Source organism: Bidens hawaiensis, unplaced genomic scaffold (genome assembly GCF_021521415.1).
Source record: "Bidens hawaiensis isolate Kalapana, Puna unplaced genomic scaffold, B.hawaiensis_p1.1 tig00001717_1, whole genome shotgun sequence".
Taxonomy (NCBI): Eukaryota; Viridiplantae; Streptophyta; class Magnoliopsida; order Asterales; family Asteraceae; genus Bidens; species Bidens hawaiensis.
In genome coordinates this window covers 2,728,417-3,881,849 of record NW_027491097.1, presented here as the reverse complement: position 1 = coordinate 3,881,849, position 1,153,433 = coordinate 2,728,417, and the positions used below count along the sequence as shown (strand labels likewise).

The 1,153,433-nt window shown below is 37.2% G+C and overlaps 2 protein-coding genes and 1 pseudogene across 3 annotated transcripts; 1 reads left to right on the top strand and 2 right to left on the bottom strand.

The window, feature by feature from the left end:
- Positions 1 to 51,791: 51,791 nt before the first annotated feature.
- Positions 51,792 to 61,491, bottom strand: LOC143594877 (peptidyl-prolyl cis-trans isomerase FKBP16-4, chloroplastic-like). Of its 2 annotated transcripts, none has more exons than XM_077074077.1 (10): positions 61,363 to 61,491; positions 61,167 to 61,272; positions 54,806 to 54,864; positions 54,646 to 54,701; positions 54,423 to 54,480; positions 53,500 to 53,574; positions 53,299 to 53,388; positions 53,151 to 53,228; positions 52,252 to 52,292; positions 51,792 to 52,178 (listed from the first exon to the last, which is right to left on the bottom strand). In XM_077074077.1, the coding sequence occupies exons 2-10, from the start codon at positions 61,189 to 61,191 to the stop codon at positions 52,151 to 52,153; spliced, it is 510 nt and encodes a 169-aa protein (XP_076930192.1). In that variant the 5' UTR covers positions 61,192 to 61,272; positions 61,363 to 61,491; the 3' UTR covers positions 51,792 to 52,150. The 2 variants fall into 2 exon arrangements, with proteins under 2 accessions (XP_076930192.1, XP_076930195.1); XM_077074080.1 differs by having other exon boundaries at positions 51,797 to 52,178; positions 54,806 to 54,861.
- Positions 61,492 to 417,356: 355,865 nt separating this feature from the next.
- Positions 417,357 to 417,953, bottom strand: LOC143595032 (secreted RxLR effector protein 161 pseudogene; annotated as a pseudogene).
- A 10,998-nt stretch (positions 417,954 to 428,951) lies between these two features.
- LOC143595011 (ABC transporter G family member 39-like) lies at positions 428,952 to 443,602 on the top strand. The gene is made up of 18 exons (XM_077074169.1): positions 428,952 to 429,113; positions 429,203 to 429,376; positions 429,454 to 429,744; positions 430,209 to 430,299; positions 430,373 to 431,273; positions 431,349 to 431,509; positions 432,209 to 432,312; positions 432,446 to 432,611; positions 432,726 to 432,797; positions 432,883 to 432,995; positions 433,101 to 433,433; positions 433,896 to 434,186; positions 434,283 to 434,366; positions 440,893 to 441,026; positions 441,130 to 441,357; positions 441,425 to 441,596; positions 442,349 to 442,603; positions 443,227 to 443,602. The coding sequence occupies exons 1-18, from the start codon at positions 428,952 to 428,954 to the stop codon at positions 443,494 to 443,496; spliced, it is 4,002 nt and encodes a 1,333-aa protein (XP_076930284.1). The 3' UTR covers positions 443,497 to 443,602.
- The last annotated feature ends 709,831 nt before the right edge of the window (positions 443,603 to 1,153,433 follow it).

The following is a 1,153,433-nucleotide window of genomic DNA, read 5'->3' as shown; positions in this document are numbered from 1 at the left end:
TCGGGCAAGCTTTGCATTTTATATGCTGATTGTTAGTTCAAGCAAACTTTGTGAACTTAAGTTAGTACACCGAGTAAGCTTTGTGATTTGTATGAATATGTTGTGGAAAGGTTTGTTAACCTTTCCGGGCACACTTAGATATTATTATTTAAGTTTGTCATTTTCGGGTAAGGGCATACCTGATGATTAAATATGTGTATCCTTGTAAGCTTACTGCTAACATAGGATTTTCGGGCAAGCTCTTTGAAATTTTAAACGATAGCACACGTAGATGTTTATGTGTTTTAATTTCATACCTAGCATGCTCTGTGATATTTGTGTTTATGATCTCTTTGAAATTAAAGTGTTTTTGGGCAAACTTTGTTTTCCGGACACACTTTGTATTTCGGGTACTTTTCTTCCCTTAATATACTTGGTAATTTCAAACCTTGACTTTCCGAGTACACTGTATGCTAGAAGTCCTTTCCGGGCACACTTTGTATTCTAGGAAGGTTATTCGGGTATACTTTGCATAAGAAGGTTGTTCGGGCACATTAAACATTGTAAAGGTTGCTCGGGCACACTATGCTTCCAAGTATGCTTGATTGAATATGTTGTTAAATATGATTGATTGATTATGATTAGGGTTTATGCTAGACTAAGTCATTTAATTTGAATTCAAAAAATTAATTTATATGGGGATCTTAATTGATTCCTAGTAAGGATGCTTATTTGATATTTCATACTTGATTATATGCCTTGTGATTAATTTCTCAAGAAATCTAGTGTTTCGGGTAAGCTTTCTTCATAGCATATTGACTTTAAATTACTTAGCTTAACCAAGCAAGGTTTGATGTTTATTTTAATCGGGTAAGCTTTGTGTAAGTGGATGTATACCGAGTAGACTTTGGATATATTAAAATTTTCTGAGTAAGGTTTGCTAAAAGTATAAAGAAATGCTTTAATATATCAAGTGGATAATGTTACTGAGTGACAGCTAATAACTCACTAAACGACAAAAAGCATTTAAAACCCACTTTCGAAAGGTATATAAGAGGGAGTTGGGCAAAATTTTCAACATTACTTTTCCCTCTCTCTCATTCCACTACAACTGCTTACTCGCAAAGTAACCTAAACCGACTTATCGCATTCAACTTTAATCCAAACCCTAACTTGTATCAGTGTCACACCCCGTTAAGCGTATTGCGGAAGCGTAAAACGGAAATGCAACAGATACAACTGGTATCAAATACATTGTTTATAAAGAAACATTACTAACTAGTTTACAATATATTATATCATTCTAACATCTTTTACAAACTAAGTGATATAATCAAACCGGTTCTTCAATTACTTTACTTCTAACTCAAATGCCCATGACAGCAATCACCAATCAGACACGTAACGCACAGAAAATTACTTCTCATATCTGATTACCTGAAAAGCATGTTAAAATAGGTCAACTACGAATAGTTGGTGAGTTTCATAAGTTTAACGAAATCAGTTCTGCGTATCACACAGTCATAGTTTGTATGTACGCGCATATGTAAAAATATGTATTTACGTTTGTATAAATATATACAGCCATATCCTTGTGTGTGCATATGCACACAGGTAAGTTTATAATATAAATTCGAAATTTCAGTAAAATCGTGATTATTTGTTCGTACTACCTGTTTCCAATTTTCGTGTTTAACCAGCCACTGTGGCCCCCTTTCCGCCCACAACGGTTCCGTGTTAACATCAACCACTGTGGTCCCCCCTTCCACCCACGATGATTCCACGTAAACTTAAACATTATATAGTGTACACGCAAATAATTAATATATTCTACACATAATATTTCCTACGGCTAATCACGTAGCATGTATATAGACACATATGCACATATAGTATTTATCACGTATCACCAATTACTGTGGCTCCCCATCCGCCCTCAATACGCATAATCACATTATTTTCTTGACATTCATGTCATAATCAAGTTAGTTCGTTTAATAAGTTGCAGCAGAACTTGGCTCGTATGCCATACTCAACTTTAGTTTATAAGTTGCAGCAGAACTTGGCTCATAAGCCATACTCAACTTTAGTTTATAAGTTGCAGCAGAACTTGGCTCATAAGCCATACTCAACTTTAGTTTATAAGTTGCAACAGAACTTGGCTCGTAAGCCATACTCAACTTTAGTTTATAAGTTGCAGCAGAACTTGGCTCGTAAGCCTTACTCAACTTTAGTTTATTACTATTGTGGCCCCCCTTCCGCCCACAATAGCCCCATAATCATCACAGACCACGTTATCTCCAAAATTAGTTATGTTTAACATTACATAACATGTTTGTATAAACCTGCTGTCACGTGTAATTTCATTATATTTTGCAAATTCGTATTATCTCCACTTAATATATCAATCAACGATAATAATCATCTTTCATCAACACGTAGTCAATCATTATGTTTGTAGGGACTTTTCATATATAATTGTTCAGATATTTTATGTCCCGAATCGTTTTCAGATCGATAACGTGTATAAACATGCTTTCCACCCCAAAAGTTCGTAAAACAGTTTAGAAAGTGGGGGTCGTGAAACTCACCTTATCGTAGTTCGCACAGAAATTACGTATCAATAAGTCAGATGCCTCGTTTATAGCCTGATTCCTATAAACGGCATTGTATCGTTAATACTAGTACAGTGTTCAAGCTAAGTCGGGCTGTATAGATAATCTGGGTATAGCTGTTAGGCCCAGAACATGACCATAGTCTTAGATTGTGACGTTGTATACTATGAAATGTTTAAAACTGGATTTGGCTCGGTTTCACCGTTTTCCGAGCCTAGCTCAGTTGATCGTTTATACGTTTCGGGATTAGGTAAGATCACATAAACTTAAGTAAATATATTGATTGATAAAATAATTTGATCTATGAAAGAATTTTAAGGTTTCGGTGTCTGGTTTGATCGCAGGGTTCGTTTCCGTTTTCACACGGGTTTGATTATCAAAACGCGCCCAATCCACCCGATTTGTCCGGAATTCTCGTAACAAGTTCGTTTTTATCAATATCATTCAAAAATATGATATTTGACCACTTTTGACATTTTGACATACCAGTCAGTCCGTTAAACACAAAACTGCCGGTTTCGTTAAAACAATTATAATTTAAATCTTTGATTAATTATAACTAAATATGTACTTATATATAAATTATGTAAATTTTTGTAAAAATACATTAAGACATGGAGAATTTTATAAAAATATTTCCAGAAATTTTATGATTAATTATTTATTTATAAAAATTCATTTAATAGGTTATAATCGTGTAATAAATGGCCCGTTTATATCAAACGACCTCCGAAAAATCCAATAATTTTTACCAATGGCCTTAATGTTATTACATAGCCCCTGCAAAATTTCCAGAACCTAACTCTTTTGACAAAATGCCTTTTTGTGCGTTTTTCGGCTGTTAAAATTCGGTTTAACCATGATTGCACAAACCATACTTAGGCATTTCCAATGATTCCCAAACTTTACTAGTGATCTTACCATCCCATATTAAACTCTAAAACCAAGTTTCAGAATTTTTCAATATGTTTAGCTATTTTTCCCAAATAAACGCCCATAAACAGAAATAAATTCACCAAATATTCTCCGTTTATCGAAAAATTACCAAATTTGAACAGGGACTCATTTATATGATCCCTGATGTCCCTGAAAGTTTTCACAAGCTAACAACAAGCACGTCACAACCTAATGCTAAACAGCCCCTAAACGAGTGTTACGGGTTTACCTAGTCGGTTTTCGATGAATTTTGCTAGTTTAAACGATTCTCCGGGTCTCGGGTTGCAAACTCAGTATATCTACATATCATATAACATCAAACCAAGCATAAATCATCCATGTAGCAGCCTTGATAATTAGGGTTTCGGTTTTGGGTTCAAACCGAACTTTCTAACCGTAAAAACGTTGTATTCATGTTCTAATCCGCGTTTTTGACCAAAAAAGTATATGTTCCTGGTTTGAAACTTTTATTAACATCAAAGTATATTTTTGGATGATTTTTGAGAGTTTTACACCGTTAACTTTCATTTTTACTAGCCAAGACATGTTTTTATGCTATTAAACGAGTATAAACGAATCAAAATCGAGATTTTATGAAATCATACCTAGGGTTTCTTTGAAGTTATGTATTGAAGAAGGAAGAATCCATATTTTTTTGTTGTAAATATCTCCTATCTTATTTATATAGAAAAAAATAAACATGGGGGCTTTTTTTCCATATTGGCGGCCGCAACTTCTAGGGGCCCATTGGGCCTCTTTTTGGCCCAATGGTGCCTCGGTTTTTGTGTCACACGTAAAATTCGGTCCAAAATTTAGTTCGGGTTCGGTTTTTCGCAAGAAAATTAATTCGGGTGTGAGAAATAGCGCAAAAACGAGTGTTTTTTAGCTTATTTTTGTAAAATAAGAAAAACGTACTGACTCGTTGTAAAATTCCAAAATATTTTCACGGATTGCTTAGAACATGTCATATAAGTGTTTTATAAGTCTTTTTCGGCTTAACGGATGCTACAATGCTTGTTTTGATATTAACGATTGCGCTTAAGCTTATAGCGTATCAATAAACGAAACCTTTTTCGTTTAAAGAGTTTTAAACGTACTAGGGCCTAAATACCAATATGTTAGCCTCTATAACATATATATAACTCGTATATGACCCCTCAGTATGTATACGGGTCATAATTAGTATCGGTCGGTTACTCGTTTAAGCACTACGAATTAACCGATTTATCTTTTACTTGTTACGTAATGAATATAGTGTACCTCGTTTTGTCATGAATGTCACATTCTCCCCCCGTTAAGAAATTTCGTCCCCGAAATTCAGTATGCCAAATATGCTCTTTTTATGGAAAATTTTATAATCATTTGTTTTGGAATTCGTTTTTCTGTTTCCGAACACGTTTGATTCCCCGTTGTGGATTCCACTGGATTTTATTCAATAAGATTTTATTGTGTCACAACTGTTTGATTTTTCCCCACTCAGTATTTCCATGAGTCTCTTTATAGAGTTTAGCTGTATAAAAGTTTTCAAATAGTACTAATTCCGCCATGTCAGTAAGGCACTCATTTTGATTCGATATATATATATACATATATATATATATATATATATATATAATGGGAATGAGATAATTTTGCTTAATACGTTACGGTTCGAGGCAATTTTGTACAGTTCCATGTATTTTAGAATCAACTCATCGTTTTCCTCAACTCAACTTAACAACTTTCAAAATTTGATAACTTCTCGTATTTCTCAGTATAGCCCTCTTGTTAGCCTTAGGCGGTCTTCGACTTGTTATTAATATTACGAGCTTTATTTATGGTTATCGAAATCGAATCGGGTTTTGTATTTTGGATGTCGCCAATTTTTCAATTTCAATAAAATGGCGAGTTACATTCTTGCTCGTATAATATAGTATATAGGCGTTTGCATAATATTACGATGATTGTTAATGTACGAGGATTGAAATTACCGGTCTTACTCTCCTCTAATGTTTGAATAGTTTATTTGATTTGATTGTTTTATAGAGAATTATAGATTGTGCTTAGGCCAATTAGGGATTTAAAATTTCATACCCAATTCACCAAGAGTAAGATTTTGTTAAGGCTTTTTCAGTTGGATAGTTGTTACCATTCGGAAGAAAGTATTCGGAGTGGATTAGTCGAGAAACTATCATTTAGCTGGCATTGCTTTCTCGGGATGTTTTAGGAATATGTGTTAAGTGTTTCCCACTTCCAATGGGGTATCTCGAATTGTTGTAGCATCTCCGAGGATCTTTTGTATTCCCCGTTAACTTATAATAGTGCACACTTTACAACATATGTGCCTATGATTCCTTCATGTATTTCGCTTGCATCTATATACTATTGCTCAGTTTATCCGCACATCTAGCCTGGCTTTTCCTTGTTCATCACTCAGTTTGCTATAAAAGTTTAAAGTTCAAGTTTCGGTTACGGATAGTGTAGATTTCCTCATCCGTGTTTCGTCATTGGGGTACTAGGTTTTGTTCCGTGTACCGGATCACTTCTTTATCTAGAAGAGGTAGTATAACAGTTTTATTTCTATATATAACCTTCATTTGAACTCAATTAACTAGTCCATACTGACTATTACACAATGACTCCTCACTTTCACCGGGAGTGCATTGATAGGGAATAGCTAGTTATTTAGGTTAAGAGGGTAGTTTTTCGAGTAATATGGTTAGTATTTATAGTCTTACTTTTGGTGGTTTCTATAGTATACAGAATTGTTATTTTACTAGACAGTATATTTTCCAAGGTAATAACTTGTAGGAACGAAACGTCTATCAGTGTCCTCAATAAACTAAAGTATATTAGGCATTACTAAGAACGTACCTGTTACTACATTTGTTCTATCCGGTTTATTCACAATACTTGACCCCTAGTCGAGTTGGACGTCGATGTCGGTCCTTGCCTTTGTCTTTCCATCGCAATTGGGTTCAATCTAGGGCAGTCTTTCTTGATGTGCTCCATACTACCACACTCATAACAGGCATTACGGTTTATTATGGGTTGGTTTTGGTAGACTGGTTGTTGTCGTGTTGGTTGCGGTTGGGGTAGTTGTGAGTCCTGGAGTTGGGTTGGTGGATTTATAGTATTCATAACGGTTCTACAATTTCGGGCATAGTGTCCCACCTTCCCACATTTGTGACACACATTGGTCCGACATTCACCAACATGATGATAACCACATTTTCCACATCTAGGCAAAAGCCCGTTATACTTATTTTGCTTCACATCGGAACTGATCATAGCGTAATTTTGTATTGCAAGGCGCGCGCATTTATTCCGTTGTCTTTCTTGTATTCCCGCTCCATAATTGGTTCGTTTTGTACCAGATGATTCCCCGGGCATTCTTAATGAACCACTTCTAATCAAATCAGAAGTTACAATGCCGGCTTGTAACACGGCATTTTCGAAAGTTACAAGGCCAGTTGAATTAACCAAACTCCTGACTTCTGGGGCTAAACCCCAAATGTAGCGTTCAGTACGTTTAGATTCTGGAGTAACTAACCATGGGACTAGACGAGCCAGTTCGTTAAAGCGATGGGTATACTCCAAGTGATCTGCACCCTTCATTTCCAGATTCCAAAGTTCTTGCTCTAATTTCTGAATTTCGTTTATCGGACAAAAGCGTGTTATCATAAGATTTTTAAGTTCTGTCCAAGACATACGATTGGTTGCCTCTTGTCCTTGAAATTGCACAACAGTATTCCACCAGATTAGCGCGTGGTCTACAAACGTAGAAGTAGCAAATTTGACAATACAAGCTGATGGACAGTTAGTGATATTAATGATAGATTCAGTCTTTTCGATCCACTTTACCAGTCCATTTGGTCCTTCAGTACCACTAAATTCCATAGGTTTACATAGCATGAAGTTCTTAAGTTGATATCCGTGTTGCGGGGGATTTTGATTGTTACAACTATTGTTCAAGTTCGGTAGGAGATTATCATTATTGAAAGTAATATTGGTATTCAACGGGGGAGTATTAGTTGCGATAGTATCAGTATTTTTCGGGGGAGCATTTGTGGTTGTATTAGTATTTGTCGAGGGATTAGTATTTACAACCGCGTTAGCGTTCGGCACTTGATTTGTATTCATAGTTGTATGGATGCCAGCAGCGAATTGTGCTGCTATTGTCGGAAGTACTGTTTGTAGTTGTCGAGCGATCATCTCGGCTATATCCGCCTCAGACAACATGTTTACTTTCTTCGGGGCCATTCTAATATAAAAACCAGTTATCTCACAATTAACACAATTCACATACGCTAATGATCACAAAAAGGAATTACAATAACAAGTAATCAGGTATTTCAATTAACACGTATGTATCACACGGGTTTGTTCTCGAGTCTGAATACTAAGGATAGTATATAAAATTAGCCTAACAAACACCAAAGTTTGTATATATATTAAAAGTTGTCATCTCATGACAAAAAATTTTAACCCAATAGGGGTCAATGTTTGTATTAAAAATGCCCAAATCGTCCTCCATATTAGCATAGCGCACCACCATATGCTTGTATGGAGTATCAGAAACTATACACGACAATACCGTACTATCCTTATCTATCAAAGTACGCGTTATAACAATTATAAATAATTCACAACTTGTACGACAATTGTTCCGATATGATCCCATTATTGGGAAGCTGTTTTTGTTCGGTCTCTCCCGTAGGTAGATATTTGCTCGCTACGAGTTTAATCAGTATGTTATAGTAGGAATGCACGTATATATTTCACCTGACTTCTAAATGTTGTTAACTAATATTGTAAAATATATTCTTTCGTCAGGTCATTCTGTATTCGTAGGCATGTCGGACTTAATAAAAGTAATAGTTTGCTGGTTGGAGGTAATTAGGTTTCATTCCAGTCGGGGCACGTCATCATTTCGTGAGCATGAGATTTCTCTCCTACAGTAACCAATTGGAATAGGAAAAATATAGGAGAGGTTGGATGTTCTTATTCATAGATGGTTCAAAGAGTTTGCTAGTTAAGGAGGTTCATCAGAGTTAGTTGTACTGGTAAATTGTAAAGGAAATTATTATTGTTAATATTTCTTTTTGAAATATCATTAGTATATTATCTGTACTGGTAGTCACGGTCTGTTTATAGAATTGGGGAATCAATAAAGTAGTTATTATATTTAAATTCAATAAGTTGAATTCATCACTAAGTATTTCCCCCGGGATGGTGTTTGTTTTTCAAACAACAGAAATCGAAGGATGACCAGAAAATAGTTTAGTTTAGTGTCAAAGAAACGAGTACATGAAATAAAGGTTAGACCCAAGCTGAGAGGTATTATATGTGTATATATATATATATTCTTGAAATCATTATCTGTAGGACACGCCTCTCGTGATTCATTCCCGGGCCTTGTATATTAGGTTCCTTAGTGGTTTCGTCATATCACCAGATTTAGTTTGAAGTCGGTTAAGCGTTCTCGTATTCTTGTTTACAGGAAACACCGGTTCCTCAGTTGTCATAAGGCTACCCGATCTCGACATCTTTCGATGCAATCGTTAATCAGAAGAAAACGTTTTTCGGTAGCTTAGATCATCGTAAAGGATATTATTAATTAATACCGAAGTTAAATATTTTATTTGTTACGAACAGGTATAATATAAATTTTGATACGATATAATTTTAATCATAATATGAATTAATATTAATTATAACCGAATATAATATTTGTTACAATAAGATTCAATATCATCGGTAGTACCGTACGCACACATATCCCTATACCTCATCTCAGATAAGCACGTATGCACATTTCATATATACTTCACGTCACCCTTATGCACGTATGTTGCCATTTTTACCTATCAATATGTTCCGCGACTTCACCCCGAATTCCCTCGTACAAGCAAGTCTGTTATTACGTTCCGGACCATAATAACTCACTTGCCCTACGAGTTCATCCCGGCATCCATCAGTATCTATCGTTACTCATTAATAAGTTTCCCAGTGATAATCGAGCCTACGGTTATATTATAGGTATCCTAAGGGATAACCTAATCCTTTATAACCAATGGCTCTCATACCAACTTCTGTCACACCCCGTTAAGTGTATTGCGGAAGCGTAAAACGGAAATGCAACAGATACAACTGGTATCAAATACATTGTTTATAAAGAAACATTACTAACTAGTTTACAATATATTATATCATTCTAACATCTTTTACAAACTAAGTGATATAATCAAACCGGTTCTTCAATTACTTTACTTCTAACTCAAATGCCCATGACAGCAATCACCAATCAGACACGTAACGCACAGAAAATTACTTCTCATATCTGATTACCTGAAAAGCATGTTAAAATAGGTCAACTACGAATAGTTGGTGAGTTTCATAAGTTTAACGAAATCAGTTCTGCGTATCACACAGTCATAGTTTGTATGTACGCGCGTATGTAAAAATATGTATTTACGTTTGTATAAATATATACAGCCATATCCTTGTGTGTGCATATGCACACAGGTAAGTTTATAATATAAATTCGAAATTTCAGTAAAATCGTGATTATTTGTTCGTACTACCTGTTTCCAATTTTCGTGTTTAACCAGCCACTGTGGCCCCCTTTCCGCCCACAACGGTTCCGTGTTAACATCAACCACTGTGGTCCCCCCTTCCACCCACGATGATTCCACGTAAACTTAAACATTATATAGTGTACACGCAAATAATTAATATATTCTTCACATAATATTTCCTACGGCTAATCACGTAGCATGTATATAGACACATATGCACATATAGTATTTATCACGTATCACCAATTACTGTGGCTCCCCATCCGCCCTCAATACGCATAATCACATTATTTTCTTGACATTCATGTCATAATCAAGTTAGTTCGTTTAATAAGTTGCAGCAGAACTTGGCTCATAGGCCATACTCAACTTTAGTTTATAAGTTGCAGCAGAACTTGGCTCATAAGCCATACTCAACTTTAGTTTATAAGTTGCAGCAGAACTTGGCTCATAAGCCATACTCAACTTTAGTTTATAAGTTGCAACAGAACTTGGCTCGTAAGCCATACTCAACTTTAGTTTATAAGTTGCAGCAGAACTTGGCTCGTAAGCCATACTCAACTTTAGTTTATTACTATTGTGGCCCCCCTTCCGCCCACAATAGCCCCATAATCATCACAGACCACGTTATCTCCAAAATTAGTTATGTTTAACATTACATAAACATGTTTGTATAAACCTGCTGTCACGTGTAATTTCATTATATTTTGCAAATTCGTATTATCTCCACTTAATATATCAATCAACGATAATAATCATCTTTCATCAACACGTAGTCAATCATTATGTTTGTAGGGACTTTTCATATATAATTGTTCAGATATTTTATGTCCCGAATCGTTTTCAGATCGATAACGTGTATAAACATGCTTTCCACCCCAAAAGTTCGTAAAACAGTTTAGAAAGTGGGGGTCGTGAAACTCACCTTATCGTAGTTCGCACAGAAATTACGTATCAATAAGTCAGATGCCTCGTTTATAGCCTGATTCCTATAAACGGCATTGTATCGTTAATACTAGTACAGTGTTCAAGCTAAGTCGGGCTGTATAGATAATCTGGGTATAGCTGTTAGGCCCAGAACATGACCATAGTCTTCGATTGTGACGTTGTATACTATGAAATGTTTAAAACTGGATTTGGCTCGGTTTCACCGTTTTCCGAGCCTAGCTCAGTTGATCGTTTATACGTTTCGGGATTAGGTAAGATCACATAAACTTAAGTAAATATATTGATTGATAAAATAATTTGATTTATGAAAGAATTTTAAGGTTTCGGTGTCTGGTTTGATCGCAGGGTTCGTTTCCGTTTTCACACGGGTTTGATTATACAAAACGCGCCCAATCCACCCGATTTGTCCGGAATTCTCGTAACAAGTTCTTTTTTATCAATATCATTCAAAAATATGATATTTGACCACTTTTGACATTTTGACATACCAGTCAGTCCGTTAAACACAAAACTGCCGGTTTCGTTAAAACAATTATAATTTAAATCTTTGATTAATTATAACTACATATGTACTTATATATAAATTATGTAAATTTTTGTAAAAATACATTAAGACATGAAGAATTTTATAAAAATATTTCCAGAAATTTTATGATTAATTATTTATTTATAAAAATTCATTTAATAGGTTATAATCGTGTAATAAATGGCCCGTTTATATCAAACGACCTCCGAAAAATCCAATAATTTTTACCAATGGCCTTAATGTTATTACATAGCCCCTGCAAAATTTCCAGAACCTAACTCTTTTGACAAAATGCCTTTTTGTGCGTTTTTCGGCTGTTAAAATTCGGTTTAACCATGATTGCACAAACCATACTTAGGCATTTCCAATGATTCCCAAAATTTACCAGTGATCTTACCATCCCATATTAAACTCCAAAACCAAGTTTCAGAATTTTTCAATATGTTTAGCTATTTTTCCCAAATAAACGCCCATAAACAGAAATAAATTCACCAAATATTCTCCGTTTATCGAAAAATTACCAAATTTGAACAGGGACTCATTTATATGATCCCTGATGTCGCTGCAAGTTTTCACAAGCTAACAACAAGCACGTCACAACCTAATACTAAACAGCCCCTAAACGAGTGTTACGGGTTTACCTAGTCGGTTTTCGATGAATTTTGCTAGTTTAAACGATTCTCCGGGTCTCGGGTTGCAAACTCAGTATATCTACATATCATATAACATCAAACCAAGCATAAATCATCCATGTAGCAGCCTTGTTAATTAGGGTTTCGGTTTTGGGTTCAAACCGAACTTTCTAACCGTAAAAACGTTGTATTCATGTTCTAATCCGCGTTTTTGACCAAAAAAGTATATGTTCCTGGTTTGAAACTTTTATTAACATCAAAGTATATTTTTGGATGATTTTTGAGAGTTTTACACCGTTAACTTTGATTTTTACTAGCCAAGACATGTTTTTATGCTATTAAACGAGTATAAACGAATCAAAATCGAGCTTTTATGAAATCATACCTAGGGTTTCTTTGAAGTTCTGTATTGAAGAAGGAAGAATCCAGATTTTTTTGTTGTAAATATCTCCTATCTTATTTATATAGAAAAAAATAAACATGGGGGCTTTTTTTCCATATTGGCGGCCGCAACTTCTAGGGGCCCATTGGGCCTCTTTTTGGCCCAATGGTGCCTCGGTTTTTGTGTCACACGTAAAAGTCGGTCCAAAATTTAGTTCGGGTTCGGTTTTTCGCAAGAAAATTAATTCGGGTGTGAGAAATAGCGCAAAAACGAGTGTTTTTCAGCTTATTTTTGTAAAATAAGAAAAACGTACTGACTAGTTGTAAAATTCCAAAATATTTTCACGGATTGCTTAGAACATGTCATATAAGTGTTTTATAAGTCTTTTTCGGCTTAACGGATGCTACAATGCTTGTTTTGATATTAACGATTGCGCTTAAGCTTATAGCGTATCAATAAACGAAACCTTTTTCGTTTAAAGAGTTTAAACGTACTAGGGCCTAAATACCAATATGTTAGCCTCTATAACATATATATAACTCGTATATGACCCCTCAGTATGTATACGGGTCATAATTAGTATCGGTCGGTTACTCGTTTAAGCACTACGAATTAACCGATTTATCTTTTACTTGTTACGTAATGAATATAGTGTACCTCGTTTTGTCATGAATGTCACAATCAGCCCTCTAATTCCGACTCGGTAAGCAACATTAATTTGTTTTCCGATCACGATTAGACTATAATGGGCTTTGATTATGTATCTGATTACTAATACTCTGTTTCTTTGTTTAGGTTATAAATTTTTCGAAGAACAGGTTCTTGACGATTTTTCTCTCGTTCCTCTTCATTTTTATACCTTGAAATTATTTAATGTACTGAACTTTATATGACTAATTTCACTTTGAATATGTTTGATTGTGATGTTCAGATATGGCAGAAGAAGAACAACCCAAATACTTCTTCGAGAAGAAGCATAATATGTGTGCACTCTTGCAAGTCACACCTGACAACGAGCCGATGGAAAGAATGATTACATGGATGGCTCGGTCAAATGTCAGTTTTGCCTTCACTGAAAATCCTGTCATCTACAGAAATCATTCACTGGATTTCTGGAGATCTGCGGAACTTGTTGAAGATATCAATGGGATAAGAATTGAAGCATCTATTGCTGGCCAAGAGATACATGTGACAGAAAGGATGATCAGAAGATGTTTACGGTTGAATGATGTTAATCATAATCATATTAATTTCAACACTGATCACCTGATAAGGATCTTTAAAGAGACGATGGGTTATTAAGGAACTGTACATGATGGGCAGTTTCAAAAGGGGATGTTTCCAATGCTGTATAGATTCCTCATTCACCATGTGATACAGGGGTTTGCTCCAAGGAAAGGATCATGGACCTGATGAGTCGTGATCTAGCAAATGCCACTGTTGGAATCATTTATGATTTACCATTTAATTTCTCAAAGATGATCTTTGAGGGATTAGTTTCAAACTTGAAGAAGGCAGAGAAGGATAGGTTCTTACAATATCCAAGGTTCTTGCAGATAATCTTTAACAGAGAATTACAAGATTTACCAACTATGGGAATTACACACCTACTGCAGAACCCTGACACATACAGGGGAATTAAGAATCCGGGTGTGGCCAATAGATTCAATTCTGAAGTTCCATTTGAGATCTTGCCATGGCTGTTAGATCATAACTTGGAGGTGATGCCAGTGCCTGAGTTAAGATCAGAGGAGGAAAAAGGAGATGATGTTGAGAGTGATGATGATGGAGATTCTGATGATGGAGATGATAATGTTGATGGAGATGAAGGAGGAGCTGGAGTAGCTATGAATATAGTTGCACCTGATCAGGGGGAGCAATTTGAGCAAATAGAACAACCTATTCCAACACCACCACAGTCACCACCACACATTGACCAACCAATTATACCATCATCAACACATGCATCTCCACCACCACAAACACCACCACCAACAAGTCCAATTCATACTGATCCATTCATTTCAAGCCCACCTCATACACAATCACCACCACCATCCATTTTCCAAACTCACACCACAGAACAACCTGAGTTTGAACCTTTTTCTACATCACCACCTACAACCTCACATACAGACACATTCCAAAGAAATCTGGACTTAATGATAGAAAATGCTGAGTTGAGAAGAAGAAATGAGGAGGTGACTAATGAAAATGTGATGCTGTTAGAGAAGTTGGTACAGGCAAACTTGAGAATTCAAGTCCTAGTGCAGGAGGTTGAGAAGACCTCAGCTGCCCCAAAACAGGGGGAGAATGAGTATAGGCCAACTGTCTCTGGTGTGAATGTTGAAGAAACTGTAACAGTTGTGGAGACTGGTGATAGTTTAAAATTGATTTTGAATATGTATGATAGTGAGGAGAGGATAATTTAAGAGATTGATTATGAAGAAGATATGTCTGATGTTGCGGAACAAGAGTATGATGTGAATGTTGAGATTGTGAGAATAGTATGGAGTGAAGAGAATGTTGAGACAGAGGATGTGATTGAAAAGATAAATGTTGAAGAAATGTAGCTGCTACTGATATAGCTACTGGTGTCTTAATTGACATTCAAACTGGAGTTGAGACTAAAGTATTGAATGAAGGGAATACTGCTGCTGAGGAGCCCATCACTCAAACTAAACAACCAGAAAGCTCCAAGAGGGCAAAGTATGATCCTGAGTAAGAGGCACTAGAAAAAGAGATTGATGACTATGTACAGTCTGAGGATGAGGAGAATGTGAGGAGGAGGATTGAGAAAAGAAAAGCAAAAATTAGTGTAGAAGAGCCTGTCAACGCATATCCTGAAAAGAATGTACTATTTAAAGATGATGCTATTGCTGCTGCTGATGCCCTAAGAGAACAACAGAATATCTTGAGAGAAACAAGGGATAGGGAGATACTGGCTCAATCCCTAACTCCTGAAGAAATGGAAGAACAGGAAATCTTGATTAAACAAGCCAAACTTGCAAAAGAAATTATTGATGATGTGGCTGATCAAGAAGCAATTGAAACATTGATTATGATGAACAGAGCTAAGGAAGCTGACAATTCCCTGGCTATGGTGGTTAGCATGTTTCAATCCTAAAATCAATAAGAAAGAAAGTCCTCAGAAACTGTTGAACCTGCCAACTTGAATACTGATGTAATGATTGAAGAAGAAATTGGTGAGTCCATTGCTTCAATGGCTACCAAGAAATGGACTGAACAGGTGAGAGAAGATTAGAAGAAGAACCCAACTAACAGCTGGTCAGAAAGGGTGAATGTGACTGAACCTCATGAAACACTTGAACAGAAAAGAGAAAGACTTTCAAAATTACATGAAGAATTTGCAGAGAAAGTCAATAGTTTTGCTAAGACCTACATGAGAAGAAAGAGGGCATCCGAGCAGATTGAGCATGAAAGATCTGCCAAGAAAGGAAAGTGGGATGACAAGAACAAGTACTTTGTTGAAACTTCGGAAGATGATGCTAGTCCTATAAGGGTTGTCACACTACAAACCTTGCAACCAGGTGAGAGGGTTCAGGGTGTTCCTGATGTGCCAACAAGAAGTGAACCAGATCATTCACCCTTTGATGAACCAAATATTGATGCTATGAATGATTTAACTGAAGGAGAGGATGAGTCTGAGGATTCTGATGATGATAATGATGATCCTGAGAATGATCAAGGGAAAAATGTCAAAGCTACTAATGTTATGTCCCCACAAGTTGTAATGACTGGTGAACAGAGGGCAAACATTGAGTTGAGTATGAGAGAAGCCAAAAAGAATAATCCGTTGGTTGTAAAGCTAAGAAGATATGGGATAAGTTTTGAATCTTTGGCTGATCTTGATGATGATCAGTTGCAAAAGAGACTAGATAAAGAAAGAGATGCCTTGAAGAAAAAGATGGAAGACAAAAACAGGGAAAGTCAAAAATTCAAGGAATATCTTAGAAGGCACAACTATTCAGAGAAAAATCTGTCTCACTTCAACTTTGACCAACTTCAAAATCTTTATAACAGTGAGATAGAGAAGGTGATTGAAAAATGTGTTAAAGAAAATGAGAAACTTGAAAAGATTGAATCTTTGAAGAAAAAGTTTGGAGGTATGTGTGGATATTTGCTGGAAAGAGGTTTGAAGCCTGAAATTGTTGAAAACTTGACAAGAGAATCAGTGGTAGACCAGTACGATAAGTTGAAAAGAAAAGAAAAGCTGAAAAGGGCTCAAACTGAAAAGTCTACCAAACAGTTTGAATCAACTGATGAACCTCAGGCAAAGAAGAGAAGAATTCAAACCATGAGGGAGAAATTAAAGGAACAAGTCAGATCTGTTGAAACTCCTACCCCACAAGAAGTAAAGCCTGAACCAGAAGATGAACCTATAGTCCCTTGGGAAAATGAAGAAATGATAAATATTTTGAAGAAAATTATGATAAATCAAAGGGGAATGAGTGAAGCAGACTTCAATGTCTTGGAAAAGGAAGATTTAAAAGAACTTTTCTACATTCAGAAGGCAGAGTGGATGAAGGCTCTAAGAGAAATGGAAAACCCCAGAAGCTTTATAGATGGAAGATTTATACTTGCAGGATTGTCTAACAATCCTGGTATAGAAAAGATGATGCTTCTTCTGAGAGACCTGGCAGGACAAGATATTGTTGAATTGGCCAACCTCCCACCTGAGATGGTAACTTCAATCTACATAAAAACTTTTAATTTGGGGCCTAGCAAACCAAAGAAGTCCATTCCATTCAGGCCACCAATTTCAAGAAGGTATCCACAAGGGGGAAAAGGTGAATCTAGTAGATCTATGCAAGAAAGGACAACAAGACCACAATCCAATGTGGATCTTCCAAGAGAACTCTACTTTGATTCTGTTACTGAGTCGCTGAAAGTAATTATGGAAAGCCGATCGTTGAGAGACATATTTATGAGAAGTGACTTCTATGAATACACTCAAGAACAACTAGAAAGATTGGCCAGACTCAACTTGTATGATTACCGAAACAGAAGTAGGATGGCTGGAAGACAGATGAATAATCTGTCAAAGTTCTTACTGGATGAAGCTGAGAAGGGATTCCCATTCCTAAGTCAAAAGAGAAGTTGGAAATTGATTCAGCTACAAAAGGTCAAAGAGGACAGAAAAATTGAAAAGAATGGATATGGCTGAGAGAAATTTTGTGATGAATGTCAGAGATAGGAATCCGCTGTCAAATATAAACACATGCATAAGTCTTGAAAGAAGAATGACACGGCCCAACTACACAGTGCAAAGGAATGGTATCATTGCTGAAATATAATACAAAGTAAATGCTGGTCACTATGTACTAAAGAATTCTGATGGAAAAGTTCTGGCTATAATCAAGAAAGATGCAGATTTGACCTACTTGCACAATGAAGACTTGATGGTTATAAGAGATTTGGTGATTCCAGAAGGGCACATTCACAACCAAATTCTCAATATCTTTTGGGAAAGAGCTGCATCTGCAATGGCAATGAGAAGACAAGCTGCCTACAATGAATGGAAAAGACAAAATTCCTAGATTAGGCTTTGTGATGTAATGTCTTCGGATAGCTTTTGAATATGTAATTTGTTTATGTTATTTGAATATGTAAATTTGACTTTGAATTTGATGTGTTTTTTTGACTAAGTGTAAGTAACATTAGAAATGTTTTGGGTCAGCTGAGGTGTTCCAATCTAGGGGGGAGATTGTTGAGTCAAACAATTGACCTAAGGGGGAGATTGTTGAGTCAAATATTTGACTAAGATGAAGTACATGGAAGATTGGAATCTTCTCAACCTCCTCAGAATTCGCTAAGTATGGATCCAGGCACACCTTAGACCTCCGAGCAAGCTTTTACTTAGCCAGGTACGATATTTTGTCTATCGGGCAAGGTTATCTTCAAGTAGTCTTCTTTAGTGGATATCCGAGCAGGGTTTGCAAATTAGTGCATTGCCGGGCAAGGTTCACTAGTTTATGTAAATCCGGGCAAGGTTCACTTTGTCAAGCAACTCTGTTCTTCAAAGCCAAGTAAAGTTCACTTCCGAGTAAGCTTTTGGCTAACCAAGCTCATGAAGCCAAGTGATTGGAAGACCGGACAAGGTATTCATTAATAATAGTGGTCTGAACAAGCTTGATGATTGAAATGGAATATCACTAAGTAACATCGGGCAAGGTTCAACTCAAGCAAAGAACAGTACTCCCGAGTACACTTTGCTAATAAGTTATTTTATAGCAAGGAGTTGAAATGGTCCATTGAAGATCAAGGTTGCTCATAAGGGTTTGTCGGGAAAAGTCTGGCAAAGTCAAGAAGATTGAAGTCTACCCGGTGAGTATTTTACTTGGTAAAATACTCTTCAAGTAAAGTCTACCCGGAAACTGATTCCGAGCACACTTCTATGTTACCAAGTCCTGAAGGATGGCAGAGTAAACAGCGTACTCGGAATGTGAAGTTTGATGCAAAGCCTACGACGGAGACTTGTTTTACACTTAGACTATTTTCTGATTATGTAATTTGAATATGTATGTACGTTTGGGGTTTCTAGAAGGAATGACAGCTGTCTTAGGGTGGCAGACCTATAAATAGAATGTTTTAGGGCACGCCGCCTACGAAAAAAAGGACAAGGCAGACAGACACATTTATTAAGAATAGAATATTGTGTGTGTGACGGCTGCCTTAGTACGGATAAACCTTCAAGAAACCCTAAATCGATTATCCACTTTGTATGATTGATATTATATAAATGGAAATCTTTTGAGTGAATCTTGTTCTTGTTGGTTACCTTTGAATACTGATTTTGCAACCGTATGTTTGTTATTGATTCCGCCTTTAACAAACGGTCGTCTTTCTAAATATAGCAACCCGCCATTAACTCTCTTGTCGACACATTTATTTGTGTGAGTTATGACATGATTAAGTAAGATCCAGCTAAAATCAAGGGACCAGACAAAGTATAAGGGTCTAGCAACGGAGGAACCTTACTTCCACTTGGAGGCATATGACCATTTACAACACAATTGGGGGTCAAGGTTTTACATAGGATGAGGTTAAGTTGGTTCTATTTCAGTTTTCATTGGAAGACAAGGCAAAGAGATGGTTTTACACTTTTCCTTCCGCGTCTATTTATACTTGGGCCGAAATGCAACAAAGATTTTTAGAAGAATTTTACACGGCCCAAAAGACCAATGATGCGAGAAGAAGTTTGAGAACCTTCCAACAACAATCGGGGGAAATGTTTCATGAAGCATTCGAGAGGTTTAACATGATGATTAAAAATTGTCCTCATCATGGTATCGCGCTTCGGGAATTAATTATTAAATGCTTTTCATGAGGGGTTGAGTATGGAGGATGAACGAGAATTGAGGTCAATCACGAATGGTACATTTGGTACCAATTATGAACAAGATGATTGGGCATATTTGGAACAAATGGCGGTTACTTCAAAGAGAAAGGCCCAAACCGGACGAAGAGCAAGACAGGAGATTGGTAGACCTCAAGTGCAAGCCGTGGAAGAAGGAAATGTACAAACCACTAATCAGGTAATTGATGTTTGTACCAATTGTAACGAGTTGGGTCATGCTTCAGAGGTGTGTGTGGTAGGTCAAGCACCGGTGGAAGAGGTGAATGCACTTCAAGGGGGAGGTGGTAGGGATTACAACATGAACTCAAACACCTACCACCCCGGGTTAAGAAATCACCCAAATTTTCGATATGGAAACCCGGCCACTCAATCTAACCCGGATTTTCAAGGAAATCATGGCAATTATGTTCCTCGCCAATAATATAATAACCAAGGTAATTTTCATGGCGGGAATAATCAAGGGTTTCATGGTCAAGGCGGTGGTGGTCAAAGTGGGTCAACGGGTCAAAGTTCATCAAGTGGAAATGAAGTTATGGAGATGCTCAAAGTGATGCAACAAGACATGTAATGAAGAAATCAACTCGATGAAATTCGCATGCAAAAAGATGAAGTTAGAGAAAAATCCATGCAATCGTTGACCACACAAATGGGTCAACTTGCAACGGAAGAGTTAGAGTTGAAGAAAAATAAAGGTCAATTGCCAAGCGATACAACGGTAAATCCTTCTCATAACACTTCTCGTAATGTTCCTATTAACCGCGTTAGTGTTTTACGAAGTGGTAAAGAATACAAAAAGGATTTATCATCGGGTGTGGTTGATGGGAAAGTTGAGGATATTACGGGTAATGAAAGTGATAATGAAATTGAATTAATAAACCCACCAAACATGTCACTTTTGAATAACCGTTAAAAAATTCGGGTCAAACTTCAAATTTAAATTTACCTTTACTTGAGGCAATTAAACAAGTGCCCGCATATGCTAAGTTTTTAAAAGAACTATGCACTCAAAAAAGGCAACAAAAAGTGCCTAAGCGAGTGGATTTAACTGAGCAGGTAAGTGCGGTTTTAATAGGAGATCTTCCTCCTAAGCTTCAAGATCCGGGGACGCCCTTAATTAACATTCAAGTAGGCGATTTTCAAATGTCTAAAGCGTTACTAGATCTTGGGGCCGGAGTAAGCATTCTTCCGGGGGGGGTTTATATGATCAATATGATTTTGGTCCTTTAAAACGAGTTGAGACAACGGTTGTGTTAGCCGATTTGTCTCATAAACTCCCCCGGGGAATTGTGCGGGATGTAATAGTAAAAGTTGAAGAATTTTACTATCCGGTTGACTTTTTGGTCTTAGATTACTCATCGGTTGATTCGACCCAACAACAAAATGTTATATTGGGTCGACCGTTTTTAAAAACCGCTCATGCTATTATTGACTGTCGATCGGGCACGGTTGATATGGCTTTTGGAAATCGGAAAATGAGATTAAATGTGTTCACTAACGGATCTAATTCTTTATGTGGTGATGAGTGTTTCATGGCAGATATTGTTGACATGTGTAAACTGCATGATTATGAGGAAGATGCTTTGGAAGCATGTGTTTTTGATTTTTCTGAACAAGTACATCTTTGAGCATTGAGGATGGAAGAGAAGAATCAATACGTGTTGGCGGTAAAAGAAGGACAACCACCATGGACTCATCAAATTGAAAGTCTACCAGCCGAGATTGATTCGGGTACAAAACCGTCCTAGGAATGTCCACCGAAGTTGGAATTGAAGGATTTGCCTAGCCACTTGAAGTATGCATTTTTGGGGATAATGACACACTACCGGTCATTATTGCATCTAATTTGGAGGAGTCTCGAGAGCAAGAATTGTTGAAGGTGTTGAAGACGAACAAGGCGGCCATAGGTTGGACAATTTTCGACTTAAAAGGCATTAGTCCATCTATAGTCATGCACAAAATCATCACCAACGAGGATGCGAAACCAACCCGAGAGGCTCAAAAAAGGTTAAATCCAAATTTGAGAGAAGTTGTGAAGAAAGAGGTAATAAAGTGGTTGGATGTGGGAATTATCTACCCCATTTCGGATAGTGCATGGGTAAGTCCTACACAGGTGGTACCGCAAAAAGCTGGTATATAGGTAATTAAAGATGAAAGCGGTGAACAAATCGCCAGCCGACCGGTCACCGGGTGGCGAGTTTGCATTGATTATCGTAAACTAAATTCCGCTACATCTAAAGACCATTTTTCATTACCTTTTATTAACCAAATTATTGAAAAATTATCGGGTCAAAAGTATTATTATTTTTTGGATGGGTACTCGGGTTATAACCAAATTGCTATTCACCCGGATGACCAACACAAGACAACTTTCACCTGTCCGTATGGCACTTTTGCTTTTCGGCGAATGCCATTCGGATTGTGTAATGCCCCGGCCACATTCCAACGTTGTATGATGAGTATTTTTTCGGATATGGTTAAGGATTCACTTGAGGTATTTATGGATGACTTTTCCATTTTTGGTCCAACGTATGAAACTTGTCTCAATGAATTAGAAAAAGTTTTAAAAATATGTGTTGAGACAAATTTAGTTTTAAGTTGGGAGAAAAGTCACTTCATGGTGCAAGAGGGTATCGTGTTAGGTCACGTGATTTCGGAAAGAGGAATGGAAGTGGATAAGGCAAAGGTTCGGGTAATATCGTATTTACCTCCACCTAAAAACATTAAAGGGGTAAGGTCATTTTTGGGGCATGCGGGTTTTTATGGAAGATTTATTAAAGGCTTTAGTGTGATCACAAAACCTTTATGTAATTTGTTGTTAAAAGATGTTCCTTTTGATTTTACTAATGAGTGTTTGCAAACATTTAATGTTTTGAAGGAACAGTTGGTGAAAGCTCCCATTTTACAACCACCGGATTGGTCAAAGCCGTTTGAGATCATGTGATGATAATGATACTACTATCGGAGCGGTTTTGAGTCAACGAGTTGATAAAAAGCCCATGGTATTTTATTATGCGACTAAAACATTATCCGAGACGCAACTTAATTATACAACCACCGAAAAAGAATTGCTTGCGGTGATGTATGCTTTGGATAAGTTGCGCTCGTATATTTGGGGGAGTAAGGTGATCGTTTATTCGGACCATAGTGCGGTTCGATATTTGATGGAGAAGAAGGATGCAAAAGAGCGGTTAATTCGATGAGTATTGCTTTTGTAATATTTTGATTTAGAGGTTCGGGATAAAAAGGGGTGTGAAAATGTCGTGGCGGATCACCTATCCCGGATTCCATTGGAGGGTGTCGATGACCCGATGGAGATAAACGAACGATTTCACGATGAACAATTGTTAGCCGTATCGACCATACCGTGGTATGCCCACTTTGTGAATTATTTAGCAACGGGGTCTATTCCAAGTCATTAGGTGAAGAAAAGAAGACAGCAGTTCATGGCCCAAGTGAAACAATACATTTGGGATGAACCGGATTTGTTCAAAATTGGTTCAGATCAAGTGATAAGGAGATGCATTCTCGATTCCGAGGTGTGAAAGGTTTTGACTCATGCACATGCATCGGCGTGCGGAGGTCATTATAGTGGTCGAAAGACGGGCTACCGGGTGCTTCAATGTGGGTTTTATTGGCCCACGATTTTTAAAGATGCAAGTGAGTATGCCCGACATTGTTTGAATTGCCAAAAGTTGGGTAGTATCTCGAAACGGGATGAAATGCCATTGCAACCGATTTTGGTGTTAGGGATTTTTGATGTATGGAAAATTGACTTTATGGGCCCGTTTCCAAACTCAAATGGATTTTTATATATCTTGGTTGCGGTCGATTATTTGTCCAAATGGGTAGAAGCGGTAGCAACAAGAACCAATGACCATTCGGTAGTTTGCAAATTTGTTCAATCAAACATCTTTGCTCGGTTTGGTATCCCGCGGGTTATTATTAGTGATGGTGGGTCGCATTTCAAGAATTTCAACTTTGGGAACTTTTAAAAAGGTACAATGTGAATCGCCGAATTGTTATTCCTTATCATCCACAAACAAGTGGACAAGTTGAAGTGTCCAATGGCCAAATTAAAGAAATCCTGATGAAGACGGTGCGGGTCGATAGGAAGGATTGGTCTTCTAAGTTAAATGATGCATTGTGGGCGTATCGGGCCGCCTACAAAACTCCTATTGGCACAACTCCTTATCGGTTAGTTTATGGGAAATGGTGCCATTTACCAATGGAGTTGGCACATAGGGCATTTTGGGCGATCAAGAATGTTAACGCGGATTATAAGGAAGCGGGTGAATTGAGAAAGTTGAAATTGAATGAGATTGAGGAAATCCGGGATGAAGCATATGAATGTGCTTCCGCATATAAAGACAAACTAAAAAGATTGAGGAAAAGGACTTCTGAAGTGGGTCAAAAGTTGTGGTTGTATAATTCAAGGTTAAAGTTGTTCCCGGGTAAGTTAAAGAGCAAGTGGATGGGCCCATATATCATCACAAAAGTGGGACAGTTTGGCGATGTGGAGATAGAAGATGTTCAAGAACAAACGAAACAAGTGGTGAACGGTCAAAGGCTTAAACCTTACTTGGAAGGAAAGGACATCAATATGCTTGATGTGGACCAGGTGAGTTACTTGTTACGCTCACCGGATGAGGAAACGAATTAAGAGGCCAAGGTATATCGTATATTTTAGTATAGGTTAATTTAGTTTTTATTCAAAATTGGTTTTAAAAAAAATTACCTTCCTCGTTTTGGAGTTTGTCCAAGTCAAGTGTGGGGAAGTCTTTATGATTTTCTTTACCGTGCTGGGGACAAGTCGGGCTTTTCATGGGGGATAGGGTAATTTTGAATTTTAATTTTTGGTAAATAAGTTTTTAATCATTTTTGGTTATTTTTGGTTCCTCTTATTATGTTAAAAAAAAATTCAAGTCCACTTTGACCCACGGTTCAGACTTTGGGCCACGGTCTAAGCACCGTAAGGAATGGTGGAGAGAATCCCCATGGTACGGTCTCTTCTGTCCAAATTAGCATATCTCCACCGTGACCCACGGTGTGGACCGTGGGCCACAGTCCGACTGAGACCAACGAACAGCAAGAAGTCCATCGTGACCCACGGTTCACACCGTGGGCCACGGTCCGATCGGGACTGAATATGGGAGCCGGGTTTTGGTGTAAATAAACATTAAAAATTCAATTTTAAACCAAGCTCACACCACACGATTCACCTACCTACATTATTTTCACTTATTATCATCTTCTTTATCCCAATTCACCTCTACAAACCCTAACCCTCACAACCCTAACTCCTTCATATCACCACCAATTCTAAAGATTTTTAAACCTAGTTTCATTGGATTTTCATAAGGATTAACAATAACATACCTAATCCCACTCATTGTTAAGTATTAACCCGATTGTTGAGCAAAGGGGTGATGAATTTCTTAAGAAATTTTGGGGGATTTTGTTATTGTGTGAAGAAATAATTAGTGTTCATCTTAGTCAACTCTCAAGGTATGCTTTTTGTCAATTTTCTTCTACATATTGAAAAATTTTTCAGGTTGAATTGATTTGAACAATATACCCACTTGCTTGTTTGGGTATTAGTAGAATGGTTGTTCATTATGGTTGTGATAGTGGATAAATGTTACACACATATGGTTGTTACATTGATTAGTTGGAAATTATGTGTTGAAGCAAATGTTGAAATTTTTGGTCAATTGATTAACAAGTGATTATACATAACCATAGTAACAAGCTAGTGTGGGAAAGTTTATGCTGACTTAACTTGGTTTGTTTGGGTTGTTTGTTGTGTGTAGATGGGTAGAACCTCGGATAAAGGAAAAGCAAATGCATCATCTTCTAGTGGTAGAGCAGCCCAAGCAAAGAGGCAAAGATTGTAGGAAGAGCAAGCGCGTGTGCAAGTAAAAACTGAAAAACCCATATGGAGAGGTGGGGGATTGTCAAAGTAAGCGTTGGAATGGCAAGCGGAGCTATTCACTGATAAGATGGCCACGATAAATAAAAGAATCGAGGGATACATGTGTGAGAAAGAGGTAACTGATCCGGGGTTTGAGGTTTTTGGGATAGTTGACAGATTCAAGGATTTAGGATGGGAAGCAGCTCTGAAATGTTACGATGAAGAGAGCAAAACTTTGTATGATCGGGAAATTGAGGAGTGGGTATCTACATTAAGATATCTCGCGTACAAAAAAGGTAATGACATGAAATTGATTGGGACAGTGGGAGGACAGGAAGTGGTGATGTCATTTGACACATTAATCAGATCGCGCTTTTTGACACCAAACCAAGCAACTCATACGTATACCCTTCTGCCAAAGATTTATTTGAATGCCCCGACAAGCATCCTCAATGGCACAATATGCTTGAAAAGGTTCTTAAAAGAGGTGGAGGTTCGGGTGATCAGATTAAGAGAAAGGATCTGAAGATTGAGGCAAAGTTATTGATGTCTATTTGCTTGTACAATGTGATGCCTCGAAGGGGAGATATTTCAATAGTGCGGAATTGCGATATTCCTGTATTGTACGCATTAATGTGCGGGACGCCCCTTATTTCTTACCGATATCTAGTCATGCATAACATTTGGATCAGCCGGGAAAGAAATAAGCAGAAGTTAATTCCGCACGGTCGACTGATCACAGCATTACTAAAGAACCATGGTGTGATAACAGAAGAGTCGGTGGGAATGACCAAGGTATTTAAAGAGTTTAGGTTGTCGGATTTACCGGGTTGGTAGTACACACAAACTGATAAGCACCACGTGCTTGTGTGTGATAATGTGAGATGGAGAATGATTAGGGAGGATGTAGAGCCAGAGGAAGGTGATGAGATTGAACAAGTGGAAGAGGTAGGTGAACCCGATTACATGGATGTGGGTGGTGGCAGCAGTTCCCAACATGGGGGTTGGGATTATTCGGTTGGGTATGACTCGTATGGTAATAATTGGGCCCATGTGGGGTCAATGAATGAGGTAGTGGAGAGGCATAGGCCTTCCACGTATGAAAAATGGTCGGATGACTCACGTGCATTATTTGACCACCAGACCTTCATGGGAACCTATGCTGAACGGGCCGAAAAAGAGAGGCACGACAGGTTAGAGATGTGGAACCGTGCCAATGCTTATGGGCGAGAGCATGAGATGAATATGAGATACTTGGATGATAGGAATTGGAGGATGCATGATCAATGGCATGCAGGTGAACCAGTTGTATCGGATCCACAAATTGTAGATTACACGACTCTACCTCCGTATGACGGTTCGGTACGCTATCCTGAACCACCTCTTCATCACTCCATGTGGATCAACCCAATGCAGTCAATGGCACCACCACCACCACAAGAAGAAGGAAGCAGCGGCGGCCAAGGGGCGTTTAACTTTGGCCAGTTCTCAGATTTCATGACATCTATCTTTGGGTCGGCCCACCCGCCTTACAACTGATTGAGCCTCGTGAGTCTAGGTGAACACCGTTTTGTATATTTCTGTATAGTTGTTATTATTTTTGTTTTTATTTATTTTTGGTGGATGGGTGGAGGATGGAATACTTATAATTAAGTATTATGGGTTGTGTTGAAAGGAAGGTTGTGTTTAACAAGTGGTTTGTTTCATTTTTCTTAAACCGTACACTGGGGACAATGTATTCCAAGTGTGGGGATGAGGAAAATTTCGTTTGTTTTGAAAAATTTCGTTTAAAAAAAATAAAAAATAAATAAAATAAACATAAAAAAATAAAAGTAAAAATAAAAATAAAATAAACATAAAAAATTAGAAAAAACATGTGTTTAAAATTATCGGAAAGTGGTAAGATGGCGGGGTAAAGTTTTGGTCCCTTTTCAAGGTCACAATTCCCTAAATAACATGTGCCTAGTTGTTTTTAAAAGGATATTATGTAGTTTTCTAACCAAGTTTAGCATGCTTTCGGTGTATTAACTTGCATAACATATTCGTTTACACTTGAGAATTGAGAAAGTATTGGTTGGTGAGAAGGTTGATAGAACTTGTACAATTAGTGCTTTTCGAGATCTTAGCGTGGCATGAGCGAGAGTGTGGGTTTTTGTGGGGTTGGGCCTCATACATTGCATATATGAGGGAGGATATGAGAGGGGCGGGGTGGGGGGGGGGTTGGTTCCTTTAGAAAACCTTATTGGGCCTATTCTTTTATTTAATCAACCCCGGTGTTATATTGCGAACCGATCCGACTTAATAGGATTCTATGTAATTGTTTTAGTATTTATCAGTTAGATATGTGAAGCATTATGTTTATCATGCTAGTAAAGAAAAAAGAAAAAGAAAAAAAAATGGTATTAGAGTTACAAAGTTTAAATATACAATGTTCAAGTATTATATTAGTTCAAAAAAATTTGATGCTAGTGATGCATATAGTTCATTTCATTGTTTACTTAGTTTGTTTATTTTATAGCTAGTGATGTTTATAGTTGTTTATAGTTAGTGATGTTTATAGTTGTTTATTTTATTGTTTACTTAGTTTGTTTGTAATAATTCGGATCAGATCGCTTGAGCTACTTTCAATATTCTCTTCCATACCCTTACACTTGGCCCCATTACAACCCGTTTTAAGCCCTCTTGATTTGTATTCATGTCAAAAGCATATATATAGGTGGATATTTGATGATTGTACAAGCGTATGCGAGGATAATTGATTAAATATGAAATGTATAGATGATCACCAAGAAAAGGTTAATGTGTAAATGTGTGTTATGTATAGGTAAAAACCGAAAGCATATTAGGTTTGGTTAGAAATCTATGGTTTAAATGGAAAGTCAAGTGAACTAGTGAAACCGATAAAAAAAATGAGGGAATAGGGTATGACTTGGGACCTTAACTGAACCGGAATTTTGGTAAGATTGGTGGTTACAAGTTGAATGTAATAGAAAGTTTGTGTTGAGATGTTTCTTGGTGGCAAGCAACGGTTAAGTGTGGGAATGTGACGGGTGGTCTATGGGACAACCCTTAAGTGAGTTAATACCGTAATAATTATGTATTGAATTGGTTTATCTTGTGGAATTAGATAACTACGGTGTGTTCGGTAAATTGTAGGTACAAAGGAGGTTCCGGGGCTATTATGGTGTATAACGAATAAACCAAAGGAACAGACAAGTTAAGAATCAAACAAGTGGAAAAATGATGTTTTGTGGCTGAAGTCCACCATGGCTCACGGTTTAGACCGTGAGCCACAGTCCAAATAAACAAAAGACCACAGAGGCCATCGTACCGTGGCCTCTGAGATCACCGTGAAGCCCACTGTGGCCCATTGTGGAGACCGTGGGCCGCGATCCAGTTTTTCCAGGAAGTACCGTGACCCACGGTTTTCTTATATATTTTTAGTCGTTTTTCAATGACTTTTGATCTATCTTTCATTCTAAACACCTCTAGGATGATTTTGGGAGTGCAAGTACTTTATTTTGGTGATTGTAATCGTTGAATTGGTATTTTAGATTCATCTACATGCTTTAATTTATGCGATGATGAATCGAATGATGAGTGGCTAGTACTCTTTATGTTCTCTCCCGAATTGTAAGGTTTCAACTGACTATTTGTGAATTGTTTATGTTATTTTTGGGATAGTAATTTGATCAATTGATTGTATTGCTATGGTGATTGTGAGTTTGCCTTGTAATTGTTAGTATAGTATAAATTCGTGTTCTTGACTATCCGTTTTTGGTGCCATAGGCAATCGAGATTTAGTAGAAGAGAATTAGGGTTAACTATATTATGTTGATTATTGAGTGATAACCTTGTGTTTTTTATAATCCAAGTACTTAGTCCTCTTTGATCACTTTCAAATTCACTTTCATGAAATATGTCTATGTAGTTCATCCCAAAAGTAAACATTAACATTATCAATATTGAAAACCTGAAATCGGAAGAGAGCATTGTTTCTTATATTGTTTAAAACTCGTTTAGTGCTTTAGTTTTTTTGTTAATCAAAACCAAACAACCAACTCTTTGATATTACTTTTGCACTTAGTTTAATATAGTTTAATTATAAAGCTACTTAGTAATACATTTTCCACAAACTCCTTGTGTTCGATACCCGCTTACTGCTATCTAACTAGGTGTATTCGGATTATTTTTGAGTGAGTCTTCGACTTCACGTCACCAATCTCTTTGGTTTTTCTGGTTTCTTCAAGTAATTGTTCAAACACCCTTTTTATGATGCCCTTGCCATATCATCTTGAATTATTTTGGCATCATTGTCAGTAACCCGCTTTTTATATATATTTTCAACATCGTGTTCAGCAGTTGGAACTGTTTCTTGAGAATCTTCCTTTTGAAATTTATGCACCACAATGGCTAGTGCATTCTCAGCATCAGCCTGTTGCAGTTTCAGGAGTCCTTCAATGACATCTTGTTCCACTTCTCCCTTTTCTTCACTCAATCTCTTCTTTATTTCAATATGTTCCATGATGAACATCTGGTCTTCTATTTCTTTTTCAGTTAGAATTTGATGCAGAATGTCCCTTTGAAATCATTCATTCAAAATTCTATCATGTAATTTCTTTCCCCTCTCAGAAGATTCATCAATAAACAAAAGATGATCATTTGACTCATCTGTTTTTCTTTTAAGTGGCTGAAGTTGATTCTCATCTTCTGCTACAACCTTACCTTTCTCTCTTCTTCTCTCCTCCTCTTCATCAAGAAGCCTAGATGGTCCAACCTCTCTGATTACAATAGGTGGCATCTCATGTAACGCCCTGGAATTTGACTGGTAAACTAAAATCAAGAAATCATCGGAAACTATACACTTTGGGTTCTGGACGATAAGTTCGGAATCCATATCATTGGAAAATCTGTTTATTTCAGCTAAAAATGTTATTTCATAAAAAGAACTTTTACGTTTGAAAAATATTAATTTTGTGTTTTCGAAAAATAAAAGGTTTTTATTTAAAAAGATTCCAAGCGATTACTTGAAAAATGATTTTTATAAAATTCTTACTGGAAAGTTCTAGCTCGTTAAAACTTATGAACTCAGCTAGCCTTGACCAGTAGGTAACCGAAACCCGAAACCCGATAGAACCAAGTATATAAGCATAGTGCAAGAACAAACTCCACCATTTTCCTTTCATCTCTTCCACACCCACACCCAAGCACCCCAATTCTAGAGAGAGAGTAGTGAGAGAAAGTTATTCAATCCAAAATCCGAGTCCACCAATCTGTTTATTGTTGTTTTTGGTAAGATCTTCTTGAAAATCATACGTTTTTATCATCAAATCCGGCCCCGAATCGAGCAAAAACCCCAACTTTTGTTTCAAGTGTGTTCTTGGTCAAAAATCGTCATTTTTGGTGTCAAAAAGCATACTTTTGTTGTTATAAACGTTAGGAATCAATAGCCCTATGGATTCCGAGCATTTCCAAGTATAAAACATTGATTTTGGGCGAAAAATCATGAAAATCGTCAAAATCCCGTAGGTTTCTCCGTCATCCGGCTTGAAGGAGTCGAATAGGTCTATTCGGTCGAATAGACCAATCGAACCTGACCATTCGGTCGAACCATCTCCTATTCGGTCGAACAAGAGACCATTCGGTCGAACCAGTGGGCAAACGAACAGACTAACCGGATCAGAATATACATTCGATCGAATACGATTGTATTCGACCGAATGTACATCCTACTCGACCGAACGAGTCCTCAATCGACTGAACGTGTTCTTCCCAGCCCTTTTGACCGAACCAGTACCATATTCGATCGAACAGGTAGCAGATTCGATCGAACCTGCCCTTATTCGACCGAATGTGCCAGAATCAGCTTGTTTTCAACTTTAAAACTTGGTTTTTGCTCGAGGTCGCGTAGGCTTATACTCTTAGACTTAAAGCGTGTTGTTAACCTATTATGTCCTGGTCTAGACTTAGAGGATCGACGTTTGGCAGCACTCGACCACCCTAGCAACCATTCTTAGCCAACAAGGTGAGTTCATAGCCCCCTTTTTCTTTTAAGCTTTTCAAATCATTGGGATGGAAACATGGTAACTGCACACGTTTTGACAAAACTCATTTATTTAAACATTCTTTATCATAGACATTCTTGGCAAATCTTTTGCAAACAATGAATATTGGGGAAAACAAGTAATCATGGCAGGTTACTCATACCTTAACTTTCTCGGAAGTTGTGTATGTCTAATCAATTATTCAGGAGTAAACATGGGAATCATTGATCGCTTAGGGAACATTGGACTTTGGAAAACAAAGTCATATGCCCGTTATACATTATCATGAAAACACATCATTCATTGGATAGTCTAGTGGTCGTGTGAACATAGGCAGTATAGGTCACACTAGTGCATATGTTTGGTCTCCAAGTGGTCGATTGGTAGACAGGCCGTCACTAGATGTGGGATCCTAAAGTGTTCGATTTAGAATACACGTGACCTATGGGGTTCTTAAAGTGTTCGATTAAGAATCCGAAGGATTTCCTAAGTGATCGATTAGGAATCCAACAGATAATAAAGTGGACGCTTTAGAATTCTCTTATGGTATCCAAAGTGATCGATTTGGGTTACCATCATGGAAATCAAGTAGCATCGGGTGGTCTTGTGTGGGTTGTTGTCAGGTCTCGTGTGATCATTATGCATATTCATCATTATCATCAAGACATGGTTACATATGATTCTTTGGTATCTTTATACATATAACCTTGATATCATTACACCTCTATGCATGGGAACAATACATGGGATCATTATACATAACTCTTGCAGTCTTGTGTAAGGCTTATCACTACATTATTAGTTGACCTATCTTTATACCTTGGATTTACAAATATAAACAAGCTTAGCAGAGTAGGTTGTAGGAATGGAGGGTTAGCCGATGGTACACCCTATGTAAAAACCCCTACAACCTAGTCTGGTACGCTTGTCTTGTCTTACAAACCTTTTCAAAACCGGGCTTTATACCCGAGCATGGTAGGATAAGTTGTAGGAGTGGTGGGTTAGCCGATGGTACACCCTATACATAAACCCCTACAACTTAGTCTAGTATGCTTGTGTATAATCCCTTTTTCCTTAAACCTATGAATTCACTCATCTACTTTATGTAGTTGACATTTTCGTTACATGTTTTCAGGAAATGAAGCAGGAAGTAGCAAATAGCTGATAGAGGCCTTAGATGGAAGACATTTAGGATTGATGTTAGCTTTATCCGTTGTAATGGAACGAATTTGCTACCTGTTGAATTGTTGTAATGTTGACATGTTTTAAGTTTATGCATTTAGACTTTTTAATCTATTGTGCTCAATCAATCACGACCCCGTCGCCACGCCTCGGTTTTTCCGCCAATTACGACCGGGGTGTGACATCTCATCTATTTCTTTAAACAACTCCTCATCTACCACATTCTTTCCTTTCACCAACTAACTAACTTCATCAAAATCATCATTATGTTCCTCAGTCTTTCCATATAAGACCACAGTTTCCCCATAGATTTTCTCAATTTCAGCTTCTTCTATATTTTCATCTAACACTTCTGTTACATCAGCATTATCCTCAACATCAGTCATTTTCTCATAATCCACAACCACATCATCAACAACCTCATCATCATCAACATTCTCCCTTTCTCTTACTACATCATCATCATTATCACTGATACCATATAACATTCCAAACAGTTTGAAAGAATCTTTGCTAATAGCTACAGGGATTATCTCCCCCTGTTTTGGTGCATCTGAGGTCTTCTCAACCTCATACACTAGTGTTTGAATTCTTTTCAAAGCAAGTTGTATAAGAGATTCCAACTCTTTGTTTCTTTCCTTCAGCTCAGAATTTTCAGTCCTTAAATCACAATTCTCAATAAGAAGGTCAAATTTCCTTTTCAAAATATCATGAGTTGAAATTGGTGATAGGGTGAAAGGATTAGTTTCAAAGGATTCGGAAGTTTGGGTTAGAGTAGTTTGGTGAACTAGGCTTTGGATAATTTGGGAACTTGTGTGGGGTAAAGGGTTTCTAGTTTGAATTAAAGGTATATGGCTTTGGGTGGGAGGTGATGAAGAATATCATTTTGGTCAATGTTTAGTCTATTAGTGACTGGTATAGTGTGTTTGGTTGGTCTATGAGGTGGGAAGGAGTAAGTTCTCATATGTAAGGTTCTGGGTCAGTTTGGTAGGTTTGTGTTTGGGTTTGGGTTTGGGATTGGGTTGAAGGTAGTGGTGATAGAATGGAAGGCTCAAAATTTTGTGGGAAGTGAGGTGGTGAGGGGATGTATGGCTCATGGATTTGGGAATAAGGTGGTAATTGTTGTGGTGGTGAAATAGGTGTCAGGGTTGAAACATGTTGTACATGTTGGAAACAACTTCATCATGAGATGTCTCCCCCTCAACTTGTGCTACATCATCATCCATCAGCATGATCATCTTCATCATACTCACCCTCATCTTCATCGTCCTCATTAGGGATGAGCAAATTTGGTACTGGTACCGAAATCAGTACCGATTTTGTACATCGGTACCGAAGCGGTACCAAAGTTGAGTTTCGGGATCAATACGGTATCAGTACCGGTATTTCCCGAATTTTTACATTCGGTACCGGTACTATCCCGGTACGGTACCGGTACCGAATCGAATATTTCGGTACCAGTACCGGCACCAAGAATTTGCAAATTTCGGGATCAGTATTTTCGGTACCGGTACGGTACCAAGCTCATCCCTATTCCTCATCACTCTCATCTTCACTTCTCACCATAGGTGAAGTAGGAACCTCTATAATCTCCACATCATTATTTACCAACCAAGGAAGTATATAAAATTCCACCTTCTGATTAAATTGACTAGTTGCCCCCAACCTGCAGATCCTCTTGTAAACATCTAGATCTTGTAATACATGTGTTGTCCCGGCAGTGGGTAAATCAGGATGCAGTATGTTAAAGATTATCTGCAAAAATCTTAGATACATCAAGAACCTTTAACTTCCCCTCTTTCGTACATTTGTGACCAAACCTTTAAAGATCATTCTTGAATAGTTAAATGGTTGGTCATATAAGACAACAACAGTTGCAGTAGCAAATGAAACATCCCCTTCTGAAAATTGTCCTTCGTTAATATTTTTATGATAGCCCAATGTTTCTTGGAAAATTCGTAACAACCTCTGCTGGGAGTAGGATTATTGTACTTCAAAATTGCCATTCAGTTGGAGGCTTGCCCGTATAAGTTGCTCTATGATTTCAACCTCCCTGCTAAGCATAGTGGCTTCTATTCTCCTCTCCATGTCATCAATATATTCTGCAGATCTCCAGAAATCCAAATGATGATTTATGTAAACGATCGGACTTTCAGTAAAAGAAAACCGTAGGTTGGAGCGTATTAACCAATCAATCATCAGCTCCAAGGGGTTATTCTCCTCAGTGATTTGTAGAAACGCGCACATGTTGTGCTTTTGCTCAAATTTGTATGCCATAACTGCACACACACAAACAAAAACACATATTCAAAGCATAAGTTAGTCAATCTGAACATCAATTAAACATGCATGTATATATAATTGAAGAAGAAAGTATAAAAGGATAGTCTTTATGTAGCTGTTATTCGACAATATAACAACCTACACATAAAACATAGATGCCAGTAAAAATGAGAATTAAAGACCTAAACCCATATAATGAGTGCCGGAAATCATTTAATTAAAGCTTACCAAGTCGGAATTATGTTAGATGATAATATTTAGAAAGAGTTAGTGAGAAACAGTTGGGTAACACTTAGGTCGCGAGCAAGTTTGGTATAATAGAAGTGTGTGTGTGTGTGAGAGAGAGAGAGAGAGGGAAAAGATAAACGAAAATTTTTCTAAGTCCCTCTTTTATAGTATACCATTGTATATTTGAAAGTGGGTTTTAAATGATTTTTTTTGTTTAGTACCTTAATACTGCCAAAACCAATTTTTCAAATTTTCAAGCACAAAGCTTTTTCGATAAAGTATTTAACCAAAGCTTGCTCGTATCTAGAGTTTACTCATTTTAAATTTATTAAAAATATACTAAGTGAGTAAAATGATAGAAGTTTACTCGAATATACTAGATTTCTCGAGAAATTAATCACAAGCCACATGAGTATTTGTTCAAATAGACAACTTTGCTCGAAATCAATAAAGATCTCAATATATTAACTTAGAAATATTTCTAAATGTCAAACCATGTCAAACCTTACTCGAAAAATCCTACCAAACCGAAGTGTACTCGAAATAACTTAATCAAGCAAAGAGTTAAATTTATCCAATAATATACTATCAAGTATGCTCGTGGAACAAAGTTTACTCGGAATACATCAAAAACATTAAGTATGCTTGAGTATACTTATAATGTTAAATCTTAACATAGAAGTATGTTCTAAGCATAAAGTGTACTCGAGAAACAAAGTTTTCTCTAAGACACTTGAAATTTGCAAGTATGCTTAAAGAACACTTGAGATATTAAATTATTAATATACAAGTGTGCTTGAAGCATAAAGGTTACTTGATAAACAAAGTTTACTTGAAAACACTTGCATTTCAGAAACAAAGTATTCAGACATGATCAAAACTTAGTTAAATCGATATTTTATCAAGTATGCTCGAAAACTTACCAAGTATACTGGAAAGAGTTAAACATCAAGTAAAAATTCAGGTTTACTCAAAAACACATATTTAGACATAATAATATAAAAGATTGATCAAATATGCTCGAATGAGTCAAATTCCAAATAAACAATTAAGTTTACTCGGAGTTACACAAATATTTAAGCTTCCTCGAAAGCACATATTCAAACAAAATCATAGTAATGATTGATCAAGTATGCTCGAATGAGTCAAATTCCAAATAAACAACTAAGTTTACTCGGAATTACATAAACATTTATGCTTGCTCGAAAGCACATATTCAGACATAATCATAGTAAAGATTGATCAAGTATGCTCGAATGAGTCAAATTCCAAATAAACAATTAAGTTTACTCGGAATTACATAAACATTTAAGCTTTCTCGAAAGCACATATTCAGACATAATCATAGTAAAGATGCAACTCTTTTTGACTTAAACCTAACTTTAAACAATATTTCCTTTTTGTTCAAAGTTTAAGAGTAAATGGTGCATTTTGAGATCAAAATTCAATTCATACAAATCTTTCTCTTTTGTGAAAAGATCTCAACATGGGATCATATTGATTAAGTTACCTTTCAATACTTCATTCTCAGCATTATGACACATTAGAACGGTTAAAAGCAGGTAATTACTTAGCATGAATTTCATTACTTTGGTGATATGCTTAAGATTCAATTAGTTACATAAACACAAGTAGGCTTACATGAAGTTCTAATCAAGATAATCATGGATAATCTAACTTGTTCTAAGCACATAATGCATTGTCGTTTCAAACAGTGATCATGATAAATATTCAGATAATTATGCAGATAAGACATTTCAAATTAGATTCAAACATACTCATCAAATTATCATGAAACATAATCAAATTCATACTTAAGCACCATATATACCTAGCTCACACATTTTCATTTAAGCACATATTGATCACAACAAATATCACAAAAGCAAGCTAAAAAACACAAATAAACCACTCAAGACCTTTATACAGATAATCAATTAGCTAATGTGAGTATATATCATCAATCAAACTTCATCAGAGTTGATCATGCCTAAATATTTTAATAGAAAGGTTAATCTAGTTTTATCTAGTGGCTTGGTGAACAAATCAGCCAAGTTGTCACTAGTTTCAACTCTTTTCATTTCTATTAGTCCTTTCTCATTGCAATCTCTGATAAAATGTTGTCTGATTTCAATATGCTTGGTCTTAGAGTGTTCAAGAAATTCATACCATAATCTAGCAGTTGATTCTGAATCCAGAGGACTTGAGCACAGCAAGCAGATGTAGCAATGTATTCAGCTTCAGCAATTGAAATTGACACAGTTGTTTGCTTCTTGCACTGCCATGAGACCAGCCTGTCTCCCAAGAATTGACGCCACTAGATGTTGACTTCCTGCTCATATTGCATTCCATCATAGTCACTGCCAGTGTAGGCAAGATGATCAAAGGCATTGTTCTTTGGATACCAAATTCCCAAGTCTGGCTTTCCTTTCAAGTATCTGAAGGTTCTCTTGACAACCATCATATGCGAGACTTTAAGATATGCTTGGAATCTTGCACATACACATACATCAAACATGATATCTTGTCTTGTAGCAATCAGATACATGAGTGATCCAATCTTAGCTCTGTATTCATGTTGATCCACAGGCTCCCTCTTTTCATTAGCTACCATTTTTTTCATGTGTGTCCATTGGAGTAGAAGCAGTCTTCAAATATTGGCATTCGAACTTGGTTAAGATGTCTTATACATACTTGGATTGGCTTATGAATATGCCATCCATTTTCTTTTGTACTTGCAATCCAACGAATAAATTCATCTCTCCCATAGAACTCATACTGTATTTTGACTTCATGACTTCTTCAAACTCTAACCACAGGTGTTTATTTGTAGATAAAAAGATGATATCATCAACATAGACTTGAAGCAAGAGTAAATCTTTTCCTCTTTTCTTGTAGAACAGGATCTTGTCAATGGCTCCCATTTGGAAACCATTAGCAAGCAGATGATCTGACAACTCATCATGCCAAGATCTTGGAGCTTGATGTAGTCCATATAGAGCCTTGTTGAGTCTATAAACTCTATTTGGATAATCAGGATCCTCAAAACCTGGAGGTTGAGTGACATACACTTCCTCTTCTATTTTGCCATTTAAGAAGACAGATTTAACATCCAACTAAAACACTCTTATGTTCTTAGATGCAGCATATGTCAAAAATATTCTAATTGCTTCCAATCTTGCTACAAGAGCAAAACTTCCTCAAAGTCAACTCCTTCTTCCTGTAGGCAACCAAGAGCAACTAATCTTGCCTTGTTTTTCATTACAGTTCCTCTTTCATCCTTCTTGATTATGAAACCCCACTTGGTACCTATTGCATACTTTCCTCTTGGCTTGTCAACTAGTTCCCAGACTTTTAGGTTTCTGAACTGAGCTAACTCTTCCTGCATTGCTTCTACCCAACTGTTGTCCTTTAGTGCTTGAATAATGTTCTTAGGTTCTGTTTGAAATAGAAAGCATGAATACAAACAAATATTTGCAGTTTCAGAGGCACTTCTGGTTACTCTTTCATGCAGGTCACCAATGATGTTTTCAACATGATGATCTCTTTGAACAGAAGAAGTTTGAATGATTTGAGTGGAAGTTAAATTTGAATCCAGATTTGATTCGTTTAGATCAGGTTCTTCAATGATCAAATCTTGTGATTCATTGTTCATTTGTCCTTCTTCAACATTTTGATTGGATGATGATGCAATATCATTTGACATATTCAACTGTTGAAACAAAGTTTCAAACCTTGACTGTCTGTCATGTTGATTTTGATCTCGTCGGCCACCAGTTTGATTATCAGGCATGCCAAGGTTTCCTTGATCGTGTGGGTGACCAAGTTGTTCATTTTGTGCATCTTCATTTTGTTCAGAAATCTTCCTGTCAAAAGAGAATTCATGGTTTTCATCAGCAACTTTAGACCATAATTTGTTCAAGTCGATTTTCTTTTCAAAAGTTGCTTCAGGAACATTTGTTCTCTAAGAATCTTCATCAATATCTTCAAGATATATTTTGAAGGATTTGATCAACTTTTCTAGATCAAACAGCCAACTAGCTCCATCAACAGTATTAAACTGATTCTCATTGAAAATGATATTAGGTGATTCAATCACACTCAAATGATCTTTCACATACACTCTATATGCCTTTGATTATGAAGAATATCCAACAAATAAATAGTCTAATGAATTTAATTGAAACTTGTTTAAGTAATCTTTGGTGTTTAACTAAGAGCATTTGCATCCAAAGGGCTTGAGAAACTCGATGTAGGGCTTTCTTTTGTACAAAATCAAATAAGGAGTTTTGTTTTGTCATTTGTTGATAAAGTTTATGTTTGAACATAACATGCAGTGTTGATTGCCTCTGCCCAAAATGTTACTAGCAAATAAGCATCTGCAAGCATGGTCCTTGCAGCTTCTATTAATGTTATGTTTCTTTTTTCTGCAACACCATTTTGTTCAGGAGTTCTAGGGCACTGAATTGTTGAAATATTCCATTATCTTGACAAAACTCAATCATTATCCCATTCTTGAACTCAGAACCATGTCACTTCTCATTACCTTAACCCTTTTGTCTAACTTATTCTCAATCCTGGTTACACAACTTTTTATAAGTTCTACAGCTTCATCTTTGGAACTTAGAAATTATACCCAAATGAATCTTGAGTAATCATCTATTATCACCAAACAATACCTCTTTTTGCAATACTTGGAACACTCACATGACAAAAGAGATCCATATGTAGCATTTCAAGCACTTGTTCAATGGAGTTTATGAGTTTTGTTCTGTGAGAAGATTTATGTTGCTTTCCTTTTTGGGATGAAACACATTTATCATCTAGTCTGAACCTCTTGTTGGTAAACCAATAACATGTTCACCTCTAACAAGTTTGTTCATGTTCTTGAGATTCACATGACATAACTTTCTATGCCACTATTTAATTTTGTTGGGTTTTAACAATATTATCAAAGTCATATAAACCCATTTATATGAAAAACGCAACGGATTTATTAGTTTTAAGTCTTGTTATTTAGATTAATATAAAACCGATTATATATAAAAAAGCCCAAGCTCCGGATCCATATAAGAAATTACATGCTTACCAATATAAACAATCATAGGGTGTGTATGTAATATACCTTCAAGACTCCAAGAAATGAAGGAGATGATGATTTGAAAGGCTAGTCTTCAAGGAGAGAAGAGCCTCAAGCTTGTATACGCACAAGCATCCAACAAACACCCTTTCTTGCTAGGATTTGATAACACTTGCACAAGGAAAATCTTCCTTGTGTTCTTCTTCTTTGGCTGATTTTCAAGGAGAGAAGAGAGAGAGGGGAGAGAGTTTTTAATATATTGCATGTAATGTTAGTGGTTGTGTTTATATTGTGTTTCAAGAAAATATAAAGAGAGAGAATTTTTAAACAAGTGGGTGAGAAGTTTCCCCCCAAAACTGGCTGGCCCTACCATCCCATTATATTTTCTCTTTCTTTTCTGACAACACACTAATACTCCATGTACTAGTCACATGACTAATACTCCATGTACTAGTCGGAGGTCTATTGAAACTATGTTACATGTAACACTTTTGACATGCCATAAGTTTCATGCAATACATCATAACCATTATCATATATATATATATATATATATATATATATATATATTATTTAACCCACTTAAATAATATCATAAGATAATCTCCCTAAATAAATTATCAACATAATTTATTGATTCCTCAAGTGCAAATATTTAGAAACCCATTTTCTAAATATCATAAGTGTTAATATTTATTTGTTAGATCATATCTACAATAATATCATGGTATATGTCTAGCTTGTTATTGGGTATAACCCGACTTGAATCATTACGTACTAGCCACATCAATTATAATATGTGTATTGGGCAGACCGATTCCAACATATTTCATTTTCAGATGCTTTGGAGATAAAGCATGTTCCACCTCTAGAAATGACATCTTTCATTCTTAGTTCATACAAGTTTCCATTTCTAGGTGTCATTATCATTATCATATCAGGTGGAATCACAAACTCAGGTTTCAAAATAAAACAGTGAGATTCATCAAATCCAACTTTATAACTTTTATCACAAATTTGTGAGATGTTCTAAAGATTATATTGGAGACCTTCAAAATGAAAAACATTATCAAAAGAGACATTCCCATTTGAGAGAATGCATTTGCCCACAATTTTCCCTCTATTTTCGTCACTGCCAAAAACAATTGGGCCTTCAAACTTTTCTTCATAGTAAAATATGTTATTAAATTATATGTATTTTATATCTTAATATGCTAACTTTTATGGTAAATTTTATTTCTCTACATAAACTTAACCGATTAATTCTTCAGCTAACTTTTATGGTAAATTTTGTTTCACTATATAAATTAACCGATTAATTCTTCAGTTAATTATATATCAAAACAACATTTCCTTAATTTATAAAATCGTGTGAGCTTAATATAATTTTTAATAATAAACAAATATATTTTGGCTGTCAATAAGGTTATGAAGCCAAAATAAGTTGTGAAGTCCTTTCACAATATTGATTATATTGACTAACATTAGTTACCCTTTTTTTTCCATTGGACAAATTAAACAAACACCAAAACGAGTCTCTCCCCATGTGATATATGTTTTAAGGTAAAAGATTTTCACATTTGAATATGAAATCCGTCGTTCCTTAATTTCTACCACTTTTACACATGGTTAATTGTTTGTCGCATTATCAAGAGTCACAATACAAGACAATCTCAAAGTTGTTATCCTACATGATGATGGTAATCTTTCAAATACAACATCAAATAGTATTAGAAATCTGCAATAAATTTATATATATTTTTTCATCTTTTATATCATATTTAAATTAATTGATTACATGTTTATTTGCTATTTAAAATTTCATTGATTATATTTATTAATTAATGTGTTTTAAATTTTTTTAAACCCGTGTGTCACACGGGCATATAGACTAGTATGGAATATACATTAATCATCACAAGCACACTACACCATCTAATTTCTTTTTCATTTTAGATTTAAACCACCCATATCTCAACTCAAAAACACTATTCATAAACAAACTACATCAACAAAGTTTGCATCTGAAGAGGTAGGTCCCAGCAGAGCCCAGTTGGACCCGCAAGACTCACCTTGAAGAGGGACGTCTGCGCAGAAACCAACTGGATCCGCAGGACTCACCATGCTCAGAGACGTGACGTCCTTACGCGCAGTACGCAAGCTGTTCCCGCAGGAAATGCCTCCCAATGGTGAAGTACTCTGCCTGTTCCCGCAGCTGCGGATACAAGCCATCAGGGAAGGCCACCTGCGCAGCAAGGCTACACGCACAAGGCACTTAGCTCTCAATCACTCAGTTGTCACCTGAAGGAATGAGCAAAGCCGGGAACAATCCCGCACAAAGGCGGGAGTGGGAATACTCCCGCCCAAATAAGCCAGTCCGTACGATACGGGAAGATCTTCTGTACTGTACCTGACGAGGTATGGGCAAAAGATCTGACCAAAGATACGACAGCTCATTGACAGCAGTATGGCGAGCAGCATGCTCTTGTACTGTATGTCACTATTAGCCGTTGCCTACTCACCAACTCCTGTCATACCACGTGCATAGCCGGCAGTTGGTGGAAAAGGAATAGTACACAGCAGGCCTGGTCAATGTCAGCCGCTGCCTACCCACCAACTACCAGCAGGGCACGTGCGTAGGCCACAGTTGGTAGAACAGGAATACTATTCAGCCGGCCACACCTCCTTGGAAACCTACCTTCGGCTATAAATACCCCAAATGGTATGATCATCTCATCTTATCATCTTATCATCATATACTATCTCGTATTACATATTATACCTGATATCTGCTCTAGCAATCTCTTAATATACATTTATATTCAAGAGCAATCTAGTCTGATTCTCACGCCGGAGGGTGGTCACAAGGAGGAACCCCCCCTTCTCAGTGACGAGCTCACGGTGTCTGTTTTGCAGGTTATCAGAAGAACCATCTTTGCCGGGTCTAACCCCTCGTGGGAAACATCTAACCCCCAGGTTACCCGTAATCTGCCCGGGGTCTGATTAGTGTTTCTTCATTGGCGCCATCCGTGCATAAAAGCTAGAACTTCATTTCTTTGCAGTTTTTTCAAACTTCTGGAAAGATGGTTAAAGAAACTCCGGTAACCACAACCCCAGCTACTGCGGGGAATACCGACGACTACACAGTTCTTACGAACACTACCCCGGTTACCCAAGCCGGGGCAAGTGCAGTAAATTTTACGAACACTACCCCAGTTACCCAAGCTGGGGCAAGTGCAGTAAATAATCGCTCACTGGGATTCACTGATACCCGGTTAGAAAGAGAACGAACGAGGCTCCCCCGCCAAACACTCGATGAAGTTAAAGCGTGGGCGGAGGCACGTCAAAAAGAATTCCAAGCCGAGTTGGATGAACGCTTACGTTCACTCCAACAGCCTGAGGAATTCGGAGAGTACTGGGACAATGATTCGGAGGAATCTGATACCGACGCGAACCCTCGCCATAGGGCAAAAGGAAAGCGTAAGGAAACGGACTCCCAACCGAGAAGGCATTTTGAAGAAACCTTCAAACCAAAAAACACAGGTGGAAATCCACGTGACTTCTCGAAAACATTTACACCAACTGCTGCAAAGGCGGAAACGTCCAAATTTGCAAGGGACATTGCGGAAGCAATCGTCCCGAAAAGTGCCAAACAGATGTCCAACATCGGCACTTACGATGGTATATCTGATCCAGACGATCATTTGAACAGGTTCATAGCGAGGGCAACCGTCAGTAGTTGGACGGAACCTACGTGGTGTTACATGTTCCAAATGACGCTTGTTGGGGCTGCTAGACCGTGGTTCGATCGTCTACCGGTCCACCACATCTACGGTTGGGAAGACTTCCAGCAAAAGTTTAGCCAACACTTCAGCCAGCAAAGAAAGTATACCGAGGAGCAATGGACAATCCTCAAATGCATTCGAGAGGAAGATGAGTCTTTGCTAGACTTCATCACTCGCTTCAACTCAAAGAAGCTAAGTCTGGGTAATATCATCGAAGATCTTGTTCGCGCTGCTTTCATCCAGGGCGCGAACGACCCAGAGCTCATCCGCACCTTAACGGGTAAAGATGGCATGCCATCCACATGGGATGCCATCATGACAGCCGCAAAATGCTTTGCGGAAACGGAGAAGCAACTGGGTAGAGATCTCCCCCAGAGCACAAACATCTACACCCAGAAGACAAGAGAAGACAACGTCCTTACCGCCCGACTAAACAAAAAGCGGAAGCTAGGTATTTGGCAGTCAAGGGTAAACTTTGACACCTCATCCGGCTTGCAACATCGGTTAGGCGGAAGGGATAACGTACAGTCGAACCAGAACTCCAGATGGACGCCACTCACCAAAAGCGTCACCGAGATATTCGCCACTGAGGAGCTCCCATGGCCAAAGGCTCCAATAATCCGACATCGTCACAACACTGATCGGAGCAAATACTGTGACTTTCACAGGACAAAAGGCCACAACACTGAAGAATGCACAGACGTTAAGGACATGGCCGAAGCATTTGTCAGAGATGGGACGCTCGCGCACCTCGTGGCGCAATGAACGCTGAGCAGGCTGATGCGTGTAGAACCCCAGCTGGGGAAAACACGAATAAAATTGCAGCTTCAATGTGGAGACTACATGCTGCGTAAAGAACGAGATCCCGAACCAGGTGCATATCGGCTCGATGGCACTCCCATCCCAACAACATGGAAGGGAGCTCAATTACACAGTTTGCATGTAGATCAATTCCAAATTTGTAAAGAAAAGGCCCAGAGCCACTTCTAATGGAAATGATTCTCCTTAGAACATCGACGCTAATGATTTTACATTTATACTTTATGAACTTCCAACATGGATATGCCGGTTTTCACCGCATAATTACGTGGAAGGTCGTTGCATGGGGAAGGCGGCAAAACCCGCATAAACCCAAAAAACGGCAAACCTTCACGCAGGTCAGTTGAAGGGTAAAGTTCAGTCATCCCACTAAATGAAAGTGCCGGTCTATCCGCATGAATCATGATAGAGAAAACTGAACACTAACCTATTAACAACCGCGCGTCGAACGGTTAATTTATTCAACACAGATATGCCGGTTTTCACCGCATAATTACGTGGAAAGTCGTTGCGTGTGGAAGGCGGCAAAACCCGCATAAACCCAAAAAACGGCAAACCTTCACGCAGGTCAGTTGAAGGGTAAAGTTCAGTCATCCCACTAAATGAAAGTGCCGGTCTATCCGCATGAATCATGATAGAGGAAACTGAACACTAACCTATTAACAACCGCGCGTCGAATGGTTAATTTAAACTAAGTATGCAAGTCGTATAACGTTTATAAAGCAAGGAATCCAATGAAAATAGCGGTCTTACCCGCACAAAGATTTATATTTCACAATGATTCATTACAAGAATGGCCGGGTAACTACCCGCCTACAAGAAAATAAATCTATACAAGCTAAATCTATCCTAGCAGTGGGAAGGGATCCTCAGGATCAAGCTTCAGGGCCACTTCCACTTGGACCAGCACCATCAGTAGAGCGTGGTGGTTCAAGGATAGCTTTAAGGATAGCCAGCCCATCATCAGCAGCAGCAGCTTCGTTCACCTTCTCCACCACCGGATGCGGGAAGGCGGCATACTGATTCACTGCTTGGTCGTATACAGCTTCAGTATCCACATCAAATAAAGGGAAGTTGGAAGGCGGGATGCCTTTCTCAACGAACCCTAGACCAAGCAGGAAGCCGGCCTTTTCCCCATCCTCATGAGAAGCGTTGAGGGCTGCGCTCATAGCATCGTCATAAGAAGTCTCCGTGAAGACTCGATGCACAACCTACAAAAAAGAAAACACAAGTATCAGAACCTTTTCTATTTACAAAGAAAAGCGTAAAGACATGAAAAGCTTACCTGAGACAACGCTTCTCGAAGAAGCCATTCCTTGGCAACCAGAGCTTCTTGGAGGGCGGCTTGAGCTTGGTTACAGGCGCGTTCGGCTTCACTTTTATTGAGGTTGGCAAGCAACACTTCCTTTGCAGCAGCCTCTTCAACGCCCTTTAGCTTCCGCTCAGTGTGGTCAAGCACGCCCCTCTGGTCTAGGATCTCTTGGAGCTTCTTCGCGTCTTCCATCGCCAAGGCATCATGAGCCTGCTGGAGAGCCTCTAATTTGGCTTTAAGCTCCTCATTCTCCACGCGTAGAGGCTCAGCAACAGCTTCAGCCTTGGTGGCCCTTTCAGTTGCGTTCCTAGCAGTTTCCTTAGCCAGCCGAAGCTGTTCGTTAACAGCTTGGGCAGCCTTGGAACGGGCCTCGAGACAGGCCTGAACTTCAACTTCAAGGGCCTTGAACGCCTTCTCCTTCTCCGCAGCAGCCGCGGAGAGCCTCCTATTCTCCTCCCGGACAGCCCGCGCCTGAGCTACTTCTTGAATGCGAGCTGCTTTTAACTTGTCGTTTTCACGACAAAGCAGCTCGACGCGCGGCTGCATCCGGGCCAGGAGAACCCGAAGCTCATTGGTTAGCCTACCCTCCTGGTAGCTAGCAATGGCTTCCCCCAACGCACCACTGGGAGCTGCGTGACGAGCCCACTCCACGCACTCCACAGGTGTGCGAAGGGTTGTTCCTCGGCGGATGTTCCATCGTGGAACATACACTTCATTGGAATCCGACACTCCAAAAAACATAAAGCAGTTAGGAAAAGATGATAAAAATATGAAAAGGGCCAAAAGAACCCTACGCACCTGTAGGGTCAACAACAGGCCGATAGCCGCCAAACCCATCACCTGAACCCAAGGGAAATCCATCCAAGAGGTCAGGCAGATGGGAAGGAGGCAGAGGTTGGCGATAAGCCCCATGCATACCTGAAGGATCGGCCGTCGTTGCCGATGACGGAGGAGGCATGGTAAAAGCCGCCGCGGTCGCCGCTGCGGAATCCGCAGCAAAAGTAACCGCCGGCTCAGTGAAAGATGCGGTAAAAATGGCACTGACAGCCGGCGGTGATGTCATCACAGCTGGAACAGTCGGCTCAACGGAGTGAGCAACTGAACCAGCGGAAGCAGGCGCAGGCGCAGCCGCCTGGGTCGTCGCCTCAGGTAGGCTGACCAAGCCTACCGTCATGGGCGGAGAGGTACTCCTCCCCGGTCCACCCTGGAATGCGTCAACATCCACGCCTGCACAAAGAAGATAAAGTGTTAATGATGGAAAGCTATGAAGTTAAAAATAAAGGAAGTTTGTACTTACGGGTTTTCTTGAGCCTAAAAGTGCGGACAGGTGGGGACGAACCCGATGGAGCCGGCCTCTTTGCGCCGCTCACCGTCGTCATCCGGGGCTCTCCGGAGGTGACAGTCGCAGCCTCCGGAGCAGTGGTCCTATCACAACCCGGGTTCCCCGCCACCTCCTCGCTCTCGGCCTCTGAATTAGACCGAGGCACCGGATCGGCAGTGGGGCCACCTTCTCCTTTCCCTTCCCGCCGGCAGCCTTCTTCTTCCGCACCAACGGAGGACCATCTGCGGATTCCTCATCAGAACATAAGATTAGAGGAATTCCAGCAGAGGTTTCAACATTGAGGGGTCGAGGGTTGAATAACGCCTTACCTGGCCGCCTGGCGCTCAGGATCTCGTGGCCTAGCGGGTAGACCTCCACGAACCGATCCACCGTTTGTGCTAGGACGGGCAACTCGTTCTCATCTAGAGCACGAGTACCCATCCGAGCGGGACTGTCAGCCTCCCGCGGATACAGGAGCGACTGCAAGTCGTTCCCCTCTGAAATAAAAGAAAAGCAGTTAGAAGAGATTCTAAATCAACAAAAAGAAACAGAGCATACCGTAAGGAACAGAGTTCAAACCGTATTCGAGGACGATCGGGATCTTTCGCGCATCCGCATCCTTCCACACCCGGCTCATCCCGAGCATCACCATCCCGGACTCTGCAAACCGGTAAACCGGAGATTGGACTCGGGATATCTTCGAGAACCATTCCGCCTCCTGGTAGTTGGAGGCGTGAAGGCTTGGGAGAGCTTGCCCATTCTTAAATTTCATGGCAAGGGGGATGGCGCGAGCAGAGATGTAGAAGAACTCCCGCTCGGTTGCGCAAATCTTCAAACCCTTGATTCGGGTTATCAGCGTATACCACCCCTGGATGCACCTCCAAGAGTAGAAGGTCATCAGGCGGTCGACGAATGGCTCAATGCCCAGAATCCGGCACACCCACTCGAAGTGGCGAATCTTCGCGATCGCCATCGGGTGCACCTCGGTCAGGTGCACACCGTGCCTCTCCAGGACACGGTACACAAACTTTGTCAATGGGAACCTAAGATTCCCATAGACAAAGAATGCGGCATAAACCCCGATCTTGCCTCTGGGGGCATCATACACCGTCTGATGGGGTTCAGGAAACTCAGGCTCGAGAGACTCGAGCATGAACTTCCTGACGATGTACTGATACAGATCGACAGGCAGAGCACACTGGTACTCGCCAGCAGTACTCTTGTCATCGGCGTACACCCCAGCCTCCTGGGCTGTAGCCTCAAGATCGTGAGACGACATCTTGCAGATGGAAGAAGAAAACGATTTCAAGAGAATGCTCGACTGAAAAGATGAGTATTCGCCGGAAATCGTTTTGAAGATGAAGAGAAAAGTGAAAGTGTGGATTACAAAGAACCCTCTCCCCCTTTATATACTAATCGCAATTAATGCGATGAATTTAATGCGAAGGAGAGAGAAATCGAAGGTGCAATGAAACTATGACACGTGGCAAAAAGCAAGCTGGCAACAGCTGTTGAAAGGACGTGTACCATTAATTTCGCGGCCACGCGCCCGAAAAATCGCGCCTACGCGCCTGAAAAAGCGTCTGGAATGACCAGGTACTGTCACGTCACCATAACTTCCTGCACGTCCTGACACAGTCAGAAGAAACCGTCGCACGACGTTTCAGAGGTTTGGACTGTTCTTATCCTTTCACCAACTCTTCGAATTTCAAAAATTCAAAAAGATTCAAAAGTAAGCGCGAAAATACCCCTTACCTTGGCAACCAAGTAACCATAAGACGGGTGCGGGTACAGTGTTAAGGCAAAACCCTTCACATACTTAGCACCTGCAGGGAATTGAAGCCAAGAATACCTCAGCAACCAAGTAACTATAAGACGGGTGCGGGTACAGTGTTAAGGCAAAACCCTTCACATACCTAGCACCCGCAGGGAATTGATGCCAAGAATACCTTGGCAACCAAGTAACCATAAGACGGGTGCGGGTACAGTGTTAAGGCAAAACCCTTCACATACCTAGCACCCGCAGGGAATTGACGCCAGGAATACCTTGGAAGTAAAGTAACCGTAAGACGAGCGCGAGTACAGTGTCAAGGCAAAACCCTTCACATACCTAGCGCTCCGCAGGGAATTGAAACCAAGAAGGATCTTCTGGGCAATGCTTGCGGAAACGGAAATAACATCCCCGCATAGCGGGAACGTCGAGAACTACATTGTTTGAAGCTCCAGGATGGAATTGGTGGTTTTAACATAATTGATCACTATGTCCAAAACTACCAAAACCTCATGGAGAATCCACACAAGTGGGACTCAACGCTCCTGACTTGCGAGGAGGTTACAGACCTACCCGCATCATACCCAAAGATCAAGCAGGAAAGTCGGGAATTTCTGCAAGTGACAAGGACTTCCGCGGGAAGAATCCCCATGGAAAACCTTAAAACTAAACCCTTTTCAAAAACCCTTTGCTTAAGTCCAAAAGTTCACCTCACTTTATTAAACATTCATGAGAAGAACATTGGACTGGGGGGACTTGAAGAGGTAGGTCCTAGCAGAGCCCAGTTGGACCCGCAAGACTCACCTTGAAGAGGGACGTCTGCGCAGAAACCAACTGGATCCGCAGGACCCACCATGCTCAGAGACGTGACGTCCTTACGCGCAGTACGCAAGCTGTTCCCGCAGGAAATGCCTCCCAATGGTGAAGTACTCTGCCTGTTCCCGCAGCTGCGGATACAAGCCATCAGGGAAGGCCACCCGCGCAGCAAGGCTACACGCACAAGGCACTTAGCTCTCAATCACTCAGTTGTCACCTGAAGGAATGAGCAAAACCGGGAACAATCCCGCACAAAGGCGGGAGGGGGAATACTCCCGCCCAAATAAGCCAGTCCGTACGATACGGGAAGATCTTCTGTACTGTACCTGACGAGGTATGGGCAAAAGATCTGACCAAAGATACGACAGCTCATTGACAGCAGTATGGCGAGCAGCATGCTCTTGTACTGTATGTCACTATTAGCCGTTGCCTACTCACCAACTCCTGTCATACCACGTGCATAGCCGGCAGTTGGTGGAAAAGGAATAGTACACAGCAGGCCTGGTCAATGTCAGCCGCTGCCTACCCACCAACTACCAGCAGGGCACGTGCGTAGGCCACAGTTGGTAGAACAGGAATACTATTCAGCCGGCCACACCTCTTTGGAAACCTACCTTCGGCTATAAATACCCCAAATGGTATGATCATCTCATCTTATCATCTTATCATCATATACTATCTCGTATTACATATTATACCTGATATCTGCTCTAGCAATCTCTTAATATACATTTATATTCAAGAGCAATCTAGTCTGATTCTCACGCCGGAGGGTGGTCACAAGGAGGAACCCCCCCCCCTTCTCAGTGACGAGCTCACGGTGTCTGTTTTGCAGGTTATCAGAAGAACCATCTTTGCCGGGTCTAACCCCTCGTGGGAAACATCTAACCCCCAGGTTACCCGTAATCTGCCCGGGGTCTGATTAGTGTTTCTTCAGCATCCATTCTGTCAAATGGGCACCGTTATGGATGTTCTCACATTGACACCGTTATCGATGTTCTGATATGAATAATGTTTTTAAAAATATATTTACTTGAAAAAAAAGGTACAACGTCTCTTTGTATATAGATGAATACAAGAACCTGGAAAGAAACAAAATGTAGTAATAAACTAATAATATAACTAAAAAATTAAATGTGAAATGAACAATAAAAATGTTCTAAGAACACTCAAGTCATCTCAAACAAGACGTTATGGCTTGGAGCAAAGAGTAAAATCGAACCTTTGACTAAGTATCACCAATCTGGACTATAGAGGACCATATCGAACAGTAAGGAGCTAGCATTGTATGAAATGCAGGTCAGCCTCAAGTTGTTTAGTGAACAGATAAAAAAGCGGCGGATCGGATGCTATGTATTTAGTAACAATATTGTCACACTATAGTGTGGGTGTAGGGGTAACACGACACGAGCAACAGTATGCTGTTTCTTAGAACTTCAATTAATAAGGTTGGCCCAAAAAACACACAAATATTATATACCCTGAGATAAAAAGGATGCACAGTTTAATACAAAAATAACGTGGCATCTAGTAAAGAAAAAGTTGTGGTAGTCTGAAAAGCAGCAGAATGGTCCTTGTGCTGATGATCATATTCCAACTTATGTGTAGAGCAAAAGGCCAGCAATAGGGGAGATTCATCTTATCCTTCAACTATTTTGACAGGAGTCCTACAAAATGTTTATAACTAATTGTAAGTATCTGAGCTTAAAACCCAAGGAAGGAAGACATTCATCTACTTACCCAAATGGACTTTGTTTGATCGACAGTAATTCAACATCTATCTACATTATTAAAAACAAACAACGTAAGATATTAATATTAATACAAAATCTATACCCTATGGGCATTCAAGCGTTTTTTTTTTCTTTAGCGATTTAAGTTGTACCCATCTATAAAAGAGAGAAAACATATACAAGTGAAATAAAATATATGGGTTGAAAACCTCCTAAATGGGGTTAGCACTTACTTTCTAAAAACAATTATATTGAGTATTCAATTATTTTCAACCCCTCTTTTTGACAACTATGTCAAAAGAGGCTCCACAACATTCAAGATGTGAGTAACGTCCCTAGTGAATCTAATACATAAAAAAAATGACCACAAATAAGCCTGACAATGAAATCCAGAAAGAAATATCCACTATGTGTGGCAATAATGACCACTTGTTCAAATAATGGGCTAATTTGGGCGAAGCTAAAACGAATATGGGTTTACTGGATCACCTTAGTTAGTCAACTACGATAAAATGAGTCATCTCAAATTAGTCAACAGGTCAAAACGGGTAACCAATAACTTTAATAAGGGGTCCAACTTGGTTAGCTACACCAATGACCAATGTTTGTCCTCACCTACTTGTCGAGACCACCGACACCCCACCGCCTCTGCTATTCCACTCCGTCACCACAGCCATCACTACCGGACTACAGCTGGCGTTTAGGTAGGGTGGGTATTTTTATTTTTTAAACAACTCATTTAAAATGATTCTATTTTGGCTAAACCCGTTATAAAGTTTGATATTTTTCAAATGGCCCGTATTAACCCGTTCTGATCCATTTCAGTTTGCTTAGAACCTGTTCTGGCCCATACCCCGAACCCATTCTGACCTATTTCAGTTATACACGCTAGAAAAAAGTAGCTACCTCAATGGTTGCATTTGGAGGAATTTCCTGGACACCCTTGCTTCCATAAGCAAGTTCAGGAGGAACAATCAGTAGCCGCTGCAACACAAATTAATTTACTAGTTAATGATGTTCCTTAAATTAAATAAAACATAGCATAAACGAGTACCTGGCCTCCTACACGCATGCCTTGTACCCCAACGTCTAATCCTTTAAGAACGTTTCCTCTCTCTGACTCACCAACGTCAAACCCATAAGGCTGGAACATCAAGAAATTTCATCAATATAAACCCAAAATTACGTGTAACCGGAACATGTTAAATTAAAAAAACGAGTTACATAACAAAGTTGAATGTTTATTTATCCTTACTGTTCCTCCACCGACACCGAGCCCTTGTCTGCTTGTCATAAAAGTGATGTTTCTCCATTTAGCAACATAGTGTACCTATAATGATATATAAGTTCACTGAGTTACATGGTACAAAGCAACCTGAAGCATAAACATATTGATCTACCACTTTCTCACAAATTGACAAGGATAATGTTAAGGAAAACATCAGACATGTAACTTATTGCATGTTAATATTACTGTGATGTATATAATCAAATTCAGATAACTATATGTGCGACAAATTTTGGAAATCATTTCATATATATGCTTACAAACTTAAAAATTTTCATATATACTCAACCGAAACTAAAAATATCATATATGTCCAATTGTAATTAATCTTTACTTAATGACTACATTTGTATAAACCCATTTTTTATTTGGATTTTGATCGACATCGACGATAGGCAAGCGAAACGAACTGCCCTCTCCCTCTTGTCTCTATCAATAGTAGATAACCCAACAATCAAATCTATACGTGCGAACCCATAAGTCGCATAATACAAAAAAAATGAAGTTTTAAGTGGGTAAATAAAAATATTGAAGTTGAAGATGGGCATATATGATACTTTAATGTTTTAGAAAGTAAATGGTAATTTAATAAATGTTTGTAACGAATTGGGTATATTTGATATTTTAACTACTTTGTAAGGGCGTATATGATTTTTTTAAAGTTTGTAGGGGGTATATGAAATTGGCCCAAAAACTTATTGTTGAAAATACACCCTCTTAATAGTATAACAAAAAGTTAACAGTCCTTCATAGGCTCTAAAACCAGTTAAGTATATAATAAGAGTTGTCTTCTCTTTCGATGTAATCACTACGTTGCTTATTTCAATAATCAATAACAATACCCAATAAAAACAAAAGAGCTAAAAATACAAATGTGCCACAAACCGTACTGCAACCCGAGATCCCTTCACCGCTTCAGCTCCATTTCCAACCTTCAAATCATAGTACCTGAGCACATTTGTCATAAAATAACCTAAAAATACTGGAAGCAAATGACTTCTTTTTAAAAAAGACACTAACAAGAAAGAAACTAGTTTGATTTAAATAATAAGATTAGTTTTTATTGCACACACAAAACAAAAGGAAAACGGTAGGTTTTTATAATTTACTAACTTTAGCCCATTGGGAAGGGTTGTGTATTCACTCTCAGGCACTTTTGCTCCCTTATTCTGCAATAAAAAAACTGAAGAGTCAAAACATTAAGTGACCACACATATATTAATACAAATATATACATATATATAGACACACACATAGAGAGAGAGACTCTCACAGCTCTTCTACTTGTACTAGCAGCAGAAGCAACATCAGAGACGCACAAACCAGGAGCTGCTCATTTAAAAAATTTATTTCCACATATTAGGTATAACAATACTAAATTACTGCATCCATTAATAGTATCCTTTTCTATCATTCCATATTGAATATTATAATTTGGATCAACAAATTACTCCTTCCAAATTACAACATTATAGGCCTAGGGGTGCAAAACTGCAAACGAGTAGAGATGCTTGCGAGCTACTCGAGATCGGCTAGTTAAAAAGCTCACCAAGATTAAGAGAGCCCGAGCATGAGCCTAAAAAGTTTGTTTAATAAACGAGCCCAAGCCCGTGCTTCACTTATTGATCTCGAGCCGGCTCGCGAGCCTATACAAGCCTGTCATTTATATAATTTATCTGATATATATATATATATACACATCTACCTATTCTAATAAAAGAAGATAATTGGGGACACATGTCATTTAGAGATTCATTCCTAGCATAAATTTCGCTAAAACTATTCTTCTATTTTTAATAAAAACATATTTATGTTAGTGTAATCAAAACATATCAATTCATCCTTTAACCAAATAATTTTATTCTCACATATTTTTTCAACAATCCATAGAGTTTCATCCATATCTTTCGATATTGTAATACAAAAACGTGATTCATTCATGCTAATTATATACATGATCTTTCTTATGTCATTCATAAAGAAATACCTTATCATCTTTTGTTAGAATTTGTTATTCCATTAAAAAATATAATTACAACTTATAAAATTACTAGATGCATCTTAATAGTGATTATGAAGAAATTGCGTGAAAACACACCACGTATTCATATGAATATCCCATTTAAAATATAATTCGAACTTATAATGATAAAATATAGTTTTTTTAATTTAATAATTAATTTCTATAGGTAAATTGTATTTCTTTTAAGCATTCCGTGCATTACACGAGTTCTAAAGCTAGTATATATATTATATAGGGGTGGGTTAAAGTAAAAAAGAGATAGTTTTCTAGGAAGAGCAAGAATAGACATGGAAACTTGGATATAGGATGTAGTGTTTGAGATTAGTAGTTTCTAAAATACCAAAAGAGTTACTAGGTAGGTTCAAATTTTATTAGATTCAAATTTTATATATATATAAGGATCCTAAGAGAACCCTTTGCAAATTGAGAACTCTGAAAACCATTTTAGACCACTAAAAACACCTTTAAAAAATATTTAAAAAAATCATAAAACAAAAAATAATAAAAATCTTTAAAATGTAAAAACCAATATTCTTATATTTCATTCCGGTTTCATTAAAAAAATACAAAAAAATAAAAAAAAACGTCATATTATACACATATGTATAATTTTATTTAATCTTTAGTTACGTAATATACACATGTGTACAGTATCATTTATCTTAAATTATACACATGTGTACAAAAAAACATGTAAATGTACATATATGTATATATTATACATATGTGTATATAATTTAGCTAAACCGAGTTTTTTTTATGAAACCGGGATGATAAAATAAGAATTTTTGTTTTTTTACTTTTTTGATTTTTGTGTTTTTTTTTATTTTTTGATTTTTTTAATTTTTGAGTTTTTTGTGGTCCAAAATGATTCTCATAGTTCTCAATTTCAAAAAGGTTCTCTCATGATCCTGATCCTATATATATATATATATATATATATATATATATATATATATATATATATATATATATATATATATATATATCCTTCATCTTTGATATAATTTTATCAGTATCTCATTCATATATCTCTCTCAAACCCTAGCAAGAGACTGAAGAGTTCAAAGGCCTGATTACCGCCTCTGATGATGGTGGCTAGGGTTTTGGTGAGCCTTCCGGCCTTCTGGTCAAGCTCTCATGAGTCGGATCTCGATTGCGTGTCTCGATTTCGTAGTTCAAGATCCTTGATTTTTTATGAATTTAACGTGGGGGTAGGATGATCAAGATCCTAATATTGGGTGTGTTTTGGTTTTTCCTACTTGCAGATGTGTGGATGTTGGAGATCCTAATATGGGTATTCATTTTTTTCCAAACTTCGAACTCAAGTACTTTTTATAGTTCGTATTGTAATCTGATTTTCATTTAATATTACTTTAACTAGCTTTAAAGCCCGTGTAACACACGAGATGATCAAAATAATTAAGTTACAAATAAAACAATACATAATTATTAGAGAATATTGTAGAAGAATATATTATTAGAGTTTTAGTATGATAGTGTTACCATAATTAGGAGATTGTATTTGATTATGTTTCCTTGTATTTATCTCAACTGTACTCCTATATATAGTTGATCAATAATATATCACACCTGACGGGGTTTTCATTATTCTACAATAATGTATATAAAAAAATATATTACATCTATTTTTGTATCATTATACATAAATTGATTTTATTTATATCACAAAATGATTTTTTTCAAAAAAAATAAACTTAATAAAAAAAATATTGCACCTGCAAAAATATACCCAAAAACACTTCATCTATTGAAAATTTATTCTCAATGACATATATGTATAATTGAAACAAATTTGGCTACAAACCAATTTCGGAGAATACTTCTCAGATAATAATATTTTTAAACTACACTATTATTAAAATTTTTTTGGTAAGTTTGAAGGGTTTCTCGACTTTTCCAATTGACAAAAAAATAACATGTTAACCTGTTCAATTTTATGAATATTTTGCTTTACTTGAGCATAATTTTGTACGGCATGTTTCACATACAACATTCTGATCATTATTTAAGGAAAATTCAATGTTGACATAAATGTTTATAATTTGATAAAAGTTAGAAGCATTGATAGGTATAGAGGTGGCATGTCAAGAGTGTTTGTCATTTTTTCTTAAATTTTAATAGTTATGGGAAAAATTCTCTATGTGCAAAATCCCGAATCTTTTGGCTATTTCCAACAATGTCCTTAAAAATAAATTTGAAACCCAATCACAATTAAAATTCTAACTTTCATTTATTTTACATTTTCAAGTCAAAACTTTGAACTCGTAACAAGTCTGTTAATAATTCTATTTGCACTCTTAAACTTTTAAAAAATATTCAGATTACCCCTATTTTACTCGTAACAAATTTGAGCAAAATGCAGTTAATTTGTATCAAATGAGTTAATTTGTATCAAATGATCTATTTACCCGTAACATCAAATTTAAGTTTCACAAAAAACTCTAAACAATCTTTGATAAAAAAAAATGTAAGAAACTAAATATGATAATCTTTATTATATTTGAAACTGATTGGTATATACTATCCTTACAATTTAATACATATTTTATTATATTTGAAAGTGATTGGTATATACTATATTTATAATTTAACAATATATTTATAGTTTACTAATTTAATCGAAAATATATATATATATTTAAATCATATATTTATAATTTATAAATTTATATGACAATGTACAAAAAAACCAATAGAAAAATGAATTTATTTTTAAAAAATGGATCAACTTTTAAGTATATATTTATAATTTAATGAATAAAAAATTACTTCGCAAATTGAAAGCATATTAGATTTTTTTTTATTTTTTATTTACAATCTTCAACAATAAACATAGTATAATATGTTAATGATAACATATAAATTTATATTCTTTTCAATATTTAACAAACACAGTTTGTTGTTGATTTTTGAATTTCACCAAGTATATTGTGAAATATATTTTATCAACGTATAGAAGTATAACATGTAAATGTTTTTTTTTATAAAAGAGTGTAGATATAATACAAATATAGTTTAAAGAAAAATCAATAATTTAATCATGTTATAAATATAATATAAATGGAGTGTAAAAGGAAAGTAAATAAATATTGATATATGACACATATTAGTTTTGGAGGGAAAAAAATTGTGATGATTAACCACAAACTGACACGTGTCGCAATTATTTTACTTTATTATAATAGGTAGATATGTTACAAACTAATGGGTAAACTAAAACTAATTACGTGATTCATTTCTAAAAAAAGGTATGGGTGTAGATCATTATAATATGTTGTGTAGATCTTTGATGTTTGTTAGATTTTTTATGTTCGGTAGATATTTACCTTTTTTTTAAATGTATTTTGGTAAGTTTTTTATTGTTTTTTCAAGATCTGATATTTTTTCTTTTTTCCTTTTCAAGATTTAAAGTATTGTATTTTTTTCATTATTTTATTTCTTATATATCAAGAAAAATCCATATGAGTGTACTTTGGCATTGATTTGTGTATAGGTAAACTAATTATTGGAATTGGACTTGCTAGCTTGTAGCTAGACCCAAGAGTCGGTAAACTAATTATTGGACTTGTTAGCTTGTAGCTGGACAGTAAGTTTATGATGCCGGGAGGATCCAAGAAACGAGTAAAAGGAGATCCAAGCGCATACAAAGAGCACGGGTGGGATTTATTTCAAGGATATTTAAATAGTTTTTTGTACCTGAAAAATAATTGTATGTAAAATATTCGAAAAAAATATGCTTAATTGGATACTATGCTTTTAACTTTTTCAGATATATCAAATGCTTTAGGTTATTGTAATTGTGTAAAGATTATCGATTTGCAAATGGAAAGCTGGTTTTAGATTATAGGCAACTGCTCAAGTTGATTGTGGATACAAATCCGTTTTGGTTTAAACTTTTATATATTTTTTATGTCGGTCATCCTCGTTGAAGTAGTTGCTGCTTCAAAGGTTACCATTTTTGACATGATCAAACAGATTTTTGATGTGGTGCAAGCTAGGGCAAAGCAAGGTGTGTTATTTCTCAAAACTGATAAATTAATAATAATAATAATAATAATAATAATAATAGTACTGGTAGCAACAGCAACAGCAATAATAATAATAATAATAATAATAAATATTATTATTATTATTATTATTATTATTATTATTATGATGATGATGATGATGATGATGATGATGATTATTGTAATAAAAACTTATATGTGAGTTAAAAAAGGTATATAACAGTATGAACTTTCAATTAACGGACATATTATGAATAATAGTTATATGTTAGTGTACACATCCATAAATGAAATACTTTGACATTAGCTCAAAAATACCGAACTTAAAATCGCAAAGCGGCAAAACACACCCTCATGATTCTTTTCCTATTAATTGGAAATTTGGAATATGTGAAATTGAAGATGGTTTGGCTGTATTGATTAAAAAGCTAAGGAGACATATTGTAAAAGGAACCAATACACACAACGGTGGTTTGCTTTTAAGTCAATGTTTAATACTTAACTTGAAGCTTCTTTGACCTTAATAAGTCAAGTCAGTCAAAGTGACAACCCTTTTACTGGCAGTTACCCTTTTCATTTTGGCAATTTGTCAAATGAATTTTTGGTAATGAGCCCTTCAGACTTTTGATGGTATGGTAGTTATCTTATTTACCTAAAAACTTTAAATTTCAAATTGATTTTTTTGTTCATGTTCGTATGTGTTTTTGTTTGTTAATTTCATAAACGGACATGAAGGAACATACTTGGTTGAGTTTAAAAATTCATATATATAAATACCAATTTTAATTTGACAATTGCATAAATACTTGTTACGCAAAGACTGAGAAAGAAAGTCGGTTATCTATACTTGATCTTCTCATATCAATAGAGGAAAAATGGACAACAAGAAATATGAACAAAGGGTCATAAGTGACAGCTAAATACGCGATCCTTACATGTGCGAGATCGGAGATGCCAGCGTTACGTACATTAAACTAAGCTTTATATGTTCAACAAAAAAACGTATCTCGCATCTCCTTAAATACTAACATTTTTATCAAGTAAAGCATTCACAATCTATTCATCGTCTTGGTAATTTCTACATATAAGCCTCATTTCTACATATAACGCCCTACTAGAAAGCATGTCAACGCATCAAGAAAGCGTTTATAAGAGTAAAATAGAAAGTGTGTAGTGAATTGTTACCCCACGCCGCATCGCGCAGGTACCCTACTAGTATATAAATATAATTATAATGTTACGAAAAAATAACTTAATAATATATATTATGTTATATATAAAATTATAATTGAAAACAATATGTAAAAATAATCATAAATATATACCAATTAATTAATTAATAGTAAACAAGCCGAGTTCAAGCATGAACTAGTTTGCACCCCACAAAAACCACAATTTTCAAATCCAGAAATTAAACTAGTTCAACAAATAAACGGATTTCAGGAAGAACATTATTCATGATATTGATGAGATGAAAACCTATGTTTCCTTTAATTCAATGTCAGTAAGCAAATCAAAGTGATGGTTCGAAATGAAATAGAAAAGCCACCCTAAATAAATAATAATGAGTAGTAATATACCTGCAGCAGCGAGAAACCAAGTCATAAAGGCTCGTCTAGTCCCCTGGATTTCAGAAAATTTGGCATTCGAACATGCGATTGAAAACTTAACTTTTGGGGGGGGGGCCTGCAGAAGAGAAGAGAAGAAAAGAAAAGAAATGAATTGTTGAGATGAAGAAGTAGAAGATGATATTAACAGAATTTTATAATTAATTACTGCAACTGGTAGCCCCCGGGGAAGGGAGGAAAGATGATGCTTTGTGAGGGTACAGAGAGAGCTCCATTGCACCTGTTGTTAAGCTAATAACATTCATTTCCTTCTTCTGTTGGCTTCTCCGTCTATGCTCTCAGCCTCGAATGAATGAATGAATGACAGATTTTTGGATAGTATTTTGAATATCATCCACATTTTTTTTTGGTGACTCACCAAAAACTTCTTTCCTTTTTATCTTTTAAAAGAAATCTATTTTAGTTATTAGGATGCTAAGAGAGTGCTTGCTTTTTCGTAAATTAGTATGCAGTTTGTTTGTTTTTTAAAAGACTTTTCATTAAAAAAATGTCTATTCGTCCTCTTCTTGTTACAGACCTGGACCAAGTGCGTCTAACATCTTTAGCATCTTCTTGATCCCATATCTGGTTTCTATTTCCTCAAGCCAAGCAACTCCTCCACCCCTCTCCTCACCGTTGAGGACTTCAACAATGGTGTAACAACTCAAACTTTTCAAATTTTATATTTTTAGTAAAACCCGACCCACTTCGATGTCCGAGAAATTTTACCGCATTTTTCGAGTAAATTAACTATTATTATATTATTATATAATTAATTACATAAAACATATTTATAACTTTCAAATTGTGGCAATTTTAACCCAAACATAAAGTATTATCTCATTGTGTTTCCACCTCCAATCTTCAGGGATCATACTGCAATTTCTACTATAATTATTATATTAAACCCCATCCCGGACCCGTTTACCTAAAATCCGACCCAGATCCTAACCCGTATTGAGAACCCGTTTATACTTGGTGTAGCTTGGACCTTAATTCTCGCGTTCAATATGGAAATTGAATCAAATTTTATGCTAATCATTCTATTTCGGCCTACCGACATCAACTATTATGAAACATCGATCAATTTGATTTGTATTTCTTTTACATCGAAGCCGTCTTTAACCGTTTATTGTTAAGCATGTAATCGAGCAATATAATTCAATTAAAGGTGCAGATAGGATCCTTAATCCATCGCCAGTAAACCACCCGATTAACATCAGTTGGAATATCGAGTTCCTGGTCCGTTTATGGCCGTCCCTGTTAATAACAATTACACCCTCATTGGATGTTCGTTTAAGGTAATCATTTGTATTATTATAATCGGCTTTCAATGTAGATCTTTAACTCTAACCTTAATTAACCAAACTTCCATCGGATATACAGATTGTTAATTCTAGGGTTTGGTGTATGATCTGGGTTAGGGTTTGAAGGTTTTAAAGTTTCTGTGCGGGATAACCAACTCGCACCCTAGCCGAGATGGCTAGCGTGGGTGTGTGTTGATGAGCATGCCGGCTGGGGACCCGGGTTCGAGTCCCAGCAGGCTGTTATTTGTAGTTTTTATTCTTTTTCAGCTTTATTCTAATTATATATAATATATTAATTCAATAAATTAAATTATAAATACTATAAGATAAATAATAAATTGATATTTTGTTTAAATCGAAACATTTACTAGTTGCTTTTCGAACCATGGTTAAAACCATATATATATTAAAAGGTTTTGAAGATAAATATGTATATATAGTTAATATAATCTTGTTAAATGATATATTAAGACATGTTCAAAGATATAAATTCAATTATTTTATAAAAGATTATAGTTATTCAAATATTATTACCTATTATTGATTATTTACAATACTTATTGAAATATATATATATATATATATATAAGGTAAGGATCCTAAGAGAACCCTTTGCAAATTGTGAACTTTGAGAACCATTTTAAACCACCTAAAACACCTTTGAAAAAAATATTTAAAAAATCATAAAACAAAAAATAATAAAAATTTTAAAAAAGTAAAAAAACCAAAATTCTTATATTTCATTCCGGATTCATTAAAAAAATAAAAAAAAACGTTGTATTATACACATATGTATAATTTTATTTAATCTCTAGTTACGTAATATACACATATGTACATCATCATTTATCTTAAATTATGCACATGTGTACAAAAAAACATGTAAATGTACATATATGTATATAGTATACATATGTGTATATAATTTAGCTAAACCGAGTTTTTTTTAATGAAACCGGGATGATAAAATAAGAATTTTGGTTTTTTTACTTTTTTGATTTTTGTGTTTTATTTTATTTTATGATTTTTATTATTTTTAGGTTTTTTGTGGTCCAAAATGGTTCTTATAGTTCTCAATTTCAAAAAGGTTCTCTCATGATCATGATCCTATATATATATATATATATATATATATATATTAAAGTTATTTTCGTTTAAAATCAATATTTTAAAACAATCTTTTATCCTAGTATATCCAACAATTTTATAAACTTTTAGCTAAGTATTTTTATGCAATTAAATCATTACGATAGAACTTTGATAATAAATTAATAATAAATCTACTTTTAACTTTCGCCAGAACCCATTAGGTCATCAAATCCCGAACGTCTATCTAGTTTAAGGTTCTTTGTTGAAATCATAAGTTATTTATCTTAACAATTATTCTTTATTAGGCTATCTCGTCAGAGCTTGATCTACACTTATCTTTCTTATTAAATTGTTATCTCTTGCTTAATTACCAAGGTGAGTAATCACTCCCCTATTTTACTTATTTTTAAACCTTTTTGGGGACATGTGCGTATCTTATATATTTAACTATTATCTAGTATTAAAAACCGCAACTGTTAATCCTTGTGTGTATATCTATTTATGACTAACTTGCTATTTGCTTACTTGCTTTATTTGAACGATATTTGCTTACTTCGGAAACCGATGTCCATTTTTATGGCAACAGTTTAGTCCTTGCTTGGTAGCCAATGTCCATTTATATGGGTTGGTTGAGCCCTTTCTTTATGGTTTGATGGATTGTTTATATGATATGGCTTAACTGTTTACTCTCACATGAACATTTTGCATCTTTCTTTATATTATATATTATAATTGTTGTGTCTTAAACTGGTGTTTTACTCACTCAACATGTGTTGTTGACAAATATTCTATTTTATACGCATATGCAGGCTATCGTAGAAATTCAATGCAGGTTGGTGAAGACTTAGTGAAGAATTTAGTTAGAAGAATATTTTAATCAAGAAATATAAATTTTGTATTATTGTATGAATTATGTACTTGTTTGTATCTGATTTATTTAATAATTGTGTTGAGTCAAAGATTTGACCAAAATGAAGTACATGAAAGATTGGAATCTTCTCAACCTCGTCAGAATTCGCTAAGTATGGATCCGGTCACACTTTAGACATCCGAGAAAACTTTTACTTAGCCGGGTACGATATTTTGTCTATCGGGCAAGGTTATCTTCAAGTAGTCTTCTTTAGTGGATATCCGAGCAGGTTTGCAAATTAGTGTATTACCGGGCAAAGTTCACTAGTTTATGTAAATCCGGGCAAGGTTCACTTTATCAAGCAAGTCTGTTCTTCATAGCCAAGTAAAGTTCACTCCCGAGTAAGCTTTTGGCTAACCAAGTCCATGAAGCCAAGTGATTGGAAGACCGGGCAAGGTATTCATTAATAATAGTGGTCCGAACATGCTTGATGATTGAAATGAATAATCACTAAGTAACATCGGGCAAGGTTCAACTCAAGCAAAGAACAGTACTCCCGAGTACACTTTGCTAATAAGTTATTTTATAGCAAAGAGTTGAAATGGATCATTGAAGAACAAGGTTGCTCGTAAGAGTTTGTCGGGCAAAGTCTGGCAAAGTCAAGAAGATTGAAGTCTACCCGAGTAAAATACTCTTCAAGTAAAGTCTACCCGGAAACTGATCCCGGGCACACTTCTATGTTACCAAGTCCTGAAGGATGGTAGAGTACACAGCGTACTCAGAAAATGAAGATTGATGCAAAGCCTACCCGGAAGACTTGTTTTACACTTAGATTATTTTGAATATGTAATTTGATTATGTACATTGTATTTATGGTTTCTAGAAGGAATGACAGCTGTCCAAGGGTGTCAGGCCTATAAAAGGAATAATTAGGGCACACCTGAGGACAGAGAGAGAAAGAGAGACACAACACGGAAAAATAGGCGGCTGAATATGATAATATTTATTGAGTTACTGCCGTTTTCCTAAAAGAAACCCTAAATCGATTATCCACTTTGTATGATGAAAATTATATAAATGGAAATCTTTTGAGTGAATCTTGTTTGTGTTATCTACCTCTGATTATTAATTGCAACTATCATGTTTGTTATTGATTCCGCCTTTAACAAACAGTAATCTTTCTAAATATAGCAACCCGTCATTAACTCCCTTGTCGACACATCAATCTGTGTGAGTTATGACATGATTAAGTAAGATCCAGCTAAATTCGGGGACCTGACAAGTGGTATCAAAGCTGATTTCTGCTATTTTAGAAAGATTGTTGCTGATTGAAGATTTGAAGAAGAATGACGTAAGCAGATCACTGTTACATTGAAAAGTGACGTCAGCAGCTATGTTCTTCATTTTTCTTCCAGATCTACAATCATTTGGTGTTTTCTCTTCCTTGTTCTATTTAAAGTTTTAATCTTTATATTTAAATCTTGTTCTTATCGAATTAGAAACCTCAGATCTGAACTATTGGTTTTCAGATCTGAATATTTTTGAAACTCTGTTTTTATAAAGAAATTACTTTTGTTTTTCATAAAATGTCTGGTTACGAGGAACAAGAAGTCTCTACTAACAAGATTCCTAGGTTGTATGGACAGGAAAATTTCACAAAATGGAAGGTCTTGTTTGAAGCAGCTGTTTGCTATAATGATGTTGATATGTGGAACTCCATCAAGAATGGTCCACAAGGAGAAGCTGTAGAAGGGGCAAATGCAGCTGCAACTGCTGCTATAAGAGAAAGAATGAGAAAGGTTGATGACAAGGCTTTAGCTATGTTGAAGCTAGGTCTGTCTTGGGAAATACTCACCAAGGTGGCACATCATCCCAATGCCAAGGCAATGTATGATGCAATACTTGAAATGTTTGAAGGAAACGTTGAGCTCAAAAACATCAAGAAGCAGAGCTGAAGCAGCAGCTAGAAAGATTTAAGTACAAAGATGAGAAAGGTTGAAGTCTATCCTTGAAATGTTTTTGGGAATAGTGAATGATCTCAGGACCACTGACTATGTTATGACAGACTTTGATCTGAATACAAAACTGCTCAACTCTATGCCAAAGGAGTGGTACACTGCTTGCAAGTTCATCCTTACAAAGCACAACTTTAATGAGCTGAAAGTGGATGATGTAGTGTGCTTTCTCCAAGCTGCTGAAATAGAGATGATAGAGAATGAAATGATTAAGGAGGAAAGACCCTGCTTCAATGTTTCAAATGCATTGATTGCACCTATGGATAATTTGACTACTATGACAAACTGAAAATTTTTCTTGCTTTTTCAGACACTCATCGCGACTTGACTCAAATTTTCGGGACAAAAATTCTTTAACATGGGAATGATGTGACACTCGTCAATTTCAGGTTAACTCCGTTAATCCAAACTCCGTCAATTCAAACTTAAGATCACTTGATCTATAACGCACACCTCATTACATTTAAACTAAGGTTTTAAATGACGCTTGACAATTACTACATGTGTAGTTTTTCGGGATTGCACCGAAACGCAAACGAGTTGACGCAAATCATTAGTGAATAAACGAAAAACAACCAAACAATAATTATATGATAATTATGTGTTAGGCTTATATGTTATTTGATAATATCATTTAAAACGTTAACTCAAGATGCAAACAAATTTACACTTAAATGTTTTCATGTTTTGAAAACTTTACTTATGGTTTGATTATAACTAATGATTCCAATCCTGTTAGTTCACACCCTCTGACGGTAAAACTCCGTTAGTGGATTTTTGAGGGTGTGACAGATTGGTATCAGAGCCATTGGTTATAGCGAACTAGAAATTGCATGCATACTAGACTATAACCGCAACGACCCATTAGTTATAATTTTACGCACTGCATATATAGTTTGTGTAGTCTTTCGTTATCATATCTCTTACCTCATTCACTCATACGCGCGCATACACGGCTTACCTGTAGGGATGTCGACGCTACCATCATCATCATCTGACCAGATGACTCATGCTCATGGAAAGGAACCGCAGTTACCTACCTCATCGCCACCCCGAGTAGTCCCGGAACTAGAAGCCCCTGCACCGAAGCGGTATCGCCTGTCTGGAGGCATGTACGACGACGACATTAGCTGGGATTGGTACCCGAGTCTGATCAGGCGTCTGGTCTATCGCGAACAAGTTCCCCCGCTACCCCACCCGAGTCGTCATGCTTACCCCAATACTCTACCACCCATAACTGAACCTGTAGAGCGAGTTCTCGCAGCTGTTGTCTCTTGTTTAGAACGTGACGTAGGTTTTATGCGCTCGGCGAGAGCGGACATTCCCGGACTGATAAGAGATGGAACTGAGGCTAGGGAGGAAATTTCCCGCCTGAAAACGACTATGAAGGGAATGCAAGATGCTAATGATCAGCAGATGAAGATTATGAGAAGAACGCAAGCAGAGATGATAGACTTGCAAGAGCAACTCCAAGTGGCGAGGACCCGGACAGAGATAGCTCTAGAGCGTTGCGATGTCTTACAGATGCAAATTGCTCAGGATGCAGCAGAACCTGAGGAAGAACCCAAGGAAGATACTAAGGAGGATGCACACTCGGACGTATTCTCAGGCGACGACATCTCAGGATGATAACACCTAGATGACCGGAAGAAACGCTGGACACGGTCGCGATAACATCAACTTAACCGCAGCAGAACTTCAGACCTTATTGAACGACTATGCGGCGGCAGCTCTAGCCGCACATGTTCAGAATCAAGCCGGAGGTCCAACTGGAACGTGTACTTTCAAGAACTACCTGGATTGCAAGCCCAATTCGTTTAAGGGCACTGAGGGAGCCATAGGGTTCCTGCGTTGGGCTGAGAAGGCCGAATTAGCTTTCGAGATGTGTAACTGTCCACCTGCCAGTAGGGTCAAATTTGCTGCTGGAACACTGGAAGATTCTGCTCTCACTTGGTGGAATTCAAAAGTGCAAATTCTTGGATTGGAATTAGCAAACGCTATGAACTGGGAAGAGTTCAAGAACATGATGCGGGAAGAGTATTGTCCTAGAGAGGAAATCGCGAAGCTGGAATATGAGTTTTGGTCGTTGAAAATGGTGGGTTCCGAGATTGAAGCCTACACCACTCGTTCTCCCGAGCTAGCAGTAATGTGTCCACGGATGGTAGACCCGCCGAGTAAGAGAATCGAGATGTACATCGATGGGTTGGTACCGCAAATTCAGGGTATGGTGACGTCTTCCAAACCGGCTACAATTCAACAAGCGATCCGGTTAGCTCACAAACTGACGGATCAGGCAGTGACCCAAGGTGCATTACCACCTAGAGGTTCGACCTCTAAAACCCGTGATAACCCGATCACTGACAACAACAGAAACAATAACCCGAGTAATGGAAAGAGGAAATTTGACAACACCAGGTCCTCATCATCGAACCCCCCACAGCAACAACACTACCGTAAGCCCGAACTCACTCGGAGCTTCAACAATTAGGGTCCCAACAATAACAACACCGGTGGTGGGCAGGGTTCGAGCGGCTATGCTGGGAAACATCCGAAATGCAACAGGTGCAACTATCACCATGCTGGCTCGTGTGACCGTGTCAAGTGTCTGAGATGCGGAAAAATGGGCCATCAGGCCAAAGAATGTAGGGGAGACCTAGCGGCAAAGGGTGCTCCTAAACCACCCATAGCGACTAAAGGATGTTTCGAGTGTGGTCAAGAGGTTCATTTCAGGAAGGATTGCCCCAAGCTAAAGCAGAATGAGAACAATAGAGGCAGCAGCAGTGGCGGAAGCAATGGTAAAGGTAGAGCTTTCCTCATTGGGTCGGGCCAAGCCCGCAGCGACCCGTATGTGGTGACCGGTAAGTTTCCTGTGAACGACTGTTTTGCTTCTGTTTTGTTTGACACTGGAGCTGATAGGAGTTTTGTGTCGAAAGCCTTTAGTAAACTCTTAGACTTAATTCCAACCCCGTTAGATGCTAAGTTTCCTGTTGAATTAGCTGACGGTAAGTCTATAGAAACAACTCATGTACTTGCGGGATGTAAGTTGAGACTGTCAGGTCATACTTTTGATATCGACCTCGTACCTTTTACACTTGGTAGTTTCGATGTCGTTGTCGGTATGGACTGGTTATCTGAGAACCGAGCGGAGATTATATGTCATGACAAGATAGTCCACATCACTACCCCTTCCGGCGAGATCATTTCAGTCCAGGGCGAGAAGAGCGGCATTACCACCAGCGTCATCACCCTCATGAAGGTGCAGAAGTATCTACGAAAGGGTTATCCGGAAATTCTAGCCCATATTGTTGAGAAACCCGCGGAGGAGAAGCAAATCGAAGACATACCGATTGTGCGAGATTTTCCGGAAGTTTTCCCGGAGGATTTGCCTGGACTCCCACCTATTCGGCAAGTCGAGTTCCAAATCGAATTGACACCCGGTGCAGCACCCATAGCACGAGCCCCGTATCGGCTCGCACCGGCAGAGCTTCAAGAGTTATCCACTCAACTGCAAGATTTGTTGGATAAAGGTTTTATCCGACCTAGCTCATCACCATGGGGAGCCCCTGTCTTATTTGTTCGAAAGAAGGACGGGACTTTTCGCATGTGCATCGACTACCGAGAGCTGAACAAGGTGACGATCAAGAACCGTTATCCCTTACCCCGAATTGATGATCTGTTTGACCAGCTGCAAGGATCGAGCTACTACTCGAAGATCGATCTGAGATCTGGTTACCATCAATTAAGAGTGCGCGAAGAAGATATTTCAAAGACGGCTTTCAGAACTTGGTATGGTCACTACGAGTTTTCAGTTATGCCTTTTAGCTTAACCAACGCACCACCCGTATTTATGGATCTCATGAATCGAGTATGCAAGGCGTACCTCGACAAGTTTGTGATCGTTTTTATTGATGATATCCTCGTCTACTCCAAGGACAAGACCGACCACGAAGAACACCTGAGGTTAATTCTAGAATTACTAAAGAAGGAAGTTGTATGCTAAACTCTCGAAATGCGAATTTTGGCTTCGCGAGGTTCACTTTTTAGGACATATGATCAGTGAGAATGGTATCCATGTCGATCCCGGCAAAGTAGAGGCCATCAAAAACTGGGAAGAACCTAAGACACCGACCGAGGTGCGACAATTACTAGGACTGGCCGGCTACTACCGACGTTTCATCGAGGGATTTTCAAAGATTGCTCAACCCCTCACCGCTTTGACTCACAAGGGAACTAAGTACAATTGGGGAGATGCGCAAGAATCCGCTTTCCAACTGTTGAAAACCAAACTCTGTAGCGCCCCTATTCTAGCCCTTCCCGAGGGAACGGAGAATTTTGAGGTGCATTGTGACGCATCGATACAAGGTCTCGGTTGTGTGCTGATGCAACTCGAGAAGGTTATAGCCTATGCCTCTCGACAACTACGGATTCACGAGAAGAACTACACGACCCATGACTTGGAACTCGGAGCTTTGGTGTTTGCTCTTAAGATATGGAGGCATTACTTGTACGGTACCAAGTTTACCATTTACACCGACCACAAGAGTCTCCAACATATCTACGATCAGAAGGAGCTGAACATGCGACAGCGTCGTTGGGTCGAGCTGCTTAAGGATTATGATTGTGCCATCAAGTACCACCCTGGCAAGGCCAATGTAGTGGCCGACGCTCTCAGCAGAAAAGAAACCGATAAACCCAGACGAGTTCGAGCATTACAACTTACGATTCACGCCAACTTACCCGGTCAGATTCGCGATGCACAACTCGAAGCCTTGAAAGATGATAATCTCCCATCAGAACTCATGCGGGGCATGAATAAGCAACTTGAAACCAAATCGGACGGGGTCCGATATTTCGAAAACCAGATTTGGGTTCCGCGATACGGAGAGTTGAGAACTCTAGTGATGGACGAAGCACACAAGTCCCGATATTCCATCCACCCCTGCTCAGATAAAATGTACCATGACTTAAAGGCACTTTACTGGTGGCCAAACATGAAAGCCGACATTGCCAGCTACGTGAGCAAATGCTTGGCTTGCGCGAGAGTCAAAATAGAATATCAGAAACCATCTGGTTTGCTACAGCAACCAGAACTTCCAACGTGGAAATGGGAACACATTTCAATAGATTTTATCACGGGATTACCAAAACACCGACGGGATGCGATACCATCTGGGTGATCGTTGACCGGTTGACTAAGTCTGCACACTTCTTAGCAATCAAAGAATCGGACAAAATGGAAAGACTGACTCGCATCTACATGAAGGAAATAGTATCTAGACACGGAGTGCCTGACTCAATCATTTCTGATCGAGATTCCCGTTTTACTTCGCACTTCTAGAAGTCATTACAGAGCGCACTAGGCACCCGCCTTGATATGAGCACAGCATACCATCCTCAGATGGATGGGCAAAGTGAGCGCACCATTCAGACCTTGGAGGATATGTTGCGCGCATGCGTGTTGGATTTCGGAAAAGGTTGGGAACCTCACTTACCTTTGGTAGAGTTTTCGTATAATAACAGCTACCACGCAAGCATTAAGGCAGCGCCGTTTGAAGCGTTGTACGGATGGAAGTGTCGATCACCTCTCTGCTGGGCAGAGGTGGGTGATAGCCAGACCACTGGTCCGGAACTAGTACTCGAAACCTCTGAAAAGATTGTTCAAATCCGCAACCGTATGGCAGCAGCACGAGATCGCCAAAGGAGTTACGCCGACAAGCGTCGAAAGCCTCTTGAATTTCAAGTGAACGACCAAGTATTACTCAAAGTCTCACCTTGGAAAGGTGTGGTTCGCTTCGGGAAGCGAAACAAACTCAACCCACGATACGTTGGTCCCTACCAGATAACTGAGCGCATTGGTCCGGTGGCGTACCGACTGGATTTACCAACAGAACTCAGTGGCGTACACAATGTATTCCATGCATCCAACTTGAAGAAATGCCTTTCCGATGAAACCCAAGCAGTCCCTTTGGATGAATTGCAAGTTGATGAACAACTACGCTTCATTGAAGAACCAGTCGAAGTTTTGGATTGGGAAACCAAAACACTCAAGCACAGCAAAATTCCAATCGTTAAGGTTCGTTGGAACTCGAGACGTGGACCGGAGTTCACGTGGGAACGCGAGGATTAAATGATGAAAAAGTATCCTCACCTTTTTGAAGGGTTGACCAAGTACCGAAAACCGCGAAGCCCGTCAAACCGTCAGAAATCATCGGAGGTATGAATTAAATTTCGGGACGAAATTTCTTTCTACTAAGGGATTATATGACAAACTGAAAATTTTTCTTGCTTTTTCAGACACTCATCGCGACTTGACTCAAATTTTGGGGACGAAAATTCTTTAACATGGGAATGATGTGACACTCGTCAATTTCAGGTTAACTCCGTTAATCCAAACTCCGTCAATTCAAACTTAAGATCACTTGATCTATAACGCACACCTCATTACATTTAAACTAGGGTTTTAAATGACGCTTGACAATTACTACATGTGTAGTCTTTCGGGATTTCACCGAAACGCAAACGAGTTGACGCAAATCAATGTTGAATAAACGAAAAACATCCAAATAATAATTATGTGATAATTATGTGTTAGGCTTATGTGTTATTCGATAATATCATTTAAAATACTAACTCAAGATGCAAACAAGTACTTTATACTAGAAAGTAATATTTAAAAGTTGAGGGACCATTGTGTAACATGTTATTATTTAATAATAACCAAAACCCTAACTCTCTTTCTCCCTCTCTAACCCGATCGCCCCCCCCCCCCCTGCTCTCTTGGCTGCTGTCAATCATACACACAAGATTTTTCAAGTTTGGTTGAAGATTAAGGTGCTAGGAAGGTATAAACAACTATCCTATGTATTATACATGTTTAATTTTGATCTTGAATGGGTTAATCTAAAACCCTAGGTCACGAAAATTATGAGTAGGATGAACTAGGGTTGATTATATGTTTGATTATGTTTTGGTTATTGATTTAGATGATCATATGTGATTTTGAACGGTGAAAGATTGTTAAATCATTGATTGTTTGTAAACCCTAGAGGGTTACTACTGATTTTGATGAATAATTATGTTTATTACATGTTTGGAGATATGTCGTATGCTTAGGATGCATGTTAGACAATTGTTTGTGCTTGCTGAGTTTTGACAGCAGAGATTGTTAAACTTGAACGACATGTAACTTGTTAAATTTAAAAGAAAACTGAGCTATTTATGAGTCTAAGAGGTAGTACTTTGAGTCTAGTTTCCAGAAAACCCAACCACGCCTAATTTTGAGGTGTTTTGGTTGCTCAAACGATTTAAATGTGATTAAAGGTCAAAACTGGTACTGGACAGATTGTAAGTTATGTTTAGACAACTGTAACTAAATGTTAATGTGGAAATTGGTCGAGGTTGTTAACACTACAGGGTACTATGTTGAGTCTAGTTTCCATAAAGTCCAGGTTTGTAATTTTTGGACGAGTAAAAGTTAACTTTTATTATTTTACAAAACTGAAGTGCAAATCTGAATTGTGAGACCTGCTGTTAGGTTGTTTTGTAATTATCATATCTCATGAACTACAAGACCAAATGGGTTGGTTTCACTTCTAGAAGTTAACATATTGAGTTAAGAACCTAACCCAATTGGTCTTGCATTAGTTGGAGTTTTCATTTAACGGTAATAACAAATAACATTCTGTTGCGCATGATTTTAACTGCTGTGAGTTTCTGTAATGTTTTGATGATTGTGAGAAATCTATGAGGAATAAAAATACAATAAAATATTTTCTGGAAACCTAACTCATGTATGCTTTTGTGACGATTTTTGGTGAATTAATTGAGATGCTATGATCTGTTGAATAGAGTAATCTTTCAAGTAGAATTCTGTCTTGATGAAACTAGCTGCTGAACTTTGTGAAAATACATGAAACGTGCTAAGTACTAGATAATTGTTATGTTTTGACCAAATTGCCCTTGCGGGGAATAATTGCTAGTAATGTACAATATTAATACATGATATGTAAGTAGTTGTTCACACATGTAACGTATCACGAATGTATTTGTTGAGACACACACAATTCACAAACGAAACACGAAACGAATTTTATGCATAGGTTTGTGCCGAGTCTAGAGACTCGATAATAGTTCCAACACTTAGAAAATCCCATTTGTTGTTTTAGAACGCTAGTGAGGATTTTTCTGTGACGCGCATCCTTTGGTTTACTCGTTTTTGGAATTCTTCGCAAACAGTGAGTTTCACGTTTCCCCTTTTAACTCTTTTAAACGCTTTTCACTTGGGGGAGAATACATACTCCGAAACGCTTTTATATTTTGTTATTAGATTATATATCACTTGTAAAGGCTAAGTGGCAAACGAAACAACTGAAGTCCTTCACATCGAACCGTTTAGTATTGGATAATAGCGAGTCACTGTTGAGTAGTACTACTGGGTTTGACAAACCCCACCCAACGCTAAGCTCGAATGGAGGTCGAGTGGGTGTAATTTTGGCTAACACATTACCATGGTCGGGATAGACCTGGTGGCAAGGCACATGATAAACAGTCAGCTTCGGTGTCGAACACTTAGTAATACTTGCTTTATAGGCTAGCTACCTATAGATATATAATTGATTTAACACTATCTGGTAACGCTAAACGCAAAACGCTAAACGCAAACGTAAACGCAAACTCTTTATTGTATATACACTTGTGAACTCACCAACCCCGTGTTGACACTTTTAGTATGTCATTCTCAGGTAGCCGAGGCGGGCGCGCGGTATAGGATTATGCATTACTTTAAACGCTATTGTTTATGCAAACTTGTTTTTAAACTGTTATTAATTGGGTTTTTAAGTCGTCCTGCGTGACGCAACACTTGGTTTATGGTTTTACGCTTCCACACTTATTTACACTTAAATGTTTTCATGTTTTGAAAACTTTACTTATGGTTTGATTATAACTAATGATTCCGATCCTGTTAGTTCACACCCTCTGACGGTAAAACTCCTTCAACTCTAATGGATACCAAAGAAAAGATGATTGTAGATGAAAAGGGGGAGCCTGTAGATGAACATGAATATAGAGCCAAAATTGGATCCCTGATGTATCTGACTGCATCAAGACCAGATATCATGTTTGCTGTATGTGTGTGTGCAAGATTCCAATCAAGTCCAAAAGTCTCCCACATGAATGCTGTTAAAAGAATATTCAGATACTTGAAGGGAAGACTAGACTTAGGAATTTGGTATCTAAAGAACCAAGCTTTTGATTTGATTGCATATACAGACAGTGACTATGATGGCTGTAACATGAGCAGAAAGTCAACCTCAGGAGGATGTCAGTTTTTGGGTGAAAGGCTAGTGTCAAGGCAATGCAAGAAGCGGACTACAGTATCAATCTCCACTGCAGAAGCTGAATATATTGCTGCATTTGCCTACTATGCACAAGTTCTATGGATTCAAAATCAGATGCTGGACTATGGTTTGAATTTTCTGAACACCCCTATTCTTATTGACAATACTGCCGCATACTTTACTGTTAAAAATCCTATTCAACATTCTAAAACTAAGCACATTGAAATCAGACATCACTTCATCAGAGATTGCAGTGAAAAAGGTTTGATTGAAATGCAAATAGTTGATACAAGTGACAATTTGGCTGACCTTTTCACCAAACCACTTGATATAACTAGGTTCAACTTTCTTTTGAAAGCCCTGGGAATGATCAACTCTGATGAAATCCGATTAAGGATGTGTGCTTGATTGTGTACCTCAATGTGCTAATTGATTACTTTATTTAGAGATTTCACAAATTGAATGCTATGTGAATATGCTTGAGTATGATTCTGATTATGCTACTGAATGTGTTAACTGTTATGTGCCTTAACAGATCAAGTGTGCAAAGTTTTAATATAACTGTTTGGTTGATATGTTTGCATGTTTATCAGTTGATTTGCATTTGTGATGTTAGGATAAGTGTTCTTTATATGATCTACTTGTTTGAACAAGCTTTTCTGACATCATTGTTTAATTGCTTGAATATGTGCTTTATCTGATCTTCTGATGTTATTAAGATAGGTTAGAATTTGATTGTTAGTACTGTCTACTTGTCTTGATGATATCATGTTTGATTAAGATTTGATTATGTGCTGCAACTGTTTATGTCAAAATATGTTTTATGTCAAAATTAAGTGATAAAAATGAAATTTTCTAATGAATTTTGCATAACTACTTCATTTTGATCAAAACATGAGCAAGTTGTTAATGGTGTATAGATATGATAAGATTATTTAGTTCAAGCTTTAAAGAAGCTTAAAAGGAAGGATTTTTTTTAAAGAAAACACTCAAGTAGTTATTTTTGCTGAAAATTATGTCATCTGCCCAGTTGGAAGGACATGTACTTGTGTATGTTTGGTCCTAGAATCTCTACAGATTCAAAGGATAGCCATTGACCTGAAAACTGAATGCATTTGGGGCAATTATGACTTGTTTCTTATTCCTTCACTTAACACTATATCAGTTGCTCTGATTTTGAAAGGACATATATTCACATGTATGTTTGGTCCTGCTAACCACTTCTGGTCAAACAGGATAGCCATTTACCTGCCAATAAAGAGATATTGGGGTGATTGAATATTAAACTGTTTTTATTTGGGAAATGATAGTACATTGACTGCTTAGCCAATCATATGGATTTATTAGGATAAAAAGACCTTAGTATAGTCATTAACATGTATGGTTGCTTTCCCATGATGATGTAAAATCTAAGGTGATATAAACATAATGAATATGCTAATCTTTATGTGGAGATACATAGTTGTCTTTGCATGTCTCAGTATAAATCTCTCCAAATGATAGGCAGAAAAGTGATTACCCAGTCATACACAAGCCTGTTGTTATTTGGTCAACCAAAAATGAAACATCTTTAAATATGACAAAGAACATGTGTTAAAATTTTTTAGAAAATATCAAAAACAAGGGGAAGAATGAATAAATCAACCAAAAGTTGATAAGTGTTTTAAATATTTTATCAAACAAGAGGGTTACAACTAAGAACTACAAAGATGTTAACATAATCTGTCTCATCTTGAATGAAAGGCTTGTTAACTAACAGTAAGTCCAACGTTCAACCTCTATATATGTTTGTTTGAAAATCAAAAATACAAAAAGATCCAATAAGTTCTGTCATACAAAAACAAGTTTTTGACCAAATACAGGAGGTTGGAGTTAAATTGGGGTGATCTGGGGAAAGCCAAATAAGCTTTGAGAAGAGATATGAGGCATCATAGCACAGTGTTGACCATTAATGCATTATGCTTAAATTGAACCTTAATCATATCACCAAAGAGATGAAATTCATGCTAAGTTTATACCTGCTGTTAACCTATCTATGTTGTCATAATAATGCTGAGAGTGAAGTATTGAGAAAGCTACTTAGTCAATATGATCCCTTTCTTGAGATCTTTTCAGTTAAAGAAAGCAACTATTTTGAAGAGAAACACAACTGGAATTTGATCTCTAAATGCACCATTTGCTCTTAAACTATGATCTTTAAAGAAAGATATAAATTTAACAAGTAGTTTAAGTCAAAAAGTGTTGCATTTTGCCTTTAATTGGCTGAATATGTAAGTTCGGGTAAGGTTTGATGTTTTATAACCTTTCCGGGCACAAAAAAGTTGAATACGTTTGAATATGTTATTTCGGGTAAGGTTTGATGATTTATGACCTTTCCGGGCAAGCTTAGTCATTTTTGACTAAGTCTATGATTTTCGGGCATGCTTTGAAATGTTTTACACTTTCCGGGTAGAGTACACTGTTGTACTATTTTCCCAAGCAAGCTTGAAGTCTTGAGATGATTATGTGATATAGCTAGCTTTTAAAAAGAAATTCTTGTTCCGGGCAAGCTTTGCATTTTTTATACTGATTGTTATTCCAAGCAAACTTTGTGAACTTAAGTTAGTACACCGAGTAAGCTTTGTGATTTGTGTGAATATGTTGTTAGGAAAGATTTGTTAACCTTTCCGGGCACACTTAGATATTGTTATTTAAGTTTGTCATTTTCGGGTATGGTTTGATCTGTTGAAATCCCTTGGGTAAGGGCATACCTGATGATTGAATATGTGTTTCCTAGTAAGTTTATTGCTAACTTTGGTGTTTCGGCAAGCTATTTTATGTGTTTTTAATCTCATTTATATAGCATGCTCTATAATATTTGTTTATGATTTCTTTGAAATTACAAGTGTTTTCGGGTAAACTTTGTTTTCCGGACACACTTTATATTCCAGGTACACTCTTGTTCCCTCAATATACTTGGTAATTCCAAAAACATGACTTTCCGAGTACACTGTTTGCATAAGAATGTTGTTCGGACACACTTTGTACTATAGGAAGGTTATTCGGGTATACTTTGCATAAGAAGGTTGTTCGGGCACATTATACATCCAAAAGGTTGCTCGGGCACACTATATTTCCAAGTATGCTTGATTGAATATGTTCTTTAGTATGATAAATTGATTATGATTCTTATTTCATTAGGGTTTATGCTAAACTAAGTCATTTAATTTGAATTCAAGAAATTTATATGGGGATCGTAATTGATTCCTAGTAAGAATGATTATTTGATACTTCATACTTGATTATTTGCCTTGTGATTAATTTCTCAAGAAATATAGTATTTCGGCTAAGCTTTCTTCATAGTGTCTTGATTTTAAATTACTTAGCTTGACCAAGCAAATTTGGATATGTTTTATTTTTCGGGTAAGCTTTGTAAGTGGAAGTATACCGAGTAGACTTTGGGCATTTTAAACTTTCCGAGTAAGGTTCTATGAACTTAAATGAAAATAAATGTTTTTAATAATTCAAGTGGATAATGTTACTGTTTGACAGCTAATAATTCACAAAATGACAAAAAACATTTAAAAGCCACTTTCAAAAGGTATAAAAGAGGGAGTTAGGCAAAATTTTCAACATTATTTTTCCCTCTCTCCTTCCACTGCTACTACTTACTCACAAAGAAACCTAAAACCGACTCATCGCATTCAAATTTTAATCCAAACCCTAACTTGAATCAGCCCTCTAATTCCGGTAAGCAACATTAATGTGTTTTCCGACCACGATTAGACTATAATGGGCTTTGATTATGTATCTGATTACTAATACCCTGTTTATGTGTTTAGGTTATAAACTTGTCTAAGAACAGGTTCTTGATGATTTTTCTTTCTCTTTCTTCTTCATCTTTATACCTTGAAATTACTTAAAGTATTGAACTTTATGACTAATTTCACTTTGAATATGTTTGATTGTGATGTTCAGATATGGCAGAAGAAGAACAGCCCAAGTACTTCTTTGAAAAGAAACATAATATGTGTGCACTTCTGCAAGTCACACCTGACAATGAGCCGGTGGCACCAATGATTACATGGATGGCTCGATCAAATGTCAGTTTTGCCTTTACTGAAAGTCCTGTCATCTACAGAAATCACTCACTTGATTTCTGGAGATCTGCAACACTTGTGGATGACATAAATGGCCGACGAATTGAAGCCTCTGTTGCTGGCCATGAGATACATGTGACTGAACGAATGATCAGAAGATGTTTGCAGTTGCGCGATGATGACCATAACCATATAGACTTCAATACAACACACCTGATGAGAATATTTGAAGAGACGATGGGTTATCAGGGAACTGTACATGATGGGCAGTTTCAAAAGGGGATGTTTCCTATGATGTATAGATTCCTCATTCATCATGTGATACAGGGGTTTGCACCAAGAAAAGGATCATGGACTTTGATGAGTCATGATTTGGAAAATGCTACTGTTGGGATTATGTTTAATCTACCCTTCAATTTTTCAAAAATGATATTTGAAGGATTAGTATCAAACTTGAAGAAGGCAGAGAAGGACAGATTCTTACAATATCCAAGGTTCCTGCAGATAATCTTTAACAGAGAATTACAAGATCTACCCACTATGGGAATTACACACCTACTGCAGAACCCTGACACTTACAAGAGAATTAAGAATCCAGGTGTTGCCAATAGATTCAATGTTGAAGCTCCTTTTGAGATCCTGCCATGGTTGTTAAACCATGACTTGGAGGTGATGCTAGTGCCTGAGTTAATCTCAGAGGAGGAAGGAGTTGATGATGTTGAGAGTGATGACGGAGACTCTGATGATGAAGATGATGATGTGAATGGAGATAATGGAGGAGCTGGAGTAGCTATGGACATTGTTGCACCTGATCAGGGGGAGAAATTTGAGCAAATTGAACAACTTATACCATCACCACCACAAACTCCACCACACCAAATCACTCACACACCACCACAAGCCTTAACCATAAGCCAACCTGAAACTTCAACACATACATCCCCAACACAACAAACACCACCAACATTTAGCCCAAGTCATTCCGATCCATTATTTTCAAGTCTACCTCATACACAATCACCACCACTATCCATTTTCCAATATCACACCACAGAACAACCTGAGTTTGAACCTTTCTCTACATCACCACCTACAACCCCACATACAGACACATTTCAATGAAATTTGGACTTAATGTTAGAAAATGCTGAGTTAAGAAGAAGAAATGAGGAGGTAACTAATGAAAATGTAATGCTGTTGGAGAAGTTGGTACAAGCTAACATGAGAATTCAAGCCCTGGTGCAGGAGGTTGAGAAGACCTCAGCTGCTCCAAAACAGGGGGAGAATGAATCTATGCCAACTGTCTCAGGTGTGAATGTTGAAGAAATTGTAACAATTGTTGAGACTGCAGACAGTTTAAAACTGATTATGAATGTTTATGATGATGGAGAGGAGAGTAGTGAAGAGAGGAGAGCTGAGGATGATGAATATGAGGGTGACAGATCAGATATTGGTGAACAAGACAATGATTACAATGAAGAAATAGTTAATGTGGAGAGGGTTGGAGAGTATGTTGAGACAGAGGAAAGGGTTGAAAAGATGAATGTTGAAGAAAATGTTGAGAAAGAGAAAGGAGTTGAAAAGACAATTACTGAAGAGAATGTAGCTATCACTGATGTAGCTACTGATATTCTTACTGATATAGCTACTGATGTCTTAACTGACATACAGACAGAAGTAGAGACTAAAGTGATAAATGAAGGAGATACTGCTACTGAGGAGATAGTATTTACTGAACCAGAAATTGAACAAGCAGAATGCTCCAAGACTGTAGAGTATGATGAAGAAATGGATGAGCTTGATAGAGATACTGATAATTTCCCTCCTGAAACTAAAGAAGAATTAAAGAAAAGATTAGACAAGAGAAAAACAAAAGTCACAGAAGAAGAGCTAAGGCATATCAAGAGAAAGACATCCTGTTTACAGATGATGCTGATGCTGCCAATGATGCTCTAAGGGAACAAGAAAATATCTTAAGAGAGACAAGGGACAGAGAAATACTGGCCCAAAATATGAACCCTGTAGAGTTAGCAGAGCAGGAGAACTTGATCACACAAGCCAAACTTGCAAAAGAAATAATTGATGATGTGGCTGATCAAGAGATGATTGAGGAGTTGATTAATCTGAGCAAAGTTGAGGAAGCAGACAACTCCTTGGCTATGGTGATTAGTATGTTTCAACCACAGAGCCAACCTGAACCTGAATCTAAAGAAATGCCTCAAAAGGAACCTAAAAGGCCAACTGGTGAATCTGTTGAAGAAATGATGGCTAATATCACCAGAATCAGGATGGAAAGAGCCAAAAAATTTGAACAAGTGTATACAAGAAAGATGAAATTTGATGAACAAACAAGGAATGATGAGAGGAAAACAAAGAGGGGGAAATGGGATGAAAAGAACAAATGCTATGTTGAGACTCCTGATGATGAAGGTGGTAATGAAGCTAGAGCTATCAGGGCAATTCCACTACAGACACTGCAACCAGGACAACAAATTCCAGGTGTTCCTGATGTGCCAATCAGAAGTGAACCAAATCATCCACCTTCTGATGAACCAAAGATTGATGCAATGAATGATTTAACTAAAGGAGAGGATGAGTCTGAGGATTCAGATGATAATGATGATAACCCTGAAAATGATCAAGAAAAAACTGTCAAAGCTGCTAATGTTGTGTCTCCTCAAGTCACAATGACTGAGGAACATAGGGCAAACATTGAGCTGAGTGTGTTGAAAGCTAAAAAGAAAAATCCATTGGTTATAAAGTCAAGAAGATTTGGTATAAGCTTCGAAACCCTGGCTGCTATGAATGAAGATGAATTGAAGCCTGGCTGTTAAGAAGAAAATAATACTCTCAAGAAGCTTATGCAACAAAAGAATAGAGATGCCCAGAAATACAGAGATTATCTCAGAAGGCATAACTATTCAGAAAAAGGTCTGTCTCATTTTAACTTTGACCAACTACAAGATTTGTATAACAGTGAAAGAGAAAAGGTCATTGAAAAGTGTGTAAAAGAAAATGAGAATCTTGAAAAGACAGAAGATTTAAAGAAAAAGTTTGGAGGTATGTGTGGATACCTGCTAGAAAGAGGTATGAAGCCTGAGATTGTTGAAAACCTATCCAGAGAATCAGTATTGGACCAGTACAACAAATTGAAAAGAAAAGAAAAACTGAAGAGGGTCCAAACTGAGATCTCTAAACAGTCTGAACCAACTGATGAACCTCAAGCAAAGAAGAGAAGAATTCAAACTTTGAGGGAGAAGACAAAAGAAAAAGTCAGATCAGTTGAAACCCCTACTCCTCAAGAAGTGAAGCCTGAATCTGAGGATGAACCATTTGTTCCTTGGGAGAATGAAGAGATGATCAACATTTTGAGGAACATAATGATCAATCAAAGGGGAATAAGTGAAGCAGACTTTAATGTCTTGGAAAAAGAGGATCTGAAAAACCTTTTCTATCTTCAAAAGAGTGAATGGGAAAAAGCTTTAAGAAAAGGTGAGAACCCAAGATACTATGCAGATGGAAGATTTGTACCTGCTGGGTTGGCAAACACTCCTGGAATGGCAAAATGTTACTAGAACTTAAAGAACATGGAGAAAATGTTTTTGAACTTGCCAATCTTCCAACTGAAATGGTAGAGGCCATCTACATAAAGTTTTTCAACTTAAGGCCTGGGAAACCAAAGAAGTCTATTCCTTTCAGGCCTCCAATTTCAAGAAGATTTCCACAAGGTGGAAGAGGTCAAGGAGGAAGAGGTGAATCAAGCAGTTCTGCACAACAAAGAACAATAAGACCACAGTCTGATGTGGATCTTCCTAGAGAACTATACTTTGATTCTGTCACCGAGTCCTTGAAGGTGATTATGGAAAGTAGACAATTGAGAGAGATTGTTGTTAGGAGTGACTTCCGTGAATATAATGAAGAACAACTGGAAAGGATGGTCACTCTTAGATTGTATGATTATCGAAACAGAAACAAAATGACTGGTAGACAGATGACTGATCGGTCAAAATTTTTGATGGAAGAAGCTGACAAAGGGTTCAAATTCTTAAAAGAAAAGAGAAATTGGAGAACAATCCAACTTCACAAGTCAAAAAGGACTAGGAAGCTGAGGAGAATGGACATAGCTGAGAGAGATTATCAAATGACTGTCAGAGATGAGAATCCATTGTCTAACATGAATACATGCATAAGTCTGGGAAGAAGAATGAGACGCCCCAACTACACAGTACAGAAGAATGGCATTATAGCTGAAATTGAATACAAAGAGAATGCTGATCATTTTGTACTAAGAAACTCTGATGGAAAAATACTGGGGATTATTAAAAAAGATGAAGACTTGACCTGCCTGCATAATGAAGATTTGATGGATATAAGGGATTTGCCTATACCAGAAAGTCACACTCACTACCAAGCCCTTAATATCTTCAAAATGAAAGCTGCTTCTGAGATAGTCAATCGAAGACAAGCCGTTCATAATGCAAGAAAGAGACAAGATCAATAGAATAGCCTTTGTTTTGTAATGTCTTCGGACAACTTTTTATTATGTAATCTGTTTATGTTATTTGGTCATGTAATTTGACTTTGAATTTGATGTGTATTTTTGACTAAGTGTAAGTAACCTTAGAAATGTTTTGGGTCAGCTGAGGTGTTCCAATCTAGGGGGAAAATGTTGAGTCAAAGATTTGACCAAAATGAAGTACATGGAAGACTGGAATCTTCTCAACCTCCTCAGAATTCACTAAGTATGGATCCGGGCACACCTTAGACATCCGAGCAAGCTTTTACTTAGCCGGGTACGATATTTTGTCTATCGGGCAAGGTTATCTTCAAGTAGTCTTCTTTAGTGGATATCCGAGCAGGGGTTTGCAAATTAGTGTATTACCTGGCAAAGTTCACTAGTTTATGTAAATCCGGGCAAGGTTCACTTTATCAAGCAAGTCTGTTCTTCATAGCCAAGTAAAGTTCACTCCCGAGTAAGCTTTTGGCTAACCAAGTCCATGAAGCCAAGTGATTGGAAGACCGGGCAAGGTATTCATTAATAATAGTGGTCCGAATATGCTTGATGATTGAAATGAAATATCACTAAGTAACATCGGGCAAGGTTCAACTCAAGCAAAGAACAGTATTCCCAAGTACACTTTGCTAATAAGTTATTTTATAGCAAAGAGTTGAAATGGATCATTGAAGAACAAGGTTGCTCGTAAGAGTTTGTCTGGCAAAGTCTGGCAAAGTCAAGAAGATTGAAGTCTACCCAGTGAGGATTTTACTTGGTAAAATACTCTTCAAGTAAAGTCTACCCGAAAACTAATCCCGGGGACACTTCTATGTTACCAAGTCCTGAAGGATGGCAGAGTACACAGCGTACTCGGAAAATGAAGATTGATGCAAAGCCTACCCGGAAGACTTGTTTTACACTTAGATTATTTTGAATATATAATTTGATTATGTACGTTGTATTTAGGGTTTCTAGAAGGAATGACAGCTGTCCAAGGGTGTCAGGCCTATAAAAGGAATAATTAGGGCAAACCTGAGGACAGAGAGAGAAAGAGAGACACAACACGGAAAAATAGGCGGCTGAATACGATAATATTTATTGAGTTACTGCCGTTTTCCTAAAAGAAACCCTAAATCGATTATCCACTTTGTATGATGAAAATTATATAAATGAAAATCTTTTGAGTGAATTTTGTTTGTGTTATCTACCTCTGATTATTAATTGCAACTATCATGTTTGTTATTGATTCCGCCTTTAACAAACAGTAATCTTTCTAAATATAACAACCCGTCATTAACTCCCTTGTCGACACATCAATATGTGTGAGTTATGACATGATTAAGTAAGATCCAGCTGAATTCGGGGACCTGAAAAATTGAATTTAATTAATAGATATTGTCATTTAAATATTGCATGATAGTACCTTGAGAGCTGTAGCAATCAGCTCACGCCCCGACATTTTCGCCTTAAGTTGGGGTGTGACAGATGGTGTAATTGACGTGGTTTTCAAGGCCGAGGAGAAAGTCAAGGTTTCCAAGACCGACATCGGCGTCAATGGCGACAACGTAGAAGCCTAGCCGAATTAAGGAATTGCTGATAGCTGGCGGCGGTGGTGGTTTTGCCAACGCCACCTTTGCCGGAGGTGATGACTACGACTCGAGGAGGGTGCCGGAGAGTATCGGCTTGTGGTTGTAGTGAAGGACATATCAGATTGGGGAGTGGGTTAAGAAGAGTTTTGGTGATGGTAACTGCGATGGTTTGGTTAGGGTTTTGAGTATGGGGTTTAGAGGGGTGAATGTGGAAGAGTATAGAGATGAGGGGGCTGTGAGTGATTGTGGAGATGTCATATCTGGTGGAGGAAAATGAAGTAGTTCAGGGATTATTATTATTATTATTATTATTATTATTATTATTTCCAAGTAAGTCTGTTAGGTCTAGTATAAGTAATGATATTATTTTTTGGGGAAAATTCCCAAAATAAGCGTTTATGTAAACGTTTTTTTGGGTTTTATGTGCCATTTGCAAGAAATTCCCAAAATATGTATAATAAACTAGTTGTGACGAGTAGTTTATGATTACACACGAGTAGTTTGTAGAACCAGTTAAAACTTGCCACGTGCCCTTAAACTAACCGTAACGAGTAAGTTCACTGATCATTTGCTCGTCACGACTAAATAAGTTTTCATGCCTCGTAATCAACGCCCATGAGTAATTCATAAGTCATTTAGTCGCAACGTGTTTGGACTTATGTTTTAGACCGACGCATCGAATTTATTTGTGGGTGAAAAATATATTATTTGGTCTCAACCAAGGGTGGACGGCTTGAAGACCAAGTCATGCTAGACTAGTATAAATAGATGTTTTTATTCATTTGTCTAGTATGAGTGACTGTATTGTGTATGTGTGAGATTTAGGGTTTTATCCCTTTGAGAGAGTCTCCGCCTCCAGGATGAGCTCTCCTGGTGGCGGCTGATATTTCTTAATCGATTGTATGTATGAATGTATGTATGAGTGTTTCATCTTAATGAGAATCATTCGGCTAATATTTCATACTACCATTTCTATCTTTTGTGTTTTGATTACAATTGTTCATCATACTTTATTGTTGATTGTTAATCAAATCAGGCTCTCTCCCAATACACCTCATCCGTCCAAACATCTTTCAAGGGTGAATATGAGTGAGATTTGATCCTAACCCTAGATCTGAGCTCCACACAGTTGTTTAATAACGATTATTCACGCTTCCGCACCGGGGCTCGGACTTGTCACGACGTTTAATTTACCTGGTTTACATTCCCCACACGAGTAGTTTATTAGTAGTTAACTCGCCGCGGATATGTTAACCTTACAATCTACTCATCGCGACTAAAGAACTTATGAATTACTCGTGGGCGTTGATTAGTAGGCATAAAACTTATTTAGTTGTGACGAGTAAATGGTTAGTAATCGTGTCGTTATGGTTAGTTTAAAGACACGTGTCAAATTTTAATTTGTTACTCAAACTACTCGTCACGACCTGATTATAATACATATTTTAGGAATTTCTTGCAAATGGCACCGAAAACCTGAAAAACGTTTTCATAAACGCTTATTTTGTAAATTTTCCCTTATTTTTTGGGTCTTTACCAAAGAAGCTTGATGTATTATTTGTATGTGGAGTTCAATTAATTAATAGTTTTTTGTTGAAGCAAGTTTGTAGAAAGTTTATGTATAATGAATGTTGTTGTTGCTTGTTTTTTGTTGCAATTGTTCAATTATCATTAGTTTTTTGTTGAAGAATGTTTGTAAAAACTTTAGGTATAATGACATCGGTTTATTTAAACTTCAATTATTTTAACAGTCTACTAAGGTTAAAAAAATAAACAATCTTCTTCTTGAGGACTACATAGGTTTGGTCCATCTCTTCTTCTAGAGATGTGTGCAGACGTGGTCCGTAGACTGCGAACATTTTAAGTTTTTAACACTGAAAAACAAACAGCATTTAACACAAAACTTTTGATTGTTTATCAGACTCAAAATTATTTTAGTAGTATATTATGTTGTTTCAAGTCTGAAAATTCTCAAAAAGAGGGATTTTTCATTGAACAATTGATCAAAGAAATGTTAAACATACTCCATACCAAAAGACTTACTAGTATCATAGTTGAAAAAAATCACAAAAGACCATTACAATACACTACTCCCTCCGTAACCCACTTTTTGCTCTTAAGAAGTGAAATCATGGAAATAAAAAAAACTCAACTTCATTTCATCTGGATACTCCCTAGTTGTCTCTTGAGCCGGTCAATCCTTCCAACGAACTAACATACGCACTGTTGCCTTAATAGCATTGTAACATTCGTTATTTTTCATTTTCTTGTACCTGGACCGTATTATAATTTGGATCTTTTGAAATTAATAAAAGTATGCACTATTCAGTTATGTTATGTATTATTTATTTAACTATGTTACAAGTTAATCACAACCCTATTTCATGTCACTTGGTACATTATTCCCATTTAATCAAAGAGCAGGATCATAATTGTCAAATTCTAAACATTTTGTGAAAATTAGTTTTTCACAAAACATAATTGCGGACTCATCTTTAGTCCATCGTGATATGCCAAAACTCTAGGGTTTCACCCAAATCTAATTTGGTCGCATTACGTGACTAACTCTCCTTAAGTCCACCGTGATACACGACCGAAACCAAGAATAGCAGTGCTATTACTGGGTCGCGTTACGCGATGACCAAGCCATTGGGCCGTTGCAATACATGACACATATGTTTGATCATGAAAATTGTGTTCTAAGCTAAATTAATTCGCCAAATGTAATACCCCGGCTTAAGCGATAACGCCCGATTGTGACGTACATATTGCTCAAAACACATGTGACACTATTAAGTGACAATATTATAATTAATTCAATTAAAGGCATCAAGTACACAAGTTCAAAGTAAAGAAAATACAAGAAAGTGAAACATTTCAAACATTTAATTAATATATCCTAAGTCTAATGTCTTCATCCTTGTCATCATCTAACAATTGTACTTGTAGCATAATATCATCAAACTTAATAGTTGGTGAGTTTACACAGTTTTATTACTACATAAAAAGAACTATACAATTCCATGAACTTGTAAAATCACAGATAAGGGTTCTTTACACTAGAATCAAGGTCCTGTGTGTAAAGAATAAATGAAGGCCCATTCCCATTAGTACCAACCAACGTACTCGGATCGGGGTACCTTTTCCACTCGAAACACGGTCATGAGTGGAAAGGGGAAAAACACGGTTATGAGTGGAAAGAGGGGCGTATGATCATACTTATCGAAGAAATCCATGCAAGTAATCATGAGCAAGTAACACACAAGTCATAATATGAGTGGTAGTTTGAAAATAAGCATTATTAAGCAATCAATCTGGTAGGATATGTATGTTAACCCCAAAATGTATAAAAATGTTAAAAAGGGGGTGTGAGAAACTCACCTTTGAATTACATGATAACTTGAAATAAAAATCCAAAAGCACGTTAAAAGAATCGAAGCGGCGAACCTCACACACTATATATAAAAAGAAGGTACAAATGTAAACGCTAACTGTAAGTCTCGTGAGAGGATCTTTCAATGTGATATCACGTGAACTCGTTGTTAGGAGGAATCTAACAATGAATGGATTCAATATAAAGCAAATAAACACAATATGTAACATCCTAAATTTTATAATAATAAAAAAAGGAATTATGTTCGTTTAATGTGTGTTAATATTTAATTAAGAATAAATATAACAAAGAGTATGGACTTGAGTGGGAAAGACGGAATAAGGGATGGGATGAGCCTTAGGTCCATAGGCTTTAGAGGGTATAAATACCCCTTAAACCTCCCTAAAACCCTAAAACCATCATTCTTATCTTCCTTATTCCCTACACACTCTAAAACACACACATACACCCTATATCACGGCCGTGAACCAAGAGAGAAGATCCGAGACAAAACCGAACCTAGATCTTGGTATATCCTAGAAATACAAGCAAGATACAAGATTGTTGTTCATAACCGAAGCTAGCTGTGACCTAACAAATGCTTAAAGGTATGTTCTTTATCTTTAACGTTGTGTTCCTGAGTTATATTAATGGAGAGAAAAGAAAGGGTTTGAAAGGAAAATGAGGAAAATGGGTGTTCCAGAGATTTTTAATAGAGAGAAAGGGTTTGGCAAGAAAGGAAAGGAATGGATTTTTAGTGTAAATCTATTTCCTTCCAAATCGGAAGGATTTGAAAAGAAAAGAAACATAAACATTATGTTCATATTTTAGTTCTAGTTTTACCCTCGATCGACCACATCTTCAACACAATTGTTTACCAGGTGTGTAGTGCTTTCTTATGTTCTCAAATGGCTTACCCAAAATTGTTAGGGTTTGATGGTTGAATAGGTCTAGCCGTATAGGGTTTCGTGGTGATGGGGTTGGGTTGGAAGTTGGGGGCAGTTGCTGGTGGTGTTGCTACTGCTGCTGATGATAGATTTGTTGTTGAGGTTTGTTGCCATTGGAATTGGGGTTTTGGTGATGGTTCTTGGTGAAACAACCTATTGTTTCAGATCACGAAAAGATTGAAAATGGTGTGTATGGAATTTGGGGGAAACGTTGGAGGTGAGTTGGGGTATAATTGTAAAAATGCAGTTTTCTTTTCTTTCCTTCCATCTCGGGAACAAATAAAATGTTTAATTTCCGTTCATTCTTTTAAGTCAGGAACACAAAACGAAATCACATTTTACCTTTCCTTTCCTTTCTTTTCCTCTCAAATTTCCTTTCCTTTCCTTTCTCTTGTTAAATGAATCTCGGGAACACAGCCTAACGGTTACATTTTTATGAACGGTTTGCCCTAAAACTAAGCCCTAGAGTAGATCGAGTCTAGGTGAACCATAAAAATGTAAACTTGATAGTTATTATGGACTTAACGAACTCATGTATGTATACAGCTCATGAATAAACCCTAGATCTAACCCAAGAACGTTTTAAACCCATAAAGGTCCAAGCTTTATGGATAAACATGTTAACTCTTGGCCGAAAATGGAAACGGGAATGTTTAAGGGTTTATATAATACCATACTAGAAGTTTAGATGTTAAAATACCCTTAGATAAAGAGGATAAAAATAGCGGATAATGCAGGTCATTCAAATACATGTGGATAAATCGATTACAATATGAAATTCAGTTACTAAGGGTTCTAATACAATGCCCGCAGTCGATTACATCCATAAACTCGAATACAATTGGGAACCCGCATACACACGTATATTCGATTACAATATATGGACTCGCTTACATGCATATGTTCGATTACATGGGGTACTCGAATACAACATGCACATTCGATTACAATGGAGGATTCGCTTACATGGACACACTCGAATACATATACACGTTCGAATACAATGGCATGACTCGCATACATGCTCACATTCGAATACATTCATGACTCGGATATACAAAGGGAAATGTGTTATGCATGTTAGAATACACTTAAGGACTCAAATACAATGGAACCTAACACCTGGTCATTCGAATGAATGGTGGTAACAAGCCCAATTTGATTACATATAGCATTCGAATACAAAGGGAAATGTGTTATGTTCGATAACCTAGAGAAAGGAATTAAAATCCAATGCAAGTCTCTTAGGTTACATTATGCATACTCGAATACCTGGCATAACTCAAATACAATACATATATGATGGTATACATTGAAATAACAATAAAGAAAATAAAGACAGGGGTTCACAAGTATGTTATAATCAAATATCAAGGGTATTCATATTGCACCCGAGTACATGCATAATGGCTACGTGTTATGATAATATACACATTCATGCCAGTGCATGTGTATTCTAACATCAAGCCAGTTGAATACCTTAATAATGAAATTATATTCTAAGTAGATTGTATTCTAATACAAGACCATGCTTATGAATACGATACCTTATAAGGCCATTAGAATATACCAGACTTAGCCATTTTGGCTGAAACTTGAATAATGTGAATACAAAAATTATTGATACATGTAATTAATGTACAGTTAGCCGAGCACAGTTAAAGAGAGGGATAACGATTAACAGAGAATGTAACAGGATCCATGTAAGTTTCTAGACCCATTTCCTTGTTATGTTTTCGGGGCTTTGTGCATACTCGATGTGATTAATTAATATGCTTACCTTGAGTGATAAGTATAGGATATGTTATTGTCTTATGTATGATGTGTGAATGATATATGAATGCTATAGAAATATTGAAAGTGCGTATACATATAAAGGAAGGTATGGTATGGTATGGTTGCACGGAATAAAGGGACCATACCCTAATAATATCTGTGAGTATAGGGACCAGACCCTAATAATATCTGTGAGGATAGGACTAGACCCTAATAATATCTGTGATTTTAGGGACCAGACCCTTACAATATCTGTGATGTTAGGGACCAGACCCTTACAATATCTGTGAGGTTATAAGGCGGAGGGCTCTTTAAGTTGTATGAATAGTTATGTATATACTATGAAGGTAAAGAAAGTATGAAGAATGAATGTATGAGCGTATAAAGAAAGTAATGTGAAACGGTTAAGTATGAATGGTGTACACACCTTCGGGCATGTGTGCAAGTATGTGAACTAATTATATGTTGCTTGATTAACTAGAACACTCAGCGTAGCTGACTTTTAGTATGCACGCGGGTGAGCAGAATGAGGCAGTCCGTTTGATGTGGACACATGGCATAGAATTGAAGACACTGGCATCTTAAGGAAATGTTATGATGTCTTAAATACTATGTTTTACTTTTAAAAGACTATGAATGTTTGTTAAAGACAAGATTTGGATGTTATGTAATATATTATGGTTGAAGTTTTTGTATTCCACGAAAGTTTAAATTAACTCTGATATTTAGAACTGTTTTTACGAGTAAATCCAACGTCCAATGTAGGGCACCGGTGACGGAGCCTTACACAATAAGAATGTAACAGCTCGGGTTATTTTTATAAATATGATATCGTTTATTGAGTTAGTTTAAATTATTTTATTAATATTAACTTTTTTTATAATTAAATCTTTATTGTTATTACACTTTTAGCCCAAATTATATATTTTGATCTCAATTATGTCCATGTTCAAACTCTAGGGTCTAGACTGTAAAATATAATTTAACCCATATTACAACATGGATATCCATGAACCAAACCCGGATCAATTTTCAGTTTCTTATACCTGAATTCAATTTACAATAACTTAGACCTTAATTGTCGTTTTATTGGTGTAATTGATTTTTTGCATATCATGTTTACATTATTATCGGCCTTGCCACACCCTCAAAATCCACTAACGGAATTCTACCGTTAGAGGGTGTGAACTAACATGATCGTAGTCATTAGTTATATCAAACATCATTACTAAAGTTTCAAAAACAAACAAAACATTCAAGTCTGAAATAAATGCGGAAGAGTAAACAGAAAAGTAAATTGTTGCGTCAACACAGGACGTCTTAAAGGCTAAAGCAACAGTTGATGTGACAAAGTTAAAAGCAATTTAAAACATATGAGAATAGTGCATGCATGTCCTAAACCGCGCTCCCGCCTCGGCTAACTGAGATAAACATACTAAAAGTGTCAACACAAGGTTGGTGAGTTCACAGGTTTAAATAAAATAATCGTTGCATTTTAGCATTACCAAATTTAGTTATTCAAATATATATCAATAGGTAGCTAACCTATCAAGCATGTATTACTAAGTGTTCGACACCAAAGCTGACTTATTATACGTTTTCCTTGCCACCATGTCAACCACGACCATGGTAACGTGTTAGCCAAAAATTACACCCACTCGACCTACAGTCGAGTTTAGAGTCGGGTGGGGTTTTTCAAACCTAGTAGTACTACTCAACACTGACTCGCTATCATTCAATATTAACCGGTTCGATTGTTTATGAAGGACTTAGTTGGTTTATTGCCGCTTAGTCTTACAAGTGAGAATACATAATAAACAAAAATCTACAGCGTTTGGAGTATGTTCTCTCCCCCCCTAATAAAACGTTAAGACAGTAAAAGGGGCCGTGAAACTCACTGTTTGCGAAGTTACTGAAGTCCGAGAAAAGCGTGCGTAAAGGAAATCCTCACTAGTGCTCTAAAACAAAAAGGAGATTTCTAAGTGAGTCTCTAGACTCGATACATAAAAGTTATGCATGAGATGTGTTCGTGTTACGTTTGTGAAACAAGTGCGACTTGACAACACGTTGATGATAAGTTACCGGTGTGATCAGGTATGGTATTAAATGTTACTATGATATATTTTCAGTAAAACATCAATTACAGGGCAAATATGTCAAACACAACTCAAGCATTGATCAAACGATCACTTTTCACCTTTTAATCAAGAATTTAGCATCTAAGTTTCCGAGACAGAATCTAGCACGCCAAGATTACTCTATTTCACTATTCATAACATGCAGATAAATCACCAAAATTTTACCATAGAAGCACATGTGAGTTAGGTTTCTAAAAATACTTTTATTATATTTTTTAGCATGTACGGTTTTATCACAAGAATTAGAACAAGACAGTAGGTACACAACAGTCATTATCATGCGCAACAAAAAGTTCATGACTTGTACCATTACATGGTTAATCCAATAAATGCAAGGACAAATGGGTTAGATTCTAAATTCAATTTATTAACTTCCAGAGGTGGAATCACTTCAATTGGTCTTGTCGTTTATGATAAATGCTAATAACAAAGCAGCCTATAAAAAGGCTTCCCGAATCAAAACTGCACAACTAATTTATAAATTCATAAAAAGTGACTTCCACATGTCCAAAAATTACAAACTTGGATACCATGGAAACTAGACTCGACATACTACATCAAGAAATTAATAATAACTTCAAAAAATATCATTAACAACAAGTTACAGCCGTATTAACACACATCTATGATTCTGTCCAGCATCAGCTTTCACCAAACTCCAACAAAGTAATAACCTATGAACAATTAATCATGCATACAATCCTCTAGACCCATATTCATCAACCATGCATCTCAATTTCACTTTCATGCACATTTAGGGTTTACACGAAGATTCAATCTCAAGTAACATGCAATTGACAATAACTAGTAATCAATTCACTTGTGTTTATCAACAGATGTACAAATAAACCCTAACTCATCCTTAATCATCAATTTTAAGATCTATATATTTGATTAACATGTTCAATGATGTAATTAAATCAATAGAAAAGGCTAAAGAGGATGTTAATTACCTAGTTAGCACCTTGGATTTTTCAAACAAGCTTGAAAAATATTTTGTATGTGTGGGTCTGTGTGTGTGTGTGGTGGTTTCGGCCGAACAAGAGAGAGGAGGGGGGGGGGGCTGCCATGAACAAGGGTGGGGGGGGGGAGTTAGGGTTGGGATAAATAAGTTGTTTAAGTATTTGACAAGTTACAAATCACCACTTAACCTTCTAGTTAATCCAATTCTTGCACAACCTAGTTTGTTTCATCAATAATATCATACATGCAAGCACGTAGTCACATAAAAACATAACACGTATTTATACCAAGTACTTGTTCATATTAATTATTTTTTTTCACCAACGGTTTTAGTCGACTCGTGTGCGGTTCGGTGAAACTCCGAAAGACTATTTGTGTAATAATTAACACATATAATTTAAACCCTAATTAACTGCAGCGACGAATGCGTGGAATGACATAGTTCATGTGATCTTGAGTTTGAATTAACGGAATACGAGTTAACAGAGTTAACCTGGAATTGACGAGTGTCACAGGCCTAATAAACGATCTAATCATGCTGATACAATCAAATCTGATTCGTTCTTTCTTATTAACTAACCGACAGATATAGAGGCTTATTATTCAAGGAATCTTTCGTGTTAATCCATTAAAATTTACAATCACCAAAACCTAACCCTCATTAGCCCCTTATACAATTGGATTTATTTCAACCTTTGATTGCTCATTCATACCTCATCATCGTCGGCCCTGTTTTGATCCAGTTCACCCATTTCCGATCATCTTTCACGGTAATTGAATACGTGGTTTAGGTCGCGATATAGTGCAGATCAAAAGCCCCAAAATTGATTTGGTTAAAATCAACGGGATTAACCAAGTGATTGTTAGGGTTCTTGATCAGAAACTGTTAAGGTTTATTTGTGTTTATAATATATGGAAACCAGATTCGTTTGCGCGTCACTGGTAGCCCAGTTGGTTAAACACCATGCATCGTGGGGGGCAGGTCGCAGATTCGACCCCCCACCACCCCGTTTTTGTTGAGAATTTCTTGTTTTATTTTGTTTTAACCATTTAACAATTATATTAATCATAGTAATAACTAATAAAGATTATTTTATTAAAAACCGGATATAATACTTGTGGTTCTCGTATCTCTCGTCCGTGTATGTGATATGTGTAATTAGTTATGCATATATGTATATATGCGTATATATATAATAAAATGAAAACTAATATTTATTATTTAATATATATAACAAGTAAATTTTACTTATAAATATACAAACTAACAATATTTTTAAAGATGTATTTTACTTTAATATTATGATTTAAAAACTAATGTTTTAATAAATATATATAAATCAAGTAAACTAATTTTATAAAACTACAAATATTATTTAAGTTATGTTTTCATAAATCAAAATAATCATTTTATATAATAAATCCTTATATAATATTATATTATTAAAATATTTACTTATTAATGATTATCGAGTTGTTGTAATCAATCTTATATCTTTACTTAAGCGTATTCGTTACTCTCGTTTCTTTTAGGCTTTAACTTTCGCGTGTGACTTGTCCCGCCTTCTGATTATCTTAATCATCTTTTGTTCGTCTTTGAGGTGAGTACCACATTCCCCTCTTTTTACTCGTTTTCTCACGTTTTGGGGACATATGCGTAAATTGTATTTCTCAAATATACTTATACACAAAACTGCAACTATTGTCTTATGTGTTAACAACTTATACTTTACTTGTTTATGTGCTTATATGCTTTCGCATTCGGAGAGGTCCAACATAATCGCAGAATAGTATGATCATACGCCATTCGTTATAGCCTTTGTGCTTCTCGACATCTCAGTTATACTTGCTCATTTGGTTAATTTGTTATTATCATATGACTTGTTGCAATTACTTATTTTTATATATACTACATGTATATTTAAACTGATGTGTTGCTCACTCAACCTTGTGTTGACAAAACTACTTTATTTTCAACGCATATGCAGATATTCGTGTGATGTGAAGTAATTAGAAGATCACTTAAGGATGTATGCTAGAAGAAAATATTAACGAGACAATATTATTTATGATTTATATTTGTTTGATACATTATTGTTTTGTTTGAATATTGTATGGATTTTTTTACATGTAATTTAAATTAATAGATATTGAAACTTATAATGTTGCTTGATATTAATATTTGAAAAGCTGTGAGCAATCAGTTCGCGCCCCGGCATTTCCAACGTAGGTTGGGGTTTGACAGATTGGTATCAGAACCGAAGGTTTAAGATTGGTCATTAGAAATTGCGTTAGACACATGTTTAGGAGCCCTATACGTGCCTATCTATTTACCTTTATGTGTTCATTTTTAAACTGTTTAAAGCTTTCTTAGATAATTATTTATTTATTATTTATTGTGTTGTTATGCACACACACACAAAATACGAGGCTATGTCTGAACATTCAAAGAAAACTTTTTAAAAATTAGATTGCTTTTATTTTCGGGAAATTACTTAAGAATTCCCCACCTGTTGTTTTCGCTCGTACACCTTAGGGCTAGGTTATATGGCATGTCCCTATGATAAATGAAGGGGGAAGAGAAACTGTGAGTTGGACCTTGGCAAAATGGTTTCAAGAACCAAAGGTAAGATGCTATTCCTTACCTGGAGGATAAACTGACCACAATACTCGACCCTATGGACCCGATCAAAACCCAAAAAATGCCATATGACCGACACCCTAGGCTGTCAACCATGAACACATTAGTGGTTGCATCCCTATAATATTGTTAAACCGAATTTACGGTGGTTCGTGGCTAAACTCGGTTTTCACGATTATTGTGTTCCGTTATTTAAATGGTTAGTTGGGTGAAAAATCCATGGAACCCATGGGCACTCCTACTGTCTATTTCTTAACTTGTTGTCATATTTTTGTTGGAGTGATCAACGTGGTGATACACAAGATACTCCGACTACCCAAATTTTATTTCGATAGTTCGTTATTTAGTGTAACAACTCCAATTATATAAATTAATATAATCCGACCCGATTTTATATTCGGGTAATTTTAAATGATAAAAATATCGCATCTAACAAGTAATTAATGTTTTGTTAATAATTGATTTTATTAAATATAAATTAACTTTGATCTATATTCAAATTTAACCCAAAACTAAACCTTAATCATTTTTGTTTCCATCTTCATAATAGAGGGACCAAATTGTAAAACCTGATTATTATTATTATATTAATATTCATAACCCACCTTCCAACCCAAACCTATAACCAGAAACCCATTTACCAAGCCCTAACCCGATTCCAATCTTGAGCAATACGTTTGTTAAATATGGAATTTATCTGGGCAAATCTTTGTAATACCTTAATCGACTCTTCCGACCTTGTGAATTAGGAAATTAAGATCCCGTTAATTCGTATTAAATAAAATACTATCCGTCCTAACCTAGATCGGGTTTATGCATATTAGTGTGTTATACTTCAATTGCTTTCATCTGCACATCTCTGGTTACTTCGCCAACCAAAGCCCCTTAACCAATTAAGTTATTATAACCTGTTGATACCTTCCCCCCATCGCGTTTCAGCCGACAAGTGATCACGCATATATTCCAGCAATCGTTTAATGTTATAGGTAGTCATTTATATGTTTGTACTCCTTCTTTGATCGTTGAAAAATAACCCCAACATTAATTTCTCAAACGTATAACGAATTAATGGATTGAGGAATCTAGGGTTTATGTTCATAAAGGGTGGTCGGGTCTGCTAATTATAAAGCTTCATGTCGGGTTCTTAAACAACTGATGCACCCAGCTCAGTTGGTTGGGTGCGTATGGCTAATTTCTGGAGACAGCTAATGGCGCGGGATCGAGTCTTGGCCATGGCGATTTTAGTTTATATATTTTTTTTCAAGTATCTTATGGATCTAAAAGGGTTTTATTAGATTAATATAGTTCATTTTGAATATTTAATAAACGTTATGCTATTAAAACCGACATTTAACCAATTATTTTTCCAAACTTTGGTTTAACCATATATATATATATATATATTTACAGACATAAGATATTTGAAATTGTTAAAGGTTTAAAAATGCTTTACTTAAAATACGTAATTAAAATATATATTATACCTCATTAGTTTACAAAATTATTTGGTCAAGTATTTTTATAAAAGTTCATCTTTTGTATGAATATTATTAGTTATTATTTATTTACAATAATTATTTATAAGAATTTGTTATTAATAGTAAAAATATTTATATATACATAAAATGCATTTTTAGTTTAAAGTAATTATTTGATACAAATCCCTTTATATAATTTATCAAAAATTATAAATGTTATTTATTCAAGTATTCTACTTATAATTATGATTTTTATATAATTAAAATATACTATTTAATAAAGTTAATAATAAACTAAAATAATATTTAACTTTTGTAAGATTACCCTCGATCATCAAATTTGCGAACCTCTATCTAGCTCTATATGAGCATTGTTCAATCTATATTTATTATCCCGCAATTATTCTTTACTAGGATATGTTGTTGGTATTTGTACCGAAGAGCTTGATCTACCTTTATAGCTTAACGAATCGTATCTCTTGCTTAATTACTAAGTTGAGTAATCACTCCCTTTTTTACTTATTTTTAAATCTTTTTAGGGACATGTGGGTATTTTATATATTTAACTATTATCTAGTATTCAAAACCGCAACTGTTAATCCTTGTGTGTACATCCGTTTATGCCTAGCTTGCTATTTGCTTACTTGTTTTATTTGAATGCTACTTGCTTTCTTCGGCAACCGATGTCCATTTTTATAGCACGGTTTAGTCCTTGCTTGGTAACCAATGTCCATTTATATAGATTGGTTGAGCCCTTTCTTTATGGTTGATTATTTGTTTATGTGTTATGGCTTAATTGTTTATTCTCACAGGAACAGTTTGCATCTTTCTTTATTTACTATATATTATTATTATTATTATTATTGTTGTGTCTTAAACTGGTGTTTTACTCACTCAACATGTGTTGTTACAAATATTCTATTTTATACGCATATCCAGGTTACCGTAAAATTTAATGCAGGTTGGTGAAGACTTAGTGAAGAATTTACTTAGAAGAATATTTTAATCAAGAAATATAAAATTTGTATTATTGTATGAAATATGTACTTGCTTGTATTTTATTTAATTGATAATTGAATTTATATTAATAGATATTGTCATTTAAATATTGCATAATAGTACCTTGAGAGCTGTAGCAATCAGTCCACGCCCCGACATTTCCGGCTTAGGTTGGGGTGTGACATTTAGTATGGTCGGTTAAAACGCCATGTAACGCTCATTGGGTCGAAAAACTTCATTACATTGTTAATTCGTTAATTAGTTGGGACAATCAAATTGCCATGTAACGCTCATGGGCTGTCCAACTCAGTTGTTTTTATTCGTTAGTTCGTTGGGCCATTCAAATTGCCATGGAAAGCTCATGGGAGGCCAACATCCACAATTTATATTTCGTTAGTTTATTGTAAAGTTAATCAAATCTAAATTTTAAACCGACTTAACTCCTCATGTAGTCATCACACATTAATCATATTGACTACATCATTCAACAACTATTTACGCTATGTACCCCCCTCATCTTATAATCTTTTACTTTTAACCCTTATGACGCAATCCATTTACTTCCTAAGGCAACGTTATTATAAGTTATCTACGTAATTAAACATTTTATTATTCTAATGTTTTCCTCAACTTACCCTTCAACTTATTAATCTTTATTTTTGGTCCTCGTAGAATGTCTCATCTAAGAAACCACCGTCATCCTCGACATCAATCGTCTGATTCTCATGATCACCATATGGCCGCCTGTATCGTCAAGAAGATAACTGCTGCGACCCCTAGGATAGTGACTCAAATTCAAAACATCAATGCAACCGATTCAAGTTTTCCCATTAATTCCTCTACTGGTGACTATAAACCATCTACTCTTCCTCACAACAAGAAACGTAAGAATCTTGCTGCAACAATCCTAACCACTCGCAAGTCTCCTCAAACAAGAAACCTTACCTAGGTCCTTTGTCTGTCATGCTCCATTCGTAACCATCATCATTCGGTTAACTGCATATGTCGTCGTTGCACCCAATGTAACCGTTATGGACTTTTTGCTAACACCTACCGTATCCCGCCTAATGCACAAGCCACCTCGCAACAATCTACCCCTCGTGCTCAACCTGGTGCTCCTAATAACTGTGCTTGCTATAATTGTGGAGACCCAAATCATCTTCGTAATAAATGTCCTCAACTTATCCATGCTCGTCAAGCCCAAACCATGTTTACACCCCACTACTTGACCCATGCTCACTAAATTCAAACCCAACCACCTCATATCCTTCAAACTCCTCCTATCAATCCAAGTCAACTTTACTTAACCCAACCACCTCATGTCCTTCAAAATCTTCCTATCAAACTTACATACCGAACATATTTCTACCAATCAACCTTCTTGCAAACTGTTCAAGCTCACGTTATCAAGCTACCCCAAATCAATTTACCTCGACCGCTCCAACACATATGAATGCAACTCCTTATGTGCTCCACGTCACGTCAATTAAGCTACTCAACGATCGTGAAGACTTTTTCCGTTTCCCTTTATCTTAATTTCTTTTGTATTTTCATAATTATGTATTGTAACGGCTCTTTATGACTTTGAATTATTTCCTCATTTGAACTATTTATCATCTATCTTATGAATAAAGTCCCTTTGTTTAAATAGATTGTTCATTAAATCCTACATATATCTTATTTTCCTTATCTTCAGTCATCATAACTCCTTTTATTAATTGTAAGGCCCCGTTGCCGGTGCCTCACATTTGGACGTTGGATTTACTCATTAACATAGTTCTAATTATCAGAGTTAATAATACATTCGTGGAATATAAAAACTTTCATAAAATATTACATAAATTTTCTTAAACAAACATCCTTGTCTTTTAAAATAAACAAAACATTAAACGTAAACTAATAAATGCCTCGAGTCTTCAGATGCCAGCCTCTTATCCAATGCCACGTGTTCCCCTCAAGCGAGCTGCCTCATCCTACTCACATGCGTGCATACTAAAAGTCAGCTACGCTGAGTGAGTTCTAGTTAATCACGTAACATACAATTTATTGTCATACATTCTTCCCGTATCCGAAGACACGTATTACTACCTTAACCTTGTATAAATATCCATAGGAGGATCGTCACGTAATATCTATTAAAAGAACCATTACTAATACCCATGCTATATATTTTCCATAGAAGGAACACTCTATATACTTTTCATAGAAGGAACACCCTATATACTTTCCATAGAAGGAACACTAAACTATCCATAAAAGGAACACTATACTGTCCATAGAAGAAACACTATACTATCCATAAAAGGAACACTATGCTATCTATAGTTGGAACATTATACATTATCCATAAAAGGATCTCTATATATTTATCCGTAGAAGGAACACTGTATATTATTTAATATCCATGTAAGGAACTAATCTCTTCCCTTGGCAATACGTGCAATATCCGAAGATCGTTCACATACCGACAAGAAATAAATCAATCGTATCTATCACATATATCATACATGGCATACACTTACCATTTAAGGTAAGTGTATTAACCGTCACATCGAGTATGCACACAGCCCCGAAAACATATCAAGGAAGTGGGGCTAGAAACTCACCTGGATCCTTTTTGTGTTCTGTATTCCCCTTCTTTAATGGAGCCCGACCAACTGTTAACATGTACATGTGTTAATTTATCATATTAATGACTAACATAGTTAACAAAGTTATTAAATTAAGTTAAATAAGTTAACGAGGTTAACTAAGCTTGCTCGATAAGCTTTCTCATTTCTTAAGTCTTAATGATCTGGCGGAGTCTCCTTATTTAACGAGGATTGTTAAATTAACTTAACCGAGCTAACGGGGTTAACTACTTTAAGTAGATATCGAATCATGTTAATCAGATCCATCCGACTTCCTATCCAAGTTAACCGTAGTTAACTAGATTTATCGAGATGATTATTAAACCTTTATTATTTATTTGTATTTTGTTTTATAAATTTTAACGGGTTTAACTATGTCTTTTTAATTTACAAAACTATAACGGGTTTAGGATATTCGGTGTTCGGGTCTTGGGTTCGGAAGTTCGCTAAGGGGCTGCTCCTGATCGCTATATTTGGGCTCATTTAGGTTTGTAGTTGGGCTTGGGCTAGTATTTAGGGTGAATATTAATAAATGGCCCAACCCATCCTTGTCTCAATCAAACCATCAGGTCTTTCCTTTTCCTTCTTCTTGTTTTCCCTTACAGCCGCTACACGCAAACGAGTCCCCCCAGAATCGATTACAAAGTAATCGATGATGATATTGACTGATTATAAAGACCACTTCATTGTAAAATCGATTTTAAGAAGGTAATCGGGTTCCTTGTGATCGGATGACCAAGTAACCGATGTGGGCAAGGTAAGCTATTACATAATTGTAATCGAGTCTGTTTGTGTGCGACATGGGTAATGTAATCGAGTCTCATGTGCAGCTTCACCTTGTAATCGATTGTCCCCGCAAGTAATTATGGCAGTGTATACGACATCATTGTATGCGAGTTTGAGGGTAATATGTGTAAGTGTTGTAAGCGAGATCTGGAAGAGTAAACAAAATCCGATTGTAATCATTTTCAGGTTGTAGTTGATTGTAATCGACCGGTAATTGTAATCGACGTATAACGTAATCGGTGTCAGATTGTAATCGAATTGGTGTAATCGAGTTTATTGTGAACGGGTATAAGTGTTCATTCAGTCAGTTGTCGAACTCGCATACAATTTATGCGAGTTTTATTGTAATCGATGCTGGTGTATGCGGATTACCTTGTATTCGGGTTTTGGCCATTGTGTGCGACTTGTCCTTGTGTTCTGGTTATTGTATGCGAACTGGGTATGTAAGTATTGTATGTGATTTTTTTGAAGCCATCATGAACTGCGTTTCCCCTGTTCTTGGTCTGATGGGTTTCGGACCACCCATGGTTATGGGTTTGGTCTCACCCACTAGTCACTAATTATTATTATTATTATTATTATTATTATTATTATTATTATTATTATTATTATTATTATTATTATTATTATTATCATTATCATTATCATTATCATTATCATTATCATTATCATTATCATTATCATTATCATTATCATTATCATTATCATTATCATTATCATTATCACTATATAAACCTTTAACATGATGCTATTGTAACTCTTAAGCACTCTCTTGTCCATTTCCGGGTAAGGCTTGACTCGGGAAATCGTAAAGTTTGAATCTTAAGGCTTTAAACGCTCAAACTAGATCTAGGGTTTCTTTTAACGAGCCGTTCATCTTTTGGGTTCGTTTCATTTGTTTTAAAAGTCAAGTTTGTTACTTTAAGGTTCGTTTATGGCCGATCTATTCTAGATTCAAGTTTCAAGACTAACTGTTTATAAAAACGTAAACTTTAATTTAAAGAATATACCTTTACGTGTTCGTTTGATGTTGTTTGACTTAGTTATGGACTTTAATCTTGGATCTATCTTGTATATGGGCGATCTAGTAATATTTAGCATTCAATCTTGCTTCTTCTTTCTTTCTCTTGGCCGTTTATTTCTAGGTGTATGTGTGTGTTCTTAAGTGTGTGTAGAGATTATGGAAGATGGAAATGAGAGTTAGGGTTTTAGGATGGTTTAAGGAGATATTTATACTCCTCAAAGCCCATGGACCTAAGGCCCATCCCACCATCTTGATCCATTTTAATTACCCAAGTCCATAATTCTTTCTATATTTAATATTAATTAGCTATTAACACTCGTTTATAGTTTCATGGACTTTCTTTTATCTTATTATTTTATTATTTCTCTATTAATACGAGTAACTATTATGCCATAAATAAATTATATATTTAAATATTATTCTTTGAAAATCCGGGATGTTACAAGTCTTCCCTCCTTAAAGAGGTTTTGTCCCCGAAACCTAGCCTATTCCTTGTAAAGGAACACTTCTAATATTCACACACTTTCCGAATCGTCTTTGTTTTCTAGATTATCTTTCTTTCTCCTGACTTTGCAGTCACCGAGTGGTGTTCACGGGTTTTAGCTATTCTTGGTAGCTTGTTCATGAGGCCCTTGATGTACCAAGTCTCATTTCGTCCCTCCAAGGGGCGTTGTTTCGTACTATCTAACACTACTAATTAAACGACATTCTATCATAACATAAGTAATCATGCATCTAAGACAATTCATATAATTAATAAACACCAGTCTAAACTTCAATGTAAAACAACACGCATTGAGTCATTAATACATCAAACATAAATTAAACTTATGGCTAGTAGCTAGCCTTCTTGAATGGTCTTCTCTAAGCAAACGGAGGAAACTATTCTCAAGCATTCTTCTCTGCTCTGCTCTCGTCCCTTGGCTTCCTGCAATCCCTCGCTAGGTGTCCATGCCCTTCACAGTTATGACACCTATGGTGATCCTTGCACTCCCAGGAGGAATGTCATACTTTTCCACACCTGTAGCAAACATCTAATCCCATTCTGCATTCTCCCGGGTGCTTCTTTCCACATTTTTCACAAACAGTGAACTCATCATGCCTTGCCTTCTTCTTACGTGAAGCCTCTTCGTCAGCTTCATTTTGTTTTGAGGTTGGGTTCTTCCTCTTCGGTTCAGTCTTCTCTTCTTCATTGATGGCAAGGTCCTCATAAACCATCTCGGCCAATTCCACAGCTGAGTTAAACGTTGCGGGTTTACTAGCCTTAACCAAAGTGCGAACATTCTATGGAAGTCCCCTGACGTAACACTTGACCCTCTTAGCTTCAGTGCTCACCATGTCAGGTACCAGTCTAGACATGCGGTTGAATTCAATTGTATACTCCTGGTGGGTCATCTTTCCCGCTTTCAAGTTCAGGAACTTCATCTCAGCTCTTTCAACTTCGTCATCGGCACAGAACCTCTTCAACACCAACTCTTTCAGATCATCCCATCTCATCGCCTTAATCTCATCCCGAGTCTTTCTCTACTCCACACTTTCCCACCAATACATGGCTTCATCTCCAAATGACTGAGTAGCATACCCCATTGCTTGGTTGGGACGGCACTCGCTAATGCGGATAATCTTGTCCATAGTGGTTATCCATTAAAGAATAGCGATTGCGTCTCCCAAACCGGTCAGCTTTGGCGGGTCACATCCTTTGAAGGACTTATAGTTGCACCCACCTCGGCCTCTATTCCTATCATCAGCTTTCACAGACTTAACCCCACTCGAGGCTTCCCTCTCTCCTTCCTCATCTCTCCTATCATCACCACCCGCCCCTTCAGCGGTTCCTTCACGGCTTCGAGCAGTTCCTTCAGGCGTTAGATTCTTCACAGCAGTGGCTACAGCTTGAACAGTAGCTGCCTGAATTGCGGGATCCAGTTGAACCCCTTTGTTGTTGATTGGGTTTCCCCCAGGTGTGCTTCCTTCATCTCCTGTGTTGGAAGTCGTTTCGACCGAAGGTCGTTGGACTCGACGAGGCCCGCCGTGACGTCCAGTGCGACCTCCAGCTCTCACAATGTCTTCGGTTCCCACATTTCCTCCCGTTCCATCCATCGTATTCTAAAAGGGAAAACACAAACGTCATCACTCAAGGAACTATTTAGTACAAGGATAGTAAGGCTAACAGGTAATAATAGTGGCCAGTTGTGATTAGCTGATCACGTTACTTTCCGTGTCCTATACACTTCCTTTTATGAGTCTATTTATGCTGATTCTAATCTTAAACAGTTAAACAGTCAAACAAGCAAGATATCCTATCCATATTAATCAAGATAGCATTAACATTTATTATTTAACCGTACACTTTACCTTTACTGAGCTTGCTTGAGTGACACATGGCATTCTTGGACTGGCATCTTCTTACTTAAATCCTATTCTTTGTTCGAGTCTAAGCATGTAGGATGCTTAAATCTCTCGAACTTTGCTCTGATACCAACTTGTAAGGCCCCATTACCGGTGTCTCACATTTGGACGTTGGATTTACTCATTAACATAGTTCTAATTATCAGAGTTAATAAAACATTCACGGAATATAAAAACTTTCATAAAATATTGCATAACTTGTCTTAAACAAACATCCATGTCTTTTAATATAAACAAAACATTAAACGTAAACGGATAAACGTCTCGAGTCTTCCGATGCCAGCCTCTTATCGAATGCCACGTGTTCCCCTCAAGCGAGCTGCCTCATCCTACTCACCTGCGTGCATACTAAAAGTCAGCTACGCTAAGTGAGTTCTAGTTAATCACGTAACATACAATTTATTGTCATACATTCTTCCCGTATCCGAAGACACGTATTACTACCTTAACCTTGTATAAATATCCATAGGAGGATCGTCACGTAATATCTATTAAAAGAACCATTACTAATACCCATGCTATATATTTTCCATAGAAGGAACACTCTATATACTTTCCATAGAAGGAACACCCTATATACTTTCCAAGGAAGGAACACTAAACTATCCATAAAAGGAACACTATACTGTCCATAGAAGGAACACTATACTATCCATAGAAGGAACACTATACTATCCATAAAAGGAACACTATGCTATCCATAGAAGGATTATTATACATTATCCATAAAAGGATCTCTATATATTTATCCATAGAAGGAACACAGTATATAAGCTATTATTTAATATCCATGTAAGGAACTAATCTCTTCCCCTGGCAATATGTGCAATATCCGAAGATCGTTCACGTACCGACAATAAATAAATCAATCGTATCTCTCACATATATCATACATGGCATACACTTACCATTTAAGGTAAGTGTATTAACTGTCACATCGAGTATGCACACAGTCCCGAAAACATAACAAGGAAATGGGGCTAGAAACTCACCTGGATCCTTTTTGCGTTCTGTATTAACTGTATTCCCCTTCTTTAATGGAGCCCGGCCTACTGTTAACATATATATGTGTTAATTTATCATATTACTGACTAACATAGTTAACAAGTTATTGAATTTAGTTAAATAAGTTAACGAGTTTAACTAAGCTTGCTCGATAAGCTAGCTCATTTCTTAAGTCTTAATGATCTGGCGGGGTCTCCTTATATAATGAGGATTGTTAAATTAACTTAACAGAGCTAACGGGGTTAACTACGTTAAGTAGATAACGAATCATGTTAATCAGATCCATCTGACTTCCTATCCAAGTTAACCGTAGTTAACTAGATTTAACGAGATGATTATTAAACCTTTATTATTTATTTGTATTTGGTTTTATAAATTTTAACGGGTTTAACTATGGGGGTGTTTGGGATTTCTTCCTAAAAGTGCTTATGGCTTTTTGGAGAGGCAAAATATCCAAAATGTCCCTCCAAAAGCACCTAAAAGCTCCAAAGCTCCAATTTGGAGCTTTTAGGTGCTTTTGAAGGGGCATTTTGGATATTTTGCCTCTCCAAAAAGCCATAAGCACTTTTAAGACACAATCCCAAACATGCTCTATGTCCTTTTAATTTACAAAACTATAACGGGTTTAGGATATCCGGTGTTTGGGTCTTGGGTTCGGAAGTTCGCTAAGGGGCTGCACCTGATCGCTATATTTGGGCTCATTTGGGTTTGTAGTTGGGCTTGGGCTAGTATTTAGGCTGAATATTAATAAATGGCCCAACCCATCCTTGTCTCAATCAAACCATCAGGTCTTTCCTTTTTGTTCATCTTCTTCTTGTTTTCCCTTACAGTCGCTACACGCAAACGAGTCCCCCCAGAATCGATTACAAAGTAATCAATGATGATATTGACTGATTATAAAGACCACTTCATTGTAAAATCGATTTTAAGAAGGTAATCGGGTTCCTTGTGATCGGATTACCAAGTAACCGATGTGGGTAAGGTAAGCTATTCCATAATTGTAATCGAGTCTGTTTGTGTGCGACATGGGTAATGTAATCGAGTCTCATGTGCAGCTTCACCTTGTAATCGATTGTCCCCGCAAGTGATTATGGCAGTGTATGAGACAACATTGTATGCGAGTTTGAGGGTAATATGTCTAAGTGTTGTAAGCGAGATCTGGAAGAGTAAACGAAATCCGATTGCAATCGATTTTCAGGTTGTAGTTGATTGGAATTGACCGGTAATTGTAATCGATGTATAACGTAATCGGTGTCTAATTGTAATCGAATTAGTGTAATCGAGTTTATTGGGAACGGGTATAAGTGTTCATTCAATCAGTTGCCGAACTCGCATACAATGTATGCGAGTTTTATTGTAATCGATGCTGGTGTACGCGGATTACCTTGTATTCGGGTTTTGGCCATTGTGTGCGACTTGTCCTTGTGTTCTGGTTATTGTATGCGAACTGGGTATGTAAGTATTGTATGCGATTTTTTGGAGCCATCATGACCTGCGTTTCCCCTGTTCTTGGTCTGATGGGTTTCGGACCACCCATGGTTATGGGTTTGGTCTCATCCACTAAACACTTATTATTATTATTATTATTATTATTATTATTATTATTATTATTATTATTATTATTATTATTATTATTATTATTATTATTATTATTATTATTTAACATATAAACCTTTAACATGATGCTATCGTAACTCTTAAGCGCTCTTGTGACTATTTCCGGGAAAGGCTGGACTCGGGAAATCGTAAAGTTTGAATCTTAAGGATTTAAACGCTCAAACTAGATCTAGTGTTTCTTTTTACGAGTCGTTCATCTTTCGGGTTCTTTTCATTCGTTTTAAACGTCAAGTTTGTTACTTAAAGGTTCGTTTATGGCCGATCTATTCTAGATTTAAGCTTCAAGACTAACTGTTTATAAAAACGTAAACTTTAATTTAAAGAACATACCTTTACGTGTTCGTTTGATGTTGTTTGACTTAGTTATAGACTTTAATCTTGGATCTATCTTGTATATGGGTGATCTATTAATATTTAGCGTTCGATCTTGCTTCTTCTTTCTTTCTTTCTTTCTTTCTCTTGGCCGTTTATTGCAAGGTGTATGTGTGTGTTCTTAAGTATGTGTAGAGATTATGGAAGATGGAAATGAGAGTTAGGGTTTTAGGATGGTTTAAGGAGATATTTATACTCCTCAAAGCCCATGGACCTAAGGCCCTTCCCACCATCTTGATCAATTTTAATTACACAAGTCCATAATTCTTTCTATATTTAATATTAATTAACTATTAACACTCGTTTATAATTTCATGGACTTTCTTTTATCTTATTATTTTATTCTTTTACTATTTCTCTATTAATACGAGTAACTATTATGCCATAAATAAATTATATATTCAAATATTATTCTTTGAAAATCCGGGATGTTACATTAATCTTAATTATTAATAAATTACCTCCTTTTCAACTTTAAATACTTATACTTATACGTTTAAAAGATGTTTTAGAAATTATTTGTTTTATTAAAATCCACTGCAACATTTGAAATGGTAATTTCCTTGTTTTATAAATAAAACTCCTTAGAAGTTTTGTTTCTCAAAATTAAGTTTTTCAAATGTTTTGTAACCCGCACGAAGGGACAAATCATGTGGACCATCCGACGATGAAAATAATTATGGTCGGGAACATAATTATCGAAGTCCTCGCATGGAAATCATGGTGTGTAAGATTGTGTGTCACAATAAAGAACCGGAAGTAGTCGAGATAACAGTACGAATGCAAAGATGATAAAGACATGGTGGATACGCTGCTTGTATATCCTATATATAAGTGCCCTTATCGGATTTTCATTTGGATCATTAATTCAACTATCTAATGTTTTGTATTATGTATTTTTATATAATGGTGTTGTTATGGTATTCCTTAATTTCGGGACGAAATTCCCTAAAGTAGGGGAGACAACAACTCGGGTTTTCAAACTTATACTTTTACCCGAATCGGTTCAATGCTCAGGTTATTTTTATAAATATATTATCGTTTATCGAGTTAGTTTGATTATTTTATTAATATTAATTTTTTTATAATTAGATCTTTATTGTTATTTCACTTTTAGCCCAATTTATATATTTTGATCTCAATTGTGTCCATGTTCAAACTCTAGGGTCCAGATTGTAAATAATAATTTAATCCATATTACAACATGGATATCCATGAACCAAACCCGGATCCATTTTCAGTTCTTGTACCCGAATTCAATTTACAATAACTTAGACCTTAATTATCGTTTTATTAATGTAATTGATTTTGTGCATATCATGTTTACATTATTATCGGCCTAATAAACGATCTAATCATGCTAATACAATCATATCTGATCCGTTCTTCCTTATTAACTAACCGAAAAATATAGAGGCTTATTATTCAAGAAATCTTTCGTGTTAATCCAATTAAATTGATAGATCTTATCACCAAAACCTAACCGTCATTAGCCCTTTATATAATTGGATTTGTTTTAACCTTTGATTGCTCGTTCATACCTCATCATCGCCGGTCCTGTTTTGATCCAGTTCACCCACTTCCGATCATCTTTCAAGGTAATTGAATACATGGTTTAGGTTGCGATATAGTGCAGATCAAAAGCCCCAAATTGATTTGGTTAAAATCAACGGGATTAACCAAGTGATTGTTAGGGTTCTTGATCTGAAACTGTTAAGGTTTATTTGTGTTTATAATAGATGGAAACCAGATTCGTTTGCGTCTCACTGGTAGCCCAGATGGTTAAACACCATGCATCGTGGGGGGCAGGTCGCGGGTTGACCCCCTGCCACCCCGTTTTTGTTGGAAATTTATTGTTTTATTTTGTTTTAACCATTTAACAATTATATTAATCGTAGTAATAACTAATAAAGATTATTTTATTAAAACCGGATATAATATTTGTGTTTCTCGTATCTCTCGTCCGTGTATGTGATATGTGTAATTAGTTATGCATATATGTATGTATGCGTATATATATATATATATATATATATATATATATATATATAATAACACGAAAACTAATATTTATTATTTCATATATATAACAAGTAAACTTTACTTATAAATATACAAACTAATAATATTTTTAAGGATTTAATTTACTTTAATATTATAATTTAAAAACTATTGTTTTAATAAATATATAAATCAAGTAAACCAATATTATAAAACTACAAATAATATTGAAGTTATGTTTTCATAAATCAAAATAATCATTTTATATAATAAATCCTTATATAATATTATATTATTATAATGTTTACTTATTAATGATTATCGAGTTGTTGCAATCAATATTAAATCTTTACTTAAGCGTATCCGTTACTCTCGTTTCTTTTAGGTTTTAACGTTCGCGTGTGACTTGTCCCGTCTTCTGATTATCTTAATCATCTTTTGTTCGTCTTTGAGGTGAGTACCACATTCCCCTCTTTTTACTCGTTTTCTCACGTTTTGGGGACATATGCGTAAATTGTATTTCTCATATATACTTATACACAAAACTGCAACTATTGTCTTATGTGTTAACAACTTATACTTTACTTGTTTATGTGCTTATATGCTTTCGCATTCGGAGAGGTCCAACATCATCGCAGAATAGTATGATCATACGCAAGTCGTTATAGCCTTTGTGCTTCTCGACATATCAGTTATACTTGCTCATTTGGTTAATTTGTTATTCTCATATGACTTGTTGCAATTACTTATTTTTATAAATACTAGATGTACATTTAAACTGGTGTGTTGCTCACTCAACCTTGTGTTGACAACACTACTTTATTTTCAATGCATATGCAGGTATTCATGTGATGTGAAGTAATTAGAAGATCACTTAAGGATGTATTCTAGAAGAAAATATTAACGAGACAATATTATTTATGATTTATATTTGTTTGATACATTATTGTTTTGTTTGAATATTGTATGGATTTTGTTTTATATTTTATTTAAATTAATAGATACAGAAACTTATAATATTGCTTGACAGTAACCTTTGAAAAGCTGTGAGCAATCAGTTCGCGCCCATCATTTCCGACGTAGGTTGGGTGTGACAAAGAACAGACTAATAATGCTTCGAAACACATGTTTATAACGTCGGGTGCTTAAGCCCTTTGTGAATGATTACAATACGATAACAGTTCTCTCTCTCTTTCTCTATCTCTCGTGAACGTTCAACCCAACCAGTTAACATTACATAGGGTAAAGATCCTAAGAGAACCCTTTACAAATTGAGAACTTTGAGAACCATTTTGGACCACTAAAAACACCTTTAAAAAAATATTTAAAAAAATCATAAAAAAAAATAATAAAAATTTTAAAAAAGTAAAAAAACCAAAATTCTTATATTTCATTCCGGTTTCATTAAAAAATAAAAAAAACGTCGTATTATACACATATGTATAATTTTATTTAATCTTTAGTTACGTAATATACACATATGTACAGTATCATTTATTTAAAATTATACAGATGTATACAATAAAACATGTAAATGTACCTATATGTATATATTATACATATGTGTATATAATTTAGCTAAACCGAGTTTTTTTTATGAAACCCTGATGATAAATTGGTTTTTTTACTTTCTTGATTTTTGTGTTTTTTTATTTTATGATTTTTTTTATTTTATGATTTTTTTTATTTTTGGTTTTTTTGTGGTCCAAAATGGTTCTCATAGTTCTCAATTTCAAAAGGTTCTCTCATGATCCTGATCCTATATATATATATATATATATATATATATATTATAAAGAGCATTTCGCCCTATAACCTTCGCATATATTATTATGGTTAGTTCCCAACATTAGCAAATATTATTAGGGTATGTCCCCTTTTTTAAACACAGATTCCATTTATCTGATAACCATACATACCTTTCCTTATATAAACATACTTCAATACATACTTATTTCATTACATACCTTCGTACATACTATATCATATTAGACATACTACACATTACTCCCTAACGATACGTGCAATATCCAAAGATCGTTCACGCACCGACAAGCATTCATTCATAACATTCATACCATATTATCACATCAATCATCATATGTAACATCCCATTTTCTCGTTTCAGTTAATAAAATAAATTATGAGTTATTATGAGTCGAGCTTGTGTTGGGTTAAATAGATATGAGTTATGGACTTGGGTTAAAAAGGAAAGAAGAAAAGACCATGGGCTTAAGCCCATGATCCATAATATATAAACCATAATTACCCTTTAATTCCTTCGTTTCACATATTCCAAACACCACCCAAAACACACACTTAAGCTCTCCCTCATATTTCTCTCTTTCTCTAACCGAAACCAAGAAGAAGAATCGTTCCCGACCCGAGGTAATGATAGTATGATATTATTTGGACCAAAACCTGCAACAATAGTCGCAAAACGACAAGCCGACACACTTAAACCGTTAAAGTCACAAGATCCGGGTGGAATCGGGTATAAACCGATCAAAATATGAGCTTAGGGGTCACCCTTGCTCAGATCTGGATTGAACTGGACGAAAAACAGTGAAAAACGGTGGAAAATAACGGAGATCTCGCTTTTCCGGCGAGATCCCGGTTTTCTGGCGATGACGGCGCCAGAAAAGCGTGTACGAGGATGTCAGAGAATGTTATGACATTCTGACCTAACCCTAATTCGTTAGTGTTTGAACTCAGATTAATCCTAACATACAGGTATGATCTATGTATAATTAACCTAATACGGATCTAGTTCATAATTGCCATTGATGAATAGTTATACGTTATATATATGTATATTAATTGTATGTATGTGTATTATAAGGTTAATATGAAGCTTGAGAGAGAACTGGACAGCAATTCGATAATTGTAAACTCAAAACTTAAATAACAGTGGACACAAGCCACTATAAATAGAAGATGGATCTAGTTTGTTACACATTCCGTAACGAACTAGCATCCACTTCATTACATACACTTAAATGAAATTACATTAACGAATCACCCCTTGATTCTTTAAACATCCTTAACGAATCAGGAAGGATATTAACTTAGATCTAGTTCGTTAAACATCCTTAACGAACTAGACTATACTTTAACGAACTAAAGTAATAACCCCTACGGTTGATAAATGGACGACATGCGAGGGTACGAACATCCCAACGCGTTAAAGATAGAACATCCATTATCTTCTCATAATATTGAACCCCCTTTTCCCATTTCACAATGCATACTTTAAGATCGGAATCATATAACCAAGAAATAATATTACCTTGAACCTTTGACACATTCTTGAATGAAGTCACTTGGTTAGATTTGGCACAAGCAGCAGCTTCGTCCTTCTGTTCTTGATCCATATACCGATACGCATCTATAATCTTACGAGCTTTCTTGCTTCGATACCCAAACCATCTTGCAATATCAGAATCAGTCGGGTTTTCAATCGAATCAAATCTGGTATCAACCTCCTTCTTACCCTTGGATACCTTCTCCAGATTATCCTCAGCTGCTTTAAACATTTGCTCATTAAATACTAGAGCACCTTGATCAACATTTGTATGTTGAAACAAGTCAGAATACTCCTCAACTGTGACATCTTCAACCTCGACCTCCCCATCTTCATAAATAAAATCCGTATTAATTTGAATAGTCAGATCATTTAGAATCTCCTCATCGTTCATCACTTCTATATCGGGCTCCGTCTCTAAAATGGTTAACTCATCGTTATTCAAACCAAGCAGTAGTGAAATCTGCTCTCGTGTTAGAGATTTTTGAACAAACTGCCCAACTTCAATCTCATTACGATTCACCATACTCCTAAACACCCCCGTTCCATCCACAAAGATAACTGTATCAGCTTCAATCATCTCAATCGGTTTAGCAGCGGTCGTATCATGATAAACAATGATATGCTTATCCGAATCACCAGCTCCACTAGTGCCTGCACCAGAGGAAGAACCGTGAGATTGTTTCGGCTCATTTCCCCCAGCACCTGAAGCATCAGGGTCCTCCTCATCATCATTCTTCAACTTTTTCAACACATCGTCTTTACACGTGAGTTGTAGAATGAGATCTTCTTGTTCTTTCAATTTCACCCCTGAGACGTAACAATCTCACGAAGGGCCATCGTTTCCTTCTGACAAAAGGAGACGTAGCTCATTAATTTCTTCTGATTTTCCATGAGGCGTTCTTGATTTAAACGGTCAGCAGACATTTGATTTTCATACAAATGAAGAAGATTTAACAACATATTTGTCTGCTGAGTTGGAGACATTGCATGAAAGGAAGCAGGAATAGGTTGCACAGGACGACTCAATCTCAAGAATGAGATGTCCGTTGGTGGTGGAGGCAGCATCATCGGTGTTGGAGAAACCACCGAAGTTGTAGTAGAAGGCATTGGCAATGTAGATAGTATAGAATGTGGAATCATGCCAAGAATTGGATCTGACGTGAGCGTAGTCGTCAAAGTAAGCTCCATAGTGCTAGTAGTAAGCGGCACCGCCGGGCGTAGAGGAGTGGACGACCTTGGAGGTTGAACTCCAAACGAGACACCAGCACCAGCTGACACTCGACGCTTAGCTGACCCCTCAGTGGCCAACTCCTTTCCTTTTCTCTTTCGTTGAGCAGCAATTGTAGTAGATAACGCAGCTTCAACCGCAGCTTGTTGTTCTAAGACAACTGCATCACCATCACCACCATTACCACCATCACCTCCATCATTACCATCATCACCACCATCGTTCCCACCTTCTCCTCCCTCACGCTCGGAGTCCGAATCATCATGGATCCAGCGATCTTCGGGAGCACATACATAATACAGTGTCAGCCATCATGTGATCTAGTTCCAGCACGTCATCTATCAATGTTTGATCGATGACCAAATTTGGAATCAAGTCTTGAATAATTAGCTGAAGAAACCTTGGATACATTAAAAAATTCTTCTGAACCATTTGCAGACATTGTTCTTTAAAGTGGTAGAAGGTCATCTCCAAGAAATTAAACGGTTTGTTAAGAACAAGTGCCACAAACGCCGACTGCAACATGATACGTCACTCATCAAATCCACCATTGCGACCTCCCAAACAATGAATCAACACATGTAGTAGATACTTGTAGGTCGGGCACAATCCATTCTTGTTGTACTGTGAATCTCCGTTGTCACCACCATAAAATACACGACGAAATAGACCCATGATCAACTTCTTGTCAAACTCACACGGATTGTCAATATTATCCGCAAAACGAAGAACACGTCTAATCACATCAGTATCTACAGTGATAAGAGTTTGATTGATTGTAGCTTCGATGTGGTTCTCAGCTTCAACGTATCTTGTCGTATTGCAAAATTGACGAATGATACTGAATCGGACTTCAGGGTTTGCAGTGATAGAATAGTGAATACGGGAACGTCGTAGAAATTCCAATAATCCTCCAAATACCGCTTCATCTGCCAAATTTGTACCGTCAAAGGCATACATATTATGCTTTTTATCGTACGGCAATAGCGGTATAACTTCTTGTTGTTGTTGTTGTTGTTGTTGATGCTGTTGTTGTTGTTGTTGCTGCTGCTGTTGTTGTTGTTGTTGTTGCTCTTGTTGCTCAGCAACTGGTGGATCTTGTTCCATATTATCAGCCGTATGTTTAAATAGATAAAAATTGAAAATCAGTAAAATTATATAAAAACATAAGGGTGTAACCTTGAACACTTATCAATTTACGATAATAATTAATTACACATTAAAAGTCATTTGTTAAAGAATCAGGCTGATTCGTTACACAAGTTATAACGAATCATCTTATTCGCTATCAAGTAAATTATTATCGAATAAGAAGTAGTGAATTACTATTGAATGATAATGAATAACAACTAGTTCATTATGATTTAACGAATGCCCATCTGATTCGTTAAGAAAATGATTCGCTGTTCAGTTCGTGTGAATTACTTAACGAATTGGACACAAATGAGTTCCAATTCGCTAAGTATAACGAATGGCCAAACAATGACTTAATCTTTGACTTTCTTGGTCAATGTCAAAATGTAACACCCCGCAACCGCAGCGGAAACGTACACGGGATGCAACAGACACATCTGATATCAACAGCATTGCTTATAAAGAAAATACCACTACATTAATTTATAACATATTACATTGTTGCGAGTTTCATTACTGTCTAGGTGTTACACACATATTTTACCGATAAGACATTAATAAATTCATTACAAAACATAGTGCAGCAAGCTTCCAACAGGTAGCACAGATAGTTAAGCACACATCAATCAATCCAACTTGGGCATACCTAGAAAACATGTAAAGAAAACGGGTCAACTACGAATAGTTGGTGAGTTTCACTAATTTAAATAAACACTGACAAATCATTTTAATAATCATTTATTAGCAATATAATCATGCTGGGAACTATGTTACCCCAGAACATTTCCATTAACTTTCTGGGAACTATGTTACCCCAGAACAATAATAACCCCTGGGAACTATGTTACCCCAGAACAATAAATACCCCTGGGAACTATGTTACCCCAGAACAATAATAACCCCTGGGAACTGTGTTACCCCAGAACAATAAATACCCCTGGGAACTATGTTACCCCAGAACAATAATAACCCCTGGGAACTATGTTACCCCAGAACAATAATAACCCCTGGGAACTATGTTACCCCAGAACAATAAATACCCCTGGGAACTATGTTACCCCAGAACAATAACACATGATAAACATTTTATATATTCTGTGCATCAGACCATATATATATAAATGTACAAGTATTTCCATACGATCGGTATGTACTTAAATACTTTAAATAAGACATGTTTTCCGCCCCGGGAAAATATAATTAAAACAATTCATTAAAAGGGGCTCGTGAAAACTCACCTTTTTGTGAGTCGGTGAGTAATATAAGGAACAGCTACGTGCCTGGATCTGTAATATAATATCTAATCGTTACTATATAATTCCCATAACTTAAATACGTATCAATCGGTACATCTGGGAACATTGTTAACCCAGTACTGTACTCGATTCGGGGACAATGTTAACCCCGTGACACTTATAAGGACTCAGATTGTGACATTGCTTAGAGTTTGACAGTCAATTTAGTTAAGGTGATGAAATTATAGCTCGGTTTGACACCCCGTTTGGCCGTGGGGCCCGTTTCCGGTATTTCGGTGCCGGAAACCGTAAAATCGGGCAAAATTACCCAAATCATCCGAATTATTTTCGGATGATTTATTTTTACTTAATTTACTTAGATTTATGAAAATAGTCCATTTTTAAAGTTTTCGTGTACCAGTCAGCTCGCTTATGCGAACTTTGCCGGTTTACACGTTTTAAGCTTTAAAAACTTGTTTTTATGTTCTTTTTAGCCCAAATAATTACCCGATTAGTCTCGGGTCTTGAAATTTTGCACAAAACTTATTTTGACAGAAAGAAAATTTTACAAAATTTTTCCAGATTTATTTTCTTATATTTACATTTATTTATCTATTTTTAAATCTTATTAAAACACTAAATATGTCAAAAATACCAAAACACTTTAGAAAAATCCCAAATTTTTCTGGGATGATCTCTGTCATCCTCATAACTTCCTGGAAGTTTTCCAGATTTATTTTCCTATTTTTACATTTATTTATCTATTTTTAAATCTTATTAAAACACTAAATATATCAAAAATACCAAAACACTTTAGAAAAATCCCAAATTTTTCTGGGATGATCTCTGTCATCCTCATAACTTCCTGGAATTTTTCCAGATTTATTTTCCTATCTTTACATTTATTTATCTATTTTTAAATCTTATTAAAACACTAAATATGTCAAAAATACCAAAACACTTTAGAAAAATACCAAATTTTTCTGGGATGATATCTATCATCCTAATAACTTCCTGGAATTTTTCCAGAATTTAAAACTTATTTTTCAAGCCATTTTCACCCAAAACCGAGCTAGAAAGCCCTAGAACTCGTTTCACCGAAAAGCCTACTTAGACTTTTCCAACTGAGCTCAAATTTTGTGGGTGACTTTTATATGTTATAAAAAGCTTATCTTAAATTTTCCGGAATTTTTCATCATGTTTTGCTATTTTTCACTATTTTTGGCCAAAACCGAGCATTAAATTCACCAAATATTCATCTTTTATCCAAAAATTACCAAAAATTCACAGATCTCATATTTTCATGTGTAGATCATCTCTGTGAAATTTCGTGACCCGACTCTAAGCACACGAAAATCTGTCCAAATTTCATAAACACACGAAAACCGAACTATTTTGTGTTTTCTAGCTTTAGATCGCAAGGATCTCGGTTTCTAGCCTTTGCTAGACGCTAGATACAACACTTACAAGCACAATAACACTATACAAAGCAAACTATACCAACAATCAAACCATTTCTTTCAAAGTGTCGGTTTTTATATAAAAACAAAGGTTTTAACCGTAAAAATCCGTTCTCGACTCTTTTTACTCATTTCTTGGACCAAGATCCCTTATATAACATGTATACATCTCTTGATCATGCAAGAGTCGATTTCATCTCGGGTTTTCACCCATCTTTCACATGGAAACTCATTTTTACAAGATTTCAACCGTAAAAATTCATTCTAAACACTTTTAACTAATTACTTGGATCAAGATCCTTTGTATAACTTGTATACATCCCTTGATCACACGAGAATCGGTTTCATCTCGGGTTTTCACCCTTTGTTCACATGAAAACCTCCTTTTCTCAATATTGTAGAATTAGAAACAAGAATCAAGCCTTAAAACATGTATTATACCTTCAATTCTTGGTTAAAAATGGTGGATTTTGGATGAACACTTTGAAGATTTGAGAGATTTGAGAGAGTTTTGGGAGTGAAGTGTGGTAAAAAAAAGAAAATGAAATGAATAATAAGGGATAGGGCCGATCGGCCTCCCTTAAGGGGTGGGGTGGGTCCCACACATCCATTCTAAGCCACATATTCGGATTACGCAATCCGGATAATGTTGTGGATAATCTGGCTCAGTTCGTTTCTCGTTTAAACTCGTAATTCGGCTTAAAACGAGCATAGAATGGTCGTTTTTTTCGGGTCAAAATAAAATTTACATAAAACCGACTTAAAAACTTTAAAAACTTAAACCATGACATTAAAACATCATATTATTAATAATTACGCATCTTTTTCGGCTTGATTGATCATCTCTTGCTTGGTTTGATGTTAAAGGTTTCGTTTATCGTACCGACGTACCAATATATCGAAATCCTTTTTCTGTGCTATAATTCACTTATCCCGAAGTATTAATACTTCGTAAACATCACTAAACATTATATACTTCGTCTATGATGAAATTCCCGATTCGTTCGGGTTTCAATAACCGATCATTGATTAATTGTAATTCCAATACGATTCACTATATAATTGAGTATGATTCATACTGTGAACCATATATATTCGTATCAACGTGCTATAACTCATATAATCAATATTAAATAACACGTAAATAGTATATTCCGGCTAGGGTATACCTGGATTTGCCGGAATCGTTACATTCTCCCCCCGTTATAAAAATTTCGTCCTCGAAATTTTACGCGTCAACTACTTCCTTTTGAGGAAATAGGTGGGGGTATTTCTTCCGAAATTCATCCTTTCGTTCCCAAGTAAATTCTGGGCCTCGTTGCGAATTCCATCTAACTTTGACCAACGAGATCTTATTGTGTCTAAGTTGCTTGATCTTACCGTCCACTATTTCAATGGGCTCCTCTACGAAGTTGAGCTTATCATTTATTTGAACACCCTCTAAGGGTAACACCGATGTCTCATCCGCCAGACATCTTTTCAAATTTGACACATGAAACACGTTATGAACTGCACTTAGTTCCTCAGGCAGTTCTAGTCGGTAAGCTACCGGACCGATCTTTGCAGTGATGTTGAATGGTCCAATGTATCTAGGGGCCAACTTCCCCGCCTTTCCAAATCTGACCACTCCTTTCCAGGGTGATACTTTCAAATATACCTTTTCACCCTTCTCAAATGACAATGGTTTTCGACGGGTATCGGCATAACTCTTCTGCCGATCCCGCGCGGCTTTCAAGTTGTTCTTAATTTCAAGAATCTTGCTGGTCGTCTCCTGGACCAGATCCGATCTAATGACCTGCGAGTCACCCACTTCAGACCAGCAAAGTGGTGATCGGCACTTCCGCCCATACAATGCTTCATAAGGTGCTGCCTTTATACTGCTATGGTAACTGTTATTATAGGAAAATTCAACGAGTGGGAGATGTTGATCCCAATTTCCCTTAAAGTCCAGTACGCAGGCACGAAGCAAATCCTCCAAAGTTTGAATGGTCCTCTCAGACTGACCATCGGTATGAGGGTGGTAAGCTGTGCTTAGGTCAATACGTGTTCCCAATGCTTCTTGGACAGCTTGCCAAAGTTTGGAGGTGAAATGGCTATCCCTATCGGAGATGATCGAGATGGGGATGCCATGACGAGACACTATTTCATTTATATAAATTTGCGCAAGTCTCTCGGTGTTATAATTGTTTCTAATTGGAATAAAATGTGCCGATTTGGTTAATCTATCCACGATTACCCAAATTGCATCATTTCCCCGGGATGTCTTAGGGAGGTGTGTCACGAAATCCATTGTGATTTGCTCCCATTTCCATTCGGGAATCTCCGGTTGTTGTAACATCCCCGAGGGTTTCTGGTGTTCCGCCTTAACCCTCGCACACGTCGTACACTTGCCGACGTAGGTGGCTATATCCTTTTTCATACCCGGCCACCAGTAGAACTCCTTCACATCCTTATACATCTTATCCGATCCCGGATGTATGGAATATTTCGATTTATGCGCTTCATCCATGATCAAATCACGAAGGTCATGGAGGGTCGGGATCCAAATCCGATTTTTGAAATAGAGAATTTCGTCCACACGCTGTTCGAAATTCTTCTCATTCCCGTAAAGTCCTTCTTTATCCAATTGGTCCTCTTTCAACGCCTCGCGTTGAGCGACTCGAATCAAATCCGAAAGGCTCAATTGGACTACCATTCCCAACGCTCGCACGCGTAGTGGCTTGACTCGATCCTTTCTACTCAAGGCATCGGCTACAACGTTAGCCTTGCCGGGGTGATACCGTATGTCACAGTCATAGTCACTTAATAATTCGACCCATCTTCGTTGCCTCATATTCAGTTCTTTTTGATCGAATATGTGTTGCAAACTTTTATGATCAGTGAATATGGTGCACTTTGTACCGTAGAGATAGTGTCTCCAGATTTTAAGTGCAAAGATGACTGCTCCCAGTTCCAAGTCATGAGTAGTGTAGTTTTTCTCATGGACTTTTAACTGTCGAGACGCATAGGCTATGACCTTTTTATTTTGCATCAACACGCATCCTAACCCTTTACGGGATGCGTCACAATATACAACAAATCCATCGTCTCCGTCGGGGAGACTTAAGATTGGCGCTTGGCACAATCTTTGCTTTAGCGTTTGAAACGCCGTTTCCTGCTCTTCACCCCATTCATATTTCCGATCCTTTTGAGTCAGGAGGGTTAAAGGTTGGGCGATGCTGGAAAAGTTCTCTATAAATCGACGATAGTATCCAGCTAAGCCTAAGAATTGGCGGATTTCCTTCGGAGATTTAGGCGCTTGCCAATCCTTAATTGCTTCAACTTTACTCGGATCAACGTGTATTCCTTGGTGGTTTATAACGTGACCGAGGAATTGCACCTCTTGTAACCAGAAGTTACACTTGGAGAATTTTGCATACAACTTCTCCTGATCCAAAAGCTCCAAAACTAACCTCAAATGTCGCTCATGCTCTTCTTTACTTTTTGAATATATCAAAATATCGTCAATAAATACAATGACGAATTTGTCGAGATAGGGTTTACAGACTCGGTTCATGAGATCCATGAACACCGCTGGCGCATTTGTTAGCCCAAAAGGCATAACTAGAAATTCGTAGTGGCCGTAGCGAGTCCGAAACGCGGTTTTCGGGATATCCTCCTCTTGAATTCTAACTTGGTGGTATCCCGATCTAAGATCAATTTTTGAGAAGTAGCTCGCACCTTGTAGTTGGTCGAACAAATCATCGATTCGGGGAAGAGGATACCTATTTTTGATGGTTAATTTATTCAATTCCCTGTAGTCAATGCACATTCGAAGGCTTCCGTCCTTCTTTTTCACAAATAGTACAGGTGCACCCCACGGGGAATAGCTGGGACGAATAAATCCCTTATCCAACAATTCCTGCAACTGGTTGGATAATTCTTGCATCTCGGACGGTGCAAGTCTGTAAGGGGCCTTAGCAACAGGGCCAGCTTGTGGTAACAGATCGATTCTGAATTCGACCTGTCGGGTTGGCGGTAATCCAGGAAGTTCCTCTGGAAAAACTTGTGGAAATTCGCGTACCACGGGAATATCGTCCACCCGTTTTTCCTCAGAATCAGCGGCCGTCAGGCTCGCTAGATACGCCACACATCCCTGACGTATATATTTCAACACCTTGAGGTGGGATATAAATGGTATCATGGTGCCGGATTTTTCTCCCTGCACTAATACCTCCTCGTCATCCGACACCCGGATCTTGACGGTTTTCTTTTCACAGTTTATTTCTACCCTATTACGTGCCAACCAATCCATTCCCACTATCACGTCAAAACTACCCAATTCTACCGGTAACAAGTCAATCAGGAAGGATTGTTCGCTCAGAATAAAAGGGCAATTCCGAACAATCCGATTAACTATCATGGTTTTACCGTTAGCGACCTCTACGGTGTAGGGTTCTATGGTTTCACCAATAGGAAGGTTTGCTATCGAAAGGAATCTAACGGAGACAAAACTTCTATCGGCGCCTGTATCAAATAATACAGAAGCGTAATGATCAGAGACGAGGAAGGTACCTATCACTACGCTGGGGTCCTGGCGCGCCTCGTTCGCTCCCATCACAAATGCTTGGCCTCGCGCCGGATTGGACGACGATGGCTGACCCGCGAGTTGTCTCCCGTTTCCTCCCTGATTCAGTTTCGGGCAGTTCCTTTTGAAGTGATCTGTGCTGCCGCATTCGTAGCAAGCACGGCTAGTGGTCACCATCTGGTTTCCTTGCGGGTTCTGCAGTCGGGCTGGTTGAGTTCTGAATGGTTGCGCCCGAATAGGTTGTGGTTGTCGGTTCAGGTTGTTCAGATTTGTCTTACAATTTGGTGCGTAGTGTCCAACCCTGCCACACCGGTGGCACACCACCTCCTTGCACACGCCACTATGGTGGTAACCACATTTCCCGCACCTAGGAAACGTTCCCTTCTGCGGTTCTTGCCTTCCGCCCGAACTAGTCATGGCATAGCTCTGGGCAGCGGGCCTAGCTTGTTTGCTTTGCTGCTTTTCTTGAACTCTATGATCATGCGCACCCCGTTTTCCCCCAGCGGATTCTCCTGTCACCTTTAGTGATCCGCTCCGCAAGAAATCATACGTGACTATGCCAGCCTGTGTCACTGCACTTTCATACGTCCGGTGTCCCCCCGCGTTGACTATACTCCTCACTACTGGAGTAAGTCCCCAAATATAACGTTCCACCCTCTTCGTCTCCGGGGTGACCAACCACGGTACTAATCGTGACAGTTCATTGAACCGATTGGTATAACCCAAGTGGTCCGCCCCCTTCATCTCCAGATTCCACAACTCATTTTCCAGTTTCTGCAATTCATTCTTTGGACAGAAATGTTCCAACACAAGAGCCTTAAGCTCCGTCCAGGTCATGTGGTTTGTCGCCACCTGACCTCGAGTCTGTACTATGGTGTTCCACCATGTCAAGGCATGGTCGGTGAATGTACAGGTGGCGTACTTAACGATACAATCCTCGGGACAGTTGCTAATATTCACCACTGATTCGATTTTCTCTATCCATTTAACTAACCCATTCGGTCCTTCAGACCCGCTAAACTCTAATGGCTTGCACAACATGAAATCCTTGATCGAACATCCCCTGGATGCACGAATTGGTTCCGTACGGTTTGTCTCTACCGTAGGTATAGGGCCATTGCTGTCAGTAACGACCACCCTAGGCGGTGCGTCATTACTCGGAATAGTGTTATCATTCCTTGGAGGATTAGCATTTTGTTCCCCGTCATTATTTATGGGCGTTTGATTGCTCGGAGGGGTTGGATTGGTCGAGTTATTAATACTGGCGGCGATGCGCGATACTATATCCGGTATCGCCGCCTCCAACTGTTGAGCAATCAAACGGCTCACATCTACTTCCGATATTTTCGTTGATCGTTTCGGTGCCATTCTACACAACATCAAGAAAACACATATAATTAATACCATTCCAAATTATGAAACACAAAACACATTCCATACATTAATAAACATTAGCACATATTACACAAACATCCGTTTACATACTTCCCAGTCATCATTACATAACTAAGTTTTAATACAAAGGGCCTATGTTGGTATCATCCTCGACATAACCCGCAATGGGTCAGTGCTTGAATGATACCCAAAAGTATCGATAATGATATGCCCTACAAGAGACCCCCTATGGGCCAGTGGTTGTACTATAACTAAACAAGATTCACTCCGTGTTAGTATCACCACTAACTACTTACACGGAGTATCAAAAAGCGGTTCAAGATTCTACCATCTAACACATCTACACATGGTGGTAAACCAACCCCACCAACACCGCCACCAGCACCACCAACACCGCCGCCATGACCCGGATTCGGGTTTCCATCTGGCCGATCAACCAGTGGGAGTATGAGCACTCCCTCTTTAACTGGTTAATAGCATACTGGTGGTCCAGTATGCTGTCCCCGAGGTACGCCCGCCTCTGTACCCCCACGACCAGGGCGGCAGAGTGCTCGTTCACCTGTTCGGTGAGAACACGTAGCCAAGCCGCCAAGTCCCGTTCCTGCCTCGGAAGACCCCACACAGGCAGGGTCGCAGGCTCGGGTTGGGGGCGGGAAGACTCGCCCCTGTAGTATGTGGATCTGGGTGGGGTAACAGTGGGCGGGACATACGGGGCACTGATCCGCGCCGTGAGGCGGGGACCGTGTCTGGGGGGAATCGGAGCGGTCTGTGGTGCGGGCGGGGTAGGAGACCTGGTAACCCTAGCAGGGGAGGGTAAACTAGCACTCCTAGCTGGGGTGGTCTGTCTAGAAGTACTATGACTAGCCTCCGAAGGCTCGGAGCTGGGTGCTACACTTGGGCTTCCATAGGCCCCGGAACTGACCTCTTCCGGGTCCTCTTCCGTCGACACACTAGGTGTTCTTGCCATTTTTACCTGCACACAAGTTAACAAACATATAGTCCCTTTCCATAGTGTAATTCAAAATCAAATTAACATGCACTTACTTATACAATTTTACCACATAATAATATTATCATATAATTACACATATGTTGCCAATTTTACCTATTTAAATTCCCCGTGACTTCCCCTGAATTCCCTCGTGCAGACAAGTCTGTTATTACGTTCTGGACCATAATAACCCACTTGTCCATCCAAGTTCATCCCGATCTCGTCACAATATATTATTAGTTGATATTCAGATCCTATAATACTTGAGCTACTGGTTATATTTTAGGTATCTCTTTCAGACATCCTAATTCTTTATAACCAATGGCTCTGATACCAAGTTCTGTAACACCCCGTAACCGCAGCGGAAACGTACACGGGATGCAACAGACACATCTGATATCAATAGCATTGCTTATAAAGAAAATACCACTACATTAATTTATAACATATTACATTGTTGCGAGTTTCATTACTATCTAGGTGTTACACACATATTTTACCGATAAGACATTAATAAATTCATTACAAAACATAGTGCAGCAAGCTTCCAACAGGTAGCACAGATAGTTAAGCACACATCAATCAATCCAACTTGGGCATACCTAGAAAACATGTAAAGAAAACGGGTCAACTACGAATAGTTGGTGAGTTTCACTAATTTAAATAAACACTGACAAATCATTTTAATAATCATTTATTAGCAATATAATCATGCTGGGAACTATGTTACCCCAGAACATTTCCATTAACTTTCTGGGAACTATGTTACCCCAGAACAATAATAACCCCTGGGAACTATGTTACCCCAGAACAATAAATACCCCTGGGAACTATGTTACCCCGGAACAATAATAACCCCTGGGAACTATGTTACCCCAGAACAATAAATACCCCTGGGAACTATGTTACCCCAGAACAATAATAACCCCTGGGAACTATGTTACCCCAGAACAATAATAACCCTTGGGAACTATGTTACCCCAGAACAATAAATACCCCTGGGAACTATGTTACCCCAGAACAATAACACATGATAAACATTTTATATATTCTGTGCATCAGACCATATATATATAAATGTACAAGTATTTCCATACGATCGGTATATACTTAAATACTTTAAATAAGACATGTTTTCCGCCCCGGGAAAATATAATTAAAACAATTCATTAAAAGGGGCTCGTGAAAACTCACCTTTTTGTGAGTCGGTGAGTAATATAAGGAACAGCTACGTGCCTGGATCTGTAATATAATATCTAATCGTTACTATATAATTCCCATAACTTAAATACGTATCAATCGGTACATCTGGGAACATTGTTAACCCAGTACTGTACTCGATTCGGGGACAATGTTAACCCCGTGACACTTCTAAGGACTCAGATTGTGACATTGCTTAGAGTTTGACAGTCAATTTAGTTAAGGTGATGAAATTATAGCTCGGTTTGACACCCCGTTTGGCCGTGGGGCCCGTTTCCGGTATTTCGGTGCCGGAAACCGTAAAATCGGGCAAAATTACCCAAATCATCCGAATTATTTTCGGATGATTTATTTTTACTTAATTTACTTAGATTTATGAAAATAGTCCATTTTTAAAGTTTTCGTGTACCAGTCAGCTCGCTTATGCGAACTTTGCCGGTTTACACGTTTTAAGCTTTAAAAACTTGTTTTTATGTTCTTTTTAGCCCAAATAATTACCCGATTAGTCTCGGGTCTTGAAATTTTGCACAAAACTTATTTTGACAGAAAGAAAATTTTACAAAATTTTTCCAGATTTATTTTCTTATATTTACATTTATTTATCTATTTTTAAATCTTATTAAAACACTAAATATGTCAAAAATACCAAAACACTTTAGAAAAATCCCAAATTTTTCTGGGATGATCTCTGTCATCCTCATAACTTCCTGGAAGTTTTCCAGATTTATTTTCCTATTTTTACATTTATTTATCTATTTTTAAATCTTATTAAAACACTAAATATATCAAAAATACCAAAACACTTTAGAAAAATCCCAAATTTTTCTGGGATGATCTCTGTCATCCTCATAACTTCCTGGAATTTTTCCAGATTTATTTTCCTATCTTTACATTTATTTATCTATTTTTAAATCTTATTAAAACACTAAATATGTCAAAAATACCAAAACACTTTAGAAAAATACCAAATTTTTCTGGGATGATATCTATCATCCTAATAACTTCCTGGAATTTTTCCAGAATTTAAAACTTATTTTTCAAGCCATTTTCACCCAAAACCGAGCTAGAAAGCCCTAGAACTCGTTTCACCGAAAAGCCTACTTAGACTTTTCCAACTGAGCTCAAATTTTGTGGGTGACTTTTATATGTTATAAAAAGCTTATCTTAAATTTTCCGGAATTTTTCATCATGTTTTGCTATTTTTCACTATTTTTGGCCAAAACCGAGCATTAAATTCACCAAATATTCATCTTTTATCCAAAAATTACCAAAAATTCACAGATCTCATATTTTCATGTGTAGATCATCTCTGTGAAATTTCGTGACCCGACTCTAAGCACACGAAAATCTGTCCAAATTTCATAAACACACGAAAACCGAACTATTTTGTGTTTTCTAGCTTTAGATCGCAAGGATCTCGGTTTCTAGCCTTTGCTAGACGCTAGATACAACACTTACAAGCACAATAACACTATACAAAGCAAACTATACCAACAATCAAACCATTTCTTTCAAAGTGTCGGTTTTTATATAAAAACAAAGGTTTTAACCGTAAAAATCCGTTCTCGACTCTTTTTACTCATTTCTTGGACCAAGATCCCTTATATAACATGTATACATCTCTTGATCATGCAAGAGTCGATTTCATCTCGGGTTTTCACCCATCTTTCACATGGAAACTCATTTTTACAAGATTTCAACCGTAAAAATTCATTCTAAACACTTTTAACTAATTACTTGGATCAAGATCCTTTGTATAACTTGTATACATCCCTTGATCACACGAGAATCGGTTTCATCTCGGGTTTTCACCCTTTGTTCACATGAAAACCTCCTTTTCTCAATATTGTAGAATTAGAAACAAGAATCAAGCCTTAAAACATGTATTATACCTTCAATTCTTGGTTAAAAATGGTGGATTTTGGATGAACACTTTGAAGATTTGAGAGATTTGAGAGAGTTTTGGGAGTGAAGTGTGGTAAAAAAAAGAAAATGAAATGAATAATAAGGGATAGGGCCGATCGGCCTCCCTTAAGGGGTGGGGTGGGTCCCACACATCCATTCTAAGCCACATATTCGGATTACGCAATCCGGATAATGTTGTGGATAATCTGGCTCAGTTCGTTTCTCGTTTAAACTCGTAATTCGGCTTAAAACGAGCATAGAATGGTCGTTTTTTTCGGGTCAAAATAAAATTTACATAAAACCGACTTAAAAACTTTAAAAACTTAAACCATGACATTAAAACATCATATTATTAATAATTACGCATCTTTTTCGGCTTGATTGATCATCTCTTGCTTGGTTTGATGTTAAAGGTTTCGTTTATCGTACCGACGTACCAATAAATCGAAATCCTTTTTCTGTGCTATAATTCACTTATCCCGAAGTATTAATACTTCGTAAACATCACTAAACATTATATACTTCGTCTATGATGAAATTCCCGATTCGTTCGGGTTTCAATAACCGATCATTGATTAATTGTAATTCCAATACGATTCACTATATAATTGAGTATGATTCATACTGTGAACCATATATATTCGTATCAACGTGCTATAACTCATATAATCAATATTAAATAACACGTAAATAGTATATTCCGGCTAGGGTATACCTGGATTTGCCGGAATCGTTACACAAAATTTCCAAGAACACTGAAAGTCAAAATTGCAAATCGTATATCAATTACCCCATAATCATCGACGAAACTCCAAACAAATGACCACAAGGATCTCAGAAAATCGTTTCGATTAGAGTAGTATTGATTTGGGGTCTCGAAACATGGTATAAGCCAATCAAGTTAGGGTTTAAACTATGCATAAAAACTCGATAATTAACAGGTAAGAATTAACCCATCAATCAGGAGTCAAAACACGATTAAATGTCATCATGCATCTCGGAAATACATTCCGATGATAATGGTAAAAGATTTATGGTCCATACAGCCTACAGAATAAAGTTCATAGAAACCTAAAAAACCCGATAACAGAATAGCATAATTAACCCATCAAAATACTATCATTTTTGATGAAAAGTATTACGGTTTAATCATCAATACCTTATGAACACGACTATATGATCAAAACACAGAAAACTGAAAATCAAAGATTCTGAAAAATTTGAACAGAGTAACTTTTTATATGGGGAAGATGAAATGTGAATAATGTGACGAACTACCTTCACATTTCTCTATATAGTCTGACACGACACGCTTTCCAATGTAACGAATCAGATGATTCGTTTGAATTTTGAACTAACGAATCAAGTGATTCGTTAAATTAACTTAACCCGTGTCATAACGAATTAGATTCAATTCGTGTCTAATTCATTAAATATGCTTAACGAATTGATTGTCATTCGTTGCAGAGTGCGGAAGCGAATTAGGATAACGAACTAGGATGTAGTTCGTTAGAATGACCTAATTCGTTATTCATAAATTAACGAATTACTTATAAAATAAAATTTAAATAAAAATTTAATTAATCAGTAAATCAATGAATATAAATAATTAAGTTAAATAATTACACCATTTAAAATTAAAAGGATTACCGAGATCCCATACCTCGATAATCAATTAACTTACCAGTTTCCCGCTTTGAAACACTTAAAATAAAATTAAATAATATGTAAAATGAAAAAGAAAAATATTTTTGGTATTTTGAAATAGTTAAAGAATGTATATACAAGAAAAAATATCTGAACCAAGAAATAGAAAATCTTTTTGTAATTTATATGATTTTTCAAAAGCAGTGCATTTTTTTACTGAATTTGAGCAGAGAATCATATTGATCAATATGCCCTTCCATCATAGTTTTATATTTCAGCGATATTATGACTGGCGTTAAGTCGGTCATTTATATTGTTGTCCACTTAAATCTTATAACAAGCCTTCAAGAATTTTGGTGATATGATTAATGGTTCAATTAGCGCACATAATATCACAAACTATCAGCCTCTAATCTCGATTCAAGCTTAATTTGATTTTTTCCAAATCACCCCAACTTGACTTAAACCATTATAGTGTTGATAAAAAATTTAGAGTATTTTATAACTTTTGAGAAATGCATTAAGTTTCCTTTACTGTGAGTGAGTATGCACGAGTTCATCTGTTGGCTTACATATATTGTATCCCCTGGGGTCCGTTTCTTATTGGTAATGAGACGCGCGCAAGGGAGGAACAGATGTATGACTAACAACGGATTTTGATCAAGTCAGTAATTTGGATTGTACGACGTACAACAGTGATCAAGTTTAATGACTTTGGGTTTGCTCTAAAAGCGAGTAAAATATTCATGCTTATGAATACCCAGATGATTAAGCCGCATAAAGACTCACAGTGTCCAGAATCATAACGCTTGTTATTTGCTTTATTATATTTTTGGGTGATCAACAACTATAAGGCTTGAGTATGACTAGTTATTACATTTCTACCATCCTCACCGAGATTTTTGCTAGAGACTAACACATCTTTCAATTTGGCTTTTCTTTATGTTTATATCACTTACTTTACCCTAACAACTTGTTTAAGACCTATCATTGCACCAATTATTAAGCACTCAGTCTTTTAAGCTTATTTCTTACTGGATTTGGGGTCAAATAATCAATGTACTATCATTTTCTCTTTTTGCTTCAAAAACTAAAAATTTTGAGGAGCATAAAAGAAATTAAAATTTAATCACCCCAGTTACTTTAAGTCTCTAAATTAATGGGTATCCTTATTCATATACAAGTAGATAACAGGACCAAAACATGCAAGCATGCTCCACAAACTTAAATAGCCAACATAGTTTTCAACGAGAAAATAAAATAGAAAGTCTAACGAACGCCCCAAATACTTTCCATTATCCGGTAAATGGTTATCCCGAATATTTACAAGAAATTATCAGGACCAAACATATACAAGTATATGTCCTTCAAATAGAAGTAATTGACATATTTTTCAGCGAATGTAAGCAAAAATCTTTTTGGATTTTCTCTTTACATACTTAAAACACAACCTTTTTGTCTTTTTCGGATTTTTCTGTATAAACAAGAGATTTACTATCTTTTTGATTTTTCAAAATTTCTTATAAATAAAATTAAAATTTCACAATCTTTTTGATTTTTCAAATTTTCTTATAAATAAAAACACAAAATTTTTGAAACATTTACGATGCTTTTCGATTTTTCAAATTTTGAAACTTAAAGACATGAAAAAACACTATTTTTGAAGTTTTTTAATTTTTAATGTTTTTGGATTTTATCTATACAAACGAAAAGCACAATCTTTTTGTATTTTCTATTTTCACTCCCTAAAAACCAAAACCAAAATAAAATTTAATTTAAAACCAAACTGAAAATAAAGATAATTATCCGAATTTTAGAATATCAGCAAGAGTCTTTAAGCCATTTAAACCAAGTAAAAATTGAAAACGTGTTTTATCAAATGCCTTGGTAAATAAGTCAGCTTTTTGAAAATCTGTATGAACTTTCACAAGGTCAATTAATTTCTTTTCAAAACAATCCCGTATGAAATGATATCGAATTTCGATATGTTTCATTTTAGAGTGTTGTACGGGATTTTTGGTGATGCTAATGGCAGCAGAATTATCAATTAAGATGGGAGTAGTAAGAAACTTCAAACCGTAGTCGCGAAGATGTTGTTGTATCCACAAACCCTGGGAACAAAAACTCGAGGCTGCAACATACTCAGCTTCAGCGGTTGAAGTGGAGACCGTTGTCTGCTTCTTACAAACAAGCCGGCTTCCTAAGAATTGACATCCCGCCGTGGTAGACTTGAAATTAATCTTGCATCCTCCATAGTCTGAGTAGGAATAAGCGGTAAGATCAAAAGTATCATCTTTAGGATACCATAACCCAGTATCAGGATTACCCCCTTAGATATTGAAGAATACGCTTGACTCGGCTCAAGACGTCGTTCACATATTTTGTCTGGTGAATGAAGATTCCTTTTGCAGACTGATGAACCTGCAACCCTAAAAATAAGTTCATATCTTCCATCAAACTCATTTCGAACTTGGTTTGCATTGATTTCTCGAACTCCTTACATAACGCATCGTTTGTTGACCCAAAGATTATGTCATTTACATAAATCTGAATGAGGAGAAGATCATCACCAATATTTTTATAAAACAAAGTGTAGTAAACAGTCCCACGTTTGAAACCATTATCCGTTAGATGATCGTCGAGCGTGCCATACCAAGCTCTCGGGGCTTGATGTAGACCATTAATCGGTAAACTCGGTCAGGATAATCGGGGTCTTCAAAACCCGGATGCTGTAAAACAAATACTTCCTCATGAAGTTCACCATTGAGAAAAGCACTTTTGACATCCATTTGGTAGACTTTTATGTTCTTATAAGCTGCATAGGCTAGAAAGATTCGTATTGATTTCAATCTTGCAACAGGAGCATATACTTCGGTGTAGTCAATATCCTCTTGCTGATGAAAACCTTGCACCACTAAACGTGCCTTATTTCTCACAATCACCCCACGATCATCTTTCTTACACTTATATACCCACTTAGTCGGAATCGCCTTCTTGACTCTAGCAGGTTTGTTGATAAGATCCCAAACACGTACACGTGCAAATTGCTGTAATTCTTCTTGCATGGCCTCTACCCAAGAAGAATCTTGAAGTGCCATACGAGGAGTCATTGGCTCAACTTGTGATAGAAAACAAGTGAATTTTGCAAGATTTACAATTCCAGATGAGTGTATATCTGCATAAGCACACAATACATTATTTTCATTTGACGTGTTTGAACTCCCATATCAAGTTCTCAAATAATGTTTTCTTTCGGGTGATAATTATGAATCCTAAGAGTGGGATTCTCAGGAACATTAATAGTTTCAAATAAATTAGTGTAGTGTTCACCCAGGTCGTGAGATGAAACATCACTATCAAGTTCAATAACTTGATCAACAACTGGAGTATCATCAGACGAAGTAGACGCATTATCAAAGAGAACTGGAGAATCATTATCAGGATCTTCAGTTGGAGCATCAGTTGGAACTTCAACATCATTAGAACTTGAAAATCTTGGAATTACTAGTTGTTCTTCAAAATAAGCACGGACTAAAACTTCATCTGGTTGATCAGTTGTTGGAGTAAATGAATTGAATAAACCATCATAGTCAAACATCCAGTCGGGACCTTTCCCTTGAGAAGGAGTAGTGTACTTTTGACAGTCCACATGGTACCATTCTTCAACACAACCAGACGTGAAGTTAAATACTCGTTTCTTAGGAGAAGCATATCCTAAGAAATACCCTTCAATGTCTTTTTCATCAAACTTTCCCACATCCTTTTTAAACATCGTACAAGGACACCAAGTGGTTCCAAGTACTTTAAATTAGGTTTACGATTATTCAACAGCTCATAGCTTGTCTTCTTGAGTCTCTTAACAGTTAGAACTCGATTGAGTGTATAAGAAGCCGTATTAACCACCTCATTCCAAAAATGGATAGGAAGCTTTGAATCAGCAAGCATCGTTCTAGCAGCTTTAATCAACGTTCTGTTCTTTCATTCAGAAACAACGTTTTGTTGTGGTACGTATGGAGCACTGTATTCTCGATGAATTCCCTTTTGTAAACAAAAGAAATCTAATACAGTATTTTTAAATTCAGTACCATTGTCACTTCTAATTCTCCTCACTTTCTGTTTTTATAGTGATTCGATCTTAGTGATTAAATGTTGAATGAGAACCGGTGTTTGATCTTTCGAACTCATAAACAAGACCCATGAGTATTGTGAATAATCATCAGTAACTACCAGGCAATACTAATCTCCAGAAATACTCGCACGATTCACTGGATCGAACATATCCATATGAAGTCGCTCAAGAGGAGTATCAATGGAATTTAATAACTTAGATGGATGTGCCTTTTTCTTCTGTTTGCCCTTTTTGCAAGCAACACAGTGATCAGATAACTTAAAAATTCTTCAAAGACACACCTTCAACTAGGTCATTTGCCATAAGATAGTTCATTTTACGAACATGAATGTGACCCATTCTACGATGTCATAGAATAGAATCTTTCTCGGTTGCTTTCGAGACAAAACATGTTTCGATCGATGTAGATACTTTAGAACTCATATTTAAGACATAAATATCATTTGATCGGGGTGATCTCATGATAACCATGTCCTCGGGAATCACATACCCCGGTTTTAAAATCAGACACTCTTTATCTGTAAATATTGTAGTGTATTGTTTGTCACAGATTTGCGACACACTCAGTAAGTTATGGTCTACCTTGTCAAAATAGTTAACCTTCTCAAAAGTAATATGCCCATTCGAAACATCACCTTCTTGTGTAATCAAACCCCCAGAATTCCCAGCAAACGCCACATAACCCCCTTGAATATTTCTTACATTTGTTAAGAGGTCGAGATTTCCAGTAATATGATGAGAACATCTACTATCCAGAATCCAGTTTTCACCAGAAATGGTCTTGGATGTACCCTACACACAAACGAAAATGATTAGTTCAAAAAGGCAGCCCATGCCTCACTCTTGGGTACCTTTCGGTTTTCTTGAGAAAAGTTAAACTTAGTTGAATTCAACTGTTGTTCAGCAACTTGAGAATAAGTTACAGGCTTCTGAGGCTTTTGTCTTAGATAAGCAGCTTGAACTACATTTGAGTTCACATTTTTGCATAACGGTTCAGTTGGAATGAACTTTGATTTAACAGAACCATGAGTTTCATTCACATGAACAACTTTTCGAGGATTCAAGTTGGAGAACATGATGTGAGTATCATCATCATACGACACAGGTCGTTTCAGAATCTCTTTTATCAAAGGAGCTGGTTTTGATTGATCTTTGATAAATGGGTGAAGATTCTGAGAACTCATCTGACCATAGTTTCTCACCACATGTTCTTGTTGTCCGCAAAGGAAACAGCTTCGCATGTCCATATGTTTGTGTTGAGAATTTGCAGTAACATAAGATACAGACGGTTGATGATGACTCACATTCTTTGAAAAACTCTTAGCTAAATCATCAGATAACTCAGATTTCTTTTTCAAATAAAAATCTAAGTTAGAACAATTTGAAAAACTTTTCAAAGTATCTGTTCCAGTTGACTTTACAAATTGGACTTTCTTAGCATGTTTTAAAAGTTGCTTAGCTTTAGTCAAAGGATCCAATGAAACTAATGTTATAGTTTGAGCATACCGACGTTCAAGATCTTGAATCTTGGAAGTTTCATTGCGAAACACACTCTCAATGAGTTCTGGTTTAATGATACTTATTGGAATATCTTTCTTAGTGAACATCGTGTCAATCCCCTTTAATTTAAGCACACAACCAGTAGATGGCTTGGAAACAGTTGGATTTATGAAACGCAACAAATCCTTATCAGAAATTTTGGGTTTTTCTGGTTTCTTAGCCCTCACTGGTTTGACTTTCACATGAGTATCTTGTTTCACCTGAGTTGTGTGCGAACCATACATAGACTCCTCAAATTCATGAGGTTCACACAGTATGTGATTAGAACTTGGAATGTTTTTGTTCTTGTGTATGATTTCAGGTTCGAACACATCCTCAATGATAACTTTGTCAACATTTTCAACAAAGACTTTGTTTCTTTGAACATGAGGTTTCTGAATTGAAGATTGGGCTTTAGCAGTTTCAGGTTTAACTGGTTTTGCTTTTTCAGAAATTACTGATTCTTTAACAATCACATCCTCTTCTTTTCTAGTAAAAGGATTTGGTTTGTAATTATTTTGAAAAGGTGGTGGAATCTCAACAAAACCTATTCCTTTCCTTGAATCTTTTTGCTTACCAGATACTTCAATTATATCATTTAGCAAAAAGGAAGAGTTTCTGAATTTGCCCAATTTGTTCTTTAAATCAAGAACCTCATTTTCAAGCTCGGTTATCTTTGATCTTTGATTCAAAATTTCTTGAAACTTTTGATCATTGATAGTCATTTTAACCGATAACTCAGCTTTAAGATCATGATTACTTATAGTTAAGGCCTCAATCTTTTCTCTTGAATGCATTTGAGAGGTTAAAGATTTCCTATAAGTATCCTTTAAAGAAGAAATCTCTTTAACTAAATTATCATTATGGGCTTTCAATTCATCTCACTTAGGTTTGATAGTTTCACAGTCAGCACATGAAGAACTAACACCTACGTTAGAAGAATAATTACTAACCTCATTTTGCTTAGCCATGTAAGCAGACGTGGTTGAATCACTGATTTTAGCCATACATGCAATGGTAGTTGGAAGCTTTTCACTTGAATCATCCGAATCTGACTCTGTATCAGCATCAGAAGATAGTTCACTCCCACTAAAATCTTGAAAATTTTCACTTGACCCAAACATCACCAAATTAGCTTGATTGTCATGACACAACAATCGTTGTGACCAGTCATCTCCACCAAAGTTAGACAACATTGCTTGAGATCCAGAAGATGACGGTTTAGTTACAGAAGACTTTCCAGCAACACTACCACTTTTACCAGATGTGGTCTGATCTTGCTTTCTTGGACCAATGTACTCTTTCTTCGGTTTATCACATTCTTTAGCAAAATACCCAAACTCTTGACAGTTATAGCATTTTACCTTTAATTTATCAAAACCCAACTTCTTGTTCAACGAAGGAAGATCTTTACCTGCTTTTTGCATATACTTTTTCACTTTTCTGACTATCGTAGTCATATTTCACTTTAAGTCCATAAGTTCTAGATCATCGGGATCAATTTGATCATAATATTCATCAGTCAAATCACTCGTTGCAATCTTGCTACTAACCAAATTCTCGTATGAAGACATAAAGGCAGATAGAAAAGCAAAGTTATGTTCAGCCTCTCTCATGTTAGCATTTGTTTGAGAAGAGAATTGGTTTGTAGGAGATGATGTTCCTGATCCTCCAGATGAACCAGAAACACCAGATAATCCAGTATTTCCATCTGTGTAGAAACAAGCACGTGGATCGCTATAAATAGCTGTTGCATTCTCACTTGCATTTTGTGTGGGAAATGCAGTGATAGGAGAAATGGTTGAACTCAATGGCATTCTTCCATCATAAAAGGCAGGATCTTGACTGTCCTTGGAAGATTTCTGACATTTAAGATCATATTCTCTTGCTTCGATCTTTTGCATAAATTCTGATGCCGTCAGATCTTCATTTTTGAAATAATTATTTTCTTTTAAAACCATCAAGAACGTCGAATAAGAACTCGGTAGTGCACTTTTAATGGTGTCAATCTTGTCAAGTTCAGAAGTTTCTAGCTTCTTCTTCTCCATCTCAGCTATCAAATGATTAAACCTTGTTGTCATCTCTTCTACAGTTTCACCCTTAAGTAGATTAAAGTTTCTAAGTTGAAACTTAAGCATAACCTTCTTACTATCAACAATATTACCCATACTTCTCATACGAATATGTTGGAATAGAGAAGCACAAATCTTTATGCTACCAACTTGGTGAAAGATGTTTTCAGGTAAAGCCATAGTAAGAGTAGAATACGCTTTTGTCTCAATTTCTAACGCTTTCTTCTCTTCAACCGAGTATTGTGAGATAGCTTTAGGTGTAAAACCAATAGTCTCATCCCCAATCATTGGAACGTTGTAAACCTCATCCAAGCAATACGAACAATCAGGGTGACCTGACCCTAGATGACCACGGAAACGGGGTTCCCATTTAGCAAAATCGCTAAATTTCATCAGACGTGGACACTTTAAATGTGAACTGATCTTGGTATCCAGTTGTAACATTTGTTGCATTAACATATTTTGGGAAGCTAGTGCATACATACTAGCCATATTTGCTAAATGACAAAGATTTCAAACTCTAAGGGTTAAAATTGAAATTTTAAATACCGAACTGTGAACAATGATATCGAACTGGGAACAGTAGTAACGAACTGTGAACAATAATCAACGAATCACACCTTAACGAAGTTAAGATTGTTCGTGTAACGAATTAGAACTGATGTTAACGAATCAAAAACAGTAACTTTGACGAACTGGTTCACGAATTAAGTCAAATAACGAATCAAGTTGTCAACGGATTAGGCTATTCCTTTTAACGAATCACTAAGTGTATACTTAGCGACTCAAGTAACGAATCAACTACATTTGATAACGAATCAAACTGATAGCGAAGCAGGTTGTTACAACGGTTGTAACAACCCTTTGAAAACAAATGCCACGTGGCAAAAGTTGTTATAAAACAATTAACGAGGTGAGACACGTGTCACACGAATCAGTGAACACGAATCAGAAAGTGTAACGAATTGATTCACGAATTAATCAATTCCATAACGAATTAGCTTAAGATATTAACGAATTAAGTTGAATGGTTAACGAATCAGACTTAAAGATTAATGAACTGATTTGAATCTTCAAATCTTCAAACATATTTCCAGAATTCTGGAAAAACATATGAACACCAAACCAGAAACCAAATTCGTAATACTTAACCAAAACACCACCAAATCGCACATATGACCTACCAAAATACTCTGGAAACAAATCACGAATCCAAATCGCAACATTCCGTATCACAAATAACCTTAACTCACAACCAATTCAATCACAATGTATTCTCTGTTTTCGGCCAAATCCAAAACCAATCCAAATCAACCAAACAACAGTCCAAATTCCAATTCCTCCATACCACATCTCACCAATACTTTACCGATCTCGAATCCAATCCAATCAGTCTATAACAAGTGTAAATCAAACTCAATTAGATCAATATTCAACCGATTATCGATCTATACCAAAATAACAATTAATAAACTCGTAATAACGAATTAACTATCAAAATCAAGAGCAATAGAGCACCGAAAGCTCTGATACCACTTGTTTGAACTCAAATTAATCCTAACACAAGATATGATCTATGTATAATTAACCTAATACGGATCTAGTTGATAATTGCCATTGATGAATAGTTATACGTTATATATATATATATATGTATATTAATTGTTGGTATGTGTATTACAATGTTAATATGAAGCTTGAGAGAGAATTGGACAGCAATTCGATAATTGTAAACTCAAAACTTAAATAACAGTGGACACAAGCCACTATAAATAGAAGATGGATCTAGTTCGTTACACATTCCTTAAGGAACTAGCATCCACTTCGTTACATACACTTAAATGAAATAACATTAACGAATCACCCCATGATTCATTAAACATCCTTAACGAATCAGGAGGTATATTAACTTAGATCCAGTTCGTTAAACATTCTTAGCGAACTAGACTATACTTTAACAAACTAAAGTAATAACTTAATACTTTATTACATAAATAAATCTACAAATACATAATCGATTAATACAAGGACTCGAGACGAAAAACCTTGCACTAACAGTTAGCGAGGAAATGACGAACTAGCAAGTAATTCGTTAAGGAAGAATAACGAAATAGCAAGTAATTCGTTAAGGAAAAATAACGAATTAGCTTCATTCGTTAAGCAATTCATTAAGCAGTTCGTTGTGGGGGAATGACGAATGGACCCTCATTCGTTAGAAGGTTCATTCGTTATAAAAGGTCATTCGTTATAAGGACCAATTCGTTATAAGGGTCAGTTCGTCTTAAAGGCCAATTCGTTATAAAGGCTAACTCGCCATGAAGGTCAATTCGTTATGAAGTAAAGAATTAGCTAATTCGTTATAAAAGACAGAAGTAACGAATGACCCCCATTCGTTAAGAACTGGGAATCGAACTAGAAATTTAATAAAATGACATAATGGTCCCTTGATTTGAAAAGAATGATTTAATTACAAACAAGCCCTCGAACTTTATGAATTAGCAAATGAAATAATAAATTAGAATTCTAATGAAAAATGTGTTAAGATAGTTAACGAACTGGCAGCTCGACCCCCGCCAGGGGCTCTGCCCCTTGGACCCTGGTAGGGGCTGCCGCCCCTTGAACCCCACTACCAGGGGCGCTGCCCCCGAACCCCCGTTCGTTGTGGGATTTCATTAAACTAGAAATACTATATGAATAGGGATAGTTTATTGATACGCGTAATCATTATACAATTAGTCGTGCCCAACTAAAGAAATGAATAACTATTAATGGGGAACGTAAAAGGACTCAGGTGAGTCTGTAGCCCCATTTCCTTGTTATGTTTTCGGGGCTGTGTGCATACTCGATGTGATAGTTAATACACTTACCTTTAATGGTAAGTGTATGCCATGTATGATTTATATGTTAATTATGTATATCTTGAATGTGAACGAAAGCTTGTCGGTACGTGAACGATCTTTGGATATTGCACGTATTGACAAGGCATGTATGTATATATTAGATGAATGTGTATGATAGATATACATACAACATATGAATATGTATGAATGAGTAAAGGATGTATATGTAAGTTATGGTTATGTAAAGACCGAATGTACGAAGGTGAAGAAGTAAGGGATCAGACCCTAATAATATCTGAGGTAGAGAAGTAAAGAGGGATCAGACCCAAATAATATCTGAGATAGAAAAAAAAAGGAATCAGACCCTAATAATATCTGAGATAGACAAAGGAAAGAGGGATCAGACTCTAATAATATCTAAGATAGAAAAGGAAGGGATCAGACCCTAACAATATCTGAGATAGAAAGAACAGTAATTACATATTATGAAAGTAATAAAGTTTGAGCATATGTATGAAGTTATGTAATGAAAGTAAACTAGTAAATTAATTATTATGTATCTTCGGATACATAATTGAAGGTAAGTGTACGTATTGTATGATGTGTGATTAACTAGAACTCACTCAGCGTAGCTGACTTTTAGTATGCACGCAGGTGAGTAGAATGAGACAGGTGGCTTGACCGGGGACACATGGCAGAAGAATAAGAGTCTGGCATCTGAAGACGCAAGTTGTTTTATGTTTAATGTTTTAATGTTGAAAGACAAGAATGTTTTAAGACAAGTTATGAATTATTATAGTAATGTTATGAAAGTTTTATATTCCGCGTAATGTTTTAATTGACTCTAATATTTAGAACCGTGTTTATGAGTATATCCAACGTCCAATGTAGGGCACCGGTAACGGTGCCTTACATCATAGCATTCACTTACCATTTAAGGAAAGTGTATTAATATTCACATTGAGTATGCACACAACCCCGAAAATATAACAATGAAGTGGGGCTATAAACTCACCTGGGTCCTATTTCTTTCTGAATTTATAGTAATTTTCTTTAACTGGGCTAGGCTAACTGTATAACAATTACAAGTATCAATTAACTAGCCCTATCCATATAATATCTCTAGTTTTATAAACCCTCAATGACGGGTATTTGAGGGCAGGGCCCCTGACAGCGGGGTCTAGGGGCGGCAACCCCTAGCATGGTCCAAGGGGCAGAGCCCTGGTTGGGGTCGAGCTAAAATTTCATCCAATAACCCAATTAGCAGATAAATATTTAAGTAATAATTCATTCTGGATAAGCACCATTCGCTATCCCATTCGTTATGACGAATGATTCCTCTCGTTATAACGAATGGCTTGATCTGAGTCTTAGCGAGACGAACGAGTGCATAACGAATGACTAAGGCCATTCGTGCTTTCTTTAAGACGAATGAAAGGATCATTCGTTACAGGATCACGCGAATGTATCTATAACGAATGGCTCCATTCGTTGTCTCCTTATGGCGAATCAATGGATGATGAATGAATAAGATCATTAGTGACTCCTATAGGACGAATGGGGGCTCATTCGTTAGAAGTGCATACGCATGTATCTCATTCGTTATTGTGACATTCGTCAATTTCGGGTCACTTTTGTATTTGTTTTATTATGTAAATCGACCCGTTTTGTAAACCGAAACCTTCGATATAATTAAAATGATGGATTTTATGTTACATTATTGTTTTATACTTGTCGGGTGGTCTCAAAAACACCTTTCGGTCCTTAAAATGGCCTTAAAACGCATAAAAACAACTCCGGGGGCCAAAAATGCCAATTTTGAAAGTTCAGATTTTTTTTTGTGACCTTAGCGCTGCGCTAAAGTCCTGTGGTAGAGACCTTAGCGCCGCGCTAAGGGAGGTCTGCACAGAATTCGTTTTTTGTTAGTTTCTAAGCAAACATGTGACTTAAACCATCCCATTTTCATGCAAAACACTTTATACTTGACCATTTCAACTTACCCTATATATACACCACCATTTCCACCCATTAATCCCAGCTACAACACCAAAAACTCTCTCAAACATCAAGATCTTAAGGTTGTTCTTCATTGTGTTCCTGAAGGTTTGACTTCCAATAGTCAAACTGAGTTTAATGTTTGATTTTAACTTTTTTATTTAACATTACTGACACTTGAATATGGTGGTACAACATATATATAATACACACCCCTCGTTACCTTTGGTAGTTACTTCTCCGACTCCGGTTGGTTAAGTTTCGGACCTCATAAGGCAAGGCTTCATGGAGGACTTCGTGTTCTTGATATATATACACACACATAACTTGTTTGCACATACTAACCATGACTAACTTCTACTCTTTTTTTTTTTTTAGTTTATTTGTCATATTTATGAAGTTCTATGGTGGGGGTTTGTAGAGACTAACCTTGGTTTAACCATAAATAGTCCAAACCGTGAACCGAACTAGTTACTAGTTTTGTTAAAATAGTTTTTTAAACATGTTTAATGTTAGATTTGAGTTTCAAAAATTATTTTTACAAGTCTTTGATATTAAGCATATGGAATACACCTATGAACTCGTTGGGAGATGGAAACCGAACCAAACCGAAACTTTTGCTTAAAAGACTTGTAGTTAAGTTTTTAGTCGTAAAACATAAATATTTCTCATTTATAAATTATTATACAAGATCTATGATAGTTGGGCATGTGGAGACCATCAAGGAACATATTGTGAGATAGAAACCGAACCAATCCGATTTTTACTCGCTTAAGACACACAAGTGTGTTTTTCGCTATCAAGACTTGTATATTTCTTTAATAATAGTTTACAAACTGATTTTAATAATTTTCATAAGTACTTGGAATTGTTGGATCCATATTGATCTCATAACATTGTTTGGACCGACAAAACTGAACACTCTCTTAACGTACGTTGTTAGTTCTAAAACAATAGATCTACACACTTGGTTAAGTCTCATAAAGTTTTATTGAGTTATCTCATAACATTCATTATTTTGGAAAGTTGACTTTTGGTTTGACCAATTATCAAGACCCGAACCAACAACCCGAACACTCGTTAAAAACCCGTTTTAGTATCTTTTTCCTAAAGGAACTTGCATTTAGCATTTTCTCACCTTACTACTTAACATAGGTTAAGTAAATATTAAGGTTAGACACTATAACCCGGTTTCGAGCAAACTTACATTTTTAAAGGGTTATTATTATAAATTCTTAAATAGTTACATTATAAACCTTGAACTTTAATTGTTTACTTTTTGCAACAATTATTTTATTTAAAGATCTTTAAGACAACCTTTCTAAATCCAAGACTTTCTTTTGTTTAGGCTTCATACATTAAACTCGTCGTTCCGGCAAATCTCCAAATAATCAATCTTTCAAGTTTATTACTTGAACGTGAGTAACTTCATACCTCGTTTTATATCTTTTGTTTTGGGGGTGACATTTCATCTTATCTAAACTAAATGTTTTATACTTGGGTCTTAAACCACAAACGTTGTTGTATACTTTACTTGAATAATTGTTCGATTTGGTGTTCTATGCTTATTTGTCTATGTGTTTATCGCTTTTGGATGGTGGAAATATAAATCCTAGACCACTTGGCAACCCCTCATGGCAAGGTGTCATTAATGTAATGCAGTTAACGATAACTATAAAATCCTAAACTATTTGGCATCCCCTTATAGTTGGTTGTCGCTAACTTGTTAGCGATAACTATTTTATCCAAGTTTATAGCTCTTATTTATTGTTTCGTATATAGTTTTGTGGTTTTTCTTACTATAAACTATTGTTTCTCAAACTTATGAATTGCTCACCAACATTTGTGTTGACAAACTTTATTTTATGAAATGTTACAGGTTTGCATTTAGATTGATGTTGGATGCTTGGAGAAAACGTCACAAATACCTTTGGGATATTAATAACAATGAATGATATTTGAATTGCTACATTTTGTGATATGTTATTGAATTCGACTTATGAATATTTTTATGTGACATTTTCGATGTTGTGAAATGAAATGAGTTTGTTAAATATTGTCGCTTTAAATAGTGTCATGCGCTTATGGGCAATCGTTACACCTCAGCATGTTCTGTCGCCTTTGGTCGGGGTGTGACAGATTGGTATCAAAGCCATGACAATTAGGATAGGTTGTAGACGTAACGACCTAGAATTGTTATGCTTAGGGTCCTATACGTGTGTTCATACGTGTTTTCTCTATTTTATTGTTCATATAGCATGTTTATTTATAAACTTGTTTAAAGTTCACCACTATCCTAAATGTTCACATACACACACTTTCATAGTATTTCCAAGGTATCCTTACCTTAAAACGCAAAAGTAGATTTTTATTGTGTTTTATGGATTACAAGATTAACTTGGATCCCGTTGTTTCAAATCTCTTAAAGGTTGCGTTTATATCGGGTTTGTAGTCATCATAGAAAACGAGACATTATAAAATGACCATTTGACAAAAAGATTCCAAGGATCGAAGGTAATTTACTTACTTGGGATGGTTGAGTTATAGTGCTCGTTTTGTAGGCCACAAATCATGTTATATATGTCAATTCTTTAAGTAGTCGAATGCGAGCGTTCCGTTCGCCATCCTAATTTTCGGTGTTAAAACAATAGGACTACGGTGGTTCGTGGACTAGTGTTTTGACGTGACGTATCTCGATTTATTGTGTTATTATTTTTATTTGAGTCTAAAACATGAAAAAGTCGCGGTGGTTACGTGCACATGTTTAGACTCCAACGTGGTGTTTTATAAAACTTTTTTTATTGTTGGAATATCGAGTCATGGTAATTCATGCACGATTTTTCCGACTCTATAAATCTCAAATTTTTCAAGCTTTAACCATCTCAAAATCATTTACGTTTTGTTTACGGTTTTCTTATTTATATACAAAGTTATATTTTACCTAACACTAAAATCTTCTCCATACTAACTCTAGGATTCACAATAAAAAAATGATATCTTATTTTATTTTATACACCCTTATATTCATTTTTTTTACCCAAATTATTCCATTTTCTTTATAAATTTTAGCATGCCTCTGCTAAGACGCCAACCGCGCAAAAACTCCGCTCGACGTATGGTCGCTCTTGTCGCCAAACAATTTGCTGCTGTGATTCCCGAACATATAACTCAAATCCAAGCCGTCCAACCCGCAGCCATTGTTGCACCCGTCGAACCCAAACCCGCATCCTACTTGTACAAGCAACTTACTAGTGCCAACCCATCCAAATTCCTTGGAACCAATTGTGCGACTACCTTGTTACAATGGTTCGAATTGACCGAGAGTCTGTTCCGACATTGCGAATGCCCCAACGCGAAAAAGACAAATTTTGCGTCAAGCATGTTTAGAGAAATTTCTCTAACATGGTGGGGTAGTGTTATGCACCTCCAAGGTTCGGATGTGGCTATGGCTCTTCCATGGGCCGATCTCAAGGCGCTTATGATGAAGAAATTATGTCCCAAACACGAGCTCCAAAAGCTTGAGGTAGAATTTTGGAACCTAAAACAAGAAAGTGGTGATAACGCCGCTTACTCACTCCGCTTCCATGAGTTTAGCATCCTTGTTCCTCATTTGGTTACCCCAACCGAATGTGAAATTGATAAATACATTGGGGGTTTACCGATGCAAATGAGTGACTCCATCATGAGTAGCAAGCACGCGAACCTTGAGGAAGCCATCACATTAGCCGGTGCGCTATCGGAAAATCATGTGAAGGCGGGTACCCTAACCCTCAAGAAAGAAAGTGAGAAAGCCAAGCCCTAGCCCGCACCGCAAGCCAAGGTTGAACCCGCACCACAATCCATTAACTACTCAAATTCTTCCCGACACAACAACAACAAAAAGAAACCCAAAATCAACTACCGAAACTATGCCGTCACCCAACCTCAACCACAACAAAAAACCCTAGCTCCACTACAAAACCAAAAACCTTATGTTGGAAACGCCCCGCTATGCAACACTTGCCAACTTCACCACCCACCAAACATGCCTTGTCGCAATTGTACCATTTGTAACCGACTTGGCCATCTCCACACCACATGCCGATCCACCCAACGAACCCAACCTAACCAACCAAACCAACCAAGAACCTTTCCTCAAAATACCCAAAACTGATATGCACCCTACCAACCAAACCAACCACAACAACCCCGAGCTTGTTATAATTGTGGTGATCCAAACCATTTCCGCAACAATTGCCCTCGCCTAACCTTTACCAACCAAGCCCAAACCGTAACCATAGCTTACTACCAAACCCAAGCCTACCAAGTCCAAACCTATCAACCCCTACTCCCCCAACTCAATGCACCAATCATCCAACCCATCCAAGCAATCCAAGCACCAACACCACCTCCCCAACAAGCACCACAAGTCAACCATGGCAACCAAGGGCGAGCTTTTATGATGAATGCAAATCAAGCTCAAGTGGCGAACGATGTCGTGAACGGTATGTTTTTGGTGAACTATCATTTGGATTCTATTTTATTTGAAACAGGTGCCGATAGAAGTTTTATTTCTTTGAAATTTGAGTCAAAACTTGCGATGCCTCGAACTAAGCTTTCCCGACCGTTCTCTGTTGAAGTCGCTAATGGCAATTCTATTACCATCAATTCCGTCATTCACGATTGTTCTCTCATTCTCTCCAAGCATAAATTCTCCATCGATCTCATCCCGATGCAAATGGGAAGTTTTGATGTCAAACAATAGCAACCACTCTAGCATTGATGTGGCTCCTTTTCAATCTCTTTACGGTCGTAAATGTCGATCTCCGAATAGTTGGAACGAAATCGGTGAAGCTCAAATCACGGGAGCCGAAATGGTCCAAGAAGCCACCGATGTCATTGATCAAATCCATAAAAATCTCTTAGCCGCTAGAAGTTGTCAAAAGAGTTACGCCGACAAACAACAAAAACCGATCGAATTTAATGTTGTCGACCTTGTCAAAGAAGGGTAAACTAGCTCCTCGTTTCGTTGGTCCTTTCAAAATTCTTGAGCTTGTTGGGAAAGTAGCTTATCGACTCGAATTACCGCAAGAACTTGCATGTGGAGACCATCAAGGAATATATTGTGAGATGGAAACCGAACCAATCCCATTTTTACTTGCTCAAGACACACAAGTGTGTTTTTAGCTATCAAGACTTGAATATTTCTTTAAAAATAGTTTACAAACTAATTTTAATTATTTTCTTATGTACTTGGAATTGTTGGATCCAACTTGATCTCATAACATTGTTTGGACCGACAAAACCGAACACTCGCTTAACGTACGTTGTTAGTTCTAAAACAATAGATCTACATACTTGGTTAAGTCTCATAAAGTTTTATTGAGTTATCTCATAACATTCATTATTTTGGAAAGTTGACTTTGGGTTTGACCAATTATCAAGACCCGAACCAACAACCCGAACACTCGTTAAAAACCCGTTTTAGTATCTTTTTCCTAAAGGAACTTGCATTTAGCATTTTCTCACCTTATCACTTAACATAGGTTAAGTAAATATTAAGGTTAGACACTATAACCCGGTTTCGAGCAAACTTACATTTTTAAAGGGTTATTATTATAAATTCTTAAATAGTTACATTATAAACCTTGAACTTTAATTGTTTACTTTTTGCAACAATTATTTTATTTAAAGATCTTTAAGACAACCTTTCTAAATCCAAGACTTTCTTTTGTTTAGGCTTCATACATAAAACTCGTCGTTTCGGCAAATCTCCAAATAATCAATCTTTCAAGTTTATTACTTGACCGTGAGTAACTTCATACCCCGTTTTATATCTTTTGTTTTGTAGGTGACATTTCATCTTATTTAAACTAAATGCTTTACACTTGGGTCTTAAACCACAAACGTTGTTGTATACTTTACTTGAATAATTGCTCGATTTGGTGATCTATGCTTATTTGTCTATGTGTTTATCACTTTTTATGGTGAAACTCTTGACCATTAGGCAACCCCTCATGGCAAGGTGTCATTAACATAATGCAATTAACGATAACTAAAAAATCCTAAACTATTTGGCATCCCCTTATAGTTGGGTGTCGCTAACTTGTTAGTGATAACTAATTTATACAAGTTTATAGCTCTTATTTATTGTTTCGTATACTAGTTTTGTGGCTTTTCTTACTATATACTATTGTTGCTCAAACTTATGAATTGCTCATCAACCTTTGTGTTGACAAACGTCATTTTATGAAATGTTACAACTTTGCATTTAGGTTGATGTTGGATGCTTGGAGAAAACGTCACAAATACCTTTAGGATATTAGTAACAATGAATAATATTTGAATTGCTACATTTTGTGATATGTTATTGTATTCGACTTATGAATATTGTTATGTGACATTTTCGATGTTGTGAAATGAAATGAGTTTGTTAAACATTGTCGCTTTAAATAGTGTCATGCGCTTATGGGCAATCGTTACACCTCGGCATGTTCCGTCGCCATTGGTTGGGGTGTGATCGTTATGATTGCTTAACTGATGATCAGCTATTCGTATCTCATAACAAACGGATAGCAGATGTTATCTAACCTTTGACTCCCGTTGTCAAATTCAAAACTGATATGAACAATAACAGTCAACAGACCCCATATTTCCAATTGATGGTGAAAAAACACGAATATGGCATCATTCTACTTGCATACCCAGCGCCTACAAACCCCAAATGTAAGGCCCCGATCCCGGTGCCCTACTTTAGCGTCAAATTTACTCATAAACACAGTTCTTACAAATCAGAGTTAGTTTAAAACTTTCGCGAAAAAGTTAACTTCAATAATTCGTTACAAAATATTTAATATTTTCTTTAAAACCATAACATAAAACATCATATTTAAAACATCATTTCTTCCATCTTCAGGTGACAGCCATTCAATCCATGCCATGTGCCATCCTCATGTTAGCTCTTTAGCCTGATCACCTGCGTGCATACTAAAAGCAGCTACGATGAGTGTGTTCTAGTTAATCAAGCAACTTACCATACAACCACTACATGCATTTATATACGTGTCCAAAGACACATAGCCATCTATCTAACCTGCTCACCTTACCGCTAACCTCTTCACTGCCCCTACGTCTTAGCAACTTGTTTACGGAAGCACATAGAGGCTTTCCCTCCCACGTACTTACGTTATGCCACTTATTACGAAGACACACAGAGGCTTTTCATCCCACGTACTATCGTCATGCCACTTAATAACGGAGGCACGTTGTAACAATTCGGGCTTTACAAATTAATATTTTATTTTAAATACCCGAACCGCTTCCACGTTCTGGTTAATTTTATCAATATAAAATATCGTGTCTAGCGAGTTAATAATTTATTTTAATATTATTATGTAATTATATGTGTAATATATATAAATAACATTCAAGATAATGCAATTTTATCCCAAACTAAAATTTTATCCCTTTATGTTTCCACACTTAAATCATAAGAACTAAACTGAAATTTACAAATTATAACCCATCAAATATGGATATCCAGAACCCAACCCTTAGATCCATACCCGTTTAATGAACCCGATTTCATTTTGGCATGTCTTCGCCGTCAATTTTCGTCGTGTTTATGGAAATTGAATCAAATATCGTTCTATACCTACCTAGTGCGACTTAACCGACAATCTAATTATGTTAAGTCAATCAAAGATGATCCGTTCTTTTTTTTTATTAGCCGACAATAACAAGGATTTGTAATACATATAATCGTTCATAAAAACTTAATTAAACTTGCAGATCCATATCCTAACCTTAATTGGCATGACCCCCCTAATTAATTAAGTTATCATTAGCATTTGATAGTCCGTTCATCATTGTTTCACGCCATCCTCTGTTCGTCATCTTTAATCGTTCATACGATAGTATTCCAGGATTGTATTTGCTACGTCTCAGCAAGCGTGACGTCTCTTATATCTTCATTCTTATCGCGTACTCTATCTCTTGCTTAATCGCTAAGGTGAGTAATCACTCCCCTCTTTTACTTATTTTAACTGTTTTGGGGACATATGCGTTCGTAGATATTTTTATATTATACAGTACTCAAACGCAACTGTTTATCCTTTTGTGTTTATCAGTTTGCCTAACTTGCTATTTGCTTACTTGCTTTATTTGAATGTTATTGCTTACTTCGGCAACCGATGTCCATTTTTGTGGCAACGGTTTAGTCCTTGCTTGGTAACCAATGTCCATTTATATGGATTGGTTGAGATCTTTCTTTATGGATTGCTTTCTATATAGTTGTTTGATTGTTATGTGTTATGGCTTATCTGTATATCTCACAGGAACAGTTTGCACTTTTACTTATTATTATATAGTGTCTCAAATCTGGTGATTTACTCACTCAATATTGTGTTGACAAAACTATTGTATTTTTAACGCATATACAAGAATTAGAAAATTTGAATTTTTTTATTTGATTTAATTTAATTTATGTACTTTGGTTAATTTGATGTAAATGATTATTTAATTAAATCTACTAGATATTGTCACCTTTAATATTGCATGATAGTACCTTGAGATCTGTAGTAATCAGCTCACGCCCCGACATTTCTGCCTTAGGTTGGGGTGTGACAGATTGGTATCAGAGCCGAAGGTTTAAGATAAGTCGTTAGAAATTGCCATAGGCACATGTTTAGGAGCCCCATACGTGCCTATCTGTTTACCTTTATGTGTTCAAATTAAATTGTTTACAGCTTTCTTAGATAATTATTTATTTATTGTCTATAGTATTGTTATGCACACACACACAAACTCGGAGGCTATGCCTCAACATTCAAAGAAAACTTTAAAAAAAAATATTGCTTTTATTTTGGGAAATTCCTTAAGAAATCCCACCTGTTGTTTTTGGTAGTTCACCTTAGGGCTAGGTTATGTGGCATGTCCCTATCACAAATGAAAATGGGAGAGAAACTGTGAGTTGGGCACTGGCAAAACGGTTCCAAGAACCAAAGGTAAGACATTATTCCTTACCTGGATGATAACCTGACCATAGTACTCGACCCTATGGTTCCGAGCGAGACCCCCAAATGCCATAGACTGACGCCCTAAGTCGTCAACCGTAACCACGTTAGTGGTTGCATTCGTTATAATTTTTTTTTAAACCAAATTCACGGTAGTTCATGGCTTTAATTCGGTAACCTTCCGATTATGGTTTTACGATATTTTAAGTGGTTAGTCGGTAATCCCGACTATCTATTTCTTGACTTTTTTTTCGTACTTTTGTTGGAGTAATTAACGTGGTGATTCACAAGATACTCCGACTACCCATATTTATTCCGATAGTTCGTTATTTAGTTTGGCCGGTTAAAATGCCATGTAACGCTTATGGGCTGTCCAACTCAGTTGTTTTTCGTTAGTTCGTTGGGCCATTCAATTTGCCATGGAAAGCTCATGGGAGGCCAATACACAAACTTTGTTTCTTTAATTGTTTGTTAAGTTAACTCAATAAAATAAATTTTAACTTTTAAACTGACATCCTCTAATTATCACGCATTAAACTTTTACTACATCAACTCATAAATATCTACGCAATGTACCCCATTACTTTACAATCTTTTACTTTTATTCCATATAATATCACATATTCTTAAAAGAAAAGTTATCATAAAACAACTAATCTTCTATTAATGATTTCTTCAACTTACCCTTCGCCTTATAAATTCTTTACTTTTGGTCCTTATAGAATGTCTTCTCTAAGAAACCATCGTCATCCTCGACATCAATCGACTGATTCTCATCACCACCGTATACCTGCTTGTATAGCCAAAGAGTTAGCTGCTGCGATCCCTAGACTGGTAACCCAAATTCAAAACATCAACGCAACCGATCTGACTTTTACCACTAACATCTCTGCTGGTAATGGAAAATCATCTACCACCACTCATCATCACAACAAAAAATGCAAGAACATGATTGCAACCAATCCAACTCAACCGCGAGCCTCTCCATTTTATCCGAAAAAGAGACCTTACAAAGGAGCGCACTCCATCTGCAAGACTTGCCACCGTCATCATCTGATCAATCTCAATTGTCGTCTTTGCACCAATTGTAACCGCTATGGCCATCTTGCTAATGCCTGTCATCTAGTCCGTAGTGCACCATCCTCTCCACAACGATTTGTGACGCCTATTTATCAAAACAGTATTATGCCAACTTCTCAACCCGGTGTTCCTAATATACCCGTGCCTGCTGCCATTGTGGAGACCTAAACCATCTCCGTAATTCGTGTCCTCATCGTATCCATGCTCTACCAACTCAAACAATGACTGCACCCTACTACTTGACCCATGCATACCAAGCTCAAACCCATCAACCTCATGTCCCTAAAGGTCCTCCAATTAATCAAGGTCACCCAGACTTAACCCAACCCAACAGTATCAAACCCCACAACCGCAAGTTCAAGTTTACCAAACATATTTCCACCAAACAACCTTTTCGCAAACTGTTCAAGCTCAAGTTATTCAAGCTATTCCAAGTCAGTCTACCTCGACTACTCCAATCCCAATGAATGCAACTCCTCATGGTGCTCCAAGTTACATCAGTTAAGCTACTCGAAGACCATGAAGACTTTTACCGTTCCTTTTATCTATCCTAAGTTATTTTGTCTTTTCTTAATTAGGTATTGTAACGCCACTTTATGGCCTTAGGTTATTTCCCATTTGAACTATTTATCTTTTACATCGTTTACCCATGAATAAAGTTTCTTTATTTATATAGATTGTTTATTTAAGCATGCCTCTATCCTATTTTCTTGCCCTCTTTCATCAAAACTCCTTTTATTAATCTCAACTATTAATAAGTTATCTTTGTCAACTTTAAATTCTTATATTATTACGATTGAAAGATATATTAGAAATTTCTTTGCTTTATAACAATCCACTGCAACCCTTGAAATTGTTTTATATATTGATGATTTTCTAGTGTTATAATTTAAAAATCCTTAAATTTTGTTTCCTTAAAATCATGTTTTATCCAAAAGTTTTGTAACCCACACAATGGGACGATTTATGTGGACCATCCGACGATCTATGTAATTACGGGTCGACACGTAATTACCAAAGTCCTCGCATGGAAGGCATAATCCGAATAATTGTGTGTCATAATATAGGATAATCTGTTCTTCTTTTTTTTATTAGCCGACAATAACAAGGATTTGTTATACATATAATCGTTCATAAAAACTCAATTAAACTTGCAGATACATTACCCTAACCTTAATCGGCATAACCCCCCTAATTAATTAAGTTATCATTAGCATTTAATAGGCCGTTCATCATTTTTTCACGCCATCATCTGTTCGTCAGCTTTAATTGTTCATACGATAGTATTCCAGGATTGTCTTTGCTACGTCTCGGCAAGCGTGACGTCTCTTATATATTCATTCTTATCGCGTACTTTATCTCTTGCTTAATCGCTAAAGTGAGTAATCACTCCCCTCTTTTAATTATTTTAACCGTTTTGGGGACATATGCGTTCGTATATATTTTTATATTATATAGTACTCAAACGCAACTATTTATCCTTGTGTGTTTATCAGTTTTCCTTACTTGCTATTTGCATACTTTCTTTATTTGAATGTTATTGCTTACTTCGGCAACCGATGTCTATTTTTATGGCAACGGTTTCGTCCTTGCTTGGTAACCAATGTCCATTTTTATGGATTGGTTGAGCCCTTTCTATATGGTTTGCTTTCTTTATAGTTGTTTGATTGTTATGTGCTATGGCTTATCTGTATATCTCACAGGAACAGTTTGCACTTTTACTTATTATTATATAGTGTCTCAAATATGGTGATTTACTCACTCAACATTGTGTTGACGAAACCTATTGTATTTTTAACACATATGCAGGTTATCGTGTAATGTGATTCTCAAGCTTGTATTTAAAGAAAAACTTAGGTTGCATGCTAGAGAAGAAGACACAAGAATTAGAATATTTGATTTAGTTTTATTTGATTTAATTTAATTTATGTACTTTGGTTAATTTGATGTAAATGATTATTTAATTAAATCTACTAGATATTGTCACCTTTAATATTGCATGATAGTACCTTGAGAGCTGTAGCAATCAGCTCACGCACCGACATTTCCGCCTTAGGTTGGGATGTGACACACGTATAAGCTTGGCCTACCACGCCCTCACGTTATGATACTTTAATAACGATGGCATGTATAAGCTTACCCTACCACGTACTTACGTCATGCCACTTACACCCTTACTAGACCCCTCTCCACTTCTATCACACTCAGCTTCTACTTGTCTATAACATACTTCCTATCAGTTCATCATCCACATATTAAGCAAGTCACATCATAGCATTCATGCACACTAACAACCACTTGGCAATCCTTCTCCTTGGCAATACGTGCAATATCCAAAGATCGTTGACGCACCGATAAGCATTCCTAAATAACTCGTTTATCATCTATAGCATACACTTACCACTTAAGGTAAGTGTATTCATACTTCACATCGAGTATGCACACAACACCGAAAACATAACAAGGAAATGGGGCTAGAAACTCACCTGATTGCGGTTACGTTCGCCGTTAATGGTTATCCCTTTCTTTAGCTGTGCGCGACAAACTGTTTAAAAAATATAGTGTTAGATACAACTCTAGCCATTCTCATTGTTTACTTAATTAATCTTAAGTGTCCAAGCCGGTTTTACTTCATTTGTTCGTTAATCGGTTAGTTAATCGTTGCACGTGAACCTTTAAAGTTATCTTTCGTAAATTAAGAAAGATCAAGGGTTATTATGTAATTAAATCAATCTTTCTAAGTCCAGGGACCTTTCCGTCCTTCTTTCAAGGGTTAGTTCGTTATCCAGTTCGTCATCCAGTTCTTTAACGAATTAGCTCCTTCGTTATTTCTTAACTCTCATAACGAATGGGCTCTTTCGTTATTCTTAACGAATGGACCTTAAAACGAACTAGCTCTCTATAACGAATTGGATTTTCATAATGAACTGCCTTTCTATAACGAACTGGGGGTTCATTCGTTAGTTCTCTGTTAACGAATTACTTAACGAAAGGCTTAACGAACTGTTTCTATTTCGTTATTTCCTCTTAACGAATGACATAACGAATTGCCTCCTAATTCGTTAAGTGTCCACTAACGAACTAGGGTTAGGTCAGAGAATGCCAGAAACATTCTCTGACATTCCCTTACCTCGTACATCTTTTCCGGCGCCGTCCTCGCCGGAAAATCGGGATCTTGCCGGAAAAGCGAGATCTCAGTTATTTCCACCGTTTTTCACCGTTTTTCGTCCAGTTCGATGCATATCTGAGCTAGGGGGACCCCTAAGCTTATCTTTTGATCGGTTTATACCTGATTCTATTCGGATCTCGTGACTTTAAAGGTTTAAGGGTGTCGGATGGTCATTTCGCGACTAAATCTAACAGGTTTGGATCCATACAATATCATACTAATATTACCTCGGGTCGATGCTTGGTTTTCCCCCTTGGTTTTGGTTACAGAAAGAGAGAAATATGAGAGAGAGCTTAAGTGTGTGTTTTGGGTGGTGTATGGAATATGTGAAAATGAATGGATTAATGGGTGATTTTGGTTTATATACTATGGGTCATGGGCTTGAGCCCATGGTATATCTTCCTTCATTTCTAATCCAAGTCCATTACCCATATCCCTTTAATTATTTATCTACTAATCCAAGTAAACTTTTCTACCTTAAATAAATAATATATTTACTATTATTTTTATAATAGTAAATATATTACTCCTGGAATCCTTAAAGAGGTTTTGGGGCTTATTCCCAATAAAAGAAACACTTCTTATATTCACACACTTTATGGAATCACCTTTGCTTTCTGGTTATCCCTCTTACTCCTGACTTTGTAGTCATCGAGTGGTATTCATGTGATTTAGCTATTCGAGGTAGCTTGTCCTTGAAGCCCTCGTTGTTTCAAGTCTCATCTCGTCCTTCCAAGGGACTTTGTCTAGTACTATTTAGCACTATTGTATAAAACGAAATTTATCGCAACACAAATAATCATTTATAACCAAACTCAATATAATATACGTCATAAATAAGCTTACGTTTTAAACCTTAACACAAAACAAGTTCTTAGGCAATCACACTTAAAACAAAATAAAACTATAACGTAAGTAATTATTCTTTCATCAAGCGCTTCCTTCTGCAGTTTTCCCTTGGCCTATGCTCCTATCCCTTTCGCGCCTCCCGCCTCCGTTCCCTTGCACTTCCTTTCCATGTGATCTATTTTACTGCATTTGAAGCATTTTGGGCGATCAGGGCATTCTCGAGAGTAATGTCCACTCTTTCTGCACCAATAGCACCTGTCCGACCCTGTCCTGCATTCTCCCAGGTGCATTTTCCTGCACACTTTGCATGTTTCCTTGTCCGCAATCTTTGGTGTCTTCTTTCCCGCATACTCCACGACATCTGCAAACCGTTTGGTTCCTTTTGCTCCTCTCTTATTATCTTCACCTTTCTTACCGTCTTCCCCTGCCTTCTCAGTAGTCCTTGCATGGATTTCAGCAGACTTTCCAGGACGTAATTTCTTCATTGTAGCAGCTACAACTTGAGTAATGGCGACTTGAACAACAGGATCCAGTTGATGCCTTTCATCGTTGCTTGGTCCTCGCAGAGTTTCACTTCTCTCCTATCTTTTGTTAGTAACTGGTTCTACAGAAGGTTCCCGGGTAATGTGTGGCCTACCTTGATGTCCCGTGTGACCTCCCTGACCAGCAACCCTTCTTGCTCCAACCATACGTATTCTATAAGGAAACATAAACGTTATCACGCTAGGAATTATTTAGCACATGATTCGTAAGGTAAGTAGTTAATGACATTGGCCAAGTGTAATTAACTATTTGCATTCCTCCTCATGTTCTACATACTTCCCTTTATGATTTCACTTGTGCTAGTTTCTACTTTTAAATACATAATCAATCAAACAATCAATTACTTCTATCCATAACATACACATATCCTTCCTTTAGCAATTAAGCTAACATCTTTACACATTATTTAATCATATAATTTACCGTTACTGAGCTCGCTTGAGTGACACATTGCTATCTTGAACTGGCATCTTCTTTCTTTTCTTACTTATATCACATTCTCTGTTCGAGTCTAAGCATGTAGGATGCTTTCCTCTCTCGAACTTTGCCTAATACAAACTTGTAAGGCCCCGATCCCGGTGCCCTACTTTAGCGTCGGATTTACTCACAAACACAGTTCTTACAAATCAGAGTTAATTTAAAACTTTCGCGGAAACCTTAACTTCAATAATTCTTTACAAAACATTTAAACTTTTCTTTAAAGCCGTTCAATCCACGCCATGTTTCATCATCATATTAGCTCTTTAGCTTGATCACCTGCGTGCATACAAAAAGTCAGCTAAGTTAAGTGAGTTCTAGTTAATCAAGCAACTTACCATACAACCACTACACGCATTTATATACGTGTCCGAAGACATATAGCCATCTATCTAATCTGCTCAACTTACCGCTAACCCCTTCACTGCCCCTACGTCTTAGCCACTTATTTACGAAAGCACATAGAGGCTTGCCCTCCCACGTACTTACGTTATGCCACTTATTTATCGAAGACACGTAGAGGTTTTTTCTCCCACGTACTATCGTCATGCCACTTAATAACAGAGGCACGTATAGGCTTGCCCTACCACGCACTCACGTTATGCCACTTTAATAACGAAGGCACGTATAGGCTTACCCTACAACGTAGTTACGTCATGCTACTTACACCCTTACTAGACTCCTCTCCACTTCTATCACACTCTGTTTCTACTTGTCTATAACACACTTCCTACCAGTTCATCATCCACATAATAAGCCAGTCACATCATAGCATTCATACACACTAACAACCACTTGCCAATCCCTCTCCATGGCGATACGTGCAATATCCAAAGATCACTCACGCACCAACAAGCATTCCTAAATAACTCGTATATCATCAATAGCATACACTTAACACTTAAGGTAAGTGTATTCACACTTCACATCGAGTATGCACACAGCCCCGAAAACATAACAAGGAAATGGGGCTAGAAACTCACCTGATTGCGATTACGTTCGCCGTTAAAGGTTATCCCTTTCTTTAGTTGTGCGTGATTAACTATTTAATACATACAGTATTAAATACAACTCTAGCCATTCTCATTTTTCACTTAATTAATCTTAATTGTCCAAGCCGGTTTTACTTCATTGATTCGTTAACCGGTTAGTTAATCATTACACGTTAACCTTTAAAGGTATCTTTCATAAATTAATAAAGTTCAAGGGCTATTATGTAATTAAATTATTCTTTCTAAGTCCAGGGACCTTTTCGTCCTTCTTTCAAGCGTTAGTTTATTTTCTAGTTCGTCATTCAGTTCTTTAACGAATTAGCTCCTTCGTTATTTCTTAACTCTCATAACGAATGGGCTCCTTCGTTATTCTTAACAAATGGACCTTAAAACGAACTAGCTCTCTATAACGAATTGGATTTCCATACCGAACTGCCTTTTTATAACGAACTGGGGGTTCATTCGTTAGTTCTCTGTTAACGAATTACTTAACGAATGGCTTAGCGAACGTTTCTATTTCATTATCTCCTCTTAACGAATGTCATAACGAATTGCCTCCTAATTTGTTAAGTCTCCGCAAAAGAACTAGGGTTAGGTCAGAGACTCGTACACCTTTTCCGGCGCCGTCCTCGCAAGAAAATCGGGATCTCACTGGAAAAGCGAGACCTCAGTTGTTTTCCACCGTTTTTTACCGTTTTTCGTCTCGTTTAATCCAGATCTGAGCTACGGTGATCCCTATGCTCATCTTTTTACCAGTTTATACCCGATTCCTCCCGGATCTTGTGAGTTTAACGGTTTAAGGGCGTCGTCTTGTCATTTCGCGACTAAATCTAGCGGGTTTGGATCTATACAATATCATTCTATCATTACCTCGGGTCGATGCTCGGTTTTCCCTCTTGGTTTCGGTTAGAGAAATAGAGAAATATGAGAGAGAGCTTAAGTGTGTGTCTTGGGTGGTGTATGGAATATGTGAAAATGAATGGATTAATGGGTGATTTTGGTTTATATACTATGGGTCATGGGCTTGAGCCCATGGTCTATCTTCCTTCCTTTCTAATCCAACTCCATTACCCATATCTCTTTAATTATTTATCTACTAATCCAAGTAAACTTTCATACCGTAAATAAATAATATATTTACTATTATTTTTAGAAATTTTTGGGATGTTATACTAATCATCCAAACATTCAAATATCGCGTTTAAATGGATTATATGATAGATAAATACCTACGGCCTAACATGTGATTATCTATCCCACCAGATGTTAACGAATTTCGACGAGATTCGTTGTGTTTGATTATTTATCCCACCGAACAAGTTTTTCGTTATAGAACGTACATTAAACGAATCGGCTTCGCGAACAAGATCTAATCTTGATGTGTCTAGCTCGTCACGACGCTCTAACACTCACAAGCTCGGGTCGTTTCCTCCGGATCTTGGTTCGAGATAAAGGAGGGTGTTTGTGTGTGTTTTTGAAGGTGTAGGCTATGGTGTAGAGATGGATAAAAATGGAAAGGATTAGGGTTTAAGGGGTATTTATACTCCTTTAAGCCTATGGACCTAAGGTCTATTCCATCCCTTATTCCATCTTTTAATGTCCAAGCCCACCCTCTAATATTTTATTTATCTACTTTCAGGTTGTTCCATAGATAATAACGCATTATCAAATAACGAAATCTCTTTTATTGTTATCATCGAAAGTAGGATGTTACATTATTTATATTTTGGTTTTACTTCTTTGCTCTTTCGGGTATCTTCTCTTACTTTCAAGTTGTTCCATGGTTGCTTATGAGATGTTTAATGAGATATGGTTTTAAACAAGTATGAAAATGCCACTTGCTTCAGTAGTGCCGCTTTTGTTCATAAGAGATTACATTATTTGAACATAGTTCATTTATGGCTTTGGAATTGAAGGGCACGTGACACAACTCAAGAGGCATATCGTCTATTTACCAGGGGAGTCTGTTCAAGTTCATTAGTTTATTTTTATATTCTGCTTAATTTTATTTGTAATTTCTTTTTTCTCACATTGAAGAAAATGTAAAATGTAAGTGTGGGGGATGTGAAATTGATATTTTTGGCAAAAATAAAAATAAATTTTTTTTATGAAAAAATAAATTGATTGAAAAATGAAAAAAAATTAAAATCTCCCTTGAATTCAAAATGTTGTACTTATTACAATTAACGAAAGATGGTAAAATAATCGGGAATCGGTTTTTCAAACTATTAATATATAAGAGATAATATAAAGTAATGTGCACTATGTTTGGGATGTGTCGATATGCCCAACTAGTTTTGAAAGGTTTCCTATTGTATATTTTTAATAAACCTAATTAATGTTAGATTTTGTGGGTTTTCATTCTAAAGGGGGGTAGCGAAGTTGAAATTTGATAAGGCATAGGGAGTATTACGATAAGCTGACTACCCTGAGGCGGTGAGATATAAATGCACTTTAATTTAGCACGCCACTCCGTTTTATGAAAGTAAATAAAGAGTGGTGACGCCCCACAATGTCCAATTTTATACGAGCTTTGGTCTTTAGATATATATCTATTGGTTGAAGATGCCTAAGCAAACAATGGAAAAAAAGAAAAAAAAATATATGTTTTGAAAGTTATAAGTATTCCCAGAAATTGGTCTAAAAATAAAAAGTAGAGAAAAATTATGTAATGTAAAATGCCAAAGAAGCATATATAACTTCTTTAAACATATATATTTATATATTTTTATTATTATCATTTAAAAAGAAACTATTTCTACAAAAAAGGATGTAACTCAAGGAAGGGTCTTATAATAATAATAATAATAATAATGATAATAATAATAATAATAATAATAATAATCAGGGCCGACCCGGAGGGTATGCGAGCCGTACCTTCGACTGGGGCACGTAAATTTACGTGCCCAAACTTTTTTATACATATAAATGTTTGACGATTTTGAAAGGTTTCCTATTGTATATTTTTAATAAACCTAATTAATGTTAGATTTTATGGGTTCTCATTCTAAAGGGGGATAGCGAAGTTGAAATTTGATAAGGCATCAGGAGTATTACGATAACCTGACTACCCTAAGGTGGTGAGATATAAATGCACTTTAATTTAGCACGCCACTCCATTGTATGAAAGTAAACAAAGAGTGTTGACGCCCCAAAATGTCCAATTTTATACGAGCTTTGGTCTTTAGATATATATTTATTGGTTGAAGATGCCAAAGCAGACAATGAAAAAAAGAAAAAAAAATATGTTTTGAAAGTTATAAGTATTCCCAGAAGTTGGTTAAAAATAAAAAGAAAAGAAAAATTATGTATTGTAAAATGCCAAAGAAGCATATATAACTCCTTTGAACATATATATTTATATATTTTATTATTATCATTTAAAAAGAAACTATTTCGACAAAAATGGATGTAACTCAAGGGTCTTATAATAATAATAATATGATAATAATAATAATCATCATCATCATGGCCGACCCGGAGGGTGTGCGAGCCGCACCTTCGACTGGGACACGTAAATTTCGGGGGCCAAACGTTGTTATACATATAAATGTTTAACGATCTTGAGACAAGCAACATCGTCAACTGGTCGAACCCTCCAGTGGCCGGATTTTATATTAACCGAAAAATATCATGTAGATGCTTCCTTGATGTTTGACCATCTAAATAGACTCTCCTTAAGTATTCGAAGTGCGGAGAGAAGATGAAAAATAACGCCGTCCAAAGATTTTTTCCGGGCAAGTTTTCTGACCGTGTGATGAAGGAGGAAGAAGATGATAACTTTGTTATTTTTGTAAAACTTTCAATACAAAATATTAAAAAGCTATATTTAAATATATTTCATCGTATTATTATTTCCAAGAACAATAGTAAATGAATTTAACTGACATGTCTACTTAGTTGTTTACTTTTATTGATTGTATATAAATTTTTTTTATTGTTTATATTTTGCTTCGGTACTTATATTATGACTAAGAAAAAGGTTTAGAAGTTTTAAAATCATTGAACTGAAAACATTTTTCATTACTCAAACGAATATGTTTTTTTTTTCAAATTTTAAAGGGAAATAATTTGTACGGGTTTAAGACATAAGGATTCAAAGATCAACTCCTCTACGCTATTGAAGGTAAATTTTGGACCCTCTCGTTTAGATTGTCTGGTTTTATCGCTGGTCGAATCGATCGTTAATTATGGTGTTTAACAGTCACTGGGAAAATAGGTTCACTGGAGTGTTTTAGGAAGGCAGCTTTTATTCAAGAAACAAAAAGAAGCCTACGCGAAAAGATCGACATGGGTTCAACCATAAGCAAGGAAGAGAAGAGAAGCACGCGTTGTTTCAAATAGAGAGCGTCTGGGTTTAAACCTACTCATCCCGACAATATTATAATTCGGTTTGAATTTATTATTTTCATCATGAATTTATTGTTTTGAACCTATTTATTTTTGTTCTTGAGTATGTTTGTTGGCTAAGTCCTTAAATTTCTTAGGCTTAACTTTTGTTGATTTAAGATTTTGGTTTGGATTTTGTTTTTGTTTATGGATCTATGATTAATTATTATTATTATTATTATTATTATTATTATAGTAAGACCCTTCCGTGAGATACATCCATATTTGTAGAATTAGTTTCCTTTTAAATGATAATAATAAAATATATTTGTCTATCTCAAGTTGAAGATAAATACTATATATTAGCTCGTTCTGTCATGTAGCCTTTAAACTTTAAATATGAATCAAATTATGAGTTATATTCAATAAAAACCTATTTCAAATGTTTTCAAAAGGATGGGACATATTTCTGTAATAATATGTATATTTTAGACTACATATATAAAAGTGAAGGGATGACATAATTTTAGAAGACACTATGATGTTGAGACATGATAGTTCGATTTCACCTCTCGAGTAAGATGGAGTTAAGAACATGCCTAGTATCAGGTACAACCATCATGCTGACGTGATTTTTAGGTTGCCCATGTGGACATGATTGCCATGCTCCCAGAAACGAAGGGTCGATGAAATAGGTTGAACCAGGATTTGTGCTGAGATAATTAGTTAGAGGCGAAATTTCTTAATTTATTTGATTACGGGTGTTGGAATCACCACTGAGAATTTACTCAAGATGATCGTAGTGTAAGTTGCAAAAACAAGTATTCAGTATATTTGTTGATACGAGGTACCTCTACCGGGGATTAGAATTGGTGTACCCACCACCACCGAAGAACATTGATGATGCCCTGATATGTAAGATTTTGCAAAGTGATTAAATTTTAACTGGAACTTACAAGTCGGGTATATTAATCAGAAGATTGGATGAAGACCCAAATCGGGCTTTGCGTCGTTTATTTCGGTATGCCAATGACTTGACGTATCCAAAGCTGCAAGAAGAGAGATAAAATGTGCTGAAGTGTTTGGCCTGTTTTCTCCTTCTTATTTGTAACATCCCGTTTTATCGTTCCGGTTAATAAAATAAAATGTGAGTTATTCTGAGTCAGGCTAGTGTAGGGTTAAATAGATAGGGGTTATGGACTTGGATTAAAAAGGAAGGAAGAAAAGACCATGGGCTTAAGCCCATGACCCATGATATAAATACCTTAATTATCCAATAATTCTCTCATTCTCATCCATTCCATACACCATCCAAAACACACACTTAAACTCTCTCTCTCTCTATTTCTTTCTCTAACTGAAACCAAAAAGGAAAACTGAGCATCGATCCGAGGTAATGATGTTATGATATCTTATGAATCCAAGCCCGCTAAATTTAGTCGCGAAACGACGAGCCGACACCCTCAATGATTTAAGTCACGAAGTCCGGATGGAATCAGGTATAAACCGGTCAAAATACGAGCTTAGTGGTCACCCTAGCTCGGATCTAGATCATGCGGGACGAAAAATGGTGAAAAACGGTGCGAAAATACATTATTCCTGCCACCGCCCATTTTTCCAGCACGGCGGCGCCTGAAAGGTGGCGTACGAGGATAAGGGATGTCAGAGAATGATTCTGACATTTTCTGACCTAACCCTAATTTGTTACGGAAAAATAACGAATGAGAAGCCATTCGTTATGCCCATTCGTTAAGGGAGAATGACGAACTAACCCTATTCGTTATGCCATTCGTTAATCCAATTCGTTAAGGCAGAATAACGAAATTGGCTACATTCTTTAAGTCATTCGTTATACCATTTATTAAGCAGACCTAACAAATGAGTCCATTCGTTATAAAGCCAGTTTGTTATAAAGGCCAGTTCGTTATGAAGGTCAATTCGTTATGTGGCCATTCGCTAAGAAGCAACGAACGAGCCCCATTCGTTAAGAAATTGGATAAGGAATTAGAGTTGATATAATGACTGAAAGGTCCATGGACTTAGAAAGAATGATTTAATTACATAGAAGCCCTTGGGTTTTGTTAATTGATGAAAGATACCTTAAAGGATTAATGAGTTAACAGTATAATGTTATTATGAAATCCTAATGGAAATTGTGTTAAGTCTGCTTAACCCCTGCCAGAGGCTCTGCTCCTTGGACCTCACTAGGGGTTGCCTCCCCTAGAACCCCGCTTCCGGGGGCGCTGCCCCCGGACCTCCGTTCATTGAGGTGTATAATTAGACTAGAAACACGATATGGGTAGTGATAGTAAATTGATACGTGTAATTGTCATACAGTTAGTCGCGCACAGCAAAAGAAAGGAATAACCATTAACGGTGAATCTAACAGAACGCAGGTGAGTTTCTAGCCCCATTTCCTTGTTATGTTTTTGGGGCTATGTGCATACTCTATGAGATTGTTAATACACTTACCTTAAATGGTAAGTGTATGCTATGATGATTGATGTGATAATATGTATGAATATTATGAATGTATTCTTGTCAGTACGTGAACGATCTTCGGATATTGCACGTCTCGCCAAGAAGGGTGTGTCTTATATAAGATGCATGAATGAGTAAAAATATAAATGAATGTATATAATAGAATGTATGTATGAAGAAGCGTAGGAATGGTTGATTAGATAGAGAAGGAAGAGACCAGACCCTAATAATATCTGAGATAAACAAGGAAGGGACCAGACCCTAATAATATCTGAGATAGAGAAGGAAGGGACCATGCCCTAGTAATATCTGATATAGAGAAGGAAGGGACCAGAACCTAAAAATATCCGAGATGGTAAAAGATAGTTATGCATGTATTATGAATGTATGAAAGTATGTATGCACGAATGAAAGAAAGATACCATGCTAAGTATGTAATATGTATCTCCGGATACGTATATATAAATATGTGAATGTATTATATGTTGGCTGGTTAACTAGAACTTAATTAGCGTAGCTGACTTTTAGTATGCACGCAGGTGAGTAGGATGAGACAGCTGGCTTGAAGGGGGGAAACATGCTAGATGAATGAGAAGCTGGCATCTGAAGACTCAGTTTGCTAATGTTTGAACTAAAAGCCATGTTTTAAGTTGTGTTTTAAAGATAAGTTATGAATGTTTTGTAATGAATGTTGAAGTTCAATTTATTACACGAAAGTTTTAATTAACTCTAATATTTAGAACTTTGTTTATGAGTAAATCCAATGCTAAAGTAGGACACCGGGAGTGGGGCCTTACATTATTAGTCTCCTTGATCGCAAGGAAGTGTGCAAGTTTTATAAAACAATCTACGGATTATACAAATGGTGTTGTGTTCACTAAGAGTTAAGGGTAGTTCGATGATAAATACCATGGAGGTCTGCTCCCATTCTCAACGTTTTTTTCGGTCACTGAAACAAACCAACCTCTTTTGATATTTGACTTCGCCTTGCCCCACCTGACAAGACACATATTTTGTCTGGGAATTAATCACTACTACTGAGAATAAGAGACGCGGTTCAATGTTGCGACATTTAGCAAAAGGGAATTACACATCGAAACGATGATTTAATAATTGGATTGACCTTATCAAGGCCCGAATACCAAAGCAGAGGATGGTATAAATTAACTTGTTCTAGAAATTTAGTCATTAGGTCGGATGGGCATCCATAGAAAGGCATTGAATCATCTAACGTAAATAAGATCATTCTGGGCCACCCCCTAGTGGGCATTAGGGTTTTTTCCTAAAATCGGATAAGGTCGTTAAAAATATTTCTTGTTTAATTCAAGAGGGTCGATTTAGTTTCCTAAGGTAGCTCTCGCCGCCACTTCTTCGGTGCGAATACCGGTTTTGCAAGGTCAAAGTGGGAATGAAGATACCTCGGATGCTAAGGTTGGTTAATGATCTGCCTTAAGTCCCCACCTTCAACGTACCGTTAATGTTTATATATAGGGTGTACCGTAACTAACTCACCACACTAATAGCATATAAAAAGTGGTTCCTGTCACCAACCATAATTAACCATTATATTTCCACTCAAATGTAACGGGGAGAGAAAAGAGTATCTATGTTCTTTCCACAACGTTAACCCTAAAGGACTGAGTTTAGGTATTCTATCTAAAGCAAGCAATAAATTTATCAATAGGAATAACCGTCCTAATGGCTAAATCATCGTACCTCGAGAGTTTCAGGTTTAATAGTTTCGGTTCGTTTGGTAAAGAAGAGTCTTTGAAAAAGGAAAGTCATACACAGACTGGCACGGGATGTTCACATTATAGAATTAGCCCTCTAATGCACAATATTGAATGCTATGATTTTAGGAGTAAATCCTTGCATGAAAGAGTTTCAAGTCAAGATTCTGTACTAAAAACATATGAACGAAAGGATGAGAATGTGCAGATGTGTTCTTTATGTGTATCGTCATTACAGGAGTTTGATCATCTATTCAGGAGTACGCCCACCACTTTACTTGTTGTTTAATAGAAAGAAAAGGTCTTATTATTCGTCTCGTTTGGGTAAGACTCAGAGTTCCATCGGTGTTTGGGCATTAGATTTACCGGTTATTTATGCACGAGCAACCGAATGGGAATAGCGACTTTGAGCTTATACTAGCGATAATTTAGAAAGATCAGATCGTTTTCCACAAAAGGGTGGCACTCAATAGGTGCATATGCTATTATAGGTTGAAAACAAACTGGGGGGAGGGGTGGGGTGAATATGTGGTGGGTTTCCATGTCAACCTAGGCGTTATTTTTTAAGTTCACAATTATCGATGCAACACCAACAATTTTCTTAGAAAAAGGAGCCTAACCAGATTAGCAGGGTTACGTTGGGACGAGTGATGAAAACTACGTCCATAAGGTAATCGTTGGTTGATGCGAGGTCAAATATTTACCAAGGAAATATTCTTATGAAAGAATGACTTCGTCCATGTTAAAAGTAGAATAATTTATTAAGTCATCTGTTCAACAAAGGGGTTAGCAGGTTTGAATGACCTTTCTCCAATGCTCTTAGACATGAATTTCATCTTGTGGCAAAATCCGGTTATACAGTTCGTTAAGATAGAGCAAAAATCAAGCTAGATTGAGGGTCAGCCACCGGTCAGAATAGTAGTTACAAAAGTAATTTTTAGTTGGAGCATAAGGAACGTGGTATCAGTTTATAGGGTATTATTCAAATTCCACGTATATACTAATGTTGAAGGTATGACTAAGAGATTCTAAAGGAATTTTTATTCTAGATGAGTTGGTTTTGTTTAATAAAGTTTGGATGAGGGTTTTAAGTACACTGAAACACTTATAGGAGCGAAGTTAAATGATGAATCCCATCGATGATAGCTTATGGTGCTCGTAGTCATCTTCAATAGGATAGTAGCATCTATCAGCTGCTGAACAAGTTTATAGATACTAACTTGTCATTGAATGGGTTACGAGCACTTCTACTAAATGGTAACTTGGTTTTGAAGTTCACATATTTTAACCATTTCTCCACACACTAGGTTTTACCCGGATTCACATGCACCTCAATTTAATATTACGTGTGCACTAGTAATCATATTTTGGTTTGCATGTTCACACTGATTCATCCTACCATGTTCAAGTTATCCCTTATATTGGATTGCCGAGTATGAAGTGTTATGAAAATGAAAAAATCATCAAAAGGCTTGGTTGTCAACCATAAGCCAAGCAAGTAGGAGTTACTTCAGAAAGAGTAGTCGAGAACCTTTGATTTCTATGCTCACTTGAGTTGAAACACACTATGACAATCTAATCCAATATATTATAGATGAATACATTCTCATGAAACAAGCATACAAAGAGATTAGTTTACTATTTTTTCATCAATATAAGTAAAAAAAAAAGTAAACTAATCTCTTTGTCGCTCAAGTCAGAATAGGGTTCAAGTATGCAATAAGCAAAGCTTTCTAAAATGCAGGGTCAATCTATCTTCCAAAGAGTATCGGCCAAGGAGGTGAGCATATGGCTCGGGGCAGGATTAGTATCTTCGTGCTACTGAGTTGTTGTAAGAGTGCCTTCAAGGTCTACCTCAACACGGTGTGCCTCACACAAAGCCCAAGGGTTCTAACCTGATGTAAAGCTAGTGAGTACGAGGTACTATCGCTGGTAGGTGGATAGGACTCACCGCCGACGAACCGAACTCCTGAAGAGATTATGCCACTACTGAATGACACTCTGGGTCCTATGAAGGCTCATCACGTCTGACAGTGCCATCGCTAGATTCAAGTCGATATCTTCCTCTGCTCAAATGGTGTGAGAAGGGGTGTAGATATTGATGTGAAAATGAGATTGACATGTTTCTCGCCCGAGGAAAATATTGTGGATTATATCGACATGCTCACAATGCATTGTAGTGTTCAAATGCTATAAGCTTATGTACCTCATGTACAAAGGATTGTGTATATCATGAGTGAGTGTCTATGTATATCATATACGTATGTCTATGTAAATGTGAAACTAATGTTGTGTGAATACTATGTGTGTACATATGTAGTGCTTTCATGAATGAAATGTTTAGTTATTTAAGTAAAGCTATGTGACCATCACGCATCCTAACTCCTGATGTGTACCTTAGTGACCTGATAAATAATGATAAAAGCGTCAAGACAAAGGTTGGTAAGGTCAAAGGTTTGTAAATAAGCAGTGTTCAAGTGATAAAAATATTGTAATCATAATAGCTTTGTAGATCTATGTGCATGCTACTAATAACATTCGAGACCGAAGCTGACTATAATGCATGCCACTGCCATGTCTCGCCAAATAAATGGCAATGTTGGTAAGTGCAACTCACACCTGTTGTATGACTTCTATTCGTGCTAGCTCGACTAGCCCGAGTGGAGTTTATTAAACCCAGTAGTACTTCTCAAATTTCCTAGCTATATCCCATATACTAACAGACTGAGAATGTAGGACTTACAGGTTTGGTAATGAATGCACTATAGTGCGCACACGATTTACAGTATTACAATACCCTAAAGAAAACTGTTTCTATGCATGCGATGTAACACAAAGTGTACATATATTAGCATCGATTTATTCTAGTATTTTGGTAAAACCCCATGCAAATTCATTGTATTTGATACTTATTTGAGTTATTTGTAAATTAGCAGGTTCGGGTGCCCACTTGACGAAGAAATGACAAAAAGAAGGCGCTTTTAGGAAAAAAAATCAAGAATCTACCAAAGCAGCATGACCGTGCACTTCCGAGAAGATTAGCTAGTGCATGCCGGTGCACTAGCTGGTGCTGAGACAAGATGATCAACACGGTCGTGCACATTAAGTGCATGACCATGCACTTCCGAAAAGACATGCCCGTGAACTAGCTGATGCCGAGAACAAGACATATCAACATTGAAAATGCACCAGGCAGTACTGGTCATGCACGACCATGCACTTTTTTGGAACCTGCAAATCTGGTAGGCAGAAAGTGAAAATTTGACTTACTACATCGGGGCACGACCATGCACTTTGCCCAAACTTATATAAACAATCAATACTCTTCATTTTGAGTGTCTGGATCCTTGGTCATTCTCTCTTAACTCTTAACAAATATATTGTGTGTTTCCTTAAGAGTTTGAAGGCTCCACCATCCTCAAGATCCTCCATTCCATTCTTCAATCCTTATTTGATCTTAGTTTACTTTCCATTGTTCTTGAACATGATTTGTAATCTTATTTCTACTTTGATTGTAGTTGTATTAAGCCTTATGGGCTAATTATTTTTGCTATCTAAACAATGTTGAAACTTTTGCTAATGTGATATATTATCTATTCGTGATTTTGGTAAATTGGTGTTCTTTCAAGAATATGGTTGAATTTATAAGTTTATATTGATGGTGTTCATACTTGTTTGAATTTCATAATCTTGTAGTTTTACAAATGTTTAGGCATTCATGTTGGAAGATTATGTTCTAGATGTTTGTTTGTAAACTTTGAATGTTAATATTTTTCTTTGTTTACATTACTAAGTTAGGAATGACTAGTAAAGATTAACTAGGTTATAATATTATTGATGAGTATGGAACCCTACACTTGCTATTTTCTCATATTAGTAGAGTGGATTCATGTCTAGGTTGTTTGTTGGATTGATTGTGTCCTTGTGTTTGTACTTGCTTATTTTCATTGTTTGCTAGTTTAGTTAATCAAAACTCAAAGTGAGATTTACTTGTTCGGATGATCTTCTACAAATATTTAGTACTAGAATGTTTCCGTTCCCATGTATTGTTACTCGGTTCTTACCGACACTTTATTACAAATGATAGGTACACTTGCATTTCGTGTGTGGTTTATGTGTGTGTGTGCATCCACTCACGTCAAGTTTTTGTCACCCTTGCAGAGGACATAGTGCTTTTTAAAGAACGATCCGAGTCTTTGATTAGCCTTGTTGATTCAATGATAGGAATCTGCTATTGATTCTTCATAGTCAAATTACCCATAGGTGCAATCAATGCATTTGAAACATTGAAGCAGGGTCTTTCCTTCTTAATCATTTCATTCTCTATCATCTCTATTTCTGCAGCTTGAAGAAAGCACACTACATCATCCACTTTTAGCTCATTGAAGTTGTGCTTTGTAAGGAAGAACTTGCATGCAGTATACCATTCCTTTGGCATAGAGTTGAGTAGCTTGGTATTGAGGTCAAAGTCAGTCATTACATAATCTGTGGTTCTGAGATCATTCACAATTCCCAGAAACCTCTCCATAATTGATTTCAACCTTTCTCCTTCTTTATACTTGAATCTTTCTAGTTGCTGCTTCAATCTCTGCTTCTTGTTGTTTTTGAGTTCAACATTTCCCTCAAACATTTCAAGTATTGAATCATATATTGCCTTGGCATTGGGATGATGTGCAACCTTCGTAAGTATTTCCCAAGACAGACCTAGCTTCAACATAGCTAAAGCCTTGTCATCTACCTTTCTCATCCTTTCTCTTACAGCAGCAGTTGCTGCCTGATTTGCACCTTCTGCAACTTCCCCTTGTGGACCATTCTTGATGGAGTTCCACATATCAACATCATTATAGCAAACAGCTGCTTCAAACAAAACCTTACATTTAGTGAAATTCTCCTGTCCAGACAGTCTAGGAATCTTGTTAGTAGAGACTTCTTGTTCCTCGTAACCAGACATTTTGATAAATCAAAAGTAGTTTCTTTGTAAAAACAGAGATCAAAATAATCAGATCTGAAAACCGATTGTTCAGATCTGAGGTGTCTGATACGATAAGAACAAGATTTATATATAAAGATTAAAAATTTGATTAAAATATGGAAGAGAAAACACCAAATGATTGTAAATCTGGAAGAAAAATGAAGAACAGAGCTGCTGACGTCACGTTTCAATGTGTGGTCTGTTGACGTCATTCTTCTTCAAATCTTCAATCAGCAACAATCTTTCCGAAATAGCAGCAACAAGCCCTGATACCACTTGTCTGGTCCCTTGATTTCAGCTGGATCTTACTTAATCATGTCATAACTCACACAAATAGATGTGTCGACAAGAGAGTTAATGACGGGTTGCTATGTTTAGAAAGACGACCGTTTGTTAAAGGCTGAATCAATAAAAAACATACGGTTGCAAAATCAGTAATCAAAGGTAACCAACAAGAACAAGATTCACTCAAAAGATTTCCATTTATATCATATCAATCATACAAAGTGGATAATCGATTTAGGGTTTCTTGAAGGTTTATCCGTACTAAGACAGCCGTCACACACACAATATTCTATTCTTAATAAATGTGTCTGTCTGCCTTGTCTGTCTTGTCCTCTGGCGGCGTGCCCAAAAATATTCTATTTATAGTTCTGCCACCCTAGGATAGCTGTCACTCCTTCTTTAAACCCCAAACGTACATACATATTCAAATTACATAATCAGAAAACATTCTAAGTGTAAAACAAGTCTTCCGGGTAGGCTTTGCATCAATCTTCACATTCCAAGTACGCTGTGTACTCTGCCATCCTTCAGGACTTGGTAACATAGAATTGTTCTCGGATTAGTTTCCAGGTAGACTTTACTTAAAGAGTATTTTACCATGTAAAATACTCACCGGGTAGACTTCAACCTTCTTGACTTTGCCAGACTTTGCCCGACAAACCCTTACGAGCAACCTTGTTCTTCAATGGTTCATTTCAACTCCTTGCTATAACATAACTTATTAGCAAAGTGTACTCGGGAGTACTGTTCCTTTGCTTGAGTTGAACCTTTCTCGATATTACCTAAAGATATTCATTTCAATCATCAAGCATATTCGGACCACTATTATTAATGAATACATTGCTCGGTCTTCCAATCACTTGGCTTCATGGACTTGGTTAGCCAAAAGCTTACTCGGGAGTGAACTTTACTTGGCTATGAAGAACAGACTTGCTTGATAAAGTGAACCTTGCCCGGATTTACATAAACTAGTGAACCTTTCCTGGTAATACACTAATTTGCAAACCCTGCTCAGATATCCACTAAAGAAGACTTCTTGAAGATAACCTTGCCCGATAGACAAAATATCGTACCCGACTAAGTCAAAGCTTGCTCGAAGGTCTAAGGTGTACCCGGATTCATACTTAGCGAATTCTGAGGAGGTTGAGAAGATTCCAATCTTCCATGTACTTCATTTTGATCAAATCTTTGACTCAACAATCTCCCCCTTTGGTCAATTGTTTGACTCAACATCAGATTTGGTTGTACCACCTCTTAATTCCAAACCGGTTGGAAGTAAGTGTGTTTTCAAAAGGAAAACCGATATGCATGGAAACTTGGATAATTATAAAGCAAGACTTGTAGCAAAAGGTTTTTCTCAAACTCAAGGGGTTGATCATGATGAGACCTTTTCGCCCGTGGCAATGCTAAAGTCTATTAGGATATTATTTGCCATAGCAACATATTATGACTATGAGATTTGGCAAATGGATGTCAAAACCGCTTTTCTAAGTGGACATCTTTAAGAAGATGTCTATATGGTTCAGCCCAAAGGTTTTGTCGATCCACAACATCCGAATAAAGTATGCAAGTTAAAGAAATCAATCTATGGATTGAAACAAGCATCTAGAAGTTGGAATCACCATTTTGATGAAGAGGTCAAGAAATTTGGATTCGTCAAAAAGGCTGATGAGGCTTGTGTGTATAAGAAAGCTAAGGGTAGCATCATTACTTTCCAAGTATTGTATGTTGATGACATACTATTGTTTGGAAATGACATTCCAACCATGGAAGGTGTAAAAGCCTGGTTAGGGAATTGTTTTTCGATCAAAGATCTTGGTGAAGCTGCCTATATTTTGGGAATAAAGATCAATAGGGATAGATCAAGGCGGTTGATAGGTTTAAACCAAAGTTCGTACATTGATAAAATCTTGAAAAGGTTTAAGATGGAGAAATCAAAGAATGGTTTGGTACCTATTCAAAGAGAAACGATATTGAGTGCGACTCAATGTCCAATCTCAAAGGATGAGCAAGAGAAAATGAAAGGAATCGCATACGCTTCGGCTATATGATCCATCATGTATGCCATGATATGCACTAGACCGGATATTTCATGCGCTTTGAGCATGATAAGTCGATACCAACAAAGTCCGAGAAGTAGCCATTGGATGGCGGTTAAGAGCATATTAAAATATCTTAGAAAGACTAAGGATATGTTTCTAATATATGGCTCTAGTGAGGAGGAAATCGTTGTAAAGGGTTACATGGATATGAGTTTCCAAACGAATCGAGATGATTCTCGATCACAATCGGGATATCTTTCGTTATGAATGGTGGGGCTGTCTCTTGGAAGAGCACAAAACAAGATGTGGTAGCATTGTCCACCACGATATCGGAATACATCGCCGCCTCATTGGCAGCTCAAGAAGCTGCGTGGATAAGAAAGTTCATTGCCGATCTAGGGGTGGTCCATACCATTTGGGACCCTTTAGAGATCTTTTGTGACAACGAGGGTGAGATTGTTTAAATCAAGGAATCTTGCGCACATCAAAAGACAAGGCACATTGAGTGGAGATTCATCTACAAAAGGGATGGAGTTGAAAAGGGAAAGATATGTATTCAAAAAGTTCACACCGATCAAAACATCGCGATTCCACTCACGAAGCTCCTTGAAAGGCCGAAGCATGAGGGTGATACTTGCGCCTTAGGACTTCGATATTCTAGTCATTGGATTTGATCTATTTGTATTTGGATATCGTAACAATTGTTATTTTTACTCATTCATACGTTATGGTTTATGATTATGACTTTAGAGTTATGTTCCATTTTAGCATGTTTAAATCCATGAATAAGTTAATTATTCTATGTTGAGTCAAGATAAAATGATCATAAGGAAGATTGGAATCTTCTCAACCTCCTCAGAAATCGCTAAGTATGGAACCGGGCACACCAAGACATCCGAGCAGGGTTTTACTTAGCCGGGCATGATATTTTGCCTATCCGGCAGGGTTACCTTCTTGAAGTCTTCTTTAGTGATAATCCGAGTAGGGTTCACTACATCTAGCAAAGTTGTTCTTACCGTGCAAGGTTTAATTAATAATGTGGAATCCGGGCAAGCTTGTTGAATGTTCACTCACTTTCCGAGCAAGGTTCAACACAGAGCAAGCTATAGTGTACCGAGCACACTATGGTTTCTTATTAAGTTATCTAACAAATGAGTTGGAGGGATTCTTGAAGAACATTATGGTAGTAGGATCTTGTCGGATAAAGTCTGATAAGGTTAAGAAGATTGAAGTCTACCCGGTGAGTATACTTGTAAAATACTTAAGTAAAGTCTACCCGGAGAACTGGACCCGAGCATACTTCATGGTTACCAAGTCAGTAAAGGAAGGCAGAGCAAAAGGTCTACTCGGAAAAGAATACTGCTACAAGGCCTACCCGGAAGACTTGTTTTACACTTAGTATGGTTTTGAATATGTAATTTGAATATGTTTTAATCATTAAGGTTTCTAGAAGGAATGGCAGCTGTCAGCAGGTGGCTGGCCTATAAATAGAATATTTTAGGGCACGCCTCCTACGGATTTTAGCCTTTACACTTTTCATATAGGATCGAATATTCCTTTCTGAGTGTGACGGTTGTCCTAGGTTTTCATTGATTATACATTCCGACAAGAAACCCTAATAGATTATCATTTGTATGAATTGTTTTATATAAATGGAAATCTTTTGAGTTATTTTTCGTGTCTGTTACCATTATTAACCTATTAGCAACAAAACTTGTTTGGGACCGATAAGTGGTATTAGAGCCTTTGATTGCTAATTTGTAAGATTTGTTTTCTAATTGAAGATCTGAAGAAGAACAATGACGTAAGTAAAGCACTGTTCCATTGGAGAGTGACGTCAGCTGCTCTGTTTCTTCTTTTCCGTCCAGATCTACAAACATCTGGTGTTTTCTTTTCCTTATTTTAGTTAAAGTTTACATCTTTATTATCATTTCTTGTTCCATCGGACCAGAGTCATCAGATCTGAGAATTTGATAGTCAGATCTGATTATTTTCAATTGAAACTTGATTTTTACTCTGTTTCTGTTTCTCAAACCTTTAAAATGGCTGGTCTTGAAGAACAAGAAGTGTCTATTAACAAAATACCTAGACTTTATGGACAAGAAAACTTCACCAAATGAAAAGTTCTATTTGAAGCGGCTGTTTGCTACAACGATGTAGACATGTGGGCATCAATCAAAAATGGAACACGAGCCGATGATGGTGCAGTTACTGGTGTTGTAAGAGATAGGTTGAGGAAGGTGGATGACATGGACTTAGCAATGATAAAGCTAGGACTGTCTTGGGAAATACTTACCAAGGTTGCACATCATGCCACCGCAAAGGGAATGTATGATGCAATGCTTGAAATGTTTGAGGGTAACACTGAGCTCAAGAACATAAAGAAGCAAAGGCTCAAGCAACAGCTTGAGAGGTTCAAGTATAAAGATGGAGAAAGGTTGAAGTCCATCCTTGAGAGATTCTTGGCAATTGTGAATGACCTTCGAACAACTGACTATGTCATGACTTATTTTGATCTGAATACCAAGCTGCTCAACTCAATGCCTAAGGAATGGTACACTTCTTGCAAATTCATCCTCCAAAAGCCCAATTTCAATGATTTGAAAGTGGATGATGTAGTGTGCTTCCTTCAGGGAGCAGAAATTGAAATGATTGAAAATGAGATAATCATAGAAGAAAAGCTCTGTTTCAGTGTTTCTAATGCATTAATTGCACCAATGGGAAACTTGTCTTCCAAGAACCAACAGCAAATTCCCATCATTAAGGAACCAACAGAACATGTTAATGACACACCTAGGTCATTTGTTGGAGGTAGCTCAAGTCATGGAAATCAGACAAGATTCAATGTCCAACTCATTGAAGAAACTGACACAGCCTCAATGGCAGGTGGACATGTTCCATACCATGGTGGAAACATTGGTCAAGCTAATGACACTCAAGCACTATTCTCAATGTTCAGTGAGTCATATAATGCATTTGTGGCTAAAAACTTAATCAACACAAGTGTCATCCAAGATGACTTGGAGCAAATAGATGCTGATAACCTTGAGGATATGGATTTAAAGTGGCTAGCTGCTATGCTAGCACAAAGAAGCAAGAGGCTATTCAATAGGACTGGTAGATCCTTGGTCTCTGGGCCAAATGAAAGGATTGGATTTGAAAAGTCAAAGGCTATTTGTTACTACTGCCAACAGCCTGGACACTTTGCTAGGGAATGTAACCAGCCCAGAAACTTTCAAGCCAATCGGTTTCAAAATCAACAGCCTAGAAACCAAATGCAATATCAACAGAATTATAAGCATAATCAAATTAGAAACAACAACTTCAACAACAACAACAATCCCAACTTCAATAACTTTCAACAGTCTCAAATGTATAATCAACAAGTTTTTCCTCAAAATCAAAACCAAAACTACCAAAGAAACCAATTCCCTCAAGCTTCTCAAAACAGAAACCTCAACAGACCCAATCAAACTCAACCAAGAAATCAAGGGAATGTAGCTGTTGCTGCACAAGAAGATGGTGATTTTGACTGGAGTAATCATGAAGATGACATCAAAGCTGCAAATGTTGCATTCATGGCAAAGATTGGGAATGAGGCTGGAACATCATCTTCTCAGGTACAATCATCTATCACTGATTTAAATGAAACAATTACTGCTTAGAATATGAAAATAGGCAAGCTAGAGAGTGAGTCTTTCAGAAACAAAGCATCATAAATGGGTATGAAACAAGTGATGCTGTTAGTGAAGAGAAGATCAGAAGTTTAGAAGATGATCGTGTGAGTAGCTACAGAGCTCAACAAAGGTATTGCATTGAAATTGAAGGGTTAAAGAAAATGTTGATTGAAGAAAAGGTGAAGAACACAAAGCTGGAAACTCATAATGAGTTTTTAAAGAATTTGGTCTCCACAGGAAACATATGTGGGAAACCAAATTAGTGAGAAAGACAAGTATAAAGCAGTTCCACCTTCATTCAATAACAACTTTTTACCTAAAGTTGACAAAGAAAAGAGGGATAGTTATCCCAAGCAGTTTTGAGAAGTGTTTGAAAACAAAGAGGAGTTTGTTGATCAAAATAAGAAGGTTGAAGTTAATGAAGAGGGAGAATATGTTGTGAAGGAAGAAGTGAAAGAAGACGAGTCAATTGAAATTCAAGTATCTAAAGATGACTTTGACTCTGAAGATCTAAATTGCTGATGATTTAAGTGATTTGAGTGATCAAGTCACTGATGAAGATATTAAAGCTACTGAAAGAGGTAGAAAGTACAAGAAACCAGATTCAATTGAAAAGCTGCCACAACTGCCACCAGTGACACCAAAGATGAAGAAAATTAATGAAAGACTTAGAAAAGAACATGTGTCTTTTGACATATGTGAAAGATCTAAAGTCAGCTATAATTTAGTAAGACCTCCAAGCAAGGCAATGCTGCAAAGAATCAAAGACAACAGCAAGAAGAAAGTGGCTGAAGCAGTTGTATGTAAAAACTTCATTCCAATTTACCCAATATTTTCAAGTCATGAAGTATTTAAAAATTGGGGAAGTGGAAACCATGGATGAATATGAAAAGAGACAATCAAGGCACAAAGAAAGCCTAGATGAAGAACCATGAATATGAAGAAATTTGTTTTTGTCAAAGGAAAGGTTGAAAGAAAGGATATTAAGATTGATGAATTTGTTCCTTTCTCAATTGACTTTGATATATTGAAGACTAAGAAGACAATTGGGGTTGATCCTCCAAGACCAAGTGAAAGGTTTAAGAAAGGGGCTGATCATGAAAAATTCAAAGGAAAAGTGTGGTCTAAAAGATGTGATGAGTATGATCATCACATTGACACATGTAATGATAGACTCAACTTTAAATCTTTCCATGTTCCCAATGAGACAAAGTTTGGACAAGATTTTGTTCTCTATAAACTGAAATATGAAGAATACTTGGGAAAAAGGAAGGTGAGTAAACAAGGGAAAAAGAATGAGTCTGATCAGCCAGATGCAAAGGAGATGAAAGCTGAAGTGAGATTGAGGAAACTAATTGCTAAGCAAAGTAGAAAAAGTCAATCTCCTAAGAAATCTGAGTGTGAAAAGAAGATGAATTTCTAACCATTGAGAATCATTCCCAACAATGACACAAAATCTATTAAGTCTAATGATTCTTAAGGATCTTCAAACAGTTAAAAGAAGAGAAACAAAGGTATTCCTTCTAGAAAGAAATCTACTGAACTAACTTGAGATGAGAAATTCTTGCTGGACCATGGTTATGCACCTCAAGGTTTCCTATGGAAACCTAAAGTTGAAAACAAAGAAGAGACATGTATGGATGTGAGAGACTTTTCAAGCAAGAAAGACTATGTTGTTCAAGAAAGTAACACTGAAGATTCTGAGTATGAAAGCACAACTTCATTTGTGAAAACTCTAAGAGAGTGTGGATATGAAACTGATGATTCAGATCACATAGAAATTACTAATGAAGACCCTGATCCCATCACACTCACTCCTAGTGCTGCCATTGAAATTGAATCTGATGACTTGCAAGTTGAAGTAGCTTGCACTTCATCATCAAACTAATCACTTTCTTTATATTGTGCAAGAATAGTCCACTACACTAAATGAAGTATGGTACTTGGACAGTGGATGTTCTAGGCACATGACTTGTGACAAGAGGTCACTTGTCAACTATGAAGAGAATTTTGAGGGACCAATGGCATTTGGAAGTGATGAGAATAGATGAAAAATTGTTGGAAGGAATTTTGACAAATGGCAAAGTTACTTTTGACAATGTTTTCTATGTTGAAGGGCTTCAATACAATCTTTTAAGCATATCCCAGATGTGTGATAAAGGTTATAAAGTTGGCTTTGATGATTCTCATTGTTTCATCTTAAGGCCTGAGTATGTTATTACAAAGAAATGGAAACTTGTATGAACTGAACATGAAGGATGTTGTTTATAGGGGTGGCACTTGCTTTGTTTCTAAAGCCACTGAAATTGAATCAAAGTTGTGGCATAGGAAACTCTGCCATGTCAATCTGAAGAATATGAATAAGCTAGTCAAGGGTGAGCATGTGATTGGCTTACCTACAAGAGAGTTTAAATTGGATGACAACTGTGTCTCATGCCAGAAAGGAAAGCAACACAAGTCTTCTCACAAGACTAAACTCATCAACTCAATTGATCAAGTGCTTGAAATGCTTCACATGGATCTCTTTGGTCCTGTGAGTGTACCAAGCATTGGAAAGAAAAGATATTGTCTTGTGATCATAGATGATTATTCAAGATATACTTGGGCTTATTTCCTATGTACCAAGGATGAGGCTGCTGAATTCATTATGAACTGTGTTACAGAGTGGAGAATCAATTGAATAAAAGGGTTAAGGTGATGAGAAGTGACAATGGTATCGAGTTCAAGAATAGAGTGATTAAAGAATTCTGCAACAACAAAGGAATACTTCAACAATTCTCAGCTCATAGAACTCCTGAACAAAATGGTGTTGCTGAGAGAAGAAATAGAACACTTATTGAAGTAGAAAGAACCATGCATGCTGATGCTAATCTACCTGTCACATTTTGGGCAGAAGCAATTAACACAACATGCTATGTTTAGAACAGGGTATTGATAAACAAAAGTCACAACAAGACACCATATGAAATATTCTATAACAGAAAACCCTACATCAAGTTTTCAAAGCATTTGGATGCAAATGTTCTCTGTTGAACACAAATGATTACTTGAAAAATTTCATGCTAAGTCCTTAGACTGCTTCTTTGTAGGCTATTCTACATAATCAAAGGCCTACAGAGTGTATGTGAATGATTATTTGGTTGTAACTAAATCCTTAGATGTAGTTTTCAATGAAAACCAATTCACACAGTTGATGGTGCATCATGGTTATTTAATCTGGAGAAATTGATACACCAGCAGTTGATGAGTCTTCACCTGATTTGAGAATTGAAGATCCAGAACTCAATGAGTCAAATCTTGACACAACCGTGTCTACAGATGTGATTATTCAAACCCCCTATGTTGAAAAGAATCATCTAGCTGAACACATCATTGGCAATATACATGAAACTGCAAACATTTGCTTATATTCATGCTTTCTATCCCAAATAGAACCAAAGAATATTGTTCGAGCTCTTAGGGACAACAATTGGGTACAAGCAATGTAGGAAGAGTTGGCTCAATTTAGAGACCTACAAGTTTGGGAGCTTGTAGACAGGCCAAGAAATAGACATGCAATTGGCACAAAATGGGTGTTCAGAAACAAAAGGGATGAAAAGGGTATTGTTATAAAGAAGAAGGCTAGACTTGTAGCATTGGGATGCCTTTAGGAGGAAGGAATTTACTTTGAGGATTTCTTTGCACCTGGGGCAAGACTAGAAGCAATAAGGATATTTTTAGCCTATGCTGCCTCAAAGAACATCAGGGTATTCCATCTTGATGTCAAATCTGCCTTCCTAAATGGAAAGATTGAAGAGGAGGTATATGTTTCTCAACCACAAGGTTTTGAGGATCCTATCTATCCTAAAGGGTGTATAAACTTAAAAAAGCCCTGTATGGATTGCATCAGGCTCCTAGAGCATGGTATGATGAACTGTCAAATCACCTACTTGAAAATGGTTTCCAAAGGGGAGCTATTGACAAGACCCTGTTTACAAGAAGAAAGGAAGAGATTTGCTCTTATTACAAGTCTATGTGGATGACATTATACTTGGGTCAACCGATTAAAAGATGTGTATGGAGATTGAAGAGGTGATGAAATCCAAGTATAGCATGAGTTTAATGGGAGAAATGAACTTCTTCCTAGGCTTACAAGTTCAGCAAAAGGCTGATGGGATTTTCATTTACCAGTCTAAGTATGTACAGGACATACTTGAAAATTTCAAGTGCAATGATTTGAAGACTGTTTCAACTCCAATGGATTCAAAAGAAAAGATGGTAGCTGATGAAAAGGGGGAGCCAGTGGATGAGCATGAATACAGAGCAAGAATTGGATCACTGATGTATCTAACTGCTTCAAGACCAGATATCATGTTTGCAGTTTGTGTTTGTGCTAGATTTCAGTCAAGCCCCAAGGTCTCCCACATGAATGTTGTGAAGAGGATCTTCAAATATTTGAAGGGAAGACCTAATTTGGGAATTTGGTATCCAAAGAACCAGTCTTTTGATCTGACAGCCTACATAGACAGTGATTATGATGGCCGCAACATAAGCAGGAAGTCAACTTCAGGAGGATGTCAATTTTTGGGTGACAGATTGGTGTCATGGCAATGCAAGAAGCCGACAACTGTCTCAATCTCAACTGCATAAGCTGAATACATTGTTGCATCTGCCTGCTATGCACAAGTCCTCTGGATCCAAATTCAGATGCTGGACTATGGTTTGAACTTTCTATAAACCCCTATTTTCATTGATAACACTGCTGCATCTTTTATTTTTAAGAATCTTGTGCAACATTCCAAAACTAAGCACATTGAAATCAGACATCACTTCATAAGAGATTGTAGTGAAAATGATTAATTGAAGTAACCAGAGTTGATACGAGTGATAATGTGGCTGACATATTTACAAAATCACTTGATAGACCAGGTTCAACTTTCTTCTGAAAGCCCTGGGAATGATCAACTCTAATGAAGTCAGATTTATGATGTGTGCTTGGCTGTGCTAACTGACTATCTTTTCAAAGTTATGATTGAATGTTGTTTGTGTGCATATGATTGAATATGATACTTTCATGTTAACTGATATGTGCTTTGGTTGACTATGTGTGCAAAGTTTGGTATCATTGTTTCTTATGCATGCTTATCAGTTGATCACGTATGTGATGTCATGATGAGTACTCTTGATTTGAATTACCTGATAGTGTAAGCTTATCTAACATCACTGATAAATTGCTTGATTAGGTGTATTATCTGATCATTTGATGTTATTAGGATAGGTTAAGCCTTGAATATTAGTAATTTCTGCTTGTCTTGATGATGTTATGTATGATTAAGATTTGAATATGTTACAACTGTTTGTGTCAAAATGAGTTTTATGTCAAAATTAAATAATAAAATGAATTTTCCAATGAATTTTACATTATCAAATTATTTTGGTCAAAACATGAGCAAGTTGTTAATGGTGTTGAGATATGATAAGATTATTCAGTTCATGCTTTTTAGAAGCTTAAAAGTAGGTTTTTAATGAAAAGTCTCAAGTAGTTATTCTTGCTGAAAAATTATGTCATTTGCCTAGTTGGAAGGACATACACTTGTGAAAGTTTGGTCCTATAATCTGTATAGATTTAAAGGATAGCCATTAACCAGAAAACTGAAAGCATTTGGGGCAATTATAACTTGTTTTTTATTCCTTCACTTAATACTATGTCAATAGCTCTGACTTTGAAAGGACATATATTCACATGTATGTTTGGTCCTGTTGACCACTTGTGGTCAAACAGGATAGCCATTTACCTGCCAAATAAGAGAAATTGGGGTGACTAAATATTTAACTGAATTATAATTTGGGAGATGATAGTACATTGACTACTTAGCCAATCATATGGATTTAATAGGCTAAAAGGACAGTTAGTATAGTCATTAACATGTATAGTTGCTTTCCCATGATGTGTAAAATCTAAGGTGATATAAACATAAAGAAACTGCTAAGATTTATGTGGAGTTACATTGTTGTCTATGCATGTTCCAATATAAATCTTTCCAAATGATAGGCAGAATAGTGAATATCCAGTCATACACGAGCCTGTTGGTATTTGGTCCCCAAAATGAAATATCTTATTGAGAATGACAAAGAACAAAAGTAAACAAGTTATTTTAAATTTTCAATCAACCAAAACTTGATTAATGTTCACAATCTTTTGAGAAAAACACAAACATGAGGGTTAATAACAGAACTACAAGGGTGGAGGCAATAAAATAAGTCCTTTAACATCCTGAATGAAAGACCTGTTAATTAAACTGTAAGTCCAACGTTCAACCTCAAAAATGTTTGCAAATTTGAAAAGAAATATCAAATAAATAAGTTCTATCATTAAAAAGTTTTTAAACCAAAACCAGGGGGTCAAAGTCAAATCGGGGTGATTTGGAGAAAGCCAAATAAGCCTTGAGAATACATATGGAGCATCAGAACACAATATGTGTTATCCATTAAATATTATGCATATTAATTGAACATTAATCATATCACCAAGGAAATGATATTCATGCTAAGTTTAGACCTGCTGTTAACCTATCTATGTTGTCATAATAATGCTGAGAATGAAATATTTAAAAAACTATTTAGTCAATATGATCCCATTCTTGAGATCTTTTCAGTTAAAGAAAGAAATTGTTTAGAAAAGGAAACATGACTGAAATTTGATCTCTAAATGCACCATTTGCTCTTAAACAATAATCTTTAATGAAAAATATAGTTGATAAATGGTTTAAGTCAAACAGAGTTGCATTTTGCCTCAAAAAGGTTGAATAAGTATTTTCGGGCATGGTTTGATCTTTTATAACGTTTCCGAGCAAGCTTAGTCACTTTGGTCTAAGTTTATGATTTCAGGGCATGCTTTGAAGTGTTTACACTTCCCGGGTAGAGTATCCTTAACACTTCAATTTCCCGAGCATGCTTGAAGTCCTAACATGAATATGTGATCTAGCAAGCTTTTAACAAGATATTTCTTGTTCCAAGCAAGCTTTGCATCTTATATGCTGCATATGATCTATCGAGCAAGCTTTGTGAACTTAGCTTTAGTCTACCGAGCATGCTTTATGATTAGTGTGAATATGTTTTCTTTCTTTGAAATTACAAGTGTTTTCGGGCAAACCTTGTTTTCAGGGCACACTTTATGTTTCGGGCACACTTTGGATACCCAAATGTTCCCCTAATAACTTAATAAACGACAAAAAGTATTTAAAACCCACTTTCAAAAGGTATATAAGAGGGAGTGAGAGACGTGTTTCTACATTATTTTCCCCCTCTCTCTCTCTCCTTCCACTGATTACTCTAAGAAAACCTAACCGACTTATCGCATTCACTTTAATCCAAACCCTAACTTTACAAGCCCTCTAATTCCGACTCGGTAAGCAATAATAACATGTTTTCCGACCATGATTAGATGATTATGGGCTTTGATTAAATATTTTTTCTAACGCTCTGTTTTGTGTGTAGGTTATAAATTTGTAGAAGAACAAGTTCTTAATGATATTTCTCTATTTCTTCTTCTATTTTATAACTTGAAATTGCTTAAAGTAATGAACTTTTGGGCTAATTTCACTTTGAATATGTTTGATTGTGTTATTTCATATATGGCGGGCGAAAATGTTCCACGATACTTCTTTGAGCAGAAGCACAACATGTGCGCTCTTCTACAAGTCACGCCAGATAATCAAGAAGTTTCCTCAATTATACGATGGTTGCAAAGAACAAATATTCAGTTTGCACTGACAGCAAATCCTACAATTTACCGAAACCATTCGTTAGATTTCTAGAACTCGGCAACGTTGATCGAAGATGTGAATGGCCGACGTATAGAAGCCACTGTTGCTAATCAAGAAATACGGGTGGATGAGGCCGTGATTCAAATGTGTCTACAGTTGAATGACGACAACCCTAATCCAATCCATCTCACAACTGCTTAATTATACAAGATATTTATCAAATGTATGGTAGCAGAGAATACAAAAGATGGACAATTTCAGAAGGGCATGTTCCCCACCGTGTATAGATTTTAGATTCATCATATAATACAGGGGTTTGCCCCGAGGAAAGGGTCATGGACCCTCATGAGCAGAGATTTGGCAAACGCCACTGTTGCAGTATTATTTGACTATCCTTTCAACTTTTCACGAATGATATCTGAAGGATTAGTGCAAAATTTGGAAAAGCCAACCAAGCAGACGTTTTTGGCATATCCAAGGTTCCTACATATCATTTTTAATCAAGAGTTGTAGGACTTACCAACTACAGGAATCACACACATCCTGTAAAATCCGGACACATTTAAAAGAATAGAGAATCTGCCTAGCACTGGCAGATTTGATCCAAAGGAATTGTACGAAGATTTGCCCTGGTTGATGCTTGATGATATTATAATACCACAATTGCATGTGTTGTTGTCTGAAGAGGAGAATGTCGCTGGAGGTGATGGTGAGATTGATGGAGGTGATGACAGTTCTGATGATGATGGAAATAATGATGATGATGCTGGAAATATGGAGGGATGAAATGTCAACTTTGAGGTCATTGCACAACCTTAGGGGGAGCATTATATTATACCAGAACAACCTATACCAACACCACCTTTGTCACCACAACCACAAGACCAAACCACCCAATCCCCAACCCAAACCATAACCCAAAGCCAACCTGAAACATCAACACAAACATCCCAACCACCACAAACATCACCAACCAACAGCCTAATCCAAATAGATACATTCATTCCTAGCCCACCTCAAACATCACCACCCCAACCAATTACAACAACCCAGCCTACCCCTATCCATACCCAAACCATACCTCAAACCAGATCCCAATAACCACCTCAAACACAACTCAAACCCCACCTGAATCACATACACCACCTACATTTACAATCACCCACTCTAGAACCCTTCTAATACCAAACATCAACCCACTACCATCCACCAGTGAAAACATTCTTGAAGATGCCAACCCAGTTATCCCTTAATCTACCAATCAAGACCAATCAGAACCTGAACCTTTCTCTACCCTACAACCAATAACCCCTCCTGCTGGAACCTATCTATTTGAAAGAAACTTGGATCTAATGTTGGAAAATGCAAGGTTAAAGGAGAGAAATGAGGAGGTAACTAAGGAGAATGTGGTACTACTAGATAAGTTGGCTCTAGCACTGATGAAAATTCAAACCCTGGAGCAGGAGGTTGAGAAAACCTCAGCTGCCCCAAAACAGGGGGAGAATGTTATAGAGCCAACTGATGCTATTGTGAATATTGATGAACCGATATTAGAAGGTGCAAGTGTTAAAATAGCTGATGTTGATGGGTTAACTTGTATATTAAATGCCTATGATGAAGATGATGATAGTGAAGAAAGGAGGATTGAGGATGTTGAGTATGAGGCTGACAAATCTGATGTTGAAGAGCAAAATTATGATGTTAATGATGAAGTAATGAATGTTGTATGGAGAGATGAGGATGATGAGGTGAGAGGAGAAGAGGATACATGGGATGGAATTGAAAAAATGAATATTGAAGAGAATGTGGCTACCACTGATGTGGCCACTGATGTATTGACTGACATACTGTCTGAAGCTCAAACTGATGAGATTATTGATGACAATGCTGCTACTGAGGAGCTTACCTTCACTGAACCATAAGTTGAACAACCTCAAAGTTCCAAGAGGGTAGAATATGATGCAAAGTTGGAAGCACTTGAAAAGGAAAAATGATTATCAGCAGTGTGAAACTGAAGAAGATCTGAAAAGAAAGTTGGAAAAGGGAAAAGCTAAAGTTTATGAAGAGGAATCTGTTAAGGCGGATATTGTGAAAGAGAGATTGTTGGATTAAGAGGAAGAAGCTTCTTCTGCTGCCAGGAGAGAATTTGAGAATGTTGTAAGAGAAACAAGGGAGAGGGAAATACTAGCCCAAACCTTGACTCCTGAAGAGTTAGTAGAGCAGGAAGCATTGATTGATCAAGATAATGTTGCCAAAATGATTAATGATGAAGAGGCTGATGAACAAGTGGTTGTTGAAGCATTGATTAATCTAAAAAGAGTTGAGGAAGTGGACAACTCTTTGGCCATGGTGGTAAGCATGTTTCAACCTCAGTGTCAACCAGAAAAAGAATCAACTGAAACTGCTGAGCCAACAAATGTGAATACAAAGATTATGGTTGAAGAAGAAATTGGTGAATCTATAGCCTCAATGGCTGCTTAGAGATGGGTCGAACAAGTCAAAGATGATATCAGACAAAAACCAACTGATAGTTGGCCAAAAAGGGAACATGTGACTCAATCTCATGAAACAATTCATCAAAAGAAGGAAAGACTTTCCAATCTATATGAACAATTTGGAGAAAAAGTCAGCAGGTTTGCAAAGACCTACATGAGAAGAAAAAGGCCACATGAAAAATCAGAGCAAGAAAAATCTGCCAAAAAGGGGAAATGTTATGATCATAACAAATACTTTGTGGAAACTCCTAATGATGAGGCAAGTCCAATAAGGGCAATTCCTTTGCAAACTTTAAGGCCAGATGAAATTGTGCAAGGAGTGCCTAATGTAGCAATCCTGAGAATCCAACTCCTGATGAGCCATAGATTGATGTTGTAGATGATACTACTAAGGAGGAGGATGATTCTGATGAATCTGATCCTGATTATGATGATGAAAATGATCAAGGCAAAGGTTTTGAAAGTGCTAATGTTTTGTCTCCACAAGTTACAATGACTAAAGAACAAAGAGCAAACATTGAGCAAAGTCTGTTGGATGCCAAAAGGAAAAATCCTTTGGTTGTGAAATTGAGAAGCCTTGGGATAAGCTTTGAGACATTATCTACTTTGAATGATGATCAGTCGGAGAAAAGGTTGGATAAAGAGAGAGATGAAATTAAGAAGAAATTTGAACAAAAGAATAGAGATGCCCAGAAAATACAGAGAATATTTGAGGAAACATGGGTATTCTGAAAAAGACCTAATTCACTTCAAATTTGAACAGCTGAGAGAAGCCTATAACAAAACCAAGGAAGAAATAAAATAAAAAATTTGTGAAGGAGAATGAGGAGGCTGAGAAGCTTGAGGAATGTGTGGATACTTGTTGGAGAAAGGGTTAAAACCTGAGATAGTTGAAAACTTATCAAGGGAATCAGTGTTTGCTCAGTATAACAAGTTTAAAAGAAAGGAAAAATTGAAAAGAGTGCAGCCTGAGCCCTCCACTGAGCAATCTGAAAGAAATCAAGATGACCCCCCTGCAAAGAAGAGAAGAATCAAAACATTAAGGGAAAAATTGAAGGACCAACCTGAAAAGAAAGGAGATGATACCCCAATCCTAGTGGAAGTCAAATCAGAGCCAATAGATGAACCTATTATTCCATGGGAAAATGAAGAAATGATTGAGATTCTGAGAGGGGTTATGGTCAATCAAAAGGGGATGGATATAAATGCCTTCAATGCACTAAACAAAGATGAACTCAAAGAACTGTTCTATCTGCAAAAGGCTGAGTGGGAAAAAGTGTTGCTACAAGGAGACAATCCAAGGAGTTTTGTGGATGGAAGATTTGTCCCTGTAGGTCTTACTGAAAATCCAAAGATTTTGAATATGATTATAAAACTTGTCAAGGACAAAGGTGAAATCTTTGGAGATCTCATCAACTATGCTGAAGAATTAGTTGAATCAATGTATATGAAAGCTTTTGATATCACAAGGCCCAGCAAACCAATGAAGTCTATACCAACCAGGCCATCTGCATCAAAGCAACAACCAACAACACACAGATGTGAGTCAAGCATAGTGGGAACACAAAGAACAACAAGACCACAATCACTTTTGGATCTTCCAAGAACTCTGAAAGTGATAATGGAAAGCAAAAAATTTAGAGACAATATTATGAAAGATGATTTTGCTGATTATACACAAGAACAATTGGAGAAAATGACCACACTTGATCTTTATGACTATCATGACACAAGCAGGTTGGCAGGAAGACAGCAGAATGACCTCTCCAAGTTCTTGAAGGATGAAGCTGACAAGGGATTCCCATTTTTAAAAGTGAAGAAAAGCTGGAGGCTAACAAAGCAGGAGAAAACAAGAAGGGATGCCAAGTTGAAAAAGATAGCCAGTGCTGAATTGAACTAGCAACTGAAAGTCAAAGATAAGAATCCATTGTCAAACATGAATACGTGCATAAGACTGGAAAGAAGAATGACTCGCCCTAACTACATTGTGCAGAAGAATGGCATTAATGCATAAATTGAATACAAAGAAACTACAGGGCGTTATATTCTTTGCATTTCAGATGGAATTATATTGGGCATAATTATAAGAGATGAAGACCTGACCTAATTCCACAGTGAAGATCTAAGAGATATAAGGGATTTGGGCATTCCTGAAAGTCACATTCATTACCAAATCCTTTCTATCTTTTGGCAAAGGGCAGGAACTGTGATTGTGAATCGAAAACAAGCCTACTATAATGCAAGAAGAAGATAAAGATCTTTAGAATAGGCTTTGTTTTGTAATGTCTTCGGACAGATTTTTGAATATGTAATATTTTTTTAACTTTTGATATGTAAAAAGTTTGATTTCGATTTGAATATGTATTTTGACTAAGTGTATGTAACCTTATAATGTTTTGGGATAGATGAGGTGTTCCAATCTAGGTGGAGATTGTTGAGTCAAGATTTGACCTAAAATGATCATAAGGAAGATTGGAATCTTCTCAACCTCCTCATAATTTGCTAAGTATGGAACCGGGCACACCGAAGACATCCGAGTAGGTTTTTACTTAGCCGGGCATGATATTTTGCCTATCGGGCATGGATACCTTCTTGAAGTCTTATTTAGTGATAATCCGAGTAGGGTTCACTACATCTAACAAAGTTGTTCTTACCGTGCAAGGTTTAATTAATAATGTGGAATCCGGGCAAGCTTGTTGAATGTTCACTCACTTTCCGAGCAAGGTTCAACACAGAGCAAGCTATAGTGTACCGAGCACACTATGGTTTCTTATTAAGTTATCTAACAAATGAGTTGGAGGGATTCTTGAAGAACATTATGGTAGTAGGATCTTGTCGGATAAAGTCTGATAAGGTTAAGAAGATTGAAGTCTACCCGGTGAGTATACTTGTAAAATACTTAAGTAAAGTCTACCCGGAGAACTGGACCCGAGCATACTTCATGGTTACCAAGTCAGTAAAGGAAGGCAGAGCAAAAGGTCTACTCGGAAAAGAATACTGCTACAAGGCCTACCCGGAAGACTTGTTTTACACTTAGTATGGTTTTGAATATGTAATTTGAATATGTTTTAATCATTAAGGTTTCTAGAAGAAATGGCAGCTGTCAGCAGGTGGCTGGCCTATAAATAGAATATTTTAGGGCATGCCACCTACGGATTTTAGCCTTTACACTTTTCAGATAAGATCGAATATTTCTTTCTGAGTGTGACGGCTGTCCTAGGTTTTCATTGATTATACATTCCGACAAGAAACCCTAATAGATTATCATTTGTATGAATTGTTTTATATAAATGGAAATCTTTTGAGTTATTGTTCGTTTCTGTTACCATTATTAACCTATTAGCAACAAAACTTGTTTGTTCCTGATTCCGCCGTTAACAAACAAGAAACTTTCCCTATTTAGCAATCCGTCATTAACCTTCTTATCGACACAATATGTGTGGGTTATGACATTGTTATTAAGTATTGAGTGATTATTCGGGACCGACATTCTAAATGTCCGTAGTTGATCATATTTGTGGGAAAAAATATTGTAAGAATATTACGAACTTGGATTGGTGGATATTCATAAGGTATGAATATAGGGCAAGGGTTTGCTGCCAAGGTTCATAGATATTTATGGGATATAAATATTGGACTGACGCGGCCTCAAATGTTACTACATGAAATCCTTGTGATTGGTGATCCTAAATAAATTTGAGTAAAGACGAATATCATAGTATCCTCCGACCTAAGATACTTATTGGGTCTTAATATTCACCAAATATTATGCTTTGACTTAGTTCTTCGCTGCTCTGAAACATGACGGTACATAAGCCTAAGATTAGGTATGGTACGAGGTGATTGTGACAGACGTATGTATTCAATAGGGTATTTGTCCCTCTTATTCGTTGAGAGTGTGATATCAAAGGCCTGCTAAGTTAAATCAACAAAGAATGATCAATCTGTGTCTTTGGATTTGACATTACATCTGTGGCAAAAGGATAAGTGATAGATTCACCTAAATCATTTCAAGTAAGGGACTTGAAGGGGATGATGTTATTGAATGGCACTTCATCATACATATTAGGGGTAATTGATGTGCTAAAATTAGTCTAATAATTATTAACTAAATTACGCTAATCTAGACATTAAATAATACTCTAGACTCTCTAAATCGACTAAACTACTAACCGGCAAGTGAACCGATCGACTCTAGTAAAGCTAAGTAAGTCCGGATATCGAACCCACGAAACTCTATAAATTACGAAACTGACTAGTTAGACTCAACTAAACGATACGACTATTTATTAATAATTTATGAAGGGGGTTTTTAAACTAATTATTATTAAACTAAAAGTAACCCTAATTAATTAAGTAATAATAAGACATAATCATTACTTAAAACCTAATTAATTAATTAATTAATATAAAATCTAATGATTAATTAAACCTATATATTTAAAATATAATAAACTATTAAAATCTTTAGATTAAATCAGATGATAAAGTTAACAAGCTAGGCTAGAATCCCCAATGTTGCGGCAATCAAATAACTGGCAAACTTAAGTTATGGAACTGGGATCGTAAAATAGACCGTTGATAGAAAACCTGGACAGGACCCTTGACCTTCAAGAAGACGCCTATGGATTTCTAACAAGTTTTAAGACTCACCAGTTTATGAATTAAATTTCCTTAAGGTTATTTAATAATTTATGTCTAAGTATCTTTATGACGAAATCCTACCTTACAGCGCAGAAATCAAAGATAGTTAAGTACACTCAATTGACTTAATAGACTAAGCTGACAATCGAACCTAGACAGACTCCTTACGAAGAACTAAATCTTGCAATCCTAACCAACAAAGATTTATCAATAACCTATCACCTTACAGCTTTCTAGGCTAGCAGCTCACTTTTATTTATTTAATTGATTTTATTGTTTCTATGATCTTAATGCATATCAATCATAAACTAGTCAAAAACACACAGTAAATGACCTAACAAAACCCTATCCTATGAAACAATCAACAAGGGCAATGTGAAACAATAAATCCAAGTAAATAAAACCAAGCAATCATATGCATCAATTAATTCAAACTCAACACTTTACCTAAAACATAAAATCCATAATGAAACGAATCCCAATCGAAATCAAACCGAACAAAGGTTCATCACGACCTAGGTAGTTTATGAAGTTTTAGCCTAGCATCGTAAGGTTTAAATCAAGCAAAACAAATAAAACTGAAAACATTGTGAAATAATGAGAAACGAAATATTAAAGGCGATAAAACCCGTAGTCTTCGATCTTGAACGTAAAGCTCTTCACAGGATGTTCTCGTGCCATCCAAACATCCACAAAACTTGAATGATAGCTCTCAAAAACTCCAAATTCGTCTGGTGGTAGTAGGGTATGTTCAGGTTTAAGTTAAAGATGTTTTTATACCGAAAACAAGGCCGAACAAGTAAAAAAAACGAAATAAAACTCCATCAGCTATAGGTAGGCGCCACGCGACCAGGATATAGGTGCCTGACCGCGCGGCGCGACATGTCACTATAAGGGGGCCTGTCAGACCAGCCCGGTCTGATCGGTTCTCTGTCTGGTTCCTTCCTGACGCGTTCTGGATCTCCGTTTTAACTCTTTTTAACTCGTTTTTCGCCCTTTTCAATCACGATCAACTTCCATTGCCTACGAAACATAAAAGTGTTTGTAGTATACAAATCTCGACTAAAAACGAATAGAAACTATTAAAATATTAAATAAAATATACATGGGAAACATAAACATTTAGCATTATATCAGTTGTAAACCGTTGTTAGACGGTATTTGCTACTTGCATCAATCTTCTATGTATCTTGCGTAAATGGGAGATTGTACGTTATGATTTGGAGCACTTATTAGAACTGATGTGGCTAGTACGTTATGATCCAATTCGGGTCATACCCAATAACAAGCTAGAGAAACACCATGATGTTTATTTAAGATATGATCTAATAAATAAATATCAACACTTAAAATATTTAGAAATGGGTTTCTAGTAGAGGTGCACAAAAAAAAAAACGAACATAGAACCGAATCCGAAAAAAATACCCGGAACCGGTATTTTGTATACCCGGGTTTTTAATACCCGAACTCATACCCGACCCTACCCGTAGGGTACGAATAAGGTATGCATTTCAATACCAAAACCCGGAATAGGACCCAATTTATACCCGGCAATACCCGAAATCCAGATGCGGTTCCATACCCGGATCCGGTTTTTCCAATACCCGAACGGGTTTCTTTAATACCATACCCGAAATTACTAAAAAATACCCCTAAAAAGTGCAACTCCTTAAATGTCCAATATATACCTAAAAAATACACGAAAAAACCAGAAAATAGGGTTTTTCAATATTCGAAAATAGGATATTAAAATACCCGGCTTTAAAATACTCGGTTCCATACCCGACGCAAACCCGATCCGGTTATCTCCATACCCGGAACCGGGTATCTAAAAAACCCGATTTTGTGCACCTCTAGTTTATAAATTGTATGGATAATTAATATTTTGAGAGAAAACATTTCATGTTTTTTTTAAGTTGGTTAAATAACAAGTATGAAAGACATGTTACATAATACATGTTACCTTGCCATGTTATGTTGAATTTAACATACATAACAATAAGTAACAAATAAATAAAAGATTGAATTTTTTGAGTTGGAACCCAAAGGAGGTCGGCGCCCCCCCCCCCCCCCTTTCCCTCCTCTCTCTCATCTCTTTATTAACTTGTTATTTTCAAGGACATGCAAGGGATTTTATTGGTTCAAGAGTTATTATTCACTCTCACTTTCTCTCTCACACACACAAGAAGCAAAACTCTTTCTTTTCTCTTCCATTTTTGGCCAAGGAAGAACAAAAACAAGAAGGAGGTTTACTAAAAACAAATCCTAGCAATTCAAGGTGTTTGTTGAAGGCTTGGAAGGGTATACAAGCTTGAGGCTCTTCTCCATTTAAGGCTAGCCGTTCAAACCGTCATCTCCTTCATCTTCCTTGCATCATGAAAGGTTGTATTACATAAACCCCCTATGGTGTTTGCATTGCTAAGCATGTAATTTCGTATATGGATCCGGGGCTTGGGTTTTTACATATAAATTCGGTTTTATATTAATCTAAATAATAAGATTTAAAAAGAATTAGTCCGCTGCGTTTTTCATATTAATGGGTTTATATGACTTTGATAATCTTGTTAATACCCAAAAACTAGAACTCATTTCATACCACCTAATAAACCATCCAAAGACACCATACCAGTCACCAACTCACTCAATAAATATTGACCAAACAAATATTCCTTTATCACCCTGATGTGCTAAAAGTAGCCAAATAATTATTAGCTAAAATTATACTAATCTAGACACTAAGTAATACTCTAGACCCTTAAACTTAACTTAAACTACTAAGAGGCAAGTGAACCAATCGACTCTAATACAGCTAAGTAAGTCCGAATATCGAACCCACGAGACTCTTTAAATTACGAAATAAGAAAAACAAGACTCAACTACAAGACATGACTATTTATTAATAATATTTGAGGGAAAATTTAATACTAATAATTAAAACTCTAAATAATAATTAACTAATAATAATTAACTTACTTATAATTAACTAATAATCACTTAACTATTAAACTAATAATAAATTATTAAAACCCTAAACCTTATTAATTTAATAATAATAAAACATAATCATTACTAATTAATTTAATAATAAAACCTTAACCTAATTACTTTAACTAATTAAACAATTAAAAACTTAGATTAACTCAGATGATGAAGATAACTACTTAGGCCAGAATCCCCATAGTTACGGTTATTAATTAAATGGAAAACTCAAGTTATGGAACTATGATAATAAAATAGAACCTTGACTATAAAAACCCGAACAGAACCTTTGAACTTCAAGAAGACGTCTATGGATTTCTAACAAGTTTTAAGATGCGCCAGTTTTATGAATTAAGTATCTTTTATGACGAAAACCTACCTTACAGCGCGGAATTCAAAGATAGCAAAGTAGACTCAATTAGCTTAATAGACTAAGCTAACAATCAAACCTAGACGGACTCCTTACGAAGAACTAAATCTAGCAATCCCGACAAGCAAAGATCTATCAATAGCTCCTAGACGGACTCCTTATTAAAGGCAATAAAACCCTTAATATCCAAACGTGAACGTGTAACTCTTCACCGGTTGTCCTCTTGCCTTCAAAATCACCAAGAAACTCGAAAGATAGCTCCAAGAAGTCTCAAATACAGCTAGGGGCTTCAGGTTATGTTTAGGTTTAAGTTAAAGGTGTTTAAATGTCTAGTCCCTAATTTCAGTTGGATCTTACTTAATCATGTCATAACTCACACAAATAGATGTGTCAACAAGCGAGTTAATGACGGGTTGCTATATTTAGAAAGATGACCGTTTGTTAAAGGCGGAATCAATAACAAACATACGGTTTCTTAATTAGTATTCAAAGGTAACCAACACAAACAAGATTCACTCAAAAGATTTCCATTCATATAATATTCATCATTCAAATTGGATAATCAATTTAGGGTTTCTTGAAGGAGGGTTTTTCCGTACGTATCCTAGGACAGCCGTCACTTTCAAGAAAAATATTTTTTTTTATCCAAAAGTGTAAAGGCTTAATCCATAGCTGATCCATAGACGGCGTGCCCTAAAACATCCTATTTATAGGCCTGCCAACCTAGGACAATTGTCATTCCTTCTAAAAACCCCAAACATTAATACATATTCAAATTACATAATCACAAAATAATCTAAGTGTAAAACAAGTCTTCCGGGTAGGCTTTACATTAATCTTCATTCTCCGAGTATGCTGTGTACTCTGCCATCCTTCAGGACTTGGTAACATAGAAGTGTGCTCGGATCAGTTTCCAGGTAGACTTTACTTGAAGAGTATTTTACCAAGTAAAATAATCACCGGGTAGACTTCAGTCTTCTTGACTTTGCCATACTTTGCCCGACAAACCCTTACGATCAACCTTGTTCTTCAAAATAACTTATTAGCAAAGTGTACTCGGAAGTACTGTTCCTTGCTTGAGTTGAACCTTGCCCAATATTACTTAATGATATTCCATTCAATCATCAGGCTTGCTTGGACCACTATTATTAATGAATACCTTGCCCGGTCTTCCAATCACTTGGCTTCATGGACTTGGTTAGCCGAAAGCTTACTCGGAAGTGAACCTTACTTGGCTATATAGAACAGACTTGTTGATAAAGTGAACCTTGCTCGGATTTGCATAAACTAGTGAACCTTGCCCGACAATGCACTAATTTTCAAACCTTGCTCGGATATCCACTAAAGAAGACTACTTGAAGATAACCTTTCCCGATAGACAAAGTATCGTACGCGGCTAAGTAAAAGCTTGCTCGGAGGTCTAAGATGTGCCCGGATCCATACTTAGCGAATTCTGAGGAGGTTGAGAAGATTCCAATCTTCCATATACTTCATTTTGGTCAAATCTTTGACTCAACAATCACCCCCTAGATTGGAACACCACAGCTGACCCAAAACATTTCTAAGGTTACTTACATTTAGTCAAAAATACACATCAAATAAAAGTCAAATTACATAATCAAATAACATAAACAGATTACATAATCAAAAGCTGTCCGAAGACATTACATCACAAAGCCTATTCTATTAATCTTGTCTCTTTCTTGCATTATGATCGGCTTGTCTTCTATTGATTATCTCTGATGCAGCTTTCATTTTGAAGATATTAAGGATTTGGTAATGAGTATGACTTTCTTGTATGACCAAATCTCTTATATCCATTAGATCCTCATCATGCAGGTAGGTCAAGTCTTCATCTTTCTTAATGATCCCCAGTATTTTTCCGTCAGATTTTCTCAGCAAGTAATGGTCATCTTTTTCTTTATACTCAATTTCAGCTATAATGCCATTCTTTTGTACTGTGTAGTTAGAGCCTATCATTCTTCTTTTAAGACTTATGCTTGTGTTCATTTTTGACAATGGATTCCTGTCTCTGACATTCATCATAAAGTCTCTTTCAGCAATGCCCATTCTCTTGAATTTTTCTGTCCTTTTTGACCTGTGAAGTTGAATCATTCTCCAACATCTCTTTTCTTTTAAGAACTTGAATCCTTTGTCAGCTTCATCTTTCAGATACTTTGACAGATCATTCATGTGCCTTCCTGCCATTCTGTTTCTATTTCTGTAATCATACAAGTTAAGAGTGACCATCCTTTCCAATTGTTCTTCAGTATATTCACGGAAGTCACTTCTAACAACAATTTCTCTCTATTGTCTACTTTCCATAATCACCTTAAAAGATTCAGTGACAGAATCATAGTAGAGTTCTCTTGGAAGATCCACATTAGATTGTGGTCTTATTGTTCTTTGTTTTGCAGCTCTACTAGATTCACCTCTTCCTCCTTGTGGTTGTCTTCTTGGAATTGGAGGTCTAAATGGGATAGACTTCTTTGGTTTTCCTGGCCTTAAGTTGAAAACTTTAATGTAGATGGCCTCTACCGTTTCTGTTGGAAGGTTAGCCAAATCAACAATATTCTGTCCTGCTAGTTCTTTAAGATCCAACAGCATTCTTGGCATACCAGGAGTGTTTGCCAATCCAACAGGCACAAAACTTCCATCCACAAATGTTCTAGGGTTATCACTTTCCCTCAAAGCTTTCTCCCATTCAGCCCTTTGTATATAAAAAAGTTCTTTCAAATCTTGTTTCTCCAAGGCATTAAAATCTGCTTCACTCATTCCTCTTTGATCAATCATAACCCTTCTTAGAATATTTATCATCTCTTCATTTTCCTAAGGGACAATGGGTTCATCTTCAGGTTCAGGCTTCACTTCTTATGGGGTAGGAGTTTCAACCGATCTGACCTATTCTTTTAATTTCTCCCTCATGGTCTGAATTCTTTTTTTCTTTGCTTGGGGTTCATCAATTGGTTCAGATTGTTTGGTGGATCTCTCAGTTTGGACTCTCTTCAGTTTTTCTTTTCTTTTTAGTTTATTGTACTGGTCCAACACTGATTCTTTTGACAAGTTTTCAACAATTTCAGGCTTTAATCCTCTCTCCAGCAAATATCCACACATACCTCCATATTTTTTCTTCAAATTTTCCATCTTCTCAAGTTTCTCATTTTCTCTTACACACTTCTCAATCACTTTTTCTCTTTCACTGTTATACAGATCTTGAAGTTGATCAAAATTGAAGTCAGTTAGATCTTTTCTGAATAATTGTGCCTTCTGAGATATTCTCTGAATTTCTGGCTTTCCCTGTTCTTTTCTTCCATCATTTTCTTGAGGTCATCTCTTTCCTTATCAAGTCTCTTTTGCAACTGATCATCATCAAGATCAGCCAAAGTTTCAAAACTTATGCCATATCTTCTCAACTTCATAACAAATGGATTACTTCTTTTTACTTCTCTCATGCTTAACTCAATGTTGGCTCTTTGCTCATCTGTCATTTTAACTTGTGAAGATTCAACATTTACAGCTTCTCCTCCTTTCCCTTGATCATCATTGTTTTCATCAGAATCATCAGTTTCATCATCCTCTTCAGTTGATACATTGACTGCATCTATCTTTGGTTCATCTGAGGGTGGATGATCTGGATCTTGTTCAGTTCTAACTGGTACAACAGGAACACCTTGAACCCTTTCACCTGGTTTCAAGGTTTGTAGTGGGACAACCCTTATAGGACTAGGATCATCATCTGGAGTTTCAACAAAGTATTTATTCTTGTCATCCCACTTTCCTCTCTTAGCAGATCTTTCATGCTCAGTCTGCTCAAATGATCTTTTTCTCCTCATGTAGGTCTTTCTTGTAGATTTTGTGATTGAAACATGTTGACCACCATAGCTAAGGAATTTTCAGCTTCCTCAGCTCTGTTCATCATAATCAATGTTTCAATTGCTTCTTGATCAGCCACATCATCAATGATTTCTCTTGCAATATTGGCTTGTTTGATCAAGATTTCCTGCTCTGCCAGTTCTTCTTGAGTCAAGGATTGGGCCAGTTTCTCCCTCTCCGTTGTCTCTCTAATAATATTTTCTTGTTCTCTTAAGGCAGCAGCAGCAGCAGCAATAGCATCATCTCTAAACAATACATCCTTTTCTTTGCCTTTATCCATCCTTTTAGGCCTTTCTTCCTCATCTTCATCAGATTGTCTATAGTCATCAATCTCCTTCTCAAGTGCTTCTAACTCAGGGTTATACTCTGCCCTCTTGGAGCTTTCTGGTTGTTCATTTTGAGTGATGGGCTCCTCAGCAACAGTATTCCCTTCATTCAACAATTCAGTCTCAACTCCAGTTTGAATGTCAGTTAAGACATCAGTAGCTATATCAGTAGCAGCTACATTCTCCTCAACATTTAACTTTTCAACCCTTCCTCTGTCTCTATATTCTCATCATCCCTCTCCACATTCACTATTTCATCAATATAATCATAATCTTGTTCTCCAACATCTGATCTATCACCATCATACTCATCGTCCTCAGCTCTCCTCTCCTCACTACTCTCCTCTCCATCATCATAAACATTCATAATCAATTTTAAACTGTCTGCAGTCTCCACAACTGTTACAGTTTCAGCAATGTTTACACCAGAGACAGTTGGCATATTCTCATTCTCCCCCTGTTTTAGGGCAGCTGAGGTCTTCTCAACCTCCTGCTCCAGGGCTTGAATTTTCAAAGTTGATTGTACCGACTTCTCTAACAACATCACATTCTCCTCTGTCACCTCCTCATTCCTTCTCCTCAGTTCAACATTTTCTATTAACTAGGTCAACCGGCCAGTGTCATTGGGTGGTGTTGTAGGTGGTGATGCAGTGAATTGTTCATATTCAGGCTGCTCTTGGTTTGTGGTGTGGGTTTGAAATATGGATAGTGGTGGTGATTGTGTATGAGGTGGGCTTGGAATGAATTGATCTGTGTGAGTTGGGCTATATGTTGGTGGTGTTTGTGGTGTTGGGGATGTATGTGTTGATGATTTTGGTTGGCTTATGGTTAGGGTTTGAGGTGGGGATTGAGTGGTTTGATGTGGTGGAGTTTGTGGTGGTGATTGTGGTGGTGTTGGAATAGGTTGTTCTGGTTGCTCAAGTTGCTCCCCCTGATCAGGTGCACCAGCAATCATGGCTCCTCCAGCCCCTCCTTCATCTCCATCAATATCATCATTAGAGCCATCATCATTATCTTCAACATCATCTCCTCCTTCCTCCTCTGAGCTTAACTCAGGCACTGGCATCACATTCAAGTCATGGTCCAACAACAATGGCAAGATCTCAAATGGGACATTTGAGTTATACATATTAGAAACACCTGGATTTTTGATTCTTCTGTATGTGTCAGCATTTTGCAGTAGGTGTGTAATGCCATCAGTAGGCAAATCTTGTAATTCACTATTGAAGATTATCTGTAGGAACCTTGGATATTGTAAGAATTTGTTCTTCTCGGCCTTCTTCAAGTTTCCTACCAATCCTTCAAATATCATCTTTGAAAAGTTGAAGGGTAGATCATACATAATTCCAATCGTGGCATTTGCCAAATCATGACTCATCAAGGTCCAGGATCCCTTCCTTAGGGCAAATCCATGTATCACATGATGGATAAGAAACCTATACAACATAGGGAACATTCCCTTTTGAAACTGTCCATCATGTATGGTTCCTTGATACCCCATCGTTTCTTCAAAAATCTTCATCAAGTCAGGTGTGCTGAAGTTTATAGAATTAGGATCATCATCATTTAACCGTAAACATCTTCTTATCAACCTCTCTGTAATGTGTATTTCTTGTCTTGCAACAGTTGCTTCGATACTCTTTCCATTGAAGTCCTCAACGAATTCTGCAGATCTCCAGAAATCCAGAGAATGATTTTTGTAGATGACAAGGCATTCAGTGAACGCAAAGCTGACATTTGACCGAGCCATCCATGTTATCATCCTCGCCATCGGCTCATGTCAGGTGTGACCTGTAACAGTGCACACATATTATGTTTTGGTTCGAAGACATATTTGGGTTGATCTTCTGCCATATCTGAATCACATAAATAAACATATTCAAAGTGAAATTAGTCATAAAGTTCTCAACTTTATGTAATTTCAAGTTATAAAAATGAAGAAGAAAGAGAGAAAAATCATCAAGAACCTGTTCTTCGACAAGTTTATTACCTAAACACATAAACAGAGTATTAGTAGTCAAATACATAATCAAAGCCCATTATAGTCTAATTGTGATCGGAAAACACATTATTATTGCTTACCGAGTTGGAAGTAAAGGGCTAATTCAAGTTAGGGTTTGGATTAAAGTTGAATGCGATAAGTCGGTTTAGGTTTCTTTGCGAGTAAGCAGATGGAGTGGAAGGAGAGAGAGGGAAAAGTAATGCTGAAAATTTTGCCTAACTCCCTCTTATATACCTTTTGAAAGTGGGTTTTAAATGCTTTTTGTCATTTAGTGAGTTAGTAGCTGTCACACAGTAACATTATCCACTTGATATATTAAAACATTTCTTTACCCTTTTAGCAAACCTTACTCGGAAAATTTTAATATATCCAAAGTCTATTCGGTATACTTCCACTTACACAAAGCTTACCCGATTAAAATAAAAACATCAAACCTTGCTTGGTCAAGCTAAGTAATTTAAAGTCAAGACACTATAAAGAAAGCTTACCCGAAACACTAGATTTCTTGAGAAATTAATCACAAGGCATATAATCAAGTATGAAATATCAAATAATCATTCTTACTAGGAATCAATTAAGATCCTCATATAAATTTCTTGAATTCAAATTAAAAAACTTGGTCTAGCATAAACCCTAATGAAATAAGAATCATAATCGATCAATCATATTGAAAGCATATTCAATCATGCATACTTGGAAGCATAGTGTGCTCGAGCAACCTTTCTTAAGCAAAGTATACCCGAATAACCTTCCTATAGTACAAAGTGTGCCCGGAAAAGGACTTCTGGCATACAGTGTACTCGGAAAGTTCAGTTTTGAAATTACCAAGTATATTGAGGTAACAGGAGTGTACCTGAAATATAAAGTGTGCCCGGAAAACAAAGTTTGCCCGAAAAACACTTGTAATCTCAAACGAAATCACAAACACAAATATCACAGAGCATGTTAGGAATGAAATTAAAAACACATAAACATTTAAGTGTGCTATAGTCTAAAATTTCAAAGAGCTTTCCCGAATATCCTATGTTAGCACTAAGCTTGCTAGGATGCACATATTCAATCATCAGGTATGCCCGAGAACTAAACTAAACAGTTTAGCATACTCAAGAAACATCAACATATCAAACCATACCCGAAAATGACAAACATAAATAATAATATCTAAGTGTGCCCGGAAAGGTTAACAAACCTTTCTTAACACATATTCACACAAATCACAAAGCTTACTCGGTGTACTAACCTAAGTTCACAGAGTTTGCTTGGAATAACAATCAGCATATAAAATGCAAAGCTTGCCCGGAACAATAGTTTCTTGTTAAAAGCTAGCTATAACACATAATCATCTCAAGACTTCAAGCTTGCTCGGGAAATGAGTACACCAGTGTACTCTACCCGGAAAGTGTAAACACTTCAAAGCATGCCCGAAAATCATAAACTTTGTCAATAATGACTAAGCTTGCCCGGAAAGGTTAAAAAGTATCAAACCTTACCCGAAAATACATACTCAAACATATTCAACTGTTTTGTGCCCGGAAAGGTTATAAAACATCAAACCTTACCCGAAAATACATACTCAAACATATTCAACTGTTTTGTGCCCGGAAAGGTTATAAAACATTTACCCGAACTTACATATTCAACCTATTAAAGGCAAAATGCAACAATTTTTTACTTAAACCACTTTATCAAAACATATTTTTCATTACAGCTCATAGTTTAGGAGCATTTAGAGATCAAATTTCAGTTGTATTTCTCTTCAATACAGGTTGTTCCATTTTCTGAAAAGATCTCAAGAATGGGATCATATTGACTAAGTAGCTTTCTCAATACTTCATTCTCAGCATTATTATGACAACATAGATAGGTTAACAGAAGGTATAAACTTAGCATGAATTTCATCTCTTTGGGGATATGAATAAGGTTCAATTAGAAGAATAATACATTAATGGTCAACACTGTGCTATGATGCCTCATATCTCTTCTCAAAGCTTATTTGGCTTTCCCAGATCACCCCAATTTGACTCCAACCTCCTGTATTTGGTCAAAAATTGTGTTTGTATGACAGAACTTATTGGATCTTTTAGTATTTTTGATTTTCAAACATGTATAGAGGTTGAACGTTGGACTTACAGTTAGATAACAGGCCTTTCATTCAAGATGAGACAGATTTTGTCAACATCTTTGTAGTTCTTAGTTGTAACCCTCTTGTTTGATAACATATTTAAAACACTTATCAACTTTTGGTTGATTTATTCATTCTTCCCCTTGTTTTTGATATTTTCTCAAATTTTCTAACACATGTTCTTTGTCATATTTAAACATGTTTCATTTTTGGTTGACCAAATAACAACAGGCTTGTGTATGACTGGGTAATCACTTTTATGCCTATCATGTGGAGAGATTTATCTTGAGACATGCAAAGACAACTATGTATCTCCATATAAAGATTAGCATATTCATTATGTTTATATCACCTTAGATTTTACATCATCATGGGAAAGCAACCATGCATGTTAATGACTATACTATGGTCTTTTTAGCCTATTAATTCCATATGATTGGCTAAGTAGTTAATGTACTATCATTTCCCACATAAACAGTTCAATATTCAATCACCCTAATATCTCTTCATTGTCAGGTAAATGGCTATCCTGTTTGACCACAAGTGATCAACAGGACCAAACATACATGTGAATATAAGTCCTTTCAAAGTTAGAGCTATTGACATAGTTTTAAGTGAAGGATTAAGAAACAAGTCATAATTGCCCCAAATGCATTCAGTTTTCAGGTCAATGGCTATCCTTTGAATCTGTAAAGAATTAAGGACCAAACATACACAGGTGCATGTCCTTCCAACTGGGCAAATGACATAATTTTCAGCAAAAACAACTACTTGAGACTTTTCTTTAAAAATCCTTCTTTTGAGCTTCTTTAAAGCTTGAACTGAATAATCTTATCATATCTCTACAGCATTAATCAACTTGCTCATGTTTTGACCAAAATAAAGAGTTTATGAAAAATTCACTTGTAGATTCATTTTATCATTTAATTTTGACATAAAACTTATTTTGACACAAATAGTTGTAACAAAATCAAATCTTAATCAAACATAACATCATCAAAACAAGCAGACAATACTAGCATTCAAGGTCTAGCCTATCTTAATAACATCAAATGATCAGATAATACACATAATCAAGTAATTTAGCAGTCCATAACAGTAACACTCATCCTAACAACACAAATGCACATTCACTGATAAACATGCAAACATATCAATCAAATCAATCATGTTAAAACTTTGCACACAAAATCAGTTAAGGCACATAACAGTTAACATATTCAGTAGCATAATCAGTTGTAACATAATCAAATCTTAATCAAGCATATTCACTGAACATTCATTATGACCTCTAACAAAAATAATCAATTATCACATAGAGGCACATAACTAGGAACACATCCTTAATCAGATTTCATCAGAGTTGATCATTCCAAGAGCTTTCAGAAGAAAGTTGAACCTGGTTCTATCAAGTGTTTTGGTGAATAGGTCAGCCAAATTGTCACTTGTATCAACTCTTTGCATTTCAATTAAACCTTTTTCACTGCAATCTCTGATGAAGTGATGTCTGATTTCAATATGCTTAGTTTTAGAATGTTAAACTGGATTTTTAATAGTAAAATATGCAGCAGTATTGTCAATAAGAATAGGGTTGTTCAGAAAATTCAAACCATAGTCCAGCATCTGATTTTGAATCCATAGAACTTGTGCATAGCAGGCAGATGCAGCAACATATTTAGCTTCTGCAGTAGAAATTGAGACAGTAGTCTGCTTTTTGTATTGCCATGACACTAGCTTTTCACCCAAAAATTGACATCCTCCTAAGGTTGACTTTCTGCTCATGTTACAGCCGTCATAATCACTGTCTGTATATGCAATCAGATCAAAAGATTGGTTCTTTTGATACCAAATTCCGAAGTCTGGTCTTCCCTTCAAATATCTGAATATTCTTTTAACAGCATTCATGTGGGAGATTTTAGGACTAGACTGGAATCTTGCACACACATACAACAAACATGATATCTGGTCTTGTTGCAGTCAGATACATCAGAGATCCAATTTTGGGTCTATATTCATGTTCATCCACAGGCTCCCCCTTTTCATCTGCTGTCATCTTTTCTTTGGTATCCATTGGAGTTGAAGCAGTTTTGTACTCATGACAGTTGAACTTGGTTAAAATGTCCTGCACATACTTATTTTGGTAAATGAAGATCCCTTCAGCTTTCTGTTGAACTTGCAATCCAAGAAAGAAGTTCATTTCTCCCATAGAACTCATGTTGTACTTGGACTTCATTTCCCCTTCAAACTCCATGCATATTTGTTCATTTGCAGATCCAAAGATTATGTCATCCATATAAACTTGTAACAGAAGCAAGTCTGATCTCTTTCTTTTGTAGAAGAGTGTCTTGTCAATGGCTCCTCTTTTAAAACCATTCTCAAGAAGATGATTTGAAAGCTCATCATACCAAGCTCTTGGAGCCTGATGCAATCCATAAAGGGCTTTGTTTAGCTTATACACCCTGTTTGGATACTATGGATCCTCAAAACCTGGAGGTTGAGCTACATACACCTCTTCATCAATCTTTCCATTTAGAAATGCAGACTTAACATCAAGCTGGAACACTTTAATGTTCTTTGAGGCAGCATATGCAAGAAAAATCCTAATAGCTTCAAGTCTTGCAACAGGAGCAAAGACTTCCTCAAAGTCTATTCCTTCTTCTTGAAGACATCCTAGTGCTACAAGTCTAGCTTTATTCTTAATCACCAAACCCCTCTCATCCTTTTTGTTTCTAAAAACCCATTTGGTCCCTATTGCATATCTGTCTATTGGCATATCAACAAGATCCCACACATGTAGGTCTCTGAACTGTGCTAGTTCCTCCTGCATTGCTTCCACACAACTATTTTCTTTTAGTGCTTGAGCAATGTTCTTTCGCTCTATTTGGGATAGAAAGCAAGAGTAAAGATAGATGTTTGCAATTTCTGAATGACTTCTGGTGACTCTTTCATGCAATCTCCAATGATGTTTTCAGAAGGATGGTTCTTTTCCATATAAGGAGTTTGTACAATCATATCTGTAGACAAATTTGTGTCAAGATTTGTTTCATTGAGATCTGGTTCTTCAATGATTAAATCAGTTTCTGCATCATGAAATTCTGGTGCTTCATCATTATGTTGTCCTAAAGTAGATGCGCCATTGTTTTCTAAATTCAATCTTTGAAATAGATCTTGAAATCTTGCAGTAGATGCAGCTTCTTCTCCACTTGCTTGGTTGCTTGTGTCACCCTCATTCTGAATTTGATCATTCTGTACATCTTGATTGTCTTGATTGTTCTCAGTATGATCATGTTCAGGATTGTGATTATTTTCGTGATCTTGTTCACCATTGTCATATGAGGAATTCTTCACAAAAGTATACTCCTTTTCTTTTCTAGCAACCTTCTTTCATAATTCTTCCAAGTCCAATGATTTCTTCTTTTGCTCTTCAATTTCACTGGTCTTGTAGAAAGATTCATCAAAGTCTTCAGGATAAATCTTGAAGGACCTTATCAACTTTTCATGATCAAACAGCCATGCTTCACCATTAACTATATTGAATTGATTCTCATTAAAAATGATGTCAGATGATTCTATAACACTCAAATGGTCTTTCACATATACACTGTAAGCTTTTGTGTGTGTAGAATATCCAACAAAGAAACAGTGTAGGGATTTTGTGTAACACCCCGTAACCGCAGCGGAAACGTAAACGGGATGCAACAGACACGTCTGATATCAACAGCATTGCTTATAAAGAAAACACCACTACATTAAGTTACATCATATTACATTGTTCCGAGTTTAGTTACCGTCTTGGCGTTAGCACATAAGTTATACCAACAATACATTAACATATTTAATACAAAAAGATCATTAAGCTTCCACAAAAAAAAACACGCATCGTCAAGCATGTAGCAATTATTCCAGTTTGGGGGTACCTAGAAAGCATGTAAAGAAAACGGGTCAACTACGAATAGTTGGTGAGTTTCACTAATTTAAACAAACAGTGACAAATCATTATAATAATCATATATTAGCGATGTAATTATGCTGAGCCCACAAGTGAAACCTCTGACTATCCACACACAACCCCGTGGCATACTCCGCCCACGAACCTGCCCCAAACCGCTATGCCTAACATTACATAGCAAAATATATAACAACAAAATAGACATGTGCAACTGGCTGGGAAACATCAGCAAATCCATGCCGAACCAGTTGGGTTTGTCAGACCAATAGTACTATTCACACTCTACCGGCTTTTAGCTAATCACTCGTGTTGCGGGGCCTTTCAATGTTAGCAACTCAGACAATTACCATCTTAGTACATTTCCGTACGATTCCCGTACAATAAAACATATATAAATACACGCAAATCCATGCGTTCCGTATGTACTTAATCATTTTAATAACAACATGCTTTCCGCCCCGGGAAAATATTTAAAAACAATTCAGAAAAAGGGGCTCGTGAAACTCACCTTATCGTAAACAAGCAGGTAACACAGTACGCAGCTACTAATCCGGATCTGTAATATGATCCCTAAGTTCGTTACTATACAATCACTATTAATATAACTTTACCCGTGCTAACCGGTACCTCTGGGGACACTGTTAACCCAGTACTGTACCCGTTCCGGGGGCAATGTTAACCCAGAAACACTTCTCCGGACTCAGATTGTGATATCGTTTAGAGTTCAATAGTTAAAATTACTATTAGTTCGTTTTCCCCGTTTTGCGTGCCTCGCACGGTTATCCGTTTTTACGTTTCAAAAATGAGTTTGGTCACACACGACCCGAAAAAAGTTGTTGACTGATAATTTAATTAAAGTTGTGAAATTAGAGCTCGGTTTAGACGCCCCGATTGGCCGCGTGACCGGTTCCGTCTTTAGTGTACTGGAAACTGTTAAATCGGATAAAATTACTCAAATCATCCGAATTATTTTCGGATGATTTATTTTTACTTGTTTAACTCAGTTATATGAAAATAGTTCATTTTTAGTGTTTTTATACACCAGTCAGCTCGTTTATGCGAACTTTACCGGTTTACGCGTTTTAAGCTTTAAAAGTTTGTTTTTATTTTCTTTTTAGCACAAATAATTATCCGTTTAATCTCGAATCTTGAAATTTTGCACAAATCACTTTTCACCAGTGGGAAATTTTATAAAAATATTTTCAGAATTAATTTTTATATTTAAAGTTTATTTATCTATTTTTAAACACCATTTAAACACTAAATATGTCGTAAATACCAAACGACCTTAGAAAAATCCCAAATTTTTCCTGGATGACCCCTGCTATCCCCATAGTCCCCTGTAATTTTTTTCCAGAACCAAAATCTCTTTTTACATGCCATTTTCACTAAAACCGAGCTAGAAAACCCTAGAACTCGTTTAACCGAAAAGTCTACTTAGACTTCTCCAACGGACCTAAAATTTTGTGTGTGACTTTTACATGTTATAAAAAGCTTATCTGGAATTTTCCAGAATTTTTCATGATATTTAACTATTTTTCACTTTTTTTAGCCAAAACCGAGCATTAAATTCACCAAATATTCATCCTTTGTCCAAAAATTACCAAATTTTCACAGATCTCATATTTTCATGTGTAGATCATCTCTGTGAAATTTCGTAGCCTAACTCTAAAGGTACCACAAACTGTCTAAAACACTCATAACCGAACATAAACCGAATATACCTTTTGTTTTCCGCCACTACAAGCTACACACTCGTCTTTCCGCTTTATCTACCGCTAAATACAGAACCTACAACCAACATACCACAATACCAAGCAAGTTACACTCACAATCAAGCCTCTTACACTATAGTTTCAGTTATTGTTTCAAAACTAAAGTTTAAACAGTAAAAATTCGTTTTTGGTTCGTTTAACTCCTTTCTTGGACCAAGATCCCTTGTATAACCCGTATACATCACTTGATCATGCAAAAATCGGTTTTCATCTCGGGTTTTCACCCTTTTTAACTTGAAACCTCATTTTCTTGCAAATAAACTCAAGAAACGAAGATGGAAACGTAAATAACTCGATTTTCACCTTACTTTTCTTGCTAAAATTCTGGATTTTTGGATCATAAAATGGAGAGAATTGATGAATATGGAAGTGTTTGTTTTAAAAAAAGAAATAACAAGGAAGGGGTTATACCCCCCCCCCTTGTCCGATCGGTGTGAAGGGGAGGTGGGGTGGGACCCACCTTTCCATTCTTAGCCTCCCATTTAGATTTCGGCAATCTGGATAATGTTTTGGACAATCTGGTTCATTTCGTTTTTTCGGTTAAATGTTTAATTCGGCTTAAAACAAGGCTAAAACGGTCGTTTTCGGCTTAAAAATGAAATTTATATAAAACCGATTTAAAAACTTTAAAAACTTAAACCATGGCATTTATTATCTTAGAACATCACATTATTAATAATCGCGCATCTTTTTCGGCTTGATCGATCGTCTCTTGCTCGGTTTGGTATTAAAGGTTTCGTTTAACGTACCGACGTACCATTAAATCGAAAATTCTTTTCTGTGCTTTAATTCACTTATCCCGAAGCTTTAATACTTCGTAAACATCACTAAATATCATATATCTCGTCTATAATGTAATCCTCGATTCGTTCGGGTTTCAACAACCGTTAATCGGTTGATCGTATTTCCAATACGATTAACTGTATAATCGAGTATAATCCGTACTGTGAATCATACATACTCGTATCAACGCATTATAATTCATATATTCCTTATTAAATAACACATAAATAGTATATACCAGCTAGCGTATACCTGATTTTGCCAGAATCGTTACATTATCCCCCCGTAACAGAAATTTCGTCCTCGAAATTTTACGCGTCGACTACTTCCTTTTGAGGAAATAGATAGGGGTATTTCTTCCGGAATTCGTCCTTTCGTTCCCATGTATATTCTGGGCCTCGTTGCGAATTCCATCTAACTTTGACCAACGAAATCTTATTGTGTCTAAGTTGCTTGATTTTCCCGTCTACTATTTCTATGGGTTCCTCTACGAAATTGAGCTTATCACTTATTTGGACACCCTCTAAAGGTAACACCAATGTCTCATCCGCCAGACATCTTTTCAAGTTCGATACGTGAAACACGTTGTGAACTGCACTCAGTTCATCGGGTAGTTCTAATCGGTATGCTACGAGACTGATTTTTGCAGTAATATTGAATGGTCCAATATATCTCGGGGCTAACTTCCCCACCTTTCCAAATCTGACTACACCCTTCCAATGTGATACCTTCAAATACACTTTATCACCTTTCTCAAACGACAACGGTTTCCTACGGGTATCAGCATAACTCTTCTGCCGATCCCGCGCGGCCTTCAGATTGTTCCTAATTTCAAGGATTTTGCTGGTCGTTTCCTGAACCAGGTCTGATCTAATAAGCTGAGTGTCGCCCACTTCAGTCCAACAGAGTGGTGATCGGCACTTCCGACCATACAAATTGCATCATGTCCTCGGGACGTTTTAGGAATATGTGTCACAAAATCCATCGTGATTTGCTCCCACTTCCATTCGGGAATTTCTGGTTATTGTAACATCCCCGAGAGTTTCTGGTGCTCCGCCTTAACTCTCGCACAAGTCGTGCACTTACCGACATACGTTGCTATGTCCTTTTTCATACCCGGCCACCAGTAGAACTCCTTCACATCCTTGTACATCTTATCCGATCCCGGATGTATGGAATATTTCGATCTATGCGCTTCGTCCATAATTAATTCACGAAGGTCATGGAGGGTCGGGATCCAAATCCGATTTTTGAAATAGAGAATTTCGTCCACGCGCTGTTCGAAATTCTTCTCATTGCCGTAAAGTCCCTCCTTTTTCAATTGTTCCTCTTTCAACGCCTCACGTTGAGCGACTCGAATCTGGTTCGAAAGGTTCGACTGGACTATCATCCCCAGTGCTCGCACTCGCAATGGCTTAACCCGATCTTTCCTACTCAAGGCATCGGCTACGACGTTAGCCTTGCCGGGGTGATAACGGATGTCACAGTCATAATCGCTTAACAACTTGACCCATCTTCGTTGCCTCATATTCAGTTCTTTCTGATCGAATATGTGCTGCAAACTTTTATGATCGGTGAAGATGGTGCACTTCGTACCGTAGAGATAATGTCTCCAGATTTTAAGTGCGAAGATAACCGCTCCCAGTTCCAAGTCGTGAGTAGTGTAATTTTTCTCGTGTACTTTTAACTGTCGGGAAGCATAGGCTATACCCTTATTATTCTGCATCAACACGCATCCTAACCCCCTAGGCGATGCGTCACAATACGCGACAAAACCATCGTCTCCATCAGGGAGACTTAAAATCGGCGCTTGGCACAATTTTTGCTTTAACGTTTGAAACGCCGTTTCTGGCTCTTCTCCCCATTCATACTTTCGATCCTTTTGAGTCAGGAGAGTTAAAGGTTGGGCGATGCTGGAAAAGTTCTCTATAAATCGACGATAATATCCAGCTAAGCCTAAGAATTGGCGGATTTCCTTTGGCGATTTAGGCGCTTGCCAATTCTTAATTGCTTCAACCTTACTCGGATCAACGTGTATTCCTTGATGGTTTACGACGTGACCGAGGAATTGCACTTCTTGTAACCAGAAGTTACACTTGGAGAATTTTGCATACAACTTCTCCTGATTCAGAAGCTCTAAAATTAATCTTAAGTGTTGCTCGTGCTCTTCTTTACTTTTCGAGTAGATCAAAATATCGTCAATAAACACGATGACGAATTTGTCGAGGTAGGGTTTGCAGACTCGATTCATGAGGTCCATGAACACTGTCGGCGAATTTGTTAGTCCGAAAGGCATAACTAAGAACTCGTAGTGGCCGTAGCGAGTCCGGAATGCGGTTTTTGGGATATCTTCTTCCTGAATTCTAACCTGATGGTATCCCGATCTAAGATCGATTTTTGAGAAATAGCTCCCACCTTGCAGCTGGTCAAACAGATCATCAATTCGGGGAAGAGGGTACCTATTTTTGATTGTTAACTTGTTCAGCTCCCTGTAATCAATGCACATTCTAAGGCTCCCGTCCTTCTTTTCCACGAATAATACAGGTGCACCCCACGGGGAATGACTAGGACGTATAAATCCTTTATCCAACAATTCTTGCAACTGATTAGATAACTCTTGCATCTCGGACGGTGCATGTCGATAGGGTGCTTTAGCAACCGGGCCAGCTTGAGGTATTAAATCGATTCTGAATTCGACCTGTCGGGTTGGCGGTAATCCAGGAAGTTCTTCTGGGAAAACTTGTGGAAATTCGCGTACCACCGGGATATCATCCACCCGTTTCTCCTCAGAATCTGTGGCCGTCAAGCTCGCTAGATACGCCACGCAACCCTGGCGTATATATTTTAACACCTTGAGGTGGGATATAAATGGTATCATTGTGCCCGACTTCTCTCCTTGCACTAACACCTCTTCGTCATCCGACACCCGGATCTTGACGATTTTCTTTTCACAGTTTATTTCCACTTTGTTACGTGCTAACCAATCCATTCCCACTATTACGTCAAAACTACCTAATTCTACCGGTAATAAGTCAATCAGGAAGGATTGATCGTTCAGAATAAAAGGGCAATTCCGAACTATGTGATTAACTATCATGGTTTTACCGTTAGCGACTTCTACGGTATAAGGTTCTATGGTTTCACTAATCGGAAGGTTTGCTATCGATAGGAATTTAACGGAGACAAAACTTCTATCAGCGCCCGTATCAAATAATACAGAAGCGTAATGATCAGAGACGAGGAATGTACCTGTCACTACACTGGGGTCCTGGCGTGCTTCGTTCGCCCCCATCACAAATGCTCGGCCTCTCGCCGGATTGGACGACGATGCCTGACCCACGGTTTGCCTCCCATTTTCTCCCTGGTTCAGTTTCGGGCAGTATCTCTTGAAAGTGATATGTGCTGCCGCATTCAAAGCAAGCACGGCTGGTGGTCATCATTTGGTTTCCTTGTGGGTTTTGTTGTCGGGCTGGTTGGGTCCTAAATGGCTGCGCATGGATAGGTTGCGGTTGTCGGTTCAGATTGTTCAGGTTTGTCCTACATCTCGGTGCGTAGTGCCCATCCCTGCCAAACCGGTGGCACACTACCCCCCTGCACTCGCCACCATGCTGGTAACCGCATTTCCCACACTTAGGGAACGTCCCTTTCTGCGATTCCTGCCTTCCGCCTGAACTAGTCATGGCGTAGTTCTGGGAAGCGGGCCTAGCACGTTTATTTTGCTGCTTCTCCTGGATCCTATGGTCATACGTACCCCGCTTTCCCCCAGCAGACTCTCCTGCCACCTTCAGTGACCCACTCCTCACGAAATCGTATGTGACGATACCAGCTTGCGTCACCGCACCCTCAAACGTCTTGTGTCCCCCAGAGTTGACTATACTCCTTACTATTGGAGTTAGTCCCCATATATAACGCTCAACTCTCTTTGACTCTGGGGTGACCAACCATGGCACCAATCGCGACAGTTCATTAAATCGGTTCGTATAACCCAAGTGGTATGCCCCCTGCATCTCCAGGTTCCACAATTCGTTCTCTAATTTCTGCAGTTCGTTTTTCGGGCAGAAATGTTCCAGTACAAGGGCCTTGAGCTCTGCCCAGGTCATGCGGTTTGTCGCTGCCTGACCGCGAGTTTGCACTATTGTGTTCCACCATGTCAAGGCATGGTCCGTGAACATGCAGGTAGCATACTTAACAACGTAATCCTCAGGGCAGTTGCTGATGTTCACAACAGACTCTATTTTCTCAATCCACTTAACCAACCCATTTGGTCCCTCGGACCCACTAAATTCTAGGGGCTTGCACAACATAAAATCTTTGATTGAACATCCCTTTGTTGCAGGAGTCGGTTCAGTGCGGTTCGTTTCTACACTAGGTATAGGGCCATTACTGTCTGTAACGACCACCCTAGGCGGTGCGTCATTACTCGGAACCGGGTTACCGCTCGGTGGAGGATTAACATTTTGTTCCCCATCATTATTGGTGGTTGTTTGATTGCTCGCAGGGTCTGGATTGGTCGTATTGTTAATACTAGCGGCGATGCGCGATACTATATCCGGTATCGCCGCCTGTAACTGTCGAGCAATCAGACGATCCACATCCACTTCTGACATTCGAGCTGACCGTTTTGGTGCCATTCTACACAACATTAAGAAAATACATATAATTAATACAAATTCCAATCTCGATACACAACACATATTCCATTCATTAATAAACATCAGTACATATTACATAAACATCAGCCCATAGATTAAGTTTTCATACATCGGTCCTACATTGGCATCATTTCGACATAACCCGCTATGGGTCAGTGCTTGAATGATACACCAAAAGTATCTACAATGATATCCCCAAAAGAGACCCCCTATGGGCTAGTGGCTGTACTATAACTACCCAAGATTCACTCTATGTTAGCATCGCCACTAACTGCTTACACAGAGTATCAAAAAGCGGACCCTGACTACTACCACCCTAACACAACTAAGCATGGTGGTATACCAACCACACCAACACTGCCACCATCACCACTAACACCGCCAGCAAACCCCGGATCCGTGTCTCCATCCGGTCAATCATCCACTGAGAGTATGCGCCCTCCCTCCTCAACTGGCCAATCGCGTACTGGCTGTCCAGTACGCAGTCCGCCAAGTGTCTCCTCCTCTGGATCCCCACCGTCAAGGCGATGGTGTGCTCAACCACCTGCTCGTGGAGAACTCGGAGCCATGCAGCCTCGGAGGAGGGACGCTCATCCCTCTCCAGCCTAGGGGTACCCCACACGGGTGGAGGCACAGGCTCGGGCTGGGGGCGGGAGGACTCGCCCCTGTGGAAAGTAGGTCTGGGTGGGGTAGAGGTAGGTGGGACATAGGGGACACTGATCCGCGCCGTGAGGCGGGGTCCAGGTCTGGGAGGGGTAGGGGTGACCTGTGGTGCGGGTGGGATGGGGGATCTGGCAACCCTAGTAGGGGAGGACAAGCTAGTACTCCTACGACTAGTCTCACTAGGCTCAGTGCTGGATGCTAGGCGTAAGCTCCTAGAGTTCCCGGAACTGGCCTCCTCCGGGTCCTCTTCCACTGACAGACTTCGTGATCTCGACATCCTTACCTGTACACAAGTTAGCAAACATATAGTTCCTTCCATAATGTAAATCATAATTAGTATACACATACTTATACAACTTTGTCACATAAAAATATTATCATATACTTACACATATGTTGCCGATTTTACCTATTAATGTTCCCCGTGACTTCCCCTGAATTTCCTCGTGCGGACAAGTCTGTTATTATGTTCCGGACCATAGTAACTCACTTGTCCATCCAAGTTCATCCAGATCTCGTCACTATAAATTATTAGTTGATATTCAGATCCTATAATACTTGAGCTACTGGTTATATTTTAGGTATCTTTTAAAGACATCCTAATTCTTTATAACCAATGGCTCTGATACCAAGTTCTGTAACACCCCGTAACCGCAGCGGAAACGTAAACGGGATGCAACAGACACGTCTGATATCAACAGCATTACTTATAAAGAAAACACCACTACATTAAGTTACATCATATTACATTGTTCCGAGTTTAGTTACCGTCTAGGCGTTAGCACATAAGTTATACCAACAATACATTAACATATTTAATACAAAAATATCATTAAGCTTCCACAAAAAAAAACACGCATCGTCAAGCATGTAGCAATTATTCCAGTTTGGGGGTACCTAGAAAGCATATAAAGAAAACGGGTCAACTACGAATAGTTGGTGAGTTTCACTAATTTAAACAAACAGTGACAAATCATTATAATAATCATATATTAGCGATGTAATTATGCTGAGCCCACAAGTGAAACCTCTGACTATCCACACACAACCCCGTGGCATACTCCGCCCACGAACCTGCCCCAAACCGCTATGCCTAACATTACATAGCAAAATATATAACAACAAAATAGACATGTGCAACTGGCTGGGAAACATCAGGAAATCCATGCCGGACCAGTTGGGTTTGTCAGACCAATAGTACTATTCACACTCTACCGGCTTTTAGCTAATCACTCGTGTTGCGGGGCCTTTCAATGTTAGCAACTCAGACAATTACCATCTTAGTACATTTCCGTACGATTCCCGTACAATAAAACATATATAAATACACGCAAATCCATGCGTTCCATATGTACTTAATCATTTTAATAACAACATGCTTTCCGCCCCGGGAAAATATTTAAAAACAATTCAAAAAAAAGGACTCGTGAAACTCACCTTATCGTAAACAAGCAGGTAACACAGTACGCAGCTACTAATCCGGATCTCTAATACGATCCCTAAGTTCGTTACTATACAATCACTATTAATATAACTTTACCCGTGCTAACCGGTACCTCTGGGGACACTGTTAACCCAGTACTGTACCCGTTCCGGGAGCAATGTTAACCCAGAAACACTTCTCCGGACTCAGATTGTGATATCGTTTAGAGTTCAATAGTTAAAATTACTATTAGTTCGTTTTCCCCGTTTTGCGTGCCTAGCACGGTTATCCGTTTTTACGTTTCAAAAATGAGTTTGGTCACACACGACCCGAAAATAGTTGTTGACTGATAATTTAATTAAAGTTGTGAAATTAGAGCTCGGTTTAGACGCCCCGATTGGCCGCGTGACCCGTTTCCGTCTTTAGTGTACCGGAAACTGTTAAATCGGATAAAATTACTCAAATCATCCGAATTATTTTTGGATGATTTATTTTTACTTGTTTAACTCAGTTATATGAAAATAGTTCATTTTTAGTGTTTTTATACACCAGTCAGCTCGTTTAGGCGAACTTTACCGGTTTACGCGTTTTAAGCTTTAAAAGTTTGTTTTTATTTTCTTTTTAGGACAAATAATTATCCGTTTAATCTCGGATCTTGAAATTTTGGACAAATCACTTTTTGACAGTGAGGAATTTTATAAAAATATTTCCAGAATTAATTTTTATATTTAAAGTTTATTTATCTATTTTTAAACACCATTTAAACACTAAATATGTCGTAAATACCAAACGACCTTAGAAAAATCCTAAATTTTTCCTGGATGACCCCTGCCATCCCCATAGTCCCCTGTAAATTTTTTCCAGAACCAAAATCTCTTTTTACATGCCATTTTCACTAAAACCGAGCTAGAAAACCCTAGAACTCGTTTAACCGAAAAGCCTACTTAGACTTCTCCAACGGACCTAAAATTTTGTGTGTGACTTTTATATGTTATAAAAAGCTTATCTGGAATTTTCCAGAATTTTTCATGATATTTAACTATTTTTCACTTTTTTTAGCCAAAACCGAGCATTAAATTCACCAAATATTCATCCTTTGTCCAAAAATTACCAAATTTTCACAGATCTCATATTTTCATGTGTAGATCATCTCTGTGAAATTTCGTACCCTAACTCTAAAGGTACCACAATCTGTCCAAAACACTCATAACCGAACATAAACCGAATATACCTTTTGTTTTCCGCCACTACAAGCTACACACTCGTCTTTCCGCTTTATCTACCGCTAAATACAGAACCTACAACCAACATACCACAATACCAAGCAAGTTACACTCACAATCAAGCCTCTTACACTATAGTTTTGGTTATTGTTTCAAAACTAAAGTTTAAACCGTAAAAATTCGTTTTTGGTTCGTTTAACTCCTTTCTTGGACCAAGATCCCTTGTATAACCCGTATACATCACTTGATCATGCAAGAATTGGTTTTCATCTCGGGTTTTCACCCTTTTTAACTTGAAACCTCATTTTCTTGCAAATAAACTCAAGAAACGAAGATGGAAACGTAAATAACTCGATTTTTACCTTACTTTTCTTGCTAAAATTCTGGATTTTTGGATCATAAAATGGAGAGAATTGATGAATATGGAAGTGTTTGTTTTAAAAAAAGAAATAACAAGCAAGGGGTTATACCCCCCCTTGTCCGATCGGTGTGAAGGGGAGGTGGGGTGGGACCCACCTTTCCATTCTTAGCCACCCATTTAGATTTCGGCAATCTGGATAATGTTTTGGATAATCTGGTTCATTTCGTTTTTCGGTTAAATGTTTAATTCGGCTTAAAACGAGGCTAAAACGGTCGTTTTCGGCTTAAAAATGAAATTTATATAAAACCGATTTAAAAACTTTAAAAACTTAAACCATGGCATTTATTATCTTAGAACATCGTATTATTAATAATCGCGCATCTTTTTCGGCTTGATCGATCGTCTCTTTCTCGGTTTGGTATTAAAGGTTTCGTTTAACGTACCGACGTACCATTAAATCGAAAATTCTTTTCTGCGCTTTAATTCACTTATCCCGAAGCTTTAATACTTCGTAAACATCACTAAATATCATATATCTCGTCTATAATGTAATCCTCGATTCGTTTGGGTTTCAACAACCGTTAATCGGTTGATCGTATTTCCAATACGATTAGCTGTATAATCGAGTATAATCCGTACTGTGAATCATACATACTCGTATTAACGCATTATAATTCATATATTCCTTATTAAATAACACATAAATAGTATATACCGGCTAGGGTATACCTGATTTTGCCAGAATCGTTACATTTTGTTTGAAACTTGTTCAAATAGTCTCTTGTGTCCAGAAGAAAACATTTGCATCCAAAGGGCTTGAAAAACTTGATATAAGGCTTTCTGTTGTGAAATATTTCATATCGAGTTTTATTATGCCTTTTGTTGACAAGTACCTTGTTCTGAACATAGCATGCTGTATTTATGGCTTCAGCCCAAAAAGTGACAGGTAAATTAGCATCAGCTAACATGGTTCTTGCAGCTTCAATCAAAGTTCTATTCCTTCTTTCTGCAACACCATTTTGTTCAGGAGTTATAGGAGCTGAGAATTGTTGTAGTATTCCCTTTTCTGCACAAAATTCTTTCATAACTCCATTCTTGAACTCAGTACCATTGTCACTTCTCATCATTTTAACTTTCTTATTCAACTTGTTCTCAATCATTGTTACACAACCTTTAATCAACTCTGCGGTCTCATCCTTGGTACTTAGGAAATAAACCCAAGTATATCTTGAGTAGTCATCAATGATCACTAGACAATATCTTTTCTTCCCTATACTTGGCACACTCACAGGACCAAAGAGATCCATGTGATGTAATTCAAGTACTAGATCAATTGAGTTGATAAGCTTTGGCTTATGAGTAGATTTGTGTTGTTTTCCTTTTTGGCATGAATCACAATGATCTTCCAATTTGAACTCTCTTGTAGGCAAGCCTATGACATGCTCACCTTTGACAAGTCTATTCATGTTCTTTAAGTTCACATGACACAGTTTCTTATGCCACAATTTTGATTCATTTTCAGTGGCTTTAGAAACAAAACATGCACATCCTCTTGAAACAGCTTCTTTCATGTTCAATTCATACAAGTTGCCATTTCTTGGTGCCATCATCATAATCATTTCAGTTGGAATCACAAACTCAGGTTTTAAGATGAAACAGTGTGAATCATTAAAACTGACTTTGTATCCCTTATCACACATTTGTGATATACTTAGTAGATTGTACTGAAGACCTTCAACATGAAACACATTATCAAATGAAACTTTTCCATTTGTTAAGATTCCTTTTCCAACAATCTTTCCACCATTTTCATCACTCCCAAAAGCTACAGGACCTTCATACTTTTCTTCATAATTGACAAGAGACCTCTTGTCACAAGTCATGTGCCTAGAACAACCACTATCCATGTACCATACGTCATTCAGAGGAGTGGACTGTTCCTGCACATAAGAGAAAGTTTGATTAGTTGAGTGACGAAGTGCAAGCCTTATCAACTTGCAGCTCATCAGATTCAGTTTCAAACAAAGCTTGGGAAGTGAGTGTTGTTGGTTCAGGATCTTCATGAGTGAGTTCTATATTGTCTGAATTGTCTGTTTCATAACCACACTCTCTTGGAGTTTTAACAAATGAGGTTGAGCTTGGACAATCTTCTGATGCAGTGTCACACTCCTTCACCGCATAGTCTTTCTTCTCAGAGTAGTCTCTCACATCAGGAACTGTCTCAACCTTAGTTTCAGCTTTAGGTTTCCAGAGAAAACCTTGTGGTTCATATCTATGCTTTAACAGAAACTTTTCAACACCAGTGAGTTCTGTTGGTTTCTTTCTAGGATATGCATCTTTTCTTCTTGTCTTCTCACTGCTTGATGATCCTTGAGACCTATCAGATTTGACAGATTGAGTATCACTTTTTGGGATTATTCTCAAGGGTTGAGAGCTCATTTTAACATTTTTTACATGCTTCACTGGAGATTTACCCCTTTTGACAGGTTTGTCCACATGTTTCTTGGCTTTCATTGAATGCTTTTGGCTCTCATTTTCCAGAACTTCCTCTTCACAAACCTTTCCCATACCCAAGTATTTTTAATACTTCATTTTGTAGGCCACAAAGTCTTGTCCATACTTTGTTTCTTTTGGGACATGAAAAGGCTTGAATTTGATTCTTTCATTACAGGAGTCTGTATGATGACCATACTCATCACACTTCTTGCACCAAACCTTTCCTTTGAATATTTCATGTCCTTTTGGTTTCTTGAACCTTTCACTTGGTCTTGGTGAATCAACTCCAATTGTCTTTTTAGATTTTAAACTGTCAAAATCAATTGAGAAGGGAACAAATTTAGCTATCCTTATCTCACTTCTTTCTACTTTCCCTTTAACAAAGACAATTTCCCTTAAACTCAAAGGTCCCTCCTCTATGTTTTCCCTTTGTCTTGATTTCCTCTTTTCATATTCCTCCATTGTTTCTACTTCTCCAATGTCAAAGTCTTCAATGCTTGAGAAAATATGGTAAACTGTAATAAAGTTTTCAACATTCACATCTTCTTTTACCCTTTTCTTGCTATTTTGCTTTAACTTTTCCAATAATTCTTTGCTTGGAGGTTTCACTGCATTGTAATTTAACTTTTTCTTCTCACATATATCAAAGGACACAGTTCTCTCTTTGTTCTTTCATTATGTTTCTTCATTCTTGATGTGACAGGTGGATACTTTGGAAGTTTGTCAATGGATTCTGGCTTCTTGAATCTTCTTCCTCTTTCAGCAGTTTTAATTTCCTCTTCAGTAATTTGATCACTCAAATCACTCAAGTCATCTTGATTCAAACCAATTGACCCAAGGTCATCTTAAGAGACTTGAACTCCAATTGACTTTTCTTCTTTCAACTCTTTCTTCACAACAAACTCTCCTTCTTCACTCACCTCAACATTCTTGTACAAATCCACAAGTTCTTCTTTGTCTTGAAAGACATATTTGAATTGTTGTAGAAATGCATTTCTTTTCTCTTTATCCACTTTTGGCATAAAGTGTTGTTGAAAGGTGGTGGTACTGCTTTGTACTTGTCTTCTTCCTTAACTTGGTTTTGAATTCCACAGATGTTTTTAGTGAAGACTAAGTTCTTCAAGAATTCATTGTCAGCTTGTAGTTTTGTGTTCAGCACCTTCTCTTCTATAATCATTTTCTTCAATCCATCAATTTCAGTGGTGAATCTTTTCTGGGCTCTGTAACTGTTTACACAGTCTTCTTCCAAACTTTTCATTCTTTCTTCACTAACTAGTTCACTTGCCTCATATGCATTGATGATACTTTGTTTCTTAAAACACTCACTTTCCAGCTTGCCTGCTTTCATTTTCAGTTCTTTGATAACTTCAGTTAAATCAATAGTAGGAGCAGAATGTACCTGAGATGATGATCCAGTTTCTTTCTCAATTATGGCCATGAATGCCACATTTGCCTTCTTGATATCATCTGCAATGTCTTCTTCATGATTTCTCCAATCAAAGTTACCTTCATGCTGTGTTGTTACAGCAACATTTCCTTGATTTCTGATCTGGGTCTGGTTGGCTGGAACAGTGTTGTTTGAAACCATTTGAAGGGTTTGATTGTTGTTTCTCTGAAAACCTTGATTCTGAGGCACTCCTTGATCATGATTGTTCATTTGAGGTTGGAAGTTGTTGAAGTTGGGATTGTTGTTGAAGTTGTTGGTGAAGGGTCTCTGGTGATATTGAGTCTGCTGTTGATACTGAGGCTACTGATTTCTTGGTTGATTTTGAAATGAGTTTACTTGGAAATTTCTTGGCATGTTACATTCTCTTGCAAAATGACCAGGCTGTTGCCAAATGTAGCAAATGGCTTTTGACTTGTCAAAACCAATTCTTTTATTTGGTCCTATTAGGAGTGATCTACCAGTCCTGTTGTAAAGCCTCTTGCTTCTAAGAGCCAACATGGCTGCTTGCCTCTTCAAATCCATGTCCTCCAAATCATCAACATCTATCTGCTCAAGATCATCTTGTACTACACTTTTATGAATTGAATTCTTTGCAACAAATGCATTATATGATTCAGTGAACATTGAAAGCAATGCCTATGTATCACTGCTTTGACCCTTTCCACCATTTGTGTGTGGAACATTCCCACTTGCCATAGAGCATAATCAGAGTCAACAATCAAATGCACATTGAATCTTTGCTGGTTTCCATGATTACTTGTGCTACCACCAACAAATGATTTTGGAGTTTCAGAATTAAGTTCAACAGGTTCTTCAATGATAGGAATCTGCTGCTGATTCTTGGTAGTCAGATTACCCATAGGTGCAATCAATGCAATTGAAACATTGAAGCAGGGTCTTTCCTCCTTTATCATCTTATTCTCTATCATCTCTATCTCTGCAGCTTGAAGAAAACACACTACATCATCCACTTTAAGTTCATTGAAGTTGTGCTTTGTAAGATTGAACTTGCAGGCAGTATCCCATTCCTTTGGCATAGAGTTGAGCAGCTTGGTATTGAGGTCAAAGTCAGTCATGAGATGGTCTGTGGTTCTGAGATCATTCACAATTGCTAAGAACCTCTCCATAATAGATTTCAACCTTTCTCCTTCTTTATACTTAAATCTTTCTAGCTGCTGCTTCAATCTCTGCTTCTTAATGTTTTTGAGCTCAACATTTCCCTCAAACATTTCAAGTATTGCATCATACATTGCCTTGCCATTGGGATGATGTGCAACCTTGGTAAGTATTTCCCAACATAGACCTAGCTTCAACATAGCTAAAGCCTTGTCATCAACCTTTCTCATCCTTTCTCTCACAGCAGGAGTTGCTGCTGGATTTGCACCTTCTTCAACTTCCCCTTGTGGACCATTCTTGATGGAGTTCCACATATCAACATCATTGTAACAAACGAATGCTTCAAACAAGACCTTCCATTTAGTGAAATTTTCTTGTCCATACAATCTAGGAATCTTGTTAGTAGACACCTCTTGTTCCTCGTAACCAGACATTTTGAAAAATCAAGAGTGGTTTCTTTCTAAAAACAGAGTTTAAAAATAATCAGATCTGAAAACCGATTGTTCAGATCTGAGGTGTCTGATGCGATAAGAACAAGATTTATATATAAAGATTAAAACTTTAATCAGAATAAGGAATAAAAAACACCAAATGATTGTAGATATGGAACAAAAATGAAGAACATAGCTGCTGACGTCACTTTTCAATGTAACAGTGGTATGCTTACGTCATTCTTCTTCAAATCTTCAATCAGCAGTGATCTTTCCAAAATAGCAGCAAATAGCTTTGATACCACTTGTCTAGTCTCTGATTTCAGCTGGATCTTACTTAATCATGTCATACCTCACACAAATAGATGTGTCAACAAGCGAGTTAATGACGGGTTGCAATATTTAGAAAGATGATCGTTTGTTAAAGGCGGAATCAATAACAAACATACGGTTTCTTAATTAGTATTCAAAGGTAACCAACACAAACAAGATTTACCAAAAGATTTCCATTCATATAATATTCATCATACAAATTGGATAATCAATTTAGGGTTTCTTGAAGGAAGGTTTTTCCGTACGTATCCTAGGACAGCCGTCACTTTCAAGAAAAATATTTTTTCTTATCCAAAAGTGTAAAGGCTTAATCCGTAGCTGATCCGTAGGCGGCGTGCCCTAAAACATCCTATTTAAAAGCCTGCCAACCTAAGACAGCTGTCATTCCTTCTAGAAACCCCAAACATTAATACATATTCAAATTACATAATCACAAAATAATCAAAGTGTAAAACAAGTCTTTCGGGTAGGCTTTACATTAATCTTCATTCTCCGAGTACGCTGTGTACTCTACCATCCTTCAGGACTTGGTAACATAGAAGTGTGCTCGGATCAGTTTCCAGGTAGACTTTACTTGAAGAGTATTTTACCAAGTAAAATACTCACCAGGTAGACTTCAGTCTTCTTGACTTTGCCAAACTTTGCCCGACAAACCCTTACGAGCAACCTTGTTCTTCAATGGTCCAATTCAACTCTTTGCTATAAAATAACTTATTAGCAAAGTGTACTCGGAAGTACTGTTCCTTGCTTGTTGAACCTTGTCCGATATTACTTAATGATATTCCAGTCAATCATCAGGCTTTCTTGGACCACTATTATTAATGAATACCTTGCCCGGTCTTCCAATCACTTAGCTTCATGGACTTGGTTAGCCGAAAGCTTTCTCGGAAATGAACCTTACTTGGCTATGAAAAACAGACTTGCTTGATATAGTGAACCTTGCTCGGATTTACATAAACTAGTGAACCTTGCCCGGAAATGCACTAATTTGCAAACCTTCGAATATCCACTAAAGAAGACTACTTGAAGATAACCTTGCCCGATAGACAAAGTATCGTACCCGGCTAAGTAAAAGCTTGCTCGGAGGTCTAAGATGTGCCCGGATCCATACTTAGCGAATTCTGAGGAGGTTGAGAAGATTCCAATCTTCCATATACTTCATTTCGGTCAAATCTTTGACTCAACATTAAATACCCAAAACAAGGCCCAACTTGAAGCAAAGACGAAATAAATCATGCCCAGCATCCTCTAGGCGCGGCGCGGCGTGCTCCACCAAGGGGACCGGTCAGACCGGCCCGGTCTGACCGGTTCTCTGTTTTGGCTCCTTCCTGACGCGTTCCGGATCTCCGTTTCGGCTCTTTTTAGCTCGTTTTTCATCCTTTTTGATCACGATCAACTCCCGGAACCTACAAAACATAAAAAGATTATTAGTATACAAATCTTGACTAAAACGAACAAAAACAATTAAAATATTAAATAAAATATAGACGGAAAACATAAACATTTAGCATTATATCAAATTACAATCTAACAAACATATAGGTTAATTTTTAAAGCTCAGAGTAACGCAAAAACCGCGATCACCGATATTGTTGTCCACTTAAAACCATGCCTTAATCTTTACCAGGACAAATAATATTACTCAGTATTTTACACAATTAAGACCCGCTTATTTTTCAGCTTTTGCCAGACCAGACCACCCCAACTTAACTTAAACCTCAAAACTAGCAGATTTAAAACTTTTTGTTGCTCTATTTTTTTCATGAATAGTTAAGACGATCAATGGTATTGTTTATCCACCTAAGCTTAAGCATCAAAGTCTACCAAGCAGCCATTAGATATAATTAAGGTTCAATTGATTTATAGCTAGTGTTCCCCACAACATGACATACCCATGTTATCAAGCAATAACCGAACCCTTACCATAGGTGAGTATGCAAAATTTCATCTGTAGGGCTTACATGTGTCGTGTCCCTTGTGGTCCGTTTCTTAATAGTAATGAGACGCGAGCAAGGGGACCCCACATGGTTAACAGCGTGGATGATAAAGTCTGTAATGTATTTGTACTTATGTGGCAGCAATCTGCGGGTTTGCTCTTTTTTAGCTTTATTTTAAATATTCACAACCCCATTTGAATAGTCGGCATACAGACCCATGGTCTCCGGACCCAGGGCATCCCATCAATACAAGATTTGAGGTTTTAAAACCATACGCAAATGATGTGTAAAGCACTAAAGATAGCAGTTTATGATTTATATCACAGGCTACACGACATACTTCAACGTTAAACCTACCCAAGCATCATATGATAACGTATTCAATTTTTTTTTAACTTTTCAACCTCTATGATATTTTCACTTTTCAAATTAAGAATTTGAGGCTTGAGTATGGTTGACTTTTCATTACTTATTTTCTACGGACAAAACGCTTTACCCACAAGAGATTTCCGACCCATTTTATCAAATTGCCCTTTCATTTTCAGGGCTGAGCCTACCGACACATCCAAGTTAAGTGCACTTTCTTTTATTTATCTCATATTATTAGTAGTTTGAAAAACCAATTTCCAACGAATATCATTATCTCTCACTTTTATGCAACAAAAACTAGACTCAAGTGACATTTTTAAAACATTTTTAAAATTTGTTTTTTATATTTTTTTTTATTTTTTTAAACATAAGTACGAAAACGAAAAACAAAACTAAAATTAGTTGAAACACTTGTGTCCCATCCCCACACTTAAATTTTGCATTATCCTCAATGCGAGCACGGGAAACACGACTCGAAAAAAAATTAAAACCAAAAGCTAAAAATTATAAAAATAAAAGGCAAAAACCTAAAAAGATAAAAACAAAGAAATAAAAAAATAAAAACAAAATACAATGGAAAAGACTTAGCTGGTAATATGCGAGACTGTCAATGTACCAGTCTATTTTCATGGGTAACTCATTCTCTCTTTCTGAACGGACACGGCCACTCCTCTCGACAAACCTAAGTAACATCAAACATAAAATCTAAAAAATAAAGGTTACTTATAAGTTTCAATGTCCGCCTACTTCCAACCCCCTAACCCAACCAAATTGTCTAAAATAATATTCGTACATTCCAAATTAAAACAAAAACATCATTAAAAAATTAAAAACATCATAAAAACATAAACTCCCATGCCAGCTCGTCAACTCAAACTCAATCCTCGTCCTCTTCTTCCTCCGACTCCTGCTTAAGAATTTGGTATGGTTTAGCATTATAAAATTCTAGATGACCCGGCCCATAAAAAGTACTCCATGACCATACCCTGAACCACCCGGGGCAATCGACCCGCTCGGACCCGCAACGTCCAGCTGTCGAAGAGAAGCAGGCAACCCAATCCTCAGTGCAGTCATCATATATCTCATGTGCTCATCTTGCCTTCTCGGGTTCGTCTCTATCATCTGTCTCAACTCGTACCGCTGCTCCGTCACATACCCCCTGATCTGATCAAAACCGGACTCCATCCGGTCATATAATGAATCCAAAGTAATATCCTCGGGGCGAGGCTCTCTGATCGGGTACTGAGCACCCTGTCTCTCGGATCTGTGAATCGGCCTCTGGTGACGTGTCGGTAAACCGGCTCTCATAGCCGCAGCGGCCGCGGTCCTCGACGGTGGATGAATCTGTGGGCCATCTTAACATCCTCCCACGCTAACGAGTCAGTCCCCTTCAAAATTCCCGCATTTCTCAAATCCTTAACTTCCATAAACTCTCTTTCGGGTCCCAGTCTCATATATTCCGGTTTAAACCTATCAAACACACCTATATTTCTAGCAATACGTGTAATGTATGGGCCCATATCCAACTTTGACCTATTTTTGGTTCCACCACGTCTAAAAGACTCGCGTAATTAATCGGAACCTGATCCACCATCGCCAACAAGCAAAAGATATCCAACCAGTTTACTTTATAATCGCCCGAACCGCAAAGAAGAAATGGGAACTAACCAAGCATGAGAGGACCAGAAGATTGACACGTATGAAGAAGATAAGGGATGCAGAATATGATTATATTTCAAAAGTCAGAAACAACAATCCCTTGTCCAACATAAACACCTGTAACAGCATGAGAAGGCGCATGATTAGGCCCAATTATGAGGTGCAGAAGAATGGTAGAATCACTCAAGTGGACTAAAACAGCAGAGATGACCACTACATTCTTCGCAACTCAGATGGACTGATATTGGGGATCATCAAGAATGACGAAGACCTGACCTTCTTGCATAGGGAAGATCTGAGGGATATTGTAGAATTAACAGTTCTAGAGAATCACCCTCACTATTAGATTCATTCTATTTTTCAGCAAAGGGCAAGATCGATACTAGTTGGAAGAAGACAAGCAGCCCACAATGCACGAAGAAGATAATTCTTAGAATAGGGTTGGCTTTGTAATGCCTATAGACAGAATTTTAATATGTAATATTTTGACTTTTGATATGTAAATTTGATTTTAATTTGATGTGTATTTTGACTAAGTGTAAGTAACCTTAGAGGTATTTTGGGACAGCTGAGGTGTTCCAATCTAGGGGGAGATTGTTGAGTCAAAGATTTGACTTGAAATGACTTAAGGAAGTCTAAGGAAGATTGGAATCTTCTCAACCTCCTCAGAAATTGCTAAGTATAGAAACGGAGCACACTTGGACACCCGGGCAGGGTTTTACTTGTCCAAGCAAGGTATTTTGCCTATCAGGAAAGGTTATCTTCTTGAGTCTTCTTAAGTGTTAATCCGAGCAGGGTTCACTTCATCTAGCAAAGGTGTTCTTCAAGCCGAGCATAGTTTGCTAACTAGCAAACTCTTGGCTAAACCAAGCTTCTGAAGCAAAGTATTTGGAAGATCTAGCAAGGTGTGCTTAATAAACAGTAGTCCGAGCATGCTTGTTGAAAGTAATCACGAAATATCCTAAGTACTTTTTCTAGCAAGGTTCAACCCCGAGCAGGCTACAGTGCCACCAGCAGAGTTCAAACAGTGTTACCAACACACTATGGTTTGCTTAATAAGTTATCTTCTAACAAAGGGTTGAAGGGACTCATGAATAACAGTTTGCTTGTAGGATCATATCGAGCAAAGTTTGTTACGGTTAAGAAGATTGATGTCTGCTAGGTGAGTATTTTCTTAGGAAAATACTCTAAGTTAAGTCTACCCGGAGAACTGTTCACCAGCACACTTCAAGGTTACCAGGTCTACTCATAAAGGACAAAAGGCACGAAGCCTAATCGGAGAAGACAAATGTCATAAAGTCTACCCGGAAGACCTGTTTTTACACTTAGTATAGTTTTGAATATGTAATTTGATTATGTACCAATCATTAGGGTTTCTAGAAGGAATGACAGCTGTCAGGTGGTGGCAGGCCTATAAATAGAATAATTTAGGGCACGCCTCCACAGAAGACAAGAGGACAGACGGAATTTTGATAGCAGACAATACACTTTTCAGACCAAAAAGAATATTCCTGATTAAGTGTGACGGTTGTCATAGGATTGTACGGATAAACTTTCCAAACAAGAAACCCTAATCGATTAACATTTATATGAATCATTTATATAAATGGAAATCTTTTGAGTTATTGTTTGTGCTTGTTACATTTATTAATCCTTAAGCAACAACCCTGCTTGTTTCTGATTCTTCCGTTAACAAACATGTTTCTTACCCAAATTAGAAACCGTCATTAACCTTCTTGTCGACACATTTACTGTGTGGGTTATGACTTTATTGTGAGTGTGAGCGATCAATATCTGGGACAGAAAAATCTTGATTTATCTAGTGGCTTGGTGAATATATCCCAGTGTCAACTCTTTCCATTTCTATAATATCCTTCCCATTACAGTCTGTGATAAAATGGTGTCTGATTTCAATATGCTTGGTCTTTGAGTGTTGGACTGGGTTCTTAACTATGAACAGAGTAGTAGTATTATCAACATAAATAGGAGTGTTCAAGTAATTCAAACCATAGTCTAGCAGTTGATTCTGAATCCAAAGAACTTGTGCATAGCAAGCAGATGCAGCAATATACTCAGCTTCAGCAGTAGAGATTGACACGGTTGTTTCCTTCTTGCCTTGCCATGACACTAGCCAGTCTCCCAAAAATTGACAACCACCTGAAGTAGACTTCCTGCTCATGTTGCATCCATATAGTCAATGTCAATTTCTTAGGATACCATATCCCTAAGTCAGGTTTTTCTTTCAGATATCTAAAGATTCTCTTGACAGCAGTCATGTGAGAAGATTTTGGATTTGATTGGAATCTTGCACAAACACACATACAACAAACATAATATCAGGTTTTGAAGCAGTTAGATACATTAGCGATCCAATCTTAGCTCTATAATCATGTTCATCAACATGTTCCCCCTTTTCATCAGCTACCATCTTCTCAGGTATGTCCATTAGAGTAGAAGCAGTCTTCAGGTCTTGAAATTTGAACTTGTTCAATATGTCTTGCACATATTTAGATTGACAAATTAATATACCATCTTTCTTCTGTTGAACTTGCAAACCAAGAAAGAAATTCATTTCTCCCATTAAGCTCATGCAATACATAGACTTCATAACCTCCTCAAACTCCAAACACATTTGTTCATCTTTAGATCCGAAGATGATATCATCAACATATACTTGAACTAGAAGAAAATACCTTCTTTTATTGTAGAAGATGGTCTTATTAATGGCTCCCCTGTGAAAACCATTCACAAGTACGTGATTTGACAGCTCATCATACCAAGCTCTTAGAGCTTAAAGTAGTTCATAAAGAGCCTTATTCAATGTAATCTTTGTTTAAATTTTTATCTTTAATATGAGTACCAATTCAAAAACACAATAACCAAAATATATAACAAAATGCATAAAATAACTCAATTAAAAACACAATGGACAACCAAATAACACAATATATAAAAACCCATTAACTTTTTTTTATTTTTATGTAACAATATGATATTCATATTAAATATAAAAAAACGCTTATTATTATGGTAAAAAAATATTCTAAAAAAATGTTGTATGAAAAAGTTATAGACGTTTTAAAATGATTGAGGAATTGAAATGTGTCTTGCATGTGGATAGAAAAAATAATCATAAGTGGGTTATTATCTTCATGTCCTTCTTATCAATTTTTATTCTTAAATTAATCTTTATCATCCAAATTTAAAATCAACGGATTATATTTCTTCTCACTCTTCTCATTTTTATTGTACTTTGTATTTTAACTTTACCATTCAATATAACAAAATGTAAATTACATTTTACCTGTTTTTATCTACCACATACGACAACCAAATATTTAAATCAACTTTCTTATATAGTCAACTAAAGGAGAGAAAAGTGGTTCCAGTTCGAACAAAGGAGAAAAGGAATAACTGAACAAACAAAAACAATTATCAAACGATTAGGCTAAATGTACCCCCTGGTTGCTTGTCATACCTTCCTGGAAAAACCAACTTTCATATTACCCCTTAAAATTATATAATTACAAAATTAGCACAAAAATAAAGATTTCATATTATTATTTTTTACAAGTTGCGTTTTTTTTTTATGATTTCGAGTTTAGGGTTCGAGTTTAAGGTTTCGGGTTTCGGATTTAGGGGTTTCGGGTTTAGGGTTTAGGGTTTCAGGTTTAGGGTTTATGGTTCGGGTTTAGGGTTTTAGGTTTTCGAGTTTTGGGTTTATTTTGTAAAAAATAAAGAGGTAAAATAAGGATATTATAAATATATATACTATTAAAATTAAAAAATAGATATTATAAATATTTACAATATTAATACTAAAAAAATAAATTAATAGTAAATACTTGATAATTTTTAATTTGATATATTTAGTGAAGACTATTAAATGAAAAAAATGTTGTAGGGACTAATATGTATATAAATAATGTTAAGAGGTAATAGTAATTTATCTAATAAGTTAAGGAGGGTGTATATTTAGTAAAAATGGTGTAAGGAGGTATGTTTAGCAGCACCCTTATCAAATTAAAGGAGAAAAGATCAAATAAGAAGTTTGATTTTCCTAAGAAAGTTAGGAATGAAGGTATTTTAGTCTACTACCTTAATATTGAAAACACAATTAATTTAATTTCGAAAACCCACTTAATTAAAACTCACTTAAATTTTCACTTAACTCCTACAACCATCACCGCCCACCGCCACCACCTTGCCGGAAAAGTCTTCGGAAATTTCGCCGAAAAATAAAACGCTATGAAAAACACAATGAAAAAGACACTATGAAAATAAAAACACAATGAAAAACACAATTAAATAACACAATGTAAAAAACACAATGCAAAAAACACTATGAAAAATGAAACACAATTGTATAACACAATTTGTAAAAAAACCCCCGAAATTTTTTTTTATTTTTATATAGCAATATGGTATTCATATAAAAGATAAAAAAACACTCGTTATTAAGGTGAAATTGTTTTTAAAAAAAATGTCGTATATAAACGTTATGGACGTTTTAAAATGATTGGGGAATTTGACATGTGTCTTGCATGTGAAGAGAGAAAGTCAACAAATGTGTTATCTCTGTTATGCCTTTACCCTTATTTTACACTTGATTTTCTTTCTAATTTAATCTCAACCATTCAAATCTAAAATGAATGACCAAGATTATTTCATATCCTTCTTACAAAAACTAATCTTCTTATTATAACTCAACCCCAAATTAAAGTTCGCTTTATGCAACCATGACCACACTAGAATGTGATAAATAACACAATTGAGTTTTGACGCAAGTGCATAACTAGTAACGGACTTAAGAATTTTTGCTAATGGAATTCCATTTTTTCGGAGTCGGTCGTTGTTCAGGTCGAGTCAAGACGAGAAGCATAATAAAAAACAATTTCATAATTAGAATTTTTCTTACACTCATTACTCATTACCACCTGAAACGGAAAATGGGCCGGGTTAACACGTAAACCCTTTTCCCCCATTTTTTAAAATTATCAATTCCTTGGAAATGGATTATGTGAGCTAAAAGTATCTTTCTGAGAGAGAGAGATTTTAGTAATAGTAATAGTGGTAGAGAATGAAATAACAGTTAGAATATAAAAAACTCAAAACCATTAAATGAAACCAGTAAAAGATAAAATTGGTAAATATAGTCAAAAACAATTAATCTTTTTTCGAACAAAGAAATTCAATCTCAAAAAGCCAAACAGCTCACTAACAAGTTGCTAGTGAACTAGGCAAATTAATAAGAACATAAGAAATTACAAATCAAACTTTCTCCACTTATTCCAGCCTAAAACCAAGCTCTTTGACCTATGTTTGATCCAAAGTAACGCCATAGACTTGATCTCACCGATTATGTTTTCAATCCTTACGGGAATATTCGAGAATAATAAGTTATTAAGAGCTCGCTATAGACTCCCGCAAGTGACCAAAACTATTTATTGAACCGCCCTTTTCTTTATCGAGTGGTCCAAAACATGCTTGTATTAGTCGAAAACAATTAATGATATGTATTTTAAAGCTGTTCGAATAATTAGATGCTTTGCTTAGTTATATGTATTAGATGAATGAATGAATGATAGGATACAGGTGAAGAACACACAAGCTGGTGATTGACACTAAAAAAACAAAACAAGAAAATAAAGTCTTGAAGGTTCATTGACACTAAGGTGTTGTTTGTTTTTTAAGACAAAAACTATTTGCAATCTGATTTTATGTCTGCAACTGAAGATGTGGTCTGAAGGTCTGCAATCTGAAAATATATTGTTGTTTGTTTTATAAACTGGATATCGTCTGCATAAGCTGAAAATTAGTTATCTATCATATATATCAGAATATATAGAAGTCATTAACGTTTGTAGACTTCTAAACTAATTGTTGGTGGTGTACGGACTATGGAAGTGGGTGGTGGTGTACGAACTATGGAAGTGGGTGGTGGTTGACGATTGGTGGTAGACGATTATGGTAGGCGGTGAACGGTGGTGATGGACGGTGGTAGTGGACGATGATGGTGGCCGATGGTGGGTAGTGGTGGTGATGGACGGTGGTGGTGGGTGGTGGTGGTGGACAAAGGTTGTGGCCGACGGTGGGTGGCGGTGGTGATGACCGGTGGTGGTGGTGGGTGGGTGATGGTAGTGGTGGTTGCAGACAGTGGGTGGTGGTGGTGGTGGGTGGTTAATGGTGGTAGTGGTGGTTGCAGACAGTGGTTGGTGGTAGTGGGTTGTGGTTGACGGTGGGTGGTGGTGGGTGATGGGTGGTGGGTGGTTGACGGTGGTGGTGGTGGAAGGTGGGTGGTTGACGGTGGTGGTGGTGGACGGTGGGTGGTGGTGGCGGTGGACAGCAGGTGGTGGTGGGGTGGTGGACGGTGGGTGGTGGTGGTGGTGGGTGGTGGCGCACGGTGGGTGGTGGGGGGGTGGTGGACTTGGATGTTGGTAGGATGATAAGAAGTATGAAGGGGTGTGAAGAAGTGTGAAGATTGTGGATATTAGCTTATTATTTAAAACCATATAAGCAGTTTTAAGATCTTTTTCTTTTTTTTAAACAAACTGTCTTCAGGAGCTTATGTCTGCGCACCCGCACTGCAGACCTTTTAAGCAAAAACAAACACAACCTAAAAAAACAAAACAAGAAAACATTGTTAATTATTATGGGAACCTTAAAAAATTTAATAACATAGCACCCAAAGAAAAAACAACAAACTTTCCAACAATAGGGTTCCAAGTATTAATTATTATGGGAACCTTAAAAAATTTAATATAATTCCTCTAAGAAATTCGTGAAAAACATTGGTGTCCTGGGACCTCGATCCATACTATGTGGGTCAGCCCCAATGCCTAATAATAATAATAATAATAATAATAATAATAATAATATATGCGTTGTAATCTATTGATAACATAGCAACAAAGTCACTTTAGTCTTGAAGGCTTCTCTCCTCTTTTTTTTGGGCTAAAATAAAACGTTAAGTTTGATGTCAATTTATTTATGTTTGTGTTGTGCATCTTGGGCTACAAACCGGTAGGCAACTTTCACCTCACATGAATTAACACGTTCCTTACGAAACCCTACATCATGATGTTTTCTTTGGTGTGAGCTTGAACGTGTCTTTATTGTTTTTATTTTTTTCTTCTTAAATTGTTTAACTTCTCAAACATACCTTACATCCTTTATGTTTTCGTGTATCCTTTTGAAATTTCCTTTTCTTGTTGAAAGATTTAACTACATCTGATCCTTCTGTGAATGTTTATACTTAAATACGTATTTTTTTTCCATATTTTCATAATTATTCTTATTTTCTGTGCAATGTTATAATGTAAAGCTATGGCAATACTTGTGAATTTCTTTGGAAAGAAAATGCTTGTTTTCTCACTAAGTAAATGTAGTGACAAACACATGTTGGTCGGGTTAGGCATCAACTTAGATTCGATTTGGGTTAAAAACTAGTTTGGATATATGATTAGCTTTAAAAACAGGTTAAATGGGTTGGACAATAACGGGCTCATCTGTTTTATTGATTTCTTTTACAGTTTTATTGATAATATATTAGACTATTTGTTATTTAGAACCGTGACTTTTTATAAACTTTCTTTATTAAACTTGTGTCATTTTTCATCAACGGATATCACTTGTTGACTCATTCATTGACTTATCAAGTGATATAGACATGAACAAATTACAATCAAATGAACTGCTAACTCACATTCGAAGCAATGGGTAGTAACGACCAAATTCGGGTTTGTACTGAGGACATGTCTTCACTATAGGCCATTTCTCACCTTTAGCAAGGGCATTTCGTCACTACCAAAGTTGTCACGATATGCTCGTCGCAATAGGACCAAAGAGTCCTCACTATAATGGTTCTCGTTATAGATATACATATAATGAGAAATGTCACAAAACATACGTATTAAAAATATAATCAATAAATAAATAAAATCATTTTTAAATATATTTAAATTAATCTAAAAAAAATACTTATGATTAACCTATAGCAAGGACATGTCGTCACTAGCGACTTCAAAATACTGCTGCAAAAAGCAAAAATTAGAAAACATATAAAAGTCATAAAATTGAAATTCAGAAAAAGCATTACATTGTATACTTACATATAAAGTGGTATGTATGTGGTCTTTAAACTCATCATAAACATCTTGCCAACTAGAAAAATATAAAAGAGTTTTCCATTCGATCTCATTCGAGATCAATCGTAAAAATATATCTGAGACATTATCTCCAACAAATTTGTACCGGCCCCCGCGTCATCAACTTCAATGGATAGGGGCTATTTTTTGTTTTTTTTTTAATTTGGTAAATAAATTTTTGTTTTTGTCACGTGAACGTGTTATATTAGATATGGCTACATTAAGACATGTGAAATTGGAAGTTAGTAAACTGAAAATATATACAGTATGAAAAGATAGGGTTGAGTTATAATAAGAAGATTAGTTTTTCTAGAAATAATAAGAAATAATCTTGTCCATTCATTTGAGAATTGAATGGTTAAGATTAGATTAAAGAGATCATCAAGTGTAAAACAAGGGTAATGACATAATATGGATAACACTGTTGAATTTTTTTCTCCACATGCATTGCACATGTCAAATTCTCTCATAATTTTAAAACGTCCATAATTTTTTTATACGACATTTTTTTTCAAAACAATTTCACCATAAAAACGAGTGTCTTTTTTTCTCTTTTATGAGTATCATATTGCTTTATTAAAATAAAAAAAAAATTCGTGGGCTTTTAGAAAGTGTGTTTTACCATAATTGTGTTTTACAAAATTGTGTTATACAATTGTGCTTTATTTTTTCATAGTGTTTTTTGCATTGTGTTTTTTACATTGTGTTATTTAATTGTGTTTCTGTCATTGTGTTTTTATTTTCATGGTATTTTTTCCATTGTGTTTTTTTCATTGTGTTTTTCATAGTGTTTTATTTTCCGGTGAAATTTCCGAAGACTTTTCCGGCAAGGTGGTGGCGGTGGGCGGCGGTGGTTGTAGGAGATAAGTGAAAATTTAAGTGGGTTTTAATTAAGTGGGTTTTTAAAATTAAATTAAGTGTGTTTTTCAATATTAAGGTATTAGACAAAAATACTCTCCATCTTAGCCTTTTAAGAAAATCAAACTTCTTTTTTGATCTTTTATCTGAAAAGATGTATATAATTGTAACAACTAACTTACAAGACATATTTTACAATAGTAAACTAAACTGGTTAGTATCTTATATAAATATAAAGCTTTAATCTTACGAAAAAAAATCAGAGTCAAACACGTCTTGCAAACATGTGTGTCGGGTTCTGGTCAACCCGCGAAACACATGTATCGTGTTCAGTTACACGTGTTGAATCCTATTATGTTTAACTCGTTTAACTAACTTACAAGACTTGTAGCCCACTGAATCCTATTCTGATTGCTATTGGGAGGCTTGTTCCCACCATCTCCCCCATGTGATCGTGCAACATCGGCCATTCCTTCAACAAAAATAAATAGCAATTATAAGCAAATATACAATAAGCATGACTAATAACTGATAGTTTTAACAAATCGTTTTAAAATCATCTCGATACGCATTGAAGAAACGTCTATGTGGGCAATATGCTTTGCCATGTTTGTCGACATGGTCCTTGGCAATCTCTATAAAGTTGCAAAGACCGTCTATGAATTCCGGAGAATTTCGATTTCCCAATTTAATCCAACTCTTAACAGTTGTCATAACTGTTTCATTATAAAGTAACACTATTTAGTCATCCTAAATGAATATACATGCATATATATGTCTTAAACAGCATGATACAAATTGCTACTCTTAAGTCAGAACATATTAAATCAGCACATTTGTCAAAACAATCATCTAGGGCTAAACTAGATTCTTTAAAAACAATATGAAATAAAATACACCCATTTGTTGAAAATAAGAATCACACAAACCATTACATTAGATATAACTCAATTACCGACAGCCACACTTTAAAAAAAAAAAAAAACAACTCAAAACATCGCATCTTATCTAAAGAACGAAACCAAAAAAGTATTCAAATACATGGCCTAGTTCCATCATTTAAGGAATTGAACAAAATACTAAACAACAAATGAGTTTAATTTAAGTCTTGAAAAAATACGGATCTAATCCCTAAGGAGTTAGATCAATGAGAGCATAGGATACGGGTCAAACAATTACCAAATCAATGACACAAGCCCAATCTCACAAGTCCGATGACGAAAACCTGTAAAACAACCACCGTGAGCTCGTTACGGGAAGGATGAGAGGGAGGTCTTCCCGTAACCACCATCCGGCGTGAGTATAAGTACCGTTCTTAAAGAGAGAAAAGGACTTGAAGTATTTAGAATAATTCGTGGGGAGTGAATGAATACCTTGTGAAGTTGACGAAGGTATTTATACCCGAAGGGATTGGGGAATATTATTGGTCCAACTGTCATTTTCCAGAAGATGCTTTTGTAACAACCTAAACACGTGTCCGCATATGATAGGACGGACTTATTATCTGCAAGGTTATAACAAACTCACCACATGTCCTTTTCTAATTGGTTGTAGCGTCGCGTACCTCCAAATGAAAGATCCTGGTAAATCTTCTAGGAAGAAGTTAGTTAAAGATGTCCCTCTGACGTCACCCTCTAGTCACCTTCGCGCGTGGAGATAACCTTTGCGGATGACTTCTGAGGATGTCATGGTCAACCCGCAGATACTCTCTAGAGTTATTCTTGACTTTCCTTGGACTTGATTTATGCGGGTGATGGAGAAGTTCCGCGGGTGGCTTTTGAGGAAGTTCTTATTAATTCGCGGATAATAATTATGGGTATTTGGGTCTTTTTATTACCCTACCATTATAAGTCTTTAACCATATCAACAACAAAAATCCAAGATACCCAAAGCAACTTAGTTCGTTATAGTGGTCAAAAACAAAGAAAAAAAATCCTAAGCCAAATGAATTCACAACAACACAAGTTTGCATAAATTATGGTCTAGTGGTTTGTAATCATCCAAGGAAACGATTAAAAGTGAATACCGTGAAGGGGGGGGGGGTTGAAGCTGAGAGGCGGTTTACAGCGGTGGTGCTCGTGAAAGAGGGAGTAGCCGTAACTCACTGGTGAAGCAACACGACGACAAGGCGGTTGACACCAGTGGTGCTTAGGGCTGTAAACGAGCCGAGTCGAGTCGAGCCAGAGTGTGCTCGAGCTCGAGCTCGAACTTAACTGAGTTGGCTCGAGATCGGCTCGTTTTCTTTATCGAGCTGAAAATCGAGCTCGAGCTCAGCTCGTTTAAAGATCGAGCCGAGCTCAAGCTCGACGAGTCGGGCTTCTTAATTTTTGTTAAATTTTTTTTTATTGTATATTTTACAAATTCTGATATATAAAAGACAAAAATTATAAATTTTAACATACATGTTATAGAAAATTTATAAACTAGAGAAATTATAACTTTATATGTTTTATTTTAGTAATTCTTTTATAAAGTTTTAGGTATCGAGTGACATAATATATGTATAATTTTTATTTATTTGTTTATTGGTATGCTATTATTATAAAAAGATATTAAAATTTAGGGTTTAATCTAAAAGAGCCAACTAGTCGAGCTAACGAGTCGAGCCGAGCTAAACCTGACTCGAACTCGGCTCGTTAAGAAATCGATTCGAGTCAAGCCGAGCTCATTTAGAATCGAACTTTTTCGAGCCGATCTTTTTTCAAGCTATTTTTAAGCGAGCTGTGAGCTTTTAGAACAGCCCTTGTCACACCCCATCCTAGCGGCAGAACATGCCAGGGCGCGACAATATTTGTATCATAGCTCCAAGACACTAAAATAATAGTAAGTGTCCATACGTAATTTATTTCATTCTTATCAAAGTACAAAAAGTATTTAAAACAAAGGAATTTACAACATTTAAACTTTGAAATTTTTAGCCTAAGTTATAATCTAAGTTCTTCATTTCAAATCATCTGAAATAACAACCTGCAATATGCGTAAAAATAATTTGTTAACAACACATGTTGAGCGAGTAATTCACAGTTTAGTGTACATATAATAATAATATTGAGAAATAAATAATTCCTTGCGTATGTGAATAGCATCAATTAATATAAACAAATAGATGTGCCTTTTCGATCATGCCACTAGAATACGAACATGTCTACTCGGGCGAATTCGCAACCAACAAGTAAAGTAAACAATTGTGTCTTTTCGAACATGCCACTAGTTTCGGACATGTCTACTCGGACGACGTTTGATCATAATATGAGGATGAGAATGAAGATGAGGATAAGGATGAGATACCAACCAACCATTAAAACAGTATACACATAATTCATATAACAATCAACAATTAATCAAGCAATATCACTATCACGCAAATAATGGAATTGGTTTAAATATAATAATAATAATAATATAATAGTAATTTCTAATACGCATAATGCCCCCAAAACAAAAAAAATAGGAAAAAGTAGATGTGATTACTCACTTTGAATAAGGTGGACGTTAACGTGAAGATGATAACGGTCAAGGCTAACAAGTTAGTTCCACAAGGAGTTCGATGATAAATCCTAATTATAACGGTACAACAAAATAAATAACTAATCATAAACAAACAAAACATGATTTGATGGATTTATACGGAGTTGAGAATCGATAGCGCGTTAAAAATGCTTTATATTAACTTCATAAATTTAGGTTGAGAAGAAAAAAAAATGTAAACAATTTAAATATATATTAGTACAAGTTACTTTTCGAATGTTTAAACAATAAATTGTCAATTTAATATTATAATTATTTATAGATAGCAACCAGAAAACTTAATAAGACGGTTCATGTACATGTAACATATAAGATTTCCCGTAGGTTTCTGATTTGAAAGAAAGAAAACAAATATAAATATATGTAATATATATAGTTTGCCATTAACATTAAACAAACAAGATCGTAAACTTTTATTTCCATGAACTTTAAATATGCCCATAGTTTTACGACATCACAAATCAATATTTTAAAAAATAAAGTATATGTTTCATATAACTAGTTATTGTATTTAAAAAGAGGTTTAAATAAAAGATTTGGTGAAACGCAGAAAACAATTGAGCAAACAAAAAAGTTTTGATCCAGACAACTACAATCAGTGTCCGAAACATTAGGGTTATTGCTCAGAATGCAAAATAAAAAAAAAAACAGTTTAAATGATATACTTAATACCTACCTTGAATCGGCGTTGAATAGACGTTTGGCAGAGTAACAATAACGGTGACTGTAATGGAGTCTGGTTTAGATGGGGTGGTGACGGGTGGTACATGGGACAACCCTTAAGTGAGTTAATACCGTAATAATCATATATTGAATTGGTTTATCTTGTGGAATTAGATAACTACGGTGTTTTTGGTGAATTGTAGGATCAAAGGAGGTTCCGGGGCCTATTAAGATGAATAACGAAGAAACCTAAGGAACCGCAGACGCGAGAGAGGTCAAAGAAGTGAAAATGGAGTCGCGTGGCTGAAGTCCACCGTGGCCCATGGTATGGACTGTGGGCCACGGTCCAAAGTAACAAAAAATTACAGAAGGCACCGTACCGTGGCGGGTACGGTGATCGTGGGGTGAACCGTGGCCCACGGTTCACCGTGGGCCACGGTCCAGAGTTTTCAGGAAGACTCCGTGACCCACGGTGGAGACCGTGGGCCACGGTACACGATTTGTAACTGCCGTTTTGGCATATTTTATTCCATTTTCTCTTGTCTTTTCATCTATCTTTCATTCCAAACACCTTAGGGACGAATTTTGGAGAGCAAATATTTTATTTTGGTGATTTTAATCGTTGAATTGGATTTTGGATTCATCTACATACTTAAATTGATGCTTTGATGAACCGAATAATGAGTGGCTAGTACCCTTTGTGTTCTCTCCCAAATTGTAAGGTTTTCAATTAGATATTTGTTAATCGTTTATGTTATTTGTGGGATAGTATTTTGATCTTATGATTATGTTGCTATGATGATTGTGAGTTTGTTTGTAATTGTTTGTATGGTATAAATTCGTGTTCTTGACTACCCGTTCTTGGTGCCATAGGCAATCGAGATTTAGTAGAAGAGAATTAGGGTTAACAATACTAAATTGATTATTGAGAGACAACCTTGCGTTTTTATAATCCAAGTACTTAGTTATCTTTTATCACATCCAAACGCATTTTCATGAACGATATTTGTGTAGTTCATCCCACAAGTAAACATTAACTTTATCAACATTGGGAACCTGAAATTGGGAGAGAGCATTGTTTCTTATATTGTTTAAAAATCCTTTATTGCTTTAGTTCTTTTTGTTATTCAAAACAAACAACCAATTCTTTGAATTTACTTTTGCACTTAGTTTAATATAGTTTAATTATAAAGCCACTTAGTAATACATTTTTCACCAACTCCCTGTATTCGATACCCGCTTACTGCTATCTAACTAGTTGTATTCGGTTTATTTTTGAGTGAGTCTTCGACCTCACATCAAATTTTGACGTCGTTGCCGGGGAGTAGTGCGCAACGTGTGTTAGCTTTAGTAGTTTTTGTTTGTTATTTTCGAGTTTACGTTGGTTGTGTTAGTGTGCAGGTACCTACAGGTGTATGCATACTAGAGGCTCTAATAGGTCATCACCGCTAGTTAGTGATCCCGAGATTGACCGAACGCTTCGAAGAAACCGGGTTTTATTTAGAGAGAACAGGCTTCTTGGTTCTCCAAATGCATCAAACAGCTCATTGGATTCACCAGTTCCCACTTCGGGCCAAACAATTCCATCCACACCTCCACCAAATCCACCTCAACCGATCACCACTAATATATCTATAGCATCAAGTGAATTGCCACCTCACACAACCGAACCCATTACTGCTCAATACACCTACTCAACATCATCAACATTACCACCTATTACCAACCTTTTTCCTAACTTTGGTGCATCATCATCTCAACAACATCAGAAACCAACCTTTCAACATGCACAATCAAGCTACCAATATCAACCCCAACCTTTCATGCAACATTCAAGATCACAAGGTGACGGATACGGATATGGGTTTGACAGTGAATTTGATGGGTATGAAATGGAAGGTTACTACATGGGAGGTGATGGAAGCAAAAGGGTAAATCAGGGAAATTTTGGTTATGGGCAATGGCATCAACCGGAACAGTTGCAAGAGCTTAATCGACAACAACCACCGGTCGTTGTTAATCAAGTTCAGCCGCCACCGATTATTCAACAACCGCAAGGGCAACCTCAAGATCAACAGTTCCAACCATAAATGCCCCAACCACAGTTTCAATAACAATTTGCGCAGCCAAGGCCCGTTTGTAGGCCAATGTGTCAACCAAGAGTACCAATGGGGGTACCAAGAAGGCACACAAGAGAGATGGTTAGGGGGATTGAAGCACATTTCCGACCCATAATTATTAATAAGCCGTCTCCGGTGGTTATTCCTCACAATCAACAAGGGTGGACATTCGAGGTGAGAACAAATTCACTTCTAAGTCTTCTGAAGTATAAGGGTCTAGCAACGGTGGAACCTTACTTCCACTTAGAGTCATATGACTCCATTTGCAACAAATTTGGGGGTCAAGGTTTTACATGGGTTGAGGTTAAGTTGATTCTATTTCAGTTTTCATTGGAAGACAAAGCAAAGAGATGGTTTTACACTTTGCCTTCCGCGTCTATTTATACTTGGGCAGAAATACAACAAAGATTTTTGGAAGAATTTTACACGGCCCAAAAGACTAACGATGCGAGAAGAAGTTTGAGAACCTTCCGACAACAATCGGGGGAAATGTTTCATGAAACATTCGAGAAGTTTAACATGATGATTAAAACTTGTCCTCATCATGGTATCACGCTTTGGGAATTATTAAATGCTTTTCATGAGGGGTTGAGTATGGAGGATGAACGAGATTTAAGGTCGATAAAGAATGGTACATTTGGTACCAATTATGAACAAGATGATTGGGCATATTTGGAACAAATGGCGGTTACTTCAAAGAGAAAGGCCCAAACCGGACGAAGAGCAAGACCGAAGATTGGTAGACCTCAAGTGCAAGCCGTGGAAGAAGGAAATGTACAAACCACTAATCAGGTAATTGATGTTTGTACAAATTGTAACGAGTTGGGTCATGCTTTGGAGGTGTGTGTGGTAGGTCAAGCACCGGTGGAAGAGGTGAATGCACTTCAAGGGGGAGGTGGTAGGAATTACAACATGAACTCCAACACCTACCACCCCGGGTTGAGAAATCACCCGAATTTTAGATATGGAAAGCCGGCCACTCAATCTAACCCGAATTTTCAAGGAAATCAAGGCAATTATGTTCCTCGCCAACAATATAATAATCAAGGTAATTTTCATGGAGGGAATATTCAAGGGTTTCAAGGTCAAGGGGTTCGCAGTCAAAGCGGGTCAACGGGTCAAAGTTCATCGAGTGGAAATGAGGTTATGGACATGTTGAAGTTGATGCAACAAGACATGCAACGAAGAAATCAACTTGATGAGGTTAGAATGCAAAAGGATGAAGTTATAGATAAGGCAATCCAATCTTTGACCACACAAATGGGTCAGCTCGCAACCGAAGTGTCCGAGTTGAAGTAGAATAAAGGTCAACTACCAAGCGACTCTAAGGTAAACCCTTCTCATAATTCTTCTCGTAATGTTCCTATTAACCACGTTAGTGTTTTAAGAAGTAGTAAAGAATACAAAAAGGATTTATCACCGGGTGTGGTTGATGGGGAAGTTGAGGATATTACGGGTAATGAAAGTGTTGATGAAATTGTAACAAATAAACCCACTAAACATGTCACTTTTGAAAAACCGTTACAAAATCCGGGTCAAACTTCAAATTTAAAAGATAAAAATATGGAAGTGGAACCAAATGCGGTTCCATTTCCCTCGGCTTTACTTGACCCGGATAAGAAAAATATCATTTCAAGAAGGGGTCCTCAAAATGAAGAGATGTGGGAAGTTTTTAAGCAAGTAAAGGTAAATCAACCTTTACTTGAGGCAATTAAACAAGTGCCCGCGTATGCTAAGTTTTTAAAGGAGCTATGCACTCAAAAGAGGCAACAAAAAGTGCCTCTACGAGTGGATTTAACTGAGCGGGTAAGTGCTGTTTTAAAGGGATATCTTCCTCCTAAGCTTCAAGATCCGTGAACACCCTTAATTAACATTCAAGTAGGCGATTTTCAAATGTCTAAGGCGTTACTAGATCTTAGGGCCAGGGTAAGTATTCTCCCGGGGGGTTTATATGACCAATATGATTTTGGTCCTTTAAAACGAGTTGAGACAACGGTTGTGTTAGATTTGTCTCATAAACTCCCCCGAGGAATTGTGCGTGATGTGATAGTAAAAGTTGAAGAATTTACTATCTAGTTGACGTTTTGGTTTTAGACTACTCATCGGTTGATTCGACCCAACAAAAAAATGTTATATTGGGTCGACCGTTTTTAAGCACCGCTCATGCTATTATTGACTGTCGATCGGGCACGGTTGATATGACTTTTGGAAATAGGAAAATGAGATTAAATGTGTTCACTAACGAATCTAATTCTTTATGTGGTGATGAGTGTTTCATGGCAGATATTGTTGACATGTGTGAACCGCATGATTATGAGGAAGATGCTTTGGAAGCATGTGTTTGTGATTTTTCTGAACAGGTATATCTTTGTGCATTGAGGATGGAAGAGAAGAATCAATACGTGTTGGCGGTAAAAGAAGGACGACCACCATGGACGCATCAAATTTAAAGTCTACCAGCTGTGATCGATTTGGGTACAAAACCGTCATTGGAATGCCCACCGAAATTGGAATTGAATGATTTGCCTAGCCACTTGAAGTATGCGTTTTTGGGGGATAATGATACATTACCGGTCATTATTGCATCTAATTTAGAAGAGGCCCAAGAACAAGAATTGTTGAAGGTGTTGAAGACGAACAAGGCGGCCATAGGTTGGACAATTGCCGACTTAAAAGGAATTAGACCATCTATAGCCATGCACAAAATCATCACCAGCGAGGATGCGAAACCAACCCGAGAGGCTCAAGAAGGTTAAATCCAAATTTGAGAGAAGTTGTAAAGAAAGAGGTAATTAAGTGGTTAGATGCGGGGATTATCTATCCCATCTCGGATAGCGCATGGGTAAGTCCTACACAGGTGGTACCGAAAAAAGCATGTATACAGGTAATTAAAGATGAAAGCGGTGAACAAATCGCCACCAGACCGGTCACGGGTGGCGAGTTTGCATTGATTATCGTAAATTAAATGTCGCTACATCTAAAGACCATTTTCCATTACCTTTTATTGACCAAATTATTGAAAAATTATCGGGTCAAAAGTATTACTGTTTTTTGGATGAGTACTCGGGTTATAACCAAATTGCTATCCACCTGGATGACGAACACAAGACCACCTTCACCTGTCCGTATGGCACTTTTGCTTTTCAGCGAATGCCTTTCGGATTGTGTAATGCCCCGGCCACATTCCAACGTTGTATGATGAGTATTTTTTTGAATATGGTTGGGGATTCACTTGAGGTGTTTATGGATGACTTTTCCATTTTTGGTCCAACTTATGCAACTTGTCTCAATGAATTAGAAAAAGTTTTAAAAGGGTGTGTTGAGACAAATTTAGTTTTAAGTTAGGAGAAAAGTCAATTCATGGTGCAAGAGGGTATCGTGTTGGGTCACGTTATTTCAGAAAGGGGAATGGAAATGAATAAGGCAAAGGTTCGGGTAATATCATCCTTACCTCCACCTAAAGACATTAAAGGGGTAAGGTCATTTTTAGGGCATGTGGGTTTTTATAGAAGATTTATTAAAGGCTTTAGTGTGATCACAAAGCCTTTATGTAATTTATTGTTAAAAGATGTTCCTTTTGATTTTATTAATGAGTGTTTGCAAGCGTTTAATATTTTTAAGGAACAGTTGGTGAAACCTCCCATTCTACAACCACTGGATTGGTCAAATCCGTTGGAGATTGGAGGGTGTCGATGACCCGATGGAGATAAACGAACGGTTTCCCGATTAACAATTGTTAGCTGTGTCAACCGCACCGTAGTATGCCCACTTTGTAAATTATTTAGCAATGGGGTCTATTCCAAGTCATTGGGTGAACAAAAGAAGCCAACGGTTCATGGCCCAAGTGAAACAATATATTTGGGATGAACCGGACGTGTTCAAGATTGGTTCGGATCAAATGATAAGGAGGTGTATTCCCCATTCAGAGGTATGGGATATTTTGACTCATGCATATGCATCGACATGCGGAGGTCATTTTAGTGGTCAAAAGACGGGTTAACGGATGCTCCAAAGTGGGTTTTATTGGCCCACGATTTTTAAAGATGCAAGTGAGTATGCCCGACATTGTTTGAATTGCCAAAAGTTGGGTAGTATCTCAAAATGGGATGAAAGCCATTGCAACCGATTTCGGTGTTAGAGATTTTTGATGTATGGGGAATTGACTTTATGGGCCCGTTTCAAACTCAAATGGATTTTTATATATCTTGGTTGCGGTTGATTATGTGTCCAAGTGGGTAGAAGCGGTAGCAACAAGAAGCAATGACCATTCGGTAGTTTGCAAATTCGTTCAATCAAACATCTTCGCTCTGTTTGGTATCTCGTGGGTTATTATAAATGATGGTGGGTCGCATTTCAAGAATTTCAACTTTGTGAAACTTTTAAAAAGGTACAATGTGAATCACCGAATTGCTACTCCTTATCATCCACAAACAAGTGGACAAGTTGAAGTGTCCAATCGCCAAATTAAAGAAATCTTGATAAAGACGGTGCGGGTCGATAGGAAGGATTGGTCTTCTAAGTTAAATGATGCATTGTGGGTGTATCGGACCGCCTACAAAACTCCTATTGGCACAACTCCTTAACGGTTAGTTTATGGGAAAGGGTGTCATTTACCAATGGAGTTGGCACATAGGCGTTTTGGGTGATCATGAATGTTAACGCGTATTATAAGGAAGCGGGTGAATTGAGAAAGTTGAAGTTGAATGAGATTGAGGAAATCCGGGATGAAGCGTATGAATGTGCTTCCGCATATAAAGATAAACTAAAAAAGGTCCATGATGCAAGGTTGAGAAAAAAGACTTTTGAAGTGGGTCAAAGGTGTGGTTGTATAATTCAAGGTTAAAGTTATTTCCGGGTAAGTTCAAGAGCAAGTGGATAGGCCCATATATCATCACAGAAGTGGGACAGTTTGGTGATGTGGAGATAGAAGATGTTCAAGAGCAAACAAAGCAAGTGGTGAACGGTCAAAGACTTAAACCTTACTTGGAAGGAAAGGACATCAATATGCTCGATGTGGACTGGGTGAGTTACTTGTTACGCTCACCGGATGAGGAAATGAATTAAGAGGCCAAGATATGTTGTATATTTTAGTAAAGGTTAATTTAGTTTTTATTCAAAATTGGTTTTAAAAATTACCTTCCTCGTTTTGCAGTTTATCCAAATCAAGTGTGGGGAAGTCTTTATGATTTTCTTTAACGTGTTGGGGACAACTCGGGTTTTTCATGGGGGGTAGGGTATTTTGAATTTTAATTTTTGGTAAATAAGTTTTTAATCATTTTTGGCTATTTTTTGTTCCTCTTAGTATTTTGAAAAAATAAAATAAAATTTAAGCATGAACCGTGGACCACGGTTGAAACCGTGACCCACGGTGGGGTAACCGTGTTGTGCGGTGGTAGCTCGGGTCACGGTACGGTGCTTTCTGTTTAGATTGACACATCTTGACCGTGACCCACGGTGTGGACCGTGGGCCATGTAACGGCTGATATGGACGAGCAGACCTGAGTCAACCATGACCCACGGTTTGAACCGTGGGCCACGGTTCGGTTGTGACAGACATAAAGGAACCGGGTTTTGGGTTTAGTGGACAATAAAAATTCAATTTTACATCAATTATACACCACACAAATCACCAACCTTCATTATTTACTATCAATTTCACCTATTCTAATAATCTTTTTCTTCACTCATCTCTACAAACCCTAACTCACCAATTCAAACCCTCATAACGTTTTCATATCTAAGCCAATTCAACCGATTTTTGAGTCTATTTTGACTAGAATTTCACAAGGGTTTCGATTATATCATTGCATTTGAAAGAATATCTTGTTTTGTTGGTCGATTTTGAACAATTGAATCCGAAAATTGTGGGTTTTGGTTTACTTTGAAGCTTTCTTCATCTTCATCTTCTACAACATAAAGGTATAGAATTTATTTTCATTACTGATGTATATTGCAATGAAGTTGTAAGTTGTTCATAATTGTTTCTATATACCCACTTGCTTGTTTAAGTAATTAATATTTTGATTATACATTATGGTTGTAGATAGTGGATAAATGTTACAAGCATATGATGGTTATATTGATTAATTGGAAATCATGTGTTGAAGCAAATGTTGAATTTTTTGTTCAATTGATTATCAAGTGATTATCCACAACCATAATAACAAGCAAGTGTGGGAAAGTTTTTGTTGAATTAACTTGGCTTGTTTTGGTTGTTTGTTGTGTATAGATGGGTAGAACCTCGGATAAGGGAAAGTCAAAGGCATCAACTTCTAGTGGTAGAGCAGCCCAAGCAAAGAGGCAAAGATTGCATGAAAAGCAAGCGTGTGTGCAAGTACAAACTGAAAACCCCATGTGTAGAGGTGGGGGATTGTCAAAGTACGCGTTGGAATGGTAAGCGGAGCTGTTCACTGATAAAATGGCCACGTTGAATAAAAGAATCGAGGGATACATGTGTGAGAAAGAGGTAACTGATCTGGGGTTTGAGGTTTTTAGGATAGTTGACAGATTTAAGGATTTAGGATGGGAAGTAGCTCTGAAATGTTACGATGAAGAGAGCAAAACTTTGTATGATCGGAAAATTGAGGAGTGGGTGTTCTACGTTAAGATGTCCCACATACAAAAAAGGTAATGACATGAGATTGATTGGGACGGTGGGAGGACAGGAAGTGGTTATGTCATTTGACACATTTAATCAGATCGCGCTTTTTGACACCAAACCAAGCAACTCATACGTATACCCTTCTGCCAAAGACTTATTTGAATGCCCCGACAAGCATCCTCAATGGCACACCATGTTTGAAAAGGTTCTTAAAAGAGGTGGAGGTTCGGGTGATCAGATTAAGAGAAAGGATTTGAAGATTGAGGCAAAGTTATTGATGTCTGTTTGCTTGTATAATGTGATGCCTCGAAGGGGAGATATTTCGATAGTGCAGAACTGTGATATTCCCGTATTGTGCGCATTAATGTGCGGGACACCCCTTATTTCTTACCGATATCTAGTCATGCATAACATTTGGATCAGCCGGGAAAGCAATAAGTGGAAGTTAATTCTGCATTGTCGACTGATCATAGCATTACTAAAGAACCATGGTGTGATAACAGAAGAGTCGGTGGGAATGACCAAGGTATTTAAAGAGTTTAAGTTGTCGGATTTACCGAGTTGGCAGTAGACACAAACTGATAAGCACCATGTGCTTGTGCGTGATAATGTGAGATGGAGAATGATTAGAGAGGATGTAGAGCCAGAGGAAGATGATGAGATTGAACATGTGGAAGAGGTAGGTGAACCCGATTGGATGTGGGTGGTGGCAGCAGTTCCAAACACGGTGGTTAGGATTATTCAGATGGTTATAACTCCTATGGTAATAATTGGGCCCATGTGGTGTCAATGAGTGAGGTGGTGGAAAGGCATAGGCCTTCCACGTACGAAAATTGGTCGGATGAGTCGCATGCATTATTTGACCATCAGACCTTTATGGGGGCCTATGCTGAACGGGCTGAAAAAGAGAGGCACGACAGGTTAGAGATGTGGAACCGTGCCAATGCTTATGGGCGATAGCATGAGATGAATATGAGATACTTGGATGATAGGAATCGGAGGATGCATGATCAATGGCATGCAGGTGAACCGGTTGTACCAGATCCACAAATTGTAGATTACACGACTCTACCTCCGTATGATGGTTCGGTACGCTATCCTAAACCACCTCTTCATCACTCCATGTGGATCAACCCGATGCAATCAATGGCACCACCACCACCACAAGAAGAAGGAAGCAGCGGCGACGATGGGGCGTTTAATTTCGGACAGTTTTCAGACTTCATGACATCTATTTTCGGGCCGGCCTACCCGCCTTACAACTGATTGAGCCTTGTGATGCCAGGTGAACACTGTTCTGTATATTACTATACAGTTGTTATCTTTTGTCTTTTTATGTGTTTTTGGGTAGATGAGTGGTGGACAAATACGTTTGATTAAGTATTATGAGTTGTGTTGAAAAGAAGGTTGTGTTTAACAAGTGGTTTGTTTCATTTTTCTTAAAACCGTACATTGGGGAGAATGTATCCCAAGTGTGGGGATGAGGAAAATTTCGTTTGTTTTGAAAAATTTCGTATAAAATAAAAATAAAAATTCAGAAAAATTAAAATAAACATAAAAAATCAGAAAAAAATGAAAAAAAAAATCAGAAAAAATGTGTTTAAAAGAATCGGAAAGTGGTAAGATGGCGGGGTAAAGTTTTGGTCCCTTTTAATGGTCACAATTCCGTAAATAACAAAAACAATTATCAAACAATTAGGCTAAATGTACCCCCTGGTTGCTTGTCATACCTTCCTGGAAAAACCAACTTTCATATTACCCCTTAAAATTATATAATTACCAACTTAGCACAAAAATAAAGATTTTATATTATTATTTTTTACAAGTTGCGTTTTTTTTTTTTATGATTTCGAGTTTAGGGTTCGGGTTTAGGGTTTCGGGTTTCGGATTTAGGGGTTTCGGGTTTAGGGTTTAGGGTTTCAGGTTTAGGGTTTATGGTTCGGGTTTAGGGTTTTAGGTTTTCGAGTTTTGGGTTTATTTTGTAAAAAATAAAGAGGTAAAATAAGGATATTATAAATATATATACTATTAAAATTAAAAAATAGATATTATAAATATTTACAATATTAATACTAAAAAAATAAATTAATAGTAAATACTTGATAATTTTTAATTTGATATATTTAGTGAAGACTATTAAATGAAAAAAATGTTGTAGGGACTAATATGTATATAAATAATGTTAAGAGGTAATAGTAATTTATATAATAAGTTAAGGAGGGTGTATATTTAGTAAAAATGGTGTAAGGAGGTATGTTTAGCAGCACCCTATCAAATTAAAGGAGAAAATATCAAATAAGAAGTTTGATTTTCCTAAGAAAGTTAGGAATGAAGGTATTTTAGTCTACTACCTTAATATTGAAAACACAATTAATTTAATTTCGAAAACCCACTTAATTAAACTCACTTAAATTTTCACTTAACTCCTACAACCACCACCGCCCACCGCCACCACCTTGCCGGAAAAGTCTTCGGAAATTTCGCCGAAAAATAAAACGCTATGAAAAACACAATGAAAAAGACACAATGGAAAAAACACTATGAAAATAAAAACACAATGAAAAACACAATTAAATAACACAATGTAAAAAACACAATGCAAAAAACACTATGAAAAATGAAACACAATTGTATAACACAATTTGTAAAAAAACCCACGAAATTTTTTTTTATTTTTATATAGCAATATCGTATTCATATAAAAGATAAAAAAAACACTCGTTATTAAGGTGAAATTGTTTTTAAAAAAAATGTCGTATATAAAAGTTATAGACGTTTTAAAATGATGGGGGAATTTGACATGAGTCTTGCATGTGAAGAGAGAAAGTCAACAAATGTGTTATCTCTGTTATGCCTTTACCCTTATTTTACACTTGATTTTCTTTCTAATTTAATCTCAACCATTCAAATCTAAAATGAATGACCAAGATTATTTCATATCCTTCTTACAAAAACTAATCTTCTTATTATAACTCAACCCCAAATTAAAGTTCGCTTTATGCAACCATGACCACACTAGAATGTTATAAATAACACAATTGAGTTTTGACGCAAGTGCATAACTAGTAACGGACTTAAGAATTTTTGCTAATGGAATTCCATTATTTCGGAGTCGGTCGTTGTTCAGGTCGAGTCAAGATGAGAAGCATAATAAAAAACAATTTCATAATTAGAATTTTTCTTACACTCATTACTCATTACCACCTGAAACGGAAAAATGGGCCGGGTTAACACGTAAACCCTTTTCCCCCATTTTTTAAAATTATCAATTCCTTGGAAATGGATTATGTGAACTAAAAGTATATTTCTGAGAGAGAGAAAGATTTTAGTAATAGTAATAGTGGTAGAGAATGAAATAACAGTTAGAATATAAAAAACTCAAAACCATTAAATGAAACCAGTAAAAGATAAAATTGGTAAATATAGTCAAAAACAATTAATCTTTTTTTCGAACAAAGAAATTCAATTACTCAAAAGCCAAACAGCTCACTAACAAGTTGCTAGTGAACTAGGCAAATTAATAAGAACATAAGAAATTAAAAATCAAACTTTCTCCACTTATTCCAGCCTAAAACCAAGCTCTTTGACCTATGTTTGATCCAAAGTAACGCCATAGACTTGATCTCACCGATTATGTTTTCAATCCTTACGGGAATATTCGAGAATAATAAGTTATTAAGAGCTCGCTATAGACTCTCGCAAGTGACCAAAACTATTTATTGAACCGCCCTTTTCTTTATCGAGTGGTCCAAAACATGCTTGTATTAGTCGAAAACAATTAATGATATGTATTTTAAAGCTGTTCGAATAATTAGATGCTTTGCTTAGTTATATGTATTAGATGAATGAATGAATGATAGGATACAGGTGAAGAACACACAAGCTGGTGATTGACACTAAAAAAACAAAACAAGAAAATAAAGTCTTGAAGGTTCATTGACACTAAGGTGTTGTTTGTTTTTGAAGACAAAAACTATTTGCAATCTGATTTTATGTCTGCAACTGAAGATGTGGTCTGAAGGTCTGCAATCTGAAAATATATTGCTGTTTGTTTTATAAACTGGATATCGTCTGCATAAGCTGAAAATTAGTTATCTATCATATATATCAGAATATATAGAAGTCATTAACGTTTGTAGACTTCTAAACTAATTGTTGGTGGTGTACGGACTATGGAAGTGGGTGGTGGTGTACGAACTATGGAAGTGGGTGGTGGTTGACGATTGGTGGTAGACGATTATGGTAGGCGGTGAACGGTGGTGATGGACGGTGGTAGTGGACGATGATGGTGGCCGATGGTGGGTAGTGGTGGTGATGGACGGTGGTGGTGGGTGGTGGTGGTGGACAAAGGTTGTGGCCGACGGTGGGTGGCGGTGGTGATGACCGGTGGTGGTGGTGGGTGGGTGATGGTAGTGGTGGTTGCAGACAGTGGGTGGTGGTGGTGGTGGGTGGTTAATGGTGGTAGTGGTGGTTGCAGACAGTGGTTGGTGGTAGTGGGTTGTGGTTGACGGTGGGTGGTGGTGGGTGATGGGTGGTGGGTGGTTGACGGTGGTGGTGGTGGAAGGTGGGTGGTTGACGGTGGTGGTGGTGGACGGTGGGTGGTGGTGGCGGTGGACAGCAGGTGGTGGTGGGGTGGTGGACGGTGGGTGGTGGTGGTGGTGGGTGGTGGCGCACGGTGGGTGGTGGGGGGGTGGTGGACATTGGATGTTGGTAGGATGATAAGAAGTATGAAGGGGTGTGAAGAAGTGTGAAGATTGTGGATATTAGCTTATTATTTAAAACCATATAAGCAGTTTTAAGATCTTTTTCTTTTTTTTAAACAAACTGTCTTCAGGAGCTTATGTCTGCGCACCCGCACTGCAGACCTTTTAAGCAAAAACAAACACAACCTAAAAAAACAAAACAAGAAAACATTGTTAATTATTATGGGAACCTTAAAAAATTTAATAACATAGCACCCAAAGAAAAAACAACAAACTTTCCAACAATAGGGTTCCAAGTATTAATTATTATGGGAACCTTAAAAAATTTAATATAATTCCTCTAAGAAATTCGTGAAAAACATTGGTGTCCTGGGACCTCGATCCATACTATGTGGGTCAGCCCCAATGCCTAATAATAATAATAATAATAATAATAATAATAATAATAATAATATATGCGTTGTAATCTATTGATAACATAGCAACAAAGTCACTTTAGTCTTGAAGGCTTCTCTCCTCTTTTTTTTGGGCTAAAATAAAACGTTAAGTTTGATGTCAATTTATTTATGTTTGTGTTGTGCATCTTGGGCTACAAACCGGTAGGCAACTTTCACCTCACATGAATTAACACGTTCCTTACGAAACCCTACATCATGATGTTTTCTTTGGTGTGAGCTTGAACGTGTCTTTATTGTTTTTATTTTTTTCTTCTTAAATTGTTTAACTTCTCAAACATACCTTACATCCTTTATGTTTTCGTGTATCCTTTTGAAATTTCCTTTTCTTGTTGAAAGATTTAACTACATCTGATCCTTCTGTGAATGTTTATACTTAAATACGTATTTTTTTTCCATATTTTCATAATTATTCTTATTTTCTGTGCAATGTTATAATGTAAAGCTATGGCAATACTTGTGAATTTCTTTGGAAAGAAAATGCTTGTTTTCTCACTAAGTAAATGTAGTGACAAACACATGTTGGTCGGGTTAGGCATCAACTTAGATTCGATTTGGGTTAAAAACTAGTTTGGATATATGATTAGCTTTAAAAACAGGTTAAATGGGTTGGACAATAACCGGCTCATCTGTTTTATTGATTTCTTTTACAGTTTTATTGATAATATATTAGACTATTTGTTATTTAGAACCGTGACTTTTTATAAACTTTCTTTATTAAACTTCTGTCATTTTTCATCTTCAAAATCTAACATTCTTTATATTAATTCATTTTCAAGAAAATTTTTGTCCCACTCCGCGGAATGTCACCAACGCAACGTGTTAGTATATTGTTTTTATATTTTTTTTTTCTTAGAGTTATCGATGTTTTAGATTAGGTGTGCTGGTTCGGTTCGGTTATTAGATGAAACTTAAACTGAAACCAAAGTAATTGGTTATTTAAAATTACAAACTGTTTGGTTTTCGGTTTTCGGTTTTTCGGTAATTTTTTGTTTCAATTCGGTTATTTTCGTTTTTTTTTCAATTCTGTGTAGACATTGCAAAAATAGTTAAAAAATGAAATGCATATTTTAAGCTTATATAAGAACGTATTAGAGTATCACATACATATTGAATTCAAGAAACAAAATTAGGCATGTGCTACGTAAAACTTTACGAATACAAAATTGCTATGTAGAGTTTAAAATTCAACAAAGTTCTTAATTAAAAAGCATTATAAGTTTAGTCTTAATATACATTGATCATGTTATTTATCTTCTAACTTTAATCCATTCATCATCATCTTGATAATCTTTATCCCCATCAATCTGTTCGGTTCGATTTTTTCGCTTTTTTAAAAATGGATAACCGAATAGAAACCGAAAATTCTATTTTTCAGAAAAACAAAAAAATTAATCGTCGGTTAATGCTTCGGTTCGGTTTTTTCGGTGCGGTTAATTCGGTTTTGGTTCAGTTACTTTGGTTTTCTGTTCACCCCTAACGATAAGCACATAGTGGTGCCAACTACGGCAACATGGTGACAACAATATGAACGCCATGGTTGTGGTTAGGCAATCCTCTTTAAATTTCATTCAACGGATATCACTTCTTGACTCATTCATTGACTTATCAAGTGATATAGACATGAACAAATTACAATCAAATGAACTGCTAACTCACATTCGAAGCAATGGGTAGTAACGACCAAATTCGGGTTTGTACTGAGGACATGTCTTCACTATAGGCCATTTCTCACCTTTAGCAAGGGCATTTTGTCACTACCAAAGTTGTCACGATATGCTCGTCGCAATAGGACCAAAGAGTCCTCACTATAATGGTTCTCGTTATAGATATACATATAATGAGAAATGTCACAAAACATACGTATTAAAAATATAATCAATAAATAAATAAAATCATTTTTAAATATATTTAAATTAATCTAAAAAAAATACTTATGATTAACCTATAGCAAGGACATGTCGTCACTAGCGACTTCAAAATACTGCTGCAAAAAGCAAAAATTAGAAAACATATAAAAGTCATAAAATTGAAATTCAGAAAAAGCATTACATTGTATACTTACATATAAAGTGGTATATATGTGGTCTTTAAACTCATCATAAACATCTTGCCAACTAGAAAAATATAAAAGAGTTTTCCATTCGATCTCATTCGTAAAAAAATATCTGAGACATTATCTCCAACAAATTTGTACCGGCCCCCGCGTCATCAACTTCAATGGATAGGGGCTGTTTTTTGTTTTTTTTTTAATTTGGTAAATAAATTTTTGTTTTTGTCACGTGAACGTGTTATATTAGATATGGCTACATTAAGACATGAAATTGGAAGTTAGTAAACTGAAAATATATACAGTATGAAAAGATAGGGTTGAGTTATAATAAGAAGATTAGTTTTTCTAGAAATAATAAGAAATAATCTTGTCCATTCATTTGAGAATTGAATGGTTAAGATTAAATTAAAGATATCATCAAGTGTAAAACAAGGGTAATGACATAATATGGATAACACATTTGTTGAATTTCTTTCTCCACATGCATTGCACATGTCAAATTCCCTCATAATTTTAAAACGTCCATAATTTTTTTATACGACATTTTTTTTCAAAACAATTTCACCATAAAAACGAGTGTCTTTTTTTCTCTTTTATGAGTATCATATTGCTTTATAAAAATAAAAAAAAATTCGTGGGTTTTTAGAAAGTGTGTTTTACCATAATTGTGTTTTACAAAATTGTGTTATACAATTGTGCTTTATTTTTTCATAGTGTTTTTTGCATTGTGTTTTTTACATTGTGTTATTTAATTGTGTTTTTGTCATTGTGTTTTTATTTTCATAGTATTTTTTCCTTTGTGTTTTTTTCATTGTATTTTTCATAGTGTTTTATTTTCCGGTGAAATTTCCGAAGACTTTTCCGGCAAGGTGGTGGCGGTGGGCGGCGGTGGTTTTAGGAGATAAGTGAAAATTTAAGTAGGTTTTAATTAAGTGGGTTTTTAAAATTAAATTAAGTGTGTTTTTCAATATTAAGGTATTAGACAAAAATACTCTCCTTCTTAGCCTTTTAAGAAAATCAAACTTCTTTGTTGATCTTTTATCTGAAAAGATATATATAATTGTAACAACTAACTTACAAGACATATTTTACAATAGTAAACTAAACTGGTTAGTATCTTATATAAATATAAAGCTTTAATCTTAGGAAAAAAAATCAGAGTCAAACACGTCTTGCAAACATGTGTGTCGGGTTCTGGTCAACCCGCGAAACACATCTATCGTGTTCAGTTACACGTGTTGAATCCTATTATGTTTAACTCGTTTAACTAACTTACAAGACTTGTAGCCCACTGAATCCTATTCTGGTTGCTATTGGGAGGCTTGTTCCCACCATCTCCCCCATGTGATCGTGCAACATCGGCCATTCCTTCAACAAAAATAAATAGCAATTATAAGCAAATATACAATAAGCATGACTAATACCTGATAGTTTTAACAAATCGTTTTAAAATCATCTCGATACGCATTGAAGAAACGTCTATGTGGGCAATATGCTTTGCCATGTTTGTCGACATGGTCCTTGGCAATCTCTATAAAGTTGCAAAGACCGTCTATGAATTCCGGAGAATTTCGATTTCCCAATTTAATCCAACTCTTAACAGTTGTCATAACTGTTTCATTATAAAGTAACACTATTTAGTCATCCTAAATGAATATACATGCATATATATGTCTTAAACAGCATGATACAAATTGCTACTCTTAAGTCAGAACATATTAAATCAGCACATTTGTCAAAACAATCATCTAGGGCTAACTAGATTCTTTAAAAACAATATGAAATAAAATACACCCATTTGTTGAAAATAAGAATCACACAAACCATTACATTAGATATAACTCAATTACCGACAGCCACACTTTAAAAAAAAAACAACTCAAAACATCGCATCTTATCTAAAGAACGAAACCAAAAAAGTATTCAAATACATGGCCTAGTTCCATCATTTAAGGAATTGAACAAAATACTAAACAACAAATGAGTTTAATTTAAGTCTTGAAAAAATACGGATCTAATCCCTAAGGAGTTAGATCAATGAGAGCATAGGATACGGGTCAAACAATTACCAAATCAATGACACAAGCCCAATCTCACAAGTCCGATGACGAAAACCTGTAAAACAACCACCGTGAGCTCGTTACGGGAAGGAGGAGAGGGGGGTCTTCCCGTAACCACCATCCGGCGTGAGTATAAGTACCGTTCTTAAAGAGAGAAAAGGACTTGAAGTATTTAGAATAATTCGTGGGGAGTGAATGAATACCTTGTGAAGTTGACGAAGGTATTTATACCCGAAGGGATTGGGGAATATTATTGGTCCAACTGTCAATTTTCAGAAGATGCTTTTGTAACAACCTGAACACGTGTCCGCATATGATAGGACGGACTTATTATCTGCAAGGTTATAACAAACTCACCACATGTCCTTTTCTAATTGGTTGTAGCGTCGCGTACCTCCAAATGAAAGATCCTTGTAAATCTTCTAGGAAGAAGTTAGTTAAAGATGTCCCTCTGACGTCACCCTCTAGTCACCTTCGCGCGTGGAGATAACCTTTGCGGATGACTTCTGAGGATGTCATGGTCAACCCGCAGATACTCTCTAGAGTTATTCTTGACTTTCCTTGGACTTGATTTATGCGGGTGATGGAGAAGTTCCGCGGGTGGCTTTTGAGGAAGTTCTTATTAATTCGCGGATAATAATTATGGGTATTTGGGTCTTTTTATTACCCTACCATTATAAGTATTTAACCATATCAACAACAAAAATCCAAGATACCCAAAGCAACTTAGTTCGTTATAGTGGTCAAAAACAAAGAAAAAAAATCCTAAGCCAAATGAATTCACAACAACACAAGTTTGCATAAATTATGGTCTAGTGGTTTGTAATCATCCAAGGAAACGATTAAAAGTGATTACCGTGAAGGGGGGGGGGGGTTGAAGCTGAGAGGCGGTTTACAGCGGTGGTGCCCGTGAAAGAGGGAGTAGTCGTAACTCACTGGTGAAGCAACACGACGACAAGGCGGTTGACACCAGTGGTGCTTAGGGCTGTAAACGAGCCGAGTCGAGTCGAGCCAGAGTGTGCTCGAGCTCGAGCTCGAACTTAACTGAGTTGGCTCGAGATCGGCTCGTTTTCTTTATCGAGCTGAAAATCGAGCTCGAGCTCAGCTCGTTTAAAGATCGAGCCGAGCTCAAGCTCGACGAGTTGGGCTTCTTAATTTTTGTTAAAAAATTTTTTATTGTATATTTTACAAATTCTGATATATAAAAGACAAAAATTATAAATTTTAACATACATGTTATATAAAATTTATAAACTAGAGAAATTATAACTTTATATGTTTTATTTTAGTAATTCTTTTATAAAGTTTTAGGTATCGAGTGACATAATATATGTATAATTTTTATTTATTTGTTTATTGGTATGCTATTATTATAAAAAGATATTAAAATTTAGGGTTTAATCTAAAAGAGCCAACTAGCCGAGCTAACGAGTCGAGCCGAGCTGAACCTGACTCGAACTCGGCTCGTTAAGAAATCGATTCGAGTCAAGCCGAGCTCATTTAGAATCGAACTTTTTCGAGCCGATCTTTTTTCAAGCTATTTTCAAGCGAGCTTCGAGCGAGCTGTGAGCTTTTAGAACAGCCCTTGTCACACCCCATCCTAGCGGCAGAACATGCCAGGGCGCGACAATATTTGTATCATAGCTCCAAGACACTAAAATAATTGTAAGTGTCCATACGTAATTTATTTCATTCTTATCAAAGTACAAAAAGTATTTAAAACAAAGGAATTTACAACATTTAAACTTTGATAATTTTTAGCCTAAGTTATAATCTAAGTTCTTCATTTCAAATCATCTGAAATAACAACCTGCAATATGCGTAAAAATAATTTGTTAACAACACATGTTGAGCGAGTAATTCACAGTTTAGTGTACATATAATAATAATATTGAGAAATAAATAATTCCTTGCGTATGTGAATAGCATCAATTAATATAAACAAATAGATGTGCCTTTTCGATCATGCCACTAGAATACGAACATGTCTACTCGGGCGAATTCGCAACCAACAAGTAAAGTAAACAATTGTGTCTTTTCGAACATGCCACTAGTTTCGGACATGTCTACTCGGACGACGTTTGATCATAATATGAGGATGAGAATGAAGATGAGGATAAGGATGAGATACCAACCAACCATAAAAACAGTATACACATAATTCATATAACAATCAACAATTAATCAAGCAATATCACTATCACGCAAATAATGGAATTGGTTTAAATATAATAATAATAATAATAATAATATAATAGTAATTTCTAATACGCATAATGCCCCCATAACAAAAAAGAATAGGAAAAAGTAGATGTGATTACTCACTTTGAATAAAGTGGACGATAACGTGAAGATGATAACGGTCAAGGCTAACAAGTTAGTTCCACAAGGAGTTCGATGATAAATCCTAATTATAACGGTACAACAAAATAAATAACTAATCATAAACGAACAAAACATGATTTGATGGATTTATACGGAGTTGAGAATCGATAGCGCGTTAAAAATGCTTTATATTAACTTCATAAATTTAGGTTGAGAAGAAAAAAAAAAAAAATGTAAACAATTTAAATATATATTAGTACAAGTTACTTTTCGAATGTTTAAACAATAAATTGTCAATTTAATATTATAATTATTTATAGATAGCAACCAGAAAACTTAATAAGACGGTTCATGTACATGTAACAAATAAGATTTCCCGTAGGTTTCTAATTTGAAAGAAAGAAAACAAATATAAATATATGTAATATATATAGTTTGCCATTAACATTAAACAAACAAGATCGTAAACTTTTATTTCCATGAACTTTAAATATGCCCATAGTTTTACGACATCACAAATCAATATTTTAAAAAATAAAGTATATGTTTCATATAACTAGTTATTGTATTTAAAAAGAGGTTTAAATAAAAGATTTGGTGAAACGCAGAAAACAATTGAGCAAACAAAAAAGTTTTGATCCAGACAACTACAATCAGTGTCCGAAACATTAGGGTTATTGCACAGAATGCAAAATAAAAAAAAAAGTTTAAATGATATACTTAATACCTACCTTGAATTGGCGTTGAATAGACGTTTGGCAGAGTAACAATAAACGGTGACTGTAATGGAGTCTGGTTTAGATGGCGTGGTGACGGGTGGTACATGGGACAACCCTTAAGTGAGTTAATACCGTAATAATCATATATTGAATTGGTTTATCTTGTGGAATTAGATAACTACGGTGTTTTTGGTGAATTGTAGGATCAAAGGAGGTTCCGGGGCCTATTAAGATGAATAACGAAGAAACCTAAGGAACCGCAGACGCGAGAGAGGTCAAAAGAAGTGAAAATGGAGTCGCGTGGCTGAAGTCCACCGTGGCCCATGGTATGGACTGTGGGCCACGGTCCAAAGTAACAAAAAATTACAGAAGGCACCGTACCGTGACGGGTACGGTGATCATGGGGTTCACCGTGGGCCACGGTCCAGAGTTTTCAGGAAGACTCCGTGACCCACGATGGAGACCGTGGGCCACGGTACACGATTTGTAACTGCCGTTTTGGCATATTTTATTCCATTTTCTCTTGTCTTTTCATCTATCTTTCATTCCAAACACCTTAGGGACGAATTTTGGAGAGCAAGTATTTTATTTTGGTGATTTTAATCGTTGAATTGGATTTTGGATTCATCTACATACTTAAATTGATGCTTTGATGAACCGAATAATGAGTGGCTAGTACCCTTTGTGTTCTCTCCCAAATTGTAAGGTTTTCAATTAGATATTTGTTAATCGTTTATGTTATTTGTGGGATAGTATTTTGATCTTATGATTATGTTGCTATGATGATTGTGAGTTTGTTTGTAATTGTTTGTATGGTATAAATTCGTGTTCTTGACTACCCGTTCTTGGTGCCATAGGCAATCGAGATTTAGTAGAAGAGAATTAGGGTTAACAATACTAAATTGATTATTGAGAGACAACCTTGCGTTTTTATAATCCAAGTACTTAGTTATCTTTTATCACATCCAAACGCATTTTCATGAACGATATTTGTGTAGTTCATCCCACAAGTAAACATTAACTTTATCAACATTGGGAACCTGAAATTGGGAGAGAGCATTGTTTCTTATATTGTTTAAAAATCGTTTATTGCTTTAGTTCTTTTTGTTATTCAAAACAAACAACCAATTCTTTGAATTTACTTTTGCACTTAGTTTAATATAGTTTAATTATAAAGCCACTTAGTAATACATTTTCACCAACTCCCTGTATTCGATACCCGCTTACTGCTATCTAACTAGTTGTATTCGGTTTATTTTTGAGTGAGTCTTCGACCTCACATCAAATTTTGACGTCGTTGCCGGGGAGTAGCGCGCAACGTGTGTTAGCTTTAGTAGTTTTTGTTTGTTATTTTCGAGTTTACGTTGGTTGTGTTAGTGTGCAGGTACCTACAGGTGTATGCATACTAGAGGCTCTAATAGGTCATCACCGCTAGTTATTGATCCCGAGATTGACCGAACGCTTCGAAGAAACCGGGTTTTATTTAGAAAGAACAGGCTTCTTGGTTCTCCAAATGCATCAAACAGCTCATTGGATTCACCAATTCCCACTTCGGGCCAAACAATTCCATCCACACCTCCACCAAATCCACCTCAACCGATCACCACTAATATATCTATAGCATCAAGTGAATTGCCACCTCACACAACCGAACCCATTACTGCTCAATACACCTACTCAACATCATCAACATTACCACCTATTACCAACCTTTTTCCTAACTTTGGTGCATCATCATCTCAACAACATCAGAAACCAACCTTTCAACATGCACAATCAAGCTACCAATATCAACCCCAACCTTTCATGCAACATTCAAGATCACAAGGTGACGGATACGGATATGGGTTTGACAGTGAATTTGATGGGTATGAAGTGGAAGGTTACTACATGGGAGGTGATGGAAGCAAAAGGGTAAATCAGGGAAATTTTGGTTATGGGCAATGGCATCAACCGGAACAGTTGCAAGAGCTTAATCGACAACAACCACCGGTCGTTGTTAATCAAGTTCAGCCGCCACCAATTATTCAACAACCGCAAGGGCAACCTCAAGATCAACAGTTCCAACCATAAATGCCCCAACCACAGTTTCAATAACAATTTGGGCAGCCAAGGCCCGTTTGTAGGCCAATGTGTCAACCAAGAGCACCAATGGGGGTACCAAGAAGGCACACAAGAGAGATGGTTAGGGGGATTGAAGCACATTTCCGACCCATAATTATTAATAAGCCGTCTCCGGTGGTTATTCCTCACAATCAACAAGGGTGGACATTCGAGGTGAGAACAAATTCACTTCTAAGTCTTCTGAAGTATAAGGGTCTAGCAACGGTGGAACCTTACTTCCACTTAGAGTCATATGACTCCATTTGCAACAAATTTGGGGGTCAAGGTTTTACATGGGTTGAGGTTAAGTTGATTCTATTTCAGTTTTCATTGGAAGACAAAGCAAAGAGATGGTTTTACACTTTGCCTTCCGCGTCTATTTATACTTGGGCAGAAATACAACAAAGATTTTTGGAAGAATTTTACACGGCCCAAAAGACTAACGATGCGAGAAGAAGTTTGAGAACCTTCCGACAACAATCGGGGGAAATGTTTCATGAAACATTCGAGAAGTTTAACATGATGATTAAAACTTGTCCTCATCATGGTATCACGCTTTGGGAATTATTAAATGCTTTTCATGAGGGGTTGAGTATGGAGGATGAACGAGATTTAAGGTCGATAAAGAATGGTACATTTGGTACCAATTATGAACAAGATGATTGGGCATATTTGGAACAAATGGCGGTTACTTCAAAGAGAAAGGCCCAAACCGGACGAAGAGCAAGACCGAAGATTGGTAGACCTCAAGTGCAAGCCGTGGAAAAAGGAAATGTACAAACCACTAATCAGGTAATTGATGTTTGTACAAATTGTAACGAGTTGGGTCATGCTTTGGAGGTGTGTGTGGTAGGTCAAGCACCGGTGGAAGAGGTGAATGCACTTTAAGGGGGAGGTGGTAGGAATTACAACATGAACTCCAACACCTACCACCCCGGGTTGAGAAATCACCCGAATTTTAGATATGGAAAGCCGGCCACTCAATCTAACCCGAATTTTCAAGGAAATCAAGGCAATTATGTTCCTCGCCAACAATATAATAACCAAGGTAATTTTCATGGAGGGAATATTCAAGGGTTTCAAGGTCAAGGGGGTCGCAGTCAAAGCGAGTCAACGGGTCAAAGTTCATCGAGTGGAAATGAGGTTATGGACATGTTGAAGTTGATGCAACAAGACATGCAACGAAGAAATCAACTTGATGAGGTTATAATGCAAAAGGATGAAGTTATAAATAAGGCAATCCAATCTTTGACCACACAAATGGGTCAGCTCGCAACCGAAGTGTCCGAGTTGAAGTAGAATAAAGGTCAACTACCAAGCGACTCTAAGGTAAACCCTTCTCATAATTCTTCTCGTAATGTTCCTATTAACCACGTTAGTGTTTTAAGAAGTAGTAAAGAATACAAAAAGGATTTATCACCGGGTGTGGTTGATGGGGAAGTTGAGGATATTACGGGTAATGAAAGTGTTGATGAAATTGTAACAAATAAACCCACTAAACATGTCACTTTTGAAAAACCGTTACAAAATCCGGGTCAAACTTCAAATTTAAAAGATAAAAATATGGAAGTGGAACCAAATGCGGTTCCATTTCCCTCGGCTTTACTTGACCCGGATAAGAAAAATATCATTTCAAGAAGGGGTCCTCAAAATGAAGAGATGTGGGAAGTTTTTAAGCAAGTAAAGGTAAATCAACCTTTACTTGAGGCAATTAAACAAGTGCCCGCGTATGCTAAGTTTTTAAAGGAGCTATGCACTCAAAAGAGGCAACAAAAAGTGCCTCTACGAGTGGATTTAACTGAGCGGGTAAGTGCTGTTTTAAAGGGATATCTTCCTCCTAAGCTTCAAGATCCGTGAACGCCCTTAATTAACATTCAAGTAGGCGATTTTCAAATGTCTAAGGCGTTACTAGATCTTAGGGCCAGGGTAAGTATTCTCGGGGGGGGGGGGGTTTATATGACCAATATGATTTTGGTCCTTTAAAACGAGTTGAGACAACGGTTGTGTTAGATTTGTCTCATAAACTCCCCCGAGGAATTGTGCGTGATGTGATAGTAAAAGTTGAAGAATTTACTATCTAGTTGACGTTTTGGTTTTAGACTACTCATCGGTTGATTCGACCCAACAAAAAAATGTTATATTGGGTCGACCGTTTTTAAGCACCGCTCATGCTATTATTGACTGTCGATCGGGCACGGTTGATATGACTTTTGGAAATAGGAAAATGAGATTAAATGTGTTCACTAACGGATCTAATTCTTTATGTGGTGATGAGTGTTTCATGGCAGATATTGTTGACATGTGTGAACCGCATGATTATGAGGAAGATGCTTTGGAAGCATGTGTTTGTGATTTTTCTGAACAGGTATATCTTTGTGCATTGAGGATGGAAGAGAAGAATCAATACGTGTTGGCGGTAAAAGAAGGACGACCACCATGGACGCATCAAATTTAAAGTCTACCAGCTGTGATCGATTTGGGTACAAAACCGTCATTGGAAAGCCCACCGAAATTGGAATTGAATGATTTGCCTAGCCACTTGAAGTATGCGTTTTTGGGGGATAATGATACATTACCGGTCATTATTGCATCTAATTTAGAAGAGGCCCAAGAACAAGAATTGTTGAAGGTGTTGAAGACGAACAAGGCGGCCATAGGTTGGACAATTGCCGACTTAAAAGGAATTAGTCCATCTATAGCCATGCACAAAATCATCACCAACGAGGATGCGAAACCAACCCGAGAGGCTCAAGAAGGTTAAATCCAAATTTGAGAGAAGTTGTAAAGAAAGAGGTAATTAAGTGGTTAGATGCGGGGATTATCTATCCCATCTCGGATAGCGCATGGGTAAGTCCTACACAGGTGGTACCGAAAAAAGCATGTATACAGGTAATTAAAGATGAAAGCGGTGAACAAATCGCCACCGGACCGGTCACGGGTGGCGAGTTTGCATTGATTATCGTAAATTAAATGTCGCTACATCTAAAGACCATTTTCCATTACTTTTTATTGACCAAATTATTGAAAAATTATCGGGTCAAAAGTATTACTGTTTTTTGGATGAGTACTCGGGTTATAACCAAATTGCTATCCACCTGGATGACGAACACAAGACCACCTTCACCTGTCCGTATGGCACTTTTGCTTTTCAGCGAATGCCTTTCGGATTGTGTAATGCCCCGGCCACATTCCAACGTTGTATGATGAGTATTTTTTTGAATATGGTTGGGGATTCACTTGAGGTGTTTATGGATGACTTTTCCATTTTTGGTCCAACTTATGCAACTTGTCTCAATGAATTAGAAAAAGTTTTAAAAGGGTGTGTTGAGACAAATTTAGTTTTAAGTTGGGAGAAAAGTCACTTCATGGTGCAAGAGGGTATCTGTTGGGTCACGTTATTTCAGAAAGGGGAATGGAAATGAATAAGGCAAAGGTTCAGGTAATATCATCCTTACCACCACCTAAAGACATTAAAGGGGTAAGGTCATTTTTAGGGCATGTGGGTTTTTATAGAAGATTTATTAAAGGCTTTAGTGTGATCACAAAGCCTTTATGTAATTTATTGTTAAAAGATGTTCCTTTTGATTTTATTAATGAGTGTTTGCAAGCGTTTAGTATTTTTAAGGAACAGTTAGTGAAACCTCCCATTCTACAACCACTGGATTGGTCAAAGCCGTTGGAGATTGGAGGGTGTCGATGACCCGATGGAGATAAACGAACGGTTTCCCGATTAACAATTGTTAGCTGTGTCAACCGCACCGTAGTATGCCCACTTTGTAAATTATTTAGCAATGGGTCTATTCCAAGTCATTGGGTGAACAAAAGAAGCCAACGGTTCATGGCCCAAGTGAAACAATATATTTGGGATGAACCGGACGTGTTCAAGATTGGTTCGGATCAAATGATAAGGAGGTGTATTCCCCATTCAGAGGTATAGGATATTTTGACTCATGCACATGCATCGACACACGGAGGTCATTTCAGCGGTCAAAAGACGGGTTAACGGATGTTCCAAAGTGGGTTTTATTGGCCCACGATTTTTAAAGATGCAAGTGAGTATGCCCGACATTGTTTGAATTGCCAAAAGTTTGGTAGTATCTGCATCGACATGCGGAGGTCATTTTAGCGGTCAAAAGACGGGTTAACGGATGCTCCAAAGTGGGTTTTATTGGCCCACGATTTTTAAAGATACAAGTGAGTATGCCCGACATTGTTTGAATTGCCAAAAGTTGGGTAGTATCTCAAAATGGGATGAAAGCCATTGCAACCGATTTCGGTGTTAGAGATTTTTGATGTATGGGGAATTGACTTTATGGGCCCGTTTCAAACTCAAATGGATTTTTATATATCTTGGTTGCGGTTGATTATGTGTCCAAGTGGGTAGAAGCGGTAGCAACAAGAAGCAATGACCATTCGGTAGTTTGCAAATTCATTCAATCAAACATCTTCGCTCTGTTTGGTATCCCGCGGGTTATTATAAGTGATGGTGGGTCGCATTTCAAGAATTTCAACTTTGTGAAACTTTTAAAAAGGTACAATGTGAATCACCGAATTGCTACTCCTTATCATCCACAAACAAGTGGACAAGTTGAAGTGTCCAATCGCCAAATTAAAGAAATCTTGATAAAGACGGTGCGGGTCGATAGGAAGGATTGGTCTTCTAAGTTAAATGATGCATTGTGGGTGTATCGGACCGCCTACAAAACTCCTATTGGCACAACTCCTTAACGGTTAGTTTATGGGAAAGGGTGTCATTTACCAATGGAGTTGGCACATAGGCGTTTTGGGTGATCATGAATGTTAACGCGTATTATAAGGAAGCGGGTGAATTGAGAAAGTTGAAGTTGAATGAGATTGAGGAAATCCGGGATGAAGCGTATGAATGTGCTTCCGCATATAAAGATAAACTAAAAAAGGTCCATGATGCAAGGTTGAAAAAAAAGACTTTTGAAGTGGGTCAAAGGTGTGGTTGTATAATTCAAGGTTAAAGTTATTTCCGGGTAAGTTCAAGAGCAAGTGGATGGGCCCATATATCATCACAGAAGTGGGACAGTTTGGTGATGTGGAGATAGAAGATGTTCAAGAGCAAACAAAGCAAGTTGTGAACGGTCAAAGACTTAAACCGTACTTGGAAGGAAAGGACATCAATATGCTCGATGTGGACTGGGTGAGTTACTTGTTACGCTCACCGGATGAGGAAATGAATTAAGAAGCCAAGGTATGTTGTATATTTTAGTAAAGGTTAATTTAGTTTTTATTCAAAATTGGTTTTAAAAATTACCTTCCTCGTTTTGCAGTTTGTCCAAATCAAGTGTGGGGAAGTCTTTATGATTTTCTTTAACGTGTTGGAGACAACTCGGGGTTTTCAAGAGGGGTAGGGTATTTTGAATTTTAATTTTTGTTAAATAAGTTTTTAATCATTTTTGGTTATTTTTGTTCCTCTTAGTATTTTGAAAAAATAAAATAAAATTTAAGCATGAACCGTGGACCACGGTTGAAACCGTGACCCACGGTGGGGTAACCGTGTTGTGTGGTGGTAGCTCGGGTCACGGTACGGTGCTTTCTGTTTAGATTGACACATCTTGACCGTGACCCACGGTGTGGACCGTGGGCCATGTAACGGCTGATATGGACGAGCAGACCTGAGTCAACCATGACCCACGGTTTGAACCGTGGGCCACGGTTCGGTTGTGACAGACATAAAGGAACCGGGTTTTGGGTTTAGTGGACAATAAAAATTCAATTTTACATCAATTATACACCACACAAATCACCAACCTTCATTATTTACTATCAATTTCACCTATTCTAATAATCTTTTTCTTCACTCATCTCTACAAACCCTAACTCACCATTTCAAACCCTCATAACGTTTTCATATCTAAGCCAATTCAACCGATTTTTGAGTCTATTTTGACTAGAATTTCACAAGGGTTTCGATTATATCATTGCATTTGAAAGAGTATCTTGTTTTGTTGGTCGATTTTGGACAATTGAGTCCGAAAATTGTGGGTTTTGGTTTACTTTGAAGCTTTCTTCATCTTCATCTTCATCTTCTACAACATAAAGGTATAGAATTTATTTTCATTATTGATGTATATTGTAATGAAGTTGTAAGTTGTTCATAATTGTTTCTATATACCCACTTGCTTGTTTAAGTAATTAATATTTTGATTATACATTATGGTTGTGGATAGTGGATAAATGTTACAAGCATATGATGGTTATATTGATTAATTGAAAATCATGTGTTGAAGCAAATGTTGAATTTTTTGTTCAATTGATTATCAAGTGATTATCCACAACCATAGTAACAAGCAAGTGTGGGAAAGTTTATGTTGAATTAACTTGGCTTGTTTTGGTTGTTTGTTGTGTATAGATGGGTAGAACCTCAGATAAGGGAAAGTCAAAGGCATCAACTTCTAGTGGTAGAGCAGCCCAAGCAAAGAGGCAAAGATTGCATGAAAAGCAAGCGTGTGTGCAAGTACAAACTGAAAAACCCATGTGGAGAGGTGGGGGATTGTCAAAGTACGCGTTGGAATGGCAAGCGGAGCTGTTCACTGATAAAATGGCCACGTTGAATAAAAGAATCGAGGGATACATGTGTGAGAAAGAGGTAACTGATCTGGGATTTGAGGTTTTTAGGATAGTTGACAGATTTAAGGATTTAGGATGGGAAGTAGCTCTGAAATGTTACGATGAAGAGAGCAAAACTTTGTATGATCGGAAAATTGAGGAGTGGGTGTTCTACGTTAAGATGTCCCACATACAAAAAAGGTAATGACATGAGATTGATTGGGACGGTGGGAGGACAGGAAGTGGTTATGTCATTTGACACATTTAATCAGATCGCGCTTTTTGACACCAAACCAAGCAACTCATACGTATACCCTTCTGCCAAAGACTTATTTGAATGCCCCGACAAGCATCCTCAATGGCACACCATGTTTGAAAAGGTTCTTAAAAGAGGTGGAGGTTCGGGTGATCAGATTAAGAGAAAGGATTTGAAGATTGAGGCAAAGTTATTGATGTCTGTTTGCTTGCATAATGTGATGCCTCGAAGGGGAGATATTTCGATAGTGCAGAACTGTGATATTCCCGTATTGTGCGCATTAATGTGCGGGACACCCCTTATTTCTTACCGATATCTAGTCATGCATAACATTTGGATCAGCCGGGAAAGCAATAAGTGGAAGTTAATTCCGCATTGTCGACTGATCATAGCATTACTAAAGAACCATGGTGTGATAACAGAAGAGTCGGTGGGAATGACCAAGGTATTTAAAGAGTTTAAGTTGTCGGATTTACCGAGTTGGCAGTAGACACAAACTGATAAGCACCACGTGCTTGTGCGTGATAATGTGAGATGGAGAACGATTAGAGAGGATGTAGAGCCAGAGGAAGATGATGAGATTGAACATGTGGAAGAGGTAGGTGAACCCGATTACATGGATGTGGGTGGTGGCAGCAGTTCCCAACACGGTGGTTAGGATTATTCAGATGGTTATAACTCCTATGGTAATAATTGGGCCCATGTGGTGTCAATGAGTGAGGTGGTGGAAAGGCATAGACCTTCCACGTACGAAAATTGGTCGGATGAGTCGCATGCATTATTTGACCATCAGACCTTTATGGGGGCCTATGCTGAACGGGCCGAAAAAGAGAGGCACGACAGGTTAGAGATGTGGAACCGTGCCAATGCTTATGGGCGATAGCATGAGATGAATATGAGATACTTGGATGATAGGAATTGGAGGATGCATGATCAATGGCATGCAGGTGAACCGGTTGTACCAGATCCACAAATTGTAGATTACACGACTCTACCTCCGTATGATGGTTCGGTACGCTATCCTAAACCACCTCTTCATCACTCCATGTGGATCAACCCGATGCAATCAATGGCACCACCACCACCACAAGAAGAAGGAAGCAGCGGCGATGATGGGGCGTTTAATTTCGGCCAGTTTTCAGACTTCATGACATCTATTTTCGGGCCGGCCTACCCGCCTTACAACTAATTGAGCCTTGTGATGCCAGGTGAACACTGTTCTGTATATTACTATACAGTTGTTATCTTTTGTCTTTTTATGTGTTTTTGGGTAGATGAGTGGTGGACAAAATACGTTTGATTAAGTATTATGAGTTGTGTTGAAAAGAAGGTTGTGTTTAACAAGTGGTTTGTTTCATTTTTCTTAAAACCGTACATTGGGGAGAATGTATCCCAAGTGTGGGGATGAGGAAAATTTTGTTTGTTTTGAAAAATTTCGTAAAAAATAAAAATAAAAATTCAGAAAAATTAAAATAAACATAAAAAATCAGAAAAAAATGAAAAAAAATCAGAAAAAATGTGTTTAAATGAATCGGAAAGTGGTAAGATGGCGGGGTAAAGTTTTGGTCCCTTTTCATGGTTACAATTCCGTAAATAACATGTGCCTAGTTGTTTTTAAAAGGAGATTATGTAGTTTTCTAATCAAGGTTAGCATGCTTTCAGTGTAATAAGTTACATAACATATTTGTTTACACTTGAGAATTGAGAAAGTATTGGTTGGTGGAAAAGTTGATATTCTCCGATAGAAATTGTACAATTAGTGCATTTCAAGATTTTAGCGTGGCATGAGTGCAAAAGTGATAGAGGCACTTAGGTTGCCTCGTCTGGATGAGCGAGAGTGTGGGTTTTAGGGGGTTGGGCCTCATACATTACATGTATGAGGGAGGATATGAGAGGGGCGGGGCGTTGGTTCCTTTAGAAAACCTTATGGGGCCTATTCTTTTATTTAATCAACCCCGGTGTTATATTGCGAAACAATCCGACTTAATAGGTTTCTATGTAATTGTTTTAATATTTATCAGTTAGATATGTTAAGCATTATGTTTATCATGCTAGTAAAAAAAATAAAAGAAAAAATTGGTATTAGAGTTACAAAGTTTAAGTATGCAATGTTCAAGTATTATATTAGTTCAAAAAAAAAGTTTGTATTAGATTTGCAATGTTTAAGTATGCAATATTCAAATATTATATTAGTTCAAAAAAAAGAATGATGTTAGTGATTCATATAGTTGTTTATTTCATTGTTTACTTAGTTTGTTTGTAATAAGTCGGATCGGATCACTTGAGCTACTTTCAATATTCCCTTCCATAACCTTACACTTGGCCCCATTACAACCCGTTTTAAGCCCTCTTGATTTGTATTCATGTCAAAAGCATTTACATAGGTGGATATTTGATGATTGTACAAGCGTATACGAGGAGAATTGATTAAATATGAAATGTATGGATGATCACCAAGAAAAGGTTAATATGTAAATGTGTGTTATATATAGGTAAAAACCGAAAGCATGTTAGGTTTGGTTAGAAATCTATGGTTTAAATGGAACGGAAAGTGAACTAGTGCACCGATAAAAATAAGGGAATAGGGTATGACTTGAGACCATAACTGAACCGGAATAGCGGTAAGATTGATGGCTACAAGTTGAAAATAAAAAAAAGTTTGTGTTGAGATGTTGCTTGAGGGCAAACAACGAGTAAGTGTGGGAATGTGACGGGTGGTCCATGGGACGACCCTTAAGTGAGTTAATACCGTAACAATCATGTATTGAATTGGTTTATCTTGTGGAATTAGATAACTACGGTGTTTTTGGTGAATTGTAGGTTCAAAGGAGGTTCGAGGCCTATTATGATGAATAATGAAGAAACCTAAGGAACCGGAAAAGCAAGAGAGGTCAAAAGAAGTGGAAATGGAGTCGCGTGGCTGAAGTCCACCGTGGCCCACGGTATGGACCGTGGGCCACGGTCCAAAGGAACAAAAAGTAACAGAAGGCACTGTACCGTGGCGGGTACGGTGACCGTGGGGTGAACCGTGACCCACGGTGGAGACATGGGCCACGGTACGCAATTTCTAACTGCCGTTTGGCATATTTTATTCAGTTTTCTCTTGTCTTTTCATCTATCTTTCATTCCAAACACCTTAGGGACGAATTTTGGAGAGCAAGTATTTTATTTTGGTGATAGTAATCGTTGAATTGGATTTTGGATTCATCTACATACTTTAATTGATTCTATGATGAACGGAATGATGAGTGGCTAGTACCCTTTGTGTTCTCTCCCGAATTGTAAGGTTTTCAATTAGATATTTGTTAATCGTTTATGTTATTTATGAGATAGTATTTTGATCTTATGATTATGTTGCTATGATGATTGTGAGTTTGTTTGTAATTTTTTGTGTGGTATAAATTCGTGTTCTTGACTATCCGTTCTTGGTGCCATAGGTAATCGAGATTTAGTAGAAGAGAATTACGGTTAACAATACTAAATTGATTTTTAAGAGACAACCTTGCGTTTTTATAATCCAAGTACTTAGTCCTCTTTTATCACATCCAAACGCATTTTCATGAACGATATTTGTGTAGTTCATCCCACAAGTAAACATTAACTTTATCAACATTGGGAACCTGAAATCGGGAGAGAGTATTGTTTCTTATATTGTTTAAAATTCGTTTATTGCTTTAGTTCTTTTTGTTATTCAAAACAAACAACCAAATCTTTGAATTTACTTTTGCACTTAGTTTAATATAGTTTAATTATAAAGCTACTTAGTAATACATTTTCCAGAAACTCCCTGTGTTCGTTACCCGCTTACTGCTATCTAACTAGTTGTATTCGGTTTATTTTTGAGTGAGTCTTCAACCTCACGTCAGGTGGTTAAGTCTTTATACTAACTAGAGGGACCTTGGACATAATGGTCATTCAAAGCTAGTTAACTAGTGTACGTAACCGTCGACAAATAACGCAGAGCCTTCATTTTGTTAACATAGAAAATATAGAATGGAAGGAGGTGGTCAAACTATTTTAATAGAAATCATTAGAATAAATCCTAAAATTGGTTCAATCATCATTAAATATTTCATTTACTTTATGTTTTGAAATGTTGACTTACTTCAAAGTAATAAAATAATTGTTAAAGGTTTTTTTTCTTTTTCTTTTTTTTAAGTAGAAGTTTACTTGAACAAAAATCAATCGAACCTACTATTTATTTTAGTCTCATTCAAATTTTAAATCGCCAAATTTCGTTGCACATTCTCTTTTCTTTTCTTTTTATTTTTAATATATATATATATATATATGTAGGGTGAGGTTAAAATAAAAAGTGAAGTTTGTCTAAGAAGTGTAGGAAGTGATCTAGTGTGTTGGATTTGTAATCTAATGGCTCATATTCGTTGTAGTATTTTTTTCGGGGCGTGTTTTATTTTTATACTTGTTTTATAAGACTTTAGGGACATAATCGTCCGGTATGTTATATTATATATGGAAACATTATCAATCTTTATTATAGTGTGTTTCAAATCAAAATAATCAGAATTAAAAAAGAACACCAAATTTAAAACACAACATCAAGAATACCAAGAAAATACACTGGCTTGAACATCATAACCAACATTAATAAACAAAAACAATTCGTACTTGATTTAAACCAGTTACAAGTAACCAATATTCATAAACAAAAACACATTTACAAATAACCAAAATCCATAACACCAAAAACTTCCATGAACAACATCATGCACCAAAAGACAACTGGTTGAATATGAGAAACTAAAACACACTAAAACTCAATTTTTACAATCCCATCTCAAAGGTTAACCTTTTCAATGGAATGAAAAGAAATATCCATCAAACCAAAGAAATATCCACCAAACCACGAACTCAGATTTATATTATACTTTCAATTTTTAATTGGAAAAATCCATGACAGACCCCACAAATCCTTAAATCTTTCAAAGCTTTTCTAGGATCTTCAACAAACAAACTCGAAACACACTACTAAGTTCCGATTAAACTTGACTTTGTCTGTCATCGACCATTCGACGAAGGTACGAAGGGGGGTTTCAAAAAAGAGGTGGAGGAAGGTTGTTGCATTATTTGCAAAACACATCGCTGACGAAACCTCTGTATTAGGTTATTGTTCAGCGCCGCCATTTGGATGTCATTTCAGATTGGATCTCGTGATGTTTGACTCTAGATATTAATCAACCTTTGAAGGATAAAAATCAACTGGATAACATACCTAAAATTATTGATTGCCTGATGAAGAACACTATGCCAATGAACTCTTTGGATACGTATGATTGTGGTTTGATGAATGGAATGAGTGGTTGCTGATATCAAGCAAAAATATAGGCTGCATTTAGGGATAATTTATCATTTAGTTGTCAAATTAAAAAAATACGTAATAGATGAAAAAACAATAAATAGGAATGATAATTAATTTCATAATTAAAATATTTCATTGTTTACGATCCTGTCCCTATGTGTTGAATTGCATCTAACGGTATATATTACTTCTTACACTTTTTAGGAAAAAAAGACTTCTTATTCTAATCTTGCTATATATATATATATATATATATATATATATATATATATATATATATATATATATATATAAAGATGTTTTATTATTGTTTTTTTGCATACAAAGTAATCATTTTTGTAAAGGAAATTTTTAATATTATTGTGTCATTAGTCTGAAAAACATTATAGTTTAGAAATATTATTTTATCAAAACGTTTTACAATTACACATCTAGTCTGAAAAACATTATAGTTTAGAAATATTATTTTATCAAAATGTTTTACAATTACAAATCTCTTTTATGACGTATTAACTAGTCTAACTTAGTCAGCAAATTACTAAATTGACGAATGTTACAGTATTCATAACTTTTTTGAAATTTCTCCCGAAATTAGAAAACAAGAAAATTACAATAAAATAGTACCAAAATACAAAAATCGTTTCCATTATAAAACAAGACAACACAGATGTTCGGGTGACCCGAAAATGTTACAAATGGGTAATATGACAAGTCCACTTATATATAGGATGTATAAGCGGCGTATCCACCATGATCTTGTCATAATAAATATCATTTGTACCGTTCTCCTATAGTCCCTCGTTTTGAGTTGTTCGCAAACCAACGTACCCACCATGACCTTCAATGCGAGGCTTTCGGTAATTACGCGTGCACTTATAATTACTTATTTCGTAGCATGGTCCGCATGGTTCGTTCCGTTGGGTGGGATAAAATCATACATACATGTATAAGAAATTTATTTGAACATAAAGATAAAATTTCAAAATAAAGACGAACAAAATCTTTAACAGCCATTGGAAAATAAAGGAAAACTCTTGGAGTTGATTATTCAATATGAAAAAAATGTGACACCAATAATAACCAACGAAATAGTTTAATAAACATAAAATAATGAAATCATTAATATCATGAACATCAAGATAAAATGATAAAGATGCAAGAAGTTGCCGGTATTAAAATAAAGGGAAAATCCATAGTGACCGAAAGTAATTATCAAAATACTTAAGTCAAATATGAAACATTGACGTCGTGAATGACGAAAGTTTGTGTAAACCATGGTAACCATAAGTAGGTGTCAAAAATCAAGAGAAGTGAAGTAATGACGCAAAGATGTTAGCGATGATATTCTCGAGGAAGTTTAATCATTATAGGGAAGGTTTAAGACGTTTGCATTGAGATATTTGATGTACATAAAATTATACATCCTTTTAGCATCAAATAATCTCTAAAAACTGCAATTTCTATCAAATAACATAGCACAAAAGACTACTTATCATAATAAAATACAATTTCTGGTGAAACCAACCTCCAAACGAAAAAACAAGCGAAAAGACGAAAAAAACGGAAGAAAATACAAGAAAAGCAAGAAACACGCCCCCATGCTTCAGAACACCAGAAAAGACAAAAATCTACAAGAAAAGAGAAAAACTTGGAACAAAAGCACGGGGCCGTGGTCATACATAAGAAAATGACCAAACGAATTTAGCACATGTCATAAAAATGTAACGATTCCGACGAAACCAGGTATACCCTAACTGGTAGACGTTAGTTACGTCATATGTAATGTCGGGTACATGAGTTACCATGGTAATTATACGAGAATACATGGTTCATTGTATTGATTGTACGTGAATATATAATTCACCGTATTGAATATTCGATCAAACGATCGATAGTTATTGAAACTCGAATGAATCGAGGGTTCAATTATAGACGAGATATATGATATTTAGTGATGTTACGAAGTATTAAAGCTTCGGGATAAGTGGATTAAGGCACAGAAAAAGGATTTCGATTTAATAGTACGCCGGTACGTTAAACGAAACCTTTAATACCAAACCGAGCAAGAGACGATCGATCAAGCCGAAAAAGATGCGTAATAACTAATAATATGACGTTTCAAGTTAATAAATGCCATGGTTTAAGTTTTTAAATCGGTTTTATATAAATTCCATTTTTAGCCGAAAAACAACCATTTTGGCCTCGTTGTAAGCCGAATTAAACGTTTAACCGAGAAACGAACTGAACCAGATTATCCAAAACATTATCCGGATTACGGATATCCAAATGAGTGGCCAAAAATGAACTTGTGGGACCCACCCCATCCACCCCATAAGACCGATCGGACCACACCACCCCCAAACACACTTCATTTTCTTTTTTTCACAACACAATCCATCAAACCTTTAATTCTCTCAAGATCTTGAATCAAAAACCGACAATTCTAGCAAGAAAAACCGAGGTAAAATCGTGTTATTTACGTGTTCATATTCGTTTCTTGAGTGTTCTTGCAAGAAAAGGAGGTTTCCAAGTGAAAAAGGGTGAAAACCCGAGATGGAACCGATTCTTGCATGATCAAGTGATGTATACGGGTTATACAAGGGATCTTGGTCCAAGGAATGAGTTAAACGAATCAAAAACAAATTCTTACGGTTAAATCTTTGTTTTTAGTATCATAACCGTAATCATGAAAGAAATGGCTTGATCGTGAGTGTAACTTGCTTGGTATTGTGGTATGTTGTTTGTAGGCTCTGTATTTAGTGGTAGATAAGGCGGAAAGATGAGTTTGTAGCTTGTAGTGGCGGAAAACGAAAGGTATATTCGGTTATGTTCGGTTTTGGGAAATTTGGACAGATTGTGGATGCTTTAGAGTTAGGTCATGAAATTTAACAAAGGTGTTAAACACATGAAAATATAAGTTCTGTGAATGTTTGGTAATTTTTGGATAAAGGATGAATATTTGGTGAATTTAATGCTCGGTTTTGGCCAAAAATGGTGAAAAATAGTTAAATATCATGAAAAATTCTGTAAAATTTCAGATAAGCTTTTCATATCATGTATAAGTCACAAACAAAATTTGAGGTCCGTTGGAGAAGTCTAAGTAGGCTTTTCGGTTAAACGAATTCTAGGGATTTCTAGCTCGGTTTTGGAAAAGGGCATGTAAAAGAAGATTTTGGTTCTGGAAAAATTACAGGGGACTATGTGGATGGCAGGGGACATCCAGGAAAAATTTGGGATTTTTCTAAGGTCGTTTGGTATTTACGACATATTTAGTGTTTAAATGGTGTATAAAAATAGATAAATAAATTTTAAATATAAGAATTAATTCTGAAAATATTTTTATAAAATTCCCCACTATTAAAATGTGATTTGTGCAAAATTTCAAGATCCGAGAGTAAACGGATAATTAATCGTGCTAATTATCAAACTTTTAAAGTTAAAACGCGTAAACCGGTGAGGTTCGCTTAAGCGAGCTGACTGGTGTATAAAAACCTTAAAAATGGACTATTTTCTTATAATTGAGTTAAACAAGTAAAAATGAATCATCCGAAAATAATTCGGATGATTTGGGTATTTTTAACCGATTTAACAGTTTCCGGTACGCCAAAGATGGAAACGGGTCCCGCGGCCAAATTGGGACGTCTAAACCGAGCTACAATTTCACATTTTAAATTAAATTATCAGACAACCACTATTTTCGGGTCGTGTGTGACCAAACTCATTTTTGAAACATAAAACGGATAATCGTGCTAGGCACGCAAAACGAGAAAACGACTAATAGCAATTGTGACCATGGAACTCTAAACGACATCACAATCTGAGTCCAGAGAAGTGTTTCTGGGTTAACATTGCCCCCGGAACAGGTACAGTACTGGGTTAACAGTGCCCCCAGATGTACCGATTGATAAGGTTAAAGGTTATATAAACAATAATTGTATAATAACGATCGTAGGGATCATATTACAGATTGGACGTGTTAATTGATAATGATTGTTGTTACCTGCTTGCATGTGCTAAGGTGAGTTTCACGAGCCCCTTTTTACTGAAATGTTTTAAATATTTTCCTGGGGCGGAAAGCATGTTTCTATCAAAATGATTAAGTACATGCTGAACGCATGGAAATGAATGTATTTATATAATGTTTATTGTACGGGGTACGGTAATGTATTAAAATGGTAATTGTTTGAGTTGTTAATATTGTAAGGTCCCGCAACAGTGTTCTGGGTTAACAGTGTCCCCAGAGGTTATTGGAAGTTTCTGGGTTAACAGTGTCCCCAGAGGTTAGTGGAAGTGTTCTGGGTTAACAGTGTCCCCAGAGGTTATTGGAAGTTTCTGGGTTAACAGTGTCCCCAGAGGTTATTAAATGTATTTATGGGTTAACAGTGTCCCTAGATAATATTATATTATGATATGGATTTATCATGGTTTACTAAAATTGTGAAACTTACCAACTATTCGTAGTTGACCCGTTTTCTCACATGCTTTTCAGGTACAACTAAGATAAAGTGATTGATTACGTGCTAAGTGCTTGATGTGTGTAAGGTTTGCGTGCTGGACGTTAGGATACATTATAACAGATAGAATTATGAATCGTATTGTATGATGTGTGTATCACCTAGACGGTAATGAAAGATGAGATAATGTAATTTTGAAGTATATTAATGCATTCGGTTTTCTTTATAAACAATGTGGTTGATATCAGAAGTGTCTGTCGCATCCCGTTTACGTTTCCGCTGCGGTCACGGGGTGTTACAGAACTTGGTATCAGAGCCATTGGTTATAAAAGAATTAGGATGTCTTTAAAAGATACGTAAAATATAACCAGTAGCTCAAGTATTATAGGATCTGAATATCAACTAATAATTTATAGTGACGAGAGCTGGATGAACTTGGATGGACAAGTGGGTTATTATGGTCCGGAACATAATAACAGACTTGTCCGCACGAGGGAATTCAGGGGAAGTCATGGGGTACATTAATAGGTAAAAATGGCAACATATGTGTAAAGTATATAGTATTATTTATACGTGCTAATGTGTATATATATATATGTACATATCTTGTGGGTACATGTATTGAGAAATGGGACCCGGATAAGGAACCGGGGAAGGAAATGATAAAAAGTACCGAGGATACCGAAATTTCTAGAGCATCGGTTGATGATAAGTCTGACTTATCGGGCCATAGTTATGATAGTACCAAGTTAGATCTCTCGTTTGACATTAACCAGAAATATCTAGTAACCATCACTCCCAACCAAAATTGATGAATCCCTTACCCTACCAACACCGGCACCGTATATTCTAATAACCCCAGATGTTCACCCGAACCGTCGACCCTCACGTACGGACGGATCCGTACCTGAACCCATTCTTATTCCATTAAGGTAAAATAAATAAATAAAATAATGATAATAATAAATTTGATAATAAATGAGCAAATAAAAAAAAATAAAAAAAATAATAATAATAATTTGAAATATATATATATATGTATTGCTCACTCACAAACATATGAGACAGACCAACTTCAGATCGAGAATTACCGATTTTAGCAAACCTAGTACGCCTGAGGACATTGACTGAGCGAGTGTAGAGTTTCCCATAGTAGTAATTAATAATATTTTAAGGCAACCCATGTTGCGCAATTACCTTGAACCTTGCAACTCCCTATGTTATCCTTACGTCCGTTAGATGTTTACTCCCATGTATGCTCGAATAGAATGATTACCTATACACAAAGAAGTGTTGGAATCATTATAGCATAGTTGGTTGTTCGCTCGTAGGAGGTATACTGTGTATGCCGGATATACGAATAAACACGAATATTATAACTCCGTGGTATGTAATCGTTTGGTGCTCACGGTGAGCATGTATCGGTTATGCTGACATGCAGAAGGATATTGAAATCAAGCATATTAAACAATGATCTTTGTTGAGAAGATCTCTATGTCAGTTGGTGACAAGGGTTATGAAGCGTATTTAAAAGTTAACCGACGTCAGGTTAAGTCCATATATTATTATACTTGTGGGACATATATACTAGATACTGTTATGTGTAATATGTATGATAATATTTGGTGTGTATGTGTACCTGCTGTTATGATTGAACTGGTTACGAGTTATACGGTGAGATTAGTATTGATTACTGCGTACGGGATGAGTACGGCAGAATGACATAAAAAGAGTAACTCCAATGATGGAGATTGATATGATTCAGTTGATTGCTCAAAGATAGCAGATGGTGATACCGAATGTAGTATCACCGATCACTGCTAGTGTTGATGCAAATGTGAACGCAGAATTATAGATCGAACAATCACATGATTTTGAATATTTCAATTCTTAGTGGTATTACTAAGAGTGATAATGTCCCACCGAATGCTATTATGACTACAAGTATTAGTTATATACTAAACATGAATAGTAGTCGTAATGAATTAGATCCGGTATGAATAATATGTCTATCGGTTGTGTTAAAGGGATTATTAATAGTACTGATGGTAAAGGGAGGAATATATTGACGAGTGGATAGAAAGGATCAAAATGGTTACGGATATTGGTAAGAATCTAGAACATTGTGTAGTGAAATATGCTACAGATATGTTGGTAGATTATGTTGTATCGTGATGGAACACGATGGTACAAAATTATAGTTAGAAAATAGTTGCTCCGATGATATGGTCAGGATTTAAAAATTCTTGTGCTAGAGCACTTTTATCCGAGTAATTAAGTTCAGAGATTGGAAACTGAGCTATGGAAGATAGAAATGTTGTGCGCTTATCACTTAGAACACGCTAATCGTTTGAAGGAATCGTCATGTCTGGTAACATGACTAATTACTCCTGAAACTAAGCGAAGTGAACGCTATATCGGGGACTAACTCCATCGATAAGGAGTATAGTCAATCCTGTAAAATATACAACCTTCGGAAGGGTTGTGTCACAAGCCAGCATTGATATATTTGACTCTAGGGGAAGCGGACTGGAAGGACGTTAGGTGAGACGTCGAGTGTTGAAGAAGAGAAATGATAAAGGTATAGTGCAAGATGGGCTTCTGAATAAGTAGGTATATCCTACAACCCAGAATTATACTGAGACTAGTTCTGGTGTGAAACATGAACCGCATGAAGGGTCCTTCCCTAAATGTGGAAAATAGGATTATCGGCAGGAAGAAGAATGTCGAGTGATAATAGGCCACAGGTGTGGTAAAGATGGACGTAATGCCCCATTTGTAGAACCAATTAAAGCCATGTGAACCGGCAACCCCAACTCATTCATGTACAACCACTCCGAACCCAACAACTTCAATAACAATCCATCCGAAGAAATCAAATTATGACAAACAGTTGTACTTGCTATGAATGTGGCAGTGAAGATGAACCTCATGACAAGCATCAACCTCTGATCAAGCAAGGAGCCGTGCTTTTGTGAGTAATTCAAATAAAGCACGTCATGATCCAAAAGTGGTATTAAGTACGTTGTAGTTTTAAATCAATAGGCTTCAGTGATATTTTTACGGTCGTCGATAGAAGTTAGTTCCTGCTAACCTCCTACCCTTTGGAAAGATACCGATTAGCGAAACTATAGAACCCTATACTGTAGAATCGCTAACGGTAAATCCCTAATGGTTAACTAAATTGTACGGAATTGTCCTATTATTCTGAACGATTAACCTTTCCTTATTGACCTACGACCAGTAAAGCAAAGAAGTTTTGACGTAATAGTTAGCATGGATTGGCTAACTCAACATGAGGCAGAAATCAAATATGAAAAGAAGATGATTAGAAGCTCTCTTTCGGACGATGAAGCGATTAAATACAGAGAAAAGTGTACGGTATTATGTTGCCACTCAAATCTCATCTTGAGATGTTATAATATTTACGACAAGAAGACATGGTGTATTTAACAAACGTGATTGTCAAAGTACTTAAAAGAAAACATATAGAAGATATCCCGGTGGTGCGCAAATTTCCACAAGTTTTCCCAGAAGAACTCCCTGGATTACCGCCAACCCGACAGGTCGAATTCAGAATCGATTTAATGTCTCAAGCTGGCCCTGTTGCTAAAGCATCCTGCCGACTTGCACCGTCCGAGATGCAAGAATTATCCAATCAGTTACAAGAATTCTTGGATAAGATTTTATACGACCTAGTTAGTCACCATGGGGTGCACCAGTTTTAATTGGGAAATGAAGGACGGAAGTGTTAGGATATGTGTTGATTAGGGAGAATTGAATAAAGTGACGATCAAGAGTAGGTGCTCACTTCTTCGAAGTGAATGATCTGTTTAACCAACTGCAAGGGACGATTTATCTTTAGAAAAATTGATCTTAGATATAGTTATCACCAAATGAGAGATCCAAGAGGAAGACGTTGCAACAACAGTGTTTCGGACTCGCTACGGCCATTATGAATTCTTAGTTATGCCTTTCGGGCTAACAAATGCGCCGGCAGCATTCATGGAACTCATGAACCGAGTCTGTAACTTTATTTTGACAAATTTGTCATAACATTCATTGATGATATTTTAATATATTCGCAACGTAAAGAAGAACACGAACGACGGATAAGGAAAATTGTGGAAGTGTTAAAGCAAGAGGAGTTGTACGCGAAATTTTTGAAATGTGATTTTGAATAAAGAATGCATAACCCCTTGGTCATGTTGTAAAGCAACAAGGATTTCACGAAGATCCAAATAAGATAGAAACCATTAAAAATTGTGCCAAGCGCCGAATTTAAGTCTCCCCGATGGAGACGATGGTTTTGTCGCGTATTGGGACGAATCGCGTAAAGGGTTAGGATGTGTGTTGACGCAGTATATTAAGGTTATAGCCTACGCTTCCCGACAGTTAAAAGTACACGAGTAAAATTACACTACTCACGACTTAGAACTGGGAGCGGTTATCTTCGCACTTAAAATGTGGAGACATTATCTCTACGATATGAAGTGCACCATCTTCACCGATCATAAAAGTTTGTAGCACATATTCAATCAGAAAGAACTGAATATGAGGCAACGAAGATGGGTCGAGATGTTAAGCGATTACGGCTGTAACATCCGTTATCACCCCGGCAAGGCTAACGTCGTAGCCGACGCTTTGAGTAGGAAAGGTCGGGTTAAGCCATTGCGAGGGGAGCGCTAGGGATGATAGTCCAGTCGAACTTTTCGGACCTGATTCGAGTCGCTCAACGTGAGACGTTGAAGGAGGAACAATTGGAAAAGGAGGGACTTTACGGCAATGAGAAGAATTTCGAACAGCGCGTGGACTAAATTCTCTACTTCAAAAATCGGGTTTGGATCCCGACCCTCCCTGACCTTCGGGAATTAATCATGGACGAAGCGCATAGATCGAAATAATCCATACATCCGGGATCGGATTTGACTATTGATGATACGGATATCTGAAAGGATTTTTATTAATGGTCGAGTTTGGAGAAAGATATGGATTACGTGTGTTGGTGAATATTGAGTTATGCAAGAGATAAGGCTGTACACCGAAAACCCTAGGGAACGCCACAACGACAGAAAATTCGCCAATAATAGTGGGAATAAAGTACAATGAATTCTTGCCCAAATTCCTGATGGTGAAATGGTATCTCGTCGTGGAGTGCCATTTTCAATTATCTCAGATCAAAATAATCATCCTACTTCCATTATTGGAAGGCGGGGAAGGAGGCATCGAGAGCTTGAAGCTTTCTATGGGTGAAGTAGTTATCACCAAGTTGTTAAATTGATATTGGGCGTCACTCAGGCCATAAGATTTGAATTGATTCGAGAAACAACCAATCGGATTTATAATATTTAAGACAAGTTGAAAGCAGTGCGTGATTGGCAAAGGGTTTATGCCAACGTTCAAAGGAAACCATTGTCACTGAATAGAGGTGACAAGGCATTTAAGGCATCACCTTAGAGAGAGGTGATATGAGGTTTTGGAAAAACCGAAAATAGCTTCTTAATATATTGGACCCATGAGAACTATCTCCATGGTTGGTTATTTAGTTTATCGATTAAAGTACTCCAGGGGATAAGTACTATACATGATGTTTTGCCATGTATACGGATTGAAAAGTGCCTAAGCGATGAGGCAACGAAAGTACTAGTAATAGAGGTACTCATAGAAGACATGTTTGATATCATAACTATTTCCGTAGATATAGTAGGCGAGAAAAACTAATCAGTTTGGACATACCAAGCGTTATTAATTAAGATTAAGTAGGAATTCACAGCGAGGACCAGATTATACTTGGTAACGCGAGGGTGAATTCTGAAGGAAAAACCCCCCACCTTTCTCTCGAAAGGAGATAGTGGGCGTGTAAAATTTCGATGACGAAATTTCTTAACGGGGGGAGAATGTAACGATTCCGACGAAACCAGGTATACCCTAACCGGTAGACGTTAGTTACGTCATATGTAATGTCGGGTACATGAGTTACCATGGTAATTATACGAGAATACATGGTTCATTGTATTGATTGTACGTGAATATATAATTCACCGTATTGAATATTCGATCAAACGATCGATAGTTATTGAAACTCGAATGAATCGAGGGTTCAATTATAGACGAGATATATGATATTTAGTGATGTTACGAAGTATTAAAGCTTCGGGATAAGTGGATTAAGGCACAGAAAAAGGATTTCGATTTAATAGTACACCGGTACGTTAAACGAAACCTTTAATACCAAACCGAGCAAGAGACGATCGATCAAGCCGAAAAAGATGCGTAATAACTAATAATATGACGTTTCAAGTTAATAAATGCCATGGTTTAAGTTTTTAAATCGGTTTTATATAAATTCCATTTTTAGCAGAAAAACAACCATTTTGGCCTCGTTGTAAGCCGAATTAAACGTTTAACCGAGAAACGAACTGAACCAGATTATCCAAAACATTATCCGGATTACGGATATCCAAATGAGTGACCAAAAATGAACTTGTGGGACCCACCCCATCCACCCCATAAGACCGATCGGACCACACCACCCCCAAACACACTTCATTTTCTTTTTTTCACAACACAATCCATCAAACCTTTAATTCTCTCAAGATCTTGAATCAAAAACCGACAATTCTAGCAAGAAAAACCGAGGTAAAATCGTGTTATTTACGTGTTCATATTCGTTTCTTGAGTGTTCTTGCAAGAAAAGGAGGTTTCCAAGTGAAAAAGGGTGAAAACCCGAGATGGAACCGATTCTTGCATGATCAAGTGATGTATACGGGTTATACAAGGGATCTTGGTCCAAGGAATGAGTTAAACGAATCAAAAACAAATTCTTACGGTTAAATCTTTGTTTTTAGTATCATAACCGTAATCATGAAAGAAATGGCTTGATCGTGAGTGTAACTTGCTTGGTATTGTGGTATGTTGTTTGTAGGCTCTGTATTTAGTGGTAGATAAGGCGGAAAGATGAGTTTGTAGCTTGTAGTGGCGGAAAACGAAAGGTATATTCGGTTATGTTCGGTTTTGGGAAATTTGGACAGATTGTGGATGCTTTAGAGTTAGGTCATGAAATTTAACAAAGGTGTTAAACACATGAAAATATAAGTTCTGTGAATGTTTGGTAATTTTTGGATAAAGGATGAATATTTGGTGAATTTAATGCTCGGTTTTGGCCAAAAATGGTGAAAAATAGTTAAATATCATGAAAAATTCTGTAAAATTTCAGATAAGCTTTTCATATCGTGCATAAGTCACAAACAAAATTTGAGGTCCGTTGGAGAAGTCTAAGTAGGCTTTTCGGTTAAACGAATTCTAGGGATTTCTAGCTCGGTTTTGGAAAAAGGGCATGTAAAAGAAGATTTTGGTTCTAGAAAAATTACAGGGGACTATGTGGATGGCAGGGGACATCCAAGAAAAATTTGGGATTTTTCTAAGGTCGTTTGGTATTTACGACATATTTAGTGTTTAAATGGTGTATAAAAATAGATAAATAAATTTTAAATATAAGAATTAATTCTGGAAATATTTTTATAAAATTCCCCACTATTAAAATGTGATTTGTGCAAAATTTCAAGATCCGAGAGTAAACGGATAATTAATCGTGCTAATTATCAAACTTTTAAAGTTAAAACGCGTAAACCGGTGAGGTTCGCTTAAGCGAGCTGACTGGTGTATAAAAACCTTAAAAATGGACTATTTTCTTATAATTGAGTTAAACAAGTAAAAATGAATCATCCGAAAATAATTCGGATGATTTGGGTATTTTTAACCGATTTAACAGTTTCCGGTACGCCAAAGACGGAAACGGGTCCCGCGGCCTATCGGGACGTCTAAACCGAGCTACAATTTCACATTTTAAATTAAATTATCAGACAACCACTATTTTCGGGTCGTGTGTGACCAAACTCATTTTTGAAACATAAAACGGATAATCGTGCTAGGCACGCAAAACGAGAAAACGACTAATAGCAATTGTGACCATGGAACTCTAAACGACATCACAATCTGAGTCCAGAGAAGTGTTTCTGGGTTAACATTGCCCCCGGAACAGGTACAGTACTGGATTAACAGTGCCCCCAGATGTACCGATTGATAAGGTTAAAGGTTATATAAACAATAATTGTATAATAACGATCGTAGGGATCATATTACAGATTGGACGTGTTAATTGATAATGATTGTTGTTACCTGCTTGCATGTGCTAAGGTGAGTTTCACGAGCCCCTTTTTACTGAAATGTTTTAAATATTTTCCCGGGGCGGAAAGCATGTTTCTATCAAAATGATTAAGTACATGCTGAACGCATGGAAATGAATGTATTTATATAATGTTTATTGTACGGGGTACGGTAATGTATTAAAATGGTAATTGGTTGAGTTGTTAATATTGTAAGGTCCCGCAACAGTGTTCTGGGTTAACAGTGTCCCCAGAGGTTATTGGAAGTTTCTGGGTTAACAGTATCCCCAGAGGTTAGTGGAAGTGTTCTGGGTTAACAGTGTCCCCAGAGGTTATTGGAAGTTTCTGGGTTAACAGTGTCCCCAGAGGTTATTAAATGTATTTATGGGTTAACAGTGTCCCTAGATAATATTATATTATGATATGGATTTATCATGGTTTACTAAAATTGTGAAACTCACAAACTATTCGTAGTTGACCCGTTTTCTCACATGCTTTTCAGGTACAACTAAGATAAAGTGATTGATTACGTGCTAAGTGCTTGATGTGTGTAAGGTTTTGCGTGCTGGACGTTAGGATACATTATAACAGATAGAATTATGAATCGTATTGTATGATGTGTGTATCACCTAGACGGTAATGAAAGATGAGATAATGTAATTTTGAAGTATATTAATGCATTCGGTTTTCTTTATAAACAATGTGGTTGATATCAGAAGTGTCTGTCGCATCCCGTTTACGTTTCGGCTGCGGTCACGGGGTGTTACAAAAAGCACGGGGGCGTTCCCACCAAGGCACGGGGTCGTGCTTCTCACTCAAGATTGCCTATAAATAGTGGCTCATGTTGCACTCATTTGTTGTGCCTTGAAAAGAGTTCTATCCGGTTTTCACTTATAAAAACACCCACTAACACTCATATTGAAGATCTAGTGAAGAGTTTGAAGGCTTGGAGGTCATCATCATCAACCATTAACATCACCCATCATTATCATTAAGAAGGAAGATTAATCCACATTTGGTTAGATTGTTCTAGTTTAATCATGTGTTTGTTATTATCATCCATCTTAATGTTAATCACTATGCTCATTATGAGCTAAACTCCATTTACCATCTACTATCTATGAAGAAGCTTTGTTTTACTTGATAATTATATAAAACATGTGGTTTAGTCTAGTAAGGTACATGGTTATCTTACAATTATCTTTTGATGAGAAATGATTCACCATCATAATTCAACAATTCAAAGTTGGTGATTGTCAATTTTATTGGCAATCATTCATGATCGATTCATGTTCTTGAAAGATAGAAATACTTTGATAACTTTTCAAAACATGGATCCTTATATTGTATTTAGAAATGATGAGGTATAAGTTATGATCTATTTCTCTAAGTTTTTGGTAATCCGAAAATGGCATCGCTAACGCAATTGCTTAGGATATCATGCTAGTTAAAGAAATCATATGTTAACGGAATGTGTAATTATAACCTACTTAAATTAACCTAGGGGAGGTTATGTGATGATCTATAACCACCCGAAGTTGTTAAAATTGGTATTTGAGAAATCGAAGTCAATCCTAATCTTCCTACTTTACGAAACTACTTGCCAACTTAAATTAACATTCTCGAGGTAACATGACATTAGGAAAGGTTCGACTTTACAATGCGCATGATACTCTCTTTTCTGTCATAGATGCTCACTTAGAAATGAGGAGCTATCTAACATATATTATTATGGCAAGTTTACCACATGTTTACTTATTAATTATCAAGGATAAAATGGAGTGGATTCTTAATCTTAGATGGTAACCTTCATATAATTGAACTACTTGTTTAGAATTTTTCGTCTTGGTCACCTATATATTATATATAAGTATTTATACTTTATAAAAAGTTCAAAAATTAACCCCAAAATGATTAAAACCTCCGATTAAAGTAAAACAACGATTTATTATTAGAAACATTTGTTTCCACAGATCGATACTGGTTCTTACCAATACTATCCTACATATACGATAGGTGCACTTGCCTATTTGTGTGTGTTTAATTTTCGTAGAAATCACTTTTATAAATTTAGAACACGATCTTGTGCAAAAAGAAAATCATCCCATCCATTATATTTTACAAGCTACGCGCACACGACATCAACTTTTTGGCACCGTTGCCGGGGACACGGTACGTTTCTAAGAACGATCCAAGTTTTAATTTAATCATTGTCTATAGTTGTACAAATTTTTAAATTTCATTTTAGTTTTTTTTACTAACTATTAAACTATATAATTTTACGGCTAGCCTAAATTTTAACCTTTATTTACCTAACCTTTATTTTAGCTTAATTAATTTAGACCTTAGTTTAGTTTAAAATAGCTTATCCTAACTCATAGTTTAACTTAGACTAACCTTTAGTTTAACTTTAACTAACTTTCACTTTAATTTTAACTTTGATTTAGTCCCATGTATGTCCTCTACTTTTGAGTCTGAGCTTGTTTCTTCAATTTCTGAACCGGAATGACTCTTTCGTCGATGAGCATGTAAACGGACTATAGAAACCACCGAAGCAATCAAAGACGAGTCAGTAGACGCCACCACATCAGGAGAAAGTTAAACTAAAGAAATGATGGCGGCCCAGAACAATGAGAAGAACATGAGCCAGTATGCCAAGTTAACTCTCGAAGGCTATGGCAATGGAGTGGCTCCTCCCGAAATCAACGAAAACTTCGAAATCAAATCAAGCACCATTCATATGGTGGAAAATTCAGTTCAATTTCATGGTCTCCTCGATGAAGACCCTCTTTCTCATTTATCTCGATTCTTACGAATCTGCGGAACCTCTAAAATACAAAACTGTTCAGAAGATCAAATCAAACTCAAACTTTTTTCCTTTCTCTCTAAGGGGTCAAGCCCTAGAATGGATAGAATCTCTTTCCTCTGGTTACGTCACCACTTGGGACCAGATGGTTGAACAGTTTCTCCTCAAATACTTTCCACCTGATAAAATTGCCAAATACCGAGCCAACATTACCGGATTCCGGACCGATGATGATGAATCGTTACACGCAGCATGAGAGAGAAAAAAAAAGTCTTCTAAGAAGATGCCCACATCATCGACTGAACGTATGGTTACAAGTACAAACTTTCTTTGATGCACAATCCAGTTAAAACAAACAGGCCATCGACCAAATCGCCGGTGGAGACCTGAGATCCAAATCACCTAACGAAACATTTCAAGTCCTGGAGAAAGCTGCAAAGAAGAGTTTCTCTTACAACCCACCAGGATCTACACCAACCCATAAAATAATACACCATGTTGATTCCAACACTCTTGTCACAGCACAGCTTGAAGCCCTTTCTAAAAAACTCGAACAACTTCAAGCCGAGCTATCAAAAACCAGACTCACCTATGACACTTGTGGGGGAAGTCATAAGACAAGTGACTGTAAACAAGTCATCATGGCTATGGAAGAAGTCAATTTCATCGCTCGACAGAACAACGCTTTCAGCAATAACTACAATCCAGGATGGAGAAACCACCTGAATTTCAGCTGGAAAGACGGAGGTAACACTCAACCCCTACCCGGATTCGAGAAAAGACCGATGAATCAATCCTTCCAGCCTAAACCTCAATTCCAAGATTAAAGCTCTAGTAGCCATCAAAACCCAAGCTACTCAAAAATAGAAGATATGTTACACTAACTCTGTTACACTCAGAAGCTAACTCTGTTACACTCAGAAGCGGTACAACCACAGTTGCCTCACAAACTTCAAAACCAGTTACAAAAAAGGAATCCACCGATCAAACGCAGGAAAGACTGATCCCAACGGGCACCGTACAACCCAAGGAGCCAGTCCGAACTTATATTCCACCTATTCCGTACCCAGGAAGACTGAAGCAGGAATGACTGGAAGCTCAGTATGGGAAGTTTTAATAACTCTTCAAACAACTCCATATCAACATCCCTTTTATCGAAGCCATCGCTTAAATGCCAAAATATACTAAGTTTCTCAAAGAACTACTGACAAACAAGAGGAAGCTGGAGGAACTCTCGCATGTCACTCTGAGTGAAGAATGTTCAGCAGTCCTCCAAAGCAAGCTGCCAACAAAAATGACCGATCCAGGGAGCTATACTATCCCTTGTCTTGTAGGAAATTTGTCTGTTAGCAATGCCTTGGCTGACCTAGGAGCTAGTATTAATTTAATGCCTTATGCGGTATTTGCAAAACTAGGGATAGGAGAACCAAAGCCCACCCGCATGAGCATTCAGTTAGCTGACCGATCTGTCAAATATCCTCGGGGCATTGTTGAAAACATGCTTGCTAAAATTGACAAGCTTGTTTTCCTAGTAGATTTTGTAATTCTAGACATGGAGGAAGACAAAAGTGTACCTCTGATTTTAGGAAGACCTTTCTTAGCCACTGCAAAGGCTATTATTGATGTTTGCACCGGCAAACTCACTCTCAGGGTCAATGATGAGGCAACCATTTTGACATAGGAAAATCTATGCAATATCTGCAACAACACGATGACACATTATATTGTGTTGACATCATAGATTCCATCGTGAGTTGCTATATGCGAGATTCCTCCATCAACAATCCACTAGAAACACAAGTCTTAGACAAAACAATCACCATACCCATTTTAGAAAATGAAAATCTCAATGATGACTACCAAGAAGCATCAGAAATAGTATATGAAACCATCGAATGTAATGAAAAATCAAAACCATCAATCGAAGAACCACCAGCCTTAGAGTTAAAAGAACTACCAAGCCATCTTGAATACGCCTGTCTAGAAAAAGACTCTCAACTTCCAGTAATTATTTCATCTCACCTTTCTAAAGAAGAGAAAAACAAACTTCTTCGGGTTCTTAAAAACCATAAGAAGGCCATCGCATGGAAGATCATGGATATCAAGGGCATCAGTCCTTCCTTTTGTTCTCACAAAATTCTCATGGAAGAAGAATACAAACCCGTGGTCCAACATCAAAGACGTCTTAATCCCAACATGCAAGATGTGGTGAAGAAATAAGTAATCAAACTCCTTGATGCCGGATTAATCTACCCAATCTCATATTCATCTTGGGTTATTCCCGTTCAAGTAGTACCCAAGAAGGGAGGAATGACGGTCGTAATGAACAAAAAGGATGAGCTAATACCAGTGAGAACCATCATAGGCTGGCGCATTTGCATTGACTACCGGAAATTTAATGACGCCAAAAGAAAAGATCATTTTTCACTTCCGTTCATCGATCAAATGCTTGAACGATTATCTGGAAAAATGTTCTACTGTTTTCTTGAGGGATTTTCCGTATATTTCCAAATTCCCATTGCTCCTGAAGATCAGGAGAAAACCACTTTTACATGTCCGTACGAAACCTTCGCCTCCGAAGAATGCCATTTGGACTATGTAATGCTCCAGCCACCTTCCAGCGATGCATGGTGGCCATCTTTCACGAAATGATCGAACATTTATGGAAGTATTCATGGACGACTTCTTAGTCTTTGGAAACTCTTTCGATCACTATTTAAAAAACCTCGACAAAATGTTAGCCAGGTGTGAGGAAGTAAATCTAGTGCTCAAATGGGAGAAATGTCACTTATGGTTAAAGAAGGCATCGTTCTCGGCCACAATATATTTCAAAAGGGATTAGGTCGATAAAGCAAAAATAGAAACTATCTCTAAACTTCCGCACCCAACCTCAGTAAAAGCTATTAGAAGTTTTCTAGGCTACTCAGGATTCTACCGACGTTTCATAAAAGACTTCTCCAAAATTGCTAGGCCTATGACCAAACTTCTGGAGAAAGACGCATTCTTCGTCTCCTCTGAAGAATGTGTTGAATCATTCAACATATTGAAAGACAAACTTGTCAACGCATCAATCATGACTACGCACGATTGGACCCTTCCATTCGAGATCATGTGCGATGCAAGTGACTTTGCAGTTGGAGCCATACTCAGAAAACACAAAGAAAAACACTTTCACCCAATTTACTATGCCAGTAAAACTCTTAACGATGCACAAGAAAATTACACCACAACAGAAAAAGAGTTATTAGCAGTAGTTTTTGCCTTTGAAAAATTTAGATCTTACCTAGTTCTTTCCAAAACTATAGTTTACACCAACCATGCCGCCATACGATATCTCTTCAACAAGCAAGATGCCAAACCCAGACTAATCCGATGGATCCTACTACTCCAAGAATTTGACATTGAAGTTAAAGACAAGAAAGGAGTAGAGAATGTAGCCGCAAACCACCTCTCACGCTTAGAATGCCCAGCTTAATAAGAGCATCACAAGGAAATTATCAATGATAATTTTCCACATGAAGTTCTCATGCATATCCAAGCAGTCATATAGGTGAAAGACGAAATTCCTTGGTTCGACGACTTCGCAAACTTTCTAGCTTGTAGAATCCTAAGAAAAGGGCTTACTCTTCAATAACAGAAGAAATTCTTTTCTGAACTTAAGTTCTACTTCTGGGAAGATCCCTACTTATTTAGGATAGATGCGGATCAGGTTGTTCGTGGGTGTGTAGCAGGAAAGGAAGCCGTAGATATTCTCAAACACTGCCATGAAGGACCAACTGGTGGACACCATAGTAACGCCACCACTGTTAGAAAAGTGTTTGATGTATGATTCTTATGACCCACCATATACAAAGACACACATGGTTTGATCCAAGCATGCGATGCTTGTCAAATAGTTGGAAACATATCAACCAAAAATGAGATGGCTCAGAAAGGCATTCAAATTTGTGAATTGTTTGATGTTTGGGGAATAGATTTCATGGGCCCATTTCCTAACTCGTTCGGAAATAAATACATCCTTGTAGCAGTCGACTATGTGTCTAAATGGGTAGAAGCACAAGCTCTTCCCACTAACGATGCTCGAGTAGTTGTACGATTTCTGAAAAAAGTTATTTTCATGATTCGGTACTCCAAAAGCCCTAATCAGTGACAGATGTACTCACTTCTGTATTGCTTTAATGGACAAAGTCTTAGTGCGATATGGAGTTCACCACCGACTGGCAACACCATACCACCTTCACATTAGTGGATAAGTAGAGGTCTCGAATCGAGGAATTAAAAGGATCTTAGAAAGAACCATAGGGATGAATCGCAAAAATTGGGCAGAAAAGTTAGATGACGCTTTGTGGGCCCTTCGGACAGCCTACAAAACCCCATAGGAACAACACCCTTCAAACTAGTTTATGGGAAAGCATGTCATCTACCAGTAGAATTGAAACACAAAACCTACTGGACTCTCAGAGCAGTGAACTTCGATCTAATGTCCGACGTCATAAACCGGGAAGATCAAATTCACGAACTCGAAGAACTAAGAACATTGGCCTATGAAAATTCCTGGTCTTACAAAGAAAAGACTAAACGTCTGCACGACGCCCATTTAAAAGGAAACAAGAAACTCCAAGTTGGCTATCGTGTACTGTTATACAACACACGTTTAAGTCTTTTTCCCAGGAAATTTGAAATCACGATGGACAGGCCCATACATAGTTGAATCAGTCTTTGACTATAGGACAGTCGAGATTTCAAATTCTAACGGCCAAAAGTTTAAAGTCAATGGACATCGATTAATACCATATATCGATGGACCATTTGAAGAAGTCTCAAAGGTAGTAACCCTCCAACTCCCTAAATAGAAAATTAAGGAAACAAGGTTTGGCCAAGACCTTCATAAACTAGGCCTTGTAAATATTTACTCCAAAAAAAAATAATAAAATAAATTTCAAAACCCAAAAACACGGGGGCGTGCATAGGAAAGCACGGTGTCGTGCCAAAAATTGCGGACCGGAATCTTCGTTGCAAAAATCTCAGTCAGACTGGCTTGTAACATAATTGTCAGAACAAAGACACGGGCCGTGCTTCCAACAGCACGGGGCCTTGCTTAGGTATCTGGTTGGCTATAAAAGGCACTTCTTGCCAATGCATTCCTTGCACCAACCAAAACCAATTCACTCCTCATTGAAAATTCACCCTACACACTGAAATGAGCGAAGCAATTCCCGTTCCTCGAAAACCGAGAAACAATGTGATGAAGGCCAAGTATTGACTAACAAGCCATGTTATATTTGGAGGCCCATGATCATGTCTCCAAAGGTGGCCCATGAAAACGGGCATAACTTGGCTCACGAAACTCCGTTTCAGGCCTATTACTAGTCAAATCGAAGCTTGAGACGAGGAGCCCATTGTGGTAAACAGCCTACGATAGTTTGGCCCCTGTCCGAAGCCCAAAAACGCCTTCTAAATAAATTTATGGGCCTTTTATTATTTTTCAACACTTTTTATGTTTTTATTGTTGGGTTTGTGTTTGGCCCATGACCCGTTTTAGGCCCATTTCGTATTTGAGACTCTATTTATATTATGTTGATGTAAGATGAAAGATTAGACTTGACTTATAATAATTATCAATTTTCTCTTCATTTTCCCTAGAACCTTTGGGTGGGATTTGGGAGTTTCGAAGTTCGTCACGGGTATTCACCGAATCAACTTGTTTCGATCTTCATTTTGTTTATACCGCTGCATCACGATGCCCGTCATGTTTTCAAAACCGAGCTTCTCTTGAAACTTCAAGAACTCGTCTAGGAACTCACCGAAATGAATCTCCTTGCTGAGATGCGTCTCGTTCAACTCACCGAATCAGTGGAAAACATGAAAATGGAACTTCGAGAAATTAACGAACAACTCCAGTTTCTAGTTCTCGGTTTCACGTACTTTCCACCACCAGGGCCATTCGGAGGAGGGGAACCTTTCAGGGAAATCTAGGAAACTTAATTTTCTATTTTCATGTGTAAAAAAGTGCATTACGATGTTCTAGGAATTTCGGGCTTAACCCAAATTTTTTCATATTTTTAGGAAAACCGGGCTTATCTCGTATTTGTTTTAGGACCTTTAATTTTAATGAAAAGTAATTTTTTGGATGACCAAACTCTTAAAATAACATATTAAACATCATTCTAAAAATTCCGGCTCTCATGTTTTCCTGAAAAATAAAAGAAAATCTCAATAATAAAAAGCACGGGCCATGCTAGCACGTGGTTGTGGTCACCCTAGAATCTTCAGCATGATACGCGCTGACTTCGTATAATTCTCTGACTCAGAAACAATTATTCCCCTAACAGCACTGGGTCGTGTTCGTCTTACCAATCTCTATATAATGCATGCAAAAACTCACTATTCCATTCACACCAAACACAAAATTACTGAAATGGAAAGCAAGAAAGTTGAATGGAGACCAGTGAGGAAAGGCAAGCAACATGATTCTTCCTCAAACCTTGAGGAGGAAATCATGAGGCTACAATGCATTGTGAGAGACCAAGTCGAAAGCAACATCCAAACTGAAGCTCGCTTAATCGAGCTGATCAACAAAGTCGAACTACTACGGTTTGAAAACTTCCATGTTGTGGATGGCCACCATAAGGATGTGGCTTCCAAGCTCAACTTTCTCAACCGGGAGATCGCAAATCTTGAAAAAAAGCTTTCCGAGCTCTTGGAAGTTAAGCGAGCCCCACCACACATTCGAGACCTGTTAAGGTCTAGGATTGTTGTTGTACTTTTCATTTTACTATGTTTAATTATATTTTTTGTTTTAATGAAATTTAGGACTTTTATTACTGTCTTAATCCTAACCTACAAAGGAAATATTTAAAAAACGAACCATCTCATCAAATAAACACTAAAACAAGAAGAAGTTGTCTGCATTATGCAGCACGGTATCGTGCTTCTAAAAGCACGGCGCCATGTTTTTTGTTCCAATACAGTTACGAGTTTTTAAATAATAAAATAACTTTACCAACCAACCAACCCTAAAACAAACTTTGTCCTTCAACGAAAACCACCGACCACTTCCGTATTTCACTAATTTGTACAACAAATCTTCGATTTCAAACCAAAGGTATGTTAAATTATCAAATATATTGTTCAAATTCATCTTTCTAAGCCTAATTGAACAGTAAAATCTCACCAATTGATTAAATCGGGTCTAAACCCGAAAATTAGTTGGGTTATTCGATTAGGGTTAGGATAATGAGTTGTTTGATAGTTTGATTGTTGGAAGAAACCATTCGGGTTTGGATCTTGGGTTGAATACCCAACAAACTAATAAACCCAAATGGTATAACCGGTTAGAAACGAAGGTTCGAATCTGGATAAAGTCGAAAATAGGATTTAAAAAACGAACCGTGCTTCGAACAACATGACTTGTGGTCACCTTTTGGTCATAAAAAGTCAAAATTGGTATAAACTGGCGAACAGTAACAACACAAGCCGTGCTTTTTAGGTACCGTGCCCTGCTCTCTGTTCCATCAACTATATAATTTTTGCCAAATTTTGACTAACTTGGATACAAACTGCAGATGGCCGAGTATGATGATGATGTTCATGCATTTTTGGTCATTCCCGGACGTGATGCGAGGAATAGACGGGCCAACTCAAGATTAACATACCTCAACCGTCGATTTCTAGAATCAAACTTCTATGCATGCAAAGACACATTGAAACAAGTCAACCAATGGAACCGATACAAGTCCATTGTGAAAGGACCATGGAGATGGGTTCTTGGTCAAACAGAAGAGGCTATAACTGAACTTAAAAAAGAAATCTTAGCTTCTTTCCAAATAAAGACCAAGAACCCGGATATGTGGGATGAGGACGCCATTGAATTCAGATGTGGGGGTATATGGCACACAACCTCTTTCACCCAACTTGGGATTGATCTGGGAATATACACGGAAGAGGAAATAGACCAAAAAATCTGGTTCAGGGCAGGAGCAACATTTGCAGACGAAGACGGTGATGATGATGCTGAAGCTGGAAACACACGATTAAAGGCATGGGAACAACTGAGCTACGGAACCGGGAACTATAATGCAAGCGTTTCAAAGAGCACGGCACTACGTGACCCCCTCATGAGATATATTCACCGCTTGCTCAGTCACAGTGTCATTGCTAGAGGTCAAAGCGAGGGGGTTGTTAATTTAAAGGATCTTTGGGCACTTTATTTCATAAAGAATGACGTCCCGTGCAATATCACGTATTTATTCTGCAAGCTATTCAAGACAAATGCAAATGCAAAAGGAAACACACCGATCTTTGGCGGGCCGTGGATCTATAACCTATATGAAGTTTATGGTGTAGACAGGGAAGGTACCAAAAGCCCAGATTTGATTGCTCTAACCATTGATTATTGTATTAGCATGCAGATGGTTCAGCGAATCGGTCAAAACCCGGATGTGTTGAGATTCTGTGATATAAATAACCAGGTGTGTTGCCCAGAAGACCCGGCAGAGATGTTGATCCAGGATGTGCCCGAGAGGAGAGGATCACCGCCCAGACAGTACCGTCGTTGCACCAACCATTAGAGAGGAGGCACATCTTCATCAGGGGCCGGCCCCAATTTGTCACATGATAGCCGATACTCATTCGAGGGCCTTTACGGCCTAATTGATCAGTTATCAGAAATAACTACCGCCTCGTTTGACAGAATCACAGAACATATGGCTGCCTCAGATGCACAACGAGCAGCCGAATATGCAGAGACGGGGCGAGAGATTGATTAGTTGCCCTATCGCATGGACAAGCAGTGGGGGCCATTTGACCTGGACACGGGTAACTGATGAGCAGCGGCACTGGTAGTTTGGGAGCAGTGCCTACCTGGTGTATGTTGTCAAAGCTACGGGCGAGACGAGTGTGTGACTATCTAGAAGTGTTCCCAGCGGACCTTCCAGGGCTACCACTGGAAGGAGGAGTAGAATTCCTGATAGAAGTAATACCAGGAGCATAACCCGTTGCGAGAGCACATTACCACTTGGTGCCGTCCAACATGAAAGAGTAAATGTCAAAATTGCAAGAACTTCTCGACAAAGGTGTTTTAATGCCGAGTGTTTCCCTGCCAGGAGTACCAGTGATTTTCATGAAAAAGAAAGTCGGAAGTATGAGACTATGTATAGATTACCACGAGTTGAACGAGCTTACGGTGAAGGATAGATATATGTTTCCACGGATTGATGATTTGTTTGATCTATTGCAAGGTGCTAATTGGTTCTCGCGAATAGACCTCGGAGCAGGCTATCATCAGTGGAAGGTGAAGGAGGCAAACAATCCCTAAGACGACGTTTTCAACACGCTATGGACACTAAGAGTTTCTTGTGATATCGTTTGGATTGAAGAATGCTCCAACAACATATATGGTTATGATGAATAGTGTATGTCATCCGATGTTGGACAAATCTGACATTGCTTTTGTTGATGATAATATTAAAATAATCAAGGAATAAGTCCGACCATGTTGAACACTTGAGAGAAGTGTTGGAAACACTGAAGAAAGAGTAACCGTATGTTAGGTTTATAAGGTGTACCATTAATACATGTCATAAAAGTTTGGATATCTCTTCAACAGTGGCGGATCCAGAAAATTTTCTCACAGGGGTCGAGAAATTTTATGGTCGGCACTAATACAACTGTCGGGTCGAATCGGGTCGGGTCGAGTCGGTTCATATATATAAAGAAAAAGATTACCAAACAAAATATTAGAAAACAAATATATTAAAGTTGTTCTCTACGAGTTTTCATTTTTTGAAATCTAACCATTACATCATCTACTTTAACATAGACAATCAAGTCTTTCTCAATGTAATAAATACAGTTGTCGCTTAAATTTTCATAACCCATTCGATTACGCAAATCGGACTTCATATACTTCATCGCCGAAAATGATCTTTCAACGGTTGCGGTTGCGACGGGTAATACGAGAGCCAACTCTAATAAACGATACACCAATGCAAAGGAATGATGTTTCTTTGTTTGAACCATCAATTGAACAAGACTTGCTAAACCATTCAAGTTTTTAAATCGTTTATCTCCTTTCAAATTATCGATGTATGTCGCGAGTTCAACCGGGAGTCTTCTTTTATCACTTTCATCAAAATCATATGGGTACAACTCGACTAATCGTAATATTTTTGGAATAGAAAATGCCCGAAAATTATCACAAGGAGTCAAACAACTCAACGAAACAAGTAAGTCGGATGTTACCTCGTTAAAACGATTCTCAAACTCTTGGATTTGCAAATCTAGAACCGCATTGAAGCAATCATACTCATAATATTGGCGATTTTTCATGTTTGTTTTCTTTCTTGGCGTTAGTATGTTAATGTAGTCATCATCAATCAAAAGGACTAAGTGAGACAATAGAGGTGGTCAAAAAATAAATTTTAGAAGTTAGAATGGGATTTTGGGTTTTGGACTAAAAAATGAGTAGGGTTTGAATTGGCTTTTGGGCTTAAAAATTGTATTGGATAGTGTACTAATGGACTTGTTAATATTAAATTCAAATTTAATAGAAAAAAATGTTTATAACGTTTATATAATTATATTTTTAAAATTGTCATTGTATTTTTTGTTAGGGTTAGTCTCAAAATCTCATGGGGTCGTCTCGAAATTATATAGGGTACGGCTTCAAAGTTTCACAGGGATCGGTGTCAAAATTTAACAGGGGTCGATCGGGAATTTTTCGGCATATTAACACTAAAAAACAAATTTTCACAAGGGACGGGGGACACCCCTGGGTTGTTAGTGGCTACGCCCCTGCTCTTCAAGCAGAAAGAATGGAATACGAGGCAAGAAGATGGGTATTATCCTGGTGAGGTTAATGAGGCCACTGACTCACTAAGTCATAAAGGTGGAGAGGTTATCACGACGATTAAGTTGTATAAATTAGTTAGCACTTCGGAATTAATTAGCAAGATCTGCGAGACACAATAGAAGTTATAAAGAATGAGAGCAAGATAAAAAAAAGTGGAATGAATTATTAGGTTACATAGAGATTTGAAAGATAATACTTACGATGTGAGAATCAGATTTGGTCACATGTGGATTCGTTAGACATGCGAGGTCCACCAAGATGTATCAAGACTTGTAGATAGACTACTAGTGGCCAAGTATGGAAAATGCAGTGATATGATATGTCAGTAAGTGTTTAACTTGCTTGCAAGTCAAGGCAGAACATCAGAAGCTGCATGGAAAGGAATAACCATTAGAAACACCAGGAGGGAGATGGGAACGCATCACCACAGATTACATAACTAAGCTACCGTGTACAGCTAGAAACCCTTATACTATCTGGGTGATTGTGGACCGTTTGAAGAAAGGTTCTCACTTTATACCAATACGATAAGCTATCTCATCGAAAATGTTAGTTAAGGAGTTTATTAGCAAAATTGTGACAAGGCATGGAGTGTCATTGTCAATTTTGTCAGACTAGATGGTCGGTTTACATCGAGGTTTCGAAAGGAAGGAGTTTGATTACAATGAAGGCAGTTACTGATGAAAGTGAAACCCTTGAGTATAAGTCAAGATAGTTGTGGAAGAACATGATACTTTGCCTACACGGACAAGAACAAGTATTACGAAGGTGAAACCGACAGTAATGCAGCAAGAGGATGCAAGAAACCAAAGACAAAAGATGGAAAGACATGCAAGGAAAGCGTGAATATCGTTTAGACTTATGTCTACTCGAATTGAGTCTTGACACAAATGATTAATGGGTAACTAATAATCATGTGATCATGAAAGGAAAGTCCTCTAGAACGGAAAGGATGGAATGGTACTATAAATGTTCATACGAAGGTCAAGGCATGCCTGGAAAAGAAGTCAATTAAGATAAATAATTATAAATATCAGGCAACCTGATATGCATCAGCAAACAACAATGGATTCATAGGACAACGTGAGACTTAATTAGTCAAGAAAAGGAAGATGTATCATCATGGACTTCATGATTAAGCTACCATAGACATCTATAATTCATGAACCCTACGTGTTGATGTAGAGCTGAGAATGAAAAAAGGTTTAAGTGGTAACTTAAGGAGTTTTCCGACAAGTTATGAAATGGGTGTGATCAAGAATTGCAAGAAGTGTTCTATCTCAAGGAATAGACAAAGGAGAAAATGGAAAGGTTTCCTTTTGGAATTAATATGTTTTGAACGCATTGCAAAGCAGTATATTTGCTAAAGATTGTAATTGGACGGGATGGTCATTCAGAGCTAAGTGTAATGATAGTAAGTGCAATGTTTCTATATAAAGGACAAGAAAGAAGAGCATGCTTGTGGAAGTGATATGCACTTGCAAAGTCTGGATAAGGAAGCGTATCATCGAGGACTTCATGGACAACCTACTTAAGAAAGCTAAAACAAATTGACATCACTCGATGATTGTAAGACAAAGGATAAACCGGTAAGTCTGGATGCTAAAGAAAGGTTGTGAATACAAGAAGTATTCCTTTTACAAGGACTAAGCAGGTTTCGAGGACTAAACCTCGTATAAGGTGGGTAGACTTGTAACATCCCAAAATTTCTAAGAATAATATTTAATATATTATTTATTTATGGTGGAAAAGTTTACTTAAGTTAATGGAGAAATAATAAAATAATAAAGATGGAAGGATAAGTAGGCTATTTAGATGGAATTAATTATGGACCAAAAAAGGAAAGATGGGTCTAAGGTCCATGGGCTTAATGGAGTATAAGTACCCCTTAAATCCTAATCCTTTCCATTTTAATCTATCTCTACACCATATCCTACACCTTCAAAAACACACACTTCTCCAATTCCCGTTTTTGAGAAAACAGCCCTCAAAGAAACGACGATTCCCAGGGATCTAACCGTCGGATCGGTCTCAAATTTTAAATATGTGTTCATGGCATATAAATAAAGATTTCCACAGATCAGATCTTCAATCAAAGATTGGGAAGTCTGGTTTTTATCAGCAAATTCGTAGCAGCTCAAAAATGATGATTATGGCCACTGTTAAGCTTTTCCGGCAAATGTAGCGGTGTTTTCCAGCAAAGACGAGCTGATGGGTTTGTAGATCGAGGCGAGACGGTTCCGTGGCTGATTGAATCACTTGATTCCAAGGTAGTTTGATATGGTTTTGGTCTATTCGAGTGATTTCGATCGAAAACCTCAAAGGTACGTTCTTGTTAAAAAGGTAACTTTTCGTGTACGAATTTGCATGAAAATTGGTAGGATGATAGAACGGGCCATGATTATTGATAAAGTAATGAACTTGGTAGTAAACAGGTTAGTTGGTTCATTTCGGGTAAAACGAGTAGTATCGGTTTATGAAAAGGACGGGTAAACGAAGTCGGTTTGACATAAAACTTGGTGGGATAGAAAATCGGACATTATTATGTGAAAAAAAATGTAAACTTGAAAATAAAAAAGTTGTCTGGAACGAAACCGGTTATACGGGCCCATATGTTTGGACGTATATGATGTTAGCGTATAAGTGTGTGTGTTTGTATAAGTATGCGTATAAGTATATCAGCCGTATAAGTCTAAGCAGCGCATAAGTAGAAGAGACCGTGTAAGTATGTATATAACATATATGTATGTAATGTGTATGTATGTAGCGTGTATGTATATAAACGTATATGTATGCATGAACCGTGTATGTATATAAACGTATATGTATGCATGTAGCATGTATATATATAAAAATGTATATGTATGTATGGACGTATATGTATGTATTCCCGCATATGTATATATAAAACGTATATGTAAGACTTACGCGCTAGACGACTTATATGCTGGATGACTTAAACGCCAATAAGGACTTACACGTTAAAATGATTTTTCAAATAAACGAAATATAAACAACGTATACGTACGTAAACGATAGATATGGACTTATATGATATATGAAGATAAGTAATTAATTAATAAGGAAAGGTAACGTTTATAAACGGGATGTATAATATAATTAGGAGTAGTTAAGTGATGCTTGTTAATTGATACACAGTTAGCCATGCCCAACTGAAGATATGTGTTACAATCAATTCCAAAAGAAGCAGGACCCAGGTGAGTTTCTAATCCCATTTCCTTGTTATTTTTCCGTGGTTGTGTGCATACTCTATCTGAATAGTTAATACACTTACCTTAACTGCTAAGTGTGTGCATATATGATATGTGTGATAGTTACGAATGAATGTTGTCGGCATGTGAACGATCTTCGGATATTGCACGTGTTGCCAGGGAAGGTAATCTTTAGAGTATGTAATTGATTATAAAGTGAGTATAAATGATAAAGTAGGGTATGAATGAAATCATATGAATAATAGTATGAAGGTATGGTTGTATGAATGTATAGAACAGACCCTAATAATACCTGCGAATGTAGGGAGCATACCCTAATAATATATGCGACTGTAGGGAACAGACCCTAATAATTTCTGCGAATGTACGAAACAGACCCTAATAATATCTGCGAATGAAGGGAACATACCCTAATAATATCTGCGAATGTAGAGAACAGACCCTAATAATATCTGCGAATGTAGGGAACATACCCTAATAATATATGCGAATGTTATAGGGCGAAAGGCTCTTTATAACGTAAAGATAATTATGTATGTATGAATATATGAAAGAAAGAAAGTATAAAGTATGAATGTATGTGTGTGTATGTATGAATGAAGTATAGGCAGGTTAAGAAATTAATATGTATCTTCGGATATGTATAAGTATGTATGTGAATGTAATGTATGTTGCATGATTACTAGAACTCACTCAGCGTAGCTGACTTTTAGTATGCATGCAGGAAAATAGGATGAAGGAACTGGCTTGAGGGGGACACATGGCATGGACTGAGCTGTCTGGCATCTAGTGAAGAAAAGTTATGATTTTAGTATTTTGTAACGAATGTTTGATGTTTTTATATTCTTCAAAAAATTTTAATTGACTCTGATATTTAGAACTGTGTTTATGAGTAAATCTAACGCCAATGTAGGGCACCGGGACCGGAGCCTTACACACATTCCCCGTATTTTACTCGTTTCCCACGTTTTGGGGACATATGTGTAAATTATATTTCTCATATATACTTATACATAAAACTGCAACTATTGTCTTTTGTGTTAACAATTTATACCTTACATGTTTATGTGCTTACATGCTTTACGTGAACCGCATTCGGAGAGGTCCAACATAATCTTAGTATATTATGATCATGCGCTAGTTGTTATAGCTTTGTGCTTCTCAACATCTCATTTATGCTTGTTCATTTGGTTAATTTGTTATTCTCATGACTTTTTGCACTACTTATTTTTATATATACTATATGTACATTTAAACTGGTGTGTTGCTCACTCAACCTTGTGTTGACAAACCTATTTTTTTCAACGCATATGCAGGTCATCGTATGATGTGAATTAATTGAAGTTAGAAGATCACTTAAGGATTTATGCTAGAATAAATTAAATGAGACAACATTAATTATGATTTTATATTTGTTGATGTTTTATTTGTTTTGGGGATATTGTAATGAATATTTGTTTTATTTGAAATTATTAAATAGATATTGAAACTTATAATGTTTCATGATAGTAACCTTGAGAGCTATGACAATCAGTTCACGTCCCGACATTTCCGTCATAGGTTGGGGTGTGACAGAGGATGAGATACCAACCAACCATAAAAGCAATAAACACATAATTCATATAACAATCAACAATTAATTGAGCAATATCACTATCATGCAAATAATGGAATTGGTTTGAATATAATAGTATAATAATAGTAATAATAATAATAATTTCTAACATGCATAATGTCCTCAAAACAAAAAAAAAGGAAAAAGGGGATGTGATAACACACTTTGAATAAGGTGGGTGGTAAAGTGAAGATGGTAACAATCAAGGCTAACAAGTTAGTTCCGCAAGAAGTTCGATGATTAATCATAATTATAACGGTACAACAAAATAAATAACAAATCATAAACGAACAAAACATGATTTGATGGGTTTATACGAAGTAGAGAATCGATAGCGCATTAAATATGCTTTAATAATTTAGGTTAAGAAGAAATTTTTTTTTAATAATTTAAATATTAGTACAAGTTACTTTTCGAATGTTTAAACAATAAATTGTAAATTTATCATTATAATTATTTATAGATAACAACCAGAAAACTTATTAAGACAGTTCATGTACATGTAACAAATAACAACAAATAAGATTTCCCGTAGGTTTCTAATTTGAAAGAAAGAAAACAAATATATGTAATATATTATATGTAGTTTGTCAATAATATTAAACAAACAAGATCATAAACTTTTATTTCCATGAAAAGTAAATATGCCCACAGTTTTACGACATCAAAAATTAATATTTTCAAAAATAGAATATATGATTCATATAACTAGTTATTGTATTTAAAAAGAGGTTTAAATAAAAGATTTGGTGAAACGCAGAAAGCAATTAAGCAAACTAAAAAGTTTTGATCCAGACAATTACAATCAGTGTCCGAAACATTAGGGTTATTGCTCAGAATGTAAAATAAAAAAAGCGATTTAAACGACATACTTAATACCTTGAATCGGCATTGAATAGACATTTGGCGGAGCTTTGCCGGAGTAACAATCAACGGTGACGGTAATGGAGTCTGGTTTTGAGGGGGGGGGGGGGGGGGGTTAAGTCTTTAAACTAACTAGAGGGACCTTGGACATAATGGCTATTCAAAGCCAACTAACTAGTGTACGAAACCGTTGACAAATCACGCGGAGCCTTCATTTTGTTAACATAGAAAATATAGAATGGAAGGAGGTGGTCAAACCCATTTTAATAGAAATCATTAGACTAAATCATTGGTTCAATCATCATTAAGTATTTCATTTACTTTCTATTTTGAAATGTTGACTTACTTCATAGCAATAAAATAAGAGTTTTCTACCAAAATAGTGTAATTAGTAAAAATATTTATCAATTTAGTGTAGTTTTAAAACTATTTACTAAATTGGGTATTTTCTAAAACTTGTTTTTCTCTATCGTATTTTAATTGGATAATCCAAATTATTAAATTAACATCTTTTTAAACATATCATTTTACAACTAAAATATAATTTTAACACCAATTTCCTCTTTCATAATTAAGAATAATTCTATTATTCTATTAATAGTTGAATTTTTTACCAAAATGATGTACTTAGAAAAAATATTTACTAATTTAGTGTAGTTTTAAAACTATTTACCAAATTAGGTATTTTCTTGAAACTTGTTTTTCTCTCTCATATATTAATTGGATAATCCAAATTCTTAAATTAACATCTTCTTAATCATATAATTTTATCCACTAAAATATTATTTTAACACCAATTCCCCCATTTGTAGTTCACAATCTTTTTTTATCTTGAATAATTCTATTAGCATTTTTTTTATTAATTGATTGACGTTACAGTGTACGCAAAATAAATAAATAAATAAATATTCTTTCAAAACACAAATTTCTCTCACACAACCGTTGTAATAAAATTAATAATCGTAAGTTATTTACTATTTATTTTCCTACACAGTCATAGTTTTTCAACAGTATTGGATTTTGAAAAAAATATATTTAAAAGTAAGTTATATAACTTGCATCGTTTATATATATAAAAAAATCGGAATATATAGCTGTGTGTATATTTCTTGATGTTCCAATATCAATTGTCATTGAAAATATTATATTTTTCGTATCACAAGTTATAATGAATGTCGCACTTGTACCAACACTATGACGAATTAAAGCGATACAGTCCGAACAACATCTTAACCCCAAGAAACTTATATTGTGAGTAGAACTTCATTTTCAATGAAATTTATAATGCAACATCAAGAAATTTTTCAAACACTTGCGTCGTATTCAGTTTTTTAAAGGTTAAAAAACTTATTATAAATGGGATTTTTTTTCCTAGAACCAATACTGTTGAATATTGTGACGGTGTGTCTGAAATAAATTAATAGTTAATACAATATTATTTTATTACAATACTATGTATGGCAAATATTTACAGTGGACAATAAAAAGAAAACTATTAAAAGAATAATAGAATTATTCTTAATTATGAAAGAGGAAATTGGTGTTAAAATAAAATTTTAGTTGTAAAATGATATGTCTAAAAAGATTTTAATTTAATAATTTGGATTATCCAATTAAAATATGATAGAGAAAAACGAGTTTTCTACCAAAATAGTGTAATTAAAAAAATATTTACCAATTTAGTGTAGTTTTAAAACTATTTACTAAATTGGGTATTATCTTAAAACTTGTTTTTCTCTAACATATTTTAATTGGATAATCCAAATTATTAAATTAACATCTTTTTAAACATATCATTTTACAACTAAAATATTATTTTAACACTAATTTCCTGTATAATTCTATTATTCTGAGTTTTCTACCAAAATAGTGTAATTAGAAAAAAGATTTACCAATTTAGTGTAGTTTTAAAACTATTTACTAAATTGGGTATTTTCTTAAAACTTGTTTTTCTCTATCATATTTTAATTGGATAATCCAAATTATTAAATTAACATCTTTTTAAACATATCATTTTACAACTAAATTATTATTTTAACACCAATTTCCTCTTTCATAAATAAGAATAATTCAATTATTCTATTAATAGTTTTTTTTTATTGTTCACTGTAAATATTTGCCATACGTAGTATTGTAATAAAATAATATTATATTAACTATTAATTTATTTCAGACACACCGTCACAATATTCAATACTATTGGTTCTAAGAAAAAAAATCCCATTTAAAATAAGTTTTTTAACCTTTAAAAAACTGGAATTTTTTACCAAAATGATGTACTTAGAAAAATTATTTACTAATTTAGTGTAGTTCGAAAACTATTTACCAAATTAGGTATTTTCTTGAAACTTGTTTTTCTCTCTCATATTTTAATTGGATAATCCAAATTCTTAAATTAACATCTTCTTAAACATATAATTTTATCCACTAAAATATTATTTTAACACCAATTCCCCCATTTGTAGTTCACAATCTTTTTTTATCTTGAATAATTCTATTAGCATTTTTTTTATTTATTGATTGACGTTACAGTGTACGCAAAATAAATAAATAAATAAATTTTTTTTCAAAACACAAATTTCTTTCACACAACCGTTGTAATAAAATTAATAATCGTAAATTAATTACTATTTATTTTCCTACACAGTCATAGTTTTTCAACAGTATTGGATTTAGAAAAAAACATATTTAAAAGTAAGTTATATAACTTTCATCGTTTATATATATAAAAAAATCGGAATATATAGCTGTGTGTATTTTTCTTGATGTTCCAATATTAATTGTCATTGAAAATATTATATTTTTCGTATCACAAGTTATAATGAATGTCGCACTTGTACCAACACTATGACGAATTAAAGCGATACAGTCCGAACATCTTAACCCCAAGAAACTTATATTGTGAGTAGAACTTCATTTTCAATGAAATTTATAATGCAACATCAAGAAATTTTTCAAACACTTGCGTCGTATTCAGTTTTTTAAAGGTTAAAAAACTTATTATAAATGGGATTTTTTTTCCTAGAACCAATACTATTGAATATTGTGACGGTGTGTCTGAAATAAATTAATAGTTAATATAATATTATTTTATTACAATACTATGTATGGCAAATATTTACAGTGGACAATAAAAAGAAAACTATTAATAGAATAATAGAATTATTCTTAATTATGAAAGAGGAAATTGGTGTTAAAATAAAATTTTAGTTGTAAAATGATATGTTTAAAAAGATGTTAATTTAATAATTTGGATTATCCAATTAAAATATGATAGAGAAAAACGAGTTTTCTACCAAAATAGTGTAATTAGAAAAAATATTTACCAATTTAGTGTAGTTTTAAACCTATTTGCTAAATTGGGTATTTTCTTAAAACTTGTTTTTCTCTATCATATTTTAATTGGATAATCCAAATTATTAAATTAACATCTTTTTAAACATATCATTTAACAACTAAAATATTATTTTAACACGAATTTCCTCTTTCATAATTAAGAATAATTCTATTATTCTGAGTTTTCTACCAAAATAGTGTAATTAGAAAAAAACATTTACCAATTTAGTGTAGTTTTAAAACTGTTTACTAAATTGAGTTTTATACCAAAATAGTGTAATTAGAAAAAATATTTACCAATTTAGTGTAGTTTTAAAACTATTTACTAAATTGGGTATTTTCTTAAAACTTGTTTTTCTCTATCATATTTTAATTGTATAATCCAAATTATTAAATTATCATCTTTTTAAACATATCATTTTACAACTAAATTATTATTTTAACACCAATTTCCTATTTCATAAATAAGAATAATTCTATTATTCTATTAATAGTTTTCTTTTTATTGTTCACTGTAAATATTTCCCATACATAGCATTGTAATAAAATAATATCATATTATCTATTAATTTATTTCAGACACACCGTCACAATATTCAATAGTATTGGTTCTAAGAAAAAAAATCCCATTTAAAATAAGTTTTTTAACCTTTAAAAAACTGGAATTTTTTACCAAAATGATGTACTTAGAAAAAATATTTACTAATTTTATGTAGTTTGAAAACTATTTACCAAATTAGGTATTTCTTGAAACTTGTTTTTCTATCTCATATTTTAATTGGATAATCCAAATTCTTAAATTAACATCTTTTTAAACATATAATTTTATCCACTAAAATATTATTTTAACACCAATTCCCCTGTTTGTAGTTCACAATCTTTTTTTATCTTGAATAATTCTATTAGCATTTTTTTTATTTATTGATTGACGTTACAGTGTACGCAAAATAAATAAATAAATATTCTTTCAAAACACAAATTTCTTTCACACAACCGTTGTAATAAAATTAATAATCGTAAATTAATTACTATTTATTTTCCTACACAGTCATAGTTTTTCAACAGTATTGGATTTAGAAAAAAATATATTTAAAAGTAAGTTATATAACTTGCATCGTTTAAATATATAAAAAAATCGGAATATATAGCTGTGTGTATTTTTCTTGATGTTCCAATATCAATTGCCATTGAAAATATTATATTTTTCGTATCACAAGTTATAATGAATGTCGCACTTGTACCAACACCATGACGAATTCAAGCGATACAGTTCAAACAACATCTTAACCCCAAGAAACTTATATTGTGAATAGAACTTCATTTTCAATGAAATTTATAACGCAAATCAAGCAATTTTTCAAACACTTGCGTCGCATTCAGTTTTTTAAAGGTTAAAAAACTTATTTTAAATAGGATTTTTTTTCTTAGAACCAATACTATTGAATATTGTGACGGTGTGTCTGAAATAAATTAATAGTTAATATAATATTATTTTATTACAATACTATGTACGGCAAATATTTATAGTGAACAATAAAAAGAAAACTATTAATAGAATAATAGAATTATTCTTAATTATGAAAAAGGAAATTGGTGTTAAAATAATATTTTAGTTGTAAAATGATATGTTTAAAAAGATGTTAATTTAATAATTTGAATTATCCAATTAAAATATGATAGAGAAAAACGAGTTTTCTACCAAAATAGTGTAATTAGAAAAAATATTTACCAATTTAGTGTAGTTTTAAAACTATTTACTAAATTGGGTATTTTCTTAAAACTTTTTTTTCTCTATCATATTTTAATTGGATAATCCAAATTATTAAATTAACATCTTTTTAAACTTACAGCTGGGCCATCCTGGACTTGAACCAGAGACCTCGCCCTTGAAGTAAATCATCGCACCTATGGTCCAACCAATTGGGAGGCCGTTACTCTTCAGTTTTCTGTTGAGGTCTATCCTGTAGAGGTACTCAAATTGGATCAGTGAAATATCATATTCCGCATCAGCCAACTCAGAATCGAATTCTTTTATGAGTATATCTGAAATATGAAAATTGAAAACATACTTACCACAATCAATTTGATCTTTGATTTTATGATATTCTTTCTCAGTGATTAAGATTCATGTGTTATTACAGTCCTTAATTTTACAACTAAAATATTATTTTAACACCAATTTCCTCTTTCATAATTAAGTATAATTCTATTATTCTGAGTTTTCTACCAAAATAGTGTAACTAGAAAAAATATTTACCAATTTAGTGTAGTTTTAAAACTATTTACTAAATTGAGTTTTCTACCAAAATAGTGTAATTAGAAAAAACATTTACCAATTTAGTGTAGTTTTAAAACTTTTACTAAATTGAGTTTTATACCAAAATAGTGTAATTTGTAAAAAATATTTACCAATTTAGTATAGTTTTAAAACTATTTACTAAATTGGGTATTTTCTTAAAACTTGTTTTTCTCTATCATATTTTAATTGGATAATCCATATTATTAAATTAACATCTTTTTAAACATATCATTTTACAACTAAATTATTATTTTAACACCAATTTCCTATTTCATAAATAAGAATAATTCTATTATTCTATTAATAGTTTTCTTTTTATTGTACACTGTAAATATTTGCCATAAATAGTATTGTAATAAAATAACATTATATTAACTATTAATTTATTTCAGACACACCGTCACAATATTCAATAGTATTGGTTCTAAGAAAAAAAATCTCATTTAAAATAAGTTTTTTAACCGAAAATAAACTGGAATTTTTTACCAAAATGATGTACTTAGAAAAAATATTTACTAATTTTATGTAGTTTGAAAACTATTTACCAAATTAGGTATTTTCTTAAAACTTGTTTTTCTCTCTCATATTTTAATTGGATAATCCAAATTCTTAAATTAACATCTTTTTAAACATATAATTTTATCCACAAAAATATTATTTTAACAACAATTCCCCCGTTGTAACATCCCGAAATTTCCAAGTAATATTAATTATATTACTTAATATTAGAGAGAAAGTTTACCCGGGTTATTAGGAAATAAATAATAGAATATGAGTTGGTAGGGGTCGGGCTAGTGTCGGGTAATGGACGTTGGTTATGGATTTGGATTAATTGAGATGGGTTAAATGAGAATGGGATTTCAGGGATATAAATACCCCCAAAATCCCAAAAATATCTCATTTTACATCTATTTCTTCACACACTCAAAACACACACATTCTAACCGATCAAGATTCGAAGCCGAGACCCGAGATTTTGTTGATAGATCTGAGTTGGTAAGGTAAGAACAAATCCAACAAAGCTAATATTACTGAAAATGGTTAGGATTGGATGGGTTAACCGGACCCGAAACCCAAACTGCCCAAATCGGACCCCTAAAACGTCGATTTTAGGCCGATTTGATGGTTGGGTTTTGTAGGCGCCGATCATACGATTCCGTGGGTACCAAAATCGAGTTATTTGGCTAAGAAACGAAGGAGTTATGGGCAAACAGATCTGCAGCGCGATAACTTCGCCTGCAAGATTAAGTTCGCCTGATGAACTTCGCCTTCAAGCGTAACTTCGCCTTCAAGCGTAACTTCGCCTAAGGATAACTTCGCCTACGGCCAAGTTCGCCTAAGGATAACTTCGCCTGAAGCCAAGTTCGCCTAAGGATAACTTCGCCTGAAGCCAAGTTCGCCTAAGGTTTAACTTCGCCTGAAGCCAAGTTCGCCTAAGGTTTAACTTCGTCTGAAGCCAAGTTCGCCTAAGGTTTAACTTCGCCTGAAGCCAAGTTCGCCTAGGTTTAACTTCGCCTGAAGCTAAGTTCGCCCGAGGGTTAACTTCGCCTAAAGCCAAGTTTGATTAGAAAATAAATTATAAAGCGATAAGTTAAAGTAAGCTAATACTAGGCCACCAGATTAGGTCAGGCGAGTATTGATACGTGTAACTTGTACAGTTAGCCGAGCTCAGTTAAAGAAGGGATTTACAGCTACTAGAGAAAGAAGCAGAGTTCAGGTGAGTTTCTAGCCCCATTTCCTTGTTATGTTTTCGGGGCTGTGTGCATACTCGATGTGAAGTGTGAATACACTTACCTTAAGTGTTAAGTGTATGCTATAGATGTTATACGAGGTATATATTTTATAATGCTTGTCGGTACGTGAACGATCTTCGGATATTGCACGTATCGCCAAGGATAGTAAATTCCAAGTGGTTGATAGTGTGTATGAATGTTATGATGTAACATGTTTATTACGTAAATACCGAACTGATATAAAGTGTGATATAGGCAGGTAGAGGTAGAGTGTGTTAAAAAGTGGCAAGAGTCTAGCAAGGGTGTTAGTGGCATAACGTGAGCGCGTGATAGGGAAAGCCTGTACGTGCCATCGTTATTATGTGTGTATGATTGTTGATGTGACATGTTTATTGTGTAAATGGTATGAAGTGTGTTGTAGACAAGTAGAGGTAGAGTGTAATAGAAGTGGCAGAGTCTAGTAAGAGTGTTAGTGGCATAATGATAGTACGTGGTAGGGTAAGCCTATACGTGCCTTCGTTATTAAAGTGGCAAAGTGGCATAACGATAGTACGTGGTAGAGTAAGCCTATACGTGCCTTCGTTATTAAAGTGGCAAAGTGGCATAACGATAGTACGTGGTAGGGTAAGCCTATACGTGCCTTCGTTATTAAAGTGGCAAAGTGGCATAACGATAGTACGTGGTAGGGTAAGCCTATACGTGCCTTCGTTATTAAAGTGGCAAGGTGGCATAACGATAGTACGTGGTAGGGTAAGCCTATACGTGCCTTCGTTATTAAAGTGGCAAAGTGGCATAACGTTATACGTTATTAAAGTGGCAAAGCGGCAATGTGGAAGGTGTAAATAAGAGGCTAAGTGGTAAGTTAAGCAGGTTAGATGCGGAAGTGTGAATACACTTACCTTAAGTGGTAAGTGTATAAATGTTATACAAGTAGCTATTATGTAATGCTTGTCGGTACGTGAACGATCTTCGGATATTGCACGTATCGTCAAGGAGAGTAATTGTCAAGTGGTTGTTAGTGTGTATGTATTCTATTATGCGACTTGCTTATTATGTAAATACTGTATTGGTATAAAGAGTGCTGTAGACAAGTAGAGGTAGAGTGTAATAGAAGTGGCAGAGTCTAGTAAGAGTGTTAGTGGCATGACGATAGTACGTGGTAGGGTAAGCCTATACGTGACTTCGTTATTAAAGTGGCATAAAGTGGCATAAGTGGCTAAGCTGTAGGGGTAATGAAGAGGTTAAGCTATAAGGGTAATTAAGTGGTTAAACAGTGGCATGTTAGACAGTGGACTATGTGTCTTCGGGTACGTATATATATATTGTATGAAGTGGTTGTATGATAAGTTGCTTGATTAACTAGAACTCACTCAGCGTAGCTGACTTTTAGTATGCACGCAGGTGAGCTGGTTATAGAGTTAGCATGAGGATGGCACACGGCATGGATTGAACGGCTGGCATCTGAAGAAAGAAGTAAAGATGTTTTAAATATAAAGTTTTGTGTTATGGTATCAAAGAAAAGATTTAATGTTTTGTAACAAATGATTGATGTTTTATATTCCGCGAAAAGTTTTAATAAACTCTGATTTGAAGAACTGTGTTTATGAGTAAATCCGACGCTAAAGTAGGGTCACCGGGTTCGGGGCCTTACAAGTTGGTATCAGAGCATAAGTTCGAGAGATTTAAGCATCCTACATGCTTTGACTCGAACAGAGAATGGGATTTAAGTAAGAAAGGAAAGAAGATGCCAGTTCAAGAATGCCATGTGTCGCTCAAGCAAGATCAGTAAAGGTAAAGTGTAAAATTAAATGATATATGTTAATGAGAAAGAAAAGGTACGTGAACGATAGGGATAGGAATAATTGATTGCTTGATTTGACTAACTGCTTAAGTAGAACCAGCACAAATAGACTCATAAAGGGAAGCGAATAGGACACGGAAAGCAACGTGATCAGCTAGTCACAGCTGGCCACTGTTATTACCTGTTAGCCTTGCTATCCTTGTACTAGATAGTTCCTTGAGTGATGATGTTTGTGTTGTCCCTTTAAGAATACTGATGGCTGGAGCTGGAGAAGATGTGGGAACTGGGGGTCGCACTGGACGTCGTGGCAGGCCTCGTCTTGTCCGGCAACCCTCGGTAGAAGAAGCTTCCCACGCCGAAGGTGAAGGGAGCGCCGCTGGAGGAGACCAGAACAACAACGAAGAAGTTCAACTTAGCCTACAGTTCAAGCAGCCATTGTTCAAACTGTAGTTGCTGCTGTGAAGAACCTGAATCCCGAAGGATCTGCTGGAAGCCGTGAACGAACCGTTGAAGGGGCAGGTGGTAATAATAGAAAGGATGACGAGAGGGAAAGGGATGACTCGAGTGAGGTAAAGTCTGTGAAAGACGATGATAGGAAGAGGGGCCGAGGCGGTTGCAACTATAAGTCCTTCAAAGGTTGTGACCTGCCTAAGTTGACTGGTTTAGGAGACGCAATCGCTACTCTTCAGTGGAAAACCGCCATGGATAAGGTTATCCGCATTAGCGAGTGCCGTCCTGACCAAGCTGTCGGTTATGCCACTCAATCTTTTGAAGATGAGGCTATGTACTGGTGGGAAACGGTCGAGCAAAGGAAGACCCGAGAGGAGATTAAGGCCATGAGGTGGGATGACCTTAAGGAATTAGTGATGAAAAGGTTCTGTGCTGATGCTGAGGTTGAGAGGGCCGAGATGAAATTTCTGAATCTAAAGGCGGACAAGATGACACATCGTGAGTACACTACTGAATTCAACCGCATGTCTAGGTTGGTACCTGACATGGTGAACACCGAGGCGAAACGGATCAAGTGCTACGTTAGAGGACTTCCCCAGAAGGTCCGCATGTTAGTCAGGGCCAACAAACCTGTTACCTTTGAGTCTGCGGTCGAGTTGGCGGAGATGGTCTATGATGATCTGGCGGCGGATGATGTGGAAGTGGAAGATGAGGAAAAAGGGAAGGGAACTAAAAGAGCTGGGGATGTCGTGGAGCGTGCAGGGAGAAAGACACAGAAGATAGCAGGAAGGGAAGCATGTAAGGTGTGCGAGAAGATGCACTTGGGGGAATGCAAGGCTGGTCCAAATCAGTGCTACCGATGTGGGAGGAAGGGGCACATCTCCCGTGAATGCACCGAGGACCAGAAGTGTTACAAGTGTGGTAAGTCAGGTCACATAGCTAGGGAGTGTGGAGAAGCCGTGGCAGTGGGGGAAGGAAGAGGAAACGCGTGAAAGGATGGTCTATTAGCTGCTGAGGAGGTTGCAGGAGAATAAGTGGCATGTCACAGTTGTTTTATGTTTAGTAGTTAAAGAGTGTTTTATGTTACAATTGAACCTATGTTTGTTTAGCAAGCTTGAATGATTTCCTTTTTATGTTATGAAGTACTTGTGACTTCTTGTGCTTTTGTATGAACGATCTATGAATTTAACTTGAATGCATGTGGGATTATAATAAATAGTTGTGTGATGGTAAAGCGTCGCCTTAGGAGTTAGCGTTATTGTATAAAACAAGGTTCCTCGGGAAGGCGATACGAGACTTGGTACATCGAGGGCTTCATGGACAAGCTACCGTAATAGCTAGAACACATGATCACCGCTCGACGACTACAAGTCAGGAGTAAGAGGGATAACTCAGAAAGCGAAGGCGATTCAATAAAGCGTGTAAATATAAGAAGTCTTCCTTTTATGGGGAATAAGTTAGGTTTCGGGGACGAAACCTCTTTAAGGAGGGAAGACTTGTAACATCCCGAAATTTCCAAGTAATATTAATTATATTACTTAATATTAGAGAGAAAGTTTACCCGGGTTATTAGGAAATAAATAATAGAATATGAGTTGGTATGGGTCGGGCTAGTGTCGGGTAATGGACGTTGGTTATGGATTTGGATTAATTGAGATGGGTTAAATGAGAATGGGATTTCAGGGATATAAATACCCCCAAAATCCCAAAAATATCTCATTTTACATCTATTTCTTCACACACTCAAAACACACACATTCTAACCGATCAAGATTCGAAGCCGAGACCCGAGATTTTGTTGATAGATCTGAGTTGGTAAGGTAAGAACAAATCCAACAAAGCTAATATTACTAAAAATGGTTAGGATTGGATGGGTTAACCGGACCCGAAACCCAAACTGCCCAAATCGGACCCCTAAAACATCGATTTTAGGCCGATTTGATGGTTGGGTTTTGTAGGCGCCGATCATACGATTCCGTGGGTACCAAAATCGAGTTATTTGGCTAAGAAACGAAGGAGTTATGGGCAAACAGATCTGCAGCGCGATAACTTCGCCTGCAAGATTAAGTTCGCCTGATGAACTTCGCCTTCAAGCGTAACTTCGCCTTCAAGCGTAACTTCGCCTAAGGATAACTTCGCCTACGGCCAAGTTCGCCTAAGGATAACTTCGCCTGAAGCCAAGTTCGCCTAAGGATAACTTCGCCTGAAGCCAAATTCGCCTAAGGTTTAACTTCGCCTGAAGCCAAGTTCGCCTAAGGTTTAACTTCGCCTGAAGCTAAGTTCGCCCGAGGGTTAACTTCGCCTAAAGCCAAGTTTGATTAGAAAATAAATTATAAAGCGATAAGTTAAAGTAAGCTAATACTAGGCCACCAGATTAGGTCAGGCGAGTATTGATACGTGTAACTTGTACAGTTAGCCGAGCTCAGTTAAAGAAGGGATTTACAGCTACCAGAGAAAGAAGCAGAGTTCAGGTGAGTTTCTAGCCCCATTTCCTTGTTATGTTTTCGGGGCTGTGTGCATACTCGATGTGAAGTGTGAATACACTTACCTTAAGTGGTAAGTGTATGCTATAGATGTTATACGAGGTATATATTTTATAATGCTTGTCGGTACGTGAACGATCTTCGGATATTGCACGTATCGCCAAGGATAGTAAATTCCAAGTGGTTGATAGTGTGTATGAATGTTATGATGTAACATGTTTATTACGTAAATACCGAACTGATATAAAGTGTGATATAGGCAGGTAGAGGTAGAGTGTGTTAAAAAGTGGCAAGAGTCTAGCAAGGGTGTTAGTGGCATAACGTGAGCGCGTGATAGGGAAAGCCTGTACGTGCCATCGTTATTATGTGTGTATGATTGTTGATGTGACATGTTTATTGTGTAAATGGTATGAAGTGTGTTGTAGACAAGTAGAGGTAGAGTGTAATAGAAGTGGCAGAGTCTAGTAAGAGTGTTAGTGGCATAATGATAGTACGTGGTAGGGTAAGCCTATACGTGCCTTCGTTATTAAAGTGGCAAAGTGGCATAACGATAGTACGTGGTAGGGTAAGCCTATACGTGCCTTCGTTATTAAAGTGGCAAAGTGGCATAACGATAGTACGTGGTAGGGTAAGCCTATACGTGCCTTCGTTATTAAAGTGGCAAAGTGGCATAACGATAGTACGTGGTAGGGTAAGCCTATACGTGCCTTCGTTATTAAAGTGGCAAGGTGGCATAACGATAGTACGTGGTAGGGTAAGCCTATACGTGCCTTCGTTATTAAAGTGGCAAAGTGGCATAACGTTATACGTTATTAAAGTGGCAAAGCGGCAAGGTGGAAGGTGTAAATAAGAGGCTAAGTGGTAAGTTAAGCAGGTTAGATGCGGAAGTGTGAATACACTTACCTTAAGTGGTAAGTGTATAAATGTTATACAAGTAGCTATTATGTAATGCTTGTCGGTACGTGAACGATCTTCGGATATTGCACGTATCGTCAAGGAGAGTAATTGTCAAGTGGTTGTTAGTGTGTATGTATTCTATGATGCGACTTGCTTATTATGTAAATACTGTATTGGTATAAAGAGTGCTGTAGACAAGTAGAGGTAGAGTGTAATAGAAGTGGCAGAGTCTAGTAAGAGTGTTAGTGGCATGACGATAGTACGTGGTAGGGTAAGCCTATACGTGACTTCGTTATTAAAGTGGCATAAAGTGGCATAAGTGGCTAAGCTGTAGGGGTAATGAAGAGGTTAAGCTATAAGGGTAATTAAGTGGTTAAACAGTGGCATGTTAGACAGTGGACTATGTGTCTTCGGGTACGTATATATATATATTGTATGAAGTGGTTGTATGATAAGTTGCTTGATTAACTAGAACTCACTCAGCGTAGCTGACTTTTAGTATGCACGCATGTGAGCTGGTTATAGAGTTAGCATGAGGATGGCACACGGCATGGATTGAACGGCTGGCATTTGAAGAAAGAAGTAAAGATGTTTTAAATATAAAGTTTTGTGTTATGGTATCAAAGAAAAGATTTAATGTTTTGTAACAAATGATTGATGTTTTATATTCCGCGAAAAGTTTTAATAAACTCTGATTTGAAGAACTGTGTTTATGAGTAAATCCGACGCTAAAGTAGGGTCACCGGGTTCGGGGCCTTACACCCGTTTGTAGTTCACAATCTTTTTTTATCTTGAATAATTCTATTAGCATTTTTTTTATTTATAGATTGACGTTACAGTGTACGCAAAATAAATAAATAAATAAATATTCTTTCAAAACACAAATTTCTTTCACACAACCGTTGTAATAAAATTAATAATCGTAAATTAATTACTATTTATTTTCCTACACAGTCATAGTTTTTCAACAGTATTGGATTTAGAAAAAAATATATTTAAAAGTAAGTTATATAACTTGCATCGTTTATATATATAAAAAAATCGGAATATATAGCTGTGTGTATTTTTCTTGAATTTCCAATATTAATTGTCATTGAAAATATTATATTTTTCGTATCACAAGTTATAATGAATGTCGCACTTGTACCAACACTATGACGAATTAAAGCGATACAGTCCGAACAACATCTTAACCCTAAGAAACTTATATTGTGAGTAGAACTTCATTTTCAATGAAATTTATAATGCAACATCAAGAAATTTTTCTAACACTTGCGTCGTATTCAGTTTTTTAAAGGTTAAAAATCTTATTATAAATGGGATTTTTTTTCCTAGAACCAATACTATTGAATATTGTGACGGTGTGTCTGAAATAAATTAATAGTTAATATAATATTATTTTATTACAATACTATGTATGGCAAATACTTACAGTGGACAATAAAAAGAAAACTATTAATAGAATAATAGAATTATTCTTAATTATGAAAGAGGAAATTGGTGTTAAAATAATATTTTAGTTGTAAAATGATACGTTTAAAAAGATGTTAATTTAATAATTTGGATTATCCAATTAAAATATGATAGAGAAAAACGAGTTTTCTACCAAAATAGTGTAATTAGAAAAAATATTTACCAATTTAGTGTAGTTTTAAAACTATTTACTAAATTGGGTATTTTCTTAAAACTTGTTTTTCTCTATCATATTTTAATTGGATAATCCAAATTATTAAATTAACATCTTTTTAAACATATCATTTTACAACTAAAATATTATTTTAACACCAATTTCCTCTTTCATAATTAAGAATAATTCTATTATTCTGAGTTTTCTACCAAAATAGTGTAATTAGAAAAAACATTTACCAATTTAGTGTAGTTTTAAAACTATTTACTAAATTGAGTTTTATAACAAACTAGTGTAATTTGTAAAAAATATTTAGCAATTTAGTGTAGTTTTAAAACTATTTACTAAATTGGGTATTTTCTTAAAACTTGTTTTTCTCTATCATATTTTAATTGGATAATCCAAATTATTAAATTAACATCTTTTTAAACATATCATTTTACAACTAAATTATTATTTTAACACCAATTTCCTATTTCATAAATAAGAATAATTCTATTATTCTATTAATAGTTTTCTTTTTATTGTACACTGTAAATATTTGCCATAAATAGTATTGTAATAAAATAATATTATATTAACTCTTAATTTATTTCAGACACACCGTCACAATATTCAATAGTATTGGTTCTAAGAAAAAAAATCTCATTTAAAATAAGTTTTTTAACCGAAAAAAAACTGGAATTTTTTACCAAAATGATGTACTTAGAAAAAATATTTACTAATTTTATGTTGTTTCAAAACTATTTACCAAATTAGGTATTTTCTTGAAACTTGTTTTTCTCTCTCATATTTTAATTGGATAATCCAATTCTTAAATTAACATCTTCTTAAACATATAATTTTATCCACAAAAATATTATTTTAACACCAATTCCCCCATTTGTAGTTCACAATCTTTTTTTATCTTGAATAATTCTATTAGCATTTTTTTTATTTATTGATTGACGTTACAGTGTACGCAAAATAAATAAATAAATAAATATTTTTTTCAAAACACAAATTTCTTTCACACAACCGTTGTAATAAAATTAATAATCGTAAATTAATTACTATTTATTTTCCTACACAGTCATAGTTTTTCAACAGTATTGGATTTAGAAAAAAATATATTTAAAAGTAAGTTATATAACTTTCATCGTTTATATATATAAAAAAATCGGAATATATAGATGTGTGTATTTTTCTTGATGTTCCAATATTAATTGTCATTGAAAATATTATATTTTTCGTATCACAAGTTATAATGAATGTCGCACTTGTACCAACACTATGACGAATTAAAGCGATACAGTCCGAACATCTTAACCCCAAGAAACTTATATTGTGAGTAGAACTTCATTTTCAATGAAATTTATAATGCAACATCAAGAAATTTTTCAAACACTTGCGTCGTATTCAGTTTTTTAAAGGTTAAAAAACTTATTATAAATGGGATATTTTTTTCCTAGAACCAATACTATTGAATATTGTGACGGTGTGTCTGAAATGAATTAATAGTTAATATAATATTATTTTATTACAATACTATGTATGGCAAATATTTACAGTGGACAATAAAAAGAAAACTATTAATAGAATAATAGAATTATTCTTAATTATGAAAGAGGAAATTGGTGTTAAAATAATATTTTAGTTGTAAAATGATATATTTAAAAAAATGATAATTTAATAATTTGGATTATCCAATTAAAATATGATAGAGAAAAACGAGTTTTCTACCAAAATAGTGTAATTAAAAAACTATTTACCAATTTAGTGTAGTTTTAAAACTATTTACTAAATTGGGTATTTTCTTAAAACTTGTTTTTCTCTATCATATTTTAATTGGATAATCCAAATTATTAAATTAACATCTTTTTAAACATATCATTTTACAACTAAAATATTATTTTAACACCAATTTCCTCTTTCATAATTAAGAATAATTCTATTATTCTGAGTTTTCTACCAAAATAGTGTAATTAGAAAAAACATTTACCAATTTAGTGTAGTTTTAAAACTATTTACTAAATTGAGTTTTATACCAAAATAGTGTAATTAGAAAAAATATTTACCAATTTAGTGTAGTTTTAAAACTATTTACTAAATTGGGTATTTTCTTAAAACTTGTTTTTCTCTATCATATTTTAATTGGATAATCCAAATTATTAAATTATCATCTTTTTAAACATATCATGTTACAACTAAATTATTATTTTAACCCCAATTTCCTATTTCATAAATAAGAATAATTCTATTATTCTATTAATAGTTTTCTTTTTATTGTTCACTGTAAATATTTGCCATACATACTATTGTAATAAAATATATTATATTAACTATTAATTTATTTCAGACACACCGTCACAATATTCAATAGTTTTGGTTCAAAGAAAAAAAATCCCATTTAAAATAAGTTTTTTAACCTTTAAAAAACTGGAATTCTTTACCAAAATGATGTACTTAGAAAAAATATTTACTAATTTTATGTTGTTTCAAAACTATTTACCAAATTAGGTATTTTCTTGAAACTTGTTTTTCTCTCTCATATTTTAATTGGATAATCCAAATTTTTAAATTAACATCTTTTTAAACATATAATTTTATCCACTAAAATATTATTTTAACCCCAATTCCCCCGTTTGTAGTTCACAATCTTTTTTTATCTTGAATAATTCTATTAGCATTTTTTTTATTTATTGATTGACGTTACAGTGTACGCAAAATAAATAAATAAATAAATATTCTTTCAAAACACAAATTTCTTTCACACAACCGTTGTAATAAAATTAATAATCGTAAATTAATTACTATTTATTTTCCTACACAGTCATAGTTTTTCAACAGTATTGGATTTAGAAAAAAAATATATTTAAAAGTAAGTTATATAACTTGCATCGTTTATATATATAAAAAAATCGGAATATATAGCTGTGTGTATTTTTCTTGATGTTCCATTATTAATTGTCATTGAAAATATTATATTTTTTGTATCACAAGTTATAATGAATGTCGCACTTGTACCAACACTATGACGAATTAAAGCGATACAGTCCGAACAACATCTTAACCCCAAGAAACTTATATTGTGAATAGAACTTCATTTTCAATGAAATTTATAATGCAACATCAAGAAATTTTCAAACACTTGCGTCGTATTCAGTTTTTTAAAGGTTAAAAAACTTATTTTAAATGGGATTTTTTTCTTAGAACCAATACTATTGAATATTGTGACGGTGTGTCTGAAATAAATTAATAATTAATATAATATTATTTTATTACAATACTATGTATGGCAAATATTTATAGTGAACAATAAAAAGAAAACTATTAATAGAATAATAGAATTATTCTTAATTATGAAAAACGAAATTGGTGTTAAAATAATATTTTAGTTGTAAAATAATAAGTTTAAAAAGATGTTAATTTAATAATTTGGATTATCCAATTAAAATATGATAGAGAAAAACGAGTTTTCTACCAAAATAGTGTAATTAGAAAAAATATTTACCAATTTAGTGTAGTTTTAAAACTATTTACTAAATTGGGTATTTTCTTAAAACTTGTTTTTCTCTATCATATTTTAATTGGATAATCCAAATTATTAAATTAACATCTTTTTAAACATATCATTTTACAACTAAAATATTATTTTAACACCAATTTCCTCTTTCATAATTAAGTATAATTCTATTATTCTGAGTTTTCTACCAAAATAGTGTAATTAGAAAAAATATTTACCAATTTAGTGTAGTTTTAAAACTATTTACTAAATTGAGTTTTCTACCAAAATAGTGTAATTAGAAAAAATATTTACCAATTTATTGTAATTTTAAAACTATTTACTAAATTGGGTATTTTCTTAAAACCTGTTTTTCTCTATCATATTTTAATTGGATAATCCAAATTATTAAATTATCATCTTTTTAAATATATCATTTTACAACTAAATTTTTATTTTAACACCAATTTCCTATTTCATAAATAAGAATAATTCTATTATTCTATTAATAGTTTTCTTTTTATTGTTTACTGTAAATATTTGCCATACATAGTATTGTAATAAAATAATATTATATTAACTATTAATTTATTTCAGACACACCGTCACAATATTCAATAGTATTGGTTCTATGAAAAAAAATCCCATTTAAAATAAGTTTTTTAACCTTTAAAAAACTGGAATTTTTTACCAAAATGATGTACTTAGAAAAAATATTTACTAATTTTATGTAGTTTGAAAACTATTTACCAAATTAGGTATTTTCTTGAAACTTGTTTTTCTCTCTCATATTTTAATTGGATAATCCAAATTCTTAAATTAACATCTTTTTAAACATATAATTTTATCCACTAAAATATTATTTTAACACCAATTCCCCCGTTTGTAGTTCACAATCTTTTTTTATCTTGAATAATTCTATTAATATTTTTTTATTTATTGATTGACGTTACAGTGTACGCAAAATAAATAAATAAATAAATATTCTTTCAAAACACAAATTTCTTTCACACAACCGTTGTAATAAAATTAATAATCGTAAATTAATTACTATTTATTTTCCTACACAGTCATAGTTTTTCAACAGTATTGGATTTAGAAAAAAATATATTTAAAAGTAAGTTATATAACTTGCATCGTTTATATATATAAAAAAATCGGAATATATAGCTGTGTGTATTTTTCTTGATGTTCCAATATTGTAAGGCCCCGAACCCGGTGACCCTACTTTAGCGTCGGATTTACTCATTAACACAGTTCTTCAAATCAGAGTTTTTTAAAACTTTTCGCGGAATATAAAACATCAATCATTTGTTACAAAACATTAAATATTTTCTTTGATACCATAACACAAAACTTTATATTTAAAACATCTTTACTTCTTTCTTCAGATGCCAGCCGTTCAATCCATGCCGTGTGTCATCCTCATGCTAACTCTATAATCAGCTCACCTGCGTGCATACTAAAAGTCAGCTACGCTGAGTGAGTTCTAGTTAATCGAACGCCATACAATACATACACATACATACATATCTGTAGATACATATCCATACTTCACTAGTTACCCTTCTGTTCTACATACATACTCGCTACCATACATACATATCTACAATCACTAACCTCAGTCTACCGAGAGTACGTTCATAGTTCACCGTCTATACCTGTACTCAAGGTCGTGAACACGTACAAGGTTCGCAGTCCTTACCTATGTTCACCATTTATGGTACGTACAAGGATCGCTGTCCTTCCCTATACCATAATACATCCAAAACACGTACAAGGTTCACAGTCCTTCCCTATGTTGCAACCTAATTCATAGCACGTACGAGGTTCGCAGTCCTCCCCTATGCTACAAAATCAGCACGTATAAGGTTCACAGTCCTTTCCTATGCTGAAATACATCCACAACACGTACAAGGTTCGCAGTCCTTCCCTATGTTGCAACCTAATTCATGGCACGTACGAGGTTCGCAGTCCTCCCCTATGCTACAAAATCAGCACGTATAAGGTTCACAGTCCTTTCCTATGCTGACGCCTATCTACATTACGTATAAGGTTCGCAGTCCTTATCTACGTTTACATATATCATCTACTTCACGTATAAGGCTCGCAGTCCTTAACTACGCCATTACCAGTCGAGTCTATGTCCGACAGAAGCTAGAGGGATTTGCCACCCTAACTTACTATGTCGAACGTAGAACTCACATGCCATTCGTGTACCTATATACACATACTTACATTATAACATAAGAACACTCTAGGCATTCTTTACCTCATCATTTAACAACCATACCCCTTGTCGTTACGTGCAATATCCGAAGATCGTTCACGCCCCGACAAGTATTCCTTTGAAATATTCATACATCTTTGATATATAATATTCGTACCTTTACTTTTAACCTGACAGTACGCGCAATATCCGAAGATCGTTCGCGTACCGACAAACAATCATTCATATCTATCACACATATCACATATGACATACACTTATCACTTAGGATAAATGTATTAACAACACATCAAGTATGCACACAGCCCCGAAAACATAACCAGGAATGGGGCTAGAAACTCACCTGACACGGTTACGTTCACCGTTAATCGTAATCCCATTCTTCAGCTGTGCACGGCTGACTGTATAACAAGTACACGTATCAAACAACTATCACTACTCATATCATCTTTCCAGTCTTAACTACTACCCACAACGAACGGGGGTCCGGGGGCAGCGCCCCTGGCAGCGGGGTCTAGGGGCGGCAGCCCCTAGTAGGGTCCAAGGGGCAGAGCCCCTGGCTGGGGTCGAGCTGCCAGGTTAAACCTCAGGCGAACTTAGCTTCAGGCGAAGTTAAACCTCAGGCGAACTTGGCTTCAGGCGAAGTTAAACCTTAGGCGAACTTAGCTTTTAATTTTATTTACATTAACTGTCTTAACAAATTTTTCATTAGGTTTTTAATTTATTTTCTAATCGAACTTGACTTTAGGCGAAGTTAACCTTAGGCGAACTTAGCTTTAGGCGAAGTTACTGTAACATCCTAAAATTTTAATGATGAATAAAGGAAGTTATGTTTAGTGATTTCGCGTAATTGATTAATGTCGGGGAAGGGGCGGGTCTTGGACGTGGATTAATTGAGATGGGTTAAATAAGAATGGGATTTCAGGGATATAAATACCCCCAAAATCCCAAAAATATCTTCATTTACATCTATCTCTTCACACACTCAAAACACACACATTCTAACCGATCAAGATTCGAAGCCGAGACCCGAGATTTTGTTGATAGATCTGAGTTGGTAAGGTAAGAACAAATCCAACAAAGCTAATATTACTGAAAATGGTTAGGATTGGATGGGGTAACCTGACAAGAAACCCAAACTGCCCAAATCGGACCCCTAAAACGTCGATTTTAGGCCGATTTGATGGTTGGGATTTGTAGGCGCCGATCATACGATTCCGTGGGTACCAAAATCGAGTTATTTGGCTAAGAAACGAAGGATTTATGGGCAAACAGATCTGCAGCGCGATAACTTCGCCTGCAAGATTAAGTTCGCCTGATGAACTTCGCCTTCAAGCGTAACTTCGCCTTCAAGCGTAACTTCGCCTAAGGATAACTTCGCCTACGGCCAAGTTCGCCTAAGGATAACTTCGCCTGAAGCCAAGTTCGCCTAAGGTTTAACTTCGCCTGAAGCCAAGTTCGCCTAAGGTTTAACTTCGCCTGAAGCCAAGTTCGCCTAAGGTTTAACTTCGCCTGAAGCCAAGTTCGCCCGAGGTTTAACTTCGCCTAAAGTGAAGTTCGTTTAGAAAATAAATTAAAAACCTAATGGAAAATGTGTTAAGACAGCTCGACCCCAGCCAGGGGCTCTGCCCCTTGGACCCTGCTAGGGGCTGCCGTCCCTAGACCCCGCTGCCAGGGGCGCTGCCCCCGGACCCCCGTTCGTTGTGGGTAGTAATTAAGACTAGAAAGATGTTATAAGTAGTGATAGTTAAATTGATATGTATACTAGTTATACAGTCAGCCGTGCACAACTGAAGAAAGGGATTACGATCAACGGAGAACGTAACCGTGTTCAGGTGAGTTTCTAGCCCCATTTATGTGTTACGTTTTCGGGGCTGTGTGCATACTCGATATGTTTGTTAATACACTTATCCTAAGAGATAAGTGTATGCCTTATGTGGATAATGTGAAATGTATGAATGATTGCTTGATGGTACGTGAACGATCTTCGGATATTGCACGTACTGTCAGGTTGTAACGCTATGTATAAGGTAAGTATGTTGTGTATGTTTATGTGTATGAACATGATAGAGATAATAGAAGAAAGAAATGATAATGTATGGTTGTATGGTTACGAAAAGGGTACCGAGCCCTAATAATACTCGAGGTATGATGTATGGTTGTATGGTAACGAAGAGGGAATCGAACCCTACTAATATTCGAGAACTAGGGAACCGAACCCTACTAATATTCGAGGAAGAAGGGTACCGAGCCCTAATAATACTCGAGGAAAGAGGGTACCGAGCCCTAATAATACTCGAGGAAAGAGGGTACCGAGCCCTAATAATACTCGAGGAAAGAGGGTACCGAGCCCTAATAATACTCGAGGAATGTAGGGCGTAATGCTCTTTATAACATAAGATATGAAAGTAAGTTAATACAAAAGAAAGTAAGAAAGTATGAATGTAAGAAAGTATGAAAGTATGAAAGTATAAAAGTATGAATGAAAGAATATAATGTTATGTGAATGGTATGATTATGTGATTATCTAGAACTCACTCAGCGTAGCTGACTTTTAGTATGCACGCAGGTGAGTAGGATGAGGCAGCTCGCTTGAGAAGACACATGGCACTGAACAAGAGTCTGGCATCTGAAGACTTATGTTGTTTTAATTTTAATGTTTAAATGTGAAAGACAAAGGATGTTTTGAGACAAGTTATGAAATATTGTAATGTTTTATGAAAGTTTTATTTTCCGCGTAAATGTTTTAATTAACTCTGATATTTAGAACTGTGTTTATGAGTAAATCCAACACGAAAGTAGGGTTACCGGTAACGGGGCCTTACAAGTTGGTATCAGAGCAAAGTTCGAGAGATTTAAGCATCCTACATGCTTAGACTCGAACAGAGTATGGGATATAAGTAAGAAAGGAAAGAAGATGCCAGTTCAAGAATGCCATGTGTCGCTCAAGCAAGATCAGTAAAGGTAAGGTGTATGATTAAATGATATATGTTAATGAGAAAGGAAAGATATGTGAACGGCAGGGATAGGAATAATTGATTGTTTACTTTGACAAACTGCTTAAGTAGAACCTGCACAAATAGACTCATAAAGGGAAGTGTATAGGACACGGAAAGTAACGTGATCAGCTAGTCACAACTGGCCACTGTTATTACCTGTTAGCCTTACTATCCTTGTACTAAATAGTTCCTTGAGTGATGATGTTTGTGTTTTCCCCTTTAGAATACAAATGGCTGGAGCTGGAGAATTTGTTGAAACTGGGGGTCGCACTGGGCGTCGTGGCAGGCCTCGTCTTGTCCGGCAACCCTCGGTAGAAGAAGTTTCCCACACCGAAGATGAAGGAAGCGCAGCTGGTGGAGACCAGAACAACAACGAGGAAGTTCAACTTAGCCCTGCAGTTCAGGCAGCCATTGTTCAGGCTGTAGTTGCTGCTGTGAAGAACCTGAATCCCGAAGGATCTGCTGGAAGCCGTGAACGAACTGCTGAAGGGGCGGGTGGTGATGGTAGGAAGGATGGGGAAGGTGAAAGAGGGGCCTCGAGTGGGGATAAGTCTGTGAAAGTCGATGATAGGAGAAGAGGACAAGGTGGGTGCAGCTATAAGTCCTTCAAAGGATGCGACCCGCCAAAGCTGACCGGGTTGGGAGACGCAATCGCTACTCTCCAATGGATAACCGCTATGGACAAGGTTATCCGCATTAGCGAATGCCGTCCCGACCAAGCTGTGGGTTATGCTACTCAGTCATTCGTAGATGAGGCTATGTATTGGTGGGAGAGTGTGGAGCAGAGGAAGACCCGTGAAGAGATCAAAGAGATGAAGTGGGATGATCTGAAGGAGTTAGTGATGATGAAGTTCTGTGCTGACGCCGAGGTTGAAAGGGCGGAGATGAAATTCTTAAACTTGAAAGCTGGGACAATGACACACCGTGAGTACACCACCGAGTTCAATCGAATGTCCAGGTTGGTGCCCGATATGGTCAACACTGAGGCAAAAAGGATCAAGTGTTATGTGAGGGGATTACCACAGAGAGTTCGCATGTTAGTCAGAACAAGTAAACCTACTACTTTCGATTCTGCTGTCGAACTCGCAGAAATGGTTTATGCAGACTTGGTTGCGGATGATGTGGTGGTGGGAGATGAGAAGAAAGAGAAGAAATGGGTCGCTCCTGCTAAACGACCCGGTACCCAGATATGGAACCCTAAGAACAAACAGCCGAGAGTTTGGGAGAACAGGTCGTGCAAGACTTGTGGCAAGGCGCACAGTGGTGCGTGTAGGTGGGGAAAGGGTTCGGATACATGTCAAAAGTGTGGAAAGATACATGCCGGGGAATGTAAATTTGGGTCGAATGTTTGCTACAAGTGTGGGAAGGTAGGTCATTATGCTCATGAGTGCAGTTCTAAGCCTGCATGCTACAAGTGTGGTAAGACAGGTCACTTTGCTAGGGAGTGTACCGAGAGTGAAGCTGGAGGTAGTGGAAGGAAAGATGCTGATCAAGCCAGGCCAAGAACTAGAGCCAACATGCTGACTCAAGAACAAGCCAAGCAGATTCCGGATGTTGTCACAGGTACGTTTCTAGTGAACGGTGTTTCCGCTACTGTATTATTTGATTCGGGCGCAAACAAAAGTTTCGTAGCCACACCATTTAGTAAACTAGCTAAAATGAAATGTTGCCGAGTGTCTGAGACCCTTATAGTAGAAACCGCTAGTGACACTTCGGTTAAAATAACAAAGATGGTTAAGAACTGTAAGATAGAATTGGAAGGACATGAGTTCCCGGTTACCTTGTACGTTATGACCTTGGGAGGGTTCGATGTAGTTTTGGGTATGGATTGGTTGTCTGGGTTTGAGGCTCAGATAGTATGTAAGAGTAGGATTATAAGGTTAAAGTCATTGGATGGTAGCGCGGTAACGGTCTATGGTGATAAGGAAAGTTCCGGGCTTAATGTCATTTCGATGATAAAAGCTGAGGGTTTACTAAGGCGAGGGTGTGGTGCCTACCTGGCGTATGTTGTCAACGCTACGGCCGAGACGAAAGAAATGAAAGATGTTCCTATTGTGCGCGACTACCCAGAAGTATTCCCTGAGGATCTTCCGGGGTTGCCACCGGAGCGAGAAATAGAATTTCAGATAGATTTAATACCAGGAGCCCAACCTGTAACGAAAGCGCCTTACCGTCTAGCACCGTCTGAGATGAGAGAATTGATGTCCCAACTGCAAGAACTCCTAGACAAGGGTTTTATCAGACCGAGTGTTTCTCCGTGGGGCGCACCGGTTTTGTTTGTGAAAAAGAAGGATGGAAGTATGAGAATGTGCATAGACTATCGTGAGTTGAATAAGCTTACGGTAAAGAATAGATATCCTTTGCCAAGGATTGATGATCTGTTTGACCAACTGCAAGGTTCAAGTTGGTTCTCACGAATAGATCTCAGATCAGGCTACCGTCAGCTGAAGGTGAAGGAGGCAGACATCCCTAAAACAACGTTTCGAACGCGGTATGGACACTACGAGTTCCTCATAATGTCATTCGGTCTGACAAATGCTCCTGCAGCATTTATGGACATGATGAATAGGGTGTGTCGGCCGATGTTGGATAAGTCGGTTATCGTCTTCATTGACGATATATTGATTTATTCAAAGAACGAATCTGAACATACTGAGCATCTGAGGGAGGTATTGGAAATTCTGAAGAATGAAAGGTTGTACGCCAAGTTTTCGAAGTGCGCGTTCTGGTTAAGAGAAGTGAAATTTTTAGGTCATGTGGTTAATCCGGAGGGGATTACCGTGGACCCAGCTAAGATTGAAGCGATAACGAATTGGAAGACTCCGCAGAATCCGACTGATATACGAAGCTTCCTAGGGTTAGCTGGCTACTATAGGAGATTCATTGAAGGTTTCTCCAAGATAGCCGCACCGCTGACCGGTATGACCCGAAAGTCGATAGTATTCAGTTGGGGAAAGTTTCAGGAAGAAGCCTTTGAAGAATTGAAGAAGAGACTCACGCAAGCTCCAATCCTTACTCTACCCGATGGTGACGAGGATTTCGTCGTTTGTGCTGATGCTTCGCATCAAGGATTAGGTTGCGTGTTGATGCAACGAGGGAAGGTGATAGCTTACGCGTCTAGACAGTTGAAGGTCCATGAAAGTACTTATCCGACGCACGATTTGGAGTTAGCAGCTGTGGTGCATGCTCTTAAGATATGGAGGCATTATCTGTACGGTACTAAGTGCACTATCTATACAGATCATAAGAGTTTAAAGTACTTCTTCGAGCAGAAAGAACTGAACATGAGGCAGAGAAGATGGTTAGAATTGATAAAAGATTACGACTGTGAGATTAAGTATTACCCGGGTAAAGCTAACGTGGTCGCTGATGCGCTAAGTCGTAAGAATGAGGAAGTCCTTGCAACAGTGAAGTCATATAAGTTGATCATGAACTCAAGTCTTTTTGAAGAAATCATCAAAGTGCAATCAGAAGTGTTAGTAGACGAAGGGTTAGTAAAGAAAGAAAGGATTTATGGCCAGCAAGATGAGTTGATGGAAAACACTCATGGAGTTAAAACTAGATTTGACCGTATGTGGATTCCACGCCATGGTGATCTTAGAAGTCGAATCTTAGATGAAGCTCATAAGTCAAGGTACTCAATCCATCCTGGAGCTACAAAGATGTACCAAGACTTGAAAAGAGATTACTGGTGGCCAGGAATGAAGAATGATGTAGTGGATTATGTTAGTAAGTGCTTAACTTGCTTACAAGTCAAGGCCGAGCACCAAAAGCCTTATGGGAAGATGCAACCGCTAGAGATACCTGAGTGGAAATGGGAACACATCACCATGGATTTCATAACTAAGCTACCTCGTACAGCTAAGCAACATGATACCATCTGGGTGATTGTGGACCGTTTGACCAAGAGTGCTCACTTTCTGCCCATACGAGAGGCCATCTCGTCAGAAACATTAGCAAGCTTGTTCATCAAGGAAGTTGTAACCAAGCATGGAGTACCGTTATCAATCGTGTCTGATAGGGATACACGGTTTACTTCGAGGTTCTGGAAGAAATTCCATGAAGCTATGGGGACGATGTTGAACATCGGTACGCGTATCATCCTCAAACTGATGGACAGTCTGAAAGGACGATCCAAACCCTTGAGGATATGCTACGTGCTTGTGTTTTAGATTTTGGTGGAAGTTGGGATGATCATCTGCATCTGGCAGAGTTCTCCTATAACAACAGTTACCATTCAAGTATTGGTATGCCACCGTTTGAGATGCTGTACGGTAGACGATGTAGAACCCCGGTGTGTTGGGGTGAGATTGGTCAGAAGGAAATGGGAAGCATAGAAGTGGTTCAAGAAACGTCTTCAAAGTTCGATCAGATCAAAGCAAGAATGAAAGCCGCTCAAGACAGACAAAAGTCTTATGCAGATAAGCGGCGACGACCAATTGAGTTTAACGTGGGTGACTATGTGATGCTCAAAGTCTCGCCTTGGAAGGGGATTATTCGTTTTAGGAAAAGAGGAAAGTTGAGTCCGAGGTACATTGGACCGTTCAAGATTGTGAAACGTGTGGGTGAAGTAGCTTATAAACTGGAATTACCCGATGAGTTAGAAGGAATTCATTCAACCTTCCATGTTTCTCATCTGAGGAAGTGTCTAGCTGATGACACGTCTCACGTGCCATTAATGGACATTGAGGTTGATGAACAATTGAACTACATCGAGCAACCGATAGAGATCGTTGATCGCAAGGAGAAGCAGCTTCGTCACAAGATTATACCCTTGGTAAAAGTGATATGGAAACACCGCAAGGGATCAGATGCTACTTGGGAAGCCGAGGATGAGATGCGCAAGTTTTACCCTAGTTTATTTATGTAATCGTTAGGTTTCGGGGACGAAACCTCTTTAAGGGGGGAAGACTTGTAACATCCTAAAATTTTAATGATGAATAAAGGAAGTTATGTTTAGTGATTTCGCGTAATTGATTAATGTCGGGGAAGGGGCGGGTCTTGGACGTGGATTAATTGAGATGGGTTAAATAAGAATGGGATTTCAGGGATATAAATACCCCCAAAATCCCAAAAATATCTTCATTTACATCTATCTCTTCACACACTCAAAACACACACATTCTAACCGATCAAGATTCGAAGCCGAGACCCGAGATTTTGTTGATAGATCTGAGTTGGTAAGGTAAGAACAAATCCAACAAAGCTAATATTACTGAAAATGGTTAGGATTGGATGGGTTAACCTGACCCGAAACCCAAACTGCCCAAATCGGACCCCTAAAACGTCGATTTTAGGCCGATTTGATGGTTGGGATTTGTAGGCGCCGATCATACGATTCCGTGGGTACCAAAATCGAGTTATTTAGCTAAGAAACGAAGGATTTATGGGCAAACAGATCTGCAGCGCGATAACTTCGCCTGCAAGATTAAGTTCGCCTGATGAACTTCGCCTTCAAGCGTAACTTCGCCTTCAAGCGTAACTTCGCCTAAGGATAACTTCGCCTACGGCCAAGTTCGCCTAAGGATAACTTCGCCTGAAGCCAAGTTCGCCTAAGGTTTAACTTCGCCTGAAGCCAAGTTCGCCTAAGGTTTAACTTCGCCTGAAGCCAAGTTCGCCTAAGGTTTAACTTCGCCTGAAGCCAAGTTTGCCCGAGGTTTAACTTCGCCTAAAGTGAAGTTCGTTTAGAAAATAAATTAAAAACCTAATGGAAAATGTGTTAAGACAGCTCGACCCCAGCCAGGGGCTCTGCCCCTTGGACCCTGCTAGGGGCTGCCGCCCCTAGACCCCGCTGCCAGGGGCGCTGCCCCCGGACCCCCGTTCGTTGTGGGTAGTAATTAAGACTAGAAAGATGTTATAAGTAGTGATAGTTAAATTGATATGTATACTTGTTATACAGTCAGCCGTGCACAACTGAAGAAAGGGATTACGATCAACGGAGAACGTAACCGTGTTCAGGTGAGTTTCTAGCCCCATTTATGTGTTACGTTTTCGGGGCTGTGTGCATACTCGATATGTTTGTTAATACACTTATCCTAAGAGATAAGTGTATGCCTTATGTGGATAATGTGAAATGTATGAATGATTGCTTGATGGTACGTGAACGATCTTCGGATATTGCACGTACTGTCAGGTTGTAACGCTATGTATAAGGTAAGTATGTTGTGTATGTTTATGTGTATGAACATGATAGAGATAATAGAAGAAAGAAATGATAATGTATGGTTGTATGGTTACGAAAAGGGTACCGAGCCCTAATAATACTCGAGGTATGATGTATGGTTGTATGGTAACGAAGAGGGAATCGAACCCTACTAATATTCGAGAACTAGGGAACCGAACCCTACTAATATTCGAGGAAGAAGGGTACCGAGCCCTAATAATACTCGAGGAAAGAGGGTACCGAGCCCTAATAATACTCGAGGAAAGAGGGTACCGAGCCCTAATAATACTCGAGGAAAGAGGGTACCGAGCCCTAATAATACTCGAGGAAAGAGGGTACCGAGCCCTAATAATACTCGAGGAATGTAGGGCGTAATGCTCTTTATAACATAAGATATGAAAGTAAGTTAATACAAAAGAAAGTAAGAAAGTATGAAAGTAAGAAAGTATGAATGTAAGAAAGTATGAAAGTATGAAAGTATAAAAGTATGAATGAAAGAATATAATGTTATGTGAATGGTATGATTATGTGATTATCTAGAACTCACTCAGCGTAGCTGACTTTTAGTATGCACGCAGGTGAGTAGGATGAGGCAGCTCGCTTGAGAAGACACATGGCACTGAACAAGAGTCTGGCATCTTAAGACTTATGTTGTTTTAATTTTAATGTTTAAATGTGAAAGACAAAGGATGTTTTGAGACAAGTTATGAAATATTGTAATGTTTTATGAAAGTTTTATTTTCCGCGTAAATGTTTTAATTAACTCTGATATTTAGAACTGTGTTTATGAGTAAATCCAACACGAAAGTAGGGTTACCGGTAACGGGGCCTTACAGTTACCAGCTAGGCGAACTTAGCTTTACAGCGAAGTTGCCATCAGGCGAACTTGGCTTCAGGCGAAGTTGTCATCAGGCGAACTTGGCCTCAGGCGAAGTTACCAGTTAGGCGAACTTAACTTTACAGCGAAGTTGCCATCAGGCGAACTTAGCTTGCAGGCGAAGTTCATCAGGCGAACTTAGCTTGCAGGCGAAGTTCGTCACTTTGAAGGCGAAGTTGCCCAGGCAGCCGCTGTTTTAGTTTCTGATCGGCATTTCGAGCGATTTTAACACCCTTGCTATGGTTCAATATCACCCACTACGCTTCCCGACCATTCTCGGTCACTTAAACACTAAAAAGCTTCGATCTTTAAACTTCAAAGATCAAGAATCATACCTTTTTGGGCTTGTTTGGATCTCCTTTAACTTGTTAACGCAACTAGTCGCCCTCTCTCACTCTCGGATCAGTCCGATTCTTCCTTTGGCTCGGCCCGGTTCCGGCGAAGTTAGTGTATGTGTGTGTGGAGTGTGCTTGGAAAAAGATAGAATGAAGATATTTTGGGGTGTTAGGGTATTTATATCCCTGAGATCCCATGGACCTAAGGCCCATTCTCATTTAACCCATCCTAATTAATCCAAGTCCACAACCCACATCCATTACCCAACACTAGCCCGACCCATACCAACTCCTATTCTATTATTTATTTCCTGATAACCTGGGTAAACTTTCTCTCAATTATTAAGTAATATAATTAATATTACTTGGAAATTTCGGGATGTTACAAATATTAATTGTCATTCAAAATATTATATTTTTCGTATCACAAGTTATAATGAATGTCCCACTTGTACCAACACTATGACGAATTAAAGCGATACAGTCCGAACAACATCTTAACCCCAAGAAACTTATATTGTGAATAGAACTTCATTTTCAATGAAATTTATAATGCAACATCAAGAAATTTTTCACACTTGCGTCGTATTCAGTTTTTTAAAGGTTAAAAAACTTATTTTAAATGAGATTTTTTTTCTAAGAACAAATACTATTGAATATTGTGACGGTGTGTCTGAAATAAATTAATAGTTAATATAATATTATTTTATTACAATACTATGTATGGCAAATATTTACAGTGGACGATAAAAAGAAAACTATTAATAGAATAATAGAATTATTCTTAACTATGAAAGAGGAAATTGGTGTTAAAATAATATTTTAGTTGTAAAATGATATGTTTAAAAAGATGTTAATTTAATAATTTGGATTATCCAATTAAAATATGATAGAGAAAAACGAGTTTTCTACCAAAATAGTGTAATTAGAAAAAATATTTACCAATTTAGTGTAGTTTTAAAACTATTTACTAAATTGGGTATTTTCTTAAAACTTGTTTTTCTCTATCATATTTTAATTGGATAATCCAAATTATTAAATTAACATCTTTTTAAACATATCATTTTACAACTAAAATATTATTTTAACACCAATTTCCTCTTTCATAATTAAGTATAATTCTATTATTCTGAGTTTTCTACCAAAATAGTGTAATTAGAAAAAATATTTACCAATTTAGTGTAGTTTTAAAACTATTTACTAAATTGAGTTTTCTACCAAAATAGTGTAATTAGAAAAAATATTTACCAATTTAGTGTTGTTTTAAAACTAATTACTAAATTGGGTATTTTCTTAAAACTTGTTTTTCTCTATCATATTTTAATTGGATAATCCAAATTATTAAATTATCATCTTTTCAACATATCATTTTACAACTAAATTATTATTTTAACACCAATTTCCTATTTCATAAATAAGAATAATTCTATTATTCTATTAATAATTTTCTTTTTATTGTTCACTGTAAATATTTGCCATACATAGTATTGTAATAAAATAATATTATATTAACTATTAATTTATTTCAGACACACCGTCACAATATTCAATAGTATTGGTTCTAAGAAAAAAAATCCCATTTAAAATAAGTTTTTTAACCTTTAAAAAACTGGAATTTTTTACCAAAATGATGTACTTAGAAAAAATATTTGCTAATTTTATTTAGTTTGAAAACTATTTACCAAATTAGGTATTTTCTTGAAACTTGTTTTTCTCTATCATATTTTAATTGGATAAACCAAATTCTTAAATTAACATCTTTTTAAACATATAATTTTATCCACTAAAATATTATTTTAACACCAATTCCCCCGTTTGTAGTTCACAATCTTTTTTTATCTGGAATAATTCTATTAGCATTTTTTTTATTTATTGATTGACGTTACAGTGTATGCAAAATAAATAAATAAATAAATATTCTTTCAAAACACAAATTTCTTTCACACAACCGTTGTAATAAAATTAATAATCGTAAATTAATTACTATTTATTTTCCTACACAGTCATAGTTTTTCAACAGTATTGGATTTAGAAAAAAATATTTTTAAAAGTAAGTTATATAACTTGCATCGTTTATATATATAAAAAAATCGGAATATATAGCTGTGTGTATTTTTCTTGATGTTCCAATATTAATTGTCATTGAAAATATTATATTTTTCGTATCACAAGTTATAATGAATGTCGCACTTTTACCAACACTATGACGAATTAAAGCGATACAGTCCGAACAACATCTTAACCCCAAGAAACTTATATTGTGAGTAGAACTTCATTTTCAATGAAATTTATAATGCAACATCAAGAAATTTTTCAAACACTTGCGTCATATTCAGTTTTTTAAAGGTTAAAAAACTTATTATAAATGGGATTTTTTTTCCTAAAACCAATACTATTGAATATTGTGACGGTGTGTCTGAAATAAATTAATAGTTAATATAATATTATTTTATTACAATACTATGTATGGCAAATATTTACAGTGGACAATAAAAAGAAAACTATTAACAGAATAATAGAATTATTCTTAATTATGAAAGAGGAAATTGGTGTTAAAATAATATTTTAGTTGTAAAATGATATGTTTAAAAAGATGTTAATTTAATAATTTGGATTATCCAATTAAAATATGATAGAGAAAAACGAGTTTTCTAGCAAAATAGTGTAATTAGAAAAAATATCTACCAATTTAGTGTTGTTTTAAAACTATTTACTAAATTGGGTATTTTCTTAAAACTTGTTTTTCTCTATCATATTTTAATTGGATAATCCAAATTATTAAATTAACATCTTTTTAAACATATCATTTTACAACTAAAATATTATTTTAATACCAATTTCCTCTTTCATAATTAAGTATAATTCTATTATTCTGAGTTTTCTACCAAAATAGTGTAATTAGAAAAAATATTTACCAATTTAGTGTAGTTTTAAAACTATTTACTAAATTGAGTTTTCTATCAAAATAGTGTAATTAGAAAAAATATTTACCAATTTAGTGTAGTTTTAAAACTATTTACTAAATTGGGTATTTTCTTAAAACTTGTTTTTCTCTATCATATTTTAATTGGATAATCCAAATTATTAAATTATCATCTTTTTAAACATATCATTTTACAACTAAATTATTATTTTAACACCAATTTCCTATTTCATAAATAAGAATAATTCTATTATTCTATTAATAGTTTTCTTTTTATTGTTCACTGTAAATATTTTCCATACATAGTATTGTAATAAAATAATATTATATTAACTATTAATTTATTTCAGACACACCGTCACAATATTCAATAGTATTGGTTCTAAGAAAAAAAATCTCATTTAAAATAAGTTTTTTGACCTTTAAAAAACTGGAATTTGTTACCAAAATGATGTACTTAGAAAAAATATTTACTAATTTTATGTAGTTTGAAAACTATTTACCAAATTAGGTATTTTCTTGAAACTTGTTTTTCTCTCTCATATTTTAATTGGATAATCCAAATTCTTAAATTAACATCTTTTTAAACATATAATTTTATCCACTAAAATATTATTTTAACACCAATTCCCCCGTTTGTAGTTCACAATCTTTTTTTATCTTGAATAATTCTATTAGCATTTTTTTTATTTATTGATTGACGTTACAGTGTACGCAAAATAAATAAATAAATATTCTTTCAAAACACAAATTTCTTTCACACAACCGTTGTAATAAATTTAATAATCGTAAATTAATTACTATTTATTTTCCTACACAGTCATAGTTTTTCAACAGTATTGGATTTAGAAAAAAATATATTTAAAAGTAAGTTATATAACTTGAATCGTTTATATATATAAAAAATTGGAATATATAGCTGTGTGTATTTTTCTTGATGTTCCAATTTAATTGTCATTGAAAATATTATATTTTTCGTATCACAAGTTATAATGAATGTCGCACTTGTACTGTAACGATTCCGACTAAACCAGGTATACCCTAGCCGGTAGACTATAGTTAAGTTATATGTAATGTCGGGTACATGAATTACCATAGTAATTATACGAGAATACATGGTTCACTGTATTGATTGTACGTGAATATATAATTCATCGTATTGAATATGCGATTAAACGATCGATAGTTATTGAAACCCGAACGAATCGAGGGTTCAATTATAGGCAATATCTATAATATTTAGTGATGTTACGAAGTATTAAAGCTTCGGGATAAGTGAATTAAAGCACAGAAAAAGAATTTTCGATTTAATGGTACGTCGGTACGTTAAACGAAACCTTTAATACCAAACCGAGCAAGAGACGATCGATCAAGCCGAAAAAGATGCGCAATTGTTAATAATATGATTTTTTAAGATAATAAATGTCATGGTTTAAGTTTTTAAAGTTTATAAATATGTTTTAAATAAATTTCTTTTTTTTAAGCCGAAAACGACCGTTTTAGCCTCGTTTTAAGTTAGATTAAACATTTAACCGAAAATCGAACTGAACCAGATTATCCAAAACGTTATCCAGATTTCAGAAATCCAAACATGTGGCTAGAAATGGAGAGGTGGGTCCCACCCCACCCCCCCCCCCCCATTGAATTCCGATCGGCATAAGGGGATCACCACATTGCCTTGTTATTTTTTTTAAACACAAACATTCAACAATCTTCATTTTCTCTCAACTCCATGAACTAAAAACCGAGATTTGTAGCAAGAACAACGAGGTAAAGATCGAGTTATGTACGTGTTCATCTTCGTTTCTTGAGTTTATTTACAAGAAAATGAGGTTTCAAAGATGAAAACCGATTCTTGCATGATCAAGTGATGTATACGGGTTATACAAGGGTTCTTGGTCCAAGAAAGGAGTTAAACGAACCAAAAACGAATTTTTACGGTTTAAACTTTAGTTTTGAAACAATAACCGAAACTATAGTGTAAAAGGCATGATTGTGAGTGTAACTTTCTTGGTATTGTGGTATGTTGGTTGTAGGTTCTGTATTTAGTGATAGATAAGGCGGAAAGACGAGTTTGTAGCTTGTAGTGGCGGAAAACGAAAGGTATATTCGGTTTATGTTCGGTTATGGATTTTTGGACAGATTGTGGATGGTTTATAGTTAGGTCATGAAATTTTACTGAGGTGTTAAACACATTAAAATATGAGATCTGTGAAATTTTGGTAATTTTTGGACAAAGGATGAATATTTGGTGAATTTAATGCTCGGTTTTGGCTAAAAATGGTGAAAAATAGTTAAATATCATGAAAAATTCTGGAAAATTCCAGATAAGCTTTTTACAACATGTAAAAGTCACACACAAAATTTTAGGTCCGTTGGAGAAGTCTAAGTAGGCTTTTCGGTCAAACGAGTTCTAGGGTTTTCTAGCTCGGTTTTAGTGAAAATGGCATGTAAAAGGAGATTTTGGTTCTGGAAAAATTACAGGGGACTATGGGGATGGAAGGGGTCATCCAGGAAAAATTTGGGATTTTTCTAAGGTCGTTTGGTATTTACGACATATTTAGTGTTTAAATGGTGTTTAAAAATAGATAAATAAATTTTAAATATAAAAATTTATTTTGGAAACATTTTTATAAAATTCCCCACTATCAAAAAGTGATTTGTGCAAAATTTCAAGATCCGAGATTAAACGGATAATTATTTGTGCAAAAACAAACTTTTAAAGTTTAAAACGCGTAAACCGGTAAAGTTCGCCTAAACGAGCTGACCGGTGTATAAAAACCCTAAAAACGAACTATTTTCATATAACTGTGATAAACAAGTAAAAATAAATCATCCGAAAATAATTCAGATGATTTGAGTAATTTTAATCGATTTAACAGTTTCCGGTACACTAACGACGGAAACGGGTCTCGCGGCCAATCGAGGCGTCTAAACCGAGCTCTAATTTCACAACTTTAATTAAATTATCAGTCAACCCCTATTTTCGGGTCGTGTGTGACCAAACTCATTTTTGAAACGTAAAAACGGATAACCGTGCTAGGCACGCAAAACTGGGAAAACAAACGAATACTAACTTTGACTATTGAACTCTAAACGATATCACAATCTGAGTCCGGAGAAGTGTTTCTGGGTTAACATTGCCCCGGAACGGGTACAGTACTGGGTTAACAGTGTCCCCAGATGTACCGGTTAACACGGTTAAAGATTATATAAACAATAATTGTATAATAACGATCGTAGGGATCATATTACAGATTGGACGTGTTAACTAATAATGACTGTTGTGAGTAGAACTTCATTTTCAATGAAATTTATAATGCAACATCAAGAAATTTTTCAAACACTTGCGTCGTATTCAGTTTTTTAAAGGTTAAAAAACTTATTATAAATGGGATTTTTTTTCCTAGAACCAATACTATTGAATATTGTGACGGTGTGTCTGAAATAAATTAATAGTTAATATAATATTATTTTATTACAATACTATGTATGGCTAATATTTACAGTGGACAATAAAAAGAAAACTATTAATAGAATAATAGAATTATTCTATATTATGTAAGAGGAAATTGGTGTTAAAATAATATCTTAGTTGTAAAATGATATGTTTAAAAAGATGTTAATTTAATAATTTGGATTATCCAATTAAAATATGATAGAGAAAAACGAGTTTTCTACCAAAATAGTGTAATTAGAAAAAATATTTACCAATTTAGTGTAGTTTTAAAACTATTTACTAAATTGGGTATTTTCTTAAAACTTGTTTTTCTCTATCATATTTTAATTGGATAATCCAAATTATTAAATTAAAATCTTTTTAAACATATCATTTTACATCTAATATATTATTTTAACACCAATTTCCTCTTTCATAATTAAGAAAAATTCTATTATTCTGAGTTTTCAACCAAAATAGTGTAATTAGAAAAAATATTTACCAATTTAGTGTAGTTTTAAAACTATTTACTAAATTGAGTTTTCTACCAAAATAGTGTAATTAGAAAAAATATTTACCAATTTAGTGTAGTTTTAAAACTATTTACTAAATTGGGTATTTTCTTAAGACTTGTTTATCTCTATCATATTTTAATTGGATAATCCAAATTATTAAATTAACATCTTTTTAAACATATCATTTTACAACTAAATTATTATTTTAACACCAATTTCCTCTTTCATAAATTAGAACAATTCTATTATTCTATTAATAGTTTTCTTTTTATTGTTCACTGTAAATATTTGCCATACATAGTATTGTAATAAAATAATATTAGATTAACTATTAATTTATTTCAGACACACCGTCACAATATTCAATAGTATTGGTTCTAAGAAAAAAATCCAATTTAAAATAAGTTTTTTAACCTTTAAAAAACTGGAATTTTATACCAAAATGATGTACTTAGAAAAAATATTTACTAATTTAGTGTAGTTTGAAAACTATGTACCAAATTAGGTATTTTCTTAAAACTTGTTTTTCTCTCTCATATTTTAATTGGATAATCCAAATTCTAAAATTAACATCTTCTTAAACATATAATTTTATCCACTAAAATATTATTTTAACAACAATTCCCCCATTTGTAGTTCACAATCTTTTTTTATCTTGAATAAATGTATTAGCATTTTTTTTTATTTATTGATTGACGTTACAGTGTACGCAAAATTTATAAATAAATAAATAATCTTTCAAAACACAAATTTCTTTCACACAACCGTTGTAATAAAATTAATAATCGTAAATTAATTACTATTTATTTTCCTACACAGTCATAGTTTTTCAACAGTATTGGATTTAGAAAAAAATATATTTAAAAGTAAGTTATATAACTTGCATCGTCTATATATATAAAAAAATCGGAATATATAGCTGTGTGTATTTTTCTTGATGTTCCAATATTAATTGTAATTGAAAATATTATATTTTTCGTATCACAAGTTATAATGAATGTCGCACTTGTACCAACACTATGACGAATTAAAGCGATACAGTCCGAACAACATCTTAACCCCAAGAAACTTACATTGTGAGTAAACTTCATTTTCAATGAAATTTATAATGCAACATCAAGAAATTTTTCAAACACTTGCGTCGTATTCAGTTTTTTAAAGGTTAAAAAACATATTATAAATGGGATTTTTTTTCCTAGAACCAATACTATTGAATATTGTGACGGTGTGTCTAAAATAAATTAATAGTTAATGTAATATTATTTTATTACAATACTATGTATGGCTAATATTTACAGTGGACAATAAAAAGAAAACTATTAATAGAATAATAGAATTATTCTTAATTATGAAAGAGGAAATTGGTGTTAAAATAATATTTTAGTTGTAAAATGATATGTTTAAAAAGAAGTTAATTTAATAATTTGGATTATCCAATTAAAATATAATAGAGAAAAACGAGTTTTCTACCAAAATAGTGTAATTAGAAAAAATATTTACCAATTTAGTGTAGTTTTAAAACTATTTACTAAATTGGGTATTTTCTTAAAACTTGTTTTTCTCTATCATATTTTAATTGGATAATCCAAATTATTAAATTAACATCTTTTTAAACATATCATTTTACATCTAATATATTATTTTAACACCAATTTCCTCTTTCATAATTAAGAAAAATTCTATTATTCTGAGTTTTCAACCAAAATAGTGTAATTAGAAAAAATATTTACCAATTTAGTGAAGTTTTAAAACTATTTACTAAATTGAGTTTTCTACCAAAATAGTGTAATTAGAAAAAATATTTAGCAATTTAGTGTAGTTTTAAAACTATTTACTAAATTGGGTATTTTCTTAAAACTTGTTTTTCTCTATCATATTTTAATTGGATAATCCAAATTATTAAATTAACATCTTTTTAAACATATCATTTTACAACTAAATTATTATTTTAACACCAATTTCCTCTTTCATAAATTAGAACAATTCTATTATTCTATTAATAGTTTTCTTTTTATTGTTCACTGTAAATATTTGCCATACATAGTATTGTAATAAAATAATATTAGATTAACTATTAATTTATTTCAGACACACCGTCACAATATTCAATAGTATTGGTTCTAAGAAAAAAATCCAATTTAAAATAAGTTTTTTAACCTTTAAAAAACTGGAATTTTATACCAAAATGATGTACTTAGAAAAAATATTTACTAATTTAGTGTAGTTTGAAAACTATGTACCAAATTAGGTATTTTCTTAAAACTTAGAAAAAATATTTACTAATTTAGTGTAGTTTGAAAACTATGTACCAAATTAGGTATTTTCTTAAAACTTGTTTTTCTCTCTCATATTTTAATTGGATAATCCAAATTCTTAAATTAACAACTTCTTAAACATATAATTTTATCCACTAAAATATTATTTTAACAACAATTCCCCCATTTGTAGTTCACAATCTTTTTTTATCTTGAATAAATGTATTAGCATTTTTTTTATTTATTGATTGACGTTACAGTGTACGCAAAATTTATAAATAAATAAATAATCTTTCAAAACACAAATTTCTTTCACACAACCGTTGTAATAAAATTAATAATCGTAAATTAATTACTATTTATTTTCCTACACAGTCATAGTTTTTCAACAGTATTGGATTTAGAAAAAAATATATTTAAAAGTAAGTTATATAACTTGCATCGTCTATATATATAAAAAAATCGGAATATATAGCTGTGTGTATTTTTCTTGATGTTCCAATATTAATTGTAATTGAAAATATTATATTTTTCGTATCACAAGTTATAATGAATGTCGCACTTGTACCAACACTATGACGAATTAAAGCGATACAGTCCGAACAACATCTTAACCCCAAGAAACTTACATTGTGAGTAAACTTCATTTTCAATGAAATTTATAATGCAACATCAAGAAATTTTTCAAACACTTGCGTCGTATTCAGTTTTTTAAAGGTTAAAAAACATATTATAAATGGGATTTTTTTTCCTAGAACCAATACTATTGAATATTGTGACGGTGTGTCTGAAATAAATTAATAGTTAATGTAATATTATTTTATTACAATACTATGTATGGCTAATATTTACAGTGGACAATAAAAAGAAAACTATTAATAGAATAATAGAATTATTCTTAATTATGAAAGTGGAAATTGGTGTTAAAATAATATTTTAGTTGTAAAATGATATGTTTAAAAAGAAGTTAATTTAATAATTTGGATTATCCAATTAAAATATGATAGAGGAAAACGAGTTTTCTACCAAAATAGTGTAATTAGAAAAAATATTTACCAATTTAGTGTAGTTTTAAAACTATTTACTAAATTGGGTATTTTCTTAAAACTTGTTTTTCTCTATCATATTTTAATTGGATAATCCAAATTATTAAATTAACATCTTTTTAAACATATCATTTTACATCTAATATATTATTTTAACACCAATTTCCTCTTTCATAATTAAGAAAAATTCTATTATTCTGAGTTTTCAACCAAAATAGTGTAATTAGAAAAAATATTTACCAATTTAGTGAAGTTTTAAAACTATTTACTAAATTGAGTTTTCTACCAAAATAGTGTAATTAGAAAAAATATTTAGCAATTTAGTGTAGTTTTAAAACTATTTACTAAATTGGGTATTTTCTTAAAACTTGTTTTTCTCTATCATATTTTAATTGGATAATCCAAATTATTAAATTAACATCTTTTTAAACATATCATTTTACAACTAAATTATTATTTTAACACCAATTTCCTCTTTCATAAATTAGAACAATTCTATTATTCTATTAATAGTTTTCTTTTTATTGTTCACTGTAAATATTTGCCATACATAGTATTGTAATAAAATAATATTATATTAACTTTTAATTTATTTCAGACACACCGTCACAATAATCAATAGTATTGGTTCTAAGAAAAGAAATCCCATTTAAAATAAGTTTTTTAACTTTTAAAAAACTGGAATTTTTTACCAAAATGATGTACTTAGAAAAAATATTTACTAATTTAGTGTAGTTTGAAAACCATGTACCAAATTAGGTATTTTCTTAAAACTTGTTTTTCTCTCTCATATTTTAATTGGATAATTCAAATTCTTAAATTAACAACTTCTTAAACATATAATTTTATCCACTAAAATATTATTTTAACACCAATTCCCCCATTTGTAGTTCACATCTTTTTTTATCTTGAATAAATCTATTAGCATTTTTTTTTTATTTATTGATTGACGTTACAGTGTACGCAAAAAATAAATAAATAAATAAATATTCTTTCAAAACACAAATTTCTTTCACACAACCGTTGTAATAAAATTAATAATCGTAAATTAATTACTATTTATTTTCCTACACAGTCATAGTTTTTCAACAGTATTGGATTTAGAAAAAAATATATTTAAAAGTAAGTTATATAACTTGCATCGTCTATATATATAAAAAAATCAGAATATATAGCTGTGTGTATTTTTCTTGATGTTCCAATATTAATTGTAATTGAAAATATTATATTTTTCGTATCACAAGTTATAATGAATGTCGCACGTGTACCAACACTATGACGAATTAAAGCGATACAGTCCGAACAACATCTTAACCCCAAGAAACTTATATTGTGAGTAGAACTTCATTTTCAATGAAATTTATAATGCAACATCAAGAAATTTTTCAAACACTTGCGTCGTATTCAGTTTTTTAAAGGTTAAAAAACTTATTGTAACATCCCGAAATTTCAAAGGTAATATTAATCATATTACTTATTAATAGATGGGACGTTTACTCGGGTTATCAGGAAATAAATAAAAGAATAGGAGTTGGTATGGGTCGGGCTAGTGTCGGGTAATGGAAGTGGGTTATGGACTTGGGTTAATTGAGATAGGTTAAATGAGAATGGGATTTCAGGGATATAAATACCCCCAAAATCCCAAAATATCTCATTTCTCACCAAACTCCCTAACACACACTCCTTACACCCTCAAAACACACACATTCTAACCGATCTAGATTCGAAGCCGAGACCCGAGATTTGTTGATAGATCTGAGTTGGTAAGGTAAGAACTAATCTAACAAAGCTATTATTACTGAAAATGGTTAGGATTGGATGGGTTAACCGGACCCGAAACCCAACTGCCCAAATCGGACCCCTAAAACGTCGATTTTAGGCCGATTTGATGGTTGGGGTTTGTAGGCGCCGATCATACGGTTCCGTGGGTACCAAAATCGAGTTATTTGGCTAAGAAACGAAGGAGTAATGGGCAAACAGATCTGCAGCGCGACAACTTCGCCTGCAAGATTAAGTTCGCCTGATGAACTTCGCCTTCAAGCGTAACTTCACCTTCAAGCGTAACTTCGCCTTTAAGCGTAACTTCGCCTAAGGATAACTTCGCCTACGGCCAAGTTCGCCTAAGGATAACTTCGCCTGAAGCCAAGTTCGCCTAAGGATAACTTCGCCTGAAGCCAAGTTCGCCTAAGGTTTAACTTCGCCTGAAGCCAAGTTCGCCTAAGGTTTAACTTCGCCTAAAGCCAAGTTCGCCTAAGGTTTAACTTCGCCTGAAGCCAAGTTCGCCCGAGGTTTAACTTCGCCTGAAGCCAAGTTCGCCTAAGGTTTAACTTCGCCTGAAGCCAAGTTCGCCCGAGGTTTAACTTCGCCTGAAGCCAAGTTCGCCCGAGGTTTAACTTCGCCTGAAGCCAAGTTCGCCCGAGGTTTAACTTCGCCTGAAGCCAAGTTCGCCCGAGGTTTAACTTCGCCTGAAGCCAAGTTCGCCCGAGGTTTAACTTCGCCTGAAGTGAGGTTCGTTTAGAAAATAAATTAAAAACCTAATGGAAAATGTGTTAAGGCAGTTATCGAAAATAAAATTTTTCGATAATAGACGACAACGTAGTTAAGGACTGCGGACCTTATACGTATTATAGATAGGCATCAGCATAGGAAAGGACTGTGGACCTTATACGTTCTGTAGTTGTATTGTGGTAGCATAGGGGAGGACTGCGGACCTCGTACGTGCTATGGTTTAGGTTGCAACATAGGGGAGGACTGTGGACCTTGTACGTGTTGTGGATGTAGGATGGTATAGGGAAGGACTGCGGACCTTGCACGTACCACAAAGGGTGAACATAGGTAAGGACTGCGGAACTTTGTACGTGTTCACGACCTTGAGTACAGGTATAGACGGTGAACTATGAACGTACTCTCGGTAGACTGAGGTTAGTGATTGTAGATATGTATGTATGTATGGTAGCAAGTATGTAAGTAGAACAGAAGGGTAACTAGTGAAGTATGGATATGTATCTACGGATATGTATGTATGTGTATGTATTGTATGGCGTTCGATTAACTAGAACTCACTCAGCGTAGCTGACTTTTAGTATGCACGCAGGTGAGCTGATTACAGAGTTAGCATGAGGATGACACACGGCATGGATTGAACGGCTGGCATCTTAAGAAAGAAGTAAAGATGTTTTAAATATAAAGTTTTGTGTTATGGTATCAAAGAAAAGGTTTAACGTTTTGTAACAAATGATTGATGTTTTATATTCCGCGAAAAGTTTTAATAAACTCTGATTTGAAGAACTGTGTTTATGAGTAAATCCGACGCTAAAGTAGGGCTACCGGGTTCGGGGCCTTACACTTATTATAAATGGGATTTTTTTTTCCTAGAACCAATACTATTGAATATTGTGACGGTGTGTCTGAAATAAATTAATAGTTAATATAATATTATTTTATTACAATACTATGTATGGCTAATATTTACAGTGGACAATAAAAAGAAAACCATTAATGGAATAATAGAATTATTCTTAATTATGTAAGAGGAAATTGGTGTTAAAATAATATTTTAGTTGTAAAATGATATGTTTAAAAAGATGTTAATTTAATAATTTGGATTATCCAATTAAAATATGATAGAGAAAAACAAGTTTTCTACCAAAATAGTGTAATTAGAAAAAATATTTACCAATTTAGCGTAGTTTTAAAACTATTTACTAAATTGGGTATTTTCTTAAAACTTGTTTTTTTCTATCATATTTTAATTGGATAATCCAAATTCTTAAACTAACATCTTTTTAAACATATTATTTTACAACTAAAATATTATTTTAACACCAATTTCCTCTTTCATAATTAAGTATAATTCTATTATTCTGAGTTTTCTACCAAAATAGTGTAATTAGAAAAAAAATTTACCAATTTAGTGTAGTTTTAAAACTATTTACTAAATTGAGTTTTCTACCAAAATAGTGTAATTAAAAAAAATATTTACCAATTTAGTGTAGTTTTAAAACTATTTACTAAATTGGGTATTCTTAAAACTTGTTTTTCTCTATCATATTTTAATTGGATAATCCAAATTATTAAATTAACATACTTTTAAACATATCATTTTACAACTAAATTATTATTTTAACACCAATTTCCTCTTTCATAAATAAGAATAATTCTATTATTTTATTAATAGTTTTCTTTTTATTGTTCACTGTAAATATATGCCATACATAGTATTGCAATAAAATAATATTATATTAACTATTAATTTATTTCAGACACACCGTCACAATATCCAATAGTATTGATTCTAAGAAAAAACATCTCATTTAAAATAAGTTTTTTAACCTTTAAAAAACTGGAATTTTTAACCAAAATGATGTACTTAGAAAAAATATTTACTAATTTAGTGTAGTTTGAAAACTATATACCAAATTAGGTATTTTCTTGAAACTTGTTTTTCTCTCTCATATTTTAATTGGATAATCCAAATTCTTAAATTAAGATCTTTTTAAACATATAATTTTATCCACTAAAATATTATTTTAACACCAATTCCCCCATTTGTAGTTCACAATCTTTTTTTATCTTGAATAATTCTATTAGCATTTTTTTTATTTATTGATTGACGTTACAGTGTACGCAAAATAAATAAATAAATAAATATTCTTTCAAAACACAAATTTCTTTCACACAACCGTTGTAATAAAATTAATAATCGTAAATTAATTACTATTTATTTTCCTACACAGTCATAGTTTTTCAACATGTAACATCCTAAAATTTTATTGATGAATAAAGGAAGTTATGTTTAGTGATTTCGCGTAATTGATTAATGTCGGGGAAGGAGCGGGTCTTGGACTTGGATTAATTGAGATGGGTTAAATGAGAATGGGATTTCAGGGATATAAATACCCCCAAAATCCCAAAATATCTTCATTTTCCCCCACTCTCCTAAACACACATACACACACACCAAGCAGACCCAAAACCGCCGCCGGCCGGGCCGAGAAAGAAGGAAGGATCGAGCGAGGTCCGGGTAAGAGAGAAAGATTAGTGGTGATACCAAGATAAACGAGATCCAAACAAGCTCAAAAGGTATGATTCTTGATCTTGGAAGTTTTAAGATCCGAGCTTTTAGTGTATAAACGACCGAAAATGGTCGGGAAGTATAGTGGGTGGTATTGAATCTTAACAAGGGTGTTAAAATCGCCCGAAATGTTGATCAGAAACCGAAACAGCGGACATCTGGGCAACTTCGCCTTCATCTGGGCAACATCGCCTTCAAGCGATGAACTTCGCCTGCAAGCTAAGTTCGCCTGATGAACTTCGCCTGCAAGCCAAGTTCGCCTGAGGTTTAACTTCGCCTAAAGCCAAGTTCGCCTGAGGTTTAACTTCGCCTAAAGCTAAGTTCGCCTGAGGTTTAACTTCGCCTAAAGCTAAGCTCGCCTGAGGTGCACAGCTCGACCCCAGCCAGGGGCTCTGCCCCTTGGACCCTGCTAGGGGCTGCCGCCCCTAGACCCCGCTGCCAGGGGCGCTGCCCCCGGACCCCCGTTCGTAGTGGGTCATATAAAGATAGAAATACATTATGAGAAGTGATAGTTAATTGATACGTATACTTGTTATACAGTCAGCCGTGCACAACTGAAGAAAGGGATTACGATTAACGGTGAACGTAACCGTGTTCAGGTGAGTTTCTAGCCCCATTTATGTGTTATGTTTTCGGGGCTGTGTGCATACTCAATATGTTTGTTAATACGCTTATCCTAAGAGATAAGTGTATGCTTATGTGGATAATGTGAAATGTATGAATGATTGCTTGATGGTACGTGAACGATCTTCGGATATTGCACGTATGTAAGGCCCAGTTACCGGTAACCCTACTTTAGCGTCGGATTTACTCATAAACACAGTTCTTCAAATCAGAGTTTATTAAAACTTTTCGCGGAATATAAAACATCAATCATTTGTTACAAAACGTTAAACCTTTTCTTTGATACCATAACACAAAACTTTATATTTAAAACATCTTTACTTCTTTCTTCAGATGCCAGCCGTTCAATCCATGCCGTGTGTCATCCTCATGCTAACTCTGTAATCAGCTCACCTGCGTGCATACTAAAAGTCAGCTACGCTGAGTGAGTTCTAGTTAATCGAACTCCATACAATACATACACATACATACATATCCGTAGATACATATCCATACTTCACTAGTTACCCTTCTGTTCTACTTACATACTTACTACCATACATACATGCATATTTATAACCACTAACCTCAGTCTACCGAGAGTACGTTCATAGTCCGCCGTCTATACCTGTACTCAAGGTCGTGAACACGTAAAAAGGTCCGCAGTCCTTACCTATGTTCACCCTTTATGGTACGTGCAAGGTCCGCAGTCCTTCCCTATACCATCCTACATCCACAACACGTACAAGGTCCACAGTCCTCCCCTATGTTGCAACCTAAACCATAGCACGTACGAGGTCCGCAGTCCTCCCCTATGTTACCACAATACAACTACAGCACGTATAAGGTCCACAGTCCTTTCCTATGCTGATGCCTATCTATAATACGTATAAGGTCCGCAGTCCTTAACTACGTTGTCGTCTATTATCTGTAACACGTATAAGGCCCACCGTCCCTATCTACGTTTACATCTATCATCTACTTTACGTATAAGGCCCGCAGTCCTTAACTACGTTTACATCTATCATCTACTTTACGTATAAGGCCCGCAGTCCTTAACTACGTCATCACCAGCCGAGTCTATGTCCGACAAAAGCTAGAGGGATTTGCCATCCTAACTTACTATGTCGAACGTAGAACTCACATACCATTCGTGTACCTGTATACACCTACTTCACATATACAATAATTACATCATAGCATAAGAACACCCTAGGCGTTCTTTACATCATTCATTTAACAACCATACCTCTTGTCGATACGTGCAATATCCGAAGATCGTTCACGCCCCGACAAGTATTCATTTGTAATGTTCATACATCTTCGATGTATAATATTCGTACCTTTATTTTTGACCTGACAGTACGCGCAATATCCGAAGATCGTTCGCGTACCGACAAGCAACCATTCATATCCATCACATATATCACATATGGCATACACTTATCACTTAGGATAAATGTATTAACAACACATCGAGTATGCACACAGCCCCGAAAACATAACACATAAATGGGGCTAGAAACTCACCTGAATACTGTTACGCTCTCCGTTAATAGTTATTCCCCTCTTGAGCTGTGCACGGCTAACTGTATAATATTTACACGTATCAATTAGCTACTACTACTTATGTTGCGTTTCTATCTTTATATGACCCACAATGAACGGGGGTCCGGGGGGCAGCGCCCCTGGTAGCGGGGTTCTAGGGGCGGCAGCCCCTAGCGGGGTCCAAGGGGCAGAGCCCCTGGCTGGGGTTAAGCTGCCAGGTCAGCTTGGAAAAATTTTATTTTCGATAACTGCCTTAACACATTTTCCATTAGGTTTTTAATTTATTTTCTAAACGAACCTCACTTCAGGCGAAGTTAAACCTTAGGCGAACTTGGCTTCAGGCGAAGTTAAACCTTAGGCGAACTTGGCTTCAGGCGAAGTTAAACCTTAGGCGAACTTGGCTTCAGGCGAAGTTAAACCTTAGGCGAACTTGGCTTCAGGCGAAGTTAAACCTTAGGCGAACTTGGCTTCAGGCGAAGTTAAACCTTAGGCGAACTTGGCTTCAGGCGAACTTATCCTTAGGCGAACTTGGCTTCAGGCGAAGTTATCCTTAGGCGAACTTGGCCGTAGGCGAAGTTATCCTTAGGCGAAGTTACGCTTGAAGGCGAAGTTACGCTTGAAGGCGAAGTTCATCAGGCGAACTTAATCTTGCAGGCGAAGTTGTCGCGCTGCAGATCTGTTTGCCCATAACTCCTTCGTTTCTTAGCCAAATAACTCGATTTTGGTACCCACGGAACCGTATGATCGGCGCCTACAAACCCCAACCATCAAATCGGCCTAAAATCGACGTTTTAGGGGTCCGATTTGGGCAGTTGGGTTTCGGGTCCGGTTAACCCATCCAATCCTAACCATTTTCAGTAATAATAGCTTTGTTAGATTAGTTCTTACCTTACCAACTCAGATCTATCAACAAATCTCGGGTCTCGGCTTCGAATCTAGATCGGTTAGAATGTGTGTGTTTTGAGGGTGTAAGGAGTGTGTGTTAGGGAGTTTGGTGAGAAATGAGATATTTTGGGATTTTGGGGGTATTTATATCCCTGAAATCCCATTCTCATTTAACCTATCTCAATTAACCCAAGTCCATAACCCACTTCCATTACCCGACACTAGCCCGACCCATACCAACTCCTATTCTTTTATTTATTTCCTGATAACCCGAGTAAACTTCCCATCTATTAATAAGTAATATAATTAATATTACCTTTGAAATTTCGGGATGTTACAACGTACTGTCAGGTTGTAACGCTATGTATAAGGTAAGTATGTTATGTATGTTTATGTGTATAAACGTGATGAAGATAAGAAAAGAAAGAAATGATAATGTATGGTTGTATGGTTACGGAAAGGGTACCGAGCCCTAATAATACTCGAGGTATGAGGTATGGTTGTATGGTAACGAAGAGGGAATCGAACCCTACTAATATTTGAGAACTAGGGAACCGAACCCTACTAATATTCGAGGAAAGAGGGTACCGAGCCCTAATAATACTCGAGGAAAGAGGGTACCGAGCCCTAATAATACTCGAGGAAAGAGGGTACCGAGCCCTAATAATGCTCGAGGAAAGAGGGTACCGAGCCCTAATAATACTCATGGAATGTAGGGCGTAATGCTCTTTATAACGTAAGATATGAAGGTAAGTTAATACAAAAGAAAGTAAGAAAGTAGAAAAGTATGAAAGTAAGAAAGTAAGAAAGTATTAAAAGTATGAAAGTATGAATGAAAGAATATAATGTTATGTGAATGGTATGATTATGTGATTATCTAGAACTCACTCAGCGTAGCTGACTTTTAGTATGCACGCAGGTGAGTAGGATGAGGCAGCTCGCTTGAGGAGACACATGGCACTGATCAAGAGTCTGGCATCTGAAGACTTATGATGTTTTAATTTTAATTTTAAATGTGAAAGACAAAGGATGTTTTGAGACAAGTTATGAAATATTGTAATGTTTTATGAAAGTTTTATATTCCGCATAAATGTTTTAAGTAACTCTGATATTTAGAACTGTGTTTATGAGTAAATCCAACACGAAAATAGGGTTACCGGTAACGGGGCCTTACAAGTTGGTATCAGAGCAAAGTTCGAGAGATTTAAGCATCCTACATGCTTAGACTCGAACAGAGTATGGGATATAAGTAAGAAATGAAAGAAGATGCCAGTTCAAGAATGCCATGTGTTGCTCAAGCAAGATCAGTAAGGGTAAGGTGTATGATTAAATGATATATGTTAATGAGAAAGGAAAGATATGTGAGCGGCAGGGATAGAAATAATTGATTGTTTAATTTGACAAACTGCTTAAGTAGAACCAGCACAAATAGACTCATAAAGGGAAGTGTATAGGACACGGAAAGTAACGTGATCAGCTAATCACAACTGGCTACTGTTATTACCTGTTAGCCTTACTATCCTTGTACTAAATAGTTCCTTGAGTGATGATGTTTGTGTTTTCCCCTTTAGAATACTGATGGCTGGAGCTGGAGAATTTGTTGAAACTGGGGGTCGCACTGGACTTCATGGCAGGCCTCGTCTTGTCCGGCAACCTTCGGTAGAAGAAGCTTCCCACACCGAAGTTGAAGGAAGCACAGCCGGAGGAGACCAGAACAACAACGAAGAAGTTCAACTTAGCCCCGCAGTTCAAGCAGCCATCGTTCGGGCTGTAGTTGCTGCTGTGAAGAACCTGAATTCCGAAGGATCTGCTGGAAGCCGTGAGCGAACTGCTGAAGGGGCGGGTGGTGATGGTAGAAAGGATGGGGAAGGTGAAAGAGAGGCCTCGAGTGGGGATAGGTCTGTGAAAGATGATGATAGGAAGAGGGGCCGAGGCGGTTGCAACTATAAGTCCTTCAAAGGTTGTGACCCGCCAAAGCTGACCGGGTTGGGAGACGCAATCGCTACTCTCCAATGGATAACCGCTATGGACAAGGTTATCCGCATTAGCGAATGCCGTCCCGACCAAGCTGTGGGTTATGCTACTCAGTCATTTGTAGATGAGGCTATGTATTGGTGGGAGAGTGTGGAGCAGAGGAAGACCAGTGAAGAGATCAAAGAGATGAAGTGGGATGATCTGAAGGAGTTAGTGATGATGAAGTTCTGTGCTGACGCCGAGGTTGAAAGGGCGGAGATGAAATTCTTAAACTTGAAAGCTGGGACAATGACACATCGTGAGTACACCACCGAGTTCAATCGAATGTCTAGGTTGGTGCCCGATATGGTCAACACTGAGGCTAAAAGGATCAAGTGTTATGTGAGGGGATTACCACAGAGAGTTCGCATGTTAGTCAGAACAAGTAAACCTACTACTTTCGATTCTGCTGTCGAACTCGCAGAAATGGTTTATGCAGACTTGGTTGCGGATGATGTGGTGGTGGGAGATGAGAAGAAAGAGAAGAAATGGGTCGCTCCTGCTAAACGACCCGGTACCCAGATGTGGAACCCTAAGAACAAACAGCCGAGAGTTTGGGAGAACAGGTCGTGCAAGACTTGTGGCAAGGCGCACAGTGGTGAGTGTAGGTGGGGAAAGGGTTCGGATACATGTCACAAGTGTGGAAAGATACATGCCGGAGGATGTAGACTTGGGTCGAATGTTTGCTACAAGTGTGGGAAGGCAGGTCATTATGCTCATGAGTGCAGTTCTAAGCCTGCATGCTACAAGTGTGGTAAGATGGGTCATTTTGATAGGGAGTGTACAGAGAGTGAAGCTGGAGGTAGTAGAAGGAAGGATGCCGATCAAGCTGGGCCAAGAACTAAAGCCTACATGCTGACCCAAGAGCAAGCCAAGCAGATTCCTGATGTTGTGACCGGTACGTTCCTAGTAAACGGCATTTCTGCTTTAGTATTATTTGATTCTGGTGCGAATAGAAGTTTTGTAGCTACGACATTTAGTAAACTCGTTAAAATGAAAGGCTGCCGAGTGTCTGAAACTTTTGTAGTAGAAACCGCTAGTGACACTTCGGTTAAAATAACAAGGATGGTTAAGAACTGTAAGATAGAATTGGAAGGACATGAGTTCCCGGTTACCTTGTACGTTATGACCTTGGGAGGGTTCGATGTGGTTTTGGGTATGGATTGGTTGTCTGAGTTTGAGGCTCAGATAGTGTGTAAGAGTAGGATGATAAGGTTAAAGTCATTGGATGGTAGTGCGATAACAGTTTATGGTGATAAGGAAAGTTCTGGGCTTAATGTCATTTCGATGATGAAAGCCGAGGGTTTGCTGAGGCGAGGGTGTTGTGCCTACCTGGCGTATGTCGTCAACGCTACGGCCGAGACGAAAGAGATGAAAGATGTTCCTATTGTGCGCGACTACCCAGAAGTATTCCCTGAGGATCTTCCGGGGTTGCCACCGGAGCGAGAGATAGAATTTCAGATGGATTTAATACCAGGAGCCCAACCTATCGTTAAAGCGCCTTACCGTCTAGCACCGTCCGAGATGAAGGAATTGATGTTCCAACTGCAAGAACTCCTCGACAAAGGTTTCATAAGACCGAGTGTTTCCCCGTGGGGCGCACCGGTATTGTTCGTGAAAAAAAAGGATGGAAGTATGAGAATGTGCATAGACTATCGTGAGTTGATTAAGCTGACAGTAAAGAATAGATATCCGTTGCCAAGGATTGATGATCTGTTTGACCAACTGCAAGGTTCAAGTTGGTTCTCTCGAATAGACCTCAGATCAGGCTACCATCAGCTGAAGGTGAAGGAGGCAGACATCCCTAAGACAGCGTTCCGAACGCGGTATGGACACTACGAGTTCCTCGTAATGTCATTCGGTCTAACCAATGCTCCTGCAGCATTTATGGACATGATGAATAGGGTGTGTCGACCGATGTTGGATAAGTCGGTTATCGTCTTCATCGATGATATATTGATTTATTCAAAGAGTGAGTCTGACCATGCCAAGCATCTGAGAGAGGTATTGGAAGTTCTGAAGAAAGAGAAGTTGTACGCCAAGTTTTCGAAGTGCGCGTTCTGGTTAAGAGAAGTGCAATTTTTAGGTCACGTGATTAATCCGGAAGGAATTACCGTGGACCCAGCTAAGATTGAAGCGATAACGAATTGGAAGACTCCGCAGAATCCGACTTATATACGAAGCTTCCTAGGGTTAGCTGGCTACTATAGAAGATTCATCGAAGGTTTCTCCAAGATAGCCGCACCGCTGACCGGTATGACCCGAAAGTCGATAGTATTCAGTTGGGGAAAGTTTCAGGAAGAAGCCTTTGAAGAATTGAAGAAGAGACTCACGCAAGCTCCAATCCTTACTCTACCCGATGGTGACGAGGATTTCGTTGTTTGTGCTGATGCTTCGCATCAAGGATTAGGTTGCGTGTTGATGCAACGAGGGAAGGTGATAGCTTACGCGTCTAGACAGTTGAAGGTCCATGAAAGTACTTATCCGACGCACGATTTGGAGTTAGCAGCTGTAGTGCATGCTCTTAAGATATGGAGGCATTATCTGTACGGTACTAAGTGCACTATCTATACAAATCATAAGAGTTTAAAGTACTTCTTCGAGCAGAAAGAATTGAACATGAGGCAGAGAAGATGGTTAGAATTGATAAAGGATTACGACTGTGAGATTAAGTATTACCCCGGTAAAGCTAACGTGGTCGCTGATGCGCTAAGTCGTAAGAATGAGGAAGTCCTTGCAACAGTGAAGTCATACAAGTTGATCATGAACTCAAGTCTTTTTGAAGAAATCATCAAAGTGCAGTCAGAAGTGTTAGTAGACGAAGGGTTAGTAAAGAAAGAAAGGATTTATGGCCAGCAAGACGAGTTGATGGAAAACACTCATGGAGTTAAAACTAGGTTCGACCGTATGTGGATCCCACGCCATGGTGATCTTAGAAGTCGAATCTTAGATGAATGTCATAAGTCAAGGTACTCAATCCATCCTGGAGCTACAAAGATGTACCAAGACTTGAAAAGAGATTACTGGTGGCCAGGAATGAAGAACGATGTAGTGGATTATGTTGGTAAGTGCTTAACTTGCTTACAAGTCAAAGCCGAACACCAAAAGCCTTATGGGAAGATGCAACCGCTAGAGATACCTGAGTGGAAATGGGAACACATCACCATGGATTTCATAACTAAGCTACCTCGTACAGCTAAGCAACATGATACCATTTGGGTGATTGTGGACCGTTTGACCAAGAGTGCTCACTTTCTGCCCATACGAGAGGCCATCTCGTCAGAAACGTTAGCAAGCTTGTTCATCAAGGAAGTTGTAACCAAGCATGGAGTACCGTTATCGATCGTGTCCGATAGAGATACACGGTTTACTTCGAGGTTTTGGAAGAAATTCCATGAAGCTATGGGGACGAGGTTGAACATCGGCACGGCGTATCATCCTCAGACTGATGGACAGTCTGAAAGGACGATCCAAACCCTTGAGGATATGCTACGTGCTTGTGTTTTAGATTTTGGTGGAAGTTGGGATGATCATCTGCACCTGGCAGAGTTCTCCTATAACAACAGTTACCATTCAAGTATTGGTATGCCACCGTTTGAGATGCTTTACGGTAGACGATGTAGAACCCCGGTGTGTTGGGGTGAGATTGGTCAGAAAGAAATGGGAAGCCTAGAAGTGGTTCAAGAAACGTCTTCAAAGTTCGATCAGATCAAAGCAAGAATGAAAGCCGCTCAAGACAGACAAAAGTCTTATGCAGATAAGCGGCGACGACCAATTGAGTTTAACGTTGGTGACAATGTGATGCTTAAGGTCTCGCCTTGGAAGGGGATTATCCGTTTTAGGAAAAGAGGAAAGTTGAGTCCGAGGTACATTGGACCGTTCAAGATTGTAGGTCGTGTGGGTGAAATAGCTTATAAACTGGATTTACCCGATGAGTTAGAAGGAATTCATTCAACCTTCCATGTTTCTCATCTGAGGAAGTGTCTAGCTGATGACACGTCTCACGTGCCATTAATGGACATTGAGGTTGATGAACAATTGAACTACATCGAGCAACCGATAGAGATCGTTGATCGCAAGGAGAAGCAGCTTCGTCACAAGATTATACCCTTGGTAAAAGTGATATGGAAACACCGCAAGGGATCAGATGCTACTTGGGAAGCCGAGGATGAGATGCGCAAGTTTTACCCTAGTTTGTTTATGTAATTGTCACACCCCGACTAGGTAGTTGCGGAAGCGTAATACGGGAATGTAACAGATAACACTGGTATCAACAACATTGTTTATAAAGAAAATTCAACAGCTAATTTACATCATATTACATGGGTAGGTACTATGTTTACAAACTAGATGAAAAACACATAACCGGTTTGCGAGCTTCTTAAACAGTATTATATCAGCGTCTATTCACAGCTATTCAACTTGTCTTTCTAACACCAAGCATGTAAGCAAATCATTCCACTTTTACTTTACCTGAAAAGCATGTTAAAACGTGTCAACTACGTCTAGTTGGTGAGTTTCAAGTTTCACGAGTATCAATGAAATCAGTTCACGAGTTTGTAAAGTTTACAGTGTGTATGTATAAATGTCTGTGTATGATGCATTATACTAAGCCACAAGTGAAACCGAAACGAGCTATACTGCATGGCCTCTCCTGCCCATGCACTCCTGTTGGCATTTAACAGCCAATTTTGCCCCATGTATGTACTATGTCTAACACCACATAGCAGTATGTAAATATATAATGACAATGTGCAACTGGTTTTACATATGTTCCGGCTTACCCCACCGGCTCTGTCACAGTTGGGTTTGTCAAACCGATAGTACTATCCACACGCCACCGGCACGAAGTTAATCACTTGTGTTTGTGGGGACTTGTCAAGTGTTAGTACTTAGATAATCCACATCATCACACGTTTTCAAGTATAACAGTTTATGTAAACATGCTTTTCACCCCAAAAGTTCGTAACACAGTTTAGAAAGTGGGGGTCGTGAAACTCACCTTATCATAGTTCGCACAGAAATCACGTATCAAATAGTCAGATGTCTCGTTTATAGCCTGATTCCTATAAACGGTATCGTATTGTTATTACTAGTACAGTGTTTAAGCTAAGTCGGGCTGTATAGATAATCTGGGTATAGCTGTTAGGCCCAGAACATGACCATAGTCTTAGATTGTGACGTTGTGTACTATGAAATGTTTAAAATTGGATTTGGCTCAGTTTCACCGTTTTCCGAGCCTAGCTCAGTTGATCGTTTATACGTTTCGGGATTAGGTAAGATCACATAAAACTTAAGTAAATATATTGATTGATAAAATGATTTGATTTATGAAAGAATTTTAAAGTTTCGGTGTCTGGTTTGATTGCAGGGTTCGTTTCCGATTTTACACGGTTTTGATTATACAAAACGCGCACAATTCACCCGAATTGTCCGGAATTCTCGTAAAAAGTTCGTTTTTATTAATATCATTCAAAAATATGATATTTGACCACTTTTGATATTTTGACATACCAGTCAGTCCATTAAACACAAAACTGCCGGTTTCGTTAAAACAATTATAATTTAAATCTTTGATAAATCATAACTAAATATGTAATTATATATAAATTATGTAAATTTTTGTAAAAATACATTAAGACATGGAGAATTTTATAAAAATATTTCCAGAAATTTTATGATTAATTATTTATTTATAAAAATTCATTTAATAGGTTATAATCGTGTAATAAATAGCCCGTTTATATCAAACGAATTCCGAAAAATCTGATAATTTTTACCAATGACCTCAATGTCATTACATAGTCCCTGCAAAATTTCCAGAACCTAACTCTTTTGACAAAATACCTTTTTGTGCGTTTTTCGGCTATTAAAATTCGGTTAAGCCATGATCGCACAAACCATACTTAGACATTTCAAATGATTCCCAAACTTTACCAGTGATCTTACCATCCCATATCAAACTCCAAAACCAAGTTTCATAATTTTTCAATAAGTTTAGCTATTTTTCCCAAATAAACGCTCATAAACGGGAATAAATTCACCAAATATTCTCCGTTTATCGAAACATTGCCTAATTTGAACAGGGACTCATTTATATGATCCCTAATGTCCCTGCAAATTTTCACAAGCTAACAACAAGCACGTCACAACCTAATACTAAACAGCCCCTAAACGAGTATTACGGGTTTACCTTGTCGGTTTTCGATGAATTTTGCTAGCTTAAACGACTTTCCGGGTCTCGGGTTGCAAACTCAGTATATCTACATATCATATAACATCAAACCAAGCATAAATCATCCATGTAACAGCCTTGATAATTAGGGTTTCGGTTTTGGGTTCAAACCGAACTTTCTAACCGTAAAAACGTTGTATTCATGTTCTAATCCGTGTTTTTGACCAAAAATCAATATGTTTCTGCTTTGTAGACATGTTTAACATGAAAACATAATTTTAGTTGATTTTTAGGGTTTTTGGATGGTTAAACATGTTTAACACTAATCAAAACATGTTTATATGTTAATCATATACATCAAACTTTGTTAAAATTTCACAAAACATGATCTTACCTTAGGGTTTTGAAAGGAGTTGATAGAGCAGAGGTTGGGAGCTGCTATGGACTTCAAATGGTTTGTATGTTAAAATGAATAAACAAGCTTGTGGTGTAAGCTTTATAAAAAAAAACATGTGGGGTGATTTAAGGGCTGCCGATCGGAACTTCATGGAGGCCCATAATGGGCTGTTTTGGCCCATTAAACTATACACACAAGCCCAAACATGAAAAGCCCACTTTAAATTTAGTTCGGGTCCGGTTTTTCGCAAGAAAATTAATTCGGGTGTGAGAAATAACGTAAAAACGTGTGTTTTTCAGCTTATTTTTGTAAAATAAGAAAAACGTACTGACTCGTAGTAAAATTCCAAAATATTTTCACGGATTGCTTAGAACATGTCATATAAGTGTTTTATAAATCTTTTTCGGCTTAACGGATGCTACAATGCTTGTTTTGATATTAACGATTGCGTTTAAGCTTATAGCGTATCGATAAACGAAACCTTTTTCGTTTAAAGAGTTTTAAACGTACCGAGGCCTAAATATCAATATGTTAGCCTCTATAATATATATATAACTCGTATATGACCCCTCAGTATGTATACGGGTCATATTTAGTATCGGTCGGTTACTCGTTTAAGCACTACGAATTAACCGATTTATCGTTTACTTGTTACGTAATGAATATAGTGTACCTCGTTTTGTCATGAATGTCACATTCTCCCCCCGTTAAGAAATTTCGTCCCCGAAATTTAATGTGTCATCGGTTTTCTAGGGAACAGGTGTGGGTATTTCTTTCGGAATTCGTCCTTTCGTTCCCAAGTATATTCGGGTCCTTGTTTTGAATTCCACCGAACTTTTACTAATGAAATTTTGTTGTGTCGTAACTGTTTGGTTTTCCCGTCTACAATTTCTACCGGTTCCTCTACGAAGTTGAGTTTTTCGTTGATCTGAACATCTTCCAGTGGTACTATTGTCGTTTCATCAGTCAAACACTTTTTCAGATTCGATACATGGAACACGTCGTGAATAGTGTTCAGTTCTAAAGGTAGTTTTAATCGGTAAGCTACGGGACCAATTTTTGCGACAATCTCAAAAGGTCCGATGTATCTCGGGGCTAGTTTCCCAGTCTTTCCAAATCTTATAACACCTTTCCATGGCGATACTTTTAAAAATACCTTATCACCTATTTCAAAAGATAACGGTTTCCTGCGAACATCGGCATAACTCTTTTGTCGGTCACGGGCAGCTTTCAATTTTTGCTTAATCTGGTGAATTTTATCGGTGGTTTCCTGAATTAAATCGGATCTTGAAATTTGAGTATCACCCACTTCTGTCCAACATAGTGGTGATCTACATTTTCGCCCGTATAGAGCTTCATAAGGTGCTGCTTGTATACTACTGTGATAACTGTTATTGTAAGAGAATTCAATGAGCGGGAGGTGTTGATCCCAATTCCCTTTGAAGTCCAGTACACAAGCACGAAGTAAATCTTCTAAGGTTTGGATGGTTCGTTCAGATTGACCATCGGTTTGGGGATGGTAAGCCGTACTTAAGTCGATTCGGGTTCCTAAGGCTTCTTGTACTGCTTGCCAGAAATGTGAAGTAAAGTGACTGTCTCGATCGGAAATAATCGAAAGAGGTACTCCGTGTCGAGATACTATTTCATCAATGTAAATTTGAGCGAGTTTTTCGGTGGTGTAGTTGTTACGGATGGGAATAAAGTGTGAGGATTTGGTTAATCGGTCCACAATTACCCAAATTGCATTGTGTCCTCGAGAGGTTTTAGGAAGGTGTGTCACAAAGTCCATGGCAATTTGTTCCCATTTCCATTGTGGGATTTCGGGTTGTTGTAACATTCCCGAAGGTTTTTGATATTCCGCCTTTACCCTTGCACATGTTGCACATTTACTTACATACACGGCTATATCCTTTTTCATACCAGGCCACCAGTAAAATTCTTTAACATCCTTATACATCTTATCAGTACCTGGATGAATAGAATATTTGGATTTGTGTGCTTCATCAAGTATCAGCTTTCGGAGTTTATGAAGTGTTGGAATCCAGACCCGGTTTTTGTAATAATATACTTCATCAGTTCTCTTCTCAAAATTCCTTTCATTTCCATGTAGTTCTTCTTTTTCTAGCTGGTCTGCCTTCAAGGCCTCATCTTGTGCAACGCGAACTTGTTCGGTTAGGCTACTTTGAACAATCAATCCGAGTGCTCGTACCCTTAATGGTTTGATTCTGTCTTTTCGGCTTAAAGCATCAGCTACTACGTTGGCTTTACCCGGATGGTATTTAATCTCACAATCATAATCATTTAACAGTTCTACCCATCTCCTTTGTCTCATGTTTAGCTCTTTCTGATCGAATATGTGTTGTAAGCTTTTGTGATCAGTATAGATGGTACATTTAGTGCCATACAAGTAATGTCTCCAAATCTTCAATGCAAAGATAACTGCTCCCAATTCCAAATCATGGGTCGTATAATTCTTTTCATGCACTTTTAATTGTCGGGAAGCATATGCTATTACTTTCTTTCTTTGCATCAGTACGCATCCTAAACCTTTACGAGATGCGTCACAATATACCACCAATTCATCAGTTCCATCTGGAATGCTTAATATTGGAGCCTCACATAACTTCTGTTTTAACGTTTGGAAGGCCATTTCTTGTTCTTCTCCCCATTCATATGCTCGATCTTTTTGAGTTAGGAGGGTTAAAGGTTGTGCAATACTTGAAAAGTTTTCAATGAATCTTCTATAATACCCGGCTAGTCCTAAGAATTGACGAATTTCTCTTGGTGACTTAGGCACTTGCCAATTCTTAATGGCCTCAATTTTACTTGGGTCTACTTGGATCCCTTGATGGTTCACAATGTGTCCCAAAAACTGTACTTCTTGCAGCCAAAACTCACATTTGGACAATTTTGCGTATAACTTCTTTTGCCTCAATAATTTTAAAATTTCCCGCAAATGTTGTTCGTGTCCCTCCTTACTTCTCGAATATATCAAAATGTCATCGATAAACACTATAACGAACTTGTCAAGGTAAGGTTTGCAAATTCGGTTCATGAGGTCCATAAACACTGCAGGTGCATTTGTCAACCCAAACGGCATAACCAAAAATTCATAGTGACCATACCGAGTTCGGAAGGCTGTTTTTGGTACGTCTTCTTCCTGAATTCTCACTTGATGATAACCAGATCTAAGATCAAATTTTGAAAAATATTTCGCACCTTGGAGCTGATCAAACAAGTCATCAATTCGAGGTAAGGGGTATCTATTCTTTATAGTCACTTTATTCAATTCCCGATAATCAATACACATTCGAAAACTCCCGTCTTTCTTCTTTACAAACAACACTGGTGCTCCCCACGGTGAGTAACTAGGGCGAATAAAACCCCTGTCCAGTAATTCTTGTAACTGGTTGGACAGTTCTTGCATTTCAGAAGGCGCAAGTCTATAAGGTGCCTTAGCAATGGGTGCTGCTCCCGGTATCAAGTCAATATGGAATTCAACTTGTCGGGTCGGTGGTAAACCAGGCAACTCATCGGGGAATACATCTGAATACTCGTGTACCACTGGGATGTCTTCCATTCGTTTTCCATTCGTTTTTCCTCGGGTTCCTTAACTGTTACACTCGCCAAGTATAAAGTACAACCTTGGCGTAAGTATCTCAATGCCTTAAGTTGAGATATGAGAGGCAGTACCGTACCAGATTTCTCACATTGAACAATTATAGCCTCATCATTCGAAAGAGGTATTCTAACGGTCTTATCCTTACAGACAATTTCAGTTTTATACTTAGATAGCCAGTCCATACCGACTATAACATCGAAACTTCCCAATTCTACTGGAAGTAAATCAATAAGGAATGGGTGGTCGTTTAGGATAAGGGAACAGTCTCGGGCTATTCGGTTAACAAGTATAGACTTACCGTTAGCGAGTTCTATAGTATATGGTTTTGTTAGTTCACTAACCGGCATATTTTCTAAAGGTAAGAAATTAACAGATACGAAACTTCTATCGGCGCCCGTATCAAACAAAACTGAAGCATACTGACCCGAAACTAAGAATGTACCTGTCACCACATTCGGATCATGACGCGCTTCACCCGGTCCTAATACAAACGCGCGTCCCTTAGCTGTGTTTGAGGTTGATGCTTGTGCTTGGTTCTGCCTTCTCACTGTACTCGGGTTCAAATTGGGGCAGTATCTCCGAAAATGTCCCGTACTGCCACATTTATAACATGTATGAGGGTTCATTGTAGATGGAGTTTGCTGATTAGATTGTTGTCGGATTGGTTGGTGACTAGGTGTTTGTGAACGACGGGGTTGGGTTGTTTGAAACTGTCGGTTTGAAGTATTCATTATTGTTCTACCACTTGGGGTATTATGCCCAATATTTCCGCTTCTCTGACATATGATCGTTTGACAATTTCCAGTATGATGAAAATTACACTTTCCACACTTCGGAAATGACCCCTTGTATGTATCATGTTTCATGTCGAAACTGGTCATAGCATAGTCCTGAGTTGTAGGGCATAATCGTTTATTCTGAGATTTCACTTGTGTTCTAGAGGTATAACTAGTTCGTTTCAAACTGGATGATTCTCCTGGACCTCTTAATCCACCATTTCTTGTAAGGTCAAAAGTAACGATGCTGGCTTGTAACACGGCACTCTCTAAAGTTGGGTGGGCTGCGGAACAGACTATACTTCTCACAGCTTGGGTTAGTCCCCAAATATAACGCTCAATGCGCTTGGATTCCGGAATAATTGACCATGGTACCAAACGAGTCAATTCAACGAAACGATTTATGTAACTTCGATGATCAGTGCCTCTCATTTCCAAATTCCAAAGTTCGTGTTCTAATTTCAGGATCTCATCTCTTGGGCTAAATTGTTCTAACATGAGGGTTTTTAATTCAGCCCATGACATACGATTAATTGCATCTTGTCCCCTTATTTGGACTACCGTGTTCCACCACATCAGCGCTTGGTCTAGGAACATACTGGTAACAAATTTGACCACGCGGTTCGGTGGACACTTACTGATATTAATTTCTAATTCGATGTCTTCTATCCATTCGACCAGTCCACCAGGTCCTTCAATACCCTTAAACTCAATCGATTTATATGATGGAAATTGTTTGTATGAGTACTCCTGACGCGGGGGTCCTTGGTTATTATTATTATTATTAGTTGTATTAACAACCGGTACAGGGTTCGGGATATTATCAGGGTGCACAACAGGTTCTGGGTTCCCAGTGACATTCATAGTTGGGAGAGTGTTATTATTATTTATGACATTATCAGTATTCACCGGGGTAGTAACACCCGGGGCTACATTAGTGTCCGGCGGAGGTGTATTAACAGTGGCCGTGGTGGTGCTCGTAGGTTGATTAACAGTATTGTTAGCACGTATGCCTGCAGTGACTTGGGCTACAATTGTTGGTATCACTGCTTGTAGTTGACGAGCAATCATTGCGGCCACTTCCGCCTCAGACGAAGTGTTTGTTTTCTTCGGGGCCATTCTATAGAATAATCAATATCGTTTCACTATGATCAACACAACTTTACGATATTACACTTTCACAACACATAACTATGCCAAAGAAAACACGTTTGTATTAATTATAATCATTACTGTACATATGCATCCAAAATTAGCGCATAGGCTTAACCTGGTATAGGCCAGCGCTTGTATATGCGTATCAAAATTTGTCACTAAGTGACATGTAGACTTAACCCGATAAGGGCCAGTGCTTGAGATAGTACTAAACCACAAACAACTCCCAAGTCAGCCCAACATGTTGTAACGAAATGCTGCTTGGGATATCAAAAGACTATATACATAAGATCAGACTACGATGTCCTATCCATTCTTTGCGACATGGAACCACAACCAAACAACAGCAGCCACTAGGGCCGCATTAACCGCTAAACACGCCCCCAGTAGTATCATCGCTCGATCCTGACGCCCGTGGCTGTGAGCACTGGATCTTTGTACAATTCTGATTTCCTGCTGCATATACCTCATGTGATCATACATATCGTGTCTATGCTGGTTTAGGCTATTTATCGTATGTGAGTGTTCTAAAAGCTGATCAGTCGCTAAACCAAACCATGCTGAATCAGAATGACGAGGTGGCTCGGGTACCGGGGCGGGTAAACCCCAAGTAGGAATAGGTATCTCTGTTACCCGGACACGCGATGTTTCTCCCCTATGGTACGTAGATCGAGGTGGGGAAAAGGTGTGCTCAGGTGGACGCACTGAAATGCGAGCAGTCTGACGGTTTCTAATGGTAGGTGGGGGTACTGGTGCTTGCTGTACAGGTGGAGTAGGGGATCTGGGTGCTCTAACAGGTGAACGATAAGCACTAGTAGCTCCCTGTCCTGTAACATTCCTAGGGGATTCCCTAGGGGGATAGGTGTCACAACGATAACCCGATAAGTCGGGTTGATCTGGGGGTACCTCGCGAGGAATTACCGCGTTTGCACCTTCTCCTATCTCCTCTGGTTCCTCCTCCGTTTCTTCTTCCGGATCCTCCTCCTCCTCCTCAGGCCTTGCTGGTAGGGCATTAGGTACACGATCAGTAGATCTTGACATCTTCCTGCACAATGGTTAGTGATAAGAATAATATCCTTCTATATTAATCATAGTAAAATACGTGCAGGTATTTATACACATAAGCACAAATAATCGTTTATATACACAAATATTTATTTATTATTATATTTTATACACATATGTTGCTGTTTTTACCTATTCGATTGTTTATCGACTTCTTCTCGAATTTCCTCGTACAAACAAGTCTGTTATTACGTTCCGGACCATAATAACCCACTTGTCCATTCGCGTTCATCACGAGAATCATTCGTGTATATTATTTAATATTATTTTATTCCCAGAGTTAATCGAGCCTACGGTTATCTTAGGGTATCCTAAGGGACATCCTAATTCTTTATAACCAATGGCTCTGATACCAACTTCTGTCACACCCCGACTAGGTAGTTGCGGAAGCGTAATACGGGAATGTAACAGATAACACTGGTATCAACAACATTGTTTATAAAGAAAATTCAACAGCTAATTTACATCATATTACATGGGTAGGTACTATGTTTACAAACTAGATGAAAAACACATAACCGGTTTGCGAGCTTCTTAAACAGTATTATATCAGCGTCTATTCACAGCTATTCAACTTGTCTTTCTAACACCAAGCATGTAAGCAAATCATTCCACTTTTACTTTACCTGAAAAGCATGTTAAAACGTGTCAACTACGTCTAGTTGGTGAGTTTCAAGTTTCACGAGTATCAATGAAATCAGTTCACGAGTTTGTAAAGTTACAGTGTGTATGTATAAATGTCTGTGTATGATGCATTATACTAAGCCACAAGTGAAACCGAAACGAGCTATACTGCATGGCCTCTCCTGCCCATGCACTCCTGTTGGCATTTAACAGCCAATTTTGCCCCATGTATGTACTATGTCTAACACCACATAGCAGTATGTAAATATATAATGACAATGTGCAACTGGTTTTACATATGTTCCGGCTTACCCCACCGGCTCTGTCACAGTTGGGTTTGTCAAACCGATAGTACTATCCACACGCCACCGGCACGAAGTTAATCACTTGTGTTTGTGGGGACTTGTCAAGTGTTAGTACTTAGATAATCCACATCATCACACGTTTTCAAGTATAACAGTTTATGTAAACATGATTTTCACCCCAAAAGTTCGTAACACAGTTTAGAAAGTGGGGGTCGTGAAACTCACCTTATCGTAGTTCGCACAGAAATCACGTATCAAATAGTCAGATGTCTCGTTTATAGCCTGATTCCTATAAACGGTATCGTATTGTTATTACTAGTACAGTGTTTAAGCTAAGTCGGGCTGTATAGATAATCTGGGTATAGCTGTTAGGCCCAGAACATGACCATAGTCTTAGATTGTGACGTTGTGTACTATGAAATGTTTAAAATTGGATTTGGCTCAGTTTCACCGTTTTCCGAGCCTAGCTCAGTTGATCGTTTATACGTTTCGGGATTAGGTAAGATCACATAAAACTTAAGTAAATATATTGATTGATAAAATGATTTGATTTATGAAAGAATTTTAAAGTTTCGGTGTCTGGTTTGATTGCAGGGTTCGTTTCCGATTTTACACGGTTTTGATTATACAAAACGCGCACAATTCACCCGAATTGTCCGGAATTCTCGTAAAAAGTTCGTTTTTATTAATATCATTCAAAAATATGATATTTGACCACTTTTGATATTTTGACATACCAGTCAGTCCATTAAACACAAAACTGCCGGTTTCGTTAAAACAATTATAATTTAAATCTTTGATAAATCATAACTAAATATGTAATTATATATAAATTATGTAAATTTTTGTAAAAATACATTAAGACATGGAGAATTTTATAAAAATATTTCCAGAAATTTTATGATTAATTATTTATTTATAAAAATTCATTTAATAGGTTATAATCGTGTAATAAATAGCCCGTTTATATCAAACGACTTCCGAAAAATCTGATAATTTTTACCAATGACCTCAATGTCATTACATAGTCCCTGCAAAATTTCCAGAACCTAACTCTTTTGACAAAATACCTTTTTGTGCGTTTTTCGGCTATTAAAATTCGGTTAAGCCATGATCGCACAAACCATACTTAGACATTTCCAATGATTCCCAAACTTTACCAGTGATCTTACCATCCCATATCAAACTCCAAAACCAAGTTTCATAATTTTTCAATAAGTTTAGCTATTTTTCCCAAATAAACGCTCATAAACGGGAATAAATTCACCAAATATTCTCCGTTTATCGAAAAATTACCAAATTTGAACAGGGACTCATTTATATGATCCCTAATGTCCCTGCAAATTTTCACAAGCTAACAACAAGCACGTCACAACCTAATACAAAACAACCCCTAAACGAGTATTACGGGTTTACCTTGTCGGTTTTCGATGAATTTTGCTAGCTTAAACGACTTTCCGGGTCTCGGGTTGCAAACTCAGTATATCTACATATCATATAACATCAAACCAAGCATAAATCATCCATGTAACAGCCTTGATAATTAGGGTTTCGGTTTTGGGTTCAAACCGAACTTTCTAACCGTAAAAACGTTGTATTCATGTTCTAATCCGTGTTTTTGACCAAAAATCAATATGTTTCTGCTTTGTAGACATGTTTAACATGAAAACATAATTTTAGTTGATTTTTAGGGTTTTTGGATGGTTAAACATGTTTAACACTAATCAAAACATGTTTATATGTTAATCATATACATCAAACTTTGTTAAAATTTCACAAAACATGATCTTACCTTAGGGTTTTGAAAGGAGTTGATAGAGCAGAGGTTGGGAGCTGCTATGGACTTCAAATGGTTTGTATGTTAAAATGAATAAACAAGCTTGTGGTGTAAGCTTTATAAAAAAAAAACATGTGGGGTGATTTAAGGGCTGCCGATCGGAACTTCATGGAGGCCCATAATGGGCTGTTTTGGCCCATTAAACTATACACACAAGCCCAAACATGAAAAGCCCACTTTAAATTTAGTTCGGGTCCGGTTTTTCGCAAGAAAATTAATTCGGGTGTGAGAAATAACGTAAAAACGTGTGTTTTTCAGCTTATTTTTGTAAAATAAGAAAAACGTACTGACTCGTAGTAAAATTCCAAAATATTTTCACGGATTGCTTAGAACATGTCATATAAGTGTTTTATAAATCTTTTTCGGCTTAACGGATGCTACAATGCTTGTTTTGATATTAACGATTGCGTTTAAGCTTATAGCGTATCGATAAACGAAACCTTTTTCGTTTAAAGAGTTTTAAACGTACCGAGGCCTAAATATCAATATGTTAGCCTCTATAATATATATATAACTCGTATATGACCCCTCAGTATGTATACGGGTCATATTTAGTATCGGTCGGTTACTCGTTTAAGCACTACGAATTAACCGATTTATCGTTTACTTGTTACGTAATGAATATAGTGTACCTCGTTTTGTCATGAATGTCACAGTAATAGTTAGGTTTCGGGGACGAAACCTCTTTAAGGGGGGAAGACTTGTAACATCCTAAAATTTTAATGATGAATAAAGGAAGTTATGTTTAGTGATTTCGCATAATTGATTAATGTCGGGGAAGGAGCGGGTCTTGGACTTGGATTAATTGAGATGGGTTAAATGAGAATGGGATTTCAGGGATATAAATACCCCCAAAATCCCAAAATATCTTCATTTTCCCCCACTCTCCTAAACACACATACACACACACCAAGCACACCTAAAACCGCCGCCGGCCGGGCCGAGAAAGAAGGAAGGATCGAGCGAGGTCCGGGTAAGAGAGAAAGATTAGTGGTGATACCAAGATAAACGAGATCCAAACAAGCTCAAAAGGTATGATTCTTGATCTTGGAAGTTTTAAGATCCGAGCTTTTAGTGTATAAACGACCGAAAATGGTCGGGAAGTATAGTGGGTGGTATTGAACCTTAACAAGGGTGTTAAAATCGCCCGAAATGTTGATCAGAAACCGAAACAGCGGACATCTGGGCAACTTCGCCTTCATCTGGGCAACTTCGCCTTCAAGCGATGAACTTCGCCTGCAAGCTAAGTTCGCCTGATGAACTTCGCCTGCAAGCTAAGTTCGCCTGAGGTTTAACTTCGCCTGAAGCCAAGTTCGCCTGAGGTTTAACTTCGCCTGAAGCTAAGTTCGCCTGAGGTTTAACCTGGCAGCTCGACCCCGGCCAGGGGCTCTGCCCCTTGGACCCTGCTAGGGGCTGCCGCCCCTAGACCCCGCTGCCAGGGGCGCTACCCCCGGACCCCCGTTCGTAGTGGGTCATATAAAGATAGAAATACATTATGAGAAGTGATAGTTAATTGATACGTATACTTGTTATACAGTCAGCCGTGCACAACTGAAGAAAGGGATTACGATTAACGGTGAACGTAACCGTGTTCAGGTGAGTTTCTAGCCCCATTTATGTGTTATGTTTTCGGGGCTGTGTGCATACTCAATATGTTTGTTAATACGCTTATCCTAAGAGATAAGTGTATGCTTATGTGGATAATGTGAAATGTATGAATGATTGCTTGATGATACGTGAACGATCTTCGGATATTGCACGTACTGTCAGGTTGTAACGTTTTGTATAAGGTAAGTATGTTATGTATGTTTATGTGTATAAACGTGATGAAGATAAGAAAAGAAAGAAATGATAATGTATGGTTGTATGGTTACGGAAAGGGTACCGAGCCCTAATAATACTCGAGGTATGAGGTATGGTTGTATGGTAACGAAGAGGGAATCGAACCCTACTAATATTCGAGAACTAGGGAACCGAACCCTACTAATATTCGAGGAAAGAGGGTACCGAGCCCTAATAATACTCGAGGAAAGAGGGTACCGAGCCCTAATAATACTCGAGGAAAGAGGGTAACGAGCCCTAATAATGCTCGAGGAAAGAGGGTACCGAGCCCTAATAATACTCGAGGAATGTAGGGCGTAATGCTCTTTATAACGTAAGATATGAAGGTAAGTTAATACAAAATAAAGTAAGAAAGTAAGAAAGTATGAAAGTAAGAAAGTAAGAAAGTATTAAAAGTATGAAAGTATGAATGAAAGAATATAATGTTATGTGAATGGTATGATTATGTGATTATCTAGAACTCACTCAGCGTAGCTGACTTTTAGTATGCACGCAGGTGAGTAGGATGAGGCAGCTCGCTTGAGGAGACACATGGCACTGATCAAGAGTCTGGCATCTGAAGACTTATGATGTTTTAATTTTAATGTTTAAATGTGAAAGACAAAGGATGTTTTGAGACAAGTTATGAAATATTGTAATGTTTTATGAAAGTTTTATATTCCGCGTAAATGTTTTAAGTAACTCTGATATTTAGAACTGTGTTTATGAGTAAATCCAACACGAAAATAGGGTTACCGGTAACGGGGCCTTACACAACAGTATTGGATTTAGAAAAAAATATATTTAAAAGTAAGTTATATAACTTGCATCGTTTATACATATAAAAAAATCGGAATATATAGCTGTGTGTATTTTTTCTTGATGTTCCAATATTAATTGTCATTGAAAATATTATATTTTTCGTATCACAAGTTATAATAAATGTCGCACTTGTACCAACACTATGACGAATTAAAGCGATACAGTCCGAACAACATCTTAACCCCTAGAAACTTATATTGTGAGTAGAACTTCATTTTCAATGAAATTTATAATGCAATATCAAGAAATTTTTCAAACACTTGCGTCGTATTCAGTTTTTTAAAGGTTAAAAAACTTATTTTAAATGGGATTTTTTTTAGAACCAATACCATTGTATATTGTGACGGTGTGTCAGAAATAAATTAATAGTTAATATAATATTATTTTATTACAATGCTATGTATGGCAAATATTTACAGTGAACAATAAAAAGAAAACTATTAATAGAATAATAGAATTATTCTTAATTATGAAAGAGGAAATTGGTGTTAAAATAATATTTTTGTTGTAAAATGATATGTTTAAAAAGATGTTAATTTAATAATTTGGATTATCCAATTAAAATATGATAGAGAAAAACAAGTTTTTTGAAAATACCCAATTTAGTAAATAGTTTTAAAACTACACTAAATTGCTAAATATTTTTTCTAATTACACTATTTTGGTAGAAAACTCGATAAAATTATATGTTTAAAAAGATGTTAATTTAAGAATTTGGATTATCCAATTAAAATATGAGAGAGAAAAACAAGTTTCAAGAAAATACCTAATTTGGTAAATAGTTTTCAAACTACACTAAATTAGTAAATATTTTTTCTAAGTACATCATTGTGGTAAAAAATTCATAAAATAATACCTAAAGGTTTTTTTTTTTACCTTTTCTTTTCTAGTAGAAGTTTACTTGAAAAAAATCTATCGAACCTACTATGTCTCATTCAAATTTCAAATCACCAAATTTCGTTTCACATTCTCTTTTCTTTGCTTTGTATTTATAATATATATATATATATAAAAAGATTTTTTATTCTTTTTTTTGCATACAAAATAATCAGTTTTGTAAAGAAAATTTTTAATATTATAGTGTCATTAGTCTGACAAACAATATAGTTTAGAAATATTATTCTATCAAAACGTTTTACAATTACAAATCTATTTTACGACGTATTAACTCGCCAAACTCAGTCGACAAATTACTAAATTGACTAATGTTACAGCCTTAGCGGTGCTCGTGAAAGAGGGAGGGTAAATCTGAGATGCTGCAAACTTGGAGATAAAGTATAAGGTTTACAGATTGAAAGAAGAAAGAAAAGGGGAAGGATGTGTTTATTGGTAAAGCCTTGCTGTGAGGACATTTGGTCGCTACATAGATGAAATTTGACCGGACAATCTATTCTCAATATTAAAAATTCATAATACAAACATGAAAATTTAATATGTGCACCTAAATTTCCCTCCATCATGCCACCATTTGTAGTGACCACTTAATTCAAGTTATACCGAATATCAGTCCTCACTAAAGGGGAACTTTTTTTTCATTACAAAGGAACTTAAAAGACATAATAAATAGTGAGGCAAGCTCGAATATTTAACCTTTACACAGCTTGACCTTGACTCATTTACTATTTCTTAATTGTTTTTTATAAATTTATATATATTCTTTAAAGGTTATTAATTATAATTTTATATATGACATAATATATATTATTTAGTTAATATCTATTAACATCATCTTTATCGTACAATAATCCTTAACGTACAAAAACGTACGTGAATTATGTTCAAAGCCAAAAACAAAAACGGGCAAAGCCAGAACACAAAAAACGCTCAATTGAAATTCAAACCCTAATACGCTCAAGGTTAAACTAGTTACACTCCGGTAAAAGTTGATTCAGTTTAAGATACATATGTGTTTGTTTGGATGAATTGATGATTTATTTGATTGGTCTGCTTGTGGTGGTGGAGATAGATTGGCGGAGTAGTGGAACGTTGGCTGTGAAGGTGGAGATCGATGGCCGTATTTGTGATTTAGGGTTTTGTTTATATCAGAGATTGTGGGAGCTGTGTACGTTAATGTACGATAACGATTATTGTATTCTCTCTTTTATCTCTCTCTCTCTCTCTTTATATATATATAGATAGATATAGATAAGGGTTCAAATAAAAAATAATTGTTTTATGAAAAGTGTGAGAAGACTTTAAAATAAAGTGCACCACTCAGATAAGACACTATAACATGTAAATAGTAACTATACAATTTTTAGAAACTATCAGTCTCAACCACTATATCTTAGATCCAAGGGTGTAAATCTATTCTTATGCTTCTCACAAAACTATTGTTTTTTACATTAACCCTACCATATATATATATATATATATATATATATATATATATATATATATATATCACACCCCGACTTAGGGCCTAGGTGTGTGATCAATAGATAGTAACTGTTTTGTAAATATATCAGAATTGCGGGTTATTTAGCGAAAGACTTTCGTTATAATAAACTTAATTTATTTTGAAAACTTCTAGGATAATAAATACCCAAGTGTTTGATTACAAACCTTGTTTGATCTTATTTGTAATATTTTAATAATCAAAACTGGGCCATCTCATTATAGCGAGCATCTAACTCCATAAGTGACTCTAATTCCTTCCTATCTGTGCTAATTTTGTTTCCCTGAAATGTTGGGGGGGGGATACGTCAGCTATGTGCGGGTGAATCGTTGACTCTAAAAACACATAATAAATCTTTATTTGACAAGAAAATTTTCTGTACAAGCTCAGCAGAAACGTTTTCTAAGATTTGTACCACATACCATACACACATAATTGAGGTTCTCCGGGAACTGATTCCCATTGGAGAACTTGGTTATAACTACTAGTATGTGGCCACGTAGCCTTGCATGATAGACTAGACAGATATGTTTGGATCCAGACACATGTGCACTATTTGAGTTGCTTTTATTTTCTATCTTGTACGATAGGGATCGCGTAATCCCATATAAATATTTGAATGACTTTTTAATATAAACAACCCGTTCATCTTAATGGCTGATTGTGAAAGACTTATCGTATTCGCCTGTGAGTATATCTGAATGATGTGGTGATCTCTTTTGAAAACCTTTGTTAAGGAATGATGCTTAACCTATAATAAAATAGGTTTATATAAATAATTGAATCTTCTCTTGATCCGTCTACAGACCTTTAGTATGGTCTTGATAGCTTTAAACCTTGATTGATCATTTGTTTGAATAAAATGTTTAGACGTAAGGTCTTTCTGTTTATTTGCCAATCATGTGTTATGTTTCTTCTTCATGAAGAAACATCTATGAAAGTTTTTCTTCTTCAAGAACAAATGTATATTAACAATAATTTTTGTATTTAAAATTTTATGTTTCTTAATCCTGAAGAAACAATATTTTAACTATACCCCTTGCATATAAAACTTTATGCTTCTTAATTGTGAAGAAACTATATTTTGACTATACCCTCGTGTATATAAATTTCTATGTTTCTTAATTGTAAAGAAACATTATTTTGACTATAAACTTTGCATGCAAAACTTTATGGTTTTTTTAATAATAAAGAAACGCCTATTTTTGTAAATATACGTATATAAAACGTCTATTTTTGTAAATATACGATCAAAAAGCTTAATATATTTATAAACATTCCAAGGTTTAGGTTATACTCTCGACTAGGATCTAAGCCATGAGTTAAAGTATCTTAAACATAATTGTTACCTTAAATATGGTATAACGTTTAAGGACTAACGAGTAGTACTTCGACTATACGTAGGGTTTCAGGGTATTAAACGTCGAAACTCTGGAGTTGTAACAAATCAGCTTTTTCGAATTTATTAATACCCGACCCGTTTCGATGTTCGGGTTATTTTATTATATAAAATATCACGTTTACTGAGATGATTAATTATTAATATATTATTTCTTAATTATTTATATAACATATTATTAACTTTTGCATCTTGGAAAGTTTAACCCAAACAAAAACTATTAACCCATTTTGTATCCCTGACGTGAGGTCGAAGTCTCACTCAAAAATAAAGCGATTACAACTATTAGATAGCAGGAAGCGGGTATCGAACACAGGGAGTTTGTGGTAATTGTGTTACCAAGTAGTTATGTAATTTATCTAAATTAAACTAAATGCAAAAGTAAATTCAAGGAGTTGGTTGTTTGGATTTGATTAACGACAATAGCTAAAATAAATAAACGAGTTTTAAACAATATAAGAAAGAATGCTCTCTCCCGATTTCAGGTTTCCAATGTTGATAAAGTTAATGTTTACTTGTGAGATGAACTACACAATTATAGTTCATGAAAATGCGTTTTAATGTGATAAGAGATGACTAAGTAATTGGATTACAAAAACACAAGGTTGTCACTCAATAATCAGTTTAGTATTGTTAACCCTAATTCTCTTCAACTAAATCTCGATTACCTATGGCACCAAGAACAGATAGTCAAGAACACGAATTTATACCACACTAACAATTACAAAACAAAAACACAATCACCATAGCACAATAATCATATGATCAAAATACTATCTCACCAATAACATAAACGATTAACAAATATCCAATTAGAAAACCTTACAATTCGGGAGAGAACATAAAGAGTACTAGCCACACATTGTTTGATTAATCATCACCAACATTAAGATAATCGAACGAATCATAAACCCAAACAAATGATTATAATCACCAAAGTCTTGTTCTTGCTCTAAAAAATTCGTCTCTAAGGTGTTTTGGATAAAAGATATCTCAAAAGACATCAAAAACCGTCTAAAAATAAGAAGAAAATCGGGCAGTTACGACCCACGCCGTAGCCCACGGTTCACACCGTGGGTCAAGGTGCCTTTCAGCATCAACTAGACCGTGGCCCACGGTGGAACGGTGGGTCACGGTGGTCCTTACGGTAACCTCAGAGGCCACGGTACGGTGGCCTCTGTTCCTTTTTGCACACTTGGACCGTGGCTCACGGTGGAGACCGTGGGCCACGGTGGACTTCAGCCTTGCCTTCCCGTTTTCACTTCTTTTGACCTCTCTCGCGTGCCCGGTTCCTTAGGTTTCTTCGTTGTTCCTCATAATAGCCCCAAAACCTCCTTTGTACCTACAATTTAACGAGCACACCGTAGTCATCTAATTCCACTAGATAAACCAATTCAATACATGATTATTACGGTATTAACTCACTTAAGGGTTGTCCCATGGGCCACCCGTCTCATTCCCACACTTAAACGTTGCTTGCCCCCAAGCAACATCTCAACACTAACTTTCTATTGCATTCAACTTGTATCCACCAATCTTGCCAAAAAACCGTTTCAGTTAAGGTCCCAAGTCATACCCTATTTCCTTGGTTTTATTGGTTGCACTAGTTCACTTGACTTTCCATTTAAACCATAGATTTCTAACCAAACCTAACATGCTTTCGGTTTTTACCTATACATAACACATTTACACATTAACCTTTTTATTGGTGATCATCCATACATTTCATAATTAATCAATTCTCCTCGCATACGCTTGTACAACCATCAAATCTCCACCTATGTAAATGCTTATTGATATGAATACAAATCAAGATGTCTTAAAACGGGTTGTAATGGGGCCAAGTGTAAGGGTATGGAAGGGAATATTGAAAATAGCTCAAGAGATCCGATCCGACTTATTACAAACAAACTAAGTAAACAATAAAATAAACAACTATAAACATCACTAACTTCTCTTTCCTTTTTTTTTCTTTTTTTAATCATACAATACATAATACTTTGAACCTTGCATACATAAACATTGCAATTATAATACAAACTTTTTTTTGAACTAATATAATACTTGAACATTACATACTAGCAAGACAAATAAAATGTTTCACATCTCTAACTGGTAAATACTAAAACAATTACATAGAAACCAATTAAGTCGGATCGTTTCGCAATATAACACTAGGGTTGATTAAATGAAAGAATATGCCCAATAAAGTTTTCTAAAGGAACCAACCCCCCGCCCCTCACATAACCATCCTCATATGTATAATGTATGAGGCCCCAACCCCCCAAAACCCACACTCTCGCTCATCCAGACGAGGCTTAACCTAAGTCCTCTATCACTTTTGCACTCATGCCACGCTAAGATCTCGAAATGCACTAATTGTACAAGTTCTATCGGAGAATATCAACTTTTCCACCAACCAATACTTTCTCAATTCTCAAGTGTAAACGAATATGTTATGCATGTTATTACACCGAAAGCATGCTAACCTTGATTAAAAAACTACATAATCTCCTTTTTTTAAAAACAACAAGGCACCTTTAATTTAGGGAATTGTGACCATGAAAAGGGACCAAAACTTTACCCCGCCATCTTACCACTTTCCGATTCTTTTAAACACATTTTTTTTAAAATTTTTCTATTTTTCTGATATTTTTAATTTTTTCTGATTTTTTAATTTTTTTTCTGATTTTTTTTTTTTTTTTTTAATTTTCAACACAACCAAAAACAAACGAAAGTTTTCCTCATCCCCACACTTGGGATACATTGTCCCCAATGTACGGTTTTAAGAAAAATAAAACAAACCACTTGTTAAACACAACCTTCATTTCAACACATTCCCATAATACTTAATCAAAAGCATTTTGTTCACCACCCATCCACCAAAAACACATAAAGACACAAAAAATAACAAATATACAGTAATATACAGAACAATGTTCACCTGGCATCACAAGGCTCGATCAGTTGTAAGGCGGGTGGGCTGGACAGAAGATAGATGTCATGAATTCTGAAAACTGTCCGAAGTTAAACGCCCCATAGTCGCCGCTGCTTCCTTCTCCTTGTGGTGGTAGTGGTGGTGCCATTGACTGCATTGGGCTGACCCACATTGAATGATGAAGTGGTGGTTCGGGATATCGTACCGAACCGTCATACGGAGGAAGAGTCGTGTAATCTACCATTTGTGGGTCTGACACGACCGGTTCACTTGCATGCCATTGATCATGCATCCTCCGATTCCTATCATCCAAGTATCTCATATTCATCTCATGTTCTCGCCCATAAGCATTGGCACGGTTCCACATCTCTAACCTGTCGTGCCTCTCTTTTTCGGCTCGTTCAGCATAGGCCCCCATAAAGGTCTGATGGTCAAATAGTGCACGTGACTCGTCTGACCAATTTCCTTACGTGGAAGGCCTATGCCTCTCCACCACCTCATTCATTGACCCCACATGAGCCCAATTGCTACCATAGGAATTATAACCATCCGAATAGTCCCAACCCCCGTGTTGAGAACTGCTGCCACCACCCACATCCATGTAATCGGGCTCACCTACCTCTTCCACCTGTTCAATCTCATCATCTTCCTCTGGCTCTACATCTTCTCTAATCACACTCCATCTCACCTTACCACACACAAGCACATGATGCCTAGCAGTTTATGTGTACTCCCAACCTGGCAAATCTGACAACTTAAACTCTTTAAATACCTTGGTCATTCCCACCGACTCGTCAATTATCACACCATGATTCTTTAGCAATGCTGTGATCAGTCGACAATGTGGAATTAACTTCCGCTTATTGCTTTCCCGGCTGATCCAAATATTATGCACGACTAGATATCGGTAAGAAATAAGGGGCGTCCCGCACACCAATGCATACAATACGGGAACATCACAGTTCCGCACTATCGAAATATCTCCCCTTCGAGTCATCACGTTGTACAAGCAAATTAACATCAATAACTTTGCATCAATCTTCAAATCCTTTCTCTTTATCTGATCACCCGAACCTCCACCTCTTTTAAGAATCTTTTCAAGCATGTGGTGCCATTGAGGGTGCTTGTCGGGGCAGTCAAATAAGTCTTTGGCAGAAGGGTAGATGTATGAGTTTCTTGGTTTGGTGTCAAAAAGTGCGATCTGATTAAATGAGTCAAATGACATCACCACTTCTTGACCTCCCACCGTCCCAATCAATTTCATGTCAATACCTTTTTGTACGCGGGACATCTTAATGTGGACACCCATTCCTCAATCTCTAGATAGTACAAAGTGTTAGTTTCTTCATCATAACACTTTAGAGCTGCTTCCCAACCCAAAGCTTCAAATTTGTCAACTATCCCAAAAGCCTCAAAACCGGGATCGGTTACTTCCTTCTCACACATGTATCCTTCAATTCGTTTATTCAACGTGGCCATTTTATCAATGAACAGCTCCGCTTGCCATTTTGATGCATACTTTGATAATCCTCCACCTTTCCAAGTGGGTTTTACCGTTGGTACTTGCACACGTGCTTGCTCTTCATGCAACCTCAGTCTCTTTGCTTGGGCTGCCCGCCCACTTGAAGATGATGCCTTTGACTTTCCTTTATCCGAGGTTCTACCCATCTACACACAACAAACATCCCAAACAAACAAAGTTAAGTAAACATAAACTTCCCCACACTTGCTTGTTACTATGGTTGTGGATAATTACTCGTTAATCAATTGACCAAAAATTCCAACATTTGCTTCAACACATAATTTCCACATTATCAATTAACAACCATAAGTTATAACATTTATTCACTAGCCACAACCATAATGCATAATCATTAGACTAATTACTTCCAACAAGCAAGTGGGTATATAGAAAAATTATGAACACTTACAACTTCATTGCAATATACCATCAATAATGACAATAAATTCCATACCTTGGTGTTATAGGAGATGTAGATGAAGAAAGCTTTAAAGTCAACCAAAACCCACAAAATTTTCGGACTTGTTTGCCAAAATCGACCAACAAAACAGAGGATTCTTTCAAATGCAATGATATAATCGAAATCCTTGTGAAATTTTAGTCAAAATAGACTAAAAAATCGGTTGAATTGATGGAGATATGAGGAAGTTATGGATATATGAAATTAGGAGTTAGGGTTTTGTAAAGAGGGATTGTGAGGGAGATGAAGATGATAATAGGTGAAAATAATAATGGTAGGTGGTTTGTGTGGTATAAGATTGGTTTAAAATTAAAATTTTATTGTTTATAAGACCGGTAATGTGTCATTATCCCCCAAAAACGCATACTTCAAGTGGCTTGGCAAATCCTTCAATTCCAATTTCGGTGGGCTTTCCAATGATGATTTTGTACTCGAATCGATCACAGCTGGCAGACTTTCAATTTGATGAGTCCATGGTGGTCGTCCTTCTTTTACCGCCAATACGTCTTGATTTTTCTCTTCCATCCTCAATGCACAAAGATGTACCTGTTCAGAAAAATCACAAACACATGCTTTCAAAGCATCGTCCTCATAATCGTGCGGTTTACACATGTCAACAATATCTGCCATGAAGCACTCATCACCACATAAAGCATTAGATCCGTTAGTGAACACATTTAATCTCATTTTCCGATTCCCAAAAGCCATATCAACCATGCCCGATCGACAATCAATAATAGCATGAGCGGTGTTTAAAAACGGTCGACCCAATATAGCATTTTGTTGTTGGGTCGAATCAACCGATGAGTAGTCTAAGACCAAAAAGTCAACCGGATAGTAAAATTCTTCAACTTTTACTATCACATCCCACACAATTCCTCGGGGGAGTTTATGAGACAAATCGGCTAACACAACCGTTGTCTCAACTCGTTTTAAAGGACCAAAATCATATTGGTCGTATAAACCCCCCGGAAGAATACTTACTCCGGCCCCAAGATCTAGTAACGCCTTATACATTTGAAAATCTCCTAATTGAATGTTAATTAAGGGTGTTCCCGGATCTTGAAGCTTAGGAGGAAGATCTCCTTTTAAAACCGCACTTACCCGCTCAGTTAAATCCACTCGTAGAGGCACTTTTTGTTGCCTCTTTTGAGTGCACAATTCTTTCAAAAATTTTGCATATGCGGGTACTTGCATAATTGTCTCAAGTAGAGGTAAATTTACCTTTACTTGTTTAAAAACTTTCCACATCTCTTATTTTTGAGGACCCCTTCTTGAAATGATACTTTTCTTACCCGGGTCAAGTAAAACCGAGGGAAATGGAACCGCATTTGGTTCCACTTCCTTATTTTTTTCGTTTAAATTTGAAGTTTGACCCGGATTTTGTAATGGTTTTTCAAAAGTGACATGTTTAGTGGGTTTATTTGTTACTATTTCATCATTACTTTCATTACCCGTAATATCCTCAACTTCCCCATCAACCACACCCGGTGATAAATCTTTTTTGTATTCTTTACCAATTCTTAAAACACTAATGTGGTTAATAGGAACATTACGTGAAGAGTTATGAGAAGGATTTACCTTTGTGTCGCTTGGCAATTGACCTTTATTCTTCTTCAACTCGGATACTTCAGTTGCGAGTTGACCCATTTGTGTGGTCAAAGATTGGATGACCTTATCTCTAACTTCATCCTTTTGCATTCTAACCTCATCAAGTTAATTTCTTCGTTGCATGTCTTGTTGCATCAACTTCAACATGTCCATAACCTCATTTCCACTCGATGAACTTTGACCCGTTGACCCACTTTGACCGCCACTTCCTTGACCTTGAAACCCTTGACTATTCCCGCCATGAAAATTACCTTGATTATTGTATTGTTGGCGAGGAACATAATTGCCTTGATTTCCTTGAAAATTCGGGTTATATTGAGTGGTCGGATTTCCATAACGAAAATTCGGGTGATTTCTTAACCCGGGGTGGTAGGTGTTGGATTTCATGTTGTAATTTCTACCACCTCCCCCTTGAAGTGCATTCACCTCTTCCACCGGTGCTTGACCTACCGTACATACTTCCGTTGCATGACCCAACTCGTTACAATTTGTACAAACATTGATTACTTTATTAGTGGTTTGTACATTTCCTTCTTCCACGGCTTGCACTTGCGGTCTACCAATCGCCGGTCTTGCTCTTCTTTAGGTTTGGGCCTATCTCTTTGAGGTAACCGCCATTTGTTCCAAATACGCCAAATAATCTTGTTCATAATTGGTACCAAATGTACCATTAGTGATCGACCGCAAATCCCGTTCATCCACCATACTCAAACCCTCACGAAACGCATTTAACAATTCCCAAAGCGCAATACCATGATGAGGACAATTTCTTATCATCATATTGAACCCCTCGAATGCTTCATGAAACATTTCCTCCAATTGTTGTTGGAAGTTTCTCAAACTTCTTCTCGCATCATTGGTCTTTTAGGCCGTGTAAAATTTTTCTAAAAATCTTTGTTGCATTTCGGCCCAAGTATATAAATAGACGCGGAAGGCAAAGTGTAAAATCATCTCTTTGCCTTGTCTTCCAATGAAAACTGAAATAAAACCAACTTAACATCATCCGATGTAAAACCTTGACCCCCAATTGTGTTGCAAATGGAGTCATATGCCTCCAAGTGGAAGTAAGGTTCCTCCGTTGCTAGACCTTTATACTTCGGAAGACTTTGAAGGGAATTGGTTCTTACTTCAAATGTCCTCCCTTGATGGTTGAGAGGGATAACCACCGGAGACGGATTATTAGTAATTATGGGTCGGAAATGGGCTTCAAACCGCCTTACCATCTCTCTTGCATGCCTTCTTGGTACCCCCATTGGTACTCTTGGTTGACCCATTTGCCTATAAACGGGCCTTGGCTGCCCAAATTGTTGTTGAAATTGTGGTTGGGGCATTTGTGGCTGGAATTGTTGTTCTTAAGGTTGCCCTTGGGGTTGTTGAACAATCGGTGGTAGTTGAACTTGTTGATTCACAACAACCGGTGGTTGTTGTTGAGCTTGTTGTATAACTGGTGGTGGTTGTTGAACTTGTGGTTGAGCTTGTTGAACTGGTGGTGGTTGTTGTTGAATAACCGGCAGTGGTTGTTGCCATTGACCATAACCAAAAGTTCCCGAATTTTCCATTTTTCCTCCATCACCTCCCATGTAGTGACCTTCCACTTCATACCCCTCAAATTCACTATCAAACCCATATCCGTATCTGTCACCTTGTGTTCTTGAATGTTGCATAAAAGGTTAGGGTTGGTAATGGTAGCTTGATTGTGATTGTTGAAAGGGTGGTGATTGATATTTTTGAGATGATAACGGCGCACAAAATTAAGGAAAAAGGTTGGTTATAGGTGGTAATGTTGATGATGTTGCATAGGTGAATTGAGCATTGATGAGTTCGGTTGTGAGTGGTGGTTAGAGTTCAATTGATGTTGTAGGTATATTAGTAGTGATCGGTGGAGGTGGATTTGGTGGAGGTGTGGTCGGGATTGTATGACCTGAAGTGGGAACTGGTGAATCCATGTTGTTTGATGCAGTTGGAGAACCAAGAAGCTTGTTCTCCCTAAGTAATACTCGATTTCTTCGAAGTGTTCTGTCAATCTCGGGATCAATAACCAGCGGTGATGACCTGTTAGAGCTTCTAGTATGCATACACCTGTAGGTACCTGCACACTAACACAACCAGCGTAAACCCAAAAATAACTGTCACACCCGGCCCTGAGCGGCGGAAACAGCCGGGCGCGCGCGAGTGGGGATTGATAATTAAGCACGGGCCATTGCAAACATTCAAAGATTTTCATTGCGCATGAAAAGTTTAATACAAATACATTACATTGTTTAAAAATTACATAAAAACATCCAAGTATAAAAACTTTTGAAGATTTCCACGCTGTATCCCCTTGCGCGGCGGGAACAACCACGCGCATCGAAGGGATAGAACTAAAATCTTCCAAAAAGCTAGTTTTTGATGTTCAGCGTGAGGTGCTCTAAGTGTGACTCCATGCGCTACTTAGTTATCTCCTGAAAGACACGTAAAAACATTTGAATCAGTATAAACTGAGTGAGTTCACAAGTTTTAGTAGCTTGATAAATCGTATTGCATCATAATCTTGATACAAATCATTCTGAAACATAATTCTGATATCATCATTAAAACACATGCTTGGTAAAACAGTTCTATCAACATATTCTGATAAAATCGTTCCGCGGTTTACGCGCGAACATCTCTGGGAACCGTGCTCGTATATGCAAAGTGGCGCTGCCACTACGAGCTAAAATAAGTAATACCGTCCCGCGGATTACGCGCGAACGTTTCAGGAAAAATGTGCTCGTCCATGCAAAGTGGCGCTGCCACTACGAGCTAAAATAATATAATGCCGTCCCGCGGTTTACGCGCGAACGTTGTGCCGGAAAACAAGGCGCTCGTCCATGCAAAGAGGTGCGACCCCTACGAGCGGGCTCAAACCCATAGTACTGCCCCATGACCATACTAGGCACTCGTCCATGCAAAGAGGTGCGACCCCTACGAGTGGGTGGATCAAACCAGCAGTCCCTACCCTTAGAGTTCCAATGGTAAAGTGATCACTTACTCGAATCTGGTGCACTAACATCGAAAAACCATAGATAACCGTTCGCATTACTCATCATGAAACATAAACACATAATCGCTTGCATAGCTTGTAAGTATACCATGATAAAACATTATTTAAGTACGTGTCCCTCGCCCCGAAAGCAGTTTAAAAATAGTGAAAACAGTGAAAATAGGGGCTGTGAGACTCACCTGTGGTTCTTGTTAAGGGATTAAATCGAGATTCGGGTTTTCTTGGTGTTGGCCTCGGAATTGAAGGTCTAGAATACGATTAAATAACAAGTATATATATTAAGATCAAGAAATAGGAGAATATAAGGGTTGGAAAGTAGATCTCAAGGTTATATTCTCGGCTTACCTAGTAACAGGATCGGAAATGAAAACAACGGATGCTTGGGAGAGGATTAGTGCAAGTTTGCAGTTCTTTGGAGTGTGTTTTGGGTGATAATTTAGGTTACACATTTATAGGCAAACTCAAGGGAACACAATCCCTTGCTTTAGGGGATTGTAATCTTTTCATATCTAGGGGTAATGATGATAAAGTATGGAAATTATTTTTATTTATTTAAGAGTGGAGTAGTGGATAAAAGATTTTGATTTGATTTGATCTGGTCAGGACATGCAGGTCTGGGGTTGGTGAGAATAGGGTGGCTGACAGTTAACTTTTCGTGTTACAGTAAAAAGTGGAAAATCTCTGAAACACGCTACTGTTTCCTTTTGGGCGGGAGTAATCTCCTTACGTCTGGAGAATAGACTAAGTGTTCTGTGCGTATCACTTTGTGCGCATAGCTTTCTGCATGAAGGACATTTCTTTGCTGCGGGTAGGTGCGTAACCTTCTCGCAGTTAGGGACATTGAGTTTCATTTGTAGATTCTCCAGGTGGTCTTGGTATTTCAACATAGTGATCAGTCATGTTGAAGTCAATTCCATCTTGGAGCTTCAGACAAACTAGCTCTCAATGTTCCCGCCATGCGGGGAGGTTAGTTCCCTTCCGCACGCGCATAAACGGTTTAGGATGCACCCGCCTTAGCATCATGCGGGATGGTCAACCCATTAGACAACATAACGTTAAGGTGCATGAAAACATAAAGCCAAAACATTCGCGCATGGCGCATATAACATATGCCCACGCTGGTTCTTAACATGGCGCGCTCGCGCAGGGCGCACATAACAAATGCACGCGCTGATTCTAACATAGCGCACTCGCGCAGGGCGCATATAACATAATTACCTAATATTTAGGTTGATTACTTGGTTTAAGGGATTGGGAATTTACCGGGTGTCACATTCTCCCCCTGTTAAGAGAATTTCGTCCCGAAATTTAGGAGACGTCGCTGGCAGAAGCCATGTTCTGAAAGAGGTGTGGGTATTTCTTGCGCATCTGGTCTTCTCTTTCCCAAGTGAACTCAGGCCCACGCCTCGAGTTCCATTGAACCTTTACTAACTTGATTCTGCTTCTGCGTAACTTTTGTTCTTTCCAATCGGTTACTGCTATCGGTTCTTCTACGAAGTGCAGCTGTTTGTCGATGTGAATCTCTTCCAACGGCAAAATCAACGTTTCGTCAGATAAACACTTTTTGAGGTTGGACACATGAAACGTATCATGAACTCCACTGAGTTCGGCGGGTAAACGGAGTTTATAAGCAACCGGACCGATCCTTTCCAGGATCTCAAATGGTCCAATGTAGCGCGGATTCAACTTTCCTCGCTTGCCGAAACGGGGGACTCCTTTCCATGGAGAGACTTTCAAAAGTACTCTATCCCCTACCTGAAACTCCAATGGTTTCCTTCGCACATCTGCGTAGCTCTTCTGTCTATCGCGCGCTGTCTTAAGGCGATCCCTTATCTGAAAAATCTTGTCTGTTGTTTCTTGGATCAATTCTGGACCAGTCATTTGCTTGTCGTCCACTTCAGCCCAGCACAGTGGGGATCTACACTTGCGCCCATACAAAGCTTCGAATGGCGCAGCCTTGATGCTTGTGTGATAGCTGTTGTTGTAAGAAAATTCAACCAATGGGAGATGAGTATCCCAGCTACCTCCGAAATCGATTGCACACGCGCGTAGCATATCTTCCAATGTCTGGATTGTTCGCTCGCTTTGCCCATCCGTTTGGGGATGATATGCCGTACTCATGTCAAGACGAGTACCTAAAGCCCCTTGTAACGATCTCCAAAACCTTGATGTGAACCGACTATCTCTATCGGAAATGATGGACACTGGGACTCCATGTTTTGAAACTACTTCTCGAATATACAATCGGGCTAACTTTTCCATTTTATCGGTTTCCTTGATCGGCAGGAAGTGTGCTGACTTAGTTAGCCGATCCACAATAACCCAGATCGTGTCGTAACCCCCAGGTGTCCTTGGCAGTTTGGTGATGAAGTCCATAGAGATTTGTTCCCACTTCCACATGGGAATTTCTGGCTGTTGAAGCAACCCTGATGGTTTCTGGTATTCAGCCTTTACCTTCGAACACGTCAGGCATTTACTGACATACGTCGCGATGGCGCCTTTAAGATTGGGCCACCAATACAGCACTTTAACATCTTGGTACATCTTGTCTGCGCCAGGATGTACGGAATACCTTGTCTTGTGAGCTTCGTTTAATACTTGCTCGAGCAGTCCTCCCTTGAGAGGGACCCATATGCGGTTGGCAAAATATAGATTGCCGTTCTCTTTAAGTTCCAAACTCTTAATCATACCCCCAAGGCATTCGTTTTTGACAAACTCTGGTTTCAAGGCTTCTTGCTGAGCGTCTCGGATGCGGGTAGAGAGATCTGCGTGAATGGTCATCCTTAGAGCCTTGACTCGTAGCGCTTTTATTCGCTCCTTCCTACTTAGCGCGTCTGCTACCACATTCGCCTTTTCAGGGTGGTACTTAATTTCACAATCATAATCATTCAACAACTCCACCCATCTTCGTTGCCTCATGTTTAAATCCTTTTGATCAAATATATGTTGAAGGCTCTTGTGATCCGTAAAGATTATAAACTTTGTACCATAGAGGTAATGGCGCCAAATCTTTAGCGCGAAGACAACCGCTCCAAGTTCCAGATCATGCGTTGTGTAGTTCTTTTCATTGGTCTTGAGTTGGCGCGAGGCATACGCTATGACTTTGTCTCGCTGCATAAGGACACATCCGAGTCCCTGATGTGAAGCGTCGCAGTAAACGACGATGTCATCCGTCCCCTCGGGCAGAGACAGAATTGGCGCACTACATAACTTCTGTTTTAACATCTGAAATGCTGTTTCCTGATTTTCGCCCCAAACAAACTTCTTGTCTTTCTGAGTTAGCGCGGTCAGAGGTAGAGCTATCTTGGAGAAGTTCTCAATGAAGCGTCGATAGTAGCCAGCTAGTCCTAGGAATTGCCTCACCTCAGTTGGGGTTTTTGGCGCTTCCCAGTTTTCGATGGCCTTGACTTTGGAAGGATCAACGTGTATTCCTTTCTCGTTTACTACGTGACCGAGAAAATGAACTTCTCTAAGCCAAAACTCGCACTTGGAAAGCTTCGCATACAACTTTTCTTTCCTCAACAATTCCAAAATCAATCTCAGGTGTTGCTCATGCTCGGCCTTGGTCCGAGAGTAAATCAGAATATCATCTATAAACACAATCACAAACTTGTCCAAGTATGGTTTGCACACGCGGTTCATCAGATCCATGAACACAGTCGGCGCATTAGTTAGCCCGAAAGGCATCACTAAGAACTCATAATGGCCGTATCTAGTTCGGAAGGCTGTTTTCGGCACATCTTCCTCATGGACCCTAAGTTGGTGGTATCCTGACCGTAGATCTATCTTCGAATAATAACTGGATCCCTGCAACTGGTCAAATAAGTCGTCAATCCTCGGTAAGGGGTACCGATTTTTGACTGTCAGCTTATTCAGCTCCCTGTAGTCAATACACATTCTGAACGAACCATCCTTCTTCTTAACAAACAGTACTGGAGCTCCCCAAGGTGAAAAGCTTGGGCGTATGAAACCCTTATCCAATAGTTCCTGTAACTGATTGGATAGCTCTTGCATCTCAGATGGAGCTAATCGATAAGGCGCTCGAGCTACTGGCGCAGCTCCTGGGACCAAATCAATACGAAACTCGACTTGTCGCGGCGGCGGTAATCCGGGCAAATCTTCAGGAAATACTTCTGGAAATTCGCGCACTACTGGTAAGTCTTCAATTCTTCGCTCATCTCCTTTCTTTTCTACGACATGCGCCAGGAAGGCGTAGCACCCTTTCCTTAGGCACTTACGTGCCTTTAGGCACGAAATCAGTTTCGTCGCAACTCCCCTTCTTTCCCCTTGAATTACCAAGGTTTCTCCGTTCAACAGTGGGACCCGAACCTGCTTCTCATGGCAAATAACTTCCGCGTGGTTCTCGACTAGCCAATCCATACCTACCACAATGTCAAAACTTCCCAAGTCTATTGGCAACAAATTAATATTGAACCCGTGACCTCCCATGACTATTATACATTGTTCAGTTCTTTCACTTGCGCATAACTGCCTACCATTGGCTAGTTCTATAGTATAAGGTGTGTCTAGCCTACTGGTTGCTAGGCCTAGGGAGTCTTTAAACTCAGCGGATATAAAACTTAGGTCCGCGCCAGTATCAAATAAGACAGATGCAAAATGTCCGTTAAGCAAAAACGTACCGGTTACCACATTCGGCTCTTCTTTAGCTTCGCCTGCTCCGATCACAAAAGCTCTCCCGCGAGCTTGGTTCCCCTTTTGCGGGCAATCCCGACTAAAATGCCCTGGCTTCCCGCATGCGTAGCAGTTGTCGCTTGCTCCAGCTTCTCTGACACGGCAATTCATCGTCTTGTGCCCTGGTCTGCCACATTTGGCACATTCGATTCTTGCGCATTCACCCTCGTGGTGATACTTGAATTTGTTGCACCATGGGCGAGGCCCGCTGTATCCTTTTCGTGGTGGCTCCGCGGCCTGAATCGCGTAAGTCCTTGCGCTCTCCTGCTTCTTGAACGGTGGCTGCTTGGAGTCAGACCCTCGGTGGTGAGAGTTCCATTTCCTCTTGGGATCAGAGGTTCGCTGCTCGATTCCGCGCGTAGTCAACATACCCGCACGGACCGTATCCCTTGTAAGGGTGATGGCCCGCGCTACCGCCTCATCAAAGGTTGGAGGCGCTGCGGCGTTGAGCGGAACCCTAACAACAGGAGGTAACCCAAAAATATACCTCTCGATCTTCTTTTCCTCCGTGTTTGCCATGTCTGGTACCAACTGGCAAAGCTCGTTGAACCGGTTGTTGTAGGCGTCGATATCCGTTCCTACCATGGTGTGGTTCCAGAATTCCTGTTGTAGACTCTGGATTTCTGCGCGAGAGCAGAACTTTCTCATCATCATTTCCTTCAGTTCTTCCCAGGTCTTGTGAAGAGCAACTTCTCGCCCCAATGTTTTCGTTTGAAGCTTCCACCAAGACGAAGCTGCCTCTTGGAACATGCAGGTCGCGTAAAGGACCTTCTGGTTCTCACTACATCCGCTAATGGAGAGAACTGTCTCCATCTTGTCAATCCAGTTGTAGAGCCCAATGGCCCCTTCGGTACCCTTGAATGACCAAGGCTTACAGGCCATGAATGTCTTGTAGGAGCATCCTTTGTCCAAGGCTCCTGATTCGGGTTCTGGGGTCTCATTCTGACGACCCTGACTTGATTTGGCCTTGCTGGCCTCATGTGTTGTGATTGCTTGCGCGATTATTTCCGCGAGTTCCTCGGGTGTCATGGTAATTCCTTTGGCTTTAGTTGGAGGCATTCTCGCTTTAAAAGAGAATGAAAATATATCAAACTTAGCGCATGTACTCTGAGCACATAATGTTATCATTATTCACTACACTGTGTGACCCGTGTTCCTAAGTGTGTGTATAGTTTCTTTTGAAAATATTTTTTTTTTTTGAAAAATATTTCATGCGATTCCCCAACGGTTATAGTCTAGGTTAAAACTTCTTTTCCTAGTTCGCTATAACCAGTGCTCTGATACCAATCTGTCACACCCGGCCCTGAGCGGCGGAAACAGTCGGGCGCGCGCGAGTGGGGATTGATAATTAAGCACGGGCCATTGCAAACATTCAAAGATTTTCATTGCGCATGAAAAGTTTAATACAAATACATTACATTGTTTAAAAATTACATAAAAACATCCAAGTATAAAAACTGTTGAAGATTTCCACGCTGTATCCCCTTGCGCGGCGGGAACAACCATGCGCATCGAAGGGATAGAACTAAAATCTTCCAAAAAGCTAGTTTTTGATGTTCAGCGTGAGGTGCTCTAAGTGTGACTCCATGCGCTACTTAGTTATCTCCTGAAAGACACGTAAAAACATTTGAATCAGTATAAACTGAGTGAGTTCACAAGTTTTAGTAGCTTGATAAATCGTATTGCATCATAATCTTGATACAAATCATTCTGAAACATAATTCTGATATCATCATTAAAACACATGCTTGGTAAAACAGTTCTATCAACATATTCTGATAAAATCGTTCCGCGGTTTACGCGCGAACATCTCTGGGAACCGTGCTCGTATATGCAAAGTGGCGCTGCCACTACGAGCTAAAATAAGTAATACCGTCCCGCGGATTACGCTGCGAACGTTTCAGGAAAAATGTGCTCGTCCATGCAAAGTGGCGCTGCCACTACGAGCTAAAATAATATAATGCCGTCCCGCGGTTTACGCGCGAACGTTGTGCCGGAAAACAAGGCGCTCGTCCATGCAAAGAGGTGCGACCCCTACGAGCGGGCTCAAACCCATAGTACTGCCCCATGACCATACTAGGCACTCGTCCATGCAAAGAGGTGCGACCCCTACGAGTGGGTGGATCAAACCAGCAGTCCCTACCCTTAGAGTTCCAATGGTAAAGTGATCACTTACTCGAATCTGGTGCACTAACATCGAAAAACCATAGATAACCGTTCGCATTACTCATCATGAAACATAAACACATAATCGCTTGCATAGCTTGTAAGTATACCATGATAAAACATTATTTAAGTACGTGTCCCTCGCCCCGAAAGCAGTTTAAAAATAGTGAAAACAGTGAAAATAGGGGCTGTGAGACTCACCTGTGGTTCTTGTTAAGGGATTAAATCGAGATTCGGGTTTTCTTGGTGTTGGCCTCGGAATTGAAGGTCTAGAATACGATTAAATAACAAGTATATATATTAAGATCAAGAAATAGGAGAATATAAGGGTTGGAAAGTAGATCTCAAGGTTATATTCTCGGCTTACCTAGTAACAGGATCGGAAATGAAAACAACGGATGCTTGGGAGAGGATTAGTGCAAGTTTGCAGTTCTTTGGAGTGTGTTTTGGGTGATAATTTAGGTTACACATTTATAGGCAAACTCAAGGGAACACAATCCCTTGCTTTAGGGGATTGTAATCTTTTCATATCTAGGGGTAATGATGATAAAGTATGGAAATTATTTTTATTTATTTAAGAGTGGAGTAGTGGATAAAAGATTTTGATTTGATTTGATCTGGTCAGGACATGCAGGTCTGGGGTTGGTGAGAATAGGGTGGCTGACAGTTGACTTTTCGTGTTACAGTAAAAAGTGGAAAATCTCTGAAACACGCTACTGTTTCCTTTTGGGCGGGAGTAATCTCCTTACGTCTGGAGAATAGACTAAGTGTTCTGTGCGTATCACTTTGTGCGCATAGCTTTCTGCGTGAAGGACATTTCTTTGCTGCGGGTAGGTGCGTAACCTTCTCTCAGTTAGGGACATTGAGTTTCATTTGTAGATTCTCCAGGTGGTCTTGGTATTTCAACATAGTGATCAGTCATGTTGAAGTCAATTCCATCTTGGAGCTTCAGACAAACTAGCTCTCAATGTTCCCGCCATGCGGGGAGGTTAGTTCCCTTCCGCACGCGCATAAACGGTTTAGGATGCACCCGCCTTAGCATCATGCGGGATGGTCAACCCATTAGACAACATAACGTTAAGGTGCATGAAAACATAAAGCCAAAACATTCGCGCATGGCGCATATAACATATGCCCACGCTGGTTCTTAACATGGCGCGCTCGCGCAGGGCGCACATAACAAATGCACGCGCTGATTCTAACATAGCGCGCTCGCGCAGGGCGCATATAACATAATTACCTAATATTTAGGTTGATTACTTGGTTTAAGGGATTGGGAATTTACCGGGTGTCACAATAACAAACACAAACTACTAAATCTAACACACGTTGTGCACTACCCCCCGGAAACGGCACCAAAATTTGACGTGAGGTCGAAGACTCACTCAAACATAAACCAATTACAACTATTAGATAGCGGTAAGCGGGTATCGAACATAAGGAGTTTGTGGAAATTGTGTTACCAAGTAGTTATGTAATTTATCTAAATTAAACTAAATGCAAAAGTAAATTCAAGGAGTTGGTTGTTTGGATTTCATTAACGACAATAGCTAAAATAAATAAACGAGTTTTAAACAATATAAGAAAGAATGCTCTCTCCCGATTTCAGGTTTCCAATGTTGATAAAGTTAATGTTTACTTGTGAGATGAACTACACAATTATAGTTCATGAAAATGCGTTTGAATGTGATAAGAGAGGACTAAGTACATGGATTACAAAAACACAAGGTTGTCACTCAATAATCAGTTTAGTATTGTTAACCCTAATTCTCTTCTACTAAATCTCGATTACCTATGGCACCAAGAACGGATAGTCAAGAACACGAATTTATACCACACTAAAAATTACAAAACAAACACACAATCACCATAACACAATAATCATATCATCAAAATACTATCTCACCAATAACATATACGATTAACAAATATCCAATTAGAAAACCTTACAATTCTGGAGAGAACATAAAGAGTACTAGCCATCTTGTTTGACTAATCATCACCTCAATTAAGATAATCGAACGAATCATAAACCCAAACAAATGATTATAATCACCAAAGTCTTGTTCTTGCTCTCAAAAATTCGTCTCTAAGGTGTTTGGATGAAAGATATCTCAAAAGACATCAAAAACCGTCTAAAAATAAGAAGAAAATCGGGCAGTTACGACCCGCACCGTGGCCCACGGTTCACACTGTGGGTCACGGTGCCTTTCAACATCAACTGGACTGTGGCCCACGGTGGAACCGTGGGTCACGGTGGTCCTTACGGTAACCTCAGAGGCCAGGTACGGTGGCCTCTGTTACTTTTTGCACACTTGGACCGTGGCTCACGGTGGAGACCGTGGGCCACAGTGGACTTCAGCCTTGCCTTCCCATTTTCACTTCTTTTGACCTCTCTCGCGTCTCTGGTTCCTTAGGTTATTCATCATAATAGCCACGAAACCTCCTTTGTACCTACAATTTAACGAGCACACCGTAGTCATCTAATTCCACTAGATAAACCAATTCAATACATGATTATTACGGTATTAACTCACTTAAGGGTTGTCCGATGGACCACCCGTCAATCTCTCTTGATATTTCAGGGACCTAATTGTAAAAATCTAATAGTATTTTTATATTCTAATCTAAAACTTGGTTACCTAGATCCGAATTCAAACCTTAGACCCATATATCATACCCTTTTAGACGATTTAGTGGCTTGGACCTCAATTCTCGCAATCAATATGGAAATTGAATCAAGACGCGTGTTATATATTCTATATTCGGCCACACCGACATTCCAATTAAGTTAACTCGATCAAAAAGGATTCGTTATTGATATTATATTGGCCGACATAACTTGAATCTTATTATACATTATAACAAACTTGAAAATCCAATTAAAAATTAATTTACCTATAGTGAAAATGTGCCCTCACTATACATGAATTGTTATTTTTAAGTTTCTTTATTTATAAATCAGTATTTTATGAAAATCACAATTGAAAATAATTTACTAATAGCGAGAACGTATCCTCACTATAAGTGAATATACTTTTTTCAAGTATCTTATTTTGAAGTCATTGTTTTAAGGAAAATAAAAATACATATTAATTTACTTGTAGCGACAACATGTCCACACCATAGAGCCTGACAAACTAACTATAACCAAACCTCTATGGTGAGGACATTTCGTCGCAACAAGTTAACTAATAGCGACTACTTTTGTCCTTACTATAGGGTAAAATTCTTGTAGCGCGAATTATAAAAATTAGTGTTTTAACATCAATTTTAATGGTTAACATTAGGCCTGTAAACGAACCAAACATTCAGTGAATTCTGTCACACCTCAACCTATGGCGGAAATGTCAGGGCGTGAACTGATTGCCCACAGCTCTCAAGGTTACTATCATGCAACATTATAAGTTTTAATATCCATTAAGTAAATTCCAAATAAAACAAAAGTTATGCAATATCCAAAGAAAAAAATAGTGTATCAAACAATCAAAATCATAAATAATATTGAATTATTAAATTTTGTTCTAGCATAGATACTTATGTGGTATTCTAAATTAATTACTTCACATCACATGGTAACCTACATATGCGTTGAAAATAAAATAATTTTGCAAACACAAGGTTGAGTGAGCAACACACCAGTGAGTGTACATATAATATATCAAAATAAGTAATTGCAACATGTCATAAGAGAATAACAAATTAACCAATGAGCAAATAAGTAATGAGATGTCGAGAAGCATAAATCTATAACGACTGGCGTATGATCATACTATTATGAGATTATGTTGGACCTCTCCGAATGCGGTTCACGTAAAGCATGTAAGCACATAAATAAGTAAGGTATAAATTGTTAACACATAAGACAATAGTTGTAGTTTTGTGTATAAGTATATATGAGAAATATATTCACGCATATGTCCCTAAAACGTGGAAAACGAGTAAAATACGGGGAATATGGTACTCACCTTAACAAACGAGCAAAAGAGAATAGATAACAACAAGAATGACGATTCACGGATATCGCGCGTTGACGATAAAACCTATAAAGGAAAATAGATTATGGATACGCTAAGTTATAATGATATTTATTAAGTTAATACTATATTATTAATTCGTAAAATCCTTTTAAAAATATATCATAAATATATTATAATATTTTATTATATAAAAATATTATACAAATATAATACATCTTTAAAAATATTATTAGTTTGTTATTTATAAAGTTTACCTTTTGTACATATATATATATATATTAAATCGATGATATTAACTTACGTGCTATTATATATACGTATATATACATATATGTATATATAATCGCATATATACGTGTATATACACGGACGAAAGATGCGAGAAAACATAAGTTTTATAGTCGGTTTTTAAGTAAAATATTTTTATTTATTCATTTTTATTATTATACTTATTAAATGATTTAAAAAAAAAATAACAAAAATTATCTAAAATATCAGGGTGGCAGGGGTCGAACCCGCGACCTGTCATCCCTATACCAGTGTATTATCCAGCTGGGCTAACCAGCTACATGCAAACTAAGATAAGAAGAAAATAAATATAAACAGACGCAAGGTATACAGGGTTTGATTATGAACCTTAACAATTCAATCTGGTTAAATCCGATTTTGTTAATCAATTAAGCCTTAGGGCTTTTCCTCAGCATAGTAACGCGATCATAATCATGTATTCAATTACCTCTTGTGATGATCGGAGCTGGGTTAACAATGCTCAGCAGGCTCGGCGGTATGAGGGTAAGAACGAGCAGCTCTAAGACCAAATCAATCTAATTATACACAGGGTTTAGGTTGGCCATTATGTAAAGGTTGTATATTCGTAATTAATTGCAAAATCATAAAAGATTTCGTGTTCAATGGGTAACTAGGGTTGTCGATTTGTTAAATATGGAAAATGGATCAGATTTGATATTATTAACTTGATTAGATCGTCGGTTAAGGCCGAATTTGATAATAACAAACGATTTACGAGATCAATACATTGACTAAACGAGATTTGATGTCCAAATTAATGATCATTAGATTCGGGTTCAAGAAAACCGAATTAGATATGGGTATGGGCAAACGGATACCCAGATTGTGATATGGGTTATAAATATTTTACGATTTGGTCCCTGAAGTTTGATGTTGGATACAAGAAGGTTAAAACTTCATAGTTTGGGTTAAATGTGTAAAAACAATAAAGATTAAATATAAATAACTAAATACTAAGTTAATAATAATATATTAATAATTAAAAAAATTTAGACTAGCTAAACACAATATATAAAATAACCCGAACGTTGAACCGAGTCGGATAAAAGTATAAATTCGAAAACCCGATTTGTTACATTATCCCCTACTTTAGGGAATTTCGTCCCAAAATTAAGGAATACTATAAAAACACCGTTAAATAAAAATACATAATACAGATTTTTAGATAGTTGAAGCAACACTCCAAATGAAAATCCGATAAGGGCACTTATATATAGGATGTACCAGCGGCGTATCCACCATGCCCTTATCATCTTTACATTCGTACCGTTATCTCAACTACTTTCGGTTCTTCATTATGTCACACAACTATTCGAATCATGATTTCCATGCGAGGACTTTGGTAATTATGTATGCGTCCATAATTACTTCGATCGTTGGATGGTCCACATAAATCGTACAAAATGTTTAAGTAAAACATGATTTTGAGGGAAGAAAAATTTAGGTAGAAAATCACTAATGTATAAAACAATTTCAAAAGTTGCGGTGGATTTTACAAAAACAAGAAAATTTTCAAGACATCACAAAAATACAAGTGTTTGAAGAAAATATCACTTATTAACAATTAAGGGTAATGAAGGTAAGAAAATAAGATAAAAGTAGACTTTAATAAACATTCTATTTAAACAAAAGGAACTTCATTCATAAGATAGAAGATAAATAGTCCAATTACGGAAATAATCCAAGGCCATAAAGAGGCGTTACAATGCGTAATTAAGAACGACAAAATAAATTAACATAGATAAAGGGAACGACAAAGGTCTTCATTATTATTGAGTAGCTTAATTGACGTGACTTGGGGCACCATAAGGAGTTGTAACAGTAGGAGCAGTTGAGGTAGATTGGCTTGGAATAGCTTGAATAGGTTGAGCTTGCATAGCAGTGGCTTGAGTAGAGTAGGCTTGGTACACTTGAGCTTGTGGATGCGGTGTCTTATAAAGTTGGGTTAAGTAATATTGACCTGAATTGATAGGAGAAGCTTGAAGGACATGAGGTGGTTAGGTTTGGATTTGGTGAGTACGGATCAAGTAGTAGGGTGTAATCATAGTTTGGGATTGATGGGCATGGATAAGTTGAGGGCACACATTACGAAGATGATTTGGGTCTCCACAATGATAGCAAGTGTAGGTATTAGGAGCACCCGGTTGAGCACGTGGGGTAGCTTGTGCATTAGGCGGGATACGGCTAGTGTTAGCAAGGTGGCCATAAAGATTGCATTTGGTGCATAGTTGGCAAGGGGTTTGGGAAGAGTGATGAAAGGTACACTTGGAAAATAGGGTGTGAGGACCAAGGTAAGTCTTTTTATTTGGGGTAGTTTGGTGTTGGTTTATTAGGAGGTTTGTTATTGGGTTGGTCAACGACATAGGCTTTACGCATGTTGTTGTGGTTGTTGAAGCGGTTATTATTGTAGGAAGGCTTATTCTCAGCTTCGGCATCAGTAGAGGAGTCGGTCTTAGTCTTTTTGGGATTAGGCTTGGAATCCTTGCGAGACAAGGCTCCATCCCAAACATGATGATTGGTGAGGGAGGCAGTTAGGTACATCGCCTCACCAATGGTTAACGGGTCACAACTCATCACGGCATCACGTAAGTTGATCGGAAGACCACGAATGTACTTCTGGATACCGCGAGTCTCGAGGGTTACCAAATGGGGGACAATACGGCTAAGCTCGCGAAACCGGTTAGAGTAGGTGGAGTTATCCCCACCAATCTTCTTAAGTTCCCAGAATTCAGTTTCCAATCTCTGCAAATCGTGTTCCGTACAAAATTCTTTCTTCATCGCCTCCTTAAGTTCCTCCCAAGACATGGACACGACCAAATCAGACCCTTGGTCATTCCTCATGGTATTCCACTAGATGACAGCTCGACTCTCAAAAAGGCTAGAGGCAAACTTGGTCTGTTTGGCATCCGGACATTCGCAGTAGATGAATATGTTTTCCATTTCCTCGAACCATTGAAGCAGAGTGGTAGCATTTTCCTCACCACGGAAAGATGAAATTTTGATGCTCAAAACGTTACGGAAGTAATGGTTATTGGGTGTGGCCGAGGTGGCCGAACTGTTGGAGTTAAGGCTCTGGATCTATGTGACAATCGTGGGCATTGCAGCAGCAAACTCTTTTGTGATCCTAGCAGCCAAGCGGCGATCGCGTGAACCAGATGAACGTTGGTGACGACGGTGGTTTCTTAGAGACGACATTATATAGGGATCAAAAATAGGGATAAGTTAAGGATAAATTAGAACAATAAAATGTTTAAGTATATAGATAAGTTATAATAACGTTGCCTTAAGGATTAAGGGGATTTGCGTCATAAGAATTAAAAGTAAAAGATTATAAGATGAGGGGGTACATTGCGTAAATAGTTATTAAATGATGTAGTCAATAGGATTAATGTGTGATGATTACATGGGGAGATAAGTCGGTTTAAAATTTAAATTGTTATTTGATTAAGTTTACAATAAACCAACGAAATATAAATTGTGGATGTTGGCCTCCCATGAGCTTTCCATGGAAATTTTAATGGCCCAACTCAACTAACGAATAAAAACAACTGAGTTGGACAACCCATGAGCGTTACATAGCATTTTTATTGTACCAACTAATTAACGAATTATCAATGCAATGTAGTTTGCCGGCCCAATTAGCGTTACATGGTATTTTAACCGACCAAACTAAATAACAAACTATCAACATAAAAATTGGGTTGTCGGTTTGTTAAAGATGGAAAACGGATCAGATTTGGTATTATTAACTTGATTAGATCGTCGGTGAAGGCCGAATTCGATAATAACAAACGATTTACGAGATCAATACATCGATTAAACGAGATTTGATGTCCAAATTAATGATCTTTAGATTCGGGTTCAAGAAAACCCAATTAGATACGGGCATGGGTAAACGGATACCCAGATTGTGATATGGGTTATAACTATTTTACGGTTTGGTCCCTGAAGTTTGAAGTTGGATACAAGACTGTTAAAACTTTATAGTTTGGGTTAAATGTGTAAAAACAATAAAGATTAAATATAAATAATTAAATACGAAGTTAATAATAATATATTAATAATTAAACAAATATAGACTCGATAAGCGCAATATATTTAATAAAATAACACGAACGTTGAACCGAGTCGGATAAAAGTATAAATTTGAAAACCCGAGTTGTTACAAATTGTTCTTGAACTGTTCGGCGGGAACTTCATTTATGTTCATTTGTTTAATAAAATAAAGAACATAAACAAAAAAAATTTGTGTTCGCTTTATTAAACGAACAAACATGAACACATATTTCGTACGTTCGTAAACGTTTTTTTATGTTAATTTATGTCCATTTATTTATGTTCGTTTACATATTAATAGCAAATAATTAAACACTATATGGAAAATTTATCTACTTGATGTATTAATATATGTTCATTCATGTTTGTTTATATTCATTTGCATTTGTTCATATATTTTCATTTATGTTTGTTTATCTTTGTTCAATTATGTTCGTTTATGTTTGTGAACTATTCATTTAGATTTTAAAAAGAAACGAACATACACGAACACGAACACAAAATATGTGTTTGATTATATGTTCGTGTTCGTTAAATTTATATTATGAACAAATACGGACATGCGGTTGTTCTTGTTCTTATTCATTCAGTTTGTTTGCAGACCTAGTTAACATAAATGATGAAATAAAATCTATCTCTATCCTATATAACAAAGGAATTCATTTTTTTTCATGTGTCAATCTAGTATTCCTCTATATCTACTTTTATCCGTCCAAAATATTTTGATAATATTGCTGCAATATCACCATTTTATATCTTTTTTTTAATCTTTTTACAAGAAACTATATATTGATATGTGTTAATTGTAAATTTAGGTAATCTATGAAATATTTAATATTTTGCTTTATTTCATTTTTTTAGTTGTTCAGACACGTGTAATACACAGGTTTTTACCTAATGTTATATAAATCAAGTCCCCTTTGCATTTTCTTTTTAATGGAAATAATAACTATAAAACGTTTGGTCTTGAGTCGAATTATTTGATGATTTAGATGAGTTGGAGAGAAAAAAAAGTGCTTTTGCGAATAAACCTCACAAAACATTAATGTCTTCTAATGTTACTGTCGCTTCACAAAATGGTAAGTGAAACGTGTGGGCCTCGAAACACAATCTTTCGACCATGGATGTTATTAACCCGTGATCCAGTAGGCGGTAGCCACAGTCAATTATACCACCAAAACCGACCTCGCGTACCAAGGTTAAAACCCTCTCATGTGGCTCATGCGTATTTAAATGTGACCAAAATTTTTGATCACCCCGTTTTTATATCAAGTTCATCTTGACGACCTAGAATATTTTTAAACAGACTGGCAGCCCGGTGTTCTCGGTGTAAAAATAATAGATCATCATTGAGTGGGCCTTGGTTTTAAATGCAACATATTAAGTATTAATGATAGATACATAATAAGGGAAATAGGGTTTTGAATTTGGAGACTTTTGTTTGTAAGGCAATCATGCTTAAATATGTTTAATGGTTTGTTGTGAGAGTTAAAAAACTTATGTCAAAAGACATTTATATATCACTTGATAAATTTTGTAGCAGGCGTGGCTAAGACTATTGATTGGAATAAATTTTAATGAAGGTTAAATACAATTCATTCACGAGAGCATATATTCCTTGTGGTGACAATCCTTTATTTGAGATAGAGGATTTCAGGGGTTGTGGCACATGTCCAGGAGGTAAAAAAGGTAAAATGAGTTAATGTAATCCTCTATCTCAGATAGAGGATTCCATTAGGGATGGCAATGGGTCGGGTTTGGGACGGGTTTAGACATTCCCAAACCCATACCCGATTATTAAAGCTCATCCCAAACCCGTCGGGTTTTAATCGGGTAATTACCCGTCGGGTTTCGGGATACCCATCGGGTTTTGACAATATTTTATCTCCCGATCCATAAATTAAAGCTACAAAATCCATTTCTTGTTTTATCCTTATAGCATTAGAATGGTAGGTAAGTGAATTAAACCGTGGACTAAAGTTAGTAAACTAAATGAATTATCATTGATTAAACATATGTCGCAGATGCTTATTAGTAAGCTAAATGAAGTGTTGTTGATTAGTACCTAGCAAACAAGTGAAAAGATTGAGCTGCAAACAAGTAAAAAGAACGAACTACCACTAGTTAATAACCATAGAACCAATGAAAAGCATGTACAGGAAATTAAATAAAATTGAGTAAACCATAACTGAGTGGTAATATAATCATAAATTTTTTTTTTTTTTGGTAAAAAAATATAATCATAAATTAGAATATACTATATATAAATATATAAAAAAGTCATGTCGGGTGTATAATCGGGTAAATGGGTCAATATTATCGGTTAATCGGGTCGAGTAATCGGGTATATGGCAAATCTCACACCCGTCCCAAACCCACGAAAAATTTCAAAACTAATCCCAAACCCGTCTCAGACCCTAATGGGTCGGGTATTACCCATCCCAATTATGTCGGGTTTAAGGTTTTCTCATCGGGTTTGGGTTTCAATGTCATCCCTAGATTCCACGTGTCTGACCCGTTGACATGACATCCGACATGGCGTACTTGTAATCCGCCATCTCAAATGAAGGACTACCAAAAATCAATTAAATTTTAATCCACTACATAAAATCACTTTTTTTTTCTCCAACCCACCTAAGTCATCAAAAAATTCATCTTAGTAATCTCTTCGTCACCAAACTTTGTAGTAGCATTTTCACTCTTTAATCTCTTCCTAAATTGGACCCTAACAAGTAGAACCAAATCTCTTGTTAGCTAAAATACTAGTTGATTAGTATCTCCACTTTGACCTTGCCATTGATGAGTCTACGCATTGGTTTCTCCGTTGTCAAAGGATGTCAAAGGAACAAATTAATTTTATCTTATTCCAATAATGGTAAGGAGAACGAGAAAAATATTTGGTTAGTGACTGGAATATTCATTCAAAGATAATTACTTTGATTATTACTAAACGAATCTTAGGTTTTTAGTGATTTGTGGGAGCTTCTGTTAGGTAATTTCGTAAACTATATTATAATAATTTTCACTCTATTTAAATGTAATTGAATATTTGAGAGGTAATAAAAATAATTTTATGCTTCACATCTTTTATCATTCTCAATTTTAAAAATTGATATAACTGATTGATGACATTATATTATACAACCATTTAGAAGGTCATTTTCATCTTATTTATAACTTGTAAAGAAAAACATAACTTTTTCATAATAATAATGTGTGGGTCTTTTAAGTTGATGGAATATTGATTACTAAAAACAAATCACTATACAAAAAGCAATGCATTTTGTAATTAAAATAAGAAAAAAAAAGACAAAAGGGGTCGTTGATTACAGAATTAACCATTTTGATATTAACTACAAAAACATATTTCTCTATTAAAATTAGAAGGAGTGGGTTTTTAACAAACAAGAGCATGTTTAATCATGTTACCAAATTCGTATCACACCTTTATCTTTTAAACTAAAATAATTTTGTGAATTTATAATTTTAGCATGACGCGATTATTTACATTTTTCCTAGCGCTTGTGATGTAGGTGACAATCCTGGAGTTGCACCCGTTTGGAATGTGATCTAGTGGGATTCATATTGAAGATTATCCGATAGTTTAAATTTGAATATTTTACGTTATATTGTTTATTTTTCTTATGATATAATACTTGATCAACAACAAAAAAATAAACGTTACCAAACTCTAATATTTATACCAGATCCTAACAAGTAACAACCTAAAATAATGGTAACTTGAATAAAAAGGGAAACCAAATGAAGATAAATAAAATAAATATCCAAATTCAAACTATCGGATAATCTTCGATACGAATGTAGTTGGTCAAATTGCAAAACGGGTCAACTCCGAATTGTCACCCGCATAAGATTCATACCAAAGTTTTCAGTGTAGGCTAGACAGAAACTTAATCAAATGTGATTTAAGTATTTTATTTTCTAGAAAAATTAAACACTAGAGAATTTCTAATGTCATTTTTTCTACTTCTAAAATTTTTAGTCTAATATCGTTTTCACAAGTTAAACATACAAGTTGTGTGCATCTAACTATACTATTAAAGCAATAGGCTTTAAGTCCATTTTCCCTCTTCTTATTGGTTGTTTATTATACTTTCCATATATATCAATGACTTTTCTAATTTTCATTTTAATAAAATAAATCAATAATAAATTTAAATAAGATTCTTTAATTCTGTTAAAGTATTCTTTTTCATCTTTCATTTATTTTTTATTTTAAATTTTAAATTTTGAATTTTAAATCTTTTATAATTATGTTTCAACTTAATAATTATAATTAATAATTAATTACGATTTCTTTATTATGTATACTATAACTATATTTATGTTTTAAAACTAATTTTATTTTATTATTTTTGATTGATTTCATTTACAAGCTTTGTTTCTTTCCAGCAGGTTTAATGTCTTTTAATTAATATATAATATATAATTTAGATAATTAATTGATATTTCATCAATAGGATTCAATATAGAGAGATTATGGATTTAACTTTAGTATAATCTAATGGTTAACATTTGTATTAGTCAATCGGTTAATTAATTATTATTTTACATAAATACAATTGAACACTAATTATCTCAAAATCCTGTAGTTCAAGGATACCGAATGATAAGTAATTGTTTTAAAAACGATATCGGTATGGATTTAAAGTTGTGCATTATCGGAACAAGACAAAAAGATGCAAGGACTAATAATATGTCAAAAACTTCTAAAGTTGTAGCGTTAATCTTTGGTGATATTGGTGACACAAAATATAAGCGGATATAATTGTAACAACTCAAAGCAGATCTCTAGCAAGAGTTGGAATATATGTGAAAGACCCGTTTTTACTTATAGTCAACTATATGTTGTGTTATCAAGAATGAATAGTAGAGATTGTATTAAAATGCATATTTTGAATAAGCAAGATAAAGTTACAAACAAGACAACAAACATGGTTTATAAGAATATTTGTAATTTTTAAAGTTTTAAATTATGTTTCCAAACAATTTACTATGAATCTTCTTTTTTAGTAAGTTTATGTTTTTAAATACTTTGTAGACATAGTAATATGAATTGCAATTATATCAAATAATTATCCCAATAAACATATGAAACAAACTTTTAATTTTTCTAAATATGTCTTTAGTTGACGATTTCTATATTTCCACCCGTGTCGTACATGGGTTAATAACCTAGTATTAAATAAATACATAAATATAAAATAGGTTAATTCCCTATTCCTTTAATTTAGCTCATGCATGTAGTGTTGCATTATATATAACCCAATTCAGTGGTATATTGTTGGTGCATACGTCTCTCTTTCTGTTAGCTTTCTACATCTCTTTTCATTCTCCTCGATTAGTGATCTTAAAAAGGTTCCGGCCACCGCCTAGATGTTGAACCTAAGAGATTGACTGGTGAGACAGCACATGGAGAAGTTGAGCCCGGTTAAGCGAATGGATGAAATAGTTTTTGACATTGTAGATGATGATCAAGAAAACTTTCTAAATAGTTTAAGACAAAGGACTGACAGGCGAGTGTTCTTCTCCATTTTTTTTATTATCCTACATGAAATATTATTAGAAATCACCATTTTAATTTTTTTAGTTTATCTTTTGTGATTCTTTTAGTAAATGCTATGGGTGAGAAATCCCCATTAATCGAAACCAAACCGACAAAACTTAACTGAAGTAACCGACTTAAACTAATAAATGGCGGTTCCATTTTCTTTTAACTAAAAGTTACAGTTTATTTTCGGCTATACCTCGTATGAAAACTGAAATGCTCCAAACATAACTACATTGAACTTGTTTGAATTCTTGCTATCGGATCTATAGCACAATTTCATTATTTTGGTCCCTAAATCTTAGTAAGTATCCTATAATTTGTTTAAGAAAAATTTTGAACAAAAAGTTCCAACGTGAATTCCACTTTTTTTTTCTAGAAATTCCACGCCTAAATATAGAACTGAAACGATTCGAGCCACAAACCTGAAAACCAAAACCTATCGTTTTGTAAAGTTGAATAACCAAAATTTGTATTTGTTCAATTTATGGCCATATAGACTCATGCACACCTTTTTTTTAAATATGTAGAATGGAGATATTATAATTTTCAATAGATGAAATATGTAAGATGAACATTTTTAGATGTATTATAAACAAAAGAAAATGATTGTTAAGAAAGTTTGAGGTGATCAAATCGTGTGACAAAGCGAAAAAATTTGGTTTGAACTTGATAACTTTTGATAAATGTACCCATCAAGATTTTAAATAATTTTTTATATAATACGATTTTCGTATGTGAATAATAATCATATTTCACTTAACTTAAACGATGATACTAGTAAATTCTATGATTCATCAAAATTATCAAAGAAATATTTTCAAAATTTTGTGATGTAAAATTATTGTGAATTCAGAAACTTAAATAAATATACAAACAATAAAAAGTAGGTACATAACCAAATGTATTTTTTTCTAAAGTGATGACCTGACTGAGAATCAATTAAAACTAAAAGCGTGCTTAGTGAGGGGTGTAAATAACCTCTAAAATCAGTCAATTTAAACTTCAAACAAGAATCAATACGAACTCTTATTCCAAATCTCAAACAAGAACAACGTGAACACAAATCTTTAGAATTGATGGCACCTAAACTCGATACAATCTATGACAAGATTTTAACCAAACAAAACCTAGGAACGATATCGCTTCAATAGAGATCAAAACCAAACAAACTCTCGCATCCATATTATAACGACAAAGTCTTTTTAAACTCAATCACACCTTGTGGCGCACAGGCCTTGGTCTTCTCTATCATCTTTAACCCACAAGCATTAGCCCACCAGCAGTGGCGTTCAATCACCTTTGACTGAACATCTTTCACTAGCCCAATGGCCAACAGTTTGGCTTGACTTATCTTGTATATATTGAAGACAATAAGATTTCAAGTCTAAACCTTAACTGATTATTAAGTTGTGAATTACAAATAACCCTATCTATAACCATACAATTACTTGTTAAAAACAAATAGGAAAATAACTAACTCAAAAACCCCCTAGGTTGTACGATAACTAGGTCCCCACACTTACACAAGATTACACTAACAATCACCCCCCTAATCTTGTGACACTGATGAAGCTTCGCATCTCGTTAAACTTCAACAGTGGCAACGCTTTTGTAAGGATGTCTGCTCGATGTGCTTACTTCTTCCGTGAAAAACTGGGATCTTCATCAAGGCAATAGCCGATGTACTTTCGACCTTCAACGTCACAGTCTCCTCCTTTTCTCCGGTCATCTCTGACAACAAACCCCGAAGCCATAAGACTTGGCACGCTGCCGATGTAGCTGCCATAAATTCAGCCTCACATGATGATAACGCCATTGTTCCTTGTTTCTGAGAAACCAATGATATTTTTGATGTACCATAGTAGAAAATTAGACCTGAGGTGCTCCGACCATCATCCATATCCACCGCATGACTACTATCACTATACCCGTGCAACATACTGTTTCCGCCTCTCGAGTAAGTAATACCAAAGTCTAGTGTACCTCTTAGATATCGGAGGATATATTTAACCGCTTGAGCATGAGCTTGAGTTGGTGATTGCATGAACCGACTTGCATAACCACTCGAGTAGCTCAAATGGGGTCTCGTATGAGTTAAATACCGCAAGCTTCCGATTATCTTTTTATAACCGGTCGGATCTACCTTCGAATTCTCATATTCCTTTGACAACTTTAAGCCCAGTTCCATAGGATATTGAGTCAAGTTGCACTCCCTCCCTAAGATTTGCTTCTTTTAGGATCTTCGTTGCATTACCACTTTGCTTTAACGTTATCCCACGATCGCTTTACTTCACTTCGATCCCGATATAGTAATGCAACAACCCGAGGTCACTCATCTCGAACCTTGACTCCATTTGTCTTTTGAAATTTTAAATTTCTTGCACACTTGTACCCGCGAATATCAAATCATCAACGTAAACTCCAATGAGTAGTAGCCTTTTGACCGGAACACCGTTTGTAAACCGCTTGTTCTTGTTTACATCGAGTGAAACCGAGTTCCTTTAACGACCCGTCTAGTTTAGTATTCCACGCCCTTGGAGCTTGGTGTAGACCGTATAACGCTTTAGCCAACTTGTACACTTTTCTTTCTTGACCTTTCTTAAAGAACCCATCCAGTTGAACACGTACACCTCTTCTTTTAAATCATCATGAAGAAACGCGGATTTTACATCCAAGTGATGCACTTCCCAACCTCGGTTTGCTGCTAACGCGAGTAAAAGTCGAACAGTTTTGAATCTCGCCACCAGTGTGAACACTTCTTCGAAGTCGATCCCATATTTCTGAACATACCCCTTAGCTACGAGTCGGGCCTTGTACTTGTTTATTTTCCCGGCTTCATCTCTTTTGATTTTATAGACCCACTTTAAACCTATCGGTTTTACTTTGGGTGGTGCTTCGACTAACCGCCATGTCTTGTTTCTTTCAATCGACTCGATCTCCGCTTCCATTGCTTTTATCCAATGTTTTTCATTATTCGCTTCTCGAAAATTTACTGGTTCATCATCGAATAATAATAGGAGATATACCTCGTCGGTTGTCGGGTCTTGCTCAGTGGATGTCGGTATACCTTCAACTATAAAGTCGCTAAATTTCTTGGGTAAAACCGTCTTTCGAGTAGTTCAACGCGGCTGGATAACTTGTAACAGTTCTTCGTTTAGGCTAGTGTTCGGCCTAGTTGGGCTTACAGGTGGGTTGCCACCTTCTGAAATTAACGACTCACTTCCGTTTCTGTTACGAACCAACTCACCGGTATCATGACGGTCTACGGACCCGGTGTCAAACCCGGATGTCACCTGCTCCGATTTGGGTTCAACATCGCACCTAACAATAAACTTGGTCCATTCAGAACCCTTTTCGCCCTCTTGTTTGTCAAGATCAGCCCACGCGTACCTTTTACACTCGTCAAACTTGACATCCCGCGTAACGTGTACTCGCCTTTGGATCAGATCAAACATACGATAGGCTTTTGTTCCAGGTTGAGTACCTAAGTGAATCATCACAATGCTTCGGTTGTCTAATTTCTTTTGACCGGTACCAAGGACTTTTACATACCCCATCCGCACATTTTAACGTGTGAAAGGTTCGATTTTCTTCATTTAAACGCTCATACGGAGTCAAATCCTTCAAAGATTTTGTTGGTGACCGGTTTAGTAAATTAACCGAGTGATGAATTGTTTCTCCCCATAGGTCTTGTGGTAGTGAGATCGCCTTTAACAAACTTCGAGTCGTACCAAGTATGGTTCGGTTTCTTCTTTCAACCACTTTTTGATGTGGGGTGTACGGGGCCGTAAACTGATGTGCCACACCTATACTTGATAAGTAATCTTCCAACACATGGGATGTAAACTCTCCCCCATTGTCGGTTCGTATGGTTTTGAGTTTCTTGCCCGTTTCATTTTCCACCCTTTTCACGAAATCTATGAGTAAGCGCAACTTGGTCTTTCGTCTTTATCGTTAAAACCCGCATATAGCGGGTGTAGTCGTCAACAACTAGTAAAAAGTATCGGTTGCCACCATGTGTCTCGGGAGTAATCGTGCCACAAACATCGGCATAAACGAGCTCGAGCGGTACATTTGCACGATAATTAGATTCTTTCGGGAAATCCAATCTTGTTTGTTTGCCTAGCATACATGCATCACAAATTTGCATCGGTGTTCGATTCTTGGCACCCCATCCGCGAGTTTCGAGAGACCCCGAAGGGCATCTAAATTCAAATGCCCCAATCGAGCGTGCCATATCCATGCAATATTATGCAAATTACCTTGTAAGCAAACCGAAGAAACAACCTTTATATTAATTTTATAAACCCTGTTAAAGGAATGCGGTACCTTGATTAAAAGTCTTCCATCTTGTTAGAATATCCATAAGATACCGTCTTGGATCCCGATATTGCATCCTCCTTCGTCTAATTTCCCGAGACTTATAATATTATTTTTGAAATAGGGAATAAAATAAGCATCACTCAAGGCTCGTTGTTCTCCCTTCTGACCTTCTACTACTATCGTGCCCCGACATTCGATTTCAACACACGAGCCATCACCGAAACTTACTTTACCGATCTTGTTACGATTGATTTTGGAAAACCATTCCGGATTTCCTGTCATGTGGTTACTCACCCCGTTATCAAGAATCCATGTGTTTTTATCGCATGGGGTTGAAGCATATTGCTTTGGATCAACCCGGTCTTCTTTTAGAAAAACGACATATTCCTTACTCCGAGCTACCGTCATCATGTTTAGAACCGGTCCGCTATCTTGAGTTAGGTTACTTTGATCGTGCGTCTCCTTGTTTCGGTTAGGAAATGACGTGGCAAAGTGTCCTAGTTCATCACACCGATAACATTTAATCTTTGACTGATCCTTCTTAACTCGGGGTTCTTTCTTTTCCCGATCCACAACCTTACCCTTTCCCTTGTTCTTTTGACTTGATTTAGTTCCCATCTTGCCTTTCCCATAACGCCTTTCTTGATTGCTCTTAGCTTTCCATTCTTTATATGTATATAGGAGTTGTTCTTGCTTACCAGGCACGGGTTTTTCTTCATCTCCAGATCGTTCCTAAAGTGCTTTTAGGTGTCCAACTTCATGGAACGTCATGGTCTTTATATAGACAAATTGTTCAATAATAGCAACAATCACTGTATACCTCTTTCTCGGAACGGACTTCAAAAGCTTTCTCACAAGGGTCTCCTCTTCAAACGGTTCTCCAAGATTGCTTTCTTTGGAAGCTATTTGGCTAATCTTGGTCGAGAAGTCATCAATCGTATTCGTTTCTTTCATCTTTAGTACATCGAACTCATGTTGCAGAGACTCAATACGTGCTTCTCGAACCCTATCAACCCCAACGAAACGAGTCTTAAGTGCATCCCATATCTCTTTAGCGGTGGGAAGGTGAGTCACTTGCATCACCAAAGCCTCCAGCATGGCTTGATAAAGATACATAATCGCCAACCCGTCTATCTTCGAGTCAACCACCGTTCTCGTTCTTGGTTCGATAGCATCCAACAACTCTTGAACCTTGAAGATGGCCTTGATTTTTACCGTCCAAATCGTATAATTGGTAGACGTAAGAATCGGAAACTGAATCGAAAGGGAACTCGATTCTTTGGGAAAAAGACTTGATTACGTAGCCCTAAGACTTGATTATTTGGTTGATCACCCATATTTTTCTTTTTATTCTTGAAACAGTAAACAAGATTTTACTTGATTTTTTTTTCGTGGCTTCTGTGAAGAAAACTAAGACAATTTTTTTGTTGACTTGGTATTTAATATTCTCCACAAGAAAACAACGTGATTGTAAAGTTTACTTTTCTGGCCAAGTAAAATAACAAATTAAAAACAAAAGTTTCCTGTTACGTCTTTGTTTATAGCCGAAAAACAAAAACACTTTCGCAATAACCGGGGTTTTTCACAACCGACTTCACGTTCAAGAAACCGAAACAAGTTTCTTGATACCTACCGAATATTTTGTGTTCGCCGGAGATCAACGCGCACCGCAATAATTGCTCGGCTCCATTTAAACCTTGGTCGCCGGAATCTTGTTCTTCTATCGCCACTTCTTGATTTTCGATCGCAGTTGTCACAAGCTCTTGTGGTTTGCACCGCCCTTACTTGTCGGACCTTCGTTGATCGGTAATCCTCCTTGGTGATTATTGAACCTCAACCGTAGCTCTGATACCAATTGAAGACAACAAGATTTCATGTCTAAACCTTTATTGTATTAATTATTAAGTTGTGAATACTTGATTACAAATAACCCTATTTATAACCATACAATTACTTATTAGACAATAATAGGAGAAAAACTAACTCAAAAACCCCCTAGGTTTGTAAGTACGACAAATAGGTCCTCGCACTTACACTAGCATTATTGTGTAGTCTATAACCAAAAAACAATCAATTAAACATATAAACAAACCTGGTAATCTTGTATGCGACTGTAAATGAAGGAATTGCAACTTGGATCATTCTATGAATCGTGTAATCGCTATCAGAGAAACCTATTTCTGGATTACACACAAATGATTTATCGGATAAGATAGAGAATTCTGCTCATGGAGTTGAAGTTTTGACTGTATCCGTGATTTTTCGATGATGAACTAGAGAGATAATCATAACCATTTTCCTCGGTCGTGTTTCGTATATGTTCGATTGAGAGAGACAAGCCAATCAAGGAATAAAACATAAATCATGATTTTGTCAAAATAATTTCCATATATGAGCCCAATAAATTAATGAAGCCCACTTCACATAAAACTTAAACCCAAGTGCTTAAATAATAAACCCAATGTTATTATAAAGCCCAAATAAAATAACAATTTGAATTAAATCGAGCGCTACTCCCGCGTCACCTACTTATTTAATCTCTAACGTTATTTCCTCGATCAACAAGTGAATTCAACAGCACTAAAATAACCAACAACCTACAAATAGACTTAACCTAAAAGTAAATAAAAATACTAACAACAATATAACAATGAAATTGAACTTTATCCGGACATTTTAACATCTCCCCTCAGTACATTAAAGGGTTGAGTTACTCTACAAATTGTAACAAAAATGAGGAGACTAAGAAACCATAGTTGATTGTAATGTGTCAAGCGAGGACTAAAAGAGGAATGACATAAAAGTAAAAACACATATTTTCTCCAGTGACATGCTAAGCACATGTCAATTTCCATCATCACTTTGAAACGTCTATAACTTTTTCGTATGGCATTTGTTTTTAAGTTCACCATAATAACAAATATTTTACTATATTTAATATTAGTATGACTTTGTTTAATAAAAAAAATTATTGTGTGTTTTTTTTCAAAGTGAAGAAATCTGAAAACTGTAATAGTGAAATAACACCGTTGGGTAATTTGAATATGTAAATATAATGATAAAATAACAATCATATCTAATACATACACGCAATGATTAATCATATTACACAATAACATAAAACGTAAAACATAATGGTAAATACATCTTATTACACAATATTATGATCTGAAACGTAAAACACAATAGTAAATACATAATACACAATGACCTTAACATAATATACTATGAACATAATACACAATGACTAAAACAAACTGACGAGTATAAAGATACAATAACGAACAATAGACAAAATGATTAAAATAAAGACGCAATGACAAGCAAAAGACATAATGACGTATATTTTTGTTTTAATTTTAATCTTTAATATGTGTAACGGTTGTAAAACGTATTGACCATAACCAAAAACACATTGAAGAATACTCAATTTAAAAAAATGACAAAATAATAACACAATGTATAAAACCCATTATTGTTTTTTTTTTTAAATTACAATAATATGGTAATCATATTAAAGATAATAAGACGTTTGTTATTATAGTGATTTTCTTTTAAATAAATTTTCGTATGAAAAAAATATGAATATTTTAAAATGGTGGTGTAATTGAAATGTGACTTACATGTGAAGGAATAGAGAGAGTCAACAAATATGGACTATCCCATATATGTCTTTTCTAATATTTTTTTTATTTTCAAATTAATCACAACCATTTATATCACAGATTAATGGAATAGATCACTTTCTCACACTTCTTATTTTTTGTTTATTTTGTATTTTAACCTAACCCTATATTAATATGGTAAACAAATCTATTAACCAAAGTTCTTTACCAAAAATAAAACCTCATTTTAACCTACTTAAAACCTTTTGTAAAACATGTGCAACTTGTACTGTAGAAATAAAATAAACACTATGAGTTCTAATGTTACCTATTGCAACCCTTTTTCGACAAAATGAAGATCAAGTTTAAAATCGTTTGTTTAATCCTGAAATACATGGTTGGTTGGAATAGCTATAACATCTTCATTATCACTGAACACTTTAACATGTAAAGTGAGACCAATGTCCAGACCCTTGATGAATTGTATTAACCACATAATTTCACAAGTTTGGTAGTTTTTTAGCTTCCAATGAGACCAATGAGTCTCCTAGAAACACACAAACACATGCAACCAACCTTCTAGTTACGAACACTTTCGTCAATCAGAATTAATCAAAGCTCTTAATGCTACTTCCCTCTGGTGAACTCAGTGGCGGATCCAGGAACTTTTTCCGGTGGGTTCACTGTTTTTATATGTTTCAATTTCCATAAAAATTTTCTGGTCGGTTCAAGTTGTATAGGGGAGGCTCAACCATTTTAGAGGCATAAATTTAACAAAGTCCAGGCTATTTACAAAAAATAAATATATTTTTTGTTTAAACTCCTAACACATGCACGATTAGTTAATAGGATTTTATGTGGGATATAATTTTAGCTATTACGACTCATACCATTATAAATGTAATCCTTAGTTATTGAAATAAATAATTGTAGGTATCGAATTCAACCAAATCCATATTATAGATTTACAAAAAGATTAAAAGTTGAGTCTAAAAACATCAACTTCATCCTAATAAAAACTGGTCAAAACAAACAACCACTTAACCATGAAATAGGTAAAGAAGAACCTACTAACATATAAAGGAGTTTATCAAAAACAAAAGAATGAAGACGAGGAAAGTAGAGAACTTGGAAAATAAAAATTTTGAACTTGATGAAATCTTGGAGTAAAGAGGATTAGGGAGTTGAACCAAAAATTAATGTGGATTATAGTTGGTCAGTTGGAAGTTTAAACCAAAAATTAATGTTCGACCCTTGACAGTTTGTATGTGAAACAGTGAAAGGATTGTCTTTTACAAAACTGCTAGTGGGGTGATAAAAGACTAAATGAAGAGATTCGAACTCGGGACTATTGGATTACAAAACAAGCGCTTAACCAGTTGAACACTTCTTTATTTTTAACATTGGTTCACACTATAAATATTTATGGGTTCACTCCAACTTTTTTGTATAACCGTTTACTAATATTCCGAAACTCAGTGGGTTCCCGTAAACCCGCACCGCTCCATGTAGATCCGCCCCTGGGTGAACCTTTAAATACTGACGCAACCTTAACCCTATTTGCAAGTGCACATTCGTAGGAGAATACATAAACTGACACAGATACTGAACTAAATAAGAAATATGTGGTCTTATTAAAGATAATAAATGACTTCACCAATTGATTTTTTATGTTTGACAAAGCTGTCTCGTCTTTTTTTTTTACTTACAAAAAATTATGTAAACTTGTTCAATAGGAGAGTTGGAGAGGTAACATGCTTACTTCTTAATTACTCGAATTCAGCTTACAATTCCAACTATACTTCGTGAAAACACAACACACTCAAAATACAAAACCTTAATACCAAAAAGAAATAGTATAAGATACCCAAATTTGTAATCTAGAAATTTTTACAACTAATATTTTACAACTTAAATTTCATGCTTATCGTTACTAGTGATGACAATACCATCAGCATATACAAGTAACAAAATGATCACAATATAATGAGGTATGGGGAAGGAGTGTTGGTAGGGGAAATAATATAGAGCATGGTCTCATGAAATATGATATGACGGGAGGTGCAAATGTGACATGTGTGATAGTCATATCAAAGGTGTCCGTTATGATTGTGGCTTTCGAAAAGAATTCACATGAAATGGATTTGGTAGCTAGCTTATTAGGTTGTGTGTCACCAAGGAATGGTAGAAAATGCAAATATGTACAAAGAGAAGAGTAATCATGTTTAGAACGAAGACGGAGCTCAAAAGGAGTGTGTAATGGTTAACGTTGTGCGATGGTAAGTGATTAAAGAGAAACACAACAATGCATAAACACCATACCAATATTTCTATGGTAGATGGGTGTGGGAGAGGAGGGCATGGGCTATCTTAGAAAGATAGCAGTTCTTACATTCTACAACCATTTTTTGTTTTGGGTGTGTAGATATAAATGATCCAATAGATGATACCAGACTCCGACAGAAACTTTGCGTTTTATCAGGGTTAAGGGGAACCATCATTGTCTAGATATTTGATGGAGGAAGATAATAGGTTTCTAAATAAAGTTTCAAAATATGACAAGAAGTGAGTGTCTAAGAACAATGCAATTAAGGTTATATCCAAGTTCAAATAAAGTAACTAAAAGATGCCCCCTTCTTGATAGGATCAATCATATGAACATATTAGAAATAAACAATACAAAAACAACAATTCGACAAAACATATTTGTCTTATAAATTCCTTGAAGAACATATAATTTACAATGTTTGTGGCTAGAGGTATTTAGAGTCTCTTATGGTTACATTCTAACCGCCGCGTCTGTTTACTAAAGAACACGACACATCGTTTGATTATTTTACTAATTAAAACATTAGCCAAACTATTAACTATTTACACTTATCACCATAACTTTACTAACTGAACTTTCAAACAAAGTTTAACCTTCTTTAATAAACTAATGAGATCTTTAACAAAATTGGAATTATTTCCAACAATAACTCCCTTAATCTTGATCTCCTAATATGGCTTGATTATCTTAATAACACCAACTATTAGGATGATCTTTCTTCTTCGATTATCTTCTATCTTCAGTATCTTTCTTTGATCGTCGTCTTTTGGTTCTTCTTGACATTAATTCTTGTTTGACCGAACCACACGTGTTTTTCTTTTGTCAAACATGATTTGTTTTCGTTTATACCACACAAGATTTGTAGCACACAAGATTTAAGTAACCAAGCAAGATCTGTACCACACAGGATTAGTTTGCCACATTGGTCTTAGTCGCCACACATGTCTCAATTGCCACAGAGGACTTTATTTGCCATACATGAATTAGTTTTCCACACAGGACTTCGTTGCCACGGAGGAATTAGTTGGCCACACAGGTCTTAAATTGCCCCACAGGACTTAGAATGCCACATAGGTTTTACCGTTGCTTTACAAATCATGAAGGTTCAAAGCCTTTTATTTTCAACGAAACACTAAGGTTTGGAGTTTTTCTATATGAACCACATACGTTCGATTCTATCCTCTTTTCCTTTTATTCATATTTCTTATTTGTTTTTCAAAATAATTTATTGAATTCAACTCCTTTTCACTTTGCTAATAATTATTGCTTTAAAAAAACCAATCAACCTTTCATAGACTTTTCCATATTATCAGTTCTATATTATCAGTTCTGGTTGATATGAATAGACTTACCAATTTGACTTTTGGTGAAATAATAATTTTCACAACACACAAAGATTACATGTCTCCCGTTCATGAATTCTTCGCCCATTTATGATCTATCAGACTTTAGAAACTAGGAAATATATTGCATATCAATTGCTCATTTTACATATGGTTTTTCTACTTCGTTCCCAAACACGCTCTACCTGAGATACTACTGTTGACGATCAATTTTGGAGACACCATTTCTAGTTTACAACTGCCTGTGTCGATTGTGTCTGTCTGCTTCCTTTGTTGATTGCAATTTGCAATTTCTCAATTACATTAGGCTAATTTTGACTTTTACTGATTGTTCTCCGGGTTTTCTTCAAAATTCGCAAACTACGATAACATTACGGTTCTTCTTCCTTTTGATTTGACCGACAATAGAATAACACACCCTATGTGATCGTGTTCTACCCTATAATTTGTTCGTTAGAGCCTTGCTCTGATACCAATATGGTGGCCCCTTCTTGATAGGATAAATTATACGAATGGATTGAAAATAAACAATACAAAAACACCATTTGAACAAATCAAATTTGTATTATAAATTCCTTGAAGAATAGATAATTTGCAATGTTGGTAGCCGGAGGTATTTATACCCTCCTATGGTTACATTCCGACTGCCACGTTTGTTTACTAAAGAACACGACACATCGTTTAATTATTTTAGTAATTACATCATTAGCCCAAACTATTAACTATATACAATTTGCACCCTAACTTTACTAACTGAACTTTCCAAAAAAGTTTAACTATTCTTTAATAAATTAACGAGATCTCTAACAAGATCGGGGTTATTTCCAACACTAAAATCACTGATAAAGATAATTTAATATCTATCTATATATATGTTCAACATGGTGTAACATGAGAGGGTTTCCAATGTCATAGTAGATTCATGTTAAAGAGAAAGGTAGTCAAATATATTTAAAAATACGGCACAAACATTACAATATTTTATCTAAGGTTAATGCATAAAGATAATTTAATATCTATCCATATATATGTTCAACATGGTGTAACATGAGAGGGTTTCCAATGTCATAGTAGATTCATGTTAAAGAGAAAGGTAATCAAATATATTTAAAAATACAGCACACGCATTACAATATTTTGTCTAAGGTTAATGCATGTTTATTCAATGTTTACAATGTTTACAATGTTTAGATACGCTCGTATATAAGATGCTTTTGACCAAACTATTTTCCGTTCAAGACTTAGAAAAAAGTGTGAAGTATACACACCTATGTGAGTTTGATATGGAAATGTCATTTATGTCTTAAAATCATACTTGGATACAATATTATTGAACAAACACTACAAAATTAAATTTAAAATTTATCAGATAATTATATACTTTTTAATCTCTCATCTCCTCTTATACCTTTAATTCACACGATCAAACTCTAAATCGTAAATTATAAACCCTAAATATACATTCGCAAGTCAAAATTAGAACAAAATGGATCCAACAGCCACTCTTTATACTCAATAGATAAAAAATAGTATATAAGTCGTTAAATTTTATACTCAAAATAAATATAATATATGATACAATACGAATGAATATTATGATAGATTTTGAGGGATGTGATTATTGTAGGGCCAGTGTGGACACACCAAAGATCGAAGTTAGATACACAAATCTATCAGTCAATGGAGATGTTTATGTTGGTCACAGAGCTCTTCCGTCTCTCTTTAATACCATTTTCAACACAATCGAGGTATAAAAATTACTCCTTGGATGTTTTGTTCTTGAATATGAGTTTAATGTCATGGAATTATTATGTTAATAATATATTATCTTCATTAGAGCGCATTGGGATTAACAGGAATCGTTCCCACTAAGAAGAAGAAGATCAAGATTCTTGATTCAGTTAATGGCATCATCAAACCATCAAGGTTAACACTACTTCTGGGCCCACCAGGTGGAGGAAAAACAACGTTGTTGCTAGCACTAGCAGGGAAACTTGATCATAATCTTAAGGTAAACCATTTCAATTCCTTTGTGGATGAACTTTTAACACATGTATGATATGTTAAGTGTTTGGAATCTGAAAACAGGTATCAGGAGATGTTTCTTATTGTGGGCATCAACTTTCTGAGTTTGTTCCTCATAGAACTTGTGCTTATATAAGTCCTCATAATGTTCATACCGGAGAGATGACAGTGCGAGAGACATTAGAGTTTTCAGGGAGATGTTTAGGTGCCGGATCAAGATACTGTGTGCTAACAAACATCATGAAGGATGCGAAAGAAAAAAGAATTAAACTAGATCAAGATATTGAAGCTTTCATCTCAGCAATGGTTGTTCCAGGCCAAGATACTAGCGTCATCACCAATTATATCCTCAAGGTTTGTTATTTTAACTCAATATGAACCTTTAATATCAATTCTTTTTTAGGGAAGAAAATAACCAAAATAATCATTTTGATCAATAATTTTTACAAAATAGCCATGACTTCTTTGTTTTACAAAAATATCATTGACCTTTCTTATTTTTACTTAAGAACTTGGTTTAATTAGTCCATCAAAAGCCTCCAAATGACATAAACTACTGTATCGTGCAATAGATTTATCTTGACACGGTAGATTTTCATCTAGCGCAAGTAAATGCCATTCAAAATATTAAATCTTTCGCGCAAAGATTGAAAATTGTTGCTTTAAAATTTAAATATGTTATGCCAGAAGACGCTTCTAAAACTTCTTTATTTAGAAAATTTTAAAAATCAAGGTTATTTACTTAGTTTTATTGATAACTTGGCCATTTTGGTGATTTTCCTCTTTTTATGGGTTTTGTTATACTTGTCATATGATAGATACTTGGATTGGAAAGATGTGCTGATGCTATGGTTGGTGATCAAATGATACGAGGTATATCTGGTGGAGAAAAGAAACGTGTTACTACAGGTATGTTTTGTCATCGTTTTGAAAACTCAATATAAAAATACGTTTTCATTATAGTATTGATATCATCGTATAGGGGAGATGTTAGTTGGACCAGCAAGAGTTCTTTTTATGGACGAAATATCAACTGGTTTAGATAGTTCCACCACTTATCACATCATAAAAATCTTAAGACAAATGGTACATATAATGGATTTAACCATGGTTATATCACTATTGCAACCTGACCCAGAAACATACAAACTATTTGATGATGTCATACTGATGTCAGAAGGGCAGATAGTATACCAAGGCCCTTGCAAACATGTTCTTGAGTTTTTTCACCACATGGGTTTCAAATGCCCCGAAAGAAAGGGTGTAGCCGACTATCTCCAAGAAGTAACTTCAAAGAAAGATCAAGAACAATACTGGTTCAAGCTAGATCAATCTTACAGATACCTCCCGATCCATGAATTTGCACACGCTTTCAAAAGTTTCCACATTGGACAAAAACTTGAAATGGATATTTGTTTATTGTATGATAAATCCCAAACTCACCCAGATGCATTGGTGAAAGATAAGTATGCGATTTCTAACTTTGAGCTTCTGAAGACGTGTTTTCAAAAAGAGTGGTTGTTAACAAAGCGTAACTCTATGCTTTACATATTTAAAACGTTTCAGTTAACGTTCATGTCGTTGGTAGCAATGCTCGTGTTCTTTAGGGCTAAAATGCATGTTGGAAGATTGGAAGATGGAGCCAAGTTTTTTGGGTCACTTTTTTTTGCTCTACTTATTGTGATGTTTAATGGGATGGCTGAGCTTGTGTTGATTGTAATGAGGCTTCCAGTGTTTTATAAACATAGAGATGCGCTATTATATCCATCTTGGGCTTTTGCTATCCCTATTTGGGTGCTTAAAATTCCATTATCTTTCATGGAATCAGGTATCTGGGTGATTCTAACATATTATACTATAGGTTATGCACCAGATGCCAGCAGGTATTGGAAGACAGTTTCATTGATGTTTATAATTATATTAAATCCAGTTTAAAGTTTAAAGTTTTTGTGGTTCAGTTTCTTTAAGCAGTTCTTGACCTTTGCTGCAATACATCAAATGGCGCTTTCTCATTTTCGGTTGATTGCTGCGGTGGCAAGAACTGAAGTTCTTGCAAACACTTTGGGTGCATTCACTTTGTTGCTTATTTTAGTCCTTGGTGGATTCATAGTGGCCAAAGGTAAGCTTACTTTTAATTAACTGTATGTTGCATTTTTGCATGCACCTTATTTGTCTACAAAGGAATGTAAAATATTATAATAGAATTGACGAGAACCCTCAATATATACAAGTGAGAACGTATCTTGGGCCTGTGAGCTATGATTTCCAAGAAATATGATTTCCGAGAAACCTATCTCGGTTAACGGGTCAAAACGGGTTTTAGTCAATATGATTTACAAGAAATATGAATTTGGGTCAAAACGGAATGTATTAAAAAAGCATTAACCTAGTTCAAGCCAAAATATGTGTGGCCAAAATTGAGTCTGATTGAAATGAGTTGTTTTAGAAAAAAAGTACCAAAACAGGTATGGTGGCTAGTGGTGATAGACCGGCAGCGCAATGGTGTTGGAGATAACGAATAGGTAGTTGAGACAAACAATAGTCATGGGTGATGCTAACCCACTTGGACCCTTTTATGTTAACAAGTTATAAAACTTATATCCATTTTGACCCATTGGCTAATATAAGTATACCCATATCGAATCGTGCACTAATTTGAGATTACCCTAATATACCCATATACAATTTATTTTTACTCATATCAACCATTTTTTAAAGAATGGTTACAACTACTTAACACAGTTAATTTTCCTAGAAAAATTGTTAAACACAATAACTTGTGAAAACTAAGTTTATGTTTTATTTGTTATTAAATCAGATGATACGGAGCCATGGATGTCATGGGGATTCTATGCTTCACCTATGATGTATGCACAAAATGCGTTGGTTATAAATGAGTTTCTAGATGATAGATGGAGTGCTGTAAGAACTTTTATCATAATAATAATAATAATAATAATAATAATAATAATAATAATAATAATAATAATCAAATCTCTTTCAGCAAAATGTGTATTTTCTGATTTTCATTAGGAAAATCTGCTTCTTACTGCAGCCCAATATAGACCCACAAATTAATGCACCAACCGTTGGGGAAGCCCTTCTGAAGTCAAGGAGTTTTTTCACAAAGGATTATTGGTTTTATATTTCTATCGGAGTACTGATTGGGTTCTCATTTCTCTTCAACATATTATTTATTCTAGCACTAACATTCTTAAACCGTATGTCACCTAAATCTAGTATCTTGATTTATTATTATTATTATTATTATTATTATTATTATTATTATTTTGTACTAACGTATTTGAGTTTAAACTCCCTTGAAACATTTTCAGCTTTTGGTGACACTAAAACTGCTTTTAGAGATGATAGTGATGCCACAAATTCAAACAACAAACTTACCCAAAGTGAGAGAAGTTATTATATAGAATGTTGCATTATTATCATATATTTATATATTCTTGTGTGTTGTTAATGATTTTTAATTTCAAGAATATACTTCAGGGGAAAATGGTGACCAGATGGAAAGAAGAGGAATGGTTTTGCCATTTAAACCACTTTCACTTGCTTTCAACCATGTGAATTACAGCATTGATATGCCTGCTGTGAGTCTTCTTAATGTATCCTAGTACCTGGTTTGTAACTAATTTTGATATAAACAACATTAACTAAAACAAGTACACTACCATAAACTTAGATGTTTTCACCAGGAAATGAAGGGAAAAAAGGCTGAAGGAAGTCGACTTCAATTGCTTAAGGATGTAAGTGGTGCATTTAGGCCTGGAATATTAACTGCACTTGTAGGAGTCAGTGGCGCTGGAAAAACAACCTTAATGGATGTGCTGGCTGGACGAAAGACTGGCGGCTGTATCCAAGGAAACATATTCGTGTCAGGTCACCAAAAGAACAAAACAACATTTGCTCGTGTCAGCGGTTATTGTGAACAGAATGACATTCATTCACCAAATGTCACTGTTTATGAATCTCTTCTCTATTCTTCTTGGCTCCGTTTACCTTCCGATGTAAATTCAAGGACACGCAAGGTAGTTGTCCCTATTGTGTTTATATCTAAAAGGTACTCGAGTGTATTATCATTCTCTATATATAGAGTCTCTCTGTCTCTAGGTAACCCTCTAGCCACCGCAAACCTCTAGTCTCCACTTATAATCGTTGTTGGAAACACTATTCCTGGCTCACAATAGCCACTAGAAACCCTAGCAACCACATGCATCGCTCACAAGAGCCATTGGAAACCGTAGCGAAAACAACATGCTCTTACTATGGGGTATGTCTAATATCAAGATAAACCAAATAATGTAAGTTGCATGTCTAACCGGGTTTACATAGAGACTCTATATATAGATAATAATATTACATTTTTAAGTACGATAATTATATAACTAATAATATATCCCCATTATGTTTAAGTTTTGTTTTCAAACTTTGTTTTAACTTTTGTTTTTGAACTAAACATATAAAAGCGGTTGGCTACTTTTGAATGGTAGATGTTTGTAGAAGAATTAATGAAACTGATGGAGCTTAATACAATAAGGAATGCTTTAGTGGGACTTCCTGGAATTGATGGTCTTTCAATAGAACAAAGAAAAAGACTCACAATAGCAGTTGAGTTAGTTGCAAATCCATCAATCATCTTTTTAGATGAACCGACTTCTGGTCTTGATGCTAGAGCAGCTGCTATTGTCATGCGTACTGTAAGAAACACTGTTGACACAGGAAGAACTGTTGTATGCACAATTCACCAACCGAGCATACACATTTTTGAATCTTTCGATGAGGTATGCGTGTGTGCGTGTATGAATGTGTTCCCCAAAATCTATTAAATTTCGATTTTCGGGACAATGGTCTGGCTTTGATCGGTTGGGATGTTGCAGTTGATCTTGATGAAAATGGGAGGCCGAATTATTTATGCTGGACCTTTAGGGAAACAATCTCACAAGCTTTTGGAGTATTTTGAAGTGAGTGTTATTTCTGCATCTTATTTGAAGGTTTAGAGTAGGAATGTAAGGCATCCGAGTTCTTCGTGACCTACTCGAGATCAGCTCGTTAAAATTTAAATCGGGTCAAGCTTAAAAGAGCTCGAGCTTTTGTTAAGGATAATTAAATAAACAAGTTTGAGCTCAAGCCCAATTTTCACATATCAAGCTCGAGCTGCATTGCAAGCCTAAACTGGCTTTTTATTTAATATATTTATATAATAAATTAAAATTATTTGTCAATAATTATATATATATATATATATATATATATATATATATATATATATATATATATATGATCAGGATCATGAGAGAACCTTTTTGAAATTGAGAACTTTGAGAACTATTTTACATCACAAAAAACCCAAAAATAAAAAAAAATCATAAAATAAAACAAAACAAAAAAATAAAAAAGTAAAAAAACAAAAATTCTTATTTTATCATCCCGGTTTCATAAAAAAAACCTCGGTTTAGCTAAATTATATACACATATGTATAATATATACATATATGTATATTTACATGTATTTTTTGTACACATGTGTATAATTTAAAATAAATGATATTGTACATATGTGTATATTACGTAATTAAAGATTATATAAAATTATACATATGTGTATAATACGATGTTTTTTTATTTATTTTATTTTATTTTTATTTTTTTTAATGAAACCGGAATGAAATATAAGAATTTTGGTTTTTTTACTATTTTAAAATTTTTATTATTTTTTTTTATGATTTTTTTAAATATTTTTTTAAATGTGTTTTTAGTGGTCCAAAATGGTTCTCAAAGTTCTCAATTTGTCAAGGATTCTCTTAGGATCCTTACCCTATGTATATATATATATATATATATATATATATATATATATATATATATATATATATATATATATAAAGGGTTAAACTAAAAATAAATAGTTTTGTAGGAAAAGTATGAAGGACATAAAATTTAAAGTTATGAAACTATGTGAATCTAATTAAGGAATTATGTAGCCTAAATCCTAGATCCTAAGAAATTATTTGGTATTTTGAATACTACCAATCTCAACCACTAGATTCTTGATCCAGGCTTGGATTTATTCTTACTATTTCTAGAAAACTATTTCCTTTTACTATAACCCACCTCTATATATATACTAGACCGGTGCCCTCGCCATGCAGCGGGAAATGCAGACCTTGGTAATCACGTAATACGTTTATGGGTGTTTGTTGTTCTGTTTGGAACTGTAAAACCGTTTATCGATTTGATTTGACGGTTGATTTTTTTCTTTAACTTTTGGCCAGTTGTTTTCAACTTTCAAAGGTTCTGTCTTGGTTTTGACGACAAAAAAAAAAAAACTGTTACAAAAGGTTTGACTCACTATGCAATTTAAAACCATCAAAACCAGGTCACAAACACACATACATAAAATATATTTTTTAAATAGAAAAAACTATGACAATATCATACTCAAATTAAAGATGAAAATATGCTCGTTTTTATAGTATATTTTTTTTTAAAACATATTAAAGTATGAAAAAGTTATTAACGTTTAAAAATCATGGGGGTATTTGGATTAAAAATGAAAATTAAAATAAAATATAGGTAAAAGATTAAGGGTTATTGTTGTAACTATTCTTTAAATCTGATTATTATAATTGAAGGGTCAATATTACCTTAGTTTTAATGTGAGAATGATTATTTTGCTCCAATAAAAGGTTGTACCATATATAATTCTACTTGTAAATCCCTTAATTTGTAGCGGTCTTAATTTGCCCCTCTTTGCTATATTATACTCTCTCCGTCCCATTATAAGTGTCATATTTTGATTTTTCAAGTCTTTCTTGTTTAACGTTGACCGACAATATTTTTATTTGTATTATATGATACTTGATGTAAAATATATGAATGGGTTGAGTTTTAAATGTATTTTACATTGATATAATTTTCATCAAGTATTATATGACATGAACAAAAAAATTTATGACCAAGGTTGCAAAAGAAAGACTTAAAAAGTCAAACTAGGACACTTATAATGAGACGAAGGGAGTATATAGTATAGATATGGTGATGTTATAATGACAAGATCAATGTGTTTTTAAAGGATATGAAGGAATATAAACCCTTAAGTTTAGAGTTAGTGGTTAAAATTGAAAGTTACTAAAAAATAGTGTGTTATATTTTAAAACAATGTTTTTTACTTCAAAAAGTATTATGGTCGGTTGTATTATAATCAATTCCTCTAAATTAGCCATGATCTAAGCACAATTAAAGAACCCAATGAACAACATCCTTATCATATGAACAAAAACACTACAAAATATCACCTTGAATAACTTAATTACGATGAGTAACATAATTACAATGAACAATAACACACTCAATAGGAAGATGAACAAAAACACACCGTGTCACTGTGTATGAAATTGTAAACTGAACAAAACGTACATCATCAAGGAACACTAACACACTCTACATGAAGATGAACAATAACACATGTTGTATGATGATGAAGATGAACAAAACATCATCATCATCATCATCGTACTCAGTATATCCCACCAATAGCAAAGCTATGGTAGGGTCTGAGGAGGGTAAGATGTAGGCAGCCTTACCTCTACCCCATAGGGATAGAGAGGCTGCTTCCGGTGAGACCCCCGGCTCGATAGTAGTTTTGCATCAAACCTTGGACATAAGGCACATAGCACTCAATCATCGGGACACCGGCTGATCGGTGCATGTACCCTTATCTTTCAGCTATCAACGCCACTACATGATGCCTGATTAACCGTCCGTCACTTTTAACGTTATTTTCACGAGATTAGTAAAATAACGTCAAAATTAGTGCAATTTCACTTTTGCCCACCCGAGGGTTCACACATATATACATCATATGTGCGCACCGCAAGCAGGGCTAGATGAACAAAACATATATCACAAAAGAACAATAACACGGTCAAAGGACAATGACACACTCCGGATAAATATGAACAATAAGTATGAACAAACACACCATTACATATTCAATTTTTTAAACATCATCCAGTTATAAAATAGAATTTAAACACTATAAGTAAAAACTTTATGAACTAATAATTTCTTACATTCTTATGGGAAAATAATGACTGAACTTAAATACGAGGAAAAAAGTATATAAAATCTCGTACACAGGGACAGATCTCCATCCATTATCATAACTTTTGCATAATTCTACACAACAATGTCATCAGATTCTTGTGACCACCGTCAAGAACCACCATGGTGCACCATTGTCGGAGCCTGAGCAACTTTCCTGCCCATGGCGACTTTTGTTTTGATGTCGTTTAGACCGAGCTCTGTTGTGTGTTAGTTTTACTTTGCTGTTGAGTAGTACTCTCGGCTCCAGGCTTTTTGGAACTGAATTCTTGGGTTTGATCAATATGTAAGATTTGAAATCGAAAAGCAGACTTGTCTTTTTTCCGAGGGCTGGTAATGGCAGTAGGAGTGCCGGGACGGTGGGGGATATTGTTTTCTTTTTGACAGTGAACTAATAGAGTAAAATAGGATTTGGAATGGTTGAGATTTCAAACACGTTCGACCCAAAAAAAAAAAAAGAGAGAGAGAGATAATTATAAGATTTGGGTTTCAAGCTAGGTTGAAGCAGGATGTATATTGTTAGCTTGAATATATTTAGATCCATAAAAATAGGCAGACATTAAAATTATATACTATGTTTCTAAAATTATTGATTGAGCAAAGGACGATCATGACCTTCTGCATTTTTTTTGTTTATGATACATGTAATTTTTGTGTGGCTTCATACACTTAGTAGAAAATTCTCTCTTTTTATTCTATCCATAATATATATATATATATATATATATATATATATAGGTATTGAATCATTTCAGAAGTTTTTAGCGAGAAGTGCGAGAAGTGAAGGTGTAACTCCATTAATCCCTAATTTCACTTCATTTCTTATGTGTAGGTGTGTTGTGTAGGTGCATATGTGTGTGTGTAGGTACGTATGTTTGTATATGTGTACGTATGTTTGTATATGTGTATGCATGTTTGTATGTGTGTAGGTACATAGGTTTGAATGTCGCTCGGTGCATTTATATGTTTGTAGTTAGGTTTGAATGTGTAATTAAGACATAAATATAACCAACCTACATATATGTATGTAACATCATATGAAAGGGAGTGAAATTAGGGATTAATGGAGTTATACCTTCACTTCTCGCTTTAATATCACTTCTCGCAAGATCCATCCCTATATATATATATGTATATATATATATATGTATATATATATGTACTAGTTAGATGCCCGCACGATGTAGCGGGAAACAACACTTAAAAGGTTGTTAGCGAGCCAAGCCTAGCTCGAGTCGAATATCATACCGAGCCGACTCAGCTCTGCTCGAAATTAAAGATAAAATCTTAAACTCAAGTTCGCCTTGATTATTTTGATATTTATATGATTTTAGTACTTTTAATCATATTTTTGTAAAACATAATAAAAGATAATAATATTTATATAAACATGAGGGGGCAAAGTTGTTTGTAATCCTTAAAATAATAAACTTTGAGTAAGTTGAGGTACTATCCTTGTAATTAATTTTAGTTGTAAAACTAACTTGTACATTCATGCATATATCAATGCATTAATGACTTGTACAATTTAAACCGTCTATCTGTTTTAAAAAAATTATATTGACACGTCAATAAAAATAAGCTCGTTAAATAAGTATGTTAAGATTTAGTTTTAATCATATTTTTGTAAAAGACATAACAAGAAAACCACAAAGAATAAAGTTAGAGTAAAAATTGGTTAACCATGAGGGATGAAAGCTGTAATTATTTCTTAAATTAACAAAATTTGACTAAAGTTGAGGTATCAAACTTGTAATATATTTATTGAAATCAAATGAACGTGTGTTGATTATGTTTAAAAGACCACTTTATCCTTTATTACACTTGTACTTTATACCTTACAAATTGTAAAACCCTTAAAAAAGTGTCTTAATTTGCCCTTTTTTGGTGTATTATATATAGTATATATATATATATATAGAAAAGTGTTCAAATAAAAATAAATAGTTTCCTAGAAATGGTAAGAACCAACAAATTTTTTACATGTGGCATTAAAACCTATGGTGAAAGAACAATCCTAGGAAACTAAGTCGGTTATAATGGTGAAAGAATAATTCTAGGAAACTATGATGATTTTTGGTAATCTAAAATCTCAACCATTGATTGACATGATCCAATGACTATGATTTATTCTTAGTCTTCCTAGGATACTACTTGTTTTTAGGATAACCCTTCCATATATATATATATATATATATATATATATATATATATATATATATATATATATATATATATATATATATGGTAAGAATCTTAAGAGAACCATTTAAAAATTGATAACTTTGAGAACCATTTTAAACCACTAAAATCCTCTAAAAAAATTATAAAACAAAAAAAAATACAAAAATTTTAAAAAAGAAAAAATTCCAAAATTCTTATATTTCATTCCGGTTTTATAAAAAAAAACTTCCTATCATACATATGTATATAATTTCATTTAATCTATAGTTACGTAATGTACACATATGTACATTATCATCTACCTTAAATTGTATATATGTGTATAAAAAACCATTTATGTACATATTATATATATATGTATAATTTAGCTAAACCGAGTTGCTTTTTTATGAAACCGGGATGATAAATAAGAATTTTGGTTTTTTTATTTTTGTTTTATTGTTTTTTGGGTCCAAAATGATTCTCAAAGTTCTCAATTTAAAATAGTTTTCACATGATCCCAATATATATATATATATATATATATATATTCTAACCAAGCCGAGCTCGAGTGACAAACTGCTCACGAGCCGAGCTTGAGCTGCAGAAATACAACTCTAAATGAGCCTAAAACCAACTTGTTACAGCCTAAACTTTATGAATTTATAAAATATCTTATTGTAGAAAATGCGGTACCAAAAATTTCATTAATCATATACGACAACTTAGATATACAAACCTTACTCTATATTTTTTATAAATCGACAATCAACAAACACCTCAATAATTTGTATTTTTATATACATATTAAAATCAACTTAAATACATTCCACATATATGGGAATTAGACTTTAAAGTATTGTGTGTTTCGATGTCTGTTCCAAGCACTTGATCTTTCGTTATATGATTCGACGATCGGAACTTCACCTAAGGTATTATAAGTTATAACGTTATGGCAAATGTTAATGTTACTTAATTATCATAATATCTCCGGCGAGGTATACCATACTGGATACAATAAACTTATTGTTTGATAATTCCACTCGTAGTCAACATTGTTTGTATGCTCATTCAGGCCGATTTTTCAAGTGACATAGTAACCACTTGATCATTCCGAGCGAGTCTTGAAAATTGATCGAGCCCTCTTAAATTAAGACAAGCTACATTCCCAATTTAGAGTATTCTTTTTATTAATTATATTAGTATAATTTGTTGCTATAGGCTATTACAGGAGTGCCAAAGATTAGAAATGGTTATAATCCTGCCACATGGGTGTTGGAGGTGACTTCTTCCACGGCTGAGAGTCAACTTAACGTTGACTTCTCTGAAATATATTGCAAATCTGCTCTTTATCAGTAAGTTAAAGACACTTTCCACTTTTTCTTGGTCTTATTGTTTAATTAAAGTGATTAGTTCCATTTGACAAGATTGATAATTTGTTTTTTTTATCTTATTTAGGGAAAATCAAGAACTAATTAGAGAACTTAGTACTCCTTCAAGTGGCTCAAAAGATCTATTCTTTCACACAGAATACGTGCAACCGTTTCTTGTACAATGCAAAGCTTGTTTGTGGAAACAACATTGGTCTTATTGGAGAAACCCACAATATAATATCACTCGATTCGTCACCACTATCGTAATCGCTGCCGTATTTGGTGTTGTTTTCTTCAACAAGGGTCAAAAGATGTAAGACATTAATTCACATTAAACCTTGTGTTATGTTTGAAAGTTAACTGTGGTTTTATGCAAGCAGAGAAAAACAACAAGATCTATTAAACATGATGGGAGCTTTGTATGCTTCCGTAATGTTTCTTGGAGCAATTAATCAAAATGCTGTGCAGCCGATTGTTGCTGTTGAAAGAACGGTTTTCTACCGTGAGCGGGCGGCAGGGATGTATTCATCATTACCGTATGCTCTCGCGCAGGTAATTACACAATATAAGTAGAGAAAATTGGACAAATGGTCTTTGTAGTTTGACCATGTTGCAAGTTTGGTCCTTGGATTTACAAAACTACAAACTTTTAGTCCGAACATTTGTGAGAGGATTCTACGTTTAGTCGCCACTGTTAATCCCAATTAGTTTTTAACATAAAAAGAATTGTAGTGTAAAATTCATGTAGAGTAATTTTGTCTTTCCAGAATTATTGAAACCCAAAAAAAAATAGTCTTTCAAATTCAAGCTCATGATGTCGATTTTCTCACCTTCGGTTTTTAAACCGAACCTTCAATTGATCAGGGTTTCAAATAAAATGGGATAACCTCACACAAAAGACTATTTAATTTGGGTTTCAAATTTGTTAAGTCACAATTACCTTCACGTTAATAGTATGTGACATCATTTTTCCATTTAAAACTAATCGGGATAAACGATGGTACTTAAAGTGCAACTTTATCTCAAATTTTTGGACTAAGTTTGCAGCAAATGTAGGGATCAAACTTGCAATTTGATCAAACCACAAGGAAAATTTGAGCAATCCTTTTGGATAAAAATAAGAATTAAGTACAATTTACGTTCCTATTGTAGAATAGTGGAATCAAGCTGCAACACTATTTTAAAGTTTTAACCTCTTGAGTTGAAAATGTTTATTCCACCCATTTACCATAGGGAGCAAATTGTATTTAACACTAAAAAAACGTTAAACCACGTTAATGAAAAATAAATATGTTATTGTTTAGGTAACAATAGAGTTGCTCTATATTGTGATTCAAACTAGTATCTACACCATCATTTTCTATCCGATGATTGGATTTGAGTGGACAAGTGGAAAGCTTTTATGGTTCTATTTCTATATGCTGATGAGTGTGGTCTACTTCACCATGTTTGGCATGACGACCATGTCGCTGACACCGAGTCCCCAAATTTCCGCTGTTTTAGTCTACTTCTTTCTTTGCCTTTGGAACTTGTTCTCGGGTTTTGTCATTCCCAGACCGGTATGTTATCTTCTAGCCTTTCTCTTAGTAATACTACGTGAGTGGTGGCAAAATAAGTAGACTTGTAAACGAACCAAACTTCGGTGAAGCTATTCGTTGGGAGGTTTTTTATTTTTGTATATTTTATAAACGAACGATCATTAGCAAAGTTTTTTGTTCATTAATATAAACGAGCGAACATGAACACATGTCTCGTTTGTTCATTTATATTCATGAATGGTTGTTTATTTTTCATTTATGTTCATTAATTTAAGTTTGTTCGTTTATGTTCGACCATATATTCATTAAAATTTTTTAACCACATCACAATGTAGTCTAGTTGCATTAAGTGCGCCAGAATGGGTTTTTTCTTTCTTTCTTCCTTTTTTTTATAGTTTTTATAGGAAGTTAATGTGTCAAACAATGACTAAACAACTGATAGTATTGCAATTATTTTTTAAAGCTGGTTCTGAAGTTTTATACGTTTGGTTATGTTTTGGATGACGTTTGACCCAGTTGACCTGTTTCTTTTTTAGTAGCATGTGTTAGAGAGAGACCCAGTGGACCTGTTTCTTTTAAGTAACATGTGGATAAAGTTAATCTGTAGTCTATGTGGTTTTAACCATTTGTTAATAACTTGTCAGCAAATACCAATATGGAGTAGATGGTGTTACTGGGTGACTCCTCTGAGTTGGACAGTGTATGGTCTGTTAACAAGCCAAGTTGGTCAACAAAATCTGTCTTTTGAGGTTCCTGGTGCTGGCAAAATGACGGTTAAAGAGTTCATTAAAGAGGAGTTTGGGTTTGAGTATGAGTTTCTACCCGTGGTGGCTATAGCACATATTGGCTGGATTCTCATATTTTTTGTTGTTTTTGTGTGTGGCATCAAGTACCTTAATTTTCAACACCGATAACTACCGGTAGTCCATGATTGTTTCTAGCCATATTGTTTTTCCTATTGAAATGAAAATGAGAAGTTCAACTTTGTGAAATACTCTGTTCAGTTCAGATTGATATGGATTAAGTGTTAATTAGTTTCATATTAAAATATTGTGAACACTACCAAAAGGGTTGGCTTAAGCGTTTGTGGAGTCTTAATCGGGCTCTTCTGTACAAGTGGCGATGGAGGTTTGTCTCGAACCCATATTCTTTATCCAGTGGCGGAGCTACACTTGGGGGACCGGGTTCGGCCGAACCCAGTCTATTTTCGGCTAATATATGTTGGGAACAAAGCGGCGCGCGGAAGCGAAACAACACACACATGCACAACGATAAATACGCATAAACAAAAATACAAACGACGCAAGAATTTAACGTGGTTCGGTCCCCGCGAGGGGACCTACGTCCACGGGCTACAACTAGGTTTTCTTATTAGCTCGGAACCAAGATAACAATTACATGATATATAATAAACAAGATTAGAGTTAAACATAATTAGGAACCAAAACCGGGTCTCCTAATAAAACCGGCCCAAAGGCCGTCATAACCCAACAATCTCCCACTTGAAGGCCTTGCGATAAACTTCAGCCCGCTGTCAAAGCAAATAACAATCCCAGTCATCCAGTAACTCTAGTAATCTTCAGTAACAGAAATCTACCAATCCTTCAGTTACAAGAACAAGCTAAAACTTCAACAAAAGAAGTTCTCCAAGCCTGCAGTTCCCTATGAACAAACTAAGATTTCTACTAATCCATCCTTGTTGTAGCGGCCCTTCTCATCAATAACCTGAAAGGCTCATTGAAGCTGAGCTCCAATCCGGTCATCATGACCCAGCCATGGCAAATGTAAGGCCCCGAACCCGGTGACCCTACTTTAGCGTCGGATTTACTCATAAACACAGTTCTTCAAATCAGAGTTTATTAAAACTTTTCGCGGAATATAAAACATCAATCATTTGTTACAAAACATTAAATCTTTTCTTGGATACCATAACACAAAACTTTATATTTAAAACATCTTTACTTCTTTCTTCAGATGCCAGCCGTTCAATCCATGCCGTGTGTCATCCTCATGCTAACTCTATAATCAGCTCACCTGCGTGCATACTAAAAGTCAGCTACGCTGAGTGAGTTCTAGTTAATCAGGCAACATACAATTTTATTCTCATATATTTCTTAACGTATCCGAAGACACACATTTCTACCTTAACCTCGTATAAATATCCATAGGAGGATCATCACGTAATATCTATTAAAAGAACCTTACCATTACCATACTATATATAATTTCCATAGGAAGAACACTCTGTATACTTTCCATAGAAGGAACACTTTACTATCCATTGAAGGAACACTATACTTTCCATAGAAGGAACCCTATACTTTCCATTGAAGGAACACTATACTTTCCATTGAAGGAACCCTATACTTTCCATTGAAGGAACACTACACTTTCCATTGAAGGAACCCTATACTTTCCATTGAAGGAACACTATACTTTCCATTGAAGGAACCCTATACTTTCCATTGAAGGAACACTATACTTTCCATTGAAGGAACCCTATACTTTCCATTGAAGGAACACTATACTTTCCATTGAAGGAACACTATCTATAAGTTGTTATTTATTATCCATGTAAGGAGCTAATCACTTCCCTCGACGATACGTGCAATATCCGAAGATCGTTCACGTACCGTCAAGCAATCAATCGTATCTATCACATATACCATACACGACATACACATAAAATTATGTCCTTTCATTCATACTTTCTTACTTCCATACTTTCTTACTTTCTTTTGTAATAACTTACTTTCATATCTTACGTTATAAAGGGCATTACGCCCTACATTCCTCGAGTATTATTAGGGCTCGGTTCCCTTTTCGCAACCATACAACCATACGTTATCATTTCTTTCTTCTATTACCTCTATCATGTTCATACGCATAAACTTACATAACATACTTACCTTATTCTTAGTGCTGCGACCTGACAGTACGTGCAATATCCGAAGATCGTTCACGTACCATCAAGCAATCATTCATACATTTCACATTATCCATATAAGGCATACACTTATCTCTTAGGATAAGTGTATTAACAAACATGCTGAGTATGCACACAGCCCCGAAAACATAACACATAAATGGGGCTAGAAACTCACCTGAACTCTGCTTCTTTTTCTGATAGCTGTAAATCCCTTCTTTAACTGAGCTCGGCTGACTGAACAAGTTACACGTATCAATTAACTATCATTTCTCATAATGTATTTCTATCTTTATATGACCCACAACGAACGGGGGTCCGGGGTCAGCGCCCCTGGCAGCGGGGTCTAGGGGCGGCAGCCCCTAGCAGGGTCCAAGGGGCAGAGCCCCTGGCTGGGGTCGAGCTGCCAGGTCAGCTTGGAAAAATTTTATTTCCATTAACCGTCTTAACACATTTTTCATTAGATTTTTAATTTATTTTCTAATCGAACTTGACTTTAGGCGAAGTTAACCTTAGGCGAACTTAGCTTTAGGCGAAGTTAAACCTCAGGCGAACTTGTCATCAGGCGAAGTTAAACCTCAGGCGAACTTAGCTTTAGGCGAAGTTAAACCTCAGGCGAACTTAGTTTTAGGCGAAGTTAAACCTCAGGCGAACTTAGCTTTAGGCGAAGTTAAACCTCAGGCGAACTTGTCATCAGGCGAACTTAAACCTCAGGCGAACTTGTCATCAGGCGAACTTAGCTTGCAGGCGAAGTTCATCAGGCGAACTTAGCTTGCAGGCGAAGTTCATCACTTGAAGGCGAAGTTGCCCAGATGAAGGCGAAGTTGCCCAGACAGCCTGCTGTTTGGTTTCTGTCCAACATTTCGAGCGATTTTAACACCCTTGCTATGGTTCAATATCACCCACTACGCTTCCCGACCATTTTCGGTCACTTAAACACTAAAAAGCTTGGATCTTTAAACTTCAAAGATCAAGAATCATACCTTTTTGGGCTTGTTTGGATCTCCTTTAACTTGTTAACGCAACTAATCGCCCTCTCTCACTCTCGGATCAGTCCGATTCTTCCCTTGGCTCGGCCCGGTTCCGGCGAAGTTAGTGTATGTGTGTGTGGAGTGTGCTTGGATAAAGATAGAATGAAGATATTTTGGGGTGTTAGGGTATTTATATCCCTGAGATCCCATGGACCTAAGGCCCATTCTCATTTAACCAATCTTAATTAATCCAAGTCCACAACCCACGTCCATTACCCAACACTAGCCCGACCCATACCAACTCCTATTCTATTATTTATTTCCTGATACCCCGGGTAAACTTTCTCTCTATTATTAAGTAATATAATTAATATTACTTGGAAATTTCGGGATGTTACAGCAAAACCTACCAATGACTCATCCTCAATATTAACCGGCCATCACTTACTCACACTACCGACTTCAAAGACTTCCAGAGGATAAACACTCTCCAAAATCAGCAGACTATACCAGGAGATATTTTCACATTCGGATTCCTGGTCCTCCGAACCCAACGTCCCTTTGGAAACGAACCTAGAACACACTGCGTGCTCCCACTGTTACCAAAATCCCAGACATGTTCAGACCTCCGAATATGCTCAAGCTGACATCCTCGTGGCTCTAGGGTTCATGTCTGCAAACTGAAACCCCTTAGCTCTACCCGATTCAGCGAGCCAAGACCTTATAACTCGAAAGTTGGTTCACTTCTTCCGATGATACAAAAACTGTATCTTCCGAAAGTCTTTGACAAAAAAAAATTACCAATACTTTATTGAAGTGAGTAACAAGAAATAAATCATACTAGAATCTTGAACCCAAGAGTCTTAACCGCCTTTACTGAGTCCCAATGCATCAACCCCAGATACCTTCTCAAAAGCAGAATTCCAAACCTGTTGACATCGACTCTTGAAATGTCTCACATCTACGCAGCCTACCAAGTTGACTATGCTCAGCTCCCACTGTCTCTGTTATCCCAACCCATGCCACACCAACACTCCATGAGATGAACCCCACTCGTACTTTCCCGGATTTAACTTTACCCAACACGAGATCCTAAACCTCTCAAATGGTGTACCAATGATCACCACCAAACAAGATATAACTTCACATTTCCCAACGAATAAGAAGTAACAATCACAGTTTTGAACAAGCTAACAGGCAAACAGTTATAACAACAATAGAACTTTCATAAAATCAAGCGGTACCAAGGGTTTTATGATCGTACACACGACCAGTTAACGCAAACCCTAACCGAAAGATCATCCAAATGGGCAATAGTTCACACGACTTGCCACTAACCTCTTTTTTTTTTCACTTATGTCGTAATCAGCACACATGCCGGTTCCATTTTCTTCAGGTTTATCTCATTATGAGTACCACATCTATGTTTCGTTTGACAAATCAATCAACCCAAAAAATTCGTAACCGACGAACATTCCGATCAAAACAATCCCGTCTTCAGCTATAACAATAACAAGCAGGAACAGATCGGAAACAGTGAACAGACACAACAATGGCACGAGCCTAAACTTGGCGATTGTTCTATTGAACACTTAGACTATAATATACAGCCAAATCTAACTCGAAGTGATGAATTTTCACATAACCCGGTTCCCTAATTTACGGTTGATAATAAACCGTCAAACCCGAATTTGAAACTAACAAAATTCTAACATTTACACCATGAATTCAATAATTTTTAACCAAACCCTAATTGGGTGCTTCATAGAATTTAACCGGTACTACCTCCATGAAACAAAAAGAAAAAACATAATTTATTTTTCTTTGATCAAATTATAAAATAATAAAGTACCACTTTTTCTTTTATGTCACCAAAACACCGGGCCACAAGTCACGAAAACCCCACATTTCAATATTCCTTTTATTTGAGTGCACCAACCCCAATACAGAAAAGAATATACTTGATACCTTAATTCTCGTACTCTTCCTGTTACAAAACGCATGCAACCAAAATAAAAAAAGGCAACCCAAACGGAACCCTAGTCCGGCTATTTGACCACTCCAAACCTATCCGGTACATCGGTCAAAAACCAAACAATCTGGCCAAGGAAACAAGCCATAACAAAACCCGATGACTCCCATGTTCACTTCTAGGCCACTCGAAACAAAACCCGGCACCAAGAACTCCTTTATCAACAATGGACACCGATCCAAAGGAACCCTAACCTGGTTAATCGGAAAACAAAACCCTGACCTCTGATCGTCAACGACCAAAAAATTCCGGTAACAAAACCAAGAGAACCTTTGGCTTCACGGTCTGAAAACAAGAACCAATCAAAACCATAAATCACTGTTCTTGATCTTCAATCATCGAACCCGAATAAACCAAACTCTGCGAATCGTTCTCGTGCAACCAACCGTTTGTTCAACGAGCCAATCTCTGTTACCACTTGTTAGGAACAAAGCCTCGCGGGGACCGAACCACGTTAAATTCTTGTGTCGTTTATATTTTTGTTTTATGCGTGTTTATCGTTGTGCATGTGTGTGTTGTTTCGCTTCCGCGCGCCGCTTTGTTACTAACAATATATACATATAATATCGTATTAACGAACGAACCCAGACTTTCCCGCGAGCGAACCCATTTTATCATTAATGAAAAATCTTTGGCGGAATAATTTGACCATCCCAAACGATTGTTGGTATAGATCGAAACTATCTGAGATGAAAACAAAGAAGAGTGAAACTAAATATTATCGGGTAAAGAAAATTAGAAAAGATGACTTAATTATATTGGGCCTTTTTTAATTTAATCTAGGCGAAGGCTCATTATAAATAAAAAGTTATGAAAACTTTTTCAGGTGTAGACTTACACACCTGTAGTGTCCAGTTAAAAAGAAAAAACAAATAGGGAGTCACCATAATTGTAGAAATTCACTTTAAGCAATTTATTTTATTATTCCTAATATACTTAACTCACCCTTTATATCATGTTATTGTTTTACTTATGTAAAGTGAACACTTAACAGTTTTATTTTATTTTGCTATTAATCTATATGTTTATTCTTTTATTCAGTTTAGTTTGTTGTTAATTAAATTTCAATTAATTTTTGGTTTTATTTTGAAAAACTTTTTTTTTATTTTGATGAATATATCTTTTTATTATTACTCTTTTTTAAATTAAAATATTATTTATCCAATCGTTTAAATACCAGTTAATTCAATTTTTAGAAAGACAATCCAACCCGACCCGAAATTTTGACGTCAAATAATAATAATTCCAAACATCATAACATTCCGAACCCATATGAAAAAAATCCTAGCTCCATCATTGTCTTTTTTAATTTAATCTTGGCCAAGGCTCATTATAAATAAAAAGTTACGAAAACTTTTTCAGGTGTAGACTTACACACTTGTAGTGTCCAGTTAAAAAGAAAAAACAAATAGGAAGTCACCATAATTGTAGAAATTCACTTTAAGCAATTTATTTTATTATTGCTAATATACTTAACTCACCCTTTATATCATGTTATTGTTTTACTTATGTAAAGTGAACACTTAACAGTTTTATTTTATTCTGCTATTAATCTATATGTTTATTCTTTTATTCAGTTTAGTTTGTTGTTAATTAAATTTCAAATAATTTTTGGTTTTATTTTGAAAAACTTTTTTTTTATTTTGATGAAGATATCTTTTTATTATTACTTTTTTTTAAAATTAAAATATTATAAATCCAATCGTTTAAATACCAGTTAATTCAATTCTTAGAAAGACAATCCGACCGACCCGAAAATTTTGATGTCAAATAATAATAATTCCAAACATCATAACATTCCGAACCCATATGAAAAAAATCCTAGCTCCATCACTGTCTTTATCGGTTTCAGTCATAAAAAATATATACGTGTAAGGATTCTATATCTCCGTGGTGGTTAATAGGTTCAATTATAGGAACGATAGAAGAATGGTTTGGGATAACATTAGTAGAGTAGTTAGGCCGGAGGGTATAGTTAAGGCGGGCTCACAAAAAGGTCCTACATGTCTGGTTCCTCATTTGTGTGAGGCCATGGAATACCGCCCCCTCCATCTTCAGCTCAGGTGTGAAGGGAGCCAAATGAGTACCGTCACGCGACCCAATTCACAATTAAGGTGGGCCTAGATCTTCTAGAGCTCTTTTTTTATTATTTACAAAAAAATCAATTTATTTTTTGTATGTGTATCAATTCCAAACCAAAAACCACATACCAAATTCAACAAAAACACTCTCTATTTCTCTTCTCTTGTACACACTCCTCTACAAATTTTGTTACAAAATGGATCCACTCTTTAACCCCATCCCGTAGGTAACACAAGGTTCGGTTTTCAGTGTCAGACGAATGGCTCCGATATAACACATACATCAAACAACAAGGCCATTCAAGCCAAACCGTTCAAATTGAAGAAGATGTTCAAGAGGTTGTGCGGGAGACCAAACCCGAACCCACGAAAAAGTAGAAGTCGAAAACGCGGGCCACTAAAGAAACCATTGAACTGTCAGTTATAGAGAAGGTTTTCATGTGGAATTAAGTTAAAGAAGTCACTTTGGCAAAAGCTTAGGTTAGTGAAAGCGAGAACGCATCGCAGGGTATTGTTTTTCATTCTTAATTATTTAGTAATCTTGATAATTAAAATTTGATAAAAATAGTTTTATATTTTAGTTTTCCTTATATGTTATTAGGTAACGCACAATTGGACCTTGTTTTTGGGAGGTCGTCACAATCTAGTTTCATCTATATTTACAAGTACCGTCTTATTGGTCCATGGTTCCCTAAACGGGAAGTGGAGGGAGATGGGTAGATTTACCTCAACATCAAAATCTTCCTAATGTTGGTAATAGTGATGTCGATCTTTACAAGTTGGAAAGTGGAAGATATGTTTCCAAACATAAGCGTGTCTTTCCCTAGCCACAAGTTTGGGAAATTTTTCGGGTATGTTCGAAGCGGCATCCGGTGTCGAACGAGGTTGGGCCGCCGAAGCGGACTAAAACGTACGAAAGTGGACAGTTTAGCAGAAGTGGTTCGGATTTCCGTTGTAACTAAGATCTTAATATGGATTTTAGCGATAACGATCTGGTTGAACCAGAATGCTATTGGGAGGGACAAGGCAAAGGGAAAGGGAACAGGGCCGTCTTTAACCGACGGCCTAGAATTTTGTTTTTATAAAGAATGAGTTTGAAGTATTAAAGAGTTGTAAATTTAAAAGGTGAAAATGAAGAAAAAGTAAGCGATGCGGTGAACGAGATCGAACAGGAAAAAGTTCGTTTAATGGAGGCCGAGTGAAAATATTTCGATCTCTTAACGCGTGGTCTTAGCCATTTTCACAGAAAAGAGCTCGAGTTGTCGTCGGCATTGCATGAAAGATATGCAAAAAATAATATAACTTTCTAGTTTTTATCAATTTTTCCTCTAGTTTTTTAGTTTACAATTTGTAGTTTTTTTAGTTAATGTAATCGTTTCATTATTTTAATATAAACATTTTATTTTATTTTATGAATTTTGTAGTTTTTAAATATATAATTTGTATTAAACAAAAATGAAAAATAAAAGATGGAGAATGTGGGGAATGATCCATAACTATAGTTGAAAGGTGATGAAGAATGAGGGAGGCAAAGCTAGCGTGGCGCTGTGGCAAATGAGGGGGAATGGTTGAAATGACCATATCCACCATCCTTAGTGAATTACATGATAACGATGTTATTCTACGATGCCCGATGAGAAAATAGTGGGTAATGAGGAAATGACTATGTTTTGGAAATAGGTGGTTAGAATATGTGTGAAGTTTGTTTTTAAAGAGATAAAATGTTTGAAGTCTTCTGACCACACCTGCAGACCTCTGTAGAAGAAGAGGTGAACCAAAGATCTGCAATCTGCAGACCACATCGCAAATTTAGGTTAATATTTGTACATGTCCTAAACACACTTAAATTTTATGAGTTTCTTATTTGGCATAGTTTGCATTAACTAGATAAATAAAGTCTAGTGAAGCCATATATATATCACTCTCATACGTCGGGTAAATGCATACGAAAGTTAACCCAAATGTTGGTGAAAAATTTTGTAATTGTATGCGATTCATTATGTAGTAGTATAGGGTTTAAATTGTAATTATGTAAAGTCCATTTGCTGTTGCCAGTGAATGGATTTGCATGACATATACTGAAGTAAAGTGTGGAACAAGAATTTCATTGAAGAGTGAATTTTTTTTTGTAAGGTGTGGTCTTATCAGTTGAACCCAAATATCCCCTTTAATGAGTTCTGAATTCAATGTTTGCAGCGCATCTTTTGGAGTGAAATCATTATCATTTAACTCCAAGTTGAGAAAGAAGTGATGATGATACAAGTACCTCTGACTTACCTACATTTTTTTATGAACACAGGTGTCATGTCGTCAATGTCATAATGGATTGAAGAATTTTTCTATAAGTCATTGAGTGTTCGGAGACAAAGATCATGATCAATCGTCAAGATGTTAAAGAAATGTCTTTCATTTATCGTCCCGATGATTGAATCATACTCTGGATAATGAGGATTGGTTATGAGATATGGCAACAAGTTGTGAGGGTTCTTGAATTAAATATTTCAAGGGTTTTGTACCATGTTTACAGAGTATGGGAAGATGATGATGGTAGAAATCAAGTTGTGTGGTTAAATGGTGATAAGAGGAGGTTTAATATAGGTAAAAGCTTTCTTTGGAATTAAGAAAGATAATTATGGTAGGTAATTTGTGATTGGTGAGGGTTTAGGTAGTCTTAGCAAGTGGGTGGTTAAAGGTCATCGTTAAAACCACTGTTCAATTGAAACAACAGCTAGTAAATCCAAAAAACTGTTGAAAAATAAAACAATTGTTATTTGTCATTCATCAGTAGCTTTGAATAAAACTGATCAATATTTTGAAAAATACTAATGTACATCAGTAGTTTAAAAAACAAATGTTTTAAGCCATTGTTTTCATTATTTTTCTCGTCATTATTTTAGAAAAATAGTATTTTTGAAAACGTTGATCAATAGTGTAAAGAAAAATTGATCAGTAATTTTGAAAACAAAAGTTTGTCATTGTATTATACATCAAAAATGTATAAATAGTCTGTTTGAAAATTATGAACACATTTTTATTATAAAAAGTCAGTCGCAAACAACTGTTTTGATTTTTTATTTCAAAAATGATTATTCAAAGATTTAATATTCCCAATCTGGAAATCAGTATTTGGAAATTTGCTGAATCAAGTGCTTTGTGAACACATCAGCGGAGTGATTTTCAGATGAAACATGTTCAGTTGAACTCAAACCTTTTTCATAGTATTCTCTTATGAAGTGGTGTATGATCTCAATGTTTTGGTCTTTGAATGTTGAACTGGATTTTTAATAATGTTCCAAGCAGCTTCACCTTCCAATTTCAATGGTATTTTTAAAGTTGTTATCCCATAATTTAGTAATTGGTTTTGTAGGAAAAGTAGTTGAGATGTGCGGCTTGCAGTAGCAATACACTCAGCCTCAGTAGTTGAGTTCGAAACAATAGTTTTCTTCTTTCTCTGCCAATACACCAATGCATCTCCAAAGAACTGACGTCATCTGCAAAACCAACAAGCTGGGTCTTTGTGCTAGATGGATATAAGATAACTAAAGTAGGTGCACATTTAAGATATCTAAATATCCTTTTAACAACACTTAAGTGAGATTCCTTTGATTAATTGTTGGGCCTATTTATGTGGTTTGAGCTTAGTTTGTATGTAGTTTAACTTTGTTTGGGCTTGGGTTTTGGGTTTATATGTGAGCCGAGAACATCTATGTGTTCTCTGTGGGCCCTTGTTTGTTTGGGCCGGCTAGGTTGGTGGTCTCCCTATATATAGATGCTGTCATGTATAGGTTATGGTTGTTTATTCCTAGTAATTGTGATCAAGTATTGTAAGTGCTTAAGCACCCGACGTATTTATCAATATACGTGTGTTTTGAAGCAACTCTGTGTTAATTTACTTTGTCAACTCGTGTTCTTGAGTCACCAAGTATAGGTATTCCGCACCTATATTTGTTGTATTGATATCATAATTGTAGTGATCCAGATTCGGGACTTACAATTGGTATTAGAGCCTTGGACGAATTCAGGCTCGTTATTGTGATATCAACGGATTCAAGATCATGATTTTGGGTGGCCGTGTTTGTTTTTCCGGCGAGGTTGTAATAAGAGAAGAGGAACTTTATTTTAGGTTCTAGATTGGATTTTATTTGGAAACAAATCAAATTCCTTAATTGTCGGAAGTTTGTTGCAGCAAAGATCTGGAAGGTTTAGGGATTTCGGCCAAGATCAGCTCTTGGCTAAGTTTGATTTTCGGCTGATTTTGGTTTTCGGCTATACTTAGTTCTCGGTAAAACTTGCATAAATTAGAGATCTCGGTCAATACTTGTGTTCGGTTAAGATTAGTTCTCGGTTAGCACAGTTTTCGGTTAAATCTATTGGTTCTCGTTCAAAGTTCAGTTACAGCTTGAGTTTTCAGTCAACATCTGTGTTCTCGGTCAAAGAATTGGTCAAACAACTCAGTTTTCGGTCAACAAGTCTGGTTTTATTTACAGCCCAGTATAGTGCTCTGGGCCTGTTATACTTAAATCTGGATTCTTAATTGGACTTAATACTATTTGGACTTAAATTAATATGGCCCAGTTAACTAATGGCATCAATTCCATCAATTCGTCACTTCACCAAGAACTTGATTCCATCATGGGCACTGCTACTCGTATACCCTGGTTACTGTCCCATGAGGGGTTCAGTGAATGGAAATTCCGTTTCGAACACTATGCCAAGATGAAAGATTCAAAAATTTGGAAAAGCATTATAAAGGGACCTCAAAGGATTACTTATCAAAAGGATGGTTTTGACGATGTTCTTGTGAAACCAATTGCTCAGTATGATGATGATGATTTTGCTAAAGTTGAGGAAGATGAAAGAGCTCTTTTCACTCTAACCATGGCACTCTCACCTGAGATTGCCCTTCAGTTTAGAGAGCTTCAGTATGCTAAAGAGCTATGGGCTGCACTGATAGAAGTTTATGAGGGAAATGAAGACATGAAAAGAAGCCGCCAAGATCTGTTGCGACAAAAGTTTAATATGTTTAATCATGTTTTGGGGGAGATATTGGAATCTTAACTTCAGAGATTTATATCTCTTGTGAATGAAATGAGAACTGCAGGGATTTATCTGCAAACATCAGAAATAAACAATAAGTTGGTCAATTCTCTGCCAAAAAGTTGGGACATGAACGTTGCGGTTATCAAAAAGACTAAGGATCTCAACAGAATGGGCATAACCGAAATGATAGCCACTATTAAAGCCTGTGATATGGATGATAAACAGCGGGCAATAAATTATGCCAGTTCTTACAATGCTGCTGGATACAACGTAGCTTCTAACAGTGCTCTTATGTCTCAAGATAGTTTATCACTATTCAAGACTACCCAACAACCACCTCAGGGAAACTTTCAAATGTTCTCATTCACTTTAGGTCAATCATCATCATCAAATTCGCCCAAACCAGCCCCAACATTCTTCACCAAGTCTGGTCAGTCTCCTAATGATACTGGTAAAACCATTCCTAGTCAAAACTTCAGCCAGATTCCCACCATACCTAAAGAAACTCAAGAGAATATCGCTCTAATGGCGGGGTTTATGAATTGTTATCATGCTTTTCTGGCCGGAGACTTGGTTCAACAGGTGGTTACTGCTGAACTAGATCTAATTCATCCCGATGATGTTGAAGAAATGGACATCTCGTGGCAAATTGCCATGGAAGTGTTCCGTGCAAAGAAATTTACTAAGAGGACGGGTAGAAATAACTGGAACATGCCAAATAATCAAAAGGTGGGCTTTAACAAAGAGACTCTCAGGTGCTACAACTGTCACGTGCCGGGTCATTTCGCTCGTGAATGCACCAATCCAGCTAAGGATGGGAATACGGAAAGGGCTTTGGTTCTAGTTGGGAATGCTCGGGATGAAGCTGGAGTTAGCTCGGGTAATGGTGAAAGAGGTATGGTTGCTCAAATGTTCTCGTGGGTAGGTCAGATGGCTGCGCTTAACATTGGAAATCAAACTGCAAATTTCGCAACAGGTGAAGACTCTGAAGAGGAAAACACTGCTGAGGAGAAGGTCAAGGAGCTCCAGTTTGCATACATGGCGTTCACTTCTCCGGATTCATCTGAGGTACGTTTTCAACCATGTTCTTTAAATTGTGGTGAGAAGATAGAGATGTATAAGCTTCATAATGATAGTCTAAGTAGAGATATGGAAAGAATAAAATCAGATTATTTTAGACTTAGAAAGATTGAAAAAGGTAATCTAGATAAAATAGAAGCTCAGAACCAGGACATTAAAAAACTTAAGTCAGATCTTAGTATAAAAGGCTGTAACTATCTAGATGCCAAACAAGAAATTGCTGAGTTAACTGCTCAACTGGAAGCCTCTAAGTTAGAAATCTTAAATCTAACTAATAAGTTTGAAAGGGCTGAACTTGATTTTAGAAAATTCGATGTTTCCAGTAATGTAGTTAACTCAATGATTGAGAATCAACTGTGGTGGAAAGAGAATGAAGGTGAGGGAATATGATACAGTCAAGTTCCCCCACCTTACAATAATAATTATGTTCCTACTCCTGTCACCAAGGAACAGGAGGAAAGGATAAAGGATATGAAGTATGGTAAACAAGACAAAGGTAGTGAGACCAGCCATGTGAGTGCTGGTCCATCCACCTCAAATATGAACGAATCTAATGTATCTACTTCATGTGCAGAAAAAGTAATTGTGAAGGAGTGGACTGATGAGGATGACGACCCTAGCTTTGATTTTGATAATAATTTTGTTTCTAATGTTTCTTTAGAACTTCCTGTTTTGAATTATGTTATTCCGACTGTTTGTGTGGGCTCTGTTTTAAAGAGCAAGGATACTTGTGTGGTTGATTCGGTTGAAACTTTAAACTCTAATAATGTGGTTTCTAATAAAACTAAAATTTCAAAAAATTCTAAAATATCAGAAAAATATGTTGCACCTAAGTTTGTTAAGGAGAGATGCTCCAATGACAAACAAGGTGATAAGTTTAAAAATGGGAACATGAATTCTCGCAAATCTAAGCAGACTGGTCCACACAACCAGTCCAGACAAGAAGTTGCCCAGAATGAATTTTTCATAAAATGTTAGACATGTTTTAACTGTGGCACTCCTGGTCATATTGCCAGAAATTGTCCACATCGTCCGTACATTCCTTACTACGGATTTTATCAAAGGAATATGCCATATGTGCCTCATAATGCGTACAGACAAGGATTCAGGCATTATCCAGCTAGTTCCTTTAACGATGATTGGAATCGAAACAAATCTGGAAGGTTTAGTTCTCATCAGACCAAACCTAACATGTCCAAAAGAATGGTCAGAAAGTTGGTCTCAAATTCAAACACTAAGACTAAATCCAAACAAGAGAAAAGGGTGGATTCATCTCCTACCACTTCCAAATCACCGGAGGTTACGACAACCATTCGTACATATAACTCCAAGTCACACAGACATAGATGGTTGCCTAAATCTCCGGCGAAAGCTTCAACAAAATCTATTTTTGATGATAAAAAGGATATGTCATGGCAATCTGTGACTACTGTTGACGCATCAGGGTCACCCAGTGTAAGTATGGAACGGGTACCAAAAACTAACTAATCCCGCATTTGTGTAGGGACAACTATGGAGGAATATCATCAGACCTTGGTATGTTGATAGTGGCTGTTCCAGGCACATGACAGGGAACATCACCCAGCTACACGACATTCAAACATTTAATGGTGGGTACTTTTGCGGGAGGAGAGAAAGGAAAAATCATTCAAAAGGAGCGAAACTGCAGATCTGATCAAGAAGTTTGTGGTGTTAATGGAGAATCAACTGAACCTAAAGCTAAAAGGAATCCGTTGTGATAATGGAACGGAATTCAAGAATGCAATTTTGAATCATTTCTGCTCAGAAAGGGGGGGGGGGGGTGCTTCGTCAGTACAGGCTCCACGGACGCCTCAACAAAATGGTGTCGCTGAAGGATGTTATGCGAGGCAGCAAGAACGATGTTATGCGATTCTAAGCTGCCACTGTTTTTCTGGGCAGAAGCTATTAATACGGCCTGTTATGTTCAGAATCGGGTGATAATCAACAAGTCCAAGATGAAGACTCCGTATGAGATTGTTTATGGTCATAAACCCACTGTTGCATATTTCAGAGCTTTCTGGTGTCCGTGTACCTTACTAAATCTAGAAACCACTCCAAAGTTTGGGGCCGCGACAGATGAGTGTTACTTCGTTGGATATGCGGGAAATATAGCATATAAGGGTCTACAACAAGTCAACCAAGCAGATTCTAGAGTTTTATGAAGTTCGTTGGTTAGAAGAAAATGAGACTGACGCCCGTGTTGGTCCCGATTGGTTATTCGACTACAATGAACTCTTCAAGCCCTTCAATGTATTTCCAGTCATCAACACAGACTCTTAAGGTGATCCCACAGTGGAAGTTACAAAAGATAGTTCACAGGCTATCTCCGTTACTGGAAGATGATGTTGCTGAGTTAAGCAGTGCTTCGACCACTACTGATAATCAGCCCAAACAATCTTCAGAGACCGATTGTTCATATAACTCGTCTGAGGATACTGCCAATGTTGAGGGGGAGAGTTCCGTTCGTCGGATATTTGGGAGCACACTGTTTCCTGACTCCATTCCAAATGAATACGTTGCCGGCACTTCGTACTCTCACAGTACGATGACATCTGGCTGGAAGAACCCTCTTACTGATTCCGGTGAGAACGTAACAAATCTTCAACCTAACAGTGATGTTTCCGATCATTTAATTCCATCAAGAATCCAAAAGAATCATCCAATTGAAAACATCATAGGCCCCATTGAAGCAGGTGTGTCCATCAGAAGTCAGACCGGACACATAAACAGTTGTATGTTTTCCTGTTTCATCTCTCAAATCGAGACAAAGAATGTTGAGATGGCTCTTCAAGAACCTAGTTGGGTTGATGCTATGCATGAAGAACTGAATCAGTTTGATAAGTTAAAGGTATGGAGATTGGTTAAACTGCCGGAAGGAAAGGAAGCTCTTGATACAATATGGGTTTTTAGAAACAAGCAATATGACATCGAGGTTATTGTTCGAAACAAGGCACGACTGGTAGTTCGCAGGTTTCGTCAGGTTGAGGGGTTAGATTACACAGAGGTTTATGCTCCAGTAGCTAGACTTGAGGCAATTAGAATTTTTCTGGCCTATGCATCATATATGGGGTTCACAGTATATCAGATGGATGTCAAAACCGCGTTTTTGTATGGTGAGGTCAAAGAGGAGATTTATGTTGATCAACCACCGGGTTTCGTTGATTCTAAGAAACCAAATCATGTCTACAAACTAGACAAGGCCCTGAACGGGCTACATCATGCTCCTCGGGCGTGGTATGCTACACTGACCGCGAACCTTCTTGATCATGGCTACAAGCTTGGAACGATTGATCAAACTTTGTTCTGGAAAACTGTCGAAAATGAATTGATTCTAGTCCAGATATATGTTGATGACATCATCTTCGGATCCACCAGTGCTGATTTGTGCAAAGAATTTGAGGGTGCAATGAAGAAAAGGTTTGAAATGAGTTCGTTGGGTGAAATGACAACATTTCTGGGTTTACAGGTTCGCCAAAGTCCGACAGGAATTTTGTTGCATCAAGGAAGACTATGTTGAAGAACCAACTGCTGATCTCATCCATCGTAAACGAAAAAGGGATGATTTGAGATCTAGCGAGTTGGACAGTGAAGTCGAAACAACCACCGTTACACCAACACCAACACCCACACTAGCACCAGAATCAACCACCAGCCCACAACAACACACTGATCGATCAGAATCGTATGCTCAAGAAACACAAGCTGAGCCAAATGCACATGTTGCTGAACCATCTTTCCAGGATTTGCTGTCTAGTGATTTTGTCAGTGATTTTGATTTTGAGACAAAAAATCCATGCTCAAACCCTTCAGACATTCCCTCTGGTTCATCTGGCCCATCTGTTTAGGGTTAATGAAGCTCAGGTACTTCAGTTAAGTTTGCCCAAATCCTTGCTATGCAGGAGAGCTATTTTCAGAACAAGGGAAAAGGTGTAGTTTTTGAGAATGCACTTGTGGATATTCAGGCACTGCAATGACGAGTTTTTGAACTCGAGCAGGATTCGGTGATTAAGTATGTTCGTATTCAGGAACTTGAGGCTAGCAACTCAGACAAAGACTCCAAGATTAAAGAGTTGCAGTCTGGCATGGGAGGTTTAACAACAATGTATTTCGATCTCCAACAAAAGCTATTCCAGAAATTTGGAGATGAGTTCAAAAGTAATGAAGATCCAGTATATCATTGGTATTAGCCGACAAGAGGAATCAGAGTCTCTAAAACAATACCTTGATGCACCACCTGTCACCAAAGAAAAATCTGGCATAATTCAAAAGAAACTACTTGAAAAGGGAAAGAAGAAACTGCGTGTGATGAAGAACTCAGATCAGAATGTTGTATAATCGGATCACCCAGAGAGATTTGTTGTTACGCTTCAAAAGGGATTCTCTAACAAATACGGTGATCGATATGGAGTTCTATCCTGAGATTTCGGTGCAGATAAGAGTATGTGGTGGGTTAAGAGAAACTCAGGAACAACGGAGTACTATAAGAAGATGAAAGACTTTGGTTCATGGACTAAAGTGGATTTGAGTGACTTAATAAATGCTCCATTTACAAATCCATCAAGTGACAAGCGGGGCGTAGACTTCTGGGAATTTTTGGAAAGACAAGTTGATCGAGGTTTCCCGAATACGAAGACCGCTGAATCTTTTTTGAAGAAAGCGAAGGGTGTTCAAGATCCGAGGACAGGAAAAACAATGGTGAATGTAATGTGGCCTCCCACAAATAAAGCTACTTACATTCCCGTACTAGATGCCATTCCCGATGGCACGTTGGACAACATGAGATTCTGGTTCTATGACTCTTTCACTGCCACGGTCATTATCAAGCTACAAAAAGGGAAAGGTCAATACCAGTTTGTTGACCCTAAGGATTTGTTAAAATTTGGCAAAAAGGACACTCTTAGCATGTTTCATATTACAGCCGATCCACTCTTTGAATCAACCGCAAAAGAATACACGAGCATGGTTGGGTCTATCATCAATAACAAGTTATGGGCTAGAGCATTGAAGGATGCCGATATAGACTACATGGAGCACGATTAAGGATAAAGCTACAAACCAAGGGGGAGATTGTTGGGCCTAGTTATGTGGTTTGAGCTTAGTTTGTATGTAGTTTAACTTTGTTTGGGCTTGGGTTTTGGGTTTATATGTAACGATTCCGGCAAATTCAGGTATACCCTAGCCGGAATATACTATTTACGTGTTATTTAATATTGATTATATGAGTTATAGCACGTTTATATGAATATATATGGTTCACAGTATGAATCATACTCAATTATATAGTGAATCATATTGGAATTACAATTAACCAATGAGCGATTATTGAAACCCGAACGAATCGGGAATTACATTATAGACGAAGTATATAATGTTTAGTGATATTTACGAGGTATTAATGCTTCGGGATAAGTGAATTATAGCACAGAAAAAGGATTTCGATTTATGGTACGTCGGTACGCTAAACGAAACCTTTAACACCAAACCAAGCAAGAGACGATCAATTAAGCCGAAAAAGATGCGTAGTTATTAATAATATGATGTTTTAACGTCATGGGTTAAGTTTTTAAAGTTTTTAAATCAGTTTTATGTAAATTTTGTTTTAACCCGAAAAACGACCATTTTAGGCTCATTTTAAGCCGAATTACGAGTTTAAACGAGAAACGAACTGAACCAGACTATCCACAACATTATCCGGATTGTGTAATCCAAATGTGTGGCTAATATTGAACTTGTGGGACCCACCCCCCACACCACCTTTAGGCCGGCCACCCTCACCCCTTTACACATTACATTTTCTTTTTTTTCTTCACACAAATTCTCTCAAACTCTCTCAACCTTCAAACATCCATCCATTTCCTTGATTTCTACCAAAGACTTGAAGGTATAACACTTGTTTTGAAGCTTGAATCTTGTTTTTAATTTCATAATTCTTGAGAAAAGGAAGTTTCATGTGAAAAATGGGTGAAAACCCGAGATGAAACCGATTCTCGTGTGATCAAAGGATGTATACAAGTTATACAAAGGATCTTGATCCAAGTAATTAGTTAAAAGTGTTTAGAATGAATTTTTACGGTTGAAATCTTGTCAAATGAATTTTCCATGTGAAAGACGGGTGAAAATCCAAGATGAAACCGACTCTTGCATGACCAAGAGATGTATACAAGTTATACAAGGGATCTTGGTCCAAGAAATGAGTAAAAAGAGTCGAGAACGGATATTTACGGTCAAAATCGTTGTTTTGATGTTTTAACCGACACTAGGAAAGAAATGGCTTGATTGTGAGTATAACTTGCTTGGTGTGGTGTTGATGTGCTTGTAAGTGTTGTATCTAGCGGCTAGCAAAGGCTAGAAACCGAGATCCTTGCGATCTAAAGCTAGAAAACACAAAATAGTTCGGTTTCGTGTGTGTATGAATTATGGACAGATTGTTGTGTGCTTAGAGTTGGGTCACGAAATTTCACAGAGATGATCTACACATGAAAATAAGAGATCTGTGAATTTTTGGTAATTTTTGGATAAAAGATGAATATTTGGTGAATTTAATGCTCGGTTTTGGCCAAATATAGTGAAAAATAGCAAAACATGATGAAAAATTCCGGAAAATTTAAGATAAGCTTTTTATAACATATAAAAGTCACCCACAAAATTTGAGCTCAGTTGGAAAAGTCTAAGTAGGCTTTTCGGTGAAACGAGTTCTAGGGCTTTCTAGCTCGGTTTTGGGTGAAAATGGCTTGAAAAATAAGTTTTAAATTCTGGAAAATTTCCAGGAAGTTATGAGGATTATAGATATCATGCCAGAAAAATTTGGGATTTTTCTAAAGTGTTTTGGTATTTTTGATATATTTAGTGTTTTAATAAGATTTAAAAATAGATAAATAAATGTAAATAGGAAAATAAATCTGGAAAAATTCCAGAAAGTTATGAGGATGACAAGGATCATTCCAGAAAAATTTGGGATTTTTCTAAAGTGTTTTGGTATTTTTGATATATTTAGTGTTTTAATAAGATTTAAAAATAGATAAATAAATGTAAATATAGGAAAATAAATCTGGAAAAATTCCAGAAAGTTATGAGGATGACAAGGATCATTCCAGAAAAATTTGGGATTTTTCTAAAGTGTTTTCGTATTTTTGATATATTTAGTGTTTTAATAAGATTTAAAAATAGATAAATAAATGTAAATATAGGAAAATAAATCTGGAAAAACTTTACAAAATTCCTTACTGTCAAATTAAGTTTTGTGCAAAATTTCAAGACCCGAGACTAATCGGGTAATTATTTGTGCTAAAAAGAACATAAAAACAAGTTTTTAAAGCTTAAAACGTGTAAACCGGCAAAGTTCGCATAAGCGAGCTGACTGGTACATGAAAACTTTAAAAATGGACTATTTCATAAATCTAAGTAAATTAAGTAAAAATAAATCATCCGAAAATAATTCGGATGATTTGGGTAATTTTACCCGATTTTACCGTTTCCGGCACCGAAATGACGGAAACGGGCCCCACGGCCAAACGGGGTGTCAAACCGAGCTATAATTTCATCACCTTAACTAAATTGACTGTCAAACTCTAAGCAATGTCACAATCTGAGTCCTTAGAAGTGTCACGGGGTTAACATAGTCCCCGAATCGAGTACAGTACTGGGTTAACAATGTTCCCAGATGTACCGATTGATACGTATTTAAGTTATGGGAATTATATAGTAACGACTAAATATTATATTACAGATCCAGGCACGTAGCTGTTCCTTGTATTACTCACCGACTCACAAAAGGTGAGTTTTCACGAGCCCCTTTTAATGAATTGTTTTAATTATATTTTCCCGGGGCGGAAAACATGTCTTATTTAAGTATTTAAGTACATACCGATCGTATGGAAATACTTGTACATTTATATATATATGGTCTGATGCACAGAATATACAAAATGTTTATCATGTGTTATTGTTCTGGGGTAACATAGTTCCCAGGGGTTATTATTGTTCTGGGGTAACATAGTTCCCAGGGGTTATTATTGTTCTGGGGTAACATAGTTCCCAGGGGTTATTATTGTTCTGGGGTAACATAGTTCCCAGGGGTTATTATTGTTCTGGGGTAACATAGTTCCCAGGGGTTATTATTGTTCTGGGGTAACATAGTTCCCAGGGGTTATTATTGTTCTGGGGTAACGTAGTTCCCAGGGGTTATTTTTGTTCTGGGGTAACATAGTTCCCAGAAAGTTAATGGAAATGTCCTGGGGTAACATAGTTCCCAGCATGATTATATTGTTAATAAATGATTATTAAAATGATTTGTCAGTGTTTATTTAAATTAGTGAAACTCACCAACTATTCGTAGTTGACCCGTTTTCTTTACATGTTTTCTAGGTATGCCCAAGTTGGAATGATTGATATGTGCTTAACTATCTGTGCTACCTGTTGGAAGCTTGCTGCTCTATGTTTTGTAATGAATTTATTAATGTCTTATCGGTAAAATATGTGTGTAACACCTAGACAGTAATGAAACTCGCAACAATGTAATATGTTATAAATTAATGTAGTGGTATTTTCTTTATAAGCAATGCTGTTGATATCAGATGTGTCTGTTGCATCCCGTGTACGTTTCCGCTGCGGTTACGGGGTGTTACATTATATGTGAGCCAAGAACTTCTATGTGTTCTCGGTGGGCTTTTATTTTTTTGGGCCGGCTAGGTTGGTGGTCTCCCTATAAATAGATGCTGTCATGTATAGGTTATGGTTGTTTATTCCTAGTAATTGTGATCAAGTATTGTAAGTGCTTAAGCACCCGGCGTATTTATCAATATACGTGTGTTTTGAAGCAACTCCGTGTTAATTTACTTTGTCAACTCGTGTTCTTGAATCACCAAGTATAGGTATTCCACACCTATATTTGTTGTATTGATATCATAATTGTAGTGATCCAGATTCGGGACTTGCATGAATATTGATATTTTGCACACACCCACACACACACACACACACACACGCATGCACACACCCACCCCCCACACACATATTGCATGCATTATATTAGGCCTAGATGCAGTTAGATACATTAGAGATTCAATCATGCTTACATGGTTTGATCATCATACTCACCAGTTTCATCAGGTGATAATGGATCAAGACAAAGATTCTGATGTTCGTCTATACGATAACATTGGTATTAGCCGACAAGAGGAATCAGAGTCTCTAAAACAATACCTGGATGCACCACCTGTCACCAAAGAAAAATCTGGCAGAATTCAAAAGAAACTACTTGAAAAGGGAAAGAAGAAACTGCGTGTGATGAAGAACTCAGATCAGAATGTTGTATAATCGGATCACCCAGAGAGATTTGTTGTTACGCTTCAAACGGGATTCTCTGACAAATACGGTGATCGATATGGAGTTCTATCCTGGGGTTTCGGTGCAGATAAGAGTATGTGGTGGGTTAAGAGAAAGTCAGGAACAACGGAGTACTATAAGAAGATGAAAGACTTTGGTTCCTGGACTAAAGTGGATTTGAGTGACTTAATAAATGCTCCATTTACAAATCCATCAAATGACAAGTGGGGCATAGACTTCTGGGAATTTTTGGAAAGACAAGTTGATCGAGGTTTCCCGAATACGAAGACCGCTGAATCTTTTTTGAAGAAAGCGAAGGGTGTTCAAGATCCGAGGACAGGAAAAACAATGGTGAATGTAATGTGGCCTCCCACAAATAAAGCTACTTACATTCCCATACCAGATGCCATTCCCGATGGCACGTTGGACAACATGAGATTCTGGTTCTATGACTCTTTCACTGCCACGGTCATTATCAAGCTACAAAAAGGGAAAGGTAAATACCAGTTTTTAACCCTAAGGATTTGTTGAAATTTGGAGAAAAGGACATCAAGAGTCTTAGCATGTTTCAGATTACAGCTGATCCACTCTTTGAATCAACCGCAAAAGAATACACGATCATGGTTGCGTCTATCATCAATAACAAGTTATGGGCTGGAGCATTGAAGGATGCCGATATAGACTACATGGAGCACGATTAAGGATAAAGCTACAAACCAAGGGGGAGATTGTTGGGCCTAGTTATGTGGTTTGAGCTTAGTTTGTATGTAGTTTAACTTTGTTTGGGCTTGGGTTTTGGGTTTATATGTGAGCCAAGAACATCTATGTGTTCTCGGTGGGCCCTTATTTTTTTGGGCCGGCTAGGTTGGTGGTCTCCCTATATATCGATGCTGTCATGTATAGGTTATGGTTGTTTATTCCTAGTAATTGTGATCAAGTATTGTAAGTGCTTAAGCACCCGACGTATTTATCAATATACGTGTGTTTTGAAGCAACTCCGTGTTAATTTACTTTGTCAACTCGTGTTCTTGAATCACCAAGTATAGTATTCCGCACCTATATTTGTTGTATTGATATCATAATTGTAGTGATCCAGATTCGGGACTTACATGAATCTTGATATTTTGCACACACGCGCACACGCGCGCACACACACACACACACGCATGCACACCCCCCCCACACACACATATTGCATGCATTATATTAGGCCTAGATGCAGTTAGATACATTAGAGATTCAATCATGCTATACATGGTTTGATCATCATACTCACCAGTTTCATCAGGTGATAATGGATCAATTTTGCTCATGGATGTGGCAGTTTCTTCGCAATCAGTCATTTCTAACTTCTCAAGGAAATTTTTAACATACTTTGGTTGATGTAGAAAAATTACTGTTTTTAATTTGTTTGACTTGCAAACCCAAAAAGTGTTGTAACGCATCCATGTCACTAACTTCAAATTCAGATTTCATGAGCCTTGTAAAATTATCACATAATTTTGGATTTTTGGATCCATATATGATTTCATCTACATAAATCTGAATTGGAAGTAAGTCTTTTCTCTCTCTTTTGAGAAACCGAATTTAACAATTTGTCCTCTTTTAAAGTGATTTGAAATCAAAATGGAGGAAAGTCTATCATACCAGGCCCTTCGAACTTATTTGAGTCCATACAATGTTTTCTTCAATTTTATGTTCTTGAGGATGGGTTAGATGAAACACATAAGGGAGAATGGATCTTATAGTGTTTGAGGATGTTTTTAGTTAAATTACTGATGATGAATCAGTTGTTAAATGTGGAGGCATTAGGGGTAAACAACTGTTCTGAGAAATAAATTATGAACTTCCAAAAATTGGATGTGGAAGTTCGTTTTGGATATCAGTTGACTGAGCATCAATAGTTAAACTTCCTTGAATTTCTTGATCAGCAGATTGAACATTATTAATAGTTTGGATGAAAGTGTTTTTGTTATCTTTATTAGACTTTTTAAAGTTGTATTACATGTCAGAATAAGTACATGTATTAGTAGATTCATTAGTTTTAGGCTCATACTTTAAGTAATCAAGATCAAACAAATCAGTAGGATCAGTAGGAATTTTTAAATCAGACATTTCATTAAATTTAACATGTAATATTTCTTTTATAGCATTTGTACTGGATTTTAAAACTTTGTAGGCTTTATAAGTAGAGGAACAACCTAGAAAATAACCACAATTTACCTTAGTTGCAAATTTTGAAATTGTATCTTTCTAGTTTGAAATAAAACACGGACAACCAAAGGCTTTGAAACATGAGATTAATGGTTTTATTTTATAATGAACTTCTTAGGCTGTTTTCTCATCTCTTTGATTGATTAAAAGCCTATTTTGAAAAACCAGCAGTGTTAACTGCCTCCGCCTATAAATATAAAGGTAAGCCTGAGTTAGAAAGCATGAATCTAGAAGCTTCAATGAGTGTCATGTTCTTCCTGTCAACCACTCCATTTTGCTGAGGCTGCCTAGGAATGCTTAGATGTCTGATAATGCCTTTTGAGATGCAAAAAGTATCAAGAACTTCATTTTTGAATTCAGTTCCATTAACACTCCTTAGGATTTTTACAGGTAGATCAAATTGTTTCTCCATTTGTACAATGAAGTTTTTGATATTTTCAACTGTTTCATCCTTTGAGTGCAAGAAGAATGTCCAAGTGAACCTTGAGTAATCATCTAGAATTACAAGACAATACAATCTCTTTCCAAGACTTAGTATTCTAACTAGTCAAAAAAGGTCCAAGTGTAAGAGATTAAACCAAGCAGTTGTTATAGATTCTTCTATTGATTTGTATGAGACATTATGTTGTTTGCCTTTCAGACAAGCAACACATGGCCTAGTGTCTTCATCCATAGATATGTTTATTTAATTGATGTTCTACTAAGAAAACATGTTTCAATAGGGATTCTGTTATCCTTATACATCTCTACTGCGTAGACGTCGCCACTCCTGTTGATAAAGGAAATTAGTTAGAAGGATTAACAGAAGCCCCTTGGGTCTTGGGTTGCTCATTTGAGGAAGATAAACAATTTTCTATTGAAGACTCTTTACAAGATTCATTAACTATTTTCTATTTTCCATAAGCACTTTAATCTCGGCACTTTGTGAAACAACTGTTTTAATGTTTGAAACAGTTGTTCTCTATGGTAAGATCTTAGTAGGTGGTGCATCTGTTACTTGAACAGTTCTTGAACATGGGAAGTTATTTAAAACTAAAGCAATAGGTGTTTCAAAACATTTAAACTAAAATTCTTATTATGGATTTTTGATTTTTAATAAACACATCAGGTGTTACAGCTATCTTTTTGTATTCAGGAGCATTCAAAAATCTACAATATTTTGTTTAATGATTGTTTTTATGACATACATCACATGGATTTTGTAAAAAATGTTTATTTTGTCCAATTTTTGATGTTTTTTTTGTCACCCCCAATTTGTCCACAAATACTGTCCCTAGTGATCTGTATCTAGGTACAGATGTTGGATGAATTTCAGTTTGAACATATTCAGCTTGTATAACAAATGATCTTGGAATGAATATAGGAGCAGTTGCTACAAGCTTTGAAGTTTCGTCATTTTTTGAAACTACTAATATCTTAGATGTATCAGTTTTTTGTGAAGATTCAGTTGTTTTTGACAAAAGCTGATGGCTTGATCACATTGGAACAATGTTCAAAAGTTTTTGAAAATACTTATGACTTATGGTCAACTACTGACCATTGACCAGCCAACTCAGTAGCACAAATTTGTTTGAATCCTTGTGAAGAATCAGCAGTTTGGTACCATATTACAAAAAAGAACGCTTCCTGGGACTGAAAATTTTGTCTCTGAAACTCCTCAATCAATACTTAATATGAGAAACCATTATCTGATTGATTATGATATCAATTACACTTACGGGATCTAGCCGTTGATATGATATACGATTAGGTCTTAGTGAATTACGTTAACGAGATGGTTGAGGGAACAATTTGGCAGTATAATAGTGCGCAAACGATGAATAACGATAAGATTAAATTACTTGAGTACTTTACAAGTATATATAGATGTTGAACTCATTCGTCATACAAGCCATAACGAATGAGCTTCATTCGTCATCATACGTTAACTTCTAATACATTAGACTAACGAATAACACATTTGTAGCCCTCAGTTGTTAACTAGTTGAACGAATGAAAAAAAAACATGAATGGATACATTCGTCATTAACTACTCTAATGAATGTGTCATACAATGACGAATGTACCTAGTACATTTACCAAAACACCTACTACACCCTAATATAAACACCAAATACATTAAACAAAGACCCTGACGACAAAACGTGTACTAACAAACTCCCCATCGTCTCGTGCTCTTTGTCTTGATCACTTGTATCTCTTGGTTTTCCAATCCGCACAACTATGAATCACGAACGCGCGGCAAATGCGAACCACATGTTGAAATTCCATAACGGCTTCATTGTCTTTAACCTCAGCCCAATGAATCCAATTCTTGTATAGAACTTCGTTATCCGATTCCGATTAAATAACCAACCACATAGGGTCGATTACTCGAACACACTCTGTCTTCAGCCCCGATCCCATCACGATCACGGTTTCACCTGCTCGATTATCGTAATACCACCTATTGAATATCTTGTAAAGACTTTGGGGAAATTCTTCACAGGAACTTTCTTCAAAGTTCGAGGCGACTTTACCTTAAGTACTAACTTTCTCCAGCCAGTTCTCGGATCAATCTCATCAATATACTTGCGAGTTGGAACTTGCGGCTTGAAATACTTAAACACAAACTTGACCTCATGAAGAAGATGCCTATAGAACCAATCCGCTATCTGGTTTTCACCACGATTCACGAACGGTCTATTGCCAGTGTATGCACACCCACCTCAGAATAGTAAGAACATAGACAATACATTGAAAGTATTGTATGTCGTGTCCCATTTGACAATGCAAACCTTCAACTCCGAGCCATATAACTATGAGATTATATCCCCCTTCACCGTCTTTTAGGATATAAATTTCTTCATATGATAAGTAGTAGCCCGAGCTTTCAACTATTTATTAACCTCCTATTTCCGCATACCTTAGAACACCAGTAAGCTTGTTTATCCTCGACTTATTGTGCTCAAACATACCCTCAAATACATTAACATCCGAATCTCTCTAACCCGCCTCACTTACATTAGCTTTTTCTTTCTTTCATTCTCCAAACGCTCTTCAGCCTCTTGATAATGCTTGGTAGTAAAGAACGGAATTCCTTCAACTGTGTTTGTACGAGTGTACAGATCAGGATATTCCTTGGCCATCACATTTTCAACCTCCACGTCTTCATAATTAAACGACATATTCCCAATTGGAATACTTGTGTGAAACATCACATCCTCGTCATCCACAATATCCACATCATCCTCTTTCTCCAAATCATCTAACTCATCTTCATTCAATCCAAGATGCAAGGCGATTTGTTCTTTTGTTAATGAATGGTCAAGAAATTCACCTTCTTCAATCTCGTTCGCAATTACCATACTCATCACAATTCATTTCTCATATTCTATAAATAGGATCTCATTTGCTTTCACAAAATTAATTAGCTGCAAATTAGTAGTATCAGTATACACTACTAATTGCTATCCCGGTTCTTCAAATCCAACACTACCACCAAATACACCAGCACAAGGTTGCTTCTCACCACTTGAACAGCCTCGAGGTCTTTATCATCGTCGTTACCCTTCAGTTTTTTCAGCATTTCATCTTTACACGTAAGTTGAAGGATTACTTCGTCTGGTTGCTTATTTTTCTCCCCCTAAGCAGTAACAGGGCTTTCAAATCCTGGTTCTCTCTTTGTGTATGCTGCAACCCTCTCATCATTTGTCTTTGATCAACCTTCATTTGTTCCTAAAATTGTCTATCTGCCGCTATTTGATTTCCTTTCATATGAATTAGATTCAACAACTAAATCATCTGATGTTGAACATGCATGTTATAGCATGATAGAGGAACCAACTGCATTGAACATGCCCGAAGATTGAATGGCATGAAAGAGAATTTCGGTTGTTGCATAGGTATTGGAATAGGGTATGAATAGCAACCGTTTGTTGAGGAGTTGGCATTGGAGATAGAATAGTTTGAGGAATAGATGAGAACTTCAGATCGGTTGAGACTGTTGTTTATATTGTAACCACTGGGGTACTCATTGGAGTAGTAACTACCAGTGTTTTTTGAGATGTTACATTACCAAACAAACGTGGTTGGGATTCACCAATTTCAACCCCAGAACCTTTACGGGTTCTACGTTTAGCAGGATTATTTGTTGCCATAGCCTTACCTTACGTTTCCGTTCAGCAAAAGCAGCTTTACGTGATGCACCACCATTATTTCCATCACCCCCATCATTTCTACCGTCACCATTGTTGTTCCCACCTTCACCACCTTCACTCTCAGAATCCGAATCGTCATGAATCCAACGAACATTAGGTGGGGCTACATAATAAGACTGAGCAACATCACCGATCAATCTTTTAAACTTTGGCTTGGTCTTACGAGTTTGACCATGGTATGTCCTTAAGCGTCTCATCGTTTCTTCACTCATATGTTCTAGAGCCATAATATCATCAGTCAGCTCCGGGTCTTTCACCAGATTTAGTTCCAGATGGTCAATAATTAACTACAAGAACCTTGGATACATGAGGAACTTATTCTTCAAATGGCGCTTCATACAACTCTCCTTGAGATGGTAAAATGCAAGCTCAGAGAAATTGAAAGACTTGTTTTGTATCAGAGCAACGAATGCTGATTGCAACATGATATAACATTCATCAAATCCTACCTTACGCCCACCGAGACAACGTATAAGCACATGTAACAGATACTTTAAATGCTCGCATAAATACACCTTGTTGTACTGACATTTCTCAAGCTCGCCTTTATAGTTTAAACGCCCAAATAATCCTTTGATAATGTCCTTATCAAATTCACTACAATCATCCACTATATTAGGAAATTGTAAGACCTTGCGTATCACTTCAACATCAATAATAGTCATCTTTCCTTGAATATCCGCGTCAATATGCTTTTCTTCAGAGTTATACTTGGCAGTATTCCAGAGTGGTCGGATAATATTGATGTATATTAGAGCCTTTGTCGAGATGGCATAAAAGATCCTCGATCGTTTTAGAAATGCGATCATACTCCCAAACATTGCCCGACCGAAAAATTCTTCATTTAAGAAAATACAAATATTGTGTTTCTTATCATATGTCAATTCCACTACTTGAGCTTATTCTTCAGCTTGCTGAATAACAGGTTCTTCCTGAGCAGGAGCATCGATGTTCATTTCTTCGGCCTTAACTGTAAAAACCAAACATTTAGTGTAGATTTTTTACTTTAAAAAATAAACTTTTAAATTTACCAACACTTGGTAAATTTTTTATTATGATAAAATTATCATCTCATTCGTTAAACAAACTTAAACGAACGAGTACATTCGTTAACAATTAAGTTTCATTCGTTAAACAATTTAAGGAATGACACTTATTCGTTATCTAACATAACGAATGTAATGACTTTCACTATCAATAACACGAATGAACACTTCATTCGTTACTATGAATGAATGTGAACCAACGAATGGTCTATTTAACTCTAATTGGTCAAAGTCAAAATTAACAAGAGCAATTAACAGTCACACATGCAATTTGAATTATCAATTTAAACCAACACAAGATTCATACATTAAAAGGTATATCATTGTGATCGTAATGACATCATCAACACACCATAAACATCTATTTGATTAATTTGATCAGTTTTAATAGTCAAATAAGCAGATTTGTGTTCATCATGATTTATGTTCAATTAGCCTATCAAATCTGGATAGAAAATCATAATAAAACAATCATTGAACTCGTATATACCTTTTGATCAATATTCAAACACACAAACAAGGTAAAAAAGATGTTTACGATTTTTGGAAAAATCGGCAATAGTTTCTCTCTATATTTCTTGTGTCTCAATGAAAACAGTAGTGAACGAATGGGATTCCATTCGTTGACCGAGGTTATATACATGCCGACTTGGCACAAATCCCTAGGCAACATGTTAGTACACATTTTGGTAATCTCGTTCTATGTTTATTAATGTAAAGGGCATTTTGGTAATTGTAGTTGTGTACATTCGTTAATGTAATGTGCCATTTGTTATGTGTTGTATAACGGATGAGCATATAAGTCTTTATTAGGCCATTCATTAAGTATGCTTAACGAATGAGAGTCAACGAATGAGTCATTCGTTGTACTTAATGTATTAGATAGGGAATGATGACGAATGGTGCGCATTCGTTATGTGATGTATAACGAATGGGGTCATCATCTATATATGCCCTGTATCTTGTTAAGTTATTAAGCATTCATTATTATTATTTGAGACCCTCTAGTTACGCTGCTCAAATACACACTCACACTCAAGCCTTAATGTAATTCATGCTATGCCTATTCAGTTGATCATATCAAGCGACTAGATCCTTGGGTAATCGTATTGATTGGTAAAGTAATCGTACGGAAGTGGTTTCTCAAGTGGTAGCAGAGCCACTGTCCGATTGTTCAAGTGATTAGATGATAGATTAACACTCAGTTGATGTTAATTGATTGATTATTTGTATAGAATTGATTCCGAGACTATACAGAACAAATTTTGATCAATTACTCATCATATTGTTGCTAATTAATATTAAAATGATTCTCAAATAGTTCGTAATCATATATTCGTTTGAGTATAATTATATTAGATTGGATCAATTCAATGGAATTGATAATCTGAACGTATTGGCGGGAACAGAGGTTGTTCGATTTGGTTTTGAGTGAAATTGGATTGGTTTGGATTGGAGTTTGGTGTCTGGATTGGTTTGGTTAAGTTCAGAATGATAAGAAGAGTATTTTGGTAGCTTATTGGTTGAATTTGGTTAAGATTTGGACTGTTAATCCAAGTTTGAGTGAAGTTTGAATTCGTGTTTGAATATGGAAATGTTATGAATATTTCAATATTTGAATGCCTATTCGTCAAGGATGAATTCACATTCATTATTCGTAACTGGTCATTCACATGAACAGTATAAACTGTTTTTGACATGTGGCATTCTTTTATAACTAATCATTCGTCAACGAAATCTCATTCGTTACATATACAGTTTCCAATTCGTGATCAAACCTCATTCCTTATTGTTCTTGTGAATCATTCGTTACTGGATCATTCGTGTGAATAGTAAACTCATTCTTTACCATTCTTCCTGCAGTTTAACTCATTCGCTACAAAAACCAGAAACTCATACGTTACCAAAACCATAAACCTATTCGTTAAACCATAAACCCATTAGTTACCTAAACAACACTTCATTCGGTAAAGTAAACACATTTGTTAACCAAAATATTTCAAGTTTAACCCAAATTTTTCATCATTTGACAGTTTTGGCCCATATGTTTACAAGTTTGACATCTTTGACCCATAATTTTACAAGTTTGATAGTTTAATCTCCATATTATTTGAAAATGGCTAATTTCTACTCGTTAGCTTCTCAGAACATGATTATGCAACAAATGCTTCATATGGATGCTAAGATTGGTTCACATTCGAAGTGTCCAAGCCTGATGAAACTGAGTGACTTCGCTAGATGGGAGCTGAGGTTTAGGGCACATTTAGGATCCGTACATCCTGATTATGCTCAAAGCCTTGATAACGTATACAGTCCTCCCATGATCGGTGATCCAAGTACCAATTATGAAGAAAATCCGTTTGATACTTGCACTCAAGATGAGAAGAAAGCCTTGGATATTGAGGCTAAAGCTTATTCTACATTGACCATGGCTTTACCTGATTATATTTTCCTTCAATTCATAAATATATGTGCTTCTCTTTTTCGAGATTTGAGAATGAGAAGTATGGGTAATACGTTGGAAAGCAAAATGGTCATGTTGAAGTTTCAATATCAAAACTTTTGTTTATTGAAAGGTAAGACCGTCGAAGAAATGCTGACGGGATTTTGTCATCACATTGCCAAAATGACAAAATTAAAGATGGAACCCACTCAATTTGACCAAATTAATACAATTAAGAATTCATAACCGAATTCGTATTCTACTTTCTTACTGGCGTTGAAAGAAAATAGCTTCTTCAAGAATGACGATCTGACTGCATGGACTTCATGCAAAAAATTGAAGAGAGGGAATATGATTTGAGATGGTCAGAATTCTTCCAATGATAATCAAGATCCTACTCTATATGGTGGTTATTTGCCTATGAGTAATAGTTCAGTTCCTGGCTCTGCTTTCTATTCTCAGAATACTCAAGAAATCCCACAAGATGCTCGTGATTCTATGCCTAACGTTTGCTTTATGGCATCCGGTTCCAAAAATTCCGGTGGGTCAACCACTTCGTTTTTGGTGCGATTAATTCTTCTACTTCTCAACTACCACATGTCAACATGAAAGAAGCAGAAAAACCTTTGCTTTCTTAAGTGCTTTCATGAGTTCATATGAACAACTGGTTGGTGGAAAGAGTGCCATGAGTGAAAAAACCGATGAAGATTATGTCCAAATTGATTCGGATGATTTGGAGCTTATGAATCTTAAGTGGAATATGGCGATGATTGTGAGAAAAGTTATGAGATTCATGCAGAAGACTAGGAAAGATTTGCCTACTCTGAATAAAAGAGTCAGTTTTGATAAGTTAAAGGTGCATTGCTACAATTTTCAAGTCTTTGGGCATTTTGCTAAAGAATGTGATAAACCCAAGAAGGAGAACACGGGACCCCGTAATCAAGATCGAAGTGCTGGAAAGAAGTATTCTGATGCCAAATATATATTTATGGGGGCGAGTCAGTGAAAACAGGCGAATCAAAAGCTTTGGTAACTACTCAGGGCATTTATTGGAACCAAACACTTTTGGGAAGTTCTTTTAATGGTAACCAGGCGAATCTTGACATGTTTGAGTCCGTTAAATATTTTTAAAAGTGGTGATGGATTGACTGCTGATAGTGATGAGTCAGAAAATGAGTTTGATTCTGATGTGTCTAGTCACGAGCCTTTAAGTTCTTTCACTTGCATGGTTAAGATCGAAGAGGTTAATTCTAATCCTACTTGTGTTCAATCTGATAATGTAAAATGTGAAACTGTGAAAGAATCTGAGAGCTCATCTTGTCTTCAATGTGATGAATTTAAGTCTAAATTTAACTTAATTTGTTTTCACAATGAAAGCTTGATGAAATATTTAGCGATAGTTTGTGATAACTATCGGCAAGCATTTGATCTTGAACAAAGATCAAAATTTAAGATCGATGGTTTGCCAAATAGTAATCATAGTCTAAAGGATGAACTTTCAATAAAAGTTAATTATCATTGATCGACAGTTTCAAGAAATTAAAAATCAAGAACAAAAATTACTGAACTTGAGAATGAATTACTAGAGTTGAAAAACAAGCTTCGGAAGTTTAGAAATTCCTCATTTCTATTAAATAAAATAATTGAAGTATCTGGTAAACAGAAAGGTTTTAAAAATGGCTTAGGCATTGTTGAGGTTCATCCACCATTTCACGATGATTATTCAAACAATCCATTTTCAGTAGAAAAAGAAAAGATTGTTAATGACAGTTCTTCGACTGTTAATTCTCCTAAAATGGTTCACCCAATAATTAATGTGGAGAAACAAAAACACATTAACCATGAAAAACCAACTTTTCAATCTTTAACTCAAGGAACTCATGTGAGAAGCAACAACGTTTTTGTTGAAACTGTTGATGAAATAGTGATTGAGGATGTGTTTGAACTAGAAGAAGTACATAAAGAAAGTACATTCCTCGTTCTAATCACATTTTATTAGAACCTCCTGAATTTGAGGCAGTTGTGAATGGTTCAAATACATTTAATGTAAACAAGTCAAATGTAAGTACCAAGAAATCAGAAAAACCTACTATTTCAGATGAGGATTTAATGAAATTCATTAATCCATCAGCTGGTAAAGTAAAAACCAGTAGAGTTTTTAAATTAAAGGGTGTGAACAAGGTCTTTGATGAGAAATACATTCCATTACACTTGATTCAACCTGAATTGATCGAGAGTGTCTTTCAAAATGAGACATCGTGTTAAAATGATCTTGAAAAAACCTTTGAAAAATCCAAATCATTAAATAAACCAGTTTCTAAACCCAATTTAAAACAACATGTAAAATTTATGGAACCCGTAAAGATTTTCAAGTCAACTAGAACTAATACTTTACAAATATTTTCAAACTGTTCAAACCGTGAATTTTAAAAGAAAAAGAAGGCTGTTAAATTGGATGATTTGGATGATGTTAAAGTATCGGTTGACTCTTTTCAACCTGATGTTTCACATGTTACTGTTAAACCACCACACACCTTTGTGTACATGAGAACTTGTTTCTCATGTGGTGAACGTGATCATGCAGCACGTATATGTGGTACTAAGGTAAACAAGACGGCAAAACCTTTAACAAAGGAATGATCACCAAATGTTCTTTTGGTTATGGAAATCTTGAACAGACAACCATCGCTAGTTTAGCTTGATGATACACACATCATGTTTCATGACGTGAACCCACGAATGGTGGTTTATGTTAATGTAAAAAAGAATAATTTAAATAACAAGTTGTTTGAATCCACTCAAGCAATTTGTGAAAATCAAGATACAAATGTAATTAAAGATGCCTACCTTCGTAGAAAGTTAAGGAGACCTATGTCGTATTCTCAAGTGCATAAATCACATTTGAAATATGAAATTATTGAGTTTCAAAACGAAACGGAAAAGGTGCCCAAGACTGAGGCATGGACAGCCTTTTTGGCCTAATCATTTTCCTTAATTGTGTAGAGTTAATCCAAGACTATATCTGGAGACAAATGGATCATGGATAGTGGATGTTCTCGACATATTACCGGCAATCTCAAACTTCTTACAAACGTTAAAGATATTCAAGAAGGTTATCTGGGTTTGGCTGGAAATCATGGTGGAATGATTACCAAAGAGGGCGATGTTTGAATTGGTAGCATTACACATGGGAAAGTTAATTATTGTGGTAAGGTGGATCACAATTTGCTGAGTGTATCTCAGATTTGTGATAAGAAGTACACCACCTTATTCACTGACAAGGAATGTATAATCATAAAATTGGGTTATGTTATTCCTGAGAACATGGTTGTCATGAGATCTCCCTAATCTAATGATATTTATGTACTTAATATGAGTACTAATGTATCCTTGTCTTCGTATTATGTTGAAAATTGTTTTGTCTTGAAAGTAACCGAGAAAGACTCGATTTTTTGGCACATGCGGATGGGTCATATTCTTGTTAGAAAGATGAACCATTTGATGGTTACTGATTCGGTGGACGTTGTTTCACTAAAACATCTCAAATTGACCGATCACAGAGTTTAAGAAGAATGTTTTGGAAATTTCTGTATTGAAAAGGAAATTCTAGGGAATACAGTGCTCCATATGCACCAAAATAGAATGGTATTGCTGAGAGGAAGAACCAAACACTTTTTGAAGCTGCAAGAATGATGTTGCCAGATTCAATGCTTCTGTTAAATTCTATAACGAAGCTGCGAACACCGATTGTTATAGGCTCAATCGTGTTCTAACGGTTAAAAACCTCAAGAAGAAAAGTTATGAGCTTCTCAATAACTGTAAGCCTAATTTAAAGTTTCTCGAACCTTTTGGGTGTCCTTGTACGATGTTGAAACGAGAGGCGGGTAAACTCGATGAGAAGACAACTGAAGGTTACTTTATAGGCTATGCTTCGATTAAGAAATGTGTCTTTAACTTTTCTTCGGCTTGTGTAGAAGAATGGTATCATGTAGATTGTCAAAGATACACTACACCACATGCTTGCAAGGGACCTGATTGGGTGTTTGACTACGAGGAATTATTTAAATCATTTACTCCATCGGTTGAAGTACCAAATGAAGACTTGGTTTGTGCTTATTTAGAAGAACAACTATTTTCCATACCAACATCTTCTATTTATGATGATACCGTGGTACATGATCAACCTGAGTCATCCGAAGATGTTTTTGTATCTTTGGATGATGGACATTTGAAGATTTTCTTCTTCTATGTTTATTAAAAATCCAGAAGTTACCGAGCTACATGTTGGAAAATCGTCTCAAACTGTGAATGAGAAAGCAGCTGAAAAAACCATCATTAACTTAAAAGACAATGTTGTTGTCTATGATAATTTGACTCTTCGGATTAACACGTATCATCCTCAAGACAATATCATTGGTGATCTTAATGTAGGTGTTAGTACGCGACATCAAGTTGCTAATGTATTTGATGATAAAGTATCATGAGTATTTCCCGATACACTTGCTTTTTATCTCAAGTAGAGCCGACGAGTGTTCATATGGCACTTTGTTAGTACATGTTTTGGCGTCTTGGTCTTTGTATTTGTTTATTATTAATGTAAGGACATTTTAAGGATTCTACATATGCTATTCGTTAATGTTTGGTCATTTGTTATGATATGTATAACGAATAAGCCCATTCGCTATATGTCACACCCTCAAAATCCACTAACGGAGTTTTACCGTCAGAGGGTGTGAACTAACAGGATCGGAATCATTAGTTGTAATCAAACACTATGTTTAAAGTTTTCAAACCACGAACATTAAATTTAAATAAGTGCGGAAGCGTAAATCATAAACCAAGTGTGGCGCCACGCAGGACGACTTAAAAACCCAATTAATAAAAGTTTAAAACAAGTTTTTCAAAACGATGGTATTCAATGAATGCATGTTCCTATACCGCGCGCCCGCCTCCGCTACCTAAGAAAAACATACTAAAAGTGTCAACACAGGGTTGGTGAGTTCACATATATAAATAAAGAAAATGTTTGCGTTTACGTGTTTGCGTTTGCGTTACCGGATAATGTTAAGTCAATTATATATTGATAGGTAGCTAGTCTATAAAACAAGTATTACTAAGTGTTCGACACCGAAGCTGACTGTTTATCAATTGCCTTGCCACCATGTCTACCACGACCATGGAAAATGTGTTAGCCAAGATTACACCCACTCGACCTGCCGTCGAGTTTAGAGTTGGGTGGGGTTTGTCAAACCCAGTAGTACTACTCAACAGTGACTCGCTATTATACAAATACTAAATGGTTCGATGTTATGAAGAACTTTTGTTGGTTTGTTTGCCACTTAGCCTTACAAGTGATATATAACTAATAATAAAATCTAAAGCGTTTGGAGTATGTTATCCCCCCTAATAAAAGCGTTTAAAAGAGTAAAAAGGGGACGTGAAACTCACTGTTTGCAAAGAATTCAAAAACAAGTCAACCGAGAGATGCGCGTCACAGAAAATCCTCACTAGCGCTCTAAAACAAGAATGAGATTTTCTAAGTATTGGAACTATTATTGAGTCTCTAGACTCGGCACATAATACCTATGCATGAGATACGTTTCGTGTTTCGTTTGTGAATTATGTGTGACTCGACAAACACATTGGTGACACGTTACATGTGTAAACAACTACATAAGTATCAAGTACTAACATTTTACATTACTAGTAATTATTCCCCACAAGGGCAATTTAGTCAAAAACATAGCAAATATCGATCAACAAACACGTTTCATGTATTTTCACATAGTTCAGCAGCTAGTTTTATCAATACAGAATTCTACTTTGAAAGATTACTCAATTCAACAGATCATAACATATCAATTAATTTTCCAAAAATCGTCACAGAAGCACACATGAGCTAGGTTTTCAGAACTATTTTTATTGTATTTTTATTCCACATAGATTTCTCACAATAATCAAAACATTACAGTAAACTCACATCAGTCAAAATCATGCGCAACAGAATGATATTTGTTATTCCCATTAAATGGTAAATTCAACTAATGTACGACCAATTGGGTTAGATTCTTAACTCAAAATTTTAACTTCCAGAAGTAGAACCAACCCATTTGGTCCTGTAGTTTATGATATATGATAATTTCAAAACACCTTAACAGCAGACCTCACAATTCAGACTTGCACTACAGTTTTGTAAAATAATAAAAGTTAACTTTTACACGTCCAAAAATTACAAATTTGGACTCTTTAGAAACTAGACTCAACCTAGTACACGGTAGTGTTAATAATTTGGACCAATTACCACATTAACATCCAGTTACAGTTGTCTAAACATCAATTTAACAATCTGTCCAGTACCAGTTTACATCAAAACTCAACATAACAAAAATCTATGAACCATAATCCATGCATATAACACTTTAGACACAAGATTTACCAACCATGCATATCAATTTTACGTTACACACATAGTTAGGGTTTTACTTGAAAGTTTAAAATCAAAGAACAAGTAATTAACAAGCAATTGTAACACAACTACTTATCAATTCACTAGCAAATCATCATCAAACATGCAATCAAACCCTAACTCATCTTAATCATCAATTTCGAGAATTAGGGTTTTGATTAACCCATTCAATATTAAAATTAAACACCTAGAATGCATAGAGTCGTTGTTAATTACCTTCCTAGCACCTTAATTCTTCAACAAAACTTGAAACAAGGTTGTATGTATGTGTGTGTGTGCTCACGGCTGCCAAAGGAGAGGGAGAGGGGGGGGGATCGGTTATGGGGAGGGGGTAGGGGTTTAGGGTTTTGTTATTATTTAATATTAATAATGTTACACAATGGTCCCTCTACTTCTAGTTATTAAATTTCTAGTGTAAATAATAACTCTTGACTCTTGAATTTTGTGTTCTATGTATAAATATCAAGTAGCATATAACTTAACACATTATTATCAAATATTTATTGTTTGATGTTTTTCGTTTGTTCACCAATGGTTTGAGTCAACTCGTTTGCGTTTCGGTGCAATCCCGAAAGACTACATGTGTAGTGATTGTCGAGCGTCATTTAAAACCCTAGTTTAAATGTAATGAGATGTGCGTTATAGTTCTAGTGATCTTAAGTTTGAGTTGACGGAGTTTGGATTAACGGAGTTAACCTGAAATTGACGAGTGTCACATCATTCCCATGTTGAAAGAATTTTCGTCCCGAAAATTTGAGTCAAGTCGCGATGGGTGTCTGAAAAAGCAAGAAAAATTTTCAGTTTGTCATATCATCCCCTAGTAGAAAGAAATTTCGTCCCGAAATTTAATTCATACCTCTAGTGATTTCTGACGGTTTGACGGCTTTCGCGGTTTTCGGTGTTTGGTCAACCCTTCAAAAAGGTGAGGATACTTTTTCATCATTTGGTCCTCGCGTTCCACGTGAACTCTGGTCCACGTCTCGAGTTCCAACGAACCTTAACGATTTGAATTTTGCTGTGCTTGGGTGTTTTGGTTTCCCAATCCAAAACTTTGACTGGTTCTTCGATGAAGCATAGCTGTTCATCAAATTGAAACTCATCCAAAGGAACTGCTTGGGTTTCATCGGAAAGACATTTCTTCAAATTGGATACATGGAATACATTGTGTACGCTACTGAGTTCCGTTGGTAAATCCAGTCGGTACGCTACCGGACCAATGCGCTCAGTTATCCGGTATGGGCCAACGTGTCGTGGATTGACTTTGTTTCGCTTTCCGAAGCAAACCACCTTTCCAAGGTGAGACTTTGAGTAATACTTGGTCGTTCACTTGAAATTCAAGAGGCTTTCAGCGCTTGTTGGCGTAACTCTTTTGGCGATCTCGTGCTGCTGCCATGCGGTTTCGGATTTGAACAATCTTTTCAGAGGTTTCAAGTACTAATTCTGGACCAGTGATTTGGCTATCACCCACCTCTGCCCAGCAGAGAGGTGATCGACACTTTTGTCCGTACAACGCTTCAAATGGCGCTGCTTTAATGCTTGCGTGGTAGCTGTTATTATACGAAAACTCTACCAAAGGCAAGTGAGGTTCCCAACTCTTTTCGAAATCCAACACGCATGCATGCAACATGTCCTCCAAGGTCTGAATGGTGCGCTCACTTTTCCCATCCGTCTGAGGATGGTATGCTGTGCTCATATCAAGACGGGTGCCTAGTGCACTCTGTAGTGACTTCCAGAAGTGCGAAGTGAAACGGGAATCTCGATCAGATATGATTGAGACAGGCACTCCGTGTCTAGACACTACTTCTTTCATATAGATGCGAGTCAGTCTTTGAATTTTGTCCGATTCCTTGATGGCTAAGATGTGTGCAGACTTAGTCAACCGGTCAACGATCACCCAGATGGTATCGCATCCCGTCGGTGTTTTGGGTAATCCCATGATGAAATCCATGGAAATGTGTTCCCATTTCCACGATGGAAGTTCCGGTTGCTGTAGCAGACCAGATGGTTTCTGATATTCTATTTTGACTCTTGCACAAGTCAAGCATTTGCTCATGTAGATGGCAATGTCGGCTTTCATGTTTGGCCACCAGTAAAGTGCCTTTAGGTCGTGGTACATTTTATCTGAGTCAGGGTGGATGGAATATCGGGACTTGTGTGCTTCGTCCATCACTAGGGTTCTCAACTCTCCGTATCGAGGGACCCAAATCCGGTTTTCGAAATATCGGACCCCGTCCAATTTGGTTTCAAATTGCTTGTTCATGCCTCGCATGATTTCTGATGGGAGATTATCGTCTTTCAAGGCTTCGAGTTGAGCATCACGAATCTGATCGGGTAAGTTGGCGTGAATCGTGAGTTGTAATGCTCGCACTCGTCTAGGTTTATCGCTTTCTTTTCTGCTGAGAGCATCGACCACTACATTGGCCTTGCCAGGGTGGTACTTGATGGCACAATCATAATCCTTAAACAGCTCGACCCAACGACGCTGTGGCATGTTCAGCTCCTTCTGATCGTAGATATGTTGGAGACTCTTGTGGTCGGTGTAAATGGTAAACTTGGTACCGTACAAGTAATGTCTCCATATCTTAAGAGCAAACACCACAGCTCCGAGTTCCAGGTCATGTGTCATGTAGTTCTTCTCGTGAATCCGTAGTTGTCGAGAGGTATACGCTATAATCTTCTCGAGTTGCATCAACACGCAACCGAGACCCTGTATCGACAATGCACCTCAAAATTTTCTGTTCCTTCGGGAAGGGATATGATAGGGGCTCTACAGAGTTTGGTTTTCAACAGTTGGAAGGCGAACTCCTGCGCGTCACCCCAATTGTACTTAGTACCCTTGTGCGTCAAGGCGGTGAGGGGTTGAGCAATATTTGAAAATCCCTTGATGAAACGTCGGTAGTTGCCAGCCAATCCTAGGAATTGTCGCACCTCAGTCGGAGTCTTAGATGCTTCCCAGTTTTTGATGGCCTCTACCTTGCCGGGATCGACATGGATTCCATTCTCATTGATCACATGTCCTAAGAAGTGAACCTCGCGAAGCCAAAATTCGCATTTCGAGAGTTTAGCGTACAGTTGTTCCTTCTTCAGCAATTCTAAGATCAACCTCAGGTGTTCTTCGTGGTCGGTCTTGTTCTTGGAGTAGACGAGGATATCATCAATAAAAACAATCACAAACTTGTCAAGGTACGCCTTGCATACTCTGTTCATGAGATCCATGAATACGGCTGGTGCGTTGGTTAAGCCAAAAGGCATAACTGAAAACTCGTAGTGACCGTACCGAGTTCTGAATGCCGTCTTTGAAATATCTTCTTCGCGCACTCTCAGTTGATGGTAACCAGATCTCAGATCGATCTTCGAGTAGTAACTCAATCCTTGCAGCTTGTCGAAGAGATCATCAATTCGGGGTAAGGGATAACGGTTCTTAACCGTCACCTTGTTCAGTTCTCGGTAGTCGATGCACATGCGAAAAGTCCCGTCCTTCTTTCGGACAAATAAGACAGGGGCTCCCCATGGTGATGAGCTAGGTCGGATAAAACCTTTATCCAACAAATCTTGTAATTGAGTGGACAACTCTTGAAGCTCCGCCGGTGCGAGCCGATACGGGGCTCGTGCTATGGGAGCTGCACCGGGGGCCAATTCGATTTGGAACTCGACTTGTCGAATAGGTGGGAGTCCAGGAAAATCCTCCGGGAAGACTTCCGGAAAATCTCGCACAATCGGTATGTTTTCGATTCGCTTCTCCTCCGCGGGTTTCTCGACTATATGAGCTAAAATTGCTGGATGAACCTTTCGTAAATATTTCTGCGCCTTCATAAGGGTGATGACGCTTGTAGTCATGCCGCTCTTCTCGCCCTGTATCGAGATGATTTCGCCGGAAGAGGTAGTATTGTGGACTATCTTGTCATGACATATAATCTCAGCTCGGTTCTCGGATAGCCAGTCCATGCCGACAACGACATCGAAACTACCAAGTGTAAAGGGTATGAGGTCGATATCGAAAGTATGACCCGACAGTTTCAACTTACATCCCACTAGTACGTGAGTTGTTTCTATAGACTTACCGTCAGCTAATTCAACAGAAAACTTAGCATCTAACGGGGTTGGAGTTAAGTCTAAGAGTTTACTAAAGGCTTTCGATATAAAACTCCTATAAGCTCCAGTGTCAAACAAAACAGAAGCAAAACAGTCGTTCACAGGAAGCTTACCGGTAACCACATTCGGATCGTTGCGGGCCTGGCCCAACCCAATGACGAAAGGCTCTACCTTTACCACTGCTTCCGCCACTGTTGCTGCCTCCATTGTTCTCATTCTGCTTTAGTTTGGGGCAATCCTTCCTGAAATGACCCTCTTGACCACACTCGAAGCACCCTTTAGTCGCCGTAGGCTGTTTAGGAGCACCCTTTGCCGCTAGGTCTCCCCTACAGTCTTTGGCCTAATGACCCATTTTTCCGCATCTCAGACACTTGATACGGTCGCATGAGCTAGCATGGTGATAGTTGCACTTGTTGCATTTCGGGTACTTCCCAGCATAGCCACTCGAACCCTGCCCGCCACCGTTGTTATTATTGAAACCCTGATTATAGAAGTTCCGAGCGAGTTCAGGTTTACGGTAGTGTTGTTGCTGTGGGGGGTTCGATGATGAGGACCTGGTATTGTCGAATTTCCTCTTTCATTACCCAAGTTGTTGTTGTTGTCAGTGATTGAGTTGTCTCAGGTTTTAGAGGTGGAACCTCTAGGTGGTAACGCACCTTGTGCCACTGTCTGGTCCGTTATTTTGTGAGCTAATCGGACCGCTAGTTGAATTGTAGCCGGTTTGGAAGACGTCACCATACCCTGAATTTGTGGTACCAACCCATCGATATACATCTCGATTCTCTTACTCGGCAGATCTACCATCCGTGGACACATTACTGCTAGCTCATGGGAACGGGTGGTGTAGTCTTCAATCTCGGAACCCACCATTTTCAACGACCAAAATTCAGATTCTAACTTCGCGATTTCATCTCTAGGACGATACTCTTCCCGCATCATATTCTTGAACTCTTCCCAGTTCATAGTGTTTGCCAAATACAATCCAAGAATTTGCACATTGGAGTTCCACCAAGTGAGAGCTGAATCTTCCAGTGTTCCAGCAGCAAATTTGACCCTGCTGGCGGGTGGACAGTTACACATCTCGAAAGCTGACTCTGCCTTTGCAGCCCAACGCAGGAAACCTATGGCTCCCTCAGTGCCCTTAAACGAGTTGGGCTTGCAATCCAGGTAGTTCTTGAAAGTACAGGCTCTGGCTGGACCTCCGGCTTGATTCTGAACATGTGCGGCTAGAGCTGCCGCCGCATGGTCATTCAATAGGGTTTGGAGTTCTGATGCGGTTAGGTTAATGTTACCGCGACCGTGTCCAGCGTTTCTTCCAGCCATCTCCTAGAATCACAGCATAAACTCGGTTTCATATGCAACACACCATACATGTAATAAAAGGTAGGTAAGAAAGAAAAGAAAAGAAATAAAACATCACATCACAACCATATAATAATCCAAATAATAATTCATGATTAAAACCATTGTATTCGCTACAAAGTATTTAAAACCAATCCTTAAAATCATAGAAAATAATAGTTTGGATGGAGACAACCCCTCCATCTAGGTGTTGTCATTCTGGGATGTCATCGTCCGAGGACACCTCTAAGTGTGCCTCCGGCTCAGCTGGCTCTTCCTCCGGTTCCTCTTCGGGTTCCTCCTCGGGTTCTTCCTCAGGTTCTTCCTTGAGTTCTGCTACATTCTGGGCAATTTGCGTCTGTAAGATATCACAACGCTCTAGATCTATCTCTGTCCGGGATCTCGCCACAAGGAGTTGCTCTTGCAAATCTATCATCTCTTCTTGCATTTTTCTCATTATCTTCATTTGTTGATCGTTAGCCTCCTGCGCTTCTCTCACAGCTTTCTTCAGGCGGAAAATTTCTTTCCTAGTCTCGGTTCCATCTCTTATCAATCCGGAAACGTTCGCTCTCGCTGAGCGCATAAAACCCGCGTCACGCTCTAAACAAGAAACAACAGCTGCGAGAACACGCTCTATTGGTTCAGTTATGGGTGGTAGGGTGTTGGGGTATGCAGGACGGCTCGGGTGAGGTAGTGGGGGAACTTGCTTGCGGTAAACCATACGCATGATCAGACTCGGGTACCAATCCCAGCTAACGTCGTCGTCGTCGTACATGCCCCCAGATAGGCGATACCTCTTCGGTGCAGGGGCTTCTAGTTCCGGGGCTACTCGGGGTGGCGACGAGGTAGGTAGCTGCGGTTCCTTTCCATGGGCATGAGTTACCTAGTCGGATGATGATGATGGTGGCATCGACATCCCTACAGGTAAGTCGTGTATGCGCGCGTATGAGTGAATCAGGTAAAGAGATAAAGATAACGAAAGATTAAATAAAATATATATGCAGTGCGTAGAAATTATAACTAATGGGTCGTTGCGGTTATAGTCTAGCATGCATGCAATTCTAGTTCGCTATAACCAATGGCTCTGATACCAATCTGTCACACCCTCAAAATCCACTAACGGAGTTTTACCGTCAGAGGGTGTGAACTAACAGGATCAGAAACATTAGTTATAATCAAACACTATGTTCAAGGTTTTCAAACCACAAACATTAAATTTAAATAAGTGCGGAAGCGTAAATCATCAACCAAGTGTTGTGTCACGCAGGACGACTTAAAAACCCAATTAATAAAAGTTTAAAACAAGTTTTTCAAAACGATGGTATTCAATGAATGCATGTTCCTATACCGCGCGCCCGCCTTGGCTACCTGAGAATAACATACTAAAAGTGTCATCACAGGGTTGGTGAGTTCACATATATAAATAAACAAAATGTTTGCGTTTGCGTTACCAGATAATGTTAAGTCAATTATATATCGATAGGTAGCTAGCCTATAAAACAAGTATTACTAAGTGTTCGACACCGAAGGTGACTGTTTATCAATTGCCTTGCCACCATGTCTACCACGACCATGGAAAATGTGTTAGCCAAGATTACACCCACTCAACCTGCCGTCGAGTTTAGAGTTGGGTGGGGTTTGTCAAACCCAGTAGTACTACTCAACAGTGACTCGCTATTATACAAATACTAAACAGTTCGATGTTATGAAGGACTTTAGTTGGTTTGTTTGCCACTTAGCCTTACAAGTGATATATAACTAATAACAAAATCTAAAGCGTTTGGAGTATGTTATCCCCCCCTAATAAAAGCGTTTAAAAGAGTAAAAAGGGGACGTGAAACTCACTGTTTGCGAAGAATTCAAAAACAAGTCAACCGAGAGATGCGCGTCACAGAAAATCCAGTTACAGTCGTCTAAACATGAATTTAACAATCTGCCCAGTACCAGTTTACATCAAAACTCAACATAACAATAATCTATGAACCATAATCCATGCATATAACACTCTACACACAAGATTTACCAACCATGCATATCAATTTTACGTTACACACATAGTTAGGGTTTTACTTGAAAGTTTAAAATCAAAGAACAAGTAATTAACAAGCAATTGTAACACAACTAGTTATCAATTCACTAGTAAATCATCATCAAACATACAATCAAACCCTAACTCATCTTAATCATCAATTTCGAGAATTAGGGTTTTGATTAACCCATTCAATATTAAAATTAAACACCTAGAATGCATAGAGTAGTTGTTAATTACCTTCCTAGCACCTTAATTCTTCAACAAAACTTGAAACAAGGTTGTATGTATGTGTGTGTGTGTGCTCACGGCTGCCAAAGGAGAGGGAGAGGGGGGGGTGGTCCGTTATGGGGAGGGGGTAGGGGTTTAGGGTTTTGTTATTATTTAATATTAATAATGTTACACAATGGTCCCTCTACTTCTAGTTATTAAATTTCTAGTGTAAATAATAACTCTTGACTCTTGAATTTTGTGTTCTATGTATAAAAATCAAGTAGTATATAACTTAACACATTATTATCAAATATTTATTGTTTTGATGTTTGTCGTTTGTCCACCAATGGTTTGAGTCAACTCGTTTGCGTTTCGGTGCAATCCTGAAAGACTACATGTGTAGTGATTGTCGAGCGTCATTTAAAACCCTAGTTTAAATGTAATGAGATGTGCGTTATAGTTCTAGTGATCTTAAGTTTGAATTGACGGAGTTTGGATTAACGGAGTTAACCTGAAATTGACGAGTGTCACACTATATTATTAAGCCATTCGTTAAGCATGTTTAACGAATGATGGACAACGAATGAGTCATTCGTTGTTCCTTAATGTATTGATAGGGAATGAAGATGAATGGTCCCCATTCATTATGTGATGCATAACTAATGGGGTTGTCTGCTATAAATAGGTCTTCCTTGTTCACAATATTGATCAAGGATTTTATTATTATTAAGAGATACCGTTACGCTGCCCAATTCTCAACTCACACACTCTTTAACATAATTCATTAATCGTATAACCACCAGAGCATATCAAGAACTAGATCGTTAATGTATAAGTATTGTTGATTTAATAGTAAAAAATCAGTGGTTTCTTAAGTGGTATCAGAGAAAAAATAAAATATTTCTCAAGTGTTAATCAAAAATCAAAAATCATTCAGTGGTTTCTCAAGCGTTAACTCTGTTTAATCACCAAAAATAAAAACATTTCAAAATTTAGCGTCTAGTTAATGGTTAACACTTCAATGGTCTATGGCCTTATGGCCTCAAATCCTATATTGATGGAGTGCTTCAAATTTCTGGACACTATGAGTCTTTATGTTGTATATCAACTGAGTATTCACAAATGTGAATATTAAAATGCTTTAAGAGCGAACCCTTTATAAGTCAATAAACTTGGTCACTACTGTACTTCGTACAAATGTGAATATTAAAATGCTTTAAGAGCGAACCCTTTATAAGTCAATAAACTTGGTCACTACTGTACTTCGTACAATTTCACTACTGAATTGATCAACCATGTTGTTATTTATACATTTCAACTCCCTTGTGCGCGTCTTAATACCAATAAGAAATGGACCCTAGGGGATACAATGTTTGCAAGCCTTATATATGAAATCGTGCATACTCATTCACGGTAAAGGAAATTTGGGGTATTGCTTGATAACGGGAGTATACCTTGTAGTGGGGATTATTTTCTAAGATAGCTAAATATTATAAATCATATATTTTGATCAACATGTTTAACGGTTTAAATTAAGTTGAGGTGACATGGTAAAAATCAAATTAAGCCCGGACTGAGATTACAGGCTGATAGTTTCTGATATCTTGTGCCCTAATTAAAAATTAAACATATCATAGAAATTCTTGGAAAATTTGTTATAAGATTTAAGGGGACAACAATATTGTAACATCGCGTCTTTTACCGAAAAAAATTTGAGCCTAAAATACTATAAGGACCAAAACTAAATATTCTGAAAACTTCACCCATCGCGATATGCGACGGGGCAAACATAAGCCCATCGCGTAGCGCGATGGACTTGCATAACAACCCAGAATCGGGCAGCGTAGCGATACGCTACGACCTAACTACCAAGGTCATCGCTTATCGCGATGACCGGGCTAAGTAACGTGGACACGTGTCCAACCACGTGTCAACACGTGGCACAACATGACAGGCCATGTGTCACGAGCAGATAAGGCTACGTCACATTGCGACGTCGCGATACGCGACGGGTTAACAAGAATCCATCGCGTATCGCAATGGGGTACTGTTTCTGCCTATAAATACAGGGTTATGGGATTGAGCCATTTTCATCCCAAGCACACATCCACTTACACACACTTAGTCTAGAGAAGCGTGCCCGATTGTCGTGACGAGCCAACGTGCTATTTTCTCGTAGTTCGTACAAGTTTTGAAGTTATAATCAAGATAACAATCATATAAGCGAGTAGATCAAGATCATACAATTTTCTTATTATAAATCAAAGTATTTGTACTAAGGTAGGAGTTATGTTTAAGTTATTTGAGTTATAGCTTAGACCATCAATCGAGGCTATCGCCTTTAACCTTGAAAGTATTTTATAATCATTCTTAAACAAGTTTTCATAAACCTTAATTCATAGCAAAGTAATGTCAACAAAAGATATATTTTGACGGGCATGTAGTAACTGTAAGGGGGATATACTAGTAGTAAGTTTCTTGGCTAAGGAAAAGTAATTCGTACAAATCTCAATCAACCGAGGGACCCGTTTACTTACCTAGAGAAACTTACCAACGTGATAGAGGGTACCTATCAATCGAGGGTAACTATTAAGCCAATATATGCTATATCAAACGTCACATAAAATCAAGTGTTTTCATTCACAAACAAAGATAAACGATTTCAAGGTTAAGCTTAGCAATCATAGCTTTATCAAGAAACACCGTTCAAAATATTCATACAAACCTATTTATGTATTGGCTAAATATCATTCTCAATCAATCAGTCAAGGTTTTCAAACGCACCGACTATACAGGTGAATACGTTAACCTTTTTATCAGTCAAAACATATTTATACTCAATGAGACGAAAGGGTGTTTGTCTTAAGGAGTCAATCAATGTCTACATGAGATCATGTGATCTCTAAAACGTTATAATACAAAGTTGAGAATAAAATCAACTCAGACCGATTACTCATGTCTTTGGATCCATACATAACTGTTAAGCCCAATCAATCAATCAAAGGCGAGGTAACCGCGGTCTAAACGGTCATGACTAGTTCTCTGTTCAGGGCCGCGTGGCTTGGAGAATACCGTTATGTGTGTAGGGCAGTGGTACATATACCGGAAGTAGAAATGCTTCCGCTGAGATTGTTGAGAAAAATATATTTGTATTGTAATCGTCATTCAAAATGTTTTATTTAGTCATACGTGTTCACCAGCACATAGCTGACGTATTTTTCCAACCCATTGCAGGTAATTAAGCATTAGTATCTATAGCAAGGAATGGAGTCTTATGAAGATAGAAGGGCGTTATAAGATGGCTCTGTTTTTGATATAAAATCCATGTTATATGAAACATATATTTTGTAAAACGATACTTGGGTATATAATTCCCAAGTAAATTTTCAATGTAAATTAATATTATATTCAACCTAAAGTCTTCCGTTAAAATTAACGCATAAACTCTGATACATTTATAAAACAGGTACCAACTTCTGATCACACGCCTAGGCCCTAAGTCGGGGTGTGACAGGTTGGTATCAGAGCCATCGGTTTCAGCGAATTAGGTATTAAACATTAGTACCTAAGCTTTAACCATTAAAATTATTATTGTTAGGGATAAGATAGGATTGGTAAACCTCCTATCCCTAAAACCTAACAAAGTGCAGATATCTTACGTTAACTATCTTGGTCATAGACGCCGAGTAGCTATCCGATCAAAACCAATAGTCAATCATGAACCATCTGATATGGAGAGTAGCAATTGTTATTATACTAGCTTTTTCAATCACAATCAACCAATCAATCTGGTGATGCCTTATGGGAGCCAACCCGTGTATCTCCCAGGACGTCAGCAAATGCCAATAGAAATTTCTGATGACACCACCGACAACATTCCCCAGTATTATCCATCCGACATCCCCACATATCATCCTTTCAAGGAACAAGAAGTCCAGAGCAAGATCAAACAGGAAACTAAATCAGAATCATCTAGCTGGATGAATTGTCACTCTGATCAAAGGAGATGGCAATTTGGATCACCACCATTGAATTACAAATACTAGATCCCACCAACAACTGTAGATGCAAGCCGTAAACCAAAAATGAGGGTTACTATGCCCTATAAAAAGAGACTTAATCCATCACCAATCAAAAATACTCATGAATCGGAAGAGGATCCCGAGGAAGAAGATGAGGAGAATGAGAATCCTTATATTCCTCCATACCTAGGACCGATACCTTCAATATCATAAAAAGCTAATGAAATACATGAAGAGGGAAATATTATCAAGGAGTTTTATACCAACAATATCCCCGATGAAGAAATGCATGCATACGTTGCCAATCCGCATCTCTATCCAAGGAAAAATGCTTATCTCTTCCCAGCCGCATCCGCACCAACGGGATATCCTAACCCGCCCAACGCAGTGATAGACGAGCTGAGGAATGAGAGAGTAGACAAAAAGAAGATAGGGAAAAAGATAGTTAAGAAATGTGACAAGATGAAAAATCTTGTTAAAAAGTGGATTAAGGATTAGAAATCGTTGTTGTGTACAGTTGTTAGTTGCTATGTTTTCTTTTTCTTTGAAAATAAATAATGTAATATAAAGTGTGTCTTTTCTAAACCTTGCTTTATTCATGTAACAGCATATCTAAAGCCAACAGTAATCAAGAGGTTCAATTAAATAAAGAAAAGAACATGGAAGAAAACATAATCAACAACAAAGAAAAGACTGTAGAAGAAAATATTCAAGTGATACCGAAGGACTATGTGCTCGGTATTTGCGATCTAATAAAAGAGGCTGTAAGCCCAATTTATGAAATTTTGAAAAACGATCCTAGCCGTACCACCTCTCAATCTAATAAAAGGGCAAGTCAAAGCAAAAGTGAAATGGCAAATTCAAAGAGAGAATCGAAAAGAGAATCGGAAAAGAAAGAAAGTAAGAAAAAGGCAAAAGAAACCGAGAGGAAGAAAGAACCAAGTGATGAAAGCTCCACAGCTGAAAACGACCTCCATGATAAAACAAAGAAACTTAAAATACACGAAGGTTGTGATTTCAAAGTGTTTAAGGTCTATAACCCCAAAGAATTTCACGAGGATAAGGGAGCAATAAATACCCACTGATGGTTGGAGGAAATGGAGTCGATTGTATTGATAAGTAAATGCGTAGAAAAAGAGAAAGTTCAATATACCTCCCAGATGTTCAAAGGAGAGGTACTGAAATGGTGGAATACTCTCATTGGGGTCAAAGGAAGAGAAAATTTGTATAATCTAGATTGGGAAACGTTTAAGGCAATGATATTGAAGAAGTTTTGCCCAATAAATGAAATGGATCAGATTCAGACTAAACAGTGGAATCACAAAGTTGTGGGAACCAATCTCAAAGAATATAACACCAAGTTTCTTGAGTATTGTAGGATCGTGCCTCATCTGGTAACTTATGAAATTAACAAAGTGACGCGATATATTTACGGATTACCAATCAAAATCCGTGACTTAGTTCGTTCACACATGCCATTTTCGACGGAATCTGCTATGGAGTTGGCCGGGTATTTGAAGGATGGGATGATAAGAAACCGTGATGAGAAGAAAACGGATGGTGGAAAGACAAATGTGGGTGGAAAGATGAAGAAGAAGGAGAAGAAACGGGAAGGGGCATTCGTGCATAGTCACCCCATTTCCAAGTCTTGCGGTAGGAGACATTTTGGTAGATGTCTTCGACCAACTAACACTGTTATATGTAGTTTTTTCAAGAAACCGAGACATGCGGAGACAGATTGTAGGAAGAAGACTGCAGTATGTTTTGAGTGTGATGAAAGAGGACATTTTAGCAATGAGTGTCCGAAAAGAAAGCCGACAACAGCGGCAATTGGAGCAAGTGGCAGCGGTGCTAAGACCGAGGCCAAGAAAGGAAACGCACGTGTCTTTATGCTAGACACTCAAAAGGCAGCAGATATACCGAACGTGATCACCGGTACGTTTCCTATTAATAATGTTTATGCTAGAGTTTTATTCGATTCGGGTGCGAACCAAAGTTTTATAGATTATAAATTTTGTAGTCTATTGAACGAGCCCTTAGTTAAACTAGATAAACATTATGAAGTTAAAATGGCTGATGGGAACGTAAGTAGAATAACAGAGGCTTTAGATAATGCTACAATTTCGTTAGCCGATCACATCATACCTGTACGATTGTTACCATGACATTAGCAAGTTTTGATGCAGTATTACGTATGGACTGTTTATCATCTAATCAAGCCCGTATCTTCTGTAACGATAGAGCCATTGTCATTAAAACGTCTAACCATAAAACTATTCGAATCACTGGAGATAAAGAAGGAGGAAAGGTAGGAATCATTTCTAAGATTAAAGTAAGTCATTGCATAGGTAAGGGATGCCTCGCATTTAAGGCCTATATAATCAAAGAACCCGAACCCAAGAAGATGGGAGGTGCCAATTATATCCGAGTTTCAAGATGTTTTTCCTGATGAGTTACCAGGAGCCCCACCAGATAGGGAAGTAGAGTTTAAGATCGACCTCATGCTAGGAACATCACAGATAGCAATATCTCCTTGTTTAGCACCTACAGAAATGAAGGAATTGAAGAAACAGTTAGATGAGCTTTTGGAGAAAGGATTCATACAACCGAGTTCATCACCATGGGGAGCTCTAGTTTTGTCATAAAGAAGGACAGATCGATGAGGATGTGTATAGATTATAGAGAGCTAAACAAGGTTACGATAAAGAACAAATACCCATTACCGAGAATCGACGATTTGTTTGATCAGCTTCAAGGAGCATGTTGTTTCTCTAAAATTGATCTTAGATCGGGTTACCATCAATTGAAAGTGCAAGAAGAAGATATACCTAAAACAACCTTTAGAACCTGATACGGGCATTATGAGTTCACCACTATGCCTTTCGGAGTCACTAATGCTCCAGCAGCTTTCATGGACATGATGAACTGAATTTGCAAGCCATATCTAGACAAGTTTGTTATCGTCTTCATTGATGACATTCTTGTTTTTTCAAAATCCAAAGACGATCATCAAATTCACCTTAAAATAATACTTGAAACCCTAAGGAATGAGAAGTTGTATGCTAAATTCTCCAAGTGTGAATTTTGATTGTCCGAAGTTCAATTTCTTGGTCATGTCATAAATGAAAAGGGTATTCAAGTAGATCCAAAAAAAATAGAGGCAATAACCAAATGGGAGAAACCAAAAACGCCGACTCAAGTCCGAAGTTATCTAGGCTTAGCCGGATATTACCAAAGATTCATTTAAGATTTCTCCCGAATAGACGTTCCATTAACTTCACTCACAAGAAAGTCAATTAAGTTTGAATGGGGACCAAAGCAAGAGGAAGCATTCAAAACACTCAAACAAAAGTTAACTAATGCACCTATCCTGGCCTTACCAGAAGGACTAGAAAACTTTACCATTTACAGTGATGCTTCGCATACGGGAATGGGATTTGTTTTGATGCAAGGAAAGAAAGTAATTGCCTATGCTTCGAGACAGTTAAAGGTTCATGAAAAGAATTACACCACACACGATCTTGAATTAGGCGCTATAATCTTCGCATTAAAATTATGGCGAGATTACTTGTATGGTGTAAAATTCACGGTATATACTGATCAAAAAAGTTTTAAGCATATATTTGATCAAAAGGAGTTAAACATGAGACAAAGGCTTTGGATGGAAACACTCAAAGACTACGGCTGTGAGATCATATGTCATGAAGGGAAAGCCAATGTTGTGGCTGACGCTTTAAGTAGAAAAGAAAATGAAAAGCCAAAGAGGGTTGAAGCTCTTAGATTAGAACTTAAAATTGATTTAGCAAGTCAGATCAAGGAAGCTCAGAAGTTAGCACTATGAATTTCATCATGAAGTTACAAAAACTTCTCGCCAAAATGATGCAATCTGGGTTATTGTAGATAGATTTACTAAGTCTGCTCATTTCATTCCAATTCAAGAAACGTTTAGTATGGATAAACTAGCATACTTATACGTCGAAAACATAGTATCCTTACATGGTGAACCACTATCTATCATATCCGATAGAGATAGTCGTTTTAATTCAAATTTTTGGTCAAGTTTTCAAAAGGCTATGGGGACTCGACTAAACTTAAGTACTCCTTATCATCCCCAAACTGATGGCCAAAGTGAACATACGATTCAAACCTTAGAAGACATGATTCGTGCCTGTGTTATTGATCTAGGAGGAAGTTGGGATACCCATCTTGCTCTAATGGAATTTTCGCATAACAATAGTTACCATACGAGTATCCAAATTGGACCATTTGAAGTATTTTATGGGCTTAAATGTAGAACACATGTTTGTTGGTCAGAGACAGGTGATAGTCAGTTGTCAGGACCTGAAATTGTTCAAAGGACTACTGATCAAGTGATACAAATAAGGGAACGACTGAAAGCGGCAAGAGATAGACAAAAGAGCTATGCGGATGTTAGCCGCAAGTCATTGGAGTTCAAAGAAGGAGATAAAGTATTATTGAAAGTCTCACCTTGGAATCGTGTAGTCCGATTTGAAAAAGAAAGGAAAATTGAGTCCACGATTTGTTGGACCATTTAAAATACTCGAAAGAATTGGACCGGTTGCTTACCGACAAGATTTACCCGATGAGATGAAAGGCATTCACGACGTGTTTCACGTATCCAATCTACGCAAGTGTTTAGCCAACGAAACTCTTGCAATGCCATTAAAAGATATCAAGATCAACGAGAAGCTTAAGTTTGTAGAATAACCGATTCAAATAGAAGATAGCATGATCAAATTTCTCAAACACAAACGACTCAAGCTCGTGAAAGTCAAATGGGATTCAAGACGAGGACCTAAGTATACATGGGAGCTCGAGTCAGAAAAGAAGAAGTATCCCTATCTATTCCATTAAATCTCGAGGACCAGATGATTCAAAAGGTGGGGGAGGATGTGACACCACGTCTTTTACCTTATAAAATTTGAGTCTAAAATATTAACTTAGAAAGTATAAGGACCAAAAATATATATTCCGACGGGGCACACATAAGCCCATCGCGTAGCGCGATGGACTTGCACAACAACCCAGAAATGGGCGGCGTAGCGATACGCTCGTCCTAACTACCAAGGTCATCGCTTATCGCGATGACCAGGCTAAGTAACGTGGACACGTGTCCAACCACGTGTCAAAACGTGGCACAACATGACAGGCCACGTGTCACGAGCAGATAAGGCGGCGTCACATTGGGCGTCGCGATACGCGACGGGTCACAAGGAACCCATCGCGTATCGCGATGGGGTCCTGTTTCTGCCTATAAATAGAGGGTTACAGGATTGAGCCATTTGGATCCCAAACACACCTCCACTTACACACACTTAGTCTAGAGAAGCGTGCCCGATTGTCGTGACGAGCCGACGTGCTATTTTCTCGTAGTTCGTTCAAGTTTCGAAGTTATAATCAAGCTAACAATCGTATAAGTGAGTAGATCAAGATCTTGCATTTTTCTTATTATCAATCAAAGTATCTGTACTAAGGTAGGAGTTATGTTTAAGTTATTTGAGTTATCTCTTAGACTATCAATCGAGGCTATGGCCTTTAACCCCTTGAAAGAATTTTATAATCATTAACAAACAAGTTTTCATAAACATAACTTCATAGCGAAGTAATATCAACAAAAGATATATTTTGACGAGCATGTAGTAACTATAAGGGGGATATCACTAGTAGTAAGTTTCTTGCCTAAGGAAAAGTAATTCGTACAAATCCCAATCAACCGAGGGACCCGTTTACTTACCTAGAGACACTTACCAACGTGATTGAGACCTATTAAGCCAAAGCATGCTATATCAAACGTCACATAAAATCAAGTGTTTTCGTTCACAAAAAAAGATAAACAATTTCAAGGTTAAGCTTAGCAATCTTAGCTTAATCAAGAAATACCATTCAAAATATTCCTAGAAACCTATTTATGTATAGGCTAAATATCATTCTAAATCAATCAGTCAAGGTTTTCAAACACACCGACGGTACAGGTGAATACGTTAACCTTTTATCAGTCAAAACATATTTATACTTAATGAGACGAATGGGTGTTTGTCTTAACGAGTCAATCAATGTCTACATGAGATCATGTGATATCTAATACGTTATAATACAAAGTAGAGAATTAAATTAACTCAGAATAAAATCCATACATAACTGTTAAGCCCAATCAATCAATCAAACGTGGGCTAAACGGTCATGACTAGTTCTCTGTTCAGGGACGTGTGGCTCGGAGAATACCGTTATGTGTTTAGGGCAGTGGCACATATACCAGAAGTAGAAATGCTTCCACTCAGATTGTCGAGAAAACTATATTTGTATTGTAATCGTCATTCAAAATGTTTTATTTAGTCATACGTGTTCACCAGCACATAGCTGACGTATTTTTCCAACCCATTGTAGGTAATTAAGCATTAGTATCTATAGCAAGAATTAGAGTCTTATGAAGATAGAAGCGCGTTACAAGATGGCTCCGTTTTTGATATAAAATCCTTGTAATATGAAACATATATTTTGTAAAACGATACTTGGGTATATAATTCCCAAGTTAATTTTCAACGTAAATTAATATTATATTCAACCTAAAGTCTTCCTCTAAAATTAACCCATAAACTCTGATACATTTGTAAAACATGTACAAACTTGTGGTCACACGCCTAGGCCCTAAGTCTGGGTGTGACAAATATCAATAACCAGATTATCGGCAGTCATAATAAGGCCGAAGAATAAACCTGTTACGCAGGATTTTTAATCAATATGATTCTCTACGCAACTAACAAAATTATGTACTGCTTTGTAGTTTATTCTTTATTTTGTTATTAGTTTTAATTTTCTACTTTGTTTTTAATTTGAAAATATTCAAATTCAAAATATTTTGTTTCTGCTTTATTTTTGATTTCCGAGCTAGGGGGATAAAAATTTGAAAATAAAAATTAAAAAAATATTTTCCGATGAGTGAAGTTATAACCCTTTATAAGTCAATAAACTTGGCCGCTACTGTACTTCGTACAATTTCACTACTGACTTGATCAACCATGTTGTTATTTATACATTGCCCCTCCCTTGTGCGCGTCTTAATACCAATCAAAAACGGTCCCTAGGGGATACATTGTCTGCAAGCCTTACATATGAAATCGTGCATACTCATTCATGGTAAAGGAAACTTGGGGTATTGCTTGATAACGGGGGTATACCTTGTAGTGGGGATTCTTTTCTAAGATAGCGAAATAATATAAATCATATATTGTCACACCCCGTTAAGTGAATTGCGGAAGCGTAAAACGAAAATGCAACAGATACAACTGGTATCAAATACATTGTTCATAAAGAAACATTACTAACTAATTTACAATTTATTACATCGTTCTAACATCCTTTACAAACTAGGTGATACAATTTAACCTGTTCTTCAATCACTTTACTTCTAACTCAAATGCCCACGACATCAATCACCAATCAGACACGTAACGCACAGGAAATTACTTCTCATATCTGATTACTTGAAAAGCATGTTAAAACAGGTCAACTACGAATAGTTGGTGAGTTTCATAAGTTTTAACGAAATCAGTTCTGCGCACCATACAGTCATAGTTTGTATGTACGCGCGTATGTAAAAATATGTATTTACGGTTGTATAAATATGCACAGCCATATCCTTGTGTGTGCATATGCACACATGTAAGTTTATAATATAAATTCGAAATTTCGGTAAAATCGTGATTGTTTGTTCGTACTACTTGTTTCCAATTTCCGTGTTTAACCAACCACTGTGGACCCCCTTTCTCCCACAACGGTTCCACATAAACTCAACCACTGTGGCCCCCCTTCCGCCCACAACGGTTACGCGTTAACATCAATCACTGTGGTCCCCCTTCCACCCACAATGATTCCATGTAAAATCAAACATTATATAGTGTACACGCAAATAATTAGTATATTCTACACATAGTATTTCCTACGGCTAATCACATAGCATGTATATAGACACATATACACATATAGTATTTATCACGTACCACCAAATACTGTGGCTCCCCATCCGCCCACAATACGCATAATCACATTATTTTCTTAACATTCATGTCATAATCAAGTTAGTTCGTTTAATAAGTTGCAGCAGAACTTGGCTCATAGGCCATACTCAACTTTAGTTTATAAGTTGCAGCAGAACTTGGCTCATAGGCCATACTCAACTTTAGTTTAGTAAGTTGCAGCAGAACTTGGCTCATAGGCCATACTCAACTTTAGTTTAGTAAGTTGCAGCAGAAATTGGCTCATAGGCCATACTCAACTTTAGTTTATAAGTTGCAGCAGAACTTGGCTCATAGGCCATACTCAACTTTAGTTTGTAACTATTGTGGCCCCCCTTCTGCCCACAACAGCCCCATAATCATCACAGACCACGTTATCCCCATGGCCATTACAGACCACGTTGTCTCACAAATTAGTTATGTTTAACATTACATAACGTGTTTGTATAAACATGCTGTCACGTGTAATTTCATTGTGTTTTGCAATTCATATAATCTCCACTCAATATATCAATCAACGATAATAATCATCTTTCATCAGCACGTAGTCAGTCATTATGTTTGAAGGGACTTTTCATATATAAATGTTCAGATATTTTATATCCTGATCCGTGTTTAGATAAATAACGTGTATAAACATGCTTTCCACCCCAAGAGTTAGTAAAATAGTTTAAAGAGTGGGGTCATGAAACTCACGGTTTTGTAGGCACTCAGTGCAAGATCAGCACGGGGTTCGTTTCCCTTGCTATCACTTAGTCCCTATAGTCCATATTATAATAATATTAATACTTTAATATTATTATAATCTCAGTATTAAACTGGGCTGTATAACTAATCTGGGTATAGCTAGTACGCCCAGAAAGTGGTAATAGGCTTAGGCTGTGATGTTGTTTAATGTCTAATACTTAAAACTGAACTTGGCTCAGATTCCCGTTTTCCTAGCTGGGCCAAGTTGTTCGTTTACACGTTCAGAAAACAGTTATGGGAAAATATGCTTGGGTAAATGTATTGGTTAATAAAATGATTAAGTTATAAAGAAGGATCACATACTGGGGTACCGGATTAGCCTCGGGGTCCGTTTCCGTTTATTCAGTTTGATTTAAGAATAAACGCGCACAATCTATCCGGATTGTCCAGGTTTTTCATAGAAAAGTTCGTTTTTACTTAATTAGTCCAAAAGTATGATTTTTGATCACTCTTGGTGTTTTGATATTCCCGCAGGTTCGTTAGTCGCGAACTTGCCGGTTTTTATAAAAACTGAATTTGTTTAATCTTTAAATTAGCATAATGAATTAACCGTTAATCATTAAATTATGAAAATTTAGCCACTTATCAATTAAAATATGTAGATTTTTATAAAAATATTTCTGGAATTATTTACTGATTTAGTAATTTATAAAAATTCATTTTATTAGCTATATTTCGTCTGAAAATCGTCTGTTTATCCCAAACAATTTCCAAAAATTCCACAAAATTTCGTGAATACTCAAATCATGTCCCAAAACAACCTGTATCAATTCCAGAATGTAAAAAGCCTGTTCAATATTCTTTTCGGCCCAAATTCGGCTATAAAAATTCGCATGAACGCATATGTACAAAACACCCTTAGACTTCTCCAAATGATCTCAAAATTCATATGTGATCAAAATACATTAAATATGAGTTCCCAGAAAAATTTCATAATTTTTGAAGTATTTAGCTATTTTTCCCAAATAAACGTCCTAATTCGGTAATAAATTCGCCAAATAGTCTCGGATGGTTAAAAAATTACCAAATTTTAACAGGGACTCAATGACATGGTCCCTGATGTTCCTGAAATATTTCAAGGTCTAATAATATGCACATCACCACCTTAACCTAAACAGCCCTTAAACGAGTGTTACTGGTTTACCTTGTCGGTTTTCGATGAGTTTTTGCAAGATTAAACGACTCTCCGGGTCTCGGGTTGCAAACTCAGTGTATCTACATATCATATAACATCAAACCAAGCATAAATCATCCATGTGACAGCCTTGATAATTAGGGTTTCGGTTTTGGGTTCAAACCGAACTTTCCAAACGTAAAAACGTTGTATTCATGTTCTAATCCGCGTTTTTGACCAAAAAAGTATATGTGTTGGTACATGATGTCAGTAGTTCAGTACCTAGTGTCTGTAATCGAGTTAGTATGTTTTGTATTTAGAATTAAGCGAAGTTGTCTCACAAGTTCTCCTGATATGGGCGAACTTGTTGAACAAGCGAAGTTAGTGACAACTTCGCCTAAACATGTTAGGCGAAGTTGTCGAATGTTATATAGGTTGAGGTTACGGCTTGTTTGAAGGAGTTGTTCAGTTTGTGTAATCGGTGATTGATATATCACGTGTTATCAGTTGCAATACAACGTGTTCTTTGTTTATTGTAACGTGTGTTTGATTGTGTTTAACGTGTTTCGTCTTCTACGCTCGTATCGTCTTATGTAGGGATTCCGCACCTACGTAGAACGAGATATTCCGTGTAGATCCGGCTGGGAACCTATAATTGGTATCAGAGCATTTGCTCGTGATTGTGTGGTTCGGGATTATCACACGGGTGCAGAAATCGTTTCGTTCGACTATTCGCGGGACGAGTTTACGTTAATATACCGAGTTTTTGTGTCTTACTCACCTCCCAGCATCAAATACAACCCATTACACCTTCGCATACCTCACAAAACGTCAAAATCAAACCTGCAAAAACAATTGTTCATCAGGCGAAGTTGCCGCTACTGTTTGTAGGGTTTAGGGGAAGATATAAGGTTAAGCGAAGTTATTAACAACTTCGCCTACCTCACAAGCTCGCTTAACTTAAGCGAAGCTATCTACAACTTCGCCTAATCAGGCGAATTTAAAAAGGAGCGAAGTTAAGAATTCAAGCGAAGTTAAGACTTAAGCGAAGTTAAGTTTAACTTCGCCTACAGTACTGTTCAGAATAAAATTTTTATTTTTGGTTTCTTTGAGTGCTCGTTTGTATTTCTTCCAAAGATGACTTCTATAAATATTACGGAACTGGTGAAAATGGAGGTGGAAGCAGGTTCAGCTACTAAGGCACTGAAAATGCTTAAGGGTACCGATTTCGTGGCTTGGAAAGATCGGTTTGAGCAGTATGTTAAATATCAAGATGCTAAGATGTGGGTGTGCATTCAAGATGGATACATTCCACCAACGGCTTTGTATGAGGGTCGTGAACAAATTAAGAAATACAATAAGATGGAAGAGGAAGAAAAGAAGATGTATGAGGCTGAAAGCAAAGCTCATGCTGCGATAACAATGGCTATTCCACAAGAGATTCTTCACACCTTCAGGAAATATAAAACCGCTAGAGAGCTATGAGAAGATCTTGAAAACCGATTTGAAGGTAATGTGGGGATACGTGCATCCAAGATTAAGCTACTCAAAACCCAATTCTCGGTGTTCAAGTACTTGAAGAATGAATCACTTGATGATATCATCACAAGATATTATCACCTGATGACCGAACTCAGCAATTATTCCATTGTTTACAAAGAAGGGGAGATCGTAGAAAAACTCCTTGATGCTCTCCCACCGAAATGGGAGATGTACACTGTCTTGATGAGAGAAGATAAAGAGTTTCCAACATTGACTTGGAAACAACAGTCAACAAACTACGGACTTTTGAACTTAACATGGTTCGAAAAGAGACACCAACTGATCAGGTTCAGGATCCGGGAATGTATGGTGCAAAAGTTAATTCAAGTTCAAGTTCGAAGTCGGAATCATCTGCTTACTACTCAAAGGGAGACTCGAGCGCTAACTCAACTCATGATGGTCGTGTAACTCTCAACATGGATGGTGATGTGTGTTTCGTAGCTGGTGGAACAAATACTTCTAAACCTCAAACAACAAAGGGTAGTTTTTCTTCAAGTGTTCCGAACAACAACTACTCTCAGATACCCATGAGTGTTAAATCTGCTGAACAGCAGTTTGCTCTCTATGCATCTTTCATTGCTTCTTACGAAAATTACATTAAAGGTAAAATTGTTGACCCTGCAACTTTAGACGAAGACTATGATCAGATCGATGCTGATGATTTGGAGGAGATGGATCTGCAGTGGCAGATGGCGATGATAGTAAGAAGAGTTAAAAGGTTTATGAAGAAGACTGGTAGAAAATTCGTTGGTGAAAGACCAGGGTTTGATAAGTCAAAGGTTCGGTGTTATAACTGTCAACAGAATGGACACTTTGCTAAAGAATTCACAAATGAACGAGTGGAACGTAGTCAGAACAGGCCAACACAACCAAATGGGGGAAGTAACGAGAATAGGGCGATGATATCCAGACAGAACGGGGAATACAATTGGAATCTGCAAGTTGAGGAAGTGTTCGAATAGGCCAAAATGGTTAACATCGAAACTGAAGAAAAAAACAGAGAGACAAGAGAAGATCAAGCTTATATGGCAGAGGTGACAGATCAGCTCTCTGAGGTAAGTTCTAAGCTCCCTTGTACGAAATGTGAAAATTTGTCTGAACAATTGAAAACAATAAATGATCAGTTTGTTAGTTTGGATGCTCAATTTAGAACATTAAAAGAAGATCATTATTACACTAAAACTAGAGAAAAAAAATTACACGGTAAAAATAAAAGCTAGTGAGAAAGATATCAGAAGTCTTAAAGCAAGTCTAGCTGAAAAAATACAAGTAATTGATCTTAGCTATGAAGTGTTAGAAGAGAAAACCAAACTAATTGCTGAAAGGGATAAACAGATAGCTGATTACCAGGTGAAAGTGGTGGAGCTAAACAGAAAGCTTGAGCAATTTAGAAATTCCTCCGCAGAACTTGGCTCATAGGCCATACTCAACTTTAGTTTAGTAAGTTGCAGCAGAACTTGGCTCATAGGCCATACTCAACTTTAGTTTAGTAAGTTGCAGCAGAACTTGGCTCATAGGCCATACTCAACTTTAGTTTATAAGTTGCAGCAGAACTTGGCTCATAGGCCATACTCAACTTTAGTTTGTTACTATTGTGGCCCCCCTTCTGCCCACAACAGCCCCATAATCATCACAGACCACGTTATCCCCATGGCCATTACAGACCACGTTGTCTCACAAATTAGTTATGATTAACATTACATAACGTGTTTGTATAACCATGCTGTCACGTGTAATTTTATTATGTTTTGCAATTCGTATTATCTCCACTCAATATATCAATCAACGATAATAATCATCTTTCATCAGTACGTAGTCAGTCATTATGTTTGAAGGGACTTTTCATATATAAATGTTCAGATATTTTATATCCTGATACGTGTTTAGATAAATAACGTGTATAAACATGCTTTCCACCCCAAAAGTTCGTAAAATAGTTTAAAGAGTGGGGTCATGAAACTCACGGTTTTGTAGGCACTCAGTGCGAGATCAGCACGGGGTTCGTTTCCCTTGCTATCACTTAGTCCCTATAGTCCATATTATAATAATATTAATATTTTAATATTATTATAATCTCAGTATTAAACTGGGCTGTATAACTAATCTGGGTATAGCTAGTACGCCCAGAAAGTGGTAATAGGCTTAGGCTGTGATGTTGTTTAATGTCTAATACTTAAAACTGAACTTGGCTCAGATTCCCGTTTTCCTAGCTGGGCCAAGTTGTTCGTTTACACGTTCAGAAAACAGTTATGGGAAAATATGCTTAGGTAAATGTATTGGTTAATAAAATGATTAAGTTATAAAGAAGGATCACATACTGGGGTACCGGATTAGCCTCGGGGTCCGTTTCCGTTTATTCAGTTTGATTTAAGAATAAACACGCACAATCTATCCGGATTGTCCAGGTTTTTCATAGAAAAGTTCGTTTTTACTTAATTAGTCCAAAAGTATGATTTTTGATCACTCTTGGTGTTTTGATATTCCCGCAGGTTCGTTAGTCGCGAACTTGCCGGTTTTTATAAAAACTGAATTTGTTTAATCTTTAAATTAGCATAATGAATTAACCGTTAATCATTAAATTATGAAAATTTAGCCACTTATCAATTAAAATATGTAGATTTTTATAAAAATATTTCTGGAATTATTTACTGATTTAGTAATTTATAAAAATTCATTTTATTAGCTATATTTCGCCTGAAAATCGTCTGTTTATCCCAAACAATTTCCAAAAATTCCACAAAATTTCCTGAATACTCAAATCATGTCCCAAAACAACCTGCATCAATTCCAGAATGTAAAAAGCCTGTTCAATATTCTTTTCGGCCCAAATTCGGCTATAAAAATTCGCATGAACGCATATGTACAAAACACCCTTAGACTTCTCCAAATGATCTCAAAATTCATATGTGATCAAAATACATTAAATATGAGTTCCCAGAAAAATTTCATAATTTTTGAAGTATTTTAGCTATTTTTCCCAAATAAACGTCCCAATTCGGTAATAAATTTGCCAAATATTCTCGAATGGTCAAAAAATTACCAAATTTTAACAGGGACTCAATGACATGGTCCCTGATGTCTCAGAAAAATTTCAAGGTCTAATAATATGCACATCACAACCTTAACCTAAACAGCCCTTAAACGAGTGTTACGGGTTTACCTTGTCGGTTTTCGATGAGTTTTTGCTAGATTAAACGACTCTCTGGGTCTCGGGTTGCAAACTCAGTGTATCTACATATCATATAACATCAAACCAAGCATAAATCATCCATGTGACAGCCTTGATAATTAGGGTTTCGGTTTTGGGTTCAAACCGAACTTTCAAACCGTAAAAACGTTGTATTCATGTTTAAATCCGCGTTTTTGACCAAAAAAGTATATGTTCCTGGTTTGTAAACATGTTAACATCAAAACATGGTTTTACTTGATTTTTATGGTTTTTGGATGGTTAAACATGTTTAAAACTAATCAAGAACTAATTTTCCATGATTAAACCTTACTAATCAAGCATGTAATCCCAGGTATACAAAGGGGTCCACCCCCCAACTTGCGGTCGCAACTAATAAGGGACCATTGGGCCTCTTTTTGGCCCAATGGTGCCTCGGGTTTCGTGCCACGCGTAAAAGTCGGTCCAAAATTTAGTCCGGGTTCGGTTTTTCGCAAAAAAACTAGTTCGAGTGCGAAAACCAACGCAAAAACGAGTGTTTTTCAGCTTCTTTTTGTAAAATAAGAAAAGCGTACCGACTCGTTGTAAAATTCTAAAATATTTTCACGGATTGCTTAGAACATGTCATATAAGTGTTTTATAAATCTTTTTCGGCTTAACGGATGCTACAATGCTCGTTTTGATATTAACGATTGCGTTTAAGCTTATAGCGTATCGATAAACGAAACATTTTTCGTTTAAAGAGTTTTAAACGTACTGGGGCCTAAATATCAATATCTTAGCCTCTATAATATATATATAACTCGTATATGACCCCTCAGTATATATACGGGTCATAATTAGTATCGGTCGGTTACTCGTTTAAGCACCACGAATTAACCGATTTATCGTTTACTTGTTACGTAATGAATATAGTATACCTCGTTTTGTCACGAATGTCACATATATCGCTTATAGATAGCACCCTGGGATATCCGGACCATAACCAGACCCGTTTGGTTATTCGTTTGTTCGTTACGCAATAAGCGGTTAAACGCTTATTTGAGTTTGTAAGTACGAAGGTGTACTCGGTTTTGCCACGGACGTCACATATATTTTGATCAACATGTTTAACGGTTTAAATTAAGTTGGGGTGACATGGTAAAAATCAAATTAAGCCCGAACTGAGATTACAGGCTGATAGTTTCTGATATCTTGTGCCCTAATTAAAAAATAAACATATCATAGATATACTTGGAAAATTTGTTATAAGATTTAAGTGGACAACAATATCAATGACCAGATTAACCCTAGTCATAATACAGCCGAAGGATAAACCTGTTATGCAGGATTTCTTAATCAATATGATTCTCTAAGCAACTAACAAAAATATGTACTGCTTTTGTAGTTTATTCTTTGTTTTGTTTTTAGTTTTTATTTTCTACTTTGTTTTTAATTCGAAAATATTCAAAATTCAAAATATTTTGTTTCTGCTTTATTTTTGATTTCCGAGCTATGTGGATAAAAATTTGAAAAGAAAAATTAAAAAAAGATATTCCCATGAGTTTGTTAAAGTATTGTTATTATCTGTGGTGGTAAAACTTTTAAAGTATTCGGTATCAAAACATGTGTGTTGTCGTTATTTAAATGGTTAAAATGGAAATTTTCCACTTTTATTTAAACCATCCCATTTGTTACACTGTTGTAATGAACGGATACACATTCTTTAAAAGTAAATAACGAATGAATGTCATTTGGTGAATATGGATAACGAATGGATACATTCGTTATTTATACCTTCGCTTCCGCTGATCTGATAATGAATGGACATCAATCGTTACTTATGGATAACGAATGGCTAACATATATATGGCTATTCGTTAGTTGTTAATGTATGAGTTGATTCGTTAAGGGGTTTTAACGAATGAACTAATGAATGGGTGCTCATTCGTTAGTTTAAATATAACGAATAGGCTCATTCATGCACCTAGGGTGTAGTGCAACGATATAACATATAAGAAGGAAGATCAAACGAATGGACCTCATTCGTTCAATCTTAGTGCCTAGAAAAGAGAGAAAACAGGAAGAACCTCTGTCAAATTTTTCTAAAAGTTTCAGACATCACCAAAATGAATTTTTTTTGATTGAATATTGATCAGAAGGTAATAAAGAGTTCAACGATGTACGAATCATGGCTTTTTTTAACCATGTTTGGTAGGTCAATTACGTCATTAACTGAACAGATCTAAACCGATTCTAATTGATGATATAATGGTAACATCTAATCAATTAGACTGTGTGGTTTGATTATCGTTGATAATCCGATCATAATGGTATAATTTTTAGGTGTAACATGGTGTAATCAAGCCTAATTGATTTTCAAACTGCATGTTGACTATTTGATGTTCATCCTGATTTTGACTTTGACATTCTGAAGTCAAACAAGACATTCGTCTATCTACTTTAATTGTGTATAACGAATGGTGTTGCCATTCATGAAGATTGATGAACGAATGAGACCATTCGTACACTTTTATAACGAATGAGATCATTCGTACATCTTTATAACAAAAGAAATCATTCATACACATTCATAAAGAATGTGATCATTCGTTAATCTTAACGATGAGATCATTCGTTAATATAACACTTAACTAAAAGATTCATTTGTTACTCCAAACATGGTGAATGTATAACAAATGGGATTTGTTAATTGTTGTGACAATCGTCAATTTCAGGTTAACTCCGTTAACTCAACTCCGTCAATTCAAACTTAAGATCACTGAATCTATAACGCACACTTCATTACATTTAAACTAGGGTTTAAATGACGCTTAACACTCACTATATGTGTAGTCTTTCGGGAGTTGCACCGAAACGCAAACAAGTTGACGCAAACGATTGATGAATAAACGAAAAATGTCAAAACAGTAATTATGTGATAATTATATGTTAGACTTTTGTGTTATGTGATAACATGGTTTTAAACGTTAACTCAAGATGTAAACAAGTTAGTTTAGGCTAGGAAAAGTAATACTTAGAAGTGGAGGGGCCAAAGTGTAACATAGATTATTATAAATACTATGTTATAATAAACCCTAACCATTATTTTTCTTTCTCCCTAAATCCCGACCGGAACTCCCTTGGCTTCTCCTTGGCTGCCGTCGACTTACACACACACATACAATCAAGAAATCAAGTGTTTGATTGAAGAATTAGGTGCTAGGAAGGTATAATTGGTTATCCTATGCATCCTTTATACTTGATTTTGATGTTTGTTGGGTTAACTACAAACCCTAGCTGCCGTTTTCATGTGTGCATGTAACCAATATGATTGTTGTTGATTGAGTAATGATATGATAACTAGTATTGATATTGTTACACGTTAATTGTTGTGTCTTTGATTTGAGTTTAAACAAGAACCCTAATCATGTATGTAGTGTGTAATTGATGTGCATGGATGGTGTTTATGGAGTCTATAGTGTTATATGAATGCATGATAGCTCATAGATAGTTAATATGTTGAGTTTGGATGCAAACAGTTTCTGGACAGAATGTGTATTTGATGTTTAAGTGACTGTAACGAAGTGTAAACGTGAAAATTGGTTGAGATTATTGGTACTACTGTAAATTAGGTTGAGTCTAGTTTCTATAGAGTATAAATTTGTAATTTTTGGACAAGAAAAGGTTAACTTTTATTATTTTACAAAAACGCGGTGCAAAGCTGAGCTGTTAGACCTGCTGTTAGGTTGTTTTGTAAATATCTCATGAACTATGAGACCAATTTGGTTGGTTCCACTTCTGGAAGTTGACTTATTGAGTTAGGAACCTAACCCAAGTGGTCTTGCATTTATTGGATTTTTCTTTTAACGGGAATTGCAAATAACATTCTGTTGCGCATGAATTTGACTGTTGTGAGTTTGCTGTAATGATTTTATGATTGTGAGAAAACTATGTGGAATAAAAATATAATAAAATATGCTCTAGAAACCTAAGACATATATGCTTCTGTGATGATTTTTGGTAAATTAATTGAGATGCTATGATCGGTGAAATAGTACAATCTTTTAAGTAGAATTTCTGTCTCGGTGAAACTAGCTGCTGAGTTTTGTGAAAACGCATGAAACATGATACTTGCTATATAATTTTATGTTTTGACCAAATTACCCTTGCGGGGAATAATTGCTAATTGATTGTCATAATTTGACCAAAATGCCCTTATGGGGAGTAATTGCTAGTGATGTGCTTTATGAATACATGACATGTATATGATTGCTTACACATGTAATGTATCACAAATACATTTGTTAAAGTCACACACGATTCACAAACGAAACACGAAACATGTTATGTGCATAGGTAATATGTGCCGGGTCTAGAGACTCGATAATATTCCGACACTTAGAAAAATCTCTTTGTTGTTTTAGAACGCTAGAGAGAGTTTTTCTGTGACGCGCATCTTGGTGATTTAATTTGGGAATTTCTTCGCAAACAGTGAGCTTCACTTTCCCCTTTTAAACTGTTTTAAACGCTTTTCACTTGGGGGAGATAACATACTCCGAAACGCATTTGAGATTTTGTTAATATAGATTATATATCACTTGTAAAGACTAAGTGGCAAACGCAATAACAAAAGTCCTTCATAACATCGAACCGGTTAATATTTGGAATAGCGAGTCATTGTTGAGTAGTACTACTGGGTTTGACAAACCCCACCCAACGCTAAACTCGACTGGAGGTCGAGCGGGTGTAATCTTGGCTAACACATACCATGGTCTGGATGACCTGGTGGCAAGGCAAATTGATAAACAGTCAGCTTCGGTGTCGAACACTTAGTAATACTTGCTTTATAGGCTAGCTACCTATAGATATATAATTGACATAACACTATCTGGTAACGCAAAACGCTGTAACGCAAAACGCTGTAACGCAAAACGCTGAACGCAAACGCTAAACATTTATTTTTATATAAACTTGTGAACTCACCAACCTTGTGTTGACACTTTTAGTATGTTATTCCCAGGTAGCCGAGGCGGGCGCGCGGTTTAGGAACATGCATTGCTTGAAAACGCTTTTGTTATGCAAACTTATTTTTTAACAGTTATCATTGGTTTTAAGTCGTCCTGCGTGACGCAACTTTTGGTTAAAGGTTTTTACGCTTCCGCATTTAATTTCTCGTAAACGTTTTCATGGTTTTGAAACTTTGTTTTATGGTTTGATTATAACTAATGATTCCGATCCTGTTAGTTCACACCCTCTGACGGTAAAACTCCGTTAGTGGATTTTGAGGGTGTGACAATTGTAAACAAAATGTAATATTCACTAAGTTTAGTGAAAACTTGTACTTTTTGATGTATTATATCATGTTAGATTCTAATGCTCAATTTTCACAGAAATGGCCGACGAATAGCACGTTGATGCTCTAGATCAAGAGCAACTGGTTGACCAAGTACAAAATGAACCTGCTGCTAATGGGTTCAAGTTGCTGAACTGACGTACGACAAGAAGCTTATCATATGTGATTTCTTGTTCTATGACTTTGTTGGTCGAGATCTGTTTGGAGACATGATTGCTTTTCTTCGATGTTCAAAGATCCACTACGTTATCTCTACTGATGTACCTATACATTTTAGAATTATCCATCCATTCTGGGATTCTGCTAAATATTGATACCGAGAAACACAATAAAGCTAAGATTCAGAACAAGAGATTTGTTATTAATGTGGACGTGATACGCAAGGTACTACGGTTTCCCGATATCATATATGCCCATTGAGAGTTCGATAAAGAGTTGATTAGAGGTTTATTTTAGAGGCTAAAGTACAAGGATGAGTTGGACAAGTCACAATACAACAAGGCTTATCTTCATGAGTACTATTGGTACTTGCTTCACGTGCTTTACACTGTCTCGGGGGAAGAAAGGGTGGATATGATGAATAATGGATCATTCTTCAATCCGTATTTGTGGCTTTAGTACTCAACAAGCTATTCATCTTCTCAGAGCTAGTTGTCACACCCTCAATTTTTGACTAACATGGTTTTACCATGAGGCGCGTGACATACCAGGATCTAGCCATGTGTAATAATGAACAATCAGTTTTCAATGGAAAAATTTACATAATATTTCTCATCATAAAAGAGGTAAGCCCATTAACAATAAAATTTTACATTTGCGGAAGCGTATAATTTATTAAAACACTTAAAAACCCAGAGTGCGTGTCAAGAAGCCCAGACATAAGATTTCATTAAAGACTCCTATCATCCTTCGATGCTTAATGGGATCCATGCATCCTTGACTCATTTCAACTTCACACGTGCACTTTAAACACCTGAGAAAGACAAGCTAAACGGGGCAACAAAACGGTTGGTGAGTTCACAGGTTTGAGTTTAAAACAAGTTTGTCAAACAAACCGGTAAGTATATAAGTAAGAAAATTGTAGAGAATATAAGTACGAATAATGTATGCCTCTATAATAACACTAGTTAATTAGGCTAATAATCATGCTACATTAGTGTAAGTTTCATTGTGACCGAGGCTGACTTGTTTGTTTGTTTGCCACCCACGGAGTCTAGTATAAGACTAGTGCATATTGCGTTTCTAGTTAATGAAGACACCCGGAGACTCCCTCTCCCGAGAGTCCCGAGAGGATTCTTCAAACCCGGTAGTACTACATTTCATTACCTAGTCAATGTACAATGGTTAACAGTTCAATGTGTATGGGGGACTTCAGTTTAAGTTCACTATGTACACATGAGGTATTAACAAAGTCTACAATATCCAAAAAGTTTTGTATGCATGCTTCCCCCCCCCCCCCCAAAGGAGTAAGTAAAAAGAGGGGCAGTGAAACTCGCCTCGAATGCGGTTCAAACTAAAGTCAACTACTTAAGTCAAAGTTGTTCTAGTGCCTAAATCATACAAGCACTATAAGTATTTGATAAGCGATCCCTAGAACCCTTAGTATCTAAACAATCTCATTGTTTATTAGAATTTAAACAAAAGTTTGACTATTCGTTGACTTTGACCAAAGTTTGACTTTTCGTTGACTTTGACCAAAAAGGTCCAAGTTGTTGACCGTTGATAAAAAAGTCCATGTCTCGATGATCGAAGACTAAAATTTGGGTTTTGTGACTGTTGATCAAAATGTTGACCGTTGACCAAAAATATTGGCGGTTGACCAAAATATTGACTGTTGATCCTAAATGTTGACCGACGACACGTTGGTGACCTTTGACCAGTTATCTAGACTTAAAATAATTATAAGATATACATTGTCGCAACCTAACAATCAATCATGTGATTTGCACTTAATCATTTTTCATGCAACCCTATGACTAATTCACACATTTACCAATTTCATTTCTCATAAGTAAGACAAAACATTTATTCAAATAGTTCCAAGTTGACCAATAAAGTCAAATTCAAATTCCACACAACAATTCATGCAAAATCGTATCTATTTTACTAAATAGCATGCTAGACAAATTTTAATAGATTTTTAAGTCATCAAAACTTATTTTTCTAACTAACCAAAACATGTAAATAACTTACCAAATAATTGGCCTAGAGACTTACTAGTATTAGGTACATGTAACACCCCGTAACCACAGCGGAAACGTAAACGGGATGCAACAGACACCTCTGATATCAACCACATTGCTTATAAAGAAAACTGAATACATTAATATACTTCAAAATTACATTATCTCGTATTTCATTACCGTCTAGGTGATACACACATCATACAATACGATACATAATTCTATTTATTATAATGTATCCTAACATTCCGCACGCAAATCTTACACACATCAAGCACTTAGCACGTAAGCAATCACTTCATCTTAGTTGTACCTGAAAAGCATGTGAGAAAACGGGTCAACTACAAATAGTTGGTGAGTTTCACAATTCGAGTAAACCATGATAAATCATTATCAAAATATAATATTATCGATGTAATTATGCTGAGCCCACAAGTGAAACCTCTGACTATCACACACAACCCCCGTGGCATATCCCCCGCCCAAGGACTTGCCCCAAACCGCTATGTCTAACATTACATAGCAAAATATATATAACACCCAAAATAGACATGTGCAACTGGCTGGGAAACATCAGCAAATCCATGCCGGACCAGTTGGGTTTGTCAGACCAATAGTACTATCCACACTCTACCGGCTTTCAGTTAATCACTCGTGTTCCGGGGCCTTAGAATGTTAGCAACTCAGACAACTACCATCTTAGTACATTTCCGTACGATTCCCGTACAATAAAATATATATAAATTCACGCAAGTCCATGCGTTCAGTATGTATTTAAACATTTCAGTAATAACATGCTTCCGCCCCGAGAAACTATTTAAAAACAATTCAGAAAAAGGGGGCTCATGAAACTCACCTTAGCACATGCAAGCAGGTAACAACAATCATTATCAGTTAACACGTCCAATCTGTAATATGATCCCTACGATCGTTACTATACACACATTATTAATATAACTTTAACCAAGTTAACCGGTACATCTGGGACACTGTTAACCCAGTACTGTACCCGAAATACTTCTCCGGACTCAGATTGTGATATCGTTTAGAGTTCCATGGTCACAATTACTATTAGTCGTTTTTCTCGTTTTGCGTGCCTAGCACGGTTATCGGTTTTTATGTTTTAAAAATTAGTTTGGTCACGCACGACCCGAAAATAGTTGTTGACTGATAATTTAGTTAGATTTGTGAAATTTGAGCTCGGTTTAGACGCCCCGATTGGCCGCGGGACCCGTTCCCGTCTTTAGCGTACCGGAAACTGTTAAATCGGACAAAAATTACTCAAATCATCCGAATTATTTTTGGATGATTTATTTTTACTTGTTTAACTCATTTATATGAAAATAGTTCATTTTTAGGGTTTTTATACACCAGTCAGCTCGCTTAAGCGAACTTCACCGGTTTACGCGTTTTAACTTTAAAAGTTTGATAATTAGCACAAATAATTATCCGTTTAATCTCGGATCTTGAAATTTTGCACAAACCACTTTTTGACAGTGGGGAATTTTATAAAAATATTTCCAGAATTAATTTTTATATTTAAAATTTATTTATCTATTTTTAAACACCATTTAAACACTAAATATGTCGTAAATACCAAACGATCTTAGAAAAATCCCAAATTTTTCCTGGATGTCCCATGGCATCCACATAGTCCCCTGTAATTTTTCCAGAACCAAAATCTTCTTTTACATGCCATTTAAACTAAAACCAAGCTAGAAAACCCTAGAACTCGTTTAACCGAAAAGCCTACTTAGACTTCTCCAACGGACCTCAAATTTTGTGTGTAACTTATAAATGATATAAAAAGCTTATCTGAAATTTTCCAGAATTTTTAATGATATTTAACTATTTTTCACCATTTTTGGCCAAAACCGAGCATTAAATTCTCCAAATATTCATCCTTTATCCAAAAATTACCAAACATTCACAAAACTCATATTTTCATGTGTTTAACACCTCTGTAAAAGTTCATGACCTAACTCTAAACCATCAAGAATCTGTCCACAATTCCAAAACCGAACATAAACCGAATATACCTTTCGTTTTCCGCCACTACAAGCTACAAACTCGTCTTTCCGCCTTATCTACCACTAAATACAGAACCTACAACCAACATACCACAATACCAAGCAAGTTACACTCACGATCAAGCCTCTTACACTATATTTCGGTTATGATTCAAAAACAAAGATTTAAACCGTAAAAATTCGTTTTTGCTTCGTTTAACTCCTTTCTTGGACCAAGATCCCTTGTATAACTCGTATACATCACTTGATCAGGCAAGAATCGGTTTTCATCTTTGAAACCTCATTTTCTTGCAAACCAACTCAAGAAACGAGGATGGAAACGTGATTAACTCGATTCTTTACCTTGTTTTCTTGCTACAAAAGCTCGGTTTTGGATCATGATCTTGAGAGGATTGAAGAACTTGGGAGTGTTTATGTAAAAAAAAGAAATGAAAGAATGGGGAAGACCCCATTTCCGATCGGCACTCTTAGGGGGGTGGGGTGGGACCCACCTCTCCATTTCTATCCACACATTTGGATTCTCGTAATCCGGATAATGTTTTGGATAATCTGGTTCAGTTCGTTTTTCGTTTAAATGTTTAATTCGGCTTAAAACGAGGCTAAAACGGTCGTTTTTCGGCTTAAAAATGAAATTTATATAAAACCGATTTAAAAACTTTAAAAACTTAAACCATGACATTTATTAACTTAAAACATCATATTATTAATTATTGTGCATCTTTTTCGGCTTGATCGATTGTCTCTTGCTTGGTTTGGTATTAAAGGTTTCGTTTAATGTACCAACGTACCATTAAATTGAAAATTCTTTTTCTGAGCTTTAATTCACTTATCCCGAAGCTTTAATACTTCGTAAACATCACGAACTGTTATAGATATCGTCTATAATTGAACCCTCGATTCGTTCGGGTTTCAGTAACTATCGATCGATTAATCGCATATTCAATACGATGAATTATATATTCACGTACAATCAATACAGTGAACCATGTATTCCCGTATAATTACTATAGTAATTCATGTACCCGACGTTAAATATAACGTAACTATTGTCTACCGGTTAGAGTATACCGGGTTCCGTCGGAATCGTTACATTCTCCCCCCGTTAAGAAATTTCGTCCTCGAAATTTTACACGCCCACTATCCCCTTCCGAGAGAAAGGTGGGGGTTTTTTCCCTCAGAATTCACCCTCGCGTTACCAGGTATAATCTGGTCCTCGCTGTGAATTCCACTTAATCTTAATAAATAAAGCTTGGTATGTCCAAACTGTTTAGTTTTCCCGTCTACTATCTTTACGGAATTATTTATGATATCAAGTATATCTTCTATGAGTACCTCCATTACTAGTACTTTCGTTGCCTCATCGCTTAGGCACTTTTCAATCCGTATACATGGCAAAACATTATGTATAGTACTTAGCCCCTGGAGTACTTTAATCGATAAACTATATGACCAATCAAGGAGATAATCTCATGAGGTCCAATATATTAAGGAGCTATTTTCGGTTTTGCCAAACCTCATATCACCTCTCTAAGGTGATGCCTTAAAAATACCTTGTCACCTCTTTTCAGCGACAATGGTTTCCTTTGAATGTTGGCATAAATCCTTTGCCAATCTCGTGCTGCTTTCAACATATCTTAAATATTATGAATCCTATTGGTTGTTTCTCGAATCAATTCAAATCTTATGGCTTGAGTGACGCCCATTTTCAATTTAACAAATTGGTAATAATTACTTCACCCATAGAAAGCTTCAAGCTCTCGATGCTTCCTTCCCCGCCTTCCAATATTGGAAGTAGGATGACTATTTCGATCTGAGATAATCGAAAATGGTACTCCACGACGAGATACCATTTCACCATCATGAATTTGGGCGAGAATTCATTGTGGTAATCGACATGGATTGGGATGAAATGCGAGGATTGGTTAATCGATCCGCGATTACCCAATTTACCTCATGCCATTGATATATCTTGGGAATTTGCGTCCCGAAACCCATTGTAATTTATTCCCACTATCATTGGCGAATTTTCTGTCGTTGTGGCGTTCCCAAGGGTTTTCGGTATGCAGCCTTATCTCTTGCATAACTTAAATTTTCACCAACATACGTAACCATATCTTTCTCCACACTCGGTCATTAACAAAATCCTTTCAGATATTCGTATCATCAATAATCAAATCCGATCCCGGATGTATGGAATATTTCGATCTATGCGCTTCGTCCATGATTAATTCACGAAGGTCATGGAGGGTCGGGATCCAAACCCAATTTTTGAAGTAGAGAATTTCGTCCACGCGTTGTTCGAAATTCTTCTCATTGCCGTAAAGTTCCTCCTTTTCCAATTGTTCCTCTTTCAACGCCTCACGTTGAGCGACTCGAATCAGGTCCGAAAGGTTCGACTGGACTATTATCCCCAGCGCTCGCACTCGCAATGGCTTAACCCGATCTTTCCTACTCAAGGCATCGGCTACGATGTTAGCCTTGCCGGGGTGATAACGGATGTCACAATCATAATCGCTTAACAACTCGACCCATCTTCGATGCCTCAAATTCAGTTCTTTCTGATCGAATATGTGCTGCAAACTTTTATGATCGGTGAAGATGTGCACTTCGTACCGTAGAGATAATGTCTCCAGATTTTAAGTGCGAAGATAACCGCTCCCAGTTCTAAGTCGTGAGTAGTGTAATTTTTCTTGTGTACTTTTAACTGTCGGGAAGCATAGGCTATAACCTTGTTATACTGCGTCAACACGCATCCTAACCCTTTACGCGATGCGTCACAATACGCGACAAAACCATCGTCTCCATCGGGGAGACTTAAAATCGGCGCTTGGCACAATTTTAATGGTTTCTATCTTATTTGGATCTATGTGAAATCCTTGTTGCTTTACAACATGACCAAGGGATTATGCTTTCTGTATTCAAAGTCACATTTCGAAAACTTCGCGTATAACTCCTCTTGCTTTAACACTTCCACCATTTTCCTTAAACGTCGTTCGTGCTCTTCCTTACGTTGCAAATATATCAAAATATTATCAATGAATGCTATGACAAATTTGTCAAAATAAAGTTTACAGACTCGGTTCATGAGTTCCATGAACACTGCCGGCGCATTTGCTAGCCCGAACGGCATAAATAAGAATTCATAATGGCCGTAACGAGTCCGAAACGCTGTTGTTGCAACGTCCTCCTCTTGGACTTTTCATTTGGTGATAACTATATCTAAGATCAATTTTCTAAGAATAAATCGCTCCTTGCAGTTGGTTAAACAGATCATTCACTTTGAAGAAGTGAATACTTATTCCTGATCGTCACTTTATTCAATTCTCCCTAATCAACACATATCCTAACACTTCCGTCCTTCATTTCCCAAATAACACTGGTGCACCCCATGGTGACTAACTAGGTCGTATATAACCTTATCCAATAATTCTTGCATTTCAGTTGATGCAAGTCGGTAAGATGCTTTAGCAACAGGGCCAGCTTGAGGTATTAAATCGATTCTGAATTCGACCTGTCGGGTTGGCGTTAACCCAGGAAGTTCTTCAGGGAAAACTTCTGGATATTTAAGTATCACCGAAACATCTTCTATATGTTATCTTTTAAATACTTTGGCAATCGCGTTTGTTAAATACACCACGTCTTCTTGTCGTAAATATTATAACATCTCAAGATGAGATTAGAGTGGTAACATAATACCGTACACTTTTCTCTGTATCTAATCGCTTCATCGTCTGAAGGAGAGCTTCTAATCATCTTCTTTTCATATTTGATTTCAGCTTCATGTTGAGTTAGTCAATCCATGTTAACTATTACGTCAAAACTTCTTAACTTTACCGGTCGTAGGTCAATAAGGAAAGGATTAATCGTTCAGAGTAATAGGACAATTCCGAACAATTTAGTTAACCATTAGGGATTTACCGTTAGCGATTTTACCGTATGGGGTTCTATAGTTTCACTAATCGGTATCTTTCCAAATGATAGGAGGTTAACAGGAACTAACTTCTATCGGCGACCGTAAAAATATCACTGAAGCCTATTGATTTAAAACTACAACGTACTTAATACCACCTTTGGATCATGACGTGCTTTATTCGAATTACTCACAAAAGCACGGCTCCTTGCTTGATCCGAGGTTGATGCTTGTCTTGAGGTTCGTCTTCCAACGACACCTTGGTTCAACTTTGGGCAATTTCTCTTGAAACGTTCTGTACTGCCACATTCATAGCAAGTACAACTGTTTGGCATAATTTGATTTCTTTGGATGGATTGTTATTGAGGTTGTTGGGTTCGGAGTGGTTGTACACGAATGGGTTGGGGTTGCCGGTTCACATGGCTTCAATTGGTTCTACAATTAGGGCATTACGTCCATCTTTACCACACCCGTGGCCTACTATCACTCGACATTCTTCTTCCTGCCGATGACCATATTTTCCACATTTAGGGAAGGACCCTTCAAGCGGTTCATGTTTTCACACCAGAACTAGTCTTGGTATAATTCTGGGTTGTAGGACATACATACTTATTCAAAAGTCTATCTTGCACTATACCTTTATCATTTCTCTTCTTTAATACTCGACGTCTCACCTAACGTCCTTCCAGTCCGCTTCCCATAGAGTCAAATATATCAATGCTGGCTTGTGACACAACCCTTCCAAATGTTGTATATTTTACAGGATTGACTATACTCCTTATCGATGGAGTTAGTCCCCAATATTGCGCTCACTTCGCTTAGTTTCAGGAGTAATTAGCCATGTTACCAGACATGACAATTCCTTCAAACGATTAGCGTTTTCTAAGTGATCAGCATACAACATTTCTATCTTCCATAGCTCAGTTTCCAATCTCTGAACTTAATTACTCGAATAAAAGTGCTCTAGCACAAGAATTTTAAATCTTGACCATATCATCTGAGCAAAAATTTTCTATCTATAATTTTGTACCATTGTCACACCCCGATCGTGATGGCGGAATAATCGAGGCGCGGCGACTAAGTCGTGATTGTTGAGCACAATAGTATAAAAGTCTAAATGCATAAACATAACCAAAATGTCAAATATTACACCATCCAGGTAACATGAAACAAACTGTTTTAATACAAAATATCAAGTTTCCAAACAACTCCTAGACTAGCCTTCATCACTCTAAGGCCTCTAAACTTGCTAGGGATTTCTTGCTGCATTATTTCCTGAAAACATGTAACAAACTGTCAACTACATAAAGTAGATGAGTGAATTCATAGGTTTAAAGAAAAAGAGTTTATACACAAACATACTAGTATAGGTTGTAGGGGTTTATATATAGGGTGTACCTGCGGCTAACCCACCACTCCTACAACTTATACTACTATGTTTGGATATAATACCCGGTTTTAAGATGGTTTGTAAGAAAAGGTCTCTTGGTTTTCCCAAAGAGGTTTTTGTAGTAAGTAAAACATGAAATGTTCTCCTGGACTCTCGGCGGGCTTATTATTCTCCCATTAGAGTCGTTTGTGATAAGATTACTCAAAGATTTGTGGTCTCCCAACGGTACATGTAGCACATAGCAGTTAAGCATAAATAAGGACATATAGATTTGAGCATGCTAAGTTTACTAGATAAACCAACACCAAGATCCCACTGTTTACTAGTATCCAAGATGATGGTGAATAAATGATGATGATGATGAATGATGATGAAACTCAATGATCACACAAGACTTGATTGATCCTACGCAAGGCTTAAACCAAGACTACCTCGTTCTTGTCATCCAGGACTCAGCTAGGTTCTACCGAGAGTAGGATAGGCTCCCCAAAGAATCCTGGGTTCCCTTGGTCCCTACCGAGACTAGTATAGGTCCTCAAGAGTTATGGATTTCACCGAGACTAGTATGAAATCCCATGAGTTACGAGTGCCACCGAGAATAGAATGCCACTCATGGTCGCGAGTTCTACCGAGAGTAGAATAGACTCTCGCGTCCAATTCAACTCATGATGCTTTGATCTCTAGATTTCCATGCTGACACAATGACTATGATGATATGAATATGATTCCCATTCCCATGATGTCAATGTTCATAGAATTTCCCATACTCATTGATTTCCAATGTTCTTAGATCTCCATAAGTTGATGGGTTTTCCCCATGTTCATAGATTTCCAAAGTTTATAGATTCTTAAAAAGCTTGTGGATTTCCGCACGTGTGTAGAAATCCAAAAGTTTATAGTTTAAAGAGGGTTTGCATAAATGATTTTATCCAAACGTGTAAAGTTACCATGTTTCCACCCCATAGTTTTGAAAAGCTTAAATAGGGGCTATGAACTCACCTTGATCTCGGGTTAGGATGGTGCTACAATAGATCTCCTTAGCCTAGAGTTGAACATAAATATAAGGTTAACAACGTGCTATAAGTCTAAGAAAACGAGCTTACGCGGCCTCGAGCAAAAACTGGGTTTTAAAGACGAAACAGCTTGGTTCTGGCTTGATTCGATCGAATAGGAACACGTTCGATCGAATAGACACACATTCGATCGAATCTGTGGCACACTCGATCGAACTAGAAACACATTTGGTCGAACCAGTTGGAAAAACTCGTTCGGTCGAACATGGAACTTGTTCGATCGAATAGACACTCGTTCGATCGAATACGAAACTCATTCGGTCGAATGAGTTGGAGACCATTCGGTTGCTTTCCTATTCGATCGACTGGACTGATTCGATCGACTGGACTGATTCGATCGACTGGTTCGATCGAATGAGTCTGATTCGACTCCTTCAAGCTGGGCGACGGAGAAACCTACGGGTTTTTCAGATTTTCCAGATTTTTGACCCAAAATCGAAGTTTTTGACATGGAAATGCTCGGGATTGAAAGGGCTATCGATTCCTAGTGATTTTAAACACAAAAGCCTGCATTTTGACACCAAAACAAGACGGTTTTTGACCCGAAAACTCTAGAAACGAAAGTGGGTGTTTTTGCTCGATTTGAGGCCGAAAATGGTTATGAAAATGGATGATTTTCAAGAAGATCTTACCAAGAATAACAACAAACAGATTTGTGGACTCGGATTTGAAGTTTGAAGACTTTCTCTCTCTAGTTTCTCTCTCTAGAATGAGAGTGTTTGGGTGGGAAGTGTTGGTGGAAATGAAAGAGATGGTGTAAGAATACTTGATTTTCCGCTTAAATACTCGGGTGACTCGGGTTCGGGTTTAGGCTACCGACGGGTCAAGACTAGTCGAGTTCATAAGTTTTTAAACAAACTAAAACTTTTTCAGCAAAACTTTTATAAAACCATTTTCCGAATAATTATTTGAAATCTTTTTAAATAAGAACATTTAATTTTTCGAAAGCATAAAAATTAATATTTTTCAGGCGTAAATGTCGTTTTATAAAATAAACATTTTAAATGATAAAAGCAGATTTTTCCAATGATATGGGTTCCGAACTTATCGTCCAGAATCCCAAAGTCTATAGTTTCCGATGATTTCACGATCCTAGTTTACCAATCGAATTTCAGGGCGTTACATCCTCCCCAATTTAGAGGAATTTCGTCCCGAAATTTAGAACTTAGTATAGTTGATGCAATGATGTTTTAGATCAAATGATCCCATGATGACCACTATGCGCCACTACCCCTAATTTTCGTCTTGGATACCACCCAAATCAAGTTGAAGGGGTTTGTATATAGGGTGTACCAGCGGCTAACCCACCACTCCCTCAACTCCACTTGGGTGTTTCTTTCGACTCTTATTAGTTCAATGACACACAGGACGACACACTATTTTCCACTACAAGGCATCACCTTCAAGCTTTACATCAGACATATTCATTTCGGATTGAAGGGGTTTATGTATAGGGTGTACCAGCGGCTAACCCACCACTCCTTCAATCTCCAATGAATAATTCCCTCAATAATTCTTGAATTTAACGCCTCACAGCTGCCACGCTAACTATGAGTCCCTAATTCCAAGTCTCGCTTCAGACATAATCAACTTGTGCCGAAGGGGTTTATGTATAGGGTGTACCAGCGGCTAACCCACCACTCCTTCAACATTCATTGATTAAATTCCCTACACGAAGCTTGAGTTCACGACTCATAGTTACACAATAGCATATTGTTTATACACGTATACACCTGTGAACTTGATGTAATTATATTCCGGACTATAATTACGAGTTCACCTTGTATCAATGTATAAACTCCATTGTGTGCGGCTAGAAAAAAATCGACACGACACCACACACACACACACAACCATGCTTCATGAATGCTAGAATGATGACAAATTTTGGCTCAATGATACATAGTTTACCCCAATGTTTACATGATTAAGTATGCACAACTTGTGTTTTCCAGCACGAGTCATGGGTAGCCAAACTTGGTGTTATGCAAATAAGAGAATATTTATAAGCAAATAGGAACAACATGATACTTCATTGATTGATATTGGTCCCTGATTACATGATTACGATTACATAGACTCCAAGATTTCTAGAATTACAAAGATGATGACTATGCGAACAGATGAGGGTATTCCTCCTTCATCTTATCCTCTCGCTCCCATGTGAACTCGGGTCCACGATGGTTGTTCCAACGTACCTTGACTATGGGTATCCGGCTTCGCTTAGTCCTTTTGACTTCTCGATCTAGGATCTCGACAGGTTCCTCAACAAAGTGTAGTTTGTCGTCGATGCGAACCGTGTCGATCGGGATTTGAGCGGTCTCGTCAACGAGGCACTTTTTGAGTTGCGACACATGAAAAACGTTGTGAACACGGCTGAGTTCTGGAGGCAATTCCAAGCGATAGGCTACGGGTCCGACCTTTTCGATGATCTTGAAAGGTCCTACGTACCTTGGAGCAAACTTTCCCTTTTTCCCGAAGCGAACAATGCCCTTCCAGGGGGAAACTTTGAGCATTACGTGATCGCCTATTTGGAACTCCAGAGGTTTGCGGCGTTTGTCAGCGTAATACTTGTGTCGACAGCGGGCGTCCTTAAGTCTTTGCTGGATGATGGCGATACTGTCAGTGGTTTCCTGTATCAGTTCCGGGCCGAGGATTTGAGAATCTCCGGTCTCGGACCAACACAGTGGAGAACGACATTTCCTGCCATAGAGTGCCTCGAATGGTGCGCATTTGATGGTAGCATGATAGCTGTTATTGTATGAGAACTCTGCAAGAGGAAGGTGAGTCTCCCAGCTACTACCGAATTCAAGGATACAGGCTCTGAGCATATCCTCCAGGGTTTGTATGGTCCTTTCGCTCTGTCCGTCCGTTTCAGGATGATAGGCAGAGCTAAGTTTCACACTTGTCCCAAAGGCTTTCTGAAATGACTTCCAGAACCTTGACGCAAAAGAGGGGTCACGGTCTGACGTGATGCCCTTAGGCACACCGTGACGGGTTACGATCTCACGAATGTAAATCCGCGCCAGCTTCTCCGTAGTGTAGTCCTCGCGGACAGGGAGAAAATGGGCAGACTTGGTCAAGTAATCCACGATAACCCAAATCGTGTCATAACCGCTGGGTGTCCGCGGGAGTTTGGTAATGAAGTCCATAGCGACTTCGTCCCACTTCCACTGCGGTATGATCGGTTGCTGTAGCAGGCCAGATGGTCTCTGATGTTCAGTCTTGATCCGCGAGCATGTTAGACATCTACCGACGTACAAAGCTATGACTTTCTTCATACCCGGCCACCAGAAATGAGTCTTGAGATTCTGATACATTTTATCACTGCCTGGGTGAATAGAGTATCTGGATTTGTGCGCTTCGTTCAGGATGAGTTCTCGAAGTGGTTCAGAGTTTGGAATCCACATGCGATTTAAGTAGTAAAGTATACCATCAGACTTGGTTTCAAACTTCCGTTCGGCACCGCAAGATAGCATATTTTTGAGATCACCACCAGCAATCGCTTGCTTTTGAGCTTCAAGAACCAAGGAGGGAAGATTGGACTGAATACGGATCGCATGCAACTGGGTCCTTTCCTTGCGACTTAACGCGTCAGCCACTACGTTAGCCTTTCCAGGGTGGTAGCGGATTTCGCAGTCGTAGTCACTTAGGAGTTCAACCCATCGACGTTGTCGCATGTTTAGCTCCCTCTGGTTGAGGATGTGTTGTAGGCTCTTGTGATCGGTGAAGATGACACATTTCGTACCGTATAGGTAGTGTCTCCATATTTTTAAGGCAAAGACCACAGCACCCAATTCCAAGTCATGAGTGACATAATTCCTCTCATGACTCTTGAGTTGACGCGAGGCGTAAGCGATGACCTTACCGCGTTGCATTAAGACGCAGCCTAGACCTTGGCTCGAGGCGTCGCAATAAACAACAAAATCATCGTTACCCTCAGGAAGTGACAGGATTGGTGCATGACAGAGTTTATGTTTCAATGTTTGGAAAGCCTCATCCTGCTCTTGGCTCCAAATGAACGGTTCCCCTTTTTGAGTTAACATTGTGAGAGGCAATACGATCTTTGAAAAGTTCGAGATGAATCGACGGTAGTACCCAGCTAAACCAAGAAGTGAACGAATTTCGGTTGGCGTTGTAGGCGCTCCCCAATTTTTGATGGCTTCAATCTTGGCAGGGTCGACATGAATGCCTTCCTTGTTAATGATGTGACCTAAGAATTGAACTTCCCTTAGCCAGAATTCGCATTTGGAGAATTTGGCGTAGAGTTGCTCTTTCCTCAGCAGATCCAAGGTAAGCCTGAGATGAAGCTCATGGTCGGCTTTAGAGCGGGAATAAACGAGAATATCGTCAATGAAGACGATAACAAACTGGTCCAGGTATGGACGACAAACGCGATTCATGAGATCCATGAACACCGCAGGGGCATTCGTCAAACCAAAAGGCATGACTAGGAACTCGTAGTGTCCATAACGAGTTCTGAAAGCGGTTTTCGCGATGTCGTCCTCCATGACGCGTACTTGGTGATAACCTGAGCGTAGGTCGATCTTGGAAAAGTAAGTGGCTCCTTGCAGCTGGTCGAAAAGATCGTCAATCCTTGGTAATGGATACCGATTCTTGACCGTGAGTTTGTTAAGCTCACGATAGTATATGCACATCCGGAAAGATCCGTCCTTCTTCTTGACGAAGAGGACTGGAGCTCCCCATGGAGATGAACTAGGGCGAATAAAACCCTTGTCTAGTAGTTCCTGTAGCTGGCTCGACAATTCCTGCATTTCTGACGGAGCCAAACGATACGGAGATTTTGCCACGGGGGTTGCACCGGGAACTAATTCGATGTGGAATTCGACTTGTCGGCTAGGAGGTAGTCCGGGTAAGTCTTTAGGAAAAACGTCTGGAAATTCACGCACAACGGGGACATCAGAGAGCTTCTTCCCCAAAGATTTCTTGATGGAGACATGAGCTAGGAAGGCGAGACACTTCTTTCGAATGCATCGCCGAGCTTTAAAGCAGGAGATTAATTTCAGACATCTACCTGATCTTTCTCCTTGAATAATTATGGACTCGCCAGAAGAACAAGGAACGCGAATGAGCTTCTCAGCACACACCACTTCCGCGTGGTTGATGGACAACCAATCCATCCCAACAATTACATCGAAACTTCCCAATTGCATAGGGATGAGGTCAATGTTAAGAGACGTCTGATCAAACGTAAGCGTGCAATTGCGAACGATTTTGTTCACTTGGGTAGACTCTCCGTTTGCCATTTCGACAGAGAAAGCGGGGTCTAAGACAGAGGTTCCTAGATTAAGCAATGGGACCAACTCGCTAGAAATAAAACTCCTATCTGCACCCGTGTCAAATAGAATAGAAACCCAGAGATTGTTAAGGATGAACGTACCAGTAATGACGTCAGGATTTTGGCGAGCTTCAGCAGCGCCAATAGTAAAGGCTCGGCCTCGGGCCGGAGGAAGATTTGCAAGACGAGGACACCTGCTCTTGAAGTGGTCCGTGGCTCCACACTCGAAACAGCCTCGAGTGTTGCTGGGTTGGGAACTGCTGCTCTGTATTGCCAGTTGATTACCTTGAAATCTGCAGCGTTCCGCTAGGTGCCCCAAACGTCCACAGTTCGTGCATTTCCAGCACGGGGTTCCGGCAGGGTGATGAAATTGGCAAGTGCCGCACTTGGGGTGAACCCCAGTGTACTCCCTCTTTGGCCTTCCGGAAGGGGTGGGAGCAGGAGCGACAGAGCTGATTGGGGTTGCGGGAGTAACCATCGCGTAACTGCTAGCCTTACGCTTTTTGATGCGGTTGATCTTTTTGGATGAGCCCTCAGCGGCCTTGCCCGTACCTTTGGCTAGGACCCCAGTCTTAACCTGGTCCTGGGTCAGTCGGGCAGCTAGTTCAATGGCCGCTTGTAGGGTTGATGGGTCAGCCCCGATAACGATTCCACGGACAGTGTCAGGTAGGCCATTGATGTAAAGCTCAATAGCCCGGGAGGGAGGGGTGACCAAGTGTGGTACGAGAAGGGAGAGCTCGTGAAAACGCTCCGTGTACCCTTGGTGATCAGCGCCCTTCATTCTGTGCACCCAAAACTCAGCTTCAAGTTTCTGCACCTCACTGCGAGGTACGAACTCACGGGTAACCAAAGCTACAAATTCCGACCAGGTCATGGCCAAGGCAGCCTCACGCCCGCGGGTTCTTATCTCGTTGTTCCACCAGGTCAGCGCGCGTTTAGACAACATGCTTGCCGCGTGCGTGACTTTCAGTGTCTCAGGGCACGAGCTAATAACAAAGGCAGCCTCCATCTTTTCGATCCACTGGAGGAGACCAACGGCGCCTTCTGAACCGCTGAAGCTGGTGGGTTTGGTAGCCATGAAGTCCTTGTATGGCTTATTTGCTGGTTCATTTGCGTTCTGAGCTGGAATTTGGTTGGCCCCAGAGGTTCCTTCTTGCCTCAGCCCCTGGCTGATGGCTGTTACCATGCCTGGTAACACAGCCGCGATCTGCTGGGCTATAAGGTTGGCTAGATCAGCGGAGTCCAAGGGGGCGGGTGCACGTCTGGGAGGCATTCTTGACAAAACGAAAAAAGAAACGAGCGTTAAATAGAATCAATGACACGCCAAAGATTAAGAATAGAGGACATAGATTATACCAAGAACACAGAATGACATGGCTCAAGAGATTAACAGTTAATATGCAACACATAAGCACGCAGCACGTATATAAGTGTAGACATGTGATTGTGATGCATGAGCTATCTAGAGTCAAGGATCCTAGGTTATAGTCTAGGTCGGTTTCCTAATTCCCTATAACCACTGGCTCTGATACCAATCTGTCACACCCCGATCGTGATGGCGGAATAATCGAGGCGCGGCGACTAAGTCGTGATTGTTGAGCACAATAGTATAAAAGTCTAAATGCATAAACATAACCAAAATGTCAAATATTACACCATCCAGGTAACATGAAACAAACTGTTTTAATACAAAATATCAAGTTTCCAAACAACTCCTAGACTAGCCTTCATCACTCTAAGGCCTCTAAACTTGCTAGGGATTTCTTGCTGCATTATTTCCTGAAAACATGTAACAAACTGTCAACTACATAAAGTAGATGAGTGAATTCATAGGTTTAAAGAAAAAGAGTTTATACACAAACATACTAGTATAGGTTGTAGGGGTTTATATATAGGGTGTACCTGCGGCTAACCCACCACTCCTACAACTTATACTACTATGTTTGGATATAATACCCGGTTTTAAGATGGTTTGTAAGAAAAGGTCTCTTGGTTTTCCCAAAGAGGTTTTTGTAGTAAGTAAAACATGAAATGTTCTCCTGGACTCTCGGCGGGCTTATTATTCTCCCATTAGAGTCGTTTGTGATAAGATTACTCAAAGATTTGTGGTCTCCCAACGGTACATGTAGCACATAGCAGTTAAGCATAAATAAGGACATATAGATTTGAGCATGCTAAGTTTACTAGATAAACCAACACCAAGATCCCACTGTTTACTAGTATCCAAGATGATGGTGAATAAATGATGATGATGATGAATGATGATGAAACTCAATGATCACACAAGACTTGATTGATCCTACGCAAGGCTTAAACCAAGACTACCTCGTTCTTGTCATCCAGGACTCAGCTAGGTTCTACCGAGAGTAGGATAGGCTCCCCAAAGAATCCTGGGTTCCCTTGGTCCCTACCGAGACTAGTATAGGTCCTCAAGAGTTATGGATTTCACCGAGACTAGTATGAAATCCCATGAGTTACGAGTGCCACCGAGAATAGAATGCCACTCATGGTCGCGAGTTCTACCGAGAGTAGAATAGACTCTCGCGTCCAATTCAACTCATGATGCTTTGATCTCTAGATTTCCATGCTGACACAATGACTATGATGATATGAATATGATTCCCATTCCCATGATGTCAATGTTCATAGAATTTCCCATACTCATTGATTTCCAATGTTCTTAGATCTCCATAAGTTGATGGGTTTTCCCCATGTTCATAGATTTCCAAAGTTTATAGATTCTTAAAAAGCTTGTGGATTTCCGCACGTGTGTAGAAATCCAAAAGTTTATAGTTTAAAGAGGGTTTGCATAAATGATTTTATCCAAACGTGTAAAGTTACCATGTTTCCACCCCATAGTTTTGAAAAGCTTAAATAGGGGCTATGAACTCACCTTGATCTCGGGTTAGGATGGTGCTACAATAGATCTCCTTAGCCTAGAGTTGAACATAAATATAAGGTTAACAACGTGCTATAAGTCTAAGAAAACGAGCTTACGCGGCCTCGAGCAAAAACTGGGTTTTAAAGACGAAACAGCTTGGTTCTGGCTTGATTCGATCGAATAGGAACACGTTCGATCGAATAGACACACATTCGATCGAATCTGTGGCACACTCGATCGAACTAGAAACACATTTGGTCGAACCAGTTGGAAAAACTCGTTCGGTCGAACATGGAACTTGTTCGATCGAATAGACACTCGTTCGATCGAATACGAAACTCATTCGGTCGAATGAGTTGGAGACCATTCGGTTGCTTTCCTATTCGATCGACTGGACTGATTCGATCGACTGGACTGATTCGATCGACTGGTTCGATCGAATGAGTCTGATTCGACTCCTTCAAGCTGGGCGACGGAGAAACCTACGGGTTTTTCAGATTTTCCAGATTTTTGACCCAAAATCGAAGTTTTTGACATGGAAATGCTCGGGATTGAAAGGGCTATCGATTCCTAGTGATTTTAAACACAAAAGCCTGCATTTTGACACCAAAACAAGACGGTTTTTGACCCGAAAACTCTAGAAACGAAAGTGGGTGTTTTTGCTCGATTTGAGGCCGAAAATGGTTATGAAAATGGATGATTTTCAAGAAGATCTTACCAAGAATAACAACAAACAGATTTGTGGACTCGGATTTGAAGTTTGAAGACTTTCTCTCTCTAGTTTCTCTCTCTAGAATGAGAGTGTTTGGGTGGGAAGTGTTGGTGGAAATGAAAGAGATGGTGTAAGAATACTTGATTTTCCGCTTAAATACTCGGGTGACTCGGGTTCGGGTTTAGGCTACCGACGGGTCAAGACTAGTCGAGTTCATAAGTTTTTAAACAAACTAAAACTTTTTCAGCAAAACTTTTATAAAACCATTTTCCGAATAATTATTTGAAATCTTTTTAAATAAGAACATTTAATTTTTCGAAAGCATAAAAATTAATATTTTTCAGGCGTAAATGTCGTTTTATAAAATAAACATTTTAAATGATAAAAGCAGATTTTTCCAATGATATGGGTTCCGAACTTATCGTCCAGAATCCCAAAGTCTATAGTTTCCGATGATTTCACGATCCTAGTTTACCAATCGAATTTCAGGGCGTTACAACCATCGTGTTCCATCACGATACAACATAATCTACCAACATATCTGTAGCATATTTCACTACACAATGTTCTAGACTCTTACCAATATCCTTAACCATTTCGATCTTTTCTATCCTCTCGCTAATCTGTTCCTCCCTTTACCATCAGTAAACTATTAATAATCCCCTTAACACAACCGATAAACATATCCTTCATACCGGATCTAATTCATTACGACTACCATTCATGTTTAGTTTATAACTAATACTTGTAGTCATAATAGTATTCGGTGGGACATTAACACTCTTAGTAATAACACTAAGAATTAAAATATTCATAATCATGTGATTGCTCGATCTATAAGTCTGCGATCACATTTGCATCAACACTAGCAGTGATCTGTGATACGACATTCGGTATCATCATCTGCTATCTTTGAGCAATCAACTGAATCATATCAATCTCCATCATTGGAGTTACTCTTTTATGTCATTCTGCCGTACTCATCCCGTACGCAGTAATCAATACTAATCTCACTGTATAACTCGTTACCAGTTCAATCATAACAGCAGGTACACATACACACCAAATATTATCATACATATTACACATACCAGTATCTAGTATATATGTCCCACAAGTATAATAACATATGGACTTGACCTGACGTCGGTTAACGTTTAAATATGTTTCATAACCCTTGTCACCAACCGACATATAGATCTTTCTCAACAAAGATTAATGTTTAATATACTTGATTTCAATATCCTTCTGCATGTCAGTATAACCGTTACATGCTCACCGTGCGCACCAAACGATTACGTACCACGGAGTTATAATATCCGTGTTTATTCATATATCCGGCATACACGGTATACCACCACGAACTAACAACCAACTATGCTATAATGATTCCAACACCTCTTTGTGTATGGGCAATCATTCTATTCGAGTATACACGGGTATAGGCATCTAACGGATGTAAGGTTAACATAGGGAGTTGCAAGGTTCAAGGTAATCGCGCTACCCATGTTGCCTTCAAATATTATCAATTACTATTATGGGAAACTCTATCACTTGCTTAGTCAATGTCCTCAGGCGTTCTAGGTTTGCTAAAATCAGTAATTCTAGATCTGGAGGTGGTATTTCTCATATGTTTGAGAGTGAGCAATACATATATATATTTCTATCTATTATTTTTATCTGCTCATTTATTATCCATTTTATTATTATTATTTTATTTTTATTTTAATGGAACAAGAATGGGTTCAGGTACAGGTCCGTCCGTACGTGAGGGTTGGCGGTTCGGGTGAACAATAGGGGGTTATTAGGATATACGGTACCGGTGTTGGTAGGGTAAGGGATTTATCAATTTTGGTTGGGAGTGACGGTTACTAGATATTTCTGGTTAATGTCAAACGGGAGATCTAACTTGGTACTATCATAACTATGGCCCGATAAGTCAGACTCATTATCAACCGATGCTCTAGAAATTTCAGCATCCTCGGTACTTTTATTATTTCATCCCCCGGTTCCTTATCCGGGTCCCATTTCTCAATACATGTACCCACAAGATATGTACATATATATATACACATTAGCACGTATAAATAATATTATATACTTTACACATATGTTGCCATTTTTACCTATTAATGTACCCAGTGACTTCCCCTGAATTCCCTCGTGCAGACAAGTCTGTTATTATGTTCCGGACCATAATAACTCACTTGTCCATTCAAGTTCATCCAGATCCCGTCACCATATATTATTAGTTGATATTCAGATCCTATAATACTTGAGCTACTGGTTATATTTTAGGTATCTTTTAAAGACATCCTAATTCTTTTATAACCAATGGCTCTGATACCAACTTCTGTAACACCCCGTAACCGCAGCGGAAACGTAAACGGGATGCAACAAACACCTCTGATATCAACCACATTGCTTATAAAGAAAACTGAATACATTAATATACTTCAAAATTACATTATCTCGTATTTCATTACCGTCTAGGTGATACACACATCATACAATACGATACATAATTCTATTTATTATAATGTATCCTAACATTCCGCACGAAAATCTTACACACATCAAGCACTTAGCACGTAAGCAATCACTTCATCTTAGTTGTACCTGAAAAGCATGTGAGAAAACGGGTCAACTACGAATACTTGGTGAGTTTCACAATTCGAGTAAACCATGATAAATCATTATCAAAATATAATATTATCGATGTAATTATGCTGAGCCCATAAGTGAAACCTCTGACTATCACACACAACCCCCGTGGCATATCCCCCGCCCACGGACTTGCCCCAAACCGCTATGTCTAACATTACATAGCAAAATATATATAACACCCAAAATAGACATGTGCAACTGGCTGGGAAACATCAGCAAATCCATGCCGGACCAGTTGAGTTTGTCAGACCAATAGTACTATCCACACTCTACCGGCTTTCAGTTAATCACTCGTGTTCCGGGGCCTTAGAATGTTAGCAACTCAGACAATTACCATCTTAGTACATTTCCGTACGATTCCCGTACAATAAAATATATATAAATTCACGCAAGTCCATGCGTTCAGTATGTATTTAAACATTTCAGTAATAACATGCTTCCGCCCCGAGAAACTATTTAAAAACAATTCAGAAAAAGGGGGCTCGTGAAACTCACCTTAGCACATGCAAGCAGGTAACAACAATCATTATCAGTTAACACGTCCAATTTGTAATATGATCCCTACGATCGTTACTATACACTCATTATTAATATAACTTTAACCAAGTTAACCGGTACATCTGGGGACACTGTTAACCCAGTACTGTACCCGAAATACTTCTCCGGGCTCAGATTGTGATATCGTTTAGAGTTCCATGGTCACAATTACTATTAGTCGTTTTACTCGTTTTGCGTGCCTAGCACGGTTATCGGTTTTATGTTTCAAAAATGAGTTTGGTCACGCACGACCCGAAAATAGTTGTTGACTGATAATTTAGTTAGAGTTGTGAAATTTGAGCTCGGTTTAGATGCCCCGATTGGCCGCGGGACCCGTTTCCGTCTTTAGCGTACCGGAAACTGTTAAATCGGACAAAAATTACTCAAATCATCCGAATTATTTTCGGATGATTTATTTTTACTTGTTTAACTCATTTATATGAAAATAGTTCATTTTTAGGGTTTTTATACACCAGTCAGCTCGCTTAAGCGAACTTCACCGGTTTACGCGTTTTAACTTTAAAAGTTTGATAATTAGCACAAATAATTATCCGTTTAATCTCGGATCTTGAAATTTTGCACAAACCACTTTTTGACAGTGGGGAATTTTATAAAAATATTTCCAGAATTAATTTTTATATTTAAAATTTATTTATCTATTTTTAAACACCATTTAAACACTAAATATGTCGTAAATACCAAACGATCTTAGAAAAATCCCAAATTTTTCCTGGATGTCCCATGCCATCCACATAGTCCCCTGTAATATTTCCAGAACCAAAATCCTCTTTTATATGCCATTTTCACTAAAACCAAGCTAGAAAACCCTAGAACTTGTTTAACCGAAAAGCCTACTTAGACATCTCCAACGGACCTCAAATTTTGTGTGTGACTTATACATGATATAAAAAGCTTATCTGCAATTTTCCAGAATTTTTCATGATATTTAACTATTTTTCACCATTTTTGGCCAAAACCGAGCATTAAATTCACCAAATATTCATCCTTTATCCAAAAAGTTACCAAACATTCACAGAACTCATATTTTCATGTGTTTAACACCTCTGTAAAAGTTCATGACCTAACTCTAAACCATCAAGAATCTGTCCACAATTCCAAAACCGAACATAAACCGAATATACCTTTCGTTTTCCGCCACTACAAGCTACAAACTCGTCTTTCCGCCTTATCTACCACTAAATACAGAACCTACAACCAACATACCACAATACCAAGCAAGTTACACTCACGATCAAGCCTCTTACACTATAGTTTCGGTTATGATTCAAAAACAAAGATTTAAACCGTAAAAATTCGTTTTTGCTTCGTTTAACTCCTTTCTTGGACCAAGATCCCTTGTATAACCCGTATACATCACTTGATCATGCAAGAATAGGTTTTCATATTTGAAACCTCATTTTCTTGCAAACCAACTCAAGAAACGAGGATGGAAACATGATTAACTCGATTCTTTACCTTGTTTTCTTGCTACAAAAGCTCGGTTTTGGATCATGATCTTGAGAGGATTGAAGAACTTGGGAGTGTTTGTGTAAAAAAAAGAAATGAAAGAATGGGGAAGACCCCATTTCCGATCGGCACTCTTAGGGGAGTGGGGTGGGACCCACCTCTCCATTTCTATCCACACATTTGATTCTCGTAATCCGGATAATGTTTTGGATAATCTGGTTCAGTTCGTTTTTCGTTTAAATATTTAATTCGGCTTAAAACGAGGCTAAAACGGTCGTTTTTCGTCTTAAAAATGAAATTTATATAAAACCGATTTAAAAACTTTAAAAACTTAAACCATTACATTTATTAACTTAAAACATCATATTATTAATTATTGCGCATCTTTTTCGGCTTGATCGATTGTCTCTTGCTTGGTTTGGTATTAAAGGTTTCGTTTAATGTACCGACGTACCATTAAATCGAAAATTCTTTTTCTGAGCTTTAATTCACTTATCCTGAAGCTTTAATACTTCGTAAACATCACTAAATATTATAGATATCGTCTATAATTGAACCCTCGATTTGTTCGGGTTTCAATAACTATCGATCGATTAATCGCATATTCAATACGATGAATTATATATTCACGTACAATCAATACAGTGAACCATGTATTCTCGTATAATTACTATGGTAATTCATGTACCCGACGTTAAATATAACGTAACTATTGTCTACCGGTTAGGTTATACCGGGTTTCGTCGGAATCGTTACAGTACATCATGGTATTTTCTTGTAATTTTTAAACACTCACAAATATCAAGAAAATTCACACACTACAGTAACCTGTTTTCAGCTACTTTATCAGTTTATAGAATGTAAATATTTGTGAAATATTCCATATATGTCCAATTGATGCAAGACCAATTGGATTGGATTCCTAATGACATTCCAATAGTGAAATCACAAAGTTATCCAATTTCAATTACAAGTTACACAATTAAAAAACATATTAGAAAATTTCTTTTTCAATCAGGATTTCAACCCGATTTTGTAAATTGAAAAAACTAGTCAAACAAAGTCAACAAATTATGATTCTTGACTTATTGAAAAGTAGACTCAAAGTAAATAACCGTAGTATCAAAAATCAATCACTAATACCATCGTATCAACAAGTTATACAACTAAGAATCTAGATCACAAAGTCTGTCAGCAAGTAGATCCAAACCAAAACTTACAACAATCATGATTTTATATCTCTATGATCCTAAATCACCAAGAGACACATTTTATTTGATTAAAACACATCTTTTTATTGTTCATACAGATTTTATTACAAAGATTTTTAGGGTTTCCATATCAACAAACAAACAAAACAATCTTAACATATCGATTATCAATTTTATCATATTTCTTTTTCTTATGACTTCATATGCTTGGATACTTTCATCCCACAATCCCAAACCAAAGAAGAGTTAACAAAAACATATATAAAAGATGCTTACTTTCTTGTTTCATTAATGAAGACTCCAAAACCTTGATTCAAGAATCACCAAAACCAATTGTATGTATGTATGTATGTCTAGAGATAAGTTGTAAAGAAAGTGTTGTTTAGAGAGAAAAATGTGATGTGTGTGTGTCTAGTGTGGATTTCAGCCAAGGAAGGAGAAAATGAAGAGAAAAGGTAACCAAAATCTTATTAAAAACATATTAACTCTAATTAACAACAATTTAACTACTATTAATCAATAATAAACTTTTGGTTAAGACATTTATTTAATAACATGTATCATGTAACATTTTTAATTCAAGTTTACTAGGTATAACATAATCTAGAGTTTATTGTACATTTTAATAATTAACATGTACATATAATATAAGATGCATGTAACAATCATTCTTGACCATTTCTTACACATAACATACATATAGACATGTAACGTATGACATGTAACATGAACATATATTACCATATTTCATAATGTAACATGTGACAAGTAGTGTTTAAATATATCACATTAGTTTATGGTGTAACATGTGACAAGTAGTATGTAATATATCTCACAAGTATATATAACATGTCACATGTAGCACCTAACATATTGCCTACCATATGTATCACAACATTTGTAACAAGTTATTATATTGTTGGGTTTTAACAAGATTATTAAAGTCATATAAACCCATTTATATGAAAAACGCAGCAGATAAATTAGTATTAAATCTTGTTATATAGATTAATTTAAAACCCATTTTATATGTAAACCAAGCCTCGAATCTATATACGAAATTACATGCTTACCAAAATCAACAACTATAGGTGGTTTATGTAATATAACGTTTCAAGATGCAAGGAAGATGATGATTTGAACAACTAGCCTTCAATGGAGAAGAGCCTCAAGATTGTATACCCTCCCAAGCCTGAAACAAACACCTCGCTTGCTAGGATTTGATAACACTTGCACTTGGAATACTCATTCTTGTGTAATCTTCTTCTTGGCCGAATTCAAGAGAGAAGAGAAAGAGAAAGTGTTTGTGTGTGTGAGAGAGAATGTGAGATTGAATATTAACTCATGGACCAACCAAGTTCAATGCATGTCATTGTAAATAACAAGGACAATAAAGACAAGAGAGAGAGGGAGGGACAGGGGGGGCTCCCTTTTATTTTCCCACCAACAAATTCAAATATCATGTTTTATTATTTTGTTACTTATGCTATGTGTGCTATAATATAATGTAACATACCATAGCAAGTAACTTGCATTATGTGACATATCTTTCATATTGGTTATTTAACCAACTTAAACAACAACATGAAATGTCTTCTCTCAAAATATAAATTATCCATATAATTTATATATATTACACAAGTGCAAATACCTAGAATTCCATTTCAAAATATTCTAAGTGTTGATATTTATTTGTTAGATCATATCTTAAATAAATATCATGGTGTTTGTCTAGCTTGTTATTGGGTATGACCCGACTTGGATCATAACGTACTAGCCACATCAACTCTAATATGTGTTTGGGCAGACCGATTCCAACAATCTTCCACTTGCACAGGATACATAGAAGAATGATGCAAGTAGCAAATACCGTCTAACAACGGTTTACTACCCATAATACGTATGATGAAGTGCAATTCAATAACATCATCCCCTTCAAGTGTCACACCCTCAAAATCCACTAACGGAGTTTTACCGTCAGAGGGTGTGAACTAATAGGAGTTTTAAGAAAGTAAAGACATACAAGTCTTAAGTAATTGCGGAAGCGTAAACTATAAAGTAAATTGTTGCGTCACACAGGACGACAGTCCTTTTTGAAATGACCCTCCTGGCCACACTCAAAGCACCCTTTCGTAGTTACAGGCTGTTTAGGGGCGCCCTTTTTCGTGAGTTCTCCTCTACTGTCCTTGGCATGATGACCCCCAACTTACCGCCCCACTGACATTTGATACGGTCGCATGGGCCAGAGTGGTTGTAGTTACACTTGTTGCACTTTGGGTACTTTCCAGCATAGCCACTCGAACCCTGTCCGCCACCAGTGTTGTTGATGGAAACCTGATTATTGAAGTTCCGGGTGGGTTCGGGTTTACGGTTGTGTTGTTGATGTGGAGGGTTCGATGATGAGGATCTCACGTTGTCAAACTTCCTTTTTCCATTCCTAGAGTTGTTTTTGTTGTTGTCATTACCCGAGTTGTCAAGGGTTTTAGGGGTGGAACCTCTAGGGGGTAACGCACCTTGGGCCATTGCTTAATCCGTCAGCTTGTGGGCTATTCGAATCACCTTTTGTATGGTGTTCGGTTTGGAAGACGTCACCATACCCTGAATCTGGGGCACTAGACCATCGATGTACATCTCAATTCTTTTACTTGGCGGCTCTATCATCCGCGGGCACATCACCGCCAGCTTGTGAGAACGGGTGGTGTAGGCTTCAATTTCAGAGCCCACCATCTTCAAAGTCCAAAATTCTGACTCTAGCTTCGAGATATCCTCTCTAAGACAATACTCTTCCTTCATCATGTTTTTGAGTTCTTTCCAGTTCATGGCATTCGCCAATTCCAGTCCGAGTATCTGCACAATAGTATTCCACCAGGTTAGGGTTGAATCTTGTAGTGTTCCAGCAGCAAACTTGACCCTGTTGGCTGGTGGACAGTTGCACATCTCAAAGGCTGACTCCACTTTTTCTGCCCAACGCAGTAATCCTATGGCTCCCTCAATGCCCTTAAACGAGCTGGGTTTGCAATGCAGGAAATTCTTGAGTTTTTTTCATGGCTTCAGTCAGGTATGAAAGTCTCTTCCTTACCTCTGCTCCATCCCCTAGTAACCCAGTAACCTTTGCTCTCATTGAGTGCATGATGTTGACTTCACGATCCAGACAGGAGGCGAAAGCTGCGAAAACGTGCTCCATCGGAAGGGTTAGGGGTGGTAGTGGGTTGTAAGACATAGGACAACCCGGGATGGGTAGTGGGAGAACTTGCTCACGGTAACAAACTGCTCGATCAAACTTGGGGACCAACTCCAGTTACCGTTGATCTCGTACGCGACTCCAGATGGCAGTGGCTATTCGGTGTGGGGGCTACTAGTTCTGGGTCTGCTCGAGATGGTGATGGGTCGAGAAGCTGCGGTTCCTTTCCTGGGGCATGGGATACCGGGTCGGATGATGATCATGGTGTTGACATCCCTACAGAATAGGTCGTGTATGGTTTACGTGCGTATTTGTGAATGAGGAAAAGAGATAAAGAAAACGAATTGTTAAATTTATATTATATATATATGTGCAGTGCGTAAGATCATAACTAATGGGTCGTTGTGGTTATAGTCTAGTATTAATGCAATTCTAAGTCACTATAGCCAATGGATCTGATACCAATCTGTCACACTCTCAAAATCCACTAACGAAGTTTTACCGTCAGAGGGTGTGAACTAACAGGATTGAAGACATTAGTTATATCAAACACCTTTATTAAAGTTTTTTAAAAGCATGCAAAGACATACAAGTCATAAGTAAATGCGGAAGCGTAAACTGTAAAGTAAATTGTTGCGTCACACATGACGAATTAAGGCAACAGTTTTCATGATAAAATTAAAAGAAATTTAAATCATAAGAGTTTAGTGAATGCATGTCCTAAACTGCTCGCCCGCCTCGGCTACCTTAGATAAAAATACTAAAAGTGTCAACACAGGGTTGGTGAGTTCACAGGTTTAAGTAAATTAAGCGTTGCATTTAACGTTACCAGATAGAGTTATGTCAATATATATCAATAGGTAGCTAACCTATCAAGCATTTATTACTAAGTGTTTGACACCGAAGCTGACTGATTATCATTTGCCTTGCCACCATGTCAACCACGACCATGGTAATTTGTTTGCCAAAATTACACCCACTCAACCTGCAGTCGAGTTTAGAGTTGGGTGGGGTTTGTCAAACCCAGTAGTACTACTCAACACTGACTCGCTATTATCCAATATTAACCGGTTCGATTGTTCAGAAGGACCTAGTTGGTTTGTTGTCACTTAGCCTTACAAGTGATATATATAGAATAAACAAAATCTAAAGCGTTTGGAGTATGTTATCTCCCCTAATAAAAACGTTAAAGAGTAAAGGGGCCGTGAAATTCACTGTTTGTGAAGTTACCGTAGTCCGAGAAAAGCGTGGGTAAACAAAATCCTCACTAGTTCTCTAAAACAAAAATGAGATTTCTAAGTGTTTAGGACCATGAGTGAGTCTCTAGACTCGACACAAAAAAGTTATGCATGATATGTGTCCGTGTTACGTTTGTGAAATAAGTGCGACTCTACAACACGTTGGTGATAAGTTACGAGTGTGATTAAGTATGGTATTAAATGTTCGTATGATACATTTTCAGTATATCATCTATCACAAGGGTAAATATGTCAAACACATTTCAAACATCGATTAAACAATCACTTTTCACATTTCAATCAAGAATTCAGCAGCTAAGTTTCCAAGGCAGAATTTGACACGTCAAGATTACTCTTTTTCACTATTCATAACATGTATATAAAATCACCAAAACTTACCACAGAAGCACACGTGAGTTAGGTTTCTAAAAATTTTTTATTATATTTTTATCATACACGGTTTTATCACAAGAATCAAAACAATACAGTAGGTACACAACAGTCATTGTCAATTGACCAGTCCCGTTACATGGTTAATCCAATTAATGCAAGGCCAATTGGGTTAGATTCCAAACTAAATTTATTAACTTCCAGAAGTGGAGTCAACTAAATTGATCTTGTCGTTTGTGAGATATATTATTAGCAAAACAGCCTATAAGAAGGCTTCCCGAATCAGAACTGCACGACTAATTTTTAAATTAATAAAAACTGACATCCACACATCCAGAAACTACAAACTTGGATTCTTTAGAAACTAGACTCGACTTTCTACATCATAGAATCGATAATCACTTCAAAACATATCATTAACATCAAGTTACAGCCATTTTAACATGCATCTATGATTCTGTCCAGCATCAGTTTTCACCAAACTTCAACAGACTACTAATCTATGAACAATTAACCATGCATACAACCCTCTAGATTCATAATCCATCAACCATGCATCTCAATTACACTTTTCGTGCACATTTAAGGTTTATACAAAGATTCAATTTCAAATAATCACGTGATTAACAATCAATAACAATACAACTAGTCATCAATTCGCTAGTGTTCATCAACAAACACAACAATAAACCCTAACTCATTAATAATCAATAACTTTAACATTTAGGGTTTATGATTAATATGCTTAATGATGAAAATAATCGATAAAATAGATTGGATAGGGTGTTTAATTTACCTAGCTAGCACCTTGGATCTTCAAACAACTTGTAAATATCTTGTATGTATGTGTGTGTGTGTTTTGGTGGACAAAGAGGGGGGGGGGCTGTCGTCGCAAGGGGGGGAGAAGGGATTAGGGTTTGGGTAATAATTTGTTTAAATAATTAATCAAGTTACACTTTACCCCCTAACCTTCTAGTTCACTTAGTTCTTGCACAACTACTCTATGATATCCATAGTATAATGACATGCAAACATGAAGTCACATAAAAATATAACACCAATTAGTACCAAGTACATGTTTATATTAATTATTGTTTGTTCACCAACGGTTTGAGTCGACTCGTGTGTAGTTTGGTGAAACTCCAAAAGACTACTTGTGTAATGATTGTCACGTATCATTTAAACTTTAATTAAATGCAATGAGGAATGCGTTAACTGGACTGACATAGTTCTTGTGATCTTGAGTTTGAATTAACGGAGTTCGGGTTAACGGAGTTAACATGAAATTGATGAGTGTCACTTTTGCCACAGATGTCATATCAAATCCGAAGACACATAGTGATCATTCTTTGTTGATTTAACATAGCATGCCTTAGACATCTCACTCTCAACGAATAAGAGGGACAAATCCCCTATTGACTACATACGTCTCTCACAATCACCTCGTATCATACCTAATCTTAGCCTTATGTACCGTCATGTTTCAGAGCAGCGAAGAACTAAGTCAAAGCATAATATTTGGTAAATATCAAGACCCAATATGTATCTCATGTCAGAGGATACTATAATATTCGTCTTTACTCAAATTTACTTATGATCACCAATCACAAGGATTCCATGTAGTAACATTTGAGGGCGGGTCAGTCCAATATTTATATCCCATAAATATCTATGAGCCTTGGTGGCAAACCCTTGCTCTATATTCATACCTTATGAATATCCACCAATCCAAGTTTATAATAGTCTTACCTTCATATTTGTTCCCACAAATATGAACGACTACGAACATTTAGAATAATTAACTTATTCACGGATTTAAACATGCTAAAATGGAACATAAATCAGAAGTCATAATCATAAACCACATTCACATGAATGAGTCAAAATAACAATTGTTCTGATATCCAAATACAAAATAGATCAAATCCAATCACTAGAATATCGAAGTTCTAAGGCGCAAGTATGACCCTCTTGCTTCGGCCTTTCAAGGAGCTTTGTGAGTGGACCCGCAATGTTTTGATCGGTGTGAACTTTTCGAATACATATCTTTCCCTTTTCAACTTCATCCCTTATGTAGTTGAATCTCCGCTCAATTTGCCTTGTCTTTTTATGTACACGAGGTTCCTGTATTTGAGCAATCGCACCCTTGTTGTCACAAAAGATCTCTAGAGGGTCCCGAATGGTATGGACCACCCCTAGATCGACAATGAACTTTATTATCCACGAAGCTTATTGAGCTGCCAATGAGGCGGCGATGTATTCCGATTCAGTGGTGGACAATGCTACCACATCTTGTTTTGCGCTCTTCCTAGAGACAGCCCCACCATTCATAACGAAAACATATCTCGATTGTGATCGAGAATCATCTCAATCAGTTTGGAAACTCGTATCCGTGTAACCCTTTACAACGAGTTACTCCTCACTAGAGCCATATATTAGAAACATATCCTTACTCCTTCTAGGGTATTTCAATATGCTCTTAACCGCCATCCAATGGCTACTTCCCGGATTTTGTTGGTATCGACTTGTCATGCTCAAAGCGCATGAGACATCCGATCTAGTGCATATCATGGTATACATGATGGATCCTATAGCCAAAGCGTATGGGATTCCTTTCATTTTCTCTTACTCGTCCTTTGAGATTGGACATTGAGTCGCACTCAATATCGTTCCTCTTTGAATAGGTATAAAACCTTTCTTAAAGTTCTCCATCTTAAACATTTTCAAGATTTTATCAATGTATGCACTTTGGTTTAAACCTATCAACTGCCTTGATCTATCCCTATAGATATTTATTCCCAAAATATAGGGGGCTTCACCAAGATCTTTGATGGAAAAACAACTCCCAAGCCAGGCTTTTACACCTTCCATGGTTGGAATGACATTCCCAAATAATAGTATGTCATCAACATACAATACTAGGAAAGGAATGATTCTCCCACTAGCTTTCTTATACACACAAGCCTCATCAGCATTCTTGATGAATCCAAATTTCTTGACCTCTTCATCAAAACGGTGATTCCAACTTTTAGATGCTTGTTTCAATCCATAGATTTATTTCTTTAACTTGGATGTTGTGGATCAACAAAACCTTCGGGCAGAACCATATAGACATCTTCCTCAAGATGTCCATTTAGGAAAGCGATTTTGACATCCATTTGCCAAATCTCATAGTCATAATATGCGGCTATGGCAAATAATATCCTAATAGACTTTAGCATTGCCACAGGAGAAAAGGTCTCATCATAATCAACCCCTTGAGTTTGAGTAAAACATTTTGCTACAAGTCTTGCTTTATAAGTATCCAAGTTTCCATGCATATCGGTTTTCCTTTTGAAAACCCACTTACTTCCAACCGGTTTGGAGTTAAGAGGTGGTATAACCAAATCCCATACTTGGTTTTCATGCATGGATTGCATCTCAACGCTCATAGGTCCAAGCCATTTGTCACAATCGGATTATGACATTGCATTGTGGTATGTTGTGGGTTCATATGAATCTACAGATTTTCAAACGTTTTGTGTGTCTTGATGAACCATTTGATCATTCTCAACAACCTCTTTTTGAGCGCTAGTATCAACCAAACGTGTATCGGCTTGTGGTTCTCGATCCTCCTCGAGTTCCACCGTTCTACTAGTTCCTTCCATAAGGAACTTAGTTTCCAAGAACTCGGCCTTTCGAGCAATGAACACCTTTTGCTCAGTTGGGTTGTAGGAATAATATCCCAAAGAGTCTTTGGGATATCCTACAAAGATACACTTAGTTGATAGGCTTTCAAGTTTGTTTTGGGTGTTGTGCTTAACATAAGCCTCACAACAACATACCTTCAAATATGATAATGATGGAACCCTTCCATTGCATATATCAAAAGGTGTCTTTTCCACTTTCTTGGTTGGTGCCATATTTAGAATACGTGCTGCCGAGAGCAATGCGAAACCCCAAAATGATAGAGGCAATGTGCTTCTAGTCATCATAGATCGAACCATATCCAGTAGAGTTCGGTTCCTCCTTTTGAATACACCATTAGGTTGTGGTGTTCCGTGTTGAGTGAGTTATGAGATGATTCCACAACTTCTAATTCTACCAGATTTTCAAACGTTTTGTGTGTCTTGATCAACCATTTGATCATTCTCAACAACCTCTTTTTGAGTGCTAGTATCAACCAAACGTGTATCGGCTTGTGGTTCTCGATCCTCCTCTAGTTCCACCGTTCTACTAGTTCCTTCCATAAGGAACTTAGTTTCCAAGAACTCGGCTTTTCCAGCAATGAACACCTTTTGCTCGGTTGGGTTGTAGGAATAATATCCCATAGAGTCTTTGGGATATCCTACAAAGATACACTTAGTTGATCGGCTTTCAAGTTTGTTTTAAGTGTTGTGCTTAACATAAGCCTCACAACACCCTACCTTAAAATATGATAATGATGGAACCTTTCCATGCCATATTTCAAAAGGCGTCTTGTCCACTTTCTTTGTTGGTGCCATATTTAGAATACGTGCTGCCGAGAGCAATGCGAAACCCCAAAATGATAGAGGCAATATGCTTCTAGCCATCAAAGATCGAACCATATCCAATAGAGTTCGATTCCTCCTTTTGAATACGCCATTATGTTGTGGTGTTCCGGGTGGAGTGAGTTGTGAGATGATTCCACAACTTCTAAGATGATCTTGAAAAGCATCACGAAGGTATTCACCTCCTCTATCTGAATGAAGTACTTTTATGGTTTTATTGAGTTGATTTTCTACTTCATTTTGGAAGACTTTGAACATTTCAGAGGCTTCATCTTTGTGTCTTAACAAGTACACATACCCATAACAACTATAATCGTCGATAAAGGTAATAAATTATCTTTCACCATTCCTTGTCATTGCCTTAAAAGGTCCACGTACATCCGAATGTATGATACCTAATAAGTCTTTTACCCTTTCGTTAGTTACACTAAAGGGTTCCTTGGTCATCTTTCCTTGTAAACAAGATTCACACTTATCAAATGAATCATCATTCGATTCCAAAAGACCATTCTTTTGAAGTGTATAAATGTGACCCTTATTTATGTGACCAAGGCGACAATGCCATAGATAAGTCTTACTCAAATCCATTTTGAGTTTCTTGGTGCTTGATTGGTAAAACGTGTTATCAAAGGATGTGTTATCATGAACTAATTCATAAATGCCATTAATCAACATTGCTTTAAAATAAAAGACATTATTCATGAAAATAAAAATACCATTGTCCACAAACTTTAAATCATAACCATATTGTCTTAAAAGTAAAACGGAGATAATGTTCTTAGTCAAACTAGGAGCATACAAAATGTTTTTAAAAACAACTTCCAAACCATTTGGAAGCTCCAAAATATAGTCTCCTTAGGCTTCGACATCAACTTTGCTCCGTTGCCCATGAAGAGACTTGTAACTCCTTTCTTGAAATGCCTATTTCTTTTGAACTCCTACAACAAATTGCAAATATGATTTCCACATCTGGTATCCAATACCATGTGTTAGAATAAATAACATTAAGATCAATATGGATCATGAAAGTTGTACTCGAGGTTTGCCCCGCATCCTCTTTGCTTTCAACTCTTTGATATAGGTTAAAAAATTTCAAAGTCCTTTCTCACCACAACTAAAGCATGGGTCCTCCGAGCTAACCTTTAGCTTCTTTTCCTTTGGTTTGGTTAGTTCCGCTTTAGCCTTTCCTTTGAACTTGTCCTTGACGTGTACCTTACCTTTTGGCAACATTTGCCTTATGTTCCGGGTGATGCCTCTTCTTATTGCCACCTTCATTGATTGTGAGAACCGATAAAACCATTTTACCCATTCCCGCTTCGGCCATTTTGAGCATTGCGTGAAGCTCACCAATGCTCTTGTCCCATCCATTCATGTTGTAGTTCATGAAAAATTCTCAAACCTTTTAGTTAGGCCATTAAGGATCATATCCATGGCTAACTCTTTTGAGACGGGACAATTTAGACGTTAGACTCGATCAATGTGGCTTTTCATCTTAATAACATAAGATGAAACAGATTGGGTTTCTTCCATATGACATGCATGAAGTGCTCGAACCGTTTCGAAGCGTTCCACCCTAGCTTGAGTAAGGAACATTTCCTTAAGTTGGATGATCATGTCATATGCCCCATGATGTTCAAAATCCTTTTGAATTTCGGGAATCATAGTTCCTAACATGAGGCAAGAAACTTGCACCGAATCCTCGGTGTATTTCAACCAATCGTTATAGGCATCTAAATCGTCAATGTTTGTTCATCGGGAATAGAATCGTCCAATATGTAGGATTTCTTTTCTTATTTGAGAACAATTCTCAAATTTCAATACCAGTCCATAAAATTGTTATAGTTAAGACGATCCTTATCATTTATAGTTCTTAGTGATAGGTTATGCACGGGTGGGATAATTGCTTTAGGTGGATTGTTGATTGCAGACATCTACATAATTTAACAAAGCTCAATTTTAGTATTTTTGATATCATTAAACTAATTTTAATCTTTAATACCCTTTATGTCTTTAAGAAAATTAATGATTAAAATCTAGAACCCAGCGTTACATTCACATAGTAGTTAGGTGACCTTTATCTTACTATTGAATTAACAAGGTAGTCAACGTTTGACTATTGCAACCCTTTACAACTTCTAGTTTTATGGGATCGGTTAAACATCATATGTTTAGTTGGAATGTTTAATCCCATCAACACCTCTGTACGCCATGTTTCGGTGACCTTATTCACATGGTTTCCAAATAAAGCGTCCTACTTACACACACATGTGAATTTGACATACAAGTGGTTAGTTGACCTTATCCCACAAATATGGAAAACGTACTCAAACTCACAAGTTTTCTCCAATGTGGTTAGGTGACCTTTATCCCACATCGCGTTCTCAACTGATTCGAGTTTTATATAAAAGGATGGTGTTAAACTTGTTTTAAAAGGGATTTTACGTTTTCTAAATTCTTGATTGGAAAACTAATTATGTACCTTGCATTTGCATGCATTCAAATATATGGTACTTTGTTTGAAAACCAATTTTCAAAGTTTCTTTTAATAAAACCCATTTTATTATGAAATCATCAACCTTTAATAAAACCAATTTTATTACCTAATGATTTCTAAGGAACCAATTTTATACAAGTTATTGATATTAAGTTTGTTAATTATCCTTATCCAAATAAGATAAAACAAAATATATAAATCAACCATGCAAGCATAAATAAACAACCACAAGTGCATAACCATAGCCTCCTAATCTTAACTACACTTGTTGACTGAAACAAGTGTGCGAAAAGTCTCTCCTAGGGACCAAATGCACAAAGGCATTTCCATGTGAACAAATTCATGTCCTAGTGAAAAAAGTCATGTCTAAGTGACAAAGGCATGTGTTGGTGAACTCCCCCTTGATTCCGCACCCAAATTCCTGAAGTATCCACTTTTGTGTTGTGACTTCTCCACTATATTTGGGCTTCCTTTTGGGCTCCAACTTCAACTCCTTGCTTCCATGGGCCTCCAAGTTTGGGCTTTGGTTATTGGGCTAGAATCCCATCTTGGACTATGAGGTCCATTAAGGCCCAAAACCAAAACCCTAACTTTGTTGCTTCTTCTTTTACAAAAAATATATCCTAATACATTTTTCTCTAGTAAAATAAATACAACTAATCTACTTATTATTACAAACCAATATGAAATGAATAAATAGATTACAAACCCAAATAAAAGAATATTACAACTAAATTGAATATTGAATAAATCACATCACAAACACACATCCAAACACAAGATCATGGCTAGGTTATGAACATCCAAATGCACATCCAAATATGCAAGTATTACATGTTTAAAATGGTTCCTCTTTAGAACCTCAAACTTTCAAAAGGGGTAACCAAAACCCTAAATATTTCGGCCATATGGTGAACCATACCATAAAACCCGAAAGTTTTTTTAGATCTATTGAAGCATGTATCCGTATAAGCAGCTCTTGATGCCATTGTTGGGTTTTAACAAGAATATCAAAGTCATATAAACCCATTTATATGAAAAACGCGGATAAATTAGTTATAAATATTGTTATATAAATTAATATAAAATCCATTTTATATGTAAAACCCAAGCCTTAGATCCATATACGAAATTACATGCTTACCAAAATCAACAACCATGTGGGGTTTATGCAATACAACTTTTCAAGATGCAAGGAAGATGAAGAAGATGATGGTTTGAACAGCTAGCCTTCAATGGAGAAGAGCCTCAAGCTTGTATACCCTTCCAAGCCTGAAACAAACACCTTGCTTGCTAGGATTTGATAACACTTGCACTTGGAATACTCCTTCTTGTGTAATCTTCTTCTTGGCCGAATTCAAGAGAGAAGAGAAAGAGAAAGTGTTTGTGTGTGTGAGAGAGAATGTGAGATTGAATATTAACTCATGGACCAACCAAGTTCAATGCATGTCATTGTAAATACAAAGGAGTAATAAAGACAAGAGAGAGAGGGGGGACAGGGAGGGGGGGCTCCCTTTTATTTTCCTAGCAACAAATTCAAATCTCATGTTTTATTATTTTGTTACTTATGCTATGTGTGTTATAATATAATGTAACATACCATAGCAAGTAACATGCATTATGTGACATATATTTCATACTTGTTATTTAACCAACTTAAACAACAACATGAAATGTCTTCTCTCAAAATATAAATTATCCATATAATTTATATATATATTACATAAGTGGAAATATCCAGAAACCCATTTCTAAATATTCTAAGTGTTGATATTTATTTGTTAGATCATATCTTAAATAAATATCATGCTGTTTGTCTAGCTTGTTACTGGGTATTACCCACTTGGATCATAACGTACTAGCCACATCAACTCTAATATGTGTCTTGGGCATACCGATTCCATCAATTATATCAAATTCTACTTCCAGATTAAATTGACTTGTTGCACCCAACCTGCTGATCCTCCTTAAAACTTTCAGATCTTGTAAAACATGTATAGCCCCAGCAGTTGGCAAATCAGGGTGCAGTCTATTAAGAATAATTTGAATAAATCTTGGATACATTAAGAACTTGTCTTTCTCCCTCTTCCATGTATTTATAACCATCCTTTCAAAAATCATTCGTGTAAAGTTGAATGGTTTGTCATATAAGACAACAACAGTTGCAGTAGAAATCTCGCTGCTCATATGGGTCCATGTTCCTTTTCTTGATGTCATGCTCTGAATTATAAGATTAATAAAGGCAGATTAATGGAAACATCCCATTTTGAAATTGACCTTCATTTATATTTCCTTGATATCCCTAAGTTTCTTGAAATATTCGCAACTGCCTCTGCTGTGAGTAAGATAATTGAACTTCAAAGTCATCGTTCAATTGGATTCTTGCATATATGAGTTGTTCAGTGATTTCAACCTCCCTTCCAAGCACAATGGCTTCTATTTGTCTCCCATTCACATCATCAATGTATTGCACAAACCTCCAGAAATCCAAATTTGCATGTATATATAATTGAAGAAGAAAGTATAAAAGGATAGTCTTTATGAAACTATTCTTTGAAAATATAATAAGCTACACATAAAACAGAGATGTCAGTAAAAATAAAACTAAAGACCTAAACCCATATAATGAGTGTCAATTAAATCTTACCAAGTAGGAACTAAGGTGGATGATAATATTTAGAGAGAATAAGTGAGCAATGGTTGGGTAACTTAGGTCGCGAGCAAGTTTAGTATATAGAAAAGAGAGAGAGGGGAAGGATAAATGAAAATTTTTCTAAGTCTCCCTTTTATTGTATACCCTTGTGCATTTGAAATTGGGTTTTAAATGATTTTTGTCTCTTAGTATCTGAATACTGCCAAAACCTAAATTTCAAAATTTTCAAGCACAAAGCTTGCTTGTTTATAGAGTTTACTCGTTTTAAAGCTTATTACAAATGTAATAAGTGTAATAAATAAAAGAAGTTTACTCGAATATACTAGATTGCTCGAGAAATTAATCACAAGCCACATAATCAAGTATATTTGTTCAAATAGACAACTTTGCTCGAAATCACTTAAGATTTCAATATATTCTAAATGTTGAAGAACTCTTCCAGCACACTTATGGATTACAAGGTTTGCTCAACAAAGACAAAAGCTTTACTCAAAGACCCTTTTACACTGGTAATTTTTTTAATACGTTTTAATATGTTTTGTAACAATCATTAGGGTTTCTAGAAGGTATCGAGTGTGTCTATTTAAAGAAATTTTAGGTCAAATTTATCAAAGGGTAGAATACGGTGATTTGACGGCTGATTAGACTTTCGTAGCAAACAGAATATCCTTGTACGGAAAGTAGCCTCACCTTACATTCCACCTAGATACCTAAAGCTTTTCTTTTGTATTATGATTTAATATCAATGGAAATCTTTTGAGTGACTTGTGTGTTTGTCATCTTTGTGTTCTTTGAGCAACATCCTGAATACAATAGATTTTGCCTTTAGTATTCATTGAGTCTTCACATAAGCATATACGTAACCGTCTTGTAAACATTAAGTTGTTGGTTACGAGGATGATAGTGATAAATAAATCCTAACATAATGGATCAAGAGTCGAAGCCACCATTCAAGGGTGTGATATTGAAATCCCAGAGCAACTTATACTAGCAATATTACATATTGTGTTTTGGTTCATATTTGTAAGCCATTTTTTCTGCACATGCACAAAAAATTACGTTGAAAGCAAAATTCAGTCAGTAGAAAATAAGATCGAATATGCATGAAATGAAAATCAAGAAAGAAATTGGTCTTTTAGAAGATGTTCTTCCACAATTGTGAACATATACACAAAACATTATGGTATGTAAACGATAATGTTGAAACCCTAAACCTAGCAATTAGGTGTCGAAAATCATTAATTAGATGCTTACCAACATGAAATTGAGGAAAAAAAAAGAAAGGTTGTTTGATTGAGAGATCAGCGGTTTGATTTTAGGGCACGAGCAAACGAATGCAATAATTGAGAGAGGGAAAAAGTGTTTGGAAAAGTATTAAGTCCCCCTTTTATATTAAAATTTTTCTGTTTGTGAATTCCAAATTTTTTGTCATTTTTGCAAGAAAGATACCAAAAACACTTTGAAAAATATTTATAATCAAACACTAACTTTGCTCGAGTAAACTGCCAAATATAAGTATGCTCGAAGTCACAATTTCAAGTATACTCGGAAAGTAACATTTAAAAGCTCTCCAACATATATTTCAGAAAATCAATTAAGTTTAAATTGTAACTAGTATACTCAAATATACAAGGTTACTCGAGAAATAAATCACAAGACATTTAACCAAGTATAACACATCAAGCACACTATCTTACTCAAGATCAATTAAGTTCCCTATAAAAATGACTTAACAAATTCTCTAAAATATATATCTTACTTGAAGCAAATAATAATATCAAACTTTCTCGCAACACACATACGCTTTTAACTTTGCTTGATTACATAATCAATATGCTCGATGAACCAAATTTACTCGCAAATTATGAAGTTTACCGGAAACACTTAAGATATTCAACTAAGAATGCATGTATGCTTGAATAAACAAAGTATGCTCGAAAAACATCAAGTACACTCGAAACACTAAACATTATCAATTTAAATCACAAGTATACTCGAACGCAATTAGAATGCATAAATCATGCTGAAATTAAGAAGTTTCTTTAAAATTTGAACATACATTAGCGAATGTGCCATTTACAATAACCAAAATACCTTTAGTTCATTAATTAATAGCGAACGTACATTAACAAAAACCGAGACACAAAACCATGCACTAACAAACTCCCCCTCTTCTCGTGCTCTTTGTTCTTCACTTCTTGAATTGGCTAGTCTTCCAATCAGCACAACTATGAATTCCAAAAGCATAACATACTTGAATAACACATGGAATTGCACAGCCTGCTTGTTGTCTTTAACGTCCGCCTCTCTGAACTAATTTTTATATAAAACTTTGTTATCGAACTCAGATAGGTTAACCAGCCACATCAGATCGATAACCCAAAGAAACTCCTTCTTCAAACATGTACCCAATACATTATAGCCTCACCGGTCTTGTTGTCGTAATACCAACGATTATACTTCTTATAAAGACTTTGTGGAAAAGTCTTTGTAGGAACTTTCTTTAATGTACACATCGGATTTACGTTAAGAACCAACTTCCTCCAGCTGGTGCGTGGATCTATTTTATCCTCAGACTTCCGAGTAGGCACCCGAGTTTTGACAAACATAAACCCATAGCTTACTTCGTGCAACAAATGCTGATAGAACTAATCAGCCGTCTGATTTCCTCCACCGTTCATAACCGCCTATTAGCGAGTGTACGAACATCCCATCTCAGCATGGCGAGCACATCAGTAATATGTTTAAAATACTGAACTCCATGCTCCCATTTAACAATATAGACTTTCAAATCTAAGTTGTACGAGCACGGAATATTGTTACTTATGTTCGTCTTCACAGCAACAAACTTCCTCGTTTCGTATGTCGATTCTCAAGTCTTCGATTGCTTGTAACCTTCAAGTTAAGCATATCTTAGAGTATTAATCATCTTATTCATATCCAACATGTTATGTGTGAACATACCATCAAAATTTCTTGAATCGGTCTCGAATACTTTATCCTTTCCTTTATGTTTCCCTTTCTCAATCCTCAGATGCTCTTCAGCCACTCCGAAATGCTTAGTTGTAAAGAACGGAATTCCCTCATTATAGTTAGCATCTGTATACATGTCGGGATATTCCTCAGATGTCACGTCCTCCATATTAACAACGTCTTAACTAAAAGAGGTATTCCCAAATGGAATACTCTTATCAAATCTCCCTTCCTCCGTATCATAGACCTCCACATCTTCCTGTCTCTCCAGTTCATTAACCGCCACTTCATTTAAATTAATAAGCAAGGCGATTTGTTCTTTTGTTAATGAGTGGTGAATAAATTCACCTTCTTCAATCTCATCGGCATCCACCATACTCATCACCCCAATCATCCACGAATAACACCATATTTACCTTAAGTGTCTTCATGGGTTGCACATTAGTGGAATCATGATACACCACTAATTACTTCTCTGAATCATCTTCAGCAGGAGTACTGCCATGTGTAGAAGTACCATCAGGATGCTAATTAAACCACTAGCGTCTAGATACTTATCATCATCATCATTCTTCAATGTCTTCAACAAATCATCCTTGCATGTTAATTGAAGAATGATCTCATGTTGTTTATCCAGTCTCTCCCCCTGAGCAACAACCAGGGCCATCAACTCGCTATTTTATTTCTGAGGATACTGTAAATGACGTATCATTTGCCATTGATCAGCCCGCATCTGCTATTGAAACTGCCTATCAGCTGCCATATGATTCTCTTGAAGATGTATTAAGTTTATTAGTTGTAACATTTGTTGTGGAACCGATAGATTGTAGAAAGATGGATGCAAAAGTTGCATAGGACCAACTGGCTTGTTGAAAGACGTAAATCCAATGTCGGTCCTTTACATAGGACGCACAAGAATTTTAGGACTTGTAGCCGCGACTTGTTAAGGAGGCGACAACGGAGACTACATCGATTGTGGAATCGATGTGAATTATGGATAAGTCGATGTCATCGTCATAAGAGTTACCACCGGTGTTGGTGGAGTAGATATGTTAACAGGAGTAGATATGTTAACCCTTGGAACATGTGCTTATGGCTCCTGTATCTTAACACCTGAATCTCTATAGGTTCTTTTTTTTTCTTCTGCTTATCCTTCCCAGCCGCTTTACCCTTACATTTATGTGCCGCTTCAGCAACACCCTAATCACCATCACCTCCATTATCACCATTGTTCCCACCTATACCACTTTCACGTTCGGAATCCTAATCATCATGGATCCAGTGATCTTCAGGTGGAGCTACATAATCATCACGAGCCACATGACCAATCAACGTTTTAAACTTCGGATTTGTCTGAGAAGTCAGACCACGATATGTTCTAAAACGTCTCATCGTGTCTTCATTCATGTGCTCATGTGCTGGTAAATCAGCTAAGACTTCTGGATTTTCAAATATTCGGCTCCAGATGGTTGGTAAAACACCATCGTTGAGAAATTAAACGGCTTAAAATTAGCACACCACTCGGTTTTATGAAAGTAAATAACGACTGGTGACGCCCGCCATGTCCATGTTTTATACGAGCATAGAAAATTAGTTATATATTTAGGTAATGGATGCCTAAGAGCACAAAGTTTTACTGCACGAATATCAAATATGTGCATTTATTTTGAAAGTAAAAGTGAATGAGAAAGTTATGCAAATACCAAAGAAGCATTCACACAAAAAATTGTTAAAAAATAGAAAAAGAGGCCTATTGGAGTGTTACCAAGGGGATGGTGACTCTGAGGATACACTATTTGAGTTCGACGTTTTTAGCAATAAACATATTTTGAAAATACTAAGGATGGAGGTTTGGGACCGTCATATACTCATTACAGCTTAGGTGAAACAATGTTGGGCCGAACCACACTAATATAGTTTTAGGTTTAAGTATTACTTGTATGACCTCACTTGACCTTTTATCCATCGAAAATCTGTCCAAGTGCATATTTTTCTTACCATTAAAGGGTTCTTAGCTTACGATGATAGGTTGAACAAGTCTGTTTCAACCGGGTTTAAATTGTCTTGATTATGCTTGAGATATGGGTAAGCGGATATGTAACTCTTTAGGTGTGAGACCCTTCGGTTTATTGATATCGCTTGAACTTAATAGTTAAATATGATGAGGGCTTGATAGGCTGGTGGCTGGTTTAAGTGGATAACAATATTGGCATCGCGTTTTTTGCGCTTATCGGTGCTTAAAATTAACCTGTATGTTTTAAAGATCATTTTTTTCTGATTCGATTGCAAAATTTGTTTTTCAGGGACAAAAATGTTTAAGTGTGAGGATATTTGATATGGTTTAAATTATATACATTATTATAGAAACATTTTATACACTTTTTATTAGTTTTGAGCCATGTTTAGTGAATATTATACATAATTGATTCATATATGAGTTTTTAAGGTTTCAAGAGACTAGGAGCTAAAATAGAATAAATTAACTCAAATCAATTTATGTCTCGTAAAATAATTAACTCAAAGAAGTTATAAAGTATAAATTAACAAAATAAATAAAAGAAAAAAATGGAACCTCGACAAAGTTTTTAGAGTTTTAATATTAAATTCGTATATGATAATTCAAATTTATTGTGAGCTACTTGAAATAAATTTAATGGTAATTAATTAATTAGCTTTATGTTTCTTATAGGAAGTCAGTACATGATCGGATAAAGATAAGAAGTTTGGTCGGCCTCTTTGGGGCTCAAAATAGGACAAAAAGGTGTAAGAAAGAAAATAACAAATTGGTGTGTGACGCAAGAAAGGTTACCGCATAATACAATTGGAGAGGAGGCAGTCGCAAGAAAAGAGAATTAATTTTGACACCAGCGAAAGCTTTTCATTGGATGGCTTGTTCAAGTGTCAACAACTAAAGAGAGCCACTGTTCCATTCGAAGAGACTCATAGAGAAGACAAATCACAAGTTTATTCTATTAGAGAGTGTCTGAATTTGATAAAACTCACTTGAACGAATTTTTTTTTTCCTGAACATAATTATTGGCTAAACACTTTTGGTTATCTTGGTTTGTGATGATGTTTTGTTGTTTGTTTTGAACTTGTCTGGTTATCGGGTGTTGTTTTCAGGATTTTGATTAATTAAAAGTTTTGATTAGATTTATTGGACGTGTCTCATGCGTATTTATTTCTGATTTGTGCTTGAATGAATGTTTCACATGTTGCTTGATTGAATTTCTTTCGATTATAGGTTTCATGTTAGGTTGTTAATTGTGTGTTTTCAACTCGTTTATGGTTTATTGAGCTCATTCACCATAGAACCTGATTTTTGGCATATTATTAGAAGTTTATATTCTTACATGCTTAAATATTAGACGGGTGATAAGTTGCCAGGTTTCTCTGCGTGGTTAGGGTTTTAGGTTAAATTATCTGACAAGAGGTTTGCCTAATTTTGCCTTAATTTCACTGTTTAACCGTGTCCTTTAGACTGTTCATAGACCACCTCATGTACTTATGTCACACCTCGCCAAAACGGAAGCGCGGGCGATGACGTCATGTATACCGTAAGAATATGATTATCGCTAACATACATGTAATAGGATACCAATAGTATTAAGAAGTGTTTACAAATCATAACTTATTTTCAAACAAAATTTGTTGAAAACAATTAGGAGATTTCTCGTATGTGACCCTAAACATTGATAGGGTTATACAAGCAAAATACTCCAAAATGGTATCCTAATTATGCATTGAGGTCCCGTCTTCATGATTCCTTATTAGCATTGTTAATTCCCTGAAAAACATACGTTTAAAAAGTCAACACAATGGTTGGTGAGTTCACAGGTTTTGATACTCGTATGAAAATACGTTATTCATAAATCGTTGAATCAGTTAGTAAACAAGTATACGATAACTTATTGAAACAAATACGATGATCCTCCGTAGACTAGCTAAATCTACAAATTAATATGACGAACCCTGAGCCTATAACCAAACCACGACTTATATCCTTTTGCACTGTTCAAATCTCACAGATGGAATATACGCACCCTGTTTCGATGCAATATCGGAGGTTAGCGCGCTAACCTAACAGTAGGGGGAAATGTCAACGTCAATAGTACTATTCGTATTTCTTGTGGCTAACTCCATTAGTTAATGGTTATAGTATGCAAGCAAGAGACTTATAGCACTACATAGTTCAACTCATATTCGCATAAGGATTGTGTGTTTTGTTTCTAATTATCGTATATAAAAGCAGTTGTGTATATTTTCCACCCCCGGATTAATAAAACCGAAAAACCGTAAAAAGGGGGTAGTGAAACTCACCTCATGAGTTCAGTGTTTACTTCGCTAGCAATTTTAGTTTAGATCCGAGGTCCGCTGCCTTCACACGTCCTAAACGAGTAAGGTCAGTTAGTTCGTTATCGACTCACAAGTCGGTCTATGCTAGTCGCTTTCACCCAACTAGTCGTTTCGTTTATTATGTTTGTGTCGGTCGCTTTCACCAACCGAGCGTTTCGTTTATTATATGGTGTCGGCTGCTTTCACCAACCGAGCGTTTAGTTTATTATAATGTGTCGGTTGCTTTCACAAACCGAGCGTTTAGTTTATTATATTGTGTCGGTCGCTTTCACTAACCGAGTGTTTCATTTAATTTTTAGACAACCTGTTTGTGATAAGTTTTTATATTAATATTTATATACTTGTATAAATATTAGGAATATAACCCTTATAAGTGTCGTTTCATTTTAAACGAAACCGATTTATTTGGCCGAGTAATAAATAAATAGAAAAGTATATTCTTTCATTTATGACATCATAAAACCAAATTTATATACATCTTTTACTTATGATAACCACCACTTTACATTTCTCCTAATGATTGATATGCAAACTAAACTTAATGAATCATGTTTTACTAATTTTAGCCACACACACACCCCTATGAATTTAAGTTATTTTCCATGTTTTTATTTACCAACCAAATATGTATGCATGATCATAGAGATTATTAAAACCCAAAGAAGTTCTTGTAATTACAACTCCCACTTTTAAAGTATATGTAGTTTTTTTTTTCACTACTTGACACATTTTGTACAAAATAACATTTTTCACGTATGCTTGTAGTTTTATTTAACGTGTTAAGCGTGTAGGTAGTTAATTAGGCGAAAGCTTAGCATAGACATTTATATAAACATAACACTATATTTAAGAGTGTGTAGCTCACTTAGTTGGGATTAACGTTTAAAGAGAGGTTAGAGAGTCTTGAGCTCGTTTCTCCACGTAAAGCTCGTTTAACTTCACTGAAGAGATCTCCTACACCATCTTCTTCTTGGTCTTGAAACGCAAGGAAATATAGATTAGTTAGGATGTTTGTGTGTGGTTGTATATGAACCGTAGAGAGAAAAACAGAGTTTGTAGGGAGAGAGAGAGAGAGAGAGAGTGAGATCGAGAGTCTATGTATACCTGGAGAGAGTTTCTAAAGAGAGAAGGTGATGGACGATGATGGTGGTTCTTCGGCGGTGTTTCGCGGTGATAGTCGCGTGTAGCAGTGAAGGCGATGGAAGTGGTTGTGCATCGTTGTGGTAGTACTGCTTTCGTACGGGAATAGAAAAGTGGTGGAGGTGGTCGTTTGATGATGACCAATGGTGGTGGAGGGCTGCCTCCGGTTGTGCATTTCAAACCGTGAACAAAGGGGTGATGTGGTTTGGTCTAACGCAAACAGGAAAGGAAAGAAAAAAAGAGATCTGAAATGAATGTTTTTCTTGAAGTTTTGAAATGGTGTTGGTTCTCTCCACACTCAAGTTTCTTGGTGTTATATGGATGATCAGAGATTACGGTGTAAGTTTAATATGTTGTTGAGTTTTAATAAAAAAAACATCAAAGATTTGTCCTGGTGTGGATCATGGATGAAAGGACAATTAGGCTATAGGTGGTGGAGGGACTACAAATTGGGGCGTTTTGCGCCGTGTGGCGCCTATCAGCAATGAGTGAGAATTTGTTTTTGGGGTGTAATGGTGTAGGGGCTACAAATAGTAATATAATAATAATATATATAATATATATATATATATGTATATATACCACACACACATATACATACATGCCGGCCCCACCACCTGCAATTCGCCCCTTCTTCCAGGCGACGAGAAGAACTCGCCCCCGCCCCTTTTCGCCCAAAAATCGCCCGAAGGGCAATGTTCGCGCCCCTTCGTGCTCAAAATCGCCTAAATTGTAGCACAAGAGGCATGGTTGGAGTTGTGTGTTGTCGGTTGAGTGTCGAAGAGGGAAATGTGGTGATGATTGTTGTGCGTGATAATTATAACAGATGGTTGTTTAGCAAATAAAGTCAAGTATAGGTTTTCTTTTCTTTTTTAATTTATCATTTAAATTCACAACTCTCGTTTAAGCTAATTGGAATGTAAGAATACGTTAGTTATTTTGATGAAATATTATGATGTTTAGATATTAAACATATGCTAATTATCTTCACACGTAAATGCATTTCATTTTAGAAACATATGACTTTACGTTCATACACTTGTTAATCGATAATAGCTCATGAAGCAAATAGTACTAAATGCTCGAAGAATCATTTGTATTCGTAGTCAATATTTTATAAGGATAATTATAAAATATACAATCTATTGTATAAGCAGATTATCTTAACGAAGGATAATATATGATTCAAACCTCTGGTTCATATGTGTGTGTGTAAATTCTAGTCGTTTTAAAATATCATCAACGTCCGTATTCATCATCCAAGTTCCGTAAGTTCGAGTAATTTAGATAAAAATGGATTATTATATGCTATCTATCGTGCATATGTGGCTTATGCTAGACTCGTTGTGACCAAACCCATTATCCAGATGTAGTTTGGTTTGTGTTAAACTTAGAAAAATATAATCACACGGGAATTAACGTTAAGAATCATGATCAAGCATTTTATGGAAAATGACATATTTAGAGGAGTGTCACAACTTAGGTGCATTGAGATAGAGAAACCGACGGGTTAACTGTTTTCTAGGGTAATTAATCGTAGTTGGTGAACTAATAGGTGAACCAATAAGGCGATATGTTTACATGATCTCTAGGATTTCCTCTTAGGTGACACATTGAGAGTAATTAGAGATCCATTAGGTTTCCCAGGGATTCATATCTTTAGATTCCCAGTTCCCATAGCATTTCCCATAACTGATAAAAGTCTGAGTCGTCACAATTCGGATTCCTTGCCTAGGTAACCTTTGCTCTCATTTGAATTTGATAATGTTTTTATTCGGTAATTTAATTTACTAGTTTAAATAATTATTAGTATTCAAATAAAATAAACAAAAATCTAAAAATAATCATTTCTTAATTATTAATTTAATTAGCTTTTAGAACTAGTCTCGCGAATTTAATAAGTATATGTAGGGGTTGATATTCTCAGTCTTCTCATAGCTATTTCACACCCGATAGGTTCACTTGGCTATTGCTAGTGGTTTGGTTTAGGGTATTCTAGGTTATTATTACTCGTTGTGATTGGTTTATTAATTGCTATATTATTATACACCACTTTTCGCACATCAATGACCCACCATTTGTTACACTATTATAACGAATGAACAATAATGAATGTAGAGTTTTTACCATTCCAAAACCTTGTAAAATGATTAAATTAACCATCAAAAACCAATTTTGATCACATATAACTTAAATATTACTTTAAGAATTATCCAATGGTAGATACTTCAAAAAATTACTGTAAAAGATTACTTTAAAAATTTTAGTTTAAATGCTTTTAAATCAACCACCTTAACTAAAGGTCATGGGAAAATCTTTTCCTTTTTAAACATTAATTCACATAGCTCAGTAATCGAAAAATAACGCAGAAGATAAATTCTTTTGAATTTTTCAAAATATGTTTTATAACAAAACTAAAATTTAAACTACGAATGTAGTACATGTATTTGTGAGTTCGAGCAGGGAATCATATTGATCAAGAATTCAGTCCATCACAGTATTATATTTTGGCGTCATTATGACTGGTGTTAAGTCAGTAATTGGTATTGTTATCCACTTAAGCCTTTCAACAAGTTCTTCATAAAATTCTGTGATATGCTTTAATTTTCAATTAGGGAACACACTATCAGAAACTATCAGCCCCTAATCATGATCCAGACTTATTTTTATTTTTACCATGTGACCCCAACTTGACTTAAACCTTAAAATAAGCAGATCATATCATCTTGAATTTAAGTTTTACAATAGCATACTAGCAAATAATCCTCACTAGAAGTTATAACCCCGTTATCAAGAAATACCTCGAGTTCCTTTCCCATGGATGAGTATGCACAATTTCATCAGTATGCATTACATACATTGTGTCCATTGTGGTCAGTTTCTTAATGATAATAAGATGCGAGCACGCAGACAATGTATGATTCACATCGTTGTTTGATCAAGTCAGTAATGAATTTGTACAACGAAGTACATATGTGATCAACTTTAATGACTTATATTGACATATGAACTGCGGGTTTGTCTTTTGAGCATAATAATATTCACTGAAATGAATACCAGATGAGAAACTGAATAAATACCAAATGGAGTCTGGAAACTCGTAGCATCCCATCAATATACACATTAACACCATAAGACCATACATTGTTGAAATGTTAACCATTAACTAGAGGGTATAAACAATTTAATTTGTACCGATTTTGGTGATCAAATTGATTAAAAACTTGAGTATGATAAGCTACTATTTTTCTACCTTCATCACCAAGACTTTGCAAGAGACTAACACCTCTTTCAATTTGGCATTGCACTAATACAATTAAGCATACAGTCTTTTTTTGTCAATTTCTTACTGGATATAGGATATTAATGATCAATGTACCATCATTTTTCCTTTTTGCTTCAAAAACTCATTCCGAGGAGCATTTTTAAAATGTTTTTGACTTTTCATGTTATATGAATGTTTTGGATTTTATCTATACAAACTAGAAACCACAATATTTTTTGTATTTTTCCCATTTTCACCCCCTAAAAACCATAATATCAAAGATAGAAAATAACCAAAAACAAAATTGTACAAAAACCAAAAAGTTAAAATCTTGTTTTATCAAATGCTTTGGTTAAAAGGTCTGCCTCTTGATGATCCATGCGTATCTTTTCAGTATCAATTAATTTTTTTTCGTAACAGTCAAGGATAAAGTGTTAACGAATTTCGATATATTTTGTTTTCGAGTGTTGAACGGGGTTTTTCGTTATACGAATTGCAGCAGAATTATCAGTATATATGGGAGTAGTAAGAAACTTCAATCCATAATCCCGCAAATGTTGCTGAATCCACAAAACCTGTGAATAGCAACTCGAGCTAGCCACATATTCGGCTTCGACGGTTGAAATGGAGACCGTTGTCTTTTTCTTACAATGCCAAGAAACAAATCGGTTTCTAAGAATTGACACTCCGCTGTAGTTGACGTGAAGTTGATCTTGCATCGTCCGTAGTCGAAATCTAAAAAAACAGTAAGATCAAAACTATCATCCTTGGGATACCATAACCCGGTGTCAGGATTACCCCTCAGATAGTGGAAAATACGCTTTACAGCCGCCTATTGAGTCATACGATGCTCGATTGATACCTGGCACACAAGCAATCAACAAACATTATATCAGGGCGTGATGCCATTACATACATTAAAGAACCTATCATAGATCGATAAAGGGTTGGATCAACAGTATCCTCCATTTCGTCCGGTAACAATTGTGGCCCACAAGAAGAGGAGTAGAAGGGACTTTTCCGACAGTTATCTTGAATCGGCTCAAGACATCGTTCACATATCTGGTGTTATGAATAAAGATTCTGGCTTCAGACTGGTGAACTTGCAATCCTAAGAAGAAACTCATCTCTCCCATCGAGCTCATCTCGTAATTTGTTTGCAATGTCTTCTCGAAGTCGTTACATAACTTGACGTTTTTTAGCCAAAAATGACATCATCCATAGTTTTATAAAAGAGAGTACAATCCACAGTTCCCTGTTTGAAGCCACTATTAATTAGATGGTCATCAAGTGCGCTATACCAAGCTCTCGGGTCTTGGTGAAGACCATATAGAGCCTTGTTTAAACTGTAAACATGCTATGGATATTATGGATATTTAAAACTAGGAGTCTGCTACACATACACCTCTTCGTGAATTTCCCCGTTAAGAAACAAACTCTTAACGTCCGTTTGGTATACTTTGAAATTCTTGAAGGAAACATAGGATAAGACAAATACGTAATGCCTCCATTCTCGCAACTTGAGCATATACTTTAGTGTGGTCCACGCCTTCTTTCTGGTTAAACCCTTGTACAACTAACCAAGCCTTATTTTGTACACTTACCCCATGATCATCCTTTTTTACATTTAAATACTCATTTCATCGAGATTGCCTTTTTTACCAGATCTAGATTATCAATAAGATCCCAAACACCCAGTCTGAAGAACTGCTGAAACTCTTCTTGCGTTGCTTCTACCCAAGACGTATCTTGAAGTGCAATAGGAACATTTATCGGTTCAATCTGTGATAAGAAGCAGGGAATCTGGTTATACTCATGATACTGATCCATGAATGTTCGCATATGCACACAATGCATTATCATCACATATATAAGCAACCTAATTTCGTTTACGAACTCTTTTCACATCACCAATGATGTTTCCCTGAGGATGATAAGAATGTATCTGGAGTGTTGGATTCTCAGAAACTTCAACATTGTCTTGAAGATTGGTGACGTTTTCTTCAGTCACTTGATCATTCAAAGGTTTCTCAATTTGTATCTCAGGAGAATCCTGAGATTCAGCAAATGTGGCAAAGGAAGGATATTCAAAGTAGGCATCATCAGAGGAGACAAAAACATCATCTGATGCTTTTGGTTGATCTTGTACAATATATCACCATAATTAGAAGATCTTGGAATAAACAAAAAAAAAATTTCATCTAAATAAGCTCGAACCAAGTCATCCTCTTGTATATCAAGTGAAGTATTAAATGAAATAAATAAGCTATCATAGTCGAACATCCAATTAGGTCCCTTGTCAGCAGGTGGTGTAGTTTATCTCTGACAATCAACATGATAAATTCTTCTACACATCCATAAGAGAAGTTAAATACACGTTTCTTAGGTGACGCATACTCAAGAAATTAACCCTCGATTGCCCTCTCTTCAAATTTACCCGCTTGTGTTTTCAACATCGTGCAAGGACATCCAAAAGGTTCGAGAAATTGAAGGTTCGGCTTACACTTGTTAAGTAACCCGTAACTTGTCTTTTTAAGCTTCTTAACCATTAGAACTCAATTATTCAGTGTATAACATGTGGTATTCACAGCCTTGTTCCAAAATTGAACAGGTTGCTTAGAATCCACCAACATAGTTAGAGCCACCTCAATCAATGTCCTATTCTTCCTCTCAACAACACCATTTTGTTGTGGCACATACAGAGCATTGTATTCATGATAAATAACTTTTTTAATACAAAAAAAATTTAGTTATGTTATTCTTAAACTCCGTGCCATTATCACTACGGATACATCTTACTTTATGTTTATAAAGCGAATCGATCATGGTGATCAAGTTTTGCACAAGAACTAGTGTTTAATCCTTCGTACTTATAAATAACATCCAAGAAAATCTTGTGTAATTGTCGGTGACAACCAAACAATAAAGATCTCCAGCAATACTAGGTTGGTTCACAGGACCAGATAAATCCATGTGAAGTTGTTGCAATGGGGGTATCGATAGAGTTGATCACCTTCAACGGGTGCGATTTCATTTTCTGTTTTCCTTTCTTACATAACACAGTGATTGGCCATCTTGAAATTTTCAGTGAAATGCCATCTACTAAATCATTTGCCGTCAAATGATTCATCATTCGAACGTGAATGTGACCCATACGCCTGTGCCATAGGATCATCTCACTCTCATTTGCTTTTGAGACGAAACACGTTGTTGTTGAAGAAGATAATAATTTTGACGCCATATCAAGCACATAGATATCATTTGATCGAGGTGATCGCATGGCAACCATGTCCTCGGGATTAACAAATCCCGGTTTGAGAATAACGCATTATTTTTATCACAAATCTGTGCAAATGCTCATCAGATTATGATCTACTTTGTCACAATAATTTACTTTCTCGAATGTAATACGACCATTCGATACTTCTCCCTCCTTGGTAATCAATCCACCTTGATTTCCCGCAAATGCAACATACCCCCCCCTTGAATATATTTTACGTTTGAAATGAGACTAAGATTACCGTTATTGTGTCGAGAGCATCTTCTATCCATTATCCATTTTTCTCCAGAAATAGTCTTTGATGAACTCTGCATAATCAAGTAGATGATTAGTGCTAAAAGGCAGCCCATGCCTCAATCTTGGGCTCTGCCTTTGTTTCCTTCCGGTATAAACTAATTTTTGGTTTATTTGTTGTAACAACATCAACTGAAACCTTACATTCACTTGATCCTTCTTTTATGTTATTCAGGTTTGATTAACGAACTTGACAATAAGTCAAAGGTTTCTTTGACTTTCGTTTAAAATACCGATCACGAATCACCCCGAATCCACATTTTACAAATCCGTTTAACAAGCTAAACCTTTTGGCATTTTTCATTATACTCTTTAAAGTTAGCATTCACTAGTTTTTTTAGGATTAATATCATGAAACATTATGTGAGTATCATCAAGCTTAACCTGTGAAGGTTGTCTTTTCAAAATACTTTTATTCATGGGAACTTGTTTCTTGACTAAAGGTTTTTCCATTGGTTTAGCCATATATTCACACTGTCTTGCGACATGTGCGTCATCACCACACGAGAAACAAGTTTTTTTCCACAAACACCGGTGGTGAATTAGTAATTAAGTGTGACTCATCATGTTGAAAAGGCACACCCTTTACTATAGGATTACACAGTTTGTTTTAATGTTTGTTCTTATAAAACTCCAGATTGGAACAGTCAGAAAAACTTTGAAGTGAGTCCGATCCAGTTGAACTTACAAACTGCATAGGTTTAAGAAATGGAGTTTTCACTTCTGTTTTTAGTTTCTTCTTGTTAACCATATTTGTGTAACAACTTGGGTTTTCTGATTATTATATAATATCCTTTATCCGACCCGTTTCGTAAATCGGGTAATTTGATCAATAAAATCTCTTATTATTTGAATATGTTATCGGTTTATTTATTTAGCTATTGTTACAACTTTCTTAATATGCCAAAATAACCCCTTTAACAAGTTTTGAACTCAAAATATATCAAAGATAAACTGGAAGTACCATTATGCAAATATTACAAATTAATATCCATTATCATATTCTTCAACCCATCAGCCCAACCCGGATCCAAATCCATCCAATATGTGACCCGTATAATAACTTTTTTCTTAATATTCGCATTAAACTCATAATTGATTCTTGCAAATCACTCATATACTAAAAATGAATTCACCAACACTCTGTATTTGGATAATACAATCTCGTTAATACGAATTACTTAACAAACAAACCATTTATATGTAAATTAGGGTTTGCCTATTTAGAGTTGATCAAAGTTTGGTTAAATTCTTATGCATATTCCTCAAAGCCTCGCGAATCAAACACCTATTGTTAATTACGTTTCGTGGTCTGCCGGTGTCGTTCCTGATCACGTTTATGGCCGTTGGCCCTTGTTTCTCCGTTTGCCTTCAATCCGTCTTCGGTTAAGGTAACTAATCTATGCATTAAGGTTGTCTAAATCCATATTACAATAGCCCTATAATTAATTAAACTAACATTAAGTAAATTGAACGATTTGAAATTAGGGTTTATAAGTTTTTGGGTATAATCTGGCTGTTGTATTTAATGTTCTGTTTGTGTTTGACTGCCATCATACATCCCAGCACAGCTGGTGGTATCTGTCTGTGTTAAATCATGAGCTGGCCATCCACGCGAGTTCGAGTCCCGGCCATGACCATTTTGTTCTTTTCTTTTATTTCTTAATTGTTTTAAGAATTTATAAAAGTTATAATTAATATTATTTATCAACTAAATGTTATTTTATTAAACCAACATCATTATATATGTATTATAACTATATATTAGTATTAAACCAAAACTATTTTTATAAAACTTGATCAATATTGATGTTTTCCGACGTTGAACGTCTCAATAAAAATCTTATATATATATAATACATATATATATATTTATGTATGTATTATATACATAAATATATGTGTTATTTTTTTAACAAAAATAATAAACGTGTTAACTATATCTTTACCATTAAATTTCGTTAAAGATTCAAGATAAATATGTATCATATCAAGTAAACAAGGGTAATTTTATAAGTATTAAAAATAATTATTTTCTAAATATATGATAATAAATAATATTAATCCTTGCAAAAATAATCACTACAGATATCAATCGTTCAAATCCATAATATTATAATCCCTGTCATAACTCAAATCACGTCGAAACCCGAATATATTATACAAGTTATGTAATTTACAATAAACTCATATTATTATAATTTAACTAGAAATCCTTGAAGGTATATCCCAAAGGGATTATCTTTCTCACATCATCCTCATTTGTATTTCGTTCATTACTCACCTATTTTTTACTTGTTTTGAATGTTTTGTGGAAATATGCGTATTTACAATACTTTCTTATTATTATTATTATTAATATTATTATTATTATTATAGTTATCGTTACCACCACCACCACCACCACCACCACCACCACCACCACCACCACCACTACTACTACTACTACTATCCACATTAGCAACTGTTATCCTTTTGTGTATATCAGTTTATGCCTAACTTGATATTTGTTTACTTGCTTTATTTTTACCGCATTCGAAGAGGTCCATCATTATAGTATGATCATATGACCGTCGTAGTGGCCGGCGTCCAATCATATGAAAATTATTTCACCGAAAACTCATTTTTGGTAACAAATACCCGATTTACATGGAAACGGTTTAGCCCTTTCTTTATTATCTTTTTAAATTATGTAGAGGCTATGGCTTAATTGTTTATCTTATAGGAACAGTTTGCTTTTTCTTTTCTATATTATATTGTATCTAAATTACTTGTTTTTGATCTTTTTCACTTAGAACTAGGGAGTGTGACAAGATTCCCCGCCATAGTGGAAATTATCATATGATCGACACTTTAAGCGTTTAACGTAATCGGCTAAACGGTTACATTCTTTTTTGTGTTTTGTTGCTTTTAAAATTTCTAGTCGGGTGGAAAACTATGGGACCCTATGGACATGCCAACTATTCATCTGCACAATTTATTTTATTTACGATCTTTTGTTGGAGCATTATCATCCGCGGTGATACACGACGTGCTTCAACTATTCATGTTTACGTTCATTTATTTATTATTTAGTTTGGTCGGTTAAAACGCCATGTAACGTTCATGGGAAGCCAAACTTAGTTGTATTTTTGATATGTTATTTAGCTGGGCCAATAAAATGCCATGGACAAGCTCATGGGAAGTCCAACTCAAATTTGTTTTGTTTTGTTATGTTAATAAGTTGGGTTTATAAAATTCCATCGAAAGCTTACGGAAACCCAACACATCAAAGAAAATTAGTTATTTGTTTATTCGTTTGCTTACTCATTTACATTTGAAACAACAATTTATGATTTTGTCTATTTACTCAATTATATGTGAATCAAGATTTACTGGTTCAATCTATTCTCATACTCAAAAAAAGTTTTCATCCTCATTATTGGACACAAATTACTCATTCATCAAGACTCAACTATTATCGAGGAAAGTTAAACAATTTTCACCTAATTATTGAATTGGTTTTTCTTATAATAATCTTTTCACATTCACACTTTATTAAGTTATCAATAAACATTTTTATTTGGGTTACTCATACATATCTTATCAAGTTATAATATTATCAATTTATAAAATAATTTAAAGATTGTTATTGTAGTACATTCTATTAATCAAATTGTTTTCTTATACATGAAGCACATCCACAAATCATCAAACATGTTTCAGATAATCTATCACAATCACAAATTCTTTTTAATTCTAACTTTTTCTTAAGTTATGAATAAACATCAGCATAACATATATAAGTTTCGTTTTATGCAATAATTCATATCAAATTTACACAACTTATAAATCGTCTCATGAAATCTCAACTTATTCAACCATAGAATGTTTTTTTTTCAAACATCAAATAGCATCAATAACTTATAACCACATATAGTCAAGGGGATAGCACCTGCGATCTCTAAAATGTAGAATCAATTTCCAAAACATAAATACAAACAGTTTAAACTTGCTCATTAAACTCTTTTTTTGGAAGTTCAATTCATTTACCCCTACTTATTTTCATAACAGGAACAACAACAATAACAAAGCGCAAGTAAAATGGTTAAATTATGCTATTAATCAAATCAACAATCAATCTCAACAAAATCATTGTCCCAAACAAGAAAACTTTATATCAATATTCACTCGTTATGCTTCTCTTGCAACTATCATCATTCAATTCAATGCTCTTATTGCTTTTTCATCCGATGTGATCGCTTTGATCACCCTTGCTAACACTTTCCATACACCGCTTAGTGCCCGAGCCATCTCACAACGGTCTTTTCCGTCTACTCGTGCAACCCATACTTTGTCGTTTGCTCCACACTACACACTCACTATCCATACTCGAAAGACCGGATGCCGGATCTTATGACGTAATCGTATATGTGTAAATACAATACGATACAGATCTATACATTGTGTTACTATACTATGCTAAATGGCGGAAACTAATAGCAAAGGAACTAAACACATATCAAACTCAAAGGAATTTTCACTATTTCATATAACAATGTTAGAGTATAGGTGATAAGTTTTTCACCAAAAGATTAGAAAATATGACAAGATCAAGCATATTTATACATGACAACCTATGGGCCGTATAAGTCATACAACGTATAAGACTTATACGCCGTATAAGTCTTATACGTTGTTAATCATCACTTATACGCCCTTAACATGCTATATTGACAGTTTCAACTCATTTAACTGTACAAGACATAGCATTAGACATTTTACACTAACAGACTCCCCCTTGGATAATGCTAGATCTTGACTTCTTCATTCTATTATTCCCAAACTTTAAGCCCAATTTGTACAACTTGTAGATATAATAGACATCGGTCATATAAACTTCAAAATATGGATATAGCAAATTACCAATGGCTACTTATCAGCACCCCAGGCATCCAAAAATTGATTATGTTGACCTTCGTCGAATCTATTATAGTGATGGTGAACAAAATTTTAAAATAATACCATCATAGATTCCGATCATCTATCCAATACTTAGTGTCACACCCGGCCCTGAGCGGCGGAAACAGCCGGGCGCGCGCGAGTGGGAATTGATACTTAAGCACGGGCCATTGCAAACATTCAAAGTAAGATTTTCATTGCGCATGAAAAGTTTAATACAAATACATTACATTGTTTAAAAATTACATAAAAACATCCAAGTATAAAAATTGTTGAAGATTTCCACGCCATATCCCCATGCGCGGCGGGAACAACCACGCGCATCGAAGGGATAGAACTAAAATCTTCCAAAAAGCTAGTTTAGATGTTCAGCGTGAGGTGCTCTAAGTGTGACTCCATGCGCTACCTAGTTATCTCCTGAAAGACACGTAAAAACATTTGAATCAGTATAAACTGAGTGAGTTCACAAGTCTTAGTAACTTGATAAATCGTATTGCATCATAATCTTGATACAAATCATTCTGAAACATAATTCTGATAGCATCATTAAAACACATGCTTGGTAAAACATAGTTCTATAAAGATATTCTGATAAAATTGTTCCGCGGGTTACGCGCGAACATTTCTGGGAACTGTGCTCGTCTATGCAAAGTGGCGCTGCCACTACGAGCTAAAATAAGTAATACCGTCCCGCGGGTTACGCGCGAACGTTTCAGGAACATGTGCTCGTCCATGCAAAGTGGCGCTGCCACTACGAGCTAAAATAATAATTCCGTCCCGCGGGTTACGCGCGGACGTTGTGCCGGAAAACAAGGCGCTCGTCCATGCAAAGAGGCGCGACCCCTACGAGCGGGCTCAAACCCATAGTACTGCCCCATGACCATACTAGGCACTCGTCCATGCAAAGAGGTGCGACCCCTACGAGTGGGTGGATCAAACCAGCAGTCCCTACCCTTAGAGTTCCAATAGTAAAGTGATCACTTACTCGAGTTCTAGCGCACATACATCGAAAACCTTAGATAACCGTTTGCATTACTCATCATGAAACATAACTTAAGCACATAATCGCTTGCATAGCTTGTAAGTATACCATGATAAAACATTATTTAAGTACGTGTCCCTCGCCCCGAAAACAGTTTAAAAATAGTGAAAACAGTGAAAATAGGGGCTGTGAGACTCACCTGTGGTTCTTGTTAAGGGATTAATCGAGATTCGGGTTTTCTTGGTGTTGGCCTCGGAATTGAAGGTCTAGAATACGATTAAATAACAAGAAGTATATATATTAAGATCAAGAAATAGGAGAATATAAGGGTTGGAAAGTAGATCTCAAGGTTATAACCTCGGCTTACCTAGTAACTGGATCGGAGCTGGAAACAACGGATGCTTGGGAGAGGATTAGTGCAAGTTTGTAGTTCTTTGAAGTGTGTTTTGGGTGATAATTTAGGTTACAAATTTATAGGCAAACTCAAGGGAACACAATCCCTTGCTTTAGGGGATTGAAATCTTTTCATATCTAGGTGTAATGATGATAAAGTATGGAAATTATTATTGTTTATTGTTTACTTAAAAGTGGAGGAGTGGACAAAAGATCTTGATTTGATTTGGACAGGACATGCAGGTCTGGGGTTGGTGAGAATAGGGTGGCTGACAGTTGACTTTTCATGTTACAGTGTGCTTTTTCAGGTACTTTTGTCAGTGTACAGTAAAAAGTGGAAAATCTCTGAAACACGCTACTGTTTCCTTTTGGGCGGGAGTAATCTCCTTATGTCTGGAGAATAGACTAAGTGTTCTGTGCGCATCACTTTGTGCGCATAGCTTTCTGCGTGAAGGACATTTCTTTGCTGCGGGTAGGTGCGTAACCTTCTCGCAGTTGGGGATATTGAGTTTCATTTGTAGATTCTCCAGGTGGTCTTGGTATTTCAACATAGTGATCAGTCATGTTGAAGTCAATTCCATCTTGGAGCTTCAGACAAACTAGCTCTCAATGTTCCCGCCATGCGGGGAGGTTAGTTCCCTTCCGCACGCGCATAAACGATTTAGGATGCACCCGCCTTAGCATCATGCGGGATGGTCAATCCATAGACAACATAACGTTAAGTTACATGAAAACATAAAGCCAAAACATTCACGCATGGCGCATATAACATATGCTCACGCTGGTTCTTAACATGGTGCGCTCGCGCAGGTTGCACATAACAAATGCACGCGCTGGCTAACATGGCGCGCTCGCGCAGGGCGCACATAACAGATTCACGCGCTGACTAACATGGCGCGCATAATATTTACAATCACCTAATTATTAGGTTGATTACTTAGTTTAAGGGATTGGGAATTTACCGGGTGTCACATTCTCCCCTCGTTAAACGAATTTCGTCCCGAAATTTAGGAGACGTTGCTGGCAGAAGCCATGATCTGAAAGAGGTGTGGGTATTTCTTGCGCATTTGGTCTTCTCTTTCCCAAGTGAATTCAGGCCCATGCCTCGAGTTCCATTGAACCTTTACTAACTTGATTTTGCTCCTGCGTAACTTTTGTTCTTTCCAATCGGTTACTGCTATAGGTTCTTCTATGAAGTGCAGCTGTTTGTCGATGTGAATCTCTTCCATCGGCAAAATCAACGTTTCGTCAGATAAGCACTTTTTGAGGTTGGACACATGAAACGTATCATGAACTCCACTGAGTTCGGTGGGTAAACAGAGTTTATAAGCAACCGGACCGATCCTTTCCAGGATCTCGAATGGTCCAATGAAGCGCGGATTCAACTTTCCTCGCTTGCCGAAACGGGGGACTCCTTTCCATGGAGAGACTTTCAAAAGTACTTTATCCCCTACTTGAAATTCCAATGGTTTCCTTCGCACATCTGCGTAGCTCTTCTGTCTGTCGCGCTGTCTTAAGGCGATCCCTTATCTGAAAAATCTTGTCTGTTGTTTCTTGGATCAATTCTGGACCAGTCATTTGCTTGTCACCTACTTCAGCCCAGCACAGTGGGGATCTACACTTGCGCCCATACAAAGCTTCGAACGGCGCAGCCTTAATGCTTGTGTGATAACTGTTGTTGTAAGAAAATTCAACCAATGGGAGATGAGTATCCCAGCTACCTTCGAAATCGATTGCGCACGCGCGTAGCATATCTTCCAATGTCTGGATTGTTCGCTCGCTTTGCCCATCCGTTTGAGGATGATATGCCGTACTCATGTCAAGACGAGTACCTAAAGCCCCGTGTAACGATCTCCAAAACCTTGATGTGAACCGACTATCTCTATCAGAAATGATGGACACTGGGACTCCATGTTTTGAAACTACTTCTCGAATATACAGTCGGGCTAACTTTTCCATCTTATCGGTTTCCTTGATCGGCAGGAAGTGCGCTGACTTAGTTAGCCGATCCACAATAACCCATATTGTGTCATAACCCCCAGGTGTCCTTGGCAGTTTGGTGATGAAGTCCATAGAGATTTGTTCCCACTTCCACATGGGAATTTCTGGCTGTTGAAGCAACCCTGATGGTTTCTGGTATTCAGCCTTTACCTTCGAACACGTCAGGCACTTACTGACATACGTCGCGATGGCGCCTTTAAGATTGGGCCACCAATACAGCGTTTTAACATCTTGGTACATCTTGTCTGCGCCAGGATGTACGGAATACCGCGTCTTGTGAGCTTCGTTCAATACCTGCTCGCGCAATCCTCCCTTGAGAGGGACCCATATGCGGTTAGCGAAATATAGATTGCCGTTCTCTTTAAGTTCTAAATTCTTAACCATACCCCCAAGGCATTCGTTGTTAACAAACTCTGGTTTCAAGGCTTCTTGCTGAGCGTCTCGGATGCGGGTAGAGAGATCTGCGTGAATGGTCAACCTTAGAGCCTTGACTCGTAGCGTTTTTATTCGCTCCTTCCTACTTAGCGCGTCTGCTACCACATTCGCCTTTCCAGGGTGGTACTTAATTTCACAATCATAATCGTTCAACAACTCCACCCATCTTCGTTGCCTCATGTTTAAATCCTTTTGATCAAATATATGTTGAAGGCTCTTGTGATCCGTAAAGATTATACACTTTGTACCATAGAGGTAATGGCGCCAAATCTTTAGCGCGAAGACAACCGCTCCAAGTTCTAAATCATGCGTTGTGTAGTTCTTTTCATTGGTCTTGAGTTGGCGTGAGGCATACGCTATGACTTTGTCTCGTTGCATAAGGACACATCCAAGTCCCTGATGTGAAGCGTCGCAGTAAACAACAATGTCATCCATCCCCTCGGGCAAAGACAAAATTGGCGCACTACATAACTTCTGTTTCAACATTTGAAATGCTGTTTCCTGATTTTCGCCCCAAACAAACTTCTTGTCTTTCTGAGTTAGCGCGGTCAGAGGTAGAGCTATTTTGGAGAAGTTCTCAATGAAGCGTCGATAGTAGCCAGCTAGTCCTAGGAATTGCCTCACCTCAGTTGGGGTTTTTGGCGCTTCCCAGTTTTCGATGGCCTTGACTTTGGAAGGATCAACGTGAATTCCTTTCTCGTTTACAACGTGACCGAGAAAGTGAACTTCTCTAAGCCAAAACTCGCACTTGGAAAACTTCGCATACAACTTTTCTTTCCTCAACAGTCCCAAAATCAATCTCAGGTGTTGCTCATGCTCGGCCTTGGTCCGTGAGTAAATCAGAATATCATCTATAAACACAATCACAAACTTGTCCAAGTATGGTTTGCACACGCGGTTCATCAGATCCATGAACACAGCCGGCGCATTAGTTAGCCCGAAAGGCATCACTAAGAACTCATAATGGCCGTATCTAGTTCGGAAGGCTGTTTTCGGCACATCTTCCTCATGGACCCTAAGTTGGTGGTATCCTGACCGTAGATCTATCTTCGAATAATAACTGGATCCCTGCAACTGGTCAAATAAGTCGTCAATCCTCGGTAAGGGGTACCGATTTTTGACTGTCAGTTTGTTCAGCTCCCTGTAGTCAATACACATTCTGAACGAACCATCCTTCTTCTTAACAAACAGTACTGGAGCTCCCCAAGGTGAAAAGCTTGGGCGTATGAAACCCTTATCCAATAGTTCCTGTAACTGATTGGATAGCTCTTGCATCTCAGATGGAGCTAATCGATAAGGCGCTCGAGCTACTGGCGCAGCTCCTGGGACTAAATCAATACGAAACTCGACTTGTCGCGGCGGCGGTAATCCGGGCAAATCTTCAGGAAAAACTTCTGGAAATTCGCGCACTACTGGTAAGTCTTCAATTCTTCGCTCATCTCCTTTCTTCTCTACTACATGCGCCAGGAAGGCGTAGCACCCTTTCCTTAGGCACTTTCGCGCCTTTAGGCACGAAATCAGTTTCGTCGCAACTCCCCTTCTTTCCCCTTGAATTACCAAGGTTTCTCCGTTCAACAGTGGGATCCGAACCTGCTTCTCATGGCAAATAACTTCCGCGCGGTTCTCGACTAACCAATCCATACCTACCACAATGTCAAAACTTCCCAAGTCTATTGGCAACAAGTTAATATTGAACCCGTGACCTCCCATGACTATAACACATTGTTCAGTTCTTTCGTTCGCGCATAACTGCCTACCATTGGCTAGTTCTATAGTATAAGGCGTGTCTAGTCTACTGGTTGCTAGGCCTAGGGAGTCTTTAAACTCAGCGGATATAAAACTTAGGTCAGCGCCAGTATCAAATAAGACAGATGCAAAATGTCCGTTAAGCAAAAACGTACCGGTTACCACATTCGGCTCTTCTTTAGCTTCGCCTGCGCCGATCACAAAAGCTCTTCCGCGAGCTTGGTTCCCCTTTTGCGGGCAATCCCGACTAAAATGCCCTGGCTTCCCGCATGCGTAGCAGTTGTCGCTTGCTCCAGCGTCTCTGACACGGCAATTCATCGTCTTGTGCCCTGGTCTGCCACATTTGGCACATTCGATTCTTGCGCATTCACCCTCGTGATGATACTTGCATTTGTTGCACCATGGGCGAGGCCCGCTGTATCCTTTTCGTGGTGGCTCCGCGGCCTGAATCGCGTAAACCCTTGCGCTTTCCTGCTTCTTGAACGGTGGCTGCTTGGAGTCAGACCCTCGGTGGTGAGAGTTCCATTTCCTCTTGGGATCAGAGGTTCGCTGCTCGATTCCGCGCGTAGTCAACATACCCGCACGGATCGTATCCCTTGTAAGGGTAATGGCCCGCGCTACCGCCTCATCAAAGGTTGGAGGCGCTGCGGCGTTGAGCGGAACCCTAACAACAGGAGGTAACCCAAAAATATACCTCTCGATCTTCTTTTCCTCCGTGTTTGCCATGTCTGGCACCAACTGGCAAAGTTCGTTGAACCGGTTGTTGTAGGCGTCGATATCCGTTCCTACCATGGTGTGGTTCCAGAATTCCTGTTGTAGACTCTGGATTTCTGCGCGAGAGCAGAACTTCCTCATCATCATCTCCTTCAGTTCCTCCCAGGTCTTGTGGAGAGCAACTTCTCGCCCCAATGTTTTCGTTTGAAGCTTCCACCAAGACGAAGCTGCCTCTTGGAACATGCAGGTCGCGTAAAGGACCTTCTGGTTCTCACTACATCCGCTAATGGAGAGAACTGTCTCCAGCAGCCTCTTCACCTTCTGCTGCATCTGTTCCTTCCTTAGTCTCCACCACTTCCTTTGCCATGCTAGTTCCAGTACATCTACCATTGCCACGTCTTCCTCACCACCAAGAGACACCAAAGTCCACTTCTCAACAACCCGAACTGTAACGATTCCAACGAAACCAGGTATACCCTAACTGGTAGACGTTAGTTACGTCATATACAATGTCGGGTGCACGGGTTACCATGGTAATTATACGAGAATATATGGTTCATTGTATTGATTGTACGTGAATATATAATTCACCGTATTGATTATGCGATCAAGCGATCGATAGTTATTGAAACCCGAATGAATCGAGGGTTCAATTATAGACGAGATATATGATATTTAGTGATGTTACGAAGTATTAAAGCTTCGGGATAAGTGGATTATAGAGCAGAAAAAGGATTTCGATTTAATAGTACGTCGGTACGTTAAACGAAACCTTTAATACCAAACCGAGCAAGAGACGATCGATCAAGCCGAAAAAGATGCGTAATAACTAATAATATGACGTTTTAAGTTAATAAATGTCATGGTTTAAGTTTTTAAATCGGTTTTATATAAATTTTATTTTTAGCCGAAAAACAACCGTTTTGGCCTCGTTTTAAGCCGAATTAAACGTTTAACCGAGAAACGAACTGAACCAGATTATCCAAAACATTATCCAGATCATGGAAATCGGAATGAGTGGCTAGAAATGAAGAAGTGGGTCCCACCCCACCTCCCCATTTGGACCGATCGGTCCTAGTGCACACACATACACAATTCATTTTTCTTTTTTCACAACTCTCTTGCTCAAATCCTCTCCATTCTCTCCAATCCTCATCCAAAAACCCGAGATTTTAACAAGAACAACGAGGTAAAGACCGAGTTATAATCGTTTTCATAGTTCTATCTCGAGTTAGTTACAAGAAAATGAGGTTTCAAATGAAAAATGGGTGAAAACCCGAGATGAAACCGATTCTTGCATGATCAAGTGATGTATACAAGTTATACAAGGGATCTTGGTCCAAGAAAGGAGTTAAAAGTGTCAAAAACGAATTGTTACGGTTAAATCTTTGTTTTAGTATCATAACCGTAACCATGAATGAAATGGCTTGATCGTGAGTGTAACTTGCTTGGTATTGTGGTATGTTGTTTGTAGGCTCTGTATTTAGTGGTAGATAAGGCGGAAAGATGAGTTTGTAGCTTGTAGTGGCGGAAAACGAAAGGTATATTCGGTTTTTGTCGGTTTATGTGTTTTTGGACAGATTGTTGGTCGTTTAGAGTTAGGTCACGAAATTTTACAAAGGTGTTAAACACATGAAAATATGAGTTCTGCGAATTTTTGGTAATTTTTGGATGAAGGATGAATATTTGGTGAATTTAATGCTCGGTTTTGGCCAAAAATGGTGAAAAATAGTTAAATATCATGAACAATCCTGGAAAATTGTGGATAAGCTTTTCATACCATGTATAAGTCACACACAAAATTTGAGGTCCGTCGGAAAAGTCTAAGTAGGCTTTTCGGTTAAACGAGTTCTAGGGATTTCTAGCTCGGTTTTAGTAAAAATTGCATTTAAAAGAAGATTTTGGTTTTGGAAAAATTACAGGGGACTATGTGGATGGCAGGGGACATCCAGGAGAAATTTGGGATTTTTCTAAGATCGTTTGGTATTTACGACATATTTAGTGTTTAAATGGTGTTTAAAAATAGATAAGTAAATTTTATATATAAGAATTAATTCTGGAAAATATTTTTATAAAATTCCCCACTATTAAAAAGTGATTTGTGCAAAATTTCAAGATCCGAGAGTAAACGGATAATTAATCGTGCTAATTATCAAACCTTTAAAGTTAAAACGCGTAAATCGGTTAAGTTCGCTTAAGCGAGCTGACTGGTGTGTAAAAACCTTAAAAATGGACTATTTCCATATAATTGAATTAAACAAGTAAAAATGAATCATCCGAAAATAAGTCGGATGATTTGGGTATTTTTAACCGAGTTTAACGGTTTCCGGTACGCCAAAGACGGAAACGAGTCCCGCGGCCAATCGGGACGTCTAAACCGAGCTATAATTTCACATTTCAAATCAAATTATCAGATAACCACTATTTTCGGGTCGTGTGTGACCAAACTCATTTTTGAAACATAAAACGGATATTCGTGCTAGGCACGCAAAACGTGAAAACGACTAATAGAAATTGTGACCATGGAACTCTAAACGACATCACGATCTGAGTCCGGAGAAGTATTTCTGGGTTAACATTGCCCCCGGAACAGGTACAGTACTGGGTTAACAGTGTCCCCAGATGTACCGATTGATAAGGTTAAAGATTATATAAACAATAATTGCATAATAACGATCGTAGGGATCATATTACAGAATGGACGTGTTAACTGATATTGATTGTTGTTACCTGCTTGCATGTGCTAAGGTGAGTTTTCACGAGCCCCTTTTACTGAACTGTTTTAAATATTTTCCCGGGGCGGAAAGCATGTTTTTTATCAAAGTGTTTAAGTACATGCTGATCGCATGGAAATGAACGTATTTATGTAATGTTTATTGTACGGGAATAGTACAGTAATGAATTAAGATGGTAATTGTCTGAGTAGCTAACAGTGTAAGGCCCGAAACAGTGTCCTGGGGTAACCAAGTTCCCAGAGGTTATTAAATGTGTTCTGGGGTAACCGAGTTCCTAGAGGTTATTAAATGTGTTTCTGGGGTAACAGAGTTCCCAGAGGTTATTAAATGTGTTTCTGGGGTAACAGCGTTCCCAGAGGTTATTGGAAGTATTCTGGGGTAACAGAGTTCCCGGAGGTTAATCGATATGTTTTGGGATTAACAGAGTTCTCACTTGTGGGCTCAGCATAATTACATCGATAATAATACTATTTTATGATAATGATTTATCATGGTTTACTCGAATTGTGAAACTCACCAACTATTCGTAGTTGACCCGTTTTCTCACATGCTTTTCAGGTACAACTAAGATAAAGTGATTGATTACGTACTAAGTGCTTGATGTGTGTAAGGTTTGCGTGCTGGACGTTAGGATACATTATAGCAGATAGAATTGTGAACCGTATTGTATGATGTGTGTATCACCTAGACGGTAATGAAAGATGAGATAATGTAATTTTGAAGTATATTAATGCATTCGGTTTTCTTTATAAACAATGTGGTTGATATCAGAGGCGTCTGTTGCATCCCGTGTACGTTTCCGCTGCGGTTACGGGGTGTTACACGAACAGCCTTGTCGAAGGCAGGATCACCATTCTCTGTCGCTATCTTGATCCTATCCTGCAAAACTGTTCTCGCAGCCCACATCTTTGCCTCTTCGGTAGCCTGTTTCACCTCTTCTTGGTGTTGGGCTTCTGCTGAGGATGGCTGATCCTCCAACCGCTTCTTGTCTTTTGAGAGCTGGGTTATGACTTTGTCCTTGGTGACCGCAGCATTTCCCATCACGGACAGCTTCTCACTAATTTGATTCACAATCTTCTCATAATGATCCTTACAAGCATTTATAGCCTACCAACATTAATGAAAAAGTTAGAAGCATTTTTTATCCTCAAATTCAAGACATCAGGATAGAAGATACTTACAGTGAGGATCATGTCAAAATGGGTCTCGCGCTCAGAGGATATCTTTCTCTTGGATGCTGTAGACTTGGCTCTGGTGGTCGTGGTCCTTGGCTCGGAAGTTGTTGCTGCCTTCAAAGCTTCCTTCTTGATACTTTGGGGGTAATCATGTTGTCGATATCCTCCTAGGAGAACTTGTTAGTAGACTTCTGGGATTTTTGAGCACCTGCACAAACCAAGCAACAGATAAGTATTCTATTTTATTTTACTTATTTATGTTTATTATCCAAGTGCTAATCTTACTTGACATGTTAGATTCGGAGGAGATATCATAGAAAGCTTCGACAAATTTGGCTTGGAAGGTTCTAACCAAGGAAGCAAAGTTCTTCTGTTCGAGGTAGCTTAGCCAAGGAAGCAAAGTTCTCAACTACAAATAAGAAAGAAAAAAAATTCAGAGTTAGATCAGTTATCACGGGTCGTATCTTTGTTAAGGATCCAAGATCCTACCCTTTCTGACCCGTTTTAAAGGTAAATCAGCTCCACCAGGTATGAGGTTTCGATTCACAAAAAAAGAACGGATTCCTCCAAAAGGAATCGCTTAAGGTTACTTTTGAAATCGGATGGGGTTGTCGAGGTTTGGACTTCAGTATTAACCGGCTTGGACCGTGGGTAGTTAGGGTATAGAGGTGAGACAATTCCTGGATGCCAAAATCAATCTTTTCTTCTTCAATAATTCTTTCAATGGTGCTTAGAACCCTCCAAACCATGGGCATAGCTTGTATGTACGATATACCGGTGGATTCGAAAAAACTCTGTGTGAAAGGGGGAAACGGGTATGTGTAGCTGATGAGAAAGGGAAAAGCCGGAAAACACACCCAGGTTTGAGAGTAAACGTCACATCGGATTGATGAATCGTACGGTCGGAAAACGGTTTCAGGTGGAAACAGTTACCGGAATTCATCGTTTTCGGGGTCAGTAAACTTACAAATCTCCATAAAGGGATTAACGATAAGGTTTTGGGGTCGCATCTCCATCAACTCAGGGTCGTCGGAGGACTGGTCGGAATGTTTACAGTTAGAAGAAGAAGATGCGACAGACATATTTTTCAGAATAATACATTAAGGAAATAGGAGGGAGAAGAATACCTGAATAGTCTGCAAGATATGTGATTATAAAAAGTAAAAGGGATCACATATATAGGCGGCGACAACTGAAATTCAGGGTTCTAGATAATAATTATTGCTGACACACGTCTAATCAATTTATTTTTTGCAGGATTCAAATTTCAAAATGGCAGCTGTAAAGCATAAAAACCCGCCATTTTGGGGCAATTGTTAGGGCAAATAATTTTTACAATGAGGATATGTTATTCTTGATGGCAGATCTGGATCTATTATCCTTCTAAAGGGTTCCGGAGCTATGACATGATTAAGGATCCTCAGCAGTTGGTATCATTAACAATTGTTTCTTGTATGTAGGTTGTTATTTGATAAGTGCAACGGCTCTAAGACTTAGTCAACCCCTTTTTTAGCTACTGGACTTCTATATCACGTGGTCAAAAGGCATGTTGGAAGAGAGTGGAGAAATGGCGGATTAATAGAAGCTATTAGTTAGTTGTTAATTTATTTTCTTTATATACTGATCATTGCTATGTCACACATTTACACTCGCATACTCTAGCTGATAGTTCTCTATAATCACACTCACATAGCATTATTGTAGTCATTGATTATAAACTCCAACTATTGTAACCCTTTTTGTGATTAATCAAGTGGTGATAGACGATTTGTCATCACCTGGGGTTTTTTCCTTTGATCTAAACAAGATCAAGGGGTTTTTCCTTGCAACAAATCACGGTGTTCATCTATATTTTGTTCATATATTTGTTGTTATCGTTTTAGCACTAAATCTCACATATCAGATTTGGATACATTATCCTTAGCAGATTTTTGTCAAAAACTCCCCAAAAAGTGAAAACTACCCATAATGTAAAAAACAATTAAGTCAACGTCTTTTAGAAAATTATACTTAAAACATAATAAAATTAGCTACAAGCATAATGTAAAACGTGTTGTACAAACAACTGTATACACTACAAGACACAAGGCCCGAGCACAGAATTTGGACTTTCACATGAAATCTTGTTACCCAGCCTTGTGTATTCAGTCAAAAGCTTGTAACCGGCCCGCATCCACCTCATATTTACCCCAAAAGCCAAGCAAATTTAAACATGACCCAACTGCCTTTATTATTACTTCAAACAGATTTTAGGCCCCCGACACTAATCTTGATTGACCCAACTGAAAATCCACAATGTCTATGACAACTTCTCATATTATTTAGAAACTAATATGAATGAAAAAGAATATTTGAATCTAATTAAGTCACAAGCTGTAAGAGAAAATAAAAAAAGAATGTTATTATAATATAGTTACCCGGCGTGAAAATGAAACTAATCTGGTCACCTCGTTTCTGGTTCAGACTCGCACAACAGAAATTGTGAATTTCATTTTTCAGATATATATAGCAACTACATCGGATATGCATAATATCATAGTGTATAGAGATCATGAAAGGTAGAGAAAAGGGAGGTTCTTATTCATTGGTATTATGCCGGTTGTTCATTTGTCTCGAGTCTATTGTGTCTGTAATCGTTACATTGGTTGTTATGTTTTGACGAACTTGTTAGTTTGGTTACTTAGTTTAAGCGAACTTGGGTTTTAGCGAAGTTAGGGACAACTTCGCCTTGGATGTTAGGCGAAGCTGTCGTGTTATATAAACCTAACTTACGTCGTTCGCACTAGAGGTTTTTTTGGAGATCTGTTTTGTAAGCTACAACAATTCTATTGGTGTTTTGGTGTTAACTAATAACAAGTAACATTTGTCTTTACGTGTCTCTCGATTAAATACTCGTATCGTACGTAGGGGATTCCACACCCTCGTGTTACGAGATACTCTTGTGTGGATCCGGCTGGGAACCTACAATTTTTATCAGAGCGTTTGCTTGTGATTGTTTAGTTCGGGATTGTCACACGAGTGTTAAAATTATCCCGCTAGACTTTTGGCGGAATCGTTTCATGTAAAACACCGCTCGTTCAGTCCATTCCTTGTAAGGCCCCGAACCCGGTAGCCCTACTTTAGCGTCGGATTTACTCATAAACACAGTTCGTACAAATCAGAGTTCATTAAAACTTTCGCGGAATATAAAAACTTTCATGAAACGTTGCAGCAATCCAAAACTTGCTTCAATCAAACATTCTTGTCTTTCAAAATAAACGTCAATTACATTAAAACATCTTGAGTCTTCAAATGCCAGTCTCCTATTCGCCCACCATGTGCCCGCTCAAGTTAGCTGTCTCATTCTACTCACCTGCGTGCATACTAAAAGTCAGCTACGCTGAGTGAGTTCTAGTTAATCATACACTATACAATACAAATAAATTATTTTCTTACATTCATACTTTCATACTTTCATACTTTCTTTTGTATTAACTTACTTTCATATCTTAGGTTATAAAGAGCATTACGCCCTACATTCCTCGAGTATTATTAGGGCTCGGTACCCTCCTTCCTCGAGTATTATTAGGGCTCGGTACCCTCCTTCCTCGAGTATTATTAGGGCTCGGTACCCTCTTTCCTCGAATATTAGTAGGGTTCGGTTCCCTAGTTCTCGAATATTAGTAGGGTTCGATTCCCTCTTCATTACCATACAACCATACATCATACCTCGAGTATTATTAGGGCTCGGTACCCTCCTTCCTCGAGTATTATTAGGGCTCGGTACCCTATTTCCTCGAGTATTATTAGGGCTCGGTACCCTCTTTCCTCGAATATTAGTAAGGTTCGGTTTCCTAGTTCTCGAATATTAGTAGGGTTCGATTCCCTCTTCGTTACCATACAACCATACATCATACCTCGAGTATTATTAGGGCTCGGTACCCTTTTCGTAACCATACAACCATCATTTCCTTCTTTTATTAACTTTATCACGTTCATACACATAAGCATACATATCATACTTACCTTATACATAGCGTTACAACCTGACAGTACATGCAATATCCGAAGATCGTTCACGTACCATCAAGCAATCATTCATACATATCACATCATTCACATAAGGCATACACTTATCTCTTAGGATAAGCGTATTAACAAACATATCGAGTATGCACACAGCCCCGAAAACATAACACATAAATGGGGCTAGAACTCACCTGAACTCTGCTTCTTCCTCCGATAGTTGTAAATCCCTTTTTTAACTGAGCTCGGCTGACTGTATAAGTTATACGTATCAATACTCCCCTGATTTAATCTGGTGGCCTAGTATTAGCTTACTTTTACTTATCGTTTTTAATTTATTTTCTAATCGAACTTGACTTTAGGCGAAGTTAAACCTTAGGCGAACTTAGCTTTAGGCAAAGTTAAACCTTAGGCGAACTTAGCTTTAGGCGAAGTTAAACCTTAGGCGAACTTAGTTTTAGGCGAAGTTAAACCTTAGGCGAACATAGCATTAGGTGAAGTTAAACCTTAGGCGAACTTAGCTTTGCAAGCAAAGTTGTCATCAGGCGAACTTAGTTTTGCAGGCGAAGTTCATCAAGCGAACTTAGCTTTGCAGGCGAAGTTGTCATCAGGCGAACTTAGCTTTGCAGCGAAGTTGTCATCAGGCGAACTTAGCTTTGCAGGCGAAGTTCATCAGGCGAACTTAGCTTGCAGGCGAAGTTGTCATCAGGCGAACTTAGCTTTGCAGGCCAAGTTCATCAGGCGAACTTAGCTTTGCAGGCGAAGTTGTCATCAGGCGAACTTAGCTTTGCAGCGAAGTTGTCATCAGGCGAACTTAGCTTTGCAGGCGAAGGTCATCAGGCGAACTTAGCTTGCAAGCGAAGTTGTCATCAGGCGAACTTAGCTTTGCAGGAGAAGTTCATCAGGCGAACTTAGCTTTGCAGGCGAAGTTGTCATCAGGCGAATTTAGCTTTGCAGCGAAGTTGTCATCAGGCGAACTTAGCTTTGCAGGCGAAGTTCATCAGGCGAACTTAGCTTGCAGGCGAAGTTGTCCAGCTGCAGGTACTGTTCGTCCTTAAATCCCTTAATCATCTTCGTTTCTTAACCAAATAACTCGATTTAGGTATCCACGGAATCTTCTGACCAGCGCCTACAAACCCCAACCATCAAATCGACCTAACATTGATGCTTAAAGGGTGCGATTTTGGCATATAGGTTACGGGTTCTTTTATCAATCGATTAACCCATCAAATCACATCCATTTTCAGTAAGTTTAGCTTTGTTGGATTCGTTTTTACCATACAAACACAGATCTATCTTTTCTATACTAATCGAAACCTAAACGAACAAGTTCTCGATATAAACGTACCGTAAATGAGTCGAACTACGAACACGAGCTGGTCTTGTTGCTTTGGTTCGTCACGACGATCTAGCACCTACGAGCTCGGGTCCTCGCCTTTGGATCTTGGTTCGGGTTGTGTGTGTTTTGGAGTGTGTAGAGATTAGGATGGATAAATGGATGGAATGGAAAGGATTGGGGTTTAAGGGGGTATTTATACTCCATTAAGCCCATGGACCGAAGGCCCATATTTCCGATTGGTCCATATCTAATCCCATCTAATTATCCTACTAAGTCTTCATATTTTGCTATTATTATTATCGTTCCACTAACTCGTTTATTTCACCCGACAAAATAATATAATAAATATTACTTTAGAAATTTCGGGATGTTACAAGTCTTCCCTCCTTAAAGAGGTTTCGTCCCCGAAACCTAGCTTATTTCTTTTAAAGGAATACCTTTGTAAAAGGAATACCTTTTTCTTTATAATCGCACACTTTATTGAATCACCTTTGCTTTCTGAGTTATCCTTCTTACTCCCGACTTTGCAGCCATCGAATGGTGGTCATGTGTTTTAGCTATTTAAGGTAGCTTGTCCATGAGACCCTCGATGTACCAAGACTCATCTCATCCTTCCAAGGCTTCGATTAGTACTTTTAACACTATTGTCTAAAACAACATTTCATCATAACATAATAATCATTCATAACCAAACTCTATATATTACACGTCACTGATAAACATAAGTTTTAAACCTTAACACAAAACAAGTTCTTAAGCAAATGTAATTTAATAAAACCATTGCATGAGCAATTATTCCTTCATCAAGTGTTCCTCTCTGCAGTTTCCCCATGTCTTTATCCTTTCGCACCTCCCGCCCCTGATTCCTTGCAATCCCTAGCCATGTGGTCAGCTTTTCCGCATTTGAAGCACTTTGGACGATCAGGGCATTCTCGAGAGTAATGCCCATTCTTTCCACACCGATAGCACCTGTTTGTCCCAGTCCTGCATTCTCCCTGGTGCACTTGCCCACACGTCTTACATGCATCCTTGTTCCCAACCTTGGCCTTCCTCCCATCAGTTGTTGTCACCATCTCGCCAGACCGCTTAGCAGAGGTAGCCCATTTTATCTCCTTCTTTTCCTCCACCACCACATCGTCCTCAGCCAGGTCAGCATAAACCACTTCTGCAAGTTCAACAGCAGAGTCAAAAGTAGCAGGTTTATTTGCCCTGACTAACATGCGGACTTTTTGTGGCAATCCCCTCACATAACATTTGATTCTCTTGACCTCAGTGTCAACCATATCAGGCACCAACCTAGTTAGTCGGTTGAATTCAGTAGTATACTCACGATGCATCATCATACCGGCCTTTAAATTCAGGAACTTCATCTCTGTCCTTTCAACCTCGGCATCTGCACACAATTTCTTCATCACCAACTCATTCAGATCGTCCCATCTCAACGCCTTGATCTCATCCCTAGTCTTTCTCTGCTCCACACTTTCCCACCAATACATAGCTTCTTCCTCAAATGACTGAGTAACATAACCCACAGCTTGGTCGGGACGGCATTCGCTAATGCGGATAATCTTGTCCATAGTGGTTATCCATTGGAGAGTAGCGATTGCGTATCCCAAACCAGTCAGCTTCGGCGGGTCGCATCCCTTGAAGGACTTGTAGTTACACCCACCTCGACCTCTCTTTCCATCACCAACCTTGACAGATCCAGCTTCACTCGAGTCACCCTTCCCTCCCTCACCATACTTCCTACCATTCTCTCCTGATCCTTCAGCAATTCTTCCAGCAGATCCTTCGGGATTCCCAGTCTTCATGGCAGTTGCCACAGCTTGGGCAATGGCAGCTAGAACAGCAGGGTCAAGTTGATGTACTTCGTTGTTGCTTGAGTTTCCTCCAGCTGCGCCTCCTTCGTCTCCGGTGTTGGAAGCTTCTTCTACCGAGGGTTGCCGGACAAGACGAAGCCTGCCACGACGTCCAGTGCAACCTCCAGTTCCAACAATTTCTCCAGCTCCAGCCATTAGTATTCTAAAAGGGAAAACACAAACGTCATCACTCTAGGAATTATTTAGTACATGATTTGTAAGTAAGTAGTTAATGACGTTGATCAAGTTTAATTAACTATTTGCGTTACTCCTCAGGTTCTACATACTTCCCTTCATGATTTCACTTGTGCTTGTTTATACTCTTAAACAGTTAATCAGTTAAGATCAATTAATCCTATCCCTAACCTGCACTCATTCTTCATTTAGCAAATAAGCCAACATTAACATACACCATTTACCTTACACTTTACCTTTACTGAGCTTGCTTGAGTGACACCTGGCTATCTTGAACTAGCATCTTCTTTCTTTCTCATTTTAAATCTCATTCTTTGTTCGAGTCTAAGCATGTAGGATGCTTAAATCTCTCGAACTTATGCTCTGATACCAACTTGTAAGGCCCCAAACCCGGTAGACCTACTTTAGCGTCGGATTTACTCATAAACACAGTTCGTACAAATCAGAGTTCATTAAAAATTTCGCGAAATATAAAAACTTTCATGAAACGTTACAGCAATCCAAAACTTGCCTCAATTAAACATTCTTATCTTTCAAAATAAACGTCAATTACATTAAAACATCTTGAGTCTTCAGATGCCAGTCTCCTATTCGCCCGCTCAAGCTAGCTGTCTCATTCTACTCACCTGCGTGCATACTAAAAGTCAGCTACGCTGAGTGAGTTCTAGTTAATCATACACTATACAATACACATAAACTTATATTCTTTCATTCATACTTTCATACTTTCATACTTTCTTTTGTATTAACTTACTTTCATATCTTACGTTATAAAAAGCATTACGCCCTACATTCCTCGAGTATTATTAGGGCTCGGTACCCTCCTTCCTCGAGTATTATTAGGGCTCGGTACCCTCCATCCTTGAGTATTATTAGGGCTCGGTACCCTCTTTCCTCGAGTATTATTAGGGCTCGGTACCCTCTTTCCTCGAATATTAGTAGGGTTCGGTTCCCTAGTTCTCGAATATTAGTAGGGTTCGATTCCCTCTTCGTTACCATACAAACATACATCATACCTCGAGTATTATTAGGGCTCGGTACCCTCCTTCCTCGAGTATTATTAGGGCTCGGTACCCTCTTTCCTCGAGTATTATTAGGGCTCGGTACCCTCTTTCCTCGAATATTAGTAGGGTTCGGTTCCCTAGTTCTCGAATATTAGTAGGGTTCGATTCCCTCTTCGTTACCATACAACCATACATCATACCTCGAGTATTATTAGGGCTCGGTACCCTTTTCGTAACCATACAACCATACAACCATCATTTCCTTCTTTTATTAACTTTATCACGTTCATACACATAAGCATACATATCATACTTACATTATACATAGCGTTACAACCTGACAGTACATGCAATATCCAAAGATCGTTCACGTACCATCAAGCAACCATTCATACATATCACATCATTCACATAAGGCATACACTTATCTCTTAGGATAAGCGTATTAACAAACATATCGAGTATGCACACAGCCCCGAAAACATAACACATAAATGGGGCTAGAACTCACCTGAACTCTGCTTCTTCCTCCGATAGTTGTAAATCCCTTCTTTAACTGAGCTCGGCTGACTGTACAGGTTATACGTATCAATACTCCCCTGATTTAATCTGGTGGCCTAGTATTAGCTTACATTTACTTATCGTTTTTAATTTATTTTCTAATCGAACTTGACTTTAGGCGAAGTTAAACCTTAGGCGAACTTAGCTTTAGGCGAAGTTAAACCTTGGGCGAACTTAGCTTTAGGCGAAGTTAAACCTTAGGCGAACTTAGCTTTAGGCGAAGTTAAACCTTACGCGAACTTAGCTTTGCAAGCGAAGTTGTCATCAGGCGAACTTAGCTTTGCAGGTGAAGTTTATCAGACGAACTTAGCTTTGCAGGCGAAGTTGTCATCAGGCGAACTTACCTTTGCAGCGAAGTTGTCATCAGGCGAACTTAACTTTGCAGGCGAAGTTCATCAGGCGAACTTAGCTTGCAGGCGAAGTTGTCATCAGGCGAACTTAGCTTTGCAGGCGAAGTTCATCAGGCGAACTTAGCTTTGCAGGAGAAGTTGTCATCAGGCGAACTTAGCTTTGCAGCGAAGTTGTCATCAAGCGAACTTAGCTTTGCAGGCGAAGTTCATCAGGCGAAGTTGTCATCAGGCGAACTTAGCTTTGCAGGAGAAGTTCATCAGGCGAACTTAGCTTTGCAAGCGAAGTTGTCATCAGGCGAACTTAGCTTTGCAGCGAAGTTGTCATCAGGCGAACTTAGCTTTGCAGGCGAAGTTCATCAGGCGAACTTAGCTTGCAGGCGAAGTTGTCCAGCTGCAGGTACTGTTCGTCCTTAAATCCCTTAATCATCTTCGTTTCTTAACCAAATAACTCGATTTAGGTATCCACGGAATCGTCTGACCAGCGCCTACAAACCCCAACCATCAAATCGACCTAACATTGATGCTTAAAGGGTGCGATTTAGGCATATAGGTTACGGGTTATTTTATCAATCGATTAACCAATCAAATCATATCCATTTTCAGTAAGTTTAGCTTTGTTGGATTCGATTTTACCATACAAACACAGATCTATCATTTCTATACTAATCGAAACCAAAACGAACAAGTTCTCGATATAAACGTACCGTAAATGAGTCGAACTACGAACACGAGCTGGTCTTGTTGCTTTGGTTCGTCACGACGATCTAGCACCAACGAGCTCGGGTCCTCGCCTTTGGATCTTGGTTCGGGTTGTGTGTGTTTTGGAGTGTGTAGAGATTAGGATGGATAAATGGATGGAATGGAAAGGATTGGGGTTTAAGGGGGTATTTATACTCCTTAAGCCCATGGACCGAAGGCCCATATTTCCTTTTGGTCCATATCTAATCCCATCTAATTATCCTACTAAGTCTTCATATTTTGCTATTATTATTATCGTTCTACTAACTCGTTTATTTCACCCGACAAAATAATATAATAAATATTACTTTAGAAATTTCGGGATGTTACATTCCTACATCATATTAACCTCGTCGAACTCCCTACTTCCTTTGAACCATTCGAAACCAGAAAAACAGTGCTCAAAATCAGATTCCATATCTAGCGAAGTTGCCGTCACATGTCATTAGGGTTTTGGCAAAGTTATAAGAGGCGAAGTTGTGAACTGGCGAACTTATTTGGTGAAGTTAATAGAAAGTGAAGTTAATTTATATTTTCTAACTTCGCCAAAAGCGAAGTTAACAAAAGGAGAAGTTATCCTAACTTCGCCATCCAATGTTCACATAATACATTTTGAATTAGATTCAAATCTCGTTTCGGTTATGCATGACTTCGATAAACATCACTGAACTGGTATAGATGGAAGTTGAAGCTGGGTCAGCGACCAAAGCTCCAAAGTTACTTAAAGGCACTGATTTTGTTGCGTGGAAAGACAGATTTGAGCAATATGTGAAATATCAAGATGCAAAGATGTGGGTATGTATTCAGGATGACTATATCCCACCAACAACTGATTTTGAAGGTCGTGAGCAACTAAAGAAGTATAATAAGATGGAAGAGAATGAGAAGAAAATGTACGAGGCATAAAGTAAAGCACTAGCTGCAATCACCATGAAACTACCTCAGGAAATTCTTCATACTTTCAGAAAGTACAAGTCAGCTGGAGAATTGTGGGAAGCATTAGAGAACCGCTATGAAGGAAATGTCGGGACTCGTAACTCCAAGAAAAAGTTGCTGAAAACTCAATTCTCAGTATTCAAGTACTTTAAAAATGAATTACTTGATGACATCATCACAAGATACTATCACTTAATGATTGAGTTGAATAACCACTCCATAGGATACACTGAGAGTGAGATTGTGGAAAAACTTCTTGATGCTCTTCCACCAAAATGGGAGATGTACACAGTTCTGATGAGAGAAGATAAAGAATTTGATATCTTTGATTTAGAGAAGGTAGTTAACAAGCTACGTATTTATGAGCTTAATATGTTACGAAAAGAGACGCCTACTGATCAGGTTTAGGATCCGGGAATGTATGTTGCAAAAGACTCTCCAATCTCAAGTTCTAAAATAGAATCAACCGCCTATTACTCACACGGGGAACCAAATTCTACTCAAGATGGTCATGTGGTGATGAATATGGATGGAGACATATGCTTTGTAGCAGGTGGAAGTAGTTCTTCAAAACCTCAATCCTCAGTCGGTAACTCTTCCACTAGCTCTTCATGTGTGAACTACTCAAAGATGCCTATGAGTGTAAAATCTGCTGAACAACAATTTTCTCTTTATGCCTATTTCATTGCCTCTTATGAGAATTACATCAAAGTAAAGATAGTTGACCCTGAAACCTTGGATGAGGATTATGATCAGATAGATGCTGATGACATGGAAGAAATGGATCTGCAGTGGCAAATGGCGATGATAGTGAGAAGGGTAAAACGGTTTATGAAGAAGACTAGACGAACGTTCATGGGAGAAAGACCGGGATTTGACAAGTCAAAGGTTCGTTGCTACAACTGTCAACAAAATGGACACTTTGCGATAAAGTGTACAAATAAAAGAGTTGAACGGAGTCAAAATAGGCCTACTCAACGGAATGGGAATGGAGATGAAATAAAGGCCATGATGTCTCAACAGAATGGTGGGTATAACTGGAACATCAAAGTTGAGGAGGTGATTGAAAAAGCGAATCTGGTGAATATCATGATTGGAAGATGTGACAAGGAACCAGTGGAGGACCAAGTGTACATGGCAGAAGTGAATGATCAGCTATTAGAGGTATGTTCTGAACCTCATTGTGAACAATGTGAAAAACTATTTTATCAATTAAATGCTTTAACTGATCAGTATGTAAGTTTGGAAAAAGAATTAAAAAACTGTAAAAGAAGAACATCATTAAACTAAACAAAAAGAAAACAGTTACTCGGTAAAAATTACAGATGGTGAAAAAGACATAAGATGCCTTAAGGCAACATTAGCTGAGAAAATCCAAGTAATTGATCGAAGTTATGAAGTTGTGGAAGAAAAAACCAAACTTATTGCTGAAAAGGACAAACAGATAGCTGATTATCAAGTGAAAGTGGGGGAACTAAACAGAAAACTTGAACAATTTAGGAATTTGTCCATGATGTTATATCATGTCCTAAGTGTTCAAAGTTCCCCTAACGATAAAGGAGGAATTGGATTCACGGAAGTTCCACCACCTTTTAACAATAATTATACTTATAATCCCTGTAATCAGCCATCTACTTTTGTTAAGCCTGATCAGATAGTAACGGGTAGTGTCAGCTCCAACAGTCTACCCGTTAAAGTTCAATCAAACAACACCGACGCTGATTTAATCTATCACGAAAAACTCAATAAAGATATTACCGAATCAGTCCAGTCAAATTCTTTAGTCACGAATCAAGATTCCAAGAATAAGGAATCTGTGAACATTAGTAAAGTGGATGATGAAATTGTGTTACTCAAACGGGGGGGAGAGTGACTTTTTTAGTGAAAAGAAATCTTCTTTAAACCCATTCGTTCCCCCTTATGTGAAATAAACTAATAGTGAAGCAACTTCATCTTCTGCTGCAACTCCTGAAAAGAATGTTCGGATAGACACAGATTGTCCGAACAAAATTAATAGTACGAACAAGAGTTGTTTTAGATGTAACAAGATAGGAAAGTTTGTCAATAACACTCCGCTGAAAAGGAAGAAATCTAAAAATATGAGGCCAACCAAAACTGAGAATAAAACGAACTTTAAAACTGGTGTTGGTAAGAATTCTAACGCATCCAACTTTAATCGTTGGACAAATTCAAGATTTCAAAGAAACCAACCTCGTTTTTTCACAGTTAATCACAGAACGGGTAATTTGGAATCCATTAATGCTAGTAACTCAAGGATGTTTGGATGGCCTCATAATCAATTTTCTAGAAATATTCCATTCAGATCAAATGAAAACTTCACTCAAAGGAACTTTAGGCAACCAAGGAATTGGATGCCGTTTAACAGGTTTGACCAAGTCTTGGGTCCCTCGCTTTTAATTCGTTTCTTTATTTGTGAAGTAATAGTCGAACAGGACTGTGAACAACATGTGGGTTGTCGAAAGTGGCTGTTCCCGGCACATGACGGATAACAAGAAATTGTTACGTGATTGGAAAGTTGTACAAGGAAATAGAGTTAGTTTTTCAGGAGAAAGTTGATGAAAAATTTCTGGAATCGGTACTGTTACTAATGGAAGAATCAAGTTGGAAAAAGTTAACTTTGTGGAGGAGTTAAAGCACAATCTTTTGAGTGTCTCTCAGATCTGTGACAAAGAATACACTGTGCACTTTACAAAGGATGAGGCACCCGTGCTTTATCCAGGTTTCAAGATTCCTGAAACCTGGGTTGTGATGAAAGCTCCAAGAGAGAAGAATACATATGTGATGGAATGATGTCAACCAAGATGGCGACGAAAGAATCATGTCTCTTGTCAAAAGCAACAGAGTCTGAGTCGGAATTGTGGCACCGAAGAATGGGCCATATCCATCTACGTAAGATGAACTACATAGTCAAGAATGGGCTGGTACTTGGGGTTCCATCAAAGAATTTCAACTTTGAAAATCAATGTCTGTCATGCAAGAAAGTAAAGCATAACAAAAAACCACATCACTCCAAAATGATTACTCAATTGTCACACATTTGGATTTGCTTCACATGGATCAGTTTGGTCCCATAAATGTTAAAAGCCTGGGTGGAACATCTTATTGCTTGGTTGTGACTGATGATTACTCACGTTACTCATGGATTTACTTTCTGAAAGCTAAAAACGAAACAATGCAGTTGGTAATTAACTTGATTACCAAAGTGGAATATATTGTTAGGGGAAAGGTCAAGTTCATCATAAGCGATAACGACACAGAGTTCAAGAATTATCAAATGGATATGTTCTGTCTGCAGAAAGGGATTGAGCATCAGTTTGGTGCACCATATACTCCGCAACAGAATGGAGTAGCTGAAAGGAAGAATAGAAGTCTAATCGAGGGCACCAGGATTATGCTGGCAGATGCTAAACTTCCCGTGGTGTTCTGGGCTGAGGCTGTTGCCATGGCCTGCTATATTCTTAATCGTGTTTTAACTGTTAAAAGATTAAATAAAACTTGTTATGAATTAATACATGGTAGAAATCCAAATCTGAAAGGTCTTGAACCTTTTGGGTCCCCATGTTCGATCTTAATGACTAACTCAAAATTTGGTGAGAAAGCTGACGAAGGTATTCTTGTTGGCTACGTAGTTGGGTCACCCAACCGAAGAGTCTTTAATCTATCGAACAATAAGGTTGAGGTGGTCTGTAACACTGACATTACAAGTTACAAATCACCAAAGCCTAGCATGGGACCAGCAGAGGCTTTCGATTTTAACTTACCTTCTTTTGAATTTGCAGATACAGAAGAAAGGATGGCCACTCAGATGCTACTCGATGAAGAAGAGGCCATTATGCATCATCCACAGTGTAATGAAAAACAAACTACCGTGTCAAGTGCTGTTGAAACTCATATTGTCTCAAGTGGTGATGACTTTTTCAATCCGTTTCACACTTAACACAATTCAGATGATGTCTCTCCAAATCTCAGAGAAGACTTAGAAATTGGTCTTGTCCAAACCACCAGAATCCACAAGAATCATCCCTTGGAGAATGTGATCGGTAATCCTTCCGATGGAGTCAGAACCAGAAGGAGCTTGGAAGAAAATACATGTGTGTATGCAAGCATTAAAGACACTGGTATTATGAATGAATGCTTGTATGCCTGCTTTATTCGTCAGATTGAACCAAAGAACTATCATATGGCATTGAAGGATAACTCGTGGGTCGAAGCAATGCAGGAAGAATTGGCTCAGTTTAACAAAATGGAAGTATGGCAGTTTGTTGAAAAACCATGTGATGTGCATGCAATCGGTACCAAGTGGGTATTCAAATGCAAGAGAGATGAGAAAGGGGTAACCGTCCGTAATAAGGCAAGATTAGTAGTCAAAGGATTTAATCAGCAAGAAGGGATCGACTACAATGAGGTGTTTGCTCCTGTTGCAAGACTAGAGGCAATTCGACTTTTCTTGGCCTTTGCTGCACACAAAGATATGAAAGTGTTTCAGCAGGATGTTAAAAGTGATTTCCTAAATGGCAAGGTTGATGAAGTGGTATATGTCGAGCAACCTCCGGGCTTTACTGATCTAGACTTTCCAGATCATGTGTACAAGCTTAGTAAAGCATTATATGGCCTACATCAGGCTCCACGAGCTTGGTACGCAACTTTATCTGATTATTTGCTGGAAAATGGGTTTGTGAGAGGAAATATCAACAGTATATTGTTTGTAAAGTGGAATGGGAAAGATTGTCTTCTCGTTCAGGTCTATGTGGACGATATCATCTTCGGAGCCTCAAAGATTTCTATTTTTCAGGAATTTGAGGCTGTCATGAAGAAAATTTTTGAGATGAGCGCCATGGGTGAATTAACTTTATTTTTAGGTTTACAGGTAGATCAGAAGAAGGATGGCATGTTCATTTATCAAACTAAATATGTTCACGATGTGCTTAAACATTTTAAAATGGAAGAAAGCACCCCGATTGACACTCCGATTTGTGTTAACCACAAACTAGGTGCTGACTCCGACAGTGATGAATATGCGGATCCCACTCTGTATCGGGCTATTATAGGTTCTTTGATGTATTTTACTGCTTCCAGACCTGACATTATATTTGCAGTATATCTTTGTGCTCGTTTTTAGGCTAACCCAAAGTAGTCGCACAAGAAGTGAGTGAAGAGAATTTTTGCGGTATCTTAAAGGAAAGCCTAAATTGGGTCTGTGGTGTCCAAAAGGAGGAGAGCTGGATCTGGTTGCATACACAGACTCAGACTATGGAGGATGCAATCAGAACAGGAGGTCAACAACAGGTGGCTGTCAATTTCTAGGAGGAAGATTGGTGTCGTGCCAATGCAAGAAGCAGACTTCAGTGGCCATATCCACCAGTGAAGTAGAGTACATGGCAGCATCAAACTGCTGCTCCCAGGTTTTATGGATACAACAACAAGTGCGAGATTATGGTATGAATTTCACTCAAACTCCTATTTATATTGATAACACTTCTGTTATCTCAGTAATTAACAATCCCGTTAAACATAGTAAAATGAAACATATTGACATTTGTCATCATTTCATACAGGATTGTGCTGAGAAGAAATTAATCTTGCTTGAAAAGGTTGATTCACTGGATAACTTTGCCGATCTTTTTACAAAAACTTTTGACCGGTCCCATTTTCAAAACCTTATTGAGCTTAATGGGATGATCAATCCCGAGTAACCATGTTTTTATCCTTAAAAAAAATATGACTATCGCTGAGAATTATGTCGTTCGCTCAAGTTTGAAGGACATGTTCTTGAATATGTTTGGTCCTAGTATCTACGTGTAGATTCAAAGGATCGCCATTAACCTAATAACTGAAAGCCAACGGGGCGGTTGTGATGTGTTTTTATACCTTTGCTGAAAATTATGTCGGTTACACTCATTTGGAGGGACACATATTCGTATGTGTTTGGTCCTACTAATCCACTGATTTTCAGGATAGCCATTTACCCAAAGGCTTAAAAGTGATCGGGACGTCGGATATACTTTTTTTTGGGGAAATGATATACTTTTTTATTCTATAGCTTCTCATGAAGCTTCAAAATTGGTGTTAAATTGAAAATTGATCCAACCTTTGGAAAATGATAGATGAACTTATTTTGTGTGCATAACGGGTGAAGTTATTAGGCTTAAAAGACTTTAGAACAGTCATTGTTTGGTATGGTAGCTTTCCATGGTGCGTAAATGTTAATGTGATATAAATTGAATCTGCTCGATTTACTATGGAGAGTCATTTTGAAATGTGCATTTCTCCACATATATTTCTCCGAATGATAGGGAGAAAAGTGATTACCCAGTCATACACGAGCTCGTTGGTGTTTTGATCCCCGCGTATATTGTGTTATCTTTCTGCAGTGATCCAGATTCAGGACTTGCAGGTGTTTGTTATGGTTCTTATATATATATATATATATATATATATATATATATATATATAAGGGACTATAATGTCTGATTGCCTCTGAAATTCAAAAAGTCAAAAATAACATGGATGAGGAACCAACTGAGTCTTGTGCAAGCTAAATGTAAGGAGTGTAAAGTCGACTCACATGTACATTGTTTAATCAGACACTATGGGTCGAAGTCAATTCGGGGTGATCTGGGGAAAGCCAAATACGCCTTGAGAATAGATAGGAGGCATCACAGTTCCTTAAGTGATGTCCATCTAAATTTTGAACCTAATGGAACCTATTCCGTATCACAGAAGCAATGAAAATCATGCTACGTTACATACCTGCCTGCAACCTATTTCTCTATGTCATAATAACGCTGAACATGAATCCTTGTGACAGCATCTTAATCAGTATGATTCCATGTTCGGATCTTTTCATAAACATGTTGGGTTCTCTACAGACTGAAATTTGATCCCGTCATGTTATTTTACTTATATTTATTTTATATTATTTTATACGGTTGTCTTAATTGTGTATAAAATAAAAATCTTGGGTTACTCGTTTTTTATCCTTTTTCAAATCGTTTTAAAAATATCTTCTCTATGGCGAAGTTGTCAAACCGGCGAAGTTGTTGTAACTTCGCCTCTGGGTTTTTCAGAAAGTATAAAAGGCAGACAAGGGTCAATTTTGGTCAAAACATATTCTCTTAAACCCTCGGCGAACTTATCACTCCGAATCAACCTTCTTATAATCGGCTTTTTGTCTACTTACAAGGTTTATTGACCTCTATCGATTCATAATTTGCAACTTTTGTTTGTTAATCAGTCTCATAATAAAGGATTTTTATTGATTTTCTTGAATAACCCTATAAGTATTAAATACTCATTGGTTTTGAATGTCTGTGTGATATTGAACATCCCGCGGTGTTAATCGGAGATTCTCGCACCTCCTTTAATCCTCGGATCGTCTTTTTTAGCTACTGAAGAGGATCTTGATTTCTGCCTAGTTCTTGCGGCAAAGTTGCTATAACGGCGAAGTTATCACTAACTTCCCCTGTACTCTAATTTCGCTATTTTGATCTCAACTTCGTTGTATCACTAACTCGTTTGCTTTGAGTATTTGTCTAATTTAACTCGTTTGCTTTGAAGGTATGGCTGCAGTAGCAGGTGCTTGTGGCACTGGTGGTGACGAAGGAGACGGTGATAAGAGACAGTTCTTTCTGGGTCACAACATGTACGTTACTTTGGATTCGGATAGTCATGGAGCTGAGGATTTTACTGAGATCATCTCGTTTCTCATACGTTCACGTATCTTCCTTGCTATCACCACTACTCTGTCGATATCTCTCCCTAATATTGAAGACTTTTGTAGAACGGTTGAGTATGATTTTCGCGTGGAACCTCCAATCATGCGTGCTACTGTCAATGAAAAAGTGATACAGTTCTCAGCAGATCAGATACGAGTAGCTTTACAGTTCGGAATTGAAACCACTCAGGATCCTAATGAGTATCCAGCCGTTTTTAGGAACAAGGCTTTTCTTCGCATGGGTTACTCTGGTCCGTTGGAAGACTCGCAACGACGAAAGGGGTTTCTGCTAGATCAATGGCATTTCTTGATGCATGTGTTGATCGTTTGTATGTCTTGTCGTAAAGCTGGATCCGATGGTATGGGTACGACAATGTAGTCTGCTATGACCGCGTTGACATATAATACACCGTATTGCTTCAGCCAAACGGTGTTCTATGAGATTGATCGTCAGAGGCGAGCTGTGGCACGGGAACGTTTCCTAATGTATCCCAGATTTTTACAGATGATTCTTAATCATGTCGCTCCCAATCTACCACAACGTTGCCCTATCTCTTATGTGGAAAGTGTAAACAAGAGAATTTTTTCACAGTGTAGAACTTCTAGTGCACGAAGCAAGGCTGAACTTCGTCCGAGGCACACTGCTTTGTTTGGATATCTTGTCAATCCTGCTTATGTTGCTCCACCAGATTATGGTTTTAATGATCCTATTCCACCACAAGTCAATATTCCTCAACCACCTCATGTGATTCAACCACCATAGGTGGTTCAAGAAGTTCCTGTTGTTGACCCCATCGCAGTTCCCGCCGAACAGGTTGATCTTGAGTTTGCTTTTGGAGGGCAAGGTTTCTTTGATATGGATACGGTTGATCCTTTTGAGTTTTGAGCCTCATTAGTTGATGTTTCTGGTGTGCATGTTCCTCTGGTTGATAATTCTACGGGTCCATCTATTGCCTCAGTGGAGGATTCTGAGGAAACTTTGTCTGATTCTTCCACTGATGAAGCTGTTGAAGCTCAGAGAGTTCTGGCTGCACAAGAGAAGATCCAAGGAAAAAGAAAGCAAGATTCGAATAATAGTGAGTCAGATTATGAGGAGGAGATGTATGCCTTAGTCCGTAGACCAAAGAGGGCTAGAGCTGGTGAAAGCTCGAGTGTTGTTCATTTTACCCCTCCACAATTGTCTGGTATGTCTACGCTACCTCCATCTTCATCTGATCCATTACTAGTGACATCTAGTGTTCCATCGGTAGCTTTGTCGGCACCATCTATTGCACCCTCTACGGTACATGTGTCTACACCAGAGATTGTTTCTTTACCTCCTCCTTCTGTTTCTCCATCGGAGGTGGTTTGCTATGTTTGTTGAATCCACACTGGGGGCTACTGCTTGGTTCTCTATCTCTGTTCCACCTACAATTACTATACCCTCTATGTCTGATATTCCAGTAAGCTTGGCATTCCACTGCCATATGCTCAGGATACTTCTCACATGTCGTTTGATTTTGACACTACTTTGTCGATTCTGAGCGAATTGCAGCTCTGGAAAGGGTGGTTGCTGAGCAGTGAAGGGTGAATGTTATTCAAACTTAGGCTATCCAACGTCTGGTGGCTGAGAATTAACTTCAGACCACACTTCTTGCTGAACATGGTAAGCTTTTTGATGCCTTGAAACAGTTCTTAGCATCTCAGGGGGAGTCTAGTTGCAAAAGTGATGAGTTGAGAACAAAGAGGAGACAGGACAGAGACGATGATCCAAATGCATCGAAAGATGTAGGTGGTATGCTGCCAAGAACTGAACAAACTCTTGGGGCTTCCACATCCCAGGCGGAGTCTACTGCTCCATCTGGCATGCAAGTGGTGAGACTGTTGTGGTAGACGATGAGGACGATATGGGTGAAGATGTGTTGCCTTTTAGAGAGATTGAAAAGCTTGGTGAACAAATTGAAATTTGTTGAGTCAAACAATTGACCTAAGGGGGAGATTGTTGAGTCAAAGATTTGACCAGAATGAAGTTTATGGAAGATTGGAATCTTCTCAACCTCTTCAGAATTCGCTAAGTATGGATCCGTGCACACCTTAGACATCCGAGCAAGGTTTTACTTAGCCGGGCACGATATTTTGTTTATCAGGCAAGGTTTACTTCAAGAAGTTTTCTTGTGTGGAAATCCGAGCAGGGTTTGCAAATTAGTGCATTGCCGGGCAAGGTACACTAGTTTATGTAAATCCGGGCAAGGTTCACTTTATCAAGCAAGTCTACTCTTTAGAGCCAAGTATATTACTCTTCCGAGTAAGGTTTGGTTAACCAAGTCCAAGAAGCCAAGTGATTGGAAGACCGGGCAAGGTATTCATTAATAAGTATGGTCCAAGTATGCTTGATGATCTAAAGGAATATCTCTAAGTAATATCGGGCAAGGTTCAGCACAAGCAAGGAACAGTACTCACGAGTACACTTTGCTAATAAGTTATGTTATAGCAAAGAGCTGAAATGGATCATTGAAGAACAAGGTTGCTCGTAAGGATTTGTCGGGAAAAGTTTGAAAAAGCAAAGAAGAATGAAGTCTACCCGGTGAGTCTTTTACTTGGTAAAATACTCTTCAAGTAAATTTTACCCGGAAACTGATTTCGAGCACACTTCTATGTTACCAAGTCCAAAGGATTGCAGAGTACAAAGCGTACTCGGAGAATGAAGAATGTTGTAAAGCCTACCCAGAAGACTTGTTTTACACTTAGTTGTATTTTGAATATGTAATTTGAATATGTATGATTGTATTTAGGGTTTCTAGAATGAATGACAGCTGTCCTAGGTTGGCAGGCCTATAAATAGAATGTTTAGGGCACGCCGCCAAGAAGGCACAATAAGGATAGACAGACACATTTATTTCGATAGAATATATCGTTTGACGGCTGTCCTAGGATTCCTAAAACCCTAAATCGACTATCCACTTTGTATGATGAAAATTATATAGATGGAAATCTTTTAAGTGAATCCTGTGTGTGCTTTCTACCTTTGATTATTCATAGCAACCATATGTTTGTTATTGATTCCGCCTTTAACAAACAGATATCTTTCTAAATATGGCAACCCGTCATTAACTCTCTTGTCGGCACATTAATCTGTGGGAGTTATGACATGATTAAGTAAGATCCAGCTGAAATAGAGGGGCCTGACAAGTGGTATCAGAGCTTGTTACTGCTATTTGGGAAAGATTGTTGCTGATTGAATATTTGAAGAAGAATGACGTAAGCAGACCATTGTTCGATTGATTTGTGACGTCAGCAGCCCAGTTTTCATTTTTCTTCCAGATCTACAATCTACCGGTGTTTTCTCTTCCTTATTTCAATTAAAGTTCTAATCTTTATATCTAAATCTTGTTCTAATCACATCAGACACATCAGATATGAGCATTCTGTTTTCAGATCTGATTATTTTGAAACTCTGTGTTTACAAAGAAACTGATTTTTGATTTCTCAAAATGTCTGGATATGAGGAACAAGAGGTGTCTACTAACAAGATACCAAGGTTGTATGGACAGGAAAACTTTACCAAATGGAAAGTACTCTTTGAAGCAGCCATTTGCTACAATGATGTTGATACGTGGAATTCCATCAAGAATGGTCCACAAGCTACTGTTGAAGAAGGTGCAAATCCACAAGCAACTGCTGCTGTGAGAGAAAGGATGAGAAAGGTTGATGACAAGGCTTTAGCTATGTTGAAGCTAGGTCTGTCTTGGGAAATACTTACCAAAGTTGCACATCATCCCAATGCCAAGGCAATGTATGATGCAATTCTTGAGATGCTTGAAGGAAATGTTGAACTCAAGAACATCAAGAAGCAGAGATTGAAACAGCAACTAGAAAGATTCAAGTATAAAGAAGGGGAAAGGTTGAAATCAATTCTGGAGAGGTTTCTGGGAATTGTGAATGATCTCAGAACCACAGATTATGTAATGACTGACTTTGACCTCAATACCAAGCTGCTCAACTCTATGCCAAAGGAATGGTATACTGCCTGCAAGTTCATCCTCACAAAGCACAACTTCAATGAGCTAAAGGTAGATGATGTGGTGTGTTTTCTTCAAGCTGCAGAGATAGAAATGATAGAAAATGAAATGATAGGGAGGAAATACCCTGCTTCAATGTTTCAAATGCATTGATTGCACCTATGGGTAATCTGACTACCAAGAATCAGCAACAGATTCCTATCATTGAAGAACCTGTTGAGCATAATGCTGATAATACAAAGGCTTTCATTGGTGGTAGCACAAGTAATCAAGGAAACCAGCAAAGATTCAATGTGCAACTGATTGATGACACTGATTCTGCCTCTATGCCAAGTGGAATGTTCCTCATACTGGCACAGGACATGGTCAAAGCAATGATACACAGGCTTTGCTGTCTATGTTTACTGAGTCATATAATGCATTTGTTGCAAAGAATTTGATTCACCCAAGTGTAGTGCAAGATGATCTAGAGCAGATAGATGCTGATGATTCGGAGGACATGGATTTGAAGTGGCAAGCTGCAATGTTATCTTTGAGAAGTAAGAGGTTGTATAATAGAACTGGTAGATCTCTAGTTTCTGGTACAAATGAAAGAATTGGATTTGACAAGTCAAAGGCAATCTGCTATAATTGCCAACAGCCAGGACATTTTGCAAAAGAATGCAACTTGCCAAGGAACTATCATATGAATCAATTCCTGAATCAACAGTCAATAGGTCAACAAAAATACCAGCAAAATCAGCAAAGAAACAACAACCAAAACTTCAATAACAACTTCAATCCCAACAACAACTATAATCCCAACTTCAACAACTTTCAGCCTCAAATGAATAATCTGAATCAAAGTATGCATCAGAATCAAGGTTTTCAAATAAACAACAATCAAAACCTTCAAGTTGCTCAAAATTTTCCAAACAACATTGTTCCAGCCAACCAAAATCAACCAAGAAATCAAGGAAATGTGGCAGTGACTACACAACATGAAGGAAATTTTGATTGGAGTAATCATGAAGAAGACATTGCAGATGATATCAAGAGGGCAAATGTGGCATTCATGGCTATAATTGAGAAAGAAACTGGATCATCATCTCAGGTACACTCTGCTCCTACTGTTGATTTATTGAACTTATCAATGAATTGAAAACAAAAGTAGGCAAGCTGGAAAGTGAGTGTTTTAAGAAACAAAGTATCATCAATACATATGAGGCAAGTGAACTAGTGAGTGAAGAAAGAATGAAAAGTTTAGAAGAAGACTGTGTAAACAGTTACAGAGCTCAGAAAAGATTCACCACTGAAATTGATGGGTTGAAGAAAATGATTATAGAAGAGAAGTTGTTAAACACAAAACTGCAAGTTGACAATGAATTCTTGAAGAACTTGGTCTCCATTGGAAACATCTGTGGAATTCTGAACCAAGTTAAGGAAGAAGACAAATACAAAGCAGTACCTCCACCATTCAACAAAAACTTTATGCCAAAAGTTGATAAAGAGAAAAGGAATGCATGTCTACAACAATTCAAAGATGTCTTTCAAGACAAAGAAGAACTTGTAGATTTGTACAAGAATGTTAAAGTCAGTGAAGAAGGAGAGTTTGTTGTGAAGAAAGAACTGAAAGAAGAAAATTCAATTGGTGTTCAAGACTCTGAAGGTGATTTTGAATCAATTGATTTGAATCAAGATGACTTGAGTGATTTGAGTGATCAAATTACTGAAGAGGAACTTAAAGCTGCTGAAAGAGGAAGAAGATACAAGAAGCCAGAATCAATTGATAAACTTCCAAAGTACCCACCAGTCACACCAAAAATGAAGAAACAGAATGAAAGAATGAAAAGAGAACATGTGTCTTTTGACTTATGTGAAAGAAAGAAGGTGAATTACAATGCTGTAAGGCCTCCTAGCAAGGATGTATTGGATAAGATAAAGCAAAACAGCAAGAAAAAGATAAAAGAAGATGTGAATGTTAAACACTTTATTCCAGTTTACCCTATTTTCTCAAGCATTGAAGATTTTGACATTGGTGAAGTAGAAACAATGGAAGAATATGAAAAGAGGAAATTGAGACAAAGGGAAAACATTAAGGAAGAATCCTTGAGTACAAGAGAAACTGTTTTTGTGAAAGGGAAAGTGGAAAGAAGTGACATAAGAATAGCTGAGTTTGTTCCCTTCTCAATTGACTTTGACAGTTTAAATTCTAAAAGGACAATTGGAGTTGATCCACCAAGACCAAGTGAAAGGTTCAAGAAGCCAAAAGAACATGAAATATTCAAAGGAAAGGTTTGGTGCAAGAAATGTGATGAATATGGTCATCACACAGACTCATGTAATGAAAGATTGAAATTCCAACTTTTCCATGTACCAGATGGAACAAAGTATGGCCAAGACTTTGTTCTATACAAATAGAAGTATGATGTATATCTAGGAAAATGAAAGGTGTGTGGAAATGAAACCATGAACAGAGAAGAAAAGAAATCTGCAAAGGAGACAAGGAGTGAAAAGAAAACTGATGTCAAGACAAAGAAACAAGTGACTAAATCAGTAAGAAGAAGTGTATCTCCTAAGAAAAATGAGAAATTGGTGAAGAAGAACTATCAGCCTGTGGAAATCAGACAAGACAGTCAATCAGTCAAATCTGATGGCTCTCAAAGATCATCAAACAGTGAGATAACAAGAAGAAAAAATGCACATTCTAGAAAGAAACCAACAGAACTCATTGGTGATGAGAAGTTTCTACTAAAGCATGAATATGAACCACATGGTTTCCTGATAAAGGTGTATGCCACTGACTCAGCTTAATACCAGTGTCCAACCTCACTTGTTAAAACTCCAAGAGAGTGTGGTTATGAAACTGATAATTCAGACAACTTAGAATTGACTCATGAAGATCCTAAACCAACAACCCTCACTTCGCAAGCTGTGACTGAAACTGAATCTGATGAGCTGCAAGTTGATAAGGCTTGCACTTCATCACTTAACTAATCAATATTTCTTTGTATATGCAGGAACAGTCCACTCCTCTGAATGACATATGGTACATGGATAGTAGTTGTTCTAGGCACATGACTTGTGACATGAGATCTCTTGTCAATTATGAAGAAAAGTATGAACGTCCAGTAGCTTTTGGGAGTGATGAGAATGGTGGAAAGATTGTTGGAAAAGGAATCTTAACAAATGGGAAAGTCTCATTTGATAATGTATTTCATGTTGAAGGTCTTCAGTACAATCTGCTGAGTATATCACAAATGCGTGATAAGGGTTACAAAGTCAGTTTTGATGATTCACACTGTTTCATTTTAAAACCTGAGTTTGTAATTCCACCTGAAATGATTATGATGATGGCACCAAGAAATGGTAACTTGTATGAATTGAATATGAAAGAAGCTATTTCAAGAGGAGTTGCATGTTTTGTTTCCAAAGCCACTGAAAATGAGTCAAAATTGTGGCATAGGAAACTGTGTCATGTGAACTTGAAGAACATGAATAGACTTGTCAAAGGTGAGCATGTCATAGGCCTACCTACAAGAGAATTCAAGTTGGAAGATCATTGTGATTCATGTCAAAAGCGAAAACAACACAAATCTACTCATAAGTCAAAACTCATCAATTCAATTGATCAAGTACTTGAATTACTTCACATGGATCTCTTTGGTCATGTGAGTGTACCAAGTATTGGGAAGAAAAGATATTGTCTGGTGATCATTGATGACTATTCAAGATAAACTTGGGTTTATTTCTTAAGTACCAAGGATGAGACTGCAGAGTTGATTAAAGGTTGTGTAACAATGATTGAGAACAAGTTGAACAAGACAGTCAAGATGATGAGAAGTGACAATGGCACTGAGTTCAAGAATAGAGTTATGCAAGAATTCTGTGAAGCAAAAGGAATACAACAACAATTTTCAGCTCCTAGAACTCCTGAGCAAAATGGTGTACAGAAAGAAGAAACAGAACTTTAATTGAAGATGCAAGAACCATGTTAGCAGATGCTAATCTGCCTGTCACTTTTTGTGCTGAAGCCATAAATACAGCCTGCTATGTTCAGAACATGGTACTTGTGAACAAAAGGCATAACAAAACTCCCTATGAAATATTTCACAACAGAAAGCCTTACATCAATTTTTTCAAGCCCTTTGGATGCAAATGTTTTCTTTTGAATACAAGGGACTATTTGACCAAGTTTCAAACAAAATCCCTGGATTGCTTCTTTGTTGGATATTCTACACACTAAAAAGCCTACAAAGTTTATGTGAAAGATCACTTGAGTGTTATAGAATCATCTGACATCATCTTTAATGAGAATCAATTCAATACAGTTGATGGTGCAGCATGGCTGTTTGATCATGAGAAGTTAATAATGTCTTTTAAGATTTATCCAGAAGACTTTGATGACTCATTCTACAAGACCAGTGTAATTGAAGAAACAAAGAAGAAAACATTGGACTTGGAAGAATTATGAAAGAAGGTTGCTAGAAAAGAGAAAGAATATTCTTTTGTGAAGAATTCCTCATGGAACACTGATGAACTTGATCATGCTGAGCACAATCCAGATGTACAGAATGATACAATTCAGCGTGAGGATGACACAAGCAACCATGCAAGTGAAAATGAAACTGCATCCACTGTAAGATTTCAAGATCTATTTTTAAGACTAAACTTAGAAAACAATGGTGCATCTACTTCAGGACAAAATAATGATGAAGCACCAGAATTTCATAATGCAGAAGCTGATTTGAACATTGAAGATCCAGAACTCAATGAAACAAATCTTGACACAAACATGTTTACAAATATGATTGTACAAACTCCTTATGTAGAAAAGAATCATCCTTCTGAAAAGATCATTGGTGATTTGCATGAAAGAGTTACAAGAAGTCATTCCGAAATTGCAAACATCTGTCTTTACTCTTGTTTTCTGTCCCAAATAGAACCAAAGAACATAGCACAAGCATTAAAAGACAATAGTTGGGTGGAAGAAATGCAAGAGGAATTGGCACAATTTAAAGACCTGCATGTGTAGGATCTTGTTGATAAGCCATTTAACAGATATGCAATTGGAACCAAATGGGTTTTTAGAAACAAAAGTGATGAAAGGGGTTTGATGATTAAGAATAAAACTAGACTTGTAGCACTGGGATGTCTTCAAGAAGAAGGAATAGACTTTGAGGAAGTCTTTGCACCTGTTGCAAGACTTGAAGCTATCAGGATTTTTCTTGCATATGCTGCCTCAAAGAACATTAGAGTGTTCCAGCTTGATGTTAAGTCTGCATTTCTAAATGGAAAGATTGATGAAGAGGTGTATGTTGCTCAACCTCTAGGTTTTGAGGATCCAATGTATCCAAACAGTGTATAAGTTAACAAAGCTCTTTTTGGATTGCATCAGGCTCCTAGAGCATGGTATGATGAGCTGTCAAATCATCTTCTTGAAAATGGTTTCAAAAGAGGAGCCATTGACAAGACACTCTTCTACAAAAGAAAGGGATCAGACTTGCTTCTATTACAAGTGTATGTGGATGACATCATCTTTGGTTCTACAAATGAACAAATGTGTATGGAGTTTAAAGGGGTAATGAAGTCCAAATACAGCATGAATTCTATGGGAGAAATGAACTTCTTTCTAGGACTGCAAGTTCAACAGAAGACTGAGGGGATTTTCATTCATCAAAACAAATATATGCAGGACATCTTGAACAAGTTCAACTGTCAAGAGTACAAGACTGCTTCAACTCCAATGGACACCAAAGAAAAGATGATTGCAGATGAAAAGGGGGGGAGCCTATAGATGAACATGAATATAATGCCAAATTTGGATCTCTGATGTATCTTATTGCAACAAGACCAGATATCATGTTTGTTGTGTGTGTGTGTGCAATATTCCAATCAAGTCCAAAAGTCTCCCACATGAATGTTGTTAAAAGAATATTCAGATATTTGAAGGGAAGACCAGACCTAGGAATTTGGTATCCAAAGAATCAATCTTTTGATCTGATTGCATATACAGACAGTGATTATGATGGCTGTAACATGAGCAAAAAGTCAACCTCAGGAGGATGTCAATTTTTGGGTGGAAGGCTAGTGTCATGGCAATGCAAAAAGCGTACTACAGTCTCAATCTCTACTGCAGAAGCTAAATATGTTGTTGCATCCTCCTGCTGTGCACAAGTTCTATGGATTCAAAATCAGATGCTGGACTATGGTTTGAATTTCTTGAACACCCCTATTCTTATTGACAACACTGCTGCATATTTTACTGTTAAGAATCCAGTTCAACATTCCAAAACTAAGCACATTGAAATCAGACATAATTTATCAGAGACTGCAGTGAAAAAGGTTTGATTGAAATGCAAAGAGTTGATACAAGTAACAATTTGGCTGACCTTTTCACCAAACCACTTGAAAGAACCAGGTTCAACTTTCTTCTGAAAGCCCTGGGAATGATCAACTCTGATAAAATTTGATTAAGGATGTGTGCATGGTTGTGTGTCTCTCTGTGATAACTGATTATTTTGTTAGAGATTACATATATTGAATGTTTAGTGAATATGCTTTATTATGTTACTTAAGTATGATATTTGAATATGCTACTGAATATGTTAACTGTTATGTGCTTTAACTATGTATGTATGCAAAATTTGACATGTTTGATCTGATTGATAGGTTTTCATGATTATCAGTTGATGTGCATTTGTGATGTTAGAATAAGTGTCTGTGTTATGATTTACTCGTGAGAGTAAGCTTATTTGACATCACTGCTTTAATGCTTGACTATGTGTTTTATCTAATCATCTGATGTTTTTTAGGATAGGCTTACACATGAATGTTGTTAAATGTTTGCTTGTCCTGATAATATTGAGTGTCATTCAGATTTAATTATGTACTTCAACTGTTTATGTCAAAATGTGTTTTATGTCAAAATTAAGTGACTTAATGAAATTTCAAATGAATTTTGCATAAGTACCTTATTTTGATCAACACATGAGCATGTTGTAATGGTGCAGAGATATGATAAGATTTTCAGTTCAAGCTTTAAAAGAAGCTTAAAAGAAGGATTTTTTTTAAGAAAAGTCTCAAGTAATTGTTTTTGCTAAAAACTATGTCATTTGCCCAGTTGGAAGGACATGCACCCGTGTATGTTTGGTCCTTAAATCTCTACAGATTCAAAGGATAGCCATTGACCTGAAAACTGAATGCATTTGGGGCAATAATAACTTGTTTCTTATTCCTTCACTTAAAACTATGTCAATAGCTCTAACTTCGAAAGGACATATATTCACATGTATGTTTGGTCCTGTTGACCACTTTTGGTCAAACAGGATAGCCATTAACCTGATAATGAAGAGATATTGGGGTGATTGAATACTAAACTGTGTTTAATGGCAAATGATAGAACATTGACTACTTAGCTGATCATATGGAATTAATAGGCTAATAAGACCTTAGTATAGTCATTAACATGTATGGTTGCTTTCCCATGATGATGTAAAATCTTAGGTGATATAAACATAAAGAATATGCTGATCTTTATGTGGAGATACATAGTTGTCTTTGCATGTCTCAAGATAAATCTCTCCAAATGATAGGCAGAAAAGTGATTACTCAGTCATACACGAGCCTGTTGTTATTTGGTCAACCAAAATGAAACATCTTTAAATATGACAAAGAACATGCTTTAAGAAAATTTGAGAAAATATCAAAAACAAGGGGAAGAATGAATAAATCAACCAAAAGTTGATAAGTGTTTTAAATATTTTATCAAACAAGAGGGTTACAACAAGAACTACAACGATGTTGACAGAATCTGTCTCATCTTGAATGAAAGGCATGTTATTAACAGTAAGTCCAACGTTCAACCTCTATATATGTTTGAATCAAAAAAATACAAAAATACAATAAGTTCTGTCATACAAAAACAATTTTTGACCAAATAAGGAGGTTGGAGTCAAATTGGGGTGATCTGGGGAAAGCCAAATAAGCTTTGAGAAGAGATATGAGGCAACATAGCACAGTGTTGACCAAGGAGATTAAATTCATGCTAAGTTTATACCTGCTGTTAACCTATCTATGTTGTCATAATAATGCTGAGAGTGAAGTATTGAGATAGCTACTTAGTCAATATGATCCCACTCTTGAGATCTTTTCCGAAAATGGAAGAAACTGTTTTGAAGAGAAATATAACTGAAATTTGATCTCTAAATGCACCATTTGCTCTTAAACTATGATCTGAAATGAAAAATATATTTTGACAAAGTGGTTTAAGTCGAAAAGTGTTGCATTTTGCCTTTAATTGGCTGAATATGTATGTTCGGGTAAGGTTTAATGTTTTATAACCTTTCCGGGCACAAAACAGTTGAATATGTTTGAATATGATATTTCGGGTAAGGTTTGATGATTTATGACCTTTCCGGGTAAACTTAGACATTTTTTATTAACTTTATGATTTTCGGGCATGCTTTGAAGTGTTTACACTTTCCGGGTAGAGTACACTGTTGTACTCATTTCCCGAGCAAGCTTGAAGTCTTGAGATGATTATGTGTTGTTATAGCTAGCTTTTAACAAGAAATTCTTGTTTCGGGCAAGCTATGCATGTTATATGCTAATTGTGATTCCATGCAAACTTTATGAACTTAGTTAAGTACATCAAGTAAGCTTTTTGATTTGTGTGAATATATTGTTAGGAAAGGTTTGTTAATCTTTCCGGGCATACTTAGATATTACTATTTAAGTTTTTCAATTTTCGGGTATGGTTTGGCATGTCGAAATCCCTAGGGTAAGAGCATACCTGATGATTGAATATGTTTATCCTAGCAAGCTTAGTGCTAACATAGGATTTTTGGGCAAGCTCTTTGAAATTTTAGACTATAGCACACTTGAATGTTTATGTGTTTTAATTTCATTCCGAGCATGCTCTATGATATGTGTGTTTATGATTTCTTTGAAAATACAAGTGTTTTCGGTCAAACTTTGTTTTCCGGGCACACTTTATATTTTGGGTACACTTTTGTTCCCTCAATATACTTGGTAATTTCAAAACTTAACTTTTCGAGTACACTGTCAGCTAGAAATCCTTTTTCGGGCACACTTTGTACTATATGAAGGTTATTTGAGTATACTTTGCATTAGAAAGGTGTTCGGGCACACTATTCTCTTGAATGGTTGCTCGGGCACACTAGGTTTTCAAGTATGCTTGATTGAATATGTTATTTAGTATGATAAAATAGATTATGATTCTTATTAGGGTTTATGCTAGATAAGTATTAATTTGAAATTGAGAAATCTATATGGGTGTCTTGATTGATTCCAAGTAAGGATGTTTATTTGATGTTTATACTTGATTATTTGCCTTGTGATTAATTTCTCAAGAAATCTAGTATTTCGGGTAAGCTTTCTTCATTATGTCTTAACTTTAAATTAATTAACTTGACCGAGAAAAGGTTTATAAATAGAAGGATTCGGGCAAACTTTGTATATTCAAAAATGAAAATTTTCCAAGCAAAGTTTGACCGAATAAGCTTTGTAAGTGGATGTATACCGAGTAGACTTTGAAAAGAATAATTCCGAGTAAGGTTTTACTAACTTAAAAGATAAATATTATTTTTAATATCAAGTGGATAATGTTACTGTTTGACAGCTAATAATTCACAAAATGACAAAAAGCATTTAAAACCCGCTTTCAAAAGGTATATAGGAGGGAGTTAGGAAAAATTTTCAACATTATTTTTCCCTCTCTCTCCTTCCACTGCAAACTGCTTACTCTCAAAGAAACCAAATCGACTTATCACATTCTATTATTCCTAACACTAACTTGAATTAGCCCTCTAATTCCGACTCAGTAAGCAACATTAATGTGTTTTTCGACCACGATTAGACTATAATGGGCTTTGATTATGTATCTGATTACTAATATTCTGTTTATGTGTTTAGGTTATAAATTTGTCGAAGAACAGGTTCTTGATGATTTTCTCTCTTTTCTTTTTTTTCATTTTTATACCTTGAAATTATCTAAAGTACTGAACTTTATGACTAATTTCACTTTGAATATGTTTGTTTATGTAATTCAGATATGGCAGACGATGAACCCAAGTATGTCTTCGAACCAAAACATAATATGTGTGCACTTCTGCAAGTGACACCTGACAATGAGCCGATGGCGAGGATGATAACATGGATGGCACGGTCAAATGTCAGTTTTGCGTTCACCGAAAGCCCTGTCATATACAGAAATCATTCTTTAGATTTCGGGAGATTTACTGAACTAGTTGAGGACATAAATGGTAAAGGAATTGAAGCAACTGTTGGCAGACAAGAAATCCACATTACAGAGAGGATGATAAGAAGATGTCTCAGATTAAATGATGATAACCATTACCATATAAACTTCAGCACACCTCACTTAATGAAGATATTTGAAGAAACAATGGGGTATCAAGGAAATGTTCATGATGGACAGTTTCAAAAGGGTATGTTCCCTATGTTGTACAGATTTCTTATTCACCATGTGATACACGGATTAGCTCCAAGGAAGGGATCATGGACCTTGATGAGTCACGACTTGGCAAATGCCACAGTTGGAATTTTGTATGATCAACCCTTCAACTTTTCAAAGATGATATTTGAAGGATTGGTGGGAAACCTGAAGAAGGCTGGAAAAGAAGAGATTTTTACAATTACCAAGGTTCCTACAGATAATCTTCAACAGTGAACTCCAAGATCTACCCACTGTTGGAACTATACCCATGTTACAAAACCCAGATACATACAGAAGAATCAAGAATCCTGGTGCTCCAAATATGTACAACTCAAATGTCCCATTTGAGATATTGCCATGGTTGTTGAACCATGACTTGGTTGTGATGCCTGTGCCTGAGTTAAACTCAGAGGAGGAAGGAGGAGATGATGTTGAGAGTGATTATGATGGTTCTGATGATGAAAATGATGATATTGATGGAGATGGAGGAGGAGCTGGAGTAGCTATGGATATTGATGCACCTGTTCAGGGGGAGCATCTTGAGCAACTTGAACAACCTATTCCAACACCACCACAATCACCAACACACATTGACCAACCCATTGTACCTTCACCACCACAAACTCCAACACATCAAACCACTCAATCCCCACCTCAAACCCTAACCATTAGCCAACCTGAAACCTCATCACATACGTCACCACCACCACAAACACCACCTACATATAGCCCAACCCACACAGAGTCACTCATTCCAAGCCCAGTTCATACACAATCACCACCACCATCCACTTACCAAACTCATACCACAGAACAACCTGAACATGAAACAATCTTCACAATACCACCCACATCACCAGTCACTAACACAGACCTGTTCCAGAGAAATCTAGATTTGATGTTAGAGAATGCTTAATTGAAAAGAAGAAATGAGGAGGTGACCAATGAAAATGTGATGCTGTTAGAGAAGTTGGTTCAAGCTTACATGAGAATTCAAGCCCAGGTGCATGAGGTTGAGAAGACCTCAGCTGCCCCAAAACAGGGGGAGAATGAATCTAGGACAACTGTCTCAAATGTGAATGTTGAAGAGACTGTAGCAGTTGTTGAGACTGCAGACAGTTTAAAGCTGATTATGAATATGTATGATGATGGAAAGGAAAGTAGTGAGGAGAGGAGAATTTTGGATGAACAAGAGTATGAAGGTGATATGTCTGAGGGTGCAGAACAAGATTATGACTATATTGATGAAATAAGAAATGTGGAAAGGAATGTAGAGAATGTTGACATAGTGAATGAGATTGAAAAGACAAATGTTGAGAAGAATGTAGCTGCTGAAATTGCTACTGATGTCTTAACTGACATAGCTACTGATGTTCAGACTGATGTCACTGATGCTCAAACTGAAGAAATCATTGATGAAAATGCTGCTACTGAGGAACTTATAAACACTGAACCAGAAACTGATCAAGAAGCAAGTTCCAAGAGAATAGAGCATGACCCAGAACTGGAAGCTATTGAAAAAGAAATAGATGAATATGTACAGTCTGAAGATGAGGAGGATGTGAGGAGAAGGATTGAGAAGGGAAAAGCCAAAGTTACAGAAGAAGAGCCTGAAAAGGATGTACTGTTCAAAGATGACGATGTTGCTGCTGCTGCTGCTCTAAGGGAACAAGAAAACATTTTAAGAGAAACAAGGGACAGAGAAATTCTGGTCCAAATTACAGACCCTGTTGAGTTAGCAGAGCAGAAAAACTTGATCAATCAAGCCAAATTTGCAAAAGAAATTATTGATGATGTGGCTGATCAAGAAGCAATTGAAACCTTGATTATGATGAACAGAACTGAGGAGGCTGACAATTCCTTAGCTATGGTGGTTAGCATGTTTCAAACTCAAAGTCAAATGAAACTGCTGAACCAACCAACTTGAATACTGATGTCATGATTGAAGAAGAGATTGGTGAGTCCATTGCTTCAATGGCTGCCAAGAAATGGGCAGAGCAAGTAAAGGAAGATCTGAAGAAGAACCCCACTGACAGGTGGTCAGAAAGGGTAAATATGTCTGAGCCTCATGAAACACTTAACCAGAAAAGAGAAAGACTTTCTAAACTTCATGAAGAATTTTTTGAAAAAGTCAATAGGTTTGCCAAGACCTATATGAGGAGAAAGAGGACATATGAGCAGACTGAGAATGAAAGAGCTGCTAAGAGGGGCAAGTGGGATGATAAGAACAACTACTTTGTAGAAACCTCTGATGATGAAGCAAGTCCCATAAGGGCAATTCCTTTGCAGACTTTAAGGCCAGATGAACACGTGAAAGGAGTGCCATATGTATCAATCCCTGAGAATCCATCCTCTGATGAACCAAAGATTGATGTTATGAATGATCTATCTGAAGGAGAGGATGAATCTGAAGATTTTGATAATAATGATGATGACCCTGAGAATGATCAGGCAATGAATGTGAAAGCTGCTAATGTTGTGTCCCCTCAAGTCACAACGACTGAGGAACATAGGGCAAACATTGAGCTGAGTGTTCTGGAAGCTAAAAGGAAAAATCCATTGGTTGTAAAGCTGAGAAAGCATGGGATAAGTTTTGAATCTTTGACTGATCTTGATGATGATCAGTTGCAAAGAAGACTTGATAAAGAAAGTGATGCCTTGAAGAGAAAGATGGACGAATAGAATAGAGATGCCCAGAAATACAGAGATTATCTTAGAATGCATGATTATTCAGAAAAAGATCTATCTCACTTCACCTTTGACAAACTCCAAGATCTTTACAACAGTGAAAGGGAGAAGGTGATTGAAAAATGAGTGAAAGAAAATGAGAAACTGGAAAAGATGGAGGAGTTGAAGAAAAAGTTTGAAGGCATGTGCGGTTATTTACTACAGAGAGGTATGAAGCCTGAGATTGTTGAAAATTTATCCAGAGAATCAGTATTGGACCAATACAACAAACTGAAAAGTAAAGAAAAATTGAAAAGGGTCCAAGCTGAGAGCTCTACCAAATAGGCTGAAGCAAGTGATGAACCTCAAGCAAAGAAGAGAAGAATCCAAACTTTGAGGGAGAAACAAAAGAAACAGGCTGAAAAGGAAAAAACAAAATGAAGTGCCTACTGTTGAAACACCCATCCCAGAGGAACCTAAGCCTGAACCTGAGGATGAACCATTTATCCCTTGGGAAAATGAAGAAATGATAAACATTCTAAGAAACATAATGGTAAATCAAAGAGGAATGACTAAAGCAGACTTCAATGTCTTGGAAAAGGAGGATTTGAAATACCTCTTTTATATTAAAAAGGATGAATGGGAAAAAGCCCTAAGGGAAGGAGAGAACCCAAGATATTATGCTGATGGTAGGTTTGTACCTGCTGGATTGGCAAGAACTCCTGGCATGGATAAAATGTTAAAAGAACTTAAAGCAGCAGGACACAATGTTGTTGAACTTGCCAATCTACCAACAGAGATGGTTGAGGATATATACATTAATGTTTTTAACTTGAGGCCTGCAAAACCAAAGTAGTCCATTCCCTTCAGACCTCCTATTTCAAGAAGATTTCCACAAGGAGGAAGAGGTGAGTCAAGCAGTTCTGCACAACAGAGAACAACAAGACCACAGTCTGATGTGGATCTTCCTAGGGAACTGTACTTTAACTCAGTTACTGAATCATTAAAAGTGATTATGGAAAACATATTGTTGAGAGAGATTGTGGTTAGGAGTGACTTTCGTGACTACAATGAAGAACAGTTGGATACAATGGCCACTCTCAGATTGTATGATTAAAGAGACAGAAGCAGATTGGCAGTTAGACAGGTGAATGATCTGTCAAAATACTTGTATGAAGAAGCTGGAAAAGGATTCAAATTCTTAAAAGAAAAGAGGAGCTGGAGGTTGATTCAGTCTCACAAGTCAAAAAGGACTGCAAAGCTGAAAAGAATGGACATAGCTGAAAGAGACTTTCAAATGACCTTCAGAGATGAGAATCCATTGTCCAACTTGAATACATGTATAAGTCTGGAAAGAAGAATGAGACACCCCAATTACACAGTACATAAAAATGGGATTATAGCTGACATTGAATTCAAAGAGAATAATAATCATTTTGTACTGAGGAATTCGGATGGAAAAATTCTGGGGATCATTAAAAAGGATGAAGACTGGACCTGCCTGCACTATTAAGATCTAATGGATATAAGGGACTTGGCTATACCAGAAAGTCACACTCACTACTAAGCCGTTAATATTTTCAAGATGAAAGCTGCTTCAGAGATAATCAATCGAAGACAAGCCATTCATAATGCAAGAAAGAGACAAGATCAATAGAATAGGCTTTGTTTTGTAATGTCTTCGGACAACTTTCTAATTATGTAATTTGCTTATGTTATTTGAATATGTAATTTTTATTTTTGATCTGATGTGTATTTTTTCTAAGTGTAAGTAACCATATAAATGTTTTGGGTCAGCTGAGTTGTTCCAATCTAGGGGGAGATTGTTGAGTCAAACAATTGACCTAAGGGGGAGATTGTTGAGTCAAAGATTTGACCAGAATGAAGTATATGGAAGATTGGAATCTTCTCAACCTCCTCAGAATTTGCTAAGTATGGATCCGGGCACACCTCAGACATCCGAGCAAGGTTTTACTAAGCCGGGCACGATATTTTATCTATCGGGCAAGGTTTACTTCAAGAAGTTTTCTTTAGTGGAAATCCGAGCAGGGTTTGAAAATTAGTGCATTGCCGGGCAAGGTACACTAGTTTATGTAAATCCGGGCAAGGTTCACTTTATCAAGCAAGTCTGTTCTTCAGAGCCAAGTATATTACTGTTCCGAGTAAGGTTTGGTTAACCAAGTCCAAGAAGCCAAGTGATTGGAAGACCGGGCAAGGTATTCATTAATAAGTATGGTCCAAGTATGCTTGATGATCTAAAGGAATATCTCTAAGTAATATCGGGCAAGGTTCAGCTCAAGCAAGGAACAGTACTGACGAGTACACTTTGCTAATAAGTTATGTTATAACAAAGAGCTGAAATAGATCATTGAAGAACAAGGTTGCTCGTAAGGATTTGTCGGGCAAAGTTTGACAAAGCCAAGAAGAATGAAGTCTACCCGGTGAGTATTTTACTTGGTAAAATACTCTTCAAGTAAAGTTTACCCGGAAACTGATTTCGAGTACACTTCTATGTTACCAAGTCCAAAGGATGGCAGAGTACAAAGCGTACTCGGAGAATGAAGAATGTTGTAAATCCTACCCGGAAGACTTGTTTTACACTTAGTTGTATTTTGAATATGTATGATTGTATTTAGGGTTTCTAGAAGGAATGACAGCTGTCCTAGGTTGGCAGGCCTATAAATAGAATGTTTAGGGCACGCCGCCAAGAAGTCACAATAAGAATAGACAGACACATTTATTGAGATAGAATATATTATGTGACGGCTTTCCTAGGATTCCAAAAACCCTAAATCAAGTATCCACTTTGAATGATGAAAATTATATAGATGGAAATCTTTTGAGTGAATCCTGTGTGTGCTTTCTACCTTTGATTATTCATAGCAACCGTATGTTTGTTATTGATTCCCCCTTTAACAATCAGATATCTTTCTAAATATAGCAACCCATCATTAACTCTCTTGTCGGCACATTAATCTGTGTGAGTTATGACATGATTAAGTAAGATCCAGCTGAAATCGAGGGGCCTGACAAAATTGACAGTGGCTTAGAGGAAGGTGAGATACCTGATGATAGTGTTGAACATGATATTCTTAGTGCTGGTCAAGAATGTTTGGGTTAAGATGCTAATGTGTCGGGTGATTCTAAGTAGGAGGAACAACCAAGGTGGAAAGAAGAATGTGCTAATTGGTTTATCAAGACAAAGAAGCCAGTGGTACCTACGATGTTCAAGAACAATTATAATATCAAAGGTTATGCTGAATAGAAGAAGGGAATTATTTGTTGGATTTATGATGAACAACTCTAGTTGTTTGTGATCAAGAGGTATGATGGGATTCAGTACTTTGCAAAGAAACTGAGATCATTCAACACACTTCCTGAATGTGAAGTGAAGGATTTAGCTCGTGTATGATTAATTAATCGGAGTGGTGACATGTTTGCGAGCTGGGTTGGTGAGATAGTATGGAGTGAAGTTGGTAAAGAGAAAAAGTTTGAGTTGTTGAAGCCTCAAAAGGGGAAGCTGATTGAAGATACAGAACGGGGAATGCGGGCTGATGGCAAGCCCTGGATGGTGATGAAGTACAAACCGATTCGATGTATGAAAGAGGCTCCAATGAAGACCATGCCTCAAGATGTGTTGAAGGATCTTAAATGGTGGTATGTTGATTGCCAGACTGCTGAAGCCTTGATGGAAGATCAAGATGAACAGGAGATCTTAAGGGTGTATGATCCTATGCACTTGGTTCACTTGTCTCAAGCTAACTTGCAGGTACTCAATGAGAGGAAGATTTTTTATATTCCTGCTCGGAAAGATGAAGTGAAGAAATATCAAAGGGTGGTCTCAGTTTGTGTGAGACAAGGTGTACATGCTTGAAGATGGAAGGTACGGCTTTTTGGATTGCAAGACAAGGCGAAGGTTTAAGAGAAATGAAGCTACTGCCAAGGGGGAGTCTGTTGGTGCATTATGTCATTAGTTCTTTTGTCTTGAGTCTATTGTGTCTGTAATCGTTACATTGCTTGTTATGTTTTGATGAACTTGTTAGTTTGGTTACTTAGTTTAAGTGAACTTGGGTTTTAGCGAAGTTAGGGACAACTTCGCCTAGGACGTTAGGCGAAGTTGTCGTGTTATATAAACCTAACTTACGCCGTTCGCACTAGAGGTTTTTTTGGAGATCTGTTTTGTAAGCTACATCAATTCTATTGGTGTTTTGGTGTGAATATCTAATAACAAGTAACCTTTGTCTTTACGTGTTCTTTATGTGTCTCTCGATTAAATACTCGTATCGTATACGTAGGGGATTCCGCACCCTCGTGTTACGAGATACTCCTGTGTAGATCCGGCTGGGAACCTACAGGTATGTATGTATATCTAATACAAGTAGACAGGGCCAGTATATATAGGCTAATAGAGTTGATACAAACATAATGAAATATGAGGGTTAAGAATGTGGATAGTCACCATAATATAATATTTATAACCATAATTAACATTATGCAATGAAAATAATATAGGTTTTAAAGAAATGATGGATTAGACAATGTTCATCTAAAATACTTCTTTATTACAAAATGTCACCAAAACACTCTGATGTGTTGTAAAACACACTTACTTTCCATACCTTTTTATCATCTTTTTTTGACTTATATTTTAATAAATAATGTTTTTAACTCATTTTAACTTGATCTTACAATATTTATTATTTTGTGTAGGTGACGAGTTTTGAAAGAGAAAATGTTCGGGTTTTAGAAAATAAAAGAGGCTCGTATGATCAAGTTTGAAGAACCAAGTTAAAGTCCGGCCTAACCCATTTGTGTGAAGCCTTGCATGCGTTAATAATATATATTATAACTAAGAAAAAAACCCTAAGAAAATACCAGCCCCTAATCCCGATCAGAAGTGGACAGCAACAAATATATGAAGCAAGCAAGCATCTTGGCTGCTGAATTTTGTCCGATCGGAAATAGTAGAAAGAAAAATCAAGATTGTTGTTTGTTTGTTGTGTTTGGTCGGCAAGTGGGAAGCAAGAAAGAAAGATTGGGTTTTGTTTGTGGCTGGGATTTTAATTCCCACGTGGTAGCAGCACAAAGAAACAACTAATATTATTAAAACAAAAGCTAACATCCTTCAAACTTGCCGATCGGAATTTTGGACAGCAAGGAACCAAGAAAAAAAACAATAGAGTTGTGTTTTGTTTGGTTGGCTGAGTTGTTTAAAAGTTTGTTGGGTTCAAGGAAGCACATATAATATTGTGTGGCTGGGAATAAAAAGGGAAAATTCTCAAAATAGCCCATTTATAGTTAATGTTTCCAAGTTTCCAATTTTATCCCTTTGGTATCTCGCCACCGACGACATGATAGCGAACACCGACGACATGATAGCGAACACCGACGATGCGTTACCGATGCGTTGTATAACATAGGGTTGACGATGCGTTATGTTGCTAACATAGGGTAGCAGCGGTGCGTTATCACTAACGTAGGGTCCCGGCGTCATGTTATATAACCTAACATGTCGTTTTAGCGTTATCACTAACCTAGGGTCTCGGCGTCATGTTATCACAAACGTAGGGTCCCGACGTCATGTTAACAAGTCAGGGCGACCTATTACGACCAACTTGTGCCCCGTGTCGTTATCCTATTTGTTTCGGTAACGCATCGTCTGTGTTCGCTATCATGTCGGCGGCGACAAGATACGAATAGGATAAAATTGGAAACTTGAGTTTTGAGAGATAAAATTGGAAACACTAACTATAAATGGGTTATTTTAGGAATTTTCCCGAATAAAAACCTACGGGGAGCAACAAAAGCAAAGACAACAACAAACAGAAATATAAACCAAAATCCCATTGTGTTATTTTCCGATCGGGAGTTTTTATCACCAAAAACAATTCAGTTTTTGAATGTGTTGAACCAAGGGAAGAAAGAGAGCAGCCATGGTTGATTCGGGACAGCAGCTTAGAGTCGTTTTTCATCACCTATCTCAGCAAAAATTGACAAGTATAACTCTTATAAACTTTACTTTCTTGTTAAGGGTTCATACTAGTTGATTTTTATCTTTAACTTGAATTGTTTTGCAATTAAATTGAAGATTGAATTGTGTGTCATCATAGTGAGTTTAACTATGTTTTGGTTGAGTTTCATGATGTTTAAATTAAGTATTTGCTGCTGTCCAAAAATCATATTAGGCTAAACTTGTTAGTTCTACCTAGGTTTGATGTTTATTGTTAGGTTTTAGTGAGTTTTATGGATTGTTGATCATCATGACTTGAATTGTTTATGAAAAGTTTGGTTTAACATTGAATTAGGTCTGTTTAGTGGCTATGAATTTGTTAATTATACTCATATACCTCTTGCTTTGATGGATTGAATAGGTTTTGATTGATTTTAGCTTGTTTGAACTCTTTACTTTGTGTTTAGAGATTGTTTGCGGGGTGATCAACCGTAGGGTTTAAGTGGGTGTATTAATTGATTAGATTCAGCGGGTAGGCACCTTCTTAGAGACCGATAGGTGATAAGAAGTAAACTCGTCTCATAGCTTTTGCTTGTTAGGATTAGGATCGCGTGAGAGCGGGTTCGGGAAATGCCTAGCTGATGACACGTCTCATGTGCCATTAATGGACATCGAGGTTGATGAACAGTTGAACTATAATGAACAACCGATCGAGATAGTTGACCGCAAGGAGAAACAACTTCGTCACAAGGTTATACCTTTAGTGAAAGTGATATGGAAGTATCGCAAAGGTTCAGATGCCACTTGGGAAACGGAGGATGAGATGCGCAAGTTTTACCCGAATTTATTTATGTAATAGTTAGGTTTCGGGGACGAAACCTCTTTAAGAAGGGAAGACTTGTAACATCCTACTTTTGGTTACATAATAAAATAAATTTCGTCTATTTTATAGTGGGTCGTTACCGGTTTAGATAAATAGATTACGAGTTGAGCTAGTGTTGGATAAATGGATATGGGTTATGGACTTGAGTTAGGAAAGAAAGAAGGAAAGACCATGGCCTTAAGCCCATGATCCATAAATATATAAACCCTTAATCACCATTTAATTTCATTTCACACATATTCCATACACCACCCAAAACACACACTTAAGCTTCTCTCTAGTTCTCTCTTTTCTCTCTAGCCGAAACCAAGAAGGAAACCGAGCACCGACCCGAGGTAATACTAGTATGATGTTTATTAACTTAAACCCGTTATATATAACCGCGAAACTACGAGCCGACACCGTTAAACCGTTTAAGTCACGAGATCCAGGTGGAATCGGGTATAAACCGAACCTAAGATGAGCTTAGGGATCACCCTAACTCAGATCTGGATCGAACAGGACGAAAAACGATGAAAAACGGTGAAAATACGTTTTTCCGGTGAGATTTGCGGTTTTCCGGCGCCGGAAAGGCGGCGCAAATGTTTAAGGTTGTCAGAGAATTTTTCTGACATTCTCTGACCTAGCCTAAACCTAATTCGTTACGGAAGCCTAACGAACTAACTCATGATTCGTTAAGCCAATTCGCTATGGAAGAATAACGAACTAGCTTCATTCTCTAACTAATTCGTTAGGCAATTCGTGTGCCAATTCGTTAAGTAGTTCGTTGAGGGCGAACTGGCGGATGAACCCCAGTTTGTTAAAGGTTCAGTTCAGTTTGCAATGAATTTCAATTCGTTAGCCAAACTGAACGAATGATATCCAATTCGTTACACGAACCAGTTCGCTATCATAGTTAATTTGTTTAGAACTGAGGAAAAAATTTTGTTAAAGAAGCCCTCGAACTTTTAAGTTAGAAAAGAATGAATTAATTACAAAGAATCCCTCAAACTTTTAAGTTAGCGAATTAATTGTTGAATTAAAATTTTAAGTTAGCTCGACCCCAGCCAGGGGCTCTGCCCCTTGGACCCTGCTAGGGGCTTCCGCCCCTAGACCACGCTGCCAGGGGCGCTGCCCCCGGACCCCCGTTCGTTGATGGTAATAATTAAGACTAAAAAGACGATATAAGTAGTGATAGTTAATTGATACGTGTAATTGTTATACAGTTAATCGTGCACAGCTCAAGAAAGTAATTACCATAAACAGTGAACGTAACCGCATTCAGGTGAGTTTCTAGCTCCATTCTTTGTTATGTTTTCGGGGCTGTGTGCATACTCGATGTGATTAGTTAATACACTTATCCTAAGTGATAAGTGTATGCCATATGTGTATTATATGAAATGTATGAATGTTTTCTTGTCGATACATGAACGATCTTCATAATTGCATGTATTGCCAGGAAATGGTTGATGTTATATGTATGTTGTAAGATGAAGAATGAATGATGTATGTATGAAACCTACGATTATGTAAATAGAAAGTATGTTATAGCAGTATGGAAGAAAGGGTACCGGACCCTAATAATATCCGAGGATGGAGGGTACCGGACCCTAATAATATCCGAGGATGGAGGGTACCGGACCCTAATAATATCCGAGGTATGTAGGGCGAATGCTCTTTATAACGTAAGGTTAGATATGATTGCGTATGATGATTGATGGACAGGTTAAGTATGTAATGCGTACCCTCGGGCACGTATATGTGTATGTAAAGTAAGTGATGTGATTAACTAGAACTCACTCAACGTAGCTGACTTTTAGTATGCACGCAGGCAAATAGGTTGAGGCAGCTCGCGTGATTGAAGACACATGGCATGGAATCGAAGAGACTGGCATCTCGAAGAAATGTTGTGATGTTTTAAAGACTTTGTTTTGTTTTAAATGACTATGAATGTTTTTATAAGACAAGATTTGAAGATTATGTAATATATTATGGTTGAAGTTTTAATGTTCCGCGAATGTTTTAATTAACTATGATATTAAGAACCGTGTTTATGAGTAAATCCAACACCAAAGTAGGGCTACCGGTAACGGGGCCTTACAAGTCGGCATTAGAACACTTTAACAATTCGTTTCACGGTTTGTTCTTAAAATCAACTAAGTGTAAGTTAGAGTTTGTTGGTGAGACCGAGAGGTGATCTAACTTTCTTGAGTGAACCTTAGTTGTGTCATCCTTAGGAACCGGTGTCGTGAGATTCTTCAATCCATTAGCTCATTGTACCTTCAATATGATTCTTACCTAGGTAGACGTTTTCTCCGATTGCAGTTAAGTCGCTAAGTTTTGTTAAGTGTTTAGTTAAGCTAAGTCTAGTTAATTAATTTAGTTAAAGTAAGTTAGGATAAGTAGTTAATTATTAAAAATCATTTGAATATTCTTAGGTGACTCTTGGTTAGGGTTAAGTATTAAAAACGTTTTCACGTGTCCTTGTGTTCGATACTCGGACTTCATTAGTGCTATACTATTAAGTGATCGGTACACTTGCCGGTTTTGTATGGTTTCTATAGGAGTATTGTTTAATAAATTTAAAGCTTAGTTGTGAGAACATTATTATACACACATCACACTCAAGAAGAGTCTTATTCTAAATAGAGCAAAAATAATATGCCCAAATGTCTTATAGATGGGTAATTACAATATAATATAAGGTATACTTAAATATATTCGATTAAAAAACATAAAGTAAATGTGAAAACTTAATCAAATATTTAGTAAAAACACAGAAGTGTCATAACTCTTTGGTTTATTGTATAAAAATGAGAATCATTTATGGTTAATTTTGATACACGAATTTGATATGAGTTATTATATAAAATAAAATGGAAAAAGTAAATCCGCCAAAGGAGGAGCAATCTTTACGTAACGCAAAAAACCATTATTTGATACATATCTGCATATTATTACTAACAATCACATGAAAGCTGAAAATTGAATTTTGTCACATATGTTTGAAATATATTAAAAAACAAATAAAAAAGAGAGTAATAAAACAAGACATCATATGACATGATTAACATTTGAGGAACCTGGTCCTTATTAGTTATTAGTCATATGATAAAAATTATTATATTCAATATTCACTGGCGAAGATTGCTTAGAGCCAGGGGTGGTCCCGGCCAACCCTGTTTTTTTACGCAGTAGTGTAAATTTAGCGTTTTCGGCCGAAATGTCTTATACGTAGTGTAAAATTTAGCCGTTTTCGGCTAAAATTTTTTATACGTGGTGAAATTTAGCCATTTTTGGCCGAAAATTTGAGCCCGGCCACCTTTGTTTGTAAAATTTTGAATCCCCCCCCCCCCCCCCCCCGCGGTGTCTTAGTCCAAGCTTTGCCACTGTCAATATTAAACATTGGCTTGGAGATTACAAATGTTTTAATCATATTTATCCACTCAAGGCTTCATTAACCCCCTAGTTAGACACCATTATAATCAAAAGCATATAAACAAATATATTTATTGAAATTGGACCTTTGGTGTAGTTTTGTGGTTTATCCAATTTATGAAATATATATGTAGTTAATGTAGTTGATAACCTTTTGAATGGTTAAAGGATATATGAGTAATTTAACAAAATATGAAACTTCATCAAGTTATACCGAAAGCTTTAAAAATGGATGGAGACATTGGTAAATTACATTTCTTGCTCAATTATGTAATGATTATTTTGTCCATGTCATATAATTAGGAAATTATTTTGTTGCTCATCACTCTTCCTTTATATATTATTTATATATAATATATATGAAAAAACTTATTGTTAGTACATATGCTTATGGTGTTGCAGAGAAACATTTTTTCTGTGCTTTGATTAAATTATAGCCTTTTATTTGTAAATTAGGAGTTTACACCAAGAGGTAATATTGTTAAGTGGCTGTGGTATTTTAGTCGATTGAAAATTAAAAATAATTATTATCATCATTTAATAGTTTTAGCGGCGACTCCTTTTAAATGGGCATTAGCGACGGGGAACTAGCGGCGAGTCAATAGTGACGAGATATCACCATTAAAATTATTAGCGACGACTGTCGCTAAAGCTCAAATTTCTTGTAGTGTGTGTAACCTCCCTGATGAGTTTGGTTTGTTAAGAGTAAAATTGTAGTTTCATTGCTAAATGTTTGTGTAGTCTCCCTGATGAGTTCCGTTCGTTAGACTAAAATTGTAGTACAAAGCAAAATCGGTGAAAAAAATATTAAGTTCGAATAAGCAATGCGAACTTAATCTAATGACCCAATTTTAGATCAAAATAAACATCCATGTTAGGTTGGTTTTCTAGGATTTTACATTAATAAATGAAGTTCTCATTATTGGTTTTTACATTAATAAACTGATGCCAACAAAATTCTCCTTCGTAGGAGTGAAAGAGAAGAAGAAGTATTGACAATTAAAGCTCATCCAAATGAAAATGAGGCGAGATTTAACTATAAGTTTGTAGTAGATAATTATTTTTAAAGGGGGCAATGCATTTCAAACGATGGTGATTTTTCATTCATATACCAAACCGCAAGACTCATGAATCTTTTGTATCGGTTTGACCATTTTCTCGAGGTTGATTGCTTTATACGTTGCTACAACTGCAAATACAAATTCGTAAATTTTAAATGGACAAAATGGCAAAAGACGTCCTTTATGTTTGCATGGTTTTCCAATGGACATTTTTGAGAAACTTAATGACAGAAAACATCCTTTATGTTTAAAAATGTTGCATTGTTCGTCTTTTTTACTAACGATGGTTAGTTTTTCTAGTTAAATCCAGTCATGTGCACCTCATGTGAGGGCAATTTAGTCTTTTTGCCCCCTCAGGGGTTATTTGTGTAATTGACTTAAAATTTTAGGCTTTAAATAAATAAAAGTTTTTTTTTCTTTTCAATTATCATCTTCTTCCCCAAATATTCATAACCCACCATCAACATCACAATCAAACACCAGCCACCACCCATCATCATCATCATCATCATCATCATCATCATCATCATCATCATCATCTCAGATCCGACCCAGGTACTCATCAGTTGAATTATTCGGGGCGGAGAAACCTAACAACCATGACACGTCATCAATCGAATTCTCGAGCTGTAACGACATCTTACAGAAGGCGGCTGCCGGGACAAGCCGAAAGTGATACCTGCAAGTTCAGACGAAATCTGTTGAACATTACCAAACAGAAACCCCATCCCCTAATCTTCCGGCAACACCAACGTTCGAAACCCTCATCCCCAATTCTATCGAACCAAATTTCTCAAATTTGTGATGTAACCCTAAATTAAACCCATTGATTTCATCACTTATTTGACTTGGCCAATTACCTTCTATAATTACAAAGATTTTCCTAAAACCATAAGTGGAAATCAATTTTATCCAAGTTTTTTTTAGGGTTTAGGTACATATATAGGGAGAGTTTCAGTTGAGGGAAAGAGAAATGGGATGACGGTGTTGTGTTGCTGGTTAAAAACGAGGTGCTGTCGTTGGTTGGGGTAGTTGGAATGGTGGTGAGGTTGGTGATTTGTCTGGTGTAGGAAAAGAGAAAATGAGAGGTAGAGAGTTGTGTTTGTGATTCGTTTATGGTGACAATTGATGGTGGTGAATGAAGTGCAGTAGAGGGAGAGAAGGACAGAGAAAGAGAAATATGTATTTATTTTTAAGGGTGGTGGTGGGCGGAGACAAGGGTGGTGGTGGTGGCGTGAGACAAGGGGGGAGGAGAGAGAGAGAGTGAGAGTTGGAGAGAGAGAGAGAGTGAGAGAGATGAAGTGAGAGAGAGAGTTTTATTCTTTTAAATGTATTTATTTATTTAATTATAAATTTTTAATTATTAATTAAACACATTAATTTACAAAACTACCCTTATGAGCTAGACCATAAAATTATGCATTTACCCTCACGTGCAGGTCATGTGACCTGAGTTAACGAAAAAATTTAACTAGGTTAGTGAAAAAGGACGTAACTTGAAACATTTTGGAAACAAAGAATATGATTTCTGTCATTAAGTTTTCCAAATGACGACTATTGAAAAACCATGAAAACATAAAGGACCTGTTTTGCCATTTTGTCTTTTAAATACTAAACTTCTTTGTACACATAATAATATATATATGTGTGTAATAATTTTTTTTACATACATTATTTATTTATTATTTAACTTTATTTTTTGTTTTTATAAATTTAATCAACCCGTGTAACACACGGGGTCTAAAAGTAGTTATAGAATATTCTACTTATGTAATATTTAAGGTAGCGTAACTCATTTATAGTGTTATAAAGCAATATGCTTTCCTCCTTTACAGTGTTTTACGTTATAAGTTATAACGAATGCTATCATTAGCTTTTCTAACTAGCATAGTCACAAATGTTGACTAGCATATATACCAAATAATTTAGCTCCGCAGATTACTTTTAGTTTTTTTTAGTGATTTACGATTTTATTTAATTAATATTGATAAAAGAGTTGCAAACTCTTCAAATATACATACGTGCATATTTGTTAAGTTTAAACAAATATAAACGGAAAATGAAAAATAACCCATGTAATACGTAATACAGGGGCCAAACATCTTAATGTATAATGTCGAGAATGATTAGTAGCAAACTCATAAGCATACAAATCCCACAAAGATTAAATGATTCAACACGTAAAAAAAGGTTGATAGGCCTAAACATATTTATTTGGTATTTAATCAAACAGTAGTGGGCATACTAAAATAACTTATGTTTCACATTTATAAAAAACCTTGTCGTCAAAACTTTAATACGGAGAATCATTTAAATGAGAATTGAAAATATCTAAAAATAGTTGAACAGAGAAAAATGATTGTTAGACACAATATTTGTGTTCGAAATCAAAAACCTATACTCAAGAAGAAAGTACAGTTTGAAAGTGTTGAGACATGTTACTATGACTTTAAAGAACATTTCAAGTTCAATAACTGTCCAAGTAACAAATGCTCAATCAACAAAGATCTTACAAAGACTAACTGTCTTTGATAATCAAATAGTTGTTTCACAAGTGCTAAGATCAAAATGCTAATGAAAAATAAAAAACAGTTGAGGAATCTTATTAAGAATCTTCAACAAAAAATTGATATTTTTACTTTCAAAGAACAACCCAAGACCAAAGGTGTTTGGGCTAATCCTACTAACTAATTTCTTTTCTTGTGCAGAGAGCTTTAACATGACTTAAAAGTTTATGCTATGTTGATAATGGAGGCTCCATACACATGACAGTGAACATGTGTCTTCTCACTGAATTTCAAAAACATGGAGGAGTAACTGCTTCATTTGGGAATGATGAAAAAGGAAGTGTGTTAGGATCCGGAAAAATAGAGGTAGATAATTAATATTTTATTGTTTGTGCAGGTGCTTTGAAGATTCCATGGCTCTCGTTGGATAATGAATAGTGGAGCCTCAAGGCACATGACGTGTTTCCTACACTTGCTTAAAGATGTCAAATCTATAAGAGGAGGGTATGTCGGTTTTGCTGAAACCAAGGAGGTCGAATTGTGGGTGAAGGAACACTGTCAAATGGCACAGTGGTGTTTGATTATGTGAATTATATCACTGTGTTGGAGAACAATTTGTTGAGTGTTTCTTAAATATGTGATAAAAAGTTCTCAACTCACTTTACCAATAAGGAGTGTATGATCTTGAAGCCGAGATTTATGATTCCTGACGAGTGGATTTTGATGCGTGCTCCTCGAGAGAACAATCTCTATGTTCACAACATGGGTACTGCTACTACGTCTTCTCGTACAGCTTAATGTTTCATCTCCAAAGCAATGAAAAAAGTGTCAGTTTTATGGCATCTTCGAATGGAACATATTCATGTAAGGAAGTTGAACTAACAGGTTCATAATCAACTTGTTGATAGGGTAAATGTCAAGGGCTTTCATTTAAGTGAAGATTGCATTAGCTGCAAGAAAGGAAAGCAGAAGAAGTCACGTTCAACCAAAATGGCTAATCCTATCAAGTTACCTTTTGAGCGAGTACATATGGATATTAATGGTCATGTGAATGTCAAAAGTGTCATTGGCGAACTCTATTACTTAATGGTCACTGATGACTATTCAAGATTCTCCTGGGTAATGTTTTTAGAGTGAAAAGATGAGACAATTGACAGCTTGATGATATTATTCAAGAAGTTAGAAAATTTGTACAATTTTTCGATAAAGAGAATCCGAAGGCGGCAACGGGACCGAGTTCAAGAACAATAAAATGCTGGAATATTGCGACGACGGTGGGATTCTTCATGAGTTTAGTGCACCCTATACTCCACAATAAATTGGGCTCGCTAAACAAAAGAATCAAACTTTGATTGAAACTACACGACCCTTGTTAGCCAATTCGAAACTACCAGTGAGTTTTTGGACCGGAGCTGTGGCGTCTACATGTTACACTTTGAACCGTTTTCTAACTGTAAAGACGCATGGGAAGACGTATTTTGAGCTGCTAAATAGAAGAAAGCTAAATATGAAGTGGCTTGAACCATTTGGGTCTCCATGCACTGTTCTTGATCCCGATGGCAAGTTTGGTTCTAAATCTTTGGATGGATTCTTTGTGGGTTATGCTAGTCCTTTAAGACATGTATTCTTACCTAGCATGAACTGGATCGTGCAAGTACAACATGTGGATTGTCAAAGATATACCACTCCAACACAAAAACTGTGAGATGCATGGATGTTAGACTATGACAACCTTTGGAAATGTTTCAATCTAACAGAGGAGGAGGTTACCGATGAAGCAGTCTCAATGTTATATCAACATTTATGTGATAGTCAAGTTGAAGAACATGTATTATCTGTTAACCAGACACCTCAAGTTGTCTTCACGATGAGCATCAAGAAGAACCTGTTCTACTTGCTACTATTCTTGAAACTACTCCTTGTTTTGATGATGATGGAGAGTCACATGATGATGCAATTGAATCTTTGATTCAATCAACTACTCCAAGTTATGGTGAAATGGATGTTGAATACAATGTTACTAACCTTCAACAAAATGTGATTCTGTCTACAGATGTCATTCCTCGTACAGTGCCGTACCATCCAGGAGAAAATATCGTTGGAGATTTGAACACCGGGGTTGAAACTAGACGTTAGATTGCTCAAAGCCTCAGGTGTTTCTACTCAAAGGTTTCTCCATTGCAAAATAGGTTCTTATTTAAATGTTTTATTTCTCAAATCGAACCAAAGACTTACAAAGGCACACTGACTAAGGAGTGTTGGGTTATTGCAATGCAAGAGGAATTTCAACAATTTGAGAAATCAGGGTTTTGGAAACTTATTGATTTACCCGGCGACAAAAAGCGTATCAACACCAAGTGTATATTCATGTGCAAGCAAGATGAGAATGGTATAATTGTCAGAAACAAAGCCCGGTTGGTCGTTCTGGGTTTTAACCAATGCGAGGGAGTTGATTATAATGAGATTTACGCACAAATTGCTAGACTCGAAGCTATAATAATCTTTCTTGCATTTGCTTCTTGGAAGGGATTTAAAGTTTATCTGTAAGGCCCGGGTCCCGATGTCCTATATTGTTGTTGGATTTATACATAAACACAGTTCTAAATATCATAGTGAATTAAAACTGTTCGCGGAATATAAAAATATTAAACATTCATTACAAAATATTAAAATATTCTATTTAAACTTTCAATTTATCTTAATATGAAACACATAAGTCTTATTCACTAGATGACAGTTAGCTCAGACCATGCCATGTGTCCCCCTCAAGCCCGCTCCTTCGTCATATTTTCCGGCGTGCATACTAAAAGTCAGCTACGCTGAGTGAGTTTTAGTTAATCAGGAAAAATAAATTACATTCATATATATATATATATATATATATATATGTATATACGTATCCCTAGATACATATTAGATACTTAACCTGCTTCTTTCATTCATACATGTTAGAATCGGTCTGCCCAAGACACATATTAGAGTTGATGTGGCTAGTATGTTATGATCCAAGTCAAGGCATACCCAATAACAAGCTAGACAAACACCACAATATTTATTTGAGATATGATCTAGCAAATAAATTTCAACACTTAGAATATTTGGAAATTAGGTTTCTAAAATATTTGCACTTGTGAAATAAATAAATTATATGGATAATTTATGTTAAGAGAGATTTTACATTTTGCATGTTACTTATAATGTTATTTAAATTGGTTAAATAACAATATGCAAGACTTACTGCATTTTTCATATACTATGTTATTTAAGTTGGTTAAATAACAGCATGCAAAGCATATTGGATTTTTCATGTTATGTTATCACATAACATAAGTAAATAATAAAGATTACTTGATTTTGAAATTGAGTGGGAACCCATGTGCGCCGCCCCCTTTCCCCCCCCTCTCTCTCCTCACTTAATTGTTTTATTTATTCCAAAACATGCATTAGAATCCATAGGTGGTCTTGAGAGGTGCATTGGTTGCACCCATCTCTCTCTCACACACATAAGAAGCAAGAAAACTCTCTCTTCTTTCTCTCTAATTTCGGCCAAAGGGAAGAACAACAAGGGAGAGTTTTCAAGTGTAAATCCAAGCATAACAAGAGTGTTTGTTGGAAGCTTGAAGGGTATACAAGCTTGAGGTTCTTCAATCTTGAAGACTCGCCATTCATATCCCATCTCCTTCATTTTCTTGGACTCTTGAAGGTATATTACATAAACACCCTATGGTTGTTTATATCGGTAAGCATGCAAATTCGTATAACGATACGGGGTTTGTGTTTTGCATATAAAATCGGTTTTATATTCATCTAATTAACAAAAATTTAAAACTTAATTATCCGCTGAGTTTTTCATATAAATTGGTTTTTATGACTTTTGATAATCTTGTTAAAACCCAGCAATGGCATCAAGAGCCGCTTATAGAGATACATGCTTCAATAGATCTAAAAATTTTAGGGTTTTATGATGTGGTTCACCATATGGCCGATAGTGTTTGGGGCTTTTGCTTACCCCTTGGTTTTTCAAGATTATACTTTACATGCATGTGGCAATCTTAAAGAATTAAGTTATATGAATGATTGATTATTTTGTTTGGACAAATATCCTAAGTTTTCGGGTTGCGTAACCTTGGCCGCAAACTTAAAGGGTTCAAAGGGGAACCATTTTTAATTTGCACGATTTGCACAATTTGCATATTTGGATATGTATTTGCATGTTCAAAACCTAGCCATGACTTTTTTTATGTGTGTTTATGTTGTGGTTTATTCAATTATTCAATATGGTTGTAATATATATTTATTTGGGTTTGTAATCTATTTATTCATTTCATATTGGTTTGTAACAATACTTAGATTAGTTGTACTTCTTTTACTAAAGAAAAATATATTAGGATATCATTTTTGTAATAGAAGATGCAACAAAGTTACGATTTTGGTTTTGGGCCTTGATGGACCTCATAGTCGAAGATGGAACTTTAGCCCAGTGGCCAAAACCCAAACGTGGAGGTCCAAGAAAGCTAGGAGCTGAAGTTGGAGCCCAAAAGGAAGCCTAAATAAAGTGGAAGAGTCACAATACAAGGTGGACACTTTAAATTTTTGGATGCGGGGTCCAGTGGGAGTTCACCGACACATGCCTTGTGCCATTCTCGTCCTTTAGGAGAGACCTTATGGCACACTTGTTTCGGTCAACAACTGTTGTCAACTTTAGGTGGCTATGGTTATGAACTTGTGGTTGTTTTATTTATGCATGTTTGGTTGTTTTATGTTTTCCATATGGATTGTTAACTTAATATCAATAACTTGCATAAAATTGGTTCCTTAGAAATCAGTAGGTAATAAAATTGGTTTTATTAAAGGCTAACTATTTCACAATAAAATGGGTTTTATTAAAGGAACTTTTAAAAATGGTTTCAAACAAAGTACCATGCATTTGAATGCATGAAAATACATGTATGCAAATTGTTTTCCAATCTAGAATTTAGAAAACTTAAATCACTTTTAAAATAAGTTTAACACCATTCTTTTATACAACACTAGAATCACTTGGGAACTCGATGTGGGATAAAGGTCACCTAACCACATTGGAGGAAACTTGTGAATTTGAGGTGGGTTTGCCATATTTGTGGGATAAAGGTCACCTAACCACTTGTATGTGCAAATTCACACGTGTGTGTAAGTAGCACGACTTGATTTGGAAACCATGTGAATAGGGTCACCGAAGCATGGCGTACAAAGGTGTTGATGGGATTAAACATGCCAACTAAACATGCAATTGTCAAACGTTTCTACCTTGTTAAGTAAATAGTAGGATAATAGTCACCTGACTACTATGTTAATGTGACGCTGGGTTCTAGATTTTAATCATTAATTTCCTTGAAGACATAAAGGGTATTAATGATTAAAATTGATTATATGATATCGAAAATACTAAATCGAGCTTTGTTAAATTATGTTGATAGCTGCAATCAACAATCTACCTGACGCAATTATCCTACCCGTGCATATGCTATACTTGATAAGGATCGTCTTAACTATAACAATTTTATGGATTGGTATCGAAACTTGAGAATCGTTCTCAAGCAAGAAAAGAAATCATATATATTGGATGATCCTATTCCCGACGAACCAAAACGATTTAGATGCGTATAACGATTGGTTAAAATACACCGAGGATTCGGTACAAGTTTCTTTTCTCATGTTGGGAACTATTATTCCTGAAATTGAAAAGGACTTTGAAAATCATGTGGCATACGACATGATCACCAAACTTAAGGAAATGTTCCTTACTCAAGCAAGGGTGGCACGCTTCGAAACGATTCGAGCGCTTCATGCATATCATATGGAAGAAACCCAATCAGTGAAGAGACATCACCTGGAACTTAAAGAAAAGGTTGCTAAAGGTAAGGGATACGTCAAGGGTAAGTCCAACGGGAAGGATAAAACAGAACCTCTGAAACCAGAGGAGAAGAAGCTAAAGGTTAGATCGGAGGATCCGTGCTTTGGTTGTGGTGAGATAGAACATTGGAAGATGGATTGTCCAACCTATCTCAAAGAGTTGAAAGACAAGAGGGATGCGGGGAAAACCTCTGGTACAACTTTCATGATCCATATTGATCTTAATATTATTTCTTCTAACACATGGGTATTGGATACCAAATGTGGAACTCATAGTTGCAATTTGTTGCAAGAGTTCAAAAGAAATAAACATTTCAAGAAAGGAGATACAAGTCTCTTCATGGGCAACAAAGCAAAAGTTGTTGTCGAAACCCAAGGAGACTACATTTTGAAACTTCCAAATGGTTTGGAAGTTGTTTTGAAAAACATTTTGTATGCTCCTAGTTTGACTAGAAATATTATCCCCGTTTCTCTCTTAAGACAATATGGTGTTGATTTGAAGTTTGTGGACAACGGTATTTGTGTCTTCATGAATAATGTCTATTATTTTAAAGCAATGCCATCTAATGGCATTTATAAATTAGTTCATGATAACACATCCTTTGATCACCAAGAAACTCAAAATGGATTTTTAGTAAGACTTGTCTTTTGCATTGTCGCCTTGGTGACATAAACAAAGATCGCATGCATACACTTCAAAAGAATGGTCTTTTGGAATCAAATGAAGATTCATTTGATAAGTGTGACTCTTGTTTACAAGGAAAGATGACAAGGGAACCCTTGGAACTATGGAAAGGCCGAAAGGCTTACTAGGTATCATACATTCGGATGTATGTGGTCATTTTAAGGTAATGACAAGGAATGGTGAAAGATACTTCATTACCTTTATCGATGATTATAGTTGTTATGGGTATGTGTACTTGCTAAGACACAAAGATGAAGCCTTTGAAATGTTCAAAGTATTCCAAAATGAAGTAGAAAATAAACTCAATAAAACCATCAATGTACTTCGTTCGGATAGAGGAGGTGAATAGCCTAGTGATGCTTTTCAAGATCATCTTAGGAGTTGTGGGATCATCTCACAACTCACTCCACCTGGAACACCACAAGATAATGGTGTGTCCGAAAGGAGGAATCGAACTCTCTTGGATATGATTCGATCTATGATGGCTAGAAGCACATTTCCTATATCATTTTGGGGTTTCGCATTGGTCTCGGCAGCTCGTATTCTAAATATGGCCCCAACCAAGAAAATGGATAAGACACCGTTTGAAATATGGCATGGAAGGGTTCCATCATTATCATATTTAAAGGTATAGGGTTGTGAGGTTTATGTTATGCACAACACCCAAAACAAACTTGAAAGCCGATCCACTAGGTGTATATTTGTAGAATATCCCAAAGACTCCATGTGATATTATTTCTTCAACCCAACTAAGCAAAAGGTGTTTATTGCTCGAAAGGCCGAGTTATTGGAAACTAAGTTCCTTATGGAAGGAAATAGTAGAACGCTAGAACTGGAGGAAGATCGAGAACTACAAGCCGATACACGTTTGGTTGATACTAGCAATCAACAAGAGTTTGTTGAGAATGATCAAATGGTTGATCAAGACACACAAAACGTTCAAAAATCTGGTAGAATTAGTAATCCACCCGAAAGATATGGATTTTTCATGGATGGATGCTATGTGGTAGATTTGGATGAACCGACCACATACCATGATGGAATATCACAATCTGATTGTGAAAAAGGGCTTGAAGCCATGAACGTTGAGATGCAATCCATGCATGCGAACCAAGTATGGGATTTGGTTGTACCACCTCTTTACTCCAAACTGGTTGGAAATAAGTGGGTTTTCAAGAAGAAAACCGATATTCATGGAATTGGATACTTATAAAGGAAGACTTATAGCAAAAGGTTTTACTTAAACTCTAGAGGTTGATTATGATAAGACCTTTTTGCCGGTGGCAATGCTAAAGTCTATTGGAATATTATTTGCCAAAGCCTGTTAGAACTCCGGATTCGTATCAATCCAGTAACAATAACAATAACAGATCTCAGATCTGTGTATAATCGATTAATATGTTTACATAGATCTAGCTCATAATTACCTTAGATTAAGTGTTGTATATGTTTATGTATTACCAGTATATATCAATTGTTTGTATAATATTAGGTTGAAGATCGAGAGAGCGTTTGGACCCGGGTTTGGATAATTAACTCTCTCAAAATCTTATTAAGCGTGAACAGTATTCACGTATATAGAGAAGAGGAACCTAGTTCGTTAACATCCCCTAACGAACTAGAGTTCGCTTCGTTACATACACTTAAATAACGAAACACCCCCTGATTCGTTAACATCCCCTAACGAATCAGGAGGGAATAAGCTTAAGTCTTAGTTCGCTAACATCCCCTAGTGAACTAGACCATACATATAGCGAACTAGACAATAATTAAACTAATTATTACATTAAATATTAAACGAAAACATTAACGTTAATTACAAAGACTCAAGATGCAAAACCGTGCACTAACAGACACCCCCTCGTCTTGAGCTCTTTGTCTTTAAATTACTTGAAGCGCTTGGACTGCCAGTCTCTGCAACTATGAATTCCATGCTCATGACATACACGAACAACTCGTTGGAATTGCATAGCCAGGTCGTAGTTTTCATGGCGCTCGAACAAAATCTGCTTCCTGTGAAGCACGCCATTGTCTGTCTCTGATAAATTAACCAACCACATCGGGTCGATTATCTTGATGAGCTCAGTCTTCAGTCCTCTACCAAGAACAATGATGGCCTCGCCAGTACGATTGTCATAGTACCAGCGGTTGAACGATAGATACATATTTTGAGGCATCGTCTTCACAGGAACCTGCTTCATCGTCTTTGGCGGCTTCACCTTTAGGACAAGTTTCCTACAGCCAGTCCTAGGATCAATCTCGTCAATACGTTTATGCCTAGGGACCTGAGGCTTGAAGAACTTGAAGCCATGATTGACCTCGAACTGTAAGTGTTGGTCAAACCACTCAGCTGTTCGGTAACCCTCACGATTGATAACTGGACGTCTCGCGAGGGTACGAACATCCCACCGCGGCAAAGTAAGAACATATATTATCATCTCGTAGTACTGGACCCCCTTCTCCCACTTAACTATACATACTTTAAGCTCAGAATCATAGAGCCATGAGACAATATCACCATGTACCTTGGAAACAGTCTTGAAGGAGGTCACTTGGTTTTCTCAAACCCATGCAGCAGCAGTGTCTTTACGTTCTTGATCAACTTATCGATACGCACTGATGATTTTGCCCCCTTTCTGACGTTTGAACCATCTTGCAATATCATCATCAGTTATGACTTCAAGGGACTGAACTGTCTGCTTACACTTCAACACCTTTTCCAATTCATCTTCTGTCGCTTTAACTGTCTATTCATCAAATACCGGAGCACCTTGATTAACATTAGTGTGTTGAAACAAGTCCGGATACTCCTCAGCAGTTACATCTTCCATCTCAACATCCTCATCCTTATAAATAAAGACCTTATTCATCTGAATTGACGGATCATCCGATATACCTTCCTCATTCACCACCTCGACATCAGGCTCAGTCTCTAAAGCAGTCAACTGATCGTCATTCAGCCCAAGCAATATAGAAATCTGCTCCCGTGTCAGAGACCTATCCACAAACTCACCAACCTCTATTTCATCTCTGTTCACCACACTCCTAACCATCCCCGATCCATCCACAAATATCACAGTGTTAGCTACAATCATCTCAATAGGCTTAGCAGCAGTTGGATCCTAATATATAATAATCTGTTTACCCGAGTCTTCACCGCCACTTGTACCAGCACCAGAAGATGAACCGTGCGATTTTTAGGCTCACGTCCGGCACCAGACTCGTCAGGATCTTGGTCATCATCTTTGAGTTTCTTAAGGGCATCTTCTTTGCAAGTCAATTGCAAGATCAATTCTTCTTGTTCCTTCATTTTCACCCCCTGAGACTCAACAATAGCCCGAAGCGCTTAAGTCTCCTTCTGACAAAAAGATATATAGCTCATCATCCGTCGTTGATTCTCCATGAGGCGTTCTTGATTTTGACGGTCAGCTGCCATATGGTTTTCACAAAGGTGGAGAAGATTCAGCAGCATCTCAGTCTGACGTTTTGAAGACAAATTGTACAGTGAGGGATGAACAGGTTGAATCGGTCCCTGAGGTCGAGTGATTCGTATAAACGAGACATCACTAGGATGTGGTGGAGTAGGAGGACGAGGAGGAGGCCTCATCTATGGTGTTGAAGGGACGGTATATAATGTAGCAGGAGGCCTTGGTATCTCAAATAACGCCAAATTGAGGGATTAAACCGAGCCTTTCATGGGACACCAATGTTGTCGTCAATGTAAGCATCAGAGTGCTAGTAGTAGGCGGCACTGCCGAGCGTTAAGGCGTTGATTGAAGTGGTGGTGGAACACCAATAATTACCCCAGCCCCCGCTGGAACACGTCTTTTCTTTGATGGCTCACCAGTAGCCACCTCTTTCCCTTTCCTTTTCCTTTCTTGTTGAGCTGCAATGGTGGCAGCTAAAGCAACATTTACTACCTCTTGCTGCTCCTGAAAGGTAGCATCACCAGCTCCACCATCACCATCATTTCCATCATCATCGTAACCATCATCATCGTTCCCACCGTCTCCCCCTTCACCCTCGGAATCCGAGTCGTCATGGATCCAGCGTTCATTAGGAGTACATTCATAATTCGGATTAATTATATGGCCAATCATTCGTTTATACCGAGGCATCTCTATACGATAAATTAACATTCACCTGAGTCGGATTAATTATATGCACCGTATAAGCTTTCATGTGTTCCATAGGAAGCACATCATTCACCTGAGTTGGATCAACGGCTAAATTAGGAATTAAGTCTTGAATAATCAACTGTAGGAAGTGAGGATACATTAAGAACTTCTTGGACTGAACTGTTTGCTGAACTTGTTCTTACAAATGATCAAAGACTAGTTCCGAGAAGTTAAATGGCTTGTTCAGGATCAAAGCTACAAAAGTTGATTTCAAACTGAGTCTACATTCATCAAACCCACCACGACGACCACTCATACAGTGAATTAGAACATGTAGAAGATACTTGTATGGTGGACATAATCCATTCTTATTCAACATAGATTTATCAATGTCGCCACCATAACGCACGCGTGTGAATAAACCCTTGACCATCGTCATGTCGAATTCACTAGGGTTGTCAACATTATCAGCAAAGTGAAGTACACGGCGCATAACCTCAACATCAATTGTAATCGGAGTTTGATTGATTGTAGCACGAATGTGGTTTTCTTCCTCAACATACTCAGTTGTGTCCCAAAATTGCCTGATAATACTCAGATACACTTTAGGTCTAGCAGTTATAGCATAGTGTATTGTCACACCCTCAAAATCTACTAACGGAGTTTTACCGTCAGAGGGTGTGAACTAACAGGATCGGAATCATTAGTTATAATCAAACCATAAGTAAAGTTTTCAAAACCACGAAAACATTTAAGTGTAAATAAGTGCAGAAGCGTAAAATCATAAACCAAGTGTTGCGTCACGCAGGACGACTTAAAACCCAATTAATAACAGTTTAAAAACAAGTTTGCAAAAACGATAGAGTTTAGTGTAATGCATGTTCCTGTACCGCGCGCCCGCCTCGGCTACCTGAGAACAACATACTAAAAGTGTCAACACAGGGTTGGTGAGTTAACAAGTTTATATAAATGAAGCGTTTGCGTTTGTGTTTACGTTTTGCGTTTGCGTTTGCGTTACCAGATAATGTTTTGTCAATTATATATCGATAGGTAGCTAGCCTATACAACAAGTATTACTAAGTGTTCGACACCGAAGCTGACTGTTTATCAATTGCCTTGCCACCATGTCTACCACGACCATGGAAATGTGTTAGCCAAGATTACACCCACTCGACCTCCAGTCCAGTTTAGAGTTGGGTGGGGTTTGTCAAACCTAGTAGTACTACTCAATAGTGACTCGCTATTATCCAATATTAAACGGTTCGATGTTATGAAGGACTTTAGTTGGTTCGTTTGCCACTTAGCCTTTACAAGTGATATATAACTAATAACAAAATCTAAAGCGTTTTGGAGTATGTTATCTCCCCCAAGTAAAAAGCGTTTAAAAGAGTAAAAGGGGAACGTGAAACTCACTGTTTGTGAAGAATTCAAAAACAAGTCAACCAAGAGATGCGCGTCACAGAAAATCCTCACTAGCGTTCTTCCTAGCACCTTAATTCTTCAACCAAACTTGAAAAATCCTTGTGTGTATGTGTGTGTAGTGTGACGGCAGCCAAGGGAGAAGGGGAGGGGGCCGATCGGGTTTGGGAGGGGAGGGAAGAGGTAAGGGTTTTGTTATTATTTAATATTAACATGTCACACAATGGCCCCTCAACTTTTAGTTATTACTTTTCTATCATAAAGTAGCTTTTTGCATCTTTAGTTAATGTTCTACACAATATTATCACATAACACATAAGCCTAACATATAATTATCAAATAATTATTGTTTGGATGTTTGTCGTTTATTCACCATTGGTTTGCGTCAACTAGTTTGCGTTTTGGTGCAATCCCGAAAGACTACATGTGTAGTGATTGTCAAGCGTCATTTAAAACCCTAGTTTAAATGTAATGAGATGTGCGTTATAGATCAAGTGATCTTAAGTTTGAATTGACGGAGTTTGGATTAACGGAGTTAACCTGAAATTGACGAGTGTCACATCATTCCCAAGTTGAAAGAATTTTCGTCCCGAAAATTTGAGTCAAGTCGCGATGGGTGTCTGAAAAAGCAAGAAAAATTTTCAGTTTGTCATATCATCCCCTAGTAGAAAGAAATTTCGTCCCGAAATTTAATTCATACCTCTGGTGATTTCTGACGGTTTGACGGCTTTCGCGGTTTTCGGTGTTTGGTCAACCCTTCAAAAAGGTGAGGATACTTTTTCATCATTTGATCCTCGCGTTCCCACGTGAACTCCGGTCCACGTTTCGAGTTCCAACGAACCTTAACGATTTGAATTTTGCTGTGCTTGAGTGTTTTGGTTTCCCAATCCAAAACTTCAACTGGTTCTTCTATGAAGCGTAGCTGTTCATCAACTTGCAACTCGTCCAAAGGGACTGCTTGGGTTTCATCGGAAAGGCATTTCTTCAAATTGGATACGTGGAATACGTTGTGTACGCTACTGAGTTCCGTTGGTAATTCCAGTCGTTACGCCACCGGACCAATTCGCTCAGTTATCCGATAAGGGCCAACGTATCGTAGATTGAGTTTGTTTCGCTTTCCGAAGCGAACCACACCTTTCCAAGGTGAGACTTTGAGTAATACTTGTTCGTTCACTTGAAATTCAAGAGGCTTTCGGCGCTTGTCGGCATAACTCTTTTGGCGATCTCGTGCTGCTGCCATGCGGTTTCGGATTTGGACAATCTTTTCAGAGGTTTCAAGTACTAGTTCTGGACCAGTGATTTGGCTATCACCCACCTCTGCCCAGCAGAGAGGTGATCGACACTTCCGTCCGTACAACGCTTCAAACGGCGCTGCTTTAATGCTTGCGTGGTAGCTGTTATTATACGAAAACTCTACCAAGGGTAAGTGAGGTTCCCAACTTCTTCCGAAATCCAACACACATGCACACAACATGTCCTCCAAGGTCTGAATGGTGCGCTCACTTTTCCCATCCTTCTGAGGATGGTATGCTGTGCTCATATCAAGGCGGGTGCCTAGTGCGCTCTGTAGTGATTTCCAAAAGTGCGAAGTGAAACGGGAATCTCGATCAGATATGATTGAGACAGGCACTCCGTGTCTAGACACTACTTCTCTCATGTAGATGCGAGTCAGTCTTTCCATTTTGTCCGATTCTTTGATTGCTAAGAAGTGTGCAGACTTAGTCAGCCGGTCAACGATCACCCAGATGGTATCACATCCCGTCGGTGTTTTGGGTAATCCCGTGATAAAATCCATTGAAATGTGTTCCCATTTCCGCGTTGGAAATTCCGGTTGCTGTAGCAGACCAGATGGTTTCCGATATTCTATTTTGACTTTTGCACAAGTCAAGCATTTGCTCACGTAGGTGGCAATGTCGGCTTTCATGTTTGGCCACCAGTAAAGTGCTTTCAGGTCATGGTACATTTTATCTGAGCCAGGGAGGATGGAATATCGGGACTTGTGTGCTTCGTCCATCACTAGAGTTCTCAACTCTCGTTATCGAGGGACCCAAATCCGGTTTTTGAAATATCGGACCCCGTACGATTTGGTTTCAAGTTGCTTGTTCATGCCCCGCATAAGTTCTGATGGGAGATTATCGTCTTTCAAGGCTTCGAGTTGCGCATCGCGAATCTGATCGGGTAAGTTGGTGTGGATCGTGAGTTGTAATGCTCGCTCTCGTCTAGGTTTATCGGTTTCTTTTCTGCTGAGAGCATCGGCCACTACAATGGCCTTGCCAGGGTGGTACTTGATTGCACAATCATAATCCTTAAGCAGCTGACCCAACGACACTGTCACATGTTTAGCTCCTTCTGATCGTAGATATGTTGGAGACTCTTGTGGTCGGTGTAAATGGTAAACTTGGTACCGTACAAGTAATGCCTCCATATCTTAAGAGCAAACACCATGGCTCCGGGTTCCAAGTCATGGGTCGTGTAGTTCTTCTCGTGAATCCGTAGTTGTCGAGAGGCATAGGCTATAAATTTCTCGAGTTTCATCAGCACGCAACCGAGACCTTGTATCGATGCGTCACAATGTACCTCAAAATTTTCTGTTCCCTCGGGAAGGGCAAGGAAAGGGGCGCTACAGAGTTTGGTTTTCAACAGTTGGAAAGCGGATTCCTGCGCGTCACCCCAATTGTACTTAGTACCCTTGTGAGTCAAAGCGGTGAGGGGTTGAGCAATCTTTGAAAATCCCTCGATAAAACGCCGGTAGTAGCAAGCCAGTCCTAGGAATTGTCGCACCTCAGTCAGAGTCTTTGGTGCTTCCCAGTTTTTGATGGCCTCTACTTTACCGGGATCGACATGGATACCATTCTCATTGATCACATGTCCTAAGAAGTGAACCTCGCGAAGCCAAAATTCGCATTTCGAGAGTTTAGCGTGTTGGGTTTTAACAAGATTATCAAAGTGATAAAATCCCTATTTTACCAAAAACGCAGCGGATATAAAAGTTTTAAATCTTGTTAATATGATATGTATAAAACCAATTTTAAACATGCAAAACCCAAACCCGGATCCAAATACGAATTACACACTATCAAATACATACATGTCACTATAAGTCCATGCATGTTACTACTACCTTTCAATATGACAAAACCGGGTGAAAGAGATGATGATTGAAAGGTAAGAACTTGAATATGGAAGCTCCTCAAGCTAGCATACCCCAAGCATCAACAACACACCACTAGGGTATACCTGAATTTGCCGGAATCGTTACATTCTCCCCCCGTTATAAAAATTTCGTCCTCGAAATTTTACGCGTCAACTACTTACTTTTGAGGAAATAGGTGGGGGTATTTCTTCCGAAATTCGTCCTTTCGTTCCCATGAATATTCTGGGCCTCGTTGCGAATTCCATCTAACTTTGACCAACGAGATCTTATTGTGTCTAAGTTGCTTGATTTTCCCGTCTACTATTTCTATGGGCTCCTCTACAATGTTGAGCTTATCATTTATTTGAACACCCTCTAAGGGTAACACCGCTGTCTCATCCGATAGACACCTTTTCAGGTTCGACACGTGAAACACGTTGTGAATTGCACTCAGTTCATCAGGCAGTTCTAATCGGTATGCTACATGACCGATTTTCGCAGTGATATCGAATGGTCCAATATATCTAGGGGCTAACTTCCCCGCCTTTCCAAATCTAACCACACCCTTCCACGGTGATACTTTCAAATACACTTTATCACCTTTCTCGAATGATAACGGTTTTCTACGGGTATCGGCATAACTCTTCTGCCGATCCCTTGCGGCCTTCAGATTGTTCTTAATTTCAAGAATTTTGCTGGTCGTTTCCTGGACCAGATCTGATCTAATAACCTGTGTGTCGCCCACTTCAGTCCAGCAGAGTGATGATCGGCACTTTCGTCCATATAATGCTTCATACGGTGCTGCTTTTATACTGCTATGGTAACTGTTATTATAGAAAAATTCAACGAGCGGGAGATGTTGATCCCAATTTCCTTTAAAATCCAGTACGCATGCACGAAGCAAATCCTCCAGGGTTTGAATGGTCCTCTCAGACTGACCGTCGGTCTGAGGGTGGTATGCTGTGCTTAAATTAATACGCGTTCCCAGCGCTTCTTGCACAGCTTGCCAAAGCTTGGAGGTGAAATGGCTATCCCGATCAAAGATGATTGAGATGGGTATCCCATGACGAGACACAATTTCATTTATATAAATCTGCGCAAGTCTCTCAGTGTTATAATTATTTCTAATCGGGATAAAATGTGCCGATTAGGTTAATCGATCCACGACTACCCAAATTGCATCATGTCCTCGGGACGTCTTGGGGAGATGTGTCACAAAATCCATCGTGATCTGCTCCCACTTCCATTCGGGAATTTCCGGTTGTTGTAACATTCCCGAAGGTTTCTGGTGCTCCGCCTTAACCCTCGCACACGTCGTACACTTGCCGACGTATGTGGCTATTTCCTTTTTCATACCCGGCCACCAGTAGAACTCCTTCACATCCTGGTACATCTTATCCGATCCCGGATGTATGGAATATTTCGATTTATGCGCTTCGTCCATGATTAATTCACGAAGGTCATGGAGGGTCGGGATCCAAATCCATTTTTTGAAATAGGGAATTTCGTCCACGCGCTGTTCGAAATTCTTCTCGTTACCGTAAAGTCCCTCTTTTTCCAATTGTTCCTCTTTCAACGCCTCACGTTGAGCGACTCGAATTAAATCCGAAAGGTTCGACTGGACTATCATCCCCAGCGCTCGCACTCGCAATGGCTTAACCCGATCCTTCCTACTCAAGGCATCGGCTACGACGTTAGCCTTGCCGGGGTGATAACGGATGTCACAGTCATAGTCGCTTAATAATTCGACCCATCTTCGTTGTCTCATATTCAGTTCTTTCTGATCGAATATGTGTTGCAAACTTTTATGATCGGTGAAGATGGTGCACTTTGTACCGTAGAGATAATGTCTCCAGATTTTAAGTGCGAAGATAACTGCTCCCAGTTCTAAGTCATGAGTAGTGTAATTTTTCTCGTGTAGTTATAACTGTCGGGAAGCATAGGCTATGACTTTATTATTCTGCATCAACACACATCCCAATCCTCTACGGGACGCGTCACAATACACGACAAAACCATCGTCTCCGTCGGGGAGACTTAAGATCGGCGCTTGGCACAATCTTTGTTTTAGCGTTTGAAACGCCGCTTCCTGTTCTTCTCCCCAATCATACTTTCGATCCTTTTGAGTCAGGAGGGTTAAAGGTTGGGCGATGCTGGAAAAGTTTTCTATAAATCGACGATAGTATCCAGCTAAGCCTAAGAATTGGCGGATTTCCTTTGGCGATTTAGGCGCTTGCCAACTCTTAACTGCTTCAACTTTACTTGGATCAACGTGTATTCCTTGGTGATTTATAACGTGACCAAGGAATTGCACTTCTTGTAACCAGAAGTTACACTTGGAGAATTTTGCATACAACTTCTCCTGATTTAGAAGTTCTAAAACTAATCTTAAGTGTTGCTCGTGCTCTTCTTTATTCTTCGAGTATATCAAAATATCGTCAATAAACACGATGACGAATTTATCGAGGTAGGGTTTACGGACTCGATTCATGAGATCCATGAACACCGCTGGCGCATTTGTTAGCCCAAAAGGCATAACTAAGAACTCGTAAGGGCCGTAGCGAGTCCGGAATGCGATTTTTGGGATATCCTCCTCCTGGATTCTAACCTGTTGGTATCCCGATCTAAGATCTATTTTTGAGAAGTAGCTCGCACCTTGTAGTTGGTCGAACAGATCATCGATTCGGGGAAGAGGATACCTATTTTTGATTGTCAACTTGTTCAACTCCCTGTAATCAATGCACATTCTAAGGCTCCCGTCCTTCTTTTTCACGAATAGTACCGGTGCACCCCACGGGGAATAACTAGGACGAATAAATCCTTTATCCAACAATTCTTGCAACTGGTTGGATAATTCTTGCATCTCAGATGGTGCAAGTCGGTAAGGTGCCTTAGCAACAGGGCCAGCTTGAGGTAACAGATCGATTCTGAATTCGACTTGTCGGGTTGGCGGTAATCCAGGAAGTTCCTCTGGGAAAACTTGTGGAAATTCGCGTACCACTGGAATATCGTCCACCCGTTTTTCCTCAGAATCAGTGGCCGTCAGGCTCGCTAGATACGCCACACATCCCTGACGTATATATTTTAACACCTTGAGGTGGGATATAAATGGTATCATGGTGCCGGATTTTTCTCCATGCACTAATACCTCCTCGTCATCCGACACCCGGATCTTGACGATTTTCTTTTCACAGTTTATTTCTACCCTGTTACGTGCTAACCAATCCATTCCCACTATCACGTCAAAACTACCCAATTCTACCGGTAACAAGTCAATCAGAAAGGATTGTTCGTTCAGAATAAAAGGGCAATTCCGAACTATCTGATTAACTATCATGGTTTTACCGTTAGCGACTTCTACGGTGTAAGGTTCTATGGTTTCACCAATAGGAAGGTTTGCTATCGACAGGAATCTAACGGAGACAAAACTTCTATCGGCGCCTGTATCAAATAATACAGAAGCGTAATGATCAGAGATGAGGAATGTACCTGTCACTACGCTGGGGTCCTGGCGTGCCTCGTTCGCCCCCATCACGAATGCTCGGCCTCGCGCCGGATTGGACGACGATGCCTGACCCGCGGGTTGCCTCCCGTTTCCTCCCTGGTTCAGTTTCGGACAATGTCTTTTGAAGTGATCCGTGCTGCCGCATTCATAGCAAGTACGGCTGGTGGTCACCATTTGGTTTCCTTGCGAGTCCTGCTGTCGGGCTGGTTGGGTCTTAAATGGCTGCGCACGGATAGGTTGTGGTTGTCGGTTCAGGTTGTTCAGATTTGTCTTACAATTTGGTGTGTAGTGTCCAATCCTGCCACAACGGTGGCACACCACCTCTTTGCACACGCCACCATGGTGGTAACCACATTTCCCACACTTAGGAAACGTTCCCCTCTGCGGTTCTTGCCTTCCGCCCGAACTAGTCATGGCGTAGTTCTGGGCAGTGGGTCTAGCACCTTTACCTTGCTGCTTTTCCTGGGTCCTATGGTCATGTGTACCCCGCTTTCCTCCAGCGGACTCTCCCGCCACCTTCAGTGACCCGCTCCTTACGAAATCGTACGTTACGATACCCGCTTGCGTCACCGCACCCTCATATGTCTGGTGTCCCCCAGAATTGACTATACTCCTTACTACTGGAGTTAGTCCCCAAATATAACGCTCCACCCTCTTCGACTCTGGGGTGACCAACCATGGTACCAATCGCGCCAACTCATTAAACCGGTTCGTATAACCCAAGTGGTCCGCCCCCCGCATCTCCAGATTCCACAATTCATTTTCTAATTTCTGCAATTCGTTTCTCGGGCAGAAATGTTCCAATACAAGAGCCTTGAGCTCTGTCCAGGTCATGCGGTTTGTCGTCGCCTGACCGCGAGTCTACACTATCGTGTTCCACCATGTCAAGGCATGGTCCGTGAATGTGCAGGCAGCATACTTAACAACACAATCCTCGGGGCAGTTGCTGATATTCACCACGGATTCTATTTTCTCGATCCACTTAACCAACCCATTTGGTCCTTCAGACCCGCTAAACTCTAGAGGTTTGCACAACATAAAGTCCTTGATCGAACATCCCCTGGATGCACGAATCGGTTCAGTACGGGTCGTCTCTACCGTAGGTATAGGGCCATTACTATCAGTAACGACCACCCTAGGCGGTGCGTCATTACTCGGAATCGTGTTTTCATTCTGCGGAGGATTAGTATTTCGTTCCCCGTCATTATTGGTGGTCGTTTGATTGCTCGGAGGGGTTGGATTGGTCGAGTTGTTAATACTGGCGGCGATGCGCGATACTATATCTGGTATCGCCGCCTCCAACTGGCGAGCAATCAGACGGCTCACGTCCACTTCCGACAATTGGGCTGAACGTTTTGGTGCCATTCTACACAACATCAAGAAAATATATATAATCAATACAAATTCCAATCATAAAACACAACAAACATTCCATTCATTAATAAACGTTAGTACATATTACACAAACATCCGTTCACATTACTTTCCTGTCACTATTACATTAGATAAGTTTTCCTACATAGGGCCTATGTCGGCATCATCTCGACATAACCCGCAACGGGTCAGTGCTTGAATGATACCCAAAAGTATCTATACTGATATGCCCCAAAAGAGACCCACCCTAAGAGCCAGTGGTTGTATTATAACTAAACAAGATTCACTCCATGTTAGCATCACCACTAACTGCTTACACAGAGTATCAAAAAAATGGTCCCTGTCTATCCCCAACCCAAAACAACTAAACACGGTGGAAAACCAACCCCACCAACATCGCCACCAACACCACCAACACGGCCATCATAACCCGAACCCGCATCTCCATCCGGCCAAGCATCCATTGGGAGTATGAGCACTCCCTCTTCAGCTGGGCAATCGCATACTGATGGTCCAGTATGCAATCACCCAAGTATATCCTCCTCTGGACTCCCACCGTCAGGGCGGCGGAGTGCTCGTTCACCTGTTCGGTGAGCGTTCGGAGCCAGGCCGCCGCGTCCCGTTCCTGTCTCGGGAGACCCCACACAGGTAGAGTCACAGGCTCGGGCCGAGAGCTGGAGGACTCGCCCTTGCGAGTAGCAGGTCTGGGTGGGGGCGAGATAGGTCGGACAGGTGGGATACTGATCCGCGCCGTGAGGCGGGGTCCGAATCCGGGGGGTGCAGGAGCGACCTGTGGTGCGGGTGGGGTCGGGGATCTGACAATCCTAGCAGGGGAGGACTGGCCGGAACTCCTAAAGCTAGCCTCGGAAGGCTCGGTGCTAGATGCTACAAGTGGGCTCCCGGAGTCCCCGGAGCTAACCTCCTTCGGGTCCTCCTCAATCGACAAACTGGGGGTTCTTGACATTTTACCTGCACACAAGTTAACAAACATATAGTTCTTTCCATGGGGTAAATCATAATCAAATTAATATACACTTACTTATACAACTTGACCACATAACAATATTATCACATATTTGCACATATGTTGCCAATTTTACCTATTAAAGTCCCCCGTGACTTCCCCTGAATTCCCTCGTGCAGACAAGTTTGTTATTATGTTCCGGACCATAATAACCCACTTGTCCATCCAAGTTCATCCCGATCTCGTCACAATATATATTTAGTTGATATTAAGATCCTATAATACTTGAGCTACTGGTTATATTTTAGGTATCTTTTAAAGACATCCTAATTCTTTATAACCAATGGCTCTGATACCAAGTTCTGTAACACCCCGTAACCGCAGCGGAAACGTACACGGGATGCAACAGACACATCTGATATCAACAGCATTGTTTATAAAGAAAACGCCACTACATTAATTTAAACGTATTACATTGTTCTGAGTTTCATAACCATCTAAGCGTTATCACATAAGTGTTACCGATAATACATTATCATATTTAATGCAAAATATAGATCTCTAGACTTCCACAAATAGCACACAGCATCGAACACATATCACTCATTCCGATTTGAGTGTACCTAGAAAGCATGTAAAGAAAACGGGTCAACTACGAATAGTTGGTGAGTTTCACTAATTTAAATAAACCATGACAAATCATTATAAAAATCATAAGTAAGTGATGTAATTATACTGAGTTCACAATTGAAAACTCTATTAACCCCAAAACATAACGATTAACCTCCGGGAACTCTGTTACCCCAGAATACTTTTAAATACCCCTGGGAACTCTGTTACCCCAGAAACACATTTAATAACCTCTGGGAACTCGGTTACCCCAGAACACTGTTTCGGGCCTTACAATATTAGCATCTCAGTTAATTACCATCTTAATACATTACCGTACGATTTCCGTACAATAAACATTATATAAATACATTCGTTTCCATGCGATTAGCATGTACTTAAACACTTTGATAGAAACATGCTTTCCGCCCTGGGAAAATATTTAAAACAGTTCAGTAAAAAGGGGCTCGTGAAAACTCACCTTGTTGGTGAGCAGAGGTGTAATACCGTGAACAGCTACCGGCCCGGATCTGTAATACGATCACTAAGTCATTACTACGCAATTTCTATTAATATAACTTAAATTCGTGTTAACCGGTACGTCCGGGGATACTGTTAACCCAGTACCGTACGCGATCCGGGGACGATGTTAACCCCGATACACTTCTCAGGACTTAGATTGTGATATCACTTAGAGTTCTTTAGTCAAGACTACCGATAGTTTGTTTTCTCGTTTTGCGTGCTTAGCACGGTTATTCGTCTTTATGTTTTCAAAAATGAGTTTGACCACATATGTCCCGAAAATAGTCATTATTGATATTTTCATTAAAGTGGTGAAATTAGGGCTCGGTTAGACACCCCGTTTGGCCGCGGGGCCCGTTTCCGCCTTTAATACACCGGAAACGGTTAAATCGGGTAAAATTACCCAAATCATCCGAATTATTTTCGGATGATTTATTTTTACTTGATTAACTTAGTTTCATGAAAATAGTCCATTTTTAGGGTTTTTATGCACCAGTCAGCTCGCTTAGGCGAACTTTGCCGGTTTACTCGTTTTAAGCTTTAAAAGTTTGTTTTTAAGTTCCGATTAGCACAAATAAATATTCGTTTAGTCTTGGACCTTGAAATTTTGAACAAAACATATTTTGACAGTAAGAAATTTTATAAAATTTTTCCAGAATTAATTTTTGTAGCTAAGATTTATTTAACCATTTTTAAACGTCATTTAAACACCAAATATGTCGAAAATAACAAACGACCTTCGAAAAATCCCAAATTTTTCTGGGATGACCCCTGTCACCCACTTAGTTCACTGTAATTTTTCCAGAACCAAAAACTCATTTTTCATGCCATTTTTACCAAAACCGAGCTAGAAATCCCTAGAACTCGTTTTACCGAAAAGCCTACTTAGACTTCTCCAATGAACCTGAAATTTTGTGTGTGACTTTTATATGTTATAAAAAGCTTATCTTAAATTTTCCAGAATTTTTCATGATGTTTAGCTTTTTTTCACCATTTTTAGCCAAAACCGAGCATTAAATTCACCAAATATTCATCCTTTATCCAAAAATTACCAAAATTTCACAGATCTCATATTTTCATGTGTAGATCATCTCTGTGAAATTTCATGACTCAACTCTAAGCCTACCACAATCTATCCGAAATAACTAAATCACACGAAAACCGAACTATCTTGTGTTTTCTAGCGTTAGATCGCAAAGATCTTGGTTTCTAGCCTTTGCTAGCCACTAGATACAACACTTACAAGCACATCAACACCACACCAAGCAAATTATACCCACAATCAAGCCATTTCTTTCATGGTTTCGATTAAAACATCAAAACAAAGATTTTGACCGTAAAAATTCGTTTTTTACTCTTTTAGCTACTTTCTTGGACCAAGATCCTTTGTATAACTTGTATACATCCCTTGATCCTCCAAGAATCGGTTTCATCTCGGGTTTTCACCTATTTTACATTTGAAACCTCATTTTCTCAAGATTATGGAATCAAAACTAAGAATCAACCATTAAAATCATGTTTATACCTTGAGTTCTTGCCTAAAAAGCTTGGGTTTTGGATGGATGATGAAGAGGTTGAGAGGATTTTGGGAGAAATAATGTGGAAAAAAGAAAAGTGAAGTGTGTGTGTGACTAGCATGGACCGATCTGTCCGTGTTAAGTGGGTGGGGGGGCCCACATCTCCAACCATGGCCACATATTCGGATTGCGTAATCCGGATAATGTTGTGGATAATCTGGTTCAGTTCGTTTCTCGGTTAAACGTTTAATTCCGCTCTAAACGAGACCAAAACGGTCGTTTTTCGGCTTAAAATTAAAATTTATATAAAACTGATTTAAAAACTTTAAAAACTTAACCCATGACGTTTATTGACTTAACACATCGTATTGTCGGTAATTGTGCATCTTTCTCGGCTTGATCGATCGTCTCTTGCTTGGTTTAATGTTAAAAGTTTCGTTTATCGTACCGACGTACTAATAAATCGAAATCCTTTTTCTGTGCCATAATTCACTTATCCCGAAGCTTTAATACTCCGTAAACATCACTAAATATTATATATTTCGTCTATAATGTAATTCCCGATTCGTTCGGGTTTCAATAACCGTTCATCGGTTAATCGTAATTCTAATACGACTAACTGTTCATTCGAGTATAATTCGTACTGTGAATCTTATATACTCATATAAACACATTATAATTCATATATTCAGTATTGAATAACACGTAAATAGTATATTCCGGCTAGGGTATACCTGAATTTGCCGGAATCGTTACAATGTCATACGCCCCATGATTCTCGACATCCTTTTGGATCTCGGGAATCATTGTTCACAACATGAGGCAAGAAACTTGCACCGAATCCTCGGTGTATTTTAACCAATTCGCGTAGGCATCTAAATTGTCAACGTTTGGTTCATCGGGAATAGGATCATCTAAAATATAAGACTTCTTTTCTTGCTTGAGAACAATTCTCAAGTTTCGATACCAATCCATGAAGTTGTTATAGTTTAGACGATCCTTATCCAAAATGGATCTTAGTGATAAGTTATGCACGGGTGGGATAATAGCGTTTGGTGCGTTGTTTGCGGCCATCTAAAAGAAATTTTAACAAAGTTCAAATTAGTATTTTCGATATTAATAAAATTTTAATCTTTAATACCCTTTAATGTCTCCAAGACAATTATTGATTAAAATCTAGAACCCAACGTTTCATTCAAATAATAGTTAGGTGACCTTTATCCTACTATTCAAATTAACAAGGTAGTCAACATTTGACGATTGCAACCCTTTGCAACTTCTAGTTTTATGGGATGGGTTAAACATCATATGTTTAGTTGGTATGTTTAATCCCATCAACACCTTTGAACGCCATGTTAAGGTGATCCTATAGTCATGGTTTCAAATCAAGTCGTCCTACTTATACACACGTGTGAGTTTACTCATACAAGTGGTTAGGTGATCCTAATGCCAAAAGTACTTGTAAAATCACCTTAAGTCACAAGTTTGCTTAAAAGTGCTTAGGTGATCCTAACTCACTTTCAAGTCTACAAGTGACTTAAGTGTCGTATAAAAAGATGGTGTTTAACTTGTTTTAAAAGGGATTTAAGTTTTCTAAATTCTAGATTGGAAAACTATTTATTGTACCTTTCATTTGCATGCATTCAAATGTATGGTACTTAGTTGAAAAACCCATTTTCAAAGTTTCTATTAATAAAACCCATTTTATTATGAAATCATTAGTTATTAATAAAACCAATTTTTTTATTACCTAACGATTTCTAAGGAACCAATTTTATGCTAGTTGATTTTAAGCAAACCATATTGCAAATAATACAAACATAAGTAAATCAACCATGCAAGCATAAAATATACACAACCACAAGTTCATAACCATAGTCTCCTAATGTTGACCACACTTGTTGACCGAAGACAAGTGTGTCAAAAAGTCTCTCCTAAGGGACCCAAAAGAACATGCACTTGTGTCGGTGAACTCCCACTTGATTCCGCATCCATATGCTCCAAGTGTTTACCCCGGTGTTGTGGTCTCCATCATTTTATTTGGGCTTCCATACATGCATCTTCTTTTACAAAATATATCCTAATACATTTTTCTAGTAAAAGAAATACATCTAATCTACTTATTATTACAAACCAAATGAATGAATAAATAGATTACAAACCCAAATAAATATTACAACCAAATCGAATGAACAAACAACCAACACAATCATTCAACCAAACACAAGGCCATGGCTAGGTTATGAACATCTATTACACATCCAAATATGCAATAATACAAGACCAAAATGGTTCCCCTTTTTGCCTCAAAACTTTCGGCCAAAGCTTAAGCAAACCAAAAGTTTCGGGTTTTGTACAAACAAACTTAACAATCGTCCAAATGACTTGGTTTTTCAAGATTACCACATGCATGTAAAGTATAACCTTGAAAAACCATGGGGTAACCAAAACCCCAAAAAGTTTCGGCCAAATGGTGAAACCCACCATAAACCCGAAAAATTTTGGGTCTAATGAAGCATGCATTCGTATAAGCGGCTCTTGATGCCATTGTTGGGTTTTAACAAGATTATCAAAGTGATAAAAACCCTATTTTACCAAAAACGCAGTGGATATAAAAGTTTTAAATCTTGTTAATATGATATGTATAAAACCAATTTTAAACATGCAAAACCCAAACCCGGATCCAAATACGAATTACACACTATCAAATACATACATGTCACTATAAGTCCATGCATGTTACTATTACCTTTCAATATGACAAAACCGGGTGAAAGAGATGATGATTGAAAGGTAAGAACTTGAATATGGAAGCTCCTCAAGCTAGCATACCCCAAGCATCGACAACACACCACTTCTAGCTAGGATTTGCACTTGAAATTTTCTTCTTCTTTTCATATGTTGGATGAAAATACCCAAGAGAGGAAGAGAGAAAAGTTTACTTGGAAATTATGTGTGTTATGAAAGAATGAAAGAGAAAGACTTGGTTTTATTCAAAGGCATCTTTCTCTCCACCAATAATAACCATTGCATGTCTCCACTCAAACATATAATAATATTACATTTGAAAGAGTATTATTCCTTTTCCTTTTTTTTTATAAAGTTATATATATATATATACATATATTTATAAGTTTATAACTTATAACTTATAAAACTTATTATATGTTAAGATACATGCTTGGTTATTATTATTCACATATTGTTATTCAACCAACTTAAATAACACTATGTAATGTTCTCTTATAAAACATAAATCATCCATATGATTTGTTTATTACACAAGTACATTTTATTTAGAAACCTCTTTCCAAATAACTCAAGTGTTAATATTCATTTGTTATGATCACATCATATGTAAACGAATATTATCGGTGTTTGTCTAGCTTGTTATTGGGTATGACCCGACTTGGATCATAACGTACTAGCCACATCAATTATAATATGTCTCTTGGGCAGACCGAGTCCAACATAGCGTACAGTTGTTCCTTGTTTAGTAATTCTAGGATCAATCTCAGGTGTTCTTCGTGGTCGGTCTGTTTCTTGGAGTATACGAGGATATCATCAATAAAAACAATCACAAACTTTTCGAGGTACGCCTTGAATACTCGATTCATGAGATCCATAAATACGGCTGGTGCGTTGGTTAAGCCAAAAGGCATGACCGAAAACTCGTATTGACCATACCGAGTTCTGAAAGCCGTCTTTGAAATGTCTTCTTCTCGCACTCTTAATTGATGATAACCAGATCTCAGATCGATCTTCGAGTAGTAACTCGATCCTTGCAGCTGGTCGAACAGATCATCAATTCGAGGTAAGGGATAACGGTTCTTGATCGTCACCATGTTCAGCTCTCGGTAGTCGATGCACATGCGGAAAGTCCCGTCCTTCTTTCGGACAAATAAGACAGGGGCTCCCCATGGTGATGAGCTAGGTCGGATAAAACCCTTATCCAACAAATCTTGCAATTGAGTAGACAACTCCTGAAGCTCTGCCGGTGCGAGCCGATATGGGGCTCGTGCTATGGGTGCTGCATCGGGGGTCAATTCGATTTGGAACTCGACCTGTCGAATAGGTGGGAGTCCAGGCAAATCCTCTGGGAAGACTTCCGGAAAATCTCGCACAATCGGTATGTCTTAGATTTGCTTCTCCTCCGCGGGTTTCTCGACAATATGGGCTAAAATTGCCGCATGACCCTTTCGTAGGTATTTCTGCGCCATCATGAGGGTGATGACGCTGGTGGTCATGCCGCTCTTCTCGCCCTGGATCGAAATGATCTCGTCGGAAGGGGTAGTGATGTGGACTATCTTGTCGTGACATATAATCTCCGCTCGGTTCTCGGACAGCCAGTCCATGCCGACAACGACATCGAAACTACCAAGTGTAAAAGGTATGAGGTCGATATCAAAAGTATGACCCGACAGTTTCAACTTACATCCCGCAAGTACATGAGTTGTTTCTATAGACTTACCGTCAGCTAATTCGACAGGAAACTTAGCATCTAACGGAGTTGGAGTTAAGTCTAAGAGTTTACTAAAGGCTTTCGATACAAAACTCCTATCAGCTCCAGTGTCAAACAAAATAGAAGCAAAACAATCATTCACGGGAAACTTACCGGTCACCACATACGGATCGTTGCGGGCCTGGCCCGACCCAATGACGAAAGCTCTACCTTTACCACTGCTTCCCCCACTGCTGCTGCCTCCATTGTTCTCATTCTACTTTAGTTTGGGGCAATCCTTCTTGAAATGACCCTCTTGACCACACTCGAAACACCCTTTAGTCGCCGTAGGATGTTTAGGAGCACCCTTTGCTGCTAGGTCTCCCCTACATTCCTTGGCCTGATGACCAAATTTTCCGCATCTCAGACATTTGATACGGTCGCATGGCCCAGCATGGTGATAGTTGCACTTGCTGCATTTCGGGTATTTCCCAGCATAGCCACTCGAAACCTGCCCGCCACCGTTGTTGTTATTGTTGGAACTCTGATTATTGAAGTTCCGATTGAGTTCGGGCTTACGGTAGTGTTGTTGCTGTGGGATGTTCAAGGATGAGGACCTGATGTTGTCGAATTTCCTCTTTCCATTACTCGGGTTGTTGTTGTTGTTGTTGTTGTCGGTGCTCGGGTTGTCACGGGTTTTAGAGGTTGAACCTCTAGGTGGTAACGCACCTTGTGTCACTGCCTGGTCCGTCAGTTTGTGAGCTAACCGGATCGCTTGTTGAATTGTAGCCGGTTTGGAAGACGTCACCATACCTTGAGTTTGTGGTACCAGCCCATCGATATATATCTCGATTCTCTTACTCGGCGGGTCTACCATCCGTGGACACATTACTGCTAGCTCGTGGGAACGGGTGGTGTAGGCTACAATCTCGGAACCCACCATTTTCAACAACCAAAACTCAGATTCCAACTTCGCGATTTCCTCTCTAGGACAATACTCTTCCCGCATCATATTCTTGAACTCTTCCCAGTTCATAGCGTTCGCCAATTCCAACCCAAGAATTTGCACATTGGAGTTCCACCATGTGAGAGCATAATCTTCCAGTGTTCCAGCAGCAAATTTGACCCTACTAGCGGGTGGACAGTTACACATTTCGAAAGCTGACTCGGCCTTCTCAGCCCAACGCTGGAAACCTATGGCTCCCTCAGTGCCCTTAAACGAATTGGGCTTGCAATCCAGGTAGTTCTTGAAAGTACGCGTTCCAGCTGGACCTCCTGCTTGATTCTGAACATGTGCGGCTAGAGCTGCCACCACATGGTCATTCAATAGGGTTTGGAGTTCTGCTGCGGTTAGGTTGATATTACCGCGACCGTGCCCAGCGTTTCTTCCAACCATTTCCTAGAATCACAGCATAAAATGTTAGACATGAATTTTTTGGGTTTCATATGCAACATGCCATACATGTAATAAAAAGATAGGTAAGAAAGAAAAAAAATAAAAGAAGTAAACATCACATCACAACCATATAATAATCCAAATAATAATTCATGGTTAAAACCATTGTATTCGCTACAAAGTATTTAAAACCAATCTTTAAAATCATAGAAAATAATAGTTTGGATGGAGACAACCCCTCCATCTAGGTGATATCATCCTTAGATGTCATCGTCTGAGGACACCTCTGAGTGTGCCTCCGGCTCAGCCGGTTCTTCCTCCGGTTCCTCTTCGGGTTCCTCATCGGGATCTTCCTCGGGTTCCTCCTCAGGTTCTTCCTCGGGTTCTTCCTCAGGTTCTTCCTCGGGTTTTGCTGCATTCTGAGTAATTTGCGTCTGTAAGATATCGCAACGCCCTAGAGCTATCTCTGTCCAGGATCTCGCCACAAGGAGTTGCTCTTGCATTTTTATCTCTGCTTGCATTCTTATCATAATCTTCGTCTGCTGATCATTAGCATCCTGCACTTCCTTCATAGCCGCTGTCAGGCGGGAAATTTCCTCCCTAGCCTCGGTTCCATCTCTTATCAATTCGGAAACGTTCGCTCTCGCCGAGCGCATAAAACCCGCATCACGCTCTAAGCAGGAAACAACAGCTACGAGAACACGCTCTATAGGTTCGGTTATGGGTGGTAGGGTGTTGGGGTAAGGAGGGCGGCTCGGGTGAGGTAGTGGGGGAACTTGTTTGCGATAAACCATACGCCTGATCAGACTCGGGTACCAATCCCAGCTAACGTCGTCGTCGTACATGCCTCCAGATAGACGATACCTCTTCGGTGCAGGGGCATCTAGTTCCGGGGCTACTCGGGGTGGCGATGAGGTAGGTAGCCGCGGTTCCTTTCCATGAGCATGAGTCATCTGGTCTGATGATGATGATGATGGCGTCAACATCCCTACAGGATAAGTCGTGTATGCGCGCGTATGAGTGGATGAGGTAAAGATGAGATAACAAAAGACTAAACAAAATATATATGCAGTGCGTATAATTATAACTAATGGGTCGTTGCGGTTATAGTCTAGTATGCATGCAATTCTAGTTCGCTATAACCAATGATTCTGATACCAATCTGTCACACCCTCAAAATCCACTAACGGAGTTTTACCGTCAGAGGGTGTGAACTAACAGGATCGGAATCATTAGTTATAATCAAACCATAAGTAAAGTTTTCAAAACCACGAAAACATTTAAGTGTAAATAAGTGCGGAAGCGTAAAATCATAAACCAAGTGTTGCGTCACGCAGGACAACTTAAAACCCAATTAATAACAGTTTAAAAACAAGTTTGCAAAAACGATAGAGTTCAGTGTAATGCATGTTCCTATACCGCGCGCCCGCCTCGGCTACCTGAGAACAACATACTAAAAGTGTCAACACGGGGTTGGTGAGTTCACAAGTTTATATAATTGAAGTGTTTGCGTTTGCGTTTACGTTTTGCGTTTGCATTTACGTTACCAGATAATGTTTTCTCAATTATATATCGATAGGTAGCTAGCCTATACAACAAGTATTACTAAGTGTTCGACACCGAAGCTGACTGTTTATAAATTGCCTTGCCACCATGTCTACCACGACCATGGAAATGTGTTAGCCAAGATTACACCCACTCGACCTCCAGTCGAGTTTAGAGTTGGGTGGGGTTTGTCAAACCTAGTAGTACTACTCAATAGTGACTCGCTATTATCCAATATTAAACGGTTCGATGTTATGAAGGACTTTAGTTGGTTCGTTTGCCACTTAGCCTTTACAAGTGATATATAACTAATAACAAAATCTAAAGCGTTTTGGAGTATGTTATCTCCCCCAAGTAAAAAGCGTTTAAAAGAGTAAAAGGGGAACGTGAAACTCACTGTTTGCGAAGAATTCAAAAACAAGTCAACCAAGAGATGCGCGTCACAGAAAATCCTCACTAGCGTTCTTCCTAGCACCTTAATTCTTCAACCAAACTTGAAAAATCCTTGTGTGTATGTGCGTGTAGTGTGACGGCAGCCAAGAGAGAAGGGGAGGGGGCCGATCGGGTTTGGGAGGGGAGGGAAGAGGTTAGGGTTTTGTTATTATTTAATAATAACATGTTACACAATGACCCCTCAACTTTTAGTTATTACTTTTCAAGCATAAAGTAGCTTTTTGCATCTTGAGTTAATGTTCTACACAATATTATCACATAACACATAAGCCTAACACATAATTATCAAATAATTATTGTTTGGATGTTTGTCCTTTATTCACCAATGGTTTGCGTCAACTCGTTTGCGTTTCGGTGCAATCCCGAAAGACTACATGTGTAGTGATTGTCAAGCGTCATTTGAAACCCTAGTTTAAATGTAATGAGATGTGCGTTATAGATCAAGTGATATTAAGTTTGAATTGACGGAGTTTGGATTAACGGAGTTAACCTGAAATTGACGAGTGTCACATGTATCACTGAGCGTCTTAAGAAAGTTAACATATCCCCAAACACATCCAAATATGCAACATCTTGATTCACGTAAGCACATATATTATGTTTCTTGTCAAATGGTAGTAAAATAACGTCGTCTTGTTGTTCTTGTTGTGGTGGTTGATCTGGTGGTGGTTGCTCGTGTTGCCCTTGATCGACAATCGGTGGATCTTGATTTACTTGATCAGCCATTTATACTGAATAAATAGAAACAGATATAAGGAATGAGAGGACGTAATATGTATTAAACATCAAAATATGTCTAGTTATGTATAAATGGTGTATTCATTGTCATAAGATATGTGTAATTTAATTTATTTACGCGTTTAGACGATTTAAATACATTAATTAATTTAAAAGTGAATTTTAAATTTAATTAAATAATTAAAAATTGAATGTCATTCATTAAATATCACACTGATTCGTTACTATTTAGTAACAAATCTAGCGATTCGCTATCATGTAAATTAGCTAACGAAGAAGACTTAGCAAATTACTATTCAAAATGACGAACTAAGGATCTCGTTCGTTATATTGTTAACGAATCTATATCTGATTCGTGAACTAAATTATTCGCTAAGCTAGTTCGTGTATTTCCTTAACAAATTGGACACGAAGCAGTTCCAATTCGCTAAGGATAACGAATGGTTAATAAAATTTTGACTTGATCTTTGACTTTCATAGTCAAGGTCAAAATTAGTAAGAACACAGATAGTCAACAATATGAACCCATAATCAATTAGTCCATACTATCGTTGAATAATCAAGGCAATGAGCATGTTGAACTCGGAAACACACTATTAAGCTCATGGTGATGAGATTGAGACTCAAAACCTAGAGATACTGAGGTTAAACGGAGCAAACAGAAACACAGAAACCATGAAAACATAATCAACCCGGCAAACTATAATCAAACGTCGATTAAAGTCCACCAAGGGTATCGGAATAGCATTCCGATTACATTGAAACATAAATAATCTATATTATCACAATGGTGCATAAACAAATCAGGGTTTAAGAACTCGGAAAACCCTTAGACCACAAAGGTACATAATTCGTCTATCAAAGCACAATCATTTTTGACGAAAAACACATCGCCGTGACCATGTATACCTGAGAAACACAAAGTTATCCTTGAAATATAGAAATTTGGAAGTCGATTTTCAGAGAAAAATTTGAAACAGGTGTCTTTAGAGTGAAGAAAGATGAACAGTGATGGACTGTTCGTCTTTTTCTGGCCTATATAGCCTAGCACGCTACCCGAGGTACACAGTGTACGAATTACGCAATTTGTTTGAATTATAAATAACGAATTAGATAATTCGCTATTACAGTTCGTTACCTTAGAGTAGCGAACAAGACATGACTCGTGTCTTGATTCGTTAAATATGTATAACGAAGAAGGGATGATTCGTTACAGAGTGCGGAAGCGAATTAGGTGAGCTAACTAGAAACCAGTTTGCTAAAGAATCACCTAGTTCGTTATCCATAATTAATGAAGTAGATTTTTAACGAATTAAAACTTTATTTAATTTTAAATTAAATAATTAAATGCATTAAATAGTGAATAAATTAAATTTTAACTTAAAAGCATTACCGAGAAACTTTTTATCTCGATAATTGAATAACTTAAAATACGTTTCACTTTTACGAAACATAACTTATAAACATTAAATAATTTGTAAAGTAAGAAGAATAAAATATTTTTGGTATTTTGTAAAAAAAAAATAATTAAAGAATGTATTTACAAAGAAGCATCCGAACATAAAAATTGGATAATCTTTTTTGTGTTTTTCTATGATTTATCAAAAGCAGTATATATTTTTGTGTTTTTGTTGAGTTTGAGCAGAGAATCATATTGACCAGAATGCCCTTCTATCATAGTTTTATATTTCAGCGATATTACAACTGGCGTTAAGTCGGTCATTGATATTGTTGTCCACTTAAATCTTATAACAAACCTTTGACCATTTATGTGATATGATTTATGGTTCAATTAGCGCACAGAATATCAGAAACTATCAGCCCCTAATCTCGGTTCAAGCTTAATTTGATTTTTGCCAAATCACCCCAATTTGATTTAAACCATTATAGAGTTGATCAAAAATTTTGATACCAATTGTGAAATTTTGAGCAATGCATCAAATTTCCTTTACTGTGAGTGAGTATGGACGAGTCCATCTGTCGGCTTACATACATTGTATCCCCTGGGGTCCGTTTTTTATTGGTATTGAGACGCACGCAAGGGAGGAACAATTGTATGACTAACATCGGATTTTGATCAAGTCAGTAATTTAGATTGTACGGAGTACATCAGTGATCAAGTTTAATGACTTTGGGTTTGCTCTAGAAAGCGAGTGAAATATTCAAGCTTATGAATACCCAGATGATTAAGCCGCATAAAGACTCACAGTGTCCAAAATCCTAACGCTTGTTATTTGCTTTATTATATTTTGGATGAACAACAACTATAAGGCTTGAGTATGACCGGTTATTACATTCCTGCCATCTTCACCGAGACTTTTGCTAGAGACTAACACCTGTTTCAATTTGGCTTTTCTTTAAGTTTATATCACTTACTTTACTCTATCAGCTTGTTTAAAACCTATCAATGCACCAATGGTTAAGCACTCAGTCTTTTAAGCTTATTTCTTTCTGGATTTGGGGTCAAATAATCAATGTAGTATCATTTTCACTTTTTGCTTCAAAAACTCAAAATTTTGAGGAGCATAAAACAAAATAATTTTAATTGCCCCAGTTAATTTAAGTTTATAAATTAATGGCTATCCTATCCATCTACAAGTTGAGAACAGGACAAAAACATGCAAGTAAGCTTCATAAAATTAAAAACTGACTAAATTTTCAGCTAAAACTAAAGTAGAAAGCTTAACAAACGCCCCAAGTACTATCCATTTGTCAGGTAAATGGCTAACCCGAAGATTTACAAGAAATTATCAGGACCAAACATATACAAGTAAATGTCCTTCAAAATAGAAGCAAATGACATAATTTTCAGCGAGCATAAGCAAAAATCTCTTTGGTTTTTCTCTTTACAAACTAAAACACAATCTTTTTGTCTTTTCAGATTTTTCTTTACAAAACAAGAAAAATTCACATTCTTTTTGACTTTTTCCGAATTTTTCTGTACAAACAGAAATCACAATCATTTTGGTATTTTCTAATTTTAACATGTTTTTGGGTTTTCAAATATTAGAATAAAACAAGAGAGAAAAACAAGAAAGAACACAATATTTTTTAATTTTATATGTTTTCTAATTTTATTGGGTTTTATATATACAAACAAAAAGCAAAATATTTTTGTATTTTCTAGAATTCACCCCCTAAAACCTAAAAACAGAAGAAAATTAAACTAGAACAATAAAACAAGTAAAGATAATTATCCTATTTTTAGGATCTCAGCAAGGGTCTTCAATCCATTTAAACCAAGCAAAAAGTTAAAACGTGTTTTATCAAACACTTTGGTAAATAGATCGGCTTTTTGAAAATCAGTATGCACTTTCTCAAGATCAATTAATTTCTTTTCATAACAATCCCGTATAAAATGATATCGAATTTCGATATATTTTGTTTTAGAATGTTGTACGGGATTCTTGGTGATTCTAATAGCAGCAGAGTTATCAATCAAGATGAGAGTAGTAAGAAACTTCAAACCGTAGTCGCGAAGATGTTGTTGTATCCACAAAACCTGGGAATAGCAACTCGAGGCTGCAACATACTCAGCTTCGGCGGTTGAAGTGGAGACCGTTGTCTGCTTCTTACATTACCATGAAACAAGCCGGCTTCCAAAGAATTGACATCTGGCTGTAGTAGACTTAAAATTGATCTTGCATCCTTCATAATCTGAGTCTGAGTAAGCGGTAAGATCGATGTATCATCTTTGGGGTACCATAACCCGATGTCAGGATTTCCCCGTAGATATTGTAGAATACGCTTGACCGCTGCCAGGTGAGTCGCTCGAGGACTAGCTTGGTACCTAGCACATAAAAAAACAGCAAACATTATGTCAGGACGAGAAGCAGTTAAATACATTAAAGTACCAATCATGGCACGATAAAGGGTCGGATCATCGGTATCCTCCAATTCATCCGGTGATAAATTGTGACCCACGGGAAGAGGAGAAGAAGGGACTTTTCCGGCAGTAATATTGAATCGGCCCAAGACATCGTTCACATATTTTGTCTGATGAATGAAGATTCCCTTCGCAGACTGATGAACCTGCAACCCTAAAAAGAAATTCATCTCTCCCATCGAACTCATCTCGAACTTGGTTTGCATAGATTTCTCGAACTCCTTACACAATGTATCGTTTGTATACCCAAAGATTATGTCATCAACATTGATCTGAACGAGTAGAAGATCATCACCAATATTTTTATAAAATAAAGTGCAGTCAACAGTTCCACGTTTAAAGTCGTTATCCATCAGATGGTCGGAGAGAGTGCCGTACCAAGCTCTCAGGGCTTGATGTAGACCATATAATGCCTTGTTTAATCAGTAAACACGGTCAGGATAATCAGGATCTTCAAAGCCTGGAGGCTGTAAAACAAACACTTCCTCGTGAAGTTCACCTTTGAGAAAAAGCACTCTTAACATCCATTTGATACACTTTGATATTCTTGTAAGCAGCATATGCCAAGAAGATTCGAATCGACTCTAATCTTGCAACTGGAGCATACACCTCAGTGTAATCAATACCCTCTTGCTGATGAAAACCTTGCACCACTAGACGTGCTTTGTTTCTCACAATTACTCCACGATCAACTTTCTTACACTTATATACCCACTTAGTCGGAATTGCCTTCTTGACTCTAGCAGGTTTGTCAATAAGATCCCAAACACCTAAACGTGCAAATTGTTGTAATTTTTCTTGCATAGCTTCTACCCAAGAAGGATCTTGCAGAGCTACACGAGAAGTTGTAGGCTCAACTTGAGATAGAAAACATGTAAATTTAGCAACAGTTGCAATTTCAGATGAGTGTAAGTCAGCATGAGCACATAGAGCATTATTGTCACTTGAAGAGGCAACTTGATGTCGTGTCTGAACCCCTACATCAAGGTCTCCAATAATGTTTTCTTGTAGATGGTAATTATGAATCCTGAGAGTAGGATTTTCGGAAACAACGACATTTTCAAATAAATTAGTGTAATGTTCACCCAATTCAGGAGATGAAACATCACTGTCAAGTGCAATAACTTGATCCACAACAGTATTATCATCAGATGAAGTAGATGCATTATCATCATGAACAGGAGATTCATTATCAGGTTCTTCAATTGGAGCAGCAATTGGAGCTTCAACATCATTTGAACTTGCGAACCATGGAATTTCCAAATGTTCTTCAAAATAAGCACGAACAAAATCTTCATCTGGATGATCGGCTGATGGAGTGAATGAATTAAATAAGCCATCATAGTCAAACATCCAGTCGGGACCTTTCCCTTGTGGAGGAGTAGTGTACTTTTGACAATCAACATGGTACCACTTTTCAACACAACCAGATGTAAAATTAAAAACCCGTTTCTTAGGTGACGCATACCCCAAGAAATACCCTTCAATGGCTTTTTCTTAAAACTTACCCACGTCCTTTTTCCGCATAGTACAGGGACACCCAAAAGGTTCTAGGTACTTTAAGTTAGGCTTACGATTATTCAATAATTCGTAACTGGTCTTCTTGAGTTGTTTAACAGTTAGAACACGATTGAGTGTATAACAAGCCATATTCACCGCCTCATTCCAAAACTGGACAGGAAGCTTAGAATTAGCAAGCATAGTTCTTGCCCTTTTTGCAAGCAACACAGTGATCAGATAACTTAAAATTTTTCAACGACACCCCCTCTACCAAATCGTTTTCCATTAAATAATTCATCTTTCGAACATGTATGTGACCCATTCTTCGATGCCAAAGTACTGAGTCTTTCTGAGTTGCTTTCGAGACAAAACACGTTTCGATCGATGTGGATACCTTAGGATTCATATTCAAGACATAAATATCATTTGATCGTGGTGATCGCATGACAACCAAGTCCTCGGGAATCACATAACCCGGTTTCAGAATAAGACACTCTTTATCTGTAAATACTGTAGTGTATTGCTTATCATAGATTTGTGACACACTCAATAAGTTATGGTCCACTTTATCACAATAGTTAACTTTCTCAAATGTAATCTTCCCATTCGAAAATCACCTTCTTGTGTAATCATACCCGCAGAATTCCCAGCAAACGCCACATAACACCCTTGAATATTTCTCACGTTTGATAAGAGATTGAGATTTCCAGTAATATGATGAGAACATCCCCTGTCCATGATCCAGTTTTTGCCAGAAATGGTCTTGGATGAACCCTACACACAAAAGAAAATGATTAGTCCAAAAAGGCAGCCCAGGCCTCAGTCTTGGGCACGTTTTGGTTTTCTTGAGAAAATTTAACCTTAGTTGCATTCAATTGTTGTTTAACAACTTGAGAATAAGTTACAGGTTTCTTCGACTCTCATCTTAGATATGCAGCTTGAACCAAATTAGAATTAACATTTTTGCATAGTGGTTCAGTAGGAATAAACTTAGGTTTAACTGAACCATGAGTTTCATTCACATGAACAACTTTTCGAGGATGTATATTCGAAAACATAATACGAGTATCATCAGCACACGACACTGGTCGTTTCAGAATCTCCTTTACCACTGGAATCGGTTTGGAATGGTCATTGATAAAAGGATGAAGAGTCTGATAATTCTTCTGGCCACAGTTTCTTACTACATGACCTTGTTAACCGCAAAGAAAACAACTTCGCGTATCAACATGATTATGGTGAGAATTTGTTGGAACCTGTGACACAGATGATGACTGATGACTCACATTTTTAGTCATGCTTTTAGCAAAATCATCAGATAACTCAGATTTCTTTTTCAAGTAAAAATCTAAATTAGAACAATTCGAAAAACTTTTCAACGTGTCAGTTCCGGTAGATTTTACAAATTTAACTTGTTTAGCTTGTTTTAAAACTTGCTTTGCTCTTGTCATCGGATCTGATGAAACTGATGTTTTTGCATGAGCATATTGAGGTTCAAGTTCACGAACCTTGGAAGTTTCATTATAAAACACACTCTCAATCAGTTCAGGTTTAATGATACTAAGAGGAATGTCTTTTTCAGTGAACATTGTATCCATCCCCTTTAACTTAAAAACACGAGTAGATGACGGCTTAAGTGCATTAGGATTTATAAAACGCAACAAATCCTCATCAGAAATTTTGGGTTTTTCTTGTCTCTTAGCCTTCACTGGTTTGACAAACAAATCTTGTTTCGTTTTAGTTGTGTGCGAACCATACACAGCCTCCTCAAATTCATGAGGTTCACACATTATGTGATTAGAACTTGGAATGTTCTTGTTCTTGTGTACAATTTTAGGTTCAAACACATCCTCAATGATAACTTTATCAACATTTTCAACAAAAACTTTGTTACTTTGAACATGAGGTTTCTGAGAAACAGACTGGGTTTTAACAGTTTCAGACTTACTTGGTTTAGAATTTTCTTAAATCACATGCTCTTTAAGAGTAACATCTTCTTCAGTTGGAGCAAAAGGATTAATTTTATAATCATTGTGAAATGGTGGTGGAATTTCAACAAAACCTATACCTTTCTTTGAATCCTTTTGTTTTCCAGAAACTTCAATAATTTCATTTAACAGAAAACATGAATTTCGAAATTTACCCAATTTGTTCTTCAACTCAAGAACCTCATTTTCAAGCTCGGTTATCTTTGAATGATGTTTCAAAATTTCTTGAAACTTTTGATCATTAATTGTCATTTTCACAGATAACTCATCTTTAAGATCATGATTACTTATAGTCAAAGCCTCAATTTTCTCCCTTGAATTTATTTGAGAAGTTAAGGACTGCCTATAAGTGTCTTTTAAGGACACAATCTCTTTTAGCAAATTTTCATTTTGGAGTTTTAATGAATCAATTTTAGATTTATTATAATCACAATCAACACATGCCACCTTATAAGTAGATTTACTAACCTCATTTTGTTTGGCCGTACAAGCAGATGTGGAAGAATCACTGATTTTTGCCATACAAGCAAAATTGATTGGAAGAACTTTACTCGACTCATCAGACTCAGAACAAGAATCATTATCAGAAGACAGCTCACTTCCACTATCCTATTGAACATTTTCAGTAAGCCCAATCATTTCCAGATTTTCTTGGGTATCATTACACAGTAGTCGTTGTGACCAATCATCTCCATTAGCTAACATTGCTTGTGACCCGGAACTTGATGGTTTCTTTTCAGCATCATTACCTCGTGGTGTTGAAGAGTTTGAACTTTGACCACGAGGACCAGTATACTCCTTTTTCGGTTGGTCACACTCTTTTGCAAAATGACCGAATTCTTGACAATTGTAACATTTCACTTTCAACTTATCAAATCCCAACTTTTTGTTTAGAGCGGGAAGATCTTTTCCGGTTCTTTGCATGAATCTTTTCACCTTTCTAACAATCATCACTAGGTTCCATTTTAAATCCATGATTTCCAAGTCATCTGGGTCAATCTGATCATAGTCTTCATCAGTTAAATCACTAGTGGCAATTTTGCTACTAACCAGATTTTCATACGAAGTCATGAAAGCATATATAGAAAAGCAAAGTTTTGTTTAGCTTCTTTCATGTTGACATTTGAAGGTGCTGAATAGTGAGTTGTATTGGATGAACTTCCCGAAGCTCTAGTTGATCCAGAAATACCAGAAGATCTAATACTTCCAGCTGTATAAAAACAGGCTCGTGGATCACTATACAGTGAGTTGCATTCTCACTTGCCGCTTGAGTAAGAAAAGCAGTCAATGGAGAGATGGTTGAACTAAGAGGCATACTACCACCATAGAAAGAAGGATCTTGACTTTCTTTTGAAGATTTCTGACACTTAAGATCATATTCTCTGGCTTCAATCTTCTGTAAGAATTCAATTGCAGTCAAATCTTCATTCGAAAAATAATTGTTTTCCTTGAGAACCATTAAAAATGTAGAATAAGAACTTGGGAGTACACTCTTAATAGTGTTAATTTTATCCCTCTCAGAGACATCTAATTTCATCTTGTCCATCTCAGCGATCAAGTGATTGAATCTCGTTGTCATTTATTCAACCGTCTCACCCTTTAGTAAATTAAAGTTTCTGAATTGAAACTTAAGCATCACCTTTTTGCTTTCAGCCGTGTTAACCATACATCTCATTCTAATATGTTGAAACAAAGAAGCACATATTTTTATACTACCCACTTGGTGAAAAATATTCTCAGGCAAAGCCATAGTTAGAGTAGAATAAGGTTTTGTTTCTATCTCTAATGCTTTCTTTTCTTCAACAGAATACTGTGAGATAGCTTTTGGTGTAAAATCAATAGTCTCATCTCCAATCATAGGTAGTATAGACTTCATCTACGTAGTATGAACAATCAGGATGAACTGATCCTAAATGAGCACGAAACCGAGGTTCCCACTTGGTAAAGTCACTGAACTTCATCAATCTTGGACATTCGAATGTGAACCTATCTCGGTATCAAGTTGCAACATTTGTTGCATCAACATATTTTGAGAAACTAATGCATACATACCAGCCATTTTTGACAAGTTTCAAAAATTTCAAGGATGTAAGTGTAACGAATTAACAAGCGAATAAGATTAACGAATGGTAAATGTAACGAATTGCAAACAGTTGTATCGAACTGTGAACAGTATCTAACGAATCAACCCTTAGCAAAGTTAAGATTGATCAGATGGCGAAACAGATGACGAATTAGATGACGAATTAGAGTATTGGTTAACGAATCAAAAAGTCAATGCATAGTCAACTTAACGAATTGACCAAGCGAATCACAAAGGATTAGTTTAGTGAATTAGAGGATAATCAGTAACGAATCACTAACGAACTCTTAGCGAAATAAGATAACGAATTCGCTATAGTTGATAACAAATCAAACTATAGCGAATCAGGTTGTTACAACCGTTTATAACAAACTCTGACACCTTATGCCATGTGGCAAAGGTTGTTATGACACAAATCCCAAAGTGGACGCGTGTCGCCCGAATCAGTTAATCCAAGTAACGAATCAGATGACACGAACTAACAAATGATACGAATTGGCTAGCGAATCACTTGAAAGTTATGACGAATCAACTAATTTAGATAACGAATCAAAGTGAATAATAAAACGAATCACCATGATGATGATAGCGAATCATAGTCATCTTCAAATCTTCAAATTTTCAAAGAAGATATCCAGAAATCTGGATTTGATGAACACTAAACCCAGAAACCCAGAATACGTAAATTTGTAATACAACCTCGATTCTTAACCAAATCACACGAATAACCTACTAAAAAACTCGTAATACAATCGCGAATCCAATACACCAAACCTCTTAACCAATTAACACCGATAACTAACTCAATTATCCCAACACGTCATCTATGTTTCGGCCTTAAACCAAACCGATATCAAAACACTCAAAAACCAATCCAAAACTCAATTCCAATTCACAAAACCATTCCAATACCTTAACCAACTCAATTTCAATCCAATTTATCCATAATTCAATCAATTCAACAGAAAATTGATTCGAATTAACCCAAACATAAAATTAACATTATCAAAACTAATTAAACACCAATTCAAGTGTAATTGAGCCCCGAAAGCTCTGATACCACTTGTTAGAACTCCTGATTCGTATCAATCCAGTAACAATAACAATAACAGATCTCAGATCTGTGTATAATCGATTAATATGTTTACGTAGATCTAGCTCATAATTACCTTAGATTAAGTGTTGTATATGTTTATTTATTATTAGTATATATCAATTGTTTGTATAATATTAGGTTGAAGATCGAGAGAGCGTTTTGACCCGGATTTGGATAATTAACTCTCTTAAACTCTTATTAAGCGTGAACAGTGTTCATGTATAAATAGAAGACGAACCTAGTTCGATAACATCCCCTAACGAACTATAGTTCGCTTCGTTACATACACTTAAATTACGAAACACCCCCTGATTCGTTAACATCCCCTAACAAATCAGGAGGGAATAAGCTTAAGTCTTAGTTTTCTAACATCCCCTAGCGAACTAGACCATACATATAGCGAACTAGACAATAATTAAACTAATTATTACATTAAATATTAAACGAAAACATTAACTTTAATTACAAAGACTCAAGACGCAAAACCGTGCACTAACAAAGCTGCATATTATGACTATGAGATTTGGCAAATGGATGTCAAAACAGCTTTTCTATATGGTCATCTTGAGGAAGATGTCTATATGGTTCAGCCCAAATGTTTTGTTGATCCACAACATCCTAATAAAGTATGCCAGTTAAAGAAATCAATCTATGGATTAAAGCAAGCATCTAGAAGTTGGAATCACCATTTTGATGAAGAGTATAAGAAATTTGGATTCATCAAGAACGCAAATGAGGCTTGTGTGTATAAGAAAGCTAGTGGAAGCATCATTACTTTCTTAGTATTATATGTTTATGACATACTAATATTTGGAAATGACATTCCAACCATGGAATGTGTAAAAGCCTGGAGTTGTTTTTCCATCAAAGAACTTGGTGAAGCCGCTTATATTTTGGAAATAAATATTTATAGGGATAGATCAAGGTTGTTGATAGGTTTAAACCAAAGTGCATACATAGACAAAATCTTGAAAAGGTTCAAGATAGAGAACTCTAAGAAAGGTTTGGAACCTATTCAAAGAGGAACGGTATTAAGTGCGACTCAATGTCCAAGCTCAAAGGATGAGCAAGAGAAAATGAAAGGAATCTCATACGCTTCAGCTCTAGTACAATGATATGCACTAGACCGGATGTGTCATGTGCTTTGAGCATGACAAGTAGATACCAAAAAAATCCGGGAAGTAGCCATTGGATGGTGGTTAAGAGTATATTGAAATACCTTAGAAGGACTAAGGATATGTTTCTAATATACAATTCTGGTGAGGAGGAACTCGTTGTAAAGGGTTACACGGATGCGAGTTTCCAAACCGATCGAGATGATTCTCGATCACAATCGGGAAATGTTTTCGTTATGAATGTTGGGTCAGTCTCTTGGAAGAGCGAAAAACAAGATGTGGTAGCATTGTCCACCATTAAATCGGAATACATAGCTGCCTCATTGGCAGCTCAAGAAGCTGCATGGATAAGGAAGTTCATTGCCGACCTTGGGGTAGTTTGTACCATTCAAGGCCCTCTAGATATTTTTGGTGATAACGAGGGTGCGATTGCTCAAATCGTGGAACCCCTTGAACATCAAAAGACAAAGCACCTTGAGCGGATATTCAATTACGAAAAAGGGATGAAGTTGAAAAAGGAAAGATATGTATTCATGACGTTCACACCGATCAAAACACTGCGGATCAACTCACGAATCACCTTGAAAGGCCAAAGCATGAGGGCCATACTCGTGCCTTAGGACTTTGATATTCTAGTGATTGGATTTAATCTATTTTGTATTTGGATATCGGATCAATTGTTATTTTGGCTCATTCATATGATTATGGTTTATGATAATGACATTTTGAGTTATGTTCCATTTTAGCATGATTAAATCCTTGAATACGTTAATTATTCTAAATTTCTGTAGTCGTTCATATTTGTGGGAACAAATATGAAAGTAAGACTATTATGAACTTGGATTGGTGGATACTCATAAGGTATTAATATAGAGCAAGGGTTGCTGCCAAGGTTCATAGATATTTATGGGATATAAATATTGGACTGACCCGCCCTCAAATGTTACTACATGGAATCCTTGTTATTGATCATAAGTAAACTTGAGTAAAGGTGAATATCATACTATCCTCCGACATGAGATACATATTGGGTCTTGATATTCACCAAATATTATGCTTTGACTTAGTTCTTCGCTGCTATGAAACATGACGGTACATTAGGCGAAGATCAGGTATGGTACGAGGTGATTGTGAGAGATGTATGTAGTCAAAAGGGGATTTGTCCCACTTATTCGTTGAGAGTAAGATGTCTAAGGCCTGCTAAGTTAAATCAACAGAGAATGACCACTCTGTGTCTCTAGATTTGACATGACATATGTGGGAAAATGATAAATGATAGATTCACCTAAATCATATCAAGTGAGGGACTTAAGGTGATGATGTTATTGAATGACACTTCGTCATACGTATTAGGGGGTAGTAAACCGTTGTTTGGCGGTATTAGCTACTTGCATCAATCTTCTATGTAGCTTGCGCAAGTGGGAGATAGTTGAAATCGGTCTGCCCAAGATACATGTTAGAGTTAATATGGTTAGTACTTTATAATCCAAGTGGGGTCATACCCAATAACAAGCTAGACAAACACCGCGATATTTATTTGAGATATGATCTAACAAATAAATATAAAAACTTAGAATATTTGGAAATTGGGTTTCTAAATATTTGCACTTGTGAAATAAATAAATTATATGGATAATTTATGTTATGAGAGATTTTACATTTTTCATGTTACTTGTAATGTTATTTAAGTTGCTTAAATAACAATATGGAAGACTTACTACATTTTTCATTTTGCATATACTATGTTATTTGAGTTGGTTAAATAACAACATGCAAAACATAATGAATTTTGCATGTTATGTTATGACATAACATAAGTAAATAATAAAGATTACTTGAGTTTGAAATTGGGTGGTAACCCATATGGGCCGCCCCTTTTCCCTCTCTCTCTCCTCACTTAATTGTTTTATTTGTTCCAAGACATGCATTAGAATCCATTGGTGGTCTTGAGAGGTGCATTAGTTGCACCCATTTCTATCTCTCTCACACACAAGAAGCAAGAAAACTCTCTCTTCTTTCACTCTAATTTCGGCCAAAGAGAAGAAAAACAAGGAAGAGTTTTCAAGTGTAAATCCTAGCATAACAAGAGTGTTTGTTGGAAGCTTGAATGATATACCAGCTTGAGGTTCTTCTATTTTGAAGACTCGCCATTCATATCTTCATTTCCTTCATTTTCTTGGACTCTTGATGGTATATTACATAAACACCCTATGGTTGGTTATATTGGTAAGCATGCAAATTCGTATAAGGATCCGGGGTTTGGGTTTTGCATATAAAATCGGTTTTATATTCATTTAATTAACAAGATTTAGAACATAATTATCCGTTGCGTTTTTCATATAAATGGGTTTATATGACTTTTAATAATCTTGTTAGAGCCCAACAATACATACATACATACTTTATACTTTCATACTTACATTCTTACATACTTTCATACTTTCTTGTTTTTGCTTACTTAAACATACATAATTATATCTACATTTTAAAGAGCCTTTCACCCTATAACCTCACATATATTATTAGGGTCTGCGACCCTTCATCATGGATATTATTAGGGTCTGCCACCCTCATTCACAGATATTATTAGGGTCTGCCACCCTCCTTCATAGATATTATTAGGGTCTGCCACCCTCCTTTCACATATATTATTATGGTTTGCTACCCTCTTACCATACAACCATACATTACTTTTTTTATATTTATATTTATATACTTTCATACATACTCTTAATGTTTTCTATATCATTCATACATCATTCATAAAAGTATCACTTATCATACACGTACCAATTAAGGTAAGTGTATTAACTAATCACATCGAGTATGCACACAACCCAGAAAACATAACAAGGAAAAGGAGCTAAAAGCTCACATGTGTCTTGTGCTTCTTAGAGTTAACTGTAATACCCTTCCTTAGTTGTGCATGACTAATTGTTACTTTATCAATTCGATTCGGTTACTTTATCAATTCAATTAGATTACTTTTCAATTCGATTCGATTACTTTATCAATTCAATTAGATTACTTTTCAATTCGATTCGATGAATTTTCAATTCAATTCGACTACTCTTCAATTCGATTCGAACATGGTTTTTCGTATCTTTTCTTCCCAATTACATGTTTTCATCCCGTTATGCCCGTTTTAATGATCAAACGAGTTATGAGCCATATAAAGTTCGTTTCGTACTTTAACTTGGCCCAAACATCATCCGTTTTACCCATTTCATTCGAATAAACTTGTTTATGTTCAAGTTTACGTTTTTCTCACACAATAGGGTTCGATTTACAATCTTACCAAGTTTCATGCAAAACCGATTTTGTTTACACGTCCTTTTCACGAACTGAACACTACTCGTTTTACCGGATACTAACCAACTAACCTGTTTACTCAAAAATTCATTACTTTATCAATAATCGTGGCCCGTTCTATCATCCTACAAATTTTCATGCATATCTGTACACGAAAAGAAACCTTTGAGGTTTATGTTCCAAATAAATCGAAGAGACCAAAATTATATCAAACGAACTTCAAATTGAGTGAATCAAGCGGCCACGGAACCACCTCTCCCCCGATCTACAAATCCATCATCTCGCTGTCACTGGAAACTACCGCTAAAGTAGCTGGAGAACCCAAACAGCTGCCAGGAAACTCTATTTTTGCTGTTACGGTTTCTTGATAAAAACCAGACTTCCCAAACTCTGATTGAAGATCCGACTTGTAAAAATATTCATTTATATGCCATGAACACTTGGTTAAAATTTGAGACCGATCCGACTGTTAGATCTTCGGAAATCGTCGGATCTTTGTGGGTTGTATTCTCAAAAACGTGAATTGGGTTAAGAAGGAGTTTGGAGGCTAGGATGAATATAATAAGATGGTGGCTACATTTATAGGAAGGGAGTAACGTTTCATATTTAACTTTTCATCTAATGACACTATTCCCCTGATACATTAGATAATTACATTTATCCTTTATAATTTACTTAAACTCAATTTCTTTAAATACCGACGAAACTTGGGATGTTACAAGTCTACCCACCTTATAAGAGGTTTCATCCTTGAAACCTGATTAGTTCTGGTAAAAGGAATACTTCTTGTATCCATATCCTTTCTTTAGCTTCCTAACTTACCGGTTTATCCTTTGTCTCACAATCATCGAGTGATGTTAATTAGTTTTAGCAGTCCACGATACCTTATCCGTGAAGTTCTCGATGATACGCTTCCTTATCTATACTTAGCAAGTCCCATCATTTCGTTAAGCATGCTTTTATTTCTTGTTCTTCGAATAGAAACATTGCACTTAATATCATAATACTTAGCACTAAATGACCCTTCTTTTCAATTATAACCATTAGCAATATACTAATTTGCAATACGTTCAAAACATAAGGAAATATTTCTAGTTTCTCCTTAAGGATTATTTCTTGAAATCCCTTTGTCCATTCCTTATGGTAGAACACTTCTTGCAATTCTTGAGCACATCAATTGCATAACTTGTTGGAGAACTCCTTAAGTCACCACTTAAACCTTATTTCATTCTCAGCTTTGCATCAACATGTAGGGTTCATGAGTTATAGCTGTCTAAGGTAGCTTGATCATGAAATCCATGATGATACATCTTCGTTTTCTTGACTAATCAAGTCTCAACTTGTCCTATGAATCCATTGTTGTCTGCTGCTGCATATCAAGATGCCTGATATATCGTAAGTATTTATATTAACCGACTTCCTTTCCGAGCATGTTTTGACACTCATAACTAAACCATATCTACACTTTCCTTGCATGTCTTTCTATCTTATGTCCTTGGTTTTTAGCATCCTCTTACGGTGTGACTTTCGGCTCCACATAAGTATCCTGTCCTCCCACAGTTGTCACATACCATGAACTCACCTTCACTTAACTTCTACTTAAGGGTTTTACTTTCATCAGTATATGCCTTCATTGTAACCGAATTCTTTCATTTCGAAACCTCGATGTGAACTGATTTTCTATACTTATGAGCAATATCTAGGATTTGGTCTTGAAGATCTACATGACATGGAATCCTCAGGTGACCAAATCAGATTTTTGCATCATAAGTATTCTCTTCCAAATCTCGGTGTAACCTAAAAATTCATTCCTTTTTCATCTTGCTCTCACCCTTTATAACTTCTACCGCGCCTCATGGATCTTGCTCATGAAATTCGAAGTGCTAACTACTTTACACAACTTAATTATTGCGATAACTTCTTCACTTTTACGGTTGATTGCATCAGCAACCATATTAGCCTCACCGGGATTTTACTTGATTTCACACTCATAATCCTTTATCAGCTCCATCCATCTCCTCTGCCTCATGTTCCATCCCTTCCGCTTGAAGAAATACATCACACTTTTAGGATATGTATAGATGGTATACTTCGAAAACTTAGAATACATCTTCTCTTTCTTCAGTGTTCCCAACACTTCTCTCAAGTGTTTGGCTTGGTCGAACTTATTCCTTGAGTAAATCAAAACTATCGCCAATAAGGCAATGATAGATTTGTCCAGCATCAGATGACATACCATATTCATCATAATCATAAATGCCTCTGGAGCATTCATTAATCCAAACGACATCACGAGTAACTTGTACCTTGTAACTAATCAAAAAGATCGCCATTCCGTAAGCATGTCCAGCTAACATTAACCTATACACATTCTCTAACTTACATCTTTCTTCTTCATAAATATCACCAGCACACCCCACAGGGGACACTCATCATTAAAACACCTTTTTTGAGGGGTTCTTGAAGTTGGGACATTATCTATTTCATCTCGGATGGCACCAGTCGGTAAGTTGCCTTCGCTACGGGTTGTGCTCGTGGTATTACTTCTAAAGAGAATTCTACTCATCGTTCCAGTGGTAACCTTGGAAGGTCCTCATGAAACACTTCTGGATAGTCGCACACTACATGAGCATCTATCACTTCTTTCGTCTCGGGTGTAGCTTTGACAACATATGCCAGGAAGGCACTGCACCTTTGCCTTTACATACATACATACATACATACATACATACATACATACATACACACACACACACATACACACACACACACATACATACATACAAACATACATACATACATACATAGGTATGTATGTACGTACGTATGTACATTCTTAGTTTATACTTTCATACTTTCGTAATTTATTTCTTTCATACTTTCTTGTTTCGCCCTACAACCGCACATATATTATTAAGGTCTGTCACCCTCTTTCACAGATATTATTAGTGTATGCCACCCTTCTTCACAGATATTATTAGGGTCTGCCATCCTTTTTCACAATATTATTAGGTTTTGTCACCCTCTTTTCACATATATTATTAGGGTCTATCACCCTCTTAGCATAAAACTACACATTACTTTCTTTATATTTATATTTATATGCTTTCATACATACTCTTAATCTTTTCTATGTCATTCATATATCATTCATAAAGGAATTACATAGCATACACTTACCACTTAAGGTAAGTGTATTAACTAATAACGTCGACTATGCTCACAACCCCAAAAACATAACAAGAAAATGGTGCTAGAAACTCACATGTTTCTTGTGCTTCTTTAAGTTAACAGTAGTACCCCTCCTTGGTTGTGCAAGGCTAACTATGTAATAATTATAAGTATCAGTTAACTACCTCTAGCAATATCATATAATCGAATCATCATTCTAATCGAATCACCATTCTAATCGAATCACAATTCTAATCGAATGACAGTTCTATTCGAATGACCGTTCTAATCGAATGACCGTTCTAATCGAATGACAGTTCTAATCAATTGACCATTTGATTCGATACTTTATCAATTCGATTCGATTACTTTGTCAATTCGATTCGATTACTTTTCAGTTCGATTCAGTTACTCTTCAATTAGATTCGAACATGGTTTTTCGTATCTTATCTTCCTAATTACATCTTTTCATCTGGTTATGCCCGTTTTAATGATCAACCGAGTTATGAGCCATAACAAGTTCATTTTCGTACTTTAACTAGGTCCAAAAGTCACCCGTTTTACCCGTTTCATTCCAAACAACTTGTTTTGTTCAACTTTATATATTTCTCACATAATAAAGTTCGATTTACAATCCTACCAACTTTTATGCAAAACCGACTTTGTTTACACGTCCTTTTCACGAACCGAACACTACTCATTTTACCTGAAACGAACCAACTAACCCATTTACTCACAAGTACATTACTTTATATTAATCGTGGCCCGCTCTATCATCCTACCAATTTTCATGCAAATCCGTACATGAAAAGTAAACCTTTTTAACAAAAATGTACCTTTGTGGCTTATGTTCGAAATCACTCGAATAGACCAAAACCATATCAAACGAACTCAGAATTGAGTGAATCAAGCGGCCACGGAACCGTCTCGCCCCGATCTACAAATCCATCATCTTGTCTTCGACAACAGTTGTTGGAAACTGATGTGTTACAAACACACTTATTTTTCCGTACCATTTTATCATCTTTTTATTACTTATTTATATAATTAATAATGGTTTTAACTTGATCTTACAAAGTTTATTATTTTGTGCAGATTGCGGGTTTTAATGAGAAAAAAAAAGAACCGGGTTTTTCAAGACCCAAAAGCCCATTTATGTTAAGCCTTTCATACATATTATTTAATAACACACAAAAATAAAAGCCCTAAGATATAATATTGAAGATCGGCAGGAGAGATCAAAAAGAAAAATAATATACAAACCAACTTGGTTTTTGTCAAACTTGGATGGCCGTAAGTTTTTGAGAGCTACAAGAAAGATATATATTATTCCTTGTATTGAGGTTTTTTGAGGGTCTGTGCGACAGAAGTACAAGAAAGAAAAAAATAATAAATCATCAACCCTTGCATTGGTAATGAAGCAACAGGACAACATCGATTAGTATTATTACAAAAGTGATTTGTGGTTGTTGACTTTTGTTTGGAGCATACATCATCAACGAGTCATATTGGGAACAAAGATTGAAGATTAACAATTCTTGGTTCGTTATTATTTTCAGTTTATATTCCTAAAGTATAATTATTTGTTTTTAAACTTTCAAGAGATGTTAGAACTACCTAGGTTTGGTTGATTGACAATGTTTTGATGATTGTTTTGGGTTGGTTAACGAACATATAATTGAGTTTTTTATTGTGAAGTTCATATTATTATGATTTTATTCTATGACTGCTATTGAGTTATTCAATATTATATTACTTAAACCCCGTGTGATTTTATCTTTACATGAATTAGTTTCGTGTTCCGTTTAGGATTGCATGATACACTAATTACTTGGTGTTTTTGGTTGTTTGCAGTAGACTTCACCGCAGGGTTTGATTGGTTAAAGTTGTTAATTTCAATAGTTCATCTCCTTTTAGTTGGACCAAGACATTAGGATTCGGTTTATCTCTTCGGTCTAATCGATTTAGTTAACCTTTGTGAGACCTCGTTTGGTTTTCTAGCCGTTGATTAGGTTAATTTGTAAGTTAAGTTATTCAATCTTTAATATTGAATTACCCCTTATTCCCTAGGTTTGTTAGAATTACGAGCCTTAGAGGAGTTTGTGATTTTCATATGGACCAAGTAATAAATCATTAGGGTACTTAGAAATCAACCGTGCTTTATCTTGTTTCTAGACATTTTTAGAGGGCTTTAGTAAAAGTGACCGTGAGGACCTATTTTCTCTAATCATTGTCTAGTTAGATAATCTTTAGAACCCGGTTTTATGTGTTCGTTGTCACCCGAGCGTCGCTAATAGTCGTTAAGATACCTTACCTAGGTGGTTCTCGTTCACTATATTTGAGAGCTCAGTAGTGTCGTTAAGTTCCGTTAGGTTTTCTTGTTAGTTTCGTTAAGCCAAGTAAGTTAGCTAAATTAATATAAAATAAAATATAAAAAAATAATAAAATCAATTAAATATTATTAGGTAGGACTTGGATTAAGGTTTATAATCTGAGCCGTTCTCACGTGTCTTCGAGTTCGATATCCGGACTTTCCTCATCTTTGCTATACGCGACCAGTACACTTGCCGTTTGTGTGAACTTGGGTAGATTGTTTGGTTTATTTAAAGCTCAGCTGCAATTCGTGTTTACTATTTATAAGTATATTCGTACATCAGAGACTCCATTTTTGTAGATATGGTTTCCTTGATTAAAACCAGACTTCTCGATCTTTGATCGAAGATTCGACTAGTGGAAATCTTCATTTATATGCCATGAACACTCAGTTAAAATTTGACACCGATCTGACGGTTAGATCTCCGGGAATTGTCGGATCTTTGTGGGTTGTTCTCTCAAAATCGAGAGTTTGGAGGCTAGGATGTATATAATGAGATGGTGTCTACATTTATAGGAAAAGAGGGTTTCATGTCTAAGTTTTCATCTCATGACACTTATTCCGCTCATACTTTAGAAAATTACATTTTACATTTATAATTTAATTAAACTCAATTCCTTTAAATACCGACGAAACTTGGGATGCTACAGTATCAATTAGATGTCAAGTCTGCTTTTCTGTAACACACCATCTTTAACAGAAACACCAGAGTGTGACATACGGATTGCTCAAAACACACGTGACACTACTAAGAGACATTATTATCATTAATTCATTTAAAATACAAATACACAAGTGTTCAAGTAAACTAATACAAAGGAAGAAAATAAAACAAACATCAACTTTGTCTATTATTTGAATATCCTAATTCTAGTGTTTTCACCAATTCATCCTCTCGTAAGTGTACATGTAGCATATATATAAAATAAAGTCAACTAACTGAATAGTTGGTGAGTTCACACAAGTTTGATTAAAATACTTAAAAATAATACAATTCCATGAAACTTAGTGTAGTAATAGCGCAAACAATGTATTTTCCAATTGGTAACAACCTATGTACTCAGATCGGGGGTCCCTTTTCCACTCATAACAACAAGGTCATGAGTGCAAGGGGGGCGTATGATAATACTTATTGAGGAAACCATGAGCACGTAATCTTTGAGGAATTAAGCAAGTAAACACACAAGTTCATGATAACAAATTGTAATTTGAATATAAGAAGCGAAGTAAAACTAAGTATTTTATTAGGATATGTAAGCTACCCCTAAAGTAAAAGCATAAAAAGGGATGTGAGAAACTCACGTTGATTAGCGAGTGGAAGGATTGGATGTTGGTGCCATGAAGACCTAAACCAAAGTTTAGACATGTGATTTAGGCTAATGGCAAGGAATACTAAATCTATTGAATAAATGATAAGATATAAACAATGAAAAGATCAAAAAGGAAGTTGTAATACAAAATCAGTTTTTGGATAGGAAATACTTCTGTTTTGTTTAAGATATTTATAATATCTAAATTTTTTATTATATCGGCAACATGAACGATGAAGCCATCTATCTCCTTCTTTTTCCCTTCTCACTTGCTGGCAAAGACTATAAAATGCCTGAAGTCACTACATGCTGGATCCATCACCACTTGGGCGGGCAGTCAAGAGAAATTTATGACCAAATTCTTTCCGCCATCTAAATCCGCTCGACTCCGTGAGGAGATTCGTTCTTTCCGCATGAGGTCCGACGAGTCTTTTGGGGATGTTTGGGAAAGATTTAAGGACCTCCTTCTTAGCTGTCCTCATCATGGTTTAGATAAGCGGATGCTCATCGAGAAATTCTACAATGGAGCCACTCAAGAATAAAGATCCCGATGAGTGTGTCGTCCTTTTTGATGATTTAGTAGCGAGCTACGAGGGGCACGGGGACAGAAGTTCTTCCACGTCATCGAGAGGAGCACTTCAGGTCGATTCGAACACTAGTGTGCAGGCGAAGATTGATGCTTTGAACAAACTCGTTAGAGATCTTACCGTTAAGAGCGTCGCGGAGTGTGAGGTTGACAGAGGGGTTCAGGACACCATTGAATGTCCTGTTAAGTCGGGTAGCAATCAGGAGGAAGTTGACTTCGTCAACAACCCCTTGAGATATCAAAACCCCGCCTTTGGCCGAAATACTGGCTGGAGAAATCAGAATAACTGTCGAGGGGGACAAGCTAGTGGCTACCAAACCCAAACAAAACCAACGTCGAGATAGTCTATTCGGGCAGGGGAGTTCTGTTCATGAGAGTTCGAAACAAGTGGGGAGAGAGGAGAAGAAATCCTCACTGGAGGAGATGATGGCTGAGCTGCTGAAGCGAGATGAGAGGAACCGAGTGACAAATGAGGCAAAATTTGCGGAACACGATGCTATGCTGAAGAACCAAGCCACGTTTCTAGCTAATATTAAGCGTCACGCCAGAGAGATTGCCAGCCAGTTATCCGAGATAGCACCAGGTTCACTACCAAGTAATACTGAGAAAAATTCGAGAGGGTTTGCCAAAGTAGTGACTACTAGGAGGGGTGCAAGAAGAGAAAGAGAGGCTGATCCTTTGAGAGTTCTTGTCACACCTAAAGTCGATGTAGAGGAGCAGGTGGACGAGGAGATCCAGATGGAGCCTCCTTCGCCTGGAGCACACCAGCAGAGTATTCCAGCAAGTACGAAGCCAGCTGATAAACCTTCATCATCATCTAACCCACTTGTAAGAGTCTACAAACCCAAATTGCCTTATCCTGAGAGACTCCAATCAGACAGGAACATGGAGCAAAACTCCAAGTTCCTTGAACTTCTCAAACAGCTTCACTTGAACATTCTTTCTTTGAGGCACTCACTCAGATGCCCAAATATGCTAAATTCCTCAAGGATATTCTTTCCAATAAGGAGAAGCTAGCTGAGGTCTCTTCTATTCCGTTGAGTGCTGAGTGTTCTGTAGTGTTGCAGAGCCAGTTGCCTGAAAAGATGGCCGATCCTGGGTGTTTTACTATTCCCCGCATCTTAGGTGGCGATACTGTTCGACATACTTTGGCCGACCTTGGGGCCAGCATCAATCTCATGCCGTATTCTGTGTTAAGTAAGTAGGGTCTTGGCGAACCGAGGCCAACCCGAATGTGTATTCATCTTGCTGATCGTTCTGTGAAATACCCGCGAGGGGTCGTCGAGAACATGCTTATCCGTATCGACAAGTTCATCTTCCCGGTGGACCTTGTCATTCTGGGTATGAATGAGGATGATAGTGTCCCACTCATTTTAGGCCGACCATTCCTTGCCACCGCACAGTCGTTGATTGAAATCAGTAAGGGAAAATGTATTCTGAAAGTTGGGGTTGATAACGTCACCTTTGACGTAAGACAGTCACGTAAGCACCCCAAGTTGGCAGACGACTCCCTGTATTTCGTTGACACCATCGTATCGCATGTTCGGGAGTTTTTCACTGACATCTGTGGAGGACCTACCTTGGACCCACATATTCTCAATAGGGAGATTTCAAAGGTCGAGATGGTTGCCATTACCGCCCAACCATTGATGGATGACACCGTGTCACCACCCCTATATTCAGAGTCAGCTGTTTAGATCGTGCGAGACGATCCGAGGGACCGACCTTTCGTTGAGAGCCCTCTCCATCCTTAGAACTTAAAGATCTACCCGCTCATTTGGAGTATGCATTTCTAGACGAGGAGAGGAACCTACCTGTCATCATCGCGTCGTCCTTGACGGAGGTCGAGAAGTTGAAGTTGTTGAAGGTACAAAAAGCACACACGGAGGCGATAGCATGGAATATTATCGGCATCAAAGGGATTAATCCCTCGTTCTACACTCATAAAATCCTCATGGAGGATAATTTCAAATCCGTCGTTCAGCCTCAACGGAAGCTTAATCAGAAAATGCTAGAGGTCGTCAAGAAAGAAATCATCAAACTCCTTGATGCTGGGATCATTTTCCCATCTCTGATAGTGCCTGGGTGAGTTCGGTCCAAGTGGTTCACAAGAAGAGTGGCATGACTGTCATCACCAATGAATGGAACACGCTTATTCCCACTAGGACAGTAACCTGTTGGAGGGTCTGCATCGACTACCGCGGACTGAACTATGCCACTAGGAAAGATCATATTTCTCTGCCCTTCATTGATCAGATGCTTGAGCGTTTGGCGGGTTAGCAGTACTATTTCTTTCTGGATGGTTTCTCTTAGTATTTCCAAATCCAGATCTATCCCAAATCAGGAGAAAACCACATACACCTGCCCCTACGACACGTTTCCCTATAAACGTATGCCCTTTGGACTCTGTAATGCTCCAGCTACTTTCCATCGATGTATGGTGGCGATCTTTCATGACATGATCGAGGATTCCATGGAGGTCTTCATGGATGATTTTTCTGTTTTCGGGAATTCTTTCGATCATTGTCTCTCCAACCTTTATCGGAAGATACAATGATGGATCTTTACGTCGACACCAACCTAGTCCTCAACTGGGAGAAGTGCCACTTCATAGTATGCAATGGGATCTTCTTAGGACATAGGATCTCTAGTGCGTGGATCGAGGTCAATCGAGCTAAAATTGAAACCATTCTAATCTTCCTCCACCCACTTCCGTAAGATCCATCCGTAGCTTCTTAGGTCATGCAGGTTTCTATCGCCGGTTTATTAAAGATTTCTCAAAAATTGCGAGACCGATGACCAAGCTACTAGAGAATGACGCTCCATTTGTCTTCTCTGAACATTGTATCGAGGCATTTGATCTTCTAAAAGACAAACTCGTTAACGCCCCGATCATGATTGCTCCAGACTGGTCTTTTCCATTCGTTTTGATGTGCGACGCGAGCGACTATGCCGTTGGATCCGTGCTTGGACAGCGGAAGGAGAAGCACTTCCACCCAATATACTATGTGAGCCAGACCCTAAACAGTGCTTAGGAGAATTACACTACCACCGAGAAAGAGTTGTTAGCTGTGGTGTTTGCATTTGATAAGTTCAGGCCCTATCTTGTTTTATCCAAAACAGTCGTCTACACGGATCACGCTGCCATTCGTTATCTTTTCCGCAAGCAGGATGCACAGCTTCGTTATATCCGATAGATCCTGCTGCTTTATGAGTTTAATATCGAAATCCGTGAAAAAAGGGGGCTGATAATGTAGCGGCCGATCACTTGTCACGTCTTATGAGAGCCGATACTGGAGATGCTAGGGTCAACATCAATGACCATTTCCCGATAGAGAATATTATGTTTTTCAAAGCCCAGGATGACGGCTACCCGTGGTTCGCCGATATAGCTAGCTTCCTCGTTTATGGTTCCCTCCCTAAGAGAATGTCTCATCAGCAAAACAAGAAATTCTTTGCTGACGTAAAGTTCTACATCTGGGATGACATGTTTCTTTTTCATATAGGTGTTAATCAGCTGGTGAGGAGGTGTGTGGATGTTCAAGAGGGGTGGCAGAATTTGAGCCACTGTCATGAGGAACAGACAGGAGGTCACCATGGTGCTGCTCTTACTGCTAAGAAGGTCTTCACTTCAGGATTCTATTGGCCTTCGATTTTCAAAGATGCTCATGCGTTCGTTAAATGCTGTGACCGATGGCAGCGTGTTGGTAACATCTCATCCCGAAAAGAGATGCCCCAGAATGCTATACAGGTTAGCAAGGTTGTTGACATTTGAGGTATTGATTTTATGGGTCCGTTCCAGTCTTTTAGAGGGAATAAGTACATACTCGTGGCAGTTGATTACGTCTCCAAGTGGGTCGAAGTCAAAGTGTTGCCCACTAACGACGCCCGAGTTTTAGTGAGATTTCTGAAAAATCTTTTCTCTCATTTTGGTGTACCGAAGCCTTGGTCAGCGATCGAGGTACTCACTTATGCAACGCGCAGACGGAGAAGGCGTTGCAACGCTATGGGGTCACCCATCAGCTTGCGGCTGCCTACCACCCACAGACAAGTGGACAGGTGGAGGTGAGTAATCGGGGCGTTAAACGCATCCCTGAGAAGACGGTTGGGCTAAACCGAAAGGATTGGTACGATAAATTAGATGATGCTTTGTGGGATTTCCGTACATTATACAAAACTCCAACTGGTTCCACACCGTTTCGGATGATTTGTGGGAAAGCCTATCATCTGCCTGTTGAGTTGGAGCACCCTACTTCTTGGGCGCTTCAAATAGTTAACTTTGATTTTTCGATTGTTGGAGATAACCGTTTCCATCAGATACATGAGTTAGAGGAACTCCGCGATCATGCCTATGCACACTCATATAATTATAAGTTGAAGACCAAAGAGGTGCATGACAGGAAGTTGATAGGTGATAAACAGTTCAAGTGCGGGGACGCCGTACTTTTGTTTAATTCTCAACTTAAATTATTTTCGGGAAAGCTTAAATCCCGATGGTATGGACCATCCACAATTAAGGAAGTCTTCCCGTATGGAGCGGTAGAAATTGAATACAAGAATGGGAGTTTCAAAGTTAATGGTCACCTTCTGAAGCACTACATTGGTGAGGAGGCGAGCATGGAGGAAGGCTGGGTTTTGCGCCTGACGGGATCTTTGGGTTAGACGTGAGAGTGGGGTCAATCTTAGGACCCATTAAACCAAGCGCTCTCGGGAGGCAGCTCGAGTTTTTGATTTATCTGTTTTTTTTATTCTTTTTATTTTTTTAAGGATCCTCCCAATTGAAGTCTCTCATACTCAATCTCCATTCGAGTCGATGATTTTGAGAGTATTCTATATGTCTTTATTCAAAATAAAAGAAAATTTATAAAAAAATATGAAAAAAAACCAACAAAATCCAAAAAAAAAATAAAAAATTATAAAAATCATAAAAATACAAAAATATGTTTATTACTTATCTTTATTTTAGTTGTATACGACGCTATATTCAAGCGATTTTGCTCAGTATAGGTTACATCTTTTTGCATGATAGCTCTGGTTGGCGTATTGGAACTATTCTCCCGATGATACGGCCGTGAATGAAATGCTATACGGTCGTTGATTCACATATTATGAAAATATGCACATAAACCAGCGGAGTAATACGCTCTTTTATTTTATTATTTGCATTTATTTCTAGTTTATTTTATTTTTATTTCTTTTCCTAATGCTCATCGAGGAAGATTCATAGTTCAAGTGTGGGGATGGGAGTTTATTTTACTTAGTTGTAGAATTTATTTTTTTTAAAATTTTTTAATAAATAAATAAAAATAAAAATTTTAATAATAACATTTTCGCACTCTTTCGTTGAAAATTATGTCGGCTTCTCAAGTTTGAGGGACATATACTTGTATATGTTTGGTCCCGTTATTTACATGTAGACATACGGGATAGCCATTGACGAGAAAACTGAAAGTGACTGGGGCGACAGAATTTGAAAACAAAAATAATAATAAAAGAAATAAAAATAGAAAAAAAATGTTTTAAAGAAAAAAAAATGTTTCTTGAAAACTTTTTTTTTCTACGTTAAGCATGAAATGATATTATTACCGTTGTGTTAACAAGCTCTCGGAACTTTTAAAAAATATATAATAATAATAAAAGAAGAGATGGTTTGCATATCTGATTTGAGATGCGTCGGTTGGCCCAACTAGCTTTGATAGCCCTCTCCAGCAAATTTTGTATATCTAATAATTTGAAAAACGGTGAAACCGAATTTCGATGCTTAGAGAGGATTACTAGAATCTAAAAACTTTGAGATGGTAGACTTAGATGCGGTCAAAACAGAACACCACCACATGTCCATCTTTTTTACGAGCTTAGAAATAGTTATATACTTTAGGGTGATATAAATAAAAGCAAAAAAAGAAGATGTAAGTTTTGAAAGTCTATTATGAAAAGTTGTTCCGGAAAGCAAATGAGTGTGAGAAAATTATGTATTGTAAATGCCAAAGAAGCATTCTCAAAGTTCGTAAAAGAGACCAAAGATGCACATACTAGACGGGACTTAGAGTTTACGTGTTACCAAGGGGATAGTGACTCTGAGGATACACTATTGGGGCTCGAAGGTTCTTATTCAATAAATATCAAATTAGGAATCTGTAGGACAAAGTCCAATATTATTTAGGAATAGCTCGTACGACCTCCACATGACCATTTATCAATCAAATTTCACCGAGTACATTTAATTAGTACCATCAACGAGTCCTTGGCTTATGGTGATTTGTCGAACAAGTTTGCTTCAACTCTAGTTTTCCTAGCTCTCTTTGTCTGAGATGGGGTAGGCGTAGCCTTAATTTTTGGATTTAAAACGATTAATGAAAAGGGGGCTTGATTGGTTAGTAGCTGGGTTTAAGTGGACAACAATATCGGCAATCGCGGTCAATATGTCGAGCTGTTTCTTGTGCTTTAGTAATGTTAAATAATCTGGGAGTTTGTTATTATCACTTGGTTATGATCCTGTGTAGATTTCTTTTTCAGGAATGAAAAAGTCTTAAGTTTGGGGATGTTTGATGTGTTGTAAAACACACTTATTTTTTCGTACCATTTTATCATCTTTTTATTACTTATTTATATAATAAATAATGTTTTTAACTTGTTTTAACTTGATCATACAAAGTTTATTATTTTGTGTAGGCCGCGAGTTTTAAAGAGAAAAAAAAGAACCTGGCTTTTCAAGACTTAAAAGGCCTTTTTGATCAATGTTTGAAGAACCAGGGTAAAGCCCAACCAAAAAGCCCATTTATGTTAAGCCTTTCATACATATTATTTAATAACACACAAAAATAAAAACCCTAAGATATAATATTGGAGATCGGCAGGAGATATCAAAAAGAAAATTAATATAAAAACCAAATTGGTTTTTGTCAAATTTGGATGGCCGTAAGTTTTTGAGATCTACAAGAAAGATATGTGTGTGGCAGAAGTACAAGAAAGAAAAAAAATAATAAAACTTCAACCCCTGCATTGGTAGCGAAGCAGCAGCACAACATCGAATAGTATTATTACAAAGTGATTTGTGGTTGTTGGCTTTTGTTAGGAGCATACATCATCAACATGTCATACTGGGAACAAAGATTGAAGAATAACAATTCTTGGTTTGTTATTATTTTCAGTTTATATTCTTAAAGTATAATTATTTGTTTTTAAACTATCAAGAGATGTTTTTCTTTAATGCTTTTATTGTTCGCCATTGAATATGAGTAGCTAAACCTGTTAGAACTACCTAGGTTTGGTTGATTGACGATGTTTTGACGATTGTTTTGGGTTGATTAATGAACATATAATTGATTTTTTTACTGTCAAGTTCATATTATTATGATTGTATTCTATGACTGCTATTGAGTTGTTCAATATTATATTACTTAAACCCCGTGTGATTTTATCTTTACATGAATTAGTTACGAGTTTGGTTTAGGATTGCATGATAGACTAATTGCTTGATGTTTTTGGTTGTTTGCGGTAGACGTCACCGCAGAGTTTGATTGGTTAAAGTTTTTTATATCAATAATTCATCTCCTTTTAGTTTGACCAAGACATTAGGAGTTGGTTTATCTCTTTAGTTAGTCGATTTAATTAACCGTTGCGAGACCTCGTTCGGTTTTCTAGCCGTTGATTTGGTTAATTTGTAAGTGAAGTTATTTAATCTTTAATTTTGAATTACCCCTTATTCCCTAGGTTTGTTAGGATTACGAGCCTTAGAGGAGTTTGTGATTTTGATACGGATCAAGTAATAAATCATTAGGGTACTGAGAAAATCAACCGTGCTTTATCTTCTTTCTAGAGGTTGTTTAGGGTTCTTTAGTATAACAGATCGTGGGGACATATTTTCCCTTATCATTGGCTAGTAAGATAATCTTTAGAACCCGGTTTTATGTGTTCGTGGTCACCCGAGCGTCGTTAATAGTCATTAAGATACCTTACCTAGGTGGTTCCCGTTCACAATATTTGAGAGCTCCGTTAGTGCCTTTAAGTTCCGTTAAGTTCTCTTGTTAGTTTCGTTAAGCCAAGTAAGTTAGCTAAATTAGTATAAAATTAAATATAAAAAATAATAAAATCAATTAAATATTATTAGGTTGGACTTGAATTAGGGTTTATAATCTGAGCCGTTCTCATGTGTCTTCGATTTCGATATCAGGAGTTTCCTCATCTATGCTATACGCGACCGGTACACATGCCGTTTGTGTGAACTAGGATAGATTGTTTGTTTTTTTAAAGCTTAGTTGCAATTCGTGTTTACTATTTATATATATTTTCGCACATCAGAAACTCTATTTTTGTTGTTACGCTTTCCTTGATAAAAACCATACTTCTTTATCTCTGATCGAAGATCTGACTGGTGGAAATCTTCATTTATATGCCATGAACACTCAATTAAAATTTGACACCAATCTGACTGTTAGATCTCCGGGAATTTTCGGATCTTTGGGGGTTGTTCTCTCAAAAACGAGAATTTGGGTTAAGAACGATGGATATAATGAGATGGTGGCTACATTTATAGGAAGAGAGTAGGGCTTCATGTTTAACTTTTCATCTAATGACACTTATTCCCCTCATGCTTTAGACAATTACATTTATCTTTTATTATTTAATTAAACTCAATTCCTTTAAATACCGACAAAACATGAGATGCTACAGTATGAGTTAGATGTCAAGTCTGCTTTTCTGTAACACCCCATCTTAAACGGAAACACCCAAGTGTGACATACGGATTTCTCAAAACACATGTGACATTATTAAGTGACATTATTATCATTAATTCATTTAAAATACAAATACAAAAGTGTTCAAGTAAGCAAATACAAGGGAAGAAAATAAAACAAACATCAACTTTGTCTATTATTTGAATATCCTAATTCTAATGTTTTCACCAATTCATCCTCTCATAAGTGTACCTGTAGCATACAAGTTCATGATAACGAATTGAATTTGAATATAAGAAGCGAAGTAAAACTAAGTATTTTGTTAGGATATGTAAGCTACCCCAAAAGTAAAAGCATAAAAAGGGATTTGAGAAACTCACATTGATTGGTGAGTGGAAGGATTTGACGTTGGTGCCATGAAGCCCTAAACCAAAGTATAGACATGTGTTTTAGGCTAATGGCAAGGAATACAAAATCTATTGAATAAATGAAAAGAAAAAAACAAGGAAAAGATCAAAAAGGAAGTTGAAATACAAAATCAGTTTTTGGATAGGAAACAGTTCTGTTTTGTTTAAGATATTTATAATATCAAAATTTTTAATTATAAATCAAGACTTTCCAGGCTACTAAATTAGAATGTTTTGAACAACTTTCAGTTTGAAAAGTTTTATAAATTCGTAACCTAAATAGGCTAAAACAACCATGTAAATCAAAGGTTATGAATATGTTCATTGTTTTATAAAATATTGATTGCGAATTCATACGAATGAATGAATTAAAATGCGTAAAATAATTTTTAGAACCCTATTTCTATAAAGTTTATCAGAGAATCCAGTATTGAACTTTTTTAATTAGGTATGAACAAGATATGCCTCTTTTTTTGACGGCTAGATCTAATGTCAAAACTGAAATATTACTAGAACAATGTTTTAATGATTTCAAAAAGGACTTTGATAAAATAAATTTATGGAATTTTTTGGATATGATTATATAAAAATTATGAGCATATATCATCAAAAATACTTTGGTCATTTGAATAAAATATAACGTTTCAAAACAGAAAAATATAGATGTAAGAGCGTTTCAAGTGTGACCTTAATGTAATCGATCATCTTCTTGTGTTCTTTGTCTCATCCACCCTATACACCATGGTGTATGAATTATGTGGATTCCTATGCATGATTGTTGTTAGTGCAGATAAATTTGACACTGTGGATAAGTTATCCTAGCATATGTTCTTGGATCAGTTATCTTTAGTCAGATCCCGTCAGGGTCAAGGATCCTCAGTGTTGGGTGTAGATTTTTTATCCTCAGGATGAGCTACGATTTAGGGATTTTGAGTTATCCTGTCAACGCTGATATTCTGAGAAAGGTACTTTGACTTATTCAATTGCCCTATATTATTTTTATTTGTTTTTTAGATAAGATCACGTGTTAAATATGCTAATACGAACGTGGACTTACAACGGCTAATGCTTGAACTTCTCAAATGAAACGTGGGCAAGCAACGAATTAAAGGAAATATTCTAGGTTTTCTGGTTATTTTGGGATAGCATTTGTATTATTATTTATTGAGCTGATAACATCATTAGGCCACACACAACTCACTTGCTTAGCTACTAGTAATCATTGTATCACTTAGCTCTTGATCACTTATCAGCTCCACCATTTGTAACCACCTATTTTATTATTAATAAGATTGACGGTGATAATTTTCACCGTCCGAGGGTTTTTTGTGTCGGAGATCATAATAATCAACCGTTAATTCGACCAAAAGTTAAGTTCATAATCTTTAACCGGAGTGATTCAACTAAAGATTACATCGCAAACTCTTGACCGAAACGTAGATTATCATAATCAAGGGTTTTTCCCTCGTAATCATATCTTTGTGTTCGATCATATTATCAACAAGCACTTCACCTCACGCACTAATTTGATCAAAAGTTGCTTTGCCAATTTTTGACTGAAACAATTTGGCGTCCAACGTGGGGCAAACGGTGCTTTGATAATTATTCACTCACAAACTAAACCCTACTCTCAATATACATAACATATCTTCCCAACACAATATTGTTTCCTATTCTGCCGCAACCTCAGAATCCTCAACGAGGCTGCCTATGCCTCTCCCTCCTGCTGGTGGTATTCCGAAGAAGCCTGACAATGCTCAGAAGAAACTAGCTACTCCTATGTTCTCAGGTACAAGGCCATCTCCCTAGGATCCTGTCGTGGTGTCCAACAACGACCTTCTGTCTCTGTACAGACGGCTACAGGAACAGATGGATCACCAGAACAAGACTAACCAGATGCTCGTGAGGGAACTGGAAGATTTCAAGAAAGCCAAGAAGCCGACGGAAGAATTCACACCACTAATCTCGAGATCTCTGGATTTCACTCCTCCAGGATCCTCAGGATTGGTGCATCCAGAGCCAACCACGGCGTACAACTCTGGACCCCCATCTTTCCAGCATTTGGGGTCTGCGGGATTGCACTTATCTGGGTCTCAAGGATAGCCGTATGCGTCATCTGCTGGGCCTTTTCAACATGCAGGATCCTCAGACTTGTTCCAACACTATGGATCCTCAGGATTGTTCCAACACTCCGGATCCTCAGGATTGTTCCATCAGACTGGTCCTTATCAGCAGGCGGTATCTTCAGGATTAGCTCAAGCTTAGCAGCCCTTAGGATCCTCTGATGTGCACCAGGGAGACTTTATCCCGATGCATACTAGCGCTCCAACTGCTACGTTTACCAACCCGGAAAATACAATGTTTGGGAATACGAGCTACAATGCCAAGACAGTTCCTCAGAATGTCAATCAGGGTAACTCTTTCAATACGATTCCTTTTAATGCTAACCAAGGATTTTTGCAGGATGCAGGCATAAGTTCGAGTTTAGCCCGAGAATTACAAAAACTTAAGGAAATGATATCGAACGTCCACCGGCGTAATCCGTCCCATAGCTAAAGTTCCCACTGATAGTCACAGGATATCCCGGTTTGTGCCATCTTAGCGACGTACAGATCCCAAAACGGTTTCAAACCCCAAATATGAAACTATATGATGTCTCAACGGATCCTGAGGAACATGTCGCACAATATAGAGAACGTATGGAGATCAATCCAATCCCTATGGAAATCAAAGAGGCATGTCTTTGCAAAGGGTTTGGGTCTACCTTGAGTGGAGCAGCCATGAAATTGTTACTAAGTATTCCTCATAACACTATCAATTGTTTTTCTGATTTAGTTAACATGTTTAATAACCAGTTTTCTTGCAGTAAAACTTTTGAGAAAATGACAAGTAATCTTTATAGGGTTACCCAGAATCCTGGGGAATCCTTGAGAGATTTTATTACTAGGTTTAGTAAGGAGTCGCTGAAAATCCCGAATCTAAACCCAGCTTCAGTAGTAGAAGCTCTCAAGCTGGGGTAGAAAAAGGCTCCTCTTTCTATGATGATCTCGTTATGACTCCATGCAGGTCATTAGATGAAGTAAGAAGCAGAGCTATGAGGTTTATCAGGCTAGAAGACGACAAGAAAAACCCTAAGGTCGATATCCCGAAGTATGATCAGATGAAAAGGAAATCCGAATCCCCGGGAAAATCATATCGAGCAAAACCTTACTACAAGCCTGATAACCCTAGGATTAATGCAGTAGATGAGGAAAATGATGAAGAATATCCTAAAATTTCTGAATATTGTTTTTCTGTTGATATTGGTGGATTAATGTGTGCCATGCAGAATTTAGGTGAGAAAGCCAGGTGGCCAAGGAAAATGGAGAGACCAGGAGCCTGGAAAGACAATTCAAAATGGTGTGCCTTCCACAAAAACTTTGGGCACTTGACTGATGATTGCATTGCACTCAGAAGGGAGATCAGCTATATTCTCAGCAAGGGCCACTTGAAAGAGCTACTTGGAAGAAAGAAGGGAAAAGAGCAGGATCCCGAGAAAATTCCTCAAAAGCCGACTCCTCCACCAACGGATGCAAAAACTGTCATGTTCATATCCGGAGAATCCGACATATGTGGAACCTCTTATTCTGCTGCAAAGAGATATGCTGACCAAAGAAAGTTAGAGATGGCTGACAGACCCACGAAGACATCCTTCCTCACTCAAGAGAGAATCATAACCTTCGATGAAAGTGATAGAATTGATATTCAGGATCCTCACCACGAAAGTCTGGTAATAACTTTTTATGTGGCTAACCATTATGTGTGAAGGATCCTCATAGATGGCGGAAGCTCTGTCAACATTATTCAACTAGACGTATTAAAAAAGATGAATATTCCTGAAGATGAGATCGTCCCAAGTTCCTCAGTATTGGTTGGATTCAGTGGAAATACTAAGAACACTGTTGGGGAGATAAAACTTCCAGTATATGTCGAAGGGGTAAATAAAATGCAAAAATTTTGTGTTATTGACTGTTTGTCTTGTTGCAATATTATATTAGGCAGGCCCTGGATACATGACATGGAAGCAGTCCCCTCCACTCATCACCAATGTGTGAAACTCCCAAGTCCATGGGGAGTTATGAAAATCATCAGTGATCAACAAGATGCAAAGAATTGCTACACCTCTTCTATGAAGTGTACTGCCAAATCGCAGCAGGTGTAGCAATTATTGAAACCAGCACGAGGCATAATGGAGGCCAGGGAACAAGAAATTAAAGAAATACTTCCTTATCCCGAGGATACCGATTTCAAAGTGCTGATGGGAACTAGCATTCCTGAGGATATTGAGTCAAAATTGCTAGATTTCCTCAAGTCGAGGCTGTCAACATTTGCATGGAAACATGAAGATATGACAGGTATTTCCAAAGATATTATAACACATAATTTTGGAATTGATAACTCTTTCAGGCCAATCAACCAAAAGAGAAGAAAGTTTGCACCTGAAAGAAACATAATCATTCAAGAGGAAGTAGAAAGACTCTTGAAGGCGAATATGATTAGGGAAGTTCAATATCCACGATGGCTAGCAAATGTGGTGGTTGTACAGAAAAAAGAATGGCAAGTGGAGAGTTTGTGTAGATTTCACAGAGTTGAATAAAGCTTGTCCTAAAGATCCATTCCCTATACCACACATTGATTCGATAGTAGATGCTACAGCCGGCCACGAGATGCTGACATTTATGGACGCATCCTCAGGATTTCAGCAAATCCAGATGGAGCCCTCATATCAGGAAGATACCGCCTTCATGACTCCCACGGGTATTTATTGTTATATTGCTATGCCCTTTGGACATAGAAATGCAGGTGCAACCTATCAGAGGTTAGTTAACATGATGTTCAAAGAGCAACTGGGGGACACGATGGAGGTCTATATTGATGATATGGTGGTGAAGTCTAAGAAAGCTGAGGATCACCTCCAAGATCTCAAGACCGCATTTGATATCCTCGACAAATACAACATGATGCTAAACCCTTCAAAATGCCATTTCGGAGTGAAGGCTGGCAAATTCTTGGGATACATGGTCACCAAAAGAGGAATAGAGGCGAGTCTGGAACAAATACAAGCTATCCTGAACTTGAAATCCCCATAATCAGTCAAGGATGTTCAAAGGCTAACTGGCCGGATAGCGGCACTCAACAGATTCATATCCAAATCCTCAGAAAAGTGCAAAGAATTTTACGATATCCTGAGGAAAAACAAAAGGTTCGAGTGGACCAGTAAGCACGAGGAAGCTTTAGCATCCTTAAAAGCTTATCTTTCTTCTGCTCCTCTACTGGTAAAACCCGAGGAAGGTGAATCTCTATCTCTATATCTAGTTGTATTAAATAATTCTATAAGTGTAGTATTGGCTAAGGATCTCGAAGGTCAACAACATCTCATATATTATGTAAGTAAAAGTCTTTTGGATGCTGAACCAGGTATTCTTATCTTGAAAAATTGATTTTAGCAATTATTATGGCATCTACTAAACTTAGACACTATTTTGAAACTCACCCTATATGTGTTAAAACAAATTATCCTATTAAGTCTGTTTTGAGAAAACAAGAAATGTCAAGTAGAACAGAAAAATGGGCAGTAAAGCTAAGTTCATATGATATAACATATGAACCTAGGACTGCCATGAACAAGGCATTAGCAGACTTTGTGGCTGATTTCACCAGTGAACTTAAAGAAAAAGCAGATTTGGAAGTCCAACAACATGAAGAAACCAAGGATAAGTGGACTCTATACACTGATGGTGCTTCAAATGTTAGAGGAACAGGTCTCGGGATTCTGCTGAAGTCGCCACAGGGAAACATTATATGTCACACCCCGGCCAGAGGCGGAATGCCAAGGGCGTGGACGAAGTCTCAGATTGAATAAGCCATAACACAGGTTAAGAGTCTAAATGAAATGCATACATAGATAATCAAGTTACATTGTTCAAAAGATACAAATAAAACCACAATAGTCCAACAGATACTAAGTCTAGTACTACGCCTTCAGTCATCTCCTAAGGCCATCTAGAAATCCCTGTTCTTCATCTATTAGCATTACCTGAAAAATATGCAAGAAAGCGTCAACTACAAAAATAGTTGAGTGAGAACATAAGTTTGTTGTAAAAGGAAAAGGCTTCATACACAAGCATGTTAGACCAAGTTGTAGGGGTTTATATATAGGGTGTACCAGCGGCTAACCCACCACTCCTACAACTTGTTCTACCATGTTTGGGTATGATCCCGGCTATTAGAAAAATAGTTTGAAAGAGAACAAGCGCACCAAAATAGGTTGTTGGGGTTTATATATAGGGTGTACCAGCGGCTAACCCACCACTCCTACAACATATTTTGCTGTGCTTATTGTTTTATGAGTTTCAAAGTGAGAAGACAGTTCATAAGTAAAAGCGTAGTGTATAATACATGGTTCGGTACAGTTCATAATAGTGTGTGAAAAGCGTGTACGTGGATCATTGAGTTACAACGTGTATAAGGCAATACAATAGTTCACAATTCTTGAGATAAATGCACATAACAGATAGACCAAAGAGCAAGTAATAACACATAGTACACATAGAGGTCACGCGAGTGTGAGGCGAGACTTACATGGATTCACACAGAATCCAAGGCCGTCGAGTATGCGAGACTTACATGGATGCCGCAGTATCCGAAGCAGTCGAGTGTGCGAGACTTACATGGGTGCCGCAGTACCCAAAGCAGTCGAGATAGTGACCGTGGTTCATAGAGCAACAGTTCATAGAGCATATAGTTCATAGTGCAACGGTTCATAGTACAATGGTTCATAGTGTAACAGTTCATAAAGTGATACAAATTTATAGAGTAAGTAAAGTAATTGTGATGGTGTTTACATTACGTTAAGTTATAAGTGAAAGCGAGTAAAAGCAGAGTAAAACAGTGTATAAAGGTTTGAAGTAAAGTGTTTTGCATATTTCCACCCCGTGGTTTGATAAAGTAAAAACAGTTGAAAAGGGGTTTATGAACTCACCTTGATCTCGGGTTAGGATGGTGCTACAGAAGATCTCCTTAGCCTAGAGTTGGACATATGTATAAGGTTAACAACGTGCTATAAGTCTAAGAAAACGAGTTTACGCGACCTCGAGCAAAAACTGGGTTTTTAAAGATGAAAACAGCTTGGTTCTGGCTTGATTCGATCGAATAAGAATACATTCGATCGAATAAGAATACATTCGATCGAATAGGAACACGTTCGGTCGAATAGGCACACATTCGATCGAATAGACACACATTCGATCGAATCTGAGGCACACTCGATCGAACCAGAAACACATTCGGTCGAACCAGTTTGGGAAAACTCGTTCGGTCGGACATGGAACTTGTTCGATCGAATAGACACTCGTTCGATCGAATACGAAGCTCATTCGATCGAATGAGTCTGATTCGACTCCTTCAAGCTGGGCGACGGAGAAACCTACGGGTTTTCCAGATTTTCCAGATTTTTGACCCAAAATCGAAGTTTTTGACATGGAAATGCTCGGGATTGAAAGGGGTATCGATTCCTAGTACTTTTAAACACAAAAGCTTGCATTTTGACACCAAAACAAGTCGGTTTTTGACCCGAAAACTCAAGTTACGAAAATGGGAGTTTTTGCTCGATTTGAGGCCGAAAATGGTTATGAAAACGGATGATTTTCGAAAGGGACTTACCAAAAACGATTAGGAACAAGATTCCGGGCTCGGATTTGTGATTTGAGGACTTTCTCTCTCTAGCTTCTCTCTCTAGAAATGAGAGAGTTTGGGTGGGTGCAAGTGAAAGAGTTGGGTGAAAATGGTGGAAGTGTCAAGAACTTTCGTTTATATACTACGGGTTTGGTTAGGCGCGGGTTGGCTACCTACGGGTCGAGATTAGCCGAGTCCATAAATTTTGTAAAACGAAACATTTTTCTATAAACTTTTATGAAATAACTTTGAATAAAATATCTGAAATCTTTTAAAATAATGAAAATATCATTTATTTACAAAAGATAGATTTTTGGTCACCGGGTTAAATTTCGGGATGTTACAGTCTCCCCTACTTTAGGGAATTTCGTCCCGAAATTCAAGCACACGGTCCAACTTATGAAATAGATTCTACCAAATCAATACAGGTTATTCGTTTGATGTGCACTTCCAGGGATTCGCAAATTAACGAGGAGGGGGCTTATATATAGGGTGTACCATCGGCTAACCCACCACTCCCTCATCGTAATTTGAGAATTTCCCTTTCCATGCATAACGTCCAAATGGCCTATATTAACTTTTAAATATTATGAAATTTTGAGCATGAGATAACTTAGTTCGAGATAGAGTAATCAATCCAAGAGAGAAAACAAATTGCGCATAGTGGTTCTAATAGTGAGTTCATGAGCACAAATAGTTCATTCGCGATTCTAGTGATTAGAGCAACTTAGTTCATTCAAACACAAAGCTATGAGCATTCACCCAAGACTTGCTTCGGGCGCATTCATGTACTGCTGAAGGGGTTTATATATAGGGTGTACCAGCGGCTAACCCACCACCCCTTCAACTTTACCCGAATGCTCCTTTCCGCTGATCTTGGACTAGGGCTCACAGTGACACTCCTATCCCCTCACAAGCCCTAAATTCCAATTTTTCGTATTCGATCATATTCAATTCCAGTTGTAGGAGTTTATATATAGGGTGTACCATCGGCTAACCCACCACTCCTACAACTTTCCTTGAATACTCTCTCAACTGCCATTGGGTTCAAGACTTGCGACACACTTTACTACCACAAGTCCCTACCTCCAATACCCGCTTCAGAACTACACACGCCCTGCCGAAGAGGTTTATATATAGGGTGTACCAGCGGCTAACCCACCACCCCTCCGACATTCTTTGAGTAGCCCTTACTCCACGAATATTGGGCTCAGGACTCATAGTACCATGATGGAACATTTGCATACGTACGCACCTGTGACTTAACAATTATATTCCGGACTATAATTGTTATTTCACCTTGCGTCGTCCTTGCAATTGTCACCCCATCGCGTAAGTGCTTAAGGGAAAACTCTACACATAATCACATAATCAGGCAATCACATAAGTAGCAAATGTATAAATGCGTAAATAGTTCAATCGGTCGTGAAACACATTTGTTCGTTGGTCGTTGCGTAAGGGATACAAGAGCATTGCGTTTGTGCGTGGTTCGTGTAATAGTGCTTAGTGTACAAAGTGTAATAGTGATAATAATAGTGGAAAGTGTGTTGATCATAAGTGGTGTTGTCAAGAATTCGAGTTGAACTAGTCGTGCGGGCGTGTAGAGGTTAAAGGCGAGCAGTTCCGGCGAGGGTTAAAGTCGTAAGAAGAGAGTAAGGAGAAAAGGGTTAGAATCGTGACGAAAGGAAAGGAAAAGAACATACCTGGAGCGGCGTCTTGATCTAGCTGGGCTGCGGCGGCTCCGATCCTGTAAACGCGTCCTGTTGCAGGAGGAATCTCGACGGTGATGCGGGGGCAGCGATTTCTGAGGTGATCGGTGGCTCCACACTCGTAACATGCTCTCGCGTTGGGGGCGGCGTTGTTGGCGACGGCAGGTGCAGATCTGCAGGTATTAGCTAGGTGGCCGAGTCGTCCACAATTGGTGCATCTGTAGCATTGGACTCCCTGGGGGTGATGTCGTTGGCACGCGTGGCATTTGGGATGGGCACCGGCGTATCCCGCTCGGGGTCTGTTGGAGGCATCAGGAGCAACTGCGTTCAAGGGAACAGCTTGAGTGGCAGTAGTGGTGGCGGCAAGGACCTTCTGCTTCTTGCGATTCGGCTCGTCAGATAGTTGACCGGCTTTGATTAGGCTTTGGGCCACAAGAGCGGTGAGGTGAACAGCGGCTTGGACCGTCTGGGGATCAGCTGCGATGAGGATAGCGCGCATGCAATCGGGAAGGCCACGGAGGTAAGCTTCAACAGCACGTTCTGCGGGAGTAACCATATGTGGTACCAAAAGGGCGAGCTCGTGGTAACGCTCAGTGTATTCTTGGTAATCAGCTCCTTCCATCTTATGTTCCCAAAACTCGGCTTCAAGCTTCTGCTGCTCGCTACGGGGTACGAACTCTCGAGTGACGACTTCCCTGAATTCGGTCCAGGACAAAGCGTTGGCAGCTTCACGGCCACGAGTTCTGACTTCGTTGTTCCACCAGTTCAGGGCGCGCTTGAGAAACATACTTGCAGCAAAACGGACTTGCAGATTTTCCGGGCAAGCAACGATATCGAACGTAACTTCCATCTTTTCGAACCATTGAAGAAGACCAGCAGCGCCTTCGAATCCTTCGAAGTTCGTCGGTCGGGCACTTTGGAAGGCCTTGTAGTGTCGATCGGTTGCATTAACGTTCGGGTTCAGGTCTTGGTTTGCAGCGGGTTGAACTCCCTCTCGCATGGTCTGAGCGATTTGAGTCACCATTCCAGGAAGAACAGCAGCTATCTGTTGTGCGATAATGTTGGCTAGCTCGGCAGAGTCAGAGTTATCAGCGCGTCGGGGAGGCATTCTGGGAATAGACAAAATGAGAGACAAGTGCAAAGGAGATACATCGAGGATATAGCAATAGAGTAAGGCGATCACAAGATAAGCGAACAATGTGTAGGTGTGATACAAGAGGCGATATAGTGATATGTGGCATCATGCTCGAACATAGATCAGGGTGGAGAGACAAGCGTTAATTAAACAGATAAACAGGTAAGCAAGTAACACGTAAATATTTGGTAAGTAAGCAAGTAGTACGTAAACAGTTAACAAGTATGCGAGTGTGATATGTGCAAGTGATGCATGATACTATCCAGAGTATGGTCCCTAAGTTATAGTCTAGGTCATACCTAATTCTCTATAACCTTTGGCTCTGATACCAATCTGTCACACCCCGGCCAGAGGCGGAATGCCAAGGGCGTGGACGAAGTCTCAGATTGAATAAGCCATAACACAGGTTAAGAGTCTAAATGAAATGCATACATAGATAATCAAGTTACATTGTTCAAAAGATACAAATAAAACCACAATAGTCCAACAGATACTAAGTCTAGTACTACGCCTTCAGTCATCTCCTAAGGCCATCTAGAAATCCCTGTTCTTCATCTATTAGCATTACCTGAAAAATATGCAAGAAAGCGTCAACTACAAAAATAGTTGAGTGAGAACATAAGTTTGTTGTAAAAGGAAAAGGCTTCATACACAAGCATGTTAGACCAAGTTGTAGGGGTTTATATATAGGGTGTACCAGCGGCTAACCCACCACTCCTACAACTTGTTCTACCATGTTTGGGTATGATCCCGGCTATTAGAAAAATAGTTTGAAAGAGAACAAGCGCACCAAAATAGGTTGTTGGGGTTTATATATAGGGTGTACCAGCGGCTAACCCACCACTCCTACAACATATTTTGCTGTGCTTATTGTTTTATGAGTTTCAAAGTGAGAAGACAGTTCATAAGTAAAAGCGTAGTGTATAATACATGGTTCGGTACAGTTCATAATAGTGTGTGAAAAGCGTGTACGTGGATCATTGAGTTACAACGTGTATAAGGCAATACAATAGTTCACAATTCTTGAGATAAATGCACATAACAGATAGACCAAAGAGCAAGTAATAACACATAGTACACATAGAGGTCACGCGAGTGTGAGGCGAGACTTACATGGATTCACACAGAATCCAAGGCCGTCGAGTATGCGAGACTTACATGGATGCCGCAGTATCCGAAGCAGTCGAGTGTGCGAGACTTACATGGGTGCCGCAGTACCCAAAGCAGTCGAGATAGTGACCGTGGTTCATAGAGCAACAGTTCATAGAGCATATAGTTCATAGTGCAACGGTTCATAGTACAATGGTTCATAGTGTAACAGTTCATAAAGTGATACAAATTTATAGAGTAAGTAAAGTAATTGTGATGGTGTTTACATTACGTTAAGTTATAAGTGAAAGCGAGTAAAAGCAGAGTAAAACAGTGTATAAAGGTTTGAAGTAAAGTGTTTTGCATATTTCCACCCCGTGGTTTGATAAAGTAAAAACAGTTGAAAAGGGGTTTATGAACTCACCTTGATCTCGGGTTAGGATGGTGCTACAGAAGATCTCCTTAGCCTAGAGTTGGACATATGTATAAGGTTAACAACGTGCTATAAGTCTAAGAAAACGAGTTTACGCGACCTCGAGCAAAAACTGGGTTTTTAAAGATGAAAACAGCTTGGTTCTGGCTTGATTCGATCGAATAAGAATACATTCGATCGAATAAGAATACATTCGATCGAATAGGAACACGTTCGGTCGAATAGGCACACATTCGATCGAATAGACACACATTCGATCGAATCTGAGGCACACTCGATCGAACCAGAAACACATTCGGTCGAACCAGTTTGGGAAAACTCGTTCGGTCGGACATGGAACTTGTTCGATCGAATAGACACTCGTTCGATCGAATACGAAGCTCATTCGATCGAATGAGTTGGAGACCATTCGGTTGCTTTCCTATTCGGTTGACTGGACTGGTTCGATCGACTCCTTCGATCGAATGAACTGGTTCGATCGACTGGTTCGATCGAATGAGTCTGATTCGACTCCTTCAAGCTGGGCGACGGAGAAACCTACGGGTTTTCCAGATTTTCCAGATTTTTGACCCAAAATCGAAGTTTTTGACATGGAAATGCTCGGGATTGAAAGGGGTATCGATTCCTAGTACTTTTAAACACAAAAGCTTGCATTTTGACACCAAAACAAGTCGGTTTTTGACCCGAAAACTCAAGTTACGAAAATGGGAGTTTTTGCTCGATTTGAGGCCGAAAATGGTTATGAAAACGGATGATTTTCGAAAGGGACTTACCAAAAACGATTAGGAACAAGATTCCGGGCTCGGATTTGTGATTTGAGGACTTTCTCTCTCTAGCTTCTCTCTCTAGAAATGAGAGAGTTTGGGTGGGTGCAAGTGAAAGAGTTGGGTGAAAATGGTGGAAGTGTCAAGAACTTTCGTTTATATACTACGGGTTTGGTTAGGCGCGGGTTGGCTACCTACGGGTCGAGATTAGCCGAGTCCATAAATTTTGTAAAACGAAACATTTTTCTATAAACTTTTATGAAATAACTTTGAATAAAATATCTGAAATCTTTTAAAATAATGAAAATATCATTTATTTACAAAAGATAGATTTTTGGTCACCGGGTTAAATTTCGGGATGTTACATTATACCTCAATCCATATCCTGCGGATTTCAAGCTACAAATAATGAGGCAGAATATGAAGCTTTGATAGCAGGATTACAACTAGAAATCGACATGAAAATCAGGTTTATTCAAGTACATGTTGATTCATTATTATTAACTAATCATTTTAATGGTTCATACAATGTTAGAGGAGAAAGACTAATGAAATATCTAGAGCTAGTAAAATAACTAGCAAAGTGTTTCGAAATGTTTGATATTTCACAGGTACCTGGAGAAGAAAATGTTGAAGCAGATGCCCTAGCATATTTAGCTTCATCTTTCAGGATAACGGAAGATTTCAAGATCCCTATCATACATATCCTAAGCCCAAAAATAAAAGAACAAGGTGTCAATGAAATATCGGAAGATGGTAGAGATATGGGAGTCACAAATCCTGAGGATAATGAAGATTCTTGGATTATTTCGATCAGGAGATATATTCAGGATGGAATTATTCCTAAGGATGAAAACCCGAGAGCTTTTCGCACAAAGGTAACCCCATATACTATAATGAATGATATATTATACAGAAAATCTTTTGCAGGACCATATCTTAGGTGCTTGGAGAAGGCATAAGCTCAAGAAGTACTTCAGGATATCCATGATGTAGATTGTGGGAATCACACTGGGGGCAGAGCACTATTTTCCAAGATCTTGAGGACGAGATATTTCTGGCCAACGATGAAGAGGGATGCTATGAATTATTCTCAGAGATGTGATGCATGCCAGAGACATAGCAACATTCTGCACCAGCCGGCTGAACCATTGTATCCTATTATATCCCCGTGGCCTTTCATGAAGTGGGGTATGGACATTGTGGGAAAGCTACCAAGAGCTCCAGGAGGAAAAGTTTTTATGCTAGCTATGACGTATTATTTCTCAAAGTGGATCGAAGCGGAAGCCTTTGTTCAAGTCAGAGAGAAAGAAGTCATCTCATTCATCAAGCGCAATATCCTGACAAGATTTTGGATTCCGGTTGAGATAGTGTGTGACAATGGATCGCAATTCATCGGCAAGAGAACAACTAACTTCTGTGCCAGTTGGGGAATCAAGATGATCACATCAACACCTGTCCACCCCCAGGCTAATGGACAGGCTGAATCAAGAAACAAAATCATTATCAATAACCTAAAGAAAAAGTTGGGGTCTAAGAAAGGAAAGTGGGCCAAAGAACTACCTTTTGTTCTTTGGGCAGATAGGACAACTTCAAAGAATGCTACTGGTCAGACTCCTTTCTCATTAGTATTTGGAGCTGAAGCTGTTATCCCCACAGAGATGGTTATCCTGATGGCCAGAGTCAGTCATCAAAATCCCAAAGATAATACTCGAAGTCTACTTGAAGATCTAGATGCAGTAGAAGAACTCCAGGATTTGGCAAAGATTAGAATGGCCTCTTATCAACAGAAGATATCAAAGTCCTACAACAAGAATATCAGAGTTCGAAGGTTTCAAGAAGGGGATTTGGTTCTTCGAAAAGCTTTTCAAAATACTACCAATCCTTCGGATTGGAAGCTCGCACAAAAGTGGGAAGGTCCTTACTTGATCGATTCGGAAGCATGAAAGGGGGCATACAAATTGTCTACTTTGGATGGTGACTTACTACCGAGGGCTTGGAATGCTATACACCTCAAAAAATATTTCATGTAAGACTTCTATCCCAAGGATAATTTAGCAGTAATGTTAAACAACTAAGGTATGTATTCGAATTTATATTTTTATTCATTTTCAATATTATTATTCTTTTATCATGGTGCTGACTTAAGCATCGGAGGGCTGTTAGCAAGGCTAACACCCACCCCTCACCTAGATTTGAGTGTTTTGTAGCCTGAAGATATGTGGTATCCCCACATGGAATGAAGTCTATTTGGGCCTTGTCGCCAGCTTCTAAGGACCTTGCCGCCAGTTAAGGTATTATTCAATGCCTTCCAAGGTTTAAGGGGTTTTCACCTCTTCATAAGATCGCCTGTAGCGCATGTTTATTCAGCCGTAGTTCGAGGGGCGGGGCCAGCACATGAAATATAATGACTTGTTGCTTCGTTATCCTCGGCTATTGGTTTGAATCCCAAGGTTTAAGGGGTTTTCACCTCTTCTTAAGATCGCCTGTAGCGCACGTTTATTCGGCCGTTGTTCGAGAGACGGGGCCAGCACATGAAATATAGTGACTTGTTACCTCGTTATCCTCAGCTATTGGTTTGAATTACTAATTGTTGTATTCTCCCCGAATATTTGAGGATATTTTGCAGATGGGACTACGTTTTACGTGTGACTCCCTAAAGAATCAGTCAAAGACGTGAGGTGTAATGGTTAAGATACCAAGTCCAACATATAATTTTGCATTTAAAGCCGTTAAACCACGAGATCAAAGCATGAAACGTTTTTATTAAAGACAAGGGCGGATTTCCCGGGATTTCAGTTGTAACTTTTTTCTTATTTAAACAGGCTGATAGATACGTTTAGAACACACACTCTCACGACTTAGCTACTAGCAATCACAGTAAACACTTAATCACTCGATATTTTATCAGCTCCACCATTTTATCAAGCAACAAAATCATTATCAATAACCTGAAGAAAAAGTTGGGGTCTAAGAAAGGAAAGTGGGCCGAGGATCTACCTTTTGTTCTTTGGGTAGATAGGACCACTTCAAAGAATGCTACTGGTCAGACTCCTTTCTCATTAGTATTTGGAGCTGAATCAGTTATCCTCACAGAAATGGTTATCCCGACTGCCAGAGTCAGTCATCAAAGTCCCGAAGATAATACTCGAAGTCTACTTGAAGATCTAGATGCGGTAGAAGAACTCCGGGATTTGGAAAGATCAGAATGGCTTCTTATCAACAAAAGATATCAAAGTCCTACAACAAGAATATCAGAGTTCGAAGGTTTCAAGAAGGGGATTTGGTTCTCCGAAAATCTTTTCAAAATACTACCAATCCTACGGATGGGAAACTCGCACCAAAGTGGGAAGGTCCTTACTTGATCGATTCGGAAGCAGGAAAGGGGGCATACAAATTGTGTACTTTTGATGGTGACTTACTACCGAGGGCTTGGAATGCTATACACCTCAAAAAATATTTCATGTAAGACTTCTATCCCAAGGATAACTTTTGTACTAAACAGTCAAGGTATGTACTCAAACTTTTACTTTTATTCATTTTCAATATTATTATTCTTCAAACAAGGTACTGACTTAAGCATCGGAGGGGTGTTAGCAAGGCTAACAGCCACCCCTCACTTAGAGTTGACTGTTTTGTAGATATGAGTGACTCTCATATGGAATAAGGTTAACTTGGACCTTCGACGCCAATTTATAAGGGCTTTGTCTCCAGCTTATTCTTAAGGTATAAGGGGCTTTCACCTCTTCTAAGGTTTAAGGGATTTTCATTTCTTCTTAAGATCGAATGTAGTGCACGTTTATTCAGCCTTAGTTCGAGTGGCGGGGCCAGCACATGAAATATAGTGACTTGTTACCTCGTTATCCTCGGCTATTGGTTTGAATCTTAAGGTTTAAGAGATTTTCATCTCTTCTTAAAAGTTGCATGCAGCGCATGATTTATTCGGCCTTAGTTCGAGAGGCGGGGCCAACACATGAAATATAGTGACTTGTTACCTCGTTATCCTCGGCTATTGGTTTGAATCTCAAGTTTATGGTAGACGTACCGTAATCTAAGGTTTAAGAGATTTTCATCTCTTCTAAAGGGCCTCGTCGCCTGTTCACTCCTAAGGTTTAAGAGATTTTCATCTCTTCTAAAGGGCCTCGTCGCCAGTTGACTCCTAAGGTTTAAGAGATTTTCATCTCTTTTATAATTCCTTGTCACAAGTTCGTTTCTAATGGTTTAAGAGATTTTTCATCTCTTCTAAAGGGCCTTGTCGCCAGTTTATTTAGGCATTGTCGCCAGAATTTATAAAAGTATTAACAGGATAATATTAATATTACAATTCTATTGCTATATCCTCAGGATTAGAAGAGCATTCTAAAGAAAGATCTTATTACGAGAATAAGATGATCTCGACAATTTCCAGGTTGATTGATATACAGTTCTAGTATGATATACTATTTGTGAATATTTTATTTTTTGTATTATTTACAAGGTAAAGTTTATGACTTGATTTATTGGTAAAACTTAAACTATTACTAAGAAAGTTTTCATAAACATAAAATTTTTCTAAATACGGAAAAAGTGAAAGGATACCAATATAAGTCATAAAAAGACGTACTAATATTATATTGCCGGAAAAGATAGTCCGGGTTTCACTAAAAACGGAGCCCATCCACCCTCACTATCATAATTGTTATAAGACAGAAAATAAAAGACAGTTTGGGTTTCGTCCTGAACCAGGATCCCTCCACCCAAACCATTATCCTAAGCCTACTGCATTATCCTTACATAACCAAAATAGAAATTGTTCAAAACAACCATTGAAAACACATAAGAACAACCTGGAAACCAGGTTTAAGCCTTCCCACCTTCAACATTGTCGCCTTCCTTCTTCTCCAAATCTATCGCCTCCCCAGCCTTAGTCTCCTTCGCCTCCTCACTAGCTCCAGTCTCTTTGATCACCTTAGAAGCTCCCGCCGTCTCATCTTCTTCAAGCTTCCCCCCCCCTCAGCATTTTCAGTTTCTTCTTCCATGCCACAGAATTCCAGTAGTCCATCACATAACCTTTTCCTTGTGCTTCCTCTGACATCTTGATCATTGACTCCAAAATACTGGCGGCTGCACACTTCTTGGTCTCTTCAAAGAACTCGGTCTTCTCCAAATCAAATGAGGCTTTGATATACGAAATCTCTTTGTCCTTCTTTTCGAGAAGCTTGTCCTTTGTTTCAACAGCCTGTAGGATATCAGAGAGCTTGGCTTCAGCTTCTCTCTTGGACAATTCAACATCTTGGGATATCTGACGGTAACTTTCAGTTTTCTATTATCCCCAATTTAACATTAGTTTTTCTGCATATTACTATTGTCAGGATAAGCGAAAATACTTACTGTTCCAAGAAAGTTAGCAAGAGCTTGAAGCTTCTCCACAACATCAGTCGTGGTCATGTCAGCAAAAAGCTCAGTCTTGGCCGAAGTGGTGGCCTTCCTCTTCTTCTGTGCAGCACTTTTCTGGCGAGTTGTTGGGACTCTCACCGTCAGAGAAAGTGTCTTGGAATGTTCTTGTTTCACCACAGTCCTATCCTCAATGAGATCATCCAAATCAACTAAGCTAAAAGACTTTGGCTTCGGCATCCCTATACAATGGTTTATCCCTAGAAAACCTAAAATCCCCAAAATACTTACCAGAAGTCATACTCTCAGCGGGTTTCGCAGCAATCCCACTTGTTTCTCCTATTTCTTCCTCTAACCAAAACTCCCTCTCCTCTGCTGGAACCTTGAACAACGCCTTAGCCTTTTCTTCATATCCTTCCTGAACTTTATCAAATCCTCAAACACAACTGTAAAAAAAAACCAACCATATTAGGATAAATCGTTTGAAAAAAAAAATTATATCCTACAGATTTCCTACGCTTATGAACCCATTTAATAGCCAAGTCCATCCCATTAGGAATAGAGTCTCGATGGATGAAAAAGAAATTTTTTTCCAATCGGGGTCGCTACCGGACGCCTTGGGGACCATGTAAAGACAACTGGATGTAGATTAAACACAATAGCGAAAAGATCCGTGAGTTCGAAGGTTATAAGTTGCGGCTATCTCGGGCACACCTATTGACAACCCATGGGTTTTGTTCAAACGATCTACTGTGGCCAAAACCCTCCACACCATTGGCATGACTTGCGAATACGAGAATCCGGTCACGTCAAAGAACACTTGAATGATCGGGGAAAATGGGTATGAAAGGCCGATCGAAAAGGGATAATAAAAGTAACACACCCAGGTTTTGGAAAGAAAAGTCGGCTTTGGCTTTAGGGTCATAAGGTCTAAAAATAGCTTCGGCGGGCAGCAATCCTGAATCTTTCAAAAATCTAATGTCAAGATCATTAAAGAGACACTGGTCTTCATCGGTATCCGGAATAAGAGTCTGATCGATAAAGTCATCTGAGGTTGCAAACGAAAAAGGATTGGGCGAGCGAGGGGTTCTCTTTCTCATTATCGTTTGCTCAGAAGAAAATTTTCAAGAAAATAAAGAAGACAAGGAATGGAAACTGACCTGATTGTGAATCGATGGAAGAAATATTAATTCAAGATTGGGAAATGGTTTAATTATAACCTGGAAGGACGGTTATAGGCCCTCCCCAATCTGTGTGCATGTCCTTTCAGTTGGCAGAAGATATTTTGCTTTTCAAAATTTGAAATTTTTGCAGCTGTCGCTCCTTATCTGTAAAAATTGGGGGCAATTGTTGGATGTATATTTTTTATCCTCAGGATGAGCTACGATTCAGGGATTTTGAGTTATCCTGTCAATGCTAATATTCTGAGGAAGGTACTTTGACTTATTCAATTGTCCTATATTATTTTTATTTGTTTTGCAGATAAGACCACGTGTTAAATATGCTAATACAAACGTGGACTTACAACGGCAAATGCTTGAACTTCTTCAAATGGAACGTGGGCAAGCAACAGATTAGAGAAAATAGTCTAGGGTTTCCGGTTATTTCTGGATTATTATATATTGAGCTGATAATATCATTAGGCCACACACAACTCACTTGCTTAGCTACTAGTAATTATTGTATCACTTAGATCTCGATCACTTATCAGCTCCACCATTTGATGGTGATAATTTTCACCGTCCGGGGTTTTTTTGTGCCAGAGATCATAATAATCAAGCGTTAATTCGACCAAAAGTTAAGTTCATAATCTTTAACCAGAGCGATTCGACTAAAGATTACGTCGCAAACTCTTGACCGAAACGAAGATTATCATAATCAAGGGTTTTTTCCCTCGTAATCATATCTTTGTGTTCGATCGTATTATCAACAAGCACTTCACCTCACGCACTAATTTGATCAAAAGTTGCTTTGCCAATTTTTGACCGAAACACTCAGTACTTATTATTTACTAACGATTGTTTCCTGTGTATGACATTATATTTGACAGATGTAACGGCCAAGAGACCTGGTCTACCCCCTCTTTCACAGCCTGAGCGATGGAGCACGTGGTCAAAGTGGCTGTTACGTTTATATTGAAGACAATGGCGTATTTTTAGGAAACTTAATTAATGCCTTTATTATTCATAAAGTCGTTGAGTTATTATCTTTTATGTATATTGAGGCTATGATCAGCTAGGAAACACACACAATTCACTACGAATTCAGCATCATACACACACACACATAGAAAATATTGTATCACTGATCATAATCTCCACCATTGTAACCCGACTTTTTTTATTAATAAAGTGGTGATAGACGATTTGTCATCACCCGGGGTTTTTGTGCCGGCGATCCGACCTAGATCAAGGGCTTTTCCTCGTAACAAATTGTTGTGTTCAGCATCATTTCATTTACATATTCATTATTATCATCATAGCACTAGACCTCACAATAACAAATTTGGATACATTATCCTTGAGTGATTTTTATCCAAAACAATTTGGCGCCCACCGTGGGGAAATTGGTGCTTTAATCCAGAAAATACCGTATCAATATTTAACCTTTTCATTCAATACCACCATCAATGGCCTCTCAACAATCTTCTGCCACATCCACCATGCCTTCATCAATTTCTCACCCACCAAGAACCTTACCACCGATTCCTCCTCCGCTAGCAGCAGCTCCAAGGACCACCACGGCTGGAAACAAGACACAAATTCTAGTCTTCTAGAGCTCAGAAACCACTGCTACAACTCTGGTGGTCAAATCTAACAATGATGTTTCTACTATGTTTTCACAGGTTAAGGGATACATGGAGCAGCAGAACAAAACCAACCAGAGGATCCTACGTGAAATTGAAGATCTCAATAAAAGAAAGAGGCCAACGGAGGATCAGACTTCCTTGATGCGTAGGGTGCTGGATTTCACTACTCCAGGATCCGTGGGTCAACATACTCAAGGATTCTCGGTCCTTCAGCAAGGATCATCCATCCTTCAACCAGGGTCTGTGGGTCAACAAACTCAAGGATCCTCGTTCTTTCAACCAGGATCATCTATCCTTCAACAGGGGTCCATGGGTTAACAAACTCAAGGATCCTCGTTTGTTCAACCAGGATCATCTATTCTTCAACAAGGGTCCATGGGTCAGCAAACTCAAGGATCCTCGTTCCTTCAACAAGCATCATCCATCCTTCAACCAGAATCCTTTTAATCGTATCCTCAAGGTTCCTTCAGCTCCCAACCTCAAGGATCCTTCTGGCAGAATCAATGATCCTCAGGAATTCACCATCAAAGGTCTTCAAAGGTCTATGAAAGGGACAACATCCCCATGCAGACCATTGCCTCTAGGGGACCTGCTACTGTAGCGGATGCCTCTTATCTTAACTACACTTCTAGGATGCCAACGTTCAACCAACCAAGAGGTAAGGCCTATAATCACATATCCTTAGACACTAACCTTGGCTCTATGCAGGATTCATGTATCAATCAGGCTATGGCTAGGGAACTCCAGAAGCTTAAGGATATGATTTCCTGCGTGCCAGGAGTGGTCCGTCCAATTCTGGAAATACCAGAAGGGAGACATAAGCTGTCCAGATTTGCTCCACCGATATGCCATGTGGAGATCCCAAAACGATTTCAAACACCCAACATGAATGTTTATGATGGGACCACTGATCCGGAAGAGCACGTGGCTCAATATAGGGAAAGGATGAAGATCAATCCAATTCTTGAAAGACTCAAGGAAGCTTGTCTATGCAAGGGTTTCGGATCTACACTAACAGGATCTGCACGTAAATGGCTGCTAAGTCTTCCTCCTTATTCTGTTTCTTCTTTTTCACATTTAGTTAACTTGTTCAACAGCCAGTTTTCTTGTAGTAGGAAATTTGAGAAGTTAACTAGTGATTTATATAGAGTTGTCCAACCTTATGATGAATCCCTAAGGGATTTTGTTACAAGGTTTGGCAAGGAGGCCCTAGAGATCCCTAATCTTGACATGGCTACAACTGTTGAAGCATTCAAGATGGGACTTCAAAGGGGCTCCCCATTTTATGACAATCTTGTGATGACTCCATGCGGGAATTTAGATGAAGTCAGAAACAGGGCACTTAGATTTATAAGGATAGAGGATGACAAGAAGATCAAAAAACGGTTAGGGATTCCAACAAAACAAGAGTCACCTAACCAGAAACAATGATCCTCGTTCAGAAATAACAACTCAAAGCCGTACGCCAAGTCCAACAACCAAAACGTCCGGGCAGTTGAAGAAGGGGATGATGATGAGGACTATCCAAGTATTTCTGAATATTGCTTCTCTGTTGATACTCATGGTTTGATTTGTGCCATGAAGGACCTTGGAGAGAAAGCAAGGTGGCCTCTGAAAATTGAGAAAAAAACATCCTTAAAAGACAAGTCCAAGTGGTGTGCATTCCATGAAGACTATGGCCATCATACCGATGATTGTATTGGTTTAAGGAGGGAAATTGGATACCTCCTAAGCAAAGACCATTTCAAAGAGCTCCTGGGAAGACAAAAGTCGAGGATCCAGGATCCTGAGGAGGTCCCACAAAAAGCAACTCCGCCCCGACCAGACGCACAAGTAAACAACTTCATCTCCGGTGGTTCAGATATATGTGATACTTCTTTCTCCCCGACAAAAAGACACGCCATAGAAACCAAGTTGGAGAACAGAGAACGACCAGTCATATCTGTTTCGGTCAAAAATTAACAACGTAACTTTTGATCAAATTATTGTGTGAGGTGGATTGCTTGATGATAAAACGATTGAACACAGCGATGTGATTACGAGGGAAAAAGCCCTTGATTATGATAATCTCCGGCACAAAAACCCCCGGACGGTGAAAACTATCACCGTCACTTTTATTAATAACAAAACGGTGGTTACAAGTGGTGGAGCTGATAAAATATCGAGTGCTTAAGTGTTACAGTGATTGCTAGTAGCTAAGTCGTGAGAGTGTGTGTTCTAAACGTATCTATCAGCCCGTTTAAATAAGAAAAAGTTACAACTGAAGTCCCAGGAAATCCGCCCTTGTCTTTAATAATAACGTTTGATGCTTTGATCACGTGGTTTAATGGCTTCAAATGTGAAGTTATATGTTGGACTTGGTCTCTTAACCATTACACCTCACGTCTTTGACTGATTCTTTAGGGAGTCACTCATCAAACGTAGTCCCATCTGCAAAATATCCTCAAATTTTCGGGGATAATACAACAGTTAGTAATTATCAAGGATACCGAATACTGAAATCCTGTCAATAAATCCGGGATCCTTATACATAGAAATGATTCCTGACAATAATAGAGCTTTCCCACGTGCTAATATTAACTATAAGTACGAGATTTCAGCATAATCATCAATATTTGACCATTAACCATTACTTGGCCCTTAATATTAGCGGTTATAACTCATTCCACACGTTTTATGTAACCACCAACCGTGTATTTCGCATGGAGTAAATCAACAATTAATATCTGCAGTTATAAATCAACACTATTCGGGATACCGAGCATATTTACGAGAATAGATCTGTCCTTCGAAATCCCTTGATAATGTCTAGACCATTTTATCCTTGTAATAAGATCATTTTTCAGGATGTTCCTTCGATTCTGGGGATATACTCATAGATCTGCAATGTTAAAATAATCCTGAAGAGGTGAAAACCCCTTAAGCCTTAGGAAATGGTACGTCTACCATAAATTTGAGATTCAAACCAATAGCTGAGGATAACGAGGTAACAAGTCACTATATTTCATGTGCTGGCCCCGTCTCTCGCACTACGGCCGAATAAACATGCTCTACAGGCGATCTTAAGAAGAGATGAAAACCCCTTAAACCTTGGAAGGCTTTGAATAATACCTTAACTGGCGGCAAGGTCCTTAGAAGCTGGCGACATGGCCCAAATAGACTTCATTCCATGTGGGGATACGGCATATCTTCATGCTACAAAACACTCAAATCTAGGTGAGAGGTGGGTGTTAGCCTTGCTAACACCCCTCCGATGCTTAAGTCAGTACCATGATAAAAGAATAGTAATATTGAAAATGAATAAAAAATATAAATTCGAATACATACCTTAGTTGTTTAACATTAATGCTAAATTATCCTTGGGATAGAAGTCTTACATAAAATATTTTTTGAGATGGATAGCGTTCCAAGCCCTTGGTAACAAGTCACCATCCAAAGTAGACAATCTATATGCCCCCTTTCCTGCTTCTGACTCAATCAAGTAAGGACCTTCCCACTTTGGGTGCAAGCTTTCTATCTGCAGGATTTGTAGTAATCTGAAAGGCTTTTCGGAGAAGCAAATCCCCTTTTGAAATCTACGAACCGTGATATTCTTGTTGTAGGACTTTGCTATCCTCTGCTGATAAAAAGCCATTCTAATCTTTGCTAAATCCTTGAGTTCTTCTACTACATTTAAATCTTCAAGTAGACTTTGACTGTTATCTTCAGGATTCTGGTGACTCACTCTAGCTGTAGGGATAACCATCTCTGTCGGGATAACTGCTTCAGCTCCAAATACCAATGAGAAAGGAATCTGACCAGTAGCATTCTTTGAAGTGGTCCTATCTGCCCAAAGAACAAAAGGTAGTTCTTCGGTCCACTTTCCTTTCTTAGACCCCAACTTTTTCTTCAGGTTATTGATAATGATTTTCTTGCTTGATTCGGTCTGTCTGTTAGCCTAAGGATGGACATGTGTCGAAGTGATCCTTTTGATTCCCCAACTGGCACAGAAGTTGGTGGTTCTCTTGCCAATGAACTGCGAGCCATTGTCACACACTATCACTGCTGGGATTCCAAATCTTGTCAGGATATTGCGTTTGATGAATGAGATAACTTCTTTCTCTCTGACTTGAACAAAATATTCAACCTCAATCCACTTCGAGAAATAATCTATCATAGCCAGCATAAAGACTTTTCCTCCTGGAGCTCTTGGTAGCTTTCCCACAATATCCATACCCCTCTTCATGAAAGGCCAAGGGGATATAATATGATACAATGGTTTAGCCGGCTGGTGCAGAATGTTGCTATGTCTCTGGCATGCATCATATTTTTGAGAATAATTCATAGTATCCCCTTCATCGTTGGCCAGAAATATCTTGTTCTCAGGATTTTGGAGAATAGCGCTCTGCCCCCAGTGTGATTCCCGCAATCTCCTTCTTGAAATCCTGAAGAACTTCTTGAGCTTCTACCTTCTACAAGAACCTAAGATATGGTCCTGCAAGAGATTTTCTGTATAATATATCATTCATTATAGTATATGGGATTACCTTTGTGCGAATTGCTCTTGGGTTTTCATCCTTGGGGATAATTCCCTCCTGAATATATCTCTTGACTGGGATAATCCAAGAATTTTCATTATCCTCAGGATTCTTGACTATGATATCTTCATCATATTCTGATATTTCATTGACACCTTGCTCTTCTATTACGGGGCTCAGGATATGTATGATAGGAATCTTGACACCTTCAGGTATTCTGATGGATGAAGCTAAGTATACTAGGGCATCTGCTTCAACATTCTCTTCTCTAGGTACCTGTGAAATATCAAAAATTTCGTAACACTTTGCTAGTTTTTTGACTAGGTCTAAATATTTCATTAGTTTTTCAACTCTAACAGTATATGAACCATTAAAGTGATTAGTTAATAATAATGAATCAACATGTACTTGAATAAACCTGATTTTGATGTCGATTGCTAGTTGTAATCCTGCTAACAAGGCTTCATATTCTGCCTCATTGTTTGTGGCTTGGAATCCGCATGATATGGATTGAGGTATAATATCCCCCTGTGGCGATTTCAGCAGGATCCCGAGACCTGTTCCTCTAACATTTGAAGCACCATCAATGTATAAAGTCCACTTATTTTTGGTTTCTTCAAGTTGTTGGACTTCCATGTCTGCTTCTTCTTTAAGTTCACTTATGAAATTAGCCACAAAGTCTGCCAATGCCTAGGATTTGATGGCAGTCCTAGGTTCATATGCTATATCATATGCGCTCAACTTTACAACCCATTTTGCCATCCTGCCTGACATTTCTGGTTTTCTTAAAACAGAGTTAATAGGGTAATTAGTTTTTACAAGAATAGGATGAATCTCAAAATAATGTCTAAGTTTAGTAGATGCCATAATAAGTGCTAAAATTAATTTCTCAAGATAAGAATACCTGGTTTCAGCATCCAATAAACTCTTACTTACATAATAGATGGGATGCTATTGACCTTCAAGATCCATAGCCAAAACTGCACTTACAACATTATTTGATACAGCTAGATATAGAGATAGAGGTTCACCTTCTTCGGCTTTTACCAGGAGAGGAGCAGAAGAAAGATAAGCTTTTAAGGACATTAAGTCTTCCTCATGCTTACTGGTCCACTCAAACCTTTTGCTTTTTCTCAGGAAATCATAAAATTCTTTGCACTTTTCTGAGGATTTGGATATGAATCTGTTGAGTGCCGCTATCCTGCCAGTCAGTCTTTGAACATCTTTGACTGATGCTGGGGATTTCAGATTCAGGGTAGCTTGTATCTGTTCTAGACTCGCCTCTATCACCCTTTTGGTGACCATGTATCCCAAGAATTTACCGGCCTTCACTCCGAAATGGCACTTTGCAGGGTTCAGCTTCATGTTATATTTGTCTAGGATATCAAATGCAGTTTTGAGATCCTGGAGGTGATCCTCAGCTTTCTTCGACTTCACCACCATATCATCAATATAGACCTCCATCGTGTCCCCCAGTTACTCTTTGAACATCATGGTAACAAACCTATGATAGGTCGCACCTGCATTTCTAAGTCCAAAGGGCATAGCAATATAATAATAAATACCTGTGGGAGTCATGAAGGCTGTGTCTTCTTGATCTGAGGGCTCCATCTGGATTTTCTGAAATCCTGAGGATGCATCCATAAATGTCAGCATCTCGTGGCCGGCTGTAGCATCTACCATTGAATCGATGTGTGGTAGAGGGAATGGATCTTTAGGGCAAGCCTTATTCAAGTATGTGAAATCTACAAAAACTCTCCATTTGCCATTATTTTTCTGTACAACCACCACATTTGCTAACCATCGAGGATATTGAACTTCCCTAATCATATTCGCTTTCAAGAGTCTTTCTACTTCTTCTTGAATGATTGTATTTCTCTCAGGTGCAAACTTTCTTCATTTTTTATGAATTGGCCTGAAAGAATTATCAATTACAAGTTTATGTGTTATAATATCTTTGGAAATATCCGTCATATCTTCATGTTTCCATGCAAATATTGATAGTCTTGACTTGAGGAAATCGAGCAATTTTGACTCAGTGCTCGTTCCTATCAGCATTATGACTTCAGGATCCTCGGGATAAGGAAGTACTTCTTTAATTTCTTGTTCCCTAGCCTCCATTACGTCTCGTTCTGGCTTCTATAATTGCTACCCCTGCTGCGATTTGGCAATACACTTCATAGAAGAGGTGTAGCAATTCTTTGCATCTTGTTGATCACTGATGATTTTGATAACTCCCCATGGACTTGGGTGTTTCACACATTGGTGATGAGTGGAGGGGACGGCTTCCATGTCGTGTATCCAAGGCCTGCCTAATATAATATTGCAACAAGACAAACAGTCAATAACACAAAATTTTTGCATTTTATTTACCCCTTCAACATATACTGGGAGCTTGATTTCCCCAATAGTTTTCTTAGTCTCTCAACTGAATCCAACCAATACTGAGGAGCTGGTGATAATCTCATCCTCAAGAATATTCATCTTTTTCAGCACATGAAGTTGAATAATGTTGACAGAGCTTCCACCATCTATGAGGATCCTTCGCAAATAATGGTTAGTCGCATATAATGTTATTACCAAACTATCATGGTGAGGATCTTGAATATTGACTCTATCGCTTTCATCAAAGGATATGGTCTTTGCATGAGTGAGAATGGATGTCTTTGTTGGTCTATCAACCACTTCTAACTTTCTTTGATCAGCATTTCTTTTTGCAACAGAATAAGAGGTTCCACAGATGTCAGATCCTTTGGATATGAACATGATTGTTTTTGCATTTGTTGGTGAATGAGTCCTTTTTCAGGAACTTTTTCAGGATTTTGCTCTCTTCCCTTCTTCCTGCCAAGTAGCTCTTTCAAGTGGCCCTTGCTGAGAAGATAACTAATCTCCCTTCTGAGTGCAATACAATCCTCAGTCAAGTGCCCAAAATCTTCGTGGAAGGCACACCATTTTGATTTGTCTTTCCAGGCTCCTTGTTTCTCCATCTTCTTTGGCCACCTGGCTTTCTCACCCAAATCCTACATGGCACACATTAATTCACCAATATTAACAGAAAAAAATATTCAGAGATCTTAGGATATTCTTTATCATCTACTGCATTAATTTTGGGGTTATCAGGCTTATAATAAGGTTTTGATTGATATGATTTTCCTGGGGATTCATCTTTCCTGTTCGTCTGATCATACTTCGGGATATCGATATTTTTAAAGTTTTTCTTATCATCTTCTAGCCTGATAAACCTCAGAGCTCTGCTTCTTGCTTCATCCAACGACCTGCATGGAGTCATAACAAGATCATCATAGAAAGAGGAGTCTTTCTCTAACCCCAACTTAAGAGCTTCCACTACCGAAGCAGGGTTTAGATTTGGAATCTCCAGTGACTCCTTGCTAAATCTGGTAATAAAATCTCTCAAGGATTCCCCAGGATTCTGGGTAACCCTTTAAAGATCAACTGTCATCTTCTCAAACATTCTACTGCAAGAAAACTGGTAATTGAATAAGTTAATTAAAAGAGAAAAGGAAGTGATGGTGTTAGGAGGAATACTCAGTAGCCATTTCATGACTGCTTTGGTCATGGTAGACCCAAACCCCTTTTAAAGACATGCTTCCTTAGTTTCCATAGGGATTGGGTTGATCTCCATACGCTCTCTATACTGTGCAACGTGTTCCTCTGGATCCGTTGAAACATCATACAGTTTCATATTTGGGGTTTGAAACCATTTTGAGATCTGTACGTTACCAATTGATGACACAAATCGGGATATTCTATGACTATCAGTGGAACTTCAGCTATGGGACGGATTACACTAGGAACATTTGATATCATGTCCTTCAGCTTCTGTAACTCCCGGGCTAAACTTGAACTTATGCCCGCATCCTGCAAAAATCCTTGATTATCACTAAAGAGAATTGTATTGAAAGTGTTACCCTGATTGATATTCTGAGGAACAGTCCGGGGGTTGTAGCTTGCATTCCCAAACATAGTATTTCCTGGAGTAGCAATGGAGTGGTCGAAGTGTTAGCCTGCATCGGGATAAAGTCTCCCTGGTGCACCTCAGAGGATCCTGTGAACTGCTGAGTCTGAACAAATGGTTGCTGGGGATTAAACAATCCTGATGAAGGTACTCCTGAGGATCCTAACTGTTGCTGAAATCCTGAGGATACTGCTTGCTGATAAGGACCTGTGGATCCCATCTGATGGAACAATCCTGAGGATCCTGCATGTTGAAACGGCCTAGCAGAGGATGCATGCAAGTATCCTTGGGACCCAGATGAGTGCAATCCCGTAGACCCTGAGTTTTGGAAAGATAAGGATCCAGGGTTGTATGCCATTGTTGACTCCGGACGCACCAATCCTGAAGATCCGGAGGAGTGAAATCCAGAGATCTCGGGATTAGTGGTGTGAATTCTTCCGTCGGCTTCTTGGCTTTCCTGATATCTTCCAGTTCCCTCAAGAGCATCTGGTTGGTCTTGTTTTGTTGTTCCATTTGTTCATGTAACCATCTATACATAGACAGAAGGTCATTGTTGGACACCATGATGGGATCCTAGGGAGACGGCCTCAATCTTGAGAACACGGGAGTAGCAGGTTTCTTCTGAATGTTGTCAGGTTCTTCTGAATGTTGCCATGTTTCTTTGGGATATCACCAGCAGGAGGAGGAGGCATAGGAGGCCTCATAGAGGGAGCTGAAGCTGCGGCAGAAGAGTAAACATTCTTCAGTTGGGAAGACATGTTGTGGATGTTTAAAAGAGGGTTTAATTTGAGGGTTAATGTTGATCAAAGCACTGTTTGCCCCACGGTGGGCGCTAAATTGTTTCGGTAAAAAATTAACAACGTAACTTTTGATCAAATTAGTGAGTGAGGTGGAGTGCTTGATGATAAACTATTGAACACAACGATGTGATTACGAGGGAAAAAGCACTTGATTATGATAATCTCCGGCACAAAAAACTCCCGAACGGTGAAAACTATCACCGTCACTTTTATTAATAACAAAAAGGTAGTTACAAGTGGTGGAGCTGATAAAATATCGAGTGCTTAATTGTTTACAGTGATTGCTAGTAGCTAAGTCGTGAGAGTGTGTGTTCTAAACGTATCTATCAGCCCGTTTAAATAAGAAAAAGTTATAACTAAAATCCCGGTAAATCCGCCCTTGTCTTTAATAAAAACGTTTCATGCTTTGATCACGTGGTTTAACGGCTTTAAATGCGAAATTATATGTTGGACTTGGTCTATTAACCATTACAACTCACATCTTTGACTGATTCTTTAGGGAGTCACTCGTCAAACGTAGTCCCATCTGCAAAATATCCTCAAATATTCAAAGATAATACAACAGTTAGCAATTATCAGGGATACCGAATACTGAAATCCTTTCAGTAAATCCGGGATCCTTATACATAGAAATGATTCCTGACAATAATAGAGTTCTCCCACGTGCTAATATTAACTATAAGTGCGAGATTTCAGCATAATAGTCAATATTTGACCATTAACAATTACTTGGCCCTTAATCTTAGCGGTTATAACTCATTCCACACGTTTTATGTAACCACCAACCGTGTATTTCGCATGGAGTAAATCAACAATTAACATCTGCAGTAATAAATCAACACCAAGAGAGAAATATCTATTTATTAGCATTAATACTCAGGATACTAAACTTATATGAGAATCCTGAACATATTCGGGATCCTGAGCATATTTAGGATCCTGAGCTGACCCAGATTCGACTATAAAATTTGGGCCCTAACAATATCCACTACTTTGACGACTGATAAAAGAATCTTCTTTGATGAAGAAGATAAGACAAGCATCTAGAATTCTCACCACGACGGTTTGATTGTAACTTTAATTATTGCTAACCATTATGTGCGCAGGATCCTAGTCGACGAAGGAAGCTCGGTCAACATCATCCAACATGACGTGCTGCAGAAAATGAACATCCCGGACTCGGAAATCATCCCGACAACATCGGTGCTAGTGGGTTTCAGTGGTGAAACCAAGAAAACATTGGGGGACATCAAACTCCCAATATACATCGAAGGGTTAAACTCTTTCCAAAAGTTTTATGTTATTGACAATCTTTCTTGTTGCAATGCTATTCTTGGCAGACCTTGGATACATGGGATGAAGGCTGTAGCCTCTACTTCCCATCAGTGCAACAAACTACCAACTCCTTGGGGAGTAGTAAGGATAGATGGTGACCAAGTGGAACCAAGAATTATTATTCTTCATCCATGAAGCTGAAAGCAAAACAGACGATAGTATAGCAATTACAACAAAATCCTAGGAATGTACAGGAAGCTCGAGAGCAGGACCTAAAAGAAGTATCCTTAGATCCCGAGGATCCAAACCTGAAAGTTTTTCTAGTATCCGGTATCCCTAATGAGATCGAGGAGGATATAGTATCCTTCTTAAAGAGACGAAAATCCACATTTGCCTTCAGACATTAAGACATGACAGGTATTTCAAACGAGGTAATTACTCATAAGTTGGGCCTTGATTATTCTATTAAAGCCTTCCATCAAAAGCGAAGGAAATTCACTCCTGAGAGGAACGCGATCATACAAGAAGAAGTTGAAAAACTTCTTAAGGCCGGTATGCTCAGAGAGGTTAAGTATCCTTGATGATTGGCTAATGTGGTTGTTGTTTCAAAAAATAATGGAAAGTGGAGGGTGTGTTTCGATTTCACAGATTTAAACAAGGCATGCCCCAAGGATCCTTTCCCGTTACCACATATAGACTCCATGGTGGATGCAACGGAAGGACATGGGATGCTTACCCTATACACCATGGTGTATGGATTATGTGGATTCCTAGCCATGATTGTTGTTAGTGCACATAAATTTGACACTGTTGATAAGTTATCCTGGCATATGTTCTTGGATCAGTCATCCTTAGTTAGATCCCGTCAGGATCAAGGATCCTCAGTACTTATTATTTACTAACGATTGTTTCCTGTGTATGATAATATACTTGACAGATGTAACGACTAAGAGACCTGGTCTACCCCATATTTCACAGCCTGAGTGATGGACCACGTGGTCAAAGTGGCTGTTACATTTGTATTGAAGACAATGGTGGATTTTTAGGAAACTTAATTAATGTCTTTCTTATTCATAAAGTCATTGAGTTATTATCTTTTATGTATATAGGCTATGATCCGCTAGGAAACACACACAATTCACTCAGAATTTAGCAGCATACACACACACATAGAAAATATTTTATCACTGATAATAATCTCCACCCTTGTAACCCGATTTTTTTATTAATAAAGTGGTGATAGACGATTTGTCATCACCCGGGATTTTTGTGCCGGCGATCCGACCAAGATCAAGGGATTTTCCTCATAACATATCCTTGTGTTCATCATCATTTCATTTACATATTCATTATTATCATCATAGCACTAGACCTCACAATTGTGTTATGGTCATGTGACCATTTGATTAACTAGTATGAACAAGAATTAAAATAAATAGAAATAAGATGAAAAATACTTGAATAATTAAGATTCTACCTTTGAAATGGAAAAATAAAGAAATAATTCTCTTGAACATGTCAAAGAGTGGTGTAAAGAATGAAATGGGTGGGAGTATGTTCTTATTTATACTAAAAATGAGGGGGTTACTCTTAGGAATATGTAGGAAAAATAAAGAAATAATTTGAATGATGTAGGAAGATATTTTTCATCTTAAAAAAAATAACTTTATGTAAAAAAATGTGACATAACTAAATTAAAAGGATGTACTTTGGTTTTGCATCAATAATGTTATTTATGTGATATATGAATAACGAATAATCATAAGTGTTATAATTTTTTTATATACATTAGTAATGACTAATATCATTAAATAACTTTTGGAAAGAAAAACTATTACATACGAAATATGTAACATATGGGTATATGTATAATCAACCGAATCACATCGAATAATAAAATGGGTCGGTTTAACGAATAACAACACAAATAATAGAATTTGACGAATGCCACATGAAATACATAAAATAACTGAAGCGAAACTAGAGATGGTTATATTATGTATTTATAAACAAAACCGAATATTTAAAATGGGTCAGGTTTTCGAGTTTGAAAATTAACGAATTTTACATTTTCTCAATGGGAGACTTGGTGAAGAAGTCAATGTGGGACAGCCACTGCCCTTTGTCGATCCGATCCACAAAGACAAATTGTATCTTCTTGATAAAGCCTTATACGGAATATATCAAACATCGAGAGCTTAGTATGAAACTTTATCCCAACATTTGTTGGATGATTGTTTCATTAGAGGAACCATTGATTGTACACTTTTCACCAAAGAAGTGGCTGAGCATTTGTTGATCATTCAAGTATATGTGGATGATATCATATATGGGTCAAATAACGATGTTTTGTGCAAAGAGTTTGAAGCTGTTATGAAATCAAAATTCGAGATAAGTGCGATGGGGGAGATGAAATTCTTTCTAGGAATTAAGGTGGAACAGTTACCCGATGGTATCTTTATTCACCAAACAAAGTATGTTAATGACTTCCTAGCAAAGTTCCACATGGCATATTCAGTGCCAATCAGTACTCCACTACCATTGAATCATGGGATTAGTCCTGATCCCGCCGCGGAGAAGTTTTATCATATGCTATACCGATCCATGATTAACTCTCTCATGTGTCTTACATCTTCGAGACCAGACGCTACTTGTTTGTGTGCCCGATATCAATCCAATCTGAAAGTCTCATACCTGATGATCGTCAATCAAATATTATGGTATCTAAAGGGATGTCCAGGTGTCGGTCTTTGGTATTCAAAGGATGGCGAGTTTATGTTAAGGGCTTATTTGGATTCTGACTGTGGAAGTTGTAAGCTGAACGCCAAATATACAACTACTGGATGTCAATTTTTTGGCAGGAGGTTAGTCACGGGGCAATGCAAGAAACAAACCACCGTGTCTATGTCCACTTATGAAGCTGAGTATGTAGTTGCCTCAGGTTGATGTTCTCAATTTCTTTGGATGCAACAACAGATGCGCGATTACGGTTTGAATTTTCTGACTACACCCATATTTGTAGATAACAATGCTGCTATTCCTATAACTAAAATCCGGTAAATCACTCTGAAACTAAACATATAGGAATACGTTATCACTTCATTCGTGATTGTTACGAGACAAAGTTTATCACCGTTAAGAAAATCCACACCGCTGAACAACAAGTCGATCATTTTACTAAAGCTTTTGATAAAAATCGGTTTCAATATTTACTAAAGCTTAACGGTATTAAAAAGCTGGGCGGTGGGGAAATGAGTCATCCTGAGATTGGGGATTATAATCTCGTGTAAACCATCATTAGCGTAAAATTTGTTTTTGTATATACCTTTTTTTTAAATCCAAACATATGTTTTTAATTTTAGTGGGATAAATGGTTTAGCAAATCCAAAATAGTATAAATTTTAAAAAAGCTAAAAAAAACATTAGAGTATGTTTAAAAATCATAAAACGTTAAAAAATTCTCATCAAAATGAGTTCTTGAAACATAAAGGGAAGGTGATAGTATATTGATTATCTTGTCCCAAGTCTAGTAAAAAGTTGGTGAAAAAGGTTGTGTGCTTTGTATTAGTGCATTGGTAGGCCTTAAACAAATAAGTAAGAAAAAGTATGTTATAAAAACCTAAAATTTCCAAATTGAAAGGGTTGTTAGTCTCTAGCAAAAGTCTTGGTAATGAAGGCGGAAATGTAAAAGCATGTCATACTCAACCTTTAATCCAGTTTGATCACCGAAATAATATAAATTTTTTGAGCAACTAGTTAATGGTTAACACTTCAATGATGTATGGTCTTATGACATTAAATCCTGTATTGATGGGATGCTTCTAGGTTTTAGACACCATTGTGTATTATGCCGTTTATCTTCTGGGTATTCACTTCGGTGAATAATAAAATGCTCAAAAAGTGAACCCGCAGTTTTACTGCCAATAAAGGTTATTAAAAGTGATTACAAAAGTACTTTATTGTACTAATTCATTACTGACTTAATCAAACCAAGTTGTTAGTCATACATTGTCCCCTTGCTCACGTCTTATTACCATTAAGAAACGGACCAGCAGGGACACAATGTCTACAAGCCTTACATATGAAATCATGCATACTCATCCTTGAGAAAGGACCACGGGGTATTGCTTGATAGCGGGGGTATGTCTTGTGGTGGGGTTTATTGCAAGTTAGCTATAGTTTAAACTAAATTTGAAAATTATTTTGACTTGTTGGTTCTAAGGTTTATGTCAAGTTGGGTGACATGGTAAAAATCAAAATAATCCTAAATCAAGATTAGAAGCTAAAAGTTTCCTGATATTCGGTGCTTAATTGAACATTTAGTGTTATCATAATATTTCAGAAACATTTGTTGTAAGTTTTAAGTGGAAAAAAATACCAATGATTGACTAAACACCAACCATAATAAAGCTGAAATATAAAACTGTAATGGTAGGGCAAATTGGTTAATATCACTCCCTATTCAATATCATAAAAATATGTGTTTGTTTTCAAGTTTGTAAATAGCTTGAAGTTCATTGTTTGTAAATATTTCTTTACATTGTTATTGTTTGTTGTTTTTCTCATCACACCAAAAATATTTTACATTTCTCAGTTATTTTCAACTCTTGATGATAGCGGTACTATCTGCTAGGAAGAACTGTTATGAATGATTAGCTGAGTTTATGTTTCTTAAAATCATTATATGTTTTAAAATGTTAAAACGTTAATTGTTTATTCATGGTCATTAATTTGGACTCAGTAAACAAATTCTTTTCAGAAAAATGGGCAAAGTTATGTTATAATTGTTTAACCAAGGTCATTAAGTTGGACTTTGTTAAACAAATGGGCGTGAATGTTCGGTTTTGAAAAATTACTCAAAACTATCACTTGCAAGATGTAATTTTTAAACTTAAACGCCGAATAAGTTTTTTAATTATACGGCACATAAATGTAAAAATCATACGCCGCATATCTTTCTTACATATACGCCGGATATGGTTTCCATATAAATATCATTCTTATATGTGGAATATGGATATCCGTTGATTTAAATTTCACATTTGAGTTATTTCTCTCTCAATTACTATATGATATTGTAGTTGTTATTTTGCAAAAATTTGTATTAACTTGGTGATTTAAAAATTCTTGTTTCTATCTCTCTTCTTATTCTATGATAATTTTATGGTAAATGATGAAGGTGAATTTGTGTTGACTGAAACATAATCAAATGATTCAAAACCAGCAAATTCAAGTGAGATTGACTTGATTAAGAAGAGTTGTAAATTAACTGACTCTAAATAAGCAAATTCAAGTGAGAATGACTTGGTAATGAAGAGTTGTGAACTAAGTGACTCTGTCAAGAGTGCTTCAAGTTGTTGTAGTTGCAGAAGTTTTAAGAACAACTGTGAAAGATTATAAAAGAATGATTCATCAAAGATCAGAAGAGAATTACCATTAATCACTTCAAATATGAAGAAACACTATGATATTTGTGGTGATCCTAAAGCTTTACTAGTCAAAGAAAGACCAAATTCAGATTGGTATTCAAAAACTAGTGGGTAATATAAACCACCACAAGAGCTCATAGTTAAGAAAGAAAAATCATCTATATTGAACATAAGAAAAAAAGTGGTTGAAGACTCATTAAAGAGAATCAACAATTTCATCCCATTTATCCAGTATACTCTAACCATGAGTTATTTGATATTGGAGATGATGAGTATGTTCCAAGGAGAAGATTAAGTCCAATAACGAAAAGTGAACAAAGTGGGAACAATTATAAACTTCAAAAGATAAAGTTCATCAGACCAACAAGCTCACAAAGTGATGAAAAGATCAATGTATTCCAACTAATTGCAATAAACTTTTATAAATGCTTTACCCATCAAAAGACAATTGGAGTGGAGTTGCCAAGACCTAATGAAAGATACAAGAAAGGAAACTCAAGTGAAGATCACAATTTGTATGGAAAACTATGGTTCAGAATATGCGATGTATATAGACATCATACTGATTCATGCAAACATAAGATTGTACTAGCACCATTGAGATTCCTAACTCCTTGAAATTTGGTCAAAATTTTAGTTTCTACAAGAAGAAATATATTGCTTATCTTGAGAAGGGAAGTCAAGATCAAGAACCAAATGATGAAAAAGAAAAGAATGAGAAAGAAAAGAGTTTGATGAAAAATAATTCTTCCAAATCATAGGAATCTGAACCTTCAAGTGTGAAGAGCTTAAAAATTTCATCTCAATCAAGTATGAGAAGCAAATCAAGTGTGAAATATTTTGAAGAAGAAATCAGCTAGCTGGTAAATTGAAGGGAGATGAAAATTTATGTTGAAGAATGGCTATGAACCAAGAGGCTTTTTATGGAAGTTAAAAGAGGAAACTCCAAAGATTATTCAGGAGAAAAATGAGCGAATTATTCAACAATGTTTGAGTGTTATCTCGTATGAAGACAAATCTGAAGAAGATAGTACTGATGCTTCGCAATGTTTGAATGTTTGTACTGATGCTTCGCATCGTGGGATATGTTGCTTATTGATGAAACGAGGAAAAATGATAGCTTAGGCGTCTAGACAGTGGAAAGTTCATGCGAGTACTTATCCGACGCATGATTTAGAGCTAGCGGCAGTAGTGCATGCTCTTAATATATGGAGACATTACCTGTATGGTACTAAGTGTACTATTTAAACATATCATAAAAGTTTAAAGTACTTCTTCGAGCAAAAAGAATTGAACATAAGGCAGAGAATGTGGTTAGAATTGATAAAGGATTACGACTGCGACATTAAGTACTATCCTGGTAAACCCTAATGTAGTCGCCGGCACGCTAAGTCGTAAGAATGAGGAAGTCAGTGCAACAGTGAAGTCATACCAGTTGATTATGAACTCAAGTCTATTTGAAGAATCATCAAGGTGCAGTCAGAAGTGCTGGTATATGATGGGCTAGTAAAGAAAGAGAGGATTTTCGGTCAGCAAGACGAGTTGATGGAAAACACGCATGGTGTGAAGACTAGGTTTGACCGTATGTGGATCCCTTAAACCCTAAACCTTTCCAGTTTTATCCATCTCTACACCATATCCTACACCATCAAAAACACACACAAACACTATCCATTAACCCGAGCCAAGATCCAAAGGTGAAACCCCGAACCCGTTGGTACCAGATTGTCACACCCTCAAAATCCACTAACGGAGTTTTACCGTCTGAGGGTGTGAACTAACAGGATCGGAATCATTAGTTATAATCAAACACCATAAATAAAGTTTTCAAACAACCAAGACATCAAGTCTTAAGTAAAAATGCGGAAGCGTAAATCGTAAACAAAAACAATTGCGCCACACAGGACGAATTAAAAACACAAGTTTCCAAGACAAAAATTAAAAGCAGTTTTTTTAAAACAATGGTGTTTAGCGAATGCATGTCCTAAACCGCGCGCCCGCCTCGGCTACCTGAGAATAACTTACTAAAAGTGTCAACACAGGGTTGGTGAGTTCACAGGTTTATATAAATAAAGTGTTTGCGTTTACGTTTGCGTTTGCGTTACCAGATAGTGTTAAGTCAATTATATATCAATAGGTAGCTAACCTATCAAATATGTATTACTAAGTGTTTGACACCGAAGCTAACTGTTTAACAATTGCCTTGCCACCATGTCAACCACGACCATGGTAATGTGTTAGCCAAGATTACACCCACTCGACCTAAAGTCGAGTTTAGAGTTGGGTGGGGTTTGTCAAACCCAGTAGTACTACTCAACAGTGACTCGCTATTATACAAATATTAACCAGTTCGATGTTATGAAGGACTTTGGTTGGTTTGTTTGCCACTTAGCCTTACAAGTGATATATAAAAACTAAACAAAATCTACAGCGTTGGAGTATGTTATCTCCCCCAAATAAAAGCGTTTAAAAAGACTAAAAAGGGTACGTGAAACTCAGTGTTTGCGAAGATAACCAGAAAGATCCGAGAAAAGGTGTGCGTCATATAAAATCCTCACTGGTGTTCTAAAAATAAAAACGAGATTTCTAAGTATTGAACTATGAGTGAGTCACTAGACTCGTCACATACAACTTATGCATGAGATGCGTTTCGTGTTTCGTTTGTGAAATAAGTGCCACTCGACAAACACATTGGTGATAAGTTACACATATGAACAAGTACTTAAGTGTCAAGTATTAACATCGTTCATTACTAGTAAATATCCCTCACAAGGGCAATTTGGTCAAAACATAGCAAGCATCGATCAGTTATGCACTTTTCATGATAATTCAAGTAATTCAGCAGCTAAATTGTCCAGGCAGATTTTCACTCGACAAGATTACTCTATTTAATAAATCCTAACATGTCAAATAAATCACCAAAAATCATCACAGAAGCACACGTGAGTTAGGTTTCTAAAAATATTTTTATTATATTTTTATCATATACGGTTTTACAACAATGATTAAAACATCACAGCAAACACACAGAAATCATTATCATACGTAATAGAATGTTATTTGTTATTCCCGATTCATGACAAATCCAATTATTGCAAGACCAATTATGTTAGATTCCTAATTCAAAATATTAACTTCCAGAAGTGGAATCAACCCATTTTGTCTTGTAGTTTATGAGATATACTAATTTCAAAACAGCCTAACAGCAGGTCTCCCGAATCATCCTTGCACAACAGTTTTGTAAAATCACAAAAACTAACTTTTATACCTCCAAAAATTACAAACTCGGACTTTTCAGAAACTAGACTCGACCTAGTATATTTTAAAATCAACAATCACATCAAAACATATAATTAACATCGAGTTACTGTCATCCAAACACGAATTCAATAATCTGACCAGCATCAGTTTTCATTAAAACTCAACAAACTAATAACCTTTGCACTAACAATCATACATGATATCCTAATTCATCAACTAACAACTCATTTAGCACTTAGGGGTTATGATTTGCAGGTTTAATCATGCAATTAACTTATAGAATGGGTTAGATATGAAGCTTATTTACCTAGTTATCACCTTGGATCCTTCAACAACCTTGTAAACAACTTGTATATGTATGTGTGTGTGTGGTGATCGGCCGAGAATGGTGAAGAGGGGAGGGGCTGCTGCCGTCGTGTAAGGGAGAGGGAGAGAGTGGGATTAGGGTTGGGTGATTATGTTGTTTATATTTATTAAATATAATACATGTTACAAATCGCACCATAAACTTCAAGTGAACTTAATTCTAGCATTACTAGTTTATAATATTCATAATAAGAGGTTATACTATGCAAGCACACAATCATATGTCAACATAACACATATTTATACCGAGCACTTGTTTATATTATATATTGTTTGTTCACCAACGGTTTGAGTCGACTCGTATGTGTCTCTGTGGAATTCCGAAAGACTACTTGTGTAGTGATTGTCATGCGTCATCTAAACCCTAGTTTAAATGTAATGAGATATGCGTTACAGTTCGTGTGATCTTAAGTTTGAATTAACAGAGTTCGGATTAACGGAGTTAACATGGAATTGACGAGTGTTACATCATTCCCATGTTGAAAGAATTTTCGTCCCGAAAATTTGAGTCAATTCGCAATGGGCGTCTGAAAAAGGCAAAATTTTTCAGTTTGTCATATCGTCCCCTAGTCGAAAGAAATTTCGTCCTGAAATTTAATTCATACCTCCGGTGATTTCTGACGGTTTATCGACTTTCGCGGTTTTCGTTGTTTGGTCAACCCTTCAAAAAGTTGAGGATACTTTTTCATCATTTGATCCTCGCGTTCCCACGTGAACTCTGGTCCACGTCTTGAGTTCCAATGAACTTTAACGATGGGAATTTTGCTGTGCTTGAGTGTTTTGGTTTCCCAATCCAAAACTTCGACTGGTTCTTCGATGAAGCGTAGCTGTTCATCAACTTGCAACTCGCCCTAAGGAAGTGCTTGGGTTTCGTCAGAAAGGAATTTCTTTAAGTTGGATACATGGAAAACGTTATGTGCGCCACTGAGTTATGTTGGAAAATCCAATCGGTATGCTACCGGACCAAGGAGTTCGGTTATCCAGTATGGGCCAACGTATCGTGGGTTGAGTTTGTTTCGCTTTCCAAAGCGAACTACACCTTTCCAAGGTGAGACTTTGAGTAAAACTTGGTCGTTCACTTGGAATTCCAGAGGTTTTCGACTTTTGTCGGCGTAACTCTTTTGGCAATCTCGTGCTGCTGCCATGCGGTTTCGGATTTGGACAATCTTTTCAGAGGTTTCAAGTACTAATTCTGGACCAGTGATTTGGCTATCACCTACCTCTGCACAGCAAAGAGGTGATCGACACTTTCGTCCGTACAACGCTTCAAACGGCGCTGCTTTAATGCTTGCGTGGTAGCTGTTACTATACGAAAACTATACCAAGGGCAAGTGAGGTTCCCAACTTTTTCCAAAATCCAACACGCATGCACGCAACATGTCTTCCAAAGTCTGAATGGTGCGTTCACTTTGCCCATCCGTTTGAGGATGGTATGCTGTGCTCATATCGAGGCGAGTGCCTGGTGCGCTTTGTAATGACTTCCAGAAGTGCGAAGTGAAACGGGAATCTCGATCAGATATGATTGAGACAGGCACTCTGTGTCTAGACACTACTTCTTTCATATAGATGCGAGTCAGTCTTTCCATTTTCTCTGATTCCTTGATCGCTAAGAAATGAGCAGACTTAGTCAACCGGTCAACGATCACCTAGATGGTATCGCATCCCGTCTGTGTTTTGGGTAATCCCGTGGTGAAGTCCATGGAAATGCATTCCCATTTCCATGTTGGGAGTTCCGGTTGCTGTAGCTGACCAGATGGTTTCTGATATTCCACTTTGACTCTTGCACAAGTCAAGCACTTGCTCACTTAGGTGACAATGTCGGCTTTCATGTTTGGCCACCAGTAAAGTGCCTTTAGGTCATGGTACATTTTATCCGAGCCAGGGTGAATGAATATCGGGACTTGTGTGCTTCGTCCATCACTAGAGTTCTCAACTCTCCGTATCGAGGGACCCAATTCCGGTTTTCGAAATATCGGACCCATCCGATTTGGTTTCAAGCTGCTTATCCATGCCCCGCATGAGTTCTGATGGGAGATTATCGTCTTTCAACGCTTCGAGTTGAGCATCACGAATCTGATCAGGTAAGTTGGCGTGAATCGTCAGTTGTAATGCTCACACTCGTCTAGGCTTATCAGTTTCTTTTCTGCTGAGAGAATCAGCCACTACGTTGGCCTTGCCCGGCTGGTACTTGATGGCACAATCATAATCCTTAAGTCGCTCGACCCAACGACGCTGTCGCATGTTCAACTCCTTTTGATCGTAGATATGTTGGAGGCTCTTGTGGTTGGTGTAAATGGTAAACTTGGTACCGTACAAGTAATGCCTCCATATCTTAAGAGCAAACACCACAGCTCCGAGTTCCAAGTCATGGGTTGTGTAGTTCTTTTCGAGTATTCGCAGTTGTCGAGAGGCATAGTTTATAACTTTCTCGAGTTGCATTAAGACGCAACCGAGACCCTGTATCGATGCATCACAGTGCACTTAAAAGTTTTCCGTTCCCTTGGGGAGGGCTAGGATAGGGGCGCTACAGAGTTTGGTTTTCAACAGTTGGAAAGCAGTCTCCTACGCGTCACCCCAGATGTACTTAGTACCTTTGTGTGTCAATGCAGTGAGGGGTTGAGCAATCTTGGAATATCCCTCAATGAAACATCGGTAGTAGCTAGCCAGTCCTAGGAATTGTCGCACCTCAGTCAGAGTCTTAGGTGCTTCCCAGTTTTTGATGGCCTCTACATTGCCTAGGTTGACACGGATACCATTCTCATTGATCACATGCCCTAAGAAGTGAACCTCGTGAAGCCAAAATTCGCATTTCGAGAGTTTAGCGTACAGTTGTTCCTTCCTTAGTAATTCCAGAATTAACCTTAGGTTTTCTTCATGGTCGGTCTTGTTCTTGGAGTAGACGAGGATATCATCAATGAAAACAATCACAAACTTGTCGAGGTACGTCTTGCATACTCTGTTCATGAGATCTATAAATACGGCTGGTGCGTTGGTTAAGCCAAAAGGCATAACCAAATTCGGGGTAAGGGATAACGGTTCTTGATCGTCACCTTGTTCAGCTCTCGGTAATCGATGCACATGCGGAAAGTCCCGTATTTCTTTCGAAAAAATAAGACAGGGGCTCCCCATGGTGATGAGCTAGGTCGGATGAAACCTTTATCCAACAAGTCTTGTAGTTGAGTGGACAACTCCTGAAGCTCCGCCGGTGAGAGCCGATACGGGGCCCGTGCTATGGGTGCAGCACCGGGGGCTAAATCGATTTGGAACTCTACTTGTCGAATAGGTGGGAGTCCAGGCAAATCCTCCGCGAAGACTTCCGGAAAATCTCATACAATCGGCATGTCTTCGATTCGCTTCTCCTCCGCAGGTTTCTCGACAATATGAGCTAAAATCGCTGGATGACCCTTTCGTAAATATTTATGCGCCTTTATGAGGGTGATGACGCTTGTAATCATATGGACTACATTGTCGTGACATATAATCATATGGACTACATCTCGGTCGTAAATTTTTTTCTCGCCCTGTATCGAGACGATTTCGGTGGTAGAGATAGTGATATGGACTACATTGTCGTGACATATAATCTCAGCTCTATTCTCGGATAGCCAGTTCATGCCGACAATGGCATCGAAACTTCCTAGTGTAAAGGGAATGAGGTCGATATCGAAAGTATGACCTGACAGTTTCAAATTCCTAGTGACTTGCAACAAGGCGCACATCATTTGTCTTTTCAATTTCATCCACTGTCTCCTCTACATTATCCTCCTCTTCACTCCAAGAAACATTCATTATTTCATCATTGACATCTTTCTTCACTCTGCTACTCATCATCATAAGCATTCATAACACTTGTCAATCCATCAACATTCACTCTTGCATCCTCCATAACTACATCCTCAATATTAACAATAGCATCAGTTTGTACAATTATATTCTCCCCTTGTTCTGGGGCAGCTGAGTTCTTCTCAACCTCCTGCTCCAGGGTTTGAATTCTCAATCTAGCACGCACCAACTGATCTAGCAACATCACGTTTTCCTGTGTTACTTCTTCATATCTTTTCTTCAATGTTGCATTTTCTAACATTAAGTCCAAATTTCTTTGAAATAAGTCTGTGTCAGTATGTGGGGTTGTAGGTGGTGATGTAGAAAAAGGTTCCTGTTCAGGTTGTTCTTGGTTTGTGTTTTGAGTTTGGAAAATGGATTGTGGTGGTGATTGTGTATGGGGTGGGCTTGGAATAAATGGATCTGAATGAATTGGGCTAGTGGTTGGTGGTGTTTGAGGTGATTTTTCAGGTTCTTCATGTTGCTCCCCCTGATCAAGTTTATCAACATCCATGGCTACTCCAACCCCTCCTTCATTACCATCATCATCATTATCTCCATCCTCCGAATCATCATCATCACTTTCTTCTTCATCTTCTCCTACTTCCTCATCTGAGCTCAACTCAGGCACCGACATAATCTCCAAATCATGGTTCAACAACCATGGTAAAATTTCGAATGGAATGTTGGGATTAAATTCTTCCCGGATTTACAATTCTTCTATATGTGTCAGGATTCTGCAACAGATGTGTAATGCCAATTGTGGGTAAGTTTTGTAATTCCCTGTTAAAGATTATCTGTAAGAATATGGGGTATTGCAGGAATCTATCCACTTCGGCCTTCTTCAAATTTCCTACCATGTCTTCAAATATCATATTTGAAAAGTTGAAAGGCAGATCATATATAATGCTAACAGTGGCATTTGCTAAATCAGGACTCATCAGAGTCCATGATCCTTTTCTTGGAGCAAACCCCTGTATCACATGATGAATTAAGAATCTGTACAACATAGGGAGCATTCCCTTTTGAAATTGCTCATCATGTACTGTCCCCTGATTTCCCATTGTCTGTTAAAAGATTCTCATTAGGTGATCAGTACTGAAGTTTATAGGATTATGGTCATCATCGTGTAATGCAAGCATCGTCTAATCATTCTTTCAGTAACATGTATTTCATGGCTTGCAACAGTTGCTTCGATTCTTCGACCATTTACATCATCAACCAGTCTTACAGAGCGCCAGAAATCTAGTGAATGATTTCTATATATGATTGGGCACTCAGTGGAAGCAAAACTCACATTGGATCTTGCCATCCAAGTAATCATCCTTGACACTGGCTCATTATCAGGAGTGACTTGCAACAAGGTGCTACTGAGGATACTTTACTACCATTGATCAATGTTGATAGTAAATGACTCTAATTGACTATAATTGACAATTATTAACCAATATCGACAATGTTTGACTACAATTGACTCAAGTTAACTAATATCATCACTAGTTAACTATTTTTAACCAATATTGGCCCTAATTGGTATCGTTGATCGCAATTGCCATGAATTGACTATCATTAACTAGCCAATATTGACCATACTTGACTCCATTTGGTCATCACTAGCCCCAAATGACCATCATTAACCAATATTAGGCTTAACTAAGCCATATTGAATCGATATGACTATATTAACAACCGTTGACCAATCTAGACGCTAACTAATTATCAATAACAAGGATTAACCATAGTCATAGTCGATAATGGATTACTATGGTTGATGTAAAATGACCTATTCATGTTACACGTGTTATAATGGGTCATTTATGTTTTTTGTATGACCATCATTAACTCTCATTATCTTAGTTAACCAATATTTACTATGACAGGCTAATGAGACATACTACATGACAAATGTGTTAATGAGACACAATGAGTCATAATAAGTCTTACCATATATGGTCACTTATGTGCGCACATAAAGAAAGAGAGAGATGAGTCTGATATCATACCGACACAAACTAGTATCAATCCCGAATTTTCTGATTCTGAATTTCTAAAATATATTTTATTGGTTCGGTATGCTAGCTGATACCATTTGCTCATCCATACACATACAAACCTCTATTGTCAATCATTAACAAAAAGGACTCTAAATGGGCACTAATTGACCAATGTACCAAGTCATTTACCAATACAAACCTTCAATGACCACCAATTCAGGGGTGACAATTGTGACTCATTGGGTTGAATGAGTTGTATCAAAATGTATATGATGGGTCAGAACGGGTCAAACTAAAAAAGGAAAATGATTGAAACAAGTCAAAACGGGTTGAAATTTCTCGAGGTTTTTTGTATGAAACGAGAAAAACGGAGGAAACTTTTTAATATTTTTACTTTTTAAGTTTTTTATTTTCTTGTTATAATTATATTTTTTGATTTTTTTGGAGAGGGTTTTGAAATGGGTCAAAATGGTTTGAGATTTAAAAAATCTCTCACCAAAAAATTCAAAAAATTTAATTAAAAAATTATAACTCAAAATATAAATCAAATACTTAAAAAAACTTAAAAAGTAAAAAATAAAAAAAAAAGTTATCTCCGTTTTCTTTGTTTCATAAAAACACCAGAGAAGATCAAAACTATATATACATATTATTTTTTGAATGGCTAAAATATCTAAAATCCTTAACCGCCTTTGTCTTCTGGCTTCGATGTTATCTTCTTTCTCTAACCCTAGCGTGTATTGGAACCCGAGCGTTTGAGGCTGTCTATCGTGACTTGTCTCTAGAACATTTGATCTTCTGATCTGTTTAGCTTTCTAGATTTAAGGGTTCAACTCGAATTTAGGTCCGCTCGATTATCAGATACTTTCTGTGTTGTTTATCAAATTCTACCTTTCTTCTTGATTGATATTACAATTTACTATAATTTGATACTGTGATAGGATTATTTGTCATGAATCTTGGATTATGTGTTTATATTATTGTGTGCATACAACGTGTTCGACTAAATGTCAATGAGATACCACATTCTTTGTAATTGAAACAGAATAAAAAATCTGAATAGTTGTTCCACATAAGGTCTCTTTAAGGCTGTGAAAACTTGCCATGCAAATTTTTATCAAATTTGATATGCTTTAAACTCTTTTGATATTATGGACTATATAGAACTTTGAATTAATGAGAAGGTAAAGAAAAAACATCAATTTCGAAGGGGAACGCTAATCAAAATGTAAGAATAAGAAGAAAATATGGGTCCAAATTTCAGTTCAAACTTATTACAGCCCAAGAAATATTATGTCGTATCGCTGAATCAAGAGCGTTTTTAGATTATCCTTACATTACTTCAATTATCATATATATTGCTTTCGTTTATACATATTGTTTTCCTTTGGTATTATTGTACTCAAGTGGAGCATATATATATATGTTGAAATATGAATTAGATTCCTTTGGTATTAATATATATCTAATGTTTGAACTTTCTGCCAACTCTTTTAGCAATATTTATGTATCTTCATTCGATTCTCACATGTTTTTTTTAAGAAATGTGTAAGTTTTAAGTTCTAATCCAATGTTGAGCACTAACTATTTGTTGTAAAGGCACTAGTTATATGTCGTTGGGGGTACTAGCCACATGCGCGTGGCCTAATTCAGAAAATAGAACACACACAAATAAAAAAAAGGGGGTGGCAGATTTTGAGCCACTATCATGAGGGCCCGACAGGAGGTCACCATGGTGTTGTTCTTACTGCTAAGAAGGTCTCTAATTTAGGATCCTATTGGCCTTCGATTTTCAAAGATGCTCATGCATTCGTTAAAAGATATGATCGATGCAAGAGTGTCGGTAACATCTCATCCCGAAATGAGATGCCCCAAAATACTATTCAGGTTTGCGAGGTTTTTGACATTTGGGGTATTGATTTTATGGGACCGTTCCCGTCGTCTAGAGAGATCAAGTACATACGCAGTTAATTACGTCTCTAAGTGGGTCGAGGCTAAGGCCTTGCCCACTAACGACTCCCGAGTTGTAGTGAGATTTCGGAAAAATCTATTCTCTCGTTTTGGTGTAGCAAATACCTTGATTAGCGATCGAGGTACTCAATTCTGCAACGCGCAGATGGAAAAGGCGTTGCAACTCTTTGGGGTCACACATTGGCTTGTGACTGCCTACCACCCACAGACTAGTGGACAGGTAGAGGTGAGTAACCGGGGCATTAAATGCATTCTTGAGAAGACAGTTTGGCTAAAACGAAAGGATTGGTCCGACAAATTAGATGATGCTTTGTGGGCTTTCCGTACAACGTACAAAACTCTGACTAGGTCTACACCGTTTCAGATGATTTATGGGAAAGCATGTCATCTACCTGTTGAGTTGGAGCACCGTGCTTCTTGGGCACTTAAAACTGTTGGTACATGATGTCAGTAGTTCAGTATCTAGTGTTATGTTTGTGTCTGTAATCGTGTTAGTTTGTTTTGGTTTAGATAGGTTGTCTCACAAGTTCGCCTGATATAAGCGAACTTGTGGACAAGCGATGTTATTGACAACTTCGCCTAGTCTGTTAGGCGAAGTTGTCGTAACATATATATACATATGTTACGGGTTGTATGTTACAGTTAATTTTGAGTACGTGTAATTGTGATTGAACATCACGTGTTGAAGGGTTGCAATACAACGTGTCTTTTGAGTATTGTAACGTGTATTCGTGCTTGGTTTTAACGTATATCGCATCTAACGCTCGTATCGTCTTACGTAGGGATTAGGCACCTACGTAGAACGAGATACTTCCGTGTAGATCCGGCTGGGAACCTACAATTGGTATCAGAGCATTTGCTCGTGATTGTGTGGTTCGGGATTATCACACCAGTGTAGAAATCGTTCCGTTCGACTATTCGCGGGACGAGTTTACGTTGAAATACCGAGTTTTTTTGTGTCCTACCCATCTCTCACTATCAAATATAACCCATTACACCTTCGCATACCTCACAACACATCAAATTAAAACCTGCAAAAACCTTGTGTTCATCAGGCGAAGTTGCCGTCACTGTTGGTAGGGTTTGGGCGAAGTTATAAGTTTAAGCGAAGTTATCAACCAAGCAAAGTTGTCATCAAGCGAAGTTGTCATCAAGCAATGTTAAGTAACAAGCGAAGTTAAGAGTTTCAGCGAAGTTAAGCTTAAGCGAAGTTAAGCATAACTTCGCCTACTGATCACTGTTCTAATTAAAAAAATTTTTTGTGTGTTTTCAAGTCGTGTTTCTTTCTGCGATGACTTCGATAAACATTACGGAATTGGTGAAAATGGAAGTTGAGGCCGGTTCAGCAACTAAGGCTCAGAAAATGCTTTAGGGTACCGATTTCGTTGCTTGGAAAGATCGGTTTGAATAGTATGTTCAATATCAAGATGCTAAGATGTGGGTGTGCATACAAGATGGATACATTCCACCAACGGCCTTGTTTGAGGGTCGTGAACAGATTAAGAAGTACAATAAGATGGAAGAGGAAGCAAAGAAGATGTATGAGGCAGAAAGTAAAGCTCATGCTGCAATAACAATGGCTCTTGCACAAGAGATTCTTCACACCTTCAGGAAATACAAAACCGCTAGAGAGCTATGGGAAGCGCTAGAAAATCGATATGAAGGTAATGTGGGGATACGTGCATCCAAAATTAAGCTACTAAAAACCCAATTCTCGGTGTTCAAATATTTGAAAAATGAATCACTTGATGATATCATCACAAGATATTACCACCTGATGACCGAACTTAGAAATTACTCAATTGACTATAAAGAAGAAGAGATTGTAGAAAAACTTCTTGATGCTCTTCCACCGAAATGGGAAATGTACACGGTTTTGATGAGAGAAGATAAAGAGTTTGCCAATATCGATTTGGAAACAGCAGTCAATAAATTACGAACATTTGAACTTAACATGGTTCGGAAAGAGACACCAACTGATCAGGTTTAGGATCCGGGAATGTATGGTGCGAAAGTTACTTCAAGTTCAAAGTCAGAATCCTCTGCTTATTACTCAAAGGGAGACTCAAACTCAAATTCAACTCAGGATGGTCATGTGACTCTCAACATGGATGGTGATGTATGTTTTGTAGCTGCAGGAGGTAATTCTTCAAAACCTCAAGCCACAACTTGTAACTTTTCATCAAATGTTCCAACCAACAACTATTCACAGATGCCCATGAGTGTTAAATCAGCTGAACAACAGTTTGCTCTCTATGCATCTTTCATTGCATCTTATGAGAATTACATCAAAGGTAAAATAGTCGATCCCGCAACTTTGGATGAAGACTATGATCAGATTGATGCTGATGATCTAGAAGAGATGGATCTGCAGTGGCAGATGACTATGATAGTAAGAAGGGTTAAGAGATTCATGAAGAAAACAGGCAGAAAGTTCGTTGGAGAAAGACCAGGGTTTGACAAATCAAAGGTTAGATGTTACAACTGTCAACAAAATGGTCACTTTGCCAAGGAATGTACCAATGAGAGAGTCGAACGTAGTCAGAACAGGCCTGCACAACAAAATGGGGGAGGTAGTGAGAATAGGGCTATGGTATCTAGACACAATGGTGGGTACAACTGGAATCTACAGGTTGAGGAAGTCTTCGAACAGGCAAATTTGGTGAACATCGAAACTGCGGGAAGTGAGAAAGAGACGGGAGAAAAGCAAGCTTATATGGCAGGAGTGAACGATCAGCTCTCTGAGGTAAGTTCTGAACTTCATTGTATGCAATGTGAAAATCTGTCTGAACAATTGAAAACAGTAACTGATCAGTTTGTTAGTTTGGACGCTCAATTTAAAACGTTAAAAGAAGATCATCATTACACTAAAACTAGAGAAAACAGTTACTCGGTAAAAATAAAAGCTAGTGAAAAAGATATCAGAAGTCTTAAAGCCAGTCTAGCTGATAAAATACAAGTAATTGATCTTAGTTATGAAGTGTTAGAAGAAAAAACCAAACTAATTGCTGAAAGGGATAAACAGATAGCTGATTGGTAAAAGTGGTGGAATTAAACAGAAAAATTGAACAGTTTAGAAATTCCTCAGCAATGCTTGATCACATCGTAAGTGTTCAACGTTCCCCAGTTAACAAAGGGGGAATTGGATTTTCAGAAGTTCCACCACCATATAACCATAACTATACGTATGATCCTAGTAATCAGAAATCTGTTGATGTTGAGATTAGTCAGACAGTTCCTGTCAAAGTTTCAATTAAAGAACCTGAAGTTAGTAAAAGCGAAACATGTAAGCCTGTTTCGAATGTTAAGATTTCTGTTCCTAGTTCTGTCTCATCAAATTCGGACAAGACATCCGAATCTAGTGAGATAAAAGAAGAGGTAGTGTTACTAAAACGTGGGGAGGAATATAAGCCAACTGAAAAGAACTCTCCCCTAAACCCGTTTGTCCCACCATATGTTAGACAAACGAATAGTAATGCAACCTCAACATCTGAAACAACTGTTGAGACGAAAGTTGAACATAGGAGTTGTTTCAGATGCAATCAAATAGGACACCTGATTGCAGATTGTCCTCTAAATCAGAGATTCAGAGGTATGAGGCCTCCGAAAACTGAGAATAAAACAAATTGTAATTACTATAATGGTAAGAATGCTTACTCACCAAAGTTCAGATATTGGACTAATCCAAGATTTCAAAGAAATCGATCTCAGTTTTTCCCAGTTAAGAACCAAACCAACAATTATAACTCAGTTAATCCACTAAGGTTTGGATGGCCTCATAGTCAATTCTCAAGAAGGTATCCTTTCAGAGCTTACTGAAACCACTCTCAAACTGCCTTTGGGAAATCAAAGTACGGGATGCCGTTTAACAGATTTAATCGACCCAAGACCAGTAGGTCTTGGGTCCCCAGATTTTAATCTTTTCGTTAACTGTGCAGGAACAGTTGAACAGGACTGTAAACAATCGTTGGGTTGTGGATAGTGGCTGTTCCCGGCACATGACTGGTAACAAGAATTTTTTACACGAATGGAAACCTGTTCAATGAGGTAGGGTAAGTTTTGCTAGAGAGAGCGGAGGTAGAATTACTGGTATTGGAACTGTGACAAATGGTAAAATGAAGTTAGAAAATGTGAATTTTGTAGAAGAGTTGAAGCATAATTTGTTGAGCGTATCTCAGATTTGTGACAAAGATTACACAGTGCACTTTACTAAAGATGAAGCAATAGTTCTGTATCCGGGTTTCAAGATACCAGAGGCATGGGTGGTGATGAAAGCTCCAAGAGAAAAGAACACATATGTAATGGATATGAGGTCAACTGAGATGGCAACAGAAGAGTCATGTCTTCTGACAAGGCAACTGAATCTGACTCCGAGTTATGGCATCGAAGAATGGGACACATACATCTTCGAAAAATAAACTACATTGTCAAGAATGGGCTTGTTCTTGGTGTTCCCTTAAAAAATTTTAACTTTGAAGACCAATGCTTATCGTGCAAGAAGGGAAAGCAACACAAGAAACCTCATCTCTCCAAGAAGGTTAATTCAATAGTCAGTACCCTAGACTTACTTCACATGGATCTCTTCGGTCCCCGTGAGCGTAAAAAGTCTAGGTGGAACATCATATTGCTTGGTAATAACTGATGATTACTCTCGATACTCTTGGGTATTCTTTCTGAAGGCAAAAGATGAAACGATTTAGTTAGTAATTAACCTGATTACCAAGGTTGAAAATATTGTGGGATGAAAGGTTAAGTACATCAGGAGTGATAATGGGACAGAGTTCAAGAACTACCAGATGGAGATGTTCTGCTTACAGAAAGAGATAGACCACCAGTACAGCACCCCGTATACTCCGCAACAAAATGGAGTGGCTGAGAGGAAGAACAGGACGCTAATTGAAGGAGCCAGAACTATGCTGGCTGATGCTAAACTTCCCGTGGTGTTCTGGGCTGAAGTTGTTGCCATAGCCTGCTATATCCTTAATCGTGTTTTAACTGTTAAAAGATTGAATAAAACTTGTTATGAACTTATGCATGGTCGAAAGCCAAACTTGAATGGTCTCGAACCATTCGGGTCCCATGCACGATATTAAAGACAAATTCTAAATTTGGTGAGAAAGTCGACGAAGGTATTTAGTCGGATATGTTGTTGGGACACCCAACAGAAGAGTCTTTAATTTATCGAACAGCAAGGTTGAAGCGGTATGTAACACCGACATCACGAGTTACAAATCACCAATGCCCAGCACGGGACCCGCTGAAGCTTTTGACTATGATAAACTGTTCAAATCCTTTAATATGCCTTACTTGGATTTTGCAGAAGTTGATGAGAAAATTGCTTCACAGATTCTGTATGATGAGGAAGAAAATATTGTGCAACGTCCGCGATACGATGAGTGTCATCCTTCCTCGTCAAGAACCGCTGATATTCCTGCTGCCTCTACTGAGGAAGAATTCTACAATCCTTTTCACACTCAACACCAATCACCCATTGATGAACTCTCTTAGAACTTGGAAAACAATCTGGAAGTCAGTACGGTTCCGACTACTGGAGTTCACAAAAATCATCCTTTGGAGAACGTGATCGGTGATCTGTCTAATGGTGTACAAACAAGACGAAGCTTGAATGAGCACACCTATGTTTACGCAAGCATTAAGGAAACGGGTATCACTAATGAGTGCTTGTAAACCTGCTTCATCAGCCAGATTGAACCAAAGAACTATCAAATGGCTCTAAAGGATAGCTCGTGGGTCGAAGCCATGCAAGAAGAGTTAGCCCAGTTCGAGAAGATGGAAGTGTGGAAATTAGTTGCAAAACTGAAGAATGTGCATGCTATTGGCACCAAATGGGTTTTCAAATGTAAGAGAGATGAGAAAGGGATAATCATAAGGAACAAGGCGAGGCTGGTAGTGAAAGGGTTCAATTAACAAGAAGGAATAGACTACAATGAAGTGTTTGCTCCTGTGGCAAGATTGGAAGCGATTCAACTATTTTTGGCATTTGCTGCACACAATGAAATGAAGGTGTTCCAATTAGATGTGAAAAGTGCCTTTCTGAATGGTAAAGTCGATGAGGTAGTGTACGTTGAACAGCCTCCGGGTTTCCCTGACCCTGATTTTCCTGATCATGTGTACAAGCTGAGTAAAGCGCTATATGGTCTACATCAGGCCCCTCGTGCCTGGTACTCAACCTTGTCTGATTATCTGCTTGAAAATGGGTTCGAAAGAGGAAAGATCGACAACACACTGTTTGTCAAGAGAAAAGGGAGAGATTTTCTACTAGTTCAAGTCTACGTGGACGACATCATATTTGCTGCATCAAAAGTCGTCATGTGTCAGGAGTTTGAAGAAGTCATGAAAAAGAGGTTTGAAATGAGTTCAATAGGTGAATTAACTTTCTTTTTAGGGTTGCAGGTTGATCAGAAGAAAGATGGGATGTTCATCCATCAAACTAAATATGTCCAAGACGTTCTCAAACGCTTCAAGATGGAGGACAGCACTCCATTTGATACTCCGGTTTGCGTCAACCACAAACTGGGTGCTGAATCGGACAGTGATGAAGACGTGGACCCCACCCAATATTGAGCAATCATAGGTTCTTTAATGTATTTAACTGCATCTAGACCTGATATTATGTTTGCAGTTTGTCTTTGTGCTCGATTTCAGGCAATCCCGAAGGAATCTCACTTGAAGGGAGTGAAGAGAATATTGCGGTATCTTAAAGGCAAGCCTAAGCTGGTTTGTGGTACACGAAATGGGGAGACCTAGACTTGGTTGCTTACACAGACTCTGACTATGGAGGTTGCAATCAGAACAGGAAGTCGACAACCGGTGGATGCCAGTTTTTGGGAGGAAGATTGGTGTCATGGCCGTGCAAGAAGCAGACCTCATTAGCCATTTCCACCTGTGAAGCAGAGTACATGGCAGCATCAAACTGCTGCTCCCAGGTTCTTTGGATACAACAGCAATTGCGCGATTACGGTCTGAATTTCACTCAAACTCCTATTTGCATTGATAACACTGCTGCAATCTTAGTAACTAACAATCCCGTAAAACATAGCAAAACTAAACACATTGACATTCGTCATCATTTTATATGGGATTGTGCTGAGAAGAAATTAATTGTGCTAGAAAAGGTTGATTCGTTAGATAATTTCGCCAATCTTTTTACTAAAGCGTTTGACCGAACTCGTTTTCAAAATCTTGTTGAGTTTAATGGGATGATCAATCCCGAGTAACCGTGTTTCTCGTTTCTATTATTAGAAAAAAAAAACCATTACTATCGCTTAGAATTATGTCGGTTGCTTCAGTTTGAAGGACACATCTTCGGATATGTTTGGTCCTTACTTCTACTAGTAGATTAAGAGGATAGCCATTAACCAGATGACTGAAAGTGACCGGGGCGGTTTATGGTGTGGTTTTATTCTTTCGCTGAAAAGTAGTCGTTCATACTTAGTTAAAAGAACGCATATTCGTATGTGGTCGGTCCAGCTAATCCATTGGATCTTCAGGATAGCCGTTTACCTGATGGCTTTGACTTGATCGGGGCGATAGAATTTAAATATTTTTTGGGAAGGTGATATAATTTTTCAAGTCTATAACTTCGTAAGAAGTTTCATTACTATGTTTAAAAGAAAATTGATCCAACCTTGGAAAGTGATAGACAAACTAATTCTGTGTGCTTAACTAGTGAAGTTATTAGGCTCAAAAGACTCTAGAACAGTCATTGTATTTTATGGTAGCTTATTATGGTGCGTAAAAGTAGAAGTGATACTAACTAAATCTTCTCGATTTAAAGGGAAGACCCATTCATAGTTGTGTATGTCTCCATATACGTCTTTCCGAATGATAGGCAGAAAAGTGATTACCCAGTCATACACGAGCCCGTGAGTGTTCTGATTTCCGAAAAGATAGTGTGTCAAGTACCTGCAGTGATCCAGATTCGGGACTTGCAGTAGTCTACTGTTTGAAGCTATGTAAATCTTTATTATTTAAAAAAAAATGATGAAGCTAAGCCTTCTGAAGCCTATTATGTTATACTTACCAATCAAGGGGCAATAAAGCGAACGGGAAGAAAGACTCTAAAGATCAAGATGTACTTACTGTTTAATCAGACACTACGGGTTGAGGTCAACTCGGTGTGACTCGGGGAAAGTCAAATAAGCCTTGAGAATAGATGGGAGGCATCACAATCTCTGATGTGTTGTCCGTTTAAATTTTAAGCCTAATCGAACCTAATCCGTATCACAGAAGCAATGAAAACCATACTAAGTTGTTTACCTACTTACAACCTATTTCTTTATGTCATAATACCGCTAAACATGGATCTACGTGACAGTCACTAAATTAGTATGATTCCCGTTCGGATCTTTTCTAAAACATGCTAGTCCTTGTCAAGACTGAAATTTGATCCCGTTTACTTAAGTACTAAAATTTTAAATTGCATATTTTGTCTTATGGTTGAAAACATGGTAACATGGTTCTTTGATCGTAACGTTTAATCTTAAACGGAAGTTTTAAAACCCAGTTGCATTTTGTTAAAATATATAAGGATCTGTTTTGTAAATTTGAAACTAAGCGAAGTTATGCTGGGGTAGGCGATGTTGTTACAAGGCGAAGTTATGGATAAGCGAAGTTAACCATAACTTCGCCTGAGCTTTTTCAAGCCTATATAAAGGTCAACACAGCCAAACCTTTCATATTCTCAAATTCCAAGCGAACTTATCAGTAAATATAATCCTCGGCGAAGTTACCTCTCGAATCAAACCTTGTTATTAATCTCAGTTTCAATCCATGTTAAAGGTGTGTAGGGTCGGGACGACTTATAATTCGTGTCAATGGTGTTAATCGGATGCCGTTTTGGTCCGATGTGTGACCTCGTTCATGCAAACCTTTAACTACCACTTATCAAACTCTTTTTAACGTGTTCGTAACCAATGTGATCGTCTAGATCTCTTTAGTTTGATGTTTTTATTGTCCATAATCACCAAATTCAGCAAACAAGCATCGTCTGGCCTTCTGAACATTCGCCGTTTCAGTTCAGGCGAAGTTATAGTTTAGGCGAAGTTGTTCTCAACTTCGCCTTAGGCTTCGCCTGCTGCTTTTATCTTTAGCTAATCAGGAGCGAAGTTGTTCAAGGGGCGAAGTTAAGGTGAGGCGAAGTTACCCTTAACTTCGCCTTATACCTAACTTCGCCTGGTTCCTTATATTGTTTAAAAGCTTATCTGTTATCAAGCGAAGTTATAGTAAAAGCGAAGTTGTTCTCAACTTCGCCCTTTCCCTAAATTCGCCTGTACACCAGAAGATATCATAACTTCGCTCATGGTAATAGGCGAAGCTGTGATCTGCTTTGGCGATTTTTTAACTTAGAACGGTTGTTATGCAGATGTAGCAGGAGCCGGTGGTGCTGGTGGTGACGAAGGTGATGATAACAACCGTCAATTCTTTCCGGGTCACAATATGTACATCATGCTGGACCCGGATGCTAGCAGTGTTGATGATTATCGCGAGATCATCTCTTTCCTTATCCGCTCGCGTATCTTCCATGCTATTACTACAACTCTGCCCATTTCTATGCCGAACATTGAAGACTTCTGGCAAACGGTAGACTATGATTGTAGAGTCGAGCCTCCAGTCATGCGCGCCACAGTTAACAATCAGGAGGTGCAGTTCTCATCTGAATAGATAAGGGTTTTCTTGCAGTTTGGGAATGAAACTAGAGATGATCCAACAAACTTTACCGCTCCATTCAGAGATGGTGCATTTTTACGAATAGGCTATTCCGGTCCATTGGGTGACACTTAGAGGCGTAAGGGATTTTTGTTGGATCAATGGCGTTTTCTCATGCATGTGATGATCGTGTGCATGTCGGGTCGTAAGGCTGGTACGGACGGGATGGGTGCGACGATGCAATCGGCAATGACAGCACTGACTTACAACAAGCCTTACAGCTTCAGTCAGATGGTGTTTTATGAAATAGACCGTCAGAGACGTGCGGTAGCTCGTGAAAGATTCTTGATGTATCCAAGATTCTTACAAATGATCTTGAATTATGTGGCTCCTACGCTACCTCAGCGCCGTCCAATTCGATATGTTGAGAGTGTCAGCAAGAGGATATTCGCACAATGCAGATCGTCGAGTGCTCGAAGTAAACCAGAGCTTCGTCCTCGGCATACTCCGTTATTTGGGTATTTGATAAACCCGGCGTATGTTGCTCCTCGTGGAGACGAGTTTCGGGATCCGGCACCGCAACAGGCTGTTGTTTCTCAACCACCACCAGTGGTACAGCACGCATTGCCTGCTGCTCCTGTTGTGGCACCGGAGGAACAAGTAGACCTTGAAGCTGCTTTTTGTGGCCAAGGGTTCTTTGATATGGCGAGTTGATCCTGAGGCAGAGATTCAGGTCTCAGTAACGGAGGTTTCTGGTGTTGGTGTGTCGATGGTAGCTACGTTTGTAGCTGATTCTGAGAGAACCAACTCTAACTCCTCAGCTGATGATATTGCTGAAGCTAGACAGATTCTGGTCGCCCAAGAAAGAATTTATGGAAAAAGAAAGAAAGATACAGATGACAGTGAATCTGATTTTGAGGAGGAGTTAGATCGTTTGATTCGTCGATCGAAAAGGGTTAGAACGGGTGAGGGCTCGGGAGCTGGTGAAAGCTCGAGGGTGGTTCATTTTGATGTAACTTTATCTGACTCGGACAGGATAACAGCTCTTGAAAGGGTCGTGGCAGAACAGTCAAGAATCAACCTGATCCAGACTCACGCTATCCAGCGCCTTGTTGCAGAAACTCAGATTCAGTCGTCCCTCCTGGTTGAGCACGGTAAACTTTTTGACGCTTTAAAACAGTTCTTAGCATCTCAGGGGGAGACGAGCTGCAAGGGCGATGAGTTGAGGACGAAGAAGAGTAATGATAGAGACGATGATCCCAATGCATCGAAAGGTGCAGGTGGTGAGTTGCCAAGAACTGAACAAAGTCTTGGGACTTCCACATCTCAGGGGGAGTCAGCTGGTGCAGCAGGTGGATCAGGGGGTGATGATGTGGTGGTAGTGGATGATGAGGAGATGTTGGACGACGATGTGTTACCGGTTGAAGAGATTGAGAAGATAGGAGCCGAGATTGTGATTGACAGTGAGATTGAAGAGGGAGAGATTGTGGAGGATAATGTAGAACATGAAATTCCAGATGTTGACAAGTCAAATGTGGGTCAAGATATAGGAAGTGATGAGACTGAATGGGAAGAGCAGCCGAGATGGAAAGAAGGCTATGCTCAATGGTTCGTAAAGACAAAGAAGCCAGCGGTTCCAACTATGTTTAAAAAGAGTTATGATATCAAAGGGTATGCTGAATCAAAGAGGGGATAATATGCTGGTTGTATGATGACCAGTTGAGGCTGTTTGTGATTAAACGTTTTGACGGAGTTCAGTACTTCAAAAGGTTGTTGAGATCATTGAATACCTTGCCGGAGTGTGAGGTGAAGGATTTAGCCAAGTTGGGGTTGATAAAAAGGAGTGATGATAATAGGGCTAGGATTATTGGAAAGATCGTGTGGAAAGAAAGTATAAAAGAGAAAAAGTTCGAGTTGTTAAAGCCGCAGAAACGGAAGCTTGTTGAAGATAAAGACAGAGGAATGAGAGCTGTTGGCAAACCTTGGATGGTAATGAAGTATAAGCCTATCCGGTGTTTAAAAGAAGTGCCGATGAAACAAATGCCCAAGGATGTCCTAAAGGATCTGAAATGGTGGTATGTCGACAGTCAAACAGCTGAAGCGGTTATGGAGGATGAAGATGAACAAGAGGTGCTGAGAGTGTATGATCCTATGCACTTGGTGAATTTGTCTCAAACTGACTTGCAGGTGCTGAACGAGAAAAAGATATTCTATATTCCTGCACGGATAGAAGAAGCCAAGAAATACCAGAGAGTTGTCTCAGTCTGTGTAGGACAGGGAGTTCATGCTTGAAGACGGGAGATACAAGATTTTGGGATTACCAGACACGTGATTAAAGATAGAGATATGAAGCTACTGCCAAGGGGGGAGTCTGTTGGTACATGATGTCAGTAGTTCAGTATCTAGTGTTATGTTGTGTCTGTAATCGTGTTAGTTTGTTTTGGTTTAGATAGGTTGTCTCACAAGTTCGCCTGATATAAGCGAACTTGTGAACAAGCGAAGTTATTGACAACTTCGCCTAGTCTGTTAGGCGAAGTTGTCGTAACATATATATACATATGTTACGGGTTGTATGTTACAGTTAATTTTTAGTACGTGTAATTGTGATTGAACATCACGTGTTGAAGGGTTGCAATACAACGTGTCTTTTGAGTATTGTAACGTGTATTCGTGCTTGGTTTTAACGTATATCGCATCTAACGCTCGTATCGTCTTACGTAGGGATTCCGCACCTACGTAGAACGAGGTACTTCCGTGTAGATCCGGCTGGGAACCTACAAAAACAGTTAACCTTGATCTTTCGACTGCTGGAGTAAGCCGTTTCCATCAGATACATGAGTTAGAGGAACTCCGCGATCATGCCTATGCACACTCATACAAATATAATCTGAAGATCAAAGAGCTGCAGGATAGAAAGTTGAGAGGTGAAAAACAGTTCAAGTGGGGGAGGCCGTACACTTGTTTAATTCCCGACTTAAGTTTCAACCGGGAAAATTGTGTTCTCGATGGTATGGACCATATACAGTTAAGGAATTCTTCCGGTATGAAGCGATTGAAATTGAAGACAAGAATGGGAGCTTCAAAGACATACGTCACCGTATGAAGAACTATATTGGTGAGAAGGTGAGCATGGAGGAAGGCGGGGGTTTGCGCCTTATAGCATCTTTGGGTTAGACATGAGAAAGATTTCAGGCTGAGGACCCGTTAAACAAAGCGCTCCCGGGAGGCAGCCCGATTTTTTGTTTATTTGATTTTACTTTTGGTACTAAGGATCTTCCCGACTGAAGCCGCTCGTCCTCAATCTCCATTCGACCAGTTCATTCTGAGCGTATTCTATTTGTCTTTATATAAATAAAAAAGTTTTAAAAAATAATAAAAATAAAAAAAACAAAAAAATCCAAAAAAAATAAAATTTTAAAAAATTATAAAAATACAATAACACGTTTATTACTAATCTATGTTTTAGTTTTCTACGCCGCTATATGCGAGTGATATTGCTCATTACAGGTTATATCTTTTCGAATGATAGCTCAAGATGGAGTTTTGGATCTATTCTCCCAAGGTTGCGGAGGGGAATGAAATGTTATACGACCGTTGATACAAATATTATGAAGACATGCACATAAACCAGGGGAGTAATACAATCTTTTATTTTATTATTTTCTTTTATTTATAGTTTATTTTTATTTTATTTTATTTTACTTCTTTTCCTAATGTTCATCGAGGATGATTCGTTGTTCAAGTGTGCGATGGTAGTTTATTTTACTTAGTTTTAGGAAAAAAATGAAAATTGTTTAAAAAAATAAATAAATAAATAAATAATAATTAAAAAAGATTCAAAAAAATTCAAAAAAGCCAAAAAGATTTTAAAATGATTTGTTCCTTGTTTTCAATTTTTTATGCATTAAACATGAAATGATATTAACTACCGATCATTATCACTCTTGAATTCTTAAAAGAAAAATGAGTTTTACAATCTGATGATATAATTTGGGATGTGTCGGTTAGCTCAGCACTTTAGTTGGTATAGACAGTACATGTTTGACTTTGAATTGATTCGTAATTTGCTTGAACTTTAGTGGGATGCGTTAAATATAATTTTGGGATGAAAGCTTGTACCATACTCAAGCCTCATGCTTGATTTGTTTGCTAATATTTTATTAAAATATATATGTTGAAATTCGATGCTTGGGTTGATTTTACGTTAGGGTATACTCCATGTTTAGCCCATGATATAAACATAAAAGAATATACTTGTAGTTTTAGTGGTAGACACTTCATAGGTGTATAGTTTTATAACCTTAAATCATGTATTGATGGGATGCTCCATTTTTCACAGACTATGGGTCGGTATACGGTATATCATCTGGGTATTCACCTCGCCTATGTGAATTTGTGAATATTTAAATAAGCTAAAAATAGCAAATCCGCAACTTATTTCCAAATCATAAGTCATAAAACTTGATCACTCGTGCTTTAAAGTACAAATTACATTACAGACATGATAAAACCACGCTGTTAGCCATATGAGGTCTCCTTGCTCATGTCCTATTACCATTAAGAAATGGACCACAAGGCTCACGTTATATGTATAGAGACAGATTAATTTGTGCATACTCACCGATGATGATGGTCCTGGGGTGTTACTTGATAAAAAGGGGTATGCCATGTAGTGGGGAATACTTTCTAGTTAGTTCTTAATAGCACTTAACTGAGTATCTAAGTGGCTGCCTAGTAGACCTTAATGTCTAAACTTAGGTGGATAAACAATATCCTTGATCGTCTCAGTTTTGATTAAATGTTATATTCTGTTTTATTCAATTACATATGAGATTTAAGTCAACTTGGGGTGGCTCCGGGTCGGTAAAACCGAGCAAAAAGAAAAAGAAATATATATATATATATATATATATATATATATATATATATATTAAATTTAGCATCGACTAGTTCATATAAACTTAAAAACCGTCACATGTTATTTGTCTCGTTGCGTATGGAAAGGGCATGAGTTTAAAGAGGACTAACACACTGGCAATCACGGTTAATGTTTTGATAATGTTTTTGAACATTAAAAAATTCAAGAGTTAAGTTGCTATTATCTATCAGTTATGATCATTTGCATACTTTTTATACAGGGATGAAAAATATTTAAGTGTGGGGATATTTGATGTGGTCTAAATTATATACAAATATTATAAGTAACTCCAACATTTTTGAGATGTTTTGAGCCAAGTTTTTATTGAATACTATTATTAATTGGTTCATAGGTTGGTTTTTAAGTTTAACGAGAAAATGTGATAAAATAGAGTATTTTTACTAAACTTAAGACCAACGAGTAAATAATAATTATAATAATAATAATAATAATAATAGAGAAAAATGATTTATGTGGAGTTACGTAACATACTGGTGAATTCAATTTTTGTTACGTACTTTTATTTATTCTTTTAAATGTTATTACAGTGTTGAATATGGGTCATGCACCACCACGAAAGTAATTGACGGATGAGCTGCTTAGGGGCCCACGTGAGAAAGAAATAGATCCATAGGAAAACAAGGGTCGGTGGAAATTAACTTGACAAAAAAGTTTTATTATTGTTTTCAGGTTTATGTTTTTGTTACTATTAGAGATTGAAAACATGATTTGCATAATATTATTTTGTTGTTCGTCATTGAATATGAGTAGCTAAACCTGTTAGAACTACCTAGGTTTGGTTGATTGACGATGTTTTGACGATTGTTTCAGGTTGATTAACGAACATAAGATTGATTTTCGATTTTCAAGTTCATAATATTATGATTTTATTTTATGATTGCCATTGGGTTGTTTATTATTATATTAATTAAACCACGTGTGATTTTATCTTTACATGAATCAGTTTTGTGTTTGGTTTAGGATTGCATATAAGACTGATTACTTGGCGTTTTTTGTTATTTATGGTATACGCCACCATAGGGTCTGATTGTTTGAAGTTGTTTATCTTAGTGGTTCATCTCCTTTTAGTCGGATTAAGACATTAGGAGTTGGTTTATCTCTCTGGTCTAGTCGATTTAGTTAGCCGTTGCGAGACCACGTACCATTTTCAAGCCGTTGATTAAGTTAATTAGTAAGTCAAGTTATTTAATCTTTAATATTGAATTATCCCTTAATCCCTAGGTTTTTAAGAATTACGATCCTTAGAGTAATTTGTGATGTTGATACGACCAACTAATAAATCATTAGGGTACATAGAAAATCAACTGTGCCTTATCCTTCTTTCTAGATGTTTTTAGAGGTCTTTAGTAAAACTGACATTGGGGGACCTGTTTTCCCTTATAATTGTCTAGTTAGATAATCTTTAGAACCCGATTTTATGTGTTCATTGTCACCCGAGCGTTATTGATAGTCATTGAGATACCTTACCTAGGTGGTTCCCCTTCATCATATTTGAGAGCTCCTTAGTGCCGTTAAGTATCGTTAAGTTTTCTTGTTGGGTTCGTTAAGTTAAGTAAGTTAGTTTAAATCTATTTTATATTATTATGTAGGACTTAGAATAGGGTTTATAATCTGAGCCGTTCTCACGTCTTCGAGTTCGATATACGGACTTTCCACATCTTTGATATACGCGACCGGTACACTTGTCATTTATGTTAACTAGGATAGATTGTTTGGGTTTAAAACTTAGTTGTGATTCGTGATTTACTTCTATGTGTAAAGAGTTTGAAAGTTTCATGAAATCTAAATATAGCATGAGTTCTTTGGGAGATATGAACTTCTTCATTTGATTGCAAGTTCACCAGAAAATGGATGAAAATTCATTAATTAATCCAAGTGTGTTCAAGACATCTTAACCAAGTTCAAGTTTCGAAGATTTGAATATAGCTTCTACTTCTATGGACACACATGAGAAGATGGTGGTTGATGAAAAACGGGATCTAATAGACCAACATGAATACAGAGCCAAGATTGGATCACTGATGTATCAAACTACTTCAAGACCAGATTTCATGTTTGTTGCATGTGTTTGTGCAAGATTTCAAGCCAACCCCAAGGTGTAACATATGATGGGTGTCAAGAGAATCCTTAGTTACTTGAAGGGAAAGCCAGAGTTAGGAAGTTGGTATCCAATGAGCAATTCCTTTTATCTTCTTGCCTACACCGACAGTGACAATGATAGATGCAACATGGGCATGAATTCAACATCTGATGACTGTCAATTCTTAGGAGACAGGCTGTTTTCATGGCTGTGAAAAAAGCAAACAATTGTGTCAATTTCAACTGCAGAAGCTGAATACGTTGTTGCATATTTCTGCTCTGCTTAGTTCCTCTAGATTCAGAATCAACTACTTGACAATGGTCTGAATTTCTTGAACACTATGAATTTCATTATAATAAATATTTTTCAATACTCAAAGACCAAACATATTGAAATCAGACACCATTTCATTAGAGATTGCAATGAGAAAGGTCTACTAGAAATGAAAAGAGTTGAAACTAGTGAAAACTTGGCAGATATATTCACCAAGCCACTAGATAAGACTAGATTCAATTTTTTATTGAAAGTTTTTGGCATGATCAACTCTAATAAAGTCTGATATATGTTTAGTTGTGCTAACTGCCTACTTTCTGAAAGGTCTAAAGTGATTTATGTGTGATTATGTAAACTTGCTTTGTTTGATGTGTGCTTAAGTGGATATTCAATGATCTAGGTGTCTATGATACCTAAATCTGAATTTGTGATAAACTTCATGATAATCTGCGAAGTATGTTTGTGCCTGACTTGAAGTTTTTTATCTGCTTAATTGTTTGATAACTAATCATGACTACTGCTTTAAAAGGATTATGCCTTGTCTGCTAAGAACAAGTTGGTTTATGCATGTTTCCTCTTGATAAAAATGTCATGTTTGCATGCTAGTGTAACACCCCGTAACCGCAGCGGAAACGTACACGGGATGCGACAGACACCTCTGATATCAACCACATTGTTTATAAAGAAAACCGAAGGCATTAATATACTTCAAAATTACATTATCTCGTCTTTCATTACCGTCTAGGTGATACACACATCATACAATACGATTCATAATTCTATCTGTTATAATGTATCCTAACGTCCAGCACGCAAACCTTACACACATCAAGCACTTAGCACGTAATCAATCACTTTATCTTAGTTGTACCTGAAAAGCATGGGAGAAAACGGGTCAACTACGAATAGTTGGTGAGTTTCACTAATTTAAATAAACACTGACAGATCATTTTAATAATCATTTATTAGCAATGTAATTACGTTGGAAACTATGTTTCCCCAGTACATTTTCATTTATCTTCTGGGAACTATGTTACCCCAGAACAATAATAACCTCTGGGAACTATGTTACCCCAGAACAATAATAACCTCCGGGAACTATGTTACCCCAGAACAATAATAACCTCTGGGAACTATGTTACCCCAGAACAATAATAACTTCCGGGAACTATGTTACCCCAGAACAATAATAACCTCTGGGAACTATGTTACCCCAGAACAATCATAACCTCCGGGAACTATGTTACCCCAGAACAATAATAACCTCTGGGAACTAAGTTACCCCAGAACAATAATAACCTCTGGGAACTATGTTACCCCAGAACAATCATAACCTCCGGAAACTATGTTACCCCAGAACAATAATAACCTCTGGGAACTAAGTTACCCCAGAACAATAATATCCTCTGGGAACTATGTTACCCCAGAACAATAATAACCTCTGGGAACTATGTTACCCCAGAACAATAATAACCTCCGGGAACTAAGTTACCCCAGAACAATCCCACTCAATAATCAATTTATATATTCTGTGCATCAAACCATATATATAAAAATATACAAGTGTTTCCATACGATCGGTATGTACTTAAATACTTTAATTAAGACATGCTTTCCGCCCCGGGAAAATATTTAAAACAGTTCAATAAAAAGGGGCTCGTGAAAACTCACCTTAGCACATGCAAGTAGGCAACAACGATCAATATCAGTTAACCCGTCCAATCGGTAATATGATCCCTACGATCATTATTATACAATTATTGTTTATATAATCTTTAATCTTATCAATCGGTACACCTGGGGACACTGTCAACCCAGCACTGTACCCGTTCTGGGGGCAAGGTTAACCCAGAAATACTTCTCCGGACTCAGATTGTGATGTCGTTTAGAGTTCCAAGGTCACAACTACTATTAGTCGTTTTTCTCGTTTTGCGTCCCTAGCACTGTTATCCGTTTTTATGTTTCAAAAATGAGTTTGGTCACACACGACCCGAAAATAGTGGTTGACGGATAATTTAATTAAAGATGTGAAATTATAGCTCGGTTTAGACGTCCCGATTGGCCGCGGAACCCGTTTCCGTCTTTAGCGTACCGGAAACTATTAAAATAGATTAAAATTACTCAAATCATCCGAATTATTTTCGGATGATTTATTTTTACTTGTTTAGTTCATTTATATGAAAATAGTTCATTTTTACGGTTTTTGTACACCAGTCAGTTCGCTTAAGCGAACTTCACCGGTTTACGCGTTTTACTTTAAAAGTTTGATAATTAGCACAAATAATTATCCGTTTACTCTCGGATCTTGAAAATTTGCACAAATCACTTTTTAACAGTGGGTAATTTTATAAAAATATTTCCAGAATTAATTCTTATATTTAAAATTTACTTATCTATTTTTAAACACCATTTAAACACTAAATATGTCGTAAATACTAAACGATCTTAGAAAAATCCCAAATTTCTCCTGGATGTCCCCTGCCATCCACATAGTCCCCTGTAATTTTTCCAAAACCAAAATCTTCTTTTAAATGCCATTTTTACTAAAACCGAGCTAGAAATCCCTAGAACTCGTTTAACCGAAAAGCCTACTTAGACTTCTCCAACAGACCTCAAATTTTGTGTGTGACTTATACATGATATGAAAAGCTTATCCAAAATTTTCCAGAATTTTTCATGACATTTAACTATTTTTCACCATTTTTGGCCAAAACAGAGCATTAAATTCACCAAATATTCATCCTTTATCCAAAAATTACCAAAAATTCACAGATCTCATATTTCCATGTGTTTAACACCTCTGTAAAATTTCATGACCTAACTCTAAACGACCAACAATCTGTCCAAATTTCCCAAAACCGAACATAACCGAATATACCTTTCGTTTTCCGCCACTACAAGCTACAAACTCATCTTTCCGCCTTATCTACCACTAAATACAGAGCCTACAAACAACATACCACAATACCAAGCAAGTTACACTCACGATCAAGCCATTTATTTCATGGTTACGGTTAAAACATCAAAACAAAGATTTTGACCGTAAAAATTCGTTTTTGACTCTTTTAACTACTTTCTTGGACCAAGATCCCTTGTATAACTCGTATACATCACTTGATCATGCAAGAATCGGTTCCATCTCGGGTTTTCACCCTTTTTCATTTGGAAACCTCCTTTTCTTGCAAGAACACTCAAGAAACAAAGATAATTACGTACATAACACGATCTTTACCTCGGTTTTTCTTGTTAAAAGTCTCGGTTTTTGATCAAGGGGGTTGAGAGAGTTGAAGGTTTGATGGATTATTGGATGAAAAAAAAGAAAATGAAATGAGGTTGGACCAAAGGGTCCGATCGGCCTAAGGTAAGAGGTGGGGTGGGACCCACAAGTTCAATCTTGGCCACATGTTTGGATTCTCGTAATCCGGATAATGTTTTGGATAATCTGGTTCTGTTCGTTTCTCGGTTAAACGTTTAATTCGGTTTACAACGAGGCCAAAATGGTTGTTTTTCGGCTTAAAATAAAATTTATATAAAACCGATTTAAAAACTTAAACCATGGCATTTATTAACTCGAAACGTCATATTATTAGTTATTACGCATCTTTTTCGGCTTGATCGATCGTCTCTTGCTCGGTTTGGTATTAAAGGTTTCGTTTATCGTACCGACGTACTATTAAATCGAAATCCTTTTTCTGTGCTTTAATCCACTTATCCCGAAGCTTTATTACTTCGTAACCTCACTAAATATCATAAATCTCGTCTATAATTGAACCCTCGATTCATTCGGGTTTCAATAACTATCGATCGTTTGATCGCATAATCAATACGGTGAATTATATATTCACGTACAATCAATACAATGAATCATGTTTTCTCGTATAATTACCACGGTAACTCATGTACCCGACGTTACATATGACGTAACTAACGTCTACCGGTTAGGGTATACCTGGTTTCGTCGGAATCGTTACATTCTCCCCCCGTTAAGAAATTTCGTCCTCGAAATTTTACACGCCCACTATCTCCTTTCGAGAGGAAGGTGGGGGTTTTTCTTTCAGAATTCATCCTCGCGTTACCAAGTATAATCTGGTCTTCGCTGTGAATTCCACTTAATCTTAATAAAACTTGGTATGTCCAAACTGTTTAGTTTTCCCGACTATTATTTCTACGGGATTATTTATGATATCAAGCACGTCTTCTATGATTACCTCTATTACTAGTACTTTCGTTGCCTCATCGCTTAGGCACTTTTCAATCCGTATACATGGCAAAACATCATGTATAGTACTTAGCCCCTAGAGTACTTTAATCGATAAACTAAATGACCAACCATGGAGATAGTTCTCATGGGGTCCAATTTATTAAGAAGCTATTTTCGGTTTTGCCAAACCTCATATCACCTCTCTAAGGTGACGCCTTAAAATACCTTGTCACCTCTCTCCGGCGACAATGGTTTCCTTTGAATGTTGGCATAACTCCTTTGCCAATCATGCGCTGCTTTCAACTTGTCTTAAATATTATAAATCCGATTGGTTGTTTCTCTAATCAATTCAAATCTTATGGCCTGAGTGACGCCCAATTTCAATTTAACAACTTGGTGATAATCACTTCACCCATAGAAAGCTTCAAGCTCTCAATGTTTCCTTCCCCGTCTTCCAATATTGGGAGTAGGATGACTATTTTGATCTGAGATAATTGAAAATGGCACTCCACGACGAGATACCATTTCACCAACAGGAATTTAGGCAAGAATTCATTTTGGTAATCGTCATAGATTGGAATGAAATGCGAGGATTGGTTAATCGATCCGCGATTACCCAATTTTCCTCATGCCTTTGATATATCTTGGGAATTTGCATCCCGAAATCCAATGTAATTTATTCCCACTATCATTGGCGACTTTTCTGTTATTGTGGCGTTCCCAATGGTTTTCGGTATGCAGCCTTATCTCTTGCATAACTTAAATTTTCACCAACATACGTAACCATATCTTTCTCCACTCTCGGTCATTAACAACATCCTTTCAGAGATCTGTATCATCAATAGTCAAATCCGATCCCGGATGTATGGATCATTTCGATCTATGCGCTTCGTCAATGATTAATTCACGAAGGTCATGGAGGGTCGGGATCCAAATCCGATTTTTGAAGTAGAGAATTTCGTGCACGCGTTGCTCGAAATTCTTCTCATTGCCGTAAAGTTCCTCCTTTTCCAATTGTTCCTCTTTCAACGCCCCACGTTGAGCGACTCGAATCAGTTTCGAAGGTTCAACTGGACTATCATCCCCAACGCCCTCATTCGCAATGGCTTAACCCGATCTTTCCTACTCAAGGCATTGGTTACGACGTTAGCCTTGCCGGGTGGTAACGGATGTCACAGTCTTAATTGTTTAACAACTCAACCCATCTTCGTTGCCTCATATTTAGTTCTTTCTGATCGAATATGTGATGCACACTTTTATGATCAGTGAAGATGGTGCACTTCGTATCGTAGAGACAATGTCTCCACACTTTAAGTGCCTAGATAACCGCTCCCAGTTCTAAGTCGTGAGTAGTGTAATCTTACTCGTGTACTTTTAACTGTCGGGAAGTATAGGCTATGACCTTATTATACTGCGTCAACACGCATCCTAATCCTTTACGCGACAGAACCATCGTCTCCATCGGGGAGACTCAAAATCGGCGCTTGGTACAATTTTAACGGTTTCTATCTTATTTGGATCTTTGCGTATTCCTTGTTGCTTTACAACATGACCAAGGGATTATGCCCTCTTTATTCAAAATCACATTTCGAAAACTTCGCGTATAGCTCCTCTTGCTTTAACACTTCCATAATTTTCCTTAACCATCGTTCGTGCTCTTCTTTACGTTACGGATATATCAAAATATCATCAATGAATGTTATGACAAATTTGTCTAAATAAAGTTTACAGACTTGGTTCATGAGTTCCATGAATGCTGCCGGCGCATTTGTTAGCCCGAAAGGCATAACTAAGAATTCTTAATGGCCGTAGCGATTCCGAAACAATGTTGTTGCAACGTCTTTCTCCTGGATTTCTCATTTGGCGATAACTATACCTAAGATCGATTTTCTATTCTTGATCGTCACTTTATTCAACTTTCCGTAATCAACACATATCCTAACACTTCCGTCCTTCATTTCCCAATTAAAACTGGTACACCCCATGGTGACTAATTAGGCCGTATAAAACCTTATCCAGCAATTCTTGTAACTGATTGGATAATTCTTGCATCTCAGACGGTGCAAATCGGTAGGGTGCTTTAGCAATAGGGCCAGCTTGAGACATTAAATCGATTCTGAATTCGACCTATCGGGTTGGCGGTAGTCCAGGAAGTTCTTTTGGGAAAACTTGTGGAAATTTGCGTACCACCGGGATATCTTCTATATGCCTTCTTTTAAATACTTTGGTAATTACGTTTGTTAAATATACCACGACTTCTTGTAGTAAATATTATAACATCTCAAGATGAGATTTGAGTGGCAACATAGTACCGTACACTTTTCTCTGTATTTAATCACTTCATCGTCCGAAAGAGAGCTTCTAATCATCTTCTTTTCATATTTGATTTTTGCTTCATGCTGAGTTAGCCAATCCATGCTAACTATTACGTCAAAACTTCTTTGCTTTACTGGTCGTAGGTCAATAAGGAAAGGTTAATTGTTCAGAATAATAGGACAATCCCGTACAATTTAATTAACCATTAGGGATTTGCCGTTAGCGATTCTACAGTATAGGGTTCTATAGTTTCACAAACCGGTATCTTTCCAAAGGGTAGGAGGTTAGCAGGAACTAACTTATATCGACGACCGTAAAAATATCACTGAAGCCTATTGATTTAAAACTACAACGTACTTAATACCACTTTTGGATCATGACGTGCTTTATTTGAATTACTCACAAAAGCACGGCTCCTTGCTTGATCATAGGTTGATGCTTGTCATGAGGTTCATCTTCCACGACACCTTGGTTCAACTTTGGGCAATCTCTCTTGAAACGTTCTGTACTGCCACATTCATAGCAAGTACAACTGTTTGGTATAATTTGGTTTCTTTGGATGGATTGTTATTGAAGTTGTTGGCTTCGGAGTGGTTGTACACAAATGGGTTGGGGTTGCCGGTCCACATGGCTTCAGTTGGTTCTACAATTGGGGCGTTACGTCCATCTTTACCATACCGTGGCCTACTATCACCCGACATTCTTCTTTCTGCCGATAACTATATTTTCCACATTTAAGGAAGGACCCTTTATGCGGTTCATGTTTTCGCACCAGAACTAGTCTTAGTATAATTCTGGGTTGTAGGACGTACCTACTTATTCGCAAGTCTATCTTGCACTATACCTTTACCATTTCCCTTCTTTAACACTCGACGTCTCACCTAACGTCCTTTCATTCCCCTTCCCATAGAATCAAATATATCAATGCTGGCTTGCGACACAACCCTTCCCAAAGGTTGTATATTTTACAGGTTTGACTATACTCCTTATCGATGGAGTTAGTCCCCAATATTGCACTTACTTCGCTTAGTTTCAGGAGTGATTAGTCATGTTACCAGACATGACCATTCCTTTAAACGATTAACGCGTTCTAAGTGATCAGCACACAACATTTCTATCTTTCATAGCTCAGTTTCAAATCTCTGAACTCAATTACTCGAATAAGAGTGCCCCGGTACTAGAATTTTAAATCCTGACCATATCATCTGAGTAATAATTTTCCAACTATAATTTTTTGTACCATCGTGTTCCATCACGATACAACATAATCTACCAACATATCTGTAGCATACTACACAATATTCTAGACTCTTACCAATATCCTTAACCATTTCGATCTTTTCTATCCACTCGTTAATCTATCCCTCCCTTTACCATCAGTAACTATTACTAATTTCCTTAACACCCACAACAACATATCCTTTATACCGGGTCTAATTCATTTCGACTACTAATCATGTTTAGTTCATAACTAACACTTGTAGTCATATTAATATTCGGTGGGACATAATCACTCTTAGCAATAATACTAAGAATTTAAATATTCATAATCATGTGATTGCTCGATCTATAATTCTGCGATCACATTCGCATCGACACTAGCAGTGATCTGTGATACGACATTCGGTATCATCATCTGCTATCTTTGAGCAATCAACTGAATCACAACAATCTCCACCCTTGGAGTTATTCTTTTTATGTCATTCTGCCGTACTCATCCCGTACGCAGTAATCAATACTACTCTCACCATATCACTCGTTACCAGTTCAATCATAACAACAGGTACACATACACACCAATTATTATCACATATATTACACATACCGGCATCTAGTATATATGCCCCACAACTATAATAACTTATGGACTTAACCTGACATCGGTTAACGTTTAAATAAGTTTCATAACCCTTGTCACCAACTGACATATAGATCTTTCTCAACAAAGATCAATGTTTAACATGCCTGCTTTCAATATCTTTCTGCATGTCAGTATAACCGATACATGCTCACCGTGAGCACCAAACGATTACATACCACGGAGTTATAATATCCGTGTTTATTCGTATATCCGGCATACACAGTATACCACCTACGAACGAACAACCAACTATGCTATAATGATTCCAACACTTCTTTGTGTATAGGTAATCATTCTATTCGAGCATACATGGGTGTAAACATCTAACGGATGTAAGGATAACATAGGAAGTTATTAGAATAGGCGGTACCGGTGTTGGTAGGGTATGGGACTTATAATTTTTTTTTTTTTTTTTTTTTTTTTTTTTTTTTTTTTTGTGGTTGGGAGTCACGGTTACTAGATATTTCTGGTTAATGTCAAACGGGAGATTTGACTTGGTACCATCATAACTATAACCTGATAAGTCCGACTTATCACCAATCGATGCTCTAGAAATTTCAGCATTCTCGGTACTTTTTATTATCTCATCCCCCGGTTCCTTATCCGGGTCTTATTTCACCATACTTGTACCCCCAAGATATGCACGTACATATATATATATACACATTAGCACACATAAATAATATTATATACTTTACACATATGTTGCCATTTTTACCTATTAATGTACCGCGTGACTTCCCCTGAATTCCCTCGTGCGGACAAGTCAGTTATTATGTTCCGGACCATAATAAATCACTTGTCCATCCAAGTTCATCCAGACCTCGTCACTATAAATTATTAGTTGATATTCAGACCCTATAAGACTTGAGCTACTGGTTATATTTTAGGTATCTTTTAAAGACATCCTAATTCTTTATAACCAATGGCTCTGATACCAAGTTCTGTAACACCCCGTAACCGCAGCGGAAACGTACACGGGATGCGACAGACACCTCTGATATCAACCACATTGTTTATAAAGAAAACCGAAGGCATTAATATACTTCAAAATTACATTATCTCGTCTTTCATTACCGTCTAGGTGATACACACATCATACAATACGATTCATAATTCTATCTGTTATAATGTATCCTAACGTCCAGCACGCAAACCTTACACACATCAAGCACTTAGCACGTAATCAATCACTTTATCTTAGTTGTACCTGAAAAGCATGGGAGAAAACGGGTCAACTACGAATAGTTGGTGAGTTTCACTAATTTAAATAAACACTGACAGATCATTTTAATAATCATTTATTAGCAATGTAATTACGTTGGAAACTATGTTTCCCCAGTACATTTTCATTTATCTTCTGGGAACTATGTTACCCCAGAACAATAATAACCTCTGGGAACTATGTTACCCCAGAACAATAATAACCTCCGGGAACTATGTTACCCCAGAACAATAATAACCTCCGGGAACTATGTTACCCCAGAACAATAATAACTTCCGGGAACTATGTTACCCCAGAACAATAATAACCTCTGGGAACTATGTTACCCCAGAACAATCATAACCTCCGGGAACTATGTTACCCCAGAACAATAATAACCTCTGGGAACTAAGTTACCCCAGAACAATAATAACCTCTGGGAACTATGTTACCCCAGAACAATCATAACCTCTGGGAACTATGTTACCCCAGAACAATAATAACCTCTGGGAACTAAGTTACCCCAGAACAATAATATCCTCTGGGAACTATGTTACCCCAGAACAATAATAACCTCTGGGAACTATGTTACCCCAGAACAATAATAACCTCCGGGAACTAAGTTACCCCAGAACAATCCCACTCAATAATCAATTTATATATTCTGTGCATCAAACCATATATATAAAAATATACAAGTGTTTCCATACGATCGGTATGTACTTAAATACTTTAATTAAGACATGCTTTCCGCCCCGGGAAAATATTTAAAACAGTTCAATAAAAAGGGGCTCGTGAAAACTCACCTTAGCACATGCAAGTAGGCAACAACGATCAATATCAGTTAACCCGTCCAATCGGTAATATGACCCCTACGATCATTATTATACAATTATTGTTTATATAATCTTTAATCTTATCAATCGGTACACCTGGGGACACTGTCAACCCAGCACTGTACCCGTTCTGGGGGCAAGGTTAACCCAGAAATACTTCTCCAGACTCAGATTGTGATGTCGTTTAGAGTTCCAAGGTCACAACTACTATTAGTCGTTTTTCTCGTTTTGCGTCCCTAGCACTGTTATCCGTTTTTATGTTTCAAAAATGAGTTTGGTCACACACGACCCGAAAATAGTGGTTGACGGATAATTTAATTAAAGATGTGAAATTATAGCTCGGTTTAGACGTCCCGATTGGCCGCGGAACCCGTTTCCGTCTTTGGCGTACCGGAAACTATTAAAATAGATTAAAATTACTCAAATCATCCGAATTATTTTCGGATGATTTATTTTTACTTGTTTAGTTCATTTATATGAAAATAGTTCATTTTTACGGTTTTTGTACACCAGTCAGTTCGCTTAAGCGAACTTCACCGGTTTACGCGTTTTACTTTAAAAGTTTGATAATTAGCACAAATAATTATCCGTTTACTCTCGGATCTTGAAAATTTGGACAAATCACTTTTTAACAGTGGATAATTTTATAAAAATATTTCCAGAATTAATTCTTATATTTAAAATTTACTTATCTATTTTTAAACACCATTTAAACACTAAATATGTCGTAAATACTAAACGATCTTAGAAAAATCCCAAATTTCTCCTGGATGTCCCCTGCCATCCACATAGTCCCCTGTAATTTTTCCAAAACCAAAATCTTCTTTTAAATGCCATTTTTACTAAAACCGAGCTAGAAATCCCTAGAACTCGTTTAACCGAAAAGCCTAGTTAGACTTCTCCAACAGACCTCAAATTTTGTGTGTGACTTATACATGATATGAAAAGCTTATCCACAATTTTCCAGAATTTTTCATGACATTTAACTATTTTTCACCATTTTTGGCCAAAACGGAGCATTAAATTCACCAAATATTCATCCTTTATCCAAATATTACCAAAAATTCACAGAACTCATATTTCCTTGTGTTTAACACCTCTGTAAAATTTCATGACCTAACTCTAAACGACCAACAATCTGTCCAAATTTCCCAAAACCGAACATAACCGAATATACCTTTCGTTTTCCGCCACTACAAGCTACAAACTCATCTTTCCGCCTTATCTACCACTAAATACAGAGCCTACAAACAACATACCACAATACCAAGCAAGTTACACTCACGATCAAGCCATTTATTTCATGGTTACGGTTAAAACATCAAAACAAAGATTTTGACCGTAAAAATTCGTTTTTGACTCTTTTAACTACTTTCTTGGACCAAGATCCCTTGTATAACTCGTATATATCACTTGATCATGCAAGAATCGGTTCCATCTCGGGTTTTCACCCTTTTTCATTTGGAAACCTCCTTTTCTTGCAAGAACACTCAAGAAACAAAGATAATTACGTACATAACACGATCTTTACCTCGGTTTTTCTTGTTAAAAGTCTCGGTTTTTGATCAAGGGGGTTGAGAGAGTTGAAGGTTTGATGGATTATTGGATGAAAAAAAAGAAAATGAAATGAGGTTGGACCAAAGGGTCCGATCGGCCTAAGGTAAGAGGTGGGGTGGGACCCACAAGTTCAATCTTGGCCACATGTTTGGATTCTCGTAATCCGGATAATGTTTTGGATAATCTGGTTCTGTTCGTTTCTCGGTTAAACGTTTAATTCGGTTTACAACGAGGCCAAAATGGTTGTTTTTCGGCTTAAAATAAAATTTATATAAAACCGATTTAAAAACTTAAACCATGGCATTTATTAACTCGAAACGTCATATTATTAGTTATTACGCATCTTTTTCGGCTTGATCGATCGTCTCTTGCTCGGTTTGGTATTAAAGGTTTCGTTTATCGTACCGACGTACTATTAAATCGAAATCCTTTTTCTGTGCTTTAATCCACTTATCCCGAAGCTTTATTACTTCGTAACCTCACTAAATATCATAAATCTCGTCTATAATTGAACCCTCGATTCATTCGGGTTTCAATAACTATCGATCGTTTGATCGCATAATCAATACGGTGAATTATATATTCACGTACAATCAATACAATGAATCATGTTTTCTCGTATAATTACCACGGTAACTCATGTACCCGACGTTACATATGACGTAACTAACGTCTACCGGTTAGGGTATACCTGGTTTCGTCGGAATCGTTACAGCTAGTGTCTAAGTTTCAATGTAATTGTTGATTATGTAACTGATTATGTGAAATATGTTGTCTTTGTCAAAACTGCTTCTGTGATGTCATTAAATCATATATCAAGAATTTTTTCAAAAGCCAAAATGTTTTTAATAAAAGACCAAACTTTTGGTGTTGAGACATGATAAGATTATTCTATTCAAGCTTTAAAGAAGCTTAAAAGGTTTTAAATGGAAATTGATCCAACCTTTTGTGAAATGATAGGCAATTGTCTTACACTAATCTTATGGATTTAATAGGCTAAAAAGGCCATTAGAGCAGTCATTGATAAGTATGGTAGATTTCCATGATTTGCAAACACTAAGGTGATATAAAATAAATACACCTGTTAAACTTAATGTGGAGATACATTTATGAAATATGCATGTCTCAAGATAAATCTTTCCAAATGATAGGCAGAAAGATAACTACATACTCACACACAAGCCTGTTGGTATTTGGTTACTCAAATTGTTTCATTTTTAAATATGAGAAAGAACAAATTTGTGCAGAATGATTATACATCAACCAAAAGTTGATACAAATCCAAACTTGAGGATTAAAAAATAACTACAAAGGTGGGGCATCATTATAAGTCATAAACACCTTGAATGAAAGGCATGTAAGTCCGAATTGCGTGCCATGTAAGTCCAGCGTTCAACCTCAAAGTTTGAAAAGTTTTGAAACGATAAATTAATTACAAAAGTGAATGTTCTATCATTTAAAGATATTTTGACCAAACATCAATGTGTTAAAGTCAATTTGGGGTGATTAGGAGAAAGTCAAATAGGCTTTGAGATGAGATATGAGGCCTCATAGTCCATTAAGTGTAGTCCATTTATGTACTATTGTAAGACCCTAACCCGTTTATAACATTTTTAGGTGTAAACATACAGTCATTAGGACTAAAAAACAAGGTCTAATTAAAAATTTTGAGGATGACGTGATAACATGACATGGCATACATAACTAGTAATGAAAATTTTATAAATTTTATATTTATATGATACGAAGACTATATTAGACTTTGTCTTCTAAAATGAATTATTATAGCGGAAGTTTGTTTGGTTCGGTTGTGTTCAGTTCTTCGACAGCTTAACCATCAATCCATGTCCTTCAATTAAGTTATAACCTGACATGGAAATTCACCATAACAATTAGTCATACATGCTTTACTTCTACTCGTAATAAAAACAAGTATACTCAACCCATTCATTAATACTTTCCCTATAATTGTCTTTATACAATATTTCTTTTTAAACATTAAGAGGATCTAAGTGTTCTCACTGGACAAGCATTATATATCAACTTCAAATGGTGATAGTTTCACCATTTGACATGTTTGACCCGTTCACGCATATACCCTTTCCGGGTCACTCCTTTTTATATCTTAATCTAACAACGGGTTATTACCAAAATAGTGATTTAACACTAATTTACCCATAGTACCCCTTTATGACTTGGTCTACCACCCGATAACCATTAAAATTCTTGTCCTTTTGGATTATTAATCTAACACTAAAGATTACAACCCAATCCCGGGTTGTACCTTAATACCCCCAAAGTACCCTTTTTGAGTTTTCTTAACATTTCATTCTTTTGTTAGTCATTTAAACAATATTGCAATTTAACAAGAAACATTAGCTTATAATTTGAAGTGAACACATTCACTTACCTTTATTTGCTAACTAGAACTTCCGTGCACTTCAATATCTTGTTTGACCCGTTTCATCCAAGCCTCCACCTAGCTTAACAAGATCAAACTTTGTCCAATTTCCACAGGATTGTCGGGTTAGTCATTATATAACATGACCACATATGTAACATCCCGAAATTTCCAAAATAATATTAATTGTATTACTTAATAATAGAGGGAAAGTTTACTCGGGTTATCGGGAAATAAATAAATAGAGTAGGAGTTGGTATGGGTCGGGCTAGTGTTGGGTAATGGATATGGGTTATGGACTTGGGTTATGAAAGAAGGAAGGAGAGTCCATGGGCTTAAGCTCATGATCCCTAAATATAAATACCATTAATCACCATTTAATCCTCATTCTCACATATTCCATACACCACCAAAACACACACAACACCATCTTATAACCCGAACCAAGATCCGAAGGCGAAAACCCGAGCTTGTTGGTGCTGGAACGTCGTGACGGACCAAAACAACATCAAGGCTTAACCAGGTTCGTGGTTCGACTCGTTCAAGGTGCGTTTATAGTTATAAATCGTTCGTATAGGTTCGGTTTGATTTGGGAAATCATAGATCTGTGTTAGTTTGTTATAAACGAACCTAAAACAACAAATATTACTGGAATTGATTAGCATTTGACAGGTTAATTGTTAACCTAAAAGAATCCGTAACCTATATGCCTAAATCGCACCCTTTAAACATCGATGTTAGGCCGATTTGATGGTTGGGGTTGTAGGCGCTGGTCAGACGATTACGTGGATACCTAAATCGAGTTATTTGGTTAAGAAACGAAGATGATTAAGGACGAACAGTAGCTGCAGCCGACAACTTCGCCTGCAAGCTAAGTTCGCCTGATGACAACTTCGCCTAAAAGCTAAGTTCGCCTGATGACAACTTCGCCTAAAAGCTATGTTCGCCTAAGGGTTAACTTCGCCTAAAGCTAAGTTCGCCTAAGGGTTAACTTCGCCTAAAGCTAAGTTCGCCTAAGGTTTAACTTCGCCTAAAGCTAAGTTCGCCTAAGGTTTAACTTCGCCTAAGGTCAAGTTTGATTAGAAAATAAATTAAAAACGATAAGTAAAAGTAAGCTAATACTAGGCCACCAGATTAAATCAGGCGAGTATTGATACGTGTAACTTATACAGTCAGCCGAGCTCAGTTAAAGAGGGGATTTACAACTATCGAAGGAAGAAGCAGAGTTCAGGTGAGTTTCTAGCCCCATTTCCTTGTTATGTTTTCGGGGCTGTGTGCATACTCGATGTGAAGTGTGAATACATTTACCTTAAGTGGTAAGTTTATGCTATAGATGTTATACGAGGTATATATTTTATAATGCTTGTCGGTACGTGAACTATCTTCGGATATTACACGTATCGCCAAGGATAGTAAATTCCAAGTGGTTGATAGTGTGTATGAATGTTATGATGTGACTTGTTTATTACGTAAATACTGAACTGATATGAAGTGTGATATAGGCAGGTAGAGGTAGAGTGTGTTAGAAGTGGCAAGAGTCTAGTAAGGGTGTTAGTGGCATAACGTGAGCGCGTGATAGGGAAAGTCTGTACGTGCCATCGTTATTATGTGTGTATGATTGTTGATGTGACTTGCTTATTATGTAAATGATATGAAGCGTGTTGTAGACAAGTAGAGGTAGAGCGTGTTAGAAGTGGCAAGAGTGTAGTAAGAGTGTTAGTGGCATGACGATAGTACGTGGTAGGGTAAGCCTATACGTGACTACGTCATTAAAGTGGCAAACTGGCAAAGTGGCATAACGTTATACGTTATTAAAGTGGCAAAGTGGCATAACGTTATACGTTATTAAAGTGGCAAAGTGGCAAAGTGGCATAACGTTATACGTTATTAAAGTGGCAAAGTGGTAAGGTGGTAGGTGTAAATAAGAGGCTAAGTGGTAAGGTAAGCAGGTTAGATAGTGGACTACGTGTCTTCAGATACGTATATGATGCATGTAGTGGTTGTATGATAAGTTGCTTGATTAACTAGAACTCACTCAGCGTAGCTGACTTTTGGTATGCACGCAGGTGAGTAGGAGGAGGCATCTCGCTTGTGGAGACACGTGGCTCTGAATAAGAGGCTGGCATCGGAAGACTCAAGATGTTTAAGTTTAATGTTTCGTTTATTTTGAAAGGCAAAATGATGTTTTAAGACAAGACGTGTTTTGATATGAAATGTTTTAAGAAAGTTTTTATATTCCGTGAAAGTTTTAATGAACTCTGATTTGTAAGAACTGTGTTTATGAGTAAATCCGACGCGAAAGTAGGGCTACCGGGTTCGGGGCCTTACAAGTTGGTATCAGATCATAAGTTCGAGAGATTTAAGCATCCTACATGCTTAGACTCGAACAGAGAATGAGATTTAAAATGAGAAAGAAAGAAGATGCCAGTTCAAGATAGCCATGTGTCACTCAAGCAAGCTCAGTAAAGGTAAAGTGTATGGTAAATGGTGTATGTTAATGTTGGCTTATTTGCTAAATGAAGAATGAGTGCAGGTTAGGGATAGGATTAATTGATCTTAACTGATTAACTGTTTAAGAGTATAAACAAGCACAAGTGAAATCATGAAGGGAAGTATGTAGAACCTGAGGAGTAACGCAAATAGTTAATTACACTTGATCAACGTCATTAACTACTTACCTTACGAATCACGTGCTAAATAATTCCTAGAGTGATAACATTTGTGTTTCCTTAGAGATAAGATAGATGACTGTTACAAAAGAGGCGAACACGAGAAGAATCTGAGGCAGAGCGATATACGAAGACAACATGACTCCAACTACAAAAGTAATGAAGAAGTCACGCTTGGAGCTTGTAGTCAGATATGCTAAGAGAGTTGACAAATGGTCCCAAAAGCATCAAAGGAAGCCCTTGGAAAGACGAGACATGAGATATCGAGAGCCTCATGGAAAAGCTACCGTAATAGCTAAAACACATTATCACCGCTCGATGACTACAAGTCAGGAGTAAGAGGGATAACCCAGAAAGCAAAGGCGATTCAATAAAGTGTGTAAATATAAGAAGTTTTCCTTTTATAGGGAATAAGTTAGGTTTCGGGGACGAAACCTCTTTAAGGAGGGAAGACTTGTAACATCCCGAAATTTCCAAAATAATATTAATTGTATTACTTAATAATAGAGGGAAAGTTTACTCGGGTTATCAGGAATAAATAGAGTAGGAGTTGGTGTAACGATTCCGGCAAATCCAGGTATACCCTAGCCGGTATATACTATTTACGTGTCATTTAAATATTGATTATATGAGTTATAGTACGTATATACGAGTATATATGATTCATAGTACGAATCATACTCGATTATATAGTGAATCGTATTGGAATTACAATTAACCAATGAACGATTATTGAAACCCGAACGAATCGGGAATTACATTATAGACGAAGTATATAATGTTTAGTGATATTTACGAAGTATTAATGCTTCGGGATAAGTAAATTATAGCACAGAAAAAGGATTTCGATTTATTAGTACGTCGGTACGATAAACGAAACCTTTAACATCAAACCAAGCAAGAGACGATCGATCAACCCGAAAAAGATGCATAAATACCGACAATATGATGTTTTAATGTTATGGTTTGAGTTTTTAAAGTTTTTAAATCAAATTTATGTAAATTTTATTTTAACCCGAAAAACGACCATTTTAGGCTCGTTTTAAGCCGAATTACGAGTTTAAACGAGAAACGAACTGAACCAGACTATCCACAACATTATCCGGATTGTGTAATCCAAATGTGTGGCCATGGTTTGAGATGTGGCCCCCCCCCCCACACCACCATATGGCCGGCCTTACACACACACTTTACACATTACATTTTTCTTTTTTTCACACCAATTCTCTCAAAATCTCTCAACTCTTTCAACATCCATCCAAGTTTCTTTGATTTCTACCAAAAACTTGAAGGTATAACACATGTTTTAAGGCTTTAATCTTGTTTCTAATTCTACAATATTGAGAAAAGGAGGTTTCATGTGAAAAATGGGTGAAAACCCGAGATGAAACCGATTCTCGTGTGATCAAGAGATGTATACAAGTTATACAAAGGATCTTGATCCAAGTAATTAGCTAAAAGAGTTTAGAATGAAATTTTACGGTTGAAATCTTGTAAAAATGAGTTTCCATGTGAAAGACGGGTGAAAACCCGAGATGAAACCGACTCTTGCATGATCAAGAAATGTATACAAGTTATACAAGGGATCTTGGTCCAAGAAATGAGTAAAAAGAGTCGAGAACGGATTTTTACGGTTAAAACCTTTGTTTTTACATAAAAACCGACACTATGAAAGAAATTGTTTGATTGTTGGTATAGTTTGCTTGGTATAGTGTTATTGTGCTTGTAAGTGTTGTATCTAGTGGCTAGCAAAGGCTAGAAACCCAGATCCTTGCGATCTAACGCTAGAAAACACAAGATAGTTCGGTTTTCGTGTGATTTAGTGAGTTTGGACAGATTGTAGTGTACTTAGAGTCGGGTCACGAAATTTCACAGAGATGATCTACACATGAAAATATGAGATCTGTGAATTTTTGGTAATTTTTGGATAAAAGATGAATATTTAGTGAATTTAATGCTCGGTTTTGGCCAAAAATGACGAAAAATAGCTAAACTTGATGAAAAATTCTGAAAAATATTGGATAAGCTTTTTCTAACATATAAAAGTCACACACAAAATTTGAGCTCAGTTGGAAAAGTCTAAAGGGGCTTTTCGGTAAAACGAGTTCTAGGGCTTTCTAGCTCGGTTTTTGTGAAAATGGCTTGAAATATGAGTTTTGGGATCTGGAAAAATTCCAGGGAGTCATGAGAATGGCAAGGATCATCCCGGAAAAATTTGGGATTTTTCTAAAGTCTTTTGGTATTTTTGACATATTTAGTGTTTTAATAAGGTTTAAAAATAGATAAATAAAGATAAATATAAGAAAATAAATCTGGAAAATTTTTATAAAGTTTCTTACTGTCAAAATAAGTGTTGTGCAAAATTTCAAGACCCGAGACTAAACGGGTAATTATTTGTGCTAAAAAGAACATAAAAACAAATTTCTAAAGCTTAAAACGTGTAAACCGGCAAAACTCGCATAAGCGAGCTGACTGGTATATGAAAACCTTAAAAATGGACCATTTCCATAAAACTAAGTAAATTAAGTAAAAATAAATCATCCGAAAATAATTCGGATGATTTGGGTAATTTTACCCGATTTTACTGTTTCCGGCACCTAAATGACGGAAACGGGCCCCACGGCCAAACGGGGTGTCCAAACCGAGCTCTAATTTCATCACTTTAACTAAATTAACAGTCAAACACCATTTTTGGGTTAAGTGTGAATAAACTCATTTTTGAAACTAAAAACGGATGACCGTGCTAGGCACGCAAATCAAGGAAAACATAAAAATGATAATTTTGACCGTCCGACTCTAAGTAATGGCACAATCTGAGTCCTTAGGAGTGTCACGGGGTTAACATTGTCCCCGGAACGAGTACAGTACTTGGTTAACAATGTCCCCAGATGTGCCGATTAACACGGATTTAATTTATGGGAATTATATAGTAACGACTAGATATTATATTACAGATCCAGGCACGTAGCTGTTCAATGTATTACCCACCGACTCACAAAAAGGTGAGTTTTCACGAGCCCCTTTTAATGAACTGTTTTTAAATATATTTTCCCGGGGCGGAAAACATATCTTATTTAAAGTATTTAAGTACATACCGATCGTATGGAAATACTTGTATATTTATATATATATGGTTTGATGCACAGAATATATAAATTGTTTATCATGTGTTATTGTTCTGGGGTAACATAGTTCCCAGGGGTTATTATTGTTCTGGGGTAACATAGTTCCCAGGGGTTATTATTGTTCTGGGGTAACATAGTTCCCAAGGGTATTTATTGTTCTGGGGTAACATAGTTCCCAGGGGTTATTATTGTTCTGGGGTAACGTAGTTCCCAGAGATTATTATTGTTCTGGGGTAACGTAGTTCCCAGAGGTTATTATTGTTCTGGGGTAACATAGTTCCCAGAAGATTAATGAAAATGTTCTGGGGTAACATAGTTCCCAGCATGATTATATTGCTAATAAATGATTATTAAAATGATTTGTCAGTGTTTATTTAAATTAGTGAAACTCAACAACTATTCGTAGTTGACCCGTTTTCTTTACATGTTTTCTAGGTATGCCCAAGTTGGAATGATTGATATGTGCTTAACTATCTGTGCTACCTAATGGAAGCTTGCTGCTTTATGTTTTGTAATGAATTTATTAATGTCTTATCGGTAAAATATGTGTGTAACACCTAGACAGTAACGAAACTCGCAACAATGTAATATGTTATAAATTAATGTAGTGGTATTTTCTTTATAAGCAATGCTGTTGATATCAGATGTGTCTGTTGCATCCCGTGTACGTTTCCGCTGCGGTTACGGGGTGTTACAGAACTTGGTATCAGAGCCATTGGTTATAAAGAATTAGGATGTCTGAAAGAGATACCTAAAATATAACCAGTAGCTCAAGTATTATAGGATCTGAATATCAACTAATAATTTATTGTGACGGGATCTGGATGAACTTGGATGGACAAGTGAGTTATTATGGTCCGGAACATAATAACAGACTTGTCTGCACGGGAGAATTCAGGGGAAGTCACGAGGAACTTTAAATAGGTAAAATTGGCAACATATGTGTAAATATATGATAATATTATTATGTGGTAAAGTTGTATAAATAAGTATGTATTAATTTGATTATGAATTACACTATGGAAAGAACTATATGTTTGTTAACTTGTGTGCAGGTAAAAATGTCAAGCCCGCATAGCTTATCAGTAGAGGAGGATCCGGAGGAGGTTAGCCCCGGAAACTCCGGGAGCTTACACGTGTCATCCGACTCCGAGCCTAGCGAGGCGAGTCACAGGAGCTAGAGCCAGTCCTCCCCGGCCCGGATCGTTAGATCCCCTACTCCACTCGCACCGCAGGCCACCTCTGTCCCTCCGGGATTTGGTCCCCGCCTTAAGGCGCGGATCAGCATTCCGCGTGTCCCACCGACCTCTCCCCCACCCCGACCTGCTACTCGTCGGGGAGAGTCCTCATCTCAGCCCGAGCCGATGGCTCTACCTGTCTGGGGCCTTCCGAGACAGGAGCGGGATGCGGTAGCCTGGCTACGAGTGCTCACAGAGCAAGTAAATGAGCACTCAGCCGCCCTGACCGTGGGGGTACAGAGACGAGTGTACCTTGGTGACCGCATACTGGATTGCCAGTATGCAATCGACCGATTGACAAGGGAGTGCTCGTACTCCCTAATGATGGTTCAGCGGTTAGAGGCATGGCTCCGGGGGGTGGTGGCAGTAGTGGTGGCGTTGGTGGCAGTGATGATGTGGTGGGCATACCACCGTGTTTAGTAGTTGTGTTTGGATGGGGTTAGTCAGGGACCATTTTCTTTTTGATACTCTGTGTAAGTAGTTAGTGGTGATACTAACACGGAGTGAATCTTGGTTAGTTATGATACAACCACTGGCCCCTTGGGTGGGTCTCTTTTGGGCATATCTTTATAGATACTTTTGGGTATCATTCAAGCACTGACCCTTTTACGGGTTATGTCGAGATGATACCGACATAGGGCCCTTGTAATAAAACTTAGTTATGTAATGTTGACTGGAAAGTATGTAAACTGATGTTTGTGTAATATGTATCCATGTTTACTAATGAATGAAATATGTATTGTGTTTTATGATTTGAGATGGTATTGATTATATGTATTTCTTTGATGATTGTGTAGAATGGCACCGAAACGATCAACGAAAATATCGGAAGTAGATGTGAGCCGTTTGATTGCTCAACAGTTGGAGGCGGCGATACCGGATATAGTATTGCGCATCGCCGCCAGTATCAACAACTCGACCAATCCAACCCCTCCGAGCAATCAAACGCCCATAAATAATGACGGGGAACAAAATGCTAATCCTCCAAGGAATGATAACACTATTCCGAGTAATGACGCACCGCCTAGGGTGGTCGTTACTGACAGCAATGGCCCTATACCTACGGTAGAGACAAACCGTACTGAACCAATTCGTGCATCCAGGGGATGTTCGATCAAGGATTTTATGTTGTGCAAGCCATTAGAGTTTAGCGGGTCTGAAGGACCGAATGGGTTAGTTAAATGGATAGAGAAAATAGAATCAGTGGTGAATATTAGCAACTGTCCCGAGGATTGTGTCGTTAAGTACGCCACTTGTACATTCACCGACCATGCCTTGACATGGTGGAAAACCATAGTACAAACTCGAGGTCAGGCGGCGACAAACCGCATGACCTGGACAGAGCTTAAGGCTCTCGTTTTGGAACATTTCTGCCCAAAGAATGAATTACAGAAACTGGAAAATGAGTTGTGGAACCTGGAAATGCAGGGGGCGGATCATTTGGGATATACAAACCGGTTCAATGAGCTGTCACGATTAGTACCATGGTTGGTCACCCTAGAGGCAAAAAGGGTGGAGCGTTATATTTGGGGACTAACTCCAGTAGTGAGGAGTATAGTTAACGCGGGGGGACACCAAACGTATGAGGGTGCAGTGACACAAGCCGGTATTGTCACGTATGATTTCTTAAGGAGTGGATCACTAAAGGTGACAGGAGAGTCTGCTGGGGGAAAGCGAGGTACGTATGACAATAGGATCCGGGAGAAGCAGCAAGGTAAACGGGCTAGACCCACTGCCCAGAACTACGCTATGACTAGTTCGGGCGGAAGGCAAGAACCGCAGAAGGGAATGTTTCCTAAGTGCGGGAAATGTGGTTACCACCATAGTGGCGTGTGCAAAGAGGTGGTGTGCCACCGGTGCGGCAGGATTGGGCACACAGCACCAAAATGTAGGACAAACCTGAACAACCTAAATCGACAACCGCAACCAATTCGTGCTCAACCATTTAGGACCCAACCAGCCCTGCAGCAAAACCCGCAAGGAAACCAAATGGTGACCACTAGCCGTGCCTGCTACGAATGCGGCAGCACGGATCACTTCAAAAGAAACTGCCCGAAACTGAACCAAGGAGGAAACGGGAGACAACCCACGGGTCAGGCATCGTCGTCCAACCCGGCGAGAAGCCAAGCTTTCGTGATAGGGGCGAGCGAAGCACGCTAGGACCCCAGCGTAGTGACAGGTACATTCCTTGTTTCTGACCATTACGCTTCAGTATTATTTGATACGGGTGCTGATAGAAGTTTTGTCTCCGTTAAATTCCTATTAATAGCAAACATGCCGGTTAGTGAACCCATAGAACACTATACCGTAGAAGTCGCTAACGGTAAGACCATGATAGTCAATCAAATCGTTCGGAATTGTCCTTTTATTCTAAACGAACAATCCTTTCTGATTGACTTGTTACCGGTAGAACTGGGTAGTTTTGATGTGATAGTGGGAATGGATTGGTTAGCACGCAACAAGGTAGAAATAAATTGTGAAAAGAAAGTCGTCAAGATCCGGGTGTCGGATGACGAGGAGGTATTAGTGCAGGGAGAAAAATCCGGCACCATGATACCATTTATATCCCACCTCAAGGTGTTGAAATATATACGTCAGGGATGTGTGGCGTATCTAGCGAGCCTGACGGCCGCTGATTCTGAGGAAAAACGGGTGGACGATATTCCAGTGGTGCGCGAATTTCCACAAGTTTTCCCAGAAGAACTTCCTGGATTACCGCCAACCCGACAAGTTGAATTCAGAATCGACTTACTTCCTCAAGCTGGCCCTGTTGCTAAGGCCCCTTACAGACTTGCACCGTCCGAGATGCAAGAATTATCCAACCAGTTGCAGGAATTGTTGGATAAGGGATTTATTCGTCCCAGCTATTCCCCGTGGGGTGCACCTGTACTATTTGTGAAAAAGAAGGACGGAAGCCTTCGAATGTGCATTGACTACAGGAATTGAACAAATTAACCATCAAAAATAGGTATCCTCTTCCCCGAATCGATGATTTGTTCGACCAACTACAAGGTGCGAGCTATTTCTCAAAGATTGATCTTAGATCGGGATACCACCAAGTTAAAATTCAGGAGGAGGATATCCCAAAAACCGCGTTTCGGACTCGCTACGGCCACTATGAATTTTTAGTTATGCCTTTTGGACTAACAAATGCGCCAGCGGTGTTCATGGATCTCATGAATCGAGTCTGTAAACCCTATCTTGACAAATTCGTCATCGTGTTTATTGACGATATTTTGATATACTCGAAGAGTAAAGAAGAACACGAGCGACATTTGAGGTTAATTTTGGAACTTTTGGATCAGGAGAAGTTGTATGCAAAATTCTCCAAATGTAACTTCTGGTTACAAGAAGTGCAATTCCTTGGTCACATTATAAATCATCAAGGAATACACGTCGATCCAAGTAAGATTGAAGCAATTAAGAATTGGCAAGCACCTAAATCTCCAAAGGAAATCCGCCAATTCTTAGGCTTAGCTGGGTACTATCGTCGATTTATTGAGAATTTTTCCAGCATTGCCCAACCTTTAACCCTACTGACCCAAAAGGATCGAAGGTATGATTGGGGTGAAGAGCAGGAAGCGGCGTTTCAAACGCTAAAGCAAAGATTGTGCCAAGCGCCAATCTTAAGTCTCCCCGACGGAGACGATGGATTTGTTGTATATTGTGACGCATCCCGTAAAGGGTTAGGATGCGTGTTGATGCAAAATAAAAAGGTCATAGCCTATGCGTCTCGACAGTTAAAAGTTCATGAGAAAAACTACACTACTCATGACTTGGAACTGGGAGCAGTCATCTTTGCACTTAAAATCTGGAGACACTACCTCTACGGTACAAAGTGCACCATCTTCACCGATCATAAAAGTTTACAACATATATTCGATCAGAAAGAACTGAATATGAGACAACGAAGATGGGTCGAATTATTAAGCGACTATGACTGTGACATCCGATATCACCCCGGCAAGGCTAACGTTGTAGCCGATGCCTTGAGTAGGAAAGATCGAGTTAAGCCACTACGCGTGCGAGCGTTGGGGATGATAGTCCGGTCAAACCTTTCGGATTTGATTCGAGTCGCTCAACGCGAGGCGTTGAAAGAGGACCAATTGGATAAAGAAGGACTTTACGGGAATGAGAAGAATTTCGAACAGCGTGTGGACGAAATTCTCTATTTCAAAAATCGGATTTGGATCCCGACCCTCCATGACCTTCGTGATTTTATCATGGATGAAGCGCATAAATCGAAATATTCCATACATCCGAGATCGGATAAGATGTATAAGGATGTGAAGGAGTTCTACTGGTGGCCGGGTATGAAAAAGGATATAGCCACTTACGTCGGCAAGTGTACGACGTGTGCGAGGGTTAAGGCGGAGCACCAGAAACCCTCGGGGATGTTACAACAACCGGAAATTCCTGAATGGAAGTGGGAGCAAATCACAATGGATTTCGTGACACATCTCCCCAAGACACCCCGAGGACATGATGCAATTTGGATAGTCGTGGATCGATTAACCAAATCGGCACATTTTGTCCCGATTAGAAATAATTATAACACTTAGAGACTTGCGCAGATTTATATAAGTGAAATAGTGTCTCGTCATGGCATCCCCATCTCGATCATCTCCGATAGGGATAGCCATTTCACCTCCAAACTTTGGCAAGCTGTCCAAGAAGCATTGGGAACACGTATTGACCTAAGCACAGCTTACCACCCTCAGACCGATGGTCAGTCTGAGAGGACCATTCAAACTTTGGAGGATTTGCTTCGTGCCTGTGTACTGGACTTTAAGGGAAACTGGGATCAACATCTCCCACTCGTTGAATTTTCCTATAATAACAGTTACCATAGCAGTATAAAGGCAGCACCTTATGAAGCATTGTATGGGCGGAAGTGCCGATCACCACTTTGCTGGTTTGAAGTGGGTGACTCGCAGGTCATTAGATCGGAGCTGGTCCAGGAGACGACCAGCAAGATTCTTGAAATTAAGAACAACTTGAAAGCCGCGCGGGATCGGCAGAAGAGTTATGCCGATACCCGTCGAAAACCGTTGTCATTTGAGAAGGGTGAAAAAGTATATTTGAAAGTATCACCCTGGAAAGGAGTGGTCAGATTTGGAAAGGCGGGGAAGTTGGCCCCTAGATACATTGGACCATTCAACATCACTGCAAAGATCGGTCCGGTAGCTTACCGACTAGAACTGCCTGAGGAACTAAGTGCAGTTCATAACGTGTTTCATGTGTCAAATTTGAAAAGATGTCTGGCGGATGAGACATCGGTGTTACCCTTAGAGGGTGTTCAAATAAGTGATAGGCTCAACTTCGTAGAGGAGCCCATCGAAATAGTGGACGGTAAGATCAAGCAACTTAGACACAATAAGATCTCGTTGGTCAAAGTTAGATGGAATTCGCAACGAGGCCCAGAATTTACTTGGGAACGAAAGAATGAATTTCGGAAGAAATACCCCCACCTATTTCCTCAAAAGGAAGTAGTTGAAGTGTAAAATTTCGAGGACGAAATTTTTATAACGGGGGGAGAACCAGGTATACCCTAGCCGGTATATACTATTTACGTGTCATTTAAATATTGATTATATGAGTTATAGTACGTATATACGAGTATATATGATTCATAGTACGAATCATACTCGATTATATAGTGAATCGTATTGGAATTACAATTAACCAATGAACGATTATTGAAACCCGAACGAATCGGGAATTACATTATAGACGAAGTATATAATGTTTAGTGATATTTACGAAGTATTAATGCTTCGGGATAAGTAAATTATAGCACAGAAAAAGGATTTCGATTTATTAGTACGTCGGTACGATAAACGAAACCTTTAACATCAAACCAAGCAAGAGACGATCGATCAAACCGAAAAAGATGCACAAATACCGACAATATGATGTTTTAATGTTATGGTTTGAGTTTTTAAAGTTTTTAAATCAGTTTTATGTAAATTTTATTTTAACCCGAAAAACGACCATTTTAGGCTCGTTTTAAGCCGAATTACGAGTTTAAACGAGAAACGAACTGAACCAGACTATCCACAACATTATCCGGATTGTGTAATCCAAATGTGTGGCCATGGTTTGAGATGTGGCCCCCCCCCCACACCACCATATGGCCGGCCTTACACACACACTTTACACATTACATTTTTCTTTTTTTCACACCAATTCTCTCAAAATCTCTCAACTCTTTCAACATCCATCCAAGTTTCTTTGATTTCTACCAAAAACTTGAAGGTATAACACATGTTTTAAGGCTTTAATCTTGTTTCTAATTCTACAATATTGAGAAAAGGAGGTTTCATGTGAAAAATGGGTGAAAACCCGAGATGAAACCGATTCTCGTGTGATCAAGAGATGTATACAAGTTATACAAAGGATCTTGATCCAAGTAATTAGTTAAAAGAGTTTAGAATGAAATTTTACGGTTGAAATCTTGTAAAAATGAGTTTCCATGTGAAAGACGGGTGAAAACCCGAGATGAAACCGACTCTTGCATGATCAAGATATGTATACAAGTTATACAAGGGATCTTGGTCCAAGAAATGAGTAAAAAGAGTCGAGAACGGATTTTTACGGTTAAAACCTTTGTTTTTACATAAAAACCGACACTATGAAAGAAATGGTTTGATTGTTGGTATAGTTTGCTTGGTATAGTGTTATTGTGCTTGTAAGTGTTGTATCTAGTGGCTAGCAAAGGCTAGAAACCCAGATCCTTGCGATTTAACGCTAGAAAACACAAGATAGTTCGGTTTTCGTGTGATTTAGTGAGTTTGGACAGATTGTAGTGTACTTAGAGTCGGGTCACGAAATTTCACAGAGATGATCTACACATGAAAATATGAGATCTGTGAATTTTTGGTAATTTTTGGATAAAAGATGAATATTTGGTGAATTTAATGCTCGGTTTTGGCCAAAAATGACGAAAAATAGCTAAACTTGATGAAAAATTCTGAAAAATTTAGGATAAGCTTTTTATAATTTATAAAAGTCACACACAAAATTTGAGCTCAGTTGGAAAAGTCTAAAGGGGCTTTTCGGTAAAACGAGTTCTAGGGCTTTCTAGCTCGGTTTTTGTGAAAATGGCTTGAAATATGAGTTTTGGGTTCTGGAAAAATTCCAGGGAGTCATGATAATGGCAAGGATCATCCCGGAAAAATTTGGGATTTTTCTAAAGTCTTTTGGTATTTTTGACATATTTAGTGTTTTAATAAGGTTTAAAAATAGATAAATAAAGGTAAATATAAGAAAATAAATCTGGAAAATTTTTATAAAGTTTCTTACTGTCAAAATAAGTGTTGTGCAAAATTTCAAGACCCGAGAATAAACGTGTAATTATTTGTGCTAAAAAAAACATAAAAACAAATTTCTAAAGCTTAAAACGTGTAAGCCGGCAAAACTCGCATAAGCGAGCTGACTGGTATATGAAAACCTTAAAAATGGACCATTTCCATAAAACTAAGTAAATTAAGTAAAAATAAATCATCCGAAAATAATTCGGATGATTTGTGGGTAATTTTACCCGATTTTACTGTTTCCGGCACCTAAATGACGGAAACGGGCCCCACGGCCAAACGGGGTGTCCAAACCGAGCTCTAATTTCATCACTTTAACTAAATTAACAGTCAAACACCATTTTTGGGTTAAGTGTGAATAAACTCATTTTTGAAACTAAAAACGGATGACCGTGCTAGGCACGCAAATCAAGGAAAACATAAAAATGATAATTTTGACCGTCCGACTCTAAGTAATGGCACAATCTGAGTCCTTAGGAGTGTCACGGGGTTAACATTGTCCCCGGAACGAGTACAGTACTGGGTTAACAATGTCCCCAGATGTGCCGATTAACACGGATTTAATTTATGGGAATTATATAGTAACGACTACATATTATATTACAGATCCAGGCACGTAGCTGTTCATTGTATTACCCACCGACTCACAAAAAGGTGAGTTTTCACGAGCCCCTTTTAATGAACTGTTTTTAAATATATTTTCCCGGGGCGGAAAACATGTCTTATTTAAAGTATTTAAGTACATACCGATCGTATGGAAATACTTGTATATTTATATATATATGGTTTGATGCACAGAATATATAAATTGTTTATCATGTGTTATTGTTCTGGGGTAACATAGTTCCCAGGGGTTATTATTGTTCTGGGGTAACATAGTTCCCAGGGGTTATTATTGTTCTGGGGTAACATAGTTCCCAGGGGTATTTATTGTTCTGGGGTAACATAGTTCCCAGGGGTTATTATTGTTCTGGGGTAACGTAGTTCCCAGAGATTATTATTGTTCTGGGGTAACGTAGTTCCCAGAGGTTATTATTGTTCTGGGGTAACATAGTTCCCAGAAGATTAATGGAAATGTTCTGGGGTAACATAGTTCCCAGCATGATTATATTGCTAATAAATGATTATTAAAATGATTTGTCAGTGTTTATTTAAATTAGTGAAACTCACCAACTATTCGTAGTTGACCCGTTTTCTTTACATGTTTTCTAGGTATGCCCAAGTTGGAATGATTGATATGTGCTTAACTATCTGTCCTACATGTTGGAAGCTTGCTGCTCTATGTTTTGTAATGAATTTATTAATGTCTTATCGGTAAAATATGTGTGTAACACCTAGACAGTAACGAAACTCGCAACAATGTAATATGTTATAAATTAATGTAGTGGTATTTTCTTTATAAGCAATGCTGTTGATATCAGATGTGTCTGTTGCATCCCGTGTACGTTTCCGCTGCGGTTACGGGGTGTTACAGTTGGTATGGGTCGGGCTAGTGTTGGGTAATGGATATGGGTTATGGACTTGGGTTATGAAAGAAGGAAGGAGAGTCCATGGGCTTAGGCCCATGATCCCTAAATATAAATACCATTAATCACCATTTAATCCTCATTCTCACATATTCTCACATATTCCATACACCACCAAAACACACACAACACCATCTTATAACCCGAACCAAGATTCGAAGGCGAAAACCCGAGCTTGTTGGTGCTGGAACGTCGTGACGGACCAAAACAACATCAAGGGTTAACCGGGTTCGTGGTTCGACTCGTTCAAGGTACGTTTATTGTTAGAAATCGTTCGTATAGGTTCGGTTTGATTTGTGAAATCATAGATCTGTGTTAGTTTGTTATAAACGAACCTAAAACAACAAATATTACTGGAATTGATTAGCATTTGATAGGTTAATTGTTAACCTAAAAGAACCCGTAACCTATATGCCTAAATGGCACCCCTTAAACATCGATGTTAGGCCGATTTGATGGTTGGGGTTTGTAGGCGCTGGTCAGACGATTACGTGGATACCTAAATCGAGTTATTTGGTTAAGAAACGAAGATGATTAAGGACGAACAGTAGCTGCAGCCGACAACTTCGCCTGCAAGCTAAGTTCGCCTGATGACAACTTCGCCTAAAAGCTAAGTTCGCCTGATGACAACTTCGCCTAAAAGCTAAGTTCGCCTAAGGGTTAACTTCGCCTAAAGCTAAGTTCGCCTAAGGGTTAACTTCGCCTAAAGCTAAGTTCGCCTAAGGTTTAACTTCGCCTAAAGCTAAGTTCGCCTAAGGTTTAACTTCGCCTAAAGCTAAGTTCGCTTAAGGTTTAACTTCGCCTAAAGTCAAGTTCGATTAAAAAATAAATTAAAAAACGATAAGTAAAAGTAAGCTAATACTAGGCCACCAGATTAAATCAGGCGAGTATTGATACGTGTAACTTATACAGTCAGCCGAGTTCAGTTAAAGAGGGGATTTACAACTATCGAAGGAAGAAACAGAGTTCAGGTGAGTTTCTAGCCCCATTTCCTTGTTATGTTTTCGGGGCTGTGTGCATACTCGATGTGAAGTGTGAATACATTTACCTTAAGTGGTAAGTGTATGCTATTGATGTTATACGAGGTATATATTTTATAATGCTTGTCGGTACGTGAACGATCTTCGGATATTGCACGTATCGCCAAGGATAGTAAATTCCAAGTGGTTGATAGTGTGTATGAATGTTATGATGTGACTTGTTTATTACGTAAATACTGAACTGATATGAAGTGTGATATGGGCAGGTAGAGGTAGAGTGTGTTAGAAGTGGCAAGAGTCTAGTAAGGGTGTTAGTGGCATAACGTGAGCGCGTGATAGGGAAAGCCTGTACGTGCCATCGTTATTATGTGTGTATGATTGTTGATGTGACTTGCTTATTATGTAAATGATATGAAGCGTGTTGTAGACAAGTAGAGGTAGAGCGTGTTAGAAGTGGCAAGAGTGTAGTAAGAGTGTTAGTGGCATGACGATAGTACGTGGTAGGGTAAGCCTATACGTGACTACGTCATTAAAGTGGCAAAGTGGCAAAGTGGCATAACGTTATACGTTATTAAAGTGGCAAAGTGGCAAAGTGGCATAACGTTATACGTTATTAAAGTGGCAAAGTTGTAAGGTGGTAGGTGTAAATAAGAGGCTAAGTGGTAAGGTAAGCAGGTTAGATAGTAGACTACGTGTCTTCGGATACGTATATGATGCATGTAGTGGTTGTATGATAAGTTGCTTGATTTACTAGAACTCACTCAGCGTAGCTGACTTTTGGTATGCACGCAGGTGAGTAGGAAGAGGCATCTCGCTTGAGGAGACACGCGGCACTGAATAAGAGGCTGGCATCGGAAGACTCAAGATGTTTAAGTTTAATGTTTCGTTTATTTTGAAAGGAAAAATGATGTTTTAAGACAAGACGTGTTTTGATATGAAATGTTTTAAGAAAGTTTTTATATTCCGCGAAAGTTTTAATGAACTCTGAATTGTAAGAACTGTGTTTATGAGTAAATCCGACGCGAAAGTAGGGCTACCGGGTTCGGGCCTTACAACATAATCCTATGGACTCATACATACCAATTTATCAAATTACTAGTTTTTTGGTCAGTTTCACTTTTAAAAGTCAAGCTGCTCATAGTATGTATATTTTCCCATCATTACATACAATGGTGTAAATACTCATACAAACCATTTGCAAGTCCTTTAGACACTTTATGTATGTCACATGAAGTTTTATTAGTTCTCTACAATCAATGCATCAAGCCTAATGCAAGTATATGCAATCTTATGTGTTTTCTCGATTACTAATATCTTTATTAATGTGCAACGATTTCTTATAACGCTGCTGTAATCAGCCATTTTGACCCATGTAACATCCGAACTGGTTCAACATATTTGAAGACAGATCGTAAGGGACTCAGATACCTTTTCAAGAATATAAAACACACCCTCTAACTATTTTTCAATGATTTTTACAAAATCAGGACAGAAGCATAAATATTCTCAGTCAGCATGTTTTAAATCCTGACTAGTCACTTTGGTCTACTGTTTTGGAAACTTCCGTTCCTATTTAGACTTTCATGATGAAATATGAATTTAAATAGACACATAGACCTTTCCAACGATATAATGCTCGTCCTCTAACTCTTAACGACGAGTGATATACGTGCTCTCCAAATTAACTGTTTAAATATGTCAAAAGTGACGAATTTCATACTATATTGCCATTGCACCAATGGGAAACTTGTCAACCAAAAACCAACAACCAATCCCATTATTGATTAACCAGTTGAGCATGGTGTTGACATACCAAAATCTTTTGTTGGTGGTAGCATAAGTCACCATGGTAACCAGCAAAGGTCCAATGTCCAGTTAATAGATGATACTGATTTCCGCCTCTATGGCAAGTGGGCATGTACCTTATACTGGTGGTGGAAACGGTCAAGGAAGTGAAACACAGGCTTTGTTCTCAATGTTTACAGATTCATATAATGCTTTTGTTGCGAAGAATCTTATTCACAGAAGTGTGGTACAAGATGACCTTGAGCAGATAGATGCTGATGTTTTCGAGGACAAGGATTTGAAATGGCAAGCAGCCATGTTGGCTCTTAGAAGCAAGTGGCTATACAACAGGACTGGTAGGTCACTCCTATCAGGACCTAATGAAAGAATTGGTTTTGACAAGTCAAAAGCCATTTGCTATAATTGCCAACAACCAGGCCATTTTGAAAGAGAGTGTAATATGCGAAGAAACTATCAAATGAATCAGTTCCAAAACCAACCAAGAAATCAGCAACCTCAATATCAGCAGAACCAGATGAGAACCAACAATCCCAATAGCAACAACTTTAACAACAACAACTACAATCCCAACTTCAACAACTTCCAGTCTCGAATGAACAATCACAATCAAGTTGTGCCTTAGAATCTAGGTTTTCAAAGAAACAACAACCAAAACCTTCAAACTATTCCAAACAACACTGTCCCAACCAACCAAAATCAACCCAGAAATCAACGAAATGTGGCTGTAACTTCACCGCATGAGGGTAATTTTGATTTGAGCAATCATGAAGAAGACATTGCAGATGATATCAAGAAAGCAAATGTGGCATTTATGGCCATAATTGAGAAAGAAGCTGGATCATCATCTCAGGTACACTCTGCTCATACTGTTGATTTAAATGAAATTATCAATGAGCTAAAAGTAAAAGTAGGCAAGCCGGAAAATGAGTGTTTCAAGAAACAATGTATTATCAATGCATATGAGGCAAGTGAGCTGGTAAGTGCAGAAAGAATGAAAAGTTTGGAAGAAGATTGTGTAATTAGTTACAGAGCTCAGAAAAGATTTACAGCTGAAATAGAAGGGTTGAAGAAAATGATGGTTGAAGAAAAGGTGCAAAACACAAAACTGCAAGTTGATAATGAATTCTTGAAGAACTTAGTCTCCACTGGAAACATATGTGGAATTCTGAACCAAGTAAAAGAAGAAGACAAATACAAAGCAGTATCACCACCATTCAACAACAAATTTATGCCCAAAGTTGATAAAGAGGAAAGAAATGCATATCTACAACAATTCAAAGATGTTTTTCAAGACAAAGAAGAATTTGTTGATTTCTATAAGAATGTTGAGGTGAGTGAAGAAGGTGAATTTGTGGTAAAGAAAGATGTGAAAGAATATAAGTCAATTAGAGTTCGAGTCTTTGAAGATGACTTTAGTTCTGATGATTTGAATCAAGATGATTTAAGTGATTTGAGTGATCAAATCACTGATGAGGAAATTAAAGCTGCCGAAAGAGGAAGAAAATGCAAGAAACCAGAATCCATTGACAAACTTCCAATGTATCCACCTATCACACCAAGAATGAAGAAACAAAATGAAAGAATGAAGAGAGAGCATGTGTCCTTTGACATATGTGAAAGGAAGAAGGTAAATTACAATGCTGTAAGGCCTCCAAGCAAAGCAGTATTAGAAAAGATAAAGCAGAACAACATGAAAAGGGTGAATGAAAATGTGGATTTTGAAAACTTTATTCCAATTTACCCTGTTTTCTCTAATCATGAGGTGCTTGATGTTGGAGAAGTGGAAACCATGGAAGAATATGAAAAGAGGCAATCGAGACATAAAGAGAGTCAAGATTAAGAACCACTGAATATTCAAAAAATTATGTTTGTAAAACGCAAGATTGAAAGACAAGACATCAAGATTGAGGAGTTTGTGCCTTTCTCAATTAATTTTGATAGTCTAAAAAATCAGAAGACAATTGGTGTCAAAGAACCTAGACCATGTGAAAGGTTCAGTTTGAGAAGTGATCATGAGAAATACAAAGGAAAAGTTTGGTGTAAAAAGTGTGATGAGTATGGTCATCACACAGACTCTTGCAATGAAAGACTCAAGTTCAAGCCTTTTCATGTCCCTGGTGAAACAAAGTATGGACAAGACTTTGTTATGTACAAGCAAAAGTATGATGAATACCTGGGAAAGGGAAAGGTTTGTGAGAAGGAAGATTTGAATGAAGAAAGCCAGAAGCCATCAGTAAAAGCCAAGAAACATGTGGCTGAACAAGCTCAAAGGAGTAAATCTTCTGTAAAGAATGAGAGAAATGTAAAGAAGAACTTTCAACCCTTGAGAATCATTCCTAAAAGGGATACACAATCAGTCAAATCTGATAGCTCTCAAGGATCACCAAACAGTGAGAAGACAAGAATCAGAGGTATCTTTCCTAGAAAGAAACTAACTGAACTTACAGGTGATGAGAAGTTTCTGATGAAAGATGGTTATGAGCCTGAAGGATTCCTATGGAAACCTAAGGTTGAGACTAAGGAGGACGCAGTTACAGATGTAAGAGATTACTCTGAGAAGAAAGATTATGTAGTGAAAGAGTATGACACTGCATCAGAAGAATGTCTAAGCTCAACCTCATTTGTCAAAACCCCAAAAGAGTGTGGCTATGAAACAGACAATTCAGACAATATAGAAATCACTCATGAAGATCCTTAACCAACAACACTCACTTCCCAAGCTGCCACTGAAACTAAAGTTAATGAGTTGCAAGCTGAAATAGCTTGCACTTCATCACTCAACTGATCAAATTCTTTCTTTTGTGCAGGAACAGTCCACTCATCTGAATGACATATGGTATATGGATAGTGGTCGTTCTAGGCATATGACTTGTGACAAAAGATCACTTGTCAATTATGAAGAAAAGTTTGAATGTCCTGTAGCTTTTGGGAGTGATGAAAATAGTGGAAAGATTGTTGGGAAGGGAATCTTAACAAATGGAAAAGTTTCATTTGATAATGTATTTCATTTTGATGGTCTACAATATAATCTACTAACCATATCACAAATGTGTGATAAGGGGTGCAAAGTCAGTTTTGATGATTCACATTGTTTCATCCTAAAATCTGAGTTTGTAATCCCACCTGAAATGATTATGAAGATGGCACCAAGAAATGGCAATCTGTATGAATTGAATATGAAAGAAGATGTTTCAAGGGGATGTGCATGTTTTGTGTCCAAAGCCACTGAAAATGAGTCAAAATTGTGGCATAGGAAATTGTGTCATGTGAACTTGAAAAACATGAATAGACTTGTCAAAGGTGAACATGTAATTGGTTTACCTACAAGAGAATTTAAATTAGAAGATCATTGTAGTTCATTCCAAAAAGGCAAACAACACAAATCCTCTCATAAGACAAAGTTCATCAATTCAATTGACCAAGTACTTGAATTACTTCACATGGATCTCTTTGTTCCTGTAAGTGTACCAAGCATAGGGAAGATGAGATATTATCTTGTGATCATTGATGACTATTCAAGATATACTTGGGTTTATTTCCTGAGTACCAAGGATGAGAATGCAGAGTTCATTAAGGGGTAGCAATGATTGAAAAGAAACTGAGTAAGAAGGTTAAAATGATGAGAAGTGACAATGGTACTGAGTTTAAAAATGGAGTTATGTAAGAATTTTGTGCAGAAAAGGGAATACTTCAACAATTCTCAGCTCCTAGAATTCCTGAACAAAATGGTGTTGCAGAAAGAAGGAATAAAAACTTTGATTGAAGCAACAAGAACCATGCTAGCATATGCTAATTTACCAGTTACATTTTGGGTTGAAGCCATAAATACAGCCTGCTATGTTCAGAACAGGGTACTTGTCAACAAAAGGCATAACAAAACTCCATATGTGATTTTCTTCAATAGAAAGCCTTATATCAAGTTTTTCAAACCTTTTGGATGCAAATGTTTTCTTCTAAATACTAGAGATTACTTGAACAAGTTTCAGACAAAATCCCTTGATTGTTTCTTTGTTGGATATTCTACACATTCAAAAGCATACAGAGTTTATGTGAAAGACCATTTGAGTATGATTGAATCATCTGACAACAACTTTAATGAGAATCAATTCAACACAGTTGATGATGCAGCATGGTTGTTTGATCATGAGAAATTGATAAGGTCATTCAAGATTTATCAAAAGACTTTGATGACTCATTCTACAAGACAAGTGTAATTGAAGAGAAAAAGAAGAAAACATTTGACTTTGAAGAATTGTGGAAGAAGGTTGCTAGTAAAGATAAGAAGAATACATTTGTAAAGGTTCCCTCAAGTGATGTTGTTGAACAAGTTCAAGACAACAATCAGGAGAACAATCAAAATCCAGAACAAGATCATGTATATTTGAATCAAGAAAATGAAGATACAAACAATGATGTAGTTCAGGATGAGGGAAACTCAGGCAACCAACCAAACAATGAAGAAGTTGTTTCTACAGCAAGATTTCAAGATCTGTTTAAAAGATTGACTATGGACAACAATTATGCATCTACTTCAGGATAAAATAATGAAGAAGCACTAGAATTTCATGATGCAAACACTGATTTGATCATTGAAGAACCAGATCTCAATGAATCAAATCTTGACACAAATGTGTCTGCAGATATGATTGTTCAAACTCCTTATGTAGAAAAGAATCATCCTTCTGAAAACATCATTGGAGATTTAAATGAAAGAGTCACTAGAAGTCATTCTGAAATTGCAAACATCTGTCTTTACTCCTGCTTTCTATCCCAAATAGAGGCAAAGAACATTGCTCAAGCACTAAAAGACAACAGTTGGGTGGAAGCAATGTAGGAGGAACTGGCACAGTTAAGAGATTTACATGTGTGGGATCTTCTTGATAGGCCAATAGACATATATGCAATTGGGACCAAATGGGCTTTTAGAAACAAGAGGGATGAGAGGGGTTTGGTGATTAAGAATAAAGCTAGGCTTGTGGCACTGGGATGCCTTCAAGAGGAAGGAATAGACTTTGAGGAAGTCTTTGTACCTGTTGCAAGACTTGAAGCTATCATGATTTTTCTTGCATATGCTGCCTCAAAGAACATTAAGGTGTTCCAGCTTGATGTCAAGTCTGCATTCCAAAATGGAAAGATTGATGAAGAGGTGTATGTTGCTCAACCTCTTGGTTTTGAGGATCCTTTGTATCCAAACAGGGTGTATAAGTTAAATAAAGCCCTATATGGATTACATCAAGCTCCTAGAGCTTGGTATGATAAGCTGTCAAATCCTTCTTGAAATTGGTTTTCTGTAACACCCAAAAATATTAATCGAGTCGAGTATGAAACATGAAAAGTTTGAAAAACGTAACTAGGATAATATTCAACCTAGTTAGTACTTAAGTTAATAATGGTGAAATATTTATATATGTCAAAAAGTATTAAACTAGATAACTTATTAATAATGAGGGGTTGAAGTTGTCAAGTTAGAAAGTAGAAACCTTAAAAAGAAAATAAATTAAAACACACAATCGGTGTGTGTTTGTTTACATCGATCAACAGCAGGAGAAGGAGTAGAATAAGAGGAGAAACCCTTGTTCTTCAAATTCCTCAAATTGAAAGGCTATTCTGGTGATAAAACCGTGCATGTGAGTAAGGTTGTGCCCCATCTCAACTTGGTGAACATAAGGTATGTTCAAATATCTTCAATTGTGAATAACCTTAAGATTGGGAGAAAACTAGTTATGTTGAATAACATGAAATTGAGCATGTATATGTGTTAGTCTAGCTTTAAATGTTAAGATTATTGCTAGACTAAATTAAATTTTGTGTTTTAAACTTGTTGATGTTGAGTAATAGAATTTGAATGAGGAACAAGGAAATTTATGTTTAGAACACTGATGTTAAGGCTATGTTATTTACCGCACACCAAGTGTTTGATGAAATGCTCACATGAAACTTGAATTGTGAAATATAGTATGAAATCCGTCACTTTTGACAGATTTAAATAGTTAATTTGCAGAGCGCGTATCTAATTCGTCGTTAAGATTTAGAGGACGGGCCTTATATCGTTGGAAAATTCTATGCGTGTATTTCAAATCATATTTAATCATTGAAGTCTAAATAAGATCGGAAGTTGTCCAAAAGAGTAAACCAAAGTGACTAGTCAGGATTTAAAACATGCTGACTGGGAATATTCATGCTTCTGTCATGATTTTGTAAAAGTCATATAAAATCATAGAAAAAAAGTTAGAGGGTGTGCATTATATTATTGAAAAGGTATTTGAGTCCCCTATGATTCATCTTTGAATATGTTGAACCAGTTCGGAAGTTACTTAGGTCAAAATGGCTGTTAACAGCAGCGATATAGGAAATTGCTGCATATTAATAAGGATAATTAGTAATCGAGAAAACACATAAGATTGCATATACTTGCATTAGGCATGATGCATTGATTTTAGAGAAATATTAACACTTTATGTGACATACTTAAAGTGTCTAAAGGACTTTCAAATGGTTTGTATGAGTATTTACATCATTGTATGTAATGATTAGAGAATATACATACCGATGAGCAGTTTGACTTTTAAAAGTGAAACTGACAACAAAAAAACTAGTGTTTTGATGAATTGGTATGTATGAGTCCATAGGATTATGTGGTCATGTTATATAATGACGAACCCGACAAACTTGTGGAAATTGGACAAAGTTTGATATTGTCAAGCTAGGTGGAGGCTTGGATGAAACGGGTCAAACATGCTAATGGAATGTGTGGGAGTTCTAGTTAACAAAAGAATGGTAAGTGATTTTGTTCACTTCAAATTATAATCTAAAGTTCCTTGTCAAATTGCTTAAATGACTAACAAAAGAATGAAATGATAAGAAAACTCAAGAAGGGTAGTTTGGGGGTATTAAGGTACAACCCGGGATTGGGCTGTAATCTTTAATGTTAGAGACTTGGTTCAAATTGGCCCAAAAGAGTCAAATGAGAATTGAAAACTAATAATCCTAGTATATGGGACAAGGATTTATAGGTTATCGGATGTGGATTATAGACCAAGTCATAAAGGGGTATTATGGGTAAATTGGTGTTAAATCACTATTTTGGTAATAACCCGTTGTAAGATTAAGATATAAAAAGGAGTGACCCAGAATGGGTATATGCGTGAACGGGTCATACATGTCAAATGGTGAAACTATCACCATTTGAAGTTGATATGTAATGCTTGTCCTGTTGAGTATTGTCCTACAGGTAAGCATGATGGTAATAGAATGCATTGTCGAGATCTCTAAAAGGAGTTCCAAGGTATTGGTAACTGGTCACAACCTTGACACTGCAAGGTACGCGAATTAAATCATGATGTCGGTTAATGTTAAAAAAAAGACCAAAACGCCCTCGAGGCAATGGTATATGGGTGCAATTGATATTAACGGGTCGTCCAAAGCATAAAGAGTCAAACGACAAGGTTAGTGTAGACACTGACTTAAAAATGAATAACAGGGTCGTGAAGATTAGATTTACGAACCATGAAGTTACCAGCTACAATATGGTTGTCGTGTAAAAAGGGTAATGGGATAACAGGGAAACGGGAAATGGGTTCGTACTCGTTGGGTTAATCTGTAATTTTAAAATCGTTTAACTCGTACAATTAATCCAAATAAGTAAACTGTTGTATAAACGACTCATGGGGTCGTAGAGGCTAAGGTATTGTGCATGAACGTTCAAATCCTAATTTTTTTTATTGCAAATATAAAAGAAGAACAAAAGGGGGATAATACTAAGTGAGAACACTTAGACCCTTTTAGTGTTTAAAAAGAAAAATTGTATAAAGACAATTATAGGGAAATATTAACGAATGCGTTAAGTATAGTTGTGTTTATTAAAAGTAGATGTAAAGTATGTATGATTAATTGTTATGGTGAATTTCTATGACAGTTTATAACTTAATTGATGGACTAGGATTGACGGACAAGCTTTCGAAGAACTGAACACAACCGTACCAAACAAGCTTTCGCTATATTAATTCATTTTAGAAGACAGACTAATATAGTTTTCGTATCATATAATGTCACACCCTCAAAATCCACTAACGGAGTTTTACCGTCAGAGAGTGTGAACTAACAGGATCGTAATCATCAGTTATAATCAAACCATAAAACAAAGTTTCAAAACCATGAAAACGTTTACGAGTAATTTAATGCGGAAGCGTAAAACCCTTAGAAAACAATGTTACGTCACGCAGGACGATTTAAAACCCAATGATAACAGTTAAAAGTAAGTTTGCATAGTTAAAAGTTTTGCAAGCAACGCATGTTCCTAAACCGCGCGCCCGCCTCGGCTACCTGAGAATAACATACTAAAAGTGTCAACACAAGGTTGGTGAGTTCACAAGTTTAAATAAAAAAATAAAGCGATTAGCGTTTGCGTTCAGCGTGTTGCGTTACAGCGTGTTGCGTTATAGCGTTTTGCGTTACATCGTTTTGCGTTACAGCGTTTTGCGTTACATCGTTTTGCGTTACAGCGTTTTGCGTTACATCGTTTTGCGTTACCAGATAGTGTTATGTCAATTATATATCTATAGGTAGCTAGCCTATAAAACAAGTATCACTAAGTGTTCGACACCGAAGCTGACTGTTTATCAATTTGCCTTGCCACCAGGTCATCCAGACCATGGTATGTGTTTAGCCAAGATTACACCCGCTCGACATCCAGTCGAGTTTAGCGTTGGGTGGGGTTTGTCAAACCCAGTAGTACTACTCAACAGTGACTCGCTATTATCCAAATATTAACCGTTCGATGTTATGAAGGACTTTAGTTTACGCGTTTGCCACTTAGTCTTTACAAGTGATATATAATCTATATTAACAAAATCTTAAATGCGTTTCGGAGTATGTTATCTCCCCCAAGTGAAAAGCGTTTAAAAGGGGAAAGTGAAACTCACTGTTTGCGAAGAAATGCCCAAATTAAATCACCAAGATGCGCGTCACAGAAAAACTCTCTCTAGCGTTCTAAAACAACAAAGAGATTTTTCTAAGTGTCGGAATATTATCGAGTCTCTAGACCCGGCACATATTACCTATGCACATAACATGTTTCGTGTTTCGTTTGTGAATCGTGTGTGACTTTAACAAATGTATTTTTGATACATTACATGTGTAAGCAATTATATACGTGTCATGTATTCATAAAGCACATCACTAGCAATTACTCCCCGTAAGGGCATTTTGGTCAAATCATGACAATTAACTAGCCATTATTCCCCATAAGGGCAATTTGGTCAAATTATGACAATCAATTAGCAATTATTCCCCGCAATGGTAATTTGGTCAAAACATAACAATTATATAGCAAGTATCATGTTTCATGCAATTTCACAAAACTCAGCAGCTAGTTTCACCGAGACAGAAATTCTACTTGAAAGATTGTACTATTCCACCGATCATAGCATCTCAATTAATTTACCAAAAATCATCACAGAAGCATATATGTCTTAGGTTTCCAGAACATATTTTATTATATCTTTATTCCACATAGTTTTCTCACAATCATCAAATCATTACAGCAAACTCATAACAGTCAAATTCATGCGCAACAGAATTTTATTTGCAATTCCCGTTAAACGAAAAATCCAATAAATGCAAGACCACTTGGGTTAGGTTCCTAACTCAATAAGTCAACTTCCAGAAGTGGAACCAACCCAATTGGTCTCGTATTTCATGAGATATAACATTTACAAAACAACCTAACAGCAGGTCTAACAGCTCAGCTTTGCACAACGTTTTTGTAAAATCATAAAAGTTAACCTTTACTTGTCCAAAAATTACAAATTTATACTCTATAGAAACTAGACTCAACCTAGTTTACTGTAGTACCAATAATCTCAACCAATTTTCACTTTTACACTTCGTTACAGTCACTTAAACATCAAATACACATTCTGTCCAGAAACTGTTTGCATCCAAACTCAACATATTAACTATCTATGAACCATCATGCATTCATATAACACTCTAGACTCCATAAACACCATCCATGCACATCAATTACACCTTACATACCTGATTAGGGTTTTTGTTTGAACTCAAATCGAAGACACAAGTAATTAGCATGTAACAATATCAATTCTAGTTATCATATCATTAACAAATCAACAACAATCATATTAACACAACACCATACAAGAATCGGCAGCTAGGGTTTGTAGTTAACCCAACAAACATCAAAATCAAGTATAAAGGATGCATAGGATAATCGATTATACCTTCCTAGCACCTAATTCTTCAATCAAACACTTGAATTGATGGTTGTATGTGTGTGTAAAGGTGACGGCAGCCGTGAGGGGGAGGGGAGAAAGCTCTGATCGGGATGTGGTGTGGGGGAAAGATAATAAGTTAGGGTTTGGTTAATGATGTATTTATAAACATAACATGTTACATTCAAGTCCCTCCACTTCTAAGTATTACTTTGCTAGCCTAACTAACTTGTTTACATCTTGAGTTAACGTTTATAACCATGTTATCACACAACACATAAGTCTAACACATAATTATCACATAATTACTGTTTTGACGTTTTTCGTTTATTCATCAATCGTTTGCGTCAACTCGTTTGCGTTTCGGTGCAAATCCCGAAAGACTACACATGTAGTGAGTGTTAAGCGTCATTTAAACCCTAGTTTAAATGTAATGAAGTGTGCGTTATAGATTCAGTGATCTTAAGTTTGAATTGACGGAGTTGAGTTAACGTAGTTAACCTGGAATTGACGATTGTCACATCATTCCCATGTTAAAGAATTTTCGTCCCGAAAATTTAAGTCAAGTCGTGATGAGTGTCTGAAAGAGTAAGAAAAAAAAATTCAGTTTGTCATATCATCCACTAGTAGAAAGAAATTTCGTCCCGAAATTTAATTCATACCTCCGGTGATGTCTGACGGTTTGCTGGTTTTCGCGGTTTTCTGTGTTTGGTTAGCCCTTCAAAAAGGTGAGGATACTTTTTCATCATTTGATCCTCGCGTTCCCACGTGAACTCCGGTCCACGTCTCGAGTTCCAACGAACCTTAACGATTGGAATTTTGCTGTGCTTGAGCGTTTTGGTTTCCCAATCCAAAACTTCGACTTGTTCCTCAATGAAACGTAACTGTTCATCAACTTGTAGTTCATCCAAAGGGACTACTTGGGTTTCATTGGATAAGCATTTCTTCAAGTTGGATACGTGGAATACATTATGTACGCCACTGAGTTCCGTTGGTAGGTCCAGTCGGTACGCCACCGGACCAACGCGTTCCGTTATCCGGTAAGGACCAACATATCGTGGGTTGAGTTTGTTTCGCTTTCCAAAGCGAACCACACATTTCCAAGGTGAGACTTTGAGTAACACCCGATCGTTCACTTGAAATTCGAGAGGTTTTCGGCGCTTGTCGGCGTAACTCTTTTGGCGATCTCGTGCTGCTGCCATGCGATTTCGGATTTGAACAATCTTTTCCGAAGTTCGAGTACCAGTTCTGGACCAGTGATTTGGCTGTTGCCCACCTCTGCCCAGCAGAGTGGTGATCGACACTTCCGTCCGTACAGCGCTTCAAACGGCGCAGCTTTAATACTTGCGTGGTAGCTGTTATTATACGAAAACTCTACCAAAGGTAAGTGGGGTTCCCAACTTTTTCCGAAATCCAACACGCATGCACGCAACATATCCTCCAGGGTCTGAATAGTTCGTTCACTTTGCCCATCCGTCTGAGGATGGTATGCTGTGCTCATATCAAGACGGGTGCCTAGTGCGCTTTGCAGCGACTTCCAAAAGTGCGAAGTGAAACGAGAATCTCGATCAGAAATGATTGAGACAGGCACTCCGTGTCTAGACACTACTTCCTTCATGTAAACACGAGTCAGTCTTTCCATTTTGTCCGATTCCTTAATCGCTAAGAGGTGTGCAGACTTAGTCAACCGGTCAACGATCACCCAGATGGTATCGCATCCCGTCGGTGTCTTAGGTAAACCCGTGATAAAGTCCATTGAGATGTGTTCCCATTTCCACATTTGGAGTTCCGGTTGTTGCAGTAGACCAGATGGTTTCTGGTATTCTATTTTGACTCGGGCGCAAGTCAAGCATTTGCTCACGTAGGTGGCAATGTCGGATTTCATGTTCGGCCACCAGTAAAGTGCCTTTAAATCATGATACATTTTACCTGAGCCAGGGTGGATAGAATATCGGGACTTGTGAGCTTCGTCCATCACCAGAGTTCTCAACTCTCCGTACCGTGGAACCCAAATCCGGTTCTCAAAATATCGGACCCCGTCCGATCTGGTTTCAAGTTGCTTGTTCATGCCCCGCAAAAGTTCCGATGGAAGATTATCATCTTTCAAAGCTTCGTATTGCGCCTCGCGAATCTGGTCAGGTAAGTTTGCATGAATCGTGAGTTGCAACGCTCGCACTCGTCTGGGTTTATCTGTTTCTTTTCTACTGAGGGCGTCGGCCACTACATTGGCCTTGCCAGGGTGGTACTTGATGGCACAATCATAATCCTTAAGCAGCTCGACCCAACGACGCTGTCGCATGTTCAGCTCCTTCTGATCGTAGATATGTTGGAGACTCTTGTGGTCGGTGTAAATGGAAACTTGGTACCGTACAAGTAATGCCTCCAAATCTTAAGGGCAAACACCACAGCTCCGAGTTCCAAATCATGGGTAGTGTAGTTCTTCTCGTGAACCCGTAGTTGTCGAGAGGCATAGGCTATAACCTTCTCGAGTTGCATCAGCACACAACCGAGACCTTGTATCGATGCGTCACAATGTACCTCAAAATTCTCTGTTCCCTCGCGGAGGGCCAGAATAGGGGCGCTGCAGAGTTTGGTTTTCAATAGTTGAAAAGCAGATTCTTGCGCGTCTCCCCAATTGTACTTAGTACCCTTGTGAGTCAAAGCGGTGAGGGGTTGGACAATCTTTGAAAATCCTTCGATGAAACGCCGGTAGTAGCCGGCCAGTACTAGGAATTGCCGCACCTCAGTCGGAGTCTTAGGTGCTTCCCAGTTTTTGATGGCCTCTACCTTACCGGGATCGACATGGATACCATTCTCGTTGATCACATGTCCTAAAAATTGAACCTCACGAAGCCAAAATTCACATTTCGAGAGATTAGCATACAGTTGTTCCTTCTTCAACAATTCCAGAATTACCCTTAAGTGTTCTTCATGGTCAGTCTCTTTCTTGGAATAGACCAGAATATCATCAATGAAAACAATCACAAACTTGTCGAGGTACGCCATGCATACTCGATTCATGAGATCCATAAATACGGCCGGTGCGTTGGTTAGGCCAAATGGCATAACCGAAAACTCGTAGTGACCATACCGTGTTCTGAAAGCCGTCTTTGAAATATCTTCTTCGCGCACTCTTAGCTGATGGTAACCGGATCGCAGATCGATCTTTGAGTAGTAACTCGATCCTTGAAGCTGGTCAAACAAATCATCAATTCGGGGTAAAGGATAACGGTTCTTGACCGTCACCTTGTTCAACTCCCGATAGTCGATGCACATGCGGAAAGTCCCGTCCTTCTTTCTGACAAACAAGACAGGGGCTCCCCATGGCGATGAGCTAGGTCGGATAAAACCCTTATCCAACAAATCTTGCAACTGAGTGGACAACTCCTGAAGCTCCGCCGGTGCGAGCCGATACGGGGCTCGTGCTATGGGTGCCGCACCGGGGGTCAACTCGATTTGGAATTCGACTTGTCGTACAGGAGGGAGTCCGGGGAAATCCTCCGGGAAAACTTCCGGAAAATCGCGCACAATCGGTATATCTTCCATTCGCTTCTCCTCCGCGGGTTTCTCAACAATCTGCGCCAAAATTGCCGGATGACCCTTTCGCAGGTACTTCTGCGCCTTCATATGGGTAATGACGCTGGTAGTCATGCCGCTTCTCTCACCTTGGACCTAAATGATCTCGCCGGAAGGGGTAGTAATGTGAACTATATTATCGTGACATATAATCTCCGCTCAGTTCTTGGATAACCAGTCCATGCCGACCACGACATCGAAACTACTAAGCGTAAAAGGAATAAGGTCGATATCAAAGACATGACCTGACAGTTTTAACTTACATCCCGCAAGTACATGAGTCGTTACTATAGTCTTACCGTCAGCTAATTCAACAGGAAACTTAGCATCTAACGGAGTTGGAGTTAAGTCTAAGAGTTGGCTAAAGGCTTTCGACACAAAACTCCTATCAGCTCCAGTGTCAAACAAAACAGAAGCAAAACAATAGTTCACTGGGAACTTACCAGTTACCACGTGCGGATCATTGCGGGCTTGACCCGACCCAATCACAAAAGCTCTTCCCTTGCCATTGCTTCCACCACTACTGCCACTTCCATTACCTCCGTTGTTGTCGTTCTGTTTCAGCTTGGGACAATCTTTCCTGAAATGACCTTCCTGCCCACACTCGAAACATCCCTTCGTCGTCATAGGTGGCTTAGGACCACCCTTTGCCGCAAGGTCTCCTATACACTCCTTCGCTTGGTGACCCATCTTTCCGCATCTCTAACACTTGACACGGTCACATGGGCCAACATGATGATAGTTGCACCTATTGCACTTCGGATATTTCCCAGCATATCCGCTCGAACCCTGCCCGCTACCGTTGTTATTGTTGTGGTGATTCTGATTTTTAAAGCTCCGAGTGAATTCGGGCTTACGGTAGTGTTGTTGCGGTGGGAGGTTCAAGGACGAGGATCTGGTGTTGTCAAACTTCCTCTTTCCACTGCTCGGGTTGCTGTTGCTGTTGTTGTTATTGCTCGGGTTGTCACAGGCTTTAGTGGTTGAACCCTTAGGTGGTAACGCACCTTGGGTCACAGCCTGATCCGTCAGTTTATGAGCTAAACGGATCGCTTGTTGTATCTTGGCTGGTCTGGAAGACGTCACCATGCCCTGAATCTGCGGTGCTAACCCATTGATATACATCTCAATCCTCTTACTCGGCGGATCCACCATCCGCGGACACATCACAGCCAACTCGTGAGAACGGGTAGCGTAGGCTTCAATTTCTAAGCCCACCATCTTCAGTGACCAAAATTCTGACTCTAACTTCGAAATCTCCTCTCTCGGGCAGTACTCCTCTCGCATCATGTTTTTGAACTCCTCCCAGTTCATTGTGTTAGCCAGTTCCAATCCAAGGATCTGTACATTCGAATTCCACCAAGTGAGGGCAGAATCCTCGAGTGTTCCAGCAGCGAATTTGACCATACTGGCAGGGGGACAATTGCACATCTCAAATGCCGACTCGGCCTTCTCAGCCCAACGCAGGAAGCCTATAGCTCCCTCAGTGCCCTTAAACGTACTGGGTTTGCAGTCAAGGTAGTTCTTGAAGGTACACGTTCCACTTGGACCTCCTTCTTGGTTCTGAACATGTCCGGCTAAAGCGGCCGCCGCATGGTCGTTCAACAGAGTTTGGAGTTCAGCTGCAGTCAAGTTGATGTTACCACGTCCTTGTCCAGCGTTTCTTCCGGCCATTTCCTAGAATCACAGTATAAAATGTTAAATATGAATTTTTCTTTCATATACAACACACCATACATGTAATAAAAAGATAGGTAAGAAAGAAATAAGAAACAACATCACATCACAACCATATATTAATCTAATTAATAATTCATGATTAAAACCATTGTATTCGCTACAAAGTATTTCCAATCAATCCTTAAAATCATAGAAAATAATAGTTCGGATGAAGACAACCCCTCCATCTAAGTGTCATCATCACTAGATGTCATCATCTGAGGACACCTCTGAGTGTACCTCCTCCTCAGCCGGTTCTTCCTCCGGTTCTTCTTCAGGTTCCTCCTCGGGATTTTCCTCGGGATCCTCCTCAGGCTCCTCTTCGAGATCTTCTTCAGGTTCGGCCTCAGACTCCGCCTCAGGCTCGGCCTCAGCTCGGCTGCATTCTGAGAAAGTTGCATTTGTAAGACATCGCAACGCTCTTGAGCTATCTCGGTTCGGGTCCTTGCTACCTGTAGTTGCTCTTGCAAGTCTATCATCTCGGCTTGCATCTTCCTCATAATCTTCATCTGTTGATCACCAGCCTCTTGCATTTCCTTCATTGCCGCTGCCATGCGGGCAATCTCCTCCTTAGTCTCGGTTCCGTCTTTTAACAGTCCGGAAACGTTCGCTCTCGTATACCGCATGTAACCCACGTCACGCTCCAAACAAGAAACAACAGCTGCGAGAACTCGCTCTACAGGTTCGGTTATGGGTGGTAGGGTGTTGGGGTAAGCAGGGTGGTTCGGGTGAGGTAACGGGGGAACTTGCTCGCGATAGACCATACGTCTAATCATGTTAGGGTACCAATCCCAGCTAACGTCGTTTTCGTATATGCCTCCGGATAGGCGGTACCTCTTCGGTGCGGGAGCTTCGAGTTTCGGGACTACTCGGGGTGGCGATGCGGTAGGTAACTGCGGTTCCTTCCCGTGAGCATGAGTCATCGGATCAGATGAGGATGAGGGTGGCGGCGTCGACATTCCTACAGGTAAGCCGTGTATGCGCGCGCGTATGAGTGAAAGAGGTAAAGAGATAAGATTACAAGACTACACTAATCTATGCAGTGCGTATCATTATAACTAATGGGTCGTCGCGATTATAGTCTAGTATGCATGCAGCTTCTAGTTCGCTATAACCAATGACTCTGATACCAATCTGTCACACCCTCAAAATCCACCAACGGAGTTTTACCGTCAGAGAGTGTGAACTAACAGGATCGGAATCATCATTATAATCAAACCATAAAACAAAGTTTCAAAACCATGAAAACGTTTACGAGTAATTTAATGCGGAAGCGTAAAAACCTTAGAAAACAATGTTACATCACGCAGGACGACTTAAAACCCAATGATAACAGTTAAAAGTAAGTTTGCATAGTTAAAAGTTTTGCAAGCAATGCATGTTCCTAAACCGCGCGCCCGCCTCGGCTACCTGAGATTAACATACTAAAAGTGTCAACACAAAGTTGGTGAGTTCACAAGTCTAAATAAAAAAATAAAGCGATTAGCGTTTGCGTTCAGCGTGTTGCGTTACAGCGTTTTGTGTTACAGCGTTTTGCGTTACATCGTTTTGCGTTACAGCGTTTTGCGTTACATCGTTTTTCTTTACAGTGTTTTGCGTTACATCGTTTTGCGTTACCAGATAGTGTTATGTCAATTATACATCTATAGGTAGCTAGCCTATAAAACAAGTATCACTAAGTGCTCGACACCGAAGCTGACTGTTTATCAATTTGCCTTGCCACCAGGTCATCCAGACCATGGTATGTGTTTAGCCAAGATTACACCCGCTCGACATCCAGTCGAGTTTAGCGTTGGGTGGGGTTTGTCAAACCCAGTAGTACTACTCAACAGTGACTCGCTATTATCCAAATATTAACCGGTTCGATGTTATGAAGGACTTTAGTTTACGCGTTTGCCACTTAGTCTTTACAAGTGATATATAATCAATATTAACAAAATCTTAAATGCGTTTCGGAGTATGTTATCTCCCCCAAGTGAAAAGCGTTTAAAAGGGGAAAGTGAAACTCACTGTTTGCGAAGAAATTCCCAAATTAAATCACCAAGATGCGCGTCACAGAAAAACTCTCTCTAGCGTTCTAAAACAACAAAGAGATTTTTCTAAATGTCGGAATATTATCGAGTCTCTAGACCCGGCACATATTACCTATGCACATAACATGTTTCGTGTTTCGTTTGTGAATCGTGTGTGACTTTAACAAATGTATTTGTGATACATTACATGTGTAAGCAATCATATACGTGTCATGTATTCATAAAGCACATCACTAGCAATTACTCCCCGTAAGGGCATTTTGGTCAAATCATGACAATTAACTAGCCATTATTCCCCATAGGGAAAATTTGGTCAAATTATGACAATCAGTTAGCAATTATTCCCCGCAAGGGTAATTTGGTCAAAACATAACAATTATATAGCAAGTATCATGTTTCATGCAATTTCACAAAACTCAGCAGCTAGTTTCACCGAGACAGAAATTCTACTTGAAAGATTGTACTATTCCACCGATCATAGCATCTCAATTAATTTACCAAAAATCATCACAGAAGCATATATGTATTAGGTTTGCAGAACATGTTTTATTATATTTTTATTCCACATAGTTTTCTCACAATCATCAAATAATTACAGAAAACTCATAACAGTCAAATTCATGCGCAACAGAATTTTATTTGCAATTCCCATTAAACGAAAAATCCAATAAATGCAAGACCACTTGGGTCAGGTTGCTAACTCAATAAGTCAACTTCCAGAAGTGGAACCAACCCAATTGGTCTCGTAGTTCATGAGATATAACATTTACAAAACAACCTAAAAGCAGGTCTAACAGCTCAGCTTTGCACAACGTTTTTGTAAAATCATAAAAGTTAACCTTTAATTGTCCAAAAATTACAAATTTATACTCTATAGAAACTAGACTCAACCTAGTTTACTGTAGTACCAATAATATCAACCAATTTTCACGTTTACACTTCGTTACAGTCACTTAAACATCAAATACACATTCTGTCCAGAAACTGTTTGCATCCAAACTCAACATATTAACTATCTATGAACCATCATGCATTCATATAACCCTTACATACCTGATTAGGGTTTTTGTTTGAACTCAAATCAAAGACACAAGTAATTAGCATGTAACAATATCAATTCTAGTTATTATATCATTAACAAATCAACAACAATCATATTAACACAAAACCATACAAGAATCGGCAGCTAGGGTTTGTAGTTAACCCAACAAACATCAAAATCAAGTATAAAGGATGCATAGGATAATCGATTATACCTTCCTAGCACCTAATTCTTCAATCAAACACTTGAATTGATGGTTGTATGTGTGTGTAAAGGTGACAGCAGCCGTGAGGGGGAGGGGAGAAAGCTCCAATCGGGATGTGGTGTGGGGGAAAGAAAATAAGTTTGGGTTTGGTTAATGATGTATTTATAAACATAACATGTTACATTCAAGTCCCTCCACTTCTAAGTATTACTTTGCTAGCCTCACTAACTTGTTTACATCTTGAGTTAACGTTTATAACCATGTTATCACACAACACATAAGTCTAACACATAATTATCACATAATTACTGTTTTGACGTTTTTCGTTTATTCATCAATCGTTTGCGTCAACTCGTTTGCGTTTCGGTGCAAATCCCGAAAGACTACACATGTAGTGAGTGTTAAGCGTCATTTAAACCCTAGTTTAAATGTAATGAAGTGTGCGTTATAGATTCAGTGATCTTAAGTTTGAATTGACGGAGTTGAGTTAACGGAGTTAACCTGGAATTGACGATTGTCACATATAAATATAAAATTTGTTAAATTTCCATTACTAGTTATGTATGTCGTGTCATGTTATCACGTCATCCGCAAAAGTTTTAATTAGACATGGTTTTTAGGTCCTAACGAGTGTATGTTTATGCCTATGTCACACCCTCAAATTCCACTAACGGAGTTTTACCGTCAGAGGGTGTGAACTAACAGGATCGGAATCATTAGTTACAACCAAACCATAAAAACTTTTAAATGAAATTAAGTGCGGAAGCGTAAAAACCAAGAGATAAAAGTTGCGTCACGCAGGACGACTCAAAACCCCATAATAACAGTTTAAAATCAGGTTGCATAAACAAAAGCGTTTCAACAATTCATGATCCTATACCGCGCGCCCGCCTCGGCTACCTGAGAATAACATACTAAAAGTGTCAACCCGGGGTTGGTGAGTTCACAAGTTTATATAAAATAAAGCGTGTAGCGTTTGGGTTCAGCGTTTTGCGTTCAATGTTTTGCGTTAAGCGTTTTGCGTTCAGTGTTTTGCGTTAAGCGTTTTGCGTTACCAGATAGTGTTATGTCAATTATATATCAATAGGTAGCTAGCCTATAAAACAAGTATTACTAAGTGTTCGACACCGAAGCTGACTGTTTATCATTTCCTTGCCACCAGGTCTATCCCAACCATGGTATGTGTTTAGCCAAGATTACACCCACTCGACCTCCAGTCGAGTTTAGCGTTGGGTGGGGTTTGTCAAACCCAGTAGTACTACTCAACAATGACTCGCTATTATCCAATATTAAATGGTTCGATGTGAATGAAGGACTTTAGTTATTGCGTTTGCCACTTAGTCTTTACAAGTTATATATAATCTATATTAACAAAATCTTAAATGCGTTTTCGGAGTATGTTATCTCCCCCAAGTGAAAAGCGTTTGAAAACAGTTTAAAAGGGGTAAGTGAACTCACTGTTTGCGAAGTATTCCGAAAATAATTCACCAAGATGCGCGTCACAGAAAAACTCTCTCTAGCGTTCTAAAACAACAAGGAGATTTTCTAAGTGTCGGAACTATTATCGAGTCTCTAGACTCGGCACATAATACCTATGCAAATATCACGTTTCGTGTTTCGTTTGTGAATCGTGTGTGACTTAACAAGTACATTTGTGATACGATACACGTGTGAACAATTATTTACGTGTCATGTATTAATAATGTACATCACTAGCAACTATTCCCCACAGGGGCAATTTGGTCAAAACACCACAATTATTTACCAATTATTCCTTGCAGGGGCAATTTGGTCAAAACATAACAATTAACTAGCAATTATCATGTTTCATGCATTTTCACAAAATTCAGCAACTATTCCCCACAGGGGCAATTTGGTCAAAACACCACAATTATTTAGCCAGTATTCCCCGCAGGGGCAATTTGGTCAAAACATAACAATTAACTAGCAATTATCATGTTTCATGCATTTCCCAATCCAAAACTTCAACTGGTTCTTCAATGAAGTGTAGCTGTTCATCAACTTGCAATTCGTCCAAAGGGACTACTTGGGTTTCATCAGATAGGCATTTCTTCAAATTGGATACGTGGAATACATTGTGTACGCCACTGAGTTCCGTTGATAGGTCCAGTCGGTACGCCACCGGACCAACGCGTTCCGTTATCCGGTAAGGACCAACATATCATGGGTTGAGTTTGTTTCGCTTTCCAAAGCGAACCACACCTTTCCAAGGTGAGACTTTGAGTAACACCCGATCGTTTACTTGAAATTCGAGAGGTTTTCGGCGCTTGTCGGTGTAACTCTTTTGGCGATCTCGTGCTGCTGCCATGCGATTTCGGATTTGAACAATCTTTTCCGAAGTTTCGAGTACCAGTTCTGGACCAGTGATTTGGCTGTCACCCACCTCTGCCCAGCAGAGAGGTGATCGACACTTCCGTCCGTACAACGCTTCAAACGGCGCTGCTTTAATACTTGCGTGGTAGCTGTTATTATACGAAAACTCTACCAAAGGTAAGTGAGGTTCCCAACTTTTTCCGAAATCCAACACACATGCACGCAACATGTCCTCTAAGGTCTGAATAGTTCGTTCACTTTGCCCATCCGTCTGAGGATGGTATGCTGTGCTCATATCAAGACGGGTGCCTAGTGCGCTTTGAAGTGACTTCCAAAAGTGCGAAGTGAAACGGGAATCTCGATCAGAAATGATTGAGACAGGCACTCCGTGTCTAGACACTACTTCCTTCATGTAGACGCGAGTCAGTCTTTCCATTTTGTCCGATTCCTTAATCGCTAAGAAGTGTGCCGACTTAGTCAACCGGTCAACGATCACCTAGATGGTATCGCATCCCGTCGGTGTTTTAGGTAATCCTGTAATAAAATCCATTGAAATGTGTTCCCATTTACATATTGGAAGTTCCGGTTGCTGTAGCAGGCCAGATGGTTTCTGGTATTCTATTTTAACTCTGGCACAAGTCAAGCATTTGCTCACGTAGGTGGCAATGTCGGCTTTCATGTTTGGCCACCAGTAAAGTGCCTTTATGTCATGATACATTTTATCTGAGCCAGGGTGGATAGAATATCGGGACTTGTGTGCTTCGTCCATCACCAGAGTTCTCAACTCTCCGTATCGTGGAACCCAAATCCGGTTCTCAACATATCGGACCCCGTCCGTTTTGGTTTCAAGTTGCTTGTTCATGCCTCGCATGAGTTCCGATGGAAGATTATTATCTTTTAAAGCTTCGTATTGCGCCTCGCGAATCTGGTCAGGTAAGTTTGCATGAATCGTGAGTTGCAACGCTCGCACTCGTCTGGGTTTATCTGTTTCTTTTCTACTGAGGGCGTCGGCCACTACATTGGCCTTGCCAGGGTGGTACTTGATGGCACAATCATAATCCTTAAGCAGCTCGACCCAACGACGCTGTCGCATATTCAGCTCCTTCTGATCGTAGATATGTTGGAGACTCTTGTGGTCGGTGTAAATGGTAAACTTGGTACCGTACAAGTAATGCCTCCATATCTTAAGGGCAAACACCACAGCTCCGAGTTCCAAATCATGGGTAGTGTAGTTCTTCTCGTGAACCCGTAGTTGTCGAGAGGAATAGGCTATAACCTTCTCGAGTTGCATCAGCACACAACCGAGACCTAGTATCGATGCGTCACAATGTACCTCAAAATTCTCTGTTCCCTCGCGGAGGGCCAGAATAGGGGCGCTGCAGAGTTTGGTTTTCAATAGTTGAAAAGCGGATTCTTGCGCGTCTCCCCAATTGTACTTAGTACCCTTGTGAGTCAAAGCGGTGAGGGGTTGGGCAATCTTTGAAAATCCTTCGATGAAACGCCGGTAGTAGCCGGCCAGTACTAGGAATTGCCGCACCTCAGTCGGAGTCTTAGGTGCTTCCCAGTTTTTGATGGCCTCTACCTTTCCGGGATCGACATGGATACCATTTTCGTTGATCACATGTCCTAAAAAGTGAACCTCGCGAAGCCAAAATTCGCATTTCGAGAGTTTAGCATACAGTTGTTCGTTCTTCAATAATTCCAGAATTACCCTTAAGTGTTCCTCATGGTCAGCCTTATCCTTGGAGTAAACCAGGATATCGTCAATAAACACAATCACAAACTTGTTGAGGTACGCCTTGCATACTCGATTCATGAGATCCATAAATACGGCTGGTGCGTTGGTTAGTCCAAAAGGCATAACCGAAAACTCATAGTGACCATACCGTGTTCTGAAGGCCGTCTTTGAAATATCTTCTTCGCGCACTCTTAGTTGATGGTAACCAGATCGCAGATCGATCTTCGAGTAATAACTCGATCCTTGGAGCTGGTCAAACAGATCATCAATTCGGGGTAAAGGATAACGGTTCTTGACCGTCACCTTGTTCAACTCCCGGTAGTCGATGCACATGCGGAAAGTCCCGTCCTTCTTTCTGACAAATAAGACAGGGGCTCCCCATGGCAATGAGCTAGGTCGGATAAAACCCTTATCCAACAAATCTTGCAACTGGGTGGACAATTCCTGAAGCTCCGCCGGTGCGAGCCGATACGGGGCTCGTGCAATGGGTGCTGCACCGGGTGTCAATTCGATTTCGAATTCGACTTGTCGTATAGGAGGGAGTCCGGGCAAATCCTCCGGGAAAACTTCCAGAAAATCTCGCACAACTGGTATATCTTCAATTCGCTTCTCCTCCGCGGGTTTCTCAACAATATGCGCCAAAATTGCCGGGTGACCCTTTCGTAGTTACTTCTGCGCCTTCATGAGGGTAATGACGCTGGTGGTTATGCTGCTTCTTTCGCCTCGGATTGAAATGATCTCGCCGGAAGGGGTAGTAATGTGGACTATCTTGTCATAACATATAATCTCCGCTTGGTTCTCGGATAACCAGTCCATGCCGACAACGACATCGAAACTACTAAGCGTAAAAGGAATAAGGTCAATATCAAAAACATGACCTGACAGTTTTAACTTGCATCCCGCAAGTACATGAGTCGTTACTATAGTCTTTCCGTCAGCTAATTCAATAGGAAACTTAGCATCTAACGGAGTTGGAGTTAGGTCTAAGAGTTGACTAAAGGCTTTCGACACAAAACTCCTATCAGCTCCAGTGTCAAACAATACAGAAGCAAAACAATCGTTCACAGGGAACTTACCAGTCACCACGTACGGATCATTGCAGGCTTGACCCGACCCAATAACAAAAGCTCTTCCTTTACCATTGTTTCCACCACCACTGCCACTTCCATTACCTCCATTGTTGTCGTTCTGTTTCAGCTTAGGGCAGTCCTTCTTAAAATGTCCCTTTTGTCCACACTCAAAACATCCCTTGGTTGTCATGGGTGGTTTAGGAGCACCCTTTGCCGCAAGGTCTCCTCTACATTCCTTTGCTTGGTGACCCATCTTTCCGCATCTCTGACACTTGACAGGGTCACACGGGCCAGCATGATGATAGTTGCACCAGTTGCACTTCGGATATTTCCCAGCATATCCGCTCAAACCTTGCCCACCACCGTTGTTATTGTTATTGTGACCCTGATTGTTGAAGCTCCGGGTGAATTCGGGCTTTCGGTAGTGTTGCTGCTGTGGAGGGTTCGAGGATGAGGATCTGGTGTTGTCAAACTTTCTCTTTCCATAGCTCTGGTTGTTGTTGCTGCTGTTGTCAGTACTCGGGTTGTCACGTGTGTTAGTGGTTGAACCCCTAGGTGGTAGCGCACCTTGGGTCACTGCTTGATCCGTTAGTTTGTGAGCTAACCGAATCGCTTGTTGAATCGTGGATGGTCTGGAAGACGTTACCATGCCTTGAATTTGCGGTGCTAACCAATCAATATACATTTCAATCCTTTTACTCGGCGGGTCTACCATCCGCGGACACATCACAGCTAACTCGTGAGAACGGGTAGTGTACGCTTCGATTTCTGAACCCACCATCTTCAATGACCAAAAATTCTGACTCCAACTTTGCAATCTCCTCTCTCGGACAGTACTCCTCTCGCATCATGTTTTTGAACTCCTCCCAGTTCATCGCGTTAGCTAGTTCCAATCCAAGAATCTGTACGTTCGAATTCCACCAAGTGAGTGCAGAATCCTCAAGTGTTCCAGCAGCGAATTTGACCCTACTGGCAGTGGGAAAATTAAACATCTCAAACGCCGATTCGGCCTTCTCAACCCAACGCAGGAAACCTATAGCTCCCTCAGTGCCCTTAAACGTATTGGGCTTGCAGTCAAGGTAGTTCTTGAAGGTACACGTTCCAATTGGAACCCCAGCTTGGTTCTGAACATGTGCGGCTAGAGCGGCCGCCGCGTGGTCATTCAGCAGAGTTTGGAGTTCTGCTGCAGTCAAGTTGATGTTACCACGTTCGTGTCCAGCGTTTCTTCCAGCCATTTGCTAGAATCACAGAATAAAATGTTAGACATGAATTTTTCTTTCATATGCAACACGCCATACATGTAATAAAAAGATAGGCAGGAAAGAAATAAGAAACAAACATCACATCACAACCATATATTAATCCAAATAAAAATTCATGATTAAAACCATTGTATTTGCTACAAAGTATTTCCAATCAATCCTTAAAATCAGAGAAAATAATAGTTCGGATGGAGACAACCCCTCCATCTAGGTGTCATCATCACTAGATGTCATCATCTGAGGACACCTCTGAGTGTGCCTCCTCCTCAGCCGGTTCTTCCTCCGGTTCTTCTTCAGGTTCCTCCTCGGGATCTTCCTCGGGATCCTCCTCAGGCTCTTCTTCGGGATCTTCGTCAGGTTCCTCTTCAGGCTCCGCCTCAGGCTCTGCCTCAGGTTCGGCTGCGTTCTGAGCAACTTGCATTTGTAAGACATCGCAACGCTCTAAAGCTATCTCGGTTCGAGTCCTTACTACTTGGAGTTGCTCTTGCAAGTCTATCATTCGGCTTGCATCTTTCATAATCTTCATCTGTTGATCACTAGCCTCTTGCATTTCCTTCATGGCCGTTGTCATGCGGGAAATTTCCTCCTTAGTCTCGGTTCCATCTTTTAACAGTCCAGAAACGTTAGCTCTCGTATAGCGCATGTAACCAACATCACGCTCTAAGCAAGAAACAACAGCTGCAAGCACACGCTCTACAGGTTCGGTTATGGGTGGTAGGGTGTTGGGGGTAAGCAGGATGGTTCGGGTGAGGTAGCGGGGGAACTTGTTCACGGTAGACCATACGCCTGATCATATTAGGGTACCAATCCCAGCTAACTTCGTTTTCGTACATGCCTCCGGATAAGCGATACCTCTTCGGTGCAGGCGCTTCGAGTTCCGGGACTACACGGGGTGGCGATGAGGTAGGTAATTGCGATTCCTTCCCATGTGCATGAGTCATCGGATCGGATGATGATGATGATGATGATGGCGGCGTCGACATTCCTACAGGTAAGCCGTGTATGCGCGCGTATGAGTGAAAGAGGTAAAGAGATAAGATAACAAGGACTACACAAACTTATGCAGTGCGTATCATTATAACTAATGGGCCGTCGCGGTTATAGTCTAGTATGCATGCAATTTCTAGTTTGCTATAACCATTGGCTCTGATACCAATCTGTCACACCCTCAAAATCCACTAACGGAGTTTTACCGTCAGAGGGTGTGAACTAACAGGATCGGAATCATTAGTTATAATGAAACCATAAAAACGTTTAAATGAAATTAAGTGCGGAAGCGTAAAAACCAAGAGATAAAAGTTGCGTCACGCAGATCGACTCAAAACCCCATAATAACAGTTTAAAATCAGGTTGCATAAACAAAAGCGTTTCAAACAATGCATGATACTATACCGCGCGCCCGCCTCGGCTACCTGAGAATAACATACTAAAAGTGTCAACACGGGGTTGGTGAGTTCACAAGTTTATATAAAATAAAGCGTTTAGCGTTTGCGTTCAGCGTTTTGCGTTCAGCGTTTTGCGTTAAGCGTTTTGCGTTACCAGATAGTGTTATGTCAATTATATATCTATAGGTAGCTAGCCTATAAAACAAGTATTACTAAGTGTTCGACACCGAAGCTGACTGTTTATCATTTGCCTTGCCACCAGGTCTATCCCGACCATGGTATGTGTTTAGCCAAGATTACACCCACTCGACCTCCAGTCGAGTTTAGCGTTGGGGGGGTTTGTCAAACCCAGTAGTACTACTCAACAATGACTCGCTATTATCCAATATTAAACGGTTCGATGTGAATGAATGACTTTAGTTATTGCGTTTGCCACTTAGTCTTTACAAGTGATATATAATCTATATTAACAAAATCTTAAATGCGTTTTCGGAGTATGTTATCTCCCCCAAGTGAAAAGCGTTTGAAAACAGTTTAAAAGGGGTAAGTGAACTCACTGTTTGCGAAGTATTCCCAAAATAATTCACCAAGATGCGCGTCACAGAAAAACACTCTCTAGCGTTCTAAAACAACAAGGAGATTTTCTAAGTGTCGGAACTATTATCGAGTCTCTAGACTCGGCACATAATACCTATGCAAATATCACGTTTCGTGTTTCGTTTGTGAATCGTGTGTGACTTAACAAGTACATTTGTGATACGATACACGTGTGAACAATTATTTACGTGTCATGTATTAATAATGTACATCACTAGCAACTATTCCCCACAGGGGCAATTTGGTCAAAACACCACAATTATTTAGCAATTATTCCCCGCAGGGGCAATTTGGTCAAAACATAACAATTAACTTGCAATTATCATGTTTCATGCATTTTCACAAAATTCAGCAACTATTCCCCACAGGGGCAATTTGGTCAAAACACCACAATTATTTAGCCAGTATTCCCCGCAGGGGCAATTTGGTCAAAACATAACAATTAACTAGCAATTATCATGTTTCATGCATTTCCCAATCCAAAACTTCAACTGGTTCTTCAATGAAGTGTAGCTGTTCATCAACTTGCAATTCGTCCAAAGGGACTACTTGGGTTTCATCAGATAGGCATTTCTTCAAATTGGATACGTGGAATACATTGTGTACGCCACTGAGTTCCGTTGGCAGGTCCAGTCGGTACGCCACCGGACCAACGCGTTCCGTTATCCGGTAAGGACCAACATATCATGGGTTGAGTTTGTTTCGCTTTCCAAAGCGAACCACACCTTTCCAAGGTGAGACTTTGAGTAACACCCGATCGTTCACTTGAAATTCGAGAGGTTTTCGGCGCTTGTCGGTGTAACTCTTTTGGCGATCTCGTGCTGCTGCCATGCGATTTCGGATTTGAACAATCTTTTCCGAAGTTTCGAGTACCAGTTCTGGACCAGTGATTTGGCTGTCACCCACCTCTGCCCAGCAGAGAGGTGATCGACACTTCCGTCCGTACAACGCTTCAAACGGCGCTGCTTTAATACTTGCGTGGTAGCTGTTATTATACGAAAACTCTACCAAAGGTAAGTGAGGTTCCCAACTTTTTCCGAAATCCAACACACATGCACGCAACATGTCCTCTAAGGTCTGAATAGTTCGTTCACTTTGCCCATCCGTCTGAGGATGGTATGCTGTGCTCATATCAAGACGGGTGCCTAGTGCGCTTTGCAGTGACTTCCAAAAGTGCGAAGTGAAACGGGAATCTCGATCAGAAATGATTGAGACAGGCACTCCGTGTCTAGACACTACTTCCTTCATGTAGACGCGAGTCAGTCTTTCCATTTTGTCCGATTCCTTAATCGCTAAGAAGTGTGCCGACTTAGTCAACCAGTCAACGATCACCTAGATGGTATCGCATCCCGTCGGTGTTTTAGGTAATCATGTGATAAAATCCATTGAAATGTGTTCCCATTTCCACATTGGAAGTTCCGGTTGCTGTAGCAGGCCAGATGGTTTCTGGTATTCTATTTTAACTCTGGCACAAGTCAAGCATTTGCTCACGTAGGTGGCAATGTCGGCTTTCATGTTTGGCCACCAGTAAAGTGCCTTTATGTCATGATACATTTTATCTGAGCCAGGGTGGATAGAATATCGGGACTTGTGTGCTTCGTCCATCACCAGAGTTCTCAACTCTCCGTAACGTGGAACCCAAATCCGCTTCGTCAACAAATGCAAGACCACTTGGGTTAGGTTCCTAACTCAACAAGTCAATTTCCAGAAGTGGAACCAACCCAATTGGTCTCGTAGTTCATGAGATATAACATTTACCAAACAACCTAACAGCAGGTCTAACAACTCAGCTTTGCACAACGTTTTTGTAAAATCATAAAGGTTAACTTTTACACGTCCAAAAATTGCAAATTTATATTCTTTAGAAACTAGACTCAACCTAGTTTACTGTAGTATCAATAATCTCAACCAATTTTCACATTTACACCCCGTTACAGTCAATTGAACATCAACAACACAATCTGTCCAGAAACTGTTTGCAACAAAACTCAACCTATTAACTATCTATGGACCATAATCCGTTCATATGACCTTATAGACACCATAATCATTATCCATGCATATCAAATACACATTACATCCATGATAAGGGTTTTACTTAAACTCAAAATCAAGAAACAAACGATTAACATGCAATAACACCAATACTAGCTATCAATTCAACAATCAATACATCTTTCAATCAAAACAAGACATATGAACATCATGTATATAATTTCCAGATTCTAGGGTTTATAATTATACCTTCCAAAGCACAAAAATAAGCAAGGAGAAGGTAGAAGATGACTAGAATCGGGTGTAGGATGCATCAATTGTGAAACCCAAAATCAAAAACCAAGCAATATGTGGGTGTGTGTGAGCCTATCATGAAGAGAGGGGGGGGGGGTAGCTGCCGTCGGTTTTGGGGAGGGAGAGAAGGACGCTAGGGTTTAGGTTAATATTAATAATAATAATATAATACACTTTGGTCCCTTAACTTCCAAATGTTACTTTTCTAGCTTAATTAACTAGTTCTAGCACATTAAGTTAATGTTTATAAGAATGTTATCACATAACACATAAGTCTAACACATAATTATCACATAATTATTGTTTTAATGTTTTTCGTTTATTCACCAATTGTTTGCGTCAACTCGTTTGCGTTTCGGTGCAATTCCCGAAAGACTACACATGTAGTAAGTGTTAAGTGTCATTTAAACCCTAGTTTAAATGTAATGAGGTGTGCGTTATAGATTCAATGATCTTAAGTTTGAATTGACGGAGTTGAGTTAACGGAGTTAACCTGAAATTGACGATTGTCACAGCCTAAAAATGTTTTAAATGGGTTAGGGTCTTACAAGTAGTATACAGAGCTAAAGGTTAACGGTTTGATGTTCCGTTTGAGGCTTGATCGTGGAATCCGGTAAGTGTTATTCTTAAAGAACAATCCAAATTAATATGTGATTGTTGTAAACAATAATTGGGGCTATCATGGAAACACACGTTGCCCAAATAAATCGGTAAAAGATGGTTATGGTAGCCTAAGGCTTAACCAAAGACGTGTTTTGAAAAGGAATAACTTGTGTTAACAAGTGTTATATAATGTATTGTATTGTAATAAAAACTAACATTATATTGAGTCGTTATTAATCAATTGTGAATGTTTCAGTGATACCATGACCACATCTAAGATTATGGGAATTAGATGAATCACCTAATGTGATGTTGGAGGATTTAGAAACATGACAGAGAGCATGCTTGGTAAAGACCTAAATCAAGTGATGGTTCAATATGTTGGCAAAACAACAATGAAGATTCATTAGGGCGGGTATCAATCAGGTACACGTTCCAAATTATGATACGCTTATCAGTATGCGACATTCACGTGGTGAATAGTAGTTGCATATGAACAAGTAATGCTTGGGAAACCTAAATGAGATATTTATCTAGTATGATATTCCCATGAGAAAATAAGTTGGTAAGGTGCATTATTCATAATAGTGAATAGAAAAGGCAAAGAAAAATTAGACTTAGAAATTGGGACGGGGGTAATCATCCAATGAAACGTCCTAAAACAAAAGAATGCAAAAGATAAAATGATCACATCAGCGAATGTGATTACATAAAGAGTTTTATGAAAGGAAAACGTCTAGTTCGTTTTGAATGATCGAAGGTTAAACCTAATAATGCTAAATGTAACAAGATAAGGTCTTTACCTGATAAAACAATGGACACAAACTGAAAATCTGATTACATGGGAGGTAGTGTAGTATTTATATTAAGTCCATGTGTACCATGTGCGGATCACTTACTGTGACATTCATGACAAAACGAGGTACACTATATTCTTTACGTAACAAGTAAACGATAAATCGGTTAATTCGTAGTGCTTAAACGAGTAACCGACTGATACTAACTATGACCCGTATACATACTGAGGGGTCATATACGAGTCTTATATATGTTATAGAGGCTAACATATTGATATTTAGGCCCCGGTACGTTTAAAACTCTTTAAACGAAAAAGGTTTCGTTTATCGATACGCTATAAGCTTAAACGCAATCGTTAATGTCAAAACAAGCATTGTAGCATCCGTTAAGCCGAAAAAGATTTATAAAACACTTATATGACATGTTCTAAGCAATTCGTGAAAATATTTTGGAATTTTACAACGAGTCAGTACGTTTTTCTTATTTTACAAAAATAAGCTGAAAAACACTCGTTTTTACGCTATTTCTTACACCCGAATTAATTTTCTTGCGAAAAACCGGACCCGAACTAAATTTGAAATGGGCTTTTCATGTTTGGGCTTGTATATATAATTTAATGGGCCAAAACAGCCCATTATGGGGCTCCAAGGAATTCCGATCGGAATCAGCCACCATATTACACATTTCTTTTATATAACTTATACCTTAAGTAGTTTTATTCATTCTAATTCATAAACTTTGAAGTCCAAGCAGCTCTAGCCCTGTTCTCTCAACTTCCTTTCAAAAACCCTAAGGTAAGATCAAATTCTATGAAGATTTAACCAAGTTTGATTTATATAATTAACATATAAACATGTTTTAGTTAGTTTTAAACATGTTTAACCATCCAAAAACCCTAAAAATTAAGTAAAATTATGTTTTGATGTTAAACATGTTTACAAACCAGGAACATATACTTTTTTGGTCAAAAACGCGGATTAGAACATGAATACAACGTTTTTACGGTTAGAAAGTTCGGTTTGAATCCAAAACCGAAACCCTAATTTTCAAGGCTGTTACATGGATGATTTATGCTTGGTTTGATGTTATATGATATGTAGATATACTGAGTTTGCAACCCGAGACCCGGAGAGTCGTTTAAGCTAGCAAAATTCATCGAAAACCGACAAGGTAAACCCGTAATACTCGTTTAGGGGCTGTTTAGTATTAGGTTGTGACGTGCTTGTTTTTAGCTTGTGAAAATTTTCAGGGACATTAGGGATCATATAAATGAGTCCCTGTTCAAATTTGGTAATTTTTCGATAAACGGAGAATATTTGGTGAATTTATTCCCGTTTATGAGCGTTTATTTGGGAAAAATAGCTAAACATATTGAAAAATTATGAAACTTGGTTTTGAAGTTTAATATATGATGGTAAGATCACTGGTAAAGTTTGGGAATCATTGGAAATGTCTAAGTATGGTTTGTGTGATCATGGCTTAACCGAATTTTAACAGCCGAAAAACGCACAAAAAGGCATTTTGTCAAAAGAGTTAGGTTCTGGAAATTTTGCAGGGGCTATGTAATGACATTAAGGCCATTGGTAAAAATTATCGGATTTTTCGGAGGTCGTTTGATATAAACGGGCCATTTATTACATGATTATAACCTATTAAATGAATTTTTATAAATAAATAATTAATCATAAAATTTCTGGAAATATTTTTATAAAATTCTCCATGTCTTAATGTATTTTTACAAAAATTTACATAATTTATATATAATTACATATTTAATTATGATTTATCAAAGATTTAAATTATAATTGTTTTAACGAAACCGGCAGTTTTGTGTTTAACGGACTGACTGGTATGTCAAAATGTCAAAAGTGGTCAAAGATCATATTTTTGAATGATATTGATAAAAACAAACCTTTTACGAGAATTCCGGACAATTCGGGTGGATTGTACGCGTTTTGTATAATCAAACCCGTGTAAAAACGGAAACGAACCCTGCAATCAAACCAGACACCGAAACCTTAAAATTCTTTCATAAATCAAATTATTTTATCAATCAATATATTTACTTAAGTTTGATGTGATCTTACCTAATCCCGAAACGTATAAACGATTAACTGAGCTAGGCTCGGAAAACGGTGAAACTGAGCCAAATCCAATTTTAAACATTTCATAGTACACAACGTCACAATCTAAGACTATGGTCATGTTCTGGGCCTAACAGCTATACCCAGATTATCTATACAGCCCGACTTAGCTTGAACACTGTACTAGTATTAACGATACGATACCGTTTATAGGAATCAGGCTATAAACGAGACATCTGACTTATTGATACGTGATTTCTGTGCGAACTACGATAAGGTGAGTTTCACGACCCCCACTTTCTAAACTGTGTTACGAACTTTTGGGGTGAAAAGCATGTTTACATAAACTGTTATACTTGAAAACGTGTGATGATGTGGATTATCTAAGTACTAACACTTGACAAGTCCCCACAAACACAAGTGATTAACTTCGTTCCGGTGGCGTGTGGATAGTACTATCGGTTTGACAAACCCAACTGTGACAGAGCCGGTGGGGTAAGCCGGAACATATGTAAAAACCAGTTGCACATTGTCATTATATATTTACATACTGCTATGTGGTGTTAGACATAGTACATACATGGGGCAAATTGGCTGTTAAATGCCAACAGGAGTGCATGGGCAGGAGAGGCCATGCAGTATAGCTCGTTTCGGTTTCACTTGTGGCTTAGTATAATGCATCATACACATACATACATACATTCACACTGTAAACTTTACAAACTCGTGAACTGATTTCATTGATACTCGTGAAACTTGAAACTCACCAACTAGACGTAGTTGACCCGTTTTAACATGCTTTTCTGGTAAAGCAAAAGTGGAATGATTTGCTTACATGCTTGGTGTTAGGAAGAAAGTTGAATAGCTGTGAATAGACGCAGATGTAATACTATATAAGAAGCTCGTAAACCGGTTATGTGTTTTTCACATCTAGTTTGTAAACTTAGTACCAACCCATGTATTATGATGTAAATTAGCTATGAATTTCCTTATAAACAATGTTGTTGATACCAGTGTTATCTGTTACATTCCCGTATTACGCTTCCGCAACAACCTAGTCGGGGTGTGACAGAAGTTGGTATCAGAGCCATTGGTTATAAAGAATTAGGATGTCCCTTAGGATACCCTAAGATAACCGTAGGCTCGATTAAATCTGGGAATAAAATAATATTAAATAATATACACGAATGATTCTCGTGATGAACGCGAATGGACAAGTGGGTTATTATGGTCCGGAACGTAATAACAGACTTGTTTGTACGAGGGAATTCGAGAGGAAGTCGATAAACAATCGAATAGGTAAAAACAGCAACATACATGTATAAAATATAATAATAAATAAATATTTGTGTATATAAACGATTATTTGTGCTTATGTATATAATACCTGCATGTATTTTACTATGATTAATATAGAAGGATATTATTCTTATCACTAACCATTGTGCAGGAATATGTCAAGATCCACTGATCGTGTACCTAATGCCCTACCAGCAAGGCCTGAGGAGGAGGAGGAGGATCCGGAAGAAGAAACCGAGGAGGAACCAGAGGAGATAGAAGAAGGTGCAAACGCGGTAATTCCTCGCGAGGTACCCCCAGACCAACCCGACTTATCGGGTTATCGTTGTGACACCTATCCCCCTAGGGAATCCCCTAGGAATGTAGTAGAACAGGGAGCTACTAGTGCTTATCGTTCACCTGTTAGAGCACCAGATCCCCTACTCCACCTGTACAGCATGCACCAGTACCCCCACCTACCATTAGAAACCGTCAGATTGCTCGCATTTCAGTGCGTCCACCTGAGCACACTTCTCTTCCACCTCGATCTACGTACCATAGGGGAGAAACATCACGTGTCTAGGTCACTGAGATACCTATTCCTACTTGGGGTTTACCCGCCCCGGTACCCGAGCCACCTCGTTATTCTGATTCAGCATGGTTTGGTTTAGCGACTGATCAGCTCTTAGAACACTCACATTCGATAAATTGCCTAAACCAGCATAGACATGATATGTATGATCACATGAGGTATATGCAACAGGAAATCAGAATTGTGCAAAGATCCAGTGCTCACAGCCATGGGCGTCAGGATCGAGCGATGATACTACTGGGAGCATGTTTAGCGGTTAATGCGGCCCTAGTGGCTGCTGTTGTTTGGTTGTGGTTCCATGTTGCAAAGAATGGATAGGACATCGTAATCTGGTCTTATGTATGTAGTCTGTTGATATCCCAAGCAGCATTTTGTTACAGCGTGTTGGGCTGACTTGGGAGTTGTTTGAGGTTTAGTACTATCTCAAGCACTGGCCCTTATCGGGTTAAGTCTACATGTCACTTGGTGACAAATTTTGATACGCATATACAAGCGCTGGCCTATACCAGGTTAAGCCTATGCGCTAATTTTGGATGCATATGTACAGTAATGAATATAATTAATACAAACGTGTTTTCTTTGGCATAGTTATGTGTTGTGAAATTGAAATATTGTAAAGTTGTGCTGATTATAGTGAAACGATATTGATTATTATATAATTGATTATTCTATAGAATGGCCCCGAGGAAAACAAACCCTTTGTCTGAGGCGGAAGTGGCCGCAATGATTGCTCGTCAACTACAAGCAGTGATACCAACAATTGTAGCCCAAGTCACTGCAGGCATACGTGCTAACAATACTGTTAATCAACCTACGAGCACCACCACGGCCACTGTTAATACACCTCCGCCAGACACTTATGTAGCCCCGGGTGTTACTACCCCGGTGAATACTGATAATGTCATAAATAATAATAACACTCTCCCAACTATGAATGTCACTGGGAACCCAGAACCTGTTGTGCACCCTGATAATATCCCGAACCCTATACCGGTTGTTAACACAACTAACAATGATAATACTCGAACCAATACCGATAATAACAATAATAATAACCGAGAACCCCCGCGTCAGGAGTACTCATACAAACAATTTACATCATGTAAACCGATTGAGTTTAAGGGTATTGAAGGACCTAGCGGACTGGTCAAATGGATAGAAAAGACCGAATCAGTAATTAATATCAGTGAGTGTCCACCGAACCGCGTGGTCAAATATGCTACCAGTATGTTTCTAGACCAAGCGCTGATGTGGTGGAACACGGTAGTCCAAATAAGGGGACAAGATGCTATTAATCGTATGTCATGGACTGAATTAAAAACCCTCATGCTAGAGCATTTTTGTCCTAAAAGTGAGATTCAGAGGTTGGAACACGAGTTATGGAATTTGGAAATGAAAGGAGCGGACCATGTGGGATACACGAATCATTTTAACGAACTGTCCCGCTTAGTTCCGTGGTTAGTTACACCGGAAGCGAAACGAATTGAACGTTATATCTGGGGACTGACCCCTGCTGTGAGAAGTATAGTGAATTCAGTTGCCCACCCGACATTAGAAAGTGCTGTATCTCAAACGGGTGTCGTTACTTTTGATCTGATGAGAAGTGGAGTAATAAGGATGCCAGGCGAAACAACAAGTTTAAAACGAACTGATTATGGGACAAGAATACAAGGAAACCCTCAAAATAAGCGGACTCGTCCGAATACCCGAAGTTATGCCATGACCAGTTCTAATGTAAAACAAGAGACCTATAAAGGGACGTTACCGAAGTGCAGAAGATGTAACTTTCATCATGTGGGTGATTGCAAACCGATTATTTGTCAAAAGTGTGGAAGAACGGGACACTATGCCCCCAACTGTAGAACCCCCACCAGCACTGTTAACCGTCCACCGCAATCAACTCAACTCCCTCGACCTCAACCAACCCGCCCACAACTCAACCAACAAACCCCACCTACCACGAACCTCCGTGCCTGCTATGAATGTGGCAGTACGGAACACTTTCGGAGATACTGCCCCAATTTGAACCCGGGTGCAGTGAGAAGGCAGAACCAAGCACAAGCATCAACCTCCAATGCAGCTAAGGGACGCGCGTTTGTATTAGGACCGGGTGAAGCGCGTCATGATCCTAATGTGGTGACAGGTACATTCTTAGTTTCGGGTCAGTATGCTTCAGTTTTGTTTGATACGGGTGCCGATAGAAGTTTCATATCTGTTAACTTCTTACCTTTAGAAAATATGCCGGTTAGTAAACTAACAAAACCATATACTATAGAACTCGCTAACGGTAAGCCTATACTTGTTAACCGAATAGTCCGAGATTGTTCCCTTATCTTAAACGACCACCCATTCCTTATTGATTTACTTCCAGTGGAACTGGGAAGTTTCGATGTTATAGTCGGTATGGACTGGCTATCTAAGTATAAAGCTGAAATTGTCTGTAAGGATAAGACCGTTAGAATACCTCTTTCGAATGATGAAGCTATGATTGTTCAAGGTGAGAAATCTGGTACGGTACTGCCTCTCATATCTCAACTTAAGGCATTGAGATATTTACGCCAAGGTTGTACGTTATACTTGGCGAGTGTAACAGTTAAGGAACCCGAGGAAAAACGAATAAAAGACATCCCAGTGGTACACGAGTATTCAGATGTATTCCCCGATGAGTTGCCCGGTTTACCACCGACCCGACAAGTTGAATTCCGTATTGACTTGATACCGGGAGCAGCACCCATTGCTAAGGCACCTTATAGACTTGCGCCTTCTGAAATGCAAGAACTGTCCAACCAGTTACAAGAATTACTGGACAGGGGTTTTATTCGCCCTAGTTACTCACCGTGGGGAGCACCAGTGTTGTTCGTAAAGAAGAAGGATGGGAGTTTTCGAATGTGTATTGATTATCGGGAATTGAATAAAGTGACTATAAAGAATAGATACCCCTTACCTCGAATTGATGACTTGTTTGATCAACTCCAAGGTGCGAAGTATTTTTCAAAAATTGATCTTAGATCTGGTTATCATCAAGTGAGAATTCAGGAAGAAGACGTACCAAAAACAGCCTTCCGAACTCGGTATGGTCACTATGAATTTTTGGTTATGCCGTTTGGGTTGACAAATGCACCTGCAGTGTTTATGGACCTCATGAACCGAGTTTGCAAACCTTACCTTGACAAGTTCGTTATAGTGTTTATCGATGACATTTTGATATATTCGAGAAGTAAGGAGGAACACGAACAACATTTGCGGGAAATCTTAAAATTATTGAGGCAAGAGAAGTTATACGCAAAGTTGTCCAAATGTGAGTTTTGGCTGCAAGAAGTACAGTTTTTAGGACACATTGTGAACCATCAAGGAATCCAAGTAGACCCAAGTAAAATTGAGGCCATTAAGAATTGGCAAGTGCCTAAGTCACCAAGAGAAATTCGTCAATTCTTAGGACTAGCCGGGTATTATAGAAGATTCATTGAAAACTTTTCAAGTATTGCACAACCTCTAACCCTCCTAACTCAAAAAGATCGAGCATATGAATGGGGAGAAGAACAAGAAATGGCATTTCAAACGTTAAAACAGAAGTTATGTGAGGCTCCAATATTAAGCCTTCCAGATGGAACTGATGAATTGGTGGTATATTGTGACGCATCTCGTAAAGGTTTAGGATGCGTACTGATGCAAAGAAAGAAAGTAATAGCATATGCTTCCCGACAATTAAAAGCGCATGAAAAGAATTATACGACCCATGATTTGGAATTGGGAGCAGTTATCTTTGCATTGAAGATTTGGAGACATTACTTGTATGGCACTAAATGTACCATCTATACTGATCACAAAAGCCTACAACACATATTCGATCAGAAAGAGCTAAACATGAGACAAAGGAGATGGGTAGAACTGTTAAATGATTATGATTGTGAGATAAAATACCATCCGGGTAAGGCCAACGTAGTAGCTGATGCTTTAAGCCGAAAAGACAGAATCAAACCATTAAGGGTACGAGCACTCGGAATGATTGTTCAAAGTAGCCTAACCGAACAAGTTCGCGTTGCACAAGATGAGGCCTTGAAGGCAGATCAGCTAGAAAAAGAAGAACTACATGGAAATGAAAGGAATTTTGAGAAGAAAATTGATGAAGTATATTATTACAAAAACCGGGTCTGGATTCCAACACTTCATAAACTCCGAAAGCTGATTCTTGATGAAGCACACAAATCCAAATATTCTATTCATCCAGGTACTGATAAGATGTATAAGGATGTTAAAGAATTTTACTGGTGGCCTGGTATGAAAAAGGATATAGCCGTGTATGTAAGTAAATGTGCAACATGTGCAAGGGTAAAGGCGGAATATCAAAAACCTTCGGGAATGTTACAACAACCCGAAATCCCACAATGGAAATGGGAACAAATTACCATGGACTTTGTGACACACCTTCCTAAAACCTCTCGAGGACACAACGCAATTTGGGTAATTGTGGACCGATTAACCAAATCCGCACACTTTATTCCCATCCGTAACAACTACACCAGCGAAAAACTTGCTCAAATTTACATCGATGAAATAGTATCTCGACACGGAGTACCTCTTTCGATTATTTCCGATCGAGACAGTCACTTTACTTCACATTTCTGGCAAGCAGTACAAGAAGCCTTGGGAACCCGAATCGACCTAAGTACGGCTTACCATCCCCAAACCGATGGTCAATCTGAACGAACCATCCAAACCTTAGAAGATTTACTTCGTGCTTGTGTACTGGACTTCAAAGGGAATTGGGATCAACACCTCCCGCTCATTGAATTCTCTTACAATAACAGTTATCACAGTAGCATACAAGCAGCACCTTATGAAGCTCTATACGGGCGGAAATGTAGATCACCACTATGTTGGACAGAAGTGGGTGATACTCAAATTTCAAGATCCGATTTAATTCAGGAAACCACCGATAAGATTCACCAGGTTAAACAAAAATTGAAAGCTGCCCGTGACCGACAAAAGAGTTATGCCGATATTCGCAGAAAACCGTTATCTTTTGAAATAGGTGATAAGGTATTCTTAAAAGTATCGCCATGGAAGGGTGTTATAAGATTTGGAAAGACTGGGAAACTAGCCCCGAGATACATCGGACCTTTTGAGATTATCGCAAAAATTGGTCCCGTAGCTTACCGATTAAAACTACCCTTAGAACTGAGCACTATTCACGACGTGTTTCATGTATCGAATCTGAAAAAGTGTTTGACTGATGAAACGACAATAGTACCACTGGAAGATGTTCAGATCAACGAAAAACTCAACTTCGTAGAGGAACCGGTAGAAATTGTAGACGGGAAAACCAAACAGTTACGACACAACAAAATTTCATTGGTAAAAGTTCGGTGGAATTCAAAACAAGGACCCGAATATACTTGGGAACGAAAGGACGAATTCCGAAAGAAATACCCACACCTGTTCCCTAGAAAACCGATGACACATTAAATTTCGGGGACGAAATTTCTTAACGGGGGGAGAATGTGACATTCATGACAAAACGAGGTACACTATATTCTTTACGTAACAAGTAAACGATAAATCGGTTAATTCGTAGTGCTTAAACGAGTAACCGACTGATACTAACTATGACCCGTATACATACTGAGGGGTCATATACGAGTCTTATATATGTTATAGAGGCTAACATATTGATATTTAGGCCCCGGTACGTTTAAAACTCTTTAAACGAAAAAGGTTTCGTTTATCGATACGCTATAAGCTTAAACGCAATCGTTAATGTCAAAACAAGCATTGTAGCATCCGTTAAGCCGAAAAAGATTTATAAAACACTTATATGACATGTTCTAAGCAATTCGTGAAAATATTTTGGAATTTTACAACGAGTCAGTACGTTTTTCTTATTTTACAAAAATAAGCTGAAAAACACTCGTTTTTACGCTATTTCTTACACCCGAATTAATTTTCTTGCGAAAAACCGGACCCGAACTAAATTTGAAATGGGCTTTTCATGTTTGGGCTTGTATATATAATTTAATGGGCCAAAACAGCCCATTATGGGGCTCCAAGGAATTCCGATCGGAATCAGCCACCATATTACACATTTCTTTTATATAACTTATACCTTAAGTAGTTTTATTCATTCTAATTCATAAACTTTGAAGTCCAAGCAGCTCTAGCCCTGTTCTCTCAACTTCCTTTCAAAAACCCTAAGGTAAGATCAAATTCTATGAAGATTTAACCAAGTTTGATTTATATAATTAACATATAAACATGTTTTAGTTAGTTTTAAACATGTTTAACCATCCAAAAACCCTAAAAATTAAGTAAAATTGTGTTTTGATGTTAAACATGTTTACAAACCAGGAACATATACTTTTTTGGTCAAAAACGCGGATTAGAACATGAATACAACGTTTTTACGGTTAGAAAGTTTGGTTTGAACCCAAAACCGAAACCCTAATTTTCAAGGCTGTTACATGGATGATTTATGCTTGGTTTGATGTTATATGATATGTAGATATACTGAGTTTGCAACCCGAGACCCGGAGAGTCGTTTAAGCTAGCAAAATTCATCGAAAACCGACAAGGTAAACCCGTAATACTCGTTTAGGGGCTGTTTAGTATTAGGTTGTGACGTGCTTGTTTTTAGCTTGTGAAAATTTGCAGCGACATTAGGGATCATATAAATGAGTCCCTGTTCAAATTTGGTAATTTTTCGATAAACGGAGAATATTTGGTGAATTTATTCCCGTTTATGAGCGTTTATTTGGGAAAAATAGCTAAACATATTGAAAAATTATGAAACTTGGTTTTGGAGTTTAATATATGATGGTAAGATCACTGGTAAAGTTTGGGAATCATTGGAAATGTCTAAGTATGGTTTGTGCGATCATGGCTTAACCGAATTTTAACAGCCGAAAAACGCACAAAAAGGCATTTTGTCAAAAGAGTTAGGTTCTGGAAATTTTGCAGGGGCTATTTAATGACATTAAGGCCATTGGTAAAAATTATCGGATTTTTCGGAGGTCGTTTGATATAAACGGGCCATTTATTACATGATTATAACCTATTAAATGAATTTTTATAAATAAATAATTAATCATAAAATTTCTGGAAATATTTTTATAAAATTCTCCATGTCTTAATGTATTTTTACAAAAATTTACATAATTTATATATAATTACATATTTAATTATGATTTATCAAAGATTTAAATTATAATTGTTTTAACGAAACCGGCAGTTTTGTGTTTAACGGACTGACTGGTATGTCAAAATGTCAAAAGTGGTCAAAGATCATATTTTTGAATGATATTGATAAAAACAAACCTTTTACGAGAATTCCGGACAATTCGGGTGGATTGTACGCGTTTTGTATAATCAAACCCGTGTAAAAACGGAAACGAACCCTGCAATCAAACCAGACACCGAAACCTTAAAATTCTTTCATAAATCAAATTATTTTATCAATCAATATATTTACTTAAGTTTGATGTGATCTTACCTAATCCCGAAACGTATAAACGATTAACTGAGCTAGGCTCGGAAAACGGTGAAACTGAGCCAAATCCAATTTTAAACATTTCATAGTACACAACGTCACAATCTAAGACTATGGTCATGTTCTGGGCCTAACAGCTATACCCAGATTATCTATACAGCCCGACTTAGCTTGAACACTGTACTAGTATTAACGATACGATACCGTTTATAGGAATCAGGCTATAAACGAGACATCTGACTTATTGATACGTGATTTCTGTGCGAACTACGATAAGGTGAGTTTCACGAACCCCACTTTCTAAACTGTGTTACGAACTTTTGGGTGAAAAGCATGTTTACATAAACTGTTATACTTGAAAACGTGTGATGATGTGGATTATCTAAGTACTAACACTTGACAAGTCCCCACAAACACAAGTGATTAACTTCGTGCCGGTGGCGTGTGGATAGTACTATCGGTTTGACAAACCCAACTGTGACAGAGCCGGTGGGGTAAGCCGGAACATATGTAAAAACCAGTTGCACATTGTCATTATATATTTACATACTGCTATGTGGTGTTAGACATAGTACATACATGGGGCAAATTGGCTGTTAAATGCCAACAGGAGTGCATGGGCAGGAGAGGCCATGCAGTATAGCTCGTTTCGGTTTCACTTGTGGCTTAGTATAATGCATCATACACATACATACATACATTCACACTGTAAACTTTACAAACTCGTGAACTGATTTCATTGATACTCGTGAAACTTGAAACTCACCAACTAGACGTAGTTGACCCGTTTTAACATGCTTTTCAGGTAAAGCAAAAGTGGAATGATTTGCTTACATGCTTGGTGTTAGGAAGAAAGTTGAATAGCTGTGAATAGACGCAGATGTAATACTATATAAGAAGCTCGTAAACCGGTTATGTGTTTTTCACATCTAGTTTGTAAACTTAGTACCAACCCATGTATTATGATGTAAATTAGCTATGAATTTCCTTATAAACAATGTTGTTGATACCAGTGTTATCTGTTACATTCCCGTATTACGCTTCCGCAACTACCTAGTCGGGGTGTGACACTTACCCTGGCCAGGCAAGTGTTAAACACATGATACGATGGGTTTCTTATAACTAGTACATATATATCTCAGTTAGGAAGGAGTAGGTAAGTGGGGGTGTCGAAGGGATCTTTGGGGTTATACGCCTTATGGGCACACTCGTATAAATGGCTCTTGTGGGAGTCATAGAAACGACGTGTGACGCGCGTAGGGATAAATGATTCAAGAGAATAAAGGATTAGTCGATTATGGTCTAAATAGCCATGATTGACAACAAGGCACGTAAAACCAAAGTATAAATGACCCGCGGGGTCATAGACACCGAGGTATTGCCAAATAAAAAGGAAAGAAAGAACGACGGACATGGGTCGTGGTAATCAATGGGTCGTTTGGATCTTTAGGTTAGTAACGAAACTATGGACATGTAAAACCAGGGTATAAACGACCCGTGGGGTCGTAGAGGCTGAGGTATTGTTCCATGAAATCAACCATAACTACAGTTTCGGTTGGTAAAACACAAAGAGAAGTCGAGATGAGAAACTAGGGAATTAAGCTATAACACTCACTTTCTTGACAACGTGTTAAGTTGGCTATTTACCCTAAACGACACCAAAAAGGCAAAAAAACAAAAATATAAATAAAAATAAAATTATATAATAATAAAAAAAGGAAAAAAAAAGGAAAAAAAATAAAATCCAACCTTAACTTAGGTTGAGGTCGGGAGAAATGGGAGAGTAACCCCTAAAGTTAAAATAGCCCAAAAGGGAATTTGGTGGTGTGAGCCGAATAATACTTAATGTTTGAAATGTCCCGTTTTGGTCGTAATGACAAATCGACACCACTTTCATAAAAATAGGGTGAGTATGCTTCGTTATATCGTATATTACAATTAGCTAATCATGTTAATTCAAGGGATTTGTCTTGAAAATGTTTATAAGTGACAATGGTATGCTCATAAGTGATAGTATTCACAAAAACAAACCAAACAAGTCAAAGATATGTACACGCAAACCGGGTAACGGAAGCGTGATTAATAAGGACGATGAACCCGGATAATGGGTTGTAATTAATATAAAAGCAAACCGGGTAACGGAAGCGTGATTAATAAGGACGATGAACCCGGATAATGGGTTGTAATAAATATAAACGCAAACCGGGTAACGGAAACGTGAAAAATAAGGACGATGAACCCGGATAATGGGTTGTAATTAATATAAATGCAAACCGGGTAACAGAAGTGACGATGAACCCGGATAATGGGTTGTAATTAATATAAACGTAAACCGGGTAACGGAAGCGTGATTAATAAGGACGATGAACCCGGATAATGGGTTGTAATTAACATAAACGCAAACCGGGTAACGGGAGTGTGAGTCATAAAACTATAAACACGGATAATGGGTTATAGTTGAAAAAGTATAGTTTCTTGGAACGAATATGAATGAATCAAGTTTAACTACTTGAGCATAAATCGTGTCAAATTAGTATAAACGTAAACTGGGTAACGGAAGCGTTGAACACAAGATTAACAAGCCCGGGTAATGGGTTCTAAATTTAGAGCAATAATCCTATAAAAAGTTTGCGGACGATTTAAGTTAACGGGTAAAATAAACATTAACGCAAACCGGGTAACGCGAGCAGGAAAAAAAACTTAGAATTTTGAATCCGGGTAAAGGATTATGGTTTAGACATGTCAAGCACGATTTCCTAGCGATTAAATTGAGTTTGGATGAGTTTTGGATAGATTTGGATGCAAATTGGGTGAAAAGAAAACATGTTCAGGTGACGCGACCCGGGCGGGTTGAAATCTGACACGGTCGGGTCAAGGTTCTGAAAGAAAACATGTTCAAGTGACCCGGGCGGGTTGAATTCTGACACAGCCAGGTCAAGCTTCTGAAAGAAAACATGTCCAGATGACTCGGACTGGTTGAATTCTAACAAGGCCACAAATAAGTGGGCACAAAGTATACCTAAAAAAATGCATGATATAAAGGATCATTGAATCAATATATCATTTAAGTAAATTAAAAGAGTCGTGTGACTCTAAATAAAACGGATGTTGTATAACAATATATCATCTATTTAATGGTAAGGTGATAAAATGATTAAAGGTTGAGCGGTGCTCAATTGAGCATGGAAAACTAAAGTTCTTCCGGCTTGACCCAAAGAACTACATAATCTTGGTTTCGGGGACGAAAACTCATTAAGGGGAGTAGAATTGTAACACCCCATAATATAAATTGAGTGGAGTATGAAACATGAAAAGTTTGAAACACGTAACTAGGATAATATTCAACCTAGTTAGTACTTAAGTTAATAATGGTGAAATATTTATATATGTCAAAAAGTATTAAACTAGATAACTTATTAATAATGAGGGGTTGAAGTTGTCAAGTTAGAAAGTAGAAACATTAAAAAGAAAATAAATTAAAACACACACTGGGTGTGTGTTTGTTTGCATCGATCATCAGTAGGAGAAAGAGAAGAATAAGAGGAGAAACCCTTGTTCTTCAAATTCCTCCAATTGAAAGGCAATTCTTGTGATAAAACCGTGCATGTGAGTAAGGTTGTGCTCATCTCAACATGGTGAACATAAGGTATGCTCAAATATCTTCAATTGTGAATAACCTTAACATTGGGAGAAAACTAGTTATGTTGAATAACATGAAATTGAGCATGTATATGTGTTAGTCTAGCTTTAAATGTTAAGATTATTGCTAGACTAAATTAAATTTGTGTTTTAAAGTTGTTGATGTTGAGTAATAGAATTTGGATGAGGAACAAGGAAATTTATGTTTAGAACACTGATGTTAAGGCTATGTTATTTACCGCACACCAGGTGTTTGATAATATGCTCACATAAAACTTGAATTGTGCAATATAGTATGAAATCCGTCACTTTTGACAATAGTTAATTTGCAGAGCGCGTATCTCACTCGTCGTTAAGAGTTAGAGGACGGGCCTTATATCGTTGGAATGTCTATGTGTCTATTTCAAATCATATTTGATCATAGAAGTCTAAATAAGATCGAACGTTGTCCAAAAGAGTAGACCAAAGTGACTAGTCAGGATTTAAAACATGCTGACTGAGAATATTTATGCTTCTGTCCTGATTTTGTAAAGATCATATAAAATCATAGAAAAATAGTTAGATGGTGTGCTTTATATTATTGAAAAGGTATTTGAGTCCCCTACAATTCATCTTTGAATATGTTGAACCAGTTCGGATGTTACTTAGGTCAAAATGGCTGTTTACAGTAGCGATATAGGAAATCGCTGCACATTAATAAGGATAATTAGTAATCGAGAAAACACATAAGATTTCATATACTTGCATTAGTCATAATGCATTGATTTAGAGAAATATTAACACTTTATGTGACATACTTATAGTGTCTATGAGTATTTACATCATTGTATGTAATGACTAGAAAATATACATACCTATGAGTAGTTTGACTTTTAAAAGTGAACCTGACAAGAAAAAAACTAGTGTTTTGATGAATTGGTATGTATGAGTCCATAGGATAATGTGGTCATGTTATATAATAACTAACCCAACAAACTTGTTGAAATTGGACAAAGTTTGATATCGTCAAGCTAGGTGGAGGCTTGGATGAAACGGGTCAACAAGCTAATGGATTGCGTGGGAGTTCTAGTTAACAAAAGAAAGGTAAGTGATTTTGTTCACTTCAAATTATAATCTAAAGTTTCTTTTCAAATTAAATGACTATCAAAAGAATGAAATGAGAAGAAACACTCAAGAAGGGTAGTTTGGGGGTATTGAGGTACGACCCGGGATTGGGTTGTAATCTTTAATGTTAGAGACTTGGTTCATATTGGCCCAAAAGGGTCAAATGAGAATTGAAAACTTATAATTCTAGTATTTGGGACAATGATTTTATTGGTTATCAGGTGTGGTTTATAGACCAAGTCATAAAGGGGTATTAGGGATAAATTGGTGTTAAATCACTGTTTTGTTAATAACCCGTTGTAAGATTAAGATATAAAAAGGAGTGACCTGGAATGGGTATATGCGTGAACGGGTCGTACATGTCAAATGGTGAAACTATCACCATTTGAAGTTGATATATACTGCATGTCCTGTTGAGTATTTTCCTACACGTAAGCATGATGGTAATAGAATGCATTGTCGAGTTCTCTAAAAGGAGTTACAAGGTATTGGTAACTGGTCACAACCTTGACCCTGCCAGGTACGCGAATTAAATCATGATGTCGGTTAATGTTAAAAAAAAGACCAAAACGCCCTCGAGGCAATGGTATATGGGTGCAATTGATATTAACGGGCCGTCCAAAGCATAAAGAGTCAAACGACAAGGTTAATGGAGACACTGACTTAAAAATGAATAACGGAGTCGTGAAGATTAGATTTACGAACCATGAAGTTACTAGCTACAATATGGTTGTAGTGTAAAAAGGTTAACGGGATAACAGGGAAATGGGAAAAGGGTTCGTACTCGTTGGTTTAATCTGAAATTTTAAAACCTTTTAACTCGTACAATTAATCCGAATAACTAAACTGCTGTATAAACGACTCATGGGGTCGTAGAGGCTAAGGTTTTGTGCATGAACGTGCAAATCCTAATTTTTTTAATGAAAATATAAAAGAAGAACAAAAGGGGGATAATACTAAGTGAGAAAACTTAGACCCTTTTAATGTTTAAAAAGAAAAATTGTATAAAGACAATTATAAGGAAATATTAATGAATGAGTTAAGTATACTTGTGTTTATTACAAGTAGATGTAAAGTATGTATGACTAATTGTTATGGTGAATTTCTATGACAGGTTATAACTTAATTGATGGACTTGGATTGACGGTCAAACTTTCGAAGAACTGAACACAACCGTACCAAACAAGCTTCCGCTATATTAATTCATTTTAGAAGACAGTCTAATATAGTCTTCGTATCATATAATATAAAATTTGTAAAATTTCCATTACTAGTTATGTATGTCGTGTCATGTTATCACGTCATCCGCAAAAGTTTTAATTAGACATGGTTTTTAAGTTCTAACAAGTGTATGTTTATGCCTAAAAATGTTTTAAATGGGTTAGGGTCTTACATTTTCAAAGAGGAGACATTGACAAGACACTCTTCTATAAAAGAAAGGGATCAGATTTGCTTCTGTTACAAGTTTATGTGGATGACATCATCTTTGAATTTACAAATGAACAAATGTGTATGGAGTTTGAAGGAGTAATGAAATCCAAATACAGCATGAGCTCTATGGGAGAAATGAACTTCTTTCTTGAACTGCAAGTTCAACAGAAAGCTGAAGGGATCTTCATTTACCAAACCAAATATGTGCAAGACATCTTGAATAAGTTCAATTGTCATGTGTAAAAAACAGCTTCAACTCCAATAGACACTAAAAAAAAGATGATTGCTGATGAAAAGGGGGAGCCTGTAGATGAACAAGAATACAGAGCCAAAATTGGATCCCTGATGTACCTTACTGCAACAAGACCAGATATTATGTTTGATATATGTGTGTGTGCAAGATTCCCATCAAATCCAAAAGTCTCCCATATGAATGCTGTGAAGAGAATATTTAGATATTTGAAGGGAAGACCAGACTTGGGAATTTGGTATCCAAAGAATAAATTTTTTGATCTGATTGACTACACAGACAGTGATTATGATGGCTGTAACATGAGCAGAAAGTCAACCTCAGGTGGATGTCAATTTTTGAGTGAAAGGCTAGTGTCATGGCAGTGCAAGAAACAGACCATTGTATCTATCTCCACTGCAGAAGCTGAATACATTGCGGCATCTGCATGTTGTACACAAGTTCTATGGATTCAAAACCAGATGCTGGACTATGGTTTGAATTTTCTGAATACCCCCCATTCTTATTGATAATACTGCTGCATATTTTACTGTTAAGAATCCAGTTCAACATTCTAAGACTAAGCACATTGAAATCAGACATCACTTCATAAGAGATTGTAGTGAAAAAGGTTTGATTGAAATGCAAAGAGTTGATACAAGTAATAATTTGGCAGACCTATTCACCAAACCAGAAAATTGTACTATTTTTAAGGATATGTGCCTAGTTGTGTACCTCTATGTGCTAACTGATTAAATTATTAGAGGATGCACATGAAGAATGTTGAGTGAATATGCTTGATTATGTTACTTCATATGTTGACTGCTATGTGCTTTAACTGATTATGAGTGCAAAGTTTTGATATGATTGATGTGTTTGGTTGTTTATCAGTTAATGTGTGTATTTGATGTTAAGATGAGTTCCTCTGTTATGAACTGCTTGTTAGTGTGTGCTTATCTGACATCACTGCTGAATTGCTTGAATATGTGCTTTATCTAATATTTTGATGTTATTAGAATAGGATAGACTTTGTCTACTTATCCTGATGATATTATGTTTGATTATGATTTGATTGTGTGACAACTGTTTGTCAAAATGAGTCTTACGTCAAAATTAAGTGATAAAATGAATTTTTTTAATAAATTTTGCATAAACACTTTATTTTGGTCAAAACAAGAGCAAGTTGATTAATGGTGTAGAGATATGATAAGATTATTCAGTTCAAGCTTTATAGAAGCTTAAAAGAAGGATTTTTAATGAAAAGTCTCAAGTAGTTATTTTTGCAGAAAATTATGTCATTTGCCCAGTTGGAAGGACATACTCTTATGTATGTTTTGTCCTAAAATCTCTATAGATTCAAAGGATAGCCATTAACCAGAAAATTGAAAGCATTTGGGGCAATTATAACTTGTTTCTTATTCCTTCACTTAAAACTATGTCAATAACTCTGACTCTGAAAGTACATATACTCACATGTATGTTTGGTCCTGTTGACCACCTGTGGTCAAACAGGATAGTCATTTACCTGCCAATTAAGAGATATTGGGGTGATTGATTATTAAACTGAGCTTATAATGGGAAATGATAGTACATTGATTACTTAGACAATCATATGGATTTATTGGCTGAAAGGACACTTAGTATATACATTAACATGTATGAAGTGAATCAATTCATAATGAAAATGCTAACTTTTATGTGGAGATACATAGTTGTCTTTGCATGTCTCAAGATAAATCTCTCCAAATGATAGGCAGAAAAGTGATTACCTAGTCGTACACAAGCCTGTTGTTATTTGGTCAACTCAAAAAATGAAACATCTTTAAATATGACAAAGAACATGCTTTAAGAAAATTTAAGAAAATATCAAAAGAAAAGGGAAGAATGAATAAATCAACCAAAAGTTGATAAGTGTTTTAAATATTTTATCAAACAAGAGGGTTACAACAAGAACTACAAAGATGTTGACAAAATCTTTCTCTTCTTGAATGAAAGGCCTGTTATTTAACAGTAAGTCCAACGTTCAACCTCTATATATGTTTGAAAATCTAAAATACAAAAAGATCCAGTAAGTTCTGTCATACAAAAATAATTTTTGATCAAATACAGGAGGTTGGAGTCAAACTGGGATGATCTGGGGAAAGCCAAATAAGCTTTGAGAAGAGATATGAGGCATCATAGCACAGTGTTGACCATTAATGCATTATGCTACTTAATTTAACTTTAATCATATCACAAAAGAGATGAAATTCATGCTAAGTTTATACCTGCTGTTAACCTATCTATGTTGTCATAATAATGCTGAGTTAAAGTATTGAGAAAACTACCACTACAAAAAAAATGCCATATAATGACATACAAAAAGTTCTACTGAAAATAAAAAACGTGTCACTAAAGACCCCAATAAGAATGTGCGACACACAAAATAAGTGTCACTAGAAGCGGTGACGCTAAAGCCTTTTAGTGTCACTTTTTTAATATGCCGCACAAAGTTTTTAGGCTTTTAGTAACACTTTTTTTGTGCCTTTAAAAATTAATCCTAGTTACATACCATACATTTTTTAGTGGCACTAATTTTTGCCACAATCTAAAACATCATTTGTGGCATAAATTTTGTGTAACTAAAAACTCTCTTCATTTAAATGTGTACTATTTTTAGTGGAACACAATTTTGCAACATAATTAACAAAATTTACAATATAAGATACAAAATAAAAGTTCAGTAAAATTGTAAATGTAGAAATTATAATATTACAACTTCAACAATAAGTTAAATCCGAAACACATTCCAAATGTTAATAAGAACTGAGTAATAAGTAACATATTCCAAATTTCAAGTTTTTACATGATGAATCTAACGTCCTTTTGGGTGAAAACTTCACTTTTATATAAGCTTAGCTCCAAAGCTTCTCATGATATCTACCCTGTGATAATCAACCGTATAAACAAGCATTAGTAATTAATCGGAAAAAAAATCTAAAAGTTCTTTTATTTGTAAAAGTGAACGAAATATATGTATATGTATAAGAAAATCGCCTAAACACCAAACAAATAGACAAAAGACCAACATATTACCTAAGCTGCAATATCAACAAAAATTTATAGATCAATTGTCCCAACATATTTCTTGCCCTGCAAAATGGAACATTATGGCTAATCAATTTCATACTAAGATTACAACATAAGCACATTTATTTAATGTCGCGAAATAGTTGGAAAGTAACAAGTTAAAAGTAATTTCGTTACCATTATAAATTCTTGAATATTATATTTTGTATTGATAAAATGTTGGTATGAACTAAAGAGCCAATAACTGAAACCTGAAAAAAATGAAATTAAGGACAAGATAGAACTGAATATTTATTTTGCTCATTGTGTCTCAAAGCATATTTTTGACAACCAGCAAACTGTTATTTAACTCCACATAAATCATTTTTCTCTATTATTATTATTATTATTATTATTATTTACTCATTGGTCTTAACTTTAGTAAAAATACTCTATTTTATCACATTGTCTCAAAAAACTTAAAAACTCACCTATGAACCAATTAATGATAGTATCACTAAAAATTTGGCTCAAAATAAATCAAAAGTGTAGGAAATACTTATAATATTTGTATATAATTTAGAACAAATCAGTTTTCCAGGTTTAATCATATTATCGCCGAGATGAATAAACTAAAGATGGAACCTTCTCAGTCTGACAAGATTGACACAATCAAGAACGCTTTCTCGAGTTCTTATTCCATTTTATATTTGTTTTAAAAAGAGAATACGTTCTTTAAATATGATGATTTAACAGCAACGGACTTTATGCAAAATAACATTAAGCAGTTCTACAGCTCCAATCACTGCTTTATTATTATAAAATTCACAAGAAATGCCATCTTCAGTGAATGAACAAATGGAAAATGTTTGTTTCATGGCATCTGGATCAAACAATTGTTCAAGTGGTGTTACCATTCTATGGTATTGGTAATGCTTCGGTTCAACCGCCAAATGTGAACATGAAGGAAGCTGAACAACATTTCGCTTTCTTAAGTGCTTTCATGAGTTCATATTAAAATTTGGTGACTGATAAAACTGCCACTAGTGAACTTACTGATGAAGACTATGACCAAATCAATCCGGATGATTTGGAGTTGATGGATTTGAAGTGGAATACGACAATAATTGTGCGTAAAGTATAGAAGTTCATGCAGAGAATGGGGAAGATCTAGTTACATTAAACAAGTGAGTTGGTTTTGATAAGCTTAAAGTGAGATGTTATAATTGCAAACACTTGGTCATTTTGCTACAGTAACAAGCCGAAGAAGGAATAAAATGAACCCCGCAATCAAGATAGAAGCTCGGGTAAAAAGTTTAGCGAGTCAAAGGAAAAAGCTTCTGGGGCTGATTCTTCTAAAGCTGCTAGTTTCGAAGTTCTACTCACAGCTGAAGGGATTGATTGGAATCAAAGATTGTTGGGTAACGGCAGTCAAGCTAATCTTGCCATGTTTGAAAAAGCTGAGAATTTTCAAGACGCTCAAGGGGATGGATTGACTTCCAAGAGTGAATCTGATACTGAATCAGATTCTGAATTTCACGCAACATGCAACAAACTACTTTTGCATGTAAGGCCGAGATTCATAAGGTTAGTCCTATATCTGTCTCTACTGTGTCTTAAAATGTTTCAGCTGATTCAGTTAAAATAACTGAAACTATGTCTTGTGATATTTGGGAGGAATTTAAGTCGAAATACTACTTAATTCATGGTCAAAAAGAATTACTTCCGAAAGAACTTGCTTTAGTGAAAGATAACTATAGACAATAATCGGATTTACAAAAGAAATCTAGGGAGAAAATTGAAAGATTGTCTAGTAGTAATCACGATTTGAAATCCGAGTTTTCAGAATAATTTGCCATCATTGACAAACAATTCCAAGAGATTCTCAAATCTAGAACTAAGATAAGGAGATTCTGAAAAGACCAAAATTCCCTTTACATTAATAAAGATAAATTACAATAATTTATATTTATTAATGTAAAAGGGTATTTTGGTCTTTTCACCAGTCTATAAGTTATATAATATGTGGTCATTCGTTAAGGATGCTTATTGAATGAACTCATACGTTATATTATATGGCCATTTGTTATGGATGTTTAACGAATGAGCCTAATCGTTATTTTTATGTACTATTCATTATTAAATGTTAACAAATGAGGAATGAGTCATTCTCTTTACTGTTTTATGAAATGTTAACGAATAGGGAAAGAAAACAAGTGATACCCATTCGTTATGGCATTTACAACTAATGGGATTCATCTTCTATATATACCTGTAATCATATTCATAATTGAATTATTGTGTTTATTATTATTCCTTTGAGTTGTTACTCAACCGGATTTCCCTTTCAACACACACTTCGTTCACTTAATTGTTTTATCACATAACATATCAATAACTAGATCCATGTTTATACAGTATGAAGTGAATCAATTCACATCAGATCAATCAGGCTCTCTCACAAGTTTTTGAACTGTGCCAATTCTTCATGCATAGCTTCCACCCAACTATTGTCCTTCAAAGCTTGAACTATATTCTTGTGTTCTATTTGGGATAGGAAACAGGAATATAAGCATATATTTGTAGTTTCAGAAGCACTTCTAGTCACTCTTTCATGCAAGTCCCTAATGATGTTTTCAATGGGATGGTTCTTTTCAACATAAGAGGTTTGAATGAATTGAGTTGAGGTCAGATTTGTATCCCAGTTTGAATCATTTAATTCAGGTTCATCAAAATTCACATTTTGTGCATCATTGTTCATTTCAGATTCTTCCACACTGTGATTTGTGGTGGATACTGAAGCACCAATATTTTAAAAATTGAGGTTTTGAAACAAGTTTTCAAACATAGACCAAGTGTCTTGAGGGGTTGAATCAAATGGAATTTCAGACTAATCTTCAGATGTTTCATTTTGATATGGCCCTTGAGATTCAATAGTTTGCATTTCATCTTCACCATTTTTTATAAAATATTCCTTTTAAATGAGAACTTAGTGTCTTCATTAGCATCTTTAGACCAAAGTTTGTCTAAATAAATTTTCTTTTTCAGTGGCTGCTTCAGGAACACTTGTTCTATAAGAATGTTCTTCAATGTATCAAGGATAGATTTTGAAAGATTTAATCAATTTCTCCGAATCAACAACCAACTTGCTCCATCAATTGTATTAAGCTGATTCTCGTTAAAGATAATATCTGATTATTCAATCACACTCAAATGATATTTCACATATACTTCGTGTTCCTTTGAGTGTGAGGAATATCCAATAAAGAAACAGTCTTCTTTGGTATTCAATAAAGAACATTTGCATCCAAATGGCTTGAGAAACTTGATGTAGGGTTTTCGTTTGAACAAAATCTCATAAGGAGTCTAGTTTTGTCTATTGTTGAGAAGGACTCTGTTCTGAGCATAGCAAGCAGTATTGATAACTTCTAACCAAAATGATACCGGTAGATAAGCATCTTCTAGCATTGTTCTTGCAGCTTTAATGAGAGTTCTATTTCTTCTTTCAGCCACCCCATTTTGTTCAGGAGTTCTTGGAGCACTTAATTGTTGAAAGATTCCTTTTGCTAAACAAAATTTAGTCATAACCCCATTCTTGAACTCAAACCAATTGTCACTTCTCATTACTTTCATCCTTGAATCAAGTTAATTCTCAATTCTTGTCACACAACTTTTGATCACCTCTGCAGCTTCATCCTTTGGACTCAGAAAATACACCTAAGTAAACCATGAGGAATCATCTTTAATAACCAAACAATAATTCTTTTTGCCAATGCTTGGAACACTTACACGACCAAGAAGATCCATGTAAAGCATTTCAAGCACTTGTTTAATGGGGTTAATCAGTTTGTTTTGTTAGATGATTTGTGTTGTTTTCCTTTTTGGCATGAAACACAGTTGTCTTCAATCTTGAACTCTTTTGTAAGTAAGCCAATGACAAGCTCACCTTTTAAAATTTTGTTCATATTCTTCAAATTCACATGACATAACTTGTTGTGTTAAACGGTTTCATTCTCAAAGGCTTTGGAAATAAAGCAGGTTCCACTTCTAGAAACAACATCTCTCATTCTTAATTCATACAAGTTGCCATATATAGGAGCCATCATTATAATGATTTTAGGTGGAATCATAAACGATGCTTTCAGAATAAAGCAATGGGATTCATCAAAACCAATCTTATAACCTTTATCACATATTTGAGAGATGCTCAAATGGTAATACTAGAGAGCTTCAACATGAAAAACATTATCCAATGAGACTTTCCCATTTGTGAAACCTTTGCACACTATTTTCCCACCATTTTCCTCACTGCCAAAAACAACTAGTCCTTCAAACTTCTCCTCATAGTTGATAATTGATCATTTCTCACAGGTCATGTACCTGGAACATCCATTATTCATGTACCATATATCATTGATATCTGTGGATTGTTACTGCACAATTAAAAAACAAAGTGGATTAGTTTTGGGATGAATCATAAGCCAAGTTAGATTGCAAATCATCAGACACAGCAACAAAAACTGCAGTTGGAGCTAGGTTGGAATCTTTAAAAACCAATTCACATGAGTCATCAATCTTATAATCAGTTTCAAACAGCTTTCCACAATAAGGAATAATGCTTGTGCATTATTCAATGGTTGTTTCCTTCTTTAGAATCACTTTTGGAGACTTATCTTTGGGCTTCCAGAGGAACCCTCTTGGTTCATTACCATGTTTCAAAAGGAATTTGAAACATTTAACTCTTTTCCTTTTTTTTTCTTTTGAAAATCTTCCTTTTGATTTGTCTTCTCTTATAAGTTGGTAGTAAGTCTACACAATCAGATGACATTTCAGAAGATTGAGACTTGAATGATGTTTCTTGTCCAACCTCTTTTCAATTACCTTCTCATTCTCTTTAGTCACATCATTTTTCTTTTCAATAAAGTCTTCTTTCTTCTCAATCAACTCTTCCTCCTTCTTCTTTCCGTTACTTAAGTATTCAGCATACTTTTTTTGTAAAAAACAAAAATCTTATCCATATTTGGTACAATCTAACACATGAAATGGTGTAGGAGAAGTTCTTTCTTTTCAAGAGTGTCACACCCCAACCTAGTGCGGAAATGCCGGGGCGTGAGCTGATCGCTCACAGCTCTCAAGGTACTATCATGCAAATATTTAAAGTGACAATATCTATTATCTAATTTCAAATACTACCACAATATTTGAGTAATAAATACAACAATTCATAATTAACTTAAATAAAGACAAAGTATTATCATGCTCTTGTTATCTTCTCTTTAACATGCAACCCTAAGTTTTCTTCCAATGAACTTGATAATCAATCACACGATGACCTGCATATGCGTTAAAAATACAATATTTTTTTCAACACTAGGTTGAGCGAGTATAACACCTGATTTAAGAAACTATAATAATAATAATAATAATAATAATAATAATAATAATAATAATAATAATAATAAAAATAAAAATAATAATAAATAAGAGTGCAAATTATGCCTGTGAGATATACAATTAAGCCATAGCACATAAACAATAAATCAAACCATAAAGAAAGGGCTCAACAAATTCTATAGTAATAGACATTGGTTACCAAGCAAGGACTAAACCATTGCCATAAAAATGGACATCGGCTGCCAAATATAGTCGTATGATCCAACTTTAAATGAGGAACACCACCAAAATGCGTTAAAATAAAGCAAGTAAACAAATAGCAAGTTAAGCAAACTGATAAACACACAAGGATAGACAGTTGCGGTTGAATACTATATAATAGAATATATCTAAGAACGCATATGTCTCCAAAACGGTTAAAAATAAGTAAAAGAAGGAGAGTGAAATATTCACCTTAGCAAGTTAAGAAAGAGTAAATGAGTACGATAAGAATAGCAAACAAAATCACCACTCGTCGAGATGGAAAAACCCAAGGTAGTCATAATAATCGGAGAACCACTATGTATTAACAAATGAAAGATATGAATCCAAGACATTTATGTTAATTAAGAGTTACAATAATCTACTTTAAAGTTTTTACTATTAGAGATTAATATTTTATAATACATAATTTTTTATAAAAATATTTGTACTTAGTTATTAAAGTTGTAATATATAATATAAATTTTTATACACATAAATTACATTTGTATAAATATATATTTCTTTATTTGTTATCTTCTTTTTAAGTTAATATTGTAAATAAACAATTATTAAATAATATACTATAACATCTTTTTTATAAAAAAAAACTTAATAACATATACTTGTATTTTAGATAAACAAACCTTTTTAAATCTTTATTAAACCTTTTTAAAAGACTCTTAATATATATATATGTGTGTGTGTGTGATTTTTAACCAATATTCAATAACGTGATTTAGGTAATATGCCGGTTTTATAAAAACAATGATTATTTATGATTTTTTATACCATCTTTAATATTAATCAAAGAGTTTATATTATATAAAAATGAATTTGAAAATTAAATGCAAAAATCGGGCTAGGGTGGCTCCATCCCGCGCCCCCAGTCATCTCCGTGTTTTAACACAAGCTGCACCAGTGGCTAACATAGTTTTAGTATGGAAACTATATAATATATTAAATAAACAGAAGTCGATAACCCGAATTCTATCATGAACCCTAACAACATCAATCGGTTAATTCGATTGATGTTCGTTAAATTAATGTCAGGGTTGATGATCACATAAAAACGAATTAACCCATATACTTAATTACCTATAAGGATTACAGATGGTGGATAATATAGCCGATATGCAGACGAAACTTGATCGGACAAGAAAGGGTATCGGGAGGCAATTAAAACACAATTAGTTTTAGGGTTATTGTTTGCGCTGGTATAAAGATGCTAACTATAGGTTAAATTGAGTTATTATAAACATATGCTTGTATAACAATTTAGGTTAAGTTTCGGCAAGCATAAAACGAGTAAACCTAATCTTTTTTATCAAAATAACGTAATTAGATTGTCTATTAGGCTGTAAATAGCATGTATAACACAATCCTTGATTCAATTTCCATGTTAGATGTGATAATTGAGGTCCAAGATACAAGACTGAAATCGTGTTTTCGAATTGGGTTAACGGGTTTGGGTTGGATCCAGGTTAAAAGATAATAATATAACACAAATTGCATATAGGTCCTTCAACTATTGAAATTGATACTAAAAGGGGGTTAAAACATGGTTTAGGGTTGAAAATGCTTAATATTGAAAGTTGATTAAATATATATAATACATAAATGATAATAAGAATAATACAATAATAATAATTTAAAAAACGAGATAATTTATCGGTCAAAATTCCGGAACTCCGAGACAGGTCGAGTTCTAATAAAACTATTAATTTTTAAAAGTCTGAGTTGCTAATGTCTCCCCTACTTAGGGGAATTTCGTCCCAAAATTAAATAATACTATAACAGAATCATTAAAATTTAAGGGACAGAAAAACTTATATTATAATTTTTAAAATTAATCATAATACAGAACTTTGAATAGTTAAAACAACGCTCCATAATTTTTAATTAAAAACAACGCTCCATAAAATTAATCATAATAGTCAGAACATTGAATAGTAAAAATTTTAAATAATAATTTTTAAAATTAATCATAGTACAAAATTTTTGAATTACAATTTTTAAGTAAGGTTGACCTTGATTGATGAGAGGAGCTTGAGGACATGAGGTTGATGGGTTTGATCTTGGTGCGCATGGGTCCGATAAGGACACGAATTACGAAGATTTTTTAGGTCTCCACAATGGTAGCAATCACGGGTATTAGGAATACCGGGTTGAGTATATGGCATTGTACCGTTTCGAGAAATAGGCGTTTCAAATCGTTGCGGGAAAGTTGGTGCTCTACAGACTTGGCGACGATAATCAGCAAGGTGGCCATGACGGTTACAGTTGGTGCAGGGACGACAATTGAGGTTGATCGTGTGATGACGATTGAAGGTATTGCAGATGGGGTGCACTCGTTTTTAAGGTCTCTTTTTCAGGCAAATTGAAGAGGCTCGCAGTTAAGTAGGATTGGTTACAGTCGGATTCTTACGTTTCTTGTTGTGAGGGTCAGTGGAGGTAGATGATTTGCAGTTACTAGGAGAGGGATTAGTGGAAAAGGCTGGATATGTTGCATGGTTGTTTCGAATTGGGGTCTCTATCCTAGGGATCACAACAGTTAACTATTTGGCTATACAAGCAGCTATATGGTGGTGATGAGAGTCAGTCGATTGATGCCGAGGATGAAGACGGTTTCTTAGAGAAGACATTCTACGAAGATAAAAACATGAGATTTATAAGAATAAGTTTAGGAAATAATTTACTAACAAAACGTTAATTTCTTAGATAACTTATAAAAATTTTGCTTTTAGAATTGGATTTGCGTCGTAATAGAGGAATGAAAGTTAAAGATTACAAGATAAGGGGTACATTGCGTAAATAGTTATTGGATGATGTAGTCAATATGGTTAATGTGTGATGACTACACGAGGAGATGAGGTCAGTTTAAAAGTTAACTTTTATTTGATTAAGTCAACTTTACAATAAACTAACGTAACATAAACTGGGTGTTGGCCTCCCATGAGCTTTCCATGGCAATTTGAATGGCCCAACAAAAGTAACGAATAAGAGTAACGCAGTTGGACAGTCCATGAGCATTATATGGCGCTTTAACTGTCCCAACTAATGAACGAATTAACAATAAAAATAGAGTTTGTCGGCCCATGAGCGTTACATGGCGTTTTAACCAACTAAACTAAATACCAAACAAACGAAAGAAAGGTATGAGTAGTTGGAGCATCCCAACCACCACGTATGATGAACTCCAACAAAAGCATAAAACAAAATGAGAAATGGATAGTTGGAGTGCCCATGGGTTCCATGGGTTTTTCACCCAACTAACCATTTAAATATAAAAGCATAATAATCGGAAAAACCGAATTTAGCCACGAACCACCGTGAATTCGGTTTAAAGCAAACTAAGGTGTTGGTTGTATGACAATTGTGTTCTCGATTTGGCCTATAAGCTCGAGTATTGTGACCAGGTTATCCATCAGTTAAGGAATATCGTCTTACCTTGGGTTCTCGGAACCGGTTTGCCAAGGCCCAACTCACAGTACTCCCCCCCCCACCTTGAAGTTACTACAGGAACTTGTCATACTACCTAGCTTAAGGTGAAGAGTAAAAACAAAAGTAGTGAAGTATTAAGGAATTTCTCAGGAATAAAAAGCAATCTAATTCAATTTAAAATATTAATGAAAATTATTCTTTGAAGATTGAGGCATAGCCTTATAGTTGTGTGTGTGTTCATAACAATACAATAATAGATAATAAATAATTAATTATCTATGAAAGCTGTAAACAATTAGTTTGAACACATAAGGAAAACATATAAGCACGTATGGGGTTCCTAAGCATGTTACTAAGGCCCCACTAATGACCTATCTTGAACTTTCGGCTCTGATAACAATCTGTAACATCCGGCCCCTCGCACCACCAATATTATCCGTTTTGCCCACGAAGAGCTCACAGATTCGTTTTTGGTTGCCCAAGTGGAGACTTCCCAGGAGGTCACCCATCCTGCAACTACTTCCAGCTGAACACGCCTTACTGTGGAGCTCTCCACTCGTCCTCTAGCATTAACCCTAAAACGCGTTGGTGATTTAAGAGGCATGACATTTACTTATGAACCAAGGATCTCTCTTTTCCACGGATGATGTGGGATTTGACTAAGATGTTACAAAAAGTTAGTGTGATGTACATGACCACCACGGTTTTTGCACCACACTTGACCTTTAAGATTAGCCATGGAGTTTCCCTGCTTGAATCTCTCATAAGGTATTGGAGGATCAATCCCTATAGTCTTTTGTGAGTGATTTCATTAAAGTTGATTGAGAAAGGTTGAAATTCTTCAATATGTTTAGAACTTTTGTCAATAGATCCTTTCAAAAATATGACATATTCCAATTTTACAGATTTTTCTCTTGAGTAACTCTATCTTGCTGGTCTTGACCATTTTCTTGAGTAATCATCCAAATCCCCAATATCAAATAATTCATGATTGGAAAATATTGGGTAAATGAGTGGATACTCCGTTTCCCTCTTTGTCTCTCCTCCATCCTTTTTCATTGAGGCACTTGCTTTCTTGTAGGGACTTCTGATTGTTTGAGTTACTGCATTACTCTTCTTTCTTTGGGATCCTTCACAGATGTCAGATGGCTTATGGTCTTCTCTCATTTGCTCATGATGTTTATTCATTTCAGGTTTTATTTTGGGTAATCTAGGAATCTTTTCCTTTGAGTTCTTTCTTTTCTGTTCTTTATCCATGTTACTCCCACAGCTTGAACACTATCCACTTAAAGTACTTGAGTTATCTTCAAATGATTCATTTAACTCATTTTTGTAGGTTCCCAACCGGATCTACACAGGAGTATCTCGTAACACGAGGGTGCGGAATCCCCTACGTATACGATACGAGTGTTTACACGAGAAATACATAAATACCATGAAACACGTAAACACGAAAGATTACTTATTACATCTTGATGTAAAGAACCAAACACACCAAACAATTATGTCATTTCCTTACAAAATACAACTGCCAAAAAGTCTACTAAAGTGAACGGCTAAAGTTAAGTTAAATATCACGACAACTTCGCCTAACACCCTAGGTGAAGTTGTCCCTAACTTCACCACTTTAAAAATTCGCCAAAACCATTAACTACACTAACACGTTCAACAAAACATAAGAACAATCTAACGATTACAAACACAATAGACACGAGATAAATGAACTACTGGCATCATGCACCAACAGACTCCCCCTTGGCAATAGCTTCATTTCTCTTACACCTTTGCCATGTCTTGTAATCCAAAAAGCCCGTATCTTCCGTCTTCAAGCATGAATGCCCTGTCTCACATAGACTCAGACCACCCTTTGGTATTTTTTTGCTTCGTCTTTCCAAGCAGGGATATAAAAGATCCTCTTATCATTGAGTACCTGCAAATCAGCTTGAGACAAATTAACCAAATACATGGGATCATACACACTCAAGATCACTTGTTCATCTTGATCCTCCATCACAGCTTCGGCAGTCTGGCAGTCAACATACCACCACTTAAGATCCTTCAACGCATCTTGAGTCATGATCTTCATTGGAACCTCTTTCCAACATCGAATCGGCTTGTACTTCATCACCATCCAGGGATTGCCATCAGCCCGCATTCCCCGTCCGTATCTTCAATCAACTTCCTCTTTTGAGGCTTTAACAGTTAAAACTTTTTCTCCTTAACAACTTCCTTCCACACTATCTTTCCAACCCATCCAGTAAAATCATCACCACTTCTATTAATCAACCTTAACCGAGCCAAATCCTTCACCTCACACTCAGGAAACGTATTAAACAATCTCAACCTCTTAGCAATGTACTGAATCCCATCATATCTTTTCACCACAAACAACTTTACCTGATCATCATACAACTAACAAATAATACCTTTCTACGATTCAACATATCCCTTGATATTATAACTTTTCTTGAAAATCGCAGGTACCACTAGCTTCTTTGTTTTGAAAAACCACTGAGCACATCCTTCTTTCCACCTTGGCTGTTCCTCCCACTCAGAATCATCCGACACATTATCAGCTTGACCCAAACTTTCTTGACCAGCACTTGGAATGTCATGCTCAACACTATCATCAAGTATCTCACCTTCCTCTAAGCCACTATCGATCTCAATCTGTTCACCAATTTTCTCAATCTCACTAAAAGACAGCACATCATCACCCACGTCATCCTCATCATCTACCACCACGGCCTCACCACCTGCACTACCCGATGGAGCAGTAGACTCCCCCTGAGATGCGGAAACCCCAAGAGTTTGTTAAGTTCTTGGCAACTCACCACCTGAATCTTTCGATGCATTGGGATCATCATCTCTATCATGTCTCCTCTTTGTTCTCAACTTATCACCTTTGCAACTAGTCTCCCCTTGAGATGCTAAGAACTGTTTCAAAGCATAAAACAATTTACCCTGATCAATATGGAGAGAAGAATGAATTTGGTTCTCGGCCACTAGCCATTGAATAGCTTGTGTCTGAATGAGATTTATTCTTGACTGGTTAGCAATAACTCTTTCAACAGCAGCAATCCGCTCAGAATCCGACAAGGTAGTATCAAAATCAAAGTTCATGTGAGAAGTATCCTGAACATAAGGCGGTGGAATTCCTAAGCTTACTGGAATAGCAGATGTAGACTGTGTAGTAACTGTAGGTGAAATAGAGACAGATAACCCGGCAGTAGCCACCAGTGTGGACTTAACAAACCTAGAAACCACCTCCGATGGAGTAACAGAAGGAGGTGGTAAGGAAACAATTTCTGGTGTAGACACTGGTACCGTAGTGGGAGCAATAGATGGTGCTGACAGAGCCACTGTTGGTACACTAGAGGTCACTGATAACGGATCAGATGAAGATGAAGGTAGCATAGACATACTAGATAATGATGGTGGGGCAAAGTGAACAACACTCGAACTTTCACCAGCTCTAGCCTTCTTAGACCTATGTATCAAGGCATACGACTCCTCCTCATAATCTGACTCACTATCATCTAAAACCTTCTTCCGTTTTCCTTGGATCCTTTCTTGTGTAGCAAGAACTCTCTGTGCTTCAACAGTGTCATCAGTGGAAGAATCAGAAAAATGTCTCCTCAGAATCCTCCACTGAGGCAATAGACGGACCCACAAATATATCAACCATAAAGCATGCACACCAGAAACATCAACTACTGAGGCTTGAACTTCAGCAGGATCGACCTTATCCATATCAAAGAAACCTTGCCCTCCAAAGGCAACCTCAAGATCAACTTATTCGGCGGGAGCTGCAACTGGGTCAACAATAGGAACTTCTTGAACCCCCTGTGGTGGTTGAATCATAGGAGGTGGTTGAGGAATACCAACTTGTGGTGGAGCCGGATCATTAAAACCATCCTCTGGTGGAACAACATAAGTAGGGTTCACAAGATACCCAAATAAAGCAGTGTGCCTCGGACGAAGTTCAGGCTTGCTTCGTGCACTAGATAACTTACATTGTGCAAAATTCTCTTGTTTATACTTTCCACATAAGAGATAGGGCGATGTTGTGGCAGATTGGGGGCAACATGATTAAGAATCATCTGTAAGAATCTGGGATACATTAAGAAACGTTCCCGTGCCACAGCACGCCTCTGACGACCGATCTCATAGAACACCATCCGACTGAAACTATACGGCTTGTTATAAGTCAACGCGGTCATTGTAGATTGCATTGTCGCACCTATACCATCGGATCAAACCTTGCGACCAGGCATACACACAATCAACACGTCCATTACGAAACGCTACTGGTCCAATACAAATCCCTTTCTGCGTTGTGAATCTTCCAACGGACCCGAATACCCCATACAGAGAAAAGCTCTGTTTCTCAAAGTAGCTGAATACTCAGTAGGATCCTGTGTGGTTTCAACCCCGAACTTTAAAGCTTCCCTGATCTAATTAGCTGAGAACTACAACCACCTGATTGTTGACCGTAGCACGCATAACTGGAGGTTCAACACGACAGTCATATTCAACCGTTCTCCAAAAGTCTTCAATATTTGGAAGAGATATCGGCAGAGTAGTGGTGATAGCATGAAAGATAAATGAACGAATGAGAAACGAGATGATATCATTAAAACCCTCAGCTCCACGACTATCCGGATCTAAAGTAACATAAATGTTATGACCCAGAAAGAACTGTCTCTTATCACTATCTCCTTCATCACCACCTGTACCACCCGCACCTGCAACAACATCCATATCTGTAAACCAAAGGAGCTAAGTTAGACACATGTTTACACAGTTTGTAACTTCGCTGAGCACGTAAATAGCGAAGTTACTAAAATAGCGAAGTTAAGGATAACATCGCCAGCATGGCGGTGGCGAAGTTTGTAGGTAGGCGAAGTTAATACAACTTCGCCTTGGATAGTAGCCTCGCAAAAAGAACAGGTTAGAAATCACAGGGCATTCCATTGCAGATAACAACAATCAGAAGATTAAACTACTCAAAGACTGTCCGATTAATCCCTAGGAACCTTTAATGTTGACCAAAATAGTAACACATAACGATTATTGAAGATATAATATGAGACAATCAAGAAAAGCTTCATAATCGGACATAGTTAGGGTTTGTAACAAGCAAGGGTATTAAATTGTGGCACATAATGAGTATAAAAACCTTGTTCTCGTAAAAACAAAGGCAATAACGATGATAGATCAAGGTCTGATTACTAGATAACTTCGTTGAGGGTTTAAGAGGGTTTATTTGACCAAATTTAACCTAAGTCGCCTTTTATACCTTTAAGAAAAACCCAGGGGCGAAGTTATTGTAACTTCACTACAGCGAAGTTAAGTTTAGACAACGATCAGAAACGAGTAACCAAGAATTTATTTTAAACACGATGAAGATAAATTATATAACATAATATAGACGGAAGAAATAATAATAATAAAAAAGACGGGATCAAATTTCAGTCTTTCAGAGTACCCTGCATGTTTAAGAAAAGATCCGAACAGGAATCATACTGATTAAGAGGCTGTCACAAGGATTCATGTTCAGAGTTATTATGATATATAGAAACAGGTTACAGGCAGGTATAAAACTTAGCATGGTTTTCATTGCTTTTGTGATACGGATTATATTCAATGAGGCTCAAAATTTAGATGGACATCACTTAAGGAATTGTGATGCCTCCAATCTATTCTCAAGGCGTATTTGGCTTTCCCCAGATCACCCCGATTTGACTTCGACCCGTAGTGTATGATAAAACAATGTGCATTTGAGTAGGAGTTACAATCCTTTCACTTAGCTTTCACAAGACCCAGTTGGTGCCTCATCCATGTTGATTTGGACTTGATGAATTTCAAAGGCAATAAGACATAATAAAAGTTTTTTTTTTGTTTTTTTAAAGAACCATAACGAACACCTGCAAGTCCCGAATCTGGATCACTTCATAAAGATAACACAATCTTCGCGGGGATCATGACACTCACGAGCTCGTGTATGACTGGGTAATCACTTTTCTACCTATCATTTAGAGAGATATATGGAGACATGCACATTTCAAAATGACTCTCCACAGTAAATCGAGTAAGTTTAATTTGTATCACTTCTACTTTTACGCACCATGGAAAGCTACCGTACCAAACAATGACTGTTCTAAAGTCTTTTAAGCCTAATAACTTCACCCGTTAGGCACACAAAATCAGTTCATCTATCACTTTCCAAAGGTTGGATCAATTTTCAATTTAACAACAGTTTTTGAAAACTTCGTGAGAAGTTATAAACTGAAAAAGTATATCATTTCCCTAAAAAAATTTTATATTTAGACGCCCTATCATTTCTAAGTCTTTAGAGAAATGGCTATCCTAAAAATCCAACGGATTAGCAGGACCAACCACATATGAATATGTTTCCCTCCGACTAAGTATAACCGACATAATTTTCAGCGAAGGAAAAAAAACTCTTCATGAACCGCCCCAGTTGCTTTCAGTTATTAGGTTAATGCCTATCCTTTGAGTCTACAAGTAGATGCAAGGACCAAAAATATTCAAGAATATGTCCTTCAAACTTAAGCTACCGACATAATTCTCACCGATAGTGATGTTTTTTTTTTAACACAAAAAGAACACGGTTACTCGGGATTGATCATCCCATTAAGCTCAATAAGGTTTTGAAAATGAAACCGGTCAAAAGCTTTTGTAAAAAGATCGGCAAAGTTATCCAGTGAATCAACCTTTTCAAGCAAGATTAATTTCTTCTCAGCACAATCCCGTATGAAATGATGACTAATGTCAATATGTTATGTTTTACTATGTTTAACGGGATTGTTAGTTACTGAGATAGCAGAAGTGTTATCAATGCAAATAGGAGTTTGAGTGAAATTCAAACCATAATCTCACATTTGTTGTTGTATCCATAAAACCTGGGAGCAGCAGTTTGATGCTGCTATGTATTCTGCTTCACCGGTGGATATGGCCACTGAAGTCTGTTTCTTGCATTGCCACGACACCAATCTTCCACCTAGAAACTGACAGCCACCCGTTGTTGACTTCCTGTTCTGATTGCATCCTCCGTAGTCAGAGTCTGTGTATGCAACCAGATCCAGTTCTCCTCCTTTTGGATACTAGAGACCCAATTTAGGCTTTCCTTTAAGATACTACAAAATTCTCTTCACTTCTTTTATGTGCGACTCCTTTGGATTAGCCTGAAAACGAAAACAAAGACAAACTGCAAACAAAATGTCAGGTCTAGAAGCAGTTATACGTCAAAGAACCTATAATAGCCCGATACTGAGTGGGATCCACATCTTCAACACTTTCGAATTCAGCACCTAGTTTGTGGTTGACACGGATTGGAGTGTCAAATGGGGTGCTATCTTCCATCTTAAAATGCTTAAGCACATCGTGAACATATTTAGTTTGATGAATGAACATGCCATCCTTCTTCTGATCAATTTGTAAACCCAAAAAGAAAGTTAATTCACCCATGGCGCTCGTCTCAAACATTTTCTTCATGACCGCTTCAAACTCCTGACACATAGAAATTTTTGAGGTTGCGAATATGATATCGTCCACATAGACCTGGACGAGAAGAAAATCATTCCCCTTCCGTTTTACAAAAAGTACACTGTCGAACTTTCCTCTCACAAGCCCATTTTCCAGCAAATAATCAGTCAGAGTTTACCAAGCTCGTGGAGCCCGATGTAGACCATATAATGCTTTACTGAGCTTGTACACATGATCCGGAAACTCTGGGTCAGGAAAGCCCGGAGGTTGCTCGACATATACCACTTCATCGACCTTGCCATTTAGGCATGCAATTTTAACATCCGGTTGAAACACTTTCATCTCTTTGTGTGCAGCAAAGGTCAAGAAAAGTCGAATTTCCTTCAATCTTGGCACAGGAGCAAACACTTCATTGTAGTCAATCCCCCTTCTTTTTGATTAAATCCTCTGACTACTAATCTTGCCTTGTTACGAATGATTACCCCATATCATCTCTCTTGCATTTGAATACCCACTTCGTACCGATTGCATTCACATCTCGTGGCTTTTCAACGGAACGCCATACTTCCATTTTGTCAAACTGAGCCAGTTCTTCCTGCATGGCTTCTACCCACGAGCTATCCCTCAATGCCATCTGATAGTTCTTTGGTTCAATCTGACTGATGAAACATGCATACAAGCATTCATTCATAATACCAGTGTCTTTAATGCTTGCATGCACCCATGTGTTTTCCTCCAAACTTCTTTTGGTTTACACTCCATCAGAAGGATTACTAATCACGTTCTCCAAGGGATGATTCTTGTGGATTCTAGTGGTTTGAACGGGACCAACTTCTAAGTCTTCTCCAAGATTCGAAGAAACTTTATCTGAATTGTGTTGAGTGTTAAACGAATTGAAAAAGTCATCATCACTTGAGACAGCAGGGGTTTCAACAGAACTTGACACGGTAGGTTGTTTTTCATCACACTGTGGACGATGCATAATGGTCTCATCATCATCGAGCAGCATTTCAGTGGCCATCCTTTCTTCTGTGTCTGCAAAATCTAAATAAGGTAAGTTAAAAGATCTAAATAACTTATCGTAGTCGAAAGCCTCTGCTGGTCCCATGCTAGGCTTTGGTAATTTTTAACTTGTAATGTCAGTGTTACAGACCACCTCAACCTTGTTGTTCGATTGATTAAAGACTCTTATGTTGGGTGACCTAACTACGTAACCCACGAGAATACCTTCTTCAGCTTTCTCACCAAATTTTGAGCTAGTTTTTTAAATCGAACATGGGGACCCAAAAGGTTCAAGACCTTTTAGATTAGGCTTTCTACTATGAATTAATTCATAACATGTTTTATTTAATCTTTTAGCATTTAAAACACGATTAAGGATATAGCAGGCCGTGGCAACAACCTCAGCCCAGAATACCACGGGAAGTTTAGCATCTGCCAGCATAGTCCTGGCGCCATCGATTAGAGTTCTGTTCTTCCTTTCAGCTAATCCATTTTATTGCGGAGTATATGGGGCGCTAAACTGATGTTCAATCCCTTTCTGCAAACAAAACATCCCCATTTGATAGTTCTTGAACTTTGTGCCGTTATCGCTTCTGATGAACTTGACCTTCCCCCAACAATATTTTCTACTTTGGTGATCAAGTTAATTACCAACTGCACTGTTTCATGTTTAGCTTTCAGAAAATAAACCCATGAGTAACGTGAGTAATCGTCAGTCACAACCAAACAATATGACGTTCCACCCAGGCTTTTAACATTTATGGGACCAAAAATATCCATGTGAAGCAAATGCAACGGTGTGACAATTGAGTTAACCTTTTTGGAGTGATGTGGTTTCTTGTGCTGCTTTTCTTTCTTACATGACAGACATTGATCTTCAAAGTTGAAATTCTTTAAAGGAACCCCAAGTACCAGCCCATTCTTTGACGATGTAATTCATGTTTCGTAGATGGATACGACCCATTCTTCGGTGCCACAATTCCGACTCGGACTCTGTTGCTTTTGACAATGGACATGATTCTTCCATCGCCATCTCGGTTGACCGCATGTCCATTACATATGTATTCTTCTCTCTTGGAGCTTTCATCACAACCCAGGTTTCAGGGATCTTGAAACCAGGATAAAGCACCAGTGCCTCATCCTTTGTAAAGTGCACAGTATATTCTTTGTCACAGATCTGAGAGACACTCAAAAGATTGTGCTTTAACTTTTCCACTAAATTAACCTTCTCCAACTTGATTCTCACATTAGTAACAGTACCAATTCCAGTAATTTTTCATCCACTCTCTCCTGCAAAACTAACCCTTCCTCCTTGAACAGTTTTCCAATCACGTAACAATTTTTTGTTACCTGTCATGTGCCGGGAACAACCACTGTCGACAAACCACATGTTGTTTACAGTCTTGTTCGAATGTTCCTGCACAAATAAAAAAATGAATTAGAAGCGGGGGAACCAAGACCTTCTGGTATTGGGTTGGTCAAACCTGTTAACCGGCATCCAACTCCTTGGTTGCCTAAAGATCCTTTGAGGAAAGTTCCCATTTGATCTGAATGGAAGATTTCTTGAAAACTGTTTATGAGGCCATCCAAGCATCCTTGAGTTTCTAGCATTAATGGATTCAAAATTACCCGTTCTATGATTAATTGGGAAAAAAGGAGGTTGGATTCTTTGAAATTGTGAATTTGTCCAACGATTAAAGTTGGATGCGTTTGTATTCTTACCAGCATCAGTTTTAAAGTTTGTTTTATTCACAGTTTTAGTTTGCCTCATAATTTTAGATTTCTTCCTTTTTAGCGGACAGTTATTGACAAAGTGTCATATCCTGTTACATCTAAAAGAACTCTTGTTCAAACTATTTGTGTTCCTTTGAACGTTCATATCGAAAGTTGCTGTAGACGATGAGGCTGTGTTACTATCAGTTTGTCTCACATAGGGGGGAACAAATGGGTTTAAGGATGATTTCCTTTTATCAAACGTGTAATCTTCCCCATGTTTGAGTAACACAACTTCATCATTCATCTTTACAGAGTCAATGACTGTGTAAGAATTTGATGAAACAGGACTTGTGACATTAGAGTTTGTCTGAACCTCTTCGTTCATATTAACATCGGTATTTCTTGCCTGGACCTTAATTGGTTCTGTCTGATCAGTTTCAACACAAACGGATGGCTGATTACCAGGATTATAAGTATAATTATTATTGAAAGGTGGTGGAACTTCTGTGTATCCGATTCCCCCTTTATTGATTGGGGAATATTGAGCACTTAGTATATGATCAAGCATCACAGAAGAATCCCTAAATTGCTCTATTTTCATGTTCAATTCCACCACTTTTACTTGGTAATCAGCTATCTGTTTATCCTTTTCAGCTATATGTTTGGTCTTTTCTTCTACAACTTCATAGCTAAGATCAATGACTTGTATTTTTTCAGCTAGGGTGCCCTTAAGGCTTCTTATGTCTTTTTCACTAGCTTTTATTTTCACCGAGTAACTATTTTCATTATTTTTGGAATAATGATGTTCCACTTTTAACGTTTTTAATTCTTTATCCAAACCTACATATTGATCGGTTAAAGCTTTTAATTGATCAGACAATTTTTCACATAGTTCACAATGAGGTTCAGAACATACATCTGAGAGCTGATCATTCACTTCTGCCATGTACGCTTGATCCTCCACTGGTTCTTTGTCACATCTTCCAACCTCGATATTCACTAGATTCGCTTGTTCAATCACCTCCTCAACTTATATATTCCAATTATACCCACCATTCTGTTGAGACGCCATGGATTTAATTTAATTTACACTCCCATTCTGTTTAGTAGTCCTAATCTAACTACGTTCAACTCTTTCATTTGTACACTCTCTTGCAAACTGTCAATTTTGGTGACAGTTGTAGCAACGGACCTTTGACTTGTCAAATCCCGGTCCCTCTCCAACGTAATTTCTTCCAGCCTTCTTCATAAACCTTTTCACCCATCTTACTATCATTGTCATTTGCCACTACAGATCAATTTTGTCACACCCTCAAAATCCACTAACGGAGTTTTACCGTCAGAGGGTGTGAACTAACAGGATCGGAATCATTAGTTATAATCAAACCATAAAAACGTTTAAATGAAAATAAGTGCGGAAGCGTAAAAACCAAAGACAAAAGTTACGTCACGCAGGACGACTTAAAAACCCAAGTAACAATAGATAAAACATGTTTGCATATCAGAATGTTCAAAAACCATGCATGATCCTATACCGCGCGCCCGCCTAGGCTACCTGAGAATAACATACTAAAAGTGTCAACACGGGGTTGGTGAGTTCACAAGTTTATATAAAATAAAGCGTTTAGCGTTTGCGTTCAGCGTTTTGCGTTCAGCGTTTTGCGTTACCAGATAGTGTTATGTCAATTATATATCTATAAAACAAGTATTACTAAGTGTTCGACACCGAAGTTGACTGTTTATCATTTGCCTTGCCACCAGGTCTATCCCGACCATGGTATGTGTTAAAGTCACACACTAAAAGTGTCGGAACTATTATCGAGTCTCTAGACCCGGCATATAATACCTATGCACACAATGTGTTTTGTGTTTCGTTTGTGAATCGTGTGTGACTTTAACAAGTACATTTGTGATACATTACATATGTGAGCAACTATTTACGTGTCATGTATTAATAATGTACATCACTAGCAATTACTCCCCGTAAGGGCAATTTGGTCACACATAACAATTAACTAGCAATTATTCCCCGCAAGGGCAATTTGGTCAAAACACAACAATTATATAGCAAGTATTTCCCCACAGGGCAATTTGGTCAAAACATAACAATTAACTAGCAATTATCATGTTTCATGCATTTTCACAAAATTCAGCAGCTAGTTTCACCGAGACAGAAATTCTACTTGAAAGATTGTACTATTCCATCGATCATAGTATCTCAATTAATTTACCAAAAATTATCACTAAAGCATGCATGTGTTAGCTATCCAGAACATATTTTATTTTATTTTTATTCCACATAGATTTCTCATAATGATCAAAACACTACAGCAAGCTCATAACAGTCGAATTCATGCGCAACAGAATGTTATTTGAAATTCCCGTTAAATGAAAAATCCAACAAATGCAAGACCACTTGGGTTAGGTTCCTAGTTCAATAAGTCAACTTCCAGAAGTGGAACCAACCCAATTGGTCACGTAGTTCATGAGATATAACATTTACAAAACAACCTAACAGCAGGTCTAACAACACAGCTTTGCACAACGTTTTTGTAAAATAATAAAGGTTAACTTTTACACGTCCAAAAATTGCAAATTTATATTCTATAGAAACTAGACTCAACCTAATTTACTGTAGTATCAATAATCTCAACCAATATTCACATTTACACCCTGTTACAGTCAATCAAACATCAACAACACAATCTGTCCAGAAACTGTTTGCATCCAAACTCAACAATTTAACTATCTATGGACCACAAATCATTCATATAACATTCTAAACACCATAATCACTATCCATGCACATCAATTACACATTACATACATGATTAGGGTTTTTGTTTGAACTCAAATCAAAGACACAACAATTAACATGTAACAATATCAATTCTAGTTATCAAATCATCATCAATACATCATCAAATCAAACAAAGATCATATGAACACAATATATGAAATTTCCAGATTTTAGGGTTTATAATTAACCCATTCAAACTCAAAATTAAGCATGTAAAATACATAGGATAGTTGTTTATACCTTCCTAGCACCTTAATCTTCGATTAAACTTGAAAAATCTTGATTGTATGTGTGTGTATGAAGTCGACGGCTGCCAAAGCGATTGGAGGGAGGGCCGATCGGTCTAGAGGGAGAGAAGAAAAAGAGAGGCTAGGGTTTTATAATATTATTAATAATAATCATGTTACATCTAGGTCCCTCCACTTCCAAATGTTACTTTTCTAACTTAATTAACTTAGTTTGCACATTGAGTTAACGTTATATAACATGTTATCACATAACACATAAGCCTAGCACATAATTATCACATAATTATTGTTTTGACGGTTTTCGTTTATTCACCAATGGTTAGCGTCAACTCGTTTGCGTTTCGCTGCAATTCCTGAAAGACTACACATGTAGTAAGTGTTAAGCGTCATTTAAACCCTAGTTTAAATGTAATGAGGTGTGAGTTATAGATTCAGTGACCTTTAATTTTGAATTGACGGAGTTGAGTTAACGGAGTTAACGGAGTTAACCTGAAATTGACGATTGTCACATCATTTCCATGTTAAAGAATTTTCGTCCCGAAAATTTGAGTCAAGTCGTGATGAGTGTCTGAAAAAGTAAGAAAAATTTTCAGTTTGTCATATCATCCCCTAGTAGAAAAAATTTCGTCCCGAAATTTAATTTATACTTCCGGTGGTTTCTGACGATTTGCCGAGTTTCGCGGTTTCCGGTGTTTGGTCAGCTCTTCAAAAAGGTGAGGATACTTTTTCATCATTTGATCCTCGCGTTCCCACGTGAACTCCGGTCCACGTCTTGAGTTCCAACGAACCTTAACGATTGGAATTTTGCTGTGCTTGAGTGTTTTGGTTTCCCAGTCCAAAACTTCGACTGGTTCTTCAATGAAGCGCAATTGTTCATCAACTTGCAGTTCGTCCAAAGGAACTACTTGGGTTTCATTGGAAAGGCATTTCTTCAAATTTGATACGTGGAAAACATTGTGTACACTGCTGAGTTCCGCTGGTAAGTCCAGTCGGTACGCCACCGGACCAACGCGTTCAGTTAACCGGTAAGGACCAACGTATCATGGGTTGAGTTTGTTTCGCTTCCCAAAGCGAACCACACCTTTCCAAGGTGAGACTTTGAGTAACACTTGGTCACTCACTTGAAATTCGAGAGGTTTTCGGCGCTTGTCGGCGTAACTCTTTTGGCGATCTCGTGCCACTGCCATGCGATTTCGGATTTGAACAATCTTTTCTGAAGTTTCGAGTACCAGTTCTGGACCAGTGATTTGGCTGTCACCCACCTCTGCCCAGCCGAGTGGTGATCGACACTTCCGTCCGTACAGTGCTTTAAACGACGCTGCTTTAATACTTGCGTGGTAGCTGTTATTATACGAAAACTCTACCAAAGGTAAGTGAGGTTCCCAACTTTTTTCCGAAATCCATCACACATGCACGCAACATGTCCTCTAAAGTCTGAATAGTTCGTTCACTTTGCCCATCCATCTGAGGATGGTATGTTGTGACATTCATGACAAAAAGAAGTACACTATATTCATTATGTAACAAGTAAACGATAAATCGGTTAATTCGTAGTGCTTAAACGAGTAACCGACTGATACTAACTATGACCCGTATACATACTGAGGGGTCATATACGAGTTATATATATGTTATAGAGGCTAACATATTGATATTTAGGCCTCGGTACGTTTAAAACTCTTTAAACGAAAAAGGTTTCGTTTATCGATACGCTATAAGCTTAAACGCAATCGTTAATATCAAAACAAGCATTGTAGCATCCGTTAAGCCGAAAAAGATTTATAAAACACTTATATGACATGTTCTAAGCCATCCGTGAAAATATTTTGGAATTTTACAACGAGTCAGTACGTTTTTCTTATTTTACAAAAATAAGCTGAAAAACACTCGTTTTCACGCTATTTCTCACACCCGAATTAATTTTCTTGCGAAAAACCGGACCCGAACTAAATTTAAAGTGGGCTTTTCATGTTTAGGCTTGTATGTATAGTTTAATGGGCCAAAACAGCCCATTAAGGCCCCATCAAAAATCCCGATCGGCAGCCTTGTTCCCCCCCACATGTTTTTCTTTTATAAAGCTTACTCCATAAGCTTTGTTATTCATTTTAACATATATCAAACTTTGAAGTCCAGCAGCTCTAAACCCCTGTGCTCTCAACTTCCTTTCAAACCCTAAGGTGAGATCAAATTCTATAAAGTTTTAACAAAGTTTGATGTATATGATTAATATATAAACATGTTTCAATTAGTTTTAAACATGTTTAACCATCCAAAAACCCTAAAAATCAAGTAAAATTATGTTTTGATGTTAAACATGTTTACAAACCTGGAACATATACTTTTTTGATCAAAAACGCGGATTAGAACATGAATACAACGTTTTTACGGTTAGAAAGTTCGGTTTGAACCCAAAACCGAAACCCTAATTATCAAGGCTGTTACATGGATGATTTATGCTTGGTTTGATGTTATATGATATGTAGATATACTGAGTTTGCAACCCGAGACCCGGAAAGTCGTTTAAGCTAGCAAAATTCATCGAAAACCGACAAGGTAAACCCGTAATACTCGTTTAGGGGCTGTTTAGTATTAGGTTGTGACGTGCTTATTGTTAGCTTGTGAAAATTTGCAGGGACATTAGGGATCATATAAATGAGTCCCTGTTCAAATTTGGTAATTTTTCGATAAACGGAGAATATTTGGTGAATTTATTCCCGTTTATGAGCGTTTATTTGGGAAAAATAGCTAAACATATTGAAAAATTATGAAACTTGATTTTTGAGTTTGACATGGGATGGTAAGATCACTGGTAAAGTTTGGGAATCGTTGGAAATGCCTAAGTATGGTTTGTGCAATCATGGTTTAACCGAGTTTTAACAGCCGAAAAACGCACAAAAAGACATTTTGTCAAAAGAGTTAGGTTCTGGAAATTTTGCAGGGACTATGTAATAACATTGAGGTCATTGGTAAAAATTATCAGATTTTTTGGAGGTCGTTTGATATAAACGGGCCATTTATTACATGATTATAACCTATTAAATGAATTTTTATAAATAAATAATTAATCATAAAATTTCTGGAAATATTTTTATAAAATTCTCCATGTCTTAATGTATTTTTACAAAAATTTACATAATTTATATATAAGTACATATTTAGTTATGATTAATCAAAGATTTAAATTATAATTGTTTTAACGAAACCGGCAGTTTTGTGTTTAACGGACTGACTGGTAAGTCAAAATCTCAAAAGTGGCCAAATATTATATTTTTGAATGATATTAATAAAAACGAACTTTTTACGAGAATTCCGGACAATTCGGGTGAATTGTGCGCGTTTTGTATAATCAGAACCGTGTAAAAACGGAAACGAACCCTGCAATCAAACCAGACACCGAAACTTTAAACTTCTTTCATAAATCAAATCATTTTATCAATCAATATATTTACTTAAGTTTTATGTGATCTTACCTAATCCCGAAACGTATAAACGATCAACTGAGCTAGGCTCGGAAAACGGTGAAACTGAGCCAAATCCAGTTTTAAACATTTCATAGTATACAACGTCACAATCTAAGACTATGGTCATGTTCTGGGCCTAACAGCTATACCCAGATTAGCTATACAGCCCGACTTAGCTTGAACACTGTACTAGTATTAACGATACGATACCGTTTATAGGAATCAGGCTATAAACGAGACATCTGACCTATTGACACGTAATTTCTGTGCGAACTACAATAAGGTGAGTTTCAAGACCCCCACTTTCTAAACTGTTTTACGAACTTTTGGGGTGAAAATCATGTTTACATAAACTGATATACTTGAAAACGTGTGATGATGTGGATTATCTAAGTACTAACACTTGACAAGTCCCCACAAACACAAGTGATTAACTTCGTGCCGGTGGCGTGTGGATAGTACTATCGGTTTGACAAACCCAACTGTGACAGAGCCGGTGGGGTAAGCCGGAACATATGTAAAAACCAGTTGCACATTGTCATTATATATTTACATACTGCTATGTGGTGTTAGACATAGTACATACATGGGGCAAATTGGCTGTTAAATGCCAACAGGAGTGCATGGGCAGGAGAGGCCATGCAGTGTAGCTCGTTTCGGTTTCACTTGTGGCTTAGTATAATACATCATACACAGACATATATACATACACACTGTAAACTTTACGAACTCGTGTACTGATTTCATTGATACTCGTGAAACTTGAAACTCACCAACTAGACGTAGTTGACCCGTTTTAACATGCTTTTCAGGTAAAGCAAAAGTGGAATGATTTGCTTACATGCTTGGTGTTAGAAAGAAAGTTGAATAGCAGTGAATAGACGCTGATATACTACTGTATAAGAAGCTCGTAAACCGGTTATGTGTTTTTCACCTAGTTTGTAAACATAGTACCTACCAATGTAATATAATGTAAATTAGTTTATGAATTTCTTTATAAACAATGTTGTTGATACCAGTGTTATCTGTTACATTCCCGTATTACGCTTCCGCAACTACCTAGTCGGGGTGTGACAGAAGTTGGTATCAGAGCCATTGGTTATAAAGAATTAGGATGTCCCTTAGGATACCCTAAGATAACCGTAGGCTCGATTAACTCTGGGAATAAAATAATATTAAATTATATACACGAATGATTCTCGTGATGAACGCGAATGGACAAGTGGGTTATTATGGTCCGGAACGTAATAACAGACTTGTTTGTACGAGGAAATTCGAGAGGAAGTCGATAAACAATCGAATAGGTAAAAACAGCAACATATGTGTATATAAACGATTATTTGTGCTTATGTGTATAAATACCTGCACGTATCTTACTATGATTAATATAGAAGGATATTATTCTTATCACTAACAATTGTGCAGGAATATGTCAAGATCTACTGATCGTGTACCTAATACCCTACCAACAAGGCCTGAGGAGGAGGAGGATCCGGAAGAAGAAACAGAGGAGGACCCAGAGGAAATAGAAGAAGATGCAGATGCGGTAATTCCTTACGAGGTACCCGCAGATCAACCGGACTTATCGGGTTATCGTTGTGACACTTATCCCCCTAGGGAATCCCCTAGGAATGCTGCAGGACAGGGAGCTACTAGTGCTTATCGTTCACTTGTTAGAGCACCCAGATCCCCTACTCCACCTGTACAGCATACACCAGTACCCCCACCCACTATTAGAAACCGTCAGACCGCTCGTATTTCAGTGCGTCCACCTGAGCACACTTCTTTCCCACCTCGATCTACGTACCATAGGGGAGAAACATCGCGTGTCCGGGTAACAGAGATACCTATTCCTACTTGGGGTTTACCCGCCCCGGTACCCGAGCCACCTCGTCATTCTGATTCAGCATGGTTTGGTTTAGCAACTGATCAGCTCTTAGAACACTCACATACGATAAATAGCCTAAACCAGCATAGACACGATATGTATGATCACATGAGGTATATGCAACAGGAAATCAGAATTGTACAAAGATCCAGTGCTCACAGCCACGGGCGTCAGGATCGAGCGATGATACTACTGGGGGCGTGTTTAGAGGTTAATGCGGCCCTAGTGGCTGCTGTGATTTGGTTGTGGTTCCATGTTGCAAAGAATGGATAGGACCTAGTAGTCTGGTCTTATGTATATAGTCTTTTGATATCCCAAGCAGCATTTTGTTACAGCGTGTTGGGCTGGCTTGGGAGTTGTTTGTGGTTTTGTACTATCTCAAGCACTAGCCCTTATCGGGTTAAGTCTACATGTCACTTAGTGACAACTTTTGATACGCATATACAAGCGCTGGCTATACCAGGTTAAGCCTATGCGCTAATTTTGGATGCATATTTACAGTAATGATTATAATTAATACAAACGTGTTTTCTTTGGCATAGTTATGTGTTGTGAACTTGAAATATTGTGAAGTTGTGCTGATCATAGTGAATCGATATTGATTATTATACAATTAATTATTTTATAGAATGGCCCCGAAGAAAGCAAACCCTTTGTCCGAGGCGGAAATGGCCGCAATGATTGCTCGTCAACTACAAGCAGTGATACCAACAATTGTAGCCCAAGTCACTGCAGGCATACGTGCTAACAATACTGTTAATCAACCTACGAGCACCGCCACGGCCACTGTTAATACACCACCGCCGGACACTAATGTAGCCCCGGGTGTTACTACCCCGGTGAATACTGATAATGTCATAAATAATAATAACACTCTCCCAACTATGAATGTCACTGGGAACCCAGAACCTGTTGTGCACCCTGATAATATTCCGAACCCTGTACTGGTTGTTAACACAACTAACAATGATAATACTCAGACCAATACCGATAATAATAATAATAATAACCGAGAAACCCCGTGTCAGGAGTACTCATACAAACAATTTCCATCATGTAAATCGATTGAGTTTAAGGGTATTGAAGGACCTGGTGGACTGGTCGAATGGATAGAAGACACCGAATTAGAAATTAATATCAGTAAGTGTCCACCGAACCGCGTGGTCAAATTTGTTACCAGTATGTTTCTAGACCAAGCGCTGATGTGGTGGAACACGGTAGTCCAAATAAGGGGACAAGATGCCATTAATCGTATGTCATGGGCTGAATTAAAAACCCTTATGTTAGAACAATTTAGCCCAAGAGATGAGATCCTGAAATTAGAACACGAACTTTGGAATTTGGAAATGAGAGGCACTGATCATCGAAGTTACATAAATCGTTTCATTGAATTGACTCGTTTGGTACCATGGTCAATTATTCCGGAATCCAAGCGCATTGAGCGTTATATTTGGGGACTAACCCCAGCTGTGAGAAGTATAGTCTATTCCGCAGCCCACCCAACTTTAGAGAGTGCCGTGTTACAAGCCAGCATCGCTACTTTTGACCTTACAAGAAATGGTGTATTAAGAGTTCCAGGAGAATCATCCAGTTTGAAACGAACTAGTTATACCTCTAGAACACAAGTGAAATCTCAGAATAAACGATTATGCCCTACAACTCAGGACTATGCTATGACCAGTTTCTACATGAAACATGATACATACAAGGGGTCATTTCCGAAGTGTGGAAAGTGTAATTTTCATCATACTGGAAATTGTCAAACGATCATATGTCAGAGAAGCGGAAATATTGGGCATAATACCCCAAGTGGTAGAACAATAATGAATACTTCAAACCGACAGTTTCAAACAACCCAACCCCGTCGTTCACATACACCTAGTCACCAACCAATCCGACAACAATCTAATCAGCAAACTCCATCTACAATGAACCCTCATACATGCTATAAATGTGGCAGTACGGGACATTTTCGGAGATACTGCCCCAATTTGAACCCTAGTACAGTGAGAAGGCAGAACCAAGCACAAGCATCAACCTCAAACACAGCTAAGGGACGTGCGTTTGTATTAGGACCGGGTGAAGCGTGTCATGATCCGAATGTGGTGACAGGTACATTCTTAGTTTCGGGTCAATATGCTTCAGTTTTGTTTGATACGGGTGCCGATAGAAGTTTCGTATCTGTTAATTTCTTACCTTTAGAAAATATGCCGGTTAGTGAACTAACAAAACCATATACTATAGAACTCGCTAACGGTAAGTCTATACTTGTTAACCGAATAGTCCGAGACTGTTCCCTTATCCTATACGACCACCCATTCCTTATTGATTTACTTCCAGTGGAATTGGGAAGTTTCGATGTTATAGTCGGTATGGACTGGCTATCTAAGTATAAAACTGAAATTGTCTGTAAGGATAAGACCGTTAGAATACCTCTTTCGAATGATGAGGCTATAATTGTTCAAGGTGAGAAATCTGGTACGGTACTGCCTCTCATATCTCAACTTAAGGCATTGAGATATTTACGCCAAGGTTGTACATTATACTTGGCGAGTGTAACAGTTAAGGAACCCGAGGAAAAACGATTGGAAGACATCCCAGTGGTACACAAGTATTCAGACGTATTCCCCGATGAGTTGCCTGGTTTACCACCGACCCGACAAGTTGAATTCCGTATTGACTTGATACCGGGAGCAGCACCTATTGCTAAGGCACCTTATCGACTGGCACCTTCTGAAATGCAAGAACTGTCCAACCAGTTACAAGAGTTACTGGACAGGGGTTTTATTCGCCCTAGTTACTCACCGTGGGGAGCACCAGTGTTGTTTGTAAAGAAGAAGGATGGGAGTTTTCGAATGTGTATTGATTACCGGGAATTGAATAAAGTGACTGTAAAGAATAGATACCCCTTACCTCGAATTGATGACTTGTTTGATCAGCTCCAAGGTGCGAAGTATTTTTCAAAAATTGATCTTAGATCTGGTTATAATCAAGTGAGAATTCAGGAAGAAGAAGTACCAAAAACAGCCTTCCGAACTCGGTATGGTCACTATGAATTTTTGGTTATGCCGTTTGGGTTGACAAATGCACCTGCAGTGTTTATGGACCTCATGAACCGAGTTTGCAAACCTTACCTTGACAAGTTTGTGATAGTGTTTATCGATGATATTTTGATATATTCGAGAAGTAAGGAGGAACATGAACAACATTTACGGGAAATCTTAAAATTATTGAGGCAAGAGAAGTTATACGCAAAGTTGTCCAAATGTGAGTTTGGCTACAAGAAGTACAGTTTTTAGGACACATTGTGAACCATCAAGGGATCCAAGTAGACCCAAGTAAAATTGAGGCCATTAAGAATTGGCAAGTGCCTAAGTCACCAAGAGAAATTCGTCAATTCTTAGGACTAGCCGGGAATTATAGAAGATTTATTGAAAAATTTTCAAGTATTGCACAACCTCTAACCCTCCTAACTCAAAAAGATCGAGCATATGAATGGGGAGAAGAACAAGAAATGGCCTTCCAAATGTTAAAACAGAAGTTATGTGAGGCTCCAATATTAAGCCTTCCAGATGGAACTGATGAATTGGTGGTATATTGTGACGCATCTCGTAAAGGTTTATGATGCGTACTGATGCAAAGAAAGAAAGTAATAGCATATGCTTCCCGACAATTAAAAGTGCATGAAAAGAATTATACGACCCATGATTTGGAATTAGGAGCAGTTATCTTTGCATTGAAGATTTGGAGACATTACTTGTATGGCACTAAATGTACCATCTATACTGATCACAAAAGCTTACAACACATATTCGATCAGAAAGAGCTAAACATGAGACAAAGGAGATGGGTAGAACTGTTAAATGATTATGATTGTGAGATTAAATACCATCCGGGTAAGGCTAACGTAGTAGCTGATGCTTTAAGCCGAAAAGACAGAATCAGACCACTAAGGGTACGAACACTCGGAATGATTGTTCAAAGTAGCCTAACCGAACAGGTTCGCGTTGCACAAGATGAGGCCTTGAAGGCAGATCAGCTAGAAAAAGAAGAACTACATGGAAATGAATAGAATTTTGAGAAGAGAACCGATGAAGTATATTATTACAAAAACCGGGTCTGGATTCCAACACTTCATAAACTCCGAAAGTTGATTCTTGATGAAGCACACAAATCCAAATATTCTATTCATCCAGGTACTGATAAGATGTATAAGGATGTTAAAGAATTTTACTGGTGGCCTGGTATGAAAAAGGATATAGCCGTGTATGTAAGTAAATGTGCAACATGTGCAAGGGTAAAGGCGGAATACCAAAAACCTTCGGGAATGTTACAACAACCCGAAATCCCACAATGGAAATGGGAACAAATTACCATGGACTTTGTGACACACCTTCCTAAAACCTCTAGAGGACACAACGCAATTTGGGTAATTGTAGACCGGTTAACCAAATCCGCACACTTTATTCCCATCCGTAACAACTACACCACCGAAAAACTCGCTCAAATTTACATCGATGAAATAGTATCTCGACACGGAGTACCTCTTTCTATTATTTCCGATCGAGACAGTCACTTTACCTCACATTTCTGGCAAGCAGTACAAGAAGCCTTGGGAACCCGAATCGACCTAAGTACGGCTTACCATCCCCAAACCGATGGTCAATCCGAACGAACCATCCAAACCTTAGAAGATTTACTTCGTGCTTGTGTACTGGACTTCAAAGGGAATTGGGATCAACACCTCCCGCTCATTGAATTCTCTTACAATAACAGTTATCACAGTAGTATACAAGCAGCACCTTATGAAGCTCTATACGGGCGAAAACGTAGATCACCACTATGTTGGACAGAAGTGGGTGATACTCAAATTTCAAGATCCGATTTAATTCAGGAAACCACCGATAAAATTCACCAGATTAAGCAAAAATTGAAAGCAGCCCGTGACCGACAAAAGAGTTATGCCAATGTTCGCAGAAAACCGTATCTTTTGAAATAGGTGATAAGGTATTCTTAAAAGTATCGCCATGGAAAGGTGTTATAAGATTTGGAAAGACTGGTAAACTAGCCCCGAGATACATCGGACCTTTTGAGATTGTCGCAAAAATTTGTCCCGTAGCTTACCGATTAAAACTACCCTTAGAACTGAGCACTATTCATGACGTGTTTCATGTATCGAATCTGAAAAAGTGTTTGACTGATGAAACGAACATAGTACCACTGGAAGATGTTCAGATCAACGAAAAGCTCAACTTCGTAGAGGAACCGGTAGAAATTGTAGACGGGAAAACCAAACAGTTACGACACAACAAAATTTCATTGGTAAAAGTTCGGTGTAATTCAAAACAAGGACCCAAATATACTTGGGAACGAAAGGACGAATTCCGAAAGAAATACCCACACCTGTTCCCTAGAAAACCGATGACACATTAAATTTCGGGGACGAAATTTCTTAACGGGGGGAGAATGTGACATTCATGACAAAACGAAGTACACTATATTCATTATGTAACAAGTAAACGATAAATCGGTTAATTCGTAGTGCTTAAACGAATAACCGACTGATACTAACTATGACCCGTATACATACTGAGGGGTCATATACGAGTTATATATATGTTATAGAGGCTAACATATTGATATTTAGGCCTCGGTACGTTTAAAACTCTTTAAACGAAAAAGGTTTCGTTTATCGATACGCTATAAGCTTAAACGCAATCGTTAATATCAAAACAAGCATTGTAGCATCCGTTAGGCCGAAAAAGATTTATAAAACACTTATATGACATGTTCTAAGCCATCCGTGAAAATATTTTGGAATTTTACAACGAGTCAGTACGTTTTTCTTATTTTACAAAAATAAGCTGAAAAACACTCGTTTTCACGCTATTTCTCACACCCGAATTAATTTTCTTGCGAAAAACCGGACCCGAACTAAATTTAAAGTGGGCTTTTCATGTTTGGGCTTGTATGTATAGTTTAATGGGCCAAAACAGCCCATTAAGGCCCCATCAAAAATCCCGATCAGCAGCCTTGTTCCCCCCCACATGTTTTTCTTTTATAAAGCTTACTCCATAAGCTTTGTTATTCATTTTAACATATATAAAACTTTGAAGTCCAGCAGCTCTAAACCCCTGTGCTCTCAACTTCCTTTCAAACCCTAAGGTGAGATCAAATTCTATAAAGTTTTAACAAAGTTTGATGTATATGATTAATATATAAACATGTTTTAATTAGTTTTAAACATGTTTAACCATCCAAAAACCCTAAAAATCAAGTAAAATTATGTTTTGATGTTAAACATGTTTACAAACCTGGAACATATACTTTTTTGATCAAAAACGCGGATTAGAACATGAATACAACGTTTTTACGGTTAGAAAGTTCGGTTTGAACCCAAAACCGAAACCCTAATTATCAAGGCTGTTACATGGATGATTTATGCTTGGTTTTTGATGTTATATGATATGTAGATATACTGAGTTTGCAACCCGAGACCCGGAAAGTCGTTTAAGCTAGCAAAATTCATCGAAAACCGACAAGGTAAACCCGTAATACTCGTTTAGGGGCTGTTTAGTATTAGGTTGTGACGTGCTTGTTTTTAGCTTGTGAAAATTTTCAGGGACATTAGGGATCATATAAATGAGTCCCTGTTCAAATTTGGTAATTTTTCGATAAACAGAGAATATTTGGTGAATTTATTCCCGTTTATGAGCGTTTATTTGGGAAAAATAGCTAAACATATTGAAAAATTATGAAACTTGATTTTTAATTTTTATATGGGATGTTAAGATCAGTGGTAAAGTTTGGGAATCGTTGGAAATGCCTAAGTATGGTTTGTGCAATCATGGTTTAACCGAGTTTTAACAGCCGAAAAACGCACAAAAAGAGATTTTGTCAAAAGAGTTAGGTTCTGAAAATTTTGCAGGGACTATGTAATAACATTGAGGTCATTGGTAAAAATTATCAGATTTTTCGGAGGTCGTTTGATATAAACGGGCCATTTATTACATGATTATAACCTATTAAATGAATTTTTATAAATAAATAATTAATCATAAAATTTCTGGAAATATTTTTATAAAATTCTCCATGTCTTAATGTATTTTTACAAAAATTTACATAATTTATATATAAGTACATATTTAGTTATGATTAATCAAAGATTTAAATTATAATTGTTTTAACGAAACCGGAGGTTTGTGTTTAACGGACTGACTGGTAAGTCAAAATCTCAAAAGTGGCCAAATATCATATTTTTGAATGATATTAATAAAAACGAACTTTTTACGAGAATTCCGGACAATTCGGGTGAATTGTGCGCGTTTTGTATAATCAGAACCGTGTAAAAACGGAAACGAACCCTGCAATCAAACCAGACACCGAAACTTTAAACTTCTTTCATAAATCAAATAATTTTATCAATCAATATATTTACTTAAGTTTTATGTGATCTTACCTAATCCCGAAACGTATAAACGATCAACTGAGCTAGGCTCGGAAAACGGTGAAACTGAGCCAAATCCAGTTTTAAACATTTCATAGTATACAACGTCACAATCTAAGACTATGGTCATGTTCTGGGCCTAACAGCTATACCCAGATTAGCTTGAACACTGTACTAGTATTAACGATACGATACCGTTTATAGGAATTAGGCTATAAACGAGACATCTGACCTATTGACACGTAATTTCTGTGCGAACTACAATAAGGTGAGTTTCACGACCCCCACTTTCTAAACTGTTTTACGAACTTTTGGGGTGAAAAGCATGTTTACATAAACTGATATACTTAAAAACGTGTGATGATGTGGATTATCTAAGTACTAACACTTGACAAGTCCCCACAAACACAAGTGATTAACGTCGTGCCGGTGGCGTGTGGATAGTACTATCGGTTTGACAAACCCAACTGTGACAGAGCCGGTGGGGTAAGCCGGAACATATGTAAAAACCAGTTGCACATTGTCATTATATATTTACATACTGCTATGTGGTGTTAGACATAGTACATACATGGGGCAAATTGGCTGTTAAATGCCAACAGGAGTGCATGGGCAGGAGAGGCCATGCAGTGTAGCTCGTTTCGGTTTCACTTGTGGCTTAGTATAATACATCATACACAGACATATATACATACACACTGTAAACTTTACGAACTCGTGTACTGATTTCATTGATACTCGTGAAACTTGAAACTCACCAACTAGACGTAGTTGACCCGTTTTAACGTGCTTTTCAGGTAAAGCAAAAGTGGAATGATTTGCTTACATGCTTGGTGTTAGAAAGAAAGTTGAATAGCTGTGAATAGACGCTGATATAATACTGTATAAGAAGCTCGTAAACCGGTTATGTGTTTTTCACCTAGTTTGTAAACATAGTACCTACCAATGTAATATAATGTAAATTAGTTTATGAATTTCTTTATAAACAATGTTGTTGATACCAGTGTTATCTGTTACATTCCCGTATTACGCTTCCGCAACTACCTAGTCGGGGTGTGACATATGTTGTGCTCAAATCATGACGTGTGCCTAGTGCGCTTTGTAGTGACTTCCAAAAGTGCGAAGTGAAACGAGAATCTCAATCAGAAATGATTGAGACAGGCACTACGTGTCTAGAAACTCCTTCCTTCATGTAGACGCGAGTCAGTCTTTCTATTTTATCCGATTCCTTAATCGCTAAAAAGTGTGCGGACTTAGTCAACCGGTCAACGATCACACAGATGGTATCACATCCCGTAGGTGTTTTAAGTAATCCCGAGATAAAATCCATTGAGATGTGTTCCCATTTCCAAATTGGAAGTTCCGGTTGCTGTAGCAGGCCAGATGGTTTCTGGTATTCTATTTTGACTCTGGCACAGGTCAAGCATTTGCTCACGTAGGTGGCAATGTCGGCTTTCATGTTCGGCCACCAGTAAAGTGCCTTTAAGTCATGGTACGTTTTATCTGAGCCAGGGTTGATAGAATATCGGGACTTGTGAGCTTCGTCCATCACTAGAGTTCTCAACTCTCCGTATCGTGGAACCCAAATCCGGTTCTCGAAATATCGGACCCCGTCCGATTTGGTTTCAAGTTGCCTGTTCATGCCCCGCATGAGTTCCGATGGAAGATTATCATCTTTCAAAGCTTCGAGTTGCGCCTCGCGAATTTTATCGGGTAAGTTGGTTTGAATCGCGAGTTACAATGCTCGCACTCGTCTCGGTTTATCTGTTTCTTTTCTGCTGAGAGCGTCGGCCACTACATTGGCCTTTCCAGGGTGGTACTTGATGGCACAATCATAATCCTTAAGCAGCTCGACCCAACGACGCTGTCGCATGTTCAGCTCCTTCTGATCGTAGATATGCTGGAGACTCTTGTGGTCGGTGTAAATGGTAAACTTGGTACCGTACAAGTAATGCCTCCATATCTTAAGGGCAAACACCACAGCTCCGAGCTCCAAATCATGGGTCGTGTAGTTCTTCTCGTGAACCTGTAGTTTTCGAGAGGCATAAGCTATAACCTTCTCGAGTTACATCATCACACAACCGAGACCTTGTATCGATGTGTCACAGTGTACCTCAAAATTCTCCGTTCCCTCGGGTAGGGCTAAAATAGAGGCGCTACAGAGTTTGGTTTTCAACAGTTGAAAAGCGGATTCTTGCGCGTCACCCCAATTGTACTTAGTGCACTTGTGTGTCAAAGCGGTGAGGGATTGAGTAATCTTTGAAAATCCCTCGATGAAACGTCGGTAGTAGCCGGCCAGTCCTAGGAATTGTCGCACCTCAGTCGGAGTCTTAGGTGCTTCCCAGTTTTTGATGGCCTCTACCTTACCGGGATCGACATGGATACCATTCTCATTGATCACATGTCCTAAAAAGTGAACTTCGCGAAGCCAAAATTCGCATTTCGAGAGTTTTGCGTACAGTTGTTCCTTCTTTAATAATTCCAGAATTACCCTTAAGTGTTCTCATGGTCAGCCTTGTCCTTGGAGTAGACCAGGATATCGTCAATAAACACAATCACAAACTTGTCGAGGTACTCCTTGCATACTCGATTCATGAGATCCATAAATACGGCTGGTGCGTTAGTTAGACCAAAAGGCATAACCGAAAACTCGTTGTGACCATACCGTGTTCTGAAAGCCGTCTTTGAAATATCTTCTTTGCGCACTCTTAGTTGATGGTAACCAGATCGCAGATCGATTTTCGAGTAATAACTCGATCCTTGGAGCTGGTCAAACAGATCATCAATTCGGGGTAAAGGATAACGGTTCTTGACCGTCACCTTGTTCAACTCCCGGTAGTCGATACACATGCGGAAAGTCCCGTCCTTCTTTCTGATAAATAAGACAGGGGCTCCCCATGGCGATGAGCTAGGTCGGATAAAACCCTTATCCAACAAATCTTGTAACTGAGTGGACAGTTCCTGAAGTTCCGCCGGTGCGAGCCGATACGGGCTCGTGCTATGGGTGCTGCACCGGGTGTCAACTCGATTTGGAATTCGACTTGTCGAATAGGAGGGAGTCCAGGCAAATCCTCCGGGAAAACTTCCGGAACATCTCGCACAATCGGTATATCTTCAATTCGCTTCTCCTCCGCGGGTTTCTCAACAATCTGCGCCAAAATTGCCGGATGACCCTTTCGTAGATACTTCTGCGCCTTCATGAGGGTAATGACGCTGGTGGTCATGTCGCTTCTCTCACCTCGGATCGAAATGATCTCGCCCGAAGGGGTAGTAATGTGGACTATCTTGTCGTGACATATAATCTCCGCTTGGTTCTCGGATAACCAGTCCATGCCGACCACGACATCAAAACTACTAAGCGTAAAAGGAATAAGGTCGATATCAAAAACATGACCTGACGGTTTCAACTTACATCCTGCAAGTACATGAGTCGTTACTATAGTCTTACCGTCAGCTAGTTCAACAGGAAACTTAGCATCTAACGAAGTTGGAGTTAGGTCTAAGAGTTGACTAAAGGCTTTCGACACAAAACTCTTATCAGCTCCAGTTTCAAACAATACAGAAGCAAAACAATCGTTCACAGGGAACTTACCAGTCACCACGTACGGATCATTGCGGGCTTGACCCGACCCAATAACAAAAGCTCTTCCTTTTCCATTGTTTCCACCACCACTGCCACTTCCATTACCTCCATTGTTGTCGTTCTGTTTCAGCTTAGGGCAGTCGTTCTTAAAATGTCCCTCTTGTCCACACTCAAAAAATCCCTTGGTTGTCATGGGTGGTTTAGGAGCACCCTTTGCCGCAAGGTCTCCTCTACATTTCTTTGCCTGGTGACCCATTTTTCCGCATCTCTGAAACTTGACACGGTCACACGGGCCAGCTTGATGATAGTTGTACCTGTTGCACTTCGGATATTTCCCAGCATATCCGCTCGAACCCTGCCCGCTACCGTTGTTATTGTTGTTGTGACCCTGATTGTTGAAGCTCTGAGTGAATTCGGGCTTATGGTAGTGTTGTTGATGTGGGGGATTCGAGGATGAGGATCTGGTGTTGTCAAACTTTCTTTTTCCGCTGCTCGGGTTGCTGTTGCTGTTGTTGTCAGTACTTGGGTTGTGGCTTTGATGGTTGAACCCCTAGGTGGTAGCGCACCTTGGGTCACTGCTTGATCCGTTAGTTTGTGAGCTAACCGAATCGCTTGTTGAATCGTGGCTGGTCTGGAAGACGTCACCATGCCCTGAATTTGCGGTGCTAACCGATCAATATACATTTCAATCCTCTTACTCGGCGGATCCACCATCCGTTGACACATCACAGTTAACTCGTGAGAATGGGTAGTGTAGGCTTCGATTTCCTAACCCACCATCTTCAATGACCAAAATTCTGACTCCAACTTTGCAATTTCCTCTCTTGGACAGTACTCTTCTCGCATCATGTTTTTGAACTCCTCCTAGTTCATCGCGTTAGCTAGTTCCAATCCAAGAATCTGTACGTTCGAATTCCACCAAATGAGGGCAGAATCTTCATGTGTTCCAGCAGCAAATTTAACCCTACTGGCAGGGGGACAATTACACATCTCAAATGCCGACTCGGCCTTTTCAGCCCAACGCAGGAAGCCTATAGCTCCCTCAGTGCCCTTAAACGTACTAGGCTTGCAGTCAAGGTAATTCTTGAAGGTACACGTTCCAATTGGACCTCCAGCTTGGTTCTGAACATGTGCGGCTAGAGCGGCCGCCGCATGGTCGTTCAGCAGAATTTGGAGTTCTGCTGCAGTCAAGTTGATGTTACCACGTCCGTGTCCAGCGTTTCTTCCAGACATCTAGGTGTTATCATTCTCAGATGTCATCGTCTGAGGACACCTCTGAGTGTGCCTCCGGCTTAGCCGGTTCCTCTTCGGGTTACTCCTCGGGATCTTCCTTAGGCTCCTCTTTGGGATCTTCTTCGAGTTCCTCTTCAGGCCCTGCCTCAGGCTCTGCCTCAGGTTCGGCTGTGTTCTGAGCAATTTGCATTTGTAAGACATCGCAACGCTCTAAAGCTATCTCGGTTCGGGTCCTTGCTACTTGAAGTTGCTCTTGCAAGTCTATCATCTCGGCTTGCATCTTTCTCATAATCTTCATCTGTTGATCACTAGCCTCTTGCATTTCCTTCATGGCCGCTGTCATACGGGAAATTTCCTCTTTAGTTTCGGTTCCATCTTTTAGCAGTCCGGAAACGTTCGCTCTCGTATAGTGCATGTAACCCACATCACGCTCCAAACAAGAAACGACAGCTGTGAGAACTCGCTCTACAGGTTCGGTTATGGGTGGTAGGGTGTTGGGGTAAGCAGGATGGTTCGGATGGGGTAGCGGGGGAACTTGTTCACGATAGACCATACGCCTGATCATATTAGGGTACCAATCCCAACTAACTTCGTTTTCGTACATGCCTCCGGATAAGCGATACCTCTTCGGTGCGGGAGCTTCGAGTTCCGGGACTACTCGGGGTGGCGATAAGTTAGGTAACTGTGGTTCCTTCCCATGAGCATGAGTCATCTGATCGGATAACGATGATGGTGGCGTTGACATCCTTACAGGTAAGCCGTGTATGCGCGCGTATGAGTGAAAGAGGTAAACAGATAAGATTAAAAATACTACACAAACATATGCAGTGCGTATCATTATAACTAATGGGTCGTCGCGGTTATAGTCTAGTATGCATGCAGCTTCTAGTTCGATATAACCAATGGCTCTAATACCAATCTGTCACACCCTCAAAATCCACTAACAGAGTTTTACCGTCAGATGGTGTGAACTAACAGGATCAGAATCATTAGTTATAATCAAACCATAAAAACATTTAAATGAAAATAAGTGCGGAGGCGTAAAAACCAAAGACAAAAGTTACGTCACGCAGAACGACTTAAAAACCCAAGTAATAATAGTTAAAACATGTTTTCATATCAGAATGTTCAAAAACCATGCATGATCCTATACCGCGCGCCCGCCTCGGCTACCTGAGAATAACATACTAAAAGTGTCAACACGGGGTTGGTGAGTTCACAAGTTTATATAAAATAAAGCTTTTTGCGTTCAGCGTTTTGCGTTACCAGATAGTGTTATGTCAATTATATATCTATAGGTAGCTAGCCTATAAAACAAGTATTACTAAGTGTTCGACACCGAAGCTGACTGTTTATCATTTGCCTTGCCACCAGGTCTATCCCGACCATGGTATGTGTTTAGCCAAGATTACACCCACTCGACCTCCAGTCGAGTTTAGCGTTGGGTGGGGTTTGTCAAACCTAGTAGTACTACTCAACAATGACTCGCTATTATCTAATATTAAACGGTTCGATGTGAATGAAGGACTTTAGTTATTGCGCTTGCCACTTAGTCTTTACAAGTGATATATAATCTATATTAACAAAATCTTAAATGCGTTTTCGGAGTATGTTATCTCCCCCAAGTGAAAAGCGTTTGAAAACAGTATCAAAAGGGGTAAGTGAACTCACTGTTTGCGAAGAATTGCCAAAAATAAATCACCAAAGGATGCGCGTCACAGAAAAAGTCTCTCTAGCGTTCTAAAACAACAAAGAGATTTTTTTTTCTAAGTGTCGGAACTATTATCGAGTCTCTAGACCCGGCACATAATACCTATGCACACAATGTGTTTCGTGTTTCGTTTGTGAATCGTGTGTGACTTTAACAAGTACATTTGTGATACATTACATGTGTGAGCAACTATTTACGTGTCATGTATTAATAATGTACATCACTAGCAATTACTCCCCGTAAGGGCAATTTGGTCACACATAACAATTAACTAGCAATTATTCCCTGCAAGGGCAATTTGGTCAAAACACAACAATTATATAGCAAGTATTTCCCCACAGGGGCAATTTGGTCAAAACATAACAATTAACTAGCAATTATCATGTTTCATGCATTTTCACAAAATTCAGCAGCTAGTTTCACCGAGACAGAAATTCTACTTGAAAGATTGTACTATTCCATTGATCATAGCATCTCAATTAATTTACCAAAAATCATCACTAAAGAATGCATGTGTTAGGTTTCCAAAAAATATTTTATTTTATTTTTATTCCACATAGATTTCTAATAATGATCAAAACACTACAGCGAGCTCATAACAGTCGAATTCATGCGCAACAGAATGTTATTTGAAATTCCCGTTAAATGAAAAATCCAAAAATTGCAAGACCACTTGGGTTAGGTTCCTAGCTCAATAAGTCAACTTCCAGAAGTGGAACCAACACAATTGGTCTCGTAGTTCATGAGATATAACATTTACAAAACAACCTAACAGCAGGTCTAACAACTCAGCTTTGCACAACGTTTTCGTAAAATCATAAAGGTTAACTTTTACACGTCCAAAAATTGCAAATTTATATTCTATAGAAACTAGACTCAACCTAGTTTACTGTAGTATCAATAATCTCAATCAATTTTTAAATTTACACCCCGTTACAGTCAATCAAACATCAACAACACAATCTGTCCCGAAACTGTTTGCATCCAAACTCAACAATTTAACTATCTATGGACCACAAATCATTCATATAACATTCTAAACACCATAATCACTATCCATGCACATCAATTACACATTACATACATGATTAGGGTTTTTGTTTGAACTCAAATCAAAGACACAACAATTAACATGTAACAATATCAATTCTAGTTATCAAATCATCATCAATACATCATCAAATCAAACAAAGATCATATGAACACAATATATGAAATTTCCAGATTTTAGTGTTTATAATTAACCCATTCAAACTTAAAATTAAGCATGTAAAATACATAGGATAGTTGTTAATACCTTCCTAGCACCTTAATCTTCGATTAAACTTGAAAAATCTTGATTGTTTGTGTGTGTATGAAGTCGACGGGTGCCAAAGGGATAGGAGGGAGGGCCGATCGGTCTAGAGGGAGAGAAGAGAAAGAGAGGCTAGTGTTTTATAATATTATTAATAATAATCATGTTACATCTAGGTCCCTCCACTTCCAAATGTTACTTTTCTAACTTAATTAACTTAGTTTGCACATTGAGTTAACGTTATATAACATGTTATCACATAACACATAAGCCTAGCACATAATTATCACATAATTATTGTTTTGACGGTTTTTGTTTATTCACCAATGGTTAGCGTCAACTCGTTTGCGTTTCGCTGCAATTCCCGAAAGACTACACATGTAGTAAGTGTTAAGCGTCATTTAAACCCTAGTTTAAATGTAATGAGGTGTGCGTTATAGATTCAGTGACCTTTAAGTTTGAATTGACGGAGTTGAGTTAACGGAGTAAACGGAGTTAACCTGAAATTGACGATTGTCACACATTTCTTCCATGTCATCAGCTTCTATCTGATCATAGTCCTCATCCAAGGTTGCAGGGTCGACTATCTTTCCTTTGATGTAATTCTCATAAGAAGCAATGAAAGAGGCATAAAGAGCAAATTGTTGTTCAGCAGATTTCACACTCATAGGCATCTTTGAGTAATTCACACTAGAAAAACTGGTGGAGGAGTTACCAACTGAGGACTGAGGTTTTGAAGAACTGCTTCCACCTGCTACAAATCATATGTCTCCATCCATATTCATCATCACATGACCATCTTGAGTGGAGTTTGTTTCCCCACCTGAGTAATAGGCGGTCGATTCTGCATTAGAACTTGAGTTTGGAGAGCCTTTTGCACCATACATTCACGGATCTTGAACCTGATCAGTAGGCGTCTCTTTTCGTACCATATTAAGCTCATAATTACGCAACTTGTTAATCGCCTTCTCTAAATCAAAACTATCAAATTCTTTGTCTTCTCTCATCAGAACTGTGTACATCTCCCATTTTTGTGGAAGAGCATCAAGAAGCTTTTCCACAATCTCACTCTCAATGTACTCTATGGAGTAGTTGTTCAACTCCGTCATTAAGTGATAGTATCGTGTGATGATGTCATCAAGTGATTCATTTTTAAAGTACTTGAATACTGAGAATTGAGTTTTCAGCAACTTTGTCTTGGAGTTATGAATTCAAACATTACCTTCATAGCAGTTCTCTAATGATTCCCACAATTCTCTAGCTGACTTGTACTTTCTGAAAGTGTGTAGATCTCTTATGGTAGTGCCATTGTTATTGCAGCTAGTGCTTTACTCTCAACCTCATACATCATCCTCCATCTTATTATACTTCTTTAGTTGCTCACGACCTTCGAACTCAGTTATTGGTGGAATATTTCCATCCTGAATACATACCTACATCTTTGCATCTTGATATTTCACATACTGCTCAAATCTGTAATTCCACACAACAAAATCAGTCCTTTAAGTAGCTTTGGAGCTTTATTCGCTGAGCCAGCTTCAACTTCCATCTTTACAAGTTCAGTGATGTTTATCGAAGTCATACTTAGCCAAAACGAGATCTGAAACAAATTTAAAAAGTATTCTATGAACAATGGATAGCGAAGTTAAGGTAACTTCGCTAACACAGTAACTTCGCTTATGGCGAAGTCATATGAATAATCTAAGTTCGTTGAGTCTTTAATTCACTAATTAACTTCGCTATTTAACAACTTCACAGTCCCCAAACTTCGCTGATGCTATATCTTCGCCAAAAACCCTAGTTCCACTAGACGAAAACTTCGCTGGAAGATCGGATATGATTTGCTAGGCTGAATCTTTGATTTCAACGGCTGTAAGAGTAATAGGGTGTGCGATTTGGAGGGTATTGTTGAGAAACAAACAAAAGAACAGTGTTTTTACATGAAACGATTCCACGAATAGTCTAACAGAATAATTTTAACACTCGTGTGATAATCACGAACCACACAATCACGAGAAAATGCTCTGATACCAATTATAGGTTCCCAGCCGGATCTACACAGGAGTATCTCGTATCACGAGGGTGCAGAATCCCTTATTTATACGATACGAGTGTTTACACAAGAAATACGTAAATACCACGAAACACATAAACAGAAAAGATTACTTGTTATATCACGATGTAAAGAATCAAACACACCAAACAAGTATCTCGTCTCCTTAAAAAACACAACTGCCAAAAAGTCTACTAAAGTGAACCGCTAAAGTTAGGTTAAATATCATGACAACTTCGCCTAACACACTAGGAGAAGTTGTCCCTAACTTTGCCACTTTACAAATCCACCAAAACCATAAACTAAACTAACACGTTCAACAAAACATAAGAACAATGTAACGATTACAAACACAATAGACTCGAGATAAATGAACTACTGGCATCATTCACCAACAATTTTATTTCACAATGGGTTTAACTTCAACATAATCAACCTTTAATGAAAATTCTTCATTTTCATTAACAACAACCTGCTTGTAATTCTCAATGAATTCTTCCTTCTTACTGAATACACTCTTAAATTGATTTTGATAAGCTTCTCTCTTTTCTTTGATAACCTTTAATGAATAAGCTTCTCTCTTTTCTTTGACAACCCTTAATGAATAATCGTCATTAAACGGGGTGGTACTATCATATACTTTTCTTCAGGTTTTGTCTTCGCCAATTTCCCACATATGTTACCAGTTGCAACCAAGTTTATAAGAAAATCAACCTCAACTTGAAGTTGGGTATTTTTTGACTTTTTGCTCAAAATACATTGTTTTCAAACCCTCTATTTCAGTGGTGTATCTTGTGTGAGTTTCATAGCTATCCAAATAGTCATGTTCTAGACTGTTGATCTGGTTTTCATATGTTCTTTCACTCATTTCATTAACATTTATTATGCTTTCTTTCTTGAAGCATTCAGTTTGCCATTGACCAACCTCTTTTCTAAAATAATCATTCATATCAATTAAATCTTAGATTGAGTGATTGGAATGTACCTGGGAAGTTGAAGATTCAGCTTGTTCATTGATTTTAGCCATGAAAGCTACATTGGCCTTTTCTATCTCTTCTACTGATTTCTCTAGTCAAACAACCCTTCTTGTGGTTGTTGAGCTACAACAACATTCCCTTGGTTTATTGGTTGTGGTGCATTGGCTCTGTTCTGGTTCACATGAGCTTGGTTATGATTTTGTTGGTTTCTTTGGTTAAGTTGTTGTTCGGGAATTATTTGTTGATTGTTGTGTTGTGGATGAAAGTTGTTGTTGTAAAACTGTGTTCACTGTTGACCTTGACTTTGATTCTGATATTGAAACTGATTTCTTTGAAGGTGGTTACTGTTGAAGTTGTTGTTCTGGAATTGTCTTGGTTGATTACATTCTCTGGCAAAATGACCAGGCTGCTGAATATTGTAGTGGATTGCTTTAAATTTATCAAATCCTATCCTGTCATTTGGACTAGAGAATGTAGATCTCCATGTCCTGTTATACAGTCTTTTGCTTCTCAACGCCAACATGGCTTCTTGCCAATTAGTTCCATGTCCTCTAGGTCATCGACATCAATTTGTTCCAAATCTTCTTGCACAACACTTATGTGATTCAAGTTCATGATCACAAATACATTGTATGATTCAATAAACATGGAAAATAAGGATTTGTATTCATTTCCTTGAGTTGGAAAATAAGGCGTGGAATAAAAGGAGCATGTCCATTAGGCATCATCTATCATTTGGACATTAAATCTTGATTGTCCAGGAATTTCAACATTAAAGTCATTTGGTTAGGGGACTCTGTTGTTGGTTCTTTATGGATAGATTTCCGATAGGACCAATTAAGTCATTTGCCACCAAAAAACTGGCTTCTCTTCTTTGATTATGATCAGCGGCTTGAAGAAAACAAATCGCATCATTAAGCTCAAAGTTGGTAAAATTTTCTTTCTCCTTGATAAACTTGCTTGCTATATACCACTCTTTAGAAAATGACGATAGCAGTTTTTTGTTAAGATTAAAAATCAGTAATAGCAAGATCATTTGTTCTGATTTCATTGACAATTGCCACAAATCTTTGCAAAATAGATTTTAACCTATGTCAAGTTGTTGCTTCAACCTATCCTTCTTAATGTCCTTCAATTCTGTATTTCCTTCAAACGTCACCACCACTGCATCATACATGGTCTTTGCAATGGTTTGATGGTTCACACTGGTTAGGATTTCTCATGACTAACCCTATTTCAGCAACGAAAGGGCCTTGTTATCCCTTTTCTTCATGTTCCTCTCAACTGCTTGATTGTTATTTGTTACTTCAGCAAGAATATAAGGACCATTATAACTCACAACGACTTCAAAGGGTACCTTCCATTAAATATCGTTCTATTATCCTTTAAATATCTAAATACTGTTATTAACACTTCTTGGTCATCGATTTGTTTGCAAAGTATGTTTAAGTAAATGAAGAAAATATTTTTTGCATTTTGATTTTAAAGCTCAAACTGATTCAAAACTTTGAAAAATATTTGAAATAATCAAATATGTGGATGAATCCTTAGATCTAATGGAAATAGAAGGATTAAACCATGATCTAGACTCAAAACAAATCAAAATAAATATTGAACTAAGATTAGAATACTTTTAAACCTAAAATGATTGTAGATCTGACGAATGAAGAACATATAAGCTAACGTCACTATTCAATGTATTAGTTCTCTACATATGACATCGTCATCAACCTCAAATCAAATTAGATTTAATAGTAATCTTGACAATCAATTTTCTTAAGAAACATGCCGGTCTTCACAAGATCTAACTCAAGCACTAATATGACTTGTCAGGATCTATTTATCAACACAAACTCGTAACCCATAATTATATTGACAATAAGAATTACGAAATAACTAAGTAAAAACCCCTTGATTAAAATTGTCGGAAACAATAATAATCAGGGTGTAGCATAATAACACAAAGCTAATAAACACGCTATAAACTCAAAAGATTTCCATTCATGATATTCGGTGAAAATACAAAGGAAATAGCTTTAGGGTTTCAAGTAAAATGTTGGGTGAAGCTTCTTTTCCGTACAAAATATTTTGTATGCTTAGAAAAGTGTGTAATTAGTCGTGCTCATAAATGTGACTTAGTATTCTTTTTTATAGCCACACCTAACACCTTCTAGAAACCCTAATCACTGTAAACATATTCAAAACATATTCTAAATATTACAAGTGTCAAATACATATTCAAGTAAGATTTTCTCTTTGTCGAGCAGGCTTCGTAATCCTCGAGTGTGCTTGAACATTCCTTTGAGTAAGCTTTAACATAGGATATTTTCCTAAAAATATATTATTCAAGCAGACTTCAATCTTCATGATATAACCAAACTTTGCTCGGAAATATTCAACGAGCAAACTTGTTCTTCTTGATATCATCAACCATTTATCCTAAGACTTATTCCAGCAAACGTAGTATGCTCGGGTACTGTAGCTTGCTTGAGGTTGTACTTTGCTCGTAGAAGTTCTTATATTAGTTCCTTTTTGTTTTAACAAGTAAGCTTGAGATCATATTCATTGAAATTTTACTCGACCCACCAAAGTACTTGGTTTAAGCTTGGATAAGTCAAGAGTGTACCTGAAGCAAACCTTGCTCGACTGAAGAACAATCTGCTTGATGAAGTGTTGTTTGCTCGAACTAAACACTTAGAAGAATTCTAGAAGATAACCTTACTCGAATAAGATACCTTGCTTGAATAAGTGTGAAGCTTACTCGAAGTGTCTGGTTTGCTCGAATTCCACACATAGAATATTTATGTGGAGGTTGAGAAGATTCCAATCTTCCTAGATCATATTTAATGCCCAACAATCGTTTCAATCATGTATATGAAACAACTGAAGAACCTGCTACTATGTTTAGACCCATATTCAACAATGATGAAGACACAAATGACCTTCGTTCCACGTCAACCATTGTAGATCAACAAAATGAAGAACCTAATCTCAATACTTCCAATATGGATCCTGAAAATACTACAAGTTCAGTCATCCAGACCACATCTACCCAAACAAATCATCCTTTTGAGAACATAACTGGTGACCTATATGAAAGAGTCACCGGGAGTAGATATGAAAATGCAAATATTTGTCTATTTTCTTGCTTTCTACCCCAAGTTTAACCAAAGAACATTGAACAAGCTTTGAAAGACAACAATTAGATGGAAGCTATGCAAGAGGAATTGTCATAGTTTAGAGATTTACAAGTCTGGGAGCTAGTTGATAAGCCAAGAGGAAAATAAGAAATATGTACCAAAAGGGTGTTTAGAAACAAAAGTGATGAAAGAGATATTATGGTGAAAAACAAATCAAGACTTGTGGCACTTAGACTCTTACAAGATGAAGGAATAGACTTTGAAGAAATGTTTGCACCCGTGGAAAGACATGAAGCCATAAGATTTTCTTAGCATATTTTGCTTCAAAGGATATCAAAGTTTACCAATTAGATGTCAAATCTACTTTCCTGAATGGAATAAGAGATGAGGAGGTTTATGTTACTCAACCTGGAGGCTTTGAATATCCCGAATTTCCGAACAATGTGTATAAGCTTAGGAAAGCCTTGTATGGATTACATCAAGATCTAAGAGCTTGGTATGATGAGTTATCAAACAATCTGCTTGCTAATGGTTTCTATAAAGGAGACGTTGATAAGATCTTGTTATAGAAGAAAAGAGGAAGAAATATGCTTATGTTATAAGTGTATGTTGATGATATCATATTTGGATCTTCATATGAAGAAATGTATAAAAAGTTTGATTTTGTGATGAAGTCCAAGTAAAACATGAGTTCTATTGGAGAGATGAATTTCTTCCTTAGGTTGCAGGCTTAACTAAAGACTGATGAAATATTCATAAACCAATCCAAGTATGTAATAGAAATCTTAACCAAGTTCAAGCTCAATGATTTAATATTGTCTCAACTACTATGGAGACACATGAAAAAATGATAGCAGTTGAAAATGAGGAGTCAGTAGATCAACATGTGTACAGAACCACGATAGGATTAGGATATATTTGACTGCATCCAGACATGACATTATGTTTGGTTGTTTGTGCGTTTGCCGATTTCAAGCCAATCCCAAAGTTTCTCACATGTTGGCAATTAAAATGATATTCATATACATGAAAGGGAAGCCAGGCTTATGAATTTGGTATCCAAAGAAAAGTTCATTTGATCTACTTGAATACAATGACAATGACTATGATGGATGTAACATGAGTAAGAAAATCTATTTGAGGAGAATGTCAATTTTTGGGAAACAGACTATTTCCTGGTAATGCAAGAAGCAGACTAAATTGTTAATCTCAACTGCTGAAGTTGAATACATTACTGAATCTTCTTGCTGTGCAGAAGTTCTTTGGATTCAGAATAAAATGTTGGACAACGGTTTGAACTTTCTAAATACCCGTATTCTCGTTGATAACACTGCTACAATGTTTATTGTTAGAAGTCATGTGAAGAAACCTATTACTAAGCATAAAGAAATTAGACATCACATTATCAGAGACTGCTGGTAATAGACTTGGCTGACCTGTTCACCAAGCCATTAGACAAAACCAAGTTCAACTCTGATGAGATCTAATTATTTGCGTGCTTGTGTCCTTAGATATTTCATGTTATCCTTGCATGTTTTTTGTGCTATCCGTGTGTTTGCTCATGTGTTTAGATTTTTGTGCTTGCATTTCTCATTAGAAGAAGAATTAAAAAAAAACATTACTTTTTTGTTGAGTCAGTTAATTAAAAATTTGGAAAGTCTGTGTCAAAAGAAAAATAAAAAAAATATAAATAAATCGAGTCAAAATTTTTTGATAAAAATAAAATATCTGTTGGAGTTGCAAAAGAAGACATGATAAGACTATTCAGTTATATGCTTTGAAGAAGCATGAAAAATGATATAAATTGACTATTCAGTTAAAGGCTTTCAAGAAGCCTAAAATAGTTTTAAATGAAAATGTGATCCAAGTTAATTAGAAAATGAAAGAAAATGAACCAGTTACACCCAACATATGGATTAAATAGGCTAAAAATACTATTTGTGCCATCATTATAATGTATGATAGCTTTCCATGATGTGAATCTGAAGTGATATAAACATAATTAAACTGCTAAGTACAATGTAGATTACTATTTTGAAGAAGTATGCATGTTTCTACTTATATCTCTCCAAATGATTAGCAAAAAGACAGTTACCCAGTCATACACAAGCCTGTTGGTGTTTGGTTAACCCAAAATGAAACATTTCAATCATGAAAACGAACAAAAATGCTTAAATGAATATATATCAACCAAAAATATATAAAAATACAAACTTAAGGGGTTATATTAGAACTACAATGGTAGGGCATAAATGTAAGTCCTAAACACCTTGAATGTAAGGCATGTAAGTTCGAAATGCATGACATTTAATTCCAACCGTCAACCTTAATGTTTGAAATTTGAGAAAACTATATTAAAAGTTTGAATAATATGTTCTATCATCAAATAGATTTTTGACACGCATTAGGAGATTGAAGTCAATTTGGGGTGATCTGAAGAAAGCTAAATTAGCTTTGAGAAGAGATAAGAAGTATCATAAGTCCATAGGTGGTATACATTTATTTCTTGTGCCCAAAATTAACTCAATTGGCAAAATAACAATAATGAATGAAATTCATGTTAAGTTAAAAATACCTACTATTAACCTACCTTGTAAGTCATAATAATACTGAAAATAAAATAGTGTTAAGTGTCTTAGTTGATATGATCCCAAGTTGATATCTTTTTTTATAATGAAGGAACCGAATTTGATCTCATTTCACCACTGTGCTTAAGCTTTGTTTTAGTGCACCGTTTTACGTCTTGGTCTTTGTTATTGTATTTTGGATATTAATTAAAGTACTAAGGTTATTTTGGTAATTGTAAATGGCACATTCGCTAATGTATTGACACATTCATTAGATTAGCTAATGACGAATTTATCCTTGTGTGTAATTAGTCCATATTCTTTAGGTGATGTATACGAATGAGGCTAATGAATAAGTCCATTTGTTACGTTAACGAGTGATGTTAAAATATGATAACGTATGAGTGGCTCATTCGTTAGGGATTGTCTAACGAATGAGACCGTCTTCTATATATCATCTATATGTTATTGTAATTAATAGCAGCTTTTAATTTAACAAGTTTGCTCTCGTTACTCTGCTCAATTCACCTGTCAACACACACACTTAACGTATCTATCATACCTAAAGGTAATTTATATCATAAGACTAGTTCTGTAATGTATGGTGTTCACTCAGATGTGTGTTCTCTCTGTTGGGTTTTATATTTTAGACCGGCGCAACGAATTGTTACTCATTTATAATAAATATAAAAGGCAAGCTGACAAGGAAATTTAACTAGCAACTGAAGATATTTCGGGTGTATTAACGGGTTTTATATTATTTCATTGGTGTTATCCAATAGGCGGATGGAGTGAAAACCAAGGCACCAGGCCACTACAAATAGACGATTAGGTCATGTGTTTCTTTGTTTGTGTTTTTTTGAGAGTTTCCACTTAGGGATGAGCTCTCCTCGGGTGGCGAGCGTCAATGATTATGTAGGTATGTATGTATGAGTGTTCTTCATGTAAATGATTTGGTTAATTGAATCATACTACTACATATATCTCTTTATGTTTCAATTAGAGTTGTTCATCATATATTGAATGTTAATCGAATCGAACTCTCCACATCCGTCCATTAGAACTTTCAAGAGTGAATACATGTTGTAGATCGATCGTAGATCTGAGCTCGTTTATCACCGTTCGACACACTTTCGCACCAGGGCTCAGATAATCACAATTGGTATCAGAGCGGGTTACCGAGTCATTCATATTAACCGCTAAATTTGATTCAATTAGCTCTTGAATCCACCATGGACGTTAAATATAAAGTTCATTGAAGTTTTATGGGTTTTTGCAAGGATTTGGATAAAAGTTAATTATTCAAAGATGATTTATATGGATTGATGTTCGAGTTGATGATTAGTCCAAAGATTCAGCATTGATATTGTCAAAACCCGACTAGCAAAATGCGAAAGCGTAACACGAGAATGTAGCACACACCTCGGATATCAACCACATTGTTTATAAAGAAAATTAACAAACTAATTTACATCATGTTACATTGTATTGTACTAAGTTTACAAACTAGGTGAAATACACATAACCGGTTTTCAGGTCATTTATTATGTAATAGTATATTTGCATCTTTCTACCTGCGTTAGTCTCGATCTCTAGCATAAAGCACATATAAATTATTCCAACTTTGGCTCACTTGAAAAGCATGTTAAAACGGTTCAACTTCAAAGAGTTAGTAAGTTTCATAAGTTTGTACGAGATAAAAATATATAATTGAAGTATTCAGTATGTATGTATGTATGTATGGATGGATGGATGGATGGATGTATGTATGTATGCATGTATCTACGGATGGATGGATGTATGTATGTGTGTGTATGTATATATGTATGTATGTATATTATGTAATTATACTAAGACACGAGTGAAACCACAACTAGCTTTTATTATGTGTCCTTCACTACTCATGCACTTCCCGTGGCCACATTGGCGTTTTTTGTCCCAAACAGGTACTATGTCTAACACGACATATTATTTTACATATGGTATACATGGTTAGTGCAATTGTAAAACATGTCCCGACATACCCATCGGCCCTATCAATTTGGTTTGTCAAACAAACAGTACTATCCACATACCTTCGGCTCGTAGTTAATCACTCACATGGGGGGACTTTCAAGTTTTTGAACTTAGATAATTCACATCCTAAAAGGATTCAAATAAATAGATATACATACTCATGCTTTTCACCACAAAATTTCAAAAAACAGTTTAAAAGTGGGTTCATGAAACTCACCTTATAGTAGTATCGAACAAGTCGCACGTGCAGTATATACTACACTTCAATTATAGCTCGTATCCCATAATCGTTATTGCATTGTTAATACTAGTACAGTCTTTACAACTAAAGCGGGTTGTATATCTAGTCAGGGTATGGCTGTTGTGCCTAGAACATATCAGCAGTCTCAGATTGTGACGTTTGTACGGTATCAAATGTTTAAAACTAGTATTGGCTCAATTTCACCATTTTTCGTGTCAGGCCAAGTTGGTCGTTTGCGCGTTTTGGAATAGGTAAGATCACACAAACTTGAGTAAACAAAATATTTGATAAAATGATTCGATTTATAAAAGAAATTTAAGGGTTCAATATCTGAATTAGCATTAGGGCTCGTTTCCATTTTCATACGGGTTTGATTGTACAAAACGTGTACAATTCACTCGAATTGACCTGAAATCTCGTAAAAAGTTCGTTTATATCAAATTTATTCAAAACTATGATATTTTACCACTTTTGACGTTTTGACATACATGCCAGTTCGTTAAACATAAAGTTACCGGATTTATCAATATATATATATATATATATATATATATATATATATTAAATCATTAAATTATTATAACTGTTTATATAATTATATATAAATTATGAGAATTTTTGTACTAAAAAAAAGATGTAGAATTTTATACCAAATAATTTCAGAATTATAGCTTACTTATTTACTTATAAAAATTGATTTTATGAAATCACCTCTTTATACCAAACAATTCCCGAAAAATCCAATAAATTTCTTGAATGGTCAAAAAATCGTCAAATAACCCATGTTAAATATCTACAACTTAAAATATTTGGCTAAAATACCTTTTTGTACATACATCGGTTGTTAAAACTCGATTAAAAGAAAATGCCCGAACCATATTTACACTTCTCCAATTGATCCCAAATTTAAAATTTCTTTGTGATCTAAAAATGGAATTTTTGAGTTCACCACAAAATATCACATTGTTTCCAGCAGTTTAACTATTTTCATAATAAGTCAACAATAAACGGTAATAAAATCGCCAAACATTCTTAGTTATCAAAAAATTACCAAATCTGAACAGGGGTTCTCTTATATGATCCCTAATTTCGCTGAAATGTTTCATAGGCTATCAGCAATCACGTCACAATCTATTCCTAAACAGCCATTAAACGAGTAATCGGTTATTACCCATCCGGTTTCTGAGAGTTTTTGGTTGTGGTTCTCAAGTTAGTATATCTACAAGTCATATAACACAAAATGAAGCATTCAACATCAATCAAGAGGCCTTGTAAATTAGGGTTTCGGCTGTAGTTTGAAATCGAGTTTTCAAACCGTTAAAACGTTCTAATCCATGTTTTTGGTTTTTGATCATGTTTAAAATGAAAACATGTTTTTAGATGAATTTAAGGGGTTTTATATGGTTAAACATGTTTCTTAACAATCAAAACCTATTTCTATGATCAAAACTAGTTAAAAACAAGGTTAAAACTCATATATTTGGATCATATCTCAAGGATTTTTGCTAGGGCATTGAAGAAATCAGAAGGTTTGTTTCTGGGTATGTGTTGAAATGTGAAAAGGATTAAGGAAAGTAGATATTTCAACCAAAATATCCAAGGTGGGGTTCCCATGTATTGCGACCGCCAAATGGGAGGGGCCCATGGGCCACTCTCTTGGCCCAACTTGTTTCATTTTGCATGCCAAAAGTCAAATCTCGGTTTAAAATTTAGTTCAGGTTCAGTTTTTGGTGAGAAAAATAGTTCGGATTTTATAAACAGCGCAAAAATGAGTGTTTTTCAGGTAATTTTGTAAAATAAGAACAACGTACTTACTCGTTGTAATAATCCAAAATATTTTCTCAAATTGCTTAAAACATCTTATATAAGTGTTCTGTAAGTCTTTGTCAGCTTAACTGATGATATAATGCTTGTTTTGGTATTAACGATCGCGTCTAAGTTCACTGCGTATAGTTAAATGAAACCATTTTCGTTCATATGGTTTTGAACATACTGGGGGAATAATATCAATATTCTAGTCACTATAATATATATATCACTTATATTTAACCCTCGGTATTATACGGCTCATAACCATTATCGTTTGGTTACTCGTTTAATCGCTACGAATTAACCGATTAATTGTTTACTCACTACGTAGTAAATAAGGTGTACCTCGTTTTGTCACGAATGTCATAGGTTTCACGTTTATATGTCAAATTTCGTTCAGATCTACAATTTTCTGTTCGTTTTAGGTCAAATTCACTTATATTGATGTTCTAGACTAGCGTATTTGACCAAATTGATGAATGGTTTATGTTAGAATGATGATTTTGTGATTATATGGAATGATTTTAGTGGTTAAATTTCAAGGTATTATGGTTTAGTGTTCAGATTTTAGCTTTAGGTCAAAATGGGGGAAAATTGAAATCACGTGTTTAGTGAAAACTGGTGATTTTTTCAGGCTCATATGATGATTATGATGTGTTTGGAGCCAATTTGGATAATTAATTTCCTGGTCGAGATGGATTATTATATGTTCGAGCAAATTCGTTTGTTTGAGAAAAGGAGTTTGAGCTACTAATTATGTATTCGAAATGTTTGGTAATGTGATCATAAAGCTAGCCACCTAATAGTTAGTACGATCAGATTATGGCATGTTCTAAATAGATATGATTTCTTTCAAAGTGGTTGATGCATAGTTACAAAAAGATATTAGCAGTTGTAGCTGAATTTGAGTAGTAAAACATATTTAGCAGCTGATGATATCATGTACGAGTAAATGAGCTGATCCTATAAATATGATCGAACAATTAGAAGCTTATTCACGAGTTGCTGCTGCAGCAACAATTAACACAAAGATATTACAAGTCTCGAGTGGTTAATTGCTGACGTCACATAGTTCTGAACAAATGTTGTCAACATGTTATTAACTGTTACTTGTTGCTGCACATATTTCACGAACAATTAAAAATTATTTTTATGCAAGGGTATTCTGGGTTATTTGTTGTTTATGCAATTTTGTTTAAGAGCTGATGCATTGTGTTAATACCAGACATTATGTTGGAAGCAAATCTTTTCTCTTTTGGGTAAGTTGTATTCTTTATGTTTTAGATTTTCATGCAATAAACCAAAGCCCTCAATTTATTTCACTGATTAAGGGAGTTTCGGTGGTCAATTTGATCCCAACCCGTTAAGGGTGTTTTAGTCAAGCTTAATTGACTTGTCAATATCTCTATTTTCTGGTCGGAACTTGATTCCGGTCGAGAAGGCTTTTTTGTTCGATATCAAATTATGACTGTGCTGGTCAGACCCCAACTCCTGACTCAATGTTCGTAACTTGAATAGTCCCAACTCGCTTAAACCTTAAAAAACTCAGAACTAGAGTTTTACATATCCAAAACACTTGATTCCAATTTCGTTGTTCTTGGTTTTAATCATAGTTTTTTTCTCTAAGTATCATGTTGTTTGGATTATTTTAGTTAGCGCATCAAAGTTCGGTTCCTCGTTATTCTTATTACTTTCTAATCTGGCTTGAGTAATAAGTTGAGAAGTCATTCGCATTATTTTACCTAATGTTTTGGGACTTATGCGTACTTACAAACTATTTACAGATTATATTATATACGCACTAGCAAACAGTGTACATTGTGTGTTTATTAATAGAATGACTAATTACTACTTGTTTATTTGTTTTATTTTATCACAATCAGAGAGGTCCATCATAATCACATTTAAGTATGCTCATATGCCCGTCATAGTACCCAAAGGCCGATTTGCTAGGCGTTAGTTCGCTGACATCTTTATTTGCTCATGGTTTGATTGATTACTGCTCACAATACATGTTTTGATCTTATATATTTATATATTATTAGTACATGTAACTCATGATTTTCTCACTCAACATAGTGTTAAAAATGTATATTACTTTGTACGCATTTGCAGTTTATAACATGGTTTGAAGCTAAGGTGAAGGACACTTAGAGATTCCTTAAGATTTAAAATTTAACAAAGACTATTGATTTTTATTGTTGAGATATATGGGTTGAATTGTATTTCTTTTAAAATTGATGTACTTGGATGATGTTTTGATTATTAAAAATCATTTAATAGATATTGTCATATTATATTGCATGATAGTACCTTGTGAGTTGTGAACCAACCGTCCGCACACCGACATTTCCCCCGAATGTTGGGGTGTGACAAAATGGTAAAGGAGCCGAATGTTTAAGATAGGTCGTAAGATTTTGGGATGAGAAAAGACCTACGGAAGATTGGAATCTTCTCAATCTTCCTAAAAATGGCTAAGTATTGAAATCGAGCAAACTCAGACCTCCCAGCATGGTTATACTAAGTCTTGCAAGTTATTTTACTTTCCAAACAAAGTTATCTTCTGGAATACCTCTTCAGTGATAGAACGAGGAAGGCTCACTTTGTCTAGCAAGGTTGTTCTTCAAAGTAAAGCAAGGTTTGTTTCATAGCAAACTCTTGACTAAACCAAGCTAAAACCAAGTCCTTTGGAGGATCTAGCAAGGTTTATTCATAATAAACAGTGGTCCCAACAAGCTTGAAGGAAGTTGATAAAGAAATTTCTTAAGGAATTATAACGAGCAAGGTTCAACTCAGAGCATGCTACAATGTTTCCACCACACTTAGGTTTGTTCAAATAAGTTAAGTTAACAAAAGGTTGAAGGGATCTCTGAAGAACAAGTTTGCTCGTAGGACCTTATCGAGCAAATTTTTATACGGTATAAAGGGTTGAAGTATGCTAGATGAATATTTTCTAAGGAAAATATTCTAATTAAAGTTTGCTCGGAGAACTGTTCCACAAAACACTTAATGGCTCGCAAAAAACAAAAGCTTCAGAGCTTGCTTGAAGACCTGTTTACACTTAGAATTTTTTGTAATATGTTTTGAATATGTTTCAATCATTAGGGTTTCTAAAAAGGGAATATCAGGTGACATGGCAGGCCTATAAAAGGAATATTTTAGGGCATGACTTTGAAAGACCTCTCGAGACACACCTGAACAACAGACCAAAGCGAATATTGTGATTTGACAGTTGACTCCCTCCTGTACGGAAAGCTGCCAAAAATCCAAACATTCCACCTTGAAACCCTAATTGATTTTCATTGTATTCTTCACAATATATGTGGACATCTTTTGAGTTACTTTTTTTGTTTGTTACTTTCATGTCCATTGAGCAACATTTAGAGCATTATTGATTCCGCCTTTAATATTCTGTTGTTCTTTACCAAAAATAGTAAGTCGTTAACCTTCTTGTCAACACTTATGTGTGGGTTATGGAAGTGAGTGAGTGATCTATTGAGTGAGCTATTCGGGACCGAAAAGTGGTATCAAAGCTTGTTTATGCTATTTTTGTGAAGAACTGTTGCTGAATATTTTTGATTTTGAAGATGAAGAGTGACGTCAGTTGACAACTGTTACATTGGTTTGTGACTTCAGCTGCCCTGCTTTTCGTTTTTATCAGATCTACAATATGATTGAGGTTTAAAAGTGTTTTCTTGCTCAGATCTACATTAAAGTTCTTATCTTTATTATAGATCTTGCTCTAATCCGTCCAGATATATTAGATCTGAGGATTATGTCCACGGATATGATTATTTTTCAAAGAGTGTTTAAGTTTTTGTTTAAGTTTATTAAGTTTTCTCTGTTTTTCAAAATATTTTAAAATTACCAAAAAGTTGTCTGGATCAATGGATGAGCAAGAGGTTCCTACTAACAAGATTCCTAGGCTATGCGGACAGGAGAACTACATCAAATGGAAGGTGCTATTCGAAGCTGTCGTATGTTACAACGATGTTGAGATGGGGAACTCGATTAAAGATGGGCCTTATGTGTCATGGGAAATCTTGACCAGAGCATTAGCAATGTTGTATTTGGGTCTATCATGGGAAATCTTGACCAGAGTCTGATCCCTGATTTCAGCAGGATCTTACTTAATCATGTCATAACTCACACAAATAGATGTGTCGACAAGCGAGTTAATGACGGGTTGTTATATTTAGAAAGACGACCGTTTGTTAAAGGCGGAATCAATAACAAACATATGGTTGCCTAGTTAGTATTCAAAGGTAACCAACACAAACAAGATTCACTCAATAGATTTCCATTCATATAATATTCGTCATACAAATTGGATAAACAATTTAGGGTTTCTTGAAGGAGGGTTTTTCCGTACGTATCCTAGGACAACCGTCACTTTCAAGAAAAATATTCTTTCTTATCCAAAAGTGTAAAGTCTTAATTCATAGCTGATCCATAGGCGGTGGTCCCTAAAACATTCTATTTATAGGCCTGCCAACCTAGGACAACTGTCATTCCTTATAGAAACCCCAAATATTAATACATATTCAAATTACATAATCACAAATTAATCTAAGTGTAGAACAAGTATTCTGGGTAGGCTTTACATTAATCTTCACTCTCCGAGTACGCTGTGTACTCTACCATCCTTCAGGACTTGGTAACATAGAAGTGTGCTCGGATCATTTTTCGGGTAGACTTTACTTGAAGAGTATTTTACCATAAAAGCTTGCTCGGCGGTCTAAGATGTGCCTGAATCCATACTTAGCGAATTCTGAGGAGGTTAAGAAGATTCCAATCTTCCATATACTTCATTTTGGTCAAATCTTTGACTCAACAATCTCCCGTAGATTGGATCACCTCAAAACATTTCTAAGGTTACTTACACTTAGTCAAAAATACACATCAAATTAAAAGTCAAATTACATAATCAAATAACATAAACAAATTACATATTCAAAAGCTGTCCGAAGACATTACATCACAAAGCCTAATCTATGAATCTTTCAATCTAGCCAGAGATGCTTGTTTAGGCATGGAAAGTTCAACTTTTCTTGCTCACTTAAGAATCTTAACAGTTCTGATTTCTTAGAATTTGTAGGTCTTTGCCTTTCTTTATAATCAGAGAGATGCAGTGTTGCAATCACAATCAATTGCCACAGATTGAATTTTCTAAAGTCATTTTTAGAGAAGATCTTCACAATTTCTCCATTTTCCATCATAACATTCAGATGTTCAGTCCTAGAGTCATAAAATACTCCGCTTGGCAGAATATTGTGGTTGACTGAATGGTTTTTGGCTTTAATTGCAGTCTTGACACGGGGTTTATCCATCTTGAAGTGCATCTTCTTTGGTTTTTCTTGAGTGGTTACAGACATCTCCCTTTTCTTTGTACTGTTCTGTTTTGAGACCAACGATGTTGTCTTTTTGCAGAAATCCTATACTTTGAATTCCCCCTTCATTGTCATCTTTGATAGATCAACCATATTTTTGGATATTCCTTTGCTCTTACCCACTAGAGACTGAGCAACTCTCTTTTTCTTGTTTAACTATTTTCTTTCATTTTCTTGAAGTTGCTCAAAATCTCTTTTCTTGTCATGACTTTAACTAAGTCAAACGGAATTCCATTCTTCACTAAAAGTTTTGGTTTACCATCATATTTGCTCAAGAACTTTTGATTGTTCATTTCTTCTTCAAATTTATCTTTCATTTTGTCTTGAACAGTCTCTTCGTTCAATGTTTTTGAAATTTTATCAATAACAATGTCTAGTTTCTCTTTTACCTCTGTCTCTGGTTCTTCCTGTTTAATCAGCTTGAGCAGAGATATTAGCACACCTTTTGGAATTTCCTCATCATTTATGCAACTTTCAATCAATTCTTGTGGGACTTCCTTCTGATCTTCATAGTTTGATTCATCCCTTAGTTTCTTATTGTCTTCAAATAGCCTCGTCATACTTTCTTGTTCTTCAAAGTCTTTGTCAGTCAGCATTTGATTTAGAAGTTCTCTGTCATAAATTTCTGTCATTCTTTGCACATAGACTCTTTCGGCTTCTAATTCAGATTCATCCATGTCTGAATCCATTGTATTCTCTTGAAGATTGAAAGTCTGAATTTTATCATCTTCTAGAGCAATTTCTTTCCCTTTTAATTTCTTTCTTTCCTCAAGATCTTTCTTTTCATCTTCTCGAACATTGTCAGATTCTTCATCTGAACTGTTTTCTTCATAAATAGAAAGAAGCTTTAACGAATTCTCCCCCTAATTCAGAGATTTCACCCCCTATTTTGGGGCAACTGAGGTCTTCTCAACCTCAGACATTAAGGTTTGAACTTTTTGTAGAGCCTTTTTCAGTTCTTCAGAAAGATGATGTTTGTAGGAATTGGAATTACTTGGAGTTGGATCCATTGCTGATTCTCTGTTTAAGCAATGAACACCCAATTGTCAGTTAGATTTCTAAGTAAGTGAATAAAGATACAAATATAGATTAAGGAATAAAGAATATTTCGATTCGAACCGTTGTCTTGAATGATATTGAAATCTGCAAAAAAAATAGAAATATGAGTTACTCTTGAAATGTGAATTTTCACTTTTGAACATCATATGTAGGTCTCATTTTAATGAGAGTTAAGACAAATGTAAAGTACATCTCTACATCTTTTGGTAGAAAAGCTGTAGATAAAGCTCATTTGATTCTACCTCTTTCTTTTACAAGCCAGGTAAAATGAGAAACTTAAAAAGTGTTTTATCTTTTAGCTAAAAAAATTCTTATCTACTTAAGGAATGGTTGATTTGGAATATGTCTAGAAATGGTAAAGTATTTAAAGTTAAAGTAATTATTGAAATAAAATTAAGTAAAATGAAGGAAGTTAACCTGAAATACCTGATTTCTTGAGAAATTAATCACAAGGCAAATAATCAAGTATGCAATATCAAATAAGCATCCTTACTAGGAATCAATTAAGATCCCCATATAAATTTCTTGATTCAAATTAAAATAACTCAATCTAGCATAAACCCTAATGAAATAAGAATCATAAACAGTCAATCATACGGAAAGCATATTTAATCAAGCATACTTGGAAGCATAGTGTGCTCGAGCAACCTTTCTGATGCATAGTGTGCCCGAACAACATTCTTATGAAACGTATACCAGAATAACCTTCCTATAGTACAAAGTGTGCCCGGAAAAGGACTTCTAACAGACAGTGTACTCGGAAAGTCAAGTTTTGAAATTACCAAGTATGTTGAGGTAACAGAAGTGTACCTGAAATATAAAGTGTTCCCGGAAAACAAGGTTTGCCCGAAAACACTTGTAATTTCAAAGAAATCATAAACCTAAATATCACAAAGCATGCTAGGAATGAAATTAAAAACACATAAGCATTTAAGTGTGCTATAGTCTAAAATTTCAAAGAACTTGCCCGAATATCCTATGTTAGCACTAAGCTTGCTAGGATGCACATATTCAATCAACAGGTATGCCCGAGAACTAAACTAAACAGTTTAGCATACTCAAGAAACATCAACATATCAAACCATACCCGAAAATGACAAAATTAAATAATAATATCTAAGTTTGCCCGGAGAGGTTAACAAACATTTCTTAACACATATTCACACAAATCACAAGGCTTACTTGGTGTACTATGTAAGTTCAAAGAGTTTGCTTGGAATAACAATCAGCATATAAAATGCGAAGCTTGCCCGGAATAAGAGTTTCTTGTTAAAAGCTAGCTATAACACATAATCATCTCAAGACTTAAAGCTTGCTCGGGAAATGTGTACACCAATATACTTTACCCGGAAAGTTTAAACACTTCAAAGCATGCCCGAAAATCATAAACTTAGTCAATAATGACTAAGCTTGCCCGGAAAGGTTAAAAAGTATCAAACCTTACCCGAAAATACATACTCAAACATATTCACCTGTTTTGTGCCCGGAAAGGTTATAAAACATCAAACCTTACCCGAACATACATATTCAACCTATTAAAGGCAAAATGCAACACTTTTTGACTTAAACCACTTTGTCAAAACATATATTTCATTACAAATCGTAGTTTAAGAGCAAATGGTGCATTTAGATATCAAATTTCAGTTGTATTTCTCTTCAAAACAGTTTCTTCCATTTTCTGAAAAGATCTCAAGAATGGGATCATATTGACTAAGTAGCTTTCTCAATATTTCATTCTCAGCATTATTATGAAAACATAGATAGGTTAACAGCAGGTATAAACTTAGCATGAATTTCATCTCTTTGGTGATATTATTAAGGTTCAATTAGAAGCATAATGCATTAATGGTCAACACTGTGTTAAGATGCCTCATATCTCTTCTCAAAGTTTATTTGGCTTTCCCAGATCACCCCAATTTGACTCCAACCTCCTGTATTGGTCAAAAATTGTTTTTGTATGACAGAAATTATTGGATCTTTTTGTATTTTTAATTTTCAAACATGTATAGAGGTTGAACGTTGGACTTACAGTTAAATAACAGGCCTTTTGTTCAAGATGAGACAGATTTTGTCAACATCTTTGTAGTTCTTGTTGTAACCCTCTTGTTTGATAAAATATTTAAAACACTTATCAACTTTTGGTTGATTTATTCATTCTTCCCCTTGTTGTTGATATTTTCTCAAATTTTCTAACACGTTCTTCGTCATTTTTGGTTGACCAAATAACAACAGGCTTGTGTATGACTGGGTGATCATTTTTCTGCCTATCATGTGAAGAGATTTATTTTGAGACAGGCAACGACAATTGTGTATCTCCACATAAAGATTAGCATATTCATTATGTTTATATCACTTTAGATTTAACATCATCATGGGAAAGCAACCATACATGTTAATGACTATACTAAGGTCTTTTTAGCCTATTAAATCCATATGATTGGCTAAGTAGTCAATGTACTATCATTTCCCATATAAATACAGTTTAACATTCAATCACCCCAATTTCTCTTAATTGGCAGGTAAATGGCTATCCTGTTTGACCAGAAATGGTCAACATGACCAAACATACATGTGAATATATGTCTTTTCAAAGTCAGAGTTATTGACATAATTTTAAATGAAGGAATAAGAAACAAATCATAATTGCTCCAAATGCATTCAGTTTTCAAGTCAATGGCTATCCTTTGAATCTGTAAAGATTTAAGGACTAAACATACACAGGTGCATGTCCTTCCAACTGGGCAAATGACATAATTTTCAGCAAAAACAACTACTTGAGACTTTTCTTTCAAAATCCTTCTTTTGAGCTTCTTTAAAGCTTGAACTAAATAATCTTAACTTATATCTACACCATTAATCAACTTGCTCATGTTTTGACCAAAATAAAGAGTTTATGCAAAATTCACTAGTAGATTCATTTTATCATTTAATTTTGACATAAAACTTATTTTGACACAAACAGTTGTAACATAATCAAATCTTAATCAAACATTACATCATCAAGACAAGCAGTTAATACTAGCATTCAAGGTCTAGCCAATTTTAATAACATCAAATGATAAGATAATACACATAATCAAGCAATTTAGCAGTCCATAACAGTAACACTCATCCTAACAACACAAATGCACATTCACTTATAAACATGCAAACATATCAATCAAATCAATTATGTTAAAACTTTGCACACTAAATCAGTTAAGGCACATAACAGTTAACATATTCAGTAGCATAATTAGTTGTAAGATAATCAAATCTTATTCAAGCATATTCATTGAACATTCATTATGACCTCTAACAAAAATAATCCATTATCACATAGAGGCAAATAACTAGGCACACATCCTTAATCAGATTTCATCAGAGTTGATCAATCCCAGAGCTTTCAGAAAAAAGTTGAACCTGGTTCTATCAAGTGGTTTGATGAATAGGTCAGCCAAATTGTCACTTGTATCAACTCTTTGCATTTCAATTAAACCTTTTTCACTGCAATCCCTGATGAAGTGATGTCTGATTTCAATATGCTTGGTTTTAGAATGTTGAACTGGATTCTTAATAGTAAAATATGCAGCAGTATTGTCAATAAGAATATGGGTGTTCAGAAAATTCAAACCATAGTCCAGCATCTGATTTTGAATCCATAGAACTTGTGCACAGCAGGCAGATGCAGCAACATATTCAGCTTCTGCAGTAGAGATTGAGACAATAGACTGCTTTTTGCATTGCCATGACATTAGCCTTTCACCCAAAAATTGTCATCCTCCTGAGGTTGACTTTCTGCTCATGTTACAGCCATCATAATCACTGTCGGTATATGCAATCAGATCAAAAGATTGGTTCTTTGGATACCAAATTCCTAAGTCTGGTCTTCCCTTCAAATATCTGAATATTCTTTAAACAACATTCATGTGGGAGATTTTAGGATTAGACTGGAATCATGCACACACACATACAACAAACATGATATCTGGTCTTGTTGCAGTCAGATACATCAGAGATCCAATATTGAATCTATATTCATGTTCATCCACAGGCTCCCCCTTTTCATCTACTATCATCTTTTCTTTGGTGTCCATTGGAGTTGAAGCAGTTTTGTACTCATGACAGTTGAACTTGGTCAAAATGTCCTGCACGTACTTATTTTGGTGAATGAAGATCCTTTCAGCTTTCTGTTGAACTTGCAATCCAAGAAAGAAGTTAATTTCTCCTATAGAACTCATGTTGTACTTGGACTTCATTACCCCTTCAAACTCCATGCAAATATGTTCATTTGTAGATCCAAAGATGATGTCATCCACATAAACTTGTAACAGAAGCAAGTCTGATCCCTTTCTTTTGTAGAAGAGTGTCTTGTCAATGGCTCCTCTTTTAAAACCATTTTAAAGAAGATGATTTGAAAGCTCATCATACCAAGGTCTAGGAGCCTGATGCAATCCATAAAGGGCTTTGTTTAGCTTATACACCATGTTTGGATACATTGGATCCTCAAAACCTGGAGGTTGATCTACATACACCTCTTCATCAATCTTTCCACTTAGAAATGCAGACTTAACATCAAGCTGGAACACTTTAATGTTTTTTGGGGCAGATATGCAAGAAAAATCCTGATAGCTTCAAGTCTTGCAACAGGAGCAAAGACTTCCTCAAAGTCTATTCCTTCTTCTTGAAGACATCCCAGTGCTACAAGCCTAGCTTTATTCTTAATCACCAAACCCCTCTCATCTCTTTTGTTTCTAAAAACCCATTTGGTCCCTATTGCATATCTTTATATTGACCTATCAACAAGATCCCACACATGTAGGTCTCTGAATTGTGCTAGTTCCTCCTTCATTGCTTCCACCCAACTATTGTCTTTTAGTGCTTGAGCAATGTTCTTTGGCTCTATTTGGGATAGAAAGCAAGAGTAAAGACAGATATTTGCAATTTTTGAATGACTTCTTGTGACTCTTTCATGCAAATCTCCAATGATGTTTTCAGAATGATGATTCTTTTCCACATAAGGAGTTTGTACAATAATATCTGCAGACAAATTTGTGTCAAGATTTGTTACATTGAGATCTGGTTCTTCAATGATCATATCAGTTTCTGCATCATGAAATTCTGGTGCTTCATCATTATGTTGTCATGAAGTAGATGCACCATTGTTTTCTAAATTCAATCTTTGAAATAGATCATGAAATCTTGCTGTAGATGCAGCTTCTTCTCCACTTGCTTGGTTGCTGTGTCACCCTCATTCTGAATTTGATCATTCTGTACATCTTGATTGTCTTGATTGTTCTTAGTATGATCATGTCCAGGATTATGATTATTTTCTTGATCTTGTTCACCATTGTCATATGAGGGATTCTTCACAAAAGTATACTCTTTTTCTTTTCTAGCATTCTTCTTCCATAATTCTTCCAAGTCCAATGATTTCTTCTTTTGCTCTTCAATTTCACTGGTCTTGTTGAAAGATTCATCAAAGTATTCAAGATAAATCTTGAAGGACCTTATCAACTTTTCATGATCAAACAGCCATGCTGCACCATTAACTGTATTGAATTGATTCTCATTAAAAATGATGTCAGATGATTCTATAACACTCAAATTGTCTTTCACATATACTCTGTAAGCTTTTGAGTGTGTAGAATATCCAACAAAGAAACAGTCTAGGGATTTTGTTTGAAACTTGTTCAAATAGTCCCTTGTGTTCAGAAGAAAACATTTGCATCCAAAGGGCTTGAAAAACTTGATATAAGGCTTTCTGTTGTGAAATATTTCATATGGATTTTTATTATGCCATTTGTTGATAAGTACCCTGTTCTGAACATAGCATGCTGTATTTATGGCTTCAGCCCAAAAAGTGACAGGTAAATTAGCATCAGCTAACATGGTTCTTGCAGCTTCAATCAAATTTCTATTCCTTCTTTCTGCAACACAATTTTGTTCAGGAGTTCTAGGAGCTGAGAATTTTTATAGTATTCCCTTTTCTGCAAAAAATTCTTTCATAACTCCATTCTTGAACTCAATACCATTGTCACTTCTCATCATTTTAACTTTCTTATTCAACTTGTTCTCAATCATTGTTACACAACCTTTAATCAACTCTGCGGTCTCATCCTTGGTACTTAGGAAATAAACCGAAGTATATCTTGAGTATTCATCAATGATCACTAGACAATATCTTTTCTTCCCTGTACTTGGCACACTCACGGGACCAAAGAGATCCATGTGAAGTAATTCAAGTACATGATCAATTGAGTTGATAAGCTTTGGCTTATGAGTAGATTTGTATTGTTTTTCTTTTTGGCATGAATCACAGTGATCTTCCAATTTGAACTCTCTTGTAGGCAAGCCTATGACATGCTCACTTTTGACAAGTCTATTCATGTTCTTTAAGTTCACATGACACAGTTTCCTATGCCATAATTTTGATTCATTTTCAGTGGCTATGGAAACAAAACATGCACCTCCTCTTGAAACAGCTTCTTTCATGTTCAATTCATACAAGTTGCCATTTCTTGGTGCCATCATCATAATCATTTCAGGTGGAATCACAAACTCAGGTTTTAAGATGAAACAGTGTGAATCATCAAAACTGACTTTGTATACCTTATCACACATTTGTGATATACTCAGTAGATTGTACTGAAGACCTTCAACATGAAACACATTATCAAATGAAACTTTTCCATTTGTTAAGATTCCTTTTCCAACAATCTTTCCACCATTTTCATCACTCCCAAAAGCTACAGGACCTTCATACTTTTCTTCATAATTGACAAGAGACCTCTTGTCACAAGTCATGTGCCTAGAACAACCACTATCCATGTACCATATGTTATTCAGAGGAGTGGACTGTTCTTGCACATAAGAGAAAGTTTGATTAGTTGAGTGATGAAGTGCAAGCCTTATCAACTTGCAGCTCATCAGATTCAGTTTCAGACACAGCTTGGGAAGTGAGTGTTGTTGGTCCAGGATCTTCATGAGTGAGTTCTATATTGTCTGAATTGTCTGTTTCATAACCACACTCTCTTGGGGTTTTGACTAGTGAGGTTAAGCATAGACAGTCATCTGATGGAATGTCACATTCCTTTAACACATAGTCTTTCTTTTCAGAGTAGTTTCTCATACCAGAAACTGTCTCAACCTTAGTTTCAGCTTTAGGTTTCCAGAGAAAACCTTGTGGTTCATATCCATGCTTTAACATAAACTTTTCATCACCAGTGAGTTCTGTTGGTTTCTTTCTAGGATATGCATCTTTTCTTTTTGTCTTCTCACTACTTGATGATCCTTGAGAACTATCAGATTTGACAGATTGAGTATCCCTTTTTGGGATTATTCTCAAGGGTTGAGAGCTCTTTTTAACATTTTTTACATGCTTCACTGGAGAGTTAACCCCTTTTAATAGGTTTGTCCACATGTTTCTTAGCTTTCATTGAATGCCTTTGGCTCTCATTTTCCAGAACTTCCTCTTCACAAACCTTTCCCATACCCAAGTATTTTTCATACTTCATTTTGTAGGCCACCAATCCTGTCCATACTTTGTTTCTGTGGGACATGAAAAGGCTTGAATTTGAGTCTTTCATTACAGGAGTCTGTATGATGACCATACTCATCACACTTCTTGCACCAACCCTTTCCTTTGAATATTTCATGTTCTTTTGGTTTATTGAACCTTTCACTTGGTCTTGGTGAATCAACTCCAATTGCCTTTTTAGATTTTAAACTGTCAAAATAAATTGAGAAGGGAACAAATTCAGCTATCCTTATGTCACTTCTTTCTACTTTCCCTTTAACAAAGACAATTTCGCTTAAACTGAAAGGTTCCTCCTCTATGTTTTCCCTTTGTCTTGATTTCCTCTTTTCATATTCCTCCATTGTCTCTACTTCTCCAATGTCAAAGTCTTCAATGCTTGAGAAAATAGGGTAAACTGGAATAAAGTTTTCAACATTCACATCTTCTTTTACCCTTTTCTTGCTGTTTAGCTTTAACTTTTCCAATAATTCTTTGCTTGGAGGTCTCACTGCATTGTAAATTACCTTCTTCTTCTCACATATATCAAAGGACACATGTTCTGTCTTTGTTCTTTCATTCTGTTTCTTCATTCTTGATGTGATAGGTGGATACTTTGGAAGTTTTCCAATGGATTCTGGCTTCTTGAATCTTCTTCCTCTTTCAGTAGCTTTAATTTACTCTTCAGTAATTTGATCACTCAAATCACTCAAGTCATCTTGATTCAAATCAATTGACCCAAGGTCATCTTTAGAGACTTGAACTCCAATTGACTTTTCTTCTTTCAACTCTTTCTTCACAACAAACTCTCCTTCTTCACTTACCTTTACATTATTGTACAAATCCACAAGTTCTTCTTTGTCTTGAAAGACATCTTTGAATTGTTGTAGATATGCATTTCTTTTCTCTTTATCCAATTTTGGCATAAAGTTGTAGTTGAAAGGTGGTGTACTGCTTTGTACTTGTCTTCTTCCTTTACTTGGTTTAGAATTCCTCATATGTTTCCAGTGGAGACTAAGTTTTTCAAGAATTCATTGTCAGCTTGCAGTTTTGTGTTCAGCACATTCTCTTCTATAATCATTTTCTTCAATCCATCAATTTCAGTGGTTAATCTTTTCTGTGCTCTGTAACTATTTGCACAATCTTCTTCCAAACTTTTCATTCTTTTTTCACTCACTAGTTCACTTGCCTCAAATGCATTGATGATACTTTTTTTCTTAAAACACTCACTTTCCAGCTTGCCTACTTTCATTTTCAGTTCATTGATAACTTCAGTTAAATCAATAGTAGGAGCAGAATGTACCTGAGATGATGATCCAGTTTCTTTCTCAATTATGGCCATGAATGCCACATTTGCCCTCTTGATATCATCTGCAATGTCTTCTTCATGATTGCTCCAATCAAAGTTACCTTCATGCTGTGTTGTTACAGCAACATTTCCTTGATTTCTGATCTGGTTCTGGTTGGCTGGAACAGTGTTGTTTGAAACATTTTGAAGGTTTTGATTGTTGTTTCTTTGAAAAACTTGATTATGAGGCACTCCTTGATCATGATTATTCATTTGAGGTTGGAAGTTGTTGAAGTTGGGATTGTAGTTGTTGTTAGGATTGTTGTTGAAGTTGTTGTTGAAGGGTCTCTGCTGATATTGAGTCTGCTGTTGATACTGAGGCTGCTGATTCTTGTTTGATTTTGAAATTGGTTTACTTGGAAATTACTTGGCATGCTACGTTCTCTTGCAAAATGACCAGGCTGTTGGCAATTGTAGCAAATGGCTTTTGACTTGTCAAAACCAATTCTTTCATTTGGTCCTGATAGGTGTGATCTACCAGTCCTGTTGTAAAGCCTCTTGCTTCTAAGAGCCAACATGGCTGCTTGCCACTTCAAATCCATGTCCTCCAAATCATCAACATCTATCTTCTCAAGATCATCTTGTACTACACTTGTATGAATTAAATTCTTTGCAACAAATTCATTATATGATTCAGTGAACATTAAAAGCAATGCCTGTGTATCACTGCTTTGACCATTTCCACCATTAGTGTGTGGAACATTCCCACTTGACATAGAAGCAGAATCAGAGTCATCAATCAATTGCACATTGAATCTTTGCTGGTTTCCATGATTACTTGTGCTACCACCAACAAATGATTTTGGAGTTTCAGAATTAAGTTCAACAGGTTCTTCAATGATAGGAATCTGCGGCTGATTCTTGGTAGTCAGATTACCTATAGGTGCAATCAATGCATTTGAAACATTGAAGCAGGGTATTTCCTCCTCTATCATCTCATTCTCTACCATCTCTATCTCTACAGCTTGAAGAAAATACACTACATCATCCACTTTTAGTTCATTGAAGTTGTGCTTTGTAAGAATAAACTTGCAGGCAGTATACCATTCCTTTGGCATAGTGTTGAGCAGCTTGGTATTGAGGTCAAAGTCAGTCATGACATAGTCTGTGGTTCTGAGATCATTCACAATTGCTAAGAACCTCTCCATAATAGATTTCAACCTTTCTCCTTCTTTATACTTAAATCTTTCTAGCTGCTGCTTCAATCTCTGCTTCTTAATGTTTTTGAGCTCAACATTTCCTTCAAACATTTCAAGTATTGCATCATACATTGCCTTGGCATTGGGATGATATGCAACCTTGGTAAGTATTTCCCAAGATAGACCTAGCTTCAACATAGCTAAAGCCTTGTCATCAACCTTTCTCATCCTTTCTCTCACAGCAGCAGTTGCTGCTGGATTTGCACCTTCTTCAACTTCCTCTTGTGGACCATTCTTGATGGAGTTCCACATATCAACATCATTGTAACAAACGGCTGCTTCAAACAAGACCTTCCATTTAGTGAAATTTTTCTGTCCATACAATCTAGGAATCTTGTTAGTAGACACCTCTTGTTCCTCGTAACCAGACATTTTGAAAAATCAAGAGTAGTTTCTTTCTAAAAACAGTGTTTAAAAATAATCAGATCTGAAAACCGATTGTTCAGGTCTGAGATGTCTGATGCGATAAGAACAAGATTTATATATAAAGATTAAAACTTTAATCAGAATAAGGAAGAGAAAACACCAAATGAGTGTAGATCTGTAAGAAAAATGAAAAACAGAGCTGTTGACGTCAATTTTCAATGTAACAGTGGTCTACTTACATTATTCTTCTTCAAATCTTCAATCAGCAACGATCTTTCCAAAATAGCAGCAAATAGCTATGATACCACTTGTCTGGTCTCTGATTTCAGCTGGATCTTACATAATCATGTCATAACTCACACAAATAGATGTGTCGACAAGCGAGTTAATGACGGGTTGCTATATTTAGAAAGACAACCGTTTGTTAAAGGTGGAATCAATAACAAACATACGGTTGCAAAATTAGTATTCAAAGGTAACCAACACAAACAAGACTCACTCAAAAGATTTCCATTCATATAATGTTCATCATATAAATTGGATAATCAATTTAGGGTTTCTTGAAGGAGGGTTTTTCCGTACGTATCCTAGGACAGCCGTCACTTTCAAGAAAAATATTCTTTCTTATCCAAAAGTGTAAAGGCTTAATCCATAGCTGATCCGTAGGCGGCGTGCCCTGGAACATTGTATTTATAGGCCTATCAACCTAGGACAGCTGTCATTCTTTCTAGAAACCCCAAACATTAATACATATTCAAATTACATAATCACAAAATAATCTAAGTGTAGAACAAGTCTTCCGGGTAGGCTTTACATTATTTATTCTCCGAGTACGTTGTGTTACTCTGCCATCCTTCAGGACTTGGTAAAATAGAAGTGTGCTCGGATCAGTTTCCGGGTAGACTTTACTTGAAGAGTATTTTACCAAGTAAAATACTCACCAGATAGACTTCAGTTTTCTTGACTTTGCCTGACTTTGCCCGACAAACCCTTACGAGCAACCTTGTTCTTCAGTGGTCCATTTCAACTCATTGCTATAAAATAACTTATTAGCAAAGTGTACTCGGGAGTACTGTTTCTTGCTTGATTTGAACCTTGCCCGATATTACTTAATGATATTCCATTCAATCATCAAGCTTGCTTGGACCACAATTATTAATGAATACCTTGCCCGGTCTTCCAATCACATGGCTTCATGGACTTGGTTAGCCGAAAGCTTACTCAGAAGTGAACCTTAGTTGGCTATGAAGAACAGGCTTGCTTGATAAAGTGAACCTAGCTCGGAAATACATAAACTAGTGAACCTTGCCCGGCAATGCACTATTTTGCAAACCTTGCTCGGATATCCACTAAAGAAGACTACTTGAAGATAACCTTGCCCGATAGACAAAATATCATACCCGGCTAAGTAAAATCTTGCTCGGAGGTCTAAGATGTGCCCGGATCCATACTTAGCGAATTCTAAGGAGGTTGAGAAGATTCCAATCTTCCATGTACTTCAATTTGATCAAATTTTTGACTCAACAACCAGTGTGACTCATCACACTACGGCCAAGTAATGTTTGATGTTATTATTTAGATGTTTGAAGGAAACACCGAGTTGAAGAACAATAAGAAAGATCGTTTGAAATCAGATCTTGATCGATTCAAGTTTAGAGAAGGTGAAAAACTAAGATCTGTGTTGAAAAGGTTCGTGGCAATTGTTACTGAAATCAGAACAATTTTTCTAGCAATCAGTGATTTCGATTTGACCAAGAAGTTATTATCATCTCTTTCGGGTGAATGGTACACATCTAGCATATTTATTAAAGAGAAAGAAAATTTTCCTCAATAGAAGCTAGATGATATCATTTGCTTTTTACAAGCAGCTTAACATAAGATGATAGAGAACAACATGATCAAAGACAGACCAAGTTTTCAGCTAACAAATGCTCTCATTGTACCCATGGGACATCCATCCACAAAGAATCAACAAAAGATTCCCATCATAGAAGAGCCAAGTGAATATGGTGGTGACATACCAATGGGGTTTGTTGCTGGCAATGTAAATAGTCAAGGCGGACAAACCGGATTTAATGTCCAATTAATTGATGACAATGATACATCCTCTATGGCCAGTGGACATGCTCCTTTTGGTGGTGGAAATGTTATCCAAGGAAATGAGTATTAAGCCTTATTCTTAATGTTTACTGAGTCATACAATGCCTTTATGGCTAGGAACCTTATTCACACTGTCGGTCCCGTATATCGATCAATCACTCACAATACCACTGGCGTAACCCACACGGTTAAGTGTTGACAAGAAGGTTAACGACTTGCTATTTAGGGTAAGAACAATAATGTATTAATGGCGGAAACACTAATACATTAAATGTTGCTTAATAGACACAAAGGTAAGAAACAGAAATTGTAACTCAAAATATTTCCATTTATAGAATCAATAATACAAACGAAAATCAATCAGGGTTTCAGAATGGAATGTTTTATCCGTATGTGATAAAGACAGCCGTCACAATCAATTTCAGGAATAATATCAGGTGTCTTATCGTGTGTCTCAGGTTGTGTCAAGGCGTGCCCTGTATTATTCCTTTTATAGGCCTGCCCTGACACCTGTCATTTCTTCTAGAAACCCTAATCATAGATACATGATCATAAAGAAATATTACAAAAAGATTCTAAGTGTAAAATAGGTATTCGAGTAAGCTTTGTAGGTTTTGTCTTCATCGAGCAGACCTGGTAACCAAAGTGTGTTGGGGAACAGTCTCCAGGCAGACATTACTTAAAATATTTTCCTAAGAAAATATTCACCTAGCAGACTTCAATCCTCTTGACCATAGCAAACTTTGCTCGATATGATCCTACGACCAAACTTCTTCTTCAGAAATCCCTTCAACTCATTGCCAATAATAACTTATTTGAAAAAACCAAAATGTGTTGGTAACACTGTAGCTTGTGCTGGTATCACTGTAGTTTGCTCTGAGTTGAACCTTGCTATAATAAGTCCTTAATATATATCTTTATCAACTTTTTTAAACTTGTTGGGACCATTGTTTATTAGATAATCCTTGCTAGATCTTCCAAAAAACTTGGTTTCTTTAGCATGGTTTAGACAAGGGTTTTCTAGAAAGCAAATCATGCTTGACTTGAAGAACAACCTTGCTAGACAAAGTGAACCTTGCTCGGTTTAACACTTAAAAGGAATTCTAGAAGATAACCTTGCCCGAAAGGAAAAATACCTTGCTAGGATTAGTAAAAGCTTGCTGTGAGATCCAAGTGTGCTTGGTTTCCATACTTTGCCTTTTCATAGATAGGTTCAGAAGATTCCAATCTTCCTTATGTCTTTTCTTGTCAAATCTTCAACCCAACAATCTCCCCTAGATTGGAGCACCTCAGTTGTATCAAAACACCTCTATGGTTATATACACTTAGCCCAAATACACATCAAATTTCAAAATGAAAGTTACATATCATAATGAAAATATTACAAGTTGGAAATTCTGTCCCGTGGACATTAAAATGTATACCTAAGCTAGAAAAGTAGTCTTATCTTCTTGAGCTTGAGGCTTCTTGTCTTCTAGCCAACTTAACACTTGCGGCTCTTTCCTTAAATAAGATTAATTCCTGTTGATGAGGATAATTGAGAAGCAGGGTCCACCTCATTATATTTCCCAATTCATCATCATGTAGGAATGTCAAATCTTCATCTTCTTCAATGATGCCCAAGGCTAGCCCATCATTGTTTCTGAGCATGTAGGATTCATCTTGGTCTTGATATTCAATACTTGCAATCCTCCCATTTCTCTGGACTTCACAGTTAGGCCTTGTCATCTGTCGCCTCATATTAATACACTTCACCATGTTTGCCAGAGAGTTTTTGTTCTTCATTTTTAATTTGTAGGTATCTTCAGCATACCTTATCTCCCTCATTCTCTTCACCCTCCTGTTTCTTTCATACTCAGAAAGTTTCCATTTTATTTTCTTGTTCGGCATGGGGAACCCTCGTGTGGCTTGATCCTTGAGATGCTTTCATAATTCATTTCTTTGTCATCCAGCAAATCTATGTCTATAATGATAGTCTTACAAATTCATAGATGCCATCTCAGCCAGTTGTTCTCTTCTGAATTTGGCAGAATCATCCTTGAACACAATCTCTCTCAATTCTCCACTTTTCATCACCACTTTCATAGTATCATTTTGTGCATCAAAGAAGAGCTTCTTTGGTAGGTCCACATCTAAAGGTGGCCTATGGTGTCGTTGATGAGAAGCTCTTGTTGTGGGTATTGGGACACTTACAGCTGAAGGTCTTGAAATGCATTTCTTTTTAGTGACAGGGACCCTCACATGCCCAGTTTTCTCATACATAGCTATGAGCATCTCCTTGGGCAAGATGATCAACTTTAAAAATTTTTCTCCTTCTTTAGCTAGAGTTGTGATCATTTCTATAATCTCCTCATCAGCTGTTTGACCTGTAGGGATATATCTTTCTCCCTAGGTCTACATTGGAAGTTCATGAGGTCTCTCTGTTCAGCCTCCAACTTTTCCCATTCAACTTTTTCTTCATAAAACAACTATTTCAATTGGTCTTTGCCAAGATTGTTAAAGATACCTTCAGCCATACGTTTGCTTAGCATCAATCCCTTGAGGGTCTTGATCTTGTTTTCGTCTTCCCATGGATCTAGGTGCTCAACTGGGTCTTCTTTAACAAATTCCACATTAGTAACCTTAGATGATGAAGGCTTAGCTTGATCATGTTTCTTCTTTTCAGCTTTAACCATGGATAACTTATCTGATTTGCTCATATATTTCGTTTCAGCCCCTCTACCCCTAGCTTCCATCAGCCTATCAAATAAGGTCACTTGCTCATTTTCCCATTTCATCTTCTTTTCAGCCCTCTCCTTCTCTACAAGAGTCACAACTCTTGGCCTTTTTGTGGTTCTCTCAAAGTCATCCATCCTTGAGAATATTCTAATATAAGGTTCAACTTGTTCTTTTGTTAGACTATCAATTACTTCCATTGAAATTCCATGGTCAGTTAAGTACTTACATTTTCCCTCGTATCTGTTGAATAACACTTCAAGTTTTTCCTTTTGATTTGTTTCCTTTTTCATTCTTTCTAACTCATCTCTCTTAACAGCTTCAACAGTTAAATTGTAGTGGTTTTCCAGCTCATTAAACTTAATATTACTCAAATCCTTATCAGACAGACTATGTAATTTCAAATAAGTCATGTACTTTTGGGAATTATGGTTCTTCATCTCCATCTTCATTTTAATATTTTGAAACTCACCTTCAATCAACTCAAACAGCTCATCATCGGACATTGGAGCCAGGGTTTCAAACTTATAACCATGGTTGATCAAACTCAGAATCAATGGATGATTTCCCCTTGCATTATCCAACAATGTATGTATGTTCTCCTTGTGTTCATCTGGCATTTCAATATGGGGAGTCTACAATGTCATCTTCCTCCTCAGTTGAATCTTCAAGAGCCTCTATTCGTGGTTCATTAAATCCAAGCTCAATATCAGGCTTATAGGTTTGTAAAGGAACAGCCTTGACAGGACTGTCCTTTGGACTTTCAACTATGTACTCAGTCCTTTCAAAATCATCCTTAACAAGACTTTCTACCACCTTGGGACTCTCCATAACATGTTCATCGTTATCAGTATTGTTATCCCTCTTCTTTGTATATTTCTTTCCATATTTGTTTCTAGAATCATCATCAAAATCCTATTCATCAGGGTTTTCTCTTACATCATCTTCAATCTGCTTATTCCACCTATAAACAAGAATTTCTATGAAAATTTTCTCTCTATACTCATCTGGCACAACTTGTTTTTCAACATTCTCCATGATTGGTTCTGAATGGGCTTGTTTAAAGTTATACAGGACCAAGGCTAAGGAATTATCAACCTCTTCAATTTGTTCAGTTTTATCAGCCCCTCAATGACTTCTTGTTCAATCTCTTCTTCTTCATTCAAGGTTTTTTACAATCTGAGCCTCCTCCATCAGAGTTTCTTGTTGTATAAACTCTTGCTCAGTTAAGGATCTTGCAATCCTTTCTCTCTCCATTATTTCAATCAAAGTGTCAATAGATTTTTTATTTTGAGTTTCCAGGGGATGCAATTGTTCATCATTTTCAGAGCATTCACATCCCATCCCATATAATTATGTGTGGAGAGTTTGTAAATTATAGGGTGGGGTTGTGAGTAATTGTGAGTGTAAATTATAGGGTGAAGAGAGAAATGTAGTGATTTTTTGTAAATTTGGGGAAACATTTGGGGAACATTGTTTGCCCCTATTTATTTTTTAATATTTGTTGGATTGGTTGTGAGTAGAGGAGGGAGAAAACTGTAATAATAAAGGTATAAAAAATATTATTTAATTAAACAGGAGAGAGAATTATAGTGTTTTTTAGTGTAATTATAGAGATAGAGATGAAGAATGAGATGAGAATGCTCTCAGTAATGGTATTCCCCTTTGCCATCCTCCTTCTTCATCAATTCCCTCACCATTTCTGGTTCACTGGAAAATTTTCAGCTTGATCAATTAAGTCCTCCATCTCTACATGAGTAACATCATCCTTCTTTTTGGAGGTTTCATTAGTTGATATGTCATCAGTCGGTGCAATATTATCAGTCTGAACATCAGCCACATTCATATAATCAGCAATATCCCTCTCAACCACCTCATCTTCAACCTTCTTTTGTGCTTCAACATCATAATTTTGTTCAGCACCATCTGATTCATCAGCCTCATAGTCACATCCATCTACCCTCCTTTATTCACTATCATCATCTTCCTTACTTCCTCCATACAAAGCACACAAATTTTTCAATATATCTTCTTTCACAATCTCAGCATCCTCCTCCACAATGATATATTCAATGACTACAGGCAGATTCTCCACCTATTTTGGTGTAACTGAGGTCTTCACAACCTTAACTTACAGGGTTTGAATCTTTTGTTGTGCCAGAGCCAACAAAGATTCTAATTCAGCATTCCTCTTTTACAAGTTCTCATTTTGTCTCCTCAGCTCAACATTTTTTACCACCTCATCCATGTATCTGCTAAATAATATAGCACTAGGGGAAGGGGATCAGGTTGGTAGATCTGAGAAGAGATTAGGTATGCTGGCTTGGGGTTGGATGGGTTCATTGGGTGGGCTTGGGCTTTCAAAAATGTTTGTGATAGCTGAGGGTAAAGAGTTGATGTTTTGGACTAAAGGTTGTGTAATGGTGTGGATTATTTCAAAGGTAGGTTGGTCAGTTGTCTGGGATTGGGTTGGGGATTGGTAAGGTATATTTAGTTAGGTAATTAGGTGGGCTGGGATATGTTCTGGAATGTATGGTTCACGGAGGTAGGTCTTGGGGTGGGATAATGGGTTGTTTTGGTTAAGGTTTTGGTTTTGAGGTGGACTTTGGGTTTGTGGTTGGGTTTGTATTGGTGGGGATGGTATTAGAGGTTCATTTTATGGTGGTGGGGATGGAATTTTTTGTTTGGGTGGGCTAGAGAGTGAGGCTGGTGGTGTAGGTAAGTGTTGGTTTAAGATCCCTCCATGTGCTTCAACAACATCATCATCATCATCATTCAACTGTCCTACAACATTACCTCCATCACCTTCATCATCATCTCCAGCACCTCCATCATCACCATCATCAAATTCATCCTCCTCCTTTTCCTTCTCAGAGTTCATATGATGTGACTCCGGTACATGCATTATTTCCAAATCATTTTTCAATAACCATAGTACAATATCGAATTCAGCCTCAGGAATGAAGTGGCTAGTGGGAGCCAACTTAGCTATCCTTTTATACACATTTGGTTCTTGTAGTAAATGTGTATTACCCATGGTTGGCAAATCTTGTAGCTCCCTATTAAAAATAGTTTTGAAGGAATCTTGGGTAGACCAAAAATTTCTCCTAGTTAGGTTTCCTCAAATTCGCAACTAATCCATCAAAAATCATCTTTAAAAAATTGAATGGCCGTCTAAAGATGACAACCACTGTTGCATTTGCCAGATCACGGCTCATCAAGGTCCAAGAGCCCTCTCGTGGTGCATAACCCTGAATAATGTGATGTATCGGGAACCTATAAAGGTTAGGGAACATTCCCTTTTTGAGCTGGCCTTCGTGTACATCACCTTGATATCCGATTCTTCTGAAAGATTGTCAGTAATCGGTTTGTGGAGAAATGGATTGAGGCTTCAACAACATCATTTAGTTGTAATCTTGCCGGATAAATTGTTCAGTAATAACTATCTCCTTTCGGGCAATGGTAGCTTCCAACCGCCTACCGCCGGCTTCATTATATAGTTGAGCAGAGTGCCTGAAATACAATTCATGATTTCTGTATATGACCGGGCATTCTGTTAACGAAAACCGCAAATTTGACAACTGAAGCCATCTGATCATCGGTGCCACCGCTTCACAGTCAGGAGTATCTTGGAGTGGAGCACACATATTGTGATTCTTCTCGAATGGATATGTCGGTACAGCCGACATATCTGTACATATGCAAACAAAAACACATTCAAAGTAAAAATTAGTCTTAAAGCTCATAACTTACCGAGTCGGATTAAAATTTGGTTAAAATTTGAAGAAGTAAAGAGAAAATTTCTTTAAGAACCTGTGCTTCGAAAAATTGATAACTTACAGAGAAAACAGAGATGTCAGTTAAGATGAAATTAACGGTGTAAATGCACATAATCATTGTTGGAAAACATTCAATTGAAGCTTACCGAGTCGGATTAAGTGGGCTGACCAAATTAGGTTAGGAAAATTACAAAAAGTTTGAAATTTTGGAAGAAACGATTTCAAGGAATAGTGGGAAGAGAGAGAAGTAAAATATGAAAATTTCTCTAAGTCCCTCTTTTATACCTTTTGAAAGTGGGCTTTAAATTAATTTGTCTTATTGTGGGAAAAAGCTATGAAGCAGTCAAAATATCCAAGTAAATATCTTTTCCCTTTTAAAACCTTGTAAAACCCTATCAGATCTCAGATCTAAAGGTTAATTAACGATAAACGGATCTAGTTCATAGTTTCTCTTATAGATTATATGTATATATTATTAGTTGTATTAGGTGTATATAGTATATATCAGATGGAATAGATTAAGAGAATGAAGTTTGGATTAAGAGGAAACTTGGGCAGAGGTTCAATACGTTAATCACCAAACTTAAATTATGCAGAGGACGAACCTCTATATATAGGAAGATGGGTCTAGTTCGTTACACATTCCGTAACGAACTAGCCACCCACTTCATTACAATACATTAAATAAACAAACGTAACGAAACACCCCCTGATTCGTTAACCATCCTTAACGAATCAGGAGGAACTTAACTTATGGTCTAGTTCCTTAAACATCCTTAACGAACTAGACGGTTCCTCTAACGAACTAGTTTAATTAATAATATCTTTTACATTAAATAAAACGAAAAATACAAAATGATAATTACAAAGAGTCGAGACGCAAAACCATGTACTAACAGACACCCCCTCGTCTTGAGCTCTTTGTCTTTAATTTACATGAAGCGTCTTGTCTGCCAATCTCTGCAGCTGTGAATACCATGTTCATGACACACACGAACAACGTATTGAAATTGCATTGCTCGGTCATAGTCTTCACGAACCTCTATCAATATCTTATTCTTAAATAACACGTCATTGTCGGTTTCTGTCAAGTTCACAAGCCACATCGGATCAATGATCTTTATCAGCTCGGTTTTTAAGCCCTTACCCAATACAATGACTGCCTCGCCAGTTCGGTTGTCGTAGTACCAGCGGTTGAAAGATAAATACATGTGTTGATTCATTTGTCTTTACCGGCACACGCTTCATAGTCTTTGGCGGCATTACCTTAAGAACCAACTTCCTCCAACTCGTCCTTGGATCAATCTCATTTATACGCTTGCGATTTGGAACCTGTGGTATGAAAATCTTGAACCCATGGTTGACCTCTAACAGAAGATGTTGATGAAACCAATCTACATGTCGAACACCCCCCCCCCCCCCCGTTCATGAATGGTCGACACGCGATGGTACGAACGTCCCAACGTGGTAATGAGAGAACATTGGTAATCTTTTCATAATATTGGATGCCTTTCTCCCATTTGACAATACAAACATACAAATCAGGATCAAAGAGCCACGAAATAATATCACCTTGAACTTTAGATACAACTTTGAAGGATGTCATCTGATTTGCTTGAGCGAAAGCGACAGCTTCAACCTTTTGCTGTTTATCCATATACCGATACGCTTCAATAATCTTACGAGATCTCTTGTTACGATAACCAACGTATCTCTGAATATCAGCAACAGTTGGATCTTGTATCGAATCAAATCTTGTATCAACAACGCTTTTGCCCTTTGACACCTTTTCCAGATGATTTTCTGCTGCTTTGTTGGTTTCCTCAGTAAATATAGGAGAACCCTGATTAACATTAGTGTGTTGAAATAAATCAGGGTATTCCTCAGCAGTCATATCTTCAATTTCCACCTCCTCATCTACATAAATAAAGGACGTGTTGATCTCAATAGTTGGATCATTTAAGATCTCTTCATAGTTCTCAACTTCCACATCGTCCTCAGCTTCTAACACGGTTAGCTCATCGTCGTTTAGACCAAGCAGTATTGAAATATGCTCTCGTGTTAGGGAATTCTCAACAAATTGTCCTTCCTCAATCTCATCAGTATTGACGACGCTTCTAACTATCCCCGCACCATCAACAAAAATAACAGTATCAGCCTTGATCATCTCAATGGTTTTAGCAACCGTATAATCATGATAAAAAATAATCTGCTTTCCCGAATCTCCGACAGCACTAGTAGCAGCACCAGAGGACGAGCCGTGAGTTTGTTTCGGCTCACTTCCTCCAGTACCCGACGCATCTGGATCTTCATCATATTTTTTGGGCTTTTTCAGTGAGTCGTTCTTGCATGTCAGTTGCAAGATAAGATCCTCTAGCTCCTTTAACTTCACCCCTGAGACGTAACAATCTGAAGAAGGGCCTTTGTCTCCTTTTGGCAGAAGGAGACATAACTTAGCAACTTTTTCTGATTTTTCATTAAACATTCTTGATTCAGACAATCAGCAGACATTTGATTTCATAGAGATAAAGTAAGCTCAAAAGCATATTCGTCTGCTGATCCTGAGACATTGCATGAAAAGAAGGAGGGATAGGTTGAACTAGACCTTGTGGACGATTAAGCCTCTTAAACGAGATATCCATTGGTGGTGTAGGCATCATCATCGGTGTTGGAGAAACCATCGAGGTTGCTGATTGTAGAATAATGCCAAGCCTAGGATCCGACGTAAGCTGTAACGATTCCGGCAAATTCAGGTATACCCTAGCCGGTATATACTATTTACGTGTCATTTAAATATTGATTATATGAGTTATAGTACGTATATACGAGTATATATGATTCATAGTACGAATCATACTCGATTATATAGTGAATCGTATTGGAATTACAATTAACCAATGAACGATTATCGAAACCCGAACGAATCGGGAATTACATTATAGACGAAGTATACAATGTTTAGTGATATTTACGAAGTATTAATGCTTCGGGATAAGTAAATTATAGCACAGAAAAAGGATTTCGATTTAATGGTACGTCGGTACGCTAAACGAAACCTTTAACACCAAACCAAGCAAGAGACGATCAATCAAGCCGAAAAAGATGCGTAATTATTAATAATATGATGTTTTAATGTCATGGGTTAAGTTTTTAAATCAGTTTTATATAAATTTTATGTTAACCCGAAAAACAACCATTTTAGGCTCGTTTTAAGCCGAATTACGAGTTTAAACGAGAAATGAACTGAACCAGATTATCCACAACATTATCCGGATTACACAATCCAAATGTGTGGCTAATATTGAAGTTGTGGGACCCACCCCCCACACCACCATATGGCCGGCCACCCCCACACCCCTTTTACACATTCCATTTTTTTTTTCTTTCATCCAAACTCTCTCAAACTCTCTCAATCTTCAAACCTTCATCCAAGATTCATCCATTTTTCACCAAGATCTCAAGGTATATGCATGAATTGATGCTTGAATCTTGTTTTTAATTTCATAATTCTTGAGAAAAGGAGGTTTTCATGTGAAAAATGGGTGAAAACCCGAGATGAAACCGATTCTCGTATGATCAAGGGATGTATACAAGTTATACAAAGGATCTTGATCCAAGTAATTAGTTAAAAGTGTTTAGAATGAATTTTTACGGTTGAAATCTTGTCAAATGAATTTTCCATGTGAAAGACGGGTGAAAATCCGAGATGAAACCGACTCTTGCATGACCAAGAGATGTATACAAGTTATACAAGGGATCTTGGTCCAAGAAATGAGTAAAAAGAGTCGAGAACGGATTTTTACGGTCAAAATCGTTGTTTTGATGTTTTAACCGACAATAGGAAATAAATGGCTTGATTGTGGGTATAACTTGCTTGGTGTGGTGTTGATGTGCTTGTAAGTGTTGTATCTAGCGGCTAGCAAAGGCTAGAAACCGAGATCCTTGCGATCTAAAGCTAGAAAACACAAAATAGTTCGGTTTTCGTGTGTTTATGAAATTTGGACAGATTTTCGTGTGCTTAGAGTCGGGTCACGAAATTTCACAGAGATGATATACACATGAAAATATGAGATCTGTGAATTTTTGGTAATTTTTGAATAAAAGATGAATATTTGGTGAATTTAATGCTCGGTTTTGGCCAAAAAGAGTGAAAAATAGCAAAACATGATGAAAAATTCCGGAAAATTTAAGATAAGCTTTTTATAACATATAAAAGTCACCCACAAAATTTGAGCTCAGTTGGAAAAGTCTAAGTAGGCTTTTCGGTGAAACGAGTTCTAGGGCTTTCTAGCTCGGTTTTGGGTGAAAATGGCTTGAAAAATAAGTTTTAAATTCTGGAAAAATTCCAGGAAGTTATGAGGATGATAGAGATCATCCCAGAAAAATTTGGGATTTTTCTAAAGTGTTTTGGTATTTTTGACATATTTAGTGTTTTAATAAGATTTAAAAATAGATAAATAAATGTAAATATAGGAAAATAAATCTAGAAAAATTCCAGGAAGTTATGAGGATGATAGAGATCATCCCAGAAAAATTTGGGATTTTTCTAAAGTGTTTTGGTATTTTTGATATATTTAGTGTTTTAATAAGATTTAAAAATAGATAAATAAATGTAAATATAAGAAAATAAATCTGGAAAATTTTTACAAAATTCCTTACTGTCAAATTAAGTTTTGTGCAAAAATTTCAAGACCCGAGACTAATCGGGTAATTATTTGTGCTAAAAAGAACATAAAAACAAGTTTTTAAAGCTTAAAACGTGTAAACCGGCAAAGTTCGCATAAGCGAGCTGACTGGTACATGAAAACTCTAAAAATGGACTATTTCATAAATCTAAGTAAATTAAGTAAAAATAAATCATCCGAAAATAATTCGGATGATTTGGGTAATTTTACCCGATTTTACCGTTTCCGGCACCGAAATGACGGAAACGGGCCCCGCTGCCAAACGGGGTGTCAAACCGAGCTCTAATTTCATCACTTTAACTAAAATAGCATTCAAACACCATTTATGGGTCGGGTGTGGCCAAACTCATTTTTGAAACTTAATAACGGATAACCGTGCTAGGCACGCGAATCGAAGAAAACATAAAAATGATAATTTTGACCGTCAGACTCTAAGCAAAGTCACAATCTGAGTCCTTAGAAGTGTCACGGGGTTAACATTGTCCCCGGATCGAGTACAGTACTGGGTTAACAATGTCCCCAGATGTACCGATTAATACAGATTTAATTTATGGGAATTATATAGTAACGAATTAGATATCCTATTACAGATCCCGGCACGTAGCTGTTCATTATATTACCCCGACTCCCAGAAAGGTGAGTTTTCACGAGCCCCTTTTAATGAATTGTTTTAATTATATTTTCCCGGGGCGGAAAACATGTCTTATTTAAAGTATTTAAGTACATACCGATCGTATGGAAATACTTGTATATTTATATATATATGGTCTGATGCACAGAATATATAAAATGTTTATCATGTGTTATTGTTCTGGGGTAACATAGTTCCCAGGGGTTATTATTGTTCTGGGGTAACATAGTTCCCAGGGGTTATTATTGTTCTGGGGTAACATAGTTCCCAGGGGTTGTTATTGTTCTGGGGTAACATAGTTCCCAGGGGTTTTTATTGTTCTGGGGTAACATAGTTCCCAGGGGTTATTATTGTTCTGGGGTAACATAGTTCCCAGGGGTATTTATTGTTCTGGGGTAACATAGTTCCCAGGGGTTATTATTGTTCTGGGTAACATAGTTCCCAGAAAGTTAATGGAAATGTTCTGGGGTAACATAGTTCCCAGCATGATTATATTGCTAATAAATGATTATTAAAATGATTTGTCAGTGTTTATTTAAATTAGTGAAACTCACCAACTATTCGTAGTTGACCCGTTTTCTTTACATGTTTTCTAGGTATGCCCAAGTTGGAATGATTGATATGTGCTTAACTATCTGTGCTACTTGTTGGAAGCTTGCTGCTCTATGTTTTGTAATGAATTTATTAATGTCTTATTGGTAATATATGTGTGTAACACCTAGACAGTAACGCAACTCGCAACAATGTAATATGTTATAAATCAATGTAATGGTATTTTCTTTATAAGCAATGCTGTTGATATCAGATGTGTCTGTTGCATCCCGTGTACGTTTCCGCTGCGGTTACGGGGTGTTACAGAACTTGGTATCAGAGCCATTGGTTATAAAGAATTAGGATGTCTGAAAGAGATACCTAAAATATAACCAGTAGCTCAAGTATTAAAGGATCTGAATATCAACTAATAATATATTGTGACGAGATCGGGATGAACTTGGATGGACAAGTGGGTTATTATGGTCCGGAACATAATAACAGACTTGTCTGCACGAGGGAATTCAGGGGAAGTCACGGGGAATTTAAATAGGTAAAATTGGCAACATATGTGTAAATATATGATAATATTATTATGTGGTAAAATTGTATAAGTAAGTGCATGTTAATTTGATTATGAATTACACTATGAAAAGGGACTATATGTTTGTTAACTTGTGTGCAGGTAAAAATGGCAAGAACACCTAGTGTGTCGACGGAAGAGGACCCGGAAGAGGTCAGTTCCGGGGCCTCTGGAAGCCCAAGTGTAGCACCCAGCTCCGAGCCTTCGGAGGCTAGTCTTAGTACTTCTAGACAGACCACCCCAGCTAGGAGTGCTAGTTTACCCTCCCCTGCTAGGGTTACCAGGTCTCCTACCCCGCCCGCACCACAGACCGCCCCGATTCCCCCCAGGCACGGTCCCCGCCTCACGGCGCTGATCAGTGCCCCGTATGTTCCGCCCACCTCTACCCCACCCAGATCCACTTACCACAGGGGCGAGTCTTCCCGCCCCCAGCCCGAGCCTGCGACCCTACCTGTGTGGGGTCTTCCGAGGCAGGAACGGGACTTGGCGGCTTGGCTACGTGTTCTCACCGAACAGGTGAACGAGCACTCTGCCGCCCTGGTTGTGGGGGTACAGAGGCGGGCGTACCTCGGGGACAGCATACTGGACCACCAGTATGCTATTAACCAGTTAAAGAGGGAGTGCTCATACTCCCACTGGTTGATCGGCCAGATGGAAACCCGAATGCGGGTCATGGTGGCGGTGTTGGTTGTGCTGGTGGCGGTGTTGGTGGGGTTGGTTTACCACCATGTGTAGATGTGTTGGATGGTGGAATCTTGAACCGCTTTTTGATACTCCATGTGAGCAGTTAGTGGTGATGCTAACATGGAGTGAATCTTGTTAGTTATGATACAACCACTGGCCCATAGGGGGTCTCTTTTAGGGCATATCATTATCGATACTTTTGGGTATCATTCAAGCACTGACCCATTGCGGGTTATGTCGAGATGATACCGACATAGGGCCCTTGTAATAAAACTTAGTTATGTAATGTTGACTGGAAAGTATGTAAACTGATGTTTGTGTAATATGTATCCATGTTTACTAATGAATGAAATATGTATTGTGTTTTATGATTTGAGATGGTATTGATTATATGTATTTCTTTGATGATTGTGTAGAATGGCACCGAAACGATCAACGAAAATATCGGAAGTAGATGTGAGCCGTTTGATTGCTCAACAGTTGGAGGCGGCGATACCGGATATAGTATCGCGCATCGCCGCCAGTATTAATAACTCGACCAATCCAACCCCTCCGAGCAATCAAACGCCCATAAATAATGACGGGGAACAAAATGCTAATCCTCCAAGGAATGATAACACTATTCCGAGTAATGACGCACCGCCTAGGGAGGTCGTTACTGACAGCAATGGCCCTATACCTACGGTAGAGACAAACCGTACGGAACCAATTCGTGCATCCAGGGGATGTTCGATCAAGGATTTCATGATGTGCAAGCCATTAGAGTTTAGCGGGTCTGAAGGACCGAATGGGTTAGTTAAATGGATAGAGAAAATAGAATCAGTGGTGAATATTAGCAACTGTCCCGAGGATTGTGTCGTTAAGTACGCCACCTGTACATTCACCGACCATGCCTTGACATGGTGGAACACCATAGTACAGACTCGAGGTCAGGTGGCGACAAACCACATGACCTGGACGGAGCTTAAGGCTCTTGTGTTGGAACATTTCTGTCCAAAGAATGAATTGCAGAAACTGGAAAATGAGTTGTGGAATCTGGAGATGAAGGGGGCGGACCACTTGGGTTATACCAATCGGTTCAATGAACTGTCACGATTAGTACCGTGGTTGGTCACCCCGGAGACGAAAAGGGTGGAACGTTATATTTGGGGACTTACTCCAGTAGTGAGGAGTATAGTCAACGCGGGGGGACACCGGACGTATGAAAGTGCAGTGACACAGGCTGGCATAGTCACGTATGATTTCTTGCGGAGCGGATCACTAAAGGTGACAGGAGAATCCGCTGGGGGAAAACGGGGTGCGCATGATCATAGAATCCAAGAAAAGCAGCAAAGCAAACGAGCTAGGCCCGCTGCCCAGAGCTATGCCATGACTAGTTCGGGCGGAAGGCAAGAACCGCAGAAGGGAACGTTTCCTAGGTGCGGGAAATATGGTTACCACCATAGTGGCGTGTGCAAAGAGGTGGTGTGCCACCGGTGTGGCAGGGTTGGACACTACGCACCAAATTGTAAGACAAATCTGAACAACCTGAACCGACAACCACAACCTATTCGGGCGCAACCATTTAGAACTCAACCAGCCCGACAGCAGAACCCGCAAGGAAACCAGATGGTGACCACTAGCCGTGCTTGCTACGAATGCGGCAGCACGGATCACTTCAAAAGGAACTGCCCGAAACTGAATCAGGGAGGAAACGGGAGACAACTCGCGGGTCAGCCATCGTCGTCCAATCCGGCGCGAGGCCGAGCATTTGTGATGGGAGCGAACGAGGCGCGCCAGGACCCCAGCGTAGTGACAGGTACCTTCCTCGTCTCTGATCATTACGCTTCTGTATTATTTGATACAGGCGCCGATAGAAGTTTTGTCTCCGTTAGATTCCTTTCGATAGCAAACCTTCCTATTGGTGAAACCATAGAACCTTACACTGTAGAAGTCGCTAACGGTAAAACCATGATAGTTAATCGGATAGTTCGGAATTGCCCTTTTATTCTGAGTGAACAATCCTTCCTGATTGACTTGTTACCGGTAGAATTGGGTAGTTTTGACGTGATAGTGGGAATGGATTGGTTGGCACGTAATAGGGTAGAAATAAACTGTGAAAAGAAAACCGTCAAGATCCGGGTGTCGGATGACGAGGAGGTATTAGTGCAGGGAGAAAAATCAGGCACCATGATACCATTTATATCCCACCTCAAGGTGTTGAAATATATACGTCAGGGATGTGTGGCGTATCTAGCGAGCCTGACGGCCGCTGATTCTGAGGAAAAACGGGTGGACGATATTCCCGTGGTACGCGAATTTCCACAAGTTTTTCCAGAGGAACTTCCTGGATTACCGCCAACCCGACAGGTCGAATTCAGAATCGATCTGTTACCACAAGCTGGCCCTGTTGCTAAGGCCCCTTACAGACTTGCACCGTCCGAGATGCAAGAATTATCCAACCAGTTGCAGGAATTGTTGGATAAGGGATTTATTCGTCCCAGCTACTCCCCGTGGGGTGCACCTGTACTATTTGTGAAAAAGAAGGACGGAAGCCTTCGAATGTGCATTGACTACAGGGAATTGAATAAGTTAACCATCAAAAACAGGTATTCTCTTCCCCGAATCGATGATTTGTTCGACCAACTACAAGATGCGAGCTATTTCTCAAAGATTGATCTTAGATCGGGATACCACCAAGTTAAAATTCAGGAGGAGGATATCCCAAAAACCGCGTTTCGGACTCGCTACGGCCACTATGAATTTCTAGTTATGCCTTTTGGACTAACAAATGCGCCAGCGGTGTTCATGGATCTCATGAACCGAGTCTGTAAACCCTATCTTGACAAATTCGTCATCGTATTTATTGACGATATTTTGATATACTCGAAGAGTAAAGAAGAGCACGAGCAACACTTAAAGTTAGTTTTAGAGCTCCTGGATCAGGAGAAGTTATATGCAAAATTCTCCAAGTGTAACTTCTGGTTACAAGAGGTGCAATTCCTCGGTCATGTTATAAACCACCAAGGAATACACGTTGATCCGAGTAAGGTTGAAGCTATTAAGAATTGGCAAGCGCCTAAATCTCCGAAGGAAATCCGCCAATTCTTAGGCTTAGCTGGATACTATCGTCGATTTATAGAGAACTTTTCCAGCATCGCCCAACCTTTAACCCTCCTGACTCAAAAGGATCGGAAATATGAATGGGGTGAAGAGCAGGAAACGGCGTTTCAAACGCTAAAACAAAGATTGTGCCAAGCGCCAATCTTAAGTCTCCCCGACGGAGACGATGGATTTGTTGTATATTGTGACGCATCCCATAAAGGGTTAGGATGCGTGTTAATGCAAAATAAAAAGGTCATAGCCTATGCGTCTCGACAGTTAAAAGTTCATGAGAAAAACTACACTACTCATGACTTGGAACTGGGAGCAGTCATCTTTGCACTTAAAATCTGGAGACACTATCTCTACGGTACAAAGTGCACCATATTCACTGATCATAAAAGTTTGCAACACATATTCGATCAGAAAGAACTGAATATGAGGCAACGAAGATGGGTCGAGTTGCTGAGTGACTATGACTGTGACATACGATATCACCCCGGCAAGGCTAACGTTGTAGCCGATGCCTTGAGTAGAAAGGATCGAGTCAAGCCACTACGCGTGCGAGCGTTGGGGATGATAGTCCAGTCGAACCTTTCGGATTTGATTCGAGTCGCCCAACGCGAGGCGTTGAAAGAGGGCCAATTGGATAAAGAAGGACTTTACGGGAATGAGAAGAATTTCGAACAGCGTGTGGACGAAATTCTCTATTTCAAAAATCGGATTTGGATCCCGACCCTCCATGACCTTCGTGATTTGATCATGGATGAAGCACATAAATCGAAATATTCCATACATCCGGGATCAGATAAAATGTACAAGGATGTGAAAGAATTTTACTGGTGGCCAGGAATGAAAAAGGATATAGCCACATACGTCGGCAAATGTACGACGTGTGCGAGGGTTAAGGCGGAGCACCAGAAACCTTCGGGAATGTTGCAACAACCGGAAATTCCGGACTGGAAGTGGGAGCAGATCACAATGGATTTTGTGACACACCTCCCCAAGACGCCCCGAGGTCAGGATGCAATTTGGGTAATCATGGATCGATTAACCAAATCGGCACATTTTATTCCAATTAGAAATAATTATAACACTGAGAGACTTGCGCAAATTTATATAAAGGAAATAGTGTCTCGTCATGGCATCCCCATCTCGATCATCTCCGATAGGGATAGCCATTTCACCTCCAAACTTTGGCAAGCTGTCCAAGAAGCATTGGGAACACGTATTGACCTAAGCACGGCTTACCACCCTCAGACCGATGGTCAGTCTGAGAGGACCATTCAAACTTTGGAGGATTTGCTTCGTGCCTGCGTACTGGACTTTAAGGGAAATTGGGATCAACATCTCCCACTCGTTGAATTTTCCTATAATAACAGTTACCATAGCAGTATAAAGGCAGCACCTTATGAAGCATTGTATGGGCGGAAGTGCCGATCACCACTTTGCTGGTCTGAAATGGGTGACTCGCAGGTCATTAGATCGGATCTGGTCCAGGAGACGACCAGCAAGATTCTTGAAATTAAGAACAACTTGAAAGCCGCGCGGGATCGGCAGAAGAGTTATGCCGATACCCGTCGAAAACCGTTGTCATTTGAGAAGGGTGAAAAGGTATATTTGAAAGTATCACCCTGGAAAGGAGTGGTCAGGTTTGGAAAGGCGGGGAAGTTGGCCCTAGATATATTGGACCATTCATTATTACTGCAAAGATCGGTCCGGTAGCTTACCGACTAGAACTGCCTGAGGAACTAAGTGCAGTTCATAACGTGTTTCATGTGTCGAATTTGAAAAGATGTCTGGCGGATGAGACATCGGTGTTACCCTTAGAGGGTGTTCAAATAAGTGATAGGCTCAACTTCGTAGAGGAGCCCATCGAAATAGTGGACGGTAAGATCAAGCAACTTAGACACAATAAGATCTCGTTGGTCAAAGATAGATGGAATTCGCAACGAGGCCCAGAATTTACTTGGGAACGAAAGGATGAATTTCGGAAGAAATACCCCTACCTATTTCCTCAAAAGGAAGTAGTTGACGCATAAAATTTCGAGGACGAAATTTTTATAACGGGGGGAGAATGTAACGATTCCGGCAAATTCAGGTATACCCTAGCCGGTATATACTATTTACGTGTCATTTAAATATTGATTATATGAGTTATAGTACGTATATACGAGTATATATGATTCATAGTACGAATCATACTCGATTATATAGTGAATCGTATTGGAATTACAATTAACCAATGAACGATTATTGAAACCCGAACGAATCGGGAATTACATTATAGACGAAGTATATAATGTTTAGTGATATTTACGAAGTATTAATGCTTCGGGATAAGTAAATTATAGCACAGAAAAAGGATTTCTATTTAATGGTACGTCGGTACGCTAAACGAAACCTTTAACACCAAACCAAGCAAGAGACGATCAATCAAGCCGAAAAAGATGCGTAATTATTAATAATATGATGTTTTAATGTCATGGGTTAAGTTTTTAAAGTTTTTAAATCAGTTTTATATAAATTTTATGTTAACCCGAAAAACAACCATTTTAGGCTCGTTTTAAGCCGAATTACGAGTTTAAACGAGAAACGAACTGAACCAGATTATCCACAACATTATCCGGATTACACAATCCAAATGTGTGGCTAATATTGAAGTTGTGGGACCCACCCCCCACACCACCATATGGCCGGCCACCCCCACACCCCTTTTACACATTCCACTTTTTTTTTCTTTCATCCAAACTCTCTCAAACTCTCTCAATCTTCAAACCTTCATCCAAGATTCATCCATTTTTCACCAAGATCTCAAGGTATATGCATGAATTGATGCTTGAATCTTGTTTTTAATTTCATAATTCTTGAGAAAAGGAGGTTTTCATGTGAAAAATGGGTGAAAACCCGAGATGAAACCGATTCTCGTATGATCAAGGGATGTATACAAGTTATACAAAGGATCTTGATCCAAGTAATTAGTTAAAAGTGTTTAGAATGAATTTTTACGTTTGAAATCTTGTCAAATGAATTTTCCATGTGAAAGACGGGTGAAAATCCGAGATGAAACCGACTCTTGCATGACCAAGAGATGTATACAAGTTATACAAGGGATCTTGGTCCAAGAAATGAGTAAAAAGAGTCGAGAACGGATTTTTACGGTCAAAATCGTTGTTTTGATGTTTTAACCGACACTAGGAAAGAAATGGCTTGATTGTGGGTATAACTTGCTTGGTGTGGTGTTGATGTGCTTGTAAGTGTTGTATCTAGCGGCTAGCAAAGGCTAGAAACCGAGATCCTTGCGATCTAAAGCTAGAAAACACAAAATAGTTCGGTTTTCGTGTGTTTATGAAATTTGGACAGATTTTCGTGTGCTTAGATTCGGGTCACGAAATTTCACAGAGATGATCTACACATGAAAATATGAGATCTGTGAATTTTTGGTAATTTTTGGATAAAAGATGAATATTTGGTGAATTTAATGCTCGGTTTTGGCCAAAAATAGTGAAAAATAGCAAAACATGATGAAAAATTCCGGAAAATTTAAGATAAGCTTTTTATAACATATAAAAGTCACCCACAAAATTTGAGCTCAGTTGGAAAAGTCTAAGTAGGCTTTTCGGTGAAACGAGTTATAGGGCTTTGTAGCTCAGTTTTGGGTGAAAATGGCTTGAAAAATAAGTTTTAAATTCTGGAAAAATTCCAGGAAGTTATGAGGATGATAGAGATCATCCCAGAAAAATTTGGGATTTTTCTAAAGTGTTTTGGTATTTTTGACATATTTAGTGTTTTAATAAGATTTAAAAATAGATAAATAAATGTAAATATAGGAAAATAAATCTGGAAAAATTCCAGAAAGTTATGAGGATGATAGAGATCATCCCAGAAAAATTTGGGATTTTTCTAAAGTGTTTTGGTATTTTTGATATATTTAGTGTTTTAATAAGATTTAAAAATAGATTAATAAATGTAAATATAAGAAAATAAATCTGGAAAATTTTTACAAAATTCCTTACTGTCAAATTAAGTTTTGTGCAAAAATTTCAAGACCCGAGACTAATCGGGTAATTATTTGTGCTAAAAAGAACATAAAAACAAGTTTTTAAAGCTTAAAACGTGTAAACCGGCAAAGTTCGCATAAGCGAGCTGACTGGTACATGAAAACTCTAAAAATGGACTATTTCATAAATCTAAGTAAATTAAGTAAAAATAAATCATCCGAAAATAATTCGGATGATTTGGGTAATTTTACCCGATTTTACCGTTTCCGGCACCGAAATGACGGAAACGGGCCCCGCGGCCAAACGGGGTGTCAAACCGAGCTCTAATTTCATCACTTTAACTAAAATAGCATTCAAACACCATTTATGGGTCGGGTGTGGCCAAACTCATTTTTGAAACTTAATAACGGATAACCGTGCTAGGCACGCGAATCGAAGAAAACATAAAAATGATAATTTTGACCGTCAGACTCTAAGCAAAGTCACAATCCGAGTCCTTAGAAGTGTCACGGGGTTAACATTGTCCCCGGATCGAGTACAGTACTGGGTTAACAATGTCCCCAGATGTACCGATTAATACAGATTTAATTTATGGGAATTATATAGTAACGAATTAGATATCCTATTACAGATCCCGGCACGTAGCTGTTCATTATATTACCCCGACTCCCAGAAAGGTGAGTTTTCACGAGCCCCTTTTAATGAATTGTTTTAATTATATTTTCCCGGGGCGGAAAACATGTCTTATTTAAAGTATTTAAGTACATACCGATCGTATGGAAATACTTGTATATTTATATATATATGGTCTGATGCACAGAATATATAAAATGTTTATCATGTGTTATTGTTCTGGGGTAACATAGTTCCCAGGGGTTATTATTGTTCTGGGGTAACATAGTTCCCAGGGGTTATTATTGTTCTGGGGTAACATAGTTCCCAGGGGTTATTATTGTTCTGGGGTAACATAGTTCCCAGGGGTTGTTATTGTTCTGGGGTAACATAGTTCCCAGGGGTTTTTATTGTTCTGGGGTAACATAGTTCCCAGGGGTTATTATTGTTCTGGGGTAAAATAGTTCCCAGGGGTATTTATTGTTCTGGGGTAACATAGTTCCCAGGGGTTATTATTGTTCTGGGGTAACATAGTTCCCAGAAAGTTAATGGAAATGTTCTGGGGTAACATAGTTCCCAGCATGATTATATTGCTAATAAATGATTATTAAAATGATTTGTCAGTGTTTATTTAAATTAGTGAAACTCACCAACTATTCGTAGTTGACCCGTTTTCTTTACATGTTTTCTAGGTATGCCCAAGTTGGAATGATTGATATGTGCTTAACTATCTGTGCTACTTGTTGGAAGCTTGCTGCTCTATGTTTTGTAATGAATTTATTAATGTCTTATTGGTAATATATGTGTGTAACACCTAGACAGTAACGCAACTCGCAACAATGTAATATGTTATAAATCAATGTAGTGGTATTTTCTTTATAAGCAATGCTGTTGATATCAGATGTGTCTGTTGCATCCCGTGTACGTTTCCGCTGCGGTTACGGGGTGTTACATAAGCGTGGTGGTCAAAGTTAATTCTGGAGTACTGGTAGTAAGCGGCACCGCCGGTCTTTGAGTAATAGACAACCTTGGAGGTTGAACTCCAAATTCTGCCAGGACCAGATGACACACGTCGCTTAGTCGATCCTTCACCAACAAACTATTTCCCTTTCCGTTTGCGTTGAGCAGCTATAGCAGCAGCTAAAGCAGCCTCAACCGCAACTTGTTGTTGAGCATGGGCGTCACCATAACAACTGTTACGACCATTACCACCATCATTATCATGATCATCACCCTCGTTTCCACCTGCTCCTTTCTCATGCTCAGAATCCAAATCATTGTGGATCCAACGATCATCAGGAGGACATACATAGTCTGGATTCACCAGATGACCAATCAAACGTTTGATCTGTGGTGTTTCTTTCCTATAAATCTTCATTCTACGTACAGTATCAGCAGACATATGCTCAAGCGGTATCACATCATCCACTACAGCTTGATCAATCACCAAATTTGGAATCAAATCTTGAATGATCAACTAAAGAAATCGAGGATACCTCAGGAATTTCTTACGTTGAACCACTGTAAGGCATTGTTCCTTAAGGTGATGGAAAATCATCTCCGAAAAGTTGAATGGCTAATTTCGTATCAACGCGACAAATGCCAATTGTAACATAATCCAGCATTAATCGTAGCCACCTTTACATCCTCCTAGGCAATGGATCAACATGTGTAATAAATACTTGTAAGTGGGACATAATCCATTCTTGTTATACATCGAAGCTTCAAGATCATCACCATAAAATTCCCAACGAAATAAACCCCAGATCAAACCTTTGTCAAACTCACAAGGATGATTAATAGTGTCTCCAAATCGAAGCATCCGTCGAATAACATCAGTGTCAACAGTAATAGGCGTTTGGTTGACCGTAGCTTCAATATGGTTTTCAGCTTCAACGTATCTAGCTGTATTCCAAAACTAACATATGATGCTAAAGTAGACTTTCGGTCGTGCAGTTACTGCATGATGGATAGCCGAGCGTCTAATAAACGTCAATAAGTCACCAAATACGTCTTCATCATCAAAGTTCGTACCGACAAAAGCACAAATGTTATGCTTTTTGTCGTACGAAAGCAATGGCATCTCTTGGTCTTACTGTTCTTGTTGTTGTTGTTGTTGCGGATCTGCATCCGCAGGATCTTATTCCATATTGTCTGCCATTGCAGGATAAACAAATCCGAGAGTTAGTGATAATGAATAATAATAACCCTTTAAATAAAAGTATAAATTTTAACTTATATATACATAAACTTTTAATTTAAAATAACTATGAAAATTAAAATAATTAAAAAAAATGTCATTCGTTAAATATTGTATTCGTTATAACGAATTGGTAATTCGTTATGTCAAATTATTTGTTCGCTATCAGGTAAATAATTAACGAATTAGGTTTAAAGAATCACTAATAAAAATTAACGAATTAAAGTCTAATTCATTATAAATAACGAATGAAAGTCTGATTCGTTATTAAGGAAGATTCGTTAGCAAATGATTCCTGTACTTTGTATAACGAATTGGACACGAAAGAGTTCCAATTCGTTAAACAATAACGTATGGCCAATTAAGCTTAATGTTTGAATAATTTGGTCAAGGTCAAAATCACCAAGAACATGAAAAGTCAAATCTTCAATAGGATATCAATACACCCATAATCAACAATATAAGACCAAATAAATGATCACAAGGATCTCAGAATTATATTGCGATTATAATGGTATCGATTTGTTGTCCTAAAACATGGTATAAAGTGGTTAAATTAAGGTTTATCAAAAACTCTAAAACCCGACAACTTAATCAACTAATTAAGCCATCAAACCATCATCAAATTTGACGAAAACCATCACGACATGATCGTCTATACCTTAGGAATCAGAGTATATGATCAAAATGCAATATAATGATGATCGAAAATTTTGAAGATATTTTGCCAGAGTAACAGTATGTAAAGGAAGAAGAAAGTGAATAGTGTGAAACGAATTGTCTACACGAATCCCTATATAAGGCTGACACGGCACATTTTTCAATGTAACGAATCATCTGATTCGTTTGAATTTTTAAATAACGAATAAGGTGATTCGTTATCTTAAATTAACACGTGGCTTAACGAATTAGAGTCAATTCGTTAAGTTTAAGACATAAAATTAACGAATTAGCTTTAATTCGTGTTTAGTTCGTGTAAATATGCTTAACGAATAAGAAGTCATTCGTTACAGAGTGGCGGAAGCGAAATAGGTTAACGAATTAGAATGCAAGTCGTTAGGAATGACCTAATTCGTTAAACATAAATAACGAATTGCCTTTATTTAATTTTAAATTAAATAATTAAATTAATTAAATCAATTAAATGAAATACCAAATGAATTAACCTAAATAAACCAACGAGAACCAATATCTCGATGATCGAATACCTTAACGTGTTTTTTTACACTTTAAAACACTTAACTTAAAAAAAACAAAATCATTTTGGTATTTTGATAATTTAAAATATGGTTTTGGTGTCCGTAACAATCGAATAAATTATAAATAGTCTGTTTTGTAAAATATTTACAAGAAAAATATCCGAAAATAAAAATATAGAATAGAAAATGTTTTTGTGTTTTTGTATGATTTTTCAAACGCAGTATATATTTTTGAATTTTTGTTGAGTTTGAGCAGACAATCATATTGACCAGATTGTCCTTCCATTACAGTTTTATATTTCAGCGATATTATAACAGGCGTTAAGTCAGTCAATGATATTTTTGTCCACTTAAATCTTATAGCAAACTTTCAAGCGTTTTTGTGATACGATTAATGGTTCAATTAGCGCAAAGAAAATCAGAAACTATCAGCCTCTAATCTCGGTTCAAGCTTAATTTAATTTTTGCCATATCACCCTAACTTGAATTAAACCATTATAGTGTAGATCAAAATTTTAGAATTTTTAGAACCTTTGAGCAATGCATCACTGTGAGTGAGTTTGCACGAGTCCATCTGTCGGCTTACATACATTGTATCCTATGGGGTCCGTTTCTTATTGGTATTGAGACGTGCGCAAGGGAGGAACAAATTTATGACTAACAGCGGATTTTGATCAAGTCAGTAATTTAGACTGTACGATGTACAGCAGTGATCAAGTTTAATGACTTTGGGTTTGTTCTAAAAGCGAGTGAAATATTTATGCATATGAATACCCAGATGATTAAGCCGCATAAAGACTCACAGTGTCCAGAAGCCTAAAGCTTGTTATTTGGTTTATTTTATTTTTGGTGATCAAACAACTATAAGGCTTTAGTATGATAGGTTATTACATTTTTGCCATCCTCACCGAGATTTTTGCTAGAGACTAACACCTCTTTCAATTTGGCATTTCTTTATGTTTATATTACTTACATTACTCTAACAGCTTGTTTAAGACCTACCAACTCACCAATGATTAAGCACTCAGTCTTTTAAGCTTATTTATTGCTGGATTTGGGGTTAAACAATCAATGTACTATCATTTTCTCTTTTTGCTTCAAAAACTCAAAATTTTGAGGAGCATAAAAGAAAAATTTATTTAATCACCCAGTCACTTTCAGTCTATAAATTAATGGCTCTCCTATCAATCTACAAGTAGATAACAGGACCAATACATGCAAGAATGCTCCAAAAACATAAATAACTGACATAGTTTTCAGCGAGAAAATTAATTAAAAACGCATAACAAATGCCCCAATTAATTTCCATTGTCAGGTTAATGGCTATCCCGAACATTTACGAGTAAATCTCAGAACCAAACATACACAAGTATATGCCCTTCAAATATGAGTAATTGACATACTTTTCAGCGACCATATGCAAAAATCTTTATTGGTTTTTCTCCTTACATACATAAAACACAATATTTTTGTCTGTTTCGGATTTTTCTATAGAAACGAGAAATTCACAATCTTTTTGAATTTTCAAATTTTCTTATAAATAAAATTAAAAACTTCACAATCTTTTTGGATTTTCGGATTTTCTTATAAATAAAATTAAAAACTCACAATATTTTTGGATTTTCGGATTTTTAAAATGTTTTTGGTTTTTCAAAATTTGGTTTTTCAAAATTTTAAGAATGACATTAAAGACAAGAAACACACTATTTTTGATTTTTCAAATTTTTCAATGTTTTTGGGTTTTATATATACAAACAAAAAGCACAATATTTTTGTATTTTCTTTTTTTCACCCCCTAAAATCCAAAACCAAAATAATATTTAAAGTAAATATAAACCGAAAATAAAGATGGTTATCCTTGTTTCAGGATATCAGCAAGGGTCTTTAATCCATTTAAACCAAGCAAAAATTGAAAACGCGTTTTGTCAAATGCTTTGGTAAATAGATCGGCTTTTTGAAAATCAGTATGTACTTTCTCAATATCAATTAATTTATTTTCAAAACAATCCCATATGAAATGATATCGAATTTCGATATGTTTCGTTTTAGAGTGTTGTTCGGGATTTTTTGTGATGCTAATGGCAGCAGAGTTATCAATTAAAATGGGAGTAGTAAGAAACTTCAAACCGTAGTCGCGAAGATGTTATTGTATCCACAAAACCTGCGAACAACAACTAGAGGCTGCAACATATTCAACTTTGGCAGTTTAAGTGGAGACCGTTGCCTGCTACTTACAATGCCAGGAAACAAGCCGGCTTCCTAAGAATTGACACCCTGCTGTAGTCGATTTATAGTTAATCTTGCATCCTCCATTGTCTGAGTCAGAATAAGCGGTAAGATCAAAGTTATCGTCCTTGGGGTACCATAACTCGATGTCTAGATTGCCCCTTAGATATTGAATAATACACTTGACCATTGCCAGGTGAGTCACTCGGGGACTAGCTTGGTACCTAGCACATAGACAAACAACAAACATTATGTCGGGCCGAAAAGAAGTAAGACACATCAAAGAACCAATCATTGCTCCATAGAGGGTAGGATCGACAATATCCTTCAATTCATCCGTTGATAAATTGTGACCCAGGGGGAGAGGCGCAGAAGGGGTTTTTCCGGCAATAATCTTGAATCGGCTCAAGACATCGTTCACGTACTTAGTCTGGTGAATGAATATTCCTTTCGCAGACTGATGAACCTGCAACCCTATAAAGAAGTTCATCTCTCCCATCGAACTCATTTCGAACTTGGTTTGCATTGACTTTTCGAATTCCTTACATAACGCGTCGTTTGCTGACCTAAAGATAATGTCGTTGATATAAATCTGAACGAGGAGAAGATCATCACCAATGTTATTATAAAATAAAGTGCAGTCAACAGTCCCTCGTTTGAAGCCATTATCAATTAAATGGTAGGCAAGCTTGCCATACCAAGATCTCGGGGCTTGATGTAGACCATACAGAGCCTTGTTTAAGCGATAAACTAGGTCAGGATAATCTGGGTCTTCAAAGCCAGGAGGCTGTAACACAAACACTTCCTCGTGTAGTTTACCGTTGAGAAAAGCACTTTTAACATCCATTTGATAGACTGTAATAGTCTTGTAAGCCGCATAAGCCAAAAAAATACGTATAGCTTCCAATCTTGCAACCGGAGCGTATACCTCAGTGTAGTCTATACCCTCTTGCTGATGGAAACCTTACACCACTATTCTTGCCTTGTTTCTCACGATCACCCCACGATCTTCTTTTTTGCATTTAAATACCCACTTAGTTTGAATAGGCTTCTTAACTCTAGCGGGTTTGTCTATAAGATCCTAAACACCCAAACGTGCGAATTGTTGCAATTCCTCTTGCATGGCTTCTACCCAAAATGGATCTTGAAGTGCCATACGAGGCGTCGTTGGCTCAAATTGGGATAGAAAGCAAGTGAATTTGGCAATATTTACAATTCCAGAAGAATGTAAATCTGCATAAGCACACAATACATTATTCTCACTCGAAGAAGCAACTTGATGACATGTTTGAACGCCCGCATCAAGTTCTCCAATGATGTTTTCTTTTGGATGATAATTATGAATCCTAAAAGCGGGATTCTCAGGAACAGCAACATTTTTGAATAAGTTAGTGTAATGTTCTCCAAGTTCATGATATGAATCATCACTATCATGTTCAATAACTTGATTATCATCAGAAGAAGTAGATGCAATATCAAAAGAAACTAGAGAATCATCACGAGGATCTCCAGTTGGAGCAATGGTTGGAGCTTCAACATCATTAGAAGTTGAAAACTTGGGATTACCAATTGATCTTCAAAAGTATGCATAAACCAGGCCTTCATCCGGTTACTCAGTAGTTGGAGTAAATGAATTAAATAAACCATCATAATCAAACATCCAGTCGGGGCCTTTCCCTTGAGGAGGTGTGGTGTACTTTTGCCAGTCCACATGGTACCACTCCTCAACACAACCGGAAGTGAAATTAAATACCTTTTTCTTTGGAGAAGCATAACCCAAGAAATACCCTTCGATAGCTTTTTCATCAAACTTACCCACATCATTTTTCAACATCGTACATGGACACCCGAAAGGTTCCAAGTACTTTAAGTTAGGCTTACGATTGTTCAAAAGCTCATAACTCGTCTTCTTGAGTCTCTTAACAATTAGAACTCGATTAAGCGTATAGCAAGCAGTATTCACAGCCTCATTCCAGAAATGGACAGGAAGCTTAGAATCGGCAAGCATAGTTCTATCAGCTTCAATCAAAGTTCTGTTTTTCCGTTCAGCAACACCGTTTTGTTGTGGTACATATGGGGCATTGTATTCTCGATGAATTCCCTTTTGTACACAAAAGAAATCCAATACAGTATTTTTAAATTCAGTACCATTGTCACTTCGAATTCTTCTCACTTTTTGCTTGTATAGTGTTTCGATCTTAGTGTTTAAATTTTGAACAAGAACATGTGTTTGATCTTTCGAGCTCATAAATAAGACCCATGAGTATCTTGAATAATCATAGGTAACCTCAAAACACTACCAATCTCCAGAAATACTAGCACGATTCACTAGACCGAAAAGATCCGTATGAAGTCGTTCTAAAGGTGTATCAATGGAATTAAATAACTTAGACGGATGTGAATTTTTCTTCTGTTTGCCTTTCATGCAAGAAATACAGTGGTCAGATAATTTAAAGTTCTTTAAAGACACACCTTCAACTAAATCATTCGCCATTAAATAATTCATCTTTCGAACATGAATGTGACACATTCTACAATGCCATAGAATAGAGTCCTTCTTGGTTGCTTTTAAGACAAAACATGTTTCGATAGACGTTGATACATTCGAACTCATATATAAGACATAAATATCATTCGATCGAGATGATCGCATGACAACCATGTCCTCGGGAATTACGTATCCAGGTTTCAGAATAAAAATTTCTTTATCGGTAAATATTGTAGTGTACTTCTTGTAAAAGATTTGCGACACACTTAATAAGTTATGATCTACCTTGTCACAATAATTGACCTTCTCAAATGTAATGTGACCATTTGAAACTTCACCTTCATGTGTTATCATACCCCCAAAATTCCCAAAAAACGCCACATAACCCCTTTGAATATTTCTTACATTTGTTAAGAGGTCGAGATTTCTTGTAATATGACGAGAACATCCACTATCCATTATCCAATTTTCACCAGATATGGTCTTGGATGTACCCTACACACATAGTAAAAGTGATTAGTTCAAAAGGCAACCAAGGCCTCAGTATTTACACCTTTTGATTTTCTTGAGAAGAAGTAAATTTAGCCGAATTCAATTGTTGTTCAGCAACTTGAGAATAAGTTACAAGACTTTTAGACTTTTGTCTCAGATAGGCCGCTTGAACGACATTTGAGTTCACGTTCTTGCATATTGGCTCAGTTGGAATAAACTTCGGTTTAACTTGACCACAAGTTTCATTCACATGAACTACCTTTCTTATATTCACATTTGAGAACATGATGTGAGTATCAGCATCACACGACATAGGTTGCTTCAAAATCTCCTTTATCAAAGGAAACGGTTTCGAATGGTCCTTGACAAATGGATGAAGATTCTGAGATTTCGTCTATCCACAGTTTGTCACAACATGACTTTGTTGACCATAAAGAAATCAGCTTCGCATTTCCACACGATCAGTTTGAGATTTAGCCAAAACAGATGACACAGAAGGTTGATGACTCACGTTTTTAGTAAAACTCTTAGCCAATTCTTCAGACAACCCTGATTTCTTTTTCAAATAGAAATCAAGATTAGAGCAGTTTGAAAGGCTTTGCAAAGTGTCAGTTCCAGTAGATTTCATAAACTGAACTTTCTTACCATTTTTTAATACTTGTTTAGCTTTAATCATTGGGTATGTTGTGTTTGATGTTTTGGCATTAGTATACTGACGTTCAAGATCTTGTATCTTGGTGGTTTCATTATGAAAGACACTTTCAATCAGTTCCAGTTTGATGATGCTAATCGGAACGTCTTTCTCAGTGAACATCGTGTCAATTCTTTTTAATTTAAACACACGACCAGTTGATGACTTGGAAACATTAGGATTGATAAAAAGCATCAAATCCTCATCAGAAATTTTAGGCTTTCCTGGTTTCTTAGCCTTCATTGGTTTAACCTTGACTTGTTCGTATTTTCTCACATGAGTTGTGTGTGAATCATACACGGCCTCCTCAAATTCATGAGGTTCACAAAGAATGTGATTAGAATTTGAAATGTTTTGGTTCTTGTGTATCACTTCGGGTTCAAAAACATCCTCAATGATGACTTTATCGATATTCTCAACAAATACTCTGTTGCTTTCAATATGAGGTTTTTGAGTTGGTGGTTGCACTTTAACATTTTTAGATTTTACTGGTTTAGGTTTGTCAGAAACACCAGATTCTTTCATAATCAGATCTTCTTCTTTTCTAGCAAAAGCATTTGCTGTATAATCATTGTAAAACGGTGGTGTTATTTCAACAAAACCTATACCCTTTTTAAAATCTTTTTGCTTACCAGATACTTCAATTATCTCATTTAGCAGAAATGATGAGTTTCTAAACTTGCCCAACTTGTTTTTCAACTCAAGAACTTCATTCTAAAGCTCGGTTATCTTAGAATGATGTTTCAAGATTTCTTGAAATTTTTATCGTTAATCGTCGATTTAACAGATAACTCAGCTTTGAGATCATGATGGCTTATCGACAAGGATTCAATTTTCTCCCTAGATCTCATATGAGATTCTAAAGATTGTCGATAAGTATCCTTAAGTGACACAATTTCTTTCACTAAACAGTCATTGTGATTTTTCAAGGAATCTAACTTAGGCTTGTTTTTCTCACATTCAACACAAGAAACAGAAGAACTAACCTCGTTGATTTTGGCCATGCAAGCAAAAGTAGTTGGAAGCTTTTCACATAAGTCTTCAGAATCAGACTCAGAATCATTGTTGGACGATTGCTCACTCCCACTTGCATCTTGAAGATTTTCAAACCCGAACATAGCCAGGTTAGCTTGATTGTCATTGCACAGCAATCTTTGTAACCAATCAATTCCTTCCATATTGGACAGCATAGCTTGTGACCCTAAAGAAGATGGTTTGGTTCCAGAAGTCTGATCTTGTTTTCTAGGACCAGTATACTCCTTCTTTGGCTTATCACATTCTTTAGCAAAATGCCCAAACTCTTAAAAGTTATAGCATTTAACCTTCAATTTATCGAACCCCAACTTCTTGTTTAATGATGGAAGATCTTTGCCAGTTCGTTACATGAACTTTTTCACCCTTCTGACAATCATAGCCATATTCCATTTCAAATCCATGAGTTCCAAATCATCGTGATCAATTTGGTCATAATCTTCTTCAGTTAAATCACTTGTAGCAATTTTACTACTAACCAAATTCTCATAAGACGTCATGAAGGCAGATAAGTAAGCATTTCCAGACCCTCCAGAAGCACCAGGTTACCCAGAACTTCCAGCAGTGTAGAAACAAGCACGTGGATCACAATAAATCGTTGTAGCATTGTCACTTGCATTTTGATTCAGAAATGCAGTGATTGGAGAAATTGTTGAACTCAAAGGCATACTTCCACCATAAAAAGCTGGATCTTGATTCTCTTTAGAAGACTTTTGACACTTAAGATCATATTCACGAGCTTCGATCTTTTGTATGAATTCAGTTGCAGTCAAATCTTCATTACTGAAATAATTATTTTCCTTCAATGCCATTAAGAAAGTAGAGTAGGAACTCGGTAAAGCACTCTTGATGGTATCAATCTTATCAACTTCAGAAGTTTCCAACTCCATCTTGTCAATTTCAGCTATCAGATGATTAAATCGTGTTGTCATCTCTTCAACAGTCTCACCCTTAAGCAATTTAAAATTTCTAAATTGAAACTTTAACATCACTTTCTTGCTTTCAGCAGTGTTACCTATACTTCTCGTACGAATGTGTTGAAACAATGAAGCACAAATTTTGATGCTACCAACTTGGTGAAATATGTTTTCAGGTAATTCCATTGTAAGTGTTGAATATGCTTTCGTTTCAATTTCCAAAGTCTTTTTTTCTTCTTGAGAATACTGTGAGATAGCTTTAGGAGTGAATCCAATTGTCTCATCTCCGATCATGAGAACAGTATACACTTCATCCAAACAATAAGAACAATCAGGGTGCACAGAACCCAAATGAGCACGGAAACGAGGTTCCCATTTAGCAAAGTCACTAAATTTCATCAATCTAGGACACTTGGAATGAGATCCAATCTCCGAGTGCAATTGTAACATTTGTTGCATGAGAATATTTTGGGAAGCTAATGCATATATACCAGCCATTTTGAAAAATAACAAAACAATCAAACTTCAAGGGTTATAATTGAAAATATCTTAACGAACTGTTGAACAGCGTTTGTTAACGAAGTAAGATAACGAATCAGTTATAACAAATTGAATGTTATCTCAGTAATGAATTAGGAACAATGTCACACGAATCTGGAACAGTGTCACACGAAATAGGTTATAACGAACTGGGTCAACAAATTAAGTCAAAATTAACGAATTAGTTTGACGAAATAGGTCAATGAATCAGATGGTTCCCTTAACGAATAACTAAAGCAAGATTAACGAATCAGGTGACGAATTAAGTGAAGAATTAGCTACAGTTGATAACGAATTAGGTTCTTAAAACGGTTATAACAAACTCTGACAACTATTGCCACGTGGCAAAAGGTTTTTAGAATTAAAGTTAACGAAGTGGACACGTGTCTCACAAATTGGAGAGCACAAATTAGAAAAAGTAACAAACTGGATCACGAATTAGCTAGTAACAATAACGAAATAGCTTGAATTATTAACGAATCTTCAACAATCAGATGAAGATTTTCAAATCTTCAAACCTTCAACATACATTTCCAGATTTCTGAAAAAAATATGAACACCCAAACAAGTCCCAAATCCGTAATACCAATTCAATACTCTACCAAAACGTCCAAATTACCTCTCAAATTACTCGGAAACACAACACGAATCCAGATAAATCCATCTCGTAACCAATTAACCTAAACTCGTAACCAAATAAAAAAAAATCAACACTCTGTTTCGGCCAAAATCCAGATCCAAACCAAATCAATACAAAACCAATCCAATTTCCAATTTCTAATCATAACACCTTCCCAATACCTTAACAAACACAAATCCAATACAAATCAATCCATAACCCAATCAATTCACATTGAATTTGATCCCAACTCAAACCGTACACAAAATAATACCAAAATAACAATTAGCAGTCCTTTATTAACGAATTAACACTAGAATCAAGAGCAACCGAACACCGAAAGCTCTGATACCACTTGTAAAACCCTATCAGATCTCAAATCTAAAGGTTAATTAACGATAAACGGATCTAGTTCATAGTTGCTCTTATAGATTATATGTATATATTATTAGTTGTATTAGGTGTATATAGTATATCATAGATGGAATAGATTAAGAAAATGAAGTTTGGATCAAGAGGAAACTTGGGCAAAGGTTCAATACGTTAATCACCAAACTTAAATTACACAGTCCATAACGAACTAGCCACCCACTTCGTTACAATACATTAAATAAACAAACATAACGAAACACCCCTCGATTCGTTAAACATCCTTAACGAATCAGGAGGAACTTAACTTATGGTTTAGTTCGTTAAACATCCTTAACGAACTTGACGGTTCCTCTAACGAACTAGCTTAATTAATAATATCTTTTACATTAAATAAAACGATAAATACAAAACGATAATTACAAAGACTCGAGGCGCAAAACCGTGTACTAACAAACCTTGCTCGATAAAGTACATTTATAAACCTTGCTAGAAAAAGTTCATTCGTAAAGTTTTCTAGGCAAAGTCCACTTTTCAAAGCTTGCTCGCTCCAGAATTTGTTCAGAAATTGTAAAGTAACTAGAAAGAACCCTAAGTAAATACAATGAAGGAAGCTTACTCGAAATACAAGATTACTCGAGAAATAAATAACAAGACAAATAATCAAGTATAAATCATCAAACACGCAACCTTGCTATGAATCAATAAAGAACCCAAAATAACAACTTAAAGACATTTCTAATTTGTCAACCTTGCTCGAATATCTAAAAAACACAAATCGTGCCCGAAAAATGCTTAAAAGTTAACAATTACTCATTCAAGTATACATTAAAGAAAAGTATGCCCAAAAAACTTTAAGAATGCGAAGTGTGCTAGAGAAGACTTGTTATCCTTTGATATACAAGTGTGCTCTAAACACAAAGTGTACTCGAAAAGTAAAGTTCCAAGTGTGCCCGAAACATAAAGTGTTCCCAGTAAACAAAGTTTGCCCGAAAACACTTGTAATTTCAGAAAATCAGACTTAAAATCATGAACTATTCTAGGCAAAGACATATTTCACTAAAACACCAAAGTTTACTCGAAATAGACATTTAAAGCATATTCATACAAGTATCATATAATCATCAAGTATGCTAGATAAAACTAACCTTCAGAACATCTAAGTTGACTTAAAAGCTAATACTATAGAGGTAGGGTACCAAAAAGACCCAAATACCCTTATGTACCACCCGCGGGTCACAGAGAATGTTCTTATAAGCCACCCGCGGGACATATGGATCACCCACATATCACGATAGAGGAGGAACGTCCTCATAACACGCGCAGAAGCATCCGGGCATCCTCAAAAGTCATCCGCAGGACAAGACATCTGTCCGCATAAAACAACTGGAGGACAATGCCAGCGGGACAGCTGTCACCACTCAAGTACTCTCTAGAAGAAGGCTCATGATGCTTACTTGGGGAATACGTGACATATTAGCCAATGAACAAAGGACACCTAGCCAGATTGTTATAACCGTGCACATGGCTAGGGTGCGATTCGTCCTATCATTTGGCGACACGCGTCCAGGTTGTTACGCCCATGAAATTCAAGTGCTTCTTCATTATTCTGTTGTGAAGTGCATGCACCATTATTTCCAATATTCTAGTTTTGAAAAAAAATTTCAAATCTTGCTTCTCTTGTAGCCTATTCTTGAATTTCATGCTGGTTGCTAGGATCTTCCTCATTCAAGACAACGATCTTGGTCAACATGTTCTGGATCTTGTCCATGATCATTACCTTGGTTTTGATTTTGAACTTGATCTTGAACTTGTTCATTTTCGGCAGTTGAGGGATCCATAATGAAATTATATTCAGTTCTTTTGCCAACAACCTTGGACCACAGTTTGTCCAAATCCATTTTTTTTACAGAATCTCTTCATGCACACTTGTTTTGTGAAAAGTTTAATCAAAGTCTTTAGGATTAATCTTGAATGATTTGATTAATATCTCAAGATCAAACAACCATGATGCTCCATCAACTGAATAACATTGATTTCTATTAAATACCACATCAGATGATTCAGTCACACTCAAGTGGTCTTTCACATATACATTGTAAGGTTTTAAGTGTAGCAATCCAAGGATTTTAATTGAAACTTGTTAAGACAATCCTTGGTGTTCAACGGTGAACATTTGCAACCAAATGGCTTTACAAAATTGATGTAGGGATTTCTTTTAAATAAAATCTCATTGGGAGGTTTGTCTTGACATTTTTTGAGAAGTACCTTGTTTTGAACATAGCAGACAGTATTGATTGCTTTGCCCAAAAAGTAACAGGCAAGAAGGCATCTGCTAACATGGTCCTCGCAGCCTCAATGAGTGTTCTGATTCTTCTCTCTACAACCCCATTTTGTTCAGGAGTTCTAGCGGCATTGAATAGTTGAGGAATTCCTTTTGCATTGCAAAACTCATCCATTACCCCATTTTGAACTCAGTCCCATTGTCACTTCTCATGACCTTCACCCTTGCATCCAATTGATTCTCAACCCTTGTCACACAACCCTTGATTAATTCAGCAGCGTCATCTTTGTTCTTAGGAATTAGACCAAAGGGTATCTTGAAAAATCATCAATTATCACTAAACAATAACTCTTTTTTCCAATACTTGGAACACTCACACGACCAAAGAGATCCATATGAAGCATTTCAAGCACTTGATCAATTGAGTTGATGAGCTTTGTTTTGTGTGATGATTTGTGCTGCTTACCCTTTTGACATTTGTCAAGTTTGAAATCTCTTGTAGGTAAAACAATTACATGTTCACCCTTAACAAGTCTGTTCATGTTCTTTAGGTTGACATAACAAATATTTATGTGCCACAATTTGGTTTCATTTTCAATGGCCTTTGATACAAAACAAGTACCACACCTTGAAATGGCATCTTTCATATTTAATTCGTATAAGTTCTCATTTCTTGGAGCCATCATCATAAATATATCTGGAGGAATCTGAAAGTCATATTTGTGAATAAAGAAATGAGAGTAATCAAATCCAACCTTATAACCTTTATCAAACATTTGAGAGACGCTTAAAAGGTTATATTGTAATCCTTCCATATAAAATACATTATCAAAAGTGACTTTTTCATTAGTCATTATTACTTTCTCTACAATCTTCCCTCTATTCTGTTCACTCCCAAATACAACTGAGCCTTCAAACTTCTCTTCATAGTTTACAAGTGACCTCTTATCACATGTCATGTTCTTGGAACATCCAGTGCCCATATACCATACTTCATTAATTGGACTGTCCCGGCACAAATTAAAGAAATTGATCAGTTAAGTAATCAAGTGCAAGCTGAATCAACTTGCAAATCATCAGTGACATGGACAAGTGTTGCATTAGGATTAGTAATAGGTTTAGCATTCTCACAAACAACTTCACAAGTGTCAAATCATTTGATTCATATCCTGTATCAGTTGTACTTCCTACATATGGAACGATACTCTAGCATTCCTCAATCACATAATCTTTCTTCACACTTGTCACCACAGTTTCACTCCTTGGTTTCCAAACCAATCATTGGGGTTCAAAACCATGTTTTAACAAGAATTTCTCATCACCCTTCAACTCTCTTGGTTTCTTTTTTGAGAATACAGCCATTTTAACCTTCTTCTCCACTCTAGGTGACTTATCACATTCATCACATTTAACAGATTTTGAATCTTTCTTAGGAACAATTCTTATTGTAATGATTCTGGCAAAACCAGGTATACCCGAACCGGTATATACTATTCTGGCAAAAACTTATGGTTTGAGTGTTCACTGAAATCTTCCTTTTCTCTTGATTAACCGCATTCTTCTTCTCTATCTCTTCCACAGTCTCATTCTTCTTTTCACCTTTAGTTTCAGCTTCTTCATTCCCTTATCAGTTGGATTCTTTCCTTTGCCCATATATTCATTTTACTTCTCTTTGTAATAACCAAACTCTTGTCCAAACTTTGTTTCATTTGGGACAATAATTGATGTGAATGTAAACCTTTCATGACAAGAATCAGTGTGATGCCAAACATTGCCCTTGAAGCTTTCACTTGACTTTCCCTTCTTGAATCTTTCACACTACAAAAAAATTGCCATTAAGTGGCCCATGTTTTTAATGACATTTTTGTGCCACAATTTTAGATTTTAATGGCACTTTATGTATGCCACATTTTCTTGGCACACACTTTAATGGCGTTTAGCATTTATGTCACTAAGTTAAGGTTTTAGTGGCAGTTTGTGTAGGCCATATTTGGTTGGCACACACTTTTAGTGGAATTTGCTATATGTGTTACTAGAATTTAGGTGTTTAATGGCAATTTGGGTATGCCATATTTTCTTGGCAACATTTATAATGACATTTAACATTTGTGTCACATTAACTTAAGTTTTTAATATCATTTTATGTGTGATATATTTACCAGACACACATCTTTAATGGCATCAATATTTTTGCAACCGACTTTATTGATCATATTGTTACTGTGCTTAGGAGTTCCTCTTGTGCACAAGTGTCGCCATCCTTATAAACAAAATTGACCACACTCGAATCTATCACAATTCAACCAAACAAAAGAAACACATAATAAACTAATTAAAACTAAAACGGAAGTGAAATAACTAAAAGAAAACTAGAAGTAGAATATAAAATAAAACGTGGCTCCGTTTGTTGCTGATGGGTCGGATCATGGCACGGGTAAATATGTGACCAAATTAACCCGCTAACCGCTTAATAAACAGAACCTGAGGTATAACATTTAATCTTTTCTTTAGTTTTGATTTTGCCAAAATATCATAGCTACTCTGCTAATATTTAAACCATTATTATAAAGAAATCCCTTTTGCTATAATAGGATTATTTTTCATTGATTGATCAAATGCTGCATATACATAGGAGAGGTTTTAGTTACAAGATAACGAATACTTAACTAATTTCAAATACAACAGGCCAAGGCCAACTGGGACATAAACTGAAATGCAAATGACACATAACTACTCATGAACATAAAAATACTAACCGAAATCAAACCTCTCTTTGCATTGTCTCGTAGTGCTGAAATTTGGGCTGAAATTGATTGTTTCGACTCCAATTAAACTAAAAATAAAAGTGAAAATTTCATAAAAACGTTAAAAAGTTGCATTCTAGCAACCTTCTATTGGAACTTCAAAACTCAATATTGGATTTGGAAGTCGGAATGTGGCGATTTGCGATTTCTTGTTCAGGAGCGGAGAATTTAAAAATATGTTGATCTTGCCATGGAATTTTGGAAACGAGGATAAGTTAATAAATTATAATGGAGGAAAACTATGGGGGAAATGGGGGTAAATTTTGGGAGTGGAGGGAAAGGAATAAATTATTAAATAAAAAACTTAATTTAAAAACGGCTGAAAATTGGTCTTATCCGTCATATCCCACTTGAATCGGACTCGATTAATGGTATTCTTAGGATTCGAGAATTGACTCTATTATAATATAACCGGGACTGATCGGTTCTGGTGTACTAGATCTTACGATTTTTACCCGATATATGCTCAACCCAACTAAGAACCCGTTCTGGGTGTAAAATCCTGTACAATATGATGAATCAAAAATTGATATATATTAGGAAACATGCTCTTTTTTAACTGCCCCTCATGGACATCCCCTTGATATTCCATGGTCTCCTAGAATATTCTTAGTGGACTAGAATATTCTTAGTGGACGGTTGGTTGAGAAAAGATTAAAGGGAAAGGCCATTGCTGAATCTGAAGAGCAGTTACACCCTTTTGAAACTAATAAAGTTAAATCAATTGATTAGGTGCTGATGACTGATGAATCTGTTGAACAAGCTGCCAAGAGGTATGATGAGATAGTGGGTGAATGGCAACAAAGAGAAATCATCACAAGATTCCTAACTGATAAAGAATTTGAGGATCAAAGAATTTTGATGGAAAAGGCTGAACTGAGTAAAAAACCAAGATGAAGAAAAGTAGGAGTTAGACCAAGAAGTCATTGAAGGATTGCTAAGACATCGACGAAGTGAAGAAGCTAATAAGTCTTTAGCTATAATCCAGTATCTTTTCAAGAAAACCCCAGAAACTGATAAACCAAAATCACTTGAGAAAACCACTGCTGAACCTGAAAATGATGATTTGAATAAGCAGTTGGTTACTGATGAAGCTGGAGAGTCTATGACTCAGGTACTATCTAAATTATGGAGTAAACAAGTTATGGATGATCTAGAGAAGAATCCAGAGAGTTGGGTCTCGTGGTGATGAAGAAAAATTTGCAAAGAAATATCAAAGGAAGAGGGAGGATAAGAATGAAGAATCGAACGAACCAATTCATGCAATACCCTTACAAGCAGTGGAACCTGCTGATGTTGAAAAAGAGCCTGAAATAAATGAACCAATGATTAATGCCCTTGAGGATCTATCATAGGCTGATGATGATGATGATGATGATGATGATGATGATGATGATATGGCTAATTCCCCAAATGTGGATATGACTGGTGCCCAAAGGGAAAATATTCAAAACATGCTTGATGAAGCTAAAAAGGAATATCATAAAAGCATAAGTCTCATGAAACATGGGTACAAATTTGAAACACTGGCTCTTATGACTGATGAGGACTTGCAGGAACTAACTGATGTGGAAGTGAAGGATATGAAGAAAAGAATGGAAAAGAAGAACAAGGATACACAAAAATTCTTGGCATATTTAAGACTTCGTGGCTTTTCTTAAAAGCAACCGAGCCATATGAAGTTTGAAAAACAGTCAAAAAGGAAGAATTTGAAAGACTGAAGAAGAAGGCATTTGATCAGAAGGACAAGATTGAGAAACTCAATAACAAGTATGGTGGAGAGTGCAGATACTTATTGATCATGGAATGGAAATAAGATGTGGAGAAGATGAATAAGAAGGAAGTTGCAGAATAGTTCAAAAGGATGTCAATGAAAACTCAGTCTGAATTCACCTATAGCAAAAGAAAACCTAAATTGATGATATTGGCAGAGAAAGAAAAGAGAACATAGGAAAATGAGCAAGTGAAATTGTTTGACATGTTGATGGAGGCTAGAGGTAAAGGAGAAGAAACAAAGAATTTGAGCAAAAAAAATAAAAACTTACTTTGTATGAATCTGAAAAGGCTAAGTTTTATCAAGAAAAATCCATATAATCTAAGGCTCCTCCCTTGATGACTGTAAAGAAAGAGCATGTTGGGCTTGAGCCATGTGAGAATAAGATCAAGACCTTAAAAGGTTTGATGTTAAGTAAATGCATGGTTGGAGGGGTTTTTAATAATTTGGAAAAAAGGCAATTAAAAGAACTATTTTATACAGAGAAAGAAGAATGGGAGAAGTTGGAGGCTTACAATTCCAGTGTGGACCTAGGGGTGAACCTATTGCAAGTCAAAAATCTGTACCTATGGGTCCAACTGATGAGGAAGTAATGGGCATGATTACAACAATGACCAAGGAAGGAGAAAATTATTTGAAGCTGGTCATATTGCCCATGGAGAATATTATTGAAATGTTTGAGAAGTATGGGCAGGTGAGGGTTCGTATTCCTAAAAGGAAGTATACTTCTAGGCCCTCAACTGTAAGTGTCCCAATCCCAACCACTAGAGCCTCTCATAAACGTGAACAAAGGCCACCAACTGATGTGGACCTACCAAAGAGGCTATACTTTGATGAAAAAACTGAATCTTTAAAAGTCATAATGAATAGTGGTGAACTGAGGCACATAGTATTCCAAGATGACTTCTTGGACTTTAAAAAGGAAGAATTGGAAAAACTGCAACTTTGAGCTTGTATGACTACCATAACAGGTAGAGCTTTGCAAGGAGACAACAAAATGAATTATCCAAACATTTGAGAGACCAGTCAAGGAAGGGGTTCCCTATGCTGAACAAGAAAAAGAAGTTGGAACTAGTCAAGAAGATTGAAGTCTTCTAGGTAAGTATTTTCTATGGAAAATACTCCAAGTAAAGTCTACCCGGAGGACTGTTCCCGAGCACACTTCAAGGTTACCAGGTCTACCCGTAAAGGACAAAATGGCACAAAGCCTACTAGGAAAAGATAAATATCACAAAGTCTACCCGGAAGACCTGTTTTTGCACTTAGTATAGTTTTGAATATGTAATTATAATATGTACCAATCATTAGAGTTTCTAGAAGGATTGACAGCTGTCAGGAGGTGGTAGGCCTATAAATAGAATATTTTAAGGCATGCCTCATACGGAATAGACAGCAACCTTTACACTTTTCTGATAAGAACGAATATTTCTGATTGAGTGTGACGGCTGTACTAGGTTATTATTGAAAATACATTCCCGACAAGAAACCCTAATCGATTCACATTTGTATGAATCAAATTATATAAATGGAAACCTTTTGAGTTAGTGTTCGTGTTTGTTACTTTTATTAACCACTTTAGCAACAAGCTTGTTTGTTTCTGATTCCGCCGTTAACAAACAAGAATCTTTCCTTATTTAGCAATCCGTCATTAACCCTCTTGTCGACACATTTAATGTGTGGGTTATGACATTGTTGTGAGTATTGAGTGACTAATCTAGACCGACATTTTTCCATCAAAGATCTTGGTGAAGCCGCCTATATTTTGGGAATAAAGATCTATAGGGATAGATCAAGGCGGTTGATATGTTTAAACCAAAGTGCATACATAGATAAAATCTTGAAAAGGTTCAAGATGGAGAACTCTAAGAAAGGATTGGTACCTATTCAAAGAGGAACAATATTGAGTGCGACTCAATGTCCAATCTCAAACGATGAACAAGAGAAAATAAAAGGAATCCCATATGCTTCAGCTATTGGATCCATCATGTATGCCATGATATGCCCTAGACCGTATGTCTCATGCACGTTGAGCATGACAAGTAGATACCAAAAAAATCCGGGAAGTAGCCATTGGATGGCGGTTAAGAGCATATTGAAATACCTTAAAAGGACTAAGGATATGTTTCTAATATATGGCTCTGGTGAGGAGGAACTCGTTGTAAAGTGTTACACGGATGCGAGTTCTTAAACTGATAGATCACAATCAGGATATGTTTTCGTTACAAATGGTGGGGTTGTCTCTTGGAAGAGTACAAAACAAGATGTGGTAGCATTGTCCACCACTGAATCAGAATTCATCGTCGCGTCATTGGCAGCTCATGAAGTTGCGTGGATTAGAAAGTTCATTGCTGATCTATGGGTAGCCCATAACATTCGGGACCCTCTATAGATCTTTTGTGACAACGAGGGTGCGATTTCTCAAGTCAAGGAACCTCGTGCACATCAAAAGACAAGGCACATTAGCGGAGTTTCAACTACATAAGGAATGAAGTTGAAAAGGGAAAGAGATATGTATTTGCAAAGTTCACACCGATCAAAACATTGCAGATCCACTCACGTAGCTCGTTGAAAGGAAGAAGCATGAGGGTCAAACTTGCACCTTAGGACTTCGATATTCGAGTGATTGGATTTGATCTATTTTGTATTTGGATATTAGGAAAATTGTTATTGTGACTCATTCATATGATATGGTTTATGATTACGACTTTTGAGTTATGTTCCATTTTAGCATGTTTAATTCCGCGAATAAGTTAATTATTATAAATGTACATAGTCGTTCATATTTGTGGGAACAAATATGAATGTAAGACTATTATAAACTTGGATTGGTGGATATTCATAAGGTATGAATATAGAGTAAGGGTTTGCTGCCAAGGTTCATAGATATTTATGGGATATAAATATTGGACTGACCCGCCCTTAAATATTACTGCATGGAATCCTTGTGATAGGTGGTCATAAGTAAATTTGAGTAAAGGCAAATATCATACTATCCTCCGACCTGAGATACATATTGGGTCTTGATATACACAAAATATTATGCTTTGACGTAGTTCTTTGCTGCTCTGAAACATGACGGTACATAAGGCTAAGATTAGGTATGATACGAGGTGATTGTGAGAGACGTATGTAGTCAATAGGGGATTTGTCCCTCTTATTCATTGAGAGTGAGATGTCTAAAACCTGCTAAGTTAAATCAACAAAGAATGATCAATCTGTGTCTTTGGTTTTGACATGACATCTGTGGAAAAAGGATAAATTTTAGATTCACCTAAATCATTTCAAGTAAGGGACTTAAATGGGATGATGTTATTGAATGGCACTTTGTCATAAGTATTAGGGGTAGTAAATTGTTGTTAGGCGGTATTTTCAAGTAAGGGACTTAAAGGGGATGATGTTAAAACCCAACATTTACAGCTTACCTGTTTAATTAATAAATTAGCTATTTTTTATATGTTATCATGCAAACACACAAACTCCGAGGTTTTGCCTCATTCTCGAAATATTATTTTTATAAATTGGTAGACTGTTTAAAATTCGGGATATTCCTTAAGAATTCCCTTGTTTTTTCTTTTACCCCTGCAACTTAAAGCATGAGGGTACGACAAGTTCCTATAGTAACTGGAGGGGGAAAGTACTATGAGTTGGGCCTTAGCAAAATGATTATGAGAATCAAATGTAAGACACTATTTCTTACTTGTAGGATATCCCAACCACAATAATCATGCTTATAGGCCAAAGCGGAACAATTGTAATACAATCGGAAGTTTAAGCGGTCAATGTAACCAGTTAGACAGTGACATTCATGATATAAAAAACCAATTCTTGGTGGTTCGTGGCTAAATTTGGAAGAATTCCAAGAACTTATAATTATTTTATTATTATATATTTTGTTTGAGCATTATCATCAGTGGTGGTTCTCGAGATGCTCCAACTACCGATACTATTATCTCGTTAATTCGTTATTTAGTTGGGACAGTTAAATTGCCATGGAACTCTCATGGGCCATCCAACTCTTTCGCTTTGATAATTCGTTATTTAGTTGGTACAGTTAAAATGCCATGGAACGCTCATGGGCCTTCCAAATCTTTCGATTTGGTAACTCGTTATTTAGTTCGTACATTTAAAATGCCATGGAACACTCATGGGCCATCCAAATCTTTCGCTTTGACCATTAGTTATTTAGTTTTGTAAAGTTAAAATTCCATGGAACGCTCATGGGCCGTCCAACTCAATCGTTTCGATAATTCGTTAATTTGTTGGCCAATTTAAAATGCCATGGAAAGCTCATGAGAGGCCTAGCACACCAATTGATGTTACGTTATTCTATTTGGGTCATTTAAAATGTCATGGAACGCTCATGGGAAGCCATCTAACAATGTATGTTTCTCTGTTTAATTATTAAGTGAATTTATTAGAATATTAATCACATTTATATAATTTTAACTCTTAAACAAACCTCATGAACTCTCCTAATTGTCTCACATCACATTATTTTACAACAACCCATGAAATTTACAAAACTTACCCTCTATCTCATGCAATTTCATTTTTGGTCCTCGCATATTGTCTTTTGTAAGAAACCATTGTCGTAACCAACGTCGTTCATCTGGTTCTCATGACTGCCGTCTGGCTTCAAGGATTACCAAAGAATTTGCTTCTGCTATACCTACTACCATGACTCAGATCTAGTGCCTCGGCTTGAATGGTTCTGCTACATCTGCAGCTCCAAACAACATTCACTTCAAGAACTTCGTGAGTGCTAAACCTACACAGTTATATGGTGAGGAGAATGCCACTAAACTCCTCTATTGGTTAGAGAAAATGGAGAACATATTCATCCATTGTGAATGTCTGGTTCCCAAACGGACTAAGTTCTCCTTGAGCGCCTTTGAAGATCGAGCTCTCACTTGGTGGAACACTTTCAAAGCTAACCACGGAACCATGTTGGTTGTGGCCATGTCTTGGGACGAACTCAAGGAAGCCATGAAAAATAATTTTGACCTTAACATGAGTTGCAAAGGCTTGGGACCGATTTTTGGAAACTCAAGCAAAATGGTGGTGATAACTCTACCTACCCCAACCGTATCTAGGAACTCAGCCTGATTGTACCTCACCTCACAAACCCATGTCCCGCGGCATTCAGAAATATATTCCTGGCTTGCTAAAGATCTACCGTGATGCAGTGGTTAGTCATTACCCTCTGTCCATTAGTGAGTTTATGGACTTGTCCCGAAAGGATTCCAAAACTACCCCCGACAAGACCAAAACCGAATCCACAACTCATTCTAAAGCCGAACCTAAAACCACTCAAATCAACAATACCTCTCACCGCTACAACAAAAACCACAATGATAACAAAAGTAAAGCCAACCATCAAAACTATGTCGTTAACCAACCTAATCACCAACCTCTACATAACCAAAATGCCTCAAACAAGAGAGCCTAAACCGGACCTCGCCCGTTATGCTCCAAATGTAACCGCCATCATCCTACCTAATTCCCATGCCGTCTTTGCACCCAATGCAATAGTTACGATCACTTTGCTAAAACTTGTCGTGTGCCACCAGGTGCGCAAACCGTCCCACAACGGGTTGCGCCGCCTGCTCCTAGATCTGCTACCACACCATATGCTCATCCCAGTATACCTACCACCCGTATTTTCTACAATTGTGGAGACCCTAACCATCTCCGCAACATGTTTCCTCAGCTCACCCATTCTCATCAAGCCCAAGTTGTGCCTACAATCTACTATGCCACCCATGCTCACTAAACCCAAGTTATACCCGCACCTTACTACACTACCCAATCTTATCAAGTTCAAACCTATCAAACCCAAGTTACCTGAGGTTTTGCACCTCAAGCCTACGTTCCCCAAGTTCCTCAACTCATGGCTCCTTCAGCCCCACCAGTGCAAGTTTATACTATCCAAACGCCTCAATTAATTCAAGTTGCTTAAGCACCTCATGGTTCTAATGGACACACTCACATGATGAATGTTAAGAAAGCTCAAAGCTCCAGCGATGTGGTGAATGGTATGTTCCTTATTAATGATCGTTTTGCTTTGGTGTTATTTTATACGGGTGCCGATAAGAATTTTATTTCTTTGGATTTTGCGTATATTATTGATAAGCCTCGGGATAAGTTATCTAAGCCTTCCTTCGTAGAGGTAGCCAATGGGAACTATATTGTTATTAATTCAGTAATTCACGATTGTGTCATAACTCTTAATAAAGTCAAGTTGTATCGATCTTATTCCTATGCAAATTGGTAGTTTTGATGTTATTGTTGTGACAACCGCCAAAAATTAGACTAATCTGGTAATTATCTTAACCGTAATCGCGTATTAATTAGTAAAAAAAATATATAGGAATAATATTTTTACCTAAAGTCTTTGATTTTAGTTGAGTTTTAAAATATGGAACCCAAGTTCAATTTTGTCGTGTAGCTGACACTGTATAGATTGACACCGGGTAATATCTCGAAACGGATAAATTCGTAAACATGTCAAGATGACCTCGAAAAATTAATTTTTGTGATAGGATATTAGAGAGAGTATATAAACTTAATTTTAGAAGGTTCGAATCGCGAAAATTATAAAATAAGTAACCGAAAGCCAATAGAGGACACTGTAAGGACCCGACATCAAGTTTCTCAGAAAATTATGTTTTTAGGCAGACGTTGACTGTAATCTAATTTCGCTCAAAGTCTAATAAAAATTATTAGAAACAGAAGTCGTTTGGCTAGATAAATTACGAGATACGTTAAACCATAACACCTAGATAATACCATAAGCCTTGATAACTACCCAACCCTTCCAATTTTCCCCCCTATTTCGGCCGCCATTTTCACAAACCTCAACCCACTACCTTACCCCACCAATAAAATAATATATATGCAATGATTATGGAAGGTTACTTGTAAACTTCACCATCATCCAACACATTTACCTATATACCAACTCATCAAACCTATACCCCTTTCCCTCTCAATATATACGGCCACCCTACCACCACTTCATCATCCCACCATTTCAAAAATAATCACACAGACATTATTAAGTAAAGATCTTGGATGGAAGTTTAAGCAAATAACAAGGAGTAGGAAGCCAAGGAAAGGATTTTTGCTAACACAAGGCCACATTATCATCTCCCTTAAGCACCAAATCCGAAATCCAAGGTAACCCACTTCAAGATTTGTGTATATTAGTTGTTATTTGATGTTTAAAGCTTGATTTTGGTATGTGTTATAATGTGCCTGCAAGTATAATGTGGATGCATGCATGCATGTGTGTGAGCCGTGAGTTTGCATGTGAATGCATAAGATGGATTTTGTTGATTATAGGACTTGTTATGGTTGCATATTAGCTTTTTTAGATTGTCCATATTGATGTTACTTGAGTTTGTTTAATAAACAGGTTTAAGTATTATTGTAATGGTGAAAATAAATGTGTAAATGGTCAAAAGATTGGAAATGGATTATGGGTAAAAACACCCACTAGAACCATGGGTTTTGGTTTGGGTGTTGTATTGAGGATGTTAACTTGATTAAATGTTAAAATGGTTTAAAATAAATGATAATTTTAAAAACCCATTTGGTTGATTTATTAAAAATTACTTGAAAAGTTGTAAGTAATATTAATAATGGTTTTGAAAAGGTAAAAAGGATCTTGGAAAAGGGTTGACAAAAGTGTAGAGATTTGATTAATTTGAAAAGTTACTTACACATGCAAGAAATACAAAATTTGATTTTGATCATATAGCTCATACTTGTCTTGTATTGATTTTGATATGGATGAAAATGACAAACTAAGTGATTGAATGGGATATATGGAAAAGAATAAAATCTACTAGAAGTACTAGGATGCATGAAACTTGGTAACTTAGATAAACAAGAGTTTGTGTTAAACATACTAATAAAAGAAGCTTTGTAAATTGTACAAGATGTTTTGTAAGATGAGTTGATAAGTGAACATAATCTTGTGTGGATAATTAAAGACTTGTGGTTAGGATTACTTTAGTAAATTCTATTGAAAAGATTGTTGGTATGATAATAAGGTTGTTAAAAATTGCTGCTTGCTAGTAATAGAAACTTTGTTGTTAAAGAATCAAGAATGTGTTTGTTTAAAGGATGATAATGGGATGAAATAACAGGTTAATATGATTTATTAAGATCTGGAAATTTTGGTTCATAAACACCTTGTAGAGATTGTAGAAATAACATGTTTATTGTATAGTTGAAAACTTAAGCTAAGGCTTGAGCATGTGTAGTTAAAAATTTGTTTTGTGTGCATACTTGGTGCTAGATGATCAAACATGGATGTGATGATATATTATTTGTTATTATATGTATAGTTGCTGTACCAAATGGTTTGGTTTTGACATTGACTTAAATAGCTTGTCGTTTACTTTAACGGTCAGAAAGTTCGACTTTTAAAGTAAACCGACATGAATTTTTGGAACTGAACTAAAACAGCTCCTAAAGTCATAATATTATTAGATTTAACATAAGTTAAAGTATAAGAAAACTCAAGAATAGCAAAACTTAAACCAACCCGGTTCGTGTCACAAAAACCGACACGAAAACGTTAAATATTGGCATTTTTAAGAAATTGGCAACAAAATAAAAACCATAACATTTTTATTTAAAAACCAATAAAACTTGACAATATCTATATAAAAAGTGTTTTAGATAATTTAAAACTAAAAGTTTTCACAAAATACAACAGGTTCGTTTTTAAGCTCAAAACCGACGAAACCGGCAAAACCGACAAAACCGATTATAATAGAGTCAAAATTTTAAATAAAATAATAACTTAAATTTTCCAGAACACTCCAGCAACAAAAGGTAATAATTTTTATAAATTTTAATAATTAATTTAAGTTATTAAATAAAATAATTATTAGTTGATTATTTCTTGTTTATATTTTTAAGTGTGTATTTATAGAATTATAAGTAGTAAACTTTATGTGTTGTGTGCTTGTGCGGGTTTTTAGAATAATATATATATATATATATATATATATATATATATATATATATATATATATATATATATATATGCGTGTATATATTTATTTTTTGGTCAAACATGTATATAGTTAACCAATTTTGGTCAAACCCGAATTTAAAATTAACGAACGTGTACTAATATAGGACATGAGCGTTTATACAAACATCGGATTCAAAGGTGAGTTCTTCCTCCGAAAAGAATATTGTATACTTATATTCGTATTTATATATATGTTTTGAAAGCGCATTATACTTTACAAATTGTCGTTATTGTGGGATGAATCAATTTGGTTAAATAACTGTTAACCGGATTGAGGGCATAGAAATGTTAGTAGATCTGTCGGGGTGACGCCCCCACTTCCATTCGCGTTGGGTTTAAAGTGGAAATATTTTGAGTATGGTACGTTTCGAGTTATCAAATTGGTAGTCATACACGCGTTGTATTCTTAGCTAGTTTACAACTAACGCTTTTTGTGCTAAAAGGTAAAATGAGGGTTTCGTTATTGTGTTGTACCGTGTAAAGATCGGTATTGTTGGGAGTATAATGGCCGTAAACTATTATATTCATGTATTGTTTATATATATAAATTGTCTATATTTATATAATAAGTTTTTCTCGGGAATAACTCACCAACATTCGTGTTGACCCCAATATTATTTGATAAAGGTTTGCAGGTAAATGACGGTTTCGTGTGAAGGCGTGGAGCGAGGCGTCGGCGTTTGAATAAAAGTGTTGTATGGGACCATTATGGTAGTTTTTAAATAATAAAAACTATGTGTACTGTGATATTTAAACGTTGTGTTTTTATGATTGGCTATTCGTTACAACAACTGTCACCGCCCGAAAATTTGTTTAGTTGTAAAGACTTCCGCTGAAATTATTATTATGAGATTTTCGGGGTGTGACAATTGTTGGGATGGATTGGCTCACTCTTAATATGTTTGGTAATACACCTAATTCTAAGCTTAACCTCATGTCGTATTTTCAAGCTCAATGTTATTTGCGTAAGAAGTATGTTGCGTCATAGCTCTCGTGGTGAAAAAAGAACATAAAGAAAATAATATAACCGATATCCCGGTTATGTGTGATTCTCCCGACGTTTTTCTCTCACGTTTTCGGACTTCCTCCTATTCGCCAAGTCGAATTCCGTATTTATCTGGTACCTGGAGCTAATTTCGTCTTGCACCTTCGGAAATGCAAAAACTTTCGAATTGTTTACAAGAACTCTTGGACAAGGGTTTTATTCGCCCAAGTTCTTCTCATTGGGACGCACCATTAATGTTTGTGAAGAAGAAAGATGGTCATTCCGCATGTGCATCGACTATTGCGAACTCAGTAAACTTACCATCAAGAACTATTATCCGCTTCCTCATATCAATGATTTTTTCGATCAAATTCAAGGAGTTGCATGCTTTTCGAAGATCGATCTCCATTCGGGTTATCATCCAATTTGAATTAATGAAGATGGCATTCCCAAAACATCCTTCCAGAATCGATATGGGCGTTACAAATTTCGTGTAATTCATTTTGGGTAAACCAATGCACCAACGGTTTTCAAGGATCTCACGAATCGTGTGTGTAAACCCTACATGGACAAGTTCATAATTGTTTTCATTGATGATATTTTGATTTACTCAAAATCCAAAAACGATCACAAAGAGCACCTCAATGCCATCCTTCGGGAAAAAAAGTTGTACGCCATGTTTTCTTGAAAGTACGTGTATGTATAAGGATCAAAACACCGAGTTTACAATCTACTATTTAATATAATGTGCGAAAATCATTGTGAGATAAAGAACACAAGATGACCTTCCTTTATATTAACAATACAATGATTATGACAAAATCAAGCACATCACAACTTGGAAATCTCAATCTCTAATTATAATGGATGGATAAGTCTATATTTATGGACTTATCATGGATAAGTCTATATTTATGGACTTATCATATCCACCATATACGTCTTATCCGGCGTATATGTACATATACGTAGCATAAGTATATGTCCTTGTGATATGGTACATATATGCCCATATTACATATTTAACCTATTTCAATAAAAAAAATACAAGATCCTAGAAATAGACATTATGCACTAACAAACTCCACCTTGGATATTGCTAAAACTTGATAATCTTACTGTCATCCCAAAATCTCTTGCTCAGTATGCTTTACGCCCTTTTACAAATGAAGATTTTGTTGAACTTCCCTGACGTGTAGGTATCGAAACACCAACAGGCATAAAATTAAACCTGTTCAAATAAGCTCTTGTCAATTTGTTTTTAGGTTCAACATCGAGCTCAACCTTCTTCTTATCCTCCTCCTGCCCAACAGTAATCCTCTCTGTTTCCCAGACTCTACCATAATGTACTTTGTTTACATAACAAACATTCACAATGTGATGGTATTGTTGAGCCTGTTCCTCACCCTTATAAGAATAAACTAGAATTTTGTGGATGTGAAGGACTTCGATATCTTTCTTTGAACAATTCATCAACCACATAGGATCAAAACTTCAACCACATCCTATCTCTTGTTTCCTCTGTCCAAGTCGATTACAGCTTCTCCTGTTAATTCATCGTAATTCCACCATAAAATTAATTGATGAACTTTTGCTTCTTTGGATATAGTGACATAACCTTTAATGAATCCTTGACTATCTCAATGTCTTGACAAAATCCCTAGTTTCTGGATTTTTTTTGACACGAGAGACACGAAGCTTTGGTTTCTGTGGAGTCCAAATCTTGAATCTACACTTAGATTAACGAAAAATAAAGTCCCATATCTCCGAAATGTAACCTTTCGTCGAAGCATATAAGAAATACTTTTGACGTATGTCATACACATCATGCTAAGGTAAAGATTTCCACTATATCAGACTTTCAAAATATTGCATTCCAAACTATATTTTCATTGCAATATTTCGCATCTTCTTAAGGTAAGCAATGCTAATATACTTTCCCAAAGCAATATCTTTCTTTGTCTTTTTATAATACTTGACTGGTTTGAGACACTGTTTCTCAGGTTCAACATGATGGTCTTTAAACAAGTCATTCATTCGCTTACTAGTCACCACATCTTCTACTGGTTTTCCAGACTCATCAAATTCTTGACTTATCATCTCGATCTCCTCATCAAAATCTTCACTAAATTCACCAAATTCTTGATTATCTTGTGTAACATATGTTACAAGTTCTTTTTGTACCACCTCTTCTAACGCATAATCATCAGAAGGCATGAATTCTTGTTTATCATGACAGATTCCGCCCATTTCATGTTCAAAACCAAAATTGAATTCATCTTCAATAACATCCAACATCTTTGCCAAATCAGCTCTAGTCTTGACATTTCACCCTCTTCAGCCTCAAAAACAACACCTTTTGTCTGAAACAAAATTGTTGTAATAGGATCCACATCAGACGTTTCGGTATCTTCAACAGACTTTTAACAAGTACTCTCATGTTGTGGATGATCATTTTCCTTATGACATTCTTATACATTATCACCACTAATCTTGCGGGTTTTGGAGCTCACCAATAAACCATATGCACTTCTAGTATCATCATCATCATCATCATCATAATCTTAATCTTCATATTTATCACCAGTAGACAAATCGAGTTTTCCTTCATCCTCCTCGTCTTCATCATCATGTTTTTCGACAAAGGATTCATTCACAATCATTGGTACCTACTCCAATGGTTCCACAATCAAATGTTCATCAACCTTTGGTTCATAAACAACCATATCCAAAACAGATTCTTCCACTACCAGCTGTTGTGTAGTACCCACTATAGAAGATAATCCAACGTTATGCTCAGTAACAAAATCTTAAGATAAATCGATTGGTTATTCAGCACCTTTTGTTTACCTTTTAAATCAACCTTTTCTTTATCATACATCTTACGAAACTCACATTCCACCATACACTCTTTCAAACACTGTATGATCCGTCTTTTCTGTTTCAGATAATAAATGAATACCCATCTTTTCTTCTATGATCACAAAGTATTTCATGTGCTGGTTTAATAACTCACCATGTAAAGAGCGTTTCCTTTCACCTTCAATCAGTTTTTACTTCATTTCCACATTCTTCTACCTCAATTTGCCATTTTCTTCAGATAGACTCTCAACACGAACATCTTGTTCCTCCACACGTCCCTTTAAAAAATTAGATTCTTGTCTAGAAGGTCCATCGAAGAAAATATTAGCATCTTTAAAGTCAGGAAAACTTCCAAAAGACTGAACTTGAGAAGAAATTCTTGGAGTTACTTTTGGAATAGGCTTCTGTAGTTTTTTCTTCTTTGGTGATGGTGTCGCTTGAACTTCAGGTGTTTTCAAAATATTGTCATTACGACTCAAGTCCACAGCTGGTCCCATATTAATATCCATTTCTTATACAAACTTTCGAACAACCACTAAATCACAAATCTCCCCCTTAGGATTTGATTTTAGTTCAAATAAGTTTCAAATATGGTTCAGCATGTTTATCCATGTGCTTCTTTCCCCTTCTCTTTTTTCTTTTTTTCACTATCTCAGGTAAAAATGTTTTATCTATGTCCGCTCTGTTTCCTTCGCTTTTGTTGCTTTCTTAAGTCATGCGTAGCCTGTGGGTCAGCAGAGACACTTTTCTCCAACTATGAATCTTATTCAGTTTCTTCATAATCTTTACTTGAAGTGGCAAAGTATACGGGATTTTCCCAAAAGTCAGCAACAAAATTCCTATAAGGCACACAACGAACAGTAATAGCCTTATAAAATCTCGAACGTAACAGAATCAGAATGATTATCTTGAAATGATGTACTTTCTTATCCTCTAAGTCCATATATGCACAAATGTTATGCATAGGATCAATATCATTCCTTTTTTGAGCCATATGCATTATCAAATCAACAAACACATGAATAAAAATGATCAAACGTATAAGTCTAATCCCGCGTATAAGTATGAAATCCATGTATAATTATTTCAAAATTTTATGTACGAAATCCACATATTTCAAACGTATAAGTATGAAACCCACGTATATGTATTTGAAAAGTATAAGTTTGAAACCCACGTATATATCTTACCAAGCCTGGATATGTTATTAACCAAAAGATATGTTTTACTCGGCGTATAAGTTCAATATTACGTATAATATATACCACGTATAAGTCAATTAAGACTTATCCATCGTACATGTCAATAACGTATATCTGTATATGTTAATACTTGACATATACGACATATATGTCGTTGATCTTATACCCGTATATGTCCAGTGTGACATATCCAGTGTATAAATCAAATATGTAATCTGAATAGACAATTAATCAATTGAGGGAAATAAAGCACCAATCCTTTAATTCAATGACTTAATCAAGTATCCTTAACAAGTTAAACTCTTTTTGATTTAAAATTTGTAAACTTTTATTCTAGCTTATAAAGAAACTCAGATATGTTTAGATCTATATAAGAACATATCAAAAAAATGTGTAAAAATCAGTCCTCATAATGATAACATATCAGACGATTAAGAAGCCATCATCAATTTTGTCAATATAGATCTGGACACGATTCTTCGTCAAACCGCGGATAAAATAATCAAACCGATTAAAGAAAAATATCTTTAAAATTATAATAGTGTGCGAATAACTGAGATAACCAAAGTATATGTTTATACGGAAACGAAGGAAAGCTCAAATGAGTATATTATGAACAGATATGAAATGAATGTAGCATATAAGCAAGGTGTATCAATAGTACCTACTTCTCCGTCGTATATGTCACTGCTTTGACAAATACGTTGTATATGTATTAGACTTATACGCCGTATAAGTAGTAAAAAACATTTACGTCGTATATGTATAATACATATCCGCTGGATATGTTAAGTAAACACATTCAACACATAAAATTTCAACTTTCGAGTTCGATCAAGTCCAAATTAATGATCTTGATTGAATAGTTATGACTTAAATCTTAAAATGATTGACCAAATTAAGTCTAAACTAATAACCTTGATTAGCCGATTAACGTTTTAGATCTTTGTAGAGTATTCGGAACTTCAACTCAGTATAAAACATAGTTACCCATTAATCTAGAGTCAAAAATAAATAAAAAATGTTAAAATTTTTTTGTTTATTCTAAAAAAAATAGTAAAATAAAACATAATGAACTTCAAACTATTAACTCATACATATTTTAATTAGTTTGAGCAAGGAATCATATTGACCAAATCGCCCTTCTATCAGAGTTTTATATTCCAGCATTATTATGACTGGTGTTAAATCAGTCATTGGTATTGTTGTCCACTTAAACTTTAACAACAAAATATTCAGAAATTTGAATGATGTGATTAAGGTTCAATTAAGCATATAATATCAGGCAATGATCAATCTCTAATCTTGATTCAGGCTTATTTTGATTTTTATTATGTCACCCTAACTTGATTTAAACCTTAGACCTAGCAGATCAAAACATTTTAAATTTTATTTAGCTTTTAATAGCAACAACGTTCACAACAAGATATACCCCCGATATCAAACAATACCCCAAATTTCCTTTACCATGAATGAGTATGCACGATTTCATCTATATGGCTTGTAGACATTATATCCCCTAGGGTCCATTTCTTACTGCTATTAAGACGCGCACAAGGGAGGAACAAAAGTACAATAGTGATCATGTTTAATGACTTGGGTTCACATATAAAGCAGCTTAATATTCACATTTGTCAATACCCAAATGATAAACCGCATAATGACTCTATGGTTGATTATCCAATCATTAACTAGAAGTTTTAAACTTTTCAAAGATTTTAATTTTTGTGATCATGCTAAAACATAAGTCTTAAGTATGACAGGTTATTACATTTATGCCTTCATTACCAACATTTATGCCTTCGACAAAGAGACAGTTGTTTGTTTCTTACATTGCCATGTGACCAACCTATTGCCGAAGAATTGACATCTAACAGTTTTAGATTTTGCGTTAAGCTTAAAGCTTCCATAATTAGAATCCGAATAAACTCTCAACATAAACTCATCATCTTTAGGGTACCATAAACCGATTCCAGGACATCCTTTAATATCGGGCACACAAACATGTAGGATACATGATATCTGGCCGGGAATCGGTTAAGTACATTAGAGAGCCAATCATGGAATGGTAAAGTGTTTGAACAACCTTCTCCCTTAGAATCAGCCATGTTGAATTTCACTAGGATGTTAGAGGAGTGCTAATCACCGTTGAATCAACCATCTTGAATTTCACTAGGATGTTATGGACGTACTTTGTTTGGTGAATAAAGATACCATAAGATAATTGCTCCATCTGAAGACCTAGAAAAACTTTATATATCCCATTGCGCTCATCTTGAATTTTGACTTCATAACCTCCTCAAACTCTTTGCACAAATTGTCACTTGTTGACTCAAAAATGATATCATCCACATAAACGTGAACTATCAATAAATTGAAATCCACCACCATGGTAAATAGTGTATTGATTTCATCGAAAGGATTATCGAGGAAGAAAGCATTGACTCGGCTTGTCGGAACAAGCATATCTCTTGACTCGGCTTGTCGGAACTAGCATATCTGTACACCTTGGTTACTCACTGTTCCAAGCGCTTTGTTTTTAAATCAAAACCTCATCAAGTTATCCCCATTTCCAACGTTGCCCAGAAGGATACTCTCTGGAAGAACCATTTTTTCTTCGTAATAAGGGATTCAATCCCGGGTGGATCTGATCTACCCAAAAGGTGGATACGGAAGGGTAAGATCTAGGATCCTTAGGTAATAGCGATAGGATACTTGATCTTCTAACTATTACTTTATTCTTTTTGTGTAGTTGAAAACTTTGCCTTGTTAGCTGAACTTCCTAGAGTTGAAGAGAGAAACAAGAAATTTGTTGCACTAGATCCTAAAATCAGGACCTTTCAAGCCAAGTTTGTAGAAGCTTTTCAAGAATCAAATTCAGAGTCAAACATGTCGAGTAAGTATCATTATAACCAAGTTTATTATAAAGTAAAAATAAGTGAAAACTTATCTTTGACTCCTTGTTTGTAGGTTCCCAAAACTCCGGCAAGTCGGCGTCCAAGTTCTCCCTCGAAGACATTGATTGCATGTTTGTGAAAAAGAGACTCCGAAGTCCACTCTAATGCATGAGCCATGTCCGGTCACGACCCTGGCTAAGTCAGGAGCCAAGAGGAAGAAAATCTCAGAACCTGAGAACCCCTTTGACGCCAAGAAACAGCTTCTCGAGATTCTCACTACTGTAAGGATCCTTTATCCTGATAGCCCTGATTCATGGACCAAATATTCTTCTAATATCTTCTTTTGTTCTTATGTAGGTCGTCAACTCTGCCCAAAGTTACCATGAGAAGATTGATGAAGAGTACGAGGAAACTCTCACTGGGATGAGGTCCATAGCCGATGCAAAGGATAAAGCACTCTCCATGATGACCAAGGAGAAAAAACAAGTTGAGGATCATGCATGCACACTAGCAGTTCATATGTAGGACGAGATCACTCGGGCTACCGAAGAGGCGAAGATCTGGGCATTCAAATATGTTCTCCAGGCTAGGATCAAGTTGTTAAATGAAGCTAATGATCTCGCTTTTGACAGATCCTCATGTGACATAGCGCAATGGAAACAATCATTGGCAGATTTAGGCAGAAACATGGATGAAGAGGAAGGTGATATGGCTGATGTGAGTGGAGCAGGTGCAAGTGGAGTGAAAGAGGCAGGTGAAACCGAAGAAGGAAAAGTATCAACAACAGAGGGTGAAGAAGCTGCTTGAACGTGCGATGAAGCATTTTGAAGACAAGGCCAGAGCCCGTTTTTTTATTTTGTCTAGTTATGTTTTTATGGATATCGGATAATGGTCTGTGATGGATAATAGTAATTAGGATAAAGGATCCATAATAGCAAAGGTGGAGGGATCATCTGTTTGTGGGGATGAAGCCTTTGATGCCCCTGCTTTATTTTCATGCTATTAAATAGTTAGTATCACTTGCCTAACCCGAGTGGATGGTCCATCTTTTGAATGGTGAAATCAGGGTTAAGGTTTTTGGGTAAGTCAAGTGAAATAATAATAATTTAAATCATTTGACTATTTTTGTGTTGTTACCTATTATTTCCAAAATAAGTTTAATATAATCTTAGCTTTATGGAAAATTTTAAGAAATATTCTTGAGTTAGAAGTTTTAAGAACAGAATATCCTTGTAAAAACAGATTAAGGACTTGGATCCTTTCATAAAAAAGAACTTATAAAGATTTAAACTAAGTTAATGGAAATCAATAATTTTAAGTCATACCATAAGATCTAATTAGACCTAGGTTACAATATGCGTTGTCCTGTCAGCCCAAAGAACATATGGTAGCTCTTCAGCCCACTTGCCTTTCTAGGATCTTAGTTTCTTCTTCAAGTTGTTGATGATAATTTTGTTATTTGATTATGCTTGGCCATTAGTTTGAGGATGAACCGGTGTGGCGGTAATCAACTTGATGCCCCAACTGTCACAAAAGTTAGTGGTTCTTTTCTCGATAAACTGGGAACCATCGTCAAAAATAATTTCTGAAGGGATACCAAATCTAGTAATAATATTTCTTTTAATGAAAGATATCACCTCTTTTTTGCGGACTTGAACAAAATCTTCTGCTTCTATCCATTTGAAAAGTAATTCGTCATTGCAAACATGAATACTTTTCGTCCTAGTGCTTTAGGTAGCATACCCGCAATATCCATGCCCCACTTCATGAAAGGCCATGATAAGGATATAGGATACATAGTTTCTGCTGGTTGGTGTAGGATGTTTAAATGCCTTTGACAAGCATCACACTTCTTTGAATACTCCATTGCATCCTTCTTCATTGTTGGCCAGAAGTATCCAGTCGTAAGTATCCTAGAGAATAATGCTCTTCCCCCCTGTGTGGTTGCAATCACCTTCGCGGAATTCTTAGAGTACGTCTTGTATTTCAGGCTCCTCGATGCATCTCAAATAGGGACATGCAAGAGATTATCTATATATAGTATCTTGTAAAATAATGAATTGTGATACCTTCAACTTGAAAGCTTTGGGATTTCCCCCATAGGGATTTCTCCATCTTGGAGGAATTTCTTGATTGGAAGGATCGAAGATCCTGATTTTGGGGAGGATGAAGGATCCTTAAGTTCTTCTGTGCAATCCACTGTTACCTCCACAACTTCTTGTTCTCCAATTGTCAGAGACAATATATGAGTGATAGGTATCTTTACATCATCGGGGATCATTAATGATGATGCTAAGTTTGCTAAGGCATCTGCCCCAACATTTTCTTCCTTCTGTACATATATGATAATACACAACTCGACGGATTTTGCTAATTCCTTCACAATTTCTAAATATTTGACGATATTCTCAACTTTCGAAGTATAAGAACCGTTCAAGTAGTTAGTTATAAGTAAAGATCCCATATAAACTTGAAGATACCTGATCCTCATATGTTTGGCTAAAAGTAAACCTGCCAAAGTGCTTCATATTCTGCTTCATTATTGGTAGCTAGGAATTCACATGCAATTGACTGGCGTATTATGTCCCCCTGTGGATATTTCAGTAAGATACCTAATCATGTTCCTCTTACGTTGGATGCTCCATCAGTAAAGAGGATCCAAAGATCCTTGGTTTCTTCCAGTTGCTGAACTTCCAAATCCGCTTCCTCTTGCATGTCACAACTGAAATCAACCACATAGTATGCAAGCGCTTGTGACTTAATGGCTGTTCTGGGCTCATACTGAATATCATATGCACTCAGTTTCACAGCCCACTTGGCCATCCTTCCTAACAATTCTGGTTTTCTAAGCACATTCTTAACAGGATAATTAGTTCTTAAAATAATAGTATGTGTTTCAAAATAGTGTCTCAACTTGGTTGAGGCAACAATCAAAGCAAGAATTAATTTTTCAAGGTGAGAATACCTGACCTCTGCATCTAAGAGGATTTTACTTACATAGTATATCGGGTGCTGTTGTCCTTAATGATCCTTGGCCAGAACAACACTGACTCATTACCTAACACAGCTAAGTACAAGGATAGCGGCTCACCATCTAGTGGCATCATCAAAGCAGGCGCTGAGGATAGGTAATCCTTATGAGCCTTTAATGCATCGTCATGCCTCTGAGTCCATTCAAACTTTTTGTTTTTCCTCAATATATCGTAGAAGTCTTTGCACTTCTCAGAGGATTTGGAAATGAATCTGTTGAGAGCACCTATTCTTCCCGTCAGTCTTTGGACATCTTTAGCATTCACAGTAGACTTTAAATTAATGATGGCTTCTATCTGCTCGAGGCTCGCTTTTATTCCACATTTGGTTACCATGTATCCTAAAAACTTCCCAGCCTTAACACCAAAATGGCATTTTGACCGTTTCAACTTCATATTGTATTGATCCAGGATATTGAATGCTTCCTCAAGATCTCTGAGGTGGTCCTCAGCTCTCTTTGACTTCACTACCATGTCATCTATGTAGAATTCCATGGTTTTGCCTAACTAATCCCTGAACATCATGTTGACCAGTTTTGATATGTTGCCCCTACATTTCTTAGTCCGAATCCCATAGCAATATAACAATATATGCCGCTAGGAGTTATGAATGTTGTGTCGTCCTGATCAGGTGGTTCCATCTGAATTTGTTGAAATCCAGAGGAAGCATCCATAAAGGTAAGCATCTCATGTCCTGTCGTTGCATCCACCATGGAGTCTATATGCGGTAACGGGAAAGGATCCTTGGGGCATGCCTTGTTTAAATCTGTGAAATCAACACACACCCTCCACTTTCCATTCTTTTTTGAAACAACAACCACATTAGCCAATCATCGAGGATACTTAACCTCTATGATCATACCAGCCTTAAGAAGTTTTTCAACTTCTTATGGTATGATCGTGTTCCTCTCAAGAGAGAATTTCATTCGCTTCTGATGGACGGGTTTAACAGATTAATTAAGGCCTAACTTGTGAGTAATTACCTCCTTAGAAATACCTGTCATGTCTGAATGTTTGAAGAAAAATGTGTTATTTCTTCGCTTTAAGAAGGATATTATATCCTCCTCGATCTAATTAGGGATACTGGATCCTAGGAACACCTTCATGTCTGGATCCTTGGGATCTAATGATACTTCTTTTATTTCTCGCTCCCGATCCTCCGGCACGTCCCTAGGATGCTGTTGTGGTTGCTATGCTATTTTCTGTTTCGATGTTGGCTTCATGGATCAAGAATAATAATTCTTGGCTTCCACCTGATCACCATCTATTCTTACTACACCCTAAGGGGTCGGTAGTTTGATACACTAATGGTAAGTAGAGGTTACAACCTTCATTCCATATATCCAAGGCCTGCCAAGAATAACACTGCAACAAGAAAGATTGTCAATAACACAAAACTTTTGGTAAGAGTTTAACCCTTCGATGTATATTGGGAGTTTAATGTCCCCCAATGTTATCTTGATTTCACCACTAAAACCCACAACCACCAACGTTCTCAGGATGATTTCCGAGTCTGGGATGTTCATTTTCTATAGTATGTCATGCTAGATGATGTTGACCGAGCTTCCACCATTAACAAGTATCTTGCGAACATAATGGTTAGAAATAAACAAAGTTATAATCAAACCGTCAAAGTAGTGGATGCTTGTATTATCTTCTTCATAAAAAAAGATTCTTTTGTCAGTCGTCAAAGTAGTGGATATGACTGGTCGTTCCATGTTCTCCAATTTGGTCTCTTTGGCGAGTCTTCTTGCTGCGGAGAATGAAGTACCTCATATATCTGAGCCGCCAGAGATGAAGTTGATTACTTGTGCGTCTTGTGGGGGCGGAGTTTCTTTTTGTGGGACCTCTTCGGGATCCTGGATCCTAGACTTCTTTCTTCCCAAGAGCTCCTTGAAGTGGCCCTTGCTTAGGAGGTACCCGATTTCCCTCCTTAAACCAATACAATTGTCTGTCTGATGGCCAAAGTCCTCATGGAATGCACACCATTTAGACTTGTCTTTGAAGGATGCTGTTTTCTCGTTTCTCCGAGGCGACCTTGCCTTCTCACCTAGATCCTTCATGGCACGAATTAAACCATGAGTATCCACAGAGAAGCAATATTCGGAAATTCTTGGGTAATCTTCATTATCGTCATCGCCTTCTTCAACAGCTCAAACATTTTGATTGTTGAATTTGGAGTAGGGCTTTGAGTCGTTGTTCCTGAACGAGGATCCTTGTTTCTTGTCAGGAGATTCTTGTTTCGTTTGAGCCCTTAACCGTTCCTGGATCCTCTTGTTATCCTCTAGCCGTGTGAATATGAGTGTCCTGTTTCTGACTTCATCTAAGGTCCTTCAAGGAGTCATCACAAGATCATCATAAAAGGGGGAGCCCCTTTGAAGTCCCATATTAAATGCTTCAACAACCATGGCCATATCAAGATTATGGATTTCTAGGGCTTCCTTGCCAAACCTTGTAACAAAATCCCTAAGGGATTCCTCATAAGGCTGGACAATTTATACAAATCACTAGTTAACTTTTCAAATTTTCTACTACATGAAAACTGGCTCTTGAACAAATTAACTAAATGCGAAAAAGAAGTAACAGAGTAAGAAGGAAGACTTAGCAGCCATTTAAGTTCAGATCTTGTTAGTGTGGATCCAAAACCCTTGCATAGACAAGCCTTCTTGAGTTTTTCAGGAATTGGATTACTCTCCATCCTCTCCCTATATTGAGCCACATGCTCTTCGGGATCAGTTGTTCCATCATACACCTTCATGTTGGGAGTCTGAAATCGTTTTTGGATTTCAGCATCACAAATAGGTGGAGCAAATATGGACAACTTGTTACTCCCTTCTAGTATTTCAGGGATTGGTCGGACCACCATTGGTACGCTAGATATCACATCCTTAAGGTTCTGCAATTCCTTAGCCATAACTTGGTTGATACCTGCACTCTGCATAGAACCAAGATTAGCATATAAGGATATAGGATTATATGCGTTACCTCTCTGTTGCGTGAATGTCGGCATCCAAGAACAATAGCTGAGGTAAGAAGCGTCTGCTATACGAGTTGGTCCGCCAGAGGCAATGGTTTGAATGGGGATAATATCTCCTTCATGGACCTCTGAAGACCTCTGATGTTGAATTTCAGAGGATCCTAGATCCTGGAAGAAGGATCCTTGGAGACACAACCCAGAGTATCCTGTTTGAAGGACTAATCCTTGAGCCTACTGACCCATTGACACTCGATTAAGGATGGACGATCCTTGCTGAAAGATCGAAGATCCTTAAACCTGCTGACCATGGACCCTGAATAAGGATGGATGATCCTTGCTGAAAGATCGAGGATCCTTGGACCTGCTTACCCATAGGCCCAAGATTAATGATGGATGATCCTTGTTGGAAAACTGAGGATCCCTTTATCTGTTGACTCACGGGTCCCGGTTGAAGGATAGATGATCCTTGAGTAAGTTGAGCCAAGGATCCCAGAATGGTAAAATCCAGCATCCTAGGCATTACTGAAGTTTGATCCTTCGTTGTCCTCTTAGTCCTCTTTATATCTTCTATCTCCTGAAGGATTCTCTGGTTAGTCTTGTTATGCTGCTCCATGTATGCTTTAACCTGTGAAACCATTGTGGAAACATCATTGTTATAATTAACCACTGAAGGGGAAACATCGGTTTTCGAGCTATGAAGGCATGGTGGATGAAGCATAAGATTTTTGAGAGGCCATTGAGGGTTATATGGGTATGAAAGTTTGATTATTGATAGGAATAATATGGATTATAGTACCAATGGCCCCACGGGGGATGCCAAATTGTTTTGGTCAAAAATCGTTTAAGAATTAAGTAACCAAATTTATAAGGTGAGGTTTAGTGCTATGATGATAATAACGATTATCTAACGATTGCAAACACAAACACAAGTATTTGTTACGAGGAAAAGCCCTTGATCTGGTTCGGATCGCCGGTACAAAAACCCCGGGTGATGACGAATCGTCTATCACCACTTTATTAATGTAAAAATTGGTTTACATAGGTGGAGATTATGATTAGTGTTACAATGAAAGCTAAGTGTGACTGCTGTGCTAGAGAGAGTTCTCAGAAATGATATGGTGTGCTAGATTACAAGTGTGTTCCTAACTGATCAATAATATCGTCACAAATAAAAATAACAACTAACAAGTTTTCCTATAATCATGCCACTCTTCCCACTAGCCGTACCCTTCTCTTTGACCACGTGCGGTAGTCATCCCGTAGCGCTAAAATAGGGTGACTAAGTCGTCCAGCCGTTATATCTAGCAATCATAACACCACTCAAATAGATAATACCAAGGATCCTTAATCCTTTGCAACCTTGAACATATCTTAAGGATAATTTATCCATAAGTTACTCAAGGATATAGGATCCTCAGCATAAATTCTATGCCCTAACAATTATACAGACCAATATCTTCCACAGCTGCCAAGCATTTCATTTTCTGTTTCTTCCTCAATTCACCGAATTTGACTGTTGAATCATGATAAATGTTTCCCGCTCTTCAGGTAATGCATCAACTAATTTATCAATTTATTCATAATCAGGCTTGTCAATCCCCATCTTTTTCATCTCATTAACTAGGTGACAGTATCTTTCAATTAGTTGAGCAAATGATTCACCTTTTACCAAAGTAAAAATATCAAATTGTTTCTTTAGTAATTCCATATTGTATTTCTGCATATCGGGATTCCTCTAACTTTGTTAAGCAATGCACACCATATAGAATAACAAGATCCATTGTGTTAAAGAATCTAAAATATTTCAGCCTTGAATGATTGTTGAAAGAGATTCAACATCTTTTTCTCCCTAATGAACAATGCTTTGTCAGCCTCTTCAACTTGAGACAGTAGTCAATTTGTTCCATTTTCATTTTTAGGAATAACATATTCCTCCTCCACAGCAAATCATGTATCATAACTTCAAAATTGCACATAAGTCTTGAATCTGCCAATTTCGGAAAATATTCCATTGTAAGAAGTTTTGGTCGCTTGTTAGCAGTTCCTATTTCATTATCAATGTTAAAACTTTGAACAAGAGTTGACGGTTTTGACACAAACGCATTCAAATTATCCATATTGTTCAAAATAACCTATACTGCCCATATGTTTAAATCCATGTATATGTCAAGTCAAACGCATAAGTCCAGTTAACGAATACAAATTATACACCGTATATGTCTTATACGCTAAGTAACAAACTTATACGACCGTATATTTCTTATACGGTAATATTGAACTTATACGGCGGATATAACATATCCGCTACGAGCATAGAAGCATAACTTTGCAATTTTGATGATGCAAATGAGCTTTTTTTGAACTGAAACTTGGTAGGATTGATTAGAAACTGTTGACGACCATAATGTGTAATAATTAGAAGTTTTTTAATGTGAGAACTTGTCGAATTGTGAAATCAAGTTGGTATGAAAGACATTGATGATCATATCTTAAAATCTTGTGATCTTTTAAGTAGATATGAACCAAAGCTTTGATACAACTTGAAAGTACGTGTATGTATAAGGATCGACACACTGAGTTTACAATCTACTATTTAACCTAATGTGCGGAAAACATTATGATATAAAGAACACAAGATAACTTTTTATATTCACTAGAACATCAACAACGATACAATGATTAAGACATAATCAAGCACCGTACAACTTGAAAATCTCAATCACTTATTATAATGGACGAATAAGTCTATACTTATAGACTAATCACATCTGCCGTATATGTCTTATCCATATATATATGTACATATATGCCACAAAAGTACATATCCGCTAGACATGGTACATATACACCCATATTACATATTTAGCCTATTTCCCATACAAAATACAAGATCATAGCACTAGACATTATGTACTAACATTTCAATGTGCGCGTTTTGGCTTAAAGAAGTTCAATTATTGAGTTATATTGTTAACGACAAAGGTATCCATTTCGATCCCGCAATGATTGAAGCCTTCAAAAATTGGAAAAACGCGACTTCTCCCACCGAAGTCCGATCTATTCTTGGTTTGGAGGGATATTACCATCGTTTCATTAGGAAATTTTCAAAGATTGCATTGTCCCCCTCTAATTTAATACACAAGGAAAACCTTATGTGTGGGGGTCTAAGCAAGAAGAAGATTTTCAAAACATAAAGGACATGCTTTGCATTGCTCCTATTCCTGCCCTTTCGGAAGGAAATGAAGGCTTCGAGACAACTCAAGATTCACGAAAATAATTATACAACACACGATTTTGAACTTGGTGTCATCATATTTTCCTTGAAGATTTGGAGGCACTATCTAATGCGTAGTCTTTACCGACGATAAGAGTCTCCAACAAATTTATAATAAAAAAGAACTCAATATGAGTCAACATCGATAGGCCGAGTTTCTTAGAAACTATGATTGCGAAACTCCCTACCATCCCGGTAAAGAGAATGTCATGGCCGACGCTCTCAATAGTAATAAACAAGTCAAATATATTCTTCTTACTTGTTTTCTTGTTCAATGTGATCTCGTAAAAGCGTATTCTTGACGCCCAATATGAATCTGTCACCAAAGGCAATATGTATGACGAGATGTCTTCTTGTGCGGAAACTTAATTCGAATCTACGACCAATTGTTTGCAATATTTTTTTAATAGCTTATGAATTCCCATCGTGATAATCTCCACACATTCACTTTGGATGAAGCTCATTAGTCTCGGTATTCCATTCATCTCGGTGCTTATAAAATGTAGCTGATCTTCGTTCCATCTATTTGTGGTCGGGAATGTAGAAAGACATTGCTCTTTATGTATCAAAATGTCTCACATGTTCTAAAGTAAAATTCGAGCATCATTGACCCTTTGGGTTGCTCGAGCAACCTCCCGTTTGCGAGTGGAAATGGGAAGATATTGCTAACGAATTTATTTCTAAATATTCTTTGACGCATACACACCATTATAGTATTTGGGTGACCACAGATCGTTTGACTATATATACTCATTTGATACCCATCAACGAAAGGTATTATGGTGATCAGTTAGAGCGAATTCATGTGTAAAATATTTTTTATCCTCATGGAACTCCGTTAACCATTATTTCTGATCGAGATGGCCGTTTTACCTCTCACTTTTGGGAATCTCTCCAATCACCTTTGGGAACTCTTTTGGATCTCAACACTGCCTATCATCCGTCATTCGATTGTCAGTCTGAGCGTACAATGCAAACTGTAGAAGACATGCTTCGCTCTCGTGTCCTCTACTTTCAGGGAAATTTAGATACATACTTACTGCTCATATAGTTCTCGTATAACAATAGTTTTCATTCAAGCATTGGTATGGCACCTTTCCAAGCCCTTTATGGTCATAAATTTCATTCTCCGATTTGTTGGAATTGTTAGTGCATAAAATGTCTATCGCTTAGGCCTTGTGTATATGTCTTGATAGTTATTGAGTTTGGAATGTACTTTAATGTTATGTGCATATAAGTCACATATATAGCGGATATGTACTTATACGATGTATATGTACATATACACCGGATTATACATATACATCATCTATGTCTGCCATTATGTCTATAAATAGGAAATTGAACTTATGCGTTCATGGTACTTCTGATCCAACATGTACTTGTTTTGTAGTTTTCATATCCTAATATACTATCACTTCTATGAATGAATAAACAAAGAGTTAAAGATATATCTTTAAGTATTTCACCTTATTATGTTTTCTGCACATAACATTGAAATAAAGAAAAGATATCTTCATAAATGTTATTACACGTCTTATCTTTCAATCATTCACGAACTTTTAATTAGTGTAAGATTTGTTGCTTCGTGTATGCTTCGAAAAGCTCAATTGCATCTCTTTCTACCTAATTTTGATCATTCCAAAAGATGTAGCCATTCAAACCTTAGCAAACTCTCATACATTGTCATATTACTGGTTTCAAGAAGTATACTTAAAAGTCAGATGATTACAACTTCTGTTTCTTCACAAAAAGTTCCAAATATTGTTAAGGTTAAACATATACAGCGCGTAAGTCAAACGTATAGCCATGTTCGACGTATATCTTTTATGAAACGTATAACGTTTTTTTGACATATAAGGCGCATAACATTGAAATGTATATCCATATCTGCCTGTATCTCTGTATATATGTTAGAACACATATGTACTTGTCCGGATCATGTCTCAATGTATATCTACTTATCCTCTAGTATTCCCTTACGAATAAGTCTTTAGTTTATAACATCCACATATATGTAGTTATACGTCATATACGTTCTTCTGGTTCATATATACATATACAGGCGTGACGGGTGGTTCGTTGGACAACCCTTAAGTGCTAAAAGTTCATTAATAATCATTCATTTAATCAGTTTATTTTGGAGAACTGGATGACTATGTTCATATGTTATTTTAAGATCAAGAGACGTAAAGGAAGTGGATGGGATTGGAATGAAGCTAGTATAAACGGGGAGGTCGGGCGAAGGAAGATGGAAAATTAACAACAAAACAGGGAATGAAAGAAGGTCTCCACCATAGGTTAGGGTAGCCACCGTAAGCTACGGTGGGCCTGACGCTGGAATTTTAACAACCTATTTATACTCTTTTTTTGGACGGCTTTTGGGTATCTTGTGATTATCTTTCAATTGAGGACGACTTTAGGGAAATTTTCAGTTTCCATAATATCATTGTGTGTTGTGTAGTCATTGGATACTTGTTTTTGTTTCGTATGCATACTATACTTGTTTGTTGAGTTCGTGTTCTAAACCGTCAGTTCTTTGTGCTTTAGGCAATCAAGATTAATCGGGTTGGATTCGGGGTTGGATAAACTAATTGCTTTTTGAGTGATTACCTTGCATTTTGTAATCCAAGTACTTAGTCTTCAATTATCACATCACTTGCATAATCAAGAACTATGTCTTTATAGTTCATCTCAGATTAAACGTTTTCATTAACATTCATGGAAACTTGAAACCGAGAGAAGGCATATTCTCTCATCTTGTTTTAAAACTCGTTAAATTGTTTTTAGTTCATTTTGTTAATCAAATTAACCAATCAAATCTTTGAATTTATTTTATAAAATTTTACTTTAATATAGTTATTTTACAAGACTACTTGGTAACACATTTTCCACAAACTCTCTGTCTTCGATACCCACTTACTACTATCTAATTACTGTAATTGGTTTATATTTGACGTGAGTCTACGACCTCACATTAGGGCGTATAAAGTTATCCGCCTTATACACACTTACATGTTGATGAATGAACATAAGCGTAAATGTTCCTTATACGATATAATTACTTATACGTTGATGGATTTTTGAATAAAAGTTATGAAAGTTGATTGTTATGGGTGTGTGTGAGAACATTTGGAAAGCGGTTAGCAGTGGTAATAAGATTTGTTGATGGATTCATGAAAGCTGAAGATCTAATCATTAGTCGAAGGAAAAATCTAAAATGTCAAATCTTAAAAAAGGATGTTCGGAAAGTATAACTTACACTGGTCTATCATCGTAATGATTGAATGGTGACCTAGTCTAAGCAAACATCTAATGCGATTGCCTGAAATATCTGCTGCTTAGATTTTAAGACCAAGCAATATCTAAGAGGGAGATTGTTAGTGCATAAAATGTCTATCTCTTAGGTCTTGTGTATAGGTCTTGATAGTTAGTGAGTTTGGAATGTACTTTAATGTTTTGAGCGTATAAGTCACATATATAGCGGATATGTAATTATACGTCTTATATGTGCATGTACGCCAAATAATACCTATAAGCCGTATATGTCATTATGTCACATATATAGGAAATTGAACTTATGCGTTCATGGTCCGTTTGGTCCAAAATGTACTTGTTCTGTAATTGTCGTATCCTAATATATTATCATTACTATCAATGAATAAACAAAGAGTTAAAGAGATTGCTTTGAGTTTTTCACCTTATTAAGTTTTATGCACATAACATTGAAGAGTAGATATATTTGTGAACTTTAGTACACGTCTTATCTTATCATTCGATCCTTACTAACTTTTAATCATATTTTTGTGAGTTTCAGCATGGAATCATATTGACCAAATTTGTCCTTCCAGCACAGTTTTATGTTTCAGCTTTATTAAGACTAGTGTTAAGTCAGTCATTGATATTGTTGTCCACCTAAACATTTCAACAAATTTTCTAATAGTTCTGTGATATAATTAATTGGTTGAATTAAGCACGAATCACATGTGAACCCCATCTATCAGACACGATCTTTATATCCTATCCAGTGAATGTATACTTTTTTCTTTTCTTAAATCAATTAAATGTGACTCATGCAAAAGTAACAAAACAAAACAACTCAAGAAAGGTAAAACTGTGATGGAAGGGCAATTTGGTCAATATGGTTCCCTGCTCAAACTCACAAAAATATGTGTATGAGTACAATAAGATCAAGTGTAAACCATCTATTAAGCATAGCCTAACATATTTCATGTATTCAACCTCAAGAAATGTCTTGCCGAGAATAATCTTCAAATATTTCTCAATGAAGCTGGTATTGATGAAACCATGCATTTTGTTGAAAGACCCTCTAAAATCATGGACCACAAAAACAAATTCACTAAATGAAGCCGCATTCCATTGGTTAACGTTTGTTTTGAATCTAAACAAGGAGAATAGTTTACTTGGGAGCGTGAAGATCAAATGAAATTGAAGTATCATCATCTTTACGCTACAACTAATTCTCTAATTTCGGGACGAAATTCCCAAAAATAGGGGGATACTGTAACATTTCGTATCATTCATATTTGTTTATCCGTTCGAGAATGTAACTCAGATCTTTCATATTACCAATATCATTCCTTTATGAGTATTTTATGTTTAGTTTATAATTCCCTATCTTTCTAACTTGCCAAATAGCCCTTAGAAACTCTTAAAATTTCTTAAAGTGGAAAACAATTGCATTTTTGGAACCGTAGGGACTAACAATGACAAATTGGAATAGTTTTGGACACAACCCCACGCCGCGCTACGCGGGGTGGGTGGTTTAACCTAGTCGTGTGGTGCAGTCAGGTGTCTGTGCAGATTTGGTTATTATTTTGGTTCGTTAATTCGTTTTAAGTGCTAAATCATTCCTAATCGAACTGTTAAACCCTCCAATCTATCTCAGATCTAAGAATTATAATAACTGTAACGGATCTAGTTCATGATGCTCTTTAACGATTATGTATTATTATTAATTGTATATATGTGTATGTATAATATCAGATAGAATACGTTAATGAAGCTTGAGAGAACAATAGGGCAGAGATTTGATATCTTAAACACAAAACTTAAATTACCAGTGGATGAACCCACTATATATAGAAGATGGGTCTAGTTCGTTACGCATTCCGTAAGGAACTAGACACCCACTTCGTTACATACAATTAACAAAATAAACTTAAAGAACTACTTCCTGATTCGTTAAACATCCTTATCGAATCAGGACATAACATAACTTAAGGTCTAGTTCGTTAAACATGCTTAACGAACTAGATAGTTCCCTAACGAACTAGACTTAAATAAGATTACCTTTTTTACTTTAAAAAAAAATTAAATACCAAATGATAGATACAAAGACTCGAGACGCAAAATCGTGTACTAACAGACACCCCCTCGTCTTGAGCTCTTTGTCTTTAGTTTACTTGAAGCGCTTGGTCTGCCAATCTCTGCAGCTGTGAATAACATTCTCATAGCATACACGAACAACACGCTGAAACTGCATTGCTAGGTCATAGTCTTCACGGCGCTCAAATAAAATCTTATTTTTGAAAAGCACGTCGTTTTCGGTCTCTTTCAAGTTCACAAACAACATCGGATCGATGATCTTTATCAGCTCGGCCTTTAACCCTTTACCCATGACAATAACGACCTTGTCAGTTCGGTTGTCGTAGTACCAGTGGTTGAATGATAAATACATATGTCGGTTCAACGTCTTCACCGCACACGCTTCGTAGTCGTTGGCGGCTTTACTTTAAGAACCAACTTTCTCCAGCCCGTCCTTGGATCAATGTCATTGATACGCTTGCGATTCGGAACCTGTGGCTTAATGAATTTAAATCCATGGTTGACGTTGAATAGCAGATGTTGATGAAACCAATCTGCAATTCGATCATCCCCACGGTTTATAAAAGGCCGACATGCGAGGGTACAAACATCCCAACGCGGTAAGGAGAGAACATTGGTAATCTTTTCATAATATTGGATGCCTTTCTCACATTTAACAATACAAACTTTCAAATCAGGATCAAATAGCCATGAAATAATATCACCTTGAACATTCGACACGACCTTGAAGGAAGTCATCTGATTATCTTTGGCATGTGCAATAGCTTCAACTTCTTGCTCTTAATCCACATATCGATATGCTTCGATGATCTTTCGAGACTTTTTGCTTTGATAACCTAACCATCTCTGAATATCAGCATCAGTCGGATTTTCTGTCGAATCAAATCTTGTATCAACCACACGTTTGCCCTTGGATACTTTATCCAGATGATCCTCAGCTGCTATGACTGTTTCCTCAGTAAATACCGGAGCACCCTGATCAACATTAGTGTGTTGGAATAAATCAGGGTATTCCTCAGCAGTCATATCCTCAGTCTCTACCTCGTCGTCTTCATAAATAAAGGCCGCATTCATCCCAATAGTTGGATCATTTAAGATCTCTTCATCGTTCTCCACTTCTACATCAGGCTCAGCTTCTAACACGGTCAATTCATCGTCATTTTAGCCAAGCAGTAATGGAATCTGCTCTCGTGTTAGTGTACTTTCTACAAACTGTCCTTCCTCAATTTCATCCTTATTCACAACACTTCTAACCACCCCCGATCCATCAACAAAGATGACAGTGTTAGCTTCAATCATCTTAATGGGTATGGCGGCTGTATAATCACAACACACGATAATCTGCTTTCCTGAATCATCAGTAGCACTTGTACCAGAGGACGAGCCGTGAGCTTGTTTCGGCTCACTTCCTCCAGCACCTAACGCATCAGGATCTTCATCATCATTTTTAAGTCTTTTCAGTGTGTCATCCTTGCAAGTCAGTTGCAAGATAAGTTCCTCTTGCTCTTTCAACTTCACCCCCTGAGACGTAACAATCTCACGAAGGGCTTTTGTCCCCTTTTGAGAGAAGGATACATAACTTAACAACTTTTTCTAATTCTCCATGAGACGATCTTGATTCAGACGATCGACAGACATTTGATTTTCATAAAGATGAAGTAAGCTCAAAAGCATGTTCGTCTGCTGATCCTGAGACATTGTATGACACGATAGAGGAATAGGTTGAACTGGACCTTGTGGACGATTAAGCCTCATAAATTAAATATCCATTGGAGGAGGAGGCATCATCACCGATGTTGGAGAAACCATCAAAGTAACTGTAGTAGGCCTTGGCAGAGTAGATAAAACAGATTGCGGAATCATGCCAAGCCTAGGATCTGAATTAAGCGTGGTCGTCATTGTATGTTCCGGGGTGCTAGTAGTAAGCGGCACCGTCGGTCGATGAGTAATAGACAGCCTTGGAGGTGGAACTCTAATTGACATGCCAGCACCAGCCGATACTCGTCACTTAGACGATCCTTCTTTCATCAATTCTTTCCCTTTACGTTTGTGATGAGCGGCTATAGCACCAGCTAAAGCAGCTTCAACCTCAGCAGGTTGTAGAGCAGGAACGTTACCAGCATCACCATTACCACCATCACCATCATTATCATGACCATCACCCTCATTTTCACCTGGTCCTTCTTCGCGCTCAGAATCTGAGTCATCATGGATCTAGCGATAATTATCAGGACATACATAATCTGGATTGACCAGGTGACCAACCATACGTTTGGTCCTAGGTGTATCCTTCCGATAAATCTTCATCAGTCGTACAGTATCAGCAGACATATGCTCTAGTGGTAACACATCCTCTACCAATGTTCGATCGATAACCAGATTAGGAATCAAATCTTCAATAATCAACTGGAGGAACCAAGGATACATTAGAAACTTCTTTCATTGAACCATCTGAAGGCATTGTTCCTTAAGATGATAAAAGATAATTTCTGAGAAGTTGAAAGGCTTGTTCAAGATCAGTGCAACAAATGCCGATTGAAGCATAATCCGGCATTCATCGAAACCACCTTTACGACCTCCAAAGCAATGGATTAGTACATGCAATAAATACTTGTACGTTGGGCATAATCCATTCTTGTTATACATGGTTGCTTCAATGTCTCCACCATAGAACACCCTACGGAACAAACCCTTGGTCAACCTTTTATCAAACTCACACGGATGATCAATAGTATCTCCAAAACGAAGAACTCTTCGGATTACATCAGTATCAACAGCGATAGGTGTTTGGTTGATCGTAGCCACAATGTGATTTTCGACCTCAATGTATCTTGCTGTGTTCCAAAATTGATGAATAACACTAAAATAGACATTCGGCCGGGCAGTTACGGCATGACGGATAGCCGAACGGCGAATGAACGTCAATAAATCACCGAATGTATCCTCATCTGCAAAGTTCGTACCGACAAAGGCACAAATATTATGCTTCTTGTCGTACAGAAGCAATGGCATATCTTGTTGTTGCACTTGCTGTGGATCAGCCACGAGAGGATCTTCTTCCATATTACCAGCCATAGTTTTAAATAAACAAAGTTGAGAATCGGTGATAATCAATAAATACATATAAATTTTTAAATACTAAATAATTGTGAAAATTAAAAAAAATGAAAATGAAAATAATTTAAATAAATTGTCATTCGTTAAACAGGCTAATTCGTTAAAATGAATGTTGATTTGTTATAACGAATCAGCTGCTTCGCTATCAAGTAAATTGAAAATGAACTAGGATTAACGAATCACTCACGAATCACTAATAACAATTAACGAATTAAAGTCTAAATCGTTATAAATAATTGGAAATGGTCTGATTCGTTATAATAACAAATTTATTATCCTAATTCGTGTAAATTGCATAACGAATTGGACACAAATAAGTTCCAATTCGTTAAGAAATAACGAATGGCCATAAAGACTTAATGTTTGACTATTATGGTCAAGGTCAAAATTAACTAGAACAGAAAAGTCAAATTTGCAATCGGAAATTGATATGACTATAATCAACATCATAAGACCAAATCAGTGATCACAATGGATCTCGTAATCATATTGCGACTACAATGACATCGATTTGTTGTTCTAAAACATGGTATAAAGCGGTTAAATTAAGGTTTAAGAAAAAATCTAAAACTCGACCACATTATCAAGTAATTAACCCATCAAGCCCTTATAAAATTTGACGAAAATCATGACGGTGTGATCGTATACCTTAGGAACACGAATATATAAATAAAACACCGAAAAACGAAGGTCAAAAATTCTGGAAATTTTGAGTAGAGTAACTATACTATTTGAGAAGAAGACAGTGAATAGGGATATGAATCGTTTTTCACGCGTCCCTATATAGACTGACATGGTACGAATTCCAATGTAACAAATCATCTGATTCGTTTGAATTTTGAACTAACGAATCAGGTGATTCATTATCTTAACTTAACACGTGGCATAACGAATTACAAAGTGATTCGTTAAAATCTTAACGAATTATAAGCCATTCGTTACAGAGTGGCGGAAGCGAATTAATTTTAACGAATTAGAACTCAATTCGTTATAAATGGCTTTAATTCGTTATTTTAAACGAATCAAAGTTAACGAATCACTGTTAATTTGTTATAAATTTAAAATAATCAAATTATGTAATTCTGAAATAAATAATAAAAGAATTAATTAAATATAAAATAAATAAAAATAAATAATAAAACAAATTGAATTATCTTAACTTAAATCAACGAGATCCCGTATCCCGATGACCAAATACCTTAACGTGTTTTACGTTTTGAAACACATAACTTAAAGAAAATTTAAACAATATGTAAAAAGAAAAAAGCAAAATCCTTTTGGTATTTTGAATTTTTTACTTAAAATATTTACAAAAGAAATATTCGAAAATGAAAACATAGAATAGAAAATGTTTTTGTGTTTTTGCATGGTTTTTAAAAATCTGTACATATTTTTGGATTTTTCTTGAGTTTGAGCAAAGTATCATATTAACTAGATTGCCCTTCCATCACAGTTTTATATTTCAGCGATATTATGAATGGTGTTAAGTCGGTCATTAATATTGTTGTCCACTTAAATCTTATAAAAACGTTCAAGAATTTTTGTGATATGTTTAATGATTCAATTAGTGCACAGAATATCAGAAACTATCAGCCTCTAATCTCGGTTCAAGCTTAATTTGATTTTTGCCATATCACCCCAACTTGACTTAAACCATTATAGTGTTGGTAAAAATTTGAATTTAAAGAACTTTTGAGCAATGCATCAGGTTTCATTTACTGTGAGTGAGTATGCACGAGTCCATTTGTCGGCTTACATACACTGTATCCCCTGGGTCCGTTTCTTATTGGTAATGAGACGCGCGCAAGGGAGGAACAGATGTATGAATAACAACGGATTTTGATCAAGTCAGTAATTTAGATTGTACGAAGTGCAGCAGTGATCAAGTTTAATGACTTTGGGTTTGCTCTAAAAGCGAGTGTAAATATTCATGTTTATAAATACCCAGATGATTAAGCCGTATAAAGACTCACAGTGTCCAGAATCCTAACGCTTGTTATTTGCTTTATTTTATTTTTGAGTGATCAAACAACTCTTGACCTAAGGCTTGAGTATGACAAGTTATTACATTTCTTCCATCCTCACCTCTTTAAATTTGGCTTTTCTTTATGTTTATATCACTTACTTTACTCTAACATCTTATATAAGACCTATCAATGCACCAATGATTAAGCACTTAGTCTTTTAAGCTTATTTCTTACTGGATATGTGGTCAAAATCATTAATGTACTATCATTTTCTCTTTTTGCTTCAAAAACTCAAAATTTTGAGGAGCATAAAACAAAATGAATTTAATCACCCTGGTTACATTAAGTCTATAAATTAATGGTTGTTGTATTAATTCAACAAGTGAATAATAGGACCAAGACATGCAAGCATGCTTCACAAACTTAAATAACCGACATAATTTTCAGCGAGAAAATAAAATAAAACCGAATAACGAACACCCCAATTACTTTCCATTGTCAGGTAAATGGCTATCCCGAACAATTACGAGTAAATACCAGGACCAAACATATACAAGTATATGTCCTTCAAATATGAATAATTTACATACTTTTCAGCGAACGTATGCAAGAATATATTTGGTTTTTCTCTTTACATACATAAAACACAATTTTCTTGTCTTTTTTGGATTTTTCTACACAAATGAGAAATCCACAATCTTTTTGAAATTTTTTATTTTGAAATTTTTGTAAATTTTTGGTTTTTCGAATTTTAAAATGTTTTTGGAGTTTCAAAATTTAAAGAAAAATATTAAAAACATGAAAACACATTATTTATGATATTAAAATTTTTCAATGTTTTTGGGTTTTATCTATACAAACTAAAAGCACAATATTTTTGTATTTTCTAAAACCGAAAATAAAATTTAAATGAAAAATAAATCGAAAATAAAGAAAGTTATCCAAGTTTCAGGATATCAGCAAGGATCTTTTAGCCATTTAAACTAAGCAAAAAATGAAAACTCGTTTTGTCAAATGCTTTGTTAAATAAATCAGCTTTTTGAAAATCAGTATATACTTTCTCAAGGTCAATTAATTTCTTATCAAAGCTATCCCGTATGAATTGATATCGAATTTCGATATGTTTCATTTTAGAGTGTTGTACGGGATTTTTGGTGATGCTAGTGGAAGCAGAATTATCAATTAAAATTGGAGTAGTAAGAAACTTCAAACCGTTGTCGCAAAGATGTTGTTGTATCCACAAAACCTGGGAACAGCAACTCAAGGCTTCAACATACTCAGCTTCGGCGGTTGAGGTGTAGACCGTTGTCTGCTTCTTACACTTCTATGAAACAAGCCGGCTTCTTAAGAATTCACATCCTGCTGTAGTCGATTTAAAGTTAATCTTGCATCCTCCATAGTCTGAGTCGGATTAAGCGGTAAGATCAAAGGTATCTTCCTTGGGGTACCATAAACCGGTGTCTTAATTGCCCCTCAGATATTGAAGAATACGCTTGACCGCAGGCAGATGAGTCACTCGGGGACTAGCTTGGTACCTAGCACATAAATAAACAGTAAACATTATGTCGGGTCGAGAAGCACTAAGATATATCAAAGAACCCATCATAGCTCGATAGAGGGTAGGATCGACAGTATCCTCCAATTAATTCGGTGATAAATCATGACCCACGGGGAGAGGAGTAGAAGGGATTTTTCCGGCAGTAATCTTGAATCGGCTCAAGACATCGTTCACGTATTTAGTCTGGTGAATGAAAATTCCTTTCGCAGACTGATGAACCTGCAACCCTAAAAAGAAGTTCATCTCACCCATCGAACTCATTTCGAACTTGGTTTGCATTGACTTTTCGAATTCGCTACATAACGTGTCGTTTGTTGACCCAAAGATAATGTCATCGACATAAATCTGAACAAGGAGAAGATCATCACCAATGTTTTTTATAGAATAAAGTGCAGTCAACAATCCCTTGCTTGAAACCATTATCCTTCAGATGGTCGGCAAGCGTGCCATATCAAGCTCTTTGGGCTTGATGTAGACCATACATGGCCTTGTTTAATCGGTAAACTCGGTCTGAATAATCAGGGTCTTCAAAGCCAGGAGGCTGTAACACAAACACTTCCTCGTGTATTTCAGCATTTAGGAAAGCACTTTTAACATCCATTTGATAGACTTTTATATTTTTGTAAGCAGCATAAGCTAGAAAGATTCGTATAGACTCCAATCTTCCAACCGGAGCATATACCTCAGTGTAGTCAATACCCTCTTGCTGATGGAAACCTTGCACCACTAATCGTGCCTTGTTTCTCACGATCACTCCACGATCGTCTTTCTTACATTTAAATACCCACTTAGTCGGAATTGCCTTGTTGATTCTAGAGGGTTTGTCGATAAGATCCCAAACACCCAAACGTGCAAACTGTTGTAACTCCTTTTGCATAGCTTCTACCCAAGAGGGATCTTGTAGTGCCATAGGAGGCGTCGTTGGCTCAACTTGGTAAAGAAAGCAAGTGAATTTGGCAACACTTACAATTCCAGAAGAATGTAAATCTGCATAAGCACAGAATACATTATTCTCATTTAACGAAGCAACTTGATGGCGTGTTTGAACTCCCGCATCATATTCTCCAATGATGTTTTTCTTTGGATGATAATTATGATACCTAAGAGTGGGATTCTCAGGAACAAAAACATTTTGAAATAAGTTAGTGTAATGTTCTCCCAGCTCATGAGATGAAACATCACTATCAAGTTCAATAACTTGATCAACAACTGGATTATCATCAAACGAAGTAGATACATTATCAAAGAGAACTGGAGAATCATCATGAGGGTCTTCAGTTGGAGCATCAATTAAAGCTTCAACATCATTAGTACTTTAAAATATTGGGATTACCAGTTGATCTTCAAAGTATGCACAAACCATGTCTTCATCTTGTTGTTCAGTAGTTGGAGTAAATGAATTAAATAAGCCATCGTAGTCAAATATCCAGTCAGGACCTTTCCCTTAAGGAGGTGTGGTGTACTTTTGACAATCCACATGGTACCACTCCTCAGCACAACCAGAGGTGAAGTTAAATACTCGTTTCTTTAGAGAAGCATAACCCAAGAAATATCCCTCAATGGCTTTTTCATTAAACTTACCCACATCCTTTTTCAACATCGTACAAGGACACCCAAAAGGTTCCAAGTACTTTAAGTTAGGTTATCAATTATTCAAAAGCTCATAACTCGTCTTCTTGAGTCTCATAACAGTTAGAACTCGATTGAGCGTATAACACGTAATATTCACTGCCTCATTCCAAAATTCGACAGGAAGCTTAGAATCAACAAGCATAGTTCTAGCAGCTTCAATCAAAGTTCTGTTCTTTTGTTCAGCAACACCGTTTTGTTGTGGTACGTATGGGGCACTGTATTCTCGGTGAATTCTCTTTTGAACACATAAGAAATTCAATACAATATTTTTAAACTCAGTACCATTGTCATTTCGAATTCTCCTCACTTTTTGCTTGTATAGTGATTCGATCTTAGTGATTAAATTTTGAACAAGAAAAGGTGTTTGATCTTTTGAACTTATAAATAAGACCCATGAGTATCTTGAATAATCATCGGTAACTACCAGGCAATACCAATCTCCAAAGATACTAGCACGATTCACTGGACCAAAAAGATCCATATGAAGTCGCTCTTTTTACAATAACTTAGAAGGATGCAACTTTTAATTCTGTTTGCCCTTTTTACAAGCAATACAGTGGTCGGATAACTTAAAATTCTTCAAAGACACACCTTGACTAGGTCATTTGCCATTAGATAGTTCATCTTACGAACATGAATGTGACCCATTCTACGATGCGATAGAATGGAGTCTTTCTCGGTCGCTTTTGAGAAAAAACATGTTTTGATAGATGTTGATACTTTAGAGCTCATATTTAAGACATAAATATCATTTGATCGAGGTGATTGCATGAAAACCATGTCCTTGGGAATCACGTAACCTGGTTTCATAATCAGACATTCTTTATCGATAAATATTGAAGTATAATTCTTATCACAGATTTGCGACACACTTAATAAGTTATGGTCTACCTTGTAACAATAATTGACCTTTTCAGATGTAACGTTACCATTTGAAACTTCACCTTCTTGTGTGATCATACGACCAGAATTCCAAGCAAACGCCACATAACACCTTTGAATATTTCTCACATTTGTTACGAGGTTGAGATTTCCAGTAATATGATGAAAACATTTGTTATCCATAATCCAGTTTTCACCAGATATGTTCTTGGATGGACCGAACACACAAAAGAAAATAATTAGTTCAAAAAGGCAACCCAGGCCTCAGTCTTTGGCACCTTTTGATATTCATGAGTAACATTAAACTTAGTTGAATTCAACTGTTGTTCAGCAACTTGAGAATAAATTAGAGGCTTCTTAGACTTTCATATAAGTTCACGTTCTTGCATATAAGTTCAGTTGGAACAAACTTTGGTTTAACTTGACTATATGTTTCATTCACATGAACTACCTTTCGAGGATTCACGTTTGAGAACATGATGTGAGTATCATCATCATACGACACATGTCGCTTCAGAATCTTCTTTATTAAAGTAACCGGTTTTGATGGTCCTTGACAAATGGATGAAGATTCTGAGATTTCTTCTGTCCATAGTTTCTCACAACATGACCTTGTTAACCGCAAAGAAAGAAGCTTCGCATGTCCACATGATCGTTTTGAGATTTAGCAGTAACATATGACACAGAAGGATGATGACTCACATTCTTGGTAAAGCTCTTAGTCAAATCATCAGATGACACCGATTTCTTTTTCAAATAAAAATCAAGATTAGAGCAGTTTGAAAAACTTTGCAAAGTATCGGTTCCAGTAGATTTTACAAACTGAACTTTCTTAGCATTTTTTAAGACTTGTTTAGCTTTAACCAGTGGATCTGATGTGTTCGATGTTTTGGCAGAAGCATACTGACGTTCAAGATTTTGAATTTTGGAGGTTTCATTGTGAAAAAAACTTTCAATCAATTTCGGTTTAATGATACTAATTGGAATGTCTTTCTCAGTGAACACTGTGTCTATTCCTTTTAATTTAAACACACAACCAGTTGATGACTGGGAAACATAAGGATTGATGAAACGCAACAAATCCTCATCAGAAAGTTTAGGCTTTTCTGGTTTCTTAGCTTTCACTGGTTTAACCTTAACATGATCTTCTTATCTCACCTGTGTCTGAACCATATACAACCTCCTCAAATTCATTAGGTTCACAAAGAATTTGATTAGAACTTGGAATGCTCTTGTTTTTGTCTATTATTTCATGTTCAAACGCATCCTCAATGATGACTTTATAAACAATTTCAACAAAGACTTTGGTGCTCTCAACATGAGATTTTTGAATTGACGGTTGAGCTTTAACATGATCATTTTCACTAGTTTAGGTTTTTCTGAAACAACAGTTTCTTTGGCAATCACATCTTCTTCTTTAAGATCATTCTTAAGGTCAGTAATCTTGGAACAGTGTTTCAAGATTTCCTGAAATTTGTGTTCATCAATAGTCACTTTCACCGACAACTCAGCCTTAAGATCATGATTACTTATACTTATCTCTTGAATTCATTTGAGAAGTTAAGGATTGCCTATAAGTGTCCTTCAAAGAAGAAATCTCTTTTTACAAATTATAATTTTGAAGTTTCAAAGAATCTATCTTAGGCTTGTTGAGTTCACAATCAGCACATGAAACAGTAAAAGATAACTTAGAAGTAGAAGTACTAACCTCATTTTGCTTAACCATGTAAGCAGACGTGGTTGGGTAACTGATTTTAGCCATGAAAGCGAAAGTAGTTGGAAGCTTTTCACTTGAATCGTCAGAATCAGATTCAGTTTCAGCATCAGAAGATAGTTCACTACCACTTGCATCTTGTAAGTTTTCATTTGACCCAAGCATCACCAGATTAACTTGATTGTCATTGCACAACAATCGTTGTGACCAATCAGTACCATCCATGTTAGACAACATAGCTTGTGACCCAAATGAGGAATGTTTAGGTCCAGAAGACTTTCCCATATCATTTCCACTTTTTCCAGATGAATTCTGATCTTGCTTTCTGGGACCAGTGTACTCCTTCTTTGGCTTATCACATTCTTTAGCAAAATGTCCAAACTCTTGACAGTTATAGCATTTAACCTTTAATTTATCAAAACCCAACTTCTTGTTTAATGATGGAAGATCTCTGTAGGTTCTTTGCATAAACTTTTTCACTTTCCTGACAATCATAGCCATATTCCACTTCAAGTCCATAAGTTCCAAATCATCGGGATCAATTTGATCATAGTCTTCATCAGTGAAATCATTCGTTGCATTCTTACTACTCACCAGATTCTCGTATGAAGTCATGAAGGCGGACAAGAAAGCAAAGTTTTGTTCAGCCTCCCTCATATTCACATTTGGTTGTGATGAGAATTGATTTTGCAGGTGATGAATTTCCAGACCCTCCAAATGAACCAGAAATACCAGATGATCTAGGATTTTCAATAGTGTAGAAACAAGCAAGTGGATCACTATAAATAGTTGTAGCATTATCACTTGCATTTTGTGTAAGAAATGCGGTGATAAGAGAAATGGTTGAACTCAATGACATACTTCCACCATAAAAGGCAGGATCTTGATTATCCTTAGAAGACTTCTGACATTTAAGATCGTATTCTTGTGCTTCGATCTTTTGCATGAATTCAGATGTTGTCAGATCTTCATTGTTGAGGTAATTATTCTCTTTCAGAACCATCAAGAAAGTCGAGTAAGAACTCGGTAAAACACTTTTAACGTTGTCAATCTTATCAATCTCAAGACGTTTCCAACTTCATCTTGTCCATCTCAGCTATTAAATGGTTAAACCTTGTTGTCATCTCTTCTACAGTCTCACCTTTAAGTAGGTTAAAGTTTCTAAATTGAAAATTGAGCATAAACTTTTTGCTTTCAGCGGTGTTACCCATACTCCTCATACGAATGTGTTGGAATAATGAAGCACAAATTTTTACGCTACCAACTTGATGAAATATGTTTTCGGGTAAAGCCATGGTAAGAGTAGAGTAGGCTTTTGTTTCAATCTCTAATGCTTTATTTTCTTCTTGAGAGTATTAAGAGATGGCCATAGGAGGAAACCCGATAGTTTCATCTCCAATCATTTGAACGGTGTATACCTCATCCAAGCAATACGAACAATCACGGTGAACCGACCCTAGATGAGCACGGAAACGGGGTTCCCACTTAGCAAAATCGCTAAATTTCATTAAACGTGGACACTTTGAATGTGAAACGATCTCGGTGTCCAGTTGTAACATTTGTTGCATTAACATATTTTGAGAAGCTAATCATACATACCAGCCATTTTGAAAAATAACAAGACAATCAAACTTCAAGGGTTAAAATTGAAAATATCTTAACGAATTGTGAATACAACTTGTTAACGAACTGCAAACAATAGTTAACGAATCATAATTCAAGAATTAAAAGTTGTCAAGGTAACGAATCAAGAACAGTGTTAACGAATCTGAAACAGTATCACACGAAGTAGATTATAACGAACTGGTCTACAAATTAAGTCAAAATAACGAATTAGTTTGACGAAATATGTTAACGAATCAGGTGGTTCTCTATAACGAATCAATAAGTATAAACTTAGAAAATTAAGATCACGAACTGTTGAGTTTCTTTAATGAATCACTAAGACACTGTTAACGAATTAAGTGACAAATTAGATACAGTTGATAACGAATCAACTATAGTGAATCAGGTTGTTGGAATTAAAGTTAATGAAGTAAAACACGTGTCTCATGAACTGAAAGACACGAATGAGAAATTATAGCGAACCAGGATAACGAATTAGTGAACAATGTTTAACGAACTAGCAAGAATTTAACGAATCTTCAAATACATATGAAGATCTTCAAATCTTCATCTGAAATTTCCAGATTTTTGACAAATTAAGAACACCAAAATGAAAGCCCAGATTTGTAATACTTTATCAATACTAAACCAAATCGTCCATATGACCTATCAAATTACTCGTCACATTGTCGGGAATCAACACCAACACCTCTCGTAACCCAATTATTCTTATCTCGAATCCAATTTGAATTAAAACGATCCCCTGTTTCAGCCAAAACCATATCCAAACCACAATCCACACAAACTCAATCCAATTACCAATTCCTAACCACAACAACTTCCCAATACCTTAACAAACACATATCTAACCAATTCAATCCATATCTCAATCAAATTCACACTTAATTTGATCCAAACTCAAACAGAAACCAAATAATACCAAAATAACAATTAAAAGTCTTCCATTAATGATTTACCAATCAAATCAAAAGTAATCTATCAAACCGAAATCTCCGATACCACTTGTTAAACCCTCCGAATCTATCTCATATATAAGGATTAAAATAACTATAATGGATCTAGTTCATGATGCTCTTTAACGATTATATATTAAAGGTATATATTAGTATTAATTGTATATATGTGTATATATAATATTAGATTAAATACGTTAATGAAGATTGAGAGAAAAATAGGGCAGAGGTTCGATATCTTAAACTCAAAACTTATATTAACAGTGGACGAACCCACTATATATAGAAGATTGGTCTAGTTCGTTACACATTCTGTAACGAACTAGCCACCCACTTCGTTACATACAACTAACAAAATAAATTTAACAAACTACTTCCTGATTCGTTAAACATCCTTAACGAATCAGGATATAACTTAACTTAAGGTTAAGTTTGTTAAACATGCTTAACGAACTAGACAGTTCCCTGACGAACTAGACTTAAATAAGATTATCTTTTAATTTAAATAAACATTAAATACGAAATGATAGATACAAAGACTCGAGACGCAAAACCGTGTACTAACACGAACCCAAATCGCGAGTTTTCAGCCCCAAGAAAAGTAATCTAGTATATTATAATGTCTAGGTTTATTCCCCACTAATTCCTTGGGATTATACTAATAAAAAGACCCGATTTTGGTCATTAATGCATAAATCGATTTTCTTAATTGATTAAATGCTTAACTAAACCCTCTAACCTTTTTAATATTCATCAAAATACTTCCTCTAAACCCAAAAGCATCCATCTCAGCCATCAACAAGCTTTTTCCCAAGAAATTCCTCCTTCAGCCATCCTAATCTTCATTAATTTAACAAGCTTGTTCAAGGTTTATTGACTTTGAAGTTCAAGACATCTTTGACCATGATTTCCTCATTGTTACTCTTCTCATTTTGGATAAGTTGTCTTCTATAATATTATAGATTTTCATTCAATAAACAAAATCCGCCAATCAATTTCTCTGATTGAGGGATTTTTGGTGGTCAATTTGATCCCGACCCGTTAAGTGAAATCGATCAATTTCACTAATCAATATATCTATCTTCAGGTCGGAACTAGCTTTCGGTCCAAAAGACTTTTTTTTCAAACAGAAATTTTGAGTGTGCTGCTCAGAACCGAACTCTCGACTCAAAGTAAAAATTTTGAACTGTCCCAGCTCGCTTAGACCATAAAAATCTCATAACTAGAGTTTTTCATATCTAATTCACTTGATTCCGCATGCGTTGTTCACGGTTCTAATCATAGTTTGTTATCTCTAAGTGTCAAGTTTGTTTGGATTATTTCAATCGGTGCGTTAATGTATGGTTCCTCATTATTGTTATTACTTTCTAATGTCTCTTGAGTAATAAGGTGTGAAGTCATTCTACTTATTTTACTTAATTTTAATGTTTTGGGGGCTTATGCTTACCTACAAACTATTTACATATTATATTATATATGCACTAGAAAACCGTTGTACATTGTGTGTTTATCACTTGAATGACTAATTGCTACATGTTTATTTGTCTTATTTTATCGCATTCAGAGAGGTCCATCAAAATCACATATTAGTATGATCATACGCCCATCATAGTAGCCAAAGCCCGATTCACTAGGCAATGGTTAGATGAAATCGTTATTTTCTTATGGTTTGATTGATTACTGCTCTTATTTATTTATATGTTATTATTATATGCAACTGGTGATTTTCTCACTCAACCTAGTTTTGATAAATATATAATATTTTGTACGCATTTGCAGGTTATTACATGGTTAGAAACTAAGGTGAAAAACACTTAGAGCTACCTTAAGATTTAAAATTTAATAATGACTATTGATTTTTATTGTTGAGATATTTGGGTTGAATTGCATTTCTTTTAAAACTGATGTACTTGAGATAGGGTTTGGGTTTGGGTTTGGGATTGGGTTTGCGGTGAAACTTCTGGGGATGGAATATATGGATCATGGGTTCGGTATTGGGGTGGTGATTGGGTTTAAGGTAAAATGGGTGGTGTAGGAATATGATTGTCAAGGTTCAACATTTTCCTCCTGCACAACAACCTGATCACCATCATCATCATCATCTCCACCATCATTATAATCAGACTCTTCATCATCCTCACTCCCATCCTCCTTAGAAGTCACACTTGGTGATTATGGCACCTCCATAATCTCCATATTGTTATCAGTTAACCATGGCAGAATGTCATACTCAATCTCCGGATTAATGTTACTTGTGGCCCCCAACCTTGCAGTTATTAATTATACATATAGATCTTGTAGGATATGTTTTGTGCCCAAGGTTGGTAGATCATGGAACACAATATTAAAGATGATTTGTAAGAATCGGGGATAAACCAAAAACCTGTCACCCCTTCTCTTTAGAAGATTAGTCATGTAACGATTCCGACGAAAACCGGTATACCCTAACCGGTAGATAATAGTTACGTCATATTTAATGTCGGGTACATGAATTACCAAAGTAATTATACGAGAATACATGGCTCACTGTATTTATTGTACATGAATATATAATTCATCGCATTGAATATGCGATTAATCGGTCGATAGTTATTGAAACCCGAACGAATCGAGGGTTCAATTATTGACGAAATATATGATATTTAGTGATGTTACAAAGCATTAATGCTTCGGGATAAGTGAATTAAAGCACAGAAAAAGAATTTCGATTTAATGGTACGTCGGTACATTAAACGAAACCTTTAATACCAAACCGAGCAAGAGACGATCGATCAAGCCGAAAAAGATGCGCGATAATTAATAAGATGATGTTTTAAGTTAATAAATGTCATGGTTTAAGTTTTTAAAGTTTTTAAATCGGTTTTATATATATTTCATTTTTAAGCCGAAAAACGACCGTTTTAACCTCGTTTTAAGCCGAATTAGACATTTAACCGAAAAACGAACTGAACTAGATTATCCAAAACATTATCCGGATATCCGAAATCCAAACATGTGGCTAGAATTGAAGAGGTGGGTCCCACCCCACCCCTTATCAATTCATCGCATTGATTGTACGTGAATATATAATTCATCGCATTGAATATGCGATTAATCGGTCGATAGTTATTGAAACCCGAACGAATCGAGGGTTCAATTATTGACAAAATATATGATATTTAGTGATGTTACAAAGCATTAATGCTTCGGGATAAGTGAATTAAAGCACAGAAAAAGAATTTCGATTTAATGGTACGTCGGTACATTAAACGAAACCTTTAATACCAAACCGAGCAAGAGACGATCGATCAAGCCGAAAAAGATGCGCGATAATTAATAATATGATGTTTTAAGTTAATAAATGTCATGGTTTAAGTTTTTAAAGTTTTTAAATCGGTTTTATATATATTTCATTTTTAAGCCGAAAAACGACCGTTTTAACCTCGTTTTAAGCCGAATTAGACATTTAACCGAAAAACGAACTGAACCAGATTATCCAAAACATTATCCGGATATCCGAAATCCAAACATGTGGCTAGAATTGAAGAGGTGGGTCCCACCCCACCCCTTATCAATTCCGATCGGACCAAGGGGGGGTCTAACCCCATTCCATTTTTCTTTTTCACACAAACACATCCAACAATCCATCAATTCTCTCAACTTCATGACCGAAAACCGAGATTTTTAACAAGAAAAACACGGTAAGGATAAAGTTATTTACGTTTTCATCTTCGTTTCTTGAGTTTATTTGCAAGAAAATGAGGTTTCAAAGATGAAAACCGATTCTTGCATGATCAAGTGATGTATACGGGTTATACAAGGGATCTTGGTCCAAGAAAGGAGTTAAACGAACCAAGAACGAATTTTTACGGTTTAAATCTTAGTTTTTGAATCATAACCGAAACTATAGTGTAAGAGGCTTGATCGTGAGTGTAACTTGCTTGGTATTGTGGTATGTTGGTTGTAGGTTCTGTGTTTAGAGGTAGATAAGGCGGAAAGACGATTTTGTAGCTTGTAGTGGCGGAAAACGAAAGGTATATTCGGTTTATGTTCGGTTTTGGAGATTTGGACAGATTGTTGATGGTTTAGAGTTAGGTCATGAAATTTGACAGAGGTGTTAAACACATGAAAATAAGAGTTCTGTGAATTTTTGGTAATTTTTGGACAAAGGATGAATATTTGGTGAATTTAATGCTCGGTTTTGGCCAAAAATGGTGAAAAATAGTTAAATATCATGAAAAATTCTGGAAAATTTCACATAATCTTTTTATAACACGTATAAGTCACACACAAAATTTTAGGTCAGTTGGAGAAGTCTAAGTAGGCTTTTTGGTTAAACGAGTTCTAGGGTTTTCTAGCTCGGTTTTAGTGAGAATGGCATGTAAAAGACGATTTTGGTTCTGGAAAAATTACAGGGGACTATGTGGATGGAAGGGGACATCCAGGAAAAATTTGGGATTTTTCTAAGGTCGTTTGGTATTTACGACATATTTAGTGTTTAAATGGTGTTTAAAAATAGATAAATAAATTTTAAATATAAAAATTAATTCTGGAAATATTTTTATTAAATTCCCCACGGTCAAAAGGTGATTTGTGCAAAATTTCAAGATCCGAGACTAAACGGATAATTATTTGTGCTAAAAAGAAGATAAAAACAAACTTTTAAAGTCTAAAACGAATAAACCGGTAAAGTTCGTCTAAACGAACTGACTGGTGTATAAAAACCCTAAAAATGAACTATTTTCATATAATAGAGTTAAACAAGTAAAAATGAATCATCCGAAAGTAATTCGGATGATTTGGGTATTTTTAACCGATTTAACAGTTTCCGGTACGCCAAATACGGAATCGGGTTCCGCGGCCAATCGGGGCGTCTAAACCGAGCTCTAATTTCACATCTTTAATTAATTTATCAGTCAACAACTATTTTCGGGTCGTGTGTGACCAAACTCGTTTTTGGAACGTAAAAACGGATAACCGTGCTAGGCACGCAAAACGGAAAAACGACTAATAATAATTTTGACCATTGAACTCTAAACGAAATCACAATCTGAGTCCGGAGAAGTGTTTCTGGGTTAACATTGCCCCCAGAACGGGTACAGTGCTGGGTTAACAGTGTCCCCAGATGTACCGGTTAACTTGGTTAAAGTTATATTAATAATGAGTGTATAGTAACGATCGTAGGGATCATATTACAGATTGGACGTGTTAACTGATAATGATTGTTGTTACCTGCTTGCATGTGCTAAGGTGAGTTTCACGAGCCCCTTTTTCTGAATTGTTTTCAAATATTTTCCCGGGGCGGAAGCATGTCACTATTGAAATGTTTAAGTACATACTGAACGCATGGATTTGCGTGTATTTATAAATATTTGATTGTACGGGAATCGTACGGAATGGGTACGGTAGTGGGTTAACAGTGTCCCCAGATGTCTCTAGAAGTGTTTCTGGGTTAACATTGCCCCCGGAATGGGTACAGTACTGGGTTAACAGTGTCCCCAGATGTCCAAAGAGGTGTTTCTGGGTTAACATTGCCCCCGGAAAGGGTACAGTACTGGGTTAACAGTGTCCCCAGATAATATTATATTATGATATTGATTTATCAAGGTTTACTCAAATTGTGAAACTCACCAACTATTCGTAGTTGACCCGTTTTCTCACATGCTTTTCAGGTACAATTAAGATGAAGTGATTGCTTACGTGCTAAGTGCTTGATGTGTGTAAGATTTGCGTGTGGGATGTTAGGATACATTATAATAAACAGAATTATGTATCGTATTGTATGATGTGTGTATCACCTAGACGGTAATGAAATACGAGATAATGTAATTTGAAGTTTAGTAATGTAATCAGTTTTCTTTATAAGCAATGTGGTTGATATCAGAGGTGTCTGTTGCATCCCGTTTACGTTTCCGCTGCGGTTTCGGGGTGTTACAGAAGTTGGTATCAGAGCCATTGGTTATAAAGATTTAGGATGTCTTTAAAAGATACCTAAAATATAACCAGTAGCTCAAGTATTATAGGATCTGAATATCAACTAATAATATATAGTGACGAGATCTGGATGAACTTGGATGGACAAGTGAGTTATTATGGTCCGGAACATAATAACAGACTTGTCCGCACGAGGGAACTCAGGGGAAGTCACGGGGAACATTAATAGGTAAAAATGGCAACATATGTGTAAAGTATATAATATTATTTATGCGTGCTAATGTGTATATATATATATATATGTGCATATCTTGTGGGTACATGTATTGAGAAATAGGACCCGGATAAGGAACCGGGGGATGAAATAATAAAAGTACCGAGGATGCTGAGATTCCTAGAGCATCGGTTGATGATAAGTCTGACTTATCGGGCCATAGTTATGATATTACCAACTTAGATCTTCCGTTTGACATTAACCAGAAATGTCTAGTAACTGTCACTCCCAACCGAAATTAATAAATCCCTTACCCTACCAACACCGGTACCGTATATCCTAATAACCCCCTATGTTCACCCGAACCGACGACCCTCACGTACAGACGGATCTGTACCTAAACCCATTCCTATTCCATTAAGGTAAAAAAATAAATAAATAAATAAATAAATAAAATGAAATAAAATAATAATAATAATAATAAATTTGATAGTAAATGAGCAGATAAAAATAATATATATAGGAATATATATTTGTATTTCTCACTCTCAAACATATGAGACATACCACCTCCAGATCGAGAGTTACCGATTTTAGCGAACCTAGAACGCCTAAGGACAATGACTGAGCAAGTGATAGAGTTTCCCATGATAGTAATTAATAATATTTGAAGGCAACCCATGTTGCGCGATTACCTCGAACCTTGCAACTCCCTATGTTATCCTTACATCCGTTAGATGCCTATACCAATGTATACTCGAATAGAATGATTACCCGTATACAAGGAGGTGTTGGAATCATGATAGCATAGTTGGCTGTTCGTTCGTAGGTGGTATACCTTGTATGCCAGATATACGAATAGACACGGATATTATAACTCCGTGGTACGTAATCGTTTGGTGCTCACAGTGAGCATGTATTAGTTATGCTGACATGCAGAAGGATATTGAAATCAAGCATATTAAACATTAATCTTTGTTGAGAAAGATCTATATGTCAGTTGGCGACATGGGTTATGAAACATATTTAAACGTTAACCGACGTCAGGTTAAGTCCGTATGTTATTATATTGTGGGACATATATATATACTAGTTACTGGTATGTGTAATTTGTATGATAATATTTGGTGTGTATGTGTACCTGCTGTTATGATTGAGCTGGTAACGAGTTATACGGTGAGATTAGTATTGATTACTGCGTACGGGATGGGTACGGCAGAATGACATAAAGAGAGTAACTCCAATGATGGAGATTGATATGATTCAGTTGATTTCTCAAAGATAGCAGATGATGGTACCGAAAGTCGTATCACAGATCACTGCTAGTGTCTATGCAATCGTGATCGCAGAATTATGGACCGAGCAATCACATGAATAGAAATATTTCAATTCTTAGTGGTATTACTAAGAGTGATAATGTCCCACCGAATACTATTATGACTACAAGTATTAGTTATAAACTAAACATGAATAGTATTTGTAATGAATTAGATCCGGTATGAAGGATATGTTTGTTGTTTGTGTTAAGGAAATTATTAATAGTTTGCTGATGGTAAAGGGAGGAATTGATTAGCGAGTGGATAGAAAAGATCGAAATGGTTAAGGATATTGGTAAGAGTCTAGAACATGGTGTAGTGAAATATGCTACGGATATGTTGGTAGATTATGTGGTATCGTGATGGAACCCGATGGTACAAAATTATAGTTAGAAAATTATTACCCAGACGATATGGTCAGAATTTAAAATTCTTGTGCTAGAACACTTTTATTCAAGTAATTAAGTTTAGAGATTGGAAACTGAGCTTTGGCAGATAGAAATGTTGTGTGCTGATCACTTAGAACACGCTAATCGTTTGAAGGAATTGTCATGTCTGGTAACATGGCTAATTACTCCTGAAACTAAGCGAAGTGAGCGCTATATTGGGGACTAACTCCATCGGTAAGGAGTATAGTCAATCCTGTAAAATATACAACCATTGGAAGGGTTGTGTCACAAGCCAGCATTGATATATTTGACTCTATGGGAAGCGGACTGGAAGGACGTTAGGTGAGACGTCGAGTGTTAAAGAAAAGAAATGGTAAAGGTATAGGGCAAAATGGGCTTTCGAATAAGTAGGTATGTCCTACAACCCAGAATTATACTAAGACTAGTTCTGGTGTGAAAACATGAACCGCATGAAGGGTCCTTCCCTAAATGTGGAAAATATGGTTATCGGAAGGTAGAAGAATGTCGAGTGATAGTAGGCCACAGGTGTGGTAAAGATGGAAGTAATGCCCCAATTGTAGAACCAATTGAAGCCATGTGAACCGGCGACCCCAACCCTTTCATGTACAACCACTCCGAACCCAACAGTTTCAATAACAATCCATCCAAAGAAACCAAATTATACCAAACAGTTGTACTTACTATGAATGTAGCAGTACAGAACGTTTCGAGAGAAATTGCCCAAAGTTGAACCAAGGTGTCGTTGGAAGACGAACCTCATGGCAAGCATCAACCTCTGATCAAGCAAGGAGCCGTGCTTTTGTGAGTAATTCGAATAAAGCACGTCATGATCCAAAGGTGGTGTTAAGTATGTTGTAGTTTTAAATCAATAGGCTTCAGTGATATTTTTACGGTCGTCGATAGAAGTTAGTTCCTGTTAACCTCCTATCATTTGGAAAGATACCGATTAGTGAAACTATAGAACCCTATACTGTAGAATCGCTAACGGTAAACCCCTAATGGTTAACTAAATTGTTCGGAATTGTCCTATTATTCTGAACGATTAACCTTTCCTTATTGACCTACGACTAGTAAAGTTAAGAAGTTTTGACGTAATAGTTAACATGGATTGGCTAACTCAACATGAAGCTGAAATCAAATATGAAAAGAAGATGATTAGAAGCTCTCCTTCGGACGATGAAGCGATTAGTTACAGAGAAAAGTGTATGGTATTATGTTACCACTCTAATCTCATCTTGAGATGTTATAATATTTACGACAAGAAGACGTGGTGTATTTAACAAACGCGATTGCCAAAGTATTTAAAGGAAAACATATAGAAGATATCCCGATGGTACGCGAATTTCCACAAGTTTTCCCATAGGAACTTCCTGGATTACCGCCAACCCGACAGGTCGAATTCAGAATCGATTTAATGTCTCAAGCTGGTCCTGTTGCTAAAGCACCCCACCGACTTGCACCGTCCGAGATGCAAGAATTATCCAATCAGTTACAAGAATTGTTGGATAAAGGATTCATACGACCTAGTGGGTCGCCATGGGGTGCACCAGTGTTATTTGGGAAATGAAGGACGGAAGTGTTAGGATATGTATTGATTAGGGAGAATTGAATAAACTGACGATCAAGAATAGGTATTCACTTCTTCGAAGTAAATGATCTGTTTAACCAACTGCAAAGGGCGATTTATTTTTAGAAAATTGATCTTAGATATAGTTATCACCAAATGAAAAAAATCCAAGAGGAGGACGTTGCAACAACAGCGTTTCGGACTCACTACGGCCATTATGAATTCTTAGTTATGCCTTTCGGGCTAACAAATGTGCCGGCAGCATTCATGGAACTCATGAACCGAGTCTATAAACTTTATTTTGACAAATTTGTCATAACATTCATTGATGATATTGTGATATATTCGCAACGTAAAGAAGAGCACGAACGACGGTTAAGGAAAATTGTAGAAGTGTTAAAGCAAGAGGAGTTGTACGCGAAGTTTTCGAAATGTGATTTTGAATAAAGAAGGCATAATCCCTTGGTCATGTTGTAAAGCAACAAGGATTTCACATAGATCCAAATAAGATGGAAACCATTAAAATTGTGCCAAGCGCCGATTTTAAGTCTCCCGGACGGAGACGATGGTTTTGTCGCGTATTGTGACGCATCGCGTAGAGGGTTAGGATGCGTGTTGATGCAGAATAATAAGGTTATAGCCTACGCTTCCCGACAGTTAAAAGTACATGAGAAAAATTACACTACTCACGACTTAGAACTGAGAGCGGTTATCTTTGCACTTAAAATCTGGAGACATTTTCTCTACGGTACGAAGTGCACCATCTTCGCCGATCATAAAAGTTTGCAGCACATATTCGATCAGAAAGAACTGAATATGAGGCAATGAAGATGGGTCGAGTTGTTAAACGATTATGACTGTGACATCCGTTATCATCCCGGCAAGGCTAACGTCGTAGCCGATGCCTTGAGTAGGAAAGATCGGGTTAGGCCATTGCGAGTGAAAGCGCTAGGGATGATAGTCCAGTCGAACCTTTCGGACCTGATTCGAGTCGCTCAACGTGAGGCGTTGAAAGAGGAACATTTGGAAAAGGAAGGACTTTACGGCAATGAGAAGAATTTCGAACATCGCGTGGACGAAATTCTCTATTTCAAAAATCGGGTTTGGATCCCGACCCTCCATGACCTTCGTGAATTAATCATGGACGAAGCGCATAGATCGAAATATTCCATACATCCGGGATCGGATTAGACTATTGATGATACGAATACCTGAAGGGATTTTATTAATGGCCGAGTTTGGAGAAGGATATAGCAACGTATGTCGGTAAGTGTACGACTTGTGCAAGAGATAAGGCTGCACACCGAAAACCCTAGGGAACGCCACAACGACAGAAAATTCGCCAATGATAGTGGGAATAAATTAAAATGTATTTCGTGACGCAAATTCCCATGATATATCAAAGGAATTAGGTAAATTGGGTAATCGCGGATCGATTAACCAATCCTCGCATTTCATCCCAATCCATGACGATTACCACAATGAATTCTCGCTCAAATTAATGATGGTGAAATGGTATCTCATCGTGGAGTACCATTTTCAATTATCTCAGATCGAAATAGTCATCCTACTTCCATTATTTGGAGGCGGGGAAGGAAGCATCGAGAGCTTGAAGCTTTCTATGAGTGAAGTAATTATCACCAATTTGTTAAATTGAAAATGGGCGTCAATCGAGCCATAAGATTTGAATTGATTCGAGAAACAACGAATCGGATTTATAATATTTAAGATAAGTTGAAAGCAGCGCGAGATTGGCAAAGGATTTATGCCAACATTCAAAGGAAACCATTGTCGCTGGAAAGAGGTGACAAGGTATTTTAAAGCATCACCTTAGAAAGGTGATATGAGGTTTGGCAAAACCGAAAATAGCTCCTTAATATATTGGACCTCATGAGACTATCTCCATGATTGGTCATTTAGTTTATCGATTAAAGTACTTCAGGGGCTAAGTACTATACATGATGCTTTGCCATGTATACGGATTGAAAAGTACCTAAGCGATGATGCAACGAAAGTACTAGTAATGGAGGTACTCATGGAAGACATACTTGATATCATAAATAATTCCGTAGAGATAGTAGACGGGAAAACTAAACAGTTTGGACATACCAAGCTTTATTGATTAAGATTAAGTGGAATTCACAGCGAGGACCCGATTATACCTGGTAACGCGAGAGTGAATTCTGAAGGAAAAACCCCCCACCTTTCTCTCGGAAGGGGATAGTGGGCGTGTAAAATTTTGAGGACGAAATTTCTTAACGGGGGGATAATGTAACGATTCCGACGAAAACCGGTATACCCTAACCGGTAGACAATAGTTACGTCATATTTAATGTCGGGTACATGAATTACCACAGTAATTATACGAGAATACATGGCTCACTGTATTGATTGTACGTGAATATATAATTCATCGCATTGAATATGCGATTAATCGATCGATAGTTATTGAAACCCGAACGAATTGAGGGTTCAATTATTGACGAAATATATGATATTTAGTGATATTACGAAGCATTAATGCTTCGGGATAAGTGAATTAAAGCACAGAAAAAGAATTTCGATTTAATGGTACGTCGGTACATTAAACGAAACCTTTAATACCAAACCGAGCAAGAGACGATCGATCAAGCCGAAAAAGATGCGCGATAATTAATAATATGATGTTTTAAGTTAATAAATGTCATGGTTTAAGTTTTTAAAGTTTTTAAATCGGTTTTATATAAATTTCATTTTTAAGCCGAAAAATGACCGTTTTAACCTCGTTTTAAGCCGAATTAGACATTTATCCGAAAAACGAACTGAACCAGATTATCCAAAACATTATTCGGATATCGAAATCCAAACATGTGGCTAGAATTGAAGAGGTGGGTCCCACCCACCCCTTATCAATTCCGATCGGACCAAGGGGGGGTCTAATCCCATTCCATTTTTCTTTTTCACACCAACACATCCAACAATCCATCAATTCTCTCAACTTCATGACCGAAAACCGAGATTTTTAACAAGAAAAACACGGTAAGGATCGAGTTATTTACGTTTTCATCTTCGTTTCTTGAGTTTATTTGCATGAAAATGAGGTTTCAAAGATAAAAACCGATTCTTGCATGATCAAGTGATGTATACGGGTTATACAAGGGATCTTGGTCCAAGAAAGGAGTTAAACGAACCAAGAACGAATTTTTACGGTTTAAATCTTTGTTTTTGAATCATAACCGAAACTATAGTGTAAGAGGCTTGATCGTGAGTGTAACTTGCTCGGTATTGTGGTATGTTGGTTGTAGGTTCTGTGTTTAGTGGTAGATAAGGCGGAAAGACGAGTTTGTAGCTTGTAGTGGCGGAAAACGAAAGGTATATTCGGTTTATGTTCGGTTTTGGAGATTTGGACAGATTGTTGATGGTTTAGAGTTAGGTCATGAAATTTGACAGAGGTGTTAAACACATTAAAATAATAGTTCTGTGAATTTTTGGACAAAGGATGAATATTTGGTGAATTTAATGCTCGGTTTTGGCCAAAAATGGTGAAAAATAGTTAAATATCATGAAAAATTCTGGAAAATTTCACATAATCTCTTTATAACACGTATAAGTCACACACAAAATTTTAGGTCAGTTGGAGAAGTCTAAGTAGGCTTTTTGGTTAAACGAGTTCTAGGGTTTTCTAGCTCGGTTTTAGTGAAAATGGCATTAAAAGACGATTTTGGTTCTGGAAAAATTACAGGGGACTATGTGGATGGCAGGGGACATCCAGGAAAAATTTGGGATTTTTCTAAGGTCGTTTGGTATTTACGACATATTTAGTGTTTAAATGGTGTTTAAAAATAGATAAATAAATTTTAAATATAAAAATTAATTCTGGAAATATTTTTATAAAATTCCCCACTGTCAAAAAGTGATTTGTGCAAAATTTCAAGATCCGAGACAAAACGGATAATTATTTGTGCTAAAAAGAAGATAAAAACAAACTTTTAAAGTTTAAAACGCATAAACCGGTAAAGTTCGTCTAAACGAACTGACTGGTGTATAAAAACCCTAAAATGAACTATTTTCATATAATAGAGTTAAACAAGTAAAAATGAATCATCCGAAAGTAATTCGGATGATTTGGGTATTTTTAACCGATTTAACAGTTTCCGGTACGCCAAATACGGAAACGGGTTCCGCGGCCAATCGGGGCGTCTAAACCGAGCTCTAATTTCACATCTTTAATTAATTTATCATTCAACAACTATTTTCGGGTCGTGTGTGACCAAACTCGTTTTTGGAACGTAAAAACGGATAACCGTGCTAGGCACGCAAAACGGGAAAACGACTAATAATAATTTTGACCATTGAACTCTAAACGAAATCACAATCTGAGTCCGGAGAAGTGTTTCTGGGTTAACATTGCCCCCAGAACGGGTACAGTGCTGGGTTAACAGTGTCCCCAGATGTACCAGTTAACTTGGTTAAAGTTATATTAATAATGAGTGTATAGTAACGATCGTAGGGATCATATTACAGATTGGATGTGTTAACTGATAATGATTGTTGTTACCTGCTTGCATGTGCTAAGGTGAGTTTCACGAGCCCCTTTTTCTGAATTGTTTTCAAATATTTTCCCGGGGCGGAAGCATGTCACTATTGAAATGTTTAAGTACATACTGAACGCATGGATTTGCGTGTATTTATAAATATTTGATTGTACGGGAATCGTACGGAATGGGTACAGTACTGGGTTAACAGTGTCCCCAGATGTCTCTAGAAGTGTTTCTGGGTTAACATTGCCCCCGGAATGGGTACAGTACGGGGTTAACATTGTCCCCAGATGTCCAAAGAGGTGTTTCTGGGTTAAAATTGCCCCCGAAAAGGGTACAGTACTGGGTTTAAGTGTCCCCAGATAATATTATATTATGATATTGATTTATCAAGGTTTACTCAAATTGTGAAACTCACCAACTATTCGTAGTTGACCCGTTTTCTCACATGCTTTTCAGGTACAATTAAGATGAAGTGATTGCTTACGTGCTAAGTGCTTGATGTGTGTAAGATTTGCGTGTGGGATGTTAGGATACATTATAATAAACAGAATTTTGTATCGTATTGTATGATGTGTGTATCACCTAGACGGTAATGAAATACGAGATAATGTAATTTGAAGTTTAGTAATGTAATCAGTTTTCTTTATAAGCAATGTGGTTGATATCAGAGGTGTCTGTTGCATCCCGTTTACGTTTCCGCTGCGGTTTCGGGGTGTTACAAGTCACCAGCCCCTCAAATATAAGTCTTGAAAAACTAAATGGCTGGTTATAAATAACTGCAACAGTTGCATTTGCTACCTCCCTACTCATGAGGGTCCATGTACCCCTTCTTGGTGTGAAGCCCTGTATAATGTGGTGCATCAAATTTCTATACAAGATGGGAAACATCCCCTTCTTGAATTGTCTTTCATGAACATCTCAGTGATACCCCATTGTTTCTCGAAAAATTCTCAACAATCTATGGGTGGAAGAATGTATAGGAGCATCCACATCATCATGCAACTAGAGACTGGCGCTTATCAGATTTTCGGTGATTAAAACTTAATTCCAGCTACAGTAGCCTCGATTCTTCGACCAGGTCCGTCATCTTCCAACTCAGCAGAATTCCAGAAATCCAATTGGTGGTCTCTGTATATTATTGGACTTTCAGTGAACGCAAATCTAATATTAGAGCGTAATAGCAATCTAATCATTAACTCCACCGGCCTATTCTCCTCCGTGAGTTGGAGAAAGGAGCACATATTATGCATTCTCTCGAAAGGATACGTCATATCTGCACAATCACAGACAAAGATACATCAAAAAAACTATTAGTCATTAAAGTTCATAGCTTTATCATGTATTAAGTTAAAATTGAAGAAGAAATGAAAGATAGTCTTTAAGAAACTGTTCTTCGAAAAATTTAGAACTTACACAGAAAACAGAGATGTCAGTAAACATGAAAAGCCCTAAACCCATACAATGAGTGTCGGAAATCAATCAATTGAATCTTACCGAGTCAGATTAAGTTGGATGGCCAATTTAGGTTAGGATTTTTAATAAATGATTGAGATTCTGGGTAGCGAGCAAGTCGGAAATAATGCAAGTAAGAAAGAGGGAAAAGGATGAAGTGAAGAGTTTTCTAAGTCCCCCTTATATAGCGTACGTTGTTCACATCCGAAACAAGGTTTTACGTGAATTTTGTCTTTTTGCTTATGAATACTGCTAAAAACCCAATTATAAATGTACCATTATAAAGCTTGCTCGATAAAGTATATTTCCAAAGCTTGCTCGTTTAAGAATTTGTTCAGATATTTTAAAGTAATTAAAATAAACTAAGTGGATAAGATGAAGGAAGCTTACTCGAATATAAGATGCTCGAGAACTAAATCACAAGTTAAATAATCAAGTATAATTCATCAAATAGGCAACCTTACTCGGAATCAATAAAGAATCCAAAAATAATAACTTAGAAATATTTCTAATTTGTCAACCTTACTCGAACACCATATATTTACTAACCATACTCGATTATACTTAGAAAAGCAAAAAGTTAACTAATTTTAGAAATATTCACTCAAGTATACTTCAAAAGTGAAGTTTAATCGACAATACCTTAAAAGTGCATAGTGTGCTTGAGGAAACATTATATGTTAAACTTAATTCAAAAGTTTGCTCGGAGTATACAGTGTACTCGCAAAGTAGTGTTTGCTCGAAAAACTTTTGAAATATACAAGTATGCTTGGAGAAGACATGAATTATTAAAATAATAAACAAGTGTGCTCTAAGCGTAAAGTTTGCTCGATAAACAATGTTACTTGAAAACACTTGCAACTTCAGAAAGTGTTATGAAAGCCAAGCCAAACTTATGAAGTATGCTAGACAAATACAAATTTTAATTAAAACACGCAAGTTTACTCGAAACAAGTATTTAAAGCATATTCATACATGTATCACATATTAATCAAGTGTGCTTGATGAAGATAACCTTCTAAACATCCAAGTTTACTCGTAAGTACATAATCATCAAAGTGTACTCGATAATACATGAATAGTTCTTTTCAAAATAAGTAACTATCAAGTTTGCTCGATGAGTTAAACTTCAAATAAAAACACCTTAGTTTACTCGAAATAACATATGCACACATATTCGAGGTTAAAATGCAACTCTTTTTGACTTAAACTTTATTTCAAACAATTTTCTCATTAATGTTCAAAGTTTTAGGAGAAAATGGTGCATAATTAGAACAAATTTTAGTTATATCCTACCAAATCTTTTTCTCTTTTATGAAAACATCTCAACATGAGATCATATTGAGTAATTCACCTTTCAATAATTCATTCTTAGCATTATTATGACAGATCAGGCAGGCTAATAGCAGGTCTATACTTAGCATGAATTTCATTACTTTGGTGATATGCTTAAGGTTCAGTTTAATGCATAATACAAAAATGGATAACACTTATTGTACTATGGTGTGCCATATCCCTTCTCAAAGCCTATTTGGCTTTCTCTAGATCACCCCAATTTGATTTCAACCCCCTGATATTTGGCCAAAATATTTTTATTACAGAACACTTACAAATTTCTTAAAGATTTTTTTCCAAAACATTTCAAACAGTTGAGGTTGAAAGTTGGACTTACATGCCACGCAATACGAGACTTACTAGCCATCCATTCAAGGTGTTTAGGAATTATAGTGATGCCCCACCTTTGTAGTTCTAGTTTTAACCCTCATGTTTGATTTTCTTTCAAAATTTGTGAACATATTAAACTTTTGGTTGATAATAAAACTTTTGTTCACATTTGTTCTTTGTCATATCTATAAGATGTTTCATTTTGAGTGACCAAATTCCAACATGGATAATAATTTTTCCGCCTATGATTCGGAGAGATTTATCTTGAAACATGCATATTCAGCAATGTATCTCCCGATTAGGCTTAGCATATTCATTATGTTTATATCACCTCAGTTTTTACACATCATCAACCATACTTATTAATGACTCAACTAATAGTCTTTTTAGCCTATTAAATCCATATGACTGACATAAATAATCAATCTACTACCATTTCTTAAAAGGTTGGATCCATTATCATGGAAAACCTTTGAAGCTTCTTTAAAGCTTTGAATTAAATAGTCTTATCATATCTCATCACCATGAACTTGCTTTGTTTGTCAAAATTATTTTGTAAAAATCTCTTTTGAAAGATATTCATTTGAGCATACAAGTGTAACATAAAATCCTTGGGGCATGCCTTGTTTGAATCTCAACATGAGAACGACCAGTCATGTCCACTACTTTGACGACTGATAAAAGAATCTTCTTTGATGTAGAAGATAAGACAAGCATCCAGGATCCTCACCACGACGGTTTGATTGTAACTTTATTTATTGCTAACCATTATGTGCGCAGGATCCTAGTCGACGGTGGAAGCTCGGTCAACATCATCCAACATGACGTGCTGCAGAAAATGAACATCCCGGACTCGGAAATCATCCCGAGAACATCGGTTCTATTGGGTTTCAGTGGTGAAATCAAGAAAACATTGGGGGACATCAAACTCCCAATATAAATAGAAGGGTTAAACTCTTACCAAAAGTTTTGTGTTTTTGACAATCTTTCTTATTGCAATGTTATTCTTGGCAGGCCTTGGCTACATGGGATGAAGGCTGTAGACTTTTGTGCATCAAACTACCAACTCCTTGGGGAGTAGTAAGGATAGATGGTGACCAAGTGGAAGCCAAGAATTATTATTCTTCATCCATGAAGCCGACAGCTAAACAGACGATAGCATAGCAATTCCAGCAAAATCCTAGGAATGTACTGGAAGCTCGAGAGCAGGACCTAAAAGAAGTATCCTTGGATCCCGAGGATCCAGACGTGAAAGTTTTTCTAGGATCTAGTATCCCTAATGAGATCGAGGAGAATATAGTATCCTTTTTAAAGAGATAAAAATCCACATTTGCCTTCAGACATTCAGACATGACATGTATTTCAAAGGAGGTAATTACTCATAAGTTGGGCCTTGATTATTCTATTAAACCCGTCCATCAGAAGCGAAGGAAATTGGCACCTGAGAGGAACGCGGTCATACAAGAAAAAGTTGAAAAACTTCTTAAGGCCGTTATGATCATAGAGGTAAAGTATCCTCGATGGTTGGCTAATGTGGTTGTTGTTTCAAAAAAGAATGGAAAGTGGAGGGTGTGTGTTGATTTCACAGATTTAAATAAGGCATGCCCAAGGATCCTTTCCCATTACCGCATATAGACTCCATGGTGGATACAACGACAGGACATGAGATGCTTACCTTTATGGATGCTTCCTCTGGATTTCAACAAATTCAGATGGAACCATCTGATCAGGAGGATTCAACATTCATGACTCCTAACGGCGTATACTGTTATATTGCTATGCCGTTCGGAATAAGAAATGCATGGGCAACATATCAAAGATTGGTCAACATGATGTTCAATGATCAGTTAGGCAAGACCATGGAAGTCTACATAGCTAACATGGTAGTGAAGTCGAAGAGGGCTGAGGATCACCTCAGAGATCTTGAAGAGGCATTCAATATCCTTGACCAATATAACATGAAACTGAATCCGTCAAAATGCCATTTTGGTGTTAAGGCCGGAAAGTTTCTAGGATATATGGTGACCAAAAGAGGGAAAGAAGAAAGCCTTGAGCATATAGAAGCCATTATCAACTTAAAGTCTCTTGCAAATGCTCCAAAGGCTGACAGGAAGAATTGCTTCTCTCAACAGGTTCATTTCTAGATCCTCCAAAAAGTGCAAAGATTTCTACGATATTCTTAGGAAAAATAAGAAGTTCGAATGGACCGAGAAGCATGAGGTTGCACTCAAAGCCTTGAAGGATTACTTATCCTCAGCTCCAACTCTAATGAAGCCTGTGGATGGAGAATCCTTATACCTACCTAGCTGTATCAGGAAATGTTGTAAGTGTTGTCCTTGTGAAGGATCATGAAGGTGAACAACATTCCATCTATTATATAATTAAGAGTCTTTTAGATGCAGAAGCCATGTATTCTCATTTAGGAAAATTAATTCTTTCACTTATTATGGCTTCTACTAAATTAAGACATTATTTTGAGACTCATACTCTTATATTGAGAACCAATTATCATGTTAAGAATGTTCTTAGAAAGCCATAATTATCAGGTAGAATGGCCAAGTGGGCTGTGAAGCTGAGTGCGTATGATATTCAGTACGAGCCAGAACAACCATCAAGTCACAAGCACTCGCAGACTTTGTGGCTGATTTCAGTAGCGACATGCAGAAAAAAGCTAATTTGGAGGGTCATCAACTAGAAAAGACCAAGGATCCTTGGATACTCTTCACTGATGGAGCTTCCAACGTAAAAGGAACGGGATTAGGTATCCTACTAAAATCGCCACACATATTTTCCCAGTATATAGCCTGTGAATTTCCAGCAACGAACAATGAGGCAGAGTATGAAGCTCTGATCGCAAGTTTGCAATTAGCTAAGTACATGAGGATCAAGTATCTTCAAGTATATATAGATTCATTGTTGATTGCTAACCACTTTAATGGCTCATATGTTGTTAAAGGAGAAAAACTAATCAAATATCTAGATGTTGTGAAGGAATTAGCAAAATCTTTCTAATTGTTTAGCATTGTACATGTACTAAGGGAAGAGAATGCTGGGGCAGATGCCTTGGCAAATTTAGCCTCATCTTTGAAGATTCCAAAAGACCCGAAGATCCCAATCATTCATATACTCTCGCCAGCAATAGGAGAACAAGAAGTTGGGGAGATAACAACTGACAAAAAATCGTACTTTGGGATCCATCATCCTCAAACAGACAAGGATCCTGGATCCTCACAATCAAAAAATACATTCAAGATGGAGAAAATCTGCCCATGGAGAATCCGAAGTCTTTCAAACTCAAGGTATCACAATACATTTTATTACATGATGTGTTGTATAGGAAATCTCTTGCAGGTCCATACTTGAGGTGCATCGAGGATCCTGAAATTCAGAGGTGCTCAAAGATTTTCAGGAAGGTGATTGTGGTAATCACACAGGAGGTAGAGCTCTGTTTTCTAGGATTCTAAGAACATGACACTTCTGGCCAACAATGAAGAGAGATTCCATGGAATACTCAAAGAAATGTGATGCTTGTCAAAAGCATGCAAACATCCTACATCAACCAGCAGAACCTATGTATCTTATATCCTCATCATGGCCTTTCATGGTGTGGGGCATGGATATTGTGGGTAAACTACCTAAGGCACCAGTTTGGGCTTGTCTCCAGTTTTGGGCTTGTCCCCAGTTCACGGGCTTGTACCCAGTTCACGGGCTTGTCCCCGGTTGCACGGGCTTGTCCCCAGTTAATATATGGGCTTGTCCCCAGTTTGTTGGGTTTAATCCTAGTTAATATCATATGTTATTTGCATCTTGTATCCTAAGTTCAATTACAAGGATCATGGAAGGATCAATACTTACGGTAACTTAGGTCTAATTAGATCTAATGGTATGATTTCTACTTATCAATTTACTTTTACCTGGCAAAAATCTTTATAAAATTTCTTTTATGTAAGGATTCAGGATCCTTAAATTGTTTTTACAAGGATACTCTATCCTTAAAGCTTTTTCTCAAAAAATATTTCTTAAAACTATTTAAAGATCTAAACCTAAAACAAACATGCTTTTATAATATATAAACAATCAGGCAATGGTTAAAAGATACTATTTAATAAACTTACTTGCAATTACCAAAATCCTTAACCCGAATTTCACCATTCATAAAAATGGACCATCCACCCGGGTTAAACATGTGTTACTAGTTGTTCATGATTTGAAGGGAGAAGGATATACAGCCGGAAGGGAAGTTTCCATGGAAACTCTATTGATATATGACAATTATATCTAGCTTATCAAATCTCATAGGTTTTTGCAGGAAGTTTGAATTCAAAGGCAAAATGACAGTTGTGATCTTATCACAACCGCCATTTTGGGGGCAATTGTTAGTGCACAGAAATTTGACACTGTGGATAAGTTATCCTGGCATATGTTCTTGGATCAGTTATCCTTAGTCAGATTCTGTCAGGATCAAGGATCCTCAGTACTTATTATTTACTAACGATTGTTTCATGTGTATGACATTATATTTGACAGATGTAACGGCTAAGAGACCTGGTCTACCCCTTATTTCGCAGCCTGAGTGATGGAGCACGTGGTCAAAGTGGTTGTTACGTTTATATTGAAGACAATGGCGGATTTTTAGGAAACTTAATTAATGCCTTAATTATTCATAAAGTCATTGAGTTATTATCTTTTATGTATATAATGAGGCTATGATCAGCTAGGAAACACACACAATTCACTACGAATTCAGCAGCATACACACACACATAGAAAATATTGTATCACTAATCATAATCTCCACCCATGTAACCCAATTTTTTTAATAATAAAGTGGTGATAGATGATTTGTCATCACCCGGGGTTTTGTGCCGGCGATCCGACCAAGATCAAGGGATTTTCCTCGTAACAAATACTTGTGTTCATCATCATTTCATTTACATCTTCATTATTATCATCATATCACTAGACCTCATAATAACAGATTTGGATACATTATCCTTGAATGATTTTTATCCAAAAAAAAGAGGAGAACAGTATTAAGGAAATTTCAAGTGATCTTGAGGAGACAGAATCTCCTAAGGGTTTTCATTCAATTCGAATTGAATTTTTTAATTCATTTTTGTCACCTGATGTGTTTAAATGTTTTTTTAGGTTCGTCTAATGGAGAGGAAGTGCCTCATGGAAAAACTGATTTTGGAGTTGATAAAGAAGATGATATTGTGACAACTGATGAATTTCCAGCGGCTGTAAAGATTGAGGAAATGAGTGATGCAACTGCGCTAGCGGAAGGTGTTCCAGCGACAGTTGATGAAGTGAGTAAGGAAGATGTTGAAGAAAAGTCCACTCATCATTCTTATATGGCCGGGCATGTAACATTTTCTACTCAAGAGGTTAAAAATATTTGTTAAAAAATGGTTTTCAAAAGAATGTTTTTGTTAAAGGTGAGACCTCTGAGGAAGAGAAAGAGGTCATCTTTAGAAAACAATCTAATGATGAGTTTTTTACACTTAAGGCTATGTCAGGCCGGGAAAAGAATCAAGTTCTTCCAGTTAACAAGTTTTTGACCGGAGGAAATGTTTTTATTGTAATGAGGAAGGACATTTTTCTTCTCATGCCCAAAACGATTCTCTAGTTCCCAAGAGATAAAGCACGTGGTAAACAAGAAACCACATGTGAATGTTTCATTTGTGAGACCTACATCTCCATTTTAAAATGGGTTGTGGAGAAGGAACTATTAAAAAATTTTGAAGTCTGTGAGTCTTCAAAGATAATGAAAACTAATGATTGTTTTATTAGAAAATAAGTTCTGCTTGGTAGAACTGGGTGGTAAATGGTAAAACAAAAGATAAATATGCTAATTCAACCATTGAGAAAGATGTTGAGTCTTCTAAATCTAGTTTTCAAGTCATACTCATTAGTTGAATCATTGACTGATTGTGAGCATGATAATTTCGAATATTGTTTTTATGATAAAATAAAACAATCCAAGACCAAGAAGGTTTTGGTTTCCTTGTTTCACTAATCGTATATCTTTTGTAAGGGCTTCCAAGATCCAATGACTCACGTTGGATTATGAATAGTGGAGCCTCTCGACACATGACTGGAACTCTCCATTTATTGAAGAATGTCAAATCCATTCAGGGAGGTTATGTGGGGTTTGCGGGAAATTATGTGGGGTGCGGGTACTTTGTCAAATGGGAAGGTGATTTTTGACATGGTTAACTACATCATTGAGTTAGAGAATAACTTGTTGAATATTTCACAAATTTGTGACAAAGGCTTTTCCACTCAATTTACCAGTCAAGAATGTCTGATTCTTAAGCCATGTTTCAACATACCGGAAGAATGGGTATTAATGAAGGCACCATGTGAGAACGATCAATATGTTTTAAATATGGGTGTGGTATCAACGACTCAGGGCACCATTCAGTGCTCTTTTACCAAGGAATCAGAAAAGGAATCTATGTTATGGCATCGACGGATAGGTCAAAACCAGCTTGTTGAAGGAGTAAACATCAAAGGGTTTCACTCGAATACTGATTGTTTGAGTTGTAAGAAGGAAAAACAAAAGAAGAAGTCTCACCCGACGAAGTCTTTCAATTTGACGGGTGGTCCATTGGACAATCCTTAAGTGATATAATACTTTAATAATCATTCATATAATTCATTTACTAGGTGGAATTATTTTACTATAGTTACTCATATAAATGCAGGTAGGTGGAGATAAAGGATGAAATCACGAGAACGTGGGTGAAAATGGTGAAGAAGACGGAGTTGAAACGAGAATGTTATAAAGAAAACAAGAGACTTTATAAGAGTTCCACCGTAGCTTACCGTGGCCACCGTAAGCTACGGTGGCCCCTATAGAAAATGGACACCATAAAGTAGAAAGAAGCTATCGTAGGTTTTTAGAAGCCACCGTAGCCTGACGCTGAAAAGTGTAACAACCATTTACTCAGTTTTTAGATGGATTTTGAGGATTCTTATCATATCTTTTCATCCTAGAGAGACCTAGAGGCTATTTTGTGGGTGCAAGAACATTATTGTGAGTGTGGTAATCATTAGAGACTCGATTTTGATTCATATGCAAATTTAATTGAAGGAATGATGAACCGAATCATGCTCGGCTAAATTCCTTTGTGTTTTCCCTCGGATTGTAAGGTTTATTGATGAATGTTTGATTGCATGTTTATGCAATATCAAATATAATAGTTTGATCTTATTGATTTCATTATTATGGTTTTTATGAATTGATTGATAGTTTGTTAGTTTGTTGATTCCGTGTTCCAAACCGTCAGTTCATGGTGTTTTAAGCAATCGAGATTAATCGGGAGGGATTCGGGGTTTGATAAACTAATTGGTTTTTAAGTTATTAACTTGCATTTTATAATCCAAGTACTTGATCTTCGATTATCGCAATCGTTAACATAAACACGAACTTTATTTATAGTTCAACTAAGTTTAAATCTTAACTTTGACTTTCATAGAAACCTGAAACCGAAGCAAGGCATATTTTCTCATATTGATTTAAAACTCGTTGATTGATTTTAGTTCGTTTTGTTAACCAATTCAAATAACCAAATCTTTGAGGTTATTTCTGCATTTAGTTTAATATAGTTAAATTACCAAACTAATTAGTAATACATTTTCCACAAACTCCCTATGTTTGATACCCACTTATTGTTATCTAATTAGTTCTATTTGGTTTATGTTTGAGTGAGTCTTCGACCTCCCGTCAAATTTTGTCGCCGTTGCTGGGGAGTAGTGTGCAACGTGTGTTAGCTTTTGTAGGTTTTGTTTATTATTTTCGGGTTTACGCTAGTTTTGTTAGTGTGCAGGTACTTACAGGTGTATGCATACTAGAGGCTCTAACAGGTCATCACCACTAGTTTTTGATCATGAGATTGAATTAACACTTAGAAGAAACCGAGTCTATGACAAACTGAAAATTTTTCTTACTTTTTCAAACACTCATCACGACTTGACTCAAATTTTCGGGACGAAAATTCTTTAACATGGGAATGATGTGACAATCGTCAATTTCAGGTTAACTCCGTTAACTCAACTCCGTCAATTCAAACTTAAGATCACTGAATCTATAACGCACACCTCATTACATTTAAACTAGGGTTTAAATGATGCTTAACACTTACTACATGTGTAGTCTTTCGGGAATTGCACCGAAACGCAAACGAGTTGACGCAAACGATTGGTGAATAAACGAAAAACGTCAAAACAATAATTATGTGATAATTAGGTGTTAGACTTATGTGTTATGTGATAATATTGGTTAAAACACTAACTCAAGATGTAAACAAGTTAGTTTAAGCTAGATGAGTAATACTTAGAAGTGGAGGGGCCAAGGTGTAACATAATATTATTTATAATATGTTAACCCTAACTCTTTCCTCCTCCCCACACAATCCGATCGCCCCCCCCCCCCCCCCCCGGCTCCCTTGGCTGCCGTCGACATACACACACATACATACAATCAATTTCAAGCTTTTGATTGAAGATTAAGGTGCTAGGAAGGTATAAACGACAATCCTATGCATCCTTTATACTTAATCTTGACTTTTATTGGGTTAATTATAAACCCAAGATTCCGATTTTTACATGTTATTGTGTTCATATGAGTTTGTTTGATTTGATGATGTATTGATGATGAATTGATAACTAAAATTGATATTGCTACATGTTAATTGTTGTGTCTTTGATTTGAGTTCAAACAAAAACCCTAATCATGTATGTAATGTGTAATTGATGTGCATGGATAGTGATTATGGAGTCTAGAGTGTTATATGAATGAATTATGGTTCATAGATAGTTAATATGTTGAGTTTGGATGCAAACAGTTTCTGGACAGATTGTGTTATTGATGTTTAATTGACTGTAACGGGTGAAAAGTTGAAAATTGGTTGATATTATTGATACTACAGTAAACTAGGTTGAGTCTAGTTTCTAAAGAATATAAATTTGCAATTTTTGGACGTGTAAAAGTTAACTTTTATGATTTTACAAAAACGTTGTGCAAAGCTGAGTTGTTAGACCTGCTGTTAGGTTGTTTTGTAAATATTATATCTCATGAACTACGAGACCAATTGGGTTGGTTCCACTTCTGGAAGTTGACTTTTGAGTTAGGAACCTAACCCAAGTGGTCTTGCATTTATTGGATTTTTCGTTTAACGGGAATTTCAAATAACATTCTGTTGCGCATGAATTTGACTGTTATGAGGTTTCTGTAATGTTTTGATCATTATGAGAAATCTATGTGGAATAAAAATATAATAAAATACGTTCTGGAAACCTAAGACATATATCCTTTTGTGATGATTTTTGGTAAATTAATTGTGATGCTATGATCGGTGGAATAGACTAGTTTTTCAAGTAGAATTCTGTCGTTAAGAAACTAGTTGCTGAGCTTTGTGAAAGTTGCATGAAACAACGTGATTGCTAATTGATTGTCATGATTTGACCAAATTGCCCTCATGGGGAATAATTGCTAGTTAATTGTTATGTGTTGACCAAATTGCCCTTACGTTGAGTAATTGCTAGTGGTGTACATTATAAATACATGACACGTAAATAATTGCTCACACATGTAACGTATCACAAATACACTTGTTCAAGTCACACACGCTTCACAAGAGTAAACACGAAACATGTTGTGTGCATAGGTATTATGTGCCGGGTCTAGAGACTCGATAAATTTCCGACACTTAGAAAAATCTCTTTGTTGTTTTAGAATGCTAGAGAGAGTTTTTCTGTGACGCGCAGCTTGGTGAATTATTTTGGGAATACTTCGCAAACAGTGAGTTTCACTTTCCCCTTTTTAAACTGTTTTCAAATGCTTTTCAATTAGGGGAGATAACATACTCTGAAAACGCATTTAAGATTTTGTTAATATAGATTATATATCACTTGTAAAGACTAAGTGGCAAACGCAATAACTAAAGTCCTTCATTCACATCGAACCGTTTAATATTGGATAATACGAGTCATTGTTGAGTAGTACTACTGGGTTTGACAAACCCCACCCAACGCTAAACTCGACTGGAGGTCGAGTGGGTGTAATCTAGGCTAAACACATACCATGGTCGGGATAGACCTGGTGGCAAGGCAAATGATAAACAGTCAGCTTCGGTGTCGAACACTTAGTGATACTTGTTTTATAGGCTAGCTACCTATAGATATATAATTGACATAACACTATCTGGTAACGCAAAACGCTGAACGCAAACGCTAAACGCTTTATTTTATATAAACTTGTGAACTCACCAACCTTGTGTTGACACTTTTAGTATGTTATTCTCAGGTAGCCGAGGCGGGCGCGCGGTTTAGGATCATGCATTGCTTCAAACACTTTTAATTATGCAAACTTATTTTATACTGTTATCATTGGGTTTTAAGTCGTCCTGCGTGACGCAACATTGGTTTCTTTGGTTTTTACGCTTCCGCATTTAATTATTCGTAAACGTTTTCATGGTTTTGAAACTTTGTTTTATGGTTTGATTATAACTAATGAATCCGATCCTGTTAGTTCACACCCTCCGACGGTAAAACTCCGTTAGTGGATTTTGAGGGTGTGACAGATTGGTATCAGAGCCATTGGTTATAGCGAACTAGAAGCTGCATGCATACTAGACTATAACCGCGACGACCCATTAGTTATAATGATACGCACTGCATAGATTTGTGTAGTCGTTGTTATCTTATCTCTTTACCTCTTTCACTCATACGCGCGCGCATACATGGCTTACCTGTAGGAATGTCGACGCCGCCATCATCATCATCATCCGATCTGATGACTCATGCTCACGGTAAGGAACCGCAGTTACCTACCGCATCGCCACCCGTGTAGTCCCGGAACTCGAAGCTCCCGCACCGAAGAGGTACCGCTTATCCGGAGGCATGTACGAAAACGAAGTTAGCTGGGATTGGTACCCTAATATGATCAGACGTATGGTCGATCGCGAACAAGTTCCCCCATTACCTCACCCGAACCACCCTGCTTATCCCAACACCCTACCACCCATAACCGAACCTGTAGAGCGAGTTCTCGCAGCTTTTGTTTCATGCTTGGAGCGTGACGTGGGTTACATGCGCTATACGAGAGCTAACGTTTCCGGACTATTAAAAGACGGAACCGAGACTAAGGAGGAAATTGCCCGCATGACAGTGGCAATGAAGGAAATGCAGGATGCTAGTGATCAACAGATGAAGATTATGAGGAAGATGCAAGCCGAGATGATAGACTTGCAAGAGCTACTCCAAGTAGCAAAAACCCGAACCGAGATAGCTTTAGAGCGTTGCGATGTCTTACAAATGCAAATTGCTCAGAACGCAGCCGAACCTGAGGCAGAGCCTGAGGCCGAGCCTGAGGCAGATCCCGAAGAGGAGCCTGAGGAGGACCCCGAGGAAGATCCCGAGGAGGAACCTGAAGAAGAACCGGAGGAAGAACCGGCTGAGGAGGAGGCACACTCAGAGGTGTCCTCAGATGATGACATCTAGTGATGATAACACCTAGATGGAGGGGTTGTCTCCATCCGAACTATTATTTTCTATGATTTTAAGGATTGATTGGAAATACTTTGTAGCGAATACAATGGTTTTAATCATGAATTATTAATTAGATTAATATATGGTTGTGATGTGATGTTGTTTCTTATTTCTTTCTTACCTATCTTTTATTACATGTATGGTGTGTTGTATATGAAAGAAAAATTCATGTTTAACATTTTATACTGTGATTCTAGGAAATGGCTGGAAGAAACGCTGGACACGGACTTGGTAACATCAACTTGACTGCAGCTGAACTCCAAACTCTGCTGAACGACCATGCGGCGGCCGCTTTAGCCGCACATGTTCAGAACCAAGCTGGAGGTCCAATTGGAACGTGTACCTTCAAGAATTACTTTGACTGCAAGCCCAGTACGTTTAAGGGAACTGAGGGAGCTATAGGCTTCCTGCGTTGGGCTGAGAAGGCCGAATTGGCGTTTGAGATGTGTAGTTGTCCCCCTGCCAGTAGGGTCAAATTCGCTGCTGGAACACTTGAGGATTCTGCCCTCACTTGGTGGAATTCAAACGTGCAGATCCTTGGATTGGAACTGGCTAACGCGATGAACTGGGAGGAGTTCAAAAACATGATGCGAGAAGAGTACTGTCAGAGAGAAGAGATTGCAAAGTTAGAGTCATAATTTTGGTCATTGAAGATGGTGGGCTCAGAAATCGAAGCCTACACTACCCGTTCTCACGAGTTAGCGGTGATGTGTCCTCGGATGGTAGATCCGCCGAGTAAGAGGATTGAAATGTATGTTGATGGGGTAGCACCGCAAATTCAGGGCATGGTGACGTCTTCCAGACCAGCCACGATTCAACAAGCGATCCGTTTAGCTCACAAACTGACGGATCAGGCTGTGACCCAAAGTGCGTTACCACCTATGGGTTCAACCGCTAAAGCCCGTGACAACCCGAGTAATGACAACAACAGCAACAGCAACCCGAGCAGCGGAAAGAGAAAGTTTGACAACACCAGATCCTCATCCTCGAATCTCCCACAGCAACAACACTACCGTAAGCCTGAATTCACTCGGAGCTTCAACAATCAGAGTCACAACAACAATAACAACGGTAGCGGGCAGGGTTCGAGCGGATATGCTGGGAAATATCCGAAGTGCAATAGGTGCAACTACCATCATGCTGGCCCGTGTGACCGTGTCAAGTGTCAGAGATGCGGAAAGATGGGTCACCAGGCAAAGGAATGTAGAGGAGACCTTGTGGCAAAGGGTGCTCCTAAACCACCTATGACGACGAAGGGATGTTTCGAATGTGGGCAGGAAGGTCATTTTAGGAAAGATTGTCCCAAGCTGAAACAGAACGACAACAATGGAGGTAATGGAAGTGGCAGTAGTGGTGGAAACAATGGTAAAGGAAGAGCTTTTGTTATTGGGTCGGGTCAAGCCCGCAATGATGCGTATGTGGTGACTGGTAAGTTCCCTGTGAACGATTGTTTTGCTTCTGTATTGTTTGACACTGGAGCTGATAGGAGTTTTGTGTCGAAAGCCTTTAGTCAACTCTTAGACTTAACTCCAACTCCGTTAGATGCTAAGTTTCCTGTTGAATTAGCTGACGGTAAGACTATAGTAACGACTCATGTACTTGCGGGATGTAAGTTAAAACTGTCAGGTCATGTTTTCGATATTGACCTTATTCCTTTTTCGCTTAGTAGTTTCGATGTCGTGGTCGGCATGGACTGGTTATCCGAGAACCGAGCGGAGATTATATGTCATGACAAGATAGTCCACATTACTACCCCTTCCGGCGAGATCATTTCGATCCGAGTTGAGAGAAGCGGCATGACCACCAGCGTCATTACCCTCATGAAGGCGCAGAAGTACCTACGAAAGGGTCATCCGGCAATTTTGGCGTAGATTGTTGAGAAACCCACTGAGGAGAAGCTAATTAAAGATATACCGATTGTGCGAGATTTTCCGGAAGTTTTCCCGGAGGATTTGTCTGGACTCCCTCCTATACGACAAGTCGAATTTCAAATCGAGTTGACACCCGGTGCAGCACCCATAGCACAAGCCCCGTATCGGCTCGCACCGGCGGAGCTTCAGGAGTTGTCCACTCAGTTGCAGGATTTATTGGATAAAGGTTTTATCCGACCTAGCTCATCACTATGGAGAGCCCCTGTCTTATTTTTCCGAAAGAAGGACGGGACTTTCCGCATGTGCATCGACTACAGAGAATTGAACAAGGCGACGATTAAGAATCGTTATCCTTTACCTCGAATTGATGATCTGTTTGACCAGCTTCAAGGATCGAGTTATTACTCGAAGATCGATCTGCGATCTGGTTACCACCAACTAAGAGTGCGCGAAGAAGATATCTCAAAGATGGCTTTCAGAACACGGTATGGTCACTACGAGTTTTCAGTTATGCCTTTTGGCCTAACCAACGCACCAGCCGTATTTATGGATCTCATGAATCGAGTATGCAAGGCGTACCTCGACAAGTTTGTGATTGTTTTCATTGATGATATTCTCGTCTACTCCAAGGACGAAGCTGACCATGGAGAACACTTAAGGGTAATTCTGGAATTATTGAAGAAGGAACAACTGTATGCTAAACTCTCGAAATGTGAGTTTTGGCTTCGCGAGGTTCACTTTTTAGGACATGTGATCAACGAGAATGGTATCCATGTCGATCCCGGTAAGGTAGAGGCCATCAAAAACTGGGAAGCACCTAAGACTACGACTGAGGTGCGGCAATTCCTAGGACTGGCGGCTACTACCGACGTTTCATCGAGGGATTTTCAAAGATTGCTCAACCCCTCACCGCTTTGACTCACAAAGGCACTAAGTACAATTGGGGTGACGCGCAAGAATCCGCTTTTCAACTGTTGAAAACCAAACCCTGTAGCGCCCCTATCCTAGCCCTCCCCGAGGGAACGGAAAATTTCGAGGTACACTGTGACGCATCAATACAAGGTCTCGGTTTTGTGCTGATGCAACTCGAGAAGGTTATAGCTTATGCCTCTCGACAACTACGGGTTCACGAGAAGAACTACACGACCCATGATTTGGAACTTGGAGCTGTGGTGTTTGCCCTTAAGATATGGAGGCATTACTTGTACGGTACCAAGTTTACCATTTACACCGACCACAAGAGTCTCCAGCATATCTACGATCAGAAGGAGCTGAACATGCGACAGCGTCGTTGGGTCGAGCTGCTTAAGGATTATGATTGTGCCATCAAGTACCACCCTGGCAAGGCCAATGTAGTGGCCGACGCCCTCACTAGAAAAGAAACAGATAAACCCAGGCGAGTGCGAGCATTGCAACTCACGATTCATGCAAACTTACCCGACCAGATTCAAGATGCGCAACTCGAAGCTTTGAAAGATGATAATCTTCCATCAGAACTCATGCGGGGCATGAACAAGCAACTTGAAACCAGATCGGACGGGGTCCGATATTTTGAGAACCGGATTTGGGTTCCACGGTTCGGAGAGTTGAGAACTCTGGTAATGGACGAAGCACACAAGTCCAGATTTTCTATCCACCCTGGCTCAGATAAAATGTATCATGATTTAAAGGCACTTTACTGGTGGCCGAACATGAAAGCCGACATTGCCACCTACGTGAGCAAATGCTTGACTTGTGCCAGAGTGAAAATACAAGGTCTCGGTTGTGTGCTGATGCAACTCGAGAAGGTTATAGCATATGCCTCTCGACAACTACGGGTTCACGAGAAGAACTACACGACTCATGATTTGGAACTCGGAGCTGTGGTGTTTGCCCTTAAGATATGGAGGCATTACTTGTACGGTACCAAGTTTACCATTTACACCGACCACAAGAGTCTCCAGCATATCTATGATCAGAAGGAGCTGAACATGCGACATCGTCGTTGGGTCGAGCTGCTTAAGGATTATGATTGTGCCATCAAGTACCACCCTGGCAAGGCCAATGTAGTGGCCGACGCCCTCACTAGAAAAGAAACAGATAAACCCAGGCGAGTGCGAGCATTGCAACTCACGATTGATGCAAACTTACCCGACCAGATTCAAGATGCGCAACTCGAAGCTTTGAAAGATGATAATCTTCCATCAGAACTCATGCGGGGCATGAACAAGCAACTTGAAACCAGATCGAACGGGGTCCGATATTTTGAGAACCGGATTTGGGTTCCACGGTTCGGAGAGTTGAGAACTCTGGTAATGGACGAAGCACACAAGTCTAGATATTCTATCCACCCTGGCTCAGATAAAATGTATCATGATTTAAAGGCACTTTACTGGTGGCCGAACATGAAAGCCGACATTGCCACCTACGTGAGCAAATGCTTGACTTGTGCCAGAGTCAAAATAGAATACCAGAAACCATCTGGTCTACTGCAACAACCGGAACTCCCAATGTGGAAATGGGAACACATCTCAATGGATTTTATCACGGGTTTACCTAAGACACCGACGGGATGCGATACCCTCTGGGTGATCGTTGACCGGTTGACTAAGTCTGCACACTTCTTAGCGATTAAGGAATCGGACAAAATGGAAAGATTGACTCGCGTTTACATGAAAGAAGTGGTGTCTAGGCACAGAGTGCCTGTCTCAATCATTTCTGATCGAGATTCTCGTTTCACTTCGCACTTTTGGAAGTCGCTACAAAGCGCACTAGGCACCCGTCTTGATATGAGCACAGCATACCATCCTCAGACGGATGGGCAAAGTGAACAAACTATTCAGACCTTAGAGGACATGTTGCGTGCATGTGTTTTGGATTTCGGAAAAAGTTGGGAACCTCACTTACCTTTGGTAGAGTTTTCGTATAATAACGGCTACCACGCAAGTATTAAAGCAGCGCCGTTTGAAGCGTTGTATGGACGGAAGTGTTGATCACCACTCTGCTGGGCAGAGGTGGGTGACAGCCAAATCACTGGTCCAGAACTGGTACTCGAAACTTCGGAAAAGATTGTTCAAATCCGAAATCGCATGGCAGCAGCACGAGATCGCCAAAAGAGTTACGCCGACAAGCGCCGAAAACCACTCGAATTTCAAGTGAACGATCGAGTGTTACTCAAAGTCTCACATTGGAAAGGTGTGGTTCGCTTTGGAAAGCGAAACAAACTCAACCCACGATATGTTGGACCCTATCGAATAACTAAGCGCATTGGTCCGGTGGCGTACCGACTGGACCTACCAACGGAACTCAGTGGCGTACACAATGTATTCCACGTATCCAATTTGAAGAAATGCCTATCTGATGAAACCCAAGTAGTCCCTTTGGAGGAACTGCAAGTTGATGAACAGTTACGTTTCATTGAAGAACCAATCGAGGTTTTGGATTGGGAAACCAAAACGCTCAAGCACAGCAAAATTCCAATCGTTAAGGTTCGTTGGAACTCGGGACGTGGACCGGAGTTCACGTGGGAACGCGAGGATCAAATGATGATAAAGTATCCTCACCTTTTTGATGGGCTGACCAAACACAGAAAACCGCGAAACCCGGCAAACCGTCAGAAATCACCGGAGGTATGAATTAAATTTCGGGATGAAATTTCTTTCTACTAGGGGATGATATGACAAACTGAAAATTTTTCTTAATTTTTCAGACACTCATCACGACTTGACTCAAATTTTCGAAACGAAAATTCTTTAACATGGGAATGATGTGACAATCGTCAATTTCAGGTTAACTCCGTTAACTCAACTCCGTCAATTCAATCTTAAGATCACTGAATCTATAACGCACACCTCATTACATTTAAACTACGGTTTAAATTATGCTTAACACTTACTACATGTGTAGTCTTTCGGGAATTGCATCGAAACGCAAACGAGTTGACGCAAACGATTGGTGAATAAACGAAAAACGTCAAAACAATAATTATGTGATAATTAGGTGTTAGACTTATGTGTTATGTGATAATATTGGTTAAAACACTAACTCAAGATGTAAACAAGTTAGTTTAAGCTAGATGAGTAATACTTAGAAGTGGAGGGGCCAAGGTGTAACATAATATTATTTATAATATGTTAACCCTAACTCTTTCCTCCTCCCCACACAATCCGATCGCCCCCCCCCCCTTGGCTCCCTTGGCTGCCGTCGACGTACACACACATACATACAATCAATTTCAAGCTTTTGATTGAAGATTAAGGTGCTAGGAAGGTATAAATGACTATCCTATGCATCCTTTATACTTAATCTTGACTTTTATTGGGTTAATTATAAACCCTAGATTCCGATTTTTACATGTTATTGTGTTCATATGAGTTTGTTTGATTTGATGATGTATTGATGATGAATTGATAACTAGAATTGATATTGCTACATGTTAATTGTTGTGTCTTTGATTTGAGTTCAAACAAAAACCCTAATCATGTATGTAATGTGTAATTGATGTGCATGGATAGTGATTATGGAGTCTAGAGTGTTATATGAATGAATTATGGTTCATAGATAGTTAATATGTTGAGTTTGGATGCAAACAGTTTCTGGACAGATTGTGTTATTGATGTTTAATTGACTGTAACGGGGTGTAAAGGTGAAAATTGGTTGATATTATTGATACTACAGTAAACTAGGTTGAGTCTAGTTTCTAAAGAATATAAATTTGCAATTTTTGGACATGTAAAATTTAACTTTTATGATTTTACAAAAACGTTGTGCAAAGCTGAGTTGTTAGACCTGCTGTTAGGTTGTTTTGTAAATATTATATCTCATGAACTACGAGACCAATTGGGTTGGTTCCACTTCTGGAAGTTGACTTATTGAGTTAGGAACCTAACCCAAGTGGTCTTGCATTTATTGGATTTTTCGTTTAACGGTAATTTCAAATAACATTCTGTTGCGCATGAATTTGACTGTTATGAGGTTGCTGTAATGTTTTTATCATTATGAGAAATCTATGTGTAATAAAAATATAATAAAATGTGTTCTGAAACCTAAGACATATATTCTTTTGTGATGATTTTTGGTAAATTAATTGTGATGCTATGATCGGTGGGATAGACTAGTTTTTCAAGTAGAATTCTGTCGTTAAGAAACTAGTTGCTGAGCTTTGTGAAAGTTGTATGAAACAACGTGATTGCTAATTGATTGTCATGATTTGACCAAATTGCCCTCATGGGGAATAATTGCTAGTTAATTGTTATGTGTTGACCAAATTGCCCTTACGGGGAGTAATTGCTAGTGATGTACATTATAAATACATGACACGTAAATAATTGCTCACACATGTAACGTATCACAAATACACTTGTTCAAGTCACACACGATTCACAAGAGTAAACACGAAAAATGTTGTGTGCATAGGTATTATGTGCCGGGTCTAGAGACTCGATAAATTTCCGACACTTAGAAAAATCTCTTTGTTGTTTTAGAATGCTAGAGAGAGTTTTTCTGTGACGCGCAGCTTGGTGAATTATTTTGGGAATACTTCGCAAACAGTGAGTTTCACTTTCCCCTTTTTAAACTGTTTTCAAACGCTTTTCAATTGGGGGAGATAACATACTCCGAAAACGCATTTAAGATTTTGTTAATATAGATTATATATCACTTGTAAAGACTAAGTGGCAAACGCAATAACTAAAGTCCTTCATTCACATCGAACCGTTTAATATTGGATAATAGCGAGTCATTGTTGAGTAGTACAACTGCGTTTGACAAACCCCACCCAACGCTAAACTCGACTGGAGGTCGAGTGGGTGTAATCTTGGCTAAACACATACCATGGTCGGGATAGACCTGGTGGCAAGGCAAATGATAAACAGTCAGCTTCGGTGTCGAACACTTAGTGATACTTGTTTTATAGGCTAGCTACCTATAGATATATAATTGACATAACACTATCTGGTAACGCAAACCGCTGAACGCAAACGCTAAACGCTTTATTTTATATAAACTTGTGAACTCACCAACCTTGTGTTGACACTTTTAGTATGTTATTCTCAGGTAGCCGAGGTGTGCGCGCGGTTTAGGATCATGCATTGCTTCAAACACTTTTAATTATGCAAACTTATTTTAAACTGTTATCATTGGGTTTTAAGTCGTCATGCGTGACGCAACATTGGTTTCTATGGTTTTTACGCTTCCGCATTTTATTACTCGTAAACGTTTTCATGGTTTTGAAACTTTGTTTTATGGTTTGATTATAACTAATGAATCCGATCCTGTTAGTTCACACCCTCCGACGGTAAAACTCCGTTAGTGGATTTTGAGGGTGTGACAGAGTCCTACTTAGGGAGAATAAACTTCTTGGTTCTCCAACTACATCGAACATCACAATGGATTCACATGTCCTTACTTTGGGTCAAACATTACCAACCACACCTCCACCAAATCCATCTTCACCGATTACTACTACCATACCTACTTCATCAAGTGAAGTAAAACCAACCTACGCAACCGAGCCAATAAATACTCAATTCACTTACTCAACATCATCAACATTGCCACTTATTTACAATATTTTTCCTACCTTTGGTCTATTATCTTGGCAACAAAAGCAACAACCAACCTTTCAACAACCACAATAAAGTAACCAATATCAAACACCACCTTTAATCCAATATTCAAGAACACAAAGTGATGGTTATGGTGATGGGTTTGACAGGGAGTTTGAGGGGTATGAAGTTGAAGGTTACTACACGGGGGGTGATGGAAGTCAAAGGGTGAATCAACGGAATTTTGCTTATGCTCAAGGGCAGCAAGCGGAACCGGTACAAGAACATAATAGACAACCACCACCGGTTGTTCAACAACAAGTTTAACCGCCACCGCTTATTCAACAACAACAAGCTCCACAACAAGTTCATTCACAAGGGCAACAACAAAGGAACAATTTCAAAAACAAATGCCGCAACCACAATTTCAACAATATGCACCTCCAAGGCCAATGCATAGGCTAAAGGGCCAACCAAGAGTACCAATAAAGGTACCAAGAAGGCATGCAAGAGAGATGGTTAGAGGAATTGAAGCTGAATTTCGACAAGTCATCACTAATAATCCGTCTTCGGTGTTTATTCCTCAAAATCAATAAGGAAGAACATTTGAGGTTAGGACCAATGAGCTCCAAAGTCTACCAAAGTATAAGGGTTTAGCAACGGAAGAATCTTATTTTCATCTGGAGACATATGCATCAATTTGCAACACGATTGGGGGTCAAGATTTTTTATTGAATGAGGTTAAATTGTTCCTATTTTAATTCTCTTTGGAAGATAAGGCGAAAAGATGGTTCTACACATTACCTTCCGCTTCAATTTATATTTGGGCCGAGATGCAACAAAGATTTTTTAAAGAATTTTACACGGCTCAAAAGACCAATGATTGAAGAAGAAGTTTGAGAAATTTCCAACAACAATCGGGTGAGATGTTTCATGAAGCATTTGAGCAGTTTAATATGATGATCAAGAATTGTCCTCGCCATGTTATTGCTCTTTGTGAATTGTTGAATGTTTTTCATGAGGGGTTAAATACTATAGACAAGTGGGATTTGATGTCAATTATAAATAGTTCATTTGGTAGTAATTATGAATAAGTTGATTGGGCATTTTTGGAGCAAATGGCGGTCACATCAAAAAGAAGGGCTCAAACCACAACAAGAGCAAGGCCGGAATTTGGAAGACCACAAGTATATGCCGTTGAAGATGGAGGAGAACAAACCACTAATCAAGTAATTTATGTTTGTACGAATTGTAAAGAATGGGTCATGCATCAAATGTGTGTATCGTGAGTCAAGAACAAGTGGAGGAGGTGAATGCAATTCAAGGTCAAGGGGGAGGTGGTAGAAACTATAGCATGAACTCAAACACTTACCACCCCGGGTTGAGAGATCGTCCCAATTTTTGGTGTGGGAATCTGGCTACTCAATCCAATCTGAATTTTCAAGTGAATCAGGGAAATTATATCCCACACCAACAATACAACAATCAAGGTTTTCAAAGTCAATTTCAACAAGCTGGAAGTGGTCAAAGTGGGTCTTCAGGTCAAAGTTCTTCAAGTGGGAATGGAGTCATGGATATGCTTAGGATGATGCAACATGAAATGTGGAGGAGAAATCAACTTGTTTAAGTGCGCATGCTTGGATGAAGACCAAGACAAAGCCATCCAATCGTTGACCACTCAAATGGGTCAACTTGAAACCGATGTAGAGAATTTGAATAAAAACAGCTCGACCTTAAAGAAAGGGAACAACATGCATATCAATGCGATAAGTCTTTTACCTAATTTTGGAATTTCTAGTGTTCAAGTTGATCAGAAACCACAGTATGTTGAAGGGGTGGGGGAAGATATTAGTGATGAGATTGAAAATGTGGGTAATTATGAAACAATTTTTCAAAATAACTCTGAACTAAAACTAAATGAGACACCTTTTTGGTGAAAATTGTTCTTGTATCAACTGTTTAAATGGCAAATTAACCAAAATAAAGGATGAGAGGGTTGATAATAATATATCCCGAGTAAACTTTAAGACCAAGGAGTGCCCCTTTTATCAATCCAAATTGGTGAATTTAAAACTGATCGGGCACTACTAGATCTTGGAGCTTGTGTTAGTATCATGCGCGGTAGTTTATATGATCAGTATGAGTTCGGTTCACTAAAAAAAGTAAACACCACCATCGTTTTAGCGGATCAAACCCATGCATTTCCCCGAGGCATGATATAAAATGTGATGGTACATGTGGTCGATTTTTGTTACCCAGTTGTCTATCTAGTACTTTATTATGCTAAAAATGTAACTAACACGGAACCCACAGTCATATTGGGGACACTGGGAATTAAATTAAGAACGTGATAAATAGTAATTATTATTTAAAATACTACTGACCCTCTTATTGACAAGGAAAGCCTGAAGGCGGATTTAGTTAACAAGTGTGTATCCTTGAGCAACGAGCACACGAAAGTGGAGTGTTTTGTGATTGATAGGTCAACCAAGGAGAAGGTGGCACGAAAAGGTGGCCAACCAAGGAAGACGAATGTGAGACATCCACCTAACCAAAATGATCCAGCATGGAGAATGGAGATGTTCAATCCCGACCCTGATTTGCCAGAAGAGTGGCAGCAATTGCTTGGAAAAGAGCATGCTTATAACGAGAAGGCTGCACGGGAGTGAGCCAGTCACCCACTTTGAATGTCTTAAAAGTTTCAAAAAGGTGGTATTGTACATTTTGTATATTTTTATTTTTATTTCGAATTATACATTCTAGTTTGTTTGTTATTAGTGATATTTTAAACATACCATCTTAGCAAAAACCAAGTGTTGGGAAATTCTTATGGATTTCTTTTCGGCACTGTGTTGGGGACAACACAGGTTTTTCATGTGGGTAGTGTAATTTTCATGTTTTAAAAAAATAATAAAAAAATTAAAAACAAAAAACAAAAAAAAAATGTGTCAAAACCATACATTAGGGACAATGTATCCCAAGTGTGGGGATGTGGAAATATTTTGAAAAAATTTCAAAATTTTTGAGAAACGTTTTGTGTGTGGTTCAAAAGATGTGTTGAGACAAAGGTCTCTTTTCATGGTCATAATCCCCTTGTGTGAGTGTTGCCAAGTTTAAAAGAAACGGTAATAGATTTTTAGCCAAGAGTGACATCTTTTTGGTTATTTATTTCACGTAACATGCCGATAAAAAAATTTTGGGGTTGGAACTTTACACCACGGATTTTCATGGTTGGCATTATATGAAGATAATAGTGTGACCCTTCTTGTTTGAACTTGTGTAATGAATGTGTTCTAGACCTTAGCTTGGCTTTAGTGCAAAAATGAAAGAGGCATTTAGGTATAGCCTCGTATGGATGAGTGTGATTGTGGGTTTTGGGGATTGGGCCTCATACATTATACATATGTGCGTTGGTTCCATTAGAAGCCATTTCTTGGAATTATTGTTTGTCAATCAAGCCCGTTGTGACATTTGCGAGACGATATGGCTTAGTAGGTTATTTCTTGTAAGTGTATTGTTGTTTGGTAATTGATATGAGTATTTAGTATTAAGTTTATTAGACTATTGAGGGTATGCAATAAAAAATTGAGATTCATTTTTCAAAGTATGAAGATCCAAAAGAGATAGAGATAGATAGAGAGAGAGAGAGAGAGAGAGAGAGAGAGAGAGAGAGAATGTTAGTGGTGCATGTAGTTGTTTATTTTATTTCTTAGGTTTTCTTAATATGTTTCTAATAAGCCGGATCAGATCTCCTGACCTACTTTCAATAATCCCATTCCATACTAGAACACTTATCACCATTACAACCCATGATAAGTCCTCTTGATTTTCACGACTGTCTATGCAATTATTAGGTGTAGGTTAGATAGTTACACAAGCTTAATATAGTATATTGGCACACGTGCATTTGGGTGGACTAGAAAATCATGCTAGCTTTTAGAAAAGTTATTGAGGGGAAAGTTCAAGAAGGGTGTGTTGCGTGAAAGAAAAACATGAAACGTGTTAGGTTTGGTTGAATTTCTATGTTTGATAAATAAACGTGTTAATAATGCAAATACGAAACACGTGGGAATAGGGTGTGACTTGGGACCTTATTCAAGATGTGTTTTATTGAATAAGTTAATGTTAACTTTTAATGATTGATTTGCTTGAGGGCAAGCAACGCGTAAGTGTGGGAATGTGACGGGTGGTCCATTGGACAACCCTTAAGTGATATAAGACATTTAATAATCATGCTTATAATTAGTTTATTTTGTGGAATTAGTTGACTATAGTTAGACATATAATTTCAGGTAGGAGGAGATAGAGGATGAATTCACGAGAACGTGGGCGAAAATGGCGAAGAAAACGGAGTTGAAATGAGAATGTTATGAAGTAAATAAGAGACTGAATAAGAGCTCCACCTGCCACTGTAAGCTACGGTGTCCCATGTAGAAATTGGTCACCATAACGCAGAAAGAAGCTACTGTAGGTTTTTAGATGCCGCCGTAAGCTACGGTAGCCAACGTAACTTATGGTGGGTCTGACGCTGAAAAGTGTAACAACCATTTAAACTCATTTTTGAGATGGCCTTTGAGGATTCTTATCATATCATTTCATCCTAGAGCAACCTAGAGGTGATTTTGGGGTGCAAGAACATTATTGTGAGCGTGGTAATCATTAGAGACTCAATTTTGATTCATATGCAAAATTTAATTGAAGGAATAATGAACCGAATCTTGCTTGGATAAATTCTTTTGTGTTTTCCCTTGGATTGTAAGTTTTATTGATAAATGTTTGACTGAATGTTTATGCAATTTCTGAGATAATAGTTTGATCTTATTAATTTCATTATTATGGTGTTTATGAATCGATTGATAGATTGTTAGTTTGTTGAGTTCGTGTACTAAACCGTCAGTTCTTAGTGTTTTAAGCAATCGAGATTAATCGGGAGGAATTCGGGGTTGGATAAACTAATTGGATTTTGAGTGATTACCTTGCATTATATAATCCAAGTACTTGATCTTCAAATATCGTAATCGTTTACATAAACACGAACTTTATTTATTGTTCAACAAGTTTGAACATTAACTTTCACATTCATAGAAACCTGAAACCGAGGGAAGGCATATTTTCTCATATTGATTTTAGAACTCGTTGATTTTTTTTATTTTGTTAACCAATTCAAACAACCAAATCTTTGAAGTTATTTTCTACATTTAGTTTAATATAGTTCAATTACAAAACTACTTAGTAACACATTTCCACAAACTCTCTGTGTTCGACACCCACTTACTGCTATCTATTTTGTTGTAATTGGTTTATTTTTTAGTGTGTCATCGACCTCACATCACTATTCAATCAGCTTACTTTTTGAAAGGCTACACATCAATTTATTTGGTCCCGTGAATGTCAAAAGTATCACTGGGAACTATATTGTTTGCTGGTTACTAGTGATTAGTCACGCTTCTCATGGTGAGTCAAAAGATGAGACCTTCAACAACTTAATGATTCTATTGAAGAAACTCGAGATGTTATATAATAGGCCAATCAAAAGAATCGAAGCGACAATGCAACAAAATTCAGGAACAACCGAATACTTCAATACTGTGATAAGCGTGGAATTCTGCATGAATTCAGTGCTCCTTATACTCCACAATAGAATGGGGTCGCTGAACTAAAGAATAGGATTTTGATTGAGACGGCAAGAGCTATGTTGGCTGACTTTAAACTACCAGTCAGCTTTTAGTCAGAAACGGTTGCCTCGGCTTGTTATAATCTCAACCGCGTTCTAATGGGAAAGAAGTACAAAAAAAACTTATTTCGAGCTGTTTAATCGATGAAAATTGAATTTGAAGTGGGTTGAACCGTTTGGATCACAATGTAACGTTCTTGATACTAATGGTAAATTTGGTGCTAAGTCCGTGGAGGAATTCTTTATGGGTTATGCTAGTCCTTTGCGTCGTGCTTTTTACCTAGCATCAACTGGATTGTGCAAGTGCAACATGTTGATTGTCAATGTTATGATACTCTAATTCAACGGAAGGGTGATTTGTGGATGTTTTGTTATGACAGCCTGTTGAGTTGTTTTTCATTTCCTGAAGAGGAAATCTCTGACGAAGTCGCTACACTGTTATTTCAACAACATCTGAGTGAAGGAATTAGTAAAGAAACTACATCACATGAAGTTCCAATTTTCACTGATGACCCGGAACCATGTGTTGATGAACCTTTTGAAGATACACTGGCTACGCCATCCTATGATGATTACGGTGAGTGTTAGTGCACGGTTTTGCGTCTTGAGTCTTTGTAATTATCGTTAACGTTTTGTTTATTATTTAATGTAATAATTAGTTAAATTATTATCTAGTTCGTTAGGTTTAAAGTCTAGTTCGCTAGGGGATGTTAGCGAACTAAGACATTAAGTGTATTCCCTCCTGATTCGTTAAGGGATGTTAACGAATCTGAGGGTGTTTCGTCTATTTAATGTATGTAACGAATTAGTGTCTGGTTCGCTAGGAGATGTTAGCGAACCAGACCTATCTTCTATATATAGTGAACATTGTTCACTGTTAATTTAAGTTTTGAGAGTTTAATTATCGAATCCCTGTCCAATCGCTCTCTCGATCTTAAACCTAACATTATTCAAACTACTGATAATATATAAACACATACAACACTTAATCTAAGGTAATTATGAGCTAGATCTATATAAACGTATTAATCGATTATCCACAGATCTGAGATCTGTTCTTGTTATAGTTATTAGATTGATACAAATTGGTACGAGTTCCAACAAGTGGTATTAGAGCTGTTGGTGCTCAATTACACTTGGTTTGGTGATTGATTTTGTTAAGTTTCGGTTTTTAGTGAATTTGAATCAATTTACAGTTGAATTGATTGAGTTATGGACGGTTTGGATTGAATTCATGTTTGGTTAAGGTATTGGTACGGGTTTACGAGTTGGAATTGAGGTTTGGATTGGTTTTAGAGTGTTTTGATATTGGTTTGGTTATGGCCGAAACAAAGATGATATTCTAGGATAATTGAGTTAGTTTTCGGGGTTAATTGGTTAAGAGGTTTGGTGTATTGGATTCGCGATTGGTCTGCGAGTTGATTGATAGGTTATTTGTGTGATTTGGTTAAGAATTGAGGTTGTATTACAAATTTATGTATTCAGGGTTTCTGGGTTTATTGTTCATCATTTCCAGATTTCTGGAATTTCTCGTTGAAGATTTGAAGATTCATGATGAATATGATTCGTTCTATTGATTCGCTATCCTGTTTACATTGATTCGTTCATCAAATTTGTTAATGCGTTATCCATTTCAAGTAATTCATTAGCCAGTTCGTGTGAGTTGTTAATTCGTGTTATCTGGTTCGTCAATTGGATAACTGATTCGTGTGACATGTGTCCACGTTGGGATTTGTGTCATAACAACCTTTGCCACGTGGCATAAGGTGTCAGAGTTTGTTACAAACGGTTGTAACAACCTGATTCGTTATAGTTGATTCGCTATCAACTGTAGCTGGTTCGTTATGTCATTTCGCTAAGTTTTTTGTGGTGATTCGCTACTGATTAACTTTTAATTCGCTAAGCTGATTCTTGTGACTTGCTTAGTTAATTCGTTAGTCTGATTTTTAATTCGTTAATCTTCTGATTCGTTGGTTGATTCGTTAAACTCAATTGTGATTCGTTGACTGATCAATCTTAACTTCGTTAAGATTTGATTCGTTCAATGTTTGCTACAACTGTTCACAGTTCGCTACATCTGTTCACAGTTTGTTAAACCTTATTTGTTGTTTGATTCGTTACACCCTTGAATTTTAAAACTTGTCAAAGATGGCCGGTATGTATGCATTAGCGTCTCAAAATATGTTGATGCAACAAATGTTACAACTTGATACCGAGATAGGTTCACATTCGAAATGTCCAAGATTGATGAAGTTCAGTGACTTTGCCAAGTGGGGACCTCGGTTTCGTGCCCATTTAGGATCAGTTCATCCTGATTGTTCATACTTCTTAGATGAAGTCTATACTGTACCTATGATTGGAGATGAGACTATAAGTTATACACCTAAAGCCATTTCTCAATATTCAGTTGATGAAAAGAAAGCACTAGAGATCGAGACAAAAGCTTATTCTACTCTAACCATGGCTTTGCCTGAGAATATTTTTCACCAAGTGGGTAGTATAAAAATACGTGCTTCTTTGTTTCAACATATTCGAATGAGAAGTATGGGTAACACGGCTGAAAGCAAAAAGGTGATACTTAAGTTTAAATTCAGAAACTTTAATTTATTGAAAGGTGAGACGGTTGAAGAAATGACTACGAGATTCATTCACTTGATTGCTGAGATGGACAAGATGAAATTAGATGTCTCTGAGAGGGATAAAATTGAAACTATTAAGAGTGTACTTCCAAGTTCTTATTCCAAATTCTTTATGGTTCTCAAGGAGAATAACTATTTCTTGAATGAAGATTTGGCTGGTATTGAATTCTTACAAAAGATTGAAGCTAGGGAATATGATCTTAAGTGCCAGAAATCTTCTATGGAAAGTCAAGATCCTTCTTTCTATGGTGGTAGTATGCCTCTAAGTTCAACTATTTCTCCACTAACTGCTTTCCGATCCACAAGCCTGTTTCTACACAGCTGGAAATCCTGGATCTTCTCGTATCTCTGGTTCATCTGGAGGATCGGGAACTTCATCATCTACAAGTCAATTCTCATCTCAAACTAATGTAAACATAAAGGAAGCTGAACAAAACTTTGCATTTTTTCCTGCCTTTATGTCTTCTTACGAGAATTTGGTAAGTAGCAAGATTGCAACAAGTGATTTAACCGATGAAGACTATGATCAAATTGATCCCGATGATCTTGAACTCATGGATTTAAAATGGAACATGGCAATGATTGTTCGTAAGGTTAAAAGATTTATGCAAATGACCGGAAAAGATCTTCCTGCTCTGAATAAGAAGTTGGGTTTTGACAAGTTGAAGGTAAAGTGTTATAATTGTCAAGAATTTGGACACTTTGCGAAAGAATGTTGCAAGCCAAAGAAGGAGTATACTGGTCCTCGTGGTCAAAATCAAAACTCTTCTACACCACGGGTCAATGATACTGAAAAGAAACCGTCTACTTCTGGGTCACATGCAGTGTTAGCTGATGGAGGTGATTGGTCACAACGACTATTGTGCAATGATAATCAAGCTAATCTAGCTATGTTTGGGTTTCCTGAATACACACAAGATATAAGTGGAAGTGAAGTTTCTTCTGACGCTGAAACTGAGTCTGAATCTGATAATCAAAGTGAATAGCTTCCAACTAGCTTTGCTTGTATGGCTAAGATCAGTGATTCTGCTACTTCTGCTTGCATGGCCAAACAAAGCGAGGTTAGTAATTCAAATTCTAAATTATCATGTGTTGATTGTGAGTATAATAAGTCAAAGATAGACTCATTAAAACTTCAAAATGATAATATGTTAAAAGAGATTGTGTCTTTAAAAGATACTTACAGGCAATCCTTGACCTCTCAAATCAACTCGAGAGAGAAAATTGAGGCATTGACTATAAGCAATCATGATCTTAAAGCAGAGTTATCTGTGAAAATGACAATCAATGACCAAAAGTTTCAAGAAATACTGAAACATCGTTCAAAAATAACCGAACTTGAAAATGAGGTTCTTGAGTTGAAGAACAAATTGGGTAAATTTCGAAACTCCTCTTTTTTGTGGAATGAAATTATTGAAGTTTCTGGAAAACAAAAGGATTCAAAGAAAGGTATAGGTTTTGTTGAAATTCCACCACCATTTCACAATGATTATAAAATTAATCCTTTTGCTCCAACTGAAGAAGATGTTGTTCTTAAAAAGCCTGTGATTTCAGAAAATTCTAAACAAAGTATACCTCATGTTAATTCTGAAACTGTTAAAGCCCAGTCTGTTTCACAGAAACCTCATGTTCAAAGCAACAAAGTTTTTGTTGAAAATGTTGACAAAGTTATCATCGAGGATGTGTTTGAACCTGAGATTATACACAAGAACAAGAACATTCCAAGTTCTAATAACATACTGTGTGAGCCTCATGAATTTGAGGAGGCTGTGTATGGTTCGCACACAACTAAGATGAAGCAAGATGTGTTTGTCAAACCGGTGAAGGCTAAGAAACCATAAAAACCCAAAATTTCTGATGAGGATTTGTTGCGTTTTATAAATCCTAATGCAATTAAGCCGTCATCTGCTCGTGTTTTTAAGTTAAAGGGGATGGATAATATGTTAACTGAAAAAGAAATTCCTCTTAGTATCATTAAACCTGAACTGATTGTGAGTGCATTTTACAATGAAACTTCCAAAGTCCGTGAACTTGAACGTCAATATGCTCAAGCGAAAACTTCAGTTTCATCAGATCCAATGACAAGAGCAAAGCAAGTTTTAAAACAAGCTAAACAAGTTAAATTTGTAAAGTCAACCGGAACTGACACTTTGAAAAAGTTTTTCAAATTGCTCTAACTTAGATTTTTATTTGAAAAAGAAGTCTGAGTTATCTGATGATTTTGCTAAAAGCATGACTAAAAATGTGAGTCATCAATCATCTTCTGTGTCACATGCTCAAACAAATTCTCAACATCATCATGTTGATATGCGAAGTTGTTTTCTTTGCGGTCAACAAGTTCATGTAGTGAGAAATTGTAATCAACAGAACAACCAGAATCTTCATCCTTTTATCAAGGATTACTAGAAACTGATTTCAATTTGTTCTAACTTAGATTTTTATTTGAAAAAGAAGTCTGAGTTATCTGATGATTTTGCTAAAAGCATGACTAAAAATGTGAGTCATCAATCATCCTCTGTGTCACATGCTCAAACAAATTCTCAACATCATCATGTTGATATGCTAAGTTGTTTTCTTTGCGGTCAACAAGTTCATGTAGTGAGAAATTGTAATTAACAGAACAACCAGAATCTTCATCCTTTTATCAAGGAACACTAGAAACCGATTCCGTTGGTAAAGGAGATTCTGAAACGATCTGTGTCGTATGCTGACAATACTCATATTATGTTTTCGAACATACATCCTCGAAAAGTTGTTCATATGAATGAAACTCGTGGTTCCGTTAAACCTAAGTTTATATCTACTGAACCACTATGCAAAAATGTTAATTCAAATGTGGTTCAAGCTGCGTATCTAAGATGAAAGTCTAAGAAACCTGTAACTTATTCTCAAGTTGCTGAACAACAATTGAATGCAACTAAAGTTAACTTTTCTCAAGAAAACCAAAAGGTGCCCAAGACTGAGGCCTGGGCTGCCTTTTTGAACTAATCATTTTCTTTTGTGTGTAGGGTACATCCAAGACCATTTCTGGTGAAAACTGGATTATGGATAGTGGATGTTCTCGTCATATTACAGGAAATCTCAATCTCTTATCAAATGTGAGAAATATTCAAGGAGGTTTTGTGGCTTTTGCTGGGAATTCTGGGGATATGATTACACAGGAAGGTGATGTTTCGAATGGGAAGATTACATTTGAGAAAGTTAACTATTGTGATAAAGTGGACCATAATTTATTGAGTGTGTCGCAAATCTGGGATAAGTAATACACTACAGTATTTACAGATAAAGAGTGTCTTATTTTGAAACCGGGTTACGTGATTCCTGAGGACATGGTTGTCATGCGATCACCACAATCAAATGATATTTATGTCTTGAATATGAATTCTAAAGTATCTACATCGATCGAAACGTGTTTTGTCACGAAAGCAACCGAGAAAGACTCCGTACTTTGGCATCGAAGAATGGGTCACATACATGTTCGAAAGATGAATTATTTAATGGCAAACGATTTGGTAAAGGGGGTGTCTTTGAAAAATTTTAAGTTATCATATCACTATGTTGCTTGTAAAAAAGGCAAACATAAGAAGAAATCGCACCCATCTAAGATATTAAATTCCATTGATACTCCACTTGAACGACTTCATATGGATTTATTCGGTCCAGTGAATCGTGCGAGTATTTCTAGAGACTGGTATTGTCTAGTCGTGACTGATGATTATTCGAGATACTCATGGGTCTTGTTTATGAGTTCAAAAGATTAAATGCCTGTTTTGGTACAAAATCTTATCACAAAAATCGAATCACTTTACAAACAAAAGGTGAGGAGAATTCAAAGTGATAGTGGAACTGAATTCAAAAGCACTATATTGGATTTCTATTGTGTTCAAAAGGGAATTCACCGTGAATATAGTGCACCTTATGTACCTCAACAAAATGGTGTTGCAGAACGAAAGAATAGAACCTTGATTAAAGCTGCAAGAACTATGCTCGCTGATTCTAAGCTTCCTGTCCAATTCTAGAATGAGGCAGTGAACACAGCTTGTTACACGTTTAATCGGGTTTTGACTGTTAAACGACTCAAGAAGACAAGTTATGGCCTCTTGAACAATCGAAAGCCTAACTTAAAGTACCTGGAACCCTTTGGTTGTCCTTGTACAATTTTGAAGAAGGATGCGGGTAAATTTGAGGAAAAAGCGATCAAAGGTTATTTCTTGGGGTATTCATCTCCAAAGAAAAGGGTATATAATTTTACATTTGGTTGTGTTGAGGAATGGTTCCATGTGGGCTGTTAACGGTACACTACTCCTCCTCAAGGGAAAGGTCCCGATTGGATGTTTGACTACGATAGCTTATTTAATACATTTACTCCATCAATCGATCATCCAGATGAAGATTTAGTCCGTGCTTATTTTGAAGAACATTTGGAAATTCCAAGATTTGCAAGTTCTAATGATGTTGAAGCTCCATTTGTTGCTCCAACTGAAGAACCTGATCATGATTCTCTTGTTCATTATGATACTGCTTCGTCTTCATCTGATGATAATGCAATTGTGAATGAGGATAATGTTTCATCTCCTGAATTGGGTGAACATTATACTAACTTATTTGAAAACGTTGATGTTTCTTAAAATCTTACTCTCAGAATTCATAATTATCATCCACAAGAAAACTTTATTGGAGATCTTGATGTAGGGATTTAGACACGACATCAAATTTCCTCTTCAAGTGACAATAATGCTCTATGTGCTCATGCTGACTTACACGCATCTGAAATTGCAACTGTTGCTAAATTTACTTGTTTTCTATCCCAAGTTGAGCCTACAACTCCTCGTGTGGCTCTGCAAGATCCTTCTTGGGTAGAAGCTATGCAAGAAGAATTACAATAATTTACACGTTTAGGTGTTTGGGATCTTATTGACAAACCTGCTAGAGTCAAGAAGGCAATTCCGACTAAGTGGGTATATAAGTGTAAGAAAGATGATCGTGGAGTAATTGTGAGAAACAAAGCACGTTTGGTGGTGTAAGGTTTTCATCAACAAGAGGGTATTGATTACACTGAGGTTTATGCTCTAGTTGCAAGATTAGAGTCGATTCGAATCTTCCAGGCATATGCTGCTTACAAGAATATCAAAGTGTATCAAATGGATGTTAAGAGTGTTTTTTCTGAATGGTGAACTTCACGAGGAAGTGTTTGTTTCACAGCCTCCAGGCTTTGAAGATCCTGATTATCCTGACCGCGTTTACCGATTAAACAAGGCACTATATGGTCTACATCAAGCCCCGAGAGCTTGGTATGGCACGCTCGCCGACCATCTGACGTATCGGCTTCAAACGTGGAACTGTTGACTGCACTTTATTTTTTAAAAATGTTGGTGATGATCTTCTACTCTTTCAGATCTATGTTGATGACATAATATTTGGGTCTACAAACGATACATTGTGTAAGGAGTTCGAGAAATCTATGCAAACTAAGTTCGAGATGAGTTCGATGAGAGAGATGAATTTCTTTTTAGGGTTGCAGGTTCATCAGTCTGCGAAGGGAATCTTCATTCATCAGACAAAATATGTGAACGACGTCTTGAGCCGATTCGAGATTACTGCCGGAAAAATCCCTTCTACTCCTCTTCATGTGGGTCAAAATTTATCACCGGATGAATTGGAGGATACCGTTGATCCGACCTCTATCGTGCTATGATTGGTTCTTTAATGTATTTAACTGCTTCTCGACCCGACATAATGTTTGATGGTTTTTTTATGTTCTAGGTACCAAGCTAGTCCCCGAGTAACTCACCTGGCAGCGGTCAAGCGTATTCTGCAATATCTATGGGGAAATCCTGACATCGGGTTATGTTACCCCAAAGATGATACTTTCGATCTCACCGCTTATTCGGACTTAGATTATGGAGGATGCAAGATCAATTTCAAGTCTACTACAGCGGGATGTCAATTCTTAGGAAGCCGGCTTGTTTCCTGGCAGTGTAAGAAGAAGACAACGGTCTCCACTTCAACCGCCGAAGCTGAGTATGTTGCAGCCTCGAGTTGCTGTTCCCAGGTTTTGTGGATACAACAACATCTTTGCGACTACGGTTTGAAGTTTCTTACTACTCCCATATTGATTGATAATTCTGCTGCTATTAGTATCACCAAGAATCCCGTACAACAATCTAAAATGAAACATATCGAAATTCGATATCATTTTATACGGGATTGTTATGACAAGAAATTAATTGATCTTGAGAAAGTGCACACTGATTTTCAAAAAGCCGATCCATTTACCAAAGCGTTTGATAAAACACGTTTCAACTTTTTGCTTGGTTTAAATGGATTGAAGACCCTTGCTGAGATCCTTAAATTAGGATAATTATCTTTATTTTCAGTTTTTATTTAAATTCCATTCTGTTTTTAGGTTTTATGGGGTGAATTCTAGAAAATACAAAAATATTGTGTTTTGAGTTTGTATAGATAAAACCCAAAAACATTAGAAAACTTTAAAAAAAATCAAAAATATTGTGTTATTTCTTGTTTTATTTAAAAAAAATCTGAAAAACCAAAAACATTTTAAAATTAGAAAATTTCAAAAAGATTGTGATTTCTGTTTGTACAGATATATTTCTGAAAAGGTAAAAAAGAATGTGAATTTTGTTTTTGTTAAGAAAATTCCGAAAAGAAAAAAAGATTGTGTTTTTTTTAGTTTGTAAAGAGAAAAACCAAAAAGATTTTTGCTTATGATCGCTGAAAATTTTGTCATTTGCTTCTATTTTGAAGGACATATACTTGTATATGTTTGGTCCTGATAATTTCTTGTAAATCTACGGGTTAGCCATTTAGCTGACGAATGGATAGTACTTGGGGCGTTCTTTAAGCATTCTACTTTACTTTTAGCTGAGAATTTAGTCAGTTATTCAAGTTTGTGAAGCGTGCTTGCATGTTTTGGTCCCGTTCTCTACTTATAGATGAATAGGATAGCCATTAATTTATAAACTTAAATTAACAGGGGCAATTTAAATCATTTTATTTCATGCTCCTCAAAATTTTGAGTTTTTGAAGTAAAAATAGAAAATGATTGTACATTGATTATTTGACCCCAAATCCAGAAAGAAAGAAATAAGCTTAAAAGACTGTGTGCTTAATCATTGGAGCATTGATAGGTCTTAAACAAGCTGCTAGTGTAAAGTAAGTGATATAAAATAAAAGAAAAGCCAAATTGAAAGAGGTGTTAGTCTCTAGCAAAAGTCTCGGTAAAGATGGCTGAAATGTAATAACCGGTCATATTCAAGCCTTATAATTGTTGATCACCCAAAAATATAATAAAGCAAATAACAAGCGTTAGGATTCTGGACACTGTGAGTCTTTATGCGGCTTAATCATCTGGGTATTCATAAGAATGAATATTTCACTCGCTTTCTAGAGCAAACCCAAAGTCATTAAACTTTATCACCGCCGTACTTTGTACAATCTAAATTACTGACTTGATCAAAATCCGCTGTTAGTCATACAATTATTCCTCCCTTACGTGCGTCTCAATACCAATAAGAAACAGACCCCAGGCGATACAATGTATGTAAGCCGACAGATGGACTCGTGCATATTCACTCATAGTAAAAGAAACTTGATGCATTGCTCAAATATTCAAAAATTTCAAATTTTGATCAACGTTATAATGGTTTAAGTCAAGTTGGGGTGATTTGGCAAAAATCAAATTAAGCTTGAACCGAGATTAGGGACTGATAGTTTCTGATATTCTATGCGCTAATTGAACCATAAATCATATCACAAAAATGCTCGAAGGTTTGTTATAAGATTTAAGTGGACAACAATATCAATGACCGACTTAATGCTAGTCATAATATCGTTGAAATATAAAACTGTGATGGAAGGGCATTTTATGATTCTCTGCTCAAACTCATCAAAAATACAAAAATATGTTTTGTTTTTGATAAATCATTGAAAAACACAAAAAGAATGTATGTTTTTAATGTTCGGATATTCTTTTGTAAATACATTCTTTAATTTTTTACAAAATACCAAAAGTATTTTATTTTTCGTACTTTACACATTATTTAATGCTTTTAAGTTATGTTTCGTAAAAATAAAACGGTTTTTAAGGTACTAAGTTATCGGGATAAAAAGGTTCTCGGTAATTCTTTTAAGTTAAAATTAATTAATTCATTTAATTTAATTTAAAATTAAATAAAGGTTTTAATTCATTAAAAGCTACTTCGTTATTTATGGATAACGAACTAGGTGATTCTTTAGCGTACTAGTTTCTAGTTCGCTCACCTAATTCGCTTCCACACTCTGTAACGAATCATCCCTTATTCGTTGTACATATTTAACGAATCACAGACACGAATTACGTCTCATTCGCTACAATAAAGGTAACGAACTGAATAGCGAATTAGCTAATTCGTTATTTAAAATTCAAACGAATTGCGTAATTCGTACACTGTGTACCTCGGGTAGCGTGTTAAGTTATATTTGACAAGAAACACGAACAATCCTTCACTGTTCGTCTTCTTCCTTCACCCTAAAGTAACTCTATTCAAAATTTTCTCTGAAATTTTGACTTTCTCATTTCGACATTTCAAGGATATCTCTGTGTGTCTAAGGTATAGATGATCATGGCGATATGATTTTCGTCAAAAATGACTGAGCTTTGATAGTCTAATTATGGATTTTCGGTGTCTAAGGGTTTTCCGAGTTTATAAACCCATTTTATTTATGATTTGTGTTGATGAACTTGATTATTTATGTTTCAATGAAATCTGAATGCATTTCCGATACCCTTGCTGGACTTTAATCGACGTTTGATTATAGTTTGCCGGGTTGATTATGTATACCTAGTTTCTGTGTTCCTGTTTTCTTCGGTTAACCTCAGTATCTCTAGGTTTTGAGTCTCAATCTCATCACCATGAGCTTCATTGTGTGTTTCCGAGTTCAACACGTTCATTGTATTGATGATTCAAAGAAAGTTATGGACTAATTGCTTCTGGGTTCATATTGTTGACTATATGTGTTCATCGCAATTTTGAGTTTGACTTTGAAGGTCAAAGATTAAGTCTAATTGACCATTCGTTATCCTTAGCGAATTGGAACTGCTTCGTGTCCAATTCGTTAAGGAATTACACGAACTAGCTCAGCGAATAATTTAATTCACGAATCAGATGTGGATTCGTTAAAGTCATAACGAACTAGATCCTTAGTTCGTCATTTTGAAAAGTAATTCGCTAAGACTACTTCGTTAGCTTATTTACCTGATAGCGAATCGCTCGATTCGTTACTGAAGAAACAAATCGTTAAAAATATATCATCCTTAAATTAAAAAATAAGAAATTGAAAAGGATAAATAATAGGATAGATTTTACCAAATTTGGGGATCCTTGATCCTCTAAGGATAATAGATCCTCACAAGATATTTGATCCTGATCAGAAAAAGTACTTCCTGAGGTGGATAGCATTCCATGCTCTCGGTAACATGTTGCCTTCCATAGTTAGCAAATGATATGCCCCCTTTCCTGCCTCCAACTCGATCAGGTAAGGACCTTCCCGTTTGGGTGCTAACTTCCCATCATCCGGATTGGTCGTGTTTTGGAAGGCTTTCCTCAAAACTAAATCTCGTTCTTGAAATGTTCTGATCCTAATATTCTTATTGTATGCCCCAGCTACCCTTTGTTGATAAGCTGCCATTCTGATCTTGGCCAGGTTTCTGATTTCTTCAATAGTATCCAAGTCTTCAAGAAGAATTTCTTCATTGGCCTCAAGATCAAGGATGCTCGTTCTTGCTGTAGGAACCACCATCTCTGTGGGGATAACTGCTTCTGATCCAAACACCAATGAGAACGGTGTTTGGCCTGTTGCATTTTTGGGTGTTGTCCTATCAGCCCAAAAAAAATATGGTAGTTCTTCAACCCATTTACCCTTCTTGGTTCCTAACTTCTTCTTCAGATTGTTGATGATGATTTTATTACTTGACTCTACCTGGCCATTAGCTTGAGGATGCACTGCAGTTGAGGTAATCATCTTTATGCCCCAGCTGTCACAAAAGTTAGTTGTTCTTTTCCCAATAAATTGGGATCCATTATCACAAATTATCTCAGAAGGAATACCAAATCTTGTTATAATATTCCTTTTAATAAAAGATATAACTTCCCTTTCTCGGACTTGCACGAATGCTTCTGCTTCAATCCATTTGGAGAAGTAGTCTGTCATTGCAAGCATAAGGACTTCTTACCCACAATATCCGTAACCCACTTCATGAAAGGCCATGATGAGAATATAGGATACATAGGTTCTGCTGGTTGATGTAGGATATTTGCATGTCTTTGACAAGCATCACATTTCTTTGAATATTCCATGGCGTCTCTCTTCATAGTTGGCCAATAGTACCCCGTTCTCATGATCCTTGAAAATAGGGCTCTACCTCTCACTTTTCCACCCGGTTCCTTTTAGCACCTCTTGGATTTCAGGATCCTCGATGCACCTCAAATATGGGCCTGCAAGAGATTTCCTGTATAGAATATCATGTAGTTAAATGTATTGTGATAACATGAGTTTAAAAGATTTAGGGTTCTCCGTGTCTGCAATATCTCCAGTTTGAATGTATTTTTTGACTGAGAGGATCCAGGATCCTTTGTTGTTTAAGGATGATGGATCCCAAAGTACGATTTGGTTGTCATTCGTTATCTCCCCAACTTCTTGTTCTCCTATTGTTGGCGAAAGAATATGAACAATTGGGATCTTCATGTCTTCTGGAATCTTCAGAGATGAGGCTAAATTCGCCAAGGCATCTGCCCTAGCATTATCTTCCCTTGGTACATTTATAATACTAAACAATTCGAAGGATTTTGCTAATTCCTTCACAATATCTAGATATTTGATTAGTTTCTCACCTTTATAAGCATATGAGCCATTAAAGTGGTTAGCAATCAATAATGAATCCATATATACTTGAAGATATCTGATCCTCATGCACATAGCCAATTGCAAACCTGCGATCAGAGCTTCATACTCTGCTTCATTGTTTGTCGCTTGAAACTCACAGGCTATGGACTGGGGTAATATGTCCCCATGTAGCGATTTTAGTAGGATCCCTAATCCTTTTACTCTTACATTTGAAGCTCCATCAGTGAAGAGTATCCAAGGATCCTTGGTCTCTTCTAGTTGTTGGACCTCCAAGTCAGCTTCTTTCTGCATGTCGCTACTGAAATCAGCCACAAAGTCCGCGAGTGCTTGTGATTTGATGGTTGTTCTTGGCTTGTACTGAATACCATATGTACTCAGTTTCACAGCCCACTTGGCCATTCTACCTGATAACTCTGGCTTTCTAATGACATTCATAACAGGATAATTAGTTCTCAAAATAATAGTATGAATCTCAAAGTAATGTCTTAATTTAGTAGAAGCTATAATAAGTGCAAGAATTAACTTTTCTAAATGAGAATACCTGGCTTCTGCATCTAGAATACTTTTACTTACATAATAAATGGGGTGTTGTTCACCATCATGATCCTTCACAAGGACAGCACTTACAGCTGTTTCTGAAACAGCTAGGTACAAATATAAGGATTCTCCATCCACAGGCTTCATCGGAGCTGGAGCTGAGGATAAGTAATCCTTCAAGGCTTTGAGCGCGGCCTCATGCTTTTCCGTCCACTCAAATTTCTTATTCTTTCTAAGAATGTAGTAGAAATATTTTCACTTCTCGGAGGATCTTAAGATGAACCTGTTGAGAGCGGCTATTCTTCCCGTGAGCCTTTGGACATCCTTAGAATTTGCAGGAGACTTCAGGTTGATGATGGCTTCAATCTGCTCTGGGCTTGCTTCAATTCCTCTTTTAGTCACCATATATCCCAGAAACTTTCCAGCCTTAACACCAAAGTGGCATTTTAATGGATTCAGTTTCATGTTATATTAATCAAGGATATTGAACGCTTCTTCAAGGTCTCTAAGGAGATCCTCAGCTTTCTTCGATTTCACCACGACGTCATCTATGTAGACTTCCATGGTTTTGCCTAACTGATCCTTGAACATCATATTCACCAGTCTTTGATAAGTTGACCCTGCATTTCTTAGTCCAAAAGGCATAGCAATATAACAGTATATGCCGGTAGGGGTCATGAATGCTGTATCCTCTTGGTCGGATGGTTCCATCTTAGTTTGTTGAAATTCATAAGAAGCATCCATATAAGTGAGCTTCTCATGCCCTGCCGTTGCATCCACCATGGAGTCTATATGTGGTAATGGGAAAGGATCCTTGGGGCATGTCTTATTTAAATCTGTGAAATGGATATACACCCTCCACTTTCCATTCTTTTTTGAAACAACAACCACATTAGCCAACCGTCGAGGATATTTAACCTCTCTGATCATACCGGCCTTAAGAAGTTTTTCAACATCTTCTTGTATGATCTTGTTCCTCTCAGGAGCGAATTTTCATCGCTTCTGATGGACGGGTTTAACAGATAAATCAAGCCTAATTTATGAGAGATTAACTCCTTAGAAATACCTGTCATGTCTGAATGTTTAAAGGCAAAGGTAGATTTTCTCCGCCCTAAGAAAGATACTAAATCCTCCTCGATCTTGCTAGGGATACTGGATCCTAGGAACACCTTTATATTTGGATCCTCAGGGTCCAAGGAAACTTCTTTAATGTCTTTCTCCCGAGCTTCCAGAACGTCCCTAGGATGTTGATGTGGTTGCTATGCTACAGTTTGCTTGGCTGTCGGCTTCATTGATAAAGAATAATAGTTCTTGCCCTCCACTTGATCACTGTCTATACTTACTACTCCCCAAGGGGTAGGGAGTTTAATGCATTGATGGTAAGTAGATGCCACTGCCTTCATCCCATGTAACCAAGGCCTGCCTAAAATAACATTGCAACAAAAAAGGTTATCAATAACACAAAATCTTTGATAAGAATTTAACCCTTCGATGTATATCGGGAGGTTGATGACCCCCAATGTTTTCTTGGTTTCTCCACAGAAACTAACTAGCACCTATGTTGTCGGGATGATATCAGAATCGGGTATGTTCATCTTCTGAAGGACATCATGTTGGATGATATTGACCGAGCTTCCACCGTCGAGCAGGATCCTGCGTACATAATGGTTAGCAATAAATAAGGTAATGATCAAACCGTCATGGTGAGGATCCTGAATGTTCGATTTATCTTCTTCGTCGAAGAAGATCCTTTTGTCAGTGGTCAAGGTGGTGGATATAACCGGTCAATCCCCGCCATCCAATTTGATTTCCTTGGCGAGCATCGTAGCTGCAAAGAAAGAAGTGCCGCATACGTCTGACCCTCCGGAGATGAAATTAACCACCCACGCGTCTCGATAAGGATCATGGATCTTTGTATTATCCTCTTGTTCAAAGAAGATTCTCTTGTCAGTTATTTATAAGTAGTGGGGATAAGCTGTCTTCTTTCATCATCCAACTTGGCCTCTTCGATGGGCTTCTTCTTTGCAGAACAGGAAGTTTGAAATATGTCGTAGTCTCTTGAGATGAAGTTGATCACGTGAGCATCTGGTGGTGGTGGTGTAGCTTTTTGTGGAAGATCTTCAGGATCCTGGATCTTGGATTTCTTCCTTCCCAATAGTTCTTTAAAGTGGCCCTTACTCAGGAGGTATCCAATTTCTCTCCTTAAGCCAGTGCAATCGTCCGTCATATAGCCAAAATCTTCGTGGAAGGCACACCACTTAACTTGTATCTTAAAGGCAGTCGTCTTCTCGTTCTTTCGGGGCCACCTTGCTTTCTACCCTAGATACTTCATGGCACAAATCAAGCCATGGATATCTACGGAGAAACAATACTCAGAGATGTAGGGATAATCTTCATCATCATCTACTTCTTCGACTGCTCGAATGTTTTGGTTGTTAAACTTAGTGTACGGCTTTGAGTTGTTGTTCCTGTATGAGGATCCTTTATTCTTGTCAGAGGATTCTTCTATTGTCTGAGCCCCAAATCATTCTTGGTTCCTTTTGTCGTCTTCCAGCCGTATAAACCTTAGTGCTCTGTTCCTTACTTCATCTAGAGATCTGCAAGGAGTCATCACAAGATCATCATAAAAGGGGGAGCCCCTCTGAAGTCCCATCTTGAATGCTTCAACAGTAGTAGCCATATCAAGATTGGGGATCTCCAGAGCTTCCCTACCAAACGTCGTAACAAAATCCCTAAGGGATTCATCACTAGGTTGGATAACTCGGTATAAATCACTAGTTAACTTCTTAAATTTCCTACTACATGAAAATTGACTGTTGAACAAGTTAAATAAATGAGAAAAGGAAGTAACTGAAAAAGGGAGGAAGACTTAGCAGCCATTTTAACGTTGATCCTGTCAGCGTGGATCCGAAACACTTGCATAGACTGGCTTCCTTGAGTTTCTCAGGAATAGGATTGATCTCCATCCTTTCTCTGTATTGTTCCACATGCTTCTCAGGATCAGTGGTCCCATTGTAAGTCTTCATGTTGGGGGTCTGGAATCGCTTCGGGCTTTCAGCATCACAGATAGGTGGAGCAAATCTGGATAACTTGTGGCTTCCCTCTGGAATCTCAGGGATTGGACGTATCACCCTGGGAAAACTGGATATCATATCTTTGAGCTTTTGTAGTTCCTTGGCCATAGCTTGGTTGATACCTACATCCTGCATGGAACCACGATTAGCAACTAAGGGTATATGATCATACAACTTACATCTTTGTTGGGTGAAGGTCGACATCCCAGATGAGTAGCTGGGATAAGAAGAGTCTGCCATAGGAGTTTGTCCTCCAGAGGCTATGGTCTGCATGGGGATTATATCTCCTTCATAGACTTTGGAGGATCGTTGATGTTGAACTCCTGAGGATCCTTGATTCTAAAAAATGGATCCTTGAGGTTGGAAATTATAGGATCCTTGGTGATATAACCCAGAGGATCCTGGTGGAAGGTTGGATGATCCTTGTTGGATGTATGATGATCCTTGAGTTTGCTGACCCATGGACCCTTGTTGAATGATAGATGATCCTGGCTGAGTCAAAGAGAATCATTGAGTCTGTTGACCCATGGACCCCTATTGAAGGATAGATGATCCTGGCTGAAACAACGAGGATCCTTGAGCCTGTTGACCCATGGACCCCTGTTGAAAGATAGATGATCCTTGTGTGAACTGAGCCATGGAACCCGGACTAGTGAAATCCAGCATCCTAGGCATCAGGGGAGTGTGATCCTTCGCTGGCCTCTTAGTCTTCTTGAGATCATCTGTCTCACGAAGGATCCTCTGATTGGTCTTGTTCTACTGCTTCATGTATGCTTTAACCTGCGAAAACATATGAAACATCACTGTTAGTATTAACCACCGGCGCAACAGCAGCGGTTATCGAGCTCTGGAAGACTGGTAGTTGCGTCTTGCTTCCAGCAGCAGCAGGCCGTTGTGGTCCAGTGATTAGCGGAGGCATCGGTGTCAAAGTCCTTGATGAGAGAGGAATTGATGACGACATGGTTGATGAAGCAGAGGTTGATTGGGAGGCTATTGATAGTGATATGGTTATGAAAAAATCGAAAATTGATGAGAATGATATTGATTGTAGCACCAATTGCCCCTCGGTGGGCGCCAAATTGTTTTGGAAAAAATATGCTAAGAATAATGTATCCAAATCTGTTCTGTGAGGTATAGTGCTAAAACCGTAACAATGAATATATGAACGGAATTGAGATGAACACCGTGATTTGTTGCGAGGAAAAACCCTATGATCTTGTTCAGATCAAAAGAAAAAGACCCCGGGTAATAACATCTTGTCGATCACCAATTTATTAATAATAAAAAAGGTTACAATTTTTTGGAGATTGTGATCGATGTTACAAAGTAAACTAGTGTGTAGAGAGAGTTATTGATTCTGCTCTAGTGTGTGTGAGAATACAAGTGAGTTCCTAATCGATCTTATCTCGATGTTTATAAAGAAAATACATTTAACAACTAATCCTAATTATCCGCCACTATTCCACAACTCCTCCAACGTTCATTGACCACGTGCTGGGAGCTTCCAGTAGCAAAATTTAAGGTAGACCAAGACACAAAGTCATTACTTCTGTTAAATAATAACCTACACATGTGAAACAATTGTTAATAATACTAACCTCTAAGGATCCACGATCTTCGAGATAATTCTGGAGCTCTTCAGGAGGAGAACTGATCCAGACATATCTTCAAGGATAATATATCCTAAGCAGAGAAAATACCAGTCCTAACAATCATCGCGGCAGCTTTACGTATGCTAAATTCCTTTAACAATTTAACTTACAAGATTTTCATTTGCTAGCAATTTAAATTTTTCTTTAACTGCGCGTTACCAGGATGCTTCGTCATTATATACATTTTATTGGAAACGATAGAACGGCTTTACTTGAGACTTCATTTTCGATATTATTTTTATATTTTCAAAAGAGTATATGGTACACGATTTACAAATTTAGTCATTTCTTTGAGTGTCACTATTATTACGATTTTCGTTTCAATTGATGAGATGTTTCGATGGTAATTTTATGCACATGAGATTTCATTTTGTGTTTTGATTATACATAACCGAATCTAAGTTATCCAATAAGAATTTGTGTACTACTTTCAAAACCTCATTTTCGCTAAAAATTTCGTTTACACTTTTAAACGATATTTTCATGACTATGTTGTTCATGTTTGAGTATTATACTTTCAAGCAAAGCACAATTCTATGCATTTTTCCACATCATTTCATTCTCAATCAACGGCCTATGTGTGGCTGTCCACAAGTTTTGGCACTATTGGAAACCGTTACCATAATCAGTTTATGTAAATAGTTTCACAATAGAAACCGTGTTCACATTTTATTTCATTCTTCAATGATTTTGCCAAGTTAACCAAAACTTTTATTGATATTTCACGTTTGATATATGGTTACGCTGCCCCATAAAACCCACCCCATCCTCATGATATTTAATCATATTTCACATAATCATATCCACAAATATATGTAACCTCAAGTTTGTTCACATATGAAACTCATCGTACGATGTTATTGTTAATGATATCGTTGTTTATCCCAACCTCATGTACTCACTTATCGGATTTATCATTTTCACTTATCGAGATTCTCATTTAAACTTATCGGATTGTCTGCTTTTCACTTATCGGATTTCTTATTTTCACTTATTGGATTTCTCCTTTCCACTTATCAGAGTCCTCATTATCAGGGTTCATTTATCGATTTTATTTAGTACCTCGATTTATAGACATTTACATTTATCTTGATGACTTTTGACTTCAAATCTCATTTCATATTGTTGACCCTAATAAAAATTATTTATTTGATCGTCTTTACTTATTTAAACCGAATTATTATTTTAACCTTGGTTTATATCTTAGGATTTTTGTTGTTTCAATTATTTACCCTATTTACCTACTTATTTAAAAAGCTAACCTTAAAAATTTTCAACCGCTGGTATTGGTTTGCCAATATTGGTAAAAATCCAAAAGAGTTTATTTACGTTTCTATTATTTAAAGATTTCAAAATAAATATATATTTTAAACCACACAATGGAACGAACCTTGTGTACCATACGGCGATCTAAATAATTATGAGTGCACACTTAATTATCGCTATCATCGCATGGAAGCCATTGTAAGTACGCTTGTGTGCGATAACTCGGACCCGAGAATGATAGCAGAAAAACGATATAAATACAAGACGATAAAGGCATTGTGGATACGCCGCATGTACATCCTATATATAAATGTCTTTATTATGTTTCTCATTTGTGGCGTTTTTCGATTCATGCAAGGATTTGACATTATTCTTTTTGCTTAAAATTTTTCTTACAATTGCTTTACTAAAAATGACATTCGCTAGTAATTACCTCTTTTGCTTGAGTTTCTAAAGTAGGGAAGACTGTGGCATTCGTCATTTTCCGATTCGATTCGTTTTTGCCTTCGTATTGTAAACCGAACCGATTTGTAACCCGAACCCTTCGATATTATTAAAATGATAGATTTATATTTCATAATCATTTCATGGTTGTTGGATCGCTATCACACCTTTTACGGCCTTTAAAATGCTTCTATAATGCTCAAAACACCTCGAAACAAATTGTGGGGACTAAATATGCCAAACAACCAAAGATGGAGACCAACCCCACCCCTATGGGGCGCCGCACCGTGCGGCCACTAAGGGGCAGGGTGGTCATGCAGCGCCTAGCCATACCTGCAGCAACTATTTCGTTTTTGTTGTTATTTATCACATGCTTGACCCTTGCTAACCAATGAGAAAGCTTGGAAATCTCTAAAGCAACCTTATGGATAACCCTAACATCTTATCCCTCATAAAACAAAGCCACACCACTCATTCCAACCTACTCTTTCACATCAAACACTCTCAATCTAAGCTTCAACCTACTCTTTCAAGTTCTTTCTTGTTTAAGCTTCAAACACTCTCAATCTAAGATTCTAACTAACTCCTTATAATTAAATCTTGTTGTTGAAACATATATATAATATACACCCCTTGTTTCCTTTGGCTTTCAATTCTCCGGTTACGGTCGGTTGAAGTGTTGTGCTACAAGGTAATGCTACATGGAGGACTATTATAGTCCTTGATTTATGCTTTAATTCATATTTTAGTTTATACTTTATTTCTTTTTATGCTTATCAATATTGTTGAGTCCTTACTTACTTTTAGTTTCCAAATCAATTTTTAATAGTTCAGTGGTATTGGGTATGTGTCCACCATTTTCGGTTTCGTGCCGAGTCAAGAGCCAAACCAAACCCGAACTTTTGTTTAATACTTTATTGTTAACATATTGTTTGAAATATTTGAGTATTATTATTTTTATGTTTATCTTAATGAGTTCAATAGTATTGGATATGTGGCAACCATCCTCGGTTTTATTCCGAGTTAAGGACCGAAGCAAAATCGAACTCTTGTTTAAATGCTTTATATTTAAAATGATTTATTTATATGTTACAAGCAAGATTTGTGTATTATAATTTCTAAGTTACTTTTAATAGTTCAATGGTATTTGGGTATATGGCAATCATCCTCGGTCTTATTCCGAGTCAAGGACCGAACCAAGACCGAACTAAACCGGGTATCCGCTTAAGACACACTAAATGTGTTTTGGGCCGCCGAATCTCATATTTCTCTAAAAATATGTTATGAAACTAATTATAATTGTTTTCTTAAAATACTTGGTATGTTGGATCCAACTTGATCTTATAACAAATTTCACCAAAAAAGCCAAACACTCGCTTAACGGACGTAGAGGTTCTTCCTAATAGAACTACACACTTGGTTAAGTTTCTTTTATTTGTATTGAGTTATCTCATGACATGTATCACTTTGGAAATGTCGTGTTTGGGTTTGACAATTTATCAAGACTCGAACCGACTAAACCAAACACTGATAAAAATCTCGTTTTCGTATTTATTTAACAAAGGGTCTTGCATTATCGCAACTATACCCTATATATTTACTTAACAAAGGTTAAGTAAAACTAATAAATAGAATACCGTTACACGATTTCGAGCAAACTTACTTTTCAAAAACTATTACTTAAATTTCTTATGTATTTACATTTTAAACCTCAAACTTTGATTAATTATTTAACTTGTCATTCTATTTTACTTTAAAAGTCTTTCAAGGCCATCTTATAAACCAAAACCCTTTGAACATAAACCTCCCTCATTGAACTTATTATCCCGGTGTATCACAAAACCCTTTGAACATAAACCTCACTCATTGAAGTTATTTTTTCACGTAAGTAATCACACTCCCCATATTTACACTTTTATACTTTTGGGGGGAGGCATGCATACCATATTCAAACTTACTTGTTTTATGATCTAACTATCAAATCCACAATTCAACATTATGTGTTTGTACGAATACTTGCTCGATCTTTGTTTATGCCTCAATTTGATTATGTGTACGATTGTTTATTTTTATGTTGTTGTTGGAACGCGATAAGTATGATCATACGCTCCCCTAACTATCCTCCCATAAGTGCAGATAGAACAGGTCATCATTATCCGAGTATGTTGGTTCTTACCAATTAGAAATGATCCTCATTCTCTGAGTATTTTGGTTGTTACCAAATAGAAAGGAGCGACAGTTATTTGCTTTACATTTACAATGATTGTAGCTTTTTTCTATTTACACATGTGAATTGTGATTTTTGCCTCGTTATATACATAGGTCAAAACTAGCGTATTGCTCACCAACATTCGTGTTGATCAAATCTATTTTTATGCATGCTACAGGTTTACTATTTGATTGCTTGTGAAAATTGAAGACTCATCATTTAGATCATACCTTTAGGATACTTTAACGAATGTTGTGTTGACGTAATTGTTTGTATTTTATTGTGAACAAGTTGTGTTTTTGATTATTGAATGAAATAAACAAGTTGAGTAAATATTTTCACTTTAATAGTATCATCGCATTCTTGAGAAATCCGTTGCACCTCGGCATGTTCCGCTGCCTTTGGTCGGGGTCTGACAGCGTACTTTCTTAACAAAGTTGTTTGCGGATTACATCAAGCCCCGAGAGCATGGTATGAAACATTTTCTCAACACATGTTAGACAATAGCTTTGTTTGTGGCATTGTCGATTGTACACTCTTCACAAAGAAAGTAGATGATGTTTTTACTGATTTCCAGGTCTACTTTGACGGAATCATCTTTCGGTCGACAAACGATGATCCATACAAGGAATTCTAGGACGTAATGAAATCGAAGTTTGAGATGAGTGCAATGGGAGAATTGAAGTTTTTCTTTGGATTACAAGTCGAACAGATGTCTAATGGTAACTTTATTCACCAAACGATGTATGTCAAAGATATCCTAGAGAAGTTCAATATGGCTGACTCAATGCCGATCAGCACTCCTATTCCTATTAATCATGGAATTGAGTTTGATCCCACCGGGGAGAAGGTTGACGAGACACTTTACCATTCATTGATTGGCTCTCTTTTGTTTCTCACTGCATCCTGGCCAGACATCATGTATCCTACCTGTTTGTGTGCCCGATATCAATCCAATCCAAAAGACTCTCACTTGAGGTTAGTGAAGTGGATACTTAAGTATCTAAAGGGATGTCCAGGGATCGATCTATGGTATCCAAGAGACGATTTTTTTTTTTTGCTAAGAGCCTATTCGAATTCAGATTATGGAAGTTGCAAGCTAAATGCTAAGTCTACCATTGTCGGTTGTCAATTTTTGTTAGCAGGTTGTGACATGGTAGTGTAAAAAATTGACAACTGTTTCACTCTCTACCTGTGAAGTTGAGTACGTGGCTGCATCCAGTTGTTGTTCTCAAGTTTTATGGGTACAAAAACAGATGCGCGATTACGGTTTGAAATTTCTTAGTACTCCTAAATATGTAGATAACTCTGCTGCAATCTCCATAAAAAAACTCAATCATTCTAAAACTAAACATATAGAAATACGATATCACTTCATTCGTGATTGCTACAAGAAGAAGTTGATAACCGTAGACAAAATTCCCAACGATGAACAAAAAGCCGATCTTTTTACTAAAGCGTTCGATAAAAACAGATTTTCGTATTTGTTGGGGCTTAATGGTATTAAGAATTTGGGAGGTGGGAAAGAGAATGATCCCAAGGTTACGGATTCTAACCTTGAGTAACCATTCATCAAGGTCGCTTTTCTCTGTATGTATTCTATTAAAAGTTTTTGATTTACGGGGAGAAATAGTTTGGGAAAATACAAAAACATTTAAAAATATTATAATTCAAAAACATTGAAAAAGGATAAAATTACAAAAACAATAGAAAATGCTCCTCAAATGAGTTTTGAAGCATAAAAGAAAATTGATAGTACAAGTAAGAGAATAAGTGATAAAAACCGGTAAAATGAAGTTTAAAAGTCTATTGCTTAATGTTCGGTGTGTTGGTAGGATTTAAAACAAACAAGTAAGAGAATAAGTGATAAAAACCTAAATAGCTAGATTGAAATATGGGATAGAATTCAAGCATAAAGTCTTGGTAATGAAGGCTGAAATGTAGCAACCTATCATACTAAAGCCTTATTTTTTAGTTGATCACGTGTTTTAAGCATCTGGTATATAATCTACACTTCAATGGTGTATGGTTTTATAACCTTAATTCATGTATTTATGGGATGCTTTGGGTTTCTAGAACCATTGGGTCTTTATGCGGTTTATCATCTGGGCATTCATTTCGATGAATATTTAAAATTTGCTCAAAGGGCGAACCCTGAAAAGAAATTAAACTTGATCACTTTTATGTCACACCCTCAAAATCCACTAACGAAGTTTTACCGTCAGTGGGTGCGAACTAACAGGATCGGAATCATCAGTTATAATCAAACCATAAAAACGTTTAAATGAAAATAAGTGCGGAAGCGTAAAACCATAGAAACAACGTTACGTCACGCAGGACGATTTAAAACCAAGGATAACAGTTAAAAGTAAGTTTGCATAGTTAAAAGTTTATCAAGCAATGCATGTTCCTAAACCGCGCGCCCGCCTCGGCTACCTGAGAATAACGTACTAAAAGTGTCAACACAAGGTTGGTGAGTTCACAAGTTATATAAAAATAAATCGTTTAGCGTTTGCGTTTAACGTTACAGCGTTTTGCGTTAACCGTTTTGCGTTACAGCGTTTTGCGTTACAGCGTTACCAGATAGTGTTATGTCAAATTATATATCGATAGGTAGCTAGTCTATACAACAAGTATTACTAAGTGTTCAACACTGAAGCTGACTCGTTTATTAAGTGCCTTGTCACCAGGTCCTCCAGACCATGGTACGTGTTAGCCAAAATTACACCCGCTCGACCTCCAGTCGAGTTTAGCGTTGGGTGGGGTTTGTCAAACCCAGTAGTACTACTCAACAGTGACTCGCTATTCTAAATATTAATCGGTTCGATGTGTAGGACTTCAAATGTTTCGTTTGCCACTTAGCCTTTACAAGTGATATATAATTTATAACAAAATCTTAAATGCGTTGTGGAGTATGTTATCTCCCCCAAGTGAAAAACGTTTGAAAACAGTTTAAAGAGGGGAAAATGAAACTCACTGTTTGCGAAGAATTTCCCAAATTAAATCACCAAGATGCGCGTCACCGAAAAACTCTCTCTAACGTTCTAAAACAACAAAGAGATTTTTCTATGTGTCGGAATATTATCGAGTCTCTAGACCCGGCACATAATACCTATGCACATAACATGTTTCGTGCTTCGTTCGTGAATCGTGTGTGACTTTAACAAGTGTTTTTGTGACACATTACATGTGTATGCAATCATATACGTGCCATGTATTCATAACGTACATTACGAGCAATTATTCCCCGTAAGGGCATTTTGGTCAACAAATAACAATTAACTAGCCATTATTCCCCATGAGGGCAATTTGGTCAAATCATGGCAATCAATTAGCAATTATTCCCCCGCAAGGGTATTTTGGTCAAAACATAACAATTATATAGCAAGTATCATGTTTCGTGCATCTTTACACAACTCAGCAGCTAGTTTCACCGAGACAGAAATCCTACTAGAAAGATTGTACTATTTCACCGATCATAGCATCTCAATTAATTTACCAAAAATCATCACAGAAGTACATATGTCTTAGGTTTCCAGAACATATTTAATTATACTTTTATTCCACATAGTTTTCTCACAATCATCAAATCATTACAGCAAACTCATAACAGTCAAGTTCATGCGCAACAGAATGTTATTTGCAATTCCCGTTAAACGAAAAATCCAATAAATGCAAGACCACTTGGGTTAGGTTCCTAACTCAATATTTCAACTTCCAGAAGTGGAACCAACCCAATTGGTCTCGTAGTTCATGAGATATAACATTTACAACACAACCTAACAGCAGGTCTAACAGCTCAGCTTTGCACAATGTTTTTGTAAATTCATAAAAGTTAACCTTTACTTGTCCAAAAATTACAAATTTATACTCTATAGAAACTAGACTCAACCTAGTTTACTGTAGTACCAATAATATCAACCAATTTTCATATTTACACTTCATTACAGTCACATAAACATCAAATACACATTCTGTCCAGAAACTGTTTGCATCCAAACTCAACATATTAACAATCTATGAACTATCATGCATTCATATGACCCTCTAGACTCCATAAACACCATCCATGCACATCAATTACATATTACATACTTGATTAGGGTTTCTGTTTGAACTCAAATCAAAGACACAACAATCAACATGCAACAAGATTCAATCTAGTTATCAAATCATCATTCAATCAACCACAATCATATTAGCTATATACATACACAAAATCGGCAGCTTAGGGTTTGTGGTTAACCCAACAAACATCAAAATCAAGCAACAAGAATGTATAGAATGATCAATTATACCTTCCTAGCACCTAGTTCTTCAATCACAAGCTTGATTTCTTGGTTGAATGTGTGTGTATGGTGGACGGCAGCCAAGGGAGCAAGGGAGGGAGGGCCGATCGGAGCTTGGGGTTATGATAATAAGTTAGGGTTAAGTGATTAAGGTTATATTTATAGACATACAAGTTACACTCAAGTCCCTTCACTTTCAATTGTTGTTTTTCTAACTTAACTATCTTAGTTCTTGTTCTTGTCTAGCATTACACACCATATAATCAAGTAACACATATGTTAACACATAATTATCACATAATTACTGTTTTGACGTTTTTCGTTTAATCCTCAATCGTTTGCGTCAACTCGTTTGCGTTTCGGTGCAAATCCCGAAAGACTACACATGTAGTAAGTGTTAAGCGTCATTTAAACCCTAGTTTAAATATAATGAAGTGTGCTTTATAGATTTAGTGATCTTAAGTTTGAATTGACGGAGTTGAGTTAACGGAGTTAACCTGAAATTGACGATTGTCACATCATTCCCATGTTAAAGAAAATTTGAGTCAAGTCGTGATGAGTGTCTGAAAGAGTAAGAAAAAAAAAATTTTCAGTTTGTCATATCATCCCCTAGTAGAAAGAAATTTCGTCCCAAAATTTAATTCATACCTCCGGCGATGTCTGACGGTTTGCCGGGTTTCGCGGTTTTCTATGTTTGGTTAGCCCTTCAAAAAGGTGAGGATACTTTTTCATCATTTGATCCTCGCGTTTCCACGTGAACTCCGGTCCACGTCTCGAGTTCCAACGAACCTTAACGATTGGAATTTTGCAGTGCTTGAGCGTCTTGGTTTCCCAATCCAAAACCTCGACTGGTTCCTCAATGAAACGTAACTGTTCATCAACTTGCAGTTCCTCCAAAGAGACTACTTGGGTTTCATCGGACAGGCATTTCTTCAAGTTGGACACGTGGAATACATTGTGTACGCCACCGAGTTCCGTTGGTAGGTCCAGTCGGTACGCCACCGGACCAATGCGCTCAGTTATCCGGTAAGGACAAACATATCGTGGGTTGAGTTTGTTTCGCTTACCAAAGCGAACCACACCTTTCCAAGGTGAGACTTTGAGTAACACTCAATCGTTCACTTGAAATTCGAGAGGTTTTCGGCGCTTGTCGGCGTAACTCTTTTGGCGATCTCGTGCTGCTGCCATGCGATTTCGGATTTGAACAATCTTTTCCGAAGTTTCGAGTACCAGTTCCGGACCAGTGATTTGGCTGTCACCCACCTCTGCCCAGCAGAGTGGTGATCGACACTTCCGTCCGTACAGCGCTTCAAACGGCGCTGCTTTAATACTAGCGTGGTAGCTGTTATTATACGAAAACTCTACCAAAGGTAAGTGAGGTTCCCAACTTTTTCCGAAATCCAACACGCAGGCACGCAACATATCCTAGTTCGTTCACTTTGCCCATCCGTCTGAGGATGGTATGCTGTGCTCATATCAAGACGGGTGCCTAGTGCGCTTTGCAGTGACTTCCAAAAGTGCGAAGTGAAACGAGAATCTCGATCGGAAATGATCGAGACAGGCACTCCGTGTCTAGATACCACTTCTTTCATGTAAACACGAGTTAGTCTTTCCATTTTGTCTGATTCCTTAATCGCTAAGAAGTGTGCAGACTTAGTCAACCGGTCTACGATCACCCAGATGGTATCGCATCCCGTCGGTGTCTTAGGTAAACCCGTGATAAAATCCATTGAGATGTGTTCCCATTTCCACATTGGGAGTTCCGGTTGTTGCAGTAGACCAGATGGTTTCTGGTATTCTATCTTGACTCTGGCACAAGTCAGGCATTTGCTCACGTAGGTGGCAATGTCGGCTTTCATGTTCGGCCACCAGTAAAGTGCCTTTAAATCATGGTACATTTTATCTGAGCCAGGGTGGATAGAATATCGGGACTTGTGAGCTTCGTCCATCACTAGAGTTCTCAACTCTCCGCAGCGTGGAACCCAAATCCGGTTCTCAAAATATCGGACCCCATCCGATCTGGTTTCAAGTTGCTTGTTCATGCCCCGCATGAGTTCCGATGGAAGATTATCTTCTTTCAAAGCTTCAAGTTGCGCATCGCGAATCTGATCGGGTAAGCTGGCATGAATCGTGAGTTGCAATGCTCGCACTCATCTGGGTTTATATGTTTCTTTTCTGCTGAGGGCGTCGGCCACTACATTGGCCTTGCCAGGGTGATACTTGATGGCACAATCGTAATCCTTGAGCAGCTCGACCCAACGACGTTGTCGCATGTTCAGCTCCTTCTGATCGTAGATATGTTGGAGACTCTTGTGGTTGGTGTAAATGGTAAACTTGGTACCGTACAAGTAATGCCTCCATATCTTAAGAGCAAACACCACAGCTCCGAGTTCCAAATCGTAGGTCGTGTAGTTCTTCTCGTGAACCCGTAGTTGTCGAGAGGCGTAGGCTATAACCTTCTCGAGTTGCATCAGCACACAACCGAGACCTCGTATAGATGCGTCACAGTGCACCTCAAAATTTTCCGTTCCCTCGGGGAGGGCTAGAATAGGGGTGCTGCAGAGTTTGGTTTTCAATAGTTGAAAGGCGGGTTCTTGCGCCTCACCCCAATCGTACTTAGTGCCTTTGTGAGTCAAAGCGGTGAGGGGTTGAGCAATCTTTGAAAATCCCTCGATGAAACGTCGGTAGTAGCCGGCCAGTCCTAAGAATTGCCGCACCTCAGTCGGAGTCTTAGGTGCTTCCCAGTTTTTGATGGACTCTACCTTACCGGGATCGACATGGATACCATTCTTGTTGATCACATGTCCAAAAAGTGAACCTCGCGAAGCTAAAATTCACATTTCGAGAGTTTAGCATACAGTTGTTCCTTCTTCAATAGTTCCAGAATTACCCTTAAGTGCTCTTCGTGGTCAGTCTCGTTCTTGGAGTAGACGAGAATATCATCGATGAAAACAATCACAAACTTGTCGAGGTACGCCTTGCACACTCGATTCATGAGATCCATAAATACGGCGGGTGCGTTGGTTTGGCCAAAAGGCATAACCGAAAACTCGTAGTGACCATACCGTGTTCTGAAAGCCGTCTTTGAGATATCTTCTTCGCGCACTCTCAGTTGGTGGTAACCGGATCGCAGATCGATCTTCGAGTAGTAACCCGATCCTTGAAGCTGGTCAAACAAATCATCTATTCGGGGTAAAGGATAACGGTTCTTGACCGTCACCTTGTTCAACTTCCGGTAGTCGATGCACATTCGGAAAGTCCCGTCTTTCTTTCGGACAAACAAGACAGGGGCTCCCCACGGCGATGAGCTAGGTCGGATAAAACCCTTATCCAACAAATCTTGCAACTGAGTGGACAGTTCCTGAAGCTCCGCCGGTGCGAGCCGATACGGGGCTCGTGCTATGGGTGCTGCACCGGGTGTCAACTCGATTCGAAATTCGACTTGACGAATAGGAGGGAATCCAGGCAAATCCTCCGGGAAAACTTCCAGAAAGTCTTGCACAACCGTTATATCTTCAATTCGTTTCTCCTCCGCGGGTTTCTCAACGATCTGCACCAAAATTGCCGAATGACCCTTTCGTAGGTACTTCTGCGCCTTCATAAGGGTAATGATGCTGGTGGTCATGCCGCTCCTCTCACCTTGGACCGAAATGATCTCGCCGGAAGGGGTAGTAACGTGAACTATCTTGTCGTGACATATAATCTCCGCTCGGTTCTCGGATAACCAGTCCATGCCGACAACGACATCGAAACTACTAAGCGTAAAAGGAATAAGGTCGATATCAAAGACATGACCTGACAGTTTTAACTTACATCCCGCAAGTACATGAGTCGTTACTATAGTCTTACCGTCAGCTAATTCAACAGGAAACTTAGCATCTAACGGAGTTGGAGTTAAGTCTAAGAGTTGACTAAAGGCTTTCGACACAAAACTCCTATCAGCTCCAGTGTCAAACAATACAGAAGCAAAACAATCGTTTACAGGGAACTTACCAGTCACCACGTGCGGATCATTGCCGGCTTGACCCGACCCAATCACAGACGCTCTTCCCTTGCCATTGCTTCCACCACTACTGCCACTTCCATTACCTCCATTGTGGTCATTCTGTTTCAGCTTGGGGCAATCTTTTCTGAAATGAAACTCTTGACCACACTCGAAACACCCTTTAGTCGCAGTAGGATGTTTAGGAGCACCCCTTGCCGCTAGGTCTCCCCTACATTTCTTAGCCTGATGACCCATTTTTCCGCATCTCCGACATTTGATACGGTCGCATGGCCCAGCATGGTGATAGTTGCACTTGTTGCATTTAGGGTACTTTCCAGCATAGCCACTCGAAACTTGTCCGCCACCGTTGTTATTGTTGGAACTCTGATTATTGAAGTTCCGAGCGAGTTCGGGCTTACGGTAGTGTTGTTGCTGTGGGGGGTTCGATGATGAGGACCTGGCGTTGTCAAATTTCCTCTTTCCATTACTCGGGTTGTTGTTGCTGTTGTCAGTGCTCGGGTTGTCACGGGTTTTAGAGGTTGAACCTGTAGGTGGTAACGCACCTTGGGTCACTGCCTGATCCGTCAGTTTGTGAGCTAACCGGATCGCTTGTTGAATTGTAGCCGGTTTGGAAGACGTCACCATACCCTGAATTTGTGGTACCACCCATCGATATACATCTCGATTCTCTTACTCGGCTGGTCTACCATCCGTGGACACATTACTGCTAGCTCATGGGAACGAGTGGTGTAGGCTTCAATCTCGGAACCCACCATTTTCAACGACCAAAACTCATATTCCAACTTCGCGAGGGATAATACTCTTCCCGCATCATATTCTTGTACTCTTCCCAGTCCATAGCGTTCGCCAATTCCAATCCAAGAATTTGCACATTGGAGTCCCACCAAGTGAGAGCAGAATCTCCAGTGTTCCAGTAGCAAATTTGGGCGGGTGGACAGATACACATTTCGAAAGCTGATTCGGTCTTCTCAGCCCAACGCAGGAAACCTATGGCTCCCTCAGTGCCCTTAAACGAATTGGGCTTGCAATCCAGGTAGTTCATGAAAGTACACGTTCCAGCTGTACCTCCGGCTTGATTTTGAACATGTGCAGCTAGAGCTGCCGCCGCATGGTTATTCAATAGAGTTTGGAGTTCTGTTGTGGTTAGTTTAATGTTACCGCGACCATGACCAGCGTTTCTTCCAGTCATCTAGGTGTTATCATCCTGAGATGTCGTCGCCTGAGGACACGTCTGAGTGTGCATCCTCCTCAGTATCTTCCTCGGGTTCTTCCTCAGGTTCTTCTGCATCCGGGGCAATCTACGCCAGAAGTGTGTCACATCGGGCTAGAGCTGTCATTGCAAGGGCACTTGCACTAAAAATTTGGTCACGCAAATCTATCATCTCTGCTTGCATTTTGTTCATTATCTCCATTTGCTGTACATGAGCATCCTGAACTTCCTTCATGGCTTCAGTCAGGTGGGAAATTCTCTTCCTAGCCTTTGCTCCATCCCATATCAATCTAGTAACATTCACTCTCGTCGAGTACATAATGTCAACTTCACGCTCTAAACAGGAGGCGAGAGCTGCGAAAGCACGATCCATTGGTTCGGTTATGGGTGGTAGGACAGCCCGGGTGAGGTAATGGGGGAACTTGCTCACGGTAAACCATACGCTGGATAAAACTCGGGTACCAACTCCAGCTAACGTTGTCTTCGTACATGTCTCCAGATAGGCGATGTCTCTTCGGTGCAGGGGCTGCTAGTGTCGGGACTACTCGAGGTGGCAATGAGGTAGTAGCTGCGGTTCCTTTCCATGAGCATGAGTCATCTGGTCGGATGATGATGATGATGGCGTCGACATCCTTACAGGATACGTCGTGTATGGGTTACGCGCGTATGAGTGAATGAGGTAAAAAGTTAAAGAAAACGAATAACTAAATATATAATACACATTTATATATGCAGTGCGTAAAATTATAACTAATGGGTCGTTGCGGATATGGTCTAGTATGAATGCATTTCTAGTTCGCTATAACCAATGGCTTTGATACCAATCTGTCACACCCTCAAAATCCACTAACGGTGTTTTACCGTCAGAGGGTGCGAACTAACAGGATCGGAATCATCAGTTATAATCAAACCATAAAAACGTTTAAATGAAAATAAGTGCGGAAGCGTAAAACCATAGAAACAACGTTACGTCACGCAAGACGATTTAAAACCAAGGATAACAGTTAAAAGTAAGTTTGCATAGTTAAAAGTTTATCAAGCAATGCATGTTCCTAAACCGCGCGCCCACCTCGGCTACCTGAGAATAACATACTAAAAGTGTCAACACAAGGTTGGTGAGTTCACAAGTTATATAAAAATAAATCGTTTAGCGTTTGCGTTTAGCGTTACAGCGTTTTGCGTTAACCGTTTTGCGTTACAGCGTTTTGCGTTACAGCGTTACCAGATAGTGTTATGTCAAATTATATATCGATAGGTAGCTAGTCTATACAACAAGTATTACTAAGTGTTCGACACCTAAGCTGACTCGTTTATTAAGTGCCTTGTCACCAGGTCCTCCAGACCATGGTACGTGTTAGCTAAAATTACACCCGCTCGACCTCCAGTCGAGTTTAGCGTTGGGTGGGGTTTGTCAAACCCAGTAGTACTACTCAACAGTGACTCGCTATTCTAAATATTAACCGGTTCGATGTGTAGGACTTCAAATGTTTCGTTTGCCACTTAGCCTTTACAAGTGATATATAATTTATAACAAAATCTTAAATGCGTTGTGGAGTATGTTATCTCTCCCAAGTGAAAAACGTTTGAAAATAGTTTAAAGAGGGGAAAGTGAAACTCACTGTTTGCGAAGAATTTCCCAAATTAAATCACCAAGATGCGCGTCACCGAAAAACTCTCTTTAACGTTCTAAAACAACAAAGAGATTTTTCTAAGTGTCGGAATATTATCAAGTCTCTAGACCCGGCACATAATACCTATGCACATAACATGTTTCGTGCTTCGTTCGTGAATCGTGTGTGACTTTAACAAGTGTTTTTGTGACACATTACATGTGTAAGCAATCATATACGTGCCATGTATTCATAACGTACATTACTAGCAATTATTCCCCGTAAGGGCATTTTGGTCAACAAATAACAATTAACTAGCCATTATTCCCCATGAGGGCAATTTGGTCAAATCATGGCAATCAATTAGCAATTATTCCTCCACAAGGGTATTTTGGTCAAAACATAACAATTATATAGCAAGTATCATGTTTCGTGCATCTTTACACAACTCAGCAGCTAGTTTCACCGAGACAGAAATCCTACTAGAAAGATTATACTATTTCACCGATCATAGCATCTCAATTAATTTACCAAAAATCATCACAGAAGCACATATGTCTTAGGTTTCCAGAACATATTTAATTATATTTTTATTCCACATAGTTTTCTCACAATCATCAAATCATTACAGCAAACTCATAACAGTCAAGTTCATGCGCAACAGAATGTTATTTGCAATTCCTGTTAAACAAAAAATCCAATAAATGCAAGACCACTTGGGTTAGGTTCCTAACTCAATAAGTCAACTTCCAGAAGTGGAACCAACCCAATTGGTCTCGTAGTTCATGAGATATAACATTTACAACACAACCTAACAGCTGGTCTAACAGCTCAGCTTTGCACAATGTTTTTGTAAATTCATAAAAGTTAACCTTTAATTATCCAAAAATTACAAATTTATACTCTATAGAAACTAGACTCAACCTAGTTTACTGTAGTACCAATAATTTAAACCAATTTTTATATTTACACTTCGTTACAGTCACTTAAACATCAAATACACATTCTGTCCAGAAACTGTTTGCATCCAAACTCAACATATTAACAATCTATGAACTATCATGCATTCATATGACCCTCTAGACTCCATAAACACCATCCATGCACATCAATTACATATTACATACTTGATTAGGGTTTGTGTTTGAACTCAAATCAAAGACACAACAATCAACATGCAACAAGATTCAATCTAGTTATCAAATCATCATTCAATCAACCACAATCATATTAGCTATATACATACACAAAATCGGCAGCTTAGGGTTTGTGGTTAACCCAACAAACATCAAAATCAAGCAACAAGAGTGTATAGAATGATCAATTATACCTTCCTAGCACCTAGTTCTTCAATCACAAGCTTGATTTCTTGGTTGAATGTGTGTGTATGGTGGACGGCAGCCAAGGAAGCAAGGGTGGGAGGGCCGATCGGAGCTTGGGGTTATGATAATAAGTTAGGGTTAAGTGATTAAGGTTATATTTATAGACATACAAGTTACACTCAAGTCCCTTCACTTTCAATTGTTGTTTTTCTAACTTAACTATCTTAGTTCTTGTTTCTTGTCTAGCATTACACACCATATAATCAAGTAACACATATGTTAACACATAATTATCACATAATTACTGTTTTGACGTTTTTCGTTTAATCCTCAATCGTTTGCGTCAACTCGTTTGCGTTTCGGTGCAAATCCCGAAAGACTACACATGTAGTAAGTGTTAAGCGTCATTTAAACACTAGTTTAAATGTAATGAAGTGTGCTTTATAGATTTAGTGATCTTAAGTTTGAATTGACGGAGTTGAGTTAACGGAGTTAACCTGAAATTGACGATTGTCACATTTTTACTTTATACACCTTACACTACTTGTTTTGGATGAAAATCAGCTAAGGATAATGTATACAAATCTGTCAAGTGAGATTTAGTGCTAACACGATAATAGTGAATGTATAATCGAAATCTTGATGAAGACAATGATTTGATCACGAGGGAAAAAGCCCTTAATTACGATAATCTTACTTCGGTCAAAAACTAACAAGGTAATCTTTGGTCGAATTGCTTCGGTCAAGGATTAACAAGGTAATCTTTGGACGGCACAAAAAACCTCCCGGACGTTGAACACTATCACCGTCAAGTTTATTAATGGTAAAAGGTGATTACAAGCGTTGTGGATTTTATGATCGACGTTACAAAATAAGCTAGTGAATAGAGAGAATATTTGGTTCTGCTCTATTGTGTGTGAGATTACATGTGTCCTTCTAGTCGTTCATAACTCGATAATATAAAGAAAATACAATGAACAATAACTCCTAATAATCCGCAAGTCCTCCACTAGCCACTCCCCTGACTTTGACCATGTGCCACAGAAGTCCAGTAGCGAGATAAGCGGAAGAACAAGTCTTAGAGCCGTTGTTGATATTTAAACATCAGTCTTCACATGAATTCGTCCATTAACAGCTACATTGAATAAGGATCCTGGATCCATACTCCAGCGAGAGAATACTCCATGAGGATAGTTGATGCTAGCACGTCTTAAAATTGTTATACCTGTCTAACACATCACCATACTAAACGCAATCATTTGTAAACAAATAATACCGAGGATCGTCGATCCTTTATACCCTGATACATATCTCAAGGATAATCTATCCATAAGATAGTTAAGGATTAAGGATCCTCAGCATAAAATTCATGCCCTAACAATTGCCCCCAAAATGGCGAGTGATAGTGGAACACAGCTGTCATTTTGAATTTCAAACTTACAGCAAAGAAGATGATTAGACGTGTGTCAGGCGGTTAATATCTACTAATCATTATTATACGCCGCCTATATATGCGATGATCATAATTCTTTTATAACCACATATCCAGCCGTCTTTCAGGTTTCCTTCTTTCTTCTTGTTTATTTTCTTTCAACATGTTGATTGTTTTTGTATCCTCTTCCTCTTCTTCTTTCAACCATATCGACCCCGATGATCTTTACTCGCAAGGTATCCTTCAATCACCTTCTTTCGAGATCTGTAAATTCACAGATTTGGAAATCGATGAAATCCGATCATATTTTCCAGCCGAGACAGTTTTCCGACCCTTCGATTCCACAACTCGTAGCGACAGCATTTCAAAAAACTGGGTTTGCTTTCTGGCCCAACCGTTTCTCATAGGTTATAAATACCCTTTTCCCGCCTTCACTCAAAGGTTCTTCACTTTGACGGGGATTTGTTATATCCAGGCAATGCCGATGCTGTGGAGAGTCCTTCATACCATAGAAAGAATAACCGTAGAGGAGGGTATTGAGTTTGGTTTAGCAGAGTTATCATTCCTGTACAATCTTGTTACCCATGGTTCCAAACGCTTCGTCTTCAAATCGAAACCTCAACAAGTGACCCCCATTTCCAAAGTTACCCTAAATGGTACCCTCTGGAGGAACCAATTTTTCTTCGTAAAAAGGAATTCCATTCCGAGTGGAACTGATCTTCCCAAGAAGTGGATACCAAAGGGTAGGATGTAGGATCCGTAGGTAACCAAGGTAGAATACTTTATTCTTGCGCTAATATTCTTTATTGCTTATGCAGTTGAGAATTTTGATTTGTTGTCTGATCTACCTGGAGTAGAAGATAGAGTTGAGAAGTTTCTATCACTGGATCCTGCAATCAGAACTTTTCAAGCCAAGATCATAGAAGCCTTTCAAGGATCAAACTCATATTCAATCATGTCAAGTAAGAATAACAGTTTTTAATATAAAAAATATAAATATTTGAAAACTTATATGTGAATTGCTATTTACAGGTGCTCAAAAGTCAGGAAAGTATGCTTCTAAGTTCTCCCTTGAGGACATTGATTTCATGTTTACCAAGATAGAGACCCCGAAACCAACTCCATTGTCTGAGCCTCGTCCAATCACCACTCGAGCTAAATCAGGATCCAAGAGGAAGAAGAATTCAGATCCAGAAAACCCCTTTGATACTGAGAAACAGCTACTTGAAATGCTTTCAACTGTAAGGATCCCTTATTCTTTTAATCTTCATTGTCTCGGTATCCTGATTAACTTATCCTGTTTTCTTGGTATAGGCCATCAATTCTGCTCGAAGCCATTATGAAAAGACTGTTGGAGAGTATGAAGAGACCCTTGTTGTGATGAGATCCATGGTTGCCGCCAAGGACAAGGCCCTCTCCAAGATGACCAACGAGAAAAAGCGGGTAGAAGACCATGCTTCCACACTCGCAGTCCAGATGTAGGACGAGATCAACCGAGCCACTGAAGAGGCAAAGGTCTGGGCAGCTAAGTCGGTCCTCCAAGCTAGAATCAAACTGGTGACCGAGGCTAATGATCCGTCCTTTGACAAATCTTCATAGGAAATCAAGAAGTGGAAGCAAGCCTTGATCGACTTGGGTGGAGGTGAGGATGAAGCAGAAGGTGAGATGGTCGATGCAGGTGAAGCAGGAACGAGCGGTGTGAAGGATCTGGAAGAGGCTGAAGGATGCAATGAGGCAACGGTGGAAGTGGAAGCAACCGCATGAACGGGCAATGAAGGATACAGAAGAAAAGTCCCAAGCCCGTTTTATTTTGTATTGTGATGTTTTCATGAACAATAACTTTGGTTTGTAATAAATAATAGTAACTAGGATAAAGGATCCATGATCCTTAAGACAATCTGCGGGGGGTGACAAAGGTAGAGGGATCCTCTGTTTGTGGGGATGAAGCCTTTGTTGCCCCTGTTTTTTAATTTTCCTACACTTATGAACTGTTAGTAACACTCACTTAACCCGGATGGTTGGTCCATATTTTGTATGGTGAAGTCCGGGTTAAGAATTTTGGATAAGTCCTCGTGGCTTATTTTAATTAATATAAATCTTTTGACTATTCGCTTGTTTTTTATTTGTAAAAGTTTGTTCGATATAACTTTAGCATTATTGAAAGTTTTGAAAAAGAATCTTATGTAAAAGATTTTAGGATAAAAGATCCTTATGAAAATTGCTTAGGATAGAATATCCTTAAAGTACAAACAGTAGGATAAGATATCCTTAAAAGTTATACAATAGAATTTTTAGTATCGAGTATCCTTAAAAATAGGTAAAAAATTTTAGGATCGAGTATCCTTAAAAATAGGTAAAAATTTTTAGTAATAAAACGACTTTAAGGGATTAACCTTCTAAACTGAAATATCCAAAATTATTGCAACTAATATGATGCATAAATTAATTAACAGAGATCATACCAGAAGGTCTAGGTAGACCTAAGTTACCATAAGTAATGAACTTTCAGTGATCCTTGAAGGAATAACTTTAGGATTCTGGATCCTTAGAATTTTGATCTTCACAAAGAACTTAGAAAATCTTTTGCAAATTATTCATAGTGTTAACTGGGATTAAACCCAATAATCTGGGAACAAGCCCAAATAATAAACTGGGGACAAGCCCGTGCAACTTGGGACAAGCCCGTGTAATCTGGTGACAAGCCCGTGAACTGGGGACAAGCCCAAAACTAGGGACAAACCCAAACGAAGATAACGTGAAAACGTTATAAAACTTTGCTAACATGAAAATGTTAGAAACCTTTGTCTTGAGATAACGTGAAAACGTTATAAACCGGTGGTATAGTACGTCTACCATAAATCGTAGGATCCTCCATATAGCTGAAAGCAACGAAATTATCATCCACTAAGCCTTTACTAGTCCCGCTGCCCTGGACTACACGTTGGATAACGTGCGCTCCAGGCGAGAGTGTAGAAACTCTATTTATAAGAAAGGTGAAAACCTTTAAACCTTAGAGGATATGAGCATCGGGGGCCATATCCAAACGTGGGCTAGGCCAAGAGAAATAGGATAGTACCTTGAATGTAAAGGAGAGGTGGCCAACCTCTTAGACATTGAACCTCTTATTGAAATTTGCATTGTTACTTAAAAACTTGGAGAGGATAAATTGTTAAGAATATATTATCCTGGAATTAATAATAAGAAATTGTAAAGAATAAGTAATCAGATAGATATTACCAATTTCGGGATCCTAGATCCTTTATGTATAATATATCCTCTTAGGATACTGAATCCTGATCAGAAATAATACTTTTTGAGGTGGATAGCATTCCATGCTCTTGGTAATCTGTTTCCTTCCATTGTGAACAAATGATATGCCCCCTTTCCTGCCTCTGACTCAATCTGATAGGGTCCTTCCCATTTGGGTGCTAACTTTCCATCAGCCGGGTTGGTAGTATTTTGAAAGGCTTTCCTTAAAACCAAATCTCCTTCTTGAGATCTTCTGATCCTTATATTTTTGTTGTATGCCCCAGCTACCCTTTGTTGATAAGCTGCCATTCTGATCTTGGCTAGGTCTCTGAGTTCTTCTACAGTATCCAAGTCTTCAAGAAGGATTTCTTCATTTGCTTCAAGATCACGGATGCTTGTTCTTGCTGTAGGAACCACCATCTCTGTTGGGATTACTGCCTCTGAGCCAAATACGAATGAGAATGGTGTCTGGCCTGTTGCATTCATGGGTGTTGTCCTGTCTACCCAAAGAACATAAGGTAGCTCTTAGGCCCACTTTCCATTCTTGGATCCTAGTTTCTTCTTCAGATTATTGATGATAATTTTGTTGCTAGACTTCGCTTTACCATTAGATTGAGGAGGTACTGTAGTAGAAGTTATCATCTTGATGCCCCAACTGTTACAAAAGTTAGTGGTTCTTTTCCCGATAAACTGGGAACCATTGTCACAAATAATTTCCTAGGGAATACCAAATCAAGAAATAATAATTCTTTTAATGAAAGATATCATCTCTTTTTCGCGTACTTGAACAAAAGCTTCTGCTTCTATCCATTTTGAAAAGTAGTCCATCATTGCATGCATGAATACTCTTCCTCCTGGTGCCTTAGGTAGTTTGCGTACTATATCCATACCCCATTTCATGAAAGGCCACGAAGAGGATATAGGATACATAGGTTCTGCTGGCTGGTGGAGGATGTTTGCATGTCTTTGACAAGCATTACATTTCTTTGAATACTCCATTGCATCTCTCTTCATTGTTGGCCAGAAGTATCCTGTTCTCAAAATCCTGGAAAACATGACTCTACCTCCTGTGTGATTACCACAATCACCTTCATGAAAATCTTTGAGCACCTCTTGGATTTCAGGACCCTCGATGCACCTCAAGTATGGACCTGCAAGAGATTTCCTGTATAGTATATCATCTAATAAAATGTATTGTGATACCTTGAGTTTGAAGGATTTGGGATTCTCTGTTTCTGGAATCTCTCATGTTTGGATGTGCTTCTTGATTGTAAGTATCCATGGTTCTCAGTTATTTGAGGATAACGGACCCCAAAGTACGATTTCTTTGTCATTTGTTATTTCTCCAACTTCTTGTTCTCCTATTGCTGGTGAAGAACATGAATGATTGGAATCTTCCTACCTTCTGGAATTTTTAGGGATGAGGCTAAATTTGCCAAAGCGTCTGCCCCGGCGTTTTCTTCTTTTGGTACCTGATCAATGCTAAACAATTCGAAGGATTTTGCTAATTCCTTCACAAGTTCTAGATATTTGATTAGTTTTTCTCCTTTAACAGCATATGAGCCATTAAAGTGGTTAGCAACTAATAATGAATCTATATATACTTGAAGATACCTGATCCTCATGCACTTAGCTAATTGCAAATCTGCGATCAGAGCCTTATATTCTGCCTCGTTGTTTGTTGCTTGAAATCACAGGCTATAGACTGGGGGTAATATGTCCCCCTGTGGCGATTTCAGTAGGATCACCAATCTTGTTCCTCTTACGTTGGATGCTCCAACTGCGAAGAGGATCCATGGATCCTTAGTCTTTTCTAGTTGTTGGACCTCCAAGTCAGCTTCTTTTTGTAGGTCACTAGTGAAATCAGCCACAAAGTCCGCTAGTGCTTAAGGCTTGATTGTTGTTCTTGGCTTGTATTAGATATCATATGCACTTAATTTTACAGCCCACTTGGCCATCCTACCTGATAACTCTGGTTTTCTAAGAACATTCTTCACAGGATAGTTAGTTCTCAAAATAATAGGATGAGTTTCAAAATAATTCTCAATTTAGTAGAAGCCATAACGAATGCAAGAATTAACTTTTCCAAATGAGAATACATGGCTTCCGCATATAGAAGACTTTTACTTACATAGTAAACAGGATGTTGTTCGCCTTCATGATCCTTTACCAAGACGGCACTTACTGCATTTCCCGATACAGCTAAATACAGATATAAGGATTCTCCATCCACTGGCTTCATTAGAGCTGGAGCTGAGGATAAGTAATCCTTCAAGGCTGTAAGCGCAGCCTCATGCTTTTCTGTCCATTCAAACTTCTTATTCTTCCTAAGGATGTCATAGAAGTCCTTGCACTTCTCGGAGGATCTTGAGATGAACCTATTGACAGCAGCTATTCTTCCTGTGAGCCTTTGGACGTACTTTGCGTTTGCAGGAGATTTCAAATTGAAGATGGCTTCAATCTGCTCGGGGCTTGCTTCAATTCCTCTTTTAGTTACCATATATCCCAGAAATTTTCCAGCCTTAACACCAAAATGGCATTTTGACTGATTCAACTTCATGTTATAATGGTCAAGGATATTGAATGCTTCCTCGAGGTCTCTAAGGTGATCCTCAGCTTTCTTTGATTTTACCACCATATCGTCTATTTATACTTCCATAGTCTTGCCCAACTAATCCTTGAACATCATGTTGACTAGTCTTTGGTATGTTTCCCCTGCATTTATTAGTCCAAACGGCATAGAAGTATAACAGTATATGCCGGTAGGAGTCATGAATGTTGTATCCTCTTGATCAGATGGTTCCATCTGAATTTGTTGAAATCCAGAGGAAGCATCCATAAAAGTAAGCATTTCATGTCATGTCGTTGCATCCACCATGGAATCTATATGTGGTAATGGGAAAGGATCCTTGGGGCATGCCTTGTTTAAATCGATAAAATCGACACACACCCTCCACTTTCCATTCTTTTTTGAAACAACGACCACATTAGCTAGCCATCGAGGATATTGAACCTCTCTGATCATACCGGCCTTAAGAAGTTTTTCAACTTCTTCTTGTATGATCTTGTTCCTCTCAGGAGCGAATTTTCTGTTCTTCTGATGGACGGGTTTAACAGATAAATCAAGGCCGAGTTTATGAGTGATTACCTCTTTTGAAATACCTGTCATGTCTGAGTGCTTGAAGGCAAATGTAGATCTTCTTCGCCCTAAGAAGGATACTAAATCCTCCTCAATCTTACTGGGGATACTGGATCCTAGAAACACCTTTATTTCTGGATCCTCGGGGTCCAATGATACTTCTTTAAGGTCTTTCTCCCGAGCTTTTAGCACGTCCCTAGGATGTTGCTATAGTTGCTATGCTATATTTTGCTTGGCTGTTGGCTTCATTGATGAAGAATAATAATTCTTGGCCTCCGCTTGGTCACCAACTATCTTTACAACTCCTCAAGGAGTAGGTTGCTTGATGCATTGGTGATAAGTTGAAGCTACTGCCTTCATCCCATGGAGCCAGGGCCTACCTAAAATAACATTGCAACAGGAAAGGTTATCTATAACACAAAATTTTTGGTATGAATTTAACCCTTCAATATAAATTGGGAGGTTGATATCCCCCAATGTCTTCTTGGTATCACCACTGAAACCGACTAGCACCGATGTTCTCGGAATGATCTCTAAATCCGGAGTGTTCACCTTCTTGAGGACATCATGTTGGATAATGTTGACCGAGCTCCCACCGTCAACTAGGATCCTGTGTACATAATGGTAAAAGATAAATAAAGTAATAATCAAACCGTCGTGATGAGGATCCTGGATGTTTAGCTTGTCTTCCTCATCGAAGAAGATTCTTTTGTCTGTTGTTAAGGTGGTTGATACTATTGGTCGGTCTCTGTTATCCATCTTGACCTCTTTGGCAAGTCTTCTTGCTGCAGAGAAAGAAGTTGCACATATCTCCAAACCTCCTGAGATGAAATCGACCGTTTGCACATCCAGCTCGTCCTGCTGAGGATCTTGGATCCTCGAGTTGAAGAAGATTCTCTGATCGGTCACTCGAGTAGTGGGGATGAGCGGTCTTCTTTCATCGTCTAACTCAAATTCTTCTGCGGAATTCTCTGCTACGGTACAAGAATCTCGAAATAGTTCGTAGTCTCTGGAGACAAAATTGATCCCATGGGCATCTGGTGGTGGTGATGTTGCTTTTTGTGGAAGATCTTCAGGATCCTAGATCTTAGGTTTCTTCCTTCCCAAGAGTTCTTTGTAGTAACCCTTGCTCAGGAGGTATCCAATTTCTCTCCTCATGCCAATGCACTCATCTGTCATGTGGCCAAAATCTTCGTGAAGGCTACACCACTTAGACTTGTCTTTGAAGATGGTCATCTTCTCATTCTTTCGGGGCCACCTTGCCTTTTCCCCCAGATCCTTCATGGCACAGATTAAGCCATGAGTATCCACGGAGAAACAATAGTCGGATATGCATGTATAGTCTTCATCATTATATCCCTCTTCGGCTGCTTGTACGTTCTGGTTGTTGAACTTGTTTACGGCTTTGTGTTGTTATTCTTGAACGAGAATCCTTGCTTCTTGTCAGAGGATTCTTGTTTTGTTTGATTCCCCAGGCGATCCTGGATCCTCTTGTCATCTTCTAACCGTATAAATCTGAGCGCCCTGTTTCTTACTTCATCTAAGGACCTGCAAGGAGTCATCACAAGATCATCATAAAAGGGGGAGCCGCTCTGAAGTCCCATCTTGAAGGCCTCAACAGCCTTAGCCATATCAAGGTTAGGGATTTCCAAGGCTTCCCTTCCAAACCTCGTAACAAAATCCCTAAGGGATTCATCACTTGGTTGGAAACTCGGTATAAGTCACTAGTTAACTTTTCAAATTTCCTGCTACAGGAAAATTGGCTATTGAACAAGTTAACTAAATGAGAAAAAGAAGTAATTGAAAAGGGAGGAAGACTTAGCAGCCATTTTAATGCAGATCCGGTCAGTGTGGATCCAAAGCCTTTGCACAAGCAGGCTTCTTTCAGTCTCTCCGGAATGGGATTGATCTCCATCCTTTCTCTATATTGCGCCACATGTTCTTCATGATCAGTGGTCCCGTCTTAAGTCTTCATATTGGGAGTTTGGAACCGCTTCGGGATTTCAGAATTGCAGATAGGCGGAGTAAATTTGGATAACTTGTGACTTCCCTTAGGTATCTCGGGGATTGGTCGTACGACCCCGGGAACACTGGATATCATATCCTTGAGCTTCTGGAGCTCCTTGGCCATTGCTTGGTTAATATCTGCATCCTGCGTGGAACCACGGTTAGCGTCCGAGGATAAAGGATCATACAAATTACCTCTTTGCTGAGTGAAAGTTGGCATCTCGGATGAATATCTGGGATAAGAGGAGCCAGCAATAGGAGTAGGAGCACCTGACGCGATAGTCTGCATGGGAATGAAATCTCCTTCATGGACTTCGGAGGATCGTTGATGTTGGATTCCTGAGGATCCATGATTCTGAAAGAAGGATCCTTGAGGTTGGGAATTATAGGATCCTTGAATATATAACCTAGATGATCCTGGTGGAATGATGGATGGTCCCTGCTGGAACAATAAGGATCCTTGAGCCTGATGACCCATGGGCCCCTGTTGAAGGATAGGTGATCCTGATTGAAACAATGAGGATCCTTGAGCCTGTTTACCCATGGACCCTGTGGAAGGATAGGTGATCCTGATTGAAACAGTGACGATCCTTGAGCCTGTTGACCCATGGACCCCTGTTGAAGGATGGATGATCCTGGCTGAAACAATGAGGATCCTTGAGCCTGTTGACCCATGGACCCCTGTTGAAGGATGGATAATCCTTGCGAGAACTGAGCCATGGTCCTGGACTGGTGAAATCCAGCATCCTGGGCATAAGAGGAGTGTGATCCTCCGCTGGCCTCTTAGTCTTCTTTAGATCTTCTATCTCACGAAGTATCCTTTGGTTGGTCTTGTTATGTTGCTCCATATATGCTTTTACCTGCGAAAACATAGATGAAACATTAGTGTTAGTATTAACCACCAGCGCAGCAGCAGCGATTTTTATAGCTTTGGAAGACTGTTAGTTGCGTCTTGCTTCCAGCAGCAGTAGTCCGTTGTGCTCCTGTGCTTGGCGGAGGCATCGATGGCAAAGTCCTTTATGAGAGAAAAACCGAAGATGGCATAGTTGATGAAGCACAGGTTGATTGAGAGGCCATTGATAGCGATATGGGTATGAAAAAATCAAAAATTGATAGGAGTAGAATGGATTATAGAACCAATTGCCCCACAGTAGGCGCCAAATTGTTTTGGATAAAAATCAGCTAAGGATAATGTATCCAAATCTGTCAAGTGAGGTTTAGTGCTAACACGATAATAGTGAATGTATAATCGAAATCTTGATGAAGACAATGATTTGATCATGAGGGAAAAATCCCTTAATTACGATAATCTTACTTCGGTCAAAAACTAACAAGGTAATCTTTGTCAAATTGCTTCGGTCAAGGATTAACAAGGTAATCTTTGGTCGGATGGTACGTGATTATAGTAATCTCCGGCACAAAAAACCCCTGGACGGTGAAAACTATGACCGTCAAGTTTATTAATGGTAAAAGGTGATTACAAGTGTTGTGGAGTTTATGATCGACGTTACAAAATAAGCTAGTGAATAGAGAGAATATTTGGTTCTGCTCTAGTGTGTGTGAGAGTACATGTGTCCTTCTAGTCGTTCATAACTCGATAATATAAAGAAAATACAATTAACAATAACTCCTAATAATCCGCAAGTCCTCCACTAGCCACTCCCCTGACTTTGACCACGTGCCATAGAAGTCCAGTAGCGAGATAAGCGGAAGAACAAGTCTTAGAGCCGTTGTTGATATTTAAACATCAGTCTTCACATGAATTCGTCCATTAACAGCTACATTGAATAAGGATCCTAGATCCATACTCCAGCGAGAGAATACTCCATGAGGATAATTGATGCTAGCACGTCTTAAAATTGTTATACCTGTCTAACACATCACCATACTAAATGCAATCATTAGTAAACAAATAATACCGAGGATCGTCGATCATTTATACCCTGATACATATCTCAAGGGTAATCTATCCATAAGATAGTTAAGGATTAAGGATCGTCAGCATAAAATTCATGCCCTAACAATTACCCCCAAAATGGCGGGTGATAGTGGAACACAGCTGTCATTTTGAATTTCAAACTTACTGTAAAGAAGATGATTAGACATGTGTCAGGTGGTTAATATCTACTAACCATTATTATACGCCACCTATATATGCGATGATCATAATTCTTTTATAACCACATATCCAGCCGTCTTTCAGGTTTCCTTCTTTCTTCTTGTTTATTTTCTTTCAACATGTTGACTGTTTCTGTATCCTCTTCTTCTTCTTTCAACCATATCGACCCCGAGGATCGTCGATCCTTTATACCCTGATACATATCTCAAGGATAATCTATCCATAAGATAGTTAAGGATTAAGGATCCTCAGCATAAAATTCATGTTCTAACACTACTGACTTGATCAAACACACTATTAGTCATACAAAGTTCCCTTGCTCGCGTGTTCTTACCATTAAGAAACGAACCACAAGGGACACAATGTCTGAAAGCCAACAGATGAAATCGTGCATAATCATTCATGGTAAAGGAAAGTTAGGGTATTGCTTGATAACGGGGTATGCCTTGTTGTGGAACATTGTTTCTAAGATTGCCAAATCAAAAAGTTTAAAAATGTTTTGATATGCCGGTTCTAAGGTTTAAGTCATGTTGGGGTGACATGGTTAAAATCAAAGCCTGAATCTGAACAGTATATGATATTGTGTGATTAATTGAACCTTAATGGTATCATTGATGTCTCTGAATCTTGTGTTTAAAAGTTTAAATGGACAACAATACCAATGACTGACTTAAAATCAGACATAATAAAGCTGAAATATAAAACCCTGTTGAAAGAACAGATAGATCAATAGGATTTCTTTCTCAACTCACAAAAATATACTTCTGTGTGTAAATAGTTTTATTTTGAATTTTTTTTATTTTGATTACAACTTTTGATTATAAACCAAAAAGACTTTACAATTCTGTATTATTTTCGTCTTTGGTGAATGGTTAATCGGGTTTGGATATCCGAAAACTTGAATCGATTGGTTGTTTTTTCAAAACTTTTTGAAATAGGGATTAAACTTCATGTGGTTTATCAATAACATTAATTTGAACTTGATTGGATTCGAATGTGTGAAATTTGTTTGTTTAAACATTGTTTGAAATTCACACCGTATAAATCTTTAACTTATATGGACGTATAGGTTTTAGGACTTATACGGACGTATAACTCAAGTGTATATATATCGTGTTATACACAAGTTTCAAGGTTTACAAACAAATGAGTTCTTGCGACATTTATTGTCTGCTATAAATATTAATTATACCTGCCAGAAGTTATTATATATCCTGCAGAAAGATCCTCAAAATGAGATTTTAATAGTTTTGATCGGATTGGTTAAGTGAAACATTTTATCAATTAGATCTGGTATAATGCAATTTCAGGTATGTAAGTGTTGATTATATGTTTTTCTGATGCATTATCATGTTTGTTTTTATTTGAGATGTTCAAGTTTTCAAAACGGTCTTTAACTTATTCAACATTGATCTGATTCTTAAATAATTTGGTGTTAAAAATGATATATTTTGGTTCATATTGATGGTTTTTTATCTCAACTTTTGTTTATAATTGTCAGATTATTAAGTCAATAGATTTTGAAAAAGTCAAATATAAGGTTTCCAATACACAAAATTAAAATGTTGTGTGCGAAATCTTTTCTTAATATTTTTAAGGCTATATTTAGATATTCATTGTTCCTGTGTTCATTGTAAATGGTTTGGTGTAAAGAAGTTGATGATTCGGATGATGATGAAAATGTGGTTCACTCATGGATTTGCAAGGAAAGGACGAAAGGATTGTTACAAGATTCCATTTCAAGTCTAATGTTCGAAAGATGGTGGATTAATTCTCATAATATCATCTGTCTAAGTGTGACACCCGGTAAATTCCCAATCCCTTAAACTAAGTAATCAACCTAATAATTAGGTGATTGTAAATATTATGCGCGCCATGTTAGTCAGCGCGTGCATCTGTTATGTGCGCCCTGCGCGAGCGCGCCATGTTAGCCAGCGCGTGCATTTGTTATGTGCAACCTGCGCGAGCGCACCATGTTAAGAACCAGCGTGAGCATATGTTATATGCGCCATGCGTGAATGTTTTGGCTTTATGTTTTCATGTAACTTAACGTTATGTTGTCTATGGATTGACCATCCCGCATGATGCTAAGGCGGGTGCATCCTAAATCGTTTATGCGCGTGCGGAAGGGAACTAACCTCCCCGCATGGCGGGAACATTGAGAGCTAGTTTGTCTGAAGCTCCAAGATGGAATTGACTTCAACATGACTGATCACTATGTTGAAATACCAAGACCACCTGGAGAATCTACAAATGAAACTCAATATCCCCAACTGCGAGAAGGTTACGCACCTACCCGCAGCAAAGAAATGTCCTTCACGCAGAAAGCTATGCGCACAAAGTGATGCGCACAGAACACTTAGTCTATTCTCCAGACATAAGGAGATTACTCCCGCCCAAAAGGAAACAGTAGCGTGTTTCAGAGATTTTCCACTTTTTACTGTACACTGACAAAAGTACCTGAAAAAGCACACTGTAACATGAAAAGTCAACTGTCAGCCACCCTATTCTCACCAACCCCAGACCTGCATGTCCTGTCCAAATCAAATCAAGATCTTTTGTCCACTCCTCCACTTTTAAGTAAACAATAAACAATAATAATTTCCATACTTTATCATCATTACACCTAGATATGAAAAGATTTCAATCCCCTAAAGCAAGGGATTGTGTTCCCTTGAGTTTGCCTATAAATTTGTAACCTAAATTATCACCCAAAACACACTTCAAAGAACTACAAACTTGCACTAATCCTCTCCCAAGCATCCGTTGTTTCCAGCTCCGATCCAGTTACTAGGTAAGCCGAGGTTATAACCTTGAGATCTACTTTCCAACCCTTATATTCTCCTATTTCTTGATCTTAATATATATACTTCTTGTTATTTAATCGTATTCTAGACCTTCAATTCCGAGGCCAACACCAAGAAAACCCGAATCTCGATTAATCCCTTAACAAGAACCACAGGTGAGTCTCACAGCCCCTATTTTCACTGTTTTCACTATTTTTAAACTGTTTTCGGGGCGAGGGACACGTACTTAAATAATGTTTTATCATGGTATACTTACAAGCTATGCAAGCGATTATGTGCTTAAGTTATGTTTCATGATGAGTAATGCAAACGGTTATCTAAGGTTTTCGATGTATGTGCGCTAGAACTCGAGTAAGTGATCACTTTACTATTGGAACTCTAAGGGTAGGGACTGCTGGTTTGATCCACCCACTCGTAGGGGTCGCACCTCTTTGCATGGACGAGTGCCTAGTATGGTCATGGGGCAGTACTATGGGTTTGAGCCCGCTCGTAGGGGTCGCGCCTCTTTGCATGGACGAGCGCCTTGTTTTCCGGCACAACGTCCGCGCGTAACCCGCGGGACGGAATTATTATTTTAGCTCGTAGTGGCAGCGCCACTTTGCATGGACGAGCACATGTTCCTGAAACGTTCGCGCGTAACCCGCGGGACGGTATTACTTATTTTAGCTCGTAGTGGCAGCGCCACTTTGCATAGACGAGCACAGTTCCCAGAAATGTTCGCGCGTAACCCGCGGAACAATTTTATCAGAATATCTTTATAGAACTATGTTTTACCAAGCATGTGTTTTAATGATGCTATCAGAATTATGTTTCAGAATGATTTGTATCAAGATTATGATGCAATACGATTTATCAAGTTACTAAGACTTGTGAACTCACTCAGTTTATACTGATTCAAATGTTTTTACGTGTCTTTCAGGAGATAACTAGGTAGCGCATGGAGTCACACTTAGAGCACCTCACGCTGAACATCTAAACTAGCTTTTTGGAAGATTTTAGTTCTATCCCTTCGATGCGCGTGGTTGTTCCCGCCGCGCATGGGGATATGGCGTGGAAATCTTCAACAATTTTTATACTTGGATGTTTTTATGTAATTTTTAAACAATGTAATGTATTTGTATTAAACTTTTCATGCGCAATGAAAATCTTACTTTGAATGTTTGCAATGGCCCGTGCTTAAGTATCAATTCCCACTCGCGCGCGCCCGGCTGTTTCCGCCGCTCAGGGCCGGGTGTGACAGATTGGTATCAGAGCACTGGTTATAGCGAACTAGGAAAAGAAGTTTTAACCTAGACTATAACCGTTGGGGAATCGCATGAAATATTTTTCAAAGAAAATATTTTCAAAAGAAACTATACACACACTTAGGAACACGGGTCACAGTGTCTAGTAAAATAATGATAACATTATGTGCTCAGAGTACATGCGCTAAGTCTGATATATTTTCACTTTTAAAGCGAGAATGCCTCCAACTAAAGCCAAAGGAATTACCATGACACCCGAGGAACTCGCGGAAATAATCGCGCAAGCGATCGCAACACATGAGGCCAGCAAGGCCGAATCAAGTCAGGGTCGTCAGAATGAGACCCCAGAACCCGAATCAGGAGCCTTGGACAAAGGATGCTCCTATAAGACATTCATGGCCTGTAAGCCTTGGCCATTCAAGGGAACCGAAGGGGCCATTGGGCTCTACAACTGGATTGACAAGATGAATGAGCGATGAAGGATAATGAAGACAAGGCCTGAGCCTATTCTTGTTTTTTACTTTATTGATGTTTTTATGGATTATGTGGTTGTAATGGATAATAGTAATTAGGTTGAAGGGCCAGTGATCCTTAAGACAATTTTAAGGGGTAGCAAAGGTAGATGGATCTTCTGTTTGTGGGGATGAAGCCTTTAGTGCCCATGTTTTCTTTGTTTTTACAGCACACTATGAACGGTTAGTAACACCTTCTTAACCCAGGTGGATGGTCCATCTTTTGTATGGTGAAATAACGGTTAAGGATTTTGGGTAAGTCCAGGTGACTTAAGATTAATACTAATCTAAGACTTTTAACTATTTACTCGTTATTTATTATTTTAAAAGTTTGTCTATTATAGCTTTAGTCTTGTTGAAAATTTTAAGAAATATCTTTGAATACGAAAATCTTAGGATAGAATATCCTTGAAAAAATAATTTAAAGATCTTAAATCTTTATGTAAAAAGGGTGTATAAAGATTTTAGCCAAACAAATGTAAATTAACAAGTAGGAATCATACCATAAGGTCTAATTAGACCTAGGTTACCATAAGTAATGACCCTTCTGTGATCCTTGTAGAAGTAATTTAAGGATTTTGAATCCGTAAGTCTTGATCCTCGTAATTGAACTTAGACCATCTGTTCCAAACAACTTATAAGATTCATCGGGGTTAGACCCATAAAACTGAGGCCAAGCCCATTAATAAACTGTGACAAGCCCGTGCAACTGGGGACAAGCCCGTGAACTGGGGACAAGCCCTAAACTGGGGACAAGCCCAAACTGATGTTAAACAGGGGAAAAGCCCAAATACTGGGGACTGGTCCAAGGATACGGATGTCAACTGGGGACTCACCCAAACCGGGATTTATCCCAAACGTTAGTGATGTGAAAACGCCAAAACCTTAGCTAACATGAAAATGTTAAAAACCTTTGTCTTGAGATAACGTGAAAACGTTATAAACCGGTGGTATGGTACGTCTACCATAAATCGTAGGATCCTCCATATAGCCGAAGACAACGGAATTGTCAGCCACTAAACATGTACTGGTCCCACTGCCCCGGACTATACGTTCGATAGCGTGCACACCAGGCGAGAGTGTAGAAACTCTAATTTATAAGAAAGGTGAAAACCTTTAAACCTTGGAAGATATGACAATCGGGGGTCATACCTTAAACGTGGGCTAGGCCAAGGGAAATAGTAGAATACCTTAAATGTGAAGGAGAGGTGGCCATCCTCTAAGATATTAATCCTCTGACGAGAATCCTGTATAGTTATTTTATACTTGGAAAAAATAAACGTTAAGAATATGTTATCCTTAAATGAATAAAAATCTTAAATAAATAACTGATCAGATAGATATTACCAATTTCAGGATCCTTGACGCTATAAGGATACTCCATCCACGAAAGATACTGGATCCTGATCAGAAGAAGTACTTCTTGAGATGGATAGCATTCCATGCTCTTGGTAACTTGTTGCCTTCCATAGTGAGAAAATGATATGCCAATTTTCCTACTTCCGACTCGATCAGATAAGGACCTTCCCATTTGGGTGCTAGCTTCCCATCTGCCAGATTGGTTGTGTTTTGGAAGGCTTTCCTCAAGACCAGATCTCCTTCTTGAAATTTTCTGATCCTTATATTTTTGTTGTATGCCCCAGCTACCCTTTGTTGATATGCCGCCATTCTAATCTTGGCTAGGTTTCTGAATTCTTCAGCAGTATCCAAGTTTTCAAGAAGGATTTCTTTATTGATCTCAGGATCACGGATGCTTGTTCTTGCTGTAGGAATCACCATCTCTGTAGGGATTATTGCTTATGATCCAAACACCAATAAGAAGGGTGTTTAGCCCGTTGCATTCTTCGGTGTTGTTCTGTCAGCCTAAAGAACATAAGGTAGCTCTTCGGCCCACTTTCCTTTCTTGGATCCTAGTTTCTTCTTCAAGTTGTTGATGATTATCTTGTTGCTTGATTCTTTCTGGCCATTAGCTTGAGGATGCACTGGAGTTGAGGTAATCATCTTGATGCTCCAGCTGTTACAAATGTTAGTGGTTCTTTTCCCGATAAAATGGGAACCATTGTCACAAATAATTTATGAAGGAATGCCAAATCTAGTAATAATAATTCTTTTAATGAAGGATATCACGTCTTTTTTCGCTGACTTGAACAAAAGCTTCTGCTTCTATCCACTTTGAAAAGTAATCAGTCATTGCAAGCATGAATACTTTTCCTCCTGGTGCCCTAGGTAGCTTGCCAACAATATCAACTCCCCGTTTCATGAAAGGCCATGAAGTGGGTATAGGATACATAGGTTCTGCTGGTTGATGTAAGATGTTTGCATGCATTTGACAAGCATCAAACTTCTTTGAATATTCCATGGTGTCTCTCTTCATTGTTGGCTAGTAGTATCATGTTCTTAGAATCCTTGAAAACAGAGCTCTACCTTCTGTGTGATTACCACAATCACCTTCGTGAAAGTCTTTGAGCACCTCCTGGATTTCAGGATCCTCGATACACCTCAAGTATGGACCTGCAAGAGATTTCCTATATAGCATTTCATGTAATAAAATGTATTGTGATACCTTTAGTTTGAAAGACATCGGATTCTCTGTGGCTGGAATTTCTCCATCTTGAATGTATTTTTTATTGGGAGGATCCAGGATCCTTGGTTGTTTGAGGATAATGGATCCCAAAGTACGTTTTGTTTGTCAGTTGTTATCTCCTCAACTTCTTGTTCTCGTATTGCTGGCGAGAGTATATGGATGATTTGGATCTTCGTGTCTTCTGGAATCTTCAAAGATGAGGCTAACTTTGCCAAAGCATCTGCCCCAGCATTCTCTTTCCTTGGTACATGTACAATGCTAAACAATTCGAAGGATTTTGCTAATTCCTTCACAACATCTGGATATTTGGTTAGTTTTTCTCCTTTAACAACATATGAGCCATTAAAGTGGTTAGCTATCAACAATGAATCTATATATACTTGAAGATACCTGATCCTCATGCATTTAGCTAATTGAAAATCTGTGATTAGAGCTTGAAACTCACCGGCTATAGAATGGGGTAATATGTCCCGTACGGAGATTTCAATAGGATACCTAGTCATGTTCCTCTTACATTGGAAGTTCCATCTGTGAAGAGTATCCAAGGATCCTTGGTTTCTTTTAGTTGTTGAACCTCTAAGTCGGCTTCTTTCTGCATGTCGCTACTGAAATCAGCAACAAAGTCTGCAAGTGCTTATGATTTGATGGTCATTATGGGCTCATACTGTATATCATATACACTTAGTTTCACAGCCCACTTGGCCATCCTTCCTGAAAATTCTGGTTTTCTAAACACATTCTTAACAGGATAGTTAGTTCTCAAAATAATTGTATGTGTTTCAAAGTAATCTCTCAATTTTTTAGAAGCCATAATAAGTGCAAGAATTAATTTTTCTAATTGAGAATACCTGGCTTCTGCATCTAAAAGACTCTTACTTACATAATTAACGGGATGATGTTCACCTTCATGATCCTTCACAAGGACAGTACTTACAGCATTTCCTAAAACAGCTAGGTAGAGATATAAGGATTCTCCATCCACAGGCTTCATCCGAGCTGGTGGAGGATAAATAATCCTTTAAGGCTTTGAGTGCAGCCTCATGTTTCTCTGTCCACTCGAACTTCTTAGTCTTTCTAAGAATGTTATAGAAAGCTTTACACTTCTCGAAAGATCTGGAAATGAATCTGTTGAGAGCAGCTATTCTTCCTGTTAGCCTTTGTACATCTTTAGCATTTATAAGAGGCTTTAAGTTGATGATGGCTTCTATCTGCTCGGGGCTTGATTCTATCCCTCTTTTGGTCACCATATATCCTAGAAACTTTCCGGCCTTAACACCAAAATGGCATTTTGATGGGTTCAATTTCATGTTATATTGGTCAAGGATATTGAACGCTTCCTCCAAGTCTTTAAGGTGGTCTCCAGTTCTCTTAGACTTTACAACCATGTCGTCAATGTAGACTTCCATGGTTTTTCCTAACTAGTCTTTGAACGTCATATTCACCAGTCTTTGATATGTTGCCCCTGCATTTCTTAGTCTAGACGGCATAGCAATATAACAGTATATACGGGTAGGAGTCATGAATGTTGTATCCTCTTGATCAGATGGTTCCATTTGAATTTGTTGAAATCCAAAAGAAGCATCCATAAAGGTAAGCATCCCATGTCCTGCCGTTGCATCCACCATGGAGTCTATATGTGGTAATCAGAAAGGATCCTTGGGGCATGCCTTGTTTAAATCAGTAAAATTGAAAGAAACCTTCCACATTCCATTCTTTTTAGCAACAAAAACCACATTGGCTAACCATTGAGAATACTTAACCTCTCTGATCATACCGGCCTTGGGAAGTTTTTCAACTTTTTCTTGTATGATCACGTTACTCTCAGGAGCGATTTTTCTTCGCTTCTGATGGATGGGTTTAACAGATAAATCAATGCCTAACTTATGAGTAATTACCTCCTTAGAAATAGCTGTCATGTCTGAATGTTTGAAGGCAAGGTGGATTTTCTTTGCCTTAGGAAGGATACTATATCCTCCTCTATCTCACTAGGGATATTGGATCCTAGGAACACTTTTACATCTGGATCCTCGGGATCCAAGGATACTTCTTTTATGTCTTTCTCCCGAGCTTCCAGCACATCCCTAGGATGTTGATGTGGTTGTTATGCTATCATCTGTTTGGTTGTTGGCTTCATAGACGAAGAAAAATAGTTCTTGGCTTCCACCTGATCACCATCTATCCTTACAACTTCCCAAGGGGTCGGTAGTTTGATGCATTGATGGTAAGTAGAGGCTACCGCCTTCGCCGCCTAAATTAAAATTGCAACAAGAAAGGTTATCAATAACACATAATTTTTGGTAAGAATTTAACCCTTAGATGTATATCGGGAGATTAATGTCCCCCAATGTTTTCTTGGTCTCGCCACTGAAACCGACTAGTATCGACGTCCTTGGGATAATCTCCGAGTCTGGTATATTCATCTTCTGAAGCACATCGTGTTGGATGATATTGACCGAGCTTCCACCGTCGACTAGGATCCTGCAAACATAATGGTTAGCAATAAACAAAGTAACAATCAAACCTTCATGGCGTGGATCCTGGATTTTGATTTATCTTCTTCATCGAAGAAGTTCCTTTTGTCAGTCGTCAAAGTGGTGGATATAACCGGCTGTTCCCCGTTATCCAACTTGGTCACCTTGGCGAGCCTCTTAGCTGCGGAGAAGGAAGTACCGCTTATGTCTGTGCCTCCGGAGATGAAGTTGATCACTTGAGCATCTGGTGGGGGCGGAGTTGCTTTGGAAGAACCTCTTCAGGATCCTGGATCCTGGACTTTTTTTCTCCCCAACAGTTCCTTAAAATGGCCCTAACATAGGAGGTAGCTAATTCTCTCCATAAACCGATGCAATCTTCCGTCATGTGGCCAAAATCCTCATGGAAAGAACACAATTTGGATTTGTCTATGAAGGTGGTTGACTTGTCATTGTTTCGGGGCCACCTTGACTTCTCCCCTAGATCCTTCATGGCACAAATCAAGCCATGGGTATCTACAAAGAAGCAATATTTTGAGATGTTGAGGTAATCTTCATCATCATCTCCTTCTTCAACTGCTCGAAAGTTTTGTCAGGTCCTCGATTTCAGCTGAATCTTACTCGAATCATGTCATAACTCACACAAATAGATGTGCCGACAAGAGAGTTAATGACGGGTTGCTATATTTAGAAAGATTACAGTTTGTTAAAGGCGGAATAAATAACAAGCATACGGGTGCTTAATCAATATTCAAAGATAACCAACACGAACAAGATTCACTCAAAATATTTCCATTTATATAACTTTAATCATACAAACGATAATCTATTTAGGGTTTCTTGAAGTAAGGTTTATCCGTATGGATTCTAAGACAGCCGTCACACACAAAAATATTCTTTTTCAATTAATGTGTCTGTCTGCCTTAGGCGGCGTGCCCTAAAACATTCTACTTATAGGTCTGCCACCCTAGGACAGTTGTCATTCCTTCTAGAAACCCCAAACATTAATACATATTCAAATTACATAATCACAAAATATTCTAAGTGGAAAACAAGTCTTCCGGGTATGCTTTGTTAGCAATATTCATTTCCCGAGTACGCTGTGTACTCTGTCATCCTTCAAGACTTGGTAACATAGAAGTGTGATTGGATCAATTTCCGGGTAGACTTTACTAGAAGAGTATTTAACAAGTAAAATACTCACCGGGTAGACTTCAATCTTCTTGACTTTGTCATACTTTGCCCGACAAACCCTTACGAGCAACCTTGTTCTTCAATGGTTCATTTAATTCCTTTGCTACAAAATAACTTATTAGCAAAGTGTGCTCGGTAGTACTGTTCCTTGTTTGAGTTGAACTGTGCCCGATGATACTTAAGATATATCAATATTCATCAAGCTTGCCTGGACCAATCATTATTATAAATACCTTGCCCAGTCTTCCAATCACTTGGTTTCTTTAGCATGGTTAGCCAAGAGGTTACTCGGAGATAAACCTTACTCGGCTTATTAAGAACTAACTTGCTCCAGGAATATACTAACTAGCATACCTTACTCGGTAATACACTAATTCCAGCTCTCGATGCTTCTTTCCCCTCCTTCCAATAATGGAAGTAGGATGACTATCTCGATCTGAGATCATTGAAAATGGTACTCCACGACGAGTTACCATTTCATCATCATGAATTTGGGCGAGAATTCATTGTGGTAATTGTCATAGATTGGGATGAAATGTGAGGATTGGTTAATCGATCCGCGATTACCCAATTTACATCATGCCTTTCCTATACCTTAGGAATTTGTGTCCCTAAATCCATTGTAATTTATTCCCACTATTATTGACGAATTTTCTGTCGTTGTGGCGTTCCCTAGGGTTTTCGGTGTGCAGCATTATCTTTCGCATAACTCAATATTCACCAACACACGTAACCATATCTTTCTCCAAACTCGACCATTAATAAAAATCCTTTCAGATATCCGTATCATCAATAATCAAATCCAATCCCGGATGTATGGATTATTTCGATCTATGCGCTTCGTCCATGATTAATTCACGAAGGTCATGGGGGGGGGGGGTCGGGATCCAAACACGATCTTTGAAATAGAGGGTTTCGTCCACGCGCTGTCCGAAATTCCTTTCGTTGCCGTAAAGTTTCTCCTTTTCCAAATGTCCCTCTTTCAACGCCTCATATTTAGTTCTTTCTGATCGAATATGTGATGCAACTTTTATGATCGGTGACGATGGTGCACTTCGTATCGTAGAGACAATGTCTCCACATTTAAGTGCATAGATAACCGCTCCCAGTTCTATGTCGTGAGTAGTGTAATTTTACTCGTGTACTTTTAACTGTCGGGAAGCATAGGCTATAACCTTAATATACTGCGTCAACACGCATCCTAACCCTTTACGCGATGCGTCACAATACGCGACAAAACCATCGTCTCTATCGAGGAGACTTAAAATCGGCGCTTGGCACAATTTTAATGGTTTCTATCTTAATTGGGTCTTTGTTAAATCCTTGTTGCTTCACAACATGACCAAGGGATTATGCCATCTTTATTCAAAATCACATTTTGACAACTTCGTGTATAGCTCATCTTGCTTTAACACTTCCACAATTTTCCTTAACCGTCGATCGTGCTCTTCCTTACGTTGCAAATATATCAAAATATTATCAATGAATGCTATGACAAATTTGTCCAAATAAAGTTTACAGACTCGATTCATGAGTTCCATGAATGCTGCCGGCGCATTTGTTAGCCCGAAAGGCATAACTAAGAATTCATAATGGCCGTAGCGAGTCCGAAACAATGTTGTCGCAACGTTTTCCTCTCGGATTTTTTTTTATTTGGTGATAACTATATCTAAGACCAATTTTCTAAAAACAAAACGCCCTCTGCAGTTGGTTTAACGGATCATTTACTTCGAAGAAGTGAGCACCTACTCTTGATCGTCACTCTATTCAATTCTCCCTAATCAACACATATCTTAACACTTCCGTCCTTCATTTCCCAATTAAAACTGGTGCACCACATGGTGACTAACTAGGTCGTATAAACCTTATCCAACAATTCTTGTAACTGATTGGATAATTCTTGCATCTCGGACGGTGCAAGTCGGCAGGATGCTTTAGCAACAGGGCCAGCTTGAGACATTAATCGATTCTGAATTCGACCTGCCGGGTTAGTGGTAATCCAGGGAGTTCTTCTGGGAAAACTTGTGAAAATTTGCGCACCACCGGGATATCTTCTATATGTTTTCTTTTAAATACTTTGGCAATCACGTTTGTTAAATACACCACGTCTTCTTGTCGTAAATATTATAACATCTCAAGGTGAGATTAGAGTGGCAACATAATGCCGTACACTTTTCTCTGTATTTAATCGCTTCATCGTCCGAAAGAGAGCTTCTAATCATCTTCTTTTCATATTTGATTTCTGGTTCATGTTGAGTTAGCCAATCCATGCTAACCATTACGTCAAAACTTCTTTGCTTTACTGGTCGTAGGCCAATAAGGAAAGGTTAATCGTTCCGAATAATTGGACTATTCCGTACAACTTAGTTAACCATTAGGGATTTACCGTTAGCGATTCTACAGTATAGGGTTCTATAGTTTCACTAATCGGTATCTTTCCAAAGGGTAGGAGGTTAGCAGGAACTAACTTCTATCGACGACCGTAAAAATATCACTGAAGCCTATTGATTTAAAATTACAACATACTTAATACCACTTTTGGATCATGACGTGCCTTATTTGAATTACTCACAAAAGCACGGCTCCTTGCTCGATCAGAGGTTGATGCTTGTCATGAGGTTCGTCTTCCAATGACACCTTGGTTCAACTTTGGGCAATTTCTCTTGAAACGTTCTGTACTGCCACATTCATAGCAAGTACAACTGTTTGGCATAATTTAGTCTTTTTGAATGGATTGTTATTGAAGTTGTTGGTTTCGGAGTGGCTGTACACGAATGGGTTGGGGTTGCCGGTTCACATGGCTTCGATTGGTTCTACAATTAGGGCATTACGTCCATCTTTACCATACATGTGGCCTACTATCACCCGACATTCTTCTTCCTGCCGATAACCATATTTTCCACAGTTAGAGAAAGACCCTTTATGCGGTTCATGTTTTCGCACCAGAACTAGTCTTAGTATAATTCTGGGTTGTAGGGCATACCTACTTATTCGCAAGTCTATCTTGCACTATACCTTTGTCATTTCCCTTCTTTAACACTCGACGTTTCACCTAACGTCCTTTCATTCCACTTCCCATAGAATCAAACATATCAATGCTGGCTTGTGACACAACCCTTCCAAAGGTTGTATATTTTACAAGATTGACTATACTCCTTATCGATGGAGTTAGTCCTCAATATTGCGCTTATTTCGCTTAGCTTCAGGAGTAATTAGCCATGTTACCAGACATGACAATTCCTTTAAACGATTAGCGCGTTCTAAGTGATCATCACACAACATTTCCATCTTTCATAGCTCATTTTCCAGTCTCTGAACTTAATTAATCGAATAAAAGTGCTCTGGCACAAGAATTTTAAATCCTGAACATATTATCTGAGCAATAATTTTACTAACTATAAATTTGTACCATCGTGTTCCATCACGATACAACATAATCTACCAACATACCTGTAGCATATTTCACTACACAATGTTCTAGACTCTTACCAATATCCTTAACCATTTCGATCTTTTCTATCCACTCGCTAATCCATTCCTCCCTTTACCATCAGTAAACTATTAATAATTTCCTTACCACAAACAACAAACATATCCTTCATACCGGATCTAATTCATTACGACTACTATTCATGTTTAGTTTATAACTAATACTTGTAGTTATAATAGCATTCGGTGTAACATTTTCACTCTTAGTAATTACATTAAGAGTTGAAATATTCATAATCTTGTGATTGCTCGATCTATAATTCTGCGTTCACATTCGCATCAACACTAGCAGTGATCTGTGATACTACATTCGGTATCATCATCTGCTATCCTTGAGCAATCAACTAAATCATATCAATCTCCATCATTGGAGTTACTCTTTTTATGTCATTCTGCCGTACTCATCCCGTACGCAGTAATCAATACTAATCTCACCGTATAACTCGTTACCAGTTCAATCAGAACAGCAGGTACACATACACACCAAATATTATCATATATATTACACATACCGGCATCTAGTATAAATATATGTCCCACAAATATAATAACATACGGACTTAACCTGACATCGGTTAACGTATAAATATGTTTCATAACCCTTGTCACCAACTGACATATAGACCTTTCTCAACAAAGATCAATGTTTAATATGCCTGATTTCAATATCCTTTTGCATGTCAGCATAACCGATACATGCTCACCGTGAGCACCGAATGATTACGTACCACGGAGTTATAATATCCGTGTCTATTCGTATATCCGGCATACACAGTATACCTCCAATGAACGAACAACCAACTACGCCATAATGATTCCAACACTTCTTTGTGTATAGGTAATCATTCTATTCGAGCATACATGGGTGTAAACATCTAACGGATGTAAGGATAACATAGGAAGTTATTAGAATAGGCGGTACCGGTGTTGGTAGGGTATGGGATTTATCAATTTTTTTTTTTTGGTTGGGAGTGACGGTTACTAGACATTTCTGGTTAATGTCAAACGGGAGATTTGATTTGGTACCATCATAACTAGAACCCGATAAGTTCGACTTATCATTAACCGATGCTCTAGAAATTTCAGCATCCTCGGTACTTTTTATTATCACATCCCCCGGTTCCTTATCCGGGTCTTATGTCCCAATACTTGAACCCACAAGATATGCACACGTATATATATATATACACATTAGCACATATAAATAATATTATATACTGTACACATATGTTGCCATTTTTACCTATTAATGTACCCCATGACTTCCCCTGAATTCCCTCGTGCGGACAAGTCTGTTATTATGTTCCGGACCATAATAACCCACTTGTCCATCCAAGTTCATCCAGCTCTCGTCACTATAAATTATTAGTTGATATTCAGATCCTATAATACTTGAGCTACTGGTTATATTTTAGGTATCTTTTAAAGACATCCTAATTCTTTTATAACCAATGGCTCTGATACCAAGTTCTGTAACACCCCGTAACCGCAGCGGAAACGTACACGGGATGCAACAGACGCCTCTGATATCAACCACATTGTTTATAAAGAAAACCGAATGCATTAATATACTTCAAAATTCATTATCTCATCTTTCATTACCGTCTAGGTGATACACACATAATACAATACGGTTCACAATTCTATCTGCTATAATGTATCCTAACGTCCAGCACGCAAACCTTACACACATCAAGCACTTAGTACGTAATCAATCACTTTATCTTAGTTGTACCTGAAAAGCATGTGAGAAAACGGGTCAACTACGAATAGTTGGTGAGTTTCACAATTCGAGTAAACCATGATAAATCATTATCATAAAATAATATTATTATCGATGTAATTATGCTGAGCCCACAAGTGAGAACTCTGTTAATCCCAAAACATATCGATTAACCTCCGGGAACTCTGTTACCCCAGAATACTTCCAATAACCTCTGGGAACGCTGTTACCCCAGAAACACATTTAATAACCTCTGGGAACTCTGTTACCCCAGAAACACATTTAATAACCTCTGGGAACTCGGTTACCCCAGAACACATTTAATAACCTCTGGGAACTTGGTTACCCCAGGACACTGTTTCGGGCCTTACACTGTTAGCTACTCAGACAATTACCATCTTAATTCATTACTGTACTATTCCCGTACAATAAACATTACATAAATACGTTCATTTCCATGCGATCAGCATGTACTTAAACACTTTGATAAAAAACATGCTTTCCGCCCCGGGAAAATATTTAAAACAGTTCAATAGAAGGGGCTCGTGAAAACTCACCTTAGCGCATGCAAGCAGGTAACAACAATGAATATCAGTTAACACATCCAATCTGTAATATGATCCCTACGATCGTTATTATGCAATTATTGTTTATATAATCTTTAACCTTATCAATCGGTACATCTGGGGACACTGTTAACCCAGTACTGTACCTGTTCCGGGGGCAATGTTAACCCAGAAATACTTCTCCGGACTCAGATCGTGATGTCGTTTAGAGTTCCATGGTCACAATTTCTATTAGTCGTTTTCACGTTTTGCGTGCCTAGCACGAATATCCGTTTTATGTTTCAAAAATGAGTTTGGTCACACACGACCCGAAAATAGTGGTTATCTGATAATTTGATTTGAAATGTGAAATTATAGCTCGGTTTAGACGTCCCGATTGGCCGCGGGACTCGTTTCCGTCTTTGGCGTACCGGAAACCGTTAAACTCGGTTAAAAATACCCAAATCATCCGACTTATTTTCAGATGATTCATTTTTACTTGTTTAATTCAATTATATGGAAATAGTCCATTTTTAAGGTTTTTACACACCAGTCAGCTCGCTTAAGCGAACTTCACCGGTTTACGCGTTTTAACTTTAAAAGTTTGATAATTAGCACGATTAATTATCCGTTTACTCTCGGATCTTGAAATTTTGCACAAATCACTTTTTAATAGTGGGGAATTTTATAAAAATATTTTCCAGAATTAATTCTTATATTTAAAATTTACTTATCTATTTTTAATCACCATTTAAACACTAAATATTTCGTAAATACCAAACGATCTTAGAAAAATCCCAAATTTCTCCTGGATGTCCCCTGCCATCCACATAGTCCCCTGTAATTTTTCCAAAACCAAAATCTTCTTTTAAATGCAATTTTTACTAAAACCGAGCTAGAAATCCCTAGAACTCGTTTAACCGAAAAGCCTACTTAGACTTCTCCGACGGACCTCAAATTTTGTGTGTGACTTATACATGGTATGAAAAGCTTATCCACAATTTTCCAGAATTTTTCATGATATTTAACTATTTTAAACCATTTTTGGCCAAAACCGAGCATTAAATTCACCAAATATTCATCCTTCATCCAAAAATTACCAAAAATTCACAGAACTCATATTTCCATGTGTTTAACACCTCTGTAAAATTTCGTGACCTAACTCTAAACGACCAACAATCTGTCCAAAAACACATAAACCGACAAAAACCGAATATACCTTTCGTTTTCCGCCACTACAAGCTACAAACTCATCTTTCCGCCTTATCTACCACTAAATACAGAGCCTACAAACAACATACCACAATACCAAGCAAGTTACACTCACGATCAAGCCATTTCATTCATGGTTACGGTTATGATACTAAAACAAAGATTTAACCGTAACAATTCGTTTTTGACTCTTTTAACTCCTTTCTTGGACCAAGATCCCTTGTATAACTTGTATACATCACTTGATCATGCAAGAATCGGTTTCATCTCGGGTTTTCACCCATTTTTCATTTGAAACCTCATTTTCTTGTAACTAACTCGAGATAGAACTTTGAAAACGATTATAACTCGGTCTTTACCTCGTTGTTCTTGTTAAAATCTCGGGTTTTTGGATGAGGATTGGAGAGAATGGAGAGGATTTGAGCTAGAGAGTTGTGAAAAAAGAAAAATGAATTGTGTATGTGTGTGCACTAGGACCGATCGGTCCAAATGGGGAGGTGGGGTGGGACCCACTTCTTCATTTCTAGCCACTCATTCCGATTTCCATGATCTGGATAATGTTTTGGATAATCTGGTTCAGTTCGTTTCTCGGTTAAACGTTTAATTTGGCTTAAAACGAGGCCAAAACGGTTGTTTTTCGGCTAAAAATAAAATTTATATAAAACCGTTTAAAAACTTAAACCATGACATTTATTAACTTAAAACGTCATATTATTAGTTATTACGCATCTTTTTCGGCTTGATCGATCGTCTCTTGCTCGGTTTGGTATTAAAGGTTTCGTTTAACGTACCGACGTACTATTAAATCGAAATCCTTTTTCTGCGCTATAATCCACTTATCCCGAAGCTTTAATACTTCGTAAAATCACTAAATATCATATATCTCGTCTATAATTGAACCCTCGATTCATTCGGGTTTCAATAACTATCGATCGCTTGATCGCATAATCAATACGGTGAATTATATATTCACGTACAATCAATACAATGAACCATGTATTCTCGTATAATTACCATGGTAACCCGTGCACCCGACATTGTATATGACGTAACTAACGTCTACCGGTTAGGGTATACCTGGTTTCGTCGGAATCGTTACAGTTCGGGTTGTTGAGAAGTGGACTTTGGTGTCTCTTGGTGGTGAGGAAGACGTGGCAATGGTAGATGTACTGGAACTAGCATGGCAAAGGAAGTGGTGGAGACTAAGGAAGGAACAGATGCAGCAGAAGGTGAAGAGGCTGCATGAATGAGCGATGAAGGATAATGAAGACAAGGCCTGAGCCTATTCTTGTTTTTTACTTTATTGATGTTTTTATGGATTATGTGGTTGTAATGGATAATAGTAATTAGGTTGAAGGACCAGTGATCCTTAAGACAATTTTAAGGGGTAGCAAAGGTAGATGGATCTTCTGTTTATGGGGATGAAGCCTTTAGTGCCCATGTTTTCTTTGTTTTTACAGCACACTATGAACGGTTAGTAACACCTTCTTAACCCAGGTGGATGGTCCATCTTTTGTATGGTGAAATCAGGGTTAAGGATTTTGGGTAAGTCCAGGTGACTTATGATTAATACTAATCTAAGACTTTTAACTATTTCCTCGTTATTTGTTATTTTAAAAGTCTGTCTATTATAGCTTTAGTCTTGTTGAAAATTTTAAGAAATATCTTTGAATACGAAAATCTTAGGGTAGAATATCCTTGAAAAAATAATTTAAAGATCTTAAATCTTTATGTAAAAAGGGTTTATAAAGATTTTAGCCAAACAAATGTAAATTAACAAGTAGGAATCATACCATAAGGTCTAATTAGACCTAGGTTACCATAAGTAATGACCCTTCTGTGATCCTTGTAGAAGTAATTTAAGGATTTTGAATCCGTAAGTCTTGATCCTCGTAATTGAACTTAGACCATCTGTTCCAAACAACTTATAAGATTCATCGGGGTTAGACCCATAAAACTGAGGACAAGCCCATTAATAAACTGTGACAAGCCCGTGCAACTGGGGACAAGCCCGTGAACTGGGGACAAGCCCTAAACTGGGGACAAGCCCAAAATGGTGTTAAACAGGGGAAAAGCCCAAATACTGGGGACTGGTCCAAGGATACGGATGTCAACTGGGGACTCACCCAAACCGGGATTTATCCCAAACGTTAGTGATGTGAAAACGCCAAAACCTTAGCTAACATGAAAATGTTAAAAACCTTTGTCTTGAGATAACGTGAAAACGTTATAAACCGGTGGTATGGTACGTCTACCATAAATCGTAGGATCCTCCATATAGCCGAAGACAACGGAATTGTCAGCCACTAAACGTGTACTGGTCCCACTGCCCCGGACTATACGTTCGATAGTGTGCACACCAGGCGAGAGTGTAGAAACTCTAATTTATAAGAAAGGTGAAAACCTTTAAACCTTGGAGATATGACAATCGGGGGTAATACCTTAAACGTGGGCTACGCCAAGGGAAATTGTAGAATACCTTAAATGTGAAGGAGAGGTGGCCATCCTCTAAGATATTAATCCTCTGACGAGAATCCTGTATAGTTATTTTATACTTGGAAAAAATAAACGTTAAGAATATGTTATCCTTAAATGAATAAAAATCTTAAATAAATAACTGATCAGATAGATATTACCAATTTCAGGATCCTTGACGCTATAAGGATACTCCATCCACGAAAGATACTGGATCCTGATCAGAAGAAGTACTTCTTGAGATGGATAGCATTCCATGCTCTTGGTAACTTGTTGCCTTCCATAGTGAGAAAATGATATGCCAATTTTCCTACTTCCAACTCGATCAGATAAGGACCTTCCCATTTGGGTGCTAGCTTCCCATCTGCCAGATTGGTTGTGTTTTGGAAGGCTTTCCTCAAGACCAGATCTCCTTCTTGAAATTTTCTGATCCTTATATTTTTGTTGTATGCCCCAGCTACCCTCTGTTGATATGCCGCCATTCAAATCTTGGCTAGGTTTCTGAATTCTTCAGCAGTATCCAAGTTTTCAAGAAGGATTTCTTTATTGATCTCAGGATCACGGATGCTTGTTCTAGCTGTAGGAATCACCATCTCTGTAGGGATTATTGCTTATGATCCAAACACCAATAAGAAGGGTGTTTGACCCGTTGCATTTTTCGGTGTTGTTCTGTCAGCCTAAAGAACATAAGGTAGCTCTTCGGCCCACTTTCCTTTCTTGGATCCTAGTTTCTTCTTCAAGTTGTTGATGATTATCTTGTTGCTTGATTCTTTCTGGCCATTAGCTTGAGGATGCACTGGAGTTGAGGTAATCATCTTGATGCTCCAGCTGTTACAAATGTTAGTGGTTCTTTTCCCGATAAAATGGGAACCATTGTCACAAATAATTTATGAAGGAATGCCAAATCTAGTAATAATAATTCTTTTAATGAAGGATATCAAGTCTTTTTTCGCTGACTTGAACAAAAGCTTCTGCTTCTATCCACTTTGAAAAGTAATCCGTCATTGCACGCATGAATACTTTTCCTCCTGGTGCCCTAGGTAGCTTGCCAACAATATCAACTCCCCATTTCATGAAAGGCCATGAAGTGGGTATAGGATACATAGGTTCTGCTGGTTGATGTAAGATGTTTGCATGCATTTGACAAGCATCAAACTTCTTTGAATATTCCATGGTGTCTCTCTTCATTGTTGGCTAGAAGTATCATGTTCTTAGAATCCTTGAAAACAGAGCTCTACCTTCTGTGTGATTACCACAATCACCTTCGTGAAAGTCTTTGAGCACCTCCTGGATTTCAGGATCCTCGATACACCTCAAGTATGGACCTGCAAGAGATTTCCTATATAGCATTTCATGTAATAAAATGTATTGTGATACCTTGAGTTTGAAAGACTTCGGATTCTCTGTGGCTGGAATTTCTCCATCTTGAATATATTTTTTATTGGGAGGATCCAGGATCCTTGGTTGTTTGAGGATAATGGATCCCAAAGTACGATTTATTTGTCAGTTGTTATCTCCTCAACTTCTTGTTCTCGTATTGCTGGCGAGAGTATATGGATGATTGGGATCTTCGTGTCTTCTGGAATCTTCAAAGATGAGGCTAACTTTGCCAAAGCATCTGCCCCAGCATTCTCTTTCCTTGGTACATGTACAATGCTAAACAATTCGAAGGATTTTGCTAATTCCTTCACAACATCTGGATATTTGGTTAGTTTTTCTCCTTTAACAACATATGAGCCATTAAAGTGGTAAGCTATCAACAATGAATCTATATATACTTGAAGATACCTGATCCTCATGCATTTAGATAATTGAAAATCTGTGATTAGAGCTTGAAACTCACCGGCTATAGAATGGGGTAATATATCCCGTACGGAGATTTCAATAGGATACCTAGTCATGTTCCTCTTACATTGGAAGTTCCATCTGTGAAGAGTATCCAAGGATCCTTGGTTTCTTTTAGTTGTTGAACCTCTAAGTCGGCTTCTTTCTGCATGTCGCTACTGAAATCAGCAACAAAGTCTGCAAGTGCTTATGATTTGATGGTCATTATGGGCTCATACTGTATATCATATACACTTAGTTTCACAGCCCACTTGGCCATCCTTCCTGAAAATTCTGGTTTTCTAAACACATTCTTAACAGGATAGTTAGTTCTCAAAATAATAGTATGTGTTTCAAAGTAATCTCTCAATTTTGTAGAAGCCATAATAAGTGCAAGAATTAATTTTTCTAATTGAGAATACCTGGCTTCTGCATCTAAAAGACTCTTACTTACATAATTAACGGGATGATGTTCACCTTCATGATCCTTCACAAGGACAGTACTTACAGCATTTCCTAAAACAGCTAGGTAGAGATATAAGGATTCTCCATCCACAGGCTTCATCCGAGTTGGTGGAGGATAAATAATCCTTTAAGGCTTTGAGTGCAGCCTCATGTTTCTCTGTCCACTCGAACTTCTTAGTCTTTCTAAGAATGTTATAGAAAGCTTTACACTTCTCGAAAGATCTGGAAATGAATCTGTTGAGAGCAGCTATTCTTCCTGTTAGCCTTTGTACATCTTTAGCATTTATAAGAGGCTTTAAGTTGATGATGGCTTCTATCTGCTCGGGGCTTGATTCTATCCCTCTTTTGGTCACCATATATCCTAGAAACTTTCCGGCCTTAACACCAAAATGGCATTTTGATGGGTTCAATTTCATGTTATATTGGTCAAGGATATTGAACGCTTCCTCCAAGTCTTTAAGGTGGTCTCCAGTTCTCTTAGACTTTACAACCATGTCGTCAATGTAGACTTCCATGGTTTTTCCTAACTAGTCTTTGAACGTCATATTCACCAGTCTTTGATATGTTGCCCCTGCATTTCTTAGTCTAGACGGCATAGCAATATAACAGTATATACGGGTAGGAGTCATGAATGTTGTATCCTCTTGATTAGATGGTTCCATTTGAATTTGTTGAAATCCAAAAGAAGCATCCATAAAGGTAAGCATCTCATGTCCTGCCGTTGCATCCACCATGGAGTTTATATGTGGTAATCAGAAAGGATCCTTGGGGCATGCCTTGTTTAAATCAGTAAAATTGAAAGAAACCTTCCACATTCCATTCTTTTTAGCAACAAAAACCACATTGGCTAACCATTGAGAATACTTAACCTCTCTGATCATACCGGCCTTGAGAAGTTTTTCAACTTCTTCTTGTATGATCACGTTACTCTCAGGAGCGATTTTTCTTCGCTTCTGATGGATGGGTTTAACAGATAAATCAATGCCTAACTTATGAGTAATTACCTCCTTAGAAATAGCTGTCATGTCTGAATGTTTGAAGGCAAGGTGGATTTTCTTTGCCTTAGGAAGGATACTATATCCTCCTCTATCTCACTAGGGATATTGGATCCTAGGAACACTTTTACATCTGGATCCTCGGGATCCAAGGATACTTCTTTTATGTCTTTCTCCCGAGCTTCCAGCACATCCCTAGGATGTTGATGTGGTTGTTATGCTATCATCTGTTTGGTTGTTGGCTTCATAGACGAAGAAAAATAGTTCTTGGCTTCCACCTGATCACCATCTATCCTTACAACTCCCCAAGGGGTCGGTAGTTTGATGCATTGATGGTAAGTAGAGGCTACCGCCTTCGCCGCCTAAATTAACATTGCAACAAGAAAGGTTATCAATAACACATAATTTTTGGTAAGAATTTAACCCTTAGATGTATATCGGGAGATTAATGTCCCCCAATGTTTTCTTGGTCTCGCCACTGAAACCGACTAGTATCGACGTCCTTGGGATAATCTCCGAGTCTGGTATATTCATCTTCTGAAGCACATCGTGTTGGATGATATTGACCGAGCTTCCACCGTCGACTAGGATCCTGCAAACATAATGGTTAGCAATAAACAAAGTAACAATCAAACCTTCATGGCGTGGATCCTGGATTTTGATTTATCTTCTTCATCGAAGAAGTTCCTCTTGTCAGTCGTCAAAGTGGTGGATATAACCGGCTGTTCCCCGTTATCCAACTTGGTCTCCTTGGCGAGCCTCTTAGCTGCGGAGAATGAAGTACCGCTTATGTCTGAGCCTCCGGAGATGAAGTTGATCACTTGAGCATCTGGTGGGGGCGGAGTTGCTTTGGAAGAACCTCTTCAGGATCCTGGATCCTAGACTTTTTTTCTCCCCAACAGTTCCTTAAAATGGCCCTAACATAGGAGGTAGCCAATTCTCTCCATAAACCGATGCAATCTTCCGTCATGTGGCCAAAATCCTCATGGAAAGAACACAATTTGTATTTGTCTATGAAGGTGGTTGACTTGTCATTGTTTCGGGGCCACCTTGACTTCTCCCCTAGATCCTTCGTGGCACAAATCAAGCCATGGGTATCTACAAAGAAGCAATATTTTGAGATGTTGAGGTAATCTTCATCATCATCTCCTTCTTCAACTGCTCGAATGTTTTGTCAGGTCCTCGATTTCAGCTGAATCTTACTCGAATCATGTCATAACTCACACAAATAGATGTGCCGACAAGAGAGTTAATGACGGGTTGCTATATTTAGAAAGATTACAGTTTGTTAAAGGCGGAATAAATAACAAGCATACGGGTGCTTAATCAATATTCAAAGATAACCAACACGAACAAGATTCACTCAAAATATTTCCATTTATATAACTTTAATCATACAAACGATAATCTATTTAGGGTTTCTTGAAGTAAGGTTTATCCGTATGGATTCTAAGACAGCCGTCACACACAAAAATATTCTTTTTCAATTAATGTGTCTGTCTGCCTTAGGCGGCGTGCCCTAAAACATTCTACTTATAGGTCTGCCACCCTAGGACAGTTGTCATTCCTTCTAGAAACCCCAAACATTAATACATATTCAAATTACATAATCACAAAATATTCGATGTGGAAAACAAGTCTTCCGGGTATGCTTTGTTAGCAATATTCATTTCCCGAGTACGCTGTGTACTCTGTCATCCTTCAAGACTTGGTAACATAGAAGTGTGATTGGATCAATTTCCGGGTAGACTTTACTATAAGAGTATTTAACAAGTAAAATACTCACCGGGTAGACTTCAATCTTCTTGACTTTGTCATACTTTGCCCGACAAACCCTTACGAGCAACCTTGTTCTTCAATGGTTCATTCAATTCCTTTGTTACAAATTAACTTATTAGCAAAGTGTGCTCGGTAGTACTGTTCCTTGTTTGAGTTGAACTGTGCCCGATGATACTTAAGATATATCAATATTCATCAAGCTTGCCTGGACCAATCATTATTATAAATACCTTGCCCGGTCTTCCAATCACTTGGTTTCTTTAAGCATGGTTAGCCAAGAGGTTACTCGGAGATAAACCTTTCTCGGCTTATTAAGAACTAACTTGCTCCGGGAATATACTAACTAGCATACCTTACTCGGTAATACACTAATTAGTGAACCCTGCTCGGATAATCACTAAAGAATAATTCTAAAAGATAACCTTGCCCGATAGGAAAAATATCGTACCCGGCTAAGTAAAAGCTTGCTCGGATGTCTAAGATGTGCCCGATTCCATACTTAGAGAATTCAGAGGAGGTTGAGAAGATTCCAATCTTCCAAATATCTTTCCTAGGAAAAATCTTGACTCAACAATCTCCCCATAGATTGGAACACCTCAACTGTCCCAAAACACCTCTAAGGTTACATACACTTAGTAAAAATACAAATCAAATCATAATCAAAGTACATATTCATAACATAAACAAATTACACATTTAAAATTCTGTCCGAAGACATTACATAGCAAAGCCTAATCTATGAATCTTGTCTCTTTCTTGCATTGTGGGCGGCTTGCCTTCGTTTGACTATTTCTGATGCAGCTTTCATTTTAAAGATATTAAGGATTCTTTGTTGTGCAAACCTACTTGCATTGTGGAATCAATAACAAACATACGGTCGCTTAATCAATATTCAAAGATAACCAACACGAACAAGATTCACTCAAAAGATTTCCATTTATATAACTTTAATCATACAAACGATAATCTATTAAGGGTTTCTTGAAGGAAGGTTTATCCGTATGGATTATAGGACAGCCGTCACACACAAAAATATTCTTTTTCAATTAATGTGTCTGTCTGCCTTAGGCGGCGTGCCCTAAAACATTCTATTTATAGGCCTGCCACCCTAGGACTGCTATCATTCCTTCTAAGTGTAAAACAAGTCTTTCGGGTATGCTTTGTTAGCAATATTCATTTCTCGAGTACGCTGTGTACTCTGTCATCCTTCAAGACTTGGTAACATAGAAGTGTGCTTGGAACATTTTCCGGGTAGACTTTACTAGAAGAGTATTTTACCAACTAAAATACTCACCGGGTAGACTTCAATCTTCTTGACTTTGTCCGACTTTGCCCGACAAACCCTTACGAGCATCCTTGTTCTTCAAAGATCCCTTCAATTCTTTTGCTACAAAATAACTTATTAGCAAAGTGTGCTCGGTAGTACTGTTCCTTGCTTGAGTTGAACTGTGCCCGATGATACTTAAGATATATCAATATTTATCAGCTTGCCTGGACCAATCATTATTATAAGTACCTTACCCAGTCTTCCAATCACTTGGTTTCTTTGAGCTTGGTTAGCCAAGAAGTTACTCGGAGATAAACCTTACCCGGCTTATGAAGAACTAACTTGCTAGAAAAAGTGATCCTTGCCCGGGAATATACTAACTAGCATATCTTACTCGGTAATACACTAATTAGTGAACCCTGCTCGGATAATCACTAAAGAAGAATTCTAAAAGATAACCTTGCCCGATAGGCAAAATATCGTACCCGGCTAAGTAAAAGCTTGCTCGGATGTCTAAGATGTTCCCGATTCGATACTTAGCGAATTCAAAGGAGGTTGAGAAGATTCCAATCTTCCAAATATCTTTCCTAGGTCAAATCTTGACTCAAAACGTTTTGATTGTTGAATTTGGAGTACGGCTTCGAGTAGTTGTTTCTGTATGAGGATCCTTTATTGTTGTCAGGGGATTCATGCTTTGTCTGAGCTCCCAATCGTTCTCGGATCCTTTTGTCGTCTTCTAGCCGTATGAACCTTAGTGCTTTGTTCCTTACTTCATCTAAAGATCAGCAAGGAGTCATCACAAGATCATTTTAAAAGGGGGAGCCCCTCTGAAGTCCCATCTTGAATGCTTTAATAGTAGTAGCCATGTCAAGATTGGAGATTTCTAAGGCTTCCCTGCCAAACCTTGTAACAAAATCCCTAAGGGATTCATCACTAGGTTGGATAACTCGGTATAGATCACTAGTTAACTTCTTAAATTTCCTACTAAAGGAAAATTAACTGTTGAACAAGTTAACTAAAGGCGAGAAAGAAATAACAGAAAGGGAGGAAGACTTAGCAGCCATTTTAAAGCAGATAGTGTGGCTCCAAAGCCTTTGCATAGACAAGCCTCCTTTAGCCACTCAGGAATCGGGTTGATTTCCATCATTTCTCTGTATTGAGCTACGTGCTCTTCAGGATCAGTGGTCCCGTCATATACTTTCATGTTAGGGGTTTGAAAGCGTTTCGGGATTTTCGCGTCACAGATTGGTGGAGAAAATCTGGACAATTTGTGGCTTCCCTCCGGTATCTCGGGAATTGGACGTATCACCCCAGGTACGCTGGATATCATATCCTTAAGTTTCTGCAGTTCCTTAGCGATGGCTTGGTTGATACCAGCATCCTGCATGGAACAATGATTAGCACTTAAGGATATAGGATCATGCGTGTTACCTCTTTGTTGTGCAAAGGTCGGCATTCCAGAAGAATGGCCGAGATAAGAAGCGTCTGCTACTGGAGTTGGTCCGCCGGAAGCTATGGTCTGCATGGGGATTATATCTCCTTCATGGACCCTAGAGGATCGCTGATGTTGAACCCCTGAGAATCCTTGATCCTGAAATAAGGATCTTTGATTATCGACGTAGGATCCTAGTGGTTGGGAGTTGAAGGATCCTTAAAGATATGATCCAGAGGATCCTGGTTGAAGGATCAATGGTCCTTGCTGAAAGGTTGAGGATCCTTGAGCTGGTTGACCCATGGACCCCTGGTGAAGGATAGACGATCTTTGCTGAAATGTTGAGGATCCTTGAACCTGTTGACCCATGGATCCCTGGTTAAGGATGGACGATCCTGGGTGAAAGATCGAGGATTATTGAGTTTGTTGACCCGTGGATCCCTGTTTGAGGATAGATGATCCTTGCGTTAACTGAGCCAAGGATCCTGGAGTGGTGAAATCCAGCATCCTAGGCACCAAGGGAGTCTGATCCTCCGCAGGCCTCTTAGTCTTCTTGAGATCTTCAATCTCCCGAAGGATCCTTTGGTTAGTCTTGCTTTGCTGCTCCATGTATGATTTAACCTGTGAAAACATAGCTGAAACATCATTGTTAGTATTAACCACCGAAAAGGCAGCAGCGATTTTCGAGCTCTGGAAGACTAGTAGTTGCGTCCTGTTTCCAGCAGCAGCAACCCGTGGTGCTTCCGTGATTGGAGGAGGCATCGGCGGCAAAGTTCTTGATGAGAGGGGAACCGAAGATGGCATGGTTGATAAAGCAGATTTTGATTGAGAGGCCATTGATGGTGATATGGGTATGAAAAATTGAAAATTGATAGGAATAATATGGATTATAGCACTAATTGCCCCACGTTGGGATCCAAATTGTTTTGGACAAAAATCTGCTAAGGATAATGTTTTCAAATCTGATATGTAAGGTTTAGTGCTAAAACGATAACATCAAATATATGAACAAAATACAGATGAACATCGTGATTTGTTGCGAGGAAAAACCCCTTGATCTTGTTTAGATCAAAGGAAAAAAACCCCGGGTGATGAAAAATCGTCTATCACCACTTTATTAATCACAAAAAAGGGTTACAATAGGTGGAGTTTATGATCAATGAATATAATAATGCTATGTAAGTTTTATTACATAGAACTATCAGCTAGAGTACGCAAGTGTAATTGTGTGACCTAGCATTGATTATAACTCAGTATATAAAGAAAAAAATTAACAACTAACTAATAGCTCCTATTAATCCGCCATTTCTCCACTCTCTTCCAACGTGCCTTTTGACCACGTTCTATAGAAGTCAAGTAGCGAAAAAAGGGGTGGACTAAGTCTTAGAGCCGTTGCACTTATCAAATAACAACCTACATACAAGAAATAATTGTTAATAATACCAACTGCTGAGGATCCTTGATCTTGTCACAGCTCCGGAACCCTTCAGAAGGAAAATAGATCCAGATCTGCCATCAAGAATAACATATCCTCAGTGTAAAAATTATTTGCCCTATAACAACTGTTAGCTGAAAAATTAAAATATAATTTTCTTATCTCCTTTTTTTCCCTTCACATGATTTAAGCCTACATAAAGTCTAATGTTTATTTTTTTGCATCATCCCAACACCCTTCCAAACACCTGTCACTTCCTGTCATACTTTGTAAGTAACATGCGGCTCATAATATAACCACATCATACACATATCGATTAAATGATGTTTCACACTGCTTTTCAAAAACTTCGTCAAAATGACTCATGTATAACACCTTGCGATGTAAATACAAATCTTCGTGGAAGGCATGCCTAAAAGTGCAAAAACATGTACCAAATCTACGTACGGACCCTGTACGACTTCGATTCAAGATGCCCATACATATAAACTTTTGTCCGACATATTAGTAAGGCTTGGTGTGTAGGACAATGTAAAACCGTATTCAAACAATGGCTCTCACTACTTGAAACAAAAAAAAATTAGCACAACACATTGTCACCACTTTCAAAGTATTTATAAAAACAAAAAAAAATCATAGTGCTCCAACCGTGGCATACCATAGTCTGTCCGCTTACTTCAGCATACTCGGATCCTATGTCAGATACTATCGTTTCACTACCATGTGAGGCAAATCCTCTTGAATTCAACATTCATACAACTCTTAATGGCCTCATATGTTTATGTTGTCGCTATACTGGAACTTGGTCATCTAGAACCCCTTAACTAGCGCATACACACACACGATCTAACGCTATTGGATTGTACTTACAGCATTTAAATGAATATACCCTTCTACATGTGAAGCGCGACCATGAGAAAATAAAATTATACAAGTACTTACCAAAACCATGGGTCTGGAAAATAGTTGGAACCGTAAACAAATATCAACTGAGAAATCCACATATTTAAGGTGACGTGTTCAGTTGTTGGTTTTTGATACTCACACGGAGAAGTTTATTAACATGACCTTCCCAAAACATCCAACAAAACCCTCGGATGGACACTTGGTTGTCATTCACAACGACCTCCACATATTTGTTACTCACGGTTTATCATATTGGACCTTAGATTTATAGAAGATGACACGTCACACATGGACAAAAATATGATTACCCCCCCCCCCCCTTCCCAAATAATACCTATACTATTAGAGTTGATCATAACATACATCAACACAACCGGAAAGTTTATGGTCATATCAGATGATGGATTTACTAATGAGATATACACATGTAAGAATGGCGACGAATTGTACTATCCTTTGCTATACTATCAAGGACAACAAGTCATTATACCGAGACTCTAGCAACCCCATAATAAAGATATTATTTCCTTACAAACTTTGACTTTCTAGCTTTATCATCCCCTTTATTTTAGTCATGCAAACTTAGAATTTTGTGTTTTCAAATCATCACTCTATTTTTCATTTCTTTTTTGTTTTATACATTTTACTTGGTTTAATGACGAATGCAATCGATTTTGTTATGGTTATAGTTGATCTGAACCAATAAATATACCTAACACGTCATTACCCTTACTTCTACGATTCCAAGGCGTTCAAATTTTTAATTATATACAACCTATATGGAGCTCAGAAAATAGAATCATCACGTGATCAATTGCTAAAAAACGTTCTTACTTCTCACTGACACATCAATCCAATGCTTCATTAACATAAATAAATATAAACAATCGAATTCGACACAAGTTTTGCAAAAGAAATCCATTATAAATCTATGTACACCATAACGCATACTTCTTGTAAGGTCAATCATTATTCCAGAACTAAACACACATTCAGTGCTTCATCATCGATAATGTCTCTCTTGCTATTTAAGTTTGATTCGTACTTGTCAGTTTGTAATGCCCCAAACAACAATTTTATGTTTCTGCATGTTAAGTACCAGATACTTCATAACACCATCGATCCAATATATATGTGTGCGCGACTATGCATGTGCAAAATCAAGCCACGTATGCCCACCCTTTACCTTTTTTACAATTCGTTGACTTACCGAATTTAATTTAAGCATTTCTTTCATCCCTTTATCAAGTTTCACCCAGAACTACTCACTTATTAACACACATTAATCCTTTAGTTGATTAAAATTTACAAAACCCACAAACGTACTTTATTAACAAATATATCACAAAACACGATGTATCCAATATATATATATATATGCCTATGTTAATACTTTTGTGCGAACACCCCCCCCCCCCCCCCCCACCAATAAAAAACAAAAAGCATCCAACAAACCATAATCACATGCGGAGGCTCACTCAAACTAATAAACCATTACACACAACACCAAACACTACAAACCAATACAAGTCGATAACTTGCGACTCGCAGCAACACGCGAGCACTTTTGCTAGTATAACTAAAGTATAACTCAAATAGTTCAATTTTTTAAACACACGCTATGTTGGGTAAAACAAGAGATCACATATTGGAGCACATGCATGAAATGAAAAAAAGTTATAGTTAATTGCTCCAGCTTGTGGAGTCCTTTTACTTTCGTCAACCAGCCATGGAAACCATTAAATTATCAAAATCTGTAAAGATTAAATAACTTCCGCATTTCTGTTTAATTTTTTCAAGGGACTACAAGTATGTAGTTTATTTTAGAGTAAAGTGTCATTTTTGTCCTTGTAGTTTGGTAAATACTATGAATTTAGTCCAAAAAGTTTATTTTTTGCATATGGGTCCTCCATGTTTCCCAGTTCTTGCCAATTACATCCAAATCTCTAATCCCGTTAAATTTAATCGTTAAGTCAGGGATAAACATGTCTTTTCACTATTTCTTTTACAATATATATTTAAGTGAACTGTTGTTTTCGTCCTTGTGGTTTATCCAAATATGCGGTTTTAGTTCAATAGTCTCAAGTTTGCAAATTTCGTCATTGTAGTTTCATTTCACTTGAAATTAAACCTGAATTTCTTAACATCGTTAAGTCTGGTCCTTAAACCATTTGCGTGCCTCTCACTTGACGAACAGTTTTGTTGTTTTTCTCCCCAAAAAAACCTCAACCTAATTCACAAGCCCCCTCATGCGAGGGGTTGTTGTGTATTTGGGGACAAAGGGAAAAAAGAAGGAACAAGATTGCCCCTTACGTGAAGGGCACACTGATGGGTTTCGCGGCCATACCTAACGAGATTAGGGGATTTGGGTTTAATTGCAAGTGAAATGAAACCATACGGAAGAAAAGTGCAAATTTGAAAATACTGGACTAAAACTGCATATTTGGACAAACCAGGGGACGAAAACCAAAATAAGTCAATATCCTAATTATCAAGAAATATATAATTACCAGATATCAAATAAAAGCCATATACAAAACTAAAATCGAACATTTAATCAAATGTTCATGTGGAAAAAAGAAAGCTGGATAACTTTAGTCATGAGAAGACAAAAGCAATTCAAAATCCTTGTGTGGCATCAGCTAATTTGTCATCATTACGCCTGTTTATATATATATCAACTCATATATTATCTGCCTTTATAGCGAGAATTACTTGGTTTATAATGAGACACTTAAGACATGTTTTTGAGGTAAGATAGGGAATTGCAACATACCTACAGGGGCACAATGGTGCACCTGACGAATCTTTAAGGTCCAATCTTAAGCTTCATATGATATTGCACCACCAACCCGTGGTTAATTGGATATACCAAATAACTATATCATTCCTACTGACAAGTTAATCATCATTCATTAGCCAAGCATGATCATGATTATGCCTTTTGCATGAAAACCGGAATTAAAAAAAAAAGCCTAATGTAATTAGAAAACTTCGTACAAAATTTATGAACTTCAATGAAATTCACTGCAAAAAACACCAGGTTAAAAAAACCCTAATAATAACCAGAGATTTATACCGATGGCTCGAGTCTATATGGACATTGATTTATGTCACGTCGTAGCCGTGTAAATCACAGTTTCTTCATCGTTGGGAATAAACCGGAATCCGCAATAGTGGTGGTGGTCCGGCGACTGTTGACAGTGGTGCTACAACGATGATTGATATCCAATTAAATATGAACAAAAGTAAAAAGAAAAATTATAAAAATTGAATCAATTACCTAAGAGGACCAGGTTGGTGAAGGTGAGATGGAAGAGACTGTGGGAGACCTAACAAATAGACACTTAATCGCAGATCTTAATAATATGATCAACAGATGAATAAATCGATTACAGAAACACAAGATCAAGGAACTACACACACATTAGAAGAAGAGTGATAGAAGCCGATTCGAGATGGCTAATCTCCCAAGATATCCCAAGATAGTGACCTTTTGAGGGGTTAGACTCCAAAGAGATAATAGAGAGAACGAGACATTGTTTTATCAATTTTCTTCTAACCTTTTATAATAAGCAAAATGCCTTTTTATAGACTTACAAGAAAACTATAAAAGAAAGATATGCATATGTGAATTAAGACTAACTACTCCACTAAGTCACTAACAATATAGTTACTAAATAAAAAAAGCATTTAAAGGGGAACGTGGGTCATGGTTTGACATGGAGATGGGAACTTGAACGTGGGCACGTATTAATACTCCCGCCCTAAAAAATGTCCTTGTCCTCAAGGACGGAATACGCGTCCATGGTGGCCGCCATTCATGTCTTCCGGTTGCATTCGGCTTCGTTGTAACGTAACGACTCGATAGGTGCCATGGAGGTCGCCAATCTCTTCGTACGGTGGCATTCGGTTCTATATTGTTCAATGGCGAGACTCGGGTTTTGTGGGTGCCATGTAAGGGTAGGTGAACATGCAGTTTTTGGGACTGGATTAAGGTGTCGATAGGTTTCTTTTGAGGTTTGTTTTGGTGTTGATTTCTCGGTTGGTTTTGGCGACGTTTGTGTTGCAGGCGAGTTAGTAGAATAGGATTTTTTGGGTTCGGTTTTTGGGGCTACTTGTTGGTGTCGACAGCTGCATTTTTTGGATGCGGTTGAGGATATTTGATGTAAGAAAGGCTGTGGAGCACATGGCTTGGGTGGCGGTCGAGGAGGCGGTAGTGGTGGACTGGTAGCAAGTGGAGGTAGACCGAGGCTAGCGCAGAACTCGACGAGGCGTTGTTGGTTTTTCTCGCTAGTGGCCCACATTTCTTCAAGCAACCACGTAATGTTTGAGGTCATGTTGGAGGTGAAATCTCTCAATGAAAGCACCAATTGATAGAAGCTGATTCGAGATGGCTGATCTCCCAAGATATTGACCCTTTAAGCGGGTTACACTCCAAAGAAATAACAGAGAGAACGAGACATTGTTTTATCAATTTTCTTCTTACCTTTTATAATAAGCAAAATGCCTTTTTATAGAGTTACAAGAAAACTATAAAAGAAAGACATGCATACGTGAATTAAGACTAACTACTCCACTAAGTCACTAACAATATAGTTACTAAACAAAAGAGAGCATTTTAAGGGGAACGTGGGTCATGGTTTGACATGGAGATGGGAACTTGAATGCGGCACACATCAAAGGGTTACCAGATTAATGAGATACGTCGATGTAGAATGGATAGGAGTTACAGTTTGGATGTTCACGATGTGTTAAAAGAGTAAAGAATTAAACCGGGTATGGGTCAGATGGGGTCCAGGTGTTTTGTTATTGCGGGTCAAAGATGTTTGAGTTAGGGATGAGATCGGGACCGTACTCGTACATATACCCGTACCTGTACCCGAAAGTACCCATACCTAAAATCAGTAAATCTTGGTACCTGATGACGGGGGTAGCCCAAGGAAATAATAAAATGGCTGGAACACATTAACGCTAAAAATGTTAAATGGTTAAAAGCTTCATTTCCCGCCCAAACTTATGTAAACAAGTACCCACATGCTACAGTACGATGTCAAATCACTGTTCACATCCTTGTCCCCTCTGAGCAAAGGACATGCTCAGACAAAGTATTATTATTTTAATTATGGACCAGCGGTCCAAACCTTCCCGCCCACAAAGGTCAACTCTCTAGGAAAACTGGAGGGGAACTAGTATAGTTAGAACTGGACGAAGGCTTAAGTCTCTTCTCTTATATAAGGAAGACTTAGCCACAAACATAAACACAACAAGATCTGGGCAGATAACATACTCTCCCTTATCTTCTCTTCTTCCTTGAGAAATATGCTCCTTGCTTATTTCATTCTTACTTCAATAACTTCCTAGCTTCACCAAGAACATCATCCTAGAACCGATTCCAAACATCACAGTTCCGGATCCTCGGTGAACTTTAACAACTAACTACAAACTAGTGAACCTCCTTCTACGTTTTGCAAACGTAGAGGGACACCACGACCTGCGTTAGGTTAACCAGAACCCTTGAAGCATGTTAGCCTAACCAGTCCATTCAATATCATTGGTCTTATCTTTGTTGTAGCAACAAGTTGGCGCCCACCGTGGGGCTACGCCGCTTACTTTATCATAAAGACAAGTAGTGTAGCTCCATCACCATGTCAGAAGGTGGATCTCCCGGTGAAGTCAATCAAGTGTCAAGAACACCAACACCAAGTGCCGGCCAAGAAACTCCGTCGACAACCTTGATTTTTTCCACTCCGGGAGGAACTTCGACGGGACCTTTGTTCCTCGAGTTTTCACCTTTTCGAACTCCAACCCCTCCACGATCCGGAGTTCATTCTCCTCATGCATGATCCAAGAACACCTCGAAACGTGTTGACTTGACGATGGAAGGGGTATCACGACATTTCTTGCAACTAAGACATCTTCTTAACCAACACGTGAGACAAGAAAGAGAAAAGGGGATAAGAATAAGGCTAGATTATGACGAATCAGAGCCCTCATTGTCTCTCGGACGTCCACCTTCCCCTCTAACCAGCTCACGATCGGCTGCTTCTCTTTTTGAAGCTGGTCCAAGTGTAACCTGTCAACCCTTTAACCCATCTCCCTGCACCTATGGGAGACCAAGCCCAACGGATTTCCCTTTGTTCACTTCACAACCCCTTGGTCACGAGACCACTCTCGACCAAATATGGCAGTCACCGGCTTCAAGTGTTCCTCCTACAACCACCACATGGGAGCAGGCCATGTCGGTCTTGCCCTTGGCTCGAAGTGCTACAATGAGCTCTCCCATGGGAACAAATCAAACAGCAACAACCCCTGAAAGCCTTCAAGGCTTTAACCTCATGCCACAGATGATGGCTCAAATGATGACATACTTCCCTTGGACCCAGCTCATCAACCAAGCACTGGGTACTCACCAAGGAACAACAAGTCATAATCCTGCTGTAAGGCTAGATGAAGATTTGGCAAAACCTTACAAGCCCGGTAACCTATCTTGTTTCTCTCAACAAATCGGCGATTATGACTTTCAAACAAAAATCAAGATGTCACCCCGTATAAGTACGTATGATGGGGCTGAAGATCCCGAAGACCACCTCCAGGTCTTCACTGGGGCGGCCATAACTGAAAAATGGTCCCATGCTGAATGTTGTTTGATGTTCAAGTAAACGTTAGTTGAGTCAGCCAGGATATGGTTCAATGACCTTCCTGCTCAAAGCGTTCGAAGCTTCGACGATCTGAGCAAGGGCTTCTTGGCCCATTTCTCACAACAAATAAGATACGTCAAGGACGCCACGGTCATTTTTCAGATAAAACAAAACGATGATGAGAGCCTTCGAGACTTCATCGAAAGGTACAAGAAAGAAGGGCTACAATATGTGGGGGCTACAATATGTGCCAGCCAAGAAACTCCGGCGACAACCTCGACTTTTTCCACTCCGGGAGGAACTTCTACTGGGCCATTGTTCCTCGAGTTTTCACCTTTTCGAACTCCAACCCTTTCACAATCCGGAGTTCCTTCCCCTCATGCAGGAGTCACGAACACCCCAGAACGTGTTGACTTGACGTTGGAACGGGTATCACGACATTTGTTGCAACTAAGACATCTTTTTAACCATCACGTGAGCCAAGAAAGAGAAAAGGGGATAAGAATAAGGCTAGATTATGACGAATCAGAGCCCTCATTGTCTCTCGGACGTCCACCTTCCCCTCTAACCAGCTCACGACCGGCTGCTTCTCTTTTTGAAGCTGGTCCAAGTGTAACCTGTCAAACCTATAACCCATCTCCCTGCACCTATGGGAGACCAAGCCCAACGGATTTCCCTTTGTTCACTTCACAACCCCTTGGTCACGAGACCACTCTCGACCAAATATGGCAGTCACCGGCTTCAAGTGTTCCTCCTATAACCACCACATGGGAGCAGGCCATGTCGGTCTTGCCCTTGGCTCGAAGTACTACAATGAGCGCTCTCATGGGAACAAATCAAACAGCAACAACCCCTGAAAGCCTTCAAGGCTTTAACCTCATGCCACAGATGATGGCTCAAATGATTGTTCACTTCCCTTGGACCCAGCTCATCAACCAAGCACAGGGTACTCACCAAGGAACAGCAAGTCATAATCCTGTTGTAAGGCTAGATGAAGATTTGGCAAAACCTTACAAGCCCGGTAACCTATCTTGTTTCTCTCAAAAAATCGCCGATTATGACATTCAAACAAAAATCAAGATGCCACCCCATAAAAGAACGTATGATGGGAATGAAGATCCCGAAGACCACCTCCAGGTCATCACTAGGATGGCCATAATTGAAAAATGGTCCCATGCTGAATGTTGTTTGATGTTCAAGCAAACGTTAGATGTGTCAGGCCGGGATATGGTTCAATGACCTTCCTCCTCAAAGCGTTCGAAGCTTCGACGATCTGAGCAAGGGCTTCTTGCCCCACTTCTCACAACAAAGAAGGTACGTCAAGAACGCCACGGTCATTTTTTAGATAAAACAAAACGATGATGAGAGCCTTCGAGACTTCATCGAAAGGTACAAGAAAGAAGGGCAACAATATGTGGGGGCTACAAAATGTGTCGGCCAAGAAACTCCGGCGACAACCTCGATTTTTTCCACTCTGGGAGGAACTTCGACGGGACCTTTGTTCCTCAAGTTTTCACCTTTTCTAACTCCAACCCCTTCACGATCCGGAGTTCCTTCTCCTCATGCAGGAGTCACGAACACCCCGGAACGTGTTGACTTGACGATGGAAGGGGTATCACGGCATTTCTTGCAACTAAGACATCTTCTTAACCAACACGTGAGCCAAGAAAGAGAAAATGGGATAAGAATAAGGCTAGATTATGACAAATCAGAGCCCTCATTATCGCTTGGACATCCACCTTCTACTTTAACCAGCTCACGACCGGCTGCTTATCTTTTTGAAGCTGGTCCAAGTGTAACCTGTCAACCCATTACCCATCTCCCTGCACCTATGGGAGACCAAGCCCAACGGCTTTCCCTTTGTTCACTTCACAACCCCTTGGTCACGAGACCACTCTCGACCAAATATGGCGGTCACCGGCTTAAGTTTTCCTCCTACAACCACCACATGGGAGCAGGCCATGTCGGTCTTGCCCTTGGCTCGAAGTGCTACATTGAGCTCTCCCATGGGAACAAATCAAACAGCAGCAACCCCTGAAAGCCTTCAAGGCTTTAACCTCATGCCACAGATGATGGCTCAAATGATGGCATACTTCCCTTGGACCCAGCTCATCAACCAAGCACTGGGTACTCACCAAGGAACAACAAGTTATAATCCTGCTGTAAGGCTAGATGAAGATTTGGCAAAACCTTACAAGCCCGGTAACCTATCTTGTTTCTCTCAACAAATCGCCGATTATGACTTTCAAACAAAAATCAAGATGCCACCCCATATAAGAACGTATGGTGGTACTGAAGATCCCGAAGACCACCTCCAGGTGTTCACTGGGGCAGCCAGAATTGAAAAATGGTCTCATGCTGAATGTTGTTTGATGTTCATGCAAATGTTAGTTGGGTCAGCCAGGATATGGTTCAATGACCTTCCTGCTCAAAGCGTTCGAAGCTTTGACGATCTGAGCAAGGGCTTCTTGGCCCACTTCTCACAACAAAGAAAGTACGTCAAGGACGCCACGGTCATTTTTCAGGTAAAACAAAAGGATGATGAGATCCTTCGAGACTTCATCGAAAGGTACAAGAAAGAAGGGCTACAATATGTGGGGGCTGATGAAAAAATGAGGGTGGCAGGCTTCATGAACGCCATCACCTCCAAATACCTCACAAGGGATTTTAACAAGTGCATGCCTAAGACCCTTGAAGAAGATCTCGAATGAGCTAAAGCTCATATCCGAGGTGAGGAGGCCGTTGATTTCAAAGAACAAAGAAAGAGAGCTCCTAGTTGGCGAGGCAACAGCCCCAACAGAAAGAAAGGGAATTACAATTCCTAAGACAAATACCCCAGGAGCTCAGATCAACGAAGGCTTGAAGGCCGGAACCCTCCAAGTAGGGAGAAGACTGTGTATTTAACAGCCTTAACTAAAACCCCTCAGGAGATCCTTGTCACCGAAGAAGTGAAACACAATTTCAGACCTCCTCGACCCTTGCCCAAAAGCAAGAAGAATGAAAGCTCCACCCAGTTCTGTGAGTTTCAAGAAGAAAAAGGTCACCACACAAACGATTGCTTTCAACTCAAGAGAAGAATTGAGGAAGTTGTCATGTCTGGAGAATTGGCTCATTTGGTGAAAGGGGTCAAAGACAAGATGGTTGAAAGAAAAAGCAAAGAAGTGAATATGGTGAATATAGACCAAGGTGTTCCCCAAGTGAATATGGGAGCTTTAATGAATCTGCAACCCACCGCCCCAAGGTTACTTACTCTCCAACCCTCTAACGGTGGAAGCAAACGTGGGAACACTCAGGACAAACAGAGCCTACATTGACACAGGGGCGGCCACTGAGATCATGTATGAAGGATTCTTCAACCGACTGAGCAAGGAAGAGCGTTCAAGGCTTCAACCCTCCGCGTCATCTATAAAAGGTATCGCCGACGTAACCTTGAAGCCTTTAGGCCAACTAACCCTTGATGTCTGTTTTTGTGAAGGCAAGATGAAGAAAACCAAACCACTCACTTTTGTGGTTATCAACACACCTTCCAACTATGATGTGATAATACGAAGGCCAGGGCAATGTGTGTTTAACGTGGCTTTCTCGATTAGTCAAGGAGCTGTGAGGTTTCCCACCGACAGGGGAATTGCAACCCTTTAACCTACCCAAGAGGTTTACACGATTGAAGGGGAAATCTCAAAAATCAAAGACGAAGAACAAGGCTTAATCATAAACCCCAAGTATACTGAACAAAAGGTACGGGTAAACACAAGCCTTTCCAAAGAAACACTTTCACACCTTGCAAAATTGTTGATAAACTATAGCGATGTCTTTGCTTGGTGCCCAGAAGACATGACATGCATCCCTCAAAGCATTGCAGAACATGAGCTGAAAATACCTCCCGATGTCAAGCCTGTTGTCCAAAAGAAACGAAGCCTAGCTCCGGAAAGAAGCTTGGAAGCATGTCAAGAGGTTGAAAAACTTGTACAAGCCGGGATCCTACTTTAGGTCAAGTATGAATCTTGGGTGGCTAATCCAGTCATGGTCCGAAAGCCTGACAAGTCTTGGAGGATGTGTATCGACTTCAAAGACTTAAACAAAGCATGTCCAAAGAATTGCTATCCCTTATCCGAGATGGACCTCAAGGTTGACTCTTTAACCGGCCATCCCTTTAAGTGTTTTCTCGACGCTTACAAGGGTTACCATCAAATTCTCATGAAAGTGGAAGATGAAGAAAAAACTGCTTTCTACACGGACAAAGGTGTTTTCTGTTATCAAAAGATGCCCTTTGGCTTACGAAATGCCGGTGCAACCTACCAACGTTTGGTCGACAAAGCATTTGCTAGCCAAATTAGAAGAAACATCGAAACTTATGTTGATGATCTAGTAATAAAAGCAAAACCGAGCATCAAATGCTTGAAGACATACAAGAAATTTTCCAAAACTTAGGAAAGATCAACATGAAGCTTAACCCGGGGAAATGATCATTCGGGTTCGAGGAAGGCAAGTTTTTGGGACACATCGTGGGGAAACAAAGCATAAAAGCTAATCCCAACAATGTCAGGGTTGTTCTTGAAACCAAATCCCCATAAAGCAAAAAATAAGTGAAAAGTCTGAATGGAAGGCTTGCAGCCTTGAAGCATTTTACCTCCAAGCTTGCTGAGAAATTCCTACCCTTTTTCAAAACACTAAAGGGTTGCACCAATAAGAAAGATTTCAGGTGGACGGAAGAAGCAGAAGAAGCCTTCAACCAAATGAAGCCACACTTGGCTTCACTTCCAGATATTGCAGCCCCTGAAATGGGAGAATTGATCTCTGTCTATCTTTCAGTTGATGAAGAAGCATTAAGCGCGGTTCTAACCATCGAACGAGACAAAGTTCAGGTACCCGTTTATTTCTTTAGTAAAACACTAAAACTGGCAGAGGTCAAATACCCTCCTTTGGAAAAACTTGCCTTGGCCTTAATTCAAACGGCCAGAAGGCTTCGAAGGTACTTTCAAGCACACCCTATACAAGTGGTCACTGACCAACCTATCAAAAGTGTGCTTGAAAAACCCGAAAATTCAGGCCGATTGGCCAAATGGGCTATGGAACTAGGTGAACATAACATCACCTATGTTCCAAGAAAAGCTATCAAGGCCCAAGTTTTGGCGGACTTTATTGTAGAAATTCTAAAGCAAGTCATTCCTGAAATACATACAACTGCCACTGAACCTTCTGCCCCTGAAGCCTTTTTACCGATGGAGCTTCCAGGATCGAAGGGTCAGGAGCTGGGCTCGTTTAATCAACCCTGAAGGGTTAGAATTTACATATGCTCTTTGACTTGAATTTCAGACCACCAACAACGAAGCTGAACACGAAGCATTGATCGCTGGTCAGAAGATTACCAAAGAGATGAAAATCCAAAAGCTACAAGTCTTCACAGACTCGTTCCTTGTTTCAAGTCAAGTCAATGACAGCTATGTAGCCAAAGAGCCCAACATGAAGAAATACCGTGAAAAGGCAAAAGGGTTGATGACCACATTTCAAGAATGGACCATCAAACAAGTCCTAAGATCACAAAACAAAAGAGCCGATGCCCTGAGCAAACTAGCATCCCTCACAGTTGCACATCTCACCAAGAAAGTATTGGTGGAAGTGTTGAAGACTCCTTCAATTCAAGAACTGGAGGTTCAAGATGTAATCACTGAAGAATGTCCCAATCGGATGACTCCCATAGAAAAGTACCTCAAAAATGGTGAGTTAGCTTTGGACCAAACAGAGGCTGAAAAGGTTCGAATCAAATCCAGACAGTATGTGTTGCAAGGAGAAATCCTTTATAAAAAGGCCTACCTTGCACCACTGCTGAGATGTGTGGGCCCCGAACAAAGTCAATATCTGATCAAAGAGGTTCACGAGGGGATATGTGGAGCTCATTTTGGACCAAAAACGGTGGTTGCAAAATTGATGAACCTCAGATACTTCTGGCCCACAATGCACCGAGATGCAACGGAACATCTTAAGAAATCTATACAGCATTAGAAACATCCCCTTTTGAAACTGCACATCATGTATAGTTCCCTGATAACCAATCGTCTCTTCAAAGATCCTCATCAGGTGATCAGTTTTGAAATTAATATGATTATGATCATAATCATTCAACCGTAAACATCTTCTGATCATCCTTTCTGTCACATGTATCTCATGGCCAGCAATAGATGCTTCAATTCTTTTCCCATTGATATCTTCAACAAGTTCTGCAGATCTCCAGAAATCCAGTGAATGATTTCTGTAGATGACAGGATTTTCAGTGAAGGCAAAACTGACATTTGACCGAGCCATCCATGTAATCATTCTTTCCATCGGCTCGTTGACAGGTGTGACTTGTAAAAGTGCACACATATTGTGCTTCTTCTCGAAGAAGTATTTGGGTTGTTCTTCTTCTGCCATATCTGAACATCACAATCAAACATATTCAAAGTGAAATTAGTCATAAAGTTCAGTGCTTTAAATAATTTCAAGGTATAAAAATGAAGAGGAACGAGAGAAAAATCGTCAAGAACCTGTTCTTCGACAAATTTATAACCTAAACAAAGAAACAGAGTATAAGTAATCAGATACATAATCAAAGCCCATTATAGTCTAATCGTGATCGGAAAACACATTAATGTTGCTTACCAAGTAAGAATTAGAGGGCTGATTCAAGTTTGGGTTTGGATTAAAGTTGAATGCGATAAGTCGGTTTAGGTTAATCTGCGAGTAAGCAGTTGCAGTGGAAGGAGAGAGAGGGAAAAGTAATGTTGAAAATTTTGCCTAACTCCCTCTTATATACCTTTTGAAAGTGGGTTTTAAATGCTGTTTGTCGTTTAGTGAGTTATTAGCTGTCACTCGGTAACATTATCTACTTGATATATCAAAACATTTCTTTATACTTTTAGCAAACCTTTCTCGGAAAATTTTAATATATCCAAAGTCTACTCGGTATACATCCACTTACACAAAGCTTACCCGATTAAAATAAAAACATCAAACCTTGCTTGGTCAAGCTAAGCAATTTAAAGTCAAGTCACTATGAAGAAAGCTTACCCGAAACACTAGATTTCTTGAGAAATTAATCACAAGGCATATAATCGAGTATGAAATATCAAATAAGCATCCTTACTAGGAATCAATTAAGATCCCCATATAAATTTCTTGAATTCAAATTAAATGACTTAGTCTAGCATAAACCCTAATCATAATCAATCAATCATACTTAACAACATATTCAATCAAGAATACTTGGAAGCATAGTGTGCTCGAGCAACCTTTACAATGTTTAATGTGCCCGAATAACCTTCTTATGCAAAGTATACCCTAATAACCTTCCTTGTAAGGCCCCAAACCGGTAGCCCTACTTTAGCGTCGGATTTACTCAAACACTCTTCTTGCAATCAGAGTTAATTAAAACCTTCGCGGAATATAAAAACTTTCATAAAACATTTCATAACAAAACACGTCTTGTCTTAAAACATCATTTTGCCTTTCAAAATAAACGAAACATTAAACTTAAACATCTTGAGTCTTCCGATGCCAGCCTCTTATTCGGTGCCACGTGTCTCCTCAAGCGAGCTGCCTCATCCTACTCACCTGCGTGCATACTAAAAGTCAGCTACGCTGAGTGAGCTCTAGTTAATCACATAATCATACAATACCTTCTTACATTTCATACTTAACCTCTTAACTTTTTTTCATACACACATAATTGCATATACTTTCATTTTTACCTTCATACTTTCTTTACATACATAATCATACGTTTTAAAGAGCCTTTCGCCCTATAACCTCACAGATATTATAGGGTCTGGTCCCTAACATCACAGATATTATAAGGGTCTGGTCCCTAACATCACAGATATTATAAGGGTCTTGTCCCTAACATCACAGATATTATAAGGGTCTGGTCCCTAACATCACAGATATTATAAGGGTCTGGTCCCTAACATCACAGATATTATAAGGGTCTGGTCCTTCTTTCCTCGAATATTAGTAGGGTTCGGTTCCCTAGTTCTCGAATATTAGTAGGGTTCGATTCCCTCTTCGTTATCATACAACCATACATCATACCTCGAGTATTATTAGGGCCCGGTACCCTCTTCGTAACCATACAACCATCCTTTCATTCTTTTATTAACTTTATCACATTCATACACATATGCATACATATCATACTTACCTTATACTTAGCGTTACAACCTGACAGTACGTGCAATATCCGAAGATCGTTCACGTACCGTCAAGCCATCATTCATACAATCCACATTATTCACATAAGGCATACACTTATCTCTTAGGATAAGCGTATTAACAAACATATCGAGTATGCACACAGCCCCGAAAACATAACACATAAATGGGGTTAGAAACTCACCTGAACTCTGCCTCTTCCTCCGATAGTTGTAAATCCCTTCTTTAACTGAGCTCGGCTGACTGTATAAGTTACACGTATCAATAGTCACCTGATCTAATCTGGTGGCCTAGTATTAGCTTACTTCTACTTATCGTTTATAATTTATTTTCTAATCGAACTCGACTTTAGGCGAAGTTAAACCTTAGGCAAACTTAGCTTTGGGTGAAGTTAAACCTTAGGCGAACTTAGCTTTAGGCGAAGTTGTCATCAGGCGAACTTAGCTTTAGGCGAAGTTGTCATCAGGCGAACTTAGCTTTTAGGCGAAGTTGTCATCAGGCGAACTTAGCTTTTAGGCGAAGTTGTCATTAGGCGAACTTAGCTTGCAGGCGAAGTTCATCAGGCGAACTTAGCTTGCAGGCGAAGTTGTCGGCTGCAGCTACTGTTCGTCCTTAATCATCTTCGTTTCTTTACCAAATAACTCGATTTAGGTATCCACGTAATCGTCTGACCAGCGCCTACAAACCCCAACCATCAAATCGGCCTAACATCAATGTTTAAGGGGTGCGATTTAGGCATATAGGTTACGGGTTCTTTTAGGTTAACAATTAACCTATCAAATGCTAATCAATTCCAGTAATATTTTTGTTGTTTTAGGTTCGTTTATAACAAACTAACACAGATCTATGATTTCCCAAATCAAACCGAACCTATACGAACGATTTCTAACTATAAACGTACCTTGAACGAGTCGAACTACGAACCCGGTTAAGCCTTGATGTTGTTTTGGTCCGTCATGACGTTCCAGCACCAACAAGCTCGGGTTTTTGCCTTCGGATCTTGGTTCGGGTTATAAGATGGTGTTGTGTGTGTTTTGGTGGTGTATGGAATATGTGAGAATGAGGATTAAATGGTGATTAATGGTATTTATATTTAGGGATCATGGGCTTAAGCCCATGGACTCTCCTTCCTTCTTTCATAACCCAAGTCCATAACCCATATCCATTACCCAACACTAGCCCGACCCATACCAACTCCTACTCTATTTATTTATGTCCCGATAACCCGAGTAAACTTTCCCTCTATTATTAAGTAATACAATTAATATTATTTTGGAAATTTCGGGATGTTACATTCCTAGAATACAAAGTGTGCCCGGAAATGACTTCTAGCATACAGTGTACTCTGAAAGTCAAGTTTTGAAATTACCAAGTATATTAAGGGAACAAAAGTGTACCCGAAATACAAAGTATTCCCGGAAAACAAAGTTTGCCCGAAAACACTTGTAATTTCAAAGAGATCACAAACACAAATATCACAGAGCATGCTAGGTATGAAATTAAAACACATAAACATCTACGTGTGCTATCGTCTAAAATTTCATAGAGCTTGCCCGAAAATCCTATGTTAGCAGTAAGCTTACAAGGATACACATATTTAATCATCAGGTATGCCCTTACCCGAAAATGACAAACTTAAATAATAATATCTAAGTGTGCCCGGAAAGGTTAACAAACCTTTCCTACCAACATATTCATACAAATCACAAAGCTTACTCGGTGTACTAACTTAAGTTCACAAAGTTTGCTTGAACTAACAATCAGCATATAAAATGCAAAGCTTGCCCGAAACAAGAATTTCTTGTTAAAATCTAGCTTCAACACATAATCATCTTAAGACTTCAAGCTTGCTCGGGAAATGAGTACACCAGTGTACTCTACCCAGAAAGTGTAAACACTTCAAAGCATGCCCGAAAATCATAAACTTAGTCAATAATGACTAACCTTGCCCGGAAAGGTCATAAAGCATCAAACCGTACCCGAAATTACATATTCAAACATATTCAACTGTTTTGTGCTCGGAAAGGTTATAAAACATCAAACCATACCCGAACTTACATATTCAACCTACTAACGGTAAATGCAACACTGTTTGACTTAAACCACTTTGTCAAAATATATTTTTCATTACATATCATAGTTTAAGAAAAAATGGTGCATTTAGAGATCAAATTTCAGTTGTATTTCTCTTCAAAACAGTTTCTTCCATTTTATAAAAAGATCTCAAGAATGGGATCATATTGACTAAGTAGCTTTCTCAATACTTCATTCTCAGCATTATTATGACAACATAGATAGGTTAACAGCAGGTATAAACTTAGCATGAATTTCATCTCTTTGGTGATACTTTTAAGGTTCAATTTAAGCATAATGCATTAATGGTCAACACTGTGATATGATACTTCATATCTCTTCTCAAAGCTTATTTGGCTTTCCCCAGATCACCCCAATTTGACTCCAACCTCCTGTATTTGGTCAAAAATTATTTTTTTGTATTTCAGAACTTATTGGATCTTTTTGTATTTTTTGATATTCAAACATATTAGAGGTTGAACGTTGGACTTACAGTTCAAATAACAGGCCTTTCATTCAAGATGAGACAGATTTTGTAAACATCTTTGTAGTTCTTGTTGTAACCCTATTGTTTGATAAAATATTTAAAACACTTATCAACTTTTGGTTGATTTATTCTTTCTTCCCCTTGTTTTGATATTTTATCAAATTTTCAAACACATGTTCTTTGTCATATTTAAAGATGTTTCATTTTTGGTTGACCAAATAACAACAGGCTTGTGTATGACTGGGTAATCACTTTTCTGCCTATCATGTGGAGAGATTTATCTTGAGACATGCAAAGACAACTATGTATCTCCACATAAAGATTAGCATATTCATTATGTTTATATCACCTTAGATTTTACATCATCATGAGAAAGCAACCATACATGTTAATGACTATACTAAGGTCCTTTTAGCCTATTAAATCCATATGATTGGCTAAGTAGTCAATGTACTATCATTTCCCATTAAAACACAGTTTAATATTCAATCACCCCAATATCTCTTCATTGGCAGGTAAATGGCTATCCTGTGTGACCAAAAGTGGTCAACAGGACCAAACATACATGTGAATATATGTCCTTTCAAAGTCAGAGCTATTGACATAGTTTTAAATGAATGAATAAGAAACAAGTCATAATTGCCCCAAATGCATTCAGTTTTTATGTCAATGGCTATCCTTTTAATCTGTAGAGATTCAAGGACCAAACATACACAAGTGCATGTCCTTCCAACTGGGCAAATGACATAATTTTCAGCAAAAACAACTACTTGAGAATTTTCTTTAAAACTCCTTCTTTTAAGCTTCTTTAAAGCTTGAACTGAATAATCTTATCATATCTCAACACCGTTAACAACATGCTCATGTTTTGATCAAAATAAATTATTTATGAAAAATTCATTGTATACTTCATTTTATCACTTAATTTTGACATAAAACACATTTTGACATAAAAAGTTGTAACATAATCAAATCTTAATCAAACTTAATATTATCAGGACAAGTAGACAGTACTGTCAGTCAAAGTCTAACCTATCTAAATAACATCAGAAGATCAGATAAAGCACATATACAAGCAATTAAGCAATGATGTCAGATAAGCTTACTCTTAACAATTTAAATCTTAACAGAGACACTTATAATAACATCATAAATGCACAACAACTGATAATCAAACAAGCATATCAATCAGATCAATCATGTCAAAACTATGCAATCATCATCAGTTAAAGCACATATCAGTTTAAATATTCAGTAGCATAATCAGTAACATACTCAAGCATATTCACATAACATTCAATTTGTGAAACCTCTAAATAAAATAATCAGTTAGCACATAGAGGTCCACAACCAGGCACACACCTTAACCAGATTTCATCAGAGTTGATCATTCCCAGGGCTTTCAAAAGAAAGTTGAACCTGGTTCTATCAAGTGGTTTGGTGAACAGGTCAGCCAAATTGTCACTTGTATCAACTCTTTGCATTTCAATCAAACCTTTTTCACTGCAATCCCTGATGAAGTGATGTCTGATTTCAATGTGCTTAGTTTTAGAATGTTGAACTGGATTCTTAAGAGTAAAATATGCAGCAGTATTATCAATAAGAATAGGGGTGTTCAGAAAATTCAAACCATAGTCCAACATCTGATTTTGAATCCATAGAACTTGTGCACAACAGGCAAATGCAGCAACATATTCAGCTTCTGCAGTAGAAATTGAGACTGTAGTCTGCTTTTTCATTGCCATGAAACTAGCCTTTCACCCAAAAATTGACATCCTCCTGAGGTTGACTTTCTACTCATGTTACATCCATCATAATCAATGTCTGTATATGCAATCAGATCAAAAGATTGGTTCTTTGGATACCAAATTCCTAAGTCTGGTCTTCCCTTTAAATATCTTAATATTCTCTTAACAGCATTCAGTGGGAGACTTTTGGACTTGATTGAAATCTTGCAAACACACATACAGCAAACATGATATCTGGTCTTGTTGCAGTCAGATACATCAGAGATCCAATGTTGGCTTTATATTCATGTTCATCAACAGGCTCCCCCTTTTCATCTGCAATCATCTTTTCTTTGGTGTCCATTGGAGTTGAAGTAGTCTTGTACTCATAACAGTTGAACTTGTTCAAGATGTCCTGCACATATTTGTTTTGGTGAATGAAGATCCTTTCAGCTTTATGTTGAACTTGCAATCCAAGAAAGAAGTTCATTTCACCCATAGAGCTCATGTTGTATTTGGACTTCATGACCCCTTCAAACTCCATGCACATTTGTTCATTTGTAGATCCAAATATGATGTCATCCACATACACTTGTAACAGAAGTAAGTCTGATCCCTTTCTTTTGTAGAAGAGTGTCTTGTCAATGGCTCCTCTTGTAAAACCATTTTCAAGACGATGAATTGACAGCTCATCATACCATGCTCTAGGAGCCTGATGCAATCCAAAAGGGCTTTGTTTAGCTTATACACCCTGTTGGGATACATTGGATCCTCAAAACCTGGAGGTTGAGCTACATACACCTCTTCATCAATCTTTCCATTTAGAAATACAGACTTAACATCAAGCTGGAACACTTTGATGTTCTTTGAGGCAGCATATGCAAGAAAAATCCTGATAGCTTCAAGTCTTGCAACAGGAGCAAAGACTTCCTCAAAGTCTATTCCTTCTTCTTGAAGACATCCTAGTGCTACAAGTCTAGCTTTGTTCTTAATCACCAAAACCCTTTCATCCCTTTTGTTTCTAAAAACCCATATGGTTCCTATTGCATATCTGTCTATTGTCCTATCAACAAGATCCCACACGTGTAGGTCTATGAACTGTGCCAGTTCTTCTTGCATTGCTTCTACCCAACTATTGTCTTTTAGTGCTTGAACAATGTTCTTTGGCTCTATTTGGGATAGAAAGCAGGAGTAAAGACAGATGTTTGCAATTTCAGAATGACTTCTTGTAACTCTTTCATGCAAATCTCCAATGATGTTTTCAGATGGATGATTCTTTTCCACATAAGGAGTTTGTGTAATCATATTTGTAGACAAATGTGTGTCAAGATTTGTTTCATTGAGCTCGGGTTCTTCAATGATCAAATCAGTTTCTACATCATGAAATTCTGGTGCTTCATCATTATGTTGTCCTGAAGTAGATGCACCATTGTTTTCTAAGTTTAATCTTTGAAATAGATCTTGAAATCTTGCTGTAGATGCAGCTTCTTCTCCACTTGCTTGGTTCCTTGTGTCATCCTCATTCTGAACTTGATCATTTTGTACATCTTGATTGTCTTGATTGTTCTCAGTATGATCATGTTCAGGACTGTGATTATGTCTAGTTCGTTAAATGTAAAGTCTAGTTCGCTAGGGGATGTTAGCGAACTAAGACTTAAATGTATTCCATCCTGATTCGTTAGGGGATATTAATGAATCAGGGGGTGTTTCGTTATTTAAGTGTATGTAACGAAGTGAACTCTAGTTCGTTAGGGGATGTTAACGAACTAGGTTCGTCTTCTATTTATACGTGAACACTGTTCACACTTAATTTAAGTTTTGAGAGTTTAATTAACAAAACCCTATCTGAATTCTCTCTCGATCTTCACCCTAATATTATACGAATTACTGATATACATATACTGATAATGCATATACATATACAACACTTAATCTAAAGTAATTATGAGCTAGATCTATTATTAATCATATACTCACAGATCTGAGATATGTTATTGTTATTGGATTGATACAACGGGTTCCAACAAGTGGCATCAGAGCTGTTGGAGCTCAATTACACTTGATTTGGTGCTTAATTAGTTTTCGATATTGTTAGTACTCTGTTTAAGCGAATTTGGATCAATTTTTAGTTGAATTGAATTGAATTATGAACAATTTGGATTGGATTTGAGTTGTTTAAGGTATTAATAAGGGTTTATGAGTTGGAATTGAAGTTTGGATTGGCTTTGAGTGGATTAGTATTGGTTTTGGTTTATGTCTGAAACAGAGTTCTTGTTTTGGTACAATTGGACTGGTAATTGTGGATGTTTGGTATCGAGGATTAGCGTATTGGATTCGCGATTGTGTTATGAGTATTTTTGTAGGTAACTTGTGAGATTTGGTTTAGTATCAAGTTGGTATTACAAATTTCATGTTTCTGGGTTTCTAGATTGATGTTCATCATTTCCAGATTTCTGGAAATTTTGTGTTGAAGATTTGAAGATTCAAAGATGAATTTGATTCGTTATCATTCTTATGGTGATTCGCTATTTTGTTTCCTTTGATTCGTTCATTAAGTTTGTTAATTCGTTATCTATTTCAAGTGATTCACTAGCCAGTTCGTGTTAGTTGTTAATTCGTGTCATCTGATTCGTTAATTGGAAAAACATATTTGTGTGACACGCGTCCACTTCGGGATTTGTATCATAACAACCTTTGCCATGTGGCATAAGGTGTCCGAGTTTGTTACAAACGGTTGTAACAACCTGATTCATTATAGTTGATTCGCTATCAACTGTAGCTAATTCATTATCTCATTTCGCTAAGGTTTCCTTAGTGATTCGTTACTGATTATCCTCTAATTCACTAAACTAATCCTTTGTGATTTGCTTGGTAAATTCGTTAAGTTGACTATGCATTGACTTTTTGATTCGTTAACCAATACTCTAATTCGTCATCTGTTTCGCCATCTGATCAATCTTAACTTTGTTAAGGGTTGATTCGTTAGATACTGTTCACAGTTCGCTACAACTTTTTGCAATTCGTTACATTTACCATTCGTTAATCTTATTCGCTTGTTAATTCGTTACACTTACATCCTTGAAATTTTTGAAACTTGTCAAAAATGGCTGGTATGTATGCATTAGCTTCTCAAAATATGTTGGGCAACAAATGTTGCAACTTGATACCGAGATAGGTTCACATTCGAAATGTCCAAGATTGATGAAGTTCAGTGACTTTGCCAAGTGGGAACCTCGGTTTCGTGCTCATTTAGGATCAGTTCATCCTGATTGTTCATACTGCTTAGATGAAGTCTATACTGTACCTATGATTGGAGATGAGACTATTGGTTTTACACCAAAATCTATCTGTGACAATCGTCAATTTCAGGTTAACTCCGTTAACTCAACTCCGTCAATTCAAACTTAAGATCATTGAATCTATAACGCACACCTCATTACATTTAAACTAGGGTTTAAATGACGCTTAACACTTACTACATGTGTAGTCTTTCGGGAATTGCACCGAAACGCAAACGAGTTGACGCAAACAATTGGTGAATAAACGAAAAATGTCAAAACAATAATTATGTGATAATTATGTGTTAGACTTATGTTATATGTGATAACATTCTTATAAACATTAACTTAATGTGCTAGAACTAGTTAATTAAGCTAGAAAAGTAACATTTGGAAGTTAAGGGACCAAAGTGTATTATATTATTATTACTAATATTAACCTAAACCCTAACCTCCTTCTCTCCCTCCCCAAAACCGAAGGCAGCTACCCCCCCCCCCTCTTCACGATCAGCTCACACACACACACATATTGCTTGGTTTTTGATCTTGGGTTTCACAATTGAAGCATCCTACACCCGATTCTAGTCATCTTCTACCTTCCCCTTGCTTAATTTTGTGCTTTGGAAGGTATAATTATAAGCCCTAGAATCTGGAAATTATATACATGATGTTCATATGTCTTGTTTTGATTGAAAGATGTATTGATTGTTGAATTGATAGCTAGTATTGGTGTTATTGCATGTTAATCGTTTGTTTCTTGATTTTGAGTTCAAGTAAAACCCTAATCATGGGTGTAATGTGTATTTGATGTCCATGGATAATGATTATGGTGTCTATAAGGTCATATGAACGGATTATGGTCCATAGATAGTTAATAGGTTGAGTTTTGTTGCAAACAGTTTCTGGACAGATTGTGTTGTTGATGTTCAATTGACTGTAACGGGGTGTAAATTTGAAAATTTGTTGAGATTATTGATACTACAGTAAACTAGGTTGAGTCTACTTTCTAAAGAATATAAATTTGCAATTTTTGGACGTGTAAAAGTTAACCTTTATGATTTTACAAAAACGTTGTGCAAAGCTGAGTTGTTAGACCTGCTGTTAGGTTGTTTTGTAAATGTTATATCTCATGAACTACAAGACCAATTGGGTTGGTTCCACTTCTGGAAATTGACTTGTTGAGTTAGGAACCTAACCCAAGTGGTCTTGCATTTGTTGAATTTTTAGTTTAACGGAAATTTTAAATAACATTCTGTTGCGCATGGATTTGACTGTTATGAGTTTACGGTAATCTTTTGATCATTGTGAGAAACATATGTGGAATAAAAATAAAATAAAATATGTTATGGAAACCTAATACATGTATGCTTTTGTGATGATTTTTGATGAATTAATTGAGATGCTATGATCGGTGGTATAGTATAATCTTTCAAGTAGAATTTCTGTCTCGGTGAAACTTGCTGCTGAATTTTGTGAAAATGCATGAAACATGATAATTGCTAGTTAATTGTTATGTTTTGACCAAATTGCCCCTACGGGGAATACTTGCTAAATAATTGTGGTGTTTTGACCAAATTGCCCCTGTGGGGAATAGTTGCTAGTGATGTACATTATTAATACATGACACGTAAATAATTGTTCACACATGTATCGTATCACAAATGTACTTGTTAAGTCACACACGATTCACAAACGAAACACGAAACGTGATATTTGCATAGGTATTATGTGCCGAGTCTAGAGACTCGATAATAGTTCCGACACTTAGAAAATCTCCTTGTTGTTTTAGAACGCTAGAGAGAGTTTTTCTGTGACGCGCATCTTGGTGAATTATTTTGGGAATACTTCGCAAACAGTGAGTTCACTTACCCCTTTTAAACTGTTTTCAAACACTTTTCACTTGGGTGAGATAACATACTCCGAAAACGCATTTAAGATTTTGTTAATATAGATTATATATCACTTGTAAAGACTAAGTGGCAAACGCAATAACTAAAGTCCTTCATTCACATCAAACCATTTAATATTGGATAATAGCGAGTCATTGTTGAGTAGTACTACTGGGTTTGACAAACCCCACCCAACGCTAAACTCGACTAGAGGTCGAGTGGGTGTAATCTTGGCTAAACACATACCATGGTCGGGATAGACCTGG

Coding starts and splice junctions, on each gene's coding strand:
- LOC143595011 (XM_077074169.1), top strand. CDS start 428,952: ATGAATATTATGATAGATTTTGAGGGATGTGATTATTGTAGGGCCAGT. Junction 429,114..429,202: donor CCATTTTCAACACAATCGAG/GTATAAAAATTA, acceptor TATCTTCATTAG/AGCGCATTGGGATTAACAGG. Junction 430,300..430,372: donor AAAGAAACGTGTTACTACAG/GTATGTTTTGTC, acceptor ATCATCGTATAG/GGGAGATGTTAGTTGGACCA.
- LOC143594877 (XM_077074077.1), bottom strand. CDS start 61,191: ATGACTTGGTTTCTCGCTGCTGCAG. Junction 53,389..53,499: donor TCGGTGTCGGTGGAGGAACA/GTAAGGATAAAT, acceptor TTGATGTTCCAG/CCTTATGGGTTTGACGTTGG. Junction 52,179..52,251: donor ATCAAACAAAGTCCATTTGG/GTAAGTAGATGA, acceptor AACATTTTGTAG/GACTCCTGTCAAAATAGTTG.